Source organism: Acromyrmex echinatior, chromosome 6 (genome assembly GCF_024713525.1).
Source record: "Acromyrmex echinatior isolate Ae372 chromosome 6, ASM2471352v2, whole genome shotgun sequence".
NCBI lineage: Eukaryota > Metazoa > Arthropoda > Insecta > Hymenoptera > Formicidae > Acromyrmex > Acromyrmex echinatior.
The window spans coordinates 13,760,684-14,857,356 of record NC_141857.1 but is presented as its reverse complement, the minus strand read 5'-3'; the positions used below and the strand labels follow the sequence as shown (position 1 = coordinate 14,857,356).

Below are 1,096,673 nucleotides of genomic sequence, written 5' to 3'. Positions count from 1 at the left end.
TCTCTGTTCATTGAGATTTAAACGCAAAGCTTTGAAATTCTCATAAAATGTAGCCTTCATAATGAATCTGACCCTGAACAAGTCTGAAATGTTCATTTGTTTTTGCAAAAAGTCATTTGTTCACTAAAAACCCGTCTACGGAAAATTTAATTTCTTCATTTTTGAGCAGTCGCACAGCAATTTACAGTGATTTTTCTTCTTCAAGAATTGCACTATCACGTGCATTTAATAACAAAATGATTTTTTGCAGTTAAACTATTATAAAACGACTTTAAATAGTGGATATCTTTTTCCGTGTAAAAAGATGGAAATAATTTCATTAATACGCATCATATTAAATAGCCGTGTGAAGCATTCGAAATCTTTATTTTTCTATGAATTTAAAAAAAAAGACCTTCCGATTATTAGCCGAGATATATAGTTATTGTCTGGCTAAGTCCCGCGTCGGGACTTAGCCGGATTTCATGAGCGGAGGTCATACTTAAAAGTATTAAGATATATAGTAGTTAGATATATAGTAATAGTTTAATAAATAAAGGTATATTTTTTTACTTTGATTAGTTCCAAAATAGTAACTTTGAAATGGCATGTGAGCAAAATATATCTATTTTCTATGATTTTTCCTAAAGAAAATTTTGATCAGCATCTTATATAATCCACAAAATATCACAGTTTCAGTTAATTTTAATGTGGCAGTATTTATGAATTTAATAATTTAATTTTTAATTTAAAATCAATAATGGCGAAGCTGGGCAAATGATAATTTTTTAAATATTACAGAATTATACATTTTATGTAATATGATTCCTTTAATTATTCTACAAAAGTATTAGGGCAAAAATATCAATAAATCAATAGTTTAATTACTATTTCATATTTAATTCTGACACATATTGACATAAAGTATTAAATATTGTATCTTGCAAATTATTAATTTTTTGATAATCGTACCTTAATACTTTTATGAATAGAATAATGAGATGAATCAATTAGTGTAAAGAAAACTCATAGTTACTCATTAACAAAATTATTTATTTTGCCTACATATTTATTTACAGCAACTGTGTGTTTTTTTTAAATAATTGATTCATCTTATTCATAAAAATATTAAGGTATGGTTATCAAAAAATTAATAGTTTATGTCAAAATATTTAATACTTTATGTCAATATGTGTTAGAGTTGAGTATAAAACATCTCGTAAACTATCGATTTTTTGGTATCTTTGCCCTAATATTTTTATATGCAGAATAATTAGAGGAATGATATTATGTACAAAAATATATATAATTCTCAGATTAATTGCGTTGAAAGTCCGACAACAATATCGGCACGTAATTATCATTTCTGAAATTAATTCATTTATATGAATATATATATTAGTTCAACATCTCAACATTCAGATCGTAGTGGCACTTCATATTTAAAGTAATAATATATAATTCTATTAAAAATATTTTAGGTAATTCTGACCTTAAGAACATTATTTTCCTATTAATCAAATATTTAGAAATTTATCTACTTAGGCACCTTTTCTTAAAAAGTCTTGTCCAACTGTAAATGTAACGTAGGCTTAATCTAAGCCTCCTTAACTCCTTTAATTTAAGAGGAACAAAAACTTGGACCACTTGGACTACACACAATGGAGACATAGAAAAAAAGAATGTTTTAGATATATCTTCATTTGTTTCACAAAGGCTGCGTTCGGAGAACACGCTACTGCGTTCTCATTGTTTATTAGACAAAGATAGAATGACTCTACAGTGACGTTAATGCTACGTTCCGTTACGTTAACGTAACATTTTTAGCTTAAATTTAAGAATGCATTAGATATTCGGAAAATATCCAGTATTCGATAATATCCGGTATTTTTTTACTATCCGGCTAGCTAGATTGTTTATAATTTTTAACGGAATTGATCAGAACGCTTCTTTTATTTCACGCGCGTGTAACTCAATAACCAAATATCCTTTGAAAATTTTTCAAAAATAAATTTTTAGGGAAATCTTTGAGCAAATTTAATATAATACATTATTAACTTGCGCATCTTTTTTAATATTTTTAAATTCTTCAGAAAATTATGAGAAAGAGTTGTTCAAATTATATAAAAATGTCTCCCAATACATATATTTCATTAAGATGACGCATTGAGTCGTATATCTTAATGGAATTCATGTAATTGTACCGTCTTATCATTATACGTTAAGCCTATAATTTTCTGCCGAAGCATTATATGTTATAGATATACAAACAATAAGCAAATTTTTTTCTTTCAAATTTTAATGATATAATCATCCTCTATTATTATGCAATATGATATTCATTAATAAATTAATTTTATAATCAGCATATGTCTGAGATGAATTCATCATTACCAATCAGTTTAAACAGATCCGTTTAACAGATCCGTACATGTCAACCATAATAATTAGTGAAATCCGGAGATATATATCTTTGAATTATGACTCTGTGATAACTTAACAACTATTAATCATTCTGTTTTTTCAGGATTTTTTCTTTTTTGTTCTTCCAATATCTACTTATATTATTAACAATATTCGAACTGGCTCGATATCTCCTCACCTTGTTTGTTAGATATACCAACATCTTTGGTTCGACTATTAGGTATTTGTAGATTCCAAAATGCATTTGAACTGAACGAAAGAGCGCTTGTACTGCGATTCATGTTCATTAGACTTCTTATATTTTACGTTCTTGTCATATCATTCTTTGCTAAAGCAACGTTCCATCAAATTAATTCAACGTTTGACAATGACAATAAGATTGGAACATCTATGGTAATAATTTTGGAGATAAAAGACTAAATATTTCACTTTCTTAAAACTCTGTATATAATGTACATAACAACATACAATAATAATTCTTTTTATTTTTAGTACTGCTTATTAAAAGAAATATTAAAATATAAAAACAATGGATATATATGTAGTTTGTTAATAATATTACTACAATTACATTATGTAAAATAATATGCTATAAACACGAAGCTCATTATATATATACAGAAGTGTATAGACTTAATGAATTACAAAGACAAGTTTTCAATACACCGCAATGTTTATCACCGTACTGTCATACGAAGATCTAATAATTCATAGAAATCATCAGAATGCAACAATGCATTTTTAATGAAAATAATAAATAAATGAGTTTATATTTTATTATGAAGAAAATTCAAATTTTTAATTTAAAATATGATCAATTTGAAATTAACAAAGTGTAAATATAAATGAGATTATTCATTTTTAATATATATATAATTTTTCATCTAAATTATAATACATAAAAATAAAAGATAAAACTTTACCTTTTTTCTTGCACTTATGAAAAATCTTGCAATACAATATCGGCCCTAGAAAGATTACTTCGCCATATCCTTCCATGATAATTCCTTTTTTACTTTCCGCGTTAATCAACTCTCGCTGAAGTTTCAAAATATGTACTTTTAATTGTTCAACTTCTTCTTGGTAATTTATGATCAAAGCCTCAGCATGATTTAATTTCAAGGAGAGAAAATCTTCATTAATTTTGTTTGCTAAGAGATCATCATTTAACGACAATGTAATCTTATTCTCGCCCATAGACATCGACAGATTGATTTATCTCTTAGTTCTATATAATTCTATATAGTTCTATATAATTTCTTAGTTCTAATAATTCAGCTGGTCAATTATCTTTTTTGTCTGTTTTCACTGACAATAGTATCTACACAATTAACAGATTTTAACAGATTTTACAATTAGCATGCATTAATTAATTTGAAATTTTTTTTTAGGTTACTTGAAAAAATAAAATTAATATAAGAATATATATATATCCTAATTGTTAATATAGATAACTATATATTGTCGTACAAAAAAAAACATTTATTAAAAATAATTATTTCTAAAAACAATTACAAATACGATATAAAGATGATTACCACTGATTTTTCTGCGAAATTTCCTCTGATTCCACACGTGATATCCTCTTCTTCAAAATTATAATGGTCACGCTACAAAAAGGATGGCGATTCCGGTTAGAATCGCAAATAAAACGTGAAATCTGGAGACACTAGTATCTGAGCGCTAAGCTACGCGCAGCGACACTGCCGTGGTTATTTTACGCGAGCCAGGAATTTAGATTATTGGATCTCAATAAGGGCTGAACTGATCAGGTTCTAAATATGCTCAATCGATTTAAACATATAATAAAAGTATTTTTATTTTTTCTCTATGTGCCCTATGAGCCGAGATATCGCGACGCAAAATTCGAATCTGAAACTTTTATATTAAGACATATAAAAAATAAGAGCATAAAAAACCACAGCACAAGTTATAGTTTGTGATATTTAATTATTATTACATTCATTAAAACATTAAACGTTTCGGCCACAATCTTCAGTAATTCAATAATATTCTTAAAACGCAGAGTTACATCTAGTTGACATTAAATTCAACAGTCGAGAGTTGTAATTAAATAAACATGTTCTTTTGTATGTGAAGATGCTTCATGCAGTAATGTTACACGGTCAATTGTCATATCAAGAAAAGTGTAGAACAAGAATTTCCTGATTCTAAATAAAATTGTATATATTAAAATCTTCTAGTCAGAATATAAAGAAAAAGAATCATTACCTGTTTTACAGCAAAAAAACCAAACGATGAATCTCGAATATTTCTTTTACACAGTTAGAATTTTGTCGTGACATTATGTGTTGTTATTTGTCCTATCATATATTTTACCACTATTTATATATCTGAGTCAAAATTTTTAGAAAGTTCTAGAATTGTTTATTAACAGAAAGAGACATCCTTTTTTAGAAGAGGAAAATAAACCTCAGGCAAACCTTCCGTGTCACTTTGCTTATTGATACCACTTGTTTGTCTTTTTATATGTATCATTTCCGAAATTCTTCTTTTCGCTAAAGATTGTTCTCTATCTAAAATTCTTATATTATCCCAATCTAATTCATGCATCTCATTCATACGGTGACGTGAGACCACAGAAATTTCGGAAGAAGGTTTTTTTATATCAGCCTTATGTTCTTTAATCCGAGTTTTTAATTTCCTTTTGGTTTGGCCAACATAAGAAGATTCATAGTTTAAGCAATTAATTTTATAAACTACTCCGCATTGGTCATCCTTAGGCAAAGAATCCTTTCCTGTCTTAATAAATGTATTCAATTTATTCATTGGTTTATAAGCTATATTAAAACCGTACATATGTGAAAGTTTTTTAAATTTTTCCGAAACTTTGCCCAAATATGATAACGTGAAAAATTTTTTAGAAGTAACATTAGAGTCACATTCATTATTAATTTCTTTAAGATTTTTATCTAAATTAGTTCTGTTTTCCAACGTTTTAATTCTATTATTTATTGTTGAAAATATAATCTTTAAAGGATAACCATTACTTAGAAACGTGTGAATTAATTCAGAGATGTTTTTTTCATGAAATATAGGATGGGATAAGAATAGAATTCTATCAAATTGCCCAATAATAACTCCCCTTTTATGTTCTAACGGATGATTCGAAAAATAATTCAGATATCTCCCAGAATTGGTAGGTTTTTTATAAATATCGAAGATGATATTTCCTTCCTGTCTCATTAATTTAACATCTAGGAAATGTATGCCGTTATCATCGCCAAAGTCCACAGTAAATTTAAGCCTTTCGTGATATGAGTTAAACAATTCTTAATGATCATACTACATACGATTCAATCAAAAAAGATCCCACGAAGAAAATAACTGTTGAAATTCGTAAATTATTAAAAAATTGGAAAAATAAGGGGTACATTGATTCTAATTTATATAAAAAATTATATAAAAATTATATAAAAAAAGGCTTAAATTTACTGTGGACTTTGGCGATGATAACGGCATACATTTCCTAGATGTTAAATTAATGAGACAGGAAGGAAATATCATCTTCGATATTTATAAAAAACCTACCAATTCTGGGAGATATCTGAATTATTTTTCGAATCATCCGTTAGAACATAAAAGGGGAGTTATTATTGGGCAATTTGATAGAATTCTATTCTTATCCCATCCTATATTTCATGAAAAAAACATCTCTGAATTAATTCACACGTTTCTAAGTAATGGTTATCCTTTAAAGATTATATTTTCTACAATAAATAATAGAATTAAAACGTTGGAAAACAGAACTAATTTAGATAAAAATCTTAAAGAAATTAATAATGAATGTGACTCTAATGTTACTTCTAAAAAATTTTTCACGTTACCATATTTGGGCAAGGTTTCGGAAAAATTTAAAAAACTTTCACATATGTACGGTTTTAATATAGCTTATAAACCAATGAATAAATTGAATACATTTATTAAGACAGGAAAGGATGCTTTGCCTAAGGATGACCAATGCGGAGTAGTTTATAAAATTAATTGCTTAAACTGTGAATCTTCTGATGTTGGCCAAACCAAAAGGAAATTAAAAACTCGGATTAAAGAACATAAGGCTGATATAAGAAAACCTTCTTCCGAAATTTCTGTGGTCCACGTCACCGTATGAATGAGATGCATGAATTAGATTGGGATAATATAAGAATTTTAGATAGAGAACAATCTTTAGCGAAAAGAAGAATTTCGGAAATGATACATATAAAAAGACAAACAAGTGGTATCAATAAGCAAAGTGACACGGAAGGTTTGCCTGAGGTTTATTTTCCTCTTCTAAAAAAGGATGTCTCTTTCTGTTAATAAACAATTCTAGAACTTTCTAAAAATTTTGACTCAGATATATAAATAGTGGTAAAATATATGATAGGACAAATAACAACACATAATGTCACGACAAAATTCTAACTGTGTAAAAGAAATATTCGAGATTCATCGTTTGGTTTTTTTGCTGTAAAACAGGTAATGATTCTTTTTCTTTATATTCTGACTAGAAGATTTTAATATATACAATTTTATTTAGAATCAGGAAATTCTTGTTCTACACTTTTCTTGATATGACAATTGACCGTGTAACATTACTGCATGAAGCATCTTCACATACAAAAGAACATGTTTATTTAATTACAATTCTCGACTGTTCAATTTAATGTCAACTAGATGTAACTCTGCGTTTTAAGAATATTATTGAATTACTGAAGATTGTGGCCGAAACGTTTAATGTTTTAATGAATGTAATAATAATTAAATATCACAAACTATAACTTGTGTTGTGGTTTTTTATGCTCTTATTTTTTATATGTGTTAATATTAGAACCACGTTAGTTTCAAAATATTTTATATTAAGATTAATATTAAGAAATGTCGTCACCGGCTACGGAATGGAGGATTTGTCCTTTTGGAATTTTTGGCACAAGAAGCAAATGTGGCGCTGCCAATGCATAGTTACATCACACATGTCTATTTTCTGTGGTTAATGATAAACTAGTGTACACTTTTGGAATTAAAAGTATTCAGTATATTCCTCGTTCAATGTGTTGTTTTGTACGTTCTTCGTTCGAGAATCGTGCATCGTGTAGATTCAGTGTGGAACGGCGGAGCGCACAGTTCAATAGGCGCCATTCGCCTTTATAAGTATATCACGAGGGAAATTCGCGTGTGCTACGGATATTGCTGGCTCGCGTAACTGTCCGCGGTGGACTGTTTTTGCGCGCGAAGCGCATCAGGTAGCTTATTAGCGTAACTTAGCGAATTATATCCGGGGCGTCGCCCCCGGGCGGAGGGGGGAGGGGCCGCGGATGAGCGGATCCGGTGATCCGATCGGATCGCGAGGGGAAGGATTTCAGTTTCCTATTTCGTCCTCAATTTCCTCTCCTCAGCGCATTCACTGAACAGCGCATCGACTTGGGAAACGAGTCTGGATACTCGTAACATTAATATAATACATTGTTGGCTAGCTTGCTCAAGGAGGCGGAAGTCATGACAGGCAACATGAATCAACAGGTGGACGATTGCGATGGCTCACAGCCCATGGAAGTCGATCAGGTATCCAGGAAACGAGATCTAAAGATGACGGACGTCTCTAAACACAAAAGTAAGATTAAGTTGGTAGAATCGCGTACTTTGACGGGAGTTGCTTCTCAATCCAATGAGGTCAGTAGTGAGTCGGAAGATGCCAGCACATAAGTTGTGCAGGCCGCACCGCGCAAGGCCACGTATTTTTACATTAAGAACGATTTGGCATCCTTCGCGATATATGTCGTGATATACTCGGATAGGGACTCGACACTTCATTTTTATATTAGGTATGGGAAAAAGTTCATGGCGGTTTTTTCGTAAAATTCAAGTGTTTTTCTTAGAGTATTAAAATCAATTTATTTAAATCAAATATGCTCCATTATTTTCAATAATATTTTGTCATTTTTGGGGCAGAGCCATAATCCCATCGCGATAGAACTTCTGTGATTTCTGGTCGAAAAACTGCTTCAAGTGATTTTCACAGGCTTCTTTTGAAGCCAACTTTACACCATTAAGAGAATTCTGCAGAGATCTAAACAAATGATAGTCTGAGGGTTCTATGTCAGGATTATACGGTGGATGCATTAAGATTTCCCAATTAAGCTCTCGCAATTTTTGCCAAGTTATCAAAGATGTGTGTGGTCGAGCGTTGTCGTGATTGACGACACCCCTCCTATTGATTAATTTTGGTCGCTTCCTCTCAATTGCTTGTTGTAATCTCTCCAGTTGTTCACAGTAGAGTTCGGAATTAATTGTTTGATCGGGCGATAACAGCTCATACTGAACGATTCCCTTCCAATCCCACCACACACACAATATCACCTTCTTTGTTGTCAATCCAGGTTTTGCTTTTGCTTTCTCTCCTTCCTTTATCCACGATTTTTTGCGAGTTTGATTGTCGTACGTGATCCATTTTTCATCACCAGTTATCATTCTTTTTAGAAATAGCTCAATTTCATTCCGTTTCAGTAGCGTATCGTAAATGTTAATTCCATTAATGTTCGGTCCATCATGTTCTTAACACTCAACTCGTGAGGAACTCAAACATCGAGTTTCTTTTTGTATCCAGCTTTGTGTAAATGATTTAAAACTATTTTGTGATCGATGGCTAGTTCCCTGGCAATCTCCACAGTGCTCACATGCTTATCACGCTCGACTTTTTCTATGATTTCATCAGACTTTTCAATGATTGGTCGACCGGAGCGAGGTTCATCTTTCACATCGAAATTTCCAGTACGAAAACGAGCGAACCAGTTTTCCGTGTTGCTGATTTTGATAGAGTATCTTCACCGTAAATAGCACAAATTTTTTCATAAGCCTGTGCAGCATTCTTGCCTTTATTGTAATAATACTGCAAAATATAGCGAATTTTTTCCTTATTTATTTCCATTTTCCAAATAAAATAACTTTTAATCCACTTCACCGATTTCAATCTTTTTCGGCTCAAAACAAAGGTTGAAATGTCACTTTTTAAACGTCTAGTGTTGTCGATTAGTAGTTATCGAGTGCTGAGCTTTTAATGTCATCTAGTGGGTAAACGCCACGAACTTTTTCCCACACCCAATATCTTGTCGCGCATTGTATCAGAAATAGTGAGCAATAATATCATTCACATCAAAAGATTAGGCGGCATCAAGGCGCTTGTTGAGGTTAAGACGGCGGAAGCGGCCAATCGTATGGTCGCTAATCCCGCTTTTGAAAAGCATAAGCTCAAGGTATTTATACCATCTTTCCGCGTGCTTAGAACAGGAACAATCAAGAGGCTTGATCAATCATTATCTATCGATTGCATCAAGGAAAACATTCGCTCTCCTGCTAAAATTCTGGACATGCAACGCTTAAACCGCCGCATGATCATTAACAATCAAGCAACTTACATTCCTTCGAGAACTCTATGTATCAAATTCGCGGGACAGTCCCTTCCAAGCGAAATTGTTCTTTTCAACGCATTGTACACCATCGAGCCATACATACCTAAGGTCAGAGTATGTTATGTCTGCTAACGCGTTGGATATATAGACAAGGATTGTAAAAGCACTAAATCTATATGCCTTTACTGTGGCCAGGAGCACGACGGCGCGGATGAATGCTCAAGCAAAGGGCTGCCTCACTCATTAATTATGGCGATGAATACTTAGCCACGTCTTTTGATTATTATTCGCAGACACAAAGAAGTTATTAATTTTGCGGCACATGAAAACATCCCTTAAGTGGAAGCAAGGAAGTTAGTAGTTGTAAATAATGGTTATACCAATCACTAAGTCAAGAAGGATCTCCGCAATTTCCCACATATTTTAATGAAGCCGCAGCAAGAAAAGGAATTCCATTGGGAATTGTTTTCAAACAGATTTCATAACCTACGTGACTACGACTCAGGAGACATCAATTATTAGCATTAAAGAAGCTATGCAGACGTCGTGACATTGTCCGGGCGCTCCCCAGAATCATCAACATAGAAACTCTTCCATGGGGCGCATCCGTGTTACTCGTGGGCTAAACATAGAGCCACAGAGGCTCTCAGACAAATATTCGACTATGACACAAAGACACAACGAGCTACTCCTGGAACCCAATGGACGTCTGTGCAGCACTCGGGATAAAAAGTCATTAAAGAGCTACGAAAATGCCGGAATCTCACCTCATGAAGGACGTTTATATCCCAACCAACATTATAGCAGCAGCACAGTGGACCAGATTGTGGACATTCTCATTAATGTCAGGAATTTTTTCAACAACCAATAATTATCATCGTTTATTGACCCCATCGTCGATTTCTTACAAAGGTTGGCAGTTACTATCAAAGGTCCTAATCTCAATCTGGGTTCTATCTTTTTTCTGGATTAATTGCAAGCAATCCTTTCGATTCCGTTGGACATTCAGTATCGCACAGCCCTCTTCACTAATAACAAGAAAGCTTCACGGTCTTTCAGCATCCTGCAATGGAACTGCTGCGGGCTGCGAGACAAATTACTCCAATTGTAAGCAATATGTAAAAATTATTTATGTTCAAGAATCTCTACTTCATTCAACTTCGCTCGCTTTTCACATCATCAGAGCGGATATCATTAATCCCAGTATGAGAGGAGTGTGCAAGAAAGTAATAAGAAACAATATTGTTTTCAGCATAACCGAGAAAACATAAGAAACAACGACGTGGAGCTTATGGACATCGAGGTCACCTCGGACAACGAACAAATCCTCATTCTGAACATATATTGTCATCCTAATCGCAGAACAAGTACTCAGTTCTACTCGGATTTGATGCGATTCGGGGAATCCAAAGGGAGCATTTTTGTCGGAGATTTCAATGCTCATCACGCTGCATGGGGATGCTCCTCAACGGACAGAGCAGGGAGGTCACTACTCAACGCTGTGGAAGGCATCAATGGTTGTATTGTACATGACGAGCGGTCTACCTTGTTACTTCCGCCCAACTCGGGCATATCTGTCATAGATCTGATCATAACTACACTCAACATCGCCCCCCTCTGTGAGGTATGTACTAATGAAGATACGTTTGGCAGCGATCATTATTCGATCACTATCAGGGTCGGGAGGAGCTTGAATCCACGACAACGTTACTTATATCGCATCAACCTAGAATCTGACGAGCTGACGGCATTTCAGGACGCTCTTACAGCCTCCACAGATTCTTTTTCCAATTCACTTCCGAGAACAAGAGGAAGGCGTACAACAAGCTAACGGGTTATCTTGTAGATCTCGCTTCATCATGTTCCAACTCTAAGCGTCGAGATCCGGGCACCGTCAATCCAGTGGGCGAATTCTCCCTCCCTGTTGGACGGAGGTATGTCAACAGGCTATCATCAATCGCAGAGAAGCAACACGCCGCTGGCAAAGGGAGTCCACCCTCGAAAGCTTCCTCAATTTCAAAAAGGCAAGAGCAAAGTGCTCCAAAGTACTTTACAGAGAGAAGAAAAAAGGTTGGAGACGGTATGTGGAGTCTTTAAATTGCAAAACCCCCATCGCTGAAATTTGGTCATTAATTAAAACATTTAAACGCCACAATCTGGCTCAGGAAACGAACCATAATTATGATCCGGTAGCAGAAAAACAGGCCATGATAATAGCATTGCAAAAACTATGTCCTCCCTCTTGCTTTCAGGACATCTCCAGAAGCTTAGAAGACGAAATGAAAGAGGAAGATATTAACCGCGCCATTTCGGTCGAGGAGATTGACTTTCCTATAACCATTAGTGAACTTGACTTAGCCATCGCTCACTCGAACAAGAAATCAGCACCAGAACTAGACCGTATTAGCTTTAAGATCCTCGCTTGTCTCCCGCGCAAATTCAGGGAACTACTGATGAGCCTTTTTAATCGCTTTCTTGTGTAATTCCAGACGAGTAGAAGATCTTGCTGGTAATCTTCATTCCCAAACCGGATAATTAGGGAATGAGACCTATCTCCTTGCTCTCCTGCACTCTCAAATTCATGGAGAAAATAATTTATTGCATCTACTATGGTTAGTGGAGCATGATCCTTACTTTCTTAGGAGCAAATGGGGTTCCGTCCAGGTCGTTCATGCATTGACAGCCTGATTACATTCTGCAACAATATTCACGCGTCTTTCATTAGCAAAGAGGTAACAGTTGCCTCCTTCCTCAATATCACCGCATTTGACAACATTCATCCATCAGCGGTCTTAAACGAATTGAAAGCCGTTGGCTTTCCCTGCATCCATCAGAAAATTCATAGAAAACCTGATTACCAGCAGAACTATTCAATTCGTGAGAAACGGCGTCATTAGGGACAAAAATTTCTCATATAAGGGCACTCCATAAGGCTCCGCTCTCAGCCTCCTAATTTTCAATTTGGTGCTGAGGAGGATTGACAACTGTATTTCTGAAGCCTCTGAATTCCTTCAATATGCCGACGACATTGTGTATTCTTCTGACCACAACATTCAGGAAGCACAATCCAGAATGCAATCCACACTCGACAACATCGCAGTTATTTAAAGCTGCTGCATTAAACAAATCCGCCTCCCTCAGGAACTATATTATAAATAAATGCGAGATGTCTAATTTGCACAGGTCTTATTTCCTCCCTGTCTTTGAAAGCTAGTATTCGGCCTTCATTTTTCGCAGCAAATTCAGCGAAATAATTATAGGAGCCAAAAGCAATCAGGAAATCACGCAAGAATTCTTAGATAAACTTCCAGATATCAGTAACAATCTCTACACAGAGGGATCCAGGCTCTCGGAGGACGGCTGCGCGGGTGTTGCTACATTTTTCCTGGAGTTGTTTTAAATATAAGCTTACCATTAGCACTTCAGTGTTCACAGCGGAGGCGTGGGCAATTTTGCAGACTCTTATTCTCGCCCTGGATGCTGGATCCGCAAAGGTAGTTATTTTTTCGGATTCGCGCAGTGTGCTGGAGGCAATCAGCTCGACCAGGATTGTCAGTGGAAATAATATCATTCACAGAATTAAACAGGCCCTTAAGAGGCTAGAAAGGGAGAGTGCTCTCTTCTGGATCCCTACTCATAAAGGCATCCTGGGCAATGAGGTGGCAGATAGAATGGCCAAGGAGGCTTGCTCTTCAGGTTTTTTTAGGATCTCGTACACGGATCTCCAAGCGGAAGTGCGCGCCAACTCCATGCGTCGCTTTACTAACTATTTAAAAGAAAAGGCATCGAAAACCAGCGCACAATACGTAGATCTTTATCCCTCAACGTTGGTTAAACCATGGTAGTACAAACTAGCCATAAGCAGAAGAGAAATTGTGCTGCTAAACAGGTTGAGATCTAATCATTACAATCTAAACTACAGCCTGTGTAGAAAGAAACTGGTTGATTCATCGGAGTCCGTATGGGGACCCTATACAGGATGCCAACTACATAATTTTCTATTGTCCTCTCACTAGGGATAAATTCGGTCTGCTGTGCAGGCCTTAAGGAATCCTTTCCATTATACTCCAATAACATCTTTCCCATTCTGGAGCGTCCAACGGTTAAGCTGTGCCGTCTTTTATCTTCCTTCTTTGAGGGAATAGACATCTCAATATAGTGTGCATATTGGGGGGCGCTCGGCCCCGCTGCACTCGTTTTCGCCGGTGGTCAGTCTGCCCCTTCGGGGGTGGGCGGGCCACGGGGATGAGCTCTATTTCGCTTGTTTCAGTTTTCTCCCTTCCTTTTCTGAGGAGCCCTGTGGAAGGTCTTGGACCCCCTGTTGGAGAGGTCTTGGAAGCGACTGGCCAAGTTTATCCGATCTTTTCGGAACCCGGGCCACATAAATACAAAAAGAAGAAGATTTTGGAATTAAAGTACAGATAGTTTAGGTTAGGAAATCCATCACATCAATGGCATAGAGGAACACGTAAGTGATTTTCTGCTTCTGCAATTACACAAATTAGCTTATTCGACTTACTCGACACGTTTTTTACACGAAATAAACGAATTTGAAAAATGTATCGCTTTATCTCATGGATCGAGATATTAATCGTTAAAGTTGTTGATGATATTCAAGTTAGGAAATCTGTCACATCGATGGCATAGGAACATGAGAACATGTGATTGAAGCTAGAATAAATATTTTCTGCTTCAATTACACAAATTCTTTGCTTTAAGAACATTTTTTACTCTAAGAATACAAATTATTTTTTATATAATTTTTATTTTTATAGCAGAGTCTTGGTTAAATATTTGTCTGTAAAGCAGAAAATTCGTTTAATTCTCTATGCCATCGATGCAACAGATTTCCTAATTTGGATATTTGTTAACTTTAACAATTAATAACTCGATTTGCGGGGCAGAGCGATACATTTTTTTGTTATTTGTTCATGTAGTGTAAAAACACGTCGAATGAGTCTAATTTTATCAACCTCGAGGAGGTGAGGAGACTAAATTCAACAATTACCGAATGTTGATATCTTGTATAAACCTAATTATTTAATACGTTATAATTCGACTTTGTACGTATATTATTATATAACTTGTATTTTCAGGATTTATTAACACGTTTTCGGCATCACAATTCAACTGTGAGACAAGATGCTTTGAAACAATTAAAAAACATCTTTTTATAAAATCCTTTATATTCACAATTGAATTCTCTGTTACATGGTGTCGCAGCTTTATCTCTTGATAAAGAGAAAAAAATACGCACAAATTAATTTTATTTAATGCACTTAATTTTATTCTTGGCCTTATCTCAAATGAACAGTTGACATCTTTGCGTGTAATTATATAATATCGTATCTGAGCTGTTCAATGACACATATTGATCCACGTGTGAAAGAAGATTCTTTACTTTCCTTAGATTGTACAAAATTGTAATAGTGCATAGAAGTCGATAGAAGTAGATAGTCATAAAATATTAATTTTTTGGGTATGATATGCTGGTTATAAAAGTAGCACAATTAATGTGCTGTGGCACAATTAATGACAACATTACATTCCAAAAATACTAATGTAAATTTGTTAACTACAGGAAACTTTGTATAGGTATACCATCGATTATGCTTCCGTTTGAGAAAATGAAAAAATATATCCCAGTTTATAGCGATAGTGCGACTTAATTTTATGAAATTAATCTTGACAAAGATATGCTCTGATAAATAATCGTAAGAAAGAAACCTTATTTATAGAAGAATTTGTAAAATATATAAATTTATTGATGTCACTAATGTCTGATATTTGGCTCGAAGTATGTCCAGATGAGAAAGTTGAGAGTAACACAGAGATTTTGAGCAAATTGTAATTATGCAATCAATTGTGAATTGTGAATATGTTGATCAGGATGATTATAGCGTCAAACGTATGAAGCGTTGGTTTAAAGATATATTTCATGATGCATATATGAAAAATTTCCTATCAAGGTTTCCTTATGGTAAAGTAAAACCTCTTATTAATGAATCCAGAAAACGTCAAAAAGATTTTTCTCAAATGGAATTTACGGAAGGATGTTTGGAACAAAATTTGGGACTGTCAAATTCACGTATAGTTTATATCTCTGTTTAACTGCAACGAACAATTTCCCAAGTCTGTCAGGAACTATTGCATATCCATTCTGAAGTATTTAAATGATAAATTATTATTATGTAATAAACAAGTAATATTATTGTATTATGTATGAGGCATTTTTCCGAACTTTTCTTATTTTCATGTATTATTGAAGATTGGTGCGACTCGTCGACTTTACCTCAACTAACTAAACTACTAAAAACTTTATTTTTGAAAGCTGGACCAGTTTGGTATAGCAACTGTATTAATTTGAATCATATTTTAAGACTAATTATTGAAGCATCTTCTCGTTTGTTTAAGAAAGAATTACAATCGCATTTGTATTTAATTATTGGTGACTTTATGTTGAACAGCAATTTAAATAAGTTGTACAACTAATTGTTTTAAATAAAAAGTAAAAAGTAGATAATTTAAACAGTAGATAATTTAAACAGTAGATAATTTAAACAATATACTGTACACAGTATACAGATACTGTAAACAGTAGATAATTTATTAGGTGTTGGAATTAATTTTTTAATGAAAGAATGTTATTTATTTCACATGAGAATTAAAAAATACATTAATGAAAGTACTTCCCATCACTTGTAAAACGCTACGAATTAATTCCAACACCTAATAATTTTTGTAGAGCATTTAAGAATATGTGAGATAACGTATAATTAACTTAGTAGGCAGTCGCTAATTATTATTATTTGTTTCGTTTGACAGTGAAAAAATATTTGAAAGCTTTGTTACGATCTTACCCCTATTCCTGAAGTCTATTCCTGAAACCGAACATAGATGACATCGTAATTCATATGATCAATCAAATAGTTTTACGTTTTAAGGAATCCGAGAAAAATTGATCTATAATAAATATGAGTTTATTATCAGTAAGTTATATGTCTTTGAATGAATTGTGATATAATAATTTCATTTAAGAGGAATTTTAATCATTTAGATTGGAATAGGAAGATCCTTCAATAAGATATACGTATATTTAAATTTCATTTCATAAAAGTTAACGATAGTACGATTTGGATTAAGTAAATAATAATCTCTATTATAATATACTCGGTAAGTCGGATTGCCTATCTGCCTATGGGCAGAAGCTGCATTATTAGTAATGTAGAATATGATTATATCGCAAGTCCGGCGGGGAATGAGACAAGAGAAATTAAATTTTATTCTGATATAGTGTAAAATTTAATTCTTGATTATCTAATCTTGATTATAATCAGAAATAACTCCATTAACTGTTGAAAGTTGGTCACGTTCAGCAAACTCAATTGTTGTGGAGCGCATCCGTGAGCGCTCGCAGCTATTGATATATTCTTTTAGTCATTCAATAACAGCGAGCGCTCACGGATCTGCTCCGCAACAATTGAATCTGCTGAACGCGACTATTACCTGTGAAAAGCGACCTGTCGGATTTCGTTAAAAAGACATATTGAAGCTTTCTTATTCTAGCCCAAGTAATGACAACTTTAATTCTCTGTCAAAAATTATTACTTTTTGAAAAAAATGAATGTATCTAATGAAAAATTAAAATCCTGTAGTATCTGAATTTTAATTTTTTATTAGATACATTCACTTTTTTCGAAAAGTAATAATTTTTAACATAACTCGATATTCGTGTTGATTACTATACAACATTACAAATAATGACATTAAGAAATTACAAAAAAATGAAAAAATGTAACAATATTTTGAATATATCTATTTGTAATGATTATTGTGTATAATATTATAAAAGAATAATGAAGAAAGAGAATAAGATTATATTTCTAAAATTAGTATAGTTACATTTTATGAGATTATCAAGTTGAAAAATAAGAAAAAAATTAAATAAATATCAATATTTATATTTAATTATAAAGTTTTTAAAATATTTTATTAGGTGTATGACTTTGCTCATTCGGTTTTCGTTTAGATGGTTTTAGCGGTAAGTGGTGATCGAAATAAATAGATCATAGACGTCACACAATAAACTTGGGAATCTGTCAACATAATCCAAAAAGAAACATTAGTCGATTTGTGTCTGCATCATAAAGTTATTCTTGATTGAAAATATCAGTTTACGAGCCAAATTCTTGTCATTTGCGGGAGGTTTTAATTTTCTGCTTCAATATGAAGAAATCTGCGGCTGAGGCTCATCGAATGCTTTCAAATATTTATGGTGAAGCCGCTATTAGTGAAAGAACGTGTCATAAGTGGTTTCAACACTTCAAGAACGGTGATTTTCACGTCGAAGACCAGCATAGCGGTGGAAGAGAGAAGGTTTTCGAAGATGCAAAATTGAAGGCATTACTTGATCAAGACTCTTGTCAAAATCAAAAAGAATTGGCACGATTATTAGGAGTGACTCAATCAGCCATTTCAAAACGTCTCAAAGCCATGGGAATGATTCAGAAGCAAGGAAATTGGGTGCCATACGAGTTGAAGCCGAGAGATGTTGAACGACGTTTGTTTGCTTGTGAACAGCTGCTTGAAAGGCAAAGACGGAAGGGCTTTCTGCATCGCATTGTGACTGGGGACGAAAAATGGATTCATTACGATAATCCCAAGCGCAGAAAATCATGGGGAGTTCCCGGCCATGCTTCCACGTCGACGGCCAAACCGAATATTCACGGCTCCAAGATCATGCTCTGTATTTGGTGGGACCAGCTCGGCGTAGTATATTATGAGCTGTTAAAACCAACTGAAACAATCACAGGCGATCAGTATCGAACGCAATTGATACGTTTGAGCCGAGCATTGAAAGACAAACGGCCGCAATACAACGAGAGACACGATAAAGTGATTTTGCAGCATGACAATGCTTGACCCCATGTTGCGAAAGTGGTCAAGACATACTTGGAAACGTTGAAATGGGAAGTCCTACCCCACCCGCCGTATTCTCCAGACGTTGCTCCCTCTGACTATCACTTGTTTCGATCAATGGCACACGACCTGGCTGACCAGCACTTCCGGTCTTATGAAGAAATCAAAAATTGGATCGATTCGTGGATCGCCTCAAAAGATGACCAGTTTTTTCGACGCGGGATTCGTATGCTGCCCGAAAGATGGGAAAAAGTAGTGGCCAGCGATGGACAATACTTTGAATCATAAATGTATAACCAGTTTTTTACAATAAAGCCTCGAATTTCGGAAAAAAACTGCATGAGCAAAGTCATACGCCTTATAGAAATGTTTTATTTTTTTGAAAAAATTTATACATTTAATATGATATAAAATATTATTAAAAAAATTAATGTAGTAATAATAATTAGCTATTTTAAATGAAAGATTTAATTTATTTTTTAAATATAATAAGATCTATTTTTTATAAAAAGACTCTTCGACCACCGCACTTTTTGTTTTATCACAATTTATTCACCATACTTTCCACATTGTAGACCGATAACCCAACATCACATACAAATCTCTGAAGCAAGAATCCACACATTCAAATCTTTTTACACTTTTTATACACTCGGTCTCACCTTTCGAATGTTATAGGACGCATTCCAATTCGTATTTCATAATTCGCCTCCTTGTGTATAAAAATAAAGTATATTTATTAGATTAAAAATATAAAATGATAAAATCGGAGAGTCGAAAATATATAGAAAATTTATCTGTGTTCCGGAATTATCTTTATATTCTTTTCATATTCTCGAAGCAAGCAAACAGCTCGTCGACACTAAGCGATCAAAACACGAGCATACCTTGATCCTGTGCTAATCACGCTGTTTGTCTCGAATGGCACGCGAACCCCCTTGCGCAAATCCAGAAAATCGTCGAACGCGCACACGCTCCGTGTGAGAAGAGTGAATTCGCAACTGGATCCTGATGAATGGAAGCAATAGATCGCTCCGCGCGTTTAACGCATTTTCGCGAATTAAGCGCGAATCAATCGACTTGTCGCGTATCATCAGTGTTTGTTATAACATAACGAGATCGATCTACGCGAGACTTACCGACGTTTCCAACGAGATTTGCTAGTCTCGTCATGGCTTGCAACACATACCTTTTTGAAGGAGAAATCCCTCAACGTCGTACAAAGTGCGAATTACCTGTGCACGCATCGAGCTGAACGCTTCAATTGTCGCAACATTATTACCACGAACAATGTTGACCGCCCGCTTCAAACAAATCTTAATTCAACTCTATAATAAAAGCTCACTTATTACAATCAACAGAGTCATTGTTATTACATGCCACCTCGGCGAGCGAGCCTTCCATACAAGGTGACACCAGCCATCCGTCACAAAACAATCTGATATTTTTTTTTAGTCTGTATAATATATTTACTTGTAAATCGAAGATTGATTTTATTGTTATTTCTTGTAATTTCTCCTTCTTATTTCTTTTTGTTTTTCTCCTTATTTCTTGTTATTTTCTTATTATTTCTTGTTATTTCTCCGTGTTATTTCTCCTTGTTATAAAAATATTTCTTTAATTATTCTGAATATTTGAATCTTAATTTAATTATACAGTTCGTATATTATTAGGTGTTGGAATTAATTCGTAGCGTTTTACAAGTGATGGGAAGTACTTTCATTAATGTATTTTTTAATGCTCATGTGAAATAAATAACATTCTTTCATTAAAAACGCTACGAATTAATTCCAACACCTAATATATAATTATTTTGAATACCTAGCTTCAATAAAAATCAGATATTGTAAGTCGGTACATTTATTGCAACATACAATCCACAATACAATCCGCTTTACATGTATATCATATTAAAAGTTGATGAATAAAACAGCAATGTAGATATTACAAGTCGATACGTTTATAGCAACACAATACAATCCTGCTTTACACATACGTCACATCAAATGTTAATGAATAACTAAACAAAAGCTGAAATATAATCCCACAATTAACACAGAAATAACACGATATAAGTAACTATATATAATGATAGTAATAATTATCTGTTTTAAATGAAAGATAAATTGTATTTTTTTTATTTTTTTATACACAATGCATATAACTAATCTATGTTTTTACTTGTATCACTTCAATTGAATATTAAATATCATAAAAATTCTATGGTAAATAAATTCGTTGCTTAGATACAAATAATCAACATTTGGTAGAACAAAAGACATATTAAGGGGATGTTGGAGCGAAGACTGAACTTAATCAAGATCTCACGCGCTTGCTCGTGGAAGCCTATTTTAGACTTCATTGACGGACGATACAGTATTCGACAGCAATTACGCTCACGCCGCGAACACATGGCAGCGATTTTCTATCCGAACGCTCGGCAATATACTTGAAAAGCAATGTCTTATTATTGGCTTTTCAAAAATTTCCATGAAAATTATGTCACGAGTTACGATCTCGTACACTATTACACCTTGCCTGGCGTGAGACGCGATGTTAAAATATACGCGCTTAAAGTTTGAGTTGAGTCATCGATATCGATATGATCCTGTTCATCGAACGTGGTATACGCGGCGGCCTCAGTCAATGTTCAGGCAGATACGCGCAAGCTAATAACAAGTACATGCATTCATACGCCGAATTTCGATGTGTCAAAGACGTTGCGAACTTTGACGTGAGTGCGATCGCTCTGGATTCATCCGCTAGTTACATTCTCGAAGTCGATCTCGAGTATCCACAACATCTACACGACCAATACACTGACCTGCCGTTCTGTTCGACGCGCGATAAACTGCCCGGCAAGCACGAGGCTAAACTTTTAGCGACATTGTACAATAAACAGTGTTACGTCCACTACAACTCGTCATGGTTTTCACGTAACAAAGATTAATCGAGTACTACAATTCGCGCAATCTCCATGCCTTCGCGATTATATTGAACTCAATACAAATTTCAGAACGCGTGCAAAAAACAATTTTAAAAAAAATTTATAGAAATTAATGAACAACACGGTAAATTATATATTTGATAAAACTATGGAGAATGTGCGCAATCACTTTGACGTAAAATTATTAACAAAATGAGACGGACGGTACGGCGCGGAGGCAATGATCGGAAAATCGAATTTCCACACCCATAGCGTCTTTGCGGAAAATTTGATCGTCATCGAACAGTAAATTTAAGATAAAGTTCAACAAGCTGATTTACATGGGTATGTGTATACTCCACATATCGAAAGTCTGCTTGTACGAATTTCACCATGAGTATATGTTACCACTGTTTCGCGACAAATGAAAAATTATGTACACCGACACGGACAGTCTTATATATCACGTCGAATGCGAGGATGTTTACGAGACTATGAAACGCGATATCGCTAGATCCGATACGAGCGGTTAGCCGACGAACAACGCGTACGGTATGCCTCTCGCGAACGAAAAAGTATCGGGTCTGATGAAGGACGAAGATAATAGTGCAATAATGACCAAATTCGTTTGTCTCAGAGCGAAGATGTACGCGGTGAGGGTGGACGGCAAGAAGGACACTAAAAAGGCGAAAGGCGTAAAGAATAACGTCATAGCGCGAATGATAACGTTGGACGGATTATATGCGGTGTTTGAATGAAGAGATCGAAATAACTCATCGTCAGTCGTGTATCATCAATCCAAACTGTACGAAGTGTACACGATATCTGAATCGAAAATCGCTCTGAGTCCATACGACAACAAAAGAGATGTCGTACTGGACTTGACGGAGACGTTACTGTGAGGACATTGGCGGATACCTTTGCAATATATAGGCGCCAAAATCCAGACAAATTATACATTTTTTTCTAAACATGTTTTATTGCTACAATGAAAAGCTACTTTATAAAATTTGTTTACCTCCATTGTTTGTAAGGCCATAAAGAACATATTCACTCAATATATCCCCCGCTTGCTTGAATGACCGCTTCCATTTTCGGTCTGAAGCGTGCGCAGCACGCTTTAATGTGTCACGGTCCATGTCGGTGAATGCCGCTCTCAATGATGCGACGTTTGGATGTCTGGACTTGTTCGTGACCCTTTCAACCACGCCCTATACGTAAAAGTCCAAAGGATTCAAATCTGGGCTGTTGGGAGGCCAGAATTCTTTCGACCAAAACATGTCGACGTTGTCCGACAACCAATTTTGCACCAAATGATTTGTGTGGGCGGGCGCACCGTCCTGCTGGAAAACATATGGCTTTCCAGACGACACAGTTTCCATCCACGGCTTCATTTACATTTGTCAGAACACGCAAATAAACTTCTTTTGCGACATTTTCTCCTTTGTTAAAAAAATGCAGTGGTATGACATCACCCTCACTGGACACAACACCTAGCACGTGAACATTCGTCGGAAATTTCGTTCTTGCAACAATGGGGACATCTTCAGGGTTGTGGACGAGCCAGCAGTCATTCCTTCGATTGATTTTCGCATCCACAGTAAAAATTTTCTCGTCAGAAAAAAACTTGAGTCGTCCGGCAGCATTGTGTTTTAAGGAACACAAAAGCAGGTTGCGTTCAACTCGCTTTGTCCTAGTGGCTCCGGAAAGCATCTGTCTCACTTTAATTGTGTAAGACTTGTAGCGAAGGTCCTCCTCGACGATTCGACGCATAGTTTTCTCGCTCACACCAACAACCGACGACAATTTTCGGATCGACTGCCCTGGATCCTCAAAAATCAGCTCCTGAGCCCATTGAATGATGTCGGGCGTCCTGACAACGCGCTCCTTCGAGTGGAATTTCCTCGCCGATGTTGCAGAACCTTCGTTGGACTTCTCCGACTCATGATACTTTGCGAAGACATCATACACAGTCGATCTCGAATACCCGAAGAACCGAATGATTTCTGTCGCCGAGCGCCCGGCGCGAATACTTTCGATAATCGCGGCTCTTCGGTTATACTCCGTACTTGGTTTCAACATTGCGACTGTTTCGAGGTTATGATGGTTTAATACATGCATCAAGCTATTTGAATGCCAATCGCGACATCTACCAATGGTATTGAACGGAGGGAATTTCAATTTGAAATTTGTCCGGATTTTGGCGCCGCACCCTGTATATATATACAGGGTTGGCCATATTCGACGGAAAGGTCTGGCAATGACAGAGATGTTAGCTCGAGTAGAAAAAAAATGTGTTTTTTTCCCATGATTGAAAAAAAAACATCTTTCCGTCGAATATGGCCAACCCTGTATATATATATATATATATTAGGTGTTGGAATTAATTCGTAGCGTTTTACAAGTGATGGGAAGTACTTTCATTAATGTATTTTTTAATGCTCATGTGAAATAAATAACATTCTTTCATTAAAAAACGCTACGAATTAATTCCAACACCTAATATATATATATATATCAATATATATATATATATGTATCAATACATTTATATTACTATTATGTTTTTTACATTTTTTTATATTTTCATACACGTTAGTGTAGTGTACACGTTATTATTATGTTATTAGGTGTTGGAATTAATTCGTAGCGTTTTTTAATGAAAGAATGTTATTTATTTCACATGAGCATTAAAAAATACATTAATGAAGGTACTTCCCATCACTTGTAAAACGCTACGAATTAATTCCAACACCTAATACTATTATGTATTATTATCATTACAATTTATACGTCATGCATGTTTTTTACAGTTATATAAATAGTACTATTATGTTTTATGTAGTATCGTTTATTATGTATTTTGTATGGAAGGGATAATAAAAAATATATTTTATACGTTTATATACTTCTATTGATATATTTGTATCTATACAAATTATGTGGATCAAATGACATTGTTTCTGTGTCCATGAATTGTACAATTCATTGAATCCCAGCCACTTGACATACGAGAGCAAGTCAATAAGTTTTTAGAAAAATATAGTAAAACACATTTTTTTTTATCGATTCATTTTTATTTCTCAACATAGTCTCCTTTCAGCTCGATAAACTTGATTCAACAATTCTCCAACTTTTTCAAGCCGTCCGAATAATAAGACTTATCCAACCCTTCAAAATAAGCCTCTGTTTCGGCGATGAGCTCTCTGGTGGTGAATCTCTTTCCTCGAACCATTTCTTCAGGTTTGGAAACAAGAAATAGTCGCAGGGAGCTAAATCTGGCGAATATGCTAAATGGGGAAGCAACTCGTAGCGGAATTCGTTGAATTTGGCCATCGGCGCCGGGCACGTGTGAACCCATGCATTGTTTTGATGGAAGAACACTTTCTTCTTTGCCAAATGGGGACGTGTTTTCTTTAAAATGTTGTTGAAACGGTCCAATAAGGCTACGTAGTAATCGCCATTGATCGTTTGCTTCGACGGAAAGTAATCGATATGAATTATACCGCGTGCATCTCAAAAAACTGTGGCCATCATCTTTCCGGTCGACTTCATGGTCTTTGCTTTCTTCGGAGCTGATTCACTCGGTGAAGTCTATTGTTTTGACTGTTCCTTCGTCTCGGATGTGAAATAATGGATCCATGTTTCGTCCAGAATAATGAATCGACACAGAAATTGATCTGCATTACGTTGAAACATCTCCAAAAGTTGTTTTGAAATCGTCACAGTGAGCAAACGCGGCACCCATCTTGCCGATAGCTTTTTCATACTCAATTGTTCATGCAAAATTGAAATCACTGTAATATGCCTGTAGCCTCAACAAGCTCGCGCACTTTCACTCGTCGATCAGTCAAAGCAATATCGTGGAATTTATCGATGATTTCTGGCGTAGCAGCCTCAATTGGACCGAACGAGGTGCATCACATGTGGATGTACGATTACGTTTAAATTTATTCACCCAATTGTATACAGTCGCAAACGTGCAGATGTGCTATGAACATTATCCAACTCGGTTTTGATTTCTTTCAGCATTAAACTTTTCATATGTAGATGTTTGATCACTGTACGAAATTCATTTTGCAAAGGTTGTTCGCTTTAATCGTCTACAGAAATGAAACCACGCGATGAATTCCGCTCAAAATTTGTCAGCTGAAAGACGCTACTTATTAAAAAGTAATGTGACATGACATTGCGAGTACCCTGATTTTCTAAGAACTTATTGACTTACCCTTGTACACTTTGTCTCCCTTCCTGCGCAGCACTTTCTCCACGAGACGTCCGGAGTAGCACGAGGCAACTCGTGCTCGTAGAACGTTCCGACGACGGATTTAGCGATAGTCTTTGAACAGATAAGTTATGTTGCAACTTAACAATTGTAAACAGCTCTGTGGTCCAATTTAGCTCTTTCTCAAAAACCGTCTCGTACTTGCTCACGCGATCGAATCGTCTACTTTGAATTTTATCGGACCCGCGATCTTTATCGCGTTGTACATTGTGTTCAAAAGTCTTTCGTCCGATCGCGGGAGTTACGTCGGCGGGTATAATCGCATAATGATAGTGCGATGTTTGCGCGCGTTGTAATCTGACACAAGGCGCGGCAACTTGTAAGTATACTAGGTCGGTTCTGGATCAATTCGTGTTAGTGTGTATATCTATACGCGGGGTGTGTGTATGTATGTGCGCGCGCGCGCGCGCGCGTGTGTGTGTGTGTGTGTGTGTGTGTGTGAGGATCCGAGGGCGGGGGGAAGTACGTTGGGGGAAAAACGTGGCGTTTTTAAGGGAGGGTGATGCCATTAGGCGAGGGGACCGTGGGAGGAAGACAGGACCCACCATATTCCCATTATTATTCTTTCTCTTTCATCTATTATAAGTTCTGCTCTATTATAAGTTTTCTCCCTTCAACTCATTGCAGCTCTATACTTACTCATGCTCTATTCTTCCTCGCGTTGCAGTCCCATACCTATCACATTATTCGCGCGCTCTCTTTCTCTCATTGCAGTTCTATACCTATCTACCCATCTACCGTCTTATTTATGCTCTCTCACTTCCTCTCGTTGCATACCTATCATATTATATTATTCGCATTCTCTCTTCTCCCCCTCGTTGTCTTTTCTTCTCAATTTTATTAAGATGGGTATTCATTTAATGATTTTTAAATAATATGATTTAGTGTCTAAATGTAATAATTTTTTTTAGTTGTAATGAACGCCTTATCAACTAATATACGGAGTATGACGAAGGAATGGTGTAGAGACAAAGGAATAAATAATTTAAAACACAGTAATATTTATTAAAATTTATTTTTTAATATTCACATTTTTTTTATTCGTGTATGGTATACAATTTGATCTAAGTATATGCTACCAATTCATTCTATAAGGGAACTTTTATCACAAGTATTGTGCAACATATTTATAGTGTTTATTAGTAACACATTTTTGACGTAAATATGAAATAAAATGTTTAAATTTCTCACTCATGTTATACACATTCTGAGATAGTCCTAAGTATACATGCTCGACATTATGTTTGACATCAAGGATGAAAAGCAAGGTTGATAGCATCATATATAAAAATTTACCGCATAATGATAATTTTACTTTGTATGTACCATATAGTTTACAAAATTCCAGACCTTGAATTAGGGATGATGGCGTAATTACAGACCGCAGGAGCTGCTCAATATCCTCGCGTCTGTCGATGAATGCCATGTTGCGTAAGGTAGGATTATTCGGTTATCTCGAGTATCACCAATTGCAATTTCCACATAGGATACAAGTCCTACGCTGATTTCTTTAAATCTAAATTTAAATCTAAATTTTATAAGCCACAGGCATTAATGAGTATCTCCTTACCAAGATATAAGGGGTATAGCGAGGTTTTGAATGAGAGGATACACTGTAAAAAGAAATAAAAAAAATAAGCGATATGTAGAAAAATGTATATAAAATGAATATAAAATGTGTGCATAAAATTTTTTATGTAATTGAACACAAACTTACTGTCGTGTATAAGTTTCGTCGCGGTAACGATTGCGTCGCGTGATTCGCTAAGGAACTTAAAAACTTAGCATATAAAATAAAGACTATCTTGTCCACTAACGTTCCTATGGTAGATTTTACGCGAGATGATAAATTTTAACAACGCTACGCACGTGTGTGAAAAACCGTTTGTACCGGATGACATGCAGGTACGCGATCATTGCCACTTAACCGGGCGATACAGAGATCCCGCGCATTCAAATTGCAACTTACAATTACAGAGATTCATATTGCATTCCCAATTTTTTATGACTTATCGGGATTCGACGCGCATTTTATTATCAAGGATATAGCTATCGCGTATAAAGGTAAGTAGATATACATCCTATAACAGAAGAAAAATATATTTCCTTCACAAAACATGCCAACGACACTGCAAATAATAAAAAAAAATGTATAAATTTACGTTTTATTGATTCTTACAAATTTTTCAGTACCAGTTTAGAAAAATTGGCATCGTATTTCGATAAAGATAAATTGAAAATTACACGGTCAAAATTTTTCAACCTCAGCGTGGAAGATTTTGATCTTCTTACACGCAAAAGCATATTTCCGTACAAGTACATTGACTGCATCGAAAAGTTAGAGGGAACCGAGTTACCGAACTCGCGCGAATTATTTTATAGCTCGCTGATAGGTGATACCGTATCCGAGAGCGATTACGCGCACGCCATCAACGTGTGGCAGCGGTTCTCCATTCGAACGCTCGGTGAATATAGCGATCTGTATTTAAAAACAGACGTTTTGTTGTTAGTCGACGTTTTTGAAAATTTCCGTAACTGTTGCATCACGAATTACGGGCTCGACCCCGCTTATTATCATATACTACCGGGTTTTACATGGGATGCGATGTTAAAACATACATGTGTAAAATTCGAACTTCTTATGGACATCGACATGGTCATGTTCATCGATCGCGGTATACGGTAGAGACCTGAGCCAATGTTCAAACAGATATGCACGGGCTAATAATAAATACATACAGTCGTACGATCCATCGAAACCGTCGACGTATCTTATAACGTTAACAATCTGTACGGTTGGGCAATGTGTCAATCATATGCTGATTTTCGATGGGTCGACGATGTAGAAAATTTTGATGTTACGATCGTCGCAATAGATTCACCTACGGGTTACATTCTCGAGGTAGACTTAAAGTATGCGCAACTTTACGACGCTCACACAGACCTATCATTCTGTTCGACACGCGAGAAACCATCCGACAAGCGAGAGAAAAAGCACCTCGCTACGTTGTATGATAAAAAGCATTACGTAATTTATTATCGTAATCTACAACAATGTACTCGTTACGGTCTCAAAATCGCAAAAATTTACCGCATACTACAATTCGCACAATCTCCATGGCTTCGAATACAATACGAATTTTAGAACTTTTGCCAACAACGAGTTTGAAAAAAATTTGTATAAATTAATGAATAATGCTGTATTTGATAAAACCATGAAGAATATGCGCAACTACGTCGACGTGCGACTTGTAGAAAATTTTGATGTTACGACCGTCGCAACAGATTCACCTACGGGTTACATTCTCAAGGTAGACTTAGAGTAACATGTTGGGACGGGAGATACGATGCGGAGGCAATGATCGCGAAACTAAATTTTCATAGTAGAAGCGTTTTTTTTCGAGAATCTAGTCGCGATAGAAATGCGTAAACTCGAGGTGAAATTCGATAAACCAATATACGTGAGTATGTGTATCCTCGATATATAGGGTCCATTATGAAAGTAATGCGCATGATTTTATTGTGACGCGAATATCCATCGCAGCGGGAAAAATGGGTCGGGAAATGTGATGGGGGGTCTGCCCTTCCAAGGCAGCCGGTCGTCAGTTTGCTCCGAGCAGTCTGAGTGGAAAGACGTGCCTCCGCGTGAAGTGTGTTTTTCGACTTTGTAACACGGCGCGATGGAGTGTTCGCTTGAATAGCGATACGCCATCAAGTTTTGCGTGCGACTTGGAAAGAATGCAACCGAAATATTCCAGATGCTTCAAGAGGCCTTCAAGGACGACTGCATTTCAAGGTCACAGTCCGGGAGGTGGCACAAGGCATTCAAGGAGAGCCGGGAGGAGGTCGCCGACGAACCCCGTTCTGGACGCCCAACAACGGCCAGAACCGACGAAAACGTGAATCGTGTGTGCGAAGTTTTGCGTTCCGACCGTCGATTGAGCATCCAGTACATCGCTGATACCCTAAACATTTGCGGTACATGGGATAGTGACGGAGAATCTGCAAATGCGCAAGGTCTGCGCGAAGCTTGTGCCGCGATCAAGCTCCACCATGACAATGCCCCCAGCCACACGGCCTTCATCGTTGCCAACTACCTGGCCCGGAGCAACACCTCGGTAGTCCCCCAGCCCCCTTACAGTCCCGACTTGGCTCTGTGCGACTTTTTTTTGTTTCCCCGTCTGAAGAGAGAGCTGAAAGGAAAGCATTGAGAGTCCGTGGAAAACATCCAAAAGCATGTTACAACGTTCCTAAGAGACATTCCCGTCGAGGAGTTTCAGCGTGCCTTCCAGGCGTAGCAGACACGTGTATCTCTGCAAGTGTATTAATTCAGGGGGAGAGTATTTTGAAGAATTTTGAGCATTTGTACTATTACGATCAATAAATCTATTTTTCCCAGAAAATTCGCATTACTTTTATAATGGACCATGTATCTAAGACATGTTTATACGAATTTCATCACAAGTACCAGGTGTAGAAGTATGAAACCAGAATTTTTTTGTAAAAATTACACGTCCGTTTGAAAATAATAAAAAATTTTTTATTCAAAATAATCTCCATTGCTATTTATACATTTTTCCCACCTCTCCGGCAATGTATGAATGCCACGCCAAAAAAACAGTTCTTCTTTTGAAGCGAACCAGTTATCGAGCCATTTTCGTACATTTTCATACGAATTGAAGTGATGTTCATCGAGAGCATGTCCCAGTGAATAGATAATAATCGGAGCCAAGTCTAGAGAATAAGCTGCATGCGCTAATATCTCCCAACTGAACGCTTCGATCGTTTCCCTGACCCGTTTTGCTATGTGTGATGGAGCATTATCATGAAGCAAAATTACTTTGTGTTGCCTTTTTCCATATTCCGGTCGTTTTTCACGTAATGCTCTATTTAAATCGATCATTTGCTGTCGGTAGCGATTAGTGTTAACGGTTTCACCAGGTTTTAGCAGCTTATAATAGATTACACCCTTCTGATCCCACCAAACACAGAGCATTGTCTTCTTTCCAAAGCGATTTTGTCTTGCAGTGGATGTCGATGGTTCGCCTGGATTCACTCATGATTTACGACGTTTAGGATTTCTCAAAATATATCCATTTTTCATCACCTGTGACGATTCGATGGAGAAATGACTTTCTTTTATATCTGTCGAGCAGCATTTCACAAGTGGTTTTTCGATTTTCTTGCTGTTTTTCATTCAGTTCATGCGGAATCCATTTTCCCACTTTCTGAATCTTGCCCATAGCTTTCAAACGAATGGAGATGGCTTTCTGCGTTACATTCAATTGATCCGCGAGTTCTTGTTGAGTTTGAGTATCATCTTCATCCAATAAGGCTTGCAATTCGTTGTCTGTGAACTTTTTCGGTGGTTTCCCACGCTCTTCGTTTCTCACGTCAAAATCACCACTTTTGAATTTTTTGAATCACTCGAAACACTGTGTTTTACCAAGAGCATGTTCACCGTAAGCTTCGACAAGCATTCGATGCGATTCTGCAGCAGTTTTCTTCAAATGATAACAGAAAACCAATACTGTCCGCAAATCGTAGTTCGTAGGTACAAAACTCGACATGTTTAAGGTTAGAAAAAAATATACCGGTGTATGGAACTTGGGTTGTTGTATGTTGGAAATCTTCTCAGCTGTTAGAGAGAGATAATGGCGCTGCAGATGCGGTCTTGTGGTCCTTAAACTGATAGCTAGTGCCATATATAGGGAAATTCCGGTTTCATACTTCTACACCTGGTACATGGTATCGCTGTTTCGCGAAAATTGTAAAGTCATATACACTGATACGGATAATCTCATTTACTACATCGAGTGCGACAACGTCTACGATATTATGAAACGTGATATCACCGATTCGACAGCGATTATATGGTCGACAGTGCGTCGACAATATTGTATTCCGCTAGCTAATTAAATAGTTTCGGGCTTAATGAAGGATGAAAACAATGACCGAATTCGTCGGGCTTAGAGCAAAAATGTACGTTTTGCGCATCAATGGGAAGAAGAAGGCAAAAGGAGTCAAAAGTAATGTTATAGCGAGATCGATAACATTTGATGACATGCAATGTCTAAATAACGAAATCGAAATGAAGCACAAGCAATCATGCATAAGATCGAAATTGTACGAAGTATACACGATGTCGGAAACGAAAATTGTTCTAAGTCCGTACGATGACAAGCATACATTGTGCCAGATTTTACAGACACATTGCCATGGGGACATTATAAAATATTATTATATAAAAGAAAAAAGAAATAATAAGACAGGAAACAAGACCGTTTATATTAAATAACATTACAATCCGAAGCGCCACTACGGTCTAAGTATTAAGATGTTGAACTAATATATATATTATTCAAATGAATGAATTAATTTCAGAAATAATAATTACGTGTCGATATGGTTGTCGACATTGCGTTAATGTCGACAACCATATCGACACGTAATTATTATTTCTGAAATTAATTCATTCGTTTAAATAATATATATATTAATTCAACATCTTAATACTTAGATCATAGTGGCGCTTCGGATTGTAATGTTAAAAAAGAAATAAGTAAAATGAATCTCATTTTTTTTATACACTTATGTTTTTGTAATAAAAAACTTATTTTTTTAATATTCTTGAGATTTTTATGGGTGCTTCTTATATAACTTGTCTGTTTCGCGGGTTTTCTCCGTGACTAGATCCATTCTTGGAATGCCAACGTTTCGTGAGCCTTGCAGTCCACTTCATCAGGGCGAAGAGCAGCCTAATACAGTATCTGCAAAGCTCACGAAACGTTGGCATTCCAAGAATGGATCTAGACACGAAGAAAACTCGCGAAACACACAACAGTTAACTTAATTTTTGTATGTTTATATTATGTATTTTTTTAATTAAAAAAATCTTAATTACATGTTGCGTATTGTAATAAATATAGACTGATATATAATTCGTAGAAATACATTTATTTAACACATTGTTCTTATATATCTATGAATTGTGAGAATTATCAAATTCCAGCCATTTCACGTAAACGTCATTCTCCTTTTTGCGCAACTAAATATAGTCGGGATTAACAATGCAATGTAACTCTTATTCGTAAAATCCTCCAGCGATCAATTTTCCGCGATAATTTTCGAGAAGATACGTCACGGAATTAGTTTTCTGTACTTTGATGATTCTAAACACTTCCGTGATCTAATCTGGCATTCTTAACCTTTCTCAAAGAATCGTTTTGAATTTACTCACACGCACCGAGTCATCCACTTTGAATCGCGGGAGCATGACGGTATTTACGTTACTGTACACTGTATTTAAAAGTTTGTTGGCGATTGTGGGAATCACATCGATAGGTCGGATAGTTCGATGTTTTCGTGTGTTATACTCTGACACAAGACGCGGCAGCAAATCGATCCATTTGTATTTCCATTGTGCGTAAATTGTTTTCACATATCGTTTTTCAATGTACGATTGAACCGACGACAATCGACGCCTTCATTACGGAATACATTGAATAATGATTTATATTGTATTTCAAGAGTTTTTGCACGTTTGTGTTGTAAAATTCTTTTCCCATATCGGCAAATTTTTCGAGCATCTATCGTCTCAAATTATCTTTGCTATCGCTGTAACTATCTCATTTCCATTCTTTGTTTTGAGCAATACGGCCCATGCATGCTTACTTATCACATCGATAACGGTAAGAATGTAATGGTAACCTTTGTTGAATCGTATGTAAGGACGCATTTCGACTGCATCAGCCTACCACAGATCATCGTATCCGTAAACTATGACGTCTGCGTGGAAAATTTTTTCTCGCTGGAGCGTGTAGTTTTTCTGTCAATCGCCATTCTGTCGATCACGAAATCACTCGAAATCACATGTCTAAATCGAACTGTTTATCACAGAGCATTGTGTCGTTCTCGTTGAGATATATGCCATAAACATGATCGATCTCCTTTTTTCTATCGAGAAACATGTTTACGTATTTTTGTTCCAGCGGTCTCAGTTGATCATGCAACTCTTCACGAACTTGTTGCGTTTGCAAAGACTGTTTAACTAACGTTTCAAGCAGTTCATTGGGCATTTCATAAACATCTTCAGCTAAAGGAGAATATAAATGTTCGTATGATAATTTGCGTGATTCGGTCGATGTAGAATTAAGTGAATCCGATATGACAATCGGTTCTTTTCGTTGCTTTTTAGGTGATAGTGTAAATTGAAGCCATGCTTTATCCATCCAGTAACCATCATCATCATCTTCATTATCTTTAGATTTTCGTTTCTTAATAATTTTATCCTTGCAATATTTTCTTTTTTCTTAATCGGCTGAGATTCCTTGCCAATGATTTTCGCAATCTGCTTCGCTATCCTCTCCCGATCCTTTAGCTCTTTGCTGCTGTCCATGTTGTAGAGAGAACGTAGTTGACATATCGACGACGACTAACCACGATATCGCATATTCATTAAATCCTTTTCTGTATCGTCCATTTATTAGCGCACTGTCTTTGTCTATCACTACAAATTCATATTTGTACTGCCAATAGCAGCGACACAGTTCGCAGAAATCCTAAGACATGTCGGTATTTATATGGTCATTTTATACATGTTTCAGATTAGTATCATCCTGTTTGAACAGGATCAACAGATTTGCATTATCACGTATAAGATGCTTCGATATCTTTGCATATCTTTGCATCAGTCTGACAAAGAAACAATCGACGTTCGCGTGTCGATCCATCGCGAAGCACTGATCGCGTCTTGCTTATAGCATGCTACGTCATCAAAGATAAAAATTTGGAAGCGCCTCGTTCGGTAAAACGACATCACTATTATTGGAGAATATAAAATAACCAATTTCTTCAATCGGGGCTAATAAATTCTCCAAATATCGATATTTTGATTGTTACGACGACTTCGAGTACACGTACATGTTCTCGAAGTGTATGCCATGTGGACTTTCCAGAAAACTTATCAGCACGTTTGTTTTGCCGCAATTTGATGGACCGCAGATAACCACGTATAGAAATCGGCAACATGTTTCCATGCTTGCGTATTTCTTTTTCAGTCTGTACTTTGTTGTCGATATTAATTGCTTCAATTGTTTGTACCACGAATCTCATATCTTCATCCTTTCCACGATATTGATATAAACTGAAAAATTGTACAGAGAGCGGATTTATTTATAGAAGAACATAGAGCCAAACTGCAGTATTGGAAATGTTTCTTATTGTGTCGGACAACTGTGACATAGTCTTTAACCGTCTACTTTAACTATCAAAGAGTTGGAATATATATCGAAAATTATTTTGTTACAAAAATTTAAAAATTGTATAAATTAACTATGGGACATATAAAACCTGAGCATATAAAAGCTGATTCAGAAGTTCAGCAACATCGTCGATGCTTGAAACATTATAATTTGCTTTGTCATCGACGTATATCGATGGTCCGATACTATTTATAAAAAATTATTGCGAATGTCAACTACAACAAAAGGCTGCGGCTTTTTAAATCACGTGATAAACGCATTTTCATTCGAATTACATATCAATTTTGGATATCAATTTTGCGGAACGCATTTAGAAAAGCGACTGATTAGAAGCGATCGAGGCATTAATCTGTTGGACTCAGCGTGTCGTGAACACGACATAGTTTATTCACGGAACAAAGATCTCGCGAAACGACACGTAGCTGATAAAATACTCGCCGAGAAGGCACGGAAACGTATTACTGCGACAGATTCTACTTTCGGAGAGAGAGCTACTGCCACTGCTGTTTGGGCGGCTATGAAAACGAAATCGCCGCATTCTTCATAGAGGGGTTCAATTGACTCTGGGGATGCTTCGACTCCGATTCTGGATCGAGGCCGAGCTGTGGTCAAATGATGGTTGCACCAATGCGTGATGTGCACTCGGTGGAAAGCTGTCACTCCGCAATCTCCAATGGGAAACCTTCCTCCAGGGAGAGTGACTCATGCATGGCCATTTCTCAGAGTCGACATCGACTACGCCGGACCTATTTTCATCAGGACGAGTAAAGGGCGTGGTCACCGCGCTCACAAAGCCTTCATTGCTATTTTCGTTTGTTTCAGTTCCAAAGCAATTCATCTTGAGATTGTTTCTATACCACCGACGCTTTCCTGGCTGCCCTCCGCCGCTTCACATCTCGCCGAGGGCTTTGCTCGGACATCTACTCCGACTGCGGCACCAATTTTTCGGGCGCCGACAGACAACTGCGAGAGATGCTCCGAGCCTCCTCCTCAGAAGGACGACAAATCGCATACGTCGTCACATCAGAAGGAATCCGGTGGCACTTTAATCCCCCTTCTGCATCACACTTTGGTGATCTCTGAGAGGCGGCCGTGAAGTCAGCAAAGTATCATCTGCGCAGAACCATCGGCGAAACCAGACTCACCTTCGAGGAGATGAGCACCCTTGCACAAGTAGAGGCATGCATGAATTCCCGGCCCATGCATGTACTCTCAGACGACTTCGATGATCTCACGGCTCTGACACCGGGTCACCTGCTCATCGGGGCACCACTGCTAGCCATCCCCGAGCCATCATTGGTTGAAGAAAAAGAAAATTTAATGTCTAGGTCGCAACTCATCCAGAGGATGCGAGACCACTTTTGGCAGAGATGATCACGCAAGTATTTGCATACTCTGACTACCAGACCGAAGTGGACCAAAGAAGTATTGTCACCACGCATCAGATCGTTGTGTCTCATCCGCTCCGAAATAGCACTGCCTAATAAGTGGCCACTGGCATAGATCACGCAATTACATCCTGGAGACGACGGCGTGGTGGTCACACTCAAAACGGCCTCATCGGAGTTGATTCGTCCTCTAATTAAATTGGTGTTATTGCCAGAAGATGCCAATGCGTTCACCTCGCACAAAAATGCGCCAAAAGAAAAGAGGAGCGGGGATTAGTTTTGCATGTCCGTAAATTGTTGTGCAATTTTATTTTCATTTTTTTTGTGCAACTCTCGCTCACGGTTCAAGCTCTCCCATGGATGCACTCATTATACTTTGCCGCGTGTCTCCGTTTAAGCGTTCACAATCAATTGCGATAATTTCAATTCGTTTGTCGTGACGCAAGTGCGTAGTTCGTGTGCACTAATGTGTTCTGAACGTGCACGAACTTCAGTTGAGAGCTCGGGAGAGCAGGTTATAATAAAATTATCAACCGCGCAAATCAAATGTTTGCGTTCTCAAAATTTGTAATTAGAATCGCGTTCGATCAAACAAGCCACGCGCTCGAGGTCACTTCTATGCACATGTCGTCACGGAGATGACGAGGCGGGCGGGAATGTTTGAGATCATTAATTCGTAGAAAAGTAATAATTCCTTTGTTTAATTAACATTAATTGTTGTTGGATATGTGTATAAAATGAGTCTGTAAATTCATCTCTAGCATGATCTTAATTCTTACTAGAGTTACTAATTTGTTTTTTTCAATAAATTAATTCATTATACACACACATACACACACAGCCAACGGCAACGGACTATCGAAGGTTCGAAAACGATTCAATCACGCGCGCGAGCGCCGTGCTCCGACGAACACATCACGCGCGGATTTTCTGTCGCGCATAACTGTTACGTCGAAAGTCGATAGAAAAGAATCCGAGGCACCAATCAATCTTATACAACGACAAATTATGCCACAAAAATTACAATTGTGGCAAAATTTCATTGGACTTTATCAAGAGGAAATCCGAGCCACGAAGGCAATATATGCGCCAATTGTCGTCGCGTTCTCTTTCTTAGTGTTCAGAGTCTCGCTATTGCATCGTGTAAGAAAATCGCCACGTAGAACCGCTGTAAATTCCTTCGAGAACCGCCGAGAAAAATCGCCGCAATTTTTTATTGCTACTTACTGAATAAGAATTCGAAAAAGGGGATTGTGTGTAATACTTTGCAATAATTTTCAATTTGTGTTGAATTTGTTGTTGTAAGAAATAAAGTAAATCTTTTATTAAACTACAAAGAAACGTAGTTCTTTTCACTTTTGTGCGTTGTATCAGCCGTATGACGTGTCCTCTCACTTCATTCTTTCGCGCGGTGCATTCGCAAACAAACTGGAAAAAATTGAAATTAACTTTGGAAAATACGTATAAAATAAATTATGACCCAGATTTAGATGGCACGGATAATATTGATAATTTAGACTATGTAGAGGTTCATGATGCTGAAATTTGTAGTATGGAAAAAGGAAAAAATACTTGCAAAAGTTGCAAAAATTGTGTAAGATGCTGTTATGCAATAATTTTAAAATACAACATGTTTCAGGGAGTATTCTGCACTTGCTACAGTATATCGGTATCTTTTAACACTTCCAATATCACAAGTAGAATGTGAGAGATCATTCTCAATTCTTAAGTACATAAAAAATAGATTAAGAAGTAATTTGACGGATAACTGGAATCTTTTATGATTATGAACATAGAAAAATCAATTTTAAATGAAATTGATAATCATGAAGTTATTAATAGTCTGGCAGTGCAAAGTACTTTACTGAAAAAAGCTTTAATTTATTAAGTTGTGACAATACTTTAATAACAATTTTTTGTTATTATTTTTCCTTATTATTTACGAAGGCCAGTCAATAAGTTCTTAGAAAATCTGTTAGAGGACACTCGCAGTGTCACATTACTTTTTGGCAAGTAGCATTTTTCAGCTAATTACTGTCAAATTTTGAGCGGAATTCATCGCGTGGTTTCATTTTTGTAGACAATTAAAGTGAACAACCTTTGTATTTTTTGCAAAATGAAAAAAAACGAGTTTCGTGATCAAACGAGTGCAGTGATCAAACATTTACATATGAAAGATTTAACGCCGAAAGAAATCAAAACCGAATTGGATAATGTTCATAGCATATCTGCACCAGCGTTTGCAACTGTATACAATTGGGTGAATGAATTTAAACGTGGTCGTACGTCCACATGTTCAGGATCTTGTTCGGGACGTCCAATTGAGGCCGCTATGCCAGAAATCAACGGCAAAGTATCCATATTGTTTTGACTGATCAATGAGTGAAAGTGCGCGAGCTTGTTGAGGCCACAGGAATATCACATGACACAATAATTTCAATTTTGTACGAACAATTGGGTATGAAAAAGCTATCGGCAAAATGGATGCCGCGTTTGCTCACTGTGGATCATAAGCGCGACTATGTGATGATTTCAAAACAAGATTGGAGATATTTCAACGTAATTCAGATGAATTACTGAGTCGATTCATTACTGTGGACGAAACATGGATCTATTACTTCACACTCGAGACGAAGGAACAGTCAAAATAAAGGACTTCGCCGAGTGAACCAGCTCCGAAGAAGGCGAAGACCATGAAGTCGGTCGTAATGGCCACAGTTTTTTTGAGATGCACGCGGTATAATTCACATCGATTACCTTCCGTCGAAACAAGCGATCAATGGCGATTACTACGCAGCCTTATTGGACCGTTTCAAAATATTTTAAAGAAAAAACGTCCCCATTTGGCGAAGAAGAAAGTGCTCTTCCATCAAGATCAATGTACGGGTTCACACGTACCCGACACCGATGGCCAAATTCAACGAATTCCGCTATGAATTGCTTCCCCATCCAGCATATTAGCCAGATTTAGCTTCCTGCGACTATTTTCTGTTTCCAAATCTGAAGAAATGGTTCGGAGGAAAGAGATTCATTACCAGAGAGCAGTTCATCGCCGAAACAGAGGCTTATTTTGAAGAGTTGGACAAATTATATTATTCGGACGGTTTGAAAAAGTTGGAGAATCATTAGATCAAATGTATTGAGCTGAAAGGAGACTATGTTGAGAAATAAAAATGAATTGATTAAAAAAAATGTGTTTTATTATATTTTTCTAAAAACTTATTAATTTGTCCTTGTATATTATGGTTTATTTTAATTGTTATATAGTACCAAAGAAAAAAGTTTATTTTGTTTATTTAGTAATAGATGTTCCTTTTTATATATTATGGAAGAATTTTATTCCTCTCTCCCTTCCTTACAGGAGATTTTGATCACAGCCGGTCGAATTTGATAGTTTCCCAGACCGGAAATTATACCCCATCTGTCCCTGGCTAGCGGCGGTTACGGAGCGGTTTTGTTCCAAAAGTCCACTGAAGATGGCCAACTACACCCAGTCTATTTTATGACCAAAAAGACATCTGATGTTGAAAGAAAATATTCCAATTACGAGTTGACAATAGTTGAAGCCTTGGCAATAGTGAAGCTTTGAAAAAATTTCGTGTGTACCTATTAAATAAAATTTTTAAGATAATCACCGATTGTTCTGCATTTCAGCAAACGATGTACAAGAAGGACTTGACTCCACGAATAGCAAGATGGACTCTACTCTTACAAGATTTTGACTGATGGAGCATCAGATCGTAACTAGAATGAAGCACGTCGACGCTCTAAGTCGAAACCTAGTTATAATGTTACCGGAATATTACTAGAATGTTACCGAGCATGACATAATATCGAGGATCAAGAAAGCCCAAGATGCTGACGAGGATATACAGATCATCAAAATTCTAAAGGAAACTCCTGGTTATCATTTATGAAACGAAGTGCTCTATAAACATTCAAGTGGCTACGAGCTTCTAGTAATTTCGAAGTCTATGCAACACGAAGTTATAAGACGAGCTCATGAAAAAGGTCACTTCACAATGAAACGAACTGAGGAAAACATCAGGCAAAAGTTTTACATTCCTAATTTACGCGCTAATATCGAAAGGTACATTGCTAGCTGTTTGAAGTGTATTCTTTGCAATAAAAAGACTGGAAAGAAGAGGATTTATTACATCCGTTAACCAAAGAGGAAGTGCCGTTATACACGTCGACCATTTGGGACCATTCGAGTGGATTAACAAAAACTACAGATATATCCTTGCCGTGATAGATTCCTTTACCAAGTTTGAATAGTTATATCCGGTCAAGTTTACTACCAAAGTATCAAAGGAGGTAATAGAAAAATTGAAGCTGCAGAAAAGCGTTTGGCAGTCCAAATTATATAATTTCTGATCGAGAAGCGTCTTTCACATTGACTGAATTTGAGAGCTACCGCGAAGAAAATATTGGCCATGCGAAGATCACCGCCGATTTGCCGACGGCCAATGGTCAAATTGAACAAATTAATCGTATAATAATACCGGTATTAGTGAAGATGTCACTCGAAGAACCGACGAAGTGATATAAATACATACCGAAATTGCAACAGACGCTAAATGCAACAGACGTGTCAACGCAGCATAGATATGATGTTCTTTAAATTATTAATAGGGACAAAAATGAGAATTAGCGACGACATCGAATTGAAGAATGCAATTGAACAAAATGATATACGACTTTGGGGATTCTAGGCAACAACTGAGAGACGAAGCGAAGAAACAGATTGAAAAGGTTCAGGAGGAAAATCGAAAATACTACAATTTACGATGCAAGCGATCTCATCAGTATAAACTTGACGACCTAGTGGTAATCGTGATTTGTATTAAACGAACGCAATTGGAACCAGATTTAAAATTGAAGTCAAATTATTTAAGATTATATCACATCTCTAAAGTGAAATCCAATGACACTTACAACATTCTGAAGGAAAGAAAATATGAAGGACGACCTGAGAAGACTTCACTTGTGCTGAATATCTTAAAAGCTAGGTATGAGACTCCACATCATCCGAGACGGATGACGAATCAGAACGGCCGAGTTGTGAGACCAAAGATCTCATCAGAAATCGGTCTTATCGACGATAGAGGAGGATGCGAGAAAAAAGGAGAGTAAGAATAGATAGAAAGGAGAGAACTTTTTTGAGGATAACGCAAAAAATACAGACTAGATTGTAACTTACTGAATAAAACTTATCACAATAAATCATTTATCCGTTTCTACACACGCACGCACGCATACACACATACGCACCTCCATAATGTATTAAGTATATGTACAAATTTCTTATTGTTATGTACAAAAAGGGGGTTTATTATGTATAAAAATTTTTAATATTCCTTCTTTTTGTTATTAATAAATTAATTTGTATATATAGTATATTTCCCTAGCTGTCCTTTATTGAAATCACTCTCGCATTCACTTCCCTCTAATACCTGAGATTGCACGAGGTCCAGTCTCGGATCAAAAGGATTAAGTTCCTTGACCCAAAAAGTAAGACCGACGTTCGCACTGTCCATCGGAACAGGTGTTATTGCGTCCCTTTGGAAGTTGATCCATATTCCGGGAAAAGGTGCGTACGACTCACAGGTATTCGCCTCTGCGCGTATACCTGTGAGATTGAGTCTAACCGTCCTACCATATCCTCTCCATTCTCCTTCATTGTCTCCTTGACCAAATTTCCAAGGATTGGACGTAACAGACCAAATGAATTTTTTGGGGACTCGTTCGGATACAAGTGCAATCTTAGCAGACGGGAATAAATACGAGAAATTCTGGCAATAAATCCGATGTAGAAAGCCTTTATAAAACTGCTATAGAAAATCTGAATAAGTTAAAGTACAAAAAACACATTACACATCTCCACTCCCCTCAAATTCTTCGAATCTGAATCTGAACCGGCGGGTTTCTCTTTGAATGAATCAGAGATCTCAGATAATTCTAAAACTCTTGTGTTTGACGATTCCGCCGACTCAGAGGACATTATCACTCAATTCGCGCGCGAATTCGATGATATAACATCTGAAAATAAACGTAGAACAATTGTGGCTATCTCTAAATCGAGGGGACCTGACGAAATCATGTCGCACCAAAATTTATTTGCTACTTTACAATATGCTGTCGAAGCCGTACCCTTTTTTGACAGCAAAAACCTTTAAATTGTTTTATCGAAGGATACGAGGAAGCAAAATCCATGTTACTGGATGAAGTTGAATCGCAATTTAACAAAAATCGTAAGGACAAGAAAATTGTGGGTGAAGCGCGCCGCACTATAGATCAGGACTTAACAGTGTTGCATAATTAACCAAATATTTAAAACAAGTTTATGGCGTTTCAAAAAATACTAAATATATACCAACTGCAAGGCGAGTTAGGCCGTATTTATCAACAGAATGAGAAAGACGTAATCACATACGCGAATCGGGTAAAGATTTTAGGAAAACAGATAATGGAAGCCTTCGGGAAAAAATTTCGGGAAATGGTCTTTCCGATCAAATTATTAAAACATCTTTAGAAAAAAAGACATGTGTAAGTGTTTTATTAGAGGATTGAAACCAGAAATTGTGCAAAGAATAACAAGGAATTTAGGCGTTCAAGAAACGGTAGCTGACACGTTACAAATAGAAAGAGAACTTCATTTGATGACAGATTTGCGACAAAATCAGGAAAGCACATCGAGTAAATCGCTGAATACGAATAAATTATCAGAAACCTGTCAGATTTGTTATAAAGAAGGACATTTTGTTTCAAATTATAGAAAATTAATTAATTTTGGAATAGAGATCTTAATATGTCAAATCTGCAAGAAACGCGGACACAGCGCTGACAAATGTCAACTTCGCGATCCTCAAGCATCCGACAATCCGTTAACATTTTACAGGGAAATAATATTATTTGTCAAATATGTTCTAGGGCACAACGCCAAAAATTGTCGAACTGATAATAACAATAGTCAGAACAAATCTTCTGTAATCTGTCAGTGTGATAAGCCAGGTCCTTCGGCTAATAACTGTTGGAAAAAATAGAATGAGCAACATAACGCAGTTAATAAAATAAAAATTGTCTTTATCGTTAAATCTGTAACAATTTTGGACATAATGCTAAAAATTGTCGATCTAAGATAGGGCAAAACACTGCATCCTCAGACTCATTATTCTACTATAAAGGGCAAGGGCATCTCCTCGAAACTTGTGAATTACGAATTGCAAGCAATAACCGAAGAAAGATAAACAGGGAAACTCCGGTGACCCCTCGAAATCGGGTATGGCACAGGAGTTTGAGCGAGTCTCATACCTGTCAACATCGAAAAAAGGCCAGTAAAAACGCGTTAGAAATACATCCTGTAATTGTGAACCTCGATAAGCATAATCGCGTGCCTATCGTTCAGGTAAACTTTTGTGAGTCAATAGCTCCACCCGTAGCTTTTATGTTAGATGTCGGTTTCGAGCCAAACATAATCAAGGAAAATTTTGTATCTAAGGAGAGTATTGTCAATTATAGCAATATTCTAAAATTAAATGGCATAAACAAATATTCTGTTTATACGCTGGGAGAAATAAATTTATTTCCCTCTTTGGAGAAAAGATTACATTTCATATTGTATCAGGTAATTTTCCAATCTTACAATCCGGAATATCAGGTAACGATTTCTTTAAACAGATTTCCTCGAAAATTGACTACGCGAAGGGATTAGATGTATCAGGAGTTAATATACCTTTTTTTTCACCAGAAACCATCATTGCACCACCACAATCAGAATCTTTATTTTATGTGAGAATAGAAAATCCAGAAATAAAAATATGTACCGAAATTAAAAATAGCACATGAAATTTACCTAGGAGATACAATAGTAGAAAACTTTTCTGGAAAAGCATATTTAAACGTCATAAGCACGTCAGATGAAGAAGTTGAAGTATAAGTACCAATCTTGCACCTCAAACCCTTGATTGAATTATTCGACAACGATAATTCAAGCATTGAAATGCGTGATAATCAGAACGAAATTGCAAATGCACAAAGTCTTACCCATCCAAGGGATATCAAAATCTATTTCGAAGATTTTAGTAACGATGCCAGTTCAAATAATGACGGAATTATGAACGAAGATAATCGTTATGACAGGAGACAAGAGTAACAGAAAAATAATTGAAAATTTTGAGGTATTTGATGAGAATAAATTAATGAGAAGAATTAAAAAATCAAGAAAAAATTCTATTCTAAATATTCATCGAGAGAGGAATATTTCTATATCTCCTCTGAACCCGAAATCCTAAAATCCAAAATCCTTGGAGAGGGAAGTTACCAAACCTCTCCTGAAAATTTAAATAATTCAAAAAATCTTGGAGAGGGAAGTTACCAAATCTCTCCTGAAAATTTAAATAATTCAGAAAATTTTGGAGAGGGAAGTTACCAAATCTCTCCTGAAAATTTAAATAATTCAGAAAATTTTAGAGAGGGAAGTTACCAAATCCCTCTTGAAGAATTAAATAGTTTTGGAATTACAGAGGAAAGTTTCCATACTTCCCTGTTAAATTTTACTCCTGTCGATTGCAAGGAGGTAAATAACCAAATCTCTTTATGCAATGCGATCAATTTTATCAAAGGAAGCCAAAGGAAAAGAGCTCCACTCTAAAAAAAATTAAATTAGCAAGGTAGGAATTCCCGCAAAAAATGATAATCATCAAAATGATTCCTCTCATATTACTATCGATGAACTTCTAGAAAGAATGCAATCATGTAATGCTTATATAAATGTTCATAATTCAAAGGGAAATAAACCATCTTCAAAAATCCTAGCGTCTACACAAAATCAATCTCAAGAAATGATAAACAAATTCATGCGCTAACATAAGTCAAAGCACAAAGAAAGAAGTGAACAGGAACGCCGAAACGAACCTACGAAAAATATTTCACGCGAATGCTTAGTTGTATCGGAAAAGATCGGAAAGGATAGACTCACAGAAATTACAGAATTATTGCGTTTGGAGGATTTGAGTTTCCAGAAAAAAACAAGTGTAATGAAACTTATAACTGACAGCCAGGACAGTTTCACATCTCTGAAGAGAAGTTATCAGCAACAAGTATATTACAACATCAAATATCTACAACGGATGATCGACCTATAAATACACGACAATACAGATTCCCGCAAATTCATAAAGAAGAAATAAATAGACAGGAAGAATTGTTAGAAGGAGGCATCATAAAACCTTCTCACTGTATAATACGCCCATATGGATAGTTCCCAAAAAGGAAGACACAAAGGGAAACAAACGGTGGAGAATGGTATTAGATTTCCAAGCCTTAAACGAAAAAACTGTCGGGGACGCATATCCGTTACCTAACATTATCGACATTCTGGATCAATTAGACGGAGCGCAATATTTCTCGGTATGCGATTTAATATCCGGATTTCATCAAATAAAAATGGATCCTGTTGATAGTCATAAAACTGCGTTTACAACTCCTTTCGATCATTATGAATTAGACCGAATGCCTTTCGGATTAAAGAATGCACCCGCTATCTTTCAACGATTATTAATGGATTTAGTATTATCAGGATTGCAAAGCGAAGAATTATTTGTATATATGGATGACGTTGTCATCTACGCTGCTTTACTAGAAGAACATAAGAGGAAGTATAATTTGTTGATAGAACGATTGCGCAAAACTGATTTAAAATTATAGCCTGACAAATGCAAATTTTTGAAAACCGAAGTCACTTATTTGGGGCATGTAATTAGTAAAAGGATGGAGTTAAACTCGATCCGAAGAAATTAGAGGCTGAGAAATTAAAGTAATTTCCCAGGCCTAAAACGCCGAAAAATGAAACAATTTCTTGGATTAGCCGGATATTACCGAAGATTTATACCAAATTTTTCAAAATTAACTAACTTCTCACCAATTTGTTAAAAAATGAATAAATGACTAAATTTGAATGGACAATAGATCAAGAAGATTTCTTCCAAGCATTAAAGGAGAAATTGTGCGAAGAACCTGTCTTGCAATATCCAACTTTTTCCAAACCTTTTATATTGACTACTGATGCTTCCGGAATAGCGATTGGAGGCATCCTATCACAAGGAGAAATAAATAAAGATCGACCGATAGCACATGCTTCGCGAACTCTAACCGAAAACAAAATAAAATACGACATTTATGAAAAGGAAGCTTTAGCCATAGTGTATTGTGTCAAGCATTTTAGACCTTATCTATACGGATGAAAATTTACTTTAGTTATGAACCACAAACCTCTTCTCTGATTTAAAAATGCACAGGACGCAAACATGCGAATATTATGATGGAGATTAAAATTAGCTGAATACGATGTAGTATATAAAGCAGGTAAAACTAACATAAATGCCGATGCATTATCACGAAATCCGGTAGATCTTGAAGAAGCGAACTGCAATATAATTAATCACCACAAGCCTTTAAACCTTAATGATCCAAAAAATGCAGAAACAATTTCTAAAATGCTAGAGAAATCAGATGAAGAGGACGAAGAGAACGAGGATTTTAAATTATATTTGATTGATGACGAACTATTTGAAGACTTATTTCCAGATGATCATCTACCTAAAGAGGCTACGAATTCAACATCTCCTACACAAAAAGAGACAGAAGAATCACAGAGCTATGGAAAACGCGCTACAACGCGCAATACTCCTCGAAATAATATTGTAAAATGCAGACTCGAAGCCAAACAGGAAAAAATAGGGATGCCCAGCAGAATAAACTACCCAGAGATTTCTCACAACAAGAGAATGAAACGAAAAGAATAAAAGACAGAAATGACTCATTGGACGGAGAAGGCGATGCAGAAAGCGACAATGAAGAGGAAAATCAAGAGAAAGAAGAATTTGAAGAAGGACATAAAATTCAGAAATTAAAAGGAAAAACAGGGCCTATTATTGTTAATGACCAAATAATGAAAAACAATATTCTCGATTCTCCCGAGCTATTATTTTTGCGAAAGGATAATGTTGCATATTTTGTCGACACCAATGGGAGACCATTGGACTCAGGTTCACAAAAACTGTTTGAAAGAAACAAGATGCCTCGCTTAGGAGATCTCGCTTTAGGTAAATCCAAAGTCATAAAATACAAAAAACACTATCATTTAGCCTTGCCTGTCAGCGAAGAGAAACATGAGGAACCGACTATGACCCTTACCCAGACTTTCGCCGTAATAAAAGATTTACGGTTTGTCATTGAAAACTTAAAATTAGAGACTGTTGGCATTGCTAAAACCTATTATGTTAACAACATGCTATGGAGCAATATCAAAATCACATTGCAATTAGTTATTGTGGATTCAACAACTAAATTAATTACATGCAATGGACTAGTTAAATACCCACCCTAAAAAGATCTTCCATCTACGAATCGGAGAAATGCATTGTTTATCTACGGGAGGACACCGAGGTATCACAAAGACGTATAACAGAATAAAACACAAATATTGGGAAAATCTAAAGTCCGATGTTCAACGATACATACAACAATGTTTATAATGTCAGTTAAAAAAACTAGTTCGAAAACCACAACCTATGATAATCACCGATACACTAGGATCGTCTTTTGACAAGGTAGCCATAGATACGTAGGACCTTTACCTAAAACTGAAAGAGGTAACGAATATACTTTAACCCTGCAAGACCAGTTAACTAAATTTTGCATAGGAATACCTTTACCGGATCAGATATCAGAAAAAAATAGCAGAAGCCTTTGTCGACAGATTTATTTGCGTATTAGAAGCGCCCAAAGCTATATTAATCGATCAAGGGAGAAATTTTATTAATGAATTAATGAAGAAAATAGCAAAAATATTCAGAATTCCGTACAACTGCATTTCATCCTCAGTCAAATGGATCCCTAGAACGATCACACCATGCATTAGGAGAATACTTGAAACAATACGCAAATGAGTAGAAATAATGGGACAGATAGATCGGCTTAGCCATGTTTAATTACAACACTAGTGTCCATGAGGCTACGAAACATACTCCATATGAATTAGTGTTCGGTAAAATAGCAAGAGTACCGTCAAATGAGCTTTTAAACCCTGAACAAATTAGCTAATTATGATGATTAATAAATTTAGTTACACAACTCCATGTAATTCAAACAAATGCTCGTGAAAACGTCATAAAAGCTAAAGTTAAATAAAAAAACATTACGACAAGAAAATTAATCCACAAAAATTCAAGTCTATAGATCATGTATTTTTATTAAAGGGACCAAAACTCAAAAAATTTGGAGATCAATATACCGGACCTCATGAAGTTTAAACAAAAATAATGTTAAAATTAAAATAAAGAAAAATAGTCGCATTGTTCACCCTAATCGCTTGTGAATTTCTCACATTAAGGGGGGAAATCACAGTAAAAGTTTGAAAAAATCGAAAAAATTTTTTTTCGCTTATAAGGTGTTTTAGGGTCTTAAGAATAACATACCAAAAGATGGAGTGCCGCAAAAATTTCAGAATACCCAAATTTTCCATTCTGCGGCAACGCCTCTCAGGTATGCTCCGAGCGCCTTTTGTGATTCCGGTGCGCGCTGTAATTTATGAGTACGGGAGCAGGTATAATGGCAGTCGATGGAGAAGGAACTTCCCTCCGAAAAGTCTATAGTACTTAAGAATGCCTATAGGTATCACCATATGTAATATACATTCAAAGAACACGTATGTAACGTTAGTAAACCGAATGTCAATTGTTGAATGGAAATTGACAGGCAAACTGATCGACGAACTGTCAATATATTTCGGGTTAGCTATTCGTAGAAATTGCGAATCAGTCGAAAAAATGAAGACAGCTATATGGGCCACATTACTTCACAAAATATCTACGGATAATCATCCCCAACACGACGATTGCCCGACTGAAGAAAATTCATGGTGCTCGTGGCAAAGGGCGAAATCTTCTAACACTTTGGCTACCTATACGCACAAATCACTAATGTCTGATATAGTTTATGAAGCAATTAAGCCAGTTTACGAACAACTCACTACGGATGATCTTCTCACTCGCTGCATCGGGAGTTTCACTCAAAACAGCAATGAGAGCTTCAACTCGACAGTGTGGGCGATGGCTCCGAAAACTATGAATTCCGGCAAAATAATCATCGACATTGCTACGAACATCGCTTCGTGTGTTTTTAATGACGGATTAATATCAATTTTACATATAATCCAGGTCATGGGCATGAAAATTGGCCCAAAAAGTCACGAACTATGCATGGACTTGGAGAAACGCATACAGAAAGCGGAACGATCTTTGAGTGAGGGCGCAAAACAGGCCCGCATCGATCTGAAAACAATTCGAAAGGCCAAACAAGAGCAGGAGATAGATGAAGAAGGCCAATTGTATGGCGCAGGCATCGCAGATTAGAGGTATATAAAAATATTATATGATTTTACAATACTTAAAACGCGTTTTTCTCAAAACTACTTTTTTTAAACTGGGCGGACACATAACTCGAATAAATCTTTACCGATCGGTTTCAAATTTTGACAGTATATTCAGAATACCTTTCTCTATGGAAGTGCGTAAGGTTTTTTTATATTACATGGTTTTTTTTTATCAACAATTTTATGGCGTTTTTTTTTGTTAAATTTGCAAGTTTTCCTTAAAACGTGCACCATTTTGCGAAAAATTAATATATCGAAAAAATCCTACGTACTTCCATAGCTATTGATATATAGAACCTAAAAAACTCATTTTTTGTTCCAGGTCAAAAATTAAGAACTCTAGATGTCCGCCCATGGTCCCTCCTTCAAAAATAGGCGCCATCGGACAAGTGCGGCACAGCCGCCATTTTGTACCAAAAATGTATGAAAAAATTCTTATTTGTATTTCATTCATAATATTATAATGCTTATTTTACAAATTTTTGATTGATCATTTCATTGAGCCAAAAAAAATTCCCGAAAACAATTTACTTTTTCATGCTCTACTGTGATTTCCCCCTTTAAACCAGTTCATAATAATTAAACAAATCAAATCAGAATCCAAACATTTCAGATGATGGATTGCAGCATCAAAGAAATAACCGTCATAATTATATTAATATATGTGAACTCAAGGAACTTACGGAATAATAGGATACGACTGTGGCTCCGCAACAGCGAATTTAACTACATTATCATTATTAAACGTTGAAGAATGTGATATTCCCCCACAGAATGTAAATTCTAGCAAAATCTATATACAAGTACTTCAACTCAATGACTTTAAATCTGTGAAAGTAATACAATGTAAAATCGAAATAGATCGTACAGTAAAAAGATGTGGAATGTTTTCATATACGATGGACGTATATAAATCTCAAATATAGCCGATGTATCTCGAAATGCATGTCGATGCATGCATACCTACGGAAACTTCGAAATAGCCGGAACTCACATAACAGGTCTGTTATCTAATTAGACTGCATCATGTCCATTAGTTTTGGCCGGGCATGTTGACAATGACGGTGCCGGCAGTGCTTATTCTGATCCTTATGGAAATTGGGGAAATGTCATTGTATTATACAGCTTTAAAATTACTTTATAAAATTACATCACTGACGTTCAGATAAACACAAACCGTGTACACCTCAGGTCAGGAGTAACCTGTGAAATGAGTTCCACTCATTGCACTGGCATAGACAGAGGAGATACCTTTTAGGATCCCGCATCTGTCGATCATTATAGAGGTTCCGATTATGGCGTACTATACAATGGATACGCTAATAAAATACTTGATGCTACCAATGAGCGATCTCAAACGGTCTAACCACGATCAATAACCACGACTAATATGATTCTCTCTTTAACTAGCCTGGAACATATACCACCTGTGGACATATACTTACCAGAATCGAACATCCGAAATTAATAATTTTCGAAACGACGTTTAGTGCCGAAGTTTTTAAAAGCTCTGGCTTTATAGCAGTAACATCGATATCTTCACATACGTAAATTCAAAATTCGTATACGTAGAAAGACACGTTCGCATTCAAATTAATCAACTATACAGAAATATATTATTGCAACAATGTCAACTTGAATATGATGCAGAATATATTATCCATAGCCGCTGGATTGCCTGACGTTTTCGCGTATCATTTTATAAAGGGACCTGGCTATATGGCACTTTTGGCAGGAGAAGTAATTCACATAGTGAAATGTGTACCAGTCGAAGTAAAATTAGCTCGAACCACAGAATGTTATGAGCAGTAATACGAGGAAATGAGACATATTTTCTGATCCCACAAATGCATGTATTAACACGTCACGGAACTCAGATTACCTGTAATTCTTTTGCACCTACCATGTACCTTTTGAGAGACTCATGGTATAAAATTATGCCTAAACCAGTGGAGACATTACCACCCACCATTATGAAGCCTTCAACTAAACCGTCATGGAAATACATCAGTCCAGGAGCACTAGGGACCAATGGAATATATTCACAAAGCGATCTGGAAAAACTCAAGGATCACATAATGTTCCCCGCAGAACGACCTGCAATCCTCAATACCATGGCAAGATGCATATTAGGGCGCTCAACTGTAATAAATGGAGGATCACTTTCTAATCTCATAGACGAAGCATCGATAGAAGGAATCGCTATCTCCGCTTGGGAAAAATTTTGAAATAAATTTTTAATCTTTGGCAATATCAGTGCTGGATTAATCAGGATATTCCTAATTGTTAGACTTATCAAACTACTGTTAAACACATTCGTACGTGGATACGCGCTACACACTGTGTGTAGCGGTTGGTCGGTGTACTAACTGAGAGCCGTATGGGATTCACTTACTCAACTTTTATTACATTTAGGAAGGAATAAAACTAGATGTAAATCCTAGCGCTCCAGATCTCGAATTACAATAGCATAACGAAACTGAGACTAAATTAGAACCTATTTATCCTCTCCTTCCCCTGAGGGAAGAATTCACCTATACTCTTAAATTGAAGGATTGAGCAATAAAAGGGTAATCCGTCACGATTTACAATTTTCTTTTCCTTTCTTAATATATATAAAATAAATAAATAAATAAATAAATAAATTCATATATACATACATATACATGTGTTCGATTAGATCAACGTCCGATCCCACCTCGTCGCGGACCTTGAGTCCCTTCATCGCCAAGCAAAGGGTGCTGAGAGTCGGAGATCGCCTAAAGCACGCAATTCTCTCTTCGGACGAGCGGAATTCGATAATCATTCCGTCGCACTCACACCTCGCACGCCTCTTGATATTATCGTGTTACCGCTGAGCACTCCATGGAGGGGTGCAATTGACTCTAGGCCTGTTGCGACTGCGGTACTGGATCCCTCGAGGGAGAGCCACAACAAAATACTGGCTGCATCGGTGCGTCACTTGTACTAGATGGAGAAGGATCACGCCACAGCCGCCGATGGGCAACCTCCCTCAAGGACGCGTAACTCCTGCACGTCCATTCCTCAGGACCGGTATCGACTACGCCGGACCGATACTCATTCGCACGAGCCGAGGACGCGGACACCGGTCCCACGAGGCTTTCATTGCAATCTCTGTTCTAAGGCGACGCACCTTGAGGTTGTGACCGACTACACGACGGACGCATTCCTGACCGCGCTTCGTCGATTCACATCAAGGAGAGGATTGTGCTCGGATATCTACTCCGATTGTGGCACAAACTTCATTGGCGCCGACTGACAGATACGAGAGCTTTTTCGCACATCTTCCGCCAATGGCAGTCGCATCGCGAATGCTGCTGTCACAGAAGGAATCCGGTGGCATTTCAAGCCACCTTCCGCACCTCACTTCGGAGGCCTCTGGGAAGCAGCAGTAAAATTGACGAAGTGCCACCTTCGAAGAGTAATCGGCGACGCCACGCTCACCTATGAGGAGATAAGCACTCTCCTAACTCAGGTAGAGGTCTGCCTGAATTTTTCTTGGTCATTGCTGGCGTTATCCAACGATCCCGACAATCTCTCAGCGCTTACTCCAGGATACCTGCTCATCGGAGCTCCGCTCTTAGCCATTCCAAAACCGTCGCTCGCAGAGAAGGCAACGAGCTCCCTCTCTTGTTGGTAACACCTTCAAGGAATGCGTGATCATTTTTGGGAAAGGTGATCGCGGGAGTATCTGCATTCCTTGACCTCACGCCCGAAGTGATGCAAGGTGAGCGCCGCGTCTCAGATTGGCTCATTGTGCCTTATACTTTCAGAGACATCACCGCCGAGTAAATGGCCTCTAGCTCGCATCACCAAGCTGCACCCAGGAGAGGACGAGGTGATCCGAGTGGCAACGGTTGGCACAGCATCTTCCGAGCTCATCCGACCTCTGGTCAAATTGGTAATGCTGCCTGGACCTGCTGCCTCGACCATTCTACACGCAGACTCGCAAGAGCAGTAAAATCGCACATTGTATTAAACCGCGCGATCTTCTTCAATGTACTCGCGTCAGTTAAAGCGTGTGTAATCGCAGTAATGTTCGCGTTGATTTTATTTATCCTTCGCAATCTTCGATGATGCGAATTTTCCAATTTTTTGAAAATGACATGTTTATCGCTTGATGTAATGTACTATACACTATTACATTTTCGCCGTTTCGTTTCGAAATTATTCTGATTCGCAACCATTGCGCAACCAACGCCTTGTAATCGCGATTGCCCGCTAATTCCCTTTGATTGATGTCATAGCTAAATTACATGACCGCGTCTGCATCATTATATTTCTTGAATACTTTCTTGTTAGTTCAAACTCAGAGCGTATCCGATCATGTGCACGCACAGGCTTCCACGACACCGTGCGCGGGACGTGCACACATCATCAGCCTGCGCCACCTAAAACGCCGCGATCTCCCAAGCAATAAACAGAACTCGCGACATTTGTACGCTTGAAGAGCGTGATCATTAATTTCGTCACTGCGTGACAAGGCGGGATGTTCGAGATACAGCTAACACGGACAGTTTTTGCAGATTTGGCGTACGTGCGACATGCGGATCGGAAACTTCTAGAAGGATTCCAAGCGTCCTTAGAGGTTTCGAAAACATAAACTTGCCCATTACCTCGTCAATAAAGTCGAAAAACAATAAGCTAAGCCGCACGTCGCACGTACGCAGATTTCAACCGCTATAACGGCGAACCAACTCAGATCGGTCGCAGCGCACGCGCGATCGCATGACGCAAAACGCGTAATATGCGCACATCCCAATCAAGAATCTAGATTTAGCGGGCGCGCATAGCAATAGCGTACCGCTTGGCCATCGCGCTCGAAATTGCTAATCGCCGCCCGAAACAGAGGGTCATCTCAAAATTTTTAATTTTGCGAGAATCTCATAGGCAAATACAAAGGGAAGTCTTTGTTCTTAAAAGAGCACAAAAGGCAAAACCGAGAAGCAATGACTCTTTTCTTTTCTTCGCTGTACTCGGTTAGAGTCAACACTTCGCTACCAGTGCAATCGCTTAGGAGACGCTCCGCTGCCAGAAAACCGCCGCGTTCGATTCGCAATCGAGAATTCGCGTTAATCGAAATTCAACCGTCTCATTCAAAATTTTCTTGCTATCGCTCTCGCTCGAACTCGCTCTCGAACAACATGGATAAATAAGATAGCATACTGTTCGAGATAGCCGAAACAGATAGTTTTTTGCAGATTCGGTGTACATGTGACATGCGGCTCGGAAGCTTCTAGAAGAATTCCAAGCATTTTTAGAGGTTTCCAAAACACAAACTTGGCTTCACCTCGTCAATAAAGTCGAAAAACATAAGCTAAACCGCATACAGTACGTACACAAATTTCAACCGCTAAAACGGTAAGCTAACTCAGATCAGTCGCAGCGCACGCGCGCTCGCGTGACACGAAACGCGTAACATACTGACACCCCAATCAGGATTCCTGATTTCCCGGCGGGCGCGCATGGCAATAGCGTACCGTCCATCGCGTTCGAAAATTGCAAATCGCTGCCCGAAACAGGAGGTCACCTCAAAATTTTCAATTTTACGAGAATCTCATAGGTGATTGTAATAGGAAGCCTTTGTTCTTTAAAGAGGATAAAAGGCAAAGTCGAGCAGCAATGCTCTCTCTTCGCTGTTCTCGGTCAGAGTCAACGCTTCGCTACAAGTGCAATCGCCTGGGAGATGCTCCGTCGTCAGAAAACCGCTGCGTTCGATTCGTGATCGAGAATTCGCGTAAGTCGAGCTTCAGCTAAAACGTCGTCTCGTTCGAATTTTTTCCTGCTGTTGCTCTCGCTTTGACTCGTTCTCGAACATTGCTGGTCCTCGAGCCGGATTCGCCTTCGCCGAATTTATTGCTCGTTCGGGAGTACTATCGCGTTCAGTGCGTGTCAGATCTAAAAGAACAAAGAGAGAACGTAAGTAAGTGAAATCATGAGTGATTAAATAAATACTGCTCAGAGTGACATCCACGGTCACATAGCCAGATCAGTAGCCAATTTAAAGAAGATAGGAATGGCGAACATCACTTTCCACGCCGTCGAAACCCGCTCAGCGCTTCTCGATCAACTGTGGACGAAGTTCGAAAAACACACGAGTTTATTCGAGCACATTACAAGGAAGTCTTCGATCAAAGTGAATTCAGTACGTCTCAATTCGCCGATTCCACTGAAATTACTTACGTGCAGCAGCAAGGCCTGCTGAACGATTACTGGACAAAGCTCAAGGCTGAGAAATCAAATACAGCTCCTCCGAATGAATTGGGAACCGATTTTTCTACCAAATCGGCGCTGCCGCGTTTAAAAATCCGATCATTTTCGGGCGCGTTTGAAGACTGGCCATCGTTTCGAGACATATTCTTGTCCATCGTCGGTAATAATCCATCTATCTCAAACGTAGAGAAGTTTCATCACTTAAAGCATTGTTTAGAAAGCATTGATACGTCCGTTAGCCATAACCGGAGATAATTATTCTCGTACGTTGTTGTGCAAGCATTACGAGAACAAAAAAGAGTTGTCGCGCTCCAATTTTTGCACGTCTACCGCAGTGCAGAAAATGAAAAGCGATACCGTCGAGGAACTTAGTCGCATTTACAATGCCGCGATCAGTGCCGTGAACGGTCAAGAAAATATAGAAAAACCAATTAATTCGCATGGCTTCGACTTTTTCAATCACTTCGTCATCGAGCTCTTCGATCCGAAAACTCGCCTCGAGTGGGAATCTCACACGAGCGATTCCACGGACTGGATCACGACACCTTGCTGGACTTCATCACCAAGCGAACTCTGACCCTCAAAGACGCAAAATCAAGGACCACTAAGGTCTTCGGAGATCCACCGCGAATCGCGAAATCGCACGTCGCTAAACGTGTAGTCGACGCTGCCGGTTGCGTTCTGTGTAAAGGTCGACATAATGTAATGATGTGCGAACAATTTAAGTCGAAATCCGCATCCGAATAAAAGTTCGTCGAAATACATTGGTTATGTTACAATTGTGTCAGTTCGCATCGCGAAGTGCCAGTCAATGAAGACGTGCTTTTCGTATAAATCGCACGCTCTTACATGAAGTCATACGTCACTGTGAAACCCGCCGACGTAAGCATGCTGACCACTGTGCGCCAAGACAATGAGTGCAAGGCCATTCTGCTCGCTACCGCGAGAATTACTGTCGATCGCCACGGGGATCCATATCCGGTTAGAGTCTTAATCGATCAAGGATCGGAAGTGTCCTTGATCTCCGAGGCGCTAATCCAGCGCTTACGCCGCGATCTCGCGCGGCAATCTCAATTTTCGATATCAGCGGCTCACCCTCGGATTTCTGTCACGGGAAAGTGTCTCTCAATCTCACCTCCAGAATCAATGGAGCTCGAGTTACCGCTGTTGCTTTCATCCTGCCACGTCTTTCACTGCATCAAGGAGCAGCTAAGACATGTAAGACTACATAGCCTCACATTGAAGGTCTCCAGCTGGCTGATCCGCAATTCTCGGCCGCCGATCCCATCGAGCTGTTACTCGGAAGTGTCCTCTATCATTCTACAAGAGGGCCTTCGAAAAGGCGATCCGGATACTCCCGTCTGCGCATTCTGCTCGGATGGATTCTTTCAGAAGGCTGCGGCGAGAATCTCTCAGTGACTCCACACCGTTCCTTCCAGTGCACCGCCGATCACGAGCTGACCGCTCTCGTGCAACGTTTTTGGGAGCAAGAAAAGGAACCTTCTGCCTCAGTGTCCATCACACCAGACGAGCAATGATAACGAGGAAATCTTTGCTCGAACTCACAGGCACATCACTACAAGAAGGTACATCGTGCCACTGCCATTTGCCGCGCCGCCAGCAGCACTCGGTGACATCTGCCAATCAACTGAACGACTGCTCACTGCCATGGTGCGAACGTGACGTTCGATTCGGATTCCTGTACTATGCCTTTCTAAAAGAATACGAAGAACTGAATCACATGGAGTTAGTGTCAAGATCATCGGACTCACAAGCAAGATGCTACCTACCTCACCACGGTGTGCTCCGAGAATCGAGCGCGTCGACCAAACTCAGGATAGTATTCAACGGATCTCAGAGTACAAGATCTGGTAAGTCACTAAACACGCAGTTGTTAGTCAGCGCTAACCTGTTGCCATCGCTTGCCGATGTACTGATCCGGTGGCGGTGGCATCGATACGCGATCGAATGACGGACATTGAAAAAATGTACTGCCAAATTCTTGTGGCGCCCGAGGACAGGGATTATCAACGCATTCTCTGACGTCATTCAGTCAGCGATCCGGTTCGCGAGTATCGATTAAACACAGTGACATACGGTCTGTGCGCGCCATTTCTCGCCATCCGCACACTTCGTCAGCTCGCCGACGACGAAAATGCGAGATTTCCACGAGGTTCCGCCGTACTGAGACACGACTGCTACGTCGACGACGTCGTGACCGGAGCACACACTAAAGACGAGGCAATCGCGATGCAATCCGAGCTCCGTCAGCTATGCATGGCAGGCAGATTCCCACTGAAAAAATGGACCGCCAATCATCCTGAAATTCTCGTCGGCATTCCTGCGGATCACTGTCTCGCGGATTCGTGGTCGTGGGAACACGAGAGTCACGCAAGGCTGGGCTTGCAGTGGCACCCGATCGACGACACCTTCACATTTTCAATTCGAAGCTGCACCGTTGAAAATTTCAGAGGAAAGTTGTCTCGGAGACCGTGTGTTTATTTGATCCGCTCGGATGGTTGACAGTGATCCGCAAAAATCTTGCTTCAATCAGCGTAGTTGCAGAAGCTGGATTGGGACGCCCCGCTCCCTCAAGCAGACGCCTGCCATTGGAGTCGTTTCCTGGAGGAACTCCGAAAGCTTGAACAGCTTCGAATCAATGCTGGTTGAACAAGGACGCGAGAGTGGAGTTGCACGGATTCGCCGACGCGTCCGAACGAGGGTACGCAGCCGTGGTGTACTTTCGTATCACCCGCGCCAACAGTGTCAACGTTATCTCGTTAGTGGCAAAGAGCAAGATCGCTCCGATCAAGCCGATGTCCTTTCTGCGATTGAAAGGCGTCGCCGTCTTGCTCACAAAATTAATAACACACACACACGTACTGTTTTAAGCCTGTCCACAGCTCCAGTCATTCTCTGATCCGACTCCAAGGTCACTCTATACTGGATTCAGAGTCACGCCTCTCGATGGAAGACTTACGTGGCCAATCGCGTGCCCATGATACAAGAGGCACTTCCAGAAGGACAATTGCGTCCCAGAAAGGACAACCCGACTACGCCTCTCGGGGGATAACACCAGGAGAGCTTATGGATCATCCACTTTGGTGAGGCCCCTTTTGGCTGCTCAAGAATAACTCCACTTGGCCTAACGCACAACAAGCTCCACCGGAGGAATTGCTCGAGCAACGTATCCACTCTCGCACTGTAATGTCAATGGTTGTTACGGAACCGGAGCTCCTCCTCCGATACTCCTCATTTCATCGGCTCTTAAGGGTCACAACATGGTGCCTAGATTGGCTGCGCCCAAAAAGGATGCCAAGGAGGATGCCAAGAAGGAAGTCCGGAGTCGACCTTGACACGCGACGAGCTCGACGCCGCACTTGAACGATGGATCCGAGCAGTTCAGGCACTGCATTATGCACATGAGGTCACTGTCGCAGAGGTTCAGCGCCCAATGTTACTTCGCAGCCAATTGCGGACCTTAAGTTCCTTCATCAACGAACAAGGAATGCTGAGAGTCGGAAGTCGCCTGAAACACAGTTCTCTCTCCGGAAGAGTGGCATCCGATGATCATTCAACCGCACTTATACCTCGCACGTTTCTTGATATCATCATGTCACCGCCGAACACTTCATGGAGGAGTGCAGTTGAACCTGTTGGATTCCTCGAAGACGAGCTGACAAAGTACTGGTTGCATCGATGCGTCACTTGTACCAGATGGAGAGGAGTCACGCCATAGCTGCCAATGGGTAACCTTCCTTAAGGACGCGTAACTCCTGTACGTCCATTCCTCAGAACCGGCATTGATGCCAGGCCGATACTCATTCGCAGGAGGCGGGCACCAGTCCCACAAGGCCTTCATTGCAATCTTTGTGTGTCTATGTTCTAAAGTGACGCATCTTGAGGTCGTTTCCAATTACACGACGGACGCATTCCTGGCCGCACTTCGTCGATTCACATCAAGGAGAGGACTGTGTTCGGATATCTACTTCGATTGTGGCACAAACTTCATTGGCGCCGACCGACAGATACGAGAGCTTTTTCGCACATCTTCCGCCAATGGCAGTCGCATCGCGAATGCTGCTGTCACAGAAGGAATCCGGTGGCATTTCAAGCCACCTTCCGCACCTCACTTCGGAGGCCTCTGGGAAGCAGCAGTAAAATCGACGAATACTAATACTAATACCTTCGAAGAGTAATCGGTGACGCCACGCTCACCTACGAGGAGCACTCTCCTAGCTCAGATAGAGGTCTGTCTGAATTCTCGGTCTTTGCTGGTGTTATTTGACGATCCTAACGACCTCTCTGCGCTTACTCCAGGGCTCTGCTCATCGGAGCCACACTGCTAGCCATTCCAGAACCGTCGCTCACAGAGAAGGCAACAAGCTCTCTCTCTCTCTCTCTCGTTGCCATCTACAAAGAATGCGTCATCATTTTTGGGAAAAGTGGTCACGCGAGTACCTACATTCTTTGACTTCACACTCGAAGTGGAGCAAGGAAACACTGCGCCTTAGATTGACTCATTGTGGCTCATACTTTCAAAGATATCACCACCAAGCAAATGGCCTCTAACGCACATTATAAAACTGCACCCAGGAAAGGACGATGTGACCCGAGTAGTAACTATTCGTACAGCCTCTTCCGAGCTCATCCGATCTAGTCAAATTGGTAATGCTACCTTGACCTCGACCACTCTACACGCAGACTCGCAAGAGCAGTAAAACCGCACATTGTATTAAACCGCGCGATCTTCTTCAATGTACTCGCGTCAGTCAAAGTGTAATTGCAATAATGTTCGCATTGATCTTATTTACTTCTCGCAATTTTCAATGATACGAATTTTTCAATTTCTTGGTAATAACATATTTACCGCAATACTTAATGCAATGTACTATACACTGTTACATCTTCGACATGTAGTTTCGAAATTATTCTGATTACGTTCGCAAACATTGCGCAATTAATGCTTTGTAATCACGATTATCCGCTAATTCCTTTTAATAGATGTCATAGCTAGATTACATGACCGTATCTGCGTCATTATATTTCTTAAATACTTTCTTATTAGTTTAAACTCAAAGCGTCTCTGATCATGTACAAGCAACAGGCTTCCGCGACATCGTGCGCTGCACGCGCAAACAGCCTGCGCCACCTGAAATGCCGCGATCTCCCAAGTAATTAACCGAACTCGCGACATCTGTACGCTTGTCAAGCGTGAGCGTTAATTTCGTCAATGCGTGACAAAGCGGGCAGGATGTTCGAGATATAATCGAAATAGTTTTTTGCAGATTCGGTGTACGTGCGACATACGGATCGGAAGCTTCTAGAAGAATTCCAAGCGTTTTTAGAGGTTCCCAAAACACAAACTTGGCCATCACCTCGTTAATAAAGTCGAAAAACATAAGCTAAGCCGCATGTACACAAATTTCAATCGCTAAAACGGCAAGCTAACTCAGATCGGTCGCAACGCATGACGCGAAACGCGTAACATACTGACACCCCAATCAGGATTCCTGATTTGGCGAGCGCGCATAGCAATAGCGCTTGGCCATCGCGCTCGAAAATTGCCAATCGCTGCCCGAAGCAGGGGGTCACCTCAAATTTTTCAATTTTGCGAGAATCTCATCTCTCCCAGGCGATTGTAAAAAGAAGCCTTTGTTCTTCAAAGAGGATAAAAGGCAAAATCGAGCAGCAATGCTCTTTCTTCGTTGTTCTCGGTCAGAGTCAATGCTTCGCTACAAGTGCAATCGCCTGGGAGACGCTCCGCCGCCAGAAAACCGCCGCGTTCAATTCGTGATCGAGAATTCGCGTAAGTCGAGCTTCAGCTAAAACGCCGTCTCGCTCGAATTTTTTCTCGCTGTCGCTCTCGCTTTGACTCGCTCTCGAACATATACATATATATATATATATATATATATATATATATATATATATATAATAAAGGTTTTATATACGTATATATAAAAATATGCACATATACAGGGTGCGGTGCCAAAATCCGGACAAATTATACATTTTTTTCTAAACATGTTTTATTGCTACAATGAAAAGGTTTATAAAATTTGTTTACCTCCATTGTTTGTAAGGCCATAAAGAACATATTCACTCAATATATCCCCCGCTTGCTTGAATGACCGCCTCCATTTTCGGTCTGAAGCGTGCGCAGGCACGCTTTAATGCGTCACGGTCCATATCGGTGAATGCCGCTTCAATAGCGGCTCTCAATGATGCGACGTTTGGATGTCTGGACTTGTTCGTGACCCTTTCAACCACGCCCCATACGAAGTAGAAGTCCAAAGGATTCAAATCTGGGCTGTTGGGAGGCCAGAATTCTTTCGACCAGAACATGTCGACGTTGTCCGACAACCAATTTTGCACCAAATGACTTGTGTGGGCGGGCGCACCGTCCTGCTGGAAAACATATGGCTTTCCATACTTTGCGAAGACATCATACACAGTCGATCTCGAATATCCGAAGAACCGAATGATTTCTATCGCCGAGCGCCCGGCGCGAATACTTTCGATAATCGCGGCTCTTCGGTTATACTCCGCACTTGGTTTCAACATTGCGACTTTATGAGTGACTTATTGCGAGTTTCGAGATTATGATGGTTTAGTACATGCGTCAAGCTATTTGAATGCCAATCGCGACATCTACCAATGGTATTGAACGGAGGGAATTTCAATTTGAAATTTGTCCGGATTTTGGCACCGCACCCTGTACATATATATATTAATAAGGAAAATTCAGGGGTATAATAATAATAATAATAATAATAATAAAATTTTTATTTTTAGAATCACTATTCTGGGAAAGACTAACAAAAGATTTATATAGCTGATTCTTGCAGTAAGATTAATTAAGAACAATATCTTTCCTTTATTCTTAGGCAAATTCTCCTGCTTTCCTCTTCTTTCTTAAAAGAATTTTTCTTTGTATGCAAAGTCACCTGATCGTCTATCACAGTATATAATTTGCCAGTGCACTATCACCATCTCCAGATCACTAGATCGTATAAAGATCTTTGTACTCCAATTAAATGGAAAAATTCAGTTGACAGTTTCGATATTTGAGCGAAACCCCGTGTTACGTCACTGAAGGTACACTGGATCTGCTAAAGCATCTCGATAAAAATCTACGACCATTGCTACGCAGAAATCTCAAATAAAGGATGCTACATGGCCCTTGCCTCGTCCATGCAGAGTCTGTGGACGACTGCAAAAACTGTTCGACCTGCGGTAAAACGATAATAAATGTCAAGCCGCGGAGGAATGAGTGTCGAAGCCGCATTAAAAGATTTTGGCACACCTACAAGACACTTTAGACTGGAGATGGAGAATACCTTTGATCATTGCACGGGTCGATGCAGTAAACCTTTTTTTTGGAGGTTGGCGACTTTCAGGTATTCATTCTTTTAAATATTCCAACATTCATTTGCCAATACTAAAGGAAAAGAAAAAAAAGAAAAAATAATATACATTTAACATTAAAATATAGACATATATGTATACAAATTTTCCAGCAAAAATTGGCAAATCTTAGCGTTAAGTAGATTATATGCGTAAGAGTATCCTTCAATGAGCACCTAAGTTTACTTTAGTTGCATTATTGTAAGTAAACTTTAGTTGCATTATTGTAAGTAGATTTTATTGTAAGTAGACATAACAAGGAACACGAAAGAATTCCGAAAAGAACACTATCTTTCTTTCCTGCTTCTTAATGACATGAGTACAAACTTAAGAACAGATATCAAAATGCTAATCCTCTTTATAATACGCGTATATGTATACCAGGATATCGATATTTATTTGTAAAATGCAAGGACGAAAGAACTAAAGAGGCGAATTTTAGAAATGTCCTATTTTTTCCTGCTTCTCTAATAAACCAAAGGACGTACATATAAGAAATAACACTTAAATATATATCAGACCCATGTAGACAAACCCATTAAGTTGTTAAAAGAAAAGAATCGATACTTTTTTTTTCTCTCTCTCTCTATCTCTCTCTTCTCCTTTTTGCAAATGTTGCGTTTTCACACCCCAATATTTATGTCTAAAGCTAGGGGTGTTATGTCCTACAGACGCCACGATTCTTTTCTTCGGTTCCACGTCGTGACTATGGTTAGCGTCTGCGAGACTCGAGCGGAGCCTTCTGATAACGGTCTGACAGAACTGAAAAGAGGGACAGGCTCCGCGAAAACTCGTAAATCAATCCGGAAGGAATAATAACCTTAATGCAGACCCGAAAAGAGACAAAATTGTCAAAAAACATTATAAATGCATCGAAGTCATGCAATAGTAAAAATCTAAGTTTTGTCGTCCCAGACTGACCAACAATTTCATCTTAGGAAAACAGGCGCCACGTCGTGCTTAAAAAAATCATAAAACGCATGGGATAACTTCCCACAGTAGCATTATTTAAGATCAGACTCGCGACTGACAATGGTTGCCCCGCACGCAAAAAAAACTAATTGTGCACGGTAACCATCTGTTTACCTAGCCATATTTTCCGCGAGAAAATAACAGAATTCGTTATTCATCTACAGCAATCGGTTCTTTAAAAAAAAACATAAATCACTTCTTTTCTTCTCGAAACTTCTCTAGCGATGTACTTTAGATTAACAACGATAGGATGCTATAAAAATCGTAAATCTCGCGTGACATTGTAACTAACTTTTGAATCCTAGACAAAGGGCACAACACCCTTTTTTCGGGGTATAAATAGAGGTCCCGCGAAAGCGCAGAGCGTCAGTACGGAATTCTAAACTACCCGGTTCACGTCGGTGAAGTTCGCGATCCAAACTATTGTTGCGGTCAGTACAAAACTTGAAATCACCCGATTTACGTCAGTGAAGTTCGCGATCTAAATTATTGTTGCGAGCAGTGCGGAAATCTCATCCGCGCTAATCACGCCAGTTCTCGGTTTCATACGAGTGCGAAATTGTGGGCAAATCGTCACCGGAATCATCAGGCATACGCCACTGCGACTGCCCTTTTAGCGCTCTCCGCTGACAACAGATCTCCTCGGTTACCAACCGGAAGCTACCCGATATCTTGTGGACAGCCAGCTAACAGTAAGTCGCCATTCCTTCCGGTTCATCTCCTCGTCTCCTAGCATGGAAACACATTTATATACATTTATGCGCGTTTCCGATGAAACATACACATATTTTATTTTAATCTTTCGAATTGTAGTGCGTACTAGTACATCTATTAAAAAACGGGGACAAACTCCTTACGTCCAGAGCAGTAGGCGGAACCGCCTCCTTGGCTAAGCCACAATCGCGTCGCCACAACCGACCGACGACCAATCTCGCGAGGTCTCTTACCAATATTAGAACAGATACAACTCTTAGATCTCACCTCTCCTCCTGTCATCGATCCTGCTATTTGAGAAATCCTAAATTATTCCCCTCCTCCTTTCGAGGAACGATTTCCTTTCCCTCCTCCTCTTGAGAGACAATTCTCTTCCTCCTTCTCTCGAAGAAGGATTTCTTCTTCTTCCTTTCTTTGATCAGCTCCCAACTCTTCCTTTTCAATCGAATTCCGAGCCGATCGATTGAGATATTCAGACTATATTCGTCCCCCTCCAACGAAGGGGATAGAATAGTCACAGTTTACATCCCAGGAAACCCCATCCCTTATTCTTTACAAGCACCTCATCCCGATGTGCTCTTGCACTACTTTCCTCGCTTCCAATACCCATTAACCCTTTCCTCTTCTCTCTCACAAACACACACACACACACACACACACACACACACACACACACACACACATACACACATACACGCGCGCGCGCACACACGCACGCACACACGCCTCCATAATGTATATGAACAAATTTCTTATTCTTATGTAAAAAAAAGGGGGTTTATTATGTGTAAAAATTTTTAATATTTCTTCTTTTTATTATTAATAAATGTAACTTATATATATAGTATATTTTCCTAGCTGTCTTTTATTGAAATCACCTCTCGCATTCACTTCCCTCTAATACCTGAGATCGCACGAGGTCCCGGGTCAAAAGGATTAAGTTCCTTGACCCAAAAAGTAGGACCGATGTTCGCACTGTCCATCGGAACAGGTGTCATAGCGTCCCTTCGGATGTTGATCCGATATTCCGGGACTGAAAAGATGCGTACGACTCACAGGTGTTCGCCTCTGCGCGTATACCTGTGAGATTGAGTCTAACCGTCCTTCCATACCCTCTCCATTCTCCCTCATTGTCTCCATGACCAAATTTCCAAGGGTTTGGACGTAACAATATCATTAAAGCATTTTGAACATCTTCGCCGGATATCAAAAAGATATCTTTTAGATATCTTCAAATTCGATATAAGGTGTCTTAAAGATATCTTTAACATATCTATTTCCGGATCTATAAAAGACATCTATAAATGCATAAGATATCTTTTAGATGTCTAAAAGATGTCTTTTCGTAAAAAATGAAGGATATCTGATGACATGGCAAGAAATCTTTTAGAAATATAAAAGATATCTTTTTGTCTAATTTTTTGTGTAACTACTTAAACTCGTATATAAATTTTTATGATAAATAATTGAATACATTTAGTAAATGCAACATAAATTAAAATATGCATATATACGATATTTATATCTAATTTATATATTATATTTGTTAGATATATCCGATAAAAATTTTATATATACGTATTTCAGATTAGTTTTGAAATTACCTGTCAAAAGAGCCAATATATATACCTAATTATTATATGCGATATAGGCAAATACATCTGGTAATATCATATAGATTTGACGATTGAAAAATTTTAATTAAAGAATTAAAGGCTGTGATAAAAATCTGCAATTTCGATCTCGAGCTCCATCGATGTGGCCACTATCGGAAAATGGAAACAATGAAAAACCGCGATGCACGAGCTCGCGATTAATAAAGTTCCGTGTAATTCAAATTAATCGTTTATATACTTTCGCGTACTTTTATCGGCTCACGTATAAAATATACTGTTCTTATGTCTGGAATACATATAAATTTTAATTCTTTATATAATATATAATATATATTATATATATTATATACAGGGTTGGCCATATTCGACGGAAAGATGTTTTTTTTTTCAATCATGGGAAAAAAACACATTTTTTGCTGTTCATTTTAAAAATCATTTAATAGGGTTCAAGGAGATTTGTGTACATCATTTTTTGAATATGATATCTCTTAAATGACCGCCTTGAGCCTGCATGGCGAGTAGTGCCCGTTTTGCAGCGTTTTCCATCGTTTTGACCAATGTTTCGGCCTATATGGCGGCTATTTCCTGTCGGATGTTGGCCTTAAGTTCGTCTAGGGTCCTTGGTTTGTTGACATAAACCTTTGATTTCAAATAGCCCCACAAAAAGAAGTCTGGAGCCGTTAAATCTGGTGAACGCGGTGGCCATTCAAAATCACCATTTTTTGACATCAAACGTCCAGGGAACAATTGTTTCAAGAAATTGATAGTGACTCGAGCTGTGTGGTGGAGCGCTATCTTGTTGAAACCAGAAGTGCTCCATACCATTATCACGAACAATTGGCATCAAAAAATCACTTACCATATCACGATAACGCTCCTGATTGACGGTAACCGTTTCGCCAGCTTCATCTTCGAAAAAGAACGGGCTAATGATCATATCAGCACAAACACCGCACCAAACAGTCACTTTCTGGGCATAAAGAGGTACCTCGTTAATGATTTGAGGATTTTCAGTACCATAGAACCGACAATTTTGTTCGTTTACGGTTCCGGTTAACGTGAAATGAGCTTCATCGCTCATGATGATTTTTTGCCAAAAATTTTCGTCAGTTTCAACCATTTCGATTACTCTTTGGGCCCATTCCAATCGACGTGGCTTATCGACAGGTAACAGTTTTTGCATCAGTTGAACTTTATATGGGAACAAATGCAAATCATGATGCAATATGCGACGTAAAGTGGTTCATTTTATGCCCAACTGCTTAGATCGACGTGTTTGAGATGTTGTTGGAGACCTCTGAACACTGGCCTGTACGAGTGCGATATTATCATCCGATCGCCTTGGTCGCATTTTATTTGGACGCTTGAGATTAGTAAGTGCCTCACCAGTTGAAAATCTTTCATACAGACGATACAATGTGTTCGCGGAAGGCGCACTTTTCACTTTATTTATTTTTCTCCATGCACGTTGAGTTTTAACAATTGACTTGTTTTGTTGAATGTAAATTTCAACAATCTGAGAGCGTTCGCGTGGCGTGTACTGCTCCATGGCAAAAATTTCCTTCGACTGACACTTCAAACGCGCTACGTCGTTACTCGATCTAACATCTCTGTCAAAAGTTACAGTGTTGCCAGATCTTTCCGTCGAATATGGTCAACCCTGTATATATATATATATATATATATATATATATATATATATGTGTCTATATATTGTATTACATATATATTTTGTAACAGACATATATATTAAAGATATTTAAATGATCTCTCTTAAAAGATGTCTGTTTTAAGACATTTCTAAAAGATATCTGGAGACACTGGTAATGTCTCGGCGCCAAGCTACGCGCAGCGATACTACCGTGGCTACTTTATGCGAACCGGCGAATTGCGCTAGATCGAGATTATCAGATCTCAATAAGGGTTGAACCGATCAAGTTCTAGTGTGCTCAATCGATTGCAATCGCTCGGGATATACAATGAAAGTGTTTTTATTTTTTCTCTATGTGTTCTACGAGCGGAGATATTGCGACGCAAAATACGAATCTGAAACTTTTATTAAGAAAAAATTAAGGAACATCGTGGTTGTCGCCGCTACAGAGTGGGGATAATGTCCTTTTGGAATTTTTGGCGCAAGAGGCAAATGTAGCGCTAGCAATGCATCACATCACACATTATCAGCGAGCGTTGTCAGCGCTGCGACTGTCTGGCGACTGCCAGGTTCTGCACATTTTACACATTCTACACTCTGCAAAGATTATAAGTTCAAGTTATTGTTATTACGGTCACGTGATCGCAGAGAAATTGAATAAATGCGATTGTGGCTAAAACTAAATTATACAATATATAATTGTTTGAGATCGTTAATTCGGGAAAAGCAAGAATTCTTTCAGTCGACCGACAGTAATTGTCATTGAACGCACGCATAAAGTGAGCTCGTGAGCTCGTTTCATCTCGAGCATGATCTTAATCCTCGTTAAAATCATCGATTTGGCATTCTGTTCTTTTTAAAACAATTCGATACACGCAAACAAGCTCCGGCAACGGACAATCGAAAGTTCTAGAACAATTCAATTGTCGCACGCGAGCGCCGCGCTCCGACGAATACGTCACGCGCTGTCACCAATCCCACGTACGGATTTTCTGTCGCGCATGACTGTTACGTTGAACGTCGTTAGAAAAGAATCCAAAGCGCCAATCAATTTTGTACAACTAATGCCACGTAATAATTACGATTGTGGCAAAATTTTATTGGATTTTTCCCAAGAAGAAAGCCCAGGCCGAAAGCAATAAATGCTTCGATCTCGCCGTCCTCTGCTTAGAGTCCTTACTTCTTAAAGTTCTTAGACTTCTCAGAGTTCTTAGAGTCATAGTCTCGCTACTATATCGCTTCGTCAAACCGCCGTGCTAACCGCTTAGTGAAAACCGCTATAAAACGAATCTTTTCGAGAAGTGCCGAGAAAATCGCCGAGATTTTCCATCACCGCGATTCCAAATACAATTTGGAAAAGGTGACCGCATTTAATATTCTGTTAATCTAATATTTAATTAATTATATTTTCTGAATTTGTAACTGAGCATATTAAAGAAAATTCTTTTGTTAAATTACAAAGAAACGGAGTTCTCTTTTCTGTCGTGTATCATATCAATCGTGTACCGTTTTCTCACTCGAATCTTTCCGCGCGGTGCATTCCCGCACATTTTCTGGTCCTTCGAGCCGGATACTCGCCGGCATCCGCAGTGTCGAGTGCATCGCGCCCAGTGCGCGCATTATCAAGAAAAGCAGAGAGAGAAGAATTCGCAAGTGAAATCATGAGTGACGAAATAGCCGCCTTGCTGACCGCCCAGAGTGACATCCACGGTCGCATGGCCAGGTCAGTGACCAATTTAAGGAAAATGGGGATAGCCAACATCACCCTCCGCGCTGTCGAAATCCTCGACGCTTCTCGACCAGCTATGGACGAAATTTGAAAGGCAACACGAGCTTATTCGCACATTACAAGGAAGCTTTCGATCAGAGTGAGTACAATACGTCTTAATTTGCCGATTCCGCCGAAATCACGTACGTGCAGCAGCAAAGTCTGCTGGACGATTACCGGACGAAACTCATGGCGAAGGAACCGAGTTCAGCTTCCAAAACAGAAGGTAATGTGTCTTCCGGAAAACCGTCGCTGCCTCGCCTCAAGATTAGTTCTTTCTCTGGCGCATTCGAAGACTGGTCTACATTCCGAGACCTCTTCCAATCCATTGTCGGAAACAATTCATCAATCTCAGCAATCGAGGAATTTCATTACCTGAAAACTTATCTGGAGGGTCCTGCTGAGGAACTGATTCGACCGTTAGCAATGACCGAAGACAACTATCCACGCGCATGGGAACTGCTGAGCGAGCAGTACGAAAATAAGAGAGAGTTATCACGCTCCAATTTCTCCAAGTTTACCGCTGTGGCTAAGATGAAGAACGAAACTGAGGAGGAGCTCAACCGCATCTTCAACGCCGTGACCAAGGTAGTCAACGGCCAGGAGAGCATTGACAGGCCTATCGACTCTCATGGCTTCGATCTACTAAATCATCTTGTCGTCGAGCTCTTCGATCCAAGAACTCGCCTGGAGTGGGAGTCACTCTCAAGTGCCTCGAGCGACATGCCCACTCATAAAGAGCTGATGAACTTCATAAACAAAAGGGCACGTACTCTCAAAGCCGCCAAACCAAAATCGCTCAAGGTCTCCGACAACCCGTCGCGATCTGCCAAGTCGCATCACGTCAAGAAATACACCGAATCTTCACAATGCGTCCTCTGCAAGGGTAAGCACCACATGATGGTGTGTGAAGAATTCAAGAAGAAATCCGCTGTCGACCGCAAGGCCGTCGCCGAAACTCACAAGCTGTGCTTCAACTGCCTCGGCTCTCATACATTCGCGAAGTGCCAGTCGAGGAGGACGTGTGCCACGTGCAAGTCTCGTCACCACTCAATGTTACACGACGCGTACGTTTCGCCGAAACCTCAAGAGGTCAGCTCACTGTCGGCAGTGCGCCGCAACAACGACCACAAGGCTATTTTACTCGCAACTGCGCGAGTTTCCATCGCTGATCGACACGGCAATCGACATACCACACGCGTGCTCATCGACCAAGGTTCGAAAATTTTTTTGATTTCCGAGACCCTGGTCCAGTGCCTACGCTTGCCACGCTCTCGATCCGCAATCGAAGTCATCGGCATCAGCGGCAAAAGCTCCGGGCCCAGCAGGGGAAAGGTGACGCTCAAGGTGACCTCGTTAACCACAGGGACCGACTTCACCGTCGGAGCCTTTATTCTGCCACGTCTTTCGCTTTAACAAGGCTCTCACGCAAGGATCAGAATGGAGTGGCCACACTTAAAGGGGCTCCAATTGGCTGATCCGGACTACGCAGCAAACGACTCTATTGAGCTACTTTTTGGAGCGGAAGTATGCTCGATCATTCTCCAGGATGGTCCCGTAAGGGAGGCCCCCAAGCGCTTATCGCTCAAAAAACACTGCTCGGCTGGATCTTATCAGGAGGTTGCGACCAAGTAACCAACTCAGCACAGCGCCACTCGCTTCAGTGCACCGCAGATCATGAGCTAGTCGAACTTGTGCACCGCTCAACCGCCGATCACGCCGATGGTCAACTCGCCGATGACGACGGATCGCGCTTTCCTCGAGGCGCAGATGCGTTACGACACGACTGCTACGTCGACGATGTCGTAATCGGAGCGCATAACAAAGCAGATGCTATCGCTCTCCAAGTGCTCTGCATGGCGGGCGGGTCCTCTCTCCGAAAGTGAGCCGCCAACTGTCAGGAACTTCTTCGCGACATTCCGCCCGAGTACTGCCTCACCAGAGACTCGCGGTCGTGGGAACAAGAGAACCACTCAACGCTGGGATTGCGCCGGTATCCAACCAGGGACGAAGTCGCCTTCTCTGTTCCTCCTCGCACCGTCGTCGCGTTTACCAAGAGAAGTCTGCTGTCGGAGACCGCTCGACTCTTCGACCCGCTCGGATGGCTGGCTCCAGTAACCATTCAAGCAAAAATTCTAATTCAATCGGCCTGGCTGCAACAGCTAGATTGGGATGCACCATTGCCGTCAACCATCACTGGAAAGTGGAAGCGGCTCTGGGAAGAACTTCCACTGCTTGAGAAGCTCAGAGTCGGCCGCTGGCTCGGCACCGGCGACACGAGCTCTCAGCTTGAATTACACGGCTTCGCAGACGCGTCCGAAAGAGGTTACGCCGCTGTGGTGTACCTCCGCATCACCGCAAACAACCAAACAAAGATTATAACTCGATTATTGACAGCCAAAAGCAAGGTCGCGCCGATCAAACTTGTTTCTCTCCCGCGACTCGAACTCTGCGCCGCCGTCTTACTTTCAAGTGTACTCGTGTACACGCGCTCTGTGCTAAACTTAGCTGCAACGCCAGTGATCTTGTGGTCAGACTCCAAGGTCACGCTCCACTGGATTCGAGGTCACGCCTCTCGCTGGAAAACTTACGTGGCCAACAGAGTATCACGAATCCAGCAGCAACTTCCGGAGGCTCAATGGCGTCACGTCCCGGGCAAGGACAACCCTGCCGACTGTGCCTCCCGGGGACTGACACCACGCGAGCTCTTCAGCCATCCCTTGTGGTGGACGAGTCCCGCATGGTTATGCGGGAATCCGACGCAATGGCCAAGTATCGATCTGGAGCCCATCGAGGACGTACCGGAGCAACGGGCCACCACACTCGCAGCAGTCATCAGGAGCAACCACGAGCCGGAAGAACTCCTCAGGTTCTCGTCATTACACCAGTTGCAGAGAATGACTTCCTGGTGCTTACGTTGGCGTTACCGCAGTCGCTCAGTGAGATCTGTGGACAATCAGCTCCACGGGTCAGCGCTTCTCCCAGCCGAACTCGACGCAGCACTCCTTCAATGGATTCGCGTAGTGCAGTCACGGCATTATCAGGAGGAGAGGAGAGCTATCGAAAACAAACACGATCTTGCGAGATCCAGCCATCTGCGAACCCTCAGCCCGTACATGGACGAACACGGAGTCCTGCGAGTCGGAGGACGCCTCAAGCACGCAGCGCTGTCTTTCGACGAGCGCCATCCTATCATCGTGCCTCCAAGGTCATGGCTCACTCGCCTGCTGGTGGAAGCCTACCATCGCCGTACTCTCCACGGAGGAGTTCAGATGACCCTGGGATTGCTTCGCCTCCGGTTCTGAATTCCACAAGGCCGAGCGGTGGTCAAGCGATGGCTGCATCAATGCGTGACATGCACTCGGTGGAGGGCTGCCACTCCGCAACCGAAAATGGGAAATCTTCCTCCAGGAAGAGTGACTCCTGCACGACCATTTCTTCACGTGGGCATCGACTACGCCGGGCCTATCTTCATCAGGACGAGCAAAGGGCGTGGGCACAGCGCTCACAAAGCGTTCATCGCGGTTTTCATTTGTTTTAGCTCCAAGGCCGTTCACCTCGAGGCTGTTTCAGCTTACACCACCGACGCCTTTCTGGCTGCTCTCCACATCTCGCCGAGGACTTTGCAGAGAACATCCAGGTGGGAATCCGAGCACGCCTTAGCATGTTGATTAATCATGCGTTTGTAGGAGTTTTCTCCATTAAACTAGCTTAACAAAGTTAGTTTTTATAAATATACATATGTAGTACATGCAGACATCGGCGGAATCTGCAAAAGAAATAAATTTGTGCAACAGAAAACGACGGAATCGGAGGAATGAAGCCACGACCAATCATGAGTATTCCGCCATTTCTGCATTGCGCCAATTCCGCACCATAGAACCGTACCCTGAGACTATCAATTATGATCAAAGTTAGCCTATGATTGATGCTAAAAAGTTCGTTTCTTTCTAGCGTTGGCGCGTCACGATTAAGCTTGATCGGCGTTGATGAAACCGACCTTTAAAAACACAAATTCACTGCTAATGCAAAAAATTTATGTGTTTAAAACAATGGATTTTTGTTTTTAAAGCAGTGAATTTATGTTTTTAAAGAAATGAATTTGTAAAGTAGTGATTAAGCAGTGAATGTATTTTTAAAGCAGTGAATTTGTATAAAGCAGAACGTACACATAGCGCTATATTGAGTTGGGATGACAGATATATTAACCTCTAAAGTCTCCAACTTTAACGCTTAATAACTCGATTCAAAGTCGCGTTTTTTATCAGATTCTTTCGTTTTGAGTAAAAACGCGTCGAATGAATATAATTTTATTAAAATTTTATTCTAAATAATATTTATGTGAATAATTAAATTAAACATGTTGATCTTTAAATTTTAAAATAAATAATACATAGTGATATAATACATAGCAGAAATCTATTGCCTCCTCTTTACAGATTACTTACAAAGTTAGATTCGATATTTCTTGACGCTAGAAAATGAGCGTTTTAGCGTCGCATGGAAAGGGACCCTAATATGTAGAAAGATAAAGTTAAATCAGTCTTATGTGGGAGTTTTCTTGAAGAAACCGAAGAGTAAGTTCCTTCAAATCATTCTCTAGCATTAATTTATATTGACATAAATGTCAAAATTAATAATTATGTGAATGGTATATGTAGTGTAAATTATTTCAGTTCTAATATATCATTTATTCATGACTGAAATGAAGCTAATGTTCAAAGCTTAAATAAAACTTAGACAATTTATCCGATTGGAATTTTTGCTCAAATGCATGAGATACAAGATTTAGGAAATCGGTTAAGATTGGTAGTTATGGCACACAGAAGAATCAAGATTGTTAATCAAATTTTTGAGGATGCCAATTCAAAAGTAGAACATGGTATGAAAAATACATTTAATTATTGCATTTGCGTATTGCATGATAAAGTGACATTTTATAGAAATTTAATGTTCTCTTAACTGATAAAAATTTTCTTAAATAATATAATATAGGGCTATGAACCACTCAAGATATTATGTGAGTAAAACTATTATTATAAACAATTTAAATCTTGTACAGACGTTTTGATCCCTATCGGGTCATTTTCAATGTTAAATAATAAATTTGAAAATGTTATCGGTAATTACACAAGATGTTCACAAATTAAAATATAAAAAGCGCATGTTGTACTCGCATGTTGAGAAATTACAGCAGGAAACAGCCTAAATACAAACAGCTTCACATCTGAACTTGATGTTATTCAAATTCATAAGTCACATAATAATCACATGAGGTCTATTGTACCGTGAACTTCTTCTCATATTACAATAGGATGATATGAATTCAATGTAAAAAAGATGTGTATATGCTTCGTGTTCCTTTTACAATTGCTGATTAAAGTTAGACCAAATTAATTGAAAAAATTGAGTACTAAATGCAATTATAAAATTCAGCGATATCACAAAGATTCTTAAAACTGTAGAACATTCGATAGTTAAAATGATATTTAGTGTTTTGAAAAATGATAGTTTGAATGTTCTGACATTACATCTCAGAGTTGTATAATTTTAAGAATCTTTGTAATATCGCTGAATTTTATAATTGCATTTAGTATTCAATTTTTTCAATTAATTTGAACGATTTAACTTTGATAATAAACTTTACGGAAATAAAACCGCAAATACATGCGCCTGAAAAAAATACGGAAAAATCATTAATTATTTCATCAATTCTTCAGTCTGGTATTTTATACGTTTCCATACATTTTCATTATGCTACTATTTATTAAAATGTGTGTGTGTGTGTGTGTGTGTGTGTGTGTACATATATATATATATATATATGTATACAAAATTTGTCACGTTGCATGTTTCAACACTCGGTAAAAAATTTTTCATACATTAATATATATAATAGAAATAACAATAGTAATGTGGTAACATAAAAAATAATTAAAAGGATAATTTTCACACTGTTCGTTGTAGATTTATACATATTCATGCATGAAAAATGCTCCTATTTATTCTTCCTATTTATCCGCTCTTGCTATCATAAAAACAGGTGGAATCATATTGGAGCATACGACGCGTATCTATATTATAGATATATATTTATATTATAGTATTTATTATTTATGATTTTCAAAAAATATATCTAAAAAAATAAAAATCTTCCATAGATATGCGATATTCTAGAAATCCAGTACGCCGATCGAATTCTAGTCCAGAAATGAGTGCTAATTGGAAAAATTCATTTTTAAATAAAGAAAAATTAAATGTGCAACAACAAATTGATAAAGATTTTATTTGCTAGAAATTAAATTGGATGCAGAATTGATAATAGAAATTGTTTTTAATTTTTGTTTTTATAATTATATTTTTAATATTTATTTGTGTAATTTATAGTTAATTGCGAAATATATTAGAAGAAATTTTCGACATGAGAACAACTTCACTTTTTTTAGAAAATACTGGAGATCATCCATTTGCATTACATTCGTAACGTTTTTATTCAGGAGCAACACAAATTACTCAAACTACGTGGGTCGTTCCATAAATCTGGTAAATCTTTATGAGTAAATCTTTTTGACGCGACATCTAGAAAGTATTAGTCTTCAAACTCTTCTAAGTCAAATCATTTCAATCAGAATTGATGCGTTGTTCACGTTTGATAGTTGTCTAAAGCGAGCGAGAAATTAAGCAGTTTCCGTATATAAAAATAAACGAATTTCATGCAAAATTAAGTGGATGAGGAATAAAGTGAATGAAGAATCAATTCAAAGCTTTGTACACGGCAACTGCGAAATTTTTCACTTAAAATGACAAACGTGAACAATGCATCAATTCTGGCTGACATTTGGCCTAGAAGGGTTTAAAGAATTTTCAGTTATTACGTCATCAAATGGATTATTACACCATTTTATAAAGATTTACTAAATTTATCGAATGATATTTTAACAACCTTGTATTTTAACAGCCAATAATACCGTACCATCATCTCTTACAACTGTATAGGTTAAAATATAATATACTAATGAAATATATTAGGTGTTGGAATTAATTCGTAGCGTTTTACAAGTGATGGGAAGTACTTTCATTAATGTATTTTTTAATGCTCATGTGAAATAAATAACATTCTTTCATTAAAAACGCTACGAATTAATTCCAACACCTAATATTAAGAAAATGATAAAAACAAAATATACTCCTTTATGTAATGTAAAAATGATTTTAGGCATTAGGAAATTATTTAGAAATACAAACCGTCCTGCACAGATACAATCATCTCCCATACAGCACAGAAAGATTGCAGAATGATTTCACTGAAATATTGCAATATTGCATGGTGGTTGCGAAACGTTGTTGAATCATTGCTACAAGATTCCAACAATGTTAAGATGTCCATTCTTTTTGTAATATTGCAACGAAACGTTCCAGCAATATTGCAATGTAATGTACTTGGATAAATTTTTTACAAAAACTCTAAAAGTGAGATATATGTACAGAAAACTATTTTCTGTACATATGTCTCACTAACTTCAATTTTCGTACAAATCGCATTTCCAATGATATGTGCTGTTCAGAAGCAATTTTTTATGATAAAACCATAAAATATTTCAATAAATGTAGTATTAATTCTGAATGATAAATTTATTCCTAAGGATAAAGCATGTATGTGTGTACCCCGAACAAATATTATCAATCACAAATATTATCCGCATTAATACAATATAATCACTTGATAAATTAATCAAATTTAAATTAAGTTAAATGCAGTGATTCTTTTCAATTCGTAGTCCCTCCGAGTCAATTGAAATCGATTAAAAAATAACGGTATGAAATTTATCAATAAGTTTGAGCACTGGTTTATTCCTACGTGCACATTAGGCATAAATACATCATTGATCACATAATTAATATTTCGATAAATCGTTTTCAGCAGCTTAATGCTTATCATCTTATCCAATAATGATGCGTTGATTGTGTTCAAATTCGATATTATACAATTTTTTGTATCATCTTTTGATTTCATATTCAAAATAAATATAAAATTTAATTAATGGCTATCAAATGGTCGTCAAATAATAGATAAATAATAGATAAATTTTTTTATTTGAAATATAAAAATGGATTATATTAATTATGATATCATAAAAACGGCTGTTAAACTAAAAGATTATATTACATAAATATTATAAAAAATTATATTTTTATATTATTATAGTAACAATTAAAGAATTACAGTGCAATGTTTCTGGAATATTACATGCATATTACTGACATACCAGCTTGATCAAAAAGTTTCCGGAAGAGATCACCAGGTGATGCTCTGAGTCAGCTGATTTGAGTTCTTTTTTTTGGCTAGGTTACCACATCTATCATTGACATTTCCATCAAATTTTATCGCCATAGCTTGACATTTGTAAAAATTACGCCGTCTTGAGTACATTTACCTCTGCGCGTGTTTTCGTTTTTTACAGTTTTAAAAATGGAGTTGAATTTGCAACAACGAGTTTGCAACAACGAATACCATCCAACAGCCATCGAATTCACCCGATATGGCTCCCTGCGATTTTTTTCTGTTCGATCGAGTCAAAAAACCTGCGGGGAACGCGTTTTAACAGCCGAAAGGAGGTAATGGAAAAATCGTCCTGAATAAACTTGTATTTTGAATTTTCTGAATGAATTCCGGAAACTTTTTGATCAAGCTAGTATTGCAGGCATTGTTAATTTACATTTCTGTAATATCTCTGCAATATTTCATTGCAATCTGCAACATTGCAGCAATATTGCTTCAATCTTCTGTGCTGTACAATCTTGCTGTGCAATCTTCTGGGCTATCGCAATCTCCTCAAATTTATTCTCGATTATCTAGTCTTGATAATCAGAAGCAGATTCCATTATCTGTTGAAAGTTGGTCACGTTCAGCAAATTCAACTGTTGCGGATCCGTGAGCGCTCGCAGTTATTAATGTATTTAGAGACCCTCTGAGTCGCGACACGAGGAATAGAGACTCTAATTAGAGATTCTCTTTACGGTCTCTTTATATTAAGAGTTTTTAGTTTTAACAAAATCACAAGAGGAATATGTTGTGTCTCTTTCTAACTTTCTAACTTTAGTTCTCATGTGAGTCGTGATCTCGTAAGATACATCTTTCTATAGTACTTTTAGAACATTATTAAAAATTATTGCAAAATGGTTGGGTATGCAGCCCCATTTTGCAATAATTCTGCAGCCAAAAACTACATGATGAAAATATTTCCGCGTAGTGTTGAACGTCGAGCATTATGGGCGACAAATTTTGAAAAAAATTGGACACCAACGAAAAATGCATATCTCTGTGAGGTTAAGTAACATATTTGTACAGTTTTATTGTAAGAAAATTAATAAAATATGTGTCAACTCTGTGTCTTTTTAAAGTTTTATTTATTTTCTATATGCCAATTATTTAATAAATTAATCTTTATTCTTATTATATTATGCAGGTACATTTTGTTCCAACTGTGTGAGAACAAAGAACTGATATGCGAAAATTAAAACCAAATACAGTTCCCACAATATTTGGTTATTTTTTAAAAAAAGAAGAAATTGAAAATAATGTTACACAAGTTTCTATAACAGAAAATAATAAAATAAACAATATATCTAATAATTTTTGTCAGTCTATCAATAACATTCAATTGTATGAGCCTGAGATGATGTTAAAGAGCAGGATTGTCAGGTTAATGCTGAAGCAACAACATTTATGAGAAGATAACATATTGAAATATATTTAAAATTTTTAATTCAATTTTTAAGTGATTGATATATTTAAAAGCAATGAAATTATCAACAATGTGTCCAGCTTCATATAGAGCTCAGTGTAAAAGAAAATAACAGAAGCAATATAAGAAATTCAATGATATTATCCGAAAACAACAGCTAAATATTATTAAAATGCGAAAAACAATAAAAGCTTTAAGATTCACTGTACATACTTTAAAAAATAATGATACTTTAAAAAAAGATAGTAGTACTTTAAAAAAAGATATTAATAAATACAAAACAGCTTTACAATATTTACTGATTGTCAGATTAAAGTTTTAATCTCAAAAAAACAAAACGTTCGAACTTGGTCAAATGAAACTATTGAAGGTGCTTTGCAAATAAAATTTGTTTGTGATGTTAATGGATACATGGAACTTATTCAAGAATAGTTACTTCCATGTCTATGAACATTGCAGCGAAACCATGTAAACTTTGTAAAAATTGCATAAAATCAGTAGGATCCAAAACTGCTTTGTCATATTTATTTACAAAATTAACACGATTAAAATGTTATTCAAATAATTCTTTATTTTTTGTCAATATTGAAACGTTAAAAGTATTTAAATTATAAAGTTTAAACGAATGTTTTGTCACTATTTCAAGTATATTGTTCACGTGAAAAGCAGTCAAGTATTATTTTTAATTAAAAAATTTTCTACAGTTAAAACAAACCATATTTTAAAATGTCACAGTTTATATTACAAATCATTAAAAGATTTATCATATTTAGGCTAAGAATTAACAATAAAAAAAGTACTAAATGTAAAACGTACAATAGAGTAAGTCCATGGCGATGTATAGTACAATATATTAAGTGTAGTAAAAAGAAATCCATTATTTTTCCAATAGATGGCTTTAGTAATCTGTATCTTGTCTTCGCGTATACGCTCGAACCAATTTTCGAAGCATTTTTTCCACTCTGAGACTGTAACCTCAGAAATCAGTGTACGAAATGTTTCAACAGCTGCTTCAGGCGACTCAAATCGCTTACCACGCATTTTCTTTTTAATGGGAACAAAAAGAAGTCATTAGGTGATAAATCAGGTGAATACGGACAATAAGTCATCAATTCATTCGACATTTTTACTGGATAAAAAAATCAACGGTTTGACGTGCTGTGTGACAGCTGGCGTTGTTATGATGAAGGATGATGCGATGATTTCGATTTGTTCTACGCAATTCATTTATGACTTCTGGCAAACAAATTGTTGTATATCCAATCAATGTTTACAGTCCTTCGATCCTTTAAAGGTTGCCACATGTCCAGTATAATTGAAGAAACAAACAATCATTTGCTTGACAGCATTATGTGAACGAACAACTTTTGTTGGTTTCGACTCATTTTGAAATACCCAAACAGTGGATTAAAGTTGTTTACTTTCGGGCTCATACGAATAGATCCATGTTTCGTCCCCAATAACAATGTTGTAAACCAAATTTGACCGACCTCGGTTGAATTTCTTGAGCATTTCTTTGCTCCATTTAACACGAGCCTGTTTTTGAGCTTCGGTCAAATTGTGGAATCTAACAACTACAAAGTTTCCGTACATTCAAGTAATCATGCAAATCGTATGTATTGCTTTCATGTCAATGCCTAAAGATGCCTGAATCTCGCGGTATGTCATATGCCGGTCTCGCTCAATCATTTCACGCACAACATCAACATTAGTGGCAACAGACGTGGATGGACGACCTTCGGAATTCACCACAAAGAAAGGTACGTCCATGCTGGAATTCGGCAAACCAATTATAAACAGTCCTATTGAATAGTGCTTCATCCCCAAAAGCCAAATGAAGTCGATCGATGCATTGTTTCGGAGTTAAATTACATTTGTAATCGTAAAAAATCATTGCCCGAAAATTTTCACGCGAAATTTCCATTTTCTCACAAAATAACTTCTTTTAAAATACTATGCAAACAAAACTAGTTGGCTTGGATACAAACTGTCAACTGAATTATAGATTAAAAACGTCTAATTTTACGGATATGATAGTAGCAGCAGAATGTTGCTAGCAGAATGTTGGCGTCACTGGAAGTATTAGATTGCAGAAACTTTTCCAGCAGTCTACGTAATAGGTGTGTTCGGGGGAGATGCTATTAATACTATTTCTGTCATTCTTTACTTGTTTTGGAAAAATTGATTTTTCACAAAATAGATTAGTTTCCAAACGATTTTTAACGTATCGATACGCACATCGCCCTACAATATTGACATTCCTACAATATTGACATTCGAATATTGGCGGGAATTGCTGAAAAATGATGGACCAATCAAAATTGGTTGTTCCTCGTGTCGCGACGATTAGAGAGTCTCTAGTGTATTCTTCTAGTTATCCAACAGCAGAGAGCGTTCACGGATCTGCTCTGCAACTGTTGAATCTGCTGAACGCGACCAATCGGAAAGCGACCTGTCGGATTTCATTAAAGAAACATATTGAAGGTCTTCTTATTCCAATCCAAGTGATGGCAACTTTAATTCTCTGTTAAAAATTATTACTCATCGAAAAAAATTAATGTATCAAATGAAAAATTAAAACCCAGATGCTACAATCTTAACTAATCAAATTAAATTCTATCAAATTAAAAAGTAAAACATAAATGTCTCTTGTTATTTACTTGTTGTTTACTTAACTCTAATATCATGATATGTATCATTCGTATAAAAGATTTGATATCAACAAAATTAGCGTCAAGTTAAATTCCATGTAATTCGAATACCAAATTATATAAATAATATTAACTTTAATGATATGTACCATTCTTTTAAAAAATTTGATATCAAGAACTAGCGCAAAGTTAAATCCTATTTCTTTATACCATGCCAAATTAAATAAATAATGAATATTAATCTAATGATTTGTATCATTTTTTAATTTTTATGAAATGAAACTTAAATATACGTATATCTTATTGAAGGATTTTCCTATTCCAATCCAAATGGTTTAAATTCCTCTTAAATGAAATTATTTTATCACAATTCATTCAAAGACATTTTCTCTTCCAAAGTAGTAATTATTTAATTCTTCTTCAAAATATTATAGAAAACATTATACGAAACATTATTATAAAATTGCAAAATTTATTTTGCTCAATTTAAGTGTTATCACAAAAATTAAAGAGTTAACCGTATATAACGAAAAAATTTAATTTAAATAGAAATATTTTGCTTGTAAAAATACTTAGCGCTAGATCTCGATGTAATAACATAGTAGTAAACTATGAATGTAATATTTAAAAAAAAAAGAAAAATAAAAATGTAATATTTAGAAAAATATCAAAAACAAGAAACATATTGATAAAAAAAATTAGAATCATATTAAAAAATATGAATATTTAGAAAAATATATAAGAAAAATTAAAAGCATTCCCAATGAGAGTTGTAGTATTCAGCATGTGTATATATGCGATTAAGTTACAGAGTAATCATATAAATTATGATGAACGTTGTGAATGCTATTAAGTTTAAGTCTAAAATAAATAAATTAGAAATTTAGAAATTAATAAATAGTAATAAGGCTCTGTAAGTATAAAATAATGTAGTACAAAAGAAGGGCAAAGAGCCAGTACTGTAAAAAACTTTAATTTAAATTAAAATTAAATTATAAAATTCAACAATTACAATTGACAAAACCAAACGTTTCGATTCCGATCGAGTCATTTTCAATGTTGTATATATATAATATTTAAACATCATTATACACCAACATTACAAATAAAAAATATACAATAGTATTACAAACATACAATAGTATTACAATACTCATTATAATTTTTATTCCGTATTCTTCATTTCGTATAGTACACTGCAAGTCATTTTTATCAAAAATCAAAGTTATAAAACAATATTCTAGAAAAGTGACCGTGAACAAAAAAATTAATATTTAATACATACAAATTAGTAATATAATAATGTACCTTGTCAGTAATATCAGTAAATGTGTTGAGAATCCATTAATAAAAAGAGAGAAAAAAACGCAGGTAGGTGATAGTCCGTATTGTGGTACAATATATTGGTTTTTTTTATTTTAAGCAAATTTGCAAAAGTAACGAACATCTGATTTCCACGATGTCAGATAACGCAATGTCGAAAAGGAAAACATTTATCGAGAAAAATGGGGAAAAGAAAAGAAGATATTACGAGCGAGAAAGAGAATAATGTTAGAATACAATTCAGGCAAAGACTCTGTGTCGTTTTGTCTATTCCATGTTTCTGTTTTTTAATATGGATGTTGACATTCCTATAGAAGTATCTACAGTTAGGGGAAGGCTTTGGCCTTCGTATTAATAAACAATATTGATAGGACATTAATTGAGTTAATTAAAAATGTTGAAAACAATATTATTGGTCGTTGGAACAATATAATAAACTTTGATAAATACAATACTGTTTCGATTCTTGAGAAGTTTCAGAATGAGTTTCCCAGGATAGGTTTTAATAATAAATTATTATTTAATTGTGGATTAAGACAACAAAAAATTTTATTAAAGGTCATCCTGAAATATTAATTTCTAAAGCAGATAAAAGAAATGTCACCGTTGCTCAAAATAAACTAGATTACATATCCAAAATGGAATCGATGCTTTCAGACAATAATACATATGAGATGATAACTAAAGATCCTACAAAAAAACTTACGAGCGATTTGCGTAACATGCTTAGTAGATGGAAAGGAAAGATGACTTGGCATCGGAGATTGCGTACGATTGACGGGATCATTCCTAGAGGTTTAACGAAGATTCATAAACAAAACTATCTTCTTAGAATTATTATTTCATCTATAAATAGCCCATTATATAATTTATTATTGTTTCTACATAACATCATTAACGATTCCATACCAGAAACTCCTAGTTTTATGAAGAATGTTGATCTAATTAATAAACTTAAAGATGTTAAACTAGAACTAGATTCTATGTTGGTTTCCTTGGATGTGATATCCTTATTTACTATAAATATATATAATATACCTATAGATTCGGCATCTGATAGTGTTATTAGAAGGTGGGTATTCCATATCTAAGAAAACAAAAATTCCTTTAGATGAATTTTTCATTGCCTTTCGGATGGTTTTGAATTCTACTATCTTTAATAAAAAAATGTCAAAGGGGGTCACTTTTGTCACCTGTCGTTGCAAATATGATTATGCAGGACTTTGAAAAAATTGCTATCGGAATACGGACTGTCCGTTCGGTTGTTATTTTATTATCGATACATTGACGATATTATTTTAGCTGCTCCGTCTGAGAATATTGGTGATATTTTGGGTATCTTTAATTTATTGCATACTAGACTGCAGTTCATTATGGAAGTTGGCATTGACGGAAAAATAAGTTTTTTTGGATACCAGGTTGATTATTAAAGAACGGAATCTTATTTTCGATGTATATCATAAAGCAACCTTTTCTGGTAGATTCCTTAATTTCTATTCACACCACTTTATCATAAAAGAGATGTATTTATGAAGTTGTGGATAAGATTTTTTGTGTCATACGAAATTCCAACAAAACAATTTGATTGACGCTATTAATATTTTTTTACAGAATGGATATCCTTTACGTTTTATTTTCTCGACTATTCATAATAGAATTAAATATTATATTAACAATATTAATAGTTTGAATAATAATAAGGATGACACAGAAAGATTTTTTACTATTCCATATGTCAATACAATATCTGAAAGATTCATACCTATCGTTGATATGTTTAATTGTAAATTGGCTTTTACTATTTTTAACATATTAAAAAATTTCATAAAGAGAGGGATGAGTTGGAACACTTTCATAATCAAAATGTAGTTTACAAAATATTTTGTGAGGATTGTGACGTTAGTTACGTTGGCCAGACAAAAAGACAGTTAAAGACTAGACTGCATGAACATGTTTCAGATATTAATATAAGTTTAAAATCTTCATCAGTGATCTCCAACCACTGTATTGAGGAGAATCACAACTTTAAATGAGATAAAGTGGACATATTAGATATAGGGCCTTCATACAATAAAAGATTAATATTTGAAATGGTCCATATTAAAAAACAGAAACATGGAATAAACATACAAAATGACACAGAGTTTTTGCCTGAATTATATTCTAACATTATACATTCTCTTTCTCCCTCCTAATATCTTCTATCCTTTTCTCCTCTGTTTTGCCGTTTTTCCGTTCTCGATAAATGTTTTCCTTCTCAACATTGCATTATCTGGAAGACATCATGGAAGTTAGATGTTCATTACTTTTGCAAATTTGCTTAAAATCAAAAAAACCAATATATTGTACCACAATACGGACTATCACCTACCTGCATTTTTTTCTCTCTTTTTATTAATGGACTCTCAACACATTTACTGATATTACTGACAAGATACATTATTATATTACTAATTTGTATGTATTTAATATTAATTTTTTTGTTCACGGTCACTTTTCCAGAATATTGTTTTATAACTACTTTGATTTTTGAAAAATGACTTGCAGCGTAGTATACGAAATGAAGAATACGGAATAAAAATTATAATGAGTATTGTAATACTATGTTTTTATAAATACTACATTTTTGGTTTATAACGATGTTAAAATATTACGATAACATTGAAAATGACTCGATTGGAATCGAAACGTTTGGTTTTGTCAATTATAATTATTGAATTTTATGATTTAATTTAAATTTAAATTAAATAAATTCCGATTTGTAAGACATACATGAAAGAGAAATAAATAGTAAACTTTATTCTTATTCAGTGTAAAGTTCAGATTAAATTTATTACTTTTATTATTACTTTAAATTACACTTACTCGATCTAGCAGCGCCAAGTATTTCTACATGAAAAATTTTTCTATTTAAATTAAATTTTTTCGTTTTATATGGTTAACTTTTTAATTTTTTGTGATAACACTTTGCGCAAGGTAACGCAATTTTGTGATAATGTTTTATATAATATTTTGAAAGAGAATTAAATAACTACTTTATTGGTAAGAGAAAATGTCTTTGAATGAATTGTGATATAATAATTTCATTTAAGAGGAAACCATTTGGATTGGAATAGGAAAATCCTTCAATAAGATATACGTATATTTAGGTTTCATAAAAATTAAAGATAGTATCATTTGGGTTAAGTGAATAATAATAAAGATAGTATCATTTGGGTTTTACTTTTGATTTTGATAGTAGAATTTAACTTGGCGCCACAGTTGTTGATATCAATTCTTTTATACAAATGATACATATCATTAGATTAATATTCATTATTTATTTAATTTGGTATGATATAAAGAAATGGGATTTAACTTTACGCTAGTTCTTGATATCAAATTTTTTAAAAGAATGGTACATATCATTAAAGTTAATATTACTTATATAATTTGGTATCCGAATTACATGGAATTTAACTTGACGCTAATTTTGTTGATATCAAATCTTTTATACGAATGATACATATCATGATATTAGAATTAAGTAAACAACAAGTAAATAACACGAGACATTTGTGTTTTACTTTTTAATTTGATAGAATTTAACTTGATTAGCTAAGATTGTAGCATCTGGGTTTTAATTTTTCATTTGATACATTAATTTTTTTCGAACAATAATATTTTTTGACAGAGAATTAAAGTTGCCATCACTTGGATTGGAATAAGAAGACCTTCAATATGTCTCTTTAACGAAATCCGACAGGTCGCTTTTCACAGGTATATAATGGTCGCGTTCAGCAGATTGAACTGTTGCGGAGCAGATCCGTGAGCGCTCGCTGCTGTTGGATGACTAGAAGAATATACTAATAGCTGCGAGCGCTCACAGATCCGCTCCGTATTTATTGGATATGTGTCTAACAGATATCTTTAATATATCCATTACAAATATTTTAAAGATATTTTTTAAGATATCTTTAAGATGTCTATAATAGATATCTTTTAACAATTCTACAAAGATATCTTTAATAAAATCTTTTTAGACACATTTTTTAGACATCTTTTACATATCTTCTGGAAATGTCTTGAAAATATTTTTAAAGAGAGATATCTTTTAGATCTATAAGATATCGTTTTCTGGGTATCCACTCGCAGTAATATTTGACATCAATCACTACTCGTACAAATTTCGTTGATATTATGACAAATCGAATATTATGAAATCGATTGATATTATGACGTAAAGTCTCCTTAAGATGTACTCTCCTTAAAACATTATTCCGAAAAGTTAGTGTTTCAAAAATTCGGTAACTTTCTTCTCACTATATAAATATTATACAATATGATATTATAGAAATCAAAGCAAAAAAATATTTTGCAAAGAACAAAATATACAAGAAAAAATTAAAAATAGATATTAACATTTTTTAATCGATTAAATCTAAAATTTCTAAATATAACCGTATACAAGTAATGCACGGAAATGTATATGAAATCCGGAGGCTATCTGTCAAGGATGTCCAACCCTCATCATACTCACAAATGTAGGAAAGCGTACAATGGCTCGCCAGTTTAAACCCGCTGTCGAAAAAAGATTTTTTTTCGAATTTAACTGTGTATAAATAATACGGAATTTGCATATGACATCAGATGTCTATTAGCACTGTACTTATATACACACTTATACATATTGGTCTCTGGAATTCTGTTTATTATCTGTTTTTAATTGATTACAAATTTCCATGCAATTATAGATCAATTTTTTATTGGGAAACCTATAATAATTCACCACTAATTTAAACATAGAAATACTTATATATATATAACCGGATTATGTTATTTCTTGATAAAAACCAATAGTTTATGTCGAAAATTCCTTGCATGTCCTAACGTTGGAATTGCAGATGTCAATAGATAACATTTTTAGTCAGCCATCTACGTTCTGACAATATTAGAACGATATCGCAAACGTATGTCGTCAAGATATTCGAAACGCATCTGTGAGGTACAGAATATTTCTTTAGAATCTACTATGTCCGCGATTTCTTATCTTCTGGCAGACTTTCGCAGGAAGCTTCTAGTGATCGTAGTTATTCTAAAATGTATGAGTATGTCTTCACTATATCTCCAGTCTCTACACACTGAGAGAAAAAAATGGTTAAAAGTACGTAGAATCATATATTACAAAATTTAAAAATTGGTAGCAAAATTAGATTATTACGAAATCATATGATAAACATATTATTAATAGTTTTAAACGAAATAATTGGTAATTTTGACCAAACAATTCCTTTTATGTAACAAAAAGATTACAGAATTATATCTTGACGAAAAAAATAATTTTTTTGTTATTATTACTTTTGAATTTTTCCAATTCAATTTATTATTTTCTATTTTGCATACCTATATTCTGTCTTATTGCAACTAAATTATTGAAAAACGCAATGCATCAGGGAGATTTGAACCTACGATCCCTGGAACGGTAGCCTAATACATTTACGCTGAGCTAATCGCACGCTTGTGATCCAGTCACTGCCAATGTTACTTATACTTCCTACTCAATTTTTAATTTCATGCCTTTGCTGATAGTTTAATATTATTAATATTTGAGAAGATTACATGGAAACAAAATAATACGCTGGTATTTATTAATTTAGTTAGGAAATAGTAATGCGATTATCCTCAGTCTCGAAAGATCGTGGCGAGCATGTTTCATCTTGCTGCGATTTGAATGTTGCATGTTTTATTTTTGAGTATAAATGTGACCGGCTTTGACTGTCATATAATTCTTATTCTTGCAGTTTTTTTTTTAAGGAAAATGTTAAATTATTATTTATGTAAATGTGGTCAAATATATTATAGTATTGCCAAACATTTAATGCAAATAATTATTTTTACAATTATTTTTTTTTTAGTTTTTATAATACGTATAGTAAATTTGTAATTGAAGTACAATCAAATGTGCTATTAATATAGTCACATACACTAATTGAAAATGAATGATTTTTCCATTTTTGAAATTATATTTTTATTATTACCACATGTATATAATAAGCGAATGTTGAAAAAATGGTTATATTCATTATAATTATGATTGCAATTATCATATAAAAATGGTTATTTTATTTACCATACGTATTTTCATATTTTACTATGTTAATATTTTAATTATTATAATTTATAATTTTTGTCCGGTTTGATAGAATTATATGTATAAGATTATTGTTACTAACATTATAGCAATAATAACTATAAAAATGATGCTCCTAATCATAATTATTTTACCATGCAATTATAGTTACAAATATGATATACTTTTCTGTCAGTGCAATATCTACGTTATTATAGCGATATCTCTAGTATATCATGTATGCATGCATATGCACACATACATACATACATATATATATATTAGGTGTTGGAATTAATTCGTAGCGTTTTACAAGTGATGGGAAGTACTTTCATTAATGTATTTTTTAATGCTCATGTGAAATAAATAACATTCTTTCATTAAAAAACGCTACGAATTAATTCCAACACCTAATATATATATATGGGGGCATTCCATCTCAAGTGTGCTACCCGTGAACTTTTGGATTTTTGATTTGGCTGAAATTTTATAGTATTCATCGGAAGAAGCTGCCATGATTTTTCCCAAATTTTTTTTATCAACATTGTCATGAGATATGAATTTTGAAAAAAATAATTTCTATAATAATAAACTATTACTATAGAAAAGATAACCATAGAAAAAATGGAAGATTTTTTCTGGATTATAAGTGCAATGCTTATAGAAATGAAATGCAAGCAGCGTTGGTTCTGCATTTTATGTTGTGAGTTTGTTCTGAAAATATATGACAGATGTACACGAGATATACCGCAAGAATAATTTAGAAACGTCTTGGGTATAATCGATATGATAGCAGTATATTCAGCATCAGAATCGAAGTTTAATTATTATATTTGATATATCTTAACAATATACAAGAAATAATATTTTATTGAGACGTCATATTAACATTTCTGGTTTATTCGGTATAATCACAGTACATTCAATATGAATATTGAATGTTAGTATGATATCATGTGCTGTCTGAGTTATCTGAGAATCCAACTACTGTACTATGAAATGGAAATGCTTATATAACCAGATTTAATATTTACTTGGATGAATTTTATGTCAGTTGAAGACTGATTTGTCTATGTCTATCCTAATGTGAACGTATATACTTTTTATCTAGACATAATTGGAATTTTTAGCAGAGTATTGGTCCTAAAAATATGATTTAAAAAGAAAATATCATTTAATATTTATTATAAGCTCAGAAAGTGTCATTATCCTAATTTTTACGAATATACCGTTTGTATACAAATTATGAATCATAATTTTCAGTCCTAAAATCATCACAAAAAACTTTTTTCACATAACACAAACATTGGCAATAAAAGATGGAAAAAAAAATTTCATAGGAAATTTTATAGGAAATTTTATAAGCTTTAATTTTTGGTATACTATATTTTTTATGCAAATCCAATAGAAATTGAGATATTTATAACAAAGTAATGAAGAACATATTAAAAAAAAAATGTCAAAAAAAAGACATTTCTTAAATTATGGGGAGTGATGTGGAACTAGAATCTTGCATAAATACATATAATACATTACATAAATACATATACTTTTAGATAAATACAAATATTATTTTTTCCAATTTGATTACGTACTTATATTGATAAATAAAATAAATTCATGTTTTAATGTAAATTGTCAATGAGAGTCTCCTAATATCTTTGAAACACCATCTCTCGGGAACTGTTAGACATATAAGGTTAAAAAATTTTATAAGCTTTAAAATTGTTTATGTATATTTTTTATATATGATAAGCTATATACAAATTATTTTTTTAAATATATCAAATGTGTGAAAATTTATTTATATTTCGGCAACTATTCATTGTATGATATTCAATAAAATTTGTAGGGAATTTAAAAATCTTCAATTTGATCACAAGGATGTTTTTTATGTAGGAATAGCCGTATCCAAAATATTTAAAACGTTAAGAAATAAATTTTTGTGCAAAAATAAAAGAAAATGATCTTAAAATTATATTGTGGAAATTATTAATCGTACAAGGATGAATGAAAAATTATTTTATAGCGAATTTATATATATAGTAATCTTAATAATTTTTATAAAAAGTATTGTGTACGTAAAAGTAGCCGGATTCGAGATATTTATGAAAAAATTGTTTCATTCTCGAAGTGACAAAAAATATAACATCCTTAAAAAAATTCTATCACAGAAAATATTGAAGATACAACCTTAAAAGAAACGAAATTATTCGTAATTTTGTCAAGTTTTTTTTTATGAGTTTATTTTGATAAAATCAATCAAAATTCAGAGATATTTTTAAAATGAAATAAAATAAAAATTCAGAGATGTTTTTGAAAAATTGTATTTTTGGCTAGTTTTTTGAAGTGGGAAAGTTTTCCAAGTACACCCACGCGGTCAGGACTTTTAGTATTATATATTTCGTTATACGGTATTTCAAACAACTTTCCGCAAAAAAATTTTTATTGGCAATTTTGCCACTTAGAAATAAAAAGAAATTTAATTTTCTTTTCCAAGTGATTCTACTTATGAGACAATGCATCTCTGACGTAGCCTACTGTCGGCAGAAATGTGTACTGCTCGTGGATGAGTAATTTTAGTAATATATATAATAAATAATAAATAATGTATAATAATTTATACATTATTCTTAACATTCATTGATATGTGAACATTCTGTGAAAATTCTTATTGTTCCGGAATATTCGGCACATTGAAATATAAACTGAATCTTTCAAGAATGATTAGTGTTAACTGAGTTACCTCAACCCAAGGATCTCAAATCTTTCATATATCGAGCAGGTTGTAAGCGTTCTCATCATTCGATGACTGAAGCTTCGGCGATATTCCTCGCAATGACCAATGGCTGCGTTCAGCGGACTCAACAGTTGAATGAGCGCTCGCTGTTATTGGTGTATTCTTTTAGATCATCTGATCAGCATTTTAGATCTGAAAAAATACATCAACAGCAATAAGCGCTCACTCAATTGTTGAGTCCGCTGAACGCAGCCAATGTTTAAATTGTTACCATCCTATGATTAAAGATGACTGACTAAATCCTAATTAATTTATCATAAGTAATACTGACACTATTGTTAACAATGACAAAGAATTATTAATTTTTTATTATTTGACATGAAAAAATATGAAGAAATATTGTAACAATAAATTATATAGCTGGAAATATTGCTTCAAACGATTCTGCCGGTTGAATCAATTGCTGATCAAGTTAATCGGAGTTAGGTTGAGTCGTCCTAAAATCGTTTGTTATCTACTATAATTTACGGATGTTTTCCAACAAGAAACACATGTCACGGTGTAACACAGCGAATCATTACATTCTTGTTGTTCGCCAATGTTAAACAAGAATGAGATCGTTGTGTTGTACCGAATTATTTATTGGAAAGCGTTCTACAGTCAACGCCAAGCCAAGTTTTGGCTTGCTGTTTCCTATTCCGGCCGCGGCGTTTCACGAGAGGGCGTTAGTGCGCGGTGGACTGTATATTTTTATTTTCCAACGAAGTACGCGCGACATCCGTAGGCGAGTGACGGTTCTTGACTACGATTCCGTCAATGTGTCAGTTATCAGCCGGTGCAGTCCAGTGCAGACGCAGACAGTTCGCCGTGGAAGCTGGCTGGAGGCGTTACGTTACGCCGCATCGTGCCACGCAACGCCACAACGCGACGTGCCGCGCCAAGGACGCGGCGACGACAGGCGTCGACGACGCCTTCGTCTCTTTTTTCCCACTCTCCCTTCTCTCGATCGAGTTCACGCCGGTCGACGTGTTACGTCGAGTGTCGCTTCGAAAATTCGTGCGCTTCGTCGTAATTTCCGTGACCCCCGGTGTGCCGCGCGAGCATTTTCGCGGCATCGCTCACGTAAAAAGGAAAGAAAGAAAGAAAGAAAGAGAGACAGAGAGAAGAGAGAGAGAGAGAGAGAGAGAGAGAGAAAGAGAGAGAGTGAGAGAGGCAGAGAAGAGGAAAAATCCTCATTGGAAATTAGAATCTCGGCTCGCGCGGAAGTCGTACGGAAACTTACCTACTGACGACTAAGTACGACCCTTGTCCTTCGTTACTGCTGCCGTTTTCATCTCGCAAAAGGTAGGTACAATCGGCGATGGTTGCGCGATACGTCCGGCGCCTATGATATGACTTCGATATTTTGATATGGAACTACGATATGCGATGCGACAAGATACTATAAGAAAGAAAGAGAAACAGAATAAGAGAGAGGGAGGAAGGAAGGAGTGGAGCATGATTTCAGTGTGATTTCATATACACTAAAAAAAATGTCGGTATGGATTTAAAACTCTGATGATTATATCAACATCATGATATGGATTTAACATTATGAATGTGTAGATTTAAAACTCATGGTCTTAAATTCACACCATGTTGGTATTATTTTAAGACCAACACAGTGAAAATTATATAGATACCGCACGGTGTTAAGTTCACTCCTATTTTTTAGAGTGTACGCGCTAAATGAAATTCGCTAAAAAGAAGACTGACCGAGATTTGTATAGCTTCGCATTATTTTAGGAATTAGATATTATGTAGGTATACATATATATGTACATATATTTATTTATTTATTTATTCATGTGAAACCGCCGATATATGAAAGCATGCGTTCGCTGCAATTTCAATTCGCTGGCGTCGCATAGTCGCGAGTTGTTCTGAAAGTGGCATGATGAAGTGCATTTTACAAGTGCTATCAATGCAAGGATTTTTTCGATTGTAAATTATTAATAGTGTACGAAACGCAATAATTTTCACACTAATAGCATTCATAAAATACTTCATTAAGCCATTTTCGGAACTTACGATACTATATATCGCTGGTGAATTGTGTTGAGATTATGGCCATGCATTATTTATAATTTTTCCCGGCACTCGAAACATCGCGTATTAGGTACTTTACGCTCAAAGTTATTCATTGCATGATTATCGGAAATATGTCGACTACTTATAAGGAAAGTGTCAAATTTTGATTTTAATATTATAAAATTTTGTATATACCTTATATAAATGATACATAGACGAATTTAAAAAATATTAAAGCCAAATAAATAATTTAGAGGATAAATTACTCCTTTTATGTAAAACAGTGCTTAATTTTTTTCATTGTATCTCAAAATTATTCAAAATATCAAACAATGTTTAATACAAAAGTTTTATAATGAAATTATCTCTATTTATCTATAATATTTTCAAAAATAATTTTTCCAAATTTATATTTTTAAAATTATTTTTTAAAAATATTGTTGACATATATAGAAATAATTTTATTATAAAACTTTTATATTCGTTTTTTTACATTTCGAATAGTTTTTAAGATGTAACTAATGAAAAAAACTAAAAACATATAAAGGATAATTTTATCTTTAAAATAATTTATTTATCCCAAGAAACTGATATTTTCTAAATTATATATAAAAGTAAGCTATAGGGGAAAATGGGGGAACTGTTCGTATCTAAGAAAAATTTATTGAAATGGTTTTCCAAGTTTTAAACGATATAAGTATGGAAATAGAAACTATAAACATTCTTCTATCATTACATATCCTCATATCGAACAGATTTTCATTCAATAAGGTTGTATTTAACCAAAAGGAAAAAACGAAAAAGTGAAAAAAATTTCTCGCACGTCGGGTTGTGCGCATGTGTTAGATAATTATAGGCAAAACAAAAGTTTTAAGAAATGAATGAATGAATTATGGAATGTGACAAAGAAATCACAAGATATATTCATTATATTGCAATATAAATATATATTAAATATATTTGAAATATATATTGTATATATTAAGAAAAAATACAGAACTAATATTAAGTGTAGTAAAAAGAAATCCATTATTTTTACTACACCTAATATAATAATAATGCACATAGACTTTGGCAAAATGCAATGGTAAAATAAAATAGTAATGTCAAGAAGAAAGAAAAAATTAGTGCTAGTCATACAGTATATGGAAGATGTATAATTGTGTGCATTTCAAAACACTTGCGCACAGTTGCCCGCCGCGATCTGACGTACGAAATACGATTACTTCAACAATTTCTAACTAAACTTAATAAATAACAGCTTAAAAAATGCACATAATAACATATTTTAATAACGTATGCAACTTTAAATAAACAAAAAAAAAATTAAAAATTCGAACTTATTACTTTATTTTCTGAAAGCTAAAATAACAAGAAAAGATGTGATTTCACTTTTTTTGTATTTCTCTAGCTAGCAATGTATTTATGTCGTATCTTTTGTAATTATTAGGTGTAGTAAAAAGAAATCCATTATTTTTCCAATAGAAAAATAATGGAATCTCGCATTGCAAGATACAGATTACTAAAGCCACCTATTGGGAAAATAATGGATTTCTTTTTACTACATCTAATATATTAAGTTTTACGATTTCCTGCGTAAAAATTCCACCACGGTGATATCTTCATCTATTGGAAAAGTATCAACCCCTTCCCCCTCCTCCTCACCAGGATGCGCACAATTACTCGCTGCGCATAATTTCCCCTAAATAATTTCATTAAAATTTGAATTTGACACAGGAATCTTTTATTATATTTATGACTCGAGGACATGAATACAGGTGCATATATCGCAAAAGAGGATCGCTTTCGTATGTAAAACTGATTTTATGAACCTCGTGGCAAGCGATATCCGAAAAAGCCTTCGCGTGCTAAGCAGAAACGATACTTGTTGTGAAAACGGATGTACGACATTCCTCATAAGAGTGGGGTATACATCAATTGCACGCGAGTCAGTTGCACAAAAGCCAATCATAAAATGAAAAAAAATAAAAAAAGCTTCCTATGCAGAAGTCGCTGTGATTGGCAGCGGGCAATTGCAACAGTGTGTAAATGAATCACTCCTGTAAAAACGAGGAACAAAACACGTAACAGAACACGTAACAGAGATAAATCTTCACGATGAGAAAGTAATTCCGGAGATATAATAAAACTCCATAATTGATAATGATAAAATTCTATTATAAATTCGCGGTCATCATCGAGAAAACACGAGCACATATGATTAACAACGCGTTATTTTTCATCTTCTTTTAATGCTTATAGTGTACTAAAGCTGGACTACATGTCTTTTCCTCCGACAACTGGCTGACCAGATGACAATAGAATTAAGAGTAATTGCGGTAGCAGCATTGATTTAATATAAATAATTACAATTTTTTAATATGTGGATTATTTTACGCTGAAGATGGCTCGAAGCTGAGTCAAAACGTACGTATTGTGATAAGCGACGAAGAGAATTAAGATTCATTGAATTATAAGAAACTTCTTATAATTCAATGAATTTTAGCGCTCTGTCTCCCCCTTGCGGAAAAAAATATTTTTACAGAAAACCTAAATTGAGACAAAATCTTAGAAATTCTTAATTTTTCATAGATATTCGTAGTGCGACATAGAGTGAGGATTGTTTGTCTTAGAGATTCTTAGTTTTTCGTAGATATTCGTAGTGAGACATAGAATGGCGTCGCTTGAAGGCGGAGGATTTCTAGGTTTTTTAAAGAAACAACATCATTCTACGTCTCAGTACGAATATCTACAAACAATTAATAATTTCTAAAATCTTGTCTCAATTTATGTAGTTTTTCGTAAAACTTTTCCGCCAGGGCCGCATTGACTTCTAAACCTTTTATACATTTATATACATACTTCTAATTCTTATAACTAGGAAAAGATAAATAGTTGAATAAAAATAAAAATTTAACTACATTGTTGAAAACGGGCATTATTCTGTTTTTTCCTTTTTTCTTTTTTTCCTTTGAAAATGAAACATAACGGATTATGTTTTAATTGAGCGAGACATGTCGATATTAGCCGCATAGAGGAAGATACATATGATAAAATATCGTATACTGTTCATCGTAGATACCGTTCGCGGATCATTGTGTCGCATCGGATTCGACAAAATGAGACGAGACGGAAGGGCGAGGCGCCGTGCTGCTTGTGCGTGACATGCGCAATATTATTGCAAATGCAAGGTTCCGTACAACGTAATGTATGTGTATCTGACTGATTATTTCCTGCTGGTAAATGGCCTCGATTTGTCCTATCTTGCGTGTCTTCGGATTTGTCCGAGTTGTTGCCGCGTAGCGAGATTTGAATTGAACGTGCGATTTAACTACCAAATCGCGTTTCCGATTCCGTGGATTGATAAACAAAATTAAAAGCTGCTCGTTCGTGGCCCTCGAGTCTGCTGTTCACTTTTATCGTATTTCGCTTTCCTCGCACGAAATGAAACAGATATGCAATTGAGCGAAATAGAGGAAGAGAAACGAAGATTGAAAAAAGAGAACGCGGACCATACCATACAATAGAAAAAGAGAAAGAAAGAAATTTTCTTTCATGCTTAATTATATGAAGTAACTCGAGGCGAGGATTCATTACAATTTAAGTGTGATAATAACACTTATCTGCGGATATTATAGGATAGAAAATACGCGTTACCATTGTCCTTTTTTCTTCGCGAACTGGGACATTATTTGCGTTTGTCTTTGCAAAAACTTAAAAGCGTGAAAATGGAAAAAGGATAAATGACGGTCCTCTCGCAGGCGCGAAAATCGGACGATTTGGTCGGCGATACCACTATCAGATTTCTAATACCTATCCAAATGTGTCGCGAAAGTTTATCAGAATCAGAATCAGCATTAGTTAACGGAAAGTTCAGAATAACGAGCATTTGGTGAAAGAAGGCAGTGCTCATGCAATAAACGCTTCATTTGATAAATACAAGCGCGATCGTGCCAAACCTTCCTCGAGACATACTTTCGAATGACTAATATTTTGGTGGCACGTCACAAATGCGAAGATGTAATTACAAAAAATCGATCATTGAATTTTTTTCAGTTATGCCAGAATACAAGAAACTTAAGATAAATTGGGAAAAGATGGCATAAGGAGGAAGATGGATTTTATTTATATTTTTGTCATAGAACGTATATATCTTTCTGACTGCGTAGTACGTAGACAATAGCGCAATTACCAACAAGTTCACGTCAGTGACATTGTAAAATATTTAACAAAGTACGAAAAGGATCATGAAATATACTTTATAATATTTGGTACGCTAATAGTTAAAGTTTGTTCTTACTGTAAAACTAAACAAATGATATACGATTTTGATGAGTGTTTCCTGGTAGTCATATGGCTACTATATAGACAATAATTTGTAGATATAGACAATATTCTTATATGCGTAAAAGTTGCAATTGAATATTTCTCACACTCTTGGGAATAAGATGAAATACAAAACACAATTTTTGCTCGAAACCGTCATTAAAACGACTTTATGAATTAAAATTTTGGATGCTTTACATAATTCGAAATATTTTAAATTAATGAAATGCTGTTTAAATGAATAAAAATGTTCACAATTTATTTCCTAAATTACTCTCTTTCATATTTTCTCAATTTATGTTTTATAATACATTTATGCATTTTTATAACTTGAGTTAAACTCTTGATTATAGACTGTAAATAAATAAAATGTGCAAGTTTAAATTGCATTACATTATTTAATTTCTTTTGACGGTTTTTCCCATAAAGAAGACATCTTATCCATATACACGGTGGGACAACTACCATATTGTTTTACTTCTTTATTTAATGATGAATGAAATCTTTTGTTATAGATTGTTGAAATCGTTAAATACTCGCTATTACACTATGGTTAAAAAAATACAACATGCCATTTAAAAAGAAATGGAGGTAACCTTGAAGTCTCCGCCTCCACTTAGAAAAATTATTATCACCATATATTATGATCCTGTCGATACCGTACAACTTTTGTAATTATAATATTTTTATATCTCTAAAAATAACGAAGGTATTCAAGGTGGACGAAGTTATTGCCCCTCTGTATGCATATAGGGAGAAAATGCCACTTTTGCAAGATATAATATATCAATTTTTTCCAATAATATGGAATATCAAAAGTTTAATTCGTTAATTTGTATAAATAAAGAAACGTTTCCGGAATATTAAATAATATTTTTTTGTACATTAATTCAATAACATTAAAAAATCATTCATGAATAAAGACTTAAGTGTTGCATCTTCTCCCGATTTAAAGAGAAAAATCAGAATTACCGTACCTTATAAGAAAAATCAGAGTTGATCGCACCTCAAAAAAATTCTATTCTTTAGTAATATCCTTTTTTCTAAAAGATTTTCCTATAATACATGATCCCAACATACTCTAAATTATAGAGGAATATCATATAACTGTGAGATGCTATATAAGCCATAAATTAAGATTGCAATTCTCTTAATACTAGAATCTTAAAAGAATCTATCTTATAATAACGTGCATCTCAGTAAAAAGTATTTCATACATAATAATTGTATATGAATATGACTAATTCAGTTTTATTGTTAAAAAAATAAAATATTAATTAGCATCACATTCCAAATTGAGAAAAAGTAGCTCTTTCAAAGACTCAGAAAACATATTCCGAAATAATTTTAGAATCTCCAAGAAACTCCAACTCGATTTGCATATGCTTTCTTATAGAACTCGTAGACGCTTCTCCTTACGAGAAGCTCGTCCATCTCGAAGCGAAGCTACATATCTCTTATAAATGAACATGTTACGCAAAACTTGCACATCCTCTTATTTTAAGAAGTTATTCAAGTTATTTCTTATAGAGGAATTTACTTTTCATCATAGTTTATACGTCTTTTTTTTAGACGAATAATTTTTTAGAGATGATTATATGTTATAAATACAGGCATACATTTTATGTATAAGATTTTTGGTTTAGTGGAAATGTTTTTTCTCTCTCTCTCTAAAGAGTAAAAAACACACGCGCGCGCGCGTACTCTCTCCCTCTCTCTCCCTCTTTCTCTCTTTCTCTCTTTCTCTCTCTCCCTCTTTCTCTCTCTCCCTCTTTCCCTTTCTCTCTTTCTTTCTCTCTGTCCTCCTCTTCTGTTCGATAAGTAGTTTCACTGTTTTCAAAAAATCATCAGTTATTTCTTATAAATCAACAAAATCTTCCAATGTTCTTTTAGTCTACTACTACAAATTTCGTCGATACTTTTCTCGATACAATTCAGTGGGACTTCTTGAATTTTGATATTCAATTGTGAGATGCTTTAAATATACCCAGTAAACACGCATGTCTTACAGACATTTCGAAAGACGACTTAAAAGAGACATATGTAAGACTTTTTTGAAAAGACGACTTTAAGCTGATTTTTAGTTAAGTTTTAAAGACAATCTTTTTAAAGGTGTTTTTCAGACTTAAAAGAGACGTCTGTAAGACTTTTTCAAAAAACGTCTTTAGATCGATTTTTAGTCAAATTTTAAAGACAACCTTTTTTAAGATGTCGTTAGACATTCGTTTAAGTCATCTTTCAGATCATCGTTTTAAAACATATTTGAGAACAAAGATAAGACTTTTTATAAAATAATTCGTAAAGTCGAACTGGCGATACGTATTTACATATCGCACGTAAAATATGTAGTGCTTTCCGTATTGTTGGTGTCGTGCTTCAGTTGATTATTTGATTCTTTTGACTACTTTTTGCTTCCGGCAATTCCGGCGGAACGCCGAACCGTCTAAATCATATAATTTGTGAAATATATATACAATATCTCATAAAAATAAAATGAACAACGGCCATTTTCTGGTATACATTGTCAGCACTGAAAATTTATAGTATTCGTAACTTTAATCGTAATTTATAGTAATTTATAGTAATCGTAATTTATAATAACGTGAACTGTAGATTTTCGAAAATCTATAGTTTACGTTACGTATTATAGATTTTTAATGCTGTTAGTGTATATCGAAATTCGACTAATATGACCTATAAAAATCGTTATGTCCAAAAGTAGTCTGAAAGATATCTGAAGAAAGGTATTATAGGATGTCTCAAAGACATCTTATAGACATTACAGGGACTGTCTGAAAGACAGCCATCAAAATGTTCAAAACTGTCTTATATGACAGACGTGTAATAAGGCTACTTAAAAAACAAGACGTTTTAAAGACGCCTTAAAGACGCCTTAAAGATATCTTTTAGTAAAATGTCGGACGTCCGAGGGAATTTTAAATTGTCTTAAAGGCGTTCTTTAAGACGCCTTATTGTTTACTGGGTAGGATTTATATTTTCTATTTCTTCTTGAGCTTGTAAACCTTGTCTTTTTATATTGATATACCATAAATCCTGATTTAACAACTGCAGTAAAATCATGTATAAATTTGGAAATGTAAGATAATTTTTTTATACGATTTCTACCTGATTGTAATTGTTCTTCCCATCGTCTTAATCGATGTTTAGATGAAACTCTTCTAAATTTATTATACACTGATTTTAGAGAAAATATTTTTGAACAAATTAATAAATTAAAAAAAAATGTATATTTTTAAATGCGACAGTTTTTTTAATTCACTTTTCGGAGAGAGAGAGAGAGAGAGAGAGAGAGGGGGGGGGGAGCGAGAGAGAGAGAGAGAGAGAGAGAGAGAGATTTCATTTTATACAATAATTTTATTATAAGGAAATGAAAATTTGGAATAAAATTGCCTTTAATTTTTCTTTATGCAAGAAATTAAATATCAAAAAATTAATTACAGATTATGTATATTTTAAAAATCATTACATTTTTGAAACTCTGAATACATATATACAGTTCTAAAGCATATAGAAAATTATACAAATTTTACTTAAATCGAAATTCATGTCTTTAATCTTTAATATATTTGTACTCCTGTACAGATAAAGTACTTAGAGATTTCAAGACTTAGTCAAAAAATATCTGCGACTTTATGATTAGGTTACAAAACATCCTCTCTCCGAAAAAAGTCATTCTTTTTAGAGTTGAAGAATAAATCCAAATGAAGAGTGAATTTCACTCTTTCAATTTCACTCTTTTAATAAATGAGATTTTGCCTCACTTTAATTGGCGATATTTTCATGAATATTTGGAGTGATTTTTTACTCCAAAAAAGTGAGATTTCACTCCAAGAAATTTAGAGAAAGCATATAGTACCTCTCCTTCATAAACTCGAGTAGCAAGAATAGTTCAGTAGAAATAGAGTTTTACCGGAAAAAAATTATAAATCAGCATTTCTCTTCATGAAAGTCTCGAAATGCCATCAGAAAAGAAATACATACGTTTGAGACTCGAAACTTATGCAGAAAATATGCGAAAAAAAATCGAATAGTTGCAAAAAGCACGTTTTTCGTTTGAAACAAAAGATATTGAATATATGGAAAAAATTCGATATAAAAAAATGTAGGTATTCGAAATACTTACAAAATGAGACGTGGATCATTAAAATCGATCTATTAGTTCAGTAGAAAAAAAAACCGAAAAAGATCTTTTTTTCACTCGCTCTCTGTTCATTGAGATTTAAACGCAAAGCTTTGAAAACAATTTTATACTAATAATTCCATTCATTTAATTGTCCAAATTGGATATTTTTTAAAATATTAAATAAAGAAACATAGCTAATGTGACTTAAACTTAATCAGACATGCACTCCATACTCAAACGTGATTTTTTAGTAATAAACCGAAAAAATAAAAGTTCAAGAACTAAAAATTTCATGGTTATAATTACTTTACGAATTTTGGTTAAGCTATTTGTTTATATCTCGAGCTACCCCAGATTTAAAAAAATGTTTCATATCAATTTATTGCTGAGAAAATGTAAATTTAGCAAATTTTAACGCACGAAATCAGATACGCGCGAATCGCCGAGCGGCCCGATCTTCCCCATTCGACTGCGCCGGCTTCCCTCACTCCGTTCGATGCACTGTCTCGCTCGTGTTCTTTAACTTTCCAATGGTTTTAAACAAACTTTTTCGGCAGCAAAAAATTGGAGAATTTTTTAACAGCAAATTCAATTCTTCTTTAACAAATTGGTGCCAGACGGAACTCTTAATTTTAAAAATTAGAAGTGATTTAAAAAAAATTGTTATCTCTCGGCTTCTAATAATCGGGGGGTAATCTTTTTTTTTTAAATTCGTAGAAAAATATCAGATTTCGAATTCTTCACACTATTCGATATAATGCACATTAATGAAATTATTTCATTTTTTATACGGAAAAAGATATCCACTTTTTAAAATTGTTTTATAATAGTTTAACTGTAAAAAATCGCTTTGTTATTTAATGTACGTGATAGTACAATCCTTAAAGAAGAAAAATTCCCTGTAAATTGCTGTGTGACTACTCAAAGATCAAGAAATTAAGTTTTCCGCAGACAGGTTCTTAGTGAACAAATGATTTTTTGCAAAAACTAATGAACATTTCAGGCTCAGAACTAGATTTGTTCGTCATTACTAGGGCTACATTTTACGAAAATTTCAAAGCTTTGCGTTTAAATCTGAATGAACAGAGAGTGAGTAAAAAAAAATCTTTTTCGATTTAAAAATTTTTTTTTCTACTGAACTAATAGATCGATTTTAATGTTTCACGTCTCATTGTGTAGTTATTTCGAATATCTACATTTTTTATACCATTTTTTTTTCAACAATACAATCAGTATTTATCGTTTTATAAGCGAAAAACGTGTTTTTTGCAACTATTTAATTTTTTTTTGCATATTTTCTTCACAAATCTCGAGTCTCAAATATACGCATTTCTTTTCTGATAGTCTTTCGAGACTTTCGTGAAAGGAAAGAATGCTGATTTATAATTTTTTTCCGGTAAAATTCTACTTCTACTGATTTTCTATTGAAATTTCTATTCTTGCTACTCGAATTTATGAAGGAGATATACTATATAACGCACATGAAAAATCATAAACAATTAAATATCTCATAAATTGATACATTTTAACATGATTTATACTATTCTAAATGAATGGGAAGGGTATACTACAATTTATTAAAACTTATGTTATTTAGAATGCCCTCCGCTCCTTATTGATACCTAGGGCCATCGAACAACTGAGATTGCTGAGGAAGCATTTTTGGTCGCTTGAAACAAGCTACAAGTGTGAAAAGGAGCTCGCTGTCTCGTTCACTCCCGACGCGCCATAGGCGAGCGAGCGTGGACTCGTGCTTGTATGTTACAACGCCGCACAACGATAAATAGCCGAATTTATAGGCATGGAAAAGTGATGTTTTGATGACGAAATTTATGTTGCATGCCATTTCGTTATTATTTGCTTAATTGTGAAAATGTGATTTGTCTCGTACTTATTAAAGTAATTATCGATGAAAACTAAAGTTATCTTGGAATTTTATATGTAAAAGCGTATATTTTATTCATTTCAATGCTGCTGTCGGACCGTGCGTTTCTGCTTGAATGTAGGCTCATTTTACGCCATTTACTATTTAATTGTCAAGGAAAGGATAGTTTTCATTGATTTTTTTTTCGACGTGTAATCAAAGTTCTGAGATATATATCAATATTGACACTGACGAGATACTATTAAAGACCGACATCTTTACGGAAATTCACGTCCTTGTGAATATTGAAGTAATTAAGAATTAAAAACTAATAATATATTAATTTTATGATTTATTAGTTTAGTAGATGTATTTATGCATTTAGAACTCAATAATACTCGATTGTTTTTTAAAATTGTAATTTCATTGTTATCGTCAAAGTTTGATTATCAACAGAGATGATAACTGCAGAGAAAAAAATGTAATTTTTCTGCAATGTATATTATAACTTTACAAGTATGCATATTTATTTATGGAATATTTATGTAATAAAAAATCATGAATTCAATTATGTATAAGCCAAATATTTATGTTAATAATAGCAAATTTATATCAATTGTCGATAATGTCAGCGTTCTTCAATTACCTCCGTTTTTACACTGCCGAAAATTTGCCAGTGTTGACGATCTTTAATAATCACGTCGGTAATATTGATTATTGTAAATATTTAACTTTAGCAGTAATTGACGTTCTCGTATTTAGTTGATTTATGTAAGCGGTTCTATTTTAAGTATTATTATTTTATAAGCGTCTTCAATAAGGTTGAGGATATTATTTTAGAAAATAAAAATAACATATTGCAAAAATAATAACTCAGTCTGTTGCGACTGATGCGGTAGAAATTTCAAAAGTTTCTTTGGGAGACAGTACTGAGACAAATCCGATCAACAACAAAGTTTATTATAGTATACGGGATGTCTGTAAGAAAACTACAAGAGACAAAAATTGTTTATTTTCTTGTTAGAATTATTTTCTTGATAGAATTCTAAGAATCTATTTTTTATCAATTTTTTCTGTATTTTCTTATTTTTACCAACATGAGAAAATATGGTATTAAAAAATTCTGAAAAAATTCTCAGAACTTTATGAGAAGAAAATAAACAATTTTTGTCTCTTACTTTTTTGTAAAGTTGATAATATTTGAGAAAAAAATTATTAAAGACCAATATTCGACAATTTTTAGTAATTAATATCTTGTTAACTATTGGAGACTTCCGTTTCCGATGGCGTAGCGAGAGTTTGGTGAGACCGAATTGATAAGCGAGCGAGAGTGAGAGTGAGAGAGGCAGAGGTATTGGGAGAGACAGGGATCAAAGTGTAGTGGAGTATGTAAGACTGGTGAGGAATGTGGAAAGTAAAATGGCAAGTAAAAAGATAAGTAAGTGACACGAGGCGGACTGGAGTACCGCGGTAGCGGGGAGGGAACCGGTAGAGAGATAGCTGAAAGAAAGAAAGAAGAATAGGAAAGAAGACAGAAAAGAAGCAGAGTGGGAAAGATCATAGGCTATACAGAGAAAGTATATAGGTAATGAAGGATGGTAGAGCATAGAGTATAAGAATTGAAGATAGGAGCATTCATTTATGATTGTTAGATAGAAGTAAAGCAGAGATAGAATTGATTAGACAGAAATAGGATGGAGTCGGAATCAGAGAAGAGAAGGAAGGATAAGAAAGATAAAAAGGGATATTACTGATGGGAAGGAGAAGAAAGAGTATAGATAGGAAAAGATCAGCAAGTATGGGAAAGCTAGAAGATATATGGGGAATGAAGAGAAGAAGGGAAAAAGAGGAGGAGAGGGAGGATGAGAGAGATGGGTTTAAGAAAAGTGATAGAACAATAAGATCACCGCTGCGGAAAAAGAGTGATGAGAGAGATGAGTTAAGAAGTTTAGTAAGGAAGATGTGAGAAGAAATGATTCAGAGATTTAATGAGATAATGAAAGAAATGAAAAAAGAGTGTGCGGGAATGCACCGCGCGGAAAGATTCGAGTGAAAGAACGGCACACGGTTGATATGATACACGACAGTAAAGAGAACTCCGTTTCTTTGTAATTTAACAAAAGAATTTTCTTTAATATGCTCAGTTACAAATTCAGAAAATATAATTAATTAAATATTAGATTAACAAAATATTAAGTGCGGTCACCTTTTCCAAATTGTATTTGGAATCGCGGTGATGGAAAATCTCGGCGATTTTCTCGGCACTTCTCGAAAAGATCTGTCTTATAGCGGTTTTCACTAAGCGGTTAGCACGGCGGTTTTACGAAGCGATATAGTAGCGAGACTATGACTCTAAGAACTCTAAGAAGTCTAAAACTCTAAGAAGGAGGAACGGCGAGATCGAAGCATTTATTGCTTTCGGCCTGGGCTTTCTTCTTGGGAAAAATCCAATAAAATTTTGCCACAATCGTAATTATTGCGTGGCATTAGTTGTACAAAATTGATTGGCGCTTTGGATTCTTTTCTAACGACGTTCAACGTAACAGTCATGCGCGACAGAAAATCCGTACGTGGGATTGGTGACAGCGCGTGACGTATTCGTCGGAGCGCGGCGCTCGCGTGCGCGAATTGAATTGTTCTAGAACTTTCGATTGTCCGTTGCCGGTGCCTGTTTGCGTGTACCGAATTGTTTTAAAAAGACTAAAGAACAACGAATCCCTGACTTCGACGAGGCTTAAGGTCAGGCTCGAGATGAAATCACGAGCTCACCTTATGCGTGCGTTCAATAACAATTACTGTCGGTCGATCGAAAGAGTTCTTACTTTTTTTCCGAATTACCGATCTCAAACAAAGAGATAAGAGAAGAAATAGAGAAGTTAAGGGAAGAGATGAAGAATCGGGAAGAAAGAAAAAGAGAGAGGGAGAATCTGAAGAGAAGGATATAGAAATTAGAGGTCAGAGAGAAAGAGGGAAAAGAAGAGGAAAAAGAAACAGAAGTAAAGAAGTTAGCTAAGAAAGTGGAGATGGAAAAAAATGCAGGGATAGAGAAAGAGGTAGAGTGAGGGGAGGAAATGGGGAAAATTAGAAGGAAGATGGGAATAATGGAAAGGAGATTAGAAAGAAAAAGAAAATAGAAAAAAAATGTGATTATAAAGAGCTTGAAAAAAGAGGAAGGATAGATAAAAGAAGCAGTATTAGAAATAATCAAGGAGATAGGGGTTGAAGTTAAAATCGAGGTGATAAGAAAATTAGATAAAAATGAAAGAGAAAGGAGAAATTATGATGATTAGATTAGGAAACGAAGATCAGAAGAGAGAAAAAGAAATTAAAAGAAAATATGGTATGGATAGAAGAGGACATGACATGGAAAGAAAGAAAAATGAAATGATGGATAAGAAAGGTGGTATAAGAAGAGGAGAAAAGAGGTAAGAAAGAATGGATAGGATATAAAAAAATCGAAGTGAAAGCTGAATGGTGGTATTGGGATGATGAGGAAGAAGTTCTTAAAATAATACAGGATGGAGGACAAGGAATCAATAGGAGAGGAAAGAGTAAGTAATGGGGGGAAGAGGGGAAAATGGTAGGAAAGAAGGGAAGTAGAGAGGGAAGAGAGGGGAGAAAAGAGATGAGGGGGAGAGAGGGGGAACGAGAAAGTGAGAGGAGTTGGAGGGAGAGGAGGAGGATGGAAAATAGTATTTTGGAACATAGCAGGAATAGAAAATAAAGACAGAAAGTTTTGAAAGGATATGGAAAATTGGGATATAATGTTTTTAACGGAAGCATGGATGGAGCAGAAAAACTGGGAAAGGGTGAGAGAAAGATTACCAAAGGAATGGAATTGGGAAGTACAGTTTGCAGAGAGAAGTAGTAGGAAAAGGGAATAATAGTTGGAATGAGAAAAAAATTAAAATGAAAGAGCGAAATAGAGATGAGCGAAGGGACAAAGGGAGGGGTAGAATTAGAGAGAGAGAGAGAAATGGAGAATAGGAGTTTATCTAAGAGAAGGTTGGGATGATAAGATGGAGGAGTTAAAAGAATGGATGGAGGAAAAGGAGGAAGGAATTAGAACACTAGGGGGCGATTTTAACGCGAGAACGGGAGAGGAGGGAGATAAAATTAGAAGTGATGAAGGGGAAGAACAAGAAGGAAGGAGAACATTGAAGGATAAGAAGATGAACAAGGAAGAGAAGAAATTAGTGGAATGTATACAGAAAGTAGGATGGATGATTTTAAACGGGAATATTAGAGAGGATGAGGAAGGGGAATGGACATATGTAGGGGATAAAGGGCAATCAGTCATATACTATGTGTTAGTAGATACTATGCGTTATATACTATGCGTTAGTAGATGAGGAGAGTAGAAATCGAGGAAATGACGAAAAGAATAAAAACGATATTAGAAAAAGGGATAAACAAGCAAGAGAGACAGGAAAAAAGAGGATGTTGGGATGAAGAATGTAAGAGTTCAAAGGAAGAAGTTAGAAGGAAGTTAAGAAAGAAGGAAAGGAATATAAGAAAAGAAGGAACGAATATAAGAAAGTACATAAAAGGAAAAGAGAGGAAGAAAATATTAAATGGGAGAGGAAGGTACAGATGACAAGATCTCAGGGAAAGGTATGGGAGAAAGTAAATAGGGAGAGGGAGAGGAGAAGAAGGTTGAATGAAGAGATAAGATGGGCCAGTGGAAGGAGTATTTCATGTAGTTATTAGGAGGAGTAGAGCAAAGGATTAGAAGGGGAGATAATAAATTGATGAAGGAACAAGAAGGGAAAATAGGAGAAGAAGAGGGAAGGCCTTGAGAAGAGGAAAGGATGGTAAGGTAATGGGAGGGGATGCGTCCCGACGGAAGTATGGAAGTATGGACGTAAGGCAGTTGAGGAATGGGCAAGAAATATATGCAATAAGATGTGGAGAAGAGAAAGATGGCCGGAAGTATGAAAGGAAGGAGAAATAGTACCAGTTATACAGAAAGGAGAAGAAAAAATGGTAGAAGAATATAGGGAGTTACACTGATGCCGACTTTATATAGATTATATACAATAATTTTAGCAGATAGGCTACAGAAAGAAATAGAGGAAAAAGAAACGATACCAGAGAATAAAATAGATTGTAGGAAAGGTATGGGAACAATGGACAACATATATGTATTAAATTATTTGGTGAATAGGAAGATTAGAAAAATAGGTGATTAGGCAGTAAGAAAAAAGGGAAAATGGTGGCAACGTTCATAGACCTGAAGGCAACGTTCGATAGATAAAGAAGTATTAAGTAAAGAAATGAGGAAGAAGAGACTAATGCGAGAGATTAATAAGAAGAATAGAAGAAATGCTAAAAGAAACAGCTAGTAGGATGAGAGTAAGAAGAAAGAAAGGAAAGAAATTTTGGACAGCAAGAGGATTAAGACAAGGTTGTGCATTGAATTCTTATTTATTTAATATTCTAATAACGGATAAAGAAAGAAGAAATGAAAAAAAGAAAATGGGGAGGAGTAAAGTAGGTGAGGAAAAGGTATACTCTGGCTTACGTGGCATGATACAGTATTGTTAGCAGAGGAAGAAGATGATATGAGAAGTATGATGGAAAGATTGGAAAGATATCTAGAGGAAAAAAGATTAGAATTGAACCTGCAAAAAACAAAGATTAAGATTTGGAAAAAGAGGAAGAAGAAAGAAGAAGATAAGATGGATGTGGAAAAGAAGGAGAATAGAAGAAGTATGGGAATATAAATATTTGAGATATACTATGAAAAGAAATGGATGCTATAAAGGAGAAAGCGAAGAAAGGGGCAGTATTAATGGGACACGTATGGAGAAAAGAAAATTCGGGAAGGAGTCGGAAAAGAGGTTATGATTCGACGCATTAGTATAGTAATGAGCTACAGGGTAGAAATATGGGGATAGAAGGAGAAAAAGGAAATAGAGAAGGTTAATGATATTGTGGTGAGAATAGAAAGGGATACGCCGGGATATATGATGACAGAAGAAATAGGGAGGATAAGCTGAGGGGAAGAGCGGGACTAAGCATGGAAATTTGAGAAAAGGATAAAAGAAGGTAAAAGGGTAGGAAGGGAAGAACAAGAGAGAGAAGGGTGTGAATTTAAAAGGATGAGAGAGAGAAAGAGAGGGAGATGGAGAGGAGGAAGGAGGGAGAGAGGAGGAAGGGAGAGAGAGAGGGGGAGAGGGGGGGAATTTTGGGAAAGCATGGGAATGGCCTAGACTATCGAAACCTTAACAATATTCCTCGCAATAACCGATATGTATAGAGTTATACATAGGTGAGCATGTAAATAAGACCGTTTATGTTAGATACATTACTTTAAATATAAAAGTGCCACTACGATCTGAATGTTAAGATGTTGAACTAATATATATATTCATTTAAATGAATTAATTTCAGAAATGATAATTGCGTGCCGATATGGTTGTCGTATATGAAATATTCAACCAAATCTCAACACTCATCATGTATATAAGGAAGTCATTTCTTTGTTATCTCAAATTATTCAAATTAAATAATTTCATATAAAAGAAGAAGTGTAACAGTTAATGCGAGTGTTGGTTGCGAGTGTTGGTAAAAAGAAAAAATAATTTGATTTTCATTACATTAAACGTGTAAAGATGTAATGATATTTTCGTAAGTTTTGTTTTTTTTTATTTATATTTTAAATTTACATTAAATGCGTAAAGTGTTTAATATAATTTGCATTTGATGTAAATTTTGGGAATCTAATTTGCGCATTACATTTACATATTAATGTCATGAATGATAATGCAAATGAGTGCGAATATATTTCAGCATATTATACTTTAATATTTTTTATATTGGGTATGGGAATAAGTTTCCGCCCATTGCAGAAAGATGTCGTTAGTAGCATTGCTCGTGTGGCTGTTGGAGCGACTGCTGTGCAATATGGTGCCGATGGTTACCAACCAAAGGCGAAGGACAATTGGCGGGAAATCGTTAGGTTGAGAATGAGTGCTACTCACTGCTTCTGATTTTTATGCCATAAGGCGATTTAATACAAACTTGATATTAAAATAACTAAATACTAAATACAAATATAGATTAGAAAATAGAGACGTGATTGACTGCGCGTGTAAGACGGCTCGGATACCGGCATTGTATCGCGGAGTTACAATACAAGAACTATGAAAATACACTTTAAGTAATTATCTGACGACGCTAATAATTATCACAGACATGAACGGTGATCGGTATCGGTCTCGCGGAATACACCAAGTAATTCGGAACCTTAACTTCTGAGTTCTAACTTACTGACTATCGCAGAGACTTACACGAGGTCCGCACGCGGCACGCCATGACACCAGAGAGAGCGAACGGAAGAAGAAGCGGAAAGAACGATCACATCAGCGCCGCGACGGACGCATGCAGCGTCATCACTGGCGCTCGCAGCGCCGCAGCTAACGTTCGCAGCGCCTAACGCTCGCAACGTCACACTCGTGTGTTTGATAGAACGGCAAGACATGTTTTTGAAAGATGTGTGTCCAAACTTTTGAGCCCAATAGATGGCATTTGTTCGAAGCGTAACAAAGAGTAACTTTTTTTGCGTTGCAGATGTCGGAATTTATTCCAAAAAAGCAACATTTGCGGGAAGTTTTACTCCATTATTTTATTTTAAAGAAAAGTGCTGCGAAAACGCATCGTTTGCTCGTAGATATTTACGGTGAGCATGTTCCATCGAAAACTAGTTGTAAAGAATGATTTCGGCGATTCAACAGTGGTGATTTTGACGTGCGTGACAAAGAACGCGATGGTGCACCGAAAAAATTTGAAGATGCAGAATTGCAAGCATTACTCGAAGAAGAAGTGTTTATTGCTCGATAGGTTGGCAAAACAGTTAAATGTTGATAGATTCACTTGGAAAACGTCTACACGCAATGGGAATGGTGCAAAAAGAAGGAAATTGGGTGCCATATTGAAAGAGAGAGACATGGAAAGACGTTTGGTCATCTGCGAGATGCTTCGTCAATGACAACAAAGAAAGGGTTTTGTACATCGTATCGTAACTGGCGATGAAAAATGGATCTACTACGATAACCCTAAACGCTTGAAGGCATGGGTGATGCCAGGTGAACCAGATCCATCAACTCCGAAAACGAAATATCCATGCTTCGAAGATTATGTTGTGCATCTGGTGGGATCAAAGAGGTATTATATATTATGAGCTGCTCAAACCGTCCGAAACCATCATTGGCGATCGTTATCGGCTACAACTGATACGTTTAAACCAAACTTTGAAAGAAAAACGACCGGAATGGGACAATAGGTACAACAAGCTGATTCTGTTACATGACAACGCTAGGCCACACGTTGCAAAACCGGTCAAGAAATACTTGGAAGGAGTAAAAATTCTGCCCCATCCGCCGTATTCACCGGACATTGCCCCTTCAGATTTCCCTTTGTTCCGATCCATACAGTCGGCCCTTTCTGGAGAATGATTCAATTCTTATGAAGGTATCAAAAAATGGCTTGATGAATGGATCGCTTCAAAAGAACCAGATTTTTTTCATTCGAGGAATCCGTTTATTATCGGAAAGGTGGGAGAAAGTTGTTGCTTCCGAAGGAGCATACTTTGAATAAACTCACTTATATAGATTTATTTAAATAAACACATTTTTCATTTAAAAAGGGCGGAAACTTATTCCCATACCCAATATAAAGATATATACTTACAAATTATACAATTGCCGCGTCTCCTGATATACAGAAAAAAATACGTGGTATCAGTATAAATTTATTTTTTTAAAAAAGGTAAACAGAAGATGTGTTAAGAGTACATGTTCCATGAACAGAAAGACTATTTCAATTATAAAACCCAAGTGGTATTACTTTTACAAGAATACGTGCTCCTCGAAGAAAAAACTATTGTAGCAAATTATAAAACTCAAATGTGCAATTCCATTTTTATTTTAAAACTCAAGTAGTATTATTTTTATTATTTATTTAACTAAATATAACATCACGAGGCATTAGGAATCAGCGCAAGTACTGATTTGCACTAAAAAGTAATAACAATAATAAAAATAAAGTAACAATAATATAAATAAATTTAATTAATTTTGGACGCCTCGCGATACTACATTTATTTTCATTTTATGAATTAAAGAAATTCTTAAAATAGTTATTTTTTAAAATAATTATTTCCTTTATTTTGTCGTTATTTATTTAATTCTAATGATACCAATGATATCATTTTTATAAAAGATTTGATATTGTTGCGCCAATTCACGAGGTCGTTCTCGCAGACGCGTTCGCACACTCCCTAACTGCAGAAATAAAGAACATGAATATAAAAGAAAAAAAACAAGAAATTTATTAACATTTATTAACAAGGAGAACACAGAACGATAAATAGTATTGCAGATCGAGAAATACATCCGAGCACGGCGACGGTTCATATACAAATTTGAAGACCTTGTTAAAAAGTTGAACAGCTAATCGCTTCGGCAACGTACTTTCTTCACCACGGGTGTCGGCAAGACACGGATATAGCCCTTCCTTTTTTAGATTGTCTCGACAATCGTGGCTTCTTCGAGACTTTTAACATTGGCATTCTAAAAGTCTCTTTCTCCTCACCAGTCTTTTGCTTCTTTCCTGCTGCTACAACAGTATTTATAAAGCACTGGTCTTTCTAGTGCCTATTCCTTCATGCCTGAGGCTTTCTTCCTTCCGAACAAGACCTTTCCTCAGTTCCTTCACGGAGGTAGTTAAGCATCCGGAGCAACAGGTTTGAGCATCCTTTTGTCTTTTTGAAGGAAGTTTCAATCTTTTTGGTTCTTCTCTTGAAGCCTTGTGTCCTTGATTCTTCTTTTTCGAACAAGGGGGGAGAGCGAGATTTAGATTTACCGCAGTACCTCTGCCCCCAGTCCCCGCCTCGACATTTTCCCATCATTCTGCGGAAAAACCATGACTCAAAAACCGCAGGTGAGGTAGTCTTAAAAAAAAAATCCTAAATTTTGTGGCCCACTCCAGTGGGCCAGCAGACACCAGAAACTGGCCAACAGTCATTGACAGCATTCAATTTAGAAAAGTTATTATTGTTATTGTTCCAAAGGAATAAATGTACATTTATGCAAAATTTCAGAATAATACGATTATTAATTTTGTGTCTACATACTTTCTAATTTAGAAAGTTGATTACAATTGTCGATTGATCCTTCTGACCCAAATAGCATTCCTTGTGTAATATTTATTTATTCTTCAATGTTTTGAATGTTATTTCATAATTAAAATTTGCATGAAATATGATTTCTAACTCATTATCCGCAAAAAAGGTCGATTTGTTTTATTAGAAGTAAGATAATATATTTAGAAGTAAGATCGTATTTAGAAGTAATTTAAAGCATGCTCTTTTGCAATATTCTGTTGCAATATTTCATTAAATTATGTATTAATCAAAACCTCTCCAAACCTCCACTGCAATTCGATTTTATAAATACTATTGTACTTCTATGTTGATTGACTTTTATACGTGCTGCCACTAGCTGCCCCCTTTTGATCTCAAGAAATAATAGCGTGTAATTAAACTTTTCCTTTCCGTGGGATATAAATTTTTTGAAAATTCATAATGTTGACAATGAGCAACAAAAAAATAAATTCTTATGTAATAATAATTATTTGGATTTAATTTTAATAAACGTTATGAAAAAAAAAATTATTAAAAAATGTGTCTTTAAATTTATAATTTTGTAAATTATTAAAATTAATATAATACTATAAGAATTTTTCGCATACATTTAAATTAAATCTTTTAATTTTAAATAATTCATATTTCTTTAAAATCATTATTAATAATAATAGGACTTATAATAAATTTGTACCGGAATCAAATCGTTATTTCAAATGTATTCTCGGGGATGATAAGTAAACAGCTCATAAAGCGAGCCGTCCCCGTTCAATCACGTCTGCAGACGACATTTCGTACAAAACATGAGAATATGTCGCTCCTTTTCTAATCACTATCTATCTCAGACGGCACGTGAGCCCCCTTGCGCGACTCGAAAAGTTGACCATCGCGCACACGTTTCGCGTGTGAGAATTCAGTTTGCTACCCGATCTCGATCAATCATGTACGAATTATTTATCGAGATTCGTGATTCATGTATCTTAACGCGAATATTCAGAGCGAACCAAACCGAAGTGTCAACACTGTATTTTGTCCCGTAACGTTATCGATCTACGCCGATTGCGAGGGTATTCAGTGCGCGAGAATTACATGAGTCTCCGGTTGGAAGATTCGCCGGAATCTTATTGCTACCCACAATACAAATCCTTTCTGATGTCTGCGAGAAATTATTTGAAGTCGTACCAAGTGCGAGTTACATGTGCCCGCATCTAATCGAGCGAATCAATTTTCGAACCACAAGCATCGTCTACCGCCCGTTTTGAACAAATCTTAATTGCGACTTAAGAATAAAGCTTAAATTAATATAACAACGAGATCGTCGGTATTACACACTGCCGGTGGACGAACCTTCCATACAAGATGACACCAGCGTCATATCACAAACAAGATTCGTACGCATTAATTATTAACAATCATACAAAAATAATATTTTATGAAATTACAAAAAAAAATTACTATATTTTAAATTATTTATATGCGTGCGTGCGTGCGTGCATGTCAAGAGGAGTCAGGGAGTAGGAAATACATTACAGAAGCTGAGTCCAAAAGAGGGGAAAGCGTCAGAATCCATGGTAAAGGGAACGAGTTCCTTCTCTCTCACCCGTTATATTCTAGCCTATTGTCCTCTCTCTCTCGTACCCATTGTCTTCTCTGTCCCGCCCGTTGCTGTTCTATACTTATTATTTACGCTTTCTTTTCTTCCCGTTGCGCTCTCTCCCATGTTGTCTTTTCTTTTTTTGCGTACGATTTTATTAAATAGATATATCCTTAACAGCACAAGACGTCATGCACTTAGGATCATGCTGAATACGTCCCAGATATCTTGATCATTTTAAGGACATTCATATCTTCATTGAATGTCCTGAGATCATCCTTAGAACATTATTTTCAAGATATTCTCAGGACATCCTTGGAGTAGCTTAAGAACATCCTTTCCTTCGACATCCTCAGAAGGTCGTTTGAACATCCTTCAGATAAAATGTGCTGTATAGGAATTATTGTGTGTTCCGATTGCGGATATTTAGAAATAATTTGTACATACAAATATTTGATTTATTTCTAAATGTAATGATTTTTTAAATATTCGTAATGCTTTAATTACGATTAATCTTTTTGTCCATTAATAATTACGTTTTAATTCCTTATATTTAATTTGTATTGCATATTATTGTTTCTAATGGGAAAAATTCCATATATAATACTATTCAATTTCCTTTTTTTTCTGTCTAATCGTTTCGCTTATTATATACTTAATATAGCATTCATCATTTTTGAAATCTACACATAGATTGTTGAAAGTTTAGAATGCAATATCCAATTTTCGCACATATTGTTGAAAATCTATTGTTGCTATAAATTAAACATATGTTACAAAATAATATGTGTGTGTGTGTATGTGTGTGTGTGCGCGCGCGCGCGCGCGCATGCGTGTGGGTGTGGGTGTGTATATGTTTTGTATAGAATCTAATAAGTATATACGTATATTACAAAATTATAAACAACTTAATATTTACATTAATTATAAGAATCAGTTTTAAATATTTCAATGAAATGTACGTGTCCTTTTCTTTGATACTTGATCACATGCTAACAGCAAAACATATATTAAATACATTTATATATACTTAAATTAAGTTAGTTTTATCATCTAAAAATTAAGAGTGTAGTGTAAGAAATTTAGAGGAAATAGGCACAACAGAGAAGCTATCAGTGTTAGGGCTGTGTGGCTCAATGGTAGGACGGAAGTCTATCAACTCGGAGGAGAGACTAGGCCTCGGTTCGAGACTCGGAGCGCTCTGATATTTTTTTCGTGTTGTCGCTTATTTCTTACAGTAGTTTGACCACGTTTACAATTGATCACCTCTTCATAACGCTTGAACAGTGGAAAATATTTTCTAGACACCAGTTTCTGTAAGTGGATGTGGTCATTTTATTTTACTTTTAATACATCCTGAAATAGTCCTGTAATCCTGAAAGTAATCCTAAAATAGTCCTAAATATATTCTAAATTAATCCCTGTAATACCACAATGAACGCCCAGTGGACATAATGAGGCGCTCATTTCATAGTCCGCAAGACGTCCTGAGGATATCCTTGGACTATCTAGGAGGACGTCCTATAGACGTTCCATTTAGCCGGCAGGACTTTATCGCCTCAGTCGTTCAAAGAGCTTCAAAAGTGTTCAGACAGCTATTGCCAATTATAAGTTCTCCGAGAAAATAAAATATCTCAAGCCATGAACTATTACGTTCCAATTCAGGATGAGGCATGCAAGAGATAGTAAGTTTATTTAATTTTATAAAATATTTACTTATACGTATTATACGTTATGTATTTTTGTAAGATCTATTTACATGTTTTCTTTTTTTTAACAGCGCATTCTCAAACATCGTCTAGTACATCTTCGAAACCTCGCTACATGTCTCGTATCTTGATGAGGAAATATGCATTGACATCGATAGCATACACGTTCCTGGACATTGGGATCATTGTGGGATCTATATCTCATGTGCAAATGTGACTGATAATCGAAGCAACCGCACGTTCATATCTCATGCTACGTGGAAGACGTTCATCGAGAGAGGCATGCAAATATCGAGCGATTATAACAGTCCCATCATCATTATCGATTCAAGATCTAAATGTGGAACTTGTTAAAATATATGATATGAATAACGTGAAGTTAACATTAACACACATGTTTGTACATAAAACCAACAACTGTGCTTTTCTTATTTGAGCTTGAGCAATGTGTTGAAGCAATGTATTCTATGAACTCAATATATGCACGGTGTTAGTAAGAAATTCGAATATTTTGTGTCATTTTTAATACAAAATTGTATTACTAATAAAAGCGATGCTGTAAACACTTTGTACAAAATTTATGATAAAAATTCTATTATAGAATGAACTAATAGTCTATGGTTTAGACTATTAGTTATATTGTACATACTGTATTACATGATAAATAAATGTATGTTAAAAAGTATATTCTCTTCTTCTAAAATTATCTTATCCCTAGTATCTTCGCCACTTCTTCTTCATATCTTCATAGTAGTATTGAATTAGTCAATAAAAAAGCGCGTTTGACCATTTGTATTACATTGATTAAAAAAAAAGTATTGTCATAATTAGTTACTAAGTATCATTAAAAATTCATAAAATATTTATCATATCTATTTAATAAAATCGTGCAAAAGAAGAAAAAACAACGTGGGAGAGAACGCAAAGGGAGGAAAAGAGAACGCAAATAATAAGTATAGGACTGGAACGGCGGGACAGAGAAGACAATGGATAGGAGAGAGAGAGGATAATAGGTTAGAACGCAACGGTTGAGAGAGAGAAGGAACGAACCCTTCTCCTTTACCATGGACTCCGACGCGGTTTCTCCTCTCTCGGACCCAGCGTCTGTGATGCATTTCTCTCTCCCTGACCCCTCCTCACACACACATGCACGCACGCACGCACGCACGCACGCACGCACGCACGCACGCACGCACGCACGCACGCACGCACGCACGCACGCACGCACGCACGCACGCACGCACGCACGCACGCACGCACGCACGCACGCACGCACGCACGCACGCACGCACGCACGCACGCACGCACGCACGCACGCACGCACGCACGCACGCACGCACGCACGCACGCACGCACGCACGCACGCACGCACGCACGCACGCACGCACGCACGCACGCACGCACGCACGCACGCACGCACGCACGCACGCACGCACGCACGCACGCACGCACGCACGCACGCACGCACGCACGCACGCACGCACGCACGCACGCACGCACGCACGCACGCACGCACGCACGCACGCACGCACGCACGCACGCACGCACGCACGCACGCACGCACGCACGCACGCACGCACGCACGCACGCACGCACGCACGCACGCACGCACGCACGCACGCACGCACGCACGCACGCACGCACGCACGCACGCACGCACGCACGCACGCACGCACGCACGCACGCACGCACGCACGCACGCACGCACGCACGCACGCACGCACGCACGCACGCACGCATGCATGCACCGTATACGTATACGAACTAATACATGGTGAATTAGAACCCGCTTTGCTTCTACTTATTCTACTCATTATGGTTTAATCTGTTATTAAAACATTAATTAACATCACATTCTAAAAGGAAAAAAAATATATTTTTCAGAGACATCGAAGATATACTCCGAAATAACTTTAAATCTCCAGAAGATTCCACTTGATTTGTATATGCTTTATCTTATAGTAGTCTTCTGGACTTTTTCTTTTAATAGCGTGCCCATCTCATAGCCTTGTATCTCTTAGCATATTCTCTTATTTCAAGAGACCATTTAAGTTACTGTAGTAGCATCTTTTATAAAGAAATTTACTGTTGATTACAGCCCTTACAGTTCCACTTTTTTTTATAAATAGATACGTGTTGTAGATACAGCACGTGCTTTATGTAAAATTTTTTGCTTAGAAAAAATGTTTATATATAAAAACTTTTCGCATAGCATTTAAATACATTCAGAACTATACGCGAACTATATATCGCAGAACTATAATAACAGAATTGTCGACATATGTTCATAAAGAGTCTTTCAGATGAACAAAATTATTTTAAAAAATATCCAAATATATACGATCAAATTACTCTTTTGAAAGCGTTAGGATACATTTAGAACTACACAAAAATTACTAAAGAATTGTTGATAATCAATCAGCGTCTCATTTTTGTTCCCGTAAATGCGACTTTAAAAAATTTTTTAAAAATTAAATTAACATTTGTTTTTATCCAGAGCCAGAACTCTTTCTAGAATTTACCTAGAACTATGTAATATATCTTGGAATTCCTACAAGAAACTGTAGTTTAAACATTTTTTAAGACAAAATGAGAATCTGGCGTCTTACTTTGATTTTTTTCAGCTTTACTGGCTAAAACTGTATTAATCTACCTAAAACTACAGAATTATTGAAAAATACACTCAGAATTTTCAATAATTAATGAGTTTTTAAATGATATGTCGGCTTTACACATATTTTTAAGCAGATAAATTAAGTCCAATTTATGGATTCTGTCAACTTTCGCCGGAATTGGTATAAAGTTCAACATAGTAATGTTAATACTTTCATATAATCATTATATAAATGAAAACATGATATGCATTGTATTAAACTTCATCAGTTTCGATATAAGTTAACAGTTTCCATAAACCAACCTTGGTAATTATTTAGAATAGGGGAATCAATTCCAATGACCTTGACCTTGACATATGTTGTCAAGGTCATGATTCTGAATCCTCCAATAGGTTTTAGCCATCACTCGTTACTCGTTAAAAATTATTAAGAAGGAAAGTTTGAAAAATGATGTTCCTTTACTATACATAGAACAAAAATTGTCTGCATTAAAATATATTTTACGACTGGCCATGCGAAGTGAGTTTTACCCCACTTTTCCCCTGCCAAGGGTCATCCGATTTTCCACGCAAAGCGAGTTTCAACCTCCTTTCTGTTTTAGGAGCGCACGACTTCCACATGAAGCAGTTTACTTTTTCAGGTCAAAGTAATGATAGTATTCAAAAATTTATTTAAAGATGAAATTACTTAAATAATTTATTTGAATAGGCGAGAAAATGGCTAGTATTATGGCCAGTGTAGACGTTGTGACTCCCCTTAATATCTCCGCTATTATATAGCGAATTCTAATGATTATTTATGGAATTATTTGTTCAGTAGCTCGCCGTATAACACTAATATGCCAATACTCAATAGCCACTTATTATAACGCATTTTTATTTTTAAGTGTTTCGAAATGTTTCTATAGATACATTTTAACATTTAATTACACCTTCCTCATTTTTCTTAAACTTGAGTGTATTATCACACGAATATACGTATATTGAGTGTATTGTTTATTATTTAACATTTTATTTGATTGATACTTTGAGTTATGCAAATTTAAACACTAGCATGGCATTTTATTAATGTGGCCCTCTATGCGTATTGATTATTCGCCTCTTTTTTGAGGTTTTCATATCAAAATAATTATTTGATAATCGATTGTAGCTTTACTGTTAATATATATAGTTTATATTATGTATACTATATTTGTAGTACTGAGATTTTTAGTACTGAGCTTATATACAGAAATTATGTTAATGTACATACAGTTATTTACATACATTCTAAAATGTTTTATTTTTTTTTGTTAATTTTGTGACCAAATATTGTTTTCTAAACAAAACTAATTTTTAAGGCTATTTTTTTATGGAAGGCCACATTACCACTCATGTTTTTCTTCGAGTCATTATGCAATGTCGCCACATTTTTATTAATAGTGTTCTAAGTAATAAATATTTCGTAACTTTGAGTCTAGAATCGATTCAATAACATTTTAACAAATGTTATCAAGTTTTAAACTTAAATATTGAACCAGGTTATTGTGTAAAATGTAACTGGGGTGTCATAAATGCTCCCTTCTCTATTATACAGGGTGGGATGAATATACGGCCCCACTCGTCTCGAGCAGGTAGAGTGGACTAAACTGAGTAGAAAAGTCCTCTACAATTTTGCAATGCTCGCAATAATTAACAAGATATTAACGTTTAAAGATAGCCAAATACGCGTGTCCGCCCGATCTACTGTTACCCTCGAAGGTACAGCCCACCGAGCGCACGGCGCGGCGCGCCGTGCTAGGCCATTCCCGCAATCCGCGCACCGTGCGCTCGATGGGCCGTACATTCGACAATAGTAGGTCGGGCGGACGCGCGTATTCGGCTATCTTTAAACGTTAATATCTCGTTAATTATTGCGAGCATTGCAAAATAGTAGAGAACTTTTCTACTCAGTTTATTCCGCTCTACCTGCTCCGGACGAATGGAGTCGTATATTCATGCCACCCTGTATAATAGAGGAGGGGATATTTATGGCACCCCAGTTATATTTTACACAATATATATATGTATTTAATTATATAATACAATATATATTTAATTATATACATATATATATATAACAGTTATGTTTAATATAAAAAAATTTATTTTTATTTTTTGTGCAAAAATTATGTCATAACTGTATTATTGTATTTGTGACTACAACTCATATATGCCTCCATTTTGCATGATTCGTACATTATACAGGATTCGGCCAAAGAACATAAAAGCGGGCAGGACGTGATTCCTTATTAAAAATATATAAAATATATATAAAATAAAATTTTCTTCTTAATTTTTGAGGAAATCGAGTTTGAATCCATTGTGTATGATTCATCGAGCGACGTATAACTCATCGTCGTGATATTTGAATGAAAACTGATATGAATGTTCAACATTGTAGGTCGTAGAACGTTATGTATAAACATTACACATGTTATACGTCGGTCGATGAACCATAGTCGTAACAACGTATGGACGCGGCGAATTTTCAAACTCGATTTTCAAAACAAATTGTAAACAAAAAATTGAAAAATTGTATTCTGTATTTTTTTGTAAGGAATCACGTCGTGCTCATTTTTATATGTTATTCGACCAGACCCTGTATAATCGAATCTAAAGAATAAAAAAATTTTTATATAAATAGTGTTTTTTTATAAATATTTATAGTTACAATATAATTTTTCAAATCAGATTTCTTATTCAAAACTGGAATAATTGTATTTTTAAGTCATTTTAAAAAAGAAAAGGACATTTTTAATTGTTATAAAATTAGTTTCTTTTTTAGTTTATAAAAAATTAAAACGGAAATTTAATGGGGGATCCTGATGTAACATTGAAAATAACACAATTTTGGAATTTTTAAAAGAGATGATTCAATGAAACTTTAAAATGTTTTTAAAGTATATTTGTAAATATAAAAAATTATTTTTTCATTGTGAAATAATGTATTAGGTGCGCAACTAAGTTCTCGCTGTTATTTTGATGAAAATGCATCAAAATAACAGCGAGAACTTAGTTGCGCACCTAATATATGTTTGTAAATATAAAGATCTCAGAGGTTGCGTCAGACAGTGCAGTCGGCATGCAGGATATGCAATGCCTGTTGTACTTATCTGACATAGAAATTCAAATGCATTCTAGTTTTATGATAATATTCCGCTCTAGATCAATCTATTTGCGAAGCAAAAAATGCTAAATTTACAAAATGATGGGTCTTAGAAAAAAAGTTACAATTTTCACAAAAAATTCTTACATTAATTGTGTGATAAATAATTATTATTTTATTAATATCATCAAATTAAAAGGTTGATCTAAAGGGGAATTTAGTTATTTATGTGTATGCACAAGAAGAAATCAATTGGTCGACTATTTTTTGAGTTACGCTGCACGCCAATTCGAAAAACATGGTTTTGAAAAAAACGCGTTTAAAGATTTCAGTATGAAAAAGTATCTGTTTTATTTACAGCTAATCTGGTATTCCAGGCCCATATAATAATCCTTCTGTTTCTTCGACGTAAATACAATATCTTCAGTACTTGCATTACATAATTTTCTTGATGTCGCACTCTGTCCTTGCGGACTTTTTTCTATCGATCCGTATATACCTGGGTGACGCGCAAGTATAAAATTGCTTACACAATTGTTACAACTTCGAATTTCGATCTAGACTTAGGACTTTGAGAACATATTTTTCAGATGTTTCTAACAATTCATGCAAAAAAATCGATTTTTTTACCCGTTATATCAGGATTGCCCCTTAAGAAGACGGTTTCAAGAAATTGTAGAGAATGATATTAAATATTCAAATATATTTTTATTAAAAAATATTAAAATGTGGCTATATTATTGCGTAAATTTTGATGAAGTAATATATTGAAAAAGACGCGCTTACGTATCCTATTTGCATGCATTACTTACTGTACATGTGCTTATATTATTTGTAGTAACTTCAAATATAAGTACATGTACAGTAAGTAATGTGTGCAAATAGGACGCATAATAGGACGCGTCTTTTTCAATATATTATTTCATCAAAATTTATGCAATAATTTGGCCATATTTTAATATTTTTTAATAAAAATTTATGTGAATAACTTAATATCATTTTCTACAATTTCTTGAACTGTCTTCTTAAGAGGCGATTCTGACATAACGAGTAAAAAAAAATCGATTTTTTTTGCATAAATTATTAGAAATATATCTAAAAAATATGTTCCCAAAGTCCTAGATCAAAATTTGAAGTTGTAACAATTCTAAGCAATAAGCAATAAGTTGTAAGCAATTTTATACTTGTATAATATGTAAAGAGAAATTTCTGAATTTGGAAATTTCTCTTTACATATTGTTAGACTATATAAATATTAAAAAGACAATTAAAAAAATTGATTTTTTTCTCGAAAAATAATTTGTCTCGTTAAAAATTTCCATTCTCTTGTTCCACTCACATGGAATTATGACGTCACTTCTGTGCAACATAATGTGAACTTTTATTTCTCGCAATGTATGTCGGTATTAGTTTTTTCGTGCATCATTCGCGTGTAATACAGATTGGCAAGACATACCGAGAACTCTCTTTCCAATTCACGGACAAACGGTCCATTGATTATCATTCCCATTGAAGTTGCGGGAAACGCAGATTGACCTATGACATTAGAAGCGAATAAATGTATTTATCGAATGTCGAATAATAAAAAAGAAAGAATAGACGTCTCGGGACGTCAAAGTTGTTGCTTATTGTTACCTAAACGGTTGACAACATGCGTCGCATTGTTTTATGCATTTATAATGTATCTATCTCTGCACCTGCATGTTGTAATGCGATTTTCGAGGGATTTTATCTGTGATAAATGACTTTATTTGTCAAAAAGCCAACGACCCTTCGACGATTGTATCGAGATCACATGTACATTTCGTAAATCAACATATACATTGTATTTTACATGATGTCTTCAAGCATCGTTTACGACGCGTGGGCGCTATTTGCCAGGAACGATCAATATGGTTACGTAAATATATTGCTGTTCGATTATTACTCAGCTTATATTCTTCTACATCCATTATTCTCATAAATTTAAAAAGAGAGAAAAGAAAAAGAAAGAGAGGGATTGTCCATTGTAAAAAGGAAACGCAGTAACGATATCTTATTTCGGAATTCTAACTGATAAATGCACAATGTAAAAGAATAAATTCCCAAATTTTATTTCATGAAAAATAATAAAATATCTGAAAATAATAAAATATCTGAACATTAGTTTCGTATACGAGAATATAATATACGTAGAGTCGGCTTTCAAAAAACGTATAGTTCCCATTCAAGACCGGACGCTCACATACTGTAATATCGAATTATTAAAATTCCGTACGTGATTGGATTAATATTTATGGATCTTGCGTGCATGTGTCAATCTCGCGTGCGTATACGTCTTTATAAAGACTTGTTCCAAGATTCAAACGTACTGAAGAGATGGCAAACTTTATCACAAATGCAAAAACATTCGCTGAGTAAACATTTGCTCATTTTTTTAAATCTATTTCTCACTGTTCATCAATAACGAATGTGAACAAATGTGGACAGTGAATATAAAAGCATGACGACAGATTAAATTAAATTAATCGAAACCAAGGACTTTTTGTCAAATATCAATATAACAATATATAATAGAAAGAGCACATAAGAGTCAGTTATGAAAATCATAAAAAGAGATAAATCAAAATAAAGAAATATAAAGTACATTGTAATTAAATTTGAACAATATTACATGTTTCGGCTACGATATTGAGCCATGTTCAGATATATAAATAAACATAAAGATGTGTAGAATTACAAACGCAATTGATAGAAGAAATTTAAAAAATTATATGTATAGATAATACATTATATGATGCATAATGAGTGTATTATAGAGTTATTACAAAAACTGATAGCAAACGATTGGAAGATCGATTGTTAGTAACGTTTGTTGTTAGTAGTAGATTATTGCTAGCAAACGATCGTCCAGTCGTTTGCTAGCAATTTCTGTTTCTCTATAAGATACTCATGAAGCCTTATCTAATGTATCATCCACATATAATTTTTTAAATTTCTTCCATCATTCTGTATTTTATTGTAATTTTACAACATCTCTACTTTAATTATATATCTGAAGGTGGCTTAATATCGTAGCTGAAACATGTATTAGGTGTTGGAATTAATTCGTAGCGTTTTACAAGTGATGGGAAGTACTTTCATTAATGTATTTTTTAATGCTCATGTGAAATAAATAACATTCTTTCATTAAAAAACGCTACGAATTAATTCCAACACCTAATAATATTGCTCAAATTACAATGTATCTTATATTTTTATATTTTGATTTATCTCTTTTTATGATTTTCATAACTAATTCTTATATGTCTTTTCATTAGTTTTATTGTTACATGACGTGGGATTTTATTGAAAATTTGACAAGAAATCAATATAATAAAATTGTAATAAAAGACGCCGTTATGTTGCGTAAAACAGACATGTAAATGTAAATGAATAAACAAGCGATCAAAGGCGTTTATTAGATATTATCATTTCATCATTCTTTAGCGAAATCGGAACTCTTAGCTATTCTGAAATAACATCAAAAACAGCATTTCGAGCAAAGACGGGTAGGGCAACAAGGTCATTAATACATTAGACCGATGAGTATAGATCGAAGGCGCAAATCGAAAGTTTAATGTACTTATCGGTTAGCGATCGTCTCAGATAAGTATCATTAAAACGCTATCGTAACCGGAGATCGTTATCAATCGAAAAATATTATTAAAAATATATAACAAAAAGAATATGTAACAAGGATATGCGTATAGAACTGTATAATGGCAAATCACGTCGAAGCATGCATAATATTCTCTATTAGCGTTTTCGGCCCGACTGAGATTGCACCAACTGGGTTAGAAAATGTTTCGCTATTGGTTGACGTTACACGTTGCTCTCAATAGGAGAGCATGAAACATAATTGCTTCAATCCAGTTTAATACAAACTCGGTCGGGCCGAAAACGCTATATGTCTTATTACCTAATCGGATAGCCACTCAAGTGTTAAGAGGACACTCAAGTGTTATGATCTTTTCGACTTCAAAAGTATTAAACGTCGTAATTAGTGATTAACGTATATATTATTTTTGATTACATACGTACAACTTGTGTCGGCTCTCATTGGCTTTACACTCCTTTATTAATCAAAAAGTATGCTTCTTCATGATTTTTTTCTAGAAAAAATATACAAGCTATGAGAATCACATTTTTTTTAAAATGAAGATACATATTTTTTACTGTTAATAAAAATTTTTTATTTTAAGTTTCACGTAATATTTCCTCTCGTACTGCCCCTTGTCTAGACCCTGCAGTGTTTCGCGGTACCAGAAATACTTCTGATCCGGTTCATTTCAAACAAAAAATTCAAAAATAGTTTTAAAATATATTAAAAATTGCAGTTTCTATCGGATGCGATTTTTAAATTTTTTATTTTTAACAAAATGACGGATTTATAAATATAAAAATCGATTTTCGGCAAAAATTAAAATTTTTTTTTTTTTGAAAAAAGTATAAATAAAAAATTTTAAATCGCATTCGATAGGGACTATAATTTTTAATATATTTTAAAACCCTTTTTGAATTCTTTATTTTAAATGAACTAGATCATTTCTACGAAACGCTGCAAAACCTAGACAAGGAGCAATAGGAGGAAGGATATTCCGTGAAACTTAAACAATTTTTATTGATAGTAAAAAATATGTTTAACAAAAAGAAGAGCATACAATCACAACACAAGTTATTTTTTGTGATATTAATGCAATAATAAATTAAAGTTTATAAATGATTTAGACATTTCGGTCACAATCTGGCCATCTTCAGTAAATTTATAAATTTCAGTAGAATTTACATAAATTTCACATTCAATTTCAACGGTCCTAAGTATAATTATAATCAACGCTTTCTTTCCTCTTGTACGAATATGTCATAAACTGTAGTTGCTAAGCTAATTGACATATTGCACATTATGTAGAACAAGAATTGTCAGATTCTAATTTAAAATAAATATAATATCGTTAATATCTTCTTGTTAATTTAATAAGGATTTGTAATTCGTTACTTGTTTTACAGACAAATTGATGAGTCTTTGCATTGTCTTAAGCAATTTCTTTACGCAAATGAAAACTTGTCGTGACATTGTATATTATTATTTGTCCATACATAAATGTGTGTCCGCTATTTATATGTGCGTCAAAAGTTTTAGATTATGCTAGAAATTTTTAGAATTATTCTTAAGTGTGAGAGAGATCTTCCTTTTTAGAAAAGGCAAATAAACATCAGGCAATCCCTCACTTGTCACTTTACTTATTTATACTACTTATTTGGCTTTTTATATATATCATCTCAGAAATTCTTCTTTTAAATAACGATTGTTCTATGTCTAAAATTCTAACATTATCCCAATCTAATTCATGCTTCTCATTAACTTGGTAAGACTACTGACATATTAACAATGGATTTTCTTATGTCAACCTTAAATTCTTTTATTCGTATTTTTAATTTTTTTTTTGTTTGGCCGACATAAGATTCACAATCCAAATAATTAATCTTATAAACCACAATGGTCCTCTTTACATAGGCGATCTTTTCCTGTTTTTATAAATCTATTAAATTTATTAATAGGTTTGTATGCAATATTAAAGCCATGACTGTGATAATTTATTAAATTTTTCCGAAATTTTACTTAAATATGATATTACAAAAAACTTTTTTATTAAATTAGATTTAGAATCGTTTTCCTTATTATTGCAATTACTATTGTCTAAATCAATTCTATTTTCTAAAGTTTTCATTCTATTTTTGATTGTTGAAAAAATGAATTCCAGAGAATAATCATTAATTAACAAAGTGTGAACTTAGTTTGAAATATTTTTTTTATGGAATTTAGGATGGGATAAAAGCAGTATTCTGTCTAATTGCCCAATGATCACACTCCTTTTGTGCACTATTGAGCGCGCGTCAAAGATGGATACCAGCAAAGAGAAAATACGCCATATTTTACAGTTTTTCTTCGATAAAGGCGAAAACGCAAGCCAGGCGGCTGAAAATGTGGATAGTGTTTATGGTCCTGATACTGTAACAGCCAATCACGCGCAATTTTGGTTTCATCGATTCCATTCCGGTAATTTTGATGTCAAATATCATCACGCTCTGGAAGGCCAATTGTCGAAAATATCGATAAAATAATGGAAATCGTCGAGTCCGACCGTTATGTAAGCACTGTTTCGATTGCCCAGGAGCTAAACATTGCACAAAAAATCGTTTGGAACCACTTGAATAAAGCTGGATATAAAAAGAAGCTCGATGTATGGGTGCCACACGAGTTAACGCAAAAAAACTTCATGGACCGAATTTCCATCTGCGAATCGCTGCTGAATCGCAACAAAATCAATCCATTTCTGAAGCAGATAGTGACTGGTGATGAAAAGTGGGTCACTTATGACAATGTCAAGCGAAAACGGTCGTGGTCGAATCGCGGTGAGCCGGCGCAAACGGTGGCCAAGCCAGGATTGACGATCAGAAAGGTTTTGCTGTGTATTTGGTGGGATTGGCAGGGAATCATCTACTATGAGCTGCTTCCTTGCGGCCAAACTCTTAATTCGGACCTGTACTGTCAACAATTGGACCGTCTGAAGGAAGCAATCGCCCAGAAGTGGCCAGCGTTGGCCAATAGGAGAGGAAATATTCCAGTATTCCATCAGGACAACAACAAGCAAGGCCACACACATCGATAGTGACTCGCCAGAAGCTCCGGGAGCTTGGTTGGGAGGTTCTTATGCATCCACCTTATAGTCCGGACCTGGCTCCAAGTGATTATCACCTGTTCCTGTCTATGACGAATGATTTTGCTGGTGAAAGATTCGCCTCAAGAGAAGCTTGTGAAAATCGACTGTCCCAGTTTTTTGCCAATACGGACGAGGGTTTCTATGAGAGAGGCATAATGGAATTACCTTCAAAATGGCAACAAGTTATCGAACAAAACGGTGCATATTTGACCTAAATCGGATCATTCTAACTATACTAAATAAAGCCTTCAATTTCATGCAAAAATAATGGATATCTTGTTACTACACCTTATATATATATATATATATATATATATATATATATATATATATACACACATACATGTTAATATCTTTATATATATATATTATATATATATATATATATATATATACATAATATACATATATGTATACAGGATGCCTCACAACTACCAAATTATATTTTAAGGACGTATTTTTGAGATAATTTTATGATAAAAATCTTAATATAAAAATGCCGAGGCTATAATAGTTCATAAATTAATCGCAATTAAATTTCGCTAATCACAGAACTGACATTTCGCGTGCTCAGGCATGACGATATGACAAATGGTGAATGCACGAGGGCTCCTTTAACATGTAATATTTTTCAGAAAATTGTTTGAAATCTATTAGGTATTGGAATTAATTCGTAGCGTTTTTTAATGAAAGAATGTTATTTATTTCACATGAGCATTAAAAAATACATTAATGAAAGTACTTCCCATCACTTGTAAAACGCTACGAATTAATTCCAACACCTAATATTTGTACATTTTTAATTTTTAATTATACACACACGTGCATAATTAATATGCATAATTAATATCGGAATAGTAAAATATTAATTCAAGAGCAAGATATTACTATATGGATCAGCTGTCAAAATAAATTCGTAACTATGTTCATTCTCGTATGGTAAACATTTTTGTTATAATATCGATAAACTATTTTTGATGTGACATAAAATTATAACAGACACAAAATTATTATGACGTGAAATTAATTAAATGTATTAATACATTGTTTATTAATTTAATTTTTGACATTCCAATTTTAGTTCAAGATTGTGTTTCGCGTTTCAAGTCCTGGTGCACAAGCAAGAAAGCCAAAAAACAGTAATTATCGGCGCGTAGTTTGTAGAACTTAAAATTGTATTTTTTAAATTCACATAAAAATATTATTATAGACACCAATATCCATGTATTTTGATATAATCTATACCAATTATTGTATTTTAAATTTTATTAAAAGGAAAAATTTCTACTACAATAATTATTATGAAATATGTATATCGTAATTTGATATAAGTAATTTGATATAAGTTTAATACAGTTAAATAGTTAATAATATTTAATTATTTTAAAAGAGAAATTATTTATACAGAGGAAAAAGATTAACTATTGTAATCCTATAATTTGAAAAGTGTAATTATAACAAGTGTTCGAATTGCGCACCATCCATCGCAATACATGATCTTACTCGCCGAAGCAAATTTTGTCCAATATTGTGTATCATTTCTGGTGTTATAGACGCTAAAGCTTCTATAATTTTATCATTTAATTGCCTACGATTTTGTATAGGTTATTGTATATAATTTTGTATATAATTTTTAATATGTTCCCAAAGAAAGAAATCTAATGGGGTTAAATCGGGCGATCTTCCTGGCCATTTTTGTAATTTTCACATAATTTTGTAGCCCCGACCAATCCATTTATTCGGAAAAGTTATATCCAAATATTGTCTCACATTTCTTGATGCATGTGCGGGTGCACCATCATGTTAGAAATACATGTTTCTACTTCCAACGGAACATTTTCTAATAATATCGGTAAATCATTACGTAAATAATTTTCGTAAATTCCACCGTTTACTCTAGCGGGTCCGATGTAGGAGAAAAAGATATAATTATTTATAATTATTTCTTTCATTTAATATAAAAGAATATGATGACAAAAAGTGTACAGTACCAAATTGTGGTACCAAATAAATAGTACAAAAATATTAAGAAAGAAAGAGAGAAAAAAGAGAGAGAGAGAGAGAGAGAGAGAGAGAGAGAGAGAGAGATATCTTATTAAAACATTATCCACTATAGATTAATAGCCTATAGATTAATATTAAATCTATGCTAGAAATGTTGATATGTAAATGTTGTGTATATTATAGCGTAGTATAGTTGTGTATATAGCGGATTTTTATTGACTCAAGTATGATAATTGACTATTAAAAATGCCTTCGTGTATAAAATGACACTCATCGCTAAACATTATTTGATGCAGGAATCCAGGTTGTCATTCTTCTGTAATTAACAGCCACATACAAAAATCTATGCGACGTGCATAAACTAGTGGCAGTAAATGTTGTACTTTAGTATAATGAAAGGCACGCGCACACACACACACACACACACACACACACACACATTATTGGCTTTTAAAATTCTATAAATACAATAGAATTTTTTGGATATTCCAATTGTGCGACCAATCGCACGAGTACTTGTAGGATCTTTTTCTAAAATTTACAGTACTTCTTCTTGACTTTCTATTGTACAATGAACTCTCATGAGCAATGAAATCTCTTTTGGCACCAACATTTCTTCTTATTGGTTTAAATAAACCATTTGCTCTCACTCGATTTATCAAATGTAGAAATATGTTTGCTTCATGATTAGAGTAACGTTCCATATATACCCGTCTAATTTCATATGAACTTCTGTCACGCCATAAATGAGTAACATGTCACAATATTCTTCATTTATGTACTCCATATTGTAAAATTATAATAATTTTATGTCTGTTATAATTTTATGTCACATCAAAAATAATTTATCGATATTACCACAAAAATGTTTACCATACGAGAGAATGAACATAGTTACGAATTTATTTTGACAGCTGATATATATCGTAATATCTTGCTATTGAATTGATATATATATTTTATGATATACCATTCCAATATTAATTATATTAATTATGCATTAATTATGTGTATGTATAATTGAAAATTAAAAATGTACAAATAGGTTTTTTTCAGAAAACAATTTTCTGAAAAATATTGCATGTTGGGGGGACCTTCGTGGTACATTCACCACTTGTCATATCGTCATGCCTGAGCGCGCGAAATGTCAGTTCTATGATTAGCAAAATTTAATTGCAATTAATTTATGAACTATTATAGTGACATTTTTATATTAAGATTTTTATCATAAAATTATCTCTTAATAAAATACGTTCTTAAAATATAATTCGGTATTGTGAGACATCCTGTATATATAATTAGACATATGTATATATAATATATATCATAATTGTATGTAGATATATATATATACTAGGTGGGGTGAAAAGTAACCTCCTTGGGAATGAAAAAAATTTTTTTCTTATGCAGAATCTCGCCCAAAATATGGCGTGTTCGCTCAGTACTAATCTTTGTAGCATCTGCTAGCTCGCGCACCTTCACTTTCCGGTCAGCCAACACCATTTCATGTATTTTTTTGACATTTTCCTCGGTAACCGCATCGGAGGGCCTGCCGCTGCGGACTTCATCGGTAGTGGAGTTGCGGCCACCACGAAACTCTCGAAACCAATATTTGACGGTGTAATCTGACGGAGTATTAGCCACATAATATTTATCCAACTTTTCTTTTGTTTCCTTCGCCGTTTTGCCTCTCAAAAAATAATGTTTTATGAGAGAACGAAAATCGTTTTCGCAAACACGTCAACAACAATCAGCTCTCAAAACAAAACTAAGGGCAGTATCGCACTGCCACTTGGCATGTCTGCCTAAATATGAACGGACTACAAGGCACCATAAACTTTTTTGCAGTAGTGGCGCATTCTGACGGTCAAGGAGGTTACTTTTCACCCCATCTAGTATATTATATATATATATATATATATTCCGCAATTTATTACAATAATAATAATTCATTGTTATTATACAATTTGTAATTATAACAAAGGTAAAATAAGTATCATAAATGTATTTACATAATTTGACATTATATGATATAGGATAAGATCTATGTCATCTATGTCATCGTTCCAATGACTTGAATATGTCTTCCACCTGCATTATTAAAAAAAAATTTAAAGAATTTATATTGATTTTCTTTACCAATAGTACGAGCAGCCTCAATTCCATCAACAAAATCAACTATTTCACTATAAACATAACATGACGGAATAAAATGACGGATTCAATACAAAGCTCAAACAGATTTATTTATTTTAAATTGATTTTGATCAATTTTCAAATCAAAATTGATTTTTTATTTGAATTTAATGTAAATACAGAGCTTTTCGCTTCTTTTTAATCTCATTAAATACATCTATGATTTAGCATAAACATAATATTTTATTTATGCGTGCATACGTGCGTGCGTGGAACTGGCTGAATAATTAAAAAATTAGTTTCTAATGACCTTTTAAATAAAAAAGACCTATCAAATTCTTTCTATTAGTAAATTAATATGTTAACAAATACGTTTTTACACTTACACAGTTGTATCGTAAAGTTCAATATCATCTAATATCTCTACTGAGAGTAATCCAATAGGATTTATCTTTGCAAGTTCGTTTTCTGTCCTATCAAGATCCATTTGTATCTCTTTTCACAACAATTACATGATTATAATTTTTGTTGCTACAACAAATTTTATGTAATATCATTATAACTATAAGATATATTAGGATTAAGTAAAATGAAATCATAAAACAACGAGTATATATACAAATATATATATATATATATATATATATATTTGTATATATACTCGTTGTTTTATGATTTATATATTAGGTGTTGGAATTAATTCGTAGCGTTTTACAAGTGATGGGAAGTACTTTCATTAATGTATTTTTTAATGCTCATGTGAAATAAATAACATTCTTTCATTATATACACAAATATATTATGTGTACAACTTTGTATCCGCAATTTTTTTCCGAAATTCGAGGCTTTATTGTAAAAAACTGATTATACATTTATGATTCAAAGTATTGTCCATCGCTGGCCACTACTTTCTCCCATCTTTCGGGCAGCGTACGAATCCCGCGTCGAAAAAACTGATCATCTTTTGAAGCGATCCATGAATCGATCCAATTTTTTATTTCTTCATAAGACCGGAAGTGCTAGTCAGTCAGGCCGTGTGCCATTGATCGAAACAAGTGATAGTTAGAGGGAGCAACATCTGAAGAATACGGCGGGTGGGGTAGAACTTCCCATTTCAACGTTTCCAAGTATGTCTTAACCACTTTCGCAACATGGGGTCGAGCATTGTCATGCTGCAAAATCACTTTATCGTGTCTCTCGTTGTATTGCGGCCGTTTATCTTTCAATGCTCGGCTCAAACGCATCAATTGCGTTCGATACTGATCGCCTGTGATTGTTTCAGTCGGTTTTAACAGCTCATAATATACTACGCCGAGCTGGTCCCACCAAATACAGAGCATGATCTTGGAGCCGTGAATATTCGGTTTGGCCGTCGACGTGGAAGCATGGCCGTGAACTCCCCATGATTTTCTGCGCTTGGGATTATCGTAATGAACCCATTTTTCGTCCCCAGTCACAATGCGATGCAGAAATTCCTTCCGTCTTTGCCTTTCAAGCAGCTGTTCACAAGCAAACAAATGCCGTTCAACATCTCTCGGCTTCAACTCGTATGGCACCCAATTTCCTTGCTTCTGAATCATTCCCATGACTTTGAGGTGTTTTGAAATGGCTTGTTGAGTCACTCCCAATGATCGTGCCAATTCTTCTTGATTTTGACACGAGTCTTGATCAAGTAATGCCTCCAATTCTGCATCTTCGAAAACCTTCTCTCTTCCACCGCTATGCCGGTCTTCGACAAAATCACGTTCTTGAAACGTTGAAACCACTCACAACACGTTCTTTCACTAATAGCGGCCTCATCATAAGTATTTGAGAGCATTCGATGAGCCTCAGCCGCAGATTTCTTCATATTGAAGCAGAAAATTAAAACCTCCCGCAAATGACGAGAATTTGGCTCGTAAACTGACATTTTTGATCGAGAATAACTTTATGATGCAGACACAAATCGACTAATGTTTCTATGGGGTTATGTTGACAGATGCCCAAATTTATTGTATGACGTCTATGATCTATTTATTTCGACCACTATCGCTACTACTCGCTAAAGCCATCTATAGGAAAACGGCGGAAGCAAAGTATATCTAATATTAGGTGTAGTAAAAAGAAATCCATTATTTTTCCAATAGATGGCTTTAGTAATTTGTATCACGCGTAGACGAGATACAGATTACTAAAGCCATCTATTGAAAAAATAATGGATTTCTTTTTACTATGCCTAATATATATATATAATATATATATATTAGGTGCGCAACTAAGTTCTCGCTGTTATTTTGATGAAAATGCAACTTTATTGTGAAAAAATGGTTACAAATGAATCATTGAAAGTATTGCCCAGCTACTACTTTTTCCCATCTTTCTGGCAGAGCTCGTATACCATCACGATAAAACTGTTCACTTACTGCTGGAGCCATCTGTTGACAAACAGCGGGAACTTAGTTGCGCACCTAATATATATATATATATATATATATATATATATGTATATAATTACTGTTTCTTTCTTTCAAAAATTTAATAAATGACAGTATTAACTTATTAGATCAATTTCAATTTCATTTAAAGTCGGTCCGCGTGAGCTCCCATATAACCTTCGTAAGCCCTTGCGAGGCCAGAATCTAAATTTCTGTTACAAATTATTATCCATTCTTTCCTTATGATCATTTTCAATCATCGCACAATCTGATCTCTGATCCCCGAGTAAATTGCTTAAATGCATTGATCTAAAAAACGGAGAAACCTCAATTTCTATTACATCGTTACGTAATATAACACTTTTTTCTGGTAGAATAGTGATCTTTGATTATCAATTTTATATCTTCTTTGTTATCTGCCAATTAATTTTGTTATTCTTCTTTTGTTTTGAAACTGAATAGAGTAGTGTCTATTATTTTGAATAGTAGTATTTTATCGTATTTTGTTAATATTTTTGTATTTTCTTGCTTTACATGTTATTATTTACATGTTTGTAATTAAATCTCATAATAATAAATAATTATCTCATGTGAATGTATAAATTGTCATGTTAGAAATCTATATCATCTATTATCATCTTATTTTGTTATCTGCCAAATAACTTTGTTATTCTTTCAAATATTGTTTTAATGAATAGAGTAATATTATTTTGAATAGTAATATTTTGTAGTATGTATCTTGTTAGTATTTTTGTAGTTTTTTGCTTTACATATTATTATTTATGTTTGTAATTGAATCACATAATGAATAATTATCTCATGTGAATGTATAAATTATCATGTTAGAAGTATATAAATATGAATGTAAATTGTCTACATGTTATTGTTTACATATTCGTAATAAAATCTCATAAAACAATTGCGGTCGTTTTGTTATTTCAATCTTCTTAAATTTTTTCACTCTATCTGGAGAATAAATTCCATGCAGCTATACTTGCAAAGCGCAGGATAAATGCAGTTTCATAGCGCTTTTACAGTGCTTTGCAGGCGCTGCTCTACTACGAAAGAAATTCGGTAATATGTGTTATAAAACTGCATTTATTCTGTGCTGATTATATGCGTTTTTACAGCGCTTTTTGAGCGCTTTGCAGGCACTGCTGTGCTACGTGAAAAGTATTGTAAATGTGCTAAAAAACTGCATTTATTTTTCACTGATTGTATGCGTTAATAAGTGCGCTTTTCATCATAGATTTTAAAAGCGCTTTTAAAGCGCTAAAAAACTGTTAGAGTCATGCACCTGCATAAGCATTTTTGTAGCGTTTTATAAGCGCTGCTGTGATACGTGAGAGCTATTGGCTAGTTATATATATGACAGTTTCATAACATGTATGTTACAACTTTGGCGTAATTCAAGCCGTGTAAATGTGGTCGTTATCGATAATTCATTAAAGCGAGTACAACGCGAGGTAATACGACGCGACGCTTCGCTCGGTATTTGGTTTCATTGTCGCGAATGATAAAGTGACGCGGCTGTCGGCACAGCGAAATTGAATCGCAGATGTGTTACACGCGTGCGCGTCCGCATGTTATTCATCGCTCATCGGACAAACTGATAATTAATATCTGCGGTGTGTACAGAGTTGTGCTATTATTGTATTTATAATTATATTTATAATTGTATTTCAATTACATCGTAATTCAATTGCGTTGTAATTGAATTATATAATTTAAGTTTTTCAGTTAATTCAATTGCTGATCATTTTAATGATAAATGTAATTGAAATACAATGTAATTAAGATACAGTATAATTAAATATAATGTAATAGTTATAACTGTCTAAATTGTAGTTCAACTTTGAAGAAGACAGATTAATTAATTAATTTGTTTTAAAAAAGAAAATGCAATATAGACTTTATTTCTGTTAAGATGTTATAATCTTATTTATCACTCATAATAATTGCTTTCTTTTTGAATTTTTCTTTTAATTCGTAATTCTAATTCAATTACATCGTAATTTGTAATAAATTAATCATTTAAAGGGTTGCACTACTTTGAAACTTGAAAAAAATTAAAAATTTTTTATCGCTTAAATGATAGTTTATACACGCAAAAATATAACCTCACTAGTTGGAATGAAAAATTCGAAATATTTACAAAATTACAGCTGATTCTTTGAAGCACATCCCCTCACGATTTAAACTTTAAACGCATTTTTTTCAAAATTTCTCAAATCGAGGTTCATCAAAACTTTTACAATTTTCATTCGATTTACTTGAAAGGGAATCGTCTTTTTGCTAATTATCTATAGAAATACGTAGTGATTTTACAATTACTTATAAATTATTATTGTTATTAATATCTTTGTGCAAAATTGTTTTAAAAAAATGATTGTTTTTTTTTTCAAATGTTTATCATTATCATAAAAATGCATATTTCTGAAAACTCCTACGTACTTCTTCAGTAAATGTTATGTAGAAAATAAAAATTTTGGGATTTTGTTCTAAATTAAACTGTTTCGTAATAATCTTGTACATATGCCGCTCGCTGAAATCAACTTGTTTCAATCAACCGCAGGCTGCCATTTTCTTTAAATAAATTTAAAACAAAATTTTTTTTGTATACTTCAATACAACCTGTACAATGAGCCTTTCTATACATTTTCAATTTATTTTATTTTCTTTGCACAAAAAATTACCAAAAATTGCTTTCTCTTTAAGGATTCAAAGTGGTATTATCCTTTAACATTATACTTTGTAATTTTATTTCAATTGAAATTACGAAAAAATTGAACTACATTTACAATTCCTACATTAATTCAATTGTAATTCTATACAACTCTGAGTATGTATATTAAGATCTATTTGAGCAGCGCAGTGATAAAAAAAAAGAAAGAAATTCATTTAAAGGGATTCTAAAGATTAGTCATTATTGAAAATAGCATTTATAGATAGACGATTTACATGTCATTGACATAACACTACATCAATATCTCACTTACGCACGTTACACATACACATAAATTTTCATATAATAATTATGTTTTAATAAGACGTCTAAGTACAATTTTAAGAATTCCACACTATTTCTTCATGCAACCTACTAGTTTGTGGATTACTATTTCGTAATTACAGATTGCAGAGCAAGTTTTTATATGAAGCAAGTGTTGTCACGACGTGACAGCTCTAGTGCTTATCTGAAATTCCAAATATATCGGACAGAACAAGATTTTCAGATAAGAGTAGGAGTGGAATATATCTGGAACTCCAAATATTGGGACATAATGGAATTTCTGTACAATGAATTCGACTTGAATTATCTGGAATTCCAAATATGCGTCGAACATAACGGGATTTGCAGGCAAGAGTTGACGTTGAACTTATTTGGAATTCCAAATGTATTTTGGATATAAGGATTTCCAATGCAAGAAATCACATTTAACCAGATGTCCGAATTCATAGAGACATGTTTGGAATTTTTAGCAGGGGGACTAAGAAATCGTAAAGATCTTAATTTTAAAATTTTTTAAGATACAAAATTTCCTGGCAGGATTGCACAGATTATCAGGATAGTTTAATTTTAACTTATATATTTCGTTGAGAATGACTTAAAACAAGTCGAAACGCATACAAAAGAAAATGTCTAACAAAAGAAACAATATAAATTTATATCTAATATTAAATTAACCAACTACCGCGTTGACTCCTACATTCCAGGAAATTTTATATTTTAATTTGTTAATTTTTGAGGAGTCTGATTCTATTTTATTCGAAATTTTTTGTCGTTCTCACCATAGACTTTACCTCACAGACATATACTAATGTACAATTTAATCCAGGAAAGGGTTTTCAAATCAGTAAGAGAGAAAAAAAGTAATTATATGGTTTAATGTACAAAAATTATATGGTTTAATTGAAAATTGGTAAAATTATATGGTTTAATATGTCGAGGTTTCCCTTAAATATCGCAAACTACTTACGGTTTGAAAGATAAGACAATCGTCACGGCATTGCAAAACAATTAATGAGTAAAGCGAGTGGGAAGAAAAAAATAACGAAAACTCGATTACAACTGTTATGTAACAAGGAGAGGCTCCAGAGTGACCCTTATCGATTTCAATTAAATATAGCAGGATTGTAAAGTGTGTTCCTCTGAATAAAAATCACCCCCCACATTTGAGCGTAGACGGTCTAACGTTTCCGAAATATTTCAATGTTAGAGAACGGCATTTCCTTTAAAGTTTATTAGAACGTTTATACTCGAGTATTTGTAGCATAGTGGATATGATACCAATTTCCCCATACAGTACAGAATTTGCAACAATATCGCTGCAAAATCTCTATATAGTATTGCTACAACATACAATGTTGCAGTAATGTTGCTGCAACTTTTGTGCAATATTAAAGAGATTTTGCAATAATATTGCCGCAAATTCTATGCTATATGGGAAGTTATACACACTATGCTACAAATACTTGAGTATGAACGTTTTAATAATATTTTCTAAAGGAAATGCTGTTATCAACTTTAATATTGAAATATCTCGAAAGTAGATCATCTATGCGCAAATAGAGGTTGATTTTTATTCAGGGGAACACACACTCTACAATCCTGTTTCATTGAAATCGGTGAGGGTCACTTCAGAGTCTCTCCTTGTAAAATTAAAAACAATTGCTTCTCAGCATTGAGACACGCTCGTCACACTCATAAAATCCATTAAAAAATTTCTCGATTTCGGGACTAGACAAAGTAGTGCAGGTGCACAAGTAGAACAACTTCTTTTTGCTGTCGCGATTGGACAGATAAGAACGTTGTCATCTATCGATGGCATAGCGAATAAAACGGAAATACGCACGAGAGAGAAGTGGCTTACAACGTATTCGCTGAATCGAAAGAAAATCGAACAAAATCGACCGTTTGCAAGGGTCCCAAGTAAATTAAGGGGACACCCTTTCGGTTTCAAAAAGTATGTCTTCTTCATGATTTTTTTCTAAAAAGGACAAGATACAAGCTACAAGGATTGGTCTTTTAAATGAAAATATATATTTTTTAATATAATTATAAGAAACGTGATTTTTTTATCATAAAATTAACAAAAAAAAGAGCATATAACCACAAGCATAAGTTGTTTTTTGTGACATTAATATGTAATTTATAAATAATTTAGACGTTTCGATCACAATCTGGCCATTTTCAGTAAATTTCAGTAAAAACGCAGAATTTACATTTCACATTTAATTTCAATGGTCCTATATATAATTATAATTAACAAATTCCCCATATTAGCGAACATTGTTTTACAAGATTTAGAACAGGAAATTTTCACGACTAATAATATCGTCGTGCCCTTTTATTTCCGTTATGTTGATGACATTGTATTGTCTGTGCATAAGGATAAAGTGGAGGATATTTTGGAATTGTTTAATTCATATCATGATAGGATAAAGTTCAGTAGACTATTGTGACGCAAATGGTATAAATTTTTTAGACGTAAAACTGATGGAAGGAAAAATTATTTTTGCCATATATAAAAAACTAATTCAGGGAGATATCTTAATTATTATTCTAATCACTGTCTGAGAAGTTTTTTTTAGTACGAAATCTTATCTTTCTAACGCCATCTATCGTAACCTGATCGCACTTATACAACACGAGATACAGATTACTAAAGCCATCTATTGGAAAAATAATGGATTTCTTTTTACTACATCTTATATATATATATATATATACATAATACACATATATGTGTGTGTGTGTGTATATATATATATATACAGGGTTGGCCATATTCGACGGAAAGATGTTTTTTTTTTCAATCATGGGAAACGTCGTTACTCGATCTAACATCTCTGTCAAAAGTTACAGTGTTTGCCAGATCTTTCCGTCGAATATGGCCAACCCTGTATATATATATATATATATATATACACACAATAATTATTATTATTGTTATTGTTGTAATAATTATAAATAAATAATAGATAGTGTATTCAGATGGTGCACAAACAAGAAAGCCAAAAATGACAATATATAATCAAGGAAATGTCGTATATGAATTATTAATACTTCAGTTTCAAATTTGGGAAAATACGAAACAAGTATATCGATGAACTGATTCTGACAGATTTATGTGATGCAATAAACAATTCTGGATGCATTAATTAGTTTGGTTATCAATATTTTTTTCATATTTTATACAATAGACAAAGAAAAATATAAGAGTTTCCACGTGAATTTTGCACATTTATGCACACAAACACGCAACGCATATATGAAAATACATGCACACACGACGAACACGCGCGCGCGCGCGAACACACATACACACACACATGCACACGCACACGCACACACACGCACACACACACACGCACGCACACGCACACACACACGCACACGCACACACACACACGCGCGCGCGCGTGCGTACATACATACGTGTAAGACAAAAGGAGGTACAATTTATAAATAATTTCAATGAACCTTAAGGACATATAAAATGAATAAAATCGTCTAGAAAAAACTCGATTACGAATCCTTTTTTGCAATTAAAGATAATAAAGTATAGTAACTAAAAAACTGAAATTATAAGAGTACTTAAAATAAGTATATTCCAATTGTCATTCATAGAAAGTTAAAAGAGAAATGAACAAATTAAACATAAAAGAAAGGAAGAAAGAGGAAACTCATTTATCAAATTAATAAAATACATCAAATTATATTGGGTCTAACTGTTTGTATAATTTCTCTTTCCTCTATCCTCTTCTTTTTACTTTCTTTTCTTTACATAGTCACAACGTTTGCAGAAGATTTTGTTAATTATATACTCTTTGTTTATTATATATATCTAATAGAGATATAATTATGAGCGAACTGCTTTCAGAGATTAACTACACAAATATAAAAAAATAAATATTATTTATTTACACAAAAACTAATTTCTATATCATATATTTACTTCATCGCACATACTTGAAGTATTTGTGTAAAAAGTGAGACTTTTGTGATTATTTTATAATATATTTCATACATTCTTATTAAAGCATAAATATTATATTAAAAATATTACTTTTTATTGAAATAACTTTTGATTTAGATAGTAAACCATCGTTAAATTTTTTTAACGTATTTCTTTTAAATACGATTTAGAATAGGGATGTGCGGAGAAACAGATTATCCATATTTCGTATTAATATGAACCAAAACACGCAATATTAATACGGCAATATATTGATTGGAAATGATTCGGTATTCGGGAATATCGTTACATTTGTATGTTTTATTATATAGAATATGGATCTGGACCGAAATTGGAACCTGTTGTGTTTTTTTTTAGTGAACCGAAACCGAAACCATACCCAAATTTTGTATAGTTTATAATAGCGAAACTGTAACCGAAAGGATAAAATTTTATGATTTTTTTTCGTTCTTTTTTTAATTTTTAATCTTTATCCTTGTTCTTAATCTTTATTCTGCCCATTTTCCTTTGTTCGAATTACCAATGTTCAATTCTATATTATTATCGCCAGCTCTCTTAATAACCAGAATGTAAATACCTCCAACATCTCAGCCTCAACCATATGATATAAAAAATCTGGCAGGATCGCGAGACATATTTATAATAATGTAAACTTTTTTTAAGATACTAGCATTTTTTTTATTTAAATCTTCCTCACCAACATGTTGCAAGAATTTATTCTAAGTCATGAAATTCAAGAATACATATGTAGACTTTATGTAATAAGTGAAATCTATCCATAAGAATTAAATAAGTTGTAAGAAAGAACTAAGAAAAATATGCCTAAAATAATGTTTACGTAATTTTTATTCAGAATCACGTGATCAATTGACGTCTCTTTTCGATTAGACTGTCTAGATTGAACAGGTGAACACGCTCTCTCTCTCTCTCTCTCTCTCGCTTCCCCTCCCCCTTATCTCTCCTTCTTCTTAATAGAACAAATTTAAAGAATAAATAAAATAAAGCAAATAAAAAAAAACCGTTAAAAAACTGTAATTTTTACGGTTTCGGTTTTCTTTACTAGTAAAAGGAAACTGAAACTGAGAAACCGGAACATTTATTTGATATTTTATTAAACCGGAACCGGAATCGAATAAAAAAAATCTTTTGGTCCGGATCTCTGATATAAAAACGTATGAAGAATACAAATTTTCGATTTTAAAGAAAAATTTAAAAAAAAGCATTAGGTGAATTCACTATTTTATCAATAAAATTATAAATATTTTAGTAAATTTATATATACACAAATGGGAATGAGAGAGAGATTGATGAGAATAAAAAATTATGCATTTATAAACGTTTCATACAATACATTTGTTATTTTATGCATATAAATCTATCAACTAACAAAGACAATGAAATATACAATTTCTTTTAATTTAATTCATGATGACGTTGATCGCGATGTCGTATAAACTGTCCTCGAATTGGCATCATTATTACGTTTATGCGATTGAATTTTGATATCTACGTTTCAGATCCGATATGCTATGATACGGAAACTAAGTTTCGATGTAAATATCGAATATCAAAAGGGATAATGAAATACGATATTTCAAAATATCGATTATATTGGAATATCCCTAATTTAGAATAATCTATAATTTTTTCATAATTTTTTTAACATTTCAAAATTATGTGTAACATTTTTAAGTATCAATATTTTTATAAAATATTAACATATTTTTATTTGTATTTTTCTTAATAAAATTGTATTTTTTATTATTTATATTTATAAATTTTTTATTTTATTTTTATAAACACAGAAAATTTTTTAAAATAATACCCTTTAAATTAATAAATTATTACTCAAGTCATTTCTCTATGATTTCTTGTTTTATTTTATTCCTTGTTTCACTTATATTAAAAAATTTATTTAAATAATTTATTTTTTATATTTATTTTTTATATTTTTTTGGAAAAAAAATTTTTTTTATAAAATAATTCTGTGGCACGTTAATTGTCATTCTAACAATTACGAAGAGTTCTCAGCGATTAAAACCAACATAGACTCAATAATAAAAAAGATATATACTTAAAACGAAATTTGAAAAATCGGTTACAGAAGTACGTATTTCCTTATGTAGTCATCCAATCGCTTTGTCACCTAATACTTTTTGACAGAACTCGTCGAGAACTACAGAGAACTCTAATCAGAACTACTCAGTACTCTCAAAAATTTTCGATGTCGGACTTAGAAAATTTTCAATGATAGAGTTCAAATGTCCGTATCATAACGTCGAAAAATTTTTTGAGAGTACTGAGTAGTTCTGATTAGAATTCTGTGTAGTTCTCGACGAGTTCTGTCAAAAAAAGTATTAGGTGAAAAAGCGATTGGGCCAACGGTTTTCGAGATATGGATACATTTGAACTCTCATTGAAAATTTTCTAAGTCCGACATCGAAAAATTTTTGAGAGTACTGAATAGTTCTGATTAGAGTTCTCTGTAGTTCTCGACGAGTTCTGTCAAAAAGTATTAGATGACAAAGCGATTGGATGACTACATAAGGAAATACGTACTTCTGTAATCGATTTTTCAAATTTCGTTTTAAGTATATATCTTTTTTATTATTGAGTCTGTGTTTTAATCGTTGAGAACTCTTCGTAATTATTAGAATGACAATTAACTTGTCACAGAACTATTTTTTCCAAAAAATTTTTTTAAAATTATTTAAAAATTGTTATTAAATGAATTTTGCATTAAAAAATATAGAGAACTCTTCGTCTCGTTAAAAGGAAGCAGGAACTCTAATCAGAACTATTGTATCTAAAATTGATTTTTCAAAAATTTTTAATTTTTTTTTGATTTTTCAAAATTTTTTTTTATGCATCAGGAACTCTAAGTATTCACGAAATGAAGCTATTGAGCCACTCAGAACTATTCGATCTCGATTTTCGATGAGAAGTTAGCACCCCATTTTTTAAAAATTATTTAAAAATAATTATTAAGCGGAACTCTTGTTATAAATTATATAGGACTCTTATTTATTTATATAGAACTCTCTCGTCAAAAGGAAACGGGAACTCTAATCAGAACTCCTGAGTACTATAATAGTTGGGATGCTAATTTCACATACCCGAAGTATAACTCGGCCCACTTTTTCAAACATGTATTACACTAATATTGTATAATATAATTTCTCTCTCTCTCTCTCTCTCTCTCTCTCTCTTTCTCTCTCTCTCTCTCTCTCTCTCTCTCTCTCTCTCTCTCTCCCTCTCACTTACTTTGCAAAAATTCACTGTCTTCGTACCGTCGTTACTTGACGGATAAATTTCGCCCGAGTTGAAATTTTGCTTCTACTTTGAATCATATTTTTAGGATGTATGTAGACTTTTAAAGATTTATAATTAGGACATATGTAGACTCTAGATTTATAATAGGTTCTAATTTAATTGAGCTCTTACGTTGAGTAAATGGCAGTTATAAGAAAATTTTTTTATTGTAGGTTCAAAAGAAATTTTCTGAATAGAAGATTAAGTAATATTAAAAGAGGTCCTATTTGATTTCAAGCATCAAAAGATTTATAAGATTTTAATTGAAGAATTTCAAAGTAAGATTAAAATTTCGACTCGCACCACGACCGTGAAGAAGCAATACGAAGACTTCACATTCCCATCTGACAAATTTACGTTTCAAGTAATGAAATAAAAGTTTGTTTTTCTTTTAAAAATAATATCTAAAGAATTGTAACACTTTCATCACTGATTTACTTATGAATTTAATCGATACTCAAGTCAATACCACATAAATGATTTACGAAGAACGATTTACGAACTATTCTATCGATTTATTATTCTTAATTAATATCGATTAATTATTTAACTCGAAATCATTAGAAATAAGAAACGCGTTATACACAACATACACACATACACAATCCGACGTGAAACCTGAACTCGATGAGCTCGATGACAACAATCAAGCAGGTTAGATTTTACGGACAGAATTAAGAATAACATAATAGAAATCTGATTTATTGGCCACTTGTAATTGTTGGTAAGTCAGGCTACGACTAGAGGCTACATTAGTTACAGTACGCTACAAAAGCAGGCATTATTGGTATCGCGTCGCAGCATGTTCCAGCATGCTCCAACGTGCACTAGCATGCTTCTGCCATAACTCCTATTCACTTTAACGAGCCCGTTAGAACGAATCTTACGATTCAGCGTGAGAATAATCTCGAAGCACACATTTGTAATGTCAAATGAATCAATAATGCCTACTTGTAGCCAATGTCAGATCGTCAATTATCATAATTACTTTTGGCAATGTTTACTAATATTGAATAATCTAGAATTATTCAACTTTGAAATTAAATTTAATATTAATTTAAAAAAAAATTAAATTTTATTTTTTTTAATTGAATTATTTGCGAATTAAAAGAATATTCCTCGAAATGTAATATTTGGTTGCCCTGAAAAGGGCAAATTAATTATTAATTGCTCTGAAATGGACACTTTTCGGACATCTTGATCTTCTTTTTTATAGTAAATGCTCAAAGTGTCCACCGTCCATTGTGATACAAGCTCTTATCCGTCTCAATAAATTTGTCTGCATTCTTTTCATAACGTCGTTGTCGATGGACTAAATAGCATCGTGTAGCTTGTTATTCTTTCACGTTCTCGGGAAGCTATCTATAAATTTTTGTCTTACAGTATCCCCAAAAGAAAAAAATCCAAAAGTTGAGGTCCGGGAATTTTGCTGATCAACATATCGGATCCATCCAACGTGCGAAAAATTGCTGGTTTAAAAAGTTCGTAACAATTTTGGTATTTGTGAGGACCAGTCTTGTTGAAATATTATTTTATTTCGATCCAAGAGTGGTACGTCTTCCAAAAAATCTGATAGATTTTCTGTCAGAAATTGCACATATGATGCGCCATTTAGCCTTTCTGGGAGGATTACTGGGCCCAATATTTTTGTTCCCATAATCTTAGCCCAGACATTCAATTTCCAATGAATTTGGAAATTTCTAAGCCGCGTCATTCGCGGATCCTTGTCGTCCCATAGGTGCATATTATGCGAGTTCAGAACTCTTTCTCGTATAAACAGCGATTCATCGCTAAGTACATCGCTATTACATAAAAAAGAAATTCTGGATCTTCGTCAGCTTTTCTGAGGAAATCCTCGCAAAACATTTTTCTCCGAGTTTTTTTCTCGATGTACGCTACTGTAATGATAGGCGTGCAATTTTTCTTCTTCAAAACATCATTGTACGGTTGAATACAATAATCCGTGCTGTATCTCGAATATTGGTTTCTAGTTTTTGCTCAACGGCACGAAGAACTGTTTCCGTATTTTGTATGTTTTTTTACGTAACGTTATCGTCTTAGAATTCAGCTAGGAACATCCGTACAAGGACACGGGGGTTTTCACCCTGTATAGTAATATATAGAAATAATTCAAGATTGAATTATTTCAAGCATTAAAAGATCCAGTTTCGATTGTTATAGGCCTTTAATTTCTAGTATTATTTGTATCAAAGCTTACAAAAAGTGCCGACGGCAGCCAGTAGTTTTCGTCATTATATGCCGACGGCAAGAGTAAACTTTTTTCTTTAAAAAGCGGCTGTTAAATTGTTAACATATATCACGAAGAACATCTCGCAATTAAAGTCGCACGCAGTCAAAGTTATTGTTCTTTGATACGCTGTCTTTGAGTAGGAGAAATGTTTCGCATGCGTACATGTGTAATGTACGCGTAATGTTTACAACATGCGTACATGTACACATGTTGCAAAAATAAATGAACAATCGCTATCTGTGAAATGGCAATAAACGCTGATCAGTCATCGTTTGTACAAGAGTAATTCTACGCGAAATCTTTCCTACGTGGAAAGTGAAGAGTTTAAATAAAAGGAGAGTATAGTAAGCGTCTGCACAATTCCTCTAGGCACTATTGTGTCAACCAAATGACGTATCTTTTTTACGTTAATGGAAAGTTATAGTTCGCAGAGTATACAATCGGTTTATACGGGATGAATTAGAAGTCCCTCAGATACTTCCTTATAAATCTGCAGTTATTAGTGTATAAACAGCTTCAAGCTTCTAATTTTAAGGCAATGATTCAATATGCTTGGCAAAAATCTGATTACAATACAATAGAGGATGTAATAAGCTACAAAAATGTGAAACAAATATACACTTACATACACTTTAATGTATACACTTTTTGTAAGTAAAAATTAATAAAGTAGATACTGTCCAAAATTTTTGTTACATTTAAGATATTTTTGTTACATTTAAAAGATCCATATTTTTTTCTATGAAACTATTATTTTTACTTATTTATACATGAATAAATAAATTGAATTGCCCTCTGCGTATGCGCTCTTTTTCAATAACATGGCATTCCTCCTACTTAAAGACATCGAAAAAACAATAACTTCGACTATGTGCTTGCGAGATGTTCTTCGACATATGTTGATATACCAAATTTTCATCATTTTATTATTAATAGTACCAAAATTATTGTGGATTTTGCGCACATGAAGAAGTTATTCCTCTCTATCACAATATCTCTAAAACGGTTGAGATTAAGGATTTTTCCCAAAGCAGGGATGTTTTACTGGTGAAGGCGAAAACTGAAGTTTTAATCCGAAATCAGAGTGACACTTAGGGAAGTTTCCTTGTTAGTCGGCTGTCATAGTGTATTGGAAAGTGCGGAATCATAACAAAATAGAGACCAAATCTTCTTGAATAGTGGAACTGACTAATAACATCGTTTAATAATATTTCTGAGGTGCTTTTGCATGATGCATCAAAAACTACTCTCAACTTCGTTGCAGTACTACTCTCTTTAAAGACCGCGTGATGTGGTAGATAGTAAGATATTTTGTCTTCTATTATATCCTTAACTTCGCGCACATAATTAAGACTAAGATATTCTTGCATGAATTTGTAATACACAGCGAATGTCGATATGCGTTTTTCTAAATTAAGAAAACATTTCGCGATTTTCTTTGAGTCAATTGGTCCATCTTCTCATCGTTTAGTTTGACTATGAATCGACCTTCCGAATTAGGACGAATGTTCTCTTAAAAATTCGATTCACACTTTCGTTCGTCAGAAATGTACTGATATTTATCATCAGATAAAATATTATGTTCAACTTCTCAAAATCTACAGAGCAAGTTATCGAATTTCTCTACCTCCATATGACACAATGCAATAGCTATGTTGCTCGAAGATTTTTTACTTGTGCCAGAAAGCATCCAACGAAGCTTAGTCTTTTGTAATACAGGATGTGCCGTACACGCCCTAATCTGACCTATACAAATAAGTTTCCAAAGAGCTTGTGCTCCTATGAGCAAATCAATTTCGTCTGGGACATTGAAATTATGATTGGCAAGCACAATGTTTGATGGGAGTTTATATTCCGATACAGGACTGAATTGTTGTGGCAATTTTTATGTGATTCTAGGAAGAATAATGCAATCAAGATCACTATCATATGCATATATTCGTACTGAAACTTAATGTTAATCATTCTCTTTGACTCGAAAGTCAAATATGATTCTACATATCGACATATTCAGTGTACGAGTATCAAATTGTAATTTGTCCATTAATTTTTCTGTGATGAAGTTTAATTAGGACTCTAATAAAATTCTACAACCATAAAGTTCTCCGTTACGATTATATACGTTGACTACTACAGTTAAAAGAAATACTCTAGAGACTTATTAAGCTGAGTGTATTGAGAAGCTACGAAAGGTGAAGAATCTGAGGACGAAACATTTAGTGAATTCACTGAAAGATTATTTGATTGATTTTCATTCTTTGTTCCATTAGTCTTTGACGAATCAAATGCAATAATGTGTTGTGAGACTTCCCGCATTTTTTGTAACCAAACGTGCAATTCTTTGCCTGATGTTTTCAAACAATTAATGCACAAATGAGAACCCTTTATTATTTCGAACTGTCTTTCAGAAGTTTGCGAAATGAGTCGCAATTAAATATAAAGTGATTATTTGTAATAAACACAAACTTGCTTTGTTGTGACTATATGAGAGCTAGGATTATTGAACTATTCGATGCATTGGAATGAGATGATGATTTATTAGCGATCCAAAGCTTGACAATGCTCTAATAAAAATTCAATAAGATCCTTAAATATGGGTATTGTCTGGCCTGTACGACTCAATTCTCATTCCTTTGCTGTAAAAGTACGACTTAATTTGTAAAAGAATCAAGTTTGCTTACTATATACATAAATAAAAAAAACTATATGTATCATCATGTCATCCCAATAATCTACGGGTCTTTAGGTGCTCGAAAATGTTTAAGTATTAGGTGTTGGAATTAATTCGTAGCGTTTTACAAGTGATGGGAAGTACTTTCATTAATGTATTTTTTAATGCTCATGTGAAATAAATAACATTCTTTCATTAAAAACGCTACGAATTAATTCCAACACCTAATATTATATTTCATCAAGTAAACCGCGCAATGCCGGGCTTTCCTTATGAATCGGTGCGATTTCAAATATCATTCTGACGTTGAGTTTGAACTATACGTCTCTTATTGTCGAAGCGTTCAATCCTAATAATTTCTATGCTTCATCATAATTCGCGATTGTTATATCAAAAGATTTAATGGCATTAGCAGCTTTGTCTTTTAATGAAGAACGTAGATAATGAAACTTTTGAATTAACTATAATTTTTTATTAGTATGAATGAGCTTGTCAAATGAGTCGTGTAATATGTACCAATCTTCGTAAGCGCCCGAAAAGATCGATAACTGTATCTTGGACAATCGAATTTGCGATTCTGCATCATTGTGATTTACGATCCGTTGTTATTGATTGATTGTAACACGCTATCAGACTGTTTAAAACGATTGCTATGCTGTTCGTATAATGCCATTAATTGAAAGTACGACTTCTCAAACTGCGCACGATTTTCCGCATGTGCCGCCTTATGTTCGGATTATCAGTGTCCGCATCTAGAAGTTCAAATCTCGATTGTACTTCACCATATTGTCTAAACAAATCCGCTAATTTGCTTTTCCGCTCAGCTAACTCGAATTTTGTTGCGCTCGGTTTGAGGAGAGTCTAAATAATTGTGAAATCGCGTGGCAGATGCCTTTATGGTTCTTCGTCTGATTTTCGCTTGATTTTCGAAAATCCATTGATATAATTCAATAATGAAATGTTAACTTACGTGTAATCAACAACATACTTCGACTTTAAATGTATAGTTACATATATGAGTGTTACTTATTTTTACTTTGATAATCTTTAGATCGATGACTCGACCTCTGGATCAATGCTTGTTACGCTTGCTTCATTGATAGATTTCGCTTATCCTTCGATATCTAATCCTTGTGCCAATGTGCGAGGAATTTGAACGTGCAAAAATGTCAGAATACGTGATTGTGGCGTCAGGCAATATGGCTGCTACGTGCCGTACGAAGTATCCATCCAAATTTGTCGATATGCGACAGCCTTTCTTGGAGATGATTGATTGCTTCCGAATGATGCTTGTATGCAAAGACTCACGCTATTGAGTATACCACTCGAATCATGTACTTAGAGACCGCGAGACTGCGACGGTCTTGTGAACAGATGTACAAGAACTTGTCGTATGCGCTAATATGGTTACTCTCAATGCTCGAAAGAAATTTGGCTCGAAAGTCCAGAAGTGCTTCCTTGGCGACCTGCGTCGTGTGCATATGCGTACTCTCCATCTTCACGTGCGTGTGCACTAATCGTATACGGTTGTTCTTATAAAATACTAAACTTTTTGTTATATTTACTTTGATAAGCTGCTGCAATAATTTTCAGCGTGAGACTGCCCTGCTCAAATGTAACGGTGGCCTCGTACCGCGCCCGTAAAGGAAAGTACGAAACGTATACGTCGCGAATAACTAGATGTCGTTGTGACAGTGCTAGTAATTTACTACTAAATCAATGCGCGGGTTATTAAAAAGTGTACGTAACATAAATTAATTTTTTTATTTTAAATAAAAATATAATATTTTATTGTATTCTCTGATGTATAACTAACAATTTAGACTCGTTAATATTGGCAAATAAATAATATATGTATAAATAATAAATATAATGTGCGGTTATTGGTGCGGCAAATTAATGATTTAATTTGTTTCTAATACATACAAATTATCTGTTCGCATGTGATTAGTCTCTATTACATATGACTTAATTATTTGAACGTTTCGACTCCTTCCGAACCATCTTCAGCATAATAATTTGTTTAGAGCGTATCCGTCGTTTTCATAGATACATAAATGTCAAATGAGCCTCTTCCAACTTTCTGATTGGAAATGTACGACATGTCTTGAACGCCTTTGTTATCCATGTATAATCGGAACTTAAAAAGTTGAAACGCTTTTTCATAAATGATTTTCGGAACGCGATAAAATTGTCAGAATGCGAGCCACTGCTTGCGTAGCGGTTAGGATAGCTATCAACGTGATGACAGAATCAAAACATAGTGAAAAAGTGCATTCTGAAAGTTGTGCGCCATGAAAGTTTAAAATTCCAAATGGATATCATAAAAATTAGGATAAGTATAAAAGAATAAGTTAGATCCATAATAAGTTAGATAATGCATTTTGTACTCATAAAATAAAATTTCTTTTTCTTTTTTTTACAGTTGTGCAAATGGCAGAAGAATACTTTAATGCTCGGGATTATGGCAAAGTTCTTAGGTAAGTTAATTAATCTTTTGTCTGTGCTTATGATAAAAACCTTCAGTAAACTTTTAATTTTATTTTCTTTAGACTAACTTTGTGTGTTAATAGAAATTGTAACATTTGATTAACCGGATTATTGATGAATATGTTGCGAGAATATGGAGAACGATGGCCAGTCTTATTCATAGATATCTTAAAGAATGCGTTGCGAGTTGCATATTTATCAATCAATTCAAGACTATCTCACTTTGATTCTCGAAGCTTAAGCATCATCCGTTTTTCGCAGAAACTGATTGATTAAGTATAGATATATTATATAATAGGAGCATGTTGAAGCATGCGACGCGAACAAACTTATGATTTCAAACTTATGATTTCTTAAACTTAATTCTTATTAGCAAATTCATAAATTTTACACTTGTATAATAATTGTATATACATATATATTTATTATGTAACGGAGATACAAACTGATTTTGTAGAGAACATGTCTCAATATATAAATAGTTTTATTTAAATACAATAATTATATACAATAATGATGAAACACTGAGTTTATAAAATTCTAATTCATGTTGTATAATTATTTAGATTAGTATTATTATTATTTACACTTATTGTTGACATACCATCAATAAATCTAGTGTAAATAAAACATTGGCATTGTTGAACATACCATTCTTTAAGGATACAACAGGCTGGGTGCGTGCGTGCGTAACGTAGACGTTACATCGAGTGTAAAGAGTTTGGAAAGAGACCCGTTGGAAAAAGGAATTAAGAAGGATATGTATTCCAACAATTGATTGGAATTATGGAAAAGGAGGGAAAAAGAACTAGTGGGAGTGTATCCATCATTTGGACGGGAATAATTAAAGAGGCGGTAGGAGAGAAGATTCCTCAGTCAGGGATGGTGATACTGAGTGTGAAACAAGGAAGGGACTGGAGGGGAAGACGTCATCGAAAAAATCTGGAGACGAGTTAGAGATGGGAGAGTAGGAAATTTCTAGATTGGCGATTGAGTCGGGACCGATGGCTGAACTATCAGAGAATTTTTATATTCTTGGGAGTTTTCCGAGGTGATAGAATGGATACGGATAATGCGTCGGCGCGTATTATTAATCTCCGCGGAACGATGGCGACAAGGAGCGGAAGTACTGCGAGAACGCACTAAAAATTTATTTGTCTTTAAAAACACAAGAAGAAGAGGGTACTGGAATAGGATCGAAGACTTACTACTCGGTGATAGTGATGTGTAGGATGCCAGAGAGACCGTCAACTGTGGGGATGCTGAGTGCTTGATCCATTTCGTGGATTTGTCCGATCCTTTAGTGCCGTTGATCTTAGGTTGATAGAATGAATTACTTGTTTGCACTGACTGTAATCACTGAAAAAAAGATCTTCGAGAATCAGATGAATCCCGACACAACTTTCGCCTCTGGGAACTTTTAAAAAATCCTCTCGAGGGCCGCGGTTTTTATATTAATCTCCCCCGATTACTCGGGTTTCGGTGAAATAGGTTTCATTAACTAGAATTTTTCTCGCTCCAGGATTCGTCGAGATTCGGGGAAGAAGAGGATGTTAACTGGACTCTGTAGAGTGTAAGCAAGTGTCATCTTAAACTTTATGGCGCTTTTTACTAAAATCATGTGCAAGGAGTACGTCAAGGAAGCGCACGTGCAACGGCACGAGCCCACCAAATGCTTCTTCCCCAGAACGTCTCGTGTCACTTTTAGATTTTACGATCGCGAATTTGTGAGAATTGTTTGCGACTTGACCGTTAAAAAAATGTTTTGGTCCTACGCTTCCAAATGACATATTTGTTATTATTTTTTTAACCGCGGTGTCCGAGGGGCACAGACTCGTCCTTTTGGTCCCGCCGCTCGCGCACGTGCACTAATTTTTAAATCGCTGAGCGATTTACGAGAAGATACTAAATTCTTCGCTTTAGTTTTTAACGTGGGAAAAGAAAATTTTTAGTCCTTTCTGAGTTATAACGACTCGATTTGATTGTTACTCGTAGCTGTTTCTATATTTCAATGAACTCCAAATCTCCATGAAAGAAGAGAGTCGTGGGAGTCCGATGGACGTAAGAATATATTAAATTAAAATATTATAATTTAAATATACAATTTACCATATAAAATAAATGTAGCAAGTTTAAAATATTATATTTTTGGAATATATGATTTGATATGATAAAAAATTCCTCAAAGAAGAATTATATCTGTTTCCACGCTTTAAACAGTTTGTTTCTTCTGTTCATGCTTAATTGTCTCAAGAATTTTTTTTTTATTTTCGAATATTCTTTTCTTTTTTAATGTATCATTATATTGTTTTTCTTTTTTATCGAGAAAAATACAAATCGAGTAGAAATTAAGAATAATCCGCCATTTTGTAATTATTTACAAAGAATTATCATCTGAAAGTTATAAAATTCTGCTTAACTCTTATAATTGGTATATCATGATCTGTTAGCAGGTTTCTGTTAGCAATGTGCAGATTAAATTGCAAAAATCAAATGTTTTTTTTGATACATTTGACTATGTTAACTATTATATTCATAGTCTTATATTCATAGTGTCTTGCCAAAAACGAGACCCAATTAGTGTTCCTAGGAGACCGGTAATAGCAGCGATAATGGCAAAAGGGCGATAGTGAAAAATAAATAAAATGTGCACCAAAGATATTTAGATAGCTTTTACCTTATGCTTTGTTCATTTAAGATTCAATCCTTTTCATTAATTAATTAATTAATTTATTTATTTTATTCATTAATGAGAGTGGTTCACAATCATTCAATATCAAATATCATCTATATATTCATATATTAATCATGATAGATCACATCAAGGTTGTCCAACTTCCCTCTTGAAAAACGTTGACAGCGGATGTGACGTTTCCTATAGAGTGGCAACCTGGAAATGGAACTATGATATCTGAGTCGATAACAATACGTGATTCTAATCTTAGCTAAATTATTTCTCGATTTTTATATTCATATCATATTCTCTAAAATTATAAATTTATAATTTATTTTGTACGATAAAAGAGATAAATAATAAATTCATGTTTGATTCAATCAATTCGTTCATTTATTTTATAATTTAACGTACATTTTCTACGTTGTACATGTTTTTTTTTATCTAACATTATATGTGTGTATAAATATTAAAGTTTAACTGAAAATTTGATCGCAACATAAGTACTCTTATGCCCGTTTCCAACGTAAATTAATTTCAATTTACTCTTTATTTTTTTGCTAATTTTTAGAACTAGAAAGTAAAGAATTAGTAAATAAAGAATTAGAAAGTAAAGAATGAAGCGAGATTAAAGTTAATCTACATTGGTGTATGATTGGTAAATAAGCATTAATGAAATATTTTTATTACTTTTAACAATATTTATTTTCATTCTTATCTTTAAGACTGGTATTCATAGTCGATTCTTATATTCAAGATCATCTTAAATACAGACTTAATATGTCACGAATCAATTAGAGGGTTGCTTTGGAATCTAAAGATATTACTTAAGGCGGTCTAAAAAAAATAAGAATGGACTATAAAAACCGGTCTTAAAAAGTTTTTTCAATATAAAACTGAAAACTGCTCTGCAAAAGTGTTTGCGTGCGTATGTAACGTGTGTGTATGTAAGTAAATATTAAATTTTACTGAAAATTTGATCGTTTCTGATCGTAACAATGAATAGTTTTAATGAAACGTTTGTAATTACTTTGGAAAGTATTCCTATGCTTAAAAAGGTTTAAATATAAAATCAAAAATTGATTGCAAAATAAATATGTTTCTCAAATTTTTAGTAAAACTTAAATATTTTATATAAATATTCTATATCAAACTTACATATATAAATTTAATTTTACATTTTATAATTATGTACGCAATAATAAAATTGCACAAAAAAATGAGCAAGTAATATTATATGTATAATTAAAAGTGCGTATAAATTATTGAACCGAACCTGAGTTGTAAGTATTTTGGTATTTGTTACTTGACAAAAAAACAATGAAATGTTCACCAATAATCTGGACAAAACTTAAAAAAATTTGACTTAGCTGTTACAGCCATTTTTGTAAAAGTATTCGCAAATATAAATTTGTATTCATTGTTGAGTTTTTCTTTCATTATTCTTTCTATGATATTTCAGACATTCAGATATTTTAGACATTCTTTTTGCTGTATTATAAAGATAATTGTCAGATTGTAAATTATTTATTTTTTGGCATAAAATATTGTTTATAAATTGACAGAAAATTGTAATAAATTCTTGAATAATTTTTTGTAGTAAATTTGTAGTAAAATTGTTTTCAAGTGTGTATATTCTGAAAAACATGATGAAATATATTGTTCTTCTAAGACATATGTTAACTTTTTAGCAAGTTTTGGTTCATGAGAAATATTCATAAAAACTCGTTCTAAAATTTTAAGAGCATCGCGTATAAACTTGGAAATTTTAGAATTGAAATGAATTACACATTACTCACAAAGCGAGCATTGTTTTGTTGTTACGTACGTAATGTCTAATCTTTTCCTCATTTAATACGAGTTCATTTTTTGTTACCGCAGGTATCAATGGTTCCAGGTATTCTATTTCGTTTTCTAAATTTATTTCTTTCATATATATATATACAGGGTGTCCCATTTTAATTGCCCACCCCAAATATTTCGAAAACTGCACATCCTAGAAGAAAAAGTTTTAGACAAAAGTTGTAGGGTTTCGAGGGGGGCATCCAACAGTGACCTTGACCATGACCGTTACCATGGCCGTCAAGGTCATTTCAAGGTCAAGTCAAAATTTTCAAATGGAACGCCCCTTTTTTCACACCGCAATTGGAAAGAGGAAAAAATTTTACGTCCGAATATGACCTTGACCGTGACCTCAATGTCAAGATCATGTCAAGATGAAATCCAAACATCTTGAAAACTATGTGCTCTTGCAAAAATGTTCGACACCAAAGTTGTGAGGTTCGGCGGGGGTTACTTAATGACCATGATCATGACCTTCAAGGTCATTTCAAGGAATTAGAAAGAGGAGGAAATTTTACGGGTCTGAATTTTGTGTGATCAGTAAAAGCAAACTCCCAATGAAGAAAACTAATTATAAAGGACCATTTTATGAAAATTAACCCTTACTCCGTAACCCTTTGTTTCGGCACCTTAAATCTGTAAACCATGGTCTTTTAGATCCTGCCTTTTTTAAACGGTAAAAATGCTTTGAAAAATCTGCAGAAATTCATGGAGCTTCTTAAAACCCTCAACTACAAATCCCAATTAAATATTTCGGGAAAAATAATTTTTTTATACATTTCTTATTTGAAAAAAGTGGAAAAACCTATGGAAAAATCACTTGTTCTTGCGGCAGGGTCTTGTAGACCTTGGATTACAGGTTAAGGGTTAAAGATTTACCTTCGACATTAGTGTTAACCGATGTGTACGGCGTGGAGGTCGTCGAATGGATTTCACACGTCATTGGCCCTGAAAAAGACCGATATTAGTCAGCAGTTGTTGGACCATGTAAATAACTGAATGCCAACAAAGGCCAGATGTAATTAAGCATCCAGCCAGTTTCCTTTGTTCACTTGAATAACTGAAAGATTCTTATTTTTCATGCGGAAGGCAGATTGTCATTTGTTTTAGTAGTACCTGAAAAGTTGTCAATTTCTATTTATGTAATCCATGTTTCGTTTTAGTTTCTTTTATTCACTTGAATAACTGGAAGATTCTTAATTTTCATACGGAAGGCAGATTGTCATTTAATCTAGTTATACTCAATGTTTATTTCATAAAGTAAGAAATTTTGATGTTGTCTCGAGCAATAACAAGATCTTTGGATTTCTGTTGTTTGTAGTAGTTTAACGGTTATTTTAGATTTTTTTCTGTCTTTTTTTTCTGTAAACCGTAATCATGGGCGATTATCCGCCTAATGAAATTGTTGATATGATTCGCCAAGTTGGTCGAGCTGAGCATAATTATTCACTAGCAGCGCGCTTTTATGCTGAAAAATATCTGAACAGGCGTCATCCTGATAGGAAGACTATAAAAAGGCTTTGCACCAGAGCTGAGAACGGAAGTCTAAAAAGAGAGCGACGAAAATCAGGTGTTAGTGAAGAAAATCTGTAGCTGTTGTGGCAGCTGCTATTGTGGATCCTCATATGTCAACAAGAGAAATAGAAAAAAGGCATGATATCCCAAAATCAACGACCAATCGAATCCTGAAGGCTCAAAAATTCCATCCCTATCACATTCACAAATTCAAAAATTAGAAGAGACTGATTATCCTCGACGTTTAGCTTTCTGCAACTAGGTGCAAGGCCAGGTGGAAGCAGATCCAGCATTCGTTGCAAAGGTACTGTTCAACGATGAAACCACCTTCACCAATAGAGGTGACGTTAATAGGCATAATATGCATTATTATGCAGATGTTAATCCACACTGGAAAAGACATAAGAAGTTCCAACGTCAATGGTCGCTTAATGTCTGGGCTGGCATTGTGGATGATTACATTGTGGGACCATATTTCTTTGAGGAAAATTTAAATGGTAATAACTATTTAGATTTTGTTCGAACTGAGTTACCAAATCTTTTAAGAAATGTACCTCATAATATTCAGGAAATAATGTGGTTCCAGCAAGATGGGGCCCCGACACATCGATCTCGACAAGTAAAAAATTATTTAAATGAGCGATTCCCAAACAGATGAATTGGTCTGGGAAGTACTACGCAAATTTGGCCACCACGATCACCGGACTTAACTCCTTTGGATTTCTTTCTTTGGGGATATCTCAAAGAGAAAGTCTATAAAACGGAACCCACAACAATGGAAGATATGAAGGACAGAATTCGAAGAGCATGCCAAGATATTCCTCCAACTTTTCTTCAAAATGTAAGAAATTCCTTCCAAAGAAGAATTAACAAATGCATGGAAGTGAATGGAGAGGCATTTGAACATTTAAAATAGATCCCTGAACTTGATTGATACATCTTGCCATGGTTGTTTGGGCATTTCCTAACTTATTCAATTTCACTATTAGATCTTACCTTTATTGGTTGGGTTGTACACTTTATTTTGCCTTTGATGGCTGGATATTGTGTAAATTATCCAGATTCTCCTTTACATCTTGCCTTTATTGGCTGGATTATTCATTACATTTTGCCTTTGTTGGCTGGATGCTCCATTACATCTGGCCTTTGTTGGCTGGATGCTTCATTACATCTTGCTTTTGTTAGCATTCAGTTATTTATATGGTCCAACAACTGCTGACTAATATCGGCCTTTTTCAGGGCCAATGACGTGTGAAATCCATTCGACGACCTCCACGCCGTACACATCGGTTAACACTAATGTCGAATGTAAATCTTTAACCCTTAACCTGTAATCCAAGGTCTACAAGACCCTGCCGCAAGTGCAAGAACAAGTGATTTTTCCATAGGTTTTTCCACTTTTTTCAAATAAGAAATGTATAAAAAAATTATTTTTCCCGAAATATTTAATTGGGATTTGTAGTTGAGGGTTTTAAGAAGCTCCATGAATTTCTGCAGATTTTTCAAAGCATTTTTACCGTTTAAAAAAGGCAGGATCTAAAAGACCATGGTTTACAGATTTAAGGTGCCGAAACAAAGGGTTACGGAGTAAGGGTTAATTTTCATAAAATGGTCCTTTATAATTAGTTTTCTTCATTGGGAGTTTGCTTTTACTGATCACACAAAATTCAGACCCGTAAAATTTCCTCCTCTTTCTAATTCCTTGAAATGACCTTGAAGGTCATGATCATGGTCATTAAGTAACCCCCGCCGAACCTCACAACTTTGGTGTCGAACATTTTTGCAAGAGCACATAGTTTTCAAGATGTTTGGATTTCATCTTGACATGATCTTGACATTGAGGTCACGGTCAAGGTCATATTCGGACGTAAAATTTTTTCCTCTTTCCAATTGCGGTGTGAAAAAAGGGGCGTTCCATTTGAAAATTTTGACTTGACCTTGAAATGACCTTGACGGCCATGGTAACGGTCATGGTCAAGGTCACTGTTGGATGCCCCCCTCGAAACCCTACAACTTTTGTCTAAAACTTTTTCTTCTAGGATGTGTAGTTTTCGAAATATTTGGGGTGGGCAATTAAAATGGGATACCCTGTATATATACCATATATATGTATTTATTTAGATTTATTAACTGAGATAGAGCAAATCCGAATCCCTTATTATCTTCTTCACAGTTTGCATTTTCTATTGAGTGCTTAGATGTATAATGGCAAATAAGTAATGTCTTAAAAGTTCCTTCGAATTGAGCAGGACTTGTTCGTATTTGCACCATTACTGTTTCTTACTTGACTGAAATAATTTTCTAGTACATCCTGATTTAGAAATTTTAAATTTAATGACTTAAAATTATTCGTACGTAGTGCATTCCAAATATTTTATGCATCTTGCATTGTTCATATCCAGTTGTTTAAACATTTTAGAGCGTTTTTTTTTGGAACCTTTTTTTTGGAATCTTTTTGCACGAATCGCATATTCCTTAATTTCTTGCAAGCTTCTTATCATAATTCCATATGTTCACTATTATCGAAAATTGTACTAGTTAACCCTTTTTCCTCTTTTCGATTAAAGGAATCAAATAAATCATCGAAAAACTTGTACACATTAGAAGTTGTTGCAAAGCTTGATGGTAGAGTGATCGTTCCTTTTTCGGCATTGACAACTCCTAAAACAACAAAAGCAAATTTTGGAACATTATAATTTAACAAATATTATTATATTATAAATATTTTTCTTTCTTTTTTTTTCAATGCATTTACCTTTACATATATAATTTTACCTTTACATATATCTAATAGGAGATTGATAAAATTTGTAACGTTTGAGAAAATTTGAACAGCATATTTTACCCTCATCTTGGGGATCAATGCTGGATTAACATGTTTTTCTTATTGTTATTTTTGGTAATTGACACTATTATAGCAGGTTTCTATCTATATCATAAATAATAGAAATATCATCCCATGATGATGTTACGTTCAAACCCTTGGAAATTTGGTCAAGGAGACAATGAGGGAGAATGGAGAGGATATGGGAGAATGGCTAGATTTAATCTCACAGGTATACGCGCAGAAGCAAACACCTGTGTTCGCACCTTTTCGGTCCCAGAATATGAGTCAACATTCCGAAAGGACGCTATGATACCTGTTTCGATGGACAGTGCGAATGTCGGTCCTACTTTCAAAGAACTTAATCCTTTTGACCCCGGGACTGGATCTCGTGCAGACTCAGGTGTTTAGGAGGAAAGGAGTACGAGTAGTGATTCAAATGAATAGAACCTGGCAATCTTCATTTATAATAATGACTTACATTTATTTAAAAACAAAATTAAGGTTATATAGAATATATTATATAGAATAGTATAAAAAAACTTATTCACGTAATTACGAGGGCAAGTCAATAAGTTCTTAGAAAATCTGTCAGAGGGCATTCGCAGTGTCATGTCACATTACATTTTGACAAGTAGCATCTTTCAGCTGATTATTGTCAAATTTTGAGCGGAATTCATCGCGTGGTCATTTCATTTCTGTAGACGATTAAAGCGAACAACCTTTGTATTTTTTGTAAAATAGAAAAAAACGAGTTTCGTACAAACATCAACATATCAAACATCTACATATGAAAAGTTTAATGCCGAAAGAAATCAAAGCCAAGTTGGATAATGTTCATAGTACATCTGCACCATCGTTTGCGACTGTATACAATTAGGTGAATGAATTTATACGTGGTCGTACATCCACATGTGATGCACCTCGTTCGGGACGTCCAATTGAGACTGCTACGCCAGAAATCATTGATAAAGTCCACGATATTGTTTTGACTGATCGACGAGTGAAAGTGTGTGAGCTTGTTGACGCATATCACATGGCACAGTGATTTCAATTTTACACGAACAATTGGGTATGAAAAAGCTATCGTTAAGATGGGTGCCGCGTTTGCTCATTGTGGACCATAAGCGCGACCGTGTGATTTCAAAACAATGTTTGGAGATGTTTCAACGTAAGATGAATTTCTGCGTCGATTCATTACAGTGGACGAAACATGGATCCATTACTTCATATATTCACCGAGTGAAGTCCATTGTTTTTCCTTCATCTCGGGTGAATCAGCTCCATAGAAGGCAAAGACCGTGAAGTCGGTCGGAAGGGCACAGTTTTTTGGGATGCACGTGGTATAATTCATATCGATTACCTTCCGTCGAAGCAAACGATCAATGGCGATTACTACGCAGCCTTATTGGACCGTTTCAATAACAATTTAAAGAAAAAACGTCCCTATTTGGCGAAGAAGAAAGTCTCTTCCATCAAGACAATGCACGGGTTCACTCGTGCCCGGCACCAATGGCCAAATTCAACGAATTCCGCTACAAATTGCTTCCCCATCCAGCATATTCGCCAGATTTAATCCCCTGCGACTATTCCTGTTTCCAAACCTGAAGAAATGGTTCGGATGAAAGAGATTCACCACCAGAGAGCAGGTAATCGCCGACACAAAGACTTATTTTGAAGGGTTGGACAAATCATATTATTCGGCTTGAAAAAGTTGAAGAATCGTCGGATCAAATATATCGAGCAGAAAGGAGACTATGTTGAGGAATAAAAATGAATCGATAAAAAAAAATGTGTTTTACTATGTTTTTATAAAAACTTATTGATTTGCACAATCTCATACAATTGATTTGTTTATAAAAGAGTTAAAATTTAATTATGGAAGTGTGAGTGTGCGCGCGCTCACGCGCGTTTGTGTGTGTGTGTGTGTGTGTGTGTATGTGTGATTCTTATACGGGGTTCTTATACGATGTGTGTATAACCGGATGGAATGGCAGGTCGATTTACTATTTAGCTGCTTGGTCCACGAGATCTCGGGTAGATTGCTCCAGATGGATGACGAATTCTGTAATCTTCGCGGAATATGGCTAGGTAAACACGGGTTACCGTGCATAACTAGTTTTACGTGCAGAGCAACCATTGCTAGTCGTCTGATCTTAGATAACGCTACTGTGGGAAGTTATCCCATGCGTTTTATGGTTTTTTTTTTTAAGCGCGACGTGGCGCCTGTTTTCTTAAGATGAAATTGTTGGTCAGTCTGGGACAACAAAGCTTGGATTTTTATTATTGCGTGACTTCGGTGCATTTATAATGTCTTTTGCAATCTTGTCTCTTTTCTTCTTCAGGCATTAAGTTGTTATTCCTTCCGGGTTGATTGGTATTTACGAGTTTTCGCGAAGCTTGTCCGGTTTGTTCCTTTTTTGAGTTCTGTCAGACCGTTATCAGAAGACTGCACTCGAATCTCACAGACGCCAATCATAGGCTGCGTTCGGAAATACTCACTGGTGTGCCACTAATACACACCAATCGTTCGGAAATACTCATGTGTACTCAATGTGCACTAATGTGACATCGTTCAGAAACATCGAAAGAGTCACACCGAGTGCTACTAAACCACTCGTGCGAAAAGCAAGAGGAGTCGGTGTGAGCCGGTATATTATGGCCGCAGCACAGAACGCATAATGCACAGTGCATAAGGGAATCGACCAATCGAAATTCGAAATTTGGGAGGAATGACTTATATTCTTTTCTTTTTACAATCATACTGCCGTCGTTCCTCTTTACATTCATTCCACCGTCTTTCTTCACCGTAAATTGTTTAACTCGAGGTTAGGGTTAAACGTGAGCGGTGAGGTGGAATTGAGATGACACACGCCACACGGAAGCCGTTCGGGAACATTCATCACTCAAAGGCACCCTCACAACTTCTTCACTGAAGCCACCGAAACACGAGTGTCAACGAGTGATGTTTCCGAACGCAGCGATAGTCGCGACGTGGAGCCGATTCTTTCGAAAGAAAAGAATCGTGGCGTCTATAGGACGTAACAATGAATATTGTTTGGTTTCCTTGCATGTGTTCTTGAAATTAATATCTAAATATTTTGTTAAAAGATTATTCCTTGTTGCTTTCAATAAATGCATATAATCAAAAACAAGTGTAACCTCTTGCCCTTTTATGATGAAAGTATTATATTTTCTGAAAGATTTTATTTTTCATGTATTTATTAATTATACATATTATATATTACATTATATTTATTTTATTGTAATTATGTTATAATTCACTTATTTGGATGCAAATTATTTCTTGTGCAGATCCTATTGCTGTCCTCTATCAATACATTTATTGTAACAATGTTCGCACTGCGAACATTGGTCACAAATTGTTGATATGGGTATTAATCCACACTCAATTATATTTAATAGCCATTGCTTTATACAGCGTACTAATTGCATGGTTTTTGTAGTACTTTCGCAAAACTCATAGCCTAGTGGCATCTTTTGTCCGTTTCTTAAACTTCGTAAATAAAAAGTTATAACATGATGTGCTATTTTTCTTGTTCTTCTCATGTCCCAGTCTTCGAATCCGATTATTTTATCATTTATCTTATTATACTGCAATTCAAGTTGCAATGACATTTCATCCCATAGAAGAGCAACATATTTTTCTGTTTCATCCTTAATATCTCTAACCATATTACTTAAAAATTTTATTACTATCTTATTACATCCAGCTGGCAAAGGAATATTGGTTAGTTGGGAATGTAATATTGTTATGCACGGACAAGGTAAATATTTCGATATGTATCTATAACATGAAGGGAATCTTTTGTACATCCCAATACAAAATACTTTTTCTTTATTTGTGTACCTTCGACAAATATTAAAATCTACAAAGAAATGTAACATAATGTTTGCTTAAAAAATTTTTCTGAGAGTTCATGGATTTTTAAGACTTCAAATTTCATTTTAAAAGATATATTGAAAATTATTACAAGTCGACGATTCACTGAAACTATTATTTTATACAATTGGAGATGCGAAATTTATACTATAAAAAAGGATTACAATAATATAATATGGTAATATAATATGAAATATACAGGACAGAAAAAATTTATCAGAACGCATTATAATTGTAAGATAAAAAGTACAAAATATATTTTTCAATATGTAAATGTATATTTCTATGCAATAAAATTCTATTTATATGTATATTTCTATGCAATAAAAAATTGTGCGATCTATTAAATACATATAAATGCGAATATTCCATCAATAATTTAAAGCATACCCATTTTTAATATCTGATATTTTATGTGGAAGTTTGCAGATCGAAAAAAACCATCGTTAAAAAAAGAAAATAAAAATACATATATGTGCGCAAAAAAGTTCTGAGCTTTTATCAACCGAAATATACATGTACATATACATATAAACATATACATATATATATATTTCAACAATTTTTTTTAAACATAATGTCAATTTGTTAATTTATTATAATTAGAATACATTCTACAATAGTTTAAATACGAAGCGCCACGGTTTGAATGTTAAAATGTTGAACTATTATATATTCATTTAAATGAATTAATTTCAGAAATGATAATTGCGTGCCGATATGATTGTCGAACTTTCAATGCAATCAATCTGAAATATTAATAATCTCCAAATTTTCTATCTTAAAAAATTGTAATAAACTTATTGTGAAAAATATTGCCTCTGCCGGAAGTCGAACCTGGATCTCTTGCATTCCGTGCGAGCGTCCTAAGCCTTTAGACCACCGAGACTTTAGCAATATTCTTCGCAATAACCGATATGTATAGAGAGTTACACATTTTCAACGCGTGTATAAACAATAATAAGATTGGAAGACCGTTTATGTTAAATACATTACTTTAAATACGAAGCGCTACTACGTACTATAAGTTTATTACAGTTTTTTTTTTTTTTTGGAAAATTTGGGGGAATTTTAATATTTCAGATTGATTTCATTGAAAGTCCGACAATCATATCGGTATGCAATTATAATTTCTGAAATTAATTTATTTAAATGAATATATAATAGTTCAACATCTTAACATTCAGACCATACTGGCGCGCGTTTCGTATTTAAAGTAATGTATAACATAAACAGTCTTTTAATCTTATTATTGTTTATACATTCTACAATGTTTAAGCTTTATTTCAAAATTGTTATGATTCAATTAAACTGTTAGTTTTTAAATAGCAACTGTTTAAAATTTGATCTAGGTCCAATGTGACGATTTTGTTCGAACAAAAAAATAACAATTGAGGATGATTGAGGATTAAGGCACTGGTACATAAAAAAACTTAAGACTTAAGCAGTAAGCGAATCGATCAATCACAGTACAGATCGTAAGATAATAATGTGAGCAAATCCAACATGTTGGTCTAAGTCTACAACCTTGTTTTAAGAAGCCGTAAAAAATTGATCAATCGCAGTTGAATATGAGAAAAATAATCGATTGTGATTGATCAATTTTTTACGGCCTCTTAAAGCAAAGTAATTGTAGACCTAGACTTCATTTCCTTATTGCTTAAGTCTTACGTCTTAAGTATTTTAAGGATGCAGATACAATAAAAGAAATAAAGAATTAGGAATAAGAAATAATGATTTCAATCTATTAGAAACCGTGTATTCTTATGTATCCAATTTTTGATAGGTTGAAATCATTATTCCTTATTCTTAATTCCTTATTCCTTCTATTGCGTTTTCATCCTTATATGCCTTTATAAACCATTAATTATTACATACCTTGGGAGATATTCCATTGTTTCTCATCAACATGTTTATAAATTGATTTGAATGTTATTCGACTTTCTTTATCTAGGTTTCAACATTGATTGAACTTTTCTTTTATACTCTTTTTTTTTGTCGTTTCATAAGTCTCTTAAATCGTATATTTGAACGTTTCAACTTTAATATACTATCGTGCAACTTCCTTGCTTAGGAATAAAATTTTTTGAATAAATTTTATCATGCAAGCGGGATCTTCGAACTTTTTTAGGAGTTAACATTTGTTGCTCCTCTATCCTTTCAACTGGTCGTTCAATATCATGATCACGTTGTTCAATGTCATTCATCTTATGATTATGTTTTTCCAACTGTGCAGTATTATGTGGTATTTGTTTTTGTAAGTGTGACATTTCAATGAGAATGGATTGCAAGTTTGCAACGTTTTCATTATGCTGATCACTTTGATCTGATGCATGTAATGGTTGTTGTACATTATGAACTGTTAAGTTTACGGAAATAGTTTAACGGTCATGTACGACAGGAATGACTGTATTTAATAAAATACGATTCTTTTGATAACAGTTGTAATCTTCTTCACGAAAATGCTTGTAGTATACTCTAAATTTTTGCATTTTCAGATACATTTTCCAAAAAATACAAATTTAAGCTTTTTATCTATTCATGGCATCTTACTGGATCTTTCGGAAACTTGTGGTGCTTGTTTTCCAGATTTACATTCTGGAATGCACTCGTTCTACCCATTTTTTTCTGTAAACAGTATATCCCTTACTATTTATTATTAAAATAATTTTAATACTAATTCTACAATGAGTTGATAGTCAGTAGTCTTAGAAGTTAATTACTGGCCAACTTTACTGAATCATCGATTTCAATCAACATATATACTACAGATTACTGACTTATTGTAGCATAATACAAATAATAATACAAAATTGAATTGATTAAAACAAAGAGTGCATTCAGTTTTAAGCATGATGCACATTGTGCACCATTTATCCTTGTTTGACATTTAATAAACAAGGATAAATAATATTCATAGGATAAATAATATTCAAGGATAAATAATAATCATATGCACTATGCATGAAACGGAATGCATCCAGAAATAAAAAAATATTACACGCAAGCAAATTGCAGACAATTGCAGTGAATTTACCTTGCTTGGCGATATTTGGCGAAATGCCACAAGTTTTCCAGCAATGAAAATTATAAAATGTGATAAATGCAATAGAACGCAATCCATAGTACAATTATTAATCACAATTGGGCATAATTAGTCACAACTGGCCACGGCCAAATACTAAAATACAAAAATCAAAACCAAATACAATTTAAGTTTATATCAAAATATAATGTAAATTCTTTTCAATCGTGTTCAATCGTGTGATACTTGGTTTTTATCTAACGCCATTTTAAATTTTTGGCTACGTAGTTCCATTTCCTGGGTTGTCACTTTATAGGAGACGTCACATTCACCGTCAACGTTTTTCAATGGGGGTTGGATGACCCTGGATCACATATGATTAATCGAGCATCGTGTGACACTTCCATGTGGTCCGTGCATCATATGATCCTCTATCACAGTATTTAATCTTTGGAGTATAGATATAACTAAGTTTTGAAATAACGCGGACCTCGCGCGGAAATCTTCCCATACATTAAGTACGTGTACCTCGAGTGCTTCGCATATTCGAATAATTTGCTGATACCATTCTTGTACAATTATACCCCAAAGATTTTCTATCACATTTAAGTCTGGGGGAATTTGGCTGGCCAATTCAACGTCTCAATGTTGGGTTGCATATCCAGCCAATCCTGAATAACTCTCGCTCTATGTACTCCTGAATTATCCTGAATGAAAGGAACGGAAGATCAGGAAATGTCTCTGCAACATATGACAGTATTATATCGGACAAGATGTATTCCTCACTATTTATGTGCGGTGTGGAATGCACTAATGATCCAGAATCATATGAGGCCATACATCTTCAAAATGCCAACATGATGTGACCAGATCATTGGAGAAAACGAATATTTTTATCTGAGTACTTCATTCCTCTTGTTTTCCACAGTGATACACATCCTTGTGACTTTCTGTTAATCACTCATTTTGAGCCGGTAAATGGTTAGGTATCTACTTTCCTACCACCTGCGTCGTATTATTTTTAGGTTACAATTAATATTAGCTTCCACTATCACTTGCGCACGCACGCACGCACGCACGCACGCACGCACGCACGCACGCACGCACGCACGCACGCACGCACGCACGCACGCACGCACGCACGCACGCACGCACGCACGCACGCACGCACGCACGCACGCACGCACGCACGCACGCACGCACGCACGCACGCACGCACGCACGCACGCACGCACGCACGCACGCACGCACGCACGCACGCACGCACGCACGCACGCACGCACGCACGCACGCACGCACGCACGCACGCACGCACGCACGCACGCACGCACGCACGCACGCACGCACGCACGCACGCACGCACGCACGCACGCACGCACGCACGCACGCACGCACGCACGCACGCACAAGGTGTCCCAATAACTATTACCACCTGAAATATCTTCTAATCTACAAAAGGTATAGAGAAAAATTTATATAATCAAAATTACACGATGTAAAGAGAGTTATCATATGGTTATAATTTTTATCTAATTGGAGGCACTTCGGAGATTTCAAGGTCAACTTCGTTTTTTTAAATGGAATTATATGAATTTTTTTACACAATATGATTCCTCTAATTATTCTGAATAAAAAAGTGTCAAGATTATGGTACCGAAAAAGCAATAGTTTACGAGATATCAAGTTTAAAATTATTTTACATCTGGATTTTGACATTCTTCATAAATGAAGATTATGATGGTTTTACAGCCGGTCGTCTTCGGCCTTACTGTCGTCTGTAGCACAATAGCTATTCTCAGTGGTCGCAAGTTGGAAGGGTTCTGCTCGAGTGACGAAACTGAAACTATTTATGATATATTTGTAGAAACATGTACAATGGAGGTGGTCCTGAAAAGAGCCGATGGAGGTATTCATGTGGTCCTGAAAAAGACGGTTTGTAATGCGGCGTCTACTGCGCTAAACGTTCCCGATATTCGATCGTGGGCTGGCAATGTGTCATCTTAGCCCCAGAGCTCGTCATTGTTGTTGTCCATCTTTAGTCGGAAGGTGATCTTCTTTCGCCATTCCGGTAGTGTCCCTGGCAGCGTATGTGGCGAGGATTCTTCCAGCCGTTTCGGTGAGGTCTCCCACTCGATGCCGGAGGTCTGCGTACCAGTGGTCGCTTCGACGGAGAAACGGCGGCAGGTATCATGGGCAACAGTGAGATAGCAGCCGGAATGATGAGGTAGCTCGGTGATATATCTCCGGAGTCGGCTGTCCCACGTACTAAGAAGCACCCGCGTGGGTCAACCTTTGGCGCTGCAGCGATGCTTCTGTCGGGACGAGCCTCTACCTTACTGGCGACGGTGATCGAGGCGTTCCTGGAGCCTGCTGCTTCTGTCGCTGGCCGCGCTTACCGATTGCTATTGCTTTTCGTATTGCTCTTCAGCTGCCAGGTTGCGGTGTCGCTGTGATCCTGCCGGTTGGCTGGTGCTGCTACGGCTGGGCGGCGTCTGCTGTCCGGCTGCTACTGGGCGGCGCCTTTGCTGTCCGGCTGCTGCTGAGTGGGTCCTATGCTGTCCGGCTGCAGGATCACTGTTGCTCTCCTGCCGATACCTTTAACCGTCTCAAGATGCGTTCCAGCTTGGTAGCCACTAATTATATACGTTGCTCGGAAGTGAAGGACTTCCTTCGCTTCGGCGGACCTTATATTTCCCGCCGGGCAGATCTCTAGCGCGGGTTTTCGCTAGGCGTGCCAGCTCACTGGGGGCTGAGCTGCGGCTTGTGCTTCGTTGCGCGTGCGTGCTGCGTATGACTGGTTGCCGGTCGGGTGACGGTCCTGAGCGGCAGGAACCGCCACAAAGATTAACTTGTAATTTTCTTCTTATAACGGATACATCGTGCTTCAATGAAAACAAACATTCTTTGAAGGACATCTTAAGTTCATGAAATGAAATTTAACACAAAAAGTTTAGTATCAATACATCAGTTAATCGTGCAAGATATATTCATTTGAAGAACAAGTTGATATGATCTTCATTTATGCAGGATGTCAAAACAATTCAGTGCGAGCGAAAAATTTATATGCTGAACGATATCTTAATTGCATTCAGCCTTCGCGAACATTTAAAAATATTTGCGATAAACTTAGATAAACTGGTAGCTTATATACTCGAAAAAGTGAACATGACAAGCGAATAATTCATGAAAAGAATTAAATTCAGATTTTCGCAAAGGAGACTCAAAATCCTTACATTAGTTTGCGACAAATTGAACGAGAAACTAATATTAAAAAGAATAGTGTATTCCGTATTTTGCATCGTCACAAATATCATCCATACCATCTCAGTATTCATCAAGCATTGCATGGAACGAACTTCGTGAATTGTGTTAAATTTTTTGTCAATAGGCTTAACATCAGATTCAAAATAATAATCTTCTTGATGCTTCCATGGGTGCTTTCTATATAACTAATCTGTGCTTCGCGGGTTTTCTCCATGTCTTGGTCCATTCTTGATGTGCCAACGTTTCGTGGGCCTTGCAGTCCACTTCATCAGGGCGAGGAGCAGCCTGATACTGAGCTGTTCCTCCAAGTCCTTCCTTTTTATGTTACGCTACTTGTTGAGGTGGGAGATTTTGGTGGAGGGGGGGGGGGTTAGAGTAATGGGGGAGACAGATAGTAGAATCTTGGTCGGTCTTTGCTAGTCGGGAGGATGGTCTTCCATATCTTACTTATGTTATAGCCATTATCTCTGTTTAGATTGTTAGGGTGTTTTTGTATTTCTATGGCTTCTCTGTATTTTCTTGGGAAGTATGATGTGGTGTTGGTTATCGTAGTTGCTTGGTCAAACAGTATTTGATGTCCTGTTTCGACGTTATGTTCTGATAGTGCCGACTGTGTGACGTGTTTCAGTCTAACGTCTCGTTGGTGTTCTTTTATCCGTAGGTTTACCATTCTCCCGGTTTCCCCGATGTATACTTGTCCGCAGGAACACGATATTCTGTATACTCCTGCGGAACTGAGTAGCGGTCTTGGATCTTTGGGGTTTTTTAAGATTTGTCCTATCTTCTTGGGTGGTTTGTAGATAGTTCGGATATTGTGTTTGTTCAATATCCTGCCGATCCGGTCTGTAGTTCCTTTGACGTAAGGGAGAATGGTTAGAGTCCTGTCGTCTGTTTGTGTGTTCGGAGCCGTTGTCTTGTTCCAAAAATACACAAACCCAACGTCCCCCTCAGACCAATTGTTAGCGCCATAAAGTCCCCGACATTTAACCTATCCCGCTTCCTAGCAAAAACACTACAACCTCTGACTGGAAAAACAGAATCACACATAGCCAACTCAACGGACTTTATACATAAAATTCAAGAAATTCGACTACAGCCCACGGATCTACTCGTTAGCTTCGACGTAGAATCCCTGTTTACACAAGTCCCAATAAAAGATACGATTAACATAATAAAAACCTCACAAAAAGTCTCTTCCGACCTCATCCCACTAATAGAGCACTGCCTAACGACCACGTACTTCTCCTACGACAACCATTTCTACGAACAAACATCAGGAGCAGCTATGGGCTCTCCGATTTCTCCTGTAATCGCTAACATCTTCATGGAACACTTCGAGAAAGAGGCTCTCAGGAAAGCCCCAAAGAAACCAGAAGTCTGGTTCCGGTACGTAGACGACACATTTGTAATATGGAGACACGGCAGATCTGAACTCCGAAAATTCCTCATCCACCTCAACAAACAACACCCCAATATCCGTTTCACCATAGACATAGAGGAAAACGGGAAACTCCCATTCCTAGATGTGCTGGTGTCAAAGGAGGCCAACGGCACCCTAGGGCATCAAGTGTACAGAAAAACAACACACACGGACAGATACTTACATGCTGAGTCACACCACCACCCAGCACAAAAACAATCAGTAATAAACTCACTGGTACACACAGCCTTCGCCATCTCCGACAGAGGACATCTACGGACAGAAATAAACCATCTAAAACAGGCCCTACAAAACAACGGACACGACAAAAAAGACATAACCAAAATAATCAACAAACACACAAACAAGACAACGGCTCCGAACACACAAACAGACGACAGGACTCTAACCATTCTCCCTTACGTCAAAGGAACTACAGACCGGATCGGCAGGATATTGAACAAACACAATATCCGAACTTTCTACAAACCACCCAAGAAGATAGGACAAATCTTAAAAAACCCCAAAGATCCAAGACCGCCACTCAGTTCCGCAGGAGTATACAGAATATCGTGTTCCTGCGGACAAGTATACATCGGGGAAACCGGGAGAATGGTAAACCTACGGATAAAAGAACACCAACGAGACGTTAGACTGAAACACTTCACACAGTCGGCACTATCAGAACATAACGTCGAAACAGGACATCAAATACTGTTTGACCAAGCAACTACGATAACCAACACCACATCATTCCCAAGAAAATACAGAGAAGCCATAGAAATACAAAAACACCCTAACAATCTAAACAGGGATAATGGCTATAACATAAGTAAGATATGGAAGACCATCCTCCCGACTAGCAAAGACCGACCAAGATTCCACTATCTGTCTCCCCCATCACTCTAACCCCCCCCCCCCTCCACCAAAATCTCCCACCTCAACAAGTAGCGTAACATAAAAAGGAAGGACTTGGAACAGCTCAGTATCAGGCTGCTCCTCGCCCTGATGAAGTGGACTGCAAGGCCCACGAAACGTTGGCACGTCAAGAATGGACCAAGACATGGAGAAAACCCGCGAAGCACAGATTAGTTATATTCAAAATAATAATTTATTTTTTGATACTATGTTATTTACTGATGAGACAATATTTATTATTCATGGGAATGTCAATTTACATGCATTTCTGATCGGTGGAAAATCCTCATTGGCTGCAGCAGATCAAATACCAGAGACGTGGTCTTTAAATGTATAGTGTTGTATCATAGATAACACATTACGCGCTGTTGTCCTTCTATTTATAATGTAGTGCAAAAAATTGCTTTTAGCCAATCTTTTCATTTATTACTGATAGGTAATAAAATTATTGGTCCTTATTTTATCGACAGACATCCAAATGGCAATAGGTACGCTAATTTTCTTGAGCATACATTGGATACTTTATTAGAAGACTTATCTTTAATCACACGACGAATAATGTACTAGAACGATGGATGCCCGATTTATTTTTCATTGGTTGTGAGAAATAAACTCGATGAAAAATTTCCAAATCGCTGGATTCGACGCGAGGGTCTTGTAACATGGCCAGCTCGTTCACCAGATTTGACGCCATTGGATTATTTTCCTTTATTATTTTCGGGAATCCGAAAGTACATGGTGCACAAAGAACAATCAACTATATCTCACGACGACTACATCTCAACAACGGATTATTGCAACCTGTACATCTCCTGACATTAGAACAGCAAGCCAATCGATGATTAGAAGAATCCAATTGCATTGGTAGTAATGGGCATCATTTCGAACATCTTTAAATTTACATAATTAAATAAAATATTATTAATTAAAAGAATGTTTGTTTTTATTGAAGTGATGTATTCTATTTTATTTGACGTAAAAAGTTGTGTCAGAGTATGGTGTAAAATATCTCATAAACTATTTTTCGGTACCATGATCTTAATACTTTTTTATACAGAATAATTAGAGGAATCATATTATGTAAAAAAATTCATATAATTCCATTTAAAAACAAAATTGAAATCTCCGAAGTGCCTCCACCTGGACTAAAATTATTATCACCATATGATATGTATATACAGGGTGTCCATAAAGTCCCACCCAGGCCACATATCTCGGAAACAGTTTTAGATATGAAAAAATGTCTTAGACAAAATATAATATTATAAGGGTAAGTTATAAGACATTAAGGGGAATGTATGATGAAAATATGAATTTGATCTTAAGTGATCTTCTGAAGGCTACGTCAGTGTGACCGTTATTTTTTTAAATGAAACCCCGCATTTTTTATTATATATTCTTGTCGCTTATTTCGAGAACTTTTCAAAACACTATAATAAAATATTTTTTCATTAAGTATTTTCTGAGTTATAAGTAGACTGCGGATATTTATGCAAAATACTTAACTGAATATTTTGCATAAAATGTATATTTTGCATAAATTGCATATTTGCATAAATCGAGCATATTATTTACATAAAATGCATATTTTGCATGAACTTCATCAATTTTCCATAAATTTTATTTTCTTCAATTTTCTTGAATTTCTAGTCGGTAAACTATGTAAGGAAACTACTAAACCTTATTTACTTTCGTTTCAAGTCTAGGAAAGAACCAATCATACCACTATTGCTTGCTTTGTAAATTCAAATATAAAAATCTCATGGCCAAGAAAATCTCATAAAGAACAAGTTTTATTACTTGTAACAGATGTAGTTGCATATATGTTAAAATCTGAAAGAGATCTTAAAATCTTCTATCTAAACATTATACACCTAATATGCTTAGTGCATGGATTCAATAGAGTGGCTGAAAAAGTTCGCCTTTCCTCTTATTAATGCTGTAATATCTTTAGTAAAAAAGTATTTCTGAAAACTCCGCTTCGTATAGAAGAATATCGAGCAAAATTGATAAATATTCTATTATTACCTGAACCAATTTTGACAAGATGGAGATCATGACTTGAAGCTGCACTTTTTTATGCAAATAATTTAATTAGCATTCGAAAGGTATACATTTATTTATTTTTTTGATCCAATAATTAGAAATAAAATTGAACTTGATAAAATAAAATTGTTATTTGATCACAGGTTGTTGAATCTTTAAATTCAAAAGATGTTACATTGATTGTTTCAGCGAAGAGTGTGCTTCAAAATCCACAGCTTGTCAGAGATTTATTTTGCATACCGTGCATATATGCTACATAAATAATGCATATTTTTTTGTGCATATATTTTGCATATCTCGATATGCATCCATTGATCAATCTAAAATTATTAGTTCAGTAAAGATTTTTTGTTATTACCTAACTTCTAAAAAATGTTACTGCATAAAAATCCGCAGTTATAAGACTTATAAGATTAGTTATAAGGAAAGTTACAGCCGGCATTAGCATTACCCAAGATGTCCGACTGGCTAAAAACCTCTTGAATGTTGTTCAGGATCGTGACTTGGATAACATTTATCAAGATCAAGGCCATTGGTGATTATATCTCTAATTTTCATTTTTATGTAAAAATGAATTTTTAGTGCAAAAGTGAAAATAAGAACAACCTCCAATAGTTTTAATCTTGACAAATGTTATCTAGGTTATTGATGAGGGATTTGTTATCTCTTCTGTGGCGTGTGTTGCGGATGTATGCGTGTATGTTATTTCTTACGATCAATTAAACGAGAAAAACTTGTGAAATTCATTTTATTTCTGCAAGTGATTATTGTGAATGAGACTACGAATTTACAACGAAATTACAACAATGGCGCAATACATTTAGCGAGAATTTCCTCTCGCGGGCGTATTCTGTCTACAGCAACGCTCCTCCGTAATGCCATGTATAACCAATCATCGCGATCTTAGCGTTCGTACTGTTCCATACAAAGGCGCCAAACTCAAACATCGCGTCAACTCTCGAATCAGAATAAAAATTACGCAACATTCATGATCGTGAGCAATATTTAAGAGGTTTTTAGTTGTCGGTTGGGCACCTTAGCTAATGCTAATGCCACTCAGATAACAATTTTCTTGCACAGTGATCGCATGATACGCGCATGCGGGCGGATTATCCGCATGGCAATGATGTCATTGGATCCGATGCATCCTCAATTGATCACTCGCACGCGTGAGTTCGCATATATGCGAATGAAATGTGCCCCTCATGCGTGCAAGCGATATAAGCCTAAACTGAGGTATAAATTCGCATTATATAAGTATATATTTTAATATCATAAATCTAGTGGAAAAAATATGCAATGTTTGTATAATATTTTAAAGATTTGTTTTGTGTATGTGTGTGTCTATATTTATATATGCATTCGACGTGTCTGATTTACATGCGATATATATATATATATATATATATATATATATATATATATATATGCATATGTAAGAAAGGCACGTCGATTGTATATAAATACACGCGCGCGCGCACACACACACACACACACACACACACACACACACACACACACACATAAAATAAACTTTTAATATTACACAAATATTATATTAGGTGTAGTAAAAAGAAATCCATTATTTTTCCAATAGATGGCTTTAGTAATCTGTATCTCGTCTACGCGTGATACAGATCACTAAAGCCATCTATTGGAAAAATAATGGATTTCTTTTTACTACACCTAATACATAGACTTTAAGCATTAAATGAAACGAGAAAAAGACGTTTATACATTTTTTTATTTACATTTTTGTACACTTTTTAAATAAGATTTAAACATTTTTTTATAACATTTATGAATTTTTTTATAAAAAACAATTTATGTACGTTTACAATATTGCACGGAATAATCTAAAATAAAATAAAATAAAAATAAAATAACCTAAAATAAAAAATTTAATTTTGATATTCTTTTTTGTCACTAAATTAAAAAATATGGAAACCGATTTTATTAAGTTTATTCCGGCTATATAAGTAACTTTGATAATATTTGAAAAATAAAATATAATCTTTTAAAAACATCCTCTTTTTAGATTTGTATGAAAAATGTGTTTAAGTCTGATTCACAGTCAGTCTCATTTTCAGAGTAGCTAAATTCATCGTCAGATTCATTATCAGGTTCTTCTTGATGTGACACAGTAGTTTTTTTTTAATTTATTTCGATACCGTTATTTTATAGAATGTAACACCTCCTGCATATTTGTCTTGAATTCGGACTTATTGTCTGGACCGTGGAATAATGTGCACTTTTGAGCAGAAACTAAAAAAACCTTAAACAAAAATTATTGAGCGATTCATCATGTGGTATTCGTCTAACTTGAATGATCATGACAATATAATATTATGGTATTGCCTAATTTCCTACAAAGGAACTTTTATCAAAATTATTTTCTTCGTCCCAATGAGAAATGATAGAGAAATATAACGATGTCGAAATCATCAAATCAACATAGACTCAACGTCGATTCGATGATATATCATTTCTCACCGAGATGGTACTTAAACTTTCAGGACTCCTACCTCTAAAAGTTTCAATGTAAAAGATCTATAACTAGTATTTAAAAAACGCTTTCACTTTAAATATAAAAATAAACAATTACAAATAGAGTTTCTAGTTAAACAATTCTAAGTAACCTTAATATGGTATTGACAAGATCGTTTAAACAGATCAAACCATTATTACAACGTAATATATCGACCAGTAACTTATAACTTTTGTGATACTATAAAATTATCAGACAGCAGGAGTATGAGACGACCACGTTGCGATTGACCACGAGTTGTAAGTCACCATGTTGCAAATGACCACGTTAGGTTAGGTGGTAATTATATAGTTTAGCACAACCATCTCAGAAATCAATAAAATTAGGCTTATTCGAAACGTTTGTATGAAATAAAAGAATCTGGAAGAAAAAAGTGTCGCTAAGAAGTTCCTGCCTAGATAGTAAAAGACCGCTTTGAAAAGACTGTTCTCACACTCCATTGTCTTCATGGGTCTTTCATGGTTAGAAATATTCTAAGCAGATACTGTCTATGCTGCAACTTCTAGGCAGTTAAACCCCAAGCGGGTAGAATACGTTATTTTTGTTTGTTTGGGACGGCGTAGCCGAACCAATAAGCACTAGTCTGTATACCCTACTGTCTACAGTAGGGTGTATAGACTAGTGCTTATTGATTAATGATAGATTAATGATCATGTTACGTAGTAACACTTTAGTCAACTTTAACACTCAATATCTCGCTTCGCAGAGCAGTCCCAGACTTTTTTCTGCCAGATTCTTTCATTTCATGCAAAAACGCGTCGAATAATTCTATTGACTTCTGAAATAGTTGCTGCTAAACTTAATAATTACCATCTAACCTAATCTAACGTGGTCATTTGCAATGTGGTCACTCGTGGTCAATCGGGACATGATTCAATCGCGACATGGTCAATCGCGACATGGTCAATTGCGACGTGGTCAATCGCGACGTGATCAATCGTAATGTAGTAAATTGCAACGTGATCAATTGCGTCTTGATAAACTCGTAGTCAATGGCGACATGGTCAATCGCGACGCTTGATGAATCGGGACTGTAGTAAATCGGGACGTGGTCAAACGAGACGCTTCTAAGCTTCATGACATGACATCTGTTTGAAATTCCACTACAGTTTTGAGAATTTGATAGTGACAGATCACTCATCATGGACAGATCGTCTAATCAACATTGATTATTGATTATGTAATTTGCTAAGAATGACTCCAAAGAGAGTGAAAACGTTCAAGATTTCGTAATAAAACTGCACATCATCTATTATAATAATATAAACATATTTAGTATTTCGTTAGCATGTGAGATTTATTTGTTAAAACAAACAAAATTAATATTAGCAGAAATCAATTAGTAGAAGAATTATTATTAGCAGTAGTTAGTAGGTATTCTAGGCCCATTCTAGATTTGTGTGTTAGTGCGTATACGTGATATGTCTGACATCACTCGACTGAGAGGATCGAGGAAGGGGGGGGGGGAATCGACGTCACTGGGTGAGGAGACCGCGAGAGAGGGTGGCGTCACCAGGACCCGCGGTATAAGGAGACAGGACCCACCATGTTATTCTCTTTCTTCCACCTATAAAATGCAATTCTCTCCCTCCAACTTGTTGCGGCAACCTTATACAATACTTACCATCTTACTCATGCTCTCTTTCTCTTTCTTCCGTTGCAGTTCCATACCTACCACATTATTCGCGCGCTCTCTTTCTCTCGTTGCAGTCCTATACCTATCATCTTGCTCTCTTGCTTCCTCTCATTGCAGTCCCATACCTATCATATTCGCGCTCTCTCTTCTTCCCTCGTTGTATTCTTCCTCTCGTTGTCTTTTTTTTTCGATTTTATTAAATAGATATGATATTTTATTCAACGAATATTTAAAAATGATATGACCTAGCATCTAATTGTATAATAATATTTTTAGTTGTGTAATGAGCGCCTTCTTATCAACTAATTTAATACGGGATATGACGAAGGAATGATGTAGAGACAAAAAAAAGTTTCGTGTAACATACTATAATCACACGTATAATAATGACTTAGAAGAGAGTTATTTCCAATTTTCAATAACATATTTAATATGAAATATAAATATTTTATAAAAGAAATTGAGAAAGAATATATGAATATAATATTATAAATATATATAATATTCATAATTTTTTCGAAGAAAGATCAGTTATATTAATTAAATTATTAGAAATGCTTCAAAATAAAATATTGATATTATCAGAACCATATTTATCACGATTGCTCAGTTTTTAGCATTAAAATATTTAAAGAAATATACAATGAAGAGCAAAAATAAGTTTCTCTTCTGGTGTTGCTAAGGTAGTGTTCCTAAAAAAGAATTGATGCAGTCGTCACTGCTCCTCGTTTTTTCTATCCGACAAAAAAAGCATTGTATTAATATTTAAATACAATATTTTAAATATAATAATATTATAATAATAAAAATGAGATACTTACAGTCTATCACTACTCTTCTTCTTTAGGCTCATTGACTTCATACAGACGAAGTCTGAATAAATAGTGGAGGTCAAAAGTCATCCAATTTAACTCATCTTCTCGGTATTCTGGTGTATCCTCTCAGAGCTCATCAAGCTCCTATCTATTGAAAAGTCTCATTAGTCTGACTCTTCGCTGGTGATCTGTATTAATAAACCCCTCCCCCCCCCCGTATTTTGACATCGTGACGTCCTGATAAAAATAAATAAATATCATTAAACAAATTACATTGATATAAAAAAAATGGCGCACATAAAAGCGCAGTTTTACTCACCAGAGGCACTATTTGTATCTCTAATTTATTTTTTAGGTGTAGCCGTTCTACAGACTCATCGTCAACCATGAGCATCTTAAATTAAAAAAAAGAATCATTAAAAATCACACTAAAAAAAAAAATCACACTGAAAAAAAATCACACGTATATCAAAAACTTACTTCCTGAACCGGGTATAGTAATTTCCAATAAGTAATTTCCAATGTTTCTTGTAAGTTGCACATTTTCACAAAAATCACACAGTTTTTGAGATTAATGCAGCGAATCTATTGATATACTGATATATTGACCGACTGACTGCTAGAGGTTGCACGAGAAAATGTAGCAATAAAAATTGTACATGACTTACGTAACTTAGATGCATTGGAAGACCTATTTTATTGCATTGACCCAAGATTTGCTTACCTATTATATATTCAAGGAGTTTTTAGTTCATTCAACTGTCTGAAATGATCTCTCCCTGGATATCTGATTTTTCGAAAGGAATCTTTAGCATTGCCTCTGGGTCAAAAGTATATGAAAAAGTCACATCTGAAAGATACGACGAAAAATGTAAACATTATTGCAAAATATCATTTACAAAAAAAAATAATCCCATGTTAAAATTATATATCTCAGTCAAAAAACAAATTTTTAATAGTATAAGACAAATGGTGACACGCGCTTTCTTATTCGCTAACTTGAATACTTATTGAATCATACTACTGAATAGCTATCATATTATTAATTGATTCTTAATTACTGTGAAAGAGGAAAGAAATTAATTTAAAAAAAAAATTTCACACTTTTCAAATTGATATAATTCTTTTGATGTTGCGACCAGTTGTATATTTTAAATACATTTCTGTAACACACAATTCTTAGCATGTTTTCTACATCGCATAGTATTAGTAATAATATCTAGATTATTCAAAGATTCTATATCTTAGTAATCAACGTCCAAGATTTCAATGGTCATGTCGTCACTATCGATTATATCAGCCAACCATTCACATTTTTGACATTCTTTAATGTATATAAGAGCTTATTGTCGTTATTTTCTTCCACATTGATTAGTCATTACACTCAGACGTGTAATTATTTCGCCATGTTGTACGGGATCATTCCGTCTTCTCAGTGCAATCCATAGTGATAAGCACTTAACCAGGGAGCGCAAGACTTTTCGGATTCTTGTCAAGATATTCTATAGCATGGGGCATGTAAAAATATAATGAGAAAGAATGACTCCTTTTCTCAGCACCACCACTTTCTTCACAACAAATCTCCTTCCAACGACAAATCCTTGCAGATCCACAAACGTTGGTATGGCCATAGTGAACGACTTTTTGAGATTGTGCTCGATCAAGAAAAAATCTTGACTTTTATTCTTTATATCGAAAAGAAGAAAGAGGATATTATTCTTTCGCGAAAATGATAATTTACGTAATCTTGCATACGTTGAACATTGGACTGTATTCGATGCGTTTGTATGACGAGGTAATAGGTTGTAGTATTCGCAGATACATTCTCTTTGAATTCAAATCGTACATCCACGGTGCTATTCTTGACGGATTCGCGTGTCGCGAGCAATCAACTAGAGTACTATAACCTCTCAAAAAGGAGTTTAATTGGAATGATGGTTCTTCACGAGGGATTTGATAGTAAGGTGTATGAAAATGTACATACATATCATACAAAATAGCGGCGTTTATCAAAGTCTAGATTTAGATCATCGTACGGATAAAATTCAGAGTTTAAATAAAGTTTACATTGGTTAATTTACAGCTGTCGAAGTAAGTTTTACGTACTGTCATGATATTTTTTTTATCAATCTGTAGATCAAAGATAATAATATCGCGGTTTTTCTAGTTGAATCATAGTCTTGATAGCTTAGGAATGCTTCGATATATTCGGCAATACTCGTACAGTTCCTAAGAATGGAAACTCATACTCAGATATACTCGTCCACTTTCTAAGACTCGTAGCATGGATAATTTATTAACTTTATTCAATGCAACGTGAGGCATTCGTCATTGTACTTTGAATAATTCAAGTGTCGGCTCTGTGGCTGGCTCTCCACCTATGTAGTTGTTACCATTGCGCGCTCGTATCAAAATCAATTCGCAACGAGCGTTAATTACCACACGTTTGTAATCTTCGCAAAAGCGCAACATGCTGAGCGGCACACAAAAATTAAAGTATCCGTCGTCTGTCATTAGATTTTTCGCGATATCACTAGAGTTGAGAAATCCCGCATTATGCAAACTATATGAGATTTCATTAGAAAAAGGGAATGATCAATCTTATGAAGGGTTATGCAAACAATTACATAACCCTTCATATGACTGATCATTCCAACATTCTGTTACGGTTAATTTCCATACCATTGAATTCATATCGAATTTCATCGAACATGAACGCTACACAATTACATCCAAGCTTTGGCCGATTTTGTACATTTTCTTCCTGCTATTGTATGGATATTCTTATGTCGTCGCTACAAACATCATATTAACGTGTGAAATTTGAACTTGACAATGCGATCATCGAAGATCAGTTCCAACCGGCCTCCAATATTCAAGATATCAACCATCTCAAATATTTCGTACGATAAAATTCAATGATTGCAAAAATTTTACATTCGACGCAGTGAATTTTTTTTTACTGAACAATTGAATATTCTTGATCGCTATCGTTTCTCTGGCAAAAAATATGTCTCTATTTCGCCTGCTCGTTCAGAACAAGCATCCCATGTTATCGTTGTATCACTTTATCGCTGTTGCCTTCGTATAATCTAAGGCAATCTAAGTGATTTCCTCTCCGTGAAAATCAAGCAATAGTCTTGATCCACAATGCGAAACATCCGTAATTGTCTGTACGATGATCGGAAGGTAAATGATCTGTGTCGGTCGTGCCTGGCGGCACGCTCGGCGAAAACTGGTGTATCGCGTGAACACACTTGTCGTTGCTGTATGCACCCGCGGTCACGTTGCATTCAATGCGAATGATGTTTACGTTGATGGTATTTATCGATACGTCCAATTCGTGCCATTGACGAGATTCCAACACGCGACTCGATGAAAACAATGATCCAATATTGAAGTTTGGTGAAATTTACTCGATAAGCGCACTTGATTTCGCTCTTCATTGTATTGTTATTAGCGCAGGTAGTCAATGGATACTCTTCTTCCTTTTTTCGAAGCTTTTTTCTTTCGCAGTATCGTTGGAATGAAATTATAAAATTGCACGTCTTACATACTCGTTTATGTCACGTATTTCGTACTATTCTTCCGGAATGACAATTTCCTTGTCTTCGTCAAAATAAAATTTATTATTCAATAAATTTACATTAGATATCATGATAAGTTTCAAAGTCCGTCAGACCGAGCTCGTAATCGCCATCGCTCAAATCTACGGCCGGAAAGTAGCATGCCGCGAGGATGCTACTCTTACCGGTCAGCGTAAATGTCAGTGACATGTTTGAATAAATACTGAGTTGAAACAGTGCAATGTCATTTCTTAAATTGATCATCAGACATCTGTAAAAACTGTAGACACAGTTGTCCACAGTTATTTTGATTGCAATGTTGATAAAGCGTGCGATTATACTCAATTTACGTCACGTCCAGATATCGCACCAATTCCTTCAGCGGTCGAAGATTGCTAGAACTGTCAAAATAAACAGCATGATCTCCCCGCTTCGCGCACGTTATCCATGAGTACCTGGTTCCTCGACATTATCCAAATTTACGATATTATTTTCGTTTCGATATACTCCTCCTGTTGGTAAGGTAGTACGCATAAAAATAACGCTCTAAAATATGGAATGCGCGCGTTTTACCAGTTATTGCAATTCTGCGTTGGTAGTTATACCCTTAGATATTTTTATCATTTTTTTGACATTTTTAAAAAATTTTTTTAGTTTTCTCTGTTAAGGTTCCTTGTCCACGCTTGTACGGAGCGAGGTAAACTTCATTACCTTCCATGACGCTGCGCGGCTTTATTGTCGTTTATAGCGACTACTGCTGCGTCGCCAACTAGCGAGCCGACGATTCTCAGCAGTGATAGAATAGATAAGAAACCGCCGCGTTTTGCCATCAGGAATATTTGTTTTTTCGTTGATTTCTTCTTTGTTTTTAAACCGATTTTCGTTTTTTTTCATAGATGCCCAAACAACGGTGGCAGCAACTCTCTCTCTCCGAGAGTCGAATCTGTCGCAGTAATACATTTCCGTGTCTTCTTGGCGAGTATTTTATTAGCCACGTGTCGTTTCGCAAGATCTTTGTTCCTATTTCGTGTTCGCGACACGCCGAGTCCAATGGATTAATGTCTCGATCGCTTCTAATCAGTCGTTCTTCTAATTGCGTTCCTGGACTGTAAAATTAATATCCGGGGATATGTAATTCGAATAAAAATACGTTTATCGCGTGATTTAAAAAGTCGCAGCTTTTTGTTGTTATAGTTGACATTCGCAGCAATTTTTTATAAATGGTGCCGGGTCGATATGCGATCGATGATAGAGCAAATTATAATGTCAAGCACCGACGATTGCTGAACTTCTGAATTAGTTTTTGTGTGCTCAAGTTATCTGTCCCACAGTTGATCTATGTAATTCTTAAACTCTCGTAAAAAATAATTTTCGATATATATTCTAACTCTATGGCGGTTAAACTATATATATCTCAGTTGTCCGACACATTAAGAAACATTTTCAATATTGAGCAGTTTCTATGCGCTTCTATAAATAGATCCACTCTCGGTGCAATTTTTTCACTTTCGATGCAATTTATCAGTATCGTGGAGGGAGGGGGGGGGGAGTGAAGATGATATGAGGTTCGTGCTACAATCGCAAACGATCAAAATAATTAATGTCGACAACAAAATACAAACTGAAAAAAATGCGCAAGCATGGAAACATGTTGCCGATTTCTATACGTGGTATTATCTGTGGTCCATCAAACTGCGGCAAAACAAACATGCTGACTAATATGCAGTTTACTGGAAAGTCCACATGGCGTACGCTTTGAGAACGTGTACGTGTACTTAAAATCGTTGCAACAGCCAAAATATCGATATTTAGAGACTTTATTAACCCCGATTGAAGAAATTGGTTATTTTACATTCAATAATTGCGATGTTGTTTCATCGAACGAGGTGCTTCCGAATTTCATTTTTATCTTTGACGACGTGGCATACGATAAGCAAGACGCGATCAGAGAGTACTTTGTGATTAGTCGACTTTCTATCTCTGTCAGGCGTATGCAAAGATACCAAAGCATCTTATATGTGATAATGCAAATCTATTGATCCTGTTCAAAGGATGGTACAATCTGAAACATGTATTTAATGACCATGCAAATATCGACATGTCTTACGAGAATTGCTGCGAATTGTATCGCTGCTGTTGACAGCAAAAGTGGATAGTGATAGACAAAGACAGTGCGCTCACAAATGTATGATACAGAAAAGGATTTAATGATATGCGATACCGTAACGTGGTTAGCCATTGTCGATACGTCAACTACGCAACGTTTCCTTTCGACAACATGGATAGCAGCAAGAAGCTGAAGGATCGTGAGAAGGTAGCGAAGCAGATTGCGAAAACCGGTGATTTGTAAATAATATCGTGCTTTGAAAAACGGTAAAATAGAAGAAGACATAGCGCTGGAGAGCACTTTCAGCCTGTTATCGAACTCCGAAACAGATTGTCGAAAACACTGCTGGCAAGGAATCTCAACCAATTAAGAAAGAAGTAATTGTTGCAAAGGATAAAAATATTAAGAAAAGAAAACCTAAAGATAACGAAGATAACAAAGATGATGATAATGATGATTTCTGGATGGATAAAGCATAGCTTCAATTAACATCATCTAAAAGGCAATGCATATGTTACATACCAATAAAATCCCCTTATTCTTTATAGAATAATATATTCGTCATAGGTATACAATTTATACTTTACTTTATCTTATCGCTAGATTTCCCTATTTTCCTTATTTCGAAACTGGAAATTCCGTTTCTCTTTTATAGCCAGTTTCTTTATTTGAACATTCAAACTCTAACAGATAGATCACGTTATGTACTTTTAGGCGTCATAAAAATTATCTATAGAATATTCTAGAAAGAATGTCTAAGAATATCACACGATCTTTCTCAAAGAAGCCCTCCTATAAAATAACAAATATAAAAGCGTATTATACATTAACATTATATAATAATAACGTATATTATATTAGCGTTTAACGATTAAGTAATTAGCAGTAAAATAGAAACCTTCCTGAATGCGAGAACGAATATCTTTTTCTTTTTTTCCCTTTTTCTTTTTCTAATAAAGTTAAATTAATCTTAAATATATGAATGTAGTGAATTCGCCTCGCATAAAGGATATTAAGGAAAACCGAATTTTTATAACAAATTGTTAAAATTCAACTATTACTTATTAAGAATAAACTTGTAGAGTGGGGAGTAGGGCTTACGCGGAGCCTTGCTGCCTTATCTCAAAGGAAGCGCGAGTATAGGTTCTACCAAATTTTGAGAAGTGTCGATTGGTTCTGAAAGGACACTCCCATACTCATTTTCAGTATATAAAGGGAGCTGTCGAAGACAGAAATGTACATTTTTATACATTTTTATTCACAAACTCTTATACTCAAACTCTCAAACTCGGATTCTTAGACTTAGGCTTAGACTTAGACTCACTTTCAGACTCGCACTGCTTCGATCATTCAGCCAGTCAGTCAGTTACAGTCAAGGTGAGAACTATCCTCGCGCTTCATCAGAACCTCGTTTTCACATTTATCTTTCTTTTAATAAACGATAATATCAAATCGAATCTATCGGAACGTCTAAATCTCTGATCTCTAATTCTTCATACAAATATACACATATATATGAATATCTGAGGAGTCGTTGCGACTGTCGCTGCCAATAGCGTGGCCCCCGTTTACGACAGTTCTCCGGAACATTATAATTCTTTTTTTTTGCATTACTTCCATGCCTACCAAAGGCGGACGAAGACAAAGGGAAAAGAGATTGAGGTTCCAAGTTAAATCGGCCCTTATTTCGAATCAAGATCCTTTCCCCTATTTCCAAAAACTTGCGCAATTGCTAGACCAAGACAAACCGGTAGACTCACCTCGCGAACCTGTCTATACTCTGAATAAATTGGAGGTCAACCTAACGTTTCCTAGTTACAAAACCATTCCAAAACACGATCCACGTAGATTCGCCTATAAACTTCGCGATCTTTTTGGCACCGGATACAAGGTTACCCTTCCTTTAAATTATCCAATACTTCCCAGTGAATCGCATCCTTAACTACACAACTTAATCTCCGGTCCCCGAGTAAATTGTTTAAATACATTGACTCAAAAACGGAGAAAACATCTCAATAACAACACTGAGACGTAACACATAAAAGAACCGATTGTTACGTCGGATTCACTTAATTCTATATCACGCAAATTATCGTACGAACATTTACACTTTCCCTTAGCCGAAGACGTTTATGAAACGTCCAATGAACCTCTTGAAATATTAATTAAACAGTCGTTGCAATCGCACTTCGTGAGAAGTTGCATGATCAACTGGGGCTGCTGGGACAAAAATATGTAAACATGTTTCTTGATGGCGACAAAGAGAAGATCGATAACGTTTATGGTATATCTCAACGAGAACGACACGATGCTCGGCGATAAACAGTTTGATTTAGACACGAATGATTTCGTGATCGTAGATGGAGTAAAGTACAAAGGTATATCTGGATTGAGGGAATTAATTTTCAAAACTATTCCCGACGACACTATTTACGCAGAGAATGATAAAGCATATAAAAGTACTGTTGGCAACGAAATGATCATAGGTGCATTCATAAAGTGGATAATCCATTAATGGGTGGCAAAGGGTACAAATATAAAAATATAGTAACACCTTTGTGTCAGGTAAAATACAAGTTGGAACGGGCATACCACGCATCAGGAACTAAACAAGTTAGGTAAAAAAAGTCGGAAAAGATGTAATACCGCGTGCCATGACTTTAAAATAAAATCGATTATGTTCATTGGGATGATCCTAACGAACTTGTGAATCGTCTTCGATTGCTTGAAACTTCGCATCAGGCAGGTCATAATGCCTACGATAATGAAATCTTATCTATCGAGGAGCTTTGTGAAGCTGACCTTATTATAAATTGAAACGGAGATACGCGGTAATTTTAGTCAACGTCGAAACGTCGATCAATAACGTTTGCGTAAAATCTCTGTAACATTTTTTGCATCATATTAGGTGTTGGAATTAATTCGTAGCGTTTTACAAGAGATGGCACAAGCAGTACACTATTTCGTTGTTACCTATAGTTCTGTATACATTGTAAACATCTATCATAAGACGTCATTTGCCGTACATAACCTTTCTTGAAATCATAAATAACAATACTGTATAATTCATTGAATATGTCAAAATTTGTGCCAGATAAAGTGTTTTTGCGGGGAGTTTTGCTTCATTACTTTAATATGAACAAAAGTGCAGCTGAAGCTCATCGTATTTTAGTGGATGTGTATAGTGAACATGCTCTGGCTGAGCAAACGTGTAGGAAGTGGTTTGCACGTTTTAAAGCTGGTGATTTCGACTTGGATGACAAGGAGCGACCTGGTCAGCCGAAAAAATTTGAAGATAACGATTTGCAGGCACTGCTCAATGAAAACTCATGTCAAACACTTAAAGAATTATCTACGTCATTGGAAGTTGACTTCTCAACAATAGGAAAACGTCTTAAAAGTTTGGGCATGATCCAGAAGGAAGGACATTGGGTCCCATATGAATTGAAACCAAGGGATATTGAGAGACGTTTTCTCACGTGCGAACTGCTGCTTCAACGGCAGAAAAGAAAAGGTTTTTTGCATCGGATTGTTACCGGTGACGAAAAGTGGATCCATTATGACAATCCAAAGCGCAGAAAGTCATGGGTTAAGCCCGGCGAACCATCAACATCAGTGGCAAAGCCCAATATCCATGGCTCAAAGCTCCTGCTCTGTATTTGGTGGGATCAGAAGGGTGTCATATACTACGAACTGCTAAAACCGCATGAAACCGTTACTGGAGATCTCTACCGACGGCAACTGATGCGCTTGAGCCGTGCATTGAAGCAAAAACGGTCGGAATACTTCGAAAGACACGATAAAGTCATCTTGCTGCACGACAATGCTCGCCCACACGTTGCAAAACCGGTAAAAACATACCTGGAAACACTTAAATGGGAAGTGCTACCGCACCCGCCGTATTCTCCTGATATTGCACCTAGCGACTACCACTTGTTTCGATCATTAGCTCATAGCTTGTGCGAGCAGAAGTTCACATCTTACGAAGATTGTACAAAATGGTTCGATTCCTGGATTTCATCTAAAGATGAACAGTTCTTCCGACGCGGTATTCATTCACTGCCCGAAAGATGGTCAAAAGTAGTAGAAAGTGATGGGAAGTACTTTCATTAATGTATTTTTTAATGCTCATGTGAAATAAATAACATTCTTTCATTTAAAAAACGCTACGAATTAATTCCAACACCTAATATATTACGACAAAAAATGTCTGATGAAAAGTCTTGAAAAGTGGTGACTGGTGGAAGAACTGCACGTTCAAGAAAAAATTTTCCAGACATGTCATAGTTTACGGATACGATAACCTGTGGCAGGCTGATGTGGTCGAAATGCGCCCTTATACACGATTCAACAAATATACTACTACATTCTTACCGTGTTGAGTAAGCATGCATGGGCTGTACCGCTCAAAACAAAAAGTGAAGTGAGAGGGCTACAACGATAAAGTAAAGTAAATTCGAGACGATAGGAGATGCCCGAAAAATTTGCAAACCGATATGGGAAAAGAATTTTACAACACAAACATGCAAAAACTTTTGAAAAACATAATATAAATCAACATATTCCGTAATGAAGGCGTCGGTCAAACGGTTCAATTGTATATTAAAAAACGATATGTGGAAATAATTTACGCATAATGGAAATTACAAATGGACTTGCTATCTCGTGTCAGAGTACAACGCACGAAAATATTGAATTATTGGTATGCGACCTATATCGATGTGACTCCCACAATCATCGACAAACTCTTAAACACGGTGTACAGTAGCGTAAAGGCCGTCGCACTCCCGCGATTCAAAGTGATTGCGTGACTCGGTACGTGTGAGCAAATTCAAGACGATCTTTGAAAAAGGTTAAACGCCAAATTGGACCATGGAGATATTTAGAATCATCAAAGTACAGAAAACTAATATCACGATATATCTTCTAGAAGATTATCATGGAAAATTGGTCGTTGGAGGATTCTACGAGTTGCATCGCGTTGCTAATCGTTGCCCACGCGATGTCTAGTTGAAAAAGTGTTGTGCAAAAAAGAAAATGATGTTTACGTAATGACTGGGATTTGGTAATTCGCACAATTCATGGATACACAAGGCCACTGTGTTACAAATAAATGTATTTCTACGAATTATATATCAGTATATATTTATTACAATATGCAAACATGTAACTGAAATTTTTTAAAATTAAAAATACATAATATGAACACAAAAATTAGTTTTTTTTATTACAAATACATAAGTGTGTAGAAATGAAAATTCGTTTTTCTTATTTATTTTCATAGTAATATTTTATAATGTCCCCATGAGTGTCTATAGAATCTAGCACAATGTATCGTTTGTCATTGTACGGACTTAGAGCAATTTTCGTTTCCGATGTCATGCAATTTCGATTTTATGCACGATTGCCTGTGCTTCATTTCGATTTCGTTATTTAGACATCGCATGTAATCAAATGTTATCGATCTCGCTGTAACATAATTTTTAAATCCTTTTCCTTTTTCCCATCGAGGCGCAAGGCGTACATTTTTGGTCTAAGCCCGATGAATTCGGTCATTATCGTACCATTGTTTTCATCTTTCATTAAGCTCGGAACTTTTTTATTAGCGAGCGGAATACCGTACGCATTGTTGCTAGTGTTGAATCGATCGATATCGCGTTTCAAAATATAGTAGACGTTGTCGCATTATTTATATTTACTCCCTGTAGTAAATAAGACTGTCCGTATCAGTGTACATGACTTTACAATTTTCGCGAAACAGCGATTTGTACTTGTAATGAAATTCTTACAAACATGTCTTGGATATATCGAAGATACACATACGATTTGTCGAATTTCATCTCAAATTACTTCTATCGCGACTAGAGTCTCAGAAAAAACGCTTCTACTATGAAAATTTGGTTTTGTGTCATTGCCTCCGCACCGTATCTCCCGTCCCAATGCGTTACAAGTCGCACGTCGACGTGGTTGTGCATATTCTCCATGGTTTTAACAAATACAGCATTATTTATTAATTTATACACATTTTTTTCAAACTCGTTGTTGGAAAGAGTTCTAAAATTCGTATTGAATTCGATGTATTCGCGAAGCCATAGAGATTGCGCGAATTGCAACAAGCGGTAAATTTTTACGATATTGAAATCGTGACGAGTATATTGTTGTAGATTACGATAATGAATTACGTAACGCTCTATCACGCTCTACAACGTAGCGAGGAGCTTCTTCTCTCGCTTATCGGGTGATTTCTCGTGCATCGGACAGAATGGTAGGTCTATGTGAGCGTTATGAAGATATTGCGAATACTCCAAGTCTACCTCGAGAACGGGGGTACCAAGTCTAACTTATCGGTGAATCTGTCGCGATGATCGTAACATCAAAATTGTTTACATCGTCGACCCATCGAAAATCGGCGTATGATAATGGTTGACACATTGTCCAACCGTATAGGTTGTTAACGTTAAAGTACATAAATCAAAGTACATATGTCGAGTTTCGATGGTGGATCATACGACTGCATGTACTTGTTGTTAGACGACTTCTGACTCTCTACTTGTTCTGAGCCTTGATCTGTTAGGTTCAGACCTCCACGTTCGATGAACATGACCATATCGATGTTCCTAAGAAGTTCGAATTTTACACGCGTATGTTTCAACATCGCATCCCATGTAAATCCGGTAGTGCATAATAATACGCGGGGTTGAGCCCATAACTCGCGACGCAACTGTTACGGAAATTTTTGAAAATGTCGGCTAACAACAAACGTTTATCTTTAAATACAGATCGCTATATTCTCCGAGCAGGAAAACCGCTGTCACACGTTAACGACGTGCGCGTAATCGCTCTCGGATATGATATGTCAGCCATATATGTATACCTGTCAGCGAGCTATAAAATAATTCGCGCGATGATAACTCGGTTTCGTCTAACTTTTGACGCAGTCAATGTACTCGTACAGAAATATGTCTTTGCGTGTGAGAAGATCCTCTGCGCTGAGGATTGAAATTTATCACATCATCTCGCGTAAAATCCATGGGAACGTTAGTGGACAACATAGTCTTTATTTTATACGCTAAGTTTTTAAATTCCTCGGCGAACCATGCGATGCAATCGTTTCCATGACAAAACTTAAATGTACACAACAAATCGTCGTACGAACAGTGGACATAATATGCTAAACTAAATCCCCGTTAATGCTGGTACGTGTAGCTGGACGTTTCGTATCTCTCTCCGTCTTTTCCAGGGTGTATTCTAGGTCGACATAGACTATGAACGGGATACGTTCCTTTCTGATGTAGTTGCCAAAGCTCAACCACTTCGCTCGGTAATCTGATGGCACAGTCGTTTAATTGTTCGCATTCTACTGCGTGGATCTCCAGTTTTGTTTAAGCTAAAATAGTGTAAGCATCTGAAAAAAGAACATATAATTTATTAACATTACTTTAAATACGAAGCGCTACTACATGTCTGAATGTTGAGATGTTGAACTATTATACAATATACTCATATAAATGAATTAATTTCAGAAATTGCATGCCGATATGGTTGTCGGACTTTCAACATAATCAATCTGAAATATTAATAATCCCAAATTTCCTAAATTAATCTTAAAAAACTGTAATAAACTTATTGCGAAAAATATTGCCTCGGCCGGGAATTGAACCCGGATCTCTTGCATTCCATATCTCGGTAGTCTAAAGGCTCAGGACACTCGCATGGACACTCATCATTATTCCCACGCAAAAAATTTTCGCGCATTCAACTTAGCAGCTTGTATCAGATTACGCTCTGTTTGCTTCATATTATAATATCCTCTTTTTCGCAGTCTTTTTATTAAAAAAGCTTTGAGAAAATATATACTTTTAGTCTGTTTTTGTATCTTTGACAAAGCTTTCACAACACCTTGTATCATTGTGGATACATGTTACACAGCATTATTTAATAAAGGAAACCTTTGCATTCCGAACAGGAATAACCTTTGAGAATCACATACGTCAATATCATATTTTCGAATAGCATGAAGACTTGAAAATTGATCGTTCTTAGGATACATGATGAGCAATATCTTCCATAATCATCAGTGTAGAGCTCAATGCAGCACATCTTTTTCACAGGATGTAAGATATTTATTTCGTCAATCAATTATATCGTCAAGGCAATTATATCGTCATCGTTTTTCATGTCACTGCCGAAATACGAATCATTTGACAGAGCATGATCTTCATCGGACATTTTCTGGTTAAACATTTCTTCATGTTGATCATTTATTTTTTCGTCCATCACTTTATTTTCGTGAGGTGCAAAATCCATTTTTTCATTAAACATACACACACTGATATAACACCAATATACACTGATATGTTGAAGAAACTTCAAACTCGATTACTGACTGTTTTTCGTTTTTATGTACTATGGTTGTCGCGTCATTTTTTCAATATGCTGCGTGTTTTAACGTGTTTGAAAAACAATTTTATTGCAGCGATACACTAAATATTCTTATTTGAAAAGAGTATGGGAACAGATGTACGTTATTGTTAGTGTAATAAAAAAAGATTCGATTAAAAAGATATGATCAACAAGGCTCGATATGATATGAACTGTTACGTTCCGATTCAACGGGATGAAACATGCAGGGGACAGTAAGTTTGTGTTCAGCTATAAAAAATTTTGTGTACACATTTTATATATTATACATTTTTTCTACGTATCGCTTACCTTCTATTTCTTTCACAATGTATTTTCTCATTCGAAACTTCACTATACCCCTTACATTTTGGGAAGGAGACACTCATTAATGCCTGCGGCTTATAAATATTTAGATATAGATTAGGAATCAGCATAGGACTTGTATCCTATGTGGAAATTGCAATTGGTGATTCTCGAGAAAATCGGATAATCCTAACTCACACAACATGGAAGGTATTCATCGACAGATGCGAGAATATTGAGCAGCTCTGATTTGTAATTACGCCATCATCCCTAACCATTCAAGGTATGAATGTGGAATTTTGTAAACTGTATGGTACATACAAAATAAAATTATCATTACGCGATAAATTTTTGTATATGATGTCATGCTTTTTAGACTTGATCTCAAACATTGTGTCGAGCATGTATATTTAGGACTATCTCAGAATGTCTATAACACAAGTGAGAAATTTAAACATTTTATTTCATATTTACGTCAAGAATATGTTACTAATAAACGCGATGCTGTAAATATGTTGATAAATATGTTGACAATATTTGTGATAAAAGTTTCCTTATAGAATTGGGAGCATACACTTTGGCTCAAATTGTAAACCATACTTACACGAATAAAATAAAAAATGCGAATATTAAAAAATAAATATTAAAATTACATTACTCTGTATTTAAAATTATTTATTCCTTTGTTCCTTCGTCACCATTCACACCATTCCTTTGTCATACCCCGTGTATTAAATTATATATTAAATTATATATTATATTAGTTGATAAGAAGGCGCTCATTACACAACTAAAAATATTACAATTAGATGCTAGGTCATATCATTTTTAAATATTCGTCGAATAAAATATTATATCTATTTAATAAAATCGAGAAGAAAAGACAACGAGGGGGAGAATACAACGGAGGAAGAAAAGAGAGCGCGAATATGATAGGTATGGGACTGCAATGAGAGGAAGCAAGAGAGTAAGATGGTAGATATAGGACTGCAACGGGAGAAAGAGAGCGCGCGAATAATGTGATAGGTATGGAACTGCAACGGAAGAAAGAGAAAGAGAGCATGAGTAAGATGGTAAGTATTGTATAAGGTTGCCGCAATGAGTTGGAGGGAGAAAACTGCATTTTATAATGGATGGAAGAGAGAGAATAACATGACGGGCCCTGGCTCCCTCTATCGCGGGTCCTAGTGACGCCACCCCCTTCCGCGGTCCCCTTGCCCAGTGACATCAGACCCCCTCCCCTCGGCCCTCTCGCTCAATAATGTCAGCCCCCTCTCTCTCGAACTCCAAATCTAACAACGTACTTCTCTCATCCTCAGACCCGTCACCCACACACATACATATCGCGTGTACGTATGCGCACTAACACATATTGGTCTAGAACCGGCCTAGTATATCTATTTCGGTTGCTAGTTTTAATCAATGACTCAGCCCAATAATCACACGGATATAAATACTTTTTATTACTTTTTTTTACAAGAAGGAAGCAAGAATCAGAGAGATAAAACTTGAGTATTAAAAATCATTACATACGAATTACATCGAAAGTAAGAATCATTAAATTTACATTGACACATTGCACTGGACTAAAGTTTTTGCAATAGAAATGAAACTTAATATTAAATTCATAAAAACTAAAATGTATCTGTTCATAATGATTACCTTACTCTAATACTCTTCTTTAATCGATATGAACTGGATTGCAATGATCTCTTAATGCAACGTATCTAATTTTGAGTACTTGTTTTATTAACAGGTCAGCTAATATTATTTTTGTAATGACATTATATTTGTATATAATATTTTTCTTTTTTACATAAACTTTTGTATCCATATGTTTTGTTCTGCAATTGAATCTTCACTAATAATCATTTTTAAGACGCTTTGATTGTCTGCGTAAATCTTCGTGTACTTCATTTTTCTCCATTTAAAAGCATTTAAAAGTCATTGTATCCAGACAAAAAAATTCTTTATACATTTTTGAAAGCGCAATAAATTCTGCTTTCATTGAAGACGAGATAATGCAGTCTTTGCAACTCCAACTAATTGCGCTTCTAAGAATGAATATAAACCTGAATTTGACTTTCTTGATTCGTGCTTGTCAGCCCAATTTGCGGAACCGATCAAATTCTTCCTGAACATTGCCCAACTTTACGTATAATGATGAAGTACCTTTAAAATCTGAATTCATTTCTTAATTTGATTCCAATCAGTTGTGGATATAAAGGGTGTTTTTTTAAGCCCGATAGAACTTAAAATTGTAAAAACTAACACAAAAATTAAATTATAATCAAAAAATTTTTTTCAGTCGAAAGATCAATGCATGGCATTAACATTTGAAAATGATTTCGGGCATATGGCCACCGCGGCTGTTCTTGAAGCGCATTCTGGACGTCCAATTTTGAGTCACTTTTTCGAGCAGTGCTGGCCGTATGTCACGAATAACACGAACAATGTTGTCCTCCAAGGCGTCAATTGTTGCTGGTTTATCAGCATAAACCAGTGACTTGACGTAGCCCCACAGGAAATAATCGGGAGGTGTCAAATCGCACGACTTTGGAGGCCAATTGACAGGTCCATTTCTCGAAATCAACTTATCGCCAAATTTTGATTTCAATAAGTCGATGGTTGCGGTCGACGTATGGCACGTAGCGTCATCCTGTTGAAACTACATCTCGTCCGGATCAATGTCATCCATATTTTCAAACAAAAAATCATTGATCATGATGCGGTAATGATCTCCATTGACCGTAACGCGAGCTCCGGCCTCATTTTTGAAGAAATAAGGTCCGATGATGCCACCAGCGTGTAAACCGCACCAAACGGCATTTTTCGGGATGTAATGGTCCTCTGTAAGGTCTCTTGTGGATTAGTCTCACTCCATATGCGGCAATTTTGCTTATTAACAAACCCGTTAAGCCAAAAATAAAAAAATCACGAAGTCGTCTATAAGTTGCGCGAATTGACGACTGATTTTCAAAGTAAATTTGGATAATTTGGTAGCGTTGTTCAAGCGTGAGTCTATTCATGATGATTTGCCAGAGTATACTGAAAGAAATAAAAAAAATTTTTTGATTAAAATTTAATTTTTGTTTTATTTTTTACAATTTCAAGTTCTATCGGGCTTGAAAAAACACCCTTTATTCTGCGACAAAATGCAAACTGTTACAGATGCTGTAATTTATTACTTTAAGATCTTTTATTTCAAAATTTGTTGTAAGTATAATAGTTTCTCGATCTCATTTACTGCTTTTATCGTATTATCAAAATATTATGTACATGAGAACATATACTTTTACTTTGCCTTAATGATAGGTACAAATAAATGTCAGCTCTGCTTTGAATCGAATTGGCTTTGAGCAATAAGAGGGCAAGTCAATGAGTGTTTAGAAAAACATAGTAAAACACATTTTTTTTGATTGATTTATTTTTATTTCTCAACATAATCTCCTTTCAGCTCGATACACTTGATCTAATGAATCTTCAATTTTTTCAAGCCGTCCGAATAATATGATTTATTCAACCCTTCAAAATAAGCGTAATTTGTTTCGGCAATGAGCTGCTCTCTGTGGTGAATCTTTTTCCTCCGAACCATTTCTTCAGGTTTGGAAATAGGAAATAATCGCAGGGGGCGAATATATCTGGATGGAGAAGCAATTCATAGCATAATTTGGTGCCATCGATGCCGGGCGTATGAATCCGTGCATTGTCTTGATGGAAGAGCACTTTCTTCATCGCCAAATGGGGACGTTTTTCTTTAAAATGTTGTTGAAATGGTCCAATAAGACTGCATAATAATCGCCATTGGTTTGCTTTGATGGAAGGTAATCGATATGAATTATACCGCGTGCATTCCAAAAAAATATCTTTCCGACTTCACGATATTCGCCTTCTTCGGAGTTGGTTCACTCGGTAAAGTCCATTGTTTTGACTGTTCCTTCGTCTCGGATGTGAAGTAATGGATCCATGTTTCGTCCACAGTAATGAATCGACGCAGAAATTCATCTGGATTACGTTAAAACATCTCCAAACATTGTTTTGAAATCGTCACGGTCGCGCTTATGGTCCACAGTGAGCAATCGCGGCACCCATCTTGCCGATAGCTTTTTCATACTCAATCGTGCAAAATTGAAATTACTGTGCCATGTGATATGTCTGTGGCTTCAGCAAGTTTGCGCACCTTCACTCCTTGATCAGTCCAAACAATATCGTGGACTTTATCGATAATTTCTGGCATAGCAGCCTCAATTGGACGTCGCGAACGAGATGCATCACATGTGGCTGTACGACCACGTTTAAATTCATTCACTCAATTGTATACAGTCGCAAACGCTGGTGCAGATGTACTATGAACATTATCCAATTCGGCTTTGATTTCTTTCGGCATTAAACTTTTCATATGTAGATGTTTGATCACTGTACGAAACTTATTTTTTTCCATTTTGTAAAAAATACAAAGATTCGCTTTAATCATCTACAGAAACGAAACCACGCGATGAATTCCGCTTAAAATTTGATAGTAATCAGCTGAAAAATGCTATTTGTCAAAAAGTAATGTGACACTGCGAGTGTGCCCTCTGACAGATTTTCTAAGAACTTATTGACTTGCCCGTATATAGTCTTATTTTAAACTCGTGCTGATTGCTTTAATCCATAAATACTTTTACATAATAACATATCTTATCTTCTGTTCCATTCTTCTTGAAATTAGATATCTGATGCATGTAAATCTCATCTTTCGATGTACCGTTCAAAAAAGCAATTTTAACATCGAAATAGTAGACTAACATGTTCCTAATTATAGCAACGGAAAAGAAAACTCTGAATGTTGTCTGCTAGGCCAGCTTTATCTAGAGGATGGCTCGGTTATTACATTTATTTTTTCAATCAATCGTCTAGGTGAGATGCCTTCATTTGGTCTACTTGAATACCTCATTAGAGCTGATTGATTAATAATAATCATTAATTCTTCTTCTACGTTGTTTTCATTTTCTGAGATGTCTAAATTTTCATCTTGATTGTTTCTATCTACTTAGATATCTCGAACGGAAAGATTCGTTGGAAAGGTCGTTGGAAAGTGCAACTTTAGTATGAATTCTGAACATTGTAGTGTTGTACTGATTACTGTACTATTCTTTCGAAAGATGGCTTTTGATGATTAACGGATCATTATTTGAACCTGACTCTTCAATAAATTTTACATCTCTTGCAATAATGACCTTTCTGGTACGTAGATTCACTATATTTTTGATATCATACTATATTTTTGATATCAACCCTAAGCAAAATGCCGTTTAATGCTTCCGGATACAATTTTTTTCGATTTTCGTTAGAAATTTTAACGTAACAATCTGCGCCAAAACACGTTAAGTTTATATAAATTAGCTTTTTCGTGCCAGTACTAATCGAATGATGTTTTATTAATGCTTTTCCAAAGAAATCTATTTCGTACGAAATTTGCTATAATAACTGACTCTCCTCAGAAGTTAAAATTCATCAAATAATGTACAGCGAATCAATCAAAATTTTATTTTTTTCTCTCAGCTATTCCATTTTGCTACAGAAAATATTGGCTGCATATATTTTCTGTCTTAAGTATTTATTGAAGTAACGAAATGCAATGTTATATTTACCTTTTTATCACAGTATAGATTACTTAACCTATATATTGCGAAATCCCTTCAAAACCATATTTATCTTCTATACATATAGGAAAGGATAATAACGTTGTCCATCTTGAATATCTCTGTTATTTTTAGAGATAATTTTGTAATTATTAGGTGTTGGAATTAATTCGTAGCGTTTTTAATGAAAGAATGTTATTTATTTCACATGAGCATTAAAAAATACATTAATGAAAGTACTTCCCATCACTTGTAAAACGCTACGAATTAATTCCAACACCTAATACAATAGTTGTATGGCATCAAGAGGATCATAATATATGCTAATAATAATTTTTCTAGATAAAGGCGCTTCGGAAATTTCAATTTACTTAATTTTTTTAAATGACATGCTGTACTTTTTTAATCTTAGTGTAAGCGCAGTATAACCAGTAAGGACACTTTATATCGGCACCTTTGATCACCGCGTCGAGCATCTGTCATGTTAACATTTAAAAAATTCAGGGTCGAAAATAAAGAATATAGTGCCCTATAAGTAATAATGTAGTCACAATTAAAAAAATTTTACAAAAACATTAGACAATAAACAAAATTAATTCAAAAATAACAAAAACTAAGAATAAGTCAAGTATCAAACTTATTTAAACTAAATAAAAAAAATAATTATAAGTGAAACGTTTTTGTTAGTTAACTTTCGATATCTTTGAGATAACGAAAAAAAGTGCATTGTATAAGGCGTATGACTTTGCTTATACGGTTTTTTTCCGAAATTCTTTATTGTAAAAAACTGGTTATACATTTATGATTCAAAGTATTGTCCATCGCTGGCCACTACTTTTTCTCATCTTTCGGGCAGCATATGAATTCCGCGTTGAAAAAACAGGTCATCTTTTGAGGCGATCCACGAATCGATCCAATTTTTTACTTCTTCATAAAATCGGAAGTGCTGGTCAGCCAGATCGTGTGTCATTGATCGAAACAAGTGATAGTCAGAGGGAGCAACGTTCTGGAGAATACGGCGGGTGAGGTAGGACTTCCCATTTCAACGTTTCCAAGTATGTCTTGACCACTTTCGCAACATGGGGTCGAGCATTGTCATGCTGCAAAATCACTTTATCGTGTCTCTCGTTGTATTGCGACCGTTTGTCTTTCAATGCTCGGCTCAAACGCATCAATTGCGTTCGATACTGATCGCCTGCGATTGTTTCAGTCGGTTTTAACAGCTCATAATATACTACGCCGAGCTGGTCCCACCAAATACAGAGCATGATCTTGGAGCCGTGAATATTCGGTTTGGCCGTCGATGTGGAAGCATGGCCGGGAACTCCCCATGATTTTCTGCGCTTGGGATTATCGTAATGAACCCATTTTTCATCCCCAGTCACAATGCGATGCAGAAAACCTTTCCGTCTTTGCCTTTCAAGCAGCTGTTCACAAGCCAACAAACGCCGTTCAACATCTCTCGGCTTCAACTCGTACGGCACCCAATTTCCTTGCTTCTGAATCATTCCCATGGCTTTGAGACGTTTTGAAATGGCTGATTGAGTCACTCCTAATGATCGTACCAATTCTTTTTGATTTTGACACGAGTCTTGTATCAAGTAATGCCTTCAATTCTGTATCTTCGAAAACCTTCTCTCTTCCACCGCTATGCTGATCTTCGACGTGAAAATCACCGTTCTTGAAGTGTTGAAACCACTTATGACACGTTCTTTCACTAATAGCGGCTTCACCATAAATATTTGAAAGCATTCGATGAGCCTCAGCCGCAGATTTCTTCATATTGAAGCAGAAAATTAAAACCTCCCGCAAATGACAAGAATTTGGCTCGTAAACTGACATTTTCAATCAAGAATAACTTTATGATGCAGACACAAATCGACTAATGTTTCTATTATGTTGGGATTATGTTGACAGATGTTCAAGTTTATTGTGTGACGTCTATGATCTATTTATTTCGATCACCACTTACCGCTAAAGCCATCTATACGAAAAACGAATAAGCAAAGTCATACACCTAATATATTTTTATTATTATTACCGCACTGGTTAATAATGCACGTAACATAACTTTTCTTTATTTTATCCATTTTTTAATAAATATTTAAAGCAGTTCCCACAAACTGTCTTCTTCTCTGTGTACATACATATGTACATTACTGTCATTTCATTGATTTCGGCCAAAACAAAAGCTACGCAGCCATATCTGCGCGAACCCGCATTTCTTCGCGGATATCCCTAGTAGTTATATTGTGGTAATAGCGAGTGCTTAGATGATTTCAACGACCTATAAAAGGTCATTCGTCACTAAATAAAAAAGTAAAACAATGATTCTTACGTCAAGAAGTGCTCGAAGTTTACATCAATGCAACACTGCAATCGTTGAATTTCTGAAGCACGTACACTTCTTAACATTTCCGGACTGATTGTTGTACATACTGCAATAATTCGTAGCTTCATGTTTTCCGATGTGATTGGCACATCCTGGTATCCTTGTATTCGCTATATTATAATAAAAAATATAAATATTTACATTTTGTACTATGAATTCTACAAGTAATAGAGAAATTTGTGGAACTTCGAGCTAGAACAAATTATTCTATAATAAATTTAGTATCGGTAGATCTTTCAGAAGGTGATCCCTTCATGTAATTTAGCTCTCCTGTGATTTTGGTGACAAGTTAATGTGAAAATGAAATTTTTATTTGCTTAACAAGTAGATATGTTCTTCATTTGGAGAAGCTCAGCAAAATTTAATAAGAGTGCAAGCATTGTTACGTCCGAGCGTTCGGTTCGCGGAGACGTTCTCGTGAATGCATTCACGCATTCCCAACCCGCAGAAATAAACAACACGAATATTGTAAAAAAGAACAAGAAGAGTTTATTATTAAATGAACACAGAACACACACACACACACATACACACACACGTAAAGCTCAGAGCACAGGATTGATAAGAAGATAAGCGGATCGAGAGACACGTTCGAACACAGCGTTGGCTCATGTCCAAATCTGACTTTCAGTATTTCATGAGTAACGATCTACGGTGTCGGCACGGTACGGGCATAACACTGCCCTCTTTCCCTTAAATTGTCATTCCGACAATTGTGGTTTTCCCAAAAACGTTGGTCTTCTTAAGGAATTCGGGGCTCCCGATCAGTTTCTTGCTCCCTACTGTGCTACTGCAGCAGCTTCCTAGAGCTCTGGTTTTACTAGGGCCCGATCCTCCGGCCTATCCTTGAGGCCTCTTAAATTTTTCTTCCTTCCGAATAGGATCTCTCTCTTCAGTTCCTCCCCGGAGGGTAGCTAAACCTCCGTAGGAGGAACCCACTTTGGCATCCTCTCGTCTTCATGAAGGGAACTGCAGAATCTTCTTGCCTCTTCTCTTGAAGTCTTGTGCTCTTGTACTTCCTTCTTCAAAAAGAGGGGAGGGGAGGAATTCCATTTTGGTTTTACCGCGGTACCTCTGCTCTCAATCTCTGCCTCGGCATTCGCCCTCCGTCCTACAGAAAAACCTCGTCCTTCAAAAACCGCAGGAGAGACAGTCTTCTTAAAAAAAATAATGTAAGGTCGCACGTTTGAAGCGCGTTCGATGATGACCTCCGACTTCTTCTACGAAGATGAGCTCACTAGATTGGCTGTGAGGCATTTAAAATGCACGACTTCTTTGCTGATGCCTCCGGGGAGATTTTTTTCGTTCAAAATCACGTCATTTGCCGCGTGACCATGAGGAAAGAAAAATAACTTGCGCAGCTTACACCATAAGATTACAAACGAACAAATTATCATGCGCAGCTTACACTATAAGATTACAAATTGTGTTATTCTTTTCGAGTGATAAGGCTCCGATTTGTTAATTTTTATTAGCTCGTTTTTCCTAAACGTCTTTCTAAATAAGGCGCCAGCCTATCTGAATGTACAATTTTATTTTTATGTTTATTCGATTTATGAATACAATATACGACGTTGCTTTCTTTACTATGTAATATGGGCCTTCCTAATTATTCTGCAACTTCTCTGTTTTCTTTTTTGAGAATTGTATAACCAAATTTTTTGTCTTTCCTTAAAATAAATTTATGTGGCCTTCCGATCGTACCAGGCTTTCGTTTATGAGGATTTGATATTTATCCGCTCTCTTATATTTGTACGAATCTCTTCGAACTTTCTCTTCACTTTTCCCACGTAGCCTTCGAGAGAATCAACCTCCTCAATTTCAGGGAGGCTGCCGCGTAACAAATCAATTGGCAGATAAAGTTCCTGAACAGAATACAGTTCTGCTGGAATCATCCCAGTTGTTTCGTGCTTGGCCATTCTTGTTTTCTTGATTCCTAACAAGCGTGATAGTTCTCGATAAATTCTCGATTCAAAATTCCTTCCTTGATCGGTATGAACCTCTAGAAAAATTCCGTATCTGAAAATAATTTAATTTGATTTAGAAAGATTTCTGTGATAGTTTAAGTTCTTATATTCTTTAGGGATAAAGCTATCACCCATTTAGTAAAACAATCAACAACAACAAGTAAATACTTATTTCTGGAAAAAGTTATTGGACCGAGGATATCCATCTGAATTCTTTCAAATGGAGCTCCTACGTCTGTAAAGGAGATTTTCTTTTTCCAGATGGATTCTAGCTAAGCAGACCTGACATGTTTTACACTCCTTCACATTTTGTTTACATGTTGCCCAATAAAATCGCTTCCGCACTTTATCGAGCATCTTGTTGATGCCAAAATGCTCTCCTGTGGGAGAGTTGTGTAGCTCCTCCAAAATCTGCATTACGAGCTTCCTAAGTACGATTAACTAGAGAACTCTTTTCTTTAGGAACCTCCCACCTCTTGTAGAGTATACCGTCTTTGACTTCAAGAGAATCCCAGTAAAACCAGTACACTTTGGAGACATCCTTCGCTGCTACCTCTTGTCATAAAGAGCGCTCTCCTCCTGCTTCTTTCTTAAAAAGAAACAGGTAAATGCAAGGATCTCCTATTTATTCTTTACGCCAATTCTTACGCGTAATTATCTAGGATAATTCTTCCCACAGCTTTCCTGTTTCGTGGCTTCCTTTAATTCTATTATACATTCGCACAATAACGACACTGATCATGCATGCATGGCCGCCTCGATAATCTATCCGCGTTCTTATGTTAAAAGATCTCTGCGATGAATAATTTCATATTGCTGAAGTCTTTCCATCTAACGCTAACTGGCCCTCAAAGTCTTTAAAAGACATTAGCCATTTGAATGAGACATGATCTGTACGTATCAAAAACTTTTGTCCATACAAATAGTGATGGAATGATTTTATTGATTGTACTGTAGCTAGATTCTCACGGCGCATCACACATTTTTTGGCTTTGTTTCGATTTCGAAGATTCGACTAAAATATGCCATCACTTTTTCTTTGCCGTTTTGTTTCTGTAACAGGATTGCTCCAATTCCTTGATTTGATGCATCAATGTCAAGAATATCCCTTTCTATTTTGGGAAATGCCAAAATCGGAGAGGCAGTCAAGGCCTGCTTTAATTCATCAAACGAATCTTAGTATTCTTCCTTCCAAACAAATCTTGTCTCGTTTTCCATTAACATATAAAGTGGTTTTGCTAAAGACGAAAATCCTTTCACAAATTTACGACAATTTATTACAAGAACAAAACTCGAGAAAACTTTTTAAATGTTTCTTGTTTTGTGGAATCAGCCAGTTTCTCATAGCAATTTTTTTTCCAAATCCGTACTAATGCCTCCTGCTGATATCACATAACCCAAATATTTAATTTTTTTGCTAAAAAAAGACATTTCTTAGGATTAAATTTTAAATTTACTTCTCTTGAAAATTTGTTTACAATTTAACAGCATTTTTTCAAAAGTTTTCCCAAAGATAATTACATCATCGAGGTAAACAAATTTTATAGAGATGTTCTTTTAAAATTTGTTCCATTACTCGTTCAAACGTTGCAGGAGCATTATACAGACCGAAAGGCATAACTTTAAATTGCCACAAACCATTACCGATCAAAAGGCTGTTATCTCCCTATCTTGCGGGCGAATTTTTATTTGCCAAGATCCGCTTTTTAAGTCTAAAGTAATAAACCGAATGTTATCTGATGACTGGTCGAGAATATCGTCAATGCGACGTAATGAGTAAGAATATTTTATAGTTACTGCATTTATTTTTCGAGAATTCACACAAAATCTCATAGTCCCATCTTTCTTTTTTACTAAAACCACTGACGCATGGATTAGTAGATTCCTCGATAATTCCATTCAATTAATTGATCTTTCATATTCTTAATAATTTCATTTACTTTCTTTCGCATTTTTAACGGAATACGTCAAAGAGATTGCTTTATGGGAGGAAAATCCTTTATCTTAATCACATGTCCGCCAACTTTACAATTTCCAAATAACTTTGTTAGAAAATACATCACGAAATTCATTCAAAAAAATAACAAAGCTTTCTTTTTCGAATTCATCTAAATATTGAGAATTTTCTTCGAATAGGGATGTCAAGTTCGACGGAATTGTTATAACGTTTTCAATGCGAGAACAATTGAATTCAACATTGCTCTCGGTAATTGAATTGAGAAAAGTAAAATCAAAAATTTTCTGTAAATCGAGCAATCTAAAAAAATTAATATCTAGAATGCAGTTATTGTTCGAGAGCGAGATAAAGCGAGAGCGATAGAACGAAAATCTGAGCGAGAAGACATTTGAACTACAGCTCGACTTACGCGAATCTTCGATTATAAGTCGAAAGCGGCGGTTTTCTGGCGGCAGAGCGTCACAGGCGATTGTACTTTTTGCGAAGTGGTGTCTTTGACCGAAAAAACGAAAAAGAAGGGATCACAGCTCGATTCGGCCTTTTATCCCTTTTGCAGCACAAAGGCTTTCTTTTTTAATCGCCTATGAGAATAATAGAAAATTATAAAAATTGAGGTGATCCCCACGATTCGGGTCGCGATTGGCAATTCTCGACCGCGACGGCCAAGCAGTACACTATTGCCATGCGCGCCCGTCAAATCAGGAATCCTGATTGGGGTGTCCGTATGTTACGCGTTTCGCGTCACGCGAGCGCGCGTGCGCTGTGACTACTCTGAATGTGATTGCCGTTTTAGCGGTTGGAATTTGTGTACGTATGACATGCGGGTTTGTTTTTTGGAACTTCTAGAAGCGTTTGAAATTGTTCCAAAAGCTTCCAATTTGCATGTCGCACGTACACCTGCGAAAGCTGATTTTTGGATGCATCTCAAACAGTTATCATTTATTTTGGCAATTAACATTGGGATTTTTACAAAATATTTCGCAAGTTGAGCCTTTACTAAAATTTTATATTTAATTATAATTTGTTCTCCCGTAGGATATTTAATATTGCAGTTATCCATTTTAATTTTTGATTTATCCGATTCAACAAAATTATTGTTTATAATAGAAACATCGGAGCCCGTATCAATTTTAATACAAGGTTTATCATTGTTTACTTCGCCTTTATAACAAAAATCTCTTAAATCATTTTTAATTCATTCTGAAAGAACATTTATTAATATATATAGTTACATTGATCAATATGATAATAAATAGAAAATTGTTTATTTGTAATACTACAAGAACATATCTTGAAAGAATATTGATTAGTACAACAATTATTCAAACATTGTTTATTTTTGGTATTAGTAAAACATAAATTATTCATTAAGCAAGTTTCTTTGTTCGGGGTATTTTCTACTCCAGTCGAGCTTACCCCGTAGAGCTCGACTATTCCTGGTTTTCCGGGACATTCCAAACAAAAATAGCCCTTTTTGTCACACTCCCAACACTCTTTGTTATCTCTATTCTCGACTTTTTTATAATTTTTGTTTTTTTACGAATTTTCAAAATTTATTTTCATTTACTTTATCTCCCTTCTTTTCTTTGTTCGTACTTTCAGCTTGGCTTTCCTCTTTCTTATAACAATTATAATTATTTTCTTTCTTTTTTTTTAAATTAAAATTGTTTTCTTTTTGATATTGGAAATTATTTTCCTGAATTAACTTAATTGCTTTCCCCCTTTTAATTGCAATCCTTAACGATGTCACTCTTTCCATTTGAAGTGCTCTTTTCACGAAGCCATCGGATAGAGCGGAGACAATTGTGTGCATGCTACTTTATCGCGAATTAAATCGGGACATTCTGAATATGTTAGCTGTGATAATTTTTCGATATCTGAATCCAAAGAAGCGATACTTTCTCCAAATTTCTATTTTCTGTGAATTGCGAATAGTAATTTTGTAATGATTGCAAATCTCCGAAATGTATTTCTAATTTCGACTTTAACTTATCGAAGATTAGATTTTCTAAATTTTGCATACTCTCTAACACTGCACGTGCTTTATTCCATAAATATATCCCATAAACATACCAAGACAGCGGTCTTTGTCTCCTCTTCCTAACGGTTTGCGCGAGCTTTGAGATTAAATTGTGCGCAAAACTCACATAAGGGCGCACTTCCATCGTAAGTGTCGGGCTTAAGTTCAATGCCTCCGGCACATCAGCGCAATGTTCGTCGCGCGCGATACGCGATATCCAATGAGAATATATAGACCATCGGAGAGGGTGACGTCGACTGTGAGATGTTAGACGCCAGGTCCGCTTTGTTAATTTCCTCGGTCCCGTTGGTCTTAGGTTGATAGTGTGGTTTTGCACTGACTCTATTGAAGAAAAAGGGCTTCGAGAATCGGATGAAGCCTTTTTTAAAGTTCCCGACAACTATAGCTTCTCAAAACTTAGAAAGAAAAATCACACTGAGGACCACGGAACCGCGGTTTTTATACTAATTACCCCCGATTACTCCGATTTGGATTGGTGGAATAGATTTCATTAACTAGTAGAAAGATTTTTCTTTGCTCTTGGATTGGTCAAGATTTTAGGGGAGGAAAGGATGTTGACCGGAGTCTATAGTGTGGAAAAGTGTTCTCCTAAATTTTATGACCTTAATATTCGCGTGTCGCTTCTTAGATTTTGTGATCACGGACTCGTGAGAATTGTCCGCGACTTGACCATTAAAAAGTATCTTGGCGCCAGTCTTACGCTTCCAATGACATACAGGGTCCATTATGAAAGTAATGCGCATGATTTTATTGTGATGCGAATATCCATCGCAGCGGGGTAAAATGAGTCGGGAAATGTGGTGGGGGGTCTGCCCTTCTAAGGCAGCCGGTCGCCAGTTTGCTCCGAGCAGTCTGAATGGAAAGACGTGCCTCCGCGTGAAGTGTGTTTTTCGACTTTGTAACACGGCGCGATGGAGCGTTCGCTTGAACAGCGATACGCCATCAAGTTTTGCGTGCGACTTGGAAAGAATGCAACCGAAACATTCCAGATGCTTCAAGAGGCCTTCAAGGACGACTACATTTCAAGGTCACAGTCCGGGAGGTGGCACAAGGCGTTCAAGGAAGGCCGGGAGGAGATCGCCAACGAACCCCGTTCTGGACGCCCAACAACGGTCAGAACCGACGTGAATCGTGTGTGCGAAGTTTTGCGTTCCAACCGTCGATTGAGCATCCAGTACATCGCTGACACCCTAAACATGTCCACATTTGATTACATGGGATAGTGACGGAGAATCTGCAAATGCGCAAGGTCTGCGCGAAGCTTGTGCCGAAAGTGTTGACGGAAGACCAGAAAGAACTTCGAGTTTCGCGTTGTCAAGAATTGTTGGATTTGATTCAAAATGAGCCGGACTTTCTTAACTCTGTCGTAACCGGAGACGAATCTTGGATGTTCGAGTACGACCCAGAATCGAAAAGGCAGAGCAGCGAGTGGCACTCAAAATCATCCCCCCGCCCCAAGAAAGCGCGAATGAGCAAGTCTCGCATCAAAACGATGCTCATTGTTTTTTTTGACGTCCGAGGAATCGTCCATTTTGAGTTTGTACCGCAGGGAGAAACTGTCAATTCAGCCTTCTACCTGGAGGTGCTCAAGAGATTGAAACGCCGGGTCGCGCGCGTGAGGGCTGACATCAAAGACGCGATCAAGCTCCACCATGACAATGCCCCCAACCACACGGCCTTCATCGTTGCCAACTACCTGGCCCGGAGCAACTACACCCCGGTGGTCCCCCAGCCCTCTTACAGTCCCGACTTGGCTCCGTGCGACTTTTTTTTGTTTCCCCGTCTGAAGAGAGAGCTGAAAGGAAAGCATTGGGAGTCCGTGGAAAACATCCAAAAGCATGTTACAACGTTCCTAAGAGACATTCCCGTCGAGGAGTTTTCAGCGTGCCTTTCAGGCGTGGCAGACACGTCTCCGCAAGTGTATTGATTCAGGGGGAGAGTATTTTGAAGAATTTTGAGCATTTGTACCGCTACGATCAATAAATCTATTTTTCCCAGAAAATGCGCATTACTTTTATAATGGACCCTGTATTTATTATTATTTTAGTCGCAGTGTCCTAGGGGCACAAACTCGGGTGTCGTTTTGGTCTCACCGCTCGTGCACGTTCACCGATTTTTATCTCGGAGCGACATTTACGAGAAGATATTGGATTCTTCATTTTAGTTTTTAGTGTGGGAAAAGAAAATTTTTAATCTTTTCTAGGCTATATATAACGTTCAATATGCGTTCGCAGCTGTTTTTTTATTTCAACGAATTCCAAATCTCCATGAAAGAAAAGAGTCGTGAGAGTCCGCTGGACGTAACACAATATATATGTATATTACAAAGTTATATATATTAAATTCTATATATGTTATATACTTAATATTATGTATATAATTTATTAAACTTAAATAATCAAATATACACAAGTTTTAACGTTGTTTTCTTGCAATTATCATTTTTTAAATTTAGTTTTGCATTTATGGTTATAAATGGAGCATTTTTTTTACTTCAAGAGAAACATCTAAATTAGATCAAAAAAATTAGATCTTGTACTGATAAAAAATGTCAAATTTTTCCCATACGGTGGCATTGGACATTATTAAGGCAGCTCTTGGCAGAACATAAATATTTTAACATTAAAAAATCAAAAGCGAGTGAGAAGAGCTTATTTATTAAATCGAAATTATCCATCATTCCATCATATGTGACGCATTTGTAAGATATCTTTTTGAAATGATATAACTAATGATTGTAAATAATTAAATCTTTTTTAAAAAGAAATGAGGACCATCTAAATTATTGTAAATGTACAACATGTCAAAGTTAGATGTTATGAATACAATATATATTCTTAATTTTTAAATTTTAATTGTCTCAGATGTGACTGTGCGCCGTAAATCTCTTTATTTTTGTAGTATTTTCAATTTATAATTCTACACTTAATAGGAAAATTTATGTATTATATCTTATTTCTTATAGTTGATAACTTCAAAATATGTATATTTTTTAAATTTTTGTACTGTATTTTATACATTTTAATTTTTATTTGTTAAATTAGTTTTTTTAATAATTAGGTGTGGAAGACATAATCCTAAAGGAAAGATCTTGATGCAAACACATATTTCTTTGTCAGATATCTTATCTTAAATAAATGCTATTGTGGATAATTTACCATCAGCACAAATGTTCTAGAATTATCTAATATATTATCTAATATGTCTTTAGATATATCATCGAAAGAATGTATCGAGTGGATAAGGATATTCGAAGGATATTCGAAGTTCAATTATGCATAAAAACTAAACGTTTCCTTGCTTTGTGGAAAAAAGTATGTCAATTCAGAATTACAGAATCAAGGTGTTATCAATTGCTAACTTATTCAAAATAAAAATCCAGATTGGCAGCAAAAATCATAAAGTTTTTCTGTTCTAAAGAATTTACAAACAAATATGTGAGACACGGGCTAAAAAATTAATCATTTGCTCAACAAAAATATAGAGAAATGACAAAGTCTACTGTAATTGAATATGAATTGATAATCTCTATCGAAAATCCCGCAGAGAGAGAGAGAGAGAGAGAGATTCGCCTGATGATATTGTTTTCGAAGACAACAAACCTGTAAAGTTATTAGAGATAAAGTGCCCTTATGCAGGAAAAACCTCAAATATTTATGATATAATACGACAAGAAAAATATATTATAGATAGTAGATTTATCAAATAATATATCCGTAAAAACTAAACATGATTATTATGCTCAAATGCAATTTGGAATGGCTGTATTAAATATGAAACAAACAGATTTTATTTTATATTCCTCTTACGATCAAAGCATGATTGTTCTGCCAATAGTGGATGTAAAATATGCTAAACAGTTACTTTCAACTCTAAAGATTATTTATTTCAATAATATGTTATATTATATTTGTGAGAAAAATTAATTAATATGCTTTAAAAGATAAATTTAATATATTCATAAACTTATGTATGTTATATTTATTAAATGCAAAATATTCTTAGAATGTAAAATGTTTTTTTTTATTATAAAACTTGTACACATACAATATAAGTAATTAAATATAAAAATAATTATCTTAATATCGTATACATAAATAACAAATTAAGATATAAAATCGTCATCTTTAAAGATTGGAGAGAACTTAGATTTATTATCTGAAATAATTAATATTTGTTCAATTTTGAAAATAAGATCTTGAGGCATTTTATCACTCAATATCTTGAATGTTTTTAATCTTTGATTTTCCTTTCTATATGTACACGAACTTTCGCTATTTTAGCGTTTAAAAAAGTCTCTTTTTTTGAAAATTGTTTTTTGTTTCCTCAAAAATGCTGGCCTGATTAGCTTTATATCATTTTGTAAACAAATATTATCTATAAAGAAGCCTTTGTCTATAATAGCATAATAAATTGTCTCTTTGTAAAAGATTAATAAGATTACTTTGTTCAAAAATTACTTTGTCAGATGCTTTATCACCATAAGCACGACTAATAAAACTAATCAGCTGGAGTTATTCCTGTCATAAATTTTACTGTATATGTCGATTTATAATTTGAATATGTTATTGTTTGACAACAAATATTTTTCTTTTTCTAAATTGGAATTTATATGCAATCTAAAATCATTCTAACATCAGGGAAGTCGACAAAGTAAATTGGAATGTTTTTTTGGATTTCTTCTTTAGAAGGAAAATGCATAGCATACGTTAAAACACTACTTAAAACCGTTAATATATGCAAAAATATATGTCGTATTTGTACAGTAAATATGCCTTTGAATAAGATAGATAAAGGTGCATAAAATTAATTCATCTTCAATTTAACAAAAGTTAAGATAACTTTACAATAATCATACGTTGAGCAAGAATTTAGATATAATTCGTTCAAACTTTCAACAATAGCGTCTAATAATAAAAAACTTTCAATACTGCATACTATCATACTCAAATCCTTCTCCGTTCGTATAAAATAACACAATGTTTCTTAGACCATCTATTTGAACAGCAACATTACAGAAGTTTTTTGCTTTTCTACATAACTCCGAATTTTCATTTGGTCATCGTGATAATCTTAGTATTTCTCTGCAATGGGATTCTTCTTTATTTTATTTTCTTTCTGATCTTCCAATTCTTCTCTCTTTTGTTCTCTTCCGTATCTTTTTTTTGTCTTTCTTCATTTGCTGTCAATTTCTGCTTTAAATTACTGCTTTTAACTGTAGGAAGATTATATAATGGCAGCCTCTAATTTTAAAATTCAATTTTTGAGCTGGTACGTCTATAAAATGCATTTATTATTACTTTATCATAAATAGCAGATTGGATAACATCATATTTTTATTTAATGATGACAATTTTTTTACAAATTATATGTACTATCAAGAAACCTGTAATCACTTCTTTTAAATGCAAATTGGATACAACAGCCGACTTTGCATCCGTTTCCATTTTTAATATCTCTGCCATTCCTTTCGAATATCTTTTTTTTCTAAATTGCTAAATGCATTTTCTATTGTAATTGTTTGTCCTGGTTTAGGAAAATAGTGGAAGCGAACAGTTGGATTATTTAAAGCAAAGCTATTGCAACCATATACTCTGCAATACGTTTTACTTTTCGTTGCTTTCGGTGAAAATCTCGCTCCTAATTCATCATTAATTTTACGAATATAAAATATTAACTGTCTTACGAGATCGAGCTTCCGAAAGAGTTTTACAATATTTCTTCAGATATGCAGCTTTTTGTCAATAACGATCGCCGATCAAATTGGTATCATTTTTTGAATGACTATTTAAGCAAAACGGCAGAGCCACAATAACAAGCTTGAGAACGATGCACATAAAACACATTTAAAAGTTCTCCGTGCTAATAAATATATCTACTGCAGTGCGCAATCCTTTTTTTCAAGATTATCAACGTCGCGTATCCGAATTCGTACAGGTTAACCTGTCAGTGTTATCCTTATTGAGATCATGTTGGATGTTTGACGGCTTAAGATCCCAATACGCCTCAATTTACGCTGACGCGATCAGTCTTGCGTTACCTACTTGTACGAACGATTGAAAAAAAATGTATTTCGTCAAAGAGAGCAGCGCATCATACGACGTAAAGAAGGAACATGTAAGTTTCAACGTTCTATATGATAAATAACGGTTTTTTTCAACATGTACACAGCATGGAGCGTCGCACGGTGCGCTTACTGAGCAGATGTTACGATTTGATGAATACGGGCTACAAATTTTTGGAAATTGGAATCAATGTTGGTTCGCCAAGTTACGTGGAGATCACCTTGGGAGATCATTGCAGACACGAACTGTCGCTGTCTCTCAAAACGTAGAAAGGCCTCTACGAGCAACGATGGAATATTTACAAGATGCTTCGAAACAAATACAAGGACAATTTTATAAGCGTTGGATCGCTAATGGTCAGAGTTTGCATGCTGAACGATGCTTGTATGCAGTGTTGCCAGATCATGAATTTTCTCCCTAGATTTAGGATTATTTTTTAGGCTTGGGAAGAAATTTAGGGAAACAAAATGTTTAGGCAGAATGTTTAGGGTTATTTTTTAGGCTTGGAAAAGAAATTTAGGAAAACAAAATATTTAGGGAATATGTTTTCTGTTTACCGTAAAAGAAAAAAATTTTTTCCACGGCGCTGGTTGACCGCAATGTTTCGTATCTCGCAGCCTACTTTTCCATACTTTGTGGCCGTATTTGACTCGCGTAGTAGCCGAGTGGCGTTGCGCGCGTCCTGATCGGAAGAAAAACAGCGATAGAAGAAAATAAGAGAGTAAGGGACAGAGACAGAATTTTAATACAAAAATTTGCATTTGTGCGTGCATTGCATAATTGTAATAATTGTATTGCCGTTGATGCTTACCTACGTATATTTTGAAACTCGTCGTGTAGTAATGCGGATGTACAACCTCTCATCCTCATCAGTGTTAGTTATTTTCATTGTATGGCACTACAAATAAACTATCGACAAACAAAATGGTAATCTACTATCGACTCACTTCTAGCCGACAAAAAATTGGCTACTGCATTTGTATAAAAATAAAGTATGTTACAATGTTCATTGGTCGCTGGAATAGTTTTACTGAGATCGAGCTTACGTAATATATCTTTTTATGTAAACTTTATGATGTCTATAAATGTAGACGCTCATGTAAAGTGTACCAATCACTATCATTACTTTTTACTATTAAGGCTCTTGATTACTCAGCCAAGAACTCTGCGTTGACAGTAGTGACATAGAATCAGACGGCGGTCTGGCGAAACGGTAGCCACACACTTAAGCACAAGCCCGTATCCATATGCTCGCCTGCGGCGTACTGAGAGTGAATGAGATAGCGAGCGCTTTCTCATACTAATCACTTGTTTCAAGCAAAAATGTTTCTCGATCACTCGGTGGTCCTAGGCATCAATAAGGGGCGGAGGGCATTCAAATAACATATAAGTTTTAATAAATTGTAGTAATAGTGCACTATTCCTATTAATGTAGAATAGTATAAACCATGTTAAAACGCAACAGTTTACGAGATATTTAATTGTTTATGATTTTTCATGCGCGTCATATAGTATATCTCTTCTTCAAACTCGAGCAAGAATAGTTCAATAGAAGTAGAATTTTACCGGACAAAAATTATAACCAGCATTTCTCTTCTCGAAAGGCCATTAGAAAAGAAATGCGTATGTTTGAGATTCGAGACTTGTGAAGAAAGTATGCGAAAAAAAATCGAATAGCAAAAGCATGTTTTTCGCTTATAAAAAGATATTGATTGTAAAAAAAATCGGTATAAAAAAATGTGCGTATTCGAAATGACTACAAAATGAGACGTGGAACATTAAGATCGAATTATTAGTTCAGTAGAAAAAAATTTTTAAAACCGAAAAAGGCCTTTTTCTTCACTCACTCTCTGTTCATTAAGATTTAAACGCAAAGCTTTGAATTTCTCGTAAAATGTAGCCGTCATAATGACGAACAAATCTAGCCCTGAACAAGTCTGAAAATGTTCATTAATTTTTGCAGAAAGCAATTTGTTCACTAAAAACCTGTCTGCGGAAAACTTAATTTCTTCATCTTTGAACAGTCGCATAGCAATTTACAGGGATTTTGCTTTTTCAAGAGTTGCACTATCACACACACTTAATAACAAAACGATTCATTGGAACCGTTATTATTCATTGAATTTTAACATACGCATATATTTTATACAATTTTATTATTATTCCCTTTTTTCTCCTTTATTAGATTACATTTTGTCATTCGCACATATACTTGTTACATATAATTGATGTCGCATATATACTTGTTACATATAATTACTTAAAAGTTTTTGTAAATTAGTGAAATTAAACATTGCAACTAGGATTAGGTTTATTAGATCATGTCTTAGATTTGAGCTAATGCCCACACATTTAAATAGGTTTTTAAAACACAATATTAGTTTTTTTTAATTTTAAGTATAATAAATAGTAGCATTCAAAAGAATTTTGTGAAAAGGATTTTAAAACTGGAACTCAGAGATTCGTATAATTTTTTAAACCAAATTAGATCAGATATTTACAAGACATCTAAGAATATTGTTAATATTTTATCATTGACCATCCAAAATGCATTTTTTATTCACCAAGAACTTCAAATATTATGTGGTTTAAAGAGCAATATAGGTTAGATAAAAAATCAATTGGCTTATTAAGAAAAAAAATGTATTTATTAATTCACGAATACAGCCAATTAAGTACTGATATAATGTTCAGAACGATAGCACTGTGACATTCCAATTAATAGATGACGCACAGCTTAATTGGGATCTCTGTTAATGAAAATAGTGATCGGGTAACTGATTTTCAAAACGACGTGCATATTTCTTCTAACAATTTTGACATTGTTAGTCCGTTAGACAGGGTACATAAGAAATGGTTTGTCAATTTAAGTGATATTAATGTTTCACATGATGTCCAATGCTTATTACAACTAGGTGAACGGATTTGGATTGCCTTAGACTCAAGATAATAAAGAAAAAACTACAATAAAATTTATAAAATAAATTGGAAACAATGTATTGTCCGAATAATATAGTTAACTACATCAGAAACCAATCGGTTAATATATTAAATATTAGGTGTTGGAATTAATTCGTAGCGTTTTTTAATGAAAGAATGTTATTTATTTCACATGAGCATTAAAAAATACATTAATGAAAGTACTTCCCATCACTTGTAAAACGCTACGAATTAATTCCAACACCTAATAGATTATACCATAATAGTTCATCGTTGAATGGTGACGAGATATATTACATTAATTAAATGGACTGAAACTACAAAAAAATTTATTAAAGACCACTCGGATTTATTTTTTACTAAGGCAGATAAGGGAAACATCACCATTGCTATTGACAGATTTATATATGATCAGAAAATGGAAAATATGCTTTCAGACGTACATGAAAATAGAGAGAGACCCCAAGAGAAAAAATTCGCTAATGATTTGCGCAATATAAGATAGAAAAACAAAAAATTATTAACGAGTTAAAAAGGCTTCTCACTACCGATGGAACTAAACGACGCGTTATGGCGCGCGTAAAATCCACAAACAGAAATTGAGATTAATACAATAGTATCTTCGATTAATAGTTCACTGTACAATCTTTTTTGTTATTTACATTGCATTATTAAAGAAAGCATTCCAGTAACACATAGTCATGTGGAAAATGACTTCCAATTGATACAGAAACTAAAAGGAAGATATTTTGAGTCCGATTATATTTTGGCTACTCTGGGTGTGATTTCGCTCTTTATTAATGTTTCGATTTGTGCTAACATAATACACAAAAAAGTATAATCAAAGGATGGAATTACATAGCAAATAATATCAAAATAACACAGGAAGAGTTCATGATTGCTATGAATTTTATTTTTAATTCCACATTTTTTGTCTTTAACGGATCGTTTTACAAACAGATTTATGGCATACCTTTGTTCCTTATTATAGCGGAAATAGTTCTGCAAGATTTAAAAGAGCAGCCAATAGAGAGATTGTCATTGCAATTGTCTTTATATTACAAATATGTAGATAACATTATCTTGGCAGCTCCACAGTTACAATTAAATTACATATAAGACACCTTTAATTCTATGCATGAAAGGCTTCACTATCGAGATTAGCAATGACAACAGACTTAATTTTTTGGATGTCACAATGATATTACATGAACATTTTATCATTTTTGACAGATATTCGAAACCGACATCATCGGACAGATATCTCAGTTTCTATTCGAACCATCTTGTTTGTCACAAAAAAGTATATATAAATAGTGATATGGTGGACAAAATTCTTTTACTTTCCCATTCGCAATTTCATAAAAAAAATTTTGAAGATACCATAAGCATTCTTTTAGATAGTTGCTATTCATTTGCTTTTATTTTTTCCGTAATTAGACAAAGGCTTAAATTCCACTGCTATCCCCACTCTAATATAAAGTTGCTTAACAAAAACCAAAAATATTTTACTATCTCATTTGTAAAATCCATCTTTGAAAACTTTATGTCTATAGCTATGGGAATACATTTCAAGACAGCTTTCACCATACCCTTAAGAAATTTATACACAATGGTAAGGACCGTTTGGATTATTTCTCCAAACAGAGTGTAGTCTATAAAATTGAGTGCTTGGATTGTGAGACTAGCTTCGTTGATTAGACAAAAAGGAGATTACAAACTAAGAATAAACTACAATAAATGAACATCGATCTGATATTAACAAGAGAATAGGAACTCCATCAGTAATTTCTGAAAATCGTACTACTTTAATCACGATTTTAAGTGAGGAGAAGTCGAAATATTGGATAATGCCTTACTATAAAAAAAGAATTATTTCTGAAATGGTTCACATTAAAACACAAAAGTATGGTTTGAATAGACGGACAAATACCGATCCGCTGCCTGACATATATCTACACCTTTTATAATCCCTTCCTACATCGTTGAATTCCTCTTCTTAGGATCCTTCTTACATCATTTCTATTACTACTTCCCTTGTTAGATGGCAGGATCATTTCAATATATCGAATGTTCTAGCATTATATCTCAGAATTCGACAGTATTAAGACCCGTTTGATATCTCTGTATATAATTATATAATTACTTTCAATACTCAATTTATATTTTTTTAATTATTTTGGACGTTCGAATAATCAGCAGGTATGTACTATTTATCTTTTATTGTAATTGATGTTCAATTCTTTTATGTAAAACATAGTCGTATAACAAAATTATTTTTTGGTATCTTGAATGACAATTAATATTATTATTAGGTAATTATTATATTCATTATAATTGCAAAAAGAATATAAAAGATGTATGCATCTCTGTTACATTAATTTTCACTGGACCAATCTATTGTAAATTGAGAGGAAGCTCACGGTATTATAGATTTCATACGATTGTGACTTCTGGAATAGACTAACAATAAGTTCCGATGGGAAGCCGATTGAATCTAGGCCGTATTATGCCATAATTATTATTTCTAACATGCGAATATATACGTTTTTTATATATTGTGTAGTTACCGATAACATTTAAATTTATTTTTTAATATTGAGAAAGACCCCTATCGGATTCAATAGGGATCGTAACGTCTGTACGTTTTTATATTGCTTACATTAATATTGTTTACTCATATTTTTTTATCCTGAATGGGTTCTTAGCCCTATATTGTATTGTTTAATTTATTTAATTATTGGAACCGTTATTATTTATTGAATTTTTCTAATTTAGTCGAGCAGTGCCAAGTTTTTTTACATAATGTATTTTTTATTTCATTAACATCTTTTTATTTTATTCTTAATTTTCTGTAATAACCTTTGATTGAAAAGATAATGCAATTTGGATTTCATTTTTTAATTTGTAACGATGCATATCATTACCAGTATGTATTTTGCGGATGATAGCCGTTCCGCCAAAGGTTCACGGACCTTACTGATTAGCGCCGATCGGTGTCGTTTTCACTCGTATTGCTTGCCGGTAAAGATCGCCAAGCAAGACCGGAACAATACGAGCGGGAGCAATAATCCGTATGTAAACTCGCAAATTGTTGCTCGTTTCGCGATTCCTGTCTCCGCTCCTAGATGAATCCGACTATTACCGATAGTTCATTCCTAGTGAACCATGTCTGTCGCGAGACAAAGTGGTGGAGAGCATTCCGTTACTAATCGAGGGTTCTCGATAGCGGTTGCCGATCAACCTTCCTGCATACATCCGCTGCACTGACGGGATAATTCTAGGGCAGAGGAAACTTTGTCCTGCCGAGCGTACTCGGCCGCTGACCAACTGATTACGTCGCGCTGATTGCACCGACGGGTTTATTTCTAGGGCCAGTGTGCACTCTGCCCCGCTGAGCTTTCTCAGCCGCCGATCAACCGCTGCCGTTTCCTAGCGTCGCACCGGATATAGAAGAGCGCGCTCAATCTCCGTTGAGTCTTTCTCGACAGTGCAAGCATCATGATAATCAGCAATAGCCCGAGGTGGAGTCTTCTCCGCTGAAAACTCTCGGCCGTCGATTACCGAAACGCATCTGACTTCGCGCTTTAGCGCCCATACGTAAAAGATCCGCCGGAATACCGTGCCGCGCCTGGCGTGTACCCGTGTCAACCAATCAGTTGCGCGCTGTTGCGCACAACTGATTACCGAATATACGTGCCGCATACCAGCATTGCGCCGCACCAGAAAAAGCCGTCTGTGGCATCTGGCACACGAGACCACGTTCGCCGAAAGGCAAAAATATACATACTCGTGCATACACACACACACTCATTGCAGAGATGTTTTGGAGTCAGTAAATACTGCGGAAGTGACGAACCGTGGGATCCTTATCTCTGCTATGCACACACATACACACACACACACGCGCGCGCGCGCGCGCGCGGGATCAGATATCTGTCACGTTCACGTCATTAATATCCTGGGTAATGCCAAGGATACATTTATACATTGTACATGAAAGGAGAGTTAAAATTTGAAATATCTTAATTTCTTTTTGGTAAAGTTTCCTATACAATAATTTGTTTCTGAGTTATACTAAATTTACAAGACTAAGTTGTCCGCGTGCGAATATCGCTTCGCGACCATTCTTCGAGAAGGTATGTGAAATTTGAATTTAGTTCTTTTTAACGTTGATTTTAAATGACTTCAATTTTGTTGAAAAGCAGCAGGTAAATATCAAGATAAAAATAACTTCGTCAAAAATCATCGTATCGAGATTTAAAAAAGCATTTTAAAACTTGAAATCTCTACTATTCAGATCAGTATTTTAAAAAGTCTTACTGATATTTTATGGAACAAATATAAATGAAGATGCATAAATTTTCAAAATTTTTTACAAAATTTGCGAAGTATCACGGCGCCAATTAAAAATTGCGCACAAATGAGGTTCATAGCTTTCGAAGGAGTGAATCTTTACCTTTAATTTGCTTTTTTATAAATCTCTGTACGATTTTTTTTCACTGAGTTATTCAACATTGAAGCAAAAAGAATCGTTTTTGGTTAGTTATATCTCAGGTAATTATATCTTTAATTCTCCTTTAAAACTTAGTAGATACATAGAAATTATCACAAAGAAAAAGAGACAATAAGAACCAATCTTGGCCCACTTCAAATTTCGTTCAACAACATGAAAATTTGTTCCTTGAGATCAATTATAAGGTAAACTGTTTACAGAAAGACGTCACTATAAAACGTAATATCAATATAAACTTACTTTTTAAAAAAAGGTAAAAAAAGAGGCGCTTAGAATATACATACTTCTCGAATAAAACTTATAACGATATGCCCTAATCGCATGTCGTTCCTAGCGATAGTGCCAGCCGGACACTACTGTGGCAATCGCTAAGAGCACGATATGGCCAAAATACCGCATATAACTCACAGGTGACGCAGCAGTCGAGGTTTCATGAATACATCCGAATTCCGCCGAACGATGTTCGCTCGTATTGTTCTCGGCGAGAATCGCTGAACGATTCCGGAACGATCCCGATCTGCTCCTTTTCCAGTTCCGAATCTTCCGGTCGATAGTAGCGAGTGGTAGAAAGCTCTGCAATTATCGAGTGTTCGCCACCGACCGGCTTATCCTAAACCGCTGCATCGACGAGAGTCTCTGAGGCAGAGTGTACTCTGCCTCGCCAAGCGTTCTCGGCCTCCCCCAATGCAACTGTGCACCGACGGGAATTTCCGTGGCGGAGTGTACTCTGCCACGTCGAGCGTTCTCGAGCCTGCCGCCTTACTCCGCACACCGACAAGATTCTAGGAATAGAGAGTAACTCTGTCTCTGTCGAGCTTTTTGGACCGTCGGCTATTCAAAACTACCGGCCTCGACAGCAGAAAAGGGGTAGAGTTTTCTTTGCCTCTGCCAAGTGTTCTCGGCCGAGTACTCAAACGCATTCTCAGTTTTCCTTATTGTATCGAGAGAAACTCACACTATATCACGACGTGTAAACACGAACGCGACCGCGATTCACATACCCGCGTACCGCAAGAACCAATCAGGTGCGCTGCGTCGCACAGCTAATTCGCGCCCCGCGCTCCGCAACCCGCGCTTATATCGCGACTAAGAAACCATTTGCGACGAGTCAGATCTCGTTACACACGTACACACATACACGCGTGTATGCACACACACACTCACATCCATAGATTTATATTCTGCGTCTCAGCGCCGTTTTTTTGGCTGAATACTCGGGATTCGCAATATATAACGTTCTCAAGAAAGATTGTCTTGTATTTCTATTTAAATCAAATACATATTTATTTTATATCAGCATTAAATCTCTGTATTTCGTTTATTGCATCTCACTTCCTGAATGTACCTCTTTTGCGCTCCGAAACTGAAATATCTGATGAGCTACGTCCGTGCACAAAAGTCAGGTAGTCACAACTTAAGTGTCCAACTCAAGTAATTGTAGCTTTAATTTTTCCAGGATATCCTTATTGAAGGTTTTTTTTCAATCCAGTAATGGCAATTTTAATTCTTTGTGTCAAAAGTTATTATTCCTCGAAGAAAACCAAATTTTGATAATGTTTTGAACAATGTTTTGAAGGAGAATTAAGTAACTACTATTTTATAAATGAAAGAGAATATGTCTTTGAATAAATTGCGATATAAAAATTTTATACAAGAAGAAATAAAGTCATTTGAATCGGAATAGGAGGACGCTTCAATAGGAATGCATTTACATGTATATATACATATATATATATATATATATATATATATATATAATATATATATATAAACGTTATATATATAGATTTTATTGTATAAAAATTAAAGATAGTATCACTTAGATTGTAGGTATTTTTTATTTAATTTGGTATGGGATTTAACTAGGCGCTAATTGTTGATATCAAATTTTTTATATGAATAATCATATCCTTAGCATATCCTTAGAAATTAGTAAATAATAAAGACAATATTATATAGATTTTTCTTTTTAATTTGACAGAATTTAATTCTGTGAAATTGAAAAAAAGACCTAAGTGTACTATCTTAGCTAGTTAACTTAGTTAAAACTACAGCATTTAGATTTTATTTTTTTATTCGGTAAATTAATTTTTTTTCGAGGAATAATAATTTTTGATACAGGATTAAAAGATTGCCATTACTTGGGTTGGAATAAGGAGATCTTCAATAAGAATATCCTTGTAGAAGAATTAAAACTACTATTACTTGAATACATAAGTTTTATTTGATTATAGAAGAAATTAGAAGAAATTAGAGAAATAAGGTTGTACAACGGTTTGGCAGTTAATTATTTCGTTGTTATTTCGCTTTTTATTTTGTATATTTTATGACTTTCCACGCGAAGTGACTCTTATCCTACCTCCTCCCCTGTTTAAGAGCGCACGACTTCCACGCAAAGTGACTTTCAACCCATTTCCCCGCTACTTAAAAGTGCGCGACTTACATGCAAAACGACTTCTACTTCATCTTCCTCTCTGCTTGCAGATGCGCGACTGTCACGTAAAGCGACAATCCCACCTTTCCCTTACTGAAAAGCGCAAGATTTCCATGTGAAGCAACTCCCATCTCACCTCTCCTCCTACTCAAAGGGGCACGATTTCCATGCAAAGTGAGTTCTACCCCCCCCCCCCCATTTCATCAAGTTGCTTTGCGTAAAAGTCGTGCGCCCCAAGCAGGGAGGGAGGGAGATAGGATTAAGAATCGCTTCGCATGAAAAGTCGTACAATATATTTTATATATTATATATATTTTAAAGCGGAATATTTTGTTTCACGTAGCAGAAAAAAGTCGTTTTTTAAACTTTTGTTAATAACTTTTTAACGAATAACAAGTGATGGTTAAAATTCATCGGAAGTGACTCACAGGATCATGACTTTGATAACATGTGTCAAGGTCATTGAAATCAGTGAGGTCATCGGTAATATACAGTTTTATCAATTTTATACATATCTTCGTTTCCATCCGATTTTAAATATTACTTGTACTATTATTATTTTACATAATACAAAATTAAATTACAAATAAATAGAAATCGACGATTTAATTTTCATCATTATTTCCTAGTTTAGTTAAATACCAGCGTATAATTTCGTTCTATCCGATCTTCTTTTGTCAAATATTAAATTTATTATAAGCAAATAGTGATCAAAGTTTAATAGATCGCTTTATCATTATAATCTTCTAGTTTAGTTAACAAATATAGTGTATAATTTCATGTCTATTCGATCTTTTTTTTTTATGTATTGTTATAAATGAATAGACGGAAAAAAATATAAAATTTTCATTATCATTTTCTAGTTTAAAATATACCAGCGATACTTTCGTTTATCATGCTTCCTTAGCGCTTCTTGCACTTTCTTTTTTTTTTGGAGAAAATCTTATTCCCCAAGGAACGACAATTCCCAAGGAAGGTCATCCCACCATAGAGAGGAAGATATTCCTGGGTTCGACTTAACCGAGAGTAGTATGGGGTTCAGTCCGCCTTGTGTCCCTCGAAACGGAACGTTCACAACCACCGCATACCCACTAAAAAACCCCACGGCGTCTTCTGGCAGCAATTAGGGGGAGGGGACCAGGAATTACCAGCAGTATGTATCCGGCCCTCCCCCTGGTTGTGGCATTTACAGCACCACTGTCCTCGGCCGATATTTGCCGCCTTTACCGCGGGAGTGTCAGAACCCTGCGGCTTGGACGAACTTGATTTGGGGCAGAGATGGGGGGGGGTATGGTTCCCCCAGGTGTTTATTGTCATGATGTATCAGGTGTCACGATGATTCCCCCTCCCCCCCCCCTCCTTCCATTATGGTAGGGATAGAGTCAATGCGCGCTCCTCTCTAACTTACGAAGGTGATGCTTAACCCCTCCTCTTTCTTTCATCTAGTCTTCTTTCTGTACCATTATCAAGGCGCAGAAGGAGACGACTGCATTCCGATTTTCTATCTTCTCGAGCATCTTACTGACGATGAGAGAAACAAGTCCATACCGATTACATCGGTCAGAGCATGACGCTCCTCCATTCAGGCGGAGCATTTCATCAAGGTAGAGCGCCGTGTCTACTTCGGTGTCACAATGATGACATCGAGGTATCTTTTCTTTCCCTATCCGATGCAGAAACTGCCCGAAACAAGTGTGTCCGGAGAACACCTGCATCAGATGAAAGGCGTCTCAAGATCTGTCCACCACCCATTTCTTCAGATAAGGCAAAGATCCATGATTCTGCGTCTGAAAGAGTTCGGATTGAGAAGGATCTTTTCCCACTCCCGAATGATTTTCCTCCTTTCTCGCTCCCTCAATATGTAGCGCTTTTTGTACCTCAAGTCTCTAGTTGTACAGTATGTTAGCTCACTCTCACGTTCTCTAAAATGTTCAACAATACATTCTGGACAACTAACACATTTTCGCGCTAAACGCCCAACAATACATTCTTTTGGTTAGATGAATAAACATGAACATAATAATAACGATGTATTTTAAAAAGTTTCACATCGGGACTTTCCGTCGCAATATCTCTGCTCGTAGGGCACGTAGAAAAAAAGTAAAAGCATTTTTATTACACAATTCGAGGAAGCTATCGATTGAGCGTATGTAGAACTTGATCAGTTCAGTTATTGAGATTCAATAATCTCGATTCCCCCCCCCCCAACTCGCTGTCTCGCATAAAGGAACATGGTAGTGTCACTGCGCGTGGCTTAGTGCCTCCTGATGACATGAAAAAGTTTATATGAAATAACTTTTTGCAAGCATTGATCACGTGCAGCAGAATATTTGTTTTGCTACTGTTGAAAGTTTATTTCACTCTGATTGAATATACTTTTAGATTTTCTATAGTTCTATAACAGCAAAAAATATTTACAAAATTTTCATTGAATGCGATCATTGATGAATCCAAGCATATGATATCTTGTCGGTTTGTTTATTCACAAAGACTTCTTTGGCTCACGAACTTACCGCTATTCTTCGAAAATGACATGTCACAAGCCACAAATCACAAGCGATAATGAGCCATTCTAGTCCCACGACGCATAAAGGCTTTCCAAGCCATAACGAGTCATGGCGAGTCCTGCCGGGGTTAGGATCTCATGTTAATACATAATGCAATCGCGTTGTCATATGGCAACGTTTTCTTTTGTTTCTGCTCCTATTGATGGATTTAAGGCCGCTATTTCATTTGTGCGTTTTTGTCGTACAACAAAGTATTTAAGCCTGTTTATTAACTGTATGATGAGAGAGATCCGAGAACTTCTGCCTGTACACATTTGTCGACAAAATCGTACAAATGAAATAGCACTATTTGAAACACAATTCGCGAGTCACAAGAGTGGCGCGAGTCTCATCGTAGAAAAGGAAAAAAAATAAAAAAAGGAGAAGCAACAATACAAAGCTTGAAAAGTTTGTCGATTGATTTACAGGTTCGCGAAACGCAGTCAAGCTGGCTGCCCCCGGCGGTAATCCCTCCTCTGCCATCGCCCCATCCGCACATCCTCCAGTGCTTTGGAGCTCCCGCAGGAAGCCAGGTAAGTCCATCTAATACTTGCTTTCGATGATTTCCAGCGAATATGATTCTACATCGAACAAAGGTATTGATGGGAATACGTTTATTCGACAATTATACGTCCGCATGAAATACAACTGGAAATAAAAGCGGATTAAATTACGATTTGTTTTGATAAATTGTTTTTTTTATATACTTAATTTTCGTATTCCATATAAATTAGATTTGCGTTTTACAAAGAATGAGTGCTGCGCAATGTTTTTTCCAGATGACGGATTAATGAATAATTCTATTATATCGGGGTTTCTCAAATTTAAACGGCTAAATTTTGGGATCATGTAAAGAATGGATAAAATAAGAAAAAAAAAATCCTTTAGAGATATGTTCGTTTTTTGTTCGTTTTGGAGAAAATCGCAGAAATAGATTTAATTTTGGAAATGTTATTGTTTTTAAAGAAAAATAGTATTTTTGTGTACGATCAGCAATAATAATGCTTCAGAGATAGGGCAAGGATATGCATGATTTCTAGATAGAATAATACTGAATAGGCGAGTCGTTACGTTGATCAGATCAGTATTTGGCTGCAACTCAAACTTTCCGTACAAGATACGTGCATTACTGTAAGAAGCCAACATTTTGAACAATATTTGTATTAAGCAAGTGACAACATGAATAAATAATTATGAATGAATAAGTAATAAATAAAGACAAAAATAAAAATGTTTGGCTATTTAAATTTGAGATACCCTGTATAAATTTAGTAATAATTTACTATTAGAGACACAGTCCCAATAATCTCGACCTTAACTGTTTGTTATCAAAATCATGATTCTGAATAACTTTGCCTCAACAACTAGGTGGCAATCTCTTATAGATTTGAGATATTTAAAATGTAATTTTAGTATCATGCGTCTATACGATCTTCTACGCAAAGTGAGGTCTACTTTAATTATCTAGGAGCGTGCGACTTTCCACGCGAAGCGAAATCTATTTTGCCTCTCCCATTACCAAGGGGCGCACACGATTTTCCACGCGAAATGAGATTCAGCCTAGGGGATTCTTCACGCAAAAAATGCTCTTCATCCTCCTTCTCCCAATCTCCCTTGCATAGAAGATCGTATAGACCATAGACTTATAAGATGGACCCAATCTGCCTCCATAATAGAAGTGAAGTCGATGTAAGTGAGTGAGAACCAAAACAACGATAAAATGAAATATCTCTATTGTTCTCCATTACGCGCGTAAGATAAGGGTAGACATTCATCGATATTTTGCATCTCTCACCGTTCTGTTGGTTTCATTTCTATCATAGAAGCATGTTAAGTCTTATAAGTTTATGATATAGATGATAATACTAAAATTGCAAAAGCAAAGTTACTTTGCTAAAATCACGACTTTGACAACGTGTGTACGTCAAGATCAAGATCATCGGAGTTGGATCCCTTGTAGTAAATAATTACCATAAATTTTTATCGAACTTCGTGTTTGTCTATCTTTGTCTATTTTTGTTGAAAATGAATTACAGCTTTCTTTTCCTCCCTCTTTTTCTCTACAACAAATACCGCCACATATTTTGCATTCTATTATTTATGCTTCTAAAAAATCTTTGCTTTGTTATTACTTTTTAATCATTCCATTTTAATTTGATTATTAGCTCATTCCATCTTTTGATTGCGCTCAATCTGAAGTGAGCAATTCAGTCAGTCTTATTATGATTAATCTCGCGCATGAAGAAGAAAACTGAATTAGACTTATTTTCAGAAATGCAATCAAAATCGTGTTTCTGAATTAGTATTGATGGTACTCGGTAGGCAGCATTCGAATCACAAAACTTCTCTCATATACGCTTACGCGCACACAACCGAACACACGTAACCTAAGAATAGAGATGTTATTCTTTGACATCATGCTCTGACAGTATAAGAAGATAAATTGTCATTAAAACTGCATGAAGAAAGGAGCATTTTTCATATAAAACTGGTATGATTTACTATGCAAACTGTGAGAACGGTGTCGTGGAAGGAAGCGACATCGTTATCAAAATAACTCAGATTCATCATTTTTAGCCTCATATTTCTGATGACATCGTCCATATAAGTTCAGTCACTTGATCTCTATTCTTCATGATCTCGCGATTAGTTGATAATGTGGGAATGAGAGTTTAAATGTGGAGTGTTTATTATGGTGGTAATCGCAATACTGAGTGATACTATAAATGCGGTTGGATAAAAAATAGTATTAAAGGCATTAAACGGTGTGAATGGCAGAAATCAATTGAATTCAAGTCGGTAAGCCTGTGTGATAGAGGCGAACAATCTAGACGACTTAACGTCGAAGTTTGCAACCAGTTTGTGGAGAGGCTGGAACAGCTTGGGTTGCAAATAATAGGCAGCAAAGTATTCCCAGTAAACGAATGGATTGAAATGGATTAAAATGGATTCAGATTTTCAGAAATATGAATTCATGAATTAAAATGAATTCTTTTCAATTCTGAAAAAGTTTTTATTTAAAAATTGATCATAAATGCTATTTAAATTATTCAAAATAATAAGTAGGAAATTTTTCGTTTTAATCCAACTAAATTCAAAAAAATTATAACGTAAAAATAATTGAGTTATATTCTTTTGTTTCTCTTTGATTAGAAATAAAATGAATGATCAATGTGAACATTCGCAAACCAAGTTAAACACAGCCCGAATATTAGACTAATCACGGCGCGCGACATTAGTCAAGCGAGATTAGATTATTCGACACTGACCCAATGTTATCTCATAGTAATGTAAATTATTAATACTTTATTATATCTGTCAAATAATGATATTTTTATTATATTTATATAATTTTGTTACTAGTTTAGCTGGTTGTAATTGAAGTAGAGAATGAATAACACATTTACCAATTGAAGAAGTGGTTTAACGGGTAAGACGTAGAAGATTCATAATCCAGAGATCCCAAGTTCGAATCATACTAAGGTGCGTTTTTTAATATCAATTGGAAGTAGTTAATTTCAGGTTAATTATTATAAATGCCTTAGGAATAAAATTTGTTACCCTTAAATATGAATGCTTTTTTTTTTCGAATATTAAACTAGTGTCAGCTCGGATCCAATCCATTCAATCCATTTTTTCATGGATTTAAAGTACGCATTAAAAAAATTTTAATCGATTTTAAAATTTCATTCTCATTTGCTGAGTTGCACAAACGACTACGTAAGGCCGTAGAACTAGGCCTAGATGAGTCATCAGAATCGATGGAAGGCCGAAACGATCAAAGCGCAAGCAAACGGACGATGAGCAACATAGGAGCCGAAATAAAACGAGACACGTTATTAAAGGAGCAATTTAAGCAGAGATTACTACGCGATCTTAATTTGTCAGTGTCAGGTTTAAAAGTGGTCCTTCGTGAAAGACTAAGAGCGGCGTTACAGAAGGATTCGAATGATGAAAGTGACGAAGATGATGGTGAAGCGATATAATATGATGATTACCATCACATTATGGTCATAATGAAGACGACAAGAACGGCATTGAAGAAGCAATAGCAACATCTATCTATGATCGAGGTGCTCGTGTAGTATTACGAAACAACAAATGATCAACATGGTAGACGGAAAATGAGGCAAGTGATATGATATATAAAGATATGCAAAATATCCTTTCAACTTTTGCGGCACACAAAATGTGAAAACACAGTTTGCATCTTTCGAAGAAATGGCTGATTTGTGTCGATGGACAGATATCCAAAAAATCATTTAATCGAAGGCTAAGAGATTATTGCGAGATTTTGCGAAACTATTCGCTAATTTTGAACGCCGTGCACAATCATATCATGCATTTAAGAAAGCGTTTAATGAAAAATTTGGAAAGATGTTAAATTCTCACGAAATACATAAAGAGCTAAGTAAGATAACCTAAAAGACTGAAGAAACATGTCAGATGTATATTTATCATGTCTTGGAACTTGCGAGTCATCCAGAGATTGAATTGGAAGTTGAAATATTAGGTGTTGGAATTAATTCGTAGCGTTTTACAAGTGATGGGAAATACTTTCATTAATGTATTTTTTAATGCTCATGTGAAATAAATAACATTCTTTCATTAAAAACGCTACGAATTAATTCCAACACCTAATACAAAATATATTGTCGATAGTGTAAAGGATAATGAGTCGAATAAGGCTATTCTGCACAGCGTGACAACAATTAAGAAGCTACGACAAAACTTTACACAATATGAGACGCAACAGAAATAAGGCGAACAACTACAAATAGCCGATAAGAAGTCAAATTTTACGAATCAGGCTTCGATGACAGCTACTACTAAACGATGCTTCAACTACGGTGATACGAAACATCTGGGAAAGGAATATCCAAACAAGGTAAATGATTTGAAATATTATTCGTGTAATGAATTTATTTATTAAAAGGATCTGAGTTGAATAAAGAAGTGACTTTTATGTCGTTCACAGTCTACTGGCGTAAGAGTTGACGCACTCAAGTTCCATTATGATAAGAAAACATAAAAGACATGTACAGGTCTTGGAGAAAGAAGTTATGGCTGTAATTGAGATAGTGATTTGCATCTTATTTGATCAATCGCCTATACACAACTCGGTGCGCCACCGAGAAATAATGGCCGGAAATAATGAGATTCAATAGCATGGGAACAACAAACTAGTGTACTTTAGAAAGATTTATCACAGATATATTGGTTGATGGCTTAATATTTACGCTAGATGTCGACGTGATTCCTGATCATTTCACTGCACACGATCTTATTCTGTGTGGTGAGCAGTCAGATTTTGCGGATCTCTACGTATTCAGAAATGACAAGCGACGTTGAGCAAGTTGAAGAACGATGACTGCTGACAAGAAAAATGGAGACGTCGATCATGATGAGAACGAGGAAGAAAAGAATGAAGTGTCCCTGCAGCATGTAATGAACACAGATATACAGTGTCATGCGAGAAAGATAATAGAGAACTATTATCCTCAGAATACAAAAGATAGCAGTGTGAAGATGTGACTAATATTTAAAGAAATACCTTTTTATTAAAATCCGCGTAGACTTTCAGCGGAACAATGTAGTATGATATGTAAAGTCGATCAATGGATTGACAAGGCATTATTCACCCTAACATTTCAAATTATGAGTTCTATAGCATTAGTAGAGAAGAAAAACGGAGAGCTGAGATTATGCGTCGATTATTGGCAATTGAATCGAAAGATTGTTAAAGATAGATACCCATTGCCTTTAATGAAAAACCAATTGGATAAATTATCAGAAGCAACAGTCTATTGTTGTATTTAAGACGGATTTTTCCACGTACCATTGCATGAAGAAAGTATCAGATAAATCTCTTTTATAACACCAGATGAACAGTTTGAGTTTTTAATAAAGCCATTTGAACTATGCAACTTCTCTGCAGTTTTTTAACGACATAGTGCTGTGTTCCATGAGTTAATTATACACGATGTAGTATTAATTTATCTAGACAATATTATCATTTCAGCTAAAGACGATAAAGAGTCTTCGGAAATTGGAGCAAGTTCTCGAAACGGCTCGTGATTATGGTCAAAGGATCAATTGAAAGAAGTGCAGTATATTGATACGTCGTGTGGAATATCTTGGATATATCGTGGAGACAGACACTATCAAACTTTCTGAAAGAAAAATAATCGTTACTAAGTTACTATATTACTAAGTTTCTCAAACCCACGTCAACAAAGATGGTGCAATGTTTCTTAGGACTAACGGCTATTTCCGCAAATTTGTATCTCAGTACGCCCTTAGCACGACCACTATCACAATTTCTGAAAAATGGAGTACAGTTCGTGTTTTGGAACTGAGTAGGAACAAGCGTTCAAACAATTAAAGGTGATATTGATAAAGAATCTTATATTGAAGCTGTATAAGGTGAATGCTGAGACAAAACTCCATACTGATATCTCTAAATGGTTTTGCGAGCCATACTGATGCAGAAGAATGCTGAAGATAACCAACCACACCATATTTACTACGCAAGTTGGAAGATTTCTAAAGTTGAAAAAAGGTACAGCAATTGTGAGTTGGAAGTTCTGGCCATCGTCAAGGCGCAATGGAAGTTCTGGATATATTTATTAGGCATATCTTTTCGGATTGTGACGGATTATAGAGCATTCGTGCAAACAATGTCTAAAAAGGATTCATGTTTGAGAGTGGCACATTGAACATTGCAGTTAAAAGAATTCGAGTGGAACATCGTTCTGATGCTTCAATGTGTTATGTGCATTGAGTCTTGTTCCTGAATATCTGATGGTACAGAAGATGACGCAAGATGCTCTAATCTCTCAAATCAAGCAAATGCAAACGTAGGATCCTGAATTGTAGAAGGTTGTAGATTCGACGAAGTAAGGCGTTAGCAAGGAATTCACAATATCAAACGATATTCTTTACAAGCAGAATCATGATGAACTATTGTTGGCGGTGCCTAAAGCAATGCAAGAAGTCATTCTACAATCATGAACGAAGTCATTTCGGTTGGCGGAATATGGAATACCAATTACAATAGGAATTTTGATTTCCATGCATGTATTCAAAAATCCAACAGAACATTAATAATTGCGTGCGCTGTTTATTAGCTGAGAAAAATTACGGTAATGGCGAGGGATATTTATAACCAGATAAAGTGGATAGACCGCTAAATTTATTACTTAGATCATCTGAGTCCTATCTTTTCAATGAAAAAGAGCTCATATTTTAGCAGTACGCATTTACCAAATTTATTTGACTGTATCCAACCAAGTCAACGACTTTGGATGAAATGACTATTGAAGAAACATACGATTGAAGAAATAGGTCCTAATCTTTGGTAACTCCAGGCGCATTGACGGACTGTGTAACAGCATTCATCTTGTTTTCCGCGAATAAATTATAAGGTGGAATATCTAAAGAATATCTAAATATAAAAATTCATGTTTGAAGTTTTACTAAAGTGACGACATTGTGGTGAGAGAGGCAGAGAGCGAGCGAGGCAGTGAGAGTGGAGGGAGAAAGCCGCTGGCGTGCCCGGAGACACCAGCGGCTTTCTCCCTCCACTCTCACTACCTCGCTCGCTTTCTGCCTCTCTCGCCACAATGTCATCACTTCGGTAAAACTTCAAACGTGAATTTTTCAACTTTCCTTACCGATAGAAAACGGAATTTGGTATTGGGAATAGATTTTATACTCTAAATGAATTTATTTTCAGAGATTCCATCTCTAAGGCAGAAATCCTCCTATACCGTGGGCATTCTCCTTTAGCATACGAGAAGCTTGATTTACATATTTGATAATTTATTAGTTTTTCATTAATTAATAAACGGAACTATCAACTACGGAACTATCAACTAAATTACTTTATTTGTTTTTCATAAAACATTTATAAATTTCGGGCTGCCTTTTTGTATTGTACGACGGCACGAACTCCGCACGTCATCGGCTCGCGCCGGTAACATGTACAGATCGCGTGAACAAAGACGGGATATTCTATAAAAGAAAAGAAAACCAAATAATTCAAATAATTTGAATTAACAGTGAATTTCACGAAAATACGGACAGCCAAATGTAACAATATATTATTTTTAAAAACCATGTACACATAGAGGAATATATTATACATATTCACAATATATTATACATATCTGTTCTTACTGTAAGACTATCCCAAACAGAACAAATTTTTCTTTTGATATCAAAATAATGTCAAAATGACTCCAAAATGATCATTAAATTAATTTTAAATCTTTTATATCTTATTTTTCTATTATTTTCGATTTATTTTAATGTCATTTTGACGTTATCGTAACTTGTTCTATTTGAATAATACCTTAAGATGCTAGTGCAGCTCTTCGATTGGCTTATGATATCTTAAAACTGTATTTAAGACATTTCCAAAAAGCTTGATTTACATCTATTGATTTACATCATTTTCGCATTAAAAACTCATTTTTATGTAAAAATAAAAATAAGAGGTACAACTTCTAATGGCTTTGATATATGTTATTCAGAACATTATTCTGAAGAATATTTATGAGGTTTTAGTCATTAGTCGGACACCTTGCATAACGTCTTGCATGCCGGCGCTACTGTAACTTTTATATGCCATAACTCGAAAAGTTTTTATGACGAAAAAGTTTGTAACCAATGTTCTGGAAACGTCTTAGCCTAAAAGATATGCTATGAAAAATAGGAAGCTTTGTTTAAGATTTGTGTTAATCTTAAAAGCACTTTCCAAAGTCAAATTAATATCATCATCTGATAACTTTTTTAACACCCTATTACTTTTGTTTTAAACATTTTTTAGATAAATCAATATTTTTTAAGTAAATCAATATTTTTTGAGATATTAACCATTCTAAAACTTTTACCATGCACTATAACACTAAATTTCTTGGAACCTACGACCTATATGCTCCCATTTTCTTTAATTTATATCTTATGCTGTCAACTTTTACTGATATCAAGGATTTTCATTAACTTGTACAAACCGAGATGATCTCTTGTAAGATTTAACTTCGACCATTATAAGCTTTAACTCCTATTTGTTGTGTATTCACACATACGGTTTTAATGAATCATTTATTGATTGATTTATTTATTGATTAATTTAATTTAACATAGTTACATTTTAGATTTTCAATCTTTTAACTTAATTTAATTATTGTACATTTAATTGGTAACTATTAACTTTTAATTTAACTTTCTTGAAGTTAATTCTCAGATACAATGTGAGGGGATAATGAGCATATAATTCAATAATTTTATGTCTTTTATATTGTATAATCGTTACTTTCCAGTAAACATAAATATATAATTACCATATTGCTACCGTATAACGAAATATAACAAATAATATAATATGTGCATAACATTCTACGTCCACGTTGATTGCAATTTCCTGGGGAAAAAGGTTTTATATATAATTATTTATATTTATATATAATTATATAAAGTTATATATAATTATATATGAAATTTGATCATTTATATATAGTCATATATGAAAGCATATATTAATAATTATACATAATCATATTATATATAGGATCATATTTTTGCTATAAATGAATCATATATAATTATGTATGATCATATATGTATAAATATATAGATCATATATATTATATAGCTAAATTTATATCCTTTTATGAAATTTTTCTGCGGGAATAATGCCTTGTATATTTAATTCATACAATATATTCAGAATGTCTCAAAATAATCGCCAAATATTTCATGGGCAGGTAGAGCGGACTAAACTGAGTCGAAAGGTCTTCTATCATTTTGCAATTTTCGCAATATAATTAATAAGATATTAATTACTAAAAATTGCTGAAAATTGATCTTCAGTAACTTTTTATTGAAATACTATCAACTTAACAGAAAAACTACAAGAGGTAAAAATTATTTCTTTCTCATAGAACTCTAAGAATTTTTTCAGAATTTTTTAATAACATATTTTTTCATGTTGAAGAATAAGAAAATGTAGTACTAAAAAGTTTTGATAAAAAGTTGATAAAAAAAATTTTTAGAGTTCTATAAGAAGAAAATAAACAATTTTTGTCTCTTGCGATTTTTCTAAAATTGATAGTATTTCAGTAAAAAATTATTTAAGACTAATTTTCGACAATTTTCAGTAATTAATATCTTGTTAATTATTGCGAAATTTGTAGATGGAAGAGGACTTTTTGAATTTATTCCGTTCTAGCTGCCCATGTAATATTTTTTGGTAATTATTTTGAGACACCCTATATATATACAGGGTGTCATGAATATACGGCCCCACTCCCACGTCCCGAGCAAGTAGAATGGATTAAATTGAGTAGAAAAATCCTCTATCATTTTGTAATGCTCGCAATAATTAACGAGATATTAACGTTTAAAGATAGCCGAATACGCGTGTCTGCTCGATTTACTATTGTCAAAGGTACGGTCCACCGAGTGCACGGCGCGCGGGCCGCGAGGAGCAGGAAATGGCTTAGGGCGCGTCGCGCCCTTTGAGCTCGCGACGATAAGCCCTCCTCGCGGCCCGCGCGCTCGATGGGCCGTACTTTCGGCAATAATAGATCGGGAGGACGTGCATATTCGGCTATTTTTAAATGTTAATATTTCGTTAATTATTGCGAGCATTACAAAATGGTAGAGGACTTTTCTACTCAGTTTCTACTCAGTTTAGTCCACTCTACCTGCTCGGAACGAGTGGGGTCATATATTCATGACACCCTTTATATATATATATATATATATATATATATATATATATATATACAGGTATATTAACACATACGCACGCACGCACGCACGCACATTTATATGTATATACATATATGTATCTCTACACATTAGATTGAAAAGAAAAAAATTTTTTTTTAATGTCAGTTTAAAAGCTTCCTTTCATGCCAAAAGAACATTTCTAAATTTGTATAAAAAAATATTAAGATTTAGAGGTCGTTAGATCGACGGTGAACGATTCTTAAATCAAAGTTTCGATTTTTAATATTCTTGAGACTTCCACGGGTGCTTTCCATATAACTGTTATGTTCGCGGGTTTTCTCCGTGTCTAGATCCATTCTTGGAATGCCAACGTTTCGTGAACTTTGCAGTCCACTTCATTAGGGCGAGGAGCAGTCTAATACTGATCTGTTCCTCCAGGCCCTTCCTTTTTATATTACGCTGCTTGTTGGAGTGGCGTAGGTGGGAAGAGAGAGGGATGGGAGAAGAGGTAGTGGAATTTGATTCAATAATCGTTTCGATTTTTCTTAGTACAAGTTTAATTTGATATAAAAATGGTTTAATCCAGATTTTAAATGTGGTACTTTATGTTTTTTTCACTGAACACGATATATAGGCCCTCATTATGAGATACCGAGTTCATTTTAGATAAATATTAGAAATCTAATTAGAATGAGCTGAATTAAAAAAATAATTGGTCATTTTAAAGTGAATTTAATAAGTTTTAAGATAATGTTATGTAAAACTTAATTCAAATTCTATTTTTTTTTTGAAATTAAAGAAATGTAAAAAGTGAATAAATCGCAAAGTCAAAAAATTGAGCTCCTAATACGAGATGCCCCAAGAAATCGATAATAAAACGTAAAGTATTGCAATTAAAAAACTTTATTTAATGTTTCTAAATACCAACAAACACAGCCACTGTGCGCGCAAAATGAGTATACAATGCATTGTACCTAGGACTCTTCTTCAGATAGTTGGAATTAAGCATCGCAGAAAAAGGCATTCGATGTTCATTCACAGGTTGTCCTTTTTATCATTGTACAATAATATTTATACTTTAGCAACGATTTTTACTATGACATAGGAACATAGGTTATTTCATATTAGAAATACCTTGAGTATCTCATATTATGATTTTCATGTCTTATGGTTTTACGATCATCAAATCTAACTTCTATAATTAAGCAATTCAACATCTCCGTATTTTTCTATTAGTACGATTTTATTCTATCATTACATGAAACATTTATTGCCAAACATTTATATGTTAAATAATAAACAAGGTTTAAAGGCTCAATGAAATTTGAAGACATCCAAATTCTAAAATCTTTTTTTACAACGACTACAGGCATAATTTAATAATGAATTTTCCACTAAATAGTTCTCAATCCAAGAACAATAAATTCGTGGTGGAATCAATAGACAGCGTTTATTAGTTTAGCTGAAACATATTAACATATATTAGGTGTTGGAATTAATTCGTAGCGTTTTACAAGTGATGGGAAGTACTTTCATTAATGTATTTTTTAATGCTCATGTGAAATAAATAACATTCTTTCATTAAAAAACGCTACGAATTAATTCCAACACCTAATATAATACCGCTATCTCATATTAGGCGTCTCTCTCATAATAGGCGGTTTTCCTCTAATAATTCATTTAACCCTATGATATATACCTTAAGAAATATAGCTCGATTAATGTGAAAAAATGACCAAATTTCGAGTTCATGATCGATTTTAACGAAATTCCAAGCGTTCAATTGATCGTTACTCCCTTCAAATTGTAGGCCTACCCCAAAACAAGATCCAGTTGGAATTTTCTCGGGATCTTTTACATAGTATTTAAAAGTTATATTTAATTGGATTATAAAACATTTTTATGGATATAAAATTTTTTTTACGAGTTCTGAAGTATACCGCTTTGTGGTTTCGAATCTTCAAATCAAATGCCTCAATTTGACAATAAAAAACTCTTTATTAGAAAATGAAATGAATACATAATAAAAAAATATATACTACATAATATGTAATAATATGTATTTATTTCAATGAATGAAATCACACTTTTTCTTGTATTATGTACTCATTTTATTTTCTAATAAGGAATTTTTTATTGGCAATTGATTTGAGGATGTCAAAATCGAAATGATATATTTTAGAACTTATAAAAAAGTTTTTTGTATCCTTAAAAACGTTTTATAATCTGTTTAAATGCAATTTTTAAAGGCTCTGTAAGAGGGACCGGGAAAATTCCAACTGGATCTTGCTATAAATAAACAGATCTACAATTTGAGGAGAGTAACGACCTATTTCAACATTTGGAACTTTTCTAAAATCGAGCTTGAACTCGAAATTTGATCATTTTTTTCACATTAATCAAGCTGTATTTCTTAAAGTATATATCATAAAGCTAAATAAATTATCGTGTTCTGCGACTAAAAAAATATACAGTACTACATTTAAAATCTGCATTAAGCTATTTTTGTATTAAATCAAACGTATTAAGAAAAATCGAAACTTTGATTTAAAAATTATTCACTAGTGATCTCTAAATCTTAATATTTTTAAATAAAATCCGCCCGAGTTAGTTACAATATAAATAGTGTACAATATAAATGGTAGAGAGCGCCAAGGATTGGTCAAAGTTAAATGTTTCGAATAATATAATATTCTTGGTTTATGAATTAAATTTATCACAGATATGCGCCGAAATGTTCGTATTTCTAAACACAATCAATCTGAGATACTAACAATCGCGAACCGAAACGTTCGGTCATTCGTGATTAATATAATATTCTTGGTTTGAATTTAATTTATCTCAGATGTGATTCTTATTTAAATTAAAAGAGAGGGATTATATATATTTGCAAATGAGTAAACGGTTCGATTCGCGATTATAATCTAAGATAAATTAATTAAGATAAATTAAATTCATAAACCAAGAAAATTATATTATTTAAAACATCTAACTTTAATCCTCACTATCATATTTTTTTTTTAATTTAAAGATTTTCTTTTGAAAAGGAAGTTTTTGAGCTGAGAGGTCAATTAAAAAAAATTTTTTTTGTCTGTCTAATATACATATATGTATAATTTTATACATATACGGTCGATTCCTATTCCTCAGTCGCATCTTCTGTTTTGTTGTAGTGCGTTCTCTCTTTTGTACTTGTGTACAAAATGTACAAAATGCATGTCTGCGAGAGGAGTGCCCTTATTAAATAAAAAAATAAAATAAAAACAAAGAGAAATTCACAGATATGGTTCAAGAAAGTAATACAACAACCGTTGCTTTCTTCTGTTCAAAATATGAAAAGAAAATATTTCCTGGATACCACAATTTTAATTACGATTTTCGAATTCAGCAAGCAAAATTGAAAAAAAAAGGTGAACACAATAATCTCCGCGTGTTCCCCAAATCGTCTAAAAAATGCACCAACTCCTTTTAAGTATTGTACTTTTTTCTCAGTAATAACTCTTGCAGTGTCACCTTTATAACGCGTGACTCTCATCTAAGAAACAAAAATATTAACAATTATACAATAAAAGCACTGCACTTACAATAATAGTATCATAAAGCACTGCACTTGTAATAATTATATTGATAAAAACACTGCAGCACACAAAACAATCTATGTGCGAATTAATCTTAACATTTAATCCGCCAAATTGCACGATGTAATGCTATTCAGAGAAGGAACCTTTTGATCTAAATATTAAATTTGTTTCTGAGAAATAAATGCATTGTCCAGAAATAAATACTTATTTGTTTATAAATATCAACTGATTACTAACTAAATATTTGATTGCTATACAAAAACATTAATTTATGTAAAGTAAATTTATTTTTTCAGTAATAATTGAACGAAACTTTTTTTACAAATAATAAAAAAGTGAGATATATTTTACAAAAATATATTCTGCTATTACAACCAAATGATTATAACGAATAAATATTGAAGAAAATATCATGAAATAATGTTTGTTTTGTTGTATTTCGATATTTTTCTCTTAATGTAGATGGATAGTACGCGATGGATCGCAATACTGGCCAGCCAGATCACCCGACTTAACTCCAATAGATTTTTCCCCTCTTAGGGTATTTAAAAAATTATATTTATCGGGAACCAGTGCGCAATCGGGAGGACTTACACAATCGCATTGTTGAAACAGTTACAAGCATATCACCCGATATGATAATCAATGCACAACAAAGATTATTGAAACGCGCAAGACTGTGCATAGAATGTAAATGGAGTACAAATTCAAACATTTATAATAATGTACATAATTTATTTTGTAAATTAATTGTTATGAGGTTAATTAACTGCTCTAAAGTACAAATAATTACAATTGTAATTAATAATTTTATAATATTTATGCATATAAGTTTCTAATTTCTCCTAATTATTTTAATGAAATGTTTAAAGTGTATTTGAATGAGTTTTAATTGAATATTAATAGTACATAACTGTACATAAAGAGCTACTAATTTTTGTTAATTATGATATGAAATTGATAGCAGTTCGAAAAACTGTTATCTGACAGCTTTTGTGTTTCATAAATATGTATTAAAGCTAAAAAATATTACTATAAAAAGGAAAATGTTAGTACACAACGTTATTGTACAATGCGTTTGTAGAAATATCAATAGATATCTTATATTAACTAATAATATCTTATATTAACATATGTAATTCTAAAATCGATATTAACAAAAGAAATGATAAGACAGTTTTCGCGTTTAGTACTTTGTTGTGACGCTCCTGAGTGCTCCAAAACAGTATGATTCGTTAACTTTAAATGTTTATAATTCAAAAATTATTATAGCCTCAATATTTTGGTGTTAGAATTTTCGATTCAAAATGATCTCAGGAATTTCCCCTTAAACATTGTTTTTGGATCTTTACGGGATACTCTATATCTATACATATATATATGTACACATATTTATAATATAAAATACTTTTATATAGTTAGTATTTATATTAAATACTTTTTTCTTAAATGTTTTGTTTTCAAGATTTCACTGGTCCAGGACTTTTTAGTCATTCAGTATAATGCAATTAAAGATCTTAATAACAATTTTAATGAAAAATAAAAACCGATTTCTATAATAACAATAAAAATATAAATTTTTCTGCAATTTTATCATAGACATGATTCGACAAAATGATAAAATAAATCATTGTTTTTCTTGTGTGTCCTAAAATTATATTTCCCGGATTAGGACCTTTGTGCTCTCTAAATCACCTAAAATGCGTACATTCTTTTCAGTTGTTTTATTGTTACAGCTGCATCAGTAAAGTGACTAATTTGTTTTGACATGTAGAGTAAGAAAAAGCGGCATGATTTTTTTGTCTCTTATCCAATATTCTTTAAATCGGCGTAAATTTTATAAAAAAGTTAAAATGGAATCGCCTAATCATAAAACTCATTTTTCGACGACGTTTTAAATAAATGTATCATCTCTATTGCCTTTTTTTGAGTATAACAGAATGAGATTTGATATGCAAGGTGAGTAAAAAGTCCCGGACCGGTAAAATATCTCGAAAATTAATTAATTTCTGAAAAAAATGTTTCTTACAAAAGTTGTAGAGTTTTAAATGATGTATTCACTGACTTTGAGTAGCATTACCAAGGTCAAGTCAAGATCTCATCGATTTTTTAAAATGACCCTATTTTTTATTCCAGAATCTAATAGCTAGTGTCAAGAGATTTTCAAAATATTACAATGAAGTTATTTTGTTACTTGGCGACGCCATTCAAGGTCAGATTGATGAGATCAATGAATAGAACACTTAAAACTCTACAACTTTTGTAGGAAATATTTCTATTGGAAATGCTTAGTTTTCGAGAAATTTCACCGGTTCGTGACTTTTTACTCACCCTGTATAACGAGATCTGGTTTGTACGGCTGCTTCTTTAATTCTGTCTGTTTTTCTGATTTTTGTTCTCTGCGTTCTTTTCCCTTTCTGTCTGATGACGTGTGCACGAATACGCACATTCGTACATGCTCATATATAGTTATCGCGCGAATGTGCGATGCAAGCGTATTATATGTAATGAAGCGAGATAAAGGGGATATTTATCTTTCTAGACTCTCTCTCTCTCTCTTTCTCTCTCTCTCTCTCTTTCTCTCTCCTTCTCTCTTTCGTGTGCGCGCGCATGAATGAGTTACAAATATTATGAGTGTAATTTTCATTATTGTGTTATATACGACAATTCGCATTTCTCTGAGATAAGTCCGAGACATCATCTGATCTCTTTGATTTTGGTTAATGTTTTCCGATAATTTGATTTGCTCTGGAAATAGAGACGTACAGACTGAATAAATAAATTTTATTTCCCTCTCTTTCTATCTCTCTTTCTCTCTCTCTTCCCCCCCCCCTTTCTCCCTCCTTTTCCCCTTCTTTTCTCGTTTGGAGCGTTACATCGTGCCGCATGGTACCACAACTTCACTGAACACAAGTTGATTTTTTAACAGTCGCAACTAAACTCGCGTGCGATGTGCTACGCGCATCTTCGAAAGGCATCGCGCGATTGCTTTTCCTGGCAACCGAAAACGGTGGATTTATGTCATTGTGAAATACGAAAGAAGTCGCATTTTTTGGTATAACTACACCGGGAAGAAAAATATGTGTTTGCTCACCGACAGCTCGATAGAATAATAAATGTTTGATTTTTTGGCATAATATCAGAAGATAGTTGAGATTTAACGCATGTAAGAACGTATAATGTCGGTGTAATGTGCGATAGAAGGTACGTGCGTCGACAATCTTAACTCTCGCGAGATGCTGAACTCTGATCGCATTGAATCAACACAACAACCATGAAATTGTATAGTTGCAAGTTTCGCGACGGTTATATCTTTCCTTCATTTCCATGCGTCTTCCGTGTGATTACAAAAGATTTATATGGCCTGTAACGAATCGCGAAGTTATCTCCTATAGTTTTTTCATATCAGTCAAATAGCTTAAGAGTTTTAGCATAAAGAAATCATGAAACTTGAGTCGTAGTCGTATAATGTTTTGGCCAATCTACAGCTACGACTTATGTTCCATGACACAGTTATGATTATCTTTAGGCTTCGTTATGCTTAGACTCTAACTTACGCCGAGAGATCGAAGCAGCTGCGAACTTCCGCAGTCGTGCGGAGCGAGTGAACTTGCCAGAATTTGAATCAGCTGATGAAAATTCCTCGGGAACCTCGAGTTCAATTCATTATACCTTACTCTTGCTTTGGTCTATAATTTGCACTTCCCTCCTCCGAAAAAAAGATCGTGTATAAGGAAGATATATTATTGTGCGAACGAATTTATTCATCGTACGGATTCCAATCCGCCGGAAGTGACGACGAACGACAACTTCCCTGCTGGTGTAACGATGGTGATGATAATGTTGCAGTAGTGAAGAGTGCATGGTACCATTACAGTCGAGTGCAGTCGAGTGTTGCATTGTGCTTAAGTATGCACGTACTCACATACGCGCACGTGCTGACCTAGAGGAAGCGAAAGGAAAGAAGGAAGGAGAGGATGTCGACTCGTCGCCGGGCGACCGCAACCGCATCGTGCGGTGAGATACAGCGTCCTGTTTTCAGTTAACGGTCAATAGCTCTTTGAAAGTTTCGCCTTATCGACGATGGACTGGAATGGTTGATCGGATCATGCAAAGCAACGAGAGATCATGCTTTGTGTATTGTTTCCTCATTGGGGTAGTTCCGCGGCACGGTCACGACTATGCAGCTGAAGAAAACGATGCTTAATATATTTGATCAATGTAAGTTTCATGCACGTGGATGCGCGCGCTCTCTACTGTTGCAGTTATTACTAATAGTAATAATAATAATAATTTTTTCCCTCGGTTAGTTAAAGAGTAGCGCGCCGTTCTGTCGACGTTCTAAAGTCTTGAACATCTCGAAGTTATATATACACATATGATGAAATATATACACATATATACACATACGATGACATTTAGATCAATGGTTAAACGTGTGCATTTTACATCCATTTATATGCGTAACACGAATGAGATGATGCATGTGCGGCAGCGTGATTTCCTCCTCGTATATAGCATGTCCCTCCCCCCGCCCCCCCCCATTAAAGGCCTCGAGAACGTAATAACTGTAGGGCACAGATCGAATTAAATTATGTGACATCACAGAAAACCTATGACTTCGCCGCGACAGATGTGCATCGCATAACTCCGTATCGTTATTATTAGAAGAAATCGCGAATGCGCGAATGATTCGTACTATAGTTGCTATTGTTTTCAATTTAGAAATATTAAATTTATCAGGATGAAAATATGTGACATATTGAAAAAAATTGTATTAATTTGAAATAAGCATATATATTTAATATTTGATGGTAACATCAAATTATTAAATTGCTGTCAATTTAATTCGCGATTACTAGTGTAGTTTTAATTGCGTTTATAGTCCGGAAAAACAATTCGGCGCGCAGTTCTAAAAAGACTACAATATATGATATACGTGCAAATACATATATAGTGTATATTAGTAAGTTCAACATTGAATTTAAAGCAATAAAGATCCAGTTTCGACCATAATAGACATTTTTCTAGTATTGATTGAGTTTCTCATATGTGCGGTCTAAAATAAATTCTTAATATTGCTTATATATTTAATAATTAGATTATTTGATGAACATAATTTTGATATCAAAGATAAATAATAAAACAAATATTTATATCTCGGAACAAATGGTGGCATGCATTTTAATGAAAATAACACAAGTTTTGATTAAAATATAATGACAAATATAATTTCTTATTAATGTGTGAGCTAAATTCAATTCTGTCGTAATATACGAATACCTAAAATTTAGCAGCGCTGTCAATTTCAATTATATATATATTGTATTACATGTTACTATTATATATACCTATATGTATATTAGATTGACAAGGAAAACAAAATTTTTTTAAATCAGCCTCTCAACTCAAAAGTTTTCATTTCATGTCAAAAGAACAGCTCTAAATTTTTATCAAAAAATATGAAGATTTAGAGGTCGCTAGTGAACGATTCTTAAATCAAAGATTTGATTTTCCTTAATACATGTTTGATTTGATGCAAAAATGGCTTAATCCCGATTTTAAATGTGGTAATGTATGCGGTATGTTTTTTTGATCGCTGAACACGATACAATAATTCATTTAGTTCTACGATATACGCCTTAAGAAATATAGCTCGGTTAATTTGAGAAAAATTGACCAAATTTCGAGTTCAAGATCAATTTTAACAAAGTTCCAAACATTCAATTGATCGTTTCTCCCTTTAAATTGTAGGTCTGTTCACTCAGAACAAGATGCAGTTGAATTTTTCCGGGACCTCCTACATAGCATTTAAAAGTTGTATTTAACTGGATTATAAAATGTTTTTATGGATAGAAAAATTTTTTTACGAGTTTTAAAGTATATCGCTTTGTGATCCTCAAATCAAATGCCTCAATTTGACAATAAAAAATTTTTTATTAGAAAATGAAATGAGTACATAATATAAAAAAATTGTGCGCATGTGCGTGCGCGTGCGTGTGTGCGCGTGCGAGCAGTTATATGTCACAAGAATTTATTTTCATCTTCGAAACTAATTTTGAGGACTCGTATTCAAGGAACCATTTTATTAAAATATCAGTGAAAAGTTTAATAATGTTGTCTTTTCAGTTTATTCTATACGATTTTTTATTTACAAAAAATATATAGAACTCCATCGTGTCCTTTTCATGTCAATGCTGCTCCCGGACAATAATCAGAAATTCTATTTAATTCTACCAATACTCCGTTAATTATATGTAACCTAATGGAGGTTTATTCTAACTAATTTAGGAATTTAAATTATAATAATTTGAATTTTTTGAATTAAAATTTTTTGAATTAAATTTTAAATTAAAACTTTTATTCTTGAATCCAAATTACATCAATAAAATTATAAAAATTAATATAAAATCTTTTTATTACACACAGAGCAATTGTGAAGATACATTATATTTATGATACATGAGATTTGTTGTGCGTCGCTTTATGGTCATTTGCTGAATCAATTTTTTTGCCATGCTCTACTAGCAATACTACACATTATATGTATGTGCGCGTTCACATACTATATAATTGTCGACCGATCGAAAATGACATTTGATTTTAACACTGTAAACCATAGATTTTAAGTATATACCTGGATTTTAAGTATATATCTACAAAGAAAATGTTGGAATGGATTCCGATCGGAATTATTTCGTTAACCTTAGAAAACACAATTAAATCAGAGAATAATTGAATAATTTCGATCGGTATAATTATTTGTATCAGGGGATCCCCCTAATGACCTTGATTTTGACATATGCTGTCAAGGTCATGACTTTGAGTGACCTCCAACAAGTTTTAGTCATCGCTCGTTATTCGTTAAAAAGTTATTATCAAAAAGAGTTTGAAAAATGATATCTTTTTTCTATTATATAAAACAGAAATTTTCTGCTTTAAAACGTATTTAATAACTTTCCATGCAAAGCAACTTTCATTCCACCACCCTGTTAAGAGACGCATCCACACGAAACGATAATGAAGGTGCATCTGCGGCGCCTTATATAAAATAAAATTTTTACTGTCAATAACACAGTACAAATCGAAATAAAATTCTTGTTATAGTTTAAGATTGGCCGAATATTTTTGTTTTTTATTGATATTGATTGGATGGCTAGTTTCTGAGAAAAAAGAATCATGAAAGTAATCATTTTTTAAGCTTTGACATTTTTTGTTCCATTTTGTATTTCAAAAACTATTGCTTTAAACAAAAAAATATCCGATACAAAAAATGTTCTTTTTGATTCAATTAAGCTTACAGAATTTTTTCAGAATTTTTATTCGAAGTTTAGATTAAAAAAAATTGTTTATAACTATGGTCAACGACCATAAAAAAGAATAAAGTGTATATAGATATTTTTCCGCAGAATAATATGAAGTCTCATATCAAGGTCATTGAGAGAGAGGTCCTATGTAAATAACTGTCCCGATCCGGAATCCGTTCCAAATGACGTCATAATACATATCCTATAGGCATCCTTATCATGAAAATATTCAATTCCCTAGGTTTGTATTGTGTTTTTTAGAGAAAACGGAATAATTCCGATCGAAATTCTTATTTGTTCCATGATAGGTACCCTGGATAGGTATGTCTTGTAACTAAAATCAGGGAACTAAGTTAATAAAGTGAGTATAATATCTTTTGTGAGAATGAGACTACTGTGTGAATGCAATGTTTGATGAAACATATAGATAATTAATTAATATAATGGAACACATAAATAATCAATTAATAAAGATCATTTGCAATATAGCATAAAAAATTTGCAATATTTTCAAATTAAATTAAATTTTGTTAAAATTATACTCAAATTTCACTTGAAAAGTATTCTAAAATGTGAAACAATTTCCACCAAGTAAAATTTTTCCACCAGAGAAATCATAATCGTTTGTTAAGTACTTACTTCATTCGTAATTATTACAAATAAAAAGAAATATTATCGTTTTTCTTCTAATAAACACAACAAAGCTTACATCTCATTTTTTGCAAAATTTATAGTTAATTATTACTTATAAATTAAAATGGCGCTGCGTTACATATTCGAACTGTTTGCCGTTTCTCATATGTTATTCCCATATAACACAGAAAAATTGCAAAATGATTGCAAATATATCTCATTGCAATGTTGTAATATTCCAAATAGATTGCGCAATGTATTTTTTAGGCAATGTCATAGCATCATAAAAATGTTCGCCTTCAGTAAGATTGTACCGTTATAGCAATGTAATGTATTTTTAACTATTATTAAAAGTAATTTTCTTATTATTAACACTAAATAAAAAAATCACTTATTATCACTGAATATAATTTGAAATATAATTTATGATATAAATAAAAAAAATGTAGAAAAAGAATTAATTAATACATATAATATATTTATTAATATATATTTATTAATATATATATTTTATATTATAATTATTATATTTTATACTTAATTGTAAATTTTATGAGCAGGAATATATTTTTTAATGTTATGAATTATACATATATATTGGGTCCGGCCGAATAAAAGTGGGCACGACGTGATTCCTTATAAAAAAGTTAAAAAAAAATAGAATAAAATTTAAAAAAAAATATAGAATAAAATTTTTCGATTTTCTGCTTATTATTAGTTTTCGAAAAAATCGAGTTTTGAGAATCCGTTGCGTATGTAAGCTATTACGGCTAAGCTACGGTTTGTCGAACGATTAATCATGCAACTAATCATATGTATTCGAGCAATTAAAAAGCCAAAATACGTTGCCCAAGATTCAGGCATCGATAATTAGGCAGGTACAGTTATGTATCTGATAACGAGGACAACAATTCCAACAATATTGTAATTAATAAAATCAAATTTTGTTTACTAAAAATTTTCTGTGTTTTTCCTTAAACCTAATAGCTTTTAAATTCTGTGTAAACATTGTTTATAAACATTATACGTCGTTCGACGAACCGTAGCTTAGTCGTAACAGCATATGTACGCAGCGGATTTCCAAACTCGATTTTCTCGAAAACTAAGTAGAAAAAAATATATATAACTATGTATATATATATATATTTCACTTTTTTATAAGGAATCACGTCGTGCTCGCTTTATATATTAATCAGCCAAATCTTATACTACATATATACACACACACATATATATATATATATATATATATATATATATACAATATATATACAGGGTGGCGTGAATATACGAACCTCTAAGCTCGAACGGTGCGGCGCGGCTGCTAGGCCATTCCCGCTTCTCATGGCCCGCGCGCCATGCGCTCGGTGGGCCGTACCTTCGACAATAGTAGATTCAGGCGAACGCGCGTATGGCGTATTCGGCTATCTTTAAACCTCGTTAATATCTCATTAATTATTGCGAGCATTGCAAAATAGTAGAGGATTTTTCTACTCAGTTTAGTTCGCTCTACCTGCTCGGGACAAGTGGGTCCGTATATTCATGCGACCCGTATATATGTATAATACACACACGCACGCACGCACGCACGCACGCACGCACGCACGCACGCACGCACGCACGCACGCACGCACGCACGCACGCACGCACGCACGCACGCACGCACGCACGCACGCACGCACGCACGCACGCACGCACGCACGCACGCACGCACGCACGCACGCACGCACGCACGCACGCACGCACGCACGCACGCACGCACACATTGGTTTTTAAACGTATTTTCCACAAAAATTAGCCTAGAGTACTTTTCTTTTTTTTTTAACATGTGTGTTTTGCTTTTCTGCATCATTTGAAACTTTATACGTTTCATTTAAATAATTAGGTGAATTGTCAATGATTAAAAAGTAAAAATAAAGTTGTATAACTCCGGTATATATACGCTGACGAGTTTTTCTTTTTTGACATTTGATTATTTTTTTTAGGGCACCACCTAAAATTGTATTCCAATGTATATATATATATATATATATATATATACATATACATATATATATATATATATATATATATATATATAGATAAATAATAAAATACATATAAAGGAAAGATTCAATAAATATGAACAAATGAATTATAAATGAAAGGGTTAAAAGTCAAATATACGAGATAAATAATACTTGTAAAATTTTAGATTACAAGTATAAGAATAGGATTGTGATTAACAAATGAAAGTCTGTCTGAAAAATGTACTTTTTAAAAATTGCTTTATTGATTGATTTATAATTTATATATTATATAAAATACACACAATGATAATATAAAAATACGTCAACTTAGCTGTAAAATTAATATTTTTCTAGCTGCAATGATTTCAAAAGAGTTTCTTTTTTAGCATCTGGATAGTCGCTGACAACTTTTAATAAAAACTGTTCAATGACAACTGACAACTTTAATAAGAACTGTTTTTGTTCCTTTGTTATAATATTGCTGTAATCGGTAATTAGCTTTATTCTGCTGTGTCATTAACAGCTTTTAAATTCTTAACAATATGGTATCCTTTTTTAAAATGTTCGTTTGTAGACTAAGTTGAAGAACCAGTTTATAAAAAAATCGGTGTTCCTTCAGTAATCAAGGAACGTCCTTCAGTAATCAATACATCACTAGATAAATTTGTTTCTTTTAATTAAATACAAAAACATTTTTTCTAGCATTGTAAGAAGAACCGTATATGAATAAATCGAATAAAGTAAAGAACGCCGAACGGTCAAAGTTAAATGTTACGAATATATTTAATCAATTTTTTGTTCCAAATGTGATTGCACACCGATAATTGTCGGACTTTCAATCATTATGAAACATTTTAATAACCTCTTCTAAATAAAACCCCTAAAAAACGGAAAAAAACTTATTGCGAAAAATATTACTTTAGCCAGAGTTCGAACCTGGGACCTCTCAATTTGCCGGGAAGAGTGTCTTAGCCAACTTGACCACTGAGGCTTCGGAAATATTTCTCACAATAACCGATATGTATAGAGAGAACGCGTTATTTAGGCCGCGTGTATAAATATTATAATGACGACGAAATTTATGCATTAAACCTTTTTCAATGCCAAAATAATACATCTCGCTTATCAAAAGAATAGTTTCTAATGTCCTAAGAATATGCAATAGATTTCTGACAGTACACGATAAAAATAGATAGGTTGGATGTATTAATCTTATTTAACGCTGCATGTGTTAAATTATTATCAATTGCTAGCTTACGTAAGTTATTCGTAAAATTAGCTGAATTTACAAATGTGTGCTTTGTAAGATTATATTATTATTATTTTCATTGTCAGCAGTAGATTTATCACTGTCCTCTGTCTAACGTATTTCTATAATACATATTATTAACTCTAATTCAGCAAGTGTTAATGAGGGAAAGGATTCATTAGTGGTATTCATTGCGTATCTGCGTCGATACTATCATTATTCTCCACTGCGTAGCACATATGTAAACACATATTTTGCCTATTTGTAGAAATAAAATTAAAGTCACTTGCTTGAGTACATGAGTAATACGTTTTTTAATTGCATTATTTATCTTTCGACGCAAGTGTCGTTTACTTAGAAGTTTCTCACACATTTTAATGATTTACGTATAACTATTGAAAATATCGAATAATATTTGGAAGATATTGAAAATATTAAGAAAGTATCGAAAATATTGAAAAATATATTATTTTTTTATGTAACATTCACATATTTAAGGTTACATAAACAATTTTTTAAATACCTGTAAGAATATTTATAAAATAAAAATAATTTCCACACACACACACACACACACACACACACACACACACACACACACACACACATACACACACACACACATACACACACACACATACACACACACACACACACACACACACACACACACACATAGAAATATTTCTATATATAATTTAAAACTATTCATAAATTTTGTACACTACCATTCAAATGCGGGAACGCTTGCAATTTTCTTACATTTTATAAAATTAATTTAAGTATCTCTATATATGAATATAAAGAAAAAATGGTTAATAGGAATCGGCGCTGTAAGTAATGCGTTTAAATCTTTTATATGAATATTTTATATGATCCAAAAAGATGTTTATGACATAAAATTAATTTCAACAATGAAATTTTATGTTAAACATCTTTTTTTCAATCAAATATTCATATTAAAAGATTTATGCCCATTTCCACCAATGTAAATCAATTTTAATCTTGATTCAACTTACTCTTCGTCTTTTTCTAATCTTTAGAACTAGAAAAAGACGAAGTTAAACCGAGATTAAAGTTAATCTACATTGGTGGAAACGGGTATTAAACGCACTACTTACAGTGCCGATTCCGATAATATGGATTAAATATAAATAATAAGATATGTTTATTAGTCGTGTAATATTTTAGTCGTAAAAGCATACGAGTATATGTAAAATATTTATACAATTATCATTTATTGACATTTTAAAGACGTACCGTTTATACCGTTTATACAATACCAATATTTTTTAAACATTTATAAATAAGAGTTTTTTCATAAATTATATATTAGGTGTTGAAATTAATTCGTAGCGTTTTACAAGTGATGGGAAGTACTTTCATTAATGTATTTTTTAATGCTCATGTGAAATAAATAACATTCTTTCATTAAAAAACGCTACGAATTAATTCCAACACCTAATATTTTAAATAAACATTTGTCCGATTATATAAATAAACATAGGTACACCCTTTAAATTAAACCCCTTTTTTCTATATACTGTTTTTCAACGTATAAAATCAATTTTGTATTATATGCAAACGTAAAAAAAATGAATATGATTATCATATATTATACTATAATATATAAAATAGTAAAAATTTGAACGTTTATCTTAAGTATGCAGTATACTTTAATTATACTACTTTTGTATCTATTTATGTATTAGGTGTTGGAATTAATTCGTAGCGTTTTTTAATGAAAGAATGTTATTTATTTCACATGAGCATTAAAAAATACATTAATGAAAGTACTTCCCATCTCTTGTAAAACCTAATATAATGAATATTTAACATATCATCATGTGTTTATTGGTTTGACTCTCATTTAATTTTGTGAATTTTTATCAAAATTAATATGACGTAATTTAATTGTTATATAAAAATAATATTAATTATAGTAATAATAATAAACATTCTTATTTCACTGAGTTAATAAGAACTGATGAATATATCAGTATGATAAATAATTACTTGATTAAATGACGAGATACACAACCAATGACTGTTTTTCAACTGGATACACGAGGCACATTATTACATTAAAATATAAATATTTTAACGATTTATATTGAGTTGGCAAGGAAATAATTGTTCGCAAGGAAATAATTGTTTTTTTAGCTCAAAGTTGTATATACAATATCTTCGTCAATAATGAATGAAATTTAAATTTAAAAAAAGAGTTTGAAGCTTGAAATCTCTACTTTTAAAAACTTACCACATTTTTTAAGTTTATACGAATTTGATAATTTTTACATACCAAAAACTACGAGCTGAAAAAGACGAAAAATTTTCTTTTCACTTTGTGGTTTGTAACATGCCCAAAACAAATTTGTGAAAATTTTCGAGTATCTATCGTGCAAACTTGATACTTTCCCTACAAAATCGTTTTTTTTAAAATATTTCTATGATTTTTGGTTACTGAGTTATCGCGGATTAAATAAAAGGATTATTTGACTTTAATTGCTCATAACTCCGTTAAAAATTGTCGTATCGCAATTTAAAAAAGAGATTATTACAGCTGAAACTTTATTCTATCAAGATATATGTATTTATATTCTAATGTCTGTAATTTTTTCTAATTATTATTTTTAAGATTGAGAGTCCTTATTTATATTTTTATATATTTATGTAATTAAAATATGTTTATTAATCGTATAATATTTTAGTCGAAAAAGCCTATACATAAAATATTTGTACAAATATTTATTGACGTTTTAAAGACATACATTATACCATTTATACAATTTCACATTTTCTAAACACTTATAAATGAGAGTTCTTTCATAAATTATATATATATATATATATATATATATATATATATATATATTTTTTTTTTAAATAAATGTTTGTCCGATTATATAAATAAAAGTAGATGCACCTTTAAAATTAAACCCTTCTTTCCGTATAATCTTCCTTTCCATTGGAAAACCAATTCGGCGCATAGTTCGAATGACTACATATATGGATGTACATATAATACATATATAGTATATACATATATATTTCACATTGAATTATTTAAGCATTAAAGATCCAACTTCAACCGGCTTCTAGTTTATCGACCGTGTACTCACATGTATGGTCTAAAATAAGATTGATTCTTATTGTTTATGTATTTTTAAAATTTATACATATATTTTACACTTTCGCATATACAGGATGTTTGGAAAGTAATTATAACTCTTTCGTATAAGGACAGAATGGATTAAACTGAGAAGAAAAGTCCTCTACCATTTTACAATTTTCGGAATGGTTAACGAATTATTAACTTAATACATAGCCAAATTCGCCCAGTCCACCGTCAAATGCAAGCACGTGACAGGATAAGACCGCCTAGCGCGATGAGGCGCGCGTTCGCCATCGCTAGGCACGTAATGTCTAGCGACGACAATTGCCGCTTATAAACGTTTCAGTTTCCATTCTATCCCTATGCGAAAAATTTATTATTACTTTCCAAACATCCTGTATATATTTTACATTTTATGCACAGGTACATCTATTTTGTACATATTCTTAATTAATGAAAAGGGAATAATAAGAAACCTCACGCATTCCATTTCATTTTTTTTTCAATGTTCAAAGAATTTTTTAAATCCAAATATTCCAAAAAATTATGAAAATTGATTATAAAGTTTGAAAAATCTTGTCACGCGGCGACAACAATGTTTCAGCGAAATAATTTTAATTCCTAATGGCTCTCGCACATTAGACGCGGAAATACTTGCCGCGTGACAAAATATGACGCGATAACCAATAAGCTTACAGCTTCATGTTTATTGGACACGAATATTATATTCATTGGTTTCGCGTCCAGTGTGCAGAAACTATAAATTAATGGAAATAATTAACAATCATATAACGTGTAATTGACGTATGTTTCCACATGTGGCAGCAGTTCATTACACAAAAATTAAAATGTCTTTTAATGTCTCTGCAACAATACTACAAGATTTGTAAATTTTTGCGCCATAATGTGTATTATATTGTATATTATAATTCCTAATACCTACAATGTTGCAGCGATATTACAGTGCAATCTGCAATATTGCAACATTTCTGCAATGTTACTGCAAGTTTCTGTGCTGTTTGATTTTAAGCATGTGCGTCGTACATTTGGTACAAAGAATAAAAGATACAACGCACTTATCTATCTGGAAAAGGAAAAGGCACATCCAGGTACATATATGTATAAGATCTAAGTTGCCAAAATCGCATCACTTTTTACATATAAAAATTACAATTTCACGTGCTGCTGAAATAACCAATTGGAGCGATTAATCTGATTAACCAAATTGTAGCGATTCACTCTTGTTCCAAGAACTAAAATTTTGTAGTTTAAATAGTATCAACTGCAAACGTCAAACGCTCAAACACTGTTGACAATGCTGTATCGATCGTGTTGACCAGCGTTGACTGCGATATTATAATCTAGTTTGTTCTTTTTCTTTGTTGCTGATCTGCAGATAAAGGACGCAATCAGAATAATCCAATAATTGTTTAATTCAGCTTTTTAAGGAGATGCTGGAGCGACGGCAGCACTTAATCAAGGTCGATATTACGGGGTTTTCATTTCCAATGTAAGATGCTTACGCCCTCTGAGTTAATATCATGCAGGAAATTCGATCGATTATCGACATTTATTCGATTTCCTACATTAGCATCTTAGCAGGGACGAAAACATGTACGTAATTAGGCTCAATCCCATAAATGTAAGATTGATTTTATTTTGGAAAATTTTCCAATTTTAGAATTGAGAAAAAAATAAATCGGAATTGAAGTTAATCTTATATTTGTAAAATCGGGCTTTAGAAATATAGTTGTATTATGTACACATGCAATGTAGACCGTTCCAATATATACCACCAGTACTAAAAGTCTGTAATATACATAAAGTACAGATTTTTAATTAATAGTTATCGATTTAATTAATAGTATCGATACGAAGCCGTAGTAGCACTTTTTTCTTACATCCAATGCCATTTTAGGTTACGATAATATATCATCAATAAATGAATACGACATTGCACATACATAATGTAACTCTTTTTGCTCTGTCTAATAAAAAGAAATAGATACTTAGAATACTTACATTACTAACGTGTCGACTTATATATCCAATATAGAAAATTGTATGTATGCGTATATTATACTATGATAATTCTAATATTATTGTAACATATAAAAAAACATTATTAATATGAATATAAATTATAATTATATTTTATATGTATTATAATGTACATATACACAATTATGTACTCAAAATATAATTTTAATATTGCATATATCATTAATTCATTAACATGTTTATATGTCTTCATTAATATGTCAATAATAGAATAATATTGTTTGTGTCGTATGTGTACACATACATTATAATACATATAAAATGTAATTGTAATTCGTATTCATGAATGTCTTTTTATATACAACGTTAGAATTAAATTTTATATATCATTATACACATTATATATTATAATATAAAATTTTAATATTGCATAAAAATGGACATAGAGAATATCTGCATGAATATACAAGGTGCGTCCCAAAATTTTCCGAACTTTTGAAATAAAACAACAACGGTTTACTTTTTTTTTCAAATTCAAATTGTTTATTCAAAGTAGTCCCCGTCGGACTCAATACAACGTTTGGCACGATCTAAAAGCATTTCAAATGAGTGTTTTATGTCGTTCGAAGGCACGTCCTTCAGAATAGTGGTACAAGCCCTTTGGATGTCTTCTACGTCCACATACCGCTTTCCTTTCATGGACAAATGCATTTTGCCGAATAGGTAGAAGTCACAAGGTGCCATATCAGGCGAATACGGGGAATGGTTGATTGTTAAAATGTGATTTTTAGTCAAAAAATCAGTGACAAGTGTCGAACGGTGAGATGGCGCATTATCGTGTAACAAGCGCCAACTTCCTCCTTTCTCGTACCGATGTATACAACATACTGACACTTGAGACGCCATAACTTCGTTTCCACTGAACCAAATGTCATGAAATTTTTACTGGAAGTCAGCTAGGGATGTACCTTTCAAACGCGCAATCGAACACACGGATGGCGCCACCCGACCTATCCCTATTGAAAAAGTTCGGAAAATTTTGGGACGTACCTTGTATATATATATATATTCATGCAGATATTTATCGTACAGATATATATTATATATATATATATATATATATACATATATATGCACACGTGTCCATATATTGACAATAATATATGTTACATCTTGACTCTAAAATGATATTGATAGGAAAAAGTGACACTACTACTATGTACCGATATTGACTGCGATACGTAACTATAGATTTTCAGTGTACATTGATACATGGCCCTAATAGCATTTTTCCTGTCGTACAATGTCATTTTAGGCCAGGATGTAACATGTATTAGCTATACATACATATATTACACATATAATATAGCTATTAGATTTTTTGCTACGTTTAATAAAAAGATGTAGAAGTTAATCATGTGTGTGCGTGCGTGTGTATGTGTGTGCGTGCGTGTGTATGTGTGTGCGTGCGTGTGTATGTATGTGTGTGTGCGTGTGTGGTGTGTATACATATACATATATGGATGTAGAATTACATTGTATACATGTAGAACACTACTACACTACATTGAATTGAGAGTACTGTTGCGCGGCAACGATACTGTGAACACGGGTCATACTGATTACAGCTGATTGACTCATATAACGCCGTTGTTTTCTATGCGTACAGTATCACGCAAAACGATATATGTATGCATATACATATACACACATACAAAAAATTTTAACTTTTCATCCTAGGAAAAAAGATACATAATCGATATCATGGTCACATTATCATCTTCTTAGTGACTAATTAAGAAAAGGCGTTCACCGTATTTGGATCCAGTAATTATAAAAACTCTATTATCTTTGAAGTTCTATTATTGATACGTCATTTAAGTGGTCATTCTCTAGGGTTATTCCACTAAAAAAAATACAAATAGATGACCAGGTATATGACGCGGTAAAGTAAAATTCTATATTACATTCTGTGGCACAAAAACATGATCAGTAGTAGCTCTTTGAAAGAAACCGAATGTATCATAAAAATAATAAAATAATTTTAAAAGTACATTACATTCAGTAAAATGCATTTACTTATTAATATGATGTTCAATCATCATTATTAAGAAAATATTATGTAAGGAAGGAAAATATTTTCATGACCATTTGCTGGAAGGTATAGTCGCAGCATGTTTCTTATACTGTAACGATCTTGAGATGCACATTCGCGCGTGAGCGGTTGTGAAGGAAAAGTAGGCAGTACTAGAAATGGCCCGAAATTAATTTCGACCACATTGAAGTATACGTATATAATTTCTATAATTTTATAAAAAATATATTTGGAGTAATATGTTTATTAATAACATTATTTATTAAAAAAAAATTATGGAAAAAAAGGAAAAGCAGGATCGAACATAAGATCTTCAACATTCTGATTTTGTACCTAATGCTTGAGACCACGTTGAATTCTTGCAGATCACCGTGACGAACGCGGTACATACAGCGCACGGAAAATCGTAAACTACATCTCATCAATGTTTATGTTTTGAAATCATTTTTGCTATTGTATTGAGTTGTCCGGAAAGTTTGTGCCGATTTTGAAGGAAAATTGAAACGCAGAAGATTTAAATTTTAGTGTACATTTATTAAATTATAGGTGCCATTCTGTTCTACAACCTTTCTCCATCTTTCAGGCAACCCGTCCTTCCAAAATCTCTCAGGTTTTTCAGCAAAAAACTTTTCTACGTGATTTTTTATCTCGACCAAAGAGTTGAAGTTTTTTCCATTAAGAGAATTTTGTAATGATCGAAATAGATGAAAATCAGAGGGCGCGAGGTCTGGTGAATATGGTGGATGGGATAGAACATCCTAACCGAGCTCCAACAACTTTTGTCGAGTCATCAAAGACACATGAGACCGCACATTGTCCTGATGAAACACGACGCCCTTCCGATTCGCTATTTCTGGACGTTTTTGTTCAATTGCTGTCTTTAATTCGTCTAATTGGGAACAATACATCTCTGAATTTATCGTCTCGTTGTTTGGTAAAAGCTCATAATACAGAATCCCTTTCCAATCCCACCAGACACAGAGCATGACTTCTTTGGATGAAGACCGGTTTTTGGGATGGCTAAAGGTGGTTCATTCTGCTTTCCCCAAGATCTTTTTCGCTCAACATTATTATATTGGGTCGTCTAAAAAGTATCCGCGGTTTTTTGTCACTAGATGGTATTGATGGTCATATATCGGGCAACACTAATCCGATTGTGTCAAACGAACGCGCGTCTGAAAGATGACATTTTAGGTTACATTTTTTGTAAACAAAGTTTGGTGATTCATCAATCGTGTCAAAAGTTATATTGGTTTGAAAATGAGTGAAATATCTGAAGAAATACGCTATGTGATGCTTTTTTACTACAAAAAAGGCAAAAACGCAACACAAACATGCAGACAAATTTATGAAGTTTACGGCGCGGATGCTGTAAGTGAACGCAGGACGCAGGAATGGTTTGTTTGATTTCGTTCTGGAAATTTTGATGTCAAAGATCGATCTCGCTCTGGTCGGCCAGTCACTGAAAAAGTCGATGAAATTTTGCAACTGGTCAAGCAAGACCGGCATGTGAGCTGTCAAGAGATAGCCAATGCACTAAGAATCAACCGTATGACAGTTTGGAATCATTTGAAAAAGGCTGGCTACGCAAAGAAACTCGATGTTTGGGTGTCACATGAATTAACACAAAGAAATTTGATTGATCGAATTTCCATCAGCGAAACACTATTAAAACGCAACAAAATCCACCCATTTCTGAAGCAAATCATCACAGACGATGAAAAATGGGTGAAATACAAGAATATTGTTCGTAAAAGATCATGGAATAAGCGCGGCAAATCACCACAAACGACTTCAAAGCCTGAATTGATGGCAAATAAGGTGATGCTGTATGTATGGTGGGATTGGAAGGGAGTCGTCCATCATGAGGTGTTACCACATGGCCTAACGATTAATTCAGAGCTCTACTGTTCACAACTGGATAGATTACAGGAAGCGATTAAGGAAAAACGACCAGAATTGATTAACAAAAAAGGTGTTGTCTTCCATCATGACAACGCCAGACCACATACATCTTTGATGACGCACCAAAAATTGAGAGAGCTTAGTTGGGAAGTTTTGATGCATCCACCGTATAGTCCGGACCTTGCACCGTCTGACTATCATTTGTTTCGATCTCTGCAGAACTCTCTTGATGGAAAAACATTGGCCAACAAAAGAGCTGCCGAAAATCACTTGAAAAAGTTTTTCGCCGATAAACCACAAAAGTTCTACACGGATGGAATTATGAAATTACCCGAAAAATGGCAAAAGGTTATAGATAATAATGGCCAATATATACTTGATTAAAATTGATTTTCAATAAAGAAAAATTTCATTCAAAAATTGAACAAAAAACCGCGGATATTTTTTAGATGATCCAATATAATAAATGATCCATTTTTCATCCCCCGTCATTATTTGCTTCAAAAAAGGTGTCTCCTCGTTGCGTTTATAGAGTCGCAAATGGAAATGAGATCCACCAGATTTTTCTCCGTTAAATCGTGGGAAACTCATATATCAAAACGGTTTATGTAGCCAAGCTTCACAAAATGGATCGTGGATGGTGGATTTTGACATATTTAACATTTCTGCTAATTTACGTGTCGTATAGCGTGGATTATTCTCGATTAGTGTTTTAATCTGATCTTCATCTGTGGTGGAGGGCCTGGGCGTTTTTGATCTTTAAGGTTGAAATCACCAGCTTTAAACCTAGCAAACCACTTCCGCACAGTTCTTTCAGCTACAGTACCTTCCCCATAAACAGCGCATATCTTGTTTGCCGCTTGTGTGGCATTTTTGCCTTTCCGGTAAAAGAAAAGCATTAAATACCTAAAATGCACTTTGTTTTCTTCCATATTCAAAGGCGTATAAAACTGACAAAAATTAACGTATCGTAACCAAATTTTTTTCCAAATATGCCTGAAGTACCGTCTTTTACGATATTTCTTTGTACGCATGTCATTTGTTTTCAATCGTTCTGATATATTTAGACCTGTCCTTACGCCACCTACCAAAAATCGGCACGAACTTTTCGGACAACCCAATACATTAATGAGAAAGATATATGATTAATATAATTTAATAAAAAGAAAATGAAAGAATTTTAAATCACAAACACGGTTGCCAATCTTCCGTTTTTTTTTTGCCAGACTTCGGTTTCTTGGATTAATATTCAATACTCCAGTAGATGACAAAAATTGGAGATTTTCACATCTGTTGGAGTATCGAATATTAGTCCAAGAAATCGAAGTCTGTAAAAAAAAAAAAAAAAAAACGAAGAACCGGGCAACCATGTTTGTGATTTAAAATTCTTGAATTTCTGTTGTTTTGATAGAGAAAAACAAAAACGGATAGAAGCTTTGATTGTAATCAGTGAGTCTCCGCGCGGCCACGCCAAGCTGGGCTCGTCTGGCAAAACAGCAAGTCTGTCTCTGTTCTCTCTGTGGTCGCTTTCTAGATCGAAAATACTTTCTCGGCCGCGTGTATCATAAAGGGGAAAGAGACATTTTAGATAATACATAATTTTTATTAAATTATATTAGTCCTTTGCCCTGACGATTTAAATTATGATGGCGCATGCCATAATTAACAGTTTGGAACGTGTTGTTTACGTTTAGTCCGATAGACATACTACGGTTCTTATCTATGATACTCATGTTTGGCCCGATTTCTTTACCACGATATTGTGAGCGAAAGGGTTAATCATATATCTTTCTCATTCAATGCATAATAACAAAAATGATTTCAAAATGTAATTGACGAGATATAGTTTACGATTTTCTGTATATTTTATGTATCGCGTTCATTGAGATGATCCGCAAAAACTCAGCGTGGTCTCAGGTGTTAGATGCGAGATCAGAATGTTTAGAATCCTACGTTCGATTCTGCTTTTTCTTTTTTTTCATAATTTTTTTTTTTAAATAAATAATGTCATTAATAAACATATTACTCCAAATATATTTTTATAAAATTATAAAAATTATATGTATACTTCAGTGTGCTCGGAATTAATTGCACATTTCGAGACAATTTCTGAAGTGCTGTCTACCCCTGTTTTCCCTTACAACTCAACGCTCGACGGCTGAACCGCTCGATCATGCGCGGACGTGCATCTCGGGAGCGTCACAGTATAAGAAACATGCTGCGACCATACCTTCCAGCATGAAAATTATCATGATAACATGACAACAATTTAGCATGAAAATTATCATGAAAATCTTTTCCTTCCTACATAATTATTATTTTCATAATAGTGATTCAACATCATATTAATAAGTAAATACATTTTACTGAATATAATGTGCTTTTAAAATATTATTTTGTTATTTTTATGATATATTCGGTTTTCTTTCAAAGAGCTACTGCCCACGCTTATGTGCCACAGAATGTAATATAATATCTTTTAATATAGAATACTGATAATATCAATTAAGGCTAATAAGAGTCGATACGAGAACGAGATGCGTAATTTTAAACTAGAATGATGACTCAACTCCAATAACTCCGCGATGTCTTTTTTATTCAACATGTGAATAAAGAAGGCATGTTGAATAAAGAAGACATCACAGAAGACTAAGAAAAGTAGAGAATTGATAATTTGCTGGAAAGTACGGTCGCAGCATATTTCTTAATGCAATGTTCCTGAGATACACATCCGCGCGCGATCCGGTGCAGTTCAGTCATCGAGTATTGAGCGGCGGCGGCGGAAAAGAAGGCGACGCTTCAAAAGTCGTCCCAAAATTTAACATGTACTCCAATGGCTATAGAAAGAATATCGAATCACTTCAATAGATAAATAAATAATTATTTGTATATTGAATATAAAGGCTTTTTGAATTATGAATTATAAAATTATATTGACATCATCCTTATAATTATATTAATCATCGCACTTTTGCGATTTGATTCATTATCAGAATTTTCATACATTCGGATGATAGTTATAAAGAAAATATTTCACAGAAAGTACTAATCGACAGCAAACGTATCATTATTACAGAAACATGATTTTTTTTAAAGGTAAACAGATCTCATTTATATATAAAAATACTGATTTTCTATCTATTTTACGCATACTACGTCGAAATATTTTTTGCTACAATTGTCGGTTTAAAACTTTAAAAAATACACGTATAATTTCAATAATTAAATAAAAATATATTCAGCCTGTAATATGTGTTTATAAACAATGTCACTTATTAAAAAAAAAAATTACAAAAAAAAAAAAAAGGAATCGATCGTGGGATTCTCTAACATTCAGATCTCGCACCCTACGCGCGAGACCACGCCGAGGTCTTGCAAATCACTGCTATGAGCGTGGTATACAGGGTTGGCCATATTCGACGGAAAGATGTTTTTTTTTCAATCATGGGAAACGTCGTTACTCGATCTAACATCTCTGTCAAAAGTTAATGTTTGCCAGATCTTTCCGTCGAATATGGCCAACCCTGTATAACGCTTATGGAAAATCATGGAAATGTCAATATCTCGTAAATTATCATGTTTTGAATTTATTTTTAAAAAAATTTATATGTTATCTATAATGTTTCTTCTCCTCTTAATTATACATGTTGAACAGCCGAAATTTCCCAGAAAGCATTTTCAGTCGCTAGGAACAAGCGACCAGAGAGGAAAGAGGGAGAGAGAGGGGGGGGAGAGAGAGAGAGAGAGAGAGAGAGAGAGAGAGACTCTGAAGGATAGACTCGCTGTTTCGCTCAACAAGCTCAACTCGGCGGAGCCTCACCGATTACAATCGGAGCTTCTATCCTTTTTTGTTTTTTCTCTATCATACTTCTGTTTCGATAATTCGTTTTGCAATTCAAGAATATGATTTCTATCTGCATTCGGGCATCATCGCTGATGCGGTAAAGACGCACGATTCCTTTTCTAAACAACGATCCTATATTTCTATATCAAAAATATATAATAATTATTATAGTGTTTTCAATCGATAATATATTGCTGGTTTATACAATGATTCAATCCATTTCTGTAGTTGAATAGCGGTACTTTGTTTGCTCGTGATAAGAGGAATGGCGCTTCTTACTAAGTCGACATTTCGACATCTGAGTCGAGTCAAAAATGTGCTGTATACAATAATTTCACCTTGCACATTTAAAATAACTGGCGATTTACAGAAAATCTCAAAGAACAATACTATGCTTGCAGAAACGAGTTATGAGCTTTAGTATAAGAGCAATGAGTATTCGAAAATTTCATTCATATGCTGCGTCTGCTATGAGATTGCTTATCGTTCTGACATCCGAGCAGAATCGAAGCTCAATCGAAACACACGCGTTCCGAGCCCTGAATATATGTATGTGTAAATAATTCAGTAAATAAAATTTAGACATGTATTGTATATATCTACGCGCGTGCATATGTATGCGTGTGCGTGCGTGCGTCCGTGCGTGCGTGTGTATGTATGCTACTATATATACATGTATATAATATATATATATATATATATATATACATACATAAACATATATATATGTTATTTTATATATATGCATCAATAATTTACTAAATAAAGTGTATGTAAAAGACAAAAGAGTGCAATTAAAATAATTATCTTCATTTATATTCATATGTAAATAATATGATACGTTTCTTGTTTATGAAGAAATTATTTCAACAAAATTGAAATAACTAATATCATATTTATTGTATTTTATTATTATTTTTCGTCTCAAAAGAAAAAACTTTGACCAGGGCACGTAAGAACGTTTGTTGATTTGGGCCTGAGTAGGTCGATAATTCAGATCATTTCTATGATTCAGCGACGCACTTTTCATGACAGAACCGCTGTCGTAATATCGCGGAACTAAAATACTACTCGGTTTCATAGCTTCACGTCAATTTCACTCGTAATATACAAACAAAATTTGCGGAGACTCTTTTCTCTTATACTAAAACCTCTACCTTGTGTCTAAAAGCATTATTCTTTCAAGTTTTCTGCAATTCGCCAGCTACTTTTTATGAACGTGCAAGATACTCTTATATGCAGCTCATACTGTGACGTGTTGACTACAGAAGCTGATAACAAAAGTCTTCAATATTCTTTCGTTTTTTGTATTCATTTGTAGCTGACGAATTGCGTTGTTGTCGATACTTTAATTGTGGAGAAGGATTTTTCAATCCATAAGCATAATTAGGAGAAAAGAGTCTTTAATAATTAGTAGTAAAACAGGACACTCCAGCATCCCCTTAATACAAGTAACACGTGAAAAATACGAACACGTATCAAATCTGTCGCTCAAATATCAGGTTTAACACTTTTTCATATATAAAATTGTTACTCTAATAGTTTTAGAACAAAAGTCATTACGTGATCTTTTTTGTCGCTGAAATGGCTAGTTTGAATGGCACATGAAAATACTATAAATCAGAAATTAAAAAAAATATTCTTAAATTTTGTAGCATAATAAGCTGTACCTTTTTCTTTTCTAATGTAATTCTTTTTATAATTTTTTGCTTTATTATATTTTAAATGAAAATTTTTTCAGCATAGTGCGATTTAAACAACGAAGAAAATCTGTTGTCTTAATCATATCATTCTGAAATTCCTCATTTAAAATATATTAATATATTTTTCATAATTTCTGAAACATATGATAATTTTAAGTAATAGTTTGAGGAGTGAAACAAAATAAACACTTCGCTGATTTACAATATACATTTTTGTACAATAATGAATGGAATAAAAATATAAGAACATTAAGTAAAGTGCGATTTAGGCGGTTAGCAGCACACTAATGTTGAATCAATATCTCTAACGTTGAATTGCAAACATTGCGAACATTGCAATAACATCAAAATGTAGATTCAATGTTGAAGAGACGTTGCAGAAACGTCTAATGTTGAATTGCAACATCTGTGAGATGTACAATATTTTTTGCAAATTAATTAATTCAGTTTTATTATTAAAATAATTATTGGTTTATCATATTTCGGAACGACAAAATTATATTAGGTGTTGGAATTAATTCGTAGCGTTTTACGTGATGGGAAGTACTTTCATTAATGTATTTTTTAATGCTCATGTGAAATAAATAACATTCTTTCATTAAAAACGCTACGAATTAATTCCAACACCTAATACAGGGTGGGCCATCTATTGGTACGTTTTTAAAAATGCGATCAAATGAGCATACATTGATATTTTTTATTAATTTTTTTTTTGTTGTGAAGCTAAAAGTATCCGCGTCAAGAATGAAAAACGATTTCGTTCATGTGGCTCCCTCTACTGGCCTTACAGTATGCCATTCGGTCACCCCAATTATTAATGACATTTTGGACTACCTCGGCGCCAATTTCACTCAAAACAGTCATAATATAATGTCATCCACTAACATCCCTTTCTCACGAACTTTCCTCACCAATTTGCGTATAGCTCCTTCGGTGGGTGCTCTATCACGACCCATATTTCTTTTCAAAATTCGTACAGTTTCGGCGACACAGCACTGACTTTGAAAATAAGTTTTTAAAATTTCAAAACGCTCTTCAAGAGAAAACATGTTGTTTCGTGCCGTGGACGGTATGACTAATAAACTGTCAAAATTTCGGGTCTGTAGCTCGTTCGGTGTTGCCATACGACGAAATTCAAAAACGTACCAATAGATGGCCCACCCTGTAATTTAAAAAAAAACGTTTTCCCACTGATTTGGGAATCAATTTCTTTTCAATTTTTCTAAGCAGTCATCCAATGTTGTATCCCATCCAATAGTGCTAAACCTGCAATCGTACTTGAATTGCTGTTTCGATGATCCACGAACACTGAATATTAATGAATGTATAACTGTAACATATACATATGTAGAAAGACTACGAGTCGACATCGCGCATCAGATCGGTCAAACACAAACAATACTACACGTGCAGCCGCGTAAACATATATCGTTTAGAAATGAGTTTTGTTAAAAGATCTATTCAAATGATTTAAATTTCTATTTATATGATATTTTATTATTGTTAATTTTTTACAGAATAAAATAAATTTTGATATATAATTTATTCAATGTCATTTCAATGTCGCAGCAACATTAACAAACAATGTGGAAAAATCAACAAAGGTCAGTCATCAATTGGTCTGTTTTCTTTTCTGTACTCTAGACTATGTTAGAACTCTCTTATTCACTTTTGATAAATATCAAGCATTTACTCAGATAGCAAAATGTCGGCATTGTGTCAGCATAGCGCACTCACGATTGTGGATAGACGTGTCGGCATATTTGCAGCAATTGAGTTGACAAATGTGGTGCATGTGCGCAGTATGCTTTGGTGGCACATTGCGACATGATTTGCCGTCACAATACTAGCAAGCTTTGTCGGATTTATGTAGTAATAACGACAGGAGAAAAATACGTACATATATATATATATATATATATATATATATATATATATATATATATTGATTAACAAATTCAACATATTTTCTTTATTTTTTTTTTTGATTTTACGGAAAATAATACTAGATTAATAATACTATTCTTTTACATATTAGTTTGTTTGTCGCGCAAATCTTTGGTTAAATTAAATCCTATCAGAACATGTATATATAGAATCTATAGCAAAATAAAATTTCAAAAACATAAAATATTAGGTGTACAAATAAGTTTCCGCCGTTTTTAATAAAAAATTAAGCATTTATTGATGTGAAATTGCTTGTTGAGTCGCTCCTAATGTAAGTGCAAGTTCTTTTTGCGTTTGGCACGAATCTTCATTCAATAATGCTTCCAATTCCGCGTCTTCGTACACTTTCGGCCTTCCGCTACGTTCTTTGTCTTCGTCAAATTCACCGTTCTTAAATTTTTGAAACCATTCACGACAACTTCTCTCACTTAAGACAGCTTCACCATATGCTTCTACAAGCAATCGAAGAACCTCAGCTGCAGATTTCTTCAAATTAAAGAAGTAAATCAAAAGTTCCCGCAAATGATGCTTATTCGGTTCAAAACTCGGCATTTTCGCAGAAAAAAAATATATGATGCTGATACAAAATCGCTAATATTTCAAGGTTATGTTGTTGACAGATGTCCAACCTTACGATATAATGTTTTACATCAGACAATTTTAACCATAGCTAGTGGCGCCGTCTTTTGTCAAACAGCGGAAACTTATTTGTACACCTAATAGAAAATTTATAAAATATATAAATTTTATAAAAGAATTTCAAAAACACAACATAAAATTGTAATACTAATATATAATTATATCCTGAATTTCTAATCTATTATAGCTGTGCAGAATGCAGATGTTATTAATGATAATTAACTGTCGTTTTCGATGTTTAAATTATCGATTTCATCAATATTATCACTGTTTGAGTCATCAGTTGCATCATTATTATTCCCATTATTTTCAACATGCAGCACATCTTGTCGATTTCGGAATCATTGCTTTGACGATCTCAACGCTTCGATAATGGCCTCCTTGAATATTAATTTGTGTTAGTTTAAAATTGGAATTTACCGCCATTGCTTTTGTATGGATATAAAAAAATAATATAAATTAATGCAATTTTTCATGTAAATTCTTCTGCTGCAAATCTTTACCAGATTCATATGAAGAATATTCGAATTTTGTAAGTGACGTCTCTTACATATTGTAAATATATATAAGAATGTTTTCATGATAAAGAAGAACTTATAGAGATTTACAGAGAATATATGTAGACAAGAATTTATTCTAGATCTAGTAAAACAAGTCCAAAAGATGCCTATAGCTTTGTTCTATTTAAAGAATTATACATGTAAGAGTCATATAATAGAAAAGAGAAAAATTATAATTGATATTGTTATGATTTTGACAGAAAAAAAACAAGTTGTTATGAGAAGCACCTACACAAAAAAATGTTTTATTAATTTTTTATTGGAAAATTATATTGTTAATATTGGAATATTAACAATATAATTATATAATTTATCAACTGGAACAGTTTGTAAACTACAAAAGACATTTTTCGCACAATTTGGGAATCGAAGTAAGGCAGTTACAGAATACGATACTCATCTCCAATTTCCACATTTTAGACTCACTTGATGCGTTTTTGCACGAAACGAAATAATCTGGCAGAAATAATTGTCGCCTTGTCGTGAAGCAAAATATGAATCATTAAAGTTGACGATTATTTAGATTAAGAAATTTAATGGCCAATATTCATAGTCGTTTCTTATTTTAAGACCGTCTAAAGTATAATGTCTTAAGTCGCTAATGCAGATCTTTGATTAGCTCATGACTTAAGATGTACTGTACTTAAGATGGTTTTAAATATAAGATCCGACTATGAATTCCGGTTAATGTGACACCGACGAGATGAAAGATGTGAACATGCTCCGTGGCAATATGCGCATATTTCGTAGTAACATGCACATGCTCCGTGGCCATATATGCATACGAAAAACGCGCAAATTTGAAACATGTGTAATATTCATTTGTGATTTTAATGAATATGATCTATTAAATGGTCGCTTTGCGTGGAAAATAAATGTTTGAGCTCCCTTCTCCTGCATTCTCACCTCGGAAATTATGGCCAGAGAGCATATTCACGTCACTGCATCTTATGGACATGACAAATATAATTCTGTGTATGGATCTTATTAATTAATATTTATCGAAATGCAAGAAATATAATGTAATACTAATAATGTATTAGGTGTTGGAATTAATTCGTAGCGTTTTTTAATGAAAGAACGTTATTTATTTCACATGAGCATTAAAAAATACATTAATGAAAGTACTTCCCATCTCTTGTAAAACGCTACGAATTAATTCCAACACCTAATACTTTAGCGTTGCCTTTTACCTATTAACATCAAATTTCTTGAAAAATATGCCTCTTATCATCTTTCTGCACATTTAAAGATGACATTCATTGTGAATATGCCGATTTGATTATCCATCACCAATACGAATAGTTATGCTAACATCAATCTTGATAATCATGATGCAATGTTTCACATTTTTCATCATTTAAAAATTTAATTTCAGTAATATTTTGGAATGATATTATTAACAGAACAATGTTAATATTTATTTGAATACGTTTCATTATTAAAATAATAATTTTGTAACATGTAAATTTCTGTATGCGATACTATACTGCACTAGATCAGCACAGAAGCAGCAAACAAATCCGACAAGGCTTGCCACTTCTATGCTTCAGCACGTTTGGCTATCTGGGTATCTATCTTACTCTAAATTTTAAAAGTATACACTAGTTCAGCCACAGAAAACAGACAATTAATATTACACATATATTGTGATAGACACATATATTTTAGTGAGTGCGTTCAGACGATATGATTATTCTACTGATCCTGTTTTTTTACAATAGAGCACAATATCCCAGTTAGCTGTTTGATGAAACGTCCGTGCTAGTTCGCGGTATACAACTTTATGCTTGTACATATATATTATTATTTAATAAAAACGAACATGGTTTATAAACTTATGAAAGAAGAGCATAAAAACCGCCGCACAAGATATTGTTTGTTATATTTAATTATCATTACATTAATAAATTAAGATTAGACATTTCGGCCACAATTTCGCCATCTTCAGTAAATTCACAATATTCTTAAAACGCAGAATTACATATGTCTGACATTAAATTCAACCGTCGTGTAATATAACTGTATGTATAAACATGTTCCTTCATCATGTGAAGGTGCATCGTACAACAATGTTGCAGCGCCAATTGTCATATTGCGAATTAAGTAGAATAAGAATTTCCAGATTCTAATTTAAAAAATTAACTTATCATTAATGTTTTCTAATCGAAATATATGAGAATAGAATCGTTACCTGTTTTACAGCAAAAAAATGATGAATCTTAAGTACATGCTTTACACAGATGGAAATTTGTCGTGACATTGTGTGTTATTATTTGTCATATCATATATGTTACCACTATTTATATATATATGTGTGTCAAAAGTTTAGATTGTTCTAGAATTATTTATTAAATGTGAGAGAGATCTTTCTTTAGAAAAGGCAGATAAATATCGGGCAAACCTTCAGTGTCATTTTGCTTATTGATACTACTTATTTGGCTTTTTATGTATATGATTTCAGAAATTCTTCTTTTCATTAATGATTATTCTGTGTCTAAAATTCTGATATTATCCCAATCCAATTCGTGCATCTCATTCAACTGGTGACGTGAAACCACTGATATCTCCGAGGTGGATCTTCTTATGTCAGTCTTCCTATGTTCTTTTATTCGAGCTTTTAATTTCTTTTTTGTTTGGCCAACATAAGAAGACTCACAATATTTAAACAATTTATTTTATAAACTACTCCACAATGGTCCTCTTTACGCAAAGGATCTTTTCCAGTTTTAATAAATCTATTCATTTTATTTATGGATTTGTAAGCTATTAAAGTCCTGAATATGTGATAATTTTTAAAATTTTTCCGATACTTTACTTAAATATGGTATTATAAAAAACTTTTTCTTTAAATTAGAATTAGAGTCGCTTTCGTTATTGTTGTACTCACTATTTTTATCTAAATTCATTCTATTTTTTATTGTTGAAGAGATGAATTTAAGAGGATAACCATTCATTAATAGAGTGTAAATTAAGTCAGAGATGTTTTTTTCCTGAAATTTTGAATGGGATAAAAGCAATATTCTATCTAATTGCCCAATGATTACACCCCTTTTATGTACTAACGGATGATTCGAAAAATAATTTAAATATCTCCTGAATTAGTCGGTTTTTTATAAATATCGAAGATGATTCTTCCTTCTTGTCTCATTAGTTTAACGTCTAAAAAATTAATGCTGTTTTCATCGCCAAAGTCAACTGTGAATCTTAGCCTTTCATGATATGAATTAAACAATTCCAGAACATTCTCCACTTTGTCTTTATGCATCGCTAATACAATGTCATCAACATAACGTTTTTTTATTTCCGTTATGGAAAAAATCCTTTGCGTAAAGAGGACCATTGTGGAGTGGTTTATAAAATAAATTGTTTAAATATTGTGAGTCTTCCTATGTTGGCCAAACAAAAAGGAAATTAAAAGCTCGAATAAAAGAACATAGGGCTGACATAAGAAGATCCACCTCAGAGATATCAGTGGTTTCACGTCACCAGTTGAATGAGATGCACGAATTGGATTGGGATAATATCAGAATTTTAGACACAGAATAATCATTAATGAAAAGAAGAATTTCTGAAATGATATACATAAAAAGCCAAATAAGTAGTATCAATAAGCAAAGTGACACTGAAGGTTTGTCCGATATTTATCTGCCTTTTCTAAAGAAAGATCTCTCTCACATTTAATAAATAATTCTAGAACAATCTAAACACATATATATAAATAGTGGTAACATATATGATATGACAAATAATAACACACAATGTCACGACAAATTTCCATCTGTGTAAAGGATGTACTTGAGATTCATCGCCTTTTTGCTGTAAAACAGGTAACGATTCTATTCTCATACATTTTGACTAGAAGACATTAATGATAGATTAATTTTTTAAATTAGAATCTGGAAATTCTTGTTCTACATAATTCGCAATATGACAATTTGCACTGCAACATTGTTGTACGATGCACCTTCACATGATGTAAGAACACGTGTATACATACAGTTATATTACACGACGGTTGAATTTAATGTCAGATATATGTAATTCTGCGTTTTAAAAATATTGTGAATTTACTGAAGATGGCCAGATTGTGGCCGAAACGTCTAATGTTTTATTAATGTAATGATAATTAAATATCACAAACAATATCTTGTGATTTTTATGGTTTTCTTTTATGCTCTTCTTTCATAAGTATATTATTATTATTATGCAAAATGAAAGATAGAGAACAGTTTTCTATCAAGGATACATAGGATAACATAGTGAATCCTTGTTCAATGTTGGCAAACAACTAAGGATATATTGATTCACTATCTTACACTGTTATATTCTTGCCGGAAAACTCCCATAAAACTTTTAATAAATCTAATAGCAAAAAGGCCTGCAATATGGAATAAATCTATGGCTTATGAAGTTAAAAATATAAAGAAATCTACATGGAGGGAGATATAGATTCGGAGATTAATATTCGGAAAGATTAAAAAATTTTAATTTATCTCTCCCCATCTGATATGTAATTGTTCGATACCATCCCAAATGAGATCTCTAACTTACAGTTGTATGTATTCAATATTTTCTATGATTTGTTTTATAATAGCGAGTATGAATAAGCAATGAAAAACATCCATTTTGCGAGAAAGATAGAATAAGAAGAGAAGGATAGAATAAAAGGAAAAGTGATTGAGCATAGACAGGAGAATAGACATATGGCAAAATGACCATATTGAATGATCGCGACAACAGATTCGAACTAATTTGCATCGATTCGATAAAGTTATCAGAACGGCCAAGAAAACTATATCATGTGAACGAACTTTTTTAGTGGGTATTCATAAATCGTTCTTATTTTAAGACTATCTTAAGAAATGTTGATATGGCTATCTAATTGGTTCATAACATCTTAAGATTGTGCTTAAAACGATCTTAAATATAAGATCCAATTATGAATACCTTATCCTTAAACATAAATATCATATCGAGTTAATTGCCGCATCGCGTTGCATCGCCGCGCTGTACATACGTGATCGTATAAGCGTATCTCGAAAACCGTTTAAATTCGCGAGCAAACAGACGAATTTTAGCTGGAAGAAAGGTATAAAAATACATGAAGAAATGTGTACATGGGCGAAATTGTTTTTCGTGAAATTTTTTTGGTTGATTTTCTAACCAACCCAGGGATATTCCTCGGATGTAACATGCGCCAATCGAAATGAGAACAAAAAAAAAAGGATTTTGTGATTGCACTGTAAAGAACGTTACTGCAAACGTTACTAATCAATTTCGTTGTTGTGACAATAATTTTTAACGTTAATGAATACCATTTGGTTACTTTTACAGCTTTAAATATCCCCTATCTCATTTTGAAAAGGAAAAATGTTACATTTTGTATATCATGTAACTATTATTTATTTTTTAAAGAAAGTATAAGCAATACAGCTACTATAATACAAAATATTTAATTCATCAATATTGTTATTGTTATTAGGTGTTGGAATTAATTCGTAGCGTTTTTTAATGAAAGAATGTTATTTATTTCACATGAGCATTAAAAAATACATTAATGAAAGTACTTCCCATCACTTGTAAAACGCTACGAATTAATTCCAACACCTAATATTATTATTACAAACATTACATAACTTTTACATAAACGTTTTGTATGAGCAGAACAAGCATACTAAATAACGTGAAGTTCTTTTTCTCTCTCTCTTATTCTATGATACTTTATTAAAATTAAATAATAATAAAAATAATTATAAAAATGATTATAAAAATATAGACCAAGCAGATGAAAGAGTTCATTGAGCGCTCAATAAGCAATTGTAGTATTGAATATATCAAGCATATATTCTTTTTAGAGTTAAAAAGTTTTACGAAAATTTTCCTTATGTATCGCATATTCTGCCAAAGCTTGAACTAACAAAAGTATAAAAATTATTCATAAGGTCTTATAAGAGAAAAAAAAATATTTTATGACAACAAAAAACTTAGATAAAGTACATTTATATGTTTCTACAATTACAAATGAAAAAGAGGGATTTGATAGAGTATGTTGCTAATTGGTTAATTTAAAGTGAAATATTCTTTTTTAATAAAACAGTGAAAAATTATTAAGCACCGACCGATGTGACTGGATGTGCTATCGCGATATGCTTTAATGGAATCATTTCAAAATGAAATAATTAATAAGAAATTTCGGGGGGATGGGGAGTTTGAACCTCCAAAATCACTCCCCTGGGTACGCCCATGCATGTATATATCGTTGAAACGGTACATCCCACATACTTACGCGCATTGATATGTTCGCTGTGGTTCGCTAGCGCAGCTGTTTTTCTCTCTTTTCGATATCACTTGTTCGATCTGCCGATACCTTTTTCAACGTAGACGCACTTCGACACTATATGTTTACATACATGTAGCTCGAAAGCGATCGTTGCGCCAATCGTAATCGCGCTTAAAATAAATCTGGCGATTGAGAAGAAGTAAGACACGGAAAATTCATGTGCATTTAAATAAATGCTCGAATTCCACGAAAAAATAAACACACGCTCGTCTCGCTGTCGATTTACACAATGCTAATATCACGATAAAGTTCTCAATTAATGATAAGTCTTATCGCGAACGCGAGTTACAATCTTTGAATTTTTCAAAACGGAATTTCCGTCGCGCGTTTAGCTCATTTTCGGTATCACGCGTTTCATTTATCGATGAAACTGTTTATTTATATGTTTAGCAGATAATTATATCAACAATTCTTATTATCCAAAAACAACAATGAATTAATCCATCGATGATTAAATCTTATCACATTATTGTGTATATTCTCGCACGAAAATGAAAAAAAAATGAGCAAGAAATGGATGAAGTTTGTACCTAAGTTTCATAGAAATTCGAGCTATTGAACATAATAAAAAATACATACTTGATAACTAATTAGAAATGAAATTTTTGAATAGCTATATGAATTTGTATAAAAAAATTATCAATTGTAGTTCTGAAAGTTCACTTTCAGATATCAAAATTAGTTAGAACAATGCACACATGTATTAAAAATTTTAATTCTTCTCAATAACTCAATTTCATACAAGACAAAAATCTTTATAGATTAAAAAAATGTAAAAACAGATAAAATAAGAGATTCTAATATTCTTATTTTCTTTTGTTTTATCAAATCAATGCATTTGATCTGATAACGAAAAATTCAAGCAGTTTATTGTGGCGCATTATTATACCAATTGCAATAGTCGAGACGAATATACAACGTCGCGTATTTGCATTGGCCAAGGTAACTGCTGCTATTTCGTTGCATAAGTCAGCAGATTACGAGAAACGACAGGTTCCTCGCGATGACGCGCGATTTTTGTCCTCGATCCATGAATGGCATTACTCTTTGCCTCTGATTAGGGTTACTATACTCTCTTAGTCACGAGAAAGGAGTTATACTTTACATTTTACTAGTTACATATTAAATTTCCGACTTTCTCTTATTACGATTGACGTTTTAATACGTTGTCATCTCAATAATGCGACAGTTGAAAGTTCGCCACACTGCAAGGTCAAAAATGAAAAGATAATAAACGCAAAACTAAACTAATATAACTTGTATAATTTGTAAAATAATTTGTTTATGCATCATTGTATTCGTTAGAAGAGACTCGTTAGAACAGACGCTGAACGAATTTTTATTATATCGAAATATTTACTTCATCATGCAAAAATTATGCATATCTCTCCGTTCTTTAAATAATCTTTTCTAGTTGTCACTATGATTAAAATAAAATTAGCCATTTAATTTGAAACTGTATTTATTAGGTCTACCTCAGTTATTAGTTTACGATATAAAAAGGTGTTACTTATATGAGAACACCCGGTATATGTATATACAGCATATCTCAGAATATTTGGGATTATTATTATTTTATATGCAGACAGAGCGGACTAAATTGAATCGGAAAGTCCTCTATTTAATTTTTTTATTTTCGCAACAGTTAACGAATTATTAATTATTAAAAATTGCTAGCTCAAAAATTAGTCCGGTCTATCACCGAATGCAAGTGCACGGCGAGATGTAGTCGCGATCGAGGTTGCTAGGCACTCGGAGAGTTATATATTACTAACAGCAATAGCTACTCACAAGTTGGACCCCCGCCCTCGTTCTGTGATGTGATATGATAATTGCATATACACACACGCATCGGCAAGAATGGCGTTCGACGCGCGGCGCTACACACTCGTACTGAAGCGCACACGTATGTGTTACTGGAAACGCTGAGAAGGCGAGGAGCGCGAAAGGAGAAAGTAGTGGGGCGCTCTGATATTCTGTCTTTAACATAAGGCGCACGATTAAGAGAGAAAGCGTAATTGGACGTGATGCCGGCTTACGCTGTCTCACACATTTATTATTAGTACGAGTGAGATACCCCGGTGACTTTCGCTTGTCAATATTCATAATAATGCTTTTATTATGCACAAAATGTTGTAATTGTGCATACAAATTTTTAATACTGTAAAAAATTTTTGTACATAATTACAGCATTACGTGTAATTTTGAGACTCATTGTAATAGCTTTGCATGCATTTCTAAATTTGCAGTGTGCAAATGAAATTAATATTTTGCATCGTAAGATTGTAAAATTAAATTTACAGTTAAATATAAGAACTTTAATTTACAGTTAATAAAATAAACAAAAAAAATATGATATATTGTAATGCCGCGCGCCGAAGGCCAGGGGACACCATTCCTACCGATGCGTGTACACATATATGCACACAAAAAAATTAATTTTATCGCTTAAAAAAGCGATTACTTAATAGACTTTTTTTTTTAATAAGTAATGGTTATCTTGTTGAATTTATGTTAGATTTACGGATATAAGAACTTGTAAAATTATAAATAATATTTATTCAAATAATTTATAGTATGTATAATTTGTACGTATGGATATATATTTGTATGGATATATATTTGTATAATATAAATTATACATACTATAAGTTACTTAAATTAAATAAATATTTCTTATTTCTAAGGATGCACCGAATATTCGGAAAATATCTGATATCTGGCATTATCCGCCACTTTTTTACTATTCGGCAGAATAGCCGGATATCATTGATATCCGGCAATATATGCGACTGAAATTTTATATTGATAGTTATGTCATTAATGCAGAATTTTATGCTTATTACCTAAATACACAGTTTAATTTTTCTCTTTTTCTTTTGACAAAATAGAGAAAATGATTATCATTATTTTTCTCCTGTTGACCTTTTTTTTGCCATTTTCCATATATCCGGGGAAATGTTCAGTATCTAGCCGGATAATTGCCCTACCGGATATTCGATTGGATATCAAATATCTGAAAACAATGAACACCGCGTATCGATATCCGGTAATTTTACGATCTGATGAATCCCTACTTATTTTAAATATTTCATAAGTTTATATATCCTTAAAGTAGTATTGGCATGAAATGATTTTTCTTACGAATGTACTAAACTTTAATACAATACAAATAAATTGAAATGCTCTCTATGTTTATGTGTAATAAGAACATACATATTGACCGTTTAGTTTTTTTAGATAATTGCATTTAAAATGTGAGTTTTAACATATAATGCATATACGCAACTCAAATTAACGTCAAATTTTTAATTATAATCCATACTTATTGTATGATTGTTACAAAAAATGAGCACGCGATGGAGGAAACGGATATTGTCAAAAAGGTCACAATTTTTTACAGTTCAGTTAGGAAAATATAGTCGCGAAAAAACGCAATGTTTCGATTTTCTTTGCGGCATATGGTAGAGTAACTGTCCCTATTAATATGCCTTTTAGCCAATTTGTTTATTACTGAATTAATTTATTAAATAATTAATAAATTATTAATTATTAAATATTGTAGCTTTAATTTTATCTACTTGCAATCAATGTCGATTTTTCAATTATTTCTTTTTCTTATAATATTTCTTTAATCTAAAAAATGTTAATACTTTATAATGCTTTTGACAAAAATAGAAAACATATTTTTGTCTTTATTAATGAGTCCTCTCACTAAGCGGCGATGGCTCTATTAATGTGCTCTAAATTTGTGTGCTTATCCACATTTGACTCATTTTAACATATTAGTTACTAAAACAGATAATAAATTTAAGTTAATTGTTTATGTTAATATTACATAAATCATTATTTCAATTATATTTATTACACTCATAATACAACGTTCTCAGCTCCAATACAGGGCACATTAATAGAGATAAGCTTAAAATCTTGCTATACGTATTACTGGATTTAATATAAATTCCTCTTTCGAAAAATATTTAAAATACTTTAATACGCAAAAAATAAAATATTATCTTGGTGTCGTGTGTGTATGCATTAATAATTTAACTTAACAAAAAAAAATATTTTTTCTTATTTATTTGTGCTTTCTTTATGACTTATCGAAATACAAAAGTACACTAATAGGGACAGGTATAGTAATTGGAACAGTTACCCTAGCGATTGAAGGGAATAATGAGGAGCGGAGAGGACGGTCAGCGAGCATCTGGCATCACCGGCGTTAGTCTATCTGTATTTATTTTCTTTCCGCGTGTGCGTGCGTCCTTGGACAGGCACAATCGAAAGTTTTCTCTCTTTGGCACGAGTGAGGTATCACCACCGCGACGGAGCCTAAACTTTTGGACTCGCACTAATATACCTTAAATTTATCATAAATTCATCACAAGCATTATAGAGTGTAGCAGAATATGCATGAAATTTGCCTCCATACTAAATTAGACTTGCTATACGTCGATTCTTAAACTTCTATGTAAGAAACATTTTCACCAATATTTAACTTCCTATCTTCATCATTGCGAGAATGGCAATTAAAAATATTTTTTAATTATAATTTCTTATACTCTTCTTTCTAATTCATGAAAAATTATGCAAAAAATTAGTCATGTTTTATTCATCAAAAAACATTCCTGGAAATTTTTAGAGATTTTTAGGATAATTTTTAGGAAATTTGAACTTTTTAAAATTGGAGAAGTTTAAAATTACCAATATTTAAATGAAATTATCGAGTGATTAACTTCATATTTTTTTGTCGCGATATTTTTCTGATATTATTCATCTTAAATTATAATATTTTTTAGAATTAAGCATTAATGTTATAAATTGAACATGTATGATACTTTCTCACTTTTTTGGACAGAAGTGTAACTTAATTAGATTGATGGTCATTAAAATTGCAATATAATATTGCAAATTTAATGATAACTTATTATAAAATTTGCATATGAAATATTAAAATAATAATTTTTTGTAATATTGTTTATGATGAGAAAATTAATTGTATGAAAGAAAAACCTTGATTTAATTTTTATTTTTTAATACTAACACATTTTCCCAAATATTTAAAAAATAATAAAAATAATATTGAAAAGACGTTTTGACTACAAAAATATAATATGTCTCAATAAAGTAATCAAAACTTTACTGAAATAAAGTAATTTTATGCTTCTTAGATTAATAACGCAATGTTATTTTTATTTTACCTGGGAGTCTATTCTTGAAATCAAGCGATAATTATCGTATACGGAAAATATCGCATGGTCGGTATACGACTTCGAAATCGTATTCTCTGCTGCCACGCGATATATTGTCAGCGATAATTTTCGTATGCGATAGTTGTGTGATGTTGCCACATATCGAAAAAATGTAAAAGCCAATAGAAACAAAGTATAAGAGAATGTAACAAGTCAGCTGTATTTACTTTTAAAAGTTATGACCTGCTCTATATGAAAATAATAAAATTATCAGTTACAAAATATTAATAGTGAGGTAATTATTTAGTTTACCCTTCGGAGTAAAAACTGCGAATCAAAATGGCATCAATATGAAATGCAGTACAAAAACGCTGTGTATATATCAAAGAAAAACAGAAAAATTTGCTGCTTGGTAAATAATTTGCTTTCAATTTGCTTAATCTATTTTAAAATCTGGATATGCAAAATTCATAGCTTTAACAGATTTTTCTTTGAATTCACAAACAAGCTTATTTAAATTATAAAATTTTACAATTTATATTTATAGATATATTACTAATTTAAAAGCAAATGCGTTTTATATTTTGACATTTAAAATTAATTAAATAAACAATAACTACAGACCAATAACAATTATTTATTAATTTTTTAATACAAATGTCCTATAATATTTGATATATTAAATTACAGAATTTGTGCAAAAACATCCAAAGCTGCAAAATGGAAAGTTTTCAACATTTACTTTTACATTTACTTTTTTACATTTACTTAATAGATGAATTACATCAAATACCTGATGCAGTAAAAAGTTAGAAACAATGGCGAAAGGTATTATACGTATATTGATAGACAACTGAAATTCTTTGAACACAAGAAAAAATTATATACTTTGGATAATTTGAGCCTATTTTATCTGCATTATAGACTTGGCAAGATATATGAAGTTTCACTAAAGCCAAAAATACTTTGATTAAGAAGCATGCAAAACAAACTGTTGGCCTACAAATTAAGTTTTAACAGAAATGGATTAAAATGTCCTATCACTTATAGGTTCCACAATCGTGGAAGAACATAAGACAATGCAGGAATTTAACGTGCAATTTGTAAGCAATCTTTGTCATATTGTATAATAATTTCTGAAACATGTTAAGAAATTAATATTAATATAGAGATCTGTATGTTTTTTTTGCAGAAGTGCCTAAATAATTTAAATGTATGTAACGTAAATAATGGAGATGAAGAAAAATTTTTCATAATATGCAATAATCAAGAGATAACCCAAGAGTCACGAAACTCATTGTTTCCTCAAAATGATTATTGCAGCATGTCTAAATATGATCTATTAGAAGAAAGTTTAAACAATAACAATTGCACTAATAACATTCAAAAATCTTCAACAAACATAAAAACAACTGAAGTAGAAATACCAACTATTGCAATTGTCAATACATCACACATTTCTATAACAGCAACTTCAAATTTGATGTCAATAAAAAAAGATGTTAAAAGAACTTCTACTGTAGATATGACAAATTAATAAAATAGACTGAAAAGTTGACTACAATTTCACAGAATGATTACGACAATCATATTATGTAAAAAAATTCAAACTTTATAAGATGAAATTAGATTTAAAAAAAAGAGATATTATTGCTAAAGAAAAAATATTACATTATGTTGGAGCAATTTTTTAAAACAATTGAAGACTGACAGGCTGTAAAACAATACTAGAGTATTTATAAGTCAACCAAAGTTTCTATAAATTATGTTGAAATTTTACGTTGATTAAAATTTTATTTAATTTTATTTAGTTTAATAATTAAATATAATTTTTACATATTTTCTCTTAAAAATAAGAAATTATTTCCGTTTGAACTTTATTACCTAGTGACTTTAACGATAATGTACATTATTTATATTAATTTCTTTAAAGTACATTACCAAAGAAGGAAAAAAAGGACTTAATGCTACAAAGTGTTATTATATTATATGAATACTAAAAAAAATTACATATTTTTAAGACGAATATGTAATAACGTTAAATAAAAGTGACTCTTAAAAGATTAAAATTTAATTTTATTTGCCATGAGAAGTACTATCTTATTAGATTGTTGCGGACCAACTATCAGTTCATGATTTCTACTTATTGTATTTATTTCCGGTTTGTTTACACCATCCATAACATTCATACTGAAATTCAATACTTCATTTTCTACTTCAAATGTAGGTATAGGCGCGTTGTTATGAATGCACATATTATGCAGTATTACACAAGCATAATTTTTGAACACATATCTGACCGGTAATGTAAAACTCTATGTTCCGATTCCGGCGCGCTACCCTCATTACTCGAGACGCCGGACGCTCTAACTCAGGAGCGTCTCTGTAGCTTAAACGTGCGGAGGTCATACTTTATGTTATTAAAGAATTTTTTTCTTGTAAAATAATTTTTATTTTCTTAAAAAAATCAAATACTAAATTTTTTAAAACATTTTTTGTCATAATAATTTTTGCCTACTAGAAACTATTCAATAATTGTTATAAATTTACATCGAGAAATTTCTATAACAGACTTGCGAAGATTGAAATCAAGAAATACATGAATCTGGAAATTCCATGTTTTCCATGCGAAGTCTTACAAAGTCTTATCAAATAACAAAGATATATTCTATATCGCAATAACTATTTTCTTCTGTAAGCGAATATAATTATTATTTTAATTGAAATGATAAAATTATTAGTCGCCGCCCCGAACCGAAGCGTTATTGTTTACACATCCCACTGTCCACATAGGTTAGAACTCCCATAATTTGTTTTGAAGTAGTGTTTGTTGCGTGACCGTGAGAGATTTCTTAGCCTATATATAGTCATCAACTTTAACTTAAAATATCTCGATTCGTGGGGCAGAGCAACATTCTTTTTTTCTTGTAGATTCTTCATTTTCGTAAGAAAACGCATCGATTGAGTATATTTTTATAAAATTTGAGTGGACCGGAGTCTTCTTAACATTTACCCTTTTTTTAATCAAACGATATTTATAAATTGCTTTTCAGATAATTGAAATGGATCATCCCTTATGTGAAAACTTATGTGGTCTTTCATTATAATGATAAACATTTTCTAATTGTTTATTGATATGTAAAAAAACAGCATCTTGATATGCCATATTCATTGTAAATTAAAACTTCACATTAACCTCACTTTTGTCGAGAATTGCATTTATTACTATATTTGTCGTATGCGACTTGTATATCGCATGGACTATATTCACTCGATATCAGTCGTTCGATATTTTCTCGTATACGATACATCTCATCTGTTCAAGAATACCATTTCTGTTATCGCATACGAAATCGTATGTTACCGTATACGACATCTAGGGTCCTCCTTTTAAGAATAGACTCCCAATACTCTTGTACTAATGCTGTTCTTGCACTTGTTATTTATAATACTACATACTTTTATTTTATGTGTACTCTTGTATTAGTGCTATTCTTTTTATGTGTTCAGATAAGCAAGCAGACCTGTTAATGAAGTCTCTATCTTAGTTTATAATATCTCGATGCAAATGAGAATGATGTCGAGAACAAGAGGATGTATTGAAAATGTATGTTCTTGTCATTGTCCGCTTTGATTGGCGCCGTCGTATAGATGGTGCTGTCACTGGGCCCCCTGTAGGGAACTACGTTATCAATATCTCACTAGCGCAGCGAGTGTAGAAAGCCTAGGGATTTTATAGGTTGCGAGTTGCTTACAAGCAGCGTCAGAGACAAAATAAGACGTTAGATAGATTATGGCGCTCATCTTGTACGGTCATTTTCATTTGAACTCGAGTAATAAAGATTATTAGTTACCAGTTACAAGAAAGTGTCGATCATTACCTCTTATATCACATCACACGACAAGCGTGGGCTTGTCTTGAGAATTTGACTCATCAATCGAGTCACTTATTCCCACATTGGTGACGTGATTAGAAAGGCCGTCGTGATACGAAAGGCCGACGTGATCGAGAGGAAGAAGCGATTGACCGGTAACCATCGTTTGAGCAACATCGAAACGAACTGGTTTCGAACCGAGCAACAGTACATATCGCCGACGTCGTAGCCGACAAGGAGGCACATCGCCGACGTCGTGGCCGACAAGGAGGCCCACCACCGACATCGTGAGCAGGAGACCCATCACCGATATCGTGACTGGTCGCAAGGCCCCATCGCTGAGGGGCCGGCGGAAAAGTCTCGCCGTCGGAAGCACCGCAGGGACATATCCAACGACAGGCGCGCAGCGTGCCGCCTCTGTAAGAACCGGACGTGAGAACGGTCCAGCCCAGGAGCCGGCATTCAGGACGCCATCGCCATCGCCGCCATTGTGACCTGTGAAGGACGACATCGTCGCCATTGTGACCTGTGAAGGATGACATCGCCGCCATTGTAGTCGGGCAAGTTGCGTGCGCAGTGCGTTAGTTTTTAGCGCGCGTAATCCGGCAAAACAGGAAAGTAGACCCTCCGCGTTTTCTCCGCGAGGTTAACGCATGAATATTAATTAACAATTTCTTCTTTGTTGACAGATTAGCATTAAGCAATCGAAATTTTTATAGCGCGCGCGTACGCGGTTAATATTTAAGGCCGTCAGGAAATACGGATTATTCGCGAACTTCGACACGGTAGACGGGTAGTCATGGCTCCATACACCAAATTAAAACAGCGTATTATTGAAAATTTTTCAGCGTCAGCAGAAAGTCAACTGCGACAATTAATAAAAGGCCAAATGCTTACGTTAGGGAAACCGTCGCAGATCCTCAGTCGACTTCGTAACTTGAACTCTGACAAACGATTTGACGACACCGTAATAAAAACTGTGTTCTTTGAACACTTATCACCGCACATTAAAAGCATTCTTGCGACTACCGAAAGCACGGATCTGGACAAGCTAGCCAAAATGGCGGATAAAATAGTTGAGACCGTGGGTGACCTCTGCGCAGTGTGCCGTCACATCGTTGTCAGAATCGAAGCCGCCCGATAGAAAAGCTGAGATAGACCGTCTGACCGCCACGGTAGCCGCCCTCGCGGCTAAGGGCGAACGGCCCAGCAGATCTCAGGCGCGAGACGGGGCTAACAAAAATCGTAAGTGTTCCAAAGGCAGAAGCTCTTGTGTCTGCCTTTGGAACGGCCGCATCGTACTTTCGGGCCCAGGCGCGAGTTTGTAAGGGAACCGACAAATCCCCGTGTGATTGGTCGAAGCCCAAGGCTTTAACGGACGGAAAGGCGGGGGAATAGAATCGTCTGCCACCGAGGAGACAGGTATGGCGGGCGATTCTTCTGTCCGTCTCCACATCCGCGATCGAGTCACCGGAGAGTTATTCCTTGTAGATACGGGGACGGAAATTTCGCTGCTTCCCAGCACTTACGCGAAGAACAAAACTCCGATCAATTTCAAACTTTACGCGGCAAATAATACGCGTATAGATACATATGGGGAGTCGTTCCGAACGCTACATTTGGGGATACGCCCGATCACATGGAATTTCTGCGTAGCATCAGTTCCGTACCCGATTATTGGGGCCGACCTGATTGCATATTATAGTCTCCTTCCGGACCTTAAAGGTCGTAGACTCATCAATTCACAAAATAATGTGTATGTGTCGGGCATTCGATGCCACAACTTGTCATTAGCACGGTCAAACCCAGTACGAAATTCGCGAGCATCTTATCGGAATTTCCGAAGGTCACCGGTTTAGAATAGGCAACTCCGAATTGCAGTAGCGATTTTCGTCATCATATCATTACTACGGGCCCGCCGGTAGCCGAGCGTCCCAGGCGGTTAAGTCCGATAAAATTAAAAGCGGCAAAGGTTGAATTTCAACGGCTAGTCAAAGCCGGCATTTGCCGTCCGTCCAGTAGTCCATGTGCAAGTCCCATTCACATGGTACTAAAAAAAGGCAGATCATGGAGGATCTGCGGCGATTACCGTCGTCTTAACGCAATTATCGTGCCAGATAAATTTCCCGTACCGCATTTGCACGATTGCTTCTCCAACCTGCATGGGAAAGTCATTTTCTCTAAGCTAGATCTGCATCAGGCATACAATCAAATTCCAGTGGCATCGGAAGATATTTCGAAAACGGCTGTTATTACGCCCTTCGGGCTGTTCGAATATAAATTCATGACATACGATCTTAGAAACGCGAGTCAAACATTTCAGCGTCAAATCTTCCGCGCTCTAGGCGACCTGGAGTTTGTGTTTGCATTCATCGATGACATACTCATAGCGTCGACGTCTCTTGAAGAGCACGAAGCTCACTTACGCATAGTTATAGCGATTAGAAAAGTTTTATTTACGACTCAATGTAGATAAATGCGAATTCAGCAAGCAAGAATTAGAATTCCTCAGCTTTACGATTAATAGCGAAGGGTGTAAACCAACACTCGATAAGATTCAAGCTATTCGCGAGTTTCCAAGGCCTAACACTATAGTAGAATTGCGTCGTTTTCTTGGGCTTGTCAACTTTTATCGTAAATTACTGCATAATGCAGTTATCGTTCAGGCACCATTAAATGAGTACCTTCACGATTCACGCAAAAACGACAAACGGCCAATCATATGGACGCCGGTGGTTGAAGAAGCGTTTAATAAGTGCAAGGAGAGTCTGGCGAACGCGACTATACTCTCTCACCCCGCCGACGCAGCCGAGACGCGACTCGTTTGTGACGCGTCAGATTTCGCCATCGGGGCCGCCCTCGAACAACGTTTAGACGACTCGTGGAAACCGCTCGCATTCTTTTCGCGCAAATTAAATTCAGCGCAACAGAACTACAGCGCATACGATCGGGAACTTACGGCGATCGCCGAGGCAATCAAATATTTTCGTTATTTCCTCGAAGGGCGAAATTTCAAGATTGTGACCGATCACAAGCCTCTCATCTACGCGTTCATGCAAAAAGTTTCGAAAAAAGACAACTTTCGTTCATCTCGCAGTTCACTACGCGTATCGAATACCTATCGGGCAAAGATAATATTGTAGCGGATTCCCTTTCTCGCATCGAAGCCATTCGTTTACCTACCGAGATCAAACTTAATGAGCTTGCACAGCAACAAGAACAAGACGAGGAGCTACAGTCCATTCGCGAATCTCCTGAATTTCCGCTGTCTATGAAGCGAATTCAATGGGGGCCGACACATATTACACTTTACTGCGAAATGACCGGCGAGGTAATCCGTCCCTACATACCGGCATCTTTACGAGATCGCGTTTTTCACTTGTTCCATGACGCGGCTCATCCGGGCCCTAAAATCACGGATCAGATAATCCGTCAACGGTATGTGTGGCCTAACATGCATCGTGATATTGCAAAGGTGTAAGAATTGTCTTGATTGTCAGCAGTCAAAAATAACCCGACACGTTCAATTACATCCTGAAAAATTTGTCGCACCCGACGGGCGTTTCGAGTATGTTCACATGGATCTAATAGGTCTCTTGCCTGAGTCGGACGGGTAAAAATATTATGCGACGATGATTGATAGATTTTCGCGTTGACCAGTAGTAATACCTCTGAAAGACATTGAAGCCATTACAGTGGCACGTGCGTTTTACGACAACTGGGTAGCAAATTTTGGAGCACCCAAAACGATAACTACTGATCAAGATAGCCAGTTCGAAGAGCAACTTTTTACTGCACTTCTTCAGCTGATCGGCTGTCAACGAATTCGTACCACGTATAGGTATATTCGAGGCGTATCACGAACGGTATGATCGAGCTGTGGCATAGAAGCTTAAAAGCTGCGATTATGTGTCATGCTAATGAAGGTTGGTCACGAGTACTTTCGACCGTATTATTAGGTCTGCGTACTTATGTCCGCCTTGACACCGGCGCATCGCCTGCGGAATTTGTTTATGGAACGACGCTGCGCATCCCCGAAGAATTTATACTACCGGACGACTTTACTCCTAGTCCGCAAATTTTCATTAAGGAATTCCGCGAGCATATGCGCAAAGTTAAGCCAATCTCGATAGAGCATAAGCACAAGAAACGCGCATTCGTATTTAAAGATTTATATTCATGTTCCCATGTTTTTCTACGGGCGGTACCAAGAGAGCGTTAGAGCGTCCCTACACCGGTCCTCACAAGGTTATAAATCGTGTTTCGGATCGAGTATTCGACATTGATGTTAACGGTACAGCGCAGTGTATCGGTCGAAAATTTAAAACCAGCGTATGGCACACGCGACGACTTATGTAGTGCAACCCAGAAGCAGGGCAATCAACCAATTCGTTCAGCAACGAGCAACCAGCTTTAAAAACGTATGCGCGTCCGAAGAAAAAAGTCACCTTCGCCATATAATTACAATAAATCCTCCCAACGACAAAATGTAATTAGTTTAAGACAGACACCAAAGACACGCAATGATATGTTTTATATAATATGTTTTATATAATATGTTTTATATGATATATTTTATATGTTTTATATGGTAGACCTAATTGTCGGCATCATAAATGTACCTGTCAGTACAGCAATGTTTTGTTAACCTAATAATAAGCATAGGGTTTAGATTCGTTGTCACTCGGGGGGGAGTATGTAGGGAACTACGTTATCAATATCTCACTAGCGCAGCGAGTGTAGAAAGCCTAGAGATTTTGTAGGTTGCGAGTTGCCTACAAGCAGCGTCAGAGACAAAATAAGACGTTAGATAGATTATGGCGCTTATTCTGTACGGTCATTTTCATTTGAATTCGAGTAATAAAGATTATTAGTTACCAATTACAAGAAAGTGTCGATCATTACCTCTTATATCACATCACACGACAAGCGTGGGCTTGTCTTGAGAATTTGACTCATCAATCGAGTCACTTATTCCCCTTTCTTGGGCACTGCTTTTCAGAACCAGTGTTGTTAGAGGTTCCACACAAAAAAAGGAAAAGGGAACAGAGAAATCATATTGTGTAGAATAAATAGTTTCTGATAGATTGAAATTCTTATTCTCTGTTCTCTGTTCCTTTTATTGTGCGGAGCCCCTTAGGCGAGCCCCCTTTTAGCGCATGCGCATTGGAATATAGTATCAATAGCTGTTCTAACTTATAAAGATTGAACTTATAAATTGTCGAACTTATAAAGATCTAAGGCCCTATTTTGACGATTCTGTAAAAATTATATCATTTTTTTTGTTATTTTTTGTTATTAAAAAATCAGTCAAGAAAAAGAGTCAATTAATAATAGAAGTGACGAGATTATAATATGAAGTTACATGGACTGAAAACGCCAATAATTGATAACAATAATAATATAACAATAATTAAGATTGTCCATCAATTTAGTGTAATGTATTAGGTGTTGGAATTAATTCGTAGCGTTTTTAATGAAAGAATGTTATTTATTTCACATGAGCATTAAAAAATACATTAATGAAAGTACTTCCCATCACTTGTAAAACGCTACGAATTAATTCCAACACCTAATAAATATATGTATGTAAATATATATTTACAGTTATACTGTAAATATATTATATATTAAAGATGTAAGATTCCTAAATAAATAAACAGAAATTTATAATAGATATATTTTATTTGACATAAATTATAAAGAATATCAACATTTGTTGCAAGGGTAAGGGAAACTGCCAAAAACCTTACTGGTATTCAGAAAACAAATTTATATTTTTCTTTAGAAATAAAAAATAAATATTTGATTAAATATGAAAACATTAAAAGTGAAAAAAACAAGTAACACTTATCTAATGCTTAATTCTAATGCTATATTACGTGCATATCACAAAAATATCACAAAAATAAAACAAATAGTTTACTAATAATAATTATAAATAATATTACACGACACTTGGAAGTATTTATCTGGAACAAATAAACTCAGAAAAGAAAATAATTAGTAATACTATATGATTAATATATACAAAAACATTTAATTAAATTGTTCACAAAAAAAAATTAAAAGATAAGTGAACATAATAAATTAAATAAATGATGTAAATAATTAATTAATTATTTACTTTCTGTATATAAATTTTGTGCATTATGAAATTCCAAATGTCTTTTGAATCAGATTTAAAATTTATACTTACAATCAATACTTTCTGATTGAAAATGAGATCGAATTTTACAAATGGCCGAAATGTTATTGTTAGCTAATCGATTATGTTTCTTACATTTCACATCAGTTACAATTGAAAGTATACGTTCGGCTTCAGCATTGGAGTGAGATAAAGATAAGACAGCTTCTACTATTAATTCTAAATTAGGAAACATTTTTTCTTCATTATCATTTTTAAAATTTAATATTTTTTGCCATATATCATCTATTTCTAAAGAACTTAATTCATTTTTTTCTGTATCATTAAAAACTGTAGGTAAAATTCGCCATTCAACACAAGATTTGAAATATCAATATTTCTTATTTGTAGCAATATATCAGATAAATCTTTAAATTCATCTCTACTTTCAATATAAAGTACAACTTTAGGATCTAAAAAATTTTGTTTAAAAAAATTGTTTAAAAAAAGAATCGTTATACGGCAAACGTTTTATCATTTTTTTAAAAGTTTTTTATAAAAATCTAAGCATTTACATTTTATTTGTTGCGCAAATTCGGAAGATTGTTGTTTTCGAGAAAAAAGTTTTCACATTCTCCAACATATATATCGGTCAGATGTTTTATATTCTTTTCATTATCTATGTTTAAAATAGTGATATTGTTCAATGCCTCAAGAATAACAAAATTGTGCGCTATTTAAATAATTAACTGGTTACTATTAATAAATTATTGAATAATTTATGAATTAAGATTTTCTTGTGCTCTGAGCCCTTTAACTAATTATTTCAATTTCTTTAAAGGAATTTCGTTCTCTAAGAAAAAGTTTTTAAAAATTTCAAATATTTTTTTTGCACTACAATCTGTAACATCTAAAGTTAATAATTCAAGTAATTGAGTTTTTGCTTTTTTATCAAATGGCGAAACATATTTTACAAGCACGCAAATGAATTTTGTGTCCGTAATATCTGTGCTTTCATCTATTAAAATAGAAAATTTACGAATTTTTAAAATTTCAATTAATTTTTCTGTTTTCTGTTTAGCTACAATATTTTTAACAATATTGATACACTTGAGTCGACCCAATGAGAAATCTTGTACAAAATTAGATTCCGAAAAAATATTTTTTATTAAAGGTGTTAAATGATCAACCGTACAAAAAGCAATGTGCTCAGCACAAAATAGTGCTAATTTTATTTCCGCTCTTTTTACTTTATCGTTATGTGAAATATTATTGTCATTTTTTTAGGCTTTTGGTGTCGACCTTTCTTATATGTTTAACTGTTTGTGTCTTAACAAATTTATTTTACAACATCTAATGCTGACATTACACGCGGTACATAGAGCTTTATTTAATTCGGAATGGGGAGTCAATCATCCTTTAAAAACTTCATGTAACCAAGAATTTTGAAAAATTCTATTAATTTGTTTTTTAATAGTTCCTTTAACATTGGAATCCATATTGCACAAATATATGTATAAATATTATTTTACGTATATGCATCAACAATACTTGCGTGAAGATAAAGCTGTTCCTATACGCGATCTATGGAATACGCTGATACAAATTTAGGTATACTGTACAGACCTACAGAAAATTTAACAATTGATGAGCAACTTTTTCCTTTTTGAGTTAGAACTAAATTTACTCAATACATCCCATCGAAGCCAGCCAAATATGAAAAAAAAGTTTGATGGATATGTGACGCGGTAAACTCTGACGATTGAAAGGTTTGATTTATACGGACAAAATGTACATGTGGTAAACCAGGGCGAAAGAGTTGTGAATGAGCTTGCAGTTTTATACAGAGGATCTGGTACAAACATTTACATGGACAATTTCTTCACGTCATTACCGCTCGCTAAGTATTTGCTCTCATGGAATCAAACAATTAATAGCATTTTGAAGAAAAACAAACCTTATATATCTAAAGCCATGGCACCATCTAAAATAAGAGAGGAATTATGTTGTTTGGATTTCATGAGAAAGTAATGTTATATTCTTATATATCAAAAAAGAATAAAGCTATGATATTATTTTCCATTATGCATTCGAATACGGTAGAGTCCGATGATGTGAAGAAAAAACCAGAAATGATTTTATATTATAATAAATATAAAGCTGGAGTAGACACTATAGACCAGATGTTACGCAGATATACCACTCATCAGCGTAAAAATAGATGGCCACTAGCTTTTTTCTATAACAATGTCGATATTCGGGTGTGCACATAAGGATTAATATGGCTTCTATTTGCGCAAAAATAGTAATCAATTCTTCAAACGTTAAACTAACTTAATTGATTATTGCCTTCAAATGCGATTTCGCAGTTTTTACGGTGGACTCATAATCCTTCTACATGCAGTGAGTATGGTAGGATAAACGTTCATTTCTTAAATGTGTTCATTTCGTAAATCTGTTCTGGTGTAAATTCTAATATCTTATTTTTAACTTCCCCATCCTGCAAAAACTTAATTCGTTCAATTCGGTTTTTGCTCCGACAAAATTTCTCCCGTTATGTAAATAAATATGATAGCTTTTACTACGTTGAGTTATAAAGCGTTTCAACGTGTTAATAAAAGCAGATGCTGTTAAGTCGGAAAACTTCAAGATGCGTGACTTTAGTAGCCACGACATGAAATACAAATGAATACGACTAAATAAGCTTTTCTTATTTTGTTGAGAAATCTTAGTGGTAAAAGGACCCACATAATCGACTCGTGTTTATGCGGACGACCCGGATTTACACGTGTAGCAGGCAGGTTCCTATGGTTTTTTTAAATTCGCTGGAGCTCTTCGAAAACACAAGATACATTTACGTAATACACTACAAATTTCCCTTCGCGCTGATATATCCAATAAGTATGCTAATGATTGCACTTAAAGTATGGAGTCCCGCATGTAAATGTTTGTAGTGCATTTCTCTAATTGGCAAAGTGGAAAATGGATACTTGGAAGGAAGGATAATCGAGAATCGCTGATCGTAAACTAAGTCGGCGTTCTTTAATTGATCGCCCACTCTTAAGATTCTTTCCTGAAAGGGATTTAATAATAAGATGCAACTATTGCTATAAGATGCTATTATGAGATATTCTTCCTTTTTTGCTGAATTCTTCTATTTCTTGATGAAATACTTAATATTGAGCCATTCTTATCAGAATCATGTCAACTCTTCTTAGATTATCCGTCTGCAAAGATCTAGTATTACTCTGCGATACATTTTTATGGCAGTTTTGAATGAACTTGCAATAAGCGATTACTCGCCGCAATTTTGATAACGACGAGAACCTCGCCAGCAAATTGCACTCTTTGCTTTGATTAGCAAACTAAAATACATTCCACTGATTTTTCTTCTAAGGTTTTGGGCTCTTGTGGAATAGCTTCCTTTGGCCATTGATCGAAGCTGGTTCTTAGCCAGTGAGGTCTTCATTTCAGAGGTTGGCAGTTTCTTTGGGATCAATGTCCCGCAAAAGGATGTCTGCAGGGTTGAACTTAGTGTGCACGTGTCGCTATTCATTTTGACATATCAGAATTCTGCCACTCTATTAGCTACGAATACCTTATATTTGTCCGGTTCGCGTCGAATCCAATGAATGACGATGTTTGAGTCACTCCAATATATGTATCGTTGAATTGGGAGAGTGACAACCTTCCTTATCTTATACGCAAGCTTGGCCAGTAGTATCGCACTACAGCTCGAGTCTAGGGATCGACAAAACCTTCAAGGGAGTTCTGCATAATTTGAACGCAAGAAGTCTGGAGCTTCTGTTTCCTTGCGAGTCTGAACATAAATGTACAAGCATCATAGGCTAATTGCGAAACGTCGCAAAATCCGTGCATTTCGATTCACATAGCAGCTTGTGATACTACTTGTCGTGGTATCCTTACTTCCTTCATAGTTTCAAGCCTCTCTTTATATGAGTTCTATTCCAGTAGCAAATCAAGCGATATTTCGTCATCCCAGCTCACATTTAGCTTCTGTAAGTTTCTCATAAATAGTTTAGCTCTTACTATTACAAGTCCGATGAAGCCCAAAGGGTCATAGATTTGCGTTATAATCGATAGAATACTTTTTTTTGTTCTGCAGGTCATTACAGGTATCATCACTTTAAACTTGAAGACATCCTCACGTGAATTCCAATGAATTCCGAGGGTCTTGACTTCTTCGCTAGAGATGAGCGGAACCTCTATCTCGCCTTCTGTTAACAGGTCTGATGCGTTCGAATTTTTGGAGTTCCTGCCATTGCCAAAATTTGGGTCACATCCTTCCGTAGCTGATGCAATTGCGAAATAGAATCACTTCCTGATATCAGATCGTTCATATAAAAGTCATTGGTGATTATGGCAGATTCTTCTGGATAAACGGTTGCGTTATAGCAAGTTGTTTAAGACATCTCTGCGTTAGGTAGAGAGCAGATGCTGTTCCGTATGTTACCATCGTGAGCTCGTACTCGTGGATTGGCTCTTCCTCTTTTTCTCTCCAAATAACTCTCTGTAACGCTTTATCCTTTTCAACAACTTTAATTTGGCAAAACATTCTTGATATGTCTGCTGTTATAATGTAGTTATGCTGCCGAAATCTTAACAAGACTTCTGTAAGATCTTTTTGTAATTTGGATTCAACTCTCAATAGATTGTTCAGTTATGATTTTCTAGATAACGTCGAGTACCACTCTAAATTTCGTCGTTGCGCTCTCCTCCCTTATTATTTCATGATGAGGTAAATAGTTTACGATAATATCGTCATTGTTCTCCGGGATTAGCTCCATGTGTCCCATGTCCTCATATTCTTGCATGAACTCCAAATATCGCTGATGAAATATCGGTTCCTTCGCAAATTTACGTTCGATTAATCGAAGTCTTCTCACTGCATTTTATTAGTGATCTGATCGATTACTACTGTGAAGTTTAAAGATTCAGAATAGGACTTATTTGCTAACCTTTCATTTGATACTCGTCTTATTATCTCATTAATATAGTGCTTCCGCGAAACCCCATAACTTTACCTGCTACTCGTTCCGTTTTTAATCCTAATTCTTAAGTAAATCTGATGTGACAAAGATAAGAGTAGCAGCATTATCTAACAACGCACGCGCAGTGCAACTTCCCATATTTATCGACAATATACAGGGTGTCCCAGAAGAAACCTTTGTCCTTAAAATGACATATTCCTGATAAACATAATTCTAAGACAATTTTTCCTTTATAAAAATTCTTTACGTAGCTTAGTTTTTGAATTGTAAATGAAAATAATGAGCGAATTACGGGTCGCGTACGGAAGGGTAGGTTCTCTTGTAGTAGCACAAGAGAGGCCCCGAGTAGTTTGTAGAATGGCTCAAATTGTTCAAAATGAATTCTATGAGGAAGTTGAAGGATTATTATATGTCCCTGGAATAACAGATTATCCTCCGAGCACTGTAAGTATTCAAGAACTAAATCGAAAATTTTAAACACGTTTTTCTCGAAATCTGTTTTCCGCATCTTCTTCAGTTTTGTGTATACGATTAAAAAAAATATTTGTCCAATAGACTGATTTTGGGACTACTTAGTTAGCTAATAATCAATCTCGATAAACCTTAAAAAATAAATAAATATCAACATTAACAATTTTTTTGCATAGACAAACAGCTGCTATCTAGTGAAAATCATAACTTCTATTGCAAAGTCGTAGAAAATTTTAATTTATATACCTGTTTTTTTATTTTTTAGGTTCATTTAGGATAATATACAATATTATAAAAAGGAAAAATATTTTTTGATTTTTTGTTTCTGGCAAGAATTACAACCGCTAGGATGAATACAAAATCATAATATAATGGCGAAGCGCCACAAACTAAATGTTTATACTTTTATTATTTATAATTTAATACTTTTTTCACATAAAAATAACGTATTCTACAATAATTATATTTAAAAGTTTGAAATCGATGAACATTAGTCTTCCTTTTGAAAAAAAATTACGAAAAATCACCTTGTTTTCAATTTCCTAATATAGGAGACACTTTTAAAGAGTAATGGATCTTATCGTTTTCAGCGAATTATATTCGAAACTATAACGTTGTTCGGTACCCTTATCGTTTATGGCGTCTAGTCACATCGCCCGATAAAGACTCGATCAATTCCCGAGATGTCGATTGTTAAGTGACACATGCGTCGCGCATAATCAATCCGGTACACTCAGATCATAATGGCCGCTCTGATTGTCTCGTCGACAGCACGTGTCTCGCCTCGCGCTGAATAGTTTTTTTTATCGCGCTACCGCACCGTTAAGATCCTTTCCGCATCTACTGTGAAACACGTTCGCCCGCATTTGAGATCTGTTTAAATAAAGTTTGGAAAGCAGGAAAAATCTCATTTTTTTCGACCAAGTGCCCTCGAAGCAATCATACCGCGGGAACGCTTGGAACAGTGATCGCATGGCCGTGCCACCACAAATTCATCCTGCACACAGCAAGATCGCCAATTTCTTTGGTCCTTCGAGCCAGATACTGTCAAATATTTGGCCTCAGTGAAGTGGCGAGCAGCAATTTGGCAATCAAACAAGATTATCTCATCGAGACGAGACAAGCGTCGCAGCAATCAGTGCAAGCGTCGCACCAGCGGCAGCACGCAACTCAACAAAAACAGCCGCAAGGCCCGCATCTAAGCATCAGAGACGCAGCCCGGCTCATATTACGTCATATCCTGACGCAATATCAATGTTTTGCGAGCAGAATCCTATCGATGATGGAAAACAAGGCCTGATCCGGACGACGTGTAACGGAAGCTATCCCTCAATGGCGCAGCATCTACGAAAGTAACGTTTCCGTCCAACAACGCTGGAAGGCATCCAGCATTCGTCGCATCCTTTTTTAGCATTAATTGCGTGCGTAACAAGGTGAGGAAGACCATTGTCTTCGTTGCCGACCAAGTTCCCTTCGCCGCGTTCATTGCGTACGTGCGTTCGTAGTTGCATTCAAGATGGTCGACCAATCAGAAGCGACGACACTTAAGCGACAGCGCGCGACCATAAAGGCATTATGTACGCGTATCAGAACTTATGTAGAGTCAATAGTCGCCATTAATCCGTATCAATAGTGGCTCATTTCGAAGAGCGGAAGGCGAAACTCGAGCACTATTGGGCGGAGTATAACGAGATGCAATCGCGTCTAGAATTATTAGACGAGTCCGAAGGCTGCGATCGAGACGGTTTCGAGGAAGCGTTCTATGCGTTATCCGCCAAGATCCGCGAGCTCATTTCCCCTTTGTCGACATTGCGAACGCCCATCTTTTCTCCGTCCTCTTCAAGTGTTCGTAATTCAGTTCGTGGTACGCATATTCGGTTGGCTAAATTAAATTTACCAACATTTTCCGGCAAATATGCTGAATGATTCCCGTTTTTCGATTCAACTCGGTTATCCATTCCAACACCTTGCTCTCAAATACGTAAAGGTTTCAGTATCTACGGGCGTCACTCACCAGCGATGCAAACATTGTAATCAGTTCATTAGAATTGTCGGACGCTAATTAATAATACGACGCGTGGTCAATTCTCAGGGACCGATATGACAACAAGCGCGTGATTCAAACTCACGTCAAGGCTATAATAGATTTGCCGGTTATAGTAAAGGAAAATTCAATCGATCTCAGAAGAATCTCTGACGGCGCCGCGAAACATTTGCACGCCCTTCAGACATTGAAGCGTCCCACGACGCATTGGGACTATATTCTCGTCCTCATTCTAACCTCTAAACTTGACTCACTCACGTTACGCGTGGGAAACTTCCTTAACGGGCAACGAACTGCCGTCGCTTAAACAGCAGTTAGATTTTATCACTCATCGATGTGCTCGAGGCCATAAGAGCCAGCACCACTTCCGCAAAGAAGGTCGAGGCAAAATCACAGCCAAATGTTAAGCGATCATCGTCGTGCGCGGCTACCCGTTAAACCCAAATGCCACTTCTGTCAAAGCGATCACGTCATTTATTATTGCAAAAACTTCGTGGCACTTCCTGTATCGCAAAGGGCTGCGGAAATTCGCAGTCGCAAACTCTGCGTTAATTGCTTGCGCTCCTCTTCTCATGCATCAAGTAAATGCACCTCTGGTCAATGCAAGGTCTGCCAGGTAAAGCACAATACGCTGCTTCATATGCCCTCAGCTGCGGACCCATCGACTAACAATATCGATAAGGAAGTTGCATCTAAGGAAATTCCTTCTCCCTCCGTCATAGCGACTCATGCTTCAGGATCATTTAATAGCGAACAAGTCATGCTTTCGACTGCGGTTGTGCTCGTCTACGATAGTGACGGACATGTCGAGCTTTGTTGGATTGCGGATCGCAAGCGAACTTCGTATCCAAGAAATTTGTGGAAGCACTCGGTTTAGAAACGCGCCCAATAAATGTCTCGATTTCGGGCGCCAACTGTACGGTGACTTCGTCCAGTCACGTGGCTAGAATCCAATTACAATCGCTCAACTCGTACATCGGCTATCGAATGTATCGTGACTGATCAGGTTACTGATAAGATTCCGGCGGTCTCTTCGGGGCGGGACAAATTTGATTTTCCGCGCAACATTCGTTTGGCTGACCTGCGATTTCATATATCGTTCGATATCGATCTGCTGATCGGAGCGGAATTGTTTTGGAATTTGATATGCGTTGGTCAAGTCAGATCTTCCGACAAACACTCAACTCTCCAGAAAACACGACTGGGCTGGATTTTGGCAGGTCGTTTGGGCAGCACCATACCGACTGCCTCAAGGGTTCACTCGTTTCACACGTCTGTAACCAATGCGGAATTACACGAATATGTCAGTCGTGCCTGGTAAATGGACGACATATCTGCGCGTTCGGACAATTACACAATGGAGGAAAGTATCTGCGAGCGTCTTTTTAGACAACGTGTCTCAAAATTCTCAGGGTAGATATACGGTCAAGCTTCCGATCAGAGAGCAAATGTTAAATAACATTGGCAATTCGCGTGAAGCAGTTCTCAAGCGATTGCGAGGCATCGAGAAGCGCTTCAAGCGCGATCCTACGCTTAAAATTCAATACGCGGCGTTTCTTGTTAAACGATACGCTTCTAGTGGGACCGACCGTTCAACAAGATTTGATCTCAATTTTGATGCGTTTCCGTTTTTTCGCTTATGTCATCATCGCTGACATCATAAAAATGTATCGGCAGGTTTTAATGCATCCGTCCCAGACGTGCCTGCAGAGAATTCTCTGGAGCGATCTATCTGCTAATCGATACGTACGAACTCACTACCGTCATTTACGGTACAGCTTCTGCGTCATTTCTGGTCACGAGATGCCGTAAACATTTGGCTGAACAGCACGCTCATTAGTTCACTCGCGATTCAGCATGCGTTTTTCGGGATTTTTATGTCGATGACATGTTCACCGGGGCGGATACAGTCGACGAATTAAAATTAATTCGTGATGAAACTATTCAACTGTTAAAATTAGGAGCATTCAAGTTAAGCAAATGGGTTTCGAACTGCCCTGAACTATTGGAAATAGACAATCGTGCCAGTCATTATCAGAGATAATTCTGTGGATTCATGGATTTTGGGCATGCAGTGGAATCAGTGTCAGGATACATTCCAGTTTCTCTGCAAACTTGAGACAGAAGTCCACGTTGTGTCAAAATGAGTCATACTTTCCGAGATCGCTAAATTATCCTCTGGGCCTTCTGGGGCATTGTGATCGCAAAACTCATCCTGCAAGATTTGTGGCAATTGGTCCAATGGGACGAGTCTGTTCCTCAGGACATCCACATTCGCTGAATCGCTTTCAGATCACAGATGAGTGATCTGAATCAACTAAAAATTCCTCGATGCGTTAAACTTAATGCCTATCAATCATGGAAGTGCACGGATTTTGTGACGTCAGCCAGCGCGCGTTCGGAGCTTGCATATACCTTCGCACCAAGCTCAGTCTCAACGATCATCACTCTGAGTTACTGTGCTCAAGATCTCGCGCCGCTCAAGACCGTCTCATTACCGCGATTAGAGCTATCAGCCGCCTTGCTGTTGGCGCGCTTAATCAACAAGGTCAGAGAGTCATTGGAACTCTCGAAATGCCCGACTTATCTTTGATCGGACTCGACGATCAAACTGAATAACCTCCCCCTCGCGACGATGGTCGGTTTTTGTGGCAAATAGGATGGGCGAAATTCAGCGTTTAACAGAAATTAAACACTGGCGTCATGTCGAATCCTCCGACAACCCTGCCGATATATTGTCGCGAGGGCTAAATCCGTGCGACGTGATCAATGTTAAGAGGTGGTGGAATGGCCCCGAATTTCTAAAATGGGATGAAAAACACTGGCCGCCCAGTGTCTTCATGCGTTTGGACAACGATCTTTCCGAACAAAGGAAAATCCGCGTAGCCGTTTCCATTTCCCATCCTTGCATCGTCGACGACTTGCTAAATAAGTATTTCAATTTAAATAAAATATGTCGCATCATAGTATTGTTTGCGATTATTCAAGGCGCATCGGGAGCACGCGGTGTCTGATTTCGTGTCCTCCGTTGAAACATCTATCGCTTTAAATTGTATTTGCAGAACAGTGCAACAGCGAGCGTTCTATCGTGAATATCAAGCGCTCAAATCAAAAACGGAATTGTAAACGCTTCTAGTAATATCTTATCGCTATCTCGTTTCTTAAATGAAAGCGGACTAATGCTAGTTAGAAGATTGAATAATTCAAATCTCGCGTTCAATGCATGCCATCCAATTCTCCTGCCACGCAAACACATATATTAACTCAGCGTATTATAGAGCGCGAACACATACGAAACTTGCACGCGGGTCTGCAAGCCACGATGGCTTTCGTGCGCCAGCGCTTTCGACCGCTATCATTGCGCTCCACCGTGGAATAATACAAAAATGTATTACCTGTTTTAGAGCTGAATCTAATCAATCAGAAGTCTTAATGGGCTCATTACCAGTCGAGTTAGCGCCTCTAGACCTTTTTCTCGCTGCGGTGTAGACTATACCGGGTCGCTCTTGTTACGTGAGGGAAAGCGTCGAAACGCGCGGAGTCATACTCATAAGTCATACGTTTCGCTTTTTGTGTGCTTCGCCACGAAGGCGGTCCACTTAGAGTTAATAAGTGACTTTACGTCTGAAGCATTTATTGCCGCCTTTAAGCGATTCATTTCTCGTAGGGATAGACTCACGCACATGTATTCGGATAACGGGACCACCTTCGTGGGCGCTTATAAGCAAATTCAAGAATTATACGATATATATAATGATCAACAAGTCCAATTCGAGATTAAGGATTTTTTGCGCGAGTTGGAGATTTCATGGAGCTTTATCCTGTCTAATGCACCTCATTTTGGAGGTTTATAGGAGGCAGCCGTGAAATCTGCCAAATACCATATGATTCGGATCGTGGGCAAGGCTCATTTGACCTTTGAGGAAATGCAAACGACTCTCTGTGAAATAGAGGCGATCCTCAATTCGCGTCCCCTCTTACCATTAAGCGCCGACCCTAACGACCTAGCGTACCTAAATTCGGGATATTTCTTGGTTGGCACGACTTTGAATGGTCTTCCTTGCGTTGACTTGAGCGACGCCAACGAAAATAGACTGCTGCGGTAGCAACGCATAGAGCAAACCCGGCAGCATTTTTGGCGCAGGTGGAGTAATGAGTATCTTCATTCTCTACAAGCACGAACCAAATGGATGGCTAATAAGGGAATTCAACTAATCAATTTGTGCTCATAAAGCAGCTGAACCTAGCTCCACTTCAGTGGGCAATGGGGCGGGTCCAGGAGGTTCATCCCGGTCCCGATGGCATCGCGCGCACCACAACTGTGAAGTCTGCCAAGGGTTTCTACATGAGGCCACTGTTTAAGCTATCAATATTACCAATCGAAACTTAATCTATACATTATTAAGCATTTAGATTTAAGTATCTTCAACTGTTACCTTCTAAGTATATCAAATTTCTCTTTACCGTGGAATAAGAATAATTTATTATATTGTTTTCAGTTTGCGTATTTAGACGTCAAGTTTTGTTGAGTTTCAGTGCAATGACTAGATGCAATGTTGAGTCGCATTGGAGCAATTCATATTTTATGTTACATTAAAGAGTTCATGTTTGTATGTCACATTGAAAGTTAACCCTTTCAAGGCGGGCGGCGTGTTCGGTACTTTTATCGTTTATGGCGTCTAGTCATATCGCCCGATAAAGAATCGATCAATCCCCGAGATGTCGATTGTTAAGCGACGCATGCGTCCGGTACACTCAGATTATAATGGCCACTCTGATTTTCTCTTCGACAGCACGTATCTCGCCTCGCGCTGAATAGTTTTTTATCGCGCTACCGCATCGTTGAGATCCTTTCCGTATCTACTGTGAAACACGTTCACCCGCTCTTGAGGTCTGTTTAAAAAAAGTTTGGAAAGCAGGGAAAATCTCATTTTTCTCGACCAAGTGCCCTCGAAGCAATCATACCGCGGGAACGCTTGGGACGGTGATCGCATGGCCGTGCCACAAATTTATCCTGCACGCAACAAGATCGCCAACACATGTAAATGGAAAAATATTTTATATAAAAATTTTATGGTATTTTGTATTCCGTATAATGTATTTACTTGATAATATTCTTGAGGTTTTCACGGGTGCTTTCTATATAAAGATTATGCGTTTTGCGGGTTTCCTCCGTGTCCAGATCCATTCTTGGAATGCTAACATTTCATGAATCTTGCAGTCCACTTCATCAGGGCGAGAAACAGCCTGATATTGTGCTGTTCTTCCAAGTCGTTCTTTTTTATATTACGCTATTTGTTGGAGTGGTGGGGGGAAAGAAGAAAATTGTGAGTGGGTGGGGGGGGGGGCAAATCAGTTAATTAGTCTTCAATAACCAGAAGAATGGTTTTCCATATTTTATTTATATTGTAATCATTATTTCTATTTAGATTGTTAGGGTGTTTTTGTATCTCTATGGCTTCTTTATACTTTCTTGGAAAATATGTAATGTTGGCTATTGTGATCGTTTTGTCAAACAGTATTTGATGTCCTGTTTCGATGTTGTGTTCTGATAATGCTGATTGCGTAACGTGTTTTAGCCTGACATCACGTTGGTGTTCTTTTATCCGTTGGTTGACCATTCTGCCATATCTTCAATTTATACTTGCCCGCAGGAACAAGGTATTTTGTACACTCTTGCGGAGCTGAGTGGAGGTCTTTGATCTTTAGGATTTCTTAAGAGTCTTATCTTTTTGAGTGGTTTAAAGATAGTTCGGATATTGTGTTTGTTTAATATTCTGCCAATCCGATCTGTTGTTCCTTTGACATGGAAGAATGGATAAGATCCTTCTGTCTGATTGTGTGTCAGAGACCATTGTCTTGTTTGCATATTTATTGATTGTTTTGATTATGTTTTTTTTGTCGTGTCCGTTTTTCTGTAATGCTAATATTAAATGAAGTTCTGTCTGTAGATGTTCTTTGTCAGAGATGATGAAAGCTCTATGTACAAGTGAATTGATCGCAGACTGTTTTGTGCTAGATGATGGTGTTACTCGACATGTAGGTATCTGTATGTGTGTGATGGTTTTCTGTACACTTGATGGCCTAAGGTATCGTCAGCTTTCTTAGAGAGAAGAACATCTAGGAAGTGGAGTTTTCCTCTATGTCTATGATGAATATTTGGACGTTGATTGTTAAGAAAAATAAGGAATTTACGGAGTTCGGCTCTGCCGTGTCTCCATATCACAAATGTGTCATCTACATAATGGAACCAAACTTTTAGTTTTTTAAATGTTTTTCTGAGGGCCTCTTTTTCAAAATGCTTCATGAAGATGTTGGAGAAATAGGATTACAGGAGAAATAGGAGAGCTCATTGCCGCTCCTGAAGTTTGTTCATAAAATTGATTGTTATAGGAGAAGTAAGTGGTTGTTAAGTAGTGCTCCCGCTTAATTAGCGGGATGAGGTCGGAGGGAACTTCATGTGAAGCTTTTATTATGTTTAATGTGTCTTTTATTGGGACTTATGTGAAAAGGGATTCTACGTCGAAACTTACAAGCAGGTCTGTGGGACGTAATAAGATTTTTTGGATCTTTTGTATGAAGTCCATTGAGTTAGTTATATGTGATTCGGATTTTCTAGTGAAGGATCGTAGTGTTGTGCTAGGAAGCAGTATAAGTTGTATGTTGGGTGTATGGCGCCGACAATCGATCTGAGGGGGATGTTTGGTTTGTGTACTTTTGGTAGTCCATATAGTCATATCATATAGGACAAATCTTAAGAAATCCTAAAGATCAAAGACCTTCACTCAGCTCCGCAGAAGTAACAAAATAATTTGTTCCTGCGGGCAAGTATACATTGTAGAAACTGGGAGAATGATCAACCTACGAATAAAAGAATATTAACGTGATGTCAGATTAAAATACGTCACACAATTAGCATTATCAGAATATCGAAACAATATCGAAACAAGACATCAAATTACTATTTGACAAAACGACTACAATAGCCAACATTACATCATACTTTCCAAGAAAGTATAGAGAAGTCATAGAGATACAAAACACCCTAACAATCTAAATAGAGATAATGGCTACAACATAAATAAAACCAAAAAATATGGAAAACCATTCTTCCGGTTATTGAAGACTGACTTCTCCCATTTCCCTCCCATTCCCCCCCCACAATTCTCTTCTTTCCTCCCATCACTCCAACAAGTAGTGTAATATAAAAAAGAACGACCCGGAAGAATAGCTCAGTATCAGACTGCTCCTCGCCCTGATGAAGTCTGTAAGGTTCACGAAACGTTAGCATTCCAAGAATGGATCTGAATGGAGGAAACCACGAAACGCATAATCTTTATATAATGTTTACTTTTTTAAATCCAATTTTTTAACCTACTCCCACTCCCACTCATCGAAGGGATGGGGAAGAAGGGTTGCAAAATTAAAACAATTTTTCAAATAAAAATTGAAGAGTATCGAATGCCGAATTCATTCATGTATAATAATATTACGGTTCCATGATTCAATTTTTCAGAAAACGAGATGATAACATGCGTGGCGTCTGTAACACGACTTAATTTCTCCTTTTTCAGAATGGATTACGAATCTTTTTCATATTTAATTAGCCTAGGTACGACATTGATAAGTTCGATTAAAATTTAATAATTATTAATAAATTAAAATTAATTATTATAATAAAAAAATTTTCCAAATTAATCTTAAAATTAATTAATTTATAATTATAATAAATTTGTTTGTAGTTAAAAAATATGGTTTTAATCAATTATATCCTAATAAAAATAAACATTTCTTTAAATACGAAGCACCACTACAGTCTGAATATTAAGATGTTGAACTTTTATATATATTCATATAAATGAATTAATTTCAGATATGATAATTGCGTGCCGATATGGTTGTCGGACCATTTTTTCAACGCAATCAATTTGAAATATTAATAATCCCCCCAAATTTTCCAAATTAATTTTAAAAAACTGTAATAAACTTATTGCGAAAAATATTGCCTCGGTCGGGAGTCGAACCCTCTCTTGCATTCCGTGCGAGCGTCCTAAGCCTTTAGACTACCGAAACCTTAGCAATATTCTTTGCAATAACCGAAAAATAGTACATTTTTCGATCGTTGGGATATTATCCGAACGTACCTTATTAAACATTGCAAGAGTGCAAATCTATTAAAGACTTCTTCTAAAGAGTTTCTGATAAAGCATATATTAATCTTCTCTTAAATTAAAGATAAAGCATATTCATCTACTTCTAATTTTACTACAACGTAAGTATAAATTGAAAATTATTACATATTTGAACATTATTCTTAAATGAGTTAATGAATTTGTTTTTAATTTTTATTTATTTTATGTTACAGGTAATAAACACACATTAATATTTTATTACATATTTTATTTATATTTTACTCACTTAATTGAAGGAAAAAAAAAAGAAATTTAACAAACAGTCAAATATATAAATTAATTAAATTGTCCATTCAAGAGAGACGAGATTCTTTTTTATTACATGTCCAGATAAAATTTTTTATTTACTGTATTTTAATATATATATTTCATAAATATAATAAAATCTATATATATATATATATATATATATAGAAATATATATCTATTTCTTACTTTTTCTACGTTAAAATTAATTATTAAAATATATTTTCAGACAGCAACAGATATAATATCTAGTCTTTCAGTACAAATATAATACAAAAAAGGAAAGAAAAATTAAAGAGCAGAGCTAACTTTTCAATCAACATATTTGTTGGACAATTATTAGCATTAGAATGCTTCGTATGTTGCCGTTAACGATATACAAAGTATTTTATACAAAGGTGATTCATCGCTTGAAGCAATGCATTTATACTTCCGTATTTACATGGCAGAATAGATTGTGTCAGAACAAGTTTCATCTTTGTAAATTTTTATATAAAAATGCTGCTTTGATAATTATCTACAAAGTGATTTTTGCAATCGATCTTTTAACACTCTAATAGGAGAAGTAGAAGCAGAAAGACAAAGGGCTATGAACCTAAAACAGTTATCATAAATTAAAAAATTTTTGAACAGTTAATAAATAAAACATGTCATCTAGTTAAAATATAAACTTTAATTTGACAAGTAAAACAAAACAAACATTTCGATCCCTGTTGGATCATTATCAATGTGAACAAAAATAATAGTAGAAATATTACATAGATAAGATATATAAAAATTAAAATTCGCTTTCGATCACAGTATTGAATATAAATCTCGCTCCAAATTAAATAAAAGTTATAAGAAAGTTGTAATCCACAACAATGTATTGCTCTGAATTGTGTATGTAGATTAAAGACGAACATACTTGTTTCTGTTAGAAAGTACAAAATGTAATGTAAAATTGTTATAGGAATAAGAAATCAAATCTAATAAGAAAAGTACAAAACGAGTCGCAAGTAATAAAAATAAAAATAAAAACTTATGTACATTGCTGGTGAGATGAAAGCATGATCGGTTTATTGACGAACAAACATATCGGAGATTGCTTACAACTGATGTGTTACACCTAGAGCTTACGATTTAACCAAAATAAGACATAAAAACGATAACTCATTGAGAGCAATTGTATCCTCTGTTAACAGTCCATTATATTATCTTTCTCCTTTTTTACATAATATAATTAATGATAGCATACCAAAAGCTCCTAGTCACATTAAAGACAGTTTCCATTTGGTTGAGCATTTAAATGGTTCTGTTTTTGATTCTGAATATATTTTGGCTTCGTTAGATGTAGTATCCATTTTTACTAATATTCCTGTTGAGCTAACATTAAATAGCATCGATAGGAAATGGGTTTACATTTCGGCGAAGACAAACATCTCAAAAAACGAATTCATCATTGCAGTTAGATTTATTTTAGATTCAACTTTTTTTGCTTTTAATAACAGAATTTACAAACAGGTATTCGGTACTCCATGGGTTCACCGTTATCGCCGATAATCGGCGACATTGTAATGCAAGATCTAGAAGAAATAGCAATTAAAAAATTGTACAATCATTATTTTACTTTAGATATGTTGATGATGTCATTCTTCCACTTCCATCTGACACTATCAATGAATTAAATATTTTTAATTCATTACATACGAGACTGCAGTTCACTTTAGAGGTACAAGTGGCAGATTAAGTTTTTTTGATACAATGCTTATTATAAATAATCAGAGAATTATATTTGACATTTATCATAAAAAGACGTTTTTCGGGAAGGTTTCCTTAATTTCCATTCAAATCATCCTCTTTGCCATAAAAAAAGCACTATTATCAGCTTTATTGACAAAATTATCCTCTTATCATATCCATGGTTCCAACAAAAAAATCTGATAGATGCTATTCATACTTTTTTAAATAATTATTATCCTCTCTCTTTTATCTTCTCTACAATCGAACGAAGATTAAAGTTTCATATACACAATAAACATATTACACGTAATTTACAAGAGAAAGACAAATATTTTACGATTCCTTACGTCAAATCTATTTTCGAAAGTTTCCTTCCTTTTTCCAGTATGTTCCATTGTAAACTAGCCTTTTCCATCTCTAACACATTAAAAAGTTTTATAAAAAGAGGAAAAGATAAGCTAGATTTCCTATCCAATCAGAATGTAGTTTATAAGATCTTCTGTGACGATTGTAAGGCGAGTTATGTTGGTCAGACAAAAAGAAAATTAAGTAATTACACGAACATATTTCTGACATTAAGAAGAATACTGGTTCTCCCACTGTCATAACTGATCATTGTATTAATTTTGACCACAATTCTAGATAGAACAAGATGAAAATTTTAGATTGCGAATCTTCGTATAACAAGAGATTAGTGTCTGAAATGATTCATATTAGAAAACAGAAACAAAGTCTTAATAAACAGAATGATCATTACCTGAAACTTTCTCACAGATCATTCAATCTCTTTCTCCTTCTTAACTGCATTCTTTCTCTATTCATTTCGCTTCTTCTCATTTTCTCTTCCCTCTTCTTTATTTTTCTTCTTCTTATGCTCCCCTTTCTTTTTAGTTTGCTACTTCAATCTTCTTGTCTTTATATATGTATTTTACATTGTCTCTGAGCATCTTAGAGAGATGATTACATTCAATCTCATTGCATTGTCTAATAATAGATAACATTTCACTTTGACACAATAAAAGATATTTATTCTTAATTTATCTATGACTAAATTTAATATATAATTTAATATATAATTTAATATATTTATAATTTACGACGGTACATCACATTTTCTATCCGCATTAATGACTCTAATGTACATTTCTCATAATATTAGATTATTTTTTGGTGTTTTTATTTTTATTTTTACTTGCGACTCGTTTTGTACTTTTCTTATTAGATTTGATTTCTTATTCCTGTTTTACATTACAATTTTACATTACATTTTGTACTTTCTAATAGAAACAAGTATATTCGTCTTTAATCTACATATACAATCCAGAGGAATACATTGTTGTCGACAACTTTCTTATAACTTTTATTTTAATTTGGAGAACGAGATTTATATTCAATATTGCGATCGAGAGTGAATTTTAATTTTTATATATCTTATCTATGTAATATTTCTACTGTTATTTTTGTTCACAATGTTGATAATGATCCAACAGGGATCGAAACGTTTGTTTTGTTTTACTTGTTACCGCTCAAATTAAAGTTTATATTTTAATTAGATGACATGTTTTATTTATTGACTATTCAAAAAATTTTTAATTTATGATAATTGTTTTAGGCTCGTAGCCCTTTGTCTTTCTGTTTGTTTAATTTATTGAGCCTTATTACTATTATAGAAGTAGAAGCATTATTTTTTCTAGTAATAATTAAAAACAATTTTACTAATTATCATACATATAAGATCCCTGGCAGAAAAACTACGCCGAAAAGTATTCCTAAATACGTGGTTTGGAACTAGAAAGTTGGGTGTAGAATTCTACTCCTACGCCAAAGTAAGTCAATACATGCCTTTGTACGTCAAATAATGCCAAGGGGCAAATTACGCCAGAAAGTACGCCTAATTATGCCCAAAGGTATGCTCAACTATGTTAAAAACTATGCTTAAATACGCGAATGAACCGTAAAAGTTTGACGTAGAATTCTACTCCTATGCCAAAGATTTACGTCTTGCTATGCGAAACTATACTCTAAACATTTATACTATTGTACTATTTAAAGTAACATGACGGTATCTTGAACTTATTTGACATGAATTCAAGATGCCATCACATTAGTATCATAAATAAAATTCCATCGTAGCATTTTAATGCTAAACCCCAACTTTGAGAGCTTATTTCACAAGCGAAATGCTGCGCTCCTTATATTCTTTCCCACGTGATTCTTATTTACGAGTTTATGCATTTCCGCTGTGGCCCTCTGTCTGCTCATGAATGAGTAAGAGTAATTCCGCGTAAAATAGCGTAGAATGGCATACTTTATTACAAAAACGAAAAAATTAAAAGGTAAGTATTGTATAATATTTTGATACACATACTTGAGGAAACGATTTTTTCGTGCCAATCGCTTGGCGTAGATAGGCAGTTATTTTTGTGCTCAACTATTTGATTGTAGAGTGTGATCCTGCATAGAAAGACGTAGAATAGCATACTTTCTCCGAATACTTACGAAAAAATGAAAACCATTTTAAAGGAATTTGGCACAGAAACGCATAATTTAGGAAATAATGTCATTAGTTGCGCGTACTTTGGCGTACTTTTTGTCTAACTAGGCCACGTACTTTTACCTTTTTCACGTAAAATCATAGCTTGGCGTAATTACTTCCATATTTAACAAAGCGATTTTACGCCGCAGGCATAGAAGTAGAAATGCATACTTTTTCGCGTACTTTGGCATAGAAATTTTCCGTCAAAATCGGATGCGAAAAGTAAATCTTAAGATTCTCTTTTCATTATTAATATCGTCAGTATGAATCTTTTTTGCCTTAACTATTGCTCGCGCTTATGCTATACCGAACCTTCCTTTCTCTTTCGCACGGAAGGCCTTCTCGACTCTCGCCATTTCTCCATTATTGCCGTTACTACTATTACTGATCGCTCTATTGTGCAGGCATGCCAACGTATGGTCGGCCATTCCCTACACATGTAAATACAGAAGCATGAATCCATTATTCAAGAGATGAATTTTATTAATTATTAAGTATACCTCTTAAAATTATATTAAAAATGCTTACGAGATTTAATTGTGTAGTATGTAATAATTCTTTTGAAGTTTTTTTACGTCATATTTCATTATAATATCAGTCAGTCTCTCTCTCTTTCTCTCTCTCCCCCCTCCCTCCTCTCTCCCTATCTCACCCCCCCCCTTTCTCTTTTTCTGTATTTAAATGTGATGAAAGTTAATATCTACGAAGATATTTTTCATTTAACTCTTTTCAAAAACATAAAATCAAAATATGCTGAAAATGAAAAAAATAATTATTTACAACAAAATTGTCATAAAAATATCAATACTGAGATATGTATACCTATGCCAAGTTCATCAAACAGTACCGATTTGATTAATCATTTGTTTTAAAATGTGTTTGTATCCGACAATTTAATTTCTGATGATACAAGTAATATTAATTCTATAATTAATTTCAATAAAAACTCTAATAGCAATAATGTTGATCCTGGTGAAAAAATTTTTCTGAATTTCTCCGAAAATTTCTCTGAAAAAATCTATAACTTTCTAGAAAATGTCCGTATTTTCGGACGTGTTACAAAGCTTTTCAAATAATTTTTTAATATAATTTCAGAGATTTGTCAGATTATTTCAGTGTTTTTCAAGACTTTCATAAAATTGTTTATAATCATACTTTCAGAATTTATTACTGATAAGAAAACCGATGTTTATTTAGCAGAGATTTCAAAAGTTTCAATGCGTTACTGGAAAAAGTTTATATTTTAAGAATTATAAATTTTATTTCTTTTTTAAAAAAAGTTGCTCCATACAAAATATATGTAATGATGTTACCTAAAATTATTTTAAAAAACACTTACCTAGTAGGATTCGAATCTGGAATCTCTAAATTATGAATTTCCTGCGTTTTGTACTACACCACTCCTTCAAGTGATATATGTATCATTTATTGTCTATTTAAATTTTGAAGATATCGCTGAATTCCTACGAAATTCAGAGACTTTCAGATCCTAAAAAATGATTTTTCAAGAAATCCTTTGAAAACTTCTGAAAAGCGAGAAATTAAATTTTGTCTTCTTCTTTTAATAATTAAAATTCTGTCTTCAGAAATGTCACTAAATTCTCGAATTTCAATAAAGTTTAAGAACTTCAGAACACTTGAAAATGATTTTTTCAGAGAATTCGATGAAAATCTCTAAAAAGTGAGAAACCGTGAAAGTTCAATCTTCAGAGACATCACTAAATTTCCAAGTTTCAGCTCAATTCAGGAACTTTTAGATATTTGAAAATGATTTTTAAAGAATTCGCTGAAAACCCTTGAAATGAGAAACCAAAAAAATTCTATCTTTAGAGACATTACTGAATTCCTGAATTTCAACGAAATTTAGAAACTTTTAGACACTTGGAAATAATTTTCAGAGAAATCACTGATAATTCCTGAATTTTCTTTGAATATTACTAAAAATCTCTGAAAAATGTTTTCCAGATATTTGCAACGAAATTTTCAGAGACGTTTTTGCACCAGGGGACAGAAATATAGATACATTTTGCTGCAAAATTATATCATTATCATAACAGTTCACGTTCCAGGACTGAAAATATTATTAATGATACTCAGTATTATTAATGAAACTGTTTAAAGATATTCTTGATGAGATCTGAAGTATGGCGTCATAAATTCATTAAATATTTCTGATGAAAAAGATGTTACAAATATTACAGAAATTTTTGAAAAAAAATCTTTCAATTTGCCGTTATTAATACAGAATGGCGCTGTTTGCAAATATTTCAGCTTGAAACATATACATAGTACTTCAAAAATATTTGTTAGGCGAAAGAAATGACTTTGTAAATAAAAAGGGTATCCAAATAGCAAAATTTATACCAGTAAAAGCTCAATTAAAATTCGATTTATTTTTCAACAATTTTTGGAAATATCTGGTGTTCTTGATGACACTTTAAATTATATCAATACTCTTCAAGAAGATAACATTATTTTAAATTTTATTCAAGGAAAACTTTGCAAAAATATGAATATCCAATTCGAAAGTAAAACCATTCTTCTATTGTTTTTGTACTTCGATGATTATGAAACTAATAACGCACTTGGAAGTTACAAATATATTTCTAAATGCGGTGCCGTGTATTTGTCCATACTATGTTTACTACTAAAATTGATATCGAAAATAAATAGTATTTTTTTTTATTTTATTTAATTCTTTAGATAGAAAAGTTTTGAGCAATAATACAACTTTTTCAAAAGTTATTGATGAATTATATTTAGAAAATAATGGAATAACAATAAATCACAATGGCGAAAAGAAATGCATTTATTTTAAATTGTCATTAATTTTAGGTAATCTGGGTTTACGTTCCCAGAATTAATTCTTGACCTTATTAAAAGCTTTAATGCTATGTGAATTTGTAGATTTTGTATTTTAGGTAAGAACAACATGCAGAATGTTTTTTACGAAGTCTTATTAAGAACTGAAACAAATTATTATACTGATTTGTCAAAAAATTATGAAAAAAACAGGAATATCTGAATCATATGTTTCATAGCATAAACAATTTTCACGTTACAAAAAGTCTATCTGTTTGTTATGCACAATATTCTCGAATGTACATTTCAATATAGTTTGGGTTTGATATTCCAATTCATAAAAGTTAATAAATATTTGAGCTTAACAGAAATAAATAACCGGGTAAAGGGATTTAATTATGCTCCAAATAAAAATAGGCTATCAAAAATCTTAATAAAAATAGACATTTGTATATGAGAGTATCAGAAATTCAACACAAAGAAATAGAAGTAATGGTCAAAGCTAGATCATTAATGCCTGAATAATTTATTACATAGCATGTACATATAATAGTAATTCAGAATGAATTATTTAAATATTAAAGATCTAGCTTCGGCTATTACTTCAATTTCTTATTGTTGAATTTCAAATGTAAGGTCCTGTAAAATTCTTATCAGAAATGTTATGCTTTGTAAGACGTAAATTTAATTATTAATCATTTAATTCCTAACAATAATGAATATTCGAATTTATTATTACAACTGCGTGAATTAGTTGAAATATTAACAAGTTCAAAATTCACATACATGTAGAATAAAAATTCATCGAGAAGAAATAGATGAATATTTAGAATCACTATCTACTCTATTTCCTGGATGTTTAAAGCCTAAACACTTATTAATTCAATATCTAAGAATACTTTTGATATCAGGCTCGTTTTGAAATATTTCATCATTGTGATTTGAAAGCAAATATGGTGAAGAAAAAAAACTTCACATTGTATTAGTGTATTAATGTCTGTCGCACTATTGCTATTAAACATCAGTTAAGATTAAATTATAATATAATATAATATTATTATATTATAATATAATTTTTTACGTTGGATTTTCAATCTGCACAGTCCATCAAAATAACATTATTAAAAATTTTACCAGATGTACAATCTTATCGACATTTGCTAGCATTTGATTTATAAATATGCGACAATATTTCTATTGTTAATAGTATAAATTTTGAAGGAAAAAATATATATATAAATTGTTTAATTATGACATCATCAGAAAGTGAACCTTTATTTTATAAGATAGAATTAATCATAATAAAACAATAATTCATTTAAAATACTTACAAAATTTTTATTGTAAGTTTATCTTGACAAACATTTGCAATTACATTACGACTGAGTACTATTCATGGAAAATGTTTTATTTTAAAGAATTATATGACATTATTATATATATATTCTATACATATAACAAATGGAAAAGAATACATTATAAAAAATTGGTATTAATATACATTTAAATAAAATTATCTATTTTAAAAATTAAATGTTATAAATATAATATGATTCTTTTTATAATAAATTACATATATAAAGAAAGAAAAAAATAATTCGTGAATATTTACATAAATATTAATATTCTAGTAACCTAATAATTCATGTTTGTGTAATTAATATTAATTATTAATATTCTTGCTTCCACGAGTGCTTTCTATATAAACATTATGCGTTTCGCGGGTTTCCTCCGTATTTTCAAATTCATTTTTGGATGCTAACGTTTTGTGAAGCTTGCAGTCTAATTCATCAGGGCGAGGAGTAGCCTTTGAACTGTTCGGATCGTTCCTTTTACATTACGCTACTTGTTGGAGTGATGGGGAGAAAGAAGAGAATTGTGAGTGGGAGTGGGATGGGTGGGGTAGGGGAGGTGGGGGAAATTGGTCAGTCTTCAATAATCGGGAGAATGGTTTTCCATACTTTATTTATGTTATAGTCATTATCTCTATTTAGATTGTTAGGGTGTTTTTGCATCTCTATGGCTTCTATATACTTTCTTGGAAAATATGATGTAATGTTGGCTATTGTGGTCGTTTTGTCAAACAGTATTTGATATCCTGTTTCGATGTTGTGTTCTAATGCTGATTACATGGATTGTTTTAACTTGACACGTTGGTGTTCTTTTATCCGTAGATTGATCATTTCTCCAATGTATACTTGTCCGCAGAAACAAAGTATTTTGTATACTCCTGCGGAACTGAGTGACGGTCTTTGATCTTTAGAATTTCTTAAAATTTGTCCTATCTTTTTGGGTGGTTTGAAGATAGTTCGGATACTGTGTTTGTTTAATATCCTGCCAATCCGATCTATTGTTCCTTTGACATGGAAGAAATGGATAGGATTCTTTCGTCTGATTATGTGTCAGAGATCGTTGTCTTGTTTGCATGTTTATTGATTGTTTTGATTATATCTTTTTTGTCGTGTCCGTTTTTCTGTAAAGCTAGTTTTAAATGAGTTCTATCTGTAGATGTTCTTTGTCATCGATAGTGTACAAGTGAGTTGATTGCTGTTTTTGTGCTGGGTGGCGGTACGATTCGGCATATAAGTATCTATCTGTGTGTGTTGGTTTTCTACATTTGATGACCTAAGGTACCGTCAGCTTTCTTAGGGAGAAGAACATCTAGGAAGGGGAATTTTCCGTTTTCCTCTATGTCTATAGTGAAATGGATATTTGGATGTTGATTGTTGAGAAAAATAAGGAATTTACGGAGTTCGGCTTTGCCGTGTCTCCATATCACGAATGTGTCGTCTATATAACGAAACCAAATTTTTGGATTTTTGAGTATTTTTCTGAGGGCCTCTTTCTCAAAATGCTACATGAAGATGTTAACGAGAAATAGGAGAGCCCATTGCCGTTTGTTCATAAAATTGATTGTTATAGGAGAAGTAAGTAGTTGTTAAGCAGTGCTCTATTAGTGAGATGAGATCGGAGGGGACTTCATGTGAGGCCTTTATTATGTTTCATATGTCTTTTCAAAAGAACTTATCCAACCAAGACCTGTCTCAAGATACTATATCTGCGCTTGCCTAAGGCCCTAACTTCATAATGAAACCTAGAAAAATTCCAAAGAAAGAGATTATCAGCCAAATAGAATCAACCATCTACCGATTCTCAGAACAAGCAGGTAATATTTGCAGACAGGTAACCAATTCCTTTCCAAAGGAATAAAATTATATCTTATCTCAAGACAATATCTATTTAACTTTTCTTGAGTTCTCCTGAACTTTTTCGCCTACTATCAAAGTAACAAATAATGATTACTTTGTAATATACCTCGAAATCGTATATTAATCATAAGTCCGTGAATACAACTGAACAAAGCTCGGCACAACATGCAATAATATGGCATAATCAATTGAAGAACGAACTAACCGTAATTGCGCTCGATTTGGATCGATTTCAGACGTCATTGCTTTTCTGGCTTCGTAGTTCATTGTACTATGTTAGATGACGCTGTCAATAATTTTTTTTTCAAGAGGGGAGTTGACGCACCCTGCGAGCGACTGATCTGGCGCCTCCAGGTGACTAGCCTAGTGTATACATGGCACATTAAGAATTAAAAAATAATAATAGGATCGACATCGACTCGATTTCTTTAGTTTAAAAAAGTTTTTTATTGTTCCTTTCTATTAAAATTAAAAAAATAGTTTTTATAGTTTTGCAACTCTTTTTTTAAATGAAAGAAATATATTTTTTTATATGTAATAAAACAATTTTCTTAAATAGAAACAATTTTTTTATGTAATAAAAAAATTACAGTTATATCAAAAAATAATTTTTTTATTATTATTGCTTTTATTTTTTCAATTTATTATTTACTGTTCCGCATATCTATATATATATCTTCTGTCTTATTACAATTATTTAATTATTGAAAAACGTATCGCATCGCTGCCAAGACTTGAACCGACGATATCTACTATTCCTAAAACAGTAGCCTAATACATTTACACTGACTTAATCGCAAGCTTGTGATCGCGTTATTGCCAACGTTACTCATATACCTCCTACTGTAACCGTTCTTAATTTCATATCTCTGCTGATAATTTAATATTAATATTGAGGAAATTACATGGAAACGAAATAATATGCTGATATTTATTAACTTAGGAAAAGATAATGACAAAACGATTGTCCTCAGTCTCAAGAGATCGTTTGACCGTAGCAGAAGTGGCGAACGTCTCGCAGCGATCTAAGTATTGCCTGTGTTACTTTTGAGCGCAAGTATGGCCGTGATTGTGCTATTTGTGTTCTAGTGTTTTCCTTCCTCAGTCTATCGCATCCTTGTTGTCGTTCTTTCCATCGAGAAGCGATCCTCGGTTGCGGCATGATACGTGTCAGCACCAGGCAGATTTTCTAATCTGAATAGTCATAAGATTAATATCTCAGGTTCGCGAGGCAGAATAACACTTTTTTCTGTGTTCTTTCGTTTTATGAAAAACGTCGAGTAAATCTAATTTTATTAATTTTCTTTGTGTAAAAATAAAGGTTTGACAAGAAAAAAGAGTAATAATTTAATTTTTTTTTTTCGTCACTGCCATCTCAAAAATCTCGTAAAATTAAGCTCATTTGATGTAGTTTTGAATAAAACGAAAGAATCTGATAGAAAAAAGCGTTACTCTGCTCCGCGATTCTGATATATTAATTATTAAAGTTTACGACTATTCAGGTTAGAAAACCCGTCACAGCACAAAATACTGCGACGCGAATAACCGCTGCGGCCATGTTTTCATTTGAGGCGCGAGTTTGGATCTGACATGGGCTACGTTAGATTATTTAATAAATTTTACTATGAATGTTAAGCTATTTCCACATCAGGTTCATATCAACTGCAAGACTAGGTCTTTTATGAACTATGTCAAATTTTTTAAAGAGGTTATGGCATAGCAAAGCAGTGGCGAAATATCGTGGCGCTGGCCAGTATCGTGGCATTCGTGGCGCTGAGAAAATTTCCACCAAGGTAATTTTTGCATTATTTAGTTTAAAAAAAATCAAGTGTGGGGAGAAATATAAAAAAGTCGATAATATATAATTGTATGTAAAATTATACACAATTATGTAATAATCTAATTATATAATATAATTATGTAACAGTAATTTTTTCTACATTTCTCTAAACTTTATTTATTCTAAAACAAATAAATAATGTGAAAATAATGTGAAAATAATGTGAAAATTGTCTCTTTAATTATTATTGGCAGTTCTCCGTTTAAATTATATTATTATTATCATTATTATTATTACACTAAAAAGTAGTTTCTCAAAAAAAATACGGATGTATGAATATATGTGGACATATTTTATATATAATTACATATGTTTATGAATATTTATATGTATTAAAAGTTTTTAATGTAAAGAACTTGGTGCCTCTAGACAAGCCAAATTTACTAACGTTAAGTTTTTTTATATAAAAAATTTTTTTTAATTAAATGTTCTTATTTTGATGTATTTTTTAAATTAGAGGCGCATATCACTTTGAGTTAGACAATTACATAGACAGATATTACGTGTAATATCATTACATTTTAAATAAAAGTTTAGAGGACAACTTTAGAGGAAAGGTCCCTATTATGATATCGAATTCATTTTGGGTAAATGCTAAAAGTATATAGGCAGAATTAAAAAAAATAATAGGTCATTTGGAAAGGAATTTAATAAGCTGATAAGATTATGTTTTAATAGAATTTAATAAGATAATGTTATATAAAATTTAATTCAAATTTTTTTTTTGAAAATTAAAAAAATGTAAAAAGTGAGCAAAGTCAAAAAATTGTGCTCCTACTATAAGATGCCCTGAGAAATCGATAATAAAACTCAAAGTATATCAGTATTGCAATTAAAAAACTTTATTTAATGTTTCTAAAATACAAACAAACACCATCCAGCGTGCGCAAAAAATGAGCATGCAATAGATTATATCCAGAACTCATTTTCAGGTAGTTCGAATCAAGCATTGCAGAAATAGACATTCGACGTTCATTCCGTTGTTTTTTTTTATTATTGCACAATAATATTTATACTTTAGCAATGATTTTTACTATGACATAGTTCACAGAACTTTATGAGAAGAAAATTAACAATTTTTGTGGTAAAAGTTTACCTTTATACAATCCGCCATAATGATTTTTCACCGACCTCGATGATCTTGACCTTCAAGGAGGTCAACTTTTTTGTCATTCGTCATTCATTACAAAGTTATGAATACAATAATTTTTATCGCTTCAGGTAAAAGTCGTGCACCCTCAAGCAGAGAGGGAAATGGGATGAGAATCACTTCGTGTAGAAAGTCGTACGCTCCTTGGAAGTCACTCGCACCTTACCTCTCCCCCTGCTTGGGGGCGCACGACTTTCACCCGAAACGACTCCCGCCCCACTTCTCCCCCTGAGTATGCACGACTTTCATCTGAAGCGATTACTACCCCACCTCTCTCCCTGCTTATGTTATGTAATAATTATATGCAAAAGATGTATATATAGCGCGCATTATAGTATAAATAAATTATTTACAATATAATTATAATTATAATTATATTGTAAATAATTTATTATAATAAATTATACCTAATTATACATATTCTTATATATAATTTTATATGATTTTATACAGTTGTATATAATTATGCATGAAAAATTTTTTATCGGGAAAATAATATCTAAATTAAAATTATGAAACACAGTAATCTGTTTTAATTAAATATCTACATAGCTGTTTATTTTTCTGACATAGTCTCTTATTAGAGATTTTTAATACAAATATTTCTTTTATTTAGAACTTGATCACCATCTAATGAATAACACGTTTACGGAACACAGCTAATATTGTGGATGATATATATTAATATATTTCTTTAGATTTATATTGATTTCCCTTTTCCCTCGCAAACAACATAAATACTCGTGCTGACCCATCTCCGGGTCATGGTCACCATGAGCACGCAAATGCAAAAATCTGTACTGTATGTAAGTGTCTTACATCACTTCGCTCACACAAAGCGCTCAGATAATGAATCAGTTTATCAGACCGACCTTGAGAGCCCCGATAACACTGTAATCTTGAATCGGACTGCGGCCCTACTTATTTACCAATGTATATTTATGTATTTATGTACTTATCTATTTTATCTGCTTTATATTTTATATTATATATATATAAAGTCGTATATATATATATATATATATATATATATATATATATATAATAAAGTCGTATAAACTATAATATATATATGTATCAATATATATGAAAATATATCAACCGTTATTTATATTCATGTATAAATACATGTATAAATACGCGTAATAAGGAATTTATGTATAATTATATGTAAAAGATATATATATATATATAGCGCGCATTATAATATAAAATTATAATTATAATTATATTGTATATAATTCTAATATTGTAAATTATACATATTCTAATTATACATATTCTTATATCCATTCATCTATCTACGTTATTTATTTGATAATCTATAAATGCTTATCCTTACCTACATCATGACGTCATCTACTTATTCATCTATGTTATCTATTAACTTTTTCATACTTTTTGCATCTTTTCCGCATCTTTTCCATACTTTTTTACATTTCTTCTATGTATAATATGCACAACAAATACGAAAAATTGGATTAAGCATGTTGCCATGTTCAAAATGTATGGTAGCATTTTGCGTTAATTATCCTCAAAATTATTACTAAAAATTATGCAGGAGGACGATAGTAAACAAAAAGAGCAGCTATATCGCAAATGCCATGTAATAACGCCGTGTAAATAGATTGAATGAGGGCATGATAATGAGTGAGTTAAAAGAGATTGCTCTATGTACTAATAACCCATGTTCTATGTAGAAAAGGATGAAAAAGAGTGCAACAGTTAATATACTTACTTAGAAAGACATCATAATCTCTTTAATTACTTTTAAATGTCATTGTCTTTATTATGTTTATTGTTATTATTATTATCTTTTAAATATGAATATAAAATGTATGTTGCTAATAACAAGAACTTAGCAAAAATTTATGAAATCCACCGGAAAAGGTATTAAAAATGTAAAAAAAGCGTATATTTTGCAATATCTTTATGTAAAATTACATTGTAAATAAATTCGTAATGAAAAGAAAAAACGTAATGAAAAGAATAAAAAATAATATCACAAAGAAGTGAAATTAAAATGAAATGTTTTTATGCAAATACATTAAAACAAAGATGTTTAAAATATAATGAAAAACCAAATTTATTTTATTAAGGTAAATATTCTAAATAATGATAAAGTTACCTTGTAAAAGAATAGTAAAAGAGAATTAATAAATTATTTATACATATATTACAATAACTAAATACATAAAATTAATTTCTTCTGGAAAGTTAGAACATTTAAGATTACGATAAAATTAAATTTTCTTATTTTCTTAGAAATTCTTAATTTATTTATTAAATCTTTATAAATATTGTTTCTGTACTATTTAATCACACATATATTTGAAATTGTTCCAATTTGCGATGCATGTTAGTCCATATCACTGATAGGTAGTACAAACACAACGTTTCTTGACATGTCGTAGCCATAGGAATGTCCTTATTTTCGTGAAAAAAATATCTCTGAAAGTTTCGTTACAAATGTCTGAAAACGTTTTTCAGGGATTATCAGTAACATTTAGAAACTTTCTCAATTTCAGGTATTATCATCGATTTCTCTAAAAATTATTTCCAAGTGTCTGAAAGTCTTTGAATTCCGCTGAAACTCGGGAATTTAATAATGTCTCTAAAGATAGAATTTTCACGATTTTTCATTTTTCACAGATTTTCAATGAATTTTTTGAAAATCACTTCTAAAACTCATTGAACTTCGTTGAAATTCGGGAATTCAGTGATATCTCTGAAGATAGAATTTTAATTGTACAAGTAACTCACTTTTCAGAAGCTTTTAGAGGATTCTTTTGAAAATCATTTTCAAGGATCTGAAAGTTCTTGTATTTCGCGAGAATTCAATGATGTCTCTGAAACTTAAATAGACAATAAATAATACACCTATCAATTGAAGAAGTGATGTAACACATAACGTATGAGGAAACTCATAATTCAGAGGTCCTAGATTCAAACCCTACTAGGTAAATGTTTTTCAAAATAATTTCAGGTAAAATCATTACACATATCTTATATGGAACAATAGATATCTATATACTGTTAAATAAAGAAATAAAATTTGTAAGTCTTAAAATATGAATTTTTTTTTAATATCTCAAAATGAAAATCTCTGAAAATCTTTGAAAAATTCTGAAAATCTATAACTATAATGTAAAAAGTTCTATGAACATTTTTAAAAATCACTGAAATATTCTGACAAATACCTGAAATTATATTGAAAATTTCTCTGAAAAGTTCTGCAACGTGTCCAAAAATACTGACATTTTTTCAGAAAAATTTTCAGACTTCAGAAAAATTTTCGGAAAAATTTCGAGAAATTTTTTCGCCAGGATGTTACTACTGATATACTGTTAAGAGGATTCTAAAGATGATTAGTAGTACCGAAAATATCACACAGATGATTTATGTGTCATTGGCACATTACTACATCAACATCTCATTCATGTACACCACATATATACATCAATTTTCATATAACAAATACGTTTTAATTATACGTCTAAGGTCCAATTTTAAGAATTCCATATTGTTTTTTCATGTAAACTACTAGTCTGTGTGCTCTCTGCTATTTTAAATTACTGTTTCATAAGTACAGATTGCAAAGCACTTATATGAAATATTGTCACGATGGAGCTCTCGATGGAGCTCCATATTGAACTGATTTTAAGAAATTGTCAAGAAGGTCTCAATTTCGAAAATTTTTGTCATTTTTAGCACAATATAAAGATATTACAATAAAGACAAGACCCCCATTTTTTCCATTCAGTCGCGCAGATTTACTTGTGTATAAGCGGCTATATTTTTGGTGACACCAATTCCAATCAGAGCAGAGAATCCATAGTTACTGCAATCGCGTCATGACATATCGTTTGTCTTAGCAACGAGATCACAGATGTCTATCTACTAAGGCACTGGATATGTAGGCATTCTTATCTGCCATTTTGGTTCCACTTGATTGTTACAGTACAATTAGTGACAAAGATAAATGTTAAGAAGAGTTTTCACTTTAAATTTTGATAGAAATGAATCGATGCGTTTTTCGCGTAACATTAAAGATTGATAAGAAAAAGATGTCGACGACTATTCGACTTTAAGGATTAGTATCTCGGTTTGCGGAGCAGAGCAACACCTTTTTTTTTTGTCAATTCGAATTAGAAAATCTCTCACAACAGTAAACAGTTCACTGTTTTAAAAATACAAATTCACTGCTTTTGAAATAGAAATTCACTATTTTAGTAGAGAATTTATGTTTTTAAAGCATATAGTGAATCTCTGTTATAACAGATTTTCTAATCCGAAAAGTCGTTGATTTTAAGGATTAATGTCTAGGTTAGTGGAGTAGAGTGACACTTTTTTCTTTTCAAATCTTTATTTTGATGCGAAAACGCATTGATGAAGTGTATTTTTATTAAAATTTGGACTTTTCGTAACATTTACCTTTATCACTATCGTACTATAACCTATAAATCAACGAAATGTGAGTATTTAACGTGCGATATCTGTATTTAAGTTTAATTCACACGGCCCCCATGGGCGCGGGATCTGGAATGCGTCCGATCAGCACATCACGGTTATGCCGAGACTCTCAGTCGCTCGCGGGATGTAGGTCCCAACAAACAACTCACTAGTTGGAGTGAGCAATTATTCACGCTCTACCAGCTAATCAGGCTGGTTCCCGAGCATGATACGCAGCTCATCCGTCGGGGCCAGAGGTCCCTAGCCAGCATGTAGCTATCAACCACTACCACCGCGAATCCTACCCATAACTGGGCGCGGGCAATTGCCACAGTCCCCGTGGTACCAATCTAGATCATCGATCGGATCGTCGTAGCCTAGGCTACTCCCAGTTTGCGTCGCCTACACGCGCGACACTCGGCGACTGATCGGCCAGCGCTTCGGGTGCCGCCGGGACGCTACTTCCCGGGGACGCTCCATAGGAATCGCTCAGCAACCCGACCCCGGGCCTAGCCCCGAGGCAGAGTGCCGAGCTTTCAACGTGATCAGCATCTCTGCGTAAGTTAAAAAAGCTTATTGGCTCATCCAATCTTGAGGAAATCAAGTGAGGTAGTCTCGAGCCTTATAGGAAGCTAACATTATGTGGGGCACTAAGAGAAAATTCGAACTCGGAATGGTAGATTGCGAGTCGAAACGCACAAGGCGTCAAACTACTGACGCTCGAAAATCTATAAATCAAGTGGGATCAAGATGGCGAATAAGAATACCTACATCTAGTGCCTTAAGGGGATGCTGGAGCGAAGGCCGAAGTTGATCAAGGTCGATATTACAGGTTTTCATTTCCAATGTACAGGGTGGGCCATCTATTGGTACGTTTTTAAAAATGCGATCAAATGAGCATACATTGATATTTTTTATTAATTTTTTTGTTGTTGTGAAGCTAAAAGTATCCGCGTCAAGAATGAAAAACGATTTCGTTCATGTGGCTCCCTCTACTGGCCTTACAGTATGCCATTCGGTCACCCCAATTATTAATGACATTTTGGACTACCTCGGCGCCAATTTCACTCAAAACAGTCGTAATATTGTTTTTCAAAGCTGGAATTGTCTCACACTTTGGGCCACAGCCTCAATATTCTCGGGTGTGCGCACTGTCCGAGCTCTGGGACCACTTCTGTCATCCACTAACATCCCTTTCTCACGAACTTTCCTCACCAATTTGCGTATAGCTCCTTCGGTGGATGCTCTATCACGACCCATATTTCTTTTCAAAATTCGTACAGTTTCGGCGACACAGCACTGACTTTGAAAATAAGTTTTTAAAATTTCAAAACGCTCTTCAAGAGAAAACATGTTGTTTCGTGCCGCGGACGGTATGACTAATAAACTGTCAAAATTTCGGGTCTGTAGCTCGTTCGGTGTTGCCATACGACGAAATTCAAAAACGTACCAATAGATGGCCCACCCTGTATAAGCTGCTTACGCCCTCTGAAGTTAATATGATCATGCAGGAAATTCGATCGATTAATTATCGATATTTTTATTCCGTTTCCTACATTACCATCTTAACAGGGACGTGTATTAGGATCGATCCCACAATGTAAGATTTATTTTGGAAAATTTTCCAATTTTAGAATTGAAAAAAAAATAAACATAATTGAAGTTAATCTTATATTTGTAGAATCGGACCTTAGAAATTTAGTTGTATTATATACATATTTAGTTGTATTATATACACATGCAATGTAGGTCGTGTTCTATATCACCAGTACTAAATCAATATATACCAGTACTAAAAGTCTGTAATATATATAAAATACAGATTTTTAATTAATAGATATATCGATACGAAACCGTAATAGCACTTTTTTCTTACATCCAATACCATTTTAGGTTACGATATATATTATCATAAATGAATATCATAATATATATATATATATATGTATATATATATATATATATATAATACATATATATATATATATATATATATATAGATATTCATGCAGATATTCTCTATGTCCATTTTTATGCAATATTAAAATTTTATATTATAATGTGTATAATGATATATAATTCTAACGTTGGATATAAAAAGACATTCATGAATACGAATTACAATTATATTTTATGTGTATTATAATATATGTGTATATACACAATAACACAAAAAATATTATACTATTATTGACATATTAGTGAAGACATAAATATGTTAGTGAATTAATGATATATGCAATATTAAAATTATATTTTGGGTACATTATTGTGTATATGTACATTATAATACATATAAAATATAATTATAATTTATATTCACTAATAATGTTTTGTTATATATTACAACAATGTTAGAATTATCATAGTATAATGTACATACAATTTTCTATATTAGATATATAGTCGACATATTAGTAATGTATAAGTACTATAAGTATCTATCTCTTTTTATTAGACAGAGTAAAAAGAGTAAAAAGAGAGTAAAAAGAGAGTAATTACATTATGTATGTGCAATGTCGCATTCATTTTTATATTTATATATATATATATATATATATATATAAAACACGTGTCCATATATTGACAATAATATATGTTACATCTTGACTCAACCCTAAATGATATTGATCATAGGAAAAAGTGATACTACAACTGTATTTCGATATTCACTGCGAGTACTGAAAATACGTAACTAGATTTTCAATATTGACAGTGTACATTGACACATGGACCTATATAATAGCATTTTTCCTGTCGTACAATGTCATTTTAGGCCAGGATGTGATATGTATTAGCTATACATAGATATTACATATATAATATACATAGCTATACCATTTTTTGCTATATATAATAAAAATATGTAGAAGTTAATCATGTTAACATATTAATGATGTACTTAAATATAATACACACATAGACAATATTGTACAATATTGCATATATGTACTATAATGTGAATATACATACGTTGCAGATAGAAGTTATCAATGCTAAGCTATTTATGCATTCTCTATGTTTAAATGTGCAATAAAATTGTATACATATATAAAATATATATATATATATATATATATATATACACACATAAAATGAGGATTTATCAGAGGATTCGTAATTTGATTATTTTTTTTAAGATGTTACGTCTGATCATCTGCGTTTGACTATCGTTAACTTTGATTTATGTTCGTTGTATGTATATTCTGATATTGAAAATATAAAAGTATATATCACTAATATTTGATCATAAAAAAACATATCTCTTTTTATTAAACGTAGAAAAAAGAGGACATCAGTACACCTTTTTGTTATAAGTAACAAAAAGAGATGAAGTAGCTACATATGTGAATATGAATTAGAAATATATTTTATAATATGTGTACACATAATGCACATAAAATATAATTCTAATATTCTGTGTTCACTAATAGACTGTGTTTATATTATAATATATCTGCATGAAAAGCTAAGTATGAGTAACTTCTATCTCTTTTTATTATGGGCCTTCTACAATAACACATTAGTTACAAATCAGAAGTCAGAAGCTAAAAATTGATCAATCACAGCCAATTTTTAGCGTTTGACTTCTTATTTATGGCTGATTTATGGTTTATAATTGTAAAAGGCCCATTAAACATAATAAAAAGAGATGGAATAGTTACATATGTATGTGCAATGTATTTACGTACTGACATACATGTTACATCCTAAGTTAAAATGACATTGGGAATAAAGGAAAAAATGCTATTACATTACACGTGTATACATGTATTTCAAATATATGGTTGCATCTGAAAATATATCTAAGTCACAGAGTGTTCATTTAGTAAAAATATACTTATTGTAACTTGCTGTTAGTCAACGTACATTGATCTGTAAGTGTATATATATTTGCTAAAACACTTTGAATATGATATACTTACATACATTTCATAAACGTACAGCATCGTACAAAAATTATGCATGTGACTATTGACTGTGTAATGTATGTACATATATGTATAACATATATATTATATAGGGTGTCCAAAAAGACTCCGGATTTAGGAGCTGAATATAAAGGTGACTATAACTAATCGTAAAGGAATGTGAACTTGTATCGGCATGCATAGTACGCCAAAATATAATGCGTTGCCCTATGATTCACGTTCTACGATTCTATTACGACCATCCTTGTGCTAAGGCTATTACATAACGTTTTTAGAAAAAACGCTTCAGACAAAAGTTGTAAGGTTTCAAAGAAACTATTTACTGATATTCAGTTTTTTTTCTTCATTAGTTTCTTTGTTTCGGTTATGTCAAGCAATTAGCTTTTGATTCCATCATGATAATGCATCTATTTGCATTTCTTTAATTGCAGACGCAAAATTCTATAAATTGGTTCCGTAATTGTATTTCACCAAATTTAATAATCGAAATGCTTCTGCCAAAATAAATTAAAAATAGTCAGCCCACGATGAACGCCTCTGACATTTGTCTATAACTAGCCAAACCACGATTTACGGCTGTGGCATTTTGTTACAACTAGTCAGCTTACGATTAACGCCTCTGGCAGTAAATTAAAAATAGTCAGCCCACGATGAACGCCTCTGATATTGGATCATAATTGTGCAAAGCACAATTTATTGTTATAACAATAAATTTAATCATATCACTTGTATGATAAATAAAAGTGATATTTTCACATAATAACATAAAGATGCTAACCTTTCTCATTCTGGCTTTATAGGGTGCCAACAAGAAATACACATCACAATAACCAATTTTGGCCTTCTAGAGTGCCTTCCAACAAGAGACACAGTGCGACACGGTGCATCATTACAATTTTGTTCGATAATACAAGGATGAGATATTGTACTGTATTGTACTGAGTCGCTTGTTATAAAGCACCCATAACCTTCTCTTATCAAAGGCAGACAATATTCTGCTATTACATTTTTTCTATTTTGTGGACAAAAAACACTATATAAATATATATATATATATACACATATACACACATATATACATACACACACACACACACACACACACACACACATACATACACACACACACACATATACATACACACATATATATATATATATATATATATATATGGTTGAGTGTAGAATACTACTACACTACACTACATTGACAGTACTGTTGTCCGGCAATGATACTGTGAACGCGGGTCATACTGGTTACAGCTGATTGACTCGTATAATGCCGTTGTTTTCTACACAGCGTCACGCAAAATGATATATGTATGCATATATTAGGTGCGCAACTAAGTTCCCGCTGTTTCTCAACAGATGGCTCCAGCAGCCATAAGTGAACAGTTTTATCGTGATGGTATACGAGCTCTGCCAGAAAGATGGGAAAAAGTAGTAGCTAGCGATGGACAATACTTTCAATGATTCATTTGTAACCATTTTTTCACAATAAAGTTGCATTTTCATCAAAATAACAGCGAGAACTTAGTTGCGCACCTAATATATATATATATATATATATATACACATATATACAAAAAATTTTTATTTATCACTCTAAGAAAAAAGATACATAATCGATATCATGATCACATTATCTTTTCCTTAGCGACTAATTAAGAAAAGGCGTTCACCGTATCTAAATCCACGTTATTGTAAAAAAACTCTATTATCTTTGAAGTTCTATTATTGATACGTCACTTAAGTGTATTCTCCAGGTTTATTCCACTAAAAAAAAATACAAATAGATGATGCGGTAAAATAAAATTTTATATTACATTCTGTGGCACAAAAACGTGATCAGTAACTCTTTGAAACTGAATGTATCATAAAAATAATAAAGTAATAGATAGTATAAAAGAAGGGCAAAGAGCCAATGACGTATATAAAAAATTATAATTTAGATAAGCAAACTTAATACAAAAACAATTAAAATACAATAAAATAAAACAAACGTTTCAACTCCAATTGAGTCATTTTCAATATACATGTCGTTCTAAATTAAAAATTCGTACATAATCTTACAATATTCTTAAAATTCCTTAACAAAAAATTCTTTCTTCTTTCTGTGTAATACGCTGTGAGTCATTTTTTTCAAGAATTAACAAAGTCATAAGAAAGTTCTGGAAAAGTAACCGTAAACAAAAAGAATTATTAGGTGTTGGAATTAATTCGTAGCGTTTTTTAATGAAAGAATGTTATTTATTTCACATGAGCATTAAAAAATACATTAATGAAAGTACTTCCCATCACTTGTAAAACGCTACGAATTAATTCCAACACCTAATAATATTAATCACATAAAAATTAGAAATATGATGATATACCTTAGTAAATCTATTAAGAGTCCCATAATACACAACGAGAAAAAAATGTAAAATGTAATCCATTTCGTGGTACAATAAAAAAGTCTTTTTAATTTAATAGGTTATTATAAGCAAATTCGCAAAGGTAACGAACATCTGACTTAAACGATGTCACAAAACAGAAACAGAAAAACATTATCGAGAACGGAAAACGGAAAAATAGGAGGAAAAGGATAGAAGATGTTAGAAAGGAGAAAGAGAATGTATAATGTCAGAATACAAATCCGGCAAAGACTCCGTGTCATTTTGTTTATTAATCCCATGCTTCTGTTTTTTAATATGGACCATTTCTGATATCAACCTTTTGTTGTATGAAGGCTCTATATCTAATATTTCAACTTTATCCCATTTAAAGTTATGATTCTCCACCATACGATGGTTGGAAATCACTGATGGAGATTTTGAACTAATATTGATATCAGAAACATGTTCATGCAATCTGGTCTTTAATGGTCTTTTAATTTGGCCAACGTAACTGGCATCACAATCCTCACAGGATATTCTATAAACCACATTTTGACTCTGAACGTGTTTCAAATCATCCTTTCCTCTCCTTATAAAACTTCTCAATGTGTTAGGAATAGTAAAAGCCAATTTACAATTAAACACATTGACAATAGGTATAAATCTTTCGGATATCGTATTAACATATGGAATCGTAAAGAACCTTCTCCCAGTGTCATCCTTATTCTTATTTAAATTATTAAACTTATTAATGTGATATTTTATTCTATTATGAATAGTCGAAAAAATAAAACTTAACGGATATCCATTCTGTAAAAAAATCTTAATAGCGTCAATCAAATTATTTTGTTGGAATTTCGGATGACACAAACAAAATATCTTATCCACGACTCCATAAATCACACCTCTTTTATGACAAAGTGGGTGGTGTGAATGGAAATTAAGAAATCTGCCGGAAAAGGTTGCTTTACGGTATACATCAAAAATGAGATTCCGTTCATCGATAATTAACATCGTATCTAAATAACTTATTCTTCCATCACCTATCTCCATGGTGAACTGTAATCTAGTATGTAATGAATTGAAAATATCCAAAATATCATAAATACTTTCAGAAGGAGCGGCTAAGATAATATCATCGACGTATCGGTAGTAAAACAACAGACGACAAGGCAGCATTCCAATAGTCATCATTTCAAAATCCTGCATAACAATACTTGCAACAACCGGTGACAAAGGTGAACCCATGGGGGTCCCAAAAATCTGTTTATATATTTTTTTATTAAAAATGAAAAATGTCGAATTCAGAACCATACGAAAAGCTATCAAAAACTCCTCCAAAGGAATCTTAGTTCTCTTAGATATAGCATCCCACCTCACAACCACACTATCAGATGCCAAATCTATAGGTATGTTAGTGAACAGGGATACTACATCCAAGGAAACCAAAACAGAATCTGATTCCAGCCTTACATTTTTAAGTTTATTAATCAAATCATAGCTGTTTTTTATGAAACTAGGCGTCTCCGGTATAGAATCTGCAATAATGTTATGCAAAAATAATGACAAATTATATAAACGGGCTATTTAACGATGAGACAATAATTCTCAACAGATAATTTTGTTTGTGTATCTTCGTCAAACCATGAGCCCTAGGAATGATCCCATCAGTCGTACACAACCTCCGATACGTTAAGTCATCTATTAATCCTTTTCCTTTCCACCTACCAAGCAAGTTAAATCACCCGTAAGTTTTTTAGTAGGATCTTTAGTTATTAATTCATATGTATTTTTATCCGAAAGTATCAATTCCATCTTGGATATGTACTCTAATTTATTCTGAGCAACGGTGACATTACTCTTATCAGTTTTGGAAATTAAAATTTCAAGATGATCTTTTACAAATAATTTCGTTGTCCTGACCCAATCGAACAACAACTTGTCATTCGAGCCGTTCTTAGGAAAATCATTCCGAAACTTATCCATAATTGAAACACTATTATTTCTCACAAAGTTAATTATATTCTTCCGACGGCCAATAATATTATTCTCAATATTTTAAATAAATTCTATCCAAATTATGTTTGTTAATAGGGAGACCAAAGCCTTCCCCCAACTGAAGCAAACATTGGACTTCTAAAGGAATGTCAAAATTGCTCAAATTCAGAAACCATTCATCATTTAAAACATCTAGAGGAGCCGCATCTCCAAACAATTCAGCCGAAATGTGAATCCTTTCTACATTTTGTACATCAATGCCATTGTTAACCTTGTTAGGTGTAATTTTATTAAGCAATTCATTATTCGAAGCACAACAGTAAGATATCGGCTTAATATTTGCTTTTTTCTCTTTAAAATCTTTTCCTTTCAACCATAAAATCTTCTTGTCAATTTTTTTTGTATGTTGAAAAAGTAAAAATTATTAATGTTATCTAAATATTTGAAAAATTCCCAAACCATGGAGATCGGTAAAACCTGGTAGATTTTAATGGAAAAATCAACGATGCTCATTCTAATAAAATGCAAATGTCTGTAAGACTTCTTCAAATCCAATTGCAAAATTGCTTTCACATTGTTAAACTGAATTTTCTGAAGTCTTCTGTAAGAAAGACTATTAAACAAATTTAAATTTCTAGTATTAGTATATCTTTTAAGATGTGGCGGAACTAAATTGTGATTAATACATGATTTCAAGAATCTAATCCGAGTTCTAATATTAACTAATATGACTTTGTTAATTCTTGAAAAAAATGACTCACAGCGTATTACACAGAAAGAAGAAAGAATTTTTTGTTAAGGAATTTTAAGAATATTGTAAGATTATGTACGAATTTTTAATTTAGAACGACATGTATATTATTGTATGATGGCATTGAAAATGACTCAATTGGAGTTGAAACGTTTGTTTTATTTTATTGTATTTTAATTGTTTTTGTATTAAGTTTGCTTATCTAAATTATAATTTTTTATATACGTCATTGGCTCTTTGCCCTTCTTTTATACTACCTTTTGCTTATTAGTACAGAGCCTTTTTATTACTTTTAATAATAAAGTAATATTTTAAAAGTACATTACATTTAGTAAAATGCATTAAGTTATTAATATGATGTTCAATCACCATTATTAAGAAATACAATATTATGTAGGAAGGAAAATATTTTCATGACAATTTGCTGGAAGGTATGGTCGCAGCATGTTTCTTATATTATGACACTCTTGAGATACACGTCCACGCGTGAGCGGTTCGGCCGTCAAGCGTCGAGCGGTTGTAAAGGAAAAGTAGGCAGCATTTCAGAAATCGGCTCGAAATGCGCAACTAATTTCGAGCACATTGAAGTACACGTATATAATTTCTGAAATTTTATAAAAAGTATATTTAGAGTAATATGTTTATTAATAACGTTATTTATTAAATAAAAATTAAAGAAGGAAAAAGCAGAATCGAACATAAGATCTCCAATATTCTGATTTTGCACCCAACGCCCGAGACCACGCTGAGTTCTTGCAGATCACCTCGACGAACGCGATACATATAGTGCACGGAAAGTCGTAAACTATTGTATATCTCATCAATATTTACGTTTTGAAATCATTTTTGCATTTGCATTTTTGCTACGTTAATGAGAAAGATATATGATTAATATAATTTAATAAAAAGAAAATGAAAGAATTTTAATTCACAAACACGGTTGCCAGCTCTCCGTTTTTTTTTGCCAGACTTCGGTTGCTTGGACTAATATTTAATACTCCAGCAGACGACAAAAATTAGAGATTTTCACATCTGCTGGAGTATTGAATATTAGTCCAAAAAACCGAAGTCGGTCAAAAAAAAAAAACGGAGAACTGGCAACCGTGTTCGTGATTTAAAATTCTTTCTATTTCTGTTATTTCGATAGAGCGAGACAGAGAAAAAACAAATGGATAGAAGCTCCGATTGTAATCGATGAGTCTCCGCGCGGACACGCCGAACTGGGCCCGCTAGCAAAACAATGAGTCTGTCTCTGTCCTTCTCTCTGTCTTCTCTCGCTTGTTTCTAGCGACCGAAAATATTTTCTCGACGATCTCGGCCGCTTGGCGTGTATCATAAGGAGGAAAGAGACATTCTAGACAATACATAATTTTTATTAAATTATATTAATCCTTTGCCCTACGATTTAAGTTACGATGGCGCGTGCCATAATTAACAGCCTGAATATATTGTTTATGTTTGGCCCGATTTCTTTACCACGAGTCTCGATATTAGTGAGTTAATCATATATCTTTCTCATTAATATATAATAGCAAAAATGATTTCAAAACGTGATAATTAATGAGATATAGTTTACGATTTTCCGCGTATTTTATGTACTACATTCATAGAAGCGGTTTGCAAAAACTCAGCGTGGTCTCGGGCGTTAGGTGCGAGATCAGAATGTTGAGGATCCTATGTTCAATCCTGCTTTTTCCTTCTTTTCTTAATTTTTTTTTAAACAAATAACGTTATTAATGACAACATATTACTCCAAATATATTTTTATAAAATTATAGAAATTATATGTGTACTTTAGTGTGCTCAGAACTAGTTACACATTTCGAGCCAATTTCTGAGGTGCTGCCTATTTTTCCTTTACAACCGCTCAACAGTCGACGGCTGAATCGCTGGATCTCGCGCGGACATGCATCTCAGGAGCGTCACAGTATAAGAAACATGCTGCTATCATACTTTCCAACATGAAAATTATCATGACAACATTTTAGCATGAAAATTATCATAAAAATATATTCCTTCTTACATAATTGTTATTTTCTTAATAATAGTGATTGAACATCATATTAATAAGTATATATTATACATTTTACTAAATATTATGTACTTTTAAAATATTTACTTTATTATTTTTATACATTACATTGATACATTCAGTTTTCTTTCAAAGAGCTACTGACCACGCTTATGTGCCACACAATGTAATATCTTTTAATATAGAATACTGATAATATCAATTTAATAATAATAAGAGTCGATACAGAACGAGATGCGTAATTTTAAACTGGAATGATTCAACTTCAATAACTCCGTGATGTCTTCTTTATTCAACATGTGAATAAAGAAGGCATGTTGAATAAAGAAGACATCACAGAAGATTAAGGAAAGTAAAGGATTGATAATTTGCTAGAAGATACGGAGCATATTTCTTAGTGCAACGCTGCTGAGATACACATTCAAAAGTCGACTCAAAATTTAATATGTATTCCAATAACTATAGGAAGCATACCGAATCACTTTAATAGATAAATAAAAAATTATTTGTATGTTGCATATAAAGGCACATATAAAGGCTTTTTGTTAATTATAAAATTATATTGACATCCTTATAATTATATTAATTATCCTTATAATTATATTAATCGCACTTTTGCGATTTGATTGATTATCAGAATTTTCTTTCGGATGATAATTATAAAAAAAACATTTCACAGAAAGTACTGATCGACGTAACATTATTACAGAAACATGATTTTTTTTTGGATTTTTTCTAAAGGTAAATTAAAACGTTTAGAAATACATATATAATTTCAATAATTAAATAAAAATATATTTAGCCTGTAATATATGTTTGTTAACAACGTCACTTATTTAAAAAAAAAATTATGAAAAAAGAAAAAAGGAATTGATCATGAGATCTCTAACATTCAGATCTCGCATCTTACGCGTGAGACCACGCCGAGGTCTTGCAAATCTTTTCTATGAACGTGGTATATAAGGCTCATGGAAAATCATAGAAATATCCCGTAAATTATCGCGTTTTGAAATTATTTTTGCTATTATACATAAATTGGAGAGATATAGGATTAGCATAATTTATTAAAACTTATATGTTATCTATAATGTTCCTTCTCTTCTTAATTATACACATTGAGCGGCCGAAATTTTCCAGAAAGCATTTTTGGTCGCTAGAAACAAGCGACCGTAGAGAGATGGGGGGGGGAGGAGAGGAGAGGAGAGGAGAAGAGAAGAGAAGAGAGGAGAGGAGAGGAGAGGAGAGGAGAGGAGAGGAGAGGAGAGAGAGAGAGAGAGAGAGAGAGAGAGAGAGAGAAAGAGAGAGACTCTGAAGGATAGACTCGCTGTTTCGTTCGATGAGCCCAGCTCGGCATGCGGAGTCTCACCGATTACAATCGGAGTTTCTATCCTTTTTGGTTTTTTCTCTGTCTCACTCTATCGTACTTCTGTTTCAATAATTCGTTCTGCAATTCAAGAATGTGATTTCTATTGATTCTGGCATCATCGTCGATGCATCAAGAACGCACGATTCCTTCTCTAAACAACGACCCTGATATATATTTCTATTATATATACACAAAAATATATTATTATGGCGTTTCCGGTTAATAATATATTGCTGGTTTATTTACAATGGTTCAATCCATTTCTATAGTTGAATAGCAATACTACTTCGTTTGCGTGCGACCAATAGGAGGAATGGCGCTTCTTACTAAGACTCGACATCCGAGTCAAAAATGTGCTGTATACAATAATTTCAGACCTTGCATAAGTAGCTGGCGATTTACAGAAAACCTCAAAGAACAATACTATGCTTGCAGAAATGAGTTACGAGCTTTAGTATAAGAGCAAAGTGTATTCGAAAATTTCATTTATATGCTACGTCTGTTACGATTGCCGCTTGTCGTTCCGACATCCGAGCAGAAAGAAAGCTCAACCGAAACACATCACGTTCCGAACCTTGATATATGCATGTGTAAATAATTCAGTAAATAAAGTTTAAACATGTATTGTATACATGTACACGCACACACACACACACACACACACACACACACACACACACACGCGCGCGCGCGCGAGTGCGCATACATACGCACACGCGTGTGTATGCATGCTATTATATATGCATATATTATATATATATATATATATTAGGTGTTGGAATTAATTCGTAGCGTTTTACAAGTGATGGGAAGTACTTTCATTAATGTATTTTTTAATGCTCATGTGAAATAAATAACATTCTTTCATTAAAAAACGCTACGAATTAATTCCAACACCTAATATATATATATATATATATACACATATATATACACATACATACATATATATACATATATATATATGTGTTATTTTATATATATGCATCAACAATTTACTAAATAAAATATATGTAAAAGACAGAACAGTATAATTAAAATAATTATCTTCATTTGTATTCATATGTAAATAATATGGTATGTTTCTTGTTTAGGAAGAAATTATTTCAACAAAATTGAAATAACTAATATCATATTTATTTTATTATTTTTCCTCTCAAAAGAAAAAACTTTGACCAGGGCACGTTTTGATTGATATGGGCCTGAGTTGATCGATAATTCAGATCATTTCTATGGTTCAGCGACGCACTTTTCATGACAGCGCCGCTGTCGGAATATCGCGGAACTAAAATACTGTTCAGTTTCATGGCTTCACGTCAATTTCATTCGTAATATACAAACGAAATTTTCGGATGCACCTTTCTCTTAAATTAAAACTCCTACCGCGTTTCTAAAAGCATGGGATTGTTCGTTTAGGTTTTCCGCCAGCTACTTTTCATGAACATGCAAGATCTGAAACTCTTATATGCAACACATATTGTGATGTGTTGACTACAGAAGCCGATAACAAAACTGTAAGTCTTTAATTTTTTTTCGTTTATCGTATTCAAATGTAGCTGGCGATTTGCGTTGTTGTCGATACTTTAATTGTGGAGAAGAATTTTTCAGTCCATAAACACAGTTATGAGAAAGGTGCTTTTAAAATTTAATGATAAAACAGGACACTCCAGCATCCCCTTAAGAGCGTCAAGCAGCGGAAGTAGCAGCCAATCAACGAGGCGATTTTTACAGTGGCGTACAAATTTTTTACACCACTGCCCGTATCGCCCAACTGAATGGTTGCTGCTTCCGCTACTTGACACTGACGTTTGCATGTGAATGCATCTTTAGTCTATACTACACCTAGATCGCTTTGGGTTTTAACCAATAGCAGATAAAAGAACAAGAAGATGGCCGCTCTCGCTACTTTATAAATTACGGTAATTATTTAGAATATCTCCCCATCTAAAATCTTAATAAAAATGTACTCATTCGACGCGTTTTTATTTAAAATTAAAGGATCAGAAAAACATGGCGGTCGGCTTCGTGAATCGACTTATTAAGCGTTAAAGTTCGAGACTTTAAAGATTAAGATATTTGTCATCCCGACTCGATACAGCCCCTACTGCAAATTCTTCTTAAGAAAAATTTTTGTGAGATCTTCCAATACTATTGAAATTTTGTGTGATTTATTGCTCTTATCCCAGTAAATAAAATGGAATGGGACAAGCAAGTAATGGGATTTAAAAGAATTCATTTTACCTAAAAATTAATTCTTTTACCCAAATTGAATAACGATTTCTCGACTAAATTAAACTTAATTTGGGAAAGAGGCATAAAAAGCCTACGCCAGTTATTATAGCGAAATTATAATTTATCAATTCATTGAGACAATGATAATATACATTTTGATTTTCTATTTAGTTATTTTCTAACAATTTAAAAAATTTTTTTTAATTCTTTTTTATTTCGTATATTCAATCCAGTTTCTGTTCATTCATTAATTTCATTTCATTTATTGGGATGACCGATATCTTTATTATTTTGGAGCGATCCTGTAAAAAAATGATTTTTTAAGAATATCTCAATAAGCTAAATTAGTAATTAAAATCTTTTCAATGTTGATTCAATATTTCAATATATATATTCAATATATAATTGCAATATAAATCGTCGTATACGATTCATGCCAGATTTCTGCACCAACTGGAAAGGTAAATTATTTCGAAACTATATATTTTTTTTAAGATTGATACATGATCTTTCATATAATACTTAGGAATCATACATAATTAATACTAATATTTTTGGATGATCCTCTAAAGAAATTATTTTCTAAGAGTTTCTTATAAGGTTAAGGCAAAAGATCTTTTCATTGCTACATAAATCATCGAATATAAATGTATGATTCATGTTAAATTTCTAAGGTCATTAATTACTGGTGAGATTCATGAACAAATTATATAAGAGTTCTTGGCTGAGTAGTCAGGAGCTTTAATTAGTTTTGTTTTCATAAATATAATTACATAATCACGGTCAATTATATATTAATACTAAATAATAACCAATACAATTACATTTTCTTAAAATATAATTTCTTATTTTAAGCAACTATAATAATATTCTTATATGATCATGTACATTCATTTAATAATCTTGATTGATCACATACAACTCTTTTAAGCTCTAATATAAAAAACTTACAAGAATTTTCAACAAAGGCATTACCTACATAGCATATGGATGACCTTTGGATCCATACGATGTCTGGTTCGAACGTTTTTGATGTTTGAATAAGCAAAGATGTCCCGATGACGTCTTTTAGATCGCCTCTAGACGTCCAGCAGATGTTGTTACGACATCTCGATAGGACGTAAAATGGATTTTTTATGAACGTTGTTTGAACATATCCTAATGGGAAATGATAATGGAATAAATGTCGAATCGACATCGATTCCATTATCATTCTTTGGATATTGCACACTGTGCAATTACTAACTTGTTTAAATAAAAAATGATATTTATCAGTAAAAATACTGTTAATGTTCTCAAGTAATGCTTTGTAAATAAGAACAGTATTGAAACAGAAACATTAATTTGAATGATTTTTGCAGGAAATATTAATTTACGATTTTTATACAATAGGATATCATTTTTTACTAAACAAGTTTCGAATCACGCATTTAGTCAAAAAATTACACAGATATTTTTTTTAAAAGCAGAAACTTTTATTATTATAGTTGCTTAAAATAAGAAATTATATTTTAAGAAAATGTAATTGTATTAGTTATTATATTATTTAGTATTAATATAATGACTATAATTAATATAGTGATTATATTTATAAAAACAAAACTAATTAAAGCTCCTGACTACTTAGCCAACAACTCTGCGTTGACGATGGTGACACAGAATCAGACGGCAGTCTGATGAAATCGATAGCCACACACTTAAGCACGAGCCCATGTCCGTGTTCGCCTGTGGCGCACCGAGAGTGAACGAGACAGCGAGCTCCTTCTCACATTAATCACTTTCAAGCGACCGAAAATGCTTTTTCGGCGATTTCGGCCCCTCGGCGGCCCTAGACTTCAATAAAGGGCAGAGAGCATTCTAAATAACATATAAGTTTTAATAAATTGTAATAATAGTGTACCCCTCCCATTAATAGTTCGATAGAAGTAGAATTTTACTGGAAAAAAGTTATAAACTAGCATTTCTCTTCACGAAAATCTTGAAAGGCTATCAGAAAAGAAATGCGTATGTTTGGGACTCGAGACTTGTGAAGAAAATATGCGAAAAAAAATTGAAGTTGCAAAAAGCACGTTTTTCGCTTATAAAACGAAAGATATTCTTAAGATTGTATAGAAAAAAAATCGGTATAAAAAATATAGGTATTCGAAATATCTATAAAATGAGACGTGGAACATTAAAATCGATCTATTAGTTTAGTAGAAAAAAAATTTTAAAAACACCGAAAAAGGTCTTTTTTCACTCGCTCTCTGTTCATTGAGATTTAAACGCTTTGAATTTCTCTAAAATGTAGCCCTGGTAATGACAAACAAATCTAGCCTTGAACAATGTTGCCCTGAAAATGTTCATTAGTTTTCGCAAAAACTCATTTGTTCAGTAAAAGCCTGTCTGCGGAAAACTTAATTTCTTCATCTTTGAGCAGCCGCACAGCAATTTATATAGGGGTGATTTTTCTTCTTCAAGAATTGCACATACATTTAATAAACAATTTTTTGATTATGATGTATATCAGAAATATATTAAACATACGTAATATTGAATTTTGATCCAATCCCGAATATGTCTTTCGGATGTCTTTTAGATATCTTATCGCAACTAAAGCAGAACGCCTTTCAGACGTCCTTCGGATGTCTTATAGACATTCAAGATATCAAAATATAACCAGGACTTTTGACATACAGCGAACGTCCAAAAGATGTCCATGTGTTGTGCGGGTATGTGTACATTCTGCTTTAATTAATTACCAATGTAGAGAAATTGTATTTGACGCAATGAATTGTTGTTTTTAAAGCAACAAATTTGTGATTTATGTTTTTAAAGCACTGAATTTGTGATTTAAAGCAGCAAATTTGTGTTTCTAAAGCAGTGAATTTGTGTTTGTAAAACAGAAAATTTATGTAATTAAAACTGAACGTATACATATCGCTGTATGAATTCTCTTTTTATTAGCAGTGCAACCATCATGACGTCAGAACAGTGTACTGCCATGGAGCCAAGAAGCCGGCGGTGGTCAATAATAATTCTCGTCGCGTTATTTTCCCCATTTAATGTTCAGAAACAGTATAGTCCCCAGAAAACGAGAATGGATTAACATTTTTTTAATACGTATTTTAAATCCATGTAAAAGAATTGAATGGATTGGATCCGAGCTAACACTAGTTTAATATTTCGAAAAAAAAAATATTCATATTTAAGGATTATAAATTTTATTCCTAAAACATTTATAATAATTATACCTGAAATTAACTACTTTAAATTGGTATGAAAAAATGCAGTATTAGTGGAATATATTCGAATCTGAGACCTCTGAATTATGAATCTACGTTACCCGCTACATCACTTCTTCAATTGGTGTTATTCATTCTCTACTTCAATTACAACCAGCTAAACTAGTAACGAAATTATATAGATATATTAAAAATATTATCATTTAACAGATATAATAAAATATAAACTTATTTATATTACTATGAGATAACATTAGATAAGTATCGGATAATCTAATTCCGCTTGGGCGATGTCGCACGCTGCGATTAATATTCGGACTGTGTTTGACTTGGTTTGCGAGTGTTCACATCGATCATTCATTTTACTTCTAATCAAAGAGAAACAAAAGAACAATTATTTTTAGCTCAATTATTTTTACGTTACAACTTTTTTGAACTTAATTGGATTAAAATGAAAAATTTCTTACTTATAATTTTGAACTGTTGTTACTTGTAATTTAAGTAACATTTATAGTCCATTTTTAAATAAAAACTTTTTTTATTTAATTAGATCAAAAAATTGCATTTCATATTTAGAATATTGAATTGAGCAATATTCACGTTGCACAGAAATTGCTGATATTATTTTTGAATTTAACTAAATTTAAAAAATTGTATTTCCTATTCACAATTCTGAATTGAGTAGTATTCACGATACACAGAAAATGTTAATATTATTTTTAGATTGAAAGGCATAGAAATATGCTCTATGCAATTCCTATAAATGAACAAAAATGCATTTAGGATTGAAAAAGCATAGACATTTGATTTATGCAATTCCTATAAATGAATAAAAATGCATTTAGGATTGAAAAGTATTTATTTTAACATGAATCCGTATTTCTAAAAATCTGAATCCATTTAGTCCATTTCAATTTATTCTCGTTTGCTGGGTCGCGACGTAGTAATTGATAATGTGCATAAATAGTTAAGACTCGACTAATAATGTATTGTTAAAGTTATTTTATTGTAAAGAATACATCCCAAACGAGAATGGATTAAAATGAATTGAAATTTTTTTCTATCCGAATGCATATTTTATAAATAGCGAATACTTTTTTTGGATTTAATTGAATTCAATTGGATTCAATTAGATTCAATTGGATGCAATTGGATTGAAAAATTGCATTTCCTATTCAAAATTTTGAATTGAACAGTATTCACAATGCACACATAAAACTAATATTATTTTTAGATTGAAAGGCACAGATAAAACTAATATTATTTTTAGAGATATATTCTATTCAATTTCTATAAATGAATAAAAATGCATTCAGGACTGAAAAGCATTTATTTTAACATTCGTGAATCAATATTTCTGAAAATCTGAATCCATTTCAATTTATTTCAATCCATTCTCGTTTGCTAAAATATATTGATTAAAAAATCAAATCGACGATAAACATAAAGTTATTAATTGTGCGAGATCCTGAGACCCGCTGGATCCCGAAGCCGGTGCCGTGTCATAACAGTACAATAGTAATAATAGAAACAATTTTTCAGTATTGTCAGTACTGGCAGTATATATTGAGACACTGGATAACAAATATCCTAACTTCTAAAGTCTCGAATTTTAATGCTTAATAACTCGATTTACGAGGCAGACTACCACATATTTCTGCTAGATTCTGTCGTTTTGAGTGAAAACTTTCTTTCATTAATAACACCAGCCTTTCGTTGACCACCTGTCTTCAACTGTCATTGGACAACTGTCCGCTGCCATCTTCTTGCCTTTCAACCGGAAATTCGGCCAAAAACAAATATGGCCGAAAATTAGCGATCTAGGGGCTGGTCTCACCAACTCCGATTAACTTAATCAATTGATTGTTACATTGGAACTGATTAATTGCATTTGTTGTTCAGCAGAATTGACCAATCACGGTTGACATTTAATCGATCGATTAGGTTAATCGGAGTTGGTGAGACCGACTCTAGGTGTAGCATAGACATCTGTGAACTATACCGTGTCTCCTGAATAGTTGATTATAGCAATTAATTTTATGAAGTAACGTGCGTATATGTATCCGAGTAATTGGTGGAAGATTCTGAAAAGTTCAGATTTTTTATTTTCTTTTTTTGTTAAATATAGGTAATGGTTCCTAATACTATTGATACGGTATTTGGTCAATTAAAAGATCAAAAATGTCGACGCTACTTTTCCCTTTATTATTATATATTCTTATATTATGATTCTTAGGTAATAGACTACCTCACAAACATGAATTAATGCGTATACTCTAATCCTATAAAAGGAATCGACTAAATCGTAATTTTTGTATAACAATTACTTTTTTCTGTTTTACAGACTCCAAAATCCTTTTCTAAGATTAATGTATACGTATTAATATGTGTTCGTGAGGTGGAATTTATGCCAAGAATAATGAAAAAATTTTTTTGAGATTTTAATTTCAAAATTTTTTATTGTTTTCGACATAAACTCCACCTTACAGACACATATTAGTGTGTATACTTTAGGATTTTCGAACCTGTAAAAGAGGAAAAAAGTAATTATTGTACAAAAATTACGATTTAACAAAGTTTATGATTTAGTCAGTAATATGGATCTTCTTAAATTCATAATGTCAAAGTATATCTAATTTAAGTTGTCATGTCTCTAAATAAAACTGTTCAAAATAATTTCAGAAGTATATTACATAAACTTGTAATATAAAATAAAAGGTAATAATTGGAATATCACAAGTTGGTAGAAAATTATGAATATACTCATCAGTACTCATACATATGACTGACGTGGCAATTAATAGGTTATAAACTGTACCGATCATGTATCACGAATTGGTACAAAATCATGAGTGTGCCTATTTACTGATTTAAGCAAGCAATTTATAAATTAGGAATTCATATTCATATTAATTTTCAAAATTCTGAAAGACTAAGTTATTATACAATATTTTGATACTATTCCTTAATTTAATAATGAGTGATATTTATAAGTTCTATATATCTTCTTTAAAAATAGGTATGTTTTTATCATATTTATATCATATTTATTTGGATTGTTAGTAATAAAGCCAAATATTTTAGTACCGATTAGTAACACATGCATTAAATAAAAAATGTGTACTTTTGTGACGTTTTCAGTTTATTCACAATGTTCTTTAATATCCATTTAACTTTGGCTGCTTACTCTTTTATTTATTTTTAGCTTAATAATAGAATTATTCGACGAAAGAATCTGGAAACACAGTAGTGTCTCGGCACCAAACAAGCGCAGTGTCATAGTCGTCGCCTCACAAGATATCAGTGAGCAAATGTTTGATTTGCCACTGTTGATGGCATGCTTATAATTATAATATTTTAGCGTTTACAAAAGCGTACAATTTTATTAAAAATTCGTAATAGAAATATTCGTTGTAATACAATTTTGAATACTAACATATTTAGAATGAACATTGATTTATGATATTTATATTAATTGATTTATTAAAAAAGAGTCACAATTGTCTCTAATTAGGACGCTGTCACTAATTGAGACATTTATCTTAATGTAAGCAAAAAGAACGGGCGCGTCAAGTACAAAATATATAGTTGTATTATGAATTAACCCGATTTTCTCTCCGTGTAGTTAAATTATAGTACTTGCAATCTTTTTTTTCTCTTAGTGTATTGCATTTCGCGTTCTCATTTTAATTTGTTGTTGTTGTACTTTATGCACTTCAAATGTCTTCCATATTATATATTAAGTCTATTATGATTGCGAGAGATTATTCCATACAACACATTCCTAAAAGATGTCCAAAAGACGGTTACATTATAATGTCCTCAAGATGCCACTCGGAGAACTGTATTCTCTGTGGAATTTATTTTAATAAATATACTTGAGATATTATTTTTATCACTTTTTTTTTCATAACAATATTTTTGGTTCTTTAATTATATTTTTGAAAATCTTTGTTTTGATACATTCGCGTAAAAACATTTTAATTCCATTTCTTTTTTGCCAAATCTGTTATTTTTTATTCTTTTTATTACGTTTTTTAATATATTTACAAAATGATTTTGAGTAAAGATATTGTAAAGCATAGCTGATACGTTCCTTTTTTATGATTTTGTCATTTCCGATGATTGCAGAATACCCCGTACTACTACGTGTTATTGAAAAAGCCAGTATTCCGCGTGATTACTCTGCTGCCAGTTATTGTGACGACATCGTGTACGTATTGTACATCAGCTCGTAGTTCATAATCGACAGTTTAAATGAACAGGACCGAAGTGACATGCGGTAACTCATCCGTAAAGAATACGCGCGTTTGTCTCGTAGAAAATTTATCCGATAATTCATGTTGGATTTTTCCATGGATTTCGTTTACGTTTGGCTGTTTAATCATTTCTATACGAGTCCTCGATTTTGTTATACGGATTCCTCACCAAGGTAAGAACAAAAAATGAATATTTCGCAAAACAGTTCGTATTTGACTTCAGAATGCACATCGGCAAATGTCAAATAAAGTACAGGTATATTTTGGCCTTATCTAAATTTCATACAAACACATCTATTTCTTAAAATCTATTTCTTAAAGTCAATTATAAAGTGGTAAATTGTTTATAAAGACGTTTGTCATTACAAAATGCGTGATATCGGTACAAACTTACTATTTTTAAAAAAGATAAAAAAAGGCGCTAAGAATATCTGCTTCTCGAATAAAACCTTAGTATTTAATCCAATTAATAGTACTTTTAATTTTTCTTCAAGGATATTCTTTATTGAAGGTCTTTTTATTCCAATCTAAATAATGGCAACTTTAATTCTCTGTCAAAAATTATTATTTTTCGAAAAAAATGAATGTATCAAATGAAAAATTAAAATTTGATTAGTTAAGATGCTACAATCTTAACTAATCAAATTAAATTCTATCAAATTAAAAAATAAAACATAAATGGTACTGTTTTGTTATTTACTTAATTCTAATGATATGTATTATTTGTATAAAAGATTTGATATCAACAAAATTGGCGCAAAGTTAAATTCCTTAAAATTTTATATATCATTCCTATAAAAGATTTTATATCAAGAACTGACGCCAAGTTAAATTCCATATCAAATTAAGTAAAGAATGCAATTCGTAATTGCATTACCTTATTCATTCAAGAACACTTGGCGCTGCTAAATCGAAAAATAAAAATTATGAAAGCAATTCAAAAATTGTAATAATTAAATATAGAAGTAAACACTTAGCACTGCCAAATCATAGTATAACATAGTTAAAAACATGAATGTAAAGTAAGAAAAAAAAGTGTGAAACATTTCTATAACAGTGAAAGTATCTAGCGTAGGTATGTATAAGTTTAAAATAAATAAATTTGAATTTACAAAACTTGTGTTATATAAAAGAAAAAAAAATAAACAGTATATTTTTATTTAGTATAATTTTTATTTAGTATAAAACACATTCAGATTAAATTTATTATTACATTAAAATTGTAATTATCATTTATTATTTATTTTTTTAACTGCTATTATAATTTTTGAATTACTTTTATAGTTTTTACTATTCGATCTAGTAGCGCCAAGTGTTTACTTCTTTAACTGTTTGTGATAATACTCGAAAGAACAAGATAATACAATTATGGATCGTATCTTTTACTTAATTTGGATTGTAGGATTTAACTTGGTGCCAGTTTTTGAAATCAAATCTTTTATAGGAATGATACATTAAAGTTAATATTATTTATTTAATTTGATATCCGAATAACATGGAATTTAACTTGGCGCCAATTATTGATATATATCTTTTATACAAATGATACATATTATTAGAGTTAAGTAAATAACAAGAGACAGTAAATATACCCCCTCATTTGCGTTTTACTTTTTAATTTGATAGAATTTAACTTGATTAGTTAAGATTATAACATCTGGGTTTTAATTTTTCATTTGATACAATAATTTTTTTCGAGAAGTAATTTTAGTAATTATTTAGATTAAGGGATAATATGTTGTCTCCTGCCATATGTTGTCAAAGTCATGATCCTGAGTGACCTCCGATAGGTTTTAGGTGACGGTCGTCCTTCTGTAAAAAGCTATTAACAAAAAAGTTCAACTATATAACACGAGAATTTCCTGCTTTAAAATATGTTCGTTATTCATGCATTGTAAGGGCGTGAGAGTCGAAGGTGAAAGTAATGCGTCCCTTTGCAGGGGAGAGGGGAATGAAAGTCACTTCGAGTAAAAGTCATGCACCAAGTGCAGAGTGCCCTTTGCAGAGGGGGAGAGGGTCGAGGGTCACTTCAGACGAGGTGCTAAAAGAAAATTATAGTGTTTATATGAGATATTATACATATTTATATTTTAATTATTCTAAATATTATTTAAAGCAGGGAATTTCCGTGTTATATAATTGAACTTTTTTTATTAATAATTTTTTAACGAAAGATGATCGTTACCTAAAACCTGTCGAAGACAGGGCCAGACCCGAAGACACTCAGGGCCATGACCTTGACAACATATGTCAAGGTCAAAGTCATTGGCGGGGTGTCTCTTAATTTAAATAATTACATAATTTTTGATAGAGAATTAAAGTTGTTATTCCTTGGATGGAATAAGAAGACCTTCAAAAAAGAATATCCTTGAAGAAAAATTAAAATTACTATTAATTGAGTTTGGATACTTAAGATTTTATTCGAGAAGCATATATTCTTTTAATGCTCTTTTTTATTTTTTTTAGAAAAGTTAGTTTGTACTGATATCACGCATTTTGTAGTAACGAACGTCTTTAAAAACAATTTATCGTATAATTGACTTCAAGAAATAGATTTTCATGTGTTTGTACGAAATTTGGAGAAGGTCAAAATTGGTCTCCTTCCAATTGATTGAAAAATCCTTTTTCTTAGTAAAATAATTTGTATATAATAAATCTTAAATAAACAATTTACCTTATAATTGACATCAAGAAATAGATTTTCATGTGTTTATACAAAATTTGGAGAACAGAATTTAATTTGATTCGTTAAGATTGTAGCATCTGGGTTTTAATTTTTCATTTAATACATTAATTTTTTTTCAAAAAGTAATAATTTTTGACAAAGAATTAAAGTTGTCATTACTTGGTTCAACTGTGCAAAATAAGCATTCATTTCCGCAATCACCTGGTTTGAATAAAATCTCCTTCCCACTAGCCTTCTTCTTTTTTCAAATTGAGAAATAAGTAATAGTCCGAGGAAGCCAAATCTGGAGAATAGGGGAGATGCGGAACGAGTTGGATATTATAATTAATCCTTAATTCCATCAATTTTGCCACATCTGCAAAGGAATGAGCTGGTGCATTGTCGTAATGGAAAAGGATTTTCTTGTTAGCCAATCATGGACATTTTTCTTGCAGATCAATTTTCAAATAGTCCAATAACGATGAATAATATATACTTGTAATAGTTTTATCCTTTTCCATATAGTCGATGAGGATTATTTCTTGTGATGGTCGTCGTCATAACCTTCCCGGCCGAAGGAACGGTGTTCACCTTTTTTGGTGCAGATTGAACCCATTGTTTGGACTGTTGTTTTGTCTCTGGCATGTAATGATGTAACCATGTTTTGTCCACAGTGACGAAACGACGCCTAAAGTCCTGTGGATTCCGCTGATACAGCTGTAAACAGTCCTTGGAACACCTCACACGATTTCGTTTTTGGTCAACAGTAAGCAATCGCGACACTTATCTTGCGGATAACTTTTTCATGCCCAAATGTTGATGCAAAATATTGTACTTGTTCAATCGAAATGCCCGCAGCACTAGCAATCTCACGCATCTTCATTCTTCTATCATTCAATATCATATCACGGATTTCTTCAATGATTTCTGGAGTAATGGCCTCAACAGGATATCTAGAACGGTCAGCGTCACTTGTGTTCATATAGCCACTCTGAAATCTTTGAAAACATTTATAAACTGTTCTAATCGAAAGTGCAAATTGACCATAATTTATCAAGCTTCTCTTTAGTCCCTCTGGAGGCGATTTGCCTTTCATAAAGCAATGTTTGATCAATACACAAATTTTTTTTTTATTTTTTGCAAATCACTCGATTTCCTCGATTCAAACAAACTCCAAACACAAAGAAATAGACTAATCTGGCTGAAACTTAATGTATGTTTTTCCAAGAGATGCTATTAACTGAAAATAATCTTAATACGGACCCATTGGATGTCATTTCTCTGACTTTGCACGAACTTTTCAAACCATCCTCATATTATTGCATGTACATCGTTAATACATTAGTGTTTTCTTTGCCTTGTCCTCCTCGAGCAGCAATTAAATTCAGAGCGGAGCTGCACATTTTAACGGACAACGATCATTCATAACTCCACAGTTTCAATAGTGTCTAAACTTTTTAAATAATTTTGAATCTTTTCGTTTACTTCTTTATTTATTATGATTTTAAGTTCCTTAGCAACATAATTAAGCTTTTCTTTCTTTTTGGACATTTTGTTATTTGCTAAAGTTTTCTTTATTTCCTTTTTTTCTTTAATTTTTCCTTAATATGGGAGACAATCCAAGATGCCTTCATATTCAGGATGGGTTCTTGTCGATATCTAAGCTGTTTATTGTAGGCAAAGTTTGCTGTAGGTTCGTTGAAGTGCTCAATAACTTGTGTGATTTCCTCCTCACTTTTTAAAAAGATAGTTAAGTCTAATTTTTCCTTGACCAAGTCGTTAAATCTACCTCAATCTGTTCTGTTGAGGAGTGTATAATTTGCGATTTTTTTTAAAGATTGCTGATGTGAGTGTTATTAAGATAGGCGAATGGTCTGAAGAAAGTTCGGGGCATGATACGCATCTCAAGTAATTTGAAGCAATGCAGTAATTTTTCCCTTTGTGACAGCAAAGTCCATCAGATCTGGCAATTTTTTTCTGTCAGGTCAATAGGTTAATTTTCCAGAAGAAACTACTTTTAATTGCATCTCTTCAATGGCTCTCATTAATTCTCTACCTTTAGGAAGAGTGATTCTAGAGCTACAATAAGTATGCTTGGCGTTATAGTCACCAACTATTATGAAACATTTACCTAGTGTAGAGAAAAAGTCCAAATACTGTTCCTTTTAAACATTATGTTTGGGAAGGCTGTATATAGCTGCAAGGACCAATCTCAATTTCAATCACAGTAGCCTATATGTGTTCATTAATGTAGGTGCTGTGGTGCCGTGTTTGATATTTGCTTTAATCAAGATAGCAGAGCTACCATGTGTGGTTCCGTTAGGGTGCATTGTATAATATAGGTTGTAGTTCAGGTATTTTAAAATAGTTTTTTTAGTGAAGTGTATTTCTGATATAATCATTACATTTATTTTGTGTTGACTTAAGAAATATTTAATCTCATGCCTATGTTGGGAGAGTCCATTAGCGTTTCATACCACTAATTTTAATGACTTGAATTTGGTGAGATTTTGTCAATGAGATTTGTTAGCATGTTTAATATAATGATAAATTGCGACATTAGTTGTTTTATTGTCATTAAGATTTCTTGAAGATTATTAGGTGTGACTAAGTTCCTTTTTTCACTTATTTGAATCTTTGTAATAATTGTTTGAGAGTCTTGAGATTGAATGCTTGAGCATATGTAATTTTTGAATTAGTTGTATGATTTTCAATTGTCGTTTGGATCAAGCTTAGGTAGAATTTTAGGTCTCAGTGGTGAATACTTTAGCTTTTGTAACTGTTTATAAACACTACAATCCTTATAATTAGCCTGGTGGTTTCCTTCGCATAAGATATATCTGCTCAGATCTTCTTGGACAGTTAGTTGTTTGATGGTATCCTGTACATTTTACACATCTAGCTTGTCTATTACAGTATCCCTTGGTATGGTCATACCGTTGACAATTGGCGCATTGTGGGATTTCATGTTTGACTCACTATGGTTCAAACACAACTCGACAATGTAACAAAGTCTTTATATATTTCTTTGTTATTCTCTAGAAGTTAGATTTGAAATCCACATAGTATATGAGAAAAGTTTCTTGATTTTTCTATGCTTTAAGTTCTACAGATTACAATACATTCGTGTTCTTTAATAGCTTGTTTTAATCTTTTGATGTCGAAGAATGCGTGCATGTTCTTCAGCATTATCCTATAGCTTCTCTTTTGCTTGACCTTGTATGTATAGAATTCAATTTTTCTTTCTGTAAGTTCTTTGATTATAATTCTATACGTATCAGTTGTACGGGATTGTATTTTAACTCATTCGTCTCTCAGGACTTTTAGCTCGTAGTTGTCCTTAGCAATTTTGTCGAGGAGTTCCGAAAGCGGTCGAATGTTAAAATTGTCGACAAAGATTGGAGAGGGGTTTACTGATTTGATTTGAGCTTCAGCTTCTTGGTCTTCTTTATGTAGGACTTCAAATCTATGTACCGGATACCGAGGTACATAGCCAATAATCGCTGATTTTGGCTTGCTTGCATTGCCTTGTTACAGCTTCAGGACTATTTCGGAGTCTCTTTTCATCAATTACAGTTTACCAGTTGTAGCCAAGGTTTACTGATGTATATCTTAGATTCCTGGCCTCCTTATGGGTTAAGTCCTGAGTTGTTAGTATAATCAATGAGTTACTTCTAAGTCTTATGAGATTTGCAATTAAAATCAGAATCCTCGAGGTCTGCCTCCGGAGAGGGTGGATTTCCTAGTTTGTTCGTACTACCATCTTGGGTACTCATATCCGTTAGTTTTATCCATTGCTTATTTGTCATCAGCAATCCTGCCGAGCCGATGTTTTTCTGTCGGGGTTGTCTCCCTTTTCTTGTTTTTAAGTGCCAGAGTTTTGCTTTTTGCCCCTCATTTGCAGCCTATCTGCTGTGACTGGAGTCCCAAGATTCGCGAACTAGGATGCTAGATGATCGGACTTGCTGATTTTTTAATATTATACAGCGCGGCATTTCACGGCTTTTAGGTGCATCCTCCAGCAGGATGTACCCCAACGCGGCCAGCCATTAGAACCTCTCTTTCTATTGTATATAAAGAGTATATAAATTAATTACTTTTGTACATTTTTTACGAAGATTTTTAATTGTAACATTAAGGTTGGAAAGTTCATTCTATCCTTACTTACAAACGAATCGGTCACTTAAACTCAAACGAAAGTTCACTCAATTGTTACTTACAACGAATTGATCACTCGTTATTTGTAACGCTATTTGTTTTGTTACTTTTTACTCATTACTTGTAACGTTATGCGTTACATATTACAAAGGATCTTTCCAGTTAGTAAACGCGCAATGGTAAAGAGTTACTTTTTAAAGTGATTTTTTTCAAGCTCAGCACAAAATTAATGTAGTCAGTAATCGTTGCGATCATAACGGGAGCAGGCGCGCAGTATACAAAGAACATCGTAGAATAAGACTGAAAATTCGAAAGATTAAAGCATAATCGTTAAATAAGCATTATGCTGAAAGTTTATGATATTTACATGATTATTGAGCATTTATTTAAAAAAATAAATATTACATTATATTAGAAATTATATTATATTAAATAACGAAAAACAAATGTTATTCGTTTTCAGTCATATTACAATTATTGCAAATAATAGTTGTCGTTGAATGTTTTCTGCAAGTAAAATGAAAACATTGTTATATTTGAAGGTGGTATTTTTGTACAACTTGCATCTCCCTTTTCACCGACATTGAGCGATTCCTGTGTATCCTCCACAGGAATATTTTTCTGAAAAAATGCTTTGATATTTATAGGTAGTAATGTATTTTAGCTTGCAATGCAAGTTGTTCTTTCATGAGTTTAAAAGCTAGATCAGTCAAGAAAATTTTTTGTTGATACTGATGTTGGTTGTATTTCCTGAAATAAAGTACCTGAGAATTTATTCCTGCTATATTCAACATCACGAAAAATAATGCCAATGGCTATTAGTTAGTGATTCTAGATACAGAATACCCAGCACACATTTTATTCACTCCATTAATTGCTCCTTTTGTTGCATTGTAATTCATAATTATTTTCGGTAATTTTATTGATCTTGGGTTCGTGCATTGTGGATAATAAAATGACTGCTTTATTTTGTTTCGGCAGTGACGATACTAAAGTCTGCTTTTGAAAACTGAAAATTGAAGATCTAATTTTTTTCTCTGGTTTTATTTGGAAAATAATCTGGAGGAATTTCACGTTTGTTTTTGCGCACAGTCCAAATTAATGTGATCTTTTTCTTTAAAAGATAAGTGACTAAAGGCAAGTTAATATACTAATTTCTGACCGTTATCAAATTTCGGTTCGAGCCTTCGATTGACTCAACAAGCCGTTTTACAATGTTAATCGAATTACTTGACACGTTAAAAAGTCCACTCGATTGCTTTCCGCAGTAAACTTTAAAGTTGCTTGTATGAAATGTATTTACGTCACACATTGCCTGACATTTCAATCCATATTTAATCGGTTTGCTCGGCATATACTGCACAGATTCACAACGATCTCTGAATAGATGCAGCATTTCATCGATTGTAACGTATTTGCCGATGGTCTAGCTATTTCTACAATTTCTAAATGAATCCAAAATTGATCTGATGGTGCCAATTTGTCTGTCTGTTTCCTTTTATGTCTCGTAGATCATCAAATTGGTGACATCTCAATAAAAACAAAAATCGCTTGTAGCTCATGATTACTCGGAGAATCAGCATTCCGGTTCCATTCACTACTCACAATTCCATAATATTAGTTCATAGTAAACAGTATTCCGCTTGCTCTCGATGTACATATTTGTATACTTGATTATTTCATCGATCATGTCTATGTCTTCTGGAATGCATTCACTTCATCGATGATATCTTTTCAAGCCGATGTTAACCCAGATACACATTTCACAATGTTCCTACTTTTCGTTTTTGCATACGGTTCTTTCTTCCATTTATGACTCATCGATCGTTTCGTGGGATCGTTTTATCCGAGACGTCTCCGCAAAACGACAAACTGCTGTTCGTAAACTTATTTGTTTTGTCTCTCTTCCAAAGAAAAATTCATTGTCGCTTGTAAGCCCCTCTATTATTTCATTATCACTCTGTTCCGACTGAATATCGTGGTTACTCTCGCAAAACTATACTTATGTTGCTCTCGTCACAGAAGCTAGTATACCAATTATCAATTATTAATTGTCAGATTTCTGTTCGATCCTTTGATTGGTTCAACAAGTTCATTTTATATAATGTAACTAGTATCATTGTTGCTATCGCTATAAAAGCGGTCGCGCCGGTATTCTGTGTGCACAACACGGAAACCCAAACATTTAAAAATCGATTCTAAACAACGTACGCTAGCAGAACGCGACCTGAGCGAATCGACGGCCCGAAAGATCACGAAGGAATATCGTGGGAAGCCGAGAACCAGAAAATAGATTTTATCTGTATCCTCTTCATAAAACCAGCGCGCGTGTACGAAAAACACGTGCGCCTGCTGGAAGGTTAACTGTATAAATTTAAACTTTGGGTGACCTGTTTTTTATCAGTGTTTTGAATATAACGAGTAAGTATTGACCAATAAAATAATTCGTAAAGCATATGGAATTAAATTTAAAGGAATCATGAGGCCTAACCATGTGTACAGATATAAGATACAGTGTAGTAGATACAGTGTAGTAGAATTATTTTTGTCTATAACTTTTATTTGATTAATTTTTTTTCAATAAAGTTATTAAAAATGAAATAAGAAATTCAACTCCAATGACGCTGACCTTGACATATATTGTCAAGGTCATGACCCTGCGTGACCATCGAAGCATTTTGGTAATCGCTCATTGATTTTTAAGAAATTATTAAAACTAAAAATGGGCAATTCACTTCCGATGACCATGCCCTTCACATACGTTATAAAGGTCATCATACCAAATAACCTTCGGATGATTATAGCAATCACTCATCACGCGTTACAAAGTTGATCGAACAGTTTCAGCAAGAGACCGTTGATCGTAAAGAAGATATTAAAATTAAAATGGATAATTCACTTTCTATGATCTTGACCCTCCTACACATTATAAAAGATCATGAGTGAGCATCGGACAGTTTCATCAGTCGACTATTGATTGTTGAGAAGATATTAAAATTAAAATGGACAATTGACCTCCGATGACCTTGGTCCTCCCACACATTATGAAGTTTATGACTCTAAGTGATCATCGAATAGTTTCATCGATCGACCTTTGATCGAGTTAAAGAGTTATTAAAAAATAAAGTAAAAAGTATAATATATTATAGGATTGTATATGCGTGATAATATAAATTATAGAAATCAAAACTTTAAACGACTTATCTTAAATGATTGCTTGTATGATTCTTGTGTGAATTTATACATTACGTATGTAATTCTTAGAAACGCGCGCCGAAATGATTTTTTTGGTCTTGAAATGTTAACTCTACTAAACTATCGCATTGACTAGCAATTTAACAAATTTTTTATGCTTATTCGCATCTTCGAAACAATAATTAAATCTTAATAACGTTTAATGACATATTAAAATCTGTAATAATTAATTTTTATTGCAAAAAATATTAGTCGGGAGTCGAACCCGAATCTTTTGCATTCCATGTGAACATTCCGTCCGAAGCCTTTAGATTATCGAGGCCTTAGTATTCTTAATATTAATATTCTTATAATAATTGGCGTAATATTCTTCGCAATAATTGGCATACCATATGAAGGAACAATGTCTCTTTAGGCGACGTAAATAAACAATATAAAGTTAAAATATAAAAAGGTTGAGATTGTCATCTGTCGACTGAAGTTTTCAGACGTCCATCCATGGATCAGGCAGACAACAGTAATAACAATAACGTTTCTTAAAATTTGAACAAAATTTGGAACTTTGTCGCAATACCTCCGCTCGTAGATCAATTAGAAAAAAAAATGTACTTTCATTACACAATCGGATACAAATTATCGATTGACCATGCATAGAATTTGATCGGCACAGGCATTATTAAGATATAATAATCGAGATCTCGGAAAACTCATCGCCCCGAGTAAAGGTACTGTCTCGCGCTACGCGTTTCCTTAGTGCCAAGCTACTATACATACTATACGTGTACATATCTCTGGATATGTAGAGAGCTTTAAATCTTCTTTAAATCTTTCTTTTAGAAAATCATACTTAGAAGAAAATCAAACAAACGGATAATGGTTCTTCTGTTAGGAATGATGTATAGCGGGACAGCCGTGTTCATCAAACGTTTAAATGATTTGCTTTCCACAATGGCTAGTGGTAGATTTTCTGATGCGATCAAAAAAAAAAATATAATTGGTGAGTTCATTTGCTAAAGAATCATTATCTACAAACAGAGAAAAGAAAAAATATCTTATAGCATGGTTTATACATATTTTATTGGATTAGATTAACTAAAATTATCATATTGACCTCTAAAAAAATTAATTTGTAAATGATTCTATGATTTAGCCTGAAAAAAAAAGATAACTTTTAACACAGACATATAATCATAAATTGTGCGGGAATGCACCGCGCGGAAAGATTCGAGTGAGAAAACGGCACAAGGTTGATATGATACGCGACAGTAAAGAGAACTCCGTTTCTTTGTAATTTAACAAAAGAATTTTCTTTAATATGCACAGTTACAAAGTCAGAAAATATAATTAATTAAATATTAGATTAACAGAATATTGAATGCGGTCACCTTTTCCAAATTGTATTTGGAATCGCGGTGATGGAAAATCTCGGCGATTTTCTCGGCACTTCTCGAAAAGATTCGTTTTATAGCGGTTTTCACTAAGCGGTTAGCATGGCGGTTTTACAAAGCGATATAGTAGCGAGACTATGACTCTAAGAACTCTGAGAACTTTTTTGACTCTAAGAACTAAGGACTCTAAGAAGGAGGACGGCGAGATCGAAGCATTTATTGCTTTCGGTCTGGGCTTTCTTCTTAGGAGAAATCCAATGAAATTTTGTCACAATCGTAATTATTACGTAGCATTGGTTGTACAAAATTGATTGGCGCTTTCGATTCTTTTCTAACGACGTTCAACGTAACAGTCATGCGCGACAGAAAATCCGTACGTGGGATTGGTGACAGCGCGTGACGTATTCGTCGGAGCGCGGCGCTCGCGTGCGCGAATTGAATTGTTCTAGAACTTTCGATTATCTGTTGCCGGTGCCTGTTTGCGTGTACCGAATTGTTTTGAAAAGATTAAAGAACGACGAATCCCTGACTTTGACGAGGCTTAATGTCAGGCTCGAGATGAAATCACGAGCTCGCCTTGTGCGTGCGTTCAATAACAATCACTGTCGGTCGATCGAAGGAGTTCTTACCTTTTTTTTTCGAATTACCGATCTCAAATATAAATAATAATATTAATTTTGATATAAATATCTTCGCATATTAAAAATGGCATCTAGTATAGTATATAAATAATTAATTGGTTATAATATACGAAACATTACAGTTCAAGAATTGCTTTAATAATTTTGAAATGATGTTGAAGAGAGAGAGAGAGAGAGAGAGAGAGAGAGAGAGAGAGAGAGAGAGAGAGACTTTTTCATTTCGTAGCCCTACCAGAATTTGAAACAATATTATTTTTAATATAAAAAGATATTTATAATGAAATTAATCTTATTGTACGACTTATGTTCGTCAGCTAGATTATACATAAGAATTATTTTGTGTTTAGTTTTGAACTTTGAGCCCTGAAGTAAGTGTTTAGATCATAGATTCTCAATGTGGGTGTTATCATCCCCCTCCCCCCGGTGGGCGCTGAGGAGACCTAGGGGGGCGTTGCTAGCTTAAGGGCAGTAGGGGAGCGTTGAGGAGCAAAAGAATGCGTCAGAAAAATTTGTTGGTAATACCGCTCTACGGTTGCTCACGACATATTACCGATGTTCTTGACATAACCAATCGAGTTGGTAACTTAAGGCGCGAGTGAGCTGCCTCCTTTTATCTTATTACTGCTACGCACGGCTCTTGGCTCATACGGCACAGCTCTCTAACACGTACTAACAATACTAACAATAAATAGTGTTCTTTTTATCGTTCAGCTTCGTTCATCACTCAGTTTCTTCGATCCCGGAAATCTCATTAGGTTATGGGCTCAGGTCTTACGAGTGAGTAAGCAATATGTACATATCTTTATGAACATTTGAAGTTACATCACGCGTCTCGATATGCGATAAATTCCAGCGTGAGAATCGAAACTCTCAGCAAAGACAACTTCGATACGTGGAAGTTGCAAATGCAAGCGCTATTAATTAAGAACGATGTTTGGATATGTTAGCGGGAAAATTCCAAAACCCGCACTCGTCACTGAAAATGCGTTTTCTCAGTTAAAAGTCGATACGTGGGTGAGGAACGACAATAAGGCAAAATCAGACATCATTTTATTGATAAGCCCGTCGGAACTGAAGCAAATCAAGGGCTGCGAGAACTTGCGTGATTTGGTTGAAGTTAGAGCGCATCTATCAGTCGAGAAGACTGGCATGGAAAGCGCTCTTAAAGGTCGCATTACAACGGATGAAAGAAAGCGACGACATCCACGGACATACTCGAAAGTTCTTCGATGCAGTGGACAAACTCGATGAGATGGAAGTGGATATCAATCCAGATTTGCTAGCGATTATGCTGTTATATAGTCTATCCCTGAGTTTTGAAATTTTTCGTTGCGCAATCGAATCACGCGACGAGCTGCCATCGCCGGAAGTGCTACGTATCAAGAGCATCGAAGAAAGCGACGCCCGGAAGAACGATGCACGCGCCGGTAAAACGCCTTACTAACAAATAAAGACAAACGTCGGAATCCAAGGAAAAAGACAGCGGGAGGCAACAAATCCAACAACAAAGAAGAATTCAAGTTCCAATGTCACCGTTGCAGGAAGTATGGACATAAAGCCATAGAGAGAGTGCACGCAATACCGCGCAGTTGGTACAGGCCACGAAAAAAACGGAAGACATCAGTCTACATATCGGCTACGAATCATGCGATCAGAACGCTGTGCATGAACGAACCAAATGGTAGCGCGAAGTGATGTTTAGATAACGGCGCGACATCATACATGTGCAGAGAACTAAGTAAGTTAGCGAATACAGTAAACAATAATCACGGACGATTGAATTTAACGAATGGCGCGTCCATACAAATCACGGCGAAACGGTTTCATTCACGACCAATGTGCACGGTGAGACAAAAATGTTTATCTAAAAAATACTCTACACGTTCCGGATCTCCGTATGAATCTCATGTCAGTAGCGCGGATTACGATTTAAAAATAATTTTTAGTAAGACTAACGCCAAAGTAATCGACGACGACGGAAATGTAAAATTAACGAATCGAGTCGGTGACCTTTATTACGAAAAATCACGCGAACATTACAAAATCGCTACGGATACCGAGTCAACCTCCTTCAATACGCAAGGGACACTCATGTCATGGTATCGTCTACTCGAACACGTTAACTTTAAGGACCTTTTGGGTACTAAACATAGGGGAACTATATCCGGAATCAAGATCGGACAACGTAATTCAAAGACATAGTGCGATATATGCATTCACGGAAAAATGACGAGGACACCCTTTTCAAAGGAATCAAATCAGAAAACAAAGCTACTAGATGTTACACACTCTGACATGTGTGGCCCGATGAGAACTGCATCTAACGGTAAGGCGAAATACTTCGCGATTTTTATCGACGATAGCTCAAGATGGTGCGAGATTCGCTTCTTAAAATTTAAAGATGAAGTATTCGAGCATTTTAAGGAGTTTAAGCAATTCGTCGAGAATCAAAAAGGAAGAAAATTAAATGTCTGCAGTGCGACAACGGAGGCAAGTATACGAGCAAAGACATTGACAAATATCTAAAGGAGTATGGCATCACTAGAAGGTTGTCCATCCCACGCAATCCCAAATCAAAATAGCGTAGCGGAATGAAGAAATTGCACTATTCTAGATGATGCCAGATGTCTTTTGGCTCAATCGAAACTATCTCCAAGCTTCTGAGCAGAAGCAGTGAACACCGCGAACTAACTTAGAAACAGATGTCCTATGGGGATTCTCGACGGTATGATGAGACCTCACGAGATCTGGACAGGCAACAAGTCGGACGCGAAGCATCTCTAATTTTGGTTCCAGAGTCCTCTGTCTTAACTCAGATCCCACCAAAGGCAAACTTGAATCACGCAGTAAGGAAGGTATTTTCCTAGGATACTTAGAACAAGGGTTATCAAATCTGGTTACCTAAGAAACGAAGAGTCAAAATATCATGAGATTAAGTTAAGTTTCTGAAAAACGAGGAAAAAGAATCGAAAGAAAACGGAACACTCATTCCGGAAACCCACTCAGAAGAAACAACAGAAATCTCATGAAACGGAAATCGACTTAAGCATCTTGAAGGAGAACGCGGAACTTCGCCAGAATAGCATCTCGGAAATAGTCGATCACGATTCGAATCAAGTAAACGAGGATTTCCCAGAAGTCACGGACAAGGAACCGACGGACGAGAGACCGACAACTCTGAAAAGAGATCCCGGAAGGTCTAGAATGAACCGGACAAAGAAAAAGGCCATTAGGAAAATTATTCCACGAACTTCCTCAGTCCGCCAATACCGTGAAAGAATACTACGCCTTTTTATCAGAAGTTCCTCTAAAACAAACAATGGCAGTCCCGCACGCAGAAGAATGGACGCAAACGATGGCATCGGAAGTAAAATTCATCATTCGAATACGATACGTGGAAAATCATACCACGCCCTACAGACTGTCATATTATCGGAAGTCGAATAGTTTTGAGTAGTGATTCAGTCTCGCCGAGACGAGGCAAGACTAACTCAAATCTCGTCTCGATCTCGATTTGATCTTGAAATTTTCATCTCGATATCGGCTTGGTCTCGACAATGATAATCTCGTATCGGTCTCGGTCTCGAGTCAAGACTCTCGGTCTCGATATTCATAATAAGTTTTTTCCATTTCTTCTATGATTTATGCTGATAATCTATGATAAATTATTAAACTTTTTTATTAATTTGTGTAATAAAATTGAAAAATAAATGAATCTGATTTAAAGCATTTTTTTATTTAAAATTGCATCTTGTGATTATGTTATTATTAGAGAAAAGTTATTGAGACTATTTATCATTAAATAATCAATATAAAATTTAGTAATTGTATACAAGCAAAATTTTTAATTTGCTAATCTTTATACCAAATTAATAAAAATATATCAAATTTCTTTTAATAACAATGTATATTATTTATGATAGTTTAGAAACATTATAAAAATAATTACAATACATAATAGTAAAATATTTCGTTCAAGTAAATATACTTATTACTCTACAGTCATTTGTTGTTCGAGTAAATATAGTCATTTGTTTTATATCATTTCATACAATATTTCGACTTTTAACTTCTTTTCCCTTTCGTTACTACATAGTGTCTATTCTATACTACATAGTAGAATAGTTCTATACTACATAGTGCCTATTCGATCCTCGTATAGTTTAAGGCCCGGTTTTTTATCACCTGGTTAACTTGTAATTAAGCTTAACTTGATGTTTTATCCAAAGGGCTTTATCTGTGATGAAGTTCATTGGGTGAAACAATTATGTAATATTACAAAATTGCAAATATATCGAATGAAGGATACTTTTATTATATATTAAGTCTTTTCCTTTCAATTGATTTTCGAAAGAGTGAGTTTCTTGTTTAACTCTATCATACGCAATTTTCTGCTAAAGTGATCGCAATGATCAGATTAAGCACAGATTAATCAGATAATGAAAAACCCGGTCTGAGATTTATAGCTTATGCGTTAGAAATTGTATCTGACATTACAAAATTCGAGAATCTTGAGACACTCGGTATTGTCGAGACTCTCGGTCTCGGCATCGATACCGAGACCAATCTCGGTATCGTCCGAAATATTAGTTTTGAGGAACAAGTATCATTCTGACAGTTCCGTCCAAAGAAGAAAAGCTACCGTTTGATAGCTCAAAGATTTACACAACACCATAGTACATTTCAATCAGACATTCGCTTCTGTGGCCAGGATAGGCTCTATACGGATGATAGTCGCCGTGATCGCTCGCTACGGAATGGATATACAGCAACTGCGTATTTAAATGGAACCATCGACGAGCAGTACATGTCTCCTAAGATGCTGGATAAATTCTTCGAAATGATCATTGAATCGGTAGCAAATAACAGCAAACTAGGCATCAAAGCAAGCAGATGCTCGAGGATCTGCTCGAATTGAAAACCGGCAACATAGTCTGCTTACTTAAGAAATCCCTTTATGGCCTTCGACACGCGAGCAAATGCTGATACAACAACTCAACCAGACTCTAAGAAAGCATGGAGCAACTCCCTGTCACGTCGATCCATGCGTATATCACAAGGAGATAATTTGATGCTAATCTACGTCGACGATATTCTATTGGCCTCGCGTGATCATAAAACGAAAAACGATATGAAGAAGAATCTTTCACAAGAATTCGATAAGAGACCTCGGAAAAATGAGCTGCTGTCTCGGAATTCAGTTTATACGGAATGGTAGCAAGATCATCATGCATCGAAAGGGATATATCGAAGATATTTTGAAACGTTTTGAAATGACGGACTCGAAGCCGGTCGGTACCCCAATGGACCTCAAAGTGAAGCTGACATTGCCTGAGGATGCCTCCGACCCCGATATCCAGAAGCTGCCATATTGCGAGTTGATCGGGACACTTACCTACCTAGACGTCGCTACGTGGCCAGACATCGCATTCACTGTCAGCTTACTGAGTTAGTTCAACAACTCTTAATATTCACTAGATTGCTGCTAAACGTGTATTGCGTTATTAGAAAGGGACGATGAACCTAGGCTTGATTTACGAAGCAGCTCCTGATCCGCTCAAAGAATTCGTCAATACCGACTGGATCAACTGTCTGGTTGACAGGCGTTCTTTCACAGGGTACATCTTCATCTTGAGTGGATGCATCGTATCGTGGGAAGCTAGGAAACAGTGAATCGTAGCGCTCTCGTCCACTGAAGCAGAGTACATGGCTCTCTCTAAGATCACCAAAGAAACAATTTATCTGCGCAGCTTCCTACAGGAGTTAGATCTGTGCGATCTAACAGACGTAGTCGTCTTCAATGACAAATTTAATCTAGGCGCGAAAAAACTCGCAGACAACCCCATGTATCATTCGAGAAGTAAACACATCGATCTGAAGCATCACTTCATACGAGATGCATTACATTCAGGATAGTTGCGGGTCGAACACATCTCTACAGAGGACATCATCGATGTGATGACCAAGGTTCTGCCCAGATCCAAACACATTAGATGTCTCAGAGTGATCGGACCCCTCGGTCCGGAGTGCATTTCGAGGAGGAGTGTTGGTAACATCACTCTACGGTTACTCACAACGATACACACTATCGATGTTCTTAGCATAACCAACCGAGTGTCGATAACTTGAGGCGCGAGTGAGCTGCCCCCTTTTATCTTTATTATTGCTACGCACTCTTGGCTCACACGATACATTTTTTGTCAGCTCTCTAACACGTACTGTATACTAACAATAAATAGTGTTTTTTTTATCGTTCAGCTTCGTTCATCACTCAGTTCCTTCGATCCCAGAAACCTCATCAAAATTTAATCCCCTAAATATTTATTAAACAAATATTTAAACCTTATACATTCCAGCTATGGGTTATGGCAAAAAATTTTTTATTATTAGGTGTTGGAATTAATTCGTAGCGTTTTACAAGTGATGGGAAGTACTTTCATTAATGTATTTTTTAATGCTCATGTGAAATAAATAACATTCTTTCATTAAAAAACGCTACGAATTAATTCCAACACCTAATATATTTCCCTCATCTTAATTAGTGAGAACGTGGATTTAGTGCGGTTACAAATCTTTTGACGAAAAAGAGGAACCGACTGCAAATAGTTGAGCGCGGAGATTTAAGAATGCTGCTGACAAAAATGGAATCAAATATAACAGATTATTAACGTCAAGCCAAAATTTCTTGTTAATGGTAATTTTTAAATATTTATAAATTTATATTATTGTTGCAAGTTTAATTTATCCACTTTAATTCTAACGGTGCTACACTGATCGTGTTGTATTGCATTTTATGTTTAAATAGCGCGCGACTTGAGGTCATATTTTAGTTGCGCTACCTAGGGAACAGCGAGACGCGTGCATGCGAACGAGTAAAGAATTAGTGATATTGTTTTAACATCATTACAGTAATAGAGAGAAGGGGGAGGGAGGGAGGGAGAGGGAGGGAGGGAGGGAGGGAGAGAGAGAGAGAGAGAGAGAGAGAGAGAGAGAGAGAGAGAGTTTTTCTCATGGTGTATATAAGATCGCAATCGCAATCAAATAAGGAAATATTACAAGGATATTACAACACATATATTCTTCGTACTACTCATATATCAATAACATTGGTCCTTCGAACCGGATATAAATCCACGAGGTACTCTCGACATTAAGAAGATCTCAAAATCACAAAGAGATTATCGGACACAAGGATCTGAGAGCTTCGATAGCGGTGTAACAGCGCTTAGCACCGGGACTTCGGGAGATTACAAGATTAATCAAGAGGCATTAATATAGCGGATTGGGAACAAGGTAGTTAGACGATTAAATCAAAAGGAACGACAAAGAAAAGATAATCTTGTTAAAAAAAAAACGCGCGAATATAAGGACTGCACGCACACGATGCAAGAATTATATCGAAACAATAGAAATCACACCGGAAAATGCCGCGCAAGTCAAGACTAGTTAGAGAAACTTAACAAAAATTGGACGCAGTAAGAAACAGTACAATCTGAGCTAGAATTGTTAATAGAGAGCGAGTTCGCTGATAGAGAGAGTTTCGAAGCCGCGTTCTTTGCTCTAAGTAGCAGAATTCAATTTATCATAAGTAGTGATAACACCGAGTTACAGGTTCGAATAGCTCGGTGGTGTGACCGCGTACTGATACTCGTAGTAACATACGTTTGCCTAAAATAGCTTTACCGACATTTTCTGGCTGTTACGACGAATGGATGTCCTTCGCGATACCTTCTATTCATTAGTTCATACAAAACCACGCTGTCGAATACAGCGATTCCACTATTTGAAATTCTCTTTGGCTGACGGCGGAGATGATACATTCGTTAGAAATTACGGAAAATAACTATGAAAACGCTTGGGCCATGCTCAATGAACGTTACGACAATAAACGCCCTATAATACAGAATCATCTTAAGGCCTCAAATTGTCCGGCATGACCAAAAAAAATGCAGTTATGCTGAGACAAATTATAGACGGTAAAACACGTAAGAGCGTTGAAGGCGCTAGGTTGTCCAACAAAAGCATGGGGCGATATCTTAATGTACTTGTAAATGTCGACAAAGATAGATATGTTAACATTAAAGGAGTGGCAAACGAGTTTAATTGATTCAACCAGTTGGTGCTCAGTTTTAAGCATGACGGAGTTTTTGTTACGTAAATGTCAAGCTTTGGAAGCGGTCGGTAAGAAGGCAGTTATTCCAGCCAACACTAATTCCAAATCAATTAAAGCGAAAAATACAGAGTCACTTCTAGCGAACGTCAAGGAGAAATGCCCAATGCAATCAAGGAAAGCAATGCTCAAGATACGGTTGTGGCAACCACGACGCGGATTGGTGCAGTATTAAATGCAATACAGGTGTTGTTGTTAACAGTCATGATAAAGATATACGACCGCTTTGGTCCATAATTGTCGTGCTCTGGACAGTTCTTAGTCGTATTTCATGACTAAAGATTTAGCAAATCGCTTAATCTAATGACGAAGCAGATCAGTGTATTAGTCTCTGGAATTGGAAGGTTGAAGTCTTAAGCCAAGCAAATCTCAAAATAGGTTCAAACTATAATGTCTTTCAAACAACCGTTGATTGCATGATGATAGATCGCATAATAAACAAGTTACCTAGTAGTCGAGTCGTCAGAGGAAAACATCGAAAAACATAAAATTAGCGGATCCTAATTTTTTCATTCCGGCAGAGATCGATCTGCTGATTGGAGAAATTTTCTAGTAACTCATGTGTGTCGGATAAATAAGACAAATCAAACAAATTTTTACAGAAAACACAGTTCGGTTAGCTAGTGGCAAGTAAGGTTATCGCATCGGCCAGGGCAATAGGAGTTTTGCATTGTTATTTGAGCATCAATAACAAAGAGTTGGACAAGAGACAGTTTTGGCAGATCGAAGACTGCAGCAATCGTCAGACATACACAAAAGAGGAGAGTTTATGTGAGGAATATTTTTGTCAAACAACTCGAAGAGACGCGCAGGGTCATTTTATCGTCAAGCTTTCGGCCAAGGAAAACGAACTCGAGCGATTAGGCGAAACGAAATCGATTGCAATTAGCAGATTTTATTCTTTGGAAAGGAAATTTAGGCAACAATCGGGACTAAAGCGGGAATATGTGAAATTCGTGAAGGAATACTCAACGCTCGGGCATATGCGAAAGATCACAGATGGTCAAGAAACCATACATATAATCATACATATAATCTAACTTCATCACGCAATCATAAATCAATCAAGTGTTATCACCAAGTTGCGAGTAGTATTCGATGCTTCCTGCAAGACAAGCAGCGGAGTATCATTAAACGACGCCTTGAGGATCGGTTCCATTGTACAGCAAGATCTGTTTTCAATTGTAGTCAGATTTCGGACCTTTATATACATGTTGAACGCGGATAACTAGCGTAGATAATAAGATGTAGCGGCAGGTTATGCTGGACGCAACATTTACCTCTCTGCAAAGGATATTGTGACGCGAGAGGGAGGATTAAAAATTGGAAACCTTCGAATTACTGATCATCATCTATGGCACATTGCCGGCATCGTTTTTTAGCAAGTATTTGAGACAATTGGCCGAATCAGAAGCGATGGAGTATCGCGTGCGGCAGAGGTTATCGCCCGAGATTTCTACTTGGACGACTTGTTAACAGGAACCGATTCTATTCACGAAGCGAGATCAAATCATCGACTTATTAGCGAGAGGATGTTTCCAATTAAGGAAGTGGTTTTCCAATTCTAATGAATTACTAGAGGACTTACACGGAACGGTTGACTTGGATTCCTTATTGCTAACAATCAATAAGAAAGCTGACAACCACACTTTGGGATTATAGTGGTGCTCTACTGGGGACTATTTTCAATTTACAGTACCCACCAAGAATAATAAAGAGCGCGTGACTAAAAGAAGCGTTCTGTCTCAAACCGCTCAAATATTTGACCCTTTAGAATTAATGAGACCAATCCTCACGAAGGCAAAAATTTTAATACAGCGGTTGTGATAACTACAGATGGATTGGAATGCCTCGATTCCAGCGGATATACACACCGAATGGTTGCAGTTCGAGGAAGAATGTCAAACGTTGAACTTCTTAAGAGTTCGGAGGCTAATCATCGATCGTCATCCGTATTTGGAAATCTAACTCCACGGTTTCTGCGACGCAAATATACAAGCTTATGGCACGTGTGTCTACGTCCGAGTGACTGACGAGCAAGGGAATCATTTCGTGAGATGCATGCGCGAAATCAAGAATAGTCCCGTTAAAATGTATGTTTTTACCATGACTGGAATTGTGTAAGGCCGTGTTGCTTGCTAAACTAATCGGCAAGATGAGAACGTGATGCCAAGGAAGTTCGATCGCGCGTCGGATTTTATAGTCAGACTCGACTATCGTGTTAGCATAATTAAAGTCTGGTTCGAGAAATTTGAACTCATTCGTAACAAACAGAGTAAGCGAAGTACAACAATGCACTAGCGACCAGGAGTGACGTGATGTACCAACTGAAGACAATCCGGCCGACCTCATTTCCCAAGGTTAGTTCCCGACACGACTCATCAATGCATCGATATGGTAATCAGAGTCCAGAATGGTTGCAATTGGATAGCACCGAATGGCCGCAGTTATCTGATCTTGAGGTTCCTCTCCTTTACCTGAGCAGCATCAAATCTCAACATATTTAATTGCGGATGCTCGACAAGGAGACGATGAGATATGTACTCGATACTCAGAGTTAAGCAAGCTCGTACGCATCACGGCACGGTACTTGAAATTCTTTACAAATTGTAAGAACAAGAATAAAGTTGTGGGAGTTAAGCAGTGTTGAGCTAGATGTTGCCTTGAATTGTGCAAACAAGTGCAGCAGGCAGCATTTAAATCCGAGATTCAGCAATTAAGCAATCAACAAGACTTAGCTTCAAAAAACTTGCTTTTAAGCCCGTTTTTAGATCAAGAAGGAGTCTTTCGCGTCGGTGGAAGATTGAAAAATTCTATGTTAACTTATATAGCGAAGTACCAGTTAGTATTACCAGGAAATCACAAAATTAATTGTGCAGTATTATCACAAGAAGTATCTACACTCCGCAATCCACGTTGGCAGCAGTGCGGCAGAAATTCTGGCTGTTTTCAACAAGGAGTGTCACGTGCAAGGTCATATGTAATTGCATGACCTATTTCCGAGCCAAGCCGTTGCAGGCCAAGATGGGCGATCTCTCGTCATCCCGCTCATCTGTTCAGACCGCTCAACTGTTTCATTCACGTGGTGTGGATTACGAAGGGCCTTTACATCAAGGAAGAAAGGCGACGAAACGTGAAGTTGACCAAGGCTTACATCGAGTTGTTCGTGTGTTTTACAACAAAAGCTGTGCACATCAAATTAGTCAGCGATATGTCATCGAAAGCATTCATAAACGCTCTCAAGCGGTTCATGTCTCGAAGAGGGAAGATAACTCACATTTATTCCGACAATGGGACGAATTTTGTTGGGATCTCCCGCGAACTGCAAGAATTGCGTAGGTTATTCAACAACGAATAACATATACGGCGACTACAGAGATTTCTAATCAAGGATAATATAACTTGGCATTTCATCTGCTTAGCGGTTCCAACTTTGGCGGACTTTGAGAAGCTGACATTAAGTCGGCTAATTACTTGAAAAGGATTGTAGGATAATCGAACGAAGAAATATACACTATATTAACGCAGAAGCAATGCTAAATTCTCGTCCTATCACTGGCATAACAGAAGATCCTAAAAATACTTTTTTTCTCACTCCAGGGCATTTCATGATCGGCGAACCTTTAAACAGTATTCCATAACCTGACATAACCGGAATCCAGATCAATCGATTATCACGCTGGCAACGGGTGAAACAGATGCGTCAACAGTTTTGGAAAAGATGAAGTGTAGACTACCTCTATCAACTGCAATAACGGTCCAAATGAGAGACGAGCAAGGGTCACTAACTAATCGGGGCAGTTAGTGTTGATACAGCAGGATGGGTTAGCATCTCTGCAATGGAGGCCGAGCGTCAGGAGTCCACATGGGAGCAGACGGAACAGCGGACGCTTGAGTCGCAACAGTCCGAACCGCTAAGGGTGACAGACCGTTGACGAAGCTGTGTATACTTCCATTAGAAACGTAGCTGTTTACATTGAAGACTTGTCACATAATTACATAAGAATCAGAGTTACGTTAGTTATAGCTTTTATTTTCTGGTTGTATAATGGCAGGTTGTGAGTCTTGATTTAAAGTTGTGCTTTGAAAGCAGAACTTTTCAAGGGCGGCGGGATGTTGCAAGTTTAATTTATCCACTTTAATTCTAATGATGCTACACTGATGTTGTTATAATGAATTTTATGTTTAAATAGTGTGACTTGAGATTGTATTTTAGTTGGTAGTGCGCTATCTAGGGAGCAGCGAGATTCGCGCACGCGAACGAGTAAAGAACTGATCAGATATCGTTTTAACGTCGTTAAAGTAATAATAGAGACAGAGAGAGAGACAATTTTTTCTCATGGTATGTATAAGATTTCAATCAAATAAAGAAATATTACGTTATCAATATATCCATATATTCTTTGTATTATCCATATATCAATAACAATTATACTATAATTTTTTAATATTTTTTATTTGATTCTATATAATTTTTGTTTTGGGGTATCTGTAGTACTAATAAATTGCGAAAATTTATTAGGGTGCATAAGAACCCTTTACGGCGTGACAAGAAGTTGAATGTTGTTTATAAGATCTCGTGTAAGAGTTGCGATGCAAGTTATATGGGACGTAGACAGCTGAGGTCAAGAATCACGGAGCATAAGAACTACATCCGATAAAACACCTCTACTCATAATGTCATAACGAAGCATCAGTTACAAGAGGGCTATGATTTCGATTGGGACAACGTTACAATACTGAACGAGGAGCCTCACTACAGAAAGAGATTGATTTCGGAGATGATATTCATCAGGAGACAGACGCACGGACTCAACTTGCAGACGAATATAGAGGGGCTTTCCAAAGTCTACCTCCCGATCATAGACAAGCTATAAAGGCTAGAGTTGTTGTTACGTCTAGTCAATCAGTGTCGTTCATACGCAGTAATGAGTCTTTCTGGCGTGATTTTTGATTACTTTTCAACTTTCATTTACATAGAATTGATTAACGTTTTAATTTAAAATTTTTCCATTTGTAATCTTAAATAATACTAGCTAAAACTAAAAGTGATTCACTGTGTCTGATACTGACTAGCCAAAATATCAAGAACCGGTTTTTGAATAATTCATAGCAATATTTGCGATATGTGAGTTTGTGATTTGTGAGCGTTATTTTCGGAATAATTAATTATAATCTTAAAGTTTTTTGATAAATTAGTTTTTCATATTCTCTATTCCGATATTTCTATCATTTCCTTATTTTCGTTCATTTTTTTTCTTTTTTTTTCATTTTTTTAGGTTTAATTCTGGTATTTAAATTCTCGATGTAGGGAGCTCACCATGACAGAATAATTTTACAATTTATTAATTTTAGTTTGTGTTATGTTATCTCTGAGGGCTCAAAAGTGAGCCGAACCATGTAAGCGCGTTTTAATGAATAAAAAAGTTTCATACTTTATAGATAAACACTATAATAAAATATTTTTTCATAAAGTACTTTTCAAGTTATAAGGCTTGAATGTCACAGTTTCGTAATGCCGCCAACATTAGCATTACACAAGGTGTCCGACTGACGGTTAAAAATCTCTTGAATGTTGTTCACGACCATGTCCTGAATAACATTTGTTAAGATTGCTAAGCTCAAGGTCACTAGAGATTATTTCTCTTATTTTCATTTTTATATAAAAATTTTCAATACAAAAATGAAACAAATGCACTAAATTCAATGGCGCAATGTAGGTCCTTAAATTGCTTGTCAACCGTTCGTAGAAACTATAGACAAAACTGCCCGCAATTGTAATGCTGATAAGGCGTGTGATTGTACTCGATTACACTTTGCCATATATCGTTCGAGTTCCTTCGGCGGTCAAAGATTACTAAAACTATCAAAATACACGACGCGATTTCCCCTTTTCGCATACGCCACCAAATGCCTATCGGATCCCTCGGCATTATCCAGATTACGATATCGTTCTCGTTTCGACGTACTCCTTCGACCAGTAATGTACGCATCAAGATACTTCTAAAATACGGAATGCGCATACGGTTTACAATTTGTTGCAGTTGCACGTTAGTAGTTATTCTCCTCAACATTTTTAACGTTTCATCGATGTTTTTGTTTTACGCGTAACACTTCGTCCGCGCATGTAGGGAGCGAGATAAATGCCATGGCCTTCCATGACGCGATTATGACGTTGCAGTTCGTCCAGTTGATGCTGCGCCACTTTGTTATCGTTTACAGCCTTGGCGACTTACGCCGCGCTGCCGACTAATGACTAGAGAACGCCTAGTAGCGGTAGAACAGGCAGAACGCCGCCGCGTTTCACTGTCGGAAGTATCCGCTTGCTCTTCTTTTTCTTAGTTTTCAAACTCATACCAATCTTTTGATCTTCATAGCTGCCCAAACTGCTGTGATTACGGTGAGTACTCTCACTGAGTCGAATCTCTTACGGTAATGCGTTTCCGCGCCTTCTCGGCGAGTATATTGTCAACCGCATGTCGTTCAGTGAGATCGTTGCTGTGCGAATACGCTCGGATACACGCAGCATCCAATAAATTAATTCCTTAAACGCGTTCCTTAAACGCAAAGCGCGTTTATCGCACGATTTAATAAGGCTTGCGATAACATTTGTCGCATTCTTTATCAAAGGTGTCAAATCGTCGATATGCGTTTGGTGACTCGACAAATTGTAATTGCTTCAGGCACCGATGGTATCGTTGTACCTCCGAATCTACGTATATGTTCGGGTAGTCTGTTCCACAACAGATCTATGCAATTTTCAAACTCTCGCAGTAATATAATTTTCGGTATGTATTCTAACTCTCTGGAGGTTAAACTGTGTATACCATCTGACACGATGAAAAACATTTTAATTATGATCGATTTCGCTCTACGCAGCTTTATAAATAGATCCGTTCGTGATATTGTTTTCAGTATTTTGTGGAAAGAGAAAATATGCAGATCGTGCGTCAGTCACGGACGATCAAAGTGTCGAATCTCGATGGCATAGTGCAAATCAATAAAGAGACGCCAAGCATGTGTGGCTACATTGTGGCTGCTGTGCCCCAATGTGGCGCCGAGTGTGTCTGAGCGCCGGTGATGACTAATTAACGGCGAAGGATAATTGGCGGGAAATCGTTAAGTTTGTGAATGAATGTTACTCGTTGATTCTGACTCATATGCCATAAGGCGGTTTAATACAAACTTAAATAATCGTTTAGAAAATACAGATTACAAAAGTAGAGACGCGATTGTGTAAAAACGACTCGGTATCGCATTGCTAGGTTAGAATACGGGAAGCTAAGAAAATCTATGAGTATTTATCTGGCGACGCTAACAATTACCGAATGACGTGAACAGTAATCGATGTCGATCTCGCAGTAAATGAAAGGTGAATTCTTAATCTTACCGAACCTTAACTTATTATCTATCGCAGAGCCTTACACGAGGTCCGCATGCAGAACGTCATGACACTAGAGAGAAGGAAAGTCGGGAAAAAGAATCAATTCGAACGCCGCGACTAACGCTCGCAACGCCATACATGGCAACATTCTATCATCCTCTATATGCTGTCGTCTGTAAACCGTCAAATTGCGGCAAGATGAACGTGCTGATAAGCCTGTTGGAAAGTCCGTGGAGTATGATTTGAGAACGTGTACACGAAATCGCTCTAAAAACCGAAATCAATACATGACTAATTTGTTAGCATCAATCGAGGAAATCAATTATTTTACGTTCTTCAATAACAGCGACGTCATGTCACCGAGTGAGGCGCCTCCGAATTCCAACTTTATCTTTGATAACATTGCAGGCGACAAAATAAAAAATAAAGCTCTAATCAAACATAGTCACCGTGTGCAATGGTTTCATCATATTACCACATTATCATAAATTATGTGTGATCTGAAATCTGGAAGTGTCGGTTGTCTATTTGCAATTTATTGATGTATGGAATAAAGTCTGTCGTTGAATGTAAAGCAGTAAAATCGACTATCTTGTTAACTATCATCGCTTTCGTTGATTTGATGTGTCTATTAATTTGAAGTTAAAATTATTTTATTAGATTTCTGTTTGATATTAAAAAGAAATGCAAAATGTGTGTGTTATACTACCTTGTGTGATACGAGTGCTGTATTTGTCACTTGTAAAGAAAAATATCATTGAAAATATCTCGACAAGAGGTAGTTCAACTTCACCCTTTTTGTGACACGAAAGTAGTTTACAACATGATAAATAGAACCTTGATATCCTGTCTGATCGCAGCTTCCAACAAAAAATCTAGAAGAGGCCATTTGCACATTACAAATTAATGGTTACTCAGTGGCGCTTATTTTTCAATGATTCACGACAGGCTCAAATATCATTTCCATAAGCTTAGGATAAACTCAACCTCATCTTACTTAACAATTTTTGATCATCTTTATGTCAAATCTATCTCAGAATCATTTGCTCTGGTCGCATCCAAATTAAATTCCAAAACGGCTTATACTATCCCCAGCACATTTAAAGAGTTTATCTGAAGTGAGAAAGACAAATTGGACATGATGTCAAGGCAAGATGTTGTATACAAGATATCTTGCTATGATCATAATTCCACATATGTAGGCCAAACTAAAAGAAAATTACAAACCAGAATCGCTGAACTTTGGGTAGACATCAATAAAACAAACCGGCTCATCTTCTGTTATTTCCAACCATCACATCACAATCGTGAATTTAATTGAAACAATATATAAATTTTAGATAACGAATCTTTCTACAATAAAAGATTAACTTCTAAAATTCATATAAAAAAAACAGCAGCAGAGTTTTAACAAACAGAAAGATATAGAATCTCTCTCAGACATGCATATCTTCCCATATTACAACTACTATCCCCTTTCTAAGATTTTTCTATCTCTCGTTTATACTATTATCGATTTCCTCTTCCTTTTATTCCTTTTCTTACAACTCCCAAACATTTTGAGATTATGTTAGCTTACCATTTCAAATTCACCGACTTTGATATTAACAACTCAACGCACAGCATGCTGCAAAACGGTTCAACTCTAAAAAATCATTGTACAATTTCAATTAACATGTGAGAAATAGGTTCTGTCGAAATATTTACATTCATTGATATTTTCCTTTACAAGTGCAGCACTCGTATTACACAAAATAGCATAATACACACATTCTGCATCTTTTTTTAATATCGGACAGAAATCTAGTAAAACAATTTTAATTTCAAATTAATAGGCATATTAAATCAACGAGAGCGATGATGATTAGCAAGATGGTCGCTTTACATTCAACGATAGAACGATTTTATTCCACACATCAATAAATTGCGACAATTCGACACCTTCAGGTTTCAGAACACATATAATCTATGATAATGCGGTAATGTAATAAATCACGATTACCATGTTTGGTTAGAGCTTTATTCTTTTATGTTTCATATAAATATTATATCATGCATTGACGGTCTTACAAATTTAAATATATTATTAACATTAATAATGATCTCGTGCTAGGTCGTGCTAATTGACAAAACAAACGTTTCGATCTATGTTTAAGATGTAAAATATAGCACAGTCCGAATTGATGAACAAAATTTTGTACAATCCAAAACACAATGATTATAATGTATTGTTAATAATATTACAGGCTGTAATTTACAACCCGATGCGCAATGTTCCAAGTATCATTAAGCTTCCAAGTTTACTAAACAATGCAGTTATCATCTCTAATAATATGTCCAACAACGATTATCATGTAAATCTAATTTTTTATTTTTATTTCTTTGTCTTATTTTAATCTTCTGACATAACGTTGTTTATTTAGTAAACTTGGAAGCTTAATGATATTTATTGGAACATTGCATTCTAAATTCATAGCAATGAAATTTCACTGCATTAAATTGAAATTTCAATACAGGCATTAATGGCAATTGCGCCAATGTTATTGCCAGTGAATTTTTACTGCAAGATGGGAATGGAAAATCCATTCAATAATTAGAGTGAAAAATTTACTCCAAAAAGGAGTGAATTTAGAAGTTAGAATAATGACAAAATAATGTTATTCCAAATCTGGATAACAAAGCCTACGGAGACAGATTTTGAACAGAGCATGTTATCAATTTATTAACCTATTAACCTTATTTTTAATTATTATTATTTTTTTTTTAATTATTTTATTCTGTCTCTTATGTTTATATTATATGTGTCTCAAGATGCGTCTTGCTCGCAATGATCATGACAAACATTAAACATACGACAAACGGTACGTTAAATTCACTCTTTGCAATAATATTCAATGCATCTTGCAATGCATTATCAACTGATGTTTAAATCATTTCAATTGAATCAAATGAATCAAATGAAATAGTCCACTCTTTTGTGTAAGAATAGACAGATTAGGGATTAAGACAAAAAGAGTTAAAATGGAAACGACATTATACACTGGTATTTGTTAATTAAGTTAGGAAATGAAAGAGCGATTTATTCGTTATTGATCTTTATTTGTGTATAAATAATAATTAACAAAGAAGATACATACCATTATTGTATTATATTAGAGTTAGTAGGTAAATAACAAAAGATGATACCACTTGTGTCTTATTTTTTAATTTGATAAAATTTAACTTGATTAGTTAAGATTGTAGCATCTAGGTTTTTATTATTCATTTGATACATTAGTTTTTTCGAGGAGTAATTTTTGACAGAGAATTGAAATTGTCATTATTTGGATTTGGAACTAAGAAGACTTTCAATAAGAATATCTCAGAAGAAAAATTAAAACTATTATTAATTGGGTTGGATATACTTAGGTTATATTCGAGAAGTTTTCTTATCGTCTTTTAGAGATATTATATTTGTCGCGTAACGAATGGAGAGACAAACGATACGACGCAATGTGTGAGCGTGACTGGGATTGGAAGAGTGATGGATTATTTATTAGGGTGGGGAAGGTACGATTAGAGTGGGGCGAGTCTCAGGTCGAACAGTAAACCGTGGGACTGCTAGCGCTGGTGTATCGCATGCTACAGGATTCTTATAGAAAATGTAATTGAATAGAATTACTAAGAATTAATATTAACCATGTTTTTAGCATTTGAATTATAAAGATTGAAATTAATTTGAGTAATTTATATTTCTTGAACAAGGAATTTTTAAACTAGTCTGAGCAATTCAAGCAATTTCATCATTTTGTACCAATAGAGAGGAAGGGGGAGTGGGTTACATCTTTATTTACAAAGTATTCTGTCAGAATGCGGGTTACTGACTGATTGTCGATGGGAATATTGAACCCGACTAGAAAGGATAATCGAAGATTTGAGGGCCTTCGAGGCTTAATGCGAGACAGCCATTCGCAAATAATTTAATGAGAAAGGGTAATTGATTGAAAGACATGTGAACAGAAGGACTGAGCAGCTTCTACAAGCGCGGTCAGTCCAGGAGAAAGGGAAGAACTGAACAGTTTCTACAAGCGCGGTTAGCTCCCTTGGAGTATAGAAGAAAAAGCAGAGTGAGAAAGAAACCGAGATATGCGTATTTATTACATATTAAAGAAATATTATATTATACAATATTATTTGAGATATTCCAAAATTTCCAAGCTCTCGACGTGTCTCGCTCTGCACAGAGATTCGAATGATCCATATTGGATCGAAGAATGAATCAAGAAATGATCCAAGTGAATCAAAGAATGATCTGCTCGATTTTCTCCGCGTTTATATAAGCGCGGGAGGCCTCGATTTTCTAGGAATTGTAATATGTGCCTTTGAGCATTAAATTTCCCATAGAAATATTGGTCGTGCCAAGCTGGAATTTGGCACGGAAGTAACAAATTTTATTTCAATTCAAAGGATTTAAATCAATTTCTTGTTATTTAATAAGGTTTTGGAGTTACATATTAACTAATTTATTTTTTAGGTCCGAGCCGATTCTTCCCCAGTTTCTGATTGGTCGGCGCATGTCAAGCGCCTCGCACGAAATGCTAGTTCGCATTTGCTTATACCTATTCTAGGATAAATTAAGTAATTACAACGATGAACTGAATGGAAACGTAACAAATATAACGCAGAACTGCAAAATAATAATGTTCTTAGGCTGAGTGATCAAAATTAATGCACTAGATATGTAGGTACTCTTATTCGCTAAATTGGTTCTATTTGATTGATAGGTTATAGTATGATTAATGACAAAGATAAATATTAAGAAGAGAGCCCAAACTTTGATAAAAAATATACTAAATCGATGCATTTTCGTGTAAAAATAAAGATTTGAAAAAAAAAGTGTCGCTCTGCTCCGCGAATCAAGATATTAATCTTTAAAGTCGACGACTATTCGGATTAGAAAATTTGTCATAACAATGGTTAACTATACTTTAAAAACATAAATTCTTTGCTAAAGTGAATTTGTATTATAAAAGCACAGTAAATTTGTGTTTTTAAAGTAGTGAACCACTGCTATGACAGATTTTCTAACTCGCCGAATAGTCATCGACTGATCTGGAACAAAGCGACGTCTTTTCTTGTTAAATCTTTATTTTTACGCGAAAATGCATTGATTTAGTTTATTTCTATCAAAATTTGAGGTAAACGGATTCTTTTTAATTAACATTTTATCTTTATCATTAATCGTATTTTAACGATCAAGATGGAATCAAAATAGCGGATAATACCTACATATCTAGTGCCTTATCGAAATCTCATGCGGGAATTCGAGCGACGAGCGACACGCGCATCGCGAGCCGTGATTGGTGCGCGATAACCGACGATAACCAACGATTTATTTCAAACGATCACAAAGATTGAAACGCTTTTATTAAATTAATTTTTGCTGATTTTTATGTAGGGTGACACTGTAATAAAGGCCTCGGCACGTGGGAACGATTTTGCCTCCGAGAATCTCTTTCTGGAATTTCGTTGTTAGGTGTCGGCACGCGACATGTACCTCATGCGAGTGACTTGATTGGCTCGCGCTAGCCGACAAACGTATATCGGAATGATAGAGAGCAATATTGCTATCCAAATAAGTTTTCGCTTGGAATATTCATGTAAATGTTCGAACTAGGTATTATATAGACAATGTGGAACTGATTAACAAAACAAATATAGCGCATAATGAGAGAAGGAGAAAAAAAAGAAATTCCGTTTATAGCAGGATGTAACAATATTGTTTGTATAAAAGATTTGATATCGATAACTGGCTGCAAGTCAAATATCATACTAAATGAAATAAAGAATATAATCCAAGTCAGTCTTTCCTCTTGAAGAATTTTCCTGTTCTGATTCAAATGGCTTTATTCTTTTTATATGAAATTTTTATATATCGCAACTCATTCAAAGACATTTTCTCTTTTAACCAAAGTAGTAATTATTTAATTCTCCTTTAAAACATTATTCACAACGTAATCATAAAATTGCGTTACCTTGTCCATTCAAGTGTTATCACAAAAAATTAAAGAAGTAAACACTTGGCGCTGCTGAATCGCAGTATAACATCCCAAGTGGAACAATAATGTTTATAAAATATTTAGGAATGGTTATTTTTGTTTGAAAATCATTTAAGGTTATTTTAAAAACATTTTTTAAATAACCATGTTGTGTAAACGTTTTAAAATCGTTGTTTTTTTAAAATAAAATATAAATGAAAAGAATATAGGGGTAGTGAAAAATCGCATAAGAATTATATATCATTTTAATGAAATAAAGACAATTGTGAATGAATTTGTCAAGTTGCAAGTCTGACTGTGTAGTAGATTATTACACAAATCCTCACCACAAAATCATTTCCGGTTTTGCCTCATTCGCGCTCTGTCCGTAGCTCTTATTTGAGATATTCTATGGCCGCTATTTCATTTGCGTGTTTTTGTTATATAAAAAATGTGTGCAGGACAGAGAGGTCCTCGGATTTCTCTAGCCAATCAACAAGTTTGAAAAATTTATCGTACGACAAAAACGCATAAATAAAATAACGGCCTTTTAATATACCCTGTATTTACAACTATGAGCTCTAATTATAATATTCATCTCTTTAAAAGAGACTAATCAGTGCTTTTCTAACTGTCCTTTCACTAGTTGCGTACGTAGAAATTTCAAGTCATATTTAAGTAATTTTCCGTCATGTAGGGGAGAGACAAGTTATTGCAATTCTTTCCGTACTAATGCAGTATAATTAATAAATACTATGCATTACTTTATCTTTAACTAGATAGTCAATTTTTTTTCTGACTTGTATTTATGTCTTTAAATACTAAAAATTAATATTTTCTATCAGTAGGTAAATTGTAACAACTTACTCCACTGTGGGACAAATTGTTACATTTATAATATCCAGGGTTGTTATGTTTTAAACAAAATATTTAAAACGGCTTGTTTAAAACATGTTTGAAACACTGGGCATTGTTTAAAACACTTTTGTTTAAACAATTTTAAACTATTCTTAATTGAAACTGTTTAAAAACGCTGCAATTAAAATATGTGATTTGGAAAAGAAATTGTAAAAGAGAAATAAAAAATGATATGTATGTTACAATTTTTTTATTTATTTATAATTTATATGTACTACTACTAGTACTACTACATATAGACTATAAACATATAAATAATAAAATAAAATTCATTAATCTTTTAACAGAATATAAATTACATTTAATAGTAGTTTTTTCTACTTATAACTGTAAACATAAAAACTTTTAAAGAAGATCAGATTATACAATCTTAGTATCAATTCTCAATATTTATGTTCAATTAGATTATTTGTTTAATGCCTTCAAAATTGTTATTAATTTTGAAGCTTTTTCTATACCTATTTCTTATTTTTGTGGTGCACTAACCCAAAAGTTGAAAACAACCTTTCTATGTCAGCAGAAGAAGCAGTTGCTGTATGGAGTTGTTACCAAATCATAACAACATTGATATTATTTTTTAGCGCAAGCCATCATATTATTGGCTTAATATTTTTAATCGTTTCTTCAGAAAAAAGATAAATTTTGAACGGAGTTTTTGCTCGGTAGAAAGAGAGAGAATATAACAGGCATGGCTGCAGGATGGTATGAATCAGTATTATCCCTGATTTATCAACCCGATTTACTCGCAGGATCAATAAAGTCGATAATGAATTTGCGTTCACTTTGGAAAAGCTCTCAATGACGCTCACACAAGAAACATATTAACAGTAATATAAAATAAAAACAATAATAAATAAAAATAACTGATTTTATCAGTTATTTATTATTTTTTATGGCGAAAGATTCAAATATATTCCCATAATATTTTTTTTAACCAACAAAAAAACATATTTTAAACAAAAAAACATTTTTTTCTTGTTTAAAACATGTTTTTTTGTTGCTTAAAAACACAAAATAAAACAGAAAACATTATTTCAAATAAAAAAAATGTTTTTTGTATAAAATAAAAAAAACATGTTTTTTTAACAATCCTCACAATATCACTTAAAATACACGCGCGCACGCACACACACACACACACACACCACACACACATACGCACGCGCGCACGCACGCACACACACACACACACACACACACACACACACACACACATATACACAAGCAAATTCAAGATTACAATGAAATCAACGAAATACTTCACAAGGAATATTTATTTTATAATATAAAATTAAAAAAATATATTATTACAAAAATTTTTTCTTTAATTAGTTATTAAAGTTAACGTTAGAAAATAAAATTAATATTACACATTTGCTGCTTTTCTCACAGATAGTCATCTTTAACTTTCTTTACCGCTGTCGCATATGTTCCTATATTTATAGATTCTTTGTTTGTCCTTTTTTTGTAAGATCGCAAACTTATAACTACAACAGACTGATGACTCAATATAGAAAGAAATAAACCTTGGCACCTATTATGGAAATGTTTGGAATGGATTTCTATTATAATTATTTTGTTTATTCCTAGATATTCCTAGATGAATTTTTATTCGGATAGTCTGATTGTTTCCAAATCGGTCGGAAAGGTTTCCGGCACTTCTGCATGTTTTTAGCAGAGAATTTGTGTTTTTAATGCAGAGAATTTATGTTTGTAGAACAGAATTTGCGTAACCCTCATCAATGTGACAGATTTCCTAACCTGAATATCTGTCAACTTTAACAATTAATATCTCGGTTCGCGAGGCAGAGCGACACTTTCTTTGCCAGATTCGTTCATTTCATACAAAAATGCGTCGAATAAGCCTAATTTTACTGATTTTTTAGGTGTAGCTAAATTGTCTAATTATCCCAATCTGAAACGTTCTGATTGGCGAGTTTCCGACTGCCAATCCGTTCATGTGCTTTTGCTATTATGGTTTAGCAGAATGAACTTTCCGTTTATTTCTCTAGATCGAAATAAACGAAAACGAAAAAAAAGGATCAGGGGAAATGGATTAATAAAACGCTAATAAAACAATTAAACTCAATCGAATGCCCATTTATATCGGTAATAATTGTTAAACATGTGTTAAGCGGGAAGCACAGACTCTTGCATAATGCATAATACGTAATGCATAAGAAATTGAAACAATCAAATATCTTTGTTTCTTTATTTTTCATGAAATAAAGAACTTTGATTGAATTTCTTATGTTAGTAGGTATACTAAGCGGGTTATAACCCTGGTCTTCTAAGGGGGGCGCGGGGCGCATGGGGAAGGGAGAGGGAAGGCGCAGGAAGGTCCCGGCGCTATCGATGTTTATATAAACATATGTAGAAACCCGGTCGATGGATTACATACACACAATATGCGTGATTACGTTTCGCTATACATACCTTCCGTATTTTTCACCGCTGCCGCGGACCTACCAGAAAATGCGTTGCAGGCCGCCATCGCCGTCGTGCGCGCTATCTCATATACAGGATTGGCCATATTCGACGGAAAGATGTTTTTTTTTCAATCATGGGAAACGTCGTTACTTGATCTAACATCTCTGTCAAAAGTTACAGTGTTTGCCAGATCTTTCCGTCGAATATGGCCAACCCTGTACTTACTATCTTTCTTTCGATGCTTTACCATCTTTTCCTATTTCCTTTTATTTCTTTTCACATCCAAAATCATTTGACATGTCACGACCTGTTCTGATGATGATAATTAATGTAATTTCGATACAATTACGACGTTGCCAAATAGTACATGTATTGATATAAATGTTAAAGATCGCGATGCATTGCGACGTTGCCAAGTAGTGCACATAATGATATAAAATAAAAAGATCAATTTTAACCTCCAAATTTCGCGCGTTTATTTTCATACTTGTTATTCATTCTTTTGTCTTACAATGAATAAATACATATGGCATAAGATGGATGAATGGGAAGCAAAAACAGTACATATATATAGTGATATAAACAAAAATTTTTTTATTCATATGTTATTACATCGTTTTTTTTTGTACGTATTAAAAACTAAAGTCAATAGCTTGCAATCGACGAACTGATGTCCACTGAAGATGTTGCTATCGCGTATAGCGTTTTCGGATGCGATGTTGGAGAATCGCGTAGACATCGACCATATCGACAAGTCGGTCTAATCGTTCGAACGTTATATCGATACATCCGTCAAAACTCAAACATACGACATAGCATCGTTTCGATCATCATCATATGTACGAAGAATTGAGATGTACGAGCATATCGTTTAGTGTGCAAACTCTGACGGTTAGCGGTCCAATGCTTATAACATTGTCCTTGTATTCATTTCGCAGCATCTTGTAAATATTCCATCGCTGTTCGCTTTTCCACGTTTCGAAAGACAGCGACAGTTCGTGTCCATGATGATTTCCCAGGGCGATCTCCAACTCGGTGGACTAACGTTGATTCTATTTTCCAAAAATTTGTAGCTCGTAGCCGTCAGATCGTCTGCTCAGTAAACGCACCACGCGATGCTGTGTACGTACATAATGTTAAAAAACGTTTCTTTTGTGTATAGAACGTTGAAACTTACATGTTACTGCAGTTCTTCGTTTCGTACGATGCGTTGCTGTCTTCAGCGAAATACATTTTCAACTGTTCGTACAAGCAGATATCGCAAGACTAATTGCATCCGCGTAAATTGTGACGTATATGGTACAATTTCTAAAATCGAAGATCCTTTTTCCCCAAAGACATTCCCAATATCTTGTTTTTTCCTTCGATAGCGGTGGACTTGGCGGACCTGGTGACAAGGGACGGTATGCTTTTCGCTCGATTGATTTTCGGCGTAAATATTCTTTTACTCGATCTATGTCTTAATATTCATAACTGAAGCTTACGATTGAATGAAAAAAGCCTTACACACTACCTACATACATTATATATATAGTATGTACTGTCAGATCGGATGTCGCGTTTAACAGAAGCGTCGATATTTTTGGACATACATACATACATACATACGTACGTACGTACCGTGTGCATCCCAAAAAACTGTGCCCATCACCTTTCCGGTCGACTTTCACAGTTTTCGCCTTCTTCGGAGCCGATTCACTCGGTGAAGTCCATTATTTTGATTGTTTCTTCGTCTCGGGTGTGAAGTAATGGATCCATGTTTCGTCCACAGTAATGAATCGACGCAAAAATTCATCTGAATTATTGAAACATCTCCAAACATTGTTTTGAAATCGTCACAGGGTCGCGCTTATGGTCCACAGTGAGCAAACGCGGCATCCATCTTGCCGAGCTTTTTCATACTCAATTGTTCGTGCAAAATTGAAATCACTGTGCCATGTGATATGCCTGTGGCCTCAACAAGTTTGCGCACTTTCACTCGTCGATCAGTCAAAACAATATTGTGGATTTTATCGATGATTTCTGGCGTAACAGTCTCGGACGTCCCGAACGAGGTGCATCACATGTGGATGTACGACCATGTTTAAATTCATTCAACCAATTGTGTACAATCGTAAACGTTGGTGCAGATGTGCTATGAACATTATCCAACTCGGCTTTGATTTCTTTCGGCGTTAAACCTTTCATATGTAGATGTTTGATCACTGCACGAAATTCATTTTTTCCTATTTTGCAAAAAATACAAATGTTCGCTTTAATCGTCTACAGAAATGAAACTACGCGGAATTCCGCTCAAAATTTGACAGTAATCAGCTGAAAGATGCTACTTGTCAAAAAGTAATGTGACATGACATTGCGAGTGCCCTCTGACAGATTTTCTAAGAACTTATTGATTTGCCCTCATAAATAGACATATAAAGACAAATAAGACATTTAAAGATATATAGATCAATGATAATAATAGTGATCTTTATTTTCAATTTTGTTGAACTATCAAAATAATTATGTAGAACACTTAAATTAAGCTAGTTACTTATGGAATATCAACATTTTTGCAGCATTGTTTATTATACTTGAGAATCCTACATAACTATTTTGATTATCCAAAATTATTTTTTTATCTGTATTTTTAGTGAATTTTTTAATATATCAGCAAAATCATTTTCTCATATTATTTTTAAAGGTCAGTTAAATATTGTTTATAATATCTATTTAATATTTATAACATTATATTTACATTTATATTACATTTTAGATGTATATATTTCTTATGTTTCTAATGTTTCTTATGTTTTTCTAATGTTTCTAATATTTTTCTTATCTGTATTTAATTGTTAGGTTCGGTGAAATCATTTTCTTGTATTATTTTTAAAGTATAAATATCAATATAAAATTAACATAACAATATTTTTTATTATAATATTTATATATTTAATATTTAGAATATTATATTTATATTTATGTTTTATTTATATCATTATATTCTTTTTCTACAATAAATTATAAAATCTGAGGTAATATAATATAATATATCTTTAATTAATCACGAATCTACTTATTCTCCGATATTAACATTTGAATTTCTCGCGTTTTGTGCAAAAGGCAGAGCTGATATGATGTGGGATGTACGTTTCAAGAGTAAAAGGGGCGGGGATTAGCAGTCCAGATTTCTATAGTCCAAACATATTTCTCACTTATTAATACATTGGGCGTATCGTGTTTTTTATGATGAATTGATTTTGATCGGATGAGTTGATTTTTAATTCAGAGATGTATCATGCACCAATTGGAATAACCACCAAAAAAAAAGAATTTTGCTGTTTTATTGAAAAGAATGTCACTGCACCAATTTTGTTGTTGTAATTTATAAACATTAATGTTTGTAAATATGATAATTTTTAACATTAATGAATTTGAATATTCTTAAAACTTTTAATATTTCCTCGTACCTCATTTTGAAGAGGAAAATTGTTACGTTTTGTACATCATGTAACTTTTATATTTTTTTTAAAGAATTTTTTTTAAGAATAACACAGTTATTACAAAAATGTATCAATTGTAGCGTATATTCTGTTTTTCGTGCGAGATAAAAACCTTACGAAAATTTTTCCTACATATTGCATATTTTGTCAAAGTTCGAACGAACAGAAGTATTAAAAATTACATGGTTTTATAATGAGAAGAAAACAATATTTTATGTAACAACAAAAAACTCACACAAAGTCAAAAATTGTATGTTTTTACATTTAAAAATGAAAAAGAGGAATTTGATAGAGCATATACAGCCGGTCACAGAAAGATTGCAATACTTTTTTTCGATGGATTTCGAAATACAATTTGTTCATTGAGCGATTGATTCTTACTTATGAAACTAACTATTTATGTTCAACTGCTCTATGAGCAAGGTTGAGTTTTGGAGCACATTGAAAAAGAATGTTGCAATCTTTCTGTGACCGGCTGTATATCTCATTAGCAAAGCAGTGAAAAATTATTAGACATCGATCGTTGTGAATGGATGTGTGCTATCAGGATGTGCGCTAATAGGACTCTCTCAAAATGAAATAATTAATAAAAATTTTGGGAGGGATTTGAACTTCCAAAACCGTCCGAAAAACAAACCCTGGATACGCCATGCTTATATATACAATAATACAAGTGATTTATATGAAATATTTACTTTTAACAGTGAAAATCAAGAAAACGTACGTAGTGTCTTTTAGAGTTCAAATGTGGCGGCTAAAAGTGAAATTGTATTATATTATAAGAATCACATATAAAAATTCATAAAAATGTGCCACCTGTGGCAACTAAAAAAACTAACTATAACAACTTACTCTATACAACAACTCGCCCCGATTTCTTCTACTAATTCGGATCAATTCAAATGCTTTATTCTTTTTGGTAGCGTTATTGCATTCCATAAGAATAACAAAAATGATTTGCACATGTATATTTTAATATATATATATATATATATATATATATATATATATATATAAAACGAAATTATAATTAATGATCCACATCTAATTCTAAAGTCTAATTCTGGATCATGATGCAATTTTTTGTGACATATTTAAGTTTACTTAAAATTAGTGACAATTAAAAATCTATGATAATTAAAATGACAATAAAAATTAATGAAAATTAAACGTTTAGCAGTAAAAAACAATTAAATTAATAAGTATTTAATACTTTTTGTATATAGACATGTATACTATTTTATGTTCTATTTTGATATTTCAGATGTTTTTTAGTAAATCGAGTTACCGAGTTATAGAAATGTTTAATTTTTTATTATAATGCCCTTACGAAAAAAAACCCTCAATTTTTTTGTGTTAACATTCAAATTTAGGTGTTTACCATTAAAGTTGAGTGTTGACCGTCAGTATTGGATGTCACTTAAACGTTGACATCAATGTTGAGTGTCGATTGAGAGTGACCATGAATATTCGGTTTTGCCTTAGTGTAGGCACTTAATATTGAGTGTCAGTTAAGCGTTGAGCATCAATATTGGATGTCGGTTGAGTGTTGACCATCAATGTTGAGTATCAGTTGGATGTGACCATCAAATTCAGTGAATAGTTTGGTGTATACACCATAACACCCAATCGCAGTTTACTCTTAACATATTATATGTAACACTCAATAGATTAATGTAAAACTTAAATGTTAAACTTAAATGTTAGACCTTTGAGTGTTATTTTTAAAATTGAATGTAAGAGTCACTTGAATGTTAATCTTTATGATTGAGAATTAACGCTGAAACATTGAATATAGATGCGCCGATAGATTCATTTATGAAAGAAATATATTTTAACTATATGCATGAAACATCTTTTTGACAAACTATTTAGATTGCGGAAATCATCCGAGTGCCCTCATATATCGTTTTATCCTTATTGTTTATCCAATATGAAACAAAGATAAGATGAAACACAAGGGCACTCAGATGATATTTCCGAACGCAGCTTAGATAAAGATTGGCAAAAAGATGTTTCACACAGTCTTAAAGATGTTGAAGCCCTATTGAGATATATCACAGTTATATATTAACATTCTTGGATCATCGAAGCAGCAGTTCCCTTACGTAATTGCAAAGGTTAAGCACCGTTGGAAAGGGTATGAGATTGAATGGATGGACGCTTAAAAAAAATTAATTCCTAAATGAGAGAGAAAGCGTTTTTTTTAATTATAATTTTGTCGTGTGTATTTCAGAAAATGTTGCAAATCAATAGTATTATTTTAGCAATAAAACATATTTAATTAATTTTATATAATAAAACCATTTATTTTGATGGTTTTCTTTGGGTGTTATCCTTTAATTGGGTGTATGAAATTGAAGTATCGAAATTGACGTATGCAAAAATACGATAAGTTAACGATGAAATAAGAGAAAAAAAAAGATGTTGAAAATGTAACCTTTCAAGTATAATTTAGCAACAGATAAGGCTCGCAAACGCTTTTTTGATCGACTGTACAAATCTTATTGTATATAAATCTTAGATTTTTTCAAAATCGAGACTATAATAGTTTAAAAAAATTACGATTTTAATGGTCACAAAAAGGTAATAGATCATTCTGGAGAGATATTTGCACATACATATACTTGCATATAAATTCAATCTCAAAAAGTAAACATAATCTCATTTTGGTACAATAATATAAATTCAGAGCTATTATAACCTAGTTGGTTGATGATTTTTGTTTATTTATTAATATGATATAATCATGAAATCGATTAAATAGATTTAAACATTTCGATCATAAATGTGGCTTTTTTCAATGAATAAATTAATGAGTAACTATATTTGCATGTCAATAATACAATATAAAATTCGTAAAAAAAAAGCAGCGCACAATTAGTCAATGAATTGAAAAACATGAAATTACACAATGCGATATTCATTGGATAGAGTTCATTGGATATGGTATCTCTTTACACCAATGTACCAACAGACCTATCATCAGTATTGAGAAAAGATGGCCAAGTATATTAAGAAACCCAAATATTTTATTAAATGAATTCAAAATTAGAGTAAATATAATACTTCAATCCACTTATTTCATGAACAATAACACTATAAACAAATTTTCGGAGTTTTAATGGGCTCGTCTCTCTTCTCCATAATTGTTGACATTGTAACGCAGGATGTAAAGACATTGGCGATCAGCAGATTTTTTTATCATTTAACGTATCATTTTTTTATAAATATATTGACGACATCTTGTTGGCAATTTCCAACGATTGTAATAATGAAACGATAGAAATATTTAATTCTGTACATAAGCGACTAAAATTTATGATGGAAATTGAAATTAACAGTCACGTACATAGATGTCAATTTGATTAGAGAAAGCAACAATATCATATTTGATTTATATATAAAAAAGTCACTTCATCTGACTGAACCTAAACTACAATTCCCATCACCCAATTTCTCATAAAAAAGAAATTATCATGGGAATGTTAGATCAGATCAAATCCATACCTCATCCTCTTTTTACTTAAAAACTTACTTCATGAAATGATAAACATTCTTTATTACAAAATAGTTACCTTATATATTTTATTTTTAAAATTATAAACGAAAGATACAAATATTATTTTAATAAAAAATCAATAAATAAACGAATAAATGATACAGAGAAATCTATAAAAAAAAATCTTCACTATCCCATACATTAAAGAAGTCACAACAAATTATCTATCATAGCTAACAAAATTAGTATGCAAATCACATTCACAATACCTTATAAACTAAACTGATTTATTAAAACAGGCAAAGACATGGTTGACAAAGTGAATAAATGTGAAATAGTTTGCGGAATTGAATGCCAAGATTGTGAAGCCACATACGTGGGACAAATTAAAAGACAACTAGGCACGAAAATAAAACAACATCAAAACGACATTAACAAAAAAAGTGGTTCTCCCTCAGGGTGTGTTCCGATATACACTGCCAGTACTGGCAATACTGAAAAATTGTTCCGCTATTACTACGCTGCGATTAGTTCAATGATGTCATGGTAGCCATATTATCACTGCGACTACTGCGGCTTTCGAGGTGAAGCAGTTACAGTGCAATGGCATCACTTAAAAAAGCATAACGCGTCGAAATATTCGATCCAGGAAATAAAAATATATATACATTATATTTAACTGCAGAAGATGTACATATATTCATTTTATAGAAAATGACTCTTAAATTCCACATCTGAATATTCATTAACTGTGTCCATACAGTTTTTAACACGAGGTCAAACTACTTGAATTGATAATCCCAATATAATTAGTTCATTTTGGAAGAACTATCGCTGCTGTTCAAAATTTATTGATAATTTTAATTTAGTACGTTTATCCATGTCTGTTTACATTACTGCTAATCTACTACAAAGCCGTTCCGAAATACGACGTTACAGTAATGCTGGCAGTATCACAGTAATTTTGGAACGGCTGCAGCAGTGCACTATTGTGACGTTATACTGGTTGAAGAACCAGTAAAAAGGGAACATACTCAATAATTTCTGAACATAGAATCTTCCAAAATTATACATTTGACTGGGAAAACATAAAAATTCTAGACAACGAGCTCTCTTATGTAAAAAGATCTATTTATGAAATGGTATACATTAAAAAACAAATTGAAAGTCTAAATAAATGGATACAGAACGATTGCCGAACGTTTACCTCCCCATCATGGATCTTTTGTTCCGCACATAATTTTATGCTCACTACCAAAAACAGACATACAGAGTTACACTATAAAACATCATTTATTAATGTGCTGTCAAAAAGGAAGGTTACAAATATTTTAAGACCAACGAAAAATTCTGTGAACATTGGAATCACAAATATTCTTATCATAATTATAATTTAGTCTAGTAAAAGTCTAACACTCATAATTATATCATATACAGGGTCTTCCAATATTATCTGTCTTTTCATTTAACGGTATAGAACAGTATCTTATAAAATCCGCCACATAGATTATTATTGCCAGGTAATTCGTATAAATGTAAACAATCGTGCTGAGTTTCATGACAATCGGTTCAGTTAATTATAAATATTCAGAAAATTATTGAAATCTGCAAAACATTGTTTTCGAAAATTTGGGACAAACAGGATTGACTTCTCAATTCAGCAGACCTTAATCCAATGGATTATTCTGTGTGATCTATTATGGAGTTTTTTTTGTGCCAGAGTTTTTTTTGTGCAATTAATCATAAGTCTGTTAATTAAGTTAAAAAATCATTAAGTAAGGTATGGAACAACATTACCATTGAGAAACTTATTGCCATTATTGATAATTTCCCTAAGCGGTTAATCAATTCGAACGTGAGTACAAATATTTTCTATAAATTTTGTTTCTATGTAACAATTATTAATAAAGTTATAATTATTTACAAAAAAAAACGGAATATTGGAACATCCTTAGAAAACTTTGGAAACTGCGATTTCTCTATTCATCTGAGTCTACAAATTTTATAACTCGACACACCATGAAATAGGATGCCAAACTGAAAAGACACATCACAATACTGACAATATAATAGATAAAAGACTTAGGAGCGTAAGATTATACTGTTAACATGCGAATTTTATATTATTGATTGACATATGAATATAGTTATTCATTAATTTATTCATTGAAAAGATCATATTTATGATCGAAACATTTAAATCTGTTTAATCGATTTCATGATTATATCATATTAATAAATAAACAGCGACCAACTAAGCTATAACAGCTCTGAATTTATATTGTATCGAATTTTATTCCTCATAGCCAATAACATATTGTAATTATAATAATCTCATCTTGTTTTCGTTCGCTGAAGATGTAGCTCTTGATTTATTATCGTATATTCATACTACTTCATTAAGATATGTAGTTTTAATATTTTATCCAAATTATGCAGATATTTGTAATTTTGGGTAAGTGAGGCATCCCAAATTTTTTTTCGGTTACTTTATTAAAAAATTATCCTAAAATAAATAAATTTTTTTGGGATGGCATCATTTGTAAGATTTAACAAGTTTTTAAACATTTTTATAATAAAACGCAATAAAAATATCGTTATAACGTAGTGATTAAATAAACACGTGCGGACATATTTAATCTCAATTAAGCATAACGTTGGTTTTTTTCTATGAAATTTAATGCTATTTACTATCTACTAAAAACTATGAGAAAAACAATTCTTATGATACATGTATTAAACTTTGAATTTTTTAAAGCTACATACGTTAGTTAACCTTACACATTTAAATAGTCAATGCCATCAATAAAATGTATAGCGTTGTTTCTAATAAATTAATTGACACTTGAAAAAGATAAAACAAATATTAAATAACAAATATTAATCTTATGATATCCCTACTGAAAAAAATTACGTCACATAGTTGCATGATGAAATCATGTAATTAAAACATGCGAATCATGTAACGAATTATTCCAAATCAGTAAAATTATTTTAAATACCGTAATTTGAAAAATTACATGATATCAGAAATAATTTTATCGATTATGTGATTTTATAGTTGTCAAATTTAAAAAAATTAAATGATATTGTGACATGATCTTTTCAGTAGGGATGTATTATTTACAGCAAAATATTATAATTATTTAAATATAAAAAGTGATCCAGAATTGATCGGCATCTAATGCTTTTACCTTCACATGTATGTGTATATACGACGGTAAACTCCGAAAGTTAGGGATATGGTAAAGAATAAAAAGAAATACTATGCAAGTCAAACTAGCGAGAACAAATGATTGTGAACGAATATTTCACAATATAGAACAGAAACGAACGGGCTGCTTTCGGAAATTAATATTATCCTCATCATCTTATTCTTGTTTAACGTTAGGTGAACAACAAGGATAAAACGATATACAGATGCACTCGGATAACGTTTCTGAACGCAGCCTTATTTGATATACCAATAAGAAATGGAATGTTTGTCAATGCTCGTACAGACTATTGAAGCAAGTTCATTCTTTCATAAACGAATAAATCATTGAAATGCAAATTCTTGTGCGCGAGATCTATCTTTGAGGCATTTTTATTTTTAGATTTTTATTAGAATTTGTAGGATTTGTAGGATTTCAGTGAATAATCATGAATAAATGTTTTTCATGATATCTGAAAAGTCCTAAACTTTCTGAATATAAATAATAAGAATCCGACTATACGAAAGTTTTAACTCTTTGTTCCCCATTTTACAATGCGTCTCAAATTTTGTCCCAAATTAAAGACATGATTTTAAATTATCCTTCTTTTAGTATAAAAATAATAAATGTGAAATATAATTTTCTACTTCTATTTGACTGATTCATTATGTTTAATAAGATTGTTAAATTCGCATAATTAACGAATAAAATGTGGCAAAAATGCAGGCCTGCACTTGCGGAGCATCGAGGAGCCGAGGATGACGGCGGAAACGGCGGGTCCTTGCGTACAAGGAATACAGGGCGTCCAGAGCGGCGTAGCGAGTCAAAATATGCTGCAACAGGTGCAGGATGGAAACAGTGGTGGCGGCGGCGGCGGTTATTATTCCTCGACTTGGACAGCGTACGATCCAGAATACGCCCGTATGGAGGCTTGGCTTGACGAGCATCCTGACTTCGTTAACGATTACTTTCTCAGGTAATCGATCCTTTCGAATTTGTAATGAAGCGAATAGATTCATGTTAGGTTCATTGTTTTGAAAATTAATTGATGGCTTGTTTACTATCGTTTTTGAAAAATAATAACTACAACCTCTAACAAAATTGCCTCTGTTGTGCTGATTTATGTATTTTTCCTCTTTTTTATGTTTTTTTGTTTATATATGTTTTTTAATACATTTATATATGTTTATATATATTTTTTATCATAATATTTTCTGAAATCTGCACATTCTGAATTCTGAACATCGGAAAATATAATAAAAGTAGCACGCACACATGTACGCAAGATATCACATTTGAAGCTTCGGACGCTATTATTTCCCAAACAATTTGTTATTCCAAAAAGTATTTCAAGTAGAACTTAATTTAAGAGCGAAATATCTTTTGATGGTCACAAATCCTTGCTAAAAGTGAACGTGCTCAAGATTTCAAAATGACCTTTATTCTTCTAAATGGAATCATAGAGAATAATTTGGGAGATAATTACGTCCAAAGCTTCAAATGAGACTCTGTAAATATATATATATATATATATATATATATATATATATTGTTTTACATATAGAATATGTGTATAGTATATGCCTATCATACACAGGGTGTTTTCTCTAACTTAATCATCTAAAATGTTTCCGTTGTATTTAATGATACGAGAAAATACCAACAGAGAAAGTTGTTCGATTCGAAGGGACAAATATTATAATGAGCAAAAAATTTTTCTCAAGGTCATTTTTTTAGACTTTAAAGTCACTTCTACTTTTTTAAATGAAATTGATTTTTTTACACAATATGTGTGCGAGAGCGCACCGCGCGGAAAAATTCGAGTGAGAGTTCGGCGCACGGCTGGTATGATGCACGACAGTAAAATCAACTCAGTTTCTTTGTAATTTAACAAAAGAATTTCTTTAATATATTCAGTTACAAAGTCAAAAGATATAATTAATTAAAGATTAGATTAACAGAATATTAAATGCGGTCACCTTTTCCAAATTGAGTTTGGAATCGCGGTGATGGAAAATCTCGGCGATTTTTCTCGACGCTTCTCGAAAGTTTCGGTTTATAGCGATTTCACTAAACGGTTAGCACGGCGATTTTACGAAGCGAGATTATGACTCTAAGAACTCTAAGAACCTTTTGGAAGTAAGAAGGAGGACGGCGAGATCGAAGCATTTATTGCTTTCGGCCTGAGCTTTCCCTTTTGGGAAAAATCCAATAAAAATTTGCCACAATCGTAATTATTACGTGGCATTAGGTGTACAAAATTGATTGGCGCTTTGGATTCTTTTCTAGCGACGTTCAACGTAACAGTCATGCGCGACAGAAAATCCGTGCGTGGGATTGGTGACAGCGCGTGACGTATTCGTCGGAGCGCGGCGCTCGCGTGCGCGAATTGAATTGTTCTAGAACCTTCGATTGTCCGTTGCCGGTAACGACAACTTGTTTGCGTGTAACGAATTGTTTTTTAAAAAGAACAAAGAACGACGAATTTGATGATTTTAACGAGGATTAAAATCATGTTTGAGATGAAATCACGAGCTCAATTTGTGCATGCGTTCAATGACAATTAATGTCGATCGACTGAAAGAATTCTTGCTTTTCTTTCGAATTACCGATCTCAAACAATATGATTCTTCTAATTATTCTGAATATAAAAGTATTATGATAGTGATATTAAAAAATCAATAGTTTACGAGATATTTTATATTTTATTCTGGTATTTATTGACATAAAATGTTAAATAACTCATAAACTATTAATTTTTTGATAATCATATTTAATACTTTCATGAACAAAATAATGAGATGAATCAATTGATGGAAAGAAAACACATAATTGTTTTAAAAAAATACTATGAATAATTTTTTTAAATAAGCATTGTGCTTTTTTTCCACTAATTGATTTATCTTATTATTCTGTTCATAAAAGTATTAAGGTATGATTATCAAAAAATTAACCCCCATTAAATTCCATATCCCAACCGCGCATCCGTAACTTCCACTCTGATGCGAATTTGGCAATTGCGTTTTTAAATGTTAATTTTTAATGTTAATTTAATGTTAATTTTGTTATGAAAATGTAGAACAAAAATAAGTTAAAATATGTGTTTTCTATGGGAAATTTTGTGGGAAATTCAATGATGAAATTCAAATTATACGAAAGATTTACTTTGATGATGGAAAATAAGATTTTTTTAAACAGATTTTTGGAAAACGACTTTTTATTTATTTAATCATATTTGTTTTTGTATTAATACAATTTAATTGTTTATATTGGTTTTTACTTATGTAAGAGAAAATTATTAGAAATTGAATTGAAAAAAAAAAAGAAATTTTTTTATGTTAGCTTGAAGTTCGATCTTTTTTAAAAGGAAAATAAATGAAAATACTAAATATATGTATACAGAAAAATATTGTCTATTTGTTAAAAAACTTTCAGCGCGAAGTTAAGGGGAGTGGCCAAATTATCGGGACTTTGCAAATCGATATAAATCTCCGAATTTACGGAATGAAATAAAAAATCCTTTCACAGGATTAAAGTAGACACAAAATTTGGTGATATTGCAATAGACTTCACACTAAAACCAAAAGAAAGTTAAAAATTTACATTTTTTTCAAATCGTAAAGCTGTCACCTGATGCAATTGTTTCCTTAATACAAAAGTTTCATAGCTCGTATGGACCAAACGGCAGCGCAGCATTAAGCGTGTTACGTATATAAACAATAATAAACAATATTAAGTTTACGAAACTAAGATTAAAAGCTTAAAAAGAAAGATTTATATTGATTCGCAAATGATGTGTATACGAATGCTGAGCGAAATATGTTACTATTACCGAATTTGAAATTTAAAAAAGTATTATCGATCTCGATCAAGTTCAGCCATTCATTGTTCCAGCATCTCTTTAAGAGTTAAGAGTAAATTAATGGCAAAAAGATGATCTAATCTATTATTGTTGCACATCGTATGCATAAACCAGAGCAATGTTCATCACAAATGTGCTTCAAATAATTCGGATACTTTAACCGCGTACATCCACTATCTGCCTTGTAAATATGTGTATTATATCGTACTTTTATATTCTCTTTTAAAGGAGTTAATACTTCTCTAACTGATACGTCAATTTTCAAAATTTTAATAATTTTAAATATAATGTATATCGTCTTGTTTGAGGGACTGCAGTATTGCTTCCAAATTTTGCAGATTATATCTACCTTGTTCTGCCATGTGGCTGAAAAATTTTTAGATTTTGAACGAAGAGATTGAACGAACTTATCTAAATGAAGTTCAATCCTAATTATGCCCCTAATTTTGTCCGGATGGTTATAACTATGTAATAGGGCGCCTGCGCATGCTTCGACAACAGTTTTCAAAGTATCGCCAAAAACCAAAGCGTTTGCCCATCTTGCGCACTATTCCGTGGACCTAGTCCTTGCGCCATCTCTTCTCAGGGCGTATGCACTTCCTAAAATTCACAAACCAAATTGCCCTTTTAGGATCATTGTTTCGTCCATTGATAATCCGTTACATGTTTCGGCTTCCTTTTTTACATAATATTTTATACGATTCTTTACCGAAAGCTAAGAGTCATATTAAAGTTTTCAACTGGTTAATAAACTTAAAAGAATTTATTTCAAAGAAAATTACAAATTAATTTCTCTAGACGTTGTGTCACTATTCACAAATATATCAATGGACTTAGCAGTGAACTGTATCAATGATAATTGGACTTACATTTAAAAAAAATATGCACTTCCAAAAACAGAATTTCTGACTTAGGTTTGTTTTAGATTCGACTTTTTTTTGTATTTGGCAACACTATTTATAAACAAAATTTTGGTACGCCCTTGGGTTCTCCTCTGTCTCCCATCGTTGCGGACTTGGTAATGCAAAAATTGGTAAGGTCCGCTTTGATGTTGTTCGAGGATATTGTACTTTATTATTATCGATATGTCGACGACTTATGCGCGACGGTTTCGGTGTCTAAGATGGATTGTTTTTTCAGCGCGTTCAATTCGTTCCATCCTCGTTTACAATTTACCAAAATTGGAGATAATTTATTAAATTTTCTAGATATTTCCATCTATTAAAAATAATCATTTGATTTCCGACTGATATCATCCACCCACATTTTCAGATTTTTAAATATTTTTCCAACCATCCGAGGTCTCAAAAGAAAGGCATAATTTTTAATTTAGTGGACAAAGTTTTTTTGTTGTCGGATCCTATTTTTCATGCAAAAAACATTACTCTTATTATAAACATTTTGATAGAAAACGATTTCCCGCTTAAGTTCATTTTTGATACCATTAATAATAGAATCAAGGATATCACTCGAAAAAAGTTGTTTAGAACCAAACAACTTAGAGAATAAAAATCAGTTAATCTATCTTGATAGTACCCTATGTACCGATTTTAACAGAAAAATTTAAACAATTCAATAGAAATGATATCAAGGCCTCTTATTATAGTACAAACAAATTAAAGAAATTTATCAAAGTATATAAAGACCCTTTGGACTTTGTCTCAAAGTCTAATGTTGTTTATAAAATAAACTCTAATGATGCATTCTTGAGACTTACACGGCTGCTTCTTTCTATATAAATGTTGTGTGTTTTGCGGGTTTTCTCCGTGTCTAAATCCATTCTTGGAATGCCAACGTTTCGTGAGCCTTGCAATCCACTTCATCAAAGCGAGGAGCAGCCTGATACTGAGCTGTTCCTCCAGGCCCTTCCTTTATATATATTACGCAGCTTGTTGAAGTGGGATAAGTGGGAAGAGACGGGGGAGAAGAAGTGGTGGAAGTTGGTTGGTCTTCAATAATCGGGAAAATGGTCTTTCATATTAATTGAGATTACAAATTAGTTCGGTCCGTTTTTTTGTATTCAAAAATGCATTTATTTCAAAACAAAATGAACAGATTAAAGTATTGTCCATCGCTGGCTACTTTTCCCATCTCTCAGTCAATTTTCAAATTCCATCTCGAAAAAATGACTCGTCTTTGGAGGCGATCCAATTTTGGAGAAGTGAACCGGTGACTTGCCAAATCGTGCTGCATCCTTCGAAACAACCAGTAATCAGAAGGAGCAATGTCCGGAGAATACGGCGGATGCGGTAAAATATCCCATTTTTCCAAATATTTTTTTACTTTTGTGACATGAGGCCGAGCGTTGTCATGAAGAAAAATAACTTTATCATGTCTTTGCTCGTATTCTGGCCGTTTTTCTCGCAATGCACGGCTCAAACGAATCAATTGTATACCGATACCGTAATGGAATCGCTAGGTTTCAGCAGCTCATAGCAAACAACACCCTTTTGGTCCCGCCAGATATAGAGCATGATCTTCGAATCATGAATGTTCGGCTTTGGCGTTGATGTTGAGGTCGATGGCAATGATTGATCGGGCTTAGCCTAGTATTTTTTCTTCTTGGGGTTGTCGTAGAATATCCACTTCTCATCTCCAGTCACAATCCGATGCAGAAAACCTTTTCTTTGTTGTCTTTGAATCAGCTGTTCGCAAGTGAAAAATTTCCTTTCAACGTCTCTCGGTTTCAATTCATAAGGCACCCAATTTCCTTGTTTTTGAATTATTCCCATGGCTCTCAATCATGCAGAAACAGCTTGTTGAGTTACTTCCAATGATTCTGCAAGCTCCTCTTGCGTTTGACTCTGATCTTCTTCGAGTAATGCCTCTAATTCTTTGTCTTCGAATTTTTTTGGCTGTCCAGAGCAAGGTTTGCCTTCAACACTGAAATCTCCATCCTTGAAACGTCGAAACCATTCCCTACATGATTTATCAGTTGGAGCAGTGTCACAATAAACTTCGACAAGCATTTGATGGGCTTCAGCTGCACTTTTTTTCCAATTAAAGCAGAAAATTAGAACCTCCCGCAAATGCTGCTTGGTTAACACAAAATTCGACATTTCAAACACAGTAAAAATCAAGATTTTTGTATGAAACTCAAAGCGATATAAACTGATTATTATTAGCACATGTCTAACCTCTCTGAAAACGCCAAAATCAGCTGTCACTATGAACCATTCACAACAGCCAGAGCCATCTTTTGTAAAACGGACCGAGCTAATTTGTACTCTCAATATATTGTAGCTATTATCTCTATTTAAATTATTAGGGTGTTTTTGTATCTCTATAGCTTCTCTATACTTTCTTGGAAAGTATGATGTAACGTTGGCTATTGTGATCGCTTTGTCAAACAGTATTTGGTGTCCTGTTTCGATGTTATGTTCTGATAATGCCGACTGCGTGGCGTGTTTTAACCCGACATCACGTTGATTCTTTTATCCGTAGGTTGATCATTCTCCCGGTTTCTCCAATGTATATTTGTCCGCATGAACAAGGTATTTTGTATGCTCCTGCAGAGCTGAGTGGAGGTTTTTGGTAAGATTTTGATTTAGGATTCTTAAGATTTGTCCTATCTTTTTGGGTGGTTTGAAGATAATTCGGATATTGTTTGTTTAGTATCCGATCTGTTCCTTTGACATATGGGAGAAAAGATAGGATCCTATCGTCTAGTTGAGTCAGAGGCTGTTGTCTTATTTGAATGTTTATCGATTATCTTGATTATGTCTTTTTTGTCGAGTCCGTTTTTATGTAAGGCTAGTTTTAGATGGTTCTGTCTATAGATGTTCTTTGTCAGAGATAGTGAAAGCTCTATGTACCAGTGAGTTGATTACTGACTGTTTTTGTGCTGGGTGATGGTGCGACTCGGCATGTAAGTATCTGTCTGTGTGTGTTAATTTTCTGTACACTTGATAGCCTAGGGTGCCCTCGGCTTTCTTAAAGATAAAAACATCTAGGAAAGGGAGTTTTCCGTTTTCCTCTATGTCTATAGTAAAGCGGATATTTGGATGTTGTCTGTTGAGAAAAATAAGGAATTTACGATGTTCGGCTCTGTCATGTCTCCATATCACGAATGTGTCGTCCACAGAACGGAACCAAACTTCTGGTTTTTTCGGTGTTTTTCCGAGGGCTTCTTTTTCAAAGTGCTCCATGAAGATGTTGTAACTACAGGAGAAATGGGCGAGCTCATCGCTGCTCCTGAAGTTTGTTCGTAAAATTGGTTGTTATAGGAGAAGTAAGTAGTTGTTAAGCAGTGCTCTATTAGCGGGACGAGATCGGAGGGGATTTCATGTGAGGTTTTTATTATGTTTATTGTGTCTTTTATTGGGACTTGTGTGAAAAAGGATTCTACGTCGAAGCTTACGAGTAAATCTGTGGGACGTAGTCGGATTTTTTGGATTTTTTGTATGAAGTCCGTTGAGTTGGTTATGTGTGATTCGGATTTTCCAATGAGGGATTGTAGTGTTTGTGCTAGAAAACGGAATAAGTTGTATGTCGGATAGTGTATGGCGCTGACAATCGGTCTGAGAGGAATGTTAGGTTTGTATACTTTTGGTAGTCCGTACAATCTTGGTGGAAGAGAATTTGTAGGTTTTAATGTTGTTTTAGTGTCACTGAGAATGTTGCTTTTGTCCACAATAATCTTGGTGTTCTGTGCGATTATATTGATTGAATCTTTGTCAAGATTTTTATACATTTTGTTCAAGAGAATTCTTTATCTTCTTTTTGTAATCTGATGTATTCATGATTACTGTCATCTTGCCTTTGTTGGCTGGAAGCACGATGATGTCTGTATCTCTGTTCAGGTCTTGGAGGGCCAATCTCTCTTGTCTGATGAAGGAGGTTTGGCTTTGGAAAGGATATTGGTTACCTGTCTGCAGATATGTACTTGTTCTGATAGTAGATTCTATTTGGCTGATAATCTCTTCTTTTGGAACTTTTTTAGATGCCACTGCGAAGTTCGGGCCTTTGGCAAGCGCAAATATAGTGTCTTGAGACAGGTCTTTGTTGGATAAATTTTTGACATTAAGTAGAGAGGATTGTGAGGGACAAGGTTTGTATATTTCTGTTTCTGTCTTTCAGAGGACAAATAGCCCAGATCTCCCATAAAACTTTTAAACTCCATCTGTTCCTATCCGCCATGATACGACATGACATCTGACAAACCCTAGATCGTATTACATACGAACAAGCCATGAAGACTCTCACTCAATCCTCAACGGACTTCATACAAAAAAATCCAAAAAATCCGACTACGTCCTACAGATTTACTCGTAAGCTTCGACGTAGAATCCTTTTTCACACAAGTCCCAATAAAAGACACAATAAACATAATAAAAACCTCACATGAAATCCCCTCCGATCTCGTCCCGCTAATAGAGCACTGCTTAACAACTACTTACTTCTCCTATAACAACCAATTTTACGAACAAACTTCAGGAGCAGCGATGAGCTCGCCCATTTCTTCTGTAGTCGCCAACATCTTCATGGAGCACTTTGAAAAAGAAGCCCTCGGAAAAACACCGAAAAAACCAGAAGTTTGGTTCCGTTATGTGGACGACACATTCGTGATATGGAGACATGGCAGAACCGAACTCCGTAAATTCCTTATTTTTTTCAACAGACAACATCTAAATATCCGCTTTACTATAGACATAGAGGAAAATGGAAAACTTCCTTTCCTAGATGTTTTTGTCTCTAAGAAAACCGACGGCAACCTTAGGTCATCAAGTATACAGAAAACCAACACACACAGATACTTACATGCCGATTCGCGCCATCACCCAACACAAAAACAGTCAGTAATCAACTCACTGGTACATAGAGCTTTCACTATTTCTGACAAGAACATCTGCAAGACAGAACTCAACCACCTAAAACTAGTTACATAAAAACGGACACGACAAAAAAGACATAACCAAGATGATCAATAAACATTCAAATAAGACAACAGTCTCTGACACTAGATGATAGGATTCTATCTTTTCTCTCATATGTCAAAGGAACAAATCGGATTGGCAGGATATTAAACAAACACAATATCCGAACTATCTTCAAACCATCCAAAAAGATAGGATAAATCTTAAGAATCCTAAATCAAAATCTTACCAAAGACCTCCACTCAGCTCCGCAGGAGTATACAAATACCTTGTTCCTGCGGGTAAGTATACATTGGAGAAATCAAGAGAATGGTAACCTACGGATAAAAGAACACTAACGTGTCATGCTAAAACACGCCACGTAGTCGGCATTATCAGAACATAACATCGAAACAGGATACCAAATACTGTTTAACAAAGCGATCACGATAGCCAACGTTACATCATACTTTCCAAGAAAATATAGAGATGCTATAGAGATACAAAAACACCCTAATAATCTAAATAGAGATAATGGCTACAACATAAATAAAATATGAAAGACCGATTATTGAAGACCAACCAAATTCCACCACCTCTTCTCCTCCTCCCCTCTTCCCACCTACTCCCACCTCCTACTCCCTATCTTCAACAAACAGCGTAATATATAAAAAGGAAGAGCCTAGAGGAACAGCTCAGTATCAGGCTGCTCCTCGCCCTGATGAAGTAGACTGCAAGGCTCACGTTGGCATTCCAAGAATGTAATGATGCATCTTACGTGCAACGAGGAGGAAGCTGAAAACGCGAATTTCAGATCATCGAAATCATATACGATGAAACACCAGCTCTAAATCGGTAATAATAGATCATCGATCGCAATTGGGTCATGATTTTGATTCGAACAACAGTCAAATCTTGGATGAAGAACTTGTATACAATAAACGCCTTGTCTAAGAGATGCTTAATATTAAAAACAGAGTAATAGTCTTAACCTACAGACAGACACAAAATATCTTCATAAATCATATATTCCGATAATAAACAATGTTTGATTTTGCATTGCCAAGATTTATTACAGTACAGTTGAATTCGTCGACAATGTTGGTTTTCTTTATTCTTTATTTTATATATTGAATATAACACACAGATGTGATATTAATTTTTAACACACAGATGTGATATTAATTTTTTACTTCTTTTGACATATAAATTTGATGATTTTTTTAAATATTAACATTTTTTCAACAATTGTTGGACTCTGAGGTGAGTTTTTATCAGAAAGACGTATTATGCTTGTTTAAAAAACTTTTTGATAATTTATATATATAACGGTGTTTCTTTATATTCTCACTAGAACAACGAGAAATTTTCGCAATCGGTCAATCAATCGCTTGACGAGCAATTTTCCGTTTCTCTGTTTTAACACTCATCTAATTATGTAATGAAACAGTCGTTTTCTTAATCTTTGAATAATAATTTTTACTGCACCGGAATTTATTGTACATCTGAAGAAGGCCTAAATATAAAGTCGAAATATGTATTATATATGTATTTAGTATTGTATTTTGTAGCGTTTCAACTTTCTTATTTTCTACAATTTTTGTTTATTATATCTATTTTCAATTATACTGATGTTAAACGAATGGAGATTTTTTTATGTTTTCTGACTCTTATTAGCCATTTACGAGGGCAAATCAATAAGTAGCCATGTTAGTAATGAAGACGCAAGCTTTTCACAAAATTTTTTTTTATTTTTAAATGTAATCTCCTTTTAGAATAGATATACTTTTCCCAATGCTTCTGCCATTTTTTTAACCCCTCAGAAAAATATGATTTGTCGAACTCTACAAAATAGTCCTCTGTTTCGGCGATGACTTCCTCATTCGACGTGAATTTCTTTTCATCGAGCCATTTTTTTCAAGTTTGGAAACAAGAAGAAGTCACAGAGGGCTAAATCCGGAGAATACGGATGCGGCACCAATTCGTAGCGCAATTCGACCAATTTTGCTGTGGCGACTGCGGAGGAGTGAGTCGGTGCATTGTGAGCACCCATCGGGCCGACAGCTTTTTCATTCCCAAGTTATCATGCAAAATATTGAATGCTGTACGCCTCTGCTACTTTGCACTTTCGTTCGGTGATTAGCGAGAATCATGTCGGACTGTCATGAACTTTTTCAACGATTTCCTCAATAACCACACCTGCCGAGCGGCCTGGGCGCTCCTCAAAAACAGACGAACGACCACGTTTGAATTCGTTGAACCAATATCTGACTGTTGTCATAGATGATGAAGAATTTCCATAGATGGCATCCAACTTTGTTTTTATTTCTTCGCACGTTTTTCCACCCAAAAATAAGAAACGAATCACGGATCGGATTGCTCTTTTTCCATTGTATCGGAAAACATCAAACATGCTCACTACGAATTGCTGTCAAATCAAGACTATTGCATGAATCACTCTGAAATTTTGTATGGCATCGTTTGAAAGATGGTAGTACACGATGGTAATGTCAACTTGCGTCAACAACGTCGCCTGTCTTGAAACACGAGTACTTATTGATTTGCTCGTATCTCATTGTCGTACTTATTTACACAATAAATGTTATTGTGAAAGCATATAAATCTGGTAAAATGACTTCAGGTAATTAAATAAATTTCCTTTTACAACAGATTTTCAGATACTATTTTACTATTAAAAAGTAAATATAAATTTACGTAAACGGAATATTATAATGAAATTATTTATAATATCTGTGTCATTTCTATATATATTTTATATTTTATTTAAGAATCTCATAACAGTCTCAAATAATTATTAATTTAACATTTATATTTCTTACAGATCATTTTAAAATATAGTTAGAAGAAGTTTATTTTCCAAACATTGGTTCTAAAAGTGTTCTTATCGATTCATGAACTGGGCATTGTCCTAATATTATTTCAGATTTAACACAAGTAGAAAAACATATTACTACGATTATATCGAAAGGCACTACAGGAAAAATACAACCATTAGATGTTTACGGATTTAGAATTTGGAAAAATTTTGCTAAAAAAAGATTTTCAGATATTGTTTTACTCTATTGGAAAGTAATATAAATTTACATAAAAGAAATAATATAATAAAATTACAATCTCTGATATATAATCATCTCCGCAATATCATAACTTATTTAAATATTCGTGGTTTAACAAAAGTGGTTATACAAACAAAAGACCAGAAGAATTTGAAAATCCAATAGAATTTGTTTCGATTTTTTGTTTCGAAAAAGTTCAATAATGTGTGATATTGAAGGTTGCAGTAATACAAAATATGTACAAAAAGTTCGTGCACTCGGTTCACCAAAAATCCAAATTAAATTATTCTGTAATGAGGATGTGGTCACTCTCGAAGTAGTCTCCCCTTGATAGAATACACTTGGGACAACATTTTGGTCCAACGCTTCTCCCATTCCTGAAAGCAGTGCTATATGTTTTCCTTTGTCAGTTCCTTTAGGAGCTTCATCATTTTTCGTTTTATGGTATTAACAGCTACAAAATGTTCACCCCGCATGATATTTTTTACTTTAGGGAATAGGTAGAAGTCACAGGATGTTAGATCAGGTGAATAGGGAGAGTGGTCTATGGTAGTGATATTGTTTTTGGTCAAAAATTCGCGCGTAACGAACGCGGTGTGCGAAAGCATTGTCCTGATGTAGAATTCATGTGTTCTCCGCCCACAACAATTCGGGTCGTGTACGTTGCACACGTTCACGCAGACGCTTTAAGATTTCAACATAGAATTCTGCATTAATAGATTCACTGAACATATTCATGATGAACAACTCCACGAAAATCGAAAAAAAAACTATAAGCATGATTTTTGTACGACTTTTGCGCGCTTTTTTGGTGCGAGGCGAACCACGGTGCTTCCACTCTTCACTCTGCCTTTTTATTTCAGAATCATACTCGTAAATCCAGGATTCTCCATCCGTCATTTATCACCCTTTGGGGAAAATTTGAATTTTGGGCATTTTCGATCTAATCATTGCAATAGTCTTTGTTTTTGCTCGTCAGTCAAAATTTTCGGAACAATTTTTGCACACAGCTTCCGCATGTTTAAAACTTTTTTTAAATTGTCTGAACACTACCGTTATTTATTCCAAGTTTTTCTGCAATCATTCTAGTGGTAATTCTACCTTTACCAAATCGTGAACACGTTGAATATCCTCATCGACACGTGATGTTGAGGGGCGCCCTGCTTGTGCGTCGTAATTGACGCTCTCTCTTCCCTTCTTGAACCGATTTACCTATTTATACACTATTTATACACATTTCTACGCTTCATGGCAGACTCACCATACACCATTTCCAACATTTGAAGAATTTCCTAGCCGTTTTTGCCAAGTTTTACGAGAAATTTGATGTTGATCCTTTGCTCGGTTAAAACGTCTCGCTCTATTCCACTAACATGATCCAAAGCACGTTACTACAATAAAAACAGACACGAAAAACAGAGATCTTACTCGATCGTCACCTAACTTTTACTAAGGACACGCTTCCCCCGAGACGTTGCACCACTATACAAGCTTACAGCATCACTACGTCGGTAGAATAAAATTCAGTGCACGAATGTTTTGTACACACCTCCTATAGCTGTAGTAAGATGTTCATGATGCAAGAAGTCATTATCTTTAAAACATTTTTTCATCGAGTATCATTATTGTAATGCATAATGAGTAAACGATACAAAATATAAATTTATTGTATATAAACATTTAGAAATTATTTCATTATTAAGTACATTTAGAAATTATTACACAAATGATAAGTAAATAAGATGTTCACAGTTATTCCTATCATCTATTTCAAAAAACTTAGCTTTTCTTTGAAAAATATCACGACTCTATTTTTAAATGCAACAATTTTTTTATGCAAATTTATTTTTTAAAGATTCAATCTTATACAATAATTTTATAAAAGAGTGAATTTGGAATGAAATTATTTTTATTCATAGAAAAAATTAATAGGTCAATTCAATAATAGTTAATTCTAAGCAGAATCGTAAGAACTCGTAACTTGTTCTCATAAAACTCGTAAAAACTTATTACCAGTATTCTAATTTTATGCGTATGTGTTGTAAGACATATGATTATTCGTAAATATTTACAATTTCTTGTAAATCTTATGGTTAGTAAAAAGCTACCTGTAAAAATATCGTATAAAGATATAAACACTTCAAAATTTGTATAAATCTTACGAGAATATGTTACGAACAATTTTATTTAGAATTTAGGCATAAATCAAAGAAATAATAACAGAGTTAATATGTATATACAGTAAGAGCGTGGTCGACCAGCGTGATGTTGCACCATTTCATGTTATTAGCTTTGAGATAGGTTCGAATAGTTTCGTACGATATATCTAAACCTTTCTGCTTCAATTTTGCTTGTCCTTAACGCAGTGTTAAGTCAGGATTCCGCGAAAACAGTTTCACTATTTTTTTATCGTCTTTTTTGTTCACTTTGTAGTATATCGAGCCACGTTCCGGCAAATCATCGACATTTTTTGCCACATTATATCGCTGCACCCACTTCTGTACGAATGATTTCGACTTTTTCATATATTTAGCAGCCGTTAATTGTGACATTTTTGGGTGAGTGCAGAGGAACACAGCTTCATAGCGTGATGCGTATTTGGTACTCATGGCGCTTAATATGATTCTCTTAAGAAAGTTCAATGACAACTTTTTCCTTGATAGTGCAAGGACAAAGGTGCCTTCTATGGATTCATGATAGATTTAGGACGATATCTTTTATTAGCTTTGAGTAAGGCCGACCACGATCTTACTTGACTTACTGTACATCTTAAAAATTTAATATTAACAATAAGATTGGAAACAAGATCGTTTATGTTAAATACATTACTTTAAATACGAAGCGCTACTACAGTCTGAATGTTAAGATGAACTATTATATATATTTATATAAATGAATTAATTTCAGAAATGATAATTGCGTGCCGATATGGTTGTCGGACTTTCAACAACCAATCTGAAATATTAAAAATCCTCCCAAATTTCCTAAATTTAATCTTAAAAAACTGTAATCTAAACTGTAATCTGTAGGTCTCGGTAGTCTAAAAGCTTAGGACGCTCGCATGGAATGCAAGAGATCCGGATTCGTCTCTCGGCCGAGATAATATTTTTCGCAATAAGTTTATTACAGGTTTTTAAGATTAAATTTGTGGGGATTATTAATATTTCAGATTGATTGCGTTGAAAGTCCGACAATCATATCGGCACGTAATTATCATTTCTAAAATTAATTCATTTATATGATTATATATAATCGTTCAACATCTTAACATTCAGACCATAGTAGTGCTTTGTATTTAAAAATATTATATATTTAGAAAATCTAAATACATATACATACATATACACATATATTGTATATAAAATTTAAATACATATATAATAAAGCATATAGAAAACTATATAAATTTTACTTAAGACATCTTTTCAAATTTTGATATATTTTTCCGACGACAATTACTTACGCATATGAGTATGGATTACATATATACGTATATATGGAAGCGTTAATAATTAATTATCGAAAATGATATGTTGTAATATAATTTTATTATACATGATTGAATTCTTAAAAAAAATAATCTTTAATTTGGTATAAAAAAATTTGAAAATTTAAGAAAATTATAAGTGATAGAGATATTTTGTTAAACAAAAAAAATAAACAAAACTTTTTTATTTATAACTTTAAGATACTCTTGAAACCGTATTTTTGTTTAAAAATTTTTTTCTCTCTTTTATAATTCCGATGATATTCACCTGAAAAATATCGTTTTTTTTTTAAGAGGTGTTTCACCCCTTAAACATGAGTTAGCGCACATGTAAAAAAATATGTATCTCTTCGATTTTCGTGTTTAACAACATATCTCATGGAGAATCAAATCGTTTCCGGACAGTTGTGAAACTTTCTCTTGTAAATCTTTTTTTTGTGTTCAGAAATAGAATTTAGATTTATGCTATAAATTCTATGTGTACATTACATAAATTTCCGTCAGCTATAGAAAATAGCGATAATTCTAATTGGAGCATCAAAATATTTCTTTTTTTTTTTGTGAGCGAAAGTGTTCTCTCTGTATGAGTACGAGATGAATAGGAATGTTACATGAGATGAAGTCCAAGGGTCTAGACGTGTTAATATAGTATTCGACAATTAGAAGCAAACAGTCTTGCGATTCATCAGCCGAAACTAAGGGTGACTAGGCGCTGTAAATTAGATCCGAATTGAAACACGAGTTTAGTAAAATGAAGCTACTTTAGATGTAACGTATACGCATGCATACATGATGTATGTATACACATTCTTCGATTATTTCGATTATTATTTAAAAGATCTAACATGACATGAATTTTGGCTTGTAGTTTCCCAAAGCGGATGTAATCGTCCACCAGTGGGCCTTGAGGGAATCTATGAACGAACGTTGTTAATCTTGGGGATCGTATGTTATTCTCCTTAGTAAGCCCAAAAAAGTTTAGAAAACTATATACGATTAATATGATAACGATAAGATGTCGCTGAGGAACGGATTAATGTCCGTTTCCAATGTAGATTAATTTTTATCTCGGTTCAACTTATTTCGTCTTTTTCTAAAGTTCTAAAGATTAGAAAAAGACGAAGAGTAACGAGGGCGAAGATTTGAATGTCGTTATCTTCCTGGTTATGGAATGACAGAAGGCCCAGAAGATGTGAAACAGAAGACTCAAAGAAAAGTGCATGGTATTGACTGTAAAATTCCAATCAACAATGCAGAGTGTTAAAACATCGATTGTTCGATCTACAGGGTCCATTATGAAAGTAATGCGCATGATTTTATTGTGACGCAAATATCCATCTCAGCGGGGTAAAATGGGTCGGGAAATGTGGTGGGGGGGTCTGCCCTTCCAAGGCAGCCGGTCGCCAGTTTGCTCCGAGCAGTCTGAGTGGAAAGACGTGCCTCCGCGTGAAGTGTGTTTTTCGACTTTGTAACACGGCGCGATGGAGCGTTCGCTTGAACAGCGATACGCCATCAAGTTTTACGTGCGACTTGGAAAGAATGCAACCGAAACATTCCAGATGCTTCAAGAGGCCTTCAAGGACGACTACATTTCAAGGTCACAGTCCGGGAGGTGGCACAAGGCGTTCAAGGAGGGCCAGGAGGAGGTCGCCGACGAACCCCGTTCTGGACGCCCAACAACGGCCAGAACCGACGAAAACGTGAATCGTGCGAAGTTTTGCGTTCCGACCGTCGATTGAGCATCCAGTACATCGCTGACACCCTAAACATGTCCACATTTGCGGTACATGGGATAGTGACGGAGAATCTGACATCAAAGACGAGATCAAGCTCCACCATGATAATGCCCCCAGCCACACGGCCTTCATCGTTGCCAACTATCTGGCCCGGAGCAACACCCCGGTGGTCCCCCAGCCGCCTTACAGTCCCGACTTGGCTCCGTGCGACTTTTTTTTGTTTCCCCGTCTGAAGAGAGAGCTGAAAGGAAAGCATTGGGAGTCCGTGGAAAACATCCAAAAGCATGTTACAACGTTCCTAAGAGACATTCCCGTCGAGGAGTTTCAGCGTGCCTTCCAGGCGTGGCAGACACGTCTCCGCAAGTGTATTGATTCAGAGGGAGAGTATTTTGAAGAATTTGAGCATTTGTACCGCTACGATTAATAAATCTATTTTTCCCAGAAAATGCGCATTACTTTTATAATGGACCATGTATATAGTTGAATTTGATAAAGAAGCCAATTCGGTTGGAGTCGCTGCTGATAGTATTATACATCTCAGTCGTCGACTGATAAAAGATGCAAAAACAGTATTGCGGTTATACTTTCATCTCAGTACCCAATTTGTTTTATCGATCTCAGTGAAGTGGGAAACTGGAAGGAACCGTATCTATTATATAAGACGCTCTGGTGTTGACAATTCTGAGAATCTCGCAATCACGAAGTTCCACTGAGAAGCGACGGGAGGCATTGTTTTGAGCAAAGATTTGTCGGTTATGAACCAGCCATGCATACATCTCTTTCCCTGGAACGTGCCTTAACTGTTCGAAGAAGTATCTGAATCAAGTTCTCGATCGAAATTGCTTGTTTTAATCCTGATGGCTTGACTAGAATCAGGGCAGGCCTGTATTATTCAAGATCCTGTTAGAGGTGAATGGGGATCTTTATGATCATCGACCAGGCTAAACGGTTTTATCTCTCACAAATGTTCTGCAGTATAAGAAACCGTACTGCATGGCAAGCATACTGAGAAGAGAGAACCGATTGAGATAGTAGATGCTCGAAAACGACATCTCTGTGGATCAATTCAAATGAAGTAAAACGATTATCATTTGTAAATCATCAGCAAAGCGCATGGCCATCTTAGAACCCTCTTGGTAAGTTATTTAATGTCGTATTACTGCGTAAAAGAGAACGGACTCTACTGGGGAACTCAGTAGCTTTTTAAGCGCTGGGATGCCATCACTCTTGGAGATAGCTAGCAAGCCTTGTCGATAATGCGATAATTTGCATGTCAGCTTCACATGATGTTCCCAAACAATCACCCCTCCAAGCATTAATCTTGCCAACGTCGCAGTGATCAGATGAGAACTGGTGATTTGGACGTGGGATAGAATTCGTGATAACGTAACAGGGAGCTTTCTATTTAGATAGTTGATGTACCTATCTGTTTGAGATATAATCACCTGAGCGTCCTCAGTCCACAATTTAATAAATTCTGGAATAAGCGTGTAGCAAGATCATCGCCCTGAAAAATTTATTAAATTTATAACAGCATAGTCTAACATTTCGCTCAGCTCGGCCAACGTCTGTGTAGCAGTGGACCTCGAACAGCTCGTGCGAGCACACGGAGGCTTTGATGAAAGTGTCTATTCGAGATTTCGAGAACATTGAGTGTATGAAAGCATTGGCGGCCGTCTGCTAGTGTCTTTGACTTATGGCGATTTCGGCACGCATACATCGACCTTCTAATGCTGTTCTGACATGGTGCGAGTGTAGAACCACTTTGGTGCTATGCCAAATTGCACTGTTAGAAATATCAGTGCAACATTTCTTGAACTCGTTTAGTTTATTCGGTTGGTCCGAATATAAATTTAGCACTACACTGGGTTAGTTTTCATTTGCTAAATGCGGCAATCTTAACACACTGATACAGTTCGAATGGCACTGAAAAAATTCGCACTAGTGGCGAATTTGCTATTAATGTTGAAAGGATCTATAGATGCCTTTCAAGAGATATACTCAAGATGAATCGTTTTTCATTGTATAATTCTCAATAAGGAAGAACCGTGAGAGAGGAATTGGTCCTCGAATGACACTTATAGAGCAATTGCTCTTTTAAGATCAAGACTTCTTACCAAACACAACGTTCATCTTTATTTAATGATAATATCGATTCTTGGATGACAGATAAGATCCACTAGCTCCCTATTTAGATTATAGTCTAAAAAGGGCATCATCGTGTAGTCGGGCCTCTTATTCTTCCGAATGAAATCTGGTACAAGAATTCCAAAGGATGTCGTGGATGGTTAAAAAAAAACCTCCGAAGAGATTGGAGGTTAGCATATGGGTATCCGGGGGTAAATTTGGATTTTAAAAAATCCGAACGCTTGATACCATTTCGGGAGGAACCATGTTCAACTCGACCGCTCAGCAGTTGAGGGGTCATTGCCTTGCTCCACAAACAGTGTTGCGCAGATGACCGAGAAAACAACAGATATTTGGCTGAAGAAACCGTCGGTTACGTCCTCTATTTACTGAAATTTTGTCGCCCTTGGCGGGAGGAAAGGTCGCGCCCATTCTACTCGATTGCTGCTCGTCTCCATCTCCGGAGAGTCCCGGTGTCCGCTCTGCGGGAGAAGGAATCACACTCTACTCCACTCGACCGCTAATGTGGTAAAGAATTTGGTCGGTAAGAGGGCGTACCTAGTACGACGCTCTGGTCGCTACGTGCGACTGTCGGTTATTCGGTGCTATGCGATCGTATTGGCAGGAGGAAGCGCTCATTTTACTCTGCAGATGAGAGTCTAGATTCTCGTATACTTGCGACATTCCTTCTATCGACGACTTAACCTCAAGGGATTGGTTGTGCGAGCGTGGATCGCTACGTATGGCTCGAGTGAATCCTCGTGAGCATGGTCAGGAACATGCTAAGACGGTGATCGACGGATCTCTCGGTCCCTCGAGGCGCGGTCTATGACAAGAATCTGCATCCCGCGATCGATCTTGCGATCACTCATGAGAGTAAGAATTCGAATTTTCTATTTCTGATGGTAAATATAAGACGCTTCTGCAAGCATCTAACAAGTGTACACTTACGTAACGAAATTATACGAAAAATTTTCCGAAAAGGAAACACACTGTTGTCTCTGCGAACAGAACACAGAGATGATGCGAGAACGGCGCATGGAAAGACTAGGTCCACGGAGTAGCGCGTAAGGCGAGCGTGTCATACTATGGTTTTTGGCGGTACTTTGAAAACTATTGTCGAAGCGTGCGCAGGCGCACTACTACATAATTGTATCCATCCGGACGGGACTTTAAGAGACCATAATTAATATTTAAGTTCAAAAATTTGCTTTTATTATTATTCTGAATTTATTGAAGAACTTTTTAAAATTATTTGTAGACTTAAATTATTTATTTATAAATAAAGATACAAGAGACAACAGAGAAAATGTGTTGTGCATGAAAAATAATAAAATTTACATACAATATTTTCTACAAAATTTAATAATTTAAGAACAATACAAGCGCGCGCTACGCGCGCGCCATTTATTTAACAATTACTTAATTAATATTAATAATACTTATATTAATAATATTTATAATTTATAATTTATTATTTATTAATTATTTTATTTTTTATAAGAAAGAAATGACAGAATGCTACCATTTTCACATCATCTTGTGGTAGATAGCATGACGCGTTTTTATAGTGGTTTCTTTATTAGGCCACTCCACTTCGATTATTATATAATAAATTTTATTCAATAGACGATAAGAGAATAAATATTTAGAATGTCTTTTAAATATATTTAGTTGTGTTCAAAATTTTTTTGGAGATCTAACATTTTATTCCTAATATGTATTAAAATTTTTTATTAAAAATATTATTTTTAATCATAAGTTGAACATAATTAATTTTATTTTCTTTTGATAAAGTAACTTCTTTTTTTTTGTTTAATAAAAGTTATTTAAATAAAATTTGTTAAAAATTTGTTATCACAACTTTATTTTCAATCTTTAATGTGTCATTTTTTAGTAAATATATATATATATATATATATAATAATTTATATATATTAAATAAATAATATTAAATAAAAGTTATTTGACAATTTTAATTTTAAACAGTAATTTTGAATTAATAGGGATTTAATAAAGTATGATTAATTACGAATTATATTTATATAGTTGAACCTATCTATGAGTTGAGCATACCGTAATGTTAGTGATCGCTTATTGCTCTCACTAATATTCATAAATTATTATCTATGTGTAGTTCATAATTGTCACATTTAAACCGTTATATCTCAGAAACTATTGTTTAAAATACAAATTTACAAATGATTTTTTTAATTTAATTTTTTAAAATCTTTTTGTTAGAGTATTATAACTCGCAAATTTTGGGATATCCTGTAAAAATAAAAATTTAAATATAGAAAAATTATTTATATATTTCTGTATATACATAATTCTTAATTTGTTTACTATTTCGTTGATTACCAAGATAAACTTTTAATGCTTTCCAAGATCTAACTTGTGAAAAAGCAACATAAAATTGTCCATTATTGAAAACATCTTTTCGAAGGTCTATTTCCATTTTGTCGAATGTCGAATGACCTTGTGACTTATTAATTGTCATAGCAAAAGCTAATTTTATAGATTGAATTGATAGAATTTTATAAATTGTGTTCTTTCAAAAATGAAAGAATATATATTTTCACAATATAATGTTATGCGATTTAAAAAAAACAGTATCGCCTACTTTATCACCGGTTAAAATTTTATATTTCAATAAATAATCAGCACACACGCACGCACGCACAAGTTCTATAATTATTAATCTAGTACCATTACAAAGACCTTCGTTGATATTAAAATTCCTAACATAATGTGGTATACAATTTGGTCTTAAACGCAATTCATAAGCAGGAAAAGATGATGGAGACAAAGTATTTAAATATTCAAGTAATAAAACTTCATCAATGTCATCATTATCATCACAATTTTCATATCTATACTTGTGTCTATATTTGTTCTTTAAATATATCTAATAATTCGACAATTTGCTTATTAATTTCATCTACATCAGTATTTCTTGCAGAAAGTATTGCACATTTAGCTATTTTATCAAATTTTTTATTTTGTATTTGATCACCGTATATATCTTTTACAATATCAGCTTTAATGGAAGCAATACAACAATCTGGAAGTTATATATTATCATTAGAATCGTTTAATTTACCATTTCCTAAATTCAATAAAAATTTTGCAAATTCAATTTCTTCTGGAAAAATTCGCATATCTTTTGTTAAAGTAAAATTTGTAAAAGGCTTCCAAATAGAACTAAATTTGATTTACTATTTCACATCGAGTATCATGTATTTTAATAAGAAGAAGTTGTCTAAAATCCTCATCTAATATAATAATTTTTCCACCAAAAGGCAAATTATTATTCATAATATCACGCAATGTTCGATCCATAATTTCTAAAGCATATCATAGTATTATTGGCGCTTCGTCCCAAATAAAAATATCTGTTTCCAAATATTGTACTTCTTTTTGATTGGATTTAAATGTTAGATGAATCAAGAAATAATGGAACTGGTAATCCAAATGTTTTATGAACTATTTTTCCTGCTGATAGCAATGCCCGTAAAAGCCATAGTACAAATAGATTTATTATTTTGGCTAAGTGATAGATAGTTATATATATAAATGTTTTACCTGAACTACCTAGATCATTGATATAGAAACAATTGTTATTGTTATTATTATTAATATTTAATTTATTTAATATAAGATCTACAATTTCTTTTTGTTCATTATTCAATTAATTAGATTGTCTCATGCCAATTTCCATAGCTTCTTCAAATGTTATATAATTTTTTTATTAACTATCAATTTCCATTTGTGGAAAATCAGCGAAGCTTTTACCTTTATCAGAAAGAAATAATTCCGATTTGTGCATAAGCTTTTTGTTGTCCTTGCGATATAAATGTCGGATATAATCTTCTGACATTGCTATTTTTAAATTTTGCCAAAGTTCTTTAGGATACAATGATTGACAGTGTAATAATATACGTATAAATAATCTACGAAGTTGTTTTGGCATCATCCATGCTATCTCTTCATTGGTCATTTCCAATCATCATCATCTTCAAACCGAAAACTAAACATGCTGTTGAAAATGATTGACATACTTCTCCATTTACAGTTTTTAAAACATTAAAAGTTGTAGCTCCTTTTATAGTGAGTAACAATAGCTGTAAATGAAATAATTTTGTTTGTATTGGACTAACGGAATACATTCGTTCTATACAATTAAAATGATTTTTTCGTTTGATCCAATGCGATATATTTCATTGATTTTTTTCCTTCTTAAATATATAATAGTTTGGAATTTCTACATAAATACTGTCTTGCTTCTTCATCACGAAGATTTAAAAAAAAATAATCAATTAACATTGTAACTTAATTTAAAGCTGATATCATTTCACTTCTTCATTGGCTTCATTTTCAATAATAATGTTTCGTTCATGAGGAAGATGAACTGGCAAATGTATTATAGCATGACTCTTATTATCTTGTAATTTTTTTTCAAAAATACGCCAACTAGCTTCTACAGGTTCTACATAACGAGTTTCTATAAAGTTATGTATTTCATCATAATCGACAATTACATTTTCTGTTATTGGCTCAATTGTTATAGCAGCAACATCATGTCCCTTATAGATATATTTATATAAATATTTAACTGATTTGATACTTGATTTGAAACTATCTCAACATTTATGTGACAATTAAAAATAATCGATAAAATAGGACAATACAGAACTACATAACGATTATCAACTATTAGGTGTTGGAATTAATTCGTAGCGTTTTTTTAATGAAAGAATGTTATTTATTTCACATGAGCATTAAAAAATACATTAATGAAAGTACTTCCCATCACTTTCTACTACTTTTGACCATCTTTCGGGCAGTGAATGAATACCGCGTCGGAAGAACTGTTCATCTTTAGATGAAATCCAGGAATCGAACCATTTTGTACAATCTTCGTAAGATGTGAACTTCTGCTCGCACAAGCTATGAGCTAATGATCGAAACAAGTGGTAGTCGCTAGGTGCAATATCAGGAGAATACGGCGGGTGCGATAGCACTTCCCATTTAAGTGTTTCCAGGTATGTTTTTACCGGTTTTGCAACGTGTGGGCGAGCATTGTCGTGCAGCAAGATGACTTTATCGTGTCTTTCGAAGTATTCCGACCGTTTTTGCTTCAATGCACGGCTCAAGCGCATCAGTTGCCGTCGGTAGAGATCTCCAGTAACGGTTTCATGCGGTTTTAGCAGTTCGTAGTATATGACACCCTTCTGATCCCACCAAATACAGAGCAGGAGCTTTGAGCCATGGATATTGGGCTTTGCCACTGATGTTGATGGTTCGCCGGGCTTAACCCATGACTTTCTGCGCTTTGGATTGTCATAATGGATCCACTTTTCGTCACCGGTAACAATCCGATGCAAAAAACCTTTTCTTTTCTGCCGTTGAAGCAGCAGTTCGCACGTGAGAAAACGTCTCTCAATATCCCTTGGTTTCAATTCATATGGGACCCAATGTCCTTCCTTCTGGATCATGCCCAAACTTTTAAGACGTTTTCTTATTGTTGAGAAGTCAACTTCCAATGACGTAGATAATTCTTTAAGTGTTTGACATGAGTTTTCATTGAGCAGTGCCTGCAAATCGTTATCTTCAAATTTTTTCGGCTGACCAGGTCGCTCCTTGTCATCCAAGTCGAAATCACCAGCTTTAAAACGTGCAAACCACTTCCTACACGTTTGCTCAGCCAGAGCATGTTCACTATACACATCCACTAAAATACGATGAGCTTCAGCTGCACTTTTGTTCATATTAAAGTAATGAAGCAAAACTCCCCGCAAAAACACTTTATCTGGCACAAATTTTGACATATTCAATGAATTATACAGTATTGTTATTTATGATTTCAAGAAAGGTTATGTACGGCAAATGACGTCCTATGATAGATGTTTACAATGTATACAGAACTATAGGTAACAACGAAATAGTGTACTGCTTGTGCCATCTCTTGTAAAACGCTACGAATTAATTCCAACACCTAATACATATCCTTCAAAGCGTTCAAAATTTTTACCATTATTTCGTCGATGATAATAAGGATAAGCATCTTCGAATATTTTCCATCTACTAAACATCAATTGCCACAAGGTCCATGAGAATCATATGTCTCAATTATGTTATATAAATATATAATTATGTTATATAAAATACGATTTTCACATGGATTAGGAATTTCTACAGAAATATATTTGTTAACAATCTGTGGAGTTGTTATTTTAAAATTGTTTTTTAGAGTAACTAATTTACCCATCATTTGATAAGATTGAGCAAATATATTAAATGTCTGCATTATATATTCAAGATTTCGTAATGATTTCTAAATCTAAATAGGAAATTTTTAACGATTTTCATTTAAACGATAGTTTATAGCTTCATTATTATCCAAAATAGAAAATTGATCATAAGTTGAATTTTCGTTTGGAGCAGCATATAATACGTATTTATTTGATAATAAATTTTGCCTTTTGAAACAATACGGACCTGATCTTCTATTTTGAAAGTTAACTAAATTTGCATTAAATGATGCGAATGAAAATGAATGACTATTGTAACTACAGATATGTTGAAAAAATCTTTAGATTTTGTATATTTATCATCAAATAAATTATGAAGAAATTGAGGATATTGAGGTAATAATTCCAAAAATACTGTACCATGATTACAACAATCGTGAAATAAATTTCCTTTATTAGATATTTTTTCAACATACTTTGCATTACAATTTTATTTGCAATTTACTTCGCATGAACACAGTCACATCCACAGAACCAATATTCAACTATTTCATTAATTAATGTAGTATTATCAATATTTATACGAGGCTGTTGTATTTGCCGTCGATAATGATATTGATATTCTGCACATTGTTGATTTAATGTTATATTATTGTCAGAATTTTCTCGAACTATATCATTATTTAATTTTGTTATATGTTTATTACATATTGTTCCTGCGATACTATTATTTGGTTAATCGTTTTTTTTTTTTAATAATGTTACTAGTTTTTGTATTTTGACGACGACATCGTTGATTTTCTGCATTTCTTTCCAAACGTTATTGTTGGAAATTTCTTTTTTTAATTCGAAAACTACACCGAGTATCTCAAAATGGTATAAGAATTTTTTGTTCCCTTTGTCCACCATTCTCCACCCTCAATGTGGCTCTGACCCATCTTAAGAGATACATACATGTATATATATATATTATACATATATATAAGCACACAATATAGTTATATATAATAATTGTTAAAACACAACGTCAATTTTTATATTATATTTGAAATATTAAATACGTATATACAATGTATATACATATAATAATAGTAATAGTAATTAATCTACTAATATTATTGTTTCATTATCATTATCACTATCATCATAATTATCATTAGCGCGCGCATGCATCAATATTATTATCATCATTATCATGATTATTGATGCACAATTTAAAAAAAATATTATATTTAATTAAAATAATAATTAAATTAAATTAATCAAATTAAATAAATGTAACGCGTAAAAAATAACGTTTTAAATTTTAATTATTATAATTGAAAAAAATAGTTACCGTATATCTGAAATAAAAAAAAATAAATTTTAAGAACTATTATTATTTATATATATTATTTGTACATATAACTAAAAAAATTTTAATAATTTTAATAACTTTAATAACTTTAATAACTTTATAAACAAAATGTAATTTAAGAAGTGAGATATAACCAGGTTGTTTAAATAATATTTTTTCTTATCTACGATATATTATAAAAAAATATACCTTAGAAACTTATTTGATATTTATAAAAAATTAATAATACGTGTATAAATTAACATTAAATTACAATTACTAATGTTCATTTATGTATAAATTCAAATGAACAATATAAAAAAATATAGTTTTCTAAGTATTATATTATTTTCGATTTTATATAGATTTCATAAACAGTTATAAAATATTAGATGTTATAAATTTGTTTAGGCTACATAATATGTATATGAACCAATACCAACGTACTACCCGGATTAAATACGCATTTCAAAAATTCTATATATATATTAGGTGTTGGAATTAATTCGTAGCGTTTTTTAATGAAAGAATGTTATTTATTTCACATGAGCATTAAAAAATACATTAATGAAAGTACTTCCCATCACTTGTAAAACGCTACGAATTAATTCCAACACCTAATATATATATATATATATATATATATATATATATATGTATATGTGTATATACATTTAATAATGTACAACGAGTATATTATGAAAAATATGTCTATGAAATAGAAGATTAAATAGCATCTATATAAAAAAATCATACTTTTAATGTATCATTAAATATATCATTTAATATATCATTAAAAGAAAATAATACTAATATTTAAACATTAAAATAATTATTGATTTATCTTATGCTTTATGTGTAATAAAGAATTTAAAAAATGAAATATTTAATCAATCCATCAATATTTATTACAGGAACGATAACAGAAATAATGATGACTCATAAATTTATGTGTACAACAAAGAGAAAAATTATTCTTCAGATAATAATAAAATTTTGAATTGTTCATTTTTTATAAACATCATATAGTATAAATTATTAGATTACAAAAATTATGATTTATTATGTTATATAATAAAAAAATTGAATCATGCGTTTATATTTTATTAGTTACAATACGTAAATAAAAAATTTTATTTGTTATTTTAAATCAGGGATTAAAATTGATATAAAAATTATAGTTATCATACTGATATTATTCAGTGCTACGTAATAATTACAATAACCGATTGATAAAAATATATGCATTATATAAAATATATGTATTATAAATAGGGTATGGATGTTCAAGCACAATCTTGGAATGTGTGAAACTGCTGCGTGCGAGTCGAATGTACGTTGAAATAAGATAGTAACATTTCTCAAGGAGATTCGAAGCTCTCCGATTGCATTTATTCGAATATAGCTATTTCGATTGACGCACTTATTCAATGTAAACAGGGCGCGGAGATTTTTTTTATACTTTTTTTTTATTTAATCGAGTTTGCGTGAGAACGCTAATTTTAATAATTTTCTTTAAAATGTCTAAATTTTTAGAGAAAATATTATCCTTAATTGAAATTGCATCCTTGTCGTGCACCAATGTTAAACAAGGATGAGATGATCGCTGCGTAGATGGAAAGCTCCCATATGTCTATGATGCGAACTAATCAAACTAATTGTAAGACAGATATATTCGGATAGATCGATGCAGTCGGCAAACTTCGAGTCTCTTCAACAAATGTTGTCAACTCATTTTAGCACTCCGATTGACTCGCATGCAGTAATTTTTCGCGTCCACATCGAAATCGTGTCCAAACATTCGCACTCTAATTATAAATATATGCATTATTTTATTATGAATTTCTAAAAAGTCTATATAAAGAAAATATAATATTATTATAAATTAGATTTATATTAGTGTAACGTTTAAATAATATTAATAATTATTGATTTATCTTGTGTATAGTGCATACACGACAAAACTTTGCAAATCATAGAATATTTAATTAATTCTTTCAAATTTACCACAGGAACCAATTGGAAATTATGATGACACGTACGATCTTTTCACACACATAATTTAAAGGAAAATTATATTATTTGACATAAAGTATGTGGTACAGAAATAAAACAGAAAATGACTGTGTGTGAAATTATTAATTCTTTGAAAATAACAATTTTATGTTAAGATTAAATTTAAAAGTAAAAATTTCATCTCTCACCTATTTAGATTTCCTCTCTCACCTAAATTTAGATTTGAAGTACGATGTAAAGATCGTAAATTTTTTGATAAATTTAAAGTGAAAACAAAACTTCAAATATCTAGCATTCTTAATACTGATAAAATGCCATATTTCTTACTTGTTGAGAACATGTCAGATATGAAAATGATACCAGATACCATCTCAGATGAAGATCTTGCAAAAGCAATGTTTCTTCCGAGAAAAAGGAAATTTTGAACGGTGACATAGAAATAGTAAATTCTTTTATTGTGTCGTATTTTCTCTGTCCCTCTGGGAGAGGCTCCTTCTTTATTTAGCATCTCTCCTCTCCCATTGATATCTCGTTCCTTCTTTCCCTAGTCTCCACTCAGGTCTTTTGCCTCTATCTCGTTTCTTCCTGCTCTCATCTCTCATAATTCGCTTGATATCTATATCTTTCTTACTTCCAACTTCCTGTATTGCAATTCATTTCTTTTATTTTTGTCATTACTAAAAAATGTATAGTTCACAAGATATTTTATATGAGAATGTACAGAAATAAAACGCAAAATAACTAACTCTTCTAATACCTAACTCTTCTCTCGTCTTTCGGTTCTATCCTGTGTTTTCCTTCACTCATCTCTCAATTCTATCGCGCCTCATCATTCGTCTGACATTTCTTTTTCACTTCTATATGTCTCCGTCTCGCCACTGTCGTCTCTTTTTTATCATTATACTGTGATAAAAGATAAATAGGCATTTTCTTATTTTTACTGTTATATTATTAATCGCCACTATTATTATTTTATTACAATAGTAATAAGGCTCAATAAATTTAAAAAACATAAAGATAAAGGGCTATGAGCCTAAGATTAATCGTTATAAAATAAATATTTTTTAAACAGTTAATAAATAAACATGTCATCTAGTTAAAATATAAACTTTAATTTGCCTGTAACAAATAAAACAAAACAAACGTTCGATTCCTGTTGGATCATTATCAATGTAAACAAAAGCGTTGGAGATATTACATAGCTAAGACATATAAAAATTAAAATTTGATATCGATCGCAGTATTAATAATCAATCTCGCTCAATGTAAAATAAATGTTACAGAAATATTGTAATCGATAACCATTCCTCTGGATTGTGTATGTAGATTATAGACAAACGTATAATATGTTTCTGTTAAAAAGTACAAATATAATATAAAATTGTAATCGGAATAAGTAATAAAATCTAATAAGAGAAATACAAACTAAGAAGCAAAGAATACAAAAAAGTAAAAAAAGTAATGTAATATTATGAGAAATGTACATTAAAGTCATTAAAACGAATCGTAATTTTGTGATGAACAGTCATAAATTATGTATCTTTAATTGAGTAACAGCTAAATCAAATGAGAATAAATACCTTCTAATTGTGTGTCAATATAATATAAATCGTCTATTCTTAGGCAATGCGATGAGATTGAAAATATAGTCATTATTCTAAAATGCTTAGAGAGAGACAATATAAAATCCGCATATCAAGACAAGAAGGTTGAAATGATAAACTAGAAAGGAAAGGGACCATAAGAGGGAGAAAATAAAGTAGAGGGAAGAGAAAGTGGAGAGCGGGGATGTAAAAAGAGGAAGAATGCTGTTAAGACGGAGAAAGAGATTGAATAATCTGTAAGTTTCAGGTAACGATTCAGTATCATTCTTTTTATTAAGACCTTGTTTCTGTCTTTATTATTTTATTATATTCGGTAAACCTGCACTAACTTCTCACACACGCGCCATTCACCGACCCATCTTCCATCACGTCTTCTTCTTCTTCTTCTTTATTTATGGCTCTTGCCTCCTATTGGATGTGGAGGTTAATACGGCCAGAGCAAAAAGCGGACATGTGAATTGGACGTGAAGTGGAGCATAGATACTGATAAGAGTGGAAATTGGCGTGAACGAAGGAGACAAATGTAATACCTTCAGAAACTCGGGTCATAGCGATGACTCCGAGAGAACGCAGCTGTTTGGAAAAGCGGCGCAAGGCTGCTGAGGATGGAAGAGGGAGGGAGAGTATCTCTGCGCTTGCGTGTTAGCTGCGCGGCAGCACGCGCCATAAACGAAAGTTAAAATTGCAGGCTGGATACTTTGCTGAAGCTGTATAAGAGGCGGCAGAGTTTAGGCGAAGAATTCTGCAGGCCTTGAACAACGAGATCATTCAAATTAAAATTAATAATGTTCGACAAAGCAGAGCGTAAATATTTGGCGTGGCCAGGCAAACCGGGCATCGAAATAAGACATGGTCCGCATCCTGGACAGGGTGTTCACAATCGCATGATGGGTCTTCAATAAAGTTTTTCCTAAAGAGACTGTGCTTTAGGTTATAATGATTAAGACGCGTAACCGTGACAATACTCTTCCTACGGAGTAGCGGGAGTCGGTAGCATGGTTTTTTTGTTTTTTTTTATAGATATGCTGAAAGTAGATGGGCTTCCTTGGTATTCGAGAATTCAGTAAGTACGCGCTCGATTTTATCGTTAAACTTTTCCTTCAGCGAGGAAAAGTAGTCAGAATAGGGGACTCTAAAATGGCACCATGAGCTTCTCGAGGTAGCTAGTCTCGCGTAAGCATCTGCCTTCTCGTTACCCGCGACGCCCGTATGAGAAGGGACCCAAACGAACTTGATATCTATATTGAGCTCGACCACCTCGACGAGAATAGATTTGATATGAGGAATTATGTAGTTGTTATTATTATTGAAGCTACAAAGAGCGTTGAGAACACTCTGGGAGTCATTGATAATGTATGCGGATTTTAAGCTGAGACCAATGGCAGAAAGAATAGCGTTATAGATTGCCCAGGCCTTCACAGAGAAGACCGATGTGTCAACAGGGAGCTGATTGTGTAAGAGGAGGGCTTGAAGTTGCGATGAGTATATTGCCGATTCAACATAATGGTTATTGTCAATTTTAGAGCCATCGGTATAGAATACAGTAGAACCCTCAGTAATCAGAGAGAGCTGTTCGTCAAACACGCGAGCAGCGTTCGGGTCAGGAGGTTTCTTTTTGAAAGCCAATAGAGAGGAAGGAGAGGTCTGAACAAGGGTAGGTGTGAGATAAGTGGAGGAGAAAGTGTGCCTGTATGCGAGAAGAGTATAGGATTGGTCGATACGCAAGAATTAGCCACTTTCTTGAAAAGAAGGGGAGCAGGGAAGTGGGTTGACAGATAGGAAGAGAGACTGGCATTATTAGATTGGCATCTGCCAGTCTAAATAAGGATACTGCTGTTGGGTGATCGGTAACCGAAAGAATTTTGGTAAAATATTTGACGGCAAGAAATTGAAAGCGGAAGTGGAGAGGAGGTTCTTTGGTTTCTGCAAAGAGAGCGTTAATTGGGGTGGAAATACGACAACCCAGATAGGTGTGAACCGCGTGATTCTGATAATTTCCAGTTTTCGGAATGTACGAGATCGCGATAAACCAAATACAAGACTACCATATTCAATGGAGACTCTGAGCATGGTACAATATACCGTAAGGAGAAGTTGAAGGTGAGCGCCTCATCATGTGCTCCTGATTGCGGACAGAACTTGAAGAATTTTTTTTGTTTTGACTCTCGAGGTGGAGAGGGAAGGGGGATCCGTGAGGCCGGAGCCCAGAATAATACCAAGAAAGCGATGGGTTGGGATGGGAGAGAGCGTGTGTACCCCCGACACAATTTGCCACTCGGAGGAGGGAAGAGTGCGGCGTTTAGAGAAAACCATTATTTGCGTTTTAGATAGTGAGACGTTAAGTCCGCGGCCTTGTAAGTGTTCGGTAATACGATTCAGCGAGTTCTCGACCGATTGGAGAGTAGAGCGTGTATCCGAAGATGTGGAATAGATCATAAGATCGTCAGCAAATTGGAGAATCTTGGTCTGATGATGAATCTGGTCTTCCAACTTGCGAAAGTAAAAATTAAAAAGAGTGGGGCTAAGAACCGACTTTGCGAGAGATTTTTGATGTCGTGAGAGACCCGTGGATGACAAATTGAACATATCTACATGAAATGAGGTTTTCGATAAATTTAATAATTTTAGAAGGGAGTTGAAGTACCAGTAGATCATCCATTAGGATGTGAGACAAAACGTTGTCAAATGCAGATTTGATATCAATGAAAACTGCAATTGTAGACGAACTCGAAGAAAGGCGAAGCCTTCGTATATTGTGGCTGTTAATATAATGAGATTATCCTGGCACGACCGAAATTTTCTAAAACCGAATTGAGAGTTGGAAAGAATAGGATGGAGAGAAAATTCTATTACTCAATAAAGACGGTTAAGGATTAATTTCTCAAGAGTTTTAAGAAAGCAAGAGGTGAGAGAGATGGGGCGCACATCCCTCCATCAGGTTTATTGATAAGGTGGATAAGTAAGTGTGACCATTGAGAAGGGAAGAGAGAATAGTGGAAGAGGTTATTAAAAATATACAAAAGACATTCAAGAAGCAGATGAAAGTGTCTTCAAGATTTTGTAATCTATGCGATCCAGTCCAGGGTTAGAGGAGGATCTAATTGAGGCGAGAACAGCTCGAAGTTCATTAAGTTCGAAAGGAGAATCCAACCATGAATATGGACTTAGTCATCGACGAGTCAGCCGGGAGATTGCAAGGAGGGGGCGAGCAAGAAGGACAGATTTTGTCAATGACTTCAAGGATGGTGACCGAATCGTAGAATCTATTATCATTGTTTTTAGTACTACTTGAAAATTTACAGTTACGAAATCGTTTGAGTATATAGACATCCGCAGTCGGTTTCTTGCCATCAAATGCGATTTACAGAACTCGCGCCAGGCATCACGTTTAGCTCTTTTAAGGATCTTACGACATTCGCGGACCTCACTCTTATATTCGTAGTTTTTTAAGGTCGGGACGGAACAATATTCCTTGCAAAATTCCGAGCGACGACGAATTGCTTGAATTGCACTCAGGAGTCCACCAAGGCAGGAGGGGGGGGGGGTCCGCTTAGAGGGAACGTTGCGAGTATTGTTGTTGTTGTTAGTGTCTGAGGAATGAGAGTGAAGGGGATGAAGAGTGATGTGAGAAGATATCAAGAACATTAGAATAAAATTGGTTGTATTGAGAAATTGGATCGTTGACAGGGAGACTCATAACGGATTCAACAATATGAGGAGAGCTTTAGATATCTCAATACACGCTTGATTCTATTGATAAACCTAAGTTTATTAGAGAAAAAAGAAGCATGTTTAACATGACAGTCAATTTGGACAAGAACCGGGCAATGATCGCTGCCATGTGTGTCGAGTACTGTACATTCACACAGTGACGCCAAGGAGGACGAGGCGATCGCCAAGTCAATGAGAGAGGAATTTCTGGTAGGATGAAAATAAAAAGTAGGTAAACTAGGATTAAGAATAACGCAGTTATGTCGATCGACCGCCTCGCTGATGATGCGACCCGCTTTGTTCGGTCGAGAGACACCCCAGAAAGGATGATGTGCATTAAAGTCATCAATCAAGAGAGTCAAATCTTGAGTCGTTGTAAGAGCGATAAAATTGTCGAGACTTGCTTGAGAAGTTGATGAATTAGAGTGACGGTACATGCCTACAACATTAAGAGTGCTTGAGTTATTGTGAAGCTGTAAGCCAATAATTTCAACAGAGACATCAAATTTATTTGAGAGATCAAGCATAGAGTATATAATAGGATTTTTAATCAGAATGGCTATGCCTCGAGTTGCGGAGAAGTGCTATACGGCACGTACACAATCGAAACTCATGGTCAGGAGAGAGATACGTTTCACAGAGAACTATGATATCATAAGCTTCCACTAATTTTTCAATATCTCCTTTATTACTTAGGACACCTCTACAATTTCAATGAACGACGCGTAATCCTCTAGAGAGTTATTAATTGGGATTGTGTTGGTCATTGTGGTTAGAATTGATTGGAAGATCCTGAAGCGCTTCATGGAGGGTGTATGTCCGCTTGAATTTGTGTGTCTTTTAATGATGAATTCAATGGGGGAATTATGTCAGAAAGGTGGTTAATGAGAGAGGCTAGTGCATTGAGAAAAGTTGGTTTCATCCGATTGCGAGTCAAATAAGCGTCATTAAAAGTCAATTAAGCGAGGTTGAAAGAGAAATAGAGAGAAATAGAAAGAGAAATAAAGAGGGGGTAATGAATTGTGGTGGGAGTACGTAAGGTATAAGGATTTATAGGAATAGGGGGGGAGGCTAGGGAGTAGGGTGGGTAATAGGAGGAAGTGAAGGAGGTCTGGGGGAGAAGATCAGAAGTTGTAAGAGGGTCATAGGGACTCTCATCAGCCGAGATGGGAACAGGTTTTTTATTGGGGGCGAAGAGGAATAAGTTGTGCAAATTTCGGATTTCGTTCCAAGAGTGGGGGAGGGCTGTAACCCGGTCAGTGGCGGTTCGCTAGAGATAAATTGCTACCCGTTTTGGGATGGATATTGAAGAGAATGGTCGCAGGAGTCCGGTTGGAAGACCGTATGGCTGCTGCATAGGAGTTAGGGGGCAGAGAAGGAGAATATGTGGGTTCGCCATGCAGTAATCGGCTGAGCAGCATATAAGGATTGTTATCAAAAAAGGACGGATACATATGGATTCCCGCTCTGGGGTCGAGTGTTTGAGCCGGAAGGCGGGAGCGATAAGAGAGGGAAGGAAAAGCACTGGAAGATGATGAGTTTAAGGCAGGATATGAAGAATCCGAGGGTCCGGCGTAGACCAGTTTAAAACGGGCGTCTGCGTAAGAAATATTCTCGATTGCGACTATAGCGTAGATCTGTTTTTGCTTAATATAAAGGGGGCAGAACGGAGAAGAGGGAAAGTGTTCCTGATGGCAGTTACAACAGGTCGGAGGTAGATTAGCACGGGGGCAATCCTTAAAGGATTCATGCCGTGTGTTTCCGCAACGAGGGTAGCGGGGAGTGCTCTTACAATCCGCACTAATGTGCCCGTCTAAGGCAAGTAAAACAAAGTCGGACTCGCGAAATATAGAGGAGGACTGGGAAACGGACATGCAAAAATAATGAGTGAGGTAAAGTTTGATCTGCGAATTTAACTAGGATAGTGCGAGAAAGTACATTCCTAGTTTCGTCCTCCTCTTTGATTTTTTGATTGAGTCGTTTAGCAGAAATAATTTTATATGGCGATTCAAAGTTATTCAGAATCTCTTCGTCGGAAATGTCCGCGGGGACGTTTTTAATTAGGTCCGTTCTGACCCGGAATGTAGGAATAAATGCTGTAAGATTATTTTCTTTCAAGAGGATGGGTGCAATCGTATTAGCTAATTTTGCTTTTTTAAAAGACGCCGCAATGGTACGTCGTCTATGGCTCTTGACTTCTAAGATCTCATGGTTGAAAGCTTTATGTAAAATGCGATTAACATTTAATGCATTGATTCTTTCGTCCGAGATCTCCAAAGCGCGGCAGAAATGAACAACATAAGCGGATGAGTCGATATGTTGATATTTGACAGGGAAGCTGCTCGAAGTGCCGTTAGAGAGAGGGGAGAGGGCCTGCATTTTGTTAGCGGAAGCATTGGGAGCTTCGTTATCAACACGTCTCTTAAGAGATTTTTTGGAACCGCTAGGATCCGAGACATTGATCTTGTCGGGTGGGATGTCGATTTCCATAGTTTCCATATGAGGAGAAGGATGAAGACGTGACGGATCGGAAGAGGATTTATCGGCTAACACAGCGAAACGATTAGTAGATGTAATAGCCGAAGAATGCAGAGACGCTTTGTCGACGAGCGCCCCGAGGCGTTTGTCTTCCATGCAAAAAGATTCCAGAGAATGCGATCGGAAAAAGCTACGTCTTTGTGAGCATTCGAGGCGATCGAGCCGTTATTTAAACATTTACATTTGTTCGTAACGAGCGGGGACGCGAGTAAGGAGAAGACTTGTTCTTCTTACCTTTATTCTTTCGGGAAACCATACCTAAATCCAGTACGGGAACAACGTTACTGACAGTAACAGTATACTCGATTTGGTCCACAGATTCTTCACCATTAGAAATAGTGTCCACTATATTAGGGTCCGTTAGAACGCGATCAAAAAACGCTATTAGATCAGAGAGCGGCACTGAAGAAGGATTCTCTGTGCTCCCAGGATCGGCTGACGGAGGTTTTCGTCCGTACAAACCCCGATGCACAGAAACAAAAACCACCAAAATATGCAGGGAAAAGAATGAAGTGACGGAAAAAAGCGTAATTATCTATAAAATCACAAAAGAATATGCGAAGCACTATATGATGCACACAATCTCGCAAGGATAGGGAACGTCCGTCCAATACGAGAGCTCACACGAGAATGCTTCCGTCATGTCAATTATGCGTCATGAAACGTGTCACGCGTCACCGGTGCGATACGCGATACAGCCAATGACATGCGGAATATAGCGGCAACAATGAGATCACGATTAGAGGCCAATTTTAGTAAGATTACAGCTATTTTACTTAAGGAGAAGGAGATAAGAGATAATAAAAACTGTAGTACATACATAAATATTACTTACTTTTGATTAAGATTCAGTAAAAACTTTACCGAGAAATTATAGTCTTTTACAATGTTATAAGTACTGCATTCACTAATGCCACATAAGTACGAATTCGCACCAGCTCTAAGTTTCGTAGTCGCTGCTTAACAGATCATGACAAGAGTGATCATTGGAACGCTTGCGCTGTACACAATAGGATTGAACAAGTTTATTTCGTAGTGGAGAAAGAGCGACACATTTACTCGCCGAGAAATGATAGCAGTTTGAAATTTTTACTGGTACGAATTCGCATCAGTGTGAAATTTCAGGATTAACACTAATTGATTACTGGGGGGTCATTGTAACCCCATTAAAAGTTTGAATTAAATTTTCACCAACTTAAGGGGATCCTAAAGCCTCCTGTTTTACCATGTAAGCACATATAATTTTTTGTATAAGAAATACTTTTTTTTCTTTTACCGATTCGAAAATCTTTTTCCAGGTATTCGCATTAATACGTCTGGAAAGTGGAGTCTATGCCGATATCGATCGAAAATTTCAAAATTGATATATTTTTTACCATTGCTTAGTGTAACATGACGTCTCAGCTGTCAAGTCGTGACAACATTTATTTGATACGAAAGCTTTACAACTTGTACGTACGAAATAATGGTTCCCAAACACAGTTTACACGAACAAACATCGAGTTTTTAGAATTAAACTTAGACGCTTTATCGTGACAAATTTGTTATACAAAAATTGATACGTAAGTGACTGCGTGTATCATAGAGATGAGATATTGCTGCAGTAGTATAAAAAGACATGTCAATGTACGGCACGCGGCGCGACTTCTAGTGATTTCGTCGGAGTTCGAGCTTTGCTTTAGGATCCCTTTAAGGCCTAAATACAATAGGCACAGGCAATAGGCACAAGCAACAGGGAATAACGAGCCGTCCAATCAGAGCTCTGGGATATAACGAACTTACACATTAGAACTCTGATTGGACGGTTCGTTATTCTCTGTTGCCTGTGCCTATTGTGTTTAAGCCTTTAAAATTCGAAATAACGCCTGACGCTCCATCTACCATCATATCTCAGTAGGTTGAATCTCTAACTACATTATCATACGATTGGCGTAATACGCGTTGGTATTTTTGACAATCGAGCGAAACGGATGTATCACATTGTTGAATCAATGATCGCCGTCACGGCGACCCCAATCAATCTTCAAAATAAATACCTTTTTTGAAACACCCGCTATTGTAATAATTTGTTTATCGAAGTGCATTATCTGAAGACTTTATCTCTAAACTTTTACGCAAAAATATTAAAAAATAAAAAATAAAAATCATTTTTTTTTAATGAAAAAATCATTTTTCATATAAACTTCCATTCATGAATTTTTTTGGACTATGGAGTAAAAAATATATATTTTCTTAACACAATGTCATGGCTTTCGAGCTATAATTAAATTAACTTTAAAGTAATATAATTAACAAATGTTTCGGCTTACAAAGCTTTCTTCAGTGCTACAACGCAGAGATACAATCTTAAATTAACGAATAAAGAATAATGGATACAATGAAAATTTAAAAACCATCAATGGTGAAGTGTTATACTATAAAAAAATATAAAAAAATATAAAAATATAAAAAAAAAATCGAACGTCAATAAATATTCCATCAGATGAAAATAAGCTAGGAACATTTGAATACTTCAGTCAACAGTAGATTAATTATGTTCATTGATAAAATAGATTTACCAAATTCCTCGGTTGAGATCGAGAATCCAGTTTATCACAGACTTGTATCAAACTATTTGAGAATTCTTTAATTACAAGTATTTTATGATATTTTAATGTGAAGTATAGGTCAAACAAAAGCAAGTCAAACAAAAGTAATAAAATCGAATGTAAAAACAAGTCTGTTCAAAACTAGGACCATTTATGTTCTCGTATATCGTCAAGTATGTTGAAATAAGAGTTATCCAATATAACTCAGTATCTTTCGTTAAATTTAAATCGTTTTTTTTGTTCTTTAATATGTATCATTTCAGAAATATTTCTTTTACGATAATTTTTTTCAAAATCAAGAATATTAATTTTCTCCCAATCAAAGTCGTGATTAGTTTCTGTGATATGTTTCGAAATTACTGAATACTTAGACTGGTCTAATTTTATTGCAATGTTCTTTAATTCTTGTCTGCAATTGTCTCTTCGTTTGGTCAACATACGATGCACCGCAGTTATTACAATTTATACGAGAGCAAATCAATAAATTTTTAGAAAAACATAGTAAAACACATTTTTTTTGATCGATTCATTTTTATTTCTCAATATAGTCTCCTTTTGCTTGATACATTTGATCCAACGATTTTCCAACTTTTTCAAGCCGTCCGAATAATATGATTTGTTCAATCCTTCAAAATAAGTCTCTGTTTCGGCGATGAGCTGCTCTCTGATGGTGAATCTCTTTCCTTCGAACCATTTCTTCAGGTTTGGAAACAGGAAGATCGCAGAGGACTAAATCTGGCGAATATGCTGCAATTCGTAGCAGAATTCATTGAATTTGGTCATCGGTGCTGGGCACGTGTGAACCCGTGCATTGTCTTGATGGAAGATCAAGATCTTTCTTTTTCGCTAAATGAGGATGTTTTTTTCTTTAAAATATTGTTGAAACGGTCCAATAAGGCTGCGTAGTAATCGTCATTGATCGTTTGTTTCGATGGAAAGTAATCGATATGAATTATACCGCGTGCATCCCAAAAAACTGTGGCCATCACCTTTCCGGCCAACTTCACGGTCTTCGCCTTCTTCGGAGCTGGTTCACTCGATGAAATCCATTGTTTTGACTGTTCCTTCGTCTCGGGTGTGAAGTAATGGATTCATGTTTCGTCCACAATAATGAATCGACGCAGAAATTCGTCTGGACTACGTTGAAACATCTCCAAACATTGTTTCGAAATCGTCACACGGTCGCACTTATAATCCACAGTAAGCAAACGCGGCATCCATCTTGCCAATAGCTTTTTCATACTCAATCGTGCAAAATTGAAATTACTGTGCCATGTGATATGTCTGTGGCCTCAGCAAGTTTGCGCACCTTCACTCCTCGATCAGTCCAAACAATATCGTGGACTTTATCGATAATTTCTGGCATAGCATGACACTGCGAGTGCCCTCTGACAGATTTTCTAAGAACTTATTGACCTGCCCTCGTATATGACATTATTATTTTTATCACGTTGATTTTTGTCCTTATGAACTTTAATAAATTTATTAAACTTATTTAATCTATAACCAATCATGTTTTTGGATTTATTAATAGACTTAATAATTTTATTAGAAATAGATCTTACATATGGGAGAACTATTATCTCTCTCAAAACTCTATCAGTGTCAACGTTATCTGAGATAGTGTTATTAACCATCGTAGATTTTTTACAAGTCAGACTTTTTATCCTTTTGTTGATATAATAAAAAATCATTCCTACAGGATAACCGTTATCCTTCAAATTCTCTATTCTATATTATTATTATTATTGCGAGTACAAATTAGTTCGGTCCGTTTTTTTGTATTCAAAAATTCATTTATTTCAAAATAAAATAAATGAACAGGTTAATTAAAGTATTGTCCATCGCTGGCTACTACTTTTTCCCATCTGTCAGGCAATTTTCGAATTCCATCTCGAAAAAATGACTCGTCTTTGGAAGCGATCCAATTTTGGAGAAGTGAACCGGTGACTTGCCAAATCGTGCTGCATCCTTCGGAACAACCAATAATCAGAAGGAGCAATGTCCGGAGAATACGGCGGGTGCGATAAAACATCCCATTTGAGCGTTTCCAAATATTTTTTTACGACTTTTGCGACATGAGGCCGAGCGTTGTCATGAAGAAAAATAACTTTATCATGTCTTTACTCGTATTCCGGCCGTTTTGCTCGCAATGCACGAATCAATTGTAGCGAGTACAATACCGCCCGTAATGGAATCGCCAGGTTTCAGCAGCTTATAGTAAACAACACCTTTTTGGTCCCACCAGATACTGAGCATGATCTTCGAACCATGAATGTTCGGCTTTGGTGTTGATGTTGAGGTCGATGGCAACGATTGACCGGGCTTAGCGTAGTATTTTTTCTTCTTGGGGTAAAATATCCACTTCTCATCTCCAGTTACAATCCGATGCAAAAAACCTTTTCTTTGTTGTCCTTGAATCAGCTGTTCGCAAGTGAAAAATCGCCTTTCAACATCTCTCGATTTCAGTTCATAAGGCACCCAATTTCCTTGTTTTTGAATCATTCCCATGGCTCTCAATCGTGCAGAAACGGCTTGTTGAATTACTCCCAATGATTCTGCAAGCTCCTCTTGCGTTTGACTCTGATCTTCTTCGAGTAATGTCTCTAATTCTTTGTCTTCGAATTTTTTTGGCTGTCCAGAGCGAGGCTTGTCTTCAATGCTGAAATTTCCATCCTTGAAACGTCGAAACCATTCCCTACATGATTTATCAGTTGGAGCAGTGTCATCATAAACTTCGACAAGCATTCGATGGGCTTCAGCTGCACTTTTCTTCCAATTAAAAGAGAAAATTAGAACCTCTCGCAAATGCTGCTTGGTTAACACAAAATTCGACATTTCAACACCGTAATCAAGGTTTTTGTATGAAACTCAAAGCGATATAAACTGAATATTATTAGCAGATGTCCTCTCTGAAAATGCCAAAATCAGCTGTCAGTATGAACCATTCACAATAGCCGGAGCCATCTTTTGGAAAACGGAGCGGAACTAATTTGTACTCTCAATAGATTATCTTAAATCTATTTGTTCTACAGAATATCATAAAATACTCGTAATTAATCAAATCGTTTGATACAAGTCTGTGACAAACTGGATTCTTAACCGAGGAATTTGGCAAATCTATTTTGTCGAACATAATTGATCTACTGTTGACTAAAGTATCCAAACGTTCTAGCTTTTCTGGCGGGATACTTATTGACGTTCGAATTTTTATATATATTTTTTTATTTTATATTCTTTTATATTTTTTTATAGTATGACACTTCACCATTGATGGTTTTTATTTTCATTGTATCCGTTATTCTTTATTCGTTAATTTAAGATTGTATCTTTGCGTTGTAGCACTGAAGAAGGCTTTGTAAGCCGAAACGTAATTGTATTAATTTAAGGATAATTTAATTATTGCCCGAAATTAGCGTGACATTGTATTAATTTTTTGATTATTTTAAAATTATTAATTCAGCAAAAAACCAATGCGAATACATATTTTAAAGTTCAAAGAATGTTCCTAATTTTTTTTGATCTTATACTTATGAAAATAAAGCTGTGACAGTTATTTTAACGTACTGAGATCATGTTGAGATTGTCCCGTGTGATCATTACGTAATTTTCACGAAGTGTGATCATCGAGGGTTAACACACAACAAGAATTTAATGCCTATTACGGTCGAAGCTGGATCTTAGATGCTTTTAAATAATTTTTATGTGAATTTATATGTACTAAATGTATAGTTATTTGAACTGCGCGCCGAAATGATTTTTCGAAATTATAAACGCAATCAAACTACTATAGTGTTACGTCTAAACTCTCGGAAATTTAAATTTAGAATTTGATTGGAGAGAGAAAGAATGAAAATGATGAGACTAATAAAGACGTTTAGACTTTTGTCTCGCAGGTATTTGTCTCACAGAAGCAAGTACCCTCCGAGTCGAATGTACGTTTTATTGCTTAATATGAGCCAACGTCTCGCAGAGACGCTACACTTGTTTCCAACAAGCAGTGCATCGTCGGTTCAAATTTCGAGTCAAGGAATCCAATCCTTATAACTCGAGACTGGACCACGTGCGATCTCTGAAAAGCAAAGGAGTAACGATTATGAGATTTTTAAATTACTCTTAGATTTTTAAGCGAGAGAGAGAGAGAGAGAGAGAGAGAGAGAGAGAGAGAGAGAGAGAGAGATTTAAATTACTAAAGATTGACGTTTATTGTATTACCAGAGATCTGGCTTAAGATTTGGCAACATTTTATTCTCCACCCGTCATGTATTTTCTCTCCTTCGTTCCAATACTTCTTTATATCTGCGACGTCTCCTTTAGTTAAACTCTGAGCATCATTCTTCTTTTAACCCTCTTGTCACCAGATATCAAGATTATTTATCTTTCCTCATATATCGGTCCATTAAATTCTGTGCCACTTTCTCCTACACCTCTGTCAAATATTTTAATTCTCTTTCTAATTCAATAAAATCCTCTCTCTCTCTCTATCCTCCTTTCATTCCGCTGCCTCGCGTTTCATTGCGTCACTCACAGTATTTAAACGAGAGTAATTGGTGTGTTTGCGCGTGTGTGTATGATTTCAGCTATTAGTTTACTTCTTATTGCATTGTCTTATTCTGATTTTGTTACTGGTAGGCTTTGTAACAGCAATTCTGCTGACGCCTAACCATTTGCAAGCTACTATTGTCTATTGTATTTATGTTTATGTTAACTATAGTTTATTATATCATACTTTATATCTATTACTTTGTTAATATATAGTCTTTTTCATATAGCTTTGCAATAAACTAAATTAAATTAAATTAAATTAAATTAACAGTCTATCGAACGCATTACAAACCACAAATTAATACAATTGTAAATTGAAAAAATTACAAATTAATTTTAAGTTATTATAATCTAATTTACATATTAACCTCCTCCCTCTAGCCAATCACTATTGGGTCCAACGTACCCTATGCAATTTTTCACATTGCTGTAATTTTTTTATAATATAATTTGAAAACCCGGATTGAGGCTGAAAAAAATTTCAACTGTCCATAGATATGATAAGCCTGCAAGGGTTTTTTTTGCGTTATTCTCAAGGTGAGAATGTATAAAAGTTTAAAGAGTACTGGAGACCCACACATGATTGGCTTGTAAATTTTCGGCGTTCTGGGTTTATTTTTTATACCACCCCTTTATTTTGTTATTAAATATACGTTTATTGAATTTCAGATATTATAAAAGTAAGTACACGAAAATGTAAAATTAAAAAAATTTATTTCAATATAATAAATAGTAGAAATTTTATAATCTCTGTCAGTCTTCGGAGATTGCTCGGCTGGGGCGGATGTATTGCTTTAGAGCGAGTGTTGCATCATCCTCTAAATCAAATCCTATTATAATAAACTTAATTATATATACTATAATAATATTTATACATGTACAATTCTTTATCTACCATTTTATATGTTCAAATAATATTAAAATTTTAAAATTTTATTTAATTGTAAATTTATAATATGTAGAGTTTTCATAAATGATTTTCGATAGTTCAAATAATTTTACTTTGTCGAATGATTCATATCGTACTATTTTTTTTTATTAGTCCAAAGGATCAACTAAAAAAATTCTACGACAAAAATACTTGTGGCACGCAATTATTGTCTAATTTCTCAATTTTACAAAAATTACTCTAATAATTTTATTTGCATTATCGCGCTCGTAGTATTTATTACATACTTATAGGAAGTTTTATGAGAAACGCGATCGTGCTTTTTAGCAAAGAGTTATGAATGTTTAAAACAAAAACGTAAATAAAATATACTTTAAAAGCTTATTATTGTATTATCTTAATTATAAAATTGTTTTTAACTTATAGATGTTCAATTCCATTTTGCTCTAGCTTCTTGAAACAGGAATGAGTTTGGATGCATCGTAATAGTGCTCAACGCAACTGTTTAGTGTAATTTATCATTCAAATATTAAATATCTTTTAAGTTCGTAAATATCAAGTCACATGTTTCCACGATGAGCTTCTTCTTTTACAAATTATATCAACAAATAGAAAATTCGATTACACTCACTTGACACCAAAAGGAATTTATATATATATATATATATATATACATATATATATATATATATATATGTGTGTGTGTATATTATTTGTATCTGCCTTCATGAAAATTGTAAGTGCATAATCTTTTACTCTTTATTTCATAATAATTATGTACAATTCTATTTAATTTGTTAATTTGTTTTATATATAACTGAAAGTAATTTATTTATATTCTGTTGTGCTTTGATTCAATTTACCAATATTATTAAGAACGTACGTACATCTTATATAATTTGACAAGATACATCAATAATACTACTGGAATTTTCTTCTTTTACTTACACTGCTCTTTCTCGTTGTTAATCAATGAATTGGTTTGGATTTATGACTCATCATTACTTCATCTATTATTTGAAAAATTTGACTAAATATAATATGCGTTACACTATCTATTGTAACTCGAAGGTGAAATGATCCTCATAATATGTTAATTTAATTTTGATATGTGGGATAATTATGTATTTCTGCGGATAAGAACTAAATATAGTCGAAACATACCGCCGTTAAAACTTATCGCCGAAAATTATAATTATCGAAAATAAAAATTTTTACTCTGTTACACCTAATTATAGCTTGTTGAATTTGTTGACCCGAGTTTAATATTTATTAATCTGTTGTAAGTTATACGGGCGAATAGAACTTTCAATTTATGTTGTAATAGTGTTAAATTAAGCTTCGCGGTGCATATAAAGAAAAAAGAGGACTTATTATTTCGGTTTATCTCCTGACTGTTTTAATGATCTTGAGGTGATCGTCAGTCCGATTTCAGTGGGACTCAAAGAGATTCTGGATCTCACTTGTGCACAGACTCTAAGTCAAATGTATTGAAGCGCAACAGGAGCTTCAGAGATTTTCGATTTAAGATCTGTATATATTTATATAATATGAAACCGTGCGTGTATGTATGACTGACTAATTGAACTATTGACAAAATAATGAGCAACAAACTGACAAATATGACTGAGAAAATAAGAGGCAAAATAAGAGCAAAATAAAAGACAAAATAAGAGACAAAATAAGAGAGCTTGTCTTGCGGTGTCACTTGCGGTTTATATATGAGTCCTTTGGAAGGTGATTCTTTGATAAGATATGTTAAGTTGAAAAATCGAGGATTCGGGTTGATAGGATTGTTCCGCTCTTGGTAGAAAATTTGTTTCCTGAGTTATTACTGGGGAGCTAATTCTAAAATTGTTCCGTCCGCACTACAAGTTTTAATCTCTTGAAAACTTATTCATGATACGTCACCTTCTCTAAGGGTTTTGGATTTATAATCACTTATTGGCGGATTTAGTTTAATCTTCAACATTTTTTAAGAGAGGGGATCTTACTCATTGTTCCTTCCGAACGATTTGGTTATGATTTACTCGAATTTTCATATTTCCTTTTTTCAATCGCCGGTTTCTCTTTTATTACTTATACATGTGTTCTCTCGTCTAAATAGTATTTGCTTAAATTTTATGATCGACAATTTAGAAAAGAAACAAAAAATGAAAAGCTATGCTTTGTCATCCTGCATTTATTTTACCAACTTTCTATTGTTGAGAAAACGCTCTTCAACTTGCGTTTGGAAATATGAGTTTTTATCTATATGGGATCCCTGATCCGCATTTAGATTTTGTAATTGGTAAAACCGATCGTGTTTAATCAGGATTTTCTTTACATGGTTTGTAATCTTTGTCATAAATTTTATTATCATGGATCAGGTGATTCTGGGTATGTTTTGTTTATTTTTCCAATATCTGGGAAGGTTTCTAATGACACGTTTCTTATATTGTCATGTTCACCGATCAATAACCATTAATGCTCTTTTTGTTCGCGCTTTGTCCTAACGATTATTTTGTCGAATGTTTGCGAAACGAAGAAAATCGTGGAGTCCACTGGACAATAGCAATATTACAAATTAAATTGATAAGCAATTTAATAAGTTGATGCTCAATCTGACATCCTATTAGAAAGATGTTAATGTACTGAAAAACTATAAATTCATGAAAAATATTACCTCGTCTAGGAGTCGAAAAATTAATAGCTTATGAGTTATAATTAAATTAACTTTTTGAACCAATATATACCAGAATAAGGTAGAAAATGTTTTGTGAATTATTGGTTTTTTTATATCATTTTTTTATATCATATAGTTTAATACTTTTATATTCAGAATGATTAGAGGTATCACTGTGTAAAAAAATCGATTCCATTTAAAACAGTAAAAGTGATTTTGAGGTCTCAAAAAATATGACATTGAGAAAAATTTTTTGCTTATCGTAATACATGCCCCTCCGAATCGGACAACTTTCTGCTTTGATTTTCTCATATTAAAAACAACGGAGATATTTTAGATGATCGAGTTAGAAGAAACGCTTCGTATAATACATATATATTATTACTGTTTTCGATTTTCCGGTTAATAGGAAAGTGACACGGCAGACCGTCGACATATGGCTGGTATCACATGCAACGCCAACCTCATCATCGAGTAGTTGCGTAGAGCTTTCGAGTCCAATCCATGCCGCAGCCGGCAACTCAACCTCTGGACGAGGTGCTGGTGGCTCGGGCGCTACGACACCGGTACGCAAAATCTCGGCACACGAGTTCGAGCGTGGAGGCCTTCTAAAGCCGATCGTCAACACAATCGATGGTACGCCAACCTTTTTGAGCGTATCGATGAGTGACGCGAGTCAGCCGGGTGGGCCACAGGTCGGATCCGGTAATTCCAATCGCCCACAAAGACGGTCACGTCACGAGCTTAGGCACCTCGACGAGAAAGACCTTATTTTCGAGCTGGTAGGTTCTTCGATGGAATATACCGTTAGCCTCTATGTTGAAGAATCTAACTTCTGTAAGGTCTCTTAGGTCAAAGACATCTGCAATGAGTTGGATGTGAGATCATTGTGTCACAAGATCCTGCAGAATGTGAGCACACTTCTTCACGCCGATCGCGGCTCGCTGTTCCTTGTCCAGGGAGAGAGAAGCGGTACCGCCGTTGCCACCGCTGCTGCTGCTGCCGTTATCACCACTAATGCGCCACCCTCTCCGAATCACGAGGTCGCCGCGAATAATTCCAACAACGAAAATAATCTACAACGTAACGATCAATCCTATTTGAGGAGCAGATGTCTGGTGTCAAAATTATTCGATGTCTGTTCAAGATCGACATTAATGGAGATGGAAAAGAAAGATGAAATTAAAATTCCCTGGGGTACCGGAATCGTCGGATACGTCGCTGAAAGTGGGGAACCCGTCAACATACCAGATGCTTACAAGGCAAGACATGGAAACTATTTTTTCATCAAACGATCTATACTTATTTGTTTTGATTTGTACCTTTTATATCTAATAAACGATGCATTTCGCATCTTTTCCATCGATTACTAATTATTAGAAGTTCTTGATGAATCATGATTTGTTTATATCTGAAATGTGATCACTTTTGATGTACAGATGTGCACAAGTTTGTTTTATCTGTTGCACGAGTAGAGATCTTATCTCTATCTCAATTACCATTAATTTCGAGAGTAATTCGAAGTGCACGAGCTAAAAATAATTAATGCTCGTTTCGAATACAATTTACGAGATTATTCAGAAAGTAAATTCTAATGGCCTATTAAAAAAAAACAAGTATATACTTATAGAAAATTTTTATTTTTTTTTAAAGTACATATCTTAAACTATTTTTCTACATAATCGCCGTTGTTGATGCATTTATTATAGCGAGACACCAGACGTTATATCCCTAATTGCCATCTGTGAGGCAAACCACATGGTGACGGCTTCTTTGATCTCGTCATTTTAAAATCGCCAGCCAGCAAGGGAGGATTTCAAATTAATTTTCTCTTTAACTGGGGCATTTTTTCGTTATCCAATCAAAAGCTATAGTTACGACTATTTTCATTTTTAGAGATCAAAAGACGAAGATAGCCTTAGCCATGTTGCTTATGGTTGCATAACAAAAAAACGTCACTGCAAGCATCAAATCGTCATTAACCAGAGACGGTCGTCCGCTCTGTTCATCGTCATATATATTTTCGTGCATTTTATTAAAACATCGCATCCATCTTCGCACCATTGAATCACTTATTGCATGTTTTCCTATATTGCACAAATTTATCGGAGAATTTTAACCGTATTAATATTCCTCGCATTTAAAAAACGGGTCGGAGACTATATTTCATAAGCGACTGACATCGCAATTTGTTTAAACATTGTAGACACCAGGAACGCAGACCGAAAGATTTTTTCTGTTCAATTCCGATTTCGATTTAATAAAATATCAAATAAATGTTTCGGTTTCATCCTTTTTTACTAGTAAAGAAAACCAAAATCGGAAAAATTACGGTTTTTGATCGATTTTTTTTCGGATTTACTTTCTCCCTTCCCCTTCCTCCCTACCTCCTTCCCTTCCTCTGCTCTCTTTCTCTCTCTTTCTCTTTTTCTCTTATTCACTTTATTCTATTTATTTTTCAAATTTATTTATTATTAAGGAGAAGCATGGAGAGGAGAAGGAGAAAAAGATAAAAAGAGAAAATGTGTTTATCTGCTCTCTATCTCATTCTAGAGAACTTAGTAGGAGAGAGGTTAACTGATTAGATGACTCTGAACAAAAATTACATAAACATTATTTTAAGCACATTTTTCTCAGATTTTTCTTACAACTTATTTTATTCTTATTGATAGATCTTTTATTACATAATATTTACATATTATTTAATTTCATGATTTAGAATAAATCCTTGCAACATATTCGTAAAATAAAGATGAAAAAATGCTAGTGTCTTATACAAAGTTTACGATATTAAATATCTTTCGCTATTCCACCAGATTTCTTAAATCATATGAGATGATTGGAGGTATTTGCATTCCGGTTCTTAAGAGGGCTGGCGATGGTAGATTATACATTAGTGATTTAGGTGAAGGAATAGACAGAACAAAGATTAAGAACAAGGATAAAAATCAAAGATTAAAGACCCGGTATCCGGAAAAGGATTCAAATTAGATTGAAATAGATTCGTTTGGTTATTGCTGAATCCAAATTTTTGACTTTTTTAAATCCATTTCAATCCAATTCAAATATAAGCAATGTTTTAATTGATTTTAATCGATGACGTGGGATTGAAACTATGAGATTTCTATTCCTTTCAATCGAAAAAAGGTTTTACGGAAAAAATAAACCATGTAATTTTTGCCATCTCGCGAAGCGAAATATTAATTTTAAGTTGAAGATTGTTCAGATTAGGATTCAATGTATTCAGTCTTTACAAAATTCAATACTTTCTTCGCGGATAACGCAGAAAATCTGATTTAGATGGATTTATCCAATCCGTTCTCGTTTGCTGGGAATAATTAAAAATCGCGCCAATCCTTTGTCAACGAATCAACAAACTTAGCATGCATGTGCATTGCATTGCTGAAGCGGCAAAATTAAAAAATGGAGTTTACCTTTTAGATAGCCCTTGTAATTTTAATCTCGATTCAACTAACTCTTTAATTAACTCTTCATTTTTTTTTAGATAGAAAATAATATTAGTTAGAAAATAATTTTAATTAGAAAAGAATGAAAAGTAAATTGTGTGCGTGCGTGCGTCTAAGCGAGCGTGTGTGTGTGTGTGTGTGTGTGTGTGTGTGTGTGTGTGTGTGTGTGTGTGTATGTGAGAGAGAGAGAGAGAGAGAGAGAGAGAGAACCAAAATTAAAATTAATCTACATTGATAGAAATAGGCGTTAAATGTTTCAGGATTCGAGGTTTAATTGTGAAATTGACGCTTTAACGGGATACCGTACGCGTGCCTTGCTGTGCATGCCTATTAAAGATTGCAACGGTGATGTAATCGGAGTGGCACAGGTGATCAACAAGCTTGGCGGCGAAGGACAATTTACTGCGCAAGATGAAAAGGTTTTCGCTGGTTATTTACAGTTTTGTGGTATCGGTTTAAGAAATGCTCAACTTTACGAAAAGAGCCAATTAGAGGTGAAGAGAAATCAGGTAAATGTTAATTTCGTCGAACCGATCGAAGTGATGACAAGAGGGATCTAATTTATTTTAATATTAACATCAGGTTTTATTGGATTTGGCTAGAATGATTTTCGAGGAACAAAGTACGATAGAGCACATGGTTTTTAGAATTCTCACGCATACGCAATCATTGATTCAATGCCAACGTGTTCAGGTAATTGACATAAACAAACGTCGTAAGAAGAATGCAATTACGTGAGCAAAAAGGCGCTGACTAGTGAAAAGCGGTTATGGGGGATAAAATTTATCCTCTATCACCAGTTTTTCACCAATTAACATTCGGTTCATTACAATGTCATGATTGTTTTCAGGTGTTGCTCGTGCACAAAGCTTCAAAGGGAAGTTTCTCGCGCGTTTTTGATTTCGAAGCGAATGATCTCGCTGGCGAGGATTCTGATTCTCGCACTAGGTAAATTAAGTTTATAATTACGTCTAGCTTTTTTCGATAAGTTTATTCTAGATATTTAATTAAATCCTTTTATTGCAGTCCTTTCGAGAGTAGATTTCCTATTAATGTTGGTATTACGGGTTATGTAGCAACTACCGGTGAAGTAAGTATCGCTTATTAATAATAATTTCTTGTAAAGCATTAGCGCTCGAGACGATATAAAAGATTTTTCAGACTGTCAATATATTGAATGCTTACGAAGATCCGAGATTCGATCCACTGGTGGACGATGGCACCGGTTTTAGGCATCGAACAATTCTTTGTATGGCCATCAAGAATTCATCCGGTCAAATAATAGGCGTCATTCAACTAATTAATAAATTCGACGATCTCCCTTTTACAAAGAACGATGAAAATTTTGTTGAAGCATTTGCGATCTTCTGCGGAATGGGAATTCATAATACGCACATGTGAGTATACTTGTGTATCTCATCTATCTCGAATATTCGACTTAATTTATCGGATCTTTAGGTATGAAAAGGCTATAATAGCGATGGCAAAACAAAGCGTCACTTTAGAAGTATTGAGTTATCATGCATCAGCATCATTAGAGGACGCGCAAAGATTGAAGGTTGGTGCTTCAGCTTCACACTGTATATTTCAGCTACATATAATATTTAAACCATTAATTAAATACATTTATCATGTATTCTCTGTTTCGACAGAATTTAAGAGTCCCGTCATCAGCGCATTTTCAATTGCACGATTTCAAATTTGACGATATACATATGGAAGATGGCGACACTCTTACTGCGTGTCTCAGGATGTTTCTCGATTTGGACTTTGTTGAACGATTTCACATCGATTATGACGTACTTTGTCGTTGGTTGTTGAGCGTAAAGAAAAACTATCGAAACGTTACGTATCATAATTGGCGGCATGCTTTTAACGTAGCCCAAATGATGTTTGCTATTTTAACGGTAAGCTTTTTTTATCGATCGTAGCGTAGATTGTAATTTGTGAAATGAGAATTATAATCGTTTTTAGGCTACGCAATGGTGGAAAATCTTTGGTGAAATTGAATGTCTTGCCCTCATTATTGCCTGTTTGTGTCATGATCTCGATCATCGTGGAACAAACAATTCTTTTCAAATTAAGTGAGCACTTATATTTACTTTCGCATTTATGAGAACTATTGGCACATGACATTAAAAAAATGATTTTTTAATACGCATTCAATTAAGTTCGGTTTGTAACTGTTTGCATCACCTTTTTTCCGTTTGTACTTTAAAGAATTCAAAATTAACACATACAGCACAGAACGTTGAAAAAATGTTACTGAAATATTGCAATGTTGAATGTTGAAGTATCAATATTTTATCAATGTTTTATCTATATTGATTCTTGTATTGATTGTTAATGTTGTTGCAATTATATTGAATTACATTGAATTACATTGAAAAAAATTATCAAAATCTATTTTATTTTATAAAAAATGAACAATAATATAATAAAATATCATGTAAATAGAAAATTTAAATCACTTTAATCTTTTAACGAAACTTGTTTCTAAACGATATACGTTTATACTGGAATTAGCCGCGAATTGAACAGAATGCTTATGCATGTAATATTGTTTTAATTTGATCAGTCCAAAGCGTGACGTTGATTAGTGATTTTTCTATTATACATATCTGAATGTCACAATTTTATACATTTAGTGTTCGTGGATCATTGAAGCAGCAGTTCCTATACAATTAGAAAAGCTAAGTACTGTTGGATCAGGTACAAGATTGGATTGATGACCGCTTAGGAAAATAAGGAAATTCTAAAAAAAATTTTTTTACAAAAAGAAAAAATATACGTTAAGTGCATAAAAAAGATATTAAATACATTCTTCTTAATTAAAAACGGATATGAAATACATGTAATTAGCCAAATATTACGCGAGATACATGAGAGTGTAACATAAAATTATAAAGATTATGCGTTTTGTGGGTTTTCTCCATGTCCAGATCCATTCTTGGAATGCTGTGACTAAAATTAAATATTAATATAAAATTGTCAATGAATTACTGTGAAGAAAAAACTTGGGCTGTGTTCCATTTCACGCATTATACACATAATATATCATTTATCCTTGTTCATAACATTCAGCGAATAACAAGGATAAATAATGCAGCATGTACATAATACTTGAAACGAAATGCAGCCTTGACGTCATCATCGTCGTCGTCGTCGTCGTCGTTGTCGTCTCCTACTTCTCTCCCCTCCCCCATCCTCCCTCCCCTCCCCCCTTATTATCCTCCTCCTCCTCCTCCTCTTCCCCCTCCACCCCTCTCTCTCTCTCTCGTTCGCTCGCTCGTTCGCTCTCTCCTTGTCTGTCTCATGTACTTAAATTATACCCGTATGCGTATCAAGGTTCACGTTCGTTGCTAATTTTATTTTAATTTTATATTAAAATTAAAATTGTATGAAGGGATTGTAAAAAGCAGCTTAATAAAATACTTTAGGTACGTGTCACACGATTGAAAAAATTTGAAAAGCTGAAATACTCTCTTTTCGGAACACGATCTTCAGATTTCGGTATTGACTGCACCAATTTTATTCGAACTGAGAGATACCGAATCGAAAGATACCGATAACATTATATAATAAAAGTGTTTTGATTTTTTTAGTTTTTTTGATTGCGATTTTAGTTTCTTTAATATAAAATTTGTTGATATCAAAACTCCAAATAAAGTTAGTGATAGTGTCTCGAATTTGGCAGCGGCACGAACATATACGCTATGACATTCACACGTTAACGGTCAAGTAACCCGTCAAGCGACCCATTTCATATTTTTATGCACTTGGCGTTGTGACGCTATCGCATCACTTGATTGATTCCCAATTAAGGGAGAAGTTTTTTTTTTTAATTATAATTTTGTCGTTTGTGTTCTAGAATATGATATTAATCAATAATACTTTTAATAATAAAATTGAATTAATTATTGTGTGAAAAATATTTTATGTTTCACAGACGTTGCCATTCAATTCAACAGACATTGGATGTTTCTACAACGTCACTTTAACATTGATTATACATTTCGCTGTTTTGTTATAACTTTCGCAATGTTGCAATTCAACGTTTCCGAGATATTGATTCAACATAGTGTACTGGGAAAGGATTGAAAAAAATGCTAGTAACTTTGAGATATCTTGATATTTAAATTTGCAAGAGGACGCTGTTCCGAAATCACTTGTACTACCATCAGAGGAAGAAGTTGTGCAAACGGAAATAAACCGAGCTTAATGCGTAGTAAAAAAATTTTTGTTCTTAATATCGGGTAAATGTAATGTCGGGTATATGTAATGTCGGGTTCACATACGTGCATTTATGTCCTTTATCTTATTACGAATAGTTCTGTATCCATATGAAATACTTGTTCGCTTTTTAGAGCTTCATCACCGTTGGCACAGCTGTATTCAACTTCAACAATGGAACATCATCACTTTGATCAGTGTTTGATGATTTTGAGCAGCCAGGGCAATCAAATCTTATCAAATCTTTCACCAGAAGAATATTCGCGCGTGGTAAAGGTTCTTGAAGAAGCGATACTTTCTACTGATCTGGCAGTTTACTTCAGAAAACGTGGCGCTTTTCTTAATTTAGCACGCAGTGGTGGCTATAACTGGGCATTTGGTGATCATCGAGAGCTTCTACGCGGGATGTTGATGACAGTCTGTGATTTAGCCGCCATTACGAAACCATGGGAGGTTGAAAAGAGAGTAGCCGAACTCGTTAGTAGCGAGTTTTTCGAACAGGGCGACATAGAAAGGCGAACACTCAACATTACACCTATTGTAAGTAGCATGAGTAGCAGTTAGAGGTGCGCGAATCAAGCATTTGCAAGGTCGAATCAAATCGAATCGAATCTAAGACAATATATTCGAAAACGAATTGAATCTGATATCTTTACGCCGAATCGAATCCTTCTGATTCGAAAACGAATCGAATTCGAATCAAATTTTCATCTACTGACAATTAAAAAAACTTAAAAGCTGAAAAAATTCATTTGAATGTGCATGTCAAAAAATTGATAATGTGACAAATGTATTAAAAACAATTCTTTTTGATAATACCTGCACGTTGAAAATGACTCATCGTTTTTTCGTTTATTTAAAGAGGTCTGGATTGTCATTGAAAATACTTCATTATTTCTCAAATTAGTTTTTATTTATAGTCTGTTTTTAGTACATAAAGTATCACATTATAACGTAATAATAATTAGACAAATTAGAGACTTAGGCTAATTTTACAATATGCTCTTTGTTTCCTGTTTCTTGCTGTTTGTTTCTGTTTGTCTCTTGTCTTTTTGGTCAATAAGACAAGAGGCAAACAGCAAGAAACAGAAAACAAAAAGCACATTATAGAATTAGTCTTAAATCTTTATATACGTATAAGTAAACAAATAATAATCGCGATTGTAATGTATTATTTTAAAGGAACTAGTGACAATTTGTTCTGCACTGAGAGAAATGTTTAGTACATATAATCATCTATTTTGTTGACACATGACTAATAAAAATTTTCTTATTCTTTTATTTAGAAATTGTGTCGTCCTAACTAAAATTTTTGTTATTCCAACTGAACTTATTCTAATTGGAATTAGATTGTCGTAAGTTTTGGTTAAGATTATATTTAGGACAATATAATTTTTTAATGAAAAAGTAAGAAAGTTTTTGTTAATAACAAAATGAATGATTATACATACAAAACGTTTCTTTCAATGTTTCGAAACCTAATTTAAAGCCATAAATTGTTGTGCTAAATTTGTACCTTTTAGACCGTTTCATTAGCTTAAACAAAATGAATAGTATTTCAAAAAATGAATAGTATTGTCTTCAATGTAAACCAATAAGAGCATGCGCTTGTTCGAAGATTGGTAAGCGCTGATACAAGATTGGTCGCAGGAGATATAGGATAGACAGAGTGAGAGAGAGAGAGAGAGAAAGAGAGAGAGGGAGAGAGAGAGAGAGAGAAAGAGAAAGAGAAAGAGAGAGAGAGAGAAGGCGAGGGGGGGAAGAGGGGGAAGGAGGAGATAGGGGGAGGGGAGGTGTCGACCAAATGAATATAAAATAGGCGAGTGATTTTAAATTTCGAACTTATCCGGTTCTCTCAGATCGAATCGAATTCACTGTGATTCGATTCGATTTAATTTAAATTCGAACTCAATTTGCACACCTCTAATAGCAATGATAATTTGTATATAATCAAAATATTCTTGAATACATGTCATATTGTGCGTGTCATATTGTAGGACATTATGAATCGAGAGAAAGAGGATCAACTACCGATGATGCAAGTTGGTTTCATTGATTCGATCTGTCTACCCATCTATGAGGTATGTACAGCGTAACAAGAAATAATGATTATATGTATACTCTTTCAAGGATATATACACCGATTTTAACTCACTTAGTGCGTATACATATACGATGTGCTTGCCTGCGTGCATGCGTGCGTGCGTGAAGGAGTCAGGAAGGGGGAAGCGCGTCACCGAGATCCATGGTAGAGGGGAAGGGGTTCGTTCCTTCTCTCTCTCACCTGTTGCGTTCTCTCTGTAACTTATTATCCTTTTCTACCCATTGTTGAATGCAGTTCTTTCTCTTCTACTCATTGCAGTTCTATACTTATTATTTGCGCTGTTCCTCCCGTTGCGCTCTCTCCCACGTTGTCTTTTCGCCTTGCACGCGATTTAATTAAATAAATGTGATAAATATTTTATGAATTTTTAATGATACAACTTAGTAACTAATTATGATAATATTTTTATGAATTTTAATAATACTATCTAGTAACACTAATTATGATAATATTTTTTTTAGTAAATACAAAAATGATCAAGGTTCTTATCGATTAATCCAATGCTTATTGAATCGTACTACTGAACAGCTATTATTAACTAATTTTTAACTACAGGGAAAGAGGAAAGAAATCAAAATATATTTTAAAAATTTCATGCTTTATTTTAAATTTGATACATTTTTTTTTCAGTTGTATATTTTAAATACATTTTGTAATGCACAATTCTTAACATGTTTTACACATCGCATAATATTAATAACATTTAGATTATGTAAAGAATCTATATCTTCGTAATCAGCATCTAAGATCTCAATCGTCAAGTTGTCGCTATCGAGTATATCAGCTAGCTATTCGCGTTTTTCATCTCTTTTTACATATACGCCTTATTGTCGTCACTCTTTTCCGCACCAATTACAGCCATTGTAATCAGGCGTTTCGCCATGCTGTACAGAATCATCTCATCTTCCCATTGCAATCCATGGTGATAAGCACTCTGCCAGGAAGCGCAATACTTTTCTGATTTTGACAAGAAATTCTATGGGACACATAAAAATATAATGAGAGAGAATAGCTCCTTTTCTCAACACCACCACTTTCTTTACGATAAATTTCTTTTCAACGATAAATCCTTGCAGATCCACAAACGTTGGTATAGTCATAGTGAACGACTTTTCGAGACTGTGCTCGATCGTAAAGAATTTTGGTTTTTATCTCTTGTTAATTGAAAAGAGGGGGAGATATTTTTTCTTTCAGCAATAAGATAATATGCGTAATCTTGCATACTACGTTGGACATTAGGTTATATTCGATCACACGATCTCTCATCTATGATGAGACAATAGGTACTGTAGTATTATTATAGACTGTAGTATTCGCCTGTACATTCTCTTTGAATTCAAATTCTAATCACATGGCGTACCGCTCTTAATGGATTCGTTTTGTCGCGAGCAGTCAATGATAACGTGAGTATAACCGTGAAGAAAGTTTTTCATGTTCAATAATGTTTCACGATTTTCTTGGGGATTTTGGTAATGAGACGTACGGAAACGTACATACAAATCATATAAGACAGCGGTTTTGTATTTGTCAAAATCTAGATTCAGATCATCGTATAAAATCACGAATAAAATTCAGAGTTTAAATAAAATTTCACGTTGGTTAATTTATAATGATCGAAGTAAGTTTTAGTTGCTTCGTGATGTTTTTTTTAGCAGTTTACAGAGCAAAGAGAATAGATTTAGTACATATCTAGGTTTTTTAACTAAATCGCAGTCTTGATAGCCCACAAGTGCTTTGTCGTGTTTTACAATAAGGAATATACATACAAACCACGAACGGAAATTCATACTTAGATATCGTTCGCTTTCCAAGATACACAGCGTGAATAGTTTATTGACTTCGTTCAACATAACGTGAGGCATTGTATTTTGTATAATTCAAGCGTCGGTTTAGTCGCTGAATCTCCCACAATGCAATTGTTGTCGTTGCTCATATCAAAATTTAATTCGTGACGAATGTTAATTATCACACGTTTGTAATTTTCGCAAAAGCCCAACAACATGCTGAGCGGCATGCAAAAGTTAAAATATCCGTCAGGTGTCATTAAACTTTTCGCACTATACTTAGACGGAATAAGTTCAGCATTATGCATAATCATTGTATTGTCACTTGAAAACGATGCATAGCTCTTTAGAGTATTGGTTATTCCAACATTTTTATTACGATCAATCTGCACCATTAATGAGTGAGTTCATATCGAATTTCGTCAAACATGATCGCCACGCAATTACTTCCAAATGTTGGCTGTTTTTGTTGATCTTTTTCCTTTGACGTCAATCTACTTTCGACGTAGGGAACACTTTCACACGGTAGCATGTATAAATCCTGCTGTTGGGGCATTCTTATCTCGCTATGTTCAAACATGGTATTGATTGTATGTATGAAACTCGAATTTGACAGTACGATCGTCAAAGATTAACTTACCTCCAATATTCAAGATATCAACCATCTCAGATATTTACATACAATAAAGCTCAATAATTGTAAAAATTTAACATTTGATGCAGTAAGCTTCCTTCTACTGAACGATTGAATATTTTTGTTGTCCCTCTAGCAAAAATTATGTCTCTAGTCTATTTCGCCTGTTCCTTCAGAAAAAGTATCACGTTATCGTTGTTGTATCACTTTATCGTTGTCGCCTCCGTACATATAATCTAACGATCTTTCTTCTCCACGAAAATAGAGTAATCATCCGTTTTGATCCATAATGCGAATTGTCAGATCTGTAACGCTTCGTATGATGATCGGAAAGTAAATGATCTGTGTCGGTCTTTCCGATATCTTATGTCCTGGTGACACGCTTGGTGAAAATTCATGTATCGTGTGCACGGATTTATTGTTGCTGTATGCACCCGTGATCACGTTGCATTCAATACGAATGATATTTGTGTTGATGATATTTATCTGATTCGTGTCACTGATGCGGCTCCAGGATGCGATTCAATGAAAATCAAAAGCGATCCAATATTCTAAGGTTTGGTGAAATTTATCCGATTAGCGCATTTGAATTTATTCTTCGTTGATTTTATTCTTCATTGTATTGTTATTGGCATGAATAGTCAATGGATACTGTTCATCCTCTTTGCGAAGCGTTCTCTCTCTCGCAACATCATTAGGATGAAATTGTAGAATTGCACATATTAGATACTTGTTTATGTCACATACGATCCTTCGGGAATGACAATTTCTTTGTCATCTTCGTCAAAGTAAAACTTATAATTCAATGAATTTATATTAGACATTGTATGGTTGATTTCAAAGTTCGTCAGACCAAGATCGTAATCGCCATCGCTCAAATCTACGGTCGGAAAGTAGCAAGCCGCTACTCTTATCGGTGAGCGTAAATGTCAGTGACATGTTTGAATGAATACTGAATTGAAAGAGTGCAATGTCAATTCTTAAATTGATTGTTAACTGTCTGTAAAAACTGTAAACACAGTTATCCACAGTTTGATCGTAATGTTGATAAGGCGTGGGATTATACTTGAATTGCGTTACGTCCAAATATCGCACCAATTCCTTCAATGATCGAAGATTGTCGAAACTATCAAAGTAAACAACACGATCTCCCCGCTTCGCATATGCCACCCAATGAATATTTGGTCCATCAGCATTATCCAAATTTACGATATTTCTCTCATTTCGATACATTCCCCCTGTTGGTAAAGTACGCATAAAAATACCTCTAAAATACATATACGTTGGAATACATATACGTTTTGCCAGGTGTTGCAGTTATACGTTGGTAATTACATCCTTCGGCATTTTTGGCAATTGTTTAACTTCTTTTTTTTTAAATATTTTTTCGTTGTGACTTCTCGTCCACGCTTGTACGGAGCGAGGTAAATTCCATGACCTTTCATGATGCGATTATGACGTTTTAATTTTTCCATCTGACATTGCGTGGCTTTATTATCGTTTAGCTCTTGCGACTCTTGCCCCACCGCTGAATGAGCTGAAGACTCCCAACAGCAGTAGAATAGGTAAGATATCACCGCGTATTGCCACCGGTAGTATTCATTTTTTCGCCAGCTTTTTCTTCATCCGCTCTCATGTCGTTTTTTCAATGTTATCAGTGTCATGAAGGGAGAAGATATGAAGCTTGTGCGATAAAATCGCAGACGATTAAAGTGACTAATGTCGACAATAAAGTACAGACTGAAAAAGAAATACGTAAGCATAGAAACATGCTGTCGATTTCTATACGCGGAATCAACCAATCAGAGTTCTTTATTTCATGACAAGAAAGGAAATAAAGGACTTTGACTGGTTCATTTTCTTATGCATTACGTATTATGCGTTATGCAAGAGTCTGTGCTCCCTGCTTTACGAGAATTTCTGTGAACTGTGTCGTTGCTGTTGGCAACAAAAGTATGGATTCGTAGTAATAAAACAAGGACAGTGCGAATGGATGATATTGAAAAGAATTTAATGAGTATGCGGTACCTTAACGTGATTAGTCAATACGTTAACTATTCAATATTTTCTTTCGAGTACAACATGGACAACAGCAAAGAGTTCAAGGATCGCGAGATGATAGCGAAACAAATTGCGAAGACGAGTGATTTGATTCGTAAAAAGTATCGCGCTGTGAAAATCGGCAAAATAGAGGAAGATATAGATTGGAGAAACACTTTAAGCCTATCGTCGAACCTCTAAAAGATTGTCGAGAATATCACTAATGATGAATCTCAATCAATTAAAAAAGAAGTTAACATTGTAAAGGATAAAAATATTAAGAAAAAAAACCTGAAGATAATGAAGGTGTTCATGCTGATGATAATGATGATGATGATGATGATAATGATGGTGATGACTTCTGAATGGATAATTCATGGCTTCAATTGACACCGTCGTATAAAAAGCAATGTACAAAAGATTGAATGTTAGTCGAATTCCAATTATGCATCGCCTGAACTATGCGAATTATCGCACGAACGTTCGCACGTTCCCTCAGTCGAAGACATTTATGAAACGCCCAATGAACCGCTTGAAAAGTTAGTTAAACAATCTTTGCAAACGCGGCAATTTCGTGAGGAGTTGCATAATTAATTGGGGGCACTTAGACAAAAATAGGTACATAAATATGCTTCTCGGTGGTGAGAAAAATGCGACCAATCACGTATACTTCAGCGAGAACGACGATGCTCGGTGACAAATATTTCGATGTAGACACAAATGACTTTGTGATCGTAGATGGAGTAAAGTACAAAGATACACCTAGTACGTACGAATTAATTTTTAAAATAATCCCCGATGACACTATTTACACAGAGGATGATAAACTAGTGTATAAAAGTATACTTTTGGTAACGAATGTTCATAAACGCAATTATAATGCGAACAATCCAATATTGGATAACAAAGAATACAAATATAAGAATATAATAACATCCTTAGTATTAGGTAAGATACAAGTTGAAACAGATATATCACGCGCCAGGTATCTAAACAACAAGTCAAGTAAAAGAGTTGGAAAAAATGTAATACACGCCACATGACCTTAAATGACAATAAAGTCAGTTATGTTCATTGGAATGAACATAATGAGCTAGTGGATTGCTTGAGGCCTCGCGTCAGGCAGGTCACAACGCCCACGATAACAAAATATTGTCTATTATCGAGGAGCTTCGTGAAGCTTGATACATAATCATTTTCTAGTTGACATCGAAATGCCAATGAACAACGTAAGTAGTTTGCGTAAGAACTTTGTGATATTTTACGCATTACACAGCAATAATCATAATATAACGTAACATGTCTTAGAAGAAAAGTCTCGAAAAGTGACTACTGGTGGAAGAACTGCGCACTTCGGGAAAAAATTTTCCACGCAGACGTGTCATAGTTTACAGATACGATGACCTGTGGCAGACTGTGGTCGAGATGCGTCCTTACACAACAAAGGTTACCATTACATTTTTACCGTTATTGATATGTTGAGTAAGCACGCATGGACCGCTCAAAACCAAGAGCGGAAATGAGATGACTACAGCGATTGCAAAGATAATTCGAGACGACGGAAAAATTTGCAAACCGATATGGGAAAAGAATTTTACAACACAAACGTAATACAAATACTCTTGAAAAAATACAGTATAAATCATTATTCAATATATTCATAATAAAAGCATCAATCGTTAAATCGTACGTTGAAAAACGATATGTGGAAACAATTTACGCACAATGGAAATTACAAATGGATCGACTTGCTATCGCGTCTAGTATCGGAATATAACGCACGAAAACATCGAATTATTGGTATGCGGCCCATCGATGTGACTTCCACGATCGCTGACAAACTCTTAAATATGGTGTACAACAATGTAAAGGCCGCACTCCCGCGATTCAAAGTGGGTGACTCGATACGTGTGAGCAAATTCAAGACGATCTTTGTGAAAGATTACACGCTAAATTGGACTACGAAGGTATTTAGAATTATCAAAGTACAGAAAACTAATCCCGTGACGTATCTACTAGAAGATTACCGTAGGAAACCTGTCGCTGGAGGATTCTGTGAGTACGAGTTGCATCGCATAACTAATCCCGACGTATATCTAGTTAAAAAGATGTTGCGTACAAAAGGTTTACGTGAAATGGCTAGGATTTAATAATTCATACACGTTCTTGGATAGACAAGGATATTGTGTTAAAAATAAAATTGCCCGATCAAGTGGCAATGATCGCGTACCCGTGTCGTCAGGCGCGAATGGTTTTTCGCACACGTGACAGTGCATGGCACTGCTAATTTTTGCCAATTGTCTCGCGAGAAATCTGCCATGGAAACAGCAGACAGGATAATATTTACACTATGCACTAAACTTCTGAATTCCTCAATAAATCACGCGACGCAATTATCGCGACGAAAACGATATATCGACTGTGAGTTGTTGTACAAACAATGCGCGTAATATCCGATGCTAAACATGTGATATTGATACCTATATGTTGACATATTCGGTTCTTTCTCTCTCCGGGGTGCATTCCACGTCGGTGTAGATCACGAATGGGATGCGCTCCTTCCTGCAGTGATTGCTGAAACTTAACTTGTCGTCCTCGCTCGGGATGGTGCAGGCATCTGAAAAAAAAGTATAATTTTTTTTGTCTCAAATAGGTTAAAAAAACATTTTCATAATTTTAAATTAAATATATACATACCGACAAAATCACAAAAGTATTTCTTGTGTCCATATTTATTGATTTGTGAGCTCACGAAACGGGACAGATCCTTTATCCACGCGAAGTGTCCCGTGTTATCATCCTGCGAATCCTGCACGTACAATAAATTAACGTGCTTGTTCCTTTTCATATCGGTGAACCGTAACGGAAGAATTCTCTTTTTTTCTTTTTGTTCCTCGATGCAATATACGTTGACGGAGATATCATTAAAATTTTCGAATTTTTTAATTTGATTCAGCGTTATTGGGAACACAAAAGTCTTAAAGATTCACTACAGTCGTGTAATGCAGATATGATGACTCTCACTTCATTTTTTAGTTGGGTGTAGAGCGGCAATCACCGATTACGCGAAACACGCGTTGCCTAAGTGTTGCACATTAACTACAACTCTCTTCATTTTAATTTCTCGTGGGAGTTCGATGTGACATCCCGCATGCAGAGAATTATACTTGTTTATGTTTACTGTTAAATTCAGTATACGTAACAGTATCCATCCACTATCGCGTTCCTGGAATTCCTCCAGCGATGTCAGGCTCGACGACATGCGACGCGTACTACTCATGTAAATCGGATGAACGGAAGAGTTCATAATTTCTCGTGCTCACACTTTTATTTGCACATTTAACATCACATAAATTCACCATTAAACACTGTGTTTATCTTAATATTATCATGTCTCTGAATAACATTTTGCACATGCTCAACCACTATCTCCCTCGCATCTTCGAGGAACTGGCGAGGTTTAATGTGTTCAGAGTTTATGACAGCACCGGTCAATATATTCGAACGCCGTATCAATCTCGCGCTGTATCCGGCACCCACTTGCACAAAACTTCCACGCAACATGTCTTTCAAATTTTCGAATCGCGCGATACGAGCGATCAACGATTGTTTAATTTCAATCGATAATCGCAGACGTTTAGCGTGACTCTGTTTCTCCAGCGATTCGAAATTATCGTAACGCTGTTCCCACGCAAAAAACTCTTCTCGCGTATTCAATTAAGCGGCTTGCGCTATGAGATTATGCTCCATTTGATCCACATTATCATTTTGAACTGTTGCTCGATTACTGACAAAATGAGTTTTCAGAGAAGATAATTTTTTCGTTTTATATAGCATGGAAAGATGCATCATTTGGTTTGCTGCACGTTTTAACATGTTTGAACAAGTTTTAATGTGTTTCCGAAGGGGTCATTTTTTATTGCAGTCATAAAAGTAGGCAAAAAAAAATTTTGAAAAGAAGATGGGAACAGAAACTTTACTGTCGATCTCCAAAGATAAAAAGAAAATCTGATATCGTCAAACTGCATTCTTGTGATATGTGTCATTGTGTAATTTAACAAAGGTTTGATGGTAATTACACTGAAAATAAACTCACATATTTCTAAAGATAAGTAAAATTTCATATTAAATACACTGCCCCGAAATTTATTTTTTAAAAAGAGAATAGGAGCAGGCAGACTTTATTGTCGTTGACGCCGATTTCTTAGATAAAAAAGATTCGATATTGTTAGAGTGCATTCTTATGATATGTATCAATTTGGTCCTTCGACCATGTCGCAATGTTCTTCAAAGTATATAATGTATTAGGTGTTGGAATTAATTCGTAGCGTTTTTTAATGAAAGAATGTTATTTATTTCACATGAGCATTAAAAAATACATTAATGAAAGTACTTCCCATCACTTGTAAAACGCTACGAATTAATTCCAACACCTAATATATAAAAAAATCCCCTCCATTTTAGGGTATGTAAAAAAAAATGTGGAAGGGAACACTGTTTAAAAGAAGAGCTTCAAGCAACGTTCGCATCAGTCGTTCAGAGAGCTTTAATAGAGTTCAGACAGCTATATATAATTATACGTTTCTCCGAGAGAATAAAATATCTCAAGCCATGAACTATTACGTTCCAATTCAACAAAATGAGGCGTGCAAGAGACAGTAAGTTTATTTAATTTTATTGTATAAAATATTTGCTTATATGTATTATACGTTATGTATTTTTGTAAGATCCATTTACTTGTTTTCTTTTTTTCTACAACGCATTTTCTCAAACAGTCTAGTACATCTTCGAAACTTCGCTACATGCTTTGTATCTTGATGAGGAAATATGCATTGATATCGACAGCGTATAAGTTGGATATTGGGATCGTTATGGGATCTATATCTCATATGCAAATTGCGATTGACGATAATCAAGGCAATCGCATGTTTATATCTCATGCTACGTGGAAGGCATTTATCGAGAAACGTATAGATATCGAGCGATTAATACAGTCAACAATCTCATCATCATCATCATTGATTCAAGATCTAAATGTGGAACTTGTTAAAATATGTGATACGAATAACGTAAAGTTAACATTAAATTAATGCACATGTTAGTACATGTAACCAATAACTGTGCTTTTCTTATTTGAACTGGAGCAATGTGTTGAGCATGTATTCTATGAACTGAGTCAATATACGCACGGTGTTAGTAAAAAGTTCGAATATTTTGTGTTATTTTTAAGACAAAATTGTATTATTAATAAAAGCGATGCTGCAAACATTTTGTACAAAATTTATGATAAAAATTCTATTATAGAATGTGAACTAATAGTCTATGATTTAGATTATATTGTACATACTGCATTACATGATAAATAAATATATGTTAAAAAATACAATATATTCTTTTCTTTTAAAATTCTTTACTTTTATCCTTAGTATCTCCGCCACTTCTTTTTCTTCATATCTTTGTAGTAGTATTGAATTAGTCAATAAGAAAGTGCGCTTGATCATTTTTGTACTACATTACTAAAAAAAATATTATCATAATTAATATTACTATATTATTAAAAATTTGTAAAAATATTATCATAATTAGTTTCTAAGTATTCGTATCATTAAAAATTGTAAATATCATATCTATTTAATTAAATCACGTGTAAGAAGGAAAGACAATGTAGGAGAGAGCACAACGAGAGGAAAAGAGAACGCAAAGAATAAATATAGGATTGCAACGGGTGGAAGAGAGAGAACTACATCCTATAATAGGTAAGCGAGAGAAGATAATAGTTAAAGAGAGAACGCAACGGGTAAGAGAGAGAAGGAACGAACTTTTCCCTCTCTATCATGGATCCTGGTGACGCGGTTTCTCTTTCTTAACATCTGTGAGGCACTTCCCCTTCTCTGACACACACGCGCGCGCGTGCACACACACACACACCCACACACACACACACACATCGTATATGTGTACGCACTAACACAGTGAGTTAGAATCGATGTATATATATTAGGTGTTGGAATTAATTCGTAGCGTTTTTAATGAAAGAATGTTATTTATTTCACATGAGCATTAAAAAATACATTAATGAAAGTACTTCCCATCACTTGTAAAACGCTACGAATTAATTCCAACACCTAATATATATTCTACTTCCTTCTTATAAAACTTTTAACTCATCTTTTCGTATCTATGTTGGACAGGCGTTCGCTCATCTGTCGGACAAACTTGTGCCCCTCGTTGACGGAGTCAGTATAAATAAGCAACATTGGTTGGAAATTGCTGAAAACAAATGCCAGATGGAGACCTGCACGAATCATGATAGGACACTATCAACATCGGCGTCCGACAATGAGGAAACCAACGAGCAAGCGGATCAGTAGTTATGATGATGTCATTGCTATAAAAATTCAATGTATCAAACACAGCGACCATCCGTCAATTGATCGAAAAAGAGATATGGAATGTAGTTTTTATCCTCACAGACCATTTTCCGTGATTCATTTTCTTTGTCTCAATTATCACGGCTTATGTTCTGCGCGAATTTGAGTGGATAATCCATTAATTTTTATTGGATTAATTTGTTTCTGTCAATTTCTACATATCTACTGATCAAATAGACGATATACAACTTCCTCTCATTGTAATGTATATTTTAATCAAAATTATTCTATAAATTTGACATATAGCAAATTGAAAAAACTAAATATTAATGATTTTGCGAAATATGATGAGAAAGATCTTTGTTCTCTCTCTCTCTCTCTCTCTCTCTCTCTCTCTCTCTCTCTCTCTGTTTGTTATTTTATATATTGTGTTTCTCAATCCTCTTTCCTCTTGTCTGCCTATTTGTTCATCTTTTTAGATACTAAATGATAATCTTCAGATGCTACTACTGTACCTGAGTGTATTGTATATATACATATATTTGCTATGACACAAATCTCTTCGATATAGAGAGAGAATAAAGATGGGAACGTGATTCTTTAAAATGATACAATAGTTTTCGATGATAGTTGGTCGAAGAACACAACCGAAACAGCATCTGTATGAGCAATTAGATTATGTATTTATATACCAAAGTGTAAATTTATATATCGAGATTTATATATCATGACTATCAGTTAGCCAGTAAAATAGCAATGCGCCTGTGACACTAATTAATTATAGATCAACCGCAGCAGACTAGATGTCTAACTTCGCAGTTACTTTGTTTTCTGTTACAAAATTATTTTGAATTTCTCGAATCGATTGGACTTTTCTTCTCATAGCCGTTTTCATCTTCGTGTGGAGCTGTTGTATCGCTAGAATCAGATAATACAAAAATTATAAATGTTCAATAATGACAAATATTTACATCATCTTTGTTATGCTCTAATGATTCCTGCACACTGAACACGGAAACGTTTACCGCACGGCAAAATATTTAGAGAAAAAGTTCTGCGGAATTTTGTTAACTTAAAATTATACAAGGTAAGGTATTTAAAACAGGTCACTTGAATAACTTGTTTTTAACAATAGAAAAGTATCAAACAAAAGTTGCATGATTTCAAGAGAGACGTATTTTGGTCATGTTGTTTTTCTTCTAACTGGAGGCGTTAAAAAGATATGAAGGTCATCTCCATTTTTTTTGTACGGAATTGTCTGATTTTTTAAAATAATATGGTGTATGTGTGTGTGTGTGTGTGTGTGTGTGTGTGTGTGTGTGTGTGTGTTCCTCTAATTATTCTGCATATAAAAGTATTAAGATAATAATATAAAAAAACCAATAGATCAAAATTTACGAGATATTTTATACTATATTCCATCACATGTTGACATAAAATATCTCGTAAATTATTAATTTTTTAAAATCGTACTTTAATATTTTTATGGACAGAATATTGAGATGAATCAGTGAAAAGAAAACATTTTTTTAGTAATGTTAGTTGAAAGATACAATTTCAGAAATTTTCAGCAAATTTTCAACAATTTCGTTTAAATATTCCAAAACGTGGAATAATTTCAGTGAAATTTTTTTACCAAGGATATCTTCGTTAAAAATGAAACTTTGTTAAAAATGAAAAATCAAAATTTAAATTTAAAAAATAAGTTTTTATAACCTGAAATATTTACTTTTTAATGGTTACTATATTTTTTCAATTTATGTGAGTTTTATATACAGGGTGTCCCATTTTAATTTCCCCAGGCAAATATCTCGAAAAATATGGAAAATACAGAAAAATAAATTAGTATAAAAGCTATGTGAGTCGGCACGGTTAACAGTGCGCAAATTAAATTAAAATTATTACAAAAAAATTTTGATCACACATAAATAAATTTTAAAATGTACGTTTCGGTTCAATTTTGGACCATCATCAGCATGAATCTCTCATGACAATATTAAGAAACTAAATTATTATAATTTTGTGTATCAAATCAAACTGCATTGTTATATCCAATGTTTTTTTTTCTGGTCACAATTGTGGGAGGAATGAAATCCATCCTAATATATTCAACCAGCTACTAAGCTCGATGGAAAGGATTGCATGTATCTTAACTATAATTATTACAAAAATTATTGAAGTAATAAGCGTAGTTGATTTTGTTAGTAGTGTACCAATTACTCACTTCCAACTATTGTAATCAAATGAACAGCAAATAATTAAAATTGTACATTATTTTCCCACAAGTCAATCATTAAAAAATATATATAAATTGTCACAAATAGAATTAAAATTAATATTTTCGTCAAACGTTGACTAGATGACGAGTCAATTGAAAATGATATTGAAAATGTACATTATGTTAAAACGTCTCGTATAAGTCATACAAATAAACATCTAAACAGCGCGTACATAAAGTCAGAAATAATTAACCAAATCGTTGTACATAAAGTCATAAATAATTAATCAAATTTGAATCGATTGTAAATTTGATGTAAGCCCTCTGTATCCATTTTCAAATATAATCCATTTTTTTTACTTTTTATATGTATCATTTCTGAAATAAGTTTTTTACTGTACATTCTTTCTGCACCCAGAATCTTGACTTCATTCTAATTAAAATCATGATTGTGATGTATCCTAATCTATAATGACAGAATATATATTGTACTTCTACGTATATATTTAAAATGTTTGATTATTCTCGTTTTTAATTTCCTTCTAGTTTGTCGAACGTAGGATCACAACGTATGCATCACAATCCATACCATCAATTTTATATACAACATTCATTTTATTGGAGTCCAGCAGAAGTCTTTATGTACTTTAATAAACTAACTCAATTTATTTATGTTATAAAAAGTTACTTTTTGTTGCATATTGTTAAACACGTTTTTAGTTTAAGTTGTTCAAAAATATTTTTAATATAAGGAAAGATAAGCCACTTGTGTTTTGTTTGATTTATGATTTCAGGTGTTTCCTATGATTTTTGTTTCAAAGTTTTCTTTATTGGTTAAACATTTAATTCTCTCTGCCATCGTCTCAAAGTTGAATTGTATAGGATAGTCATTATTCAAAAGCATCCGTACTATTAACTCAAGATTTTCTTGATGAAACTCTGAATGTGATAGAAGAAACGCTTTGTCTGTGAATCCTATAATTATGTCTCTTTTTGGGGAAATAGGATGTCGGTACCAAAAACTTAAAAATCTCCCGATAAAGATTTTTGGTACCAATTAAAGAAGAGGATATCATTTATCGTTGCTGACTCTCATTAGCCTACTATATTAATTTTTTTAATGACTATCCTATACAATTCATCTTTGAGACGATGGCAGAGAGAATTAAATGTTTAATCAATAAGAAACAAAAATCACAGTAAATACCTAAAATCATAAATCAGGCAAAACACAAATGGCTTACCTTCCCTTATGTTTCTGAACAATTTAAAAACTGAACAATTTAAAATCAAAAAAACACTCAAAAAACCAAAAGTTTGGTTCCATTATGTAAACGACACATTCGTGATATGGAGACACGGCAGAGCCGAACTCCGTATATTCTTTATTTTCCTCAACAATCAACATTCAAATATCCACTTCACTATAGACATAGAGGAAAACGGAAAACTCTTCTTCCTAGATGTTCTTGTCTCTAAGAAATCTGACGATACCTTAGGCCATTAAGTGTACAAAAAATCAACACACACAGATAGATATCTATGCCGAGTCGTACCACTCAGTACAAAAACAGTCTGTAATCATTTCACTTGTACATAGAGCTTTCACCATGTCTGACAAAGAACATCTACAGATAGAACTCAATCACATAAAATTAGCCTTACAGAAAAACGGACACGACAAAAATGACATAATCAAAACAATCAATAAACATGCAAACAAGACAATGATTTCTGACACACAATCAGACGAAAGGATCTTATCCATTTTCCCATATGTCAAAGGAACAACAGATCAGATTGACAGGATATTAAACAAATACAATATCCGAATAATCTTTAAATCATCCAAAAAGATAGGACAAATCTTAAGAAATCCTAAAGATCAAAGACCTCCAATCAGCTCCGCAGGAGTATAAATAAAATATCTTGTTCCTGCGGGCAAGTATACATTGGAGAAACTGGGAGAATGGTCAACCTACAGATAAAAGAACACCAACGTAATATTAGGCTAAAATACGTCACGCAATCAGCATTATTAGAACACAACATCGAAACAAGATATCAAATACTGTTTGATAAAACGACCACAATAGCCAATATTACATCATACTTTCCAAAAAAATATAAAGAAGCTATAGAGATACAAACACACCTTAACAATCTAAATAGAGATAGTGGCTACAACATAAATAAAATATGGAACCATTCTCTTATTGAAAACTGACCAATTTCCTCCATCTCTTCCCCTCCCTCCCCCCCCCCACCCATAATTCTCTTCTTTCCCCCACCACTCCAATAAGTAACGTAATAAAAGGAAAATAAAAGAAACGACCCGAAGGAACAGCTCAGTGATCAGGCTGTGCCTCGCCCTGATGATTTGGACTGCAAGGTTCACGAAACGTTGGCATTTCAAGAATGAATCTGGACACGGAAATCCGCGAAATGCATAAATTTAAATTTAAAAACATGTTTAACAATATGCAAAAAGTAACTTTTTATAATATGAATAAATTGAGCTAGTTTATTAAATACATAAAGACCTCCGACGCACTCCAATAAAATGAATGTTGTATATAAAATTGATTGTCATGCATCCTACATTGGACAAACTAGAACGAAATTAAAAATGAGGATATCAAAACATTTTAACCATATACGTAGAAGAATAATAACACATTTTGTGTTATTGTCAAATTACAGATTAGGATGCATCACAATCATGATTTTAATTGGAATGAAGTCAAGATTCTGGATGCAGAAAGAATGTACACTAAAAGACTTATTTCAGAAATGATACATATAACAAGTAAAAAAAATGGATTAAATTTGGAAAATGGGTACAGAGGGCTTACATCAAATTTAGAATTAATTCAAATTTGATCAATTATTTATTTTATGTACAACGATTTGGTTAATATTTCTGACTTTATGTACGCGCTGTTTAGATGTTTATTTGTATGACTTATACGAGACGTTTTAACATAATGTACATTTTCAGTATCATTTTCAGTTGACTCATCTAGTCAACGTTTGACAAAAATTCTAATTTTAATTCTATTTGTGACAATATTATATATATTTTTTAATGATTGACTTGTGAAAAAATAATGCACAATTTTAATTATTTGCTGTTCATTTGGTTACAATAGTTGGAAGTGGGTAATTGGTACACTACTAACAAAATCAACTACGCTTATTACTTCAATAATTTTTGTAATAATTATAGTTAAGATACATGCAATCCTTTCCATCGAGCTTAGTAGTTGGTTGAATATATTAGGATGGATCTCGTTCCTCTCACGATTGTAACCAGAAAAAAAAACATTGGATATAACAATGCTGTTTGATTTGATACACAAAATTATAATAATTTAGTTTCTTAATATTGTCATGAGAGATTCATGCTGATGATGATTCAAAATTGAATCGAAACATACATTTTAAAATTTATTTATGTGTGACTAAGATTTTTTTGTAATAATTTTAATTTAATTTGCGCACTGTTAACCGTGCCGATTCACATTAGCTTTTATACTAATTTATTTTTCTATATTTTCCATATTTTTCAAGATATTTGCCTGGGGAAATTAAAATGGTGCACTCTGTATATAAAACTCACATAAATTGAAAAAATATAGTAACCATTGAAAAATAAATATTTCAGGTTTTAAAAACTTTTTTTAAATTTAAATTTTCATTTTTCATTTTTAACGAAGATATCTCTGGTAAAAAATTTCACTGAAATTATTCCACGTTTTGGAACATTTTAACGGAATTATTGAAAATTTGCTGAAATTTCATTGAAATTGTATCTTTCAACTAACATACTAAAAAAATCGTTGAAACTGAATTGAAATTTCTCTGAAATTTCTTTGAAATTTTATTGGAATTTCTTTGAAATTTTTACTGAAATTTTTCTGAAATTATGTTCAAAAATTTTTTAATTAAAGATTCCTGAAATTAAACTGAAATTTTTTTGAAATGCTGAAATTTTGTCGAAAAGTGTTCCAAAACATTAAATAATTTAAGCAAAATTTTCTCACTGGGGATTGTATTTGTATACATAATTTTGAGCTAACAAAATATTGCAGATCGTTCTTTCAACCCATTATGACGCAATAGTTGCAACTCCTGACATGTTCATTGGTTATCTCATCGCATTTTGCCACGCGGCAAGCGTTTTCGCGTCCAGTGTGTAGGAGCCAAGCCATTTACCTCGCAGTAAAATAGATTATACATACCTGAACAAATAATAAGATTTAAATTTTTTTTCGTGTGTTCCACTGTTTTTTAAATCTTTATTAAATAATATTTAACGTCATAAAGCATACCTTAAACCTACCATTGCAGACATGACATTTGCCTATTACTTGATAATGAAAAACATGCATATCATCAGATTGTTATCCTGGAAGAGGATAGCCCTCATTTGGTATCATATTATACGTGGAAAGTGGAATTGCTGGCACATATAGATGAATAATAAGAACTCAATTCCGCGTGATACACGTACTATAGCTCTGAGAAGACGCAGACAGTCTAGACATTTAGTTATCGCAATGTGATCGTTACTTATAATCATAATTTGTGATTTACCAAATGTTCCTTCAATTCTGTAATCTCTAAAGTAACTTTTTCTTTTTTTTTTAATTTAAAAATATCCATATCTATGCTTGATATATATACTTGATCCTATACGCTCCCCTAGCGAAAATAAAAAACGGAAGGTAAGTTGAATATAAGAAGTGAATAACAGAAGCATAAACGAAGTTTCAGGTAGATAAGACAAAATGTAAAATGTAAAAGGTTTACGGTTCTTTCTTTCTCTCTCTCTCTCTCTCTCTCTCTCTCTCTCTCTCTCTCTTACTCTCCTCTATATTCAACTTACATGTCAATTTTTATTTTCGCATCTCCCTAATGAGAATGATGAGATACGGGATAAAGAAAAATGTAACGAGTGTGATAAAGTTTTCTTGTGTGCATGTAATTTGGTGCGGATGTGTGCTCAAAAGAGAAGAGAGTGACAACAGCTAACATATATTGTACAGTAATTTTTGTGTAAATTATATTGCGAAATGTCTACGTCGAATTATTATGGTAATGATTATAGCGCGAGTCATATACGTGTACAGTCTCATACACGCGCACGCGATCGCGCATACGAGACATGCGCACACGCACGCGCACACACACACAACACACACGCGCACACGCACGCACACGCGCACACACGCACGCGCGCGCGCGCGCACACACGCACACACACGCACACACGCACACACGCACACACACACACACACACACACACACACACACACACACACACACGCACACGCACACGCACGCACGCACACGCACGCACGCACACACACACACACACACACACACACACACGCACAGGGTATCCGATAATTGTTCTGACGTAGTTTGTGAACATATAGACACTAAACTGGAAAGTCCTTTACCATTTTGCAATTTTCGCAATAGCAAGTTAATAATATATTAATTGCTAAAAATTGCCGAAAATTGGTTCAAAAATTTTTTATTCAAATTCTATCAACTTCACAGAAAAATTGCAAAGGACAAAAATTACTTATTTTCTTCTCATAAAGTTCTGAAAAATTTTTCAGAATTTTTTAATACCATATTTGCTCATATGGATAAAACAGTTGTCAATATAAGAAAATGCAATATGAAAAAATTGATAAAAAATTTTGAAAATTTCTTAAAGCTCTTCTGAGAAGAAAATAAACAATTTCCGTTTTTTGCTGTTTTTCTGTAAAATTTTCTGTTGATAATATTTGAGTAAAAATTATAGAAGACCAATATTCGACAATTTTTAGTAATTAATATCTCTTAGTAATTAATTAATATTGCAAAAATTACAAAATGGTAGAGAACTTTTCGAGTCAGTTTAGTCCGTTCTGCACGAAAGCGCTTGGCAAAAAATTGTGATACCCTGTGTGTGTGTGTATTCTATAAACAATATCTAATATATTACAATAAAAATAAATTATAATATGAATGTGCATAACGTGTTTTATCGCGTTTCCTTGAATTCATCCTCATTCGTCCTTGATAGCATTATCTAATCACACACATTATTGGAAAGAATTTAATTGTGGATCATTTAAATACGATTAAAAATGACGTGTCTTTCGATCAATAATTGACTAATTGCGCTCGATCACGTGAATCAATTGCCGACATAATTTCGCAACATTATCTGATTAAGGCCTTGATCGTCGCGACTTAATGCATACCAGACGCATGCCAGAAAGGTCGGGCCAAAGTATTATAAACGTAAACACATATGGCTTAAAATCTCATCTTGTCGATATTTTCTGTCAATTTTATTTTATTTATTTCGTTTACAGTATATCGCATTTCGAATCGTGATACCACGTGCATTTTTCTTTTTCACTTTCATTTACGCACTATTGTCGCAACATCGGATTCAAGCTCATAAAAAAATAAATCAACGGCAAGGGGAAACCATTATTACTTCTGTTGCACGATCTCGTGATTTTGCACAACAGATAAAACAATATCATTGCCGATGTTGACAAGCTTATCGTGGACTTGCATATGTGTGAGTTGACTTATTGGCTCTCCATTCACGCAGATCACTACATCGCCCGCTTGCAAACCAGCTATATGGGCTAGGCCTCCGATTGTCACCTTATCAAACAAACGTGCTTAATAAGAAAATGGAAAAAAAACATAGATAATTTTAATATCACTTCATTCGAGAATTATTACTCAAATGCCTCTTGCAATTAATGTGATTAAGCTGAAATCAGATTATGCATTGAAGATTGAGAATGAAGATTAAAAACTGAAATTTGACCAATAAAGAAATTTTAACTTCTTTGGTATATAAATAATGAAATAAATTAAGCTGTCAAGATAACAAATGAGTATATAAATTAGTAACAGACGATTGGGAGCAAAAATAGACGCAGTCATTGCGCCTATTTTTACTTTCAATCGCTTAACTAATTTATATTCATAAGTAATTTGTATTGTTTTTAGTATTTATAGTCATAAAATTCAAACATTAATAAATTGTGCCTTACTCTAACGATGGTCAAAGGAAAAGTAAAGTCCACACCTCCGGAGAGTCGAAAACCCCACGGTTGATTCTTACATCGTGACAGTTTAACATCGGTATTAACGGCCGCCATGAAAAGTTTAGCACAATATTTCGTTTTGCCTGAAAGTACACTTTGCACATGTACTTTTCGATTATCCGTAAAATTTTAACCATTTTTTTGTAAATCAGATGACATAATCATAGACTGTTATTTTAGAGACGCTAAATCTGTCTACTTTATACTCACCGCGATAATCTTGTCACTCGACCCCACGACAAATTGATACGTCTAAGATCGAGTATGAGTAACAATCAAGGATCGCTGATCGTCTTTGGTCTCTGCATCGCGGCGTGATTCAAATTTCATTACAGAGAGAGAGAGAGAGAGAGAGAGAGAGAGAGAGAGGGGAGGGGGGGGTGAGAGAGAGAGATGCAGCTAGATTAGAGAGTTTAATTTATTATAAGCTCTAGAATGGCTTTCAAGCGTTAAAAGAACAGTTTAATTAAAGCGTACATATTTACCATTAATTGAAAGCATATAATATAATATAATATAATTTAATTATAATTATAATTATGTAAACAAAAAAAGAAGAGAGAGGATGGATGGAGAAAGAGAAAGAAGGAGGAGGGAGAGTTGCGCCCGCGCTGAGTACTATTTTCAGTACGACAATGGGGATGACATGCGCGAGAGGTGCGTCCACAGTTTCACACAGCGAATACGCGCCAGATGAATAGAGGAGATCGCAGGACGATCAAATTGTCTCCTCAGCGAAGATCGACAATGAAATTAATGTATTGATTAATGCTGTATCTGACATCCTCTTGACTAAGTTAACCATCCTTGAGCTCAGTTCATCTTAGCGTTAACTCTTCATATAATCGGTTATTTTCCTCTGTGCCATATTACGAACGTATCAAGGCGAGGACGACATTTGATTTCATGCGAAGGGCGCACGCCCCGACGACGAACTAATCCCCGACCCCGACCCCGACCCCGGTACCGATCCCGGCGATACAGCTGAGTTCTCGCCGTGTCACGAGCGAATCTAGTCATTCGGACTTCGCTCTTCTCGAAGAAGACCTTCGTAGACTTGTGTATGTACCCTGATCATACTTTATGGACTTTATCGTCGTACGCGCTATCAGGATCGCCGCACTGATAAACCACATGCACTTCGTCTGACTCATCAATAATCATTCTTTCGGATCTTCCGCTTCACGCGTCCTACTACAAGAAAAACAAGGTGCGTTAAATGCTGAAGGTAAGTGCGATTATCCACTTGCTGGATACGATTCGCTTTCCAATGTAACTGCAATCCGTATTTTTTCATCTTTGTCACTTGCTTCTGTTGTTTTGTTGTATTTTCGCTTTTTCGGCCGTTTTGAATTATTTAATAAATTATACTCGCAGATGAGAAAGTACATTCTTGAAAATATTAAGCTTTAAAACTGTGCGTGGACCTTTTCTTTCGATATGCCGTGATTTGATTCACGCGTATTTTGTATGCACACATTTTCGCATTTGTTTTTTTCTACGTATTTTTTGACGTACTTTTCGATATTTTGCAATGATAAATTAGGCAAAGTAATGAAATTCACGATCTTTGTATGGTTTCTCACAATCAGTAATGTTCGTCATGTGTCTTTTGTAGAATATTACAATATAGTAGTCGGTAAAAATAACAAACAAACCGGTAATTTTTGAATTTCAAAATTTTACACACATGCGCGCGCGCGCGCGCGCGCACACACACACACACACACACACACACACACACACATACACATATGTATATAATATATTATACATTCTCAAAAAACATAGATCGCTGTATTGATACAATGTGTCACATTTTTGGCAAATGAATATATGAAATATGTATATATATTTTGTATATATAAATATACAAAATTATATATATATAATAATCAAAATTCTATTTTAAAATTTAGACATAAATTGCAATCATTTAAAATGGATTTGAAACTTACTAACGTAAAATTATCAGTATGGATTGTACTAAAATGAATTCGCACAAAACGCTATAAAGAAGCAGTGTAAAATAAATGTAAATTATAAACACTAGATTGCAAACTAAACTTCGAAATGCATTTAGTTTGATGTATCATGTGAAATAAAGTTAAAAGGAGACACATATACACGCATAGAGAAAGAAAGAGTGAGAGAGAGAGGGGGGTGGAGTGGGGATGCAGGTTCTGGGGGTAGCTGTATCATGCCAGTAGCTGCATCGATCGTTCTCTACTGACAATACAGAGCTCGTCTCCAATGGGTGGACAATGTAACTTTATTACGTCAGAAAAGTAGTATAAATTGCGATAATGCATGCATTATATCTCAAGAATCAGCTGTCGTGTGCCGATACTATTCAATTGATGGCCAATTGATGACATGTCGCATGTAGATTTGAAATTGACTTATTATGCGAGCGAAACTTTCGCGTCCCTTCACATTCCTAATCAATCGTAAGTTTTGTTTTGTAGAATATGTATACTTTTTAATTGGGCACATGTTAACGAACTTTTTCTCTCTCTTTTTTCCTGCCGCAATCAATCTCGAATACTATGGAAAAATAATACGCTTCCTTCATGTATAACATATATGATCGTGCAATGCAATCGAGATGACCATGCGGGCGCGAGCGAAGCCAAGGGTTAAAGGGATTGTTGAGGTTTATTCAAGGTTGAGTAAACCTCACGTGTCGCTTGTCAAAGGCCGGGTTAGTCGCTGGAAAATGAACTCATCTATATCTCACTGATTATTCTATTTTATGATACACTGAGAAAACGAGACGAAATCGAGCGATCGGGCCGATGATATAGCCGTGCCAGTAATATTCCTAACACTGTCCAAGGCATATGTTCTACTCGGTTTAAAATAGCAAAATACTTTATTGTGGCGAGGGAAAGGAAAAAGAGAAGAAGAGTATCTTCGTTTCATCGTACCACTAATTAGTTCAGAGATCAATTGTGATCGATCGCTTTCGATAGCAACGCACAGATATGGGATGAAGAGTAACATCTATTATATTTTGCATTATCTCTTTTTCAACATAGGTGCGACGGTGTTCACTTACAAAGTTTCTCCGATGAAAAATTGAGAGTGCTGAAGGTTTACAGGCAGAAACATGCCCGGACGATCGCCAGCAAGGGCGTACGAGCGGCCCATTACAAGCGAAGGTTGCGGGTTTGCCGCCACTTGAATGTCATCACGGGAGGTGAGATAATTGCGTGAAGATATTTTGGTAATATAGTATGTAACGAAAGCAAAAAAACCTTCTAATCATCTTTCAGCTATCGACTTTCGGTGTTGTATAAAATTACCGCAAGGTATCTGTAATATTTCTTATTTAATTTATATATCAATTTATATATTAATGGAGAAGTTACCTTGAGATATTACCAAATTATCTTATCCTCGATAAATATTATTCTTAAATAAATTAACACTTCTCGGAGCTTTCATTTTGTTACAAGAACAAATGACCAGGGCGCGGAATGGGCGAATCTTGGCTTTCGGTCCTTCTTGCTGGCACGTTGACAACCATGATAATGATAGCGGTAACAAAGGCCAATTCATTTTCAACACCGTCTTTATCGACGAGTATACGTAATGACATTGTGGATTCCAAACGGGTTTGTCTTCATTGATATTTATTTCGCCTAATTATGATATAAAGATCATGATGGAAGAAGACAGGTGAGACAATGCTCATGATGACAATTCAAAGCAATCAGCTAGCCAATTAAATTTTGATTCTACTGCGCATCCCTCAAGTTGTCTCACTTGTCTCTTACCAAATTCGTTCTGTTACAAAATTTATTGCCAGTACTGAAAATCTATAGTTTACGTCACATACATTGTAGATTTTCAATACTAGCAGCATATCTTAAAAAAACCCTGTGAAGCTAATTTTTCACTCCTCCCCCTACTGCGATAAATAAATTCGTTAAAACTCCTGTTTAAGGGAAAAACATCTTTCCAATGACCTTGACCTTGACATATGTTATCAAGATCATGACCATGAGTGATCTCCAACAGATATTTAACTGTCGCTCATCCTTCGTTTAAAAGTTATGAACAAAAAAAATTTGAAAAATAAAGTCTCTTTTCTATTATATGAAACAAAAATTCTCTATTTTAAAATATATATTACGATTTTCCATGAGACTTTCACCCCCTTCTTTCCCCCCTGCAAAAGGGCGTACGACTCTCACTTTCAATTTTCATCTTCCCTGCTTCAGGGGCGCACGACTCTCACCCCCCCCCCTCTTCCCTATTTCAGGGACGCACGACTTTCACCCCCCCCCTTTTCCCTGTTTCAGGGACGCACGACTCTTACCTTTGACTCTCATCCCCCCCCCTCCCTGCAAAGGAGCACGTACATAGATTGAGACTGATTTTACATCGCGGACACTTAATATTTTGTCTAATTACATCTTTCTCGCACAAATAAGAAAATAACTCGTCGTAATTATCAATCAAGCGTAGAAATTCGTGAAGCCGCATATTGACGTGTTAGAAATCTATCAACTACTGAATACGAGGAATGTTCGAGAGCTTTGATAAGTCTATTATTGTCTATTATTGTGCTCGAACTGTTTGGCAGAAAAAAATTATTGGGGAGGGCTTAACATTAAGTTAGTCCTCCCAATAAAAAAACTAAATACTTTATGATTTTATCTCTTAACTTCCTAGAGAGATGATCACTTTCAATTCTCATCACATTGTCTAATAGATAACTTATCATTTTGACACACATAATAAGAAACATGTTCGTCCTTATTCTACATACACAATCCGGAGAAACACATTGTTGTCAACTACAACTTTTGTATAATTTTCATTTTATTTTGAAGCGAGATTTATAGTTGATATTGCGTCTGAGAGCGAATTTTTAAATAATTTTTATATATTTTATCTATGTAACATTTCCATTGTTGTTGCGTCACATTGAAAATGACCCAACAGAGATCGAAACGTTTGTATTTACTTGTTGACGGTCAAATTAAATTTCATGTTTTTAAATTCGTGACATGTTTTATTTTATTTTTTAACTATTTAATACAAATTTATTAATTTATGATAATTGTTTTAGGCTCATAGCCCTTTGTCTTTTTATTTATTTTAATTTATTGAGCCTTATTACTTTTATAACTAAATACTTATTGCGTGAATACACCAGAATTAAGTCCTAATTAGGTGCTCCAAGGAATGATTAAAATATTTCCAAAATATAATATATATTATAATATATACAGAATTATATACAGAACTTAGGTGTCAGTCGAATAGTCTGTTCACAAGAGAAAAAATTAGGTGCTCCAACAAATTTGGTATTCAAATGTACGTTTTTTAATATTATTTAAAGATATAAAGTCGCCGAATTAGGTACTCGTTCCGTTTGACAGAAATTCGAACTCAAAGATAGGCCGCACGATCCTCAATCAGCAAAGAAATATTTCTGAAATGTTTTTTAAACGATTTTTTTTCATTGCAAAAAACGTTTAAGACCTTTAAAAAACATTTAAGATATTTAAAAAACATTTAATTAATGAGATAGATCCTTTTTTATTAATTAAAAAGATATTTTCTTTACAAAACAGAAAGACAAAGGGTTACGAGCCTAAAACAATCGTTATAAAATAAAAATTTTAAACTCGTTAATAAATAAATAAAGATCATCTAGTTGAAATATAAACTTTAATTTGTTGATAATTAACAAAACAAACGTTTCGATCCCTGTTGGATCAATGTAAACAAAAACGATGGAAATATTACATAGTTAAGATATACAAAAAAAAATCATTACATTATGTTTGTTTATAATCTACATGCACTATCAAGAGGAATATATGGTTTTCGATTGCAACATTCCTGCAACATTTATTCTAAATTGAGCGAATTTGATTATTAATGATCGAGAGTGAACTTTGATTTTTGTATATCTTAACTATGTAATATTTCTACCGTTTTTGTTTACATGGATAATGATCCAACAGGAATCGAAACATTTGTTTTGTTTAGTAGTTACCAACAAATTAAAGATTATATTTTAACTAAATGACATGTTTTATTAATTAACGGTTAAAAATTTTTTATTTTATAATGATTTTAGGCTTGTAGCCCTTTGACTTTCTGTTTTTTAAATTTATTGTGTTTTCTTTACATTTAAAAAACATTTTTTAACACAAATACAAAATAGAATAATAAACCGGCAATTAAAAGCATTAATACGCGGTAATTGGTAAATATGATAAATAAATATATTTCGATCGTATCTATTAATCTATTACATAAAATACCAAACTAAACATTTCGGCTGTATTCAAGCCATCTTCAGCAGTTCTCAATCATAGCATAATTGTTCACAATCTAATGTTCGTAACGTAGCAGAAATCGAGTGTAGAGACTTACTTGCTGCATTCGATTTTTACTACGTTATGAACATTAGATTATGAATAATTATTACTATGATTGAGAACTGCTGAGGATGACTTGAATACAGTCGAAATGTTCAGTTTGATAGTTTATATAATAGATCAATAGATACGATCAAAATATATTTATTTATTCGCATAATTATATATTCGCACCAATTATCGCGTATTAATGCTCTTAATTACCAGTTTTTTATTCTATTTTGTATTTTGTGTTAATTTCAAAAGCCAATTTGAATTAGTTTTATATTTTTTAACGTTTAAAAACGTTTATTTAACGTTTGAAGAAACATTTCTTTAACGTTAAAAAGCGGTTTTTAATGTTAGTTAGTTAGTTAGATCTTTATTGATAGTTTATCTTTATCCCTTTGAAGTTAAATATATACAATAACAATAACAAAGTTTTCTTATCTTAACTTAACCTATCTTACACTAATTTATTCTATCTTAACTTATTTTAACGCATCTCTCTCTCTCTCTCTCTCTCTCTCTCTCTTTCTCTCTCTCTCCCTCTATCTTTACTTATCACATTCATTAACTCCTTCTCTCCTCCACTTTTTTCCTTTCTTTCTCCACCTCTCTCATCCATTCCTCGCCCTCCCCCTCTTCCCCCAAAATTTTACCTACAACTTCCTGCCAGCTCTCCTTCATACCCTATACTCCAACTTCTACACTCTTCTCATATATGCTCCCATGATTCCACCTCACTCCCACATAGTCTATACTTCCTTTCTTCCTCTCCTTTCCAATATCTCCTTCCCTCATCTCTCATTCCCTAATCTAAACCTAGCTATCCTTCTACATCTTTTCTCTCCCCATCCTTTCCTTAAATATGCTGGAATCCCCTCCCCCTTTATCCATCCATATCATCTATTATACTTCCTTTCCTTATCTTTTCCCATCTTTCTCCTTCTGCATTTCCCTATTTCATAGAGAAACGGTTTTTAATGTTAAAATTATTTAAACGAAGTTACAAAAAATAATAATGTAGAATCGTTTTTAAAATTTAATTTTTTTTATCAACAGTGCCTAAACCTTAGACAACTAATTTTATTAATTATTTCTAATTATATTTTAATCTTTTTCATTTACTGGCCGGATTTTGAACCTGGAATTTCACCTTGGATTCAGTTGAGTCTCGTACCTTAACCGTTACGCCACTTAATTATCGATGCACACAGTTCTTATTGTCCATATATGGTACATAATTTCATTGTGTTAATTTCTCCTCTGTGATTATTTTATCATTCTGACCTGTTTTTTATTAATTTGAGTTTTAGAAAATAACATTTTTTACATATTTATAAACATATTTATAAATTAGATAAATGTTAAACAAACGTTCTTCTAAATAAATAAAATATTTTAAACAAATAAATAAAAAAAAAAACAAACATTTAAACGTTATATAAATGTTTAAAAAATGTTAATTTAAAAACGACTGATAAAATGTGAAATTAATCACAAATAAACATTTAAAAAAACGTTAAATAAATGTTTCTTTAAACTATTATTTCAAACAAATAATTAATGTGAAATAAACATTTACTAAACGTTAAATAAACGTGAAGTAAATGTGTCTTATCACATTTTAAATGAATAAATAATGTAAAATAAGCATTTTATAAATTAAATAAATGTTTAAAAAACATTTCTTTCAATTTTTATTTTAAACAAATAATTAATGTTAAAAACATGTTAAAAAACATTGTCTGCTGATGATCGACTCTTAAGAGAGAAGATAATCTAAAAAATTAGGTGCTCCAACAAATTTGATATTAAAATGTTTGCTTTTTAATATTATTTAAAGATATCAGATCTCTGAATTATAAGCGCTCTGTTTAGGAGAAACTTGAACCGAAATTTCGACCGAGCGACAAGCTTACAAAAGTAAAATGGTATTAAAAAATTAAATGCTCTTACGTATTTAGTGTTAAAATATTTCTCTTTTTATATCTGTTAAGATATAAAAAGTTATATCTAATCGACGAATTAAGCTCATTCTGTTTGATAAGTTTGTATATATACATACAAACCATCAATGTGGAGTTAGCTAATTTTTTAACACAATTTCACTCTTATGAGCTGGTAGATGTTTCAGTAAAAATTTCTCCTAAATTGAATGAACATCTGATTTGACGATTATATATCGTAACTGTATATAAAAAGAGAAATATTTTAACACTAAATTCGTAGGAGCACTTAATTTTTTAATATCATTTTACTCTTATAAACTAGGTCAATTTTCGATTCAAATTTTTCCTAAACTGAACGATCATGTCATTAAATAATATTTAAAAAGAAACATTTTAATACCAAATTTGTCTGAGCACCTAATTTTTTAAAGTAACTTCTCTCTTGTGCCGAATATTCGACTGACGCCTAATTTCTGTATATACAATAATTTCGTGTATAATATACAATATATTTTCAAAATATTTATTTTATTTTTTGGAGCACCTAATTAGCACTTAATTCTGGTGTATTTGTTTTATTTGTTTACGCAATAAGTATTTATTTTTTTTATTGGGGAGTTAACTTAATATTAAGCTAGCCTCCCCCTCTCCCCACTCAATAATTTTGTTTCTGCAAAATGGTTCGAGTACCTAATTTCGCACTTCAGCACCTAATTAGCACCTAATTTTGAAATGTTAGAATTCATTTATCGCTAGCTCAATAGGGGTAATTTATGGAACGCAGCCCAAGATAATGCAATTCTTCGCCCTTTTTTTGAACATCCTATTATTCAATTCTTTCGAAGGCGGCTATAGAAGAAGCCTTGGATGTGATAGAGGCCGCATCGACAGGTTCTCTGGGCGAAGTTTGTGTCACTACGGAGGGATTTAAATCTCTTCCAGCTGACGTCGCTTTGGATCCAAGACGGTACGATATGGCACGTCAGAAAGCTGACATGACCGCTATGGTGCTTCGGAATCTCGGGGCTGCTGAAGCGATGCGACGTAATGGTAAGTTAGATAAGTTGTGATATAGGAAATACTAAAGTGCCGTACAATGAGAGAGATCTACAATGAGAGTAATATGGTGTAATAAGTTGTAAATTGTTAACTGTAAGGATCAATCAGAATCAAATGCGAGAAGAATAATCGATTATGATTAATCAATCTCTTATTGCTTACAATATTACTGCCATTGTAGACAATCCATAATGTGTCATCTACAATATGTGGCTTCTGCATATTTGATGTAGAAACGTTTGCTACGCGGCGAAATGCGACGCAGTAACCAATGAAAATATTAGGAGCTTATTGACTACCGTTTCCACGTCTAATATTAGGAGCCGTAAGCTTGATATAAAAAGTAAGAGCAAGAAACTTATTAATCACAGTTGATTATTCTTCAGCCATATTCTACTATGATTGGTCAATTTCTTATTCTTATTTCTTATACTAAATTTATTCTGCATACATATATTGTAGATGCGATGCATAAGGGATTACGTTCATTCACTCAGAATGCGACATATGATTAAATATTTAAAGTAGAAGTGTTTAACGAAAAAAAAAAAAAAGAAATACAAACATGACAAATGTGATCCGGAATTAGTGCTTTCAATCTAGTTTCCTTACTTTATCTGTCGTTTAATTGGCGGCACCTGTTGCGCGTAGCGAGCAATGCGTGCATTGAAAGTGATTGTTGAACATGACTCCCGAGACATCCAAAGATATTAACGAAATTACATAGCTCTTTTAGACGCTTTGACCAAGTCTCTGCTGGTGTCGGTGGATGACGCTGTGGAGGCGAGGGTAATCGCGCTCAACGCGTCCACTGGTACAGTGATCACCGCGGTGTGGCTGAAACGTAGTCCTGGAAGCGTCGGTGAGCCTTCCAAGGTCGAGAGTCACGCAGTCCAACTCGGATCGCAACCGGACCCTAGCTTACCGTGGTTTGAGAACGCAGGTAGCAGCGCTGGATTAAGGTTCGCGTTATATAATTCGCATACTCTTGCACACTGTGTACCTACAGAAGCCAAACTTTCTAAAACCTTTTATCATTCCATTGAACGTCAATAATGTTACACGATGGCCCGTTACAAACGATATAAATGCTAAAGAAATAATAATTCTACATAAGGAAAAAAACAAATTTTTTAATTCTACTTTTGATTTTCTCGAAAATAAAGCGTAAAAAAATTTTGCGTTTCTAATATATCTTTTTTAATAACATTATTTTCTTTGTACAAGGAATATTATATACTTAATTAACGCTGTTCACATTTTTTATTAACTTTTAATTTATATTTCATATTATCTTTTAATTATTAACGATTGTTAATAAAATTGATATCATTATTTTTTACGGAAAGGATATTTTTATCGACATGTAACGATTAGGTAATGTCCCTTGACAATATCTCCAATAACGATTATCCTATGACCTTATTCTCGAAAGATATCGCACACAAAAATATTGTAATATAATATACGTATATCACGGACATTATGGATTTTCATATATACAAAAGATACACGGTCGGTTTCGCGCTATCATATCGTTGCACGCGTTTCTCTTAGCGTCAAAACACTATCGTATCTTTGAATATAAATTTTAAAAGATATAGGCCTCGTATTTTTTTTTAAAAATCAGCACGCACGCATGCACACGCACTTTGTCGGCACTGTTTTTGCAATTTGTTACGTTCATACTTAAAATGTTGTTTTTCCCTTCTGTTTTCACGGCAATGCAATAATAATAAAAATGAAAGATACGGGTCTGTCCATAAGAAGAAGTTCAATTTTATTGGATACTTTTCACCTATAATGTAGGAATATGCAAAAATCGTTGACGTTTAGAATACATTTACTCATCACTTTTCCGATGTTTTGAATTTGATACATGTTGTCAAGGTCATGATTCTGAGTATCTCTAACAGATTTTAGCCATCGTTCGTTATTAATTAAAAAGTTATTAAAAGCAAGAAAGACATAAGAAGAGGCATAAGAAGAAAAGTTTAAAAAATAAGTTTAAAAAGAATAATATCTCTTTTCTACTATAGGCCGGTTGTTTCTATCTTTTGGTAAATTTTACTTGTGAAATAAATCTGGCAATCCGCGCGTGTGATTGGGTAAAATCTTGCTACTTACCTAACAGGTAAAATTTACCAAAAGATAGAACAACTGACTTTTTATAGAAAAAAATTTTCTGCTTTAAAATAAATTTTTTGCTTTAAAAACAAAAATTTTCTTTGTTTCACGCTTCGCGTGGAAACTCGTATGCGCTCTGTAGCAGGAGGAAGGTGATGTGGAAGTCGCTTTGTGTAGAAAGTCGTGCGTTCCGTAGCAAAAGAGAAGGTGGTATAACACTTGCTTTGCGTGCCCCTAAGCAAAGGGGGAAGACCATGCCTCAGAAAGTTGTACTTTCCTAGTCGATCTACCTTAAATCTCCCACCTGCCTAGAGTCATCCAACTTTTTATACAAAGCAGAAATATAATTAGCAACTTTGATTGTTAACAATTTTTTAACAGATAACAAGCGATGGGTAAAACTTCGAAGATGGAGTAGAAGTCTCTTCGCATGAAAAGTCGTACACCCAGAAACAGGGGGAGTCATGCGCTTCTATGCGTTACTATATAAAAACAAAAATTATATAAGGAAATATCGTTTTTGAAGAAAACTTGTGTTTTTAAAGTAGGTAATCTATTTTAAAACAACGAATTTTTGTTCTACAGTAGAAATAAGGCGTTATTTTTTAAAACTTTTCTCTTAATAAATCTTTAACGAATAAGGAGCGACGGCTGAAATCTGTTGAAAGTTACTTAGGGTCATGACTTTAACAACATATGTTAAGATGAAGATCATAGAGGAAGATTCCCTATTCAGTGTAATTATAAAAAATATCAATAAAAGTAAAACTTTATGTTATAATAAATTACCAAATATTGATAGAAGTAGATCTGTTTTCTATGCTGAACTAGTTTTATGCTTTTGGAAGGTATAATTAATTTGATTTACCTAGTATTAGATTTTATTTAACAAATAATATTTATTTTCCGTAAATAAATGTTATATTAATACTATTCAAATACTTATTTATTAAAATTTAGTATATTTTTCTCTCAGTGCACATATTTATTTAATTTTAAATTCCAAAAGCATAAAACTAGTTCAGCATAAAACACAGATCTTCAACTGGCACTATTCGACTAAATATTTATTAAAATTTAATACATTTTCCTCTCAATGTGTTAAAATTATATGATTGAGGAAGACAGATTTTGACGTTTTCCACTATTTGTGTGTATCTTTTATATATTTTTAATTCAATACGTTTATAATAATGTATAGGCTTGCCTATTTATATAATTTTGATAAATTTAAAATTATTTTATCAATTTTATCATTTTATCTCTTCGATCTATGTAGAATAGATAACGCTAGATGTCATTTTACTTTAGATTGTCGTGACTTTTAGTATTGCCAGTAGCGCCAGCAGAAAATCACTTGTGCTTTCGTTAATTAATTCAAGTTAATTTAATTTAATTCCATTAGGATCAAAAAATATAATATAGACATAATCATCTACCTTTATAATTCATGACAACTCAACGTTGTCTTGTATGCCATGAGTTGAAGTAAATTAGTTAACAAGGCAGCAATGATCAAAGAAACAATAAAAAGAAATTTCGCAAAATTTTACGAATTGCCAATATGCTTTTATTAATTTATACTAACAAGAAGAACACCAGGTGATGGAGTCGGGGATTTTGATGCGCTTTTTACAGGCTGTTTTTGAGCGAAAAGACGACACGTGTCCGGTCGTTTCAGCCATTTGGCCCATGGTTTTGAAGAAATTGATTTCTTAAATAATTATTGTAATAATTTGAAAAACGTACTAATGAAAATATGCGTATAAATAAAAATATCTATATCTTTATAAATTTCATTTTAATTTAATATTATTAGGTTTACTTTTTCATTGTAATGAAATTTCATGAAATTACATATTAGTATTATAGATAATTAAATACTCATGGAACTTTATGGAATATTTATTATTATTGTCATTATCGTCGTCGTTGTTGTTATTTACATGAACGCATAAATAAGATTGTAATGAAAACTGTTACAGTTTCTGATGAAATTAGAAATTGGAAATTGTGATTAGAAACAAGTAAGTCATATGTTTATAATTTTCTTTTTGATTAACATTAATAATACTAGAAAACTAATCGTGTTTTAGACGTATATTGTAGACGTATATTGTACGGGATGATATAAATTATAAAAACAAGAAAAATATAAATATTTATTGCATTGTGAACATCTTACGAATGAATTTTAGAATGAATTTCATTTTAAAATGAAAATTTCGGTTCTCACCAAAATTGATTCCTGAAAGAAGCTATTTTCATAATATATTAATCAAATCTGCTTTTCGCCAGATATTAGAAAAAGTAATTGTATCTACAACAAACATTCATTTGTAAGATATTCACAATACAATAAATATTTATGTTTTTCTTGTTTTTATGATTTATATCATCCCGTACAATGTACGTCTACAAAACACAATAGTTTTCTATTATTATTAATAAATCGATTAATGTTAATTAAAAGAAGATTACAAATGTATAACTTATTTGTTCCTAACTTCCAATTTCTAATTTCATCAGAAATTGTAACAGCTTTCATTACAATCTTATTTATGCGTTCATCAACAACAACGACGATAACGATGATAATAATATTCCATAAATGAGTGTTTAATTATCTACAATACTATTATGTAATTTTATTACATATTCAAAAAGTAATTAAAACTAATAACATTAGTTAAAATAAAATTAAAGGTACTGATATTTTCATTTATAAAGTACGTTTTTCAAATTGTTACAATTATTTAAAAAATCGATTTCTTCGAACTATGAGCCAATGGCTAAAACGGCCGGACACGTTCGTGTCCGTATCGTTTTTTGTTTCGCTCAAGAGCAGCCTGTAAAAAGAGCATCAAAATCCCCGATCCTGATTATCTGGTATTCCCCTTATAAAATTAAATTTACTTAAAGTAAAAACACTTAACTTAAAATACACACGCACGCACACACGCACACATACACACAATCATGTAAAATTATCGTATATTTAAAATGAGTTACTGTAAATTTTAAAAATTTATTTTTAATTTCCTAGTAAAAAATTTTTCATAGGTGAATATAAACATGTGTAAACATACATGTACATGTATAAATATTTATAAACATATAAAATTAAATATGAAATTATATATGAAATATGTCTATGCATGTTCAAAAAGTAATTTTATAAAAGAAAGAAAGATGTATTAAGAACATATATGGATATATTTCATATGTAATTATATGTGCTTATGAACATTTATATATGTTTATGTGTGTTTATACAGGATGTCTCAAAAAGGTAAGGACGCCTGAATATTTGAATGTATACTAAACGCACTTAGAGAAATTTTTCGATTCAAAGAAATGTTTCTTTGCCGTACGGTTAAAGAAAAAATTTCTTTGATTTGAACATAATTTTTTTTATTTGAACATAATTTCTTTAAATCATATAAATTTTTTAATTTATAAAAATTATATTTATAAAAATTATATTCCATTCAAAGAAATGATGCTCATCATTTCTTTAATTTAAACATCATTTTTTAAAATCAAATAAATTTTTCTATTTAATTTCAAAAAGCAATTTAAATCAAATATTCAAATCAAAGAATTTTTTCTTTTACGTCTATAGCGTATATGGTATACAGTGAGGAGCAAAATTGAATCAATGCAAGTGCTTTTGTAAAAAATAATGATTTATTTGTCTATTGTGATACAAAACGGAAGGAATTTGTTACACATAATAATTAACATTTATTTTACTACAAAGATGTAACAATTTTATAATATTCCATTTAATTTGGTAATATGCAATTTTTTTGGTGACTCAATTATGCACCGTCTCAAAAAATAATGTAGGAAATAAAATGGTTCCAATAATAGAATGTTTGGTGAGCTAATATTTACAGACAACAATTTAGAGATACACTAATTATTTTGAGAGACACTAATCGCACTTCACGCTTTGCCGTACCACACACGTGTTTCGCCATTTTCAGACTCTGCCCCTTCTGCCCTAACCTTCCTTTACTTTTTCCTTCTTCAAGCGCGCTGATACTAGCATATATCATCATAGTCGGAAACGCGCGAACAAAATAAAAATTTATAAACGAAACATATACTCTTCCTACATTCGGCCATTCTGCACAATCGTGCGTCTCGCACGACGCCATTAACTTACACAAAACGGTTTCTATTAAATTCACAAAACAACAAAAGAAACGAAAAACATTCTTATGTGTTTGCTATGATCGCTTGAACTCACTTACTATTAGTCGACTTAACATTACAACGTCTTACAAAAATAAAATCGATTACTTATAACTAACGTCTTATAAATAAAATTGATTACATATAATTAACGTCTTACAAATAAAATTGATTACTTATAATTAATGGTATTCCAAGGTTTAACGTTCTCAGCGCAGATAAAAGTACTTACAAGTCCTTCTTGAGATCCGCTTTTAATCACGTCGTATGTGTCGTTAGGCTTAACCTTCTCAATTCGATATGGTCCCAAATATTTCATTCGTAATTTTCAGCCTGGACCTAATTGTGTTTGTTTGATTGCTACTAGGTCTCCCATCTGGTATTCTGTAGCCTTCTTACGTCTGAGATTATATGTCTTACAATTCTCCGATTGCACTTTCAGAATTTGTTTTTTCACTCTAGCTCTAATTTCGTTACGCTCTTCCTTAAATTTCGATCGAAATTCTTGTTCTATTACTTCGCGTAGTTTCAGATCAGTTTTGTCGCGCATTTTTACGCCAAATAATAAATCGAAAGACGCCGCATTTATGCTACGATTGAACGTGGAGTTTAATAAACATTGCAATTTATTTACATGTTTGTACCATTTAGCAGACTCTTCGATTAATAACTTGGAGAGTATGATGATATTGCTCTATTCAAACGTTCCACTTATCCGTTTGCTCTTAGCAATCCCGCAGTAACTGTCACGTGTTCAATTCTTTCACTCTGACACTCCTTGAACTCTTGGGAGGTAAAAGCTGTGCCTCTATCCGTCACGATTTATTTCGGACTCCCGAATATTTGTTTTTGAATGTCTAATGACTTGAATGTCTAACCTCGCGAGCTGTGATAGATTTAATCGGATACAACCATACAAATTTAGTAAAACTGTCAATAATAGCGAGAATATGATTGTAGTTTTTATTAGTGGTATCTAACGGCCCTAAATGATTGGCGTGATAGGTATGTAATGGTACATCAGGTTTGGGAATGAAATGTAAATATCCTTCCTACCTACCCGCTTTGCGATTCGTCAATATACACTGCACGCAACTGGCAATGTCGTTCTACTTTATTCCTTAAATCGAATATAAAATACTCCTGACGAATACGCTCTTCGATACATTTTGCCGCCATATGTCCTTTCTCGTGAATCATTCGAATTAACTCTAAGTCTAACTCTAGTGCTCTGGGAATAACGAGTAAATCCCTACCATCTTGAAATTTATATAATAAATCGCCGCTTATGTGATTCTTATATGGTTTGTCTTTGGCAATTCTATTATCGCTTGAATCTCTTCATCGCTTGCTTGTTGTTGCTTCTAATTTGTGATATAATTGGATTTTTCGCTATTTTCATAACCGGATGCCGATTCAAAGCATCGACATGTTTCATACGGATTCTCGATCTGTGTTCTATGATGTAATCATAATCCTCTAACACTAAAGCCCATCTAGCAATATATGTACTTAACTCTTTTTTGCTTATGGTTCGTTGAAAAGCCGCACAATCAGTAATTATTTTAAACTGAATTCCTAACAGATACACTCGGAATTTTCTAAGTGCCTCTACTATCGCAAGCGTATCCAATTTGTAACTCGTGTAATTTCTTTCCTCTTTTTCAGTCTTTTTGCTCATAAAATATACCGGATGTAATAAGCTTCATCTCAATGCTGCAAAAGTACAATTCCATAACTGTTTATACTTGCGTCCGTATGTACTTCCGTTTCGTGTCGCGAATGATATATTTTCAGTACTGAATACTGAGTTAGAGTCGTCAATTGTATGAACGCATTTCGAGTCTTATCGTTAAAATTATACGATTGATCTTTCCGCAACATGTCGCTCAACGGTTTCGCGATCGTAGAATATGAAGATATAAACTTTCTGAAGTAACCCGTTAATCCAAGAAAGCTTTGAATATCTTTTAATTCTTTCGGTTCTGGATAATCCATCACGACTTTGACTTTCTCTTGGAAAGGGTAAATTTTGCCCCTTTCTATTATATGACCTAGAAACTCGATGATTCTTTTCACGAATTGACTTTTTAAAATTAATTTGCAAACTGTGGTCGCTAACTGTTTTTAGTATGATTCGTAAGCGTTCCAACGCTTCTTGTTCGTTTGCTGCCGGCACGATCAAGTCATCCACGTAAAGCAAAACTATATTTTGTCTAATCAAATCCCAGAAAGCAGCATTAATATATCTTTGGAAAACCCTCGGCGAATTACATAATCCAAAAGGGACTTTCAAGAATTGATATTGATCGTTCTGAGTGACAAACGCCGTAAATATTTTCAACTCTTTTTTTCTACGGATACATGAAAAAATCCATTTTTCAGATCTAACGTACTAAACACAGCATCCTCTAATTTATCTAGTAGATTTTCGATTAATGGTAAGGGATGGCCATCCTTTTCTATGACTCGATTTAACTTCCTATAATCAATACATGCACGCGGTAATCCGTCTTTCTTTCTTACAACTACTATTGGACTCGCATATTCCGACGTACACTTCTCAATGACTCCGTCGTTTAGCCATTCCGCTATTTGGTTTTCGACTATGTCAGGTGCCGATAACCGTCGCGGTTTTTGAAAGATTGGCCTTTCGTCTTTTGGTACAATACGCATGCTCACGTCCGTTATCTTACACTTATTTACTTGATAGGTTTCAACAATTGTCTCTACTTCTTCGCGTACTTTCGGATCCGTCACGTTACTAATGTCTAACGGTTACTTTTCGATCATGTTGATTTGTGTTAACAATTGAGGTGTTGCTCTTCATATAGTTATTCCGTCATTATTGACGGTCATTTCCGTCATCGCTAGGAAATCGCTACCAATTATGACGCTTGAGTTTGTAGCTTCATTTAGCACAACATACACTATACACGGATATTCATCAGCATCTACTTCTACAATTGTATTTACGCATCCTAATGAATGCACTTCGTTTTTTCCAAACCGGTTAAACAGATACTATTTCCCCGTTTATCTAATTTCATTTTATCTTTGCGCATTACCGTGATTTGACTGCCGGTATCAATTAACGCACTAACCCGCACACCGTTTATCACGATTTGTTTAAACATTCTACCGCTCAATGAATTAGTAACCGTATTAATTACCGCCGTCTTTTTATCCGTTACCGCTTCACTATCATCTGACGCGTTACACAGATTTACCGTATGCCCGTATTTTTGACACTTAAATCATTTTTTACCTAATTCCTTCTTCTTACAGTCTTTAGATTTGTATTCTTTACCGCCGCAATTGTAGCATCGCACGTCCGTCTCCTATTCCTTTTCGCCACTTTTTGATGTTGTTGGCTTCCTCGTTTCCTCTGTCTTCTTCGGCATGCTGTTCTTCTCTCTCATTTTCATCCTCTCAATATTTTTCTTCCGAATTGCTTCGTATATTTTAAGCTTCTCTCCTTGAATTCTGTCAATTTTTTAGCTCCGTACAATATCATCTTGCCCTGTGCGTCTTCCGGAATTCCGTCAATCACGTATTTCATGAGTGTTTCTGCTTCTATTTTACCTCTAGCAGCTATTTCTTTCATCGCATAATAATATTCCTGCAAGGTTTCGTCTCTCTTCAGTCTTCTTCTGACCAGCATATCGTGTATTTGAGCACTGTTTATTTCGTCTATAAATTCATCTCGTAAAATTTCTTTTAATTTCTTTCACGACTTGATAACGCCTTCGCTGTCGATGAGCATTTTAGCAGGTCCGGCTAGTGATTTCTTTGCGAACACTAACTTCTGTAATTCCGAACAGATTAGCCGCATCTTTAAATTCAGATATCCATCTTTCAACCGGATATGTATCTTTTCCAGTGAAAGTTTTAATTGAATCTTGCACATTTCAGTATGTTATGGAGAATTTCGTGTTCAGTTGCCACCGCCTCTGGTGAAATAGTTCTCTTCGAGGTTATTTTCACTCTCTTTGTTGCTTCTTTCTTCCTCTCTTTCGTCGTCTTGCTCGTCAACTGTTTCTTCGTCACTCGCATCTTCGTTTAACTCATTATCCTGTTCACTATCTTTGAGTGTGAGAGTATCTAAATCCATTAAATCATGTAATATGAGTGTCATTATCTCTTCTCTGTTTCCGTACTCTAAACCGAGAATGTTACAGCAGGATATCAGATCACCGATCGAGAGTTTTCGCGCCGCTTCTATTTTATCCACATATCCCATTGTGTGTTTTTTAAAAGTAAAATCAAAGTCTCTGAATCTTTGTCTGTTTTTTCGATCTTTCACCTTCCTTTTCGAAGATAAACTTATGTAAAGCCGTCACGGCAACAGTCGACGCCGTGCATATCTTCTGTTTGATTGGTTCAATTTGCGCGAGATTATTTATCTTGTCTCTGCACACTTTACGCAATGTGGCAAATGTTTACCATCGCGCGCTCACTGTTGTTGCACCGTCTTGTTCGTGTACACTCGAGACTACCGTCTCACGTTCATTTACATCGTACAGTCCTGCCACTTTCGATGTCGTTACCAGCGCTACTATCGCGCGCTTACCCGCGTCGTATTGTCACTACCCTCTCGATGTTGGTACTGTTACCGACGCATTCACAGTCTTGCTAATGTATTTCTGATGTTGCTGCGTCACCTTGTAGTTGCTCACTCAATGCCTTTCGGGTTCTTCTTAACGTCTTCGAAATTTGAATGTCGTCTTCTTTTCTTCTTTCTTTCTTCTCGTCGTCGTGTCTTCTCCGTCTTGCGCCTTTTCATCTTTTCGTCTCTTCGTCTTTTCCTTCGTCCTATCGTCTTCCGTCTTATCGTCTTACGTCTTTTCGTCTTGTTTTTTCTTTGTTTTTTCGTTTTTAGTCTTTTCGTCTTTTTCGTCTCTTCGTCTTTTCTTTCGTCCTGTCGTCTCCCGTCTTATCGTCTTTCGTCTTGTTTTTTCTTCGTCTTTTCGTCTAGTTGTCAGTCTAATATTTAATCGTCTAGTTGATGTTACAAGATTTTTATACCGTTGTGTAGTAAAATAAGTGTTAATTATTATGTGTAACAAATTCTTTTCGTTTTGTCATCACAATACATAAATAAATCATTATTTTCTACAAAAATATTTAGTTCAATTTTGTTCTTTACTATATACGGGATGATTCAGAACAATCCCAGGTATCTCTAAAAAAATATATTCCTGACCTAATTCTAAGACGATTTTTCCTTTACGAAAATTTTATCTGAAGCTTAGTTTTCAAATTACAAGAAGAATTAATTAGCGTATCACGGGCCGCGTAGAGAAGACGGACAGGAGCGACGCTCATGATTAGACGCAAGCACATTACGCGCGGGGCGCACACTAATTGAACGCATTTACACGCTTATAAAAACACGTTCGTTCTCATCTTTCCCCTTTGTCACATTACCTCTTTATCTTTCACATACTTCAAATATGCTAATTTCGTTAAATTATAAATTAGTATGAAATTGAAATGTATATTAAACTTTTTGTGTATGAAATTAGAGAAATGTTGTAAAAGAGCGAAATTAGACAATAATTATGTGCGATAAGCATTATAAAACTATTATCAACATACAAATCAGATAATTATTTCAGTACATCAAATTCTAAGAGCGTTTCTTACAGTTTGATGTACTGAAATACTTGTTAGATTTAATTGTATGTCAATACGCGTTATAATACTTGTGAGTTATGAGTGTTTACAAAAAAAAACGTAAGCCAAATACACTTTAAAAGCTTATTATATTATATTGTATTATCTTAATCTTCCAGCGGTCGCGCGCCCTTTCATAACGGGAAAGGGCGCGCCATGTAGAACACTGTAGAATAAGATTGAAAATTCGAAAGATTAAAACATAATATTGTCAAATAAGCATTATGCGATGAAAGTTTATGATATCTAAATAATTATTTATTTTAAAAAATAAGTATTATTTTTTATTAGAAAATGAATAAATCAAAAAAAATTTTATGTGCTTTCAGTTGTATAATTATTGCAAATAATAACGTTGTTTTTTGTAAGTAAAATGAAAACGTTTGTTGCATTTGAGTGGTTGCATGGTGGTTGTATTTTTGCACAAAACTTGCACTTCCCTCGCTTTTCATCGGCATTGAACAATTTCTGTGTGTCCTCCACAGGGCCATTTTTCTGAAAAAAATGCCCTGATATCTTAAAAATTGATTCTACGTAAACAACATACGCTAACAGAATGCCACCTGAGCGAACCTTAAACCGGTCCAAAAGACACTGAAAGAATACCTTGGGAAGCCGATACCTAAAAAATAGATTTTACCTGTATTCCCTTCATAAAACCGACGCGCATGTATTGTTACGAGCGAGACGCATCGTAATATGTAAAGTTATTAAAAAGGTTTGACTTCACAACTGTCTTTTAACTGAATTTTATTTAATGATGATACAGGCAAACTTATAGACTAAGTCGGAGATGTGTTATTAGTAGCTCATGAGAACAGACTGACTCGATCAGAACTAGAGGAATCTTCACTACGATAAAAGAGATGGAGATTCCGATAAATTTTATTTAATTATGTGTCATTTTCGAATACCAAAAATATTACGTGATGAAAGAAATTGAGATATGTGAATGTCGATGACTCACGAATCCGTTTAGGGATGAGTCATAAGATATCTGTAAGACTGAAATAGAAAAAAACTAAAAACGATAGATGAAAGCAAATAAGATAAGTAGCAGAAAGCAAGATTTATCAGGAATGTTTAGGAAAAAAAATGTGTAAAACAACTTTATGTTAGAAACATTAATAGTAAGTGTTAGTATCGTTAATAAAAGTGATATGACATGTAACATCTTCCTCCTTAAATTGAAGATTCTTCTAGATTTAACAAATTTATATTTTTCTTATAATCTAAGAAGACTTAAATAATATGACAATATAGAGATTTAACCTAAAAGCATAGAATACACAATGTTTTGGAATTAATACATAGAGAACATTTAAATTGGAAAAAATTAGAAACTTAAATTAATAATCTTAATAACACTAATAATGTTAATAATATTAATCTTAATGATAAATGTATGGACTTCCATATTACAATCGCGCGTTGAATTACCTTACATATATTTAACAGTACTATATTAAATTTGTAAGTCGGCTATTACATGAACGAAATCGCCGTATTTCGTTATTTCTTTCGAGTTGTTGAGTTTGATAATTTTGTGTATGTTCGAGCTTAGCTTCCGCAGGTATCGCAGCGAAAATAACTATTTGTCGCTGGTCATTTAGTGTCCATGAATTACGAATTTTAGCATTATTATTAAAACATTTATAAAAATATCACATCCCTTTTTTTGTACATAAAATTTAAGAATATTAATACATTTACCTATTAATAAACATTTCGCAGTTATGTATAAAGTAACTATATTATATAAGCCAGCAATAGTATATAATATATAATAAAATCACGATGATGCTTAACTCTTCCGCTTTTTTATAAATTTCGTCTAAAGCAGAGCTCGTTGTTCTTAATACATGTATATCTAAATTAGGCGTTTTACCAATATTTAATAAGTGGATATCTGAGATATTTACATTACGTTCTTTAAGGTTCTCGCATAATTTACTAGTATTAAATTTAACATTAGGAATATAATCTTTTTCGACAATATTTACTACATGGGCTGAAAAGTCCCGGGATTTTTAATTAAAACAAGCATTTTTTGTGCAAAATTATATTTATTCCTCAACATAGTTGCCTTCGAGGGCGATACACTTGGTATAGCGATTTTCCAACATTTCGATGCCCTTTCTGTAGTACGAAACGTCCAAGCCTTCGAAATACGCCTCGGTTTCCGCGATGACTTCCCCATTCGATGTGAATCTCTTTCCCTGGAGCCACCGCTTGAAGTTTGGGAACAGATAATAGTTGCTGGGGGCCAAGTCTGGAGAATACGGTGGGTAAGCAACCAATTCGAATCGTAATTGGTCCAATTTGATCATCGCTTTCAAGGACGTGTGCGTTATCGTGATGGTACAGAACTTTTTTCTTCGCCATATGGGGCCGTTTTTTCTTTATTTCATCGTTCAGTTTGTCCAATAACGCTGCATAATACTCTCCCGTAATTCTTCCCTTTTGCAGGTAATCGATGAAGACTATGCCATGCGCATCTCAAAAAACAGAGGCCATAACCTTCCCGGCCGAGCGTTGGTCTTTTGGCCGCTTTGGTCGGCTTTCGTGGCTTTTCAGCCACTCTGCAGACTGCCTATTGGACTCAGGCGTATGGTAATGGACCCACATTTCATCCATCGTCACAAAACGTCGAAAAAAGTCCGCTCGATTACGCTGCAACAACGCCAAACCGACCGTTGAATCATCAACGCGCTGCTGTTTTTGATTGATGGTCAGCAAACGCGGCACCCATCGTGCTGATAGCTTTTTCATCTCCAAAACATCGTGCAAAATGTATCCCGCCCATTCTTTTGAGATGCCTACGGCCTCAGTTAACTCGCGCAACTTCACTTTACGATCACTCAAAACGATTCGATGCACTTGCTTTGCGATTTCCGCATTCGTAGCCTCTTTTGGCTTTCCAGAGCGAGGTGCGTCTTCAGTGCTTGTACCCATTTTAAATTCACTAAACCACCGATAAACTGTTGTTCTCGAAGGAGCAGATGTGGGATAACATTTCTGCAACCATTTCAATGATTGTTCAGAAGTTTTTCCCATCAAAAAACAATGTTTGATCAAGATGCGATATTCCTGTTTTTCCATTTTTTTTACAAAGGCGAAAGTAAGGCCACTTAAACGACTGTAGCTTGTAAACGAATGAACGAAATGTCATGAAACTTCATACATAAACTAGTGACAGATGAATCTCTCGAAATGAATCATGTTCATTTTCTAGTGGCACCACCTATTGAAAAATCCCGGGACTTTTCAGCCCATGTAGTATAGTGCTCATAGTTTGACTACGTAACAATGTATTGTCAGAAATAGCATCACAATCCGTAGAAAGCCTAATAAGTCTGGTTGAATACAATTGTGTTAGTCACTTATTACAGGGTGGGCCATCTATTGGTACGTTTTTGAATTTCGTCGTATGGCAACACCGAACGAGCTACAGACCCGAAATTTTGACAGTTTATTAGTCATACCGTTCGCGGCACGAAACAACATGTTTTCTCTTGAAGAGCGTTTTGAAATTTTAAAAACTTATTTTCAAAGTCAGTGCTGTGTCGCCGAAACTGTACGAATTTTGAAAAGAAATATGGGTCGTGATAGAGCACCCACCGAAGGAGCTATACGCAAATTGGTGAGGAAAGTTCGTGAGAAAGGGATGTTAGTGGATGACATTATATTACGACTGTTTTGAGTGAAATTGGCGCCGAGGTAGTCCAAAATGTCATTAATAATTGGGGTGACCGAATGGCATACTGTAAGGCCAGTAGAGGGAGCCACATGAACGAAATCGTTTTTCATTCTTGACGCGGATACTTTTAGCTTCACAACAAAAAAAAATTAATAAAAAATATCAATGTATGCTCATTTGATCGCATTTTTAAAAACGTACCAATAGATGGCCCACCCTGTATCATTACATAAAATATAAAGAGTCTCGTTTTGAGGAGCTGTGTATAACCAAGAATTTGTGATTTTCAATTGATATCAAAAAATACTATGAATTCTCATGACTCGAACATCGCATTCTTTTAATATGTTCTCTAATCTTACTAATTTTAACAATTCCGCTTCGTAATTATAAATCGCTGAAACTTGATACCGCAAATCTGTCTGTTTATAGATCATTACATTATTAATTTTCTTGCACTTAACTACGTATTAAGTGAATATAGAGCTGTTTATCAGATCTAAGACCTAAATAAGTATAAGTAAGGTTTGAATGCATAAATGCCCCTCTCGCTCTGCTTGATTAGTAACGGAATTACATATAATGTAAAGTTGTTCGATTAAAGATATTTCAACAACATAAATCAAACAATGATTCTTATAAAATATGTTTATATCGTTAACATCGATTAAATTAGTAAATTGATCGGACTTCAAAGGTACAGGCAATTGTTTATTATTTATCACATAACGAGTTTCTTTTAAGTTATTGAACAATTCTTTAGGTATGAGTGTTTCGGGATGGATTAACCCTCAGTGTGCTAATAGAATAGTGTCTGTTAAAGTTTCTAATTTTATTGCATATTCAAGTACTATTTCTGAGCATTCTATTAGATAAGAATTGACTATGCTATTTAATTGAGTTAATTTCAGTTAATTTTTGTCTACAACTTCCAGCATAAGTGAAGTTGTCTTATATTAAAATTTATTTTTCCTTAAACTTATTATTATTTGCTTCAAAGGCATTTGAAAAATTACCTATTGTTGCCTGAATAATACTTATTTGTTTTTTATATATTTGTTAGTTGTTTCGAATCATTATACACAAGATTTATTTCATTATAATAATCAGCATTGGATGAATTTAATGTACCAAAGAGGATTTTCGCTATTTGATCAACAAAATCAAAGATGCCTTATTTAAATCTCTGTTATCAAATTCTTTTTTAATATCGTTGGTATGAAATCATTACTTATTTCTTTGTTAATTTTCAGACTTTTCAGACTTCGTTGTAAACGTTCCAATTTTTGCAATCCTAAACACAGTATATTATTTTTTTATTTACTATAACATAAAATCTCGAATTTATCTATAAAATTTTAATATTTTCTCTTTTTCTTCTAGTGAAGAGTAAGATTAATATAATTTATAAATTTCCAATGAGCTCTAAAAATATGTAAATTCATTAAATTTTCGTAAAATATATTTCAGCTAGACGCTCAAGTGGTTGATTATTAAAGGTTTCTACTGATTCGGTATTATCTATCCGTATCATTCTGCAAAGGAAAATATGCACGTTCTATTAACATGTAAAATTTGATTATGCCTACTCCTTTTAATTTCATAATTAACATCGCTTATTCGGCGTATTATTTTAAATAGACCGTCATACTGATCGGTTAATTTTTTATTACCCGTTCTAATCGTTTCGTGTAATACATAAATATAATCTCCAGTATCAAAGGTTTTATACGTTTGTCATAATATTCCTTTGAAACTTCTTTAATTTTACAGAGATTTTCTTTTGCAAATAAGTTAGTCTGTCGATTAAATCCGCGAGGAATTCTCTATGTGTAATTCCCAGCTAGGGTTCAGAAAGTATTGAGGGTAAATGATCTATGACTATTAATTCGTAAGGAGATATTTTCATTTCCCTCATGATATAATGTATTACAAAAAAATATGTTATAAGAAAATATAGCGACAGAGATGAGTCCCAATTATCTTGCTGAGAATTAATGAAAGGCTTTAAATACTCAGCTAATACATGATGCGTTCCAAAGATCCGTTTGATTGTGGATGATAAAGGCTGGTTTTAACTTGTGTTGTCACCGATTGTCTTATCATTTAATTTATGAAAATCTATTATTAATCTCCACTGTTTATTACCACTGTTATTAGCATCAATTCTTTGATACTATCCATAATGGAGAATTGAATGGCGAAAAAGAAAATTGAATAATATCCTGTTCAAGTAATTTATTAATTTGTTGTTTAATTTCTTAATGAATAGAAGGATATCTATATTGTTTGACAACTATAGGAACATTATCTATAGTAGGAATAGAATGTGTATGTTCGATATTTGCCTGTCGATTTTTCATTTATTATTTCGCGCGCTTTCGTTACCCATGTGGTCGGTGTAACGGTTTTATTATCGATGAGCGATGCTTATCACCGACTAACGCTCGGCGCTGTTATCATTCCGCTTGCGGAAAGATCCGAAGGATCTAGAGACATCGATCGGCTCTCGGCGAGAACACATCGTCCTTTGACATTTTGTATTTTCCATTTCGACGATCATTGTCGTGTAACCGCAAGATTGTAAGTCGGTTCAATAAATAAACTGTGTTTTCGATCAACGAGTGACTCATTTAATTCGAAAGTGAAAGAGCGGAAAACATTATGTGTTTTTCAATCACGTCCTGCGAAGCAATCGTACTGTGAAACGGCGTGGTGGGCATCAGTCCCATTACAGCGTAATTCTATTTGTCCCTTTTAATTTATCTCTCGGCTAATGAAATATATCATTATAATTTTCAATAATTGATAATATGGAATGTTTTTTTCTTTATTTAAATGATCTAGTCGTAGACTTTTCTTCAATATTTTTAATCTGTCCATTAAGTTATTCGAGATGACCGAATTTATTGGGAATGTAGGGCTGTTCCTCGAGCTCGTATCAATTAACCTTGACTCTACATTAATTACAGGTGTCAATATTCAATTCTTCCTCTATCGTATTAATTAAATATGTACGTGCGTTGTTTATTTTTACAATACTATACACGAGAAAAACACCTTGAATTATTTCATGTTGATTTATTAATCCAATATCAATATTATTTTGATTAATTTTAATTACACATGCTCCTAGCTGGTACAGTTATTAAATTATTGTATTCTAATGAATATATTTTATTATTCTGAATTATAATCGTTTGTTTTTCAAAATCTATTTTTACATTTTCAAGCCGTAGAAAGGTCGAATCTATAATGCCTTGTTCTTTTAATGGAAATTTACTCAGTACTACATGAAATTCGTGAATGCCGTTTTTTGAATTTAAATATGTGGTTCTGAGAGTATGTTTTTTCTTCTGTAATTCGCTGTATTTCAACTTTATTGTCTTGGTATACTAACGTGTCACGGAGTAAAACGTTTGTCTTTATGATATTTATGTCGACTTTTATATCTAACAAGAATCTGTCTGTTGGGTTTTTGAGTTCGTTGAAGGGAATAGAGATAACATTTCGAGAATTTGCTCTGACTGTGTATGTTTGAATTCCGGTTCTATCAAGTAAACTCGATTTGCGCGACTCGAAAACTGGTCTTAGCGTTGCGCGCTTTTCGCTTGGCCTTGATAGTTTAAACTTTGATTAGGTATGGTTTTGATGATAATTATTTAGTGAATTATTCGAATTGTAACGATTATTATAACGATTATTATTATATAATTTTGTCCATTATGCATCTGATATCTATTAGCTTGAATTTTGTTGAATCTATTTTCAGAATTGCTATCAAAATTTTGCACAGAATCACGTCTATCATTATTACTATATTGAAAATTATGATTTCCACTTCTATTTCGTATGCGAAAAGTTTTTTCTCTACATTCGTTTTCAGAATGACCTATCTTTTTTGCAATAGTTACACGTTATGTAACCTGATTGGTTAAATCTATTTTCTTTAAATCTTCCCGCGTGATATTGCGATTTTTTAATAAATCTTATAGTTCCCTCTATTGCATCTTCCAGAATATTAAATCTTTGCGCTAGAAGATGATGACTAACATTTTTATGGAGTCCGCCTATAAAATGATCTATTAATTTATTGTTTGCAAAAACTCTTCCTGTTCTTGCTTCCTGATCCATCCTTCAGGGTAATTGGAGATTGCAATGATTATATTGGAATTTAACTTTCTAACTCTAATAATATATTTTTTAATAGATTTTTCTGTTCTGCCTAAGATTACTTATTTCTAATTCCCACTGAACGTTTTATAATTGTCGAATTCTTTTATAAGTGTTTCACATAATTACTCAAGATTTGTTATTGTATACATAGATCTAACTAACGCAGCATCGCCCGTTAATTAGTTTGAAGGATCGCTCTAAAGAAAAATAATTTTTCTTCAGATTCTACGAGTTCTAAAACTCCTTTACAATTAGATATGAATTGATGAACCGGAATATTTTTATCATTAAAAACAGATAAGAGATTCAAATTATGACGAACGGAAAAGTAATTATTAGTTGTCGAGAATTGTTGACTTTGTTGGTCTTTATTTACGTGAATGTTTTCGTGTGAGATTCTAACTGTGATAATGCCTGATCGTTTATAATTAACAGTGAAAGTATGTAATTAGATTCGAAGCTATCTATCGAATTTCTTTCGTCTGAAATATCTGACTTACAATGTATGCTAGAATTTCAATAATTCATAAAGACTTACATTAGTAGTACAATACATAGCATTGTCTCTGGGTGTCTGATTTTGGTCGAAGATTCGATATCTGAGATATCCAAGATTCAATGACTGAGATGTCTAAAGTTCGTTGAGCCTTTTTTCGTGTTGGCCGTCCACGGAGTCTTATCGTTTCCATCAGCTCAGTTTAGAAGAGACTGTCACGTTCCGTCGAAGACACTTTATGCCGCTTTCTCGCTATTTCGTCCCGTTAATGTTAGCGATAACCAGGCCCTATTTCTTTGAACGAAAATTGTGAGCTATTGCTATAGTCCGTCAAAGTTTTATTGATGGGATGTCCGGGTCTCAGGAACAATATTATATTCTGTGCACTTGCCAATAGGAACTGCCGTCAGCTTTCAGTTTTCTACCTCAGCGTCAGTGAATTGAGAGGTTTTCTCGATTCAGGTTTTTTCTGACAATGTATCTCTTCGGTCTGTCTTACTTGGAGATGATTCCAAAGCAGAGTTGATTAGCCTGTGGTCTTCTATAGACAGTTGTCTACCGCTGCCATTAATTGTTACGAGCGAGATGCACCGTAATATGTAAAGTATTAAAAAGATTCGACAACTGTCTATTGATCGAACTTTATTTAATGATGATACAAGCTTATAGACTAAGTCGGAGATATGTTATTAGCAGCTTACGAGAACAGACTGACTCAATTAGAAGAGGGATCTTCACTATGATAAAAGAGATGAAGATTCCGATAAATTTTAACCAATTACATGACATTTTCGAATACCAAAAATATACGTGATGGGGGATGAAAGAAAATAAGATATGTGAGTGTCGATGACTCACGAATCCATTTACGGATGAAAATAAAATATCTGTAAGATAACTTATATTAAGATATTAAAAATAACAATTACTTAGAGTTGGTATCATAAATTTTTTGCACGCACACACGCACGCACGCACGCACGAACGCACGCACGCACGCACGCACAAATTTCTCGTTTTATCAAGTAAGTGTAATCGAAAGGTGTCAATGTTAAAACGTGACAACAATTTATAAAACAATTTATAAAAACAATTTATGAAAACAATTTCTAAAAGAAAAATCTCATCGTGGAAACTATGACTTCCCAGATAGCACAAAGATAGTTCAAATAGAATTCAGTAATATGTCATCAATTTTGAGTTCATTTTCAGATAAAAAAAGAATTCTTTTTCCGAAAGGAATTCTTTTTTTACTTCTGAAAATATGCTCAAAATTGATGATATTCGACTGAATTATTTTTGAATTCTTTTGAACTCTCTGCTATCTGAGTTAGTATCTGCGTACTTAAAAGACACTTAATATTTAGTAATGAAAGTGACTTACAGTAAACAATTATGTCGAGCACTATTACGATCTAAATTTATTCCTTTATCTATTTCAAGAAAGTAGATCAAAATTGAATCATTAAACATTTACAAGATAATGACAATTTTTATAATTAAGTTAATAAACTTTTAAAGTGTATTTGGCTTACGTTTTTTTTTTAAATTATTAGTTTTTAATTTATAAGTCTTTGAGTGCAAAGAAGTGCGCGATCGCGTTTCTTATAAAACTTCCCATAAGTAATAAATGCCACGAGTGCGATAGCGCTCAGATAAAATTGTCGTAAAAGTAAGAAATTAGACAATAATTAAAGTGATAAGTATTATAACACCTATTGACATACAATTAAGTCTAACAAGTATTTCAGTACATCGAATTGTAAGAAAAGCTCTTAGAATTTGACATATTAAAATAATAGTCTGATTTGTATGTCAATAATAATTTTATAATGCTTATCGCGCGTAATATTGTTTATTTAAGCTCTTTTATAACATTTCTCTAACAATTTTATCAGTGTAATTAAAAAAAAATCCGATATTCAAAAAGATCTGAGTATTCATTCCAATTTCATCACTCTTTATTATCTAATTTATAATTTAACGAAATTAGCATGTTCTTAAAGTATGTGAAATACAAAGAAGTAATGTGACAGAGGGGAAAGATGAGAACAAACGTGTTTTTATAAACGTGTGTCCGATCAGTGTGCGCCACGCGCGTAATACGCACGCGTCTAATCGTGAGCGCCGCTCCTGCCCGTCTTCTCCACACGGCCCGTGATACGCTATTTCTTTTTTAATTTGAAAATTAATCTTCGGACAAAATTTTCGTAAAGGAAAAATCATCTTAGAATTTGGTCAGGAATATGTCTTTTCAGGGACACCTGAGTTATTCTGAATATATAGGGTGGGTCGAAAAATGATGTTTGAAAATCGATTAGCAATATCTCCCCAAAATTAGATGCAGGCCTTAATATGAGTTGGGTAAAATTTGATTGAAATCGATTAATATTTTCAGGTTGATCTTCGATTTTGAAATTAGTATTTGTATATTTCTGGATGTGTCAAAATTCAAAAAAATATTTAAATTTCAATACAATTTAATATCTGTTCTTTTTTGATTGCTGAATACGAATCCTAGGTCAGAAGCACATTTCAAAATGGCAGATCTAATATAACGATATACAGGATGAATAAAAATTTTCGGATCGGTGAAATATTTCGAAAACTGAGCATTTCTGAAAGAAATATTTCCTACAAAAGTTGTAGGGTTTTAAATAACCTATTCATTGATCTAGTTAGTCTGACCTTGGGTAGTGTTGCCAAAATTAGATCAAGATCAAATTAATTTTTTTAAATAGCACAGGAGATTGTACCTTTTATTTTTATTTTTACATAAAAATAAATTACTCAAAAATAATAACTCAAAAAGTATTCAAAAAATAAATTTATTATAGTGTTTTGGAAAGCTTTTAAGAGATATAACTCTAATGTCCTTGATTTTGACAAATGTTATCCAGAACATGATTCTGAACAACATTTAAAAAGTTTTAGTCTTCGGTCGAATACCTTGCATAATGCTAATGCTGGTACTGTAATCTTCGAGTCTTATAAAAAGTACTCAATAAAAATAACTTTGTTATAGTGTTTTGAAAAGATCATCGACTATTAGATTCTGGAATCAAAAATAGGATATACCATTTAAAAAATCAATGTGATCTTGACCTTTGCGCTATCCAAGATCAAGCTGGCCAAGTCAGTGAATAGATTATTTAAAACTCTACAACTTTTGTAGGAAACATTTATTTCGTAAATGCTTAATTTTCGAATTTTACCGGTCCGGGAAATATCTTCATTCTGTATGTCGTCATATTGGATTCGTGGTTTTAAAATATGTACTTCTAACTTCGAATTCAGCGATAAAAAATGTGGAGGTAGTACTAAATTATATTGAAATTTAAATATTTTTTCGAATTTTGAAACATGTATAAAACAAGAAACGCGTAAATACTAATTTAAAAGTCAAAGGGTAACCTGAAGATATTAATCGATTTCAATAAAATTTTACTCAAATCATAACTTAATTTTGTGGGAATATTGCTAATCGATTTTTGAAAAATTTTTTTCAGCCCCCCCTAATGTATAGTATAGTAAAGAAACATTTCTTTAAATCGAAGAAACTTATTTTTGAATGTAGATCGCGAGTCAAGATTTTTCTTTAACAATAAATCAATCAATTTTTTCTTCCAATAGAAAAGAAACGTTTCTTCGAATCAAAACCTTTCTCTGGGTGCGTTGATTATTATTCGTGTACGTACACAGAAAAATATCATTCTAGTGCTAAGAGAGGACGCAATTTTTATTCTTCTTCCTTTAAGAAATGATTTTTTTTTACAAAAAATATATTCTTGATAATATAATTTTAAAATTCACTTATTATTTATTTACTTAAAAACAAGAAATATTTATGTAATACTTTTCTGTATGTACACGCTTTAGAACGAACTAAACTGAGTTTTCGAAAAATTCTTGATCATTTTCCAATTTTCGCAATCGAGATATTAATTTCCCAAGCGTCGAATATCCGCCATTGATAGCTTAGGAAGTGAGAACTACCTGGCAAGTGGCCCGCGCCGCGTACACCGCTACGAACCTATAATGCCTAAAGATACATTCACATGCAAGCTTCAAGCGTCAAGCTTTACACATCACAATTAATATAATTGCCATCAAAAATTTATCGCTATTAACCCATTTATATGAGCATTCACATGCAAGCATCAAGCGGGAGGAAGCAGCAACCAATCAGCTGGACGATACGGGCAGTGGTGTAAAAAATATTTTTACGCTACTGTAAAAATCGCCTCATTGATTGCACCTCACTGAATGCACCTTAATTTAGACTGAATGCAGCAAGCGTCAAGCAGCGGAGCAACAACCAATCAGTGAGGCGATATTTACAGGCATAAAAAATATCACTTAGTTGATTGCTGTTCCGCTGTTTGAAAGTACATGCTCGTCGTTCGTATTCAGCAACAAACGAGTCACGTGATTTCATATGTCGTTAATCTTGAATGTCGCTCATATAAATGAGTTAGCGATATAAAATTTTTGATTGCAATTATATTAATTGTGATGTGTAAAGTGCTGTAAAGTCAAAATATTACATCAAAAACAGTAGTACGGTTGAACCTGTCAAGTTGATTGATAGCGATTGTGCATAACAAAAAATTAAGTGAAACTACAGCAAAATAGACTAATAACAGCTATATGCATTAATGAATGTACAAATTTAAAAAGAGAATATAAAAAAAGAGATTTTGGGTTGATCCTTTTTTTATTTGAAAGACGATGTAAACATGGATTTAAAAAAAATTAATAAAAAATTATCAATAAATAACTGGTTATATGCTTCCATACACTCGATGAGTCGAAATACTCTTTTCATTTATGATCATTTCACATATGTCACAAGTATGTACAACAGCCATCTGAAAATTTTATGAAATTATTGCAAATAATAACAAATAATACAACAATTAAATAATAATGATAATAATGATAATCTAATAATACAATAATTAAATTGGTATAATGTATTGAGCGATCACAGAGAAAACGATATAAATAAAATTGAAAATAAAAATAAAAATAATCAGAATTTTATTTATTATCTATCTCATTGATAAAAAAATTTGTATTTATTTATTTATTATTGATAATTATTTAGAATATGGGCATCACTTGAAAAATATACTTATTCAATATGTTTTCACTTAAAATGAAAGAATCTGGCAGAAAAACGTGGCGATATGTATTACGAAGCGGATTATCAAATGTCAGAATTAGAAAACTTACCCGAGTGCTCCAATGTATCATTTTATCCTTGTGTTTAACATTGGATAATAAGATAATATACGGAGACACTTGGGTGACGTTTATGTTACGCAGTTCTAATAACTATTCTAATAACTATATATATAGGTAAAGAAAACCAAAGACATAGAGAATGGACTGCTCGATCGTATCTAAGTAGTATGATAGACAAAAATGAGAGAGAGGGACCGTGGAAGACGACCAATCTTTATCTAATGTCAACTATATCATATTATGTACATTAAAATTTATTTTGTTTTGGCTCGTAGTCCTTCTTAGCACAATTCCTTTTGTTTTAATCTTCATCTCTTTCCACTCAACGATATAATGAGAGAGAGAATGAGATATAATGAGAGGGAGATTAACTGTCTTCCACAGTCCCTCTCTCTCATTTTTGTCGACTATACTACTTACTGTTAGATACGATCAAGCAGTCCATTCTCTATGTCTTTGAAGAAAACTCGTTTTCTTAACCTGAATAGTTTCTTTGCAGATTGTCTAAAGCAGACTGTTGAATTTTTCTACTACATTCTCTCATTTCGAATGGAAACTTATCGAATGAGTATATTTTTATCAAGTTTTGCGATAACATTCATATTCTAAGGCTGCATTCCAAAACGTTCTCTCCGAGGAAAATTTTGAAATACTGTAAATATTATAATATGTGTTACATGTCTTATATATTTCGAATAAAATTTTTTCTTGGAAAAGATGTTTTGGAATATAGCTTAAGTAAATACTTTTATTATACTTACATTCTAATGTTCCATCCATGTTTAAATCTTTGCGTAAGAGCGATGTCGCTAAAAGTTGAATTAATCCAACTTTTCAACAGTGCTGTTGGCGACAAGAAAGTGGACAAATTGAGAGAGAATTCGATCACGTGATCATTTATCACTGTGACAAGCGACATCATGGCCCGTATTCGTAGTCAAAGCTCAAGGCAGCGCTTAAAATCGTCTTAATCAAGACTGTTTTATTCAATCAAGATCGTCTTATTCAATCGAGATCATAACAATTCATAGTCATGAAATAGACTTCGAGAAGAAGTTTTTCTTTACAGAATTCTTGTTTGATTTAAGATCGTCTTGACGAAAATGGTCTTAAGGTTAAACTTATTTGATATTCGGCTTATTTGATATTCCGTAATATTTCCGTTGGATTCTCCAATAGAAACACTGCATTTGAGAAGTATAAATTTACGAAATATTATTTTTTATATGATTATATTATCTTTTATATGTTATTATATTATCTTTTGTATGATTAGGCTATGATTATAGATTCCGACTTGAAGTGCGTTTCCCTTATAAAAAAATTTCGCTAAAATTATTCTATGTTTGGAACATTTTAGCAAAATTGTTGATTGAAAAATTATTGAAATTTCACTGAAAGTTCATTTTTCAATTGACATACTGAAAAATCGTTGAAATTGAACTGAAATTTCTCTGAATTTTTGTAGAAACTTTTTGGAAACTTTTCTTAAAATTTCTCTAAAATTTTATTAAAATTTTACTGAAAATGAATTTTTCAACAAAAAACTGAATTTTTTTCTGAAATGCTGCTTCGAAACGAGGATCAATTTCAATGAAATTTTTCTAACAGAGTTAAAGAGCGAATTTTACAGAACTGTTTGTCCGTCTTGTCTGTATTTTTCCTGGACTACTGCAAGTGGTAATTAATGTTAAGAAGATCCCATTCACTTCAAATTCAATTTTGATAAAATACACTGAATCAATCTGTTTTTGCGTAAAAATAAAGATTTGACAAGAAAAAGGTATCGCGCTGTTCTGTGAACCGAGCTGAATCGAAATATATATTAAAGTTGACGACTATTTAGATCAGGAAATGTGTCACAGCAGTGGTTTATTGCTTTTTAACAGTTGTCAACTTTAATGTTTAATATCTCGATTCGCGGAACAGACATTTTTTCATTATCAAATATTTATTTTTATGCGAAAATGCATTGATTCAATGTATTTTTATTATTTTAAAATTTGAAGTGAATGAGGCCTTCTTAACATTTTTAATTATTGCTTAAGTCCACCTGGAATCTGGTCGTGGCAATGATCGTCTTATTTATTATATATAAACATATATATATATATTAGGTATACAACTTTGCTTCTGCCGTTTTTTTCCGAAATTCGAGGCTTTATTGTAAAAAATTGGTTATACATTTATGATTCAAAGTATTGTCCATCGCTGGCCACTACTTTCTCCCATCTTTCGGGCAGCGTACGAATTCCGCGTCAAAAAAACTGGTCATCTTTTTGAGGCGATCCACGAATCGATCCAATTTTTTATTTCTTCATAAGACCGGACGTGCTGGTCAGCCAGGCCGTGTGCCATTGATCGAAACAAGTGATAGTCAGAGGGAACAATGTCTGGAGAATACGGCGGGTGGAATAGGACTTCCCATTTCAACGTTTCCAAATATGTCTTGACCACTTTCGCAACATGGGGTCGAGCATTGTCATGCTGCAAAATCACTTTATCGTGTCTCTCGTTGTATTGCGGCCGTTTGTCTTTCAATGCTCAGCTCAAACGCATCAATTGCGTTCGATACTGATTGTTTCAGTCGGTTTTAATAGCTCATAATACACTACGCCGAGCTGGTCCCAAATACAGAGCATGACCTTGGAGTCGTGAATATTCAGTTTGGCCGTCGATGTAGAAGCATGGCCGAGAACCCCCCTTCCCATGATTTTCTGCGCTTGGGGTTATCATAATGAATCCATTTTTTATCCCCAGTCACAATGCGATGCAGAAATCCCTTCCGTCTTTGCCTTTCAAGCAGCTGTTCACAAGCAAACAAACGCCGTTCAACATCTTTCGGTTTCAACTCGTACGGCACCCAATTTCCTTGCTTCTGAATCATTTCCATGACTTTGAGGCGTTTTGAAATGGCTTGTTGAGTCACTCCCAATGATCGTGCCAATTCTTTTTGATTTTGACACGAGTCTTGATCAATGCCTCCAATTCTGCATCTTCGAAAAACTTCTCTCTTCCACCACTATGCCAGTCTTCGAAGCCAAAATCATCGTTCTTGAAGCGTTGAAACCATTCACGACACGTTCTTTCTCTAATAGTGGCCTCACCATAAGTATTTGAGAACATTCGATGAGCCTCAGCTGCAGATTTCTTCATATTAGCAGAAAATTAAAACCTCCCGCAAATGATGAGAATTTGGCTCGTAAACTGACATTTTCAATCGAAAATAACTTTGTGATGCAGACACAAATCGACTAATGTTTCTATGGCGTTATGTTGACAGATGCCCAAGTTTATGTATGACGTCTATGATCTATTTATTTCGACCACCACTTACCTCTAAAGCCATCTATAGGAAAACGACGGAAGCAAAGTTGTATACCTAATATATATATATATATATATATATATATATATATATATATATTATATATATATATATATGTGTCAAATAAGATGTCTTATAATGACTATTATGAATTCGTAACTAGAAGGTAGTCTTAAGTTTATGCTTATTTTGAACAAGGTGTGGTTATGAATCATATCAAGACTGTTCAAGATGTTTTGAAATAAAATCGTATTCGATAAGTTTTAACTTGAGATTTTACTCAAGTTCCGTCTTATTTTTTTGACTATGAATCTAGAGGACATCTTAAGACCGTACTTAAAACGGTCTTGAATATAAGAACGGACTATGAATACCGGCCATAGACATATAAGATAGACTCAGCATTATACTTATAGATACATATGAGATATATATGAGTTATATATATATATATATATATATATATATATATATATATATATAAGACCAACAGAGCATCTATAATAAAAGTACAGACAACAGAGGAGGCAAAACTGGAAACGCATCGAAACACGAGTGCATTTTCAAATGTGAAGTGTAAAACTGAAATTGTATGTATGTACATGTAACAATGGGTGTGTTCAGAATACAATCGTTTTATGAATGTCTGCTCAAATAAGACTATTCTTCTAGATCTTAAAATATAATTTAATCAGCGCGAAGAAAACTTCCAACAATTGCAAAGTAAATATTCTGCTGAACGCAGAGAAAGAAAGCTAATGATTTTATAATGAATAAATTAAATAAGGATAACAAGAGAGGTAAATATGCAAATAGAATGAAGTGAAATTTGTTTAAAAATAAATAGTATGAAAATGAATGAGCTTAAAAATAAAATTTCATAAGTATTAACTACCTTTTTAGGGTTATATTTAATTTTTTGTTAGGTATGTGTTATTATAGTGTATGTACAATTTGACAATTTAAATCCAAAACATCAGTGATGACAGAATTGCATAATAATATAAAGTAATAAATCAATATACAATTACGTTTTCTCTCATCTTTATTTTTGTATTCCCTCTTCTTCGTTTTCATACGTCGGTGTTTTGAAGAAATCAATATGGATAAAATTAAACAAAGAAATTATATGCATAAGTAAATACACACACGCATGCACGCACGTACAAAATCAATGATGAATCATAAAAATCAATCAATGAATTATAAAAAGGGAAATTAATAAAATAATTTATCTTGAATGCATAAATTAATTATCAAGGTATTATATTTCACGGAAATATCACAGAAAAAATCAAAATAGAAATTATGATCATATGACAAATAAAAACAAGTGACACATATCAAATAAACAGGGTGTTAAAAAGATAAAAGTTAAGTTAAAAAGTTAACAAATTAATTAATTTTAACTTTACTTACATTACTTACATAACTTTACTTAGTTACATTTTCGACTCTTAACTTTTTAACTTTATTTAGTTACATTTCATTCATAACTATTAATTTTTTATTTAATTCTTTGAAGTTAAGTCTTAGACATAATATAATATACGGCAATAGCGATAACTTAAAATGAAGTGGAAATTGCAAAAGTGAGCAAATTTACTAGGTGTTGACCAATGAAATTATAAATATTTTAGAGAATAAAACTTTTATTTTCACCTCATTTCAAATTACACAATCGACTCCCCGATTGCAATCTGTCAGAAACCATGTATTTCAACGTATCTAGTTTCTGATAAGTTGAAATCTATTATTCCTTATTACTATTGCTACTCCCTCGTATTGTGTCTGAAGTTTTAATATATAAGCCATATTATAAGCCAGTATTCATAGTTGAATCTTATATATTAAACAGTATATATAAACAAAACATATAAATAAAATATAGAATATTTTCTAAATGATTATATATTAGTCATTTCCATTATTTGTAAGATTGAAACCCTGGAACCCATAAATTAAAAAAAAAATAAATAAATTTAACTTTTCAATTACTTTTTTTTATTAATTTAACTTTTAATTCAATTAATTTTATTAAAAATTAATTTGTATCTTAAGTTAAATTTTCAAGGTTGTTAACTTTAACTTAATTTAGTTAAAAAAAAAGTAACTTACCCAACTCTGCAAATAAAATGCAAATATTAACTTAAATTAACATAATTATTAGTTAAATCCAATTAACTTATTGCAATTACAATAAGCAAATATTAACATAAGTTATTAATTTAAAATGATGAATAAACAAAAAATAATTTAAAATGATAAATAAATAAAAAAGAATAAACTCTAATAATATTCTTTGATTATTATACATAAGTAAGTCATTTAACATTTAGGTGCATAGCCATACTTTTACTAACAAAATTGGATCTGTTTGCAGATTATCACAGAAAGCGTTTTCAAATGAAATGTACAATATTTTTTAATTATTTTATTTTTCAGAATCATGGCAATTTGGCAGCAAAATGAAACGAATGAACAGGTTTTGGAATTTCTCATAAAAATTCGCATAAAAATTTTGTGATATTGTCTTGAATTGAAAGAACTTCCAAATTTTGTTTAATCATTGATTCCATGCTTTTAAAAAACTGAAACCTTGAAGAATTGACATAAAATAATGTCTCCTCTGTGATACATTTAATATGCGTAAGTACATCAAATGTGCGCTTGGCGCGTCTTTAATCCCGCGGCAACAATACATTCGTGGCATCAAAATGTACTTGGAATAATATACATCGTTTAATAATTTATTTAAATTAAAAAAATCATAAAAGCAAATTCTTACTAATTTCACATAACAATTCCGAATTAGACGAAGTCCAGTCTTATCATTCTGTGTTTTTAGCGCAAATTTTTCTTCTTTCTGAGATTCGTGGAAAACGACACATTTTATAACTTTTTTGGCATAGTTGTGCAATCTGCTACACACCCGCAGACATTGCTCTAATGTGTCAAAAAACAAATAGGTTAAGTTATAATGAATACACAAGAAATATTGACGTTTTTTCTTTCATTAAAAGAATATATAATTTTACTGCAATCCACTTGCCACTCACCTCTCCTTCTTCTCAATCTAAATGACTTCTCGCCAAATAAAATGACCAATATACAAACCACTCACTTTTGACGATTTTGACGTATACAAAACTCGCTGGAAACAGTATAAATGGTATACGTACACTGATAGTACATACGGATATGCAACTTCCGCTTTTGCCTCAATTTAGCGGACCAATCATTGATCATTACTCTATTGTCCGTACTCTTATTATAGATACTCTACCCAGCATTATAAACATGCTGGATTATATACTTTCGTATATACCTAGGTTTGACAGAACAATACGAGAGGCAAAGTCAGAATGCGCGCGCAGAAAAGAATAGATTGTCCCTTATCGCGATAGTAGGGCGGACGCGCGCATTTGACTATCTTTATCAATCAGGGCTCAGCACGATTTGCACTTTTCGGTCAATTTTGGACTCGGTTCCGCCTTCCGCTACTCTTCTCACCTCATCACCCCCACAGTTCAAACGCCGCTCGACGCTTAGCGTATAACGCTTGTAGACATGAGGTTTATCCGCTTTAGGCACTCATACTGTAAATATCATTGTCTTTTTTTTCGTTTATTACATAACTGAATAAAGCAACGCATAAGATTGAGCGCTTACACGTTGATTCATTCTATCTTATGTAATGAACGAAAAAAGACAGAATGAAGTTTACAGCATGACCGCCCAAAGCTGGTGAATCTCATGTCTACGAGTTATACGTTTCTAAATATCGAACGATATTTGGACTGCGCGCTGAGTAATGAAATGAGAAGAGTAGCGAAAGGTAGAGCTGAATCGAAAATCGGCCCAGAAGTACCAATTGTGCCAAATCCTGCTTTAAACATTAATATCTTGTTAACGGGGCGATAACTATAGCCTCTCAAAATAAAAGTTATTTTTGAAAGCATTTTTAATAAAGAACACAGGAAAAATAATAAAAATGTCTATAATCAATATTTAATTTGATAATCATAATTCAATTTTGTAATAATGCACGTATTGTTACTGTATGCTATTACAGTGGCCTTTGACCACACATAAGGGCGCGATGCGTCCGCAAATGCACGTTAAAATAAGTATCGTGACCATCGGAGACCGTCCGAATACCGCCGACCGATATCCCTCCTGCTCGTATTGCGATCGGCAGGAATTATTGAACACTGCCGGAACAATACGAGCAGGAGCAACAATTAGAATATGAATGCAAAATATATATTAATATGAGTCCGTCCCGCTCCTGATTCGATCTTCTCCGAGCCAATCTAGTAGCGAGCAAAGGTGGTAGACCGTACTTTGTCACTGTCGAGAGTTTTTGACAGCGACTGATCAGTTTCCTTCATGAGACCACTGCATCGACTCGCTGTGAACGGTAAGCGCCGCCGGCAATATGTAACAGTTTCCGTCTTAGGTAACTCTTGAACGATATGGACACAGACATTACGATTATCGGTAAGAAAGACTGGATTCTCATTAGATCGCCAAAACTTGTCTCGAGTGACACTGTCGAACACACCGGCGATAGTGAATTTGACATTATTAGCATTTTATTGCACGTATTGAGCCCTCGATCACACAGGTGACATCGACGTTGACGTCGCTTCATGAGACGATGTAAATCTATTCGGACTAAGTGCCATAGATAGTCTCAATCTATAGTTCGTGCCGTTAGTAACAAATCATTTCCGTATCTTGCACACAAAATGCTTGTGCATCGTTAATATCTGAGAGCGTACTCGTTATCTATTGCGAATCTATCGTGTAAACAATCGCGCACTCTTCAAATGCGGTTAATCGCAAAATCGCGCTAGAGCATGACGATATCTCGAAAATGTCCTCCATTATTTTCCGAAACTTTCCGCCGAAGAATTAGTGCTGTAATTTCAAAGCAAAATTCGACCTTGCAAGGGATGCTCGCCCTGTGCAAATACTACGTCGCTAGATTTCGTTCGTCTATTCGACGAAGAACTGTCGCGTCTTGTCTCGAACGGTATCATCGAACGCGTAGAAATCCTCAAATTGGTCATCACGTATCGTCATCGCTAAGAAAAAGAATGGCAAACATCGCCTGTAAGTCGATTTTTCAACGGGAGTTAATAACGCAATTTTGGACAACAAACATCCATTGCCTACAGTGGAAAATATCATGTCAAAATGTCACTGGATGGTGATTGTTTTTTTAGCTTACTAGATATCAGTGACGCTTTCTTTCAACTGTAGATTGACGAGGCTTATCGTGACATTACAATTATTACAACGCCAAAAGGGCTCTTCAGATTTAAGTGTCTATCCTTCGGACTTAAAACGACTCCAGCTATTTTCCAGCAGGCTATGGATTTCACACTCTCTGATCTTTCTGAAGTGTACGAGTATGCATAGACGAAATCATAGTCTTAGGCTCCTCAGCAGAAATATGATATTCACTTGCACCATTCTACAACAGAAGATCGAGATTGAAGACAGAAAGCTGAGAAATATCATTTCACTTTGAACGAAATCAAATATTTAGAATGTATTATAAACTCTCAAGGCATTTCAGCTGATTCAGAGCCGTAGCCAACATGCCAAAACCCACTTCCGTCTTAGAAGTGTTTTTAGGTATGAATCATTACGGAAAATTCATTCCTCATTTACATCAATTAAAGCATCCGTTAGAAGATCTCACTCGCAAAAATCGTCTTTGGGTTTGAAACCAACCTTACGACCCAGCATTCGAACAAAAAAGAAGGTTATGCTGAGTTCTTTCCAATTGGAACATTGCGATCTTTCGAAAATCTTAGTAGTAGTAGCTGACGCTTGCGCTACTGGAATCGGCGCCGTTCTCCTGCAATGCGATTCCAATGGTCAAGAACATGCAGTCTTCCACATGTCTCAAAGTCTCACTGACGCTAAACGGAATTATTCTCAACTGGAGAAAGAGGCTCTCGCAGCTGTTGAGCGATAAATTTATCTGGGGAAGAAGATTTATACTTCAAACAGACCACAAACCAGTTCACAAACCTCTCATGGCGTTATTGCAGACAATACTCAAACCAATGACTGCAGCTCGGTTCAAACGATGGGCAATATAATTACTGGATTACGACTTCAGGATTGAATACATACATATTCAGGATTTTAGTTAAGCAGACACATTCTCTCACTTAATTGATAATTTCCGTCGCAATAATGCCAAAGAACTTCATGTAGCTCACATCCGCGATGTCGAATCAGAGCTCCTCCAAATAAAAAATCTGTCAATAGATTTTTTCAGCAAAAAACCTCGAGACAAATTGAAATTAATAACCAAGAATGCCCATTTGCTCTGTCTTTCAAGGTTGAAAAACAAAAGTAAGATTTAGAACCCCCTTCAAGAGATGTGCAGAAGACTTGAGTATCATCGACAATACACTATTACTTGGCGACAAAGTTGTCATCCCTGAGAAACTCAGACCGACGATCTTAGCCACTCTTCAAAAAGGTTACTCTGGAATACGTAGATTCAATTCGCCCGTGAATACATATACTGATCAAAAATGACGGAAGATATCGAATATCTTATACACCAGTGCGATCCATGCACTTTGAATTAGAAACTTCCAGTGAAGGTACCATAGAATCCGTGGTTTACTCCAACACACCCTGTGCGTGTGCATGCGTGCGTGCATACGTGTGTGTGTGTGTGTGTGTGTGTGTGTGTGTGTATGTGTGTGTGTGTGGAACGTATACATCTAGACTAGGCTGGTCCAGTCAACGATCAATATCTATTTATTTTCGTGGATGCGTTTTCCAAATTTATCGATGTTGTTATCACTACCACTATATCGGCTAACTGTATTGTCGAATCTTTGTCGAGAAATTTTTTACAGGTACTGACTCTAGATGTACTTCACGGAACATAGTTCACCTCAGAAGTGAAACCTTCGCCGCTCTTTACAAGGAGATGCAGATCTCCCATTTATTATCCCAGTCAACCATCCACAATCTAATGGTCAGGCTGAAAGAATGGTGAATACTTTAAAAAGAGCAATCGCTAAGGATCTATCCAACTGGAAGCAATAATTGTACGATTTTCTTTACTATCGTTACAATCTCCTTGCTCAAATGCCTTCGGGGATAAAACTCCAGCTGATCTCATTTTTGGATGCCGTATGAATTCCCCGTTCATCAAATGGCTTCCGAAACCTAACACATCGAATCCAGCTTCAACTAAGCAATAAGACATGACAAGGCAATTTTCGAAGTATCATGGTGCCCAACCATGCCACTTAGTGGTAGGAGACCGAATGATGGTACTAAACCGTAAAGACAAAAGAAAACAAGGTATTATTATCAAGGTCACTTTAAACATCAATTATTCGATATGCCTCGATGACGGCAAAATTATCGATTGTCATATTAATCATATCTGGAAAGGGAGTTCCCTCCTTTAAGTGTCCCCTACGAATAAAGATGATGGCTGGACATTCTATCAGCCACAGACTTTTCAGAGAGACACCCCACTCGCTCTGGAAACGGATCACCAGTCAGAAGCCCCTCTCATAGTTCCAACTATAGTCGAAAAAGTTTAGAACTTCCGACAAACCAATCGATTCCGAGCAGGTCTGTCCGAAACCGAATGGCTAGCAGAAGACATGTACTGGACTCGTCTGTCAAAAGTTATTCTTAATGGTGACTTTCTTGAGGAGGAAGATATTAGATACCTCGGCCTCTCGGCATACAGACGCGACGGGCTGATGACAGTGCAGTTAATTCGCGTCCGATTACTGTACTGACGTGGTGTTCTCAATTATTAAACGTTTCATTCAGTACTAAACCAATATCACATTGTTTTGTGCTTGCCGTCTTCTTTCTCATATCACATCCCCAAAAATATATAATAATTCAGCAATGATTTTAATTTAGGAATTAATAATATTTTAAAAATAATATACAAATAGCCAAACATTCCTAATTATCGAATCAATATTAAAATTAATATTGAGTAGCTATTAAACACTTATTGAACTAGTGGGCTTATGAAAGCCACAAAAATTCAAACTCTTAAAAGTGCACTTAAATAAAACAATATTTGTATCATTTTTTAAAAATAATTAAAGTATAATACATATTTTAAAATTTAATAAATATATTTAGTAAATTTTTATTAGTTTTTAAGAAATGATCCATGGTGCTCTATAAGAGTACACACTTAAAATAGTAGGATTATGCAAGAAATAACGGTGATAAACGGTGACAACGGTTGAATACAATAAAAGATAATTATAACTAATAATTATTAAATAATATAATAAAAAGCATAATATAATATTGAATCATTTAAAAAGTATCCGCGGTTTTTTCATTCAAAAATTGAACAAAAAACCGCGGATACTTTTTAAATGACCTAATATATTATAAGAAAACAAATAAGAAATAACCATTAATATAAGATAAAAAATATGTTACGATAAAATAAAATAAATTGTTTAGAAGTACAAACTGCCCTTTTAATACATATATTTTCTGTATTGTTCCGTTTCATCATGAATATTTAACATATGACTCATGGTACCCCAACTATTCATTTAATAGAACAATATAAAAAATAAATGTTAGATTATTACTTGTAAGTATTATTACTTGTAACATGGTAAGTTGAGAAAAGATACGCAGAAACTTGTATCTTATCTTTATACATGTATTTTCAACTACAAAAATAATATTAAAATTTTTAAAAAGTTACTTTTGCACTACAAAAACCATTAATAATCGATTCTTTTCGATACAATAAAATTTAATCACTGCCACCTAGATAAAAAGTATGGGCAACAAAATAACAATTGTATTGTACTCGTTACTCGTAGTATTAAACATTCTAGATTACGTTAAACAATTGATGACCCATGGTGTCTCGGTTTCTCCTATATATATATATATATACTACTGAACAGTTATCATTATTGATAGATTATTAATTGCAAAGAAAGGGGAAGACTCGTTTCCACTCGCGATAAAGAAAAACAGGAACGTGCAGGTTTCGAAATTACATGACAAGCAGATGGGCGAAAAAATATTTCAGAATTGTGGAGGAAACGCAGAAAGAAATAGAGATTAGAATCATAATTTTTTATTATTTAATTTTTAATTCAATAATTTGATTAATTTATTTCAGGAAAAACTGTGAGCCTTACCGTATATAATTCTAAACCGCTGAGGCAAGGAAAAAAAGGAGAAAATAATAAAATAAATTGTAATAAAATAAATTGATAAATTAATATATTTAAGTATCGTAATATACAATTTTTCTTACAAAACATTAATTTATTTTTTATTTTAAAAATTATAATATTTACAATTTGCACATAGTGCAACAATTTTATCAGTAGCGTACATTAGTAATTTGCACTCTACGACTGAAGTTTCATCATAAACTTCACGCAATTTTTTTAATGCATCACATTTATACTTAATAGATTTTGGCGTATAATAATCATTGTTAAAATTTTTCACTAACTTTATGTACATTCTGCACTATCCAGTGACTCAATGTAATGTTTGAGATCAGCATAAACAATACGGTTGAAGGCTTCATGTATATAGAAGTATTGCGCTAATGTGAATTTTACTATATTTTCATTTCGTATTTTTACAATTTCCACAATAAGATCATGAATCTTCCACGGTGTAACCTGTGGTGTTGACTACACGAATTCTTCCATGTCCCCTATTGTATTATTGTCGACCACGTTGTATCCACCAAGGAAATATAATTGCCTCGATTGTTTCCAATACGTACTACTATGGTGGTATAAAATGATGCATTGATGTTAATTTTTAAATATTTACGATGTAGGTGTCAGTGCGAACTTCTGCCCCAAAATAAGTTGCGCATTGTGCATAGTTTCGAATAAGATGTTCTGTAAAAAGAATAATAAATAAACTGCAGAAAAATGTATAAAAATTTTATAAAAACTTTATAATTAACTTTTTATAGATGCATACTGTTCTTTTGCACGCTTTATTTTCTTGAACGTAGTAGTTTACTTTTTTATTGTAAATTTTCAAGACCTATCCGATTTCCTCTGAGCGATAACATCGTCTGGAGTCTTGTTTCAAACAGTGTTCTCTTCCACATCTTAAAAAATGGAAGAGATTTTTTCATATACATTATACTTCGAAGAACAGTCGCAACATGGTCAAAAGATACGAAATATTATTATAAGAATTCTGACGATATCAAACCTTTTTTTTATCTAAGGAATCGATGCAAACGACAATAAAGTCTGTCTGTTCCTATTATTTTTCCAAAAAATGAGTTTTTTAGGTAGTATATTCATGTATTTCTTTTTCATCTGAGAAATTCCAAGTTACCTAATATGATAAAAATGAGTTATCCTCCACTATTATTATTGAATACATATCAAATACTTTATTTAATTAAGTATACTACTGATCAGCTATCATATATTATTGATAGATTCTTAATAACAGGAAAAGAGGGAAGAAATTAAAATGTATTTAAAAAAAATCTCATACCTTATTTTTTAAACTTGATACATTTGTTTCTTGTAACCACCAGTTGTATATTTTAAACATTCTGTAACGCACAATTCTTAATATTTTTTCCATACCGCATTAGTAATATCCAGATTACGTAAAGAATTTATATCTTCGTAATCCGCATTCACAGGATCTCAATGGTTAAGTCATCGCTACCAAGTATATCAGCCAGCTATTACTTTTTAAATCTTTTAACGTATACGAGAGCCTGTCGTCATTTTCTTATCAATTACAGCCATTGCAATCAGGCGTTTCATTATGCTATACGGAATCATCCTGTCTCCCCATCGCAATCCATGGTGATAAGCACTTAGCCAGAAAGCGCAATCGAATTTTGTCAAGAAATTCTATGGCATGAGATATGTAAAAATGTAATGAAGGAATAGCTCCGTTTCTCAACATCGCCATTTCCTTCACGATAAATTTCCTTCCAACGATAAATCCTTGTACAAACAATCAAATTAAGCACACATTAAGAAAATGTGTTTTCCTTATATCATTGTGTTTAACGATATTTCAAAGAGATTTTTAATTGATTCCAAAGGTGACACAAATATCCCTTTGTTATTGAATATTATCACAACACAGGATGATACAACCCGCTATAACAACCGCTTATTGCTAGATTTATCCTGATCACTGACATATAAAGCTATATCGTCCGCGAACTGAACAATCTCCACATCAACTGGAATCCGTGATATTCGAGACATAAAGAGCATACAACAAAGGACTAAGAACTGCACTCTGAGGGAGACCTCTACGAACTATACGCTCAATAGTCTCGCTATCGTTTACGATAAACTGAACATCTATTTGCAATAATTATTTGCTTATAAACCTAATAATATTACTTGGATACATTACAAAGAAATTAACCGCTAATCATTGGAGAATAGGTAACGTTATCATATGCAGATGATACATTAAAAGGAAGCAGTAAGAGAATATTCTCCAGAGAAAAGAAGCCACTTTAACATCTGAGATAATCTTGACTAGGTTTTCTGCGTACTAATATTCTCCTTTAAAACCATTTGTTCGAATTGAATTTATCTTCGCATTTCGCCCATCATAACAACTGCTCATTCATAATCCGCTCTATAAGCTTGCCGACATACGATGATAACGAAATACCTTCTCTCTCCCTGCTTTAATTATCAATGAACATCATCTGGTATTCAACTGTTCCTGAGGTGTCCCCTCTAAACAATCTTATAAATGTCAAATAAATAAAAAAGAAACTTCTTCGGTAACAGTTTGATAATTCCCTATTCTCTACCATGAATCGTGTTTCTTCCAGTCATATTTAACGCTTCTTTTAATTTCTTGACTAAACAAACTTAACTTCTTAACTAAACAAACAATTCAGCGAAGATTCAACATCGATCATCACAAAATTGAGATTTGAAACAGCCCATCCGAAGAGAATTAAATGTCTTACTTAAAATCTTTTCTCTTTTCTTAAATTGCCACTTATTTCATTCGGATATATATCAATTCCCTGCTGCAAATTTATATGAAGAATTTTCTTATGGGTTTACCTAACTAGGGGTACCCATGATAAATTCGACAGTCCCCATGGGAGGAGGCTTCTATCTTGCTATAAATTTCCATGATTTTTTCATGAGTTCCTATGGAGGACTATATAAGGGGCTGCGTACAATGAAAGGAATAGGGAACAGGAAACAAGAATAAGAATTTCAACCTTATCAGAAATTGTGTATTCCACAATATATGATTTTTGGATCTGAAGTTCTTGTTCCCTGTTCCCTATTCCTTTCATTGTACGCAGTCCCTTATATAGTCCTCTATAGAAACTCATGAAAAAACCCATGGAAATTTATAGCAAGATAGGAACCTCTAAAATTCTGTAGGAGCTTGTATAATGTAAACAATTGATGACAACAGAGAAAAATATCAGGGCGCTCCTTGTCTCGAATTCAGGCCTGGTCTCTCCGAGTTGGTAAACTTCGGTTTTGCCACTGAGCCACATAGCTCTGACGCTGATAGCTTCTCTGTTGTTTATTTCCTCTAAATTTCTTACAATAGGTATCTATAGGATTTACGCATGTATATATAGGATAACATAAGAAATTTTTCTACAAGGTTTTACATAGGAATCTACGGCATCAGTCCATGAAAAGAGGCCCCTACAGAATCGCAAGATGGGAAAAAGAATAACGTGCACGTTGATGCAATCGGACCTAAATAATAAACAGGATGTCTTGATTTGGGACTATTTTCGTGTGCAGATAAAGTAGACTGAGTCGAAAAGTTCTGTATCATTTTGCAATTTTCAAAATAGTTTTTTTCTAAAAATCGTCGAATAAGCAAAATCGACGCATAAGACTTTATTTTTCAGAATTCTTTATGATATATTATATTGTTCTTTATGTTATTCTTTATGACATATTATATTTTAAAGATTTTTTTCAAAGAACTCTTAAAGAGTTCGAACAAAACTTGCTCGATTTACAAACGAATTTATTAGTTCGTTATTATTAATCACTACCGATTAATTAGCGACTGAGAATTAAAGCTAAGAAAAAAATTGCAATTAATAGTCAGAAGTTTTTATTCTTTTATAAATTGTATCTCGTATCAGTATGTTCACGTACGTATCACGAATTTATCCACACATTTGATTGATTTTTATAATCGAATCTATTGGCTCACTACTATTAATCACTGCCGATTAATCATTCGGTAACTGAGAATTAGTACTAAGAAGAAAACATTGCATGCAGTAATCACAAAATCAAATTCCATCACAATACGGTCACTGATTTATACAAGCACTTGAACACACTCGAGCACTTGATGATTAACTAAAATGAGGATTAATTTTATTACTAACCTTATTAATCACACAATAAAGTATTACCGATTAATTATTCGACAAGTTGAAATTATTTGCATGTTATACATCATATGTCACGCGACACGAAGGTTCGATGTAAACAAATCAATGAGTTAGATTGGTACTGAGTGCTTTCGTGTTTGTGATCACAACGCTGCGCTGTAAGCATCATTTATCCTTTTTATTTCTGCACTGTATGAATTGGTGTACACGGTGCACCAATAAATTGAAGTGAAACGTATGTTGAGATAATGCAAGAGTAAAGAGCAGATCACTTGTTTCATATTTGATAAACAAGGATAAAATGATGCTTACATCGTGTAAAAGAACACATCTGATAAACGCTGCCGAACGTATGATCTAAGCTGCAGGTTCGATTTACACGCTCAGACGCTATAAGCGCTCATGCTTATAAGCGTTGTTTTTTGGTATTCAATTTGGTTTGTCAGTGCTCATATTAAATAAGTAAAGTCATTCATTTTAGCTATTAATCGTTAAGCTTGAGTACATAATTGATAATTGACCGTAAGTAATTCGCTTCTAATATATTGAAAGTAAAAATTTACGAAATTTTAATAAATTTTAATATTTATTTAAAATAGTATCAATGAGACATTTGCTTATAGCGAATTAAAATTTATGTAATAAAAAGTAATACTTTGATTTAAATATTATTTCTTAAAATAAACATTTATTTACTGTAAGCAAATATGTCCCATTAGTATTATTTAAACAAATATTACAATTTTGTAAAATTTTTTCAATGTAATCTTTTTTTGTCTTATACCCTCTTGTTTCCTTCCACCGAAGATGTATTAAAGTCGTGGTACTTCATCGGGAGTTAAAGATATCGTGTATATATTCCCAGTCTGTGCATTTTCTAAATCAATTGGAACTTTATCTGTTAATGTCATCTTTGTTGAGTAAATTCTTTTTTCTATTTATTGATGAAAATTTAAACATCCAATTCCTTGTTGGTTAACAAAATCCTTTTTTTATTAGCACAAAATTGTGAAACGTTTCTAGATGTCGTATACAAGTATATTACTTACAAGTATATTATTTATTGAGAGCGTTAAAATATGCACGCAATCCAACACATCCGTTAAGCATTTTTCTAATCATAAAAAAACGTACATGAATCTAACCTACTAGAGTTAGGATCGAACACGTTTATTTTGGCCAATAAACGTTATTTGCACTCACGCTTTTGCTGCCCTCGATGAAGTAAGCATTTGTGAGCACTAGAGAGCCTATAATCAGAATGGCGCCATACGAGAGATGACATCATGTTTTTGCGAAATTCTGTGAGAGAGAAAGAAATATACGGTCTCAGTCTATCCAACAGACTGTCAGTTTTAGGGTTAGGTGCAACAGCATTGAACGACATAGATACGTAAAGATACATTGATAAAAATAAAATTATCGAAATTATTTTAGAAATATGATTGGATGTACAATACCGTTTTGTAACAATTCATTAAAAAAAGGATATGTTATGAAAATAATTCCGAAAGACACAGAACGCCAAATGTGGTTAAAGAATATAAATGGCAAATATAAAAATTGGACACTATCAAAAAATTCATCTGTATGTGAGGTAAAGTAATTTATTCTTTATAAATAATATATTTAAAATATTAAAATAAAAATGTAACATAAAATATACACATATTAATTATAATATCTGAAGACACAATAGTGTCTTGGCACTAAGTATATGTATAGTTGGTTACGAGTTTAATTCTTTCTCTTTTTGTCGTAATTTTTTCAATTATATATCATTGCATTGTGAGTTTAAATCAAATAATGTGATAATTACGATATTTAATATATAATATTTTATGAAATGGTATATACATATATAATATTTTTCTGAATTTTTGATTTCTTTTATATTATTACAGATGCATTTTGCTCCTAAAATGTAGGAGCAGAAAATGGATAATAAACTAGCGCATTTAATAGCGCAAATAATGTGCAATATTACAAAATGTACAATATTGCAATAGTACAAAATAAATGAAATTTTATAATAAATAACATTTGTAAAAGTTTATTATTTTATATACAATATTATACAATATTTATTTATTATCATTTTTTAATTTTCATAATTTTTGAGATTTTTTAGCACGAATTCAAAATTAAGAAAATAATGCGTTTAAAAAACTGGAGGGAATGGCTAAAACATGGCGGACCAATCACAAGTGATACCCGTATGGCGTCACTCTGATTGTAGGCTCTCTAGTGAGCACGAGTATGACATCACGGATGACGTTATGAACGCATCTTTGATCCGTTCTACTTACACCGCCAAAGCGAACAATGTAAGCAATACTTATAAGCGCTTAAAGCGTGTAAGTGTGCAAACCGAACACAGCCAGTTGACTCTGGTGCGAAACACTATCGAATTCTGTAATTGTCTGAAATCTACTGAGAACGCGATTATTGCAAGTACTTGTAAAAACGTAATTTTTTAGAAAAAAGATGGATATTTTACACACATATTTTGTAACATGTAAAAATATATTGTAAAATACCTGTGTTTTTTTTTCATACTGTAATAGAACGGTAATTAAGTAAAGTGTAATCAATCCCTCTCTCTCTTGATTTTTTCCTACATTTCTGCGAATACAAAATGTTCCACCTAAAAATGTATTGGTCGTTCTGAAAATAGCGGATTATTTCTGATCGCTCTGAACAGAGCAGGTTAAACATTTTACAGCAGGTGTTCAAAAGCACCTTCCATTCTAACGCGAACTCTCATGCGTTTCAACAAGTTTGCTTGGACATTTTCCATAACATCTTCGATGGTCCAAATAGTATGTCGCAATCTCGTACCTAAATCATCGATATCCTCGGAAAGCGTTTTGTAAATTCTTCTTTACAATATCCCCATAAAAAAAATCAAGAGGAGATCCGGAGATTTCGCGGGCCAAGGTATTGGGCCATAGGTATTGTCCCATCCAGCGTCCAGGAAACTCATTCAAGTAATTCTGACGTTATGTGGTCCAGCACTGTCTTGTTGAAAAATAATTTTATTTCTGTCTAATAACGGCACTTCTAAGAAGTCTAAAAGATTTTCTCTTAAAAATTCCACATATCATTCGCCAGTTAAGATATCCGCAAGAATAATTAATATTTCAGTTGCCATAATCCTAGCTCACAGATTTCTCTTCCAACGATTTTGAAAACTCCTGAGTGGTTGTGGGATTTTCGTCGCTCCACAAATGCATATTGTGCGAATTTATAATACCTTCTCGTGTAAATAGCGATTCATTGCTGAATATCACATGAGAAGGATATGGGATCTTGATTTGCTTTTTTTCAGGAAATATTCGCAGAATGTTCTTCTTGCTCGATAATCTGATTGCAAATGTTGTATGCGGGTGTAATGGAATGCGTGTAACTTTTCTTCTTATAACATCCTATGTATAATTGTACTCGTGACAAATCATGTTCTCGAGCAACGACCCGAATACTCAATTCAGGATTCCGTTCGAAAGCATGTAAAATTGCCTCCATATTCCGCAAAATTCTTGATCTCTTCCAGCAACGTGTTTGTTCGGCAGGACACCGCCAGTTTCAAAAAGTCTCTGAGCCGCTCCAAATATGATGGAAGCTGACGGATGTCTTACTCGATTTGGATACAATTCGGCGTATCGTCTTGCAGCCGTGTGATACTGTCCATGGCACTCGTCAAGTGCCATTAGCATAACATACTCTTCGTTTGTGTACGTCATATCGTCTTGACGAGGTCCTTTTAATAATTCAAGCATTCTTCTTTTTCATTGATCGACGGATCTCCGAAATCGAAAGATTATTGAGCACAGTATCGATCGCTTCATCCTATTTATACGATCATCGCGGGGGGTCGATTCCCCGCCGCGTCTCCCTCGACAAATGGGAGTGTTCCGCGATTCGCGTGTTACGGTTTATTGCGCACGAGCACCATGGGTTTGTGATCTCTGTTATGGAATAGAGGAGTGATTAACTCCTGCATTACCAATGGAGGGCAATGGCGAGAGTGACAATGTGAAGCCGAAATGAGGTCTTAGCAAAGGGCCTAATATCTTAGTGCATCTAATATCGTAGCAGAGTGATTATTCAGTTTAACACCTTAAAAATCAATCAAATTAGGCTTATTCGACGCATTTTTGCATGAAACGAAAGAATCTGGCAGAAAAAAGTGTCGCTCTGTCCTGTGTTCCGAGATATTAAACGTTAAAGTTGATAATTATTCAGGTTAAGAAATCTGTCACAGACATAAAATGAGGATAATTCTTCAGAAGAGCTATCTCCGATTTTGATGAAATTAAGCTCATTCGACATGTTTTTGTATAAAAAAGTTCGGGATTGCTCTGCGAAGCAAAATATTGAGTATTCAAGTTGACTAAAGTGTTACTACGTAATGCAATTGTCATGTAGATAGTGGAATGTAGACTAGTGGAATGTAGACTAGTGCTTATTGATTCGGGGCGGCTACGTCGCCTCGAACAAAAAAAAAGTACATATATTAAGTAACATATTCTACCCATTTGGAGCCTAACCACCAAGAAGTTGCAGCATAGACAGTGTCCGTTTGGAATATTTCTAATCCATGAAGACAATGGGGTGTGAGAACAGTCTTTTTATTGTCTAGGCTGCAACTTCTAGGCAATTAGGCCCTAAGCGGGTAGGATATGTTTTTCTTTTTGTTCGGGGCGGAATAGCCTAATAAGCACTAGTCTGTGCACTTTATTGTCTACATGACAGATTTTCTAATCTTAACAACAACAGTGCAATTATAGAAGTCGTGCGCCCCTTTGCAGGGGGAGAGGGAGGGTGAGAGTCGCTTCGCGTGGAAAGTCGAAATCCAACAGTTATAGACCTCATTTTATCTCTGTGACAGATTTCCTAACCTTAATAGTTGTCAACTTTAACGTTTAATATTTCAGCTGGCGAAGCAGAGCGACACTTTTTTTGCCAGATTCTTTTGTTTCATGCAAAAACGCGTCGAATAAGCCTAATTTTATTGATTTTTGAGGTGCGGTAGCTAAACTGAATAATTATCGCAGATAGATCCACGTTTGAATATATTAATGTTTCTAAGGTCAATGCGCTTAGAGCAACGATTGACAGGCATTGCGAGTTGCCTAGTAGGATTATTTTAACTAGCAAGGAGACTGTGAAGAGAAGAGATTAGGTTGATATTGTGCTGCGCATTTGTGGGGATGCTTTCATGGAGGTATTTATTATCCTTGTTAATTTATTGGATGACAGATTGAATAGATTAAATGCGAGTAACATTAAAAAGGTGGTTCAAGAAGCTTTAAACAAACATGAAAAAGGAGATCTGACGGATCGTCAGGTCCACGATGCTGCTTTCTCGTATGCATCTGCGGTAAAATCTCTTCCGTCTAAGATCTGTGTGCCTCGCGGGTTGACGTTGGAGGTGTCTAAGTTTACTAGCCTTTTTGTAATGTTCGAAGAGAATCATGCTGAAAGATTTGCATCTTTACAAGATATAAAGAAGATTGTACTCGATGTACTAAAGTCGGCGCAATGTGCTCTTAAAGTAAATAAAATTGCGTACGCGGCGAATAAAGGCATAAGAATCGAGGAAAATAAACTAGATCTTGCAAAACTGAAATCTTGTTCGGAACTTGCTAAGGCGCGGCTTAGAGAATATCAAAGTGAAGCCTTGAATTATCATTCATGGAGTGTCTACTGAAATGATGCTAGATGAAATCAAAACTGAAGTTATTGCCCAAAAGATAATGACTTGCAGGTCTCTTACATACACACGCACGCACGCACGCACGCACGCACGCACGCACGCACGCACGCACGCACGCACGCACGCACGCACGCACGCACGCACGCACGCACGCACGCACGCACGCACGCACGCACGCACGCACGCACGCACGCACGCACGCACGCACGCACGCACGCACGCACGCACGCACGCACGCACGCACGCACGCACGCACGCACGCACGCACGCACGCACGCACGCACATATAAGAGTAATAGGAGAGTTACGAACTGTGTTTTGGAAGTATCACCGATGGTTTGAAGGATCTTAATAAAAAAACAGTCGTATCTACCTACAATATGCTGCATGTATGTTTGCGGACCATGTGCGCATATTATAATGTTAGAGATGTTTTGCCTTTGTTAATATGAGATTTGATAATATGAATTAAAGATTCTAGGGCTGTGCCCCTATGTGGCCATTATTCTAGAGCGCATAAGATGAAAGACTGTACAAAAAAAATGGATCTACCAAGATGTGGTAACTGTGTACACAGTAGAGGCCCATCAACAAATAACACATGATCTAACATACTTAGCAACAGATGTTAGTAAATGTCCAATTTTGAACAATAGAATCAAAATTGCATACATCAATTATGGCTAACTCACAAGGAGGTTTTGACAACTTAAAAATTTGTTAGGTAAATTGTCAGTCTCTGGTGACACAATACGATGAATTTCTCAACTTTTTCATGACTTCCGATTATTGCAGAATTTGTATGATTAAGACGTAGCTTAGAACTGAAGTGTTGGATACTATGATTTTTCCAGGTTTTTCATTACTTAGGTGGAATCGAATAGGCAAACATGGTAGTGAGATAGACTTTTATTACCGTAACTACCTCCGGGCGTCTCTTCTTACATACTCTCAGGCCAATTGCTGAAAGGCCTGAATTTTTGATTGCTGAAGTTCAATTCGAATCTACGTCTAATCTTCTGCTTTTAGCATAGTATGCAGACCTCCTAATATAGGGTATCTGCAGAAATTTCGAAATCAATTTCTGGATTTTCAAGTTAATTACAGATGCTCCATTATTTTCGGTGATTTTAATGATATTTAAGGATATGCTTATTGACACATATGATAGTATGCAGTTAAAAAAACTTCATCGACTCAGCAAATTTATACTATGTACCATAGCGGACAACGCATCATTTAAGAGATTCCAGTGTTTTACTTGATCTCTGTAGAATCGATGACAATATGAAAATGATTGATTTTGGCCAGCATGGCATAGCATTTCTTTCGGCTCGCGACCTGATATATATCAGATACAGAATCAAGATACAGCGACGCTTGGATCGAATTGTAACGTGTCAGAATTTTAAATTTTTCAACGAGGAGATCTTTCTCTTTTGATTAGTCGTCGTTGACTGAGAAAAGGTTCATTGATCAAACGATAGACAACTTCAATTCGAAACTGCTTGCATGCTACATAACAAACATGCACAACTGCAAAGGGGTATAAAAGTGCTCCAGCTTCGTGGGTTCTCTTAACTACGCTTAGGACGACTATGAGAGAGCGAGATCTTGTCAGAAGGGTGTGGCACAGGAGATGTGGCAGCAATAGCTATCGACGTTTCAAGCTGCTGCGAAATGGAATGCAAATTGCGGTGAGAAAAGCCAAAAGCGACTATTATATATCAGTATTCAATGACTCCCAAACCACTGAGATATCTGGAGCAAATTGAGACATCTTGGACTTGTTAAGGTCAAGGGTAATGGTTCATAGCTTCAACATATAGTTTATGAACTTATTATATATTTTGCTCAGTCTGGCGCAAGTAGTGACAATGATATTAATTTCTTATGGAAAGAAGAATTCGATGATAATAAATTTTGGAGTCTCTTAAACGATGCGTTGCCCAGTATGGTACACAGTATAAATTTATTGATAAGGGAAGTTTTACAACTGTCCGGAACCGATTTGATTCTCCATAAAATATGTTGAAAAACACGAAAATCTAAGAGACGCATATTTTTTTATGCGCTAACTCATGTTTAAGAGGTGAAATACTTTGAAAAAAAAACGGTATTTTTCTTTTGAGCCGAATATCGGAAGTATAAAAGATAGAAAAAAATTTTTTAAATAAAAGTTGTACGGCTTCAAGAGTATTTTAAAGTCATAAAGAAAAAAAATTTTTTTTATTTTTTTGTTTAACAAAATACCCCCACCACCCGTAATTTTCTTAAATTTTTAATTTTTTTTTATTAAATTAAAGATTATTTTTTTACAAATTCAGCCATGTATAATAAAGTTACATTACGACATATCATTTTCGAGAATTAATTATTAATGCTTCCGTATACATGTACACTATCCATGCTCATATACGTAAGTAATTGTCATTGGTACAATAAGATATATATAAAGATGTTTTAAGTAAAATTTGTATAGTTTTTTATACGTTTTTTATACGGATTCTTCAGACGTAAGATTTTTTTAACAATTCAATGTAATTTTAAATGCAAAACAATTTTTTAAAAATTTATTTTTTAAAGCTACCAATCTTATACAATAATTTTATTATAAAAGAATGGATTTGAAATAAAATTGTTTTTCATTTTTATTCATAGAAGAAATTAAATGTCAAAGAAATAATAACAGGGTTAATATGTGTACACACACACACACACACACACACACACACACACACACACGCACACACGCACGCACATACATTAACATCATTAATCTAGAACATCTGAATTGGAAACATCTATTTGTGGCTCGGCAGTTGAAAAAAGAAATTATATTGTAAATAATTTGTAAATTAAGTATATAAAGGAATGAAAATGGGATTAAAGTATACAAAAAATAAATAAAGTGTACAAAGTAAACAAACATATGTATGTAAAAATAATTTATTATTAGGTGTTGGAATTAATTCGTAGCGTTTTTTAATGAAAGAATGTTATTTATTTCACATGAGCATTAAAAAATACATTAATGAAAGTACTTCCCATCACTTGTAAAACGCTACGAATTAATTCCAACACCTAATATTAATAACATTACATAGTTACATTTTCGTAAGAAATTATTTTAAATGTTCGTTTTTTTCTCTTTGAATCGAATTGTTTTCTTGTTAACTGTTCTATCGCTCTAATTTGTTTCTACTCAACTGCAACCAATTTTTTTCTTACATTGTAAATCTCCTTTGAATCTCGCCTTTTTTGAACATTTTTTAATGGAACACAAGGTCCGGAAAATGAATCTGACATTTCTACTAAACTCGGCATGGTTTAAATATTTATTTTCTAACCTGAAATTAGAATTACTATTGTATTATTGACATCGATATCTAATTCTATAAATGAATCAACAGCAATCGGATTAGACAATGGCGAAGATCTTACATTCGAATGTGAACACGGAGTAGGAGTGCAATTCATTGAGAAGCTATGTGGAGAAGGTGTGTGGATCGGCTGAAATTTGTTGAAATGCTGCTTGGTCTTGACACAGTTGTAAATACCAAGTCTGTGACTTGACTGAACGAGAATGTTGTCGAACCGAAGTTTATGAAAAAAAATTTCCGCTCAATAGGATGATGTCCGTTCCTGCAACATGTTGAGGGAGCAATACGGAAAGTACGCCTTTCATTGGATGGATCCGTAGCGCTCTTTACTGCTGAATGCGTCCATCGATAATAAATGATTAGACAATAACTGGACCATAATTTATGATATAAGTTTATGTATATATTCAAGATAAGTATAACAAATGGACAGTATAAGAATATTACGTAGCAGTTTTACATTCAGTCAGTGCAGTAGTTTTGTCATAATTATATCTATGCAATTTGTTAAATTGTTTTTATATTACAATTCAAAGCCAAGTTTAATCTTTGGAAATGATTATCAATCTGCTTAATGTTGTTAGACTTTTATTAGCATCTATAAGTTCAATATATCTAACAGAAACACTAGAAACTGAAGCAGAAATATAATTAAAAGAAAATATACAAAAATTATTGTTGGATAGCATTTTTAACTATAATGAGTTGGAAGTAACAGAAGAAACCTATCTCGATTATCAAGAACCTTATATAAACTACATAATTATGAAATAATTGAAAGCTGAAGAAGCATGGTAAAGATAATTTTAATTCTCATCCTCAATATTCAAATGATGACGCAGACTTTGCCAGTTCTTATAAAAGACGAGCTGTTGAGTATTGGCGGAATTGGGGCATTAATACAATAAAAAAAATAAAAACAAAAGGAATCGTCCGCTAAAAATCAGTGCAAAATAAATTTAGAAGAGTGTCATCTGAATGTCAATTAAAATGATGGACAGAACAATTACATTAAGTTGGAAATCATATAAAAAAATTATCTTACATCTCCAAATTTACACATGATAAATTTACTGAAACTGTTGAATCTTTTATGTACTTGAAGCTGTTGACGATTCATAGTTCATGATATCGATCTACAAAGGTGGGCTTTACAAGCTCAAGAAGAAATTTAAATCCTATATTTAAAGCATCTCACAGTCGAGTATTAACATTCAAAAAGTCCCACCAAATTATTTCGAGAAAAATTATGAAATTTGTAACTAGAAGAACAATAGAAGATTCTGTTAAGTTGCAAAATACAGCTAATGATTTTCTGAAAACATTGAAACCACTTATCGAACAGTTCAGATCTGAAAATGTTTTTAATTCTGATCAAAGTGTTTTCAATTGGAAATTCATTTTGGAAGGTCATTGTCTAATAAAGAAGTAAAGAAAATAGAGTATGTTGTGCAATCATTAACAACACACTCATATACCAGACAACCAATAATATATGTAATGAATATTTGTCACCTTTATTTATTGTATTGAAAGAAACTAATGATATATTAGGACCAAGAAATCTTATTTACACCAATAAATGTTATTATAAAAGAATCGAAATCTGGTAAAATCACTTCAGATAATTAAATAAATTTCCTTTTACAATATATTTTCAGATACTGTTAAACTTTTACTAATAAAAAGTAAATATAAATTTGCATAAACGAAATAATATAATGAAATTATAAGTCTTATTTCTGTGATATATTTTATATTTTATTTCGTTATCTTATAACAGTCATAAAATAGTGATATAATAATAATAATATTAATTTAACATTTATATTTCTTACAGATCATTTTAAAATGCGGTTAAAAGAAGCTCATTTTCCAAACATTGGTTCAAATAGCGTTCTTCTTATCATTCTTCTTATCGTTCTTCGATTTATGAACTGGACAATGTCCCAATATTTCAGATTTAACAGGAAGACATTATTACTATTATAATTATACCGAAAGGCACTACAGGGAAAATATAACCATTAGATGTTTACAGATTTAGAATTTGGAAAAATTTTGCTAAAAGATTTTCAGATACTGTTTTATTATTAGAAAATAATATAAATTTACATTATTGAAATAATATAAAATTATAATCTCTGATACATAATCAATTGTCATCCCCGCGATATCATTACTTATTTAAATATTCATGGTTTAAAAATGGTTATACAAATGAAAGATGAGAAGAATTGGAAAATCCAATAGAATTTAGTTTTGACAAAAGTTCAACAACATGTGATATTGAAGATTGTAGTAATATATGTAGTAAATGTTCCCCTCCTCTCTCTCTCTCTCTCTCTCTCTCTCTCATGGTGCAAGAAGTGCTTAAAACATTTTTTCATCGGGTATCATTATTGTAATGAGTATAATGAGTAAACGATACAAAATATAAATTTATTGTGTATAAAACATTTAGAAATTATTTCATTATTAAGTATAATATATACGTTTTGAAATTATTACGTAAACAAGTAAATAAGATTAAAGCGTAAAACTGAAAATAACTTTAAGAGAATAATCTTAAGATATTATAAAGAAATAATGTACAGAGATGAATAAAAAAGTTTTACTCACTTTAAGGAGAAATAATAAAAATTATAATAACTCTTAACATTATTTATAATTTTTAATGTTACAAATATCAATCATGTCAATTTCTTTATTCGTTGATTTATGTATTTTATCGTTTTGACGACAATTACTTACGCATATGAGCATGGATAGCGTATATATGGAAGCGTTAATAATTATTTCTTGATATGTCGTAATGTAACTTTATTACATATGGTTGGATTTTGTAAAAAAATAATCTTTAATTTGGTAAAAAAAAATTGAAAATTTAAGAAAATTACGGGTCGTGGGGGTATTTTGTTAAACAAAAAAATGGAAAAAATTTTTTTCTTTATAATTTTAAAGTACTCTTAAAACCGTACAACTTTTGTTAAAAAATTTTTTTTCTATCTTTTATACTTCCGATATTTGGCTCGAAAGAAAAATACCGTTTTTTTTTTCAAAGAAGTATTTCACCCCTTAAACATGAATTAGCGCACATAAAAAAATATGTGTCTTTTAGATTTTCATGTTTTACAATATTTCAAGGAGAATCAAATCGGTTCCGGATAATTGTAAAACTTCCCTTGTGAGTCGATGAAATTTTTTTAACTGTATACTATCGTACGTGTCAATAAGCATGCGTGTCAATATGAACATTAAAATCACCGAATATAAGGAGTGCCTGTAATTAACTTGAAGATCCAGAAATTGATTTTAAAAATAATATCTAATACTATTTACTCTGATGATGTTTCTCCTAAGTTACTGAAGCTTGTTGCTTATATTCTGTCTATTCTCGAATACATTTTTAACTATTCGTTTATGCATGAAATCTTTCCTGTTCAGTGGAAGTCTACGGTGATGTGTCCAAGCCCTAAAGTAAAAAATCTTACATCTGTTAAGGACTATAGGCCAATCTTGATACTCCTTGCATTGTCTAAGTTACTTGAAAGAATTGTATGTGAACAAATTTGCTTTTTTCTGGAGAAGTCCGAGTTTTTGGATCTACGATAGGATGTCTACAGAAAGGCTCATTCTACCCAAACTTATCTTATTAGTACGCTTGACAATATAAGATTGTGGAGCAGCGGAGGGTCATTGTTTATGTTCTTTTTGATTTTTCGAAGGCTTTTAGGGTGCACTATGGAATTTTAATAGAAAAGTTCAGAGGAATGTATCTTTTTCATTCGGTGCTAACATGGGTTACTTCATATCTCACAAACAGGACACAGATGGTCAGAGATAGGGGGAGTAGCTCTGTGTCTGTCCCTGCTGCCATCATGGTTGGAGTTCCGCAGAATTCTATTCTTGGCGCCTGTACTTTTCAGTTTATATTTATCGGACTCAGTCAGAAATAATTTCTTGAAAAGACGTCGAAAAAAAAATAAAAGTCGAAAGTTTTCGAAATTTCTATTGCTTTCGACGGATTTTTGACTCCAATTTTGATTAATTTTCGAGTTAGAAGTAAAATCTTGAATTGATCTAGTCAGCATAAAAATATACTACTAATACAATAAGTAAATTCGACAAGTAGTGTCACTAATAGCGTAATAGTGGTGGAAAACATTTCATTGAAGTTTCATTGAAATTTTATTATGAAAATAATTATTATTAATAAATAAATATTATTGATTAGCATCATATTACAAAGGATACAAGACAAAATTATAATAAAAAAAATTTTTTTTATGAATTCGAGAATTTTATGATGCAGCGCGGTCACCCATACGAATCCGAACCTTCACTTACCATGCTTTATTTCTGTGATCGAAAAACTGCTCCTTCGAAGAACTGTAAACATCTACAAGTATAATGCTAATGAATGTATAGTTGTAACATATCTGTTCAAAGATGTTATGAAAGAGGCGGAACACATAAAAAAAATATAATTAATGTTAAATAGTAGTAATGTACAAATGATGACACCTATGATAATAACTTGTTTTTAATATTATAATACTGTAAAATATTATTTTTATTAGCTGAAATAATACTAATTGCTCTAATGATATATATATATATATATATATATATATATATATATTTTACTCTAATAAATTTTGTATGTTAGACCAACATTTAAATTTCATTAATTTAAAATCGAAATCGTTTCGATATCGGTTTGAGCTAGAATTAGTCTAATTAAAATTAAATATAGTCGATGATATTTTCCTCATCGATGATAATTTGCTCATTTATGGTAAGAGACAGCTAATAGATTGTCAGCATTTATGGTAAAAAACATTATTCCCTGAAATTCCTTAATACAAAAGTGACGTAATAAGATTATATTAAATGAACTACGAAGTACAAATAAAAGTAATGTTATTCAGTAGGAGTAGTAACACTAAAATAAGATACAAAAAATTACTAGAAGAAAACTTATAGACTTTATCGACAGTTATAAAAAATGACAGTTTCGATTTGTATAAAAAAATTCCACAATTTTCTAAAAAGTTATAAAATTATTTATAAATTCTGAAAAATTTTGAGAAAGCTTTTATGATTAGAGCAATATTACAATTGTCGAAATGAAATCGAAAAAAATGTCGATTCGACCTTTGAATGAAAATATTCAAAATATAAGATTACGTATTTATACCAAAAATATTAAAAATATATCAAACTCTCATTGCACTCTCTACGTAATTTTTTATCTGGAAAATGTTGAAATTTCGATGCAAATTCGAATCGACAACTTTTCCATCACAACGACATCGAAATGACATCTTTTCGAGGAATTATTTCTAACTGAGGAGTACTCTCAGGAATTGCAGATACAATTTCTACGCTGATGACTTGATCATATATTTAGATTGTGAGCCGAGCAAGTTAGCAAAAACCATTAAGAGAATTAATGATAACATAGAATACATAGTTAATTGGCTACTGAAAATCAGCTTCTATTAAAAAAAGCTAAAACGCATGCTATCATTGTTGGCACGACACACTACATCCGTTGATTTTGATGCACTGCTGAACATCATGGTTGCTGAGATTCTTGTTCGATTTGTCATGGAGGTTAAATACCTAATAACTGTAATATCCAGTAATTTCATGGGACAATCATGTGAACAACATAACGAAGAAAATTAGATTAATGCTATATCATGCTTAAATTGTGCAAACACTTGATGCCAGAATCGCTAAGGATTGTTATTGTTTCCTCACTTGGATTCCTGCTGTGCTGCTCTTACAGATATTACACAGGAACAGGACATCAAGCTGAGAAGAACCTTAAGTTTGTTTATGGGATGAGATGGATGCCCACATCATACTTTATTATAGACGTGCACGCTGGCTGAAGGTCAATGTCAAAAGGCAGTACTTTGTGTTGTCTTCTGCACTTGAAGACTGGGCAGCTTCGGCCTCTTCTCTCCAATTTCATATACCGTACTGAGGTATCGAGCAGGCGGACCAGAGCACCGGGCGATCTGCTGGTTCTTCCACAGTGTCGTACTGAATTTTATAAAAGATCCTTTCGTTCTACTGCGGCCAATCTATGGAACAGCCTCCCGCAAGATGTGTGCTCCTAGAACTCAATTAATGTTTTTAGGTTGAGACTTTATGTGCATTTGCTCTCGAAATCGTAACAACATCTGTATATTAGTTTCTCAATTGAGTAATAACAATAGGTATATCTCTGAAAGGTCTCATCATTTAACATGCGTATCAGCGTTTTATATATATATATATATATTAGGTGTTGGAATTAATTCGTAGCGTTTTACAAGTGATGGGAAGTACTTTCATTAATGTATTTTTTAATGCTCATGTGAAATAAATAACATTCTTTCATTAAAAACGCTACGAATTAATTCCAACACCTAATATATATATATATATATATATATATATATATCACTGAGATATTTTTTCGCGTGTATACTTTTCACTCGCATGTGTGCTTTTTACTTGAGTAAACTATTATTTTCAGTAATATGTGTATAATCATATTTTTCTTTTAAAGTTCTTTTTTTGTATATGCTTCTTTTAGAAATTCGATCTTTTTCGATGTACACTATATTGATTCTAAATACTATAGTCTCTACGCTTGAGGGGACTTATCTTAGAGCGCATAATAAATGCTGCTTTCTCTCTCTCTCTCTCTCTCTCTCTCTCTCTCTCTCTCTATCATTTATCTTGCAGAGATTCATTGTTTTTACTGTTGTAACTTGACGGATAAGTTTCACGACCATGGAAAAGCAATACGATGCTTCACATTTTCATATAAGTTTGTTTTTTTTTATAAATAGTATCTGAAGAATTGTAACACTTTCGCTGATTTATTTACGTACTTGATCGATACTCGAGTCGTTATCACAAAGATTTAGATTACGAAGAATGATTTACGAACGATTCTATCTGTTTATTATTATTAATTAATACCGGTGAATTATTCAATTCGAAATCACTTGGAATGAGAAACGTATTACATACACAATTCAATATAACGACGCGAAAACTGCTCACACAGCACACTTTATCCTAAGGATATCCCTATATTGGAAATTCCCCTATATTGACAAAACGATTCTACGGATTCCATCTGGGATATTCAAAGAAAATATTATAAAACATCGTATAAAATCATCAAATATCATAAGATATCTATAACTATCTTAAGATATATCTTTCCATACAACACTGTTCTCCAAAAAATGTTCTAAGAATGCCCAGAGTACAGCAAAAGTTTTGCAGTTGGAAAGTGTCAGAATTAAAAAATTAGTAGTAAAGAATATAGTTATTTTGGACACAAACAACACGACGTACTGCGTGTCAATTAAAATATACCTCGTATGAAGCTTACAAGGATTTTTATTATATTTAATGTTAAACTAGAAACTATATTTGAAAACATTACCCAGATGCCCCCATATACAGGGTTGGCCATATTCGGCGGAAAGATCTGGCAACACTGTAACTTTTGACAGAGATGTTAGATCGAGTAACGACGTAGCGCGTTTGAAGCGTCAGTCGAAGGAAATTTTTGCCATGGAGCAGTAAACGCCACGCGAACGCTCTCAGATTGTTGAAATTTACATTCAACAAAACAAGTCAATTGTTAAAACTCAACGTGCATGGAGAAAAATAAATAAAGTGAAAAGTGCACCTTCCGCGAACACATTGTATCGTTTGTATGAAAGATTTTCAACTGGTGAGGCACTTACTAATGCCAAGCGTCCAAATAAAATGCGACCAAGGCGATCGGATGATAATATCGCACTCGTACAGGCCAGTGTTCAGAGGTCTCCAACAACATCTCAAACACGTCGATCTGAGCAGTTGGGCATAAAACGAACCACTTACGTCGCATATTGCATCATGATTTGCATTTGTTCCCTAGACGAATTTAAGGCCAACATCCGACAGGAAATAGCCGCCATATCGGCCGAAACATTGGTCAAAACGATGGAAAACGCTGCAAAACGGGCACTACTCGCCATGCAGGCTCAAGGCGGTCATTTAAGAGATATCATATTCAAAAAATGATGTACACAAATCTCCTTGAACCCTATTAAATGATTTTTAAAATGAACAGCAAAAAATGTGTTTTTTTCACATGATTGAAAAAAAAACATCTTTCTGTCGAATATGGCCAACCCTGTATCATCTTATCTTTATTTAACATTGGATGAACAACAAGAACAAAACGACACACGGAGGTACTTGGATAATGTTTCCAAACATAGCTTAAGAATATATAAATTACAAAGACGTGGAATATATTTTTTCAAATTAATCTATTATTTCATTATGTAATAATGGGACAATGACATATTTTTCGTTTCCATAATATGGTAGCTTAAAACATCTCCTTTTTATTTTAGATAATAATCACATATATTATACATATACTTGTAATATCTTATGTATATGACATGACAATCACATATGTACACACGCAAAAAACACACATATATGTGATTGTGCGTGTTATATACTCATGTATATGACATGCCGATTACATATATGTATACAAACGCGTATATACTAGGATTAATGATTATCCATTTATCTAAGTATTCGGATATTCGAGATAGAAATAGATCTGAGATCAAAATATCCGATTGAAGCGGATCTTTTGGATCCGAATCTGTTTCAAATTGTTTAGATCCGAACCGTTAAAGCTTAATGATTAAACCGTTCATAATTCGGATCTCTCAATATCTTTCTCTATCCACATGGTGTGTATATATATATATACATATATATGAAAAAGAGCGAGAAATAGTGTGTGCCTTCTGTTACATCCAACTCTTGAAAATTTAAATTTAGGATTTGATTGGAGAGAGAAGGAATGAAAATGGTGAGGACGCTTAGATTCTTATCTCGCAGATATCCGTTCAGAGGCGAGTACCCCGAGTCGAATGCACTTCTTCGGAACATTTCGCTTCGGAATATGGGTTTACATCTCGCAGGGACGCTATAACACCTGTTTCCAACGAGCAGTGCGATCGGTCCAAATTTATTTCGAGTTAAAGAATCTAATCCTTATAACTCGGAACTGGATCATGTGTGATCTCTGAAAAGCAAGGGGGATAACAACAAAGAGATCTTAGGTTTTTAAATTAAGAGAGAGCGAGAGAGAGAGAGAAAGAGAGAGAAAGAGAGAGAGTTAAAATGACTAAACATTGTTTATTATTAACAGCTTATTATTAATTAATAATCTATTATTAATTTATTATTATTAATAGTCTATTGAACGTATTATAAGTCATGAATTAATATAATTACAAATTGAAAAAGGTTTAAAATTAAATTAATGAAAATTAACAAATTAATGAAATTATTATAAACTAATTTACATGCTAGTATCACCAAGAATAAAATTATAGGGCGAACAGTGTTGACTGGTTTTAAGCTATCTCGCGTATAAAGAAGCGGAGGAAGAAGGAAAGGGATTGTAAAAGAATTCCACTGGAATGCCTAAATAGGCATAGGCGGAATTTGGAAGAAACACTGGGATGAGCAAATGAGGAGGTTGCCCGGTAATGATATTTTTGATTTCGTGGGGAAGATATTGTAGAAGAATTCTATGGGAACGAGATATGCGTAAGGGGATTGAGGAAGTAGTACCGGAATGTAAATGTTTGGTGACTGCCTGGGAAAGCGCCCTTAGGAAAAGGGGGTATTGAGCACGGGAATTATCTGTTCCGTCGATTCCGTTGATTTTGATATTCTTTTTTGAATATTTAAAAGAACATTATTTGAACTAGTATTTACTCTTTAGTTTAATTTCGGGACAAATAAATGATGATCCATGAGATTTACAATTTTCTGCTGTCGGAATATTCGTATCAGATGTCGGAGCCCAAAGAGATGATGATGTTTATATCATTCGATTAAAAGACAGAATCGCGGACAGATTCTAAGATTTTTATGAAGCAGAAATTATTTTAAAAAGCCGTATAAAATTTTGTATACGTAATGAAACCGTATATATGACTGACTGACTGAATTATAAAACCGATTAACAGAACTGATCGACAAGTATAACTGACAAAATAAGAGATAAAAATAAGAGTAAAATAAAACACAAAGAAGGTAAAATAAGAGACAAAATAAGAGACAAAATCAAAGACAAAATAAAACATAAAATCAGAAACAAAATCAGAGAGTCAGTCTTAGTTTATATATGAGTCTTTTGGAAGATGGTTCTTTGGGATGTGTTAGGTGGCAAAATTGAATATTCGGGTTGGTGGGATTTTTTCGCTCTTGGTAAAAATTTTTTTTTTTTGAATTATTACTGTACTATTAATTCTAAAATTGCTCCCCCCAAGTTTCTCTTGAAAACTTATTGGTGATACGTTATCACCTTTTCTAAGGGTTTCAGATTTACAGTCATCTATTGGCGGGTTTAATTCAACTTTCTTCATTTTTAAAGAGTGAGGATTTTATTCATCATTCTTTCCGAACGATTTGGTTATGATTTATCCGAATTTTTATATTTCCTTTTTTCAATCGCCGGTTTCTCTTTTATTACTTTAACGTGCGTTCTCGCGTTTGCTTAAATTTTATGATCGACTCTTTAGAAAAGAAATAAAACATTAGGAGCTACGCTTTGTCATCCTGCATTTATTTTAATTCCCTTCTGTTGACGAGAAAAACTCCCTTCAACTTGCTTTTACGAGTTTCAAAATACTTGTTTTAATCTACATAGGATCCCTGATCCGTATTTAGATTTTGTATTTGCTAAAACCGATCATGTTTAAACAGAATTTTCTTTACATGGTTTGTAATCTTGTCATAAATTTTATTGCCATGGATTAGGTAATGTATCCATGTTTTTGCTTATTTTACCAATATTGCTGGGAAGGTTTCTAACGATACGTTTTTTGAATATTGTCACGCTCGCCGATCGGTGACCGTTAACATTCAAGTTTTTGTTCGTGCTTTGTTTTAAAGATTATTGTTGAACGTTTTGCGAAACGAAGAAATCGTGGAGTCCATTGGATGTAACAATAATTATAAAACCATTAAACTATTATTGAATAACTATCGAATATTTACTGAACTATATATATAGTGGAGATCGGGGCTGGTCATATAGGGTTGATTGTCAAAATGCTTATAACTCAAACAGGACATAGCAGAAAAAAATCTCTTTTTTTTTTATTGTAGATAGTTGATATAGTATTATTAATTTGTTGTGTAAAATGGTTTGCACCACAAGTATTGTATATATTATATATAACGATTTTTAAGAAAATGAAGTTGGTGAATAAATTTTTCTTATCACCTATTTTGTTATCTGACAAGTTTGGAATTATTAATCGTGATATCCCTGTATTCATAGAAAATGACATGTTTTAGAAGATCTTTGTTAATTAATTAATCATTATTCTGACTAAGTTTGTGAATACAACCTTTTTTATTAAAAATAGCTATGTGGGATAGATTGACCAAAATAAGACGAGGTTTGGTGACAATTAATTTTAATATCTTTAGAGGACACAATTTCAAAGAATATACTTACAAATATATTATATTTTATATAGATATACAGAGTGCCCCAAAATAATCGCCAAATATTTCATGCAGACTAGAGCGGACTAAACTGAGTCGAAAAGTCCTGTATCATTTTGCAAGTTTCTCCAATAGTTAACGAAATATTAATTCTTAAAGATAGCCGAATACGCGCGTCCGCTCGGCCTACTACTGTGAAATGTATACGCCTACTGCTCACTTGGCGCGTGAGCTATGGGGAGCGGGAATAGCTTGGCAAGCGCGCCGTCCGAGCTATGGGGCCTCGCGGCGGTGTGAGCGGCGCGGGACTCTAGTCAGGCAAATATATTTTTTCATTTTTCATATAGAAACTACGGTATAAAAACAAATTACGTACAATATTTTATTAAAATAACTATTTTAGTTATATTAATACCACAATTACTATTATTTGTTAAAATATAGAACTGATATTAAAATAAAAATTGTATTTTTTATATGTGTTGTCCATAACAAATATGTTACTACCAATCCTAGAATGTATGATAATCAGTCCAAAACACGGGACACATTTAATTGTCACATTTTCGCAGCTTTATTTAAAATTAAATAACTTATTTTTATAATATGATGAATTCACGAATAATATCTTTTTTAATACATAAAGGATGTAGGTATATTATAACGTATATAATATTTCAAAGTACATTTTTCTAAAAATCACTAATCAAAAACTGTGACAATCAGCCCGGGTCTCCCCTACTACTACTAATACTAATACTACTACTAATAATTATCATTATTGATACATTCTTCATTACAGAAAAAGGAGAAAAACTTATTCTCACTTGCGATAAAGAAAAATAGGAATGTGCAAGTCTCGAAGTTACGTGACAAGCGGATGACTTCATAGAAGGGAGCGAAAAACAAATATTTTAGGATTGTGGAGGAAATCCAGGAAAAAATAGAAATTATAATTATAACTTTTTATATTCAATTACTATTTTAATAATTTGATTACATTATTTGAAAAAAAATCGTGCACTTTCTTATCATATAATTCTAAACTACTGAATAGAGGCAGGGGAAAAAGGAAATTGAAAATAAAATTTAGAACATTCAGTAATATTATAATATATTTAAGTATCATATTATACATTTTTTTTTTATAAAACATTAATTTATTTTTTACTTTAAATGTAACGCAGTGTATACAATTTCTGAAGCGCACTCAAGTGTGAATTATTAATTCACACTCCACGATTGAAGTTTCATCATAAACTTCACGCAATTTTTTTAATGCTTTACATATATCTATTATTAATACAATTTTGGCGTATAATAATCACAAATTGTTGAAATGTATTCTTTCGTACGCGATTTTATTAAAAAGATATAGTATTTATTTTACGACTTTTATGATGGGATTTAACAATAGGATATGAGTGCAACTTTAATCATATTTTAATGGTATATATCGATCAACCAATCTTATTAATCCTAGTGTGATTACCTTCTTTGTTATTTTTGGTTACCTTCTCGCTAACACTAGGGTTTGTGAAACTCTGCAACTTTGTCACGCTATATCTCTGGATTAAATACGTTTTCTTTAGTTCAAAATGTGTGAAATTTATCTCTAAGTCAGACAAAGACAGATAAATATGAATCAAATAAATATATTTTTTTTAATTAATTATAATGATTCAAAGAAATTTTATTGGAAGAATTCGTAAAAAATGACTACTTTGGATAAAAAAATTCTCAAGTTTTTAAATTTAATGTTTAAGCAAAAACCCATAGGATTTTTTTAGTTGACTATTTGGATTAACGAAAAAAAAATAGTACAATATGAATCGCTCAAAAGGTATAATTATTTGAACTATTGAAAATCGACATTTTTGAAGACATACATGTTTTAAGTTTACAATTCGATATTTTTGAAGACTACATATTTTAAGTTTACAATTAATAAATAAAATTTTATTATTTGAACAATATAAAAGAGTAATAATATAAGTAGATAAAGGATCGTAAATGTGTAAATATTATTATAGTATGTCAATAAGTTTATTAGGATTTAGTTTAGAGAATGATGCAACACTTACTCTAAAGCAATAAATCCGCCCTGGTTGAGCGATCTTCGAAGATTGACAGAAATTATAAAATTTCTACTATTTATTATATTGAAATGTAATTCTTTTTAGTTTTACGTGTACTTTTTCGTATACTTACTTTTATACTATTCAAAACTCAGTAAATATATATTTAATAAAAAATAAAGAGGTACTTAGAACGCTGAAAACTTATAAGCTAATCACATGTCCCTCTTTGCACTTTGAACATGTATTTTCACAAAAATAACGCAAAAAAAACCCTTGCAGGTTTATTATATCTATGGACAGTTAAAGTTTTTTCAGCCTCAATCCGAGTCTTCAAATTATATTATTAAAAAATTACAGCAACGTAAAGAATCGCATAAGATATGTTGAACTCATGAATATACCATACTAGGATTAATTAATTTAATATGACGAAAATATGAAGAAGAAATGTTGAAGAAATTAGGGAAAAGATAAAAGATGTAAAGATGAAAAGATAATTTTTCAAAGATATATATTTTTAAAATAGATTTATTTATTGTTCGAGAGCGAGTTAGAGCGAGAGCGCTGGCGAGAAACATTTGAGTGATACGGCGTTTAACTGAATTTCGCGAATTATCAATTGCGAATCAAACGCAGCGGTTTTCTGGCGGCGGAGCGTCTCCTAAGCGGTTGCACTGGTAGCGAAGCGTTGACTCGAGAATAGCGAAAAATAAGAGAGTCATTGCTTCTCGGTTTTGCCTTTTATGCTCTTTTAAGAACAAAGGCTTCCCTTTGTATTCGCCCATGAGATTTTTGCAAAATTGAAAATTTTGAGGTGACCCTCTGTTTCGGGCGACGATTGGAAATTTCGAGCGCAACGACCAAGCGGCACTCTATTGCCATGCGCGTCCGTTAAATCTGGATTCTTGATTGGGATGAACGTATATTACGCGTTTTGCGTCACGCGATCGCGCGTGCGCTGCGACCGATCCGAGTTGGTTCGCCGTTATAGCAGTTGAGATCTGCGTACGTGTGACGTGCGGCTTAGCTTATTGTTTTTCGACTTTATCGAGGTGATGGCCGAGTTTATGTTTTGGAAACCTCTAAGGACACTTGGGATCCTTCTAGAAGCTTTCGATCTGCATGTCGCGAACGCCAAATATGCAAAAACTGTACGTGTTGGCTGTATCTCGAACATTTATCGTTTAATGCAGCATGTTCAATATATTCTAAATCATAGAATACTAATTCACATTCTATAATAGCATTTTTTACATTAATTTTGCGCATAGTGTTTGCAGCATGGCGTATTAATAACACAATTTTGTCTTAAAAATTATATATAATATTTGAATTTTCACTGTGCGTATATTGGCTTAGTTTATAGTATGCATACTCGACACATTGCTTGAGTACAAAGAAAAAAAGTAGGAGAAAAACCGGGGCTAAGTGAGTACTTCTTTTTCAATTGCAGTTTTCAATAATATAATAAACAATTTTAGTCAAATGATTATTAGTGTTTTATAGAATGATTATAAGACTACAAGATGGCAATAAAAAATTTTGGTATTTGCAATTTCATTTTATCCATATACACAAAAAATGATGTAATTCAAAAAATGAAATCTCAAAAATTTTGACTATCGAAAACACGTTTGACCTAAACATAATAATGCAGTACCTAAACGAACCAAACTTCGTTGGTAAAGAAGACACGCAAGATGTCATCTACAATATAAATTGGGAACTCATAAGATATATTTTTGCCACTCAAAATTCAAATGCTAGCTCCCCCACGATTGTTTGTTTTATGTACAAGTATGTACCATACAATAACAATTTTACGTTATTCGTATCATATATTTTAACAAGTTTTACATTCAGATCTTGAATTGGTGGTTATGGGACAGTTGGTTGCATTAATCGTTCAATATCTGCACGTCTCCCGATGAACGCCTTTCATGCAGCATGAGACAGGATTACGCGGTTGCCTCGATTATCGCTGACTGCAATTTCTACATGAGACGTAGGTCCCACGACGATCTCGATGTCCAGCAACTTATACGTATGTCAATGTCATATCTCCTCATCAGTATATGAGATACGTAGCGAGGTTTCGAAGATGTATGAGAAGGTACAGAAAAAGTTGCAGAAAAATAAACATGTAAATAGACCTTAGAAAAGCATGTCTAAAATGTAAAGAAGAATTTCATAAAACTGAATAAATTTACTATCTCTCTTATCCTGTCGAATTGATTTCATAACGTGAGACGTTTTTATAAAGATAGTATACTACTCTGGTACACATACACGCGCGCGCGTCGGTAGGATATGTAAAAAATGTAAACGTATAACTAAAGTGTTCTAATCGCGAAAAAAAATCGCAACAACTCGTTTTTTTTTAAATTAAAGGAAAAAGTTCAAACTTTATATCGTTGCGAATGACATTCCCCGAAAAAATTTTACAAAGTTCGTGTATTCCGTCAAATTTTACAACTCTTAATATAACAAACACACCCTCATTGTAACACACTTTATTTGAGTTACAGTGGCAGGCGTACATCAAACTTAAAATCTGGCTATAGCGTCTTAAAGTAAAGATTTCGTGCTTTAATTTGAAAGAAAAGACGTTGTCATATCATATTTTTCTGCAAATTTATCAGTCAGTTAAATTTGGAAAATTTTTGTCCACAATTTTTCTATGCCATAATCTTTTTCAGCAGGTTACTACAGGTTTACTTTCTGTAATAAAAGTAAAATATTAGAAATTTGAAAAAAACTTTGAAACCAAAAAAATAGAAAACTAAGATTTATTGAGAGTACAAATTACTTCGATCCATTTTTTTGTGTTCAAAAATGCATTTATTTCAAAACAAAATGAATGAACTGATTAATCCATCGCTGGCCACTACTTTTTCCCATCTCTCAAGCAATTTTCGAATTCCATCTCGAAAAAATGACTCATCTTTGGAGGCGATCCAATATTGGAACTAATTTTCGATTTCTGTGAAAGAAGTAAACCGATGACGTGCTGCATCTTTCGGAACAACCAATAATCAGAAGGAGCAATGTCCGGAGAATACGGCGGGTGCGGTAAAACATCTCATTTGAGCGTTTCCAAATATTTTTTTATGACTTTGCGACATGAGGCCGAGCATTGTCATGAAGAAAAATAACTTTATTATGTCTTTGCTCATTTTCCGGCCGTTTTTCTCGCAATACACGGCTCAAACGAATCAACTGTAGCCGATACCGATCGCCCGTAATGGAATTGCCAGGTTTCAGCAGCTCATAGTAAACAACATCCTTTTGGTCCCACCAGATACAGAGCATGATCTTCGAACCATGAATGTTCGGCTTTGGTGTTGATGTTGAAGTCGATGGTAACGATTGACCGGGCTTAGCGTAGTATTTTTTCTTCTTGGGGTTGTCGTAGAATATCCACTTCTCATCTCCAGTCACAATCCGATGCAAAAAACCTTTTCTTTATTATCTTTGAATCAGCTATTCGCAAGTGAAAAATCGTCTTTCAGCGTCTCTCGGTTTCAATTCATAAGGCACTCAATTTTCTTGTTTTTGAATTATTCCCATGGCTCTCAATCGTGCAGAAACGGCTTGTTGAGTTACTCCCAATGATTCTGCAAGTTCCTTTTGCGTTTGACTCTAATCTTTTTCGAGTAATGCCTCTAATTTTTTGTCTTCGAATTTTTTTGGCTGTCCAGAGCGAGGCTTGTCTTCAACGTTGAAATCTCCATCCTTGAAACGTCGAAACCATTCCCTACATGATTTATCAGTTGGAGCAGTGTCACCATAAACTTCGACAAGCATTCGATGGGTTTCAGCTGCACTTTTCTTCCAATTAAAGCAGAAAATTAGAACCTCCCGCAAATACTGTTTGGTTAACACAAAATTCGACATTTCAAACACAGTAAAAATCAAGGTTTTTGTATGAAACTCAAAGCGATATAAACTGAATATTATTCAGAGAGCAGATGTCTAATCTCTTTGAAAACGCCAAAATCAGCTGTCACTATGAACCATTCACAACAGCCGGAGCCATCTTTTGGAAAACGGACCGAATTAATTTGTAGTCCTAATACATTAATAATGTGTGTGTATATATATATATATATATACAATTATATGAAATAAATAATAAGAATATTATTTCAGAGACCGTAAATGTGAGAAACACAATCGCTAAACTAGAAACCTATACCAGTCGAAACTAGATCTTTAATGCTTTACATAATTCAATATGAATTATATAAAGCAGTAAGTGCAAAAAAGTATTCGTACAAAGAAAATATTTTTTAAAAAACTTATACTTACTTTTCAAAAAAAACTTTATTTTTAAAAAGTATTATAAATATTATCCAAGCGAGAAATGAGTTATCGAATTGATGTCGAATTGATATCGATACGATGATTTCAACACCAATTCGATATCAATTCGACGTTTAATTGATGATTCATTTCTTGTTGGCTAATTAATATAAAAAATAAAATAGACTCTATGTTTCTTAAAATTATATACATCAAAAAAATGTGTATTAATTATAAAAACTATATCATCTAAAAAATAAGCGAAAATAAAAAATTCTATTGTTTGGATGAACAAAAAGTATTCGTATAGTCGAGAAATTTAGCTTCTAAAATCAGAAATACATGCGAAGTATTTGTTTATGTTAGAACAGAATATATTCATTGTATAAAATTGCTAATTAATATTTATTTTTTAATAAGACTTTTTTTATAGAAAATTTCCTTGTACGAATACTTTTTGCATTCACTGTATATGTACTATATATGTACATGCACCGACAAGAATGGTATCCCCTGGCGTTCAGCGCGCGGCGCTACACAGTCGTACCGAAGCGTATGAAAAATTAATTGAAAAATATGAAATAGGGAGCACTAATTGAAGAGACTTACTGATGACATTACTGATTCAGTCAGTTGGCTTGCTACATACGTTGAGAATTTAGTGGAATGCGAAATATTTCTCTGAAAATTGATTAATTGAACAAACTTACCCATGAAGTTCGATTGCAAATATGCTGTCTCTCCCGGATATAACTGTAGTAGCGTTCTGCTGCTATTTTCAACAGGATTTAAAATACACAAAAATTTCCGCCAGTAATATACTACGCTGCACCTATGCGGGCCGCCATCTTAATTTTTTCAAAGTCTACAAATCTGAATAAGGGTGGTTGTTGATGAGATCATCCATCCGGACGAGACAGCAACATAATTGCAATCGAATTTCATGATAAGTTCGTTTAATTAATCAATTATGCGACCGGATGGATATAATTGTAGAAATTTAAAGCACTGATTTGTAGTTAGGAGAAAATATGGTAATACCTTATTTACTCTCCTAAAGGGCAGTATATATTACAGACTTACATACAGGACTGAATCCTATTATTTCAACTTATGGATGTTGAGTATCGTCAATTGAAGAGACTGATCGCTGATTATTGGACGATATTATAAAATACGGCGAAACCTCTGAATATTTACTTCACTGTAGTACGCCAGATCTCTTCTATATTAATACTGCTGATAGCAAACGAAATTGAGACATGATACGTAAAGTGAACCGAAAAAATATTGAAATATCGATTCCGGCTGTCCTTAACTTTGCCTTAACCCTATGGCCTAACATCTGTGCGGATAGAGAGTTATATGGAGAACAAAAGGCAATAAATAATAAGTTGACGTCCTTGAAACGTAGCTCCTTAGTGAACTCCAAATAGAACTTTGTTAATGAGTAAATACGAAAATTTGCTTGATCCTCGATTTGAATACTAAGAATGGCTGTGATTTCCCAATTCTGGAAGTTTCCAGTTTAGCAGGAATTTTAATAACTAGAGAATCTGCAAACACAATATTAGAGATATTTATTGCTGCCAAAATCTGCAACCTTGTGCTATTGTGAGCGCTAGGAGAATCACTAATTTTCTGGATACTAATTTTAGTGAAAGACCCTGGGGGTATCTCGTAGCTAAGTGGGTATGATGACCGGAGATGGATCCTGGATGAATTTGTAACGTGAACCCTGAGGCTTCAACGCTGCGACTCCCTTGAAAAACCTCTTTACTAGGGGATGAGAACTAATCTCGTCCGAAGATATTAAAGAGATGGTTGCACGATATATAATTCAAAGAAGAATAGGAATTAATGCTTACTAATGAAGAAGATAAGTATTCCAGCACTGATGATATAGGTAGTGAAAACAAATCAGTTTTTTCTTGGCAAAAGGATCACCATAACCTAAATGGCTTAGTATACTGAGCAATTGTAGCAGAGAGAGATATCAATGTCGCGTTCGGCGCTGAAGCTGGAATTCCATTGGCTAAAAACGCTTAGCGGATAATTTGGCAGTCACCAGGGAAATCCTTTCCATGCTGAGTGAGTCTAAAAGGAGATAACATATTAATTTCAGGTTCAAACTGAATCGACTGACTAATTACAAAACGGTTAAATAGTGAAAACCATAGCTGTGTCGGCCATCAGGGAACAATTAAAACTCCCTCTGATCTGTCGGTGATCTTTCGAAAAATTGTTAGTATTAATATGAACGGAGAGAATGCATAGAAGTAGAGCTTACTCCAACTTAATAAAAACACATCTACTACATAAGCTAAAGGATCCGGGAGTCAGAAAACAAAGCAAGGACATTTCGTATTAATTGATGTAGCAGATCTACATCAAAAGAATAAAAAAAAACTTCAATTTTGATAAAGTAATTCTGATCCAAAAATCATTCGTTTCTTTTGAAATCATGCAAGATTTTGCATCTGCCTCGATATTCTGAGTGGAAACAATGTATGAGGCGTAGACAAATAAATCTCGCTTTGCGAACCAATTCCATATTTCTCTCGAGCAAGATAAAACCGGAAACTTTACCGAACCCATACGATTGACATAAGTAGTAAAGCAAGGGGGATTCCAAGCCAGTGGGCTCCGAGGGGGGGTGAGGGGCAGGGGTACTCGCGGTGCGGGGGAGTTCGCGGGGAGGGGAGGAGAAGACGTCACAGGGCGAGAGGGATGACGTCATAGGGGGAGGGGGTAACATCATACATGGTGAGGAAGATGACGTCGAGGAAGGGATGACATCACAAGCAGTGACGTTATAGGGTGAGGGGGATGACGTCGAGGGGAGGAGAATGACGTGGCAGGCTGTGCGAGGATAACGTCGCGAGAAATTACGTAGCGCGAGATAAGCAGAAAATTACGCGTTATCGGATAACGTCACGCGGGGTCAGTATCCGCCAGGCATGACCCCTCCGGCTGCCTCCGGGCGTGGTCCGCAATCGCCATCGCGCGTGGGCTCCCGCTGCCGGATGCGGTCCCCATCATGCGCTATATTTACCATGTATACTTACAGTGTATACTTACCATCTCTCTCTCTCGCGTTGACATCTTTTTCTACGCAGCTTTATTTTCTTCTCGAACACAGCTTCATTTCTCGCACACAAAGATATTTATATATTGTATGTATGTTTTATAGCAATAATAATTTGAATTATTTTTCTTATTCTAATGAAAATTCTTATTCTACTTAAGAGCGCGTGGTACCGTCAAACGCGTTGATGCTGTTGCACGCGATAACGCAGTAGTAGCGCGGTGTAACGCGATACCACATGAATAAGGAAGGAAGGAACGGTAGAGAAACAAGGAAAGAAAGATATATGAAAAAATGAAAAAGATTTAATATATATATATTTTTTTATTACATTTTTTATTATATATATATATATATATATTAGGTGTTGGAATTAATTCGTAGCGTTTTTTAATGAAAGAATGTTATTTATTTCACATGAGCATTAAAAAATACATTAATGAAAGTACTTCCCATCACTTGTAAAACGCTACGAATTAATTCCAACACCTAATATATATATATATACATATAATATTTATTATACAATATATATATATATATAATATCTATTTTTGTTACTTCTCTCTCTCTCTCTCTCTCTCTCTCTCTCTCTATCTCTATCTCTGTCTCTCATAATTATATAATCTCTTCCAAATTTCTCGTTTTCGCTTGCCTCTCTCTCCACCTCATCTTTCGATCTATTCTCCTGATATCCTTCTCTATATCCTGTAACGATGCCATTAATATGTTCAATTGGGCGATAACGTCAGCTGTACTTTGTCTGAAAAAAAAAATAATTTTATATTGTTTAAAAATAATGATTTTACAAGAGTAATATTATATCATCGTTCTCTCTCTTCATATTTCAAAATAAATAAATAAAGATTATCGGGATGGAAATAAATAAAAAACTAAAAATATATAAAAAAACGACTGGATGAATCTATAAAAAAATATAATTGATAATATTATTATCAAGATAATATTACCATCAATTAACCCATCAAGGTGAACAAATTTATCGATTATTTCTATCAACTAAATTTCGGCCTCAATGGTTTTCTAGCCTCATATAGTTTTAATGCCAATCAAATATTGAATTAATAATTTAATATTTACGTTCTCCCCAGTAACTGATTATTGGTGCAAACATCATAGTTGACCGCCAGTGTCCCATGGTGACCAGCATTTGTGGCCATGGTCTGCAGGTTACACGCACTCTCCATTAACTGGTCACTCTTGTGCGCCAATAAATGCGCCAGAGTAATATTAATATGATTTATATTAATTAACAAATTATTAATGTTTACCATTTTTTCAGCGACTGACTGACTAACTGACAAATACTGACAACTGACTGACTGACTGATCGTCTGCGGAGGCTGTGCGAGAATTTATATTAAAAATGTACGTGACAGCATGATATCATTTTGAAAAAGAATTTTCCAACCAAGTATAGTACTACGTGCAAAAGTTTATATTTCAGCCGAAACGTACACATATATCTCTCATGCAAAAGATTCCAAGAAAAAGCTTCAACATTTTATCAGTTATAATTAGATCATCATCATAATCAATATATCAGCTGCAAAAGTACAATGCTTCGGATAAATATGTATATTTCAATCAGACCTGTACGAGAAGACATCGCGCTCGAAAGATTCCACTCAGAATTTATCTGCTGCAGCTCTTCGCATTGAAGCGCAAGTAAACAGTAATCGAATAGCCATTGAACAGTTATCGAATCGCTATCGAACCAATTTCGAACGGCTATTATAAATAGCTATTGGTTCATTTCAACATCTATCTGCTATATTTATTTAAATGTCTACAGGTGTAAAGGTAATAGAAATAAACATATTAATGTAAGATAATATACATTTATTTAAAAATCTTACAATTCTTCCTGACGTCACGATCACCAGTTAAATATCTTAAATACATTTTGTAAAGCACAATTCTTTGCGTGTCTTCCACATCGTATAGTATTACAATCAAGATTACGTAGCGATTCTACATCTTTGTAATGCGCATCCAGAGTTTCGACAACGACGCTATCGGTGTCGAGCATATCAGCTAGCTATTCCCGTTTTTCATGTCCCTTGACATATACGAGAGCTTCATCATCTTCTTCTATCATGGATTCCGTAATTAGACACCTCGCCATGCTATACGGGATCATCCGCAATCCATGGTGATAAGCATTTAACCTAAAGAGAGCGCAAGATTTGACGAATCTTGTCAGAAAATGCCATAGCACGGGACTCGTAAAAATGTAATGTGTGAGAATGGTTCCCCTTCTCAGCACCACTACTTCCTTCATGATAAATTTTGTATTAATGACAAATTGTTGTAGATTGTTGTAGACAAACGTTAGTATGGCCATGACGAATTTTTCGAGACTACACCTCGCTCCTTTCCGGTTTCCTTTCTTTTATATATTCTAGGTACTTGCTGACGTTGCAATTACATATCTTACACACTACTCACTTAAACAACGGACAGTATTCGATTATACGACCGTATATGATGAGACAATAGGAGATTGTATTGGCGGGCACATTCTCCTTGCAATCAAATTCTTCGTCTGCGGACGCTCCACAGTGGCGCTCTTGATGGATTCGTTTTATCGCAAACAATCAATGACCGCAAAAAGCCTTTTCTCGATAAATGCATGGTGAGTAGCGTTTCGAAGTAATCAATTCCATAATATGCTTTACGAAAACGTGCGTACATAAAAAAACAGGACGGCGCATCTCTTTTTGTCAAAATTCGGAAATCATCGTACGGATAAAACTTTGAATTTAGATAAAATTTCACATTACTCAAATTACAATCATCGAACACGCTAACATCTTGTGACATGATATTCTTTCGACTAGTCTGCAGAGCAAAGATAACATATCGCGGCTTCTCAAACTCGCCGTTTTGATGGCCCATGAATGCTTGGTCGTATTCTGTACAAAGGATACATTCATACAGATCTCACGAACGAAAACTCATGTTTAAATAACGATTGCTCTCCAATGCTCGCAGCATTGATAATTTATTGATCTCGTTTAACGCAACGTGAAACATTCGCCACTCGCACTTTGAGTTCAATTTCAGGCTCCGTCGCGGAATTTCCCACCAAGCCATTGTAATCGTTGCGCGCTCGTATCAAAATCAATTCGTGGCATACGTTGACAATCACGCGTTTGTAATTCTCGCAAAAACCCAACAACATGTTGAGTGACACGCAAAAAGTGTCCCTCCGTGTCGGATCTAGAGTTCCAGCGTTCAATGCAATCAAAGCTTTGTCGTATGTCATCGACACGTATTTTTGATGGTACTGGTAATTCTAATGTTTCTGTTGCGGTTAATCTCCACACTGTTGAGTTCATATCGAATTTCATCAAACATGAACATCACGCATTATTTCCAAGCATCTGGTTGATATCTGGTCGTTTTTCTTCTTCACCGTCAATCTTCCTTCGACGTAGAGAAAACTGTCGCACGGCAACGTGTACGCCAGGCTGGTCATAATGATCACGATAATAAGACAACAAATTCTGTCGATTATCTAAGAGCTTCGCGAAGCCGGTCTAATTATAAATTAACCTCGTTCTACGTATGTTCAATCGACATCGCAATGCCGATCAACAAGTTTGAACTATCGCTTGGAGGAGGAAGCGAATCGCATTATCAGTGGCGTAGATTGCTCATAAATTACGTGCGCAATAACGCTCTTTGCATAGTCGCAGCAGACGCAAAGTCGCGCAAGATTCGACGAGTAGCGCTACTGGTGGATGATGCTGACGTAGCAAATAAACGATACATGCAGCAGAGTTCAAAATTTGAAAGATCATCTGAACAAAATCGAGAGGAAAATTGCAGCTTTACAAAATAATGTACAGGTTATGCTAAACGAATTTGAAAAAACGATTCGAGAAGTGCATCGTGCCGAATAATTTTTCGCAATGACTGAAAAACGGCTGCTGGTGAATTGCATGTTCCGGCGAGAAGAAATTTTCCGCGAAGTCACGTCATAGTACACGGATACAATGACCTGTGGCAGGCGGATGTGATTGAGATGCGTCCTTACACGCGATTCAACAGAGGTCATCACTACATTCTCACTGTTAGTGATGTGCTGAGTAAGCACGCATGCCGCTTAAAGCCAAGAGTGGAAACTATATAACGAAGGCGATCGCAAAGATAACTTGAGACGGTGGAAAATGTTCAAAAAATTTGCTGACAAAGGAAAGGAATTTTACAACTCGGATGTGCTCAGAAACTCTTGAAAAAACGCAACATCAAACATTATTCTATGTATTCCGTAATGAAGGCGTTAGAACGGTTCGTCGTCGAACGATTCAATTATACGTTGAAAAACAATATGTGGAAACAATTTACGCACAAAAACTATAAATGAATCGACATTCTACCGCGGCTCGTATCAAATTACAACGCGCGTTAAACAAATTACACATATTACAAGCATTGAACTATTGGTATGCGACGTTATCCCCGCGATTGCCGACAGACTCTTAACCACGGTTTACAATCGCGTAAAGATTGCCGTACCCGCGCGATACAAGTGGGTGATTCGGTACGTGTGAGCAAATTCAAGACAGTTTTTGATAAAGGTTACACGCCGAATTGGACCATGGAGGTGTTTAAAATGATCAAAGTGCAGCAAACTAATCCATTGACTTATCTGTTGGAAGATTCTCGCGGGGAGCCTATCGCTGGAGGATTCTACAAGTATGAATTGCACAGCGTCGCTAATCTCAACGTGCATCTCATTGAAAAGATGTTGCGCAAGAAGGGAACGAGTTTACGTGAAATAGTTGGGATTTAACAATTCGCACAATTCGAGGATACATAAAAACAATGTGTGTTGTAAAATTATGTTTATTATAAACATATAAATACGTATAATATTATATTTATTATATTACGTATTATATTACAAACATCATTTATTATGCATATATAGTATACATATTATACATGTTATATATAGTATATGTCTTCTACATATTAAACATATTATACAAATTTGTTTTATTTACATTGGTAATGTCTCCTTGACAGCATGTCGATGGAACCTGGCACGATATACTGCTTATCATGAGGATTTAGAGCGATTTTTGTATCCGATATGGTAGACCTCGTGCAATTTAAATTCTTATGCACGACTGCTTACGCGTCATTTCGACTACGTCATTCAAGCACTGTTTGTAATCCTCGAATATTATAAACCTCGTAACAACATTGCTCTTGATATTCTTCGCCTTCTTTGTTCCTCCTTCTTTCCTTCTACACACAAGGCGTATATTTTCGCTCTAAGTCCTATGTATTCGGTCATATTGTTCTCATCCTTCAAGGATAGGAACTTTTTTATTTGTGAGCGGAATACCGTACGCATTGTCAACTGTGTAATCACTCGTGTCAAATCTATTTATATCACGTTTCGTAATGTCGTCACACATCGTCTACGTGATATATGAGGTTATCTATGTCGGTATATATAATTTTAGATTTTTCGCGAAACACCCATGTATTCGTGGTGAAATTCGTACAAACACATTTTTGATATATCGAGAATGCATACCCATGTATATCGGTTTGTTGAACTTCACCTCGAGTTTACGCAGTTCTGTCGCGACTAGATTCTCTGAGAAGACGCTACGATTGTGAAAGTTTGGTTTCGCGATCATTGCCTCCGCACCGTATCTGCCTTGCCATTGTGTGATGAGACATATGTCAATGCGATCGCGCACATTCTCCATGGTTTTGCCAAATATTGCGTTATTCATAAATTTGTAAATTTTTCACAAAATCATTCTTGGCCATTGTTCTAAATTTTGTGTTTAGTTCTAATCGCGAAGCCATGGAGATTGCATGAATTGCAATATATGGTAAACCTTTGCGATATGAAGACCGTGACGAGTACACTGCTGCAGGTTGCGATGTGTGATGTAACGTTGCTTATCGCATAATGTTGCGAGGAACTTATCCCCTCGCTTGCCTGGTGGCTTCTCTTGCGTCGGAATGGTAGGTCAGTGTGCGCGTCATGCAGATGTCGCGGGTATTCCTCGCGGGCAAATCCACCTCAATATAGCTTGACGGTAGAATATAGTCTATCGGTGAATCTAGCGCGATGGTCGTAAAATCAAAATTGTGCACGTCGTTGACCCATCGAAAATTGGCGTAGGGTAATAATTCACACATTGCCCAGCCGTAAAGTTGTTGACGTCATAGTACATCAGGTATGATTGATCAATTTCGATTGATATGACAGCATGTATTTGTTGTTGGCTCGCGCGTACCTTTGAGCACTGGCTCAGACTATCGGGTATACCGCACTCGATATACGTGACTATGTCGATGTCTGTCAGCAGTTCAAATTTTACACCTGTATGCTTTAACGTGATAGTCCATGAAGCCAGGTAAGGTGTAATAGAACGCGGGGTCGAGCCCGTAACTCGCGTTGCAATTGTCGCGGAAATTTTCGGCCAACAACAATACATCTGTTTTTAGATATAGATCGCTATATTCGCCGAGCATTTGAATGGAGAATCGCTGTCACATATTGACGGCGTGCACGTAATCACTCTCAGATACCGTGTTATCAGTCAATGAGCTGCAGAAAGACTCACGAGGTGGCAAGCATAATTCTTTCAATTTTTCACTGCAGTTGTTAATGTACTCGTACGGCAAAACGCCCTTCCGAATCAAAAGATTAAAATTTTCTTCCGATAAATTGGAAAATTCGCGTCGCAGTACACGCAGCTTATCATTGTTGAGAAAAGATGATAATTTTGTCTAAACTATGAGCGATAAATTTGTATGAATGTATGAAAAGTAATTGCACACACATTTTTTTATCAATTTTGCTACTATCAATGTGTTTAGTGAAAGATAGAAATTTTTCTTTAGTTATTAGAAAGAGATCTACGCGTCCTTCGTACGCAATGGCAATTTCCTTAATAATAAAATGAGCGTCGTTGCCTGATAAATTATGGAAAACTACGGGTATGCAATGAGAAACCTTAGGTTGCAATTTGAGTGCACGGGGTCTCCGTCGTTTGGTTAAGGCAGCGATCGCGTACTAGCGTATCGTCTGGTATAAACGGTTTCTCGCACACGTGACAATATGAAATGCTGTTAAATTTTTCTCAGTCGCGTGAAATCCGCCATGGGAACATTGGCTGAAATTATAGACTGTATGCGTCAAATTTCTGAGTTTTTCCACGCTATGCAGTTTTTGTCGCGGCGAAATCGATAGCCTGACAATAAGCTGTCGTAGAAACAATACACGTAATACTCGATATTAAAGACGTTGTGATGTTGATACATGTACGTAGTGGGTTGCGAACTATCCATTCTTTCCAATGCACACTCAAGATCAGCTGATAGACTATGAACGGGATGCGCTCTTTCCAATGGTTGCGGAAACTCAATCATTTGTCGTCCTCGCTCGATAGCCTTATCGAGCAATCATTTAATTTTTCGCAGCCCTCAGTGTGGTCTCCAGTTTTGCGTACGAGTTAAAGTAGTGGAGGCATCTGGAAATAATAATAATTATTGTTATTATTATTAGTGTCGTCATCGTCATCGTCGTCGACGTCATCATTATTATCATCACATACCTATCGCAGAAATATTTCTTGTTCTTATTTCCGATTATTTGTGATTTCACAAGGCGAGACAGGTCCTCGATCAGTTCCGAAATGTTCCACGCTATCGTCCTCCACGTACAAACAAGTTTACGTGTTTGTCCCTCTTTCAGTCAGTGAGTCATCGGCACAATTCCTTTCACGATAGCGTAGACATTGACGGAAATCTCGTTTAGAGCTTCAAATTTTTGAATCTGATTCAATGTCATCGGAAACTGAATATTCTGGAGATTCAGTACCGATCAGTGAGGATATGATGATGTTCGATATGTATAACTTTCAATGAAGTGTAGAGCGGCGACCATCGACTACGCGAAACATGCATTGTTTGTGGATTGCACGTTGATCACTGCTCTCTTTAGCATAATTTCTCGGGGGAGTTTGATATGACTTTCCGCGCATAGAAGATTATGCCTATTCGCGTTCACTGCCAAATTTAGTATACGCGACAATGTCTATCTGCTGTCACGTTCTTGAAATTCTTCGAGTGATGCTAGGTTAAGTTTGACGATGCGCGTCACGTACCACTCGCGCAAATTGGTGCATCGATATAGTTCGTAGTTCTGGATGGCGATGCTCTTGTTCGCGCGTTTGTCACCAGCCACAAATTTGCCGGTACGAGGGCAAGTCAATAAGTTTTTAGAAAAACATAGTAAAACACATTTTTTTTGATCGATTCATTTTTATTTCTCAACATCCTTTCAGCTCGATACACTTGATCCAACGATTCTTCAACTTTTTCAAGCCATCCGAATAACATGATTTGTCCAATCCTTCAAAATAAGCCTTTGTTTCGGCAATGCTGCTCTCTGGTGGTGAGTCTCTTTCCTCCGAACCATTTCTTTAGGTTTGGAAACAGGAAGTAGTCAAAGGGGGCTAAATCTGGCGAATATGCTGAATGGAGAAGCAATTCGTAGCGGAATTCGTTGAATTTGGCCATCGGTGCCGGGCACGTGAATCCGTGCATTGTCTTGATGGAAGAGCATTTTTTTCTTCGCCAAATGGAGATGCTTTTTCTTTAAAATGTTATTGAAACGGTTCAATAAGGCTGCGTAGTAATCGCTATTGATCATTTGCTTCGACGGAAAGTAATCCATATGAATTATACTGCGTGCATCCCAAAAAACTGTGGCCATCACCGGCCGATTTCACGATCTTTGCCTTCTTCGGAGCTGGTTCACTCGGTGAAATCCATTGCTTTGACTGTTCCTTCATCTCGGGTGTGAAATAATGGATCCATAGTCGTCATAGTAATGAATCGACGCAGAAATTTATCTGGATTACGTTGAAACATCTCCAAACATTGTTTTGAAATCAGACGGTCGCGCTTATGGTCGACAGTGAGCAAACGCAGCACTCATCTTGCCGATAACTTTTTCATATCCAATTGTTCGTGCAAAATTGAAATCACTGTGCTATATGATATGCCTATGGCCTCAACAAGCTCGCGCACTTTCACTCGTCGATCAGGCAAAACAATATCGTGGTTATTGATGATTTTTGGCATAGCAGCCTCAATTGGACATCCCGAACGAGGTGCATCACATGTGGATGTACGACCACGTTTAAATTCATTCACCCAACTGTATACAATCGCAAACACTGGTGTAAATGTGCTATGAACGTTATCCAACTCCGTTTTGATTTCTTTCTGCGTTAAACCTTTCATATGTAGATGTTTGATCACTGCACGAAACTCGTTTTTTTCCATTTTGCAAAAAATGGAAAAATACCAAGGTTGTTCGCTTTAATAATCTACAGAAATGAAACCACGCGATGAATTCCGCTTAAAATTTGACAGTAATCAGCTGAAAGATATTACTTGTCAAAAAGTAATGTGACATGACACTATGAGTGCCCTCTGACAGATTTTCTAAGAACTTATTGACTTGCCCTCATAAATACTATATTTATCTTTATAGATTATTATCTTCATATCTCTGCTGATACACTGCACACACTCAAATACAATTTCTCTCGCGTTTTCTTGAGATCGACGAGGTTTGATATAAGTGGAGTTTATTACCGCACCCGTTACAATACGGTTTTCAAACGCCGTTTCGATCTAGCGCCATCGAAGTCCATATCCAGCGCCTACGTGCATGAATCGTCCGCAAATTCAAGCTTTTAAGCCGCGTGATACATGCGATCATTGATTGTCTATTACCGGTCATTAATCGCAGGCATTTAATACGGCTCTGCTCTTCCAAAGATTCTATAAATTCGTCCCAACGTTGTTCCCACGCGACGTACTCTTCTCTTGTATGAAGCAAGGTAATTTGCTCAATCAAATTACGTTCCATGTTGTCACTTGTGCTGTTAGATTGATTAATGATGATGTGTCTAAATCTTTTCATTTTTATATCAATCTGTATACTATTTTTTTTGTTGATGATGTCATCATGAAACATTTCGTGACACGTCAAATGTTTTTGAGAAATATTTTATATTACGCTAAAAATGTAACATGATTGATGTGCAATTGCATCATATTGCATCATTTTTTCGCAAATGTTGCATTTTTGCAGGTGTTGTATCAAATTACATTGACAATGTGATCCCGAAAACATGTTATGACATGTTCGAATTTCCTTGAAAAATCTGACATGATTGTTGTCTAATTGCATCACGTTGAGTAATTTTTTCGCTACGATTGCATTTTTGCATGTATCATATTACATTGATGATGTATTCATCACAGGATGTAAAAATCTTTTTATTACAGTGTGCACTTTTGCGGGTATTAAATTGATAATGTCATTGCAAAACTTGTTACGACATGTTTTCACAAACATTGCATTTTTAACTATTATTGAGTGGGAACAAAAATATAAATACCGACGAGAATCGCGCAAAGTTAGTCTGCGCAAACATGACTAACCGCAATTGTCTATCGCTCTCACATTTTATTCGCAACCAGGAACTCGGTTTCTGCAATGTATTAACTCGCACTGATACTTGGTGTACTAAGCATTCGAAATTTCAAGAGAGTGAAGTTTTCCGAGCTAGATATTGATGAGGAACTCAAATTATAAGATCATCATTTTTTACATGTTGTGTGAGAATATTTATTGAAATTTATTCTTGGTACTGCACATGGAGTAATCGTTTCTGTTGAACTTATTATATTTCACATCTTGGGTTGATGATTGAAAATTCTGAAGAAATTAAATGTGAGGAATTCTTTAAAAATGATGACGAATAAATAAATTCAACATCCATTCGTGAAGTGTTATGATGGGGGAAACTTTATAAAAGAATTTGGGGTGACGTTACTGCACCAGTCGCACTCAGAAAACATAGATTCAATCGTAAGTATTTAACTTATATTTGCGAAAAAAAAATTTTTTTTCTATAGATTGTTTATTCGTATGTTGTTCGTTACAGTGCACGTTGCATTTCGAGGAAGGTGTTCGCACTGACACCGACAGCATACAAATTTTTGGAGATTGCGACCGCCGCGGGACCAATGTCTCAAATAGAAATTGCGATTGGCGATACCCGAGGCAACCGCATCATCCTGCCGTATGCTACGTGGACTGCGTTCGTCGAAAAACGAATAGATGTAAAAAGATTGATGCGGTCACCTGCGATCACCCTCTGTCATCGTTGATGATTCAGGACTTATGATTAAAGTTGTCAAAATATGCAATGGGTATAATGTGAAATTATCTTGACACAAGTGTATGTATATGAAACCATTGATTATATTAGGTGTTGGAATTAATTCGTAGCGTTTTACAAGTGATGGGAAGTACTTTCATTAATGTATTTTTTAATGCTCATGTGAAATAAATAACATTCTTTCATTAAAAAACGCTACGAATTAATTCCAACACCTAATATTTTTTATGCTTGAACTCAAACAATGTCTTGAGCACGTATATTTTGATTTGTGTCAATATACAAATAACGTAAGTAAAAAATTTAAATACTATATAAGTCAGAACTGAATTATGAACAAATTGGAAGCGATAAACACTTTACGCTTCCATGTAAGATTTATAATAAGAATTCAGGTACTGAATGCGAATTAATAATGTACTCTTCAAATAATATTGTACGTAATGCATTGCATGAAAAATAAACGCATGTTAAAACATTATATCTAGGAGTCCGCAATTATTTGTTTCCTTTCTTCCTTCCTTATTCATGCAGTATCGCGTTACACCGTGCTACGACAGCATTATCGCGTGCATTAGCACGATACCACCGCGCTCTTATTAAGTAGAATAAGAACTTTCATTAGAATAAGAAAAATACTTTAAATTATTATTGCTATAAAACATACATACAATATACAAACATCTTTGCATGCGAGAAATGAAGTTGCGTTCGAGAAGAAAATAAAGCTGCGTTGGAAAAAGATGTCAACACATAAGAGCGAGAGAGAGAGAGAGAGAGAGAGAGGGACAGAGAGAGAGAGAGATAGTAAGTATATACTGTAAATAGCGCGCGATGGGGACCGCACCCGAAGGCGGCCGGAGAGACCACGCCCGGCGGATACTGACCCCGCGTGACGTTATCCGATAATGCGTAATTTTCCGCATATCCCGCGCTACACAATTTCCCGCGATGTTATCCTCGCACAACCTGTGATGTCATTCTTCTCCCCTCGACGTCATCCCCCTCATCATGTGACATCATTCATCGACGTCTGGAACGGCAAGATCATCTGCGATCGCTGCTTGACATCCCTGCTCTTCTCGCGGTCGTTGGTTTCCTCAATGCAAAGACGCGAAAATTTTCCTCCTTAAAGGGAGCTATCTGAAGTGGTTGTTTAATCGGCTGCAGCACTTTCTTGCATGCAACTAGAGGTGTTTTAACAATATCTTTTAAAAATTTCTGTATGGCTGATGCGTTCTTGATTTCCTTGCCAAACGAGATACCAAACAGCAAGCTATAACCTTTTGTCAAAGACAACAATAGAGGCCATACCAGCTAAAGGTAGGTTTAATCTGCGCTCTTCTCGATAATGACAAACGATAAAAAAGATCTGCTAAGATCTTTGCCCCTTCGTTAATCTTCGCTACTGACGAAGCGTTTCAGAGTCCAGCAAATACTGCACTTCCGGTCTGAGGAAATCGAAGATAGTCTCTCCGAGAGCGCAAAGTGCAATATGTACCTAGTGATCTATGTCTACTTACTTCGTGCGTTGTATTCGTCTCTTTTTACAGTGGAACTGCTTTTTAGAACTGATTTACATTCAGGATTTAACCTAGGAACCTTTAAAAAGAAGAGAGTATTTCTCGGAAGGGGAGTATTTCTTCATCAGGAGAATCTGTTCCTCTGTCTGCACCTTTGCTCGAGAGTTTGCGCCACTTAGAGATAACTCGGTCGTTCCAAGAATGTTCGTCTAAACTTTCCGATTCAACGCTGAATAATTCCTTAGATAGAGCATTCGCTAGACCTTCGTTCTGTGTGACAGACACGATGGAGTTCACCACCGTGACCTCTTTGAGGCGGGGGCGAAATTTTACCCTCGCTACTTAACAAATCTGCAACAGAAGAAAAGTTATACCGATCACGGACAAGGTTCGAGACAAAGGCTCGACTATTCGAGATGCTGTCATATATTGAGATTAGAGGATCTCGCGCTCTTTCTCTCTCTCTCTCTCTCTCTCTCTCTCTCTCTCTCTCTCTCTCTCTCTCTGCGTACGTGCGTGTGACTGAGTGAGTGAGTGAGTGAGTGAGTAAGCGAGTGAATGTATGAGTGAGTGAGAAAGAGCGAGTGTGTATATATTTGTGTGTATAAAAGTATACCACCCTTGAAAACGTCTCACGCCATAAAACATTACGGTCCAATTTAATTGGATGAGGCTTGTGAGAGACAGTAAGTTTATTCTGTTTTTATAAAATTTTTCTTATAAATTTGACGTATTTTTTTAAGGTCTATTTGCATGTTTTCTTTTTTTCTACAGTGCATCTTTACATACAACTTTCTCATATATCTTCGAAACCTCGCTACATATCTTATATATTGATGAGGAGATATGCATTGACATTGAGAGTATAATTTTCCGGACATCGAAATTGTCGTGGGACTTATGCTTCACATAGAAATTGCGATTAGTGACAATCGAGGCAACCACATAATCCTGCCTCATGCTATGTAGGAGACGTTCATCGAGAGATGTAGATATTGAGCGATTAATGCAGCCTACTGTCTCACTATCATCATCACTGATTTAAGATTTGAATGTAGAAGAAGAGTGTTAAAGTATGTGATACGAATAACTTTACGTTATTCGTATCACATACTTTAACACTCTCCTTCTACATTCATAGTATGGTACATGGTTGGACATGAAATCAATAACCGTGCTCTTCTTTAGGCTCGAGCAATACGTCGAGCATGCGTAAATAAATATGTTAAACAAGGACTTTCTCTCCTTAAAATAACAAAAAATAAACTAAATCTGAGCTAATGAGAGTCAGCGCGAATGGAATTGCGCAACAAAACTTTTACAAATAAATTTGTTAATCCATACGAAGTGTTAATATTATCTTTATTTGAAATCTTGAAAATTTTGAACGTTTCGATTCTCTTTGGAATCTTCATCGGCAATCTTCTTAACCCGAACTAAATTTCGCGAAGAGTCAAGGCGGAGTCACTCGAAGGTTGCCAAAACTGTAGTATAATCGCCAAATCTCATCATGAAACTTTTATATCATGATACTTTCGATGATATATTAATATACACAACTAATCACATTTTATGATACATTTTATGTAGATTTGTTTGAATTCCATCCAAGCCATCCGGAATAACGAATCCGAGGGCAAGTCAATAAGTTCTTAGAAAATCTGTCAGAAAACACTGCAGTGTCATGTCACATTACTTTTTGACAGGTAGCATCTTTCAGCTGATTACTGTCAAATTTTGAGCGAAATTTATCGCGTGGTTTCATTTCTGTAGACGATTAAAGCGAACAACCTTTATATTTTTTGCAAAATGAAAAAAAAGTTTCATGCAATAATCAAACATTTATATATGAAAGGTTTAACGCCGAAAGAAATCAAAATCGAGTTGGATAATGTTCATAACATCTGCACATCAGCGTTTGCGACTGTATACAATTGGGTGAATGAATTTAAACGTGGTCGTACATCCACATGTAATGCACCTCGTTCGGAACGTCCAATTGAGGCTGCTACGCCAGAAATCATCAATAAAGTTCACGATATTGTTTTGCCTGATCGACGAGTGAAAGTGCGCGAGCTTGTTGAGGTCACAGGTATATCACATGGCACAGTAATTTCAACTTTGCACGAACAATTGGGTATGAAAAAGCTATCGGCAAGATGGATATCGCGTTTGCTCATTGTGCCATAAGCACGATCGTGTGACGATTTCAAAACAATGTTTCAATCCAGATGAATTTCTGCGCGATTCATTACCGTGGACGAAACATGTATCCATTACTTCACACCCGAGACGAAGGAACAGTCAAAGCAATGGACTTCACCGAGTGAACCAGCTCCGAAGAAGGCAAAGATCGTGAAGTCGGTTGGTGATGGCCATAGTTTTTTGGGATACACGCGGTATAATTCATATCGATTATCTTCCGTCGAAGTAAACGATCAATGGCGATTACTACACTTGGACCATTTCAACAACATTTTAAAGAAAAAACGTCTCCATTTGGCGAAGAAGAAAGTGCTTTTCCATCAAGACAATGCATGGGTTCACATGTGCCCGGCACCGATGGCCAACGAATTCCAGCATATTCGCCAGATTTAACCCCCTGCGACTATTTTCTGTTTCCAAACCTGAAGAAATGGTTCGGAGGAAAGAGATTCACCACCAGAGAGCAGCTCTTCGCCGAAACAGAGACTTATTTTGAAGAGTTGGACAAATCATATTATTCGGACGGCTTGAAAAAGTTGGAGAATCGTTGAATCAAGTGTATCGAGCTGAAAGGACATTATGTTGAAAAATAAAAATGAATCGATCAAAAAAATATGTTTTACTATGTTTTTCTAAAAACTTATTGCTTGCCCTCGTACATCTGACGAAATGTTTAAATTGTATATAATGCGTACTATAAACTAAGCCAATATACTCATGGTAAAAAATTCAAATATTTTGAATCATTTTTAAGACAAAATTTTATTGCTGATAAATGTCGTACCGCAAACACTTTAGACAAAATTTATGATACAAATTCTATTATAGAATTCTATTCTATTATTTGAACTAGTAGTCTATGGTTTAGATTATTGAACATGCTGCATTAAACGATAAATAAATCTATATTAAAGATATTTTTTTTTGAAAAATTATCTTTTCCTTAATCTCTTCATCATTCTTTCTTCATGTCTTTGTGATATTAAATTAATAAAAAAGCGCATTTGGCTGATCGACATATACCATTAAAATATTATTAAAGTTGCATATCATATCATCCTATTGTTAAATCGCATCATAAAAGTCGTAAAATAAATATCATATCTTTTTAATAAAATCGCGTGTGAGAGATTTCAACAATACAGATACATTTCAACAATTGGTGACTATTATACGCCAAAATTAATAATACAATACACATAAAGCATTTAAAAAATTGCGTGAAGTTTATAATGAAATCATGGAATGTGAATTAGTAATGTGCGCTTCAGATGAAATTGTATACACTGCGTTATTTTTAAAATAAAAATATGATTTATGAAAAAAAGTGTATAATAAGTGTATAATGATACTTAAATATATTACTGAATTTTTAAAATTATTTTCAGTCACCTTTTTTCCCCTGTTTCTATTCAGTAGTTTAGAATTATACATATATGATAAGAAAGCGCGGTTTTTCCTCAATTAAATTAATCGAATTATTAAAATAAAAATTGAATAATAAAAAATTATAATTCCAATCTTTATTTCTATCTGGGTTTCCTCCACAATCCTAAAATTATTTCATTTTTGCTCCTTTCTATGACATCATCAGCTTATTACGTAACTCCGAGATCTGCACGTTTCTGATTTTCCTTATCGCAAATGGGATCGGGTCTTTCCTGTTTCTCTGCAATTAAGAATCTATCAATAATGACAGCTGTTCAGTAGTAGCAGGGTTAAATTTTTTTATCTAAATAAATTTTATCTAAATTAAGTCTTGAAAATTTAATTTAAGTAAAATAAAAGTTCATAATTCATAATTACATTATTTGAATTAAAAGTTAAGTTAATGAAAAAAAGTAATTGAAAAATTAAAAGTTAAATTTATTTAATAAAAACTTATAAAAAGAAGACCATAAAAGCACAAGATATTGTTTGTGATGTTAATATATCATTACCTTAATAAAACATTAGACGTTTCGGCCACAATCTGACCATCTTCAGTAAATTCACAAATATTCTTAAAACGCAGAATTACATATATCTGACATTAAATTCAGCCGTCGTGTAATATAACTATAAACGTGTTCTTTCATCTTGTGAAGGTGCATCGTACAACAATGTTGCGGCGCCAATTGTCATATTGCAAATTATGTAGAACAAGAATTTCCAAATTCTAATTTAAAAAATCAACCTATCATTAATATCTTCTAATCGAATTATATGAGAATTGAATCGTTACCTGTTTTACAGAAAAAAATGATGAATCTTAAGCACTTCCTTTACACAGATGGAAATTCGTCGTGACATTGTGTGTTATTATTTGTCATATCATATATGTTACCACTATTTATATGTCAAAAGTTTAAATTGTTCTAGAATTATTTATTAAGAGTGAGAGAGATCTTTCTTTAGAAAAGGCAGATAAACATCGGGCAAACCTTTAGTGTCACTTTGTTTATTGATACTACTTATTTGGCTTTTTATGTATATCATTTCAGAAATTCTTCTTTTCAATTATTCTAAAATTTAATATTATCTAAAATTTTAATATTATCCCAATCCAATTCGTGCATCTCATTCAACTGGTGACGTGAAATCACTGACATCTCAGAGGTGGATCTTCTTATGTCAGCTTTATATTCTTTGATTCGAGTTTTTAATTTTCTTTTTGTTTGACGAACATAAGAAGACTTACAATTTAAACAATTTATTTTATAAACCATTCCACAATGGTCCTCTTTACACAAACAATCTTTCCAAGTTTTAATAAATCTATTCAAGTTATTTATAGGTTTGTAAGAGATATTAAAGCCCTGACTACGTTATAATTTTTAAAATTTTTCCGATACTTTACTTAAATATGGTATTATAAAAAACTTTTTCTTTAAATTAGAATTAGAATCGCTTTCATTATTGTTATTTAAATTATTTACTCACTATTTTTATTTAAATTCGTTCTATTTCCTAAAGTTTTAATTCTGTTTTTTATTATTGAAAAAATGAATTCGAGAAGATAACCATTCATTAACAGAGTGTGAACTAAGTCAGAAATGTTTTTTTCTTGAAATTTTGGATAGGATAAAAACAATATTCTATCTAATTGCCTGATGATTACATCCCTTTTATGTACTAACGGATGATTCGAATAGTAATTCAAATATCTCCCTGAATTAGTTGGTTTTTTATAAAGATCAAAGATGATTCTTCCTTCTTGTCTCATTAGTTTAACATCTAAAAAATTAATGCCATTTTCGTCGCCAAAGTCAACTGTAAACCTTAGCCTTTCATGATATGAATTAAACAATTCCAGAACATTCTCTATTTTGTCTTTATGCACGGACAATACAATATCATCAATAACGGAAATAAAAAGACGAAATAATATTAGTCGTAATAATTTCTTGTTCTTGTCTAAGTCTTGTAGAAATATTTGCTAATATAGGAAACAATGGAGAGCTCATTGGCATGCCAAAAATCTGTTTAAATATTTTTTTGTCAAATTTAAAAAATGTAGAGTTAATTACGTCGGCTGCTGGAAAAATTTCTGCAAACAATATGAAAAAAAAACATGTAAAATTCAGTAAATGGCTTTATTGTTTTTCAAAGTATTCGCCTTTAAGATCGATACATTTTTGCATACGCTCGAACCAATTTTCGAAGCATTTTTTCTACTCTGAGGCTGTAACCTCAGAAATCAATGTACGAAATGTTTCAACAGTTGCTTCAGGCGCAAATCGCTCACCACGCATCTTTTTTTTAATGTTTAGGAACGAAAAGAAGTCATTAGGTGATAAATCAGGTGAATACGGAAAATGAGTCATAAATTCGACATTTTTACTGGATAAAAAATCAACGGTTTGACAGTTGCTGTGTGACAGCTGGCGTTGTCATGATGAAGGATGATGCGACGATTTCGGTTTGTTCTATGCAATTCATTTATGATTTCTGGCAAACAAATTGTTGTATATCAATCAGTATTTACAGTCCTTCGATCCTCTGAAGCCACGGTTGCCACATGTCCGGTATAACTGAAGAAACAAGCAATCATTTGCTTGGCAGCACTGCATGAACGAACAACTTTTGTTAGTTTCGGTTCATTTTGAAATACCCAAACAGTGGATTGTTGTTTACTTTCGGGCTCATATGAATAAATCCATGTTTCGTCCCCAGTAACGATGTAGTAGACCAAATTTTCTCAACCTCGGTTGAATTTCTTGAGCATTTCTTTACTTCATTTAACACGAGCCTGTTTTTGAGCTTCGGTCAAATTGTGTGGGATCCAATGACTGCAAAGTTTCCGTTCAAGTGATTATGCAAAATCGTATGTATTGCTTTCATGTCAATGCCTGAATCTCGTGGTATGTCATATGCCGGTCTCGCTCAATCATTTCACACATAGCATCAACATTAGTGGCAACAACAGACGTGGATTGACGACCTTCACGGAATTCGTCACAAAGAAAAGTACGTCCACGCTGGAATTCGGCAAACCAATTATAAACAGTCCTATTGGATAGTGCTTCATCCCCAAAAGCCAAATGAAGTCGATCGATGCATTATTTCGGAGTTAGATTACATTTGTTTGTTGTGTTCGTGAGTACCTAAAGTGACTCCCACCTCTTTATATATATAATTTTATATATATATATATATATATATATATATATATATATATATACAGTCGAAATAAGACGTCATTTTCTCAAACTTTAGTAGTAATATTAGGCGAGTTCTAACTCGGATCCTCTGAGGGGGGTGCGGGGCGCGGGAGATACTCATAGCTACGGAGGGAAGGCGAGGGAGTACTCATAGGCGCGGAGAAGGAGGGAGAAGGCGCGGGAAAGGTCCTGACGCTATCGATGGTTATGTAAATATAGAACTCCAGGCGATGGATTACATAAACATGATGACATTCCGCTATGCGTTCCTTATTTATTTCGTCACCCCCTGCCGCACATATGTGTACTTTATTTTATCTCTTAGCATCTTAGAGAGATGATCACATTCAATTCTCATCGCCTAATAGATAACATACCATTTTGACACAAAAAGAAACATGTTCGTCCTTATTCTACATACACAATCCGGAGGAATACATTGTTGTCGATTACAACTTTCGTGTAGCTTTCATTTTATTTTGGAGTGAGATTTATATTTGATATTGCGATCGAGAATTTTAATTTTTATATATCTTATCGATGTAATATTTCCATTGTTATTTTTGCGTCACATTGAAAATAATCCAACAGGGATCGAAACGTTTGTGTTGTTTACTTGTTAACGATCAAATTAAATTTCATATTTTATATCATGACATGTTTTTTTTTTATTTTTTTAACTGTTCAATATAATTTTGTTATTTTATGATAAAATGTTTTAGGCTTGTAGCCCTTTGTCTTTCTGTTTGTTTTTTCTATATAATAACTATATATTGTAAAATTATGTTATATATAAAAGTAAAATGCATATTTAAACTATATCTGGATGTATGACATTATTCATTCATTTCTTATTATCGCAGCGCTATCATATTACGCGCGCCATCAGTATCTTCGCGCTCAACGGTACTGCAACAGACGATTACGACCGCATTAAACGTTTTGTCTATTTAAATCATTAAATAAAAAACGTATGATAATATTTTTGCGTGGGAGAAGAAGATACGGGAACATAGCGAATATGACGAAATATAAGGGAAGAGACATGGTAAGTATATGCGGTAAGTGTATGCAAGTCTTTGTTACCGATACATTTTTGGGATGGGCGGCGGTGAGTGGCGGCGGTGGCGACAGCGGCGGCAGAGGGTGACGACAAAAATAAGGAACGCATAGCGAAATATCATCATGTTGACGTAAACATCGATAGCGCCGGAACCTTTCTCTTGTCTTCTCCTTCCTTCCCCGCGCCACAAGTACCCCCGCGTCATCCCCCCTTCGAGTTCCCCCGTGTCTTCCCTCCGCGTCTCACGCCATCCTTAGAGGATCCGAATTAGAACCCGCCTAGTATTACTACTAACTTTTTTCGTTAATAACTTTTTAAGGAGCAACAGCTAAAACTTGTTGGAGGTTTCTCATATGTTAAGGTCAAAAGCATCGGAGCTGCTTCCGTTATTGTAAACATTTAATCCCATCGGAACGTCTTGCACTAATAGCCGTGGATTCAATTTGCGCTTTTGTTGCATCGTCAGGCCTATCTTTTTCAATGCTACGGAATCCTTCTGTTGGAAATCGATGAATAACGCCTCGATATGAATGCCTTTGTCTGGGATCGGCGAAATGCTTGTCTCAAATTAACATCCGACAGTTTCAGAACCTTTTGAAGCATATCCTTAATCTCCTTGGATGAAGCAAATTAACGGTTGCATCCTGGGAAGAACTACCAAGCTAGTAGATCTTGAAACATCAATGACATTATCCCGCCCTACATAAACAATCGATTTATTGGAACTGGCAATATCAGCATAAAATCGCGTAACATTGTTTTCTGTAGATGTAAGGGTGGAAATTGCTGTAGATGTAAGGGTGGAGAATGCTCTTTCAGAGTTTGGTGCTTCGGACCTTTACGTTGGTACCGAAACACCAAACTCTGAAAGAGCATTCTTAACTGCACTTCTAATCTCGCTAATCGAATCCGCGAATACCAACAAATCTGTATCAGTTTTATACAAAGATAATGTGTCACAAAACTCGGTTAGAGTATCCTTTACCCCGCTCTTAATTTCGCCGATCGAATCAGAGGATATCATTAGACTATTATTTAATAACATCAAGTATGCATTCGATAGAAAACCTCCTTACAGACTCAATTTTATTTTAGATCTTTTTTCTATCAATACTTACTAACACTAGTTTCTTTATAGCATCATTATCCTTTCTGACAGATCTCCTCAACGCGTCAAGTCTTGACACATTTATGACAATATCGTCACATTTATCCGATAAGTTGAATTGATTTGAAGTGCTAGGAGTCTGTTTCGCAAGATCTCGCTTGTTTTTATTTTTGTTTTGATATGCCTTGTTTACTGATGCGTTAGTTATTGCCGAAGTCTCGCCATTCGACATCTTTGAATCCTCACGACGTGCCAGTAGAGCCAATCAGGCGTATGCGCAGAAATGATAGTCAGAAATGTGAATTCGTTAGTTCAAGCCAAGGAAATTGATTGATTAAGATGACCACCAAAATCCACTTGAATAACTAGAACAATAAGCTTAAAAGCCAAATAAGAAGTTCTTTGACATATCAGAGTTACAACAGAGATGCCCCGCAGTGCAGAAAATGACAGAAAATGATCGACAAATCGAAGTTCATAGAAATACGTTTATCTATACTCATGTCGGATCAGAGAGAGGGGAGGCGGGGGGAGGGAGTGGAGGAGGAAGGGAGGGAGAGGGATAGGGATGGTGGGAGAAGGAGAAGGAAGAAAGAGTGAGAGAGGGAGAGGGAGGAAAAGAGGAAGGAGGAGGAAGGGGGAGATAGAGATGTCTTTATTTATAAAGCGCTCTAGGTGACAACCTCTCAAGCACTATACAATCAAAGCATATATATAGTAATAACAGTATTAATAATATATTAAAAAATCGACCAGAATAATATATAGAATACACAATACTCATAAAACGAAAAAAAAATTTGAATATAAATTTGAACAAAAAAAAGTGCTTATTTACCGAAATGTAAGAACGAAAAGCTAATTACTATAATTACAATATTAAAGTTATTAAATAAATAACTATACAGTTTATTTTTAAAGTTCAAATATAGAAGCAGCATTACGGCTATCAAGTGGGATGCCATTCCATTCTAATACAGTACATTTGAAAGAACATTTGTAAAATTTCGTACAACATAGCGGAAGTGGCAATTTATTGTTATTTATTTTATATGCTCTAACAGAATGTTGAAGTACATGACGCCACCATACAGTTCGTCATCAAATATGGAAGGCATCCGATGGAAAATATAGTACATGTTGTTCGTAATATATCATCGACGATATCCATTAATTCAAAGATGCGAATTTTGAGACAATAATGAACAATGATGAGGACGCATTATGGACGACTATAATAGTGATCAGAGTGAAGACACTAAGTGCGAATAGCAATGAATGCTGACGAAACAGCGCGTGATATATTATTATATTAGGTTGGTGCGTATGAAATGTCGGATTTTTAAGTGAAATATATAAAATTACATATCTTTTTTCAAAAGCTGTTTATTTAATCAAAATATGCTCCATTTATTTCAATACACTTTTCCCAACGAGATTTTAATGCATAGATGCCTATCTTAAAGAAATTCTTTAGAATCAATAACTCTAATATGGATTTTTTCAGTCTTCATTTTCTGTCTTCATTTTCATACTGTTTAGCCCGTAAAAACTGTTCTAAATGTTTAAAAAAATAAAAGTCGGTTGGCGAAAGATCCGGTGAATAAGCTGAGTGCTGCAAAATTTCATATTTTAATTCATTTAATTTCGCAATTGTTTTGTACGACGTATGCGGCCGAGCGTTGTCGTGGAGAAGTATTGGGCCATGCCGATTAACAAGTGATGGGCGTATAATTTTCAATTTTACATGCATTTCATCAATGTACTGGCAGTACTTTTCGACTGTAATTGTCTCCCCAGTTCGAAGGAATGAGTAATAAATTACTCCAGTCACATTCCACCAAACTGTTATTAAAATTTTCCGTGGATGAAGTAATGGCCTTGGAGTATGAGCACAAGCCTCATTCCTATCAAGCCACCGAGCACACCTTTTCCTATTGTCGTAAAGAACCAATTTTTCATCACAAGTAATAATCCGATCGAAAAATGGTTCTCGATGAAATCGGGTTAATAATGGTGAGCATAGGTTAATAATGGTCGGTTAATAATGGTGAGTTCAATCGATTTAACTTATTTCGCTCGGATAGTTCGTGCGGTACCCATTTTTTTCACCTTGCCAATTTCAAAAAGGTGTTGCAATATCGTTGTATGGTCAACTTTCATACTGATAGCAAGTTCCCTTATAGATACAGTTGGATTCGTTTCCACCAATGTTTTCAGAGCATCATTTTTCACAGACGTTTTGGGTCTTCCACGCGATTCATTTTGTAGAGAAAAATCACCGAAATTTTTCAAACCAACGCTGCACTTTTCGATCATTAACAGTATTCTCCCCAAATGCCTAGTTTATATTGCGTGCAGCTTTTGCAGCATTATTACCAAGTTTATACTCATATAAAAAAATTACATGAATATCGGTTGAATTCATATCCTTACGAAATTCAAAACAAATAACAAAATGGAACACTTTTGAGAAAATCTTCTTTGTTGAAATGTGACTCTAGCAATGGACAATACGACTATAAACGAGGTTATGCCAAAAACAAAAACATAATGAAAACAGGGAGACAAACGTTCATATGTAAAGAAAATCCGACATTTTATATGCATCAACCTAATGGTTCGTCAATTTTGACATCGTGTATGACAAGATTAACGGACATCGAACACGTGTACAATATGCGTAAGCATGTTATTAGATGCATCTATAGATGGCAAACACTATTTGGAGTGCAGAAATCCGTGTTGTATAATACTTTCATGTAATATATGCCCTATTTGTACAAATTAAAAAGACTTTAACTGGACAAGTATATAAAACATTGAATAGGCAGTGTCTACAGACAGTGTGCGTGCGTGTGTGTTGTGGGAAAAAGTTCATGGCGGTTTTTTAGTAAAATTCAAATGTTTTTCTCAAAGTATTAAAATCAATTTATTTAAACCAAATATCCATTATTTTTAATAATATTTTGTCATTTTTGAGGCAGAGCCATAATCCCATCGCGATAGAACTTCTGTGGTTTCTGGTCGAAAAACTGCTTCAAGTGATTTTCACAGGCCTCTTTTGAAGCCAGCTTTACACCATTAAGAAAGACCTTTCTGCAAAGACCTAAACAAATGATAGTCTGAGGATGCTACGGTCAGGATTATACGGTGGATGCATAAGACTTCTCAACCAAGCTCTCGTAATTTTTGCCGAGTTATCAAAGATGTGTATGGTCGAGCGTTGTCGTGATGGAAGACGACACCCCTCCTATTGATTAATTCTGGTCGTTTCCTCTCAATTGCTTATTGTAATCTCTTCAGTTGTTCACAGTAAAGTTCGGAATTAATTGTTTGATCGGGCAATAACAGCTCATAGTGAACGATTCCCTTCCAATTCTACCACAACATCACCTTCTTCGTCATCAATCCAGATTTTACGATTGCTTGTGCCTTCTTTCCTTCCTTTATCCATGATCTTTTGCGAGTTCGATGTCGTATGTGATCCATTTTTCATCACCAGTCATCATTCTCTTCAGAAATGGCTCAATTTCATTCCATTTCAGTAGCGTATCGCAAATATTAATTCGGTCTATCATGTTCTTAACACTCAACTTTGGGTGAGAAACCCAAATATCCAGCTTTTGTATCCAGCTTTGTATAAATGATTTAAACTGTTTTGTGGTCGATGCCTAGTTCCTTGGCAATCTTCACAGTGCTCACATGCTCATCACGCTCGACTTTTTTTATAATTTCATCGGACTTTTCAGTGATTGGTCGACCGGAGCGAAGTTCATCTTTCACATCGAAATTTCCAGTACGAAAACAAGCGAACCATTTCCGTGCTGCTGATTTTGATAGTCTTCACCGTAAATAGCACAAATTTTTTCACAAGTCTATGCAGCATTCTTGCTTATCGTAGTAATACTACAAAATGTAGCGAATTTTTTCCTTATTTATTTTCATTTTCAAAATAAAATAACTTTTGATCTACTTCACCGATTTCAATCTTTTTCGGCTCAAAACAAAGGTTGAAATGTCACTTTATAAACGCACGTCTAGTGTTGTCGATGCGATTAGTAGTTACCGATTACTGAGCATTTAATGCCATCTAGTGGGAAAAACACTAACTTTATATATACTCCCATTAATATACTCCCAATAATATACATATATATATATACACATATATATATATATACATATATATATATATACAGGGTATTCCCAAAAGTTGATACTAAATTTTAGGAGTATATAGTATTTGTTAAAACCAAAAAGTCTTAATGAATAGTACTCCGAGAACCTTTCATTTTTGAGCATTATGAAGCATTTTCTTCTATGAAAGAAAGAAAATAAATTAAATCTACAATAAATATTCAATGTGCCTTCGGTTCATGTCAATATACAATTCGACATGTTTCGTCATTGAAAGTCAAAGATTGCAGTTTTATTTCGTATTTGTTGACAATAGTTTCCAAGTCTCTTAGTCAGTTCATTCACGGACGCCCGTATATGACCATCTAATTACGCAGGGATTGTTGTATTCAACTTTGGATTGTAGACCGTATCTAGTTTTGTGTTATCTGAAAAATGGCTAATTTTTGCATAAATTCTGAAATGACGGATATTCATTTTATGTATGGCAGAGCAAAGGGCAATGCTTCAAAAGCAGCACGCTTGTATCATGCAGCTTATCTGAATCGCCGACAGCGAAGTAGAAGAATGTTTAACAAAATTCATCAACGTGAGACCATTTACGTGAGACCAGTTCAAACCAAATTTAGTTGACTGCGGTAGACCGCGACTTGTTAGAAGTCCTGCATTTCAAGAAAAATATTTTACGCACAATTGAAGAAAATCCTGGAACATTTTGTTGAAGAATCGCCCTGCAAGAAAGATTAAGCCATCACACTGCGTGGAATATTTTGCATGATCAACTTTTGCATCCCTATCATATTCAGGCTCTTCTACCAGTTGATTTGCAATAACGAATCACTTTTTGTCAATAGCTTTTTCATCGATGCAATCGAGATCTACAATTTTTTTGCAATATTTTGTTTACTGATGAGGCATCCTTCACCAGGGATGGGATCAATAACATTCATAACATGTTTAGATGACATAACATGTCAGATGAAAATCCTCATGCTATTATAGCATCATATCAGCATCGTTTTTCTGTGAACGTTTGGGCAGGTATTTTTGGAGACCATCTAATCGGACCTTGCATTTTGCCTAATAGACTAACAGGACAAGTGTATTTTAATTTTCTCGAAAATAATTTAGTCGAACTTTTGGGAGATATTCCTTTACAACATAGACAACAAATGTAGTTCATGCACGATGGTGCCCCTGTCCATTTCCTCATTAATGTTAGACGTCATTTAACTACTCATTTTCAAGAAAGGTGGATAAGACGTGGCGATCCAGTTGTATGACACCTTGCTCACCGGATTTAAATCCGTTGGATTATTATGGGGACACTTGAAGAGCATGATATATGCCACATCAGTTGATACAATAAATGAATTGACTCAGAGAATTGAAAACTGTTGTCAACAAATATGGAATAAATCCAGAATCTTTGAACATGTTCGATCTTCAATGAGGAGACGTGCCAAATTGTGTGTTGAAATGGATGGAGGGCACATTAAATATTTATTATAAATTTAAGTTATTTTCTATTTTTCACAGAAAAAAATGCTTCATAACTCAGAAATAAAAGGTTTTCGAAATAAAAAGAGCACTGTTCATTAAGACTTGGTTTGTTTTAACGAGTACTACATACCTCTAAAATTTGGTACCACCTTTTAGAAACACTCTGTATATAGTCTGTCGCGATAATCAATTAGACATTTTTTTCAGACAATAGTCCTTTATCTACATCAGCTTATAATAAATGCAACAATTATCACGAACCTGACATAATGTACAATATGGATGTATGTTATTACGAGGGCAAGTGGTCAATAAGTTTTTAGAAAAACATAATAAAACACATTTTTTTTTTGATCGATTCATTTTTATTTCTCAACATAGTCTCTTTTCAGCCCGATACATTTGATCCAACGATTCTTCAACTTTTTCAAGGCGTCCGAATATGATTTGTCCAATCCTTCAAAATAAGTGTCTCTCTGTTTCGACGATGAGCTGCTCTCTGGTGGTGAATCTCTTTCCTCCGAACCATTTCTTCAGGTTTGGAAATAGTCGCAGGGAGTTAAATCTGGCGAATATGCTGGATGGGGAAGCAATTCGTAGCGGAATTCGTTGAATTTGGCCATCGGTGCCGGGCATGAACCTGTGCATTGTCTTGATGGAAGAGCACTTTCTTCTCCGCCAAATGGAGATGCTTTTTCTTTAAAATGTTGTTGAAACGGTCCAATAAGGCTGCGTAGTAATCGCCACTGATCATTTGCTTCAACGGAAAGTAATCGATATGAATTATACCGCGTGCATCCCAAAAAAATGTGGTCATCACCGGCCGATCTTTCACGACCTTTGCCTTCTTCGGAGCTGGTTCATTCGGTGAAGTCCATTGCTTTGACTGTTCCTTCGTCTCGGATGTGAAGTGGATCCATGTTTCGTCCACAGTAATGAATCGACGCAGAAATTCATCTGGATTACGTTGAAACATCTCCAAACATTGTTTTGAAATCAGACGGTCGCGCTTATGGTCCACAATGAGCAAACGCGGCACCCATCTTGCCGATAGCTTTTTATATCCAATTGTTCGTGCAAAATTGAAATCACTGCCATGTGATATGCCTGTGGCCTCAACAAACTCGCGCACTTTCACTCGTCGATCAGGCAAAACAATATCGTAGACTTTATTGATGATTTCTAGCGTAGCAGCCTCAATTGGACGTCCCGAACGAGGTGCATCACATGTGGATGTACGACCACGTTTAAATTCATTCACCCAATTGTATACAGTCGCAAACGCTGGTGCAAATGTGCTATGAACATTATCCAACTCGGTTTTGATTTCTTTCGGCGTTAAACCTTTCATATGTAGATGATCACTGCACGAAACTCGTTTTTGCAAAAAATACCAAGGTTGTTCGCTATAATTATCTACAGAATTGAAACCACGCGATGAATTCCGCTCAAAATTTGACAGTAATCAACTGAAAGATGTTACTTGTCAAAAAATAATGTGACATGGCATTGCTAGTGCCCTCTGACAGATTTTCTAAGAATTTATTGATTTGTTCTTGTATTAAAATCTCTTTTTATAATTTTATGTAAATATATATATTTTATCGAAATATATTTTATCGAAATATATTTTATCGATTATATTAATATATATAAATCTTATTTATTTAAAGAAATTGTTAGGTTTTTAAATTTGATATCCATGTAACTTGTTAAACTTGTTAACGTTATATTTTAATTATAATATGTGTAATATTGTACAGTGTAAATTATTTTTATGGTTATGATACACAGTTAGCGCGACCAGAAACTCAAAGACCGAAATTGATAATATTATTGGGAAATAGCTGGTTTAAACCTTGAGTTTAAGATGCAAAAGAGAAATATACGTATACATCATATGTGTGTACTTTTTGTAACAATCAAATAATATGATAATCGATTAATTTTTTATTGATACTCCTTACACCAAGAGTTACTTTATACAATAATTTTGACAACCCTGTATTTTTTTAAATATAATGCAATTTTCTTAATTTCTCATTTCAGAGAAAAAAACAACAAGCTTGCTTCAAACTCCAGAATAATAAAAGACAGCAATAGTAATAGGAAAGTTATGGCGCGTTAAAATATTTCCCCTCCTCGATATCGCTGGGGTCAAAACAAACCCCTCCACGCCACCCCCGCTACCATGGGCGTAGCCTAGATGGGTGGCCTGGAAGGATGGTGAGCTCTGATTGGTCGGTGGATAAAGAGATAGGTAATAGAATGACTAAATTGAACGTTCTTATTGGTTCGCTTTATAGCTGACAAAGATCTGATTGATCTCCTAACTTCCCACGAGGTTTAGAGATTAGAGAAAGGAGTGGTAGAGGACTTCCGACAAAGTGGAGGGTGAAGTCCGGAAAAAGATGAGTGGGAGATTGAGACCGTAGCATTTTTTATCGTAGGTAGAGAACAAGGCACGAACAGTGGACATGAATAGCAGATAGTTTTATGAGGGTCATCTTTTGTTTGCACGACCTTATGTCTCCGATGTTTTAATGAAAGTGTTTTCTTTTATGATGGGATTTTTTACGAAAATTTTTGGAGACTTACTTTTATTTGGAAAAAAGGGGAGGTAAAACAAGAAACATGTTCGTTCCTATTACGATGTGGTCTCTTGTATTGATTCGGGGATTCTAAAGAAAAAATTATTTCTATACTTTTTTAATATGTACATTACATCTAAGCCTAAAATAACAAAAAAAGAATATGTATTGTAAAAGGGAGTGAGGTTATGAGTAAAAAAATAGATGAGAGTTTATAATATAAAAAAAATGTATTTATATAAATTCTTTATTGTTAATAAAATATATAATTCAATTGTGAGTGAATAAAATAAAAAGTTTTAGAATAATTAGATCCTAATTACAATTCTCGATTCGTAAAAATTATATGAAAAATTTTATTAGAACAAAGTTAATTCTATAAATATTATGTAAAAATACGAATCGAGAAAAATTCGAAATTAAATCGTTAATTTATGTACGTATATTACGTGCAATTTTTTCGTAATTATTTTTTAATGTTAATCTTATGATTTTACGATTGACATAATTTACAGGCAGTTTTAGTTCAATTTCTTTAATTAAATATATTGTGCACATTTGTTTGTTATCAGACAGAGATTTTAAATATTTCAAATGTACGTTTACACATTTTACAACGCTTCGCGTTCCGAAGAAGGTAGTTTCCTGCATTACAATTACCACTGCGTAGGTTTTTTGTTTCTTCGCCAGTAGTGTTGTATCCGATGTTTTCTCTTTTTCCCGAAGATCTCCGCAGCTATTTCCCATATAGTGAGATTCCTCTTCATCTTCTTTATATGTCAACAATATTGATTTTGCATAAGATATGGTAAAATTGATGAGGATATTTCTTATGGCAATGAAGTTTGGTTTCATAGCTCTGTTATTACCGCTTAAATACTCCTTCATGAGTCCCATATTGTCTACAAACTATTGCTAGTAATCTGTGTCGAAATAAATTCCATCCACATTGTTTCCAGTTAATTTCACAAGAGGCTTGAAGGTTCCTTCGTTCGTTTTTTGTAATCCTACATGAACCATCTTCGTATGAGAGTTGTTAAGTCCATACATTGTATAATATCATGTGAAATCGAGCGTTTTTTCCTATGTCCTCGTCGTTGCGCGAACTGATTGAGATCTTGACAGAATCGCGGATCCACGTCGACTTCTCTGAAATATTAGCGTCTTTTTGCTCGGCCATTCTTCTTTTGCGAAATATTGTACGACACAAATAGTCGAAAATGTCGGACGAAAATCAAGAAGCACAGCACTATTTGTTCACGAAGTAGTCGCTTCGCACGATGAAACTCGAATGAAGCAGCGTACTACTATGCAAAGCAATTTATGCTTATATACTTTTTAAAAAATAACAAAAATGATCTCTAGAATTTAGTAAGTAATTTCTAGAAGTACTTTTTTTTATCTAGAGAAGTACTTTAGAGATAATTTTTAGAAGAATCGTTCATACGATGCTATGATGCACTACTTTTTTCAAAAAGGAAAGAAATTCTCGAAGGTTGAATAACGAAATTATTTCGAACATTAAACTGACAAACAATGTGTTATAAATCTTCAACACAAAAAAAAATTTATTTGAAAAGAAGGAATTTATTGAAATATTCTTCAAAGAAAAATAGAAATATAGAAATATAAAAATATTTTACAAGTAATAAAATTTACAAAAAAAAGAATTTCTTTCAAGGTTAACGAAATTATTTTATTCGGACATATTCAAACTTGTAATCGAGTGTTGCATGGAAAAAATGTAAACTATTAAACTGACAAGTAACGAGTTATAAATCTTTGATACCAAAAAACTCTTCGTGAAAGCCTCTGTCGCGTGAGTGCTGTGCAAAAGTTGTATAAAGTTGTGTACAAAATTCTGTGGGTTTTGAGAAAAAAATTATTCGCAGAATCATCAATCTTGCTTCGACGCTTGAAATAATCGCTCTGTAAATAATCGCGAAAAAATTTTTAGCCGGTTTGAACGATGATTCGGAGAGCAATTACTTGCTTTTCGCCGGCCTCACGTGTGAATGTTCGGATGTAATATTGAGAGTATTATAAGAGTTAAAGTATTTTACTAAGGACGTGCGTATTCTCCAATTAGCCCAAGAAATGATAAAAATCGCAGAGCATGGTAGCATGTAAGCTCGTCGATGGCGATGCCATGCTCTGCGATCAAAATATCCCTCTGATATCAAAATATCACTGACCGCGAGGCTATCGACGCGCAAAGATAAGCTTATTCTCGCGCGAAGATAAGCTCATTCTTGCGCGAAGATAAGTTCATCCTCGCACCGTGGCGGGATCAGCTGTTTGTTGGCCACAGTGGTCTCATTGACTAGCCTACGCGAGGGTACGTTGGCACGAGCGTGGCTCTCCGCCGCGTGGGGCCCTCCGCCGCGTTGATCAGCCTATTTCCTTAAATTTTTTCCTTCATGTATTATTGAAAATATTTTTAAACATTATTTTTTCATTTTTTTTTGCTCTTGCACGCTAATCGAGTAGCTCATTTAATAAAATGGACGTGCGCTGGAAACATTCATGGACATTGATCGTATGCTGGATGTAGAAAACGATTTATGTAAAGAATTTGATCTGGCATTTATCTCTCATGTCCAACGTACGTTTCGAGAAAGTTTTATTTTATTTCGCAGAATGACAAGAAGCCTATCGTCAATTACAATACGACACTCGTGTAAAAAAGCTCAAAGTACAGAGTTGGAAATGCAACAATATTAAAGCAACGAAGAAGAATATAATTGAATTTCGAGGGTTTACCCCGTCCGGAAGATTACTCGAACGATCTGCTTTTTTCAAAATTAGTGATAATCGACGATTTGAGAGAATCGTCGTCGTGCGACGCGATTATGGATCTTTTTACCAAAAGCAGTCATCACAAGTATCTCAGTGTTATTTTTATCTCGCAGAGATAATTTCTTCCATTAGGGGCGCGATATATCACTAAACGCAAATTATTATATCGTCATTTTCAAAAATTCATGTGATCGCGTTTAGATTCGTCATTTAGCATGTCTATCCCGATCCGGAATTCCTAGAAGAGGAATACTACGAAGCCTCACGGCTATTTGCTGCTCGATCTGAAACAATTAACCCCGAATGAATATCGATTTCGAACATGTATTTTTCACGAGAGTACGATACATTACGTCTACGTGCCACGAAGATCTTTTTCCAACGGGTTCGTATAAAAGGTGAGTACTGTGATAGTCGTCCGTGTCAGTCGTAGGCTTTTTCTTGCAATGAAGGTGAGTGACAAGAAATCACACAGTGCGACAAAAATCGTCACACATTCGATCGGTAAGAGAAATGCCTGTCTCCTTGCTCTATCATTTGAACAAAAATCGCCTAACCTTCTTACGAAACGCTGTCGAAAAACTAATTTGTTGTATTTGTGAATGTGTTTTAATACACTCAAAGGTAACGTCTCGCTCGAACGTTGCGAAAAAAATGCGGCAAAATTGGAAGGATAAAAAAAGCTGCTGGTGCGAGGTGGATTTTTACCTTATATTATTAGACTATATTATCGATCTTATTATCACTAATTATTGAAGTAATGAAATAATGAGGATAAAACGCTATGGAGAGGGCTAAAAAAATGGTTTTAATTTCGACGGAAAATCTCGAGAGGTTGCAACGTCAGCTATCCGTGCAACGTTAGAATCCGACATCATTCGCTGATGGAGAGTCAAAGGAAATCGCAGTACCGCAAAATTCGGATAACATTACGGGCACTAATAATACAACGCAAACTCTCGGAACTCATTTAACACGACTCGTGCGGAGATGAGTCGCATTAATTCTGATTGACCACGCAACAAAAGTGAGAGATGGAAAATGTACAGAGAAGCATTATGACGACATCTGCAATTTATCCAAGAAACACAGAAGACAACGCTATACGAGATGTAGCCGATAATGAGACAATAACGACGAACGATAGCGTTTTTCACACAATTTCATACAAACTTTCAATATACAGCCAGCATATTCCATCATTAATGCCAATATTATTACAAAAAATTTTGAAATTTCGAGCGAGTATAATCATGTAAAGAATAATCATGTGATGAAAAGCATTGAAGAAATAGTGGAAAGCGTACTGAAATCTCATTATAAGCACACTTATTGATGAAGCACTTATTTCGAAAAGCTGTGCCTAATAGAATTAATTGGGACGAGTATGGAATTGTGATTATAAGATAATAATGTCATGAAGGATTTGAATATCACTGACGTGATAAACGGTGCGATGCGCAAGAGAAACACTGTGAAAGCAATTTGCGCGATTACTCCGTGTGTTGAATATACCTTCTGCGCTGATGAAAAATAAAAGATTATTGTCCACGCACGGTGTTAGTGTAAACAGCGTAAAATCGACTTCAGGCGAATTCCACGCCGATTGTATCGAGAGCGCGAGAAAAGAGAAAAACATAAAAATTTGAACTCGTACACGAAAAACTGATAACCCCGCATTTTTACAATCGGGAAAAAATTGCAAAACACTAAGAAAATACGATGATGTTTGAAAAATTATACTACGAACCGTCGCATTATACGGACTATTCTGCAGTGGATAATCTAATTCGTGCTGTTAAACCGAATTTCTCACGGGGAGAAGTCATGCGCTGGCTCGAATCGCAAAACGCGTACACGTTGCACCGACCAATGCGTGAAAAATTTCCATGATTGCATTACGTAACAAACATTGACGATGTGTGGGAGGTAGATTTGATCGAACTCCGAAATCTAAAAAGTTACAATGGCGGTTATTCCTATTTGTTAGTGATTATCTATGTACTAAGTAAATACATCTAGATAGAACTGTTACGTGATAAAACGAGTTGCGTGATAAAAGCTTTTCAATGCGTACTGGCGAAAAGCGAGAAACGAGTACCCGTATTTACAAACAAGCAAGAGCAAAGAATTTGTCGTGCAATCAATGCAGAAATTTCTTAAAGAAAACGACATTCAGATAACGCGCAATCCACACGTCAAAGCCGGTATCATCGAGCCGCCTCAACAGAACATTGAAGGAGCGAATATGGCGTTATTTCACACATAAAAATACGCGACGCTATATCGACGTTCTGCAGAACATTGTACGCGCTTAATATGAGGGATATTTTGATATGCAGGACACCGGTAACCGATGTGGAATTCCATATGTTTTCGTCGGTTCGCCTTATCAACACGGACATGGAATCGGAAGCTTTCTCAGTGGGCTATTTAGAAAAATACTATCTTACTTAAATAAAGGTGCATGTGCTGTCAGAAAAGAAGCTTTACGGACGGGAATTAATGTAATAAAAGAAAATAAGCTGTTAAAGGAAACGGTGTCAAAAGTCGGCTCGCGGAATCGAGAGGTATTCTGAAGAGAAAAGCCAAAAAAAAAAATAAATTCTCTAATGAGGGAGTCAGGATATAAAATACCCGAAATCCGCGGCGCTTCAGTTTCCATTTGGTGGTCGAGATAGATGTATCGTGCATCGTAAACAATATATACGGATAGTCAAAACAAAATCACCGAGAAGACAGAGAAAAAGAGCAAAAAAGTGACGAAGAAGAAAAAGAAAATTCGCGCTGCAGGAAGAAAAACCACAAAATCATCCGCTAGAAAACATCGAGTGAGAAACGCGACGTATTTTCTTAATTGAGATAGGAATTCGTGGTTGGAGGAAAAGCATGTCCTTTCTTCATACCCATTCAAGCGAGTGTATAAAGAGCGAACTCGATATTTTCTTTCTACCTCCTACGCAGCATTGAGAGTTCGCAGCAATGGATTTATTACAAACCCATAACTTTGCTCGCGAACGACTCACCATAGAATTCGTTATATCCTAACATGGAGAAGATTATCTGAATCTCACTCATATCATGTTGAGCCTTCGCATACACGTAGGAAACGAACGTGAAGAGAGCACCCGATGGCGTGGCAAAAGTAGGACCCGTAAATCATTTACTGTATTCCATGTTCAACCAAATTGACGTATATTTTAATCAAAATCTCGTATCGCCACCAAACAACACTTACGCGTACATCCAGGCGTTATTAAATTATGCTTCACCTGCAAACACTTTCCATTTAATCTCTTGCTTATGAGACGCGGATATTCCCGATTACATGGACGATGTTAATAAGTCCAAATATGGCGCTCGAGAGAAAATACATTCAAGGAAATCGCTAGATCTCACTGCGACGTTTTCAATTAAGATAAATTTTTAATTAACAGAGTTAATTAAAAGTTAAAAGACTCGTACACTCGTAAGATTCATTTTGCCTTATGGAAAGTAAAACGATGTCAAAAATATGTACTCTCAATGCTTTTTACTTGAAAAAAGAGCAAAAATAAGCCCGGGTGTGCTACTCGCACACTAGAATGCTGAAAACTACTACCAAGTATCCCTTTACAAGAAATTAAAACATTCACGATACACGCCGATGTCGTGGGAGAATCGATAGACAATGCAATACTCGGACAATTGCCAAAATAATAGTCGGCTTTGTCGATAACAACGCGTTTAAAGGTGATAAAAAATTGAATCCGTTTAATTTAAAAAATTACGCAATAAATTTCTTTCCGCTATACGCATGCAAATTCCCAAAGACCATTACAATCAAATTTTTCGAAAGACGAACCGCTCTATGTAGAAGCTTATAACATATTATTCTCAAGAACCGGCATTCACTTTTTAAACGAGGGTAATTCTATAAGTAAGGATTATGCCAACGGCTACACTCTTTTCATTTTCGATCTTACTCCAGATCTATCCGCAAATTGTGCAGGGCATTGGAATCTCGTGAAACATGGAAGTTTACGCTTAGAAATGAGATTCGAAAAAGCTCTTTCCGTGACTATTAATTGTGTCTATGCCGAGTTTGATAACGTTTTAGAAATCGACTCTTCGCGTTAAGTCATTGTCGACTCTATCGGTTAACCCTATGACTTCCGCAAGAAAATTATTTTCCCTCATTACACATTTTTTTCTCATCTAATTGTACGCAAGATGATGAAAAAAGCTTCAGTCTTGCTCATGACACCGACACCGACGTATCGTGACGTAAAAACAGTAATGAAAATTCGAATATCATAATAGAAGTAGTCATCGACATACAAGATTTTCGCGATGTCGAAAAAAACTTTATTCCGAAAAAAGTCGCAGTTCTTGCGATTAATGCGACAATCACCAGGTATTGGATTATGATGCCACTTTATCCATTTACCCGAGAGAGTAAGAAGAGAAAACTATAACTGGCTTACACGAAATTATCACGGAATCGAATGGTTCGACGGAAACGTCAACCCTAAATATTTTACGATACAACTAGACATTACACGCCGCGCACGCTACATAATAAAGGACAAAACAAGGCGCGTTATCTGAGTAATCTATTCTTCAGAAATGTATATAATCTGGAAGGAATTTCTCCGGCTTGCAAAAATCTATCAGATTTCGAAGAACAGCGGTGTACGCATCACGGATTTCGAACCAACATTGAATCACATTGCACTTTACGCTACGCTTACAAATTGAAACATTGGCTAACTATACGAAATAGCAGCAATTCGAGCTACGGTAGCTTTCCCTCAGAATTGGAGCAAAAGCGATGTTGACAGCAAAAAAAAGACAGCGGAAATTTTTCAATATTGGTGATTCAATTTGAAAATCAGAAATACTATATATTTCGCAACATCGAAGCGTGAAGGACAAATATCGTGATAGGAAAGGCGGACCAAAGTGAGGACGAACAAGCGATAGCCAAAGAAAAAAAAGATCTTCCAAAATTCGACTCGATGACTGATAGAAATAAAGCTAACCCTAGCGTCTCGCAAACGTCGAATATTTTTGAGAACTCTACGCACGTGCCGGCAAAAGAAGTAAATTTTGAATTTATCTATACATTTCCTCTCTTACACTTACCTACGCCGAGAAATGAATTCACTGGAAGTTTTAAACGCATTACACCATCTCAGTGTCTGACATGCAGGGGTCTATCCTGCCGATCGACTACCGAGGGTGTGGATGAGATTGACTGCCATTGTCGCTAACACGGACGATTATGCTCGACCTGGCCAACACTGGATCTCATTCTACATCGACGAACACGGAACAGAAATATATTTCGATAGCTACGACATGCCGCCCTTGGACTCAAGATTCCTCTTACGACTTCGTCGAAACTTCACTCCCTGGACAACACGACGACGCTTCAAGGAATGCTTCCTCAAACTTATGGATAATACTGCTATGTATTTCTATATTTTATGTGTAATGGTTATAATTTTAGTCAATTTTTTGATCTGTTTACCTCTGATTGTAAACGCAATGACCGAATAATCGTACAGTTGTTTTATAAAATTTTTCTTCATTGTAAACATAAATTCGTAAATTCTCATTGTATACCGTCATGTTTAATCGTGTAAAAAAAAATAAAAATAACTATTTAATATCTCTTTCTTTTAAAAAATAAACGATTCGGACTTCAAAAAATTTCGTTTACTTCTTATTCTTAATTCCGCCTTCATTTGCAATAAACACATTTTTTCATGTTTAGATAATGTACATTAAATACTTAAAATTTAGAAAATATTAAAATAAAATATAAGGCTTGAATTAGTACATGGAAAATGTCGCGTCAGTTAAACATGTTCGTTCCTGTTCTACCTCCCCCTTCTTTCAAATAAAAATAAATGTCCCCTAATCTCGAAAATTTTCGTAAAAGATCTCATCATAAATACTAAAAAAAAAAATACTTTCAACACGTCGGAGACATAGGGCCGTGCCAACAAAAGATGAACCTCATAAACTATCTGCTATTCATATCCACTATACGTATCTTATCCCCTCCCCACAACAAAAAATGAAACGGTCACAATCTCCCTCTTATCTTTTTCCAGACTTCACTCTCTTTGTCTGAGGTCCTCTACCGCTCCCTGCTCCAATCATCCCGTGAGAAGTTATGGAGCAAACCAATAAGAACACGCTGCATTTAATTACCCTATTACCCATCTCTTCATCCACCAACCAATCAGAGTCCACTATCTTTCCAGACAGGCCAGTCTAGGCTACGCCCATGGCGGAGATAGCATGGAGGGGGAATGTTTCGACTCGCTATACCTTCCCTATTACTACTGACAACAAAGATAAAAATGCATAGTTTTGATGATGATATGAATATTGAAATAATTACAAACTGATGTGCACTTATGATTTCTTTAAGTTTTTAAAATTTCTTTTACTTTTTATGTAATTTAGTTTATACATGTCCAATTGATCCGTTATTTTTAGTAGTTAATTCCATTACATTATTTATTAATATAAAAAAAATTAATATATGTAAATATCATTTCACCTCCTAAGAGAAAAAAAAATGTATAAAATCTCAAGTAAATCCTGCGATGCCTCTTATGTTGGACACACAGGAAGAAAACTTAAAACTAGATTGGCTGAGCATATTAAATAATACCGGAATAGTAACAACCAATCGGTGATCACAGAACATCGGATTGAATTTGAACATGACTTCGATTGGGAGAATGTCGCGATATTAGATGAAGTGCGTTTTCTTAAATAAACGTTTAATATCTGAGTGCCTTCATATATTCATGCAACAAAATAGTCTCAATTAATCAAAACGTCAGATACAGAGGATGTACATCAAACTTATATACAGTTATTAAAAGACATTAAATAGTTACATTGTGTCGGTTTATTCAAGTTATTTTTTATGTATTGACATTCTTTTTTTTTATTTTCCTCGTTGACCTGACATGTCTTACTTATTATATGGGCGTACAAATTAGTTCGATCCGTTTTTTATGTTCAAAAATGCATTTATTTCAAAACAAAATGAATGAATTGTCCATCGCTGGCTACTACTTTTTTCCATCTCTCAGGCAATTTTCAAATTCCATCTCGAAAAAATGACTCTTTGGAGGCGATCGAATTTTGGAGAACCGGTGACTTGCCAAATCGTGCTGCATCCTTCGGAACAACCAGTAATCAGAAGGAGCAATGTCCGGAGAATACAGTGGGTGCGGTAAAACATCCCATTTGAGCGTTTCCAAATATTTTTTTACGACTTTTGCGACATGAGGCCGAGCGTTGTCATGAAGGAAAATAACTTTATCATGTCTTTGCTCGTATTCCGGCCGTTTTTCTCGCAATGCACGGCTCAAACGAATCAATTATAGCCGATCGCCCGCAATGGAATCGCCACGTTTCAGCAGCTCATAGTAAACAACACCCTTTTGGTCCCACCAGATACAGAGCATGATCTTCGAACCATGAATGTTCGGCTTTGATGTTGATGTTGAGGTCGATGGCAACGATTGACCGGGCTTAGCGTAGTATTTTTTCTTCTTAGGGTTGTCGTAGAATATCCACTTTTCATTTCTAGTTACAATCCGATGAAAAAAACTTTTTTTTTGTTGTCTTTGAATCAGTTGTTCGCAAGTGAAAAATCGCCTTTCAACGTCTCTTGGTTTCAGTTCATAAGGCACCCAATTTCCTTGTTTTTGAATTATTCCCGTGGCTCTCAATCGTGCAGAAACTGCTTGTTGAGTTACTCCCAATGATTCTGCAAGCTCCTCTTGCATTTGACTCTGATCTTCTTCGAGTAATTCACCTCTAATTCTTTGTCTTCGAATTTTTTTTCGCTGTCCAGAGCGAGGCTTGTCTTCAACGCTGAAATCTCCATCCTTGAAACGTTGAAACCATTCCCTATATGATTTATCAGTTGGAGCAGTGTCACCATAAACTTCGACAAGCATTCGATGGGCTTCAGCTGCACTTTTCTTCCAATTAAAGCAGAAAATTAGAACCTCCCACAAATGCTGCTTGATTAACACAAAATTCGACATTTCAAACACAATAAAAATCAAGGTTTTTGTAAACTCAAAGCGATATAAACTGAATATTATTAGCAGATGTCTAACCTCTCTGAAAATGCCAATATCAGCTGTCACTATGAATCATTCACAACAGCCGGAGCCATCTTTTAGAAAACGGACCGAACTAATTTGTACTCTCAATATTAAATATTAATCATATTTCGTTAACTTGATACTCTTTAGTGATAATAAATTTTAATTGTTTTTGATCCAATGTCAAGACGAATTCCTTCTATGTTTTGGGATGAGTCATCAGTTTTTAAATGTTAATTTATAACTTGTTGAATAGAATGATTTCGAAATATTTATAAGATAATTTTAATATTTTGATTAGATTAGATTACAACATCAAATTTGTTATTCTGATAATGATTTTTTCTTGGACGTGAAAGGGTTGATATTTTGAAATTGTATTGCGCGCTGAGGATGGTTTTAAAGTGAACCGAAACGTACTATTTTTTTAAATAAAGGTTACATTTTCTGAAATAAAGATTTAAGATTGCGTATTAACTACCATGCTGACATTCGTCCAGATTTCTTTTTTAATTTTTTGAAGCAATCCATTCTCTCTCATCATTTTTTGATACTTTCATAAGAATCAAATTGCTCTCCAGAAAGGGCCGACTGCATAGACCGGAACAAATAGAAATCTGAAGGAGCAATGTCCAGTGAATATGACGGGTGTGGCAGAATTTCCTACTTCACTCCTTCCAAATATTTTTTGACCAGTTTTGCAATGTATGGCCTAGCGTTGTCATAGAACAAAATCAGCTTGTCATGTCTATTGTTTCATTCCGGTCGTTTTTCTTTCAAAGCTTGGTTTAAATGTATCAATTGTAGATAACGATCGTTAGTGATGATTTCGGACGGTTTCAACAGCTAATATTGTAATATACAACATTCTTTTGATCCCATCAGATGCACAACATAACCTTCGAAGCATGGATATTCCGTTTTGGCGTTGATAAACGGTTCACCTGACATCACCTATGCTTCCGAGTTTAGGGTAATCGTAATACGAGGTGTGGCTATTAAATAACGAGACTGATGCTGTAAAACATTTTATTTTGATTTCATACATATTTACTTATTATCACCTTCAATATATACCCCTCCTCTATCCCTATAACGCTCCATGCGAATCTTCCATTGTTTGAAACAATGCTGAAAGTTTTCTTCTGTCAGCTCCTTCAGGACGCGTGCCGCTTTCTCTTTCACAGCTTCAACGGACTCAAATCTTGTCCCTTTTAATGCAGATTTCACCTTAGGAAACAGATAGAAGTCGCACGGTGCAAGATCCGGCGAATAAGGCGGATGGTCTAACACTGGGATGTTGTACTTGGTTAGAAAACACTCTTGACAGACAATGCGGAATGAGCCGGCGCATTGTCTTGGTGGAGAACCCATGACTTGTCTTTCCACAATTCGGGTCGTTTTTTCCTTATTCTTTCATGGAGTTCAACAAGAACGTGAAGGTAGTAATGTTGACTAATAGTTTGACCTTCAGGAACCCAGTGAAGGTACACAATCCCATGAATATCGAAAAAAACAATCATCATTGCTTTGAATTTTGATTTGCTCATTCGAGCTTTTTTGGCTCTCGGTGAAGTTGGGCTCTTCCAGTGCATGGATTGGCGCTTCGTTTCGGGATCATAAGTAAAAAACCACGATTCATCACATGTTATTATCTTTTTCAATAAGTTTGGGTCATTTTCAATGGCATTCAAAGTGTCAGTACAAAGATTTTTGCGAGCTTCTTGTTGTTCAAAAGTGAGAATTTTAGGTACCATTTTGGCACACACTTTTTTCATGTTAAAATTGTTATGTAAAATTTGCCGTACACATTCTTTCTCCTATAGTTTCACCAATCGCACGAATACTTAACCGACGGTCGGATCGAACCAGATTACCGATTGTTTCGATATTGTCATCCGTTTTTGACGTGAAGGGCGACCCGGGAGTGAATCATCTTCAACGTCTTCTCGGCCGTCTTGGACGCTTAAACCACTCAAAAACACGTGCACGCGATAAACATTTATGGCCATACACTTCTTTCAATAAATTATAAGTTTCAGTAGCGGTTTTTCCAAGTTTCACGTGAAATTTCACAACAATTCGTTGCTCTATTGTTACACTTATCATTTTTCCGCGAAACAAAAAAACAACTCTAATGTGAAAGAAGGCTACGGCTATACGGATTTGTTTACAGAAGCGAGAGATACTGCATTCGAAAGAGAAGGCTTCACGCTAAATAGCTGTCGCTGGCGGTTGGAGCATGCGTACTTCTTCTGTAGCAGCGCCAATCTCGTTATTTAATAGCCACACCTCGCAGATCCATTTTTCATCACCAGTCATGATATGATGCAGAAAACCCTTCCTTTGTTGTCGTTGAAGCAGTATATCGCACCAAACGTCTTTTCATGTCTCTCTCTTTTAATTTGTATGGCATCCAATTTCCTTCTTTTTGCACCATTCCCATTACGTGTAGACGTTTTCCAACAATGGATCTATCAACATTTAATTCTTTTGACAACTCGAGCGTGAGATATGGATCTTCTTCGAGTAATGCTTGCAATTCTACATCTTCAAATTTTGTTGGTGCACCTTCGCGTTCTTTGTCGCACGTCGAAATCACCATTGTTGAATCACCAAAACTATTCTTTGTAGGTAGTATTCGATAGAGCATGCTTACCGTAAATATCTACTAGCAAACGATGTTTCCAGCACTTTTCTTTGAAATGAAATAGTGGAGTAAAACTTCTCGCAAATGCTTTTTGGAATAAATTCCGACATTTTCAACGCAAAAAAGTTAATCTTGTTTACAACTTCGAACAAATGCCAACTACAGGGCTCAATAGCTTGAACATATATCTTTTAGATACATACAGGGTGCGTCACCAAAATCTGGACAAATTTCAATTCAAATTTTCCGCTATACTGTGCCTCCGCCAGAGATTGTTATTGGCGTTCAAGAAAGCCTGATGCTTCTAGTAAACAGTCATATTCTCAAAATGGCCGTGATGTTGAAACCAAGTGCGGAGTATAATCGAAGAGCCGCAATCATCGAAGACCTTCGCGCCGGGCGCTCAGCAACGGAAATAATTCGGTTCTTTGGATACCCGAGATCCACTGTTTATGACGTTGTGGCAAAATATACGGCTTTAGAACAGTCCAACGAAGGTTCCAGTATGCCAGCGAGGAAGAGTCACTCGAAAGAACGCACCGCGAGGATCCCTGCAGTCGTTGAAAGGGCTCAAATGCTGATTTCGGATGACCCAAGGCAATCGTTGCGAAAATTAGCATCGATTGTTGGTGTAAGCGAGCCAACAATGCGTCGAATTGCCGAGGAGGACCTTTGATACAAATCGTACACATTAAAGAGGCTCTCTGAGGCTGCCACGACAAGGAATTGTTCGATTTGTCCGGATTTTGGTGACGCACCCTGTATATTACCATTTGATTAAACACACAAACAATACTACTAACGACACCTCTCCTCAATGGGCGGAAACTTATTCCCATATCCAATACATAAAAACAATACAGAATTTATACATAAATAATTTTTAAAAATAAATATGTTAAACAAGAACTCTGTCTCCTTAAAATAACAAAAAACAAACTGAATCTGGGCTAATGAGAGTTAGCGCGAACGGAGATAAAATTTTTACATATAAGTTTGTTAATCCATACAAAGTGTTGATATCACACAAGATTTTTCAAGATTTCAAATAAAGATGATATCAACACTTCGTGTGGATTAACAAATTTATGTGTAAAAATTTTATTGTGCACCTCCGTTCGCGCTGACTCTTATTAGCCCAGATTCAATTTGTTTTTTGTTATAAATAATTTTTACATAAACAAATAATATATTTGTATTATTTTGTACATAGGTATTGTAAAGGTGATGACCATGAAAAAAGTGTGTAATACCAAGTGACTTTTCAACAAAAAACCAAAGTTTATGCTTACGAATAGATTTTCTAATCGAACAAAAATTAAAATCATACGATCAAACACTGATTACGCAAAATATTAAGTTTAATTTCGCGTAAGACATTCGAATGCAATCAATTGTTTGCCCAACTGTGCGAATGGTTGCCACAATGCACTTGAAAATACTTTACATCAGTGATAAACTCGATTAGATATGATTCTTGTCTTCTTAATGTGTAACAAGAAGATGATAATATCACTTAGTAGTAAAGAAGTTCTAACTCACAAGGGAAGTTTTATAACTATCCGAAACCGATTTGATTCTCCATGAAATATGTAAAATACGAAAATCTAAGAGACACATATTTTTTTATACGTGTGCTAACTCATGTTTAAGGAATGGAACATCCTTTTGAAAAAAAAAGGTATTTTTCTTTCGAGCCGAATATCGTCGGAAGTATAAAAGATAGAAAAAAATTTTAAACAAAAGTTGTACGGCTTTAAAGTTATAAAGAAAAAAAATTTTTTTATTTTCTTGTTTAACAAAATACCCCCCATTACCTATAATTTTCTTAAATATAATTTTCAATTTTTTTTACCATATTAAGACTATTTTTTTATAAATTCAGCCATGTGTAATAAAGTTACATTACAACATATCATTTTCGAGAATTAGTTATTAATACTTCCGTATATACGCTATCCATGCTCATATACGTAAATAATTGTCGTTGGAACAGATAGATAATACATAAGATATATGAAAAGATGTTTTAAGTATAATTTGTATAGTTTTTTACACGTGTGTGTATAAAGATTTTGTAAATATATAATTTTAAGGTATATATATGTGTGTATATATATATATATATATATATACATATATATATATATATATATATATATATATATACATACTGACCCTGTTATTATTTCTTTGACATTTAATTTCTCTTCCATGAATAAAAATTAAAAACAATTTTATCCCAAATTCATTCTTTTATAATAAACTTATTATATAAGATTGGTATCTTTAAAAAATTCGTTGTATTACGTGTAAAAAATTATACAAATTTTACTTAAAACATCTATTTTCATATATTTTATTGTTCCGACTGAAACATCTCAACTGGAAACATCTGAAGATCTATCTGTGGCTCGGCAAGTTGAAAAAAGAAATTATATTGCAAATAATTTGTAAATTAAATATATAAAGTAATGAAAATAAGGTTAAAATATACAAAGTAAATAAAGTGTAAAAAGTAAACAAACATATGTATGTAAAAATGAAAATTTATTATTAATAACATTATATAGTTACATTTTCGTAAGAAATTGTTTTAAAAGTTCGTTTCTTTCTCTTTGAATAGAATTATTTTCTTTTTGTTAACTGTTCCATTTCGCTTTTATTTATTCCTCCTGCAACCAATTTCTGTCTCACATTATAAATCTCCTTGAATCATCTTTTTTGGCCATTTTTTAATGGAGTACAAACTGAATCTGACATTTCTGCTGAACTCGACCTATCGCGAAAATATTTATTTTCCAACGTGTAATTAGAATTATTATTATTGACATTGATATCTAATTCTATAAATGAAACAACAGCAATCGAATTAGACAATGACGAAGATCTTGCATTCGTACGTGGACACGGAGTAGGAGTGCAGTTCATTGAGATTATTTGGAGAAAGCGTGAATCGGCTGAATTTTATCGAAATGTTGTCTTGACGCAGTTGTAAATACTTAATAGTCTGTAACTTGACTGAACGAGGATATTGTCAAACCGAAGTTTATGAAAAAAAATTTCCACTTAATAGGATGACATCCGCTCCTGTAACATGTTGAGGGAACGATGCGGAAAGTATGCCATTCAGTGGACAGTTTCGTAGTGCTCTTTACTGCTGAATGCACCCATTGATAATAATAGTAATTAGATAATAACTCGGCGGTAATTTATGACATAAGTTTATATTACGTTCAAGATAAATATAACAAATGAACAGTATAAGAATATTCATGTAGTAGTTTTACGTCCAGTGTAGTTTTGTCATAATCATATCTGTGCAATTTGTTAAATTGTTTTTATATTACGATTCAAAGCCAAGTTTAATCTTTGAAAATGATTATCAATCTGCTTAAGGTTAGACTTTTATTAGCATTTTTTTTTATATAGCTATAAATTCAATATATTTAACAGAAATACCAGTAATTGAAGCAGAAATATAATTAAAAGAAAATATAATTAAAAATATAATTAAAATAAAATTATTGCTGGATAGCATTTTTAATTATAATTAATATGAGTTGGATTAATAATTATTATGAGTTGGAAATAACAGAAGAAACCTATTTCGATTATCAAGAATCTTATAAACTACATAATTCTGAAATAATTGAAAGATGAAGAAGCATGGAATAAAGATAATTTAAATTCTCATCCTCAATGTTCAAATGATGACGCAGACTTTGCCACTTCTTATAAAAGACGTATTGACGGAATTGAGACATTAATACAAAAAATAAAAACAAAAGGAATAGTCCGTTAAAATCAGTGCAAAATAAATTTAGAAGAGTGTCATCTGAATGTTAATTAAAACGATGGAAAGAACAATTACATTAAGTTGGAAATCATTTAGAAAAATTATCTTATATTAACATATGATCTCTAAATTTACATATTGATTGATAAATTTACTGAAACTGTTGAATCAGGATTCATAGCTCCTGATATCGATCTACAAAGGTGGGCTTTACAAGCTCAAGAAGAAATATGAAATTTAAATCCTATATTTAAATCACCTTACAGTCGAGTATCAACATTCAAAAAGTCCCACCAAATTGTTTCGAGAAAAATTATGAAATTTGTGACTAGAAGAACAATAGAAGATTCCTTTGAGTTGCAAAATACAGCTAATGATTTTTTGAAAACATTGAAACCGCTTATCGAACAGTTCAGATCTGAAAATGTTTTTAATTCTGATCAAAGTGGTTTTCAATTGGAAATTCATTTTGGAAAGTCATTGTCTAATGAAGAAGTAAAGAAAGTAGAGTATGTTGTGCAATCATTAACAACACATTCATACACCATACAACCAATAATATATGTAATGGATATTTGCTGTCACTTTTATTTATTGTTTTGAAAGAAACTAATGGTATATGGACCAAGAGTACAAGAAACCTTATTTGCACCAATAAATGTTATTATAAAAGCATTGAAATCTGGTAAACTCATTTCAAGTAATTAAATAAATTTAAATAATAATATAAAAGAAGCTACAAGCCTAATATAAAAATGTTTTTAATAATATAAATAGTTAAATCATAAACAAAAACCATGGTCTATAACATAAATTTCCTTTTACAATACATTTTCAGATCTGTTTTACTATTAAAAAGTAAATATAAATTTGCATAAATGGAATAATATAATGAAATTATAAGTCTTATTTCTGTGATATATTTCATATTTTATTTAAGACTCTCATAACAATCATAAAATATTTATTTTTATGACTGTTATTTAGTTATTAATTTAATATTTATATTTTTTACAGATCATTTTAAAATGTAGAAGAAGCTTATTTTCTAAACATTGGTTCTAATTGCGTTCTTTTTATCGATTTATGGACTGGACATTGTCTCAATATTATTTCAGATTTAATACCTGCAGGAAAACATATTACTACTATGATTATACCGAAAGGCACTACAAGGAAAATACAACCATTAGATGTTTACGTATTTAGAATTAGGAAAAATTTTGCTGAAAGATTTTCATATACTGTTTTATTATTAAAAAATAATATACATTTACATTTAAACGAAATAATATAATAAAATTACAATCTCTGATATATAATCAATTGTCATACCCGCGATATCACAGCTTATTTAAATATTCGTGGTTTGAAAGTGATTATACAAACGAAAGATCAGAAGAATTTAAAAATCCAGTAGAATTTAGTTTTGATAAGAGTTCCACAACATGTGATCGAAGGTAACAGTAATATAGCTGTAGTAAAATGCTCTCTCTCTCTCTCTCTCCCCCCCCCCCCCCTCTCTCTCTCTTTCATGATGCAAGAAGTCATTATGCTTAAAACATTTTTTCATCGAGTATCATTATTATAATGAGTATAATGAGTAAACGATACAAAATATAAATTTATTGTGTATAAACATTTAGAAACTTTTTCATTATTAAATATAATTTATATGTATTAAAATTATTACATAAACGACAAGTAAATAAGATATTAAAGCGTAAAACTGAAAATAACTTTAAGAGAATAATCTTAAGATATTATAGGGAAATATATACAAAGATGAATAAAAAAGTTTCTCACTTTAAGGAGAAATAATAAAAATTATAATAACTTTTAACATTATTTATAATTTGTAATGTTACAAATATCAATTACGTCAATTTCCTTATTCGTTGATTTATGTATTTTATCATTCCGATGACAATTACTAATGTATATGAGCATAGATAGCGTACATATGGAAGCGTTAATAATTAAATTCTCGAAAATGATCGTAATGTAACACATAGTTTTAGAAACATAATCTTTAATTTGGTAAAAAAAGAATTAAAAATTATGGGTAGTGGGTATTTTATTAAACAAAAAAGTAAAAAGAATTTTTTTTTCTTCGTAACTTTAAAGTACTCTTACAACCGTATAACTTTTGTTTAAAAAATTTTCTTTCATACTTCGGATGATATTCGACTCGAAACAAAAATATCGTTTTGTTTCACCCCTTAAACATGAGTTAGCGCACGTAAAAAAAATACATGTTTCTTAGATTTTCGTATTTTACAATAAATTTCGTGAAAAATGAAATAGGTTTCGGACAGTTGTAAAACTTTCCTTGTCAGATCCACTGAGGGGTGAGTGGTAAGAGGGGGTGGTCCCGCGTTGCGGGGGGGAAGGTCTGCAAAGAGGGGGGGAGGGTGATGTCAACTAGGCGAAGGAATGAGGTCACTAGGCTAAGTAGATGACGTCAGGGGGAAAAGGAGGGAAATGATGTCATAGGTAGTGGCGTCACTAGACTAGAGCCCAGATAGCACATTATATTCTGAGAATATTCTGAGAATATAATAAAAGAGTCACGTCTGATATTCGTACGATATACTACACATGCACTACGATATATCATTTCAGAATATATTCAGGATATTTCTTTGTCCGCAGCATATCCTCAGAATATCGTTAATAATATTCTAAGAATATTTTAAAATATTCTCATAATATTATTAACGATATTGAGGATGTACTGAGAAAAATGTTACTATGGACATAATATCCTAAGTATATCCTCATGACATTTTAAGAAATATATTTCTCAAAACATATTACGTTTATATAAACAATAAAGAAAGGGAGCATACAACCACACTCAGATTATTTATAGTGAAAGTTATACAGGGTGTTTGAAAAGTAATGAAAAATCTTTCGCATAGGGACAGAATAGATTAAACTGAGAAGAAAAGTTCTTTATCATTTTACAATTTTCGCAATAGTTAGCAAGATATTAATTATTAAAAATTGTCGAAAATTGATCTTCAATAATTTTTTATTCAAATACTATTAACTTTACAGAAAAAACTGTAAGAGACAAAAATTGTTTATTTTCTTCTCATAAGGTTATGAAAATTTTTAATAATTAATATCTTATGAACTATTGTGAAAATTGTAAAATGATATAGGACTTTTCTTCTCAGTTTAATTCGTTCTGTTCTCATGCAAGATTTTTCATTACTTTCCAAGCACCCTATATATTTGAAATTCTTACGTAAATATATAGAAACGTTTTTATGATTTTATACTTTCTACGTAAGAATTTTAAACATATGACTTTCGTTACAAATATCTTGCGTGTGGCTGTACGTTCCTTTTTTTGTTTATATTTATTAAGTTTATATTTATTGTTTTATATTTATTAAGTTTTCTAAATTTTTTTCATTATTTAGTTTTCTAAATTTATTACATCCCCTACACAAAGTTACACAAAAGTTGCAGCAACACTGCTGCAACATTGCATGTTGAAGTAACATTGCAGAAATTTTGTAGCGATATTGCTGTAAATTCTATACTGTATGGGATTCTTTTCTAAGCATCCTGAAAACATTAAAAAATTCACATAAATATTATTATATGAATTTCATTATGTTAAGTTTTATATGATTTTATTTTATTGTGAATCAATTCACTCTTTGTACAAAAATATGGCTGTATCAATATTTCAATATGATATTTTATTACATGTAATAATTCAATCTGACATTTCATACAAGTAATTGAACATCACATATTAATGCATTCTTTCAAACGAATTTTGCACCAAGGACAACGAAAAAGTAATGAATAAATGAATACAAAATTCGAATACTGCTTAAAAACTCAAAGCGTTTAAAATATTATAGATATTAAATTTATATCCGTACGAATCTGCCGATATTTTATTACAAATAATCTTTTAATAATTAAATATCATATTATGCTTCTTTATATATATAAATGTGGAATCGAATAATATAAACAAAAATAACGAAAACGTGCGAAAAAAGAATATATTATGGAGCAAAAATCCAGCGTTAAAAATTTTTAAATATCAAACTGTTTACTTTGTTCTTTTATAATTAACAGTCAATATAATCGAAACACAGTCGAATCGAACAAATAAAAAGAAAAAAACAGAAAATTAATTCTGCGCGTTTGGCACAACTTTTGAGCATCGCTCTTGAGCGAGCCAATATTTTATTGGTGTTAACAGTTCTTTTTCCGTGAAGTTCTGATAATGTTTTCTCAGCGCACCTGAAATAATGTTATTTTAATAATGCAGTTAATATCTTTTAAATCAAATCAACTGCATATTTTTATACATCATAAACTTACTAAGTATAATTTTGCATATCATTAAGTCTACAAACACATTTTTCTTTTTGCCTCCAACTATATAGTATGGCAAGTTCATTTGTAAACGTTTGCCGCATTATTTTTAAAGAGCAATTTTTCATATCTCGGCTTCCTAGGTTTGCTAACTCTCTAATTTGTTGCATATAATAAATGTTATATATTTACTTTAAATAGCGCTACTACGGTCTGAGTGTTGAGATGTTAAAGTAATATATATTCATAAATGAATTCATAAATAAATTAATTTCAGAAATGATAATTACGTACCGATATGATTGTCGGACTTTCAACGTAATCAATCTGAAATATTAATAATCCTCCCAAATTTCCCAAATTAATCTTAAAAAACTGTAATCTTAATAAACTTATTGCAATAAATATTGCCTCGGCCGGGAATCGAACCCTCTTACATACGTGCGAGCGTCCTGAGCCTTAATTCATTTATATGAATATATATATATATTAGTTCAACGTCTCACACTCAGACGTAGTAGCGCTTCGTATTTAAAGTAATGTTATTTAACATAAATGGTCTTGTTTCCAATCTTATTGGTTATATATTTAAATAATCCTATCATAATTATATATTAATCATAATAAAGTCATATATTTAAATTTTGATTAGAAAAAATTAATTAACATAATGTCTGAATATAACTCTAATTTCGTCCAAGATAATTATTTCATATTTTGGGAGATTTAGGCAGAATTCACACCTTGACAGAAAAATAGAAAGCAGAAATGCAGAAAACAATCAGAACTCGCGCTAATAGTAATAATGCTATCAGAGCGAGTAAGCATACTATCAGATCAAATTTTGATTGGTTTCTGCTCTTCTACTTTTTGCTTTTCTGTGAAAGTGTGAATTCATCCTTTATATTCACCACTTTTTTATATATTTTTCCTCCTTAAACTTCACTTTTAATTCTTGTAGAGCCCCTTCATCTTTTAATAGAAAATTATATAGTTTTTTACTTCTTTGAGGCTTTGAGGATGAGTATTTTGTTTTGAAAAGGACTCAATTCTTTTTAAAATTTTCTCTTGTCCTTCTATTAGAGTTTTCACTTGCAAATCCAAAGAAATTAATTCCGAGTAATGAATCGGTAATAATTTTCTGTAATGTGTAGAAAATGTGAAATTTTAATATTAACTTTATACATTAAACATACAGGGTCCATTATAAAAGTAATGCGCATTTTCTGGGAAAAATAGATTTATTGATCGTAGCGGTACAAATGCTCAAAATTCTTCAAAATACTCTCTCCCTGAATCAATACACTTGCGGAGACGTGTCTGCCACGCCTGGAAGGCACGCTGAAACTCCTCGACGGGAATGTCTCTTAGGAACGTTGTAACATGCTTTTGGATGTTTTCCACGGACTCCCAATGCTTTCCTTTCAGCTCTCTCTTCAGATGGGGAAACAAAAAAAAGTCGCACGGAGCCAAGTCGGGATTGTAAGGAGGTTAGGGGACCACCGGGGTGTTGCTCCGGGCCAGGTAGTTGGCAACGATGAAGGCCGTGTGGCTGGGGGCATTGTCATGGTGGAGCTTGATCACATCTTTGATGTCAGCCCTCACGCGCGCGACCCGGCGTTTCAATCTCTTGAGCATCTCCAGGTAGAAGGCTGAGTTGACAGTTTCTCCCTGCGGTACAAACTCAAAATGGACGATTCCTCGGACGTCAAAAAAGACAATGAGCATCGTTTTGATGCGAGACTTGCTCATTCGCGCTTTCTTGGGGCGGGGGGATGATTTCGAGTGCCACTCGCTGCTCTACCTTTTCGATTCTGGGTCGTACTCGAACATCCAAGATTCGTCTCCGGTTACGACAGAGTTAAGAAAGTCCGGCTCATTTTGAATCAAATCCAACAATTCTTGACAGCGCGAAACTCGAAGTTCTTTCTGGTCTTCCGTCAACACTTTCGGCACAAGCTTCGCGCAGACCTTGCGCATTTGCAGATTCTCCGTCACTATCCCATGTACCGCAAATATGGACAAGTTTAGGGTGTCAGCGATGTACTGGATGCTCAATCAACGGTCGGAACGCAAAACTTTGCACACACGATTCACGTTTTCGTCGGTTCTGGCCGTTGTTGGGCGTCCATAACGGGGTTCGTCGGCGACCTCCTCCCGGCCCTCCTTGAACACCTTGTGCCACCTCCCGGACTGTGACCTTGAAATGCAGTCGTCCTTGAAGGCCTCTTGAAGCATCTGGAATGTTTCGGTTGCATTCTTTCCAAGTCGCACACAAAACTTGATGGCGTATCGCTGTTCAAGCGAACGCTCCATCGCGCCATGTTACAAAGTCGAAAAACACACTTCACGCGGAGGCACGTTTTTCCACTCAGACTGCTCGAAGCAAACTGACGACCGGCTGCCTTGGAAGGGCAGACCCCCCACCACATTTCCCGACCCATTTTACCCCGCTACGATGGATATTCGCGTCACAATAAAATCATGCGCATTACTTTCATAATGGACCCTGTATGATAAAGGTACAGAAAAAATTCATTATACTTTCTTACTGCTCTTTTTAACAACTTTTATCAATCTCACCATTTGTTGAAAAACTGATTGGCGTATCCAAAAATTCATTCAGATGAAAATTTGTTCCTTCGTTTTTTAACTTCACATAACCGCGATGGAATAGTTGTTCGGATAAACACATAAAATTTATTACATTAAATAAAGTTCCTACAGATCGAATGTGTGAATATAATATAAATATACAAATTAATAGAAACAATGCCTTTTTTCAATCACAGCTAAATCTTCGTATTTGAATGTTTTGTGTAATTTTATATACATTTTCAAATTCTCCAAACTGTGTGCTAAAATGATTTTTCGGTCTTGAAATACAGCTCTTAAAGATGAATAAGAATAATAATACTATGATATTAAATTGCTAATCAATTTAATAAAGCATCTATATCCTTTTTCCTTCTTAATACTGTGAAGAATTTATTGCGAAAAATATCATCTCAGTCAAGATTTGAAAGTTATCCCTACATTCCATGGGGATGTCTTGTCAATTCGAAGCTTCAGGTTCAAACTCTGGCTGATATTTTTCGCAATAAATTCTTTACAATATTGAGAAGGGAAAGGAATATAGATGCTCTATTAAATTGATTAATAGTAATTAAATATCGAAATATTACTATCGTTATTCATTCTTAATTGCTGCGTTTCAAGACTAAAAAATCATTTTGGCATGCAGTTTGGAGAATTTGAAAAGATTGTGTTGATGGTCAACACATCTAGTGACAAAAACCGCGGATACTTTTTAGATGACCAAATATATATAAAATCATACAAAACATTCAAACACAAAGATCTAACTATGAAAGAAAGACTTAACTTTCGAAGGAAAAGGACTGTTTCTATTAAATTATTAAGTTATTAAATTAGAAACTGTTCATTACATACTTCATAGTTATTCCATTTTTATGGATGTTATAAAAATAAAAGAAACTTAAAAACGTGATTTATGGTTTTAAAATTTGGAATATTTGGAAATACAAAAATATGTATTTTAATGAATCAAATGCGACCATTTTAAATATTTGAAGTACTTATACAAAAAAATTGAAATTTTTCTCTTAATTTTTTAAAATAATGTAATTTATAATAACAAATAAAGTAAATAAACTTCAAAAATGTGTTATTAAATAGAAATGTAATGTTATTCACATCTTTTCATGTGTACATAATTTATTTAATATGTATCTATTTATATATTTTCAATTTCAATTTACTTTGTACGGGCTATACTATCAATACATTCTTAATAATCTTTATAATTTGGTATACTAATTTTTTTCTGTGCTGATCGGTACTAGATTTCTTCTGATTCAATGATTCAATAAGTTTCTCATCTTCTGAAAAGATTTCATAGGAACCGCTCACCTCAGAATCGGATTTTGATGTACTTGGCGTTATTCGCAACCTTCTCCACTGGAATTCGAAGTAATTAATTATCAAACACAATACACAGATAATGAATTTATGTAAAGATTCCTTTCTTAAGATATTACCTACTTCTACAAGTTTTCTCCATTAGCACTTTTTGCCATTTCACTATCCTTTTGAAGACAACTTAGTACTAGATGTATGCTGTGTTTTCCTTACCCAGTTTAAAATAAGCTACTCCATTTCCTGAAATAATTGTTCGGGAAAACATGAACAAAAATTCTTCTAATATTTACTATATAAGATATTTCAGATCACTCATCCTTTGATTCTATTTCATCAAAAAAGGTGGGACGATCGCCTGAAAACCTTGCAAATTATGAAAAAAATTTGACGAACCTTTTAAGTGAGTGATTACTGTCTAATTAAAACAAAAAATTTGTTACTTCTTTAGAATAAATTCAAAATATTTCTTTGAATAAGAAATTCTTTTGCCGTTTCTTTTGTCACGTTTGGTACAATATATCTACTTTCATTATCGCAAATCTAACAACTTGTACCTTTTATTATTATTACAATTATCTTTCTTTATTTCATTAGTTCTTATATGTTTTGTGAAACTCCTTTCCAGACATTTAGGAAATTACGGAACTTTTATTCCTTCGTCTTCTCATTCGTTGTTACTTTCAACATATTTGGTCCTTGTTTTCCTCGTACGTTTTAAAATTTCGTCTGTCAAAAGGTATATCTGAAGGTATATCTGAGAAAATTTCAGATCTTTCAGCTTCTGCCAAACTTTCTCATATGATGCTGAAAATCATTAAAATAAAATCATTAAAATAAAATAATATATATTTAAATATATACAGATATCATGTGACTCAATCTTGCGAGCAAAGATGGACAAAATTGTAATTGACTGAGATTATTAATGTGTTTGGCAGTCAACGTATTAAAAATTACTATTTACATTTGTTTATATTACAAGAAAATTTTGTAATTTATTATCAACTTATTAACATTAATATTTGTATTTGAAACGGAAATAATTTGATACATTATTTATTCAATTAAAATGTAATTGATTTCCATCAATTACTTATTAAAAATATAATTTTTAATTAGACGGTCATAAATGACATGTTAAGAAAATAACTGGTAATTAGCGAAACTAAATCGATGCTGATCATCTCTGCTTGCGAGTATTTGAATCATGTTGTAGGTATTGCAAAGTTTAGAACGTTCAGACTTTATAGATTTTTTTTAATTATTGGATTCTTTAAGTTGTTCAGTTCGTATTGTATATTACATCTTGATCAAGTTTTGGTCAAATATGACCAAACCTTATTTCTTATTCATTTATTGATTTTTATTCATTTTATGACTCGTATCACTTAAAATATTTAATGACGTATTTCTTAAATGTGAAAATTTTGTTACAATATTCTAAACTTCGTATAAAAATAGCTTACACATACTTCCTAAAATTTTCTGTAGAAGATATTCAAGCCGTGAAGATACTCTTGCCACTCTTCCATTTCTTTAACTGCTTTATCAAATCGTTTTTGTGAAGGGAACGATGACCAATGAATTTTTTGTTACGGCATTGATTCACGATTTAGGAACTATTTGTATGCCGTCGTCAAACTCGACAATGATGTATGCTTGTAAATTATCTCCTGTTACAAAATATTTTTTATAATTTAATTTGTATGCAATAACGGCAATACTGCTAATTTGTTTAAAACAGGCAATTTCACATATTTTTTTTACAACACTTGTCAATGGCCACACTTCCAGATCCGACAATTTATGAACTAAGAAGACACCGATATTTGAAGAATCACATGGTACAGAAAAAAGATTTTCCTTTTTCAAAAACTTGTTACCAATAATTATCGAAATTTGTCGCTTTGGACAGTAAGCAATATTTTGCAACAAGACAATATTTCCATTGCTGAAACCACAACAATTATCAGCACAAGAACCAGCGTGTAATAAAATTCCGTAGTCGCTGATGTTACTTTGTATTGTGGATCAGTATAATCAATTATAAGACCATCAGTGTGTGCAGGATTTGATGTACGGACAAAATTCGGTAATTATCGATAGTGATCTTAATATTGATTTTTTTCCATTTCAGTACATCTACGTATGATTTGCTGCAGCAATTAGTTTGGTTTTCTTAGCATTTTTTTTTTGAACGTTTGCATATAGTTTTCATATATGTACTAAAATGCTGAATAGGGCCATATTTCTTTACAAAGAAAATGAGATGCATAGCTTGGTGAACATTTGCTGATACATTACGAGCTTCGTACAGTAATGCAAATGATGAAATAAAATGTTCCAAGAGTTCTTGTACATAATTTAATAATTCGGCATTCTGTGTCGCTCATTATCCTTACTGCCACATGCAAAGTCAAAAAATGATTATAGATATCTCTGCGCAATGATCGTAATATCACTGGCTCTGTATATAGAAAAATTTGTCTAAATTCAGTGGCTTTCCACAGCTTAATAAATTTCAGCGATTCATCTTGGTTTTCTTACAAAATCAATTGAAATATACGATTTGACCTCATCTGTCAATCCGCTCTACTTCTATATGCGAAAGCTGATATTTTAAATCATCGTTTAACAACAGATTTAGCATTCTAGGCATAATACCTAAATCTAATAAATGCATGGGGTCAGTTGGAACGTTCGTGACGAGACTAAAACCAAGAATTTCTACTAAACAACTAGTAACTCCCTCCCTCAGTCATGATATTCTTCATCAATTTTATTCCGAAAATCGTCGTCGATTTTGTAGGAGCATGGATTTGTGGAAAACAAACTCGTCCGATAATTAAATTCTTCGACAGTGCAAGCAGGACAGCTGGAATACCCCGACATGTCCGCTAAATCATTTGTACTATGCCTTTTCATACATAGTACAAATGATTTAGCGGACATGTCACAAATTAAGGAATCGGTGGTACATTGTATACGAATATCATTCACAAGTATTCCTTCCGAGCAATTGTTTCGCTTCAATCATGAAGTCTTGTAAAAAATCATTGACATTTATAAATTTTTTCTCCTCAATACGTCTCTCCCAATTACAAATACGTTTTTGTACGGCTTTATTGATCCCAATATGGGCCACAACTGTTTTAGCGATGATTTGGATAATGGCAGACCATCGATATTGATTGATATTTTGACGCCTTCCGGAACAGTCAACATACGCTTTATAATAGATTCGATTCCCTTTGACAGGCCCAAGTGGAAATATTTTCCGGGAGAAACAATTCTTATTTCTGTAGTTCTCGGAGTACGTAATAATGACCGGCGGATTCAAGGGCAGATTTGCATGAACAGAGTATTGTTTCAATTTTCGCAGCAATAATCGCAACGCTATGTGTGATATGTTATACTGAACAGACCAATTAGAAAGAAATTCTTTCAAATTCTCTTCTTTAAGATTATCGTTATCACTATCAGACTTGTCTGTTATATCTTGTGCACTTTGATCGTTTTGCGCATATATTTCAAAATCGTCATCAATCGATATCCCTTCTAGCTCCCGTTCTTCCTCTTGAAAATTCTGCTCTGCTTCTTTCTCTATTTGCTGCTCTTCAATCCCTTGACAATCATCCACTTCCATACTAAATAAATTTTGTACGAGTACTTCTAGCCGCTCATTGTTTGCTGCAGCAGAACTAATTTGTGATACATTCCGCAGAGGCGATTCGAAAACTGCATCCACTATTGCGTCAGCGCCTTGTTTCACAAGTCTGCGGATGTGTTGCTTGGAAATATCCAAAATGCTTTTCCGTATTTTATCTATTCGATTTTATTGTAGTATAATTAAATGGGAATTCTATTACATACGCTAGACTATAATAGTACTAGTAGTTATTATTTAGAATGACAATGATAAAAATGACAATTATATATCTGATCATTATGAGAACAGTCCAAGGAGAACAAGAAAATTAAAATAATGTTAATTTGACATTATATTGACAAATTTATATTATTTTTTTGGTAATAGTGAAAATCTCGATCTCAGATGATCTAAGAATGACTTTATATATAAATAACTTCATACAGGGTGATCCGAAACTCCCGCATTCGGAGTATAAAGTCATTCTTAGATCATCTGATCGAGATTTTTATCAAAAAATGACAGAAATTCGTCAATATGACATCAAATTGACATTATTTTGATCTGTTTGTTCTCCTTGGAAGTGATTCCTGTTTTTCTATAAAGATATATTCTCTTCTACAATATATAACCATTTACTGAAATAACAAATACAATTCTTACGAATATAAATATTATACAAAGTATTTCAAAAGAACCATTCAGCTTTTATATAGTAGATAATACACACCATATTGACAATGAGTAAAAAGACCTTAGTGAAAATAGATTGAAAATTGAATCGTTTCTGAGATATAAATGTTTTTGTTTATGTTAGCCTCATGAATGACTTTGGCTTCTACGTGTCGTATGCGATGTTTATCTTAATGTGTTCTTAATTAGAGTAATACACTGATATTTTTAGCACGACCTTATAACCTATGTACTCACCAAATAAGATCAACAATCACTGGTTGATGACATCTAACTCATTACCGATGAAATCTTTTATTATAAAGTATGTATGGAAATTGAATGAATACATACAAAACACGGTTTTTAAACATTGAGTAAACATCGCATAGGATACGAAAAGTCATGATGCCCTATGTAACCAAAATTAATATATTAATATTAATTTAATTTAATGAAAACAATTTTTCATTCAAAACATAAATTTATATTAAATAATATAAATATTGTACTGTGAAAAGTAAAGTAATTCTATACAATAAAAATAAAAAATATAATATAATTTAAAAAATATTTATAAAAAATATAATATAATTTAAAATTAAAATTAATATGTTTTTGATATTACACATTACATTACCTTTAAATTTAACTAATTAAATTAAATTGAAGTATTTGATTCTGAAATTAATGGAATTCAATGTTAAATTATTAAATAAATAACAATCATTAATACAATTTGACTAATTTTTATAATTAAAAAAACTTCCATGTTGAGTTTTTTTATATAAATATATAAAAATGTTTAAAAAAACTTTCAAATTAACAGGAAAGAAAGCGAATTTGATAAATTTATTAAATGGCTGCGTTCAGCGGACTTAACAGTTGAATGAGCACTCACTGTTATTGATGTATTCTTTTAGATTATTCAATCAGCATTTTAGATCTGGAAAAGTACATTTTATTCCAATTATTGATCATTATTTATTCCAATTATTGATCATAATAAGTACACTTAATAATTTACGCAAAGTTAAATAATTTTAGCAACCCGCGTAAATTGGATCATTGGATTAGGCCTTTTTGTCAATTTTTTTTATAGGTAAATTGGCTGTATAAATTGCACCTGAAAGAATAATAAAAATTAAAGTCAATATGATAAGTATTGAATAAAGTCATTGCATTTCTTTATTTTATTAAACAAATTATCATTTATCTTAAAAAATTAATTGATAGTGTAGATATATTAATAAAATTCATATTTTTATCCTTCGTATAAATATTAGGTGTACAAATAAGTTCCGCCGTTTGACAAAAGACGGCGCCACTAGCAAGCTATGGTTAAAATTGTCTGATGTAAAACATTATATCGTAAGGTTGGACATCTGTCAACAATATAATCTTGAAATACTAGTGATTTTGTATCAGCATCATATATTTTTTTTTGTGCGAAAATGCCGAGTAAGCGTCATTTGCGGGAACTTTTGATTTACTTCTTTAATTTGAAGAAATCTGCAGCTGAGGCTCATCGATTGCTTGTAGAAGCATATGGTGAGGCTGCCTTAAGTGAGAGAAGTTGTCGTGAATGATTTCAAAAATTTAAGAACGGTGAATTTGACGTCGAAGACAAAGAATGTAGCGGAAGGCCGAAAGTGTACGAAGACGCGGAATTGGAAGCATTATTGAATGAAGATTCGTGCCAAACGCAAAAAGTAGTGGCTAGCGATAGACAATACTTTCAATAAAACGTTATGTATCGTTCTTTCACAATAAATGCTTAATTTTTGATTAAAAATAGCGGAAACTTATTTGTACACCTAATATTAATATCTCTTTATTAAATAAGAAAACATTGAGAAGGGCTACGAGCCAAATAAAGAACTTTAATAAATAACTTACATTATAAATGTTACATATATAAATATCGAAAATCGCAGTTCAACACAATGACAAATTAACAGATTGTATGTGAAATTCAGTGATAAAATCAGTTAACATTAAAAAGTTGAAACGACTTGTAAGAGATTCGGCATTTGTGACATTGATAATGATTCGATAAGAATCGAAACGTTTGTTTAATAATGTAAGTTATTTATTAAAGTTGTTTATTTGACTCGTAGCCCTTTTCAATATTTTCTTATTTAATTTTTAATTGGAGCCATATTAAATTATGTATTTCTTTATCATTAAATAAAAATTTTGAACTTTTTCAAATTCATTTCACAAGTAAAATATATTAAATATTGTTGATTAACACAATCCATGATTCGATATTAAATTTATATTTTTTCCTTTACATCTCCATGTAATGATATTAATCCTTCATATTATTGATACATGAACTGAGTATGCAACTAATTCTTTTAAAATCATTTTATATTGAATATATACACTATTTTTATTTAAAAAATTTCTTATAACAATTATTATAACAAAATAATTATAATAATACTCTCTGAAATATTAATATTAATTTTAAATAAATAATTTTGTATCTTCCTAATTTAAATTTAATTCAGGACGCAATTCAAATACTTATTTATTTTTCTACAAATCATTTATATTCTTTGAAATGTGAAAAATATATTGGAAACTTAATTATAAATACTGAATTTATTATAAAAAATATCGTATCATTAATATCATAAATGTAAATATAATTACTTAATATAAAATTAAATAATTTTAAAATAAAAATATTTTATTAAAATAGAAATCATTATAGTAATTTAGTAATTTAGGTAATGCTAACATTGTACATAATATTAAACAAATAAAATGTAACTACTTTAAAATAATTATAAAAAAAAAACAAATAAGAACGAAATAGAAATTTTTTTCTGATGAAGACGATAAAATAGCGATTATAGCTTCGATTGCCATAAGTACATGTTTGTGCTTTTATTGGGTCATCTAAAAACCGCGGATACTTTTTAGATAACCCAATACTTGTTTCTTCTATTTTATATTATAAATGATAGTCATTACTGTCATACAAGTTGGCCGTTAGCCAGTTTCACTGATTCAGCAATAAATTAAGCTAATTTCAATGAGTTAATATATAGTCCTAAGTCTTATCGGTGAATCGGTGTAGTTGGTCAACAGTCGTGAAAGAAATGTTGTAGGCATGGTGGTTTCTTCCACTATGCCAACAATCTTGACTAAATATTATCGATCTTCTTAAGACTGACAAAATTCGATTTTATTGTTTATTTCTTCTCATTAGTCGAGCTAATAAATAAATTCGTTCACATACGTACACATATGGCTGTAATACTAAAGATTATGCAAATAGAAGACTTATCATACTTACTCTGTGTGACGTTATTTCTAATAAAGTATATTATTCCGCTTCACAGATAAACTATATTCACTACGATATAACTTTCGCCAAAGTTTATCAATAATTCATTGGAGAAAAACGATCCATGTGTCATAGGATTAAGCAATAAAGCATTGAGAGACGGGAAAATAATAGACACTCATCGCGCGCCAAACTGCCAACATTGGGCGCATTCAGCGGATTCAACAGTTGAGTGAGCACTCACTTATTGGTTTATTCTTTTAGCTCCAATCAAAATTTTATATCTAGAAAAATACATCAATAGCAGTGAGCACTCACTCAACTGTTGAGTAGAGAGTCTATAATCAGAGTGGCGCCATACGAGAGATGACGCCATGTTTTAGCGAAATTCTGCGAGAGAGAAAGAGATATACGGTCTCAGTCTACCTAACAGACTGTTTTAAAGTTAGGTGCAACAGCATTGAACGACATAGATACATAAAGGTACATTGATAAAAATAGTTATCGAAATTATTTTAGAAATATAATTGGATGTACAATACCATTTTGTATCAATTCATTAAAAAAAGGATATGTTATGAAAATAATTCCGAAAGACACAAAACACCGAATGAATTGGTTAAAAAGTATAAATGGCAAATATAAAAATTGGACACCGTCAAAAAATTCATCTGTATGTAAGGTAAAGTAATTTATTCTTTATAAATAATGTATTTAAAATATTAAAATAAAAATAAGATAGGAAACGAGACTGTTTATGTTAAATAACATTACTTTTAAATACGAAGCGCCACTACGGTCTGAATGTTGAGTTGTTGAACTAATATATATATTTTCAAATAAATGAATTAATGAATTAATTTCAGAAATGATAATTATATATCATTGCATTGTGAGTCTAAATCAAATAATATGATAATTACGATATTTAATATATAATATTTTATAAAATGGTATATACATATGTAATATTTTTCTGAATTTTTGATTTCTTTTATATTATTACAGATGCATTTTGTTCCTAAAATATGAACAAAGAAAGGATAATAAAAAGAAATTAAAACCAAATGCCAACAATTTTTGGATACTTTGTAAAGAAGAAAGTACCTTTTAATAATCAAAATTTTGATGTAGTTGTGGATAAACGTAATTTATTTCTGACGATTGCAAAGAAGATCAAATTATAGTAAATGATGAACAGGTAAAATCAATGATAAAAGTGATAAAAATTAATGAAAGAAGTATATATATTTATAAACATTTATAATAAATATACCTTTTAGATAACTATAAATGAAACCGTTGAAGTTAATGCATCAATAATCAATTCTAATACATCATCAACAAAACTACTTCAAGTATAATAGAAATCGATGGAAAAAAAGAAAAAGATAAAAACAAAAAAAATTAGAAGAAATAAATCGAAAAATGCAAATCCACTTAACTCTTATGCGCAAAAAAATGAGAGTTTTAAGATCTAGAATATTAAGACTTGAAAATAAAAATAATAATGATCAATATAAAAAAGCTTTAAAGGAAGTAATCAATGAAGATCAAATTAAAGCTTTATTAACAAAAAAACGAAAAACAAATTGGCTTAATGAAACTGTTCAATGTGCACTTAGATTGAGGTTATTTGTGGTACTAATGTTATGAGGAGCTTCTACAACAAAGAATACCACTTCCAAGTTTGCGCACTTTACAACGAAGATTGGAAAATTAAAAATGAGAGTGGTATTTCAAACGAAATGTTCGATTTTTTACAATTTGAAGTATCTTCTTTTCAAAATGACATTGATAAAGAATGTGGGCTTGTTATTGATGAAATAAATATAACACCAAAACGTGTTTATGATTCTTCAACGAAAACATTGCTAGGAAATATAATATTTCCAAATAAAGAAGGTAATGCAACGCATGCTTTAACATTAATGTTAACAGGCACAGCTAATCGATGGAAGCATATTGTGGGTTATTTTTATACAGGCGACTCATTTGATGGAGCAGTTTTAAAAGATATCATTTTACAGATAATTCATAAAGCTGAAATAATTGGGTCTTCATGTTAATTGTATAACTTCTGATATGGGTCCTGAAAATGGCAAACTATGGAATTGTGGGATAAGTGTGGGACGATATTCAGACGTTAGAGATTGTATTCCCCATCCTTCTGATCCTAATAGATTCCTATATTTTATTGTAGATGTACCACATCTTTTGAAAAATGTAAAAGAATCATTACTTAACAACAAATTTTTTATCTTGCTTGTTTGAGATCGGTAATTCGAAAAAAAGTAAGAACTCCTTCGGTCGACCGACAGTGATTGTTATTGAACGCACAAGGCGAGCTCGTGATTTCATCTCGAGCCTGACATTAAGTCTCGTCAAAGTCAGGGATTCATCGTTCTTTAGTCTTTTCAAAACAATTCGGTACACGCAAACAGGCACCGGCAACGGACAATCGAAAGTTCTAGAACAATTCAATTCGCGCACGCGAGCGCCGCGCTCCGACGAATACGTCACGCGCTGTCACCAATCCCGCGTACGGATTTTGTGTCGCGCATGACTGTTACGTTAAACGTCGTTAGAAAAGAATCAAAAGCGCCAATAAATTTTGTACAACCAATGCCACGTGATAATTACGATTGTGGCAAAATTTTATTGGATTTCTCCCAAGAAGAAAGCCCAAACCGAAAACAATAAATGCTTCGATCTCGCCGTTCCTCCGGGGCAGATTGCTTAGATAGTTTACACCGCTTAGACCGTTTACATCGCTTAGAGTTCTTAGACTTCTTAGAGTTCTTACTTCTAAAAGTTCTTCGAGTTCTTAGAGTCATAGCAGAAAATGTGCGAGCGCGAATCAGAGCGAGAGCGCTGACGTGAAATTTTTAAAGTGATGCGGCGTTTGTCTAACAATATTTCTCGCTGGTTCAAATCCGGCTCGAAGGACCAGAAAATGTGCGAGCGCGAATCAGAGCGACAGCTCTGACGTGAAATTTTTAAAGTGATGCGGCGTTTGTCTAATAATATTTCTCGTTGGTTCAAATCCGGCTCGAAGGACCAGAAAATGTGCGAGAGCGCTGACGTGAAATTTTTAAAGTGATGCGGCGTTTGTCTAACAATATTTCTCGCTGGTTCAAATCCGGCTCGAAGGACCAGAAAATGTGCGAGAATGCACCCCGCGGAAAGATTCGAGTGAGAGAACGGCACGCGGTTAATATGATACACGACAGTAAAGAGAACTTCGTTTCTTTGTAATTTAACAAAAGAATTTTCTTTAATATGCTCAGTTACAAAGTCAGAAAATATAATTAATTAAATATTAGATTAACAGAATATCAAATGCGGTCACTTTTTCCAAAATGTAGTTGAAATCGCGGTGATGGAAAATCTCGGCGATTTTCTCGGCACTTCTCGAAAAGATTCGTTTTATAGCGGTTTTCACTAAGCGGTTAGCACGGCGGTTTTACGAAGCGATATAGTAGCGAGACTATGACTCTAAGAATGGTCCTTCGAGCCGGATATTCGCCGGCATCCGTAGTGTCGAGTGCATCGCGTTCAGTGCGCGTATTATCAAGAAAATCAGAGACAGAAGAATTCGCAAGTGAAATTATGAGTGACGAAATAGACGCCTTGATGAGCGCCCAGAGTGACCTCCATGGTCGCATGGCCAGGTCAATAACCAATTTGAAGAAATTGGGGACGGCCAACATCACCCTCCACAATGTCGATACCCGCTTTGCGCTTCTCGACCAGATGTGGACGAAATTCGAAAAGCAACACGATCTTATTCGAGTACATTAGAAGGGCGCCTTCGATCAGAGTGAGTACAACACGTCTCAATTTGCCGATTCCGCCGAAAACACGTACGTGCAGCAGCGCGGCCTGCTGAGCGAGTACCTGACAAAGCTCAAAGCTGAAAATTCTAGTACAGCTCCTCCAAGTGCGGGAACCGATTGTTCTACCAAGTCGGCGCTGCCGTGCTTAAAAATCCGATCGTTTTCGGGCGCGTTTGAAGACTGGCCATCGTTTCGGGATATATTCTTGTCTATCGTTGGCAACAATCCGTCTATCTCAAACGTAGAGAAATTTCACCATTTAAAGCATTGCTTGGAAGGGCTCGCGTTGATATGCCCACTGGCCGTAACCGGAGACAACTATTCGCGTGCGTGTTGCTCTGCAAGCATTATGAGAATAAACGGGAGTTGTCGCGCTCCAATTTTTGCACGTTCATCTCAGTGCAGAAAATGAAAAGCGATACCGCCGAGGAACTTAGCCGCATCCACAACGCCACGATCAGTGTCGTAAACGGCCAAGAAAGTATTGACAGACCAGTTGGCTCACATGGATTCGACCTTTTGAATCACCTAGTCATCGAGCTTTTCGACCCGAAAACGCGTCTCGAGTGGGAATCGCACATGAGCAATTCCACGGATTTGCCAAACCACGACACGTTGCTGGACTTCATGACAAGGAGAACGCTGACTCTCAAGGCCGCCAAACCAAAATCATTCAAGGTCTCCGACAACCCGTCGCGATCTGCCAAGTCGCATCACGTCAAGAAATACACCGAATCTTCACAATGCGTCCTATGCAAGGGTAAACACGTGATGGTGTGTGAAGAATTCAAGAAGAAATCCGCAGTCGACCGCAAGGCCGTCGCCGAAACTCACAGGCTGTGCTTCAACTGCCTCGGCTCTCATACCTTCGCGAAATGCCAGTCGACGAGGACGTGTTCCACGTGCAAGTCTCGTCACCACTCAATGTTACACGATGCATACGTTTCACCGAAAGAGGTCAGCTCACTATCGGCAGTGCGCCGCGACAACGACCACAAGGCTATTTTACTCGCAACTACGCGAGTTTCCATCGCTGATCGTCACGGCAATCGGCATACCGCACGCGTGCTCATCGACAAAGGTTCGGAAATTTCTCTGATTTCCGAGGTTCTGGTCCAGCGCCTACGCCTGCCACGCTCTCGATCCGCAATCGAAGTCATCGGCATCAGCGGCAAAAGCTCCGGGCCCAGCAGGGGAAAGGTGACGCTCAAGGTGACCTCGTTAACCACAGGGACCGACTTCACGGTCGGAGCCTTTATTCTGCCACGTCTTTCGCTTTACCAAGGCTCTCACGCAAGGATCAGAATGGAGTGGCCACACTTAAAGGGGCTCCAATTGGCTGATCCGGGCTACGCAGCAAACGACTCTATTGAGCTACTTTTTGGAGCGGAACTATGCTCACTCATTCTTCAGAATGGCCTTCGCAAAGAAGGCCCCCAAGCGCCTATCGCTCAAAAGACACTGCTCGGCTGGATCTTATCGGGAGGTTGCGACCAAATCAGCACAGCGCCACTCGCTTCAGTGCACCGCAAATCATGAGCTAGCCAACCTGGTGCACCGCTTCTGGGAGCAGGAACGAGAGGTGCCCGCTCCCGTCGCACTCACGCCAAAAGAGCAGCAATGCGAAGACATCTTCGCGCTGCAGCACCAACGCACTGCCGAAGGACGATACGTAGTGCGGCTACCTTTTGCATCTCCGCCGACGACGCTGGTTGAGACGCGAAGATCGGCTGAACGACTCTTAATCGCCATGGAGCGACGCTGTGAGAGAGACGTACGATTCGGCGATCTCTACCGCGCCTTCCTGAAGGAATACGAGGATCAAGGTCACATGGAATTGGCGCAAGAACCTCCGAATTCCAGCGAAGATCGGTGCTACCTTCCGCATCACGGCGTCCTTCGAGAATCCAGCACCACGACGAAGCTGAGGGTCATCTTCAACGGATCGCAGCGTACAAGGTCCGGTGAGTCACTCAATACTCATCTGCTAGTTGGGGCTAACCTGCTGCCACCCCTCGCGAACGTACTTCTGCGGTGGCGGTGGCATCGGTACACGCTAGTGGCCGACATCGAAAAGATGTATCGGCAGATTCTTGTTCATACCGACGATCAAAGGCATCAATGCATCCTTTGGCGCCACAGCGTCGATGAGCCTATACGCGAATTCACTTTGAAAACCGTCACTTACGGTCTCGCTTGCGCGCCATTTCTCGCCATTCGCACTCTGCGTCAACTCGCCGATGACGACGGACCGCGTTTCCCTCGAGGCGCGGATGCGTTACGACACGACTGCTACGTTGACGATGTCGTAACCGGAGCGCATTACAAAGACAACGCTATCGCGCTCCAAGTCGAGTTCCGCAACCTCTGCATGGCGGGCGGATTCTCTCTCCGAAAGTGGGCCGCCAACTGCCAGGAGCTTCTTCGCGATATTCAGCCTGAGTACTGTCTCACCAGAGACTCGCGGTCGTGGGAACAAAAGAACCACTCAACGCTGGGATTGCGCTGGTATCTAATCAGGGACGAATTCGCCTTCTCTGTTCCTCCTCGCATCGTCGTCGCGTTCATCAAGAGAAGTCTGCTGTCGGAGACCGCTCGACTCTTCGACCCGCTCGGATGGCTGGCTCCAGTAATCATTCAAGCTAAAATTCTTATTCAGTCGGCCTGGCTGCACAGCTAGATTGGGACACACCATTGCCGTCAACCATCGCTGGAAAGTGGAAGCGGCTCTGGGAAAAACTTCCACTGCTTGAGAAGCTCAGAGTCGGCCACTGGCTCGGCACTGGCGACACGAGCTCTCAACTCGAATTGCACGGCTTCGCAGACGCGTCCGAAAGAGGTTACGCCGTCATGGTGTACCTCCGCATCACCGTAAACAACCAAACAAAGATTCTATTATTGACAGCGAAAAGCAAGGTCGCGCCGATCAAACTTGTTTCTCTCCCGCGACTCGAACTCTGCGCCGCCGCCTTACTTTCAAGTGTACTCGTGCACACGCGCTCTGTGCTAAACCTAGCTACAACGCCAGTAATCTTGTGGTCAGACTCCAAGGTCACGCTCCACTGGATTCGAGGTCACGCCTCTCGCTGGAAAACTTACGTGGCCAACAGAGTATCACGAATCCAGCAGCAACTTCCAGAGGCTCAATGACGTCACGTCCCGGGCAAGGACAACCCTGTGCCTCCCGGGGACTAACACCACGCGAGCTCCTCAGTCATCCCTTGTGGTGGAGGGGTCCCGCATGGTTGTGCGGGAATTCGACGCAATGGCCAAGCATCAATCTGGAGCCCATCAAGGACGTACCGGAGCAACGGGCCACAACACTCGCGGCAGTCATCAGGAGCAACCACGAGCCGGAAGAACTCCTCAGGTTCTCGGCACTGCACCAATTGCTGAGAGTGACGTCCTGGTGCTTGCGTTGGCGTCACCGCAGTCGCTCAGTGAGATCAGTGGACGATCAACTCCACGGGTCAGCGCTTCTCCCAGCCGAACTCGACGCAGCACTCCTCCAATGGATTCGCATAGTGCAGTCACGGCATTATCAGGAGGAGATGACTGTTGTCGGAAACAAACGCGATCTTGTAAGATCCAGCCATCTGCGAACCCTCAGCCCGTACATGGACGAACACAGTCCTGCGAGTCAGAGGACGCCTCAAGCACGCAGCGCTGTCTTTCGACGAGCGACATCCTATCATCGTGCCTCCAGGCTCACTCGCCTGCTGGTGGAAGCCTACCATCGCCGTACTCTCCACGGAGGAGTCCAGATGACCCTGGGATTGCTTCGCCTCCGGTTCTGGATTCCACAAGGCCGAGCGGTGGTCAAGCGATGGCTGCATCAGTGCGTGACATGCACTCGGTGGAGGGCTGCCACTCCGCAACCGAAAATGGGGAACCTTCCTCCAGGGAGAGTGACTCCTGCACGCCCATTTCTTCACGTGGGCATCGACTACGCCGGGCTCATCTTTATCAGGACGAGCAAAGGGCGTGGGCACAGCGCTCACAAAGCGTTCATCGCAGTCTTTGTTTGTTTTAGCTCCAAGGCCGTTCACCTTGAGGCTGTTTCAGCTTACACCACCGACGCCTTCCTGGCTGCTCTCCGTCGATTCACATCTCGCCGAGGACTGTGCACGGACATCTACTCCGATTGCGGCACCAATTTTTCGGGTGCCGACCGGCAACTTCGAGAGATGCTCCGAGCCTCCTCGGCAAAAGGACGAAGGATCGCACACGTCGCTACATCAGAGGGGATCCAGTGGCACTTTAACCCCCCTTCGGCGCCACATTTTGGTGGACTGTGGGAGGCGGCCGTGAAATCGGCTAAGTATCACCTGCGCCGAACCATCGGCGAAACCAGGCTCACCTTCGAGGAAATGAGCACCCTCCTCGCACAAGTGGAGGCATGCTTGAACTCTCGGCCCATGCATGCCCTCTCAGACGACTCCGACGACCTCTGACACCAGGTCACCTGCTCATCGGGGCACCACTGCTAGCAATTTCCGCGCCTTCCTTGTCGGACAAGAAGAAGAATTTGCTTTCCAGGTGGCAACTTATTCAGCGAATGCGAGACCACTTCTGGCAGAGATGGTCACGCGAATACTTACACACTCTGGCTACCAGACCGAAATGGACCAAGAACGCTGTGCCACCACGCATTGAATCGCTATGCATCCTTCGTTCCGAGCTCTCACCGCCAAATAAGTGGCCACTAGCACGGATCACGCAGCTACATCCTGGAGACGTCGGCGTAGTGCGAGTGGTCACAGTCAAAACCGCCTCATCCGAATTAATTCGTCCTCTAGTCAAATTAGTTCTATTGCCAGAAGATGCTACCGCGTTTATCTCGCACGCGAATGCATCAAATGTAAAGGAGAGCTTGAATTGATCGCGTGTACTTTCGTGAATCATTGCTTCAATGTTATTTATCATATAACTCTCGTTTACGGTTCAAGTTCCTCCACGGATTCATCGTATTGTATCGCTTGTCTCATGTACGCGTTTACTGTTTTTGTTATTGTAATCTCAATGCGTAACTTGTATACATATATCGTCACGGAGATGACGAGGCGGGCGGGAATGTTTGAGATCGGTAATTCGAAAAAAAAGGTAAGAACTCCTTCGATCGACCGACAGGAATTGTTATTGAACGCACGCACAAGGCGAGCTCGTGATTTCATCTCGAGCCTGACATTAAGCCTCGTCAAAGTCAGGGATTCGTCGTCTTTTTAAAACAATTCGGTACACGCAAACAGGCACCGGCAACGGACAATCGAAAGTTCTAGAACAATTCAATTCGCGCACGCGAGCGCCGCGCTCCGACGAATACGCGCTGTCACCAATCCTGCGTACGGATTTTCTGTCGCGCATGACTGTTACGTTAAACGTCGTTAGAAAAGAATCCAAAGCGCCAATAAATTTTGTACAACCAATGCCACGTGATAATTACGATTGTGGCAAAATTTTATTGGATTTCTCCCAAGAAGAAAGCCCAGACCGAAAGCAATAAATGCTGCGATCTCGCCGTTCCTCCCGGGCAGATTGCTTAGATAGTTTACACCGTTTAGACCGTTTACACCGCTTAGAGTTCTTAGACTTCTTAGAGTTCTTACTTCTAAAAGTTCTTTGAGTTCTTAGAATCATAGTCTCGCTACTATATCGCTTCGTAAAACCGCCGTGCTAATCGCTTAGTGAAAACCACTATAAAACGAATCTTTTCAAAAGTGCCGAGAAAATCGCCGAGATTTTCCATCACCGCGATTCCAAATACAATTTGGAAAAGGTGACCCCGCATTTGATATTCTGTTAATCTAATATTTAATTAATTATATTTTCTGACTTTGTAACTGAGCATATTAAAGAAAATTCTTTTGTTAAATTACAAAGAAACGGAGTTCTCTTTACTGTCGTGTATCATATCAACCGTGTGCCGTTCTCTCACTCAAATCTTTCCGCGCGGTGCATTCTCGCACATTTTCTGGTCCTTCGAGCCGGATTTGAACCAGCGAGAAATATTGTTAGACAAACGCCGCATCACTTTAAAAATTTCACGTCAGCGCTCTCGCTCTGATTCGCTCTCGCACATTTTCTGGTCCTTCGAGCCGGATTTGAACCAGCGAGAAATATTGTTAGACAAACGCCGCATCACTTTAAAAATTTCACGTCAGCGCTCTCGCTCTGATTCGCGCTCGCACATGCTAGAAGAATTTGTTAATAAATATAAATTACCACGTAACAGAGCTGAAATTAAACATTTTAATGAACTGGGAATTAAATGTTACAACGCAAATACGTTATACTTTGTTAATAAGGCAACATTTCAAGTTTTCTTACAATTGGAAAATATTTATAGACATTATAGTCTTTACTTTGAAAAACTACGTAATGTAAATTTACCTTTTTAGTTAATAAATTTGATTCTGTTCCCACAGATCATATTTCTTGATTGTCTTGATAATTTGCTATTTAAAAAGCTATTTAAAAAATTTGCTACAGTGCGTTTAAAATTTAAAAATAAGCGTAGAATTGTATTACCGAATCGCAAATATTATGACAGTAAATCTATGGCGATGTATCATTCTTTTAAGTAAAATATGTTTCATTTTGCGATTTATTTCCTCTATTATATTTATTTCCTCTATTATTATTTCCTCTATATTATTTAAAATAAATGTTGTTTTCAACATAGCGCAAATAATGTGCAATAAATAACGTTTTGTATAAAGTAATGTGCAATATTACAAAATGTACAATATTGCAATAGTAAAATAAATGAAATTTTATAATAAATAATATATATAAAAGTTTTATTATTTTATATACAATATTTATTTATCATTTTTTAATTTGTCACAATTTTTGAGCATTTTTTAGTATGAATTCAAAATTTAGAAAATAATATGTTTAAAAAACTGAAGGGTTAAAACATGCCGGACCAATCACAAGTGATACACATATGACGCCACTCTGATTATAGGCTCTCTACTGTTGAGTAGATGCTGAATGCGCCTATTACTAATATTACTAATATTACAATAAGTCTGTTCGCTTTGCTTGCACTTTTGGCATTCTGCACTTTCGCTCTTTTTCTTTTCATAGCCAAATACAATATATTGAGCCATCTAAAAAGTATCCGCGGTTTTTTATCACTAGATAGTGTTGATGGTCAACACATAATATTGATGTATCTCAATATATGTATCTCATTTTAAGTGCAAAAATATTTGTGGATTTTCATGCAATGCGAACAAATCTATTTGTGCGTCTGTGCGTGCCGTGGCAGCGTGCTAAAAGATTTGTTCGCATCGCATGCTCCAATGTGTTCCAATATATGCTCCTATAGTTCTTATTCCAACGTGCTTAGTGAGTAAGAACATGTTTGAGTATGTTCGAGCTTGCGACGCGAATAAACCTAAGAGCTCACTGAGTGCTCGATCGTGAACAATCGTGCTTCTGGATGCACCTAATATTTCATGTGTATAACAAAGTTTTTTAAACCTGTTGATTAGCTATAGAACAGAAAGATCCGAGAACCTCTCTATCCTACAGTCAATCAACAGACTTGAAAAGCCTTGTCGTACAATACATAAAATATCGGGCTTAGGGTGCGTTTCCATTAAGGGAACAGATTAATTAAAGTATTGTCCATAGCTGGCTACTACTTTTTCCCATCTCTCAGGCAATTTTCGAATTCCATCTCGAAAAAATGACTCGTCTTTGGAGGCGATCCAATTTTGGAGCCAATTTTCGATTTCCGCGAAAGAAGTGAACCGATGACTTGCCAAATCGTGCTGCATCTTTCGGAACAACCAGTAATCAGAAGGAGCAATGTCCGGAGAATACGTCGGGTGCGGTAAAACATCCCATTTGAGCGTTTCCAAATATTTTTTTACGACTTTTGCGAGGCCGAGCGTTGTCATGAAGAAAAATACTTTTTATCATGTCTTTGCTCGTATTCCGATCGTTTTTCTCGCAATGCACGGCTCAATCGAATCAATTGTAGCCGATACCAATCGCCCGTAATGGAATCGCCAGGTTTCAGCAGTTCATAGTAAACAACATCCTTTTGGTCCCACAGAGCATGATCTTCGAACCATGAATGTTCGGCTTTGGTGTTGATGTTGAGGACGATGGCAACGATTGACCGGGCTTAGAGTAGTATTCTTTCTTCTTGGGTAGAATATCCACTTCTTATCTCCAATCCGATGCAAAAAACCTTTTCTTTGTTGTCTTTGAATCAGCTGTTCGCAAGTGAAAAATTGCCTTTCAACGTCTCTCGATTTCAGTTCATAAGGCATCCAATTTCCTTGTTTTTAATTATTCCCGTGGCTCTCAATCGTGCAGAAACTGCTTGTTGAGTTACTCCCAATGATTCTGCAAGCTCCTCTTGCATTTGACTCTGATCTTCTTCGAGTAATTCACCTCTAATTCTTCGAATTTTTTTTCGCTGTCCAGAGCGCGGCTTGTCTTCAACGCTGAAATCTCCATCCTTGAAACATCGAAACCATTCCCTACATGATTTATCAGTTGGAACAATGTTACATAAACTTCGACAAGCATTCGATGGGCTTCAGCTGCACTTTTCTTCTAATTAAAGCAGAAAATTAGAACCTCCCGCAAATGCTACTGGATTAACACAAAATTCGACATTTCAAACACAGTAAAAATTAAGGTTTTTATATGAAACTCAAAGCGATATAAACTGAATATTATTAGATCTCTAACCTCTCTGAAAACGCCAAAATCAGTTGTCACTATGAACCATTCACAACAGCCGGAGCCATCTTTTAGAAAACGGACCTAACTAATTTGTACTCCCAATAGTGTATACGGAAAATATCATGTTTCATCTGGGCGAGATGGTGTTACGGGGGCAGGGGAAGGGGACTGACGTCATAGGTGGTGACGTTACTAGACTAGAGAGATCACGAGAGACGGGAGAAGAGGATGGAGTCATTTTGCGGAGTGTGCGGAAAATTACGTAGCGGTGTCTGCGTCGCGGTTCGCCACGGTGCGACGCCGGAATGACGTTACACGGATTAATAGTCATCAGACGCTCTCCGTTGGGCTAACGCCGCCGTCCGCCATCTCCACCGCTATACTTATCATGTAAACTTATCATTTTATATGTGCCATTTTATACTTACCATCTCTTTTCCTGTTATACGTAATCTTCCTCGCTGCGTTTATTCTGCGACTCTTTGTCATGATTACTAATTCTTTCAAAAATATTTTATTCTACGATTTTGGATCTAGAGAGCAATTAATTATCTTAAAAGTGCGGATCTAATTCGTAATAATAACAGCACGATGTGTGATATCATCGAGCCCGATGGAACGTTACATGATACTCGTACCGCGGAGGTAAAGAAGAAGAAAGAAAAGAAAGAAAAAAAGAAAGAATTTCATATACTAATGTATAATAAGATATTTTCTTCTTAAAATTAACAATAATAATAAAAGGACTCTTAATAATAATACGAAATAAATATAATAATAGGACATATAACAAATTAAATTTTATACAATATTAAATAACTAAATATTACATGTTTCGGTTTTTGAATTAGATTCTCTTCAGATATTTACTTAATACGAGGGGTATCCAGAAAATAAGTTCCGTTTTTTTTTTTTACAAATAAAGTTTTTATTGAAAAAATCTAAAATTTACATGGATAATACTTGACAACTTCTAGTCTTTTTCTACATAATTCCCGTCAATCTCAATACATTTTGTATATCTGGAAACAAGCTTCGAAATCCCTTCTGCATAGAAACTTCCCGCCAGTTCTTTAGTCCAGTTAGTTACAGCTGTCTGAACTTCCTCGTCGCTTTGGAAGCGTTTTCCGGCCAAGGACTCCTTCAGTTTCGTAAAAAGATGTAACGGTCCAAAAATTCATTACCTGCAGTCACTCGTGTGGCCTTGTGTAGAGGAGTCAGTTCTCTGGGAACCCAACGGGCGCAAACCTTGCGAAATTCGAGTTTTTCTGAAACGATCTCATGGATAAGACTTCGGGATATCTCTGGAAAAAGGTTGTGGAGTTCATCTAAAGTTAAACGACGATCATTGCGAATCGCATTTTCAATTTTTGTTGTCAACTCATCCGTGATAAGGGAGGGGTCTGCCTCTCCCACTTTCGTCTTCAAGCGAATGTCTTCCTGCCTTAAATTCTCGGACCCATCTCCGCACCATAGATTCACTCATCACACTCTCTCCATATACAGAAACAAGCTGTTTGTGAATATCAACCGATTTAAAATCTTGAGCAAAAAGAAACTGAATGATGCCGCGCAAAACAACTCGAGAAGGAATAGGAATGGAGGTGGCGGGACGCGAAGTGGAGGACTCCATTTTGATAACCTCTCCTGACCGTGTTTCACGAGCTACTGACGCCGAACACCGCTCATTCTATTCGGTAGCTTCCCCTCTTCAATGCTGTGTTGCCAGCTCGCTCATACATCGACCTTACTAAACGTATAATACAAACGGAACTTATTTTCTGGATACCCCTCGTATAAAGATATCGCCATGATTTAATAGTATTGATTGTGAAAAAAATATATCATAATCGCATGTCGTGTGAACGTTAAATGGAGGAATCGAAATTGTTTGCCAAAAGGTTGGAAGGTCGATTGAACAGAATTTTATGACGTTCTAATAAAATTATAAATTTTATTAATTAACATCAAATAAAAAGGAAGCAAATACGTCATCTCGATAGAACACTCATCAATATATCAAAAAAATATATTATAATTCAATGATATGATATACTCGTCAACTTTTTATTAGTCAGTGTAATAAATAGTATATAATCTTAGTCATAATGTAAAATCCACAGTCATAAGTTATATAAAATTGTATTTTTCAATAAATAATCATTAAATCAAATATGAAAAATATAGAAACAGTCCAGGAATAAAATAAAAAGTGTATAACTGTTGTGATTGACAAAATACTGACTAATAAAAAAATACTTAAACTAGTGCGATCTCAGCAACGCAAAGTTAGATTTTGTTTACAATAAGAATGTATGCTTTATGTAAGCCTGCAGTGTCAACTTGAAGATTAAGGCTATTCTTCTGTTTTTTAGTATGAAACATCTCAGAAATTAAGCGCTTATTGTAACATGTTCTTCATCAAGAATTTCAATATTGTTTCAATTGAGATCATGTTCATTATCTAATCTATGTCCAGTTATAACTGAACGAGAAGATGTGTTCCAGCGTATATGATTTCGATGCTCGTAATTCGTGCTTTAGTTGTCTATCAATCCGTCTTACATACGATGCGTCGCAATTGTTACAATTAATTTTATAAATTATATTATTTTTAGATAGACAAGGACGAGAGTCTTTATGTACTTTAATGTATGTCTGCAGTTTATTCAAACTATAAATGACTACTTTAATGTAATTCCTATTGAATTAATTAAATTTTTCTGTTAAAAACGGAATAAAAGGTACTGTAAACCAGTGCTCGGAATTAATTGCCCATTTCGGGCAGATTCCTGAGGCGACCCCCACTACCACTCGAGACTTGGCGGCCGAGCCACGTGACGCTGTGCCCTAGGAGCGTCACGATACAAAAAGTATGCTGGGAGCATATCTTCCGGCAAATATTAAAATATTTTCTTTCCTACATGATTTTTATTTTAATATTTAAATTTTTTATTATTCACTTCAGGAATCTGCTCGAAATGGGCAACTAATTCCTAACACCGCTGTAAACCACAATAAAATGATTGATGTAACAACGTTATTATTAGTTCGATCAACCGATGCTTCTAACTCTGATGTTTTTTAGTCTGTTATTAATTGTGTCAAAGATAAGATTCAGTGGATAATCGTTATTCAGTAAAATGTTTATTATAAATGTTAAATTTTTCATGTAGAATACAGAATCCGATAGTAAGATAGCTCTATCCGTCAAACTGATGATTACATCCTTTTTCTGAGATAATGGATGATTAGATAAGAAATTTAAAAAATCTCCCCGAGAAACTAGGTTTATGATACCAGTCAAGAGTTAAAAGATTATTTTTAATTATCATTTTAACGTCAATCAAGAAAATTTAGTGAGTTATCATCAATCTCCAGAGTGAGTTTTAGACACGGGAACGAATTAAAACATTCCAGAAAAGTATCAACCTCTGGAGATAGATAATAACTCACTAAATTTTCTTGACGTTAAAATGATTAAAGATAATCTTTTATCTTTTAGATAGAGCTATTTTAGAGCTATTTTATTGTCGGATTCTGAATTCTATATGAAAAATTTGACACTTATAATAAACATTTTACTGAATAATGATTATCCATTTAATCTTATCTTTAACACAATTAATAAGAGACTAAAGAATATCACGAGTCAGAAGTGCAGCGCTGATTGATCGAGCTAATAATAACATTGATACATCAACCGCTTTATCATGGTTTACAGGGCCTTTTATTCCGTCTTTAACATAAAAATTTAATTAATTCAGTAGGAATGACATTAAAGTATCATTTTAGTTCGAATAAACTACAGAAATACAATACAAAGTACATAAAGACTCTCGTCCTTGTCTATTTAAAAATAATATATAATAGTTTATGAAATTAATTGTAATAATTGCAACGCATCGTATGTAGGACGGATTGGTAGACAACTAAAAGCATGAATTGCTGAGCATCGAAATTATATAAGCTGGAATACATCTTCTCATTCAGTTATAACCGAACATAGATAATGAACATGATTTCGATTGGAACAATATTGAAATTCTTGATAAAGAATCATGTTACAATAAGCGCTTAATTTCTGAGATGCTTCATATTAAAAAACAAAAGAATAGCTTTAATTTTCAAACTGACACTGAGTGAGGTTTATATAAAGCATACATTCTTATTGTAAACAATATCTAACTTTGCATTGTTGAGATCACATTAGTTTAAGTACTTTTTTGTTAGTCAATGTCAGTCACAACAGTGACTGTTATACATTTCTTATTTTATTCCTGGACTGTTTCTACATCTTCATATTTTATTTAATAATTATTTATCGAAGAATACAATTTTATATAACTTATGACTCTGTAGATTTTACATTATAACTAACATTATATATTATTTATTACTACACTGACTAGTAGAAAGTTAACGAATATCCTATTATCGAATTCTATTTTTTTTTTTTGATATATTGATGAGTGTTCTACCGAAATGACGTATTTGCTTGCTTTTTATTTGATGTTAATTAATGAAATTTATAATTTTATTAGAACGTCATAAAATTCTGTTCAATTGGCCTTCCAACCATTTGGCGAGCAATTTCGATTCCTCTGTTTAACGTTCAATTGTTCACACGACATGCGATTATGATGTATTTTTTTCACAATCAACATTATTAAATCATGGTAACATGTACACTTTATATTAAATAAATATCTGAAGAGGATCTAATTCAAAAATCGAAACATGTAATATTTTGTTTTTTAATATGTAATTTAAATTGTTATTGACTCTTATATGCCCTATTATTAAATTAATTTTTTTCCATTTGTAATTAAATCATTTATATTTATAGCGCGCACTATTAATACCTACCATCTTTTTGTTTCCCTTTGCAATTCCTTTTTTGCAACTTTTGATTCACATAAACAATAATACTTTATTTATTCATTTATTCATTTATTTAAAATTTTTTATTTAATTTAATTTTTATTTATAACCATAACTTAATAATACAACCACAGTTTTACCAATAGACTTTTAATGATACATGCGCAATAGTACAGTCGAATGTGATGATGCGGTCGACACGCGATGATGCCGTCGGCGCGCGTAATTTTTGATAGCGCTGAGAAAGAGAGAGGAAGGAATAAACGAATAAATTTCAAACATCGATTAAATCTATTTATACATTTATTTTATTTTATTTTTTTTCGTAACGCACTATTTTACAATATCATCTGAAGTGTGATTTAATATGTTATTTTAATCTGTTTTCTTTTCAGCATTACAATCATTAGCATCAATACTTATTCTTCTCCACTTTCCACTTATGCCATTTCCTGTTGCTTAAACATCTTTATCAAGATTGTAATTGTTACCAATTCCTTAACTATCTCTCAAACGTTTATTATTGCCGTTAGAGTAAGAGTGCCGTTTCTAGAAGAAAAATCAGGTCAATAATAGTGTGAACTAATAGATTCCATTTGTGCATGAAACACCACTGCGAAGGAATAGAGTAGAGCGGGGTTGTTTGAGTATAGGGGCAAGTTGGGCAAATGTAAATATCTAAATATCCAAAATATACGTATGAATATAGACACATCTATGCTAAGATAGCACAAAGACACATGTCACTGCGCTTAATACAATAATTTATGTACAGTTGTCAACAGCCAAATGCATGTGCTTTTTTGTATTACTACATTAAAAGTAAAATTTATTAGGTGAGTATTTTTTTTGTCTACGTAATTAAAGCAACTAATAAAAATAAAATGTATTGTTTAGATATAAGTTATTAACGTATTTTTTAACTATAATGTTCAAGTTAATATTTTATTTACTGTTTTTCAGTTATAAAAAAATATTTCAGTCAACATCAATATGTAGCTTGTTGGGCTAATATCTCATAACTAACCTCATAAACTCAACTGCTTAAATAAAATCTGTTTTATCAATGTTTTTTATTCTATGTTAACGATTAAACATATTAGGTGTTGGAATTAATTCGTAGCGTTTTACAAGTGATGGGAAGTACTTTCATTAATGTATTTTTTAATGCTCATGTGAAATAAATAACATTCTTTCATTAAAAAACGCTACGAATTAATTCCAACACCTAATATTTTATGTTTAATTGTTATTATAAAGAGCAAAAAAAATTTTAATTTTTCTAATTTTGTGAGTTAAAGTATTTAAAAAAAAAGATTATTACAAATTATTATACTTAAGATGAAAATAATAAAAATTGGATTAATATACACATAATCCTTTCATGTTTTTAATAATATATAACTTCATTAAATGATTATCCTCATGGTTTAACTTATCCTTCGAAGATGTTCAACATGCCCCATAATTAGGACACATTGCATCCTTGTAATTAATGTAATATATTTTCTTATTTATGAGATATATATTAAGAATTTATAAATACTTAATTGAATCAGATGAACATGCAACGTTTTAAAGCATTTACCATTGGTCTACCACAATTGTATGAAGATTTATAACAATTAAAAAAATATCCCAACTAGCCCCGCTCCACCCTACATCGAGACTCTGTACTAGATAGCAACACCTCTTCTATCGAATCATAGCTGGCGCTATTACATAATCTTCCACATTAATATGAAAAAAAAAAAAATATATATATATATATATACACACTGGCCAACAAAATTAACGCAACATCTGTTTCACTCTGCAAAAATAGGCAAATTTCAAAATAGAATAACTTCATCAAAAATCGTATTGAGATATTTAAAAAAGTATTTTACAGCTTGAAACCTTTACTTTTCAGATCGTTACTTTAAAAAACGGTCTCATGAAGATTTTATGAAGTTACATAATCATAAATGAAGATATATCAGATCTCAAAATTTTTTACTAAATTTGTGGAGTTCCATGAAGTGGACTAAAAATTATACACAAATGCGATTTACATCATTTGAAAGAGCGAATCTTTATCTTTAATTTGCTTTTTTACGAAGCTTGGTACGATTTTGTTTCATCGAGTTATTCAATGTTAAAGCAAAAATGATTCTTTTGCTCATCATCGTTGGCATTGCTCGAAGAATTCTAGGAGCGCGACAGCTGAATCCTCAACTTAACTGTCAACATGGACAAACTAAATCCTGCGCGGAATGCCACATCGAAGTCGCGAAGAATTATGCTGAAGAGGGTGATAATCAACATGAAATCCATGAGACCAATGCGTACTTCGCGTGATTGGTGCCGCTCTATATCCGATTGAAAAAACATGTGAATCGTAAATCGTATCCGCACTACACGACGGTGCTAAATCACACGGATATTGAGTTTCTGATGATGTTAAAAAGACATTTCCAAATTTGAACATTTGAACGTGGTGTCGATCAATGTGTACGGTATCAAAAATGGATAGGTCTTTTCTCCGCGGCTCACCGACGATAAGGAGAACGTGCTGTACGTGCAAGATCCACGTATCAGCCTTACTTTGAGAATAAAAAATTTGTCGCGTCTCGTGAGATCGCAAATTACTAGAAAAAAGATTACAAGAAATATTTCTGCGACCGGTAAGTATAATAAAAAGCTGATAAAAAAAATATTAAAAAGAAATATATATATATATAATGAAAAATAATTTCTCTATTTACAGGTACCTCCATTACTTTAGTTCGTGTGAAATATTGCAGTCGCATGCAATGGACTGTCAAAAGATGAATGATTGCACCATTTGACTGCTGAGCGTGGATGACAAGTGGTTTGAATTTAGTAACCAGAATAATCAGGAAGTGCCGTTCATTGCCGTTCATTGCCGTTGTACGGAAGATGGAACCCAACAGAAATTCGTTTTATATTTCAATCATCTTTCACAATTTATCCGACTACGACGCGCATTTTATAATTAAGGAAATTGCTATTGCGTACGATGAGACATAGATTTATTATCGAATAATGAATGAAAAATACATATCGTTTACCAAACGTTAAAGATACCGCCGAGAGAGCAGACTCGAGAAACTGTATAAGATTAAGGTTCATCAACAGTAACAACACCTACACCAACACCAGCAACAACAACAGCAGCAACAGCATCAACAGCAACAGCAACAACATCAACAACAACATCAACAGTAACAACATTAACAGCGCCAACATCAACAGCAACAACATTAACAACAACAACGATCTACACCAACAGCAACAACAACAACAACAGCAGCAATGTACTTGTGCATTGCACGAGGTGCATGTACTTGTTACAGACTTGGACGTCCAATTGAGACTGCTACGCCAGAAATCATTGGCAAAGTCCACGATATTGTTTTGATTGATCGACAAGTGAAAGTGCGCGAGCTTGTTGAGGCCACAGGCATATCACATGGCATAGTGATTTCAATTTTGCACGAACAATTGGATATGAAAAAGCTCGGCAAGATGGGTGCTGCGTTTGTTCACTGTGGACCATAAGCGTGACTGTGTGACGATTTCAAAACAATGTTTGGAGATGTTTCAACATAATCCAGATGAATTTCTGCGTCGATTACTGTGGACGAAACATGGATCCATTACTTTACACCCGAAACGAAGGAACAGTCAAAATAATGGACTTCACCGAGTAAATCAGTTCCGAAGAAGGCGAAGACCATGAAGTCGGCCGAAAAAGTGATGGCCACAGGTTGTTGGGATGCACGCGATATAATTCATTGATTCTTCCGTCGAAGCAAACAATCAATGGCGATTATTATTACTCCTTATTAGACCATTTCAACAACATTTTAAAGAAAAACCGGCCCCATTTGGTAAAGAAGAAAGTGCTCTTCCATCAAAACAATGCATGGGTTCATACGTGTCCGGTATCGATGGCCAAATTCAACAAATTCCGCTACGAATTGCTTTCTCATTCAACATATTCGCCAGATTTAGCTCCCTGCGACTATTTCCTATTTCCAAACCTGAAGAAATGGTTCGGAGGAAAGAGATTCACCACCAGAGAGCAGCTCATCGCCGAAACAGAAGCTTACTTTGAAGGGACAAATCATATTATTCGGACGACTTGAAAAAGTTGGAGAATCGTTGGATTAAGTATATCGAGCTAAAAGGAGACTATGTTGAGAAATAAAAATGAATCGATCCAAAAAAATGTGTTTTACTATGTTTTTCTAAAAACTTATTGACTTGCCCTCGTAGCTGTTAAATAGTAAAAAAGTTATAAGAAAATGTAGCAGGTGAGTTGTATTTATTTTTAAATGTTATGATGCTCTATGTGAAAATAATAAAATTATTAGTTACATAATATTAATAGTTACATAATTTTATTAGTTACATAATATTAATAATGAGTAATTATTTAGTTTTCCTTCCTGAGTGAAAACTTCCTGAGCGAATTAAAATGGCATTAATATCAAATGCAGTGCAAAAACGCTGTGCAAATATTAAAGAAAAATATAATAGAAAATATTGCTGCTTTATAAGTAATTTGCTTTTCATTTATTTAATCTTTTTTAAAATCTGGAATACAAATTTCATAGTTTTAACAGTTTTTTCTTTAAACTCACAAACGAGCTTCTTTTTACTATAAAACTTTATAATTAGTATTTAACTTTATAATTAGTATTTAAAGATATACTAATTTGAAAGTAAATGCCTTTTATATTTTGTTTAAAGTTAATTAAATAAACAATAGTTACAGTACAACAATTATTTATTAATTTTTTAATACAAATGTCCTATAATATTTGTTAAATTACAGAATTTATGCAAAAACATCCAGAGTTGCAAAGTGGAAAGTTTTCTGCAACATTTATTTTTAAACATGCGCAGAAATTATGAGAAAAAATACAGACGAATTACATCATATACCTAGTGCAGTAAAAGATTGGAAACAACAATAGGGGAAGGTATGTATTATACGTATATTGATAGACTGAAATTCTTTGAATACAAGAAAAAATTATATGCTTTGGATAACTTGAGCCTATTTTATCAATATTATATACTTGGCAAGACATATGAAGTTCTATTAAAGCCAAAAATACTATGATTGATGATGAGAAGCATGAAAAACAAATTGGTGAAGGACCTACATTAAATCAGATTTTAACAGAAATGGATCAAAATGTCTTAGCACTTATAGGTTCAATAGTCGCGGAAGGATATAATGCAGGAATCTAACATGCAATTTGTAAGCAATCTTTGCCATATTGTATAATAATTTTTGAAACATATAAAGAAATTAATATTAGGACAGAAATTTATATACGTGTTTTTGCAGGAGTGCTTAAATAATTCAAATGTATGTAACATAAATAATGATGTAGGTGGAGAAAGATTTTTTATAATATGCAATAATCAAGAGATAATACGAGATCCTATGCCATAAAACTCATTGTTTCCTCAAAATTATTTTTGCAGGTATGCCTGAAAAGAATGACCCATCAGAAGAAAGTTTAAGCAATGACAATATTGCACTAATAACATAAAAAAATCTTCAACAAACATAAAAACAACACGTAGAAACACCAACTATTGCAACTGTCAACACATCACACATTTCTGTAATCCTGACTTTAAATTCGGTGTCAATGAAAAAAGATGTTAAAAGAACTTCTGCTGTACAAAGCTATGATAAATCAATAGGACAGATTGAAAAGTTGATTAGAATTTTGCAGAAAGGTAACGAGATACGACAATCATATTATGTAAACAAATTAAAACTTTATAAGATAGAATTAGATTAAAAAAAAGAGATATTAGAGATGCTAAAGAAAAAATATGTATATTGTTGAAGCAATTTTTTAAAACAATTGAAGATGAGGCTATGAAACAATACTAGAGTATGTATAAATAAACCAAAGTTCTTATAAGTTATGTTGATGTTTAAATTTTACGTTGATTAAAGTTTAAATTTAGTTTAATAATTAAATATAATTTTTACGTATTTTCTCTTAAAAATAAGAAATTATTTACGTATAAATTTTATTACCTGATGATTAATTTTATTACCTGATGATAAAATTAACAGTAATGTATGTTAAATTGTTAACATGTGTTTTCTATTAAAGATAATAGATTATTAATTGATAAATGTCGAACAATAACGGACGACATAGCCCAGATGACCTTGATCTTGGCATATGTTGTCAAGGTCGTGACTCTGAGTGATCTTGAGATGGTTTTAATTGATGCTTGTCCTTCGTTTAAAAATAATTAACAAAAAAGTTTGGTATGTGATTGGATTAGAATTAGGTTATTATATATCATTAAACTTTTGAAGTATTTACATTTAATGGATATACCGGGTGTCCCAGAGCACCCGTACCACCCTTTTAAAAGGTAGGAATGTGTTTGTATTAAAAAAATGGTTCAGACAAAATTTGCAGGATTTCGGGAGATCTATCTGATGGTGACCTTGAATTTGACCTTGAGGTCGACCTTGGGCATAACTCAAGGTCAAAGTACCGTTTTACAAATGTAAACCCTTATTCATGACATCACAAATGAAAATAGCGGAAAATTTTACGTCCGAATACGTTATCAAGCCTAGGTCAAAATTACCCTTAGAGGTCATGTGGAGGTCAAGTTACTTTTAGAGCACCCGTACCAACCTTCTAAAAGATATGGATGTGTTTGTACAAAAAATAGTTCAAACAATACTAGGTATTTACATAGCTATGATGCATCCATCTGCTGGTGAATTTGAATTCTATCTTTAGATTCATTTGTAGTCGTGTACATCGATTTTTAAAGATTCCTAATTATCAAGATCTTGAACAGTCGATGCCGCCTGTGTCAGCGTTACCCAAGATGTACCACGTGGAGGTCACAAGGTCGGACTTACACCTCGTCGGGGTGCTTTTTTAAGGTGGTTCCCCTTGCCGTCACCTGTGTTCAGTCTAGATTTTCGAAGTGTCCTCCACGTGCATGTATGCAGGCTGTTATTCTTCGTTAAAAATCATCCGTCACCCGACGAATTTCGACAGGATCTAGAGACTAAATGGCTTCTCGAATTCTGTTCTTCATGTCTTCTGAAGTCGTAGGTCGTTCGCGGTATACGAGGTCTTTTATTCTTCCCCACAAATAAAAATCCAAAATTGTAAGATCCGGTGATCGTGGTGGCCAGTTATGTGGACCATATTTACCTATCCATTGGCCGCGAAATATGCGGTTCAGTTGTTGACGAGCAATGACAGACGTGTGGGCTGGACATCCATCCTGTTGAAACCACATATTTAGACGTAGTTGAAGTGGAATATCTTCAAGTAAAGTGGGAGTTCGTTTTCGAGTAAATCGACATACAGAAAACGGTTTAGATTTTCTTCAAAGAAAAATGGTCCGACGATATGCGTATCAACAATTCCGCACAAAACATTGACTTTCCAGATACGTTGATGATCGATTTCTCGATACCAATGTGGATTCTTTTGCGCCCAATAACGGAGATTATGTGTGTTCACTTCGCCATCACTTTTGAAGGTGCACTCATCAGAAAACAAGATACTTCTATGGAAAATAGGTAATTGTTGAGTAATCCAATTACAGAATCAGTCAGATATCAGTCTTTGTCTATGATCGTCCAATGTCATGGCCTGGTGAAGTGACATTCGATATGGATGAAATGAATTTTCTCGCAAAATTCTATTGATAGTGCTTCTACTTATTCCACTATCTCTTTCTCGTCTTCTTAAAGAATCGGTAGGATTTACAAGAGCAGAAGCAATTATATCAGGTGCCCGTACTGCACAAAGCGGACGATGAATTTGCATTTCTTTATTATAATCCGGTTGGACGATACCTTTTTGAATTATCCGCCGTTGCAAACGACTGAAAACATTGCGCGAATGCGGTGTACGATCGGAATATTCATTTCACCACATTCTTTCAGCTTCGCGAAAACTTCCAGCCCTACCCAAAACCGACAACATTAACGCAGCTTCTTCGCTTGAGTAAGACATATCTACCTATAAATGAATAATAATCCCCGAATATTGAAGTACCTAAGTACCTACCTACCTAAGTATAAAACGCACCTAAAAAAAAAAACCGACAGTTTATAAAACTCTTAAGCGAGCAAAGGGAGAAAAGCAAAACAAACAAGTAAGTTTAGTTCAGTTCAGTTTAGTTGAGTTCAGTTCAGTTCAGTTTAATTTAGTTTAGTGTAGTTTAATTCAGTTTAGTCGATTTACTCGAAAACGAACTCCCACGTTTACTTGAAGATATTCCACTTCAACTACGTCTAAATATGTGGTTTCAACAGGATGGATGTCCAGCCCACACGTCTGTCATTGCTCGTCAACAACTGAACCGCATATTTCGCGGCCAATGGATAGGTAAATATGGTCCACATAACTGGCCACCACGATCACCGGATCTTACAATTTTGGATTTTTATTTGTGGGGAAGAATAAAAGACCTCGTATACCGCGAACGACCTACGACTTCAGAAGACATGAAGAACAGAATTCGAGAAGCCATTCAGTCTCTAGATCCTGTCGAAATTCGTCGGGTGACGGATGATTTTTAACGAAGAATAACAGCTTGCATACATGCACGTGGAGGACACTTCGAAAATCTAGACTGAACACATGCGTACGAACAAAGGTGACGGCAAAGGGAACCACCTTAAAAAAGCACCCCGACGAGGTGTAAGTCCGACCTTGTGACCTCCACGTGGTACATCTTGGGTAACGCTGACACAGGCGGCATCGACTGTTCAAGATCTTGATAATTAGGAATCTTTAAAAATCGATGTACACGACTACAAATGAATCTAAAGATAGAATTCAAATTCACCAGCAGATGGATGCATCATAGCTATGTAAATACCTAGTATTGTTTGAACTATTTTTTGTACAAACACATCCATATCTTTTAGAAGGTTGGTACGGGTGCTCTAAAAGTAACTTGACCTCCACATGACCTCTAAGGGTAATTTTGACCTAGGCTTGATAACGTATTCGGACGTAAAATTTTCCGCTATTTTCATTTGTGATGTCATGAATAAGGGTTTACATTTGTAAAACGGTACTTTGACCTTGAGTTATGCCCAAGGTCGACCTCAAGGTCAAATTCAAGGTCACCATCAGATAGATCTCCCGAAATCCTGCAAATTTTGTCTGAACCATTTTTTTGTACAAACACATTCCTACCTTTTAAAAGGGTGGTACGGGTGCTCTGAGACACCCAGTATAACAACCTTTTTCTTTTTAAAATGGGAAAAATATGAGCCCTGGGGGGGGGGAAGACCCCAGCGTGTCGCCCCCCTCTCCCCGGAGAGAAGACATCCCAGGGGACAGATTTTGATCCGTCCGGGGCAGTGTGGGATTTGGCAGCCCTCCCCACTCCGACCGAGGTCTGAGAAGGGGCCCAACGATCGCCTAAAAATACCATTCGTAGCCTGTGAGGCATTTGCAGGGGGGAGCCGAGAACTAGACCAAAGATATTGCATCCGGTTTTCCCCTTGCCCATCGCTATCGGTATGTGGAGATCCTCCTTTCTCTATTGTTAATCAGCCGGCGCGACAGCACCGGGTGGGGCTTCCACGCCGGACACCGCTCGAAGGACTGCATGTTGCGCACAAAGTGAGTAGGGCGCAAGTTCCCCCGGCAGTATCTTAGTCTCTTAGATGCATCAGGCGGCAGCGTCCATTTCACCAAAGGTCGTACCTTCAGTGAGGTTACGAGTGAGGTGCCCGAGTCCGGCATTGTCGGGGTCGGCAGGAGAGACAACTTTCTCACTCGGTACCATCTCAGCCTCCTCCTTCCGCCCCATTATTCTGGAGCAGAAGGGGACTGCTCTCCAGTATTCCTCCCTCTCGATTATCTTAGTAACGACGATCGGGAGGGATAAGTCTAGACCTATAACGGTCTCGAGCTCGACGCGCTCCGCTCCCATGCGAACAGGCCACAAGGGTGTGGAGCGTGTCTCCATCCGCTGTACAATGGTGGCAACTATTGGTGCCTTCTTTTTTATCCGGTATGCCCCGAAGCCGTGCCCGGAAAATACTTGTATCAGATGTCAGTCCGCTCCGCATCCTGTTCAGCCATTTGGTCAGACAGGACTAGATGATCCCAATAATCATGCGGCTGTGGAAGCTCGGGGGAGTAGGAGTCTTTCCACTCACGCTCGGATAGTTCTCATCATGTCTACAGCCTGGGGGAGGAGCCCCTGCCTCTCCCTGATAGCCCAATATAACTCGGCGCGCTCTTTGGCGATCAGGTCCACAAGGGAAATACCGGCGATAACTATCTTGTCAGCTCTGGAAGTAATTGTCTCATGCTGGACAAATTTCCAGAGCCCATCCAAGATGAGCTCCAAATATTTCAACTTGAGATCCACCTTTTTTTTTTTTTTTTTTTATAACGGAGGGGAAATGTCTGACGCATACCCCGGGCCTCGGGGGAGAGCCCGGGGTTATGTGGGGCTTGCACTCACTAAAACCCCTCCTGGTGTCCTTACCTGGCCTTGCATAAGGGACTCCCAGGAACGCGTGCAGCATACATCAGGCCAGTCGGCTTATTGCTGACTTCGATTCCCGCCCGGGGATTTTTATAGACGTCGAAATGACGACCCCGGGCAGTGCAGGGCACCGACTACCCTATGTTTGGGCGCTGGGGGGACACCACCCCCTGCGCCCGCCACCCCAATTGGTGTTGGGGGGCGGGAGTTGGGGATCACGGCCCCCGCCGCGATCCCCAGCCCCCCAAGGGGCGCCAATCAGAAGTTTGGCGCCCCTCATGCTTCAGCGCCGCGAGGGGAAGTCTCGCGGCGCATCCCCCGCGCGCGGCGGTGCAGGGATCCGGCCCGGACTTGAGACCCACCTCGAACTGACCCCATATCGATGTGGGACTGTGGCGGCGGCCGCGCACCGAAGGTCTTTCCATTATAAAAGAAGAGAGCCTCCGTTTTGCTCAGCGCCACTTCCAGACTCATCTCTCTTATCCTCCGCATCATTTCGGCCATCGCGATTTTTGCTCGTGTGGTAGCAACTTGCCCTATTTTCCCAGCTATAATTAAAATATTGTCCGCGTAGCAGACAAGGCTGTAGCCGACGGAAAGGACGATGATGACGATTACGTCATATGCGAGGTTCCACAACATCGGAACGAGGACCGATCCCTATGGAACACAGCATGTCAGAAATTGACTCACCAATCGGCCAAACCGATCTGTGTATTCCATGGTCTTGTACCAGAAATAGTCGCACAGCATCTCCCAGAGATACAGAAGAGAGAAGAGTTTTACATGGGAGTTTTACCTGCAATTAAGCTTAACTCACACAGTCCCCATGGGCGTGGGATTGGAATACGTCCAATCGCGTCACGGTTATGCCGAGACTCCCAGTGCGCTCGCGGGATGTAGATCTGTAGTAGGGGATGATCGCCACACACCAATGATGATGGACAGGCGAGGAATTGGATGCAGTACCTTTTGCCTAGTTTTCTGCTCCCCCCTGCAAATGACCCAGAGGGCACGGGTCGGGTTTTTAGTGGGTAAGTCCTCAAGTTTCTTCTTCGATCTTGGTCGGGAAAGGAGAGCGAGGCTGCCGATTCTCTTGTCTGCGAACAAACAAAAACTTGTCTTCGGGAGTGTCTTCCATCCGCGCGGAGGGGGAGCGAGGTCTCCCCCCCCTCCCGCCCCCGGGAAGGGGTTCGTGAAGATTTTCTCCACCTTAAAAAAAAAGTTATTATATACTCATTAAATGTAAATATTCGGAAAGTTTAATGATATATAATCACTTAATCCTAACCCAACTATGTACTGAACTTTTTTTTGTTGATAACTTTAAACGAGTATTACCAACTAAAAACATCTCAAGGATATTCAAAGTCATATCCTAGACAACATATGCCAAGGTCAAGATCATCCGAGCTGAGTCCATTATTGTCGATATTTACGAATTAATTTTGCGTTCAAGCTTTCTTGTTTCAGCTTTGTTCTACTTTTGTTTTCTTGAGCTTTTTTTTATTAATTAAATCAAATGAAATGATAAGAACCCGTTTATTTAAATTATATTAATATTTATTATATTTAGATTATTTATATGAAGAACATAAATAAAATTTATTATATAATTATAAATTAATTTATATAATTATTATTTATTATATATTAATTAGTTTAAAGTACATTACCAAAGGAGAAAAAAAGGACCCATTAAGGCCCATGTCTAATACAGCCGTGATAGCGCCAAATTGAATACGTAATTTATATTATAAGCGAAAAAAAAATTACCGTGTTTCTTCGTTTTGCGAAAAATTGATTGTTTAAACAGTAATGGTTTAAACAAATTGTTTAAAAATGCCCATTTTTTTAAATTTGAAGTGCCATTCGATTCTACGTTCAAAAACAAGAAACTTTTATTCTTGATATTTTTTCGATCTAGTGCTTTGTTTATGCAAAAAATTTATAAACGGTTTGCATGCGCAAAGTCGACTTCCATCCATGCTTTAGGTATTGCATTAACACGAAAACTAACCACACAATTTATAGCAAAATCGAAAAAAAAATTACTCATGTTTTTTTGTTTGGTAAAATTTTTAAACAATTTGTTTAAACAATAATTGTTTAAACAAATTATTTAAAAATTGGCATCTAAAATACTCAGCTCATTTCAGACTCAGTTTCACTTGTGTGTAAATGCAAAGCAACTAATGATATTGTTGTTTATGTTAACACCGATACCATCGACCTTGGGACCTTTCCTGCATAATCCCCTCGCTTCACCTCGTGCCGACGAATATCCCTCGCGTTCTGTTCCCCCTGCGTCAACGAATACCCACCCTCATCTTGCTCCCCCCTCACAAAACATGGCTTAGAATCCTCCCTATATTGCTATGATATACATTTAATTGCGATACATCAATGATATTTATGTGCGATTTTTAATTCACGTCATAGATCTTTGCAAAATTTGTACAAATTTTTCAGATTTAACGGATATCCATTCCTGTTTGTATAACTCCGTAAAAATCAATCGTATCGAAATGTCGATTACCGATTTCGAAAGTAGAGATTTTATGGTTTAAAATGTTTTTTTAAAAACCTCATTATGACCATTTTTGACGGAGTTCCTCTATCTTGAAGTTTGCCTACATCTGAACAAATGATTAAAAAATCATTTAAAATCAATATTAAAAAGAATCAAAATTAAAATTCATAGATGTCCGTGAAAAATGATCACGGAACAATGTTTGATAATACGTTTTAAAGCTCAAGACATAACTTTCGAATGCTTCGAATCATATTTCTTTGCAAAAAATTTCATTATAAATGACGCTAATGTAAATTAAACCTTGCAAAATTGAAGAATAAATTTTTTTGTGCACGTGTAAAACAAATTTTTTTCTACAAATTTTTTTAAGTGTACTGTAGTGCTTAACATTTTCTATTTAAAATGATTTCTTAATCATTATAATTTTTTTCACTGAAGTGTAACAATTTGATGTGAATAATAAATTTTCAGGTGATTTTCTAAATAAAAATTTAAAAATATAAAAATTTATATTGTTGCCGCCGGTATTAGCATTACCTGAGGTATACCGGAGCGGTTACGCGATTGGACTTACACCGCGCGCGCGTGCATGTTGTGTGTGTGTGTGTGTGTGTGTGTGTGTGTGTGTGTGTGTGTTCAGACGTGATTAAAACCTAGAATTGCCACCTCTATTTTGAATAGTCCTGTAAATATTGTCTCATATTAATACATCTCCGTATTGCGAACTATAGTATAGTATGGTATGGGATAGTTTGTCAAATTTGACTGAACGCTACCGCTAACTGTCCCAAATTTTCTAGTTGTGGATAATTCCGTCGCAATTGACGACCAACTATTTCCCAAATATGCTCTATTGGATTGATATCGGGACTTATCGGAGGATGATAAAACCGCAATTTGGTTCTGTCTTAGAAACTGTCGCGTAACATTTGCGATGTGAGGACGTGCATTATCGTGCATTAAGATGAATCTGTTTCTTATCTGATCACAAATTGGACAGATATACGCCAAATTTCAATGATATATCTCCTGGCAGTCAATTCAGGTGGTGGTATAACAACCAAAGGTGTTCGTGAATTCCGTGACATACCTGCCCAAACCATTGCTGAACCTTCATAAAATCCTATAATTGGTCTGTTACAATTCTGACGATACCTTTCGCCATGACGATGCCATACTTTTTGCCGTCTGTCATTCCCATAGAGAGAAAATCTCGATTCGTCCGTAAAAAGGACATTGCTCCATTGTCTTTGAGTTCTTCTGACGATGTGCGTATGTTAAACGAGCACGTCATGATAATTATTAAGTACTTGCAAAGGACGCAAATGAGTATCTCTTAAACGATTTTTGATAATTTGTGCACTAATCTGACGCACAGGTTGTTGCCTGATTTTGAATACGGCTAACAATTATAAATTTGCATTAATAAATAATTGTTCACGGGCGTGTCGAACAATAATCCTATCTTTTCTAGGAATAGTTACATGTTTTCAACTCTGCCATGAGTGTGCCAGGACTATTCAAAATAGAGGTGGCAATTCTAGGTTTTAATCACGTCTGACACACTCACACACACACACACACACACACACACACAACATGCACGCGCGCGCGGTGTAAGTCCAACCGCGTAACCGCCCCGTGGTATACCTCGGGTAATGCTAATACCGGCGGCAACAATATAAATTTTTAGAGAATCACCTGAAAATTTATTATTCACATCAAATTGTTACACTTCAGTGAAAAAAATTATAATGATTAAGAAATCATTTTAAGTAGAAAATGTTAAGCACTACGGTACACTTAAAAAAATTTGCAGAAAAAAATTTGTTTTACACGTGCACAAAAAAATTTATTCTTCAATTTTACAAGGTTTAATTTACATTAGCGCCATTTATAATGAAATTTTTTGCAAAGAAATATGATTCGAAGCATTCGAAAGTTATGTCTTGAGCTTTAAAACGTATTATCAAACATTGTTCCGTGATCATTTTTCACGGACATCTATGAATTTTAATTTTGATTCTTTTTAATACTGATTTTAAATGATTTTTTAATCATTTGTTCAGATGTAGGCAAACTTCAAGATAGAGGAACTCCGTCAAAAATGGTTATAATGAGGTTTTTAAAAAAACATTTTAAACCATAAAATCTCTACTTTCGAAATCGGTAATCGACATTTCGATACGATTGATTTTTACGGAGTTATACAAACAGGAGTGGATATCCATTAAATCTGAAAATTTTGTACAAATTTTGCAAAGATCTATGGCGTGAACTAAAAATTGCACACATATATGATTTACAGCAGTAGAGTGAATCTTTACCTTCCGTTTGCTTTTTTATTGAACATTATATGATTTTTTTTCACCGAGTTATTCAACAATCAAATAAAAGGGATCATTTTTGTTTCAATGTTGAATAACTCATAGAAAAAAATCATATAATGTTCAATAAAAAAGCAAATGGAAGGTAAAGAGTTACTCTTTTGACTGCTGTAAATCGAATTTATGTGCGATTAGTTCGCACCATAGACCTTTGTAAAGTTTGTATAAAATTTTCAGATTTGATGGATACTTATTTCTGTTTGTATTGCTGCGTAAAACATCAATCAGATCGAAATATCATATCGATTTCGAAAGTAGAAATTTCAAGCTTTAAAATGCTATTTTAAAAATCTTGTTATGATTATTTTTTGACGAAGTTACATTCTTCTGAATTTTTATCAATTTTTGAGGATGAATAGGTGATCCTTTAATATTTTTGCGTAGTGTATATTGTTACATTCGCCATGCGTTATCCGCTACGCACAACCGAATTGCCAGCCTGAGTGAACGTGCACGCTCGATTCGCGGAAATAACTACATATAAATTATAAAAAGGCACTAGACTCTTTATTAACGCTCGCACAGAGGCAACGGCACATAAGTAATAACAGCGGATAATATTTTTGAAGAAAGCAATCGAGGAAGTAACGGACGCGTTGACAGTTCAAAATCCGATCCAACTCTAATGGCCCGCATCTCCTTGGTAACCGCCTGACACGATTTAGCGCGCAGAGAATCGAAGCAGCGCGGATATAACATTGCTTCCCCTTTCTTTTAGATTGTCGTTCCGACAATTATAATTTCGATGTCCTATTAACATTTCCAAACGGTTTCACGCTCTAATCTGTGCTGTTGCACAGGTCTCCTCGCCGAGTCCCCGTCTCATGATCAGCGCTTATGGGAGGCTTCCGTGCACGGAGATCTATGAATTTTAATTTTGATTCTTTTTAATACTGATTTTAAATGATTTTTTAATCATTTGTTCAGATGTAGGCAAACTTCAAGATAGAGGAACTCCGTCAAAAATGGTTATAATGAGGTTTTTAAAAAAACATTTTAAACCATAAAATCTCTACTTTCGAAATCGGTAAGGGCTTCTTTCGTTTGCTTCACCAAAGCTATCAGTTTTTTTTTAACTCTTTTTAACTCTTCCCTTAAAGCTTTGAGCCCTTGATATTTCTTTTTTCGGACGAGGAAGGGGGGGGGGGATTTAGCTTTTACCGTAGTACCTCTGCCCCAGTCCCCACTTCGGCATATGCCCTCCGTCCCGCGGAAAAACCACGGTTCAAAAACTACGGGCGAGACGAACTTCTTAAAAAAAATTCTAAAATTGTTTTTTTTTTATTTATCTTTCTTTTCCGAAAATCAACAGGATTAAGATCTTGTTGGGTCTCAATGTTTTTATTGGCGTATAGATTTTTGAGACATGAGGCAGCCGGTGTTTTCCCCACTGAGGTATGTGTCGGACGAGACCTCAAGTTACTCGTAGATTTGTTAAGAGGAGAAATTCGCCGGAAATAGAGGAAAAAGGATCGATAGGGAGGTACATTGGAAAGTTAAGAGAAAAACTTGAGCAGATTCATAATCAAGTTCGTGACCGGATGAAAATTAGGTCCTAACGTGTGCGACCAGAAGGCTAGACAAATACAATTTCGTGAAGGACAGAAAGGCTCTTATATTTTTAAGTGGAAAAGCTTCCATCTATTTGCTAAAACAATTTACAAATGACAAGTAAATATTTGTTTCCTAAAGAAAAAGTGGGAAAAGGACTTAGTACGTCCATTTCTATTCTCTCAAATGGGGACATCCAGTGTTATAAATCTGTAGAGATGATTTTCCCTTCCCTGATGGTTCCTTTTTTGAAACGCAGATCTTGCAAGACCTACATTAATTTTCTACATCCTGTTTGCAAATAGTCTAGGTAGAACTTCTTTCGAATCTTCTCCAAGATTTTCACTCCGAAGTCCACCAGAAGGAGAGTCATAAGCTTTTTCTAAGATTTGTTTTACACGTTTTTGAGGTACAATTAATTGTAGAATATTTTCCTTCGAATTAGGAGCTTCCCATTTCTTATACGGAACACCGTTTTTCAAGATGAGAGCATTCCAATAGGAGCACCAGTAAATTCGACAAGCAGTGTCTTGAGTAGTTATCCCTTCCCGAGACGGGCGCATTTTCGTTTCTTTGAATGATCGAAATGCTAAGATCTTCCCTCTGATCCCTACGCCAAATCTCCAGACTTTCCCTCTCGAAAATCATACGGGTGACTTGATTGACTTTGAATGTTTCGAACTTCCACTTTGGCATAATTACAACATATCACTTCATATTCTCTTTTAGATAATCAATCCGCATTTTTATGAGTCAATCCTTTTCGATGAACTATCTTAAATTTGTACTGCTGCAGTCTTTCCATCTAACGGGCTTTCCAGATGCCAACTGCCTTTCCAGATTTCTAAAGGACGAAAATCATCTGAGCAACACGTGGTCCGTTCCATAAATTTTCGTCCATAGAGGTAATGCTGAGCAAACTTTATCGGATCGGCCAGGAGCGCTTGACGAGTTGCGCAATAATTTCTTTCGGCTTTGCTAAGCACCCGACTAAAGTAATCTATAATTCTCTCGTCCTATCTCTGAGACGGGACCGCGCCGATTCCAATGTTGAAAGCATTCGTGTCCAAGATGAATTCTCCTTCCCCCTGGAAAAAGAGAGAATTGAGGGGAATATCAACGCTTGCTTCAGTCCTTCAAAAGCCGTTTGATATTCCTCTCCAAAAAATAACAAATTTATATCGGTCCTGACTGAGTTTGTAAAGGTTTAGCCAGGATGGAAAATCCTTTCACGAATTTGCAATAATATGAACTGAATCCTAGGAAACTTCGTACTTGTTTCTTACTATATGGAATAGACCAGTCTTTTACGGCCACAATTTATTCTGGGTTTCTAGCGATTCCTCTAGCTGAAATAATGTGTCCCAAATGTCTAACCTCCGTTGTCGAAAAATTACATTTTTAGGATTAATGTTCAAGTTTGCCAATCGAAATTGCTGAAAAACTTCTTTTAGATTTGAAATCATCTCTTCAAAATTCTTTCCAAAAACTTTTGCAGAATCTTTTTTATCATCCGTTCAAAGGTCGAAAAGGCACAGCTCAAACGGCATCACCTTGAATTGCTAAAGCCCAACATAGAAAGCCATTTTTTCTCTATCCTCTGGGCGGATTTTAATTTGCCAATATTCGCTCTTTAAGTTTAACATGGAGAATTAGGAATTGCTCGATAATTGTTCGATGATATCATCTATCCATGGGAGTGGATAGGAATCTTTTTAGTGATCGCGTTCAATCTCCTGTAATTATGTAAAATCTTAGGGTCCCATCTTTTTTCTTTACCAGAATCGCTGAGGAAACCCATGGGCTTTGCAATCCTTCAATTCTCCTTTCTTTCATATCCTCTATAATTCTATCAACTTCCTCCCGCATTTTATAGGGACGTCTACTTTATAGGAGAAAACCTATTAAATTGATATCGTGCTCAACACCTTCATAGTTTCCAGCCACAATCCCACTCGCGAAAATATCATCAAACTCCGCCAGAAGAGTGACAAAAATTCTTTTCTGTACTTATTTAAATTCTCGGAATTTTTCGCAAGAAGTTCTCCAAGAACACCAGAAGTTTTTTGATGTCTATTTTCCCTCTAGGGCTTTTTCCCAAGAAATCCTGAATTCGAGAACATCCCGAAACTACTTTTTTACTCGTTCCTTGGAAGCCGAACGCAGACTCGAAAACGTTTTCTAAGTTCATCACTTGCAGGAAATCTAATATTCCCTAATACAGAATCCTCTATAATTTCTGCCATAAATATAAGAAGTACTGCGGAGCATTTTCCTAGTTATAACTTTAACGAGAACCTTAAATTCGATCGGAATCCTCTCCCCGGTGAGGGAATTTAAGGTATTTCAAATTATAGTTGCTTATTTTTATCTTATCCCATTTTAATCTTTTCCCGTTCTCATTGACGAATCTTTTACTTAGGATCGAAACGTCGGAGCTCATATCGATTTTAAAGAAACAGACCTTATTATCTATTGTACCGAAATAACGAAAGTAACTCGAAGTATTTTTTATTTTATTTATTTTTACAATTTTTTCTAATCGAAGCCTTTTTCTTTCTAATTGAACCCATCCTGCTAACCCGAATTTTTCTCCTTTACGGACACTCATAACAGAAGTGCCCCACTTTTCCATTCAATCAATATTCTCGCGAATTTTCTTTAAAATTAACTTTGTTCTTTTTCCTTTCTTCTTATCCCTCTTTCTCCTTAAAATGTCCCCCGAAATACCGATTACTTTTTTCTTCTTTTCTATGGCTAGATAAGTTTTATAGCTTTTGCCCTTTCTATTGCCAACCGCAACGAAGTAATTCTTTCGAGTTGCAATGTTCTTTTTACAAAGCCGTCTGACAACGAGGAAACAAACTGCACGCAGGTGATTTTGTCCTAAATCGCGTATGTACTCTCCGGATACGCCAAACGTGATAGCCTCTTTATTTTAGTACTGAGGGTGGCAAAATCTTCTCTGAATTTTTGTTTCTGATTCGTAAATTGAGAATACGTCGTTTGTGACAAATAATCTTCTACGAAATGCAATTCTAATTTATCTTTTAGCTCTATGTACTCTAAATTGTCTATATCCTTCACGTACTCCAGGATGGCGCGCGCCTTTTCCCTCAAACAAGAAGCCAATGCGATCGTCTTTGACGTTTCGCTCCAACGATTTGCACGTGCAATCAATTCGAATTTGAGAGAGGAACTCGCGCAACGGCACTCTCCCCCCCCCCCCCTCGCCCTGTCGAACGTGTATCTTTACGTGGGCTTTAATTTATAATCGAGCTTATCATGAGCCTCGAACGCGTTCCCACGTACGCGAGGCTCTATCGTATCGCCACGCTCGCCACTTTCGAAATTTACCGGAACATTACTAAAAAGACTTAGCTGGACGTTTTATTGGGATACATGTTCTGGCAATCTCCTTCGAAGCTTTGCCAGCTCCTCGTCTCGTCACCGCAACATCGCTAACAGTTCCGCCTCTCGTGATCACTGTTCTTCCCGAAGCTATCGTATTTCTGATAGCACGACCTGCAAGGCTGTTGTTTCCGGTGTCTGCTCCGACTATTGTCGTGCAGCTCGGAGGGATCTTTTTGGACATTCTTTCCGGGTCTTTCAACTCCACTGATATTCTCATCGTCTCTTCGTCTCTCCATTATTTGAGCTGTTTTTCTTGTCACGATAGGCGAAATATTCCCGTCATCCGGATTCTCCGGATCGGATGAATCCCCAAAATGTTACATTCGCCGTGCGTTATCCGTTATGCACAACCAAATCGCCAGCCCGAACGTGCACGCTCGATTTGCGGAAATAACTACATATAAATTATAAAAAGGCACTAGACTCTTTATTAACGCTCACACAAAGGCAACGGCACAAAAGTAATAGTGAATAATGTTTTTGAAGAAAGCAATCGAGGAAGGAATGGACGCGTTGACAGTTCAAAATCCGATCCAACTCTGGCCCGCATCTTCTTGGTAATCGCCTGACATGATTTAGCGCGCAGAGAATCGAAGCAGCGCGGATATAACATTCCCCCTTTCTTTTAGATTGTCGTTCCGACAATTATAACAACATGTAAATTATAAAAAGGCACTAGACTCTTTATTAACGCTCACACAAAGGCAACGGCACAAAAGTAATAGTGAATAATGTTTTTGAAGAAAGCAATCGAGGAAGGAACGGACGCGTTGACAGTTCAAAATCCGATCCAACTCTGGCCCGCATCTTCTTGGTAATCGCCTGACATGATTTAGCGCGCAGAGAATCGAAGCAGCGCGGATATAACACTCCCCCTTTCTTTTAGATTGTCGTTCCGACAATTATAACAACATGTAAATTATAAAAAGGCACTAGACTCTTTATTAACGCTCGCACAGAGACAACGGCACATAAGTAACAGTGAATAATGTTTCTGAAGAAAGCGAGCTCGAATGGACTCGTTGACAGTTCAAAACCCGAATTAACTCTAACGGCCCGCGTCTTCTTGGCAATCACCTGTCAATCCTTTTCGCTCGTGATATGATTCAGCGCGGATGTAACAATATATATATTTACTCGTTACGAAGTTAAGAAGTTATAAACGAAAGAAGTTTAAGAAATAACTTCTCCTTTTTACTATATGAATTTACTGCTTTAAAGTACATTCCCTCTCCCCCTGCTTCAGGGACGCCCGACTCTCACCTTCGCGTGAAAAGTCGTTGGTTTCCTAAGTAGAGAAGCAGAGGAGATAAATCATCACTTCGCGAGATCAATACATTGATCTTGGATTACAATATATTGATATATCTTTGTTTTGATTTCTTCAATCATTTTGAATAGTATTAATCGGTATGTTTCAGTTAGTCTCAGTCAGTCAGATTATTTCGACACAAGTAAGACGCTTTACAAACGTTGAAAATGTATTTACATGAATTCATTAATATGACACAATTTCGATCGTAGAAAATGGTGTACATACACAGAATAGAAAGACTTTGGAGAGATATGCGTACAGATATTTCGAGATTACCATTATTTACATTATATTGCAGAATTTTTATTCAAAAGAATGCATAATTATAGTGATCGAATTCATGCTTTTTTCGATATTATGAGTGCTATGTATCCATTACATGATAATTAAATTTATTTGCCAATATCTTGATTTTATTATAAGGCGTATGACTTTGCTCATGCGGTTTTTTTCCGAAATTCGAGGCTTTATTGTAAAAAACTGGTCATACATTTATGATTCAAAGTATTGTCCATCGCTGGCCACTATTTTTTCCCATCTTTCGGGCAGCATACGAATCCCGCGTCGAAAAAACTGGTCATCTTTTGAGGCGATCCACGAATCGATCCAATTTTTGACTTCTTCATAAGACCGGAAGTGCTGGTCAGCCAGGTCGTGTACCATTGATCGAAACAAGTGATAGTCAGAGGGAGCAACGTCTGGAGAATACGGCGGGTGAGGTAGGACTTCCCATTTCAACGTTTCCAAGTATGTCTTGACCACTTTCGCAACATGGGGTCGAGCATTGTCATGCTGCAAAATCACTTTATCGTGTCTCTCGTTGTATTGCGGCCGTTTGTCTTTCAATGCTCGGCTCAAACGCATCAATTGCGTTCGATACTGATCGCCTGTGATTGTTTCAGTCGGTTTTAACAGCTCATAATATACTACGCCGAGCTGGTCCCACCAAATACAGAGCATGATCTTGGAGCCGTGAATATTCGGTTTGGCCGTCGACGTGGAAGCATGGCCGGGAACTCCCCATGATTTTCTGCACTTGGGATTATCGTAATGAACCCATTTTTCGTCCCCAGTCACAATGCGATGCAGAAAGCCCTTCCGTCTTTGCCTTTCAAGCAGCTGTTCACAAACAAACAAACGTCGTTCAACATCTCTCGGCTTCAACTCGTACGGCACTCAATTTCCTTGCTTCTGAATCATTCCCATAGCTTTGAGACGTTTTGAAATGGCTGATTGAGTCACTCCTAATGATCTTGCCAATTCTTTTTGATTTTGACAAGAGTCTTGATCAAGTAATGCCTTCAATTCTGCATCTTCGAAAACCTTCTCTCTTCCACCGCTATGCTGGTCTTCGACGTGAAAATCACCGTTCTTGAAGTGTTGAAACCACTTATGACACGTTCTTTCACTAATAGCGGCTTCACATAAATATTTGAAAGCATTCGATGAGCCTCAGTCGCAGATTTCTTCATATTGAAGCAGAAAATTAAAACCTCCCGCAAATGACAAGAATTTGGCTCGTAAACTGACATTTTCAAACGAGAATAACTTTATGATGCAGACACAAATCGACTAATGTTTCTTTTTGGATGATGTTGACAGATTCCCAAGTTTATTGTGTGACGTCTATGATCTATTTATTTCGATCACCACTTACCGCTAAAGCCATCTATACGAAAACCGAATGAGCAAAGTCATACACCTAATATTATTTTTTATTGAAGAGAGCGGCTTCCTTCTCATTTCTTCTTTAAAGTATATTCCAGAATTTCCCACAACTTTTACAATTTCCTATGCAAGAGGAGTTAGAGTAGAAGATGAGAGTCGTGCGCTCCTGAAGCAAGGGGTTTGGGGGGGGGGGATGAGAGTCGAAGGTGAGAGTCGGGCGCCCCTGAAGCAGAGGGAACAGGGGTGGGGTGAGAGTCGAAGGTGAGAGTTGGGTGCCCCTGACGCAGGGGGAGGGGGGATGAGAGTCGTGCGCCCTTTTGCAGGGGGGGAGGGAATGGACTTTAAAGCATATATAGTAAAAAGAAGAAGTTATTTCTTAAACTTCTTTGGTTTATAATTTCTTAACGAATAATGTCCTGCAATTAAAACTCAACTTCCTCAAGGTCACTCGGGGTCATGATCTTGACAACATATGTCAAGGTCAAGGTCATTAGGAGTGACTCCCCTGATCTACATTTTTACCATATATATATATATATAGGGTGATCCAAAAGTATGGAAACGGCCAAATAACAGTGGAGGAATGCACTTTGGGGAAAAAAGTTTCAGACAAAAGTCTTAGGTTTTTTTCCTGGCTATTCAATCGTGACCTGAGATTTGACCTTGACCGTGACCTTGAATGTCATTTCAAAATCAAATTTACTTTTTTAAATAGGAACACATATTTTTGACCACAGGAATGGAAACAGCGGAAAATTTTACGTCCGCCTGTGACTTTGATCATGACCTTGACCATGCCCTTGAAGATCAGTTCAACGTCAAGTTGACATTGTCAATGGAAATTCCTGTAAATTGGTATCTAGGGGTTTTCGGGGTCGCTGATTACGATTTTGAAGTCGATTTTCAAAAATTCAAGATGGTGGATCCAATATGGCTGACGAAATTTGAAAAAACTATTGAATTTTTCTGCAAATTGGTATCTGGGGGTTTTCGTGGTCACTGATTACAAATCTGAAGTCCGTTTTCAAAAATTGAAGATGGCGGATCCAATATGGTGGACGAATTAAAAAAAAATTATTGAATTTTCCTTTAATTTGAATCTAGGAATGTTTTGTGTTGCTGATAACGTCTAGAATCTGCTATACCTGAAAAAGTAAGGTACACCCAGGATGTGCCACGGGAAGACTCCTAGGTACGATTTACATCCCATTTTTTTTTAACTTTTTTTATTTTATTGTTTTTTTTTTGGTTTTTAAAATTTTTTTGTTTTTTCTTTTTATTTTTTATGATGAAGTGAGCACCCAGCCAATTAAGGTAAGTGTTAATGTAGCGGGTTAAGATGATCTTTGAACACAAGCTTTGAAGAGAGTAATTTTAAGATGACACACTTAAAAGCTTGTGTACAAAAATCATCTTAACCCGCTACATTAACACTTACCTTAGTTGGCTGGGTACTCACTTCATCTTGTCTTAGTTAGCTGGGTGCTCACTTCATCATAAAAAATAAAAAGAAATAAAAAAAAATACAAAATAATTTTTTAAACCAAAAAAAAAAACAATAAAATAAAAAAAATTAAAAAAAAATGGGATGTAAATCGTACTTAGGAGTCTCCCCGTGGCACATCCTGGGTGTACCTTACTTTTTCAGGTATAGCAGATCCTAGACGTTATCAGCAACACAAAACATTCATAGATTCAAATTAAAGGAAAATTCAATAATTTTTTTTTAATTCGTCCACCATATTGGATCCGCCATCTTCAATTTTTGAAAACGGACTTCAGATTTGTAATCAGTGACCACGAAAACCCCCAGATACTAATTTGCAGAAAAATTCAATAGTTTTTTCAAATTTCGTCAGCCATATTGGATTCACCATCTTGAATTTTTGAAAATCGACTTCAAAATCGTAATCAGCGACCCCGAAAACCCCTAGATACCAATTTACAGGAATTTCCATTGACAATGTCAACTTGATGTTGAACTGACCTTCAAGGGCATGGTCAAGATCATGATCAAAGTCACAGGCGGACGTAAAATTTTCCGCTGTTTCCATTCCTGTGGTCAAAAATATGTGTTCCTATTTAAAAAAGTAAATTTGACTTTGAAATGACATTCAAGGTCACGGTCAAGGTCAAATCTCAGGTCACGATTGAATAGCCAGGAAAAAAACCTAAGACTTTTGTCTGAAACTTTTTTCCCCAAAGTGCATTCCTCCACAGTTATTTGGCCGTTTCCATACTTTTGGATCACCCTGTATATATATATATATATATATATATATATATATATATATTGCAACCGCACTTACGAGCGTGGCGCAACTTCGTCGCACATTCACAGCTAAGGTTCTCGTAGGCGATCGGATGGGTGGCGTTAAATGAAACGTGACCGAAATACGTCTTTCCGCGACCGCTCTCAAGGGCGGTACATAATCACAAGACAATAGTTGGGCGCCAGACACGAGCGAGCGTGCCACTCTTTCCAGAAATTACGCGATTCTCTTTATGTCACCTTTAATGAGCTGCGAATGTCGACGGACTCTCAACCGGTAGCTCAGCCTCGGAAATAGCAGAGGGGGCGGTTCGTGATCGAGGATAGCAGATCGTTTGGAGGAGCGAATAGGAGCGAGAATAAAGTACACACGAATTTAACAGTAACAAAAGTAATAAATATATTAAATGAGTCTTCGACTCATAGGTATATCCGGCGATATAATTGAGACGATAAGCTCTACTTGAGCGCGACAACTGACTCACATAGGCCCCGAGAGTTTACGCTAGGCGTATCAATTTCAGTAAATTCCCGCGACACGAGCTCACGCCACACGGAAATACTCTCGCGTATTATACGAATCATACTTCATCGCCTCGCCATGCTAAGGAATTCGGCAGCTTGTAGCGTGGACACGGCGTGACCTCGTGCGCGCTCGCGGAACCTCGCGCTGCTCAGAAGCGACACAGAGGGAGGCTCGAATACGTGCAAACTCGGCAATACACAATCTCGATACAACAGAATCGCACACTCATCAATTGCGATTATCAATCGACCTTAAGAGTTATGACACAGAAAACCGAATAAACAGGTAAATCTTACGCTACAGACGCTAGAGACGATACGCGACAAATATACTACGGCACGGGACTTCGCAACATATGATCCGCGATAAAAAAGAAAAACCGATAACAAATGACGAGGCTGTGGCCTTGGCGGACGCCCTAGAGTTATCCCGACGACAAGGGTCGTTCCGGGAGGCGACACGCGTACTCTAATCCCGCGAAACTCTGGTACACGACAAAGCCACGTGCACTCACTCTTATATGTCCGATATAAATTCGATAGCTACGCCTCCCGGACGCGAAACCCGGCGACTTTACAGAGGTGACGTTCGTCTCACCGCGCAGGTGCTCGTTCTAGCTGACCTTGGAAGGCAGTCCGCTGACGTCCTGCGTCCTCTCGCGTGCTCTCTCCGAGCGGGCCACAGCTCAAGTGCCGAGCGCTAATCCTGCCGGGCGCACGCAGAGCTCATTATCCCCACGAGGGGGCCTTATCGCGCCTGATTGGCGCGTGGTCCCGCGGCTTTCCGCTAATCGCGGAAACCGCGTCATGTCCATCGCATGTCCTGGCGCGCGAAATTCGAGAGATCACGGTAATCTTTCTCAGGCCGCCTCGTGGCCTCGAGGCGCCTATTCGGGGCTCTCGCCGTCCTTGTAGCGTAGAGTGGCCTTCCCCGTCATGTCGTGCCGACTCTCGATCCGCTTTGCGCCTGGAAGAGGGTGCGATAAAAAATGCTTTGCGATAATCAAAAAAGCGTACAATGGGGAAAGGATATCACCTGCGTGCGACCCGGGGCCAGGTGTCGTGCCTCCCGGCGGGTCTGTCCTCAGTGGTCGTCTCTGGACTCTCAATCCTGATCGTTCTTCCTCCTCTTCTCCCCGGTGAGATTGCGTCACTCCGCCAAGGTCGCGAGAGTCACCGACCACTGTAACCTTCGGTACGGGAATACACCGAAAATAAAAACGGCAGCGCGGAACTCATAAGGTACACGAACGACGACGCGGGAAAAGCGCAGGTGCGTCCGCCCCCAAAATGTGAGAGGACCCAGGACGCTATACTGCACTATTCGATCAGGCCATGCGGCCCTTGTGACGGACGGAAAACGTCACAATATATAATATGTATTGTATATTAATATATATTTTGCCTCAGTAGTCTAAAAGCCTATGACGCTCGCATGGAATGCAAGAGATCCGAGATTGACTCCAGCCCGAGGTAATAATTTTCGCAGTAAGAATTAATTATTTACGGATTTTAATATGTTATTGAACATTATTAAGGTCGAAGATACGAATAAGCATAAAAAATTTTGCTAGCCAATTTAACTCGTGATATTACTGGTAGTTTAGTAGAGTTAGCGTTTTCAGGATCGAAAAATCTTTTCGGCGCGCGTTTGTGGAAATTACATACGTAGTATATAAATTTACACAAGCATTTAAGATCCAGCTAGACCATTTCAGGCCATTTCTACAGTTTGTGTTATCACATATATACGGTCTTAAAATAGATATTATATTAATAACGCATGCACGCACGCATGCACGCATACATATATTAGTATGGAACATTATGTGATAACGCCAACCACGATTCGATAGAGGAAGTGTTGCTATCATCTAGTATGTAATCATCTTTTATGTAAAGTTGAGTGAAATTAATTGTAAAATTTTTTTCTTTAGATTATTATAAATCTTCATACAATTATGATAGAATAGTAAACGTTTATTAAAACGTTGCATGTTTATCTGGCTCAATAAAAATTAAGTACTTATAAATTCTTAATATATCTCGTAAATAAAAAAAAAGTTACGTTAATTACAAGGATGCAAAGTGGATTAATATATCCCACCTATGGTGCATGTTGAGCATCTTCGAAGTTGAGCTATGAGGATAATCATTTAATAAAGTTATTAAAAAACATAAAAGGATTATGTGTATATTAATCTAATTTTTATTATTTTCATCTAAAGTGTAATAATTTGTAATATTTTTTTTTAAATACTTTAATTCACAAAATTAAAAAAATTAAAATCTTTTCTTGCTCTTTATAATAATAATTAAACGTAAAATATGTTTAATCGTTAGAATAAAAAGCATTGATAAAGACGGATTTCATTTAAGCAACTGAGTTTATAAGGTTAGTTATGAGATACTAATTTAATAAGCCCCGTATCAGTGTTGACTGAAACATTTTTTTATAAAAAACAGTCAATAAAATATCAACTTGAACATTAACGTTAAAAAATACATTAATAACTTATATCTAAAAAACACATTTGATTGTTATTAATCGCTTTAATTATCATGTAAACTAAAAAAAATATTCACCTAATAATTGTTACTTTTAATGTATTAACACGAAACAGTACACGTATTTGGCTGTTGACACGGACCTAAATTATTGTATTAAGCACAGATCACATCTGACATCTGTCTTTGTGCTACCTTAGCATAGACATGTCTATATATTATACATATTTTGGATATTTAGATATTTACATTTGCCTAACTTGCCCCTATACTCAAATAGTCCCGCTCTACCCTACTCCTTCGCAGTAGTGCTTCATGCACAAATGGAATCTATTAGTTCATACTATTGTTAACCTTACGATTTTTGTTCTAGAAACGGCTCTCTTGCAGCAATAATAAATATTCGAGAGATGGTTGAGGAATTATACACAATCTTGATAAAGTTGCAATAGCAGATGGCATAAGTAGAAAGTAGAGAAGAATAAATATTGATGCTAATATTTATTTGAACTAATGTTTATAATTGAATTAATGTTTATAATGCTGATGTGATGGGAAAAATTTATAGAAAAGAAAACAGATTAAAATAACGTATTCATTAAATTACACTTTAGGTATTGTAAAATAATGCGTTACGCAAGAAGAAATAAATATATAAATAGATTTACTCGGTATTCGAAATTTATTCGTTCACTTCTTCCTCTCTCTTCTTTAACGCTATCAAAAATTACGCGCGCCGACGGTATCATCGCGTACCGACCATATCATCACGCTCGACTGTACCATCGCACTCATATCATTAAAAGTCTATTGATAAAATTATGGTTATATAATTAAATTATGTTTATAAATAAAAGTTAAATTAAATTAAAAATTTTTAATTAATGAATAAATAATTAAATAAAATATTTTTGTGACGAGAATCAAAAGTCGCGAAAAGGTATCGCAAAGGGAACAGAAAAAATGGTAAGTATAAATGATATGTGTACGAGCTGTAAATATAAATGATTTTATTAAAAGAGAAAGATATTTTACATTAGTGTAAATCATTCGTTATAGTGAAATTATTCGTTCCTTCTTTCTTCTTCTTTAATCTTTCTTGCTTTTTTTCTGACTCCACGATATCATATGACCATACCATCGAGCTCGATGATATCGAACGTGGCGCTGTTGTTGTTACGCATTAGATTCGCATTTTTAAAATAATTAATTGCTAAATCAAAAATCGTAGAATAAATCATTTTTGTGAGAATCATGAAAAGAAGTAATCACGATAAGGAGTCGCATTGAATAAACGCAGCGGGGAAGATTATGCATAACAGGAAAACAGATGGTAGTATAAAATTAATGGCAGTATAAAATGGTACTATAAAATTAATAATAGTAAGTATAAAATTTATGTATACGTGGTAAGTATAGCGCGCGTGGTCGGGATGGCGGACCGCGCCCGACGGCTACTGACCTCGCGTGACGTCATTCCGGCACCGCGGTGAATCATGACGCAGGCCCTGCGATGTAATTTTCAGTATATCGTGACGTCATCCTCCGTGACGTTATCCCCCTTACCCAGTGAACGACACTTTGCAGTTACGTCATTCCCCTTTTCCTTCCCCGTGACATCACCCTTTCACTTAATGAGGTTATCTCCTCTCCTCTCCGCGGATTTCCCCGCTCCGCGGGATCTCCCCCCCCCCACTCCTCACTCCCTCTCGGAGGACCTGCGTTAAAACCGGTATTGCTTTACTACTCACGATCACGTTAAAAAGATTATTTTTTATTAAACCCATATTTTTTTGCATATCTTGAGGTTGAGAGGTTTAGAGAATGAAACGTCCTCTTCAAAATAATGGATTTTAATGTTTTTCTTAAATATTTTTAAACTATAAGATATATCAAAAAATATTATAACAATTTGTTGCAAAGTTGATTTTTGCAACATGTTTTTTATGCCATTATACAGAGCGTTATAAAAAATTATATAACTTTTATATAAAACATTTTTAGATGTACCTTATAGTTTAAAAGATATTTGAGATAAACGATAAAATTCATTATTTTCGAGGGAGTGTTTCACTTTCTAAACCTCGAGATACACAATAAAAAAAAATGGGTCTAATATTTTTTGATGCTCTGTGACATATTCAAAGTTATCAAATCGGTGATTCGTTCCGATCGTTCTGTTAGTTTATCGATCCTATACACGCATCCGAAATTTTTTCATTTAAATTCCAACTACCCTATATATATTTTTATGTTTTATATGAAATAAAAGATTATCCACTTCCCATACTTGTCATTATATGTAATAAAATTATTACAGTAACCTATTGGCCTATTACATGGTCGATACGTACCTGAGCTCTTACTCTTAAAACGAAATGTATACGAAAAAAATTAAGGAAATACTACAGTATATTATATATACTACAAAATTTCCCTAGTTTATCGTACACTTTTTTTTTTCAAGAATAAGGGTCTTGGCCTGGTATATATTGTCCCAGTTTAAATCAAGCACTTGATAAGCATATTAATTAGTAACTTTCTATTGAATTATCATCATTCCTTAAAAGTATTGCCGAAATTAATAGCGTCAGTAGGTATATAAGGCGGGTTCTAAGCCCTGGGGCTAGAGGGGAATGCGGGGTGCGGGGAAGTACTTGTAGACGCGGGGGATTCCTAACGCGGGGGAAAGAGGGGGAAAGGTCTAGGCTCCTACACAATAGGGTTCCTACACAATAGGGGCTCCTTTTTTTGTTATCAAAATTTGACCATGTTTTTCTTTAAAAATGCATTAATAATAAAGGTTTGAATTTGACCATGATATATTTTTCTTTAAAAATGCATCGATAACAAAGGCTTGCATGTTAGAGAAAGATAGAGCGCGCGTGCTATGAGTGAAGAAAGAATGGAAGAATCAATAGAGTACGAGTTTCTTTTGTATGATACAGTTTTTTCAATTTTTATGGTTTTTCCTGGCGCGTCGAGGCAAAGGATGGGAAGTAAAAGACAATACACATGAAATAAGGCGAACAAAAATGTTTTATTTACATCTTATTACATCGGTTTTCGTATTTATTAAAAACTAAAGCTAATAGTTCGCAATCGATGAGCTGATGTCCATTGAAGATGTCGCTATCACATATAATGTTCTCAGATGCGATGTTGGAGAATCGCTTATAATAAAGGCTTGCATGTTAGAGAAAGATAGAGCGCGCGTGCTATAAGTGAAGAAAGGATGGAAGAATTAATATAGTACGAGTTTCTTTTGTATGATACAGTTTTTTCAATTTTTATGGTTTTTCCTGGCGCGTCGAGGCAAAGGATGGGAAGTAAAAGACAATACACATGAAATAAGGCTAACAAAAAATGTTTTATATACATCTTATTACACCGGTTTTCGTACTTATTAAAAACTAAAGCTAATAGTTCGCAATCAATGAGCTGATGTCCATTGAAGATGTCGCTATCACATATAATGTTCTCAGATGCGATGTTGGAGAATCGCTTATAATAAAAGCTTGCATGTTAGAGAAAGATAGAGCGCGCGTGCTATAAGTGAAGAAAGGATGGAAGAATTAATATAGTACGAGTTTCTTTTGTATGATACAGTTTTTTCAATTTTTATGGTTTTTCCTGGCGCGTCGAGGCAAAGGATGGGAAGTAAAAGACAATACACATGAAATAAGGCTAACAAAAAATGTTTTATTTACATCATATTACACTGGTTTTCGTACTTATTAAAAACTAAGGCTAATAGTTCGCAATCAATGAGCTGATGTCCATTGAAGATGTCGCTATCACATATAATATTCTCAGATGCGATGTTGGAGAATCGCGTATACTTGGTATCTACCGTACCGACGAGTCGAGCTAATCATTCGAACGTTACATCGACACACCCGTTAAAGTCAAACATACGGCGTAGCGTCGTTTCGGTCATCATAATGCATACCGATGAAGAATCGAGACGTACGACCGTAGCATAGTTCAGCATGAAAACACTGATGATTAGCGGTCCAACGCTTATAAAATTATCCTTGTATTCATTTCGAAACAGCTTATAAATATTTCCTCGCTGCTCGTAGAGGCTCTTCCATGTTTCGAGAGATAGCGATAATTCGTGTCCGCGATGATCTCCAAGGACGATCTCCACGTAACTCGGTGGGCCAACGTTGATTCCAATTTCCAAAAATTTGTAGCCCGTATTCGTCAGATCGTAACGTCTGCTCAGTAAACGCACCGCACGATGCTCCGTACTGTGTACATACATAATGTTAAAAAACGTTTCTTTTGTGTATAGAACGTTGAAACTTACATGTTATATTCCTTCTTCACATCGTACGATGCATTGCTCTCTTTAGCGTACATTTTTTCAGTCGTTCGTACAAGCGGATATCGTAAAACTGATTGCATCCGTGTAAATGGTAATACTTCTAGAATCGATGAGAGAAGACAGGTCCTCCCCCCTCTTTCCAAGAATTTCGAACATGTTGCGACACTTTTTATCAAGTCTTTCTATTTTCTTTGTCACGAATTTATACATACGTTTATACATACGTACATACGTTTATACATACATTTATACACGCATACATACGTTTATAGATACGTTTATACATACATTTATACATACGTTTATACATACGTACATACGTTTATACATACATTTAAATATACGTTTATACATACGTTTATACATACGTACATACGTTTATACATACGTTTATACATACGTTTATACATACGTTTATACACGCATACATACGTTTATACATACGTTTATACATATGTTTATACATACGTTTATACATACGTTTATACATACGTTTATACACACATATGTACGTTTATACATATGTTTATACATACGTACATACATACGTTTATACATACGTTTATACATACGTATATACGTTTATACATACGTACATACGTACATACGTTTATACATACATACGTTTACACAATCGTACATACGTTTATACCTACGTTTATACATACATACATACATACATACGTTTATACATACGTTTATACGCACATACGTACGTTTATACATACATTTATACATTACAAAGAAAGGGAAAAGAAATATATAATAAATACGTTAACGTATTTTTATTTAAAAAATTCTTTTGCAACCACCAGTTATATATTTTCAATACATTTTGTAACGCGCAATTCTTAACATGTTGTCCACATCGTATAATATTAGTAACATTTAGATTAGATAAAGATTTCCATGTGTTCTGTCGTAAACTGCATCCAGGGTCTCAATGTACATGCGTTCTCGCCCATCATCCAGAAGCAAGTTCCGCAGCCACGTTCGTTTCTCGCGTCCCTTGACATACACGACAGCATCAATAAATTTTAATTTCATCAATTAAGTAAAAAAAAATCCTATATTCGATCAAAGCTGATCTTATTCCCTAAATATTTCGGTTTGAATTTATATACATACGTACATAGACAATTCTATAAGCCACGCAATAAAGTCCTTTTCAATCTTAAAACGCAATCATGGATGGAACTACAGTGATATTATAAAATTATGTATTACAATTTTGTGTTCATACATGTTCCCTTAAAAATGATATTCATTAGTTGTTTGATCACGATTCATTAGTTGTTGATCAAACGGATGTTCACTTATTTATAATCATTGGCGACAAGTATTGCTGAAGTCGGCACGCTTGATTTATGCGAAACTGCAAAATTGTGTTTCTACGTATCCAACAGAGTAATCTTACCGCAAAACATGTTGAGATTCATCGATTTTCCGTAGAAAAAAATTTTTATATTACACTTATGCAAAATCGTATCTAACGTGGTTACAACTGCCGTACATCGACGTTTCACCGAGAAGAATTTATGCACTTTCATCTGTTAAACTTAAATTATCAACCGAAAAATGCTTTACTATTATATCGTGTACCCACTAACACATGTTGATAGTATTAGTGAACTACAATCAAAACATTTATGACAATTATCAAACAGATATTAAACCATCGTCGAACGTCTATCGAATCACTGTCAAAAACATCTTTCGAATTAATGTCAAACATCTATCGAACCGTTATCGAATATCTATCGCACCACTTTTAATCCTAACTATACACACTGAGTTCCCAGAAACCTCAACTTCAATTTCTAAAGCGAGATCTTTTCGTATTTCTTTTCTTTTTCTTTGAACCAACAGTCGTCGAACGGTACCGCCATGTATCGTGTTCAACGAATAGAACCATATCAACGTCGACAAAATGTCCGAAATTGACCCGAGTATGATTAAACATCGCGTCACGCGTATGTAAAACGTATGCACGTACGTACATACTACATATAGCGTACATTCTTCATTTTAAGGACTTACAAAATTAGCAGAAATATGACAGTGGTCTGTCAGACTGACGTAACCTTTGGTGTATTTTTTAACATTACAGTTCAAAGTTAAATAACTGACACACTAATATCAATGGAGCAATTTATTATTATACAAACGTCTGGATTTTAATCGAGTCACTTTCAAAACAAATTTCCTTTCACAAAGATTTGTGAATTAATTTTCACGCTGCGGGCCTTGTACAGATTTTCTTTATTATTAGGTATTTATATTTTCTCAGCTATATTTTAGTATTTTTATTATATTATTATTATTAAATCCTCACTTCTAACAAGCTATGCTTTAATAACGTTTATTATTTCCAAATCTGTGCAGTTCTGAATATTTTTGTTAAATCATACAGTGTCATCTTAAAATATATTAGATGTATCATATTAAATTTATTATTGTACATAAATGCTGCTTTATGTATATTATTAATATTTTAACTGTTTTATACGATTTTAGATATTTGCTCATTGGGTAACTAAAAAAGATATTGAAAAAATTGTAAAATGGTAGAGGACTCAGTTTTTTATAGAAATAAAACACTATATGATTAATAAGGCGTTATTTCAGTTTTATAACCTGTATATGTACATATACATACATATACACATATATAGGGTGTTCTGAAATTCGAATCAAAGTATTATATAGCAAGAAAGATCTCGAAAAATTAAGTTAAAAAGTTATTTGTAAATTTTTATTTTAAGCAGAAATTTTTGAAATATGAGGATTCAAATATAACGAGTTACAGCCTATATTTAGATGATCACTTGAATTAGTGAGTGCGCTGAAATATACGCTTACTTACTCTATAATACATATTACCGCATATGCAACTCATCGGCAGGTAGCCCTCTAAGCATAGTCTGTAATTAACCATATTTAAACCTTTATTATTACAAAAATTACTGTTAAAAATAAATAATTACAAGTAACTTTTTCACTTAATCTTTCGAGAACTTTCTTGCTGTAGTACGTAGGTTGCTGACAAAGTTTCTGCAAACAATATGAAAAAAAACATGTAAAATTCGATAAATGGTTTTTAGTAGTATTGCTTTTAGAAGTATTCGCCTTTAAGATCGACATTTTTGCATACGCTCGAACCAATTTTCAAAGCATTTTTTCCACTCTGAGACTGTAACCTCAAATCAGTGTACAAAACAGTTTCAACAGCTGCTTCAGGCACTGATGACTCAAATCGCTCACCACGCATCTTCTTTTTAATGTTTGGGAACAAAAAGAAATCATAGGTGATAAATAAGGTGAATACGGACAATAAGTCATCAATGCGACATTTTTACTGGATAAAAAATCAACAGTTTGACGTGCTGTGTGACAGCTGGCATTGTCATGATGAAGGATGATGTGATGATTTCGGTTTCTACGCAATTCATTTATGATTTCTGGCAAACAAATTGTTGTATACTAATCTGTATTTACAGTCCTTCGATCCTCTAAAGTCACGATTGCCACATGTCCAGTATAACTGAAGAAACAAGCAACCATTTGCTTGGCAGCACTGCGTGAACAAACAACTTTGGTTGGTTTCGATTCATTTTGAAATACCCCAACAGTGGATTGTTGTTTACTTTCGGGCTCATACGAATCCATAGATCCATGTTTCGTCTCCAGTAACGATATTGTAGACCAAATTTGATCGACCTCGGTTGAATTTCTTGAGCATTTCTTTGCTCCATTTAACACGAGCCTGTTTTTGATCTTCGGTCAAATTGTGTGGGATCCAACGATTGTAAAGTTTCCGTACGCTCATGCAAGTGATCATGTAAAATATGTATTGCTCATGTCAATGCCTAAGGATGCCTGAATCTCGCGGTATGTTATATGCCGGTCTCGCTCAATCACTTCACCCACAGCATCAACATTAGTGGCAACAACAGACGTGGAAGGACGACCTTCACGGAATTCGTTACAAAGAAAGGTTCACGCTGGAATTCGGCAAACCAATTTTAAACAGTCCTTGGATGGTGCTTCATCCCCAAAAGCCAAATGAAGTCGATTGATGTATTGTTTCGGAGTTAGCATTGCCCGAAAATTTTTACGCGAAATTTCCATTTTCTCACAAAAGTAACTTCTTTTAAAATACTATGCAAACAAAACTAGTTGGCTTGGGTACAAACTGTCAACTGAATTATAAGTTTAAAACGTTTAATTTTACGGATGTGATAGTAGCAGAACATTGGCGCCACTGGAAGTATTAGATTGCAGAAACTTTTCCAGCAGCCTACATATTCTGATTCGCGACACCCTGTATAACTGTATGTACATTAAATTAATTTTTATACGGTTACATGCGCATACAATATTATTTATCTATTATATTAAAATAATAAATAAATAATATCATAATATTAGGTGTAGTAAAAAGAAATCCATTATTTTCCAATAGATGGCTTTAGTAATCTGTATCTCGTCACGCATAGACGAGATACAGATTACTAAAGCCATCTATTGGAAAATAATGGATTTCTTTTTACTACACTTAATATTATGATATTATTTATTTATTATTTTAATATAATAGATAAATAATATTGTATGTGCATGTAACCGTATAAAAATTAATTTTATACTGAGCAGACGTTACGATCTGACGAATGCGGGCTAAAAATTTTTGGAAATTGGAATCAACGTTGGCCCACCGAATTACGTGGAGATCGTCCTTGGAGATCATCGCGGACATGAATTATCGCTATCTCTCGAAACATGGAAGAGCCTCTACGAGCAGCGAGGAAATATTTATAAGCTGTTTCGAAATGAATGCAAGGATAATTTTATAAGCGTTGGACTGCTAATCATCAGTGTTTTCATGCTGAACTATGCTACGGTCGTACGTCTCGATTCTTCATCGGTACGCATTATGATGACCGAAACGACGCTACGCCGTATGTTTGACTTTAACGGGTGTGTCGATGTAATATTCGAACGATTAGCTCGACTCATCGATACGGTAGATACCAAGTATACGCGATTCTCCAACATCGCATCTGAGAATATTATATGTGATAGCGACATCTTCAATGGACATCAGCTCATTGATTGCGAACTATTAGCTTTAGTTTTTAATAAGTACGAAAACCGATGTAATAAGATGTAAATAAAACATTTTTTTGTTCACCTTATTTCATGTGTATTGTCTTTTACTTCCCATCCTTTGCCTCGACGCGCCAGGAAAAACGATAAAAATTGAAAAAAACTGTATCATACAAAAGAAACTCGTACTCTATTAATTCTTCCATCCTTTCTTCACTCATAGCATGTGCGCTCTATCTTTCTCTAATATGCAAGCCTTTATTATAAGCGATTCTCCAACATCGCATCTGAGAACATTATATGTGATAGCGACATCTTCAATGGACATCAGCTCATCGATTGCGAACTATTAGCTTTAGTTTTTAATAAGTACGAAAACCGATGTAATAAGATGTAAATAAAACATTTTTTGTTCGCCTTATTTCATGTGTATTGTCTTTTACTTCCCATCCTTTGCCTCAACGCGCTAGGAAAAGTCATAAAAATTGAAAAAACTGTATCATACAAAAGAAACTCGTACTCTATTAATCTTCCATCCTTTCTTCACTCATAGCACGCGCGCTCTATCTTTCTCTAACATGCAAGCCTTTATTATAAGCGATTCTCCAACATCGCATCTGAGAACATTATATATGATAGCGACATCTTCAATGGACATCGATTGCGAACTATTAGCTTTAGTTTTTAATAAGTACGAAAACCGATGTAATAAGATGTAAATAAAACATTTTTGTTCGCCTTATTTCATGTGTATTGTCTTTTACTTCTCATCCTTTGCCTCGACGCGCCAGAAAAAACCATAAAAATTGAAAAACTGTATCATATAAAAGAAACTCGTACTCTATTAATTCTTCCATCCTTTCTTCACTCGTAGTACGCGCGCTCTATCTTTCTCTAACATGCAAGCCTTTATTATCGATACATTTTTAAAGAAAAGAAAAATATGTCATGGTCAAATTCAAACCTTTATTATCAATGCATTTTTAAAGAAAAACATGGTCTAATTTTGATAACAAAAAAAGGAGCCCTATTGTGTAGGAGATTAGACCTTTCACCCTCTTTCCCCCGCGTTAGGTATTCCCCGCGCCTACAAGTACTTCCCTGCACCCCGCATTCCCCTCTAGCCCCATGTCTTAGAACCCGCCTTATATACCTACTAGCGTCTTTGGCCCGACCGGTTTTACACTAACTTGGGTTAAATTGTTGATGTTTCGTGCTCTTCTGTTGGTAGAACATGTAATATCAATCAAGCATTTTCCAATCTAGGGTTAGTGCAAACCCGATCGGGCTAAAAATGCTATTAACAGAAAAACCTGAGGGAGGACATAAGGGACTCTTTTCTGTAACCGCAAAATGCTGCCGCGCATTATTGCTCTCTGAAAAAGTGGATGTAACTACTATGTAATACGATGTAATAAAAACATCTATTTTCCTGTGCTGAGGATATGCACATTTACTTTTCAAGACTGTTAATAAATTGATATTTTGTTCGGATATTGTTGTGTATTCACATTACGATCTTAAAAGACACTCTGTTTAATAAAGTTGAGATATTTAAATTCTAATCTCTTTAATAAAGCGTATTTTAAAAACAAGCCTAATATGATTATGATATATTTACCGAATATTTTGTGTCCAAATACCAGGGAAAAATAAAAATATTATTAAGAAATTAATATGATTATCGAACATATTAAGCTAATTAACAATCACAAAATTGTATAGGCTCTAATGATATAGATCAATAATGAGTGAAAAGCCTCTAAAAGCCGACGCAAGTTATTGTTGTGAATAATAATTTATTATTTGATATACATAAATGTTATTATAAACGTTTTGATCCATCATGACTTGCGTACTTAAAACGGAGCTAAATACATCTATCCATAATCATCATTAAATCAAGAAATTTAATAAACATGCTAAGCAAAAAACCTCTATGGATGCGATTTATAACTGACGAAAAAGTAAATCCACGTATTTCAATCAAACAAATAATATTGTTTCATGTAATGTAAAAATCTCATCTTTTTTATTATAATATAATTAATACAACATATTACTGAAGAAGACCCTAAACGTGGGTTGAAACGTTTATATTAATATTTGTATCAGATAATAAATTATTATTCGCAACAGTAACTTACATCGACTCTCAGAGACTTTTTACTCATTATTGATTGAAATTAATTAATTAATATATAATCAATTTAGATGCGATATGATGTTAAGCGGTGCTAAAGAATCAACAAGTTTCTTGAAGTCATACTATGATGTATCAATTATTTATTTTTGATAGAACACTTTAATTTACTTACACATTTGAAAAATATTAATATTTCTTTTTTGAAAATGTAATCGTGCATTAATATTTGACAAAATAATCTTATAATAAATATTTTATTTTTAAGTTTATATACTTCAAAATTTAAATTTTTAGATGTAAATCCATAAAAAAATATTCAGGTATAACAATGGACAGACCCATATATTCAAAACAATTCGCTAGATGGGAATCGTACTGGTCCTGTAGGCGCTCCACGATCATTCATTACTCCTCATCCCGAACGAGCGTCAAGTCATAGAAACTCGATAGACTCTCGCGAAAAATTTGCGATTTTGCAATACATTAAGAAACTTTTTATCGCCGTTATGATCAGCGGCCATAGCGATATCAGGATGACCGTGAAGTGCCGGGCATATGACTCGCACGAAAAAGAACGTGTTTATTAGAAGAAATATCGAAGTTTCTATGGCGGCTTGTGGCGTTTGCGTGTGATCCCAGGTCACCGAAATTCATGCAGTCACCGCCGATTGAATCCTACAGGGGTTGGTGGACCATTCCGTATTTCTCCTGCAAGACCCGCCGTTGGCTCATTTCATATAGCGTCAACGTGAAGCCGTTGGATGTCCGACCCGGGTTGGTATACAGCTTCTGCTTGTAAAAAAATTTGTTTGATTTATGTATAGTATATAAACGTTCTAACCGACTCCATCGTTTTTTTTTGTTTTCTTTCATTGAAGAGTACGGGAATTCATCAGCATCGATATTGATATAAGTGGATTAGAAGTAAATCAGTGCGACACCTTGACGCAAAATCACAATGACGAATTCGAAGCCGCCTCGAGCAATCAAATAGCCTTTTTTAAAGGCACCCACAAGTGTCACATGGATACTACGCAAGTAAATATTGTACAAACTTTTATATAGAAGTCTGTGAAACGTTTCGCGATAAACTATCATTTTCACAGAAATAATAAAAAGCGAGAGCACTAATTTTTTGTTTAGTGCGTGTATCAGGGGCCTGGCAGCCGAGTAAACCAAAATGGGATAGGTGCCGGTTGGACGAAAGGCGCGTATGTGTGTAAGTGTAGGCAAGGCTTTTACAGCATCAGACATCATCTGACAGGTTTCGAAGGAATTCTTGTGGAAGGTCAGAATCATTGTTGTTATTCGTTGTTATTCGTCAGTTGTTGTGTATCTAATCTTTCACTCGTATTTATTATAGCTGCATGGAAGGAAATGAGGGAAAACAAGAGTGATTCCTATGAGAAGGTATTTCTATGTCTGCGTTGCGCACCGGGATGTGCGAGATGTAAAGGCCCTGAGCCTTGCTTGGCGACGTATAACTGGCCGTTTAGGTACTTTTAAGATGTCCGTACTTTTTTTATTAATCTTATTGTTCCATGTTGCTATTTTTAAATTGTGTATTGTTTTTTAAGAATTTCACTACTAGCCGTTTCAATTTTCTGCGCGTTCGGTACCATCGTCCTGGTGGCGTACATGTATCAACACCGTAAACTAAAGGTATTCAAGGTAGCTTCCCCGATATTTCTATCTATTACGCTTCTGGGTTGCGCCTTGATGTATCTCGAGGTAAATGGGAAGAACGCTCTAATCTCTCTTTTTTTTTAAGTTTGTACTAATATATTAATCAAGAATTCTATTGTAGATGGCTGCTATATTCCCAGTTCTCGATATGTATTCATGCATTGCCACAAAGTGGACGAGGCATATGGGATTCTGCATCTCGTATACGGCGTTGCTGATGAAAACTTGGCGGTAAGCAGCTACGATAAACGCTCTCGTGTTGTTGAAAATATGTATAGATCAGGTCTCGCAATTGGGTTCGAGAAAAACGAAATAAAAGCTATTGTATTGCGTTCAAGAAAATTTCTTCATGCAATGAAGAGATTCTCGATCTCAAAATATAATAACTGCGCTCTTTTTTTAAGAGAAATAATGACATATTGCACTTCAATAAATTTTTCGCGATTAGACTTGGACCATTTTCAGCATTTCGATTTTCGTGATTGCCACCTGCAATAATGGAAAAATATCGAATAAAATAACACAAACAAAAAGCGAAGTCTATACCGATCAAAGCTAAATCTTAAGTGCTTTAAATAATTACACATGAATTTATATATCACGTTTTCACTTAAATTGCACACCGAATTGATTTTTCGGACTTATTATAGAAACGTAACCGAACTACTACAGTAATATCACAAATTAAATTGATAAGCAACTTAATAAATTGTTGTTCAATTGCCATCGTTTTAAACAGATTTTAATGTAATGAAAATTTGTAAATAAATTTATTTACAGAAATTTATTTACAATAAATAAATTTATTTACAGAAAAATATTATCTCCGGGGAGTCGAATTTGAATCTTTAACATTTTGTGCGAGCATCCTAAGTCTTTAGATTACCGAGACTATAGTAATATTCTTCGTAATACTATAATTGATGTAGGAACGTACGCATTTTTTAGACAGCATGTATAAATAGTAATAAACGATTTATTAGGTTATATAAATTCACATGTAATTATTTAAAACATTTAAGATCTAGATTCGACCGGTATAGGTTTCGTTTTTTGTTTGATTGTGTATTCACATTGTACGGTCCTAGTAAATCATTTATTATCGAATAAATGTCTCTTGTCAGGGTTTCGCTTACGTATCGGGTAAAAAGCGCCCACAAAGTTAAGCTGACGGACAAACAGTTGCTGCAATGGATGGTACCCATTTTGCTGGTAATGCTGATCTATCTCGGAACTTGGACTGTCAGCGCGCCGCCTTATGCAGAGGTAATCGCAGATAACCACGACTTAAAGTTTTACCAGTGTTCGTACAACTGGTGGGATCACAGCTTGGCTATCGGTAAATATACGAAAACGATCGCAATTTTTAACGAGTTGATAGAATCATTTGAGTGAATAATTGATAATTCTGTTTTAAGGTGAAATTCTTTTTCTTGCTTGGGGCATAAAGGTATGTTACAACGTGCGAAACGCGGAGAGTCTGTTTAACGAAGCCCGTTTGATAAGTTACGCCATTTACAATATAGCCGCGGTGAATATAACCATGATAGCCATTCAGTACGTAGTCAACGCAATGCATATTATTACATACAAAATACGTCTTGCGACAAAACATTATATATCATGTAGAACAACGTTGTCCGCAGTCTCTTAATATTTCCTCGTGCCGGGCCGGACATCAAATACCTGTTAGGCTTTCTGCGGACTCAACTTTCGACGTCCGTTACGGTCTTCCTCGTATTCGGCCCTAAAGTAAGACAATTACGACAAGTAAAGTTCGTCGAACTAGACAATTGGACTTTATCATTATGGACACTGAAAATACTAATTTTTTAATTTTTTAACAACTGTGCGGAAAATAATTTTGTTCCCATAAAGGAGGATGCTAAATTAGGACTGTTTTTCGGCTAAAAACTTCTGAGATGTATTATAGACATATTATTTGTCATATTAAAAGAGTATTTAAACAGAATCAAATGATATATCGTTCAGGAAAACATCGGGAACATAGGAGAAATCGTGATAAAAAGTTAATAAAAAATTAATAAAGCTAATGTTATCACATTGATCAATAAAAAATTATTAAACATTAAAATGTCTTGGAAATTAAGCAAAAAATGTTTTTGTTGCTTAAACACATATAATTTAGAAGAGAATTTTCAAGCGATTAACAAACGACAAAGAGTCTGATACAAATAATCGTTTGGTTTCGAATTCCAGTTTTGAACCAAACATGCTTATCAAGTTATTATTGTGATTAAATAATAATAATAATACAATTTTTGTTACTTAATTGCGGATTAAATTGATATCTTATTTAACAATTTTTAATTTTTTTGTTTTTGATAACGATTGCCACGTTTTCGATGTTTCCCCAAGCTAAGCGATATATTATTCGATTCTGCTTAAATAGCCCTTTAATATAATATTATAATTTGTCTATCTCAGAATTTTCTCATCTTGGCTTTAACTTAACATTCTTCTTTGACACAAATTGGTCTTTTTAATATTCATTTTTTTTGTTTTCCTTTTTGTCCTTTTTGATTAAGTAGCAATAATTAATTGATTTATTTCCAATCGGCGTGGATGTTAGGTAATCAGAGTATTGCGAGGCCAGGGGGATCAGTGGGACAGTCGAGCAAGGGCACGTGGCGTCACTGCAAGCTTTTCCTTGAACGGAATCGGTTTAGTACCGGAGGAGACAACAGATTTATATCAAGAAAATGAAGAGCTTAAGGTATTTGTATGTTTGTATCCTTCTTATATATACATTGCTTTATGAGATGCAAAACGGTATCGGTAACGTAATCAAATTCGATTTTGAAATTTCATTTTTTTACCCTATCTTGACTTTTGCGTATGTGATAGGAGGAGATTCAGAAATTAGCCGCACGAATAGAATTCATGAAAATAGTGCACATGGAGATGCATAACCGACATATTAAGCCAAAGTTAGGAGGTTATTTCAGCGCACACGGTCATGGTCATGGGCATCCATCTACCGGGCAGAGTCCCATCGCCAAGAGCTCGACAGCCAGCTTTATTCTCAAAGTATGTATCTAAATCATTTCATTCCCTTTGTTGTTTGAGCAACTCCAGGGCACACGGAATTTTCTAACTTGACATAAATAAAAAAATTTCAGTGTCCTTCCAGAGAGAGAAATTTATTTTATTATTCATTGATTAATTTATATCACACAAGTATTTTGAAAATTGCTAAAATAAATCTCTATTTTCTATGAAAAGAGTCATGAGAAAAAATTTTTAGAAAAAAACAGAAAGCTTTCTCCCGTTTTGTGCGTTGTATTGTGTTTTAAATGTTCATAGCAAAAGAAAATGAAGGATTCATTAATTAAAAAGACAAATAAATTTAGGGCAATTAAGAATCGGCACTGTAATTGGTGCGCTTAGATAATTAACAGACCTTAGTGTCTTGAAATGTATTTTATATTAATGTATGTATGTACATTTCAAGACACTAAGTTCTATTAGTTATTTAAGAGCATTAATTATAACGCCAATTCCTAATTGGCCTAATTTATTTTTCTTTTTAATTAATTTTGATACAAGAAATCTTACTTCGATTTATATAAAAGATTTATTAATCATCAAGATAATTATCTTGCAGAGAAATAATCTTCTGTCAATGCTATCCAGTAGAATTAATTAAAATGAATTTAATTCTTCAGAAAAATACATTGTGTGCGTTAAAGTGAATCTTCAATCCGAAAATGCATTTCTAATCATTTGTATAATTATATAATACAATTATCAGGCAGTTCTAAAATGCATTATCGTAAATTAAAAAATATAACTATAATTATTTTAATATACTAATAATATAATTATTTTAAATATAACTATAATTATTTTAATATACAATAAGCAGGGACCCGGACCAAAAGGATTTTTCGGTTCGGTTCCGGTTTAATAAAATATCAAATAAATATTCCGGTTTCAATTTCGGTTTTTTTTTACCAGTAAAAAAACCGAAACCGTAAAAATTATGGTTTTTTAATAGTTTTTATCGATTCTACTTACTTGCTTTCTTTTATTTATTCTTTAAATTTATTTTATTAAAAAGAGATAGGGGAAGAGGAGAAAGAAAGAGAGAGAGAGAGAGAGAGAGAGAGAGAGAGAGAGAGAGAGAGAGAGAGAAAGAGCCCCCGATCAATCTAGAGAGTCTAGAGAGTCGTAGACAGGCGTCAACTGATCATGTAACTCTGAACAAAAATTATGTAAACATTATTTTAAGCACATTTCTCTCAGTTCTTTCTTACAACTTATTTTATTCTTATAAATAGATCTCACTTATTACATAAAGTCTACATATATATTCTTGAATTTCATGACTTAGAATAAATTCTTGCAACATATTGGTAAGGAAAATCGAAATAAAAAAATGCTAGTATCTTAAAAAAAGTTTACATTAAATATATCTCGCCAGATTTCTTATATTATATAAGATATTGGAGACATTTGCATTCCGGTTATTATCAGAGTTAGCGACGGTGATACTGAAATGAACATTGATAATTTAGACGAAGGAAGGGCAGAACAAAAATGAAGAACAAGAATAAAGATAAAAAATTAAGAACCAAAATGACAACCGAAGAAAGAACGTTAAATTTTATCAATTCGGTTACGATTTCGATATTGTAAACTTTACAAAATTTGAATTGGTTTCAGTTTCGGTTCAATAAAAAAAAAAGGGTTTTGAAACGGTTTTCAGTTCCGATTTCAGTTCCAGTCTCTGATAATAAGTATTATAAGAAGCAATGCCTATTTTGAGTGCTTTAAATAATTTCGTGTGAATTTATATACCACGTTTGTATCCAAGTAGCACACAGCGTTTACAAAGCGTTAATAAAATGCTAAAAAAAAAACGCATATAATCGCTTTTTTACCTCTCAAGCTATTGTGCTTAGGTAGTCTCTCGAATTGCTCATCAAATTGATTTTTCAGACTTAGAGATCCGGGTTTCTCGACCAAGATAATATTTTTTGCTATAAATTTATTTATAAATTTTCAGTACATTAAGATCTTTTTAAAATGATGCAATTTGAGCATCAAATTATTAATTGCTAAGCAATTTAATTTGTGATACTATGGTAATTCAGTTACGTCTCTATAAAGTTCGCAAAATTAATTCGGTAATTTGAGAGACTATAAACGTGATATACAAATTCACACGAAATTATTTAAAGCACTTAAGATCCAGCTTAGACCGATATAGGCATTGCTTCTTATTTATTGTGTATTTACATTACGGTCTTAATAAATTGTTTATTATTGTGTAATCATTTAATATTTCTCAAATCAAAGTTCTGAATAAAAAATGCAGTTTTTCAATTAAAAGAATTTTTAATTAAGAATTATATAGGTTAAATAATTACAATTATATTTTTCAATTTGCAATAACGCATTTTAGAATTGCCTGATGATTGTATATAATTTTATAAATGAATAAAAATACTTTCGAATTGAAAAAGTTTCACTTTAATGTGTGCGAATGCGATTTTCTAAAGAACTGAATCCGTTTTCTATCCATTCTCGTTTATTGAGTAAGCAACTTGTATACATATAAGCTTGTCAATATCCTTTTTACTAGGGAATGGGAAGTTACTTTTTGAAAGTAATAAGTTACAGTTACTCGTTACCGAGTAGAAAAACTAACAAGTTAATGTTACTAATTACCGATTTTTTGAAATAACTCTTTACAGTTACCGTTACTTGAAAAGTAACTTTTGTTACTCCCTTATAAAAAAAGACCTTCAATTTTGGAGAGGTAAACAAAAAGGACGCTCAAATGTGGTTCACTAAAAAAAAAACACTCAAATTTGGGTGTGATTTCAGACCATCTCTCGTTAATATTCAATCATAAAGATTAATACCCTTTCGCAAAAAAAACATTGAAAAACTCATTGAAAAACTCATTGAAAATGAATGGAGTTTTCAGTTTTAGTATTTCATAGCAAGCTGAATGAGTTTTTGCCAATAGTAATATTTTATCATTGAGGATTTTATCACTGGCTAGTAATGTTTTCAATGGTACATTAATTTTATAATTTTATTGCTAAAATGAGTATTATTATTGATCAACATGTTATTCCAGAATATACATCATAAAATTATGATAAAAAAAAATTTTTCCCTGAACTCGGGAACTAATTTTATAGCTCTTCGAAGCAGTCATCCATCCGATTGCATACTGTTATCCGCTAGCCTTGATTTCTAAAATCGTATGGAAACCGCACTTTGATGATTCACGAACATCTACTACGAACATATAATCATGGATGTATAGCTATGATATATCTGTTCAATATAGTCCTGATAGACATTTGTCCAGTTTAACTGAACATCCAGTCAGCTACTGTCTAATATTTAATTTTAATGTTATAACGACTATTTTAAGAAATCATATGCTGTACTTTTGCAGTACCAGTTATCATGTATATCGTCTTTAACTAGAGATCTCCACAGTCTCTCTCTTCGATAATTGTACGCTGTATTGATACGGTATAGGTTATATACCATGATGTATCTAAACAGTATGCAGTACAGGTACAATGTTGATACATTGTACTATAATATCATGTACACTTTTTTGTACTGCTACTATATATGTATAGTTATGCCGTACACCGCCATCTCGTAGCAGTACAATAACAGTACGGTGGAATATCGCATGTTTTGTTATTTGGGATAATATTTTACTATTGAAAATTTTATGGTCTGTGATAAAATTTTTAGTAGTAAAATATTGCCATTGGTAAAAATTCCATTGAAAGTATCACTGAATTGTATAAATAAGTAGCTTTCAATGCGAATGATATTCCTATTGACAATAATCCAATAGCAAAATATTATACCACTGTTCGAATGATATTGATGTGTATCCAATAGTAACTAATATATCATTAATTGAATGATATTCCTATTGGACTATGTCCAATGATAAAATATTTTACCACTGATCGAATGATTTTCTTATTGAACGTTTCAAGTAAAATCATTCGATAATGATAACGCCATATAATTTTATCATTAATTCAAATGATTTTACTATTGATCTGAATGATAATACCATTGATAGTTTTCGCGTCGGGACTTAAGGGGATGCTGGGTGTCCTGTTTTACCATTAATTATTAAAGGCTCTTTTTTCTTAATTGTGTTTATGAGGATTGAAAAATCCTTCTCCACAGTTAAAGTATCGACAACAACGCAATTCGCCATCTACAATTGAATATGAAAAACGAAAGAAAATTGAAAACTTACAGTTTTGTTATCGACTCCTGTAGTCAACACATCACAATATGTGCTGCATATAAAAGTTTCAGCATGTTCATAAAAAGTAGCTGGTGAATTGCAGAAAACCTGAAAGAACAATCCTATGCTTAGAAACGAGGAAAGGCTTTAATATAAGAGAAAAGAGTCTCCGAAAATTTCATTTATATATTACGAGTGAAATTGATGTGAAGCCATCAAATCGAGCAATATTTTAGTTCCGCGATATTCTGACAGTGGCGCTGTCATAAAAAGTGCTGAATCATAGAAATGATCTGAATTATATATTGACCTATTCAGGCCCATATCAATAAACGTTCTTACGTCCTCTGGTCAAAATTTTTTCTTTTGAGAGGAAAAATAATAATAAAATAAATATGATATTAATTATTACAATTTTGTTCAAATAATTTCTTCATAAACAAGAAATGTACCATATTATTTACAAATGAAGATAATTATTTTAATTGCTGTTCTATCTTTTACATACATTTTATTTAGTAAATTATTGATGTATATATATATATATATATATATATATATATATATATATATATACAGGGTTGGCCATATTCGACGGAAAGATCTGGACAACACTGTAACTTTTGACAGAGATGTTAGATCAAGTAACGACGTTTCCCATGATTGAAAAAAAAACATCTTTCCGTCGAATATGGCCAACCCTGTATATAAAATAACATATATACATATATGTACACACACACACACACACACACACACACACACACACACACACACACATAAAATAGAATACATACACACGTGCGTGCGTGCGTGCGTGTGGTGTGTACAATGCATGTCTAAATTTTCCAAATAACTTTATTTACTGAATTATTTACATATACATATATATCAGGGCTCGGAACGCGATGTTTCGATTGAGTTTCGATTGCTGGGATGTCGGAATGACAATCTCATAGCAGACGTAGCACATAAATGAAATTTTCTAACATTGCTCTTATACTAAAGCTCATAACTCTCTGCTACTAACTAACTTTCTGCAAGCATAGTATTGTTCTTTGAGATTTTCTGTAAATCGCCAGCTATTTCTTTTAAACGTGCAAGGTCTGAAATTATTGTATGCATCACATTTTTTATTCGACTCGAATGTCGAAGAAAGAAGTGCTATTCCTCTTATTGGTCGCGCACAAACGAAGCCGCTATTCAACTAAAGAATGGATTGGATCATTGTAAACCAGCAATGTATTATCAGCTGGAAACGCCATAGAAATAATATATTTTTGTATATATAGAAATATATATCAAGATTGTTATTTAGAAAAGAAATCGTGCATCCTTGCCGCATCGGCAATGATGCCAAACCAGAATCGATAGAAATCACATTCTTGAATTGTAGAACGAATTATCGAAACAGAAATGACAGAATGAGATAGACAAAAAACAAAAAAGGATAGAAGCTCTGATTGGTGAGACTCCGCACGCCGAGTTGGGTTCGTCGAGCAAAATAGCAAGCCTATCCTTCAGAATCTCTCTCTCTCTCCCTCCTCCCCTTCCCCCTCTCTCTTTTTATATGGTCGCTTGTTTCTAGCGACTGAAAATGCTTTCTGAGCAATTCCGGCCGCTCAATGTATATAACTAAGAGGAGAAGGAACATTATAGATAACATATAAGTTTTAATAAATTATACTAATCCTATATCCCTCCAATTTATGTATAATAGCAAACATAATCAAAACCTGATAATTTGCGAGATATTGACATTTCCATGATTTTCCATGAGCGTTATATACCACATTCAGAAGTGATTTGCAAAACCTTGGCGTGGTCTCGCGCGTAGGGTGCGAGATCTGAATGTTAGAGATCCCACGATCGATTTCTTTTTTCGTAATTTTTTTTTTAAATAAGTGACATTGTTAATAAATACATTACAGGTCAAATATATTTTTATTTAATTATTGAAATTATATGTGTATTTCTGAAAGTTTTAAATCATCAATTGTAGCAAAAATAATAACATATGCGTCGAATAGATAGAAAACCAATATTTTTATATGTAAAATCTGTTTACCTTTAGAAAAAATTCAAAAAGAAATCAGTTTTTTATTAATATTTCGTTTGAAATTATTTATCGATTAGTACTTTCTGTTAAATGTTTTTTTTATAACTATCATTTGAATGTATAAAAATTCTGATAATAAATCAAATCGCAAAAGTGCGATGATTAATAATTATAAGGATGATGTCAATATAATTTTATAATTCACAAAGCCTTTATATGTGCAATATACAAATAATTTTTTATTAATTTATGAAGTGATTCAGTATTCTTCCTATAGTTGTTGGAATACATGTTAAATTTTGGACCGACTTTTGAAGCGTCGCCTTCTTTTCCCTTGCCGCCACCGCTCAACGGCTGAGTCGCCGCATCTCGCATGGACGTGTATCTTAGGAGTATTGCACTCTAAGAAATATGCTGCGACCGTTCCTTTCAGCAAATTATCAATCCTTTACTTTCCTTAGTCTTCTGTAATGTCTTCTTTATTCAACATGCCTTCACACGTTGAATAAAGAAGAATTACGGAATTATTGGAGTTAAGTCATCATTTCAGTTTAAAATTACGCATTTCGTTCTGTGTCGACTCTTATTAGCCTTAAATTGGTATTATTAATATTCTATATTAAAAGATATTACATTCTGTGGCACATAAACGTAATCAGTAATTTTTTGAAAGAAAACCGAATGTATCATAAATATAATAAAGTAATATTTTAAAAGTACATTACATTACAGTACAGTAAAATATATTTACTTATTAATATGATGTTCAATCACTATTATTAAGAAAATAACAATTATGTAGGAAAGAAAATATTTTCATAATAATTTGCTGAAAGGTATAGTCGCAGTATGTATCTTATACTGTGACGCTCCTGAGATGCATGTCCGCGCGCGATCCAGCGGTTAGCTGCCGTCGTGCATTGAGCGGTTAAAAAGGAAAAGTAGGCAGCACTTCAGAAATTGGCTCGAAATGTGTAATTAATTCCGAGCACAATGAAGTACATACATAATTTCTATAATTTTATAAAAATATATTTGGAGTAACATGTTCATTAATAACGTTATTTGTTTAAAAAAAAATTATAAAAAAAAGGAAAAAACAGGATTGAACATAGGATCCTCATATTCTGATCTCGCATTTAACGCCCGAGACCACGCTGAGTTTTTGCGGATCACCTCTACGAACGCAGTATATAAAATACACGGAAAATCATAAACTATATCTCGTCAATTATCACGTTTTGAAATCATATTTGCTGTTATACATTAATGAGAAAGGTATATGATTAACCCTTTCGCTTACAATATCGTGTAAGAAATCATAGTAAAGAAATCAGGCCAAACATGAGTATCATAGATGAGAGCGGATGGTACGTCTATCGAACTATACGTAAACAACACGTTCCAGGTTGTTGATTATGGCACGCGCCATCGTAACTTAAATCGTAGGGCAAAAAGTTAATATAATTTAATAAAAGTTATGTATTATCTAGAATGTCTCTTTTCCCCTTATGATACACGTCAAGCGGCCGAGATTGTTGAGAAAGTATTTTCGGTCGCTAGAAACAAGCGACCACAGAGAAAAGGACGGACTCTGAGAAACAGACTCGCTGTTTTGCTAGACGACCCCAGCTTGACGTGTCCGTTCAGAGGCTCACCGATTACAATCAGAGTTTCTATCCGTTTTTGTTTTTTTTTCTGTCTCGCTCTATTGAGACAATGGAAAATGAAAGAATTTTAAATCACAAACGTGATGAAAAATCCAATTTTTGTAAACATTTGCTGGAGTATCGAATATTAGTCCAAAAAAAATCGAAGCCTTGCAAAAAAAAACGGAGAACTAGCAACCGTGTTTGTGATTTAAAATTCTTTCATTTTCCTTTTATTAAATTATATTAATCACATATCTTTCTCATTAATGTATAATAGTTTACGACTTTGCGCTGTACATACCGCGTTCGTAGAAGTGATCCACAAGAACAGTGTGGTCTCGAGCGTTAGATGCAGAATGTTGAAGATCTTATGTTCGATCCTGGTTTTTCCTTTTTTTCATAATTTTTTTTTAATAAATAGCGTTATTAATAAACATATTACTCTAAATATATTTTTTTATAAAATTATAGAAATTATATACGTGTACTTCAATGTGCTCGAAATTAGTTGCACATTTCGGGCCAATTTCTGAAGTGCCTATTTTTCCTTCACAACCGCTCAACGCTTGACGGCCGAACCGCTAGATCGCGTGCAGACGTGCATTTCAAGAGCGTTGCAGTGTAAGAAACATGCTGCGTACCTTCCAGTAAATTATGAAAATATTTTCCTTCCTACATAATTGTTATTTTCTTAATAATGGTGATTGAACATCATATTAATAAGTAAATGCATTTTACTAAATGTAATGTACTTTTAAAATATTACTTTATTATTTTTATGATACATTCGGTTTCTTTCAAAGAGCTTTTTTGCTGATCACGCTTTTGTGTCACAGAATGTAATATAGAATTTTACTTTACTGCGTCATATATCTGGTCATCTGTTTGTATTTTTTTTTAGTGGAATAAACCTTAAGAATGCACTTAAATGACATATCAATAATTGAACATCAAAGATAATAAAGAGTTTTTACAATAATGTGGCTCTAGATACGGTGAACGCCTTTTCTTAATTAGTCGCTAAGAAGAAGAAGATAATGCGACCATAATATCGATTATGTATCTTTTTTCCTAATGAAAAGTGAAAATTTTTTGTATATATGTATATGTATATGCATACTTATACCGTTTTGCGTGACGCTGTACGCGTAGAAAATAATGGTGTTATACGAGTCAATTAGCTGTAACCAGTATGTCCCGCGTTTTCATATCCGCCGCGCAACAGTATTATCAATTCAATGTAGTATAGTAATGTTCTACACACATCGATGTATATGTGTGTGTGTGTGTGCGCGCGCGCGTGTGTGTGTATTTATTTAGTGTTTTGTGTCCACAAAATAGAAAAAAATATAGTAGCAGAAAATTGTCTGCCTTGGGTAAAGAAGGTTATGAGTGCTTTCTAACAAGCGACTCACTCAGTACAATACAGTAATTACTTCATCCTTGTATTGACGAACAATAAGACTATAATGATGCACCGTATCATACCGTATCACAGTGTCTCTTGTTGGAAGGCACTCTATAAAGCCAAAATTGGTTAAAAGGTTATTGTGGTATGTGTTTCTTGTTGGAAGGCACCCTATAAAGTCAGAGTAGAAAAGGTTAGTACAAAGGCAAGTCAATAAGTTCTTAGAAAATCTGTCAAAAGGCACTCCCAGTGTCGTGTCACATTACTTCTTGACAAGCAGCATCTTTCAGCTGATTACTGTCAAATTTTGAACGGAATTCATCGCGTAGTTTTATTTCTGTAGATGATTAAAGCGAACAACCTTTGTATTTTTTGCAAAATGGAAAAAAACGAGTTTCGTGCAGTGATCAAATATCTACATATGAAAGGTTTAACACCGAAAAAAATCAAAGCCGAATTGGATAATGTTCATAGCACATCTGCATCAGCGTTTGCGATTGTATACAATTGGATGAATGAATTTAAAAATAGTCGTACATACACATGTGATACTCCTCGTTCGGGACGTCCAATTGAGGCTGCTACGTCAGAAATCATAGATAAAGTCCACGATATTGTTTTGATTAATCGACGAGTGAAAATGCGCGAGCTTGTTGAGGCATATCACATGGCACAGTGACAATTTTGCACGAACAATTGGATATGAAAAAGCTATCGGCAAATGAATGCCGAGTTTGCTCACTGTGGACCATAAGCGCGATCGTGTGACGATTTCAATGTTTGGAGATATTTCAACGTAATCCAAATTTCTGCGTCGATTCATTACTGTGGACGAAACATGGATCCATTACTTCACACCCGAGATGAAGGAACAGTCAAAACAATGGACTTCACCGAGTTAACCAGCACCGAAGAAGGTAAAGACCGTGAAGTCGGCCGGAATAGTGATGGCCACAATTTTTTGGGATGCACGCGGTATAATTCATAGCTATTACCTTCCGTCGAAGCAAACGATCAACGGTTATTACTACGCAGTCTTATTGGACTGTTTCAATTCAACATTTTAAAGAAAAAACGTCCCCATTTGGCGAAGAAGAAAGTGCTCTTCCATCAAGACAATGCACGTGCCCGATGGCTAAATTCAACGAATTCCGCTACGAATTGCTTCCCCATCCAGCATATTTGCCAGATATAGCTCCCTACCATATACATATAACCATTTACTGAAATAACAAATACAATTCTTACGAATATAAATATTATACAAAGTATTTCAAAAGAATCATTCAGCTTTTATATAGTAAATAATATACATCATATTGACAATGAGTAAAAAGACCTTAGTGAAAATAGATCGAAAACTGAACCGTTTCTGAGATAAACGTTTTTGTTTATGTTAGCTTCATGAATGACTTTAGCTTCTACGCGATGTTTATCTTAATGTGTTCTTAATTAGAGTAATACGCTGACATTTTTAGCACGACCTTATAACCCGTGTAATCATCAAATAAGATCCACTGTCACTAGTGATTGGTGACACTAATTATTACCGGTGAAATCTTCTATTATGAAATATGTATGGAAATTGAATGAATACATACAGAACACGGTTTTTAAACATTGAAGTAAATATCGCATATACGATACGAAAAGTCATGCCCTATGTAATCAAAATTAATATATTAATATTAATTTAATGAAAACAATTTTTCATTCAAAACATAAATTTATATTAAATAATGTAAATATTGTACTGTGAAAAGTAAAGTAATTCTATACAATAAAAATAATTTGATGAAAAATATAATATAATTTAAAATTAAAATTAATATGTTTTTGATATTACACATTACATTACTTTTAAATTTAACTAATTAAATTAAATTGAAGTATTTGATTCTGAAATTAATGGAATTTAATGTCAAATTATTAAATAACATTCATTAATACAATTTGACTAATTTTTATAATTAAAAAAAACTTCCATGTTGAGTTTTTTTAGATAAATATATAAAAAGGTTTAAAAAAAGCTTTCAAATTAATAGGAAAGAAAGGGCGAATTTGATAAATTTATTAAATGGCTACATTCAGCGGATTCAATAGTTGAGTGAGCACTCACTGTTACTGATGTATGCTTTTAGATTATTCAATCAGCATTTTAGATCTGGAAGAATACATTTTATTTCTATTATTGATCATATTATTTATTCCAATTATTGATCATAATAAGTATACTTAATAATTTATGCAAAGTTAAATAATTTAAGCAAACCGCATAAATTAGATCATATAGGCCTTTCTACCCTGTCCATTTTTTTATATAGGTAAATTAGCTGTATAAATTGCACCTGGAAGAATAATAAAAATTAAAGTCAATATATGACATTGCATTTCTTAATTTTATTAAACAAATTATCATAAAAAATTAATTGATAGTGTAGATATATTAATAAAATTCAATATTTTTATCCTTCGTTTAAATATTAATATCTCTTTATTACAATAAATAAGAAAACGTTGAGAAGAATTTGGCTACGAGCCCTTATCGAGTCATTATCAATGTTACATATATAAATATCGAAAATCGCGATTCAACGCAATGACAAATTAACAGATTGTATGTGAAATTCAGTGGTAAAATTAGTTGATATTAAATAAAAAAAACATTAAATAAAAGTTGAATGATTACTTGTAAGAGACTTTCGGCATTTGTAATATTGATAATGATTCGATAAGAACGAAACGTTTGTTTAATGTAAGTTATTTATTAAAGTTGTTTATTTGACTCGTAGCTCTTCTCAATATTTTCTTATTTAATTTTTAATTGGAGCCATATTACATTATTTATTTCTTTATCATTAAATAAAAATTTTGAATTTTCTAATTCAATTTTCACTTTCAAATTACAAGTAAAATATATTAAATATTGATTAACATAATCCATGATTCGATATTAAATTTATATTTTTTCCTTTACATCTCCATGTAATGATACTCATTCTATTCATATTATTGATACATGAACTGAATATGCAACTAATTCTTTTAAAATCATTTTATATTTGTTGAGAAGGGATCGCGACGCAGGGAAGACTCGAACTGTTATTGTTTTTATTATGCATACAAAAGATGAACATCCCGGTGGTAGAAACGCCATCTGTGGTCAGCGATAGCGTATCGTTAAAACGATTTCTCAATAATATTGAATATATACATTATTTTTATTTAAAAAATTTCTCATAATATAGTTATTATAACAAAATAATTATAATTAACTCTCTGAAATATTAATATTAATTTTAAATAAATAATTCTATTATCTTCCTTAATTTAAATTTAATTCAGGACGCAACTCAAATATTTATTTATTTTTCTACAAATCATTTATATTCTTTGAAATGTGAAAAATATATTGGAAACTTAATTATAAATACTGAATTTATTATAAAAAATATTGTATCATTAATATCATGTAAATATAATATATCAATGTAAATATAATTACTTAATATAAAATTAAATAATTTTAAAATAAAAATATTTTATTAAAATAGAAATTATTATAGTAATTTAGTAATTTAGGTAATGCTAACATTGTACATAATATTAAACAAATAAAATATAACTACTTTAAAATAATTATAAAAAAAAATAAATAAGAACGAAATAGAAATTTTTTTCTGATGAAGACGATAAAATAGCAATTATAGGTTCTTGCCATAAGTACATGTTTGTGCTTTTACTTGTTTCTTCTATTTTATATAAATGATAGTCTTTATTGTCATACAAGTTGGCTATTGGCCAGTTTCACTGATTCAGCGATAAATTAAGCTTCAATGAGTTAATATATAGTCCTAAGTCTTATCGGTGAATCGGTGTAGTTGGTTAACAGTCGTGAAAGAAATGTTGTAGGCATGGTGGTTTCTTCCACTATGCCAACAGTATACGACTATTTAAATATTACCAATCTTCTTAAGACTGACAAAATTCGATTTTATTTTTTTCCATTAGTCGAGCTAATAAATAAATTCGTTCACATACGTACACATATGGCTGTAATACTAAAGATTATGCAAATAGAGGATTTATCATACTTACTCTGTGTGACGTTATTTCTAATAAAGTATATTATTCCGCTTCACAGATAAACTATATCGACGATATAACCACGACATAACCCTCGCCAAAGTTTATCAATAATTCACGGGAGAAAAACGATCCATGTCATAGGATTAAGCAATGAAGCACCGAGAGACGGGAAAATAATAGACAAACTCATCGCGCGGCGCGCCAAGCTACCAACATTGGGCGCATTCAGCGGACTCAACAGTTGAGTAAGCACTCACTTATTGGTATTCTTTTAGCTTCAATCAAAATTTTATATCTAAAAAAATACATCAATAGCAGTGCACTCATTCAACTGTTGAGTATGCTGAATGCGCCCATTATTAATGTTACGATAGGTTTGTTCGCTTTGCTTGCATTTTTGGCACTCTGCACTTTCGCTCTTTTTCTTTTCATAGCCAAATGTATCTCATTTTGAGTCCAAAAATCAATATTTATGGATTTTCATGCAATGCGAATAAATCTATTTGTGCGAACAAATCTATCTGCACGTACCAGAAAATTTGTTCGCATCGCATACTCCAATGTGTTCCAATATATGCTCCTATTATAACTCTTACTCCAATGCGCTTGGTAGCTAGAGTGAGTAAGAACATGTTTGAGCATGTTCGAGCTTGCGACACGAATAAACCTAAGAGCTCACTGAGTGTTCAGTGAGCAATCGTGCTTCTGGATACATCTAATATTTCATGTGTCGTACAACAAAGTTTTTTAAGCCAGAAATTCGACTATCCATAAAATGCATTTTTAATCACTAGAGTAGCGCATTTATAGACTACATTTAAAAGTATTAAAAATGGTGTCGTTTGTAAAATGGATTATGAAATCTGCCAATCATATATATCATTAAGCAGCCATTTGTAATACAAAGAAATTAGTCCATGATTGGTTACTGCTGATCACGTGATTGCAATGATGGCTAATGTCACATTGTTCATGCGGTAGCGAAACAAAATTCAACTAACGATAGTCGAATTTCTGGTAGAATCAGCAACAATACATTTTCTAATAAAATTTTTTTTTACGCAGAATTACTTCAACAGCGGTTCCATAGAACTACAAAACGAGCTGTTGCTCGTTTGTCTTTTACATGATTTCGTATGTGATATCTTCAGAATATCTTTAGAATATATTATATATATATATATATATATATATATATATTAGGTGTTGGAATTAATTCGTAGCGTTTTTTAATGAAAGAATGTTATTTATTTCACATGAGCATTAAAAAATACATTAATGAAAGTACTTCCCATCACTTGTAAAACGCTACGAATTAATTCCAACACCTAATATATATACATATTCAAGAAGAAAAATGATAAAATCATAAAAAATTCTCGGAATGTACATATAGGCGAGATGAATTTCGAAAATTTTCGTTAAGAGTGTGTAAGAAATATCTATTAAAAATAATATTCTGTTAGCGATATATTCAAAATAATCTCATAATACTGAGTATACACACGAGATGATCGGGACAAATTTCGTATATATGAAGAAGTCTAAGATATATAATATCCTATACGCGATATACTCAAAATAGCCTTCAAAATATACAAAATATTGCCAACCCAATTATAGACAATTTACGATATCCTCAGTATATTTTCAAAATATTGTATATCTATGAAAAATTCCGTATAAATTTAATATATACAGAAAATATCATGTGCTATCTGGACTGTGTTAGCTAAGCTTGCACATTATTTGAAAATTATATGTAAATAAAATGTTTTCATTTTTTTTATCGTTCATTAGACGCTAAACAAAGACAGCAAAACGCAAATAAAATTGATAAGATTTTTTAAAGATATATTCAATCCATGTTTATCTTTGAGTACTACGGCGCGTCCATACAAACATTAAGCTTTTCAAATGTTTAATATTTTATGGAAAATAATATTGGCATTTAAAATGATAAAAAAACTTTAACTTAAACAAAATTAACAAATTAAAGTTTAAAAGTAACTAAATTAGAATCTCTTCCCCCCCCCCCTCCTCTTAATGATAATAAATGATATTATCATGATTCTCTTAACAAACAATTATTTAAATTATAAAATAATAAGGCTCAATAAATCAAAATAAGTAAAAGTAAAAAGGGCTACGAGCCTAAAACATAAATTGACAAATTGTATGAGTAGTTAAAAAAGTTTTTTTGAAATAAAACTATGTCATAAATTAAAAACATAAAATATAATTTGACAATCAGAAGGTGAACAAACGTTTCGATCCTAGTTGGATCATTTTCAATGTGACAAATAAATTAGTGTGACAAAGTAAATTAACAACGGTAATTAACAATAGAGTTATAACGTAGATAAAAAACATAAGAGATCAAGTAAAATTCGCATTCGGACGCAAATTAACTATAAAACTCGTTCCAAATTGAGAGGAAATCAAATAAACGATTATAGTTGACAAAAATGTGCTCCTCTGAACCGTATGTGTGTATAAGGACGAACATGTTTCTGTTAGCAAGTATAAATTGTAATAATAAATTAACGGTAGAAGTAAATAAAAATAAAAATAATAAGAACAATAAGAAAAGTACGAATCGAGTCGCAAATAGTAAAAAGGAAAGTACAAATAAGTCGTAAATAATAAGTCAAATTTAAAGAAAGAGGCAAAAATTATCTTTGATATTATAAGACAAGCACATAAGAAAAAAGAGTAAATCGCCAACATGCATTGCATATGTATGATAAGTTTAGAATAAATAAATTCACAATAAATACCTTATGTGTGTGTCGAAATGATGTATTATAGATTAGGCAATGCGAATGGAATCGAAATTGATCCTCTCTCTAAGAAGCTAAAATAGAAAGTACGACATATAAAGACAAGAAGGTTGAAATGGAAAACTAGAAAGGGAAGGGGGAAAAATAATAAGAAGGAAAGAATAAAGTGGAAGGGAGAGAAAGTAGGGAGAGAAGAGAAGGATGGGGAAGGGAAAGCAATCAAGAGGGAGAAAGAGACTGGATGATCTGTGAATAAGTATCGGGTAAAGATTCGGTATCGTTTTGTCTATTAAGGCCTTGTTTCTGTCTTTTAATATGAATCATTTCAGATACCAATTTCTTATTGTAAGAAGATTCGCAGTCCAAAATTCTCACATCGTTCCATTTGAAATTATGATCAAAATTGATTCGATGATCAGTTATGACAGTAGGAGAACCTGTATTCTTTTTGATGTCAGAGATATATTCGTGTAGCCTCGTGCTCAATTTTCTCTTTGTCTGACCAACATAACTCGCCTCACAATCATCACATGAGATCTTGTAGACAACATTCTAACTGAATAGGAAGCTAAGTTCGTCTTTTCCTCTCTTTATGAAGCTTTTTAACGTGTTGGGAATAGAAAAGGCCAATTTACAATGAAACATACTAGAGATTGGAAGGAAACTTTAGGAAATGGATTTAACATAATGAATCGTAAAATATTTGTCTTTATTGCGTGAATAGTGTGTAGTATCTTTGTTATATTTATGAAACTTTAATCTGCGTTCTATTGTAGAGAAAATAAAGGGAAGAGGATAACAGTTATATAAGAAAATATGAATAGCATCTATCAAATTTTTTTGTTGGATCGTGGATGTGATAATAAGATGATTTTGTCAATAAAACTGATGATGGTGCCTTTTTTATAGCACAAAGGATAATTTGAGTGGAAATTAAGGAACCTTCCAGAAAATGTCTTTTTATGGTAAATGTCAAATATAATTTTTTGGTTATCTATAATCAGTATTGTATCGAGAAAACTTAATCTGCCATTTGCACCAACCTCCAAGGTGAATTGTAATCTCGTATGTAAGGAATTGAAAATGTTCAAAGTGTCATCGACAATGTCAGATGGAAGCGCAAGCAAAATATCATCAACATATCTAAAATAGAACAAGGGTTGTGTTGACAGTTTTTTTAGTGCTACTTTTTCTAGATCCTGCATTACAATGTCCGCGATTATTGGAGATAAAGGTGAACCCATTGGAATGCCGAACACATGTCTGTAAGTTTTATTGTTAAAAGTAAAAAAGGTAGAATTTAAAATGAATCTGACAGCAATAATGAACTCATTTTTTGATATGCTTGTCTTCGCCGAGATGTAATCCCATCTCCTGTCGATGCTATTTAATGCTAGTTCAACAGGAATGTTAGTAAAAAGGGATATTACATCCAACGAAGCCAAAACATAATTAGAATCAAACACAGAACCATTTAACTGCTCAACTAAATGGAAACTATCTTTAATATAGCTGGGAGCTTTTGGAATACTGTCACTGATTATATTGTGTAAAAAAAGTGACCGCTCTTTCCAGCTCGGAGAAATCCGTCCTGCAGTGAACGTGCTTTCGTTCATAGCTGGGTACTCCCAATGTACGAACTCCACGATTGGACGCTCCCGGTCGACCTTGACACCTGATTGGGTGCTCCCGATCCTTTATATCGCATATGGGCGCTCCCGTACGCAATCAGGTGCTCCCAATGTACAACTCGCTAATCGGGTCTATTGATGTTTGCGACCCGCTTAAAACCGCCTGACCATATCCGCGACCCATATCCGCGACTTGCTTTGTAACTATGTACTGCCTGTACATACTCGCGATCTGTTTCGTAAGCATCTATACATAGCAGCCTCACTTGTAGTCTGCTTGAAACAGCCTATATTTATATACGCACCCGCCTGAACCTGCTTGTATATTAACGAGCAGCTTGCTTGCGACCAGCCTGTATTCATCCGCGAAATGCTTGTATATAGACATATAGACAATATAGATAACTATATCCTGACAACAACGACTCGCTTTTGTACATACTTGGTAACAGCCGCCACGCACGCTTAGGCATCTTCGCGTACTACGAACCGCGCCTACTTCTCAGCAAACGGCGGCAGATAGATCCTGGAATAATCATTTGTCAAATAACGAATGTAATATTATTAGGTGTTGGAATTAATTCGTAGCGTTTTTAATGAAAGAATGTTATTTATTTCACATGAGCATTAAAAAATACATTAATGAAAGTACTTCCCATCACTTGTAAAACGCTACGAATTAATTCCAACACCTAATAATAAAGATATTTTTTTGTGATCGACTTGGTTTTTCACGCTTTCTCAAACCTTGACTCCGCAGGGGTCATGCTAATCTTCTCTGTATCGTTCCAAGGATGACACGCGCAAGGATGATACGTAAAACTGTAAAGCGTTCCACATTTTTTAATTTCTTTACACTGAGGATGATTTAATATTATAATAAAGTCGGAACGTATATTCCAAGAATTTGAAATACATAAAAATCTGATTTATAGCCCTTTCTTGTTATTTATTGTTTATTATTATTAAGCCATTATAAGTTTATTTTCATATTGAATTCATTTTTTAAATGAACTCTAACAGTATGTGTGTAGATCAAATAGAATGTATCAATAAAATCTAGTGAAAAGGAGAATGTCAGAATTTTGGAATCATAAAAAGAACTTTCGAAAAAGAACTGTCTCGGAAATGGTCCATATAAAGGAACAAAAAAAAACAGTTTAAATTTAATAAAAGATATTGAATTGCTGGACAGTTCTTATTTTAACATACTTGATATACGAGAACGTGATTTGTCACAATTTTAAACAAACTCGTTTTTCATTAGATTTTATTGATATACTATTTGACTTATCATTTCTTTACTTTTCACTTCTTTAACCTTCTTTTTTCTTTTAATTAATACTTAATTTAACATACATACTGTTAAAGTTCATTTGAGATGGATTTAATATGTTATTTTATATAAATTAACATGAGTTGTATATAAATCTATTATAATTATTACTTATAAGTTATTTTTACCAATGTGCTTCTTACAATTTGTCAACTTGTTCAGAATATAATAAAATAACCGTATGGAAAAATTCTCGAATTGACCGTTCCAATTTAAATCTGTGATAAAACTGAATTTGACATCTGAAGAATTTGGTAAAATATTTTTATTCTTGAACGTTATGAAATAATTTAAATTATTAATTGGAAAACAACTCTTTTCTTCTCATCTTAACGTCTCCAAAATGGAGCGTACTTAGTGGAGCATACTTTCTTAATGCCTCGCTCGAAATACATGCTTAATTGACTATTATAATATTAGAATTATACACTACGCTACTGTTACAATAAGCATGATTCGAATAATTGTTCATAAGGGAAATTACGATATTTTTTATTATTATTATTGTTATTATTATTGTTATTATTATTAAATTTATTGAGGTTCTTCATGATAGAATTCATAATACGTAGTAAAAAAAATCGTACATAATGAATTATAATCTCAGTAGGTGCGGCATCAGCATTATTGCTGCTTATAGACCCAATCTTGAATATAAGTATATATAAATATATATAAAAAGACAAGAAAAAAACACAAAATAAGTTTACATCGAGAAATGCAAACTCAAAAGAGACTGAACTAGCTTTTATGTTAGACAAGCTTAGCATAATAAATTGCACTAAGAGTGCGAGATAGTACAATGACAAGCAAACAGTCAGAATACGCAAAAACAACTATAATAATGAAGACATTTAAAAATTAAAAATGCAAATATATGCATAACATTGCTCATTATGATAGAATGCTGAATTTTCAAACATATCTACAATTTTATATGCTCAAGAAATTCAAAAATTGTTTTTAAACTGGAATATCACTATAAACATTTGCTTCTAGTTACTTGTTCACAAATATAATAATATATGACCTACAATAAAAACTTACCTTGTTATCAGAACAGTTATGTACTACTTCTAAAAAGTTTCGTATTTTTGAGATAACACGGTTTTTATTTAAGAATAAATAATCATCATGTCACTAGATGATGACGAGAAGAAATCGAGTATCACTTTCCATTTGATCGGTCAAATCATTTTCACCAATTTGCGCCGTTATATTTTGCACTGACACCGCCTGTCGGAGCTCGTGTCAGATTTTTGCGCGAAAGTGTGTGTGAAAACACTAGATTTACCAATGAAACAGTGCACAATGATCTTCGTGCGCACTGAAATCCCTAATGAAATACACAGTGCATATTAGTTCTGCCAATGAAAAACGCTGTTAGAAACTTTATTGCGACAAATTTATTACACAAAAATTATCACGAACGTGCGACTATCATAATTTCACGTGCGTGTATCATAATTTGTATGAGATATTGATGTGATAGAATATAAAGATATGTTGTGCTATAAAACAACGACTTTTGATGACTTCGTCAGAGTTCGGGTTTCATTTTACAGTGTTTTTTATTGAGAGAACTGGTGCGAACTAGACGCGGACTGTGTATTTCATTAGGGATTTCAGTACACACGAAGATTGTGCGCGCTATTTCATTGGTAAATCTAGTGTCGAGTTTTCTCACTTTCGTGCAAAAATCTAGCACGAGTTCCAAGGAATGGTGTCGCACAATGGTACCTATCTGAATATAAATGATCAAAAATAAAATTTTCAACTTTTTCATTGAAAACTAAATTTCTTGTAAAATAATCTCTATTTAATATGTAAAATTTTAAAAGTAACAATATTTTCCCAAAAGAAAATATAAAATTATAATTAAGGATAAAATTTGAAAAAGATGCTTTATCTTCCTATGAAATATATACTTTATATTCCTGAAATTCATGAAATAATCAATACGTCATTGAATAAGATATTTTGAACTAATAATATGCAAATTAAGTTATTTTTTTTTAATTAAATTATTAAATTTATTTCTAAATAATTATTTTAATAAAAACAATTAATTTTTTATAATAAATAATAATTTGACTTTACAAAAAAAGGAATGAAAAAGAACTCACAAAGGACTCACATTATAGACATTAAATAATGATTTTTTAATTTTTTTACGGATCTGCAGAGACTTGCAGAGGTAAGAATTAACTCTTATGTATGCTCTTACCTACGTATACGCAAAAAAACAACGAAGCAAAAACGACCCTTTTTCAATGTTGAATAATTCGGTAAAAAAAAAAAATCGTACAGAAGTCTATAAAAAATACAAATTGAAGGTAAAAATTCACACTTTCGATTGCTGTAAATCATAATTTTTATTTCACGCAATAGACATTTGTAAAATTTGTACAAAATTTTTACATTTGACGGATCAATCCATTTGTGTCCGTATAGCTCCATATAGGATCAATCAGATTGAAATATCAATTACCGATTTCGGAAGTAGAAATTTCAAGCTTTGTTAAATATCTCGCTACGATGATTTTTCTCTGAGTTATTACTATTTGAAAATATTAAAAATTTGTACAAAAATTTAGTGGCCCGCTTTTTTTATGTATGAGTGTAGATTGCGGTTACAAAGGGTATGTCTTCAAATAATTAATTTGGACGAGTTCATAAGTATTAAATGATTCTAACGAAATTTGAATTTACATAATTAAAACAATAAAAATAATAGCTTTTGATTATTTATTTTTTAAAGATTGATATTATAATTGTTTACTTACAATTGTTTATGTTTTGTTCTGACGCAGCTCTTAGAATAAATTTGATGGTCATTACATATTTGATTTCCATATGCATAATATGTTTAGTAATATATAATTTATTTTCTACTTATTGTAATATTAGGTGTAGTAAAAAGAAATCCATTATTTTTCCAATAGATGGCTTTAGTAATCTGTATCACACGTAGACGAGATACAGATTACTAAAGCCATCTATTGGAAAAATAATGGATTTCTTTTTACTACACCTAATATAATGTGTTGCGCTTCGAACTGTGATCTGTAAAGGCGGAGGGTGAGTAGTAAAAGTGAGAAACTATATAAAATCAATACAACTAATATTGTTGTTTTATTATTGATCCTTTACTTATTCACTTGGTTAAACAGAAGAGAAGTAACGATATTTCTCTAGGAAATAGGGGTATGCTCATCCTCTGTCGAACGCAGAGACCATCTCCAACATCGCGCTATAAATGCTCTCATTGCTTTTTCATGGTTAATTAATATTTATTATTGTTTGACTTTCGAGAACCCTGTTAAATATAATTTGTTTTTTTTTAGTCATTTTATTTAATATGGTAAGAGTTGCCCGTTTAATGTTGCATGAAAATTAATGATAGTCTATTCTCAAGATTCTGAAGATATGAAAAAAAATCGTGTAATTGATTTCTTAAAAGAAATATTTTCTAAAAGAAAATTTATGGCAATAATATTAAAGAAATTCATTAAACATGAATCTGAATTTTTTTCTGTCATATTTCCGTTTTTGGAAATGTTGTTATAGAAGAAACAAATCTTTTTTAATTCATTATAATGAATGGCTCAACAAAGAAATTAAGTTTCCAAGTATTGTAATCCAATGTGTCCCGGATGTACTTCCTGATGTTTTTTCTACAAGTTCAATTGAAAATAAGCAAAATCAAGGCCGTCCAAGAAGAAATTTTGACAAATCTTTAGATATTGTGAAGAGAAGAAAAACCAAAAAGTTTAAAACGTCAGACACTTCATCCGAATTAGTATATGCTATTGTTATGAAACTTCGAGAGGATGGTAATATAGCTAGTGCCGAATTATTAAAAGAATTTACAAGTACTACACCTACAAGATCAAAAAAATTTTGGCAAAATGGAAATCCCTATAAAGAACAAAATCCTTTAACACTAAAAAAAGTTATTTTTTAAATAATATCTTTAAATTTATCGAAGAATGCATATTTAACATTAAGATCAGTTCCTATTAAACATGGTTATGATATACATCTATATCAGCGAGTGTTAGAAAGGAACGAATGTATTCCGAAGAAGTTAACATTAGCCAAGACAAATGTGAAGAATCGTTACAAAATTTGCTAGATAAAACATGCAGCATCTCGTTATCTTTTAATTATCAAGATATACTTGAAAAAAAAATATACCCTCTTTTGCAAATGGAGCTTCGATAGTAGCTTAGGATATTCTGCATATAATCAAAAATTTGAAACTGAAGGATTAAAAAATGATAGCTTCTTTGTAACATCATTTATACCTCTCCGATTAGTTGAAAAGGATAGTGAAGAAATAATTTGGAAAAATTCCCTATCATTATCTATGAGCCTCTGCAGACTGATTAGAATTCAATGGATTCACGAAATCAAAGAGCTTTATAAAATTGAAAATTATATAAATAAGCAAATTGATAAATTAAGACCATTTTCTTCTACAATTGGAATCATTGATTTTTTTATTGACTTTAACCATGGTGGACGGTAAAGTTTGTAATGCACTAGCTGAATCAAATACTTTGCGATATTATATTTATCAAGAGACTATATCTCAAATATAACATTAAATCCACGTGTGATAAAGAAGTTCGTTTTAAATGTTTAGATTTGGTTTATCCGTATTCACACTCATATATTCGATTTTTTGAAGTCTTTTTACATATTCCAGATTGAAAATAAAATCGTGAAAGGTTCCTAAGGACAAGAAAGCACTTTTTGATCAATGGAAAAAAACAATACAAAACAAATTTAAACAAATAATGAGTTTAATTGTTGACATTCCGAAACCTGGATTTGGTACGAGCAATAATGGAAACACTGCAAGGAGACCTTTTGCAAATCCTCAATTGGCAGCAGAAGTGACTGAAATAGATGAAGAACTTATTAGAAGATGTTAATTTTAAAAACATTAAATAGTGGATACGACATAAAAGTTCCAGAATTTAAATAATATTGTTTAACTACTGTGGAAAGATATGTGCAACTCTATGATTGGTATAATATATGCCAATTTCAATGCAAGATTCTCATTCACGGATAGAATGTTATAGAAGAGTTACTTCCAACGGGTGAATTATCTGAAGAGCCTCAAGAAGCAAAAAATAAAGACCTACGCTATTTTCGAAAACATCATACAAAAAAAAATTCCCGCCTCAAAACCAATGAAGATTTTTTTCTTAAGAAGGATTCTGAGTTCAGATCCTTTTCTAAGTTCTTTTAAAGATATTAAGGAAAAAAATAAAATACGCTTAGATACTGAAATCATGAAATTAATTAATTTTGAGGAAAAAACGGAAGAACAAGAACAATACAGTGAAGATAGAGAATAAATTATTATATACATTTAAATAATAAAATACTTATTAAATATTAAACAATATAAAATAAAACTTCATAATTGGAACTATAAATTATGTAAGTTATATTTTTTATAATCTTCATATCCATTAAAACAAATACACTTATTTCAGTTTAATTAATTTTTTATTTTTGTAAAACAATTTTTAATAAAAAAATAATTAGTAAATACATATTGTTAACAAAAAACCTTTTTTTATTTTTTGAACGTTGTTAAAAATAAAAACTTGCTTTAAAGTGTATAAATATTTGTCTTTCTTTATAGGATTATGTACTTAATATTTAATAAATCGTAAATTAAAATTTTCTTTTACATTTTTACTATTTTTACCGTTTTATATTTATATAATTTAAAAAAAAATTAATTATCAAAACAATCATATTAATGAAACCAATAATTATCAACTGTTTATTATTAATTCTCAATATCTGAACTTCTACAAAAGTAATTTTTAATAAAATCTAAAAGTAAATCATATTTTTATTATTTTTACTTCAACAATAAAAATATAAAAATCTATATTTTAATAAAAATGTTTATTTATTTATAAAAATCATGATTTTCAATCGCCTATATTCAAATCGGTATCACTGTGCATCGACAATAAGCTAATTGGCCGGTAGGATGTTACTTCAATTGGATCTTTGCCGAGTTTAGGTATAAGAATGATTTGTGTCACTTTCTATATATTGGGTACATAGTCAATCCTTAGCGTCGCATTTAAGAGTTATTTCCTTGAAAGCCCTTTTCTGGTAATTCTTGTAGCATTTTATCATTTATATCAAAACCAAGGATCTTCTTTGGATTAATATGATTTTTAATTGTATCCTTCATTTCTTTGACCTTGAAACTTCTTATTGGCTGACATTAATTTTATAAGTGATATTTAGTTTATTATAACTTTTTCAGTTTATTATAATATTATATAATAATTATTGTATTGACAATCAGTATTTTCTATTTAATATTATATGGAATAATTTTTAAAATAACATTAAAAAAATATCACATTTCAATAAACTCTTTAAAAAATTCTTTTTAAAATGTTTTAATTTTTTCCAATAAATGTTATTAGATGTTGGAATTAATTCGTAGCGTTTTTTAATGAAAGAATGTTATTTATTTCACATGAGCATTAAAAAATACATTAATGAAAGTACTTCCCATCACTTGTAAAACGCTACGAATTAATTCCAACACCTAATACATAAATATAAATTACATAAGTATCACAGAAACAATATTATATAATATCTTAGCAATATTCCTGTGATTCATTTTCGTAGACATTGTATATTACTATAACATCTCAGCAAGGTTGTTAACGTTATCGTTTTTAAGTAACGTGTTATCATTATCTTTACTTGCGGTAAAAAGTAATACGTTATTCGTTACTGATTAAGTAAGAGGAACGTGTTATCGTTACTTAAAAGTAACGAAAAAAACCATTATAGTACTTCTTTGTTACATTAAAAAAATTATTATATTTATATAAATATAACTACATAAGAATAAATCGTTTTTTAATTTATAGTTTTGTTTTATTTATATTTTATTAGCTTTATTTTTGTTTTATTTATATTTTATTAGCTTTATTTTATTTCTTATTTTATGAGTTTTTTATTTGTTTTTGATACTTTTGATATATATCAATTTACATTAAAAATAGCACAATATTTGTTAACTTTAAATTATGATGGATTTATATCCTTAAATCTTGAATTTTTCTTTAATAACAATTGTTGTTTAAAATGTCTATCTATTAGGCGGTGTCGAAGATTCGACAAAATGAGTCAATCAATATTAAAAAGTATACCGATGCACTACTTGATAGACCGATATTATATCTGATGACTAATTTTTTCAAAAGAGGATGCTCATTTAACATGCATATCGGCATGCAATATCGGCATTATTCGAATGTAAATAATGTGTTATCTGTTTCTCAGCAAAGTTTTTTTTATTACGCTTTGAATATTGAAAGAAGTTCTCATAGTCACATTTCATTCGCCTCGATATTGATTCTGAATACTTCGATTTGCTGATTTGATAAAGATTCAAGCAAATCAATTAAGTATTTCTTGCAGATAATCTTCCTTACTTTTTGTTCGTTGCATTCTTGATTCAGCTAGTCCAATTTGAAACGTGGATGCAAGCAAGAAGTTATTACAAATTTTTTTCGATTCAATGTTGTTTAAATCTGCTTTTGTTAATTATTATATATTATTGTATATTATTGTATATTATTGTATATTATTGTATTAATTATTGTATTTGTTGATTATTGTATATAATTTATTTATTGTATATTATTTATGTAATATTAAAGCTATCGTTTCAATATTCCAGCAACATTAACAATCAATGTGGAAAAATCAATAAAAATTCGACTTGTGGTTCAATTTATTTAATATTGTTTCAACGTTGTAGCAACATTAATAATCAATGTAGGAGAGCCAATATAAATACAACATTGATCAAACATTCAACACAGAAAGATTGCACAATGATTTCACTAAAACATTGCAATATTGCATGATAGTTGCGAAACAATGCTGAATCATTGCTGCAAGATTCCAACAATATTAAAATGTCTGCTTTTTGTACAATAATATTGCAACGAAACGTACCAGCAATATTGCAATGTTATATGTTTGGATAAATTTTTTACGAAGACTCTAAAATGAAAACTATTTTTTTTTGTACTTATATCTCAGTAACTTCAATTTTTTCACAAATCGCATTTCTGTGCTGTATGAGAACGTTCGTTCCACGTCGAATAGATTTGATAATCAAATATATTGAAAAAATTGACTTATTTTGAATAACGACATAATATAACTGTTATATCTGTTTGAAATATTGTAAATATATAATAATTTTATATATATATATATATATATATATATATGTATATGTGTGTATATATATATATATATACAGGGTGGCATGAATATACGGCCCTACTCGTCTCGAGCAGATGGAGTGGACTAAACTGAGTATAAAAGTCCTTTACCATTTTGTAATGCTGGCAATAATTAACGAGATATTAACGTTTAAAGATAGCCGAATACGCGGGTCCGCTCGACTTACTGTTGTCGAAGATACGACCCACCGAGCGCACGACGCGCGGGCCACAAGGAGCGGGAATGACCTAGCAGGCGTGCCGCGCCCTTTGAGCTTAAATGCTCGCGACGGTAAGCCCCGCTCCTCGCGGCCCACGCTCTCGGTGGACCGTACTTTCGGCAATAATAGGTCGGGAGGACGTGCAAATTCGGCTATTTTTAAACGTTAATATCTCATTAATTATTGCGAACATTACAAAATGGTAGAGGACTTTTCTAATCAGTTTAGTCCACTCTACCTGCTCGGGACGAGTGGGGCCGTATATTCACCCTGTATACAGGGTTGGCCATATTCGACGGAAAGATCTGGCAAACACTGTAACTTTTGACAGAGATGTTAGATCGAGTAACGACGTTTCCCATGATTGAAAAAAAAAACATCTTTCCGTCGAATATGGCCAACCCTGTATACACATATTGAGAGTACAAATTAGTTCGGTCCGTTTTCCAAAAGATGGCTCCGGCTGTTGTGAATGGTTCATAGTGACAGCTGATTTTGGCGTTTTCAGAGAGGTTAGACATCTGCTAATAATATTCAGTTTATATCACTTTGAGTTTCATACCAAAAACCTTGATTTTTATTGTGTTTGAAATATCGAATGTGTTAATCAAGCAGCATTTGCGGGAGGTTCTAATTTTCTACTTTAATTGGAAGAAAAATGCAGCTGAAGCCCATCGAATGCTTGTCGAAGTTTATGACACTGCTCCAACTGATAAATCATGTAGGGAATGGTTTCGACGTTTCAAGGATGAAGATTTCAGCGTTGAAGACAAGCCTCGCTCTGGACAGCCAAAAAAATTTCAAAACAAAGAATTAGAAGCATTACTCGAAGATCAGAATCAAACGCAAGAGGAGTTTGCAGAATCTTTGGGAGTAACTGAACAAGCCGTTTCTGCACGATTGAGAGCCATGGGAATAATTCAAAAACAAGGAAATTGGGTGCCTTATGAACTGAAACCGAGAGACATTGAAAGGCGATTTTTCACTTGCGAATAGCTGATTCAAAGACAACAAAGAAAAGGTTTTTTGCATCGGATTGTGACTGGAGATAAGAAATGGATATTCTACGACAACCTCAAGAAGAAAAAGTACTACGTTAAGCCTGGTTAATCGTTGCCATTGACCTCAACATCAACACCAAAGCTGAATATTCATGGTTCGAAAATCATGCTCTGTATCTGGTGGAACCAAAAGGGTGTTGTTTACTATGAGCTGCTGAAACCTGGCGATTCCATTACGGGCGATCAGTATCGGCTATAATTGATTCGTTTGAGCCGTGCATTGCGAAAAAAACGGCCGGAATACGAGCAAAGACATGATAAAGTTATTTTTCTTCATGACAACGCTCGGCCTCATGTCGCAAAAGTCGTAAAAAAACATTTGGAAACGCTCAAATGGAATGTTTTACCACACTCGCCGTATTCTCTGGACATTGCTCCTTCTGATTACTAGTTGTTTCGAAGGATGCATTTCGAACGATTTGGCAAGTCACTGGTTCACTTCTCCAAAATTGGATCGCCTCCAAAGAGTCATTTTTTCGAGATGGAATTCGAAAATTGCCTGAGATGGGAAAAAGTAGTAATCAGCGATGGACAATACTTTAATTAATCTGTTCATTCATTTTGTTTTGAAATAAATGCATTTTTGAATACAAAAAAACGGACTGAACTAATTTGTAGTCCCATATTGACTGCATACACATATTTGCATATGCATATATGTGCTAATTGTTATTTAATTAAAAAGAAATTGATTCAACAGTAATTCGATGTCGAAATCAATTAACTAACTAATAATCTTTTCGATGTTGAAAGAGGATCATATCAACATCTTCTTTGACTGAGTCCGAGTTATGGCATTTGAAAATTACAATACCGCCGCATAAGCATTAGTAGGGACACTAGGCCTGATTTTCTGAGGGGGACGCGGGGCGCGGAGGGTGTTTTTGGCGCGGGGGAAGACATAGGAGTACTCGTTGGCGCAGGGGAGAGCGCAGCGGGGAAGGTACCCAACGAGCGGCATCGCTGTTTACATAAACATAGGACCGCGGTCGATAGTATACGTAAACATGATACGCGTGATGATATTTCGGTATGCGTTCCGTATTTTTTTCGTCACCCGCCGCGGCCGCCCACCACCGCTCGCCGCCTGCCCCAAAAATGCATCGGTAACAAAGGCTTGTGTATACTTACCTCATATACATATTATCTCTCTTCTTCTTATATTCCGCCACCTTTCTCGCCGCGTTGTCGCTCCCGTCGTATCTTTCTTGTATTCTTTTTCTTATATGCAAAAATATTTTATCATACGTTTTTTATTTAATGGTTTAAATAGAGAGAATGCTTAATCGTCTGTTCCAGTACTGTCGAGTGCGAAAATGCTGCGCGTAATACGAGGGCAAGTCAATAAGTTTTAGAAAAATATAGTAAAACACATTTTTTTTGATCGATTCATTTTTATTTCACATAGTCTCCTTTCAGCTCGATACACTTGATCCAACAATTTTCCAACTTTTTCAAGCCGTCCGACCATTTGTCCAACCCTTCAAAATAAGCCTCCGTTTCGGCGATGAGCTGCTCTCTGGTGGTGAATCTCTTTCCTCCGAATCATTTCTTCAGGTTTGGAAACAGGAAATAGTCGCAGGGGATTAAATCTGGTGAATATGCCATATGATATGCCTCGCGCACATTCGTTGATCAGTCAAAACAATATCGTGAACTTTATCGATGATTTCTGGCGTAGCAGCCTCAATTGAACGAGATGCCTCACATGTGGATGTACGACCATGTTTAAATTCATCACCCAATTGTATACAGTCGCAAACGCTGGTGCAGATGTGCTATGAACATTATCCACCTCGGCTTTGATTTCTTTCGGCGTTCACCCTTTTTTATATAGATGTTTGATCACTGCACGAAACTCGTTTTTTTCCATTTTGCAAAAAATACAAAGATTGTTCGCTTTAATCGTTTACAGAAATGAAACCGCGCGATGAATTCCTCTCAAAATTTGACAGTAATCAGCTGAAAGATGCTACTTGTCAAAAAGTAATGTGACATAACACTGCGAGTGCCTCTGACAGATTTTATAAGAACTTATTGACTTGCCCTCGTATAATAATAAGAAAGTATGAATAATGTCATACACTCAGATATATAGTTTAAATGTGAGTTTACTTTTATATACAATTTTATATGTAATTTTACAATATATAGTTCTTACAATATTTATAAGCAGGAGCATTACTATAATTTAATTCAGTTAATTTAAAATTGAATTTTAAGCGCCTGACGATTAGCAATAAAATATACATTTATTTTTCACACTATTTACAATATTATCAAAAGCATAAACTATTAATTCACTCTATATTCGATACTTTATTATAAATTTTGCACAAAAAATCTACAACATCACATTTATCGATGATATAATTTTCACTAAAAGTATCACAAAATATTTAAATATTTTATTGACGATATGCGTATACTAGCATAACTCAGAGTATACGTTTTCAACACAATGTTTGAGTTTGAACATGAAGAGCACGAATGATGGCATCATATACAGACATGTTTCACGTAATATTAATTTAACCACATTCACATCACGCATTTTTACGATTTCTATCACAAGATCGTGGATAATAATGAAGATGCGATTAATTGCACGAATCGCTCAATATCCGCGCGTCTTTTGATGAAAGCTCGTCACATTGCACGAGGCAAGATTATGTTGTTAGCTTGATTGTCGCCAATGGCAATTTCCACCAAAAGATACAAATCCCACGACGATCCCGACATTCAGATATTTGTAAACTGGAGGAGTCAGTGTAAATATTCTTCCCAATATATGAGGTATATGACGGGATTTATTACAAGAAGATGCTCTGCGAAAGAAAGTCATATAGAGAAAAAAAGAAAACAGATAAACAAACTGTAGAGAAAAGGTAAAAGAAAATTTATAAAATAAAGGCTTACTGCTTATAAAACTCTTCATCTTGAATAGAAACGCAAAACCTTATGGAATCGTACTTGGAAAGAGTTGCAGTAGCGGTCAGTCTGAACTACTGATGCAGCAACATTGCCCGAGCTCTTTTTAAGTTTCGTCTCCTCTATCACATTTCTTCAGGATATGCATATGGAATTGTTCAACCAACACAAGGGAGAGATAAAAAATGCAAGCGCTGATATACGACAGTTTTGTTAGTGTAATAAAAGATTTTTTTAAGCACATTTGACATATTAATACATTTCGCGATGATATTATGAATGTAGCTTTGATACATTGCGACGTTGTCAAATAGTATTCATAATGATACAAAACTTAAAGATCGAGGTACATTCCGACGTTGCCAAATAGTGCGCATAATGATATATGTCCCACCCGTTGTAGTCCTACACTCGCCATAGTATTCGTGCTCTCTCTCTCCTACTCATCGTGGCCCTATACTTATCATAGTATTCGCGCTCTTCCTTCTTCCCATTATATTCTCTCCCACGCTCGCTTTTCTTCTTGCTCACAATTTTATTAAAGAAATATGGTATTTGTTTTACGATTTTTCAATGATCTGACTTAGCAATGATTTTAATTTAGCAACTAATTATAATAATATTTTAATGTAATGTAATACAAATAGCTGAACGTTCCTAATTATCAAACCATTATAACTATTATTAAGTAGCTATCGAAAATTTATTGTACTACGTTGTATTACTGAACAGCCATTATATTAATTAGCCATTAATTAATTCTAAATAACTATAGACAAAAAAGATACTTTTACACTCACGGTAAAAAGAAATAAGAATGTGCAGGTTTCAAAATTACATGACAAGCAGATGTCATAGAAGAGAGCGAAAAAAATATTTTAAGATTGTGGAGGAAACCTAAAAAGATATAGAAATTAGAATTAGAATTATTTATTATTCAATTTTTATTTTAATAAAATTATTTGATTAACTTGTTTGAGGAAGAAGTGTATGTGCCTTCTTATCATATACAATTCTAAATCATTGAATAGAGGTAGGTAAAAAGGAGACTGAAAATAATTTAAAAAATTAAGTAATATATTTAAGTACCATATTATAAATTTGTTTATAAAACATTAATTTATTTCTCTTTAAATGTAACGCAGTGTATACAATTTCATCTGAAGCGCACATTACTAATTCAGATTGAACGATTGAAGTTTTATCATAAACTTCACGCAATTTTTTAATGCAACACATTTATTGTTAATATAATTATAGCGTATAGTAGTCACAAACTTGGCATATATTCTTTCGCAAGCGAATTTATTAAAAAGATATGATATTTATTTTACGACTTTTATGATGCGATTTTACAATAGAAAAATACGAGAACAAATTTAATAATATTTTAATGGTATAAGTCGATCAGCCGGACGCGCTTTCTTATTAAGTATTGTATTAGGTTATTTAAAAAGTATCCGCGGTTTTTTGTTCAATTTTTGAATGAAAAACCGCGGATACTTTTTAAATGACCAAATAATATAATATCATGAAGATATGAAGAAGGAATGTTGAAGAGATTAAGGAGGAATTTTCAAAGAAATATATCTTTTAATATAGATGCATTTATCTAATATTTAATACAGCATGATTTAACTATATAATTTAACAATATAATTTAACTATAAACTACTAGTTCACAAACTAAAATAGAACTTTTATCATAAATTTTGTGCAAAGTATTTGCAGCATCGCGTTTAATAGTAATAACTTTGTCTTAAAAAAGATACAAATTATTTTAATTTTTCACACCATGCGTACATTGACTTAATTTATAATATGCATGCTCGACACATTGCTCGAACTCAAATAAGAAGAGTACGGTTATTGATTTCATACAATTATTTATACAAGTATTTACCATACTATGATAATTTTACGTTTTTCATATCACATACTTTAACAAGTTCTACATTCAGGTCTCGAGTCGGTGGTAATGATGAGGGGACAGTTGACTGCATTAATCCTTCAAAATCTGCACGTCTCTTTTTGAACGCCTCCACGTAACATGAGGCAAAATTATGCGGTTACCTCGATTGTCGTTGATTACAATTTCTACATGGGACGTATGTCCCATGACGATTCCGATGTCCAAAAACTTATATGCTGTCAATGTCAATGCATATCTCCTTATCAAGATATGGGCTTTGTAGCGAGGTTTCAAGGATGTATGAGAAGATGTGTGAGAAAATGAGCTGTAGAAAATAGACAACAAATAAATAGATCTTAGAAAAATACATAACGTATGAAACGTATAATCAAAATTTTATAAAAATTAAATAAATTTACTTATCGCTCGCATGCCTCATCCTGTTGAATTGGAATATAATAGTAGCTTGAGACATTTTCAAAGGTAGGACATACTCTGATACAGTAAAAGCAATCTGCTCTATGTAGTAAGAGTGGTCCACAGAGCGACTGATGTAATAAGAATTATATATCATAAGTATGTGTTTTTTTGAATAGTGATCCCCACCACAAATTTTCAGAAGTTTCGCATTCCACTGAATCCTCAGCAAATGTAGTAAGCCAAATAACTGAATTAGTAACATCGCCGTAAGTCCTACTAATTAGTGCTAACCATTTCACATTTTCCAGCAACATATCCAAATTATCATTGAAAATTATTATTTTCGCATCAAGAGTTATTTCAATTTCGTCTCCATGTGTGTGTGATTTTACTTTAATATAATATCCTAATTACATTTGAGACACTGAAGTAATATGTTCCACAATGTCTATGTGGATGAGCTTCGCTGTATGTTCAATCAGTAACACTATGAATCGTACAATGACAAGAAGGAAGATTTAAATTTACGTAATACTCAATAATGTTTTGTCTCTTTATTGTGATCAATCATAAACTTTCTTTTCTGATATAACGGTAAATGATTAGCTATATCGTGCCTAAATATTTCATACAATTATACATTATAAATTTAGTTCTTTTTTTTTATTCTTTCCATTTTTTTGTTTTATCTCAAAAATTAAATTACTCTATTTACAGGAAATATTAATTTTATTTATAAAAGATTTTTGTTTCTGATTTGATATCCTTATAAATAAACTTTACCAAGATATAACATATGTATGCATATGTATACATGCTATAAATCATATAAAAAATTTTATCATCATACACCTCGTGTATTGGAAAGAATATTTACACTGATTCCTCCAACTTACAAATACCTGAATGTCGAGATCGTCGTGAGACTATCTTTTGGTGGAAATTGCCATTGGCGACAATCAAGCTAACAACATAATCTTGTCTCGTACAATGTGGCGGGCTTTTATCGAAAGATGCGCGGATATTGAGCGGTTCATGTAATCGATAGCACTATCATCATTATCGGTCCAAGATCTTGTGATAGAAATAGTAAAAATGCTTGATGTGAAAATACGGTCAAATTAACACTGCGCGGTACATGTCTGTATATGAAGCCATGCTCTTCATGTCGAACTTGAACATTGCCTTGAGAATGTATACTTTGAGCTATGCCAGTATGCGTATATTGTATGAAAAATTTAAATATTTTGTAACACTTTTAGGTGAAAATTGTATCATCGATAAATGTGATGTTGTTAATTTTTGCGCAAAATTTATAATAAAAAATCAAATATAGAGTCTGAGTTAATAGTTTATGCTTTATAATATAATAAACATAATATTGTAAACAGTATGAGAAGTAAATGTACATTTTATTGTTAATCGGAAGCATGTGCTAAAAATTTGATTTAAAATTATATAAATTAAAATAAATTAAAGTTCCTGCTTATAAATGTTATAAGAACTATTATATATATTGTAAAATTACGTTATATATAAAAGTAAACCATGTATATATATATATATATATATATATATATATATATAAACCATATATATATATATATATATCTGATGTATATATTATTCATTCCTTTCTTATCATCGCAGCGCTATACGAGTATTACGCTCGACGGTACTGCGACAGATGGTCACGATCTCTCTATTAAGCGATCTCTCTATTTAAATCATTAAATAAAAAACATATTGTAAAATATTTTTGTGCGAAGAGAAGATTCTACGGAAGCAACAACTCGGCGGGAAAGATGATGAAACGAAGAGAAGAGAGATGGTAAGTGTATGCAGTAAATCTATGCAAGGCTTTGTTACCGATGCATTTTTGTGAAAGGCGGTGGGCGGTGGCAGGGACGAAAAAGATACGGAACGTTTAGCAGAATGTTATCATGCGTTGTCATGTTTACGTCCTTCGACCGGTGTCCTATGTTATGTAAACAGCGATACTGCCGATCAGGAGCCTTCTACGCGCTGCCTTCTTCCCGTGCCTCACGCCTCCCTCAGAGGACCGCAGTTAGAACCGGCCTCGAGGAAGTAATCACTAGCTGAAATATTGTCCCACAGATTACATTTGATTTCATTTGATTTTATATGATTTCATCTAATTACAAATAATTTTTTTTGTCACATATGAAATCATTTGGTAAAATATACGATTTTATTTAATATTATACAATGATTTTTCATGGTTGCATATGTAATTTTCGGATTATATATACAGATTTCATGTGAATTTTATAATGATTTCAAGGACTCTGTCCCAGGATTACATTAAATGGTTATCCCCTCGTCCAGTCTAGTGTTCCTACGAGGGGTATCCAGAAAATAAGTTCCGTTTGTATTATACGTTTAGTAAGGTCGATGTATGAGCGAGCTGGCAACACAGCATTGAAGAGGGGAAGCTACCGAATAGAATGAGCGGTGTTCGGCGTCAGTAGCTCGTGAAACACGGTCAGGAGAGGTTATCAAAATGGAGTCCTCCACTTCGCGTCCCGCCACCTCCATTCCGATTCCTTCTCGAGTTGTTTTGCGCGGCATCATTCAGTTTCTTTTTGCTCAAGATTTTAAATCGGTTGATATTCACAAACAGCTTGTTTCTGTATATGGAGAGAGTGTGATGAGTGAATCTATGGTGCGGAGATGGGTCCGAGAATTTAAGGCAGGAAGACATTCGCTTGAAGACGAAAGTGGGAGAGGCAGACCCTCCCTTATCACGGATGAGTTGACGACAAAAATTGAAAATGCGATTCGCAATGATCGTCGTTTAACTTTAGATGAACTCCACAACCTTTTTCCAGAGATATCCCGAAGTCTTATCCATGAGATCGTTTCAGAAAAACTCGAATTTCGCAAGGTTTGCGCCCGTTGGGTTCCCAGAGAACTGACTCCTCTACACAAGGCCACACGAGTGACTGCAGGTAAAGAATTTTTGGACCGTTACATCTTTTTACGAAACTGAAGGAGTCCTTGGCCGGAAAACGCTTCCAAAGCGACGAGGAAGTTCAGACAGCTGTAACTAACTGGACTAAAGAACTGGCGGGAAGTTTCTATGCAGAAGGGATTTCGAAGCTTGTTTCCAGATATACAAAATGTATTGAGATTGACGGGAATTATGTAGAAAAAGACTAGAAGTTGTCAAGTATTATCCATGTAAATTTTAGATTTTTTCAATAAAAACTTTATTTGTAAAAAAAAACGGAACTTATTTTCTGGATACCCCTCGTATTTAAACTGTTTGGAACCTAAGACCCCCCCCCTGAGGTCTTCCTTTTTTTCTTAATTTACATCTTATGCTATCAACTTTTACTGATATCAAGAATTTTCACTATCTTGTTGTACAAACCGAGATGGTCTTTTATCAGACACTGTATAAATGTGGATGGGAATGTATCACCCGAATGCGAATCAATCCTTTTCTTGTATTTGTAATCGAGTCTGCTGAAAGAACGTCTTGGGAAATAAATTGGAATAATTTATTTATTTATTTATTGTGCAATGTATACAAAATTGTGGTTACAGAGAAGAAAATTAAAACAAACATATAAAATAAAATACAATACATATGCACAAATGGTGAGGCACCACTCAGCAAACGAGAATGGATTGAAATTAATTGAAATGAATTCAGATTTTCAGAAATATTGATTCACGAATGGTAAAATAAATGCTTTTCAATCCTGAATGCATTTTTATTTATTTAGGAATTGCATGGAGCTATGCATTACAATCTAAAATCTCTATGCCTTTCAATCTAAAAATAATATTAGTTTTTTCTGTGCACAATACACACATTGTGAATACTGTTCAATTCAAAATTTTGTACAGGAAATTTTCAATCTAATTGCATTCAATTGAATCTAATTGAATTCAATTGAATCCAAAGAAAGTATTCGCTATTTAAAATACGCATTCGGATAGAAAAAAATTTCAATCCATTTTAATCCATTCTCGTTTTGCTGAGCAGCAAATCTGCTGCTCTAACGCCTACCAGAAAGAGAATAACAAGAGAATATAATCAATAGATGTTTAAAAGTCAATACTAATAAATAAATACTGAATACAGCCTCAATTACAACGAAAGGCAAGATAATAATAAGTATAATACAATACATAAGATTAAAACATAATGGTAACAGATTAAATCATACAAACAGATTAAAACATACTGTGACTTAAATGCGAGAAAAATAATCGCTAACCGCAATTTAATTTTGTTTTTATTTTTTTATTTATTGAGCAGACGGCAGTGGAGCGAGGTGCAACGGCAGCCGCGGCTGCGGCCGTCGAAGATTCGACCTTTCCGTCCGGAAGTCTGCATAGAGCGCGTAGGTCGGAGATGTTAAGAGAGAGAAAAGCGGAGAGGGAGAGGGAGCGCGAAAAAGAACGGAATAAGGATAAGGAACAGGAGAAACCGAGATCGAGCGGCGAGAAAGTTTGACTAGTGGTCAATAGCGAGGAGGTAAAGAATTTAATCTTACATATTAATCACATAAAAATCAATCTAAATTAACCTATTCCATTATAATTATGTTTTTCTGTTGGCAGGTATGGTTGTGACAAAAATGGTGTCCCGTTAAAAGCAAGAAGACACGAAGAAACCGAAGGAAAAGAGAGAAAAAAGATTTTAAAGACTCAAGTTGTATCCTTTAAAGTAAAGAATAGGAGACTGCCTGTATTTGTATGAAACAGATCAAATTCATAGCGATCAATGTGTGATAGCGATATCTTCTAATTATTAGATGTACGATATATCTCTTGAAATCAAAATCTTTAATGAATCTCAGACATACAAAAAAACATGACAGCGACGGCGAATATTTTGTGTTTTTGTTCGTTTTTATAACGATTGTCGAAAGAGCACAATTCTATCATACATTAATATATTGTTACTTCAAATATGAAAATTTTTCAACGCTTCAATGACACACCGCTGGCAAACTACGAAGAAAATTGTATTTAAAAAACTGGAATGTCATTAACACTGCTCCTGCCGTAACTTTTTTTACTCATATGATATGATATAATTATTCGTGTGAGGTGTTTCTAAAACCTCAACAATTATATATTTCAAAAAATTTTAACAAAGGACTCTTCATTTTGAAAACAATATAAATGGTATATAGAGCATATAAGAATCAAACATAAAGAATTATTTTAAAACATGAAAATTCAAAATATATATAATATAATACTCTAAAATTAATTAAAAATCAAATATACATTACATTTTTCAGTCTCTCGATTCAGCCTTCTTCATTCAAAAGAAAAATTGTATATGTACGAGTGATGTTACCATGATAAAATGCAGTCGAAGAGATAGATGATATTATTTACATAGTAATGATGACCAGAAAAATTTCAGAGAGACAAAAATAGCTCGCAAGCGGTTGGACGACAGGTTGTTAAAAATTTCCCGATGTTCTGGTAAAAAGTCAAATTAGAAATAAAATAAATGAATTGTACAATGATAAAAATTAAGGAAATACGTCACTTTGATAGAAAAAATTCACTGAACTGGCCATATAGTTATGTTTCGCGTATCAAGAAGATGTTCGTCAATTTATATTAAGCGTCAGTGTTGGTTTATAATAAAATAGCGATATCACAGACAATGTAGGAAAGAGTTGGTCATGATATAAAATTAATAGTGTATAAAATTAAAATTATTATATATAAATGTATTTAAAATAAGTACCGAGGTAAAAATATGTGTTACTGTCGACAGACAAACACTGATTGAGGAATAATAATAAATTAAAAATATTCTTGATATTACAATGTCAGATTTTGTTTATTATCAGTATGGCCTTATGGAGGCCATCATCCGTTTGTAGAATTTTTTTTGTTTTTTTTTTATTTAACATCTCTCAAATCAAATGTTTATTATAACATGATTCTTCGTCTAAAATTTCGATGTTATTCCAATCAGAGTTATATTCGTGTTGCAACCTACGTTCAATTGTTATTGATCGAGCAGACGTGTTACAGCGAATATGACTTTTATGTTCAGTGATTCTTGTTTTTAGTTACCTGTCTGTCTATTCCATATATGTTGCATTACAATCATTACAACTAATCTTATAGACTACGTCATTTTTGGAAAGATGAGGTCGAAAGTCTTTACTTTAATATATTTTTGTAATTTATTAAAACTCTAAAAAAGATACTTTGATGTCATCCCTATTAAATTTATTGAATTTTTCTATCAAAGATGGAATAAGAGGGACCGTAAACCACAATGGAATTACTGTTAATTCATTTTTCTCCTCTAAATTATTATGCGATAATGTTTTTTTTTGTCTTTTTAAAGTTTGTAGCGCAGAATCGACTCATAGGATCAAGTTGTGCCCTACAAGCTATAAGCCTTAAAAGATTCAGATTTAACATGTGCAAGTACAGTATTCAAGTATATATTTTCTACCATTTTATGGATCATTTTTAGCTCGTTCTTGCCCATTTCTTAAACTCGCAAGCACTCGTAGTGTATCGCGAAGAAACGATAGCGAGTATATTTGAGGAGATTGTCCATTTTCAGTACAGGTTTTTCCGCTGAATGACAAACGTATATACAAGTACGATCATAAGTATTTTTGAGTGGATTGTCCGTTTTCAGTGCTTGTTTTCGTGCATACCTGTATTATATTATATATATATAATATATATTAGGTATTGGAATTAATTCGTAGCGTTTTTTAATGAAAGAATGTTATTTATTTCACATGAGCATTAAAAAATACATTAATGAAAGTACTTCCCATCACTTGTAAAACGCTACGAATTAATTCCAACACCTAATATAATATAATACAGGTATGCACGAAAACAAGTACTGAAAATGGACAATCCACTTAAAAATACTAAAAAAAAAATATATATATATATATGAGGGTAAATAAGTACTCGTGTTAGTAATGAAGACGCAAGCTTTTCACAAAAATTTTTTTTATTTTCCAACGTAATCCCCTTTTAGGAGGATATACTTTTCCCAACACTTCTGCCATTTTTTTAACTTCTCAGAAAAATACGATTTGTCGAACTCTGCAAAATAGGTCTCTGTTTCGGCAATGACTTCCTCATTCAATGTGAATTTCTTTCCACCGAGCCATTTTTTCAAGTTTGGAAACAAGAAGAAGTCACAGGGGGCTAAATCCGAAGAATACGGTGGATGTGGCAGCAATTCATAGTGCAATTCGTAGATCAATTTGGCTATGGCGATTGCGATGAAGTGAGCCGGTGAATTGTGAGCAATCGCGACACCCATCGGGCCGACAGCTTTTTCATTCCCAAGTCATCAAAATATTGAATGAATCACTCTGAAATATTGTATGGCGTCGTTTGAAAGATGGTAGTACATGATGTCAACTTGCATCAGCAACGCCGCCTTGAAACACAGGTACTTATTGATTTGTCTACATATATAAATATATATATATATATATATATATATATATATATATATATACATATAATTACTTTATAATATTTATAATCTTTCATGTAAGAAGTACATAAGTAAGCGAATATTGACTTGTAGTTCAATGGTAGAGTGGTAGCCTTGTAGCAGAGACCACCAAAGCAGAACAAGTCATGATGTCAAAGTCTATGATATCAAAATGACTCCAAAATAATTATTAAAAGTCATTTTTCAATCATTTCCGATTTATTTTAATGTTATTTTGACATTATCGTGACTTGTCGTTTTGCTTGGGCAGACCTCGGTTCGAATGCCGGCAGGAGTAAGCAGATTTTCTCGTGTTATCGGTTACGCTTTACTGAATCACTGATTATTTTGAGTAAAAATGTGCAATGTGAGTGACGAGTACTAAACAAATATTTTGCACTCGTAAATACATTTGTCCACCTCAATTTACATAAAATGTATCACTCAAAAATATTCATAATCTATTGCATACTAGCATTGCAGCACACTCTCTTGTCTCTCTCTGTCTTTTCAACATTGAATCAATGTCTCAGGAATGTTGGTTTATAACATTGTGAACATTGCAGTAACATTGCGAAAAGTAGATTCAATATTAAAGAGACGTTGCAGAAATGTTCTTGTTTGCGATCTAAAAACGGAGTCATATTCATTAAGCGGAATGCACGTTTTAACCATTCAAACTAACAACGCGCGCGCGCGCGTACACACACACACACACGCACTCACACACACACACACACACGCACACACACGCACACACGCACACACGCACACACGCACACACGCACACACGCACACACGCACACTCACTCACGCACACGCACACACACACACACACACACACTCACACACTCACACACACTCACACATACACACACTCACACACACTCACACACTCACACCAGAGAGAGTTTGGAGTCATTAAATATTATAGAACGACATTAAATTAAGAGTTACATATTTCGAATCGAAAAGCTTGTATTTTTAGGTGTAAAATCTGAACTTTTTAAGGCTTGTAGCGCGGGAACGGCTCATAGAATCAAGTTGTACTCATTGAAATATTTGTTTAAAATGAAGAGAACTACACATGTCCAAAAATTAACCAAATCCGCAGAAAGACATTTTCCAATAAGATTAGTCCTTTAGTTGGTTATCATTAATCATGATTGTGATATCTAAGAAATTTAGTGAGTCATGACCTATTTCCAACGTAAATTGGAGGTGAAAATAGAAAGAATTAAAAATCAAAAGAATTATTATGTAGTATAATGGCTCAATAATTTAAAAACAAATTAAAATAAAAAGGGCTACGAGTCAAAAGTTCGACTTATAAAATTGATAAATAAGTAAAAAAATGTCTTAATAAATTATAGTTTTTATTTTTTTGACAAATTCTAATGTTTGTATTTTGTGTATGTTACTGTTCGGTTTAATTAACGAAACAAAGATCTTCCTCAATTTGATATCAACAATTATATAGTTATTCAATGTCAAGTATATTTTCAATTTTCGATTGATTTTATGTTATGTTTTTTTTCCGTTTAGATATATTTTGTAAACATTGATAATAATCCGATTGTGATCGAAATGTTTGTTGTTGTTAGCCGGCATGTTATTAAATTTCATAATTAATTTATGAAGACATTTTTTTTATTTATCTACCAATTTTATAGGGCAACTTCTGGCTCGTAGCCCTTTATCTTTTAACTTGTAATTAAAGTATTCTATGAACGAATCGAGTTTAGAAAAAGGAACAGCAACGCATAATTCGATTGGAATAATATCGAAATTTTAGACGAAGAATCATAATAAGCGTTCGATTTCGGAGATCCTAAACATAAAAAAAGAACAAAAAAATAGTCTTAAACGGATACTGAGGACCTCTATGAGGTATACATACCGATAATAAAAAAAATCTGACATTGCAGTACCAAGATTATTTTTAATATATTATTATTCTTTAATTAATGTTTGTCTGTCGACAGTAACATATATTTTTACCTCGAGACTTATTTTAAATACATTTATATATAATAATTTTAATTTTATACACTATTAATTTTATATCATAACCAACTTTTTTCTACATTGTCTGTGATATTGTCTATTTTATTATTTTATTATAAACCAACACTGACCTTTACTATAATATTGTCGAACATCTTTTCGACATGCTAAATATTATCATTGGATTCACGTGTGACATCTCGACCTATCAGCATCGGCTTATCGCTTCTGCTTCGGCTGTCTCTTTGAATTTTCTTCATTTTCTAAAATCATTTAGTTCTACTCTAAGTTTATTTATAGCAAGTAAGTCTTAAATTTTTCTATTGAACACTGCTGGTGCGGTCGGCATGCTGGATGTTCATAAGTGATGCTGTCCTCATATATGATTGTAGTTGAGCATTCTAATTTTGTTATATATTAATGTTTATACGCGCATTTGACGTTTCTGCATTATCTTTGTCTTTTCATATATCAGATTTCTTGCGTTTATTAATTCTCCGATTCTGAAATCTAATATGATTGAAATATAATTTATATTCTGTTATAATTTTCTCTTATTGTTATTTGTTCCATGTATACTTATGTCATTATATTGTTTATTACTGTAAGTCGTTACGCGATCAAACTTGTATGTATTTTTAAATACAATACTTATATTATCTTTATACGATTATATTTCGACGCATATTTCTGAATACTTATATTATCTTTATACGATTACATATTTCTGCAACATGAATCAGTCGGCCTGCTGTATGTGCAAGCGTTTCATATTATGCTTGCTGAAGTGCACGTTCTATGGGATCGATAACGGCATGCCTCCGGACGACGCGGGTGCTGCGGGCCCTACTTTAAGTGGAGACTTGTCTGTATCTTTGAGGATTGCTGCGTTCTCATCGGCCTTGTCGCCCGTCTTCTATGTCCTCGCTTGGTCATCAGGGCCGTGACGACGTGCATCGCTCGATGTCTTGTTATATTTTGATGAAGTTAAGTCATTGCTAGCTTCCTTATTCACTTCTGTAACCACACTGAATAGCAGAATTGCGACTCGAATCTAGTTTCGGCTTTTTAGATCGCCTGAAACTTAAGTTTGACGCAATGAAGTTGGCGAAAATTGATGAATTTGAGGAAGCTGTAGTTCGACTACGCGATGTTACGAGATGGGGCGGCTCTTTGTTGGTTTAACTGCAAAGCTTGCCTCTCTCTCGGAGAGGCAGATTGCTCTTAAACGGCGTTGTGCTCGCCTAGAGGAGGCGATGGATTCCGGTCATCGAAACTTCGCGGTTAGCGACGCTGCTCCTTCTCATAGGCTATTTACGCGATTTAAGCATTTAATGAACGAACAACTAGATCATAAACTCATCATATTCGATCTCCCAAAGATATCATCTGAGGAAAGGATGGAGATGTTGCAGATCGCAACATCGCTGTGCAACATCGCTGTGCGGATCCGCAACATCGCTGTGTTGCGGATCGCTCAGTCGCTCGGTCGTTATCGCTCTCCGAGGTGATAAAGGGATCCCTGATCAGATTTCATCCTCTGACTCGCTTGTCATCAAGTTTACCACAATATCCAAGAGAAACTGTTTACGAGGGCTCGTCGCCGGTTGAGTTTTGATGTCTCTGATGAGACACGTCCGTGATGAGTGATTTACTGTAAGGGTTTCTTTTCTCGAACACTCTACTAATCAATATCATAATTCTCTGGATAGCTTAATAAAATTTTAAACATCAAGAAGATGCTGCGATCGCGCAGAAGTTGAACAGGTTTCAGGAGTGTGGCAGGTCATCGATACCGATCTGAGCAACACGACTTTTACGTTGTCCAATATAGACGTGATAAGTGCAGACACATGAAAAGACAAATTATCAATGTAAATTACGAATTAGTAAATAAACTGTTTACAATAGTTTGCATTAAACTTAATCACCGATTCTGAAATTGGTTACTGAATTTTGTATAAATAGTATATATTCTGACCCATTTTAGATTGGGAGCACAAATAAATGTAACTTATAACTTAGGCGAGTTGTCGCATGAAACTTATGAACCATTAGATATTCAGAAAAGGTTAATTATTACATTCATATTTTATGTGATATGTCAGGTATTTGAAAGTATTTATTTCTCGTCCTGTACCGAAATTTGAGTTTTACTTGATAAGAAAACGATTCTGACATCAAATAATTTATTATTTCATACTTTTACGTTTTCGTTTCGGTTATATAAGTAATTTAAAAATCACAACGTTATATTAATACTTTCGCCATAATCTTCATAATCTCGTTTTAATACGTAGGAAAGTTCGTTCAATTTGGACTGGATTCTTAGTGTATATAAATATCTATAAACGGCTTCAAGAGCAGATCAGCAGATGCAATGGATTCTCCACATAGTACTTCCACAGATTGGAGAATCTAGCCACCATTACGCCGTCAACGATGCGATGATCCGCGGACCAGCTGATCGACATTATGTTGGCTGGAATCACATTCCCCTCATCGTCGCGGCAACTTCCGCGCCTTCCCAAATGCACCTATTATTACCTGCGGTAACGGATACGATAACTGGTTTCATATTCGTTCCACCAATCTAGAAGTCGACATAAAGAACAGTATTTCAATGGAAATAAATATTTAGATGAAGAAAAAGAAAATGAGAATGCCAAGATTGAACAGATATTCGAAAAGTAAAATTATATACATTATATAAATATATATATATATATATGCAAATTTATGTGATTTATAATTTACTGATCATAATTTGTCTTTTGACGCGTCCACACTTACCATGCCTATATTGGATAACGTAAACGTCGTGTAGCTCACATCGGCATAACTGTTGGGTCTCTTCGTCAAGCCAAGCGTTTAATTAAGGATACTGCTGCAACGCTCGCGAGGCTGCTTTTATGAAGAATGTCATAAGAATTAGAGAGATGCCTCGTTCCATCAAGGAATCTTTCACATCGTTTCGATAGCGCATCACTTGGTCCATGTTGCACTCATCACTGTAGATGAAGTGTGGTATTGTCTGTGAAAAATTCATGGTAAAGATAAAGTTGTTTTCTGATGGATAACTTGTTGGGAGACTTTTGAGACCTCCACAAGTATTTTCTTCAAGAAAGTTATGCGATTTATTGATTATTTCCGTCTTTTGATATTATACATCTTTAAATGTCAATATTTTGTGAATTTATTTCATCAGGATGAGTATACTAATATTAACAAGGAGAGAATACAGTGGATTTGATATGAATCTTAATCTCCTTCATGCGGAATCTTTTCATATTAAAAAGGACTATTTACGACCTATTCAATAAAATACTCAGATACCACATAATTTATCTTCGATATAAGATTCATTAGTTTAGAGGTCAAAAACCGTAATAAGTTCTCTGTCACTTCTATTTTTTCCTCCCTCTTCTTCTAGTTCGTCCTGTGTTTCTCTTTGGCAGCTATTTCTATGTGTTCTCTCTACACTTCTCTGAAGAATTCTTTTTTTATACACTGTTCAAATATAAGAGGGGGAGAAGAAAAGAGAGGTTGCTGAGACTTTATTAAGATCGATTACTGTCGGTCAATCAATTTTTAAAAACCAGGAGGATGTTTTTCATATGTCACTTATGTTACAGTTATTGTCTCTATTTAAATTATCGAGATGTTTCTGTATTTCTCTGTATTTTCTTGGAAAATATGAAATAGCTATTGTGATTGTTTGATCAAGCGATATTGCATGTCCTGTCTTAATATTATGTTAGAATGTTCACTATGTGGTATGCTTTAACATTATTGTGCTTTTCATCCGTAGATTTTCTCTTTTTCCCAATGTTAGTGTTGCCAATTTAGTAGAATATTTGGAAGTTTTTTTTTTATACCGGAAGAGAGATTTTTTTTTGGGGGGTACAAAAAGTTTAGGAGAATTTCAAGATGATTTTTGAAAAAGAAAATAAATACAAAAAAAAATTTTTAATTACATCTAAAAAATATTGAGAAAATCGCAATATAAGGAATAACTTTCGAACAGACCTTGATAACAGTGCAATATACACTTTGTTTTTTTCAAAAGTAAGATATTTTATATATTCCTGCCAAGCTAAGTGAAGATCTTTAGTCTTTACAGTTCCTCATTTGTCTTGTCTTTTTTGCAGGCTTGAAAACGATTCAGATGTGTTTATTTAAGATTTTACCGATACAATTCCTTCTACACATGAGACCAGGAAAGATTCTCTTGTCTGCCTTATCGTTTAATAGTTTTGTGTCAGAATTTATTGCCTTATTTGTAAGTCTACTGATTATTACTTTATATTTTCGTAATTATTATAATTTTTTTTATTTGTCGTATTTGTTTTGTTTTAAAAAGTTAAATTTTGTTTATAGGTGTTGATTGTCTGACATAATGTTTTATTATGTATCATTGATTGCTGACTATTTTTATGTTGATGGTATATATGATATGATTCAGCATGTAAGTGATTATTTTATTTATGTCCTTTCATTGTGACCGTTTTATTGTTAGGCTTGTTTCAAATGGTTAAGTTTTATCTGTAGATACTTCATCTAATATGCTGTATATACAAGTGAGTTTATTGCCGATTTTGTGCTGAATGGTCATGTAACTCAAATATAGATGTTGACCACAATAGCCGCCACAAACGACCATCTCATATCTTCTAAGGAAAAGAGGAACAGAGACTCTAGGGAAACATCCCGATAATATAAACAGAGACAAAGACTGTAAATGAAAGACTATTCTTCGGTTTTCGGAAATTGATCGGCCGAAAGTAATCGCCTTCATCACAGTCTCAGCGATTTTTCCTTCCCCCTGATGCCTTCTTATATTTCACTATAAAAAGGAGCCACTCTAGAGAAGCGACTCAGTATCAAGTTACTTCTCTTCCTGATAAAGTGAATTGTAATTCACAAAATGTTAGCTTACTATATCAAGGCACGAAGATAACTCATAAACGGCGTAATTCGTTATTGTTCTATATAAAGAATACAAAAAAGAAGAAATTTCATTAGAAATTGTAGATATAATTAAATTTTTTTTAATTGTAAAAAATCTGAGAAATTCAAAATGGGAGACAGAGAAGTTCACAAACAATATTATAAAAAAAATCTCATTGAATAATACAGAAGTAATAAAATGAATACTAAATATTGAAGTGAATAGAATATAAGATACTGATTAAATTAAATAAAATTGAAGTCTAAAAAATTAAGCTCTGAAAAATTATATTTATTAGTTAAATTGTATTCTATTATAGTTATTTCTTCACCTTTTTGAAGACTCACCAAAGATTTCGTCATAGTTTTCCACATGTGTTTCGTATCCTTTAAGATTGACCATTCTTTCCGTCATGCTTCCGTCATGGAACATTCACCTTAACTCTCGGATCCGCGGAAATTTTCTGCAGATGTGCCAGTATGTCTTCCTTGAGCACTCTTCTATTCTTGTCAGTCGCTTTTACATCCGTTAGCTTTATGTTATTCTCTTTGGCTATTCTCTTTACCGGGGTTGACAATACCTTCTCTTCTTTCAAGGTGATGTTCTCTGATTCCACCTTATCTGATCTTCTCTCGCTTTTTTCTGAATTGTCAATCGTTTGATTTTCTGCGCTCTTTGCGATCTCGCCTGCATCGTTTCTTACGACGTCTGTTGAGTTGTCTTCTATCTCAAAATCCAACAGCGTTGATCCGACCAACGCGACGTTGTCAATCTTATAGTGCAGAGTCTTGATAAGGCCATCGTAGCGATTCGTGATTGTCACCGAGGCTTTATCGCTCTGCACCTCACAGATGTCATCGAACTGCTTCACCTGATCTCCCGATTTCACGAACCTGAGAAGAAGTTTCGCCGAATTTAGTATAGAGACGAAAATATTTTGGATGGTTAAAAAATGCTAATTACTGAGTTATTAAAAAGTCTTGAACCACTCTTTAAAAAATAATTACGAGTATTACCCAGTCGACATTGAAAGTACGAGTTATTTTTAGTTAATTGTGTCGACTGCGTAATAATTGTTTTTTAAAGCTAATTATTCAAAAGCTGAAATTTAACTTCAAGGATCCCACATTTAAAGCCGAATAAACGTTGCATCTTTTAATATATACTATATTTATCATGAAAGGAAATATTTTATCGCAGATCGTATCAAACTTTTCACGTACCATTCTTTCACTGTGACGTCTTGAATTCCCTCGCCGATGTCCAACAATTTGAAGGGTACTATTTTTTTGGCAGAGAAGAATGAGCTGACAGACAAAAGTCAGTATTGGGTCGCGCGATCGCTCGGCCTACGCAAACAAAAGTTTCGTCGACGGTAAAAGTTCCATCAACAATAAAAGCAATAAAAACAATTATTATTGCGTCGTTGGCAGTGATGGATTAACGCATAGGCAAATAAGGCACTTGCCTAGGATGGCAATTTTTGAAGAAAATTTTCACATAGTTAAGATAAATTTTTAATTTGTTAATCTAACGTTTTTTTTTGCACGAGTTACACCGAGCATATTTTATCAGAAACGATATTTTAAATATACAGTTAAAAATGTATTATGTTTATATTACTCATTAAGGACTATGTTTTTACCAGCTAATACGGAGGTATAAATCGTTTTTTTTTATCCATTTTCTTTTTATCAAATTTATAAATTAATGAAATCATCCAAGAGCAAGGTTGATAAAAAATAAATATTCAGTTCTTTTTTGTTCAAAATGTTTTTAATGTTTTATATATGTTTTAAACAGCTTTATGAAAAAAATCATGTTTAAAACAAAAAAAAATACATTTTTACTTTCAAGAATTTTGAAACGTTTCCGAGGTACATTTTAACATTTATAATTACCTATTTCCTCATTTTTCTTAAACTTGAGCGTATTATCACATGAATATAAGTATATATTTGAATGTGTTGTTTGCTATTTTATTTGACTATATATATTTGAAGTTATGCAAATTTAAATAGCATAGCATTTTGCTAATGTACTCCTTTATGCGTATTGATTACTCACTGCTTCTTTGTTGAGATTTTCAATATAATTATTCCTTGAATTAATTGTAGTTCTAATATTAATCTGTAATTTACGTATATTTTTTTATAGACTATATATTTTTATAGACTGCTAAACTGTCTACATACAGTATTGAGAAATCGTTTTAACGATACGCTATCGCTGACCACAGATGGCGCTTCTACCACTGGGATGTTCATCTTTTGAATGCATGATAAAAACAATAACAGTTCGAGTCTTCCCTGCGTCGCGATCCCTCCTCAACAGGTTATGGGCCCAGGCAACGATTCGCAATAAGAGTTCGTATTAAAGTAAAAAAGTGAGTGAGATTCTCAGTGATCAAGTGCATCAAAGAAAACGACACTCACAATGAATGTGTCCGCTGTGAGCCGTATTGAAACGCTCAATAAAGACAATTACGACACCTGGAAAATGCAGATGCAAGCAATATTGGTGAAGAACAACGCATGGAAATACGTGAATGGAACCGACATGAAAACGGAACTAGTTGCCGACGACGATGGGATATCTGCCCAAGCTCGTGCGGAATGGGACGACAACGATAGTAAGGCAATGTCAGATCTCATCCTTTCAATTCACCCGAGCGAATTGAAGCAGATCAAAGGCTGCACATCATCTCGAGAAATTTGGCTGAGATTGGAAGGGATATATCAATCCTGCCCGAAAAGCAACGCTGCTGAAACGTCTCGCATTACAAAAAATGGCGGACGGGGAAGACGTGCGCGAACATATTCGTACATTCTTCGACGCAGTGGATAAACTGACCGAAATGGAAGTGATAATAAATCCCGATCGGCTCGCGATTTTATTATTATACAGTCTACCATCGCAATATGAAAACTTCCGATGTGCCATCGAGTCGCGCGATGAATTACCTACACCGGAAGCACTACGAATTAAAATAATTGAAGAGAGCGACGCCCGAAAAAAGGACAACGTTCTTGTGCAAAATGCTATGGCGATCAAGCCTTACGCAAATAATAATTGGAAGAACAAAAATAAGGCGACATCGAAAAACGAGGACAAAGAAAAATCTAAGCTTAAATGCTACAGTTGCGGAGAAATTGGGCACAAGGCGGCCGACTGCTGGTATCGAGACAAACAATTAGCCAAAACGGCCGAAGATATAGGATTCTTTACGACACTCGCGACGAAGCCGCTCGAAACGGACGAAGTGCACGAGGCGCGCCGAAGACTCGCGAAGATAACCGAAGGCGAAGTTTCCCGAGCGATCGCCGAAGACGGAGAGTGCAGATCGCAGCGAGCGGGGTCACTCGACGACAGTATCCGAAGTTTCCCGAAGGACGCCGAAGGCGCGACTGTAGCGAACCGCAGCGAGAATAATAAGTCGACGCACGCGTTAACCGCAACTCGCAATGAACTATGGTGCCTCGACAGCGGCTGCACGTCGCACATATGCAAAGACGCCCATGAATTCACTGAGATGAGGGCGTGCGAAATCGGACAACTCAACTTAGCGAGCAATGCCTCTACAAAAATCAATGCGAAAGGAGTCATGAATATTGTAGCGAATTCAGACGGACGTGAAACAAACGTGGTGCTAAGCGACACACTCCACGTCCCCGACTTGCGCACAAATTTGCTTTCAGTCGGTAAAATAATCGAAAAGGAATATAGTGTAACATTTAACAGAAACTCCGCATCTATAATAGACGAAGACGGAAATACGAAATTCGTCGCAAAACGTATCGACGGACTTTATTATCTCGAGGGAAATGCGCGATCGGAGTGTAGACTGACTTTACACCGTAAGATTCAAAACGAAATATCAACGGATTCTGAGATTGTGAAATGGCATCGGCGCCTAGGACATCTGAATCTGAAAGACTTAGTGAAGTGCGATCGCGAGAATAGAGTGCGAGGACTGCGTTTGGATAAATTCCATGGACCGCTCGAATGTGAAATCTGCACCCGAGCAAAAATGACTAGGATTCCTTTCCCGAAGAACTCAAATAGAAGAACGGAATTGTTGGAGCTCATTTATTCAGACGTTTGCGGACCCATGCGCGTGGAAACGAACGGCGGAGCCCGGTATTTCGTGAACCTAGACGACAATTCGAAGTGGTGTCACGTGAGGATGATCAAAAGGAAGAGTGACGTATTCAATTGCTTCGTAGAATTCAAGGCCTTCGCAGAAAATTCTACCGGAAAGAAGATAAAATATCTTCAAACGGATAACGGTCTGGAATACGTGAATACGGAGTTCAATGAATTTCTGAAAGCGAACGGAATTCAGCGGCGACTCACTGCACCCTACAACCCGGAACAGAATGGAAAGGCGGAAAGGAAAAATCGCACATTAATGGAGATGGCGAGGTGCCTTCTGACGCAATCTGGATTAACCACATCATTTTGGGGCGAGGCCATCGCCACGGCAAACTATTTGCGAAATCGGTGCCCCACAAGTAGTCTGAAGGGGAGGACACCGTACGAAAAATGGAGAGGACGCACACCGAACGTCAGCCATCTCAGAGACTTCGGATGCGAAGTCTATGTCTTGGATAGGATACCTGGCAAGGGGAAGCTCGAACCTCGATCTACGAGAGGAGTATTCATCGGCTACTCTGATACGTCAAGAGCCTACAGAGTCTGGCTACCGGAAGAAAAGAAAGTCGTAATATCAAGAGATGTCAAATTCATGGAGAATAACGCAAAAAATTCTACCTACATTGAATCTGTGCCGGAAACGTTCAGTGAGAAGCAGGCCGACGATCCAATAGACGGATCACATGAAATGGACATCGAGCTAACGCCCCCACCAATAGTTAACGAAACCGTACCAGAAGACGAGACAGAGAAAAACTTCGAAGACAGGCAATCGACGGCGAATGAGCGGGACGTCGTTGCACAGAGAGACTCGCAGGCAAAAAGGTATCATGAAACTCGCACCGCCAGCGAAGAAATGGAACACGCCTTCTCCGTGGAGATCCCCATACGTCAGGCCATGGATTGTTCTGATGCGGATGAATGGATCCGCGCCATGGCAGAAGAAGTGATCTCTATCGTCAAAAATGACACGTGGGAACTTGAACAAAGACCGACAAACCGCGACGTGATTGGAAGCAGATTCGTCTTAAGAAATAAGTACGACGCGAACGGAGTCGTTGAACACCGCAAAGCTCGGTTGGTCGCAAAAAGTTTCTCCCAAAAACCAGGAGTGGACTTTCACGAAACGTTTGCACCAGTAGCGCGTTTGAATTCGATTCGTGCTCTAACCGCGGTGGCGGCGAAACATCAGATGTCGATGCATCAGATAGATGTGACGACAGCCTATTTGAATGGAGACCTTGACGAAGAAATCTTCATGGAGCTACCGGAATTTCTTGAAGAAACCATGCAGCAAGTGGTTCAATCTGGCATGACATCAAGAAGAATCAAAGACAAGGTCAAGAAGATGCTAGACCAGATCAGGACTGGCGACATGGTATGCCGCCTAAAAAAATCTCTTTACGGACTGCGCCAAGCTGCACGAAGCTGGAACAATAAAATTAGTGAAGCCATCAAGGAATACGGAGGCATTCCTGCCGACGCCGATCCTTGTATATTCCGAGTAAATCGAGGAGGAATCACACTTTTAATTGCCGTATATGTCGACGACATCATGATCGTCTCCGACAGCATCAAGGAGATCCGTAACTTCAAACAATTTTTGGCTCAGAAGTTCGACATTAAGGATCAAGGTGAGATTGGATACTGCATAGGACTGGAGTTCAATCGAGACAACGGAGGTATATTCGCCAAAAAGGTTACATCTTAGACATCCTGAAAAAATTCGGGATGGCCGACTCGAAATCTGTGTCAACGCCTATGAACATTGGAGTTAAACTGACTCACCCTGAGGGCGCCATGGAGAAGAAATATGCCGAGTTGCCCTACCGTGAACTGGTGGGTGCTTTGATGTATTTGGCCACTGCAACGAGGCCCGATATTGCACATGCCGTGAGTTTCCTGAGCCAGTTCCTAACCAACTACAGACAAGAACACTGGACCGCTGCAAAACGTGTTTTACGTTACTTGAGAGGGACACCGGACATCGGGATTACCTACGGATGTGGCGGAAGCTCAATCATCGGTTTCTCAGATTCTGACTGGGGAAACTGCCTCACAGACAGACGGTCGTACACCGGATATATATTCATGTACAACGGAGGTGTTGTATCCTGGGAGTCGAGGAAGCAAAGGACAGTGGCTTTATCTTCGACAGAAGCCGAATATATGACTCTCACCGAAGCCTCTAAAGAAGCCATTCATCTAAAAGGACTGCTGAAATTTCTCAATTCACAGGACACGCCAGAGGTCATCGTTTTCAGTGACAATCAAAGAGCGCTGAAACTAGCCGAGAATCCGGTCTTCCACGCTAGGACAAAGCATATCGACACCATTTTGTTCGTGAAGCTATAAATAACGGATCCTTTCAGCTGCGTCTCAACGGAAGAAATGGCTGCAGACGTCCTAACGAAAGGATTATCGAGACCTAAGCACGATAAGTGCCGGAGTTTGATTGGTCTCGGAGAAGCATGAGTAATGGTTCTCCTTTAGTTCGATCGCGTATCGAGGGGAAGTATTGAGAAATCGTTTTAACGATACGCTATCGCTGACCACAGATGGCGCTTCTACCACCGGGATGTTCATCTTTTGCATGCATGATAAAAACAATAACAGTTCGAGTCTTCCCTGCGTCGCGATCCCTCCTCAACATACAGGATATTTGGAAAATAATGATAAATTTTTCGCATAGGGACAGAATGGACTAAACTGAGAAGAAAAGTCCATTTCGCAATAGTTAAGATATTAATTAATAAAAATTGCCGAGAATTGGTCTTCAATCATTTTTACTCAAATACTATCAACTTTACAGAAAAACTGCAAAAGACAAAAATTGTTTATTTTCTTCTCATAGAATTTTAGGAATTTTTTATCAACTTTTTAGTACTGCATTTTCTCATTTTTATCAACATAAGAAAATACGGTGAAAAAAATTTTTTAAAATTCTTAGAGCTCTATGAGAAGAAAATTAACAATTTTCTCTTGCAGTTTTTCTGTAAAGTTGATAGTATTCGAATAAAAAATTATTGAAGACTAATTTTCGATAATTTTTAGCAATTAATCTCTTGTTAATTATTACGAAAATTGCAAAATCATAGAGAACTTTTCTTCTCAGTTTAGTCCATTCTGCCTCTATGCAAAAGATTTACCATTATTTTCCAAATACCCTGTATACATAAAGTTATATATATACATGTGTATGCATATAAATTTATAAGTTATATGTATACATGTGTATGTAATACACTCTACTTTTTTGTTAATTTTATAACTAAACTATTGTTTTATAAAAACTAACATTTTAAAACTATTTTTACGAAAAGCTACATTACCATCCATGTTTCTCTTCGATTCGCCATTATGCAATGTCGCCACATTTTTATTAATAGTATTCTAAGTAATAAATATTTCATAATTTTGAGTTCAGAATCGATTCAACAACATTTTAATGAATGTAATTGTCAAGTTTTCTTTCAAACTTAAATATTCATTATTAACCAAGTAAACCAAGTTATCGTGTAAAATAATAATGTAATTGAAGTATTACCTTCTCTTCTACTAAATAGTATTAAAAACACATTTTTTACAAATAACGTTTTAAACACTTGTTTAAAATTGTTTTTAAAAAAAGATGTTTAATTTAATCCGATGATTGAAACATGTTTTAAACATTTGTTTAAAAAAAAAGTTTTAAACAATCCTGTCCGAGAATGATTAGATGTTGGTGCCTAGAGATGCGGCAAAATGATTAATCCGTCACTGGTCGTTAACTATAGAGGGATAATAGCGAGATACATACAGTATCTGACAAGAAGTAAATTAAATTAAACTAAAGAAAAATACGAGATATTAAAAATTAAAGAAAATCTTGCGAAATAATACGACAAAATAGAGTAGGCCACAGTAAAAAAGAAGGTGGAGAATAGAAATAACAATTATATAATTAATTGAAGTATATATTCTAACTGATTGGAATGGAACAAACAGTGTTCCAGTTTTAATAGTTTTGAAGGCAGTTTGCTGCTGTATTTATAGTAATGTACTTTCACTCTTGTTTTGTTGATTTATTGCTGTTCGAGAGCGAATCAGAGCGAGAGCGCTGATGTGAAATTTTTAAAGTGATGCGGCGTTTGTCTAACAATATTCCTTGCGAATCACATTCGGCGGTTTTCTAGCGGCGGAGCGTCTCCTTGGCGGTGCACTAATAGCGATGCGTTAACTTAGAACGGCGGAAAACTGAGAGCGGCGGAAAACTAAGAATTGCGGAAAACTAAGAGTTGCGGAGAACTAAGAGTTACGGAGGACTAAGAGTTGCGGAGAACTAAGAGTTGCGAAGAACTAAGAGTTGCGGAGAACTAAGAGTTGCGGAGAACTAAGAGTTGCGGAGAACTAAGAGTTTCGAAAAACTAAGAGAGCTATTGCTAATCACTTTTGCCTTTTATACTCTTTGAGAACAAAGGCTTCTTTTTGCATTCGCCTATGAGATTTTTACACATTGAAAATTTTGAGATGATCCTCTGTGTCGGTGACGATTGGCGATTTCGCGCGCAACGGCCAAGCGGCACGCTATTGTCATGCGCGCCCGTTAAATCTGGATTCTTGATTGGAATGAACGCATATTACGCATTTTGCGTCACGCGATCGCGCGTGCGCGACAACCGATCCGAATTGGTTAGCCGTTATAGCGGTTGAAGTTTGCGTACGTGCGACGTGCGGTTTGGCTTGTTGTTTTTTGACTTTATCGACGAGATGATAGCCGAGTTTATGTTTTGGAAACTTCTAAGGACGCTTGAGATCCTTCTAGAAGCTTTCGATTCGTATGTCGCACGAACGCCAAATATGGAAATTATGTACATGTTGGCCGTATCTCGAACAATTGCTTTACCGGTTTCTGTTGATTTATTATTTTAAAGCTGTTTCTTTCGTACTCATACATTTCTTTCTTTAGCCTAGAAATAATCACTCGGGATTTTTGTATCCCTGAACCGAGAAAATGAAGTCCATCAATAGTTTTCTTTATTAATTGAGAATCAATATTTATTTTTTTTTTTTTACTTTTTTTAAAAAATAACTAAATAAACTAAATAAATAACTAAATAACTAAAAAAACTAAATAAATCTACATACATATATATGTAATGTTCTTAAATACTAATAAATTGTAGAACAATCAACAATATATAGTTAATAATAATGATTTTTTTATTGGAGTGTAAAAAAATATTGCAGTAATTGTTTACGCAAAAAACTAGATCACTATTCCCGGGTGAACTTTTTCCTCAATTAAGAAAAAATATTCTATCCAATTTTCTCCAAGTGAAAAAAAAATTTAATCGGCTAAATTTTTCTATTTTGCTAGCAACACGAATCTTACTATAACCTCAAACAATTCATTATAACGTTCCAAATTCAATGAAAATTAATCTTGTCCATACATAAATTAATTTTGTCCATGAGTTACATAATCATTTTGGATCATTTTTGCTTATAATTTTATAGCAGCACGAGTTAACTAATAATTTAATAATTGCAATCAATAAATTAGTGGATTATTGTGGTTATAATTTCTCACTCAACAGTATAAATAATGCAATGCATGTTAAATAATGCAATGTACACACATCAGTGCTCGGAATTAGTTGCCCATTTCGGGCAGATTCCTGAAGTGACCCCCACTACTCGAGACTCGGCGGCCGATTTAAATTTTTTATTATTAACATATGTATATTCTATAATAATATAATAAACAATAATATAGTAAGAAATTATTATAATACTAATTATGACGTAATTACAGTATTATAATAATTGCTTACTATATTATTTCATATTATACGAGGGGTATCCAGAAAATAAGTTCCGTTTTTTTTTACAAATAAAGTTTTTATTGAAAAAATCTAAAATTTACATGGATAATACTTGACAACTTCTAGTCTTTTTCTACATAATTCCCGTCAATCTCAATACATTTTGTATATCTGGAAACAAGCTTCGAAATCCCTTCTGCATAGAAACTTCCCGCCAGTTCTTTAGTCCAGTTAGTTACAGCTGTCTGAACTTCCTCGTCGCTTAAACGACGATTTAGTTAAACGACGATCATTGCGAATCGCATTTTCAATTTTTGTCGTCAACTCATCCGTGATAAGGGAGGGTCTGCCTCTCCCACTTTCGTCTTCAAGCGAATGTCTTCCTGCCTTAAATTCTCGGACCCATCTCCGCACCATAGATTCACTCATCACACTCTCTCCATATACAGAAACAAGCTGTTTGTGAATATCAACCGATTTAAAATCTTGAGCAAAAAGAAACTGAATGATGCCGCGCAAAACAACTCGAGAAGGAATCGGAATGGAGGTGGCGGGACGCGAAGTGGAGGACTCCATTTTGATAACCTCTCCTGACCGTGTTTCACGAGCTACTGACGCCGAACACCGCTCATTCTATTCGGTAGCTTCCCCTCTTCAATGCTGTGTTGCCAGCTCGCTCATACATCGACCTTACTAAACGTATAATACAAACGGAACTTATTTTCTGGATACCCCTCGTATTATTGTATTGGGAGTACAAATTAGTTCGGTCCGTTTTTTTGTGTTCAAAAATGCATTTATTTCAAAACAAAATGAATGAACAGATTAATTAAAGTATTGTTCATCGCTGGCTACTACTTTTTCCCATCTCTCAAGCAATTTTCGAATTCCATCTCGAAAAAAATGACTCATCTTTGGAGGTGATACAATTTTGGAATCAATTTTCGATTTCTGCGAAAGAAATGAACCGGTGACTTACCAAATCGTGCTACATCCTTCGAAACAACCAGTAATCAGAAGGAGCAATGTCCGGAGAATATGGCGGGTGCGGTAAAACATCCCATTTGAGCGTTTCCAAATGTTTTTTTACGACTTTTGCGACATGAGGCCGAGCGTTGTCATGAAGAAAAATAACTTTATCATGTCTTTGCTCGTATTCCGGCCGTTTTCTCGCAATGCAAACGAATCAATTGTAGCCGATACTGAACGCCCGTAATGGAATCGCCATGTTTCAGCAGCTCATAGTAAACAACACCCTTTTGGTCCCACCAGATACAGAGCATGATCTTCGAACCATGAATGTTCGGCTTTGGTATTAATGTTGAGATCGATGGCAACGATTGACCGGGCTTAGCGTACTTTTTCTTCTTGGGGTTGTCATAGAATATCCACTTCTCATCTCCAGTCAATCCGATGCAAAAAAACCTTTTCTTTGTTATGTTTGAAGCTGTTCGCAATTGAAAAATCGCCTTTCAACATTTCTCGGTTTTAGTTTCCTAAGGCACCCAATTTCCTTGTTTTTGAATTATTCCCATGGCTCTCAATCGTGCAGAAACGGCTTGTTGAGTTACTCCCAATGATTCTGCAAACTCCTCTTGCGTTTGACTCTGATCTTCTTCGAGTAATGCCTCTAATTCTTTGTCTTCGAATTTTTTTGGCTGTCCAGAACGAGGCTGTCTTTAACGGTGAAATCTCCAGCCTTGAAACGTTGAAACCATTCCCTACATGATTTATCAGTTGGAACAGTGTCACCATAAACTTCAACAAGCATTCGATGGGCTTCAGCTGCACTTTTCTTCCAATTAAAGCAGAAAATTAGAATCTCCCACAAATGCTGTTTAATTAACACAAAAATTCGACATTTCAAACACAGTAAAGATCAAGATTTTTGTATGAAACTCAAAGCGATATAAACTGAATATTATTAGCAGATGTCTAACCTCTCTGAAAACGCCAAAATCAGCTATCACTATGAACCATTCACAACAGCCGGAACTATCTTTTGGAAAACGGACCGAACTAATTTGTACTCCCAATAGAATATACATATAATATGTTAATAATAAAAAATTTTAATATTAAAATAAAAATCATAGGAAAGAAAATATTTTAATGATATTTGCCGGAAGATATCCTCCCAGCATACTTTTTGTGTCGCGAGGCATTGCGTCACGTGAGCTCGACCGTCGAGTCTCGAGTGGGGGTCGCCTCAGGAATCTGCTCGAAATGGGCAACTAATTCCGAGCACTGACCTACATAATAATTATTTTATGTACTTAGTATGTCCGACAAATATGTCCAAAATTTAAATAAATGAATTATATAAATAATATGAATATAAATATAAATACATTTTTTTTATATTTATCAAGAAACGAACAAATACTTTTCGTTTGATTTGAATGAATATTTTTATGAATACCTACTTTTGATTTCACATTCACTCGCATTCTGCATTATCTGTCTTTACCTTGAGCATAAAATAACGGAAATTTATAAAAATAGTGAAATCGGTAGAGGAATAATATTCAGACTTTAAACTTTATAAGTTCTTTTTTTTAATTACATAAGATTATTCATATGTTTTTGTTGGATCCAATTTTCCAATTAACATTGTACATATAACATTATGTTCGAGAAAACGACATTCGTGTAGGAATAAAAAAAATAATATGCACGTAATAGAATCATTCATTATCATAATTATATTTTTTTCCCGATTCAACTAAAGAATACAGATTTTACAAAGAGAAAATTTAACAATATATTATTAATTACTTAGAATCATCAAAAAGTTAGTTATAGTTAAAAAGCAATTGCTTATTGACGCTTTCTTTTGTAATTTACATTTCGAATATTCATAAAACAATCCTAATATGTTTGTAAATAAATATTTTTGAATGCCCACAGTTTTGAAGGAACATACAAACATAACGTGAAAAATTTGAATAAATACAATTTATAATTCAATTACAAATACTTATCGGGCACATTAATTAGTCAATAATTGCACTGTTACATTTGTATTACTGAGCGAGAAATTATAATGACGTAATGCTACTATTATTAGAGAGTTTGTGTTAATAAAGAAATTTTTATTTTTTATTCTCTTGACAACGTCATGCAAACGTCACTTTCAAAACATGACCACTTGCAGCGTCAGTGCCAAAGTTCAACTCGGCGCGCGGCCTGTTGATAACAGTGATCGGCACGTGGTGCGGTCTAATAATATAATGGAGCGATCTTAAGGAACACACAGAAGTTAACAAGAAATCAAAATAACTTTATTTTGATTCTTAATGTCAAGAAACAGTAAAATTTGGTAACCAAAAGTCGTCATTTTGACTTTCAAGATGTCAAAATAAAATCCTTTTGACTTTCTTTCGACTTGAGGTATGTTCCTTGGGTCGAGAGATTGAAAATCAGCTGTACATTTAATACGAAAGCAATCTTTATTAAAGTTTAACAAAGAAGAAGAAGAATTCTATTACATCTAGCAACTGTCACACACTTTTGTAATTTTATAATATCTTTATAATATTAGGGTACAACTTTGTTTCCGCCGTTTTCCTAAAGATGGCTTTAGCGGTAAGTGAAGTCGAAATAAATAGATCATAGACGTCATACAATAAACTTGGGCATCTGTCAACATAACCCCATAGAAACATTAGTCGATTTGTGTCTGCATCATAAAGTTATTCTCGATTGAAAATGTCGGGTTACGAGCCAAATTCTCGTCATTTGCGGGAGGTTTTAATTTTCTGCTTCAATATATGAAGAAATCTGCGGCTGAGGATCATCGAATGCTCTCAAATATTTATGGTGAGGCCGCTATTAGTGAAAGAACGTGTCGTGAGTGGTTTCAACGCTTCAAGAACGGTGATTTTGACGTCGAAGACCTGCATAGCGGTGGAAGAGAGAAGGTTTTCGAAGATGCAGAATTGGAGGCATTACTTGATCAAGGCTCGTGTCAAAATCAAGAAGAATTGGCACGATCATTGGGAGTGATTCAACAAGTCATTTCAAAACGCCTCAAAGTCATGGGAATGATTCAGAAGCAAGGAAATTGGCTGCCGTACAAGTTGAAGCCGAGAGATGTTGAACGGCGTTTGTTTGCTTGTGAACAGCTGCTTGAAAGGCAAAGATGGATTTCTGCATCGCATTGTGACTGGGGACGAAAAATGGGTTCATTACGATAATCCCAAGCGCAAAAAATCATGGGGAGTTCCCGGCCATTCTTCCATGTCGATGGCCAAACCGAATATTCACGGCTCCAAGGTTATGCTCTGTATTTGGTGGGATCAGCTCGGCGTAGTGTATTATGAGCTGTTAAAACCGACTGAAACAATCAGTATCGAACGCAATTGATGCGTTTGAGCCGAGCATTGAAAGACAAACGGCCGCAATACAACGAGAGACACGATAAAGTGATTTTGCAGCATGACAATGCTCGACCCCATGTTGCGAAAATGGTCAAGACATACTTGGAAATGTTGAAAGGGAAGACCTATCTCACTCGTCGTATTCTCCAGATGTTGCTTCCTCTGACTATCATTTGTTTCGATCAACACGGCCTGACTGACCAGTACTTCCAGTCTTATGAAATAAAAAATTGGATCGATTCGTGGATCGTCTCAAAAGATGACCAGTTTTTTCGACGCGGGATTCGTACGCTGCCCGAAAGATGGGAGAAAGTAATGGCCAGAGATGGACAATATTTTAAATCATAAATGTATAACCAGTTTTTTACAATAAAACCTCGAATTTCGGAAAAAAATGGCGGAAGCAAAGTTGTACAATATTTTATTTTAGATTGTTATTTTTTAATTAATTACTTGCAGATAAATTACAAAATTATACATTTAATTCACTAATTTATTTTCTTTTTTTTTAAATTGTGAACTAATTCTTCGAATTGAAAAAATTTAAATTTATAACATTTGTCATTTTGGAGATTTTCAGAAAATCGTTCTATAACTTTCATTTTTAATTTTTTCCTCTTTTCCAAAATTATATAATTGTGAATAAATCTTGTGAATACTCATTAAGTACAGTTCGTGAATGTGTAATATTTTGTTGTTTAAGACTTAAGGAGGGCCCTTCTTTACTACGCCAATATGAATAGTAATTGCAAATTAAATTGATAATTAATGATAATGATGAATAAATACCTTGAAATAGTGATGGACGTTATTTCATTATCTGTTACTGAGTAACCGTTATTGAGAAATAATTTTAATAACCGTTATCCAATTTGAAAACTAACATTATCGGATTTAGGCTCGATTGCATCAACGTTATTTTGATTTAAAATTCTTTCTATCTCTATCTTTTTTTAACTTTAAAACAAGACAAATAGAGTTTTAAGTCTCGCTTAAAGTCAAAGTGACATTGGGCCTTAAACGGTTATTTTAAATTTTTAATTTTATAAGTAAATAAAAATTTAAAAAATGGTTTTTTCTCTTTTTTCTTTCAATTATTATATTTTATTTTTTAATCATATTAATATTTTTTAATTGAAATATGGCCGTATATAGCACAAAAATTTGGGCTATTAATTAATAATTATATTGACATCGATCATTTGTGCATAAATTTATTTGTTTGCACAAATATTTTGAATAATGAAATATTTCAAAATAGATTCCTTAAATGACTTAAATAATGAGAAATAATCCAAAAAATGTGACTATTGAGTAGGATATGTAAAGTATTATAAAAAATAATAATTTATATATAACCGATAATTGTTTAAATAATCGTATAATATTTTGAAGTAACTGTTATAAGCGTTAATGAAAAATAATCGTTTGGCCCATCTCTATCTCGAAATTCTATAAAAATCATCATTGGCATCGAAATTGTCGAGTTTTGCGATTATGTCTGCCGATTACCGATCGTTACACCTAATTTCTTAGAAAAGACAATGTAAGGCAGCGACAAACGTTTACTTTTCTTCCAAGAGTCCGGAGGAAATTGAACTCGCCGAATTTATATCGGTTTTCAGGGAAGATGGATAACGGGTGAGAATGAATTACACACTCTCCGACACGTCATTCAATATTAGTAGGTATACTAGGCGGGTTCTAAGCCTAGGGGGCTAGAGGGGAATGCGGGGTGCGGGGAAGTACTTGTAGACGCGGGGAATACCTAACGCGGGGGAAAGAGGGTGAAAGGTCTAATCTCTTACACAATAGGGCTCCTACACAATAGGGCTCCTTTTTTTGTTATCAAAATTAGACCATGTTTTTCTTTAAAAATGCATTGATAATAAAGGTTTGAATTTGACCATGACATATTTTTCTTTTCTTTAAAAATGTATCAATAATAAAGGCCTGCATGTTAGAGAAAGATAGAGCGCGCGTGCTACGAGTGAAGAAAGGATGGAAGAATTAATAGAGTACGAGTTTCTTTTATATGATACAGTTTTTCAATTTTTATGGTTTTTCCTGGCGCGTCGAGGCAAAGGATGGGAAGTAAAAGACAATACACATGAAATAAGGCGAACAAAAAAATGTTTTATTTACATCTTATTACATCGGTTTTCGTATTTATTAAAAACTAAAGCTAACAGTTCACAATCAATGAGCTGCTGTCCATTGAAAATGTCGCTATCACATATAATGTTCTCAGATGCGATGTTGGAGAATCGCGTATACTTGGTATCTACCGTATCGATGAGTCGAGCTAATCGTTCGAATGTTACATCGACACACCCGTTAAAGTCAAACATACGGCGTAGCGTCGTTTCGGTCATCATAATGCGTACCGATGAAGAATCGAGACGTACGACCGTAGCATAGTTCAGCATGAAAACACTGATGATTAGTGGTCCAACGCTTATAAAATTATCCTTGTATTCATTTCGAAACAGCTTATAAATATTTCCTCGCTGCTCGTAGAGGCTCTTCCATGTTTCGAGAGATAGCGATAATTCGTGTCCGCGATGATCTCCAAGGACGATCTCCACGTAACTCGGTGGGCCAACGTTGATTCCAATTTCCAAAAATTTGTAGCCCGTATTCGTCAGATCGTAACGTCTGCTCAGTAAACGCACCGCACGATGCTCCGTACTGTGTACATATTAGGTGTTGGAATTAATTCGTAGCGTTTTTAATGAAAGAATGTTATTTATTTCACATGAGCATTAAAAAATACATTAATGAAAGTACTTCCCATCACTTGTAAAACGCTACGAATTAATTCCAACACCTAATACATAATGTTAAAAAACGTTTCTTTTGTGTATAGAACGTTGAAACTTACATGTTATATTCCTTCTTCACATCGTACGATGCATTGCTCTCTTTAGCGTACATTTTTTCAGTCGTTCGTACAAGCGGGTATCGTAAAACTGATTGCATCCGTGTAAATGGTAATACTTCTAGAATCGATGAGAGAAGACAGGTCCTCCCCCCTCTTTCCAAGAATTTCGAACATGTTGCGACACTTTTTATCAAGTCTTTCTATTTTCTTTGTCACGAATTTATACATACGTTTATACATACGTACATACGTTTATACATACATTTATACACGCATACATACGTTTATAGATACGTTTATACATACATTTATACATACGTTTATACATACGTACATACGTTTATACATACGTTTAAATATACGTTTATACATACGTTTATACATACGTACATACGTTTATATATACGTTTAAATATACGTTTATACATACGTTTATACACGCATACATACGTTTATACATACGTTTATACATATGTTTATACATACGTTTATACATACGTTTATACATACGTTTATACACACATATGTACGTTTATACATATGTTTATACATACGTACATACGTACATACCTACATACATACGTTTATACATACGTTTATACATACGTACATATGTACATACGTTTATACATACATACGTTTACACAATCGTACATACGTTTATACCTACGTTTATACATACATACATACATACGTTTATACATACGTTTATACGCACGTTTATATATACGTTTATACATTACAAAGAAAGGGAAAAGAAATATATAATAAATACGTTAACGTATTTTTATTTAAAAAATTCTTTTGCAACCACCAGTTATATATTTTCAATACATTTTGTAACGCGCAATTCTTAACATGTTGTCCACATCGTATAATATTAGTAATATTTAGATTAGATAAAGATTTCCATGTGTTCTGTCGTAAACTGCATCCAGGGTCTCAATGTACATGCGTTCTCGCCCATCATCCAGAAGCAAGTTCCGCAGCCACGTTCGTTTCTCGCGTCCCTTGACATACACGACAGCATCAATAAATTTTAATTTCATCAATTAAGTAAAAAAAAATCCTATATTCGATCAAAGCTGATCTTATTCCCTAAATATTTCGGTTTGAATTTATATACATACGTACATAGACAATTCTATAAGCCACGCAATAAAGTCCTTTTCAATCTTAAAACGCAATCATGGATGGAACTACAGTGATATTATAAAATTATGTATTACAATTTTGTGTTCATACATGTTCCCTTAAAAATGATATTCATTAGTTGTTTGATCACGATTCATTAGTTGTTGTTCAAACGGATGTTCACTTATTTATAATCATTGGCGACAAGTATTGCTGAAGTCGGCACGCTTGATTTATGCGAAACTGCAAAATTGTGTTTCTACGTATCCAACAGAGTAATCTTACCGCAAAACATGTTGAGATTCATCGATTTTCCGTAGAAAAAAATTTTTATATTACACTTATGCAAAATCGTATCTAACGTGGTTACAACTGCCGTACATCGACGTTTCACCGAGAAGAATTTATGCACTTTCATCTGTTAAACTTAAATTATCAACCGAAAAATGCTTTACTATTATATCGTGTACCCACTAACACATGTTGATAGTATTAGTGAACTACAATCAAAACATTTATGACAATTATCAAATAGATATTAAACCATCGTCGAACGTCTATCGAATCACTGTCAAAAACATCTTTCGAATTAATGTCAAACATCTATCGAATGTCTATCGCACCACTTTTAATCCTAACTATACACACTGAGTTCCCAGAAACCTCAACTTCAATTTCTAAATCGAGATCTTTTCGTATTTCTTTTCTTTTTCTTTGAACCAACAGTCGTCGAACGGTACCGCCATGTATCGTGTTCAACGAATAGAACCATATCAACGTCGACAAGATGTCCGAAATTGACCCGAGTATGATTAAACATCGCGTCACGCGTATGTAAAACGTATGCACGTACGTACATACTACATATAGCGTACATTCTTCATTTTAAGGACTTACAAAATTAGCAGAAATATGACAGTGGTCTGTCAGACTGACGTAACCTTTGGTGTATTTTTTAACATTACAGTTCAAAGTTAAATAACTGACACACTAATATCAATGGAGCAATTTATTACAAACGTCTGGATTTTAATCGAGTCACTTTCAAAACAAATTTCCTTTCACAAAGATTTGTGAATTAATTTTCACGCTGCGGGCCTTGTACAGATTTTCTTTATTATTAGGTATTTATATTTTCTCAGCTATATTTTAGTATTTTTATTATATTATTATTATTAAATCCTCACTTCTAACAAGCTATGCTTTAATAACGTTTATTATTTCCAAATCTGTGCAGTTCTGAATATTTTTGTTAAATCATACAGTGTCATCTTAAAATATATTAGATGTATCATATTAAATTTATTATTGTACATAAATGCTGCTTTATGTATATTATTAATATTTTAACTGTTTTATACGATTTTAGATATTTGCTCATTGGGTAACTAAAAAAGATATTGAAAAAATTGCAAAATGGTAGAGGACTCAGTTTTTTATAGAAATAACACTATATGATTAATAGGGCGCTATTTCAGTTTTATAACCTGTATATGTACATATACATACATATACACATATATAGGGTATTCTGAAATTCGAATCAAAGTATTATATAACAAGAAAGATCTCGAAAAATTAAGTTAAAAAGTTATTTGTAAATTTTTATTTTAAGCAGAAATTTTTGAAATATGAGGATTCAAATATAACGAGTTACAGCCTATATTTAGATGATCACTTGAATTAGTGAGTGCGCTGAAATATACGCTTACTTACTCTATAATACATATTACCGCATATGCAACTCATCGGCAGGTAGCCCTCTAAGCATAATCTGTAATTAACCATATTTAAACCTTTATTATTACAAAAATTACTGTTAAAAATAAATAATTACAAGTAACTTTTTCACTTAGTCTTTCGAGAACCTTCTTGCTGTAGTACGTAGGCTGCTGACAAAGTTTCTGCAAACAATATGAAAAAAAACATGTAAAATTCGATAAATGGTTTTTAGTAGTATTGTTTTTAGAAGTATTCGCCTTTAAGATCGACATTTTTGCATACGCTCGAACCAATTTTCAAAGCATTTTTTCCACTCTGAGACTGTAACCTCAAATCAGTGTACAAAACAGTTTCAACAGCTGCTTCAGGCACTGGTGACTCAAATCGCTCACCACGCATCTTCTTTTTAATGTTTGGGAACAAAAAGAAATCATAGGTGATAAATAAGGTGAATACGGACAATAAGTCATCAATGCGACATTTTTACTGGATAAAAAATCAACAGTTTGACGTGCTGTGTGACAGCTGGCATTGTCATGATGAAGGATGATGTGATGATTTCGGTTTCTACGCAATTCATTTATGATTTCTGGCAAACAAATTGTTGTATACTAATCTGTATTTACAGTCCTTCGATCCTCTAAAGTCACGATTGCCACATGTCCGGTATAACTGAAGAAACAAGCAACCATTTGCTTGGCAGCACTGCGTGAACAAACAACTTTGATTGGTTTCGATTCATTTTGAAATACCCCAACAGTGGATTGTTGTTTACTATCGGGCTCATACGAATCCATAGATCCATGTTTCGTCTCCTAGATTCACGCATAGACGAGATACAGATTACTAAAGCCATCTATTGGAAAATAATGGATTTCTTTTTACTACACCTAATATTATGATATTATTTATTTATTATTTTAATATAATAGATAAATAATATTGTATGTGCATGTAACCGTATAAAAATTAATTTTATACTGAGCAGACGTTACGATCTGACGAATGCGGGCTACAAATTTTTGGAAATTGGAATCAACGTTGGCCCACCGAATTACGTGGAGATCGTCCTTGGAGATCATCGCGGACACGAATTATCGCTATCTCTCGAAACATGGAAGAGCCTCTACGAGCAGCGAGGAAATATTTATAAGCTGTTTCGAAATGAATGCAAGGATAATTTTATAAGCGTTGGACTGCTAATCATCAGTGTTTTCATGCTGAACTATGCTACGGTCGTACGTCTCGATTCTTCATCGGTACGCATTATGATGACCGAAACGACGCTACGCCGTATGTTTGACTTTAACGGGTGTGTTGATGTAATATTCGAACGATTAGCTCGACTCATCGATACGGTAGATACCAAGTATACGCGATTCTCCAACATCGCATCTGAGAACATTATATGTGATAGCGACATTTTCAATGGACAGCAGCTCATTGATTGTGAACTGTTAGCTTTAGTTTTTAATAAGTACGAAAACCGATGTAATAAGATGTAAATAAAACATTTTTTTGTTCACCTTATTTCATGTGTATTGTCTTTTACTTCCCATCCTTTGCCTCGACGCGCCAGGAAAAACGATAAAAATTGAAAAAAACTGTATCATACAAAAGAAACTCGTACTCTATTAATTCTTCCATCCTTTCTTCACTCATAGCATGTGCGCTCTATCTTTCTCTAATATGCAAGCCTTTATTATAAGCGATTCTCCAACATCGCATCTGAGAACATTATATGTGATAGCGACATCTTCAATGGACATCAGCTCATCGATTGCGAACTATTAGCTTTAGTTTTTAATAAGTACGAAAACCGATGTAATAAGATGTAAATAAAACATTTTTTGTTCGCCTTATTTCATGTGTATTGTCTTTTACTTCCCATCCTTTGCCTCAACGCGCTAGGAAAAGTCATAAAAATTGAAAAAACTGTATCATACAAAAGAAACTCGTACTCTATTAATCTTCCATCCTTTCTTCACTCATAGCACGCGCGCTCTATCTTTCTCTAACATGCAAGCCTTTATTATAAGCGATTCTCCAACATCGCATCTGAGAACATTATATATGATAGCGACATCTTCAATGGACATCGATTGCGAACTATTAGCTTTAGTTTTTAATAAGTACGAAAACCGATGTAATAAGATGTAAATAAAACATTTTTGTTCGCCTTATTTCATGTGTATTGTCTTTTACTTCCCATCCTTTGCCTCGACGCGCCAGAAAAAACCATAAAAATTGAAAAACTGTATCATATAAAAGAAACTCGTACTCTATTAATTCTTCCATCCTTTCTTCACTCGTAGTACGCGCGCTCTATCTTTCTCTAACATGCAAGCCTTTATTATCGATACATTTTTAAAGAAAAGAAAAATATGTCATGGTCAAATTCAAACCTTTATTATCAATGCATTTTTAAAGAAAAACATGGTCTAATTTTGATAACAAAAAAAGGAGCCCTATTGTGTAGGAGCCCTATTGTGTAGGAGATTAGACCTTTCACCCTCTTTCCCCCGCGTTAGGTATTCCCCGCGCCTACAAGTACTTCCCCGCACCCCGCATTCCCCTCTAGCCCTATGTCTTAGAACCCGCCTAGTATACCTACTAATAATGTTTTATTCCAAATCCGATCTATTCTCTCTTTTCTCTCGCCGCGCTTGTTACAATAGAAAAGATATTAGTATTTCTTTCTCTCTCTTCTTTTTTAAATATCGCTTTGACTTTGACGGCTGCGAGAATTGGATGATTTAATTGCCGACATAATAGTAACTCTTCTTCGATTATTCACAAAATTGATCAAATGTTTCAAAAATCTTATGTGAAATAGGAAATCCGATGTAATAGGAAAAAGGGAGAAAAGAGAATGATTACATGTATATAAAAAGAATTTTTCTTTAATTAGTATCGCGGAAAGATACAAATAATATTTCCAAAACGTGATGAATATTCGAAGTAATCTTCGCGCGATTTCTGAAACACTCGATTAGTTTTTGTGAGTCGAATCGCTTCAAAATGCGTAAGAAAAGGAGGGGGGGATTGGGAGGGCAAAGAGGGAGTTGAGAAACAGTCGAATTGAAAACAATGTATTCCCGATTAATATTCTCGATATTCCGGAGTAGTTAATTGTGCTCGCTTTAAGTACATTTATTTATTGTCCATTGCGTATGATTACTTCGTCGGAAGGCGCTCTCAGAAAGATTGAAGGAGAAGGGGCTGTGTGACCTGTTAAACGTCCGATAATAAATAAAGGAGTTAAACGAACAGATAAAGTTGACGCGAGATCAACTTTAATTCAAGCAGAATAACAAGTCACGATATCATCAAAATGACATTAAAATAAATCGGAAATGATCGAAAAGTGACTTTTAACGATCATTTTAGAGTCATTTTGACATCATTTTGATATCATAGTGATGTTGTCCTGCGGGAACGCTCCTAATCGAAATGATCCAAGTCACAAGGTGTTCGACTAGAATTGGTGGGTCACACGATATATACTTGCTCGATAAATGCACGTAGACGTATATTTGTCTTTTTTATGCATATATGTGAGTTTATGTGTATATATGTATATATAAATTATTCACAAGGCAACAGTAACAATAATGACAACAGCGAACATTGGCGCATATATTGCCTTCGTGGCCCGGGATCTCCTTTTGATAAAGCACAATAAAATTTTGCCACAATTATGATTTTTACGTGGCATTCGTTGCATAAGATTGATTGGCGCCTCGGATTCTTTTCTATCAACAGTCATGCGCGACAGAAAATCCGCGCGGATTGGTGGCCGTGACGTGTTCGTTAGAGCGCGGAGCTTGCGCGCGTGATTAAATCGTTCTCGAACTTTCCAGTCCATTGCCATTGCCGGTGTGTGTGTGTGTGTGTGTGTGTGTGTGTGTGTGTGTGTGTGTGTGTGTGTATAATGAATTAAGTTATTGAAAAAGAACAACAAATTAGTAGCTCTAGTGGGAATTAAGGTCATGCTAGAAATGAATTTACAGACTCATTTTATATACACGTCCAACAATAATTAATGTTAATTAAACAAAGGAATTATTACTTTTCTACGAATTAATGATCTCAAACAAAATTTTTTAGATTTTATAACACATTTCATTCAGAAATCATACTTACAAAAAATCTTAGAAATCTTACGATATTTTAAATTAGTTATTTTATAATATATGAAAAATTCTGAGAAAGATTTTCTGAGAAATGTTTCAATTTATATAAAAAATATGAGAAAGTTATAAAATTATATAGAAATTCTGAAAAATTATATAGAAATTTTGAAAAATTATATGCCAAATTCTGAGAAAAATTATCACCAGGGCTTATTTTTATTCTTCACGTTAATAAACAGTCCAATTTTATAACCAAAAAATCATCTAAAAATCAAAAAATCATTTTGACTTTTATAATGTCAAAATAAATCATTTTGACATTCTCCTGAATTGATGTGTTCTTTGGGTTTTTTCTCGTATGTTGTTGCCGAGAAAACTCAAAGCTTTTCCATCCGTACGATAAGCGAATTCTGACCGTCAAATCGATCAAATGAAAACTCCGCTTTTACGACTTTACTTCTACCGACGAAGCCGTTAATTTTTTTAACGAAATCGTCGAAATGCCAGAAGAATTAAAAATTCTTTTGGCATTTCAACAGTTCGTTAATTTTGGGGGAAAAATGGTTTTGCTGAAGCATCTAAAAGTTTATCATTAGATACAGATCTGAAAACAATTTTGTTGGATTAAAATAATTATACAGGACATTCAGATTAGTCATTCAGTTAGAATGTCAAGACTTCTTGCAGCATTGCTCATTACGTTTAAAGCATAATTATTTTGATAGTCCAACAAAATTATTTTCAGATCTGTATGTAACTGATACTTCAGCAAAATTGTTTTTTTCCCTGTTAAATTATTAATTCTGTTATATCGGATCAGTAGTGCAAAAGTTCCGGTCCGATTTATTATTCAAAATTCAAACAGCTGCAACTTCATTAAAACTAAACAAAATTTAAATTTAAAAAGATTTTAAAGCTTCAAATCTCTACTTTCGAAAGGTCACTATGTTTTTCTCTTTTTGTGAATTTGATAATTTTTACAAGATTTTTACATTTTTTTTATAGAAAACTGCGAGCTGGACAAATTAGTAAATTTCTTTCTCATTTTGCGAGCCTGTTACGTACTCGAAAAGAACTTGCGAAAATTTTCGACTTTCTAAAATTAAAGCTTAAAGTTTTTCCTACAAAATCGTTTTAAAAAAGTTCCTAGAATTTTTTGTTACAGAGTGCTATAATTAATCGCAGATTCTTTATAAATTAATCGCAGATTAAATAAAAAGAACATTTTAACTCTGATCGTCCATAATTTCGTTAAAAATAATCGTGTAGCAAATATAAAAGAACAGATTCTTAAAGCCAAAACTTCGCTCTATCAAATAGTATAATTACCAATCTGAGTGAAATATTGCGTTCTGAGTTTACATATAAACTTTTTTGAACTCAAGAACTTTTGTACTTTTTGAGCCAATAAATTCAAGGTATTGCTGCTCGAAGGATACATTGAGAGAAAAAATGCAATTAATTATTATAATTTAATTATAATTATTTTTTAACTTATAATCATTTCTGCCAAATTATATTTGTTTGTATAATTATAAATATAATAATTATTAAAATATTGTAACAATAATTATGAACATGCAGTTTTTATAATTATTTTACCATGCAGTTATAGTCACAAATACCAAACATTTTTCTCCCAGTGTAGAACTGCAGATTGAATTGTGCGCGCGGGGCAATAAAAAAACTCTAATGCAGGGTAATAAAAAAGAGGGCGCATATTTTGTCGATAAAACACAGGTCGAGCGTGATTAGCAGGAAGCTAATTTATTTCAACAAAATAAAAAAAAAGAGGAAGAGAGGAAAAAGAAAAATTCGCATGATTTCTCTTTTTCTCGCTTCTGACGTCGCAATTTAGTACGGCTACGATGGAAAGAAACGGCGAGCTTTAAAATTCACTTTAAAGGAAAACGGCTGATATTACGTAACGTAATCGCTGTTCCTCATTGATGCAGTCGCGCTCGGCGGGAGAGATTCCTAAAATTTTCCTCGGATAATCCGCCTATAAATTTGCAAGAGGACAAACGACCGTAGAACTAACGGTGCTGCGTATTAAGTTAATAATTTAGCGCCGCTTAGATTGAATCATCTGAGGTACCATTAACGTGCGCGCGCGGATTTTCCCTGTAATCTGCCTCGTGAGTGCATATAACCGGTCAGTGTGGCGCGATGGTTAATCACATGGCAGCAATAACGATTTCCAAACGAAAAATTAACGTTATCAATTGATCCCGAAAAGAGCACATAAGGGAACGCTTCTCCCGCGCGGACGGTTTAATAAACTAAAAGCTTTCCGGATCCGCGCGATTAGCCCAGATTTTTCGGCCAGGACGTTACAACGGCCGGCGTTATTCTATCGAATATCAAGTCGACGTCTCTTCCCTTGTGTATCGATTACTTTCTTTTCGTTGCAAGAGTCGCGCGGACGGCAGTGGGCGCGGAGGCGATTTGTCGACGGCGCGGATCGGATGTCATATCGGATTTTTCATACAACGGCGAATTTAGTCGGAAACGCTGCGAGTCCCTTTTAAAACCCGTCCTGGAAAGGGAGTAAACTCTTTGCCAGCGTTTATGTTATTATTTATTCTGTGTCACGCTCACGTCACGCGCGACATTCGATTTCGCAGGCAAAACTCATTTAAATTTGAATTAGAAGGCTCATTTTTAAATTACCTCTTTTCTTCTTTGTAACTTTATCTTTATAATCATTATAATCCCGTCGTTACTTTTTTTGTAAATAATAATGAGAGGGAAATACACCGATAGCTAGTAAAAAATACAAATAAGAGAAAAAATTCTATACTTGGTCGAAACGGATTTTGGTGCTTGATAAAAATTTATTTGAAAATTTACATATGAATATTATTCAAGCACATCACGCGTGACATGACATTCGATTTCACAAAACCCATTTAAATTCGAATTAGATGGCTCATTTAAATCAGCGTTGGTAAAGACTAATGTCTTTTTTTAATAATAAAACATAATGTTTCTTCTTAAATATGTTTTTAATGCTTCAAATATGCTTTAAGAGGATCCTAAAGCGATGTCTTTATATATTACCATATCAATATCTCATGCATCTATGATGCACGCAGTCTCGCACGTTTGTTCTTCTTTCTTTTGTAAAATTACTTTTTAGCGTAATCGAAATAATAATAGTAATATGAAAACAGTAAAAATAATTAAAAAGTTTATTTTTGCACTATTTGTTTTAGAAAAAATCAAGTGTGAAGAAATGTAAAAAAAATTCTTTATAATTATATATAAAATTATGCATAATTATGTATGAGCAATTTTTTCTACATTTTTCCAAACTTGTTCTTTTCTAAAATAAACAATGCGAAAATTATTTAGTATTTTTCATATTTTCACATTATTATTATTTCTATTACACTAAAAAGTAATTTTACGAAGGAAAGAAAGATGTATGAACATGTATGAATATATTTTATATATAATATAATTATACAATATAATTATACATATTTATGCGTATTTATGTATGTTATATTTGTATTTATTTATATATATTGATGCATGAAAAATTTTTTTACTGAGATTTAAGTCTAATTCTAAGAACTCAATGTTATTTATTCGTGCAAACTATGTGTTTGTGGATTACTATTTCGTAAGTACAGATTGCAAAACTTTCGTATCAAGCAATGTTGTCACGACTTGAAACGCCATTACACTAAGAAATGGTAAAAAATATATCAATTTCGAAATTTTTGGTCGTTTTTCTTTATCTTACAAAATCGTATTAATACTTTAATCCTGAAAAAGGATTTTCGAATCTGTGAAAAAAAAAATATTTGTTATATAAAAATTATGTAATTTAGGCAGTAATACAGACGTTTTAGGATCCCTTTAAATATTACTATAAAAAAAAAATTAATATTTAAAAAATATTAAAAACACCAATTAAGCATGTTTTAAATCGTTTAAAACACGTTTAAAATATGTTTTCTACCAACCCTGATTTAAATTAACTCTTTTCATCTTTGTAATCTTAGCTTTATATCATTATAATTTCGTTGTTACTCTTTTGTAAATAATAATGAGAAGGAAATAGACCGACAGGTTTATAAAACATACATATAAGAGAAAGAATCCTATATTTGGTCAAAGCGGATTTTGGTAAAAATTTATTTGAAAATTTACATATAAATATTGGATATGGGAATAAGTTTCCGCCCATTGCAGAAAGATGTCGTTAGTAGCATTGCTCGTGTGTTTGATAGAACGGCAAGACATGATTTTGAAAGGTGTGTGTCCAAACTTTTGAGCCCAATAGATGGCATTCGTTCGAAGCGTAACAAAGAGTAACTTTTTTTGCGTTGAAGATGTCGGAATTTATTCCAAAAAAGCAACATTTGCGGGAAGTTTTACTCCATTATTTTATTTTAAAGAAAAGTGCTGCGGAAACGCATCGTTTGCTCGTAGATATTTACGGTGAGCATGCTCCATCGATAACTAGTTGTATAGAATGGTTTCGGCGATTCAAAGTGGTGATTTTGACGTGCGTGACAAAGAACGCGGTGCATCGAAAAAATTTGAAGATGCAGAATTGTAAGCATTATTCGAAGAAGATTCGTGTTTATCGCTCGAGGTTGGCAAAAGAGTTAAATGTTGATAGATCCACTGTTGAAAAACGTCTACACGCAATGGGAATGGTGCAAAAAGAAGGGAATTGGGTGCCATACAAATTGAAAGAGAGAGACATGGAAAGACGTTTGGTCATCTGCGAGATGCTTCGTCAATGACAACAAAGGAAGGGTTTTCTACATCGTATCGTAATTGGCGATGAAAAATGGATCTACTACGATAACCTTAAACGCTTGAAGGCATGGGTGATGCCAGGTAAACCAGGTCCATCAACGCCAAAACAAAATATTCATGCTTCGAAGATTATGTTGTGCATCTAGTGAGATCAAAGAGGTATTATATATTATGAGCTGCTCAAACCGTCCGAAACCACTGGCGATCGTTATCGGCTACAACTGATACGTTTAAACCAAGCTTTGAAAGAAAAACGATCGGAATGGGACAATAGGCACAACAAGCTGATTCTGTTACATGACAACGCTAGGCCACACGTTGCAAAACCGGTCAAGAAATACTTGGAAGGAGTAAAGTGAGAAATTCTGCCCCACCTGCTGTATTCACCGGACATTGCCCCTTCAGATTTCCATTTGTTCCGATCCATGCAGTCGACCCTTTCTGGAGAATGATTCAATTCTTATGAAGGTATCAAAAAATGGCTTGATGAATGGATCGCTTCAAAAGAACCAGATTTTTTCATTCGAGGAATCCGTTTATTACCGGAAAGGTGGGAGAAAGTTGTTTCCGAAGTAGCATACTTTGAATAAACTCACTTATATAGATTTGTTTAAATAAATACATCTTTTTCATTTAAAAAGGGCGGAAACTTATTCCCATACCCAATATTATTCACGTTCACGCGTGATATTCGATTTCGCAGGCAAAACTCATTCAAACTCTAATTAGAAGATTCATTTAAATTAATCCTCTTTGTTTTTATAACTTTATCTTCAGAATCATTATTATAATTTCATCGTTAATCTTTTGTGAAAAAAATGATTTGATAAATGAATAACGAACATACATAAAGAGTTTTTGTTGAAGCATTTATAACTTTAGGTAGATACAGATCTGAAAATAATTTTGTTGAACTATCAAAATAATTTTATAGGAAACTCAAATTTAAACATGATAAGCAATGCTACAAAAATTTTCGACATTCCAGTAAACAACTTGAGCGTCCTGTATAAATATTTTGACAGTCTAACAAAACTCTTGTTTTTCAGATCTGTATCTAGCTAAATTTTTAGATATTTCAGCAAAACTGTTCTTTTCGTGTACAAATAAGAGAAGAAATTTTATACCAAAGCCCGCAAAGTCGAAACAGATTCTGATGCTTAATAACAATTTATTTGAAAATTTACATCTGAATAGCACCAAAGTTCGCTTCGATCGAATGTAGAATAGGATTCTTTTCTAAATACAATATCTTTTAACAAAGATATCAATTCTGCTAATTCTTTCAAAATATCCATCTTTATTAAATAAATAATATATAATAATATATAATAATTATCACATTATTTGTACATTATCGAATATAGCGAAAAAATGAGGAATTAATTACGTCAAATGTTCTGCCAAGCAAAAGATAATTTTTCCATGCAACGCATATCACAATTTTGCTCAAAAAGAAAAAAACGAAGTTAAATTAAACAGATCACGTAGTTTGGTATCCTGAAACGAGTTCGTAATAACTAGATAAAACGAATAGTTTTATTGAAATCTACATTTAAAATTTATTTAAAAATTTAGCTGGATGCAGATCTGAAAATAATTTTGTACCATCAAAATAATTACATAGGACACTTAAACTGATTGCAAGAATATTAAAACTTTTTGCATTGTCATTAACGTTAAACTTTAATCGATATTCGTGGATCTAATCGATCTGGATCCATTTTCTTCAATTATGTATGTTATGAAAAATTATTGATAACAAATGTTTTTCACATAATTTTATGTTACATAATTATTCCTTAAATTGACCTTCAAAATGAAAAAGAATCGTTGAATTATGTTAACTCTAAGCAAAGATATAATACATTGAATTAAAATACATTAGACGCAAATATCAATTAAAGAAATTTCGGAATAAATTAGGATTCGTTCTAATTATTTTAATGGTCGAACAAATTATTTTCAAATCTGCGTCTGATTAAATTTTAGATACTCTCGTAGCAAAACTTTCCGTGTAAAGATTTTCCAATAAGAAATTCAACACCATTCTAAATATAGCAAACCAAATATTTAATATAAGAATGAGATAGATATCTACGTTATTCTATCTTCTACATTTATCTCATCCTATATTAATCATATCCTAAATATGGCAGATCAATCAAAAGTCCATCAATTTATCCAAACAGTATCCAATTTCTTGGTATTCATAATTGGTTCTTATATTTAAGACCGTTTTATAATTTGGACATATTGAATCCTTTTACTTAGATATCAGGTGTCAGTATGAAAAAAAAAGAAAAGATCTTAAGTACAATTGTACAATCTTATGATTTCATAAAATCAATCACAGAGCTGTGTTAATATCTTAAAATAATTAATTAAGACAGTCTTAAAATAAAAACAGATTATGAATACTAGTCGTAGTTATCAGTAACAAGTGCAGTGAAACATTTGTGCTCTCACATTTTATCATGGAGGACGCGTGTTGTTGCTTTGCTTCTTGAACGTGTTGCCTATGCAGACCTTGCCGCATATATTCTTGTTTGACTGGAAGACGATGATGTAGACCTTGGGCGAGTAGAGGCAGACCAGAGTGACGGATGCGCTCAGGTTGATCGCCACGCAGAAGGTCATAATCTGAGTCTTATGGCGTTCCCAGTACCGAAATAGATCGGCACAAAGGCGAGCCAGATAATGCACGTGGTGTACATGGTGAAGCCGATGAACTTGCTCTCGTTGAAGTTCTCCGGGATCTTACGTGTCTTCATCGCGTACACGGTTGTGATGAGGATCGTGATCAGCAGGGCGTTGTACAGCTGGAAGAACAGTCTCATATCCTAGATGTTGCACTTGAGAATCACCTGACGGCGATCCGGGTACGATCCGGTGTCATTTTGACATTATTATGACTTGTTCTGCTTGGGATACTTTCACTCATATGTTGTTAATTTAAATAAACAATGGAGTTAAATTGTTTAACTCGAAAAGTATATTAAACTTGACTCTTTAATTTTTTTACAATATTTATAAAAGCATACGTTAATATAAACCCTGTTTATTTTAAATTAAGCGATTCAATCACGAAAGTGATTAGCTGTGGTTGTTTTTTTAACTTATATGTTTTATATTAAAATTCCTTAATTATATTTAATTATATAAAATAATTATATAAAAAAATAAAGTAAAAAATCTTTAAAAATACTTTTAAGAAAGTTTAAATTTTTTTTTTAGTTCATAGTGCCCCAATCTCTTCTTAGATAGCTTAAAAAATTGACTTTCTCATTCAAGATTACTGAAAATCAAATAGAATATACATACTCTCGACGACGATGATTGCGTTGAAACAAGCGCCTGGTTTCAAAATAGGAACTTCATTTTCCTGCAAACAGGATCGAAATTCACCTACCTGAAAGGCGATTAGCGCGGCCGCGATGCAGACCTGCGACGTGGGACTAATGTACCGCGGCCTGACAGCAGACCTCGAGGCCGAGTCGAAGATCCTGGCTATTCGGTTGATCTTGAGTAAGGCACCGTACATGACACTGAAGCTCACATCGACCCCGAAACGCTAAAGGACGCAGGTAGTCGTAGTCGACGTGGCGAGAAGCACGAAGATATTCAAGTAACACACTAGGACGCCCGCCAGCAGGATCACGGTGAGTTCTCGTCCGAAGGCGCGGACCACCGGAGTGTCGCGGTGTTGAAAAAGCAAGCACGCCACCGCCAGGGTCGCCACGATTTCTAGGCAAGATATTACCGCAGGTACGATGGCGAAGGCGCTGCTCCACCTGATGAAAGTGCAAGTGAAAAAACGCGCAAATCATATATTTTTTAACAAAATGAAAACAATTATGAAAAAGTTGCAGGTTCTTCCATATTTCATTTAAAGATGTTGGAATGTCCTGTTGTATCATTAATTATTAAAGACTCTCTTAATTGTGTTTATGGATTGAAAAATCCTTCTCCATAATTAAAATGTCGACAACAACGCAATTCGCCAGCTGCATATGAATACGAAAAACGAAAGAAAATTGAAGACTTACAGTTTTATTATCGGCTTCTGTAGTCAACACGTCACAATATGTGCTGCATATATAAGAGTTTCAGATCTTGCACGTTCATAAAAAGTAGCTGGTGAATTGCGAAAAACCTAAACGAACAATATGCTTTTAGAAATGAGGTAGGGATTTTAGTATAAGAGAAAAGAGTATCCGAAAATTTCGTTTGTATATTACGAGTGAAATTGACATGAAGCCATGAAACCAAGCAATATTTTAGTTCCGCGATATTCCGACAGCGGTGCTGTCATAAAAAGTGCGTCGCTGAATCATAGAAATAATCTGAATTACTGACCTACTCAGGTTCATATCAATAAACGTGCCCTGATCAAAGTTTTTTCTTTTGAGAGGAAAAATAATAATAAAATAAATATGATATTAGTTATTTCAATTATAAAAATAATAAGGCTCAATAAATTAAAATAAATGAAAAGAATAAAGGGCTACGAGCCTAAAACAATCAGCACAAAATAACAATCTGCATTAAACTGTTAAAAAATGAAATAAAACATGTCATGAAATTAAAAAACGTAAAATATAATTTGACAATCAGTAAGTGAACAAAAACAAACGTTTCGATCCCTGTTGGATCATTTTCAATGTGACGACAAGATAATAATGGAAATGTAACATAGATAAAATATATAGAAATTAAATAAAATTCGCATACGGACGCAATATCAACTATAAAACTCCAAATTGAGAGAAAACCAAACAAACGATTGTAGTTGACATTAATATGTTCCTCCGAACTGTGTGTGTGCAAAAGGACGAACATGTTTCTGTTAGCAAGTACAAATTGTAATAATAAATTAACAACAGGAATAAAAACAGGAAAAAAAAAAGAAAAGTACAATCGAGTCGCAAATAATAAAAAGAAAGATACAAAACAAGTCGCAATTAATATAATTAAAATTAAAAGAAAGAATTAGTTATTTCAATTTTGTTGAAATAATTTCTTCCTAAACAAGAAACGTATCATATTATTTACATATGAAGACAAATAAAGATAATTATTTTTTAATTGCATTGTTCTGTCTTTTACATACATATTATTTAGTAAATTATTGATGCATATATATATAAAATAACATATATATATATATATATATATATGTATATGTATGTATATATATATATATATATATTGGGAGTACAAATTAGTTCGGTCCATTTTTTTGTGTTCAAAAATGCATTTATTTCAAAACAAAATGAATGAACTGATTAATTGTTCATCGCTGGCCACTACTTTTTCCCATCTCTCAGGCAATTTTCGAATTCCATCTCGAAAAAATGACTCATCTTTGGAGGCGATCCAATTTTGGAGCCAATTTTCGATTTCTGTGAAAGAAGTCAACCGGTGACGTGCTGCATCCTTCGGAACAACCAGTAATCAGAAGGAGCAATGTTCGGAGAATACGGCGGGTACAATAAAACATCCCATTTGAGCGTTTCCAAATATTTTTTTATGACATTTGCGACATGAGGCCGAGCGTTGTCATGAAGAAAAATTTAACTTTATCATGTTTTTGCTCGTATTCTCGGCCGTTTTTCTCGCAATGCACGGCTCAAACGAATCAATTGTAGCCGATACCGATCGCCCGTAATGGAATCGCCAGGTTTCAGCAGCTCATAGTAAACAATACCCTTTTGGTCCCACTAGATACAGAGCATGATCTTCGAACCATGAATGTTCAGCTATGTTGATGTTGAGGTCGATGGCAACGATTGACCGGAGCGTAGTATTTTTTCTTCTTGGGGTTGTCGTAGAATATCCATTTCTCATCTCCAGTCCGATGCAAAAAATCTTTTCTTTGTTGAATCAGCTGTTCGCAAGTGAAAAATCGCCTTTCGACGTCTCTCGGTTTCAGCTCATAAGGCACCCACTTTCATTGTTTTTGAATTATTCCCATGGCTCTCAATCGTGCAGAAACGGCTTGTTGAGTTATTCCCAATGATTTTGCAAGCTTCTCTTGCGTTTGACTCTGATCTTCTTCGAGTAATGCCTCTAATTCTTTGTCTTCGAATTTTTTTAGCTGTCCAGAGCGAGGCTTGTCTTCAACGCTGAAATCTCCATCCTTGAAACATCGAAACCATTCCCTACATGATTTATTAGTTGAAGCAGTGTCATCATAAACTTTGACAATCATTCGATGGGATTCAGCTGCACTTTTCTTCCAATTAAAGCAGAAAATTAGAACCTCCCGCAAATGCTGCTTGGTTAACACTAAATTCGACATTTCAAACACAGTAAAAATCAAGATTTTTATATGAAACTCAAAGCGATATAAACTGAATATTATTAGCATATATCTAACCTCTCTGAAAACGCCAAAATCAGCTATCACTATGAACCATTCACAACAGCCGGAGCCATCTTTTGGAAAACGGACTGAACTAATTTGTACTCCCAATATATATATATACACACACACACATATGTATATATAATAGCATACATACACACGCGTTTGCGTATGTATGCGTGTTCGTGCGTACGTGTGCGTATGTGTGTGTGTGTGTGTGTGTGTGTGTGTGTGTGTGTGTGTGTGTGTGTGTGTGTGTACATATATACAACACATGTTGTATCTAAACTTTATTTACTGAATTATTTACACATACATATATCAGGGCTCGGAACGCGATATGTGTTTCGGTTGAGTTTCGATTCTGCTCGAATGTCGAAACAACAAGCGGCAATTTCGTAGCAGACGTAACATATAAATGAAATTTTTGAATACTCATTGCTCTTATATTAAAGCTCATAACTCGTTTCTGCAAGCGTAGTATTGTTCTTTGAGGTTTTTTGTAAATCGCCAGCTACTTATTTTAAACGTGCAAGGTCTGAAATTATTGTATATAACACATTTTTGACTCGACTCGTATGTCGAAATGTCGAAATGATTTAGTAAGAAGCGCCATTTCTCTTATCGCGCACAAGCAAAGTACCGATATTTAATTAGAGAAATGGATTGAATCATTGTATAAACCAGCAATATATTATTGATTGGAAACGCTATAATAATAATATATTTTTGTATATATAGAAATATATATCAGGATCGTTGTATAGAAAAGGAATGCGTCCTTGCTGCATCGGCGATGATGCTAGAATCGATAGAAATCACATTCTTGAATTACAGAACGAATTATTGAAACAGAAGTACGACAGAGTGAGACAGAGAAAAAACAAAAAAGGATAGAAACTCCGATTGTAATCGGTGAGACTCCGTACGCCGAGCTGGGTTCGTCGAACGAAACAGCGAGTCTCTCTCTCTCTCTCTCTCTCTCTCTCTCTCTATGATCGCTTGTTTCTAGCGACCGAAAATGCTTTCTGGGAAATTTCGGCCGCTCAACATGTATAATTAAGAAGAGAAGGAACATTATACATAACATATTAGTTTTAATAAATTATGCTAATTCTATATCCCTCCAATTTATATATAATAGCAAAAAATAATTCCAAAACACGATAATTTACGAGATATTGATATTTCCATGATTTTCTATGAACGTTATATACCACGTTCATAGAAGTGACTTGCAAGATCTCGGCGTGATCTCACGCATAAGATGCGAGATCTGAATGTTAGAGATCTCATGATCAATTCTTTTTTTCTTTTTTCATAATTTTTTTTTTTTAAATAAGTGATATCGTTAATAAACACATATTACAGGCTAAATATATTTTTATTTAATTATTGAAATTATATGTGTATTTCTAAAAGTTTTGAACTAAGCAAAAAATAATTCGACGTAGTATGCGTCGAATAGATAGAAAACCAGTATTTTTATATGTAAAGATATATGTGAGATCTATTTACTTTTAGAAAAAATCCGAAAAGAAATCATGTTTCTGCAATAATGTTACGTTGATGTCGATCAGTACTTTCTGTGAAATGTTTTTTTTATAACTATCGTCCGAATGAAAATTCTGATAATCAATCAAATCGCAAAAGTGCGATGATTAATATAATTATAAAGATGATGTCAATATAATTTTATAATTAACAAATCAAAAAGCCTTTATATGTGCCTTTATATGCAATATACAAATAATTTTTTATTTATCTATTGAAGTGATTCGGTATTCTTTCTATAGTTATTGGAGTACATGTTAAATTTTGGGTCGACTTTTGAAGCGTCACCTTGTGTCCCCCAGCCGCCACCGCTCAATGCTCGACGGCTGAGTCGTCCGGATCGCGCGCAGATATGTATCTCAGAAGCGTTGCACTAAGAAATATGTTGCAACCATATCTTCCAGCAAATTATCAATCCTTTACTTTCCTTAGTCTTCTGTGATGTCTTTTTTATTCAACATGCCTTCTTTATTCACATGTTGAATAAAGAAGACATCGCGGAGTTATTGAAGTTAACTCATTCCAGTTTAAAATTACGCATCTTGATCTGTATCGATTCTTATTAGCCTTGAATTGATATTATCAGTATTCTATATTAAAAGATATTACATTTTGTGGCACATAAGCGTCAGTTCTTTGAAAGAAAATCAAATGAATCATAAAAATAATAAAGTAATATTTTAAAAGTACATAATATTCAGTAAAATATATTTACTTATTAATATGATGTTCAATCAGTATTATTAAGAAAATAACAATTATGTAGAAAGGAAAATATTATCATGATAATTTTCATGTTGGAAGGTATGATAGCAGCATGTTTCTTATGTGACGTTCCTGAGATGCACGTTCGCGCGCGATCCAGCGGTTCAGCCGTCAACTGTTGTAAAGGAAAAATAGGCAGCACTTCAGAAATTGGCCCGAAATGTGTAACTATTATAGTTCCGAGCACACTGAAGTATACATACAATTTCTATAATTTTATAAAAATATATTTGGAGTAATATGTTCATTAATAATGTTATTTATTTAAAAAAAAAATTATGAAAGAAAGGAAAAAGCAGGATCGAACATAGGATCCTCAACATTTTGATCTCTCATCTAACGCCGAGACTACGCTGAGTTTTTGCGGACCACCTCTATGAATGCGGTACATAAAATACACGTAAACTATATCTCGTCAACTATCACTAGAAAAAAATGATTTGAAATCATTTTTGCTATTATACATTGAGAAAGGTATATGATTAACCCTTTCACTTACAATATCGTATGAGTGGTAAAGAAATCGAGCCAAACATAAACAACACGTTCTAGGCTGTTAATTATGGCACACGCCATCATAATTTAAATCGTAGGGCAAAGGGTTAATATAATTTAATAAAAATTATGTATTATCTAGAATGTCTTTTTCCCCCTTATGATACAGGCCAAGCGGCCGAGATCGCCGAGAAAATATTTTCGGTCGCTAGAAACAAGCACAGAGAGAAGGACAGAGACAGACTCATTGTTTTGCTAGACGAGCCTAGCGTGTCCGCGCGGAGACTCACCGATTACAATTGGAGCTTCTATCCATTTTTGTTTTTTCTGTGTCTCGCTCTATCGAAACAACAGAAATTAAAAGAATTTTAAATCACAAACACGGTTGTCAATTCTCCGTTTTTTCTTTTTGACAGACTTCGTTTGCTTGAGATGTGAAAATCTCCAATTTTTGTCATCTGCTGGAGTATTAAATATTAGTCCAAGCAAACGAAGTCTGGCAAAAAAAATGGAGAACTGGCAACCGTGTTTGTGAATTAAAATTTTTTCATTTTCTTTTTATTGAATTATATTAATCATATATCTTTCTCATTAACGTATAATAGCAAAAATGATTTCAAAACATAAACATTGAAGAGATATACAATAGTTTACGACTTTGCGTGCACTGTATGTGCCGCATTCGTCGAGGTAATCTGCAAGAATCTCACTCAACGTGGTTTTGGGCGTTGAATGCAAGATCAGAATATTGAAGATCTTATGTTCGATCCTGCTTTTTCCTTTTTTCATAATTTTTATTTAATAAATAACGTTATTAATAAATATTACTCCAAATATACTTTTTATAAAATTTCAAAGAAATTATATATGTGTACTTCAATGTGCTCGAAATTAGTTGCGCATTTCAGGCCGATTTCTGAAATGCTGCTTACTTTTCCTTCACAACTGCTCGACGCTTGACAGCCAAATCGCTCACGAGGACATGTATCTCAAGAGCATCAGAGTATAAGAAACATGCTGCGATCATACCTTCCAGCGAATTGTTATGAAAATATTTTCCTTCCTACATAATATTGTATTTTCTTAATAATGGTGATTGAACATCATATTAATGTATTTTACAGAATGTAATGTACTTTTAAAATATTACTTTATTATTTTTATGATACATTCAGTTTCAAAGAGCTACTGATCACATTTTTGTGTCACAGAATGTAATATAGAATTTTACTTTACCGCATATCATATATCTGGTCATCCATTTGTATTTTTCTTTTTTAATGAAATAAACCTGGAGAATGCACTTAAATGACGTATCAATAATAGAACTTCAAAGATAATAGAGAATTTTTACAATAACGTGGATTTAGATACGGTGAACACCTTTTCTTAATTAGTCACTAAGGAGAAGATAATGTGACCATGATGATCGATTATGCATCTTTTTTCTTAGAGAGAAAAACAAGAATTTTTGGTATATATGTATATATATTAGGTGTTGGAATTAATTCGTAGCGTTTTTTAATGAAAGAATGTTATTTATTTCACATGAGCATTAAAAAATACATTAATGAAAGTACTTCCCATCACTTGTAAAACGCTACGAATTAATTCCAACACCTAATAATTAAATACATTTTATTTAAATCTCGACATCTTGGATCTCGTCATATAAATCAGAAAGTATTTCTAGTTGTTATGACAAAATTTAAAATTTTACAACGAGAACTAAAATAATATTATAAGTATTATATTATAAGTATTATATTATTTATTACATTATAAGTATTATATTATAATATTTGTTTAATATATTTCAGTTTGGTTGGGTCTCCATTAAAATTTCTTTAAAAAATGCATCAGAATCATGATTAATTTTAATCTCAGCGCACTGTAGTAATCCAGTTATTGTGTCAGTCGACATACGTCGTGCGAATATGCTGTATTGCTTTATGTCGCCGTATTGTTTCTTCTAGTGAATTGGAACAACATAGTATGTATCATGGCTAATGAGAAAACGTCTTCTCTTTCCGCCGTCAATATAATTTTGAAAGAAATGTATACAAATTTTGAAAGTTATAGAGATAGGATTAATTTGAATTTCTCTATGTTACATACTGCTTTATAAGTAGCTCATAGATTATAGTGCATAATGCGCATGATGCATCATTTATCCTTCTTTACATTCGATGAACGACAAGGAGAAACAGTACATTATACAAAGAAAAAAAACGAAATGCCCCAATAATTAACAGAAAGACATGTTTGATCAACAAGGTATATTCTGATTGTATAGATAACGAGAAAAAATTATCCAATTAACGAATAATTCTGATATGTTTAACAAGGAAGTTATTCATACTATATATACCGTTTAAAATATAATAGAAATGATTACATAGTATTATTACATAGTATATACAGGGTGGGCCATCTATTGGTACGTTTTTAAAAATGCGATCAAATGAGCATACATTGATATTTTTTATTAATTTTTTTTTTGTTGTGAAGCTAAAAGTATCCGCGTCAAGAATGAAAAACGATTTCGTTCATGTGGCTCCTTCTACTGGCCTTACAGTATGCCATTCGGTCACCCCAATTATTAATGACATTTTGGACTACCTCGGCGCCAATTTCACTCAAAACAGTCGTAATATTGTTTTTCAAAGCTGGAATTGTCTCACACTTTGGGCCACAGCCTCAATATTCTCGGGTGTGCGCACTGTCCGAGCTCTGGGACCACTTCTGTCATCCACTAACATCCCTTTCTCACGAACTTTCCTCACCAATTTGCGTATAGCTCCTTCGGTGGGTGCTCTATCACGACCCATATTTCTTTTCAAAATTCGTACAGTTTCGGCGACACAGCACTGACTTTGAAAATAAGTTTTTAAAATTTCAAAACGCTCTTCAAGAGAAAACATGTTGTTTCGTGCCGCGGACGGTATGACTAATAAACTGTCAAAATTTCGGGTCTGTAGCTCGTTCGGTGTTGCCATACGACGAAATTCAAAAACGTACCAATAGATGGACCCACCCTGTATATTACATAGTATATATATTATTACATAGTAGCATAATTAAAAAATTAATAATACGGGATTATACGAAAGCGTTGAAAATATATTGTATATATGGTAATACACATTTTATTGAACTAATCGTTACTGTAATATTGAGAGAATGAAATATCAATAATAAATAAATCGTATTAACTTTTAATTGTTACCTGCGATTATAAAATTTATTAAAATGCATTTAATGAAATTTAATAAATATACCTTCATTTTGTTGTTAGTGTCCGATACAAAAAAGAATAATTTTTATAATAGAAAAGGAATTTAATGTATACTGTTTCCACGTAAAATTTATAAAAATTTATCCTCAAAGAAAAATTAAGTTATCTGTCAACTAACTGTTTTTTTATAGGAGAGTATGAATTCCAAATCTTTTAGACCGCTTATAATAGTAATAATTTTGGCAGGATATTAATTACAGTTATTTTTATCGCATCTTTGAAGTAATATTTAAATTCGCATATGTGAAAATATGTTCTAGCTGGGATTTACTTGCACATTTCGGCAGATTTTCAGTTTGGTAACTGTCCCTTACTTTACTAATCCGCGTGTAACCTAAATACTGACTGGTTGGAGAGATAAGGGATAGGAACCAAACTAAAAATTGTACAAATAAATTCCAGCATTATTCTAACACATTACTAAAAATCATCTTTTATTAAAAATGAATGATTTTTTTTGTAGGATAGATTACGAAGAAGTACTTATATTTAATAATAAAATACGTGCGTTATAATTTTTTATATGTATGGATACAAAAGTGTCTCGGGTATCAACTATTTAAGATAATCCGAACCCGAGATTATAGTAGTATTTTAAAGAATTGCCTTTATACTTAAAAATTTATTATATTTTGTTTAACAATTTTTTTATATTTTTCTGTTTCTTTCGAAAATTTTAATCATTAATCCCGCTAATACATATTTTGATTTATCTCGAATCTTTGTGCTCACATATTTTTAATTAAATTCATATATTTACGATACATTGTTAAAGCATTTTGATAAAATTATCTAAGCCAACAAAAATTAAAATTTTTTATCTATTAAACTAAATATATGCATGTATTTTATCATAAAAAAGTATAGATATATAAATATATATAAATATATGTATAATTTGCTATTATACAAAATTAATTAATACCCTAAATAGCCAGATACTCAATACTTGAAAATGATTTTTAAAACGATCAACAATTAGAGAATTATATGTACGCATTTGTAACGGTATTTTTGTTAAACTATTCATAAAAAATAAGCAAACAATTTGTACAAAATTTGAATTTATTTAATAATTTAATAATTTAATAATTTTTTTATTTAATAATTTCGATTTAAAATAATCTCTCTCTCTCTCTCTCTTTCTCTCTCTTTCATTATATCTAAAATATATATAATATATGTGTATATATTTATCATATAATACTAGTCTTATTTTCATTAAGTGCTGTTATTAGCATTATTATTAATAAGAGAACATTTAGTAAAATTAAAAAAGCGATGAAATAAAAGTTGAAATATGCTAATATCAGCCGATACAGAAAGTTGATGTGTATACTTTATTATATGTTATTATATTATATGTTTATTATATGTTAATAATCTATACCACTCACAAACGTTTGGTTCGGATTCTCTTCAGTGTAAATTTCCTTTATAAGTAATCATCTACTTACTGTACATCGTAAAACTGCTGTTGAATTAATCTTTTTTAATAATACAGTCGAAAATATAGGAGAACGATTTAAGAGAAAACGACGAAAATTGTATTCTAAAATATGTCACCGAATTAATTTGCTATTTAACTATAAAATATACAGTAATTGTCATATAATTCATTGGCAAAATTATTATTTCCGAGAACTAGAAATCTGAGATTAATTACGATCTCGTAGAGAATCAAAGAATTTCTAAAGGTGCCAATTACTCCGGATTTCGCGAAAGGCAACGAAGAATAACTTTCCATGACGAAAATAATTTCTACTTTCTATTGGTACGAGCCATGCATTCACTGGTATCTGATGTGAGGAGCAGCGACACTATCATCGTATATAAAAAAAAATTAATCATTAAGATATTTGTAATCTTGTAATATTGAAAATGAAAATTCAAATATTATTCGAACAAGAAGCTAATACCATTAGCTCAAACTTTACTGACTTATTTTATATATGTTTTATATACTACATACAAATGCAAAAAATTTTAAACTTTAAACTTTTATGAATGAATATCATGTACACATTAATTCATCACTATTGTAAAATAAATGTAGAAAGTTAGGAGAATTGTATCTCTTATTATAATATCTGTAATGATTATGATCTATTAAATGGGATAGAAATTAATAAAAAAGTGAAATGTTTCTTTAATTGAATAATTCCAACATTACGCTCAGTTTTTTTATGATATCACTAAGTATACACGAAAACGAAAAATTAATTATATTATTAATTATATAAATTAATTGCAAAAATAGAAATCACGAATTACGGTAAAAATTACGGTTTGGTAAAAATACCGATTAGGAAACTAGACTCCAATAACTTTAATCTTGATAACTATATTGTCGCGATCATGATTCTGAGTGACCTCCAACAGGACCCTTTGTCTAGCGGCACACGATTTTCGATCTACTTTTAGATATACAAATAAATTTCATACTACGTTGTATGCGTAGTTGCCTCTTCTATAATATATTTTAAAATAGAAAATTTTAGTCTTATATAATAAAAAGGTAATTTCTACAAACTTTCTTCTTTCGTTAATAACTTTTTAATAAACAATAAGCGACGATTTAAACTTATTAAAGCTTACTCAAAGTCACGACCTTGACGACATATGTCTCTTATATCAAATTTATTTATCAATATTTACCCAATACAAATTAATAAAAAGATTTTTACGTACGTTTGTTTTTTCACACATACAAACACACACACACACACCACACAAACACAATTTGTGAGTATATTTATGTCCCACAAACTATATCAAAAATAAAGTAAAGTCCCCTATAGATTCCTAATATGAGATAATGGGGTTCTAGCATCCAATTTCACAAATATTGACGTCTATTAGTTTAATGGAAATTCTGATATCTTACATTTGGAGTTTATTTCATAGTAAGGAACTTTTCTCTATGTCTATATATGTTTTCAATTATTTATATTTGTCATAAATATTATGTAAAGTGTTTAGTTCATATTTTAATAATATTTCTAAAATAAAACTTAAAACAGTAAATATGTAAAATATTTATGTGATATTTTAAAGAAATAAGTTGTAACAAATATTTATGAATATTTATCATAAATATATTCTGGGAATATTCTTAAAATATTCTTAAAATTAACTATATTACTTATTCCCGGTTATTTTGAATGATTTATCCCCATGGTTGTTCTTATTGAAAGGGATAATATTATCAAACTTTGTTATAATAATCATAAATTAACTACATTAAAAATTATTTAAGACTTATAATTATCTACGGTTATAATTAAATTGAGATAAATGGTGCTAAGAAGTAAAAAAACACAAAAAGGAGGTAAGAAAATTTTGCCCAGTTTTTTCTTTTTTGTTTCTTTAAAGGCCGTTGTAAGTAGTACAGAATGAAATTTCTATAAAAACACTACTATTTTTAATAGAAAAACTTAAATGTCTTCTAAATAAAATAAAAAAAAAAGATGATTAATAAATTAATAATAAAATTAAAAAACAAAAAGATTACGAAGAAATAGTAAAAAAAACCAGTATTAAGAACAAATAAACTTTATTATCTTTTTTATATGAATAAATTATTTATAAATATATTTTATAAAGAATTAAAGTCGATTAAAGTATTACAAAGAATATAACAATTCTAATATTAATAATTAGTACTTCCATTATTATTATTACTAATAATTATAATATTAGTAATTAACTTATGTATTCTATTTTCTATACTACAAACTAATCCAGGCAAGGTGTCGTCTATTTAACGTCATTAATTAGTCATTCTTATGACAAATGTGTTTAAATTGACGTCCAAATTGTAAAAATGATGTGGATTTGTCACAGGTACATAACGTCATAAATCAACATCAAAAATACATGATTTTTTTGTGTTATTAACGATAGCAAGATGATGTTCATTTGGCGTCATTAATTTAGTTATTCTTATAATGAATCTATGGTATACGATTCCTGAGACGAAGTGAAAATTACAAAAATTGCTAGGCGTTGAAGTTATAAATATTCTACTAAATTCAATTATTTTTGTAATTTCTACTACTGTATTTTTAGAAATCATAATAAGCTCCTTGACGTCTAAACACGTTAAAATGACATGAATTCTTATATTTTTTATCACTCACACAACATCATAAACTGACATCAAAAATATCATTATTTTCGTGTTATTAACGGAATAAATGCATGATGTTATTAATTGATCACTAATAATGTTACTAGTACGTTAACAATCGGCCAATTATTCGACGTCATTGAATATGACATATTGTAAAGATGTCATAAGTAATTGACGTTATTAATTGGTTAGAAAGATGATTTCATTATTATATTTTGAATGAGTTATGTAACATCAATAATTTAAAATGACTAACTATCAATACCAAAATAAGAACAGGCTTGCTACCTGGGTATTTTTTGCAATGTCATAGTATCGATTTTATTTTCCATTTTTATCTTATAACATTTTCCAACTTCTTAATGTTATTGTAATGTTTATTATTTCTTATATTGCTCTTGATGGAATTCCTAAGTTCTCTATCCGATTTAAATTTAACGAACATGCCGGAAAATTTGCCACTTCATAAGTAGCAAATTTCAATCGAAACCTGCACTCTTATGTTTTCTTTGCACTGTGTATAGCAGCATTGTCTTGTTGTGAAATAACATTTCTTCGTGATTTTCTTCGATAAATGGAATTGAATCTAATAAGTCGATATATATTTTTGTGTTCATTCTACAATTATATAAATTTTGCATATTGACGTCTTTGAATAACTAAATGCAGTCCATATCATCAAATATCCTCCGCCGAAAAATCTGCTGGCTATTGCCTTATTAGTTTGTAAAATCGGTTGTAAATCGTGAGAATAATATTTCAAACCATCAGGTCCCTGTATAAGTTACTTTTTTCGTCAGAGAATACGACATTTTTCCATTCTTCATGGCAAGTCATATGATTTCGAGCAAATTTTAATCTCGCAGTTTTATGATTTTTAGTATGAGAAGGCATCAAGGACTTTTTATCCATTTTAAACTTTATCTTGTTATAGTAATTGCTGCACACGTCGTGTAGTCACCGCAGTTTAAAACTCTTGTTAATTTACTAGCAGTTTTATTCACGGTTCATTTTTTTTTTTTAATTTATGAATGATCATGTCTATTGTAAGTTTTATAATACCGCCTGTGTAATGATTTTTACCTTAGTTTTCAAGCAATCTCAAAAAATTTTCTATAGAATTACTGGATCAATCAATTTGTTGACCATCTCTCGAACAAATTGATCGAAGAAATATCTGTGTCACGATATTCTTATATGTATTTTTATTTATTCTTCTAAACTGAAAAACTTTCCTTGTGGCATTCTGGTAGAAGAAAAATTATTTTAAATTATTTAGAAATTATAATATTATTCCTGATATTTATTTTCCCTGAGATGTTTAAATGATAAAAAACAATCATTAACATTGTTCTTACATAATAAGCATTAAATATATTTAATATTTATACTTAAGTATTACTAATAATTTAGAAATCGATATTATTATATTTTTTATCATATATCATAACACTGTTTTTTATTGTAAATGTATAATTGTAAAGTAAGATGGCCAATTATTAGCAAATAATTTCCCGTCTTTAGACTTTAAACTGTTCTAATCTAAAATTTTTTAAGTTTCAATTTCTGTAACAATTACGAAACATTTATTTTTGTAATATTTATGTCGTAATGCAATAGTAATCAAAAATATGACAAATGAATGTCTGACCACTTGATACTAATATCTTTCTCATTGTAAGCATGACCTTCAATCATTCATTTTATCAATAACACATTTGCTGGAACAATTTTCATCGCGGAATGACGTATCTTTCGAGTGATCTTACATTTTTTAAAATAAAGCAGCACGATAAAAACTTTTTATACATAATTATACATAAACTCGGTTATACATAATTTATTTATAAAAGTTATAAAATATTTACAACCATTTATATACATATAATTATGTATGAAAAATTTTTTACTGACCAGCTATATTTTAAAATAGATAAAATTATTCAAAAGACACATCATTTTGCGATAAAAATTGTACTAGCAAACGTATTGATAGACATTGAAGGTCATGCTTATAATGAGGATGTTAAGATTAAATAATCAAATATTCATTTGACATATTTTCTAAATTAATATTACAAACGATACGATTACAAACAATATTGCATATTACAATATAAATATTACAAAAACAAATCCGGAGCGATCGCGCTCACGTCAAAGTTCGCAGCGTCTTCGATTCACCGAAATTCGGTGTATGGTAAAGGTTGACACATCGCCCATCCGTACAGATTATTCACATCGTAGTACATCAAGTACGACGACGGTTTCGATGGATCGAACGAATACATGTACTTGTTATTAGCCTGCGCATATCTGCCGGAACATTGACTGAGGCCGTCGCGTATATCGCGCTCGACGAACATGACCATATCAATATCGGTGAGCAATTCGAATCTTATGCGTGTATATTTCAGCATGGCGTCCCACGTGAAACCTGGCAATGTGTAATAATGTACGGGATCGAGACAGTAACTCGCGATGCAGCTATTGCGGAAATTTTCGAAAATGTCTGCTAATAACAAGACATCAGTTTTCAAGTACAGATCACTGTACTCGCCGAGCTTTCGAATGGAGAATCGCTTCCAGATGTTCGCGGCGTGAGCATAATCTCTCGGATATTGTATCGCCTGTCAACGAACTGAAAAATAATTCGCGCGTGGTAAGCGCGTGTCCTGCAATTTTTCGACGCAATCAATGTACTCGTACGGAAAGACACCTTTTCGTGTGAGTAATTCAAATTTTTCATCTGATAATGTTGGAAATTCGGAATGTACAATTTTTAATTTATCTTTGTCGAGATATGACGCCAATTTATCAAGGCTTTCATTTAAAAATTTGAAAAAATCAATGAATCTTAATTTTATGAAATTTTTCTTAAAATTCTTTTCATTTGTGTCTTTGGTGCTATCGACATGTTTAGTGAATGAAATATATTTTTCTTTAATTATCGGTAGTATATCTACATGTCCATCGTACGCGGTAGCAATTTCCTTAATTATAAAATGCGCGTCGTAGCCTGATAAATTGTGAAATATGACTGGAATATAAAACGAATTTTTATAATTTAAATTACAATTCGAATGTGCTGGACCACGATATCTACCGGTGAAATAATGATCGAGAACCCGCATGTCCGGCGCGAACGGTTTCTCGCAGATGTGACAACGCGTCGCGCTACGGTATGCCTCCCATTGCTGTTTAGATAACGTTTCCATGGGCACTTTGGTGGATACGATATTTTTCACGCGATGCGCCAAATAGTTGAGTTGTCGTGCGAACCACGCTATACAGTCTTCATCGCGACGGAAGTGATACGACGATAACGCGTCATCGTACGTACATCGCACGTAATAGCCTATGCTAAACGCGTCATGCTGTTGATACACGTACGACGATGCGTCTTCCTTATCGGATTTCGTCTTGCGTAAGACGCATTTCAGATCGGCGTAGACGATGAACGGCACTCGTTCTCGATTGTTATAGTTGTCGAATTCGAGCCACCTGTCGTCCTCGCTCGGCAGTCGGATGGCGCAGTTGTTGATCTTCTAGCAGTCCACTTCGTGCGACTGCAATTTTTCGCACGAACTGAAGTAATGAAGGCACTTACAAATAAAAAAGAAATTTTTTCTATTTTTTTTTTACGTTTTTATTGACTATTTTTTCATTATACTTACCGATCACAAAAATATTTCCTATTCTCGTTCCCAGTAATTTGTGATCTTACAAGACGGGATACATTTTTTATCCACGCAAAGTGTCTAATATTGTCGTTGCGTGAATGTTGTAGGTACAGGAGATTGACATGCTTCTCCTTCTTGTCATTAGTGAGCCGCAGAGGAAAGACCTGTCTATTTTCGATGCTGTAGACGTTGATCGACGCGTTCAACCGTTCGAATTTCGGAATGTCTTTTAATGTCATTGGAAATTCGATACCCGCGAGATTTAATACTGCGGTGTAATGCGAGTATGATGATTCCCGATTTACATGTCTTTCTGCGGGGTACAGAGCGGCGACCACCGACCACGCGAAACATGCATTGTCCGTCGAATAAACACTGATCACTGCTCGTTTCGTCGCTATTTCTCGTGGCACTTCGATGTGACATCCCGCGTGCATTGGATTATGCTTATTCACATTCACTATCAAATTGAGAATTCGCGACAATGCCCACTCGCTGTCGCGTTCCTAGAATTCTTAGAGCGATGCTAGGATAGGCTCGACGATGTGTCGCTCGTACCACTCGTGCATATCGGTGCAACGATATATCTCGCTGTTCTTTGTAATTATGCTCTTATTAGCACGTTTATCCTTCGTCGCAAACTCGCCATTGAACGCGGTGTTCACTTTTACATTGCCGTGTCTTTCTACAGCGTCTCGCACTCGCTCGAGCATTACATCGCTAGCGTCTTCTAAAAACCGCCGCGGCTCGATGTGATTAGAGTTTATCACCGCACCTGTCAATATATGACTCTCAAACGCGGCATCGATCTCTCGCCAGACAAGAGATCGTTCGTTGTCACTCGCGTATTCGTCACTCGCATACTCGCTACCAATGTGTACGAAACGTCGCTCCAATTCCAACTTTGCACCCGTGAGTCGCGCGATCCTCGCCACCGCGGATTGTCTGTATCCAATGATGAGGCGCGGACGCTTGGCACAACAAAGCTCTTCGAGCTGCTCGATGCATTCGTCGCATCGTTGCAGCCATGAGAAACACTCCACCAGAGTAGCGACCTGGCCGCACTGTTCCAACAGTTCGTGTTCCACTCGCTCGTAGTTTCCATGTCTTTTTTTTTAATGTGTGCATAGTGGACACATGCTGCATGAGAATATAATGTACAAAGATAGTCTGCAATTCGTGCACGACCTGCCATCTAGCCTACCGAAAGAACCGGTCTCATGCACTCTGACGTGATATTGTACTCGTATGAATGAACATATATCTATGAACGTATAAGTATGAACACATATGTATGTATGTATGTATGTATGTACGTATGTATGTATCCAAAAAACGTCAACGCTTCTGTTAAACGTGTCGCGACATGTCCGATCTGACAGTACATCTGACAGTACATATAATGTACATAGGCAGTATATTAGACTTTTTTTCATTCAATCGTAAGCTTCAGTTACGAGCGTTAAGACATGGACCGAATAAAAGAATATATATATTGAAAATCAATCGAGCGAAAGGGATACTGTCCATTGTCGCCAAGTCCGCCAAGTCTACCGCCGAAAGAAAAAGCGAGATATTGGGAATATCCTGGAGAAAAGGCGTTAAAGTCGCCAACGTGCTCATCATCAACGTCATCGATGCCATCGAAATATAAATCATAAAGTATAAGCATTGATAAACTCGCGAACAAAAAATAAAAAAATAAAAAAAAACGACTCAATAAAACGTGTTGCAACAGGTTCGCAATTCTTAGAAAAAGAGGGGAGAGTTATCCCCTCTTCGATTCTAGAAGTTTTATATATATCGCAATTTACGCGGGTGCAATTAGTCTTGCGATATTCGCTTGTACGAACGGTTGAAAAAAAAATGTACTTCGCTGAAGACAGCAACGTACGAAACGAAGAAGAACTGCAATAACATATAAGTTTTAACATTCTATACACAAAAGAAAAAGTTTTTAACATTATGTATATACACAGCATGGAGCATCGCAAGATGCGTTTACTGGGCAGACGTTACGATCTGACGACTACGGGCTACAAATTTTTGAAAATTGGAATCAACATTGGTCCACCGAGTTACGTGGAGATCGCCCTGGGAGATCATCGCGGACATGAACTGCTGCTGTCTCTCGAAACGTGGAAGGATCTCTACGAGCAGCAATGGAATGTTTACAAGATGCTGCGAAACGAATACAAGAACAATTTTATAAGTGTTAGACCGCTAACTGTCAGCGTTTGCATGCTGAACGATGCTACGCTCGTACGTCTCAATTCTTCGACCATACGCATGATGATGACCGAAACGACGCTACGACGTATGTTTGAGTTTGACGAATGTATCGATGTAACGTTCGAACGATTAACCTGACTCGTCGATATGGTTGATGTCAAGTATACGCGATTTTCCAACATCGCGTCCAAAAACGCTATACGCGATAGTGATATCTTTAACAAACATCAGTCGATTGCGAGCTTTAGTTTTTAATACGTAAAAAAGAAATGATATAATAATATGTGAATAAAAAATTTTTTTTGTTCATATCATTATATATATGTATTTTCTTTACTTCCCATTCGTCTATCCATCCATCCATCCATTCTTCCTATATTTCGACGCGCTATAGCGATAACTTTTCGTGACGGCACTTATGATCTAAAGTGTTTTATATACAACTGCCTCCCTATAGATCCTAGGCAGGCTCGCTTCTCAACGGCGAAGATCGAGTCTCAACGTCCTGCTTTGTCCGCGCGCAAGACGTGTTAAGACGTGAGTGATATTTTTTTTTCCCCAACGTGCAACAATATTCTACCATTTAGCGTTAATGATAAAATATTGTTGAACGTTTTCTGTGATTAAGTGAAGTGATAATTTTTTTGTTATGCAGCTATAACATGCAAAAAGAACAAAAAGTTGAGGAGACTGCCTCCTCCTCCTCCTGCTTCTCCTCTTTCTTAGAGGAGATTCAGAATAATATCATAATTGATCTCACTCAATTGCATGTAGATCAATTATTATTCAACCATCTCATCGACAATCTCGATGAGGCTGTGTAGGAAGAGGAATAAGAATTCAGCGAAAGATGAGGAGAAGGAGGAGGAAGAGGAGGAGGAGGAAGAGGAGGCGGTGGAGGAAGAAGAAGAGGAAGAGGACTAAGAATTCAGCGGAGGATGAGGGGGAAGAGGACGGAGAGGGAGAGGGTGTGGAGAAAGTAAGAATATTTTTTTTATTATATAGTTTTTTTTTCTTTCTTTTTTTCTTTAATATTTTGTTCGCATTATAATACTGCCACGCATTTAGGGAGTGGACTCCGCAGTCTGAAACACATTTTTTGGGATAGACGCGAGGTCTGCGGTGATGGCCCAAACACTTTAGGGTGGACGCGGGGTCCGCGGCGGCGGTGGTGGCACTGGTGCCTGCGGCTGAGTGTGAGGTGGCGGCGATGGCGGCAGCGTCTGCGGCGATGGGGTGTTGGGTGGCGGCGGTCCCAATACGTGACATCACAACATACGGCGATACGTATCATCATATCAGTAAACACCGATAGCGCCGGGACTTTCCGCACCTCCCCTCCCTTCCCCGCGCCTACCAGTACTCCCCGCGCCTATGAGTATCCCCCGCGTCCCGCGCCCCCCTCAAAGGACCTGGGTTAGAACCGCCACTATTATACTACTCATATGGCATAGGCTTATGCTTGTGTGTGTGACTAGCGGTCACGTTAGGCCGCCGATTGATGGTTTTAGTCATAAACCATCCCTGAATTGGCATCCTTGACCCGCGTATCGTCTGGCGCGAATGGTTTCTCGCACACGTGACAGTGCGCTGTTGAATTTTTCCCCATTCATCTCGCGTGAAATCTGCCATGGGTACATTAGAAGAAATTAAAGATTGTACACTGTAAGCTAAATTTTTTTCTTTTAATTTTTCCTCGAATCACGCAGTCTTCTATCGCGGCAGAAACGATACATGGATAATGTATCGTCGTAGGAACAATGCACGAAATACTTGATGCTAAACACGTTGTGATGTTGATATGTGTACGTAATCGTTCAGATTCAGTATTTCTATCCACCTTTTCCAATGTGCACTCTAAGTCGGCGTAGACAACGAACGGGACGCGCTCCTTCCTATAATGGTTGTCGAAACTCAGGCATTTGTCGTCCCCGCTCGGGAGTCTTATCGCGCAATTATTCAGTTTTTCATATTCTTCGCTGTGGATCTCCAATTTTGCAGTCGAGCTGAAGTAGTGCAAGTATGAAAAAAACCGCGCATTTATTATTATTATTATTTTACGAATGAATTTTTTACGTACCTATCGTAGGAATATTTCTTGTGTCCATATCTATTGATTTATGAGCTGACTAATCGAGATAGATTCTTAATGAGTACAAAATGTCCCACGTTGTCACTCTCCACGTACAAGAGATTCACATGCTTGCTCCTCTTTCGGTCGGTGAGTCGTATCGGCACAATCCCTTTTTCATTGATGTAGACGTTGATGGAAATGTCATTAAAAATTTCAAATTTCTTAATTTGACGTCATTGGAAATTCGATGTCCGCGAGATTTAGAACCGATGTATAAGATGGATACGAGGATTCTCGATATGCATTTCCTTGGGCTGGGTGTAGATCAGCAACAACAGACCACGCGAAACACGCATTGTCCGTGGTTTGTACGTTGATTATCATTCTCTTTAGCATGATTTCTCGCAGGAGTTTAATATGACATTCCGCGCACAGAGAATTGTGCTTGTTTGCGTTCATCGTTAAATTCAATACGCGATAATGCCCATCCGCTATCGTGTTCCTGAAACTTTTCCAGCTGATAAGGTAGACTCGATAACGCGTGACATGTACTCGTGCAAATCGGTGCATTGATATAATTCCGGGTATAAATTCACAATTCCGGGTAGCGATACCCTTATTCGCGCATTTATCCATGATCTCGCCATTGCAAAAACAGTGTTTATTTTTATAGAGTCATATTGTTTCATTACACTATGCACGCGCTCGAGCACAATTTCGCTCGCGTCTTCAAGGAATCGGCGAGGCTCGATAGATTTAGAGTTTATCATCACGTCCGTCAGAATACGAACGGCTTTCGAACGCCGTTTTGATTTCGCGCCAATGGAGTATCCGGCGCCCACATGCACGAATCTTCCGCACACAGATCCTTCAGATTTTCGAGCCGTGCGATATATGCGATCAGTGATTGTCTGATTGACAATCGCGGGCGTTTGATATAGCTCTGCTCCTCCAGTTCGATAAACTCGTCCCACATGTTGTACTCGTCTATAGTATTAAGCAGGATAGCTTGTTTAATCAAATCACGCTCCATGTTGTCACGCGCTGTCAATTTGACTAATGACGCGGTGCACCTAAATCTTGTCATTTTTATATCATTATATGCGTTATTTATATTAATGATATTACCGCCCAGATATCTCATGAAAAAAATCTTACATTACGCTAACAAAGCAGCTATACTTTGATAAAATTGCAAATATTGCATTTTTGCAGGTGTTGTATCAAATTACATTGATAATGTCATTGACAAAACATGTCGTAACATATTGAATATCCTTGAAAAGTTCTTGCATTACGTTAAACCTAACATGGCTGTCATATATTTGCATATCATGATTAATGATTCAATACTTTATGATTCAACTCATTAAAATACATGATATGGCCAATGTAAAAATACCTTTAAATGATAAATGTCCGTATATGAAACCGTCAACTGTATTTTTTATGCTTGAACTTGAGCAATGTGTCGGGCACATATATTATGAATTGTGCCAATATATAAATAGTGTAAACGAAAGATTTAAATATTTCATAACTTATATACGACAAAACTGCATTACTAACAAATACGATGTGGCAGACATTTTGCGTAAAATTTATGATAAAAATTCAAATATCGAATGCGAAATGATTGTGTACGCTTTAAATATTGTATATGATGCATTACATGAAAAATAAATATATATGTAAATTATCTATTCCAATTGCAATTAATCCTTCTTTTCATTTCTTATCTCTGCGGTATCGCATTATACGAGCATCATCGCTCTCGAGGGTATCATCACGCTCTTACTAAGAGTTCGATTTACACTCTTCGAATCGTTAAAATAAAATATAATATAATATAATATATTAAATAAATATTTGACGTGTTAGAAGAATAAGATGCATAAGAGGAAAAAATGGTAAATATTAATGGTAAATATACATGGTAAGTATAGCGAGATGGGAACTGCGCTCGGCACCCACTAATCCCGCGTGACGTTATCACCGCGACGCGGACGTAATTTTCCGCACATCCCATGCCATTGCCGTCATCTCCATCCCCGCACCATTCTGCCCCGCAACGTCATTCTCCGCGACATTACGCTGTTATCCCACACACCCCCGTGACGTCGTTCCCCTCGCCCTGTGATGTTGCCCTTCGTGATGTCATTTCGCCCCCCCCCCCCGTGACGTTATCCCCCTTGCCCGATGATGTCACCCTTTCTCCTTCCCCCGCGCCGTGGGTACCCCCTGTCCCGCTCCTCACTCCCCCCTCGCAGCTCCTGGATTAGAATCGGTGTACCTGTACTACTAAATATTCTTCTAAAAATGTTCTCTTATAGTTTTCATTTTGACAAGCATGCTGTCTGGGTTATAATTTTAAAGATGAAATATATAGGTTAATCGTTTTGTAAAATGTTTATCATTTCATGAAGGTTTTTTAAATGAAAACGAGAATGAGATGGATTTGATCTTATGTAACATTCCCGTGATAATTCATAATAAAATTCATAATAAAATAATCTAAATTTATTTAATCAATTTCATGATTATGTAATGTCATATTAAAAAATAAACAGTGATCGTCAACCAGTTAGGCTATAAAAGCTCTGATTTTATATTGTATCGAATTTTATTCATCATAGCCAATAACATATTGTAATTATAATTGTATAAATATTGTAAAAACATTAGCTAACTTGTAGGTAAACATTTTAAAACAGTTCTTTTACAGTAAAAAATACTTTTTATAATTGTTTTTATATTGGTTTCATAAATGTTTAATTCGTTTTTTTCAAATTAATCGTTATTTTCAACGTTTCCTATACTTATAATGTATTAAAAACGTTAACTTATAACCGTTACTCAATGTTACTCGAAAAACGATTTTTTAACATTTTTTAACGTTTTTGTTCTACTTGAGTAATGATGTCAATAATACATAAATTGTCTGTACATACTCGTATAGAAAATTGTTAGGGATAGCTCTACATAACATGAGGCCCTGATCATTATTTATTGGAGATGCCATAAGAAATATTTTTTCTTATTTTAACTAAAAAAAACTAAAAAAACTAATAAGGTTCCAATCATAATTTATTAGGGATGTCATAAGTAAGACTTCTTTATTTATATTTGATAAGGCCCTCATCGGGATTTGATAGGGATGCATCAACTTTATAAATATTTATTTATTAGGGCTAACTTATAAGGAAAGGATTTATTAGAGATGCCAAGCAGTAATATATGTGCTATATATGACAGATTTTCTAACCTATAAACAGTTGTTAACTTTAAATTAACTCTCAGTACATACATTTCAAAAAAGTCCCTATCTTTTTTTTTTTTTTTTTTTATAACGGAGGGGAAATGCCTGACGCATACCCCGAGCCTCGGGGGAGAGCCCGGGGTTATGTGGGACTTGCATCCACTAAAACCCCTCCGAGTGTCCTTACCTGGCCTTGCATGAGGGACTCCCAGGAACACGTGCAGCATACTTCTGGGAGTCCCTCACGCCAGTCGGCTTATTGCCGACTTCTATTCCCGCCCGGGGATTTTTATGGCATCGTCTGAGAGACGACGTGACCCCGGGCGGTGCTTGGCACCTTCGACTTTATTCGGGCGCTGAGGGGACACCACCCCCTGCGCCCGCCGCCCCGGAAAAAGTCCCTATCTACCCACATCCGAGTATATGTAACCCCGTGTTTTCTTTTGCTTGTATCTCAGATTGTAGTGCATCGATTTTAACTAACTTTTTTTTAATCGTACGTTTGAAGCTGAAACAAAAAATTTTTTAGCTAGAAAGTCGTAGCACAAAAGATATTTTGCAATAAGTGAATAGGGATCGGAAAAAACGTGAAAAAAAAATGAATTTTTTTCAAAATCTCATCTTTTTGTCAAAAATAAATGAAAAACGATTTTATTAGTGATGATTTTATTAGCTAATGAGTTGAACTTTAAGAAACTAAAAGCGTTTTTACGATTTGTTATAAAAACAATATTTTTTTACAAAGTGAAAATGAGTGATTTTTACTATATTTTTTTACTTCGGTTCGATTCAATGTTCTCGATGTCACAGTCCTCAATGTCGAGTAGTGAGAGCGTAATTATGTTTAGGCCTTCGCCCTCACAATTATAACAAGTTCATTCGCTATCTCCGGCACTAATAATACAACGAGAATGTACATAGAAAACATTTTGGATGACCGCTCACGCGGTCGATACTTTTAGCGTCCGCACTATTTCATGCGCCTGGAGGGCGCGGCGTCTTGCTGCGGCCTCCGTCGGCTTCTGCCAGAAAGCCTCCGCTATCGCGTGGTATTCTTATGAGATAATTTCATTTTATCGGGGTGGACAACACGCGTTTTGTTCAATTTCTAATCTAACATTATTATTTCCTAGAGTATCAATCACATTAAACGGGCCCACGTATTGGTTATCTAATTTTCCCTTTGTAGGTTCTTTTAGCAAGTATACATTATCGCCTACCCCGAATGTCCGTAGTCTCGCTTAGTCATAATACTGTTTAGACTTACTTTTCGCTTGTATTAGGTTCTCTTGAGCGATGGTTTACGTATCTCTAAGCTTATGAAATAAATCGATAAGATACTGCTGGTACGTTTCATTCGCGATGTGGTTGAGAGGCGGTTCGCTCGACGGGAACTCGGCTATCTTGCCGAATACTAACTCGTAGGGTGTAAAGCGTGTATCCTCGTGGACGCTCGAGTTATATAAAAATGACACGAGCCTTAAGTACTCGTTCCAATTATCCCTCTTTACGAATTATTTCAGTATTCCCAGAGGACGTGATGCGATCTTTCTATCGACCCGTTCGACTGCGGTCTATAGGCAGCAGTACGGCACTACTTTATGCGGAATCTCCTGACCATGTATTTCATAAGAGAGTAAAATTGATCCCTTGGTCGGTCAGGACGACCTTTGGAGCACCGAAAGTGCATATCAACTCTGTTATGAACGCGTCGACTACTCGGGTGGTTCATTTGTGCCAATGGAATCGCTAGGGAATATTTAATTAGGAGGTCTTGTATTATGAGAATGTAACTGCCCGTCCCTTGTCGTGGACAGAAAGCTCATAATATCCATCGATATTTTTTCAAAAACTGTCCCTGGGATGTCAGTCAGAATCATGGGCTGTCAAGTTTTTAATCGTGCTAATTTATTTACCTAACATTTCCTACAGTCGTGAATTTTTGGACATCTTCTTTTAACCGAGACCAAAAGTATATGAAGATAAAGTTTATAAATTACAGAGGCCTATATATGGTCTGATTTTAGCAGTCAGATCAAGTTGCGAATAGTACCAAATACTCGATAATTTCATTACTAATAATAGTGATAAATGTACACAAGCTGATCCATGTGTATATGTATTTGATGAAAAAGAAAATCGAGTCATTCTCGTTTTATATGTTGACGATTTAATTCTTGCTTCAAGAAAAATGGAAAGACTTAATGAAGTAAAGGCAAAACTACAGTTCTGTATTCAAAATGACTGACCTCGGTCTCATTAGCAATATCCTTGGAATAAAGGTCCAAAGGGGAAAGGATCAACAGGTTCTATACATCTTTCTCAAGAAACATATGTTAAAGAGTTATTAACAAAATTCTCCATGAGCGATGCAACGACCATCTCAACACCGATCGAACTAAATACTAAGATCACTAAAGATATGTGTCCATCGTCAGAAGAAGAAAAATTAAACATGCAGCAAAAACTATATAGAATTGATCGGCGGCTTAATTTATTTGACTAACGCAACTCGTCCGGATATTGCATTTGCTGCAAGTCTATTGAGCCGTTTTTGTGCCAACCCTGGTGAAATGCATTGGCAATTAGCGAAAAGATTGCTAAGATATTTAAAAGGTACACTTCACTATGGAATTACCTATACAAAAGATAAGGAGAACTTAACTGCATACACGGATTCAGATTGGGCAGGAGACATGGTTAACAGGAAATCGTACAGGTAACTTACTCGTACTAGCTGGAGGTCCAGTCAGCTGGAAATCAGTGAAGCAAACATCAATTGCTTTATCAACCATGGAGACGGAATATATGGCTTTAGCTGAAGTCTCAAAGGAAGTAGTATACATAAAAAGACTCTTATATAAGTTTTTCTAACTAGGTGTTACGTCCAAACCCTTAAAAATTTGGTCAAGGAGACAATGAGGGAGAATGGAGAGGGTGTGAAAGGACGGTTAGACTCAATTTCACAGGTATACATGCGGAGGCGAACACCTGTGAGTCGTACGCAGTCCCGAAATATGGGTCAACGTCCGAAGGGACGCTATGACACCTATTCCGCTGGACAGTGCGAACGTCGGTCCTACTTTTTTGGTCAAGGAACTTAATCCTTTTGACTCGGGACTGGACCTCGTGCGATCTTAGATATTCAAAGGAAGTGAATGCGAGAGGTGATGTCAATAAAAGACAGGGAAATACCTTAAATTACATTTATTAATAAAATGAAAAAATAATGAAACAAAGGAATTTTATACATAAAAAAACTTCTCTTTACATAAAAAAAATATATACTATAGCTTATGGATGTATGCGTGCGTACGTGCGTGCGTGCGTGCGTGCGTGCGTGCGTGCGTGCGTGCGTGTGTGTGTGTGTATATGTGGAAGGAGAAAGGATTAACGGGTATGGGAGGAGAGGAAAGTGTTGCAGGAGCACATCGGGATGAGGTGCTTGTAAAGGACAGTATAAGGTGTGGGATTTCCGGGGATGTATACAATAATCAATCTATCCCCTTCGTAGGAGGGGGACGTATAGAACCGGAATATCCGATCCCAATCGATCGGCTCGGGATTCAGTTGAAATGGGAGGGGAGTTGATCCAAAGGAGGAAGAGGGAGTAGGAATCCTTCTTCGTGAGGAGGAGGGGGAGAGAATTGTTCCTCGAGAGGAGGAGGAGAATAACCAAGGATTTATTGGATAGCGAAATCGATAACAGGAGGAGAGGTGAGATCTAATGATTGTGTTGATGAGTAGGAGATTTCTACGAATTATTCGCCAGTCGATTGTGGCGGCGCGATTGTGGGTAGCCCTAGGGAACGGTTCCGCCTACTCCTCCGGTTATAGGGGGATCATCCGCGTTTCTTGATGGTACGCATTACGAACCGAAGGGTTAAAATTGAAGCGCTCGTTGGAAACGCGTGTATATGTATTCATGCACAATGACTGGGTTTTTCCATGCGAAGAAACGCGGGGGTGGACTGGAAATAAATACGACTTACTATTAGCTGTCCCCAAGATATCGGGTAGGTTCCGGACGATGACTCGTCGAAGGAGGTCCGTCGTCCGCGAAGAGCGGGTAGTCGCCGTGGGATATGGCTGGTGACTCCAGTTGCGATTTAGTTATAAGTTCGCACTCGGGATCGCGAACTGGTGTGATTAGCGCGAGTTCCAATAATTATCGGATCGGCCGAAACAATGAGTAACTGAGCGCGAACTTCACTAACGTGGACCGGGTGATTTGAAATTTCGTACTGACTGACGTGGACCGAGTGATTTCAAATTCTGTACTGACGCTCTGCGCTTCCGCGGGACCTCTATTTATATTCCGAAAAAAGAGCGTTGTGTTCTTTGTCTAGGATGCAAAAGTTGCAATGTCACGCGAGATTTATGATTTTTATAGCGTCCTATCATTGTTGATCTAAACACATCGTTAGAGTAGTTTCGAGAAGAAGAGAAAGCGATTTACGGTTTTCCTTGAAGATCCAAGATTGCTCCGAGACGGATGACGAATTCTGTTATTCTCGCGGAAAATACGGCGGAAAATAGGTAAACAAATGGTTACCGTGAACAAATATAAGATTTGCATGCAGGGCTATCATTGTTTGATTTTAGATAATGCTCCCGTGGAAATTATCCTATGCGTTTTATCATTTTTTAAGTGCCACGTGGCGCCTGTTTTTCTAAAATGAAATTGTTAGTCAGTCTCGGATGACAAAGCCTAGATTTTTTCTATTGCATGACTTCAGTGCATTTATAATGTCTTTTGCAATCTTGTCTCTTTTAGGGCCTACATTAAGGTTGTTATTCCTTCCGGGCATTGATTGGCATTTACGACTTTTCGCGGAGCCTGTCCGGTCCTTCTTTTCAATTCTGTCAGACCGTTATCAAAAGGCTCCGCTCGAGTCTCGCAGACGCCAACCATAGTCGCGACGTGGAGCCGAAGAAAAAAATCGTGGCGTCTGTAGGACGTAATATATGTAAAAGTTCCTATAACCATTTTTTGTGACAATCAGAGTGATAGAATTGTCAAAAAATATTTTATAAACGTAGCAAACACAGATACAGGGTCCATTATAAAAGTAATGCGCATTTTCTGGGAAAAATAGATTTATTAATCATAGCGGTACAAATGCTCAAAATTCTTCAAAATACTCTCCCCCTGAATCAATACACTTGCGGAGACGTATCTGCCACGCCTGGAAGGCACGCTGAAACTCCTCGACGGGAATGTCTCTTAGGAACGTTGTAACATGCTTTTGGATGTTTTCCACGGACTCCCAATGCTTTCCTTTCAGCTCTCTCTTCAGACGGGGAAACAAAAAAAAGTTGCACGGAGCCAAGTCGGGACTGTAAGGGGGACCACCGGGGTGTTGCTCCGGGCCAGGTAGTTGGCAACGATGAAGGCCGTGTGGCTGGGGGCATTGTCATGGTGGAGCTTGATCGCGGCACAAGCTTCGCGCAAACTTTGCGCATTTGCAGATTCTCCGTCACTATCCCATGTACCGCAAATGTGGACATGTTTAGGGTGTCAGCGATGTACTGGATGCTCAATCGACGGTCGGAACGCAAAACTTCGCACACACGATTCACGTTTTCGTCGGTTCTGGCCGTTGTTGGGCGTCCAGAACGGGGTTCGTCGGCGACCTCCTCCCGGCCCTCCTTGAACGCCTTGTGCCACTTCTCGGACTGTGACCTTGAAATGCAGTCGTCCTTGAAGGCCTTTTGAAGCATCTGGAATGTTTCGGTTGCATTTTTTCCAAGTCGCACGCAAAACTTGATGGCGTATCGTTGTTCAAGCGAACGCTCCATCACGCCGTGTTACAAAGTCGAAAAACACACTTCACGCGGAGGCACGTCTTTCCACTCAGACTGCTCGGAGCAAACTGGCGACCGGCTGCCTTGGAAGGGCAGACCCCCCACCACATTTCCCGACCCATTTTACCCCGCTGCGATGGATATTCGCGTCACAATAAAATCATGCGCATTACTTTCATAATGGACCATGTATTAAGTTCCATTATATGAGATTAGTTAATTAAAAGGAAGTAATAATAAGGTATTTAATAACTGACCAGATGCCTGCAAATGTGTTAACTAAAGCACTGTCAAAAGTTAAGCGTAATGAATGTATAAATATGTTAAAGTTAAGTCAAGTTAAAGCTATATCATAAGTACGCTTTTTATATGATAGTACGCACGCTCCGATAGGAGGAGTGTTGGATAGAGAGAAGAATCGTTGCGCGCTTTAGTTAGAGACTTTTAGGTGCATTCAGTATTATGGCGATTGAGCGCTGCTTGTCTTTTCGTTTCGGTGTACGCGCTGTACTTCTTCTTCTTTATCCGTTCGTCCGAACAGTTAGGCACGCTTGTATTATACCCATTTTTATTTGTGTAAATTAAACCGTATATTTCCTCAAGTACATCTAAAGAGTATTTGTGTATTCTTCTGGCCCCGTCCAAGACATGTTTGCAAAACCCCTCAAATTCTCTAACAGAAAGCACATAGGTATGCTTTATCGTCGCGGTTCGTTACAATATCCCCTAAAAGAATGTCGTGTGGATTTAATCGAGGCACATAGCCCGTTTGTGCGCCAGCATTTATTACGTTTACGTAGAGAACGACATTTGAAACGTGCAGGGATTTTGAATGTCTCCCTTCCGATAAAAGGAAATGATGCATTGCCTCAATAAACTGTTTGTTCTGCGAAATTTATTTTCCCGGTACCGCGAAGGAAGTCGGCTCCTAAGATGCCGTCCCATGATATTGGGAAGTCATCGGCAACTACATGCATTTTTATTTTCGCTCGGCAATGCTGGCCATTGTTGAATCCAAGATTTTCACCTAGCTATTTGTGATTCCGGTCAGACGTAGGAGATTACGGGTATCAACAGGTGTATCGCGACTTAGTTTATTTTGTTTTATTAGATTCGGCACCCGTATCGATAATGAATGCGACATCTTTCCTGAATTGCTCACCGCAAACATTAATGGTTGGGGCGTGAAAAAAATCTTTCATTCGGAGGATCCCGATTTGGGCTCCTCTTCCGGGAAGAATTTGTTTCGATGGATCGTACCGGACACGTTGGCAGCCTTGTTCGAGGTCCGGATGACTCGAGAAGCCTGCTTCGTTTTCCTGACGCACGTTATTGTATTGCCGCTTTGGACAATCCTGAATTTTGTGCCCAGAATTCTTACAATAACGACACCACGTTTCCGGCGATGCCTCACGGGATCTCATAGAAACGTTCATAGAATGGAAGCGATGTGGCACGGTAGGACCTTGCGATTCCGCGTTGCGATCTAGTGTGGTCGACGCGGCACGATAACGAGTGCCATGAGGGATGCTCGTGGCCAGCGATTCAGCTATAATTACCTGTCTACTCGCCTTCGTCGTTCCTGTTTTTCCCTCTTCGTAAGGGCCTTCGCGGCGGCGAACGCGTCGAAGGGGTGGGAGAGTACTCGGGGCCCATCTAGATGCGATATAGAGAGGGTGACCCATCACAGAAAGCGCGGGTCGTTAGCTCATCAACCTGCAGTTATTCCGGAGCTTACGGTGCCACGCGCAATTGTTGTAAGGAGGACGTTATATCTATCAAACAACGGCAATCGGTAGCCTCACGGAGCGAGATTTTTGGAACACAGGTCAGCTGCAGGATCGTTCGGTAATGAAGATTTCGGAATGTCTGAGAATCGTTGTCCCGCGGGGATACTCGGACTAGGCGAGACATCGCGCCTAGTGTTTAATTCCCGACGGAGTGCCGCCAGCTCACGCGTCAGCTCGTCCCTCAGAGTGTTAAATGCGTCATTATTTCCGCGAGTTTCGCTGCCGACATCTTGTCTCACGATCTAAGGTTTCCCGTTCCAAAGCGCTGCGCTCAGTGTACAAACGCTCTTTCTCCGCCGCACACTCCCTTTCCACAATTACGCGTTCCCTCTCGAGCGCGGTTGTCTGATTTCGCAACCGCTTGGCCAATGCCTGACGCAACGTCTCTAACTCCTCCTCGTTAAGCATTCGCCCTCATGACCTTTCTTCCCTCGAGTGTTCATGATGCAAGGTTAATGTGGTCTAATGAGAATCCGACGCGCGATCGTCGTAGAGGGAAACTCATATATGATATCGGTACTCTCACAAAATGGCGCGGGGGCGTTTTACCGAATAATCCCACCGCTGTCACCAGTTTGTCACGTCGAGTATGCTGCAACTAGTTATATGGCGAGTTAATGACTAATCCCATTGGCTCGTATAGTTTGGGTTAGACAAGACGTTTAGAGCAATAATCTGAAAAATTCTACCACACTTGTCGAACCAATGCGGCAGACCGAGTTGGAGATTGTGTCGCATGGCGCGGTAATAAGCGACTTACATGTGAGCGGGTTCCAAATCAAAACACGTTTTGCAGAGAATCTCCTGACTTTTACGGTTCAGCTGTATGCGAGAGATTACACAGATTGAGCTAGCGAACCAAATGCAATAAAATTCGTCGCGCACGATATTTCCACGCGCACGAGATGTCCCAGCGCGCGGGCACATGGCAAGAAAGCATAACTCGCGGGCGTCGCCTACACTGAAGCAATGGTGTCACGTGGACACCCGTGTCGCGGCGCAATCGGTAACGTGCACTAGGTAGTTAACGAAACGATAGCGTGGTGGCGTGCTCATGACGTGAATGCTCGCGGCTCGTGACATACTATATGAGTCGACACAATGTCGTTATCATAGTGTTGCGATGATTTGCGTCCCCGCTCCCGTGGTTCATCGACGTGGCACAGCGGGTAAACCTCGAGTCCTCTTTGTCCGTTGCAGTGCGTTCTTATTGTATGTTAAGGATAGGCAGAAGGATGGGGGGACGGCAGAGGCGCAAAATATTCCTCAAGTCTCTACTACACATACATATATATAATATATATATATGTATATATTTAAGTATTTAATTATTTCAAATCGTAAGACACTGATTACAAAATGGTTATACTCGTACTTTAAATGTTCGCAAGTTAGTATTATCTGAGATGGCTAGGAGCCGTATATACGTAATATAAGTATGAATAACTTACATATATTTATGGAGACAAAAATTATAAAGTTAATCGTTTTAGCCTATTAACTACTCAGAAAATTCGCTAGAATATGCAATGGTATAATAGTGACTAATGCTATGAGATCGATGGTAAAAATGTAATTCAGTCTTAAGAGTATATTACTTGTAAAATAATTCTAATGAGATGATAGAATGATTGATACGATTTGTTGATTGGAATTTGCGGCTCCCTATAGGATTCGCAATTATGTTCTTGCAAAAAAAAACTCTTTATTTTTTATTTTTTTCAAAATACACTTTATTGATTCGCAACAATTTATTTTTAAATGCGACCGGTCTCGCAGTACTCAATGGACTGCCTTACTTAGTCCAAACGCTCTCTACTTAAAGGCTTTGGAAATACTGCTGGAAAATTCGAGTTGTTAAACGGATACTTTCTCCATTTTTAAAAAGTCTTATTTCTAATTCTTATCCTAAAGAGCCTTTGTCCATAAATAAATGGTCATAAAAAAAAACATAAGGAAAATAAAGAAAAGGTTGTATTTCTAATGCTTTCTTATCCTAAAGTTAAATTCTAACATATGGACAATGGTCACACTTCTCTCCTTATATAAAATTTGATGTATTTTCAAATTTTATTTCTAACCAAACGTCTTAGTACTTCTGAATCTAATATGTCTAACTCATGGCTAGTAACTGGAGCGCAGGCTATATAATGTTGTGTTGGAGTACGATTTCAAAACTATTTGATAATAATAATTTCCGAATAATTGCTTAAGTAAATTTAAAATTTATTATATTTGAGAAAAGACCGGTCTTATAAAGAAATATAAACGGAACAGAGCCAAGAGCTATATATCCTGCCATATGAAAATACTACATAAATTTCTCCATCCAAGTTGTAGTTCTTTTATGTTCTGCAATTCGATCCGAATCCGATCTAAATTGTTTAATTCGTTTAAACTTTTTCCCAAAGTCTGTAAGTGTTCAGGATTAATATGAACTTCTGTTATTGGATCCAATAGTATGTCGGTCAGTTGGTGCTTTATAAATGTCTTATTGATAGTCTTTTGATTTATTAAGCGAATGGTTTTATGAACTTCAATCCTGTCTTTGAGCAAATTTTCTAGTGTCAGGGTTGCAGTATCGAAAATTGCTGTACAATCCGGTTCTAGATGGAGTATAAAATTTTGATGAATTTGCGCGTGACGGGGTATTTTGTCAGAACAGAGTATATGTTCTTCTCTCGGCGCAATTCCAATCCAGTCTTGATCCGTATAAAGTTGTATCTAGAGCATATTTTGTATCTGTATATATTTAGTCGTATATATTTCGGTATCACGTTTTGTAATTATTTCTAAGACAATTATCTTTTATTCTTACTTTATAATCTATGTTCGCTTCAATAACTGATATTGTCCGAGTTTTTTAGCTGTATTTAATTCTAGCTCGCTAATCGGCATAAACATAATTCTAAAAGAGTCTAATAATATAAGCTTTTAAGTTATATCTACAATTGACTGTCTTAACCAACTGTGTCTAGAAAGTGAGAGTTATTACTCTAATTAATTCTAAATTTTTATTTTTTATTAAGGGAATTAAAAATTGAATAAACAATCGTTTTTGTGTTAAAGCTATTGATATATCACTTATATCTATAAGAGTGATGTAATGTACTTTCTATCGGTACAGCGAAATTGTCTATATGTTTATGCTTCCTGAAAATGTTAAATAATTCTTTAGGTGATAAAACATATGGTTTGATAATTCCATGTTTTCCATCAATGATAAGCTCTTCTATTTTTCGAATATCATCTGTTAGTTTTTGTAACTCGTCATCCAAATTTAATAATGCCTCATCTATCCGAATATTAGCTTCGTTAGCTTTAGACAAGTCTCTAATACGATTAAACTTCATTTAAATTTCTTATCGTGGCTGGAGTAATTTCGATAGCTTTTCCACTACTTTTAAGTATAATATTAGTTTGATTCTTTACATACTGAACAATATTTTTTTGATCGGCATACAATTTATCTAATTCGTTATTATAATAACTCGCATACGTGTCAGCTAAAGTTCCAAATAACGTTTTACTTATGATTTCTTTTACGAAGTCGAATAATCCACGTTTAGTTTTCATCTTTCTTCGAAGTCCCGCCAAATATAACGTATTGTCTAAATCGCTGGTTATTTCATTAAGTCGCTTTAATCGCAACGGTGTTTAGAGGAACAATCTAATTTTCTTCATTAAACAACTTAAGAAAACATTTTTGATATAAATTCGTATACGCAACACTAAGCACATCATAACTTTTCTCTAAATTCGTTAAATCATAACCTATCACTATCTTCTACTGTTTATGGTACAGTTTAATTTTGTTTAACGTTTCAAAGTAAATGACTTCTCGTTGTCATCCAGTTGTGTAATAATATATTTTCCTATCTCTTTCCTGGAGAATCAATAGAAGAAGGATTGGAATAACTCGTTTCGAATTCATTTTGTTCACCTGTAATAAAAGGCTTAATATTATTCCTGTGATACTATTTAATTTCTGTGTTTTCGCGAACATGATAAGTTATGAATTTGTCATGTCGAATCACAAGAAATGGGCCTTCCGCTGAGATTCGAATGATTTAGTATTGAAGTTCTTCACAAGTATCAGATCATTATTTTCTATTGGAGTATAGGATTTAGTAGGGAAGTTGGAATCTTGATAATCACGTATGTTTCTACATGCCTCTTATAATTTATTTTCATGCTGTATATGCAGATCGTCTATTTGCTTTTGGAGGAATAATCTATCATCTTCTTCGCTGAAGATGTGATTAGGTTCCCTGCCAAATTGTAACTCGTAGAGTGTGTATCATGTATTCTTCTTTACCGTACAATTATATGTGAGCATTGCCTGGAGCAGTATCATGTCCTATTGCTCTTGTTCTTTCATATAATACCTTATATATTCTGTAAGAATAATGTGTGACCTATTTTCGTTTTTACCGTTTGATTGTGGATGGTAAACTGACGTGAGCGTATGTTTGACATGTAATTGATCGCAAAGTGTTTTGAATTCATTCGAAGTAAATTCCAGAGTGTTGCCTGATAGGAATTCTTTGAGTTTGTCAAAATATCTAAGCCAAGAATACCAGAGTGCCGTAATAATGCGGTCGATTTATCTGTAATAGGTTAATATGTATCGTGTAAGATAATCTTGTACGACCAAAATATAACGATTTCCCCTATTTGTCAACTCAAATGGTCACATGATAAAAGATATTTATAGATATCTTTTCATTAGGAGCTCGAGAGATATCCGGAGAGGAATATATATTGTATGAAGTTTTTGAGTATCTGGTTTGTTGAATTGATGACATGATTCACATTTATTAATAAATTCTTTAACGTCAATGATTATATTAAGTGTTGGAATTAATTCGTAGCGTTTTACAAGTGATGGGAAGTACTTTCATTAATGTATTTTTTAATGCTCATGTGAAATAAATAACATTCTTTCATTAAAAAACGCTACGAATTAATTCCAACACCTAATATTTTAATTGTATTTTTGTTTAATTCTTTGAAGTGTTTTCTCTACTAAATAATGTCCGTCTAAGATTCTAGAATACGCGTCTGAAATAATGTCCTTTTTATTTAATATTTTGAAAATTTAGAGATATCTCTATCTCTCTCTCTCTCTCTCTCTCTCTCTATATATATATATATATATATATATATATATATATATATATATATATGTATAGCTCTTCTCCGAGAGAGTATTCATCAATAACCGAAATTAATTTGGTAATCTCTTTTTGGTAATCTCTTTCATGTTACATTTACGCGTTGATCGTTTTCCGTTAGAAAATCATGTAATTGAATACCAAATTGTCTGTGAATAGTATGAGGGGAAATATAAATCTCATTATCCCTTGTAATTTCAAGAAGAGTTTCAATAAAAAGGATCATTTTGTTAGATTGTCGTCCAACTTGATTTTTAACTATTATTTGTCTTTGTATTTTAGGTTTGGATCGAGAGGAAGATTCCTCCGATGGATTAGCGAGAGGCTTAGTTGCTGGATTTATTTTTTGTGAGAGTCGCTCTTCGATTATAATTTTTGTTTTTGACTGTAGGTCATGTATAGAAATAAGAATGTCAATAGAGTCCTGAATTTTTTTGTCAATAGGTCCAACAAAATTCAACGTCCGTTTATCAGGATATCAGGATTTTTAAGTCTTGAAGAATTGATAGGATCAAAATTCAGAGATTTTCCGGGAAAACAAATTTTGGATCTATATTTTTCCATCCTGGGATTGGATCTTTATTCTTAAAGGAAATTTTAATAAATTTTATTTTGATTAAATCCGAAAGCATATGTTGAATATCTTCGTTTGTAACATATGAGTCAATCGCGTTAACCGAAACTTGTAAAAGAGCATCAGCGTTTGTATTTGTTTTTTCCGATTTATAAACTATCTCGTATTCGAACTCTTCTAATTTTAATCTCCATCTTATTAATCTTGAATTCGGATCTTTTACATTCATCAGCCAAATTAAAGATTTATGATCGGTTACAATTTTGAATTCTCTCCCGTATAAGTATTGTCTGAAATGTTTGGCTGCCCATACAATAGCTAATAATTCTTTTTTAGTCGTGCTGTATTGTATTTCGGCTTTATTTAAAGTTCTGGAAGCAAAAGCCAGTGGCTTGTCCTTGCCTATTGTTCCTTGAGACAGGATAGCGCCTGTTGCCTCATTAGATGCATCTGTGGTTAATATAAAAGGTTTGTTCCAGTCCGGGTATGACAATACAAATTGAGTCATTAATTTAGTTTTCAAAGAGTCGAACGAATTCTGCTCATTTTTCCATTCAAAAGTTGAAGACTTTTGAAAGAGCCACGTTAATAGTTAATTTTGCTATAGAAAAGTCCTTAATAAACTTTCGATAATACCCAATTCCAGAAATAACTAATTCCAGAAATTATTTGTTCCTTTAGAATCCCGTGGGACTGGATAATTTTTTACTTTTTCTTTACGATTCGGATTAGGCTATATATCTCGTTCCGAGATCACATGGTCCAAATATTCAAGTTCGGATCTCAGATATTCATATTTGTCCGGTTGAAATTTTAGCTCTCCTTGCCTGAGTCTTTCAAATAACAGCCTCAGGTTTTTGTTATGGTCTTCAATAGTTTTTCTGTAAACTATTATATCGTCAATATAAACAAAGCAATTGTTTCCTATTAGTCCCTTATTCATCATTCCTTGAAAAGATCGAAAGGTGCATTCTTCAGACCGAAAGACATGCGAGTGTATTCATAATGGCCATTCGGAGTGGAGAAAGCTGTTTTCGGAATATCTTTAGGATTCATGCCTATTTGATGGAATCCAGATGCTAAGTCAAAGGTTGAAAAATAACGCGCGTTGCCCAGGTGGTCAAGAATTTCATCTATGTTTGGAAGTGGATAGGCATCGTGAATAGTTTTTTCATTAAGCTTTCTAAAGTCAATTACTAATCGCCATTTTACCTGAAACATCTTACTTTTTAGATATTATCCAAAGTAGCGAATTATAAGGAGAATCCGATTCTCTTATTATACTCTTAGCTAACATTTCTTTTATTTGATTTTTAATTTCTTCCTGGTGTATGAGAGAATAACGGCATTATTTTGTGTGAATAGGATTTTCATCTGAGGTTTTAATCTCATGTTGGATTAAATCAGTGAGTGGGAGCTCCTAACAAAGTGAAAATATTGTGGTACTCTAATATTATTCCAGATTTCGCTACAATGCTCTAGAAGGTGCGGAGACAAATATTTTCTTTCAATAGTTGCAAGCGTGTATTATCCAAGCGTGTATTTTCCTTTGTAATGGAATATACTGATACATCGTGAAAATCTTCAATACTTTCAATTTCATCATGCAAATGTTTCGGTAAAATAGGCTTACTAGAATCATTCATCCTTGTAATTACTCCAGTGTCATCCCTAAATATGATTAATACATCTGACCTTTTTTTTTATGTTACTAGGATATGGTTTGTCACATCTTTTAAATTCCTTTCCTTCGAGAATTAAACTTTTATTTGAAAAATTGAAATGTGAAAATGCCTATGATGCCCTGATGTTTAACTGAATGTGAAATACGTGTTTTTTTCCGAACATTTCTACAATTACTTCATAACTTAGTTTTCAGAGAATGTATCGTGACGCCGGATACTATTATCAAATCCACCTTGGGTAAATTTTTATTTTTAATAAACATTTCATAAATTAAAGATATATCCGAACCTGTGTCTACTAAAAAGTTGTTTGCTTAAAACCTAGTATTTTCAAGATAATTCGGGGTGCTCTAATGTAAGTTCCGCCAGGTCCCTGGTAAATTTCTCGTTGATGTGTTGCTCCGAGGTTCGATCGATTGTATGTGAAGGACGCGATGCTTGGTCCGGTGGTCGATTGAGAAGATGATGCTCGTGAAAATTTTGTTAGCTTCGTTGCTAATGAAATGCTTTGATTCTGCATTCTTTTTCATCATATCCTCGCCGCTTACAGTAACCACATTCTTGATGTTGAGACCGGGGTTTTTGAATAAATTTCCTTGAGACTTAATTGCGTTGTATGCTAGAACTGGAGTTCTCCTTCGAAAGCTCTTGTTTTCGAAAACGCTTGATTTAGAGTGTCCAGCTCGAAGCAATAGAGGTGATCTCCAATTTCTAATTTTACATTACGGCGGAAAATCTCGATGGACTTCCGTTGGTAAAGTTCCTCTTGAATACAGATGGTCGCCACTCCATTGTTTTGTGAATTAATTGTAGTAATAATGTCGTCGTGTATTCGGAGGAAATGATTTATGAATTCGTCAATATTTTCATTATATTGTTGGATACACGTGTCTCTTTGTACTTCTAGTACAAAGTGAAAATTTTGAGCTTTTCCGAAAAGGTATTTCAATTTTTCGAAAAGCCGTGAAAAATTTAGCGTGAAATATGTGTTTTTCGATTCTTACCCTTCGCTTTTCCTGTGAGTTTCTGCGCGATGATGCCGCAAAGAAGTAGTCGTGTTGACTGCTAATCGCTTCACTGCGACTTGAATATGCCCAATAAAAGATTCAACGTTGAGTCCATCGAATTCCGGGATTAGATGCATTGCTTGGTCATATATATTTATTAAAATCTTGAGGTTCTCTGAACAGTTGCCGACATTGCTTCCGGAAATCTTTCCGGATGGATTTATTTGCAAATTGTTAATTTGATCTTTAAATGCTTGCACAGCGTCCGTAACTTTTAACAATTATTCTGCTAATATATTTAAAGTAAGCGTTTGTTCGCGAAACGGGCTTTGTGCGCGCGATATTGGAACTGTTACGAAAATTTTTTATTTTAATATATTAATGCCTGTACTTAAGTCAGAAGAGATATCAGAAGGAATTGATCTTACTCCTCTGTAATTTGTCCACCTGAATATTATTCAATCTGAATGTTGAGCTCGGTAGATAGAGCGAGATAATCTTTGAGTCTTCCTCGAAAGTAACTAGTGTAATTAGTATATGTCGTCTCGAAGTTAAAGTACTTCAAACTTCACTGTTTTTATGCACTGATTATCCTGCACCAATTGTAGGATTCGCAATTATGTTCTTGCAAAAAAAAACTCTTTATTTTTTACTTTTGTACAAAATACATTTTATTGATTCGCAACAATTTATTTTTAGATGCGACCGGTCTCGCAGTACTCAATGGATTGCCTTACTTAGTCCAAACGCTCTCTATTTAAAGGCTTCGGAAATGCTTCTGGAAAATTCGAGTTGTTAAACGGATAATTTCCGTTTTTAGAAAGTCTTATTTCTATTCTTATTCTAAAGGGCCTTTGTCCATAAGTAAATGGATAAGGGTCTCAAAAAAAAACAAAACATAAGGAAAATAAAGAATAGATTGTATTTCTAACGCTTTCTTATCCTAAGATTAAATTCTAACGTAGGTATATGAACAATGGTCACATCCCTAGAGCGTTTGCTGCTCACGTGTAATTGTAAGAATCAGAGGTTTTACGCAAAGAATTGGAAAAGATTTGTCGAGATATTTAGCAGAGATACGTGACTTGCTGCGGCGAGAACCATCAGCAGGCTCTCGATCCTTTCAGTACGAGATCTGAAAACAGAGAGAGCGAGGGATACTTCCTTCCAAAGCCTCCAAAGGATTAAGCCTCCCTCGCGCCTCCATGCATCCGGAGCGTTACGTAATAGGAGGAGGGTCTGCCTTAAGGCCCTCTCATAGCAGTGTACTTGTCGAAGAAAACGCTCGAGTTGCTACCTGTGAAGGCAGCGTTACGTCGCGTCAGCGATGGAAACAGCGCAAAAGGCGAAATATATTAGCAATTAGGGCAAAAATATTGTGCGGACATAATAGCGGTACCTTTTGCTGGAGTTGCCGCCATTATTACCATTACCAAGGTATCAATCTGTTAAACTATTAAATCAGTTAATTAAGCTGCAGAGCCTTCAAAAGAAGAAAAAATTTTGATGAACTTGCAGCGATAAATGGCGTTTTCAATAGTATTTTATAGCAAGCTGAGTTTTTGCCAATGATAATATTTTATCACTGGCTAGTAATGTTTTCAATGATACATTAATTTTATAGTGATACATTAATTTTATTGCTAAAATAAGTATTATTATTGATTAATATCTTATACACATCATAAAATTATAATAAAAAAAAAGTTTTTCCTTAAATTCGGGAACTAATTTTATAGTGCTTCAATGCGGTCACCCATCCGATTGTATACTGCCATCTGCTATCCTTGACCTTTTGAAATCGTATGGAAATCGCTACACTTCGATGATCCACGAACACCTATATATTCATGGATGTATAGCTATGATATGTCTGTTTAATATATGGTCCTGACAGAAATTTGTCCAGTTTAATTAAATATCCAGTCAGCTACTGTCTAATATTTAATTTTAACGACTATTTTCAAGTTAGAAAATATACGTTGTACTTTTGTAGTACAGTTATTATGTATATCGTCTTTGATTACAGATCTCCACAGTCTCTCTCTTCTGTCGATAATAGTCGTTGATACGGTTATGTACCATACGATACCTAAACAGTATGCAGGTACAGTGTTGATACGTTGTACTATAATATCATATACACTTTTTGTACTGCTACCATATAGTTACGCCGTACATCGCCACATAGTGGGCTAAAACAGTAAAACCCGGACATAGAATAAAATTATTTTTTCGCTGTAAAAAGCTTCAAAATTGGCTCTAATTATTGTTTAAAGCTTGATTCAACTTAATTTCAAGTAAAAAAGGAATCAAGAATGTTTATTGTTTATATAGATTAACAATGTTTAGATTTAGAAATTGTGAAACATTAATGTATATTCATATCATCTATTCAGAGCAATGCTATATATAAATGCTTGTATCGTTTACATTTTTTTTTATTGCTTTCCTAACAAAGAGTATTGAAAACTGTTATTAATATTCAAAAGTTGTTCTATTAAAATTAAAAAACTTTCTAAACGCTTTTTTGAAGTACAAAATCCATCTAAAAGCGAGATATATAAAAAAAGTTCAAAAGAGTTCCAAGAAATTTGTTTTTAGGAATGCAAAAGAACTTGTCAGGAAACTATCTGTTTTTTTTGTCCCTTCTTGTCATTTTCCGAGAAAAATGCATTTTTATGTGCGCAAATTTCATAACTTGACTTCGAGTAGTGCGAAGAAGCATATAATGATAAAACTCGGCTATAGGACTTTAATCATTATAAAATTACGTTTTTTTCGATCAAAAGTAAAAACTGAAGTTTTTATAGTCATTAATTTTCAATAATGTCGAATTCGAAATACCAAAGAACTAAATTCATAATAACGAATAAACAAATTTAAAAAATATTTAGATAAATTACGAAACAAATTGTATTCAACAAGTCATTCCTGCATTATTACTGATTGTAAAATAGTATTATTACTCAGAAATTTTCAAATTAAAAATTACAAATAAATAAACTCAATATAGTAGATACAAAGAAAATGTAAAACAAAACCGCGAATATCTACACGGGAAAAAATAAAAATATAAAAAATAAAAAACTGAGTTTTTTGTACCTTCTTCATTAAATTTAATTATTTGTATTTTTCGTAATTAAATTTTTTATAATTTTCAAGATGCTTATTAGATTCAAAAATTAATAAATTGTTTGGCAATTTAATATGTGATATTACTATTCTAGTTCTGTTAACAACATTGCATTTAAAGACCGAAAAAGGTTGCGCGTAATTTGCAGAATTGGATATATGAATATAAATTCGCTTTGAAATATTTATGCACTAAGATCCGCTTAGATCGAAAATAAGTTTATTCCTTTTTAACTGATTAATTATTTATAATTTTGATTCTCAAAACTTATTAGGTGTTGGAATTAATTCGTAGCGTTTTACAAGTGATGGGAAGTACTTTCATTAATGTATTTTTTAATGCTCATGTGAAATAAATAACATTCTTTCATTAAAAACGCTACGAATTAATTCCAACACCTAATATTTTGCTGATTCGCAAAATAATATTATTTTTAATCGGCAATCAAGTAGAAATCATTTCCTGAATGCGACTTTTTTTATGATTCATCCAAAGATTTTTTCAATTTTTGTTCATCCTTTTTTATGAATTCGGCTTTCCGTCATTTTGAATTCGAAATTATTGAAGGATTTATATTTCAAAATTAACCCTAAAAACTTCCAGTCTTCACTTTTAAGCGAAAAAAATAAGATTTCACAACGATTAGAGTCCTATGTCCGGGGTTTTACTATGTTTTAGCCCACTGTACGCGTCTCGTAGCAGTAATAGTACGGTAGCAGTATATTGTGCGGATATCGTGGGATATCGCACGCTTGGTTATCTGAGGTAATATTTTATTGAAAATTTTATCACCGGTCAGTGATAAAATCTTCAGTAAAATATTGCCATTGATAAAATTCCATTGAAAGCACCATTGGATTATATAAATGAATAGCTTTCAATGCGAATGATATTCCTATTGACAATAATCCAATGGCAAAATATTATGCTACTGATCGATGATATTCCTATTGATGCGTATCCAATAGTAACTATTATACCATTAGTCGAATGATATTCCTATTGGATTACATCCAATGATAAAATATTTTACCACTGACCGATTTTCTTATTGAACGCTTCAAGTAGTAAAATCGTTAATGATAATGCCGTTGAGTCCGTATAATTTTATTATTATACGGACTAATTTTATTATTAGTTCAAATGATTTTATTATTGATCTGAATGATAATACCATTGACACTTTTCAACGCAACGGGCAACTCAATTAAAATAGTAATTTTAATTTTTCTTCAAGGATATTCTTATTGAAGATCTTCTTATTTCAATCAAGTAATGGCAACTTTAATTCTCTGTCAAAAATTATTACTCTTCGAAGAAAATTAATGTATGAAATGAAAAATTGAAATCTAGATGCTACAGTCTTAACTAATCAAGTTAAATTCTATCAAATTAAAAAATAAAACTCTCTTGTTATTTATACAAACTTATCTTTTTAAAAAAAGGTTAAAAAAGCGCTAAGCATGCATGCTTTTCGTAAAGAATCATTTGCCGGTTTCATCGTGTTTGCTGTTTAATAAAATTGATCACTTATGGTAGATAGTTAATCACCGATTCGGCTTAATCGAGTTGGTGAAACCGGTCCTTTGTACATAATACTAAGTTTTCAATTAATAGAAGTTTTAATTTTTTTAAAGATATTTTTATTGAAGATCTTCTTATTCCAACCCAAGTAATGGTAACTTTAGTTCTCTATCAAAAATTATTACTCTTCGAAAAAAATTAATCAAATGAAAAATTAAAACCCAGATGCAACAATCTTAATCAAGCAAGTTAAATTTTATTAAATTTTATTAAATTAAAAAGTAAAACACAAATGATACTATTTCTTGTTATTTATTTAACTCTAATAATATGTATAATTCGTTAAAAAAGATTTGATATCAACAATTGGCGCTAAGTTAAATTCCTTGTAATTCAGATACAAAATTAAATAAATAATTTTAACTTTAATGATATGTGCGAGAGCAAGTCAATAAATTCTTAGAAAATCTGTCAGAGGGCACTCACAGTGTCATGTCACTTTTTGATAAATAGCATCTTTCAGTTGTTCAATTACTGTCAATTTTTGAGCGGAATTCATCGCGTGGTTTCATTTCTGTAGACGATTAAAGCGAACAACCTTTGTATTTTTTTCAAAATGAAAAAAAAACGAGTTTCGTGCAGTGATCAAACATCTACATGTGAAAAGTTTAACGCTGAAAGAAATCAAAACCTAATTGGATAATGAAGAATGTTCATAGCACATCTGCATCAGCGTTTGCGACTGTATACAATGGGTAAATGAATTTAAATGTGATCCACATATGATGCATCTTGTTCGGGACGTCCAATTGAGGCTGCTACGCCAGAAATCATCGATAAAGTTCACGATATTGTTTTGATCGACGAGTGAAAGTGCGCAAGATTGTTAAGGCCACAGGTATACCACATGGCACATGTGATTTCAATTTTGCACGAACAATTGGGTATGAAAAAGCTATCGGCAAGATGGGTGCCGCGTTTGTTCACCGTGGACCATAAGCGCGACCGTGTGACGATTTCAAAACAATGTTTGGAGATATTTCAACGTAGTCCAGATGAATTTCTGCGTCCATTCATTACTGTGGACAAAACATGGATCCATTACTTCACACCCGAGACGAAGGAACAATCAAAACAATGGACGTCACTGAGTGAATCAGCTCCGAAGAAGGCAAAGACCGTGAATGCAGCCGGAAAGGTGATAGTCACAGTTTTTTGGGATGCACGCGGTATAATTCATATCGATTACCTTCCGTCGAAACAAATGATCAATGGCGATTACTACGCAAACTTATTGGACGTTTCAACAACATTTTAAAGAAAAAACGTTCCCATTTGACAAAGAAGAAAGTGCTCTTCCATCAAGATAATGCACGGGTTCACACGTGCCCGGCACCGATGACCAAATTCAACGAATTCCGCTCGAATTGCTTCTCCATCCAGCATATTCGCTAGATTTAACCCCCTGCGACTATTTCCTGTTTTCAAACCTGAAGAAATGATTCGGAAGAAAAAGATTCACCACCAGAGAGCAGCTCATCGTCGAAACAGAAACTTATTTTGAATTAGAACATTTCTTAGAAAATCTACATCTTTTCTCAAAATTTTTCATATATGTTAATTATGAAATATCGTAAGATTTTTAATATTTTTTGTAAGTATAATTTTTAATATTTTTTGTAAGTATAATTTCTTAATGAAATGTTGCAAAATTTAAAAAATTTAAAAATAATTTTTAAAAATTATGGGATGAGAAATTTCAAAATATTTCAGAATTTACTTGTATGAGAAGTTCTGAGAGAAAATGTAAACTTTCCAAATATTTCTGAAAAATGTTTCAATTTGTATAAAAATTATGAGAAAAATTTTCACCAGGGTGAACTATGAAAATCGAATAGAGTTACGCTAATTCCTTGTGAGTACTGAGGTTAAATATCTCATAGGGTAAAGCGATCTTTTTTTCTGTCAGATTCTTTTATTTTGTATAAAAACGCATCTACTGAACATAATTTTGATTATTGTCGTTAAGGATATTAAATTGAATAATTATAATATTTAACTATTTTTGCTTAGTTGCATTATTTTTGTAAAAGAGAAATTAGTATATACAATAGTATTCGATAGCAAGTATAACAGTAACTGGATGTTCAGTTAAATTGCATCTATCAGGATTATATTGACAGATATATCGCAACTATATATTCATTAACATTCAGTGTTCGTGGATCATTAAAGTAGCAGTTTCTGTACGATTACAGAGGTCAAGTAACGCAAATTGTGTGTCAAGTTGGACATTTGGATGGATGACCGTTTCATATCATAAAATTAATTCCCATATTTCCTCATAAGGCCCTCTTAATTTTTCCTTACGTGGCCCTGATAAGTTTTCCTTACACGATCCTGATAATTTTTCCTTATAGTGCCTTGATAATTTATCCTTATAGAGTCCTGATAAACAATTTATTACATGCCATATAGGGCCCAAGTTATTTAATCTAATAGAGCCCAATTAATTTTAGGGCATACTAATCAGATTTTTTTTTAAGCCTTAACAATTTTCTGTACAGATAAGTGCTATTTACAATATAACTCGCTTTTTTCTTCTTAATGTGTCTTATAGCTGAGACTTTGAAATATTTTTTTAATTTTCTTTCTACTATTGTTACCCGCGAAGTTATGTAAGTTCGAATTTTAGATACTTTTCGCATGGCAATCTCCTTTGATACGTAGCGCATATAACTCTTTTTTTTAAGAAGTCTACGATAGTATTTGTATGCAGATAATGAAAGAAACGTTTCCAATTCTTATCTGTCTTTAATTTATACGTTAAAAATTATATTTCCAAACATCTTTTTTTTTTCATTTCATCATTAACTTATCTTAGAATTTTGCATATATCAAATTTGACACTTCGACTTCATTATATAACGAATTTAAACATTCGATGGTAACTCGATTTACTAAAGAACCACCTCAAAGTTGTAAATAATTGAACGATAATTATTCATAACAGATTGTATAAATGTTACATGTGACAATAAAGTTACACACGGGCTGTAAATAAAATAAGAGATATCAACTTTGCAGATAATCATAGATTTGTATTTGGATAGAAAAGAGAAGATAAATAAAGAAGAAAAAAGTCTAAAAAAGATAGAAGTATAAAATTATGCGATAAAGCGATTTACGAATAATGAAGATTTCATCTTGTTGATTTACACAATTTTAAGAATACTTATGTTTTCATGATAGAACGCTACTATCGTAGATCCTATAATTATGGCGTTGATGGATTGTTGTTTATGTATAAGATATTCATCATAATGTAATAATTGTGGAATAATGTGAATATAAGGGAAAGAAACAAAGAGACGATAATATATGTGTATGCGTCGTGAATACAATCAGGTCTGGGCATGTATTTGAAATACTTCTACTTAAAACATAGTAGGTATTTGCAATATATTATAAATGTATTTTGTATTTCAGCGGAGCACATAAAAGTATTACGTATTTTGTATTTAAGGTAGAAAGATTAAAAATTTTTGTATATTTAAATTCAAATAATAAGAACGACAAATTTTCCATCTATGCAAAGGATGTACTTGAGATTCATCATTATATTTTTTTGCTGTAAAACAGGTAATGATTCTATTCTTATTTCGATTAGAAGATATTAATGATACGCAAATTTGTTAAATTAGAATCTGGAAATTCTCGTTCTACACTTTCGTGATATGACAATTGGCAGTGTAACATTATTTTACGAAGCATCATCACATATGAAAGAACACGTTTATATAATTATATCATACGACGGTTGAATTTAATGTCAGCTATATGTAATTCTGCGTTTTAAGAATATTGTGAATTTACTGAGGATGGCCAGATTGTGGCCGAAACGTCTAATGTTTTAATTAATGTAATGATAATTAAATATCACAAACTATAACTTGTGCGGTGGTTTTTTATGCTCTTCTTTTTATACGTTTTGAATTATAACCACGTTCGTTTTTATGATGTATTTCAAATAATAAGATTGTTGTCAATCTTATTGTTAGTATTTGAAATACAAAATACTTTCAATCTTTTGTTATTAATATAAAATACAAAATGTTTTCATATGCTTCATTGAAATACAAAGTATAAAATATAATTGTCTCACTGCTGAAATAAAATTATTTCAAATACATGTCCAGCCCTAAGTACAATATGATATTCGACGACGAAAATTTATCTAATATAACAACCCTGCGCGAGATTCTATAGGCTAACTTTTATTTTCTTATACAGATGTACAATAGAGCGTCTGCTCGAAGATAAAAAACGATTGCCCGAATTTGTTCCCCTGTGATCGATGGTTTGATTAATGATACATTTTTTATTAACTATTTTTACCCAAAAATCGTTCTTGTTATTTGCATTATCAGAACGTCTTTTTAGAAAAAAATCATTGCAAATACAATTTTAAAATAAATTTTTTACACTTTTCATATAAGTTTATTTATATGAATAAACGCTAGGGACATATGAAAGTGTCGATTCGCCGAGAAGTGGATTGTCGATTGGAAAGATGGAAAATTTAATGCAGTTTAGTTAATCAAAATTTTGGGAATCGAATTTGTTGCGCAAAAACCTAATTTTAGAATCACGCCCGCGCCGTCATCAGGTCATTTGTTGAAGCGAAATTCATGACGACATCCATTATACATTCAGAAGTATTACCGTGGCCGACACAAAGATTCCTGTTTCCAATTAATTACAAATCACGGAGCAATATAAGGTCCTGATTGTTGCATTACTTTATACGTGATAGAGCATTCTGCGTTGATGTAAATTGTAAGATATGCTGAAGCTTATGGCGTGTGTGATAATAACTCGCGGCAATAGTAATATAAGAGACGAACGCTTTCTGTGTTGCGTATTACATGTGTAAAAAAATTTTGTGGGTTCGCAGAGTCGAGCTAAAGTTGATAAGCGTTGCAAGTATGATCCATAAAAATTTTGTCCTAGTATTTCGGCGTTAATTTCTCGATACGAAGAAGAAACATAATTTTCATATACCGATTAAGCATGCGTGAGAAAAAGAGAGAAAAACGTGCGGATTTATCCTATCCCTATCCAGTCGAAGAGATTAAACAATTATATGTAGAACAATTATATATATATGTAGAACTGGATACATATTTGTAAAGATCTATTATGTATGTTTCTCAATGAATACAATAATTTTGGGGACTAATAGATGCTTTCTTCTCATACTTTCATTCTCAACCTAACGATCATTTTTTTTAGAATTTTTCATTTAACTTTTCAGAATTTCTGTATAATCTTATAATTATTTTGAAAATTTTTCAGATCTTTTTATACGAATTAGAACACTTTTCAGAAATATGAAAGTCTACATCTTTTCTAGAATTATTTATATACATATATGAGTTCTCTAAAATATTTTAAGATTGTTCATTCTATACACTTTTAAACTCGCATCACCAAAAATTAGAGATACACATTAAAATAAAAATCTTGCGTGATTTACAAGAGACACAATTAAATATCACCAAACATAAAAAGGAAAATAGTGCTTTTAAAAGTTTACGATCACCCATCTGATCAACTTCTAAGGGTGCATCCAAACTATCGAACTGAAACTCGAGCCACGAGCATTTCGATTAATTTTTATTTTGCCGAGCAGCCGAAATGCTTGCAATTCGAGATTCGGCTTGAGTTTCGACTCGATAGTCTGGACGGTCCTTATATCGGTGCTTTATCTATATGATCATAACAGATGATAACTGATTATTCATAATGTCATATGAATAGCTCTATTGCTGTTGATTATCATTTGTTTAAGAATTCAAAAGCTGACGGTACATTTGTAACATCCAGATACATACATATGTACGAGAATCCTTATACGCAGAGGAAAGTCGCCGATACCGACACCCCACTAGACAATGTTTTTTAAATAAAAGATGAAAAGAAAAATGAATAGAACTATATAGAATGATAGAACTATAAAAACATAAGTACAAATTAAAAAATGCCTTCTATCAGATAATATAAGCAGTTTTTATAATACTGTTTGCAATTTTGTAATAATTAATTTTTCGTAAAATAAGCAAAAATAAGTGTCTGATGGACATCAAAACTGACACAGTAGGTAGTTACATATTCCTATTTTTTTTTTACGGGAATTATCTATATAAAATATCTACTAGTGAATATATATAAGATTTTCCAAAATTTTTTCATTTTGTTATAAAATATTTTTATTGAATTATATGCATATTTACTTTTTTTATGCTATTCTGCAAGATGCAAATATGTAGCGCGATAATTTTTCAAGAGCTTTTTTATATATGTATTATTGCCTTCAGCTCCAATAGAGCTATTTGATTATAAAGCAACATTATAAAGATTAACTCATGATCTTTTATAGACAGCACAGGTGTGGCGATTTACGCTGTATCCCAATTTTAAATTTAAAATCATATTATGAAAAAATTAAGAGAAAAAAAATATAAATAAAACTGATTTAGTAAAGTACAAGTATTTTAAAACGACGTAATATTCATATCGATAACATAGTCACTTTATTTAAATTACGCATTTTGCAAAAAAAAATCGTAAGAATTTTATTTTCGTCTTCGTAAAATTCATTTTTAGCTGATTTAGTATAGAAATAAGCAAATATACGAATTATGAGTTTGAACTTTTTTAATTAGCTAAACAAATCATGATTTTATTAATAAAGTGCAACAGTTAGTTTCTAAGAAATAAAGGAGTAGCTTTGAGAGACTTATGTCAATATCAGCGACTTTTCTTTCCGAAATCTCTAAAAGAAAAGTATATATCACAAATTCACCTTCATTCAAATTGTTATATGTTTATTATTATTTCGTGCTTCGGTCTTTTGTACTTCGGTTTAATATATCTAGAAAAATATTAATGTGTACTCGAAACGCCACATTTTTTTTAGAAATTATAGTAACTCGAATTTTTAGAGACGCAATACAAAATTAAAAGTGTAATTTCTGAAGAGAAAATTTATAAAATATAATAAAATTTAAAGTATTTACCATAAAAATCTCCATAAATTAAAAATATGAAACATCTTAAAAATATGAGACAGAAGAGATTGGGGCAAGTTATTATACAGCTGGTTTTTTTAATTGTCACAGGTGGCAGCACATTTTTATGAATTTTTATATGTGTTTCTTTATGATACTCTACAACTTCACTTAGTTTAACCGTATTAAATCAAACATTTGAACTCTAGAAGACGCTACGTATATTTTCTTCATTTTTACTATTAAAAGTAAATATTTCATTGTATAAATCGCTTGTGTATATAAGTTATAGGAGATTATTCTTTTGTATATTTCTTTTGTATACATTTAATTATAATAACGCATTTTGTTTGAATTGATATACCAGCTTGATCAAAAAGTTTTCGGAAGAGACCATCAGGTGATGCTCTGAGTCAGCTGATTTGAGTTCTTTTTTTTGACTAGGTTGCCACATCTATCATTGACATTTCCATCAAATTTTATCGCCATAGCTTGACATTTGTAAAAATTACGCCGTCTTGAGTACACCTACCTCTGCGCGTGTTTTCGATTTTTTACAGTTTTAAAAATGGAGTTTGCAACAACGAGTTTGTATTAAATTTTGCGTTAAAAATGGATTCAATGGTGCGAAAACCTTGGAAATGTTGAGAAACTGTTTCGGCAGTGATGTTCTAAAGAAAACAACCGTTTACGAGTGGCATGAACGCTTCAGAAGTGGTCGTGAATCCGTCGAGGATAACGAACGCAGTGGCAGGCCGTCGACATTGAAAACCGACGAAAACATCAATAAAGTGAGAAAAATGTTGGCCAATAACCGCAAATTAACTATCAGAGAGCTGGCAGAAGACTTTGCTTATGGATCCGTTCAGGACATTGTAGTTAATGATTTGGGTTTGCGCCGTGTTGCTGCAAAGTTGGTCCCGAAGGAACTGAATTTCATGCAAAAAAGGGACCGCGTTGACATCGCCAAAGACATGATTTCCAAGACTGAATCCGACCCAACATTCATCAAACGCATCATTACTGGAGACGAGACGTGGGTTTATGAGTACGACACGCAATCCAGACATCAGGCGAGTGAATGGAGAGCTCCAAATGAGCCAAGACCAAAAAAACCACGTCGTTTTCAGTCGAAAAAGAAAGCGATGCTCACGGTTTTCATGGATTACAACGGTATTGTACATCACGAATTTTTGTCAGAAGGTCAGACAGTTAATAAGGAGTATTATTTGGGCGTTATGAGACGTTTGCGTGAAGCAATTCGCCAAAAAAGAAAGGATTTGTGGGTAAACAACTCGTGGATTTTGCACCATGATAACGCACTGTCGCACAGTGCCATCATTATCCGTGAATTTTTGATCAAGAACAAAACGAATACCATCCAACAGCCATCGAATTCACCCGATATGGCTCCCTCTGATTTTTTTCTGTTCGATCGAGTCAAAAAATCACTGCGGGGAACGCGTTTTAACAGCCGAAAGGAAGTAATGGAAAAATCGAAGACGGCTCTGATGGCTATACCAATAATAGAGTTCCAGAAATGTTTCGAGAGCTGAATCAAGCGCTGGCATAAGTGCATTGCAGTCGCTGGAGAATACTTTGAAGGGGACAATATCACTTTTGATAAATAAACTTGTATTTTGAATTTTCTGAATGAATTCCGGAAACTTTTTGATCAAGCTAGTATATATTGGTTTTTGATCTGTATTTTTTCGAATTGAAAATAGAAAGTTGAAGCAAGTTGTTACACTTCGATTGGGGCAGATTGTAACAGTGTAACAATTTACCTCACTGAAACAGTTTTTTTTTCTTCTACAGAATGATGTACAAACTTCTATAAATAGACTGCCGATTTCATTTCCATGTTTGAAGACAGCGCTGGGCAGCGCATATTTGTGTTCACTCACTCTCACATGTATAAATCACACAAATAATAACGTTAGTTAGTATTTTTACATAAATTTATGTAATTTTCACAGACAGGACGCATACATACACATATGTGAACTGAAACAAGGACAGTTCGAAATCAGATTCTCATTTTATCATATTGAATCAACAGTTAAAAAAGTCTGTGAGATGGTGTAATCTTATAAAAAAAGACGGACTGTATAAAAAAACAGAGAATCTATAAATGTAGAAATGTATGCAGTGGCAAAGAAGGTTAAAGATGGCCACCTATTTGTGAAAAAAGCAGCAAATGCGTATAATATTAATTTTAGGATTTTTCAATGTTAACTTTAATAACTAAATAAAGAAAACATTTTTGTAATGATACATTTTTTATATTTTATATTTTATTTTCTAAAATAAATATTCCTTGTGTATTTCGTGCATATATATATATATATATATATATATATATATAATATATATATAATATATATAATATATATACAGGGTATCTCTTAAGATGGATCGGGGCCACATTGGGGGTGGAGAATGGATCAAAGGAAACAAAAAATTCTACCATTTTGAGATACTCGCTGTAGTTTTTGAATTAGAAAAGAAAATGTCTAAGCCAATATTCGGTTAAGCCGCGCGAATTCGTAGGACGGTCCATACTCGAGCGGCGACGAAGCGCTTTTTCCCCCTCTCTGCGCGTCGCCGCCGCTGCCGCTCGAGTGTGAGCCGTCCTACGAATTCGCGCGGCGCGGCTTAACCGCATATTCCCACTCGTCGCGACCCGCGCGTCGTGCGCTCGGTGGGACCTTCGACAATAATAAATCGGGCGGATGCGTATTTGGCAATCTTTAAACGTTAATATCTCGTTAATTATTGCGAGCATTACAAAATAGTAGAGGACTTTTCTACTCAGTTTAGTCTGCTCTACCTGCTCAGGACGAGTGAGGCCGTATATACATGCTACCCTGTATATATATATATATATATATATATATATATATATATATATATATATATATACAGTGAAAGCAAAAAGTGTTCGTACAATGACATTTTTTATAAAAAAATCTTATTTGCAGAAAATAAACATTAATTAGCAATTTTATACAATGAATCATTCTATTCTAATATAAATAAACAAGCTTCGCATGTATTTCTGATTTTAGAAGCTCGACTGTATGAATACTTTTTGAACATCCAAACAATACAATTTTTAATTTTCACTGATTTTTCAGATATTTGACAATAGTTCGTCAATAGTCACATTTTGAACATCTAACTTGTGCCACATAACAAATTCTTTATCGAACAATTTTTTAAACTTAATGTCTGACTATGGTGCAATATTCATTTTGTTCTTTATATTCTTTATATTATCAATTTGATGAACTATTGTTAAATGTGAATTGCTTGGTTCTATGAGCATTGAGATGGTCAATCCACCATTGCTCAGCTATGAAATTGCAGTGTCACAACATTGATTAATGTTGAAGATGGTCTCGTTTCACTATATAGATCACGCAATTTGCATTTGGAAAAAATATATTATATGTATTTTGAGATTCACTAAACAATGACATAATTGTTCAATGTCGGTAATTATTTATACATATATATGCTGAATGTTTGAGATCGGTAATTCGAAAAAAAGGTAAGAACTCCTTCGATCGACCGACAGGAATTGTTATTGAACGCACGCATAAGGCGAGCTCGTGATTTCATCTCGAGCCTGACATTAAGCCTCGTCAAAGTCAGGGATTCGTCGTTCTCTAGTCTTTTCAAAACAATTCGGTACACGCAAACAGGCACCGGCAACGGATCGAAAGTTCTAGAACAATTCAATTCACGCACGCGAGCGCCGCGCTCCGACGAATACGTCACGCGCTGTCACCAATCCCGCGTACGGATTTTCTGTCACGCATGACTGTTACGTTGAACGTTAGAAAAGAATCGAAAGCTCCAATCAATTTTGTACAATCAATGTCACGTGATAATTACGATTGTGGCAAAATTTAATTGGATTTCTCCCAAGAAGAAAGCCCAGACCGAAAGCAATAAATGCTTCGATCTCGCCGTTCCTCCGGGGCAGATTGCTTAGATAGTTTACACCGCTTAGACCGTTTACACCGCTTAGAATTCTTAGACTTCTTAGAGTTCTCACTTCTAAAAGTTCTTCGAGTTCTTAGAGTTATAGTCTCGCTACTATATCGCTTCGTAAAACCGCCGTGCTAACCGCTTAGTGAAAACCTCTATAAAACGAATCTTTTCAAAAGTGCCGAGAAAATCGCCGAGATTTTCCATCACCGCGATTCCAAATACAATTTTGGAAAAGGTGACCGCATTTGATATTCTGTTAATCTAATATTTAATTAATTATATTTTTTGACTCTGTAACTGATCATATTAAAGAAAATTCTTTTGTTAAATTAAAAAGAAACGAAGTTCAAGAGAAAAGATACTGTCGTGTATCATATCAACCGTGTGCCGTTCTCTCACTCGAACCTTTCCGCGCGGTGCATTCTCGCACACTGAGGATGGCTCAAAACGGAGCCAAAAGTTAATAAATTATACTTATATATATTTTTATCATTGATTATATTTACGCAAATTAGTACCAGCGCTGACTCTTAATGTCTCGTGAATGTCTTATTTTATGAATTAAAGGAGTCTCTAAAATAGTTATTTCTTGTAATAATTATTTCTATTATTTATTGTTATTAACATTATATAATATGTCAATATGTGCCAGAATAAAGCATACAATATCTCGTAAAACATTTTTCGATATCAATACCTTAATAGGTTTATATACAGAATAGTTAGAAAAATCATATTATGTAAAAAAATTCTGATAATTCCATTTAAAAAAACGAATGTAATCTTCAAATTTCCTAAGCGCCTCCACTTGGGACAAAATGTTCATCATCACATGATGCCCCTCTTGATACCGAACAACTTTAATTCAAGCATTTCTTCCTATCTCCAAAATTGTGGTGTTATTCAGGTGGCCGGTCTTAGGTGAGACAACGTGTTTATATGTATTTCAAGTGATATTATAAATGTAACAACTTGCCTCAACTCTGTAACGACTTGCCACAGTATTATAAAGGATAAGTTGTTACAATTTATTTACTGATAGAAAATCTTTTTTTCAATAGTTGAAGACATAGGTACAAATCAGAAAAAAATGACTATTTAGGTAACGATATACTTGAAGAAATGCATAGGTATTAATTAATTTAAATGTATACATTAGTATAAAAAAATAATTTACTAATCAAAAATTATAACAGTAGGTATACTAAGCCGGTTCTGAATCACTCCGTGTTAGTTCGTATACGCAGTATACGCGTGTGTGCGTGCGTGCGTCAGAGTCCAAGGGTGGGGGAAATTACGTTGCTAGACATGGCGTTCGAGGGAGGGGGTCTGATGTCACTAGGCGAGAGGGAGACAGAGCCCCTCATGTTATTCTTTCTCTTCCACCCATTATAAGGTGCAGTTCTTTCCCTCCAACTCGTTGCGACTCTATGCTTACTCATGCTCTCTCTCTCTTTCTCCCATTGCAGTTCGATACCAGGGGAACTTCCTACTCCCACCCAAGAAAAAGTGGATCTCTTTAATGTCTCTTCTATAAACTAATTCGGCAGATGGCGATACGCGACGACCGGATGTAGGAAACTACGTTCTCAATACCTCATTAGCGCAGCGAGTGTAGAAAGCCTAGGGATTTTGTAGGTTGCGAGTTGCCTACAAGCAGCGTCAGAGAAAAATAAGAAGATAGACAGATTATGGCGCTTATCCTGTACGGTCATATTCATGTTCCCGCAATAAAATACATTGTTACTAGTTACAAGAAAAGTGTCGATCATTACTTCTTATATCACAAATGTGGGCTTGTCTTGAGAATTTGATTCGTCAATTGACTCGTCTATTCCCATTGGTGACCCCGTCGTGATCGAGAAGAAGAAGCGATCGACCGGTAACCGTCGTTCGAACAATTTCGAAACAAACTTGGTTGCGGACCGAGCAGCAGTGCACATCGCCAACACCGTAGTCGACAAGGAGGCTCATCGCCGACGCCGTAGCTGACAAGGAGGCCCATCGCCGACGTCGTGAGCAGCAGGAGACCCATCACCGATATCGTGAACGGTCGCAAGGCCCTCATCGCTGAGGCCGGGGCAGAAAAGTCTAGCCGTCGGAAGCACCGCAGGGACATATCCAACGACAGGCGCGCAGCGTGCCGCCTCCGTGGGAACTGAACGGGCCAGCCCAGGAACTGGCGTTCAGGACGCCATCGCTGTCGCCGCCATTGTGACCTGTGAAGGACAACATCGCCGCCATTGTGACCTGTGAAGGACGACATCGCCGCTATTGTGTCCAGCGAAGCGCGTCGTCGCCGCCATTGTAGTCGGGCAAATTGCGCGCGCAGTGCGTTAGTTTTTAGCGCGCGTAACCTAGCAGAACAGGAAAGTAGATCTGCGTTTTCTTCGCGAGGTTAACGCATGAACAGTAATTAACGATTTCTCCATTTTTGACAAGTTAATATTAAGCGATCGGCGGTTTACCTAGCGTGCGGTTAATACGTGAGACCGTTAGGGAATACTGGTGGTTCGCGAGCTTCGTCATGATAGACGTGGCTCCTCCCACCGTTGAGGAAATGCAGGAGCAGTGGGCGCAAGCGATGCTTCAGCAGAACAATGTTGCGCGCGTGGATTCATATAGGGTTCCGAAAATTCCGCCGTTTTTAATAAAAAATACGGTGATATTCATTCAAGTCGAGGCCACGTTCGAGGCCGCACGAATCACAAAGCAAAAGACTAAGGCATATCACGTAATTATGTCTTTGGACGTCGAAACCATCGCGTGCTGCAGAGATCTCATCGCGGAGCCTGATGAGAACGAACCAAATTAAAACAGCATATTATTGCAAAATTTTTCAGCGTCAGCAGAGAGTCAGTTGCGACAACTAATAAAAGGCCAAGTGCTGACGTCAGGGAAACCGTCGCAGATCCTCAGTCGACTCTGTAACTTGAACTCTGACAAGCGATGTGACGACGCCGTTATAAAAACAGTTTTGTTTTTCGAACACTTATCACCGCACATTAGAAGCATTCTTGCGATCTCCGAAAGCACGGATCTGGACAAGCTAGCCAAAATGGCTGATAAAATAGTTGAGATCGTGGGTGATTCTGCGCAGTGTGCCTCCACATCGTTGTCAGAATCGAAACCGTCCGACTTAGAAGCTAAGATCGACCATCTGACCGCCGATATGGCCGATATCACCCTCGCGGCTGAGGTCAAGCGGTCCGACGAAAGACGGGGTAAACAAAAATCGTAAGCGTTCCAAAAGCAGAGGCTCTCGTGTCGTACTTTCGGGACCTAGGCGCGAGTTTGTAAGGAAACCGACAAATCTCCGTGTGATTGGCCAAAGCCCAAGGCTTTAACGGACTGGAAGGCGGGGGAATAGAGTCGTTTACCACCGAGGAGACAAGTATGGCGGGCGTTAATTCTTCTGTCCGTCTCTCATCCGCGATCGAGTCACTGGAGAGCTATTCTTTGTGGATAACGGCGGCGGAAATTTCGCTGCTTCCCAGCAGAAGAACAAAATTCCGACCAATTTCAAACTTTACGTGGCAAACAATACGCGTACAGACACTTATAGGAAGTCGTTCCGAACGCTACATTTAGGGATACGCCCGCTCACTTGGAATTTCTGCGTAGCATCAGTTCCGTACCCGATTATTGGGGCCGACCTGATTGCACATTACGATCTCCTTCCGGACTTTAAGGGTCGCAGACTCATCGATTCACAAAATAATGTGTACGTGTCAGGCATTGTCAAATCGGTACCACAACTTGTCATCAGCACGGTCAATCCCAGTACGAAATTCGCGAGCATCTTATCTGAATTTCCGGAGATCACCGGTTTAGAATAGGCATCTCCAAATTGTGGAAGCAATGTTCGTCATCATATCATTACCATAGGCCCGCCGGTAGCCGAGCGCCCCAGGCGGTTAAGTCCAGTAAAATTAAAAACAGCAAAGGCTGAATTTCAACGGCTAGTCGAAACCGGTATATGCCGTCCTTCCAGTAGTCCATGGGAAAGTCCCATTCACAGAAAAAAGACGGGTACAGAAAAAAGACGGGTCATGGAGGATCTATGGCGATTACCATCGTCTTAACGCGATCACCGTACTGGACAATTTCCCGTACCACATTTGCACGACTGTTTCTCCAATCTGTGGGGAAAGTCATTTTCTCTAAGCTAGATCTGCATCAGGCATACAACCAAATTTCAGTGGCACCGGAAGATATTCCGAAAACGGCTGTCGTTACGCCCTTCGGGCTGATCGAATATAAATTTATGACGGTCTTAGAAACGCGAGTCAAACATTCCAGCGTCAAATCTTCCGCGCATTAGGTGATCTGGAATTTGTGTTTGCATTCATCGACGACATTCTCATAGCATCGACGTCTCTTGAAGAGCACGAAGCTCACTTACGCATAGTGTTACAGCGATTAAAAAAGTTTTATTTACGACTCAATGTAGAGAAATGCGAGTTCGGCAAGCAAGAATTAGAATTCCTCGGCTTTACGATTAACAGCGAAGATTGTAAATATTCGATAAGGTTCAGGCCATTCGCGAGTTTCCAAGGCCTAACACTATAGTTGAATTGCGTTGTTTTCTTGGGCTTGTCAACTTTTATCGTAAACTACTGCATAATGCAGTTACCATTCAAGTACCACTAAATAAGTACCTTCGCGACTCACGCAAAAATGACAAACGGCCAATCATATGGAGCCGGCGGCTGAGAAAGCGTTTAATAAATGCAAGGAGAGTCTGGCCAACGCGACTCTTTCACCCCTCCGACGCAGCCGAGACGCGTCTCGTCTGTGACGCGTCAGATTTCGCCATCGGGGCCGAACAACGCCTGGACGACTCGTGGAAACCGCTTGCGTTCTTTTTGCACAAATTAAGTTCGGCGCAACAGAACTACAGAGCGTACGATCGGGAGCTCATAGTAATTGCCGAGGCAGTTAAATACTTTCGTTATTTCCTCGAAGGAAATCCTCCACCACGCGTATCGAATACCTATCGGGCAAAGATAACATCGTGGTGGATTCCCTTTCCCGCATCGAAGCCATCCGTTTATCTGCTGAGATTGAACTAAATGAGCTTGCACAGCAACAAGAACAAGACGAGGAGCTACGGTCCATCCGCGAATCTCCTGAATTTTCGCTTACTATGAAGCGAATTCAGTAGCAGCCGACGCATACTATACTTTATTGTGAAATGACCGGCGAGGCAATCCGCCCCTATATACCAGCATCTTTACGAGATCGCGTCTTTCACATGTTTCATGACGCGGCTCATCCGGGCCCTAAAGTCACTGATCGGTTCATCCGTCAACGGTATGTGTGGCCTAACATGCATCGCGACATTGCGAAATGATGCAAAAATTGTCTAGATTGTCAACAGTCAAAAATAACTCGACTTGTTCATCTAAATCCTAAAAAATTTGTCACGCCTGACGGGCGTTTCGAGCATGTTCACATGGATTTAATAAATCCTTTGCCTGACGGGTCGGACGGGTACAAATATTGTGTGACGATTATTGATTGAGATTTTCGCGTTGGCCAGTAGCAAGACCTTTCAAAGACACCGAAGCCATTACAGTGGCATGCGCGTTTTATGACAACTGGATAGCAAACTTTCGAGCACCTAAAACGTTAACTACGGATCAAGGTAGCCAGTTCGAAGCACAACTTTTTACTGCACTTCTTCAGCTGATCGGCTGTTAACGAATTCGTACCATGGCGTATCACCCCGCCTCGAATGATATGATCGAGCAGTGGCATAGAAGCTTAAAGACTGCAATAATGTGTCATGCTAATAAAAGTTGGTCACGAATACTTTCGACCGTACTATTAGGTCTGCGTACTCATGTCTGCCTTGACACCGGTGCATCGCCTGCAGAATTCGTTTACGAAACGACGCTGCGCGTCCCCGGAAAATTTGTACTGCCGGACGACTTCATTCCTAATCCTAAAATGTTCATCGAAGAATTCCACGAGCATATGCGCAAAATTAAGTCAAACTCGGTAGAGCATAAGAAACGCGTATTTGTATTCAAAGATTTATACTCATGTTTCCATGTGTTTCTATGGTTGGGCGATACCAAGAGAGCGTTAGAATGTCCCTACACCGGCCCTCACAAAATCGTAAATTGTGTGTCGGATCGAGTATTCGACATTGATGTTAACGGTACACAGCGCAGTGTATCGGTCGAAAATTTAAAACCAGCATATGGCATACGCGATGACTTATGTAGTGCAACCCTAGAAGCAGGACAAATAACCAATTCGTTCAGCAACGAGCAACCAGCTTTAAAAAAACATATGCGCGTCCGAAGAAAAAAGTCACCTTCGCCTTATAATTATAATAAATACTCCCAATGACAAAATGTAATTAGCTTAAGATAGACACCAAAGACAATGATATGTTTTATATAATATGTTTTATATAATACGTTTTATATGTTTTATATGATAGATCTAAGTGCCGGCATTATAAATGTACCTGTCACTAAAACAGTATTTTGTTAACCTAGTTAATAAGCATAGTGTTTAGATTCGTTGTCACTCGGGAGGCAATATGTAGGGAACTACGTTCTCAATACCTCACTAGCGCAGCGAGTGTAGAAAGCCTAGGGATTTTGTAGGTTGCGAGTTGCCTACAAGCAGCGTCAAAGAAAAATAAGAAGATAGATAGATTATGGCGCTCATCCTGTACGGTCACATTCATTCGTGTTCCCGCAATAAAATACATTGTTACTAGTTACAAGGAAAGTATCGATCAATGCCTTTTATATCACATCACACGACAAGCGTGGGCTTGTCTTGAGAATTTAACTCGTCAATTGAATCACCTATTCCCATACGAACCGGTCCTGCCTGTCCGGCATGTTTAGCATATTATTTCTCCATGTTTCTCTCAACTGTTTGCTTCAAGTCCTTCAAGTGCTTCGAGCGACAAACTTTGTGCTTAGGTGATCCTTGCATCATTTTATTATTCTTGGAAAGCGACTTCAACTGTGCTTGGATCGCTTGGATACAGACTGGCCAAGTGAATCTCATTATGAAGATCATTAAAAGACAAAAAAGAAAAAGAAGCTTCGAGTGACAATTGTGAATTCTTGCAGTTAATTAATGTTATTTGTGCTGCATTTTCTTGATAAAAAAAATAGACAATGCTATGTAAGTGTATTGCGCCTGGCTGTACGATAGAATATAAATCCAATTCTGAAAAAGTGCCTTGTTTCTCTGTGCTAAGTGATGAAAAAATTGCTAAATTGTGGTAAATGGCTTTGAAAAGAAGTATTCTAGATCAAAAGAGTACTTTGGATAAAAAGGATAAATAAGTGATGTGTGCGAATCACTTTTTACTAGAAGAAATTCTTTGGAAAGAAGACCTGCTTTATAACGGAAAGATAAGTGGCACTGTAAGTAACATTTGTACATCTTTGTCTCTAATTATATGTTTGTTATTGTTCTTAAAATGTATTGTTTGATTTTAGAGTGCATCGTACAAAGCTCCAAATTGTGTAAAGGAGTTGTACCTTCGCAATTTCCATGGACAGAGGTGACAGTAGTTAAACCTCAAGAACCGATAATAATCGAAGCAATCAATTCAACAGATATAAATTTTGAAAATAAAGAATGTGAAATTCATGCCGAACACATCAGAGCAAACAGTACAAAGGACGATGCTAATTATGTTAATGAAAATGTGATGCTTACTTTTGATAGTTGTGTCAAACAAGGCATTTTATGCCAGCCAATTGGGAATATCGGATTGTATCCTGTGATAATGCAGAAGCTATTGTGTTTTACATGTACGAATGTCTATTTTTAAAAAACTTCTCAAATTGGTTTACGCTAGAGTCAGTAAAGGAGGTTTTTCTCCTCAATGATACGAAGCTGATAGTAAATGTAATGCGAAGGCCAATAATTGAATCTAATTTACTCGATATATGATGTAAGTGGATCACATTACTCAAAGATTTGAACGAAATACTCTTTCAAATAGACTTAAATATTTGCAAAGGTGCCATAAATGTCAGTGACAATGATTTGGTAATGTTCGATTATGTTTTGGCCTACAAAGATTCCATTGGAACATGGCGACATAATAAATGTTCGCTGTTGGTAGCTGATTCTAAAATCTGTCCATTATGTCCGAATATTAAAAGATCGATCCAATGAAAGAGAAAGCGTCTCAAGGTAAATAGTGATGTAAAAAGAATTTGATTGGCAGTGTCTTCGCCATAGAAAAAGAAAATAAGTTATTTGCGAATAAAAACATATCGAGCTGAGAAAGTTATGAAGAGATTAAAGCATCACCTTAAGCATCTTAAAACAGAACTTATCGAGCGTCAACATGACATGACTAATTAGCGGATATAATGGATAAACTACTGAAAAAGAAGGATGTTTTATTGCAATGATATTACTCAAGATTTGTTTATCCATATTCAAAGGCTTTTTGGTTGATTCAATCTAAATGGTCTGTTCCAGGATATCTGATATTTTTCGAAAAGAATCCTTAGCATTGCTCGATCAAAAGTATATAAAAAAAGTATAATATCACTTCCGAAAGACACGACGAAAAACGTAAATATTTTTGCAAGATATCATTTATAAAAAAAATAATTCCATGTTAACATTATATATCTCAGTCAAAAAAACTAATTTTTAATGGTATAAGACAAAGGCGAAGCGTGACACGCGCTTTCTTATTCACTAACATGAATACTTATTGGATCGTACTACCGAATAGCTATTATATTGTTAATTGATTCTTAATTACTGAGAAAGGGAAAAGAAATTAAAAATACTAGTTATAATATTTAAAAAAAATCTCATACTTTATTTTTTTCAAATTGATACAATTCTTTTTGACGTTGTGATCACCAGTTATATATTTTAAATATAATACATTTTGTAACGCACAATTCTTAGCATGTTTTCCACATAATATTAGTATCTAGATTATTCAAAGATTCTATATCTTCATAATCAACGTCCAAGGTTTCAATGGTCATGTTGTCACTATTGAGTAAATCAGCCAATCATTCGCGTTTTTTATGTCCTTTAACCTATATGAGAGTCTTATTATGAAAGTCTTATTGTTGTCATTCTCTTCTGCACCGATTATAGCCATTATAATCAGATGTTTCGCCATGTTGTAGAATCATTCCGTCTTCCCATTGCAATCTATGGTGGATAAGCAGGAAACAAGATTTTTCAGATCTTATCAAGATATTCCATGACATGGGGCATATAAAATGTAATAAGAAAGAATGGCTCCTTTTCTCAGCACAGTTACTTCCTTCAATAAATCTCCTTCCAACGACAAATCCTTGCAAAGCCACAAACGTTGATATGGCCATAGCGAATGACTTTTTGAGACTGTTCTCGACCAGAAAAAAATCTTGACTTTTATCCCTTATATCAAAAAGAGAGTATTACACTTTCGCGAAAACGATAATTTACGCAATTTTGCGTGCTACGTTGGACATTGAGCTGTATTCGATTACGCGGTCGTGTATGATGAGGCAATAAGCGGTTGTATTCGTGGTTACAATCTCTTTGAATTCAAATTCTAATCGTACATTCACAGTGCCACTCCTGACGAACTCATTTTATCGCGAACAATCAATGATTACTAGAGTAAAATTTCTCAAAAAATTTAATTGGAATGACGATTCATTTCTTTCACGAGGAATTTGATAGTAAGACGTACGGAAACGTAAATACATATCATACAAAATAGCAGCTCTGCGTTTGTCAAAGTCTAGATTTAAATCGTACGGATAAAATTCAGAGTTTAGATAAAATTTCACATTTACATTCTCCCTTAGCCGAAGATGTTTATGAAACGCCCAAAATGTTTATGAACTGCTTGAAACATTAGTTAAACAATCTTATCAAACGCAACAAGTTCGTGAAAAGTTGTATAATCAACTGGCCGCTGGGATAAAAATACGTAAATATGCTTCTCGGTGGCGTCAGAGAAAAGGAGATCACGTTTATGGTGTATATCTCAATAAGAACGGCACGATGCTCAGTGATAAACAGTTCGATTTAGACACAGAGATTTCGTGATCGAGATGGAGTAAAATATAAAGGTATGGGGTTACCTGGGATGTATGAATTAATTTTCAAAAATATTCCCGACAACACTATTTATCCAGAGAATGATAAATTAGCATATAAAAATATACTGTTGGCAACTGAATGCTCATAGGCGCCATAAAGCGGATAATCCAATAGTGGGTAGCAAAGAGTGCAAATATAAAAATATAATAACACCCTTGGTGACCGGTAAAATACAAGTTGGAACGGGTATACCACCCGCCAGGAAACTAAACAACAAGTTAGGCGAAAAAGTCGGAAAAGGTATAATACCGCGTACCATGACTCTAAATGAAAATAAAATCGATTATGTTTATTGGGACAATCCTAACGAACTTGTGGATCGTCTTCGATTGCTTGAGACTTCAGACAGGTCATAATGCCCACGATAACGAAATCTTATCCATTATTGAGAAACTTCGTGAAGCTGACCTTATTATAAATTGAAACGGGAAATACGCAGCAATTTTAGTCGAAACATTGATCAACAACGTATTGATTGCGTAAAATCTTTGTAACATTTTTTTGCATCGTATACACGACAAAAAAATGTCTGAGAAGAAAAGTCTTGAAAAGTGGCGACTAGTAGATGAACTGCACGCTCCAGCGAGAAAAAATTTTCCACCCAGACGTGTCATAGTTTACGGATACAATGACCTGTGATAGGCTGATGTGATCAAAATGCGCCCTTACACACGATTTAACAAAGGTTATTACTACATTCTTACTGTTATCGATATGTTGAGTAAGCATACACGAGCTGTACCGCTCAAAATAAAGAATGGAAATGAGATAACAGCGATAGCAAAGATAATTCGAGATGATAGAAGATGCCTGAAAAATTTGCAAACCGATATGAGAAAAGAATTTTACAACACAAACGTGCAAAAACTTTAAAAAACACAACATAAATTATTATTCATTGCATTCCATAATGAAGGCGTCGGTCGTCGAATGGTTCAATCGTACATTGAAAAACGATATATGGAAAAAATTTACGCACAATGAAAATTACAAATGGATCGACTTGCTGCCACGTCTAGTATCAGAGTACGAAAACATCGAACTATCGTACAACTTATCGATGTGACTCCCACAATCATCAACAAACTTTTAATCACGGTATAGTGTAAAGACCGTCACACTCTCGCGATTCAAAGTGGATGACTCGATACGTATGAGCAAATTCAAGATAACCTTTGCGAAAGGTTACACGCCAAATTTAATCACGGAGGTGTTTAGAATCGTACAGAAAATTAATGACGTATCTTCTGGAAGATTATCGCAGAAAATCAGTCGCTGGAAGATTCTATGAGTACAAGTTACATCGCGTCGCTAATCCCGATGTATATCTGGTTGAAAAAGTGTTGCGCAAAAAGGGGAATGACGTTTACGTGAAATGGCTGGGATTTGATAATTCGCACAATTCATGGATACACAAGGACAATGTGTTATAAATGAAAGTATTTCTACGAATTATATATCAGTACATATAATATGCAAACATGTAATTGAGATTTTTTTAATTAAAAAAATACATAATATAAACATACAAAAAAATAAGTTTTTTATTACAAATACATAAGTGTACAAAAATGAGATTCATTTTACTTATTTCTCTTTTCTTTTATATAGTAATATCTTATAATGTCCTCATGGCAGTATGTCTGTAAATTCTGGCATAATGTATCGCTTGTCATCGTATGGATTTAGAGCAATTTTCGTTTCCGATATCGTGTATACATACTTCGTGCAATTTCGATCTTATGTACGATTGCCTGTGCTTCATTTCGATTTTAGTTATTTAGACATGTAATCATCAAATGTTATCGATTTCGCTATAACGTTACTTTTGACTCCTTTTTGTTTTCTTCATATTCTTCTTCCCATCGACGAACAAAGCGTACATTTTTGCTCTAAACCCGACGAATTCGGTTATGATTGTGCCGTTGTTTTCATCTTTCATTAAGCTCGAAATTTTTTTATTAGTTAGTGGTAATACAATACGCATTGTCGACCGCATAATCGCTAGTGTCGAATCGATTGATATCACGTTTCATAATATCGTAGACGTTGTCACACTCAAGTAAATGAGATTATCCGTATAAGTGTACATAATTTTACAATTTTCGCGAAACAGTGGTGCCATGTACTCGTAGTGAAATTCGTACAAACATGTCATGGATATATCGAGAATACATACCCACGTATATCGGTTTGTCGAATTTCACCTCGAATTTACGCATTTCTATCGTGACTAGATTCTCGGAAAAAACGCTTCTATTATGAAAGTTTGGTTTCGCGATCATTGCCTCCGCACCGTATCTCTCGTCCCAACGTGTTACAAGTCGCACGTCGATATGATTGCGTTCACCATGGTTCACCATGGTTTTATCAAATACAGCATTATTCATTAATTTATACAAATTTTTCTCAAATTCGTTGAGTTCGATGTATTCGCGAAGCGAGATTGTGTGATTTGCAGTATGCGATAAATTTTTGCGATTTTGAGACCGTGACGTGAGTAGATTGTTGTAGATTACGATAATAAATTACATAATGCTTCTTATCATACAACGTAACAAAGAAGAACTTCTTTTCTCGCTTGTTGATGGTTTTCACTGGATGGTTTCTCACTCGTCGGATAGAATGGTAAGTCTATGTGTGCGTCGTGAAGACGTCGTGTTGCGGATACTCTAAGTCTATCTCGAGAACGTAACTTGTAGGTAAATCTGTCGCAATGATAGTAACATCAAAATTTTCTACATCGTCGACTCATCGAAAATCGAAATATGGTAATGGTTGACACATTGTCCAATCGTTCAGGTTGTTAACATCAAAGTACATAAGATACGACGGTTTCGATGGATCGTACGACTGTATGTAGGGGAGACCGGGGCTAATAGACTCATTTTTTAGTTTCGAATTTTTATAAACAAAATTAAGAGACTTATCGAAAAAATGAATTCTACACCAGTTACTACATACATTTAACTAATAATATTTTAATAATAAAGGGAAACTGATAACTATATGAAAAAAATGCATTTTTCTAACGCATTCCATCTGATTCAACTAGCCCCGGGACCGGGATAATTCGACTAAGATTATTAAAATAAAGATTAATGTATTTTAAGCTACATTTTTTACTACATATTAATAAAACTTTTATAAAAATATATTTTAAACACAAACATTCACTTCGCAGGACAAAACAATACTTCTTTTGCAAAATTTGTTCATTTCATGCAAAAATACATCGAATAAGCCTAGTTTTCGAGATTGGACATGAGGGAACTAAACTTATAACATTTACCACTGAGGAAAATCTCTTTAAAGGAATAAAATTTTGAGTAAGTATTATAAGAGTCGTTAAATGAGTCATACAGTTCCATGCTGTGGTTAATCCACTATCCCCATCCGTTCATTTTTTAAAAATATTAACGATATACGATAACAAAGACACATAAATGAAAAAAATCTGTTGAACTTTATTAAGTAAGAACTACACTTATTATCTAAGAAATCAAATATCTCAGACAATCATATATGATTGTAAAACCAAAACTTTAAGAATAAAAATATTTACTTAGGTGATTTTTTAAAATTGTGACAAAACTTCATAGATGTGTTCGTAACGAGATGTTACAGCAAACTTTAGCAGCAGTCGCTGCTGCGTGCTCAGACACGTTTATGTAAGTCATAAACGTGTATTTTGTTTTTAATGTAGCCTCGATTATTTTACTTATCCCTATATTCAACTGACCCCGGTCTTCCCTACTTATTGTTAGCCCGTGCATATCTGTTTGAACATTGATTCAGACTTCCACGTATATCGCATTCGATGAACACGATCATGTCGATGTCCGTAAGAAGTTCAAATTTTACACATGTATGTTTTAACATCACACTCTATGTAAAACCCGGTAATGTATAATAATATGCGGGGTCGAGTAACTCGTGATGCAACTGTTACTGAAATTTTCGAAAACGTCGGCTAACAACAAAACGTCTGTCTTTAAATACAAATTATATCATACTATATTCACCGAGCTATATTCGAATGGAGAACCGCTGCCTCACGTTAACGGCGTGCGCATAATCGCTCTCAGATATCACCTGTCAGCGAACTATAAAATAATTCGCGCGATAGTAACTCGGTTTCTTTTAATTTTTCGACGCAGTCAATGTACTAGTACGGAAATATGCCTTTGTGTGTGAGAAGATCGAAATCCTCCGCGCTGAGGTTAAAAAATTCTGACCGTATAATTTTCAATTTATCTTTATTGAGATACGACGTCAATTTTTCTAAACTGGTACTGAGAAATTTATAAGAATTAATAAAACGTAAATTTATACATTTTTTCTTATTATTTGCAGTGTCGTCGACATGTTTTGTGAAAGAAATATATTTTTCTTTTGTTATAGGAAGTATATCTACTCATCCTTTATATACGCGATAATTGTATTCTTGATAATAAAATGCGCGTCGTATCCCGATAAATTATGAAAATCTATGGGAATGCAATATGAATCTCTGTAATTCAAGTTGCAAGTTGTTTGAATGCGCGGGACCTCTGTATCGCCCGGTCAAGTGGCAATGATCGCGTACCCGCGTGTCATCCGGCGCAAACAGTTTTTCACACATGTGGTAGTGCGTAGCGTTATTAAAATTTTTCATATCATCTCGCGTAAAATCTGCCATGGGAACGTTAGTTCAATAAGATAGTCTTTATTTTATACGCTAAGTTTTTAAGTTCCTCGACGAATCCCGCGACGCAATTGTTACTATGACGAAACTTATATATACATAACGAATCGTCGTACGAACAGCGGACATAATATGCTAAACTAAATATCCGGTGATACGTGTAGCTGGACGTTTCGATATTCCTCTTCGTTTTTTCCAGGGTGCATTTCAAATCGGCGTAGACTATGAACGGGATACGGGAACGATCCTTCCTGATGTAGTTGCCGAAGCTCAACCACTTGTCGTCTTCGCTAGGTAACCTGATGGCATCGTCATTTAATTTTTCGTAGTCTATTGCGTGGATTTCCAGTTTTGCATTCGAGCTAAAGTGTAAGCATCTGAAAAAAGAAGTATAATTTATTATTTTCTCAAAGAACTTTTTATGTTATAAAAAATTTTTTACGTAATTTTTAATTATATATACATACCGATCGCAAAAGTACTTCTTGCGCTCTTTTTTTCTGAGTTACGAGCTCACAAGGCGGGACAGATCCTTGATCTACACAAAATGCTCCGCGTTATTGTTCTGTGGATCCTGTACGTAAAGCAAATTGACGTGCTTGTCCCTCTTTATATCGGTGAGCCGTAAAGAAAGAATCGTCATTTCTTCTTGCTTCTCGGAGCCGTACACGTTGATGGAGATGTCGTTGAGAAATTTTCAAATTTTTTTAATTTGACTCAATGTTATTGGAAACTGGATGTCTTTAAGATTTAATACCGTCGTATAATGTGGATATGATGACTCTCGATTTGTATTACTTTGAGCCGAGTGTAGAGTGACTACCACCGACCAGACAAAACACACATTGTCTAAAGATTGCACGTTGATTACCGCTTTTTTCATTTTAATTTCCCTCGGTAACTCAATGTGGTATCCCGCATGCAATGGATCGTACTTGTTTATATCAACAGTCAAATTTAGGATACGCGACAGCGTCCACCCGCTATCACGCTCCTGAAATTCCTCGAGCGACGCTAAGATGGGCTCGAGGCGAATGCACGACGCGTACCATTCTTTTAAATCGGATGAATTAAAGAATTTATAGTTTTTCGTACTGACACTTTTATTTGCACGTTTATCATATGATATAAATTCGTCATTAAACACGGTGTTTACTTTATATTGTTATATCTCTCCATAACAATTTGCACACGCTCAAGCACAATTTTTCTCGCATCTTCAAGAAACTGACGAGATTTGATGTGTCCAGAGTTAATTTTCCGCGCCGGTCAGTATACGGTTTTCGAACGCGGTATCTATCTCGCGCCATCTAAGTCCCGCGCTGTATCTGGCACCTACTTGCATGAAACGTCCACGCACCGAATCTTTTAAACTTTCGAGTCGCGCGATACGAGTGATCAACGACGACGATTGTTTAACACCGATAATCAGTAATCGCGGACGTTTAATGCTGCTTTGTTCCTCCAGCGATTCGATGAAATCGTTACATCGTTGTCACGCAAGAAATTCTTCTCGTGCATTCAACTGAGCGGCTTGTTCCATCAGATTATGCTCCATTTGCTCCATATTATAATATCCTTTTTTTTCACAATTTTTTCATTAAAAAAGTTTTGAAAAAATGTATATTTTTAGTCTGTTTTTATATCTTCGACAAAACTTTCACAACACCTTGTATACGTATCACTGTATGCAAATAGGACACATGTTACACGACATATATAAAAAAATGTGAAAAGGAGCATTATTTAAAAGAAGAACGGACAATATTATCGCATCAGTCTCTCAGATGGATTCGACGGACAGCTATCGCTAAGTTCTCCGAAAAAAAATCTCAAACTATGAACTATTACGTTTTGATTCAACAGGATGAAGCACGCGGGAGACAGTAAGTTTGTGTTCAATTGCATAAAAAATTTTGTGCACACATTTGATATGTTACACATTTTTCTACGTATCGTTTATTTTCTATTTGTTTTACAGTGTATCTTCTCATTTGAAACCTCGTTATACCTCTTGCATCTTGGGAAGGAGATACTCATTAACGCCTGCGGCTTAAATATTTAGACATAGAAATCAACGTAGGACTTGTATCCCATGTTGAAATTGCAATTGTGATGATACTCGAGATAACCGGATAATCCTACCTCACGCAACAGGAAAGCATTTATCGACAGACGCGAGAATATTAAGCAGCTCCTGCGGTTTGTAATTATGCCATCATTCCTAACCATTCAAAGTCTGAATGTGGAATTTTGTAAACTGCATGGTACATACAAAGTAAAATTATTATGCGGTAAATGTTTGTATATGATGCCATCAACCTTGCTTTTTATGCTCGAACATTGTGTCGAGCATGTACTATACATTTAGGACTATCTCAGAATGTGTATAACACGAGTAAGAAATTTAAACATTTTTTTTATATTTATGTCAAAAATGTGTTATTAACAAACGCGATACTGCGATAAAAATTCCTTTATAGAATGTGAATTGATAGCATACGCTTTAGATCAAATTGTATACCATACGTTATACGAATAAAAAAAATGTGAATATTAAAAAATAAATATTAATAAATATTACTTTATGTTTAAAATTATTTATTCCTTTGTTCCTACATCATTCCTTTCGTACTCCGTATATTAATTGATAAGGCGCTCATTACAACTAAAAAATTATTACATTTAAACGCTAAGTCATATTATATAAAAATCATCAAATAAATACCCATCTTAATAAAATAGAGAAGAAAAGACAACGAGGAGGAGAATACAACGAGAGAAAGAAAGCGCGCGAATGATGTGATAGATATAGGACTGCAACCGGAGGAAGAGAGAGAGAGCATGAGTAAGTATAGAGTCGCAACGAGTTGGAGGGAGAGAACTGCACCTTATAATGGGTGGAAGAGAAAAAATAACATGGTGGGCCCTGTCTCTCTTCCTCAGTCCCCTCGCTTAGTGACGCTCAGACCCCCTTCCTCGAACGCCACGTCTAGCAACGTACTTCCCCCACCTCTCGGACACACACACACACACACACACCACGTATGCGTATACGCACTAACACGGAGTGATTCAGAATCGGCCTAGTTACTACTTATAACAACTTGCCCCGGTTTTCTCTATTATGAGAATTTCTTCACCAGAGCATGTTCCTCAGAGGAAATTAGATGCGATAGGATTTACAGCATGGATGAAAAGCGGATTCTCATCTTCACTTGAAAATTTATTTACATGCGCTACACACTATATAGAATGCAAGATATGAACCTTTCGCATACCTCGCTAGGCAGAGTACTATACAACTAGAGTATCTATATTACTGAAAATAATTGCATTATCACGAAAAAAGACAGTCACGAATGAATGAACAGAGTTCGAGATCGAGCAACAGCCAATCAACAAAACAGAATACCTTTCTTACAATAACAATTAATTATATATATGTATACATATATATATATATATACACACACACACACAACAATAATAACTAATTATAATAACAATGATTCCATATGATATTCCGACGTGCATCAAACGTTCGCGAATGTTTCGAAATATAGAGCTGATTCAATGAATATTTGCGATAAGATGAGTATCTCGTCAATATTGTCGGCACAATGTCGCACAAATTGTAAACTCTATAAAAGAAATACGCTATAAAATTATCTAAAAAATTATCTAAAAAATCTAAATAAATCGAGAGGAATCCTAGACTCATTCATTTGCGCTAATTTGTGCGAGTACTCATGCGGTTCTCCCTACACCTGAGAAAAAATGTTTTATATATAATTATATAAAATTATACAAAATTTTATATAATTTCATAATTAATATAATTGTATATAAAATATGTTCATTTACATATAATTATACATAATTATATAAAATTATATGTAATTTTATATAATTTTATATAATTATATAGATATAAAACATTTTTTTCCGAATATTCACGGATATCCGTTATTCGATTCTTATATAGGAGTACATTCCAATTATTCACTATGGCTGCATTTGGAGAGACGCTATTAGCGCTATTTGTGTCATTCTATCTTCATCATCCATTAGACGTGAAACAAGGATAGTATTACACAAACTGGCTAATAGCGCAATTCTCGATAGCGCAACCTAATTATATCTCCGTAATGTTATTGAAGATGACCTAATAGAAGATTGAAATGTTTAACAATCATATTTATTATATCTTATTATTAGATTGAAGTATCGAGGTTTTCATACTGATATCAAATGCTTAATATATGTGCTTAATAATTATTAGGTGTTGGAATTAATTCGTAGCGTTTTACAAGTGATGGGAAGTACTTTCATTAATGTATTTTTTAATGCTCATGTGAAATAAATAACATTCTTTCATTAAAAAACGCTACGAATTAATTCCAACACCTAATAATATAGCGAGATTCAAAGTAAAATTGGATAAGCCGAGATTAAATTATTTAGAATGTCGATTCCACATTATTGTTATTGTTAATAGCATTATATTCGGAATCGAATCTTCCTAGAGAAAAGTCTCATATGAACCTTAGCTTCCTCCTGATTTCATAGTTTTAATTTTTATTTATTAATGTGAGGCCTACAAACTCGTTATTCAACCTCCACTCCGGAAAATTTGTCTTTGAAGTTTGTTTATTGTTATTATTTGGAGATTTTTTGTCCTTCAAGGGACGATAGTGACCTGAGAAAAATTCGAGTACTCGCATATCCCTAATTTACGCCGTCACGTAGCAGAGTGTTGTACGTGTAATCTAACATTTGAATATTTGTACTTTATGTATTATAGTCGCGCGTATGACAAAATATTATTACGCAGGCATAACTCACACTGTATCAGACACTATTGCGTATTATATTATTACTTATGTATATATATATATATATGATACGGACCTCTCGCTAGTGATGAATAAAATACTTTTATGATACATCTCAATAAAGATATAAATATATGTGAAAAGATGCAACAAGAGACGAATACAAATGCTCAGATACTTTAAAAGACAGATACATATCAAATACTTTTAATCTATTTTTATAATAATATACACAAAATATATATAATATATTCAGGGAATGGAAGTAACTCGTTACTTGTTACTTTTCTCATAACTTTACTGATAACTGCGTTATTTTTTTTCTTTGGTAACTGTAACGGTAACGTAGTTACACTTTTTTGATAATAATAATTTTACAATTACTTTTATCGTTACTTTGTATGATTGACACACTTACATTATAAAAAATTTCTTTACACATATAATAAATGTAAAATAGATTACATGATTAGTCCCGTATATATAAAAAAATCATGCAATTTTACAGAAATTCACAAATGTAAATTCACAAAAATTATGTAAATTTTATTGTGTAAACATATCTTATTTTATATTGAAAATAGCAAGATATTTTGAATATTTTCTGTAATTATCCAAATTTTAGTAATATTACGTAATATAAGAAATTTTTTGCGTATTGGTATTAAATATATAATAATATATAATGCAAAATGTATTATCATATTATCGTTCCTGTAACTACACATATACATTGTATTTGTACTTCCACAATCTGCTAGTACAAACCAAGAAATTATTTTTATTTGCATATTGCAAATTTACAAACGTTTACATTTGGACGTTTACAACTATTATAGTGGGTCTCAAAATTATCCACTATAATAGTTGTAATTTTACACAATAATTTTTTTCAATGCGTAGTGCTTGAGACTAGAGAAGCTCTTAGGCCCGTCCGCTGTGATTGACGGTTGTAGATTTAAAAAAAAATAACAGAAAAGTAATGAAAAGTTTCTTTCTCAAGTAACGGTAACTGTAACGAGTTACTTTTAAAAATCGGTAACTAGTAACGGTAACTTGTTACTTTTAAAAAATAACTTTTCATTCCCTGAATATGTTTATGATACCGTTCATAAATTTGGAAAAGTTCGATTTTTTCGAATTTCACAAAAACTGAACTCGGTGAAAAAATTCATAGAAAAGCTGTTTAAAATGTATTTTAAAGAGGAAAAGTAAAGCTTTTTTTTAACTAGCTGAATTTTGTTTTTATGACATTTTAAAATTAAATGAAATTAAAAAGTGACATTTTTTCAATATTTTTGTTATATTTTTGAAAGCGCTGCACCTGAATGAAACATCAACAGATAAATTTAACAAATAAGCATTATGAAGTAGACTTTCTAAGCTTTAAAAAAGTGCTGCTGAAAAAAATGATACAATGATTTTTTGCAAGGATATCGCATTTTTAATGTGTAAAATTTTATCGTGTAAAAGCTTATTTTTTCCTAAAATGTTTTTCTAAACTAACTTCTACACTTGAAAAAAGGTTTACGAAAAAAAGAGATAAAATGTTTGATATAATGTATTTAATTCATTTTTTTCAAAATTATTTAAAAACTTTGGAAAACATTTATTATTATCAATGATTATTGTTAACGTTCAAAATTTGTTTTTAATTTTGAACAAATTTGTACGAATCAAGCACATTGTTTCAAATATTTTTTCTTTTTGTGTTCTTTCCGTAAACTATTTAGTTCCGAAATTAAAAAATATTTTTAAAAAAGTAAGTTTTTATACAATAAAGTGTTACATGATAAAAATTCGATATCATTGCGAAAAATTATCGTATTAATTTTTTTCAAAAAAGAATTTTAAAATTTAGGAAGTCTACTTTAAAATGCTTAGGGTAACACCGACAAATATGCCGTGCTGGGATTTATGTCGCAGAAGTCAGAAAAAATAGAAGGAATGGAGGTAATTTCGCAAATACTACTCTATTACATGCCTTTATGTTATATAATATTAGGATGCGGATGTTCGTGCACGATCCCGGGAAGAACTACTGTGTGCGAGTAAATCGAATGCTCGCTGAAATGAGACAGCAACATTTTTCGAGGAGGCAAATAGGATGCAGGCGCGAAATCAATGCGCAAAGTGAAAAAACAAATTTAACCAAATACTTTTTTATTAATAATCATAATTTTAGATTTCATTTTTGAGCCTTCTTCAGAGACTTAATTCATTCTTTAACTTTAAACTTATTTTAATTATAAAAACAATTAATTATCAAAACTTCTTTTAGATTATCAAATTTGAAATTTCTTCTATCATCCGATAAAATGGATTTATATTTTGAAAAGGTGTTTTAAAAAGGTTTCTACATCGCATGAAGTAAGTGGTGCGTAATTGAAAATAGGAAGTATACATTTCTCATTTGATGCAAATTGTTGATATCCTGTATTTTTTTTCAAGACAGAAATTTGTTTTTTTTTTAATACATAATTTAATGTCATCTGATTCCAAAATTATATTTTTGACATTTTGTATTTTTTGTATTGCATCTATTATGCAATAAAAAAAAATTCTTGAAAGATTCTAAATCTCAAGTTTTTTAAGAGAAATTATTATATATTTAAAATTGTTATAAATTATTTCTAATTCTTCCTGGACTTTCGGTGACTGAAATAATTTCTTAGCTTTTTTAATAACTGCCGAATCATTCGGCAAAGTTAAAATTATATTTTTAATTACCGATAAATGGTTTTTATAGTAGCACGCTGCCTCGATCCAAGTTCCTCACGAGTTATAATTGGCGAAGATGATAAAAAGGAACAGTTGGTCCCACTTTTTTAAATAACTCGATTCTATATGGAGTTTTACAAAATATTGTTTTGTTTCCAAAATTATCCAATTTGCTTTTTTGTATATATATCTAATTTTTTCGGCCACGCGGTGCAATCCGTGTGCCAGACAAGTAACATGTGTCATTTTAGAAAATATAGTACATTTTTTTCTATTTTTTTTCATATAAAGAGCACCGTCTAATACAAATAATAATACTAATAATAATAATAATAATAATAATAATAATACTTTTTCATGTTTTATTTCAGTAGGCCATAATTGTTCCAAAGATTCGTAAATAAATTTTATAATTGTTTTATTATTTGTTTTTTCCAGCATTGCTGAATGAAGAAGATAAATTTTACCGGGACGATCAGAATGTATCGACAATACAATTTGCGATAGCTCTGCCTTCGACATCTGTAGTTTCATTTACTGATATCCAAATATCACTTTCCGCAACAGAATTACGAATTTGGCACATTGTTTCATTATAACATTGTAAATAATTTTTTCGTACTGTAGATGCTTCCGGAACATGTTGTTGCGTCCATTTTTCAAGAAAGTTGCGTAATTTAGGATTGTTTAATTTTCTTAATGGAATATCGGCAGTTAAAATAGTTTCGCATAATTCTTGTGAAAATGTTGACTTTCTTGTCATTATTATCTTTGCAGTGTCAATCTCGTGGACAGAATCTGTTAATAATTTCGATCTATACAAATATTGTTTATGTTTGTTACTTTGCTCGTGGCAATTTAGAGAATATGAAGTTATGTTATATAAGTACGTAGAACAACGCTTACAATAAAACCGGTCCGGCTTTGTGAAAACATCATAAATATATATCTTTGTCAATTTTAATTAAGGTCAATATTTCCTTTAAAGATTTCGACATTTTAAGAACGTATTTTGAGAAAGAAAAATCGCGTTCTTACGCTATCTCGAATCAATACTGCAAAATACAAAAAAAATCTCCGCACTTTGTTTATATTGACTAGGTACGTACATACGCCAATCAAGATAAGCGGCTTCGAGTCTTCTCGAGAAATGTTGCTATCTCATTTCAGCGAGTATTCGATTCACTTGCATACAGCGGTTCTCCGCGCGCGCCCCGGGATCGTGCACAAACATTCGCACCCTAAATATTAATATTGTGTTATGATTTCTGTTTCTTACTATAAATGTCAATATTAATGAAATTATTGAGTTGAATCGATTTGTCACTGTAATAAGTGGCGTCATCATGAATAATCTACATAAATGATTATTGTAGGGCGCGTAAAAGATTTAATGGTTATTTTGTAATACATAAGTGTAGAGGAATAGTAAAGTATATTGTATAGCAAGATATAAGTGCTTCGTTCTTGTATTCTTTGTTTAGTTTGTTGTTATCCCACCTGTTCGGGATATACAGCATTTTTAGCGGACAGGATTTCTACTCAAAGCATACAAAGTGCTCAGATTGGATTCAGTGCACTAAATACAATAAACACATTACAGGAAATATATACCTCATGTAATAACACTTGTAATATATGTAGGAAGATTATTATTTATTACATATACATATCATATACATATTTCATTCTTATTTCTTAATAAAACTTTGTAAACATATTTTACAAGTTATTGTGTCATTTTACTATTTATATTCATTATTTGTAAATTTCTCATAAGCCGTAACATATCCCCTTCTCCCTATGAATACATCCCTCTATGGGATATAGGGGAAACGGGGTCAGTTGACTATAGGGATAAGTAGAATAATCGAGGCTACATTAAAAACACGCGAGACATGGGTAAACGTATCTGAGAACGCAGTAGCGACTGCCGTTAAATCTGTTGTAACATCTTGTTGCAAACACATCTATGGCCTAGTTTGCACCGAGAATTTAAACCGGATCAGAATATAAGAACCAACCAACTATAGTCGAGCATTCCCCTGTCGTTCGACTGTAACAGGGGAATATGATACGAGTAAAAGTTATGCCACAATTTTTAAAAAATCATACACTTAAGTAAATATTTTTATTCCTAAAATTTTTGTTTTACAATCGCATATGATTGTCTGAGATATTTGATTTCTACTTAGATAGTTAAGTGTAGTTCTTATTTAATAAAGTTCAACAGATTTTTTTTATTTATGTGTCTTTGTTATCGTATATTGTTAATGTTTTTAAAAAAATGAACGGATGGGGATAGTACACTAGTAATCATAACATGAATTGTATGAATTGTATGACTCATTTAGTGACGACTCTTATAGTAAATAGTCTTTTTTAAAATTTTATTCCTTTAAAGAGATTTTCCTCAATGGTAAATGTTATAAGTTTAGGTCGCTCATGTCCAATCTCGAAAACTAGGCTCATTCGACATATTTTTGCACAAAATAAAAAAAAACAAATTTTGCAAAAAGAAGCATTGTTTTGCTCTGCAAAGCGAATATTTGTGTTTAAAATATATTTTTATAAAAGTTTTATTAATATATATCCAAAGATGTAGCTTAAAATACATTAATCTTTATTTTAATAATCTTAGTCAAATTATTCCGGTCCCGAAGCTAGTTGAATCAGATGGAATGCACTAGAAAAATGTTTTTATTTTTTCATATTAGTTATCAGTTTTCTCTTATTATTAAAATATTATTAGATAGTCAAATGTGTGTATGTAGAATTCATTTTTTTCTTAATTTCTTCTGTAAAAATTCGTCTGACAAATGACTGAAAAATGAATCTATTATCTCGGTCTCCCCTACGGCAAAAGTGCAAGGGTTTCAAGAAGTTCTTTTTTTAATATAAAAAATAAGTATTTTGGATTTCTAATATTTTTTTTATAATAGTAGATAGTACAAAGTTTTTACTGATATAATTCATTTATCTTAAAAATAGTAAATAATACTTAATAAATTACGTTTTTGTTAGATGCGGCGTTTATACCGAAATTATTCTATTTGTTAAATTTTATCCGATGATGTTTCATCCAGGTTTATACATTCCAGGTCATAGCGCTTTAAAATGTAATAAAAATCTAAAAAATATCAATTTGATATAATTTAGGAATAAAATATCATAAAAACAAAATTCAAATGTCGATATTTAAAGCTTTTCCCTTTTTTAAATATGTTTTTAAAAATTTCTCTACAATCTTTTTTCATCGAGAAATTTAATAGCGTTTTTCATTGGGATGTACTGGGAGTTGCTTTGCACCGCACCAGTTGCGTGTAAGTGCTACACTGCAGTGCAGTGGTGCACACCAAAGTATACTACTTCATTATTGCGTTAAAATCATGCTTCTGGTTAATTTCCATTTTCCAAATTCTAAGTGTCATTGACTCTACGCAATCCCTTTGAGATGGTGTAGCAAAATCCCACTTCGTGCAAAAAACTTGCGTTACTGTAATACGGTACACTGAATGAGTTCACCTATCACCGCCACGGAAATACGCTACATTGTTTGAGTATTACACTAGTGCAGTCAAAAGAAAATGTACACTAAAAATTTTTGTAATATATGAGAAAATCGCGAGTATTTTTAAATTTATGAACGACAGTATATAAAGGCTACTTAACAGAAAAAGCAGCTTTACTGTTGTAAAATTCTTATGATCGATTCTTGACTTTGATTCCTTATGGATTTAAATGCATAAAATAATATGATAATATATTAAAGAATTTTATAACAATTGCAAAGCTGCTTTCTGCATGTGTAGCCAATGCAGACGCAATAGCGCTGACAGCATGCTTCCTGAACTCATGTACGTAAATCCTTATGGCGCCATGAACGACATTAATATTCGAATCAAAAAGAATCATATGATCTTCAAAAAGAACATATTTTTTTCTACTAGAGATAAAAAAATACGTGAAAATGTATATAAAAATGTATAAATAAAATCTAAAAAACAGTTCAGATACTATGTTTTGTATTTAGGTACAGATATTCCAATTCGAATATATCTCACATACAAGCTCTCACATACAAAATGTATCTCTATACATGTATTTAGATATATGCGTATCTAGATATTACCCAACATTGCCTCTCGCAAGATTTCTTTAGAATAATGTCGTTTGAATGCGTTATTTTTTATAGTAGCTGCATGGATGTCTTCATACCTAAACTTTCGAATTTCAAACTCAGATATCTAAGTATATCGCAATTAATATAAAATGTCGAGCGACAATACGTCGAGAAATTAAAATTATTTATAGTGAAAGTCAGGCCGTATTCTTCACGCGTATTATTTGGTCGGGTATATATTTATACTGTGTGCGTGTGTGCGTGTGTGCGTGTGCGTGTGTGCGTGTGCGTGTGTGCGTGTGTGTGTAGATATCCCTTTATATAAACTTACCTTTCGATACTAACGATACCAATTTATACTGATGCATCCAGTCAATGATAATCGACTTCTGTTTCAACTCTCATTCATGTTGGTTTCTTTAGAGGCTCGTGCGCTTTGATAGTAATGTTAATAGTCGATACTTCAGGTACTTATGTTAAATAGTTCGCTACATATATAGTTTGCATATACGAATATATTCAATCGGAACGAGATGACATTTTATAAGCCCTATTGAACTTGAAATAGACTCAGGAAAAAGATACCACGACTTTTCAAAGAAGCTCGATAAGTTTTTTCTTCTACGTGATGTTGATCGCGTTTTGCGGTTGTACATAGAAAAATAAGTTTACAGACACTTAAATTCGAATTCCAACTGAAGATTCTATTAAACAATGTCCTGACCATTTTCAACTTGGCAGCCGCGGTTGTCTTTTTCCCTGTGGGACGAGTCATCCTCGTCTCGATGCGCTTCTTTCCTCTTGCCATCGTCTCCAGTATTCCCGGAATTTTCACTATTATTCGTTGAATTCGCGGAATGGGACTTGTTCAATAGAGAACTAAACTCGCCAAATTTTAAAATTTCTTCCATCGCAGATTGTTCCAAATTAACCTGAAACGTATACGGATGGCTAGTATCTGATTATCAGAAAGATGCTCAGTTACATACAGTCCGTCATGAAAGAGCGCAAAAAAACATTATATTATTTTAAAGAAGTATGAGAAACAAATATTAAGAATACGAGGTCATAAATTAGATTAGGTATTGATAGATCGGAATAATTATGAACAGTGAAGCAGTCATGAGATAAGTAACACCGAAGAATGAGAATGAAGTATCTCGAATTCGAATCCTGGTCGACTGTGTAACTTTTCCAGGCGCTTACAAATGTAAGTATCAAATTTCTTCGACAAATAAACTGACATTAATTTCTTGTCATTTTAACATCAAAATAATGGCAAATAATATCAATTAGTTTCCTAGGACAATACTAATTGTAAGTACAATACAGATAAACATTTTTATGTGACGGGCTGCAATTTTAAATTCTCAAATTTCTCTGCCGCTACCTTACGTGGCCTGCCACGTTTGCCTTTCGTCGGTGACGAAGATATCGTTTGTCCGCCCTTCCTCTTCGGCCATTGCAAGTGCGAATCCAAATGTTGTTTCAACTTATCTTGCCGAGCGAACATTCGTGGACAGATACTGCAAGCAAAGGGTCTTTCGCCAGTATGCACTCTTCTATGTCTCGCCAAGTGCGATGCTCTCGTGAAAGCCAAAGTACAAAGATCGCAGGAGAAAGGTTTATGTTGTGCTCTTTCGGACTTGCTAAGCATCCTTGTTTCTCTTCCTTCATTTCCTCCTGTTCTCTTTATAACTTCGAATTTCCTCTTTACTCCTATCTTAAGCGGCCCATCTGGACGTTTTGAAGTGTCCTGTAAATTAATAAACAAAATCGTTTCAAAAGCTTTGCGAGAGCGATTATGAAAACTTTGAAATCAAAACTTTGTTTAAAAAAATTTTCAAAATATCTGATAATATTTTTAAGAATTTATCATACTTTAAATTTGTGAAAATTTTTTTAAAATACTTTAAACTTTTTCAGATTTTAAAAGTTTTTTTAGAAATTAGAGTAAGAAATTTTAGAAATTTTTAAATTAATTGTGAAAGATGTTCTAATTCGTAGCAAAAATCAAAGAAATATTTTAATAGTTACAAAATTATACAGAAATTCTGAGAAACTCTAAAAGTTACATAAAAATTCTGAAAAATTATATTAGAACAATCAAACGAAACGTGACAGATGAAAAATTCATGTTGAAATGAACAGATGTTAATAATATATGGTGATTATTAACCAGACGATGACCAGAGTCACCCTGTTTAAAAACTCCTTGGACTGAAATCGAACTTACTCACAAACAGCCTTCTGCACTGTTGCGTCTGATACTAATTTCCTGCCTTTCAGATTTTTCTTCAGGTCTCCAAAGATATAGAAATTACATAGCGATACATGTATCTGGACTGTAGGCTGGGTTCCGATATTTCCCACCGAACTGTGTTGCTATGCGATTTTCACATTTTTAGAGACACGTATTACGAATCTATGACCTTTAACGACAGTTTAGATATTATCGTTGCGCAAATTGTACTACATGATAAAAAAAGCTGCAACGATAACATAACGATGCTAAACCGTTGTTAAGAGTGTCAGAATCAGGGTACTGAAGAAGAATTTGAAAGACTTTCCGTCGGATGCAACAGTACTGGAGGCTGTTTGTAAGTGAATTTCAGGTCACGAATTATATAAATAGATCATCTGTCGTCTGACTTCAAAATGAAAAAAGTACTTTGTCAATCATGATGATTATTAACATATTAAATAATTTCAATGTCTAAATTTTTCATCTACTACGTTTCATTTGATTGCTCTATAATATTATTATAAATAAGGATGTAACTCGCACGCACGCACGCACGCACGCACGCACAGATAACACAATACGACAATCGATTTTTTTTCGTGCGTTTTACCAGATCAAGTCGTTAACATTTTTTAAGTACTATCAAATGTCTTTTTATAATACTGTACAACGCAGGTTTCTTTTCATGAAACATTTAAAGAGATTCTGAAAGTAGATGTTAGGAAAGCATACCCGTGTCTCGATACTTCGACATTGTCACGACCTAAACAAAGCAACGTAAATAAACAGCAATCACAATCCAGTTCATTCCCTGTTCTTGCTCAGTTCGAACAGTCGCGACTGCGAATTTAGTTGATGAAATTTCAAACTATACATTTAAAACAAAATTGAAAGTAAAGAAAATATTAAAATAAATAATAATGCAGTGTCCAAATCAAAATAATTATTGTTATGTGCGGTTTATTTGCACCTCCAAACCATATGCGAAAATATAACAAAAAATATTGTGGCTGCATTTGAAACCTATTTTCATGTGACGTATATACCGAATTTGTGGTACGTGCCAGAAGTTGTGTACGATTGTTATCGTTGTTTGCTCGCATGGAAAAATAAATCGCATAAAATTAAATTTGTTGCACCGACAATTTAGCTACAACGTACCGAACATGCACCTGAATTATGTTATTTTTGCGCAACAAAATTGAAAACTTCTGGTTTCAGATACAATATCCATGAAAATTACGAATAACTGTTAATTACGATGTAGAATCCATAATTCCGGCACGTTCTGCAAAATATCTGACTGCACCTTCAGAAGACATAACAGAGGAAAAAAATCAAAATCATTACCTTCTACTTCAAGTGACATATTTTCTGAGCTTGAATCCGAGTTTATTGCAACACCAAGTGAAATTGGATAAGTGCCGTATTTTGTGGCGCAAGTAGACATGACATTGTTCAATGACATTGTTCGTGACGTCAATTTATCAAAAAAGTGCAGCAAAAATAGTTGCATCGCGCCTGAAGCAATGGAATTTAGTTGCTGATGACTTTAAGATAACGAGACGTCGTAAACGCGACATCACAATTAAATTCGACAAATATTTCTATTTACATGAAGATTCTGAAAAGAACTTGACCCATTGCAATGATGTTGATGCATTGTTCAGACAGATCAGTTATCCTCATGATCCACAGGAATGACGACTCTTTATCGATTTGTCAGTGACTAATTTAAAAATAGTCTTACTTCATATTGGAAAGAAATATCCATCCGTTCCAATTGTTTACGTTACAAATATGCTAGAAAATTATGAAAATATGAAGTTAATACTACAAAATTACTTTCCGTAAATTGTTGAATACAATGGAAAAACGACCATGAAATGGTTTGATAACCATCATCGAAAATTTTCTGGGCAATAAAAAAATCATTAAAAAATTACAAAAAATTGTTGTTGAAATGATTTCGGCTTTTCATGCAATGAAAGTTAACATGTCGCTCAAAATACACTTTCTTCACAATCATTTGGATTTCCACCAAATTTGGGTTAATTCAGTGATGAACATGGTGAATCAAAACATTGCGATCATTGAGAAATGCTTCAAAGGAAAAGACATCAGACACGTACTTGAATACTGTTGGTCTATTATTCGTGATACACAATCGGAATCATACAAACGGCAAATCAAATAACCAAGATTTCTTATAATAATTATAATTATAATTGTATTATTATTATTATTATTATTTCACAAAAATTTGAAAATATATAAAAAAAAATTCTCAGTTGTTTTTTTTTGTATTCGGACTCATCACATAATTTCACATACGTTATTCGGATTCATCGCATAATTTCAAAAATGTTAATTATTTATTTCAAAATATTATTATATAATTTAAAACAATTATAAAAAGCAAATATGAAGCAAATAAATAAATAAATGGCTGCATAAAAAACGTTAACAACTTGATTTGGTAAAACGCCCAAACATGGGTATTTTTTTTTACATCTTTCAGAATCTCTTTGATTTTTTCACGGGAGGGAATATGTGTTGTATTGTATAATAATTTGTCGGATAATAAGATATGCAGAAAATTTTTATAAACTATATATGCTATAATATTTATAGCATATTATAGTTTATATAAACTATAATATGCTATAAATATTAAATATACAGAAGAAATAGAACGCGAGCGTAGAATGACAGTGCACTGGTCTATCATGCCCAGAGGTCCCGAATTCGATCCTAGTAAAAATCAAAACATTTATGCTCATGTCTTCTCTGAATTGAAAACATTCAAATTCATTCTCTGAAAAACTTGATTTTTTAAATTAGTTATTTCATCAAATGAGCGATATATGTATATGTATAAAAAAACCATTTCCTTTTTTTCTCTTTTCTTCTATATTGCGCACACGCACACGCACACGCACACGCACACGCACACGCACACGCACACGCACACGCACACGCACACGCACACGCACACGCACACGCACACATGCGCGCGCGCACACGGTGCTTTATAAAGTATGGTCCAAAGACCATAGTATGTCTCCCCTAAGGCCACGCGCGCGCGCCTTTCATGTACATATCTAGAGCCTATATAGGATTGATTTTCTAGCGTTTTTTATGTTTTATGATATTATATAGTAAAATACATAAAACGTATAAAATATGTAAAAATATATAAATCGTATAAAACTCTAATTTAAAGTCTATGATTCCACGTTACATATATTACATATTTTCGACAATAAATTTTGGAAAACGTAGCCATAGTCCATAATATTCCAAGTAGAATAACAACATTTATAAAATATTTAAGAATAATTATTTTTGTTCAAAAACCATTTAAGATTATTATTTTAAAAACGTTTTTTAAGAGCTGGTTAAATAACCATATTGTACAAACATTTTAAAATCATTACTTTTTAAAATATAAATGAAAAATAATAAGTGAGTGGTGAAGGATCGCATTGGAATTATGTATCATTTTAATGAAATGAAGACATGAATTTATCAAGTTGCCTGGCTGTTTAGCAGATTATTACACAAATTTATTTTCGGTTTTACCTCATTCGCGCTCTGTTCGTACTAGCTCTTATTTGAGGTATTCTATTTCATTTGTACGTTTTTGTCGTACAACAAATGTGTGCAAGACAGAGAGATCCTCGGATTATAGCCAATCAATAGGCTTGAAAAATTTGTCGTACGATAGAAACGTATAAATGAAGTAGTGATCTTTTAGTATACTCTGTATTTGCAGCTATGAGATCTAATTATAATATTCGTCTCTTTGAGAGAGACCAATCAGCGCTTTTCTAACCGCTCTTTTACTAGTTGTTACGTGAAAATTTCCAGTCATGTTTAGCCGTAGGTAATTTTTCGGTCATAGAGGAGAGCGAAACAAGTCGTTAATTTTTTATTAGCAATTTTTTCCGTACTAATGCAGTATATATTTAAATTAAATGTGAATACCTTGAATATGCATTGCTTCAAATACATTGTTAACTAGATATCAATCAATTTTTTTCTTTGTATCTATGTCTTTAAATACTGAGAATTATAATAATATTTCCTATCAGTAAGAAAATTGTAATTATTTGCCTCACTGTGGGCATTGTGCAATTTATAATATCACTTGAAATATATATAAATATATATCCAAATATATATAGTAAACGTATGTGTATAAGGTGTCCCACAATTTTTGGCCAAGCGCTTTTGTGTAGACAGAGCAATTTAAATTAAATCAAATTAAATTAAATTAAATTCTGTACCATTTTGCAATTTTCACAATGATTAAGATATTACAAGATATTAATTAGTAAAATTGTCGAAAATATTAATATTTCCAATAATTTTTTATTCAAATACTTTACAGAAAAACAGCAAGAGACAATAATTGTTTATTTTCTTCTCATAGAGCGCTAAGAATTTTTTCAGAATTTTTTATCAATTTTTTAATAACGGAAACCGGGGCTAGTTTTTGAGGTAAACTGTTAGATATAAAGATTAAGTAACTATTAATTAAATATTATTAATTACTATTAATTAAATATTATTCAAAATTAAAAGGCACATATATCACTAACGCAGGATCTTGATAGCGAAATTATATTCTTAACAAATATAGATAATAATTAACGTAATCGGCCTAGATGAGGCCTTCTTCAATATACAAACAATCTAAGAAATCTAGAAAATCAAATAATTCTTTACACAAAAATGTCGTGCAGTCATACATAAAAACGATTATCCGAATCGAATGTTACATAAAATTGATTGGTCGCAAAATGCTCGTTATTAGTGATAAATTTATTTCGGCGAGGTTCCTTTGTTACATGTCAAATTCTTGATCTTCGATTGTTGTTTTATAAAAATTAAAGATCCTTGATTCGTGTTAGACGAAAAATTTCCAGATTTTGTTTTATTTAAAAGTCTAATTACTAAGTATCTTTTTAATCTTTGTAAAAATTATGTGGAATTGTTTATACATGCGTCCAAGATCTCATTACCTGAGATGGCCAAATCGTGAACTGAGGATGGATATTCCAAAGTTGATTCTATTAAAATTATCTGTTAATATTCTTTAAAAGGTCTCTTATACACCCTAGACAGACAAACAGAATTCAGAAGAGGATAGAAATGATTCTAAGAGGGAATAGGAAATTAGTTATTCAGGATTTAGAAATTTTGCACACATCCACGTTGACATTCCGGTTTATTATAGATACATGGATGATATCTTATTTGCTCTCTCAAAAGATCAGATGAGTTCGACATTAGAAAAATTTAACTCGTATCATGATAGAATAAAATTCACGGCTGAACAGAATATGTGGATGGGTGCATAAATTTCTTGAATGTTAAGTTGAGAACAGAGAATGGATTTATTAAATTTGATATCTATAAAAAAATCTTTTAATAAAGATATCTTCAGGAAGGTATCTAAATTATAAATCAGAACATAAAAGAGGAGTCATAATTGGGTAATTAGATAGAATTCTATTTCTCTCACATCCAGACTATCGAAAAAATATAAAACTCATAATTAAGAATTTACTCAAAAATTGTTACCTTCTAGATTTGATTTTTTCGACTGTTAAAAATAGAATTAAAACATTATCAAAGAGGGATAATTTATATAGGCATGACAAAGATTACAATAATAACTCTAGAAAAGTCATAGCAAACAAATTCTTTACAAAAATATATGAAAAGAAAGAGCATAAAGAACCACAGTACAAAATGTAGTTAGTGATATTTAATTATTCTTGCATTACGAATTACAATAAAAACATTAAACGTTTCGGCCATAATCTGGCCATCTTCAGTAAAATTAATAATATTCTTAAGACGCAGAGTTACATCAAGTTGGAATCAAATTCAACCCTCGTGTGTTATAATTGTAAAGATCGTGTTTGCATCAAAGCGACGCTGCTTCATATAATAATGTTAGAACGTCAGAAATCATGTAGTAAAAAGTGTAGAACGAGAATTTCCAGATTCTAATTTACAATAATTTATTTAATTATTAATATCTTTTAAAACGGAGTATAAAATAAAGGAAACATTACCTGTTTTACAGCAAAATAATCGATGAATTACAAGTATATTCATTTCACAGATAGAAATTTGTCGTGACACTATGTGTTGTTATTGGTCGTATCACATATTTTTCAGCTATTTATAACCATGAGTCAAATAGTTTAGAAAGTTCTAGAATTGTTTATTAAGTGCGAGGGAGATCTTTCTTTAGAAGAGGAAGATAAACATCAGGCAAACCTTCAGTATCACTTTGTTTATTGATCCCATTATTTGATTTTTAATGTGTATCATTTCTGAAATTCTTCGTTTCATCAATGATTGTTCTGTATCTAAAATTTTAATGTTATCCCAATCAAAATCATGCATTTCATTCACACGGTGACGTGAAACAACTGATATCTCAGAAGTAGATTTCTTAATATCAGTCTTGTGTTCTTTAATACGAGTTTTTAATTTTCTCTTAGTTTTTTCATCGCCAAAATCAACCGTAAATTTAAGTCTGTCGTGGTATGATTTTGGCGATGAAAACGGTATCAATTTTTTAGACGTTAAAATAATGATTCAAAAAGGAAACATCATCTTTGATATGTATAAAAAACCGACAAATTCGGGGAGATATTTAAATTATTTTTCGAATCATCCATTAGCACATAAAAAGGGAGTAATCATTGGGTAGCTTGACAGAATTTTAATGTTGTCCCATCCCAAATTTCATGAAAAGAACATCTCGGATTTAATTCACACTCTTCTCAATAATGGCTCCTCTCAAATTCTTCTTTTCGACGATTAACAATAGAATAAAAATTTTGAAAAATAGAATTAATCCGGAAAAAAATCGTGAAGTAAGTAATAATGATTATGATTCCAACAAGAAAAAATTTTTTACGATACCATACTTAAGTAAGGTTTCTGAGAAATTAAAAAAACTCGTATATATTCATGGGTTTAATATAGCCTATAAACCGATGAATAAATTAAATACAATTATTAAAACAGGAAAGGATCCCTTGCTTAAGGATGATCATTGTGGGATGATTTATAAGATTAATTGTTTGAATTGCGAATCGTCATATGTGGGCCAAACTAAGAGAAAATTAAAAACTCGTATTAAAGAACACAAGACTGATATTAAGAAATCTACTTCTGAGATATCAGTTGTTTCACGTCACCGTATGAATGAAATGCATGATTTTGATTGAGATAACATTAAAATTTTAGATACAGAACAATCATTGATGAAACGAAGAATTTCAGAAATGATACACATTAAAAACCAAATAAGTGGGATCAATAAACAAAGTGATACTGAAAGTTTGCCTGATGTTTATCTTCCTCTTCTAAAGAAAGATCTCCCTCGCACTTAATAAACAATTCTAGAACTTTCTAAACTATTTGACTCATGGATATAAATAGCCGAAAAATATGTGATACGACCAATAACAACACATAATGTCACGACAAATTTCTATCTGTGAAATGAATATACTTGTAATTCATCGATTATTTTGCTGTAAAACAGGTAATGTTTTTCCTTTGTTTTACTCCGTTTTAAAAGATATTAATAATTAAATAAATTATTGTAAATTAGAATCTGGAAATTCTCGTTCTACACTTTTTACTACATGACTTCTGACGTTCTAACATTATTATATGAAGCAGCGTCGCTTTGATGCAAACACGATCTTTACAATTATAACACACGAGGGTTGAATTTGATTCCAACTTGATGTAACTCTGCGTCTTAAGAATATTATTAATTTTACTGAAGATGGCCAGATTGTGGCCGAAACGTTTAATGTTTTTATTGTAATTCGTAATGCAAGAATAATTAAATATCACTAACTACATCTTGTGCTGTGGTTCTTTATGCTCTTTCTTTTCATATATTTCTGAAATTATAACCACATTCATTTTTTACATTTTTGAAATTCTTTACAATTCCATACATAAGCGGGATATCAGATAAATTAAAAAATGTGTCAAAAAAAATGTTGCGGGGTTTGAGACGTCATTTAAACCAATGAATTGTCTGGATGATGTTATAAAAAAACAGGCATAAATAAACTAGATAAGATGGATCAAAAGGATGTCATATATAAAATAAGCTATCTAAAATGTGATTCCTCTTATGTGGGAGAGACGAAGAGAAAATTAAAAACGAAAATAAAAGAACATATGTTCGATATAAAAAAAAAACATCTTCTTCCTGGTCAATAGTGTCGCAGCATAGAATAAATCACGGATATGGATTGGAGCAATATCCAAATTCTAGATTCTTTCTACAAAAGATCTATTTCGGAAATTTTTATAAAAAAGCAAATTGACGGCATTAATAAGCAGAGCGACACAGAAAAATTACCAGACGCTTATTTGTCAGTAATGAATATTTCCATCCCCTCTTAACATCATTTCTACCCTCTCTTGGATTCTTCTTATCTGTCTAGGGTGTATAAATGAGAACTCTTAAAAAATATTAACAGGCAATTTTAACAGAATCACTTTTGGAATATCCATTCTCAGTTCACGATTTGGTCATCTCAAATAATGGGATCTTGGACGCAGGTATAAACAATTTCACATAATTTTAACAAAAATTGAAAAGATATTTAGTAATTAGACTTTTAAATAAAATAGAATCTGGAAATTTTGCATCTAACACGAATCGAAGATTTTTAATTTTTATAAAACAACAATCGAAGATCAAAAATTTGATGTGGATGTAACAAAGGAAATTATCTCGCTGAAATAAATTTATCATTAATAACGAGCGTTTTGCAACCAACAAATTTCTTATAACATTCGACTTGAATTTAATTGTTTTTATATATGATTATTGTGCGATTTTTGTGTAAACAATTATTCAATTTTCTATTTTAGATTGTTTGTATACTGAAGAAGGTCTAATCTAGGCCGAAACATTTATTATCTATATTCGTTAAGAATAAAATATAATTTCTTATCAAAATAGTGGTGTATGCCCTTTAATTTTGAATAATACTTAAGTTGTTACAATTATTTTTTTACTTGTCACAGGCAGCACATTTTTATGAATTTTTATATGCGATTCTTAGATCTTTGATCTGGAGACACGGTAGTGTCTCAAAGTTAAGATATAGCGCGAGACATTATGGCTCCTTTACGCGAGCCGGATTGAGATTATAGGATCTCAAAAACGATTGTCCTGATTGAGTTTTAAATACAACTTAATTAATTATATTTTATGTGCTTTTATTTTTTCTTTACGTTCTTTACGTATCTACATAAGCGGAGATATATGTATACGACTCAAAGTCCGGAACTTTCCAGATTCAGATACGTCGTCGTTATTGTCGATCAGCACTCAAAATGTACAGTTGCATCGTCTAACATTAGTTCGCGATAGAGGTGCTACCTAGATCGGATGCTTGTACTAGAGACCTTCTAATCAGAGTCGCGAAATAATGTCAAGGTTAGGTTGATAACGCCATTTTTCATCAAAAACCAAAAATAGCGATGGTTAATAAAATACAACTACCAGCACCATCACAGTTATGAAAAGACTATGTTTAATGTGTGACGCATTAATCTAAGACACAAGTGAATCCAGTGAGTTTAAATATAATTGTCAAAAAGAACTGATATTATTAACGTATTTCATAAAATTATATTTTTTAAAACGATTGGTTGTGCTGCATCAAACTGCAACAATTCTGCAAAAAAGATTACATTATAAAAGTCTTTTCTCGTAATTCTGAACAAAGAGCAAAATGGGCAGCAAATGTAGGACCAAATTCAATTAATGCTTCATCTTTGAAAGGTTTATTATGAGATTTAGTATTATTTAATTTTAATTTAATATTATTTTTAAATAAGGTAACATTCTTTTTCATTCTGTATAGGCTCATTTTGATCCAACAATGCGAAAAAAAAGAATTGATAATCTTAAAAAATTAAAACCTAATGCCGATTTTATTTTAAAAAATAACGAAAAGAATGAAAGGTATGGAAAACTATATGGTCCGTATTCAAAATCCACTTACAACGACGTTAGCGCGCTATAATTTAAGTTACACACACTATAGAATTTTAGAAATAAAAGCGCGCTTTTATCGATAAAAGCGCGTTCTAAATACGAGCCTATATAAATAAATAAAACTATATAAAAAATAACTTAATATAATACAATAAATTAATTTAGAAGAATTAAATTTATTTTTTTTTTCCATAGCAATATAAGTGACTTAAATCAGATCTAAGTCTATGTACAATCTAAATCTGAAAACTACAAGAAGTACTCTTACAAAAATAAAAAAAGAAAATGATAAAAATTTATATAAGATTAGATTAAAATGAATTTTTATACTAATTAAATTCGTACTTTAATAACAAATTCTAAAAGAGTACGACATTAGTCTAATGATACAATTATAAAAGCATTACGACTAAAATTTGCTTACGGTGAATGTGGTTATGAAGAATTAATAAGACAAAATATGTCCCTACCAAGTATTCGAACGTTTCAAATGAGATTACAAGGATTACAGTTTTCAGGTAAAATATCGGATGAAATTTTTGAATTCTTGAAGATTAAAGTATCGCAATTTTAAGATGAAAGGGATAAAGAATATTTTCTTATTATGAATAAAATGCGGATTACAGAAAGAAAAGTATATAATTTATCAACACATTCTTATTTAGGAAAGGTCACATTGTCTAACCATATACTGCAACACACGGTTAGTATTCATGTTAGGTGGTTTAAGGTCGAAATAGAAAGCAATTTGTTTGCTATTGTAAGAGTGATAATTGAAGAGTCGAATCGATCTGCCTCCCTCGTGTTGTGATATTTCGAGTGAAAAGCGCGTGATAGTTCATTCTCTTCCGTGTCAGTCATCCGCCCTTTTCAGGGCGTATTATATTTGTTAACTAAGCGAGGAAATGAAAACGCGATTTATTGGTCATGGATCTCTATTTGTCGATCTCTATTTTCTTATAAGTTAAAACAAAAGAAGTTCGACTAAAAATGAAATTATGCTCTCGGTAAAAAATTTTTCATGCATGAGTATGTATAACCATGTATAAATTTATAAATATATATAATTATATATGTGTACATAATTATATATGAAATTATAACTATATAATGAAATATGTTCATACATGTTTATACATCCTTCTTTCTTTTGTAAAATTATTTTAGTGTAATAAATGTGTTAACTAAGAAAGGAAATAATAACAAATGAAATTGTTGGTATTTGTTAATATAAAATGTGTAATATCAGTACTTACTTTTTTAAAAAAAAGTAAAAAAAGGCGATAAGAATATGCTTCTCGAATAGAACCTAAGTGATACGTTATGTATCTTTGTATCATCACTAACCAAGTTAAATTCTATCAAATTAAAAACCCAAGTGGATACCACGATCTCGTTATTTATTTATTAACTCTAGTTATTTGCATCATTTATATAAAATATTGGTATCAACAACTGGCGACAAGTTAAATTTCACAAAATTTTATATATCATTCGTATAAAAGATTTGATATCAACAATTGGCGCAAAATTAAATCCCACAATAAAATCTAAGTATATATCTTTGTTTCCATCGAAAGATCTTCCTATTTCGATCCAAATTATTTTAATTCTTCTTACACGTAATTTTTATATCGCAATTCATTTAAAAACATTTTCTCTTCCAACCAAAGTAGTAGTTATTTAATTTTCCTTCAAAACATTATTCAAAACGTTATGATAAAAAATTGCGTAACTATTATTAAAATTTTTGAATTATTCTTATAGTTTTTTTATTTGATAGAACAGCGCCAAGTGTTTACTTCTTTGATTTTTTATGATAACATTTAAATAGACAGGGTAAATTTGTTTATAAATAATATATTTTATGTATAACATCTATGCAATGTATAAACAATTAACGTGTATACTGCATAAATAAATGCATAATGTGTGTTTCTCCACTGCCGTCGTTGGACGTCATCTCCATCGCTATACTTATCGTTTTATTCTTACCATTTTATACTTACCATCTTTTTTCCTTTTATGCGTCGTCATCTTCTTCTAACACACAAAGATATTTTAATTATTTATTTATTTATTTTATTTTATTTTTATTTTATCTTATTTTATTTTATTTTATTTTATCTTATTTTTTATTTTATTTTATTTTATTTCTTTAATGATTAAAAGAATGCGAATGTGTAATAATAACAGCGCGATATGTGACACCGTCAAGCGCGATAGTACGGTCGCACGCGATAATGCGTAATATGATGCCGCAAAGAAAAATGGAAAGGAGGAAATATTAATTGCGAAAACAAACTAATTCTTACTATGACACTTCACCATTTATGGTTTTTAAATTTTCATTGTATCCGTTATTCTTTGTTCGTTAATTTAAGATTGTATTTCTGCGTTGTAGCACTAAAGAAAGTTTTGTAAGCTGAAACGTTTGTTAATTATATTAATTTTAAGTTAATTTAATTATAGCTCGAAATAAGCCATGACATTGTGTTAATTTTTAAGAAAATATACGAGCATTTTTTACTCCAAACTAATTTTTATTTTAGACATTTATTTTTCTGTAATGCATTATATATAATATTATAATATCTAAAGCTAATATAATTCACATTCAATATTTGAATTCTTATCGTAAATCTTAATGTATTTAACGATTCAAATTTATTCATAACACAATTTGGAAGCAAATAAGTCACGAAATATTTAAATTTTTCGCTTACACTATTCATGTATTGAGATATTGTAATATACGTGCTCAACATCATTCAAATTCATGTCTAAAAGTCTCTATTTGATAGTTTCATATACAGGAAATAATCGCCAAATATTTCATGGGCAGGTAGAGCGGACTAATCTGAAAGTAATCTGAAACTAATCGGAAAGTCCTCTACCATTTTGTAAGTTTCCCTAATAGATAATGAGATATTAATCTTTAAAGATAGCCGAATACGCGCGCGCGCCCAGCCTACTACTGCGAAGTGTATACTCCTACCAATCGTTTGGCGCGCAAACAGTGAGGAGCGGGGATAGCTTGGCAAGCGCATTGTCTGAGTTATGGAGGCTCGCGGCGGTGTGTGCGGCGAGGGGCATATATATAGTCGTTTTACAGTTCATTGACAGACGATCTGAGAACGATTACGCGCATGCTGTCAACGTAAGGCAGCGGTTCTCCATCCGGACACTCGGCAAATATAATGATCTATATTTAAAAACAGACGTTGTTGGCCGACATCTTTGAAAATTTCCGCGTTATGAGTTACGGGCGTATTACTAACACGTATCTTACCAGACTTTACGTGGGGCACCATGTTGAAACATACAGGTGTAAAATTTGTACTATACATTTGTACTATACCCACAAATATTGACATGGTCATGTTTATCGAGCGCAAAAAACGCAGAAATCTGAGCCAGTGTTCAAAGGAACGCGCGAGCCAACAACAAATACATGCCGTTGTATGATCCATCGAAATCGTTATTGTACTTGATGTATTGGATATGGGAATAAGTTTCCGCCCATTGCAGAAAAATGTCAGTAGCATTGCTCGTGTGTTTGATAGAACGGCAAAACATGTTTTTGAAAGGTGTGTGTCAAAACTTTTGAGCCCAATAGATAGCATTCGTTCGAAGTGTAACAAAGAGTAACTTTTTTTGCGTTGAAAATGTCGGAATTTATTCCAAAAAAGCAACATTTGCGGGAAGTTTTACTCCATTACTTTATTTTAAAGAAAAGTACTGCGGAAACGCATCATTTGCTCGTAGATATTTACGGTGAGCATGCTCCATCGAAAACTAGTTGTAAAGAATGGTTTCGGCGATTCAACAGTGGTGATTTTGACGTGCGTGACAAAGAACGCGAAGGTGAACCGAAAAAATTTGAAGATGCAGAATTGCAAGCATTACTCGAAGAAGATTCGTGTTTATCGCTCGATAGGTTGGCAAAAGAGTTAAATGTTGATAGATCCACTGTTGGAAAATGTCTACACGCAATGGAAAAAAGAAGGAAAATGTGCAAAAAGAAGGAAATTGGGTGCCATACAAATTGAAAGAGAGAGACATGGAAAGACGTTTGGTCATCTGCGAGATGCTTCGTCAATGACAACAAAGGAAGGGTTTTCTACATCGTATCGTAACTGGCGATGAAAAATGGATCTACTACGACAACCCTAAACGCTTGAAGGCATGGATGATGCCAGGTAAACCAGGTCCATCAACGCCAAAACGAAATATTCATGCTTCGAAGATTATATTGTGCATCTGGTGGGATCAAAGAGGTATTATATATTATGAGCTGCTCAAATCGTCCGAAACCATCACTGGCGATCGTTATCGGCTACAACTGATACGTTTAAACCAAGCTTTGAAAGAAAAACGACCGGAATGGGACAATAAGCACAACAAGCTGATTCTGTTACGACGCTAGGCCACACATTGCAAAACCGGTCAAGAAATACTTGGAAGGAGAAAAGTGGGAAATTACTCCAAACGAAGATGAATAAGAAGTAATAAAATATATATATATATGTTTATATACTTATATTGATATGTATTTTTTTATATGTAGAAAAAAGTATACGAATCAAAATTGCATCAATGACATTGTTTTTATGTATCCATGTGTTTTGAGTTAATTCGTAAAAAGGTAATAATTCTTTCGCTCGATTAACAGTAATTGTTGTTAGACGCGGGCACGAAATGAGTTTATAAATTCATCTCTTGCATAATCTTAATTCTCGCTAAAACTACCAATTTGTCGTTTTTCTTTTCATTTCAAATTAATTCATTACACACACACAAACAACGGCAACGGACCATCGAAGGTTCGAGAACAATTCAATTCACGCGAGCGCAGCGCTCCGACGAACACGTCACGCGCAGCCACCAATCCCACGCGCGGATTTTCTGTCGCGCATGACTGTTACGTCGAACGTTGTTAGAAAAGAATCCGAGGCGCCAATCAATTTTAACAACAAATGCCACGTAAAAATTACAATTGTGGCAAAATTCTATTGGATTTATCAAGAAGAGAGCCCAGGCTGCGAAAGCAATACATGCACCGATCGTCGCTGATCTCGCTCTCTTAGTGTTCAGAGTCTCGCTGTTATATCATGTTGAAAAACTGCCGTGAAAAACCGCCTAGTTGTATGAAAAACCGTTGTAAGGAAGATTCCTTCGAGAACCGCCGAGAAAATCGCCGCGATTTACTATTACTTCTATTACTATTATAATTCGGAAAAGGTAATTGTATCGAATATTCTGCGATAATTATTTATGTATACTGAATTTGTGGTTGTAAAATTTGAAGTAAAATCTTTAGTCAAACTACAAAGAAACGGAGTTCTCTTCACTGTCGTGCGTTATATCAGCCGTGTGCCGTCCTCTCACTTTAATCTTTACGCGCGGTGTACTCTCGCACACCATGAATTGTGCGATCTATTTAATCTCAGCCACTTGACATCCATCTTGTCTCCTTTCCTGCGCAGTACTTTCTCCACGAAATACTCGGATGAGTACCGCGATGCAACTCGTGCTCATAGAACGCCCCAGCGATGGATTTTTCGTGATAGTCCTCAAGTAGATAGGTTACGAGTAGATTGGTACGCTGCACTTTACCGTAAACACTTCGGTGGTCCAATTTGGCATGTAATTCTTCTCAAAAACCGTCTTGTATTTGCTCACGCGTACTGAATTGCCCACTTTGAATTTGTCGGCGATTTTTACAGCGATTTTTATCACGCTGTATACCGTGTTCAAGAATTTTTTGGCGATCGCAGGAGTTACATCGGCGTGTCGCATACCGTTAGTGCGATGCTTGCGCGCGTTGTAATCTGATACGAGATGTAGCAGCTTGTAATTGCCGTTGAGTGTAAACATTTTCCATATGTCGTTTGTGAGTGAGCGATTGAACCGCTTGACCACTGACGCTTTCAACGTCAAATACATAGAACAGTGATTAATATCGTGTTTTTTCAAGATTTTCTGCACATTAACGTTGTAAAACTCCTTTCCCATATCCGTTTGTAAATTTTTCGGACATCTTCCATTGGCTTGAATTATCTCAGCGATGAATTATCTCTCTTGCTTCCATCCTTGTTTTTGAGCGGTACGGCCCATGCGTACTTGCTCAACATATCGATGACGGTGAGTATGTAGTAGTGGCCTCTGTTGAAGCCTCGAATACGTGCTCATCTGACGATATCAGACTGCCACAAATGGTCGTATCCCCAGACTATGACGCGCCTTCGCAGAAAATTTCTTCTCGCCGAAGCGTGCAATTCCTCGACGAGTCGGCGTCTCTCGGCGCTAACTTTTCTCTTTTTCGTGATTCGACGCGTAATACACAGAGCAAGAAAAAATGTATTGTTTCTCGCTAACGCCACTAGACTGACCCGTTTCATCGATACGCGATTTAATTTATAATAAGACCGGCTTTGCGAAGTTTCTCGATGATCGACAGCATCTCGTTGTCGTGAGCGTTGTTGCTCGCTTGGTGCGAAGCGTCGAGCAATCGTAAACGAATCACCAGCTCGTTGGGATCGTCCCACTGCACGTAATCGTTGTCGTATTGCGTTGTCGTTCAGTGTAATTGGGTGAGGTAATTCCTTTCCATTTCTTCTTCTGTTTCTCTTGGATGTGATAAACATCAACGGCGCGATTATGTATTTATACTTGTATCCTCTGTTGCTCAATAATCGGCTCTGTGAATGATGCTTGTGTTTGTACGTGTTTATCGTCAGCAGCATGCTTTTGTATTTGTTCATATCATCTTCCGTAGAGGAAATCGTCGAGAATTCTCTTGAAAATTAACTCGTAAAGACCGGGTGTACTGGCGTCATATGCCGTCGATAATTATGTTGTCCGCGTCATCCATGTCGAAACGTTTATTGCGAAACATCAATCCATCTTTGTGTAAGTAAACACAGTACACATAATCTATACCGCTCTTCTGTTCATCTCGCGCTCCCCTCAGTACAGCCTCGAGGTACTTTTAACAAAGCTTCGAGATATCGATACTTTGGCTGTTGATTTCGAATAGACGTATACGTTCTCGAAACGTTCGAGCTCTCGAGCAAACTTATGAGAACGTTGGTTTTACCGTAATTTGATGGACCGCAAACTATTATCGTATAGTACTCGGCAGCATTTCGCCATGCTTACGCTTCTCCGTGCCTCCCATCATTCGCAATTTCGCGTCACAGTTTGTGACGCGTATCGTCAGCGGTTGCCGCACGAATTTCATACTCGCAGCTAAAGGCTACGCATTCTCGAACGATTATTTAACCTTTTGATGCACGAATTATTCGTTGCAGTCAAATTTTCTGAAACTTCGTACCTAAGGATTTTTTGGGTCGCTGATTACGAATCTGAAGTCAATTTAGCAAAATTCAATATGGCAGATCCAATATGGCGTACTAAAATTTTAAAAAATGTTTTATTTGCTTTAAAAATTGGTATACATACAGGAGTTTTTTGGATCGCTGATTACAAATTTGAAACCAAATTTTCAAAATTCAAGATGGCGGATCTAATATGGCGGACTAAAAATATTATTATTTGACTTAAAAATTGATACACAGGAATTTTTTGAGTCGCCGATTACAAATCTGGAGTCAGTCCTGCAAAATTCAATATGGTGGATCAAATATAGTGGACCAAAATTGAAAAATGTTTTATTTACCTTGAAAATCGGTATACAGAGGTCTTTTTGATTACAATATCCTTATTCTCGCTTTTAGCCAAACCTAGAGCTAACAATGTTGACATGGCGAAATCTAACTCCACTTGTTTCTTTTGTTTTTTTTCGTTTTTATTTTTTTATTTATTGTACTTATTCTTTTTATACATTTTTTATTTATCCAATTTATATATTTTTTTTATTTTTATGAATGTTTTTGTGATAAATAAATTTTTGATTCTCAATGTGAACTTATTTTTTCAAATTATAAGTATGTATTTTCTCATTTTTTAAAAATAATTGTTTACGATAAAAGAATTTTTACTTCTAATCCAGACTTATTCTAAAGATTGTATGATAAATCAAATTATTGAAAAATCAACGTATTTTCATTCTGAATGATATAGTAAGAAACAATTTCGATTCTTATTCAATCAAAGAAGAACTTTACATATAAATCCAAATCGTGTAAAACGAATGTTCTTTTATGCTGCAACGTTTTTGAGTATTGTTGTGTAAGGATAGATGATTTGTTTGCGAAAGCCATTGCTGCAGTAGTATTTGTGGTTTCATAATAGAAATGTCCTTCACTTTTCTACCTCTGTTCGATTCCAAGTTATAATTGACTAGGTCATCCACAAATTATAGTCTGAAATTTTTCAATGATTTGTTATCGCCTTTATCAGAATAAATAATATGTGCATTGACACAATAGTTATTTTTATTAGGGACCACATAATTCGATGCCACCATTTTTTAGATTTCCTATCGGTTGAATAAATAGTTCTCAAATGATCAGCCTTATCAACGTATCCCATATTTACGTTATAATCATATATCATCTTAGGACATGATATTTCCTTGAGAAATCTTCCTGACAACGATTGACAATTCCAATTTCACACGGATCATGGAAGTTCGATACAAAATGTATAACTTTGTTGTCATGTTTCCATTTAATTCAGCGCAAACCATTGTAAGATATACGGTATTCGCTATCTCCTCTTTCCATTTGTTTATCTAACTTTTGTTGTTTAGGTAAGTTTTTGCGATTCTGATGTATAGTGCCACATGCAAAAATATCATTTGATTGTAAAGTGATAAGAAGATTAATGCTTTAAAAAAAGTTATCGAAATATATATGATAGAATCCACCTATAATCGATTTCGTTAGATTAATTACTATTCTTTCACCGAGTCCACAACTTTCATTGTCTTTCGACTTTCCCGTATAAATTTCGAATTCGTAGATAAAATCTGACTCATCAGCCGTATCCAAACTTTGTAACCTCGTTTTACAAGCTTGACTGGCATATTGCTTCATTAAAGATTTATCCTTGAACTTGATCATTGTTTCATTAATAGATTTTTGTGTAGTTTCCACAACGTTTGAAAGTTATTATTTAGCACAATTCTCATTGGTCTCAATTTGTGAAATTTGTTATAATTTGAATCATTCCTCGGTAATTCTTTACTGTTATCGTTGACATGAAAATTGTTGAGAACTAAAACGATTGACACGCATAAATTTACTTATGTATGGATCATTCAGTTGTGTATTATTAGACCAACAGTCTCGATAAGAAGGAAGCTTCTTGATTCCCATCAAAATATTTATTCTTAAAAATGTTATAATATATATTAAATATAGTTATTAAATATATATTTTCTAACAATTCAATGTATTTTTAAATGCAACAATTTTTTAAAAACTTATTTTTTAAAGATTCAATCTTATATTATACAATAATTTTATTATAAAAGAATGGATTTGGAATACAATTATTTTTAATTTTATTCATAAAAGAAATTAATAGGTTAATTCTAAGCAGAATCATAAGACTCGTAACTTGTTCTCATAAAACTCGTACATAAGAACTTATAATCAGTATTCTAATTTTTTACATATTTTTCATAAGACGTAAAATTATTCGTAAATTTTTACGATTTCTTGTAAATCTTATAGCTAGTAAAAAACTGTCCGTAAAAATATCGTATAAAAGTTTAAACATTTCAAAATTCTTAAAAATCTTACGAGAGTTTGTTACGAATCTTACAATTTTATTTAGAATTTAGACATAAATGTCAAAGAAATAATAACAAGATTAATGTATATATATCTTAAAAAAATATATATTTAGGAAATCTAAATACACATATGTACATATATATATTGTATATAAAATTTAAATTTATATATAATAAAGCATATAGAAAATATAATATATAAAAATATATAATAATATATAAAATATAATACTATATAAATTTTACTTAAGATATCTTTTCAAGTTTTCACATATTTTATTGTTCTAACGACGATTACTTACGCATATGAGCATGGATTATGGAAGCGGTAATACAATCCATTATGAAAGTAATGCGCATGATTTTATTGTGACGCGAATATCCATCGCAGCGGGGTAAAATGGGTCGGGAAATGTGGTGGGGGGTCTGCCCTTCCAAGGCAGCCGGTCGCCAGTTTGCTCCGAGCAATCTGAGTGGAAAGACGTGCCTCCGCGTGAAGTGTGTTTTTCGACTTTGTAACATGGCGTGATGGAGCGTTCGCTTGAACAACGATACGCCATCAAGTTTTGCGTGCGACTTGGAAAAAATGCAACCGAAACATTCCAGATGCTTCAAAAGGCCTTCAAGGACGACTGCATTTCAAGGTCACAGTCCGGGAGGTGGCACAAGCGTCCAAGGATGGCCGGGAGGAGGTCGCCGACGAACCCCGTTCTGGACGCCCAACAACGGCCAGAACCGACGAAAACGTGAATCGTGTGTGCGAAGTTTTGCGTTCCGACCGTCGATTGAGCATCCAGTACATCGCTGACACCCTAAACATGTCCACATTTGCGGTACATGGGATAGTGACGGAGAATCTGCAAATGCGCAAGGTCTGCGCGAAGCTTGTGCCGCGATCAAGCTCCACCATGACAATGCCCCCAGCCACACGGCCTTCATCGTTGCCAACTACCTGGCCCGGAGCAACACCCCGGTGGTCCCCCAGCCTCCTTACAGTCCCGACTTGGCTCCGTGCGACTTTTTTTTGTTTCCCCGTCTGAAGAGAGAGCTGAAAGGAAAGCATTGGGAGTCCGTGGAAAACATCCAAAAGCATGTTACAACGTTCCTAAGAGACATTCCCATCGAGGAGTTTCAGCGTGCCTTCCAGGCGTGGCAGACACGTCTCCGCAAGTGTATTGATTCAGGGGGAGAGTATTTTGAAGAATTTTGAGCATTTGTACCGCTACGATCAATAAATCTATTTTTTCCAGAAAATGCGCATTACTTTTATAATGGACCCTGTAATTAATTTTCGAAAATGATATGTTGTAATATAACTTTATTAAACATGATTGAATTAAAAAAATAATTTTTAATTTGATAAAAAAAATTTGAAAATTTAAGAAAATTGTGAGAGATGGAAGTATTTTGTTAAACAAAAAAATAAACAAAACTTTTTGTATCTATTACTTTAAATTACTATTGAAATCGTACAACTTTTGTTTAAAAAATTTTTTTTATCTTTTATACTTCCGACGATATTCGCTTTGAAAGAAAAATATCGTTTTCTTTAAAGGGGTGTTTCACCTTTTAAGCATGAGTTAGCGCACGTATAAAAAAACGTGTCTCTTAGATTTTCGTTTTTAACAACATATCTCGTGGAGAATCAAATCAGTTCCTGATAGTTGTGAATCTTACCTTGTTTAATTAACAAATACCAGTGTAGAATTTCATTGTTATGTGATTTTCTTTTGTTAAATATTAAATTGTAAGCATTATACGAGTGTAAGCTATCGATGATTATGTAATCTTCTTTTGTTAAATATAAATTATAAACAAATAGAGATAAATCGCTTTTTCATTATCATTTCCTAACTTAGTTAACAAATACCAGCATATAATTTCGTTTTCTTCTGATTTCCTTTTATTAAATATTAAGTTATAAACAAATGGAGGTCATCACCGAATAAATTGCTTTGTCATTATCATTTCTTAGTTAGCAAATATCATTATATAATTTCACTTTCGTTCAATCTCTTTTTGTTAAATATGAATTATAAATAAATAGAGATAAATCGTTTTTTCATTATTATTTCATAACTTAGTTAACAAATACCAGCTATAATTTCGCTTTTATTTGATTTCCTTTTGTTAAATATTAAGTAATTATAAGCAAATGGAAATCGAGATCGAATAAATCGTTTTTTCGTTATCATTTCCTAGTTTTTAGCAATTATCAGCGTGTTTTATTATTACCGACTTTACCGATCCTGTTGTTTGAAAAAATCGAGTCACTATTGTAGTACAATCTTAGGCCGTGCCTAGCTCCGAGACACTACCATGCCTCCAGATCGCAGCGCTCGTTGATTATGTATATCACTAGCGTTTCTTGTGTAAAGAATGTCAAAAGGACACGAAATGAATGTGTAAAATGCGGTCCACGATGATGACGACGTATCTTAATCTAAAAAATGGCAATTAGGATCTTTGCGTCGCGATATCTCCGCTTATAGGGCACATAGAGGAAAAATAAAAGCATATACGAGTGTAAGCTATCGATTAAGTATACTTAAAATCTTGATCGGAGCAGCCTTTATTGAGATCCGATAACCCCGATCTGACGCAATTCGCTAGTTCGTGTAAAGGAGGCACATCCGTATCTCGCGCCTTAATGTCGAGACACTACCAGTGTCTACAGATTTGTATAATGTGTAGATATAATATGTATATGATGTAATATTTACTTATAATATTTAAAATATACGTTTAATACGTATTTATATTTCTTTTTTACAGTAAATACAATTTTTTACAGTAAATACACATTTTGCAACGATATCTTTATATCCACGAATTGTGTGAATTTCCAAATCCCAACCATTTCACGTAAACCTTATTCCTCCTTTTGCACAACACTTTTTCAACGATTTACACGTCGGGATTAGTGACGTGGTGCAGTTCGTATGTAGAATCCTCTGGCAATCGGGTCTCCGCGAGATCCAATAGATACGTCATTCGATTAGTTTGCTGCACTTCGATAATTTTAAACACCTTCGTGGTTCAATTCGATGTGTAACTTTTTTCAATGACTGTCTTGAATTTGCTCAAGCGTACCGAATCATCCACTTTGTATCGCGCAGGTGTGGCAATTTTTACGCGATTGATTTACGAAACCGTGATTAAGAGTCTATCGGTGATCGTCGGATAACATCGACGGAACGCATACCGATAATTCGATGCTTGCACGCATTGTACTTTGATACGCGACAGCATGTCGATCAATTTATAATTTCCATTGTGCGTAAATTATTTCCATATGTCGTTTTTCAACGTGCGGTTGAACTGTTCGACCGATGCCTTTATTAAGGAATACATAGAATAATGGTTGATGTTGCGTTTCTCAAGAGTTTCTCATTCGAGTCGTAAAATTCCTTTTCTTTATTAGTCTGTAAATTTTTCGGGCATCTTCCGTCGTCTCGAATTATCTTTGCGATCTCTCTTCGTCATCTCATTTCTGCTCTTGGCTTTAAGCGGCACGGCCCATGCGTGCTTACTCAGCACGGTGAGAATGTAGTGGCAACCTCAATTGAATTGCATATAAAGATCTCGATCACATCCACCTGCCACAGATCATTGTATCCGTGTATTATGCCGCACCTTCGCGGAAAATTTCTTCTCGCTGGAACGTGCATTTCATCAATCAACAGCCATTTCTCAGACATTGCGAATAATTATTCAGCACGATGCACTTCTCGAATCTTTTCAAATTCGTTTAACATAACCTACACATTATTTTGGAAAGCTGTAATTTTCCTTTCAATCTCATTCAGGCTATCTTCCAAATCTTAGATACTCTGCTGCACGTATCGTTTGTTTGCTGCGTCAGCATCATCCACTGGAGACTCTAATCGTCGAATCTTGCGCAATTTTTCAAAGTCAGCTGCGACTATGCAAAGAGCGTTATCGCGCAATTTCTGAGGCATTTCTGATAGTGGAATTCGCTTGATCCGAGCGATTTCGCCATCCAAACTTATTTCGATGTTGACTGAACGACATGTATAGAACGAGGTTAATTTATAGTCAGACTTCGCGAAACTCCTTGATGATCGACAGAATCTCGTTGTCGTGACCATTGTAACCTACCTGACATGAGAATTCCAGCCATCACAGACGATCCACAAGTTCGATGGGATTGTCCCAATGAATTTTTTCCCATCTATAATTATATCACCGTTTATGTGCAAGACAATACGTTTGTCACCGAGCATCGTTCCCTCATCTAAAATAAACTCCATACACGACGTGTCTATGTTGACGGCTCTCTTATCGTTCAAGACAGCTTTCAGATATTTCTGCCCCAGTGGAACATAGTTTGCTTGCAGCTTTTCTTGCCCCTCGATGTTTGAAACAGATGTCAAATGAATATTATGAGTGGTTCATCAGCGACTTCGAATACTTCTTCGATAGAGAGAGTGTGGTCGATGAATTGCGCGGCTATATTATTTCAGACACTTTATTCAAAGTGATGGTACAGTTTTCGATCGACTCAACATTGATTTTACAGACATGAAAGTCTGTATAGGATTGTCGTCAAAGCACTTAGTCGTTTTTTAGGAGTTTTGGTTTCTCGTCTTCTCCTAAAAAGAATGTTTCAGCCATGATAGGATCCTTGATGGAGTCAACGATGTTTTCGACAATTTGTTTCAGCGGGTTTAATAGGTGTTTAATAGGTTTGAAGTATCTCTCCAATGCGATTCTCCTCCATTTTGCCAGTCTTCAAAGTGCGATATTTTTTGCGAATCAAATCACTTGTTTTCGCAATCTCCTTAACTATCTTCTCACGATTTTTGTTGCTGCTGTCCATATAACGTATCGATAGCAATTGATCACTTCACGATACCACAAAATCGTTAAATCCTTTTCTGTATCGCCCATCGGTAAGCGCACTGTCCTTGTCAATCACTAGAAATTCATATTTTTGCTATCAACATTTATGACACAAATCACAGAAATCCTCGTAAGACATATCAGTATTTACGTAATCATTGTACATGCGTTTCAGATTAATACCATCATGTTTGAACAGGATTGGCATTATCGCGTATAAGATGCTTCGGTACCATTGCATACGTTTGACAGAGATAGAAGCAGTCGACGTCAGCTCGCATTGCAAAGTACTGTCTTATCACGTCCTGCTTATCGCATGCCATGTCATCAAAAATAAGAAATTCGAAAGCGCGTCGCTCGGTGGAATAACGTCGCTGTTACTGGAGAATGTAAAATAGCCGAAAATTTCCTCGGTTGGCGCTAGCAAATTAGTTAGATATCGATATTTCGGTTATGTAGCGATTTCGAGTACAGATACACGTTCTCAAATCATACGCCATGTGGACTTTCCAAAAAGTTTATCAGCATGTTCGTCTTGTCGAAATTTAACGATCCACAAATGATAGCGCGTATAGAGGCGAAAGGATGGCAACGTAGCATGTTGCCATGCTTTCGCGTCTGTTTAACGGTTCGTACTTCGCCATCGAGATTCGACATTTTGATCATCTGCGACTGACGCATAAACCGCATATTTTTTCTTTCCACAAAATACTGAAAATAATAATCGCGAGCGGACCTATTTATAGAGCCGCATAGAGCGAAATCAATCAGTAATTAAAATGTTTCTCTTCGTGTCGGACGATCGTGTCAGGGCAATAAGAGTGCGGTAGTCGTTATGCAAATAATATACAGACATAACACAAAACTCTTAATTACAATAACGCGCTTACATGTTTCAACTCAACTTTGAGCCCTCTTCAGAGACATAAATCATCTTTTTAGATACAATGTAATAACTATCTTATTATAATGAATTCCCTCCACTACAAAAAAAAACCTATATCAGAATTAAACTCAGATGAATGTTAAAAAGAAAAGAGAAGAACAATTTTTAGAATATACCAGAAATGAAATTTAGAAGACTTTAATAAATTTAATTCAAATGAAAATAAAGGAGCTCACCACGAACATAAGACACCATATCGCAATAAACAATTATCTGGTCAAATACTAGTTTTTGATTTGTTGGCCAGAGTCAGATTAAGTATATTACTTTCTAATTTTAATGAAAATTTAATTTTAAACTCTAAAGATAACTTGTTATCTAACTTAAAAGATAAAAAAAAAATCAGAAAATAATCGATAGTCAAGATAGACTTCGTTACTATGCAAGGACATTGACTGACTAAAACCAAAACAAATCGGCATTTACAGCCTGTCAATAATCGAAAAGTAGGCCTTGGGAAGCCCCTCCATGTCTATCTATAAATTAAGCCCATACGTCTATCTCTCTTTCTCTTTCCCCTGATATACAAATTTCCGAGACCAATCTTTTCTTGTGAAAACTGAGATTCTTTATCCAAAATTGCAACGTTTTCCCAATCGAACTCATGGTCCTCTTGCAACCGGTGATCGAACGAGTAGATTATTCTACCGGATATGATTCCTGGGTTCCACGATTTTGGACTTCAATTGTCTGCTCGTCTGTCTCACATAACTCGCGTCGCAATTCTTACAAAAAATTTTATACACAACATTCGACTTCACATCATGCGGCAACAAATCCGTATGCACTTTAATGAACTCTCGCAATTTATTATTACTATAAAACGATACTTTAATATGATCGCTATTTAATCTATTAAACTTTTCGATAATATTGGAAACATAAGTAATAGTAGAAGATCGTGCAATTTCAGCATTATTTTCGTTTTTACTTTTTATGTTACGAAATCTAATAATCCTGTTCTTCAGACAATTATTAATATTATGAAAAATGAAATTCTATGAATAGTCATTCTCCAAGAGTATTTTAATTATAAGATAAAAATTATTAAAATGAAATTTAAAATTCAAAAGCAAAACTACTCTATCAACTAATCCCATGATAGTACCTCTCTTTTGAAATCGAGTGATGCGACAAAAAATTCAAATATTTACCCAAAAATGTTTTTTTATTTCTAATTATGATTTCTATTTATTTCTAACTAATTTTTTTAAATTATGATTTCCATTATTTCTAATTACGATTAAATCATTATTTTAAGATTATAAAATATGAATTAAACCATTATTTCTAATTATGATTTCTAATCAATAATATCGTGTAATGGAAAACTGTTACCTTTATTCTTTTGTAAAATGAATATTAAAAAAAGCCAATGACAGATTTGAACCAAGAGTATAAGAAACTTTGTTTATATCAATAAATGTAGTTGTAAAAGCATTGACATCTAATAAAATGACTTCAATAATCAATTAAATAAATTTCCCTTCATAACAAATTTTCAGATACCGTTTAACTAAAAAATAAATACAAAGGATCCCGCACTAATCCTATATGAAATCCCGGTGAAATCAAATGGTTTTCTCGTATGTTATAGCTTGCTAAACAAAACATGTAAATTTTTACGCAAAAAATAAACAGTTATCCTGTTCGATTTATCTACAATAGCTGACATCTCATAAAATACTCAATAATTTATAAATGGCTGACCTAAAATGGATAAAATTACAGTGTTTTAAAAAGGTCTCAGCAAGGACTATAAGAAAATGAAAGAAAAAGTGGGGAGTTTCACTTAAAAATTCGAGTTTGCCCTACCTTGACGACACTACCCAAAATGAAACTATGATAGTCAGCGGCTAGGCCTTTTTAAACTCTATAATTTTTATCTAAAACATTTTTTTATAAAACTTATATTTCCAGATATTTTGCCATCTCGGAACATTTTATGTTTTTTATATGATTATATATGGTGCCACATATAATTACATATTATCATATACATATATAATGTATAATGTCCAAAATATGTATACACGTATAAAATGATACTTTGTTACAGAATATATAGTGTAGTTCCCTACTCTTAGCATGGACGTGGAGATCTAGTCCCGTGCGTGCATGTGCGCGTGCATGCGTGCAGACGTGTGTTCATGTGCATATGCGATATGCAATTATATTACTTAATAAAAAATTATTCCTCATTTATTTATTAAGTTATTTTTATCAGTAGGAATAATAAGCGTGTTCTAATCCATGGAGCTAGAAGGGGGGTACTCGGTGACGCAGGGAAGGGAGGGAAGACACGGGAAGGTCCCGACGCTATCAGTGTTTACATAAATATAGGACCCCGGTCGATGGATTACATAAATATAATATGCGTGATGATGTTTCGCTATGCCTTCCGTATTTTTTCACCGCCGTCGCCGTCGCTGCCGCGGACCCTGCACCCACCTCAAAATGCGTCGAGATACTTAACGCGGACAAAATATTTTGTCTAGGAGATCGATATTCCGGCTGCTAAACAAAGCGCTGTCGATATGAGGCTATCGATGATGAAATATTGCATTCTCACAATTCTTTCTTTCAAGATCAGAAACATCGATGATATTATCTGGGAAAACGGTGACACGTCGCGACGTGTTAAGAGAAGCACCGATAATAATATTTTTTCTAGGAAGAGATCGGTGACACATCGTCGACACTACTGCGACCTAATAGGGATGACAAAGGGACAAAGAAGTCGCAAATGAAATATATAATGGATCATAAGCGCGCGGCACTTCAGTGGGCGCCTTGTAAAATTACCGAACCGATTGCAATAAGTGTAATACGAAAAATATGACGTTCATGCGAACGTTGAGAACATAGCCAACGTAATCGAGTATATTAGAAACGCGGATCCGCTGAATGACGTATTAACACTACATGATCCAGTGCTACTATACAATGGGTGGTGTTTTAACTGTATGTGCAGCATGCATAATCCATTTTGCTGACACCGATATTGTGGGAATGTATCTTGTAAGGAAGCATGGTATCGATTATATTGATGTGTTAGGCGGTCGATCTTTGCACTAATTACAGAGTGCCAATGTACACTATATTTCCGTTCAGCACGTGCCCATTCTGCACACATTAAAAAAAATTTAAGAACGGTATTGTGAACGAAAATGAACGCGAAAGTATGTCTGAAGACTGTGATCCGCGGAGGAAAGACAAAGATGTGCGAATATCGCCGATGCAGTTCCTACGTGATCGAGAAATAAGAACATGTGGTGCGAAATAAGAAGTCATCATCAATGACGATAACGATGATGAAAAAGAATATTGGTTCGGACGGTTAGGAGATGAAACGATGCACATTGACTTTGAAGAGAGATTCTAGTACAAAGCTTTCGGTTTTAGTAAAGGAACAGTGTTATCACTCAATGAAAAGTGAAAAGATAGAAGTTCCAGACATATTAAGATTCCCGCGGGTGGTGAAAAGTACGTCGAAATGATGATAACGGACAAGTTAGTGATACGATACTACAATCGCGAGGAGAATCCTGCTAAAAAAGTGTTTCGTGACCTGTGTGATAAGTATATGCGTAATCAATTATGCTATCCCTGAAAAGATGCATATTAGTAGACGAACATAATAACAAGGTGATAAAACATTATGACATTCTAGATGTAAAGCGGTGCTACAACGTGTGTGAACGAATCACGTGCAAGTGCTCCATGTAAGAGTGTGATCTAAAGACTGTGAAAAGTACGACATGGAAAACCACGAGCGAGAGGAATGCAAATTGCTGGAGCAGTGCGACCAGGTCGCTACTCTGGTGGAGTGTTTCGCGTGGCTGCAACGATGCGATGAGCAGCTCGATAAACTTTGTCATGCCAAGTGTCCGCGCCTTGCTGTTGGACACAGACAATCCGCGGTGGGGAGGATCACGCAACTCGCAGGTGCAAAGTCGCAATTGGAGCGATGTTTCGTACACGTTGGTGGCGGAAACGCCAATGGCAAGTACGCGAGTGGCAACGAAAGATCTCTTGTCTGGCGAGAGATCGACGCCGCGTTCAAGAATCGCATTCTGACTGGTACGGTGGTCAATGTGGATTACATTGAGCTGCGGCGATTTTTAGAAGACGCTGGCAATGTAGTGCTGGAGCGAATGCGAGACGCTGTAGAAAGATACGGTAATGTAAAAGTGAATATCGCGTTCAACGGCGAATTCACAAAGGATAAACATGCTAATAAGAGCATAATTACAAAGAACAGCGAAATATATCGATATGCGCGAATGGTATGAGCGACATGTCATCGAGTCTATCCTAGCATCGCTTGAAGAATTCCAAGAACGCGACAGCGGGTAAACATTGTCGCGAATTCTCAACTTGACTGTTAACATGATCAAACTAAATCCCCTGCGCACGGGATATCACATCGAAGTGCCACGGAAAATAGGGACGAAACGAGCGCTCAATGTTCGTACGACGGACAATATGTGTTTCGCGTGGTCGGTGGTCGCCTCTGTACTCGGCTGAAAAGTATACGGAACGAGAGTCATCGTATCCGCATTATACGACAATATTAAATTTTTTGTGTTTCCAATGACTTTAAAAGACATTCCAAAATTCGAACGATTGAACGCAGTATCGATCAATGTATACGACACTAAAAATGGACAGGTCCTTCCTCACCGATGACAAGAGAAAGAGAAGAATATAAACGTGTTGTATCTGTAAGATTCATGCAACGACGGTGTCGGCCACTTTGCGTAGATTAAGAACCTGTCGCGTCTCGTGAGCTCGCAAATTAGTAAGAAAAAGAACAATAAGTTTTTCTGTGACCGATAAGTATAATAAGAAAAATCAATAAAAAACAGAAAAGAAATAACGAAAAAAAATGATTTTTCTATTATTTACAGATGCCTTCATTACTTTAGCTCAAACGCAAAGTTGAAAATCCACAGCGAAGACTATGGTAAGATGAACGACTGCGTCATCCGAACGAGGACGACAGATGGCTCGAATTCGACAATAATAGCAATCAGGAACGGATGCCGTTCATCGTCTATGCTGACCTGGAGTGCGTCTTACGCAAGACGAAGCCAACAAGGAAAACTCGATACGAGTACGCGTATCAATAGCATGAAGTGTTTAGCATAGGCTACTATATGCTTGTACGACGATACGTTATCGTCGTATCACTTCCTACTACAACGCGCACTTTATAATTAAGGAAATTGCTACTGCGTACGATGGATATGTAGATGTATTACTGACAACTAAAAAAATATATATATCGTTCATTAAACATGTCGATGGCACCAAATATAAAAATGAAAAGAATTTTCAGAAAAATTGCGCAAAATTACATTTTATTGATTCTTTCAAATTTCTAAATGCAAGCCGATAAATTGTCGTGTCTCGACAAAGATAAATTAAAAATTGTACTTTCCGAATTTTTCAAGCTCAACGTGAAGGATTTCGATCTTCTCACACGAAAAGGTGTCTTTTCGTAAGAGTACATTGACTGCGTCGAAAAATTACAGAACACAGTGCTTACCACCGCGCGAATTATTTTTCAATTCGTTGACAGGCGATTAGGCGACAGTAGAGCGATTACGCTCACACCGCGAACGTATGGATTCTCCATCCGAACGCTCGGTAAGTACAGTGATCTGTACTTGAAAACGGATGTCTTGTTATTAGCCGACATTTTTGAAAATTTCCGCAATAGATTTGCATCGCGAGTTACAGTCTCGATCTCGCACATTATTATACATTGCCAGGTTTCACGTGGAACGCCATGCTGAAACATACGCGCGTAAAATTTAAATTGCTCACCGACATCGATATAGTCATGTTCATCGAGCGCGGTAGTCAATGTTCCGGCAGATACGCGTAGGCTAATAACAAGTACAAGTGTTCATACGATCCATCGAAACCGTCGTCGTACCTTATGTATTAATGATGTGAAAAATCTGTACGAATGAGCGATGTGTCAACCTTTGCCATACGCCGAATTTCGATGAGTCGAAGACGCTGCGAACTTTGGCATGATCGTTCAGGATTCACCCACCAGTTATATTCTTGAAATCGATCTCGAGTATCCACAGCATCTACACGACCGACACACTGACCTACCATTCTGCCCAACACGCGATAAGCTGCCCGGTAAGCGCGAAGATAAACTTCTAGTGACGTTGTACGATAAACAATGTTACATCATCCACTATCGTAACCTGCAGCAATGTACTCGTCACGGTCTTCGCGTAACAAAGATCCACAATTCGCTCTTCTTCATGGCTCCGCGATTACATTGAACTCAATACAGAATTTAGAACGCGCGAAAAATAATTTTGAAGAAAATTTGTATAAACTAACAAACAACGCGATATTCGGCAAAACTATGAAAAATGTGCGCAATCACGCAGACGTAAAATTAATAACAAAATGGGATGGATACGGCGCGAAGGCAATGATCGCGAAACCGAATTTTCACAGCAGCGTCTTTGCGAAAAATTTGATCGCCGTCGAAATGCGCAAAAGAGGTGAAGTTCAACAAGCCGGTTTACGTGAGTATGTGCATACTAGACATATCGAAAGTCTGCTTGTACGAATTTCACCACGTACATGTCACCGATGTATCACAAATGCAAAATCATATATACATGGACAGTCTCATTTACCATGTATAATACATAGAATGCGACCATGCTTATGAGATGTTTATAAACACGATATCGCTAGATTCGACACGAACATCTGGCAAACAACGCGTATGGTATGCCTCTCGCGAACAAAAAAGTACCCGGCCTGATGAAGAACGAGAACAACGGTGCGATAATAACCAAATTCATTGGAGCAAAGATGTAGTCGCAGTGAGAGTGGATAGTACACACATAGCACACTAAATAAGCAAAAGGTGTAAAGATTAATGTCATAGCGTAATCAATGACGTTCGATGATTACACGCGGTGTTTGATCGAAGAGATCGAAATGACTCACATATCAATCATGTATACGATCTAAATTACACAAGCTATACACGATATCCGAATCGAAAATCATGAGCGGCAAACGATACGTCGTACCGGAGACGTTACTATAGAGGTATTAGCGGATATCTTTGTAATATATATGTATTATATGTATATATTATATACATTATACGTATTGTATGTATTATATATTGATATTATGTATTACTATTATAATTTACACTTTTTTTATATTTATATACGTATTATATACTAGTATTTTAATTTACACTGTATAGTATGTATCTCATGTTTTTATCATTTATACATATTATTATTATAAATTACTATTATGTATTTTGTATTACTATCTATGTATGTATTCTGCTCCATACATAAGTTGTTACAAATAATTATGTATTTTGTATATTCCAAAACGAACATGAATGGGGAGTAATGAAAATATAAATTTACATACTTCTATTGATATTTTATTTATATATATTATATATTTTTATATGTAGAAAAAATACATGAATCAAAACTGTATCAAATGACATTGTTTTTATGTATCCACAAATTATGCAATCCATCGAATCACAGCCACTTGAGTACGCCTTGTCTACTTTCCTGCGCAGTACTTTATCTACGAGATACACATCCGAATGAGTAGTGCGATGTAACTCGTGCTCGTAGAAAGTATCAGCGACGAATTTTCCGCGATAGTCTTGGAGTAAATAGATCACGGGATTGGTACGATGCACTTTACCGATCGTAAACACCTCAGTGGTCCAATTTGGCGTGCAATCCTTCTCAAAAATCGTTTTGTACTTGATTACGAATGCTTGTAGCGAATCGCCCACTTTTAATTTTGCCGGACCAGCGATTTTTATCGCGCTGTACCGTGTCCAAGAGACTTTCGGCGATCGCGAAAGTTACTATTGCGGATGCCAATAGTGCAATGCTTACGCGCGTTGTAATCTGATACGAGACGCGGCAGCTCGTCGAGTCCCCATTTGTAATTTCCATTAAGTATAAACATCTTCCACATGTCGTTTTTGAGCGTTTTTGATTGAATCGCTCGACCACTAATGCTTTCAACATCGAATACGTGAAATAGTGATTAACGTCGTATTTTTTCAAGATTTTCTACATATCGTCGTGAAACTTCTTCCCCATATTCGTTTGTAAATTTTTCAGACATCTTCCACTCGCTAGAATTATCTCAACGATAGCATCAGCCGTCTTGCTTCCATCCTTGCTCTCACGGCTCACGCGTACTTGCTCAACACATCGATGACGGTTAGTACATAGTGTAGCTTCTGTTGAAGATCGAGTACGGGCGCATCTCGACGATATGAACCTGCCATAGATCGTTATATCCTCGAACTATGACGCGACTTCGCGGAAAATTTCTTCTCGCTGGAGCGTGCAATTCCGCGATAAATCGACGTCTGTCGGAACTAATTTTTCTCTTTTCGCTGAATCTCTTTTTCATGATTCGACGCGTAATACACAGAGCAAAATTTTTTCTCAACGCCACTCGACTGACTCGTTTCGTCGATACGCGATTTAATTTATAATAAGATCGGCTTCGCGAGGTTTCTCGATGGTCGACGGCATCTCGTTATCATGAGCGTTGTTACCCGCAGTGTGAAGCGTCAAGCAATTGTAGACGATCCACCAGCTCGTTGGGATCGTCCCAGTGCACGTAATCGATCGCGTTGTCGTTCAGTGTCATTGCATGAGGTAATCCTTTTCCAGATTTCTTCTTCTGATTCTTGAGTGTGATCGACATCAACGGCGCAATTACGTATTTGTACTTGTACCTCTGTTGCTCAATCGACCCTGCGAATGATGCTTGTATTTGTGCGCGATCGTCACCAGCAACATGCTTTTGTACTTGTTCATATCGTCTTCCAAGAGGAGATCGTCGGGAATTCTTTTGAAAATTAACTCGTAAAGATCAAGTGTACCGGCGTATTGTACGCCGTTGATAATTATATTGTCCGAGTCATCCACGTCGAAACGATTATTGCCAAACATCAATCCATCCTTGTGTAGGTAAACGCCGTACACATAATCTATACCGCTCTTCTGTTTATCTCGCGCTCTCCTCAGGATAGCCTCGACGTATTTTTGACCCAGCGGGCTCATAACGCCTCTCGACCTTCCGATGTTTGTAGCTGATTTTGAACTTTTGTTGCTAGTGAGTCGTCCATCGTTTCGAAAACGTTCTCCAACCATTCTATCGTCGGATTCGATCATCATACGCAGAGTGGATCGACTGTACACGATCGTGCGATCAATCATCGGATTTACACGGGATCGCGGAACGCTTGAACGTCTCGCTAGCTTCCTCTCCCTCTTTCTCCTCCCCCCTCCTTTCCTCTTTCTCCTCCTCCTCCTCCTTCTCCTCCTCCTCCTCCCTCCATCATCATATCGCGATTGTCTCTTTATCGTGCGCTGGGGCTGTCAACGATTTATCGCAGTGGTTTGATAATAAGCTTAAAATGTCTGTCCAACGTCATCATGTCCTCTTCGATTCTACTGGTCTTCAGAGCGCGACGTTTCTTGCAGATCGATTCGCTCGTTTTCTCAATCTCTCTCGCGATTTTTCTACGCTCACGCACATCAGTCATGTTCATCTCTGACGAAATATCGATAACAACTAGCCACGTTACGGTATCGCAAACTTAAATTCTTTTCTGTATCTCCCGTCTTTAAGCGCACTGTCCTTGTCTATCACTAGAAATTTAAATTAATAGAAATCCAAATTTTTTTTGCTAACAGTCGCGACACAACAAACAAAATTCATCGTACAACATATCGATACGTGATCGTTGTAAACGTATGTCAAGTTGATACTGTCCTTGAATAGGATCAGCAGGTTCGCGTTGTCGCATATCAAATGTTTAGATATCCTCGCGTACGTCTGTGTTTGAGATCGGTAATTCGAAAGAAAAGCAAGCGATTCGTCGTTCTTTATTCTTTTTAAAACAATTCGTTACACGCAAACAAGTTGTCGTTACCGGCAACAGACAATCGAAAGTTCTAGAACAATTCAATTCGCGCACGCGAGCGCCGCGCTCCGACGAATACGTCACGCGCTGTCACCAATCCCACGCACGGATTTTCTGTCGCGCATGACTGTTACGTTGAACGTCGTTAGAAAAGAATCCAAAGCGCCAATCAATTCTGTACACCTAATGCCACGTAATAATTACGATTGTGGCAAAATTTTATTGGATTTTTCCCAAGAAGAAAGCCCAGGCCGAAAGCAATAAATGCTTCGATCTCGCCGGTCTCCTTCTTAGAGTCCTTAGAGTCTAAAAGTTCTTAGAGTTCTTAGAATCATAATCTCGCTACTATATCGCTTCGTAAAACCGCCGTGCTACCGCTTAGTGAAAACCGCTATAAAACGAATCTTTTCGAGAAGTGCCGCGAAAAACGCCGAGATTTTCCATCACCGCGATTCCAACTACAATTTGGAAAAGGTGACCGCATTTAATATTCTGTTAATCTAATACTCAATTAATTATATTTTCTGAATTTGTAACTGTGCATATTAAAGAAAATTCTCTTGTTAAATTACAAAGAAACGGAGTTCTCTTTACTGTTCGCTTATCATATCAACCTTGTGCCGTTTTCTCACTCGAATCTTTCCGCGCGGTGCACTCCCGCACAGTCTGACAGAGATAGAAGTAGTCGACGTTCGCGTAGCGACCCATCGAAAAATATTTTATATAATTATAACAAACGTGGTTTATAAATCGAAAATTAACAAAAAGAAGAGTATAAAACCTCAGTACAAAATTTTCTCTGTGATATTTAATATATAATTACGTTTATAAATAATTTAGACATTTCGCCTACAATCTGGCCATCTTCAGTAAAATTACAAAATCCATAAAACACAGAATTTGCATAAATCTAAATTAAATTCAGCAATCATAAATATAAATATTCATCAACGCATTCTTTCCTCTTGTAACATCGTAAAACGTGGTTGCAGCGCTAATTATCATATTGCAAATTATAGTAGAAGAATTGCCAGATTCTAATTTAAAAAATTATATTGTTAATATCTTCTAGTCAATTTGATAAATTCGTTTTACAGATAAAATGATGAATCTTAAGCACTTTCTTCACGCAGATGGAAATTCATCGTGACATTGTGTATTATTATTTGTCCATACCTTCATATATGTCCGCTATTTATATGTGTGTTAAAAGTTTAGATTATTCTAGAATTATTTTTAAGTGTGAGAGAGATCTTTCTTTAGAAAAGGTAGTTAGAATCTGGAAATTCTTGTTCTACATAATTTGCAATATGATAATTGGCGCTGCAATCACGTTTTACGATGTATTCTTACAAGAGGAAAGAATGCGTTGATATATATTTATATGACTGCTGAATTTAATGTTAGATTTATGTAAATTCTGTATTTTATAGATATTTGTAATTTTACTGAAGATGGCCAGATTGTGAGCGAACCGTCTAAATTATTTATAAACGTAATTATATATTAAATATCATAAAGAATATCTTGTGCTGCGGTTTTATGCTCTTCTATTTGTTAATTTTTGAAAAGTATTCTCTCACCGCATCTTGCTTGTCACATGCCGTTATAAGAAATTAAAAGATAAGAAATAGAATTTGGACGCGCCTCGCGTGATGGAACGACATCGCTATTGTTGGAGAATGTAAAGTAGCCGATAGACGTCGATAGACCTAAACAAATTTTCGAGATATCGATACTTGGATATCGTTGCTGTTGCAACGGTTTCGAATAGACACGTTCTCGAAACGTACGCCATTGGGCTCTCGAGTAAGTTTAAGAACTTTGGTTTACTGTAATTCGATGAATTGCAAATGATTGCGTGTATAGTACTCGGCAGCATTTCGTCGAGCTTGCGCTTTTCCGCGCTGCTTCCCATCATTCGCGATTTACATCGCAATCTGACCCGAAAGGTCAACGATTGCAGCACGAATTTCACGCCCACACTAATCCGCGAATCGTGCAGTAGCAAAATGTATCTCGAGCTGTGTCATCCTTCCCATAATCGAGACTTGAACGCCGAGTAGTTGCAATATATACTAAAGGTCGTACTTTTACACGTATACGGCGAACACGCTGAGACAAACTTCCAGAATACATGAAGGCAGATTCGAAAGTTCGAACTTATCGTCGCTGCGACAAGCACTACAATAAGCTGTGGCAGCGAACGCATATCGATGATCCCGCACCTAAGATAAAAGACTATAGCGAATGTCGGCGTCGCGCGGCGGTTTGGTGAATCGAGCGACAAACGCGCTTCCTTTCGACTTACACATTCCGGGCTATCAGTTTTGCGAGCCGGACACTCGAAGTGATTAGAGGTGACGCGGGCATAAATCCGCGTTGGACGCGGCGTGACGAGAACACGACATTGCGTATTCTCGGAGCAACGATCTCACCGATAGACATGCTGTGGACAAGGTACTAGCCGAGAAGACGCGGAAACGCATTACCGCAAATGATTCGGCTTTGAGCGAGAAAGCCTACCATCTGGGCAGCGATGAAAGCCAAAACCATAATCGGCGTGGTCATGAAACTGAAAAAGAAGACGACGAGGAAAAAGGCGACGAAAAATCATACATCGACGGCGAAACGAGATGTGTTACCGTTTCTGCCATTGGGCGCGCTTGGGTCCTTAATCGGCGAAGCGGCCAGCATGGCAAAAGCGGTAAACGACAGAAAAGCCGCATGACGTGAATTCGAAGAACTGCAACGTCATGATCGCGCTATGGAACAGGGTTGCGGACTGTATCTCGCTCCGTACAAATACGGACGCGGACTATATCTCGGCCCGTACAAACGCGAACAGGGCTTACCTGCAAAGAAAAAAAACCGCCAAAGAGATAAAAATGCCGTCTGACGCAACTACCAATGTGCAATTGAATGAGCTCGCGAGACGTATGCATACTATACTTTAGAGATATTTTCATGCGGAACACGTTACCACGAACGGCGCGCGCCGAAACGAAAGCGATATCATGAATCTGGACGGGGCCTGATACTCACTGGGTAGCATACGCGAAAAGGAATAACCGCGTCGTGTACTTTCACAGTTTGGTAATCTTTGATCGCCCAACAAACTGGTGCGATATTTCGAACACGATGCTACGATGATAGAATACAATCGCACGTCCTATCAGACGTAAGATTCAGAGCTTCTGCGGACAGATGTGTCTGCGGTTTGTACAAACGGTAGACAGGTGTGAATTTAAAAAGCTCGACGAGGTACTATGAAATTTTAGTATTAGTCGAATGCTTTTTCCGTCATGTCGTTGACGCTTATGCTGAGCGGGAAGAGCACTGTCCTCGCGGCGAACTATTTTCCCGCCATAGATTTGAATAATGGTGATTACGAGCTCTGGCGATTTTTGAGACGTATTTGAACACACGACATTGAATGTGAATGAATCGAACAACAAATTTTATTTTGCCGAAGATGACGCGGAAATTACAATTCCCGAGGGTTCGAATGAGATATAAATGAATTTTTGAAACGCGCGATTTTACAAAAACGTTCGCGACGAGCTTGAAACCGTTGACGTAGTATATAGTGACAATAACAACAACAACATCGATGACGATAATGGGGAGAGTGGAGAATACCTGATTACGCTCCTCGCTACAACATGATGAGATGCGAAATTAGATGTGCATACAGAATAAACTTTGGCAAGCCCAACAGCATTGGATCGCTGCTGGGATTCTCGTCGAAGCGTATACTGCGGCAGCGAAGATGGCACGAATCGGACGTGTTCATCATAATGAACGTAAACGTTACCCGCGTAAAGTGTAACGTGACCGCGGGCGCGTATAGCAACGGCAAAAGCGCACACACGATATTTACACGAATTTTCGCCGAGCATGCAGCCAGGATATAAAATATCAGAGAGGCCGGCACAGATCATTTACCTGCCGATCTTCGCACGGAGCATTACGGATTTAACGATACGCATCATCGATCAGAATGGATGATTGCTCGATTTTCGAAGAGAAGAGATAATCGGATTGCACGTACGACGGCGACAGTGATAACGGAGCATAAGATGCTCGTACTGAACAGAGCGTACGCAGAGAGATAACGCATTCTTTACAAGTCCGGTGATGTCACAGCTCGATAAATAATCGAGCTATGACATCACCGAGCACTCGATAACACTCGCTCATCCAGCTACATCAGGAAGAAGAAGCTCAGCGCGTCGAACGTTACATTTTTAAAGTCTTTGGGATTCGCGGTGCGCAATATTTGAAATGATTGATATTTTTAAACATTAAAGACAATCTTCGTCGATCGCATCGACAAATTTGAGACTCACATGTACAACCCGTTCGTCAACATAACGTTCGAGTACAGCGACGAGATAAGAATACCCATACAGCAACAGGATCTGTACACACTACTATACGAAAATTTTCTATACGTCGAGGGAAAACTGACGAAGAGCATAGTGATTCAGAGTGCTAATGTAGCAGTGGAAAATAGTTGCGTCGCGTTCATTCAATGAGATTTGATATGAATTCAATAGTGTGAAGACAAAAACGTGGGCATAACCTCAAAAACTATGTAACAGTGTCATTCGACAAAAGCGTGATTCTGCGTAATGCCAGCTGGGATGCGCAGACTACTGCGGCCGGATACTTTAATTTCTGTGTTACCACTCTACATACTGCTGAGATTTTGCGAAGATTACAAATGCGATCAACGCTCGTCACGAGTTGATTTTAATATGAACACGCAACGAGAACAATTGTCTGACAGGAGATATGGAGACAGAGCCAACGCTCGAATTATTCAAAGTACAGTGGTGAATGCCGCATGTGTTATTGAGCGAGATAAATAACTGTCGATGCGCGCTTTGTAGAGTGGACGATATCTAAGAGATAGTGTTTCGCTTGTAGGATCTATATGAGTTTCCGCTTTTGCATAACCAAGCATTCGTGAGACATCAAGACGGCTACTCAGCTCGAGAAGCCGCACGTCCGAGGATATAAGTCGATCCGACGACTGCAAATTAACTAATGCGAAACTCTACCTGAATTCGGAATTATCCGTACAACGATGACTTGAATCTGGATTTTGATAAAAACAGATATGCGATTTGTACGCACATTTTTGCAAAGGCTACTACGGATACGAGCATCTCGAGCCGAGTCTCACCTTTACAACTTTTTTACGTAATGGTTGCGATCATCGATTGCTCTCGTTAGAACGAATCGGTCAAGAGTGATATCGTGGACGTACAATTTGACTTTGAATGTAAGGAGAACATGCCCGTAAATACAACAGCCTATTGTCTCATTATACATGATCGCGTGGTTCAATATAATCCATTGACCAACGTTGTGCGTAAAATCACCTAAGTGCACTTCCGACACGATATAAAATCTACGATTCGCCGCAATCGACTACAGTCTTCTCGACAACATACCCGTGCCAATGTGGATCAACAAGGATTCATCGTTAATAAAAAATTTATTGTAAAGGAAGTGGCAGTGAAACAGGAGACTACTTCTCACGCACTACATTTTTACGAGTCCCATGCCATGGAAATTTTTGACAACATCCTACAGATCTTGCGCTTTCTGGTTGAGTGCTTATCATCATGATTTGCGATAGGATAGTCCCATACAACGAAGCGAAACGCCTGATCACGGCGACTGTATTTGAAGATGATGCTATTGTGTACGTGAGAAATGAATGTGGCTGTGGAACTTGCTTCTAAACGATGAGCGAGAACGCATGTACATCGAGACTTTGGATGCAGTTTACGAAGACATAGAATCTTTAACTAATCTGTTGCTAATACTATGCAATGTGGACAACATGTTAAGAACTGGGCGGAATTACAAAATGTATTGAAAAGATATAACTGGTGATTGCAAAAGAATTTTTAAATAAAAATACGTTAACGTATTTATTACGTATTTCTTTTTTCCTTTTCTTTGTAATATATGTTCTCGTATATATGAACGTGTATGTATGTACGTATGTATGTACGTATGTACGTATGTATGAACGTATGTATGAATATATGTATATATGCATGTATGTATATGCGTATATACGTATATACGTATGTACGTATGTACGTATGTATGTGTATATATATATATATATATATGCAAAAACATCGACGCTTCTGTTAAACGCGTCGCGACATATCCGATCTGACAGTACGTGCAATATATATAGGTAGTGTATAAAGCTTTTTTCATTCAAACGTAAGCTGCAGTTATGAGCGTTAAGACATGGACCGAGTAAAAAAATATACATCGAAAATCGATCCAGCAAAAGGGGTACCGTCCCTTTTCACCAGGTCCGCCAAGTCTACCGCCATCGAAGAAAAAAGCAAGATATTGGGAATGTCCTGGGGAAAAAACATTAAAGTCGCCAACGTGCTCATCATCAACGTCGTCGATACCATCGAAATATAATAATTATAAACCTTAAAGTATAAACATTGATAAACTCATGAACAAAGAAAATACGTAGAAAGACGTGATACTACATTGATAAACTCGCAAAAAAAATACATAGAAAAAATGGGATAAAATGTATCCCGACACGTTATTCGCAATTCTTGAAAGAGAGGAAGGATTATTCCCTCTTCGATTTTAGAAGTTTTACCATATACGTCGCAATTTACGCGGATGTAATCAGTCTTGCGATACGCGCTTGTACGAACAAAATGTACTTCGCTAAAGACAGCAATGCTTCATATGAAACGAAGAAGGACTGCAGTAATATGTAAGTTTCAACATTCTATAAACAAAGAAACGTTTATTAACATTATGTACGTACACAGCATCACGCGGTGCGTTTACCGAGCAGACGTTACGATCTGACAGTTACGAGTTACAAATTTTTGGAAATTGAAATCAACATTGATTCACCGAGTTACGTGGAGATCGCCTTGGGAGATTATCGCGAACACGAATTGTCGCTGTCTCTCGAAAAGTGGAAGAGCCTCTACAAACAGTGATGGAATATTTACAAGATGTTTTGAAACGAATACAAAGACAATTTTACAAGCGATGGGCCGCTAACGGTCAAAGTTTGCACGCTAAACGATGCTACGCTTTTATGTCTCGATTCTTCCGTACGCATTATGATGACTGAAACGACGCTACGCTATATTTGCCGGATGTATCGATGTATTCGAATGATTAGATCGACTCATTGATACGGTCGATGTCAAGTATACGCGATTCTCCAACATCGAGTCCGAAGACGCTATATGCAATAGCAAAACATCTTCAATGGACATCAGCGTCAATTGCGAGCTATTGACTTTAGTTTTTAATACATACGAAAAAAAAAAACGATGTAATAACATGTGAATACAAAATTTTGCGTTCTTATCTTATATATATGTATTTTCTTTGCTTCCCATTCATCCATCCTACACCTCGACGCGCTATCGTATTCTGTTTCTATAAACATAGCCAACGCTTCTCTTAACACCTAGAGTTCTACAGTTCTATAGTCTGTCAACACTTATGATCTAAATTGTTTTCTATACAACGACCGCCTGTAACTAATATCCCGGACATCTTCGCCGCAGCGAAGGTTCTCAGCGTCAGTTTTTGTCATGTCTCGTCGTGATTCGTGTCGTTTTTTTCTTTTTTTTTAGTTCAGTGATTTTATAAACGTGTAAGAGTATTCTATCATTTAGGTGGTAGAATATTTTTACACGTTTATGTGATTAAGAAAATGAAAGTGACAGTTATAATAGTGTGATATTTTAGAAAAAAACTTTTTTTACATACGTTTATTTTCATATTGAATTTTTCTTGAATTGATTCGTAAACGATGAGCAACATGAGATTATAATTAACTAAGATCCACTACAAGTATCCATTGAGGAAATAAGTAGTTCTTTCTTTTTTTATTTAAATTAAATATTTTAGCGAATTTGTTTTTCTAACGTTTTTTTTTTATTTTTCATTTTTCCAGTACATCATGATCGACAACCTGATGGTCGTACAGCTCTAATTGAGAAACGAGGTGGGAGTTTTAGTAATTCCTCTGGTAAGTTCATTATACATTTTAAATTGTAAATTATAACTTATAAATTATAAATTATAGATAGAGTACTTTCTAATTATCTTTTTCTAATTTACTTTTTCTAATTATCTTTTTCTAATTCATCTTTTTCTAATTCATCTTTTTCAGGAGACACATCGTAGTAACATTAGGATAAGAGGTTTATGAACCTTTTTAACGCGCAGAAAGACGATGGACCGGGAGGAACGAGTGGAAGAAGGTGACTTTTTTTGGCGGAACTCTTCGACTTTCGGCCTATACGATACGAGCCCGATCCGGAGCCAAAAGACTGGAATTGTTTGATAAAATCTTATTGATAAAATTTAAAGAATACATATATATATATATATATATATATATTACATATATATATTTTATATTATACACTATTATTTTTTATATATTGTTATATATTTTTTATTTATATTATTTTTTCATCTTACAGAAGGCGACGGCGGCGACGACGGCGGCGAATGATATGTGACATCACAACGTGACGGTATGTATCATTGGTACTGGTGCTTACGTAAACATCGATAGCGCCAGGACCTTCCCGCGCCTTCTCCCTTCTTCCCCGCGCATACGAGTACCCCCGCGCCTCGTGCCCCCTTCTAGCCCCATATTAGAACCTGCTTATTATTCCTATTTTCATCATTCATGGGAGTTACACTACATATTCTGTAACAAAGTATCGTTTTATACATGTGTACATGTATACATCATTTTATACATCTTGAATATTATATATGTTACGTCCTACAGACGCCACGATTCTTTCTTTCGGCTCCTCGCGACTATGGTTGGCGTCTGCGAGACTCAAGCGGAACCTTCTGATAACGGTCTGACAGAACTGAAAAGAGGGACCGGACAGGCTCCGCAAAAACTCGTAAATGCCAATCAACCCTGAAGGAATAACAACCTTAATGCATGCCCGAAAAGAGACAAAATTGCAAAAGACATTATAAATGCATCGAAGTCACGCAATAGTAAAAATCTAAGCTTTGTCGTCCGAGACTGACCAACAATTTCATCTTAGGAAAACGGAGGCCACGTCGCGCTTAAAAAATCATAAAGCGCATGGAATAACTTCCCACAGTAGCATCTAAGATCAAACTCGCAACTGACAATGGTAGCCCTGCACACAAATCTAATTGTGCACGGTAACCATTTGTTTACCTAGCCATATTTGCCGTGAGAATAACAGAATTCATCATGCGTCTGGAGCAATCTTGGCTCTTTAAAGAAAAACATAAATCACTTCTTTTCTTCTCGAAACTACTCTAACGATGTACTTTAGATTAACAACGATAGAACGCTATAAAAATCGTAAATCTCGCGTGACATTGCAACTAACTTTTGCATCCAAACAATCTCAGACAAAGGGCACAACGTGTGCCTTTTTTCGGGGTATAAATAGAGGTCCCGCGGAAGCGCAAAGCGTCAGTAGAGAATTTTAAACCACTCGGTCCACGTCAGTGAAGTTCGCGATCCAACCTATTGTACGAAAATCAAGCTAACTCGGTTCACGTCAATCCACGAGTTGACCTATTGTCGTGGGCAGTGCGGAAATTATAAAACCCGCGCTAATCACGCCAGTTCGCGGTTCCATACGAGTGCGAAGTTGTGGGCAAGTCATTGGAGTGATTAGGCGTGCGCCGCTGCGACTGCCCTTCCAACGTTCTCCGCGGACGACGGATCTCCTTCGACAAGTCATCTACCGGAAACCTACCCGATATCTTGGGGCCAGCTAACAGTAAGTCGCTATTCTTTCCAGTCCATCCCCGCGTTTCCCCGCATGGAAACACATACATTGTACCTAGATACCATTTACACGCGTTTCCAACGAACACATATCATTTTCAATCCTTCGGTTTGTAGTGCGTACCATTAGGAAACGCGCACGAACCCCCTATGTCCGGAGGAATAGGCGGAAGGTTCCCTTGGACCACCCACAATCGTGTCGCCACAATCGACTGGCGAACAATTCAGCGAGATCTCCTATTCATCAACATTAGAGACACAACCATTAGATCTCACCTTTCCTCCTGTCATCGACCTTGTTATTCGGGAAATCCTCAACTATTCCCATCCTCTTCTAGAGGAATGATTCCCTCCCCCTCCTTCTCGCGAAGAAGGATTTTCACTCCCTCCTCCCTTGGATCAGCTCCCGTTTCAACCGAATCCCGAGCCGATCCACTGGCATCGGATGTTCAGGCTATATTCCTCCCCCTCCAACGAAGGGGATAGAGTAGTCACCGTGTATATCCCCGGAAACCCTACCCCTTACACCGTCCTCTACAAGCACTTCATCCCGATGTGCTTCTGCAACACTTTCCTCGCCTCCCATATCCGTTAACCCTTTCCTCTCCACACACACACACATACACACACACACACACACGCGCGCGCGCATACATCCATAAGGTTTATATTTTTATGTAAAAAAAAGGAGAAATTTATTATGTATAAAACCTTTTTTTTATTATTCTTTTTATTACTAATAAATGTAACTTAGTGTATTTCCCTGTCTTTTAAATTAAAACCACCTCTCGCATTCACTTCCTTCTAATATCTGAGATTGCATGAGGTCCAGTCTCGGGTCAAAAGGATTAAGTTCCTTGACCCAAAAAATAGGACCGACATTCACACTGTCCAGCGGAATAGGTGTCACAGCATCCCTTCGGACGTTGATCCATATTCCGAGACTGAAAAGGTGCATACGACTCACAGGTGTTCGCCTCAGCGCGTATACCTGTGAGATTGAGTCTAACCCTTCTATACCCTCTCCATTCTCCCTCATTCTTCTTGATCAAATTTCCAAGGGTTTGGACGCAACATATATGATGGTATGTAATTATATGTGGGATATAATTATACGTGGCACCATACATAATCATATAAATAACATAAAATGTTCCGAGACGGCAAAATATCTGGAAAACTATAAGTTTTATAAAAAAATATTTTAGATAAAAGTTGTAGAGTTTAAAAAGGCCTAGCCGCTGACTTAATCAGTTTGATTTTGGGTCTCCAAGGTAGGACAAAGTCAACTTGAATTTTTTAAGTGAGACTTACCATTTTTTCTTTCATTTTCTTATAGTCTTTGCTGAGATCTTTTCAAAATATTACAATTTTATCCATTTTAGGTCAACCATTTACAAATTATTGAGTATTTTATGATGAGATATCAGCGACTGTAGGTGAATTGAACACGAAAATTCATTTTTTGCGCTAAAACTTACATGTTTTGTTTAACAAGTCATAAGTTATAACATACGAGAAAACCATTTGATTTTACTGGAAACAATTTTATATGGGATTAATGAGTCCTTTGCATAAACGAAATAATATAATGAAATTATAATTTCTCTGTGTCATTCCTATGATATACAATACTTTATACTTTATTTTAAATAAAGTACAATAAAGTATAATCTAATAACAATCGCGAAAAAGTTATTAATTTAACATTTATATTTCTTACAGATCATTTTAAAATGTGATTAAAGAAGCTCATGTTCCAAACATTGCTTCTAATAGCATTTTTCTTATCGATTCGTGGACTGGACATTGTATCAATATCATTTCAGATTTAACACCTGCAAGAAAAGATATTACTACTATGATCATACCAAAAGACACTATAGGGAAAATACAATCATTAGATACAATATTTACAAATTCAAAATTTGGAAAAATTTTGCTAAAAGATTTTCAGATATTGTTTTGTTATTGGAAACTAATATAAATTTACACGAACGAAATAATATAATAAAAATGCAATCTCTGAAACAATCAATTATCATCGCCACAATATCACAACTTAAATATTTGTGATTTAAAAATGATTATATAAAGTTTATATGTGTGAAACGTCCCTTTGAGTCGGAAAGTCCTATATCATTTTACAATTTTCGCAATAACAAGACATTTATTATTAAAAATCGCTAAATATTAGTTTTCAATAATTTTTTTACTCAAGTATTATCAACTTTACAGAAAAACAGCAGGTGACAGAAATTGTTTATTTTCTTCTCTACATATAAAATTTTGATTAAAAATTTTTTAAAGTGTTTCGTATCGTATTTTCTCAAATTAATAAAAATAATTGCCAATATAGGTATATAAAAAAATATAATATTCAAATGTTGATAATTTCTAAAAAAAATTCTTAGACCTCTATAAAAAGAAAGTAAACAATTTTTGTCTATTTTTCTGTAAAATTGGTAGTACTTGAGTAAAAAATTATTAAACACCAATATTTAGTAATTAATATCTTGACTGTATTCCAAAATTGACTGCCAGTACTGAAAATTTATAGTGCATGTAATGTAAATTGTAGCATTTTCAATGCTTGCAGTCAATATGGAACACAGCTCTTGTCAATTATTATAAAAGTTGCGAAATGACAGAGGACTTTTCGACTCAGTTTATTCCGCTCTACTTGTGCGCGAAATGAGGGAGGTCATTCTGAGATACTCTGTATAATATAGCATGGAGAATTTTAATCGCTCAGAAACTAAGAGAAATGTATGAAAAAGTTTCACATGAAAGTTGTAGATTTTTTTGGGGGAAAAAAGATGGAAAAAACAGATTTTGTATATAGGGCCAAGGTCAAGTCAAGGTCAATATGAATTTTTAAATAAAAATTATTTGTTTTTATAGGTATATTTTTGTATAAAGAGACATAAACGACAGAAAAATAATACTAAAATTTTAGTGTAAAACACTCGAAAATTAATGATTTTTTTTCTTTTACTTTGAGTTTTTTATTCAGATATTTTTTTAGGTCATTTAGATCTGTTCGCATTGCTTGAAACCCCCAAAATTTTTACACTTAAAGTGATATTATTAAAAAAATAGATTCGGGCGTTGAAATTAGAGAAGGTACAAATGCAAAGAGTATAAGCAACGCAAACTAACCTATTAACCTATTATCATCTCATCAAGAATTGCAACAGCTAATAATACATATTTCCACTTCGACATAAAATTATAAAGACCAAAATATCAAAATAATAAAAAAAATAAATTCTATTTCATCTTCTATATTTAACATGAATTCTATATAAGTTGATCAAAAATATCGTTTTTTACAGTTAAAAAACTGGTTTGATACTTTTCTCCAAAGTCAAAAATATCATTTTTTTTACATCTCTATTTTTGTAACTGAAGTCGAGGCGTTTTCAAAACGCTATAATAAAATATTTTTTCATTAAGTACTTTTTGAGTTATAAAACTTGACAGTTACTACTAACATTAGCATATTAACAAGATATGGAGATTACTTATAATCAGTTTAGTCTGCTTTATCTACGCATGAAATTTGGCGGTCATTCTGGGACATTCTTGTATACGTATGTAGAAAGAGAGAAAAAGAGGGAAAGAGAAATTTGCAACAAAAATGCATACGATTGCACATTGTAGAAAACAATTAATTGTACGATTCGTTATTATAAGTGGAACTTGCTTCGTAAAAAGTGGAAAGTCATACGCCCCTAGATATAGGAAGTCATGAGATAGACCTTTTATCAAAATTTAAATTAGTTTATATTAAAACAATCTATCTCGTATAGTTATAGTTATAGTTATTTACCTGTACGTCCGATACCGAGACATTCGCCGATCCGTCATTGAGATTGGGCTCGCATTTGACAATCCTCGAAACATCCTCACAACTTGATTCTCGCGAAGAGTCTTTCGATCTCGATTCTGGTGGATCGTTGTTCCGTGTCACACGACCCACGGATACCCTCTTCTGCCCTTTAAATCTAGTTTCCCGCTTGTACATCGGAGGAGGTATACGCTTCTGAAAATAATTATAATAAATATTCAGATTGCTATGTATTTACCTTTTTCTAAATTATTAAACATAAGTCGTAATGTACTGAGAATTTCTACTAGAAGGAAAACAAAAATTTATCATACAAAATTTATTGAAATATTTATTGTATATTAAAGGCAGTCTTCGAGAATCTTCAATGAACTCTCTTATGGATAAGGCGTAAGTCACTAATTGGGTAATAAATGTTTAATTTTTAATAAAATGATTTCCATAATTTTGATTGTTCCTCCTTGTCAAAATTTATGGAGACAAGCGCCACCATTTACTCACCCTTTATGTACGGTCATGATTAGAATGGTTGCAACACTTTTTTTTGTAAATGTCCAAACGCATAAATATTACGAGGATGTGAATCTCTACGTCTAGTGAGCTACAGTGAAGTTCGAATTAGAATATCTGTCAGAAAAATCGTATACCGAGTATATTAGAGAAATAGATAAGAGAAGGTGGTGTACCTTTGACCAATTTTAACTTTTTTTGTGCAAACTATACTTTGATGTCTAAAAATTAAAAAAAAATTCTAAAATATTCTTTGAAGTGTTGACATTAACATTTTTTATAGATTTAAATTGTTATGTTTTATACATTTTTTTATATTAAAAAAAATTGAATTTTGGTCAAATATATAATACCCATGTTGTATCTCTGACCAAGCAGTGTTGTATCTTTATAACCAATGTATAAAAAGTATAAAGATAAAATATACAACAAAAATTTAATTTTATTTATATTTTCATATATTTTTAATGTCTTTTTACATTATATATAACTTTATATATAAAATATATAAAAATAAACTTCACCATACAAATTGAAGATGCATTGTTTTTGCACGAAATAAATCTGGCAAAAATAGTGTTGTAAAGCGAGATTTTAAATGTCGAAGTTGATCTCTGTCAGGTTATAACGCTTAAAATACGTTATTATCATTACTAAAGCCCATATCAGACTACTGATTCTACAAGCCAATCGACAGTTAACTCTGACTACCGATCTATAATGGACCCATCATAATGAGTCTGACTGATTGTAATTGATTCACTGTAGATTAGCCTGCAAAGTCATTATCTGACAGGTTTTAGTAGTGACATAATGGATACATTTTAAATGTTCTAATCTGAACAGTAATCAACTTCAACGTTTAATATCTCGCTTCACGGGGCCAGAAGGACGTTTTTTTCTGATAGATTTATTCATTTCATTCAAAATTATGCCTAATGAGCATAATTTTAATAACATTGTAGGTGAGATAGCTAAACTAAATGATTGTCTGACATCGTATTGACTGGTCAAAGATACATTATCAGTTATTAAAAGTACAACGCTTGTTTACTTTCTATGTTATTACTTTTATAAATTATAGGTTAAGATTAAAAATATACAATCTATATAAGGCCAATAAGAATCACAGGCTGATAAAGGTGCCAACGATTAAAATCTATACCATTAATTGATTTTGTGGAATCGATTTTGCAAACAAAATAAAGAAAATTCCACACAATCGATTAATGGTATAGATTTTAATCGTTGGCATCAGCCAGTGACTCTTATTGGCCTTGTATAAATTGTTTATTTTTAATTTTAAGATTTTTAATTTTAAAATTCCGTAAAATTTGATTATAGGTTAAGATTAACAGCATTAAGTTTTAAATAATTTTTTCTAAATATCTATTTAACATTTTAGGCAATCCCAACATAAAATAAAATAATATAACATACATATGTAACATATATATATATAATACATATACAATATATAAAATACATATATAACATTTTATGAGATTAAAAAGTGTCTTGAAATTACTTCATTCACTTGAAAATAATAAATGATTTTTCATAGGAGTATAATTCTCTTTATTATTATTGTAAGTTATAAAATATTTCTGGTGCTCATACTACAAATTACATATTTTTACTTTTACAAATGTCCAGAATTTTTTATAAATTCAAATAATACAACCGATCAAAGAAACACCATGTTCCCTTATATATAAATCTACAATCAATATATTAGGTGTAGTAAAAAGAAATCCATTATTTTTCCAATAGATCACGCGTAGACGAGATACAGATTACTAAAGTCATCTATTGGAAAAATAATGGATTTCTTTTTACTACACTTAATATAATCTCATTTGATAAAATTATTTATAAATATTAAATCCTAGAATTTTTTATTATTAAAAAAATTAAAATTGCTAACGATTAATTTTGATAATAAAATAATTAATAATATTGAAATTAATAACATCGAATTAATACATTAATTCAATATATTTAACATGGAACATTTAACATGAAATATATAAAAATATATGAATATATATTTAAAATTAAAAAGTTTTTATGTTCATAAACTTACGTTATAATAAAAATAAAATATGAAATAAAATTATTACTTTAATCATTAACTCTATCGTTGCAATAAGACTGATCATGGAACCTACTGCGAAAAACATTATCTCATCCAGGATAATATTTTTCTTAATAAGTGTCTCTGCAGTGTTTAAGGTGGTTATTGACATTATTATTAAATTGATGATCATTTAATTTGTGATATTATTATTTTAGTTTCAGTTCATAAATGCCGATTGCATTTCAAGTTGGAGTAACAGTAATCTGCAGTTTATACAGGGTGTTGGGAATTTAAATGTCAAAATATCGAGAGCGTATAGGAAATCAATAAACTATTAAAGAAAAATAATAAGAAAAAAGTCCTGTAGAAATATGCTCGTTTTTGCTTCATTTTAGAGAAAATCGCAAAATACAAAAGGTAGTTTACATTTTTGTTCACTCTCATTACTTATTCGCATTGTATTTATTCACTTGCTTAATGTAGATATTGTTCAAAATGATCTCTTGCAGCAATACAAGCATTGCATTTAGTGCAAACAACTCCTGTTGCAGCCAAACATTTATCTGATAATATTTAGTGCAGCCTCGATTTGATTTATCAATTGTTCTATACAGTTGATTAATTCCCTATACAAAGAAGTTCAGTAATGTCAAATCAGGTGATCGAGGTCAAAATATTATTTCTCCACGTCCAATCCATCGTCTGTCTAGCCAAGCTCAAGTAGCTCTGCCAATGAGCTAGTCACCCATTGCATTGAAATCACGTTTCAATCCGTTATTGCAGGCCATATACGAAAACAATGTCAGCATATTCAACGTTGGAATATGTACGCGGTATATTGTAATAGGAATAATTATCTTGATTTCTGACGAATAACTGACGAATTTACAGAAGAAAGGCAAAAATGTAAACAAACAAATAAATATACAAAAATTCAATACACGAGCTAATAAAGGATATAAGATTAAATTAATTAACTGCAATTATTCAAATATTCACATATGTTTCGAGACCACAGGTCCTTCTTCAGTATGTACAATATATAATTCTCTAATAATCATAACCGCAAAGACTATCTCGACATGATTAATTTAAACAGTGATAATATAGAAAATATATGGAGACGCAGATTATTTTAACATAATTGAGTTAACTGTGACTGAATTAACTGTGACTCTTGAAATTTTTTATATTAGTTCAACTTAACGGTGTGTGTTGAATGGACTAATATGAAAAACTTTAAAAGTTATCACAATTAAGGGGGTTCTTGTGTTTGATAAAATGTAAGACTATAATATACATGTAATACAAAAGTTAATAATATCAATAATATTTAAACAAAATTTTCATTGACTTTTACTGTACTATTTTGATGATATTTAATTACAAATTTATAAAATTTCACATTATAATTTGAAGGTATAACCTTATTCTGTACTTATTCTTTTTTAAATTGAGATACTTGCGTATAAGACAGCAATTTAAAAATCGTTATAATTATAAAGTAAACACTTAAGTTTGTTCTCCTAAAGTTTCATTTAAACTGATCGTACCGTTTACAAGAAATTTATATTCTTCAATGAAAAAAGCTAGAATATATGTCAAATAGACAATGCATGTACATTAAATGAGCATCTTACAACTTTTATTTTGTCATTTTGAAAATACTTACAATTAGTAACATATAAAATTTACAATTCATTATGTATAATGATATAAGATATTGTTAGTAATCTTTTTATTCCATTATTTTAATTATAATAATAACATGTTTTACATGTTATTATGAATAAACTATTCTATTGACTAGGAAGTAGCTCGAGAATCTCCTTAACTCAATTATGTTAAAAATCACTTTGAAAAATAACATTCTACCATTACGCTTTTACTTATTGAAAAGATTATTTGTAATGAGTAACGCACAATGAGTAAAATGAATAACGAGAAAAAAGTTACGTGTTACAAATAACGAGTTATTTTCAGTAACGAGTGACTATTACAACTCGTTGTAAGTAACGATTGAGTAGCCCTTCCAAGCCAGAGCGCGATTCCGTAACTGTCTTTACACGCTTACTGACAGTTGTTAGTGTCGTTGCGCAGATATTTTATATAGTAAAAAAATTGCGCTAACGACACCAGGTAGGCGTGTAAAACAATTACAGAATCGCGCCCCTGATATTATAGTTAAAAATTTTCGTAAAAAATGTACTATTAGATGTACAAATAAGTTTCCGCTGTTTTTAATCAAAAATTAAGCATTTATTGTGAAAGAACGATATATAATGTTTTATTGAAAGTATTGTCCATCGCTAGCCACTACTTTTTGCGTTTGGCACGAATCTTCATTCAATAATGCTTCCAATTCCGTGTCTTCGTATACTTTCGGCCTTCCGCTACGTTCTTTGTCTTCGACGTCAAATTCACCGTTCTTAAATTTTTTAAACCATTCACGACAACTTCTCTCACTTAAGGCAGCCTCACTATATGCTTCCAGAAGCAATCGATGAGCCTCAGCTGCAGATTTCTTCAAATTAAAGAAGTAAATCAAAAGTTCCCGCAAATGACGCTTATTCGGCTCAAAACTCAGCATTTTCGCACAAAAGAAATATATGATGCTGATACAAAATCGCTAGTATTTCAAGATTATGTTGTTGACAGATGTCCAACCTTACGATATAATGTTTTACATCAGACATTTTAACCATAGCTTGCTAGTGGTGCCGTCTTTTGTCAAACGGCGGAAACTTATTTGTACACCTAATAAAATAAATCTATAAAGGAATATAATGCCGATAAGAGCCGACACAGTGTGTGCGTATGTAATAAAATATAATATTTATGTCAATTATCAATTATAGGCGTTTCGACCACATGATTCGTTCATCTTCAGTATATCAATATCATTTTTCGGAGTCAATTAGAATCGTTGTAACAAAGATACAGCAAATACCATTAATGCAAACAACTGTGTCGGCTCTCATTGGCATTATATTGCTTTTTTGATTTAATCCTTGGAGCCTTCCAAAGGCTAAAAGTGAAGGGTGAAAGATTATATTAATCTAGTCCTAATAAAAAATATGAAAAAGAAAATATCAGTTGGAAGGAAACGAGAAAATGATTAAGAAAATAACAGACGTGGCGTATAGTAATAAAATTGAAAAAAAGACGTACAATAATAAAATTGAAAAAAGGCGTACAGTAATAAAATTGAAAAAGGTGTTTATTGAAAAAGCAATATTGTTACATAAAATAATTCTTTTGTGAAAATAAGCATTCCTTTTACATTTTACGTTTTAAAAAGTACATGATGTATATGATGATTGTATATGATGACATACAGTATCGGGTTTGTCTGATTTACGTTTACAACAAAGAAAAATTTTATGAAATAACTGTGCAATCAATTGGTCATTTACAATCAGAGGTTGTTTACAATCAGAGGTAAACTAAGAAAATGACTAAGATTATAATCATTACACATAAAATGTAGAAATGCACAGCAGTATTGTCCACAAGTTTGAGAAAGCATTCCTTGCAGCCTCATCATATTCCAGCGATACGTAGTGGAGTTTCAGCGTAATCGTAAAAGGAATCGTGGATCAAAAAGCGGCAAGCCATAGCTATCGAAATACGTTCCTGTTCCGTGTTTCGATGCAGAAGATGATCCAGTGCTGACCAGGTCGATCGTGATCGTCCGTATTAGCGATAATGGCAATCGATCTCGTTCACATCCTCGATAGTCGGTCGGCAAAATAGACTTCTGCATGTCGGACAATGAGATGATGTAATGTGTTCAAAACTTTCAGCGAATTCATTTTTCGTCATCGGAGAGCGTGAGAGAAGAAATGTTTAGGTAAATTTAAAATGTATCTCTTTTACAAGTGTGTGCATTGTGGAGTTCTCAAAAATACTCGACGTTTGTGAGAGGCTAGTGTTAGCTTTATCTCTATCGGTCGGCAAGTCGAATTATGAAAAATCTTTTTTCTCCTGGTCTGTCGTTTGTTTGTTCTCACTCTGATTCGCCTTTTCTGTCACTCTATTTTTCTTCCACACTTCAATGTTGCGGAAGATATCGCGATTCTGATTTTTAAATTGAATTGAAAAATTTCTGCTGTCTGTTTCTTTGCTGTCGACGTCGCTCTTGTTCCAATTTTCTAAAGGAAGGCTATCGTAACTTAAATTGCTGCTATTTCATACAGTTAGCCAATGTTTCAATTTGTAAGGCGCAAGATGATTCGCCATTGAATCGAAATCCGTGATGTGTACAACGTTGTCCTCGGCCTTCAAAATCCGATAGATTTTTAAAAACCGGAAAAATATCTTCCAGATTGTATACGTTTCTAGAGAGTAGATTACTCAGATACCTTCTTTTATCTTCTGCTATAAATGTAGCGTAATGTTGCGTAATGTCTCGCAGATGTATCGTAAAGTATTTAGGATTGATATCTTCGTCGTACCATTCGATTCCGTAATTTCGTGTAAGCCAGTTGTTTTCTCGTTTTACTCTCAGATAAATCACCAAAGGGATAAGGTGGCTTCATAATCCAGTGATCGGTGATCGACAAATTAATCGCAAGAACGCGACTTCTTTCGAATAAAGTTTTCTTCAACATCATGAAAATCTTATATATCGATCTATGATTGTGGTCAAAGTCTTGCTATAAATGCTTTGAAGCGTTTAATGGATCATTTAGAAGAAAGAATTTTGCAAATTGACCAATTAAAAAACGCTTCAAAGAATTTGTAGCATCATGTTGACCATAACCTATCCATCATAATATTCAAATTTACCGTGTCCTTTTTACGCCACGAAGCGTCAACATCAGCGTCGCGAACAAGACTGAAGTTTTTTTCGTTATCTTACGTGCAATTAGATTTTTAAAACTGTGTAGTGGGGAAAAATAATGTTCTCACGAAAGACATAGGGCTAACAGGAAAAGTCGACAATGACTTGACGAGATGAATCGATTTCTAAAACGTTATCAAATTCGGCATAGACGATACAATTAGTCACGGAAAGAGCTTTTGAATCTCACTTCTAAGTGACTCTCGTGTTTCACAAGATTTCAATGCTCTGCGCAATTAGCGGATAGGTTCGGAGTAAGATCGAAAGCGAAAAGAGTGTAACCGTTGGCGTATAATCGTCTCTATTTATAGAATTACCCTTATTCAGAAAATGATTGCCGGTTCCCGAGAATAATGTGTGATAAGCTTCAACACAGAGCGATTCATCTTTCGAAAAATTTGGCTGTAACGGTCTACTGGGAATTTGCATGCCATCGGCGTACAGCGAAAAGAAATTTATTCCGTAATTTTTTTAATTAAACGGGTTTAATTTTCTATCGCCATTAAATGCCTTGTTATTGACAAAGCCGGCTATTATTCGTTTCGGCAGCTGTCCGAATATTGCATTGTCTATCGATTTCCTCAGCATGTATCTTGAATGTTTTAACTTTGACTCTCCTAAGAGGATACTTAGCAGTAGTTTTATTCAGCATTTTAGCATGTACGAGTAGCACATCCGGGCTTATTTTTGCTCTTCTTACGAGACTGGCATCGAGAATGCGTATTTTTGGTATTCATATTTTTGGTATTCGTATTTATCATTTTACTTTCCATAAGGCAAAATGAATTTTTCGAACGTACGAGTCTCATTCTAACTTCTACTCCGTTATTTAAAAATTTATCTTGATTGAAAACGTCGAAGTGAAAGTGGCCTATGAGATCTAGCGTGTGATTTCCCTGAATGTATTGCGCGCGTCTCTGGAGCGCCATATTTGGATTTGATGAGTCTAACATGTCGTCCATGTAATCGGGAATATTCATGTCCCATAAGCAAGAGGTTAGATGGGAAGTTTTTGCGGATGAAGCATAATTTAATAACGCATCGATGTACTCGCGGTACACGTAAGCGTTGTTTGGTAGCGACACGAGTTTTTAATTCAAATATACGTCGATTTGTACATGGCATGCAATAAATGATTTACGAGTCCTACTTTTACCATGTCGTCGGAGGCCGATGTGTTCTCCCCGCGTTCGCTTTCTACGTGTATACGAAGGCTCAACATGAAGTGAGTGAGATCCAGATAGTCTTCTCCGTCCGGGTATGACAATTCTATGGGCAAGTCATCCGCGAGCGAAGTTACTGTTTGTAATAAATCCATTGCGGATTCTCGATGCTGGTTTATGTAAGTAGTAGAGAGAAGAAATCGAATTCGCTCTTTATACACTCGCTTGAGTGTACATGAAGAAAGAACATGCTTCTTCTTCAGCCGCAAATTCCTATCTCAATTAAGAGAATACGTCGGATGCGTTTTTGATTCGATGTTTCCTAGTGGATAGTTTTTTGTTCTCTTCTTGCAGCAACGAATTTTTTTTATTCTTTGTCATTTTTTTGCTCTTTTTCTCTATGATACTTCTCAATGATTTTTTTTTTTTTGATCATCCGATGTCGTTTACCCGTCGACTATCTCGATCACCGAAAAGAAACTGAAGTACTGCGGACTTTGCGGATATTTTATATCCCGACTTCCTCATCAGACAACTTATTTTTTCTTTGGCTTTTCTCTTCAGATTACTCCTCGATTCCGCGAGGTAACTTTTAACCGATTCCCTCAACGGCTTATTATTTTGGACGTTTTCTATTATGTTAATTCCCGCTTCTTTTCGACAACATGTGCACTTTTATTTAGGTAAGGTAATATTTTTCTAAATAGCCCGCCGAAAAAGCTTCCGATTCCATGTCCACATTGGTAGGGCGAACCGATGAAAACATATGGAATTCCACCTCAGCTACCGGTGTCCCGCGCATCAAAATACTTCTCATATTCCATCGCTAGTTCCTAACTAAAGACTGTCATTACCGACACATTCGCGTATACGAAAGAAAGAAAGTTATTGCTTACGTTTAAAATAGAGCGTCAGCATTCCGAATTTGAATGGAATTTTTTTTCTAAGAATTCTTACATCTATTTCAATCATTCTAAAATTCATTCGTCGCATTCGTGATATATAATTTGGAAATGAGAAATGCTTCACCAAGTAATTATGACTGTGTGTCTCGACCAGAACTATCCTGAAAAGAAGAATACGTATATCATCTGTTAAGGCTGACAAATATTGCAATAAACGGACATTTTATCGGGGATACCTCGCCAAACTATAAGGTTCGCTATTCCAATAACCGTCTGCAAGTCATCTTCCCGTCTCCTTATTAAATGCGTGAGTAAGAATAGTTTCTTCTTCTGTCTCATTGGGTTTACGTATCGCGAGCTTGGAATAAAAAGGATGATTATTTGTGGAAATTGCTGATGGGAAAGCTAGCATTCTCATAGAAGATTGTCGAAAAAGTTTATATGATGTAGCATTTTGTCCTTCTCATCACAGTTAATACTTATGAAGTATTTATCGCCAGACGCTTTTCGCTGTTCCAAATAAAAATGCGATTCGACACGCGATTTTACACGCGGTATTAATCACATCAATAAGCTCATGAATATCGTTGTAAATTCCATTTGGAAATGCAACATCTTTTGCCACCATTCGTCCCCTCATCTGGTTTAACATCAACGAGTCTGATCACATTTTCATTATACGTGTAAAAACAGGGAAATTGAATCTCGCTTATCGTAACCTCCTATTGTTCGTGTAGCACTATAGAGAGAAGTAATTCCGTGATGAAGGACGTTGTGTTATCCGGAAAATGAGGCATACTGCTATTATACTCGGAAGTACCAGAAGAAATTGTTCCTCCTCTATCACAAAGAGAAATTAAACTCGAAGCCGTAATCCAAATATCAAACATACTGGGATAACCGCGCCAACTAACAAGTACTTGCTTATTAGCCCTTTGTCCCCTACTCTTTATCACGCGATCGACAATAAACTGTTCTTCTTCTAAGTTTCTTTTAACTCGATCTAATTCTTGCTCACAAAAAATATCGTCTACGACTTCGTCTGTTAAATCTCGCAATTCGTTCACGTGAGAGCTTTGCCAATCAAAGAATATGGTAAATTTGAAATATTTCCTGGCTCTACTTAGCCTCGTATCTTTCCTCGAAGGTATCTTTTGCTCTACTGATGCGAACAAGATCTCCGAGCAATATTGAATTTGTTGCGTTCATTTCTTTAATGTTTCGTTTTTCCAACGACGAGCTATATTTTCACGAGCGATATGCGCGTTTTCTCTTATTACTACCGCAGGTTCTTCTTGTCGCGTGTGATTGTAAGCGCGTACAATGTCCTGCAAAACATCAATGTAGCGTCGCGTATTTTTATGCGTGAAATAACGCCACATTCAGTGTTCTGTTGAAGCGCTTGACGATGGCGGCTTTGACATCGGGATGGCGCGTTACTCGAAAACGAATGTCGTTTTCTTGCAAGAAATTTTTGCATTAATTGCGCGATAAATTCTTAACCCTTGTCCGTTTATAAGTACGGCTACTCGTTCTTCGCTTTTTGCTAATACGTGTTGAAAAGCTTTTATCGTGCAATTATTCGTTTTGTCACATAACGGTTCAACCTAGACGTATTCACTTAGTACATCAATAATCACTAACAGATACAAATAAATCATTGTAATTTTTTAGATTTCGGAGTTCGATCAATCTAACTCCCACATATCGTCAATGCTTGTTACGTTGTAATGCAATTGTGGAAATTTTCTACACAATGGCCGATACAACGTGTACGCGTCTTGTCATTCGAGCCAGCGTACAACTTCTCCTTGTGAGAAATAGCACTTCGGTTTAATAGCACGAGTTAGATTCTCCATTGCCGAATAGCCAGCATAATGCAACATAGTATAGTTTTGTCAAATGTCACGTTTTATTTTAGTTTTTTTCAACCGAGTAATCGATTTTTTCCCGTTTGTAAAAATACGGAGGTATCAGTATACGACGGCGGGCGCAGGGGGTGGTGTCTCCCCAGCGCCCGAATAAAGTCGAAGGTGCCAAGCACCGCCCGGGGTCATGTCGTCTCTCAGACGACGCCATAAAAATCCCCGGGCGGGAATAGAAGTCGGCAATAAGCCGACTGGCCTGAGGGACTCCCAGAAGTATGCTGCACGCGTTCCTGGGAGTCCCTCATGCAAGGCCAGGTAAGGACACTCGGAGGGGTTTTAGTGGGTGCAAGCCCCACATAACCCCGGGCTCTCCCCCGAGGCTCGGGGTATGCGTCAGGCATTTCCCCTCCGTTATCAAAAAAAAAAAAAAAAAAAAAAAAGTATCAGTATACAAGAAAGAATCAATGAACCTTCCTTATCTATTCCTTATTCGAAATTATTATGTTTTTCTCTTTTCTTCCGCTCTCGATACAATCAACATGGAACTTGCGCTTTCAATATAAAAGGCGTGAAACTTGCACGAAGTCAATGTTTGACGCTGTTTGCAATAACACCATGCATGGACAATAATCTTTTATTTCTCACAAGTGCGAAAAGTATGTTCAGTTCACGGAGTAATCATGCAAACTGATTTCTATCTACTGCTTTCACAGTTTTTCTCTCGTACATCGCACCGTTTATTAAGTCAATGATATTCGAATCTTTCACGACGTTACTGTCTACAATCACGATTCCATGCTCGTCCCAACTAATTCTATTAGGCACAGCTTTTCAAAATAAATGTTTCATCAGAAAGTGCGCATGCTTATGGTAAGATTTCGGTACGCTTTCCATTATTTCTTCAATACTTTCCATCGCATGATTATGCTCGCTCGAAATTTCGAAATTTTTCGTAATCATATTGGCATTAGTGATGAAATTTGGTGTTGATATATCCGATGTTTGCGTGAGATCGTGAAAAATGCCATCGTTCGTCGTCTCGTTATCAGCGAAGGTACCCGGTGGCGTTGTCTTCTGCATTTTCGTTTTCGTTGCGTGTGTCTTTCTGCGTTTCTTGGATAAATTGTAGGTATCGCCATAATGCCTCTCTGTACATTTTCCATCTCACACGGCCAGTCAGAATAAAGAATACAACTCATATCCGCATCGATTCGTGTTAGATCAGTTCCGAGAGAGTTTGCGCTATTATTATTAGTGCTCGCTGTATTATCCGAATTTTACTGTGATTTCCTTTGACTCTCTGCCAGTGAATGATGTGGGATTTTGACATAGCTAATTCTGATGCTGCATTAATAGGATAGCTACTCCGATTCTAACTCACATACAGCAACCACCAGATGGCTCTAGTGTCGTCGGTGGGGGGGGGCGAAGTCACAGACGCTGGGTCCGAAAGAGGGCGAAACGTGTCACCGGAAGTCCGTGGTAGAAGGGGAAGGGAGTTTCATTCCTTTTCTCTCTTCAATCTATTGTCCTCCCTCTCCTATCAATTGCAGGATGCAGTTCTCTCTCTTTCATCCATTGCAATCCTATACTTATTATTCACGCTCTCTTCTTCCCGTTGCGTTCTTTATTTCTTCAACTCCCACTTTTTTCTCGCACGCATTAAAGATATTTTATTAAGTAATTATGATATTCATTCAACGATTTTTATCATACGATTTAAAATAAAATGATATTTACCAAATTTAATGATATTTTAATGATATAAGACATGAATAGCCGAGTACCCTTTCTTATTAACTAGTTTAATGGATATGAAAAAGGAATGGTGAAAAGGCTAGTGAAAAGATTTTGAAAAGGAATATATTTTTAATGAACATTATTTATCATGTAATGCAGCATGTACAATATAATTTAAATCATAGATTATTAGTTCACATTCTATGATAAAATTTTTATCATAAATTTTGTACAAAATATTTGCAGCATCGCGTTTATTAGTAATACAATTTTCTGTTAAAAATGATACAAAATATTTGAATTTTTCACTAACACCATGCGTATACTGACTCAGTTCATAGAATACATGTCCGACACATTGCTCAAGCTTAAATACGAAGAGCATAGTTGTCGTTTTCATGTACAAGCATGTACCATATAATGCTATAAGGCGTATGACTTTGCTCATACGGTTTTTTTCCGAAATTCGAGGCTTTATTGTAAAAAACTGGTTATACATTTATGATTCAAAGTATTGTCCATCGCTGGCCACTACTCTTTCCCATCTTTCGGGCAGCATACGAATCCCGCGTCGAAAAAACTGGTCATCTTTTGAGGCGATCCACGAATCGATCCAATTTTTTACTTCTTCATAAGACCGGAAGTGCTGATCAGCCAGGTCGTGTGCCATTGATCGAAACAAGTGATGAACAAGTCAGAGGGAGCAACGTCTGGAGAATACGACGGGTGGGGTAGGACTTCCCATTTCAACGTTTCCAAGTATGTCTTGACCACTTTCGAAACATGGGGTCGAGCTGCAAAATCACTTTATCATGTCTCTCGTTGTATTACGGCCGTTTGTCTTTCAATGCTCGGCTCAAACGCATCAATTGCGTTCGATACTGATCGCCTGTGATTGTTTCAGTCGGTTTTAACAGTTCATAATATACTACGCCGAGCTGGTCCCACCAAATACAGAGCATGATCTTGGAGCCGTGAATATTCGGTTTGGCTGTCGACGTGGAAGCATGGCCCAGAACTCCCCATGATTTTCTGCGCTTGGGATTATCGTAATGAACCCATTTTTCGTCCCCAGTCACAATGCGATGCAGAAGCCCTTCCGTCTTTGCCTTTCAAGCAGCTGTTCACAACCAAACAAACGTCGTTCAACATCTCTCGGCTTCAACTCGTACGGCACCCAATTTCCTTGCTTCTGAATCATTCCCATGGCTTTGAGACGTTTTGAAATGGCTGATTGAGTCACTCCTAATGATCGTGCCAATTCTTTTTGATTTTGACAAGAGTCTTGATCAAGTAATGCCTTCAATTCTGCATCTTCGAAAACCTTCTCTCTTCCACCGCTATGCTGGTCTTCGACGTGAAAATCACCTTCTTGAAGTATTGAAACCACTTATGACACGTTCTTTCACTAATAGCGGCTTCACCATAAATATTTGAAAGCATTCGATGAGCCTCAGCCGCAGATTTCTTCATATTAAAGCAGAAAATTAAAACCTCCCGCAAATGACAAGAATTTGGCTCGTAAACTGACATTTTCGAGAATAATTTTATGATGCAGACACAAATCGACTGATGTTTCTTTTTGGATTATGTTGACAGATTCCCAAGTTTATTGTGTGACGTCTATGATCTATTTATTTCGATCACCACTTACCGCTAAGCCATCTATACGAAAACCGAATAAGCAAAGTCATACACCTAATAATTTTACGTTATTATCTATTTTAACAACTTCCACATTCAGATCTTGAATCAATAATAATGATGACAATGATAATGATGATAATGAAAGAGTCGATTGCATTAATTGCTCAATATCTGCAAGTTTCTCGATGACGTAGCATAAAGCTTTCCACGTAGCATAAAGCAGGATTATACGGTTGCGTCGATTGCCGCAATTTCTACATGAGAGATAGGTCCCACGACGATCTCGACGTCCAAGAAATTATATGCTGTCATTATCAATGTATATCTCCTTATCAAGACTATATGAGGTATCTTGTTAGGTTTTGAAAATGTATGAGATGTATGAGAAGATGCGTTGTAGAAAATAGAAAACATGTAAATAGACCTTAGAAGAATACATAACGTATAAAATGTATAATCAAAATTTTATAAAAATTCAATAAACTTACTGTCTCTCGCACACCTTATGAATTGGAACGTAATAGTTCATAGTGTGAGACGCTTTCAAGAATAATATACTCTGATACAGTAAAAGCAATCTGCTTTATATAGTAGGAGCGATTGATGTAATAAGACTTATGTAGCATAAATCTCTTTTTTAAATTGTGATCCCTACAAATTTTCAAAAGCTTCAAATTCCATTGAATCCTTAGCGTATGTGAGCCAATTGACTGATTCAGTAATGTCGCCATAAGTCTCACTAATTAGTGCTCACAGATATCATAATTACATTTTATGACATTGAAGTATGTTCTACAACGTCTATGTGTGGATGAGCTTCGCTGTATATTCCATCAGTGACATCGTGAATCGTACAATGACATGTAGGAAGATTTAAATTTACATAATCATTAATCTTCGAATCGCACACATTGATATGTTTATATATCTGCTATGTCTTATGCTTGGTACACGTATTACTGCGAGTAAGTATATATCGAAATCCAAATTCTTTATACTGCGACTGAAATGCATCAACAATGAGCAATATTGCTTATTAATTTCATACAGAGTATCGTGTTACGTCCAAACTCTTAGAAATTTGATCGAGGAGACAAGGAGGGAGAATGGAGAAGGTATGGAAGAACGGTTACACTCAATCTCACAGGTATTCACAGTATCTTATACGCACAGAGACGAACACCTGTGAGTCATACGCACCTTTTCGGTCTCGGAATATGGGTCAACGTCCCGAAGGGACGTTATCCCTGATAAAAAAATGTCTCTGAAAACTTCGTTAAAAATGTCTGAAATCATTTTTCAGAGATTTTTAGTGACATTCAGTGACTTTTTTAAAGAAATTGAGAGAGAGAGAGAGAGAGAGAGAGAGAGAGAGAGTGTGTGTGTGTGTGTGTGTGTGTGTGTGTGTGTGTGTGTGTGTGTGTGTGAGAGAAGAAGAAATAAGGTTATTGAATAATGGAGGCGAAGAAAATGATGCAGGAGCACATCGGGATGAAATGCTTATATAGGACGGTATACGGGGTGAGGTTTTTAGGAATATAGACCGCTACTATTCTATCCCCTTCATTGGAGGGGGAGGAACACAGTCTAAAAAGCCGATCCCGTTCAATCGGCGCGAAATCTGGCTGATATGGAGGAGCTGATTTAAGAGAGGATGGAGAGGGAATCGTTCTTCGAGAGGAGGAGGGGGAGGGAATCGTTCTTTGAGAATAGGAGGGAAATAGTTTAGAATTTCCTGGATAACGGGATCGAGGGGAAGAGGTCAGGTCTAGTGATTGTGTTTATTCTGAAACTAGCGAGTACAAAATTTCTAGATAATCGTCGGTAAGTGGTAGTGACACGCTTTGGCTAGATGGACGGCTCCGCCTATTTCTTCTGACGTAAGGGGTTCGTCCCTATTTTTTGTTTGATGTACGAGCGTGCACTATAACCGGACAAAAGGTAAAATATATGTATATGTCCGTTACGCGCATATGAGTGTATATACATGCATATATATATATATATATATATATATATATATATACATATATATTAGGTGTCTCGTCTACGCGTGATACAGATTACTAAAGCCATCTATTGGAAAAATAATGGATTTTTTTTACTATACCTATATATATATAAAATGCACACACACACACATACACACTCACTCACTCACACATACACACACATACATGCATATATATTAGGGGACGAAAAATGGGTTCATTACGATAACCCCAAGCGCAGAAAATCATGGGGAGTTCCCATGCTTCCATGTCGACAGCCAAACCGAATATTCGGCTCCAAGGTCATGCTCTGTATTTGGTGAGATCAGCTCGGCGTAGTGTATTATGAGCTGTTAAAACCGACTGAAACAATCACAGGCGATCAGTATCGAACGCAATTGATGCATTTGAATCGAGCATTGAAAGACAAACGGCCGCAATACAACGAGAGACCCAATAAAGTGATTTTGCAGCATGACAGCTCGACCCCATGTTGCGAAAGTGGTCAAGACATACTTGGAAACGTTGAAATGGGAAGTCCTACCCCACCCGCCGTATTCTCCAGACGTTGCTCCCTCTGACTTGTTCATCACTTGTTTCGATCAATGGCACACGGCCTGACCAGCACTTTCGGTCTTATGAAGAAATAAAAAATTGGATCGATTCGTGGATCGCCTCAAAAGATGATGAGTTTTTTCGACGCGGGATTCGTACGCTGCCCGAAAGATGGGAGAAAGTAGTGGCCAGCGATGGACAATACTTTGAATCATAAATGTATAACCAGTTTTTTACAATAAAGCCTCGAAAAAAAAACGGCGGAAGCAAAATTATACACCTAATATATTATATACACATATATATATATATATATATATATATATATATACACACACATACACATACACACATGCACGCACACACACACACACGCGCGCGCGCGCGCTGTCCAAGAACACCAGTTCGAAGATTAAGATATGCGCGATACGAGCTAATTCTCTGGTTTGCACGAACTCACTTTTTTGTGCAAATGACTGACATGGACCAGGCTAGGTTGATTTCCGTACTGACGTTCTGCGCTTCCGCGGGACCTCTATTCATACCCCGAAAAAAGGGCGTAGTGCTCTTTGTCTAGGATGCAATAATTAGTTACAATGTCACGTGAGATTTACGATTTTTATAGTGTCCTACCGTTATTAATCTAAAGTGCATGTTAGGGGAGTTTCAAGAAGAAAAAAAATGATTTATATTTTTTTTTTAAAGGAGCACGATTGCTCCAGATGGATGACGAATTTTGCTATCCTTGGAAAATATGGCTAGGTAAACAAACGGTTACCGTGCACTAATTTTGCGTGCAGGACAATCATTGTCATTCGCGAGTCCGATCTTAGATAACGCTACCATAGGAAGTTATCCCATGTGTTTTATGATTTTTTAAGCTCGACGTAGAGCCTGTTTTCTTAAGATGAAATTATTATCAGTCTGGGATGACAAAGTTTGGATTTTTATTATTGCGTGACTTCGGTGCATTGATAATGTTTTGCAATCTTATTACTTTTCGGGCCTGCATTAAGGTTGTTATTCCTTGATTGGCGTTTACAAATTTTCACGGAGCTTGTCTGATCCTTCTTTTAAGTTCTGTTATCGTTATTAGAGAGTTCTGTCAGATCGTTATTAGAGGACTCCACTCAAGTCTCATAGACGCTAACCATAGTCGCGACGTGGAGCCGATTCTTTCGAAAGAAAAGAATCGTGGCGTCTATAAAGTATAACAATCGTAAACGTACAATTCTTGTTTAAAGTATAATATCTTCACAGAAGTTTTTTTATGCGATGACTGCAGCGGTAACTATTCATTTGATTGATATATTAGAACTCTTTTTCGTGCGTTTTTTATTTCATTATTTTATTACATTATTTATATTTATTTTTTCATTTTTTTATTCATTTTTTTTTTCGGATGGTATATTCAATATGGAATTTTACTTATCTTTACAAATATGTGAGTTAATTTTCAGTGTAATTGTCATCAAGCCTACATTAAACTATGCAATGACACACATATAAGAATACACTTTCGATATCGAATTCTTTTTTTATATCTAAGGGATTAGCGTCGACAGTAAAGTCTGTCTGTTCCTATTCTCTTTTCAAAAATGAGTTTAGGCAGTGTATTCAATGTGGAATTTTACGTATCTTTACAAATTTAGTGTTAATTTTTCAGAGTAATGTTATAACGAATAATGTGTTTCCATACAGACGTATACCACCGGTATCCTAATTGCAAAGAATTCGTTCCTCGAATATCTTTGTTAAAAATGTTATATCTTTTTGAAAGTATAAAAAGCCAACATTTTTGATCAACTGATCCCTTAGATAAAAATAAATTATTTCTTTGAACATTTGCACGGTCTATGTTCATTATTACAATATCAAATTATTGCTTAATAACGACAATTATTTATTATTATAAAAGGATTAATTAAATTGTTGCAATATGATTTTGTCTCATTATTGTGATCAATCATAAACTTTCTACTGATATAACGGTAAATTCGTAATATTAGCTATACCGTTTCTAAATATATTTCATACAATTATACATTATTAATTTAGTCCTTTTTTTATTCTTTTTATTTTTTGTTTTACATGTATCTTATAAAATTTAATTACTTTAATTACATTGTTACATTCAGCAGACTCCTACGACTCTTTTCTTTCGTGGAGATCTGGAATTTGTTGAAATAAAGAGAAAGCTGCGAACAAGTTGAGTGTTATAGCCTAGAGAAGACCAAAAATTTTCTTTCCCACACTAAAAACTAAAACGAAAATTCAGTACCTCCTCGTAAATGTCGTTCCGAGATAAACTAAAAATCGGTGCACGTGCGCGAGCGGCAGGATCAAAAGGACATCGAGTTTATGCTCCTTGGACACTGCGGCTAAAATAATAATAAATATGTCAGAAGCGTACGACTGACGCCAAGATAATTTTTAACGGTCAATTCGCGGACGATTCTCACGAATACGTGTTCACAAAATCTATGAAGCGATACGCGACATTCAGGGGTAGATTCTGGATGATCTCGTGCCGACGCTGCACGTGCGCTTTCTTGATGTACTGCACGTGCGTTTTCCCATAAATATTAAAATCATAAAATAAAGGAACATTTTCCCACACTACAAACTCCGGTCGACATCCTTCTTTTCCTAAAATCTTAACCAATTCAAGAGCAAAGAAAAATCCTACTACTAGTTAATAAAACCTATTCCACCAACCCGAACTTGAATAATCAGGAGTGATTAGTATAAAAACCGCAGTTCCGCGGCCCTCAGTGATTTTTCTCTGAGATTTTTGAAGCTATAGTTGTGTCGGGACCTTTGAAAAAGGCTTCATCCAATTCTCGAAGCCTTTTTCTCCAGTAGAGTCAGGCAATCTAGTAAAACCATACTATCAACTTAAAACCAATGGCACTGGCTGACCGGGAAAATTGACGAAGTGGACCTGGCGCCCAGCATTCCACAGTTGATAGCACCCTCTCCGATGGTCTCTCGGGCACCCTACATCACTATAGCCAAGTAGTAAGTCTTTGATTTCGCTGCAGTACATTGGATAGTCTCTCCTCTTCTTGTGTGATCCCTCTTTAAAGATGACCAAATTTTTAGTGCGTTTACGCAGTTCTTCCACCCCTCGTCACCGTCACCTAGCGGGGACTAACAACGCGCGTCGACTCACCGCCCATGTCCGCTCTAACACCACGGAAAAACTCTCGAGAACAATCTCCGCTAATTCAAACATCGGTAGAACAAACTCCGGTTGTTCAACCTCCTGCCTCAATCCTATCACCGATGCTAGACATTTCTTACGCCCTTGTCTGCGATCTACTCCTTTGTTTCCCCAGACTTTTTTGATGATCTCTTCCTGTCCAATCCTCCTTCTGTTTCACATCCGATATCGCCACTCCCGATTGAGGAATTTTCTCGGATATCACTCCCTCAATTCCTCCTGTGCAAACCGACGCTTAGTCTCCTGCTAGTCACTTTTCCCTTCTCTTTCATAATATTTAATTGTTAGAGTACATGTCTTATTTTATTCCTTCCACTACCAGGTGATAGTCAACATCGCGAGATCCACTTGTCTATTTTCAGTCCCCATACCATCCCTCATTCCCATCGATCCACTTTCCCTCCAACCGTATGAGATTACACAACTTTAATTTCCTCCTCCTCCCTGTGCATTCAAAATAACGCCCGCATTACACACAACTCTCTTTCCACACATTCATACATACATAAATATATATGACCATATATTTTAGAATAAAGAACCAAAGAAGGGTTGTATTTTATAATTTAAAAAAAATGTATTACTAAGTATTCTTTTAATTATATTACTATTAAATGTAACCGTTTATTCCCTTATTTATTTGAAAAACCTCTCCTTGTATTTATTGTAAGCTCTTCCGCGATTGCCCTCTCTCCACTTGGATTAAGTTCCATGACTTAAAGCCAGGGCATATGGACGTACTGACACATCTGACGTTAAAGTGCGCCCTTGCACACTGCTCTGGTACATTCATACAGTTTGAGTTTCATACCTTTAAAACTAAAAGTACCTTCGACTCATGAGTCCGCTTAGCAGAGCACGAATTGAGGTTTCCACTTCATCCTCCATTCGATCCCCGGCTCATCAGGAGCCTCAGGACAAAGCAAAGTGCCTCCCGATTTGCGTCGGTCCTTTCCCATAGCTTCCTGAAGGTCCGGAGCTTGTACACGACCAAATCGGTCTAATAATTCGGTTGTGATCATCCCCTCAGCTCCATACATGCGGAGTTTAGAGGTAACAACAGGAAATATTAATTTTATTTATAAAAGATTTTTGTTCCTGATTTGCTTATAAATAAACTTTACCAAGAAATAATACATGTATGCATATGTATATCCAATAAATCGTGTAAAAAAATTTTTATAATTAGAAAAATAAAAATAAATAAAAATAAATAAAAAGAACAAAGGGCTACGAGTCTAAAACAATCACCATAAAATAATAAATTTGTATTAAATAGTTAAAAAATGAAATAAAACATATCATGAAATAAAAAAACATAAAATTTATAATACAATAATTTGACAGTTAGCAAGTGAATAAACACAAACGTTTCGATCCCTGTTGGATCATTTTCGATGTGACGCAAAGATGACAATAGAAATGTTACGTAGATAAAATATATAAAAATTAAATAAAAAATTCGCTTTCGGACGTAGTATCAATTATAAAACTCACTCCAAAATGAAAAGAAAATCAAACAAAAGATTGTAGTTGACAACAATGTGTTCCTCCAAATTGTGTATGTGAATAAGAACGAACATGTTTCTTATTATGTGTGTTAAAATGATGTGTTATCGATTAGACAATGCGATGGGAATCAAAATTGATCATCTCTCTAGGAAGCTAAGAGATAAAGTATCTCTTTTAATAATTACTTAATAAAATATCTTTAATGTGTGCGAGAAAAAAGTTGAAGAGAGAGTTGAAGAGAGAAAGAACGCAACGGGAAGAAGACAGCGTGAATAATAAGTATAGGATTACAACGGGTGGAAGAGAGAGAACTGCATCCTACAATAGATTGAAGAAAGAGAAGGAACGAAACCCCCTTTTCCCTCTAACACAGACCCTCGGTGACGCGCTTCGCCCTTTCTCGGACCCAACGTCTGTGACTTCGTCCTCCCCACCCGGACGACACTAGAACCATCTACTGGTTGCTGTATCCGTGAATCGGTGTAGCTGTCCTACTTGCATTCTCTAGAGATTTTCCGTCAAAATTAAAATCATTTCTTTAGCCCTCTCCATAGCCTTTTTGTCCCTACTATTTCGTTCCCTCGATAATTAGAGATAATAAGGTCGATAATATAGATCCGATAGTATAAGTATAGTAGAAAAAAACCGCTTCGCTGCACCAATAGCTTTCTTTTATCCTTCCAATTTCCGCGCTTTGCCGCGATGCGTCGCAGCGGTATTTTGTATTTGCTTATCCGATTTTGTTTTGGATCATTCAAGTGAGACGTTCCCTTCGAGTGTATTAAAAACACATTCGCAGATATAGCGAGTTTTTCCTACGGCGCGTAGGAAGATGTGTGTTGATTTTTGTTCAGATGATACATTGCCGCGAGAAGACAGGCATTTTTTTTTACCGATCGAATGTGTGGCAATTTTTATCGCACTGTGCGATTTCTTGTCATTCGCCATCATTGCGAGAAAAACATACTGTTGTATTATCACACGTGCTCGTCTTTTATACGAATCCGCTCGAAAATGATCTACGGAGTATGTAACCGTAATGAATCGTATCTTCAGGAAAAATACACATACGAAATCGATATTCATCCAGAGATTGCTTCAGGTCGAGCAATAAATAATCGTAATATCTCTATGTAGCGTCATAGTATGCCTCTTCTAGGAATTTTGGATCATTGGGATAGACGCGCTAAATGTCGAATTTAAGCGCGATCACGCAGATTTTTGAAAACTACAATGTAATTCGCATTGAGTGATACATCGCGCTGTCCACGACCTGATGGAAGAGATTCTACGAGATAAGAATAACATGGAGATTCTTGTGATGACTGCCTTTAGTAAAAAGATCAACGATTGCGTCGCTCGACGATTATTCTTTAAGATCATCGATTATCACCAATTTTGGAGAAAACGGATCGTTCGAGTAATCTTCCGGACGAGATAAACTCTCGCGAAATTCAATTATATTCTTCTTTATCGTCGCTTTACCGCTGTCGCTTCCCCAGCTCTATTCTTCGTCCGCTTTTACACGAGAGTCGTATAACTGATGATAAGCTTCTTGCCACTTCGCGTAATAAAATAAACACTCTCTTAAAACTCACGTCAGACATGAGAGAAAATTCGGAGAACTCTTTACAAAAATTGTTTTCCCGCAACCGATCGGCCCGCATATGATCCAAGGATGTTTCCAGCGCACACCCATTTTACGAAATTAACAATTCGATTTCCCTGCGTGACTTCAAAAAGCAAAAAGAAAAACGATGCTTAATAATCACGAGAATACGCGAAAAGAAACAAAATTTAAGGAATGGGAGAGAGAGGGGAATAAGCTAATTCCCGCGGCGGGAGGGAGCTCGCGCTAGCATATATCCGCGCGGTAGCGCGGAGCGAAGCGAAGAGCATCGCGACAGACAAAGCGCTGACCTCGTCGCTGTGCGACGCACACAAGCTTAACTTTCGCGTTAATCACGAATAGCGTTCACAAATAGCGTACAATTTCGTCGCCAAGTGCGAGCGTCTCCGGAATCGTATCATAGTCAAGGAGCTTATACGCGATGTCACTTAGGAAAACCCTACGTCGAAAAAAGAAAAGCGATAGTAGGGAGGGAATTAAGAGACAAAAAAACCTTTTTTCCATTTTCAAGTATAAGATCATTTTTATTTATTATTCGTTATTTAATTTAAAAAGGGAAAAGGAAAATAAAATATTAGACTTTAAATTTTATTTAATATTTAAATATATTTTACTTATAAATATAATTATAAATTATGAACATAATATGTACATTTTACATTAAATCACTTAATAATAAAGTTAATGAAAAAATTTTCCAAAAATATTTACGTTTTTTTATTTCATTTTTTATTTACAAAACTTAGACATTAATTTTTACATTCTTCTTATATATGACACTTAAACTATAATAAGCGTTGGGAAAACTCGTTAATGTTCCTAAAAATAAGAGAGAGAATCGGTTTGAATAAGAAGAAGAAGAAGAAGAAGAAAAAGAAGAAAACGTTATTCATTCACGAAACAGAAGAGATTAATGATTATTGATAAATCTATGTTTTATTAACACTGGTGCGCACATTTTTGTTTCATTTCGCGTCACACTCTCGCGTCACAATCTCGAAATGCGATGCGCCGGATTGTATTAAAACGCAGATTTATATTAGGACGTGATATTTCTTTCTCCTCTTCTCTGCGCCTTTTTCTCTCATGTTCTATTATTAATCTTCTAATACTATCGAAATTTATACTTAGCGAGTTCTTATAATTATGCGTTATCCCTTTTACTTCACAAATTTCATGCAGGCAATCTTCTGGTGTACGAACAACGTACATATAGAATTTCGGGCCGATTAGCTGACACGAACGATTCGATATAACTACCGCACCCGTAGCTCTCGAGTTCGTTGGTCATATCCAATAAAAAATTGCCCGTACATGATTCGTACTCGTTCGGTTTGTCTGTATTTATATAATATATATATATATATATATATATATATATATATATACACAAAAATCTGTATCATAATATAATACTTGTTTATCCAATAATTCTAAATGTTTGTATAATTTCAGTCGCGCCAGCGCCGTGAATGCTGCGATCACGACGTTGGTCTGCGGAAAAGCTACGACCATTTCTTCTCGCAATCTCCACGAGACATATATTACCTCGTCATTGACGAGTAATATATCGGTTCCGGGCTCGTGAGCAAAACTGCCAATCGTTGGTAATTTTTCACAATCTCAGTGTTAAGCAAATGGGTTCGTTGACCGAATTTTCCCTAAAAAGATTTTAAGCTTTTCCGAACGTAGACTTGGATTTCGAGTAATGTTATTTTTATCGAGAACGATACGTTTCCCTCGATTTTCCCGTATTCCCGAAGATATCGCTCCTTAGTTTCGTCATCCACGCATTCATTCGGTCATCCGCTAGCTTCCTGCTCCAATTACAAAAAGCTATTGATATACCCGGTAAACAATCCACCCTGCCGCGTATCGAGATCATATCGCGTGACCTTGTATTGCTAAATTTCGCTCACTTCTGTGATAACTTTTCTCGACGACTTTCACGTAATTCATAGGATACCCAGGCATCCTCGAATTCGCTCGGCGAAACTGTGTATACATTCTGCTTGCGAGAACGTTTCGCAGCAACTCCGACACAGCGCGAACAACAATTTGCCACATACGAGAGTACCGCGTGAAAGAGATCGCGCGGAGGGAGTATTTTACAACGAATGAGTCCTTCGATCGAGTTAAAATCGAAATCCGGAACTGCGCCGATTAACTCAGAACATTCCTCTCCGATGTAGATCTTTGGGTGATCGATCGGAAAAGCACCCGTTTTCAGTACATAAGGATACAAAGAGCATATGTCTACGTAGCGTATTTTCTCCATTCCCGCAACATCGCATTGAATTGCTATATTTCTCATACGGCCACTAAAAAATGCATCGCGCAGATCGAGAGATGAGGTTCTTTATTGTCAGAGCATTTTCAAGAAAATTGCACATCTCGTTATTCTCACACATTTTTCGGTCAAGATCGCATTCCCATTTCTCTATCACCTCCGTATCTCCGTCGTCGAAGACGCCATGTCGCTGCGAGAATTCGCTCGTAGCGCGTGTCGATCATATGGCTATGATCGGTGAAAGAATTAAGTTTTCTCTCGCGATTTATTCGAAAATATGTTAGACAACCATGCCAAAAGCATTAAATTTCGTTGACTTTGCTATATTATGCCTAAAGCTTATCCTCCTCCCCCACGAGTCATAATGTAACAGCAAAGTAAAGTAACTCATTTTTTACTATTTCATATGATCATGAGCCGGGATATTTTTTCGTTCGAGATACCTCGCTAATATTCCGGCGACAACGGTAAAATCGATGAGTAGGAAACTTTTAATAGAAAAAAATGTACTTTTATTTCGAGCTGAATCTACGGAAGCAGATCAACGGAAAAGTGAAAACGATCGCTGTATTGCGTAGGGCCTGCGTCGTTCCTTGCTCTCTCAAATCTCGCTTTCCGCTCGTTCTCGAGTTATGCTTTCGACGACGCTGCAACGCGTCTCATTTGATCAAAGTGACTTTCGCGTCGACGGCGCGACGCGTCAAGTTCTGTAGCAGTGACTCTCTCGTGGACGCCGCGACGCGTCTCGCTGTAAAGATGATTCTCACATCGACGCCGCAACGTGTCTCGTTTTGTAAAAGTGACCCTGGTCAACGCTGTAAAGTTCCGCCATTAAGTAAGTCTCATCAAGGCGAACGAAATTACGAATCTGCTTCTCGAGCAGAATTATAAGATTTGCTCACTCAAACGAGTATTAATAAACTACAAAAAATTTTCAAAGGCGAACATAACGGCACCGAAGATCCAGAGTGATCTGTTCATGTTAGAAACACTTTGGGTCGCCTATCAAAACCTGCATGTACAGTTGCTGCAAACCGCCACGCTGGAAGAACAAAAAAACCTATACTTCGTAAAGAGATCCTGATCGCGGAGGACATTTATTTATCATGAGACGGCCGACGTACTCTAGGAGATAATAAGTCGATTAGCGCATGATTACGATGATACCTCGTCTGTCGCGAATCGCATGACGACAAGCAAACAATGATGTACATTCATTTATGCGTTTACAAGCTTGCCAATAATAAAAACGGAGAATGTGAACGACTTGAGAAAATTGCAAAACACAATATCAACATCTTTGGCCGCGTTAAAGAATCTCGATCGTTTGATGGACACATGGGACGATATTCTAGTTTATCTCATTTTTCAGAAATTTAGTCTTAGAACTCGAGTGGAATTTAAAGCGTACCGCGATCGCCTTCCGTGTTATAAGGACATTACTGATTTCTTGACTCTTCACATCCATGGATTATTCAATCTTTCCGATTCATCCAAGGATACTCATTCTTTCAAAAATGACACGTTCTTTGGTCAACAGCGTTATCACATACAAGTACGCCTGTTGCTCTGGTAATCATCGCGTTTCGAAATGCAAAAATTTTCTTCGAAAGAACGGTCGCGTAGCGAGTTATTTTGCGATTTTGCGCAAAATAAACTTTGCTTTAATTGCCTGAAAACTGGCCATTTCACTTCGAAATGCCCTAGCAGATTTAAATGCTCGCACTGTCGTCATTTACATCATTCGTTGTTGCATTCCGCGAATAATTCAATATCAGATATTATGGAAAATTCCGCTCTAATAAGAGTGGACGTAAATTGATTCATTTAATCCCTTTGCGTCTAAGGCGTCTACTACTACGGGTAGCATTCCCATTGTAAACGTGCAGACCATTCCTCCGCCTGACATGACTCCTATAAATGTTCTTTTTGCAACGGCCTAGGTCGACATTCATATAGTTGAAGATCGAAGTTTTAAAATTCGTGCGTTACTAGATCAAGGATCCACGGTTAGTTTTGTATCGGAATCGCTGTGTCAGGCATTGCATACTAAACGACAACGCGCCGACTTACTTGTTAAATGTTTCGGCGAGAAATTCACGGACTTAGCCAAGTTTCGCGTTTCTCTGCAATTAACGCCGTGCTCAAGATCCGAGGTTTTTTTCATACGTGGCATCACAGATTCAGCCCTTTAAATCGTGATCTCTGCGAGGCCTTTTGTTTGTCGATCTCGATCCCGCGAGTCGCCACCAAATTGATTCATTGATCGGTGTGACCTACACGGTTCTCTTTTCCTTCGTAAAAACCTCTCGATACGCCTACTGCGCAGGTGGTAGCGCTAGGCTGGATTATCTCCGACCCCACGAATCGTGAACCGAAAATTCTATCGTATAATTGCGTATCAGTTCAGGATACGAATTTGTTCCTCCAGAGATTCTTGGAGAACGAACAGGTCTTGCGCCCTCTTCCACTTACTGAAAAGGAAAGTCGTTGCGAGTAACATTTCTTCGCCACTCACAGCTATTCCCCAGAGGAACGTAATTCGGTTACCATTTCGGCACGAGCCTCCTGTAGATATAAGTGATTCGCTGCCTATTGTTACTTTACTTATAAGTGAATATCCGTTTGATCAACTAGTGAGTGAATATCGTTTTTCAAGAGAACGTATATCAACAAACAATTATAATACATAATTTTATAATACTACTGTAGTTCCATCCATGATTCCATTTCAAAATCGAAAAGGACTTTATTATGCAGTTTACAGAATTGTCTATGTACATATATATTGTATATAAATTCACATCGAAATATTTAGGCAATAAGATCAGCTTTGATCAAATATAGGATTTCTTTTACTTAATTGATGGAATTAAAATTTATTTATTTAATTAAAGAAATTTTTTTATGTTTATAACGTATAATTGTCACAATTATACGTTATAAACATAAAAAAATTTCTGTATATATATATATATATATATATATATATATATATATATATATATATATATATATTAATAAATAGTAATAAGGCTCTGTACGTGTATAAAACAATGTAGTACAAAAGAAGGGCAAAGAACCAGTAATATATAAAAGAACTTTAATTTAAATTAGCATTAAAAATTCATGTAAACAATTATAATTAACAACAAACTCCAATCGAGTTATTTTCAATGTAGTCTTAATATATCAATATCGTTCTAAACCAAAAATATGTACATGTGGTATTACAATACTATATTATAATTTTTAATATCGTATTTTTCATTCTGTGTACGCTGAAAGTCATTTTTATCAAGAATCAAAGTAGTCATAAGAAAATTCTGGAAAAGTAACCGTGAACAAAAAGAATTAATATTAACTACATACAAATTAGTAATATAATAATGTACCTTGTCAGTGATATCAGTAAATGTGTTAAGAGTCCATTAATAAAAAGAGAGAAAAAAAACGCAGGTAGATGGTAGTTCATTTCGTGGTACAATATATTAGTTTTTTTATTACATAAATTATTTTAAGCAAATTTGCAAAAGTAACGAACATTTAACTTTCATGATGTCAGATAACCAAATGTCAAGAAGAAAAACATTTATCGAGAACGAAACACGGCAAAACAGGAGGGAAAAGGAAAGAAGATATTAGAAAGGAGAAAGAGAATGTATAATGTGAGAATACAATTCAGGCAAAGACTCTGTGTCATTTTGTCTATTTATTCCATGTTTCTGTTTTTTAATATGAACCATTTTAGATATTAACCTTTTATTATATGAAGACTCTATATCTAATATGTCCACTTTATCCTATTTAAAATTATGATTCTCCTCAATACGGTGGTTGGAAATCACTGATAGAGATTTTGAACTTAAATTAATATCTGAAACATGCAATCTGGTCTTTAATTGTCTTTTTGTCTTTTGGCCAATGTAACTAACATCACAATCCTCACAAGATATTCTGTAAACTACATTTTGATTATAAGAGCGTTCCAACTCATCCTTTCCTCTCTTTATAAAATTTTTTAATGTGTTTGGAATGGTAAAGGCCAATTTACAATTAAACATATTAACAATAGGTGTAAATCTTTTAGATATTGTATTGACATATGGAATAGTAAAAAAACTTTCTGTGTTTCATCCTTATTATTATTCAAACTATTATTTATTGTTAATATGATATTTAATTCTATTATGAATAATCGAGAAAATAAAATGTAAAGGATATCCATTTTGTAAAAAAATATTAATGGTGTCAATCAAATTATTTTGTTGGAACTTCGGATGACATAAGCAAAAAATCTTACAACTGCATAAATTACACCTCTTTTATGATAAAGTGGATGGTGTAAATAAAAATTAAAAAATATACGGAAGAGGTTGCTTTATATATTATTGTATTACTAATTTATATGTAGTTAATATTAATTCTTTTGGTTCACAGTTACTTTTCCAGAATTTTCTTGACTACTTTGATTCTTGGTAAAAATGACTCGCAGCGTACTGAACCTTTTTCACAGAATGAAAAATACGATGTTAAAAATTATAATAGTATTGTAATACCATGTACATATTTTTGGTTTAGAACGATATTGATATATTAAGACTACATTGAAAATGACTCGATTGGAGTCGAAATGCATCATATCTATAATATATTTAAAGTGAAATTTATTAATGTTAAAATATAGACGTAATAAATTTTTCGGATTAAGTGAAAGAAACTCAGATCGCGTTGAGAGATGACATGATATAACCATTTTTGCATTGAATAATAAAAAATTACATTATGGCTTACGTATTTATAAAGCATTAATTTGAAGAATCTTTAATATAACAATATTGTAAATAAGTCTTCATTTTTGTCTACTTACATTAAGCATGACAATATTCAATAACAAAGGAATATGTGTCACCTCTGGAATCGATTTAAAATCTCTTTGAAATATCGTTAAACATAATGACATAAGGAAAATACGCTTTCTTAATGCATGCCTAATTTGATTGTTTGTACAAGGATTTATCGTTAAAAGGAAATTTATCGTAACAGTGTTGAGAAACGAAGCCATTCTCTCATTACATTTTTACATGTCCCATGTCATGGAATTTCTTGACAAAATTCAAAAAGGACTGTGCTTCTTGACTGAGTGCTTGTCACCATGGATTGCAATGAGAAGATGATTTCGTATAGCATGGCGAAACGCCTAATTACAATGGCTGTAATTGATGTGGAAGAGAATGATGACAATAAGGCTCTCATATACATTAAAGAATTTAAAAAACGCGAATGGCTGGCTGATATACTCGACTTGATCCTGGATGCTGATTACGAAGGTATAGATTCTTTATGTAATCTGGATATTATTAAGGGACTAGAGCGACAGCAAAACTTAATCAAGATCGATATTACAGATTTTCATTTCCAATGTACAAGATGCTTACGCCCTCTGAGTTAATATGATCATGCAGGAAATTCAATCGATTAATTATCGACATTTTAATTCCATTTTCCTACATAATCATCTGAGCTCAGGGACGAAAATATGTATTAGGTTCGATCCCACAAATGTAAGATTTATTTTATTTCGGAAAATTTTAGAATTGAGAAAAAAATAAACCGGGATTGAAGTTAATCTTATATTTGTGGAATCAGGCCTTAGAAGTACAGTTGCATTATGTACACATGCAATATAGGCCGCGTTCCAATATATACCACCAGTACTAAAAATCTGTAATATACATAAAGTATAGATTTTTAACTAATATATCAATACGAAGCCGTAGTAGCACTTTTTTACGTCAATTTAGGATAATATATTATCAATAAATGAATATGACATTGCACATACATGACCCTCTTTGCTCTGTCTAATAAAAAGAGATAGATGCTTACAGTACTTACATTATTAACATGTCAACTTATGTATCCAATATAGAAAATTGTATGTATATTATACTATGTGAATACACTCACACACACGCGAGCGCGCGCGCGCGCATGCATTATATAAACAGATAAAGGTTACTCATGTTGAGATAATCATGCAGATATTATCTATTATATTTATACGCAATATTAGAATTTTATGTACATATATTGTATAATGTGTGTGTATTCACATCGCACAAACATAACATTTATACATATAAAAAATAAGATCATAAAAAACCACAGCACAAGTTATAGTTTGTGATATTTAATTATTATTACATTAATTAACATTTATAATTCTAGCATTGTTGTAACATATATATAAAAAAACATTATTAGTGAACATAAATTATAATTATATTTTATATATGTATTATAATAACATATACACAATAATGTACGCAAAATATAATTTTAATATTACATATACCATTAATTCACTAACATGTCTACCATATATGCAATAATAGAATAATCTTTTGTATCATTGTGTGTGTACACCTATATTATAATACACATAAAATGTGATTGTAATTCGTATTCATGAATAACTTTTTATATACAACTGTAGGGATTCAACGATTAAGAGAAGAGCATATTTATCAATAAAGGATGTTTAATAATAAACAAGTCAAAATTAGACACAGAGAGTATTACAGAGATTCTCCTTTTTCCTTTTCCTTCTTTTTTCATCTCTCGTTGCCGTCGTCATTTATCTGCTCTCCACAATTCGGCCGTCCTGCTCCATTATCCGTGTCGAATCCCCTGGGTCTAAGTGGTTCATCGTTTTAAGCGTAGGTAGAGGGTTTTTACCGTTGGTCCCGTTTCCTACCTTTGTGACGTCATAAGTATCATAGGACTTTACCTTAGTGATGCAATATGGTCCCAGATATTAGGTTTTAACTTTAAACCAGATTCTGCTTGTGTACGTTTAATAGCTACGAGATCGTCAAGATGGTACTTATGGGGATCTCTGCGTCGTAGATTGTAATAGTTCTTGTTTTCGCATTGGACTTTTCGAGCATCTTTCAATTGTCTCCGAGCATCTTTCAATTGTCTTCTTGTATCATCATAATAGCGAATCGCTTAATTGCTTCCTTCATAGTGAAATCTTCCTTAGATTTCATCCTAAACCCTATCATTAGCTCGAAGGGAGTGGTGTTGATAGTGCGTTGATACGTGGAATTCAAAACTTGTTATAGTTTGGACACATTTGATGAGTTCATTTACTGACATCTTTGCAAGTACCGGGATGATTGTCCGGTTAATCCTTTCGACTTATCCGTTGGCCCTGGGTAAGCCCACGGTGACTTTAATGTATTCAATATTTTCCTGCTGACAATAGTCCTCGAATTCGGCAAAAGTGAAAGTAGTGCTTCTATCAGAAATAATTCGATATGGATTGCCGAAAATACTTTTGTATTTCAATGACCTCTTTTGATGTTACTGCCTTAGTGGGATATAACCACACAAATTTTGTAAAAGTATTTATGACTGCTAAAATATATTTATAATTCTTGTGAGTCGTCTCTCTAATAGTTTTAAGTCCATGTGGTAGGTGTGTAGTGGCACGTCACCTTTGCTCAATGAATGTAAATATCCCTCTTTTCAATGCATCTTTTTATTAATTAGAATGCATTTAACACAGTTTGCAATGCATTTTTCGACTTCTCTGTGAAGATTTGGGATAAAAAACTCCTATTTCATTTCTTCCATTCGCTGGGCGGCAAAGTGCCATCTTTCGTGCATTCTTTATGATTTCGTTTTGCATAGCACTAGGCAGTACGAGTAAATCACAACCATATGAGCATTTGTAGACTAACCCGCTTCGTAAACCAAAATTTTAATATGGGCCATTCTCTAATTGCTTCTTAATGCTCTTAATGATCTCGTTGTTGTCTTGTGCCTTTCTCGTCTTAGGAATTATGTCGTGAATAGATTCCATCATCATAACAGGATGACGGCTAAGCGCGTCCATATGCTTTAAATGTGCTTCCGACCGATATTCAATAGTGTAATTGTATTCTTCTAAGACTAGAGCCCATCTTGCTATTCGTGGCGTCTTTCTTATGCTTTTTTATGCTCTTAGTTTGCTGAAATGCTGCACAGTCAGTGATAATCTTGAATGTTTTTCCTAAAAGATAGATTCGGAACCTGTTAAGGGCTTCTACTACTGTTAGCGCCTCGAGTTCATAGCTGGAATATTTCTTTTCTGCCTCTGATGTTTTTTTGCTCATAAAGTACACGGAATGTAGTTTACCATCTTCGAGAAGTTTGTGTAATAACGTAGCTCCATAGCTGTCCTGGCTGGTATGCACTTCCGTCTTCCGTATAGTCTTAATTATAAATGCTTTGCAAGTTCTTCGGTTAAACATTGTTTCAATCGGTTAAGTGCTTCGATCTCTTCTTTCTCAAACCGAAACACTTGATTTTACCTCAGCAAATCGGTTAACGGCTTGGCAATCCGGGAGTATTGTGGAATACATTTCCGGAAATAATCGATTAAAACCTAAGAAACTTTGTATTTGTTTAATCGTTCTCGGTTCTAGGAAGTTTCAGTTCTGCCTTTGTTTTCTCCGGTGAGGGATATAACTTTCCATCCTCAATAACATGTCCTAAAAATTCAATACGTCGTTCTAGCAGTTTACACTTTTTCTTGTTGATTTCTAATTCGTACTCTTCTGCTCTTTTCAATACCAATTTCAGCTTGTTGACTACTTCTTCTTCATTCCTTTGCTAGTATTATTAAATCATCGATATAGAGCAATGTGATTCTTTGCGACGCCATGTCATTGAAGATATCATTAAAAACGCTGAAAAACAGCTGGCGAATTACAAAAAAAACCATAAGGTACTTTTTGAAATTGATATTGCCCATCATGGGTTATAAAAGCTTATATTTCTGACTACTTTCGTTTATCGGCACATGGAAAAATCCATTCCTCAGCTCTAGAGAGCTATACACGCGAGCATCTTGCAACCTGTCTAAAATATCTTCTATTAAGTGGATAGCGATTTTTCATTATTATCTTGTTGCACGATAATTTATGCAGATTCGTGATATCTCATCTTTTTTTTAGTTACCACTAGCCTATTCTGATGAACATGGTTCAATAATTCCCTCATCAATCCATTGTTTCACTTGTTCGGTCACGATTCTTCTCTCAGGAAACGGTAATCGTCTTGGTCGCGCATAGATCTTCTAATCCTCATTTAAAGTAATAGTCATCTCAACATTAGATGTCTTGATCTTTTTAGGTACATAACTATTTAAAATATCTTCTACTTTCTTTCTTCTTTCTTTACAAATTCTATGCCATAGGTACATTTAACATAATAGCGTAATTCGAGGAAATGATATTATTCAGTTCGTATGCCTTATGGATGGTGATGCTATCTTTATTGATATTTACTTCGGCTTGCGACAGCAATTCACTTCCAACAGCTTCCATAATCATAACCTCATCTGCTACTATAAATCATCACGTGGAAGTATTCGTCATCAATAGTAATAGTAATCGTGAAGTGTCCCATCGGTGTCACTTTACTTCCACCAAATCCAGAGAATTTCAATGTGGAATTTGAATACCGATGCGCTTACTTCCTTTATACAAGCTTCGATTTATGATATTGAATTAACTGTCTAACAGTGCATTGAACTTCTTATCTTTGATCTCTATTGTTTTGTACATATCTTTAAGGGCTCTAGGGCTACTTACAGGTTCAGACTTCTTTGAGTCATCTTTAGTATCTTCCTTCAACTTCTTTGGTTTCTCGTTTTTGCAATCAAATGATTTATGTCCAAATTCATTACATCTAAAGTATTTGGCACCTTTATTTTTATTATCACATGTCGTTGAATTGTGGCCTACTTCGCCGCAATTAAAACAGCTCTTCTTTCAATCTCTTCTTTCGAGTCTTTTTGTAGTTTCTTTGTTTACGTTGATGTTCGAAGTTTTACTAGTGTTTGCACTCCTCGGTTTCATCTTCTCTATGCTTTCAACTTTTCTTTGAACTCCTTCATATTTCTGGCTCCGTGTAGGACGCTTTTGTTCATAGATTAATCATCTATACCATCAATAACATATTAAAATAATGCTTCTTCTTCTATTTCGCCTCTTGCCGCTATTTCCTTCATAGCCAGCAGGTATGCTTGCATCGATTCATCTTTTTTTATCTTCCTCTTATCCATTAGTCGGTGTAATTCAGCACTATTCACTTTGTCGCTGAATTCGTCTAGAAGTGCCTTTTTTAATTTCTTTCATGTAGTTAAGCCTCGTTCTCCTTGGATGTACAGTTTGACTAATCCTCGTAATGACTTTTTGGCAAATATCATCTTTTGTATATTTGTCCAACCATAAAGTTCAGATATCTCTTCAAAATCCGAAATCCATCATATTACCGGATATTTCTTCTCTACTAAAGCGCCTGATTGAGTCTTCTACGTCCCTAAACGTCATTGCAAATTTATTCCTCATATCATACTTTTAGTCCTACCTGATTGATCATTGTCTTCATCGTCAGTATTCAATTCATTTCTCCGTCCTTGTCTTTATCCTCATTAACCTCCTCCGCTTCTTCTTCGTTAATCTCATCGTTATCATCGTCATTGTCGTCATCATCGTCTTTTTCAGCATCCTTCCTGTCGTCGTTCGCTTTATCTAGCATGTTAAGATCTATCAGATAGTTGCAAATTCGTTGACTTAGCTCTTTTTTGATGCCTGTGTTGTCAATCGCCAAAATATTACAAATTGCTACTAAATCTCCCCATCCTAGATAAGTATTCGCGTACAATAGCTTATCTTTGTGCTCGTCTGATTCGCTGGCAAACGTAAAGCTGCCGAATTCACGAAGTCGTTTTCGATTACCGCGATCTCCTTTTTGCTCGAAAACTAACCTAGCGCCTTTATGATTTTCGTGGAGCCTATCTTAAGGTTATTAGCTATTATCTTTATCTGTTCCAGCCTTTCCATCGTCTTAATAGCTTTAATCATCTTTACCTTGGAAAAAGCTTTCACTTCCGTCGTCGTTTTGTCAATCTAACCTCGAAATTTTCCAGATGTTCCGTCGTGGATGTGCAATGGATGGATGTGTCGGCTCTTCTTTTCTCAATCAGATCCCGGGACAACCCGCCAAATTTGTAGGGATTCGACGATTAAGGGAAGAGCACATTTATCATTAAAGGATTAGTAATAAATAAGTCAAAATTACACACAGAGAGTGTTACAGAGATTCCCCTCTTTCCTTTTCCTTCTTTTTTCTCTCGTTACTGTCGCCATTTATCTGTTCTCTACACAACGTTACAATTAAATTTTATGTATATCATTATACACATCATATATTATAATATAAAATTCTAATATTGCACAAAATGGACATAGAGAATATCTGCATGAATATTCTAATAATTTTTAATAATGTATGTTACGCGTATGCGTTAAACTCTCGGATTCTAACTCTAACACACAGATATATGCGACATACACAATGCGAGCGAACGGCAATCTTCTTTATGTTAACGATCACGCGGCGGATCAGAGGAAATTTTGGCGCCTATGATCTCACATTCCCGAGGCTTACAATCGCTTATCGCGTCGTAAAGATTCCGCGTGACTGAAAATCTATAGTTACGTATATTACATATTTTCAGTACTAGCAGTCTATGTCGGTATACAATCATAGTATCACTTTTTCCTATGAGCAATATCATTTTAGATCAGATGTAACATGTATCCTGCAAATTATCATCATGAAAATATTTTCCTTCCTATATAAATGTTATTTTTTTAATAATGGTGATTGAACATCATATTAATAAGTAAATATATTTTACTGAATGTAATGTACTTTTAAAATATTATTTTATTATTTTTATGATACATTCGGTTTTCTTTCAAAGAGCCTCTAATCATATTAGGTGTACAACTTTGCTTCCGCCGTTTTTTTTCCGAAATTCGAGGCTTTATTGTAAAACACTGATTATACATTTATGATTCAAAGTATTGTCCGCTGGCCATTATTTTCTCCCATCTTTCGGACAGCGTACGAATCCCACGTCGAAAAAACTGGTCATCTTTTGAGGCGATCCACGAATCGATCCAATTTTTTACTCTAAATAAGACCGGAAGTGCTGGTCAGGCCGTGTGCCATTGATCGAAACAAATGATAGTCAGAGGGAGTAACGTCTGGAGAATACGGCGGGTGGGGTAGGACTTCCCATTTCAATGTTTCCTAGTATGTCTTGACCACTTTCGCAATATGGGGTTGAGCATTGTCATGAACATGATTGAGCATTGTCGCAAAAACACTTTATCGTGTCTCTCGTTGTATTGCGGCCGTTTGTCTTTCAATGCTCGGCTCAAATGCATCAATTGCGTTCGATACTGATCGCCTGTGATTGTTTCAGTCGATTTTAACAACTCATAATACACTACGCCGAGCTAGTCCCATCAAATACAGAGCATGACCTTGGAGCCGTGAATATTCGGTTTGGCCGTCGACGTGGAAGCATGGCCGGAACTCCCCATGATTTTCTGCGCTTGGGGTTATCGTAATGAACCCATTTTTCATCCCCAGTCACAATGCGATACAGAAATCCCTTCCGTATTTGTCTTTCAAGCAGCTGTTCACAAGCAAACAAACGCCGTTCAACATCTCTCGGCTTCAATTCGTACGGCACCCAATTTCCTTGCTTCTGAATTATTCCCATGACTTTGAAGCGTTTTGAAATGGCTTGTTGAGTCACTCCCAATGATCGCCAATTCTTCTTGATTTTGACACGAGTCTTGATCAAGTAATGCCTCCAATTCTGCATCTTCGAAAACTTTCTCTCTTCCACCGCTATGCCGGTCTTCGACGTCAAAATCAAGTCTCCTTCAAATCCATTCTTGAAGCGTTGAAACCACTCACGACACGTTCTTTCATTAATAGCGGCCTCACTATAAGTATTTGAAAGCATTCGATGAGCCTCAGCCAGATTTCTTCATATTGAAGCAGAAAATTAAAACCTCCCGCAAATGACGAGAATTTGGCTCGTAAACTGACATTTTCAATCTAGAATAACTTTATGATGCAGACACAAATCGACTAATGTTTCTATGGGATTATGTTGACAGATGCCCAAATTTATTGTATGACGTCTATGATCTATTTATTTCGACCACCGTTTATCGCTAAAGCTATCTATAGGAAAACGGCGGAAGCAAAGTTGTACACCTAATACTTATTTGCCACAGAATGTATAATATCTTTTAATATAGAATAATAAAAATTTAAGGCTAATAAGAGTCGACACAGGACGAGATGCGTAATTTTAATGGAACGGATGGAATGGATGATGACTTAACTCCAATAACTCCGTGATGTCTTTTATTCAATATGTGAATAAAGAAGACATGTTGAATGTGTGAATAAAGAAGACATGTTGAATATGTGAATAAGGAAGACATCACGGAGTTATTGAAGTTAAGTTATCATTCCACATTAAAATTACGCACCTTGTCCTGTGTCAACTCTTATTAGCCTTGGTATTATTTTAAGTAGTGAAAGTCCGATTAAGATTTTCAATTTTATTTTAATATAGAATTTAATATAGAATTTTACTTTACCGCGTTATATATTTGATCATCAGTTTGTATTATTTTTTAGTTTTTCCAGGAATAAATCTAGAAAATGCATTTAAAAGACGCATCAATAATAGAGCTGCATCAATAATAAAGTTTTTTTCAATAATGTGGATCCAAATACGGTAAACGCTAAAGTCATGTTATCCTTTTCTTAAATAGTCGTTAAGAAAAAGATAACGTCACCGTGGTATTGATTATGTATCTTTTTCTTTACGGCGAAAATATGAAAAATAAAAATTTTTTGTACGTGTGTACATACACATGCATACATACATAAAATTTTTCACTTTTCACATTTTCGTTCTAAAGAAAAAGTTATTTGATCGACTTAGCGTTCACCGTATCTGGATAAACAGTATTGTAAAAACTTCCTAATATCGAAAGTTATTGTTCATTATAATTATCGTATTATATTATTATATTGTATTGTGTCAATTATATTGTAAATGTATATATATATATATATATATATATATATATATACTAGATGGGGTGAAAAGTAACCTCCTTGACCGCCAGAATGCGCCACTACTGCAAAAAAGTTTATGGTGCCTTGTAGTCCGTTCATATTTAGGCAGACATGCCAAGTGGCAGTGCGATACTGCCCTTAGTTTTGTTTTGAGAGCTGATTGTTGTTGACGTGTTTGCGAAAACGATTTTCGTTCTCTCATAAAACATTATTTTTTGAGAGGCAAAACGGCGAAGGAAACAAAAGAAAAGTTGGATAAATATTATGTGGCTAATACTCCGTCAGATTACACCGTCAAATATTGGTTTCGAGAGTTTCGTGGTGGCCGCAACTCCACTACCGATGAAGTCCGCAGCGGCAGGCCCTCCGATGCGGTTACCGAGGAAAATATCAAAAAAATACATGAAATGGTGTTGGCTGACCGGAAAGTGAAGGTGCGCGAGCTAGCAGATGCTACAAAGATTAGTACTGAGCGAACACGCCATATTTTGGGCGAGATTCTGCATAAGAAAAAAATTTTTTTCATTCCCAAGGAGGTTACTTTTCACCCCACCTAGTATATATATATATATATATATTAGGTGTACAAATAAGTTTCGCCGTTTGACAAAAGACGACGCCACTAGCAAGCTATTGTTAAAATTGTCTGATGTAAAACATTATATCGTAAGGTTGGACATCTGTCAACAACATAATCTTGAAATATTAGCGATTTTGTATCAGCATCATATATTTTTTTTTGTGCGAAAATGCCGAGTTTTAAGCCGAATAAGCGTCATTTGCGGGAACTTTTGATTTACTTCTTTAATTTGAAGAAATCTGCAGCTGAGGCTCATCGATTGCTTGTAGAAGCATATGATGAGGCTGCCTTAAGTGAGAGAAGTTGTCGTGAATGGTTTAAAAAATTTAAGAACGGTGAATTTGACGTCGAAGACAAAGAACGTAGCGGAAGGCCGAAAGTGTACGAAGACACGGAATTGGAAGCATTATTGAATGAAGATTCGTGCCAAACGCAAAAAGAACTTGCACTTACATTAGGAGGGACTCAACAAGCAATTTCACATCGTTTGAAATCATTGGGAATGATTCAAAAGCAAGGGAATTGAGTTCCATGAACTGAAGCCGAGAAACGTTGAACGCCGATTTTCCATATGTGAAATGCTGCTTGTCAAGCATAAACGAAAGGGTTTTTTACATCGTATAGTCACTGATGATGAAAAATGGATCCACTACGATAACCCAAAGAAGAAGAAATCATGGGGATCACCTGGTCATGCTTCAACATCGACAGCCAAGCCGAATATTCATGGAAAAAAACTCATGTTATGTATTTGGTGGGATCAGCTTGGTATCGTGTATTATGAGTTGCTCAAACCGAACGAAACCATTACTGGGGCTCTCTACCGAACACAATTGATGAGATTGAGCCGAGCACTCAAGGAAAAACGCGCCCACTACTACTCCAGGCATGACAAAATTATTCTCCTGCATGATAATGCTCGACCACATGTTGCGGCGCCGGTCAAAACCTACATGGAAACACTCAATTGGGAAGTTCTACCCTACCCGCCGTATTCACCAGACATTGCCCCTTTCGATTACCATCTATTTCGATCGATGGCGCATGGCCTGTCTGAGCAGCACTTCACATCATATGAAGATATCAAAAATTGGATCGATAATTGGATAATTGGAAGCCTCAAAAGATGAAGCGTTCTTCCAACGCGGTATTCGTATGCTACCAGAAAGATAGGAAAAAGTAGTGGCTAGCGATAGACAATACTTTCAATAAAACATTATGTATCGTTCTTTCACAATAAATGCTTAATTTTTTATTAAAAACAGCGGAAACTTATTTGTACACCTAATATATATATATATATATATATTATAATATATATATTATAATATATATATATATATATATATATATATATATATTAATTATGTATTAATTATTATTATATAGGAAGGAAAATAAAGGATTGATAATTTGCTGGAAAATACGGTCGCAGCATATTTTTTCTTATATTGCAACGCCTGAGCTACACATCCGCGCGCGTCGAATGTCGATAATAGGCGGCGGAGGAAAAGAAGGCGATACTTCAAAAGTCCAAAATGTGCAATTATTTCCGAGTACCGGAAAATTTAACAACGTGTATTCCAACAACTGTAGGAAGAATACCGAATCACCTCAATAGATAAAAAATTATTTGTATATTGCACAACATATAAAGGCTTTTCAATTTGTGAACTATAAAATTATATTGACATCATCAATAATTATATTAATCATCGCACTTTTGCGATTTGGTTCATTATTTTAATATAATATTAGGTGTAAAAAGAAATCTATTATTTTTCCAATAGATGGCTTTAGTAATCTGTATCTCGCGTCGCACTCTACGCGCGAGATCACGAAATCTTGCAAACCACTTCAATGAACATGGCATATAACGCTCATGGAAAATCATGGAAATGTCAATATCTCGTAAATTATCGTTTTGAAATTATTTTTGCTATTATACATAAATTGGAGGGATATACAATCAATATAATTAATTAAAACTTATACGTTATCTATAATGTCTTTTCTCCTCTTATTTATACACGTTAAGGTGAAATTGCCGAGAAAGTATTTTCGGTCACTAGAAACAAGCGAGAGAGAGACAGATTCTGAAGGATAGATTCGCTGTTTCGCTCGGTAAGTCCAGCTCGGCGTGCGGAATCTCACCGATTACAATTGGAGCTTCTATCCTTTTTTGTTTTTTCTCTGTCATACTTCTGTTTCGATAATTCTGTAATTCAAGAATATATTCTATCAGTTCCGATTTACCATTATCACCAATGCAGTAAAGATGCACAACTCCTTTTCTAAGCAACGATTCTATTTTATTGTAATATATATTTTTTTATATTGTATATAGAAAATGTGTTATTATTATGGCGTTTCCAACTGATAATATATTACTGGTTTAATATATATAATGATTCAATCTATTTCTGTATTTACGCGCGGGCGATGAGAGAAATGACGCTTCCTACTAACAATAAGTGCTGTTTGACACTTTGATGTCCAAGCCAAATAAAAAATGTGCTGCATATAACAATTTCAGACTTGGTACGTTTTAAATAAGTAGCTGATGCCCTACAGAAAACGTCAAAGAACAATACTATGCTTGTAGAAATGAGCTAAGGGTTTTAGTATAAGAGAACGGAGTCTACAAAAATTTCATTTGTATGCTATGAGTGAAATTGCTGCTCACGCTTCGGCATTCGAGCAGAGTCGAAAATTAATCAAAAATAATACGATATATGTGAATATATCATATTATTTTTGGTCGATTTTCGACTCTGCTAATATTGTATATTTTTTGTGTTTATAAAGACATTATTTGTACATAAAAATTTAAATAACTAATATCATATTTAGTTTATTATTTTTCCTCTCAAAAAAAAAAATTTTGACTAGAGCACGTAAGAAGCTTACAGGCCTGAGTAGGTCGATAATTTTGATCGTTTTTGCTGATCCAGCGAGGCACACTTGACAGCGCCGCTGTCACAATATCAAGAAAATAGTGCCGGTGTCATGGCTTTATGTCAATTTTATTTGTAGCATACGAAATTTTTGGCGACTCTGTTCTCTTATACTAAAGCCCCTAGCTCATTTCTACAGTATTGTTCTTCGAGGTTTCTGTAGGCTGCTGGCTAGTTATTTTAAACGGATAAAATTGGAAACTCTTATATGTGCAGCACATACTGCGACGATTCGACTGCAAGAGCTAGTGACAAAATTACAATTTTTAATTTTCTTTCGTTTTTCGTATTAAATTGTAACTGGTAGCCAGTATTATTGTCGATACTTTAATTGTAGAGAAGGACTTTTCAATCTGTAAGTACAATTAAGAGAAACGAACTGAGGAAAATTAATCACACTTCGTTGGTAAAACAGGGCACTCCAGCATCCCATTAATACTGTACGATGGAAAACATGTTAAGAAATAAATGTTTAAAAAATAAAATATAAGATTTCTTTTTAAATATGTTTTGATTTCTGTCCTAAAATTCATTTTGAAAAGTGAATAGGAACAGAAAAAAAATTTTATTGCCGTTGACACTGACGTAAGTCCCTTAGATAAAAAAGATTCGATGTCGTTAAAGTGCATTCTTATGATATGTGTCAATTTGGTATCCTTCCACCACGTCGCAACTGTTCTTCAAAATATAATGTATATAAAAAAAATCCCCTCTATTTTAAGGTGTATACAAAAAAATGTGGAAGGGAACACTGTTTAAAAGAAGAACTCCGGGCAACATTACCGCATCAGTCGTTCAGAAAGCTTCAAAAGAGTTCAGACAGCTACTGCTAATTATAAATTTCGAAAAAAAAAAAATATCTCAAGCTATGAACTATTACGTTCCAATTCAACAGGATGAGGCGTGCAAGAGATAGTAAGTAATTTATTTAATTTTATAAAATATTTGCTTATACATATGTTATGTATTTTTGTATGATCTATTTATATTTTTTTTTTACAACGCATTTTCTCAAACATCAGTTTAGTACATCTTCGAAACCTCACTGCTTTGTATCTTGATGAGGAAATATGTATTGACATTGACAGCGTACAAGTTCCTGGACATTGAGATCGTTGTGGGATCTATATCTCATGTGCAAATTGCAGTGATAATCGAGGCAACCGCATGTTCATACCTTATGCTACGAAAGACGTACATCGAAATTAGTGCAGCGATTAATACAGTCAATAGTTCCATCATCATCACCGATTCAAGATCTAAATGTAGAACTTGTTAAAAATAATTCGTAATAATAAATCGTATATATTATATGATACGAATAACGTGAAATTAAATGGAACATGTTTGTACATGAAACAACAACTGTGCTTTTCTTATTTGAGCTTGAGCAATGTGTAGAACATGTATTCTATGAACTGAGTCAATATATGCATGGTGTTAATAAGAAATTCAAATATTTGTGTCATTTTTGAGACAAAATTGTATTACTAATAAAAGCGATGCTACAAACACTTTGTACAAAATTTATGATAAAAATTCTGTTATAGAATATGAACTAATAGTCTATGATTTAAATTATATTGTACATACTGCATTACATGATAAATAAATGTATGTTAAAAAATATATTCTTTTCTTTTAAAATTATTTTATTCCTAGTATCTTCGCTTCTTCTTCATATCATCGTAGTAGTATTGAATTAGTCAATGAAAAAGCGCGCTTGATCATTTATATTATATTAATAAAAAAAATATCATAATTAGTATTACTAGGTTATATTATCAAAAATTCATTAGTAATAAAAATCATAAAAATATCATTAGTTTCTAAGTCGTATCATTAAAAATTGTAAATATCATATCTATTTAATTAAATCACCTGCAAGAAGAAAAGACAACGTGGGAGAGAGCGCAACAGGAGGAAGAGAGAACGCAAATAATAAGTATAAGACTGCAACGGGTGGGACAGAGAGAACTGCGTCCGACAATGGATAGGAGAGACAGGACGATAGGTTAAAGAGAGAACGCAACGAATGAGAGAGAGGAGGAACAAAAATCCTTCCCCTCTACCATGGACCCCATGCCGCGCTTTCCCCTCTCTCGGACCCAGCGTCTATGATGCATTTCCCCCTCCCTGCCCTCCTCCTTACACACACACACACACACACACACACACACACACATACACACACACACACACACACACACATACACACACACACACATCATATACATATACGCACTAACGCATAATGAGTTAGAACCCGCCTTGCTATCCTACTTAGTAATATTGAAATAATTAATTTTTTCAATAATAATCTAAATAGTTCTCCAAATAATCTGATAGTAGCTCTTCTCAGTTCGCGAAAAAACTACGACTGAATAATCAAATAGTGTTACTAATAGTCCATTTCTGTAAGGGATGTTTCGTTATTTACATGTTATAATAAACAGACAGCAATATAATGGCATTCGTAGCATGTTATATAACAATTGTTTCGTTGATATTATGTTAATACTACAGGGTTGGCCATATTCGACGGAAAGAGGTTTTTTTTTTCAATCATGGGAAAGAGATGTTAGATCGAGTAACGACGTTTCCCATGATTGAAAAAAAAACATCTTTCCGTCGAATATGGCCAACCCTGTATATAATTTAAATTATATGTTTCTAACGTCGCGATCTCTATCTGTGATGTCGCGAAGCTTTATGCCAGTCGAGTTTCGAGCTGTCGAGCGCGACAAAGCGCACATGCGTGACAATTTGTATTTAAATCATGAGAATGTACGAACAAATGAGTATTACTTGTGTATAGAAGAATATTACTAATGAAATCAGTCGCTTGCATTACAAATTATATTAGTGTATTACATACTAAAAATTGTTCCATGGAATTAGTGAAGTTAAATGTAAAAATTGTTGAATTTAGCTATCACATCTCCAATGTTGATTAAGTTCATTTGATGCACTTTCGTTTTTGCACGAAATGAACGGATTTGGTAAATAAAGTATCGATTTCTCCGTAATGGAGATATTAATCGTTTCAATGAAGACTTCAGGTTAGGAAATCGATGGCCTAAAGATAGACATGAGAACATGTAAGTGAAGCTATAATAAATATTATTTGCTTCAATATTACACAAATTCTTTGTTTTAAAAGCACAATTTTTCTACTTTAAAAATTCTCTGTTTTAAAAATCCTGGTAGCAAAACTTGAGGAAACATTTTAAGCAGGACTTGCTATCAATTTCTGATTGCAGAAAGGCAATAAATTGTACCCAGAGTTTGTATTATCTGACATTGTCAGCAAATTGCTGTCAGAAATATAACAAAGCCTGCTAGACATATTTTGCTAGCAGAAAATGAACAAAATCCTGCATAATCTGACAGCAAATTGAGAGTAAATTGAGAGCAGAACCTGAAGCAAACTCTGCTCGATTTCTATTACCAATTTGCTAGCATAGCTTGTCAGCAGATTTATCAACAACTAAAGACGGATACAGATGATTATACGAGTAGTTTTGTAATTAAAATCTAATCGAGTTTGCCTCAAATTTGTCTAATATTTTGCTATCGGGAAACATATACAATTATATTCTATGTAATTTTTGTTTTTATAGCAGAGAATTTGTTTTGATTAGGAGCATTTGTCAGCTACTTTAAAAACAAACTGTAAAAACACACATTATATAACAAATAATTTGTATCTTAAAGAAGAAAATTTATGTTTTTAAAACAGAAAATTTTTTTAAGTAGAAAATTTATGTTTAAAATAGAATCTAAGAGAATTTGTGTGTCCTTAATACCATTAATGTGACAGATTTCCTCTCCTGAAAATCTGTCAACTTCAACAACTCAGCAAACGCAGTTATATAACTGTTATATCGCTGTAATAAAACGGAATGTAACAAATAATACGAGTATAACGTGATGATTACATATAACGTACATGTTAATTCTAATTTTCTACTCACTGCGTTTATTACAGTTTTATATATAACGATATAATAAATATTATATAACTATTGCATAGTTACAGAAAAGGTATAAAATAATTACATAACATGCTGAAATGTTATACGATTATAATATAAATAATTCCAATGTAATGTAATTGTTATACAGGGTGATCCAAAAGTATGGAAACGGCCAAATAACTGTGGAGGAATGCACTTTGGGGAAAAAAGTTTCAGACAAAAGTCTTAGGTTTTTTCCTGGCTATTCAATCGTGACCTGAGATTTGACCTTGACCGTGACCTTGAATGTCATTTCAAAGTCAAATTTACTTTTTTAAATAGGAACACATATTTTTGACCACAGGAATGGAAACAGCGGAAAATTTTACGTCCGCCTGTGACTTTGATCATGACCTTGACCATGCCCTTGAAGGTCAGTTCAACGTCAAGTTGACATTGTCAATGGAAATTCCTGTAAATTGGTATCTAGGGGTTTTCGGGGTCGCTGATTACGATTTTGAAGTCGATTTTCAAAAATTCAAGATGGTGGATCCAATATGGTGGACGAATTAAAAAAAAATTATTGAATTTTTCTTTAATTTGAATCTAGGAATGTTTTGTGTTGCTGATAACGTCTAGGATCTGCTATACCTGAAAAAGTAAGGTACACCCAGGATGTGTCACGGGGAGACTCCTAAGTACGATTTACATCCCATTTTTTTTAACTTTTTTTATTTTATTGTTTTTTTTTATTTTTAAAATTTTTTTGTGTTTTTTTTATTTTCTTTTTATTTTTTATGATGAAGTGAGCACCCAGCCAACTAAGGCAAGATGAAGTGAGCACCCAGCCAACTAAGACAAGATGAAGTGAGCACCCAGCCAACTAAGGTAAGTGTTAATGTAGCGGGTTAAGATGATCTTTGAACACAAGCTTTGAAGAGAGTAATTTTAAGATGACACACTTAAAAGCTTGTGTACAAAAATCATCTTAACCCGCTACATTAACACTTACCTTAGTTGGTTGGGTGCTCACTTCATCTTGTCTTAGTTGGCTGGGTGCTCACTTCATCATAAAAAATAAAAAGAAAACAAAAAAACACAAAAAAATTTTTTAAACCAAAAAAAAAACAATAAAATAAAAAAAGTTAAAAAAAAATGGGATGTAAATCGTACTTAGGAGTCTCCCCGTGGCACATCCTGGGTGTACCTTACTTTTTCAGGTATAGCAGATCCTAGACGTTATCAGCAACACAAAACATTCCTAGATTTAAATTAAAGGAAAATTCAATAATTTTTTTTTTAATTCGTCCACCATATTGGATCCGCCATCTTCAATTTTTGAAAACGGACTTCAGGTTCGTAATCAGTGACCACGAAAACCCCCAGATACCAATTTGCAGAAAAATTCAATAGTTTTTTTCAAATTTCGTCAGCCATATTGGATCCACCATCTTGAATTTTTGAAAATCGACTTCAAAATCGTAATCAGCGACCCCGAAAACCCTTAGATACCAATTTACAGGAATTTCCATTGACAATGTCAACTTGACGTTGAACTGACCTTCAAGGGCATGGTCAAGGTCATGATCAAAGTCACAGGCGGACGTAAAATTTTCCGCTGTTTCCATTCCTGTGGTCAAAAATATGTGTTCCTATTTAAAAAAGTAAATTTGACTTTGAAATGATATTCAAGGTCACGGTCAAGGTCAAATCTCAGGTCACTATTGAATAGCCAGGAAAAAAACCTAAGACTTTTGTCTGAAACTTTTTTCCCCAAAGTGCATTCCTCTACAGTTATTTGGCCGTTTCCATACTTTTGGATCACCCTGTAATAATACTCTATATTATAGTTACGCGCTTAATTTTATTTATATATACTTTATTAAAACAATCACACATAAAAGACATATAAGCACGGACATGTGACCGCAGGACCAACATCTTATATAAAGCATCTTATATAAGATATCAATCTTATATATGATATCTTTATGCTGAATGATCCAACGGCCTTGAGCTATGCTTATGCAACTTACGTCGTTTTATGTATACAAAACAGGGAGCACAGATATTATATTTATATATTATATAAATAAATATATATTTATATTATATTTATATGTTTTTAGTAAGTGCTTTCTACTTTAATTAGTCAAAACTTGAATCCTTTGAGTCAGTCGCAGCAGCAATTGGTAAAAGAAATTATATGGCTATTAAAAAATTATTTGCTTCTGCAATTGCATACATATATATGCGGTACATATTAACGTAGGTATATGTATGATTTTTATTGATAAATATACGCGATATACAGGGTGTCTGATAATTCTTTTGACGGAGTTCGTGGACATGTAGAGCGAACTAAACTGAGACGAAAAGTCCTCTATTATTTTACAATTTTCGCAATAGTTAACGAGATATTAGTCTCTAAAGATTACTGAATATGCTTGTCTGCTCAGGCTACTACTATGCCAAGTTGCTAGTTCGGCGCGCGGGTCGCGGGGATCGCGTACGTTTAGTGTAATAGTAAGCCGAGCGGATGCACGTATTCAGTAATCTTTAGAGACTAATATCTCGTTAACTATTGCGAAAATTGTAAAATCAATAAGCACTAGTTTATACATTCCTCTGTCTACATGACAGATTTTTTAATCTCAACAACAGTACAATTATAGAAGTTGTATGCTACTTTGCGGAGAGGAGGGAGGATGAGAGTCGCTTTGCGTAGATATGTAAACACTTATTTATGTTTTTTCATCATCTACTAATATTTTCCCCATTTTTTTCGATCGCTATTATGTCTGATTAAGTCTGTGTGCAATCGGATCCGTGTCCGATTGGGAAATACTGCCGTGTCTGACGATAATGTGCGCAATCGAGTCTCACTCTTCAAATCTATATCAATAAATTTTTAGATACTTTAATAAAATCATTCTTTTCACATAACAATTATAAAGTAAATGAATTGCTCTACTGCGTCATTATTTATTTATATAATAGGATATAATTCAATGGAAGCGGGAAGGAGAGAGAAGAAAAGGATTATTATGACAGTTTTATGCGTGTGGCGGATTACAGCCTGCCATCGCCTTTGGCCTTACTATCACTTGCAAAAGTTATTTTCGCAATGGTGACAAGGATTTTGCTCGGGTGACGAGACTGAGATGTGATATTATTTACGATGTATTTACAGAATTATGTACAATGCAGGCGGCCCTGAAAAGGGACGTAGAGATACTCCTGTGATCCTGAAAAGAACCGTTTATAATGCAGCGTCCATCGCGCTAAGCATTTCCGATATTCGATCGGGGACTGGTAACGCATCACCTTAATGGGGCCCCAAAACTTGTTGTTGTTGTTCATCTTTAGTCAGAAGGTGACCTTCTTTTGCAAGGCGGTGTCCCTGGCAACGTACATGGCGAGGATTTCTCCAGCCGCGGTTTCGCTGGGGTCTCCCACTCGTTGCCGAAGGTCTGCGTACCGGTGATCGTCCTCGGCGGAGATTTCGGTGACGGAGAGACGGCAGCAGGCGGTGTTACGGGCAGCGACGAGATGGCAATCGGGATGGTGAGATAGATATGTACCTCCGGAATCAGCTGTCCTACATGCTAAGAAACCCCCGCGGAGGTCGCGTCTCTAATATTGCGGTGACGCTTCTATCGGGATGAGCCTCAACCTTACTGGCGATGGTGATCGAGGCGTTTCTGGAGCCTACTACTTCCGTCGCTGGCCACGCCTACCGATTGCTGTTGCTCCTTTGCGTGGTCATGCTGCTCCTCTCGTTGCCGGATCGCGGTGTCGCTGTGGTCCTGCCGGTCAGCTGGTGCTGCTGCTACTGCGGCTGGGCGGCGCCTCTGCTGTCCGGCTGCTGCCGGGCGGCGCTTCTGCGATCCGGCTGCTGCTGAGCGGATCCTATGCCATCCAGCTACAGAATCGCTGTTGCTTTTCTGCCGATAGACACCTATGACCGTCGCAAGATGCATTCCAGCTTGGTAGTCACTGGTTATACACATTGTTCGAAAGTGCAAGTGAGTGTGTCTTCCTTTGCTTCGGCGGGCCTTATATCTCTCGCCAGGCAGATCTCAAGCGGGTCTTCGCTAGGAGCGCCAGCCCCCTGGAGGCTGAGCTGCGATAGTCGCGTTTCGTTGCGCGCGCGTGCTGCGTACAACTGGTTGCTGTACGGATGGCGGTCCTGTCCGGCATAGGGAACCGCCACAGGATTATTATTTTAGAATGTCTCTTAAGATATAAAATGGTTCATAATATTTACTTTTATTTCATTTTTTGATAAAACTGCAGAAAAGGGAGCAACCGTCGATGATCTTGATCTTGACAAACGTTGTCAAGGTCATGACCCTGATCTCTTTTATCCGATGCTTGTCTTTCGTTAAAAAGTTATTAAAAAACAGTTTCAAAAATAATAAAAACAAATATACGATATTATTATAAGTACTATTTTATTCTAAGAAGCATACTCTACAGTAGCATAATAGTTATACAAATATTTATACAATTTTTGTAAAAACTTTGTAACTTCTCTTACAACCGTACTACAACTTAAATGTGCAGGCAGTAACGTTATTAAAATGTTTATATCAATGTTTATATAAGTGAAGAATCTATACGACTGATTTCTAACATCTTATTAACCATATTAAAACTTTAATATACAATTGTATTACAACAAACTATTAATAGTCATAGAATAATATCTTAATGATCGTCTTAAAGATCATGTACAGATATTAATACAATATCTGTACATCTAATCTACAATATCTAATTTTGTCAATAATTATCAAAATGAAATATTTGTTATCAAAAATAATATTTTTTCTCATATTTACATCATAATATTCATCGTATTTTAAACATACATCGAATATTTATACGCATACACATATTTATGAAAACGCATGTAATTTCGACGGGATTTGAACCTAAGACCTATGGGATGATAACCTAACATGCTAACCCTGAGTTACAATTGCACGCATGTTTGAACAGTTTAAAATTCGACTGTTACTCGACTTCTTACAAAGGAAGTATCACAACTGTCCGGAACTGATTTGATTCGTCACGAAATATGTTGTAAAACAAAATCTAAGAGACATGTATTTTTTTATACGTGCGCTAACTCATGTTTAAGGGGTGAAACACCCTTTTGAAAAAAAAACGGTATTTTTCTTTCGAGCCGAATATTGTCGGAAGTATAAAAGATAGAAGAAAATTTTTTAAATGAAAGTTGTATGATTTCAAGAATACTTTAAAGTTATAAAGAAAAAAATTTTTTTTATTTTTTTGTTTAATAAAATACTCCCACCATCCGTAATTTTCTTAAACTTTTAATATTTTTTTTTATCAAATTAAAGAATATTTTTTTACAAATTCAACCATGTGTAATAAAGTTACAATACAACATATCATTTTCGAGAATTATTAACGCTTCCGTATATATGCTATTTATGCTCATATGCGAAAGTAATTATCATCGGAACAATAAAATACATAAATCAACGAATAAGGAAATTGACATGATTGATATTTGTAACATTACAAATTATAAATAATGTTAAGAGTTATAATTTTTATTATTTCTTAAAGTGAGTAAAACTTTTGTATTCATCTCTGTATATTACTTCCTTATAATATTTTAAAATTATTCTCTTAAAGTTATTTTCAGTTTTACGCTTTAATATTTACTTTACGTAATAATTTCAAAACGTATTATACTAATTAATAATGAAACAATTTGTAAATTTTTATATACAATAAATTTATATTTTGTATCGTTTACTTATTATACTCATTAGAATAATAATACTCGAAAAAATGTTTTGACTTCTTACACCATGAACATTTAACTACAGTTCTATTACTAACTTTCGATATCATATATTGTTGAACTTTTGTCAAAATTAAATTCTACTGGATTTTCAAATTCTTCTGGTCTTTCGTTTGTATAATCACTTTTAAATCACGAATACTTAAATCAGTTGTGATATCGCGGGGATGACAATTGATTATGTATCAGAGATTGTAATTTTATTATATTATTTCGTTCATGTAAATTTATATTACTTTCCAATAATAAAGCAGTATCTGAAAATCTTTTAGCAAAATTTTTTCAAATTCTAAATCCGTAAACATCTGATGGTTGTATTTTCCCTGTTATGCCTTTCGGTATAATCATAGTAGAAATATGTTTTCCTGCAGGTGTCAAATCTAAAATAATATTGGGACAATACCCAGTCCATCGATAAGAAGAATGCTATTAGAACCAATATTTGGAATTTTTGGACTTTTTCTAACCACATTTTAAAATGGTCTGTAAGAAATATAAATGTTAAATTAATAACTATTTTATGACTGTTATGAGATTCTTAAATAAAATATAAAATATATCACAGAAATAAGACTTATAATTTCATTATAATTTCGTTTATGTAAATTATATTTACTTTTTAATAGTAAAACAATATCTGGAAATGTATTGTAAAAGTATATTTATTATCTGAAGTCATTTTACCAGATTTTGATGCTTTTACAATAACATTTATTGGTATAAATAAGTTTCTTGTACTCTTGGTCCAAATATACCATTAGTTTCTTTCAATACAATAAATAAAGAGACAGCAAATTTCCATTACACGATATTATTGGTTGTATGATGTATGAGTTGTTGATGATATAGATTGCACACTTTACTTTCTTTATTCCTTTATTAGACAAACCTTCCAGAATGAATTTTCAATTGGAAACCACTTTGGTCAGAATTAAAAACGTTTTCAAATCCGAACTGTTTGATAAATGATTTCACTATTTTCAGAAAATCATTAGCTGTATTTTGCAACTCAATGGAATTTTCTATTGTTCTTCTAGTTACAAATGTCATATTTTTTCTCGAAACAATTCAGTGAGATTTCTTAAATCTTGATACTCAACTGTGAGATGCTTTAAATATAGGATTTAAATTTCCTATTTCTTCTTGAGCTTGTAAAGCTCACCTTTGTAGCTCGATATCATGAATTATGAATCCTGATTCAACAGTTGCAGTAAATTTATTATATGTAAATTTGAAGATAAGATAATTTTTCTATACGATTTCTACCTGAATATAATTGTTTTTCCCATCGTCTTAATTGACGTTCAGATGAAACTCTTTTAAATTTTGCACTGATTTTAGCAAACTATTCCTTTTATTTTTATTTTTTTATTGATGTCCCAATTCCGCCAATTCTCAACAACTCGTCTTTTATAAGAACTGTCAAAGTCTGCGTCATTATTTGAACATCGAGGATGAGAATTTAAATTATCTTCATTCCATGCTTCTTCATTATCTTTAATTATTTCAGAATTATGTAGTTTATAAGATTCTTGATAATCGAGATAGATTTCTTCTGTTACTTCCAATTTATTATAGTGAAAAATGCTGTCCAGCACATCATTTTTGTATATTTTCTTTTAATTCTATTTCTGCTTTAGTTATTGGTGTTTCTGTTAGATATATTCAACTTATAGATGCTAATAAAAGTCTAACAAAACATTAAGCGGATTAATAATCATTTCCATAGATTAAACTTTGAATCGTAATAAAAACAATTTAACAAATTGCACAGATATAATTATGATAAAATTCTTATGACAAAACTGCACTGACTAAAACTGCTACGTGAATATTTTTATGTCCATTTATACTTATCTTGAATGTACACGTAACTTTATATCATATCTTATGTTATAATTTATTTTGAACGCGCTGTACTTATCTTATAATCGAAAGTACATTGAATTGTTGGAAAATGTCACGTCTGATTTGTGATATGTAATGAGATCAGATATAACTTTCTAAAAGTTACGTATCTCATATCAGAATCGTGACATATTTTTTAAAAGTATGTCACGATTCTGATACGAGATACGTGACTTTAAAAAAAAATGAATGAAATCGTGACATATTTTATCTCATTACATATCACAAATTCTTCAGATTTTAAAAGCAACAATTTTGTAAAAATTTATTTTTTCAATTTTATACAGTAATTTTGTTATAGAAGAATGGATTTGGAATAAAATTGTTTTTAATTTTTATTCAAGGAAGAAATTAAATATCAAAGAATGAATAACAGGGTTAATATGTGTATATACATACATATATATATGTGTGTGTGCGTGTGTGCGTGCGCGCGCGCGTGTGTATACACATATTAACCCTGTTATTAATTCTTTGACATTTAATTTCTTCCTTGAATAAAAATTAGAAACAATTTTGTATACATATATATAATAATCGGATTGGAAATAAGAGCATTTATGTTAGAAACATACTTTAAATACGAAGCGCCACTACGGTCTGAATGTTAAGATGTTGAACTATTATGTATGGTAGCATGAATATATGGCCCCACTCGTTCCGAGCAGGTAGAGCGGACTAAATTGAATAGAAAAGTCCTCTATTATTTTGTAATGCTCGCAATAATTAACGAGATGTTAACGTTTAAAGATATCCGAATACGCGCGTTTGCCAGATCTACTATTGTCGAAGGTACGGCTCACCAAGCGCGCGGATCTCTAAGTTCGAATGGCGCGGCGCACCTGCTAGGCCATTCCCGCTCCTCGCGACCCGCGCGCCGCTATCTTTAAACGTTAATATCTCGTTAATTATTGCGAGCATTGCAAAATAGTAGAGGATTTTTTTACTCAGTTTAGTCCGCTCTACTTGCTCGGGACGAGTGGGACCGTATATTCATGCTACCCTGCATAATAGTTCAACATCTTAACATTCAGACCGTAGTGGCGGTTCGTTGCCATCCTGTATATGCAGTTAAATGAATTAACTTCAGAAATTATAATTGCGTGCCGATATGCTTATCGGACTTTCAACGCAATCAATCTAAAATATTAATAATCCCCCCAAATTTCATAAATTTAATTTTAAAAAACTGTAATGAACTTATTGCCTCGCACGGAATGCAAGAGATCCGGGTTCAACACCCGAGGCAATATTTTTCGCAATTAGTTTATTACAGTTTAAGATATATAACTTTAAAGTACAGTTTTTTAAGATATTGTATAACTTTAAAGTACCCTTGAAATCATACAACTTTTATTAAAAAAATTTTTTGTATTTTTTATACTCCTGACGATATTTGACTCGAAAGAAAAATACCGATTTTTTTTCAAAAGGATGTTTTTTCAAAAGGACTCCTTAAATATGAGTTAACGCACGTATAAAAAAATACGTGTCTTTTAGATTTTCGTGTTTTACAATATATTTCATGGAGAATCAAATCAGTTCCGGACAGTTGTGATATTTCCCTTGTTAGTAGCAACTCGTGTAACTTTTTCGTTAAAGCGGAAACATGAAAAGTGAAAATTTTTATGCATGTATGTCATACATATATACACATACATGTATATGCAAAGAATTTTCACTTTTTACGTTTCTGTCTTAGAGAAAAAATTACATGATCGCTATCCTTGTATAAGCTTTCTGGTGAATTTACTATAAGCTGCCAAAAGCATTTCTGTCCAAACATTCTTATAATTTTATTATATACTTCTTAGATATATTAACGATATCGATAATACCTACAATGCAGCTGGAATTTTAATTTCATGATTCTTCGATGCGCATCAACACAATAACCTCACTTTATGAAGTTATATTACATCCCTGCTCAAGAAAATAGATAGAATTTGATATGAAAACTTTTTACCAAATAAAATAATGGATTTGGTTCCAATTTTCTTCATCTACCATCATGAAATCCAGATACAGAACCTTCACAGTATATACGTGTAATAAAAGAGGTACATTAGTTAATGAAAATAAATCTTGAATTCCAGTTATACCTCAAGCACCAGCAAACACAAGTAGGTATATTAGGCGGGTTCTAACCCAGGGGCTAGAGGGGAATGCGGGGTGCGGGGAAGTACTTGTTGGCGCGGGGGATACCTAACGCGGGGGAAAGAGGGGGAAAGGTCTAGGCTCTTACACAATAGGGCTTCTACACAATAGGGCTCCTTTTTTTGTTATCAAAATTTGACATGTTTTTCTTTAAAAATGCATTGATAATAAAGATTTGAATTTGACCATGACATATTTTTCTTTAAAAATGCATCGATAATAAAGGCTTGCATGTTAGAGAAAGATAGAGCGCGCGTGCTATGAGTGAAGAAAGGATGGAAGAATTAATAGAGTACGAGTTCCTTTTGTATGATACAGTTTTTTCAATTTTTATGGTTTTTCCTGGCGCGTCGAGGCAAAGGATGGGAAGTAAAAGACAATACATATGAAATAAGGCTAACAAAAAATGTTTTATTTACATCTTATTACACCGGTTTTCGTACTTATTAAAAACTAAAGCTAATAGTTCGCAATCAATGAGCTGATGTCCATTGAAGATGTCGCTATCACATATAATATAATTCTCAAATGCGATGTTGGAGAATCGCGTATACTTGGTATCTACCGTATCGACGAGTCGAGCTAATCGTTCGAACGTTACATCGATATACCCGTTAAAGTCAAACATACGGTGTAGCGTCATTTCGGTCATCATAATGCATACGGATGAAGAATCGAGACGTACGACCGTAGCATAGTTCAGCATGAAAACACTGACGGTTAGCGGTCCAACGCTTATAAAATTATCCTTGTATTCATTTCGAAACAGCTTGTAAATATTTCCTCGCTGCTCGTAGAGACTCTTTCACGTTTCGAGAGACAGCGATAGTTCGTGTCCGCGATGATCTCAAAGGGCGATCTCCACGTAACTCGGTGGGCCAACGTTGATTCCAATTTCCAAAAATTTGTAGCCCGTATTCGTCAGATCGTAACGTCTGTTCAGTAAACTCACCGCACGATGCTCCGTACTGTGTACATACATAATGTTAAAAAACGTTTCTTTTGTGTATAGAACGTTGAAACTTACATGTTATATTCCTTCTTCACATCGTACGATGCACTGCTCTCTTTAGCGTACATTTTTTTCAGCCGTTCGTACAAGTGGGTATCGTAAAACTGATTGCATCTGTGTAAATGGTAATACTTCTGGAATCGATGAGAGAAGACAGGTCCTCCCCCCTCTTTCCAAGAATTTCGAACATGTTGCGACACGTTTTATCAAGTCTTTCTACGTATTTTCTTTGTCACGAATTTATACATACGTTTATACATACGTTTATACACACGTACATACGTACATACGTTTATACATACGTTTATACATACGTACTTACGTTTATACATACGTTTATACATGCATATATACATACGTTTATACATACGTTTATACGCACATACGTACGTTTATACATACGTTTATACATACGTTTATACATTACAAAGGAAGGGAAAAGAAATATATAATAATAAATACGTTAACGTATTTTTATTTAAAAAATTCTTTTGCAACCACCAGTTATTTATTTTCAATACATTTTGTAACGCGCAATTCTTAACATGTTGTCCACATCGTATAATATTAGTAACATCTAGATTAGATAAAGATTCCATGTGTTCTGTCGTAAACTGCATCCAGGGTCTCAATGCACAGGGTGCGTCACCAAAATCCGGACAAATTTCAATTCAAATTTTCCGCTATACTGTGCCTCCGCCAGAGATTGTTATTGGCGTCCAAGAAAGCCTGATGCTTCTAGTAAACAATCATATTCTCAAAATGGCCACGATGTTGAAACCAAGTGCGGAGTATAATCGAAGAGCCGCGATCATCGAAGACCTTCGCGCCGGGCGCTCAGCAACGGAAATAATTCGGTTCTTTAAATACCCGAGATCCACTGTTTATGACGTTGTGGCAAAATATACGGCTTTAGAACAGTCCAACGAAGGTTCCAGTATGCCAGCGAGGAAGAGTCACTCGAAAGAACGCACCGCGAGGATCCCTGCAGTCGTTGAAAAGGCTCAAACGCTGATTTCGGATGATCCAAGGCAATCGTTGCGAAAATTAGCATCGATTGTTGGTGTAAGCGAGCCAACAATGCGTCGAATTGCCGAGGAGGACCTTCGATACAAATCGTACACATTAAAGAGGCTCTCTGAGGCTGCCACGACAAGGAATTGTTCGATTTGTCCGGATTTTGGTGACGCGCCCTATACATGCGTTCTCGCTCATCATCCAGAAGTAAGTTCCGCAGCCACGTTCGTTTCTCGGGTTCCTTGACATACACGACAGCATCAATAAATTTTAATTTCATCAATTAAGTAAAAAAGAATCCTATATTCGATCAAAGCTGATCTTATTCCCTAAATATTTCGGTTTGAATTTATATACATACGTACATAGACAATTCTATAAGCCACGCAATAAAGTACTTTTCAATCTTGAAACGCAATCATGGATGGAACTACAGTGGTATTATAAAATTATGTATTACAATTTTGTGTTCATACATGTTCCCTTAAAAACGATATGCATTAGTTGTTGATCACGATTCATTATTAGTTGTTGATCAAACGGATCAATTCACTTATTTATAATCATTGGCGACAAGTATTGCTGAAGTCGGCACGCTTGATTTATGCGAAACTGCAAAATTGTGTTTCTACGTATCCAACAGAGTAATCTTACAGCAAAACATGTTGAGATTCATCGATTTTCCGTAGAAAAAAATTTTTATATTACACTTATGCAAAATCATATCTAACGTGGTCACAACTGCCGTACATCGACATTTCACCGAGAAGAATTTATGCACTTTCATCTGTTAAACTTAAATTATCAATCGAAAAATGCTTTACTGTTATATCGTGTACCCACTAACACATGTTGATAGTATTAGTGAACTACAATCAAAACATTTATGACAATTATCAAACAGATATTAAACCATCGTCGAACGTCTATCGAATCACTGTCAAAAACATCTTTCGAATTAATGTCAAACATCTATCGAACCGTTATCGAATGTCTATCGCACCATTTTTAATCCTAACTATACACACTGAGTTCCCAGAAACCTGAACTTCAATTTCTAAATCGAGATCTTTTCGTATTTCTTTTCTTTTTCTTTGAACCAACAGTCGTCGAACGGTATCGCCATGTATCGTGTTCAACGAATAGAAACCTAACCATATCAACGTCGACAAGATGTCCGAAATTGATCCGAGTATAATTAAACATCGCGTCACGCGTATGTAAAACGTATGCACGTACGTACATACTACACATAGCGTACATTCTTCATTTTAAGGACTTACAAAATTAGCAGAAATATGACAGTGGTCTGTCAGACTGACGTAACCTTTGGTGTATTTTTTAACATTACAGTTCAAAGTTAAATAACTGACACACTAATATCAATGGAGCAATTTATTACAAACGTCTGGATTTTAATCGAGTCACTTTCAATGCAAATTTCCTTTCACAAAGATTTGTGAATTAATTTTCACGCTGCGGGCCTTGTACAGATTTTCTTTATTATTAGGTATTTATATTTTCTCAGCTATATATTTTAGTATTTTTATTATTATTAAATCCTCACTTCTAATAAGCTATGCTTTAATAACGTTTATTATTTCCAAATCTGTGCAGTTCTGAATATTTTTGTTAAATCATACAGTGTCATCTTAAAATATATTAGATATCATATTAGATTTATTATTGTACATAAATGCTGCTTTATTATGTATATTTTATATTATTAATATTTTAACTGTTTTATACGATTTTAGACATTTTGCTCATTGGGTAACTAAAAAAGATATTGAAAAAATTGCAAAATGGTAGAGGACTCAGTTTTTTATAGAAATAACACTATATGATTAATAGGGCGTTATTTCAGTTTTATAACCTGTATATGTACATATACAAACATATACACATATATAGGGTGTTCTGAAATTCGAATCAAAGTATTATATAGCAAGAAAGATCTCGAAAAATTAAGTTAAAAAGTTATTTGTAAATTTTTATTTTAAGCAGAAATTTTTGAAATATAAGGATTCAAATATAACGAGTTACAGCCTATATTTAGATGATCTCTTGAATTAGTGAGTGCGCTGAAATATACGCTTACTTACTCTATAATACATATTACCGCATATGCAACTCATCGGCAGGTAGCCCTCTAAGTATAGTCTGTAATTAACCATATTTAAACCTTTATTATTACAAAAATTACTGTTAAAAATAAATAATTACAAGTAACTTTTTCACTTAATCTTTCGAGAACTTTCTTGCTGTAGTACGTAGGCTGCTGGCAAAGTTTCTGCAAACAATATGAAAAAAAACATGTAAAATTCGGTAAATGGCTTTATTGTTTTTAGTAGTATTGTTTTTAGAAGTATTCGCCTTTAAGATCGACATTTTTGCATACGCTCGAACCAATTTTCAAAGCATTTTTTCCACTCTGAGACTGTAATCTCAGAAATCAGTATACAAAATGTTTCAACAGCTGCTTCAGGCACTGGTGACTCAAATCGCTCACCACGCATCTTCTTTTTAATGTTTGGGAACAAAAAGAAATCATAGGTGATAAATAAGGTGAACACGAATAATAAGTCATCAATGCGACATTTTTACTGGATAAAAAATCAACAGTTTGACGTGCTGTGTCACAGCTGGCATTGTCATGATGAAGGATGATGTGATGATTTCGATTTGTTCTACGCAATTCATTTATGACTTCTGGCAAACAAATTGTTGTATACTAATCTGTATTTACAGTCCTTCGATCCTCTAAAGTCACGATTGCCACATGTCCGATATAACTGAAGAAACAAGCAACCATTTGCTTTGCAGCACTGCGTGAACAAACAACTTTGGTTAGTTTCAATTCATTTTGAAATACCCCAACAGTGGATTGTTGTTTTCTTTCGGGCTCATACGAATCCATAGATCAATGTTTCGTCTCCAGTAACGATATTGTATACCAAATTTGATCGACCTCGGTTGAATTTCTTGAGCATTTCTTTGCTCCATTTAACACGAGCCTGTTTTTGAGCTTCGGTCAAATTGTGTGGGATCCAACGATTGCAAAGTTTCCGTACGCTCATGCAAGTGATCATGCAAAATATGTATTGCTCATGTCAATGCCTAAGGATGCCTGAATCTCGCGGTATGTTATATGCCGGTCTCGCTCAATCATTTCACGCACAGCATCAACATTAGTGGCAACAACAGACGTGGATGGACGACCTTCACGGAATTCGTTACAAAGAAAGGTTCACGCTGGAATTCGGCAAACCAATTTTAAACAGTCCTTGGATGGTGCTTCATCCCTAAAAGCCAAATGAAGTCGATCGATGCATTGTTTCGGAGTTAGATTACATTTGTAAAAAATCATTGCCCGAAAATTTTTACGCGAAATTTCCATTTTCTCACAAAAGTAACTTCTTTTAAAATACTGCAAACAAAACTAGTTGGCTTGGATACAAACTGTCAACTGAATTATAAGTTTAAAACGTCTAATTTTACGGATGTGATAGTAGCAGAACATTGGTGCCACTGGAAGTATTAGATTGCAGAAACTTTTCCAGCAGACTACATATTCTGATTCGCGACACCCTGTATAACTGTATGTACATTAAATTAATTTTTATACGGTTACATGCACATACAATATTATTTATCTATTATATTAAAATAATAAATAAATAATATCATAATATTAGGTGTAGTAAAAAGAAATCCATTATTTTCCAATAGATGGCTTTAGTAATCTGTATCTCGTCACGCGTAGACGTGGTTGCTTGTTTCTTCAGTTATACCGGACATGTGGCAATCGTGACTTTAGAGGATCGAAGGACTGTAAATACAGATTAGTATACAACAATTTGTTTGCCAGAAGTCATAAATGAATTGCGTAGAACAAATCGAAATCATCACATCATCCTTCATCATGACAATGCCAGCTGTGACACAGCACGTCAAACTGTTGATTTTTTATCCAGTAAAAATGTCGCATTGATGACTTATTATTCGTGTTCACCTTATTTATCACCTATGATTTCTTTTTGTTCCCAAACATTAAAAAGAAGATGCGTGGTGAGCGATTTGAGTCACCAGTGCCTGAAGCAGCTGTTGAAACATTTTGTATACTGATTTCTGAGATTACAGTCTCAGAGTGGAAAAAATGCTTTGAAAATTGATTCGACCGTATGCAAAAATGTCGATCTTAAAGGCGAATACTTCTAAAAACAATACTACTAAAAACAATAAAGCCATTTACCGAATTTTACATGTTTTTTTTCATATTGTTTGCAGAAACTTTGCCAGCAGCCTACGTACTACAGCAAGAAAGTTCTCGAAAGATTAAGTGAAAAAGTTACTTGTAATTATTTATTTTTAACAGTAATTTTTGTAATAATAAAGGTTTAAATATGGTTAATTACAGACTATGCTTAGAGGGCTACCTGCCGATGAGTTGCATATGCGGTAATATGTATTATAGAGTAAGTAAGCGTATATTTCAGCGCACTCACTAATTCAAGAGATCATCTAAATATAGGCTGTAACTCGTTATATTTGAATCCTTATATTTCAAAAATTTCTGCTTAAAATAAAAATTTACAAATAACTTTTTAACTTAATTTTTCGAGATCTTTCTTGCTATATAATACTTTGATTCGAATTTCAGAACACCCTATATATGTGTATATGTTTGTATATGTACATATACAGGTTATAAAACTGAAATAACGCCCTATTAATCATATAGTGTTATTTCTATAAAAAACTGAGTCCTCTACCATTTTGCAATTTTTTCAATATCTTTTTTAGTTACCCAATGAGCAAAATGTCTAAAATCGTATAAAACAGTTAAAATATTAATAATATAAAATATACATAATAAAGCAGCATTTATGTACAATAATAAATCTAATATGATATCTAATATATTTTAAGATGACACTGTATGATTTAACAAAAATATTCAGAACTGCACAGATTTGGAAATAATAAACGTTATTAAAGCATAGCTTGTTAGAAGTGAGGATTTAATAATAATAAAAATACTAAAATATATAGCTGAGAAAATATAAATACCTAATAATAAAGAAAATCTGTACAAGGCCCGCAGCGTGAAAATTAATTCACAAATCTTTGTGAAAGGAAATTTGCATTGAAAGTGACTCGATTAAAATCCAGACGTTTGTAATAAATTGCTCCATTGATATTAGTGTGTCAGTTATTTAACTTTGAACTGTAATGTTAAAAAATACACCAAAGGTTACGTCAGTCTGACAGACCACTGTCATATTTCTGCTAATTTTGTAAGTCCTTAAAATGAAGAATGTACGCTATGTGTAGTATGTACGTACGTGCATACGTTTTACATACGCGTGACGCGATGTTTAATTATACTCGGATCAATTTCGGACATCTTGTCGACGTTGATATGGTTAGGTTTCTATTCGTTGAACACGATACATGGCGATACCGTTCGACGACTGTTGGTTCAAAGAAAAAGAAAAGAAATACGAAAAGATCTCGATTTAGAAATTGAAGTTCAGGTTTCTGGGAACTCAGTGTGTATAGTTAGGATTAAAAATGGTGCGATAGACATTCGATAACGGTTCGATAGATGTTTGACATTAATTCGAAAGATGTTTTTGACAGTGATTCGATAGACGTTCGACGATGGTTTAATATCTGTTTGATAATTGTCATAAATGTTTTGATTGTAGTTCACTAATACTATCAACATGTGTTAGTGGGTACACGATATAATAGTAAAGCATTTTTCGATTGATAATTTAAGTTTAACAGATGAAAGTGCATAAATTCTTCTCGGTGAAATGTCGATGTACGGCAGTTGTGACCACGTTAGATATGATTTTGCATAAGTGTAATATAAAAATTTTTTTCTACGGAAAATCGATGAATCTCAACATGTTTTGCTGTAACATTACTCTGTTGGATACGTAGAAACACAATTTTGCAGTTTCGCATAAATCAAGCGTGCCGACTTCAGCAATACTTGTCGCCAATGATTATAAATAAGTGAATTGATCCGTTTGATCAACAACTAATAATGAATCGTGATCAACAACTAATGAATATCGTTTTTAAGGGAACATGTATGAACACAAAATTGTAATACATAATTTTATAATACCACTGTAGTTCCATCCATGATTGCGTTTCAAGATTGAAAAGTACTTTATTGCGTGGCTTATAGAATTGTCTATGTACGTATGTATATAAATTCAAACCGAAATATTTAGGGAATAAGATCAGCTTTGATCGAATATAGGATTCTTTTTTACTTAATTGATGAAATTAAAATTTATTGATGCTGTCGTGTATGTCAAGGGACCCGAGAAACGAACGTGGCTGCGGAACTTACTTCTGGATGATGAGCGAGAACGCATGTATAGGGCGCGTCACCAAAATCCGGACAAATCGAACAATTCCTTGTCGTGGCAGCCTCAGAGAGCCTCTTTAATGTGTACGATTTGTATCGAAGGTCCTCCTCGGCAATTCGACGCATTGTTGGTTCGCTTACACCAACAATCGATGCTAATTTTCGCAACGATTGCCTTGGATCATCCGAAATCAGCGTTTGAGCCTTTTCAACGACTGCAGGGATCCTCGCGGTGCGTTCTTTCGAGTGACTCTTCCTCGCTGGCATACTGGAACCTTCGTTGGACTGTTCTAAAGCCGTATATTTTGCCACAACGTCATAAACAGTGGATCTCGGGTATTTAAAGAACCGAATTATTTCCGTTGCTGAGCGCCCGGCGCGAAGGTCTTCGATGATCGCGGCTCTTCGATTATACTCCGCACTTGGTTTCAACATCGTGGCCATTTTGAGAATATGATTGTTTACTAGAAGCATCAGGCTTTCTTGGACGCCAATAACAATCTCTGGCGGAGGCACAGTATAGCGGAAAATTTGAATTGAAATTTGTCCGGATTTTGGTGACGCACCCTGTGCATTGAGACCCTGGATGCAGTTTACGACAGAACACATGGAATCTTTATCTAATCTAGATGTTACTAATATTATACGATGTGGACAACATGTTAAGAATTGCGCGTTACAAAATGTATTGAAAATAAATAACTGGTGGTTGCAAAAGAATTTTTTAAATAAAAATACGTTAACGTATTTATTATTATATATATTTCTTTTCCCTTCCTTTGTAATGTATAAACGTATGTATAAACGTATGTATAAACGTACGTATGTGCGTATAAACGTATGTATAAACGTATATATATATGCATGTATAAACGTATGTATAAACGTAAGTACGTATGTATAAACGTATGTATAAACGTATGTACGTATGTACGTGTGTATATACGTATGTATAAACGTATGTACGTATGTATAAACGTATGTACGTATGTACGTATGTACGTGTATAAACGTATGTATAAACGTACGTATGTATGTATAAACGTATGTATAAACGTATGTACGTATGTATAAACGTATGTTTAAACGTATGTACGTATGTTTAAACGTATGTATAAACGTATGTACGTATGTACATGTGTGTAAACGTATGTATAAACGTATGTATAAATTCGTGACAAAGAAAATACGTAGAAAGACTTGATAAAACGTGTCGCAACATGTTCGAAATTCTTGGAAAGAGGGGGGAGGACCTGTCTTCTCTCATCGATTCCAGAAGTATTACCATTTACACGGATGCAATCAGTTTTACGATACCCACTTGTACGAACGGCTGAAAAAAATGTACGCTAAAGAGAGCAGTGCATCGTACGATGTGAAGAAGGAATATAACATGTAAGTTTCAACGTTCTATACACAAAAGAAACGTTTTTTAACATTATGTATGTACACAGTACGGAGCATCGTGCGGTGAGTTTACTGAACAGACGTTACGATCTGACGAATACGGGCTACAAATTCTATTTGGAAATTAAAATCAACGTTGGCCCACCGAGTTACGTGGAGATCGCCCTTGGAGATCATCGCGGACACGAACTATCGCTGTCTCTCGAAACGTGGAAGAGCCTCTACGAGCAGCGAGGAAATATTTACAAGCTGTTTCGAAACGAATACAAGGATAATTTTATAAGCGTTGGACCGCTAACCGTCAGTGTTTTCATGCTGAACTATGCTACGGTCGTACGTCTCGATTCTTCATCCGTATGCATTATGATGACCGAAATGACGCTACACCGTATGTTTGACTTTAACGGGTATATCGATGTAACGTTCGAACGATTAGCTCGACTCGTCGATACGGTAGATACCAAGTATACGCGATTCTCCAACATCGCATTTGAGAATTATATTATATGTGATAGCGACATCTTCAATGGACATCAGCTCATTGATTGCGAACTATTAGCTTTAGTTTTTAATAAGTACGAAAACCGGTGTAATAAGATGTAAATAAAACATTTTTTGTTAGCCTTATTTCATATGTATTGTCTTTTACTTCCCATCCTTTGCCTCGACGCGCCAGGAAAAACCATAAAAATTGAAAAAACTGTATCATACAAAAGGAAGTCGTACTCTATTAATTCTTCCATCCTTTCTTCACTAGCATGCGCGCTTTATCTTTCTCTAACATGCAAGCCTTTATTATCGATGCATTTTTAAAGAAAAATATGTCATGGTCAAATTCAAATCTTTATTATCAATGCATTTTTAAAGAAAAACATGGTCAAATTTTGATAACAAAAGAGGAGCCCTATTGTGTAGGAGCCCTATTGTGTAGGAGCCTAGACCTCTTTCCCTCGCGTTAGGTATCCCCCGCGCCTACAAGTACTTCCCCGCACCCCGCATTTCCCTCTAGCCCCTGGGTTAGAACCCGCCTAGTATACCTACTAACATAGTTATGTAACTGTTATATTGCTGTAATAAAGCAATGTAACAAGTAATATAACGTGTTGATTACATGTAACATACATGTTAGTTGTGATTTCCCACTTACTGCAAATTACAGATATAAAAAATAAATGTAACAATGTAATAACAATGTTATATAACTGTTGTATAGTTACAGAATGGTTACATAACATGCTTAAATGTTATGCGACTATAATATAAATAATTCCGATGTTATGTAATTGTTATATAATGAGTTATATTACATAATCTCATTTATATACTTTATTAGAGCGATCACACATAAAATGACGTATAAGCTGTATACAAGCGTTGTATAAGACCACTGGATCAGCACCTTATATAAATCAATATGATATCTTTATGCTGGATAATTCAATGATCTTAAATAATGATGCTTATGCAGCTTATGTCGTTTCGTGTGTAATAACCCTTATGAACTTTCTGCAATAAGCTATTACCATGGTGGAAAGGTTACATAATGTGTGCCAAACCATACCTATTTTTTTTAAAAAGATTTCTAAAGCTTTATGACAACAAAATAAAATTTTTGTCTCTTGTTTTTCTAAAGTTGATAGTATTTGAGTAAAAAATTCTTGAGAACCAATATTTTAATAATTAATATCTGTTAACTGCGAAAATTATAAAATGGTAAAGGTAAAATGGTAAAATTATAAAATTATAAAAGGTCTTTTCGACTCAGTTTAGTCCGCTTTATCTTATTTACGAACGTGTTGTGTAAAATTATCAAATACCCTTTTAAAATATATTTATTATTTATTTAAAACAAGTCATATTTATACATATGTAACATTTTTCTGTATGTACACGCGTACGCTTTAGAGCAAACTAAATTGAGTTCTCAAAAAGATTTCGAGCATCTCCCAATTTTCGAAATATTAATTTCTGAAGCGTCGAATTTCTTTCGCCATCGCGATAGCTTGCCGCGCGAGAAGTTAGGGATTGGCAGGCAAGCGCCCCACGCCGCGTACACCGCCGCAAGCCTCCATAGCTTGGACAGCGCGCTTGCCAGGCTATCCCCCGCTCCCCATGGCCCGCGCGCCAAGCGATCGGTAAGCGTATATACTTCGCAGTAATAGACTGGGCAGGCGCGCGTATTCGGCTATCTTTAAGGATTAATATCTCGTTAATTATTGAGGAAACTTACAAAATGGTAGAGGACTTTTCGATTCAGTTTAGTCCGCTCTACCTGCCCATGAAATATTTGGCGATTATTTCCAGACACCCTGTATGTTAATATTACAACAATTACTGTATATTAATATAACATTCTGTTACATTACATATTATTTCTAGGTTATATCATAGTTATACTCCGTGTTTGGTAGGAAAGTCTCACTAGCGCTTCGGTTATAACTGTATACATCTATATTATTAGGTGTTGGAATTAATTCGTAGCGTTTTTTAATGAAAGAATGTTATTTATTTCACATGAGCATTAAAAAATACATTAATGAAAGTACTTCCCATCACTTGTAAAACGCTACGAATTAATTCCAACACCTAATATTATAAAGTTATCTAATTTTTTTATATATCTGGTACAATTTATCCATTATTTTAAGCAGGGATTATATAAAGTTATAATGTTTTATATGTACATTATTTCTACGCAACTTCTAAATATCTGCTCTCTCCGTCTGGACTGTTCATAAAGAGGAAAGGCTACCAATTGTGAAACATTAAACATGAGGCGGTATTTCTAGGCCGTTTTTATTTTAAAATTATCAAAGTAGTTTTTATTTTAAAATTGTCTTAACACAGCAAACACAGAATATAGCTGCAATATACAGTTCAGCGTAACGGTCCGCACAATCTTTTAGACACTTCCGACAATTAAAAAAAAGGTTGAAAGGTGATTATCCATTTATTTCATGCGGGCTACAACATGCGATAAAAAAATTTAAAAAAAATTTTTTTTTAATAAAAAAATTCAAGATCACTTGAATTTTTTACATAGCACTATTATATTTTTTTCCATAATATTGTAGGGATCTTCGAGACGAATTCAATGCACTATCGAGATTGTCACTTTCATTGGTATTTTATTGATATACATAAACATATAATATTTATCACAAATACTCATTAATAAAAGAATACATGTGTAAACTTATTACTGATTAAACTGATGTGAACAAATATTATTGATTTTATTGATATTTAATATCAAATTTGCAGCATTAACATAAATTAATGAAAAAAAAATTGTAACTTATGTAAGTATGTAAATGTTCAAATTGCTTGCCTCCTTCTGCAATACAAAATTCTGCTCTTTTTAATGTAGCAGCTATTATATTATTTTGTTCCAAAGTTATATAAGCTGTAATTATTCTTTCTCGAAGATCTTGAATATTATTTATTGGGGCTTGATATACAAAAGATTTTAGATCCCTATAATGAAAAAATCCATCGGAGATAATCCGGAGAACGTGCCGGCCATCGAATTGATCCATATGTACTTATAACACGATTTCCAAAGATATCCCGAAGATAATTTTGAACTATTTGTGCATTATGGATTGGGTAACCGTTAGAAATACATACTCCCTCTATCATAGGGAATATTTCGCATTAACTCTGGCAATTGTGAATTGAGAAAGTGCAAATGTCTGTGTGATGTTAAGCTTTCTTCGTAAAAATATGATCCAATTAAATAATGATTTAGTGTACCATACCAGACATTAATTTCTGTATTAAAAAAATAAAAATATGTATGTATGTATGTATGTAGATTAAAGGAGAAAAGAAATAATAAAATATAAGATCAAGTACCTATTTTAATTTGAAAGTTCCGTTCTCGAGTCCAATGCGCTGATGATCCGAACAAATGTTGATTACGTCTATTGACTATACTTATTGGTAAATTTTAACTCATCTATAATTCTATCTGAGATACAAGGATTTTCTTCATAAACAGTAGGAAGCCATGCTAGGAATTCTAAACTTCATGTCTCGTTGGACGTAAATGTTGTACAAACGTTAACTTAAACGGGTGATATTTATTTTCTTTAAGTATTTTATGTATACTTTCAACTGATATGTTCATTTTATTTTTCAACAGCACGAACCGACGTATGTAGATTTGCATGAAAATAAGCCAATATTATTGCAGAGTTATCATTATTCGAAACTACACGACTTCGATTAGAACGTTTTCAATCAGGAAATTTACCAGTTTCTCGCAAACACTATTCAATGCTTCTAAAAGTTTTTTCTAATGGATAATTTCTGTCTGGATATCGTTGCATGCACAAGGCTGCAGCTTCACGGGAAGCATTCTTCTGCATTCAACAAATATCAAGAACATATCAATTTTTTCCAAATTAAAATAACGATTCATTGTTATTATTAGAACAATTAATATCCGCTTTAGAAGAAGACTCAAAGAATACTAATAAACATTTTTAGAAAGCAATCTTAGCTTTCAGTGATCATGTTTGTATTGCGATAGTGTGATAAATATTATGTGTTTATGTATTATTTGTAAAGCAATACTTACGACCTTTTTGACTGGAATATAGAACATAAACACATGTATACATACATACATGTACTTATTTAATCAAATATGCAATAAAATCAATAAAACATCAATGGAACAATCTCGATAATGCGTCGAATCCGTCTTGAAAATCCCTACAATATTATGAAAAAAAATGTAATGGTGCTATTTAAAAAATTCAAGTGATCTTGACTTCTTTATAAAAAAAATTAAAAAAAAAATTTTTTTATCGCATATTGTAGCTCGCATGAAATATGGATAATTACCTTTCAACCTTTTTTTTTAATTGTCGGAAGTGTCTAAAAAATTGTGCGGACCGTTACGCTGAACACCCTGTATAACTTGGAAGTAATATGTAATGTAGCAGAATATTATATTGTAATAATATTAATATAATATATTTTATAATATAGCTACGAAATAATTGTTATATGACTGTTGCATCATTTTGATATACTTGTTACAATAAAGTAACGGCATAATTTCGATATAACTCATTTGTATAACAGACGTTATGTCGAAGATAGATAACCGTTATAATATATATTATAATATAATATATATTACCATTTATAAGATCTATATATTATTATTATATTCTCATTCTATAACAGCTGCTCTCGGAATTTATTTGTAATTAGAGAATAACAGATTTAGTACTTATAATATATCAGAAAACGTGTATTCTACACAGAATACACAGTTTCTGATAGATTGAAATTTCTTTTTCCTTGTTTTTATTGCCGGTATTTTTCAGGTAAGCAGCGACCAGTGACACTGCATAAGACCGCTGGAACAGCTTATATAAATCAATATAATATCTTTATACTGAATGACTTTAAGCTATGCTTATGTAGCTTACATCGTTTTATGTATGATAACCCTTATGGATTTTCTGCAATAATTATATTATATTATATGTTGCTTCGTGTCCTTAAAAGAGAGCAAGAGCTACCAACTGTAAAAACGCGAAACATGAGACGGCATCATAGTCCGTTATTTTATATTAAAACCATCTTAAATAATGTCTTAAGATGCTAATGCAGTCCTCAAATTGGTTTATGACATCTTAAGATTGTATTTAAGACAGTCTTAAATGCAAGATTATGAATATCAGCCTGATTTGTGTCGTGAAATTGTACTGAATCTTTCCTTGTTTCTATAGAAAGAGAATTTAAGATGCATTATGAAGTGTGTCATACATTTAATAATGTTTTAAGTACAGTTTTAAGATGTCATAAGTCAATCCGTGGACTGTATTAGTATCTTAAGACATTATTTAAAACAATTTTAAAATAAGAACGGACTATGAATGCTACCCCATGTTTCACATTTTACAATAGCTCTTGCTATCTATTGACGACACGGAGCAAAAGGTTTGGTTAAACTGCACACATCATGGTAATAGCTTATTGCAGAAAGTCCACACAGAGTTAAGCGAGGAGCATAGACTTTTGCATAACGCATAACTCGGAATGCATAAGAAAATGTACCAATCGAAGTCCTTCGTTTCCTTCCTTTCCATGAAATAAAGAACTTTGATTGGTTCAATTTTTTTATGCAACATGTGTTATGCGTTATGCAAAAGTCTATTTGCCAAAATAATAAGTTAAAGATTAGCCATCAGGATCTATCCTTGATCATATTAGGCTTTCTTTATTTTATTTATTCATAGCATAATCTTATAATTAAAACCATCTTTTAATTAAAAATCTTTCAATTATATGTATAAACTGCACACTAATTATTGTTAGCCCAATTTGAAATGCAATTTCAAATAATATCACATTTATGAAATAATAATATCACAAATTAAATGATCATCAATTTAATAATAATGTTAGTAACAACCTTACCATCTTAAACATTGCAGAGACATTTATTAAGAAAAATGTTACCCTTGATGGAATAATGTTTTTTTTTGTAGGTTCCAAATGATCAGTCTTGCTGGAACAAAATGAATTAATGATTAAAATAATAATTTTATTTCATCCCAGATAGCAAGTTGCCTGCAGGTTGCTATCACTTTATTTGAAACTGTTTTGCCTAAGTTATTTTCAATATTTAAGAAAACGGTTTCTGATTTTTTTGCCTATTAGATTGCCGATTTTTATTGTCACTAACTCTTATAAGCAACTTGATACTTATCAGTAATCTGGTGGCATTTTAACAAGCTTTCTGAACATGAAGGAAATGTGATCGAAGTCCTCAGTAAACATAACAATTTAAGCGTGATAACATTTTAAAGAATAATCAGGAGATTTCATTTACTCGGTGAACATGTGAAAAAAAAGTATTGTGCTTTTATCTTGGGACTTATTTCAGAAGATTATTTCATTAGAAATAAACACACTAACACAGTTGAAAAATCTTTTATTCTATTCTATGTCGTTTTTTAAAATCGAGAAATTTAACTCGACGTATCCCTCTGGTGGTAGCTCATACCTACTGCTTGATAACGTTCCATTTCCATTCAGTTGACAGAAATTTGGACTAAATATTTTACGAAAATTTCCAATAGACTGTAAGATTTATGGCAATAAGTTAGCTATAGCATTTCCACTCGTTTACCGTTGTCCGTATAATGCCTCTAGATTGCCCTAAACGAAATTACTAATGCCCTGATGACAGCAACATGATAGCAACTGAAAAAAAATTTATGCTAAACATCTATTTCTTTTCTTATACCATTTTGTTATCTAGAATATTTTATTTTTATCATAACACAAGTCAGATGAAGATAAAAATTGTGTAATGTTAAATATATATTAATATATTCTTATGTATTTCATCATTTAAATGTTCCACATTAATATATTGAATTAATGTATTAAGGTAACTCCGGCAAATACATCGCGCAGGGATTTACACCGTAGAAGTCAGGAAAAATAGAAAGAGTGGAGATAATTTTCCTGGAATTACTCTATTACATGCCTTTATGTTATATTAGTATTGTATTATGATTTCAGTTTCTTACTGTTAATATTAATGAAGTTGTGAGTTAAATCAATTTGTCATTGTAGTAAGCGCCATCATAAATTATACTCAAATAGCACGCAGCGCTTACAAAGCGCTAAAAAAGCGCTTTTTTAACGCTTTACAACCGCTGCTGTGCTACTTGGATAAGCTACATAAAATAATTACTGTAGGGCGTGTAAAAGTGTTAGTAATAATTTCGTAATACATAAGTGTAGAAGAATAGTAAAGCACGTTGTATAGCAAAATACAACTGCTTTGCTTTTGTATCCATTGTTTAGTTTGTTGTCCTGTATATCCTACCTGTTTGAGATTTACGACATTTGTAGCAGGCGGGATTTATGCCCGAAGCGTACAAAGTGCGCAGGTTGAATTCAGTGCACTAAATGCAATAAACGTATTACATGAAATATGTACCTTATACACTTGTAATATACGTAGTAAGATTGTAATTATTTGTTACTTTATATACAATATATATTTATCATTTTTATTCCTTGATAAAATTTCGTAATCGTATTTTATAAGTTATTGTCACTTTATAAGCAATATTTGTAAATTTTTCATGAGCCATATATACCCTCCTTCCCGTAATAACCGCATATTCTACCTCTATGGGACAAAAATGCAACAAAAATGCGAAGTTCCAAAACCTTTTCTTTTTTTTTTAATACAAAAAATAAGTATTTCGGATTTCTAATATTTTTTTCATAGTAGTAGACAGTACAAAGTTTTTACTGATATAATAACAATATAATAACGATAAACGGGCAAATAAGAGTCGATTTTTTTTTAATGTAAACGTTTTAATATTGTAAAAGTTAAATACACACACAGAGTGTCTCTTAAGACATGGGTCGGGGCCACATTAAGGGTAGAGAATGGATCAAAGGGAACAAAAAATTCTTATACCATTTTGAGATATTCGCTATAGTTTTCGAATTAGAAAAGAAAATGTCTAAGCCAATATGCGACGAAGCGCTCCTTCCCTTTCTTTGCGCGCCGCCGCCGCCGCCGCTCGAGTATGGGTCGTCCTACGAATTCGCGCGGCGCGGCTTAACTGCATATTGACTTAGACATTTTCTTTTTTAATTTGAAAACTATAGCGAGTATCTTAAAATGATATAAGAATTTTTTGTTTCTTTCGATCAATTCTCCATCCCCAATGTGGCTCCGATCCATCTTAAGAGACATTCTGTATAATAGAATTTAAAAATAGTATTACATGTTTCAGCTCTTATATTGAGCCATTTTTAGATATTATCCTCCTCTTGCTTTACATTAGTTACCATCGTCAAAGAGATAAAAAACATAATGTAATGTGTTCCAATTTATGTAGCGATCTTAATGACTATTACATAGAAGATGTCCAATACTCATAAACGATAAGATAGTTACGGAATTTCATGATGTTCTTATCAGAAAGATAAAATTTATTCGTCAATATATAAATAATTTAATAATTCTTAAAAAAAATTGTCTTTTTTATATTTAGTAAAAAATAAGTAAACAACATCATCTCGATGAAACACTCATGATTGCAGTTATTGTTTCGTAGGATAAACACTTCGTCAAATTTATTTAAAAATATATAAAATATAATGACAAAAATGTCAATCAGATAGTGTTGATAAATATATTTCACAGTCCATATGAGAACGAATTCTCCAGAAATATTATTTTAACGTTATGTTAACCATATGACAAACCGTCACTATCTGAGGAATGATTAATAGATTGACAAAACGATTCAATAAGAACAAAGTCAAATTTAGTTTATAATAGATATGTACGTTTTATGAAGATCTTCGTTGTCGATTTGTATATTAAAACTGTTTTTTTGTTTTTTAATATTCAACATCCAAAAATTAAGCTTTATTATAACATGGTTCTTTATCTAATATCTGGAAATGGTTATTCCAGTCAAAATCTATTATACATTATTTCTATGTTCGGTGATTACAAAACGGATAGATATTCCAACGAATATGATTATGGTGTTCTGCAATTCTGGTTTTAAATTGTCTACTTCTTGTCCGATATATGCATCACAATCGTTGCATATGATTTTGTATACAACATTGTTCTTTGTAAGATCTGGTTTAGAATTCTTTTGCACCTTAATAAATTTATTCAATTTATTTGAGCTATAATACGAGACTTTAATGTTCTCCCTATTAAATTTATTGTCGGTTATCGATAGAACAAATGGTACAGTGAATCAAGATATAGCAACGTTTGATTTCTGATTTTCATTATCACAATCATGTGCCGCTGCTCCTCCACTTGTATGCTTCTGATTCTGTCATTGATTGTATCAAAAAAACGAATCTTAGGGGATAATCATTCTCAATGAGTATGTTAATTATTAATGTGAGATTTTTTTTGGTAAAATTCCGAGTCAGACAATAGTAAAGTTCTGTCAACTAAATTAAAAATTATCCCTCTTTTCTGGGAGATAGGACGATTCGAGAAATAATTTAAAAATCATCCCGAGAACGTTGGTTTTTGATATCAATCAAAGGTTAGATGTTCTATTTTGATCATAACATCAAGAAAGTTTGAAGAATCTGAATCAATTTCTAACATGAATTGTAGTCATGGGTGAAAAGAATTAAAACAATCATAGAATGCATTAATTTCAGAAGAAGAAACAGCAGCAAATAGATTGTCGACGTACCGATAAAAGAAAAGAAATTGACTATTATAAGTCAATAATAACGTTTTCTCTAATTTTTGCATTACTAGGTCTGCAATGGGCAACAACGGAGATCCCATGAACGTACCGAAATTCTGTTTATAAATAGTATTATCAAATAAGAAATATGTTGAATCTATAATGAACAATCGACCATTTAATCGTTTATGAGTATCGGACATGTTCCATGTCATCAAGATCACATAAATTGAAACACATTACATTATGTTTTTTATCTCTTTGACAATGGTAATTAATAGTAAAAAAAGCGAGAGGAGGATAATATCTGAAGATGGCTCAATATAAGAGACAAAACATGTAATAATATTTTTAGATTCTATTATGTATGTATTTAACTCTTATTAATGTTTATATGTTCATATTTAAAAAAAATCAACTCTTATTTGTCCGTTTATTGTTATATTGTTATTGAATTTGTAAGAATATTTGACAATTTTATATTATTTTTACTAATATAGTCCATTTGTCTTAAAAATAGTAAATAATAGTTAATAAATCAAGTTTTTGTTAGATACGACAATATACCCTACCAAAAATTCTTAATATTAATAAATATTTATAAGTAATATAATAAGTTCTTGTAAGATCTTATTAGTAGTGATCTTATTCTTTGTATGAGAACATATAAAATCTTTCGAGTTCTGAAAATAATATCTTTTGACAATTATAGGAAAAGATCTTGTGAAACCTTAATCGGTTTAAGATTTTTATAGAAAATCTGTACATGTCTTATAAGAAATAAAATTTAAATGTTTTAAGGTGGCTCAAAAATACAAAATATAAATAATAGGAAACAAACAGCCACAATAGATGTTAAAACCAAAGTCATATATTTAAAATTATCATATAAGAACGTAGACGTTTCAAGACTTGGCCATCATCAGTACATCAAGATGACAAATAAAGAAATACAAAAAATTAATTAATTAAGCAAAAATCGGTAGTCAAAAGATGGTAAAACAGTATCAAGATGACAAATAGAAAATATACATAAAATTAGAAATGATTGATTAGAATAATGATCACTAGTCAATAAGATGATAAAAGAATTTTCCAATCGCTTATGGTACGAGTTAATCGAATAAGATGAAGTTCAGAAAATGAAATTAATCAAAAATTTTAACGCTTCTGATAAATAATCTGATTCCTTTTTAAAGGAAGAAAAGAGTGGCATCAGGTGAAAATACGGAATTTCCAGATTCTATTTAAAAGAAAAGAAAGCGTTAAATTATTAAATAATTACTAAATAATTTAAATTTTAAACAATACAATAATTATTCATGAAAATCAATATAAATTCATACTCGCTCACCACATATTTTTTGACGCAAGTCCTCGCAAATGTAACTCGGAGTAAGTAACACAATTTAAAAAAACAGAACAATTTGAACAAATGGTAAGAATCACTGCTGACAAAAATTTTGGAAGACCATAACTCGCAACAGTATTTATATATTGTGAAAGGAAAGGAGAGGGAATGATAGTGGAGAGAATAAATGTATATGTGGGTAGAGGGGCTTTTTTCTATGATTGTAGGTAGGGAGATTTTAGAAAAGCGTTCTGTATCTATGTTTGTTTAAACCTTTTTCTGTCGTTTAATATGTATCATCTCGGAGACCATCCTTTTATAATAAGATTGTTCTGAGTAAAGAATGCTAATATTATTCCAATCGTATGATCGTGATCAAGTTGTGATGAAAGATAACAGACAAAGAATTGTAGGTTTTTTGAAATCGTTTATGTGTTCTTTTAAACGCGTCTTTAATTTCCTTTAGTTTCCCAACATAAGAATAATTGCAATTATGACAGTTAATTTTATAAATAACATTTGTTCTTCTTTTTTATTATAATTTTGTCTTTGCCTGTTTTAATGAAATAATTCATACAATTCATTAGTTTGTAAGCTATATTGAAGTCAAATTTTTTTATAATAGATTTAAATTTTTCAGATATTTTATTGAAGTAAGAAATAATAAAATACTTTTTAGCAATCCTGGAGGAATCCGAGTTGGGAATATCTTTGTGTTCCTTGATATTTTCAAAATTGAAAGACAATCCTTGATCCTGTTATAAATAATAGTTATAAATAAAAATTCGAATAGGTATTCATTATTTTGGAGAATATTAATTAGAGAAATGATATTATTCTCATGAAATTTTGGATGAGAAAGGAATAGAATTCTGTTTAATCGCCCAATTACACTCCCTTTTGTGTTCAACAGGATGATTAGAAAAAAAAATTTAAGTATCTTCCAAAATTTGTAGGCTTCCTATAATTGTGAAAAATAATTCTCCCATTTTTGATTAACAGTTTCATGTCAAGAAAATTTATTACTCCATTATCGCCATATTCGATCGTAAATTTAATTCTTTCGTGATAAAAATTAAAAGAGGATTGTGTTAATATGCTTGTTTAGAGCAATAATAATGTCATCCACAACGATAATAGAGTGGAATATGTGTGGTTAGTGTCTTAAATATGCTACATTCCAAATCTTGTATTACCACATTCGCTGGAATTGGAGAGACAGGAGATCCCATGAGCAGACAGAATATTTGTTCGTAAATTTCATCATTAAATTAAAAAAAAAGTAGACTTTAGAATAATTGAAATAGTTATTTTAAACTCGTGGAACGGTATTGTCATGTTGTTGCATATCGAATCTCATCTTTCCAAGACTTTTTAAAGCTAAATCGTGAGGAATATTTGAATACATAGAAGTAATGTCAAATGAAACAATTTGATAATTTTCTTGTAATGACATACCATTAATTTTTTTAACAAGATCGAAACTGCTTTTAATATAACTAAAATTTTTTTAAATGTTTTTATCAATAATGTCTTTTAGAAAAGTGGCCAAATTAAAGAAGGGACTGTTTATGCAACTGACATCATTCTTAAAAGATAACCATCCTTATGCACTTTAGGCAGCCCATAAGACCTTGATAGATCTCCGATATACAATTTTTTATACGTGGATTGATCGATATACCCTTTAGTTCTCCAACGTGTCAAAAATGTACGTATTTCCGTCATCAATTTGCTAGTAGAATCTTTTTTTACATCATGTATCTTTATCAGACAAAATTTCGTATATTTTATCATTATAATCCTTCAAATTTAATATTACAGTAGTATTGCCCCTATCCGCTCTAATAATTAATAAATCAGGATGATCAGCAACAAATTGATTAAATTCTTTGATCCCTTTTTTTATCAAATGGCATTCGAATTATATGAAAAACTAAATTTTATATTTTTAAGAATATGTATAACCTCTTTTTTAATAGAATTCTTTATTCTTTCAATTAATTTAGATAAATTATTTTCGATATTTTGATGTATTCTATTGTTTTTTTTCTTTATTTGTAATATTATTCGGTAGATTAAAACGTTGACCTAATTGCAATATAAATTTAGCATTCTCAGGAATATCAATACTGCTAAGGTTGATCAACCAGTTGTTGTTTATGTTATTTAATTTATATCAAAAACAAATTTCTCCAGACTAAAATTTATATGATTTATATGTGCAACAATAGAATTATTCTCTCTAATTTTATTAATTTTAATCGGAACAAATTCTTTGAGATAATCTCTAATAAGCGGTTTTTGTAATGGCAATATTATAAGTAATATTTTTACTATTTTCATTATGAGTATCCATTTTAGCCGATCTTAAGTTATCGATTTTTTTATTAATGTTGTAATAATTCTATTGTCAAGGTCATGGCTCTGAGTGACAGGTTTTAGGTAGCGGTCATTCTTCGTTAAAAAGTTATTAACAAAAAAAGTTCAACTATACATGTATAACACGAGAATTCCCTACTTTAAAATATGTTTGCTATTCATGCACTGTAGGGAGATCAGAGTCGAAGGTGAAAGTCGTACGTCTCTTCGCGGGGGAGAGGAACGTGAAACTCGAAAGTGAAAGATATTATTTATCCTCCTCCTCTCTGCAAAGGGTGCACAACTTTCAGCCGAAACGACTATCACCAACCCTCCCCCCTGTAAAGCGACGCACATTCCCATGACTCTCATTCCCTTACAGTACATGTATAGCAAACATATTTTGAAGCAGGAAATACTCGTATTATATAGTTATATGTATACCCATGTATAATGGCATATAATAACCTAATCCTAACCGTAGCTAGGTTAGAGTTAAGTTATTATATGCTATTAAACTTTCCGAATATTTGTTAGTATTTCTGAAAAATGTGGTAGGAATAAAACGTTATTTAAAAAATTTTTTTGTTAATAACTTTTTAATAAAAGACGACCGCCACTTATAAAAATATACTCATGGGTATATAATAACCTAACCCTAATCCAACCATGTACCATGCTGGAGATGGGCGCACCCTCTCGGGGACTGCCGCCCATGCGATTGTGGGGTCTTCGCGCCTTTCGCACGCTGGAGTGGATGTTCTCAAAATAATAAGTGACACTATTCTACCGAAGGAAACATTAAGGTAGAAGAGGGGGACATACAATTCTCCGATGTCGGTTGCGGACACGGTCCAAATGTTTACGGACGACGGGTGCCGATCTCGGCAAATCCATGTATGTTCCTCCGTACTCGGGCAAGTCCTCGTATGACGCAATCCAATGCTGTGCGGAAGAAAGGGGCCGTAAGCCGAAGAACAGTAATGCTGTTGATTTGCGGTCCCTTTCAAGAATGTCTGTCTCGCGGATGGACGTCGAGAACAACAAGACTTTGCGAGGATCGTAAAGCGTAGGTCTTCAACTAAGGTAATGAAGAAGAAAAAGAAAATCGTCGAGTCCTCTCTTGATAACCCGATGAGTTTGACCCAAAAGGCCGCCGTGGAAGAGATCATATCTCTTTTTCCGCAGATCCTTAGGGCGGTCGTAGTCGAGAGAGCGACATAGCAGTGCACTTCCACGATGAAGGGCAACCTTAGAAGGCGCATCATCATGGGAGTGCACGTTGTAAAACAGGCAATACAAAAGCTTGTGGCAAACTCAATTAGAGTCAGACGCCCTGAAAAGGAATTCGAGAAGGAAATCGTACAGCTTTGTAGGAGTTAGCCGATATCAGGACGGACCGAAGGAAGATTTTTTTTCTCCGCGTTCAACGATCCTGCGCGTCGGGACGTCCCTAATCCGTATAACGGAATCATCCTTGACGCGCAAGGAAAAGGCTGTACAGAGAGGAGCCCTGAACAGAAGTGACAGACCGATACAGTAAGAAAAAGAGAAAGAAAAGGAAGCGCAAGAGAAAGGTTCCTTCTGGCACTCCTCCTAGGCGTTCCGCTGTTACGGGTATGGATGAGGGTGTACGAGGTGATGACACCGGGGACCGAGGGGCTGGTCCTTCAGCCCTCACGATCCCCGCGGCCTCTTCATCCCGTACAGGTCTCCGGCGCACCCTGATATGCCAGCGTATTCGGACGCCTAGAGCGACAGCCGTTTTGATTATGCGCAGTAAGGATAGTCACAATAAGGATACGCTGAAATCAGAGACTTGGCAAGGAAGAAGATCAACTTTGCCGAGCTTGAAATTATGGACACGAGGATACGTAAGGCCCAGTCGGACGCAGGGGGTGGTGTCCCCCCAGCGCCCGAATAAAGTCGAAGGTGTCAAGCACCGCCCGGGGTCACGTCGTCTCTCAGACGACGCCATAAAAATCCCCGGGCGGGAATAGAAGTCGGCAATAAGCCGACTGGCCTGAGGGACTCCCAGAAGTATGCTGCACGCGTTCCTGGGAGTCCCTCATGCAAGGCCAGGTAAGGACACTCGGAGGGATTTTAGTGGGTGCAAGCCCCACATAACCCCGGGCTCTCCCCCGAGGCTCGGGGTATGCGTCAGGCATTTCCCCTCCGTTATCAAAAAAAAAAAAAAAAAAAAGGCCCAGTCGGACGATATCCTCGTGAAAATTCCCGGCGAGGGATCAGGGACCAAGACTGAGGATGGTCTTCCGTGATAAGGATTAGATCTCCGTAGTCCGTTCGGTACGAAAGTAGATCCGACTCCTGGATGTGACAGAACAATCTGTCAGCAATGGAAAGGTGAGAAAATAAGCTCTTGGAGGCCAGGTCCCTCATCGATGTCAGGCGGGAGAACATCAGGGTGGAGCATGCGTTCTAGACGGGGCGGAGTGCTCCACTCTAATGTTCTTCCACCTGACATCGATGAGGGACCTGGCCTCCGAGAGCTTATTTTCTCGATATGGGTAATGTCCTTCCACTCTTGCCGAAAAACTTGTGAGGGAGGGACGTCTGCGACTGGGGTGGTCATCTGCCAGTGTCCTTCCTCTAGTTAGGCGCCACCTCCAGTGTTTCCGATGCTTGGCGATTGGCCATACGCGGACCAACTGTCGTAGCGCAGACAGGTCCCTCCTCTGCTTTAACTGAAGATGAGAAAGACATAAGGCTTTTGGGGGTGCAGAGCCAAACCGCGCTGTCCAGTCTGTGTGTCGCGCAGACTAAGCACTGACCACAGGGCGGGCTCAGCGGAATACCTTTTAACGAAGGGGCTGATTCGCGGAAGGAAAACGCGAATACAGTATTAGTGACTGATCGGGGAGCTATTGTCCAACCGGAGATGATTGACGTTGACCTCCCAATAGCTAGGATAAGCCAGATCAACGTTAATCATTTCAAGCTCGCGCAAGACTTAATCGCACAGATATACGAGGAAGAAGATTTGAGATTCGTAGCCTTATCCGAGCCCCATTCTATTCCTTCCGACGGGAGATAGTGTTCGTCCTTAGACATGTCTCTGACTTCTGCCATCACGTGGCAATGGTCGCGCTGCGATTTGCCGTGCACTGCACTGGAGCGTAGCGCGAGCTATGTGACAGTAGATTGGGGGGAAGTGGTGGTCTTCAGCTACTACTTCTCCCCAAATAGGATGACTTAGGAGTTTGAGCGGGGCCTGGCTGACTTGGAGACATGTGTCTCCAAATACGCCGGCAGGCCTACGTTTATACTGGGCGATTTCAACGCTCCTGCTTGTGGGATAAGAGCGATGAAAATCCTAGAGGGGAAATTTTACTGGAGGTCGGACAGGCTATGGCTCTGGCTACTCAATAAGGACTTCGTCCAGTCATACTGGTGCAGGGGAGGGGCAGATCTTGTATGGACATATCTTAGACCACTCTTGGTGCCGCTAGGCACGTCCGTGACTGGCGAGTGGCAACCGAGATAGAGTCTGACCATAGGAATTTACTCATGCAGATGTATATCGGTGACAGGTCCCCTTATTAGGACATCTAGGAAGTATTTTCCTAGATGAGCGATGGGGAAGTTAAATGATGATCTTTTGGAGGCTGATTGAAGGTCTGGACTCCTCTGGCGGAGGATGGCTCCGCGGACCGTTGGGATGGTGAATGACACGCTCAAAGAGTCCGATCCGTGAAGTAGAAGAGGAGGCCCCCGAGAGCCTATTCATTACCATCCATATAAGGTGGGGTACCCTTTAGTGAAGGTTCTCTCTCCACAGGGACGGTGAAGTAGATTGTGCGGGCTCTCTTTACCCGGTCATTGGGTATGAGCCCATCTCGATCGCCTAGAAAGAGGACCTGGCGGTTTCTGGCGCGGAGATCCGAGAGGCCTATGCTGGGATTCTGTCTGAAGGACGCCTGGTCCGGATAGTATAACCGAATGGGTTGTCAAGGGAACGACGCATATACTCGCCGATATGTAGGCGTGCACGTTTGGCTCTTTTCGAGAAGGGCCGCTTTCCTTCTAAGTGGTCACGAGGCTGGTCCTCCTCAAGAAACCGAACAAATCGGATCTTGTCTCCTCTTTGTGCAGGCCTATTTGCCTGCTAAATGAGGCAGGCAAGCTCTTTGAGAAAGTCCTATGCATGTTCATCTGGACTCGATGGGCGATCTTTCGGACAGCCAGTTTGGCAGAAGGGTCACTCGACAATAGATGCAATTTGGCGCCTGAGGGAGTGAGTTGACGATAGTGTGCGGATAGATATAGAGGGACGGTATTTAATTCCCTTCCGTGGCTTATCGACTCAGCCCTGGAGTTCAAGGGGATTTTGGAATATCTCAGGCAAATATTGGGCGACTATCTGCTTGACAGATCGCTCTGTTATGTAAACCGTGATAACTCTCTCATGAAGTCATCAATGACTTATGGCGTTCTGCTCGGTCTTAGAACGGATCTTATGGAATATAAGGTATGCCTCGGTGGAGCTGCTTCACTTTATGCTACATTGATGATATCCATTGTTGTGACAGATCCCTCTTAAGGAGGCAGTAGTATGGGCGGAATTGGGGATGGCGGTGATCGAGCCATTGAGGATCTGGGCCTCATGGTATCGTTCAGCAAGATGGAGGTGATTGGAGGCTTTCATGGCCGACGATGTCCCTGAGGCGCCCTTTGGGAGAGGGGAGAGGCACCTTGAAATACCTAGAATTAGTTTTGGATTCGAGATGGATCTTCCGGGATCATTTTTGCCTCCTCCTCCCTAAGGTTCAAAGGATGGCCGCTATTATTGGCAGACTCACTGCCAATATTGGTGGGCCGAGGGAAGGCAGGCTTCGGGTCTACGCCCCGGTGATCACGTCAGTGGTCCTTTATGGCATCGATTTGGATGCAAATCATGGCCAGGAACCGGCGCCGGTCTTTTATGGTGGACCAACTCCAGCGATGGCTGTCACTCAAAGTCATAAGAATGTCGTCTCCCACGAGGCTGCCATTCTGGCAAGTGCGATACCTTCCAGATTTGTGGTGGATCACCTGAGGCGTACAGACCTGCGCAAGAGAAGGATCATCCGAAGAGATGGTTTTATCCTGCTGAAGGCACGGGACCTCATTTGTAAGGTAGAGTTCCGTGAAAGATGGAGGGAATACTTACTCCCTCAGAGACCCGAGCACACAGAAGCCTCACGTACCGCATGACTTAGGTCATCACAGGTCATTTTGAAGCCTGTATGAAATAAGACGCTCCGGTTCGCCGCATATTATGTGCGCATTGTAAGGGGCGGTCGACACAGCTGATCACACGCTGCTATTTTGTCTCTCTTGGGATGACTGGCGTGTGGCAACTCTACGACACTCTGAATCTGGACACGTCTGATAGATATTATGGCGTAGTTGTCAAAGCTGTTCTGAACTTCTCGCGATCATGGACAGCCTTTACGGACTTTTTTGAAATCGTGATGAGAAAAAAGGAGCAACCAGAGCGCGAGCGACTCAGACTCTGTAGAGGCGGTGGGCGATTTTTTGTTTCTTTAGGATCCGATAGCTGAACAGCGGAGACACGTAAATAGAGTATATAAATTATAATTAGGTAAAATTTTAGTTTTTAGATTAGGTTTTATAGGCAAGGTACCAGATAATTGGGAAAAGAGCTCATGCTCCATGTCTTGGGAACACCTTAATAAAGTGTCGGGTAGATGGTCTCGGGATGCTCTCAATTAGTCTTGCGATAGTGCTGGTACAGGGGGAGTTTTTAGCGAGATAGGCGATGATGTCCTATGAGGAGGAAGCGGACCCATCGAACCCCGCAGAGGATCGGTCTCTGAGCGTCTTCTCGTCATCCGATTAGTTCTTTTGAGAGCATCTTGGATTGACGGGCTTTGAGAAGATTTTTCTCCTCCTCTCGCAAAAAAAGGGTAAGATTATTATATACCATTAAACTTCCTGAATATTTCTGAGTATTTCTGAAAAATGTAGTAGAAATAAAACGTTATTTTTATAACATTTTTTGTTAATAACTTTTTAACGAAGATCGACCGCCATTTAAAACCTATCAGAAGTTACTCAAGGGCACAAGGTGACAACATATGTCAAGATCAAAGTCATCGCCGAGATGTCCCTTAATTTGAATAATTACCAAATTTTATAATATCTTATATGAGATTACATAAAATTACATAAAATCTTTAAGATCTTAAAAGATTTCAGAAATTCAAATAAAGTCTATAAATAATTTATAAGAAAATTCATATACTGGAGAATTTTTTATATCTCAGGACTGATAATATTTAATATTATATAAGTAGTAATAGGGAAAGTGTGGCGTGTCAAAATATTCTCCCTCCACGCCACCCCTGGGTCAAAACAAACCTCCTCCACGCCACTCCTGCCAATAGAGCAATTAAATGAATCGTTCTTATTGGTTCGCTCTATAGCTGACAAAGATCTGATTGGTATGCTCCATAACTTCCCACAAGATGATTAGAAAAGTGAATGGTAGAGAACCTACAACAAAGTGGAGGGTGAAGTCCGGAAAAAGGTGAGTGAGAGATTGGGATCGTAGTATTTTTTGTCGTGGGGAGAGGGCAAGGCACGAACAGAGGACACGAATAGTAGATAGTTTTATAAGAGTCATTTTTTGTTGGCACGATCCTATGTGTCTCCGACTGTGATGTGTTTTAGTGAAAATGTTTTTTTAGTATTTATAATGAGATTTTTTAAATTTTCGAGACTAGGAGACTCTTACTTGAAAAAAAAAAAGTAAAAAAAGGAACGAATATATTCGTTCCTGTCACGGCATGGTCTCTTGTGTTGATTCGAGCATTACTCCAAAGAAAAAATTATTTCTATACTTTTTTAATATGTACATTACATCTAAATCTGAAATACCAGAGGAAGAGTATCTATTGTATTATAAAAGGGAGCAAGGTTACGAGTAAAAAATAGACAAGAATTTATATAAAAAGAACGTATTTATATAAATTCTTCATTAGGAAAATACATAATTCAATTGAGTAAATAAAATGAAAAGTTTTAGAATAATTGGACACAAATTATAATTCGATTCGTAAGAATTATATGAAAAATTTCGTTATAACGTAATGAAATTAATTCTACAAATATTATGTTAAAATACGAATCGAGAAAAATTAAGTCGTTAATTTGTGTACGCACGTGCAATTTCGTTGTAATTATCTTTTAACATTAATGTTATGATTTTATGATTAACATAATTTACAGACAGTTTTAGTTTAATTTCTTTAATTAAATATTGTGCACATTTATCGACATTATCAGACAGAGATTCTAAATGTTTTAAATGTTTACATATTTTACAACGCTTTGCAATCCAAAGAACGTAGTTTCCTGCATTACAATTACCACTGATTAGATTTTTCGTTTCTTCGCCAGTGGTATTATATCCGATGTTTTCTCTTTTTCCCGAAGATCTCCGCTGCTATTTCCCATAAAATGAGATTTTTCTTCTTTATATCTTTGCTAACAATATTGATTTTGCATCGTAAGATGTGATAAAATTGATTAGGATATTTCTTGACAAGAGTTTGATTTCAGTTCTGTTATCACCGCTTAAATACTCCTTCATGAGATCCTGTTATCTACAAACTGTTGCCATCAGTCTGCATCGAAATAAATTCGATCAGCATTGTTTCCAGTTAATTTTACAAGAGGAAAATTCCTTCGTTTGTTCTTTATAATCCCACATCTTCGTATGAAAGTTATTAAGTTCATATGTTGTCAATAACATAATGTGAAATCGAGCGTTTTTTTCCACATCCTCATCATTGCGCAAACTGATTGAGATTTTAATAGAATCGCGGATTCACTTCTCCGAATATTAATGTCTTTTTGCTCGGCCATTCCTCTTCTGCGAAATATTGTACGACATAAATAGTCCAAAATGTCGAACGAAAATCCAGAAGTACAACAGTTGTTTGCTCACAAAATAGTCGCTTCGCACAACGAGACTCGAATGAAGCAGCGTATGTGAAGCACTATACGAAGCAATTTGTGTTTATATACTTCTCAAAAATTAACAAAAAGAAGAACATAAAACCACAGCACAAGATATTCTTTGTGATATTTAATATATAATTACATTTATAAATAATTTAGACGTTTCAGCAACAATCTGGCCATCTTTAAAGTAAATTACCATAACATATCCATAAAACACAGAATTTACATAAATTTAACATTAAATTCAGCAGTCATAAGTATAAATATACACATTCTTTCCTCTTGTAAGAGTACATCGTACGCAGTCGTGGGAAGTAGAGGGGAGGGATATTGCATTCGTGTGTTACCATAAGGAGAGGGAACATTCACTGTTCGAATAAATGTCCGCGTTGCAACAATAGTAGACGTTGCTGTCCTACGAACAGCAGGATGTAAATACCGTCAGGTGCGAAATATGTAAACGTTCGTTCTTCGGGAATGCGTGTTTCGAACATCATCGCGCGATAAAACCCTACGATGGGAAAATGGCATAGAGTGTTTGCAGCGTGATTAAATTTTGTGAGGATTGCGGACGTATAATAAATTCAACGAAAGAACACGAATGTGATCCTTTTGCAAAATTTGCAGTTCGCCGTAATCCGTAAACCATTTATGCTATATGCAACCTCTCTCTCTCTCTCTCTCTCTCTCTCTCTCTCTCTCTGTCTCTCGTGAAGATAGATCCTCCGTTGATGAATCCGACGGAGATTCTTCCGCGAGAGAGAGTGGATAAGAAAGAATGAACCGCATTCATGTTCTATGAGACGCTACAAGATGATTCGCTTAATGGTACCGACATAAAAATTCACGTCCCAACACTCTGCGTCACTCAACAAATTTGCGATTCGTGTGCGGAAGTATTAGATTTATCGCAACTTCATTGCGGAACGCATGAATTTGTTTTTCGTCACGATCCCGTAAAGGAATTTGTCGAATCCGTAACACCCATGAAAAATTTCTTTCAAAATGTCTATATAGCGCACAACGCGAAAGCTTTCGATGCACAGTTCATTCTCTAATACATCGTCGAAAATCATTGTAGATTAGAATCTCGAGTAATTTTAAATGGCACAAAAATTTTTTTTTAATAGTGGGGCATACAAAATTTATCGATAGTATTATATATAATAATTATATGCCGATGAGATTGTCGGAATTACCGAAGGCCTTCGGGTTGCCAGAAATTTGCGACAAAGGCATCTTTCCGCATCTATTTAATACTCACGATAATCAAACGTATGTTGGTCCACTATCTGACGTTAGTTATTACGCACCTAAAACAGTACGAACAAAGGAACGCGAACGTTTTCTTGCGTGCGGAAATGTCGGAAAAAAATACCATATTCGATTTTCAACGAAAAATAGTCGATTATTACCGTATTCGATTATTGTCGATTATTACTGTCGTTGATATCCTTCGCCGAATATGTCTGTTTAGAAAAATATTTTTAAAGCGCGGAAACGTATATCCATTCATAGAATGTGCGACCATTGACTCGACGTGTATGAGAGTATTTCGAAAAAATTGTTTGCACAAAGAAGAAACAGGTATCATTTCGTCGGGGGGATGTAGATTTAAAGATAATTAATCGCGCAAAGGCATACAATGGTTAATTTCAAAGGAACGCGAGATTGGACGTCGTATTATTCACGCTAAACACAAGCGAGAATATCAGTTAACGGAGGGCATATTCATCGACGGATATTACGGGTACGAGAACAAGGGTGAGACGCAACGTCACATTTTGCAGTCCCACGGTTGCTTTTTTCACGGATGACTTGTTATCGAATAAATCGCAATAAACCAATTGGAAATTCCAAAGAAACATTTAATACATGATATGAACGAACGTTTGCAACGATCTGACGGTTACGTCAGCGAGGTTATATCATGACGGAAAAGAGTGCATTTTCGACGAAGAAATGTGCACGAATCGCGAGACTCGCGAATTTCTCGAGAATTACCCGATGATACAAATTCCGCCTCTCGATCCTCGTGATGCATTTTTTGGCAGATTATCGGTAATATATCGTGACATGATATGAAGTTGCGAGTAACAAGAAAATATGTTACATGGATGTACATGTATGTTCTTTGTACTCGTACTTATTGAAAATCGGTGTTTATTTAATCAAGCATCCTGATATCTATGTAGGGGACGAATGTTCTGCACTGATTGTAGAAGCATCAAATTTCAATTTTGAGCAAATCATGGGTCTCATACGATGTCGTATACTCCCACCACGCGATCTTTTCCATTTGGTATTACTGTATCGTGTGCGCGAAAAATTATTATTCGCACTTTGTGACACATACTGCGAAACATTTTCGCAATCTACATGCATTCACGATGACCCGGTGGAACGTGAGCTTGAGAGCACGTGAATGTCGTGTGAGTTGCGTAAAGCAATTGAAAAGGGTTATCTCATGATGAGGGTAGATAAAATCTGGTAGTATAAATGTACACGCTATAATTCCGCTACATGCGAGTTATTTACTGACTATTAACAGCTTCTTACAACTGAAACAAAGCAAGTGGATGACCGAGCGAGTGTGGGAAAAACGATATTGCTAAACAGCAATACTTTCGGAAGTAAGCAATCGAGGGTATTGTTCTCGATAAAAATTGAGCGGAATCCCAGATTACTTCTGTCACCAAACTCTGCCTCAATTCGTTTTGAGAAAAATTTGACCAATGGACAAACCTTTCGAGTACCGAGATAATAAGAAATCTCCAGTGATTGGCGGAATTATTGTCAAGCCCGGAACACGAAATAATCGTCAATGACGAGGTAATATATGTTTCGTGGCGTTTAAGACACGAAGCGTTTAACATTCTCGCTTATAACTAACGTGATAATAGCGGCGTTCACGATGACTAGGACTTTAAAGTACGAATATTTGGAAAAATTAGATAGACGTCTTTTATATTATTACGATTTTTGCCTATATCCGAATAGCGGAGATCCCAACGAACCGCGTACAGATAACTTTTTGGGAGACATAACGGACGAACTCGCTATGGGCGTGATAGTTTCATCGAGGCATTCGTATTTGACGGACCGAAATTTTATGCGTACCCCGGACGGATGCCAACATAAAATTTGTAAAATAAAAGATATTAAGTTAAATTTTCAAAATTCGCGACTGCTTAATTTTATCAGTATTCATAGGTTATTATTAAATAAAGAAAGAGAGGAAAATAACGAGAAGAGAGCCGCAATAAAATTGAAATTTAAACAATTCGACGCACCGTACTTCATGAGGTGGTAACAGAGATGAAGCAAAAACATGCGCTCCAGTTCTGATAAAACATAAATTCATCAATAGTCACTGTTCTCTCTCGTACAGATTTATATAATATGTTAGATTGTGTAATATATTTCATTTAAGCTAGAAAAGTCACAGATTTTCCTCTCCCGAGCAATTTGTAAATAAAAACTGCGGAATATAATCAAATGTTCGTGTAAAAATTTAAATCAATTTATACTGATAGTTTAAAAGTTAAAAAGAAAATGTAATAAAAAACGTTTATTATTTCGTATAATATATATATATATAATATATTTTAGTAAAAATTTATACTTTTACTCATTAAATTAAAAGAGAATGTGTAATAAAATTGATTATTATTTTAAGAAGTTGTATTAATATATATGAATAAAAATTATTAATATATAATGAAATATGATTTACAAACGAAATATATATATATATTTTTTTCTTTCTCCTTTTGAAAACAATGAATATTAAATAAAAGTATTTTGTACTTGACACACGAAAAAAGATGTTATATTAGGTGTAGTAAAAATTAATCCATTATTTTTCCAATAGATGACTTTAGTAATCTATATCACGCGTAGACGAGATTTTAATGTAAGCTTTTTTTTTCAGCGATGGCATCGCGTGTAAGCTCATCGATGGCGATGCCACACTCTGCGATTGAAATATACGCCAATGGCGAGCCTATCGACGCAAAGATAAGCTTATAGAATTAGTTGAAACGAGCATGAAATCGTGACTATATATATATACATAATGTCGTGAAAAATTCGAATATCACTGACCTGATAAATGATGCGCCGCGCGAAAGAAAAACTGTGAAAGCAGTAGAAATCAGTTTGCGCGACTACTCCGCATTCCGTGCGTTGAACATACCTTCTGCACTGGTAAGAAAAAAAAAAGATTGCCCACGCACGGTGTTACTGCAAACAGCGTCAAACTTCGACTTCGTGCGAGTTCCACATCTTTTATATCGAAAGCACAAGTTCCACGCCGATTGTATCGAAAGCGCGAGGAAAGAGAAAAACATAAAAATTACGAAGAAATAAACGAGGAAAGTTCGCAGATTCTTTTTCATGCATGGATAACTGATACTCTCTTATCTTTACAAATGGAAAAAAATCTGTTACTCGGTTGGAAAAAAACTAAAATAACGATGGCGTTCGAAAAACTATACTATGATCCATCGCGGGTTATTCGGCGATGGATAATCTAACTCGTGCTGTTAAACCGAATTTCTCACAGGGAAAAGTCGTACGCTAGCTCGAATCGCAAGACGTGTTTACATTGCACCAATAATTGCGCAGAAAATTTCCATGGTTGCATTCAACCTGTCAAACATTGACGTGTGAGAGATTTGATCGAACTTCGGAAATCTAAAAAGTTACAATGACGATTATTCCTATCTGTTAGTGATTACCAATGTACTAAGTAAATACGTCTGGGTAGAATCATTACGCCACAAAACGAGTAATTGCGTGATAAAAGCTTTCCAACGCCCACTAGCGAAAAACGAACGTGTTCCTGTATACTTACAAATGGATAAAGGCAAAAAATTTGTCGCGCAATCAATTTCGCAGAAATTTCTTAAAGAAAACAAAAACTTCATTTTAGGGTAATCCAGACATCAAAGCCGCCATCGTCAAGCGCTTCAACAGAACACTCAAGGAGCAAATATGGTGTTATTTCACACATAAAAACGCGACGCTACATCGATATTCTGCAGAACATTATGCGCGCTTACAATCACACGCGTCACTCGTCTACGAGAATGTAATCTGCGGTAGTAATGAGAGAAAACACACGTGAAAATATAGCTCATCGTTGAAAAAACAAAACGTTGAAGAAACAAGCGCAAAAAATTAAATATCGCGTCGGACATCTCGTTCGCATTAGTAGATCGAAAGATGCCTTCGAGAAAGGATACGAGACTAAGTGGAGCGAAGAGATATTTCAAATTTAGTGTTCCTGATTGGCAAAACCCTCACGTGTGCGAGATAAAGTCATAGACAGACAAAGTCATAGACAGTATTTTTTATGAGCAAGAATTAGCTTGATTTGAGAAAAACTTAAAGGAAAAACAATTTATTATCGATCGCGATAAAGAGTAGGGAACGAGGAGCTAATAAGCAAGTGCTTGTTAGTTGGTGCGGCTATCCCAATAAGTTTGATACTTGGATTCCAGCTTCGAATTTAATTTTTCTTCGCAATGAAGGACAAACAATTTCTTCTAGTACTTCCGCTTAACAGTAGTATGCGTTATTTTCCGGACAATACAACGTCGTCCTTGATCACGGAATTACCTCACTCTGTTACACAGACAATGAGAGGTTACGAGATTTAATTTCCTTGTACCTTTTTACATGTACGTCATAACGAAAATGTGATCAAAATCGTTGATGTTAAATCCGATGAGGGAACGAATGGTGCGTTTACGGCAAAAGAAGTTGCATTTGCAAATGGAATTTACAATATCCATGAGCTTATTGATGCGATTAATGTCGCGTGTAAAGATATCGAAATTTTTATTTAGAATAGCAAAACGCGTCTAGTAACAAAATCGTCATAAGTATTAACTGCGATGAGAAATGCTAAATACAAAATGCTACATCATATAGTTTTCCGATAATCTTCTACGAATGCTAGATTTCTCAGCAACAATTTCCACAAATAAATACCCATTTTATTCCAAGCACATGATACCAAGCACGTAAGCCTAATTCCAATGAAACAGAAGAGAAAACTTTTCTTACTCACTGATTTAATAAGAAGACGGGAAATCGACTTGCAGACGATTATTAGAATAGCGAACCTATAGTTTGTAGCGCAGTAGCCCCATAAAATGTTCGTTTATTGCGATATTTGTGAACTTTATATAAAAGGTGATGTACATACTCCTCTTCTCAGGATAATTCCTGACGAGTACGCAGTCATAATTACGCATTTGGTGCAAATTTGGTAAAGCATTTCTCATTTCCAAATTATATCCCATTGCAACAAACAAATTAGATATAAGAGATCGAAATAGATATAAAAGATCATCATGGAAAAAAATGCCATTCGAATTCGGAACGCTGATAATGACGTTGCACTTTAAACATAAGCAATAACTTTCTTTCTTTCGTGTCAACATGCGAGTGTGTTGGTAGTGACAATTTTTAGTTAGGAACTAGTGGTGGAATATGAGGAATATTTTGATGCGCAGGACATCGGTAGCCGAAGTAAATTCCATATGTTTTCGTCGGTTTGCTTTACGCAGACATGGAATCGAAAGCTTTTTCTGTGGACTATTAAAAAAAAATACTACCTTATCTAAATAAAGATGCACATGTCGGAAAAGAAGTTTTACGTGCGGGAATTAACGTAATAGATGTCAAAAATAATAAGTCGTTGAAGAAAGCTGTCAAAAGTCGGCTTGCGAAGTCGAGGGGCTTCTAATCTGAAAAGAAAAGCCATAGAAAAAAATAAGTTTCCGGATGAGGGGGTCGAGATATAAAATATCCGCAAAGTCTGCAACACTTCAGTTTCTACTCAGTGTCGAGATAGTCGTATCGTGTTTAAACGTCCAAAAATAAAAAAAAATTCGAAAAGTACCACAGAGAAAAAGAACAAAAAAAGTGACGAAGAAAAAGAAAATTCATACTGCAGAAAAAAAAACTATCCGCTAGGAAACATCAAGAAACGTGACATATCTAATATATTCTCTTAATTGAGATAAGAATTCGCGGCTGGAGAAAAAGCATGTCCTTTCTTCATACTCACTCAAGCGAGTATAAAGAGCGAACGATTTCGCTCGATTTCTTCTTTTTGCCTCCTACGCAAATCATTGAGAGCAGGGATTTATTACAATAACATCGCTCGCGGACGATTTGCCCATAGAATTTGTCATACTCAGACATAAAGAAGACTATCTGGATCTCACTCACACCATGTTGAGCCTTTGTATACACATAGAAAGCGAATGCGGAGAGAGCACATCAATCGCACCCGACAACGTCGCAAAAGTAGGATAAATCCGTAAATCATTTACTGTATTCCATATTCAAACAAATCGACATATATTTCAATTAAAAGCTTGTGTCGTCACCAAACAACGCTTACGCTTATCGCGCGTACATCGAGGCGTTATTAAATTATGCTTCACCCGCAAAAACTTCCTACCTAGTCTCCGGATGCGGATATCCCCGGTTACATGAACGACACGTTAGACTCATCGACTTCAAATACGGCGTTCAAGAGTCGCGCACAATACATTCAGGGAAATCGCGCACTAGACCTTCACTCCGACATTTCGATTTTCAATCAAAATAAAATTTTAATTAATGGAGTGGAAGTTAGAATGAGACTCATACGTTCGAAAGATTTTGCTTTGTGGAGAGTAAATCGATGTCAAAAATACGTATTCTTGATACACCTATTCGTAAGGAGAGCAAAAATAAATCCGGTGTGCTACTCGCACACGCTAGAATGCTAAATAAAACTATCACCAAGTATCCTCTTACGAAAGTCGAAGTTAAAACATTTACGATACTCGCTGGCGTAGTAGGAGAATCGATAAACAATGCAATACTCGGACAGCTGCCGAAACGAATAATAGTCAGCTTTGTCGATAAGGCGTTTAACAGCGATAGAAAATTGAACTCGTTTAATTTCAAAAATTACGGAATAAATTTCTTTTCACTGTACGCCGATGGCATGCAAATTTCCAATAGACCGTTACAGCCAAATTTTTCGAAAGAGAAGCTGCTTTACGTGGAAGCTTATCACACATCTCAGTGACTCTCAAACGACTCAGTCAAATATGTCAATATAACATCAAAACCGTCGTTTATCGTCATGGCGTTAAAGAAATAATTCAATGATGAAAAATTGACATCATGTAGAATGATGTTTTAAGTGAGGAAATATCATAGAAGAAGGTGAAAATCATTGTTTATACATGATAATTCTAGTATTATGCAAGAAATTCAATATCACATTGACGTCAAAATGATAACATTATGATGAGACAATTTTGCCTGCTCCATTATTTTTTCAAAAAATGTCTGACATTGTTTTGTAGCATGTATTGATATTATTTCTACATATTTTTACATATTTCAATATATTTATACATATTAGATCTCCTATTATTGCGTTTATTGTGATATTGCTTTTTCGTTCTCGCAATTAATGTATTCGCTTTCTATGGTTGTCTTTAACTGTCCTTGTATGCATGCGATTAGCTATGACGATATACTATTTCTTTCATAAATATATATACTATATGAATCTATATTCAACATTTGGCGGCACATCTATTCATTTCAGCGTTAATTCTCAATCATAAAGATTAACATTCAAATGACACATTCAATTTTGAAAATGACACTCAAAGGTTATTAAGCCGTTTAAGATTTACACTTATCTATTGAGTGTCATGAGTAAACCGCAATTGAGTATTACCATCAAATTCGGTGTATAGTATGGTGTATACACCAAACTATTCACCGAATTTAATGATCATACCCAACTGACACTCAACATTGATGCTCAGCGCTTAATTTACACTTAATATTGAGTATTTACACCAAGGCAACACGAATTTATGGTCAAACTCAACTGTCACCCAACATTGATGCTTAACGCTTAAGTGACACTCAAAGTTGACGATCAACATTCAACTTTGATGGTAAACACCTAAATTTGAGTGTTAAACATACAATAAATCGAGGGTTTTTTTTCGTAAGAGATAAGGACCATTTATTCATTGACAATTTTTATTTTATATAACCTATGGTATTAGTTTGATAACAGAATGTGTGCTTACACAATTTTACGAGGAATAATTCTACATATTCAACTAATTTTATTATCATTACAGACAAATTGTGACCGACGTAATAGAAGAATATAACTGCGAAGATGATAAGACTGAAAACATTGCATTGTTGCGACTGAAAATAGATATAAAAAAATTAATCACTTTGCGTAACTTTGCTATAATTTGCAGAAATTGTATTGTATTTAACCGTTTTATGATTTTTATTAAATTTGCGTTAATTTATCGACATGTATACATTGAGGATGACCTGACAAATAGATCGAAACGTATGTATTTTTAAGAATTTAAATATACGGAAAATTTGGCTCTTAGTCCTTCTGTTATTCGTTTTTGTTTAAATACTTAAAATTTAGAAAGAATTAAAAATATATATATATAACAAATTAGCACATGGAAGACGTTGCATCAGTTGAATATGTTCGTTCCTGTTTTACCTTCTCTTTCTTTCAAAAATAAGAGTCTCCTATAGTGTTTTTTCTTGGCTACACTATCGCTCACCAGTGCAACACTCAGACAGTATAGCGTGTTTCCTTGGCTGGTGGTAGGCGAACTCATTCAGTGTAACGTGTTTCCGTGGCTATAGTGCAAATTTTATGCACGAAGTGGGGTTTTGCTTCACGATCTCAAAGAGATGATGTACAGCCAGTGTGACATTAAAAATTTGAAAATGGAAGTCAACCGACAACAGAATTAAACACAATAGTATAAAATAGTGTACACAAATATACAACATAGTGTATGTACACTTTTGTAGTGCAGCACTGATGCAGCACTTACACGCAACTGGTGTAGTGCGAGGTTACACTCAGTGTATCCCAAGAGAAAACGCTACTAATCTCGAAAATTTTCGTAAAGGATCCCATAAATACTAAAAAAAAAACTTTTTCACTAAGACGTAGGGTTGTGCCAATAAAAAATGACCCTCATAAAACTATCTGCTATTCATGTCTACTGTTTGTGCCTTGCCCCCTCCCCATGATAAAAAATGCTACGGTCCCAATCTCTTGTTCCAGACTTTGCCCTCCACATTGTCGGAAATCCTCTACCACTCCCTTCTCCAATCACCTCGAGGAAAGTTATGGAGCGGACCAATCAGATCTTTATCAGCTATAGAGCGAACCAATAAGAACGCTCCATTTAATTATCCTATTTCCCTTCATCCACCGACTATCAGAGCCTACCATCCTTCCAGATCTATCTAGATAGATCTATCTAGACCATGCTCATGATGGGTAGCGTAGAGGAGGTTTGTTGCGCCATACTTTCTCTACTTTTTACTACTTATATAGGTAACACACCGTGGTAACAATTTCATTAAACTTTAGCTATTAGAGCTTTTAAATTTTTAATTCAATAAACAGGCAAATGAGAGTAAACTGCGCAGTTAAAACTGTGCTATAATAAACTATATATATTCTGTAATTTAAATGTATAAACAATAATTTTCCATTTTCGGACATTTCGACTGACTTCCCGTCATTTGCAACGAATTAATAATAGACGTAAATATAACCGTGAGTTTTTAAACAATTCATCCTCAACGATTGCATCTTAATGAACGAGTCTTCTCAATTTCTGTTGGAGAAGTGCTGCCGTTAACATGATCCAAATTCAATGAACGCAAATGCAATTCAAGAGGAAAATTGTACAATTTTAATAAATAATGTTATTATAAAAATTATCATTATAAATGACTTATCAGATTGGATAGTAAATATAGAAATATATGTAAGAACCTAAGAACTTATGAGATCATATAAAAACATAAAATACCTTAAATGTGTCAATTTCATGTATAAGACTGATCCTACATGACAACTAATTCCTATGAGTTCTTGTGAAATATTATAAAATCATATAATATCCTATATTTTCTTTAAACATATAAAAACTTATGAGATCATATAATAGCATAGAAGAACTTTAATGTATTAATTTCATATGAGATTAATCTTATATGAAAATTTCATACAAGAATTTTCGGCAGAATATCGGAGTTACCTTAATTCAATTTCAATGTTATTATTATTATTATCAAAATTAATCATTAGCGATCTTCAATTTTTTTAGTAATCAAAAATTCTAGGATTTATCGATTAAATAATTTTATAAAATAAAACTATATATTGCAACATTGAATTCATGTATATCTATTTTTTTAATACACTCGGTATACGATTCTTCTGACAGATATGCTAAAGGCGAAATCACATGCGTAATAGAACTACGGAATACTCTGCTGTTTCCCATGAGTTTTTTATGGATTCCTATAAAGAAATAAGATTCTATAGGAGCTTGTGTTACCTTTAAGATTTGCGTGACATACATAGGTAGGACATTCATAGGAATGCAAATAGGTTAATATAGGTATCCACAGGAATGTGGACAGATGCCCCATGAGAACTAAAAGGCCTATAGAATACTAGTTTAATGTACAGTAATATATAGGCATACGAGGAAAGATAAAGGAAAGATGCCCTATGGGGACTGAAAATGTCTATAGACTATCATAGGATGACATCTACATATCTCCTCTGTCCTATGTATACCTATATGTTCCTATATGTCAAAGTATAGTATCCTATAGGCTTTTAGTTCCCATGAGGCATCTTTTCCGCATTCCTATGGATACTTATATCAACTTGAGAGAATAATTCGTAACTCCTAAAAACTGGAAACCACGATAATAATTAATAAACGAAGTACGTTCCACGTCGAGTGAAAAAAAATTCTAACTGCCAAGAAAAATATATGACTACTCATGACTTTTTTGAGTCACCAAACATACCTTGTTTATCACATAACCTTCAGTTTTTGGAGTTATGGAAAAATTATCTTAGATTTTCACGTTGAATTACATCAGTCGGTTATAGCACTTTGTGTATACATTCTAACTGATATTATAGGGACTATACAGTGTCTCAGAATATTTGTAACTATTTTAAGATATCTCAAAATATTTGGAATTATTTTTGTGCACAGACAGAGCGGATTAAACTGAACCGAAAGGTCCTCTATTTTGCAATTTCCGCAATTATTACCAATGAGCAGAATGTTTAAAATCGATGCAACAACTTAAGACAACTTTAAGATGAGACAACATAAGACAACTTTAAGATATCTTTAAGAGTTCTTTGAAAAACATCTTTAAAATATGTCATAAAGAACTCTAAAAAATATCTTAAAGTTGTCTTATGCGTCGATTTTACTCGCTTATTCGGCAATCTTTAGAAACTAATTATTGTGAAAATTGCAAAATGATACAGAATTTTTCGACTCAGTTTAGTCTACTTTATCTGCACACGAAAATAATCCCAAATACGGGACATCCTATATATCATTTAGGTCCGTGTACATTATTCTTTTTCCCATGGCTCCTACAGGAGCTTCTTTTCATGGATTGATGCCATAGATTGCTATGTAAAATTTTGTGGAAAAATTTCCTATGTTATCCTATATATACATGCTGCGTAAATCCTATAAGTATATACAAGTTTTTACAGAATCTTATAGTTCTCTATAGGAACCTATGAAAAACCTGGGAAAACCTTTACAATAAGAATAGGAGTATCTCCATGGAGACCAGTTGAATTTACCATGGGTATCCATGGTTAGACAAACCCATAGAAAAATTCCCCAATTTGCAGCAAGATAGAGAACGTTATTGTGTCCTAAATCCTAAAATCGCCTAAACAGGGTTCTTGTAATAAATCGTCATATTTTGAGAGGTTAAAATAATTTAATGCTGATTGATATGATGGAATCGCGTGGAATGTTGAAACGATTGAAGCAAAATGACAAAATCTAAGTGCATATAGATATCAAGATCAAAAAATAATGACGCATTACATGCAATTTCAGCGTGCCCTGTTCATACGATGCGGAAAAATGATAGCAAATGCGTTAAAACAGTTCAAAAAATTGTTATGAGATTGTAAATATTAATTATAAAATATTAAATACAACAGTGATAATTGTTTTTACAATTTGAGAAATTATATTTTATTTTAATAAGCAAATTATTAACATAAAGTTAGTAGTTTTTAAATTACATTTTTCGGATACATCTTTGACGCATCATGTGAACATAGCACACAAAACTTGTAATGGAAAATTGCGAAATAGCGCTGATTGGTTGCTTCAATGACGCATTCTGTATTCCGGTATTCTGCAGCCCTATTACGCGCCGTGTGATTTCACCCTCTCATTGCAACTCACTAGACGCAGAGGTTCGCAATATTTCTGTGTTCCGAAACCCATAAAAAAAAGTGTTGCAAACGTTCTGACACAATCGTACATCCATGATGTAAAAGTACAAGGTGTATCATTGCGCATAATGGAGATAGCAATACTGGAAACAACCAATCAAATTTTGCTCTGCACTTTCCTGTGTATAACAGCGCTAGCATATTACAATAGCCAATCAAATTTTGCTCAAAATTCATTCTCTTACTGCGCATCTTCGGAAATGGTATGCTCACTGATAAAATTGCACACTTTCTTTTAAATGGGTTTCGGAATGTAGTCTGCTCACTGAGCGATTGGTTCTTATTTACGGATTTGTAAGTAAGGACCAATTGCTCAGTGAGTAGGCTGCATTTCGGAAACCATAGAAAAAAATCTGTTGTCACTTTAGTCGGTGAGTGTACACCTTGTTTTCTTACATCATGTGTATGTACCCATGTAGAGCTCCATGATGGAGAAGATTAAGATCAATAGATTAAATCTCTCAAAATAAGTTAAATCGCATATCCTTTGAGTTTACAATTTGCGTTTCCGTGGATCGCGGAAACTCGTCGAAGCTATCCTCATGCCCGTCGATCACCATCGGATCATCTTCCACTTCGATGTCCTCCACTTTAATGTGATCCTCCATCGCATCGACGGTCGAGTGTTTTGGTAGAAAAGGAATTACTGATGGTTCTTTGATGTATTCAGTAGTATGCACTCTAGTTTCAATATGGCATCGTTGCATTCGCGTCTCAACCCTGGTATAGAGATTGCAGTTACTCTCTTGGTTTTTCGATTCCCCAGAGAGACCACGTATCTCCAAATCGGTGGCAGTTTTTATCAGCGAAGGAAGATGCTCCTCTGCTACATCAATGGATCCTTTGTACATGAAATCCAAAAGGCATTCCATTTCTTCAACAGCGACACCTAGGCGGTAAAAATGCAGTATGTCAAATAGAATACATTTCAAAATAGAAAGATTTCGAAATAAATATAATGACAAAATTCTCTTTTTCCCTCTTGCATGATTTCCGAAGTCTATTTTCGCGTAATGTATACCGCTATACCCTCAGAAAAAGTAATAAGTAAACCAAAGAAGACTCCAGTTTTACAGAAGGCTACGGCTTTTTTTATTAAAAGAATAGAAGCTTGCCTCCTTATGCCCACTGGATCGCAAGCTTTTATGAAATTCAACTTTCATAAAAAGATTTCACCGTTATGCAACACTTTTAACACTTTCTCTCTTTCTTTCTTTTAGATAAAATATCCAGCATTAAAAAAAACATGTACAAACTCCTTCTTTAAATATCTATTCAAACATTATTAATGTTTCATCAAGCATAATCAATGTATACCTTTTAAAATGAGAATGGGTTGCTCTCCGTAATGTTCCTTAAAAACCCTTTCGAAATAAGGGCTGCACGCTGCTAGCACCAATCTATGGGCTCTTAACATACCACCCTGGCAAGCCAAAGTCGCGTCCGTCAAGGAACCACTTTTGTAAAGAGCTTCGAATAAACCCGACAGATTCGCCAGATGATTGTTCCATGTAAGGTTGAACGTCTTTTCACCCATACTCTCTTTTATCGAGTATTACTTATTAATCTGTATTACTTATTAATCTGAAATATATAAAGATTTCGTATTTTCACAGTAGGATAAACTTATTTGAAAACAAAAAAGTTTTTTTTTGTAAAATGTATATATACATATTAGGATGGTCCATCTTTATTCTTGAAAATTCGAAAAAAAAAAGATTTTTTCGAATTTTGTTTCGCGGCTCAAAATGGTTCCAATCCGCAAAAAAATAATTCTTGTTAAATTTCAATTCGATAACGAGAACCCGTTAAATATAATCAACAAATCATTATTTGAGTTCCCTTACATTATACTATTAACATTAGTTCTTAAAACATAGATATTTTCCACAAAAATAGCCTAGAGAATTTTTCTTTTTTTTTTTAACATGTGTTTCTTACTTTTCTACATCGTTTAAAACCTTATACGTCTCATTTAATACAATTAAATAAATTGTTAATGATCAAGAAATAAAAATAAATAATTTAATTTCGGCATATACACTACTGTATAGACATTTTCTGATATTTGATTTTTTTTTAGGGCACCATCTAAAATTAATCCAATTTATACAATATTTATAGATAGTCATTATTTAGTTGATATATGTTATCAAAGTCAAGATCATCGGAGTTGGGTGCCCGGAACTAAATAATTACTACCTACGTAACTTTGAATGACTTTACGATAGATTTTAGTTTGCAATTTCGTTCTTCGTTAAAAAGTTATTAATAGTCAAAGTTAGTTATTATTTCCCTACTTTACATGGAGAGTCAGATAACTCTAGGCAGGGAAAAAGATATTTTTGGGATGAATCTATATATAACCAGATAACAAAATGTTAGCAGGATGTCGACAGACTGGTAGCAGATTTGATTAGATGTTCAAAGAACAGTAGACTGATGTCGCATTCTGTTCCTGTTCTGTCGACAGAACATTCTATGCAAACAGACTGGTAGTAGAAATCAAACAAAACCTGCTAACAGAATTTGATAGTAGATTGCGAGCAGAAATCGAGATCATTTTCATTTAAATCGACCTAGTTTCTTATAAGAAATGTTGCGTACATATATATAAACGATTATATATAATTATATATTTATATATATATTGGTGTAAAAACTGGAAACAATTAATATAGTTTTATTGCTAAAATCTTATTGATTAGCTTCACATTTTAAAATACACATGAGAAAGTTAGAAAATAGTAAAAAAAAATATTCGGAAATTTAGGAAGCTCCGAAAGAGCTTGGGAATCTCTAGGAGATTTGTCTGTTCGATTTACATATCCCAATTCTTATAGGACTCCTGGACGTTTTCTTCTTACGAGAAGCAAATCCATCTCGAAGCCGTATATAAAAATGGCAGATTCAGTTTCTGCTGTCAATCTGCCATCGAATTATATCAACAGATTCTGTTCGGTTAGTCACAATCTGCTCTTAGGTTATGCAGCAGACTCAGTGCAGTTTCTGTCACCAATTTGCTAGCATATCATGTCATATTTTTGACTGCAGTTTACTAACATTGTCTAATAGTATAAACTCTGTGTACAATTTGTTGCCTTTCTGCAATCAGAAATTGGTAGCAGATTCTGCTCAAAATCTGTCTCTTCAGATTTGGCTATCTGTGTATAAGATAGGATTGAGTATTATGAGCACCTTAAGGGGATCCTAAAGCGAACTCGAACTCCGACGAAGTCACCAGAGGTCGCACCATGCGTCGCACATCGACGATGTTTTTATACAATATTATCACATCAATCTCTCACGCACCTATGATACGCGCAGTCACATATTCGTGTCAATTTTCGTATAACAAATTTGTCGCGATAAAGCGTCTAAGTTTAATTCTAAGAACTCGACGTTATTTGTTCGTGTAAATTACATATATCTAGGAACCACTATTTCATACGTACATGTTGCAAAGCATTCATTTCAAGCAAATGTTGTCATGACTTGACAGCTGAGACGCCATATTTCACTAAGAAATAGTAAAAAATATATCAATTTTGAAATTTTTGATCGTTCTAGGCATAGACTCCACTTCCTAGACACGTATTGATGCATATACTTTAATTCTGGAAAAGGATTTTCGGTGAAAGAGAAAAAAAGTATTTATTATACAAAAATTACATGATTTAATCGGTAAAATAGGAGGCTTTAGAGATCCCCTTAAGGAAACATTTTAATATATTTAGCATATACTGAAGAATAAAAAAATCTTATGCATACCATTTGAAAGATTTGTTGATGTTTTATGTATCTTAATATTGATTATTTTAATGCAAATATTGAAATAATACTTTTATTACCACCTAGTGTTCATATTATCCTTTGGGTAGGCTAATATGAGCATCCTTAGAGATAATGAGCAGGAAATTTTTTGTAAGAAATTATGCAGAAATGAAAGATTAAAGTATACATATACATATGAAACATTTTATTAGAACAAATGTCAAAACCATTTGGTTAATATAACTAAAAAATAATATGTTACATTACAAATATTAAGTATTGTCAAATGGAAACAGTTTGATAATATTTATCAAATATTTGTAAAAGTAACATTATTTTTTATTATATTAATCAAACATTTTATGGACATTATTTCACTATACATTTAATAGCTACCAAAATTTAGCTTACCAAACTCTAAGAAAGTCTACCATTGTTAAAAAAATGTACACTAATGTACAGTAATTGCTAATTATGGCAATACAACACACTTTATTGTTAGCATTGCTATTGTATTGTTAATATTGTTATCCTAAATATTGTTCTATTGCGCGCAATATTGCCAAGTATTGTTAATGTATTGCTACGTACTACTATATACTGCTAGCATATTGTTAGTGTATTATTGTTACTGTTATTGCTAGCATTGCCTGTTTTATTACTGTACTGTCGTAATATATTTCTAAAGAAAGTGTACACTGATTGTCAGTGGTGTATATAATAGTGGCCCTTGCCAGACTCTTTTTTTAGTATACAATAAGGAATAATAAAGATGCTCATATATATAATACACGACTATGCATACCTATCCGAAAAACTGCCGTGTCTAATAAATCAATAATGCTTTGGATTTTATGAAGTTAGAATATTGCTCAATATTGTTTACTTAACGAATACTAGCAGAATAAAATATCTTATCTCAATGTAGATTGAAAACCTTATAAAATTATAAGAAAAAACGTAAGAAATAAAAAAATAACGTATCTATTTATTTAATATGATAAATATATAAGAAGTACATAAATTAAGCTCAAACTTCGCAGCATATTGGAAAGACAGTCGCAAGACTGTCGCAAAGACTGTCGCAAAGACAGATGCATCTTTTTACAACAGTTGGCCCTACTAATATTAATCATTACAGAAATAAAAGGATGTTCATATTACCTACAGTGCTCGTAATACTGATCCTATTCTATATATATATATATATATATATATATATATATATATATATATATATACAGAAATAGTTGACCAAACTTTAAAAGCATTTTCCATTATAAAGAAAAAAAATCATATTATATAAGATTCGGAACGCTTCCTTTCCAAGTTATAAACATTTTTTTATTTTACATTTATATCTATATTTTATTTTATACTTATATTTATATTTTATTTTCTACTTATATTTTATCTATATTTTATTTTATACCTATATCTATTTTTTTATTTTTTAATTATATCTATATTTTTATTACAGAAATTGCTGAAAATGATTTCCTTCCTCATCGATACATGCTTCGCATCGACGTCGCATGAATTATCGAAGATGTTTAAAAATTCTTAGAGTATTTCGTATTTTTTCACATGCAGCGATAATACGATTTCGGAATACTTTCACAGTAGCAACAAGAATATCATACACGAGAGTCTTAAAATGTTCCCATAAATAAAATTCCAAAGGATTCATATCGGAAGAATGTGCAAGCCAAGCAATAGATCCTCCTCTATCAATTCATCTATTGATATAATTATTATTCAGGAATTCTCGAGCGTGCGACTGAAATGTATTGAAACTCCATCATGCATGAACCACATTTGATTGCGTATCTGTAATGAAACGTCTTCTAATTAGAAGGAATTGTGTTTCCAAAAATTGTTTCCAAAAACTCTCTGCCAAAGGTCTCATGACTTTCCATGCAAAGTGACTTTCATTCCACCTCCCCTCTGCTTCAGGGATGCACAATTTCCACGCATGGAAAGTTGGATACTCCTTAGCAAGGGGTTCCCAAACTTATGGATAACTTATGTAAATATTTCGGATTTTTAATATTTTTATCATAGTAGTAGACAGTATAAAGTTTTTACTATTAGGTGCGGAACTAAGTTCCCGCTATTTGTCAACAGATGGCTCCAGCAGTAAGTGAACAGTTTTATCGTGGTATACGAGCTCTGCCAGAAAGATGGGAAAAAGTAGTAGCTAGCGATGGGCAATACTTTCAATGATTCATTTGTAACCATTTTTTCACAATAAAGTTGCATTTTCATCAAAATAACAGCGAGAACTTAGTTGCGCATCTAATAATATAATTCGTTTACCTTAAAAATAGTAGATAATACTTAATAAATTAAGTTTTTGTTAGGTGCAATATATTGGAGTTACCCTAAATCGTATTACACAAATCGAAAAATAAAAACTATTATACATTCTTTAAATCTGTAAATAAACGTGGTGTAGATCTTCAGTATTCGATCGTAAATTATGACCATTCTTTTACATATTGTTATGTCCGCGCCGACACATTAAGCGAATGGAGTTTAGTAACCGGCAGAATGAGGACTAATTGAAAAACTCGTCGCCAGGAAGCTTTGAGATCAGCTGTTTGATAGTCTTGAAAGATTTTGAGTTTGAATTTTGAACTGTCACGTATCCAAACGTGTCTTATCCCATCTCTGCACTCGTATATAGTACGTTGTTATGAATAAAGAAAAGTTTTGTTTATAAACGTATGTGCCTCTTTATTTTGCGGCTCGAAAGTGCGATAACGTGTTCGCGCGTGTGATCGCAATAATCGGTCGCGCAGGAGCAATAATATGTGAAGGCATTCAGATATTAACCGTTTATTGAAAAAACGCTCAAGTTCTTCGACTTTCTCCCAATCAAAATTATGTTCGTAATTAATTCTATGCTCCGTAATTACCAAATGATTATTGAGATTCCAATTTATGTGATTTCAGTGCTCTAGTTTACAGTTTCTTTCCAGTCTGCTCTAGACATGACATTTATCAAGAATTTTGTTGCTGCTGCTCCTAACTTGATACTGTCAGCCTTTTCTATTTTCCCTTTCAGGAATGTTATCTTCGTTAAAAGCCTTTCTGTTGCGATTTCTGATATTCAGATATTCATGAAGCCGCTCCTCGGCTAATTGCAGGATATAATCTCTTTTATTGATATGTTTATTTGTTGTTCCTTTATAAAGAATCCATGCATTGATTAATGCCAATTCAAGAATATTGTATAGAAATCTTGCACGATCCATCGCCTGCAAGCCGCTTTCGAATATTGATGTGTCATCTGATCGGCTATATCAACCAAATTTAGTTTTATAGTAAAAACATATTGTTTCTGGAAGATTTTTTGGCCTTGATCAATGTCTACAGCTATGTACATCGTGCTAAGCAGTAGAACATTTTTCGAAACTTTTCCTTGATACGCAGTAACTGTAATCATTGTGTTTTAATATGCTCGATTAATAAAAAATTCTAGATTTTTTCACATAGAATGGACTCTCTCTTCTAGATCGTTTGACTGTTCCAACGAGATTAGTATTTTTCATTCTCAATTTTTCCGCCAAGCTGACTAATATGAAAAAGGTGTCACAAGTTATATTTCTTCCTTTGCCGAGAAAAGGATTAGTAAGTGCAAAACTGTGCTCTCCAAAAGCGATTGATTAACCTTTGCACTCTCATCTTTCCCTAAATATGGGAAACTATTCAAAATATATTTGTCTGTGACAACTACCAATCAAAATTTTATGCCAAACTTATCTAGCTTACTTGCCATGAACTGAAGAAAACGACACCTTGTCTTCGTTGGAAAAAACAGCTCATCGATAGTATTAGGTGTACAACTTTGCTTCCGCCGTTTTCCTATAGATAGGCTTTAGCAGTAAGTGGTGGTCGAAATAAATAGATCATAGATGTCATACAATAAACTTGGGCATCTGTCAACATAACCCCATAGAAACATTAGTCGATTTGTGTCTGCATCATAAAGTTATTCTCGATTGAAAATGTCAGTTTACGAGCCAAATTCTCGTCATTTGCGGGAGGTTTTAATTTTCTGCTTCAATATGAAGAAATCTGCGGCTGAGGCTCATCGAATACTTATGGCCGCTATTAGTGAAAGAACGTGTCGTGAGTGGTTTCAACGCTTCAAGAACGATGATTTTGACGTCGAAAACCGCCATAGCGGTGAAAGAGAGAAAGTTTTCGAAGATCCAGAAGTGGAGGCATTACTTAATCAAGACTCGTGTCAAAATCAAAAAGAATTGGCACTATCATTAAGAGTGACTCAACAAGCCATTTCAAAACGCCTCAAAGCCATGGGAATGATTCAGAAGCAAGGAAATTAAGTACCGTACGAGTTGAAGCCGAGAAATGTTGAACGGCATTTGTTTGCTTGTGAACAGCTGCTTGAAAAGCAAAGACGGAAGGGATTTCTGCATCGCATTGTGACTGGGGAAAAATGGGTTCATTACAATAACCCCAAGCGCAGAAAATCATCATGGGGAGTTCCTGACCATGCTTCCACGTCGATGGTCAAACCAAATATTCACGGCTCCAAGGTCATGCTCTGTATTTGGTGAGACAAGCTCGGCGTAGTGTATTATGAGCTGTTAAAACCTACTGAAACAATCACATGCGATCGGTATCGAACGCAATTGAGCCGAGCATTGAAAGACCAACGGCCGCAATACAACGAGAGATATGATAAAGTAATTTTGCAGCATGACAATGCTCGATCCCATGTTGCGAAAGTGACATATTTCGAAACGTTGAAATGGGAAATCCTACCCCACCCGACGTATTCTCTAGACATTGCTCCCTCTGATTATCACTTGTTTCGATCAATGGCACACGGCCTGGCTGACCAGCACTTCCGGTCTTATGAAGAAGTAAAAAATTGGATCGATTCGTGAATCGCCTCAAAAGATGACCAGTTTTTTCGATGCGGAATTCGTACGCTGTCCGAAAGATGGGAGAAAGTAGTGGCCAGCGATGGACAATACTTTGAATCATAAATGTATAACCAATTTTTTACAATAAAATTTCGAATTTCGGAAAAAAACGGCGTAAGCGAAGTTGTACACCTAATACATTTGCACCTGGCTTATAAAATGAAATATAAAGAGATGGACTAAATGCATCTGATGTCTGTGGCTCCTGACCGGCCGATAGGATCTTTATTTGCGAGCGGGCTACATCATTTGAGCGGCGCACTTTTACTAAAGCTCATCAACTGATGGCGGCGGTGTTGGATACGTAGTGGGATCACATATTTTTGCGTTAAGGATAACACGCCCTCGTACCATTATACTTTCTCGGATTCACTTCTTTCCATCCTCAAGTCCGTTTCATCTCCATCCGCTCCCTCTCATCCTGTTCCTCCGTCGCTCTCTCTCATCCTGTTCCTCCGCCGCTTGCATCCGATGGAGGTGGCTCTGCGTGACTCCCTACAGATCCGTATCAATTTTCGGATTCGGGAATGGGTGTCTCTCGCAATGGCAAATTGCATTTTGCGCACATTAATATCAAATCGCTCGTTTCACATATTGCGTTGATCAGAAACGTTATCGCCTTCCACTGTTTGGATGTTCTGGCCGTCGGGAAGATTTGGTTGCGGAATTCGATCGACTCTGGATCCGTCAACATTAATGAACTACATGCTAGTTCGCTCAAACAGATCCATGATCATGCCGCCGGGGGCGGTATCATGCTACATATCGATAAGTCTCTCCAATTTTCCCCGATCGGCTTGGGCGTCTCGCCAGTGAGTACTCTCACTGACATTATTGCTGTATTTCTCCATCTTGCTCGCGGTGGTCGTCTGCATATATTGCATATATTGCGTACTACGGCTCCTGGTGCATCACTTTTTGACTTGCTTTTATAGAGTCATGCCTATCCTATGTGGCATGTATAACTAACAGGATTGCGTGCTTGGGCGATTTCAATGTCGAATATTTGGTCAAATTGATTATAACGCCAAACTGTTACTCAAAATCGCGTCGCTGTTTTCTCTTAGGTAATTGATGCTTCAACTCATTTAACATATAATTCGACAACTATCTTGGATCTTATTTTTGTTTCGAGCATATAGTTGAATACGGAGTCACTGATGCGATCAGTGTGACCATCTTACCATCCATGCAACGCATCCACGACCACATCATCTTGATCGTGTGTCTGTCTCACGTAACATTCATGCAATCATGCCTGAGGACATGGAATATGAGCTGACTGGTCCTCTTTATATGCGATATTTGATGATAAGATGGTTTCTCACTTTACTGCCTCTCTTACTGCAGTTTTTGACCGACTCACTCCGAGTACTTGTAGACGTGTTTCTCGTCTCTCCGCGTAATGCAGTCCGACTCATTGAACTGAAGAGATATCCTTCTTAGATACAGGCGATCTCAATCTCCTGCGGACTGGCAGCGCTACAAGAGACGGCGGAACGATGTGAATATTGCTATATGTCGTGAGAAAAAATCCTACCTCTCTATCTCCCTCACAACTGATACCTCGCTCCAATTCTGGAAAAATCTCCATGCCCTTGGCGATGCAGAATTCTCTTCTGTTTCTATACCTCTGCACCTCGAAATCTTTTTCTCCTGAATAATCATTTTCTTGATACTCTACTTTCTTCGTTTTATTCCTCTAACTCTTTTACTCTACTTCTTTTCTCCTCTCTTTATGTTTTCTCGACCTTCAACTCTGCTCCAATCACTCCCAGTGATCTCTACAATATTTTTAAACGCATTCGTCTTACTTCCGCTGGACCTCTAGATCTCTCCGGTCGCATGTTCTTATTGTGCCTTCCTCAATGTCTTGATTCCCATCTCTATTGTTAAATTTCTTCCCTTTTTCCTTTCCCTCCTCCTGGAAACATTCAATTGTTCTTCCCATTTTTGAAACTACTAACCCCTCTTCTCCTTCATCTGTTTGCTCTATCTCGCTCCCTCCTTTCAAATCTGCTTCTCACAACTTAATGCCTTTTCAAATTTTAATATCCTGCCTTCCTGTCAGTCTGGTTTTCGTCGATCTCACAGCACGACGACGGAATTGCTTCACATCTCTGACGTTGTGCTTCGTAATTTCGATAATAGTCGCTTTACTTCCATCATTGCGCTGGACTTCACAAAGACTTTCGATACCGTCAATCATGACCTACTTTTAGTCAAACTCAAATTATGCGGTCTTTTTCATCCAGCTCTCTCGCTAATCTGCTCGTTCCTTACAAATCGCACGCAACAAATCCTCATACAAACCTTTTCCTCTTTTCTCCTCTACTCGTGTCGTTCTCTCTGGTGTTTCCCAGGATTTCATTCTCAGACCCTTATTGTTTAATATTTTTGTCCTCCGAATTCTTCATGTATGCAGATGATGTAATTCTTCTCAAATTCTTTCACCCATTCGATGCTTTAGCAACCTGTTCTGCTTTGAATACAGATTTAAAATCTATTGCCAAATGGTCCACTAATAATGCCTTGCATCTAAATTCTTTTAAATCATCCTTGCTGTTTGCCTTGTTCTTCAACATTGTTATCCCGTATTCAATTTTTCGATATTTCTCTAATTTCTATTCTCATTCCTCCTCTATTAAGATTCTTGGTGTCCATGTGACTCTTCATGGTCATTCGAGTCACACGTGGCCATCAAGTGTCAGACTGCTTATGTTCGTTTACGTCTTCTTTATCCCTTTCGCCACATCCTTTCCTACTCTCAAAAACTCCTCATTTCTCAATTACTTGTTATTTTCCTATTACGCTGTCGTCTTTGTTCCAACTCTTAACATCTGCTAAATTGTGTTACAGCGTATCCAAAATTCTTGTCCCCGCTACTCCTACTGCGTCCGTAAATACGACCATTTATCTCTGTATTAGCAGAGATCTGGCTGGCTTAAGATTTGGCAACGTTTTATTCTCCACCTGTGCTGTCTTTTCTCTCCTTCGCTCCAATACTCCTTTATATCTGCGACGTCTCCTTCAGTTGAACTCTGATCATCATTCCTCTTTTAACTCTCTCGTCACCAGATACCAAGATTACTTATCCTTCCTCATATATCGGTCCACTAAGTTCTGTGTCGCTTTCTTCTACACCCCTGTCAAATATTCTAATTCCTTTCTTGATTCAATATAAACCTCTCTTCCTCTCCCTCCCCTCCCCCTTCCTCCCTCTCCCTCCCTCTCCCTCCCTCCCCCTCTCCCTCTCCCTCCATCTCTCCCTCTTCCTCCATCTTTCCCTCTCTCTCTCTCTCTCTCTCTTTCTCTCTCTCTCTCTCTGTCCTCCTTTCGTTCAGCTGCCTCGTGTTTTATCACGTCACTCACAGTATTTAAACGAGACTAATAAAATTGCTATGTTTGCGGGTGCATGCACGTGTGTGAATATATGTGTACGATTTCATCTATTGGTTTACCTCTTATTGCATTGTTGTCTTATTCTGGTTTTGTTACTAGTAGGTTTTGTAACAGCAATTTTGCTGACGCCTAATCATTTGCAAACTACGAGGGGTATCCAGAAAATAAGTTCCGTTTGTATTATACGTTTAATAAGGTCGATGTATGAGCGAGCTGGCAACACAGCATTGAAGAGGGGAAGCTACCGAATAGAATGAGCGGTGTTCGGCGTCAGTAGCTCGTGAAACACGGTCAGGAGAGGTTATCAAAATGGAGTCCTCCACTTCGCGTCCCGCCACCTCCATTCCGATTCCTTCTCGAGTTGTTTTGCGCGGCATCATTCAGTTTCTTTTTGCTCAAGATTTTAAATCGGTTGATATTCACAAACAGCTTGTTTCTGTATATGGAGAGAGTGTGATGAGTGAATCTATGGTGCGGAGATGGGTCCGAGAATTTAAGGCAGGAAGACATTCGCTTGAAGACGAAAGTGGGAGAGGCAGACCCTCCCTTATCACGGATGAGTTGACGACAAAAATTGAAAATGCGATTCGCAATGATCGTCGTTTAACTAAATCGTCGTTTAAGCGACGAGGAAGTTCAGACAGCTGTAACTAACTGGACTAAAGAACTGGCGGGAAGTTTCTATGCAGAAGGGATTTCGAAGCTTGTTTCCAGATATACAAAATGTATTGAGATTGACGGGAATTATGTAGAAAAAGACTAGAAGTTGTCAAGTATTATCCATGTAAATTTTAGATTTTTTCAATAAAAACTTTATTTGTAAAAAAAAACGGAACTTATTTTCTGGATACCCCTCGTACTATTGTCTATTGTATTTATGTTTACGTTAACTATAATCTATTGTATCATATTTTATGTCTATTACTCTGTTAACTGTAGTCTTTTTCATAAAGCAATAAATTAAATTGAAATTAAATTAAATTATCAATGAAAAGATTCCATACTTCAGACATTAAAGCGAATTTGTCGTTTTTTAGGCACTGTGATCTCGTTGAGTGTAGGTCAATAAGGGAGAACAATGCATTTCGCCGATTATAATGGAGCGAAGATCTTTAGGAAGATATTTAATTAATCCATTGCATATTATTAGTTTGGTTGTTGAATCGGTAAAAGCCAATTGTAATAAAGAGTTGATATCATTGCATAGTACGTTATTGTTTTTTTTTTGTTATCTGTTTTTGCTATACTAATGGTTTCTAATTTTAAATTTTTGACGGTGGTTCGTAAATCTTTTACCACTGTGGAAATTTGAGAGAGAGTCACCGTTTGCCCTTCGTTAACGGGTAAGGTAACATGATGATATTTCTTATATTTTATGGCTTCGCCCACGGTGAGATCTTTGTGTCAAAGAGTTTTGTTTCTTTCAAAAATTTTCTGCGAGTCTAAATCTAGTAGTCTTCTATCGGTGTCGACAAAATACGCGACATTATCCTTGCGTAAAAACAATAAATCACGACTTTTTATTATGTTATCTTTGGGTATTTTTATTTTCAAGCCTTGATTGTTGTTGTTTTTATGATTACCCGATCCTTGATCTTCATCGTCGATATTTTCTTCGATATCTTTTTCTTTATCTGGTGGATCATTTTTATCTTCCATTTCTTTGATTTCGTCTTCCTCTTCCTGCGATAATATTTCTCGATAAACATTCTTATTCTTTGTTTGACTTCGGGTTTGCATTTTATTATAGTTAAGTGGCTCATGGATTAATGCTTCTTCGGTGATATATAATCTCGATGGTTCGCATAGTTCCTCGTGTGTGAATGGTATTGAGTCTATATTTTCGTCGGACAAATTATTGTTAGGCAGCTAATCTTCATCTTTCTCGTTGTTGGAGAGATATAATTCCAAATTTTCGGCCTTTTCTTCATCATTGGTTTCTTCTAACATTTTAGAAATCATTTCTCTGTCTTTCAGATCGTCAGGATTCAAGAATCTATTAGGACTAATTATATTGCATTTTACTTCTTCGAAATTTACATAATTTCTTGACAGAGTGTCAGCATTTACGTTGGTTTTATACACGACGTCATATTCGGCGAGCTTTAGTCTCCAGCGGAGTATTCTCATATTTGCATCTTGTGAATTCTTAAACCAGAATAATTATTTATGATCTGTGACCAATGTGAATTTTTGTCCGTATAAATATGGTCGGAAATATTTAACACAATATATTATTGCTAATGCTTCCTTTTCATATGTATCATTTTAATTCATTGTCAGTCAAGGTTCGTAAAGCATATACTATTGGTTAGTCTTTATTTATTTCGCCTTGTGATAAAATGCTTCCCAAGATTATTCTAGAAGTCTGTTGTTAAAATAAAAAGTTTTGAAAAATCAGGGTATTGTAAAACAGGCTCTTCACATAATCTTCGTTTTAATGTCTCGAATGATTCTTCTTGAGCAGATGTCCATTTGAAAGCCGTGTCATTCTTTAATAAATTTGTTAGTAGTTTCATTAATTTCGAGAAACTTAGTATAAATCTGCGATAATATCCTGCTAATCCTAGGAATTGTTTAATGTTTTTCGAAGTCTTGGGCTTTTACGGCGTGTAATTTTTTAAGATCCGGTCTAACTTCATTCTGATTACGTGCTCTAAGTATGTTACTTCTGTTTTCAAAAATTCGCATTTGTCCGGCTGTAATTTTAGTTCTACGAAATCGATCTATTAATAGATTATATTTTCTTTCGTGTTCCTCTAATGATGAGGCATATATGACAATATCATCCATATAAACAAATAATTCCTAGCCTTGTAATCCTGATAGCACCAGATCCATTAACCTCTGACATGCGATCGAATTCGTAATGCCTGAAAGGAATTGTAAAAGCGATTTTATGGCTGTCCGCAGGATCCATTTTTATTTGGTGAAATCCGGAAGCCAAATCACATACGGAAAAATATCGCGCTTTATATCGCCTAATCTAAAATGTCAACAATATTAGGTAATGGATATGTCTCCGACAGTTTTTTCGTTCGGAGCGGAGAAATCTAATACCATTCTCCATTCTTGTTTCCCTTTGAGTCCGCTTTTTTCGGGACTATTCATGTAGGCGTATTGTAAGGCGATTGAGAAGGTTTTACGATGCCTCCTTCGAATAGTTCTTCGACCTGCTTATTTAATTCCTCTTTTATGTTAATTCCTATTTCTCCTGAAATTGCGGAAATCTGTATTGTCGTATGTTTATAGATATTTATAGTCATAGGTATTTGATGCTGCAATACGTTAGTTACAGTTAGTTTTTCTCCTGGAATATGAAATCTGTCTTGACTATTAGATTTAAAATTTATTACGCTCTTCTCTTCTTGTGCATTTAAATGTTCTAAGCACAATAATTACACAATTTCTGTAAGTTTATTCTTATTAGCTTCCTCTGACAATGTAAAACATTCGAGCGATATTTTATCCTTTTCTAGTCTCTCCTTTTGTTTCGATTTACGTTTGCGTATAAATTTTTCTATTATTTTTTGGAATTGGACTTGCATTGGTGCAAGAATTTTCGAAGACGGATTATTTTTCTTTTCGCAATTATAAGAAGATTTGGCGTTAAAATTACGTGATCATATTCTTTTCATAAGTTCTTTCAAGGTAGTATAAGAGATTTCGTTATTATTATTCGTAGATGTTCCAACCCTCGGGAATTTTATTCTTTCTTTAGATGTTAATGTCTCCTTTCCCTTTGATTTTTGTAAATAAGATAGAGTTGTATTGCGTAGATAGGTTTGGTTACTTCCCTCCTCGCAATCAGCAGGAGTAGAATTTATTATTTAGTATGAAGGTACGGAAATCTTCTTCTGGAATTCTAAGATTATTTAAATTTTCCGGAGAGGTTTGGAAACTTCCCCTTCTAAGGATTTGGGATTTGGACAAATTTTCAGGAGAGATTTGGAAATTTCCCCCTTCAAGGATCTTGAGAGTGAATAAATTGTCAGGAGGGGTTTGGTAACTTCCCCCTCCAAGAGTCTTGGAATTAGATAAATTATCAGAAGGGGTTTGGAAATTTTGCCCTCCAAAGATTTGGAAAACATAGAGTTTCGGAAAAGGATTGAAAATATTCTTCTAGATTGAAATTTTTATTTAAATTTATTTTTACCTTGATTTTTCTCTTTAATTTTATTTTGTTTTGAGCAGATTTGTTAGATATTATATTCTCCTCAATGGTAGCTTCCTCGTCATCTGGTTTTGATATTATATTCTTCTTTATCATTTATAGTATCGTTTGAGTTGCTGTCGAATACCTCACAATATTCTTGGTTGTTTTTTGGATACACAATTTTAATCTGCATATTCGCAGTCTCTACTCGATAACTTTCGTAGTTATCAAATAATTCATTCACAGGTTTAAGGCGCAAGGTTGGTACCTGAATCTCCACTTCTTCGTCCAAAGCACTTATAACGTTTAGAAACGCTTTCAGAGACATTTTTTACTATGGTATTCTCCAAAATAAATTCCATGGGCTACCTTTATTTCTGGAACCTTATTTTTTTCGGGATTTTCTATCCTTACGTAGAACAATGATTCTGTTCACGGAGCTGCTGTAATGATTTCTGGAGAAAAGAAGGGTATAGTAATTCCTGATATGTCTAGATATCCTTTCGCGTAATCTATTTTTGAGGAAGTCTGTTTGAAAAACTCATTACCTAATATACCTGATTGGAAAATCGTTTGATACAATATGAAAAGTTACTTTATTTTCAAAAAGCGGTAAAATGATTTCTTCAAGAATATAAACAGGATATTCATTTATCCCATTTAATTTTAACATATTATTATGGTTGATAGTGATATCCCTTGATAAAAAATTTTCTTTTTTATATTTGACCCTGAACCGGTGTCTAGTCTAAAAGTTATATATGGAAAGGATTCGTAAAGCTTTACCTGAATGGTGGGCACGCGACTATGTTTGTCAAAATTTACAGATTGCACTTCTGTCGTATTTTTACCTACTGGGTTTTTTGTGGCTATGGCGGGTATGAGATCCTTGTGAGATCCCTGTTGCACACCCGATTTCGAGGGGCCATCGGAGTTTTCTTGATTATTTACTCGCCTTCTGTTGTTACTTGCGATGCGTAATTCACAGTTGTCAAGAAGATGCCTTGCTCTTTACAATAGCGAGCCAGAAGATGTAGGATCTTGTCTCATCTTAGATCGACAATCTTTGGCGACATGTCCAAATTATTGTAAATCTGACAAACAATGTTTACCTTATTTTCCGAATTACGTTGCTCGTTTTGTTTTTTCAACAATTATTGACTGAATGACCAGGCTTATCACACCATTGACAGATTATAGAGGGTTTATTCTGATTATTGTTATTAATATTACTACTTGTTTTACAAAATTTAACATATGACCAGATTTGGAACAAAGTTGACATATAATATTATTTCCTTGTATTACATTCAACGTTGAGGAAGCCGACATTTATCGGCACTATGCCCGCGGTTTTTATAAATTTAACATATTAAAATTTCAGTTCCTAAATTAGTTATTTTCCTGCAATTAGAGGCGAATGTCCCGCCTTATAGCAAATTTGACATGTTTCGCGCAATTTAATATAATAGTATCTGGTATTTTATCTGCTGTGTTACTGTGCCCTTGTCCTAAAACTGTCATTGTGTGTAGCTCCCTTTCTATTCTCAAAGCATCAGCTACGGTTTCTTGAACGTTCAAATTCTCGCTATTCTCTATTCGATCTCCGGTTTTAGTCCTCTAATGAAACATTTACTCATATCCTTCTCTAATGGTAGTTCGATGTCTTGATTAGGGAGAAAATTTCCTGAATCTTTATGTGCTTTCAATATTTGTTTCCCGAGGATTTTAACTCTATTCGCATAAGTAACTACATCTTCCTCGTTCTTTTGATAGATACTGCCTATAATTCTCCTTGTTGATAAATATTTTTTGATGAGCTATAAATTTGCTTTAGATATTTTGTTAGTTGAAATACACTGTCAAAATCTTGATCTTGAATTGTACGGTGGGCTTCAGCCACAATTCTCGTTCTAATAATTTTTGATCAATTTGTGAATTGAGATCAGCTTCTGTAAGCAACATGAATTTTGCTTCCTCACATCCCTCAATAAAATATGTTAACTGAATATTTTTATCGTCGAAGAAAGGGACGGCTTCGACCGCGTACTTTAATATGTAGCGAATGGATTAGGATTCGCCATTGTTCTTCTTTTGACTTAGGAATATATTCAATTTCTTTTGCCAGTTGAATTGTTACATCCCTGGAAGCATCGGAGACAAATGTATTAGTTAGAGTTCTAAACAGATCTTCATCGATTTTGGAATTATCCAGTGAAAAGTCAATTTGCTTATGCATAAATTTAGAGAACGCAGGAGTGGATGTGTGTATTGTAAGATTATCGTATTTAGACTTGCCCTGATTCTCTATAACGGTTTTATAAAGATTATTAACTTCGCTTTTGTTAGATATAGATCTCGTATTCATACCTGTCCACGAAGATCGCACTTATCATTCCAAAGGGGCCCCTAAATTTACTTGGTCTATTACGTCCAAACCCGTGGAGATTTTAATTTTATGATCCTACTGGAGAGAAGAGGAGCGGGAATGGTAAGGGTACCTGGTAGAACGCGGTCAGACTCTTGTCTCGCAGATATATGCACAGAGGCGAGTGCTGCGAACCGAACGCACCTTTTTCGTGCTCGCCTCAGAATATAGGTCAACGTCCTGAAAAAACGCTATGACACTTGTTTCCTACGAGCGGTGCAATCGTCAGTCCGAATTTCGAGTCAAGAAATCTAATTCCCTTAACTCGAGAATGGACCATGTACGATCTCTGAAAAGGGCAAAGTTAAACGATTACGAGGTTTTTAGGGTTTTAAAATTAAAAAACGAGAGAAAGATATAAAATTATTAGTAATGTTTATTGTTCTTGATCATTGTCAATCAAATAGAAGATAAAAAAAACAAGATTATATCTTAATAAGTTTATTTATTACAACTAATTTACATATTACAGATCGATGCGATAATCTTTACTTAACCTAATTAACATTTGGCGACTATTTGACAATTATGCAAATTTTAACCACGTTAGTTGGATTAAATCGCCAGAGAATGAAGATTCAGCAAACAGAGTACACAAGTTTTGCTCACTCTATTGCATGGATACGGAGAAAGGAGGAAAAAGGATTATAAAAGAATTCCAAGACTGAATAAGGGTTATCGGAATCCGGAATAAATACCGGAATACAGGAATGGGGAGGTTAGCTGGTAATTCCATACCAAATATCGTCTGGATCGAAATGAAGGCCGACCATAAAGATCCCCTCGGGAATAGGTGCGATAGTCTATGAGAATTGTCTGATGAGTGACTTAAATAAGTCACTCTCTTGAATGCGAAAATAGGATCTCGGTGGTGGTGGAGGAATTTCTTCTAGGAATTTCACGCTGTTCGTGGAATTCGTCGGAGACAGAGTTCCTCTAGTAAAGTGGGGTAAAGTGGGATGGAGATGAATCTGGTGTTACCGAAGGGGTGTTGGGGAAAATTTGTTCTGTTAGAGCGTCCGAAAACGCGGGTGACGGAGATCAAGGAAGAGGTAAAGGAGTTCGAGAGGGAGGTGAAAGAGAAGGAGGAAGTATCACCTCTAACGCGTTTAGGAGAGCAGGTATAACCGACGAAGCCGGTGGTGGCGAAGGTGGTGGAGGCAATCCGTCTTCGGTTGGGCGACTCCGATCTCGAGAACTTTCAAGGTGCTCCTGGTACCTTTGGTCTAGGAGTCTCTGCACAGGCCCGACTTCTAAGCCAACCCTTGTAGAAGCGATTTAAGTGTGGTATTATGATTTAGCGTGGATTAGGTTTCGCGATGAGATACGGATATATATATATATATATATTGTGACGTGACGTTTTCCGTCCGTCACAAGGGCCGCATGGCCTGACCGAACAGTGCAGTATAGCGTCCTGAGTCCTCTCGCATTTTGGGGGCGGACCTGCGCTTTTTCCCCGTGACGTCGTTTGCGTACCTTACGCGCTGTCGTTTTCGTTTTCCCATTTCGGTGTATTCCCGAGAGTTACAGAGACCGGCGACTCCCGCGACCTTGGCGGAGTGACGCCACCTCACCGGAGAGAAGAGGAGGAAGAACGACCAGGATTGAGAGTCAAGAGACGATCGCTGACAGACCCGCCGGGGGCGCACGACACCCCGGGTTACACGCAGGTGATATCCTTCCTGCATTGTTACGCCCTTTTGATTAGCGCAAAACATTTTTTATCGCACCCTCTTCCAGGCGCAAAATGGATCGAGAGTCGGTACGGCATGACGGGGAAGGCCACTCTACGCCCCAAGGATGGCGAGAGCCCCGGATAGGCACCTCGAGGCCACGAGGCGGCCTGAAAAAGACTCCCACCATCTCTCGAATTTCGCGTGCCAGGACATGCGACGGGCATGACGCGGTTCCCGCGATTAGCGGAACCACGGGGCCAATCAGGCGCGATAAGGCCCCCTCGGGGGATAACGAGCCCTGTGTACGCCCGGGAGGATTAGCGCCCGGCACTTGAGCTGTGGCCTGCTTAGAGAGAGCACGCGAGAGGACGCAGGATGTCAGCGGATTGAGAGCCTTCCAAGGTCAACTAGAACGAGCATCTGCGAGGGAGTCACGGTGAGACAAGCGTCAACTCTGTAAGGTTGCCGGTTTCCGCGTCCGGAAGGCGCAACTTATCGGATTTCTATCGGGTGTGTAATAGTGAGTGCACGTGGCATTACCGTGCATCAGAGTTTCGCGGGATTCGAGTACGCGTGTCACCTCCCGGAACGGCCCTTATCGTCGGGATAACTCTAAGGCGTCCGCCAAGGCCACAGCCTTGTCATTCGTTGTCGGTTTCTTTTTATCGCGGATCATATGTTGCGTCGTAGTATTGTCGCGTATCGTGTCGTCTCGAGCGTCTGTAGCATAAGATTTGCATGTTTATTCGGTCCTCTGTATCATGACCATTAAAGTCAATTTATAATAGCAATTGATAAGTGTATGTATTCTGTTATATCGAGAGTGCGTAGTGTCGAGTTTGCACGTTTTCGAGTCTTCTCTGCATCTCAGCTGAGCGAGATTCCGCGAGCGCGCACGAGGTCACGCCGTGTTCATGCTACAATCGTTGTCGAATTCCTTAGCATTTGCGAGGCGATGAAGTATAGTTCGTATAATTCGCGAGAGTATTCCCGTGTGGCGTGAATTCGTGTCGCGGGAATTTAACGAAGTTGATACGCCTAGCGTAAAATCTCGGGGACTATGTAAATCAGTTATTGCGCTCAAGTAGAGTTTATCGTCTCGATTGTATCACCAGATGTGAATGAGAGTCGAAGACTTATTTAATATACATGGTCCATTATGAAAGTAATGCGCATGATTTTATTGTGACGCGAATATCCATCGCAGCGGGGTAAAATGGGTCGGGAAATGTGGTGGGGGGTCTGCCCTTCCAAGGCAGCCGGTCGCCAGTTTGCTCCGAGCAGTCTGAATGGAAAGACGTGCCTCCGCGTGAAGTGTGTTTTTCAACTTTGTAACACGGCTCGATGGAGCGTTCGCTTGAACAGCGATACACCATCAAGTTTTGCGTGCGACTTGGAAAGAATGCAACCGAAACATTCCAGATGCTTCAAGAGGCCTTCAAGGATGACTGCATTTCAAGGTCACAGTCCGGGAGATGGCACAAGGCGTTCAAGGAGGACCGGGAGGAAGTCGCCGACGAATCCCGTTCTGGACGCCCAACAACGGCCAGAACCGACGAAAACGTGAATCGTGTGTGCAAAGTTTTACGTTCCGACCGTCGATTGAGCATCCAGTACATCGTTGACACCCTAAACATGTCCACATTTGCGGTACATGGGATAGTGACGGAGAATCTGCAAATGCGCAAGGTCTGCGCGAAGCTTGTGCCGCGATCAAGCTCCACCATGACAATGCCCCCAGCCACACGGCCTTCATCGTTGCCAACTACCTGGCCCAGAGCAACACCCCGGTGGTCCCCCAGCCCCCTTACAATCCCGATTTAGCTCTGTGCGATGTGTTTTTTTTGTTTCTCCGTCTGAAGAGAGAGCTGAAAGGAAAGCATTGGGAGTCCGTGGAAAACATCCAAAAGCATTTTACAACGTTCCTAAGAGACATTCCCGTCAGCGTGCCTTCCAGGCGTGGCAGACACGTCTCTGCAAGTGTATTGATTCAGGGGGAGAGTATTTTGAAGAATTTTGAGCATTTGTACCGCTACGATCAATAAATCTATTTTTCCCAGAAAATGCACATTATTTTTATAATGGACCCTGTATTTGTTACTTTTGTTATTGTTAATTCATATGTACTTTATTCTCGCCCCTATTTGCTCCTCCAAACGATCTGCTATTCTCGACCGCGAACCGCCCCCTCTGCCATTTCCGAGGCTGAGCTACCGGTTGAGAGCCCGTCGACATTCGCAGCTCATTAAAGATGGCATAAAGACAATCACGTAATTCTAGAAAGAGCGGCACGCTCGCTCGTGCCTGGCGCCCAACTATTATTTTGTGATTATGTGCCGCCCTTAAGAGCGATCACGGGAAGACGCATTTCTGTCACGTTTCGTTTAATGCTATTCGTCATCCGATCGCCTACGAGAACCTTAGCTGTGAATGTGCGACGAAGTTGCGCTACGCTCGAGTTATTAACAAGTAACATCGGTAAACTATCCTTTCTACTATAGAGAGTTACAATAGTGATGAGCCGAATAACTTTCGCTTTTTTAAGACTAATAATTCACTCGGGATGATTGTTGGATTAAAAATTTGAATCAAGTGTCGAATAGACGAACTATCCCGAGGAACAGAAGAAGTAAATAGATTAGGAATTACAAACTGAAACAGCAGTTGTCGTAATAAATGATACATGTGGCTCTAAACTATCGAACATCCGGCAAATGATCGATGACGAAAGTCGACACATATCCCAGTATCCCATTTCACAACCGATATCCTTAATCCTAATCCTAGATTAGATCAGTAACATAAGCGAGGCCTGCTAGCTCCTAAATATAAAAAGGCCCTTCACGAACAGACAGACAGTTAAGCTTTATCTCCGACACGAAATTCTGCCGGTTTCGCAATTATACAAGTCATTCAGCTAGTCGACATTACCGGTCCGCAACCATACCACTCCATCGATCTTAACGGTCGTTAACTCATCTAACGGATGGGTTAGAGCGATCTTACTCGTTTACTACGTGACTCAAATGACTCAAGTAACAGAAACCTTCACACCGCTGGGTCAATCCTCCCTTGGATAATCACAGAGATTGAACCTTTGACAGTTATCCTCAAAAGCCTAATCTTGCAGAGCAACAGTAAATCCCATCTCGACATATATACGAGGGCAAGTCAATAAGTTCTTAGAAAATCTATCAGAGGGCTCGCGGTGTCATGTCACATTACTTTTTGACAAGTGCATCTTTCAGCTGATTACTGTCAAATTTTAAGCGGAATTCATCACGTGATTTCATTTCTGTAGACCAGTGCTCGGAATCAGTTGCCCATTTCGGACAGATTCCTGAGGCGATTCCCACCACCATTCGAGACTCGGCGGCCGATATATATATATATATATATATATATATATATATATATGTATATACGAGGGCAAGTCAATAAGATTTTAACTAAACATAGTAAAACACATTTACATATATATATATATTGCAACCGCACGAGCATATGGACATCGTAGACGTCCAAATGATGTGATCAAATGATGTATCGAGACGTCTTATGGACGTCCAAATGACATCCATGTATTGTGGGTGTTATGAACGTATAATTCGCAAATTAAATTATCAAAATTTACATCAAATCCAAAGTATATTAAATCTTTACATATTTAATATAAATTTAAAATATAAATTTTTGAAATATAATTTGAAATATTACATCTTCACACATTTAATATAATGTGAACCTAGAATTATTTTCTTTTTATGCAATTAATACCCACGTTCACACTTACAGATTAAAAAGAGCGATCTGTTTTATATGTCACATTAAAGTTATGGAAATAATCGTGATTATTTAAGATGATACACTCCACCAAATGGTTTCACCTTGACTAAGCAATCTCCATTTTTGCTATAAATGGAGCATCCATCAGCATCGAATACTGATCGATGTTTCCATTTTTTATCATTTGATTGACTGAAAGTATATGTTTCATCAATTCTGGAACATGTAAAACATCCTTTACGTCGACATCCTCATCATTCACTCTAAGAACAACTTTACCGGATCCTGAGACAGCCATTTTGTAATTATTAGCCATCACAATTTCTGTCACTGACATAGTTCTGTCACGAACATATTTTGGTTCGCTTAGCCAATTTGCATGAAACGTCATTGTGACGCGCTGTTATCTATATATCAATTGTTCCGATTTTACATTGCTTTAGATAAGAAAACTAAATGCATTTTTATTTTCTTTTTTGTCCTTAGCTTTGATTCGATTTATCATCGAAATTTTCCGTCTTCTCATTCTTGTTAGTCTTAGAATCTTTAGCATATCTACATTGATTCAACTTGTGACCCTTCTTACTGCGCTTGTAATATTTCGGCGCTTTTAACATTGGAACCTTTTATTCTTCTATTTTTTGATGCACTTTTACCGAGAAAGGTACAATTCTTTCTGATATGTTGTGTCGATGAGTTTCGCTTTGACAGCATCCGATGTTGTCTTTATTCCGCTACCTTCAAAACCCTTCGCTAATAGTTTGAATTCTGCCGTGAGACCAGCCAATATAATCGCACCAATCAATTCATCTCCAATGTTGAGTCCAATATTATTCAGTTTATTAGCAGCTCCTGTAATTTGATTTACATAATCGGACATTGACACGCAGTTCTCAAGACAAACGTTCAATCAATTTTTGTATTAGCCTTATTTTATGCGTGGCATAAAACCCGTATTTTGAAATAAATTCTCGAGCTTATCCCACATTTCAGTTGCTTTTCTAGCATTCTCTACGTGTACGTACAGCGATTCATCGATACTGAGTAGAATTCTTCCTTTGGCCTTCTTTTGCTTCTCTGTGTCCACTTCTTCGTCGTCGTCAGTAATGATGCATTTTTCAAGACCATTGAGATCCAGCATCACACGCATAGCCGTTGACTATAATATGATAATTTTCGGCACCTCAAAGCTTGTTTAGGGACAGCCATGATTATCCACACGAAGCTATGACGAAAGGTTAAACGAATCAGTCGAAAGAACAAAACTACGCGGTATTTATTCGCGACATACGCAAAAAACCGAATTCTTTTCGATTGTCGTCAGATTCTGTCCGTTAGAAGGCGTGTATATAAAGTTCTCGATCGCATATAGCGGCTTCAACAATAATAAAAATCTTCGCAACACACTTGTGCGCTTTATACTAATACGTGTTAAGAATGCAACAATTCTCTGATCAATGTACTCACTTAATTCTATTCAGTAATTAACGCACAATTCCGAGTCCATAACCTCATAAAAAATAGGCGGGTTTTTGAAGAACAACATATCTGTTCGTGCTAACCAGAGAATGATTTATTATAGAAACATATCAACAGTATTAATTGTTACAAGATAACACCTTCATCGGAATCGAGAGTGAATACAGATAATGTAGATTCCTTACAACAGATATCCAGATTATTTCTAATATGAAATAATCCGTGCTCCCGTATCATAGTGAAAATCGTTGCTAAAGTGCAAATGTTGTACAATAATAAAAAGGACAATCGGAATGAACGTCGAGTACCTATTTCTGAGATGCTTGATTTCAATTACCTGAAGACGAGTTCTGAGTATAATGTATCGCATACTCATTTTTCGCGCAACTTAGCTATGTTTGTTTGTATTTAAGAAACATTAAATAAAGTTTTTTAGTTATAATCAACTGATATATTTTGCGTTTTACTATCGATTTCTCAAGGCATCTCATATTAGGAGTACAATTGTTTAACTTTGCGATTTGCTCATTTTTTACACTTCTTTAATTTTCAAAAAAAAATGGAATTTAAATTAAATTTTATGTAACATTATCTTAAAGTTTATTAAATTCCCTTTAAAATGATCTATTATTTTTTTAAATTCTGCCTATAGACTTCTAGTCTAGGCATTTACCCAAAATGAATTCGGTACCTCATAATAGAGGCCTTTCCTCTATACATGTCTATATGCAAAAATTACTACTCATAATTTAACTGTTTTTTATTGCTGAATGTTCAATTTTCATCAATTTTTTTTAATTATCATTGATTTTTAATTCTCATTAATTTTAAATATGAATAATTATCATTAATTTTAAACTTGAATGTGTTAAAATTGCATCATTATCCACAATTAGACTCTAGAACTAGATGTGAATCATCAATTACAATTTCGTTATATATATTACGATATGCGCAAATCATTTTTATTATCCTTATGGGATAATAAAACTCCATCAAAAAGGATAAAACATTTGGTGAATTAAGTCTCAATTAGTATGGGATCTAATTGTGGATAATTATCATTACTTTATTTAATTCGAATTAAAATATATAAAATGGTAATGAAATGAAATAAAATAATCCATAATATAATCTTTATGATCAATCATGACTATTAAATATTTTATTAATTGTTTGATATTGTTCTGGATTCAAAAAAAATATGAATTTTTTTTTAAAAGTGATCCATAACTAGTGATTTTACCATAATATTGCATTTTAGATGATGATCTTTAAAACATACGTGCAAAACATTTGAATATATCTATAAACACAATAAAATTAAGTAGATATAAATTAAGAAAGAGCATATAATGCTGATTCTACATTAGTCACATCGGAGCGTCGCAAGTGAATCGACCTAGCTCGACATTGATTGGACTGCAAGCTTGCGACGCTGCATTATGACTAATGTCTACTGCACACTGGACTTGATGAGCGATGAGCGATGAGCGACGAGCGACGAACGATATCCAATGAAAACTGCGCTTTTTCTCACGTGACGGTGCAAAGCAGAGCTTTCATTGGATATCACTCACTCATCGTTCATAATCGCGTCCATATGCAGTAGGCATAATGTAGAACCAGTATTAAGAATCAATGCGGATATCGGTATGAAAAAGAAAAGAATAAAGGATTTAATCCGAAATTGATCTAGTATTTTTTATTTTTAAGCAACAGCATTAATTTTCACACTTATTCTTTCAACTCTTTTGCGTTAATTCTTACACTTCCTCTTTCAAATCATATAAAATTAAATTAATTTGAACAAAATAAGAAGCGGCTTCTTTATATACATGATGAGAATGTTAAGATTTAATCGAATATTTCATCAGTAATCGGGTAGTTATTAAGTAATAATGTTGCTATGGAGAATAACAATGAACATTTGCCGGACGTGTATACACTATAATGATTATTGTTGATCGATTTCCGGATTTGTCTTAATACTGTCTTTCGAAGAAACAATTACAATTTCTATCACATCAATCGCAACAGACTTACAATTAATTATTTTTGCAATACGTTATTTTTATTTTTATAAATGTAATTTGCAATTACATTTTTTATTTTTTGTCTCTACAATTTTCTACTTGTTATCCATAAAAATCCCTTTTCAATTTCTGCACCTCTCATTACACTATCTATTGCGTTTTCTCATTTTAATGTGTTGTTATACTTGTAATGATTCCGTTAGAGTAGCCTTTGGTCACATACAGAGTGTTTAAAAAGTTCCGGAACTGCCAAATAATTCCTCAGAAAAGCGTTATCGAGAAAAACGTTAAAGACAAAAGGATTCAAAAAGATCTACTTACTGATCTTATCAGTTTGACCTTGAGTGGAGTCGCCAAGATCACATCGATTTTTTAAAATGGAAACATCCTAGTTTTGATTCTAGAATTTAATAGCTGTCAAGAGCTTTTCAAAATATAATAAAGTTATTTTTCATTAAGTGCTTTTCGAGTTATAAGACTTGAAAGTTACAGTATCGCCGGCATTACGCAAGATGTCCGAGCGACGGCTATAATCTCTTGAATGTTGTTCAGATTCATGTTTTGGATAACATTTATCAAGAATAACGTCAATGGAGATTATATCTCTTATTTTCATTTTTATGTAAAAATTAATTTTCAATGCAAAAATGAAAATAAGAGGAATAACCTCCACCCAGTGAGAAATGACAATGGGATCGACATCGAATCGATATCTATTCGACGTTGAAATCATCAAATTGACGTTAAATCGATGTCGATTCGATATCGATTCTGTCATTTTCTCACTGGACAATTGGCCTTGATCTTAACAAATGTTATCCAGAACATGATTCAAAATTAAGATGTTTCATTTAAAAAATCGATGTGATCTTGATCTAACCTTGACGACACCAAGATCAAACTGATAAGATCAGTAAATAGATCTTTCTAAACCCTATAATTGTTTTTAATCTTTTTCTTGATAACATTTTCCTGATGAGTTATTTGGCCGGAACTTTTTGGACATTCTGTGTAAGCGCGCGGTGCGCCTGTAATCGGGTATTAATATGTATAAGTATAGCGGTGACAGCCGTTCCGTCGGAGATTACCGAAACCATTCGACTAGCGCTGACCGAAATCTCTTCTGCTCTTCTTGCGAATTGGCGGAAACCGCCGAGCGCCTCCGGAACAATACAAGCAGGAACTTAGCAATACAAACAATCCGTATATAAACGCTAAGACATTAGCAATAATTTTTATTCTATCTTGTTCACGTTCCGATCCTTTTCGATCCTAACCAGTCGATCCAGTAGCGAGAAAAAGTAGTAGAGTGTGTTCTGTGAGCGTTCTCGACAGCGATTGACCGGCTTCCTGTATCAGACCGCTGCATCGATGGGAGGAACTCTAGGACAGAGAGTACTCTATCGAGCGTATCATTACGAGTGAGATGCATCGTAATATATATGAAGTAATGAAAATAGGGTCGAATACAGTCTTTTGATCAGACTTTATTCAATACGATACAGGCAAGCTTATAAACTAAGTCAGAGGTGTGTTACTAGCAGTTAATAAGAACAGACTAACTTGATCAGAATTAGAGGGATCTTCACTACGATAAAAGAGATGGAGTTTTAACCAATAACGTTGAGTAATAACCAATAACGTGACAAGCTCTAATGGACATACACGCTCTAAATCGATATATTTTATATACAAAAAAACATACATGGATTAAGGTACGTTAGTCTCAAGAATCCGTTTGCAGATAAGTCATAAAATATATAAGAAATAATATTTGGAGAAAGTTTTAAAGGTAAAAAAAGAACAAAAACAAAAAGTGAAATCTAGATAAATCTATAGGTAAATAGCACGATAAAAGTTAAGGAATATCCAGACTTTCCACCAATCTAGTGTGTCAAAATAAGTGAAAAAAGTGAGTTTTTTCGCGAAAAAAGTGACTAAATAATGAATAAATAGTGAAAAAAGTAAGTAAATATCAAATTTGGAAAACGTTACTTTTTTCGTTTCTTTGCCATTATTTTTTATAATAAACAATTTGATAATGACATTGCAGTTTTTTATTACTAAACGCTAAGGTTATGCTAATGTTAAAAAAGTTGACTTTTACAATCTTAGCATTTAGATATAAAAAATTGAAACGTCATGTTTATTATAAAAAGTAACGACAGAATAATAGAAAAGATAACGTTTCTCAATTCTGGTCAATAATGAGAAATAGCGAGATAAACAGGAAAGTTTCTGAACAAGTTTCAGGTATTAAAAAAAAACACTAATTAGAACATTAATTAAAATTATTTATAGAATTTTTACGAAAAATTTTTTGACTATAAAAAAAATAAATATTCCTTTTATGATAATTGCAATACGTAACACGCGTACTGTACTTATTTATCATCCTTAGAATGCTTAAAATTATGCTTGTGATTAGCATTTTCAAATTGCAAGTATAATAAAATATAAATATGTTTGCCAAGAACTATCACGATATAAAATTTGATTATAACTAAATGAAAAATATTTTTTAAAAAATCTTAAATCTTTTAAAAAACAAAATGGAGAAACAATAAATTCTTAAATGCTAAAAATACACAACAAAATTGTGCCGGTAATCTTATATTTTTTGTTGCATCCATTTGCAAATAAATTCATTTTTTTTAAATTTTTTATCATTTTTATATTGGTATAAAATTATAAAACATAACATAAAATATTTATTTCAATCATGATCTTTTAATGGTTTGGATTTAAGGAAGGAGGTAATAAATCTGGATTTTCTTTTCTCAATTTTGTTCTGTAATTGGCTTGTGACTTCTTCTTTCTCGTGTATTTTTTTCCTTAACACATTCACATCTTCCAACATTCCTTATGCGACTATCACATGTTCAATTTTATTATCTTTCAATACCTTTTTAAGCCAATCATTCGTCTCATCTAAAAGTTTATTGGACGCCTTTTTCTTATAAATTTCAACTTTCTTGACCTCTTTATAGTGTTTCTCTAAGGTTTTAATATCTTAATGAGTTTTCTCCTGTTCTAGATGCGCTTCTTCTTCCTTTTGAATTTTCTTTTGTTCCTCTTTTTCCCTTAACTTTTCTGCTTCTTGTCTTTTTTTCTGAGCATTCAAGTATTTTTTATACTTCGAACGCGCAAAGCGTGCGAATGTTATGAGAGATACTGATGTATGCACATGGTCTACTCGCTCATTGTTTTTGCACCTGCCTCTTTGACGTATTCGTACAACTTTGCGTTGAGCGTTCTCACTTTCATTTGAACTTTGTCTGGGATCGAAATTTTCACCGAAATCGAAAAATCCTTCTTTACATCAATACTCCCATGTGCCAGAGTAAGGGCAGCCTTTACTACCTGTTCCAGTTGTGGATACCTAGATGCTCCTAGCATCCTACAGCATTTTATCTTAAAAATATCTCGCCAATGATCAACATGAATTTTTTTTCCCCGAGCCTTAATGTGAGTTGTCTCTAATTGTAGAAGCTTCCACTCGTCCATTAACGCGTTCTCACTTATATAAGGGTAGAACCTGCTCTACCTTCACAATATGTCTGAGGTTATCAGATTACATCAATGACTCTGGTGCCAAACCTAAAATACTTCAAAACTCCATCTGAAACAAGAACTGTTTTTTCCAGCAAATGTCGCGCGCCTGCAATGAAATGCTACTGAACATTTTTTCTAAATCCGAATATTGCAGAAGCTTTCAACTTACTTTTGTACAGGATATCTTTAGCTGTATCGCCACAGTTAAGCAGCTAAGAGCAAAAGATTTTTTGCAGTAGTCGCATTTCTTATATCGAGAAGAGTTTCTAATTTGCACACTCGCCCCATGATGATCACTGCCGAAGAATTTCTTTATATGGCACAAGAATAAGGAGTTCATTTTTTTGAAATATCAAACAAAAGTGTTCAAATATTGAAGCATTATCGATTACAAAAGCAACTTCTACTTTTCTGAGCAATGATGCTTTTAAGAGCAGATTTTTTTATATTGCACAGTTTCTATGAGCTTCTTTTTTGAATTTCCACATTTTTTAGTACGAGGACAAGTGAATAAGTTCTTAGAAAATCTGTTAGAGGACACTCGCAGTGTCATGTCACATTACTTTTTGATAGTAGCATCTTTTAGCTGATTACTGTCAAATTTTGAGCGGAATTCATCGCGTAGTTTCATTTCTGTAGACGATTAAAGCGAACAACCTTTGTATTTTTTGCAAAATGGAAAAAAACAAGTTTCGTACAATGATCAAACATCTATAAAGATTTAATGCCGAAAAAAATCAAAGCCGAGTTGGATAATATTCATAGCACATCTGCACACTAGCGTTTGCGACTGTATACAATTGGGTGAATGAATTTAAACGTGGTCGTACATCCACATGTGGTGCACCTCGTTCGGGACGTCCAATTGAGGCTGCTACCCCAGAAATCACGATATTGTTTTGACTGATCGACATGAAAGTGCGCGAGCTTATTGAGTCCACAGGCATATCACATAGCACAGTGATTTCAATTTTGCACGAACAATTGGATGAAAAAGTTATCGGCAAGATGGGTGCCGCGTTTGGTCACTAGCTCATAAGCGCGACCATGTGACGATTTCAAAACAATGTTTGGAGATGTTTCAACGTAATTCAGATGAATTTCTGCGTCGATTCATTATTATGGACGAAATTGTGGACGAAATATGGATCCATTACTTCACACCCGAGACGAAGAAACAGTCAAAACAATGGACTTCATCGAGTGAACCAGCTGAAGTCGGCCGGAAAGGTGGCCACCGTTTTTTGGGATACACGCGGTATAATTCATATCGATTATCTTCTGTCGAAGCAAACGATCAATGGCGATTACTACGCAGCCTTATTGGATCATTTCAACATTTAAAAAAAAAACATCCTCATTTGGCGAAGAAGAAAGTGTTCTTCCATCAAGACAATGCACGGGTTCACACGTGCCCGGCACCGAATTTGGCCAAATTCAACGAATTTCGCTACGAATTGCTTCCATCCAGCATATTCGCCAGATTTAACTCCCTGCGACTATTTCCTGTTTCTAAACCTGAAGAAATGATTCGGAAGAAAGAGATTCACCACCAGAGAGCAGCTCATCGCCGAAACAGAGGCTTATTTTGAAGGATTGGATAAATCATATTATTCAGATTTGAAAAAGTTGGAGAATCGTTGGATCAAGTGTATCAAGCTGAAAGGAAACTATGTTGAAAAATAATGAATCGATCAAAAAAAATATGTTTCACTATGTTTTTCTAAAACATTATTGACTTGCCTTCATATATCTTGTAGAAAATATCGTTGCAGTGCGGGCCACTGTTCAATCAGTCTCGCTGCTACAAATGAAAGAATGAGCTATCTAATAGAGATATTTCAAAAAACGATGCGATGATACTTTTGTATAGTCCTGCACTTTTGCATACTCCTTTCATCTCGATGACCAACCATCAAAAAATGCAAAAACAGTCATAATAAGATCTGCTATGTCAGCCAAATTCTTCAAGAGCTTTGTCAAACGTATTACGAACTATATGCAAATTGCATGTGCCAATATTTATTAATCCCTTGGACTGATCTTCCTTGACAGTTTCATTCCTTAGCCTAAAAACTTTTTTGTTTACGTTTGATCCATCTAAAGCAAACATCAAAAGCTTCAAAAATGACAAGTTTGCATTTTTTACGGCTTCCTTCAAGTGCTGCTTTATTATTTCTGCAGTAGCTGAATCAATGAAGAAACTTTCTAGGTGCCTACAAACAATTTGATTTCCTTCTGTTGATCAAAATCTGATAATAATCTGCAACTACTTAAAATTTCCAGAATTTGTTGCTTCGTAATGAAGAGAAAAAAATTTATTTGTTGTAAAATCTTGCAGAAGTTGTGATCGAAAGTAAAGATCTAAAGTCTCCGTGAGATAGTAACTAGCTTTAATTTTTGCTATATCTAATTCTTTGGGAACGCCAGTGCTGAACATGGACTTAAAGAGTTCATTGATGTTGTTACAGGATTTAAAAAAATAATTCGCAAAGATGCATTTCATCACCCAACGCACCTCTGTAATAATTGCAGCATCCTTAATGCAAATAAAACTCAGCCCAGAGTGTGTTGTATTTGCAGTTGCTGTATCCTCATATTTGACTAATCATAACTGGAGAACTTAATTTAATTTTGAAATTCTGAATGTGTTTCGTAATTTGAGCATGCTAAGTAATGGCCTAGAATCCTTTCTTTTCACAATTTATTGAAACGCTGCAGATATTGCAGAAAACTTCACTTAAAAACTGCTTGGATATTGTTACCCAAGAAGAAATACAGTGGTCATTTAAATCAATTTTTGTCAGCCAGTTTGTTTTCATTTTGCATTTCATATCTGTTCTCCACTTTGTACTTCAATCTAATAAAAAAGTAAAGAGGAAACCAAAATTCAGGAAAAAAAGAAAAATAGAATATGAGAGACGATTTTTGAAATAATGTACAGCCAATGAAAAAATTCTATTCTAAATCCAATATTAAAAATGTACTTAATATTGTATTTTTCTAGGCTAGATAGTGTTTGTATAAAAATAATCAACACATATATTTTAGATTAGTATTAGTTCCAAAAAATTTTTCTAATTAAAAACACTACTTAATAATATTTTGGAAAAAATAATAATGCAAAAAAAGATCTGTAGACAATAAAAACTTGATTATTAACTCTCAGTACACATAATGGGTTAGCGTAATTCCATCCGATTTTCATAGTTCATGCAATCGAACACGCTTTGAGCAGTGATGCTGAGGTTGGGGCAGGGAAGGAGGGGAGGCTTATGTACCACCTCTACAATTTCCTTATTTGGAACTTCCAATCTTCTAATGCGCCTTTAGCTATGTAATTGTACAGTGTAAAGGCATATTGGGGTTACTCTAACTCCTTATGTGTACAACATCACAAAATCCGGACTTACTGCAAAGTTGAAATGTAAAAATGATTAATTGGATCATTAATGATTTTAATCAGAGAGTGCACATTATAAAAAATGATTTAAGTCAATTTTATTGTGTTCTTAATATCAGAAAAAGAGAGAAAATCTTCTTCTTTTTTCTCGTTAATGGCTCCCGTGGCAATGCGCCACGGCCAGTATCCAATGTAATAAAGAGTAAGGATGCATCGGATATCCGGAAAATATTCGGTACTTTATTACTATCCGATCGGATATCATTAGTATCCGAGAATATTTCCGGTTAAAATTTGATACCATTAAATTATTGATTTTTGTTTTTTTAAATATATTTTTATAATAAAGTACTTGTGTATGTATAAATTTGAGTATATTTTATCGAAAATGTAAAAAAAACCTTTCCCTTTAAAGTCGCCATTTTTAATAAGTCATTTTTATTAATAATTTTATCAATAATTATTGTAATTATTAATATTAAATATAATAATAAATTGTTAATATTATATAGAAGAATGATAGGATTTTTTTTATTTATTTCTATCAAAATTTCAAATTTTCTTTTATGATTAGTTTCCATAAAATTGAAAATCACTCATTTTTACTTTACAAAAAAAATATCGTAGAAGAAATCGCTTCTAGTTTCTTAAAGTTCAACTCATTAGCTGTTGATTCATTACTAATAAAACCTTTTTTCATTAATTTTTTACATAAAGATGAGATTTTGAAAAAAATTCGTTTTTTTTCACATTTTTTTCTGATCCCTTTCCACTTATTACGAAATATTATGTTTTTTGTGACATTTTAGACTTTCCAACTCAAAAATTCTTTTTTTTTTCAATCTTCAAACAATAGATTGAAAAAAAAATTAGTTAAAATCGATGCACTACAATCTGAGGAGCAAAAGAAAACGTAGAGTTACATATACTCCAATGTGGATAGATAGGGATTTTTTGAAGTGTGTACTGAAGATTAAAAATAATTAAAAATAATCGGGTTTAAGTACCTCTAAATACTGAGAAGAAATATATTGTGAGAGGGAAAATTTCGAGGCCTTTTACTAGGCCGTCTTTTCTAATATGTGGATGGACGCTACAAGTGACTCAGCTGAACATGGCTCAGATTCGACTGACAAAAAACGTGAAAGAAGGGTTCAGAAGAAGAGATTGTTCAGATTTTTTTAGTATTACATCGTCGACTACTAGTCGTAATGTGAAAGAAAATACAAATTTATTATACAGCAGCATTACAGTATTAAAAAATGTAATTTGACAAGTCGGCTTGTTTCTATATTATCTTACTATATGTTTCTGATTTTATCAAAATCATCTAATATCTGTAATTTCGTCAAAATTTATAACTAATGTCTAATTTTAAATAACTGACTATTATTGTAATTAAATTAAATTATTGTAATTAAATTATTGTAATTAATTATTTTCAGTTAACATTGATAATGACCCGGTTGGAGTCGAAATATACATATGTATGTTTTTATTATTGTATATACTATTATTACATGTCATTAAAATTTGTAAATATTCGTTAGGCTCATAACCCTTCTCGTTATTACTTAATTTTGAGCCTTATTATTATAATTTTAATTATATTTTATAAATTATTGTATCATTTTACTTTTTATTTATAAGCATTATTTGTAGGAGTTGATGCGTTTTAAGCGATTTGAGGAGCATGCAAGGATCGTTCATATTTTTTCTTACTCAATTTTACTTACTACTGAATTAAAAAATTATAATTAAAATTATCCTAGTATTTGGAAAATATTTTTTTTCACATTTTAAACAGAAGAAAGCAATGGTTAATTTTATCACTTTCTTAAATCATGTCTGCGAATTTCTCTTAGACGTTAATTATCTCAATATCAACAACATTATTGATATTTTCAGGGAAGAACGAATGTCAAGAAATGATTCTAATAAATATTTTGTCAACGTTTTAATCGAAGGGAAAAGTAAAAAATTTGAAGTTGATTCAGGAGCTGGATTAACATTGCTACCAGAAGCATTTAAGCATTTAAGAAATTAAAACTAAAATCAAAAATGCAAAGAACAACAATTCAATTTAGGTCGTATACTTCAGAAATATTTGCACTTGGCTACATTCAAATTCAGGTTGAATACAAGGGGAAGATATCAAATGAAATTGCATACATAGTGCCTGACAGATTTTCTCCATTACTGGAACTTAAAGAAATCGATAGAATAACTGCAAATGTCTCCAATCAAATAAATTCAATCGACTCATCGAATATGATTAAAAGAATCGAAGAACAATATAAAGGAATATTTACACCGAAAGTAGGAGCTATTCCAAAATTCACTTGCTCCCTGAAATTACGACCGAATTCAAAATCTGTGTTTATCAAGGCAAGAGAAATACCTTACGCATTCAAAAAAAAGTCGAACAAGAGCTCATCGATCTAGGAGCAGAAGGAATAATAACGAAAATAGAATCCAACGACGGGGGATCGTCGTTAGTTGTCATATCTAAACCGAATGGAAAACTAAGACTTTGTGTCGATTACAAGGTGGCTGATAACTCTCAACTCGAATCTGCTCATTATCCAATTCCGAAAATCGAAACAATTCTAAATAATCTCCGGAATTCAAAATATTTCTGTACGATCGACCTACACAAAGCATACTTACACGTTTTGATAGATGAAGGAAGCAAAAAGATACAAACTATTAGGTGTTGGAATTAATTCGTAGCGTTTTTTAATGAAAGAATGTTATTTATTTCGCATGAGCATTAAAAAATACATTAATGAAAGTACTTCCCATCACTTGTAAAACGCTACGAATTAATTCCAACACCTAATATTTCTACACAAAGAGGAACCTATCTTGTCAATCGGTTGTCATTTGGCATCAAAACCGCTCCAAGCGAATTTCATCGAATTTTGGACCAAATTTTAGCCGGACTAGATGATATTATCACGTATTTTGATGACATCATAATCCATGGAGAATCAATCGAACAAACATATCAGCGATTAATCAATTGTCTCAACAAATTGAAAGAATATAATTTACACATCAATCGATAAAAAAGTCGATAAAAAAGCATACGATTATGCTGGATTATACCAAGATCATTTCCTCACTATTTCCTAGTAGTAGTCGATGCAAAATCAAAATGAATAGAAGTCAAACATTCGAAAAGTGCCCCATCAACTAAATACGAATGTTGCAAGAAATTTTTAGCTTCCACGGACTACCACGAATCATAGTCTCTAATAATGTCACTATCTTCCAGAGCGAGCATTTTAAAAAATTCTGTAACGAATTTGGAATTTTTCAAAAGTTTATAGCACTCGGACACCCTGCAACCAATGAACTGGCTGAGCGAACGATTCAAACTTTAAAAATGAAATTAGCCGTCATGTCTAACGAAAAGTCATCCATAGCAACAAAATTAAACGAAATTCTATATCGGTATCGAGCAACTCCGTTATCGAATGGAAAAACACCATCCGAACGTTATCTAGGAATGAACCTTCGACTCAAATTAGACGCACTCAAATCGTTCAAAGAACAGCCTATCGCTAACATAGCTACAAAATCACAAGTCCGGAATCTAAGCGTGGAAGATCGTATTGAAGCTAGATGGGTTGCAAACAATAAAGCAACTTGGCGATTTGGAACAGTCATAAAGAAGTTTGGAAGACTGCACTATGAAATCCGTCTAGATAGCGGATATACGCTTAAAAGACATATCGATCAGTTTCGACACTACTATGTTAAAGAGAAGAAAGAAGACATAGCATCGAGTCTAAAACCAAAGAAAACTGTAAGGTTTTTCAATAGAACAGAATTTTATCCTGACAAGATACAAGGCAAAGCAAACGACATTCAAGAGTCGAACAACAATATCCTAGTCGACAGCGAACTTGTACAAGATGATCCTGTGCCGAATAATAACAATAATAACAATATTCCCAATGAGGGCCATGGATTGGCTGTGAACAGACATGTGGACAAGAAGAGCCAGGGCCTTCGCAGCAGGACATGCGCAGATCGCAGAGAACCAGGAAAGGACCAGAACGCTTCAAAGACTATTATCAATATTAAACTCTATTTTACTTTTTTTTGTTTTGTTTAAGCAGCTCCAATTAAAAACATCGTATTGTACTATCAACTTTCAAAATAAGCGTGGGAGAACTGTTGTATCCATAGATACAAACTTGAAAGCGAAGCGAACATTTTTCAGTGATTTAGAGTGTACTCTCGTTCTCTGAGTTTTTTTTTGTTTATGTCCTTGTGAATGTTGAGTTAGATTTTGAATAAAAAGATCACGGTCCCTTCGTTAACAAGACTGTATGATTAAGTTCCCTTCTTACACCTTTGTTCTCATAAGTAAAGACATAATTCTCTCTCTCTCTCTCTCTCTCTCTCTCTCTCTCTCTCTCTCTCTCTCTCTGTCCCCCTCTTTTTCTCTCTCTTTCTCATATGCACGCGCGTACGAAATTACTTTGTAAACATTCGATGACTTCATTTTCAGTTTGAGAAAAAAAAATTTCCATTTCGATGGATCACGTACAGTTCTAAACAAATGTTTCCAATCAAAGTGGAAGTTTTTCTGTTTTTTCTTTCAAGCTGAATGAAAATGAAGTCATTCAATGTTTATTAATTATTAAATTTGAAATTTTGCGTGCATGCGTGCGTGCGTGCGTACGTGAAAAAATGCAATCGTATGTGCACGCTCACGCATGTGTATCAATCGTCTGACCGCAGGGATCCGCGTACCGTCTGTGTTGAACAATGAGTTACGCTGTCCCTGGCTACCTTCTCTACGCGTCTCGTCATTCGAGAAAAATATTTGTTATTACAATTTAAAAACTATTTTGGCAAAGGAAAAATCGTCTTAGAATTAAATCAGGAATACAACACTTTAAAGATAAATGTTCATCTTAAATCACCCTGTACAAGATCATGCATGACCATATATGATCATGTATATTTGTTTCTATATGATCATATGTGATCATATATGTCCATATATGATTACATATGCCGCTATATGACCATATATGATTGTACGAGGGTCATTTAAAAGTTATGAGCCTCAACATGAAAATGGCATTATTCATCAAAGTCTATTTTGGTATGTTTATTACAATCATACATGTTTTGCAAGATACCTGTGAAAATCATTTAGTCATTTTGGATGCTCAATTGTTATTTGAGAGTTATTTGTGCTAATCGATATCAGTATCTTCGTTTGAAGATCTATGTTTGAAGATCTATCCTCCGAGCCTAACTTTGAGTCTAGGAAACAGGAAAAAGTCGTTGGGGATTAGATCTGGTGAATACGGTGGATAGTTAATTAATTCAAACCGCAAATTTTTGTTATGACGATCGTCAATATTAAATTTTTTCCATTTTTACAAAAACACGATTGACACAAATGACTGTCAAACAACAACTGGCCATCCACAATGGCTACAATTTTCACATGTATCTTTCAAAGCATGTATGATTGTGATACCAGAATGGTTTTAAGTTTTAAAACAAACTGAACAGTTTGCTTTCGCTTAGAATTAATTTAAAAACTTTTTCTGGGATAAATGTGCAAAAAACATTCCCTGATTGTTTTTGCGTGGATATAAGAGATATGTAATAATTGATTTTAATTCATTTATTTATAAACTTCAGAGTGTGCACATATTAGAAACACACACACACACACACACATATATATATATATATATATATATATATATATATATATATACGATAAATATCACTACTGAGTATTCAAAATATTTAATTGTAATATTTATGTATTATACTTTTATAGTGTTTTTGCGTTTAGCCTTCTCACTTTCGATGTAAATAAAATTATGTTTATTCAACGCGTTTTGCACGAAATGAACGAATTTAATAGAAAAACGTGTGCTTTGTTCTGCGAATCAAGGTATTAATTATGAAAGTTACAAATTCTCAGGTTAGGAAATCTATCGTATCGATGGTATTGAGGGTTACACAAATTCTCTACTTTGAAAACAAATTATCTGTTTTAAAAATACAAATTCTCTGTTTTCAAAATACAAATTTTTTGCTTTAAAAATACGAATTATTATTTTTTATATAATTTTTGTTTTTACAGTAGAAAATTTATTTTTAAAACAGCGGATTTGTGTTTTAAAATGGATAATTTATGTTTCTAAAGCAGATAAATACTAAAACAAATTCTCTACTATAAATACAAATATTATATAGAAAATAATTTATACATGTTTCTTGATAACAAAATGTTAGCAATTTGGAACCAAATTGGCAGCAAATTCATTGGCAACAAATCATTTGATCAGATTTTGACTACAAAACCATAATCATCTGTGTCCGCATTTGACTATACATGGATTTGTCAACAAAGCTTGCTGACAGACTATGCCAGCAGATTTGTAACAGAAATCGAGCAGAGTTTGCTTGAATCAAGTTCTGCTCTCACTGTCTGCTTTCAATCCGTCAGTTTATGCTTTTTTCGATTACAAATTTTTTCCGCTACTAATCTGCTGGCAAAGCATTTAACAGGCTTTGTCATATTTCTGACAGCAATTTGCTAACAATATCAAATAATATAAATTCCGTACAATCTTCAATTTATTACCTTTCTGCAATCAAAAATTGGTAGCTAGCTCTGTTCAAAATCTATTTCTGCAGGCTTTGCTATCAGGGTTTTTAAAACAGAGAATTTGTATTCTTAAAGCAGATAATTTGTGTTTTTAAAGCAGAGAACTTATTTTATAAATTTTTTACTTTAAAATTTGTGTAATTTAAGCAGAAAATACTTATTATAAGTAACCTTACTTATTTGTATCTATGCCATCGATGTGACAGATTTCCTAACCTAAGTAATCGTCACTTTAACGATTAACATCTCAGTTCACAAGGCAGAGCAATATACTTTATTTGATAATTATCCAGAAGACGCTCCTCATCTTCATTTCAATGAAATTATGCTCATTCGACGCGTTTTTGCATAAAACGAAAGAATCTGGCAGTTAAATGTTGTACCTAGTTCCGTGAAGCGAGATATTTATCGTTAAAATTCACTACTATTGAGGTTACGAAACCTGTCATGTTGGCATAAAATCTGTTACCGATATGTGCATTTACTGCAACTTCTAGGCGGTTAGGCCCCAAGCGGGTAGGATATGTTATTCTTTTTTTGTTCGGGGCGACGTAATCGTATTCTATTTTTAAAAAATCAATAAGGTGGAGAGCGTATCTCCTGGATAATTATTTATCAAATCCGTTCATTTCATGCAAAAACGCATCAAATGAGCATAACTTTATCAACATCGAAGGTGTGAAAGCTAAACTCAACAATTATCATTTTTATATTTATATTTATAACCTTCAAACTGTACACCACCCTTGAGCATCTTCTAATCCTGGTAGCAAGCTGATGTCAAAATGATGACAAAATGACGTAGTTTGTTACCTGAGAATGATACACAGGTGCGAATTGGGATTTGACAATTTTAATTGCAACTCTCTCTTAAGGATTAAAACAGAAATTTCTTTAAAACCATTCTTTTCTGAGATATTATTATTTTTGTCACAAATCCAATGGTATTACTCCTAAAAATTTAATGAAAAACCATATTTATTGTAATATCCCTATATATATATAGCACAAAAGTTGCAGCAACAATATTGTAATATTCCAGCAATATTGTATGTTGCAGCAATATTGTAGCGTTATTGCAATGATATTGCATTACGTTCTGTGCTGCATAAATGTGGATAAACCACAACTATTTATGCGCAACTGGCAGCAAATTGAAAATTTTTGTGGTGTTAATACACATTAGTACAGTTTGAAAATTAACTTCACTAATTCCTTTCAAACAGTTTCTAGTATGCATGAAGAGAATAGGAAGCCGAATTTACATGGACAAAGCCGTCAAAAAGCGTGATCAAAAGTGGTCATCTGAATTAGTTCGATCGACATGTCGCTTTCATTCCATGACATCGTTTTCGCAATTTGCATGGTAGGTCATACCAATTTTACAGAATTTTGAAGAATGTTCCAGTTTTAATGACAATTTACGTCTTTTTGTTACTGTCAGAGTATAATGTCAAAGAATAACGTCTCTATTTTTAGATTATGTGTGTTGGATTATGTGTGCGTAAACATATATGAGAGGAGTTTCGCGATTCGAACGCCGCCTATCGAGCACCACTAATATTAATTCAGAAATCTGATTTTGATCACACTTTTCAAAGCCTAGTTTGGCCTCCTATTCTCTATACTCCATGGTATGCACTGATATGTGTACTGCAAATGATTGAATTCACTAATAATATTCTTCTACAGCACAAGTAATACTCATTTGTCCGTAAATTCTCATGATTCGAGTACAAATTGTCACAAGTGTGTTTTATCGTATTCAGCAGTTCGAAATTCGACTGGCAAAAAGCTTCGCGATGCCGTGGATAGAGATCACAAAGTTAGAACTATAATTTAAATTGTATGTGAACATATCCCAGCAAACGAGAATGGATTAAAATGTATTGAAATGGATTCAGATTTTCAGAAATATTGATTCGAGAATGTTAAAATGAATGGTTTTCAATTCCGAATGCATTTTTATTCATTTATAAGAATTGCATGAAGCATATCTCTATGCCTTTCAATCTAAAAATAATATTATTTTTTCTGTGCACACAAACACAATTGTGAATACTGTTTAATTCAAAATTTTAAATAGGAAATGCAGTTTTAAATCCAATTGAATTTAATTGAACCCAATTGAATCCAATTAAATCCAAAAAAAGTATTCGCTATTTATAAAATACGCATTCAGATAGAAAAAAATTTCAATCCATTTTAATCCATTCTCGTTTGCTGAGGTATGATTACGATGTCTCCATGTGACCATATGTGAAATTGTATGAATTATATACAATTATATGGTTTCATATATGGTCATACATTGAATCACATACAGGGTGCGTCACCAAAATCCGGACAAATTTCAATTTAAATTTTCTGTTATATTGTGCCCAGAGGTTGTTGTTGGCGTCCGAGAAAGCCTGATGCTTCTAATAAGCAGTCATATTCTCAAAATGGCCACGATGTTGAAACCAAGTGCGAAGTATAATCGAAGAAACGTGATCATCGAAGATCTTCGCTGGGCGCTCAGCAACGGAAATAATTCAGTTCTTTGGATATCCGAGATCAATCGTTTATGATGTTGTGGCAAAATATACAGCTTTAGAACAGTCTAACGAAGGTTCCAATATGCCAGCAAGGAAGAGTCACTCGAAAGAACGCACCACGAGTACTCCCGCAGTCATTGAAAAGGCTCAAACGCTGATTTCGGATGATCCAGGGCAATCGTTGCGAAAATTAACATCGATTGTTGGTGTAAACGAGTAACAATGCGTCGAATTACCGAGAAAGATCTTCGATACAAATCGTACATATTAAAGATACGACAGATGCTCTCTGGCTATCAGGATAAGCCGAGGTGCTCGCCTCGGCTCCCATTCTGGCCTCCCAACAGCCCAGATTTAAATCCCTTGGACTATTACGTATGGAGTGTAATTGAAAGGGTTACAAACAAGTCTCGGCATCCCAATGTGACGTCATTAAGGACCGCTATTGAGGCAGTATTTGTCGGCACGAACAGTGCTATTGCAGCGTGCATGCGAACGCTTCAAACCAAGAATAGAGGCCGTTCAAGCTAATGGGGGATATATCGAATGATTGTGCTCTACAGGAATCCCAAGTGTCATGTAAAAGGATTTTTTGTAATATTTAATTTTTCATTAAAAATATTTTGTTTAAAAAAATTGTTCGATTTGTCCGGATTTTAGTTTGACGCATCTTGTATTCATGTAATTATAGGCATAAAAAGAAACGGAGACGACGAAATATCTAGACAACTAAGCATTTTAGAAAAAAGTATTTCAGTTAAAAGTTGTAGGATTCTACCCTATAAAAGATCTATTTACTGATCATATATGCTTGACCGAGTGGAATCGCCAAGGTCAGGTCAAAATCAAACTGATTTTTTTTAATAGAATACCCTATTTTTGATGCCAGAATCCAATAGCTGATGTCAAGAGCTTTTGAAAACACTAGAATAAAGTTATTTTTCATTAAGTATTTTTTTAGTTATAAGGCTTGAAAATTACAGTATCGCCGGCATTACCATTAGCAAGGTATCTGATTGATGGTTAAAACCTCGTCACTCGCCGCCATTACCCTCATTGTGTTTCTTGTTGCGCTATCCAACAGTTCGCGTAGTGGTCTACAGTGTTTATTCGTTCACTTCTGGTCATTCTTACTCTTCACGATGTCTAAAGACAGGCACAGAAATTGCTCTAAGTCACCTAGGAGATCATCTAAAGTCCACAAGGCTTGCTCTCGTATCCGCGATCGCTCTTCAAGGTATAATTCTCGAAGCCGCTCGAGACGATCATCACGAAGTGCATCGCAACATTCCGAGGCTTCATTCGCGGCAATCATCCGGAAATCCACGATGCTGGAGAAATTGGTCCAACTTGTCGAGACTGAGGCGAAGCGCCTAGACAAAATTGAAGTTAGGTTGCGCTAGCCAGCATTCTTTCAACGCCGCAGTCTCATCGAGAGTCTCCTCAGCCATTGGAAAAACAGACGGTTTTCTTAAACCGGGGCTCTGTACCAGGTAAGTCCTTTCCGCGATCCCTTGCGCGCGCTGCGTCATCGGCATAGAGTAGGTTAATCCGACGTGTTCCTCTAAGGCACTTTTTCCTTAAGATAGTATCTTCTTTTTAGATTTTCCTCCTGAGAACTCGGTTTAGGCTTCATCGTCGTTCGTATCAAAGAGGTTCGGGCCCAAAGGTGACACGAGCGGGGATTTTTCCTGGGATTCACAGATGTTCAAATCCACCAATGACACTGTTCACTCCGACTTGAACGCCGAAGAACGGAAAGAATTACTGGCCACGTACGAGATCAAGGAAGGCCTATCCACGCTAGGTACCCCAAAATTGAATAAGATCATCCTCGCAATGGAAGGCCCAAACTCCTCTGTCTTAAAAAGGGACGAGCTCCATCACAGTCGCAGGTCGCAGTCTGCTCGAACGCTCTAGGCATTGGCCTCTCCACTCTCATGGCTTTGGAATCGCTTCCAGAGTCGGCGGAGACGGCCATCGGCCGATTGCACACGCCGTTCTTTTATTGGCAGATCTACAATACCGGCTCTCGCACACAAACGTGCCTTTATTAAACCAATACTGAATCTCTTAGGAAAATCCACGGCAGACTCAGATAGACGATTGCCTTTTCGGAGCCACGTTCGCGGAGGACATAAAGGATGCTCAAGCCTGCGAAAAGGAGACCGGGATACAAACTTTTGAAAAGCACACCCGCCACAAGCAAGGCAGTCAAACAGTCCCTGAGACAACTGTAACTCAAACAAGTCACTTCTGCGGGAAACGAGAAAGCCCCCGCTCAGAAGCAGTCAAAACCTCGAGTGGGGTCCTCGAGGAAATCATTCTGGAGATCAGCATCCCGGTTTTCTCTTACCATCATCGATAAACATGAGACAAGAACGACTGGCCGTTTTGCCTCCTTCATCGCTGGGAAAACTTGACTTCGGATTCGGTCGTGCTGGAGGCAGTGCGAGACTATACGATACTATTCGTCTGCCTCTCAAGTGCAACCGCTGCTCAATCAACAGTCTTTTCGGAAGCAGTGTCTCTCGCCTGTGATAAAAAAATTAATCGTCTTCTCTTAAAAGAGATTATCTATCTAGTAGAACCCTCAACGGACCAATTCTTATCCATCTTTTTCCTTATCGAAAAAACATCCGGAGGAATGCGTTTCATTCTTAATCTGAAAGAGTTAAATCAGTTTTCAGATTCCTCTCACTTCAAACTGGAAAATTGGCGCACAGTAGTCCGCTTCATGTTGCTCGGTACGTATATGGCTTCCATCGATTTCGAAGTGATCTTCCAGTTAGTGAACATTCACCGCAGCCACAGAAAGTTTCAATAGCGGTGATCTACCTTCGAATTTGCAGCTCTCTCTCCTTCGGCTTAGCTTATGATCCCGTTCATTTTTATCAAGATTCTTCGACCAATATTAACCTCGCTTCGAGAAAGAGAGGATATGAGAGCGTGGCTTACCTCGACGATTTCCTCTTACTTTCGCCGTCTGAACAAGCATGTTGCAAGAACGTCTAAGCTCACGTAAACACGTTAACGGACCTGGAGTTTGTTATTAATTTTGAGAAATCAGAACTAATCCCAGACTCCTATAGGAAATACCTCGGAAATACCTTCATGTTTGACTCAGTGCGACAATCGATAACCATCCCAGAATCCCGGCGTAGAACTCTCCTTGCAAAGCTCATCGAGATTGAGAATAAATCTTCTTGTTCAATCAGAAACTTCGCCAGCTTGATCGGTTCACTGATGTCGGTTTGCTCTGCTATATGGCCTTTTATATACGAAGGCTTTTGAAAGAGAAAAGTTCGGTGCCCTGCTACGCACGAACTCGGATTTCTCAGCTAGAACATGCCTACCAACGTCCCTCCGGGGCAATTTTCTCTGGTGGCGAAAAATCTTATCTGACCCGGAACAAGCGAATATAATTCGATCATGCCAATTCACCCTTAAATTATTTTCAGATGCTTCTTTAAACGGATGAGGTGTCACCTGTGGCGCACAATGTTCGCACGGCTGGTGGACGCCAGAAGAGAAAGTCCTTCGTCCCATTAACGTCCTGGAGCTTAAGGCAACCTTCGGCCTAAAATGCTTTGATGCAGACTTGAGAAACGTGAATACTCTTACTCCGCATCAACAACACAACAGCAATTTCCTACATAAACCGCTGTGGATCGATTAAATTTCCTCTCAGCTTTGGCAAGCATAGCTGACAGTGGTGCCAGATCAGGAATTTATTTTTATTCGCGTTATTCCTACATTCCGTCGGCGGATAATTTCATCGTTGAAGAATCTCGACGCACGGAATGGTCACTACTCGCCCTGCCTTCGACGCCATCTATCAGAGATTTATCATCTCGAAGTCGATCTATTCGCCTCGATTCTGAATGCGAAATGATTATTTATCTTGGTTTCCAAATCCCGGTGCTTGAGCGATCGACGCCTTCATCATCACCTAGGGCACTTTTCTTTTCTGCTTTCTCTCCCTTTATCCTGATCACCCGGGTCTTGCGCAAAATTGTGGATGATTCCGAAGGAATCTTAGTGATCTCTTGGTGGCCCTCTCAGCCCTGGTTCTCGCTCTTCCAGTGTTTCAGAGCCGATGATCTTCGCCCCGGCTTACGATTTGCTTTCTGCCCCTCTTAGAAATGATCACCCGGCCTATCGGATGCTTTCCCTGACTGCAGGATATGTATCAAGAGGGGGACTCGCCCTCGACAACTTACTGGCTTCTCTAGGCAACGATCTGCCAATACACCAAGTCTCTGTGCGATTGGTAGAATTTCTGCCAGGTTCGCCATCTCTCGCCCTTTACTCCCACGGCTGGAGTGACCTTAGAATTTCTCGTCTGATGATTTTGAAATCAGCCGGCTCATATTCAAAGATCAACATAATTAGATCAGCCATCTCCTTGATTTCGTCAAACTCGACCGGCGAGAATCCTTTTATAAAATGTTTTTGCAAAGAGGTAAATACTTCCATACCCCAGCGTCCCCGATATGAGTACGTGGGATGAGTATATGGAACCCCGCACCAGTAATTAAAAAATTAACCTTAGACTTCCCTCATCAGAATCTTTTTTTGAAAAGGTTAACCAAGAAGCTTGTAATGCTTCTCGCCTTGAGCACGGGACAACGTTGTCAGACTCTGGCAGTAATTAAAATTTCGTAAATTACATTTAAAGAAAATTGGGCACTCATCCGGATAGCCGACAAATTAAAAACGTCTGCGCCGGAAAAACCTCAGCTGCTCCTGTATACTGAAGAGCATAAGGAAATTTGTGTCGTAAACCTACTGACTACTTATACCGAGAAGACCATATTCGTCCATCTACTTGTGATTCTCTGCTAATTGTACTGAATTATCCGCAAGGAGCGGTAGGCACTCAGACAGTCAGCCGTGATTTAGGACTATTCTGTCTGAATGCGGAGTGAGCGAGACTTTTTCGGCCCACAGCACATGTCATGTAGCAACCTCGAAAGCCGCAAACAAGGAGTTCCGCTAGATTTAATTAAGAAAGCAGCGAGCTGATCGGGGGTGTATTCGCGAAGTTTTAATCGTCCCCTGATCGATTCAGGTATCGTCTCATCCATTCTTCTTCCAGATACGAGGACCTGATGATTAAATTTTGTACTGTCTTGAAATTCAAAATATAGCCTTTTGTAATTGTACTTTAGACCACTACATCTCCGTCTTGATTGAGTCCTCAGGGGACTCAGATCGCAAGTCGTCCTCTGAACATCCTACAATAAGTATCATCCGGACGAGAACTCGGACATAATTTATAGATTAAACGAACTTACTAAGTGAAATTCGATCTTAATTATGTCCTGGATTCTCGTCCGGATGAACGTCCCCGCCTAGGCTAGTGTCCCGCTCGAGACTGCTAAAACGACTTGCTAAAACTTTAAAAGATGAGGGTAATGGCGGTGAGCGGCGACGCCAGGCGCCACGTCTGCGCAGGGAAGGTTTTTCCTTCTCCATCTAAAACCTTGTTGATTTGGAGCGCGACTACAATAAGTATCATTCAAACGAGAACTCAGGACATAATTAAGATCGAATTTCACTTAGGTAAGTTCGTTTAATCTACAAATTATATATGAGCATATGTAATCATATGTGATCATGTATTGAATCATAAACAATTAAATATGAACATATATCAAATCATATGTGATCAGATACAATCATATATAAGTTATATATAATTATGTGTTTATATATAGTTACATATGTATAAAAAAAATTTTTATTCGAATCATTTCTGGCTGGTTGTTTTTCTTATTCCATTAGAATTAGACTCAAAAAGACCCGTTTTGCGCAAAAATTATAAGTTAACATTTCTCTGCACAAAAATATTCGGAAGGCCATCAGAAAAGAAATATACAGGATGATTCAAAATGAACATATTGTCCTTAAAATGTCATATTCCTAACTTAATTTTAAGACAATTTTTCTTTTGTCAAAATTTTGTCCGAAGCTTAGTTTTCAAATTACAAGAAAAAATAATTAACGTATCACGGATCGCATGTAGGAGACGAGCAGGAGCGGCGCTTACGGTTAGACGCGGACGCTTTACGCACGGGGCGCATTGAGGCGCGCACATTGACCAAATGCATTCACACGTTTATAAAAACACATTCCTTCTTCTTTCCCTTCCTTGTATCTTTCCCTTCTACCACTATTTCTTTGTCTTTCACATACTAAAAAAAAGAATCTCATCATGAAAATGTGTAATTAGATATCTACGTATTTAAAAGATATTTAATATTTGAGTCATGAAAGTTAATTACAGTAAATAGTTGTGTCGACCATTATTACGGTGCATCCAAACTTATTCCTCCAACTGTTTCAAGAAGCTAGAGTAAAATTGAATCATTGAACATCTATAAGGTAATAACAATTTTATAATTGAGATAATAATAAGCTTTTAAAGTGTACTCGGCTTATATTTTTGTTTTAAACATTTATAATCATCAAACATTTATAATATATCTTTGAATGCTAAAAAGCACGATCGCGCTCATAAAACTTCTCATAAGTATGTAATAAATATATATTACGAGCGCAATATCGCAGATAAAAAAATTGTTAGAGAAATTTTTGTAAAATTGAGAAATTAGACAATAATTGAGTGCCACAAGTATTATAACGCCTATTAACATACAATTAAGTCTAACAAGTATTTCAGTACGTTGAATTGTATGAAACGCTCTTTGAATTCGATGTACTGAAATAATTGTATGATTTGTATGTCAATAGTTTTATAATACTTATCGCACATAATTATTGTTTAAGTCCGATCTTTTACGACATTTCTCTAACAATTTTATCAATGAATTAAAATGCAATCCAATATACAAAGAATTCAATATCTATTTTTAATTTCATCATTCTAATTTATAATTTAATGAAATTAACATATTTAAGTATGTGAAAGACATAGAGATAGTGTGCTAGAGAGGAAAGGCAAAAAGAGGGGAAAGAAGACAAAACGTGATTTTATAAACGTGTGAATACATTTGGTCAATATGCGCCCCTCAATGCGCCCCGTGCGAAAAGCGTCCGCGTCTAACCATAAGCGCCACTCCTGCCCGTCTCCTATACGCGACCCATGATACGCTAACTATTTCTGCTTGTAATTTGAAAACTAAGCTTCGGAAAAAAATTTTGGCAAAGGAAAAATTCTTAGAATTCAATCAGGAATATGACATTTTAAGGACAATACATTCATTTTGAATCACCCTTATATGTTTGAAACTCGCAATCAGAGTTGCAAGATTCGTGGGACAAATCCCACGGCGAGACCTATCTGCGCATGCGAACACACGTCATAGATCACGTGATCGGTTACGGCACACCCATATTAAGATTCAATATCGAGGCGTTTCTCGGGATATTTTTTATATCTTTAATCAATATTAATATTAATGCTATAGGAGATATTAATATATTACATGCTATTTATTAAATATATATTATGATATTTATTAAATATATATTGTTCGGGCAAACGCTACCTGTGTCTTCCTATTTTCGTTTATTAAATGTAAAACAAAAATAAATTGATATAAATAGCGCTAATAGCATCTCCCCAAACTCTAAATATTCTACATAAATAGTCTACATACTCTAAATAGTCTACATAAAAATTTATTAATTTTATACCATTTGGAATAAATGAATTCATAAATACTCTTTAAAAAGGTCTATAAATTAATTACAAATCTGTATAATTACATTTAAAATATATTTATATATATTCTCTTTCTCTTGTCCACATTGATCCTATTTTAAAGTTTAGTATGAAAAATGTAGGTATTCGGAACACCTACAAAATGAGATGTGGAACATTAAAATCAGTCTATTAGTTAAGTAGAAAAAAAATTAAAATCACTGAAAAAAATTTTTTTCACTCGTTCTCTGTTCATCGAGATTGAAATGCAAAGCTTTGAAATTCTTGTAAAATGTAGCCCTCGAGATAACGAAAAAATCTAACCTTGAACGAACCTGAAATGTTCATTATTTTTTGCAAAAAGTCATTTCTAAAAATTTGTCTGCGAAAAACTTAATTTCTTCATCTTCGAGCAGTCGCACAGCGGGCGGTGATTTTTTTTCAAGAGTTGCACATTTAGTAACAAAACGATTTTTTTTGCAATTAAACTATTTTAAAACGATTTTGAAAAGTGGGTTTCTTTTTTTCGTATAAAAAATAGAATAATTCCGTTAATATATATCATATCAAATAGCCGTGTGAAGCATTCGACAGTTGACATTTTTCTACAAATTAAAAAAAAATTTCCCCTCCGATTATTAGGAGCCGAGATAACAATTTTTTTCAATAAATCATTGTAGCTCTAATTGTTAAGATTAAGAGTTCCGTCTGGTACCAATTTTTAAGGAAGAATTGAATTTGCTTTTAAAAAATTTCGAATTTTTTACTGCCGAAAAAGTTTGTTTAAAACCATTGGAAAGTTGAGGAACGCGAGCGAGGCAGCACGCAGGACGGAGTAGGAGAAGCCTGCAAGGGATAGAGTGGAGATGACCAGGTCGCTCGGCGACTCGCATATCTGATTTTGCGTTAAAATTTACTAAACTTACATTTTTTCGGCATTGACGTCTAAATTGACGTAAAAACATGATGTTTTTTTAGTTTGGGGTAACTCTACAAAATCTAAACAAATAGTTTAGCCAAATGTTTCGGAAAGTAATTGTAACCACAAATTTTTCTCGTTTCATAAATTTTTCTTGTTTTCGTTTATTTCTAAAAAATCATGTTTGATTATGTCTGACTGACATTTTTATTATTTACGTATTTTGTTAATTTAAATTCTTTACGTTAGGTCACAGTTCAGTAATCATTCTATTGAAAAGAACCCCATTCTGGATCAATGTGTGTGTTGTGCAAGATATTGGGTCATCTAAAAAGTATCCGCGGTACTTTGTCACTAGATATATGACCATCAACACACATCTAGTGACAAAAAATCACGGATACTTTTTAGATGACCCAATATTCTATTTTCAATATCTAAGTACAGGTACAGGTACTTTAGAAAAATGTACCGAGATACAGATACAAGTACTAAAAACATGAAATATCTAGGTACAGGTATAGATATTTTAAATGTACCTTAATAATATCTAACAGGTACTTTTATTTTTAACATAAAATCTCAGGATAAATTGCATTTTGACGACAAAATGACGTTTCTATCTCACTGTTATCAACTCTGTAGGTCCCACTTCATAGTGGATCGCAATGGTTGTGTTCAAATGATAAGTTTTCAGTTTAGCAGTTGTGGCAACTCTCAAATTTAATTAGCCGATCAAGTAACCAGTGTTGATGAAACCGATCTTTAGTGTAGGAAAGAAATATAGATATGTACTGGTATACAAGAAATGGTACCTAGGTAGAGGACCTTAGGTAGAGGAACAAAAAAAAAGTACAGTTCGTAAGTACGCAAATTTGTATCTAATTACAATACCTAGGTATTGCACAACACTGATCAAAACGTACAATAGAGAGTTAATATCAATTAAATGACAAATATGATATTTAATTACATTGCACAAAAATATCTTGTTGCGTGGCTCTAAAGATTTATTTTGATTTATGATTGATATCGTGAGAGCTTATATACAGGGTTGGCCATATTCGACGGAAAGATGTTTTTTTTTTCAATCATGGGAAAGAGATGTTAGATCGAGTAACGACATTTCCCATGATTGAAAAAAAAATCATCTTTCCGTCGAATATGGCCAACCCTGTACATACAGGGTATAGAAAAAATCACGGACCCCTTAAATATCTTAAAAAGTAATCATTTTTGAGAAAAATGTTTTAGACAAAAGTCGTAGGGTTGAAAATAATCTATTGACTGACCTTATCAATTTGACCATGAATGGCGCCAAGGTCAAGTCAAGGTCAAATCGATTTTTTTAAACGAAACATCCTATTTTTGATTTTATAATTTAATACCTGAGGTCGGGAGCTTTCCAAAATACTATAATAAAGCCTCTTTTTAATAAGTACTTTTTAATTTATGAGTGTTGAAAGTTAGGGAACCGGCATTAGCATTATCTAAGGTATCACATAAAGATTGTCCGACAAGATTTATGAGTCATGTATGTGCCCGCGAATGTCTGCATCTCTATCTTCCTCCTACCTTTTCCTTCTTCTTCCCCCCTCCTCTTTTTCTTCCTACTCCTTTCCATTCCCTCTTTCTCCTTCCCACCTTTCAACAAAGCTGGAGACTACATAAGCTAGAGATCTCTCCTCAAGTCATTCTTTCTGTGACCTGCGATTGAGAAGGTATATTTTTTCGTGATACTCCGTTTTGAGATTGCTTATCGCCACATAGTTATATTTTATTTATAAAATATTTATTTGAAATATTTTATAATGCTTACTGAATAGGAACGTATATCTTTTAATGATGCGAGGATGGAGTGATCATAGGAGGTCTACGCACATGTGACAGAACTTTTCAATCAAACTTTTAGGAATGAGGACAATGGTATATCTAAATCGACTGTTATTCGTACTGTATAACGATTTGAAGAAATGAGTTTTGTAAAAGAATATATAAGGTATACAAATAGCGACAAATTCTGATAAAAGATTGAATGTTCTGCAGTCTTTTATCGAAGATCCGCGTAATTCGCAAAGTTGCACAACAACACGACATCGATCCTATATCAGTTCATAAAATTCTAAAAAAGGAAAAATTTCATTCATATAAGATCCATCTGACGCAGGAACTGTATGAAGATGATTTTGATTGTCGTATTGAATTTTGCGAAAGTATGATGTTAAATATCGATAAAAATCTTTTATTTGTAGTCAACATTATTTTTTCAGATGAAGCTACTTTTGAGCTAACCGGGAATGTAAATCGACATAATTGCAGATATTGGAGCGATGAAAATCCTCATTAGATGTACGAAGCATATACTCAGAATCAGCAAAAAGTCAACGTATGGACAGGAATTTTAAATGAAGCCATTATTGGACTTTTCTTTATTGAAAATTTAAATGCTGACAATTACTTAGCCATGCTTCAAGATGAAATAGTTCCGGCAATCCAAAACGTCGCTCGTCAATGACATTTGGTTCCAGCAAGATGGAGCGCCACCTCATTACGGTTTACGCTAATATCTGAATGAAGTTTTGCCGAATAGGTGGATAGGAAGAAGGGGTTACATTGAATGGCCAACACGATTGCCTGATCTAAATCCACTCGACTGTTTTTTGTGGGGATATTTAAAGGAAAAAATTTATAATACTAAACCTCGAAATCTTAATGATTTACGTCAACGAATAATAAATAAATTTAGAATCATGCCTCGCGAATTCTGTAGAAATGCAGTCTTAAGTTTTTATAATCGTCTAATACATTGTCAGACTGCGGAGGACCGCCAATTTGAGTATTTACTATAATATGTAATATTCTTTTAACACTAGCTCACCATACTGGGATATGACGTATCTAATGCGTTTTTCACATTGCAATTCAGACTTTTAACTTTTTATGATGTAATTTAAGAATAAAATATTTTTTGTTTCATCTTTGTTTATTTGTTCTTGTCTTACTCTAGAGATATCAATTTTGCATGTGATAAGTTAAACATATTTTCTATTCAGAGATATAATTTGACGAAGTTCCAGATCCCGATGGGATCTAGCCCCGAGAAAGTAACTAAAAACTGATAGATTGATTGATTTAGATTGTCTTTATTTCTAAAAGATTGATTGAAAAATCTTGTCGCTTGCATAAGACCTCCTATGACAATTTCATTTTCGCATCATTAAAAGGGATACGAGCACCTTAACTTAGGTAATGCTAATGCCGCAGCGGTTCCCTAACTTTCAACTCTCATAACTTAAAAAGTACTGATTAAAAAAAAGCTTTATTATAGTATTTTGGAAAGCTCCCGACCTCAGCTATTAGATTCTAGAATGAAAAATAGGGTGTTTCGTTTAAAAAAATCGATTTGACCTTGACTTGACTTTGATGGCGCCATCAAATTGATAAGGTCAGTCAATAGATCATTTTCAATACTACAACTTTTGTATAAAATATTTTTCTCAAAAATGATTACTTTTCAAGATATTTAAGGGGTCCGGGACTTTTTCTACGCTCTGTATATATTACTTTAAATACGAAACCACCACGGTCTGAATGTTAAGATGTTGAACTATTATATATATTCATTTACATATATTCATTATATTATAAATATATATTGTAAAGGTCATATCGATTTAAAAAAATGGAAACCTCATTTTTTTATTGCGTATTCTTGTAGTTTATCTCGAGAGCTTTTCAAAACGTTATAATAAAGTTATTTTTCATTCAATATTTTTCGAGTTACAAAGCTCAAAAGTTATAGTACCGCCGGCATTAGCATTGCACAAAAAGCCTAACCGACGGCTAAAATTTCACGAATATTGTTTAGGATCATGTCCCATTAGCGTCACCACCCAAGGTCAAACTAATAATATCATTAAATGAATATGTTTAAAGCCAATTTTTGTCTAAAACATTTTTCTCAAAAATACATATTTTCCGAGATATTCAGCCGACACGGAATTTTTGGCGGGCACTGTATTTATATATATACAGAGTATATCAAAAGTCTGGAAAACAAATAAATATCTTGAAAGCAAAATATTTTTGAGATAAAAGTTGTAGGATTTAAAAAAGTTTATTCACTGATCACATTCCCTTAACCTTGAGTGGCATCGCCAAGACTAGGTCAAGGTTACGTCGATTTTTTTTTAATACTCTATTTTTCATTACATTCTTGTAATTTACCTCAAGAGTTTTCGAAACAATATAATAAAATATTTTTTCATTAAGCATTTTTCGAATTATGAGACTCGAAAGTTATAGTATATCAAAACATTAATGTTATTGAAGGTGCTAAAACAATAGTTATAACCTCTTATTCAGCGTCATGATCTTAATAACATTTGTTAAGATCAAAATCATTGGCCCTCTTATGGGTTGCCACCTTGTCGCGGTGAGGGGGCTCCCCCTGGCTGGCGGAGCCGCTGCGGGCCGAGCGCAAAATTAAAATGTCACAAAACTACAAGCTAACACATCGCAGATGAAGAACGCCCAGCAACAGGCGAAGAGGATGGCGGAACCCCTCGGAAGGCGCGTCTTGGCCCTGCTTGCAGCAAGGTCGAGGCCCACGCCGAGGCTGCCGCCTCGGAGGGTGCTCTGTCGAGGACCGCATCGACGACCTCGCTGGGATTCAAAGCTCGGGGGCGAAAGCCGGGAGGGTCGTAAAAGAATGGCCGACTTTGTGATCTCCTTCTCGGATTCCGAGAGGGAAACCACCAAAAGGGAGGCCTGTCCTAAATCCCGAGCACGTACGGAAATTCACGGCCGAGGTCAGGGCTAAAAGGGCTTTGGCCGAGAAGGCCAAAGCCCGCCAACTACGCAGAAACCACCGGACCATAATCAATCTCGAGGTGGCACTCGCCTCCGCATCCGCGAAGAGGACTAGAAAGAAGTCGAGCTCGCTCTCGAGTATGACGACAGCAACCACTGTGTGCTATAGCTGCCGTGACAACACGGGAGCTGGGCACCATTGCCAAAGCGGTGGAAAAGTCCCGCAATATAAAGGGCGATATTGTGAGGGACCTGTGGGCGGCTTACACCAAGCTGTCCGCGGCCTCAGCTCGGTCGTCGCGAGGGCGAGCGGGAAGATGTACAGCTTGATGGCCGACGGCGGCGCCGACCGCTCTGGAGCGGAAGCCTGTGCGGAGGAGAAACGAAAGCTCAATCAAGAATTGGTGCTCCTCCGCTCAAGGAACACGCTCCTTGAGCGCGAGAGAGAGAGGAAGAGATCAACCTCCCGTTGCACGGCGGTGTCGGAGCGGAACGGGGCGTCGACTCTTGACCATGGTGTGGTCGGGCTTAGAGAGCTCGACCGGTACCCGCAATCCCGCAAAGGGGGGGATCCGCGATGAGACGGGCCGCTCCCAAGAAGGGGGAGGAGCCGCGAGTCCGTCGTGGTCACGGAGGAGGACACCATACTTCAGACCTCCTCTGCAGGGGATTGCGAAGCAACTCAACCTCCTGGCGGCGGCGACGGACAGAGTCATACCCGCCGGCAGAAAATCCCCGGCGAAGAACAAGAAGGGCAGGGCCGACAGAGGGGGATGACGAAGACCGGAGGATTAAAAGGGTCCTCGAGAGGCTCCTCCCTCGCTTCCTGCGAGAGATGGGGGTAGGCCCGACGACGGCGCGGTTGCCCCAAAAGGAACAACCTAAAAGAGAGGAGCGACCACTCGCCAAACAGGGCGGTCAGCCTCCCGCTCAATTGGCGAAGAGAGGGGCCGCCGCTAAGGTCGGCCCCAAGACGAAGGAGGGTACGTTTAACATGCCCCCTCCCGCTGCGAGGAGGAACTTGCTGCCCCCCGCAACTCAGGGCCCCCCACCAACCGGAGGTGCAATACGCGCGGAGGAGGAGAAGGACGGCAACGTAGAGGCGACCTGGGCACAGGTCCTCTCTAGGGCAGCTGCCAAGGCGAGAAAGACCGAGACGGTGCCACCCCGGCCACCTAAAAGTGGAAAATCCGGGGCCGCTCCCAAGACCGAGAGCGTCGATAAGCCCCATATTGGCGAGAGAAGGGTTTACACTAGTGGAGGGGGGACCCATCGACGTTGCGGGGTGCTACTTCCCTCGCCTAGGCAGAAGGGAATTCGAGGACATTGGAATCTCTGGGAGAGCATATGCGTCGGCGCTCCCCCAGGTCGACACTGGTGAGTGGGGACTTCAACGCCTACGCATTGGAGTGGGGATCCCCATTCACCGATTCCAGAGACGACAGCACCTTGCTGTGGGCGGCGAAGCATGGTCTCATTTTGCTCAACAGAGGCCGTGCCAGCATCTTCGTGGGGACCCGGGGGGAGTCCATCGTCGACTTGACGTGGGCGATCACCGCAGCGGTCCTGAGGATCAAGGGATAGCACGTGGACGCCGGCTTCCTGGGGGAGCTGTTCGATCACCGGCTGATTCGAATGGAGCTGGTGTCCACCCCCATAAAGGTGTCGCGTAAACGCCGCCGAGAAAAGAAGGGACGTCGATGGGCCCTGCAAAAGTTGGATTCCGGCGCTCTCGAGGTGAGCCTTCTCTGCTCCACCTGGCCAGAGCATGATCCGGTCAGGTCACAGTGGAGGAGGAGGCCGAGTAGGGACATTATGTCGCGCGCGTACGATGCGTTGATGCTCCGCTGGCGAGGAGGGCAGCCTACTGGTGGTTCGAGGAGCTGGCTGGACTACGCTGGACCACCGTGGCTGCCAAAAGGGCGTATACTCGCCGCAGGTGGCGGGGCACTGACGAACAGAAGCGGTCGCCGAGGTGCTCCGAGACGCGAGGAGTGCCCTTAGGGCGGCTATAAGAAAGGCGAAGGCCGACTCCTAGGGGGAGATCGTCTCCTCCCTGGACAGGGATCTGTTGGGGAGGCCCTACAAGATCGTAACGAGGAAGCTCCGTCCGTGAGCCCCCACCCTCCCCCGATAACGGAAACCCTGGATGCTAGCTAGATGACGTAGGGCTACCCTCTTTCCCACCAGGGAAATACCGGACAGGGCTGGCCCCCCGTCAGGATGGATGGAGGAGCTGAGGGTCACCGGGAAGGAGATGGGGAAGGCCTTCGCCTGCCTGAGGGGAAGGCTGCGGGCGCCCGGATCCGATAGCGTCCATGGAAGGATCTGGCTCGCCGCGGCCCCCCTCATCAGGGAACGTCTGAGGTAGCTCTACACCAGCTGCCTCAGAGAGGGAAGCTTTCCTAAGTCGTGGAAGAGGGCCCGGCTTATCATTCACTCGACATCGCCAACACTTTTAACAGTGTGCCGTGGGGCCAGATAGTGGAGGCGATGAGAGAATATCACCTCTTGCCACCCTACCTGGTAGCCAACGTGGAGGACTATTTCTAGGACAGGCAGCTGGAATTCCACAATAAACAGCGAACTCCAGCAGCGGAGGGACTCCACACGTCGCCGTTCCACAGGGATCCGTGCTGGGCCTCCTATTCTAGAGTCGCATACGACTCAATTCTCCGTGCGGCCCCCCCGGCTGCTACGTAGACGACACGCTGGTGGTGGCCGGGGGTACGACCTGGGAAAGGACAGTTGAAAGGGTATGGCGAATGTCGCAGTGGCGTGCATGGTCGGCTCCATAAGGGAGTTGGGCCTGAGGGTGGCCCCCACCAAAACGGAAGCTATTTTCTTCCATGATGGAAAGAGCGGAAGTGCCCCCTCGGTGTGAAGTCCGCGTCCTGGTGGGACCCAACATCAAGTATTTGGGCCTCGCCCTAGATGGTTGCTGGCTTTGTCGAGCATTCCGACAGACTAGCCCCGCGATTGGGCGGCCGAGCAGATGCTCTGCTCGACCTCATGCCCAACCGGTCCGAATGCGTCGGTCAGGCGGGCGTATATGCACGCCGTCCGGGGCCTACTATGGGGCTCTGGTATGGAGCGGGGAGGCCCTGGCCAGTCGCCGTATCAGAAACAGATTGCACAGCGTACAACGGCAGCTGGCCTAAGGTCTGTAGGATCTACAGGACGGTGTCGTATGAGGCCGCCGTGGTCCTCGCGGAGATCCCCTCTGCCGAATACGTGGCCAACGCCCTGGCGGAGACTTACGCCAGGGTGAAGGCCATTCGGCTACGGGGGGAGGGGGGGAGTCGTACCCCGGGGACCGTTGACCTGAGGGGGAAGGCCCGTCGGCAGATCTTTCAGGAATGGCATACCACTTTCGAGAATAGCCCGCCGACAACAGGCGTTCGGATCGTGGAGGCCATCCTCCCTTGTCTGGAGGAAAGGTAGGGGATGGGGCGGACTTTCATACCGCATGTCGCAGGTGCTCACCGGACATGGCTGTTTCGGGGAGTACATTGTGTCGTATAGGAAAGGAGTAGACCGCTGTTTCCTCTGCGACGGAAGCCGGGACACCGTGCAACACACACTCGAGGCTTGCCCGGCCTGGGCAAGCGAGCGCTGTGTCCTGGTTCAGGAGATTGGGGAAGATCTCTCCCTGCCGTTAGGGCGATGGTCGACCAGGAGAGCGCTTGAACGGCATTCAAGTCATGTCGCAGAAGGAGGAGGCCAAGAGAGCGAGGGAGAAGGCCCCGAGGGACGGCGGCCCTCCTCCGCCGCCAGGAGGCGGTGGCGACGATGGTAATGGTAGAGGGAAGAGAAATAGATGGCGGGAAGGGCCGCGGAGGACCATATGGGCGACGGCCGCAGCCGGGTCGTTCGTGCCCCGGGCCCCCTCCCGCGCGCTCGCGCCGCCGGGATCGTCCTACGGGGAAACGGCGGCGACCTCCCTCCCCAATACCGGAAGAAAAAGAAGAAGATGACGAGGATGCGCACGGGGAAGGCAGGGTCAATGGCTCCACCTCCCCCATTATCGCGTACGGTCTGGGACGGCAACTCCCAGCGGTGGCGATTCGCGAACCCTCGGGGCGCACTGCCGCCGAACTTGGATTGATCCTCCGCGCGCGGAGTCGGGGTCCCGTCCTTGTCGCCCCGTCAGCACGATTGCGTGGCCGAGGCAGGACCACCGCCCTCCCGCGCGCGGGGGATGCGCCGCGAAAATAAATTACGCGGCGTGATTTACGAGGATGAGGCGCGCCTTGGGGGGATTGGCGGGGACCGGGATCCCCAACTTCCGCCCCCCCCCCAACAACAACCGCGGGAGTGGGCTCGGGGGTGGTATCCCTCCCAGCGCCCGATTCGGGCAGTCCGCGCCATGCGCCGCCTGGGGCCTTCTCTCCGACGATCCCCGGGCGGTATATAACTGGCAACAGCCGGCTGGCTAGAGGAGCTCCCAGAAATATGTTGCACACATTCCTGGGAGTCCCTCAGCTATGGCCCATTCAGGACACCCGGAAGGGTTTTAGTGGGTGCAAGTCCCATAATATAACCCCGGGCTTTCCCCGAGGAGATATGCGTCAGGCATTTCCCCTCCGTTATAAAAAAAAAAAATCAAAATCATTGGAGGTAGTATCTCTTATTTTCATTAATGAAAAAAGATCGATTTAGTGTACTATTCGTTCCCTAACATCCGCTAAGTCAGCAGACTTAGCTATTGTCTCCGTATGCTTCGAAAACTTTTTATGAATACTTTTTACGGAAATATTGAATATACCTTAAAAACAGTGTAGGGGGGATCGAGGTCAGTTGAATATAGGGGTAAGTAGAATAATCGAGGTTATATGAAGTTATGCCACAATTTTAAAAAATCGTACATCTCGTACAAGTAAATATTTTTATTCTTAAAGTTTTTGTTTTACTATCGCACATGATTGTCTAAGATATTTGATTTCTACTTAGATAGTGTAGTAAGTGTAGTTCTTACTTTATAAAGTCCAACAGATTTTTTTTGTTTATGTTCTCTGTTATCGCATATTGTTAATGTTTTTGAAAAATGAACGGGGATAGTAGACTAACAACAGCATGGAACTGTATGATTCATTTAGTGACGACTCTTATAATACTCACTCAAAATTTTATTCCTTTAAAAAGATTTTCTTCAGTGGTAAATATTATAAGTTTAGTTCCTTCATGTCCAATCTCGAAAACTAGGCTTATTCGACGTGTTTTTGCACGAAATGAACAAATTTTGTAAAAAGAAATATTGTTTTCCCTGCAAAGTGAATGTTTGTGTTTAAAATATATTTTTATAAAAGTTTTATTAATATGTAGCTAAAGATGTAGCCAAAGATGTGTTAAAATACATTAATCTTTATTTTATTATAATAATCTTAGTCGAATTACCTCGATCCCAGGGCTAGTTGAATCAGATGGAATGCATTAGAAAAATGCATTTTTTTTCATATTATCAATTTCCCCTTATTATTAAAATATCATTAGGTAGTCGAATGTATGTAGTAACTGGTGTGGAATTCATTTTTTCGATAAGTCTCTTAATTTTGTTTGTAAAAATTCAAAACTGAAAAATGAATTTATTAGCCTCGGTCTCTCTTACACGCGACAAAGTTATCATTTAAAATTATTCTTCCTATGTAATAGTTATTTTTTTAATTAAATCAAAACTTTTTACTATTAAAAAATATATATATACTTTTTGCAATATTGATAATAATTATAATATGATAATTATAATATAACTTTTGATATTATCTTTGAAGTTCTATTATTGCGTTTTTTAAGTGCATTCAGGTTTATTTCACTAAAAAATAATACAAGAAGATGATCAAATACATGACGCGGTAAAATAAAATTTTATATTACAGAATATTATATTTTGTAGTACAAAAGTGTGGTCAGCAGTTCTTTGAAAGAAACCGAATGTATTATAAAAATAATATTTTAAAAGTACATTACATTCATTAAAATGCATTTACTTATTATATGGTGTTTAATTACCATTATTAAAGAAATAACAATTATGTAAGAAAATATTTTAATAATAATTTGCTGGACGCGATATTATGTGTTCGCAGCGTATGCTCTCATCGCAGTGTTTCATGGCTATGACAGATTTTCTAACCTAAATAGTCATCAATTTTAACGATTAAATCTCACTTCGCGGGACTAGGCACAACTGCCAGATTCTTTCGTTTTATGAAAAAACGCGTCGAATGGACATAATTTCATTAAAATTGAAGGTGAGGAGCATCTTCTGGATAATTACCTAATAATTTATCTCTGTACTCACCATGTTGTTATTCCGCTAGTTTTATTACGTTGAAACGTGAACCCCTAATACTCATGCGTAATGAGCGTATCACAGACTTTGCGCAATCAATCATAAATCGTTATTTCATAAAGATTATAATCACATTAAGACTAATTTCATAAATTTTAACATCTTTAATTCTTATTTTCAATGAGAAATGCATAATTCTGTACTTAGATACATGAATGAATAAAAAATGAATGACATATACAATATTAAAACGTCATTTATGGACTTGATTCCGCTTACGTTCATTGCGTTGGATATGAAGGGATTCGAAACCGCGTAATGAAAATTGCGGAATGCTCGTGATTGATTTTGCTCTCTTTCCGCGTTCCGCTATTTCGCTGCATGGGTTTACTCCCTTAAGTGGTAATAGGGAAAAAGTAGGCAGCGCGCGCTTCAAGAATCGGCGCGAAATGTACAATTAATTCCGAGTATTTAGACCATGCGCGGAGACATAAAATGAACTCAGGGATATTAATTTTAACTTAGGGCACTATACAGGATGTCCTAACTGTGATTTTTCCTGCACTTCCGATGATCTAACAAAAATTATTTTGAATAAAAATGAGTCAGTCCTCAATTGGCTACAAATTGCAATATTAAAAATTTGCAAAATATTCTTTTTTAAAAAAAGGTCAAGGTCACCCTAATTTTTTTAAATGGCACTATATATATTCTGTTCAACGACAGAATGACCTCGGTTTGCACATAACAGATAATACAACGCTATGAAGACTTGCGCAAAATGAATGAGTTTTCGTCCCAGCCGAGATCATTCTCTCGTTGAACGGAGTATACGTACGTAATTTTTATTTCATAATATTGTAACTAATGTCAAGACGAGTACCTGCTATACTATAATCTTGAGATGATCTTATAGTCAGACGCATGGAATCAATGAACGGAAACGTTCTCCTGAAAAATTATTTTATTTGTACTAAATTTAATATAAACATATTCTACAGTACAAACCAATTTTTATTTAACTAGCAGCATATCAACTTTCTCATTATAGGAATACATTTTCAATAAATTAAGATTGAACTATGATTTGCTCTAATGAAACTAAGAAAAAACATAAGTATAAATACAGTTGTAACAGCGTTCGAACTACGCTACAAGTATTATAATTTATGTCGACATTTTTTCTACTTACATACTAAATACATACACGTATGTACAATAATAAATTGTGAACTATATTCGGGAATATCACAAATTCAGAAATGGCTACGTCGATTCCTCAATTTGTCTACAGGTATATTTTTTCTACTGAATAATGTAATGAAAAACATGTAAAGTTTAATACAAAATAATTTTTCACGAAAACGTTTCCGTCCATTGATCCCACACATGTAATTTTAGGTCATCTTAAGGTCATAGTATAGCAGGTGATTGAACTCATCTTGATATCAGTTATAATATTATGAAGTAAAAAACGTAGTTTTAAAAAAATTAAGGTGACCTTGACTTGTTTTTTAAAAAGGAATATTTTGCAAATTTTTAATATTACAATTTGTAGTCGATTGATAACTAACCAATTTTTATTCAAAATAATTTTTGTCAAATCATCGAAAGTGCCGAAAAAATCGTGGAGTAATAATATTATATTGTAATATATTTTTTCATTATTATACATATAGTAATAACGTTTTCTCTTGGGATACACACTGAAAGTAATTTCACACTACACCAGTTGCGTGTAAGTGCTGCATCAGTGCTGCATTACACAAGTGTACATACATGGTGTACACTACTTCATGCCATCGTGTTCAATTCTGCTGCTAGTTGACTTCCATTTTCAAATTTTTAATGTCACACTAGCTCTATACCGTCTCTTTGAGATCGTATAGCAAAACCCTACTTCGTGCATAAAATTTGCACTACTATAGCCACGGAAATACATTACACTGAATGAGTTCGCCTATCACTAACCAAGGAAACACGCTACACTGTCTGTTGCACTGGTGGGCAATAGTGCAGCCAAGAGAAAACGTTATAAGTGTATTATTATATGCACAAAGCATAGTTGTTCGCTATTGTAAGTAGCTAATGAAGATCCCCCTCCCCCCCTTCCTCCCTCCCTCTCTCCCTTGCTCCGTCCATCCCTTCCTCCCTCCCCCTTCCCACTTCCTCTATCCCTCACCCTTTCTCTCTCGCCCCTCTCTCTTCCTCCCCTCACCCCTCTCACTCTTCCTTTCTTCCACTTTCTCTCCCCCTCCCCCGATCCCCTCCTCTCTCTCATAGCGATTTGACGTGTCAAATCAAGCTGCAAGATAGATTGTAAAATTGAGTGGGAAAAGTTGTACTATCTGTTCAACAAATTTAATTATAAATGTAATATACGATGGGAATATACAATGAATGATATCTATTGCAAGCATGCTAATATAACGAGTAAAAACTGAGTATAGAAGTTTGGAAAATTGGTCAAAGAAGGTAAACCATTACGGTGACATAGGTGAATCAATGTAATTTATCAGTGGGCAGCGCCATTCAGGTGACAGGACTAATTAAGTAGATCGAGTCGATAATTAAGTGCTCAGTATTATTGATTATTATATGATAATGAGTGTAAGATGGATGTCAAAATAGGATTTGTTGGTAGTGCAGGAAAAACATAAAAACGGAAACACATAAATGTGTAGCGCATAAATGCGATAAATTGTTCCATCCCAACTGCATAAAGCTGCACAAAATGTATAATCAGTCAAATGAATTAATATTTTGTAAAGGGAAGAAAACGAAAGAGTGTTGGTTGCAGGCGGAAACAGTAATACAAATAGGAAGATATCAAACTGTGAAGACACTTAAATATCAGAAAGAATCATGGAGAATAAAATTTAAGTCATATATAAAATGATAAAAGAGATGAAGGATGATAGGTAAAACCTTATTTAAAAGAGCAATACAGGAAGCTGTGGAACAAGAAATGGATAGATTAAGAATAGAGATACAAATATGGAAAGAGGCTGAACTAGAATAGATTATAAATATTATAGCACTATAAAAAAGGAAATAAAGAAATTAATTGATATGCTGCCAATAGTAGAAACTAATATGCAAAAGACTGAGAAAAAGAAAAGTTATAGTGAAGCGGCAGTAAATAAGAGCAGGAAACAGTAATTATCATTAAGCCATTGGAAGAAAGTGGAACAAACTCTAGTGAGATGATAAAGAGGGACATTAAAAAAATACAATTGATATTTCTAAGTAGGAAGTAGGAATCATAAAAATGAAGAAAGCAATAGAGGAGCAATAGAGGAGCAATTATAGGATGTGAAGATAAAAATCAAGCTGAAATTTTAAAGGAAAAAATAACAAATGATCTGGGTAAAAAATATATTATACAAGATCCAAAGAAGAAAAAATTGAAGATAAAGATCTTTGATATTGAAAAGGAAGATTGCGAGAAAGAACAAGAATTCTGGAAAAAAATTGAAGAACAGAATGGACTTATGAAGAATAGTATACAAGGGAAGATTATGCGTAAATCGGTGTATGGAAAAGTCTCAACAAATAATGATCATAGCAGAAATAGATGCCAAGATATATGAAATGATGCTGGAAGAAGGAAAAGTGAAAACTGATTGAAATATATGTAAAATTCAGGATAATATAGGAATTTTAAGGTGTTTTAAATGTTGCGGCTATTATCACTTTGCGAAAGATTGTAAAAAAAATATAACTTGCTGAAATTGTGCGAGAAAATATGTGACTAAAAAATGTAAGAGTGAAACAATAAAATGTGTGAACTGTGAAGAAAAAAATCAAAAGTTTTAAAATTAAAAATATAAATTCAAATCATTTAATATGAGTTGTCCATACTATAAAAAAGAATTTGAGAAACAGAGGGATAGAATTTATAGTAGTTTATAGCAAATAGTGCAATCAAGGAAGAAAAATGCTAGAATTATTTGTTTAAACGCATAAGAGTTTATAAAACATAAAAGTGAAATAGAAAATATTTTTGGAAAATTAATTTTTAGAAAAATTTAGATCGAGATATAATGGGATTTACAGAAACATGTAACAAATATGATCGAAGATTATGAACCAGAGATTAAGGGATATATATGTGTGAGAGGAGATTCAGAATCTAATAGAACAGGAGGTATTTTGTATGTAGAGAGTACAATTAAATTTGAAGTAATAGCGATAAATAAATGTGATAGTAATTGGTGACAAGATAACAATGACAATAAAAATTAGTGACAAGAATTATAAAGGAACATTAATGTTAGTTTATCATTCGCCTAGTGGCAGTGATGCGAATTTTATAGAATTTCTGGAAAAAATATGTAATGATGATTTGCTGAATGAGAGTAGAGTTATATTAATGGGTGATTTTAATATAGACATGAAAGTTAAAAATTACTGTCAGAATAAATTAATAAGAGTAATGAATTCAGTAGGTTTAAAATAATTGGTAAATGAACCAATGAGAATAGTAAATACTTCAAAGACAATAATTGATTTAGTTTTTACTAACGAAGAAATAGAGATAACAGTTGAGCATGAGTCAAAAATAACAGATAATTCAGTAATTATATTCAATGATCTTATATTGAGGTATAAGTGCGGAAAAGAGTGAGAATAGAACAATTATATGTAGGAATTATAAGATGGAAAAATTTATGAGAATGATTAATTGTAGAGTACATGTTGTCGAAGGTAATAATGTTAACGATGGTGAATTTAACTATAAATAATCGTAATATTACTATAAATGCGATAAAGTGTCTTGATGAAGTTGTGCCTAGAAAGAAAATTGCACTGCGAAATAAGTGGCGAGGTAATGGTTTTCCGAGGTGATCCGTCAAATGGTAAATTAAGAGATGAAGTTTCTAAGAGATGAGGTCTATAAACTAATTAGAATAAGCAAGACAAGTAATGATGATTGGGAACTGTTTCGTCAACTGAGAAACAAAGTGGTTGATCAATGTAGAAAGGCCAAGAGAAATTATTTAGAATCTAGATTAAAATAAAAAAAAATCCTAGAGACAAATGTGGAGGTCGCTTCGGGAGCTGCTGAAGGATAATATGAGAGATAATACATACAGGGAGATTCAGTGTGGAGACACTTTGTATAATAACATATGAGATGGCAAATATTTTTAATAGATATTTTGTAGATAGCACATTAGGGACTATAGAAAATGATGATACATTGGAATTAATAATAAATTTGAAGTTTTTAATACAATTAATGTAGTCATTAAATCGAATAGTTAATAGATTAGGAAACAAAAGTGATACAAAGGAAGGAATAACTGTTGAGATAATGAAAAGGGTAGTAACGGTAGCAGATATAAAATTATGCGAAATACTGAAAGATCCTTAGAGGAAGGAATATTCCGAAATAAGTGGAAAGAAACTATTGTAATTCCTATATCAAATATACAAAGAACAAAAAAAATAACAAGAAAACAAGAAAAATTTTGACTTATAAATAAGTTACCGATTTATGAGCAAGTACTAGAAATAACAATTCACAGTCAATTAATTAATTATTTGGAGGATAATAAATTGTTAGAAGAGTGCCAATCAGGGTTTAAAGCGAGGCACTCATATAAAACTGCCTTTCAATGGGTTATATCAAATTGGAAAAAAAAGTATTGGTGAAAGAAAGATGATAAGAGTTGTATTTTTATATTTAAAAAGGGCGCTTGAATTAATAGATAGAAATATTTTGTTAAAGCAAATAGAAAGTTATGGGATAACAGAGGTAGTACTTAGTTGATTTAAAAGTTACTTAGAAAACAGAACTCAGAGAGTTAAATTTAATGGAAGTTTGTCAGGATATATCTATTGCTGTAAAGCTGGAAGTTCTACAAAAATCAGTATTAGAACCGTTATTATTATTCTATATTTACTTTAATAAATGACTTGATGAGAGTTGTTTGTGGCAATTGTGAAATTAGATTATTCGCAGATGATACATTAATATATACAATAGGCCATATACAAGCCAAGAAATAAATGATAATTTTAATATACAGATACAAAAAGTTGAGGAATGATTAAAAAATAATAGACTGAAATTAAATGTAAATAAAACCAAAGTTATGCTAGTTAGAGGTATTAGGAAAAAAGTATCGGAAAGCAATATAAAAATAAAACTAGAAAATATAGCATTAGAAGTGATTAGTGAAATTAAACATTTAGATGTGTGTGTGTGTGTGTGTGTGTGTGTGTGTGCGTTCGTGCGTGTGTGTGTTATTATAGGTAAAAATTTAAATTTTACAGCACTTAATTATCTAGAGAAAAAGATAGAATCGAGATTGGAGCATTTTATCGAATTAATATAAATTTAACACCATACATGAAGTGTGTTGTATAAAGCGATAATTGCTCCGTTGAATATTGTTCGTCTATATTACTGACAAGAGGATTTTACAACTGTCCAGAACTGATTTGATTCTCCATGAAATATGTTGTAAAACGAAAATCTAAGAAACACATATTTTTTTATACGTGTACTAACTCATGTTTAAGAAGTTAAACCTCTTTGAAAAAAAATAGGTATTTTTCTTTCGAGCTGAATATCGAAAGTATAAAAGATAGAAAAAAATTTTTTAAATAAAAATTGTATGGTTTTAAGAGTATTTTTAAATTATAAAGAAAAAAAAATTTTTTTTTATTTTTGTGTTTAACAAAATACTTCCACCACCCGTAATTTTCTTAAATTTTCAATTTTTTTTATCAAATTAAAGATTATTTTTTTACAAATTCAATGATGTGTAATAAAGTTACATTACGACATATTTTCAAAAATTAATTATTAACGCTTCCGTATATACATTATCCATGCTCATATACGTAAATCTTTGTCGTTGGAACAATAAGATATATGAAAAGATGTCTTAAATAAAATTTGTATAGTTTTTTACGTGTGTGTATTTAGATTTTGTAAATATATATTTAAAAAAATATATACATATATTGTATATATATATATATATATATATATATATATATATATATATATATATATATATATATACACACACACACACACAGATTAACCCTATTATTATTTCTTTGACATATAATTTCTTCCATGAATAAAAATTAAAAATAATTTTATCCCAAATCCATTTTTTTATAATAAAAATTATTGTATAAGACTTACTAGGTATCTTTAAAAAATGAATTTTAAAAAAATTGTTGCACTTAAAATTACATTGAATTGTTAGAAAATCTCATGTTTGAAGAATTCGTCACGTGTAAAAAAACTATACAAATTTTACTTAAAACATCTTTTCTATATATCTTATTGTTCCGACTGAACTGGAAACATCTGAAGATCTATCTGTGGTTAGGAAAGCAGTTGAAAAAAGAAATTACATTGCAAATAATTTGTAAATTAAGTATATAAAGTAATAAAAATATGGTTAAAATATACAAATTAAATAAAGTGTACAAAATAAATAAACATATGTATGTAAAAATTAAAATTTATTATTAATAATATTACATAGTTACATTTTCGTAAGACATTGTTTTAAAAGTTCGTTTCTTTCTCTTTGAATCTAATTGTTTTTCTTTTTATTAACTCTTCCATCGCTTTTATTTGTTCCTCCTCAACTGCAACCAATTTTTTTCTTATACTGTAAACCTTCTTTGAATCTTGCTTTTTTTGGCCACTTTTTAATACAATGTTCGGAAACTGAATCTGACATTTCTAGTGAACTCGGTCTAAATATTCATTTTCTAACGTGCAATTAATTATAATTACTGACATCGATACCTAATTCTATAAATAAACCATCAGCAATCGGATTAGACAATGGCGAAGTTCTTGCATTCGAATATGGACACGGAGTAGAAGGAGTGCAATTCATTGAGAAGTTATTTAGAGAAGGCGTGGATCGGCTGAAATTTGTTGAAATGCTGCTTGGTCTTGACACAGTTGTACCTAGTCTGTGACTTAACTAAATGAAGATATTGTTGAATCAAAGTTTATGAAAAAAAAATTTCGCTTAATAAGATAACGTCCGCCCCCATAACATATTGAGGGAGCGATGCGGAAAGTACGCCATTCAGCGGATAGTTTCGTAGTGCTCTTTACTGCTGAATGCGCTCATTGAGAATAAATAATTAGATAATAACTAGGCGGTAATTTATTATATAAGTTTATGTATACCTTCAAAATAACAAATGGACAGTATAAGAATATTCACAGTAGTTTTACGTTCAGTCAGTGCAGTAGTTTTGTCATAATCATATCTGTGCAATTTGTTAAATTGTTTTTATATTACGATTCAAAGTTTAATTTTTGGAAATGATTATCAATCTGCTTAATGTTGTTAGACTTTTATTAAAATTTTATAAGTTCAATCTATCTAAGAAACATCAGTATCTGAAGCAGAAATAGAATTAAAAAAACATATACAAAAATTATTACTGGATAGCAATAATTTTTCACTATAATGGGTTGGAAGTAAAAAAGAAACTTCTCGATTATCAAGAACCTTATAAACTACATAATTTTGAAATAATTGAAAATGAAGAAACATGAAGTGAAGATAATTTAAATTCTCATCCTCAATGTTCAAATAATGACTTGACAGTTCTTATGACGGAATTGGAACATTAATGAAAAAAATAAAAAATAATCATTCGCTAAAATTAGTGCAAAATAAATTTAGAAGAGTTTCATCTGAAATCTGTCGATTAAAATGATGAGAAGAACAATTTACATTCAGATAGAAATCATATAGAAAAATTATCTTACATCTCTAAATTTTCACATAAATTTACTGCAGCTGTTGAATTCAGAATTCATAGTTCATGATATCGATCTACAAAGGCTTTACAAGCTTACAAAAAGAAATAGGAAATTTAAATCCTACAGGGTGGGCCATCTATTGGTACGTTTTTAAAAATGCGATCAAATGAGCATACATTGATATTTTTTATTAATTTTTTTTTGTTGTGAAGCTAAAAGTATCCGCGTCAAGAATGAAAAACGATTTCGTTCATGTGGCTCCCTCTACTGGCCTTACAGTATGCCATTCGGTCACCCCAATTATTAATGACATTTTGGACTACCTCGGCGCCAATTTCACTCAAAACAGTCGTAATATAATGTCATCCACTAACATCCCTTTCTCACGAACTTTCCTCACCAATTTGCGTATAGCTCCTTCGGTGGGTGCTCTATCACGACCCATATTTCTTTTCAAAATTCGTACAGTTTCGGCGACACAGCACTGACTTTGAAAATAAGTTTTTAAAATTTCAAAACGCTCTTCAAGAGAAAACATGTTGTTTCGTGCCGCGGACGGTATGACTAATAAACTGTCAAAATTTCGGGTCTGTAGCTCGTTCGGTGTTGCCATACGACGAAATTCAAAAACGTACCAATAGATGGCCCACCCTGTATATTTAAAGCATCTCACAGTTGAGTATCAACATTCAAAAAGTCCCACCGAATTGTTTCGAGGAAAATTACAAATTTATAACTAGAAGAACAATAAAAGATTCCGTTGAATTGCAAAATACAGCCAATGATAATTTTCTGAAAATATTGAAACCACTTATCGAACAGTTCGGATCTAAAAATGTTTTTAATTCTGATCAAAGTGATTTTTAATTGAAAATTCATTCTGAAAGATCATTGTCTAATGAAAAAATAAAATACAGTGTGTTGTGCAATCTATATCATCAACAACATACTTATACACTATACAACCAATAATATCGTATAATAGAAATTTGCTGTCACCTTTATTTATTGTATTGAAAAAAACTAATGGTATATTTGGACCAAAAGTACAAGAAACCTTATTTACATCAATAAATATTATTGTAAAAGCATCGAAATCTGGTAAAATAACTTCAGATAATTAAATAAATTTCCTTTTACAATACATTTTCAGATACTATTTTACTATTAAAAAGTAAATATGAATTTGCATAAACGGATTAATATAATGAAATTATAAGTCTTATTTCTGTGATATATTTTATATTTTATTTAAGAATCTCATAACAGTCATAAAATAATTACTAATTTAACATTTATATTTCTTACAGGTCATTTTAAAATGTGGTTAGAAGAATCTTATTTTTCAAACATTGGTTCTAATAGTGTTCTTCTTATCGATTCATTGGGACTGAACATTGTCCCAATATTATTTCAGATTTAACACCCGCAAAAAAACCTACTATGATTATACCGAAAGGCATTACAAGAAAAATACAACCATAGATATTTACGGATTTAGAATTTGAAAAAATTTTGCTAAAAGATTTTTAGATACTGTTTTATTATTAGAAAGTAATATAAATTTACATATTTGAATGAAATAATATAATAAAGTTACAATCTCTGATACATAATCAATTATCATCCTCGCGATATCACAACTTATTTAAATATTCGTGGTTTAAAAGTGGTTATACAAACGAAAGTTCAGAAGAATTTGAAAATCCAGTAGAATTTAATTTAGACAAAAGTTCAACAACATATGATATCGAAGGTTGCAGTTATATAGCTGTAGTAAAATGTTCTCTCTCATAGTGTAAGAAGTCATTATGTTTAAAACATTTTTTCATCGAATATCATTATTGTAAAGTATGAGTATATATATATATATATATATATGTATATTAGTATATATATTAATATATATATTAGTATATATATTAGTATATATATTATTGTACGAGTATAATGAGTAAACGATACAAAATATAAATTTATTGTGTACAAACATTTAGAAATTATTTCATTATTAAGTATAATATACCTGTATACGTTTTGAATATTACGTAAATGACAAGTAAATAAGATATTAAAACTGAAAATAGTAAAACTGAAAATAACTTTAAGAGAATAATCTTAAGATATTATAAGGAAATAATGTACAGAGATAAATAAAAAAGTTTTACTCACTTTAAGAAGAAATAATAAAAATTATTATAACACTTAACATTATTTATAATTTTTAATGTGTGTGTAATTACAAATAATCAATCATGTCAATTTTCTTATTCGTTGATTTATGTATTTTATCGTTTCGATGACAATTATTTACACATATGAGCATGTATAGCGTATATACAGAAGCGTTAATAAAATAAAAAAAAATACCGTTTTTTTTTCAAAGGGGTGTTTTATCCCTTAAACATGAGTTAGTGCACGTATAAAAAGTTACGTGTCTCTTAGATTTTCGTGTTTTACAACAAATTTCATGGAAAATCAAATCGATTCCGAACAGTTGTAAAACTTATAAGTTTAAACAATTATAATGTGCAGTATTTACAAAAATTACAAAATAAAGGAATGAAAATTATATTACGGTGCAATTACAGAACAAGAATTGAAGACATGCTTAAGGCATTGCAATTTATGTCAATTAAGGAAAGAATTAAATACAATGTTTGTATTTTGATACATAAAATGGTAAATGGAGATTGTTCGAATTATTTAAAAAATAAGATAGAGCAAGTAAGAAGAGAGAAAGAAGTACAAACAAGATCAGAGGGGAAAATACATAAATGTAAAACTAGAGAGGAACAGAGAATGTTGTTATATGATGAGCTTAAAATGTACAACAATTTACAACAACAATTTTTTTACAACCCAATGAAATAAGAAAGGAAAAAAGATTTAAAAATTTTAACTTCCTCCTCTCTCTCTTCCTCTCCCCTCCCTCTCTCTCGTTTGCGAAAACAATCCTCGACCTGTGGTTTAAGCACATCTAACGTCACGGAAGTGCGAGACGCGAAGCGTTCAAAAGATGCGCAAACTGAGGAATTCAAAGAATAGTAGAATTGCGCATCAAAATATTCCTACCTGTGTGCATATGACTACGATCGGGAAGATTAATATTCTCACACACGTGCACATTATGTATGTACATTCCTCGCGTGCGCATATAGCATATCGCTCTTCGCGATCATTGCATCATAAATGAATTAAATAATCCTATCGTAAATAATCCTAGGAGGAGAAGGGAGGAGAGTGGTGCGACTCGATCATGCGTTTTCATTCAGTGCAGAATTATTCCAATTCCGCATACAGTGATATTCACTCATGTGTCATAGCGTGTCTCATAATTGATGACCGTGCATCGTAAATTCCGCTTCAAACAAATATTGCGATAATTTAGCACCGCGATTGGCGCATTTTCGCGGGCTCTTACCTCACGACGGAATATTCTCACTATTGCCTTGGTCCGAACTAAAACCAATTCAAATTAATTTTTTAATTTTTAGGTGTTTTTTACTGAGTCACTTTATTTATCGCGTCACGAATTAGAAATGTAGACAGATGTTGCCGTGCGGGGCATGGAACATCATTGTTGATAAACTTTCGCAGGGGTATATTATGCTCGCGAAGAATAGGCGGAGGTGTTACGACCGCTTTTGGCGCCCTATGCTGGAATTTGCTTTTGTTCCCCATTACAAGAATTGCTAAGTCTCTGAAGCACCAATCCCCTGCTAACGGCAATGAACCAACAACTAAAAAAAAAGAAGAAATTTCCATCAATTTGTATAACACGGGAATACGAATACATAAATTTCATATTTTCTTTTGTAATAATATATTTGATGCTTAATGCAACATACTATTATATCAAATAAAAGTTAAATAAAGCTCCAATGATTAAATCAATAAAGATTTATAATGCCAATGAGAGCCAACATTGTTGTAAGTATGTAATCAAATATTTTATATATATATATATATCAATCACCGAAGTTATATATCAATTACAGACGTTTCGATCATAAAATTTGACCCTCTTCAGTGTGTCCATAACATTTTCAGAGTCAAATTAATTCATTATAATGATATAGCGCATACAGTTAATGATACGTCGTTAGGCTGTTGTCCAAATTTAACAATTTCCGTCTGTTATCCTATATACCCAAACATTAATTTAGTCATTTCAGCTAAAATTAATTTTATATGTAAAATTTTTAAAAACTTACCAGCTTGATCAAAAAGTTTCCGGAAGAGACCACCAGGTGATGCTCTGAGTCAGCTGATTTGAGTTCTTTTTTTTGACTAGGTTGCCACATCTATCATTGACATTTCCATCAAATTTTATCGCCATAGCTTGACATTTGTAAAAATTACATCGTCTTGAGTACATCTACCTCTGCGCGTGTTTTCGATTTTTTACAGTTTTAAAAATGGAGTTGAATTTGCAACAACGAGTTTGCAACAACGAATACCATCCAACAGCCATCGAATTCACCCGATATGGCTCCCTGCGATTTTTTTCTGTTCGATCGAGTCAAAAAACCTGCGGGGAACGCGTTTTAATAGCCGAAAGGAGGTAATGGAAAAATCGAAGACGGCTCTGATGGCTATACCAATAATAGAGTTCCAGAAATGTTTCGAGAGCTGGATCAAGCGCTGGCATAAGTGCGTTGCAGTCGCTGGAGAGTACTTTGAAGGGAACAATATCACTTTTGATGAATAAACTTGTTTTGAATTTTCTGAATGAATTCCGGAAACTTTTTGATCAAGCTAGTATTCATAGTCACAGTATTAAAATTAATTACATTCAGTTAGATAATCTTACTTTGTACTCAGCATAACGATAATCCGTTATAAATGCGACGTAGTTATAACTATATCTTGAGAGTGTGTGAGAGGACGCTTCGTATTCTCATTGTTTATAAGTCTTAATGTTAAATAGCATACCTACCAACATAAAATTCGACGATACAAAATTACAATTAGTAACAGCAATGAACCGAAATTAATTACCAATTTAAAAATTAACCATACAAATTTTTATAACTTATAAAACATGGAAACATCATTTATTCTTAAATGAATCATTATAAATTAAATCATTATAAATCAGATTCAACAATTCCATGTCATTTTGTAAATTTAGTCCATTATTTTGTTTTTTTATATGTATAACTTCCGAAATTAGTCTTTTATTATATCCTTGTTCTTCATTTAAGATTTTAATATCGTTCCATTCAAAGTCGTGATTGTGCTCCATTTTATGCTCTGTAATTACTGAATGTTGTGTAGTATTCCTATTTATGTGATTACGGTGTTCATTAATTCGTGTTTTCAGTAATCATTTTGTTTAACCCACGTAAGATGCATCACAATTTTTGTAAACTACATTAAATTGTGATAGTGAAGGTAATTTATCTTTTTGCATTTTTATAATAATATTAAGTTTATTAAGTCTTATATATGCCAAACGTACCGCTCTGTTTTTAAAAAATCTCTTGAACTTCTCTGCTATTAAAGGGACTGTAAAATATATAATTAATTTATTAGCAGTAGTCATTCGATGTGTAGTATTGTTAAGTTGTTCGAATTGTGTGTAGCCTTTTTTTTAATGTTTTCAAAAATTAGCCTTAAAGGATAACCATTAATAAGTAAGATGTTGATAAATAAATAAAATAAAATATTAGGTGTTGGAATTAATTCGTAGCGTTTTTAATGAAAGAATGTTATTTATTTCACATGAGCATTAAAAAATACATTAATGAAAGTACTTCCCATCACTTGTAAAACGCTACGAATTAATTCCAACACCTAATAAATTTTTTAAATAAATTGGTAATTAATTCGGTTCATTGCTGTTACTAGTTGTAATTTCGAATCATCGAATTTTATATCGAGTTGGTATGTATACTATTTGACATTAAGCCTTATAAACAATAGGAATATGAAACGTCCTCTCACACACTCTTAAGACATAGTTATAATCACATCGCGTTTATGACGGATCATCGTTTTGCTGAATACAAAGTAAAGTTGTCTAACTAATATAATTAATTTTAATACTTTGACTATGAATAATTTTTTAAAAATTTCACTTATAAAATTAATTTAAATGACTGAATTAGTGTTTGGGTATCCAAGTACAACAGACGATTACGAAGTTCTTAAATTTGGACAATAGCTTAACGATATTTCATTAACTATATGCGCCTACATCATCGTAATGAATTAATTTGACTCCGCAAATGTTATCAATACACTGAAGAAGACTGAATCTTATGGTCGAAACGTCTGTAATCGGTGATTGACATATACAGGGTTGGCCATATTCGACGGAAAGATGTTTTTTTTTTCAATCATGGGAAACGTCGTTACTCGATCTAACATCTCTTTCCCATGATTGAAAAAAAAAACATCTTTCCGTCGAATATGTCCAACCCTGTATATAATATTTGATTACACACACACACACAACAGTGTTGGCTCTCATTGGCATTATAAACCTTGATTGATACTATTATATTTTCTGGCTTTAGTTTCCGAAAATATTCTGATTATGTTTTCAATTGTTACGTAAGATTGATTACATAATCACTAAAACTGTTCTTTTTCAATTGATATCATAGCTAAATCGCCACTAAATAACCACGTCTGCGTTATTATATTTTTCAGATAATTCTTTATTATTTTTAATTTTGAAAAAGATGCTTTTGCAGTTGCCACAGACATTGGCACAGTTAATAATAATAACGCTATTGCTGAATTTGCAAAATTTCCAGAAAACCACTTTTAACTAATTCATTTAAAATATCAAGTAAAGTATAGCTTTATATTTACAAGAGTAGTGCTGCCTATTAAAATTTTGCGCACCTCCAAATTTTGCCCTATGCTGGCACGTACCACAGTGCCTCGTAACGCCTCCAAGAACAAGGGATCTCAAAGAAGAGGTTCTCCAGCAGGAAAGGGCTCGTGCGTTCGGCATGTACGTGTGTATGACTAGGGTAATAACGGCGAATAGTCATGCGCAGTCGTGAACCCTCGCGTAGCCTCGATCCATAATTTTGTTGGTGGACCCTCCCACGCATTTCCAAAGGACTTCCATTCCTTGTGCAGGAATGGGACAAACGCATCCTTTTTTCCATATCTTTTCTCATGTGAGCAATGCAACCGGAAAAAATTCGCGAATGCGTGAAATCGAGCGGCATGACTTTCAGGTGAAAAATCTAATTATAAACTTAGAAACGTTCAATGATGACTAAGAAAATTAAGAACAATTGATATTTTGGGTGATTCAATACTGTTCCCTAAACTTAAGTCTTAAGCCATAATTAGTAATTGACAAATCACAAAAAAAAACAATGATTAATTTCTTACGGCTTAATTTCTTTAAAACTTAAAGCTTGAGTAATGGCTTATTGTAGTCTCTAAAAAAGAATTCTATAACACAACATAAGAAAATTACGTGCAAATAGAATGCAGAAATCGTAATAATATTATCGTAATCTTATTTGTCTCACTTATAAATTTACTCATACAAATAAAGTTACGATGACATTCTATAATACCATGACTCTGTGTTCTACCTGAGTAAATGTAAGTTCTGCTAATTAATACGTGTGGCGATTCTCATATCTCAAATTCGTGTCGAGAAATGTCGCTCTGTTGCGACAATGCCATGAAGAAGCCTTGTATGTCATGAGCCGTTGTTCTGTTAAGCTCACGTACTGATGTAACGCGCAGTACCAGTAACCAATCTGGCAACGATTAGGAAGACTGTTTTGACAAATGAATTAGCGAAAACTACGAGAGAAATGCATTGGGCTCTCATACGTTTGAATGCACGCTGGTAGTCTATCACTCACGTGCGACTTAGGGCACAGACACTAAGGAGGATGAAAAGGCAAACAACCGCAAAAAAAGCATCGACGAAGCTCGCACGTGATCGCCATATCCCAGGAATGCGTGAGTCTCGCGCGAAATCATCAAACGCGAAAGAAGACGTTAGAATCGCATTCACCGCACCGTGCCGCACCACGCCGCGCCACGCTGATACCTTCTCTCTCCGAGCTCTATTAATATCTGCGCCTCGACGTTGACGTCGCGCCTCCGGATCGCGCTCCGGCGACAGAGGCGGGAGAAGGAAATAAGGCGAAGAGCTTACCACTTTTCTCACTCGTAACAATTTCCTCTTGATCGCGCAAGAAACGTCGTATGACAACTACCCCGAGTTTCTATGATCTCCAATGTAAAATCTTCGATTTTGCTCAGAGTAAATGATGATTATGGGGACTTCCCTCTTTTTTTGGATATAGGCCTCGTGTATTAGATTTACAGTGGTGTTTACGAGTTTTCAGGCAGCGACGGCTACAACGAATGTACACTTGCTGGAAGAGCAATATTCAAAATATATCACGGGACAATGAAACTTATGAGATTATACTCTGCGAGGGGCACGGCGCGACCGACGGTGTAATACGATGTGCTAGGGCTCCCTCGACCGAGTCGCGACTGATATCATTTCCAGCGGGGGACTGTAGGGTCGGCGGCCAGAACCCCACCAGGGGGTCTTCGTGCAACCCCCACGCGGCGTCATAGTAGTAGTCGTGTATGTTGTCGTCGTCGTCGCCGTCGTCGCCGTCGTCGTCGCCGTCGTCGTCGCCGTCGTCGTCGCCGTCGTCGTCGCCGTCGTCGTCGCCGTCGTCGTCGTCGCCGTCGTCGTCCCCGTCGTCGTCGTCGTCGTCGTCGTCGCCGTCGTCGTCGTCGTCGTCGTTGTCGTCGTCATCGTGTGCTCTGCCTTTCGAAACTCCCCGCGCACGCATACGCACATATATGTATAGCGTTTCATAGGGAGAGCATCGTTCTCTCTCTCTCTCTCTCGCGCGCGCGCGCGCTCTCTCCCTCTCCTTCTTTCTCTCTGTCTTTTCCTCCTTCCTTTCATTCTCATTTTCTCTCTCTTCCCCTTGAATTTTCTCTCTTTTTCTCCCTTTCGACCGAGCCCCGATACGTTTCACTCACACACGCTATGACGCTCTTTCCCCCTTGTACAGCCCCCTTTGCTTCACTACGCGTCGCGGATGCCTTACCAACGCCCGACGCGTCGTAGCGCAGCGTATCCAGTGATTTCCAACCATCCTGAATCCTCGCCTCGAAAGGGGTTGCTTCTCATCAACAAAAGCAATACTCGTTTCTTTTCATCAATTTTATAATTTTTTTTTCACTCCGTGTGCGATATACTTTAGAGATAATTGTAATCTACATCCCAACATGATAGTTATCAACGTTTTCACGTAATATCATTAACATAGAGGTAGCATAAATCGAAGGACACAAGACGCGTGGGTCTTGGGACGCGTATAAATACCTTCGCACATAGATTGTTTCGTGTTAAGTTCTTCTACTTGGGGCAAATTTTAAATCAAATTCCTCTTAGAGGACAATACAAAGATGTATAGGGCACATAAGAGTCAACATAATTAAGTATAAATGTAAGAATTATAATATGATATATTAAATGTATAAAAAAATTTTATAAATAATATTGTGCATTGTAAAACATATTACATTACATTATATGCTTTGGCTCTTGAATTGAGCCATCCTCAGATAATACAAAATTCACAACTTTAAAATTCATTTCTATCGTCATAGAAAAATCGCGATGAAAGTTTTCCAATTTATATAGCGATGATGAATGCCTCACGAAGACTATGAATTACTTGCAAGCGATTTACTGACCGATTGTTCGAAATTTTATAAATTCTAATTAAAGAAATGTATTTGTTAACCAATAAATAAAAATAAAAAAATAAGAATCTAAATAAAATAAAAATCTGTTAAAATATTATCTACTTTTAAATTCTGTCAAAACCAAGCAACAACATCATCTCAATAAAACACTCACCAACGTGATCGCAGTTATCATTTCTTAAGAAGAAATACTGCATCAAATTCATAAAATCGTGTAAAATATAAGAGGTAGTATACTAGATAGTAATAATATGTGTAATTCACAGTCACTATATTAAAACTTGAAAGAGATAATTTGTTTTGAAAAACAGATCTTCCAGAAAGAATTTTTTGAAAGATATGTTAACAGTAAGGTTGACTGTCACTACCTGAGAGGCAATTAATAGATTGACAAAAACGACTAGATAAGAACAATGTCAAATTTTGTTAATCGATGTATATGCTTTATAAAGGCCCCCCGTGTCTGTTTGGAGGTTAAAACTGTTTTTTTTTGCTTTTTAATATTTAACATTTCAGAAATTAAGTGTTTATTATAACATGGTCATCTAGTATCTAGGTGTTATTCCAATCAAAATCATGTGTCTATGTTCGGTTACATAACATAGATTGCAGTATAAGTTTATTCTAGATTCAACATATTTTACATTTAATAATACCATTTATAAACAGAATTTCAGCACATCTATAGGTTCTCCGTTGTCACCCATCATTGCAGACTTACTAATGCAAAAATTAGAGAGAATGTCTTTGTTATCTTACAATAATCTTACAATCAGTTTCTTTTTTATTATCGTTATCATCTAGTTGCTGCTGTTTTTTTCCTCTGAAATCAATTCATTTTTTAAAAGTTTTAATTCGTTTCATTCACATCTACAATTTACGTTAGAAATAGGCTCTGACTCGCTAAATTTCTTTGATGTTACGATTATGGTCAGAGAAAAACATTTAACCTTCGATTGGTATCAAAAATCGACTTTTTCGGGAAGGTTTTTAAATTATTTTTCAAATTATTTTATCTTCCAAAAGAAGAGTATAATTTTTGGTTTGGTAGACAGAGCCTTATTGTTATTTGACTTTAAATTCTATCAAAAAAATCGTACATTAATTGTTAATATATTAATAGAAAATGATTATCCCCTCAAATTCATTTTTTTGACACAATCAATGTTAGAGTTAGAAGTATTCAACGTGGAGGAACAGTAGTACGCGATTGTACAAACAATAATGATTTTGATTGGAATAACATCCAGATACTTTTGAGGAAGAGCCATATTATAATAAACGCCTTTAATTTCTGAAATGTTAAATATTAAAATGCAAAATACAGTCTTAATCTCCAAACAGACACGGAGGGCCTTCACAAAGCATATAAAATCGATTATAAAATTTAACATTGTTCTTATCTAGTCGTTTTGTAAATCTATTAATTGCCTCTCAGATAGTGATAGTCAGCCTTACCGTTAACATATCTTTCAAAAAATTCTTTTTGGAAGATTCGATCTGTACAAATTATCTCTCTCTCAAGTTTTAATGTAGTGACTGTGTATTATTACTATCTAACTGGTATATTCTTATATTTTATACGATTTTATAATGAATTTGATGAAATATTTCTTCTTAAGAAATGATAACTGCGATCACGTTGGTGAATGTTTTATTGAAATGATGTTGTTGTTTGATTTTTACGGAATTTAAAAGTAGATAATATTTTAACAAATTTTTATCTTATTTAGTTTTATTCTTATTTTTATTTTTATTTCTTTTTATTTATTAATCAACTTTTTATTAATTTTTTTATTTAGATTCTTATTTTTTTATTTTTATTTATTTAATTAACAAATATATTTCTTTAATTAGAATATCATGAAATTTCGAACAATCGATTAGTAAATCGCTTGCAAGTAATTGGTCTCCGTGAGGCATTCATCAATATCGCAATAAAATTGAAAAATTTTCATCACAATTTTTCTATGACAATGGAAATGAATGTTAAGATTGTAAATTATTATCTGAGGATGGCTCAACTCAAGAATCAAAACATATAATGTAATGTATTTTACAATGTGTTATTTATAGAATTTTTTTATACATTTAATATATCATAATTCTTATATTTATACTTAATTACGTTGACTTTTATGTGCCCTATACATTTTTGTATTGTCTTTTAAGAAACTAAGAGTCCTATAACTATTTGTTATTTGATTCTTCTTGGAGAATACGACATGAGCAATCACTACCTACTATTACAACTTTTATATCCTTGGCAATATATCATTGTACATATATCTTTGTAACTACTCAGACTCAAAAGTTTAATAAATAAAAATAAATTTTAAAATAAATTTGATTTCAAACTAAAGCTTTTATTTTGTTACTTTGTCTTTTCCGTAATTTTCGGAAAGTTCTTATTATTTGATTTGTAATCGAAAAGCTATGAGTTCTTCATCTATCGATTTTTTTATGCAAAAAAAATCAACTTGATATCACCGAGAGTGCTGCATTTCTCGAAAAAAATCCTCTAAAGAGACGCGAAATTAGCATAGAGAATCATTCTATACATTCTGTAGGAATCTTCTCATGCTCGATGCTTATTTTTAGCGTCATGTTATCAAAATTGACATTAGATATTCATCAATTTTAATCACGTAGCCTATATTTTGGAGCTAAAAATGAACGTCAGCATGAAACGATTTAAATCTAAACACATGTTATTTTAATCTCATTACATCAAACAGACGCGTTCTCTCTCTCTCTCTCTCCCCTCTCCCTCTCCCGCTCCCCCCTCTCTCTCTCCCTCTCTCCCCCCTCCTTTCTTCCTCCTTTTTTTCGATAAAGAAAGCAAGATAGACTGTATTTCGAAATTTACTGCCAGTACTGAAGATCTATAGTGCACGTAACGTAAACTATAGATTTCCAGTACTGGCAGTAATTTTGGAACACAACCATACTTTCGTTTAAACACTATTTAAAACTAGAATACAGAATTGATTAATTCAGAATGAATACAATAAAAATTTTAATATGAAGTAATGCATAGACATGGTTTGCCATTTCGTGAAATGAGTTTGAGCATGTTAGAGCATATTGGAACATGCGAACAAACCTGAAGGCACGTGTATAAAGTTGGCCCCGCCCTTTTCGAATTTTGTAACTATGTTAATTGTGCTGTGTTAATTGTGTTGTGCTACGTTTGTGCTGATTTGTGCCGCGAACCGCAGCTCAATAACATGAAGTGTTTCCCAAAAATAAAAAAAACATATTTTTTGCTAGCCCCGCATTTTTCAAATTTTGTAATTTTCTTGATTGTATTGTGTTGCGCTATGTTTGCGCCAAATTGTGACACAAACCGCAGCTCAATAACATGAATTTTGTTGGCCTTCGTCAATACCGCGAAATCTGTTAATCTGAGGAAACTTTTCTAGGTAAAAAAAAGTTGTACTGTCGTAACACAATCCGGCACAACTAAAAAAAAATCCAAAAATGTTTTTTTTTATTTTCCCTTTTTTCAAAATCTTCTATCGATATATTCTTAAGCTAATCTCTATTTTTTATGCATGTGCCTCAGGTTTTGAGTAACACAATTCAGCAAAACTCGCAAATTATCTGACACCATTCGCAAATTATACGGATTTGAAGTAATTCATTTCTAAATATTAAACACTAAGGCCAGCAAAAAGTTTTTTTTAACCCTTCATGTTATTGAGCTGCGATTTGCGGCAAAATTTGGCATAAACGTAGCAAAACACAATACAATCAAAAAAATTACAAAAATCCAAAAATGCAAGGCCAAATTCATAAATGTTCTGAAAGCATATGTGCCCCTATGTGTATACATAAAATATCAAATATGTCCCGAATAATTTTCTATTTTCAGTTCTATATAAATAAGAAATATGTATATTAATTACTCAATGGAACACTAATACAATTTCTATCATCTATTTTACATTGAATCTGATAGAAGATATTCGTATAAAATATCAAATAAGTTTCTTCATTGTCAATTCCGTAGAGAATATGAACAATAAAATGCGATATATACTTAAATATTTCCTATTAATTGAACAAAAAAAAATCAGATATTATAAAACCTGATTCGAAACGATAACAATTGCATCTAACTTAAAATACCTGCGATAGGCTTCATAAATAGGGATATAATTTTATAATAGGGATATATTTAATCGTTTCTTATATTTCTATCAAATTTTTTTATTGAAGATATTAAATTTCACTCTAATAGATAAAACTCGTTATTTTATATGAATAATACACATAACAATGCTTATATGTTATAACAATTAAATCAATGTTAAGCATGTTTATAAGATTACGAATAAAATTAAAGAAGCGATAATGTTACCCATTCAACTATGTAAACCTTATTGCTGATATATAAACTGAAAAATCTCTTCAATAGATGCCTATTAAACAAAATTTAATAGTGATATTATAGTCTATAGACTTTCAGTACTGGCAGTAAATTTTGAAGCACAGTTTAAGTCTGTAAAAATAAATTTGGCGAGCAGTTCAAATGACTATAAATATAATACACATATATAAGATAAAATCATCTATTATAGGATGTCTTTCTTTGAAGGCTTGTAATTTATTTAATTTGTAAACTCTACCTTCATGTCAAATTTATGAGAAATATTTAAATTTCATCGCTAAAAGTTAGCAGTCGATAATAGCTATACTTTGTATATGAAATTTTTCATCAAAAGTGCCGATTTTGATCATTCAAAAAAAGGATTCCTAATATACAAGGATTTCTCTAAAGTGATATCTCATAATAGAAAACTAAGAAAAAATAAAGATAATCTTTATATACACGCTTTTATTATGTTACATAAAAGTAGGAACAACAAATTTAAATGTTATACATAATAATTATATAATTTTCGATGTGTGTATACGTGAGTGTGTGCATGTATATCAAAAATCTACAATAATAGAATAATCTAGCGTTTTTTACAATACTTACAATAAAATAAGATTCCTTATATTAAAACAATTAACAAATTACAAATGAGCTTTTAGGAATCAGCGCTGTAATAATTGCGCGTTTCGATTGATATAAAACAATCCTCTATAAATAACATATTTGTCGAACGTTTCGGCTAATTTCTAGCCTTCATCAACGAATGTATTACATAAAATCTATAAAAATCTTTATCCTGTGTATGGTTACTTCGACATTTCCCATAATCAGTTAATAAGCTGGATGGTCAACGATATTTGACCTTAAATATAAATATTAAAGTCAAGAAACATTAAAAGATATACAGGAATTACTGTGGAAATTCACCTCAGGAGTACGTCAAATACAAATTAATCCTAATACCAGTTGTTATAACGCAAATTTTTTTTCTCGTGAATTAAAATTTAAGACGAAACGACGATAATTAAATAAATATAATATATGTATAAGTCGATGATGTTCATGCTGTGGTGTCAATCGTCGCAATGAAAATGTATTATTTTTAATTATAGGTTTTTAGTGGTCGGTTAAATAAAAAAATATGAGGAATTAAGTAACTCAGTGTCTTTGTTTAAATTAATACCGTTCTTTTGTCGCTTGTATTGTAGTTACGTTCTGTGTCTAATATTGATTTGAACGTTATTCTAATCATAAAAGACTAATATCAGAAATTATAAACATCAAGTGACAAAAAGAACGGTATTAATTTAAACAAAGACACTGAGTTACTTAGTTCTTCATATTTTTTATTTGACCGATCACTAAAAGCCTATAATTAAAAATAATACATTTTCATTGCAACAATTGACATCGCAGCATGAATATCATCGATAATATACAATATATATTATATTTATTTAATTATCGTCGTTTCGTCTTAAATTTTAATTCATGAGAAAAAAAATTTGCGTTACAATAACTATGATGTTAAGACTAATTTGTATTTGACGTACTCCTGAGGTGAATCTCCACAGCAATTCCTGTAAGTCTTTTAATGTTTCTTGATTTTATTTAATATTTCTTAATATTTATTTATTATATTAGGTGTACAAATAACTTTTCGCCGTTTTTTATCAAAAATTGAGCATTTATTATAAAAGAACGATACATAATGTTTTATTGATGTAAGTCAAAATGTAAGTGCAAGTTCTTTTTGCGTTTGGCACGAATCTTCATTCAATAATGCTTCCAATTCCGCGTCTTCGTACACTTTCGGCCTTCCGCTACGTTCTTTGTCTTCGACGTCAAATTCACCGTTCTTAAATTTTTGAAATCATTCACGACAACTTCTCTCGCTTAAGGCAGCCTCACCATATGCTTCTACAAGCAATCGATGAGCCTCAGCTGCAGATTTCTTCAAATTAAAGAAGTAAATCAAAAGTTCCCGCAAATGACGCTTATTCGGCTCAAAACTCGGCATTTTCGCACAAAAAAAATATATGATGCTGATACAAAATCGCTAGTATTTCAAGGTTATGTTGTTAATAGATCCAACCTTACAATATAATGTTTTATATCAGACAATTTCAACCATAGCTTGCTAGTGGCGTCGTCTTTTGTCAAACGGCGGAAACTTATTTGTACACCTAATATGTATGACTTTGCTTATATCGTTTTCGTATAGATAACTTTAGCGGTAAGTGGTGATCGAAATAAATAGATCATAGACGTCACACAATAAACTTGGGCATCTGTCAACATAACCCCATCGAAACATTAGTCGATTTGTGTCTGCATCATAAAGTTATTCTCGATTGAAAATGTCAGTTTACGAGCCAAATTCTTGTCATTTGCGGGAGGTTTTAATTTTCTGCTTCAATATGAAGAAATCTGCGGCTGAGGCTCATCGAATGCTTTCAAATATTTATGGTGAAGCCGCTATTAGTGAAAGAACGTGTCGTAAGTGGTTTCAAGAACGATGATTTTCAATGGTCGAAGACCAGCATAGCGGTGGAAGAGAGAAGGTTTTCGAAGATGCAGAATTGAAGGCATTACTTGATCAAAACTCTTGTCAAAATCAAAAAAAATTGGCACGATCATTAGGAGTGACTCAATCAGCCATTTCAAAATGTCTCAAAGCCATGGGAATGATTCAGAAGCAAGGAAATTGGGTGCCGTACGAGTTGAAGCCGAGAGATGTTGAACGACGTTTGTTTGGTTGTGAACAGCTGCTTGAAAGGCAAAGACGGAAGGGCTTCTGCATCGCATTGTGACTGGGGACGAAAAATGGGTTCATTATGATAATCCCAAGCCCAGAAAATCATGGGGAGTTCCCGGCCATGCTTCCACGTCGACAGCCAAACCGAATATTCACGGCTCCAAGATCATGCTCTGTATTTGGTGGGACCAGCTCGGCGTAGTATATTATGAGCTGTTAAAACCGACTGAAACAATCACAGGCGATCAGTATCGAACGCAATTGATGCGTTTGAGCCGAGCATTGAAAGACAAACGGCCGCAATACAACGAGAGACACGATAAAGTGATTTTGCAGCATGACAATGCTCGACCCCATGTTGCGAAAGTGGTCAAGACATACTTGGAAACGTTGAAATGGGAAGTCCTACCCCACCCGCCGTATTCTCCAGACGTTGCTCCCTCTGACTATCACTTGTTTCGATCAATGGCACACGACCTGGCTGACCAGCACTTCCGGTCTTATGAAGAAGTAAAAAATTGGATCGATTCGTGGATCGCTTCAAAAGATGACCAGTTTTTTCGACGCGGGATTCGTATGCTGCCCGAAAGATGGGAGAAAGTAGTGGCCAGCGATGGACAATACTTTGAATCATAAATGTATAACCAGTTTTTTACAATAAAGCCTCGAATTTCGGAAAAAAACGGTATAAGCAAAGTCGTACGCCTTATAAGATCAAATATCGTTAACCATCCAGCTTATTAACTGGTTATGGGAAATTTTATGTCGAAGTGTAGCTACAGGATTTTTGGATTTTATGTAATACATTCGCTGATGAAGGTTAGAAGCCGAAACATTCGACAAATATATTATTTATAGAAGATTGTTTTATATCAATCGAAATAAATGCGCAATTATTATAGCGCTGATTTCTAAAAGCACATTTGTAATTTGTTAATAGAATCATCATTTTTAACATATCGTTCGATAGTATTCTTTAGGATATTAAATTGTTTAGATGCTCTTATGTTAGGAATATCCTGAATATCTAATATATTATCACTATATATACATATATATTTACATATATATATATATACAAGGTGCGTCCCAAAATTTTCCGAACTTTTGAAATAAAACAACAACGGTTTACTTTTTTTTTCAAATTCAAATTGTTTATTCAAAGTAGTCCCCGTCGGACTCAATACAACGTTTGGCACGATCTAAAAGCATTTCAATGTTTTATGTCGTTCAAAGGCACGTCCTTCAGAATAGTGGTACAAGCCCTTTGGATGTCTTCTACGTCCACATACCGCTTTCCTTTCATGGACAAATGCATTTTGCCGAATAGGTAGAAGTCACAAGGTGCCATATCAGGCGAATATGGGGAATGGTTGATTGTTAAAATGTGATTTTTAGTCAAAAAATCAGTGACAAGTGTCGAACGGTGAGATGGCGCATTATCGTGTAACAAGCGCCAACTTCCTCCTTCGCGATATTCTGGCCGAATACGACGAATGCGGTGCACCAAACGCTTCAAAACGCTTACATAGAATACAGCATTAACTGTTTGGCCTGCTGGAACGAATTCTTTGTGCACAAAACCCTTGGAATCATAAAAACAAATGAGCATTGTCTTCACTTTTGACTTCTCTAAACGCGATTTTTTGGGTTTTAGGTCGTTTCGCGCCTTCCATTCCGCGCTTTGACGCTTGGTTTCTGGATCGTATTGAAAACACTACGTCTCGTCACCAGTAACAATGCTATAAAGGAAGTTTAGGTCCTTTTTTGCTTCCTTAATAATGTCCTTTGAATGTTGAATTCGATGCATTTTTTGGTCGTCAGTCAACTTGTGTGGAACAAATCATGCACAGACTTTTTGTAGGCCCAAATGTTCGGTCAAAATGCGATAAATCGTTGATTTGGGGATGTTCAATTCCATTTCCATGTATCTCACTGAAGATTTTGGCTCATGCTTGATGAAATTACGCACAACTTCGATGGAATTTTCGTTAATTGTCGATTTTGGGCGACCTGTATGTGCGTCGTCATTTATGTCCTCACGACCGTTCTTGAATCGCGTATACCACTCATAAACACTGGCACGGGCTACACAATTATCACCATAAACTTGTTTCATCAAATTATGGGTTTCGGTAAATGTTTTACCAAGTTTAAAACAAAACTTAATATTGGCTCTTTGTTCGAAGTTCATTCTCGTACCGATGTATACAACATACTGACACTTGAGACGCCATAACTTCGTTTCCACTGAACCAAATGTCATGAAATTTTTATTGGAAGTCAGCTAGGGATGTACCTTTCAAACGCGCAATCGAACACACGGATGGCGCCACCCGACCTATCCCTATTGAAAAAGTTCGGAAAATTTTGGGACGCACCTTGTATATATATATATATATATATATATATATATATTATATATATATATATATATAGATATACATACACACATATATGTGAGAAGGGAAAGGGAGAGGGGGAGGGAGAAAGAGAGAGAGAGAGAGAGAGAGAGAGAGAGAGAGAGAGAGAGAGAGAGAGAGAGAGAGAGAGCCTCCTATTATAAGATAGATTTTATAAGATAAACCTAATATGAGATAGCGGCGTTTCTGTTAATTTAATAAACGTTATCTTTTAGTTCCACCTTAAATTTATCGCACATCTGTAAAGCTGACACCCCCAATACAAAAAAAATTCACTCATATGTCATAATTAAGTTAAACTTGTGTTAAACTAGTGCTAATTTATTGCTCTAGTCCCGAATTTTGTGCTTCTTTCCATTTGCAGGAAATTAATTTTAAATGTGGGAATGACTTCACGTTTACGCTAGCATTCCTACTTCCTAAAACACAAAGTAAAACTCTCCACACTAAAACATATACGGAGTACTGTAAATAAAAAAATACAAATACTAAAATTTTTTTCTACTTTTTCACTCTAAGATACTACAAAAAAACCTCGAGAATTTTGAATTATATCAATATCGGTCACTATATGTGCGCTAGATATTTCTGATGAGATTTTTTAATTTAAACAATGAACAATAAATTAAGAATCGAGATATTTTTATTGTTAAAGCAAATAATTCGAGAAACATTTTAAGACCAAAATTGGCCCAGCAATTAATTGCTTTGATGTACTTTACTGTTGCACGCGAGTTAGCACTGCCATACTATAAGTTGACTTTTTTTATCTTAAACAATGAGCAATAAATTCAGAATTGAAATATTCTTAGAGTCTGAATTTATTGCTCATTATTTAAGATAAAAAAATCAACTTATAGTGTGGCGGTGCTCGCGTACAAGAGTAAGTACATCAAAGCAATTAATTTTGGTCAACAAATTGGCAAATAAAATTAACATTAGCAATTAAAATGTTTCTTGAATTATTTGCTCTAAGAATATCCCAATTCTGAATTTATTGCTCACTGTTTAAGTTAAGAGCTATAGACAGAGTAAAATTTAAAAAAAAATTGATTTTTTAATTTTGTAATATTTTTATAATATTTTGAAAGATATATATCGAAAATACGTATGCCAAGTTTTAAAGAGATATTTTCGGAAAATTGAAGATTCGGAGATACAAGCAGTTTTTGTACGACGATGCGTAACAGTTTTTGTAACGTACGAAAGTTGTTTAAGCACTAGAACTGCTTCTGGTATTTTTTAGATACGAAAGAGCTATTATACAAGTATGATTCAGGGATTGCCCAATAAGAGTAACTTAAATTTTTTAATTTAAATTTGTGCAATAATCTGAAAGTAAATCTTCAAACGTATTTTTCTCAAAATCATTTTTTTCTGGTTGACAGCAAATAAAAAAATATACTCAATACAACTATACGCTCTGTTGATTTGGTAAATTGCATTTTATTCAGAAAACTTATCTCTATCCTCGGACGTAACCGTTTCATAATTAATAAAAATTTCACAATTTTATTCAACTTTTTTGTAACAAAAAAGAGACCAAATTAAAAAAAAAAAGATTCACATGTTCGCCCTTTAATAACTTTTTGCTATTTTGTAATTTGCCTACGTCCGGCTATAGCTATATTCATTTTTTCTATCATAATTTTTTAACTTTTTGTTTCAAATAGCGCATATAGTCAATTTATTGTCAATGAAGCAAATATAATTGTTCAAGGTTATTCTTTGTACAGCAGCCTTAATTCTAATAACCAAGCAAAAAAATTTTTTACATCAGTAATGGAATAAAGACACCATAAAACAAAATTACCTGACTTTATTATATATTTTTAAAAAGTCCCAAAGACCCCCCCGGTTTTTCAGGCCTTCACTCTGTCTATAACCTTTAAATAATCTCATCAGAGAAATGTCGCGATGCACGTATAATAACCGATATTGGTATAAGTATAATTATTCAAAGTTCTCGAAGTTTCTTTACAACATCTTAAAACAAAAAAGTAGCAAAAAATTTTGGTACTTTTATTACAATATATATTTTTTATATTATATTATATATTCTATATCTCTTATATTATATATTTCTTTATTTACAATACTTTGTATATGTTTTACAGAAATGAAAGTGCTAGCGTAACGTGAAATCAGCACCCTCACTTTTGAATTTAATTTCTTGCAACAAAAAGAAGCACAAAATTCAGGACTAGAATAAATTAGCACTAAATTAACACTTAATTATAACATAAGAGCGAATTCTTTTTTATGGTGAGGGTGCCAGCATCACAGACGTATTTATTGCTCTTGAATTAAAAACTATTTAGTGGAAAATTCATTATTAGATCATGCTTGCAGGCTTGCCGTCGGCTCAATGTTTCTAAAAAAAGTGAGAATAATGAATTTTATATTCGAAATAGTGAGAGAAAAGTGAATTTTTTTAAACGCTAAGTAAAAAGCTAGTTTTTTTAAATTTAATTAAAATTGTATAGAATGGTATCTAAGAATTAACACTTATTATTTTGAATATATTATCCAGACGATGATACTTTCATTA

The 1,096,673-nt window shown here is 34.5% G+C and overlaps 15 protein-coding genes, 6 long non-coding RNA genes and 19 pseudogenes across 54 annotated transcripts; 20 read left to right on the top strand and 20 right to left on the bottom strand.

The window, feature by feature from the left end:
* Nucleotides 1–10,826: 10,826 nt before the first annotated feature.
* LOC105155087 (uncharacterized) lies at nucleotides 10,827–13,212 on the top strand. Its single transcript, XM_087407275.1, has 2 exons — nucleotides 10,827–10,916; nucleotides 11,062–13,212. The coding sequence occupies exons 1-2, from the start codon at nucleotides 10,878–10,880 to the stop codon at nucleotides 11,638–11,640; spliced, it is 618 nt and encodes a 205-aa protein (XP_087263401.1). The 5' UTR covers nucleotides 10,827–10,877; the 3' UTR covers nucleotides 11,641–13,212.
* Nucleotides 13,213–49,103: 35,891 nt separating this feature from the next.
* On the top strand, nucleotides 49,104–50,504 carry LOC147909533 (uncharacterized). The gene is made up of 2 exons (XM_087406995.1): nucleotides 49,104–50,007; nucleotides 50,348–50,504. Exon 1 carries the CDS (start codon nucleotides 49,256–49,258, stop codon nucleotides 50,003–50,005), a length of 750 nt encoding a protein of 249 aa, XP_087263121.1. The 5' UTR covers nucleotides 49,104–49,255; the 3' UTR covers nucleotides 50,006–50,007; nucleotides 50,348–50,504.
* Nucleotides 50,505–51,415: 911 nt separating this feature from the next.
* LOC147909532 (uncharacterized) lies at nucleotides 51,416–57,692 on the top strand (annotated as a pseudogene).
* A 12,887-nt stretch (nucleotides 57,693–70,579) lies between these two features.
* Nucleotides 70,580–71,806, top strand: LOC147909531 (uncharacterized). The gene has a single exon (XM_087406816.1). The coding sequence runs from the start codon at nucleotides 70,580–70,582 to the stop codon at nucleotides 71,804–71,806; it is 1,227 nt and encodes a 408-aa protein (XP_087262942.1).
* Nucleotides 71,807–89,437: 17,631 nt separating this feature from the next.
* LOC105154614 (uncharacterized) lies at nucleotides 89,438–236,273 on the top strand. 16 transcript variants are annotated; one of them, XR_015545303.1, is made up of 4 exons: nucleotides 93,651–94,303; nucleotides 155,491–155,545; nucleotides 196,900–198,648; nucleotides 198,742–199,022. It is a non-coding gene; the product is annotated as an uncharacterized LOC105154614 (long non-coding RNA). The 16 variants fall into 16 exon arrangements; XR_015545304.1 differs by having other exon boundaries at nucleotides 93,656–94,303; nucleotides 196,900–198,295; nucleotides 198,476–199,022; XR_015545302.1 differs by having other exon boundaries at nucleotides 93,668–94,303; nucleotides 196,900–197,773; nucleotides 198,136–199,022.
* LOC147909530 (uncharacterized) lies at nucleotides 167,438–172,474 on the bottom strand (annotated as a pseudogene).
* Nucleotides 236,274–241,736: 5,463 nt separating the features above from the next.
* LOC105144031 (dual 3',5'-cyclic-AMP and -GMP phosphodiesterase 11) lies at nucleotides 241,737–475,873 on the top strand. 6 transcript variants are annotated; one of them, XM_087406851.1, is made up of 16 exons: nucleotides 241,737–248,372; nucleotides 248,698–249,389; nucleotides 399,431–399,680; nucleotides 447,404–447,776; nucleotides 447,846–448,256; nucleotides 450,722–450,970; nucleotides 451,044–451,154; nucleotides 451,312–451,409; nucleotides 451,488–451,551; nucleotides 451,623–451,858; nucleotides 451,920–452,019; nucleotides 452,114–452,368; nucleotides 452,436–452,545; nucleotides 454,829–455,234; nucleotides 456,692–456,775; nucleotides 467,448–475,873. In XM_087406851.1, exons 2-16 carry the CDS (start codon nucleotides 249,350–249,352, stop codon nucleotides 467,625–467,627), a joined length of 2,967 nt encoding a protein of 988 aa, XP_087262977.1. In that variant the 5' UTR covers nucleotides 241,737–248,372; nucleotides 248,698–249,349; the 3' UTR covers nucleotides 467,628–475,873. The 6 variants fall into 6 exon arrangements, 5 of the variants coding, with proteins under 5 accessions (XP_087262977.1, XP_087262976.1, XP_087262975.1 ...); XM_087406850.1 differs by having other exon boundaries at nucleotides 241,737–248,450; XR_845839.2 differs by lacking the exons at nucleotides 241,737–248,372; nucleotides 248,698–249,389; nucleotides 467,448–475,873 and adding exons at nucleotides 351,521–351,733; nucleotides 465,721–465,914; nucleotides 466,032–466,536.
* On the bottom strand, nucleotides 312,141–330,547 carry LOC147909529 (uncharacterized). Its single transcript, XR_015545317.1, has 2 exons — nucleotides 314,157–330,547; nucleotides 312,141–314,097 (listed from the first exon to the last, which is right to left on the bottom strand). It is a non-coding gene; the product is annotated as an uncharacterized LOC147909529 (long non-coding RNA).
* Nucleotides 332,458–341,463, bottom strand: LOC147909528 (uncharacterized). Its single transcript, XM_087406860.1, has one exon. The coding sequence runs from the start codon at nucleotides 337,010–337,012 to the stop codon at nucleotides 335,918–335,920; it is 1,095 nt and encodes a 364-aa protein (XP_087262986.1). The 5' UTR covers nucleotides 337,013–341,463; the 3' UTR covers nucleotides 332,458–335,917.
* LOC147909527 (ATP-dependent DNA helicase PIF1-like) lies at nucleotides 421,151–422,009 on the bottom strand (annotated as a pseudogene).
* LOC147909526 (uncharacterized) lies at nucleotides 422,053–422,907 on the bottom strand (annotated as a pseudogene).
* Nucleotides 475,874–476,179: 306 nt separating the features above from the next.
* Nucleotides 476,180–477,325, bottom strand: LOC105144037 (PDZ and LIM domain protein 4). Its single transcript, XM_011052682.2, has 3 exons — nucleotides 477,192–477,325; nucleotides 476,928–477,064; nucleotides 476,180–476,529 (listed from the first exon to the last, which is right to left on the bottom strand). Exons 2-3 carry the CDS (start codon nucleotides 477,033–477,035, stop codon nucleotides 476,350–476,352), a joined length of 288 nt encoding a protein of 95 aa, XP_011050984.1. The 5' UTR covers nucleotides 477,036–477,064; nucleotides 477,192–477,325; the 3' UTR covers nucleotides 476,180–476,349.
* Nucleotides 477,326–477,941: 616 nt separating this feature from the next.
* Nucleotides 477,942–724,624, top strand: LOC105154229 (putative G protein-coupled receptor CG31760). Of its 7 annotated transcripts, none has more exons than XR_015545297.1 (18): nucleotides 477,942–478,209; nucleotides 480,023–480,183; nucleotides 480,443–480,601; nucleotides 486,168–486,372; nucleotides 487,109–487,343; nucleotides 680,661–680,795; nucleotides 680,900–681,059; nucleotides 681,165–681,309; nucleotides 681,385–681,517; nucleotides 681,599–681,752; nucleotides 681,829–681,938; nucleotides 682,832–683,046; nucleotides 683,126–683,264; nucleotides 683,354–683,459; nucleotides 684,301–684,444; nucleotides 684,576–684,758; nucleotides 698,244–698,433; nucleotides 723,087–723,268. XR_015545297.1 is itself a non-coding variant. In XM_087406854.1 (18 exons), the coding sequence occupies exons 3-17, from the start codon at nucleotides 480,464–480,466 to the stop codon at nucleotides 723,282–723,284; spliced, it is 2,403 nt and encodes an 800-aa protein (XP_087262980.1). In that variant the 5' UTR covers nucleotides 477,949–478,191; nucleotides 480,023–480,183; nucleotides 480,443–480,463; the 3' UTR covers nucleotides 723,285–723,305; nucleotides 723,392–724,624. The 7 variants fall into 7 exon arrangements, 6 of the variants coding, with proteins under 6 accessions (XP_087262984.1, XP_087262980.1, XP_087262979.1 ...); XM_087406854.1 differs by lacking the exon at nucleotides 698,244–698,433 and adding an exon at nucleotides 723,392–724,624 and having other exon boundaries at nucleotides 477,949–478,191; nucleotides 723,084–723,305; XM_087406853.1 differs by lacking the exon at nucleotides 698,244–698,433 and adding an exon at nucleotides 723,392–724,624 and having other exon boundaries at nucleotides 477,949–478,209; nucleotides 723,084–723,305.
* Nucleotides 511,223–514,591, bottom strand: LOC147909525 (uncharacterized). The gene is made up of 2 exons (XR_015545315.1): nucleotides 512,774–514,591; nucleotides 511,223–511,633 (listed from the first exon to the last, which is right to left on the bottom strand). It is a non-coding gene; the product is annotated as an uncharacterized LOC147909525 (long non-coding RNA).
* On the bottom strand, nucleotides 517,803–519,959 carry LOC105144034 (uncharacterized). The gene is made up of 2 exons (XR_845841.2): nucleotides 518,400–519,959; nucleotides 517,803–518,286 (listed from the first exon to the last, which is right to left on the bottom strand). It is a non-coding gene; the product is annotated as an uncharacterized LOC105144034 (long non-coding RNA).
* Nucleotides 537,948–543,086, top strand: LOC147909524 (uncharacterized; annotated as a pseudogene).
* LOC147909522 (uncharacterized) lies at nucleotides 605,931–622,846 on the top strand (annotated as a pseudogene). Its single transcript, XR_015545313.1, has 4 exons — nucleotides 605,931–607,051; nucleotides 607,369–607,845; nucleotides 607,889–616,738; nucleotides 622,327–622,846. The product of XR_015545313.1 is annotated as an uncharacterized LOC147909522 (transcript).
* On the bottom strand, nucleotides 616,745–618,481 carry LOC147909523 (uncharacterized; annotated as a pseudogene).
* LOC105154227 (uncharacterized) lies at nucleotides 642,042–645,879 on the top strand. Its single transcript, XM_087406862.1, has 3 exons — nucleotides 642,042–642,372; nucleotides 642,456–644,028; nucleotides 644,553–645,879. Exon 2 carries the CDS (start codon nucleotides 642,759–642,761, stop codon nucleotides 643,128–643,130), a length of 372 nt encoding a protein of 123 aa, XP_087262988.1. The 5' UTR covers nucleotides 642,042–642,372; nucleotides 642,456–642,758; the 3' UTR covers nucleotides 643,131–644,028; nucleotides 644,553–645,879.
* LOC147909521 (uncharacterized) lies at nucleotides 698,440–705,938 on the top strand. The gene is made up of 2 exons (XR_015545316.1): nucleotides 698,440–702,236; nucleotides 702,547–705,938. It is a non-coding gene; the product is annotated as an uncharacterized LOC147909521 (long non-coding RNA).
* Nucleotides 724,625–728,076: 3,452 nt separating the features above from the next.
* LOC105154232 (lipoamide acyltransferase component of branched-chain alpha-keto acid dehydrogenase complex, mitochondrial-like) lies at nucleotides 728,077–734,633 on the bottom strand (annotated as a pseudogene). Its single transcript, XR_015545314.1, has 4 exons — nucleotides 734,469–734,633; nucleotides 733,593–734,138; nucleotides 731,088–731,328; nucleotides 728,077–730,887 (listed from the first exon to the last, which is right to left on the bottom strand). The product of XR_015545314.1 is annotated as a lipoamide acyltransferase component of branched-chain alpha-keto acid dehydrogenase complex, mitochondrial-like (transcript).
* Nucleotides 734,634–739,131: 4,498 nt separating this feature from the next.
* LOC147909520 (uncharacterized) lies at nucleotides 739,132–739,755 on the top strand. Its single transcript, XM_087406815.1, has one exon. It carries the CDS (start codon nucleotides 739,132–739,134, stop codon nucleotides 739,753–739,755), a length of 624 nt encoding a protein of 207 aa, XP_087262941.1.
* Nucleotides 739,756–764,883: 25,128 nt separating this feature from the next.
* LOC147909519 (metabotropic glutamate receptor pseudogene) lies at nucleotides 764,884–765,791 on the bottom strand (annotated as a pseudogene).
* A 10,349-nt stretch (nucleotides 765,792–776,140) lies between these two features.
* On the bottom strand, nucleotides 776,141–782,984 carry LOC147909518 (uncharacterized). The gene is made up of 2 exons (XM_087406814.1): nucleotides 782,592–782,984; nucleotides 776,141–782,412 (listed from the first exon to the last, which is right to left on the bottom strand). Exons 1-2 carry the CDS (start codon nucleotides 782,982–782,984, stop codon nucleotides 781,498–781,500), a joined length of 1,308 nt encoding a protein of 435 aa, XP_087262940.1. The 3' UTR covers nucleotides 776,141–781,497.
* A 449-nt stretch (nucleotides 782,985–783,433) lies between these two features.
* LOC147909517 (uncharacterized) lies at nucleotides 783,434–785,239 on the top strand. The gene has a single exon (XM_087406861.1). It carries the CDS (start codon nucleotides 784,513–784,515, stop codon nucleotides 784,915–784,917), a length of 405 nt encoding a protein of 134 aa, XP_087262987.1. The 5' UTR covers nucleotides 783,434–784,512; the 3' UTR covers nucleotides 784,918–785,239.
* Nucleotides 785,240–791,967: 6,728 nt separating this feature from the next.
* On the bottom strand, nucleotides 791,968–802,563 carry LOC147909516 (uncharacterized; annotated as a pseudogene).
* A 25,043-nt stretch (nucleotides 802,564–827,606) lies between these two features.
* LOC105154233 (uncharacterized) lies at nucleotides 827,607–828,251 on the top strand. Its single transcript, XM_011069593.2, has one exon. The coding sequence runs from the start codon at nucleotides 827,607–827,609 to the stop codon at nucleotides 828,249–828,251; it is 645 nt and encodes a 214-aa protein (XP_011067895.2).
* Nucleotides 828,252–829,216: 965 nt separating this feature from the next.
* On the top strand, nucleotides 829,217–830,504 carry LOC147909515 (uncharacterized; annotated as a pseudogene).
* A 2,978-nt stretch (nucleotides 830,505–833,482) lies between these two features.
* Nucleotides 833,483–837,121, bottom strand: LOC147909514 (uncharacterized; annotated as a pseudogene).
* Nucleotides 837,015–838,416, bottom strand: LOC147909513 (uncharacterized; annotated as a pseudogene).
* Nucleotides 838,417–841,850: 3,434 nt separating this feature from the next.
* Nucleotides 841,851–1,084,524, bottom strand: LOC105154230 (uncharacterized). 6 transcript variants are annotated; one of them, XM_087406874.1, is made up of 7 exons: nucleotides 1,082,969–1,084,524; nucleotides 1,064,876–1,065,326; nucleotides 1,003,812–1,004,078; nucleotides 1,002,992–1,003,383; nucleotides 899,897–900,109; nucleotides 849,773–850,138; nucleotides 841,851–849,314 (listed from the first exon to the last, which is right to left on the bottom strand). In XM_087406874.1, the coding sequence occupies exons 3-7, from the start codon at nucleotides 1,004,029–1,004,031 to the stop codon at nucleotides 849,090–849,092; spliced, it is 1,416 nt and encodes a 471-aa protein (XP_087263000.1). In that variant the 5' UTR covers nucleotides 1,004,032–1,004,078; nucleotides 1,064,876–1,065,326; nucleotides 1,082,969–1,084,524; the 3' UTR covers nucleotides 841,851–849,089. The 6 variants fall into 6 exon arrangements, with proteins under 6 accessions (XP_087263000.1, XP_087263003.1, XP_087263001.1 ...); XM_087406877.1 differs by lacking the exon at nucleotides 1,082,969–1,084,524 and having other exon boundaries at nucleotides 1,064,876–1,065,020; nucleotides 1,065,152–1,068,071; XM_087406875.1 differs by lacking the exon at nucleotides 1,082,969–1,084,524 and adding an exon at nucleotides 1,066,056–1,068,071.
* Nucleotides 900,611–928,738, bottom strand: LOC147909512 (uncharacterized; annotated as a pseudogene).
* LOC147909511 (uncharacterized) lies at nucleotides 944,419–953,712 on the bottom strand (annotated as a pseudogene).
* On the bottom strand, nucleotides 944,419–954,859 carry LOC147909510 (uncharacterized; annotated as a pseudogene).
* On the top strand, nucleotides 989,993–999,160 carry LOC105150019 (uncharacterized). Its single transcript, XR_846666.2, has 2 exons — nucleotides 989,993–997,321; nucleotides 998,266–999,160. It is a non-coding gene; the product is annotated as an uncharacterized LOC105150019 (long non-coding RNA).
* On the top strand, nucleotides 1,024,239–1,024,718 carry LOC147909509 (protein GVQW3 pseudogene; annotated as a pseudogene).
* Nucleotides 1,047,494–1,053,314, top strand: LOC147909508 (uncharacterized; annotated as a pseudogene).
* On the top strand, nucleotides 1,062,689–1,073,018 carry LOC147909507 (uncharacterized). The gene is made up of 4 exons (XM_087406813.1): nucleotides 1,062,689–1,063,021; nucleotides 1,068,691–1,068,936; nucleotides 1,069,334–1,069,636; nucleotides 1,069,695–1,073,018. Exons 1-4 carry the CDS (start codon nucleotides 1,062,689–1,062,691, stop codon nucleotides 1,069,776–1,069,778), a joined length of 966 nt encoding a protein of 321 aa, XP_087262939.1. The 3' UTR covers nucleotides 1,069,779–1,073,018.
* On the top strand, nucleotides 1,076,072–1,077,655 carry LOC147909506 (uncharacterized; annotated as a pseudogene).
* Nucleotides 1,078,299–1,082,391, bottom strand: LOC147909505 (uncharacterized). The gene is made up of 2 exons (XM_087406879.1): nucleotides 1,081,678–1,082,391; nucleotides 1,078,299–1,078,559 (listed from the first exon to the last, which is right to left on the bottom strand). Exons 1-2 carry the CDS (start codon nucleotides 1,081,787–1,081,789, stop codon nucleotides 1,078,321–1,078,323), a joined length of 351 nt encoding a protein of 116 aa, XP_087263005.1. The 5' UTR covers nucleotides 1,081,790–1,082,391; the 3' UTR covers nucleotides 1,078,299–1,078,320.
* Nucleotides 1,084,525–1,096,673: the final 12,149 nt, after the last annotated feature.

Coding starts and splice junctions, on each gene's coding strand:
- LOC105154230 (XM_087406874.1), bottom strand. CDS start 1,004,031: ATGGGTGAAAAGACGTTCAACCTTACATGGAACAATCATCTGGCGAAT. Junction 1,003,384..1,003,811: donor ACCCATTCTCATTTTAAAAG/GTATACATTGAT, acceptor TTTACCGCCTAG/GTGTCGCTGTTGAAGAAATG. Junction 900,110..1,002,991: donor GATCCACGGAAACGCAAATT/GTAAACTCAAAG, acceptor AATTATTTTCAG/AAGCGTATACCTCCTCCGAT.
- LOC105154227 (XM_087406862.1), top strand. CDS start 642,759: ATGAAAAATACATATCGTTTACCAAACGTTAAAGATACCGCCGAGAGA.
- LOC147909507 (XM_087406813.1), top strand. CDS start 1,062,689: ATGGTTGCTGGCTTTGTCGAGCATTCCGACAGACTAGCCCCGCGATTG. Junction 1,068,937..1,069,333: donor GAATAAAATTTAAGTCATAT/ATAAAATGATAA, acceptor AGAAAGCAATAG/AGGAGCAATAGAGGAGCAAT. Junction 1,069,637..1,069,694: donor GAAATAGATGCCAAGATATA/TGAAATGATGCT, acceptor TGTAAAATTCAG/GATAATATAGGAATTTTAAG.
- LOC147909528 (XM_087406860.1), bottom strand. CDS start 337,012: ATGGTTCTGAATTCGACATTTTTCATTTTTAATAAAAAAATATATAAA.
- LOC105154233 (XM_011069593.2), top strand. CDS start 827,607: ATGGCGTATCACCCCGCCTCGAATGATATGATCGAGCAGTGGCATAGA.
- LOC105144037 (XM_011052682.2), bottom strand. CDS start 477,035: ATGGCGGCCGTTAATACCGATGTTAAACTGTCACGATGTAAGAATCAA. Junction 476,530..476,927: donor TTCCTTTGACCATCGTTAGA/GTAAGGCACAAT, acceptor TTGTTTGATAAG/GTGACAATCGGAGGCCTAGC.
- LOC147909505 (XM_087406879.1), bottom strand. CDS start 1,081,789: ATGCCGAACGCACGAGCCCTTTCCTGCTGGAGAACCTCTTCTTTGAGA. Junction 1,078,560..1,081,677: donor GCATAGGGCAAAATTTGGAG/GTGCGCAAAATT, acceptor CTTTTTTTTTAG/TTGTTGGTTCATTGCCGTTA.
- LOC105155087 (XM_087407275.1), top strand. CDS start 10,878: ATGGAACTGCTGCGGGCTGCGAGACAAATTACTCCAATT. Junction 10,917..11,061: donor CGAGACAAATTACTCCAATT/GTAAGCAATATG, acceptor TATTGTTTTCAG/CATAACCGAGAAAACATAAG.
- LOC105154229 (XM_087406859.1), top strand. CDS start 479,358: ATGTCGCATGTAGATTTGAAATTGACTTATTATGCGAGCGAAACTTTC. Junction 479,432..480,022: donor CTTCACATTCCTAATCAATC/GTAAGTTTTGTT, acceptor TTTTCAACATAG/GTGCGACGGTGTTCACTTAC. Junction 684,445..684,575: donor AAGAAAATGAAGAGCTTAAG/GTATTTGTATGT, acceptor CGTATGTGATAG/GAGGAGATTCAGAAATTAGC.
- LOC147909531 (XM_087406816.1), top strand. CDS start 70,580: ATGGCGAAGGAACCGAGTTCAGCTTCCAAAACAGAAGGTAATGTGTCT.
- LOC147909518 (XM_087406814.1), bottom strand. CDS start 782,984: ATGCACGCGGGATGTCACATCGAAGTGCCACGAGAAATAGCGACGAAA. Junction 782,413..782,591: donor TAAAAAATGTATCCCGTCTT/GTAAGATCACAA, acceptor GTGGACTGCTAG/AAGATCAACAACTGCGCCAT.
- LOC147909517 (XM_087406861.1), top strand. CDS start 784,513: ATGTATATACACAGCATGGAGCATCGCAAGATGCGTTTACTGGGCAGA.
- LOC147909520 (XM_087406815.1), top strand. CDS start 739,132: ATGGCCGACTCGAAATCTGTGTCAACGCCTATGAACATTGGAGTTAAA.
- LOC105144031 (XM_087406848.1), top strand. CDS start 351,559: ATGAACAGGACCGAAGTGACATGCGGTAACTCATCCGTAAAGAATACG. Junction 399,681..447,403: donor GTTAACGATTACTTTCTCAG/GTAATCGATCCT, acceptor TCCGGTTAATAG/GAAAGTGACACGGCAGACCG. Junction 451,410..451,487: donor GATTCTGATTCTCGCACTAG/GTAAATTAAGTT, acceptor CTTTTATTGCAG/TCCTTTCGAGAGTAGATTTC.
- LOC147909533 (XM_087406995.1), top strand. CDS start 49,256: ATGCCTATAGGTATCACCATATGTAATATACATTCAAAGAACACGTAT.